This window comes from Schistocerca nitens, chromosome 2 (genome assembly GCF_023898315.1).
Source record: "Schistocerca nitens isolate TAMUIC-IGC-003100 chromosome 2, iqSchNite1.1, whole genome shotgun sequence".
Taxonomy (NCBI): Eukaryota; Metazoa; Arthropoda; class Insecta; order Orthoptera; family Acrididae; genus Schistocerca; species Schistocerca nitens.
Genome location: NC_064615.1, coordinates 521,370,061 through 522,426,247, shown reverse-complemented (window position 1 = coordinate 522,426,247; position 1,056,187 = coordinate 521,370,061). Strand labels below are relative to the sequence as shown.

The 1,056,187-nt window shown below is 43.3% G+C and overlaps 1 protein-coding gene and 1 pseudogene across 3 annotated transcripts; both read right to left on the bottom strand.

Annotated features, from left to right (window-relative positions):
- Positions 1-91,366: 91,366 nt before the first annotated feature.
- Positions 91,367-1,040,403, bottom strand: LOC126236504 (neuromodulin). 3 transcript variants are annotated; one of them, XM_049945862.1, is made up of 5 exons: positions 1,040,307-1,040,403; positions 632,253-632,319; positions 348,920-349,163; positions 152,683-152,804; positions 91,367-93,390 (listed from the first exon to the last, which is right to left on the bottom strand). In XM_049945862.1, the coding sequence occupies exons 3-5, from the start codon at positions 349,152-349,154 to the stop codon at positions 93,235-93,237; spliced, it is 513 nt and encodes a 170-aa protein (XP_049801819.1). In that variant the 5' UTR covers positions 349,155-349,163; positions 632,253-632,319; positions 1,040,307-1,040,403; the 3' UTR covers positions 91,367-93,234. The 3 variants fall into 3 exon arrangements, with proteins under 3 accessions (XP_049801819.1, XP_049801821.1, XP_049801820.1); XM_049945864.1 differs by having other exon boundaries at positions 348,920-349,081; XM_049945863.1 differs by lacking the exons at positions 632,253-632,319; positions 1,040,307-1,040,403 and adding an exon at positions 825,073-825,211 and having other exon boundaries at positions 348,920-349,081.
- Positions 119,388-119,505, bottom strand: LOC126237875 (5S ribosomal RNA; annotated as a pseudogene).
- Positions 1,040,404-1,056,187: the final 15,784 nt, after the last annotated feature.

The following is a 1,056,187-nucleotide window of genomic DNA, read 5'->3' as shown; positions in this document are numbered from 1 at the left end:
ACATAAAACAAATAGTGGGAAAAGCAGGCGCCAGGTTGAGATTCATAGGAAGAATTCTAAGAAAATGTGACTCATCGACGAAAGAAGTAGCTTACAAAACGCTTGTTCGTCCGATTCTTGAGTATTGCTCATCAGTATGGGACCCTTACCAGGTTGGATTAATAGAAGAGATAGACATGATCCAGCGAAAAGCAGCGCGATTCGTCATGGGGACATTTAGTCAGCACGAGAGCGTTACGGAGATGCTGAAAAAGCTCCAGTGGCAGACACTTCAAGAAAGGCGTTACGCAATACGGAGAGGTTTATTATCGAAATTACGAGAGAGCACATTCCGGGAAGAGATGGGCAACATATTACTACCGCCCACATATATCTCGCGTAATGATCACAACGAAAAGATCCGAGAAATTAGAGCAAATACGGAGACTTACAAGCAGTCGTTCTTCCCACGCACAATTCGTGAATGGAACAGGGAAGGGGGGATCAGATAGTGGTACAATAAGTACCCTCCGCCACACACCGTAAGGTGGCTCGCGGAGTATAGATGTAGATGTAGATGTAGATGTGTACATGCGTGAGACGTACTTGTTTGTGTGAATGAATGTGTGCATGTTTCTCTTCTTTTTCTGATGACGGCTGTGGCTGGAAGCTAATCTGTAAGTGTCTTTTAATTGTGTCTGTCTGCAACTTAACATGTCATCTTCATGGTAAGTAGCACTCTATCTTTTCCTTACGTCATTAGGTAACACATTTAGATACATTTCAGCAGCAAACAGTGAATCATAAACAGTGAGTACTTATTTATTTATTTATTTACTTGAAGTACTTTGTCTTATGTTATCATTAGTAGCAGTTATTGGACATGCTGGATGCATGTGGATCATACTAATTGTTGTAAAGTTTTATTTTTACTTATTTCTTTATCCACCCATAGAAAATAAATATTGTGTGGATGTTGACCAAACGTATAAGGAAATTTGACATGAAAGCGTACAAGGAAAATAGTACATACAAGCATACATAAAGTAAGGCACACAAGATAGTACAAAGTGATCCATACATAGTAATACAAATTTATATACATGTATGCTTTTTTATAATATGGTCATAGTCTGGTCTTTATAAACCTATACTATTGCCCCTAAGCAGCAAATCTTTTTATGCACAATGATGATTCAGTGAAGTTTTACTTTGGATGACAGCTATCCATTCATTACATGAATACGGTGAAAATGTGGAGGGGCAAAAGACAGTATTTTCAGTTTTGGCTTTTTGTATACATAGTGCGAAAATGTTATTGGCCAACATAATCACTTACTAAGTAAGAGCATTGTCAAAGTAAAGTTTTCTTTTTTTTTTATTTCTGCTCTAAATTTATTCCTGTCTTATGAAAAGGAAAGTTGCTGCTCACCATATAGTGGAGATGCTGAGGCACAGATAGGCACAACAAAAAGACTATCACAAATAAGTTATTGGCCAACAAGGCCTTTTTTGCCACATTTCTCTACCTTGTTTGTTTATTGGATCTACCTTCATGCTACAAGCAGCTGTTGAAGTTACTGGTTTTTCTTGAAATGTGACTTTTGGACTTATAGTTTAGTGATACTATGATTCATCTCTCTTATTTTTACCAGATACCAATTGAAATAATTAAAAAGTTACTAACACAAAAATGGCAAGCAAATATGTGACTATGCCATTACCATGTTGCTGATGCTCAAAATAAATTCTTTTTGACCTGGAAGATTAGCTTAAGGAATTTACCAGCTGCCATGTGTACTTAACGATCAATCTCATAACAGCTCTTGGGAAACAACTCGTAATTTATGTGATTAGTCCAACGGCATTTAATAGGCACTTAGTAGCAAAGTAAGAAAGGAGAATTTAAAATATTTGCAGTGAACAGTTAAGTATGGGACTTTTCACAGCAGCCAATGACGATTCAACAACACTTATATATGTTCACTTTTGGCTCGAGTAGCAGTAACTACGCAATTCATGTTAAATTTTCAACCACTGTACATGTCCGTAAACTGCTATGACAATCCCACATGCATTGATAAAGAGAACATAAGCGAGTATGTTAAAATACACTGACCACATGACACTGTTTCATTTATTTCAGTGACTCAGAGGTTGCAATGTGAACAGCAGTGCAGAGGATTGCCTGTTCAAGTTAATTCTTGAATGTTTTTTTCCATTTGTTACTACTTTCTCTACAATATTGGCCATAAAGATAATCATAACAACATTACCATGCCATTCCATACCATTGAAACCATACCATATTATCCGTTTTCCAAGCTTTGTGGACTACGTGCAGTGTGAATTACATTGTTTTCTTTCATTTACTTTACAAATATTTGAGCATTCAGATGTGTGTACAGAGGACAATGATAACGAGATCCAACGAGCTCCACAGATGATCCATGAAAGGGTGAACCCACACTTGGAGTTAAAGAACAAATCATTTAACCTAAGGTTATGTTGGGAGAAAAATGCTGTAGAGCAGTTGGAATTAAGGATAAGAGACTATCTAATGAAACCAATGAAAAGAAAGAAACCACGACTGCACTGTGCATGTTGCTGTTAACATGAAGAGTTTATGCTGCAGGTACCTTTCAAATAGTGTTTGGTGATCTGTTTCAAGCAGACATAGCAACAGCTTGCAGAGCTGTCCATAAGGTATTGGCCTTATGAGAGAATTAAAGTCAACAGCAACTTCTCTTCATGCCTTTACGTTGTTACTTTATAAGGTCTTTGTGCTCAGTTATATCTCTATACTGGCCCAACACAATTTTCAGCAGCAAATCTTTCTTGTATTGAGAAAAGTTTGATGCTCCTTTTTCTGTTTACTTGCTCCCATGGTTATAGCATGACACCTTTGATAATATATACTGCGTATCCACGATGTAAAATAAATATCTGCGGTCGAAGCACAATAATCATGTTGACGGCTGATTTTAACTGTGTTGCCAAGCATGTTGTGTGCTATCTAAGGGCCTTATTACCCTAGGCCACCAGTGGTGCAGCCAACTGCGCCACCAGCGATGCAACAATCAGTCGTTCAGGCTGCGGTAGTTCGGCAGCTTTCGAGCAGTCTGTTTTCCTCACACACTTTTCTTCGATCTGAACCCTGAACATAGTTCACTTTCTGATCTTTAGTAGTGATGTTTATACAATCAGTGCTTAGAGTTGCACAAGAATTTTTAACAGCAGCCATGATCTAGGAACTTGGTTTTGTGTTACCATGGGATCCAATTCTTGACAGGTTCTAGGGAAAGCATATCTCAAAATATACCATGAAAACTGAAGAAAAGGCCCTCATCGGTATTTGTTAGTAACAGCATTTCTGCCCAGGACTCACAGCTTAGGATATTTACAAACTTTACACAGTTTTCCAGAGAAAAAAATTGTTGTTTCTTTCAATAGCATGAAGAAATTTTGAGGATAATTGAATTGCAGTCCTACAACCATAAATCAATATTTGTTTTATTTACTTCTGTAGGTCCTACATGAGAAAATGGTCTGCCAGACCATTTCGTGAGATACTTGGCCCAATCATGGTCAATGGACCACCTCAATGGACCACCCTGTATAAGGGGTGTGAACAATGTGAGATATTGAATGATAACATTGAAGAACATGGTGATGTCATGTACTTGTATGGGACAGCGTTATCAGCACCTAGCAGTTTGAAAGGAGCCTCCTTGTGGGTCTCCAGGTGGCTGGCTGGTCAAATCATGCAATATCCAGGTTTATGGGGCATTTGGGTGTCAAAATGGCGCAATGGACCAGAGAGGAGAGGCACACTTGTCGTCAAAGTGCACGTTGACCACATTTTACCACCACAATGGACGATCGTCAAATTGTGGACCACACACATTGTAACTCCCTGACATCTGCACTGCAACCTGACAACAAGTAATGGACTCCCTGCAACAGTCAGCATCATCCCATACCATTTGTCGGAGACTAGCAGCAGCTAGACCAGGTAATTAATGTTGTGTATGTAAGTTGTCATTAAAACCTCAACAAGTGGCTCTTTTGGACTGGTGCTGTGACCAGGAGGCATGGACCGCTGATGAATGGCACTGCATTGTGTTCAGCAGTGAATCATGGTTGTGTACTGTCTCGGATGACCCTAATCAGTGAATATGGCGGCAACCTGGGGAGATGACTAACTCTTCCAATGTTTTGGAAAGGCATAGTGGTGATGTCATGGTGTGGGGAGCTACTTGGTATGATTTAAGGTCACAGTTGGTAGTGAAGGAGGGAACTTGGATGGCTCAACTGTATTTCACAGACATCCTATGTCCTCATATGTTACCTGTTATGCTACTGTACTGTGGTGCCATTTTTTGTGGGATAATACCCGCGGTTCAGGGTGTGGGTTCCTGTTGTCATGTCCTAGTTTATGAGCCACGGGCAACGTATGAGTGGCCAAGTACGTGGTCCTGTCAGTCAGGATACCAGTTACTTTGGAATAAGGCTGCACATCTCGGACATATTCTGAGTCGTGGTTACCTTTGTGCTCAGACGGCAAAGACTACCAAATCCACCGGTTAGTCCCTCAGCCATTAGGGGTAAAACTCAATGGGACCCAGGGCAAGTAAGGCTAGCAACCTGCTTCCCTGGTACTTTAAATATGATGCTGGCAACAATCAGAGCAAAATGCCTCAGACCTTTGGAGGTGATGGAGTCCCACCTCTAATTGACAAACAGGGACTCCTAAAATACGACTCGGCAAACGAATGGTAACGAGATGGGGGAGTTATTAATATCAATGGGGGCTACTCTGGGAAGAACGTAGAGCTGGCAGAGGCTGCAAGTAAGATGGGGTTGGACGTTTTAGCTGTTAGTGACATTTGGTTAAGGGGTGAGAAAGAAGAGGAAGTGGGAGAATACAAGGTCTACCTGTCAGGAGTCAAAGCAGGAATAGCTCAATGGGGTGTAGGGCTTTACATCAGGAAATAAATGGAACCCAGCATAGTTGCAATAAGGTATGTAAATGAATGACTGATGTGGATAGATTTGACAGTGTCCAGTAAGAAAATTAGGATTGTGTCAGTATATTCGCATTGTGAAGGGACAGATCAAGATAAGATGGATAGTTTTTATGAGGCACTCAGTGATGTAGTTGCTAGAGTAAAGGACAAGGACAGTGTTCTGGTCATGGGTGATTTTAATGCCAGGATTGGAAATCGAACAGAAGGGTATGAAAAGGTTATGGGTAAATTTGGAGAGGATATGGAGGCCAACAGGAACGGGAAACAACTCTTGGATTTCTGTGCCAGTATGGGCTTGGTAACCACAAACTCCTGTTTTAAACATAAGAGCATTCACCGGTATACTTGGGAAGGCAGGTGAACCAGATCTGTCATTGACTATATAATAACAGATCAGGAATTCAGGAAGGCTGTGAGGGACACAAGTGTATTCAGGGGATTCTTTGATGACACTGATCACTATTTAATCTGCAGTGAAATTGGTATTGTGAGGCCAAAAGTGCAGGAGGTCAGGTCCATTTGTGGGAGGATAAGAGTGAAGAAACTTCAGGATAAGGAAATCAGGCACAAGTACATAACAGTGATCTCAGAAAGGTACCAGTTAGTTGAATGTAGTCAACTACAGTCATTGGAAAAGGAATGGACAAGGTACAGGGACACAGTACTAGAAGTGGCTAAAGATTGTCTTGGAACAGTAGTCTGTAAAGGTAGGAGGAAGCAAACAGCTTGGTGGAATGACACAGTCAAGGCAGCCTGTAAAAGGAAAAAGAAGGCATATCAAAAATGGTTACATACTAGAACTCAGGTAGACAGAGAAAGTTATGTTGAAGAAAGAAACAAAGGCAAACAGATAATTGCAGCATTCAAGAAGAAATCTTGGGAAGACTTTGGAAACAGGTTGGAGACTTTGGGTCAAGCTGCTGGAAAACCATTCTGGAGTGTAATTAGCAGTCTTCAAAAGGGAGGTAAGAAGGAAATGACAATTATTTTGGAGAGGTCAGGAAAACTGCTGGTGAATCCTGTTGATGCCTTGGGCAGACGGAGGGAATATTTTGAAGAGTTGCTCAATGTAGGAGAAAATACGATCAGTAATGTTTCAGATTTCAATGTAAATGGGATAGGAATGATGGAAATAGGATCACATTTGAGGAAGCGGAGAAAATGGTCAATAGATTGCAGTGCAATAAATTGGCTGGGGTGGATGAAAATAAGTCGGAACTCATTAAATACAGTGTAATGTCAGGTCTTAAATGGCTACACAGGATAACTGAAATGGCATGGGAGTCAGGACAGGTTCCATCAGACTAGACGAAAGCAGTAATCACACCAATCTTTAAACATGGAAACAGAAAAGATTGTAACAACTACAGAGGTATCTCTTTAATCAGCGTTGTGGGTAAAATCTTCTCAGGTATTGTTGAAAGGAAAGTGCGAGTATTAGTTGAGGACAAATTGGATGAAAATCAGTGTGGGTTTAGGCCTCTTAGAGCTGCGAAGAAACCATGGGTAACAGAAGAAATACTTCAGTTGATTGATGAAAGGAGGAAGTACAAACATGTTCTGCGAAAATCAGGAATACAGAAATACAAGTTGCTGAGGAATGAAGTAAATAGGAAGTGCAGGGAAGCTAAGACGAAATGGCTGCAGGAAAAATGCGAAGACATCCAAAAAGATATGATTGTTGGAAGGACAGACTCAGCATACAGGAAAGTCAAAACAACCTTTGGTGACATTAAAAGCAACGGTGGTAACATTAAGAGTGCAACGGGAATTCCACTGTTAAATGCAGAGGAGAGAGCAGATAGGTGGAAAGAATACATTTAAAGCCTCTATGAGGGTGAAGATGTGTCTGATGTGATAGAAGAAGAAACAGGAGTCAATTTAGAAGAGATAGGGGATCCAGTATTAGAATCGGAATTTAAAAGAGCTTTGGAGGACTTACGGTCAAATAAGGCAGAAGGGATAGATAACATTCCATCAGAATTTCTAAAATCATTGGGGGGAAGCGGCAACAAAACGACTATTCACATTGGTGTGTAGAATATAAGAGTCTGGCGACATACCATCTGACTTTCGGAAAAGCATCATCCACACAATTCCGAAGACAGCAAGAGCTGACAAGTGCGAGAATTATCACACAATCAGCTTAACAGCTCATGCATCGAAGCTGCTTACAAGAATAATATACAGAAGAATGGAAAAGAAAATTGAGAATGCGCTAGGTGACGATCAGTTTGGCTTTAAGAAAAGTAAAGGGACGAGAGAGGCGATTCTGACGTTACGGCTAATAATGGAAGCAAGGCTAAAGAAAAATCAAGACACTTTCACAGGATTTGTCGACCTGGAAAAAGCGTTCGACAATATAAAATGGTGCAAGCTGTTCGAGATTCTGAAAAAAGTAGGGGTAAGCTATAGGGAGAGACGGGTCATATACAATATGTACAACAACCAAGAGGGAATAATAAGAGTGGACGATCAAGAACGAAGTGCTCGTATTAAGAAGGGTGTAAGACAAGGCTGTAGCCTTTCGCCCCTACTCTTCAATCTGTACATCGAGGAAGCAATGATGGAAAGAAAAGAAAGGTTCAGGAGTGGAATTAAAATATAAGGTGAAAGGATATCAATGATATGATTCGCTGATGACATTGCTATCCTGAGTGGAAGTGAAGAAGAATTAAATGATCTGCTGAACGGAATGAACAGTCTAATGAGTACACAGTATGGTTTGAGAGTAAATCAGAGAAAGACGAAGGTAATGAGAAGTAGTAGAAATGAGAACAGCGAGAAACTTAACATCAGGATTGATGGTCATGAAGTCAATGAAGTTAAGGAATTCTGCTACCTAGGCAATAAAATAACCAATTACGGACAGAGCAAGGAGGACATCAAAAGCAGACTCACTATGGCAAAAAAGGCATTTCTGGCCAACAGAAGTCTACTAATATCAAATACCGGCCTTAATTTGAGGAAGAAATTTCTGAGGATGTACGTCTGGAGTACAGCATTGTATGGTAGTGAAACATGGACTGTGGGAAAACCGGAATAGAGGAGAATCGAAGCATTTGAGATGTGGTGCTATAGACGAATGTTGAAAATTAGGTGGACTGATAAGGTAAGGAATGAGGAGGTTCTACGCAGAATCGGAGAGGAAAGGAATATGTGGAAAACACTGATAAGGAGGAGGGACAGGATGATAGGACATCTGCTAAGACACGAGGGAATGACTTCCATGGTACTAGAGGGAGCTGTAGAGGGCAAAAACTGTAGAGGAAGACATAGATTGGAATACGTCAAGCAATTGAGGACGTAGGTTGCAAGTGCTACTCTGAGATGAAGAGGTTAGCACAGGAAAGGAATTCATGGCAGGCCGCATCAAACCAGTCAGTAGACTGATGACTAAAAAAAAAAAAAAAAGAGGTTGTCAGGACCAGATCTTTAGCTTACGTCAAATAATGGAGAAGTGTTATGAGTGGAACAGGGAGTTGTATCTATGCTTTATAGATCTAGAAAAGGCATATGACTGGGTTCCTAGGAGGAAGTTATTGTCTGTTGGCTCTGAGCACTATGGGACTTAACATCTGAGTCCCCTAGAACTTAGAACTACTTAAACCTAACTAACCTAAGGACATCACACACATCCATGCCCGAGGCAGGATTCGAACCTGCGACCGTAGCGGTCGCGTGGTTCCAGACTGAAGCACCTAGAACCGCTCGGCCACACCGGCCGGCCTTATTGTCTGTTCTACGAGATTATGGAATAGGAGGCAAACTTTGGCAAGCAATTAAAGGTCTTTACATAGATAGTCAGGCAGCAGTTAGAGTTGACGGTAAATTGAGTTCATGGTTCAGAGTAGTTTCAGGGGTAAGGCAAGGCTGCAACCTATCTCCACTGTTGTTCATATTATTTATGGATCATATGATGAAAACAATAGACTGTCTGGGTGAGATTAAGATACGTGAACACAAAATAAGCAGTCTCACATATACTGATGACTTAGTTGTGATGGCAGATTCGATTGAAAGTTTGCAAAGTAATATTTCAGAGCTAGATCAGAAATGTAAGGACTATGGTATGAAGATTAGCATCTCCAAAACGAAAGTAATGTCAGTAGGAAAGAGATATAAACGGATTGAGTGCCAAATAGGAGGAACAAAGTTAGAACAGGTGGACGGTTTCAAGTACTTGGATGAATATTCTCACACGATGGCAACATCGTGAAAGAACTGGAAGCCAGGTGTAGCAAAGCTAATGCAGTGAGCGCTCAGTTATGATCTACTCTCTTCTGCAAGAAGGAAGTCAGCACCAAGACTAAGTTATCCCTGCACTGTTCAATCTTTCGACCAACTTTGTCGTATGGGAGCGAAAGCTGGGTTGATTCAGGTTACCTTATCAATAAGGTTGAGGTTACGGATATGAAAGTAGCTAGGATGATTGCAGGTACTAGTAGATGGGAACAATGGCAGGAGGGTGTCCACAATGAAGAAAACAAAGAAAAACTGGGAATGAATTCTATAGATGTAGCAGTCAGGGCGAACAGGCTTAGATGGTGGGGTCATGTTACATGCTTGGGAGAAGCAAGGTTACCCAAGAGACTCATGTGTTCAGCAGTAGAGGGTAGGAGGAGTCGGGGTAGACCAAGGAGAAGGTACCTGGACTCAGTTAAGAATGATTTTGAAGTAATAGGCTTAACATCAGAAGAGGCACCAATGTTAGCACTGAATAGGGGATCATGGAGGAATTTTATAAGGGTGACTATGCTCCAGACTGAACGCTGAAAGGCATAATCAGTCTTAAATGATCATCCATAAGTGGCACTTCTCTTTGATAACTGTGTGTGTGAAGTTGAGATACTCCTGTGGCCAGCAAGATCCCCACATCTGTCCCTGACAGAATATGTGTGGGAGCAGCTCAGACATCAAGACTGTCACAGTGCTAGTATCCAGGATGTCAAGGACCAGCTACAACAGTTTGTGAGCAGCTAACATCAGGGGATCTTTATGGCACCTCACAGAACCAAATCAGTGCATGCACCCAGTGAGAGGGGGGCAATGTCATACTGATAAGTGAGCTCCTGCCAAGTGCTTTGTAAATTTTACTCCATTTTGTAATAGCTGAAATGACATCACTTACCTTCTCAAGCTGCGATGTTTCATTTGGTGCCCTCCTTCCATTCTGGATGCTTCGCTTTTTTTTGGTCACCCATTGTATATTGCCTATTGCCTATGAGACTGTTTGTACTATTTGTTATTTTTGTAGGATCATATATGTGAGGAAACAGGTTATTGTTACATAAGAGATTAAAGAATTGATTTTTCAGCTTACTAACAGTTACAAAAAGGATAGATTGCTACTCACTGTGAAGATGACACATTGAGTTGCAGACAGGTACAACGAAAAGACTGTTATACACACCGAGCTTTTGGACAAAGACTTCTTCAGAAAAGAAGAGACAGACACATTCACGTAAGCACCTCATGCTCACAACTGCTACCTATAGCCACTCCAGCCAGAATTGAATGACAGCAATAATCCAGAGCGTGGAGTGGGGCAGGGCAGGGAAGGGGGAGGAATAGCAGATGTGGGTGGGGAGGGTGCTGTCTGGTAGTGGGTACAGGGACTAGATTGTGGCAGAACAAGGTGAGGCTGGGCCAGCTGTGAAGGCAGTTGTGTCATGTACCAGCTCTTCTGCAATCATTACACATCTCTCTATATTGGCATGACTACCAACCAGCTGTCTACCAGGATGAATGACCACTGCCAAACTATGACAAGAGCAAAATGGACCACCCTGTGGCACAACATGCAGCTGAGCAAATTGTGCTTTATTTCAATGGCTGCTTCACAACCTGGGGGTCATCTGGACTGTACCCTCCACTGCTTTTCTGAATGGTGCAGATAGGAGTTAACCTTACAACACATTCTCCACTCCCAAAATTATCCTGGCTTCAGTCTACAGTTCCCATACCCTCTACTCAATAGTTTCCACCTTCTCTCTCATACATATCCTCCCAATTCGCATCCCCTCACTGTTATTGTACACTGCTCTGCCAATGCACATTTCTTCTTCCCCTTCTCCTTTTCTGTTACCCATTGCTGTCCCCACAGCCTCTCAGTGCTGCATCTGGAGCCTTGTCCTGTCGCAATCTAGTCCCTGAAGGCTCCACCACACAGTGCTCTTCTCTTCCCCCTGTCATCTCCCATCCTCATCCGTACCCTGCTTCTTCCATACCCCACTCCAGATTGCTGCGTTTGTTCAATTCAACTACTGCATTCTGATTCTGGCCAGAGAAGCTGGAGATAGCGGTTGTGTGTGCATGAGGTGTGTTTGCTTGTGTAAATGTGATTTCTTTTCTGGAGAGGGCTTTGGCTGAAAGCTGAACGTGTAACAGTCTTTTCATTGTGTCTGTACGCAACTCAATTTATCTTTTTTACTGTGCCACAGTCTGTGGCAGCTGAGTGGCTTCAGACGCCACAGACTGGTGGTCACATGTGTGTGCAAGTTGCACTTGCAAGAGAGAGAGAGAGAGAGAGAGAGAGAGAGAGAGAGAGAGAGAGAGAGAGAGAGAGAGATCTATTTTTGACAAAGTCCTTGTTGACTAAAAGCTTATTTTGTGACAGTCTTTTTGTTGCGCCTATCTGCAATTCAGTAAGGAGGTAAACTGTTCATGCATCAATACTGTGTTGCCTGTGCCCCATGTTTTTAGTTTTAAATTCTAAAAGTATTTTTTGTGGCTGTTAAAAATTAACAAGCAACATTTCCAGGACTATCTGTATGGGGTTAGGAATCTGTGTGAGGCTAGGAGCAATTACTTTATACTGTTTAATCCATTTTAGAAATGTGTTATATTACAGTTTTTTACTTAAATAATTATTTTCTGCTTTTCAGTCCTGTATGTGTCAAATTTTTCACTTGCTTTCAGACTTTTGATGAAATCACAGAGATATGTGGTATATTGCATGATTATTTAGTTTTTCTTCACCTAAGTCAAACAATACATCCCTTTCTCCTACGATTCTCATGAAAAGACCTCGAAAGTACAAAATTGTAGAGTAAAGATCTCATATAGGGACTTACTAGCAACTGTTCTTACCACGAAACATTCACAAGTGGAACAGGAAAAAGGGGAAATTGCAATGGTATACAAAGTACTATCCACCACACACCAGACACGAAAACAAGTTAATATTGCATTGTCATCCAGTTCGGAGCTATGTTGAAACTTTAAAGTCTCTAGCTCATCAGGAACTTCATTCAAAATCAATTGCAAAATTTGTACCGATCAAACAGACAAGAAACTGACCTAATAAAAAGTGTTAAGAAACCCAATATTTGTTTTGAAATTAAATCTTTTCAGTAATAAATTTGTTATACTTGCTGAAAATCACAGAGTTCACTGTGGCCGCAGGTGGCACATTTCCTTCTCTACGTTTAGTTTCTGCACTTGTTTCTCCATCTTTTTGTTCGTGTTGTCACTTGGTCAACAATACACCTGCTATTCTGCATAAGTGATAATGCTTAATAATGTTCTAACATGTACATAGGAAATGCCTGAATTATAATTTTTGGTGCCGTACTGGAATTTTGCTGGTCATACATTCATAACATTTTTGTTTGAAAATTACATAGACAACAATGAGTACACTGCAGTCACATGACATTTCAAACATGAAAAACATGCAGTCTCTGATGTTACTTTCATTTCCACATCTTTCTGACATGGAAAAGAAAGCAGACCCAAGTATGCTTTGGCGAACTGGACAGAAAAAATTATTCCTTTGGTTGCAAACTGTGCACTGGTGGGAAAGAAGTCAAAGCACTTGGAGCACCACAGTAAACCAAAAAACACGTACATCTAAGGTTTTCACTTGCTGTTACCATTAGGTATTTACATAAAATTGTGATTGATACCATTGTTTTATTTAAATAGGAAATACACTGAGATGACAGAAGCCATGGGATACCACCTAACATCACATCAGACATCCTCTTGTCCGGTGTAGTGCAGCAACTTGACATGGCATGGACTCAACAACTTGTTGGAAGTCCCATGTAGAAACACTGTGCTTTGCTGCCTTTGCAGCCATCAATAATTAGAAAAGGGTTACTGTTGCAGGATTTTGTGCATGAACTCACCTCTCAATTATGTCCCATAAATGTTTGATGGCATTCATGTTGGGTGATCAGGGTGGCCAAATCATTCACTTGAATTGTCCAGAATGTTCTTCAAACGAGTTGTGAACAATTGTGGCATGGTGACAAGGCGCTCTTTGTTTGGGATCATGAATGGCTGTAAATTGTCTCCAAGTATCAGAACACAACAATTTCCAGTCAATGATTGGTTCAACTGGACAAGAGGACCCAGTCCATTCCATTTAAACACAGCACACATGTTTATGGAGCCACCACCGGTTTGCACAGTACCTTGTTGACAACTTAGGTCCATGGCTTCATGGGGTATGCACCACACTCACTCAAACCCTATCATCAGCTCTTACCAACTGAAATTGGAACTCATCTGACCAGGCTATGGTTTTCCAGTTATGTAGGGTATAACCGACACCAGGAGAGGCATTGTAGGTGACATCGTGCTGTTAACAAAAGCACTTGCATCAGTTATCCACTGCCATATCCAATTAAAGCAAACTTCACCTCACTGCTCTAATGGATAAGCTCGTCGTACATCCCACATTGATTTCTTCAGTTATTTCATGCAGTGTTGCTTGTCTGTTAGCACTGACATCTCAAAGCAAATGCCACTGCTCATAGTTGTTAAGTGAAGGCCATCGTCCACTGTGTTATCCTTGGTAAAAAGTAACATCTGGAATTTGGTATGCTCAGCACACTCTTGACAATGTGGATCTCCAAATATAGAATTAGGGAATTTTCATGTGAGTCACCTGAGTACAAATGACGGCCCTACTAATGCATTGCCCTATTTTACCTTGTGTAAGTGATACTACGACCGTTTGTATATGTGCATATTGCTATCCCATGACTTTTGTCACCTCAGTGTAGTCTCAACATTAATAACTATACACATGAAATGCTAATCTGTTCAATTTTCACTTTTGTTTACTGCAAATAAGCACATTATCTGAAACAAACTGAGGAAATCAAACTAGAAGGCACAAAAATAAAGTACAGCAGTACTATTATGAGTTCAACATCAAAACAAACTGCACTCCACTCTTGAAGCAACCCTTCAACTTCACAATATGTAAACTAAAATATGGTTGGCAAAGTGTGCAAACCTCTGTACCACAAGAGGTTAAAAAGTATCGAGCTCAGAAATTGTTCCTAAGACACAACTAGGAGCTGGTAGGGCATTGTGACATTGTTTGAACAGGCATGTCCAAGCTGCCGACATCACAGCACCAAGTGCACGAAAGCAACATTTGTGCACAGTATAAATATGATTCCGTGGAGGAGAACAGGTCTGCGGTAGTAAGGAGACACTACACCCGTATTGCTTGTCACCCAGTCTCAGACGTAGAACAGTTGTTAGCCTCAGCATGCCACCACTGCTAAATAAATTCTGAGGAATAGTTAGGAGGCTTATATCGGCACAAGCTGAGTTAAGACATAGAATTAGCTAAGGAGGTCATAGCATTGGAGTAGTGCCTACAGTAGAGTTTCATTATCATGAGTCCGTTCTGACCAATTTCCATCCTGCTTCCTTGAAATTTACACAAATTTCTGCACTTCGAGATACTTTCAGCGTGGAGGCAAGCTGCTGATGGAGTACTACAATCAGCTCACAATACTTTCTTTTGTTGACTGAGGTAAGGTCCCCCTGTCATCTGTAAGGTATCCTATCCTCTCATGACATGATAAAATCAGTAATGAAATTTATCACAGATACTACTATGCCATTTCACATAGTAGAGCAGCCATCATTTAATGATCTTGTACGTTTGTGTTTGCCAAAGTCTCTCAGCTTTGTCAAGGAAAACTGTATGCAAAATATTAAATAAGGAATTTGAGAAAATTAAAAATCCAAGGTGAAACTGAGAAGGTGGATGTGATGGCAGCTACCACCGGTGTATAGACTCCAGGAAAAATGTACTCTCATAAATCTCTCCTTTTTCTGATTATATAATTTTGTATTTTATTTATTTACTTGCTGTATTTTATAATTTAATGTGGTAGTCAACACAGTTCCCAGTAGCTTTGCTTGTGTTTTCAAGGCCTATTGATTGATTTTTCAACCACATTAAGTTATTGTGTTTTAAGAGCTTCATTGAAAAACTGTTCACTGGCTTGATCCATACACATTGAAAAGTCATGTAGACATATGAAAGGAAGGCATACTAAGATGCTCTGGTGAAGGAAGTAAGTAACACATAGTTAGAATGTTACATACAGAGTAAAGTATGTAGCACCACAGACAATGACTCAGACTTTTGTAAGGCTTTTAGATTGCTCGAGAGGCAAAATATTACTGATGAACAAGAAGACAATAAGAAAATTGATGATAATTATGATGATTCAGAATTTGTAAATGCCTTCAATATATTAGAATCAGTGAGTGAAACTTTAAGTGTTGAATAAGAGATACTATTTCCCCCTCACCACTGTTGTGCAAGCCATACTGAATTTGATCACCGTGAAAGATTATGAACAAGCACTTGAAAATATAAAATTCAAAAGTTTCCAGGAACTCCATGGCAAAGTTCTCCACACTTTGGAATGAACAGAATCACAATAAATGTCCCTTTGAGGTAACAGAAAACCCACATCCCAATGCATTTTGACAGTTGTATCCAAAATCCAGAAGGTTATTTGGACTATGCAATGTCACTGAACGAAAGTTGTGCAAGTATGATAGTGCATGGTAAAGCCCTGTCAAAATAACCATGAAACACAGATCTATAGACTAGAAAAATGAACTAACTTCTTACCCATGAGTATTATATGCCTTAAATAGCCATTCACCAAACTATTTAATATCAGATTATACCCATGTTTTTGTTATGAAAATCACCGGATATCTATTATTTGCGTACATATCTAGTTATAAAAAATTTGAATTACTTTAAGACAGTAAACATAAAATCAAAAAGAAAAAGATGAAGTTGGGGGGGGGGGGGGGGGGGGGGGGGGGAAGGTCAGGCAGACATTGTTGGCTGTAACAACCTCTGGAATTTTAAATGTCTCATGCAAGCTACAAGTATATATGAAAGTTGTGTGAGGGTATGTATCAAAACAGAGGGCAGATATAACAATTTAGCAAAAAATGTGTATAAATCTTTATTCATGTACAGATCATTTATTTGATTATGTCAAAGATTAGAAGAGTTTAGATACTTGTCAACAGATGAAGATGTTTAAGGGAAAGTTCCTTGTAGATGCAGAAGTTGATGAGATTTTTTGAAATCTTTGAGGTGAGTGATGCTTTTGGTGTGGAATGGCACCATGTTAGACATTCTTTTTATGCTTTGTGTTGTGCAACAGTAAAGATGCTTTGATACTAAAACAATTGAAATATTAAAAGTTGGACTTTAAACATAAACTAATAACATAACTTGCATAGCTTAAGGAAGACTACTGATAACAATGCAAGTTTTTGCCTGAGTATGAAAGCTGTCTGACAAAATAAAAAACAAATAATAAGGAAAACAGAGGTGGAAGGGGGAGCACCAACTTATAAAGCTATTAATATTTGTCTGTTTTACAGAACACAAAAAAAACTATTTCTGTGCCTATGAATTTAACCAAAACGGCCTTGCTGTGCTGGTACTGCGAACGGCTGAAAGCAAGGGGAAACTACAGCCGTAAATATTCATGAGGACATGCAGCTTTACTGTATGATTAAATGATGATGGCGTCCTCTTGGGTAAAATATTCAGGAGGTAAAATAGTCGTCCCCCATTCGGATCTCCGGGCGGGGACTACTCAAGAGGACGTCGTTATCAGGAGAAAGAAAACTGGCGTTCTACGGATCGGAGCGTGGAATGTCAGATCCCTTAATCGGGCAGGTAGATTAGAAAATTTAAAAAGGGAAATGGATAGGTTAAAGTTAGATATAGTGGGAATTAGTGAAGTTCGGTGGCAGGAGGAACAAGACTTTTGGTCAGGTGATTACAGGGTTATAAATACAAAATCAAATAGGGGTAATGCAGGAGTAGGTTTAATAATGAATAAAAAAATAGGAGTGCGGGTTAGCTACTACAAACAGCATAGTGAATGCATTATTGTGGCCAAGATAGACACGAAGCCCATGCCTACTACAGTAGTACAAGATTATATGCCAACTAGCTCTGCAGATGATGAAGAAATTGATGAAATGTATGACGAGATAAAAGAAATTATTCAGATAGTGAAGGGAGACGAAAATTTAATAGTCATGGGTAACTGGAATTCGTCAGTAGGAAAAGGGAGAGAAGGAAACATAGTAGGTGAATATGGATTGGGGGGAAGAAATGAAAGAGGAAGCCGCCTTGTAGAATTTTGCACAGAGCATAACTTAATCATAGCTAACACTTGGTTCAAGAATCATAAAAGAAGGTTGTATACCTGGAAGAATCCTGGAGATACTAAAAGGTATCAGATAGATTATATAATGGTAAGACAGAGATTTAGGAACCAGGTTTTAAATTGTAAGACATTTCCAGGGGCAGATGTGGATTCTGACCACAATCTATTGGTTATGAACTGCAGATTGAAACTGAAGAAACTGCAAAAAGGTGGGAATTTAATGAGATGGGACCTGGATAAACTGAAAGAACCAGAGGTTGTACAGAGTTTCAGGGAGAGCATAAGGGAACAATTGACAGGAATGGGGGAAAGAAATACAGTAGAAGAAGAATGGGTAGCTCTGAGGGATGAAGTAGTGAAGGCAGCAGAGGATCAAGTAGGTAAAAAGACGTGGGCTAATAGAAATCCTTGGGTAGCAGAAGAAATATTGAATTTAATTGATGAAAGGAGAAAATATAAAAATGCAGTAAATGAAGCAGGCAAAAAGGAATACAAACGTCTCAAAAATGAGATCGACAGGAAGTGCAAAATGGCTAAGCAGGGATGGCTAGAGGACAAATGTAAGGATGTAGAGGCTTGTCTCACTAGGGGTAAGATAGATACTGCCTACAGGAAAATTAAAGAGACCTTTGGAGAGAAGAGAACCACTTGTATGAATATCAAGAGCTCAGATGGCAACCCAGTTCTAAGCAAAGAAGGGAAGGCAGAAAGGTGGAAGGAGTATATAGAGGGTTTATACAAGGGCGATGTACTTGAGGACAATATTATGGAAATGGAAGAGGATGTAGATGGAGATGAAATGGGAGATAAGATACTGCATGAAGAGTTTGACAGAGCACTGAAAGACCTGAGTCGAAACAAGGCCCCGGGAGTAGACAACATTCCATTAGAACTACTGATGGCCTTGGGAGAGCCAGTCATGACAAAACTCTACCATCTGGTGAGCAAGATGTATGAGACAGGCGAAATACCCACAGACTTCAAGAAGAATATAATAATTCCAATCCCAAAGAAAGCAAGTGTTGACAGATGTGAAAATTACCGAACTATCAGTTTAATAAGTCACAGCTGCAAAATACTAACCCGAATTCTTTACAGACGAATGGAAAAACTGGTAGAAGGGGACCTTGGGGAAGATCGGTTCGGATTCCGTAGAAATGTTGGAACACGTGAGGCAATACTAACCTTACGACTTATCTTAGAAGAAAGATTAAGAAAAGGCAAACCTACGTTTCTAGCATTTGTAGACTTAGAGAAAGCTTTTGACAACGTTAACTGGAATACTCTCTTTCAAATTCTGAAGGTGGCAGGGGTAAAATACAGGGAGCGAAAGGCTATTTACAATTTGTACAGAAACCAGATGGCAGTTATAAGAGTCGAGGGGCATGAAAGGGAAGCAGTGGTTGGGAAAGGAGTGAGGCAGGGTTGTAGCCTCTCCCCGATGTTATTCAATCTGTATATTGAGCAAGCAGTAAAGGAAACAAAAGAAAAATTCGGAATAGGTATTAAAATTCATGGAGAAGAAAAAAAAACTTTGAGGTTCGCCGATGACATTGTAATTGTGTCAGAGACAGCAAAGGACTTGGAAGAGCAGTTGAACAGAATGGACAGTGTCTTGAAAGGAGGATATAAGATGAACATCAACAAAAGCAAAACGAGGATAATGGAATGTAGTCAAATTAAATCGGGTGATGCTGAGGGGATTAGATTAGGAAATGAGACACTTAAAGTAGTAAAGGAGTTTTGCTATTTAGGGAGTAAAATAACTGATGATGGTCGAAGTAGAGAGGATATAAAATGTAGACTGGCAATGGCAAGGAAATCGTTTCTGAAGAAGAGAAATTTGTTAACATCGAGTATAGATTTAAGTGTCAGGAAGTCGTTTCTGTAAGTATTTGTATGAAGTTTAGCCATGTATGGAAGTGAAACATGGACGATAAATAGTTTGGACAATAAGAGAATAGAAGCTTTCGAAATGTGGTGCTACAGAAGAATGCTGAAGATAAGGTGGGTAGATCATCTAACTAATGAGGAGGTATTGAATACGATTGGGGAGAAGAGAAGTTTGTGGCACAACTTGACTAGAAGAAGGGTTCGGTTGGTAGGACATGTTTGGAGGCATCAAGGGATCACAAATTTAGCATTGGAGGGCAGCGTGGAGGGTAAAAATCGTTGAGGGAGACCAAGAGATGAATACACTAAGCAGATTCAGAAGGATGTAGGTTGCAGTAGGTACTGGGAGATGAAGAAGCTTGCACAGGATAGAGTAGCATGGAGAGCTGCATCAAACCAGTCTCAGGACTGAAGACCACAACAACAACAACAACATGAATTTAAAACAAATGGCTCTCTCTACATAAGAAAACCTTTCACCAATTAATTGTATACGTACTTCCAACATATTCTCAGTATTCTTTTTTACTAATAACATGACATAAAACCAAACAAGATTAAACATGAATCTCAGTACTCTATTAACCATGAGTACCATGCACTGCTTTTACTTGTTGTATAAAAAATAATTTCCTTGTTGAATAGAATGCTTTGTTTTATAAATCGTTTAAAAATGAGCTGTGCTCGTAAAAGATTTCCATTAGAATTTTGAAAAAAAAAAAAAATAAGAAATATGAATCACAAACTATACTCACGTACAATGTTCGATGAATGTGAGAAGTGTGTAACAATGAAAAATACAGGTTGTAAAATACTTCTCATTGAAAACAAGATGGTGCATTATTCAGGTATATCTGTAAATACTCAAACTAATATTTGGAACAATCAGCTGTTTTCAGTCCTGAACGTTTTTCAGCTGTTTTTAATACTATGAAAGTAATTACTAACATCATGCCTTGTAAAACATATGAATATTTAAACCTGTCATGCTTCTAAAGAAAATGAGAAATAACTCTCTTAATCAATAAATATTAGCTCTTAATAACTGAATCAACTTAATTAAAGTCCTTGTTAGAACACTTTCAAGCCTCAGATGAAAATTTTTGTAGCCTCATTTATGTGAAATACCACTTTTGTCATCTGTCAGTGCACTAGTGAGGAAAAGACAAACAAACTTCCCCAATCACAAAATATAAATAAATAAATAAATGAAAGCTGTACTTAACTATTTGTGTCTTAAGTGTCAATATTTTGAATGTATATAAAAACTTTTCTATAAATATAGCTCTCACTACATTATCATATGTACATCTTATTCTTTCTTTAAAAGCTCAGCTTGCTCTTAATTTAAAAGAAATGATATTAATCAATTAATGGTCTTGTGACCAAAGATGTACTACACTGTGCATACAACTACATGCCAGAAAAATTTTATTAAGTCATGTTGTCATATAACTGAAGAATAATACACTTGTTCTTTCTGTCAGTGAATAACCGCAGGCATGTTACATATTGTGCAGTATGCCTTTTTATCTTATGCGCAAGAGTTTTCTTTGTAGCTGTAACTTATTATTTCTATGAATCTCGTTGACATAACAAAATTTTACTTAGAACAGTTATTTCTCAGAGAGGGTATATTATGTCACACAGTCTCAAGTGTCTGTCCAACATTGTGTGACGGGATGTATAATGAAGCAAGCCCTTAGAACACCTTCTTTTACCATTAACAAACAAATCGATACCATTCCATTTTGCTCACATTATGACTACATTTCCAAATTTAGACCAAAACGGGTGTACAAAAAAACACAAACAACTTTGTCAGTGCAAGAAGATATAATTGCCACCAGAATTAGACCAATTTTATCACATAATAGAAAAATGCCATACCTCTGTATTTACATTCAGAGGAAAAGTAGAATGGGTTATAACTTTATTTAAATGTTTATTGATGCATGCAAACTAATGCCATTATGTCGCAACTGTATTTGTATTTCTAACTCACAGCCATTACACAATGATTAATATATCAATTAATGACCAAATTTGACTAGCTTAATTCAAGACATAAAAATGGCAGTTCTTCTTATGTTTTTAGTTATCTGCTTTGTTATAAGAACTAAATAAAACAGACCAAACAATCATATAGCTCCAAGAATCAAAGTTATTTAAACAAAACTGTTGAATAGACTAGTAAATGTGGCCTCACCCACATGTTGGAAAGCATCTGTTTTTGTGTGCAAAGAAAGGGAAAATGCTTCGTCAGTCAGTCAGAGACGGATGTCAGTAGTGGCAGCTAGCAGCTTGTTATGCTTTGTCACTTGGCGGTGTTGCATAACAAACTGTTTTTTCATAAATCGTGGCTGATATACAGCAGTAATGAGGAGATGACATGGCTTTTGGAAATAAACAAATAGAAAATATCTTGTGTTCAGTTTAATAATTAATCGACCCACCACCTAACTTTTGAAAATGACTGAAGAAATTGCAGGCAGATTGGTGAGTATCCAAAGTCAAATTCTTAAACTGAATGCATTTCTCTTGTCAGCACATAAACAGGTGTGCTGTTGTCATTGTCAGAAGAGCTAATCAGCAATCTAATACTTTTTATGTATTAGAGGGGTTTAAAGCTCTATATTATGTTCCAAAAAACATTTATTTAAAACTTGGTGCATTGCTTAAAGAATGTCATGATATTCACATGAGTGAGGGTTTGGATTATCAACAGTTCACTTGATGCCATTCTTGCTTATTTTTATTTACTTAGCACCCACTTTATAGTATCGATGTAGTAGAACTTGTCAAAATATAGGACCATATAACATATTACATACCCTGGTGTCCAAAATTAAAGCAACAAACCGAAACTTTGCAAGGTTGCATTTATTTTGCCACAAAACAATATATTCAGGTGATAGTAAAGTAGAAACAATATAAAGAATACAGAATCTAAACAACTGCAACATGCATAACGTTACACAAAAATGCTCTTTGTTTTTTCCAACTTACCCTATGTATACACACATTCCGACAACTGGTTAATGTATTCAGTATTGGGTGTGACCAACTGTGGCATAAATACAGGCCTGACAGACAAAGGGGTGTGCTGTCATCAATTTCATATGTAGAGGCAATAATGCCCTTTCTTCCTGCAACACTTCTCGCAAGTCTTGGAGAGTGGTTGGCGGATGCTGACACGATGCAGCCCATGTCCCTGGTGCATCCCAGATGTGCTCTATGGGATTCAAACTGAGAGAGTGAGCAGACTATGCCATGCATGCAGTATCTTTCATTTCCAAGAAAATATCAACCACACATGCTCTGTGAGGTCGACCATTATCATACAGCAATAAGTCTGGGACCACAGCAACTCCCAACAACCACACATGAGGTCCCAAGATCTCATCAAGATACCTGACACCAGTTATACCTTGCCAATTTAACCATTCAGTTTCATAAAGTAGTGTTGCAAGTGGTCAAATAATCCTTGTCCACACCATTAGGGATCATCCTTGATGTACGAGGGCAGTTCAATAAGTAATGCAACACATTTTTTTTCTCGGCCAATTTTGGTTGAAAAAACCGGAAACTTCTTGTAGAATATGTTCAAACATTCCCGCTTCGTCTCGTATAGTTTCATTGACTTCCGACAGGTGGCAGCGCTGTACGGAGCTGTTAAAATGGCTTCTGTACCGGATGTGCCTTGCAAACAACGGGCAGTGATCGAGTTCCTTTTGGCGGAAAACCAGGGCATCTCAGATATTCATAGGCGCTTACAGAATGTCTACAGTGATCTGGCAGTGGACAAAATCACGGTGAGTCGTTGGGCAAAGTGTGTGTCATCATCGCCGCAAGGTCAAGCTAGACTGCCTGATCTCCCGCGTGCGGGCCGGCCGTGCACAGCTGTGACTCCTGCAATGGCAGAGCGTGCAAACACACTCGTTCGAGATGATCGACGGATCACCATGAAACAATTCAGTGCTCAACTTGACATCTCTGTTGGTAGTGCTGTCACAATTGTTCACCAGTTGGGTCCCTCGTTGTCTAACCCAACACCATAAAGAGCAAAGGAGAACCATCTGTGCGGAATTGCTTGCTCGTCATGTGGCTGAGGGTGACAATTTCTTGTCAAAGATTGTTACAGGCGATGAAACTTGGGTTCATCACTTCGAACCTGAAACAAAACGGCAATCAATGGAGTGGCGCCACACCCACTCCCCTACCAAGAAAAAGTTTAAAGCCATACCCTCAGCCGGTAAAGTCATGGTTACAGTCTTCTGGGATGCTGAAGGGGTTATTCTGTTCGATGTCCTTCCCCATGGTCAAACGATCAACTCTGAAGTGTATTGTGCTACTCTTCAGAAATTGAAGAAACGACTTCAGCGTGTTCGTAGGCACAAAAATCTGAACGAACTTCTCCTTCTTCATGACAACGCAAGACCTCACACAAGTCTTCGCACCTGAGAGGAGCTCACAAAACTTCAGTGGACTGTTCTTCCTCATGCACCCTACAGCCCCGATCTCGCACCGTCGGATTTCCATATGTTTGGCCCAATGAAGGACGCAATCCGTGGGAGGCACTACGCGGATGATGAAGAAGTTATTGATGCAGTACGACGTTGGCTCTGACATCGACCAGTGGAATGGTACCGTGCAGGCATACAGGCCCTCATTTCAAGGTGGCGTAAGGCCGTAGCATTGAATGGAGATTACATTGAAAAATAGTGTTGTGTAGCTAAAAGATTGGGGAATAACCTGGTGTATTTCAATGCTGAATAAAACAACCCCTGTTTCAGAAAAAAAATGTGTTGCATTACTTATTGAACTGCCCTCGTAAGTCTCTAGAATGGTTATGTCTTGAAATCATGTTCCACATTCCCTCCAGATGTGAAGCCATCAAGCATCATTGTATAGACCCAACTGGAATGCATCTGTGAAAAGAACATTGGCCAACTATTCAACTGTCCAGGTGGCATGTTGACGTCTGCCCTCTAGATGTTCCCTTCTGTGAAGACGTGTCAGAGGTATATGAACAGCAGGTATCTAACAATAGAGGTCCCTCTGCCAAAGCCTTCTGTACACCATTTGCCTCACTACTACATGTGTAGTGATTGCTGTGATGTCAGATGCCTGTTGCCGTGTATTGCTAAGGTAGTACAGTCGTGACCTTACAGCCAAATAACAGTTCTGTCTTTCTGATGTTACACACATTTAGTCCTGCCCGGGTCTTCAGGATACAGTGTCAACCTCTATAAATTGTTGTGACATTCAAAAAACAACAGAACAATTCACATTAAGCCATCAGACCATATCAGTTTGTGACTGTCCTGTTTCCATTCTTCCCATGGCCCTCCACTGTAGAGAGCTTGGTAGCTATCTTCTCTGTGCCATACTGCACCGTCTGTGACTGTGTACACAGTGATTGTGGATGTGGAACTACCTGGCAAGCACTAAAAAGTTTGATTGGGGCCCTGACATCATTTTTGTCCATTGACCAGAACATCATCTTCTGTGCATGATACAATCGCATGGACATATGTTGACAGTTTGCACGATTATAATTTGAGTTAGACAGAGGATGGGGAAATAGCAGTTTGTTGCTTTAATTTTAGAAACCAGTGCGTTAACATTCATGTACAAAATAGAGGCACATATACGTTCAAACATTATGTCTAGACTGGTAGCTTTCTTATCAACACATCTTGATGACTGTAGTAAACTAAGTACAAGAAAATAAAATTTTATCTATACACACATAGACAAAATAGCTACACAGCTGAAAAATTATTGGAACATCTTGGTTGATTTTACTAAAGTATGAAATATTTTAGTTGTATATAATGACGGGAAGGCAGTCACCTATCTATAATGCGTGTATGTGGACTCAAGCGGTGAACAAAAATTTCTGCAAAGGCTGGGATTCAAACCCAGGTGTCTTGCTCACTAGGCAGATGCGCTAACCACTGTACCACCTTGGCACAGTGGCTTCACACAACAGCATGGACTACACTAGCATGCCTGCCTCCTCAGTCCTAATTCCCAGCCTCAGCCCATTTGGTATTTCGCCTAAACTCGAACACCAGCAGCCACAGGTATGTACATTTTGGTGTCTGTGTGGTTGTGTGAATGAATGGGTGCACTTCTACCAGAGAAAGAGTAAGAGCTTGGAAGCTAGTATAAATGCTATTTATTATTGCATGTTTCTATGTGCGACACATTAGTCAGCTACAGGTAAGTGGTTGTATTTTCTGCATTATAATATTCTTCCATCCAGTAATTCCCTATGTCATTAAATATTGTAATTAAATATGTGCAATAACATAAAATTTCGTACCACATGAACAGCCCAAAAAATACCTAAGCACACACATTAATTAAATAAGTACATTAGTAAAATGTCTAGTTCTATCCTGAAATAGTTTGACAGTTTCAATTTCCATGTGGAGAGATTTGAGTCAGAACCTACAGATTTTTGCAATATCCCTAATATACCCCCCTCCCCCCATGAACCATGAACCATGGACCTTGCTGGGGAGGCTTGCGTGCCTCAGCGATACAGATAGCCATGCCATAGGGCAACCACAATGGAGGGGTATCTGTTGAGAGGCCAGACAAAGGTGTAGTTCCTGAAGAGGAACAGCAGCCTTTTCAGTAGTTGCAGGGGCAACAGTCTGGATGATGGACTGATCTGGCCTTGTAACACTAACCAAACCGGCCTTACTGTGCTGGTACTGTGAACGGCTGAAAGCAAGGGGAAACTACAGCCGTAAATTTTACCGAGGGCATGCAGCTTTACTGTATGGTTAAATGATGATGGAGTCCTCTAGAGTAAAATATTCCAGAGGTAAAACAGTCCCCCATTTGGATGTCCGGGTGCAGACTACTCAGGAGGACGTTGTTCTCAGGAGGAACAAAACTAATGTTCTATGGATCAGACCATGTAATGTCAGATCCCTTAATGGGGCAGGTAGGTTAGAAAATGAAAAGGTTAAAGTTACATATAGTGGAAATTAGTGAAGTTCTGTGGCAGGAGGAACAAGACTTCTGGTCAGTTGAATACAGGGTTATAAATACAAAATCAAATAGGGGTAATGCTGAAGTAGGTTTAAAAACGAATAAAAAAATAGGAGTGCAGGTAAGCTACTACGAACAGCATAGTGAACGCATTATTGGAGTCAAAATAGACATGAAGCCCATGCCTACGACAGTAGTGCAAGTTTATATGCCAACTACCTCCGCAGATGAAGAAGAGATTGATGAAATGTATTATGAGATAAAAGTAATTATTCAGATGAATATAGAATGGGGGTAAGGAATGAAAGAGGAAGCCACCTGTTAGAATTTTGCACAGACCATAACTTAATCATTGCCAACATTTGGTTCAAGAATCATGAAAGAAGGTTGTTTACATGGAAGAGGCCTGGAGACAATGGAAGGTTTCAGATAGATTATATAATGGTAAGACAGAGATTTAGGAACCAGGTTTTAAAATGTAAGAGATTTCCAGGGGCAGATGTGGGTGCTGACCACAATCTATTGGTTATGAACTGTAGATTAAAACTGAAGAAACTGCAAAAAGGTGGGAATTTAAGGAGATGGGACCTGGATAAACTGACTAAACCAGAGGTTATAGTGAGTTTCAGTGAGAGCATTAGTGAACGATTGACGAGGGGAAAGAATTACAGTAGAAGAAGGATGGGTAGCTTTGAGAGATGAAATAATGAAGGCAGCAGAGGTTCAAGTAGGTAAAATGGCAAGGGCTAGTAGAAATCCTTGGGTAACAGAAGAAATATTGAATTTAATTGATGAAAGGAGAAAATATATTTAAAAAACAGTAAATGAAGCAGAGAAAAAGGAATACAAACGTCTCAAAAATGAGATTGACAGGAAGAGCAAAATGGCAAAGCAGGGATGGCTAGAGGACAAATGTAAGGATGTATGGGCATATTGGTCAATCCATATGAAGTGGTTCAATGATGGTTGCTTGACCATTTTTAAATATTTTAATCTTTTTATATGTGATTGCCCTATATTTGAAAAGTTCAAACCAGTTTTTTAAAATAATTTATCTTGCACCTTTACTGTATGGCGGCCATTTTTATTTGTAGGCCCACGGCGATTTTTCATTCTGGAGACATTAGTGAAAATTTGAATATCTATGCACTGGGTTAAGTTACAACATTACAATTGACATGGTTGATTTAAGAAAAATGTCCTCTACAACATTGACTATTACAAAAAATAACCTAAATTAAAAAATAACCAGTCAAAATGACCTCCAATGTTTGGTATCCAAATTTTCAAAAATCCACTTTTTAGGCCCAGAAATAACAAACAAGGAGTGGTTTATGAGAGTCTATTTTTTCCTATAGTTAGATAGCATATACTACTAGCCTCATATAGAGCAAGAACACTTACAAATGTACTTTTTTGCATCTTGCCATGGTAAAAATGCATGTGATGGAGTAGGAGGTACAACAAAACATGAAGTAAGTAAAACCAGCCTACAAAGACCAACCACAGACCAAATTCTCACTGTACGAGATATGTATGTCTTATGCAAGTATAATATTAAAGGCATTACCTATTTTCTGATCTAGAAAGTTGATGTGGTCCTGCATATGGAAACAACATGTCAAACCAGATTTGAAATCTGTATAGCAATAAAAGGAACAAGGCATTTTCATAAATCTCTTGACATTGCAGAAAACTTAGTTCATTGTTATGTAACATCAGAAACCGAAAAATACGAGGATCATTGTGTCAGTAAAATTACATCTCTGTCTTTAATGTTGAATGACATAGTGGCATGTGTGTATGATGGACATTGGTGGCTTGCAGAGGTTGAAAGAATAAGTTTGGAAAACAATCCTGCTGGCCCAAGAACATCATTCAAGAAATCTACTAGTGACAAAGTTTAGATACCAATGAAAAATGTTTCAGTGAAACTTTCAGTGCTTGAACTTATCACAGCAACTGGGAGGTCTTATTCTATATCATAAAAGTTGTCTGAAGAACATTCACCACCAGGTTTAGGAACAGTCACATCTCGAAGGATGTTGATTGAAAATATTTATTTTAAGTATGTCAGAATAATATGAACATTAATTTCAGTGATGTTTCCCCTTTTTGTATACAATTCAGTACCTTACTTCAATAATAATTGATTATATCCTGCCAATATCACACATGAATAAGCCAGCCATAAGATCAGCTGTAGAGTAATGTGAATTATCTCCTCATTTTCAAAAATTCATATCTTTGTTCACAATCAGATATAAATGTTGAAATATTTACAGTACATTGCTATCATGTAGGTGTACGAACTGTGCAAAAATCATATTTTTATATTCAGTCCCACCTGAGATAACTAACCCCAAACTTTACAAAAAATTAAAGTTTTCAAACTTCAAAAAATCATAAAAAATTAAGGAAACATTTGTAAGTGTTTGTGCTCTATATAAGGCTAGTAGTGTGTGATATCTAACTATTGGAAAAAGTAGACTCTCATAAATCACTCCTTGTTTGTTTTTTTTTTTTTTTTTTTGGGCCTAAAAAGTGGATTTTTGAAAATTTGGATACCAAACTTTGGAGGTCATTTTGACTGGTTATTTTTGAATTTATGGTATTTTTTGTAATAGACAATGTTGTAGAGGACATTTTTCTAAAACAACCATGCCAATTGCAATGTTGTAACTTAACTCAGTGCAGAGATATTCATATTTTTGCTAATTTCTCTAAACTGAAACATCGTTGCACGCTTACAAATGAAAATGGCCGCCATTCAGTATAGGTGAAAGGTAAAGTTTTTTAAAAATCTGTTTTGAACTTCTCAATTATAGGGTAATCACATGTAAAAAAATTAAAATATTTAAAAATGGTCAAGCAACCAACTTAATTTTTATTCGACCACTTCATTTGGATTGACCCATATATCACTAGGGGCCTACTGCCTGTGGGAAAATTAAAGAGACCTTTGGAGAAAGGAGAACCACCTGTAAGAATATCAAGAGCTCAGATGGAAAACCAGTTCTAAGCAAACAGGAGAAAGCAGAATGCTGGAAGGAGTATATAGGGGGTCTATACGAGGGCGATGTACTTCAGGACTGTATTATGGAAATAGAAGAGGACATAGATGAAGATGAAATGGGAGATATGATACTGCATGAACAGTTTGACAGCCCTTAAAGACCTAAGTCCAAACAAGGCCCCGGGAGTAGACAACATTCCTTTAAAACTACTGATAGCCTTGGGAGAGCCGCCCTGACAAAACTCTGCCATCTGGTGAGCAAGATGTATGAGACAGGTTGAGACAGGTGAAATACCATCAGACTTCAAGAAGAATATAGTAATTCAATACCAAAGAAAGCAGGTGTTGGCAGGTGTGAAAATTACTGAACTATCAGTTTAGTAAGTCATGGCTGCAAAATACTAACACGAATTCTTTACAGATGAATGGAAATACTGGTTGGAGCCAAGATCGGGGAAAATCAGTTAGGATTTTGTAGAAATGTTGGAACACATGAGGCAATACTGACCCTACGACTTATCTTAGAAGATAGATTACGGAAAGCAAACCTATGTTTCTAGCGTTGGTAGACACAGAGAAAGCTTTTGAAATGTCTACTGGAATACTCTCTTTCAAATTCTGAAGATGGCAGGGGTCAAATACAGGGAGCGAAAGGCTATTTACAATTTGTACAGAAACCAGATGGCAATTATAAGAGTCAAGGACCACGAAAGGGAAGCAGTGGTTGGGAAGGGAGTGAGACAGAGTTGTAGCCTCTCCCCGATGTTATTCAATCTGTACATTGAGCAAGCAGTAAAGGAAACAAAAGAAAAATTTGGTGTAGCTATTAAAATCCAGGGAGAAGAAATAAAAATTTTGAGGTTTGCCGATGACATTGTAATTGTGTCAGAGACAGCAAAGGACTTGGAAGAGCAGTTGAACGGAATGGACAGTGTCTTGAAAGGAGGATATAAGATGAACATCAACAAAAGCAAAACGAGGATGATGGAATGTAATCAAATTAAATCGGGTGATGCTGAGGGAATTATATTAGGAAATGAGACACTTAAAGTGGTAGATGAGTTTTGCTGTTTTGGGAGCAAAATAACTAATGATGGTCAGAGTAGAGAGGATATAAAATGTTGACTGGCAATGAAAAGGAAAGTGTTTCCGAAGATGAGAAATTTGTTAAAATTGAGTACAGATTTAAGTATCAGGAAGTCTTTTCTCAAAGTATTTATTATGGAGTGTAGCCATGAATGGATGTGAAATGTGGACAGTAAATAGTTTAGACAAGAAGAAAATAGAATCTTTTGAAATGTGGTGCTACAGAAGAATGCTGAAGATTAGGTGGGTAGATCACGTAACTAATGACGAGGTACTGAATAGAACTGGGGAGAAGATAAATTTGTGGCACAACTTGACTAGAAGACGGGATCGGTTGATAGGACACGTTCTGAGACATCAAGGGATCACCTATTTAATATTGGGAGGGCAGCGTGGAGGGTAAAAATCATAGAGGGAGACCAAGAGATGAATACACTAAGCAGATTCAGAATGAAGTAGGTTGCAGTACATACTTGGAGATGAAGAAGCTTGCACAGGATAGAGTAGCACAGAGAGCTGCCTCAAACCAGTCTCTCGACTTAAGACCACAACAACAACCCTAATATTCATTAATGTTGTATAAGCTGTTCATTATTAACATATATTGTAATTTTCTGTTATATGTATTTTAGTTTGGTATTCTTTTGCTCTTATCTGGCACTGCATTGTAAAGCATATTTTGTTAGCACAGGGTGAGTCAAAAAGAACTTCACAGCTTTGGAATGATATAGAAATTTATTGAGATAACTTACAGAGTCACGTTGTAGCAAATAAACTCAAGTTTTTTTGATAAAATTTCGGGAGAACTGCCGGATGTGTACAACTTGCTGTGACATATTTTGGCCCAGAGTCTTCTCACTATCTTCAGGTGAATACTGACAGGAAAGGCACTGAGCTCACATATTTAAGACACTGCTGGCACCTTTGTGGTGTGCCCAATTGGCATCATGGATGCACTGTTTGTCTGCAAGTCTATACACTGCACCATATACCCTCTGTGGTGAAAGCCAGCTTCATCAATTTAGGTTGATTGTCTTTATATGGTAAGTGACACCAGTTACACAGGTAATTAAATTTTTCTCAATATTCTGCCTATTTGGCTGAAATATTTCCAGCGTATGGTACATAAGCAGTCATTTTGAAGGTCTCATCCTCTTGTTTGTCTTTTTGTTTGTACATCTGCAGCATCCTGTGTACTTGCTGTGATGAATATCCGTTGTTATGGAACATGGCTTAGAGGTGGTCCAGTTCTGTTTGCAAATTATTAGCGTCCAATGTGGTATTAGTTTTGTGAATTAAGTTTTTTACAGTATCTGTCGTTTGTATGGCGGCAAATTGCAGGCATCCTGCAGTTCTCCAAAATTTTGTGGTACAATTGTATTCTTGGAAATTTTTAGATTTCACATCAAGAAACTCTATGGGGAGGAATTGATGCAGTGTATTTGAAGATTCAATAAGTTATTTAAAAGAAGAGTGAGGTTACTGAACTAACTAATATTTTTATTCAATTCCAGAGACGAGGGCAAAGTTTGCCAGAATTCTGCATTTTATTAATAGCAATGCTGCAAATACATTAAACATAAGGCAACCACTGCACTGGTGAGGGAAAGGATTCATTTTAGTTGGCATGAATTGGTTTCTGTGTACAAAGATAAATATTTTTGCATTTAGAAGTGGCAGAAAAACTATTGTGTTGTGTTGGTGCTGAGTTTATGGTGTGACATGGGTCAAAGCAAACTGGATCCACAACAAAGCTACAGTGAAGCAGAGTGTGAAGATCTATTAAGTTTCATCATAAGTGCTGCAGGAAGTTCCTATTCAGCCATCAATTTTCAACTTGATGGGGAAATCTATTGACGATGTGACTGTGTCAATGTTGGAATGAGAGGGTAGTTTTGCTCCTATACCTGTTCCACCTCCACTAGTGGACTTCATCAGTTCTGTAAAAGAAGCTGTGCACCATGTACCAGGAGATGCAGCAGAGGAGATTTGTCAAGAGTCTTGCCTTATGTTGATGAGAGCTGTACCACCGAAGAACACCATGTCACCTATGGAGAAATCAGCCCTCCATAAATTACAAGCAGATGTGTATATGGTAGTACTCAATTTGGATAAAGGTTATGCTACTGTTCTCATGTCATGGGAGGACTGTACTAATAAGATCAATGTTTTATGTAGTGACTCAACGTATCACAAAGTCGATAAGGATCCTACCAATCGAGTAATGCAAAAAAACAGCAGAACTTCTGTCTCACGGCTCTACCAAAGGAGGTCATTAAGAGACAGAGACCAAATAGTTCAGTTTCATCTAGGCTGTATGAACTGCCCAAGTCCACAAAGAAGGTGTGCCTTTACATCCTATAGTAAGCAATATTGGAGCAGACACCTATGATTTGGCCAAATACTTGGCATCTTTACTGAAATCCATTGTAGGCAAGTGTCCACGTCACATAAGAAATTCTAGTGATTTTATCAGCAGACATCAATCACTTAAGCTGGAAAGCAATGACTCATTGGTCAGCTTTGATGGCATTTGGCTTTTTACAAGTGTGCCTCTGGTGGACTCACAGCACCACATTGGCAATAGGTTTGGGGCTGACATTACAGATTTGCTCAAAAACACTCTCTCCTTGACAAATTTTTTATTTAACAATGAGTTTTTTTTAACAAACTGATGATGTTACCATGAGGAGCCCTTTCTCTCCCTTGTTGGCCCATCTTTTTATGGAAGATTTTGAGGAATAAGCACTCGTGTTGCAGCTATTTTGAAACCAACAGTACTTTGGTGATACATTGATGACATTTTTATAATGGCCTCATGGTTTGGACAGTCTCCAAGAGTTCCTTCAACATCTGAACTCCATACATGCAAATATCAAATTTACCATGGAGATGCAGAAAGATGGTTGCTTTCCATTTTTAGACATCCTGGTGCAATGTAAGGGCAATGGCACACTTTGGCATTTGGTGTTTCAAAAGGTCACTCATACAGACCTATACCTGCAAGATACTAGTTGCCACCATCTGACGCAAATGATGAGCATTCTAAAGAACTTAATCTACCAAGCTGCAGATGTATAAACAAGGCAAACAAGAGGCTGAGGTCTTCAAAACGACAGCTAGCTTACCATATATTGCAAATAAATAAGTCAAAATAGACATAATATTAAAAAGTTATAAAGTTAAAGCAGTTATTTGTCACCTGAAGATGACCATAAGACTCTGGGTCAAAATATTATCACAGAAAGTTGCAGACATCTGGTAGTTCTACCAAAATTTTGAGATTGTTTACTACAAAATAACACATCTACTAATGTGTAACATATCTCAATAAATTTCTATATCATTCCAAAGGTGTAAAGTCCTTTTTGACTCACTCATCATTGATGCTAGCAACATCAAAAGCCATTAATCATAAAAAAAGGAAGTATTGTGTTGTGGCACCGATGAGGTCAACACCAGCATTGATATGCATTCGTCTTTGGACTCTGAGCATCGTCTTTGGACTCTGGGTATTGCCTTTGGGCTGTTCCACCATGTTCAGTTCTTTGTGAGCCTTGCATGTGTTTAGGAGAATAAATGAACTACTGCTAAATCGGTGTTGTTTGGTGTAACCAACCTGAACAAACTCCTCACTCGTGACCCCGAGCTGTAACGTCTTCCATTTTCGCCGTTTTACTGTGTCTGTGACCTCCACGTCAGTTATTTTCACGTGTATTACATCGACACAGCTTTCGAACAATGACTTTGGCCAGGCACCTAACGCCGGATTTTGTGATCGACATTCATCATGTTGTGGGTGATGTACACCCACCAGGACTGCAATTCGATGCCTCTCACTCAATGATTCCGCCAATTTCGCCAGACATTTTCGAGCCCGCAACAATAAGTGAGGTTAGGAGTGCACATGACTCTGGCTATCAAACGCCTTTGTTCCCGCCACATGCGCCCTCCCTCATTGACTGTGCAGTTACCTCTTACAGATCTCCGTGCAGTGTAGCACCAATGCTGATTTCTGCAAATGCTTCGCTGGACAACCTACTACCGCTAGGACAATGATCTGCCACACCAAAATCCATGCAGTACCATGTGGATACTTGCCACGTGGCCGGAACTGCTTCGTCTGCAGGTCAACCTCCTCAGCATCCGGCCACGCCCGCACCTGCCTCCGTTCAGCATCAGCACATGCCCTCCTACTTCGATACCTCGTCCTGCAACAGGAACAATTACTTGTTATCTGTGCCTGACCCCCACCTCCATCCCACTGCTACGCCTCAGTGTTTTGTGCCATGACATTCACCTTATCCGCACACCATTTTGAGTGGAGTGACTATGAACAGTGAACATTCACACAACCCATCCCATGTTCGACACCATTTCCCACACTATGCTTCTGACCGAGCAAGGTGGCGCAGTGGTTAGACACTGGACTCGCATTCGGGAGGACGACGGTTCAATCCCGCGTCCGGCCATCCTGATTTAGGTTTTCCGTGATTTCCCTAAATCACTCCAGGCAAATGCCAGGATGGTTCCTCTGAAAGGGCACGGCCGACTTCCTTCCCCACCCTTCCCTAATCCGATGAGACCGATGACCACACTGTCTGGTCTCCTTCCCCAAACAACCAACCAACCAACCACTATGCTTCTGGACAGCCCGCACTTCCGCAGCCTCCCTGCAACACAGGTGGCCCCAGCTCTGATGATACATCAAGCTTTCCGTGGACTAGCATGCGTTCTCAAACTTTGAACTTTTTCTCACCTGTCGCCCCCATGCCGGCTCCAGTCGAGCTTCTACTACCATTGCGGCACATCTTGGTGCATCATCCACGTCAGTCTTCTGCGACGCATCAATCCAAACACATCTGCAACGTGTTGAGCTGCTGCAACTGCAATCAACACATTACGGTGTCTCACCCGCGTCGGCCTTCCGCATCGCTTCAGATCACACTCCACCACAACGTGTGACCTTCACGCTACCACCCGAACAGCTGTCGTTGCCACATCCCCTGGAGGCACACTCTCCTGGAATACTACAGCAACAACAGTTCAATTCAGGCAGTGCCATGACGAACTCAACTCGACCTGTTCTTCCAAACATTCTACAATGCTTACCGACACTGCCACCATTTAATCCCGACAGAGCTACAACCTGGTTTAAAATTGTGGATGAAGTGTTCAACCATTACAAACTCGACGAGTCAACCAGGTTTCTGTGCCTCATCACCCACCTGCACGACCAGAAGGACTTTATTACTGACCTGGTCGACACCCCGGACTCATCTACCTGGTACACTCTAACCAAAAAGACAGTTCTACGTCGGCTTCCACGCTCAACTGAGGCAGCAATACAGCAAGTGCTTCACGTCAAACAACTAGGCAACAACAAACCTTCCCAGCTCTGGAGACAGCTACGTGCCCTGGTCAGCACTGATCTACTCTCTGACACAGCTCTCCTCGCTATCTGGTCAGATAAACTAACTCCTCACATCCACATTGCTCTGGCTCAAAGGTCTCCCGCACCTGTCGAGCAAAGAAAATTGCTGAGAAGCTACACGATGCATCACTGCTGTATTTCGCCAGCCACTGCCTACCTGACAAGTCTCAGGTTCAGGCTCATCGTCCTGCGGCCGGACGCCGCCAGAGCCGTACTGTGCTGACTCTTCTGATCGCTCTAGGAAGCAGTAAACAAGCAACTGGGACGTCACCGGCTCCACCCACAGTCATGCCCCCTCCTGTAACCGAACCTGCTGCAGCCTCCGAACCTCGGCCACCGCCACTGGCAATGAATGTTCCGCAGGAAATGCAACTGCACTGCCCGTACTATTACTTCCACACACGGTTTGGTGAGGTGGCACGGAACTGCAGACCACCCCGCTACTTCCCAAACGCCAGTTGCAGGTAGGTCCGGGTGCCGCCTCCTGCGCACAACATGACAGGCACCCCATTAAAGACCTTTTCCTAGTGGACACTGGATCCAATGTTTCGCTACTACCTACGTCCCTAGCGTCGTCGAACATCCGCCCTCATCATACTTCACTGAAAGCCGTGAATTCAACTGAACTACAATGCTCGGCTTCAACTTCCCACGTCGTCTCACTCCCCGCAAACTGCAAATTCGAGTGGACTTTTTTAGTGTGCGAAATTGACGAACCTATACTAGGCATTGACTTCTTGCGACCCCACGAACTTCCACTGGACCTAGTGTGAAACACCGTGTTTCATCATCCGTCCAAGACTCACTTCCCGTGCTCCATTGAGCAAATCGATGACATTACAAGAAACCACGTCGAGCTTGAACACGTCGCTCGCCTATGCAAGGAAAACTACGAGCTCTCCCTCCCGCTCCACGAAACACAGCTCCAGCTCTCTGATGCAGCGAAGGACACTACAGAAAGGTCAGTAAGTGCGCCGAATCTGCTTGCAGCCCCAGGAATCGAGCCTCCGAGTGTTTACCTCCCGCTACCCCTTGCAACTGTGCTATCAAGACGGCCATAACATTTACTGACAGTTCCACAGGGCCACACCGTCCTGTCATGGCAGCATGTGGCACTTGGCCGGACACAAGTGCGCATCCGCGATGAGCGTCACGTGTTCCCGAACTGATCGCTCATACATCACCCCTTGCGGACAACACCTCAAACTATGCAACTTCAGCTCCTGCGCGCCGCCGTGCGAACGCCACTGACAACAAAAACAGTGCACTCACGCCAAGCGGTTTGCCCACGACTGTGCTGCCACAGGCCGCGCCCTCGGACAATGGACTCACTAATGGCTCACGAGCTCAACCGACCACGGTGCCACTTCTTCGGGCCGGCGGCCATTTTGTCGCGTTGACTCCTGGGACACTTTGCCGCCTCGGCTCCCGTTGGATCTGCCGAGTGGCTCCGAACATCATGACCACGCCTCGCCTGCCCCGCCCGCCACACATTGTAAACAAACCGCCTCCCACGCCACCGGCAACATTTCCGTCATCACCAACGGCACGGTTCACAAGCTTCGCCTCACGCCAGGTCCCCCGATCTCCAGTAAACCACGTCGACTTGGTCCCAAGCGCCTCTCCGACCTTCAAAATCAGATTTCTGAACTACTAAGCTCTGGCGTCATTGAACCCTCTGCCAGTAGCTGGTCTACACCCATACATATGACATTCAAGAAAGACGGGTCCTGGCACATATGCGGAGACTACCGTCGACTAAACACACGAACAATTATGGACACCTACCCCATACCCAACATTGCTGACTTTACCAGTTCCCTCGCAGGTGCGACCACATTCTCTGTCATTGATTTCAAATGGGCCTACCACCAGATCCCCATGGCACCTGAAGACATCGAGACGACAGCAATCACCACCCCAATCGGGTTATTTCAGTTTCGATTCATGCCATTCGGTCTGAAAAACGCAACCCAGACCTGGCAACGCTTCATCAGCAAAGTGTTATTCGACCTAGAATTCTGCTTTGCATATCTTGATGGCATTCTTGTGTTCAGCTCCTCCGTTGAGGACAACATTCGACATGTGCAAACTGTTATGAACACTCTCGCGGCATCATGTATCGAGACCAACCAGGACAAATTGCAGCTACATCAACCCGCTGTCACTTTTCTTGGTTTTCGGGTCTCTGCCGATGGCATTTCACTGCCCCCTGAGGAAGTACGAACAATACTAAACCTACCCAGACCTTCGTCATTCAAACAGCTCTGTTGCTTTCTGGGGATGGTTAATTATTATCATCGACACCTACCTCGGGCTGCGGATATTCAGGCTCACTGACGGATGCCTGATATGACTGGCTCTTTCACTGCCCTCAAAAATCTTCTTGCCGAGGCCTGCACCATCGCGCATGCTCATCCCAATGTGCAGCTTTTCATCACCACAGACGTGAGCAATACTGCCATTGGCGCTGTCCTTAGCCAGACAATCAACGGCCAAACTTCGCCTCTGCAGTTTTTCTCGCGCAAGCTCACCAATGCACAACGGAAATATTCCATGTTTGACAGGGAGTTGCTCGTGGTTTACGAAGAGATCAAGCATTTTAAGACCGACATTGAGGGATGTCCTTTCTATGTGTTAACGGATCACAAACCCCTGGCTGTGGCCATTAAAAACCCACCAGCTAACCCGCCTCCTCGCCGCTTCAGATACATGGACTTCATGTCTCAGTTGACCACCGATGTCAGACACATAAAGGGTGATGACAATATAGTTGCTGATTTCCTTTCACAAGTCGACGCCGTCCATTCGCTGTTAGACCTCTCTGAACTGCCTAACCTCCAACCCGCCAACGAGGAAACACAAAACCTGATTCTAGACTCTACTTCTTCACTACACTTCGTCCGCACCACCTTCCCTGGCATTTCTGGTGAGATCTGGTGTGATGACAGTACAGGCACTTTATGCCCCCTCATCCCAACTGCACTCTATATACGAAGACAGTAACTTGTTCTTGAAAGAACAGTTACTATTGATGACCGTGCAGCTTTTCCCTGGAATAAATGATGACTAACTGACAACCTCAGCTACCGACAGGTGTTGTTGATATACCTCGATGTGGACAGCTGAAAATGTGTGCCCCGACCGGGACTCGAACCCGGGATCTCCTGCTTACATGGCAGATGCTCTATCCATCTGAGCCACCGAGGACACAGATGAATAGCGCAACTGCAGGGACTTATCCCTTGCACGCTTCCCGTGAGACTCACATTCCCAACTGTCCACAATTCTACATATGTAATGTACCTTATAGACATTTGCCCATCCACTCATTACTCGCACACACTTTCGCGATTCCCGTAAGAGTTTGGGCAACCTGTGCGCATTCGCACAGACGAAGGTCAATGGCTGGGTAGCCTTTAACTATATATACGAAGACAGTAACTTGTTCTCGAAAGAACATTTACTGTTGATGACCGTGCAGCTTTTCCCTATGTCTATAAGGTACATTACATATGTAGAATTGTGGATAGTTGGGAATGTGAGTCTCACGGGAAGCGTGCAAGGGATAACTCCCTGCAGTCACGCTATTCATCTGTGTCCTCGGTGGCTCAGATGGATAGAGCGTCTGCCATGTAAGCAGGAGATCCCGGGTTCGAGTCCCGGTCGGGGCACACATTTTCAGCTGTCCACATCGAGGTATATCAACAACACCTGTCGGCAGCTGAGTTGTTAGTTAGTCATCATTTATTCCAACTGCACTCAGTCGAGCTGTCTGCAACACATTGCATAATTTAGCCCACCCCGGTGTTCGTGCGTCTGCCCGCCTCGTAGCGGAGTGCTTTGTGTGGGGAAATATCAACAAGGACTGCCAGCATTGGGCATGCTCCTGCGTCGTGTGCCAACGCTGCATAATACACAAGCACACTTCACCCCCCCTTGGCTCCTTTTTGATCCCTCCTGGGTGTTTCCAGCATATTCATATTGACATTGTCGGCCTTCTCTCCCCCTCTAACGGCTTTCTTTATGTTCTCTCATCTATTGACCGAACAACTCGCTGGGTCGAGGCTGTACCCCTCCCCAATATTACGGCAGAAACTGTTGCTCCAGCTTTCGTCGAGTCATGGGTATGTCCAGCTATCATCACGAATGATCAGGGCAGACAATTTGAGTCGACCCTGTTCAATGGGATTTGTAACTTTTGCAGCATCCGGCACATCCATACCACAGCATATCATCCACAAAGTAACGGGCTAGTCGAGCGCTGGCACCGCACTCTCAAGGCGGCTCTTCGATGCCACGACTCTCTATGGACATAGGCCCTTCCCCTTGTGCTACTTGGCATTCATACGATCCATAAGGAAGACCTCAAAGGCACAACAGCTGAGTTCGTATACGGCCAGAGCATTGTTCTCCCTGGCGAACTTGTGAGCCCTTCCGCTCCTCTCCCTCAGTCTGACTTACCTTCCTTCATTGACCGCATCAGACACCACTTCATCAATCTCCATATCCCTCCGCCCGCCAGCCATTCCCGCCCTAAGGTTCACATCCCGAAATCTCTGGACAATTGCGAGCACGTCATGCTCAGAGATGACACTGTCCGTGCTCCCCTCCAACCTCCATATACTGGCCCGTACCGAGTTCTCCGTCGCTCAGCCAACATCTATGACATCCAGATGAAAGATTCAGCTGTTACAGTCTCTCTCTCTCTCTCTCTCAACAGACTTAAGCCTGCTCATGTCGAGCCTTCTCCTACCCCCCTCAGGCCATGACCATGCCACTCACTGTCATGGCTCATGACGCTCCAACCATTCCCTCCACGTTGGACTTACACACTTGATCGAGTGACTTCCAGCTCCAATCATCGAGCTCTCCTCCGACCTCACCCACTACTCCGGTCTCACGCACTCCGTCGAGTGACCACTTGCTCCCCACGTCGAGCTTACCGATGATCACGTCCTCGCTGCTGGGCCCTTCACCGGTCCCTTCAACCTCTCCACTGTCGCCTGCCTCGACCTGTCAATGTTTCTCACGCCCCCCCCCCCCCCCTCCCATCTTGAACGTGCCCTCACTCGAGATGTTTGTGCCTGTACCCCCAGACATAATCCATGACATCTCAATAATACTGTGTGATTATACGCTGTTTGTAGTGTGTTTCTCTTCATCCAGCGCTCATGACACAACCTCCACCATTCCCTGCCACCTGGTGAAATTTGTTCCCCTCCCACCCGACGTCGACCTGGACATGCTTCGTGTGTTCGCCACGCCCACCGGAGACATCACCGTCGTCGCTCCATTCCACCCGCAAACCGCCGGGCTACTTGTCACTGCATGACCAGCACGCCCAGTACGACACCCGGCTTGTTTCAACGACTTCCAGGTTTGGTGGCCAAATCTTCCTTCACGACATCTACCCACATAGCTCCCCAATGACGCTGTCGAGCTGACCGTGGTCCATGCCAATGCCTTAGCTTAGTCACCCCCCCCCCCTGGCCTCTCAAGAGTACTCCGTACTGCAGGGGCGGGGGGGTGCTATGTGGCGCCAATGAGGTCAACACCAGCATCGATATGCGTTCATCTTCGGACTCTGAGCATTGTCTTTGGACTCTCAGCATTGTCTTTGGGCTGTTCTACCATGTTCAGTTCTTTGTGAGCCTTGTATGTGTTTAGGTGAATAAATGAACTACTGCTAAATGGGTGTTGTTTGGTGTAACCAACCCGAACAAACTCCTCAGTGTCAATGAACTGCCTTCTCTTGCTGCACTGTGTCTTCTACCATAAGATACACACTTGTGAATCTCACTGTTCAAATTTGAAAACTCTCAGTGAGGTTAATGAAAGGGATACTTTCAAATATAAATATAGGAGGCAGGATCACGATTTTTAAATCTTTAACAATAACTGTACACGAGTCTCTGAACAAAACACCTTTTATTAATCTTACAGTTTTCTTCTGAAGTTTAAAAAGACTGCTTTGCAAAGGTGGTATGTGTTTAGGTATAATAAGCACTTAGCATTGTTGCAGCACTGCCAAAATCTTTGATCGTTCTGAATTTGTAATGTCACTTGCTGTAGCTTTTGTTAAGCATTTCTACATGGGTTTTTTTGTTCATCCATACAGTTTTATTATCATTAAGAGGTAGACATTTATCTTTAAACAATTTGCAGCTACTTCAACTGTTTTGTCAGTTTTCTGCTGCAGCTCACAAATATTCTTTTCTTTCATATAGAAGCTACTATAATCTTCAGCAAATATTAGTGAAAAACTGTTATGCTAGACTGTTAATAAAAAACATGAACAACTAGCACAAGACTGAGCCCTTAATTAGGCATGTCATTCCTAGTTAACCTTCTTTTATATTCAAAATGTATTCTTTACCTTCCTGAAAAATTTCCAATCTTTGTTTCCTGTAAGACAAAAATGACTCAGAGGAAACACCACGGATGCCATAATTACATAGTTTTAAAAGTAGCAGATCATGATTCATGTCAAAAGCTTTGAAAAGGTCCAAAAACAAACCATAAATTAGTTCATCTATTCAAAAACTTCCAGAATTTTTTCCACAAAATTTTTCTACACTTGCTTTTTACTTATTGTGCATGGTCTCCTTCAAAATACTCTCCTGCACAATTGATGCACCGCTTCCAGCACTGTTTCCACTTCCAGAAGCAGTATTGGTATGCCTTTTGCTCGATTGCACAAAGCTGTGAATTTTCTTTCATCTCATCTATCATTGCAAATCTTCATCCTTTCAGTGGGATTTTCAACTTTGGAAATGAAAAAAAGTTTGCAGGGACCAGGTCTGTAGAGTACAGAGGATGAGGTAGCACAGTGATTTTGTTTTTTGTGCAATAGTCATGCACCAACAGGCATGAATGTGTGGATGTGTTATCATGATTAAGAGCCATGAATTGTCTTGCCACATTTCAGGCCATTTCCTTCTCACATTTTCTCACAGGAGTCACAACATGTCCTGATAGTACTTCGATTAACAGTTTGTCCCTGTGGTTTGAATTCATGATGAACTAATCACTCAAAGTCAAAGAAAGCTATTGGCATGGCTTTGACATTTGATCTTACCTGAAGAGATTTTTTTGCTCTTGGAGAACCTTTCCCAACCCATTGTGTATATTGAACGTTTGTGTCAACATCATAACCATAGACCCACATTCATCACCAGGAACATCTCTTAAGGAACATCTTGTTCTCATCTGCACAGTCCAAAAGATCTTCACAGATTGTGTGGCAAAGATCTTTCTGGTCTAGACTCATGAGCCATGGGATGAACTTGGCAGCAAGACATTCCATTCCAAGACACTGTGTCAGGATTTCATGACATCATACAACTGAAATATTACATTCTTCTGCAATCTCTCTTCTGCAGTCAGTCTTTGATTGGCATGCATAATTCCGTTGAGTGTCATCAGAAGATGTAGAAGGGCATCCTGAATGTGGGTCATCTTTAACTTTTGTTCGGCCATTTTTAAACCATGTAAAGCATTTGTAACACCAAGTACAGCATAAGCACTCATCACTGTAGACTTCCTGCAGCATTTGGTGTCTCACTGTAAAGGTTTTCTTGAGTTTCATGCACAATTTAATGCAGACATGTTGCTCCTCGAACTCTGCCATCTCGAAATTCGCAAACTGTGTGACACAATGTTCTACTCAATACAGCACTGAACAATAACCAACAGATACACAACAATGAAACTTCCAGTAGTTACACATTAAACACAGGCATGTGCAGGGATGCCAACCACATTTTGCTCCAACACACCATTGAAGTGAAATTATAAATGTTGCAGAATTTTCCAAACAGACCTCGCATACCCTAAAAAAAAGTTTTAGGAACTGAAGAGAGCTATTTGCATTGATTTGCCTTTCCTGAAACAATTCTGTGCATTTGTAATATCTTTGTTTCTGTTTGGGAAGTCTAGCAATCTATCATCCATAATTTTTTCAAGTAGTTTGAAAATACAGATCAAAATGATAATGGTCTGAAGTTTCTGATGTCAAATTTTTGTCAAGAATACTGTCAAATCCACAGGTCATTTTACACTGCAGTTTACAGATAGGCCTTTGTACTTTTTTGAGTGTTGCTGGATGTAGGTACATTGTCCTTTGACTTACTGGAATTTCTACCTTTGTGTTTGGATTTACTTGCTTTTGTATTTTGAGCTATATTAATATAACAATTATTAAAAATGTTAGCTATTGAAAGTGATGATCAACCATTGGATTTCTGCATTTCATGGTGAATTTATTACTTGCTTTATCGTTGTTGCCTGTAGGAACACTGATAATTTCCCAACAATTATGATGAGGATGGTACAACCAGTTGTAGGCAAGTATAATGAAAAAACTGTTACAAACAGAAAATAAAGGAGAACACACATTCACACAAGCAGGCATACCTCATGCACATATGAGCACTATCTCCAGCCACTCTAGCCAGAACAGCCAGAGATAGAGACCATGTTTGTGGGAGATGTGCCTGCTTGTATGACTTCTTGATTTTGATTGTTGTTTATGCATTTGATTTATTGTTAATTTTAATTAATTTTAATTCTCTTCAGAGGGAATGAAATATCATAACAGTATTTACAATTAGGCATGAATGCATTGAATTTTAAATCTACAGAACTGTTGCTTTGTGTGTCCCAATTTATGTTTTTTAACATGAGGTTAAAGACTCCAGTACTGTCAACATTAATTACTCTGCTCTCTAAATGTTTGTCATTGTTACATTTATTGTGAGAGATCTTTAAAATCAGTTTATTTGCTTGAAGATCAGAGAAACCTATATCCATGACTTCAATATTAGGCACATTTTGATTTTATTTCCATATAAGCTTGACAAAACAAAACAGTTCCTATAATAGATTAATTTCAACATTACTGCACGTTTCTAGAATTCAACAGTGTCCTCGAAGAAGGTGGTAGTTTACAATTCCAGCTCACAAGGTCTTTTTATTCTTCAATGGAGCAGACTGGCAGAGCTATCCAGCCCTTTGAGGACAAATATTTCTTATAACATCTGTGATTAAATAGTTGTAGTTCATTTTAACTGTTAAATACATTTGCTCTTGAAGGATAAACTATAGTACTGTCTTTTATCTTCTTTTGAACATTTTTCTTTGAATTTTTTGCTTTAAGCATTGTAAAGTCAAGTGTTGGCATTTTAACATCATAGCCTTATGCTTCACACACTGCTCATTTTGCTAGTTTGTATGTCTTCTTATTACCTTCAGTTTTACTTTGTACTTTTACCCACACAACAATCATAACTTACTTAGTAGTTAATAAAATTTTCTCAGGCTTCCAGCCGCATCAGGTGGTTAAAATCCCATGAGCTTTTGACCAAGCTCTCCTCAGTCATTGTCAAGTGGTAAGACTGACTGCTGTATCGCCATGGCTGCGTCATTATATAGCCGCACTGCTGGCTGTGACATCACTAGTGCTCTCTACCTTGCCATATATGATAATGTTTTCATCCCACGTCCATCTCACCCGTTTTAGGCTTGCGATGGCCAGGTCCCAGGCTGTGCTGAGCCGCAAATGCCATCCTTGTTTATGGTGTTTTCTGAGGTTTTTATTTCAGTAGCTTCTTTTATGATGCTATCCCTAAATCCCTTCATCCTCATAATGACAGATCATTTGTCGAACAGAATTCGGTGTCCATTTTCTAAGGCATGTTCTGCCATGGCTGATTTTTCTGGATGGCGTAGGTGTAAGCACCTCCTGTGTTTCATCCAGTGTTGCTTCACAGTGCGTACTGTTTGGCCAATGTAGTAACAGCCACACTGACTTGGTATCTTGTACACTCGAGGCATTCTAAGCCCTAGATTGTCCTTCACAGTCCTCATGAGAATTTTTGCTGAGGGCCTGAACACCGATGTTATATCTCTTCAGGAGCTGGCTAGTATTTCCCGACACCATACCAGAGAAAGGCAGAAACACAAGTTTCTTGCTTTCTCCTTCAGTGGTGTTCTCTGTTGTTGTGTTTCTTGCATATCACACCAGATATAGGATATGACATCTGTCCATGGCTGTACCCATTTTCCTGGAAGACTTTTCGAAGGTGGCTCAGCTCTAGTGGCAGACATTCAGCGTCCGAGATGACTTTAGCATGATGGATGAGGTTATTCAGAACACCACGTTTTTGTGCTGGATGGCGGTGGCTGAGAGCATGCAGATACCGATCTGTGTGTGTCGGATTCCTGTAGGCACTGTGACTGAGGTGCCCATTGGTTTTTCATTGAATGAGGACGTCAAGGAAGGGCAATGCACCATCTGTCTTGATTTCCATAGTAAACTTGATGTGGGTGTGAATGCTGTTCAGGTGTTCTAAGAATTCTCCCAGTTTTTCACGACCATGGGGCTAGATGATAAAAGTATCATCGACGTAACGATAAAAGCAACTTGGCTTAGCTGGAGCCGTGTCCAAGGTGATGTCTTCAGATTTTTCCATAAATAGGTTGGCTATGGATGGAGCTAATGGGCTGCCCATAGCCACGCCATCCAACTGGTCAAAATACTGGTCGCCATATAGGAAATACAATGATGTCAACATGTGCTTAAACAGTCCCACAATTGTGCTATCAAATAACTGGGAGAGGAGATCTAAACAGTCTTTGACCAGAATACATGTAAACAAAACTAACCATTATATCCCCTTGACTAAGATGCAGTTGTTTAATTCTGTTGATAAAGTCATTGGTGTTCTTGATGTGATGCAAACAATGACCCACATGCAGTGCGAGAAGGCTGGCCAGGTGTTTTGCCAGTCTGTAAGTGGGTGACCCAATGGTGTTCACAATGGGACAAAGAGGAGAATCCGGCTTGTGGATTTTTGGTAGTCCATAAAGCATAGGTGGTCTCAGCACCTGAGGGAGGGGATTCTTAATAACACCCTCTTCCACTGTTGACTGTTTTAGAAGCTCTGATGTCTCCCTCATTATTCTTGACATCAGGTACTGTGGCAGTTTACGGTATGTATTCTCTTCAAGAATCAACTGAATTTTGGCGTCATATTAAGCTTTATTCAGAATGATGGACGCATTGCCCTTATCAGCTGGCAGAACCATGATGAGGGGGTCATTGCGGAGTGCATGAAAACCATTGCGTTCAGCCCTAGTCAAGTTAGAAGTCGGTGGTTCAGATTTTGAAATGATACGACACGCTTCACGACAAATTTCATCTGCACTCTCATTAGGCATCTTAAGGATTGCTTGTTCAACCCCACTTATGATATGACAGATAGGGATGCTCCGAGGTGCTGGTGTGAAGTTACGACCTTTCTTAAGCACCGAAATGGCACCCGCGTCGATCTCTTTTTCCGTCATGTTGATGACAGTTTGTTCTGTTGATTTTCGTTCTGCACGGTGTTGTTGTTGAAATAGTAGTCCGAGGGAGCCAAGTCTGGACAATAGGGGGGATGTAAAATGAGTTGGAATCCTATTCCCAGTAATTTTGCAACCACAACTTCTGAGATGTGTGCTGGAGCATTGTCATGATGGAAAAGGACATTTTTGCGGTCCAATTGCTGGTGTTTTTCTTGCAGCTGTGTTTTCAAATGGTCCAAAAACGATGAATAATATGCACCTGTAATAGTTTTACCCTTTTCCAGATAGTCAATGAGGATTATCCATTGCGAATCCCAAAAGACAGTTGCCATAACCTTTCCGGCCGAAGGCATGGTCTTCGTTTTTCCTGGTGCAGATTCTCCCTTGGTAACCCATTGTTTAGATTGTTGTTTGGTCCCAGGAGTATAGTAATGTATGCATGTTTCATCCACAGTGACGAAACAATGCTCAAAGTCCTGCGGATTCTTCCTGAACAACTGCAAACAATCCTTGCAACACTTCACACAATTCCGTTTTTGGTCAATTGTGAGCAATCGCAGAACCCATCTTGTGGATAGCTTTCTTGTGTCCAAATGCTTATGCAAAATATTATGTACCCATTCATTCATGCCCACAGCACTAGCAATCTCACGCACCTTAACTCTTCTGTCATCCATCACCATATCATGGATTTTATCAATGATGTCTGGAGACATATCCTCCACAGGGTGTCCAGGAAGTTCATCATCACTTGTGCCCATATGGCTACTCCGAAAATTTTGAAACCATTTATAAACTGTTCTAATCAAAGGTGCAGAATCCCCATAATGTTTATCAAGCTTCTCTGTAGTCCCTGAGGCGTTTTGCGTTTCATAAAGTAATGTTTAATCACCACACAAAATTCTTTTTCGTCCATTTTTTGACAATCACTCGACTTCCTTGAGTCACACAAATGACAAACACAAAGACATAGATCTATATGGCTGAAACTTTGTGTGCGTTCTTTCCAAATATGCTACTAACTAAACATGACCTCGATACGCACCGGAGGTGCCATCTCCCGGACTTTGCATGGACTTTTCAAATGCTCCTCGTAATTCATGGAATATTCTGTGGGGATACAATGCTCGCCTATGGCTGACATACTGGACTGTGAGAGGTTAGTGTGGTGATAATGTTCAATGCCTCTTCCACACACTGTGCACATTGTTTGATGAATGGCTTTGCCGTGCTGATAAGATATTCTGTAGATTCTAGTCTTCCACAATCCCACATCATTCTTTGGCAAACTGAGAAGAGCACAAGTCTTTGCATGTGGGTGGAAGATTACTTTGACATGTTGTTTCTTTAAGGTTCCACCTAATTTCAGTGAAATGTTTCTTATGTATGGGAGGAGTACCCTGGACCTGAACCACTCATTCTCCTCTTGATCTTGTGGGTTGTCATGTTCCTTCTTCCTTAAAACTGCACTGATCTGATGTGGAGAATATCCATTATCTTTGAACACTGATTGCAGGTTTTCCAGTTTCTTTGCAAGGTTATCAAATTTCATAGTTATGCATGAGTTCATAATATATTGTTGCTATTTCTTCTATCCATGAGGCAAGTGTTCATAATATCACACTTCTATAAAATAATTCTTGTTATTGTTGTTTGGTTCCAATCTAGACCTGAAGGCGATGTCCAATGCAGACTGAAACTGGTTGTTGGCAAATAAAATGTTATGGTCCAGATGCCATTTGTTTGTTTATTTATTATAACAAAAAGGTCATGATTCCTAAGACATGACAACAAGTATGAAGTCATCGGTGTCTTATGTGTTGTAAGCCTAGTGCAATTCTGTTGGAAACAACGTTTAAATTTTTTGTCGAAGGATAGCAAATGGCACATTGTTGTACACTTTCTCAAGGTTTATTCATAATGAAGAAGACACTTATTGTTCCAGAGCCAAACAGTATGTTTGTTTTATTTTTATTTGCTTAAACTGATCTCAATGGGGCCATTGGGGCCTCTCCTTCACTGGACCAGGGTTTCACACATACAGTACCTCTTAAAATCATAGTTATCCAAGAAATAACCATTTTAGAATGACAAATAGTATTAAAATGATTTGATTGTCTATAGACACAGTGTGAGTAAATAATACAGACAATAAACTAATAAAATTAATGCTGGAGGTAACAATAATGATAGTTCCAGATATAAAAACAATTTATCTGTGTGCAAAATAGATGTTTTCTGATATAGCAAGCTGTGGAAAAGGTGTAGGCCATATCAATTCAAGCAGGCTAGAAAAAATCTTACCCTCATAGTCTCAGATGTTATTGAATTTATCATATGTTAAAATGAAGGACTAAGTAAGGAACACATATTTTTTTGTTTTCTCCAAAAAAGTTTCTCCTCCAAGATACAGCTCTCCAAAGATGATACAGCGCATAACATTCTGAAGATGCGAATTTTGGAAAAATTCTCTGGAACAATTCTAGATATTTTTTATTATTTGAAAGCTAATTGCTTTATTATTACAAATAAATCCTCCATTTGGACTTATCTGTCAAAGTTCTTTTACTGTAGCATTCTGAAATTTTTTATAATTTATGGAAAGAATTTTCTTTTAAATGCCAATCCATAAAATTTTGATTTTTTTTCTGTTGATTAGTACCATGTAGTTCTACATTCCCTGAAAAGGAGAGCTTCCACTCTTAGGTTGAACAGGTTTTATAAACAATTGAAATTTTTGCCATATGTAAAACCTGTTTTATTATCACATAACAGGCTCATAAAAATCAAAACCTAGCCTTATTTAACATAATTTTAGTTTTGAAAGATGAGTAAGAGAATCATTTTTCAATCATTTTAAATGGTTCCAAAATGTATGGGAAAGGTTCAAAGATTTAAAGGTTTCAGTTTATACAATTCTGTGCATTCTGTTTTGTACCGAAATTAGCCAGTCAATGAACTAAAAATGTGTTCCACTGCTTCAGTATCTTCCTTTAGTATAAAGTTATGCCTTCCTATTAAACCATTATGAACTGGAGCACTTACAATCTCCAAACCATTATGAACAGGCAGTGGGCACTGATGGCATTGTTACTATCCTTCCACTGGAAACCTATATCCAGCAGCTGGTCCATGTGGTAGCATAAAGTTCACTACAATTTCATTTAACTCATATAAACTGGTGTCTATAATCTCTGCAATCCACCATTCACTGTCATACATGCACACCACAAACAGGTTGTGAATCTGAATATTGTCCTGCTGTTTCTGAAGTGTTGCCCGAACGAACAAAATTTCTTCTTTCTTGCTCTTTAAAGTGCGTGTAATATGAGTTTGCCCTCAATTTGAGTCTAGAAATGTGTCTTCTGAATTCCTTATACAGGAGTAGTTTGTTTGGACCATTCTGCTCACAGTATTTTTTGATTTCCTCTTTGGACAAAAGAGTAAGGGCTGTGGATGTGTAAGATTTCACAACTCTCATAAAATCCTCAGCATTCTGAATCACAGCTTTATTTGGTCTGTAGAGATTATATTTTTTAGCATGGTGCTTCAGCAGGCCTACACCATCATAAGGCTCCTTCCCGTGACCATTAACACTGTATACCCAGACAGTTGCCACAAGCAACTTACTCAATTCAAATAGCTAGTAACAATTTTTAAAATGACTTGGAGCACCATCAGAAATAATGATAATCTTCTCTGCCCCTGTTTGCAGTTGGAGAATTTTGTGCATTGCTAGCAAAGCATGTGCTGAGTCATGTCCAGTGTCACAACACTTGTGGTCTTGTTTTGAAAATATGTCACACCTCTATAAATTGAAACCTGGTCATTACTCCGATGACACCCTTGTACTTCTTGTGGGAAAATTACAGACCAGTTCTCAGCAAAATCACAGTTAAGCACTAAACACAGTACTTCACTCTGTACACACCCTTTCACTTCTGCAATGTGTTGTTGCAGCTTCTTTGGATGCTGATGTGTTACTGCTTTCACTGACCGTTTACCAAGTTCATCAATGAAACTGTCAAAGGCAATAGTTTTCTTAATTAGTTTATTTTCCTCCCATGTTGCATACGTAATTTCTGCAGAGTTATCTGCTATGTCTTCCAGGCCAAGTGTCTGTAAAGACAGTCCTCCCTTTGCAGGGCAGTCACCACATTCTTAAAACAAACAAATCTCTCGCTTTACATCACAGACTACTGATGACTTCACATACCCAGCCGAGGTGTCATATGTCATGTGCTCGAGTAAGTTACTGCACAAAGTTCAAACTTCACAGTATACCTGTAAAGAGACATGTCGCAGTGCATAATTTTGATCTTCCAATACATGAACTTGTATAGTTGCTCTTATATATTGCAAAAGTTTCTCTAATTCTGCTAGTCATGTACCTCTTCACTTTCGCAACTTTTTGAGCTTCAACTGTTAACAGCCATAGTGTATTTTTTGTTGGCACTCTAGAGAGAACAGTCCCATTTATCTTCCAGATAAAATGACTGCCCTAGACTCCTTTTACAGACCTCACATTTCTTGAATTGTCTACCATGTGCTTTGATACTGATGGAATGTGGTTCAAAATTGTTTTCTTTGAAAATGTCTCTGGACTAATAGTTAAAAGTTGCACCTGTTCACTGTAGGATGCACAATATTCAACAGCTGAATTGATATTTGTGAAAAATACCTGATTAGAGGTGTAAGAGTGCTTTGGTTCATTTTCTTCTGAAGATAGAATTTCTACTTTGAAGAGTGTGGTCAGTTTTGCTGCAGAGTATTCATCCATATCTTTAGTAATTTCTCTGCACTGTCTTTTTGCATAGAGCTTATGACTAGACTTCACTGATCACGGTTTCTTAACAGGACTAATGTCTACCTCTGTAGCTGACTGATTCAGGGTATTTAATTCTTCCTCTAGTGATACAAAATCTGTATCATCTACACCATGGGAGGCTTCACCTTGTTTAGATACTATCATTGTTGTTATTCTGTCAAAACATTTATAACAGAAAAAGTCATCACTGGAAACATCTTTTCTTTGAATCATAGTCTTCAAATGAGAACACTTATTCCCAACCTGAACGAAGTCTGTTTTTTTTTGTTTGTCATATATATATCACTCTTTTATGGATTTGCAAATAGTCAGCACATTTCAATCTGCTGTGGCCCCAGTCAGAAGACTTTCAAACAATCCTTTTCACAAAACATGTTGCAACTGTATCAGCTGGCAAATTCCTCACAAAAAAAAGACCCACTCAATGGTCTCAGATTTCTTAGAAGAAATTAGAACAAATTAGCACTGAACAACTGCAATGCAGAAACATCCAGTGAACAACCACGAGATAGAAATTGACAAGAAACTACAACAAAGTGTAAGAAATATCTCCAACAGTGAAAGTGAAAAGAAATAACTGCAACAAAGACAATAGACATAAACATTGTAACAAATAAATTACTAAGAAACAACTTTATTCAAGACATATGTTACCCTTGAAAGTTAAAAAAATAGATTTTTAAAATAAAACCTTAAAAGTGGAAGCTCTCCTTTACAGAGAATATAGTACTACATGGTACTAATCAACAGAAGAAAATCTAACTTTTCTGGATTGGCATTAAAAAAAAATTCTGTAAAGTTTAAATAAATACAAATGGCAACAGTAAAAGAACTTTGACAGATATGTCCAAATGGAGGATAGCATTGTAATCATAAAGCAATTATCTTTCAAATATCTACATCTGCATCTACATCTACATCCATACTCCGTAAGCCACCTGACAGTGTGTGGCGGAGGGCACCTCGAGTACCTCTATTGGTCCTCCCTTCTATTCCAGTTTCATATTGTTCATGGAAAGAAAGATTGTTAGTATGTCTCTGTGTGGGATCTAATCTCTCTGATCTTATCCTCAAGGTCTCTTCGCAAGATATATGTAGGAGGGAGCAATATACTGCTTGACTCCTCGGTGAAGGTATGTTCTCGAAACTTCAACAAAAGCCCGTACCGAGCTGCTGAGTATCTCTTTTGCAGAGTCTTCCACTGGAGTTTATCTGTCATCTCCGTAATGCTTTTTTAATTACTAAATGATCCTGTAACGAAGCGCGCTGCTCTCCATTGGATCTTTTGGATCTTCTCTATCTCTTCTATCAACCCTATCTGGTACGGATCCCACACTGGTGAGCAGTATTCAAGCAGTGGACGAACAAGTGTACTCTAAACTACTTCCTTTGTTTTCAGACTGCATTTCCATAGGATTCTTCCAATGAATCTGTCTGGCATCTGCTTTACTGACGATTAATTTTATTTGGTCATTCCATTTTAAATCACTCCTAATGCCTAGTCCCAGATAATTTATGGAAATAACTGCTTACAGTTGTTAACCTGCTATATTGTAGATAAATGATAAAGGATCTTTCTTTCTATGTATTTGCAGCACATTACACTTGTCTACATTGAGATTCAACTGCCATTCCCTGCACCATGTGTCAATTCGTTGCAGATCCTCCTGCATTTCAGTACAATTTTCCATTGTTACAACCTCTCAATATACTACAGCATCATCCGCAAAAAGCCTCAGTGAACTTCTGATGTTATCCACAAGGTCATTTATATATATTGTGAATAGCAACGGTCCTACAACACTCCCCTGTGGCACACCTGAAACCACTCTTACTTCGGAAGACTTCTCTCCATTGAGAATGACATGCTGCGTTCTGTTATCTAGGAACTCTTCAATCCAGTCACACAATTGGTCTGATAGTCCATATGCTCTTACTTTGTTCATTAAATGACTCTGGGGAACTGTATCAAACACCTCGCAGAAGTCAAGAAACACGGCATATACCTTGGAACCCGTGTCTATGGCCCTCTGTGTCTCATGGATGAATAGCGTGAGCTGGGTTCCACACGATTGTCTTTTTCGAAACCCATGCTGATTCCTACAGAGAAGATTTATAGTCTCCAGAAAAGTCATTATACTCAAACATAGTACGTGTTCCACAATTCTACAACTAATCGACGTTAGAGATATAGGTCTATAGTTCTGCACATCTGTTCGACGTCCCTTCTTTAAAACAGAAATGATCTGTGCCCTTTTCCAATCTTTTGGAATGCTATGCTCTTCTAGAGACCTACGGTACACCGCTGCAGGTAGGGGAGCAAGTTCCTTCGCGTACTCTGTGTGAAATCAAACTGGTATCCCATCAGGTCCAGCGGCCTTTCCTCTTTTGAGCGATTTTAATTGTTTTTCTATCCCTCTGTCATCTATTTCAATATCTACCATTTTGTCATCTGTACAACAATCTAGAGAAGGAACTAAAGTGCAGTCTTCCTCTATGAAACAGCTTGGGGGGTGGGGGGGTTATTTGGAGAAGGAGACCTGACAGCGAGGTCATCGGTCTCATCGGATTAGGGAAGGACGGGGAAGGAAGTCGGCCATGCCCTTTGAAAGGAACCATCCCGGCATTTGCCTGGAGCAATTTAGGGAAATCACAGAAAAGCTAAATCAGGATGGCCGGACGCGGGATTAAACCAAAGTCCTCCCAAATGTGAGTCCAGTGTCTAACCAAACAGCTTTGGAAAAAGACATTTAGTATTTTGGCCTTTAGTCTGACATTCTCTGTTTCAGTACCATTTTCGTATCAGTGTGTCTGGACTTTTTTTTTATCCACCTACCACTTTGACATAAGACCAAAATTTCTTAGGATTTTCTGCCAAGTCAGTAGACAGAACTTTACTTTCGAATTCGTTGAACACCTCTTGCATAGCCCTCCTCACACTACATTTTTCTTTGTGTAATTTTTGTTTGTCTGCAAGGCTTTGGCAATGTTTATGTTTGCTGTGAAGTTCCCTTTGCTTCTGTAGCAGTTGGTTGTTGTACCACAGTGGCTCTTTTCCATCTCTTATGATCTTGCTTGGCACATACTCATCTAATGCATATTGTACGATGGTTTTGAACTTTGTCCAATGATCCTCAACACTATCTGTATTTGAGACAAAACTTTTGTGTTGAGCTCTCAAGTACTCTGAAATCCGCTTTTTGTCACTTTTGCTAAACAGAAAAATCTTCCTACCTTTTTTTAATATTTCTGTTTATGGCTGTAACTGCTTTATGATCGCTGATTCCCCATTCTGCGTTAACTGTTTCAAATAGTTCGGGCCTATTTGTCACCAGAAGGTCTAATACGTTATCGCCAAGAGTCGGTTCTCTGTTTAACTGCTCAAGGTAGTTTTCAGAAAATGCACTTAAAAAAAATTTCACTGAATTCTTTGTCCCTGCCACCCATTATAAACGTTTGAGTCTCCCAGTCTATATCCAAAACTATAACATGGTTGGGAAATCTACTCGAAATATTTTCTAAATTTTCCTTCAGGTGTTGTGCCACAACAGCTGCTGAGCCAGGGGGCCTACAGAGATGTCCAATTACCATGTTTGAGCCTACAAAATATCTAAAACTTTTACAGTATTTTTTTAAAAATTCCGAAATTCACATCTTCAAAATGGTGTTCGCAGTGCCATCCTTGGAGGCCTGTATCTTGGGGCAGGACTTTTTTGGAGAAAACAAAAAAAATGTATTTCTTACTTACTCCTGAATTTTAACATATACTAAATTCAATAACATCTGAGACTATGGAGGTAGCCCCCGTGCCTGAAGTAATACAGATTATGCCAAAAACAAAATTTAAGAAGACTGTAGCAGCTAACAGTATCGGAAAATGAGGAAGATCTGGTTGGATAGAGGGATGTACAGGGGTACCAAGTGCATACAGGAACAATGGTTGTCAACATTGGTACTTCAATAGACATGTCATTAACTGTCTTCTGAAGCTGGAGGTGTTATTCCATTTATCCTGAGTTAGGTTTCTGCTATTGAGAAGTGGCTGAACAGTGGAGACAAACAGAAAGGATCTTGCTTTGATGAGAATGGGTGTTCTGCCATATTGTTCAGACAAGATTGTTAAGGTCAAGAAGAGATTCAAGGGATATTGTACATTGATAAAACAGTTGTGAAGACAGAGGGGTAGGGACACCATGCACTTGTCTGCATACACTTGTGATAGCAGTGCATATGATGGTGAAATAAGATCAAAGAGTCAAACGCCATAGATGTAACAAACACAGGCATTCATAACTCCACTTTCCTGAGAAATACCTTGCAGGATACATCATTGTAATCAATAACTGGAAATATAGGTGTTTGCACAAGTTTCTTTTCTGTAGGGCATGGAGAGATGTTGATGTCTTCTTGCACATTGCAGTTACATGGTCAGTCCAATTTACATTTTCATCTGTTATTACTCCTAGACTCTTTGCTGAGGGAGAGAAGCTGATATTTGTCCCATTCAGGATTAAAGATAGTAGGGGTTTCCAATATTTCAGACTAATGAGTCTGTAATAATCAACCAGTACCACATGGGTTGTGGATGACTTGTTCACAAGTATGCCAGGATTTTCTCTGAGACTGAATTAAGAACCATGGTATGAATGAGTCACTATGCTCCACTACTTTATATTTTAATTAAGCTTGATAAGAACAGCTGTACCACTGTCTGTGGCAGCCCAATCTTCAATGAACAACATAGCAATAGAAACTAATATTTTGATCAAGAAACATCAACTTCCAAACAAAACACAGTATTCAGAACAGTGCAGATTTAGTAAGTGGGTCAGATAAAGTGAAAGTAGATACTAATGTTAAGTTATTTTCGTTCTATTTCCTTAGCCTCTTCCCCAGTAATCCAGTTAAGGACTGTGCTGGTATGCTGTCCCTCTATTTACATAAATAGCTCTTTAATTGAGGGCATTTTAATTCTTTCTTTGCAAGAAATGCACATTTTTGTTATCAAAAGCGTTTCATTTTACTGACATAAAACATCATCTGTGGTCTGTAATGAAAGATATTTACAGTTCATCTCACTCTTTAATCCTTCAGAACATGTAAACAGCATAGGTATTGTACAGCTAAATTTAAAGCAAACTCTCATTTTTGTTTGAAAAACATGTTTTGCCAACAAACAGAGGGATTATCAGTGGATTCTCCATTTTCACTGCTAAAAACAGAAACTTTCATGGACAGTTTTCAAACTGTTGCTCTTAACTCTGAATCTCTAGCCAAATATGAAGTGCCCTGGTACAGTTACAGTAGGTGATGTGCTGTGTACGTGGAAAGGCACAATGAGACAACTCAAATCCTTCCTGGTGAATATTCACAAGCAACACAAGATCATACAGCTCAGTAGGAAAGCTACTAGACCCACTAACTTTCTAGATGTTAATAATGACATCAACAAAGGAAAGACACACACACACTGACTTCTATTTTCCAGTGTCCCCATTGCACCCTATCCCAGTATGTCGACTTTTGGCACGGACAACAGTAGCAATGCATTGTGACATGGAAGTAATGACACCTTGGTAGGTCACTGGAGGAAGGTGGCCACATCTGCACACACAAGTCACCTAAATTTCAGAGAAGAGGGCGATGAGCTCTGACGCCACGGTCAATCACATCCCACATATTTTTGATCAGGTTCAAATATAATAAGTTGGGGGCCAGCACATCAGTTGGAACTCATGACTGTGTCCATCAAACCACTCCACCACACTGCTGGCCTTGTGACATGGCACATTGTCTTGCTGAAAAATGTCATTGCTTTCGGGAAACATGATCGTCATGAAGGGGTGTATGTGGTCTGCAACCAGTGTACAATACTCCTTGGTCATCATGGTGCCTTACCTGAGCTCCACAGGACCCATGGATCCAAACGCAATTGTTCCCCAGAGCATAACTGAGCTGTTGACAGCTTGTTTCCATCCCACAGTACAGGTGCCAAGGAAATGTTCCCCTGGAAGATGACAGGGGTGGCCACCCAACCTGACACAACATCTGGACATGGTTCCACCATGTGTTGAAGACACTCATCAGAGCACTACTTGAACACCCGACAAGCTAAAACACTCATGCCATTGGTCAAACTCAGGCAGATCGTGCTCCTTCCCCATTGTACACATGGACAGCACACTCATTGATACTACTTGCATCATGCCTTGGGTCTGACTAGCAGTCATTCATCGCCAGGTGACACTGCTGTCACCTGGAATGGTTGTATTGATAGGAGATCGATGGTCAGAATGATCAGTGTATGTATATGATAAACAAACAAATAAATTCATTATTTTATGTATTTACTGTTAAAAATTAATTTCTTTGGTTAGTTTAAGTTCTTCGCTGATTATATTTGTGTCATTATGCACAACAACAACAATATGTTTGTCAGTTACGCTAGACAGTTTCAAAAATAAACAGTTTGTCAAATAAGTGGCAGTAAAGTGTGTTTTTGGCATATTCACCCTTTTTTGTTACGTGGCTCCCCATGTTTTGATGGGATGTAGTAAATATATTTTCTGTAACAGGCACAATTTTGTCCAAGCTACAGTATTTTGCTTTGGTAGTAACTGTTTCAGATGAAACTGTATTTATTCTGCAGCTCTGTGTTCTGGATGAATTTATCATGAAAAATGCCTTAGGAGCCCATTAGAAATCACAAAGATAGAATGGATACAGCTTTGGCATTATTAGATGCTTCCACAAATTATCCTTGTTAGTACCTGGTTAGAGATCCTAAATTACAAGTGATATCACTGAGTCCTACAAATGGATTAAGATGCTGGTTACTAGACAGTCTGCACCCAAAAATTCTTTATCAATTTGCACATGTTACTATCTTACAATAAAATATTCTTGGTCTTCTTAGCCCTTTACTTTGCAGCGTTAGTTTGCACCTGATGTCCTATATTGTAGAGTATTTTGTCTCGCAAAGTGGAGAAAAACTTTCCTTCTCATCCTGAGTACTTCTGCTTCTTTGCTGGCAGTCTCTCCTAAAACTGTCGCTTGCACCACAGCTTCTAGCATATGACGCATGGCTACACAGGCATGTGGTTGATCCATCACTTGGTTTTGAATTGGGGGTGGAAGGACACAGACAAATGTAGATCTTTATTTTCAAATGAATGTTCAAACCTCTTCTGCAGTACCAGATCTGCATCAAGTAGAAGTCTACACAGTGTCAGCTTAGTGGATAACTTATTAAGCTTTTGTTTCAAAGCAGTCAAAGTTGAGAGAAAGAATCCTATGAAAATGTTGTATTCACCTTGCATCAAGTACGGAGCCTGTGTCAGCAGACTCATCATTTCACAATATTCTGCCAGAAAAGTAATTTTTTCAGGAGATAACCTCAAAAACGAACAAATTTTCATGCAACCATCAGTTTTTTCATTGCCACTATCCATCAATTTCCAGAGCTGTTGGGCAGCCTCATACATTGGGCTCCATCTCCTAATTACAGGTGTTAACAAATAAGTCATGACAAGTAGCTTTGATAAAGTCAGTTGTTGTTTCTTTCAGAAGTCATTATTTTTGACATTTCCCGACATTTCACTAATACCAAGTCACCCAGTTAAAGTTTTGAAAACTTGGCTTTTGCATCATGCTTTCGTTTTCTTATTTCTCCTTGTTTTTTATTGTACTCCTAACACTGACTTCCCTTTCCTGTGGTGACACGATTCTACAAGCTAGATATTCTACATTTTCTGTATAGAAACTTAACTGGTCATCTACCATATATGACTTTGAAGGGCGAGAAACCAGTTGATGTATGTCGCAGACTTTTCATCATATCTTCAAAATTCTTCACATATTTTATCCAATCTACATGGCTTCTTTATGGTAGGTTCTACAAAGCCTTTCAGTTTGCCTCATGTATCTTTCAGATGGATGGCTGTACGAATGATAGACTGACATTAATGGTTGATGCAGATGAATGTAACTGATTATAGGCTATCTTACATTTATACACTACTGATTGATCATTCACACACAGTAACACAGGTGTTTGCAAACAGATGTTCAGACTTTTAAAATACAGCGTGAGGCAAAACCCCGAATATACCCCTACAAAAATCAAATGGAGTGAGGAATCACAATGGCATCTGGTATGGGGTGTCTGTAGGTGGGGGTGCAACTATGGCATCCGTGGTGGTGGCCATCTTGAAATCCACCATTTGGATTTGGGTTACAGATGTCAGATGGGAAGGGGGTCATACGCACATCATTTTGAACTGTCTCTTTTTCAGGAATACACATGTGCAATCTGTTTTAAGACATCTTTATTTGTGTAGTAATTATGACCTGTTTAAGTTAAGGGCACTTGTCAGTGTCGGCATTACACCGTATGCTCAATATGACATCCATTGTGCTGGACACACAATTGGAGGTTTTTTTTCTCAGTATGCTGGCAAAGATGGGATACATTGTTGATTTTTACCTTACATGCAATTGGTTTCAGACGTCCTCACAGGCAGCATCTGCCAGCCAAGACAGAGCAACAACAGAGAAGAAACCAATTTTGTGACATTTTAGAAGTGAATTACACTCATGTTCAGAAAAAAACAGAACACCTTGGATGACTAAAGATAGAACATTCAAATTCACAGCACACGTACATTAGTATGTTCGGCAGAAATGATTGGCATTTCAGTCACCTCAGTTCAGCATGTGTCCTGTTTGCCTTGTAGGCACAGGGTCCGCCTTGAGCCCTGATAACTTGTTCGATGTGTGATGACATCAACATATATAAACTGCAAATAGTGTCCTGTGGTATAGCCATCCATGCTGGATTCACCTGGTTCCAAAGTTTATCTGACGTGGTTGGCATTGGGTCACAGCACTGCACTTGTCATCTCACCATATCCCACACATTTTTGATTAGTGACAAGTCTGGCGATCTGGCAGGTGAAGGTAAAAGGCAGATAACCACTCCCCTGTCTGGGGAAAACCAAAATGTGGCCATAATTTTCAAACAAACAGAACCTGGATTCATTAAAAAACACTATCTGATATCATTCCTGTCCTCAGTGACATTGTTCCATACACCATTGCCATCTAGCATGTTTTATGCACATTCATCAAAGATAGGTGGAGAAGTGGACAACCCACATGTACCCCATGCCGTAATAAATTCCGATGGACTGCCAACCTTGATAGTGAACAATGTGTTATGCTGTTCCACTGTTGCACCAGAGCTGCGGAGGATGCAGATCTGTCCAGCAATGCCATTTGGATGATGTGCCAAGCTTCTGGTGGTGGTCTGGATAATGTGATCTGACCCATCTTGTCGTGTTTTACATCCTTCCATGAACCATTTGGCACACACCTGTTGCATTGCCAGAACACTTTATTCCACATGAGCAACAATTTCCTAGATGGATGCATCACATCCCTTCATGTCAATAATGCACCCTGTTTTAGACTCACTGATTTAACAGTATGGTTCATGTATCTGTCTGTAAGGCATCCTGTACATCTGCTCAGGTCACACTGGTCCATTACTTTCAGTTTATAGCAAAAACGAGAGCTGCAGGCACAGTTTACCAGTAGGTGGTGTTGTACCCTGATATTGATGTTGACCTCAAATTGATGGGGTCAAATGGTTCAAATGCCAATCATTTCTGCAGAACATACTAATATACATGTCCTGTGAATACCAATGACTTATCTCTAGTCATTCAAGTTGTTCTGTTTTTCTGAACATGTGTATTTAGCTTCACCTGTGTGCTCTGATAGTTTAGATTCTGAATTTTTTTTCAGACTGAGATGTTTCTTAAAGCAATTGTTAAAGCCTCTACCAGTTTGCCCAATGTACTTCAGAGAACAGTCATTACAGGAAACTGAATAAACCTCTGTGTTCTTAAATGGTGTGCTAAGTGACTGTCCACTGTGTCTATATTTGGCACCTACATTCTCCAAGATAAGATAAACATGATTTATGTTATTCTTTTTTTAAATGTTTGCCATAGTAAAGAATGTGGAAGTAGGTCTTGTTGTTATTGTCCTGCCTAACCAGTACAAGAAAATGTGATGTGGTTGATGGAAGAAACTGCCCTCCTCAATAATTCTTTATTAATATTGTGAAGAAAATTTATGTCATAATGATTAGCAGGTTCAGTACTTGGTACAACCTGGTACTCACAGTCAAAAGCGTGAGGGGTTATGGAGACTTTATGGAGCCAGTGGAGAAGTGAGCAGGAGGCAGATTTTTTATATTTCATGGGATGATTTGAAGAATGGCGAAGCACGGTAAACATCAAAAATAAAATTATGAGGTCAATGTAGGGGAGTGTGCTATTAACAATGTGTTGTGGTGAAAATTGAATACTGGATTGTTGCAAATTCAAGTGGTCAGCTAAGGAACTGTAAAATAAATTGGGATCTTTGTGTATTAAGAGCAGGTCATCAACATAGCAAAACCAACCAAGTATTTCTACACCATAAGATGGGTGAAGTTGCACAAATGTTCAAACTTATACAGAAAAATATTTGCCAACCACGGTAAGACAATGCAGAAATCATTGCTGGTCCCTATTTTTGAATAAAAAAAGAATCACCAAACTTGAAATAATTGTAATCAAGAATAGTTCCTAACACCTTCAGCATTTCATCAATTTCATCCAGTGGACAATTACTAAGGGTCTGCAGAATTTCAGTAATAATATTCTGGACTTGGTCCTTAGATATATTGGTATACATATTTTAATGTCTAAAGTTGCGATGTGGGTTGGTTGGTTTAAAAGAGGGAGGGAAGGGACCAAACTGTGAGGTCATTGGTCCCTTGTTCCCAGTAAAATAATTACACAACAGAAAGAAAAAAAGAAAGGAGATGTACAGCACAATAACAAGAGAAAGGAAGAACCAGAAGAACAACAGAAGGACAACCAATACTACTATGGACAAAAACAGGAAAAGAAAACCATAGAGAGAAGCAAGAAATGGGTAGAAGGGGTAAAAACAAGAGAGCAGATGACCGTGGCTGGCTGACCATGAGGATAAAAAGGAAAAGCCAGCCACTCTGTGACACATTAAAACATCCACCCTAAAAGCAATAGAGTGGAGAACACAAAGGAACAAAAGACATGCGCTAAAACTTATATAGAATGATAAAACCCACCATCGCATATAAAATGTAAAACCAAATTAGCTCATGAGACACTGTCAGCTAAAATTAATGGAAATGGGTCAGGTAACTGAAGAGTCTGGCACAGGGTAGCCAAAGAAGGACAGCTCACCAAGATATGGGCCACTGTCAGCTGGATGCCGCACTGACACTGAGGTGGGTCATCACGACACAGGAGGCAGCCATGTGTCACCCAAGCGTGGCCAATGCGGAGCCGGCACAGAACCACAGAGTCCCTGCGAAAGGCCTGCATCGAGGACTGCCACACATTCGTAGTCTCTTTAATGGCACGCAATTTGTTGTGCGTGCTGAGGTTATGCCATTTCGTCTCCCAAGGCCGCAAAACCTTGTGGTGTAGTACTGAACGCAGGTCAGTTGCAGAGAAGCAGTTCTCCATAAGTGGTTTCCGTGTAGCCTGTTGGCATGTTCGTTGCCTGGGATTCCGACATGACCTGGGGTCCAGACAAACACCACTGAACGACCGGACCATTCCAGGGCATAGATAGACTCCTGGACGGTCGCTATCAAAGGACGACAAGAGTAGCACTGGTCGAGAGCTTGTAGGCTGCTCAAGGAGTCAGTACACAGAAGAAACGCTTCCCCAGGGCATAAACGGATATGCTCAAGAGCACAAGATATAGCCACCAGCTTGGCAATGAAAACATTGCAGCCACTGGGCAAGGAATGCTGTTCAACATGTCCTCCATGGACATATGCGAAGCCAACATGAGCATCAGCCATTGAGCTATTGGTGCAAACTACTTTGTGGCCTCAGTACTTGTCAAGAATTGAGAGGAAGTGGCAGTGGAGAGCTGAGTCCTTAGGGCCATGTGAAATGTCCAGGCAAAGCTACAGCCTAGGTGTACACCATGGAGGTGTACGTGAATGGACCTCAAGTATAGTTCTGGTGGAGCAGTATGAAATGCAGAAGTCGTCTGAATACAGAGAAGGTGAGACGGACTGCCCTACAGCTGCTCGTAGACCATTAATGGAGAATGGGGGGAACTGTGGGAAGCACCATCTTGGGCATGGAAAGTACGAAATGACAGGAAATTGGGCCTCGGAGACCCCACTTGTATAATGTGGCAAGGATATGATGTCGCTAGGTCGTGTCGTACGCTTATCGTAAATCAAAAAAGACTGCAACCAGGTGTTGGCATCTGGAAAAGGCTGTTTGGATGGCAATCTGTAGGGACACAAGATTATCAGTGGTAGAGCGACCCTGGCGGAAGCCGCCCTGACATAGAGCCAGTAGGCCACGACTCCAGAACCCAAACTAACCGCCGACACACCATACGTTCCAACAGCTTACACAGAACGTTGGTGAGGCTGATGGGCCGATAGCTATCCACACCAAGTGGGTTTTTACCGGATTTGAACACCAGAATAATGGTGCTCTCCCTCCTTTGCGATGGAAAGACATCATCGCACCAGATCCAGTTGAAGATGACGAGGAGATGTCGCTTGTAGTCAGATGAGAGATGTTTAATCATCTGACTGTGGATCCGATCTGGTCCAGGAGCTGTGTCGGGGCAATGGGCACGAGGAGCTCCCACTCTGTAAATGAGGCGTTATAGGATTCACTGTGGCGTGTAGTAAATGAGAGGACTTTCCCTTCCAGCCACTGTTTGAGAGTGTGAAAGGCTGGGGGGTAATTCTCTGATGCAGAGGCTTGATCATTGTGCTTAGCAAAGGGCTTAGCAATTGCGTTTGCGTCGCAAGATAACACGCCATTTATGTTAACACTGGGAACACCTGGTGGGGTCTGGTACCCGAAAACACGTTTGATCTTTGCCCAGACTTAGGAAGGTGACGTATGGCACCCAATGTTCGAGACATATCTCTCCCAAAACTCATGCAGTAAATTTTTTGCTGAGAACTTCCAGTCTTTTAGTTTAAGCTGAGATGCTGTGAAGACTATTCACAACTTCAGCATATGTTGCTGACCTGCTGCTGCTCACACGGTCAGGTTTGCTGATCGGTGATGCTTAGGGTGGACTTCATTCACCATCCCTGGCCAATGAGGATGTGAGGGAGAATCAAATGGCACAATGGACGTGGGCAGCTGGCAATTGAAGCATGATAGCTTCCCTCTCTCGCCCACCAGCCTCTGATCTGTTAACACTGCCCTCTCCCGCACCCCGTACCATCCTTGTGACTTTGACCCTTGTGGTCACCTTTCCAAGCAGTTGGCTGCTTTCCTAGGTGCCTGAAGTTTATACCCTTTTATCATGAATAACAGTCTCTGGGTTTCTCTATAAAGTTCTGGTGGTTATTTCAAAGGACCCTATTGGTCCGTGTACTCTTCTCTAAAACTGCTCCTGCTGTCCTGCACAGGGCACTGGTGCAGCCAACAGCAGTGCACAACAGGAATGATGACCTTTGAATGTGCATTGAAGTCATTAATTCATCATCTGAATGGTGACCTACCTGTCCTTCCTGCTAACGATCAAAAAACCTTCATTGTTTGCGACTGAACTTGACGTCTTCATACCTGCACATTTTCTGCTTGGACTGTCATAAATAAGAGGTGCTGGTCAGTTGTACTCATAAAATACTATGGAGATTTCATGACATCTGATGTCTCGTATACGAACTATTTCAACAGTGTGATTCTATAGTGGACACTGGACAAATAGGCAAAAGGCAAACAGATCTGGAGCTGCATATGGGACTTTTTTTTTCGGAAAGTGTTGGGTCCCTACCGTTTCTCATGGTAGTATGTAACCTTTAGACATGAAATAATATTATGTTATGACTATCTGGTGTCTCTATTAATTTTCTTCCAGGTGCTCTTGGCTTCATTGAATGATGATGAAATGAGGTTCACACAGATAGTTTTTTGCAAATGTTAATGTCTTGCTGAATGTCTTTCCTATGTTTTACAATATTCATTGAAATAATCCAACCAGTACAGGTTTTTGTAAGTGTTATGAAAATGTTTCAGCTTTTTACAGAATGCTAAGACCTTCCATTAACCATGGAACATGTCATCATTATTTCTTCCCAATACTCTGTAAACTATTCTGTAAGCACCCTACCATAACTCTCAACAGATACACTGTTGGCCATTAACTTGCAACACCAAGAAGACAGTATGCAATTAACTTCAAACTGGCATGAAGTGTCATACAAGTTTTGCATAGGGCCTACATTAATTTTTGTCATTTCAGTGCAATGGCCCATTTGGGCTGGAGTAATTCCCTCTACATTCTGTACATAACAAAAGATCATACTGCACATTTCTCATACTGCTATCACATTTCCTTGTTACTTGTTTGTGAGACGGTTGTGCTATGGCTTGTGTAAGAAGAAGAAACACCTATCAGGACATGTCTGAATTCGACAGTAGCCCAATTGTCACCTATTAAGAATTGAGACTGCACTTTATCATTCTGTGATACTGCAGCTCACATTCATCAGGGTCCCACAAATGGCAGGTCAGTATGGAATCAATGGGTTCAGAAGAGCCATATTAAGTGCATAAAGATCGTAAAAGCCCCACAAGACTAGTGCCCGAGAGGTCAGACACATTGTTTACTTGACTGTGGAGAATCATACCACCACATCACGTACCTTGCAGTGGGTTATGGGCTTGTTTGAAGCAAGACAACACAATGACATTTGAAGCACCACAGACAGTCATTATGGCAATCATAGTTGTCACTCCCCTCGACATGTAGCAGAGAGAGGAGCCCGAACAATGATGCACCTAGTGACAACTTTGAGTACAGGAGTGGACACTGTGTCTTGCCAGATGAGTGTGGAGGTGCTGCCAGATAGCATTCATCATCATTATATGGTCCCAGTACCAGTCATGACAGCACAGGTACCATTACATAAGCACAACACTATTACCACTGGTTCACACTGAAAACATCTGGCTATGGGATGCCAAGAGACTCGCATGCCACCACTCACTACCAGTGATGAACTCTGGCATAGTGTTAAAAAAGCATGGACTGACACTACCTCGAAAACCACAAGAAAACATCAAATTTGGAAGCGAACACTTCCCTTGACCTCGCATGTCAACAACAACACACAAAACCAACTCACCAATACCAGCAACACAACCCCCCCTCCCCACACACATGATCCACATATCATCTAACCAGATAAAAAAACATGAAAAAAATGACAACTCACCACATGAAAGGGCTGGTGCTGCCTACTAGATCAGTCACCACACACACACACACACACACACACACACAGAATAAACGACAACCAAATAAACTTCCCAACCCCCATCACCTCCAATCAATACCAAAGAAACAATACTAATGAAAAACAAAAAAAAAAAACCATAAACAGCCTACAACTAAAAACACAACAAAACGAATCCTCCATAACAAAACCAAAAATCCACAACCACCCCCCCCCCCACCTAGCTCCCCAAACCTCACCAAACCCCCCCCCCAAAAAAAAAAAAAATAAAACCTCACTAACCCACAACCTGGGTCTGTACATCTTCCTAACAGCCCTTAAGAAAACCCTAAAAATACAATACCCCTCAGGGACACTCTTCCACCAACAGGACTCACCTAAATGAGCCTGAAGGTTGGAAGAGCGCCTCTCCCCCCTCCCTATAATGTATTTAACAGCACCCCCCCCCCCCCCCCCAAACCCCTCTATAGTATTTGTACAGGCCCCACTCTCATAATCCTTGAACTCTACATTGTGATTGACAACTAAATGATTGTAACCCTCCTGACCCAACCCACTATAAGAAGCAAACCCATCAGAAACTCCATTACTCCCCTGTTCTACATAATCCTAAATCAACACCACTACCTCCCCCTTTGTATGATTTTCAACAACCATAAACACACATTCATAAGACCCAGACCCCGATACCACAGCCCCCCACACCCTTAAACCAACCATAGCCTTACCCCTCCCATAATTCCTCCTACCAAACTGCGACTCATCAATCTCAACCATTACTCCAGGCCCACCCAACTTACCCTTGTATTTAATGTATTCTGAACAAACCTGGCGACAAAAAGAATACCAATCAGGAGCAGTTCGGTCACTCACACCCACCTCATGCGCGCAAAAACTGTGACAGGACTGATAACAGACTTCTCGAACCAGGTACCCTGGCGAGTGGAGCGCCAAATGTTGTCACGCCGGCACCTCCATATATAACCGTCCCTGGTCCGAGACACCGGGACTTTCGTTAACTTCATATACTCGACACATGCAGTGCACTTCACCAGCTCAGCCAATAATCCAAACAGCTGCAGGAATTTGATGAGTGACATAGCAGTGTCGCCCATCATATCCCACAGCCGAAAACTGTTGACTTTATCGGTCATATCCATTCCTAACAACGAGATAGGAAAAGTAATCTAAAAAATTAAAAAACGCCACACCACATACAACACTATATTAACGTAGAAATAACCAAAAACTAAACCATCAACTCACTGCAAAATATGCCACTAAACTTCACTAATCACCAGAACAACATCTGACAATTTCAACAACCCAATACGACACACAACCCACAAACCTCACCAGAGAGCACCGCCGAACCGCAACCATATGCCACCCACAAACACATCACAACTGCACACTAAACCAACAACAAAATCGTACCCGCAACCTACAAACACGCCACCAGAGAGCATCACAGACAGCACAACAAGACATCTACAAACACGCGACACTCGCAAACTGAACTTCGCGCCGTCGTGACGTCACACACCACAACAGACTTACGTCACGGGTCAAAGCCGCCGGGTGGTTATCCAACACCTAAAGGCCCGTCCACACGTTACGATCTGTCTGCGCAAATGTCTGCGCACATCACATCTGCGCAGACAGATCGTTGCGTGTGGACAGAAGATTTGCACCAACCTGAGGTGTGTACAAACCTGGAAGTTGGAGTTGGAGGTTTGAGCGAAACCTCTCAAATCTGTGGGTTCAAACCACATCTGCGCAGACAAGTTGGAGCGTGTGGACAGGAGATCGCCGCAAATCTGGCGCGAAACAGCTGTTTGCTCAGTCTAGTGTTTGTATTTGTGCGCACAGGGCATTAAATTGGCTGATACTCGTCAGTGTTCTCGAGAGTTTGTAAGTGAATTCATTGAAATATGTAGAAACCACCCATGTACCCATGTTTGTGGAAGATTAAAAGTAAAGAATATAGTGACCGAGACAAAAAGACTGCAGCATACAATGCTCTAATTGAGTTATCCAAAGTTCAGAAATCTAGATCTGGTGTAGTAGTAGATCAAGTATACCAGCCAACGTTATGGTATTTTGATCTGCTTGGCTTTCTTAGTGATCAAGAAACACCAAGACCAAGCAGGAGTACAATTGAAGATGAAATTGGAGTGTCAGTGTTACCGCCAGCCGTTCATGAGGAGAAATTGCCCTTCCCATACAATTATTTTTTCTCATAATATGAAGGGTTACGAGCTTTAAGAGAGAATTATAAGTTTCGACATCCATCCGCAAATAATTTCGCCAGTCGTTACGTTCGTCCTGCAACTCTCTCAGTAAATTTACGTGAGAAAACTGCTTTCGCTTTAGCAGCCACTGTCTACACCATTTTGCCCGCTTTCTCTGTTTCCTGCGGTTGGTCTGAATGTTTTTTGCAACACAAGTTGCGAACACAGACCACAACAGAACTTCCTCCATTTCTATATTTCAAAATAACTGAATTAAATGTTTGACGTTTACGGGGAGCGTAGTCGCTTGCCACTGATATTTCTTTTCTACACCGACAGATGGCGGGCGAGTAGTAGATTGGGGTTTGTGTCGTGTGAACACACCACATTTGCAGCGATCTTTTGCATGTACAGACATCTGCACCGATGTCTGCGCAGACAGATCGTTGCGTGTGGACTGGGCTTAACATACATCAGAAGGTGTTGGGTTATCGCGCCGTCGTGACGTCACACACCACAATAGACTTACGTCACGGGTCAAAGCCGATGGGTGGCAAAGAAATTAGTAAGAAACAGCTTCAGTGAAGACATACATTACCCTTGAAAGGTAAAAAAATGATGTTTTAAAATAAAACCTGTCCAGTTTAAGAGTGGAAGCTCACCTTTATAGAGAATATAGTACCATATGGTACTAGTTCAACGGAAAGAAAATGTAACTTTTCTGGACTGGCATTTTCGAAAAAAAAAATTGTAAAAAAATTCAAAAGGCAACAGGATACCATTATAATCATAAAGCAATTATTTTTCAAATAAAAATCCGACCTGGTACGGATCCCAAACACTTAAGAATAGGTTGCATCAGCATCCTATATGCAGCCTCCTTTACACATGAACCACTCTTTCCTAAAATTCTCCCAATAAACCCTAGTCGACCACTTGCCTTTCCTACCATAGTTCTCACATGCTTGTTCCATTTCTTATCACTTTGCAGCATTACACATAGATATTTAAATGACTTGACTGCGTTAAACAGGAATGTATCCGAACATTACAGGTTTGATCTTCCTACTCATCCACATTAACTTACATTTTTCCCCATTTAGAGCTAGCTGCCTTGCATCACGCCAACTGGAAATTTTGTCTAAGTTGTCTTGTATCTTTCTACAGTCACTCAACTTTGACAGCTTACCATACACCACAACGTCATCGGCAAACAATCGCATATTGTTGCCCACCCAGTTCACCAAATAATTTATGTATGCAGAAAACAACAGTGGTCCTATTACACTTCCCTGGAGTACTGCTGATGATATAGTTGTCTCTGGTGAACACCTCTAGCATCTCTTCCATTCATGTCACAGCACTGATGTGCACGGATTTGCTGGTGCCATCAGAGGAGCACTTGGGAGATAGAATGGTGCACCGTGGTCTTCAGCAACAAAAGCTGATTCTGCCTGCCCGTAAGTGTTGGGATGATCATTTGTGCATATGATGTAGACCTGGTGAGCACTGTCTCATGAAGTACGTTCATCGACGACACACTGGTCCTACACGAGGCCTTATACTCTGGAGTTCAATAAGCTACAACTCTCGCTCACCTTTGGTGTTTCTGGAGGGGATGCTACGAAGTGCTTGGTACGAGCAGAATGTTGTTAGACCTATTCATCTGCTGTTCTTACAAGAGGAAGGTGATGTGTTATTCCAACTGGATAATGCTCACCCATGCACTGGCTGTAAAACTCAATGTGCTCCACAAATAGGGCAGCAACTTCGCTGGCCGGCACAATCTCTGGACTTGTTTCCAATTGAGCACATGTGGCATAGGATGCGACGAGAAGCAACTTACAACTCGCCAACCAACAATCTTACAGAACTATGAACAGGTCAAGCAGGCATGGCGTATCCTGAATTAACATATAAGCTACCTTGTGGAATGAGAGCATTTTTGTGACTTGCAATGAGCTTCAGAAATAATATCAAACCTTTATGAAACGTTTTCTCACTGACAACCCCCACAAAATGATGAAAGGAAAAAAGTTTTTTACCTTACTACAGTTTCGCTGTTCATGCAGTAAAACTGCCACATGAAGCAAGGCAATGTAATTTGTTGCTTCTGTACTATTAACTATTCACAACATTTTGCAAACAATAGCCACATATACCACTAGATGTGCTGGCACAACGGATGTATACCGGAGAAATTAATTTTGCATTGACTTAACTGGCGATTTAAAGAATGAAGCTTTTTGTAGATTGGATTTCAGCAGCGAGTCAGTTTCAGCAGATCATTTCTTAGATACATGAAAATTCCTGGATTAACTTACCTTTAACTCCATAAAGCACCCTTAAAGTCAATTCATGGGGACCATAAAATTTGAAGTTGCTAGTTATCGTAGAAGGCGAGTCTCATTCTTTTTTTACCTCTTTATTATGATGCCACAAAATTGAGTCTTTATAGGGTTTAGTTAATATCTGTGCATTCACGGAATCAACTAAAAGTAATTCCATCATTAATATGCTTGTGTGACATGTCATGTAGCTGCTGAAAGTTCGACACCACCTTCTTAACCCTTGCAATATTTTCCGCACTGGCTGTAATTTTAACAGGAGATACGATGCATTTTTTTGCACTCACGTCAACTTTTTTCTCTGCAGTACATGTGGATTAATGCCCGTTTTCTACTGCTTCTGTTGGTTGATTACGCTGTTTTATGTTCAGAACTGAAATCACTTTCCCTCATGCACTGCAACACATTTTTCTATCAATGTAAGGGATCCATCAACTTGTTTACTGCTAAATGTCAAGACAAAGCTTTGGGCTCTCTTATTCATATCGTCACAACCGAAGTCAGGTCAATTCTCAACAACATTACAACGGAAAGCTTTCATCATTAGTAAATTTAAGTCAGTGTATTCTAATATTAACTGAGAGCTAAGTTCACTAAGCTGCTTGTGCATAAACAATACTTGTACGGTATTCTTAGTGACTCTCACTATCGTGTAAAATAACATATGTATTGTTGTTGTTGTTGTGGTCTTCAGTCCTGAGACTGGTTTGATGCAGCTCTCCATGCTACCCTATCCTGTACAAGCTTCTTCATCTCCCAGTACCTACTGCAACCTACATCCTTCTGAATATGCTTGGTGTATTCACCTCTTAGTCTCCCTCTACGATTTTTACCCTCCACGCTGCCCTCCAATACTAAATTGATGATCCCTTGATGCCTCAGAACATGTCCTACCAACCGATCCCTTCTTCTAGTCAAGTTGTGCCACAAACTTCTCTTCTCCCCAATCCTATTCAATACTTCTTCATTAGTTATGTGATCTACCCATCTAATCTTCAGCATTCTTCTGTAGCACCACTTTTCGAAAGCTTCTATTCTCTTCTTGTCTAAACTATTTATTGTCCATGTTTCACTTCCATACATGGCTACACTCCGTACAAATACTTTCAGAAATGACTTCCTGACACTTAAAATCTATACTCGATGTTAACAAATTTCTCTTCTTCAGAAACGATTTCCTTGCCATTGCCAGTCTACATTTTATATCCTCTCTACTTCGACCATCATCAGTTATTTTGCTCCCCAAATAGCAAAACTCCTTTACTACTTTAAGTGTCTCATTTCCTAATCTAATTCCCTCAGCATCACCCGGTTTAATTCAACTACATTCCATTATCCTCGTTTTGCTTCTGTTGATGTTCATCTTATATCCTACTTTCAAGACACTATCCATTCCGTTCAACTGCTCTTCCAAGTCCTGTGCTGTCTCTGACAGGATTACAATGTCATCGGCGAACCTCAAAGTTTTTATTTCTTCTCCATGGATTTTAATACCTACCCTGAATTTTTCTTTTGTTTCCTTCACTGCGTGCTCAATATACAGATTGAATAACATCGGGGAGAGGCTACAACCCTGTCTCACTCCCTTCCCAACCACTACTTCCCTTTCATGCCCCTCAACTCTTATAACTGCCATTTGGTTTCTATACAAATTGTAAATAGCCTTTCGCTCGCTATATTTTACCCCTGCCACCTTCAGAATTTGAAAGAGAGTATTCCAGTCAACATTGTCAAAAGCTTTCTCTAAGTCTACAAATGCTAGGAACGTAGATTTGCCTTTCGTTAATCTAGCTTCTAAGATAAGTCGTAGGGTCAATATTGCCTCACGTGCTCCAATATTTCTACGGAATCCAAACTGATCTTCCCCTAGGTCGGCTTCTACTAGTTTTTCTATTCGTCTGTAAAGAATTCGCGTTAGTATTTTGCAGCCGTGACTTATTAAACTGATAGTTTGGTAATTTTCACATCTGTCAACACCTGCTTTCTTTGGGATTGGAATTATTATATTCTTCTTGAAGTCTGAGGGTATTTCGCCTGTCTCATACATCTTGCTCACCAGATGGTATTTATCAAGACTGGGTCTCCCAAGGCCGTCAGTAGTTCTAATGGAATGTTGTCTACTCCCGGGGCCTTGTTTCGACTCAGGTCTTTCAGTGCTCTGTCAAACTCTTCACGAAGTATCATATCTCCCATTACATCTTCATCTACATCCTCTTCCATTTCCATAATATTGTCCTCAAGTACATCGCCCTTGTATAGACCCTCTATATACTCCTTCCACCTTTCTGCCTTCCCTTCTTTGCTTAGAACTGGGTTTCCATCTGAGCTCTTAATATTCATACAAGTGGTTTTCTTTTCTCTGAAGGTCTCTTTAATTTTCCTGTAGGCTGTATCTATCTTACCCCCAGTGAGATAAGCCTCTACATCCTTACATTTGTCCTCTAGCCATCCCTGCTTAGCCATTTTGCATTTCCTGTCGATCTCATTTTTGAGACGTTTGTATTCCTTTTTGCCTACTTCATTTACTGCATTTTTATGTTTTCTCCTTTCATCGACTAAGTTCAATATTTCTTCTGTTGTCCAAGGTGTTCTACTAGCCGTCGTCTTTTTACCTACTTGATCCTCTGCTGTCTTCACTACTTCATCCCTCAAAGCTACCCATTCTTCTTCTACTATATTTCTTTCCCCCATTCCTGCCATTTGTTCCCTTACGCTCTCCCTGAAACTCTGTACAACCTCTGGTTTAGTCAGTTTATCCAGGTCCCATCTCCTTAAATTCCCACCTTTTTGCAGTTTCTTCAGTTTTAATCCACAGTTCATAACCAAAAGATTGTGGTCAGAGTCCACATCTGCCCCTGGAAATGTCTTACAATTTAAAACCTGGTTCCTAAATCTCTGTCTTACAATTATATAATCTATCTGAAATCTGTCAGTATCTCCATGCTTCTTCCATGTATACAACCTTCTTTTATGATTCTTGAACCAAGTGTTAGCTATGATTAAGTTTTGCTCTGTGCAAAATTCTACGAGGCGGCTTCCTCTTTCATTTCTTCCCCCCAATCCATATTCACCTACTATGTTTCCTTCTCTCCCTTTTCCTACTACCGAATTCCAGTCACCCATGACTATTAAAATTTCGTCTCCCTTCACTATCTGAATAATTTATTTCATCATACATTTCTTCAATTTCTTCGTCATCTGCAGAGCTAGTTGGCATATAAACTTGTACTACTGTAGTAGGCGTGGGCTTCATTATTAAACCTACTCCTGCATTACCCCTATTTTACTTCGTATTTATAACTCTGTATTCGCCTGACCAAAAGTCTTGTTCCTCCTGCCACCGAACTTCACTAATTCCCACTATATCTAACTTTAACCTATCCATTTCCCTTTTTAAATTTTCTAACCTACCTGCCCGATTAAGGGATCTGACATTCCACGCTCCGATCCTTAGAACGCCAGTTTTCTTTCTCCTGATAACGACGTCCTCTTGAGTAGTCCCCGCCCGGAGATCCGAATGGGGGACTATTTTACCTCCGGAATATTTTACCCAAGAGGACGCCATCATCATTAACCATACAGTAAAGCTGCATGCCCTCGGGAAAAATTACGGCTGTAATTTCCCCTTGCTTTCAACCGTTCGCAGTACCAGCACAGCAAGGCTGTTTTGGTTAGTGTTACAAGGCCAGATCAGTCTATCATCCATACTGTTGCCCCTGCAACTACTGAAAAGGCTGCTGCCCCTCTTCAGGAACCACACGTTTGTCTGGCCTCTCAACAGATACCCCTCCGTTGTGGTTGCACCTACGGTACGGCTATCTGTATCGCTGAGGCACACAAGCCTCCCCACCAACAGCAAGGTCCATGGTTCATGTGGGGAGGGGGGGGGGGAACATATGTATTAACAGTGTGTAAATCAACATGTTGCAACAGAAGCACGTGTACCATCACCTAGCAGAAGTAATGCATGGTATTATTTGGAAGATCACACCAAAAAACAAAGTGTAATGTCGCTAACAAAGAGTAATGTCGCTTGTAATAGCTACCCTATACCACACGACTACTTAGCACCAGTTCATTTTGTTTTCAGTGATTTCATTGTTTACAAATGACTGACATGTCCAGAAACAAGAAGACACGAGCATTTGCTGTACCCAGTACGTACATTAGTGGGCTGTTACTCCCTAATTCTTAGGAAATATCAACTCAAGATTAAAAATTAGACTGTGAATCCTGTCATACAGCCATAACCAAATCAGCAAGCCGAAGTTTTTGGGATAATGTACTTATTGAACAAAGAGAGAATGTGTCCTGCGAACCTCCAAATCGCGACAGTTTACATAAAAGCGTCGAGTAGACCTACAACACCACAAATTACTCGTATCTTCTCCTTTATGAATTTACTGATTATTGATTTTAATTCTGAAATAGTTTTTTCTGGAAATTAATATATTATATTTTGGAATTTTACTTGTTACTGATTGCCACATTCACGAAGATCAATTGGAAAGCTATTGTCACCTTCAAAAAAGTTTTTTGAGTTGTATGTCATAAACAATAAGTGTGATAATTACGGTAATTTAGTTAGAACAGGAAAAAAAAACGATTTAAAATACTTTTACTGTTAATGTTGATGAGTCTGTTCCTTCCTTGCACTAAATATCTGTGGAGTAAACTATTTAGTTTCATTTCTGATATTTAACATGCGTTAAAAGACGCGTACACACTGCCGCTGGAAACATGTTTCTTTTGGAAACATTGTTTTCTGCGATGTTTCGCAAATGTTTCCGACTTTGTTTCTTGTCTCTGTTTCCGTCCACAGTGGCGGCAGTTTGTGTTCATACCGTCTGCAGTGCTCCTTGTATTGTTGTGTTCATATCGTCTGCTGCTGCGTTATGTCTGGTGTCGAGTAAATAATAATGATATGTGGTGCCGCATTTTTAGTACTAGAAGGTTTACACAAACACAATGAAAGTCGTCCAGATCGCATTTCAGTCAACCAAAGGCTTCGTTTTCTGGCAACGGGAGATTCATTTCAGAGTCTTGCGTATTTATTTCACATTTCGAAGCAAGCAATATCTCAAAATAGTACCTGAAGTATGTGGAGCTCTGGTGGAAGTACTGAAGGATTATGTAAAGGTAAGTAAATGAAAAACATCGTTAAACAAGCATCTTTTCGAAATATTATTATTTGTCGGCTGCTGACTTTCCAAACGTGCTACATGCTGTTTCGTTAACACTTCATTAAGCAAAGGCATTATTTTTGATCTTTGTAACTCTGGCAATTTCCGTAACACTGATGCCACATACTGCCCATATGTACTACATTCATCGTTCTTATTATCTTCTTGTTTTTGCAGCACTTAATAATTGAGACGCAATCTTGTAGGGTTGCTGCATATCTTCTTTCTCGCCCACCCTTCTGACTTTTCGTGGTGGAGGACTAGGAGGTCCAGCCATAACCTCTTCATCTTCATTTATGCCCTCTGGTGAATGTACGAAAACCTGAAATCAAATTTCTGTCTTTCAGATGACAGCGACTGGAAACGACTGGCGTGAAACAGCATGTTTGTTCTCACAGATTCTTCAGTTCCCCCACTACGTCGGGGCAATTGACAGGCAACATATCGTACTACAGTGTCCTGTTGGTAGTGGAAGTGAATATTATAATTATAAAGGTTCATTCAGCATTGTGCTGCTTGCTGTCGTCGATGCCAACTATAACTTCTTGTACACAGATATCGGCTGCCTAGGCAGAATATCAGATGGTGGTGTGTTCAAAAACGCGAGCATAAGTGAGTTAATTAACAAAAAGAAACTTAATTTCCACAAGCTGAATGCTTACCAGATGGCACACAGGCCTTACAGAAAGTTTTTGTAGCAGACGATGCTTTCCCTTACAGGAAAATGTTATGGACCCCTACTCAGGAAAAGATGTTAAAGGTTCAAAAAAGAGAGAGAGTTTCTAACTACAGACTTTCTAGGGCCAGAATGGTTGCTGAGAACACTTTCGACATTATGGTTTCAGTTTTTCTTGTGTTTAGGAAAACTATGTTGCTATAACCAGAGAAGGCAAAAACTGTCACACTTACAGCTGTAAGTCTCCACAGTTTTTTAAGGCAAAATGCTGAGGCAAGGAACCAGTACACCCCTCATGGAAGCTTCGATTCCTACGATTTACAGACAGGTGAGATGATTTCAGGAACATGGAGACGAGATGACACTGCATCAGTTTTCATTTCAGCACAGAATATACCAAGGAAAGCTGCTTCCGCGAATAAACAAATCCGAGACGAGTTTGCTAACTATTTTTAAGTCCACAAGGAAGCGTACCGTGGCAAAATAACTATGTGTGAATGTGACTGTGTACTATAAAATACAAATAAAGACAAACAAGCATAATTTTCGTTCCTCATTTTCCACAGTATCTGTTGTCTCCTTCGGCTCATGAACATTGTCCAAGAACTGCAGCAGCCGATAGCCGAACCACTTGGAGTCATATGCAGTGTCTGCACCACTACCAGATGGTCTGCTGGAAATTGTTTCTCTTTCCTCACGCCTGTAAGCAACCACGAACGATCGTATTTTTTTCGTTACACTTTCCTTGTCAGTGCCAAAAGCTGCTGCAATTTTTGTAGGTGTGTCATGTTTTTTTAACACTGTTTTATATTCCTTGCTTCCTCAATCCTCCCCCTGGTACATGGTAGTTAAACCAACAATTTGCTGCCTTGACCACTCCGTTGTTTTAGAAGAATAAAGCGAAAACGACACTATAATAAACACATCACTTAACAGTAGACGACACATACAGACGCACGCTAGCGCCGTACAGCGGTGACAAGTGGTAGCTAGCCTCACATTGTTTCCTTTGATCTGTACCGACACTGCCACGGTAGATGTTTCTGTGTTTCGAAACATGTCTCCAAATGGTGTCCACATCAAGTAGCCAGAAACATGTTTTGAAACATGTTTCGGGGCCAGTGTGTACGGGGCTTACAGTTCGCGTGAACGGAACTGTAGAAATAAAATGGGTTGAACGACGCATAGAAAAGTTTCAAGGTCTCTGCACACGAAAATTACTGTTAAACATTTGTGACAGTAAGTAACAGTGTGTCTACTTACCTCCATATGACGACGACTGTGTCGTATAAATGATGCCTGTTGAAAGGAGGCGTCACTGCTATCTCCATTGTCGCTCGTGACACCATTACTAGCAAGTGGTCTTAAATCTCAGAGAAACACTTGCTAGCTGCCTTTGCATAGGGATAAGTGTTGTAACTGTCATTTAATTTCTGAAACGGACAGGGAAGGCCTAATTTCTATTTACAACAGTGGACAGATTAAAGTTTTTACTTTCATTTACATTCCACATTTCTCGTTTAAGCCCCCACTGCAGATTGTTAACACAAAATATCTACTAATGGGCCGAACTCCACTGAACACATTTCTTAGTTTCATTCCCAGCTACGGATACTTTATTCAGAAATTGTCCCTTCCTTCCTCAAGAAAATTTGTTGGTATATATACCTACTTTATAAAACATCATTCGGTCTGAGAGGAAACAAAAAAAATATTTTGTAAGTGGTTAAGTTGTGAGTAGTTGTCGGTAATTAGTGACCATTCTCGAGGAGGGTAGGTGTCAACACATGTCAAACACAAAGAAGAATGTTTATGAAATAAAGCTACCATCAGGAAAGATCTTTTATTTTTACTTGTGAGTGAATGGAATCGTCACGACATAATATTTATTGTTAAAATTACAATAACCAATTATTATTATGGTTCTTGTTTAATTTCAGTTTATTTAGTGATTGGTAACGTGAGTTATCGACTAACATGAATTGTCGATCCATTATCACAAATCGAGTATTTCGCTTACTTGGTTCGGGAAACAAAGTTACAGATACACTTTTTTGATACAAGAGGTTAAGAGTTTTGTGCGAGTCGTTCTTTTATTTCTTTCTTACATTACAGTTTTTTTACATAAAATCGTATTAATAATCCTTTAAGAAACGGAATAATTGTCATACGAACATTATGCTACAGGCTCCATGGAGGTTTGTAATCGCTGCTTAGACGGGCACCATGGAAGTGACACAATTAACAGCTGCAAATATAATTGAATGTGTCCTTCTGCACAAGTAAGTATCTTTCGCTTATTTAACTACTTCAACAAAAGAAAGTATGTATTCTCCGGGACTAAAATACAATACAAAACCTGCAGAGTGAGCATTCAAATGCGCAGAAAATAATTTTTATCCGCCAGTTTACCTTTACTCTAAAGTCATGTAACTTTGTGGTATTTGCATAGAGGTAAAAAAAGAAGGTAGATGGCACACTCGACTTACGCTGTACGTTGTTTTGAAGCCAGAGTGGGTGCGGCTTGCTGCCATCTTAAATATTCCAAAACATTAGTAGACGACTGTTTACAACTGCTTCTTTTTCGTTTTTTCTATCGTGAGCACGCAACAGCTCTTTTAAACACCAAAAATTACAGTGCTTACATGAATAAATGTAGTGTCAGGAAGACAATTTCGAACGTTTTTCTCTTCTTGAATGTGTATTTGCACTAGTAATAAGACACATTTGACCTCGTTAATGTAACCTGTTGTTTCTTGATATATTTCGAATAACCAAGCAGAGAAGGTTATGATGCGAAAAGTATGTTTTCGTAATCCATGTAATTTCAATTTTACTGTATTCGAGTTGGTAGCAAATGAAGTTGGAACTCCGAAACCTAAGCTTGTGTTTTTGTTGGTACTGCTTCTTGTTCGCTACATTTTCAGCTTTCATCTAGTATTGTACAACATTTTGAATGTTACTTTTGCAAAAAAAGTACCTACGAGCTCTTTGTTAGCCCATAAACTTGTGCAACGAGGACAGAAGCAAGGCGTGCTATCGATCTTGGGCATGTGAACAAAGTGGACGATTATTGAAATGTCAAAGAAACAAATACGTGCAGAATAGAGTTCTTGTTTATTAGTTTATCAGTGCATTAATCTGTAGTTTACACGTCTTCTCACTCTGGAGTCTTATCTATGATGTGACATTCAGTGTGTGGCCAACACCAGTAATTTACAGGGTAAAAAACCGATATAATTTTTTAAAACCTTTTCCAACTTTGCGCAGTGCTGTAAATGTGATGAAGGAAATGGTCTCAAACGCTTAGACCCATTAAAGTGTATATTTTGCTTTAACATGTAAGTAAATATTTTTTTTAGTAATGATATCCTAACCTCTGTAACATTTAGACTTACATTTCCAGCAGTAATCTGTTTGTTTCTTTCCCCAGAATTTTTCCCGTCAGTAATATTGTCAGTTTCTCAGAAATAACCAAACATATCACAACTCGTGAGAAACCTTTACAGCTTAGTTGTAAATTTTCCTTTGCTGTCTGTCAGGTATTTTGTATCACTCGGTAAATGATCAAAACTTTTGGTTGCAGCATTATGAACCCCTGTTTGTGCTACTGACAACCTTATTGTGGCTTAATAAATATCTTTTTTTCTTCTGATATTGTTATTATGTATAGCATTGTCCCTTTTGAACTGTAGTGGATTATTTACAACAAACGTCATGAGGAAATAACTATGCTGTGAAGCGGATACATTGCTACTCAAGCCGAGCAGCAGGTAGGCATGACGAAAGGAGTGTTCGCACAAGTTTTCGGCCAAAGCTTTCTTGAGAAAGGAAGCAAAGCGCGCATACAGCACATATTCACACGCATTAAACTGACGCACACATGACCACATGTTTAGCCAGGATCTTTTTTAAAAGGGAGCAAATGTGAACAATGAATAATTATCGGTGGGAGAAATTTAGAGCATGAAATGCTTGCTGCACCAACAACCAGAGCTGTCACGTAGCTGTAGGTTGTGCGGGATCATTTACATGGGTATTTGCCTATAAAAAATATCTGTTGCTCCTTTCACGTATTTCGATTTTCATTCTTATCAGCAATGATTATTCACCATTGCTGGTACTAATAAGTAAACGCATAAAAACAATACAAATACGTTTAATATTGAAGTCTCGGTGTACTGATCAAAATGTAAACAGCATGCTACAAGACAAATATCGTTCCGTGTTGGCGATATGTGTAGTACGCCGTAATATCTCCGTAGATATTACCATTCCGTGTGGAATAAGCATGGTGGTAAAAAAGAGGGGAGGTGGCATTACGCTACAAACTTGAAGCCGATGTCCGCCGTCTTAACTAACCTAAAACATTAGATTCATCACTTTCATACCCGATAGTTCACCGCAGTGACACTTCCCAGAGACGTCACTCCGTGTCGTACTGCTAGAGAAAATATGTATTCAAGAACAGAAAAACGTTCGAAGTTGCCTTCCTGACACTATGTTATTCATGCAAGCTCTACAGTTTTTAGTATTCAAAGTTGTTGCGCGCACACGACAGAAATATTGAGCAAGAAGCACTCGTAAATACTAGTCTACTAATGTTCTGGACTACTTAAAATAGCGCCTACTCTGGCTTCAAAATAACGTAAAGCGTTAAGTCTGCAGTGCCACCACCCTTCCTTTATTACTTCCATGGGAGTAAAGATGGAGGTAAAAAAAAGAAGGGAGTTGTCATTTTGTCACAAACTTGAAGCTGACGTCCGCCGCCTTAAGTAGCGGAAAACAGGAGGTTCATCGCAGCGAGACGTCCCTGTGACGTCACTCTGACGTGTCCATGGTGTGTGATAAATATAAGTCTAAATATAAGTCTAAGCCTCACTCTCACTTTTATTAAAGATCTTTGCTAAAACCTTCGTGCTACTACATTGTCAAGGAATTCATCTAAGGGCTTTGACACAAACATACATATATCTGTGGGCTGTGCTAAGTACTTATCGTTGGCCACGAACACTACGCTGCTGACGTCACACAACCGTGCCTAGTTTCGAACTTGTTGGGTGATTTGACTGTGTGGGGTCATAGTTGTTTCTTCGAAAATGCCACCTTGCATTGTTCACGGTATACTAATCGATCCGATCATAATCTACAGTTTAAAGGAATCACACAAATGGTGCCGTTCAAGCAATATTTTCTTTTATATACACGAATTGTGGCTGCACTTTTTAGTTTTATTGTAGTGGTTTTATTTCTGCCATTTGACTCTAGATTTGCCTTACTTTATTCAATGTTATTTCTTTCTCTTCTTCCCTGTGGTTTTCATTGCCTTCCAAATCGCAAACGCTCCGACATACGAGCCACACGGTATCAACGGCCTCGTCCCCGCACAACACACAGCTACGTAACCGCGCTGATAGGTGTCATGCCCTAGAATCCTCCCACCGCTAATTATTCATCGTTCATATTTCCCCCTCAGTAAAAAAGATTCTGGCTAGGACAGCCGAAGACAGCGGTCATGTGTGTGTGAGTTTTCTCTGTATGAGTGTGTGAATGTGCATGTGTGCTTTGCTTCCTTTCTGAAGAAGACTTTGGATGAAAACTTATGGGAACATTCTTTTCGTCGTGCGTGCCTGCTGCTCGGCATGTGAATAGCAGTCTATCCCTATCACAGCATAGTTATTCCCTCATGAAGTTTGTTGTAAATAATCCACTACATTTCAAGAGGAACAATGATTTACGTAATTACAATCTCAGGAGAAAAAATGACATTCATGACGTCACATTAAGATTGTCTGTAGCACTAACAGGGTTTCAGAACTCCCAATCAAAAGTTTTGATCACTTACCCTTTGATATAAAATGCCTGACAGGCACTAAGGTAAAACATGAAACTAAATTGAAAACGTCTCTGTTTGACACCTCCTTTTATTCCGCAGAAGATTATCTATTACTGTAATTTTAAATTGTGATGGGTAGGTATTACTGACTAACGTCTGTTTTTCTTTAATAAAAAAACGAGAAAAACTAATAAATGATCAGCATGGAAGCATACGTACAAAAGAACACTGATGACATTTGTAGTGTTTCGGGATATATGTAAACATACCAACTCACCACTGGAAAGCCGTCGAGAAGAGATGCTTGTGAGTAAATTGATAAGGATAAGTGTAGTTGGAAACTGTGTGTTTTCCTTTCTTGTATGCAGTGGATGTGGAGCAGTGGTGGAGCTGGCGAGAAGGGGACCAGTAAAAATGGTATTACAACCACTGGTCGTCCGAGAGTCATTTGTGCCATGGTGCAGCAAGTGCCTGCATCCGAGAACCATGGAGTAAACGACGCCCCAAAAAGAGTGTAATGAACAACTGAAGAATGGTAGTGCGTTTTCTGGTTTTTCTCTCAAGTCTTACAGTATGCATGTAAGGACGTTTGAAAGTACTCAAGAGAGTGGTGTTACCGCAGCAATTGTTAGCTGTGTTGTGAAAAGAAATAATGAAACCGTCGGGCAAAATATACCCCTGTTTGTGAGAAGTGTGGCTATTTGTTTAGTAGCGTAGTGGAGATAACTTGTGGAAGCATTCCAGGGATCTTCACCGCCATTGGATCGACAGGGTGATGGCACGGAAGGATCCGAACAACCAAAAAACTACTCTGAGAAGAGAGGATAAAGGTAGTACTACTTTCATCTGGCGGTGTATTGGGGTCGGCAAAATACTGCCATATTATATCGGCCAGGGACACAACTTCCCGCTGGTGCTGGTATAAGACCTACCACAAATCTTACAAAACAAACAACTGCAGGAAAAGAAGGAAAAATACATCCCACATTATATAATGAGTCGTTCCATAGCATTAAGATTTACCTCGTAAATGATAAATGGAGCAGGATACTAACTAACTAGTTAATTAACTATTGGTGTATCAAAAATCATCGTATAGGCTTATATACTTTGAAAACTTCAAAATGAAATTCAAAAGCAAAATCAGTCAGATGATCAAAGTAGACGTCATTACATGTCTCGTACGTACATTCCATGTCTCGTTATTCCTGAGAAAGTGACAAGAGTTACTGGCGATAAATATTCCGAGAAAAAAACAAATAGTCTACTGTTGAAAAGGTAGGCAAACATGTTACATAGGTCAGACTACCCTTACTAAAAATGACTCACATACATGTTAAAGCAAAATATCAATTCTAAAGGGTCTATGCGTTTGACATCATTCTCTTAATCAGTTTTATAGCGCTGGACAATGCTGGAACATATTTAAAAAAATATTTTGTTTTTTTCCTTTAAAGTGCCACACACTGAATGACACATCATAGGGAAGATTTCAAAGTGAGAAGATGTTTAAACTACATAGAGACAAATGCACTGGAAATCTAATAAAACAAGAACTCTACTCTGCATGGAGGTATACCTCTATGCAGTTCTGTTTGACAGTTCAATAATCGTTCACTTTTTTGACATTCACAAGGTACAATAGCATTCCTTGCTTCTTTCCTCATTGTACACGTTTATAAGCTAACGAAGCACACGTAGGTCCGTTCCTTGCAACGCGAATATTAAAAATGTTGTGCATACGAGTTGAAATCTGAAAATGTAACGAACAAATAAGTATTGGTTTCGGAGTTCCATCTTTATTTTGTTATCGGCACATATGGTGTAAAAGTGGAATTAAATGGATTACGAAAGCATGTTTTTCATACCACCTCCTTCTCTTCTTTGTTTTTCGAAATGGATCAACAAAAAAATAAGTTATATTAACGAGGCAAAATGTCTCGTATTACTAGAGCAAACACGCATTCAAGAACAGAAAAACTTTCGAAATTGCCTTTGTGACACTACGTTATTCATGTAAGCACTGTAATATTTTGTATTTAAAACATTTCTTGCACGCACACTACACAAAAAATGAGCAAGAAGCAATCGTAAACAGTAGTCTGCTAATGTTTTGGGCTACTTAAAATGGAGGCAGGTCGCACCCACTCTGGTTTCGAAACAACGTAGAGCATTAAGTCTATAGTGCCGATCTCCCTTCTTTTTTTACGTCCATGGGAGTATCAGCAACAGGGACAGTAGTAAACACATTCTAATAACATAACAGTCGCGACACTTCGTCTAGGTTTTGTTACTCCCGGCAACAGCAGCGTCCCAAGCGGCCAGTAAGCGACGTTTCTGAGTACGTTATCGGATGAGTGCGAATACTAACTTTTATATTGATTTACAAACATAATTCTTACAATAGGGAGTGTATGTAGTGACATAAAAATCGACAATAACTAAAAAGTTAACGTCACATTATTTACTGTCTTAAGTACTGGGAGATACGAAACCGTGAATTGAAAGACAGTTTATTCATGATTCTCTTGTAACGTACAGACATTTCCTGAGTAATGTCGTTTTGTTTTAGTAACAAAAAATTGCTGGTAAACACCAGAAGTCCTGACCTTTTACGAAAAGACGCTGTATCTCTATCCCACAAAGTAGAGTTTAGTTCGCTACATTTTCAATCAAATGAGTGAATGTGGAACGTAGAAAACCTACATGGAACGTAATATCTACATTACTTAACCTATCAAATATCCTATCACAACTGTAGCTTAAGGGAAAACCACACATAGGTAACAGTAAACCGTCAAAAGTAATAAAGCTGTTTCCCAACACAGTAGAAACCAGTTCCACAATTGTTGCTAAATGTGGGCCACAAACGGCAATAATCTTTCACACATTCTGTTTTGAAGCAAAAGTAATTACATTTACAAAAATATTCGTGTATTAAAAAGTCCAATGAACTGTAAGAAAGGGCGAATCGATTGACTCCATAATTTTTTTTTTAATTATCAAGGAAAGTGCTAATGATAATAACAACAGACAAGAACAGAAATATATGCTTCTCATGCATGAAATGAGTTTATATTCTCTTGCTTTCAACGGAATAAGATGCAAATATAGACATATTTGAAAGCATTTCTTCATTTGTTAGTTGTAGCTTTGTCACTGAATCAGTGTGATTCAGTTGTTCGCGATAATTCATGCCTCTTGGTAACTTACTAACGCTTGGAACGCAAAAATATAACATCTGTTTCTTTAATTAAGTAGAACATAATTAAAAACAAACTCTGTCCTTATGACGCATGTGACCGTTTGCTTTCTCGACTCTTGAAGCGCTAGCGTCGCTCCACCTGTCAAACGGTAACAAATTTCGCTCCAGAGAGTGCCGTGACTGTATTTATTAGACTGTGGTAGTAACTCCGACTGGGAAATTTGTTCATGTCACGATTAAAAGTTGAACCGTATTAGTAGAGTGTAAAATGAATAGATCTTTACTCAGACGAATCAGTAAAGATTTTGACTGTGAATGTGAACAGCTTTCTTCTTTCTCTCTTCATATTTTTGTCTCGCTGTTGTTCGTAGTCAGGAATCATAATAGCTGTTAGAGAACATATTCTGAAGCACGTAGTTACTGTATGAGAGGTAAGCGAATTTGTATGAGTGTTCAGTAGATTTAGTATGTACTTTGCAGACGACATGTATTCACTGAATTTCTGGGACGGACTACTAAACACTATACAAAGTGATTCTGAACCCTGCAAACAAATTTTCAGAAGTAGTTCAGAAATGTTTAGTTAGTGACATGATGTGAGGAATTTATGGTTACCGAAATTTATTCAGACTCGTTGTTGCCGTCTTGTATGATAATGATTCAATAATTATCGAAAGACGAAACGACACTGACTGGCATAAATTCTTTTATTTTTCTACGTCACCAGCGGTGCCGAACTAGTATATCAAAATCAATAGACAGTAGTGTAGTGCATAGTTAGAATTGAGTATAATCTACTCGGTTGGCTGTTATTTTATCCTGAATACTCGCACATAGGGAATCCACAACTGTCGGTATCTGTTTTATTAAACGGCAACTCCGGTTGCAATACACTGTGCTCATTTACGTCTCTGGTCCAGATCTCTAGGCTGTTATCAACTGGTCTGTTATTTATCATAACAGAAAATCTGTAATTACTCGGCTAGTGTTCAGGAAACACAACTGTCCCTTACTTATGCACAGCCAATCTGATATCGGCGACTACCCGAAGAAATACAATATTTTATGGCACCCACGGTCGATCTGTAAAATCGTTATAATCGTTTGGTGGCTATATTTGCCGAGAGGCTGATGACGTCGTCCAATCAGCATTTGTTGGACGTGTAGTCCTATATTTTCGGGAAATTGAACCACACGCCATTCTCGAATTTAAATGTTGTCAACATAACATGGCATGTAGAAACTTACAACGTGATTTTAGGGACCACGAAAACTTACAGCGGTGTGGAACTAGTCGTGGCGATGTCACTTTGATATCTCGGTCACTAAATATTAGGTGCGGCGCGGGAACTGCCTTATTTTAAAAAAAATCATAAATCAGGAAGTATTAGAGACATCAATTTAATTCTTTTTTCTTTACAAAGAGTAAGATCTGAAGTTTTTTTCCATTAAGGTTTGAAAACGATATCTTGAAGGTGGCCTCCGTTCGGCTCAATGCATTTGGAGAGTCTAAATTGGAAGTTTCGGTCCACTCCTTCCAACATGTCTTTATCGGTGTTGGCAATAGCAACACGAATATTGTTCCGTAGCTCAGCCAGAGTCTGTGGACGATGGGTATACACCAAGGATTTGAGATATAGCCTCATAAGAAAATATCGCATGGCGCTAAATCTGGCGAACGTGCTGGCCACTGGAGATCGCCCCTCAAAGAGATGAGACGACCGGGGAAGTGTTCGCGCAACATGATCATCGATGTTCGTGCCGTGTGAGCTCTGGCGCCAACTTGTTGGAACCAGACATCACCTACATCCATTTCTTCAAGTTCTGGAAGAAAAAAAACTGTTCAATCATCTGAACATAATGTTCAGAGGTGGCAGTCACTGCCGTATCGTTCTCTTCGAAGAACCATGGGCCAATAATGCCAACTTCAGTTAATGCACACCAAACAGTCACACGTTCTGTATGCAGTGGCTGCTCATGAAGTTATCGGGGTTTCGTGCGGCTCCAATACCACATATTTTGTTTATCCACGCAGCCAGACAAATGAAAATGTACCTCGTTGCTGAAGAACATTAAGGCGTCACGATGCAGCTCATCGATCAAGGCTTCAGACGGATTGTTTCGTGAAACAACATGACGTGGCTGAAGTGTGTGCGCCACTGACAGTTTATATGGATGAAATTTCAACTCTCGATGAAGAATTCGTCCCACTGTGCGTTCAGAAATTGCAAGGACAGCTGCATGTTCGCGTGCAGATCGCTTGGGGGAATTCAGAAACGACATCCTTACCCTCTCGATGTTTTCAGCCGTTCTGGTGGTTCTTGAAGGTGCTGGTTTTTTTCTGCACACTCCCAGTATCCACAAAGTTATCTACCCACATAACAATCGATTTCCCATCAGGAACACGACCTGCAGGCGCGATGTTGAACTGTTTCTTGAGTGCACGCTGAGTTCTGATGACCGAGTGTGCATTCGAAAAGTAGGCCGCAACGGCGAACTCGCGGAACTCTCTTGCCCACCGCATGGCCGCTGCTAAGCTAACCTTAAAAAAGTCAAGTCTCGCACTTTTGACTGCACTAGAATCCTCCCAACAATGAGTAACAGCCGCTGTGTGCCGCGCGTTTGAAATAAGGAAGTTCCCGCGCCGCACCATGTATCATGGGGTCAGCTTCTTTTTCGGCCATATAAAGAATATTGTCTGCAGTCTGGAACCACCAATAGCGTACACTAGGCTGCTGGGACTGTCACAGCCACTGAAGTCTTGCTTCATTCTACTGGGACAGTGTCGCTATACTGTCTGCCGTGAGCAGATGGTTGACGTCGTGAACGGTTGTTTTAAAGAAACAGTTCACCGTAGTGCAGACTAGTGACAGATCGGCCGTTAAAAAGTACTGAGAAAATCCGAACGTGCTATAACTAATGGTTTTTGAATTACTCGTAGTTTGTTTTGAAAGTTTTTATCTGTTCTGTACATGTGATATTACAATCGTCAGGAAGTAACAAAGAGTTTATTGATTGATTTGTTAATGACGAAATCTAGCTGCCACAATCCTGAAATTTATTACATATCAAACACATCGACAGCCAATTACTCTGTGTGGAGCCGAGGGGCATATCAGCCCAGCAGATATCGCTGAAAAAACCGTGAAAGTTTACAGTGGAATTAATATCCCTACTGCTACTGTTGCACTACAAACAACTGGATTTCTGTTCTGTGCATATTAACACCGATAACCGATAGTGCAGTAGACATTCTTTCCCTCCTTCCTTCTTTTCCTCTTTACTGTTGCAGCTCCCCCATTCCTCCCCCTCTTTTGCATCACATGGAGCTGTGACAAAACATATCCCTCATGATACAGGCGCACGCTACCACATGACGTAATTAAATGCGCGGCAAAGTCACTGACTATCAATGGTTCGTGAACTAAACGATTATTGCTTTTCGGCAGGTATGAGCGAGCTCATCAAGGCGAGCTACTGAGGTGATCTTAACTGAGGGATGATGGAAACTGCTGGCGTGTGTGATCAGTGAGTAATATTGGTTTAGAACTACGAAACAAGCGCGCTGAAACAGGAGGCTAACCAAACGTTCGTTCACATTCAATTTTGAGAGTTCTATCAGCTAACATTCTTCAGAAGACAGAATGATTTCCAAAGTCCGGAAATCTGATGCATCGATCTGGCGTACAGCTTGAGTAATCGTGGCTTTGGAAATGAAGACAGTGATGATTTTCCTTAGGGAACGACCGTAACAAATAAGTACAAAGTGAACACAAGGTCGCTGATTGGCGGGATTCTTCTTAGTGTGTGTGTGTGTGTGTGTGTGTGTGTGTGTGTGTGAATTTCTAAGGTTAGTTATAATCCGTTAGTGACGCAGCATTTGAAGGTTGCTGTGTGTGGACGGGTTTCTCCTGTAACCGAAACTGCAGATCTGAAGATGGTTCTAGAGGAACCGAAAACGGTCATGTGAATAAACATTTTTGCAATCAAGACGGATTATAACTAACGGATTATAACTAACATTACCAGTGATTGCGGTATGACATCAGACATTAAGTCTGTTTTTGCAGAATTTCTAAGGGACCAAACTGCTGAGGTCATCGGTCCCTACACTTACACACTAACTTTAACTTATGCTAAGAACAATAAACAAACCCATGCCCGAGGGAGGACTCGAACCTCCGATGGGGAGGGCCGCCATGGGTAGTTAATGAAATGACTTAGGCAGCCATTAGGAAATCCTTATGCTAAAATTTCAGAGAGGTGAAACTTATCGTAACTTTACCATCGTAAATGTAACCTTGCGAGTACCTAGTGATTAATTTTAGACATTTTATCGGGTTGTCAAGAAGATAAATATGTGCATTTCCGCTAGAAAGCTAGAAACCAGATTGGGAGGAAGCGCTGCAGGATGCTGTAACGTGAAATGAAATGCATTAAGATTTATAATAATGTTTATTTACTTTATTTGTGTATTACAAAGAACAATATTAATCTCCAAATTGTTCAAAGACATAATATTTCATACCTTGTATACTGCCTGTTGCATGATTTAATTCCTGCTTTTCTCCCCTATCGTAAAGTGATGTGATAAAGCATAATGAAAGACACAACACTTGTTACTTTAACTTTCAATAGAATTAAAATTCGACTAACAATAATATTAGTTCTGCAATATTAACATTAGGAAATTAATCTTATGAATAGCAATGATGGATATCTCGAAAGTTTATTAACTTCACTGTTTATTCAACGGTTTTCAAAAATTCTTACAACTCATTCTTTATTCTGCACATTTGCCTCATTAGCCTTCTATGTAGCCCTAAGCTATAATGCGTTATAAGAACGAACGGAACGAGTCAAGTAAAATATTTATTATCCAACTTATTAGAGCTATTCGAAATCTTTATACTTTTTACCTGCTGCTGCTTAGGTGCCAAACGAGTCCATGAATTTATGAACATCTTTCTGATAGAGAAGTATTGAACAGCCTCCTTTCGTATTTGTTCTTGATTTCTGTTTTTTCGTGTAAATAGCGTTCATTTATTCCACTGAAGAAAGAGAAACTGCTGTACAAGCCTCTATAAGCGCCGAAGGAGCAAACCAGAAGATTTAGAAATGCTCTAGAAGCACAAAGAAATGTAGTCGATAGTACAGAGTCATTAGAGATTTATAGAGCTATGTTATTTGTTACAGTACATGAGAAATGTCTTACTTTCTTTAATATTGATGAATGAAGTTTAAGTTTATTGTATATAAATAACAAGTAGATTGTGTCGTGTAACGCACTCTTCCCTTCTTGAGCAAGTGCATAGTATTTGTTCTGTGGGTTAGATAAATAAATGTATCTGAAGTATTCCTGTTCACGTAGGTACATTGGGGTTTCTGTATTTTTACTGGCACTCTAGTATTTTCTGCGAGGGCAATACGAATTGGAGGCCGGAGTTGCAGGCGTCTCGACCACCAATTAGCATAGCCCCATTATGGTGGAGAACTAAAGAAGCAAGGAACGAGCGTTACTATTTGAGTTATTGATAGCTGTTTAATTTTTTGTGCTACTTCGAATGACGGGTGCGACTGTGGGTGAACACCCAATCGAGGGAAGAGCATGCTCCATGACGAAAAGAAGTGACTTTTAGATGAAATTGGGATGGGTTAGTAAATAATACACAAGGAGGAGGCCCCGCTGCTGCCTCGAAATACTCGTCTCCGCTACCGACCTTACACTTAGGAAAACGTCGGAAAGATTTGGCGCCTGATACAAAATAAACTACTTCTCCATTTCAATTCCTTAACATTCAGAGATATTAGTTACTGCTGTTTTCCATTCACTACCAAACTTGGGCAGTATTCTAATATCTTTAATGACGAACGAGAGCTTTCACAAAAAATATTGTCCTGTATTGCAGATTTGATCCTATATTGAGACTGTAGTTGGAATTGAAACAATGTTGATAACATATTGAGTGGGTCGTTATGAAAGACCCAGCTTCTGTATGCTTTCTTCATATGACAGTGTTACTAACGGTTGTGAATGCGTGTGTAGATTGGTTCTGTGATGCTCCCGCTTTAGGCTCGAGATTCGTGACTGAGAGTGACTCGACGTGAGTTGGCAGCATCTCGTTCGCCAGCTTCCGGGCGCTCGGTGCGGACCTGTGGGGGAGTCTCGAGGTAGCGGAGGCGGTGCGGCGGCGCCGGGCGGCGACCGCGAACAGGTAACAAGCGGTCACCAGCCGGCGCGGCGGCGGTGGTGGGGGCGGGGGCGGCAGCTGCTGGGGCGGCGGGCGGCGCGGGGGCGGCGCGCTCACTGCGAGGCGCCGCCGGAGTCGCCGGCCTTGCCGTCGTCGCCGCCCTCTTTCGGGTCTCCCTCCTTGCGGGCCTTGTGGCCGCGGAACGACGCCTGGATCTTGGAGGCCGCCTTGTGCAGCTCCGGGTCCGTCAGGTCGATGTCCACCTCCTCCTGTCGACAAACCGGCACCTGTGTTATTACCTCCAGTATTAGTCAGAATTTAAGAGTTCTGGAAGACTTGAGATCAAATGAAGCAGAAGGGACAGATAATATTCCAACGGAATTTTTAAAACCGTTGGGGTGAATGTCTTTCACAGAAATTTAGAACAAGCAAAGGCCTTTTACAGGGCTATCCCATTTCACCATCATTATTTAAAATCTATATAGATATTAGCCTTAGAACATGGTCTCGTAGATTAGATTAGATTAGATTAGATTAGATTTTCGTTCCATAGATCCGTGTTGAGGAGATCCTCGTGGATGTGGAACATTTAATAGTATGGGATTAGAAATAAGAGATGGAGTTTACCTACATCATTTATTATTTGCTGATAATCAAGTAGTCGTAGCACAAGATGGGGAGGATGCTAACTATATGTGCAATCAACTAGCAGTAGCATACAAAACTTGGGGTTTGAAGATTAATTACCAAAAAACAGAATACTTGACTAATGATTCAGATGAGCTATACATTGAAGGAAAGAAAATCAAAAAGATAAACACTTTCTGTTATTTGGGATCCATTTTAGAAATCGAGGGAAAATCAGAGTCAGAAATCAATAAAAGAATTAGTAGCGGACGGAGGGTCATTGGGATGCTTAACTCAGTCTTATGGAGCAGGAATGTAATGAGCAGAAAATTAATATACAAATCCATATTAGAGAGTGTGGTTCTGTATGGAACGGAGACCTGGACAATTAACATGAAGCACATTAAAAAATTACAAGCTCTAGAGATGGACTTTTGGAGAAGATCGGCAAGTATCTCCAGGAAAGAAAAGATAATGAACACTGAAGTAATAAGGAGAATGGAAATAAAAGAAAGAATATATGACGTAATGGATAGGAAGAAATTACAGTGGTACGGGCATGTACGACGAATGGAGAAAACCAGAATACCAAAATTGATACTGGAGTGGGAACCGGAGGGGAGAAGAAGAAGAGGACGACCTATGACCACCTGGCTCCAAAATGTACAGCACACAATTAGGAGAAAGGGCGCAGAGGAAGAAGACACACAAGATCGAAACACCTGGAGAAATATTTTGAGAATATAGTTTAAGAACGTTTATTGTTTGTATTGTAATTTCCAAGTAAATTATTATGTTGGAGATAAGCCTCTGTAATGAGGAAAAGCTCAAAATAATAAAAAAAAATTTAAAACCGTTGGGGTGAATGTCAAACAAACAACTATTCCAGTAGGTTTTAGAATCTATGGCCCTGGAGCTATACCATCAGACTTTCGGCAAAATATCGTCCACATAATCCCAAAGACAGCAAGGCCAGGTAAGTTCGAGAACTAGCACACAATCAACTTAATACACTACTGGTCATTAAAATTGCTACACCAAGAAGAAATGCAGATGATAAACGGGTATTCATTAGACAAATATATTATACTAGAACTGACATGTAATTACATTTTCACGCAATTTGAGTGCATAGATCCTGTGAAATCAGTACCCAGAACAACAATCTCGCCTGGGCATTGAGTCAAACAGAGCTTGATTGGCGTGTACAGGTACAACTGCCCATGTAGCTTCAACACGATACCACAGTTCATCAAGAGTAGTGAATGGCGTATTGTGACGAGCCAGTTGTTCGGCCACCATTGACCAGACGTTTTCAGTTGGTGAGAGATCTGGAGAATGTGCTGGCCAGGGCAGCAGTCGAACATTTTCTGTATCCAGAAAGGCCCGTACAGGACCTGCAACATGCGGTCGTGCATTATCCTGCTGAAATGTAGGGTTTCGCAGGGATAGAATGAAGGGAAGAGCCACTGGTCGTAACACATCTGAAATGTAGCGTCCACTGTTCAGAGTGCCGTCAATGCGAACAAGAGGTGACCGAGACGTGTAACCAATGGCACCCCATACCATCACGCCGGGTGATACGCCAGTATGGCGATGACGGATACCCGCTTCCAATGTGCGTTCACCGCAATGTCGCCAAACACGGACGCGACCATCATGATGCTGTAAACAGAACCTGGATTCATCCAAAAAAAAAATGACGATTTGCCATTCGTGCAACCAGGTTCGTCGTTGAGTACACCATCGCAGGCGTTCCAGTCTGTGATGCAGCGTCAGGGGTAACCGCAGCTATGGTCTCCGAGTTGATAGTCCATGCTGCTGCAAACGTCGTCGAACTGTTCGTGCAGATGGTTGTTGTCTTGCAAACGTCCCCATCTGTTGACTCAAGGATCGAGACGTGGCTGCACAATCCGTTACAGCCATGCGCATAAGATGCCTGTCATCTCGACTGATAGCGGTACGAGGCCGTTGGGATCCAGCACGGCGTTCCGTATTACCCTCCTGAACCCACCGATTCGATATTCTGCTAACAGTCATTGGATCTCGACCAACGCGAGCATCAATGTCACGATACGATAAACCACAATCGCGATAGGCTACAATCCGACCGTTATCAAAGTCGGAAAGCTGATGGTACGCATTACTCCACTTTACACGAGGCATCACAACAACGTTTCACCAGGCAACGCCGGTCAACTGCTGTTTGTGTATGAGAAATCGGTTGGAAACTTTCGTCATGTCAGCGCGTTGTAGGTGTCGCCACCGGCGCCAACCTTGTGTGCACGCTCTGAAAAGCTAATCATTTGCATATCACAGCATCTTCTTCCTGTCGGTTAAATTTCGCGTCTGTAGCACGTCATCTTCTTCGTGTAGCAATTTTAATGGCCAGTAGTGTATTTTATGCATCCTAGTCGCTGACAAGAATAATGTAGAAAAGTATGGAAAAGAAAATTGAGACTTCATTAAATGACGATCAGTTTGGCTTAAGGAAAGACACCAGAGAGGTTGTTCTGACGTAGCGAATCGATCTAGAAAAACCATTCGACAATGTAAACGGGTGTAAGATGTTCGAAATTCTCAGGCGAATATGTGTAAGCTATGAAAAAAGACATAATCTTTACCATCATATAAAGACAGACCGTTGTTTAACTTTATTAAGAAGAATTTCGAAAGTTTCGTGACTCATTTTTTCACAACATTTTTAAATGTGAATGGCACATAACGATATATGTACTATAAAAAAGGGGTAATGTTGCTAACAAAAATCTCGAAAAGTTCTGGACCGATTTATTTCAAATTTTTACTCGTTACTCAAACGTTCCTACGTAGATAGGTTACACATTTTTAATATATGTACTATAAATATACATATATAATGCATGAAGCATCAAAGTTGTGAGCAAAGATCTCGAAAAGTTCCTGACCGATTTCTTCAATATTTGACGATATTCTAATAAATGTTCGGACCTACATATGTTAAATGTTTAATATATATGTAAATTATAAAGGGAAACGTTGTTTCCAAATATTTCGAGAATTTCTTGAGCGATTTATTCAAATTTTACACGGTACTCAAATAAACGTTCACACGGGCATAAGGCGCTCGTACGGTCATACACACACACATACACACACACACACACACACACACACACACACACACACACACACACACACACAATGTATATATTAGAAACTTCGTTAATAATAATCTTAATAATCTTGAAAAGTTCTTGTTCAGGTTTCTTCAGATATTTACACAATCCTTTAATAGACACTTTGACAGACATTGCTTATATATATTTTTTTCATATGTATAATATATAAACATATGTAATATAAAAGATGGAAATGTTGTTAGCAAAGTCTACAAAAGTGCTTGACTGATTTACTCAGAATTTTTCCACGATGCTGTAATAGGTATTCATCCTAAAATAAGCTATATATTTTTTTAACGACAATTTTCAGTTTCTTTGTCAAACCTAACCGCGAGAACGAAAATACTGTGCTGTGAAAACGTACAGTTTCATTAACATTATCGCAGTCAGTTTTAATTGCGATAGTATGACATTTAAACTATTAGACAAATAGTTTCTCTCAAACATATTCGTTCTCCTTACATAGAATTCTAAATAATCATTGTATACACAACAATGTGCCGTTTTGTTTTTTTTCCTTCACCATTGGTTTTAAAGCGAAACATAAAAGTAGTTTCTTTGGTTTATTGGTTAATGTTTAGAATACTATTACGGAATATGAATAGTCCGAAGCCTTGTAATCCTAAACGTTCACAGATTAAAACAACGCAAAATACTGTCATTGCAGCACTATTCCCACAGATCTAGCAGCTGGAGAGGCCTCTCTCATACACGGCATAACAATGATATCAACCACGTTCCCATTCATTTTAAGCGAATTCAACTCCAGGTCGAGGCTGCATTTGCAATTAACTGTAAACAAGGCTTGAGGTCAGAGAGAATGTGGAAGAAGAGTTGGAAAGTGGGAGGGTGGGGGGGGAGGCAGGAGAGGAAATGGACATAGAGAGGGGAAGATGGAGACTGGCAGAGAGAAGGGGAGGAGAAAATGGCAAGACAGGGAGAGGAGCTTATGGACAGAGAGAGAGAGAGAGAGGGCAGAAGGAGATTAGGACGTATATCCAGTTCCCAGACATATTTAGCTCCGCTAGTTTTCAGCAGTACAAGAACCATGAGGAAAAAATAAAAATGGAAGGCCAGAAACGAATTACTCTGATACAAAAGGGTGCAAGCGGGGATAGAATCTTTCGCCCCTACTGTTCAATCTATACGTCGAAAAAGCAATGACGTAAATAAAAAGAAGGTTCAATAGTAGGGTTAAAATACATGGTCATAGGATACCAATGATAAGATTTGCTGATGACACTGCAATGCTCAGCAAAATTAAGGAAGTTTTGCAAGATATATTGAATGGAATCATCAGATTAATGAGTACACACTACTGATAAGAGTAAACCGAAGAAAGAGGAAAGTCGTGAGAAGTACCAGAAATGGGATAAGTAATAAACACTCAATAAATTCTTCTGGGTTTGACGCTGCATTGTCAACTATAAAATTCTGACGTTCCGGCGACTGTTGCCAAGGCGCCTTCCTGAGGGAAAAGTCGCCGAAACGTCGGAATTTTATAGTTGACAATGCCGCCTTAAACCCAGAATAATTTTATTGACTGTGACAACAGCCGCGGAAGCCTACGTTTACATTAGTAAAAAAACATAACACAAAAATAGGGGGTCACAAAGTGAAGGAATCCTGGTATCTTGGAAGGAAAATTACATGCGATGAACGAAGAAAGGAGGACATGAAAAGCAGACTAGCGCAAGCAAAGAGGGCATTTGTGACCAAGAGAAGTCTGCTGCATGAAATACAGGACTTAATTTGACGAAGAAATTCCTGGGAATGTACATTTGGAGCGCAGCGTTGTATGGAGGCGAATCAGGAACTATGGAAAACAGAAAATGAAGAGAAGCATTCGAGATGTGATGGTGTACAGGAATGTTTAATATCAGGTGGACTGATAAGAAAAGCAATGAGTAGGTTCTCAGCAGAATTGGCGAGGAGAAGAACATCTCGGAAACACTTACAAGAAGAAGAGACAGCCAAGTAGAACACATGTTAAGACTTCAAGGAGTAACTTCCATAGTAGTAGAGGGAACCGTAGAGGGTTATAAAGTGTAGAGGAAGACAGAGATTTGAACACATCCAGCAAATAATTGAATACGTGGGGTGCAAGTGCCACTCTGAGATGAAGTGGCTGACAGATGAGGAATTTATGGCTGGCCGCATGAAACCACTTAGAAGAGTGATGAAAAAAAATATTACTGTTGTATTAAAACACTGTGTGTTAGTGATTAACACGTCGCTTCATCATAACTTACAAGTAACTGCAATAGAGGTAAAACATCATCTGCAAAGGATTTGTCAAAAAAAGGAGGAAGTATCTTTGTTATGCAGTTATTTTAAGAACTATACAAGCAACAAACTTTCCACAAGTTAGACTACTTCAGAATTAATTTGAAATAAGGCTGAAGTGTACTCTCACCATTATCAGCATTTCCTTTAGCACTGAGACTGCCAACTAATTGTACTGAATTCTGCAAGATGAGCATATACAGTGAAACGTAAAACATGTAATAAAAGTGACTTACCAAATACTTGTCTAAATTTTATGAAAACCTAATGAAAATATCTTTAACTCCCAACCACCTACAGTCCACCATTAAAGCTGGAACGTCCACTAATGGTCGTTAGGAACCAGGTTGACTAACATTGCTGTAAGGAAATATAGTTCGATGGAACTTGGACTATACATAGAAAGAACTACTGCAGTAAAGTACAGAATCTAACTGAAAGAAGTACGCAATGAGGCGAACAGAAATGACACTTTTATTCAAAGATAATAATTACATCGAAGTTACCGCGATATATGATGGTCACCTGGACATCACAAAAGGCGGGAACAGTTCTTAACCGGGTATGTGACCACCATGGACGGCAGTACATACTCTGCAACGTGCTCACATGCTGGCCACAAGGCCGGTGAGGTGTTGTTGTTGCAGGGCTTTCCATTCCCCCACCAGTGTTGTTGGCAACAGCTGGATGGTTGTTAGTGCATGCAGATGTGCTGTAATACGTCTCTCCAACGGATCCCACCCTTGATAGATGGTGTTCAAGTCCAGGGACGGGCAGGCCAGTTCATGCACCGAATATCCTCTCATTGCAAGAACTCCTCCACTTACGTAATTCGAGGCGGTCACGCATTTCCATTCATAAAAATGAAGTCACAGTCGCACATGGGGAAGGAGTACATCATCACAATAGCGTACCGTGTTCAAAGATTTTGAGGTCAGTACGTAAATGTATGTTCATGCCTCCCAAACCATAACATTTAGACCGATAAAAGGAAAATGTTCGAAAATGTTTTCGGATGCATTACGTGTTCCCACTTCTCGCCATAGTAGGATACGTCCAGCATTATCGACCACGATCATTTTGGAGGTCCATAAAAACGACGTCAGTGGCGAAAGCACTCCTGAAAAGAGGCACATGGGGAAGCAGTACAGTGTGAGAATAACATTGACTGGTGAGTGTGCCGTGTTCAATGGTTTGGAGGTCAGCACGTCCTTGCAACATTGCGCCTCCCCACATCCAACTCGTGGACCTCCAGAATGATCGTGGTCGATAATGCCGGACGCATCCTACTATGGCAACAGGTGGGAACACGTAATGCATCCGGAAACATTTTTGAACATTTTCCTTTTGGAGGTCTAGATGTTATGGTTTGGGAGGCATGAACATGCATGTACGTGCTGACCTCAAAGTATTTGAACACGGTACGGTCACTGGTCAACGTTATTGTGATGATTATTGTGATGATGTACTACTTCCACATGTGTGACTCTGACTTCATTTTTATGAATGAAAATGCATGACCGCATCGAACTACAGAGGTACAGGAACGAGAGAATATTCGCCAAATGGACTGGCCTGCCCATTCCGCCTACTTACGAGGGTGAGTCAAATGAAAATCTCAGCCGGCCGGAGTGGCCGAACCGTTCTAGGCGCTACAGTCTGGAACCGCGAGACCGATACGGTCGCAGGTTCGAATCCTGCCTCGGGCATGGATGTATGTGATGTCCTTAGGTTAGTTAGGTTTAAGTAGGTCTAAGTTCTAGGGGACTGATGACCTCAGATGTTAAGTCCCACAGTGCTCAGAGCCATTTGAACCATTGAAATCTTAAATATGTAATAAGAAATCGAAATTTCGCGCCGTTATCGTGTAAGTTGGTAAGCGTGCTACAAACAGTGTGCAGAATGGGCTGTAGGTAGCAGCATAGTGCAGATGCACACATATCGTCGCAGTATCAGTATAAATATGGCCGCCCCACTTGCGACTTGAAACAGGGAAGAACAACGTTCTGTTATTCGGTTTTTGCGTAGTGAAGGTGTGAAACCTATCGAAATTCATCGACGAATGAAGGTTAAGTACGGTGATGCATGTTTGTCACAGCATGAAGTCTACGAATGGAGTAGGAAGTTCGCAAATGGTGTGACTTCAGTGGAAGATGCTCCTCGTCCAGGTCAGGCACAATGAGTTGTGACTCCACAGAACATTGCAGCAGTTGAAGCCATAGTGAAGGGAAACCGCAGAGAGACACTGAATCACACTGCAGCATGTTTACAGACTAGTCGTGGGTCAGCACACCACATTGTGCATGATGTGCTCCAGTTTCGCAAATTGTCTGCAAGATGGGTGCCATTGCAGCTGACTCCTGAAATGAGAGAACGACGTGTTGATGCTTGTGAAGAACATCTTCGGCGCTTTGAACGTTACTGGGGACGAAACCTGGCTTCACTTCCACCAACCGGAAACGAAGAGAGCGAGCAAGCAATGGCGCCACTCCTCATCACAAAGTGATTTCCGTATGTTTGTACCACGCAAAGACGCAATGGGAGGAAAGAAGTTCCGTTCTGATGAAGAGATACGCCACACGGTGCATGAGTGGTTGCGCGGACTACCAAAAGAATTTTTTTCTAAAGGAATTTATGCACTCTGTAAGCGCAAAGGACTTGCATTGAGCGTGGGGGAGATTATGTTGAAAAGTGATACAGCTTTGTACCACTTCTGCACAATAAATAATATTTAAGGTTTTCATTTGACTCACCCTCGTAAATCCCATCGACCACGTGTAGAATGCACTAGGAATAAGTACTGCAGCTCGCTTACATGCACCAACGATAATACAGCAGCTTCAAGGATGCTGGTGGAGGAATGGAACGCCCTACCTCAAGAACCGGTTACCAACCTTGTGTCCAGCATCTGGGCACGATGCAGAGAATGCACTGCCGTTCGTGGTCCTCACACAACCTAGTAAGAACTGTGTCTCGCCTTTTGGAATGTCCAAAGACCCTCATAAATCGCAATGACTTCAGTGTAGTTATTGTCTCTGAATAAAAGTGTCATCTCTGTTCGACCTATTGTTTCTTTCAGTTACCTTCTCTGCTATACAGTAGCAGTTCTTTCTGTGCATGGTCCTAGTTTCAAGGAGTTATGTTATTTGACAGTGACATATCATATGGAAGTTGCTTACGCCCTTTAGTTTTGTTCACCAGTGTAAATGGGGTGGGGGAGGGGATGGCGGTGGGGGGAGGGCGAGGTAATAGTATCTTTCTGCCGTTTCTATCTTTATTGGGAAAAGTTAGTCTTTATTACTGGAGCTGGCTTGTCTTCGCTCAACAACCTGTAGCTTGTCTGTCCCATCTGTGTGGCTCACGAACGGCTTCAGCTTTGTTGTGGGCAGCAGGTACGATCGGCCTGCGAATGGGCGCCTTTTTCTCGCTGGAATGTGTTCCCCAGCTAGTCAAACAGTGAACCAATCCACGTAGGTTAACCCTCAAGAACGAAACTGAAAAGCATCGTGAGTTAAATGGAGCTTGTAATGGTTTGGAAATTCTTGCCATTTTCGAGACTCTTACGTTTCACAGTACTGTCTTCTCTGAAAATCAGCTGAGTAATTTGGAAATTAATGGATGTGAAAATATTAACACTTATAGTAAAACGTTCTTTGAGGTGGGATTGACTCTCATGTACCGACACCTAACTCTGCCGCTTTACAAGATCTGTCTTCGAACCCAAAGGAATCCTAGAGACAGGGGTGACGGGGTCGTCATGCAGCGAAGATCGACATTGATCAGGAAAAAAAAAAAAAGAAAAGGAATGATTGCGGCACAAGACAGTTCCTCAGTTTCCATTCGAGATGCCCAACATGACTGTCTCAATGATGGATCGTGCGCTGCTGATAAAGCCCTTTACAACACTGGTGACTGTGCGCCTGCAGAAATTCCGGACTCTCATCGGTATTTGTCCGATGTCTGCTAAGGATATGGAGAAAATTACTGCAGAATTCGAAGAGACTGGTTCTTTTGAAGTGCTATGTGGCACATGGAGAAAAGCTATCGAAGATGTGGCCACAGCACTGCAGAAGGGATCGAGCGGTTGTGTGAAAACGTGAAGTGCGCGGGAACTCGCCCGAACATTGGAGTTCCGGACTTCACATTTATGAAGAACGATACCGCCCAACAAGGTTGTGGGTATGTCTTCAGCAGTAAGGCCTCGCAATGTTCATAAGGCTGAGGAGAACGAATCTGTTTTTGTATGGTTTAAAGATGATGGTGTATGTACAAAAGTAAAAATTGTAGCTGATTTGTATTGTAAGAACTTAATGTTGTGACCTTGAAAAAAAGAATTACACATTGATGTTGCCAACATGAATTCCTGTTGGTGCTGTAGCTCTCAGGGGCACTCTGGGATACTCTCTGTATGAGGCACCTCTGGGCATCTCTGTGAGTCGCGGCTCGTGATTTGCCGTGCAACAATGAGCCGTCAGAAAGGTGGCCGGCTGCCGTCCAGCGCGTGGTGTGCAAACATGCAGTGCTCGGGCAACTGCCCGAGCGTTGGACATGCCTGCGAGCACGGTGCATAAAATTCTAGGCTTCCTGCATTGCTATCCACACAAAATCACCCATGCTCAAGAGTTGTTTCCTGCTGACTTACCAGCAAGATAAACTGTCGCGCTGAAATTTCTTGCTCGAGAGGAAGTGAACAATGACATTATGTAGACAGACGCAGACCATTTGTATCTCCAAGGCTCGTCGACACGCAGATCTGGGGAATATGGGCAACGGAATATCCGCACGCACATCAACTGCTGCCACTTGATTCTGCAAAGGTGACTGTGTGGTGGAGGTTGACAGCATCCGTTATCGTAGGGCCGTATTTTTTCGAGAAGTTGAGTTCTGTGTTACCTGTACCGTCAATAGAATACGCTTTAAGAGTCTTTTGTGCACCATGTCATTCATACCCTTCAAGAGCATGGATGTGTGGGTAGGATCATTTTTATGCAAGATGGCGCTCCTCTGCACATTGCACAGCCAGTGAAGGGGTTGCTGCAGGGCAATTTCGGATACGCTAGAATCATCAAGCGTCATCTCCCTACAGTCTGATGTTAATCCGTGTGACTTCTGGCTCTGGGGTGGCTGCGCGTATCTAACTAACAGTGTCACCACAACTGTTGACTACCGAACTTGTGCAGTTATGCACATTGGACAGTACGGATGGCATAATGCGCAACTCAAACAATAGCCGTCGTGTTGCAATTCGTCTGCCTTTTGTGGACGACCCCAATTACTTTAAGACGCATAAAGCGCCATCTATCGATAAAATCTTCGTTAAATGTTTTTTGTTCCATGGAGCTTTCCCCTTCATCAATAATATGCTCTCCAAATTTTACATTACTCTGAGCCGTCGTTCCCTTTCTACATCGTTTTGAAACCGGATATTTAATTATGGACACCCTGTGTATAAGCAAAGAATTCACTCTAAATCGAAATGGACGAAGATTTTAGATTCCTACACAACGTCTTCGACAAAGGCTACAGAGCCAGCTGTGAACCTTCAAGCCGGGTGCCACTGGGTGCGTCTGGGGAATCTAAGATGTAAAGAATAAGTTAGACACTGGACTCGCATTCGGGAGGACGACGGTTCAATCCCGCGTCCGGCCATCCTGATTTAGGTTTTCCGTGATTTCCCTAAATCGCTCCAGGCAAATACCGGAATGGTTCCTTTGAAAGGGCACGGCCGACTTCATTCCCCATCCTTCCCTAATCCGATAGATCGATGACCTCGCTGTCTGGTCTCCTTCACCAAACAACCCCCCCCCTCCCTACAAAGAATAACTAAATTGATAGACAGTTACAAGTTGTATAGGTTAATTGCTGTCTTTTGCGACTGTAAGAAAAAGGCCGTTATTACGGCCAGAGGTGGGTACTGATTTCTCAGGATTTATGCACCCAAATTGCGTGAAAATGTAATCAGATGTCAGTTCTAGTATAATATATTTGTTCAATGAATACCCGTTTATCATCTGCATTTCTTCTTGGTGTAGCAATTTTAATGGCCAGTAGTGTACTTAAACCTAACTAAACTAAGGACATCACACACATCCATGCCCGAGGCAGGATTCAAACCTGCGACCGTAGCAGTCGTGCGGTTCCGGACTGAAGCACCTAGAACCGCTCGGCCATCGCGGCCGGCTGTGTTTTGCACCATACTGGTGACATGCCAGGGGTGGCTACCAGAGTCGCTGATTGAGTCCCTCTCATGTGTAATCCAGGTACAAAGAGTTATTTATCACACCGAAAAAAATAATGTTACTTAAAGAATATTTGTTTGTTTGTAGGTACATGCCTGTAGTCGTCTCCGCAGAGGAGTCAAAACAATATGTCGCATCCCAGTGATAACGAGGAGTATCGTATGGTAATTCGTTTTCTGCATTTGAGAGGGGACAGAGCTACAACAATCCAATCGGAGTGCTGAGTTATTATAAGCGTACGGCAATAATGCACCATCATATGACACAGTGGTCATGTGACGCTGGTGCCTGCAGTGTGGTCAGACAAGTGTGAATGAAGAAGAACCAAGTGAGAGTTCATCTCTCCGTGAAAAGCCGAGCATCACAAGAGAACTGCTGATCCTGTTGTTCGAAAACCGGCGTATTATAATGTAGGTGGCAGTTGAAAAAGCGGAAATCAATGATGGATCGGTTTTCAACATCTTGCACGACAGTCTGAATGCCGCCCTCTGGTTTCTGCGACTGCTCAAGCCCACTGAAAAAGTCTCCGAAAAAGATTTGTACACAGTGCGTATTAAAATTGGTAACGAAAACTGATACGGACAATAGTGTACGAGGAAAAAGGAGAGAAGGGGCAAACCAAATATAAATCACTTGTGTGGAAAAATATTCTCGAACCTGTCCTGATAACTACCGTAGCAAAGTATCACAGGACCGTTTTTAAAACCTCAACAAACAATTTTGGTCGTTTGTAAAAGCTGCTAGAGGCAGAAAAACTGAAAAAAGGAGTGTCTAGGCATCTGTAGAAGAGACAGGAACAGAAACAGAAATTACGTTTTTTCATCGAGGAAAATAACGGACCGTTGACATCATTAAATAACGGCTTCGTCTCTAGTATGTTGTACAGGAACCTGTCCTGAGAGCTGCCTAGCGGTGGTCCATGCGCTGGCCGGCCGTAATATCTAGACGCGGTGCCGATAGATGGCGGAACGTTTGATGGGTAATCATTGGCGGACACAGGAATATGAGAAATACTTATGGCTCAGTTTCTAGCTGAACGTAATACGCGGTGGTCTGGAAAACCCGTGGCTCTGATCGTTGAAGGGAGACGGCGGACACAGCTGGGCTATACAGTAGAAATACAGAATAAAATATTTGAATTTTCCATAAAAACAAAACCTGGAAATCGACACAAAAACATATAGTTCCATATTAATGGGAAAATTGAAGATGTTTTACTGATCTTTACGCGCCTTTAATGGGTGCACTAGTTTGCAAGCTAATTCAGTTTGAAGATGTTGAATATACAATACATAAAACAAGCTCGTATCTCGAGGACGGATAACACGTTTTTGATGAGCAAAGTGTCAATGGATAGAGGACAGTGAATGGCATAAAGCGACAGTCATATATTTTTCGTAGGAGATACACATTTTGCACTATGAACCGGTATATGATTCCGCGCAATGAAAACATGAGTTTGGCCGAAAAATATTGTTTGAATAGTAAAAGTACGGACAGCAGTTAGTGATAGGAGTACTCACACACACATATATGTATTATATTCTTTTATTTAATCATTAATTTTTGGTAGACGAAAAAGGCAAAGTAGCCGTACCAAGGACTAAATCACAAATAATATGAAAACCGTTTGTCCAATTGTATATGTGAATGCAGCACTGAAGAGCTGGCAAAATTTCGAATATTATGGTGCATCATACATTCGTGTAAGGTAGAAATAAGTAATTTTAGTATATTGCAAAAACAGAAGTTCACGTATTTGACTAATTTTAAACGGAGGTAACAAATGGCGACGGCCATCTTTATCCGGGCAGTTTTGGCGAGGGCAGTCGAGCCAAGATGATGGTTTGGGGCGCTTGGTGATGGAGAGTGCACCTGGTTGCTCAAGTGTGGCCTCCGTCAGCAGAAACGTGAGTAGAACAATGTGAAGTGTTACAAGTGTTGAAATCAGAACTTGTAATCTTACTTTTTTTGTCGTGTACTGCGAATTCTTTTAACATTACAACTAGTAGTAAGCCGTAGACTTCGGATTATTTCATAATGATTGAACTTTGAACACCGAGTTTAGTTGCTATTAATCTGCTCTGGGGTTTGGAAATATCTTTTCGTATCGAACTTTAATCTGAAAAGAGTGATATTTACGCGGGAGAGTGGGCAAAGTCATTTCTGATCCCAAAATACACACGTCTAAAAAAGTTTTGCATCACCTCAGTTCCGATAGTTCCGGAACCTGTAGAGAAAATAGGAATAGAGATCAACATAAACACCAATACCGCCCTTTTTATTGCTCATGAAAACCACACATTGCATGTTGTACCACCATAAGCGAGACCTTCAGAAGTGGTGGTCCAGTTGCTGTACACACCAGTACCTCTAATACCCCGTAGCACGTCCTCTTGCATTGATGCATGCCTGTATTCATCGTGGCATACTACCCACAAGTTCACCAAGGCACTGTTGGTCCAGACTGTCCCACTCCTCAATGGCGATTCAGCGTAGATCCCTCAGAGTGGTTGGTGGGTCACGTCGTCAATAAACAGCCCTATCCAATCTATCCCAGGCATGTTCGACAGGGTTCATGTCTGGAGAACATGCTGTCCACTCTAGTCGAGCGATGTCGTTATCCTGAAGGAAGTCATTCACAAGATGTACACGATGGGGGCGCGAATTGCCGTCCATGAAGACGAATGCCTCGCCAATATGCTGCCGATAAGGTTGCACTATCGGTCGGAGGATGGTGTTCACGTATCGTACAGCCGTTACGGCGTCTTGCATGACCATCAGCGGCGTACTTCGGCCCCACATAATGCCACCCCAAAACAGCAGGGAACCTCCACCTTGCTGCATTCACTGGACAGTGTGTCTAAGGCGTTCAGCCTGACCGGGTTGCCTCCAAACACGTTTCCGACAATTGTCTGGTTGAAGGCATATGCGACGTGACGCTAATCCTGAGCGGTCCATTACGCATGTTTTTGGGCCCATCTGTACCGCGCTGCGTCGTAACACGACGTCCTGCACGAATAGCATCATTCAACATGGTGGCGTTGCCGTCAGAGTTCCTCCGAGCCATAATCTGTAGGTAGAGGTCATCCACTGCAGTACGAGTAGTAGCCCTAGGGGGGCCTGAGCGAGGCATGTCATCGACAGATCCTATCTCTCTGTATCTCCTCCATGTCAGAACAACATCGCTTTGATTCACTCCGAGACCCCTGGACACTTCCCTTGTTGAGAGCCCTTCCTGGCACGAAGTGACAATGCGGACGTGATCGAACCACATTATTGACCGTCTAGGCATGGTTGAACTACAGACAATACGAGCCGTGTACCTCCTTCCTGATTGAATGACGAACTGATCGGCTATCAGATCCCCTCCGTCTAATAGGCGCTGCTCATGCATGGTTGTTTACATCCTTGGGCGGGTTTAGTGACATCTCAGATGCCTAGACATTGAACGTTGCCACATTTAAAGTCCAGTTACATATTTTTGGGGCCCTAGAAACTATACTACTTGGACTTTCGTTTTATTTTAATTCAAGTGGAGGTACATAGAGGCTCACGAGTCAAACTTATCGCCCTACAAATCAGTAGGAACAAAAGTGACATCTTTTTTATTAATTCATTTCAGTAACACAGTTAATTGACAGCAAACAGTATGTAGTTAATCGGCTGTTTATAAAAAACAGAACTTTTGCATCCACATTTTTCAAGAAAATACAGCATTCCCGTCGCATTGTAAAGTGTCTGATCAGTCTGCCCTCCCCACTAATCAAGCAAGCTTTATGCAAATATTTGACATTCTAACGACGAACCACAAACGGAATACGCAGATGAAGAAAGTTTGCTGTAATGATTGATATATTAATGACTATTTTTGGATACAAAATAGCACTCCTGTGTTATTAAGAAGTACGATGCAGTGTTCCGTCGGACATACACACATATCCAAAGGAACAGGAAATGTAGCGACTATAGCAGTCAAGAAATATAGGAAATGTATTAGCAATTGCGAATATGAACCATCATCGGTTGTATATTGGAATGATGACAATGAAAATTTATACCGGACCGGGACACTAACACGGATTTCCCGCTTTACGCGAGCGGTCGCTTTAGCAGCTCCGGCTATCCGCACACGAATCACGGCCACGCCTAAACTTCCACACGTCGTCGTCCACGTGTCACAAACTGCACTCGTACGTTGCAACCGTCCAGGAAGGACATATTTTTGAGAGTCGAGGACCTGGTATTGGCGAAAAATACGAAATAGCAGTCCCTGTTGTATGAAGAAGTACAACGCAATATTCCTTCGGACATGCATGTTATTGGTGAATAAATACGAATCGGCAGTGCCTGTGTTATTCAGAATGGAGATGTCGCTGCCAGCCGTGATGGGTCTCCCGGAGTCATAATGTGGGGAGACATCGGGTAACACTGCTGTGCCTTTCCAAAACATTAGAAGAATTGAACCTCTCGCCAGGTAGCCGCCATACTCACCAACGATAGTAAGCCAGTGTAATGCAGAACCACGATTCATTACTGAAGACAATTCAGCTCCATTCGTAAGCTGACTATGCTTTATAGTAACGGTACCACTCAAAACGCAGTCCTTTATGTTGTGTTCACGACTGCCTATACGTGGGACGGTAATTGCCTAGCCCAGCTGTTGCTAGTCTCCAGCGAATGGTGCAGTATATGGCAGAATGTTGCAGCGTGTCCATTACTTGTTCTCGGACGGCAAGCGCAGATGGGGTTGCGATGTGTACGGTGCATAATACATACGATGATCCCCTCTTGTGGTTGCCAGATGTGGTCGACCGACAGCTTGACGAATATGTCTGTCCTCACGTTGCCATGCAGTTCAAGATCAAGCCACTGTGACATCCGAATGCCCCACAGATCTAAATACCGACGATTGGACCAGCCGCCCAAATGGAGACCCATAATGAGGTTTCTTTCAAACTCTGCCAGGTGCTGACAACGCTGTCTCACAAGCACACGGCTTCTCTGTGTCCTTCACAGTAATCACGCAAAACCTGACATTGTTCACGCCACTTGTACTGGATGTAAGTACAGATATTTTTTTACGTCGTACCTTAATGTGTAAAAACATCAGTGTGTTGATGGTTTTATCTGTGTGTCGAACAGTCTTCCCACAAACCCTACGACTTGATGTTTTCTGCACCGTCTTACTGCACCACCAAGTGTCAGCTTAGACTAACGGTTTTACATCCACGTGTCCACACTTCAACAGCTGACGTGCTGCCCAGGGAAAAATAAGGATTAATGGCTTACTCTTGTCTCATGTACTTAGAGGTACAAACCCCTTAAAAACATACGACTTGTAAAGGCTGCAATTGTTAATCTGCAAATGACGTAGACGCTGATGTAATGTTCTTCAGTACACCGTCCTCAGTCACCAATAGAAGTATCTGGACCTATATCCCTAACACTCTGTGTACCATATTACTCGTGGCAAGAATAAAACACACGAACATACTAAACACTCTGGTACCACAGAGAGTTGAAACTCTAATGTGGTTGGCATATACCAAGGGTTAGTTCAGCCTTCTAATCAGAAACGGTTTTCTTCTCTGAGCACAGTGATCGCTTACCTTCCAATGTGTGTAAGCTGCGTTTTGTTGAGTGTAGGTGAATGTAAAAGGAGCGTGCGCGCCTGTGTGTGTGTTTTTCTAGTGTAGTGTCTAGTTTCCGCTTTTGTTCTTGCAAAATGGGGAGAGTGAAACATGGGTGTAGGCCACAGCCGACTCCTCATAAATAGTGCCCTGGGGGGCCCCTAAGCTAAATTTCTCATCCGAGAGATGGATTGACGTCAGTAGTGTCACAAGTCATGACTTCACGGCACACCGCGGAGACATTTAGGATTTGATCCAGGACTTTACTCCAATACATCTCCTGCCTTTACCGGCAACACAGTGGTGGTGAAAAAACTACCAAGATTTGAACCGGCTACTCTGGGCCGAGAGCCGCCGCACAGGGCATGCGTTAGCGTATCCAATAATAACTGGAAAGTGCCTGCATTATGTTCGCGCGATCATAAATAGCTATCGAGAATATGTAACCGTATTATTGAGAAACATCAGTAATAATGCGATATTTAAAATACCAGATGGAATTGTGCCTCCCATTTAGACACGTATTAAGTTTCGCTGTACTTCCAGTATTTATAAACAGTATTTCGCAGTTAAAGCGCAAAATATTCAGAGTTCACGCGTTTAATAATGGGTGATCAACAGTACTGCCTGGACTACAAACGTAATTAACTGTGTAATGGGACTGTAATCATTTTAAAACGTACAGTGCAACTGGCTAATTTCATGGAAGCGTTATTAGATTATACGGAAGTGTTTTTCCGAGCTTGTAGAACGTTATTCGAAAAGTCGTCCTACTACACATGTACTTAGCACTTTCAGTTGCGACCTGTTGCACTGCGGACGGTGATTGCAGCCTGTGTAACTTAGAAATGTAAATGAGGCAAATAAACATTGTGTCCTGTTACTTTTAGATACTAACGAAATATGGCCGCCCCACGCAGCTATGAATTCCTAATGAGCCATCTTCGGTTGTGGAAAACACGGTTTAATATTTTAACAGAACAGTAACCATACCATTCACGCCAGTCGCTTACTGTTTTTAAAGAAAATACATTTCTGTGGGAATGCGTCTAGAGCGAAAAATGACAATTATCGTGAACCATGTAGAAGTGTAAAAGGACCCTTACTGTTCGTTCTGCGCAATAATTAGCCGCCGGTACCGGTACTAGCTACAATCTTAGGTATTTAACAGATGGTATTAATCATTAAATTATATCCAGCAAAAATTTTAATAATATGCCGTTAAGAAATATGATTGTGACGCGGGCACTGACAACATGTAGATAAATTGAAAGATGTGCACTTCATGAAGCGTGAAAGTGTATTATACTATGACTACCGGTTTAATGATGCACAGTTACCTAGTCCGTCATGTCTTACAGATATTTGGTACTAACGATGTGTGGGAGTACACTAATTTGCCGTAACATCATGACCATTTACGTAATACCGTGTTGATCCACCTTTGGATAACAGTACAGCAACAGTTCAGTGTGACGTACCGTAGGTAAGTCCTTGCTGGGTTGTCGGAGGTATGACGCACCAGATGTTTACACAGAGGTCATGCAATTCGGATAAATTAAGAATGGGTGGTTTGTGGACGCGGAATTGGCGCCCGATAGCGTCACAGATGTGTTTCATTGCTTCCAGATCAGGCAAATTTGGTGGTCAAGACATCAACGTGAGTGCGCTATCATGCTCTTCAAAGCACCATTGCAAGATTCTGTCCTGGTGACACGGACAGTTATCCTGCTGGAAGATGTCGTTGCTGTCGGGAAAGACATCAAGCATGGAGGATCACAGGTTACTGCTAATAACGTTCACGTAGTCCACAGCTGCCGTGATGTCTTCGACAACTACCATAGGTCCCATGAAAGCCCACTGAACGTCCTCCACAGCATACTACTGCCCCCATCGAGCTACATCACAGGCGCGGCTTGTTTCGAGCAGTCGTTCGCCTGGGTGACGGCATATCTGGACACGCCCCTCGACCTGATGTAAGTGGTCTCATATTGGTTCTGTGAACTCTATGCCAACACTTAAGGGTGAATTGCAGAGTAGTCATGTAGCTGTAGAAGAAATTAACCGATAACAGACCGTTCACTGTGTCCAGTGCTTATTATATGATGATTCTGTGGGACCAGTTTGATAAGTGTCAGCAGAATAACGGTGAGATTAATCGCCTTTGGATATATCACAGCTATTTTTTTTGTCGGCAGTGGTGAAGATGGGCTTAACACAAGAATATTGCAACGTAAGTCACAAAAATGTTATAGGCTGTTTCAGGCTTGATGGCTAGTAACAGAAGCACAAGCAGATATCAAGTAATATGACCTGTTAGACATGGTTACTCTTAGAGTGTTGCGATAAAACTATTCTTGGTAAATTTATACAACAACATCATAGGTATAAATTTTGGTGTCAGAAGAATGTTCTGCAGAGGGTAAATCTTACCTTGAACTTACACCAAAAGTTAAGTCTTTGAAGATGTATGCACTAACAAAAGTATATTACTTTCATGAGCAGTGGTTTGGAAGATATGTAGTTAGCGTGTGTAAGAAAGTATATTACTTGACCAATACACTACCATCACCATAACATGTCAGCAGCAGAATTAACGAAAGAGTGAAATGGTACATGTGGAAAGAGGAAATTTTCAGGGGCAACTTAAACGCATAAAGCTTTCCAGAGGAGATAGGTGAAATGCAGAGCTTTACTAGTAAAGAACATGCTAAATTGCTTGAGAAAAAACATGACATCATATATGATAAAATTACTAAGACCCGAAGATTTTGAGACTCCGGTTTACTTGAAAAATGTAATTACAAACTGAAACAACATTTCCTAGTGTTCGTTACTGAGTCCTTTTTCCTGAAATAGGAAAACAACACAACTACAACGTGACTGAGACGTAAAGCCCACTAACATATCAGGAACATAAAAAATTACCTTGACTAAAATACGAAAAGTTGCGTACAAGATTCTTTCGAAGAAGATTCCCAAGGGTGCACTACATAGCTTTGTTATAAGGAAATGATATAAAGCAATAAATAATATACCAACTAATTCAAAACTTAGACACCGATAAAAGTTCCGAATGTCAAAATGAAGGTTCCTCAAAACAAATTCATTTACAACGAATCGGCATAAGCATGCAACTGGACTAAAGGCAGAATTTCTGCAATTGACCTCTCCGGCGTTAAAAGCATAAAACCAGGATTGTTCTGTGCTCACCAAGCCGAATATGTGGCCCTGTACTTCTAAAAGAATATACATCAATTGTCTCCTAAATCAATAACAGTATACTCTCAGAGAAAATTATAAAACACTGCGACTTCGGAACATACTTACAAGTAGATCCTTACTTTGAAGAGCAAAAATACTTGAGGACTTCAGAAAGGAAATGTGGCAGGCCCAGTAACTTTTCTTGAAAGCTGCATTACACTTCAGGATGACACAGATACAGTGCTTGATCAGAAGTATCCGGCCGCATCTGTTTAATGCTGAACTGACCACTGAATGTCGCTACAGGTGGTCCTTCTAGTATAAACGGCGGAGGGGGGGGGGGGGGGGGAGAGATATTGTGCTGTCGTTGGAGAAATAGTAACAGCAGAATGGGTCGCTCAGGACACTAATCACTCGACGTCACCTGAGTAACAGATCCACCAGGGACACCTCAACCCTTCTGAAGCTGCCAAAGTCGACTGTTGCTGATGCGACTGTGAAGTAGCAACTCGAAGCAACAACGACAGCTGAACCAAGACCAGTCAGATCTCACGTACTGAGCGGTCAGGGGCCGTCGAGCGCTACTGAGGATGGTTGTAAAAAACCTCATGAAATCAGCGGAAGGAATCGCTGGTAAATTTCAAAGTGATACCAGAAATCCAGCTACTACGATGACTGTGCTTAAGAAGTTAAAAAGAATGGGGTATAAATGATCGAGTAGCTTCTCATAAGCCACACACTTTTGTACGCAGCTCTAAGCGATGATTGAGGAGATGTAAAGAGCGACACCACTGGACAGTGGCCGGCCAGAATGGCCGAGCGGTTCTAGGCGCTACGGTCTGGACCGCGCGACCGCTACGGTCGCAGGTTCGAACCCTGCCTCGGGCATGGATGTATGTGATGTCCTTAGGTTAGTCAGGTTTAAGTAGTTCTAAGTTCTAGGGGACTGATTACCTCAGATGTTAAGTCCCATAGTGCTCAGAGCCATTTGTTGAACTGGACAGCGGATGGATGGAAACAAGTTCAAAAATGGTTCAAATGGCTCTGAGCACTATGGGACTCAACTGCCGAGGTCATCAGTCCCCTAGGACTTAGAACTACTTAAACCTAACTAACCTAAGGACATCACACACATCCATGCCCGAGGCAGGATTCGAACCTGCGACCGTAGCGGTCGCGCGGTTCCGGACTGTAGCGCCTAGAACCGCTCGGCCACTCCGGCCGGCTGGAAACAAGTGATTTGGAGTGAACAGTCACGCTATACCTTGTGGCAATTCGATGGAAGGGTTTGGTTTGGCGAATGCTTTCAGAACGTTACCTGCCGTCAGGTGTAGTGGCAACAATAAAGCGATGGTGGTGTTACGATATGGTTGTGTTCCCCGTATTGCGCTTAAGAAAACGCTAAACACGGAATGATATGAACACATTTCACACCAATGTGTACTGCACACAGCAGAAGAACAGCTCGGAGACGATGAATATTTGCAACAGCGTGAGAATACGCCCTATCGTAAAGTAGCATCTGTGAAGCAATCGTTCGTGACAGTAACATTCCAGAAATGAACTGCATGCCAAGAGTCCCGACTTGAGCCCAATGGAACACTTTTGGGATAAGTTCAGACACCAGCGTCGAACGTCACCACATTCTCTGGGTTCCGCTGTTGAGCAAGAATGGACTGTCATTCCTCCACAGACATTGAGAGTCCTCACTGAATGTGTCCTCAGCATAGTTAGAGCCGTTATAAAGCCGAAGGATGGACACGCTTCACGTTAATACAGGTATCCATATAAATAGGTGCCCGGTCACTTTTGATCAGATAGTATTTGTTGTATAAACTTTATTAATGTGTGTTTGTACGCATCAGTGATGCTGGATTACGGGGCGGTGCAATAAAAAGAAAGAACATCGATAAATTGCTTCATTTCAATGAGACTTTTTCACTACGTTTCTCAAGAATTCATGGTGTATTTTCGAAATACTTTACCACCAATTTTATCTGCATCAACATCGAGAGTTGATAGTCCACTGCAAAGTACATGGTTAAGTGTTTGCACTTACTGTCCTGATCATTTACATGTAAAGTAGGAGAAAAACCACTTTTTTACGCGTCATATACGAGCGACACAGCAGAAGAGCTTCGCAGTCTGGGTGATATGCGGGCTCCCTGATTCACCCAAACCGTCTCGACCCCTTTTTCCCGAAAGATTCCCATTTCATTTACCTTAATATCCTTGTTATACTGTCTTAAAGGATACATCAATATATTACGATAACAGGAACTCTTCCCTGTTTTAGTTCAACGTAGCTGCTTTTTAAATTCTCCAAACTTTTGACCTCTATTCTAGAATTGTTGATACCAACGCCTTGTGTTCGCTGTCCTTTACAGATGAAATGCTCTTTTCACTAAACCCACTAACAAGTTCAAATGGTTCAAATGGCTCTGAGCACTATGTGACTTAACATCTGAGGTCATCAGTCCCCTAGAACTTAGAACTACTTAAACCTAACTAACATAAGGACATCACACACACCCATGCCCTAGGCAGGATTCGAACCTGCGACCGTAGCGGTCGCTCGGTTCCAGACTGAAGCGCCTAGAACCGCTCGGCCGCAGCGGCCGGCCCACTAACAAGTCTGACAAGTCTGAGTTTTCCTTCGCATTCTATGCTACGGATTTTATGCGTTCTTTCTATTTCTGGTTGCTTCATAGCACTATGCCTAAATGTTTAAACAATTTAACAGGCTCCAAGTGCTCGCAACTAATCTTCTAATGGAAACTTTTGGGTTCTCTCCCTTCGTTAAGCGCATTATCTTTGGTTTAGCCACATTTAAAGAGACCTGTTATGCACCAAGTGGAAATATTGTATAAGTCGTTCTCAAGTTCTTTATCATAGTCCAGCGAGGATACTTTCCTGTGGACCACACAATCGTCATCATACTGTTTGAGAGTTCTGCTGCCCCTGTTTCGTAATTATTCGTGTATACGGTGTAAATTAGCAGGTTCGTTAAGATTCCCTGTGCAGACCTGATGTCGCATTCGTTTACGTGTTCCATAGATCATCTTAACGATAAACGTTATGGCGTGGAACGTTTCAATATAAAGAAACTTATATATTTCAAAAAATTAGAAAAATATTTGTGACTACATGGTGGACGTTCACAGGTATTTTGTGGAAAAATAGTTTATTATTTCGATTAAAGGATTCCTCTATGGCATAGAAGGGGTTGGTAAGAAGAAACATCCTTAATCTACATCTGAAAACTCTTGTATCATATGTCAGATGCTTTATTTTCTTGGGTACCTTATAAAAGAGTCCGCCCCTGGTAGCTGAGTGGTCAGCGCGACGGAATGTCTTACCTAGCGCCCCGGGTTTGATTTCCGGCTGGGTCGGATATTTTCTCCGCTCAGGGACGGGGTGTTGTGTTATCCTTATCATCATTTCATCCCCATCGACAGGCAAGTCGCCGAAGCGGCGTCAACTCCAAAGACTTGCACCAGGCGAACTGTCTACCCGACGGGAGGCCCTAGCCAAACGGCATTTCCATTTCCATCGTAAAAGAGATTTATGGTTGCATGTTTCACCCATTTTTGAGCCAAAGTTAGATTTATTGAAGGGTAATGCAGGTCATTTTTCATTCTAGTGTTGTACTTGTGAATATTTCGGTTACTCTTAAACTCAGATGGATTATCGATGGTGAATTTCATTAGTGAATAAATAAATAAGAGATGCGTGCAAGATGTGTGTGTGAATTCCCCTCAAATAATTCTAATTCCTTTCTTTTGTGCAATGAATTCTTGTCGCCTAAGTAAGGAATTACCTCAGTAGATTATCCCATAAGACATCAGGGAATGAAAATATGCAAAATGTTTTAACTTGCTGACTTCTATAACCCCACGAACTGAACTCTGTCCGAACGGGCCAGGAAAGTCCCAGCGCCTGCCGTGTCATCCTCAGCTCATAGGAGTCACTGGATGCGGATATGAAGGGGCATGTGATCAGCACACCGCTCCCCGGCCGTATCTTACAAGGGAACCTCCCCATCGCACCCTCCTCAGATTTAGTTATAAGTTGGCACAGTGGATAGGCCTTGAAAAACTGAACACACATCAATCGAGAAAACAGGAAGAAGTTGTGTGGACTATGAAAAAAATGAGTAAAATATACAAACTGAGTAGTCCATGCTCAAGATAGGCAACAACAAGGACAATGGGAGTCTAGGAGCGCCGTGGTCCCGTGGTTAGCGAGAGCAGCTACGGAACGAGAGATCCTAGGTTCAAGTCTTCCCTCGAGTGAAAAGTTTAGTTTTTTATTTTCAGTTTATGTGACAAACTCTTATGTTTTCATCACTTTTTTGGGAGTGATTATCACATCCACAATAAAACCTAAATCGGGCAAGGTAGAAGAATCTTTTTACCCATTCGCCAAGTGTACAAGTTAGGTGGGTCGTCAACATATTCCTGTCATGTGACGCACATGCCGTCACCAGTGTCGTATAGAATATATCAGACGTGTTTTCCTGTGGAGGAATCGGTTGACCTATGACCTTGCGATCAAATGTTTTCCTGTGGAGAAATCGGTTGACCTATGACCTTGCGATCAAATGTTTTCGGTTCCCATTGGAGAGGCACGTCCTTTCGTCTACTAATCGCACGGTTTTGCGGTGCGGTCGCAAAACACAGACACTAAACTTTTTACAGTGAACAGAGACGTCAATGAACGAACGGACAGATCATAACTTTGCGAAAATAAAGAAAGTAAAATTTTCAGTCGAGGGAAGACTTGAACCAAGGACCTCTCGTTCCGCAACTACTCACGCTAACCACTGGACCACGGCGCTCTCGATCTCACATTCTCCTTGATGTTGCCTATCTTACGCATGGTCTACCCAATTTGTATATTTTACTAATTTTTTCATAGTTTCACACAACTTCTTCCTGTTTTCTCGATTGATTTGTGTTCGGTTTTTCAAGGCCTATCCAGTGAGCCAACTTATAACTAAATCTGAGGGGGGTGCGATGGGGAGGTTCCCTTGTTAGTTTCCGAAAGCGGAGCCGCTACGTCTCTGTCAAGTAGCTCCTCAGTTTTGCCTCACAAGGGCTCAGGGCACCCTGCTTGCCACCAGCGCTCGGCAGACCGGACGGTCACCCATCCAAGTGCTAGCCCAGCCCGACAGCGCTTGACTTCGGTGAACTGACGGGAACCGGTGTTACCACTGCGACAAGGCCGGTGGCTCTATAACCCAATAGTTGGCATTTATTGCTTAACTAAAAGTAGCCAAACATAAACGTTTTAACAGGTGTACTATGGGTTTCTCCACTTTAGTTTTTCATCAATTTCTGCTGAACATTCACTATTGGTTCTTAATAGTCAGAATTTCATCAAGCAAATCACATAGACTGTCTGATAAAAAAAAAATCTGGACACCCCTAAAAAGTGGGACTGTCCACTAGATGCCACGAGAGATGGACCTGCCAATATAAAGGAGACGGGGAGTATTGTGTTTGTGTTGCCGGCAGAGACACTGTAACGGTAGGGTAGAGTGGGTCGCTCAGGAGTCCTCCGTGACTTCGAAAGAGGACTACTTTTCGGATCTAAAGATACAGCAAGGACATTTCAACGTATCTAAAGCTGTCAAAGCCGACTACTGATGTGATTGTGAAATGGAAACGCAAAGGGCAACCGCAGCCAAACTATGGCCAGGCGGACCCCATGTAATGTCAGAGAGGGGCCACCTAGCATCGAAGAGTGTGGTTGTAAAAAATCGCACAATATCAGCGGAAGGAATAACTCATGAGTTCCAAATTGCTAACAGCAGTTCAGCTAGCACAATTATTATGTGACGAGGGTTAAAAAAAACTGGGTACAAAGATCGAGTGGCTCCTCATAAGCCGCATGCATATTTGCATGGATGCCAAGTAACACTTGCGATGGTGTAAAGACCGACGCTCTGGACAGTGGATGACTGGAAACGAGTGATTTGAAGTGGCGAATCACGCTACAACCTGTGGCAGTTCGATGGAAGAATTTGGGTCCGGCAATGTCTTTAGAATGTTACCTGCCGTCATTGTAACGCCAAAAGTGAAGTACAGAGGAGGTGTAATAAGGTATTTTTTTAACGGTTAGGTTGTGGGCCCCTTATTGTGCTTAAGAAAACGCTAAATGCGTAAGGATAGGAAAACATTTTACAGCATTGTGTAGTGCGTACAGTAGAGGAACTGCTGAGAGACGATGACTAATTGTAACAGAATGACAGTGCACACTATCATAAATCAGCACATGTGCGGCCACTGTTTCAAAATTGTTCAAATGGCTCTGAGCACTATGGGACTTAACATCTGAGGTCATCAGTCCCCTAGAACTTAGAACTACTAAAACCTAACTAACCTAAGGACATCACACACATCCATGCCCGAGGCAGGATTCGAACCTGCGACCGTAGCGGTCGCTCGGTTCCAGACTGTAGCGCCTAGAACCGCTCGGCCACAACGGCCGGCACGCGGCCACTGTTTATGGACAGTAACATTCCTGATGTGGATTAGCCTGTCCAGCGTTCCGACCTGAACCCTGTGAGTTAGAACGTCGGCTTCACTCCAAATCTCAGCGTGCAACATCACTACGTTCTCTGGTTTGGGGTTCTGAAGAAGAATGGGCTGCCACTCATCGACAGACATTCAGCCATCATAAAGGAGCAAGCTGAACACACCCCACATTAGTGGCCACTAATCGACGTCTGGATACCTTTCATTAATTGTAATTCCCAAGATACGCTATATGTTGCGTTCTTGGTTATTAGTCGTCATTAAGGTACAGTGAGGAGAGCCTTTTGGAATACAAGGAAGTTCAAACCTAATTTGTTCACCCTCACCTGCTGTTTGCAAGACGTCCTGTGTGAGAAAAAAAAATGCCGCGATTCATGCGAGTAGCCTTCTCTGAACCAAGGCAGACTGTTTGAGATGTATATGGTTGTTAACTATATATGAAGGTAGTATCTGTTCCCGAAAGAACAGATACTATTGATGACAGTGCAGCTTCTCTAGAATGAGATGATAATTAAATAGACACCCTTGCTGCAAACAGGCGTTGATATACATCATTGGGGACATGTTGAAAATGAGTGCCCCGACCGGGACTCGAACCCGGGATCTCCTGTTTACATGGTAGACACTCTATCCATCTTTTTTTAATTTTTTTTGAGCCAACGAGGGCACAGAGGAGAGTGCGCCTGCAGGTACTTATCCTTTGCACGCTCCCCGTGAGACTCACACTCCCAACATGTCCACACCACTACAATGATGTACATATCAACGGCTGTTTGCAGTTAGGGTGTCGATTTAATTATCATCTCATACATGGTTTTGCCAGAGTTGCAGAAGGCATATCCCAGTATAACACTTTCTAGGATGAGGGAAGCAATCAAAAACCAGAACATTCATAAATGTTGGAAAGCCGTATCCTGATTATAGGTTCGTGTGTAACTTGGGAAGTTGCTATCACATAAACTTAAGGTTAACGAAGGACTGTGACAAGGATGCTGCTTAGCGCCTATCCTCTTTAAAATATTTTTGAACGAAGCATTGAAAAACTGGAAAAGGAAATACAAAAATATGGACATTTGAGTAGGCGATGGAATCCTGGTCGCCCTAAATTTCGCCGACGATCAGGTCATCTTCGCCGAGGAAGAAGATGACAATCAAGTCATCTTCGCCGAGGAAGAAGAGGATGTATGTTATATGTTAATAACGCTTAGAGAAGAATATGAGCACTGGGGCATGAAAATTAACTTTACAAAGACTGAATACATGGTTGTCAAAGGTATACGAAGGGAACTTTCTATCGATGATGGATCTATTGTAAAGTGTAGTTGACCATATAACTATTTATGGACTGTTATTTCGGATGAAGGTGGAAGCAACGAGGAAATAAAGCATACAACAGGAAAGGGATAGGTGGTAATTAAGCTGTTACACTCCATTAATTGCAATAACATTTCAAATACATGAAAAGGAAGATATACGAAACAACAGTTGAGAGCATTGCTTTGTATGGTGCTGAACTGTGGGAAGTCTCCAGGGTTAATGAGAATAAATTAAAGGCAGTAGAAATGAAGTTCTGGAGACGAAGATGTGAGGTAACAGAAGAGACGAAATAAGATATGAAATGCATCGAGACCAGATAGGAGTTGAAAAAGATATTGTAGACACAACTTAAAAGAAATGGCTAACATGGCATGGACATCTTAGAAGAATGCCAGAGGAAAGATGGCCTTCTAAAACATGGCGATGGAAGTATCCATGAGACAGAAAAATAGGAAGATCCCGGCCAGATTGGAACTATGATGTGAGGCACATGCGATGCAGGACAGCGCCATGCAAGAAGAGGACTGGTAGGACAGAATTATAGGAGATGGAAACAAGGATGCAAGAGACGCTGCACGATGTAGAAAACTCGCAGAAAGAAGATAAGCTATATGAGAAAAGTTTCTTTTTCTCCGGGAATGTCAAAATGTTCGAGCTTAGAATGTGTTCTAATATCCTGCAATGTTTTTACACAAGAAAGTATTCAGAAGCTGCGCACTAATCGTGGATATTTGGTGAATCGACGTACAACTCTGGATGTCAGTAGCCCATAATCGGATCCTCCAAACCACTAACAAGTGTGGTTAAGACAGTGAACCTATTGTATCACTGAATCTGTTACTTGCTTTGAACAGCGAGACCGGCATCGTTAAGTTATTGCAGTAATGGGCCATACCAATCTGCGTGGTGTGGAATCTTTAAACGTGAACAGAATTTGTTAACAGCTTGATACCAAATTAATATTCCACTAAACGAAAAAAACTGCTTATCTCCTCCTTATTCAACGTCAGAAGGTGGCATCATTTCGTCACTAACAGTGCAATCAGCAAGCCTGTGCGCAGCGTGATTTCACTATTGGGTGAATTTGAGACAGCTGTGGCCACAATGATTCCTGCCATGCCACGTGGCCCGTATGCGGTAGCCACGCGACCGGCTGCGCACGTGAGTTATTGTAACGACCGGTGGCAAACCGGCCGAATGCCGGCCGTGAGTGATGATGTGCTACTGAATAAGCAAGCGGATCCGCGCTCTTCCGCGAATCTAGGACCACACAGCGGGTAAATATGAGCTGCTCGCGTACATCGTGTCATTATGAATCGAAGCATTGCGGACTAAATTAACGGTGTGAGTAATGAGGGCAGTTTCAAATATTTCTGAAGCTCGCAGCATGACGAAGTGTATTGCTACAATGCAGAAAATGTTTATCCATTATAAAATGAGAAGCTAGCTTAGCTACGGAAAATAAATGATATCCAGTGAAGAACCCCTGATTCGGAAGTGGTTTAAATATGAGCGTTCATATAAACCCTAGCTTACTACAGGAGTCTCATAACCTGTTATTAAAGAGGAAAGAGAATCACATTTATAAAAAAAATTACAGTATTTTTATTTACATATTGTTAAAAATCGTGACGGAAGTTACATGTAGTACCACTCTCCCTCTCCCCTCCCCCCCCCCCTCCCCCCAAACTTCCATTTCCATTAGCGAGTGGATGCGTGAGAAGAATGACTTGACAAACCTTTCATGATAACCATCACCCAGACTACTTCGCTTTCCGTTTCTGCTTTTATAACATAACTAGACTTTATCGCGTTTCTTACTGCAGTAAATATGCCACCACCATTGGCTTTCAACCTATCATTAAAATATTTTTCAATTGAAATTTAGTACTTTGCTGCTATTCACTGCCGGTTTCAGCCAGTTTTCTGTCCCTAATACCAAATTGGCATCGTTACCTTTAACTAACTTTGGCATATTTCCATGGATGCTATTGTAGTTTGCTAATGCCGTATCTTCCTTATCTGTAAAGAATGATGTTCTCTTCTGAAAGTAACATGGATGCACATTATCGGATTGCGGTAGATGATTTAACACTGGCTCTATGGAGAGGTTCTAGACTTACGAAACGTGAGGTCGTAGAGTTCCTATTTCCATCCGCCTCCTCCCCCCCTCCAGTTCGTGGTTTACAGACTTGTATAGAAAAAGACATAGATTTAGCTGCTTGAAAAAGAACCTATCGTAGTCCTGCAGTCTGAGATAAAAAGGCGCAACTATTTTATACTACTTGGTATTTTAATACGTTGTTATTGATGACTTAAAAAACGATTATCAATAGTTTGGATGCTGGTACAAGCGACGCTCACGCAGTTTGAAACGTGTCGCGAAATATACTTGTAATGTCCAGAAGCCAACTTATAGTAGATAAAACTTTTTTGTGCGTTACTGGAAATATAAACTGTTGACAGAAAAAGTCAGCAAGCGCATACACTGGTGACCAAAATTAAAGCAAGAAACCGCTATTTCTCCCTCCTATGTCTAATTCATAATATATTCATATAAACTCTCAACACATGTACGTACCATCGTGTTCTGCACGCAAGATGACATTGCTGTCAACGGACAACCACGCTAGCGATGACATTAGGGTGCCCATCAAACCCGTTGGTGTTTGACGGGGTGCCCCCATCCACAGTCGCTGTGTACTCAGTCACAGACGGTGCAGTACGGCACAGAAGAGACGCCTACTAGACTGTCTGCAGTCTAGGAGGACTGACATTGCAGGGTCGTAAAGCTATGTCACATATCCTGAGATTGGAAATAGCTTGTCTGAAGCAAGACAAGTACCTACACGGAGGGAGTGATGATGTCTGCGGCGCCATGGATGTCAGCACGGCAAACATTCCTCCAATTTCCCTTGACGTGGTAGAAGAGAGAAGCGCGCCGACAGCGGTGCGTTCAACAAGAACATTGGCTGTAAGAGTGGCACAGCATTGTCTTTTCAAACGAGATGCGGTTCTGCCTGCCGTTAAAGTACATGTGTGTGGAGGCTCTGACAAGGGAACCTCCCCATCGCACCCCCCTCAGATTTAGTTATAAGTTGACACAGGGGATAGGCCTTGAAAAACTGAACACAGATCAATCGAGAAAACAGGAAGAAGTTGTACGGAACTATGAAAAAATAAGCAAAATATGCAAACTGAGTAGTTCATGTGAAAGATAAGTAACATCTAGGGCAACGTAAACTCAGGAGCACCGTGGCCCCGTGGTTAGCGTGAGCAGCTGCGGAACGAGAGGTCCGTGGTTCAAGTCTTCCGTCGAGTGAAAATTTTAATTTTTTTTTCAGTTTATGTGACAAATTCTTATGTTTTCATCACTTTTTTGGGAGTGATTATCACATCCACAAGAAAAATTAAATCGGGCAAGGTGGAAGAATCTTTTTACCCAATCGCCAAGTGTACAAGTTAGGTGGGTCGACAACATATTCCTGTCATGTGACGCACATGCCGTCACCAGTGTCGTATAGAATATATCAGACGTGTTTTGCTGTGGAGGAATCGATTGACCTATGACCTTGCGATCAAATGTTTTCGGTTCCCATTGGGGAGGCACGTCCTTTCGTCTACTAATCGTACGGTTTTGCGGTGCGGTCGCAAAACAGACATTAAACTTATTACAGTGAACAGAGACGTCAATGAACGAACGGACAGATCATAACTTTGCGAAAATAAAGAAAGTAAAATTTTCACTTGAGGGAAGACTTGAACCAAGGACGTCTCGTTCCGCAGCTGCTCCAACTAACCACGGGACCACGGCGCTCTTGAGTTCACACCCTCCTTGATGTTGCCTATCTTGCACATGGACTACTCAGTTTATATATTTTGCTTATTTTTTCATAGTTCCACACAACTTCTGCCTGTTTTCTCGATTGATCTGTGTTCAGTTTTTCAAGGCCTATCCACTGTGCCAACTTATAACTAAATCTGAGGGGGGTGCGATGGGGAGGTTCCCTTGTGAGGAGAACGAACATTGCTGTTGCGTCTCTCCTGCAAGACAGCAACCTGCAAACCAGCAACACACTACCCTCCCGCGGATGACCACGGTTCAGGCGTTCTCCAGGCACAAGCACCAGCGAGCCAAACGATCCGCCCCAAATCTACATCTACATATTCCACAAGTCACCGTATGGTGTGTGGCGGAGGGTGCCTTCTACCGCTAATAGTCGTTTCCTTTCCTGTTCCACTCGCAGAGAGAGCGAGGGAAAAACGCCTATCTAAGCCCTAATTTCTCGTATCTTATCTTCAAGGTCCTTATGCGAAATGAATGTTTGTGGCAGTAGGCTCGTTCTGCAGTCAGCTTAAAATACCGGTTCTCTAAATTCCAACGATAGTGTTCCTCGAAAAGAACGTCACATTTCCTCCAAGGATTCTCATTTGTCTTCCCGAACCAACTCCGAAACACTTGCGTGTTCATCGAACCTAACGGTAAAAAGTCTAGCAGGCAGCCAACTCTGAATTATTTCGATGTCTTCCTTTCATGCAGATTTCAAACATTCGAGCAGTACTCAAGAAAATATCGCTCTAGCGTCATATATGCGGTCACCTTTACGGCGAACCACATTTTCCTAAATTTCTCCCTGTGAACCGAAGTCGACCATTCGCCTTCTCTATCTTAATCCTCACATGCTCGTTCCGTTTTATATCGCTTTGCAACGTTATGCCTAGCTATGTAAACGACGTTACTGTCTCAAGCAGGATACTACTAATGCTTTATCCGAACATTACGGGTTTGTTTTTCCTACTCATCCGCATTAACTTACAATTTGTATTTAGAGCTAGCTGCCATTCATCACACCAACTAGAAATTTTGTCTAAGTCATCATCATCCTACAATATTTCATCTTCGACACCTTCCGACACAACACAATATCATCAGCAAACGACCACAGGTTCCTGCCCACACTGTCCGCCAGATCATTTATGTACATAAAAAGTAACAACGGTTCCATCACACTTCCGTGGTGAACTACTGACCATTCACATTTCTGGGAACCTACTCTGTACGCTCGTACCTTCGGTAACAATCGGCAGTGGGGTATTGTGCCAAATTCTTTTCGGAAATCTAGGAATATGGAATATGCTTGAAGATGCGCTCATAGAGATGCCAGCATTTCTGCCATATCGACAATTATTGCAAGCTGCCACTTTGTTGTGTGAAATGCATGGGCCACTACCCGTTCAAGGCAAAATTTGTAAATTGTGCAGGCGAACATACTGCTACATGGAGAGAACGCCCCGGATTGCATGAAGCACTGCGGATTTACACTGCTCATGGAAAAGCAGCACAGACCAGACAACAACCGGTTGCCGCCTCCGCTCAACTGGATGTTGTCAAAGTCCACGGCTGCCTTGTGCATTTCACCTGGCACCAGGGGTCAACAAAATAGCGTGATTGCAACGGACGTACACTCACAGTTCGGCTTCTTGGAAGTCATGAAGATAGCCACGAGCGTATCAGAATTTTTAGCGACTCTCCACCAGAAGAAAATGCAGTGAAACACCGGACATTCTGCCAAAACTGCTCACCTTAGCAGATGGTGTCATGAAGATATTCGCTCCCAGTAGTTGCCCTTAGACCAACAAGGCTGGATAACCTTTCACTCTATATATTCAACGTGCCCACCTAGGCGCTCCAAGGGTTAACGCAGGCATCGTTTTCGAAGATCCTACAGCAGTTTGAGATTGCTTTCACAGGTGATGCCCCTGGAGCAGCATGCATATGATTGGAGATGGGTCGTTGTTTGGTAGAGGTTTAGTTTGGTTGTCACGTTCGAATACTGATTGGACAGCAGTGCGTATAATTGGTAAAACAGGTGCAAGGCGCTGTTACGTTTTCCCTCAACATGGTGCTTGAAGAGGAGTTTTTGGTCCAGTACCACTCCAAGGTATTTCACCTGATTTGTCCAACGGAGTACGATGTTGAACAGTGTGAGACAGTCTCTGAGTTCGAATCAATGGACGTGAACGGCATCTACAATAAGAAGATGGAACTCCAGAATTACCTCACGCGTTTTAAGATCGAACTGGTCAGAGCGTATCAAATTCCCTTCTGTGATGGCTGGACGAAGTCTTTGGAGTATGGTCGTCCCAGTACTTTGGAGAGTGTTGGCAGGAGGTTGGTGGGCCGATGGTTTTGCAGTTGGCGATGGTCCTTCCCTGGCTTTAGTAGTGGTACTATGCGATCAATCTTCCATTCGGAGGGGAAGTACCCTACAGGGAGGCAACTGTTAAAAATGCGGGATATCAACACATGTGGTTTGCGCAACAACTTCAACTACTCGTCCAATGTCGGTCAACATTAAATGAAATGTAATAAAGTAACCAACTCCTTAGGAGGTTAGAAAGACCTAATGCTCACACCCTTCTCACGCAGAAATAAAGAGAAAATTACCCCTTCAAGTTACCCCTTCACTATTTGCACCTAGGAAGTCCAGCCACGAGATGGTAATACTTCTGTGAAATCGGCTGAAAAAAAAAAAAAAGGAAGAAGAGTCCGTCCTTGTTCCGTATGGCAGATGTTAACCGCAGATGTTTCCAGAGATGTAAACTGTGGCAGTGCAAGAGGAACGTGAGCGATCGATAGCTTGATGTATATGGCCGTGCCGCCCCCTCGGCCATTTGCTCTGTCCTCCCGGTAGTCCACCATGTTGCGTAAGTTGAAAGGATGGGTGCGGCGGAGTTGCGTTTCCGTCGGGAACATAATGTCAATCTTAAAACGCGTGAGACAATTCTGGAGTATGGCAAATGTTCCAAACGACAACACGCTGGTTTGTTATCCATAGCCTCCCGGCTAGCTACCACGAGAAGCGCAAAATCCGTTACCAGCAGAGCGCACATGCACCATCACGGCGCTGCGATTGCGGGCACTATTCTTACGACACGCCACGTACTCACCAGCAGGTCGCGCCGTATCGGCGACAGTGATTATGCCGGTGCTCAACCACGGATCGGCAGTTCGGTCTCAGTTCTTGAACCAGTTATTCTTCATTGGACAGTCGCCGTGCAGTGTTTATCTTCTAATCCCTACCGATATATTAGGCCAGTGACTGTTCTCTCTTGAGATTTTGGTCTGCCAAGTAAATACTGTTACTCATTTTGGCCCCTGCATTCCTTCTACTAAGGAAACTTACATACTTTAACGTTCAAATAAAACTATTCTTTATTGTTTATCTGGACCATGTCTTCATTGCGTCTCTGTTGACGCACAACTTAACAATTGCGACATTGCATTTGTCATCAGCACCTCTTGTAATAGTATAGCTTGTAATCTGGACAGCAGGTATTAGTTTTATGAGTTAAGGCTGGTGAGCGTTCGCAATTTTAAAGGTGTTTGTAACGCTAGCTTCCAGCAAGATAACGGAATACCGTATTTTGGCTTTGGTATACTAACCTGCCCATATACACCGAGTATTCCACTGCTGCTCTGGTCAGCATATTGCACATTCTCTAGAGCTTTCACTCATTGTACACATCTGGTCATGGGTTCATGAGTTGGCAAGAGACGGGCACGGCACCACTACGATTGTTGACCTATAGCAGAGAGTTGGGACTGCGAGCTGAACTGAGCTTGTATGGCATATACGGATACGTCACCGAGTATTTGTGTCTGTCATCGAAGCTCAGTTCGAGTCGATGCCCAGCTGGAATGGAGACGTTGTTACCGCCAAAGATGGCAACGGTATGTATTAAGGTTCGCACCATGTATAATCGCAAGTCAGCTACAAATTTAAGAATTTGTTGTTCCTACTAACTTTCTTAGTATTACAATTTTAAAAGCCTGTAGTGCACTTCCTGCTTCTTGGATTTGATATCTTCATCCTGTGTAGGTACAGCTAAGATAACAAGGGATGCAAATGGGGCGAACTCATCATTATGTTGACATTTGGTTAAGAAATGAGGAAATGTTAAAAAAGTGGGGGAGAACAGGAGAAAATGCAGTAGCATGAAATTCCTTTACTCGCTACTGGACATCCTTGCTACCACGGTACTGACTCTTCTAGATTCTCCTTTGATTTAGCTGGAAATGCAGGCTGGGCGGCCCCTGCTATAACAGATTTGTTTGGCCGCTCTCTTCGCTAGAGTTGACGCCGTTTGAACTAACGACCGAGAGCGAAAGCGTGCAGCTCTGGCCCGAACACGTAGACTGAGCGGAATTCTCTTTCCATCTGGTGCTTTGCGAGACGTGGCGGCGACATGGGGACGGAATTAAAACCTGGGCGGCGCGGCGGTGTCACAAAAACTTGCCGGGCTCATTTCAATTTGGCCGGTTTTAATAACGCAGCGCCTACTGCCGGATGAATGCGAGCCTACGTGGTGCGGCTGACAGCCTCGTGACGCAGATGTGTCCAAGTCCTGCCCCCAATAGCGGGGCCTCGTTCCCCCGCCTTTCATTTTTTTTTTTACGTTGCCACTACTATGTACGTACGCTGTGAAAAAGCTGGCAGTCAGCGAACTTATTGCAAAAGAAAGCTGCTCCTACGCTGTGGTACATAACCTGTTTAAAGATGTAAACGCGAATGGTTAATCGAGAAGAATATCAAACAATCGTTAAAGCAAGACTTTGTATCCCGTCGAACGCAGTCACACGCCAACGAATGTGAACTTAACTTAATCGAAACTTCCTCGCGTATTTAACATGTTTTCCACACCGGGACTCGAACCGAGACCTTTCCCTTCCTTGACGGGTGCGCTACCGACTGAACTATCCAAGGACGACTCACGATACCTGACACCCCCCCCCCCTCTCCTTCCCTGGAAAATTTACTTCCGCCAGGATCTCTTTTCACACCTTCCGAACTTCACAAAGCAAATTCTGTGTACCTTGCTGTACTAGCAATCCTGGAAGAAAGGATACTGGAGATAAATGTCTTAGCCACAGGCTAGGAGATTGTTTCCAGAAGCAATGTTCAGTCTGCAGTCGGTTTTAATCTGCCAGCATATTTCAAGTCAGCGCAAAATCTGCTGCATAGATAAAATTTATTCTGGAAACAATCCCCTAGGTAGTGGCTTAACAGATTCTCTGCACTATTTTTTCTTCCATGAGTACTATTCTCGTAAGATATGCAGGAGAACTTTTGTGGAGTTTGTGAGGCAGGAGAAGAAGTTCTGTCGGAAGTTCAGAAGGTCATGAGTCGTTTGGCAGCGGAGGCACGATCCCATACGCATAATCGCAGTGTGCCCCAGTCGACATCGCTGGCGTGATATATCCAAGGCGCTTGCATTAGATAGTCGGAGGAACTGCTCTTCAGAGACTCTGATACTGTATATAACGGAATAACGTCGCAACCGAATAAGAAGGATACACTGGCATTTGTCTTTGAATGAAGCTCCGCACGGTCAGCGTATCGTGTTATTGCAACGTGATTACAACTCTCTGTGCAGGGAACTTAGTGGTATAAGTGCAGATCTATTGATGACTGAACTCCATTACATCAGTATTCACTTCACTAACAGACTAATAATTACATCTATTATGAGTTTTTAGATGGTTAGTCCCTCCAAGTATACATGGCAAGAGGAAGCAATTAATGTTTATTTTCCCCTGGCAGCAGGTCAGATATGGAACTGTGGTCACATGGACGTAAAACGGTTAGTCTGTACCAGCAGGCGTAGTCCACATCGCGGTGCCGTTACGACCGTGCAAAAAACATTAGATTACGTGATGTGTTTGCAGGAAGATTATTAGACGCAGTGGGAAAAGAAACCACATTGTAGTGGGTACGTATTAAGGTAGTAATGATCACAGTATCTGGTATCTGTACCAATACCTGTAACACCCTGTATAGCGGGAATTCACATACCTATTGCAGCAAATATTGCCTTTGTTAAATTAAAGAACACGGAGCTGTGAGACATAATTCTGAACTGCGTACAGCAAAAACAAAAAATAAAATAAAATAATAAAAAAACACCAGTTTGGAGGCCATTATGGTTTGTATCAGCTTGAGAATGGACCCTGGGACCCTGTTATAAAGCAGCATCTGTGAAGCAATTGTTTTCGGACAATAACGTTGTTGAAATTGGCTGGTCCGCCAGCAGTCCCATTCTGAACCCAATGGAACAAAATGGTTCAAATGGCTCTGAGCACTATGGGACTTAACATCTTTGGTCATCAGTCCCATAGAACTTAGAACTACTTAAACCTAACTAACCTAAGGACATCACACACATCCATGCCGAGGCAGGATTCGAACCTGCGACCGTAGCGGTCGCGCGATGCCAGACTGAAGCGCCCCAAATGGAACACCTAACAGCTTTTGAATGAGTTAGAACACTGACTTCGCTCCAGCCGCAAAAGTTCAACATCACTATCTTCACTGGTTGAGGAAGAACGGACTGCCATTCCTCCACAGACACTGAGACACGTCGGTGAAAGTGTCCCGAACAGACTCCAAGCCATCGTAAAGGCGAAGCGAGGACGCACCCCATGTCAGTAACCACTAACGGGTGTCCGGATTCTTTAGATCAGACAGCGTATATTAGAAGGCAGTGGTCCACTTCCTTTATTCTTTCTACACCATTGTTGACGATGTCGTCCTTCGAGCTGTTTCATTGTTTTACTTCTTTCTCATTCTTATTTCTAGACGAGAAACATAAGAAGCTAATAACAAGGTAACACCAACATGTGAAATAATTTCACTAAAATACAGTAGCACTCAAAAGTATTTTGACAAACATATTAAGTGGATTAATTACAAACAAGTGTGAAACATGAAAATCAGTAATTTATTTCATTGATGGATATTCAATGTTCTATGGAATAGTGACCAAGTAGCCCTTATTCACAACTCAGTAACTTTTTTAATTAGGACAACGGTGGAGCAAAATTATTTTGACATTGTTAAAAAAACATTTTTACACATAATTATCATCTACCGTAATAAGAAAATCAATATTTAGTGGACTATCTCTTGGCTTTTATGACCGCCTCATACCGCGCCGGCATTGAGTCGATCAACTTTTGGAATCGATCCATCGGAATTTTATCCCACTCATTTTTGAGAGAAAAAAAAAGCGTCTTCGTTCGGATAATTTTTTATTCTTATTCTGCGATCCAATTCCTCCCACAGATGTTATAGAACTTGGCCACTCCAAAACCTTGACTTTTTTGCGTTTTAAAAATCACTAATGGACTTGTGCTTGGGACCGTTATCTTATTGAAAATACCATTCAGCTGGCGTGTAGTCTTTAGCGTCATTTGAGTCTTCAATACTTTTTCGTAAACGAACCGATCCATATTACCTTCTATTCGAACTAACGGTCCGATTCCAGAGCGTGAAAGACGTCCCCAAACCATCCATCTGCCATCTCCATATTTGACCGTGAGAATTTGGTACCGAAAGTCATATCTTTTATTTACATGGCGTCGAACTTACTTGATACCATAAGATAACATTAAATTAAATTTGCTCTCGTCACTGCACAGAATTTTAGACCAGTCTGAACTTGACCATGATTTGTGCAGTACTGAAAACGGAAGTCGGGACTTCCTGTTTTTCGTAGATACTAAAGGCCTTTTCGTCGGTTTTTGTCTGTGTACCCCAAAGAATTTAAAGCGTCTTTTGACAGTGGAAACTTGAATGTTGACGTTATCTTTTTCTTTCAATTCTCTTTGTATCATTACAGCCGACTTGCGAACATCACTTGTTGATTACTTTTTATGATAAGATCGACTTTAGGAAACGTTTTTTCTTGGACGTCCCTTGTGATGCTTTTTTTCGACAGTCTTTAGTTTATTATACAGTTTTTTCCATGTACTAATGAGCTGACGAGACACGTTAAAAATACGAGCAACTTCGGTTTGCTTCAGTCCTTGCTTTACTGCAAACTGCGTTTTACTTTTGAGCTCGCTGAAAGTCGCATTCGTCCGGCAGCGCGAAGTGTAAACAAACAAGTCGTAACCTGACACGTTCAAATAATCTCAGTTACAATGCTCTCCACTATACTCAAGACACTATCAGATAGTGTTTTATTTTAAGAGATATAAAACGAGTTTTATGTTGTCAAAATACTCAAAATACTTTTGAGCGCTACTGTAAACCTCACTTTTTATTGTGGCTTGTTATTGCAAGATCGCTACTGAAACGCACAAACTTGTCCTTGTATTTTCCGTTTTGAAAAAAGAGACAGCATTGGTCGTATATTTTTTTATACTATCGCAAAATCGATTTTCTGTCACTGAGTGACCATCTTCAGTGCTATATTGTATAACTTAAATTGGGATGCACTGTTGTCACTATGCTTACGGCGATCACATAGTCTATGTGATCGCCGTAAGCATAGTGACAACAGTGCATCCCAATTTAAGTTATACAATATAGCACTGAAGATGGTCACTCAGTGACAGAAAATCGATTTTGCAATAGTATAAAAAAAATATACGACCAATGCTGTCTCTTTTTTCAAGTATACCTGTTATCTGGTCGTTGTGCACAAGACAACATGGAGTCGCCAATCAATAACATTTTCCGTTTTGCTGTGATTTATGGTGTTAAGGTGTGCGTACTAGTAATATTCTTGGCCGAGATGAGCTTTCTTGTTGGTTGAAGAGGATGCAGAGCTTCCTTTGCTATCAATTGCTACGCAAAACCTTACAATACTTTTTCCATTAGTTAAAACAGAGGGCGTTTTTCAATAGAGGCGCACCACACGCGCAGGTAATTAGTGGATCCTCTCACCTTTCTAAAGCGCGTCAAAGGGATTTATTCGTGATCGTTATGAAGATTTTATCGACTGTAGCTTATCGCCTCCACTTCTACAGATTAATGGATCGTCGACAGCGATATTATGGAAATGGAGAGCTGACTAATTTGAAAAAGAAATGATTAAGGATTTCGAGGTTGCCTAATAAAATACCGAGCAATTGAACCATTCTCTTTCAAGAAGTAAGTTCATGACCCAAGCATTAAAAGAAATATTTCGTACTTTATTCACCTATCTCCCAGTTTATGTATTCTAAATAATACGTAATTAACATTAACACATATGAAGAAAAATTGTTAAATAAAACTAGCGACCCTAATCTGAATAGACAATACGATGTGATTTCTCCCGAAGCTATTAAATATTTTCAGGATGTACTCCACAGCTGTTGTGAAAGACACTTTTATGTGCACAACCATACGCCACTAAAATCTTTATTGTGCAGCAACTAGCATCGATAATACATTATTGAATGGCACTTTCGAATTTTACAATGGTGCACACTACGTGTCCATAGTTGTAAAATATGTATACAGCACAAATCAGATTTATAACACAATTTAATATTATGGACTTGTAGCACACATCATTTTAAAATTCTAAAGTCTGACCAACAATGACAACCTGTCGATACTAGTCGCTGTACAATAAAGAGTTAAGTAACATACGGTGGAAAAAAAATAAAAATGTCTCCCAAGGTTCTATAACCCCAGAAATTTCACAAGAGCAAGGTACAAAAGTGGAACAGACTCGTATGGCACTGCTGGGTGGGCCGCGCGGTTAGAGGCGTCATGTCACGGACTGCGCGGCCCCTCCCGCCGGAGGTTCGAGTCCTCCCTCTGGCATGGGTGTGCGTGTTTTTATTAGCATAAGTTAGTTTAAGTAGTGTATAACTCTAGGGACATATGACCTCACCTGTTTGGACTTTTAGGAATTCACACACACTGCTGGCTGGGAGACCCTGAAGCGCAGGCTCAGTAGCGAAATTGGAAATGTTATTCTGTTCTTCCCGCCCAGTGTGACCTTTGGCTCTGAGCACTATGCGACTTAACTTCTGAGGTCATCAGTCGCCTAGAACTTAGAACTAATTAAACCTAACTAACCTAAGGACATCACACACATCCATGCCCGAGGCAGGATTCGAACCTGCGACCGTAGCGGTTGCTCGGTTCCAGACTGTAGCGCCTAGTGAGACCTTTCCTTCGCGAAGTGTAAGAGTTGTGTGGTTGAGTTTCTCTGGTAAGTGAGGTAACTGCAGTGTGTGTGTGTGTGTGTGTGTGTGTGTGTGTAAACGTTTTTGTTGGTTGATGGTGAGAGAAGAGAGAGGGTGAAACACGATGCCGGCACAGCTCACTTCTTTTGGAGTACCAAAGGGGCTGCCTGTAATCTTAACATTCCCATCCGATGCATCCTATGGACGGATCATCATCAGCAGTCTTAGATGCCATCACCTAATGAGACACTGTGGACAGGTTTGGGATTTAATCGAGGACAACGGCTCAAAGACTGATGATCATGGGCTCTACGTCGCTACCCGTTATCTCCTTTGCCCTAAAGGCAAAGGGAAAGCAGTCAATAGCACATGACGAGTCCCAGTGGTTACCAATCCAAGTACTGGCCACACCCGACGTTACTTAACGTCGGTGATGTGATGAGAACCGATGTCTTCAACGTGGCAAGGTCATTGGCACAAGGGTAAAGTGAAAATTCCGCAGTGAAAAACGTTTATTGGCTGAAACACGGTATCGCTTTTCAAGTGAGTATGCCTGATCCAACGTTCCAAGGACCTACATCTACATCTACATCTACATTTATACTCCGCAAGCCACCCAAGGGTGTGTGGCGGAGGGCACTTTACGTGCCACTGTCATTACCTCCCTTTCCTGTTCCAGTCGCGTATGGTTCGCGGGAAGAACGACTGTCTGAAAGCCTCCGTGCGCGCTCTAATATCTCTAATTTTACATTCGTGATCTCCTCGGGAGGTATAAGTAGGGGGAAGCAATATACTCGATACCTCATCCAGAAACGCACCCTCTCGAAACCTGGCGAGCAAGCTACACCGCGATGCAGAGCGCCTCTCTTGCAGAGTCTGCCACTTGAGTTTATTAAACATCTCCGTAACGCTATCACGGTTACCAAATAACCCTGTGACGAAACGCGCCACTCTTCTTTGGATCTTCTCTATCTCCTCCGTCAACCCGATCTGGTACGGATCCCACACTGATGGGCAATACTCAAGTATAGGTCGAACGAGTGTTTTGTAAGCCACCTCCTTTGTTGATGGACTACATTTTCTAAGCACTCTCCCAATGAATCTCAACCTGGTACCCGCCTTACCAAGAATTAATTTTATATGATCATTCCACTTCAAATCGTTCCGCACGCATACTCCCAGATATTTTACAGAAGTAACTGCTACCAGTGTTTGTTCTGCTATCATATAATCATACAATAATCCACCCCTGCAGAGTGCACTTGTAAAGTCTGCTAAATATTCATCCATAGGTGCAAAACTTCTTTGTTCGGCTCAACATATTTTACAGGCGCAGAGGTCTGTAGATGTGAGAATAAGTGGAAGTCAACTGGGGGATCCAAATCCAACGGACGTTCCAACAAATCGTATCTCAAAATCACTCAGTTTTCTTTTCGCCACTGTCCTAAAGAAAGATGATGCTTTTCGTAATGGAACCCAGGCATCTTTTCAGCAAATTACATGAGTTCTAATTGTAGAAATAGCTTTAGCGAATACAGCCTTCCGAAATTACAAATGACCAACAATCACAGGGCATCACTAATAACGTTGCTCCTGAAATCTTTGCTTAGCTGTAGTGTAAATGTTGAATAGGAAAAGCATATCATAGGACGGATCTTCATCGAGTCTTAGAGGTGAGTGAAAGCCAAAGACACTGAAGAGTACAAACAATGTGCAAATGAGGAAGTGGGATGTCGGAAAAATATGATGAGATGACGCGAAGCGAAAAAATACCCGAAGCAGTTTTTACTAAACCCAGAGGCTAGTTCAGTAGAATTGGACTGGAATATAAAAAAGAAGACAAAGTGTGAAGACACCATAATCTCTGCAGTATTAAAAATAAAGTTGTAGTTAGGGAATACTCCCGTTCAGATGTAAAAGAAGAAAATACGAGAGTGCAAATGATAAGGTACGATGGGTAGAAGTAAGATCAGAATAAATGAAACGGACGTGTAAAAATACTGAAAAATAAGTTCGTAAGACAGACGAAGATGAGTGTGAGAAACTTTAATGTAACTCAAAGGAATGGAAAGTTCTGGCGTGTACAGGAGAAAACTCTTTCGCACGTAGGAGGAAGAACAGGTAGACAACAGGAGAACATCAAAAGCTTGTTCGATGAGGGAAAGCTGTCTTGCAGCGTAATCGACGATAAGGTTGAAATGAAAGAAAGAGGTGACCTATAAATACGGTTAGTTTTTGACTGGCCTAAATGAACTGATCTGAAACACGTCAGCAGGAATCGGAGGGGACACTTTAATAATTACTAAAGTCAGTGCGTACAAAATTGTCTGGAATAGGTAAAGCATAAAATCTCCAGAAAAGCACTATCAACCATAGAAAAGTCACGAACGAATCAGTATGACATTTCTCTCTTTTTTAACATTGCGATGTGTAGAACAAGAAAAGGAAAACTTGGAGAGGTACTCAACAAAGTCACTTCGGATCTAGGAAACGTAATGTAAGGAAGAAGAAAAAAGGGAAGAAAGCTTGATTAATTTATGGATGTAAATTAAGTTTCAGCACTAAGATGAAACTTTAAGCTCATCTGAAGGGAAAGACAAGGAACCAGCAAACAATTTTTTCAATATTTTTAGCAGATGCAGTAGCAAACTGAGGTAAATTACTTCTAGCCCAATGATTAAGCAGTAGTTGGAGGCAATATGCATTGTTCCACGCAGACGAACTTTCAGTTTAGTTAGCTTAGTTTAGTAATTTAAGTGGAGCATGCGCCATACATCGTAATGGCGAGGAACAAGTCAGTTTATGGAAGATTAACATAATTTGTATTTCAATGAGGCTGCACTCTATCTACGAATTAGTTAATGTTGTGGTAACAAATATTTAGTTAAATCATAGTGGAGTATAATTTTTTTCTTGTACGTAACCTGCAGGTTCTGAATGAAAATTTGCATGTGGAATAAAACTTGACCCAGAGAAATATTTTTTAAAAGTTTGCACATTGATCTTCGTTACAAAGAGGTAAAGGGCACGACGGTTCCACAGGTTAGTGGCGGTAACCCTACAGCGTATGTTCCACATGTTAGAGGCGGCTGATCTATAAAACTCAGAAGTGGAACTCTGAGCTTAATCAGACTGAAATCTCAATTTCAGTCACAAACCCAGTCCAATTAAATCAACATGGATACAGCACCTTCAAAGACAAATTAACCCAGTGGGTCAAATCCCACGGTTGAAACACCGCAAGCGGTCTATTCGGATTCTGGGGAGACCACAGAAGTGTGCATGGAGGTAAATCGGAGTACCTCAAAACCCCGTAATAACAAAATCAAACCAAAATCTAGTATTTGGCTAATGAAATTTAATGTAAATTCTCTCCTAAAAATGGGAAAACTAAAAAATATCCTGGACAAATCCAGAGAACGTAAAATCAAAATTATTGCATTTCAGGAATCACGATATTCAGAAGGATACAGGAAATACAAAGGAATACCTGGAACACGAGCCATGGCAAATTGTCTACAATTTGGAACTGGATTTATAGTAGATACATCAATACTTGATTCAGTCTCGACTTTCAAATCTTACTCGGGTCGGCTCTCCACGATTACAATAAAATCAGCTAATAAGATATACACTCTAATCAACGGACATGCACCAACTAACATCACTAACAAAAACAAAGTAGAAGAAGTAGAAGAATTCTGGAACCAATTAGATAATATTCTCCAGAAAATCCCAAATAACCATGTCAAAATCCTTATGGGCGATTTCAATGCACAAATCGGTAAAGAAAAGAAATATCGATATTGGGTGGGTAAATGGTCAGGGCATACACAGACCAACCGGAATGGCATGCGACTTACTGAAATCTGCAAAAACCACGACCTATTTTTCAAATCAACATTTTTCAAGAAAAGAGCCTCGAAAACGAAAACTTGGATCTCACCTAATCCATTACTAGATGAATATCAGTTGGATCATGTAATGATCTCCCGCGTAAATACAGTAGAATCATGAAACTTAATGTCCTTAATGGACTAGCCCTAGATTCCGACCATTACCCAACAAAATTCTCCCTAGATGTCATTCCAGAAAAAGATAAATGGTAATGAACAATTTACAAAAGAAACACAAAATTTAAAACCACAAAATTGGCAACAACTGCAAGCAGGACTTTTAAAAGCAGCTGAAACTGTAGCACCGCAAACAAGAACACGTAAACACCCATGGTGGACAGATGAGTGGGACCAACTAATAAATCTCAGACAACAGGCGTGGCAAAATTGGTTGTGCAACAAAAACCGAAAGACCCTGGAAGACCTCAAAGATACCAGGAAAACAGTCACAAACGCAATACGAACAGTCCATAAACAACACGAAGACAAAAAATTGCAAGACATAGAAAATGATTTCAAGAAAAACAATTCCCGAAATTTCTACAGAGTATTCAAACAAAAATTAACAAAGTACTCTCCTCCATCAATCCAATTCAAAAATGAACATGGGGAAATTGCCCATATGAACACCGAAAACTGTGAAATTCTTGCAAAATACTTTTCTAAATTACTGAATTGTGAAAAGCCTGCAGAAAAATTTGAGTTCCATCACACACAACAAAACCCAGACTCAAAGCCACCAAGTTTACAGGAGATTAAAGAGATAATTCAGTCACTGAAAAATAACAAAGCATCAGGAGAAGACCAAATCATCGCAGAATTATGGAAAAATGCAGGAGAAAATCTTATTGCAAAACGCAAAGAAATTATACATGAAATCTGGAAAACTGAAAAAATCCCCACAGATTGGAAGACAGCAATCATACACCCTGTGTACAAAAAAGGAAGTAAAACAGACCCCAACAACTATCGTGGAATCTCTTTATTGTCAATAACATACAAAATTCTGTCTAAAGCCCTACTAAACCGAGCAGAACATCAGCTGGATCCAAAACTAGGCGAATACCAAGGTGGATTCAGAAGAGGTCGATCATGTGTAGAACAAATCCATAACTTCGTACAAGTTATGTCATCACGTTTGTCGACTTTAAAAAAGCATATGACAGTATAGACAGAGAATCCCTTTTTGAAGTATTAGCAGAATTTGGACTAGATCAAAAGACAACAAACATCGTAAAAGAAACACTCACGGAGACCAAATCGAAAGTAAAATTTATGGGAGAAGTGAGCACAGAATTTGAAATAGACGCAGGAGTACGACAAGGGGATGTATTGTCCCCAGTGCTCTTGAATTGTGCTCTTGAAAAAGTTGTTAGAGATTGGAGAAAAGCAGGTGCACCAGCACACAGACTGGGACCAAGACGTAAGGGCGTAGAATTAGACCGTTTAGCATTTGCTGATGACATGGCACTGATCGCACATTACCGATGCACAGAAACAGCTAGAATTATTACAAGAGCAGGCAGCAAAAACAGGATTACAAATTTCATTTCAAAAAACAAAATTTATGACTGACATCAAAGATTCACCTTCTGATCTCAAAATTGGTAATAACTACATCTCTCGAGTAAAAGAATTTAAATATTTAGGTGAATGGATTGCAGAAAATTGTAATGAAAAGAAATCTGTCAGATCAAGAGTCCAGAAAACGGAGACGGCGTTTCAATTAACAAAAATCATTTACAACAAAAAGAGTCTCTCGTGGAACTGCAAAATACGACACTACACAACAGTAATTAAACCCGAAGCTCTCTACGCATCTGAGACACTAAACCTTCAACACAGAACACTAAAAGAGGAATTAGAAGTGAAAGAACGTAAAATAATGAGGAAAATCCTAGGACCAAGAACTAAAGATGGTGTGCATTATCCAAAGCCCAATGCAGAAATATATAAAAATATCTCCAAAATAACAGACACAATGTGCATGAGAAGAATCCAATTCTTGGGGCATTTAGAAAGAATGGACTCAAACAAGTTAACGCACAAAATCCATACATTTTTAAAGAACAAAACTACAAGACCGAACTGGTACAAACAGACAGAAAAAGACCTGAGAGAATTAAGGTCTCCAAATCTACACGATAGAAATGAAATGAGAAAAATCACAAACACACGGGGTTTTGAGGAATAAGAGAGAAAAACTAAACGACACACGTGGTCTACGCAACGAAAGCTAGCCCATTCGTTGTTTATGAAGGAATACTGGGCGAGAAGGAAGGCCAACAAATGTTGATACGCGTGGCCCTAATTGATCCATCCGTGAAGAAGAAGAAGGCTGTTTTATCTTGAGATAAATTCATTTTTAACAGTAATAAAGGCTTTTTCTCCTTCGAGTGTTGTACGCATAGATTTAATTTTCCCCTCAGAAGAGAAGGCCTTAATTGTAGCGTGCGTGGTGTGGCCTGTGTCGAAACTGGTTATTTCGTGTCTAATCTGTTGGATGGATCTACAACGAGGATCGAGTCTGACTACGAGTAGTCAGGGCGTAAACTCCTCCTTCGAAGTTAATTTCAATGCCTAAGGTGAGGGGTCACTATTGTGTTGGAAAAAACGAAGTGACTTTCTTTTCAAAAAACTTTCATACTGAACTAAATTTGTATTCATCCAGGCTGTATGGAATTTGTCGATTACAAAAGTTATTTTATAAATTTTCAGCTCCAATCACTTTCATTTAGCAATATTTATTAGCAAGACGCATTTCGGCAGTACTCTGCCCTCCTAAGGTGCTTTTCTTGCACATTCCTTAGGAGCGTCATGAGATCGATTTCGTGGATGTGACAGTGAGTTTACGTACCAAAAATCGTCCCTGTCCAGAAAGATTTATATATTTTAGTGTGCACCATTATGTGTTTCGTATGTTTGAATAATGTCGGTGATTCTAGAATGAGGTACTGGCGGCAGTGAAGCTGTGAGAACAGTTCCTGAATCGTGCTTGGTTGGCTCACTGGGTAGAGCACTTGCCCACGAAACGCAAAGGTCCCGTGTTCGAGTCTCGGTCCGGCACACAGTTTTAATCTGTCAGGAAGTTTCAATGTCGGTGATGTTTTTATTTACGTCTTTTTGTCGAATACAGCCTTGTATGGGACACAGAGCACAAGAACAAACACCACATCGCTTCACGCTTTCACGTACATTAGTTTCCATTCCAAAGATAGTTATCTGTTAAAACTTGTTTCAATTTCTATGGTAGCGTATAGACTAAGAATACAGACTTTTTTGTATAATCATATTTATGTCGTTACATACATTCCACAGTATGACTATTTACTATTTATTGGTCTGTTCAGTATTATTAAGTCATTTTTTTTCTTTACGAAATAATTTATAAATCAGTTTTTATGGACTTGAACAAAGTTCGTTCCTACATATAATTGTATGCATCTGATGACGGCAGCATGTTGTCGAATCGTGTCGTTCCAATAAACATTCGTAAATGAATGTGGTGTTATTTTATACACACTATTTTTCCATAAACTATAAACCTATGTAGTAGACGAAATGTTGAATACTGTTTAGGAACACAGTTTTACTTCGAAAAGTCTCATGCACCAATCTGTATAACGCGGTGAAAATGCCACAGGTAACACCTGTGAAGCACCAACACTACATAGATGAACTCGCACAAGTAGTAGAAATATTAATACTTCTGGCTATGAGATGATCCCGCACATAGCTGAATGTTAGAATTAGGACACCACGAAATTTCCATTAAAACGACTGGCTAGGTCATATTAACTATTATAATGCTCGTCGTTAATATAACAAATTTCATAACTGTCATAAAATTATAGGCAGTGTACTGTCAGTAAAACATTGCATTGATAAAGAAAGGTAGACTTGAACAACAGCCAGAGGTATAGATCCGCACTATGGCTGTATTTAATGATTTATAGACTGGACCAGTAATTCCAAAGAAGGTAGGCGTTCGCGGATGCGAATATTCCCGTGACACCAGTTTTGTAAGACATGGTTTCAAAGTACTGACGCCAGTTATTTGCAGAACTGGAAGAACCTGTGGAAGCCGAACTCGGAGAAAATCGGTTTGGGTTAGGGAGAAATGTAGGAAAACGCGAGGCAGCAATGACACAACGACTTATCTTAGGAGATAGATTGAAGAAAGGCAAACCTCTATTTATAGCATTTGTAGATTTTTATAAAGCTTTCGACAATGTCGACTGGCATACACACTTCGAAATTCTGAAGGTAGCAGGGATAAAATACAGGGAGCGAAGGGTTACATACAACTTGTAGAGATACAAAACTGTCGAGGGAGGTGGTAGGAAAGCAGTGGTTGACAAGGGAGTGAAAAATTTGAAATTTTTGGTATGGTCTTATGGGACCAAATTGATGAGATCATCGGTCCTTCAGCTCACACGCTATTTAATCTAACTTAAAATAACTTACGCTAAGAACAACACACACACCCATGCCCGAGGGAGGACTCGAACCTCCGACGGGGGGAGCCGCGCGGACAAGACGCCCTAGACGGCTCGGCTACACCGCGCAGTTGACAAGGAAGTGAGATAGGAATATAGCTTATCTATGATGTTGTTCAACCTTTACATTGAACAGGCAGTAGCGGAAACCAAGGAGACATTTGGAAAGTGAATTAAAGCCAACGGAGAAGAAATGAAAACATTGAGGTCTGACGACGAGACTGTAATTCTATAAGAGCAGCAAAGGGCTCGTAAAACTGGAATGGATAACCTCTTGCAAACAGTTTAAAAAAATAAGATAACGACTAAGAAAGTAAAAACAGGCAATGGAATGTTGTAGAATGGAATCAGGCGATGCTGAGGTAATTAGATTAGGTAACGACTTAATGGATGTAGCAGATGAGCTACTTGGGCAGCAGAATAATTGATGATGAAAAAAGTAGGGAGGAAATAAAATGCAGACTGGCAATAGCAAAAAAAGCATTCTTAACAAGACAAACTTGTTAACCCAAAATATAAGTGTTGGGAAATCTTTTCTGGAACATAGAAGATAAACAGTACAGATAAGAAGCGAATATAAACTTTTAAAATGTGGTACTACAGAAGAATATTGAAGACTAAATAGATGGATCGAAGAATTAATGAAGTGATGAATCAAAACGAGGAAAGAAGAAATTTGTGGCCCAACTTGACTAAAAGAAGAAATCGGGTGATAGGACATATCCCGTGGCATCAAGGAATAGTCAGATTGGAGGGAAGAGCGTCTGGTAGATATTTTAGTGCAGGAAGCACGTTTCAAGGAAAGTAAGTTGCAGTAGTTTCATAGAGACGAGGAGGATTGAACAGGATAGACTATCTTGAAGGGATGCATCGTCTTCGGAGTCAAGACTACGACAACAACATTAACAACAACAACACTAGGCCAAACTTGAGAGTCGGCAAGGACAGTATCTCTGCGCGCGTGAACTGATCTTGTTGCAGTCGTAGACAGCGCCATCGTATGTAAGGGTGGACTATCTCGTCTAATTATGTTGGACCCTTTCAATTCAGTACATGGAGATTGTGTCAATTTCGTCACTTTCCAGTGAATTTAACCAATCACTGTCAGGTATCTCTTATTGCAAATTAATTTAAATAGTTGCAATTTGATATTTAACTGACTTTCATCTCTTGCCAAGATTTCAGCTAAGCAACATTAAGCGATTCCTCTCACAAGAAAATTGAGCGTTTTCATCTCTTGCTTCATCTCTAAAGGGGGTTGTGTAAGCCTCCTGCGGCTTGTTAATTAACTCTCTTCTGCAGCCACAGCAGCTTGGGAGACCTTGTAGGCCTTCGACAGAGACTTTAATTAATTTTTAAGTAAATATCAAATGTGAGTAACTCATTTCATTACTCTGACTGGCGCAACTGTCTGATGGACCACTGCTAGAATTCTCTCCGTAATATTTCATTTCATCGCCTTATTGACTGGTGAAGTCGATGAAACCATTATTTTGCTGAAACCAGAAGCGGTCTAAATAGTATCAAACTTCCATAATATACGAAGTAGAGTAAGAAATGGAAATAATTCTTGTTAAAGCGTGGGAACGTATGGGTAGACTCATCTGCACAGCACACCTGCGGAGTCATAAAGACGTGCTGAGGGCCGCCAATTTTTTCCTCCCCACACTCATTTTGCTACTTTATTTCGCCTACACTGTCCCAGGGTGGCGTAGTGGTTAGGGCATCTGCCTAGTGAGTAACAGACCTGGGTTTGAAACCTGGACTTGGTACAAATTTTCATTCATCGCTTCAGTCTGTACATATATCTTACTTCTTAGTCTTAATGTTCTATTTTTTCGTAAATGTCTATTTTACACGTAGAAATGAAATTTTCATGTATTAAATGTAAAAGGTATCATTGTACGAAACAATGTACGAATAAAAAGTCGAAACTGTGATAATACCAACTATCTTATCCTCTGGATAGTAAGTTACAAGTTAAATGGCTGGAAATACGCTGCCGGAAGTAATACATCGTGAAGCACCAATCCGATTCTATCAAACGTTGTGGAAATCATCATCATCTAAAGGGTATTAAATGATTAAACTTTCATTTGAGTCTCAACTGATCTCCATTATCATCATCAGTATGAGATGTGACTTCTGCGGGAACGAACAGAATCTTGTATTCCTTATGGCGGGGAATCCAACAGCCCCTAAATGTCATCGTCAGTCTCTTGTCATGAATGAAACATATGCTGTATCGGTTGATGGAGATTGATGGCTGGAGGCTGGTATGAAAGTATACAATAATTTATCCATTTTACTTGCTGTTGAGCTCCTGACTATGGATTACATTATTTTGAAAAATACAGCAACCAGTCGGTTTTTTACTATTTTATCCACAATTGCGGAACTTTTTTACACTAGCTGCTTTAGGTTTCAAAATATTACCTGCTGGTGGCAAACGAAAAATTTGTGCCGGACAACGATCCGAACCCGGGTTTCCCGCTTGTAGCGAGTGGTCGCTTTGGCCACTTCGGCCATCCGAGCACACTTCCAGGACCAACCCAAACTTCCACATGTCATACTACGACCCTATCTCTCGCAATTTTTACTTCGATTCCCGTCACAGGGTTTCAAGGAGACAAACGAATTCAGCGTTAGTATTAGGATCATGACTTTGCCCGTAGAGGCTTGTAGTTCTTAGACCTATTTTTAACAGTGTTTGAAGAAACAGACGTTGATGACGATCTTGCACCGTACTAAACTTGTGAAATTTATTCATAACTGCCGAATGTTTTTGGCATTAGTTGCATTAAGTACGAAGATATTATTCAGTTGGCGTAACACATTTGAATCTTCATTAAGTACGTCGTTAAAACATTGAGAGCAGTTTGGAAGCTGCAACTGGCCTGTGCAAAATTAATAATTTTGTTTAGCTACTACTCTTCGCGAATTATATATTTACGATATATTATTGGTTAGGTGTTCTTACTTTCTACTGTGCTTGTTGATATTCTGATTTTCGCAGTCACAGATGTGTCACAAAAAGATTTTTACTCGTTTCTTCCACATAAACAGCGCAGTATCCGCCATGTCGTTGACTAACATCTTTGTTAACTTCGGAAACTTTGTGGTCAAAGTTATTTTTCACTTGCGTGCTCTGAAAGTCCTATTTCTAGTTTAAACTTATGTACGACTATAGAGTAAAAAACTGAAATTGTTTAACATGTAAGTAAAATATAGCTTTGACCATAGATATAATTTTCCGATGCAAACGAAGATGCCAGTCAGCAATATGGAGGATACTGCACGTTTTCGTGCAACATACAAATGAGAAAGTGTTTGTTTCACATCTACAAAGGTGAAAATTGGAATAACAACAGGCGGAGTAGAAAGTAGTAGCAGCAGTAGTAGTAGTAGTAGTAGTAGTAGCAGCTTTATTCATCCATAGATCTCTTTTCACAAGGATATAGGACATGTCAAAGTATATACAAGCTTAGACCAATTTAAAATAAACTAATTTGTATACACATACACACAGACTTCTAGTTAGAGACAATCATTAGATATACTCCTGGTATACAATACTTATTTTAAAAATAACTTATTACATGATGTATTGCCACACTGTTCACTCATGTCTCACTGCCAGTCACTGCACACACTATACACACACTGTTTCATAACACTTCACTCACTGCGCACACACACACACACACACACACACACACACACACACACAGGTGATCTCTGGGCCGTTTTCTGTACCGATTTGCTATCCTGAAAACTGAGTCAGCATCTCTTTATAGTGAGTGAGATGTTGAGCTCAGAAAGAGGAAGAGGTGTTAGTATTGTGCTATTCATAGCTTGGGGGTAAGTTTGTCTAGAAAAGGTAAAAAGAAGGAAAGAAACATCGTGTGAAGGTGTTATGTGGAATGTTGGATGTCTTATAATCATTATTGTTATTTATTTGTATAACTTTTCTTAAATAAACCCCTACTCTGTTTTGTCTAAGTAATCCTTCAATGTATAAAATAAATTGCATAACAGGTACCTTTTAGCTGGCTTTTTAAATAAGTGTATTTTTTCCGATTTTTTTAAATCCCATTTTTTAGTTTTTGTAAAGTTCTATTCCTTGGTAGAAAATGCTGTTTTGAATTTTATGTGTATTGTTTCTTGGTAAATGTAAGTTGAGTCTAGCTCTTGTTCCATGGTCATGGACAGAGCTATTTGTGCAGTAATTACCAATGTTATTTTTGATGTGTACAACTGACTGGTAAATGTATTCACACAGAGCAGTTAAAATACGCAGTGTTTTCAACAGATCTTTACAATGTGCTCGACTACTATTTTTGGTTATTATTCGTATGGCTCTTTTCTGGAGTTCGAAAATTGTGTTCATATTTTGTGCATTTGTTCTCCAAAACAGAGTGCCATAGCTAAGAATTGAGTGTACATATGAATAGTATGTAACTAAAAGACACTGCATGTTACACACTGATGATAGGACTCTATGGGCACAACATGCTGATGACATTCTGTTTGCAAGTACCTTTGTGTGTTCACACCACTTCAACTGAGAATCAGTATTCAGTCCTAGAAACTTAGCATTTGTTACAGAGTCTATAGAGGTATCCTCTACATTTAATTTAACATTGTCATTTTCCTTCTTCAAACTGAAATTCATGTCATTGACTTTCTCCATCAAGTTACCTTCTATTCAGAAAGCTGTTGCACTCAGCGACTGTTAGATTGACTTGTAAATTATAGATAGCAGCGATCAGTCGACCTTCTTAAATTTTATTGTGCAGGTCTAGTTTTCGGCAAGCCGAAATCTAGATCTAGTTTTCGGCAAGCCGAAATCTAGATCTACACAGTAAAATTTAAAAAGGATGACTGATCGCTGCAATATATAATTTACAAATTAATTTTCTTTATGTTCAATGTCACTTTATTGCTTATTGACCAATAGTAAAATTCCTTGAGAGCTTCGTTTGCTTTGCTTTCTGTGCAAGGAGTTCTCTTGTTTTCTCAGTGACTATAATATTGCTGTCATCAGCGAAGAGTAGTATTTCACCATGAGTAACACTACTCGGAAAGTCATTTGTGTATATCAGGAATAGTATTGGTCCTAATATTCTACCTTGTGGAACCCCTATAGTAATGTATTTTGGTTCTGAAACTTCCTGGCATATTAAAACTGTGTGCCGGACCGAGACTCGAACTCGGGACCTTTGCCTTTCGCGGGCAAGTGCGCTACCATCTGAGCTACCCAAGCACGACTCACACCCCGTCCTCACAGCTTTACTTCTGCCAGTGCCTCGTCTCCTACCTTCCAAACTTTACAGAAGCTCTCCTGCGAACCTGCAGAACTAGCACCCCTGAAAGGGAGGATATTGCGGAGACATGGCTTAGCCACAACCTGGGGGGTGTTTCCAGAATGAGATTTTCACTCTGCAGCGGAGTGTGCGCTGATATGAAACTTCCTGGCAGATTAAAACTGTGTGCCGGACTGAGACTCGAACTCGGGACCTTTGCCTTTCGCTGGCAAATGCGCTACCATCTGAGCTACCCAAGCATGACTCACGCCCCGTCCTCACAGCTTTATTTCTGCCAGTGCCTCGTCTCCTACCTTCCAAACTTTACAGAAGCTCTCTTGCGAACCTGCAGAACTAGCACCCCTGAAAGAAAGGATATTGCGGAGACATGGCTTAGCCACAGGCTGGAGGATGTTTCCAGAATGAGATTTTCACTCTGCAGCCGAGTGTGCGCTGATATGGTTCTGATAAGTGTTTTACGAAATGTTTAGGTCTATTTGAAGTGTGTGTTATCTCTGCTATTTGTACCCCGTCTGCTAGGTATGATCGAAACCAGTCATTAATTACCCCTCTTATTCCTAATGCTTCTAATTTATTTAATAGAATATTGTGGTCGACTGCATCAAAGGCCTTAGGAAGACCCAAATATTCGCCTGTGACACACTCATCTTTGTCAAAAGCATCAAGTACAACTTTTGTAAATTATACTGTGGCTGACTCCGTATTTTTGCCACTTCGGAAACCAAACTGTTATTCGCTGAAAAGATTGTATTTCTAAGGTAATTCATTAATCTGTCTTTCATAGTTGCTTCTATTATTTTTAAGAATGGTGACAGCAGGGAAATGGGTCGGTAATTTTCTATGTCTTCACCTAACCAGTAACGTATCGTAAATAACAACTCGCGAAATGTAGTTGCTAAAAAAAGGTCTTAATTTTGCACAGGCCAGCAGCAGCATTCAAAGTGCTGACGATGTACTTACATAAGATTCAAATATGTATTACGCAAAATGAAGATGAGTGAAAGCCCGAAATACCCACTGGCGCAAATAAAAGTACATTAAAAGGGGCTGGTTGCTGTATTTATTAAAATAATTAAAATATACGTATTCCCTTTACATCCAAGTCACGATCTATGGTCTTTCTAGAACATGCCAGTTTGTACTATGACAACAGGACTGTACCATTCCAGCCACATAATGGCGAGAGTCAACCTCCCTTCAACAGTTACCAGTCCAGTAGCAATCTGCACCATGATTCTAGTAGTTGTAAAGGTTCGGCCGAGCTGCTCACAACCTTTCACTGGGCAGTCTACGGACACAGTGGTATCGAACCGACCACCAGAAAGAGAATAGAGAGTTATCGCTGAATATCACAGAATGTCCCAGTTGACCCTGGCTCTATATTATGGAAACGTCTGTTGTATGTTTAACAGTCTCAACAATAAACTACGCATCACAGCCCAAGATATCAGTCGAATTTTCACTAGTCTTTTCCCGACGCTTCGTGATGACACTCAGTAAACGCTCCCTGAGTTTACACATTATAAATCATCAGTTCATCAGAGCCAGTCAAAAAATTCTACAATCTTCTCGTGGCATAGGCCCGTTTTCTTGCCACACAGTTGTCCTGGGTCCTTCTTGTCAACACCCGTTCTGCAGTCATTGTACAACGGCCAACTGTCTGCGAATCTGTCGTTGTGATGCTCCCATGTATTTTATGACAATGAACCGACCTTTCTGAAAGTCCGAAAGATAAGTTGCATGCGCCGGTTCTCCCGGCAAGTTGTGTTGCGATCTTCACCTCTAAAGTTCCAATAATGTTAGACAGACCCAGTGATGTGCTCACGTCATTCTCCATCTGTAGAAACGGCTCTTTTCTGTACTGAAAATAAGCTGTCTTTGTAGACAACATATCGAGCATCAGTTCCGTAGTGTTCGGTCAAAGTGTTCGTGTTTGACACTTTCCATTTCGAAATGAAAATTAAAGCACCTACAGTCGTCTCTTTTGCCTGCAATTTATTTGCGCAACCGGTTTCAGTGTTTCATTACACCATCTTCAGGCCCTTGCCCAACGTAAACTGGGAGGAATCCAATCTCGTGTGCAATCATAACAGGAGCCTGTCCTTCTGACAGCCATCAGTTAATAAACGAAGGGGTAGTGTCTTGCAAACCAGAGATCTACGGACATTGGTTATTTAATATTGGCTCTTGTTATGATTGCACACGAGATTGGATTCCTTCCAATTTCGCCGGCCCGAGTGGCCGAGCGGTTCTAGGCGCTACAGTCTGGAGCCGCGCGACCGCTACGGTCGCAGGTTCGAATCCTGCCTCGGGCATGGATGTGTGTGATGTCCTTGGGTTAGTTAGGTTTAAGTAGTTCTAAGTTCTAGGGGACTGATGACCTCAGAAGTTAAGTCCCATATGCTCAGAGCTATTTTGAACCTTCCAATTTACGGTGGTCAAGAGGTCCGAAGCTGATGTAAAGGAACACCGAAACTGGTTGCATAAATAAATCAAACGCAAAAGCGACGGCTTCAGGTGTTAATTTCCATTTCAGACTTGACAGCCGAAGTCCCTGTAACCAGCTAGTACAAGGATAGACAAATATTTCTGTTACATCCGTCAGTTTAAGTGAAAATAGATTTTCTACAAACTTAGTTTCCCAAAAGAAACCAAAACTGTAGGCTCTCTACTAAACGATTAGAAAATTACTTTAGAACAGTATCACTGACCAAGAAATGAAATATGTAATTTTTTTTTACAGTCTGCACTCACATTTGTTACGAAACTACTTGTTACGGACTAGTAGACGCACAAAGACGCAGAGTATTGATCCGTGTTTTAGTCTGGCGCGGTGGACATAGGGGTGAAACACGTACCTTGGCGTCTAGTTTCTCCATCTCCTTGCTGAGGTCCTCAGCGGTTTTCTCCTTTGGAGTTGTCTTCCGGGCCATGTGACCTCTGAACTGCGCCTGGATCTTCGTAGCCGCATTGCAGAGTTCTGGAAACAAGAGAGAACAACTCTGAGCAAGGCGTGTAGTTTAGTGGGCCGACCGCTGCGAGCAGCGCCTTCAGCAGGGTGGTATATGAGTGCTGGCTGCGTACTGCCGCGTCGCAGGGGGCCGTGAAGGCTGCGGAGGAGGCAGTGGGCGTGGCCAAGCACAACCACCGCTCTGCACAGCGGGTGGGGGTTCTTCCTGGCCATTAGTTCTGTAAGCAGCAGCGGCGCGTCACTGGGGACAGCGCTCTGATTATGGGGTGGGTGATCATCCACAGGGGCCAAGAGTCGCGGCTATTATCGCAGCTTTCACACTGAGAAATTTTTTTATGCTCACAAGGACATCTTACTACCTTACACTGTTGTGCGGGCCATAAAGTGAAGCACTCTACTAACATAAATAAATATTACAGAACATAAATATTATTTGTGCCACGACATACTCTAAACAACATGAAACTTTTAAAACATGTGCCGAGCGGTCTCAGGCGCTGCAGTCATGGACTGTGCGGCTGGTCCCGGCGGAGGTTCGAGTCCTCCCTCGGGCATGGGTGTATGTATTTGTATGAATTTAGGTTAAGTAGTGTGTAAGCTTAGGGACTGATGACCTTAGCAGTTAAGTCCCATAAGATTTCACACATTTTTTTAAAACATGTGCATATTTGGCATCAAAACATTACTCCAGATCAGCCAAACTACTCGAATAGCACAACAAAAAATCCGTACAAAGTATCCGAACAGATATGCGAGTATATTGAAGATTTTCTTGCTAGTGGAACCTAGTACGTCGTTCTTCTTAATGTGGAGAAATCGTGAGAAGCGAAGGTACTGTCTGGCGTACCTCATGGTATTATGTGATAGGGACACTGCTGTTTACTATGTACAGGGTGAAATCGTATTCCACCGACAAAATTCCCAAGGATGTTCAGGGATATTACAGAGTATACTGGTACAAGGAATCCGAGCTCACCGGTTTCTCGTTACAGAGCAATTGCATTTCGAAATAGATCCACATTCTACGACTATGCCTTGACGTCAGCTGTTTGCCACACATGAAAATTTGTGTCAGACCGGGATCCGTAACCGGATTTCCCGCTTATCGCAAACAGTCACCTTAGCCACATCGGCTGTACGAGTACGCTTCCAGGACTGTTCTCGGATAGCCGAGGTGGCTAAGGCAAGCGCTCACAGCAAGAGGGAAATCCGGGTTCGAGTCCCGGTCAGACACAAATTTTCACGTGTCGCAAACAACTGACGTCAAGGCATAATCGCAGAAAGCGGATCTATTTCATAATGTTTACCACAGCTGTAATCGTCAGTGACAGTGCCTGTTTCGCCAGGCATGTATGCGTGTCTGAAAAACATTGTATTGTGAAGGCAGAGACGCTGTATAAATACAGACATTGTAACTATCAACAATTGCATTTCATTAGGTTGTCTTTTCACTCACTCATTATTCTTCGAAATCAGAAAAGAATGTCCTCGGTCCATCTAGCATTCGTTTGGCAAACTACGCTATTCTCCATGCATCCGTAATTACGTCTTTTAGTCTGTTCGCTGATCTATTTGTTTTCCTTTCTCTTCTGGTAATCACCAACATTCATCTCTCCATGACACGCTAAGGAATCATCACTTTTTACACGGTTTTTGCATTAAATATCTCACTGCGGTACACCATCATTCCAAAAGGTTTCGAGATTGAATAAAAAATAGAGAGAAGTTTATATGGTGGTTTTTATGCTTTAGGTGCTCTGCTCATTTTCCCCTCACTAGAGTACAGCGCCGACAAGTTCATACAACCATGCGAAACTGACCCTTCATGTGACTTTCTGCACTCTGTCGTTTTGTGGTAGATTCGCATTGATAATACCGAGTCTCTTCACCCGTAATAATTTATTTCGGAAAAGATATGTCCGCTGTTTGCATTTCAGTCAACTCACGAGTCGTTTTCGTTTGAGAGCCGGAGCATGCGGGACCATATTTGTACACACTTTTCTCTTCTTCAAAACGTTCTGGACAACGCCTTGAACACCTGATTTAGAGATGATGCTCTATTGTGATTTGGACACAACAACGTTGACACACTACGGCCGCACGTCCACTACTTAATGCTGCCTACTCTCAATTGACTGATCGAATGTTCACCTGTTGTTTAAAGCAGTTAATTCAAGCAGGCACCGCACTTACTGTGTTGATGTCGCTTTGCGCCAGGAATAAAATCAGATTCGGAACTTTTCTGACGAACGGTGTAAGTCAATACTGACAATATACACTACTCATAAACTTACCTATTTAGACTCAGTGGAAGCTTAATTTTGAAAACTTTCCAAGTTAGGTTTACTCTTTCGTTTCGTTTCGTGTCAGTCAAGCTGTTGTTTTCAACTTCCATAAACATAAAAACTTTTCGACTGGTTCTGTTTAATTGTTAATTGGCACTTTCATATTTGCAACTCGCCCAGTATTCGTACGGGTAGCAGTTAGTATCTACGGCTGGACTACTACTCTGGCGTGCAGGTAATAAACCGTCAAAATACCTACACTAGTTTCTGAGATCAGTCTTCACATATACAGAAAAACGTGGAGGGGGACTTCAATTTAGAAATATGTAAAGAAACATTTCAAGGCTCGATCGCAAAGTATTTTTATCATCGGTTTCAATGCCTTATGCACAATGAACATTACAGCGTTATATATGCTAGCCATGAAATACATATGAAGGGCTTATTTCAATAGTGGTAAAAGTCCATTTTTGTTCATATTGAGATACAGAGCCCTAAGTTAAATGAGCGCTGAAAAATCTGCATTTGAGATACCAGAAATATTCAAGCATATGGCTTCTTGCTAGAGATGAACCTTCCTTTCTGTTTGTTTGGCTCATTAACTTCAGAATCATTATAGACAGAAAAGTGGAGGTAATGGACTTGTACCAATATTGAAATAAGCCCTTCATATATGCATTGCCCTCGTGTATCTTCATAACCGTCTAAAGAGTCAGATGAAGGTATACCGACAGAAACATATTAGTACTGTTATATGTGGTAATCTTGTGTTTTTGTTTTTCTGTTTAAAATACGTTTTGTAATTAAAATCATAAAAAATTTGGTGGAAGAGTTTTGCTAAACAGGCCGAACAGAAGTGAACTCTGTATATCTTTTGCTGTACTTCAATTATTCTCGCCATTCTGCGGCGTCGTTTTTCGTCTGGCTATTGCAAAGTACGACCACGTGTTCCTGTGTTCCCTAACTTCAGATAAGATACTTTTTGAAATGTGTAAGTGGAATTTAGTTGCAGTAAGAAACCTGATAATGTCCCACGATAATAACCACAGCTTTGAATGAATATCTGCATCTTTCTTGTCAGAGGCCGTAAAGAAAGGACTGATGACGAATTGTTCGAAGATAGCACGACCCAACACATTACGTATTCCCTTGTTATTTATTCAATATCGCTTAGCAGAACTACCATGAGATCGAGTTGTGAATAATTTACTTTAATTACTTATATATATTTTTTACATAGGAATTAGGTTGGTAGATCAATTACCTTCGGCTGTTGCTTCACTGGCTTGATTAATATTGTTCCTCAAGCTATTAATAGGCAGTAACCTGATAATTACGTGAATACGTCATTTGCAGCTTTTGACAGTAGTCATTAATATTAGTTATTTACATTTTTTGCTCAGGTTTGGCGTCATTTAACGTTACTCTCGACCTTCACGGAATTGCATAATAATCAGTATTTTTATTTTCGATGACGTACTGGGAAAGTATTCTGAATAGTAATATCTCAGGCGTTTCTCTTGTACTACTGTATAAATTCTAGAGGGAAATGCTTTAAGACACACAAAATGCTTGTCTATGAACAGCACTCATTGTGAATTCCGGTCTTATAAGCAGCACATTTCTTTTCATCAACTTAATTATACATTATTTAAATCTTACGGCAACTGATTTTCAGGCCTGCTTCCAAATTTTTCTTCTACGTTATTCCAGCAGTTACTGAAGCTTATCTGCATCAGTGGTAAACACAAATCTATTAACAAAACGGAAGTGATTCTGATAAGTTCCATGGAAGTATGTTTCTTCTTTGTTTTCCCAGTTTAACGGTATGAAAACTTCTTTTACGGCTCTGATCACTGGTTATTCGAAAGAAGTCCAGAACTGTCATACCTCGTACTATTATATTATTATTTGGTAAATTGTAATTAATTTAATTTATTTATTCTGTTTGGTCCTTCTCAAGTCAAATTTCCAATTTTTTCTGGAATATTGGATTTAAGATAAAACATGTTATTCTTCTCGACAGTTTCTACTAATGTATGACCTCTGTCACTTATTGTTTCTCTGAGACGAATCGTCTGCAATTTTTGTTCTTTCTTTCACATTAAAATAACACTTTGTCATCATGTAATGAGATCTGTTTCATGTATCAGTTTCTATAACTACTTTCTAGTAGATCTATGCTGCTCCTATGGACACTTGTGCTGGTGAACGTAGGAACGAAATGATTCATACGTGTGTGATACTATTCGCGTGTGAGTTCATTTCCAATGATTGGTGTAGGCACTGTATACGATTTTGTTCCACAACGGCAGTTTTTCAGAAAGGAAAGCACACCGCTTCTATCTGAAGAGGCCTCTCTGGAAGCTCCCCATTAGCTGCTAGTTGGCAAATGGCTTGGCAGTCTTCTTAAGCTCTTAAACCCTAGGCTATAAACTTGGGGCACGGGGAACATCAGTCCCTGAAGAATGACAGCGCAGGGTGGAACACCTACACTAAAGACGCGAGTAGATGGGAACCTTTCCCGTTACCAGAAGCACAACATAGCCAGACTTGTAAATTACTATTGCATAATGTTTATTAGCGAATTTGTTTCCCGGATAGAGAAACTGGCACCAGGGAGACTTAGTATAAGCCAAGAGTTAACATTATATGGGACATCTTCAAACAGGAGACAGGACGGGCAGTCAGTGTGCAAGATTCCATAACAACTAAACTAAATGACAATATTATGACTGATAATTCACAAGTTGCAACTGCTTTTAACAATGACTTTTTTAAATATATCAGTAAACATAGAATTAAACTGTTCAGTTGAAGAAGCAAGAGGATACATTAAAATATCATTCCAAAAAACTTTAAGCAACCAGAAGTAGCACCAACATCCTTCAATGAAATTCATAAATACTAAAATTCTAAAAAAACAAAATCTCTTGAGGGGTTGACGGCATTGCAAACAGAGTCCTGAAAAGTAGTTACAGCTTAATTATATCCTTAATGATATAAACAATGCATTACTGGCACAGGGAATTTTTCCAGGCAGGTTAAAATATGCAGTTATTAAATCACTTCATAAGAAAGGGATAAGACTGACTTAAGCAATTATCGTCCAATTTCTTACTGACATATTTTTCCAAAATATTCGAAAAAGTAGTGTACTCTAGAGTACTCACAAGCTTAATTTACTTAGCATATCACAATTTGGATTCCAGAAAGGTTGCTCGACTGAGAATGCTATTTATATTCATTCATCAAATAGTACAGGCCTTAAATAATAATAAATAGCCCTTTGTTATTTTTTGTGAACTTTTCAAATCGTTTGATTGTGTAGATCATGATACTCTCTAAGAAAAATTCAAGTTTTACGCAATTGATCGCTTTGTGCACAGCTGGTTTGAATCATACTTCACGAGAAGAATGAAAAAGGTTGTGCTGAATAATTTAATGCCGTAAAGTTAGTAAATTTTTGTGACTGGAGGAAAAAAATCACTAAGGGGATCCCACAGGGTTCAATTTTGGGCCCGCTCCTATTCCTCATACATGGTGAATGGCCTTCCACTTAAAATCAAACAAGCAAAATTCGTACTTTTTGCAGACGATACTAGTATTACAATAAATCCTTTCAGAGATAAAGCTACAGAAGAGTTGGTAAATGATATTTTCTAAACAATTATTAAGTGGTTCTCTGAAAATGAACTCTCCCTAAACTTTGAAAAAAAAACCACACTTCATTCACTTCTGTACAACAAATAGTCATACGAACGATTGATGTAGCATATGAGCAAGAGTCAGTAAGTAGGGTAGAATGCTCCAAATTTTTGGGTGTACATATTGATGAAAACCTGAACTGCAAGAATCATATTACTGAGCGTCTCAAATAATTAAGTTCAGCGACTTTCGCTCTTTGTATAACTGCTAATCTTGGAAACAAACGTATTAACCTCCTGACATATTTTGCATATTTCCACTTAATAATGTCGTACGGAAAAAAGTTTCTGGGGTAACTCATCATTTAGAAAGAAAGTATTGGATGCACAAAATTGAGCAGTAAGAATAATATGTGTTGTTCACCCACGGATGTCATGTAGGTACCTCTTCGAGGAGCTAGGCATTTTACCTGCGCCGTCGCAATTTCTATATTCGCTAATGAACTTCGTCATTAATAATCCATCACAGTTTGAGAGGAAGAGTGATGTCCGTACGTACAACACTACAGGACAAAATGACCTTATTACCCATTGTTGAAGCTGTCAGTGACTCAGAGACGAGTTCATACGCAGCAACAAAAATTTTTGATTATTTGCCCAATAACATACAATAACATAAAACGTCTGGCAGCAAGTTTTAAATCTAATTTAAAATCATTTCTCCTGGATAACTCCATCAATTCCAGTGAAAAATTACTTCTCAAAAGCTGGTAGTCACTAAAAAAAAGTTGCTGCGTGAGGACTAAAGATAGTAATATGTTAATTAATGTTAACACTTATATATACATTCCAATAAATTGACTCGTTCCAAGTCATTTCGCTAAAAGAATCGTTCAAATGATCTATGGATATGTAACTAACTAACTAACAGATTAACATGCTCCTTGTGCTGGAAATTTACCGTACAATGGACGAACCAACGGCAGTAAGCCACAGAGAAGAAGAGCAAGGGTAGGAAATCAGTTTTTAAGAGAGCTCAGTTCTGACTTCCAGAGGCTTGTTCTGTTGTATAGATGAGAAACAACTCCAACTTTTGAACCATACTGGGATAAAACAGATGTGGCAATCTCCAGCTACATCTACATACATACTACTGAAGGTTCGTGGCGGCGGATAACCTAGTTGCTTCCTTTCCTATGCCACTTCGAAATACACCGAGGGAAAACGACTGTGTATATGCCTCCGTACGAGTCTAGTTTCTATTATCTTATTTTTGTGATCATTACGCAAAAGGTTCGTTGGTGGCAGTAGAATAGTTCTGCAATCACCTTCGAGTGGCGGGCCTCTAAATTTTTTCGTCACTATTCCTCGAAAGAAACGTCGCCTTACGTCCAGGGATTCCCATTTGAGTTCTCAAAGCATCTCCGTAACATTTAGCTATTGATCGAACCTACAGATAACAAATCTAGGAGCCCGTCTCTGAAATGCTTAGACGGTTTCCTTTAATTCGACGTGGTGAGGATTCCAAACAACGAGCAGTACTCAAGAATAGGTCGCACAAGTGTTCTCTACGCGGTCTCCTTTGCAGATGAACCACGTTTTCCAATAATTCTCGCAATAAGCCTAAGTCGATTTTTCGCTTTCCCTACTACATTCCTTACGTTCTCGTTCCCTTTCATATCACTTCGCACCGTAACGGCTAAGTACACTACTGGCCATTAAAATTGCTACACCAAGAAGTAATGCAGATGATAAACGGTTATTCATTGGACAAATATATTATACTAGAACTGACATGTTATTACATTTTCACGCAATTTGGGTGCATAGATCCTGAGAAATCAGTACCCAGAACAACCACCTCTGGCCGTAATAACGGCCTTGATACGCCTGGTCATTAAGTCAAACAGAGTTTGGATGGCGTGTACAGGTACAGCTGCTCGTGCAGCTTCAACACGATACCACAGTTCATCCAGAGTAGTGACTGGCGTATTGTGACGAGCCAGTTGCTCGGCCACCATTGACCAGACGTTTTCAATTGGTGAGAGATCTGGAGAATGTGACGGCCATGGCAGCAGTCGAACATTTTCTGAATCCAGAAAGGCCCGTACAGGACCTGCAACATGCGGTCGTGCATTATCCTGCCGAAATGTAGGGTTCCGCAGGGATCGAATGAAGGGTAGAGAGACGGTCGTAGCACATCTGAAATGCAACGCCCACTGTTCAAAGTGCCTTCAGTGCGAACAAGAGGTGACCGAGACATGTAACCAATGGCACCCCATTCCATCACGCCGGGTGGTACACCAGTATGGCGATGACGAATACACGCTTCCAATGTGCGTTCATCGCGATGTCGCCAAACACGGGAGCGACCATCATGATGCTGTAAACAGAACCTGGATTCATCCGAAAAAATGACGTTTTGCCTTTCGTGCACCCAGGTTCGTCGTTAAGTACACCATCGCAGGCGCTCCTCTCTGTGATGCAGCGTCAAGGGTAACCGCAGCCGTGGTCTCCGAACTGATAGTCTGTGCTGCTGCAAACGTAGACGAACTGTTCGTCTCAGGAATCGAGACGTGGCTGCACGATCCGTTACAGCCATGCGGATAAGATGCCTGTCATCTCGACTGCTAGTGATTCGAGGCCGTTGGGATCCAGCACGGCGTTCCGTATTACCCTCCTGAACCCACCGATTACATATTCTGCTAACAGTCATTGGGTCTCACCCACGCGAGCAGCAATGTCGCGATACGATAAACCGCAATCGCGATAGGCTACAATCCGACCTTTATCAAAGTCGGAAACGTGATGGTACGCATTACTCCTCCTTACACGAGGCATCACAACAACGTTTCACCAGGCAACGCCGGTCAACTGCTGTTTTTGTATGAGAAATCGGTTGGAAACTTACCTCATGTCAGCACGTTGTAGGTGTCGCCACCGATGCCAACCTTGAGTGAATGCTCTGAAAAAAATGGCTCTGAGCACTATGGGACTGAACTTCTGAGGTCATCAGTCCCCTAGAACTTAGAACTACTTAAACCTAACCAACCTAAGGACATCACACACATCCATGCCCGAGGCAGGATTCGAACCTGCGACCGTAGCGGTCGCGTGGCTCCAGACTGTAGCGCCTAGAACCGCTCGGCCACTCCGTCTGGCTGCTCTGAAAAGCTAATCATTTGCATATCACAGGTTCTGCTTCTTGTCGGTTAAATTTCGCGTCTGTAGCACGTCATCTTCCTGGTGTAGCAACTTTAATGGCTAGTAGTATATTTAATCCACGCGACTACGTCAAGTAGCACACTACGAATGTATTATTCAAACACTATCCGCTTGTTTTTCCTTCTCATCTGCATTAACTTATTTTTTTCTGCATTTAGAACGAGCTGTCATTCATCACATCAACTTTAATTGTATCCTCGTCCACTCAATAAAACACGACACCTTCCCGTACTCCGCACCATCATCAGCCAACAGCCGCAGATAGCTTCTCACCCTGTCCATCAGATCATTTATGTATATATATATGATAAGAACGGTCCTATCACACTTGCTTGGAGCCTTCCAGACGACATTCTTGTCTCTGATGAACACTTGTCGAGGACGATGTACTGGGTTTTGTTACTTAAGAAGTCTTCCTGTCACTCACATGTCTGGGAATCTACTCCGTTTGCTCGTATCTTTGTTAACAGTCTGCAGTGAGGCACAGAGTCAAACGTTTTCCGAAAATCTATGGTTGTGGAATATGTCTGTTGCCGTTCATCCATGGTTCACATGATATCATGTAAGAAAAGGCCACGCTGAGTTGCGCACGAGCAATGCTTTCCTAATCGCTGCTGATTTATGGAAAAAAGTTTTCCATCTCAACGAAGTTTAGTATTTTTGGACATTTATTGAACTTTATTTCAACTATTATATTTGAGCTTTCTCCCAGTCGCTCGGGACTTTGGGTTGGGTGAGAGATTCACAACAAATACAACCTAAATATGGAGTAAATGCCGTAGAGTACACTTTGTACAACCGAACTGGCATTCCATACGGACTTCGCGATTTACTTTTTTCAATCCTTTTAGTTGCTTCTCTACGCTAGGGATGGCTATTACTGTGTCCTCCATACGGGAGTCTGTGCGATACTCAAACGATGGTATGCTTCTACGATCATCCTGTGTGAACGATTTCTCGAACGTGAAATTTAAAACTTCAGCTTTCCTTTTGCTGTCTTCTATTGGCACACCATGTTGGTCAGGGAGCGACTGGGTAGAAGCCTTTTACATAAGATCAGAATTTTCGCGGGTTCTCGGACAGAACTTTCGCTAAGGTATTACGCTGGTGGTTGGTTGTGTGCTTCGTGCGTCGGTCTTTTAACAGACGCGCGAATGTTTGCACCTTTTGTCTATCGTCTTATACGCTTCCCCCGTTGGACAGAGTGCAACAGTCTTTGCTTCTTCAGCATTTTCCGGTTTTTGCTGTTAAGTAATGCGTCCTTTATCCACTTATTCGGCAGATAGTTCTCCAGAGCGCAATTTTCAATACGTTTCAACTTTGCCCATAATTCCTCTACGTCCCTCACGGTGGAACTAAATAATGTGCCTTCACTATGTATGTGGGATGCTAACAACTGTTTTCTGCTCTTTCTAGCAAAAATTCTCTCCTAGTCTTCTCGATTGATTTATTAATTTTAGTAATGATCGTAACCATGATCTCTAATCCTGGTCTCTTTACTGACACCTGAGGCGTAGCGCCTCTTCATCGTCCCTATTGAGATAGGAGATCTGTGAACAGGCGTGCACTATGAGTCACGCGCAAGGCAGGTGGCGTCAGTTGGCTCGAGTGTATGTAGTGTCTATGCGGTATGAAAGAGGTCACTAGCGATGGACACTGTATGAACTGCAGTCAATTAACTGCTACTATTATTATGTCTAGTTATGAGAGTGAATGAGGGTGTGAATGTGAAATGCAGTTTTATCTTAAGTTTTTATACTGTACAGTGAAGTAATTGGCCACTTGAGGAACATCCGGGAATGACGTGTGTGTTAGTTATTAGTTCCGGGGAGTTTGTTCTAAAATATTTCGTCAGTTTTGATACTGGGGAAATGAGATTCTGATTTCGGAAAAGTAGTTTTGTTAAGAGGGAATTAATTTTATATTTGTGGGTTTCAAAATTTATTTGTGGTAATTTACTGTTCTGATTCAGCGACGAATTCTGTATATATTCGTGGGATTGAACGGGCTTGCTGCTGCTTTCCGATTGGCTGTGATGTTTCTCTACCAATCATAAATTAGCATATTCGCGCGTTTTTTGAGAACTAGAAGCTTCTTTTATGTAGAGAGAAGAATAGAGTCGGGGCTTGGATCTCACAGTGATCAGACCGACTGTCATGTGCTCCATTGAAAATGATAAAAATTGTGATATTTCGGTACTAAAATGTTTGAGAAGTGCTGTAAGGTGTGGAAGAGAGTTCGACTTAATGCATAAGGTGAAATTCACAAGTTTTGGTGACGTTTAAAATAACTAAATACCGCGTGACGTGTTGTTTACCCGCGAACTTGAAAATTATGTTCCGTGAATCTGATAGCATAGGTCATAATTACTACAGACTGGCTACGGTTATGAATGAGGTGTGCAGGTGAACTTTTCGGACTTTATAAAGCTTAGAGTAAGGCGTGGTAGTAACTGGTGTATGCAGGTTTATCGTAATAGAGTGAAATATTGGGCAGATAAATACTTTCACTTAACTATTCCTTGCACCGACAAAACAACTTTAGTGCGGCTTGAGGTTATGATGTGTACAGCTGTTTTTTTATAGCTTTTTCCGGCAGAGAACTGCATGTCAGAAGCTTCAGGGAGGCGTGCGTGTAAGATGAGATTCACCACCAGGTCAGTGAAACTTTGCAATGCACGGCGCCGCCACACGGCGTCGATAAGTCAGGCCCGCTTGTAACTACAGGGTTTAAAATATTTCCATTGCGTGTGGGTTGCCTGTATGTTCATGACAGTTTTCGGAAAATACGTTCAAAAATACTTCAGAAGGCTGCCTGTCAGTACTTCCTGCAATGAATCCATAGGCGTCCCAGTCTGTACTCGGTAGGTAACTTGCTTCCAACTAATATTGGACGAGCTGGGTATTTCCGCGCTCCTGTGCGCAGACTCTCACACTGTCACGGCGGAACCGCGTGGCAGGTAAAAGCATCCAACAGTTCGCTTGATTTCACCATGACCTTTACACACGTGCACATAGCTTCATAGTCACACTCAAATTCGACCTCAATAGAGACATTATTTTTGTCGACTGTAATGAACACTCCTTGTCCTAAAGAAACGTTCCATGACGCGCTAAATGCAAAACAACAAAAGTGAGGGAGTGCTCACTCTGCAGGAAGAATATCTGATATAGAAGGCCATACATAAAATTAAAGGAACGTTTAATGATCAAAAGAGAAATAACAGAAGACAGTGTTCAAACTAATTCACAATTTACCATAAATAAAAAGAACACACGCGCACACACACACACACACACACACACACACACATGCAGTGCCCTACACAACCTCCCTCCATTCCCAACCCAACATTCCATTCTTCTCTCACCCTCTACAACTCCCACGATGGCAGCTCTAAATTATGTGGGGAATAAGATGGTGTGGTACAGCAGTCTATAGATTATGTGTTGTGAAATGTTTAAATGTGAGCTATTAATCGGAAGAAACCGATGTCATATGCATCTAGTACATACAGAAATCATCTAGATAAACGAATGGACATAAAAATGAATGTAACTGTAGAATACATAGCCATATAGTTGTAAGTAGTTACGTAATTAAATGAGCTGCCATGAATCACTACAGACATCTTATCAAAATATGTATAATTTTCTTTTATATTATAGACCACTGAATATGCCTAACATGAATAGGTGAAAAATATTTGGTACACACAAATAAAACATTCAGTTGCACGAAACGGAATTTTTCCTGATCTATACGACAAAGCATAAATGAAGTTGCAGCTGAAGAAAAATCGCTGCAAATATTTACAATATTAGTTGCTAACTTCCATTCCTATTGATAGGATTCACGTAGATCCTTGCAAATGCCGGGATGGTTCCTTTGAAAGGGCACGGCCGACTTCCTTCCCCATCCTTCCGTAATCCGATGAGACCGATTACCTTGCTGTCTGGTCTCCTTCCCCAAAAACAACCCAACCCAACACGGAGATCCTTATTTCTATAGATCCTTTATAATGCTCTCCCAACAGCCTTCACTTCGTCGCAGCAACTTGATGTTCTTAAAATCGAACGTACATTCTTCATTTAAGCTGTCTTCTACGACTGCTGATTTCTCTGTTCCAGACGTGCATACGTATTAGCCCACGTATTGGCGGACACATTCACTTGCTTCATGTCCATGGTTCGCTAAATTTCTGTGAGCTCTTCCCAGAGCCAAGAATACGCCAGCGGGAAAATGCTCGTTATAGGAGCACAGAAAAGGCGAATATGCTCCCCTTTAAAAACTGACTGAAATCTGGGAGATTCCAGCTGCCTCATTCTACCTTCCTCAGCACCTTTAAAAACGTTTGCATGCGAATATATTCACGCTCTTTTTAACATACAGCTCACCTCTCACTGCCACAAGCCCCGCCCAAGTCGCTTCAATCCCACTTGCCCATTCTCTCTGAATCATTCAGCCCAACTCATTGTCATTATCTCTTTGTGTCTCTAACAAACATTGTCTCTTGTCTCACAGCCACAGTCTCCTTCATCATATCCTATTACTACTGTCTCCTCTCATTGCTACCTCCACTTTGCTCTCTTTTACTGCTACTATATCATTCATTCCTTCCTTTCCATTTCTGTTGTCTCTTCTCACTCCCCTTATCTTTCTCTTCCTCGTTGTCATTGGGATAGACTGTGTCTCTGATTATCATTGGCTCTTACCCACTTCCACTTTCTCCTTCTCTTTATTCCTCACCCTCTGATAACACTGTCTACTTGACACTTTTTCTAGCAGTGTTCTGTCACTGTCGCCTCTTTTCCACTGCCCCTGAGTCCCGCTCTTTCCCTGACACTGCCTTTGTCTCCTTCGCTCTTCCTATACCACATCCACTTTCTACTATCTTCCAGTATTTATTACTTTCCCGTCTCTTTCCCTTTGCCACTGTCTTCCTCTATCTCAGCATAAAAAAAGCGCGAGTATGTTCGCTTGTCACAATTTTTGGGTACGATTTAAAAGAGCTGATGTAGGTAGAATGAGGTAGCTGGTACTCCACTTTCCACTCAGTGTTTTTTTAAACAGGAGCATATTCGTCTTTTTCATGCTCCAATAGGAATATTTTTCCATTGGTTCTCCTATTTTCGCCACTACAGCAGGGCATGTCATTCATATGAAAAGAACTTTATGAGACAGTAAAATGTTAGTTTCTTACGTGAAACTGAAATAACGCCAAACTAATTTTACACCTCAGACCAGATTTTTCGTTCACAAAAGTCTTGCATGTACTTCAGTGCTACAACATGGGGTTCCCAGAACCATTCTCATGATATCCATAGACTTAAGCGCATTTTTTTCGTGCTACGTCACTTTATAAATGGGTTTTCGCCTCACATAGGATTTAACGCACATGTTTTACTTTTAAAATTAGAGTAATTTTGAACCTCTGATGCCAGAAACGGATAAAGATATCAAGAAAATTTTCAATGTCGTTAGAGATTGGGATGTTAGCAACATATCGTAAAAATTTCAGTCATACGCCGTCGATAGCCCTCTTGGAATCCGCGCCTCGATTTTAGTACCTAAAAACGATGTTTTTGAGGTGTTTCTCGATAGCGGATAAATATTTTCGAAGACAGGAAGATAACACTTTTACACAAATACCTAGAGAACATACCGTTAAAATTTCAGCATTTTTCTGTGGTTATTTATCTAGATATTCGTCGCTGACGGCGAAGAAAGGTGAAAATCTCTTTTTTCCTGTTTTCTCAGGGACCTCTCATGAGCTAAACTGTGCTCCATAAGCTCCTTTGAGTGATGCCACATATAACGTAATGCAAAGAAATTAAAAAAAAATTGGTCCCTTTGCCTAATCTTGTGAAAGTGTGCAGTAGTGCAGTAGTCTTTGACCCTGTACTACAGGATTCTTACAATGAGACGATCCTTCTGCTGCGTTTAAAAATGGTCCTTTGCCCAAGTGCTGTGCAGAACAATTGATCCCATACTTCTGTCACCAACAAAACCCGGGTGTGAATTCCAAAAAAATTCCGTTTTTGTGCGGTGCGTTTTGGAAGATATTAGCAGCGCATGCTATCGATTGCTTACCCATTTTGTCTGCTTTGATTTTGGTGGGAATACTATTTTGCTATCACATCTGCCAAACAGCCTCGCAATGCAAGACAAGAGTGGCCCCTCACAGGCAAGAAAGAGTCCCTGTCTCCTTCCTCTTCTTCCTGATTTCCTGCACCTATTCCTTCCTTGAATGCACTACTAATCTGGACTTCCCTGGCGCCACTTTGACGGAATATTTACCCAGCTGTAGTAGCTCCGCTGGAACGCTTTTCTTGTCACGCGCCGTACGGACCAGGGTGGACAGCACTATAATTCTCCGCGCCGGTTGCTGGAAGTTCATTTCATGTACCTACGCGTCTATGTGGGTGAACTTCCGAGAGACTGAATGGCTTAGTAAACCATCAGCCTTCTTCCATATTACAATATCCAAGAAAGGACAACGTCGATTCTCTTCTAGTTCCAATGATTTGCTATTTTATCTACTTTTTCAATAGTTATTACTATCCTAAATGTAATTATCAAGCTCTGTGGTCTCATATCTACGCAGTAGGCGGGTTTCCGGTCTTACTGCGAGAGCATCTACTACCAGTTACTGGTCCATCACGCAGTTTTGCTGATGTAGTAATAAATGCGCATAATGTTGTAAATGGATCCATCTTAATTATTCGTTATAAAAAAAAACAATATATTAATGGGAAGTTTGATCAAAGGAACTGTGGCGGAAGTCTTCAGAAATCTCACAACTGACGGCTAGGGAGCTGTGGCGGAAAAATAAAATAAAAAGCGTGTTTGTACCCTATATACATGTCATATTATCCTGGTCCACAAATAAATGCTATGAACTGCAATGAAATATCAAGCGTAGCATCATTTTATGCTGAATGAAATCAGTCGACCGCTGACTGCGTGCTATTGAGACCAACCATCATACGTTTCTTCCCCTTCAGTTTGAAGCACATTTTGTTTTTCTCTGTCTTTGGTATACTCCTAAGAATGTTCGACATTACGAGATCAATTTCTTTAGGACTGACTCTTGGCTCAATTATACCCCAAAACGCATATTTTAACGTCACTCGCTAAAGAACGAGAATATTTTGTGTAGTATTTGTTCACATGGGTATTGAAGAAGTTAAAGTTCTTATAATAAATTTAAAAATATATATACTTTTTTTAGACTATGCGCTATGATTTCCTGACCAGAAGCAAAGCATGACCTGCATTTGTTCAGAACACTCGGTACTCCGCTCTGCAAGAGCTGTGTTAATATGTCCCCTCATGCGTTTCTGAAGTCCCGAAGGATCCGTGCTGACGTCCTCTGCGCAGTATGTCTTCTTAGGATGAGGGCTTCCAAGTCAAGCGAACGAGATTCAAGCCTTGCTCAGTTTCATTCCACTCTGTTGAAACATCAGCTTTTCAAAGTATCAGCAAAGGAGAGGTTCAGAGTAGCGTTCTGTCTGTGAATAAATTCAGCTGTCACGACAAAACAAAAAAACTGAAGAATCGATCCACTGTGTTTGACAAGTACCGTTGCCATATATATGACACTGTTGCTAAGATTTGCAGTGCTCTTCTTAGGTTTGTTATGATACTATCCTATATCAAAATTCAACGTCCAGTGTACTGTCACCTTTCAGTATCATTAAATTATGCTTCACATTTCACACTACCGGCAGGCCTAATAAAATGGTTCAAATGGCTCTGAGCACTATGGGACTTAAAATCTGAGGTTATCAGTCCCCTGGACTTAGAACTACTTAAACCTAACTAACTTAAGAACATCACACACATCCATGCACGAGGCAGGATTCGAACCTGCGACCGTAGCAGCAGCGCGGTTCCGAACTGAATCGCCTAGAACCGCTCGGTCACAGCGGCCGGCGCAGGCCTAAGAGCGATTTGCAATACGCAACAGTAATATGACATGGAGGAGTGAGAGACGCAGCAGAATGCACAAGATGGACTCCCGAGAATGGAACCCGACGTGATATGGTTGTCATCCAGAAATGCCTGAAACACAAGCAATGTTGGAATCTATTTGAGCGGGAGTAGCAGAATGTTTCTTTTGGCCTGCTGGCGATGACCCACATAGCAATTACTGTGGAAACAGTAGCTTTGTCCAGTCGTGATGTTACACTTCTTGAAAATCTTCCCCCGTTCTCGAGGTAGAAGACAGATTTGGAACATATGCGATTTCAGTCTTTCTCGGTGCATTCCACTGATGAATTCTTCTCGGGTTATCAGTCTAGTGGTGGCGTCGTCTTGTCGCAACGTTTCAGTGACGTGACCACTTGGCTGATAACCCGCGAAGAATTCATCAGATTTGGAACATCTTAAGCCGACCCATTACACTTCCATGATCGTAATGATACGGATGACGGGGCGTAGGCCGGTCGCGGTGGTCTAGCGGTTCTGGCGCTGCAGTCCGGAACCGCGGGACTGCTACGGTCGCAGGTTCGAATCCTGCCTCGGGCATGGGTGTGTGTGATGTCCTTAGGTTAGTTAGGTTTAAGTAGTTCTAAGTTCTAGGGGACTTATGACCTAAGATGTTGAGTCCCATAGTGCTCAGAGCCATTTTTTTGACGGGGCGTAGAAGTCTTTCAACTATCGTTAGACGTATGTTACCGTACGCGATAATTACGCAGCTACTGATCTGACAGAAAATCCAGCGAAGCTTTGGTCTGATGTTAAGCTAGTAAACAGATCAGTGGCACCTGTCGACACTGTAATGGCATCGGAAGAAAGGACGACAGAGAGAAGGCTGAAATTCTGAATTCCTTTTTGTAAAACTGTCTCGCTAGGGAAGAACTTACTGCAAATCCTTCTTTCAATCGGAGCACGATTAACAAAATAACAGAGTCATTCAACAGTGGAAGGACGACCAGAGTTGGTAGCATACTAAAACGATTCTACTTATAGAAAGAACTTGCTGCTCTTCTAGTAACAGTCTACTATATGTCACTGGAAGTATGACGTGTGACTGGAAAAATGCACTGGTCATTTAAGTTTTCAAGGATGGTCGTCGAATAGCACTATAGGCTTATACCGCTGACATGTCATTTGTAGAATTCTAGAGCACATTTAATACACGCATATTAAGGCGTCTATCTCCTTTGTTGGAATCAACTAAGATTCCGCAAACAATGGTCAGGTGAAATCCAGACCTCTCTGTTCGGCCAGGGAATCTAGACGGCATTAGATACCGACGCCCAGATTGATGTTGTGCTCCTTGACTTCCGTCACTGTCCCCTATCGAACGAGATGCGAGCGTACCAGCCTTGTGACTCGATTCATGAATTTCTGACGAACAGAACACAGAATATAATTTTAACGGAAATAATTCTTCTGGCGTACTGTCAGGGAGTCTTATAGGTCCATTAATGTTCACGGTGCATATAAATAACCTACTACATAGCTTTGGAATCGCCACGACATGGTTCGCGAAACATACAGAAGTCGCACCGCTAGAAAATTGTTGCGAGTTAGAGAGATTCTAGCCCATACGGGGCTTCAGCAACAATAGTTCCTCAAGTGCACCATTCGCGATGGAACACGAGGGGACGAAGCGACGGTGATAGACAAAGTGCCCGCTGCAGCTCACTACTAGGCGGCTTGCGGACTATCGATGTACATATTCGGGCACGGATGTGTGTGATGTCCTTAGGTTAGTTAGGTTTAAGTAGTTCTAAGTTCTAGGGCACTGATGACCACAGATGTTAAGTCACATAGTGCTCAGAGCCATTTGAACCATTTTTGATGTACATATAAACAGTGGAGAAAATATCGTGGTTTTTAAATTTCATGTAGGAACGCAATTAAAAGATAGTTATCTCATAGAAAAGCAGACATCAGCCATAATGTCAATAAGGTGGTTACTTACCATTGTTTCTTAACACGATTTCCAGATCAATGTTGTCGACTTGTAACGCCGGAAATGCATATCCTCCTATTTCCATCTATTGCACTGCAAATTTCTTTCCTCATTTTGTTACCTGAAGATATAACATTTCTGTGTCTTTGTATATTGTAATTGTTTTACTATTTGTATATACGGTATATGCATTTATGTCGATGTATAATTGGTTTGTATTGTGAATATTATTTGTATTTATACGCTGGGTCTGGCCTAGGGAAAACTATGCTATCGAACGAATACATCGATAGGTCGTGTGGAGAACGAAAGTGTTTAGGATCTTTGGTAGTGTTAACTCTGCCGCGTGGAGCGCGGGCTGGACAGAGGGAGTCTGGCTGGGGTAGTGCAGTGGAGCAGGGTGTTGTGTGACGCTCCCGCGAGTTGCCGCGCTTTCGGGGTTTGGCAGCATGTAATTCCGCTCGACTTGCTATGATAGTTTCTGACATGGTGTCACGGACGGGAAGCATTAGCTGGCGCACATCAAGAGCCCGTTTCGCCAGGTGACCGTGTCGAGAAGGAGGCGCGCCAGCATCCAGCTTCTGCAACAGCGACGGCCGATAATGAGTGACTGTCGCAATCTCCTCGATCGACGGCTTCAAACCTTCAATCAACCAACAAGGAAGACTGGAAGCACGTAAAGTTTTAGAACTGTATGGCAGACCTCAGCTTTTATAACTGTTCAAATCCCAAAATTACAGCAACGTAGCATGAACCTTTGTTGCTCATTGTCCCAATTGCATTACCAAACAGGGTCCCTTTCTTTTCCGGAATGAACCCGAGTGTCGTTGAAATTCAACGCCAGCATTACAGCAATATTATTCTATTTCACTGCTTTAATTTCAAAGTTCAGTTAAAGCATTCATAGCTGGCTACAGTATTTAGATTGCACAAGCACAAATTAAGAGTGCGAGTTTTTGTTACCGTATTTTAGTTACCTGTGACTGCAGCTCAGCTTGGTACGTACTAAATTGTACTACTGTTAATTGTTCAGAATCATTTAGTTCAAGTTCAAAGTTAAATCTCTTATTTCTAAATTGCGTGGATTCAGGGAGCTTTTGAAATGATTGTTGAGGTAGCCCAAGACTAACCGTATTTTACTGAATTTCGATGTGCTTCAGAAACAAAGCTCACTATTAATTTCAGTCACTAAATTAACTTTCAATTTTCCGGTTTTATTAATTCTTTTGCTAAATTAAGTCAGAGTGTAGCGAAATTTATTACTTCTGACAAACTTTCAGTTTTAACACTACACATGTCAACCTTCAGTTGCCACGCTTCTAGTGCTAATTATATGTGTAATAACCTTTATTTTTCAGTTACTATAGTAATTGTCCATAGGACTGGCGACCGTAATTTCCCCCAAATCTCAAATATCTAATTACCGCTAGTTAATTGTTAATGTAACGGCCGCACATTTACTTTCTTTATTAACTTTACCCCTTTCAAAATTAATTTCCACCAGTTTCATTTGCATTTTTCCTTTCATTTAGATGTAACCCTTTCCTTCCTCTTTACCGACAGATTAACTACGGTGACGATTGCTTTTCCCAAATTTCCATTAGGTACACGCGTTTTAATTTTTCACTGTCATTAAGGTCGATAAGAGAGGGGTAGGTTACAGACTGACACTGGTTATTTAATTTACTAATATAATCAGGAGATATTTATCTCTCAAAAATATACGGTTTTATCCAGCATCAGCCATCATAATATCAACGATGTGTAAGGGGCAGTCAAATGAAAACGAGACAGATGGAAAAAAGTAACGTAACTGCTTATTATTTCAAAAGCAATCGCGATAACTTTAATACATTTATTCCATTGCGAGATAAGACGGTCAATGGCTTCATAGAAAAATGTTTACGGTTGCCTAAGCAAGCATTATTGTACTAACGAGTGTACCTCTTCGTCTGAAGCAAATAGACGTCATGAATGTCTTCCTGCAGGGCTTCAAAAATATGCAAATCGCATAGGGAGAGATCGGGACTGTGCAGAGGATATGTAAGGGCTTCCCAGCGAAACTTCTGGAGTGTAATTGAAACAACAGGCGGGAAAGTCATGATGACCAAATAACGTAATAAGTTGCAGAGAACGGTCGCAGTTCCAATATTAATTTTCTTTACTACTTGATGAGTAGTTTCGAGCCTCAGCTCATTATCAAATGATTCAATAAGCTGTGCAATATCACACATTACGACAGCCATTACGCCGGCCGTTGGTGGCCGAGCGGTTGTAGGTGCTTCAGTCTGGAACCGCGCGACCGCTACGGTCGCAGGTTCGAATCCTGCCTCGGGCATGGATGTGTGTGATGTCCTTAAGTTGGTTAGGTTTAAGTAGTTCTAAGTTCTAGGGGACTGATGACCTGAGATGTTGGGTCCCATAGTGCTCAGAGCCGTTTTTTTACAGCCATTACGATGATGTACGTTTCATCAGACATCAACTGTAATGTCGGTAATGTGGTTACTCAGATTTAATACGGAAGTGACTACTTTTTGGCAATGCGTTCTGAGGTGGCCGATGTCAGCTGAAAGTGGTTATTTCTGAAAAATATCTTTTTAAAATGCTCTGTTACTGATTCGTTTCACCATCGAAAGTTTCTCGTGACCGTGGAGCAAAGACTGTCTGTAGCAGATTTTTGCTGGTAAGTCAGCTGTATTAGTGCTTTTCGGTGTATCGCTGGTTCAGACAACTTTATCTTGCCCGCTGCCGGGTACGTTGCTGAAATACTGCGACCAGTGTGAAATCTTATTCAGTTTCAGGGACAATAAAACAGTGTAGTATTCTGCAGCACAATGAACTGAGGCGGTACATATCTCTGCTCGTGTAAAGCAATTCCGATTTTCATGGGGAGTTGGTGGCCTAATGAGGCAAACAGTGAGATATTGTGTCAGTATGCGTCAGAGGAGTACGACTGCTGCTTACATGTACGTCGTTTAGCAGGAGGGGACGCACTTAACATTTATAAATTAAGTTTGTAAAAAGTAAAAATCTCCTTTTCCCAACTGTATGTGCGTCGATTGTTCATATCCAGTTTATACTTAGTGAAATAAAAATTAATGACAGAGTATTAATCTTTTTCAACAATTTGTATTAGACATTCTAAGCATTTACAATATCGTTCGAAAGACTCTCAAATCGATCTTTCTTGAGACAGGACATATCATTTTCACTTCTTGACTCCCAGATTTAGTCTCCCTCTTGGCAGAGATTAAGCTCCCGCCAGACTGTTCCATAAGGTAGAGAGGTATCTGGCAGCAGTGCTCCCACTCCCCTGCCGGTTTCAGGTATGTGTGGCCCTCGCCTTTGATGTCACGTGCTTTGACTTTTGCGTTACGTGGCTGCCTCTGTGCGTGCTTGTGCGTCTCCTGTGTCAAGGGCTTTGGTTGGCGGAGCAGCTTCCAGTCTTTGTGTCCCTTTGCCGCTGTCCGGCTCATCAGCCTGACCTTCTGTCACGTGACCTATCAAGCTGCGTGTGTAGTTATTCCCGTCCAGTCACCCTCAGATTGACTGGTCCGAGATTTCATTGGCTGTCTTCTCCAGCTTACTTTTTAACACTACTTGGCGGATTCGTCTAAAAATGAAACGGGGAGTTAAGTGCGAGTGCTATTCATACATTCGACTGAATATTAAAACAAATAAATAAATTTTTGTACACGATCTGTACTTGCATGTTGACATTACTTCTCCACTCAGTCGCACCCAAATTCAGATAACTTTCGTCTCGTGAGAGAGGCTTCCTTATTCTTTCGTCACCATACACATAACTTACGGTATCATGACCTCTCTGTGACAATGTTAAAGTTGGTTGTCCGTGAAATCTGAGGCACATCTTCACATAGTTCGGAAATTACTAACCGACATATCTCACATTCGGTTTCACCACCAAGTTGCATAAGTTCAGCAGTAAAAAAAAAAAAAAAAATCACACACATCCATGCCCGAGGCAGGATTCGAACCTGCGACCGTAGCAGTTGCGCGGTTCCTGACTGAGCGCCTAGAACCGCTAGACCACCGCGGCCGGCTTTTAGCAGTCGCATCTGACTATCTGCCTCGACCACATTCCTGATACACATCTGTGCGACCAGCCTTGAATTTTGTTGCACCACTCCCTCGTAACACTATCACTTATAATCCTATCCCAATACACATTACACAGTGCCCTTACCTTATTTGGAAACTATTCTCCAAAACCTAATCCAGGTTAAACCATAGTCTACAACGAAACCATAAATTACTCGAGGAATAAAGGTATCTTGTGTCACAAAAAGGAAACTGTATCTGTCAGTCACAAACAGCTCTGGTGATGATGCTATAGCTGATTACAAGACGTACTGCAAAATATTAAAATTAATAATACAGACATAAAAGCAAATTACTTACGAGAAGAAGGTTATCACGACAGATAATTAAATAAAAACAATTTGGGATGTAGTGAAGCAGAAGACTGGTAGAACCAGATAGGAAAAGAAACAGGTGGCGTATGACATATTGGTAACAGATGTGAGCAGTGTTGCAAAACTTTTTAACAACCGTTTCATAACAGCTACCGAAAATGTCGCCTGTCAGGTTCAACAGTTGCTGTCATAATATATCTCAGATCAGTCATTACTAATAACTTCAGTAATGTGAATATGAACCTCATCACAGCAGCAGAAGTGATGTCCACCATAAAACCCGTAAAATCCAAATACACTAGTGGATATGATATCAACGAAGTTAATCGAAGAGTGCGCTTGTGAGTTGAGTACCGACATATTAAGCTTTGTGTTTAATCAGCCTTAAAACTAGCATCTTAGGCCGGTCCCCGTGATACTCGGCGTCGCTGCTGCAAAGCGCACCGAATGTCGACAACCGCATCACAGTACAGGTATGCGTGTCTCAGCTGGTGACGCTGCCTCTCAGTTCTCTCCCTTTTGAATCTACATTATTCTGAAGTACCTCTCTAGTCGCTACTAAGCTATAAATTGCCACCCTCTCTTCCTTTACAAATAACACTGATTGTACAAATAACACTCACTCAGATATGCTGCTCGTATCTAAATCGTCTCTCTAGTAAGCTTGCCAATCTGGTTCCTTTTGACTGCGACACCATGCTGGCCTTACCAGGCAAAAACTGACAAATGTTCTCAGCAACCTGTAGCAATTGTTACATTACACAACCCTGTGCCAATTGAGGTAGTCTGCATCCCTATCGTTCCAAACATATTCTAAATTCTGGAATTCCCCGAGATATTTAGCATCTGCTTACGCTGTACTGGATACGCAGCGTACCATCGATCGTATGCTCTCTAATAAAATCTATATTTTTACGAAAACTCATCCCAACATGGGACACATATACAACCCAGGATCCTACGTGAAAACACTGTAAACACAAACTGACTTACCCCTGCTGGTACTAAAAAGTTCCCTATATGTATACCCCAAATGATGTCTTGACTATAAATGGCATCTCTAAGTCTTTACGAGAAACGAAAAGGGATGATAAATAACGCCATGCGAAAACACTTTTGTTCGAGGTAAAATGTTGAATAAGAGGTTGTGAAGCTGGGTCTTTTACTATATTTCCCTGTCTGTACAAGTTTACAAATAATTTATGTCCTGTATAATCGCATAAACGTGTTGCAAAAAATTTAAGTATAATAAGGAAAAGTGGTAAATGGCGAGAAAAAAGTTCATTAATTGCTGTAGATCTAGGACAATAATAACTGATAGTTTGTACCAGTGCACCTAGAAATGAAATAATCTTTTTATTTATAGTAGACGAACAGAACACATCTTAAGTTAGTGCTCAGAAAATTGTTTAGTGATTATACACTCCTGGAAATTGAAATAAGAACACCGTGAATTCATTGTCCCAGGAAGGGGAAACATTATTGACACATTCCTGGGGTCAGATACATCACATGATCACACTGACAGAACCACAGGCACATAGACACAGGCAGCAGAGCATGCACAATGTCGGCACTAGTACAGTGTATATCCACCTTTCGCAGCAATGCAGGCTGCTATTCTCCCATGGAGACGATCGTAGAGATGCTGGATGTAGTCCTGTGGAACGGCTTGCCATGCCATTTCCACCTGGCGCCTCAGTTGGACCAGCGTTCGTGCTGGACGTGCAGACCGCGTGAGACGACGCTTCATCCAGTCCCAAACATGCTCAATGGGGGACAGATCCGGAGATCTTGCTGGCCAGGGTAGTTGACTTACACCTTCTAGAGCACGTTGGGTGGCACGGGATACATGCGGACGTGCATTGTCCTGTTGGAACAGCAAGTTCCCTTGCCGGTCTAGGAATGGTAGAACGATGGGTTCGATGACGGTTTGGATGTACCGTGCTCTATTCAGTGTCCCCTCGACGATCACCAGTGGTGTACGGCCAGTGTAGGAGATCGCTCCCCACACCATGATGCCGGGTGTTGGCCCTGTGTGCCTCGGTCGTATGCAGTCCTGATTGTGGCGCTCACCTGCACGGCGCCAAACACGCATACGACCATCATTGGCACCAAGGCAGATGCGACTCTCATCGCTGAAGACGACACGTCTCCATTCGTCCCTCCATTCACGCCTGTCGCGACACCACTGGAGGCGGGCTGCACGATGTTGGGGCGTGAGCGGAAGACGGCCTAACGGTGTGCGGGACCGTAGCCCAGCTTCATGGAGACGGTTGCGAATGGTCCTCGCCGATACCCCAGGAGCAACAGTGTCCCTAATTTGCTGGGAAGTGGCGGTGCGGTCCCCTACGGCACTGCGTAGGATCCTACGGTCTTGGCGTGCATCCGTGCGTCGCTGCGGTCCGGTCCCAGGTCGACGGGCACGTGCACCTTCCGCCGACCACTGGCGACAACATCGATGTACTGTGGAGACCTCACGCCCCACGTGTTGAACAATTCGGCGGTACGTCCACCCGGCCTCCCGCATGGCCACTATACGCCCTCGCTCAAAGTCCGTCAACTGCACATACGGTTCACGTACACGCTGTCGCGGCATGCTACCAGTGTTAAAGACTGCGATGGAGCTCCGTATGCCACGGCAAACTGGCTGACACTGACGGCGGCGGTGCACAAATGCTGCGCAGCTAGCGCCATTCGACGACCAACACCGCGGTTCCTGGTGTGTCCGCTGTGCCGTGCGTGTGATCATTGCTTGTACAGCCCTCTCGCAGTGTCCGGAGCAAGTATGGTGGGTCTGACACACCGGTGTCAATGTGTTCTTTTTTCAATTTCCAGGAGTGTACTTGTTTCGACTGTATAGCTGTTCCCAATAGCCCATAAATCTACCTTGGAATATAGCTGCGTCAAAATTCATTGGGAATCAACATTTCATCGGGGACTGTACAAGGTGGCAGCCAGTCAAGGAATATTTAGAGGATTGGCTTCAAAAATTTATTTCAAAAGTCTCAGTCAAATCTTTATCCACAACTCAAGTATTTTGTCAGCATATTGTCTTTTAAAGTGATCCAGAGTGATGAAATCAACCTAGAGACTAAATATTTCAATGACTGCTTTTATGAATTATATTTTAATCAACTGCCTTAAGCAGCTAAACTTCCCATTTTGTATTATGTTTACTTTAGGATTAATTTGTCCCACTCTTTTTTAATATTAATATCAGAACTACTTCTTCAAGTGGCAAATCTACTAATATTTGATGAGTTTTTATTTTATTGCTACTGTGTTCCACAGTTATTGTGGTAGGGTGTAAACTCCTGGCACTGTGTTTGTAGCCAGCAATTAGAAATTTTTCCGTTATTCTGAAGGGGAGATATGCTGCATAATATCAGAAAATATTTTGTACTTCCGTATTTTAACACAGGTTAAATTTGATAAGGTTTTTATGCTTTTTATCGTACAGTAACTCTTGGACTTACTAATTTTTTCTTTATTTTACAGAAATTTTCTTAATATGTTGCAGTCTTTGGAACTTATTGCAACTATTACCTGTAACAAATGCACATAATCCAGTTCTAATACACGTCGGGTGTTAACTTTATGCATTGAGTAGATTTATTATGTTTGTCACCAAATACACTGATTTTCAGAGAATTACGTATTCTGCCATGCTTATGACACATAGTTTGGTATTTGTTACACTACACAGCAAAGATATTAATAATTGCTAGGCAACACAAACAACAACACATTTCAAAGGGCATCTATAAGCCTCTAAAAGATCAGAACTGATTAAATCTGGCCAGTATCTACTCGTTTACTACACCGAATTTAGTACAGTAAATCGTAAACTATAGCAAGACGTTTTTTGAGTCATCAAAATTCATTCCATTATTGTACTGCAATCATTCATTTACGTTTATGACTACATTCTTTACTAAGAATATTACATCCTTTTGACAGTTAATGCTTTACTAATTACTTATCTCATGAAATCTGATAAAGTTGACTAGATTCAAGTCTGCTGCCACGTATACTAAATGAAATATTGTAACAGATTCCTCCAACGGCATTAAGAGCCCTGCAAGGACAGACCGTCTTTCTGGGGAATGGATGATACCTTGTTGGAAACAATGTGTGTCCTCACTCCTCCGGAAGGGGGAAGGAATGTACAAGGTGGAGGCCAGTCAAGGAATAGGAAATTGGTTTGAAAAAATTGTTTCGAAAGACTCAAACAAATCCTTACAAGTTTTCTGCTAGAGCATTTTCAGCCATGCCTGCATGACACGAGCTGCCAGCCTTTCAGAATGGAGGCAGTTCTGTTGTAATGGTACTTGAATTACGTAACCATTACGGAACCTCACCTCAACCTCTCGATACCAGCAATATTCTACTGTGTTTCTGTAAAATAGTTAACATATTTCTGAGACAACATTCAGATTTGATTTCATTAATGTAGAGGTGCTTTGATACATCGATATGTTTATGTTGCAATGATATTATTCTTATGTGTATTCTTTATTTTGTCACTATGATCTTTGTCGTACTTGTAACTCTGATTTTTGGACGCGTAAGCGGTTATTGGGGAGTCATGTCTTGGTCGTCATGTTGAAAAGACGCAGATTGTAGTCAGTTTATAAAATGTGAACTTTAACAGTGAGGAAGATATTTTCAAGTATGTTTTATATTGTGATGTTTTGTGAGTTACGTGATACTGCAACAAAAGTAATAAAAGAGAAGTGTAACTTAAATTCTGAGTGCTGATTACTTTTTTACGTCACCATTGTGCTAACTTGCAAAAGTTTAATCTTCAAGAATGGTTTATGAAACACATCTATAAAACGTTTGAATATCACAGAATAACACCCAAGCCTCTTTGCATCCGAGCTTGAAATCATCACCACCTAGATTTTCGGCGATTGAGTTATGAGTTCACAACGAGACCAGCGTGGGAAACACGAAAAGATGAGTGCCTAGTTTATCCATTATTTCATGAAATGACTTTATTAACTGTGCTCTAATGACACCTGCCACATAATATAACTTTGATGTTGCCCGAAAATGCAATATTTAGCAGCGTGAGCAACACTACAAATCATAATTAATTTTTGACCTTTGTTGTGGTAGGGTTGTTAGACTGTCCACTTAAAGCTACTGACAAGAGACGCCTTGAACCATCTGCTGAAGTTGCCAGTGAATTCACGCCCTCGGCTTCGCCAATAGAGTGCTTGGGAGGCAGGTCACGCGTATAGACTCTGGAGAGTTCTGCGGAGCAGAACATAGTTGCTTCTCTCTCTTGTGATTCAGATCTCTAGTAGAATAGATGTCTTTCTTGGGAGACAGAGACGCTGTCTCTGGGCCCCACGACCGGCCACAAACAGATCTTGACATGAACCGCCTCCCCTTTCATTTTCCACTTCTTTTGGTTGTTCAGCCTCCTAGACTGGTAACTTCCTACCCTAGGTGCACCCCGTCTATTGCATAAACTGAAATATATTCTCTTTATCTGACCTAATTTCCTGTTATACCATTTAATGTCAACCGTGAACGCCCCACTGATAAGTCCTGACCGCTTGAACATTTGCATATTGTCATCAGAAGCAGATTGCAACAACCTTCCTCTCTCTGCATCTGTACAGGACTGTAGAAATAATACTGTAGTAGGAGCCTCACTCAATAAAACATTGACTACCAGTATGTTTTGACACAGCTATCGACCAAAGGAATATTTATGGTCCATTGAGAATGACTACACAGTCGAAACATATATAACAACTAAATAATTTCGTGAACACTGACTAAAATAAACTTTACAGTGAAAACTAATGTGCTCACTGATGCTTTCAGCCAGTAACGTGACAAATGAGAACAAAACAGAGATCTTCGTTTTCCAGTACTTTCAGTAATAAACTCTATAGTCACAGATCACGTGACATTCACAAGGAGAAGAGAGAGCAAAATTATTTTTAGATTCAGATTCGCTTGTTGCGTTATACAATTTCCAACACAAAAGAAGTATCCAATAAAAAAATCTCAGTGATGTGGGAATTACTCATGATTTACAACACTCAAAAAGCGATACAGACTTAAGAGAGAAACAATTAAAAGTTTCCTTCCATTCAGACTGCCCAGTCACATTAATGTGACCACCTGTCAAAAGTCTAACTAACCACCTTTTGCAGTGCGGACTGCGTGCAGAAAGAGAATCAATACTGACGTGGATGAGGAGCCACAGCGACTATAGTTCAATTCTTTTATCGTGGCGGTTCGCGCATGCCCGCCCAGACGCGGGATATTGCTGCGTTGCCAGTTGAACGCGCCAAGAGAAGCAGCGCCATAGTATAGTTCGCAAACTTACGTTTAGGGGGGAGCGCGCTGTTTACGAAGTAAAGCCACCACGGCCGCATTAACCCTTTCGCTGCTACAGAGACGTGCTCCCCGCATTCCGCGATGTGCGCGATTTTGTCATCACTGCACTGCTCGCCTGTGCAGACACATGGTGTTTCCGACTGCTATGACACACTTTATCATTCGATTTCACAAAAACTATTTGGCCCAAAAATTTGATTTTTACACATCTTCTTGACTGATACCTTCCCCCCATAAATGACTTAATTTTATTTCGAAGTTCAACGCAGTTATTGTGCAGCATTAGATGTAGTAAACCATTGCACGAAATTTTGAAGAGTTTGCAGAGGTAGAAGTCCATAGTGTACAGTTGCCACTAGAAATTTCAAAAAATTACATTCAAACGAATAATATTCATGAAGTAAGACACTTCGATATTGTTTTTAAATAAAGAAAATACTAACCCCTGAGTAAGGATTGAACACGGAACCTTTCACTTGGCAGCCATACACTTTAGCCATTACGCTAACAAATCTAATCATTCAATATGTCTCCCAGAGGACTTTAAAAAACACGCAAAATACCGACAAACACTGTTGGTATGACTATGGATTACTCACGCTTCGTCGAAGTACAATAGGAAATGAACAATTACCGCTGTTCTTTATTGCGAAAAAGCGGTTAGTGAGAATGATACAAACACCTTTCCTTGCTATCGCCTGAATTAGGAGGCTTATTGCTTTTTTAATTAATAGAATATGAAGCAATTGGTATGAAGAAGGCTTTTTCCAAACTTTCTATAAAAGAAAGTCTGCTATCAAGACACTGCTTTTGTTCAATTACTTTATTTATGACTGAACGTTTCTAAAACTGAAGACACTCGTCCGTGCTCTGCACTGCAGTCGAGCTCTGGCAACGTCATTCTCTGTTCATTGGCTGACTGTGTTTTGTGACGTCAGGTGCGCAGAACGAACCTAAACTCGGCCGCCTTCATAAATGACGCGCACTTTAGTTCTGTGGCCAGCTGCACTAGGTTTCTGGGTTGAGGATCTCTGGCTTGAACATCCCCGATCGAGGTGGCCCCACATATCCTTGATTGGGTATAAATCCGGGGAATTTGATGCCCAGGGGAGTATGGAAAACTCATCCTGGTGCTCTTTGAACCACGCACATACATTGCGACCTGTATCACATGTTGCATTGACCTACTGGTAGGTGCCACTGTGTGTAGGAAAATCAAACTGCATTTAGGTGCGGACGTGATCCCCAAGGATATATGCATATTTTTTTTGATCCATTGTGTCTTTCAGAACGTCGAGATTACCCAGGGAATGCCGCGAAAACATTTCCCAGATCATAAGGCTTCTCCGCTGACCTGGACCCTTTCGACGATTGTTGCAGGTTATTTCTTTTCAGCTTTTCACATCGTACACAGCCCAGCGGCCATCTGTCAGAGAGTATAGAACGTGGTTGATCTGAAAACGCCACCTGTCACCACACAGTGGACGCCCAGTTGCCATACTGGCGTGCAAATTCCAGCCTTTGTCGCCAATGAATAGCAGTTAGCATGGTTGCATCAACTATGCGCCTGCTGCAGAGGCTCATGTGCAGCAACGTTCGCTGAACAGTCGATGACAAGACACTGTTGGTAGCTTATTGGTGTATCTGGGCGGTCAGTTGCTCAACTGTTGCGCATCCATTCGCCCGTACAGCCGTCGTTTATCCCTGTCATCGGTAGCCCGTTGTGCACCACAATTGCCTCGGCGCAGGTTTATGATAGCGCCATTTTGGCATGCAATGTATGCCACACGCATCAAAAAAAGTTTTGCGTCACTTCGGTTCCGAGGGTTCCGCAAACTGCACAGAAAATTGGGATAGAGATAAAAATAAACATGATTCCGCCATTCTTATGCTCATGAAAACCACACATTGCATGTTGTACCACCATACAGCGAGATCTTCAGAAGTGGTGGTCTAGTTGCTGTACACACCGGTAGCTCTAACCCCCAGCAGCACGTCCTCTTGCATTGATGCATGCCTGTATTCGTCGTAGCATACTAACCACAAGTTCATCAGGGCACTGTTGGTCCAGATTGTCCCACTCCTCAACGATCATTCGGCTTAGATCACTCAGAGTGCTGGTGGGTCACGTCGCCAATAAACAGCCCTTTTCAATCCATTCCAGGCATGTTCGATAGGTTTCATGTCTGGAGAACATGCTGGCCACTCTAGTCGAGCGATGTCGTTATCCTGAAGGAGGTATTTCACAAGATGTGCACAACAGGGGAGCGAATTGTCGTTCATGAAGACGAATGCCTCGCCAATATGCTGCCGATATGGTTGCACTATCGGTCGGAAGATGGCGTTCACGTATCGCACAGCCGTTACGGCGCCTTCCATGACCACCAACGGCGTAAGTCGGCCCCACATAATGCCACCCCAAAACAGCAGGGAACCTCCACCTTGCTGCACTCGCTGGACAATTTGTCTAAGGCGTTCAGCCTGACTGGGTTGCCTCTAAACACGTCTCCGACGATTGTCTGTTTGAAGGCATATGCGACACTCATCGGTGAAGAGAACATGATGCCAATCCTGAGCGGTCCATTCTGCATGTTGTTGGGCCCATCTGTATCGTGCTGAGTGGTGTCGTGGTTGCAAAGATGGTCCTCGCTATGGACGTCGGGAGTGAAGTTCCGCATCATGCAGCCTAGTGCGCACAGTTTGAGTCGTAACACGACGTCCTGTGGCTGCACGAAAAACATTATTCAACGTGGCGGCGTTGCTGTCAGGGTTCCTACGAGTCATAATCCGTAGGCAGCGGTCATCCACTGCAGTAGTAGCCCTTGGGCGGCCTTAGCGAGACATGTCGACAGTTCCTGTCTGTATCTCCTCCATGTCCGAAAAACACTTCCCTAGTTGAGAGGCCTCCCCGGCACAAAGTAACAATGCGGACGCGATGGAACCTCGGTACTGACCGTCTAGGCATGGTTGAACTACAGACGACACGAGCTATGTACCTCCTTCCTGGTGGAATGACTGGAACTGATAGGCTACCGGACCCCCTCCGTCTAATAGGCGCTGCTCATGCGTGGTTGTTTACGTCTTTGGGCGGGCTTAGTGACATCTCTGAACAGTCAAAGGGACTGTGTCTGTGATACAATATCCGTAGTCAACTTCTATCTTCAGGATTTCTGGGAACTGGGGTGATGAGAAACTTGTTTTCATGTGAGTATAGCCACGGCGGCACGCGAACAGTTTACAGACTTAGCATCCACACTTGTTGGCCCGGAAGCCAATGATCTTCCTTACTTGAACATCAGATAAATCGCTTCGTTTCCGCATGACGACAACGACCGCACTGTTTTTTACAGCCCCCTACATGCTTTATATAGCCTGCTCTGCTAGTGGTGCCACCTGCCGTCTGTGAGTAGTTATTGCACGTTGATGTCGAACATAGGCGGTGATCTGACTGGACCTTGGGCATGTGGTTAACACACATTTCAAATAGAAATAAATGAAAAACAAACTTTGAGGTGTAGTGTTAAACTTTCGTAGTTTTTTTGTTCCTGTACGTGGCGTTACACGCCGAGCACACAACAGAAAACATGTTATATTATTCAGCAACAAGCTCTAACAGAAACGATATCGATTTCCAAGCAGCTACAGAATAACTGAACTACATGAAATAGGAGGATAACAGCACGAGAGGCTTTCCAGGGGCGGTTATTAATGTAGACGAAATCTCTAGATATATTTGTTTGCAGCGTAATGCCGCAAAGACGCCTTTTTCACTCTTTTACAGGGCTGAACCCTAGGACATGTTCTCAGTAGCGCTGTATGTTCTACACTATCTGATGAAAATTATCTGGACACCCATTTGTAATGCGTTGTTGATCACTAGATGTCACGAGAGTCAGACCCATCAGTATAAAAGGAGCCAGCATGTTATGTGTTGTCTTTAAAAGCAGTAACAGGAGAATGGTCGGTCACGAGAGCTCAGTGACTTAGAAGGTGGGCTAGTAATTAGATGCCACGTGAGTAACAGATCCTTCAGGGACATTCCACTCCTTCTAAAGATGCCTAAGTCGCCATTTGGAGAAGTGACTGCGAAGTGGACACGCGAAGGAACAACCACAGCTAAACCAAAACAAGGTAGACGTCTTCTACTAAAGGACAGGTACCTTCGAGCATTGCGAAGGATGGTTGTAAAAAGACCACCTGAAACAGTGGAAGGAAACAAATTCCAAAGTGCTGGCAGCAATCCAGGTAACACAATGACTCTGTTTAGGTGATGCCATGGGGCACAATGGTCAAGCAGCTCGTCGTAAGCCACACATATCTGTAGTCAATGTTAAACGAAGCGACACTCGTCGTGGTGTAAAAAGCGCAGCCACTGGAAACGAGTGATTCGGAGTGACGGATCACGCTATACCCTATGGCTATCTGACGGAAGGGTATGGGTTTGTCGAATGCTTGGTCAACATTATGTGCCATCATTTATAGTGCCAACAGTGAAGTATGGGGGATTTGATGTTACGATATGGCTGTATTTCTTGTGGTTGGGGTGTAGTATGAGCATATTGTGTACTGCGTACAACAGAGGAACAGTTCGGAGACGTTGACTGTTCGCATCACTATGACACATTCCTGAAATGAAATGAATGGATGAGAGCCTCGACCTGAACCTAATGGAACACCTTTGGGATAGAATGTCAACTTTGCTCCAGACTCTTCTCCGGTTTCGGCTCTTGAGAAAGAATGAACTGTCATTTCTCCACATTCATATAACTCACTGAAAGTGTCTCAAACACCGTTCAGGCTGTCACAAAGGCACAGGGTGGACACACCTTATATTAATGCCCAGTATCAATGTCCAATAATGGGAGTCTGGATACTTTTCGATGACAAAATAATTTGATACTGAGTGCAAGTCCGAATAGAGTAAGGATGGAAAGGGCACACGACCATGGCGGCGTTATTTTCCAAGTAACCATCCACGAGTTCAGCTTAACCAAGGAAACCTAGGAAAACCTATACACTTCCGGACGAGAAATTGATGCCGACTCCTGTAGAGCGAGAGTCGAGTGCCTGAAATACTGCCTCAGTCGGTAGCAACATCGAGATTGGATCATATAAAAGTGGTGAGTGGAGCGCCTCTCAGATGAAGTCTGCTTCATGTGAAACAAGGAATAGGACGAGAGGGAAGACAGGAGCCAAGTGGCTTGGACAGAGGAAGGATTACTCGGATTTAGGGACGGAAAACAATCTGGAGAAATACATTTACATGACTATTCTGTAATTCACAATTACGTCTTGATAAACGAAGGATAGCGACATCTGTTAAATGATTCTTTATTTAAACGATCGGTTTTGCAGCAAAGTCGCATCCTCAGGTTTGCACCTGAGTAGAAAAATGGGAGGGGGGGGGATAAAATAAACAGTTAAGTTAAAAAGAGTCCCTTGCCATCTTGGGATAGTCGATTCCATAGTTCTGCAGATTTTATTACTTGACTACCGTTTATTCGGCGGACGTTTTATTTTCATTTGACTGAGAATGTGGGTCGTCAATTTAAACCTGGCCTACATTTTATATGAATAGGCTGAGTTCTCTCATCAGTTATTTATTACATCCTGTTTTAAGTTGGAGTGTAGAGAATATTGCTTACTTTGTCCCTCAAGATTTCGTATTCAGGTGTAAATCTGAGGACGCCGCCAAAAGCTGCAGGGGTGGTTGCTTCATTAAGGGATCATTTAACAGCTTTCGTGTTTCTTAATTTACCAAGATGTATTTCCGCACCTATAGCTGCCTGGGATACAAAGTTTTGTGCAATCACTGTTATTTTCCTGATAGAGGGTTTGTATAAGTATACCAATTTTCCAGAGAACAGTGACAGGGGATGCAGGAAAAAGTTAGAGACAGCTTTACTGTATGATTAAATGATGATGGCGTCCTCTTGGGTAAAATGTTCCGGAGGTAAAATAGTCCCCCATTCGGATTTCCGGGCGGGGACTACTCAAGAGGACGTCGTTATCAGGAGAAAGAAAACTGGCGTTCTACGGATCGGAGCGTGGAATGTCAGATCCCTTAATCGGGCAGGTAGGTTAGAAAATTTAAAAAGGGAAATGGATAGGTTAAAGTTAGATATAGTGGGAATTAGTGAAGTTCGGTGGCAGGAGGAACAAGACTTTTGGTCAGGTGATTACAGGGTTATAAATACAAAATCAAATAGGGGTAATGCAGGAGTAGGTTTAATAATGAATAAAAAAATAGGAGTGCTGGTTAGCTACTACAAACACCATAGTGAACGCATTATTGTGGCCAAGATAGACACAAAGCCCATACCTACTACAGTAGTACAAGTTTATATGCCAACTAGCTCTGCAGATGATGAAGAAATTGATGAAATGTATGACGAGATAAAAGAAATTATTCAGGTAGTGAAGGGAGACGAAAATTTAATAGTCATGGGTGACTGGAATTCGTCAGTAGGAAAAGGGAGAGAAGGAAACATAGTAGGTGAATATGGATTGGGGGGAAGAAATGAAAGAGGAAGCCGCCTTGTAGAATTTTGCACAGAGCATAACTTAATCATAGCTAACACTTGGTTCAAGAATTATAAAAGAAGGTTGTATACCTGGAAGAATCCTGGAGATACTAAAAGGTATCAGATAGATTATATAATGGTAAGAGAGAGATTTAGGAACCAGGTTTTAAATTGTAAGACATTTCCAGGGGCAGATGTGGATTCTGACCACAATCTATTGGTTATGAACTGCAGATTGAAACTGAAGAAACCGCAAAAAGGTGGGAATTTAAGGAGATGGGACCTGGATAAACTGAAAGAACCAGAGGTTGTAGAGAGTTTCAGGGAGATCATAAGGGAACAATTGACAGGAATGGGGGAAAGAAATACAGTAGAAGGAGAATGGGTAGCTCTGAGGGATGAAGTAGTGAAGGCAGCAGAGGATCAAGTAGGTAAAAAGACGAGGGCTAATAGAAATCCTTGGGTAACGGAAGAAATATTGAATTTAACTGATGAAAGGAGAAAATATAAAAATGCAGTAAATGAAGCAGGCAAAAAGGAATACAAACGTCTCAAAAATGAGATCGACAGGAAGTGCAAAATGGCTAAGCAGGGATGGCTAGAGGACAAATGTAAGGATGTAGAGGGTTGTCTCACTAGGGGTAAGATAGATGTTGCCTACAGGAAAATTAAAGAGACCTTTGGAGAGAAGAGAACCACTTGTATGAATATCAAGAGCTCAGATGGCAACCCAGTTCTAAGCAAAGAAGGGAAGGCAGAAAAGTGAAAGGAGTATATAGAGGGTTTATACAAGGGCGATGTACTTGAGGACAATATTATGGAAATGGAAGAGGATGTAGATGGAGATGAAATGGGAGATAAGATACTGCGTGAAGAGTTTGACAGAGCACTGAAAGACCTGAGTCGAAACAAGGCCCCGGGAGTAGACAACATTCCATTAGAACTACTGACAGCTTTGGGAGAGCCAGTCCTGACAAAACTCTACCATCTGGTGAGCAAGATGCATGAGACAGGCGAAATACCCACAGACTTCAAGAAGAATATAATAATTCCAATCCCAAAGAAAGCAGGTGTTGACAGATGTGAAAATTACCGAACTATCAGTTTAATAAGTCACAGCTGCAAAATACTAACGCGAATTCTTTACAGACGAATGGAAAAACTGGTAGAAGCGGACCTCGGGGAAGATCAGTTTGGATTCCGTAGAAATGTTGGAACACGTGAGGCAATACTAACCTTACGACTTATCTTAGAAGAAAGACTAAGAAAAGGCAAACCTACGTTTCTAGCATTTGTAGACTTAGAGAAAGCTTTTGACAACGTTAACTGGAATACTCTCTTTCAAATTCTGAAGTTGACAGGGGTAAAATACAGGGAGCGAAAGGCTATTTACAATTTGTACAGAAACCAGATGACAGTTATAAGAGTCAAGGGGCATGAAAGGGAAGCAGTGGTTGGGAAAGGAGTGAGACAGGGTTGTAGTCTCTCCCCGATGTTATTTAATCTGTATATTGAGCAAGCAGTAAAGGAAACAAAAGAAAAATTCGGAGTAGGTATTAAAATTCATGGAGAAGAAGTAAAAACTTTGAGGTTCGCCGATGACATTGTAATTCTGTCAGAGACAGCTATGGACTTGGAAGAGCAGTTGAACGGAATGGACAGTGTCTTGAAAGGAGGATATAAGATGAACATCAACAAAAGCAAAACGAGGATAATGGAATGTAGTCAAATTAAATCGGGTGATGCTGAGGGGATTAGATTAGGAAATGAGACACTTAAAGTAGTAAAGGAGTTTTGCTATTTAGGGAGTAAAATAACTGATGATGGTCGAAGTAGAGAGGATATAAAATGTAGACTGGCAATGGCAAGGAAATCGTTTCTGAAGAAGAGAAATTTGTTAACATCGAGTATAGATTTAAGTGTCAGGAAGTCGTTTCTGAAAGTATTTGTATGGAGTGTAGCCATGTATGGAAGTGAAACATGGACGATAACCAGTTTGGACAAGAAGAGAATGGAAGCTTTCGAAATGTGGTGCTACAGAAGAATGCTGTAGATAAGGTGGGTAGATTATGTAACTAATGGGGAGGTATTGAATAGGATTGGGGAGAAGAGAAGTTTGTGGCACAACTTGACTAGAAGAAGGGATCTGTTGGTAGGACATGTTTTGAGGCATCAAGGGATCACAAATTTGCCGGCCGCTGGTGGCCGAGCGGTTCTGGCGCTACAGTCTGGAACCGCGCGACCGCTACGGTCGCAGGTTCGAATCCTGCCTCGGGCATGGATGTGTGTGTTGTCCTTAGGTTAGTTAGGTTTAAGTAGTTCTAAGTTCTAGGGGACTTATGACCTTAGCAGTTGAGTCCCATAGTGCTCAGAGCCATTTGAACCATTTGATCACAAATTTAGCAATGGAGGGCAGCGTGGAAGGTAAAAATCGTAGAGGGAGACCAAGAGATGAATACACTAAGCAGATTCAGATGGATGTAGGTTGCAGTAGGTACTGGGAGATGAAGAAGCTTGCACAGGATAGAGTAGCATGGAGAGCTGCATCAAACCAGTCTTAGGACTGAAGACCACAACAAAAACAACATACAGAAGCTGTCGGAGCAGGAACGGGGCACAAGAAGGGAAAGGGTGAAGAGATTCTGGGAAGAGAAGACGAAAACGAAACCAATGAAGGCGCTACCCTCGTCCAACAGAGGTCGTAACGACAGAAGGTAAAAAACGCTTTTTCAGCTTACAGAATAGCGCTCGTCCAAACTCATCTGGAGGGAAAGTTTGAGGGCTACCTATGTTTCCTTGTTTTGGCAGAGAAAATGGGACTGACGACTCTTAGCGCCCATTTTCTCTGGTGTTTCGGCAGTTATCTGCCATTTCGTCTCTACAGCATGTAGCTTCATTCAATCCAAACAAATACTTCTCCTCACGTCTTTCACGCGACATCCGCTGTCTACGAAGAACGTCGATTTGTTTCACATGAAAAACGAAATTATTTTTAAAGTGGACATGTATGTGCCTATTCTAGGCATTGGTCCCAGATTTGTCTAGTATGATATTCGGTTTAGCGATATTTATTAATATACAATGATCAGCCGGAGCTTTGGGACCACCGACGTACTACGAATAAACTCGTCCAGGAGATAGCAGCGTCACCTGGCGAGGACTGACTGCTAATCACACACACGTACAGTGCATGTAGTATCAGTGAGAGTGCTGCCCGTGTGTAGGGTGGGGAAGGTGCACATTTTGTCTGAGTTTGACCGAGGGCAAATTGTGGTGGTTCGGAGGCTCGGCACGAGCATTTCATAAACTACACGATTTGTCGGGTGTTCGCGGATTCCTGTGGCGAGTGAGTCCAACACGTGGTGAAACCAAGATAAAACCACGCCAGACGTCGTGGGGTTGGGTGGCCACCTCTCATTAGAGATGTCGGACATCGTAGACTGGGCAGAGTGGTAATACGGACAGGCAGCGAACTATGGCGGAAATAACATGAGATGAGCACAGAACAAGTGTGTCTGAACTCACAGTGCACCGAACATTTCTAACGAAGGGCGTCCGCAGCCAACGACCCATGTGTGTGCCAATGTTGACACCACGACGTCAGCAACTGCGATTAAAATGAACACATGACCATCGGCACTGGACGTTGGCGCAGTGGCAGAGCGCTGCCCGGTCTGATGAATCCCGATAACTCCTTCATACTGCCGATGGGAGGGCGCGAATCCGTCACCTTGCAGGGCAACAGGTGCTTCACACTTGTACTGCGGGATGGAGACAGGCTGGCGGCGTCTCCATTATGCTCTGGGAAACATTCACATGGGCATCGATGGGTCCAGTGGAGCTCGTGCAAGACACCATGACGGCCAGGGAATGTCGTAAACTGATTGCAGACCTCGTACACCCCTTCGCGACGATCGTGTTTCCCGACGGTAGTGGCATTTTTCGACAAAATAATGCGTCATGTCACAACGCAAGGAGTGTGATGGAGTGGCGAGTTGCAATTGACGTATTGCCCCCCCCCCCCCCCCCCCAACTCGCCAGACCTGAATCCGATCGTACAAAGCTGGGATGTGACTGAACGTGGCGTCAGAACTCATCCCTCCCCCCTTCCCCGGAATTTACAGGAATTAGGTGACTTCTGTGTGCAGATGTAGTGCTAACTCTCTCCATCGACCTACCAAGGTCTCATTGCTTCCATATTACCACATTACCACGTGTCGCTGCTGTTATCCGCGCCAAAATTGGACGTACCGGATATTAGGTAGGTGGTCATAATGTTCTGGCTGATCAGTGTATGAATTAATATGAACAGTGAAATACGAGGAACTTGCCCCGTCTCACATGCCGCCATTCCCTGCACTGACTGTTACCGCGATGCAGCTGCGCTGCTCTGCCGCTGCTGGAGTACGGGTTATTCGGGATATGCAATTCAGAGGGTCTCGCAAATTGCCTATTTTGTTTGCATGAAAATCACATTTATGATATGTTTATGGAACCGTCTTGATATAAGGACTAAAAATGCAAAAATGTCAAAATAGAAACTGAACAGAAATTTATCATGAGATTTGATTTGATTCATAGGTTACAAATGTGGACTTGGGTAATATTTTGTAACTTATTGATGCTTTTGTATCGGCGTTTTAAGAATTTAAATATCGTCTTTTGGATGACACGAATACCAATACCGAGGTATTTCGACCCTGTAAACCGACTGTGATACTTCAGTTGCTTTACAACGCTTTTGAAAATGTCGGAAAGTACGTTAAGCAATGCTGGCATATAAGGGTTGGCGGGATTAGTGCAGGGAAGGTATATTCCACATAACCTATTATGTCGCTGCGAATAACTGAAGGTTCTGATTTCCAATGTATGTTTTTAACAGTGGGCATATTTTATAAATGGGTTGCCAAATAAAAACACCTGAACCACGCGAAAAAAAAACAGAAAAAAAGAGGAAAAAAGATCGAAATGGAAAGAGATGGATAATTTCAAGTAGTTTTCTGTAGCAATCAGAAGTGTCCGCTATATTACATAAAAAGCTACTTTCATTAGACGAAAATTAAGGTTATAGTGAAGAAAGTGTCTTCCTTCTGAAGCAATCGATTAATTATAGTGCGAGAGCTCCCTTCGATCATTGATTTTAAACAAGAGCGCAGAAATCGATAGAATTTTGCGTTTTTGCTAGTGAAATAGTCAGAACATATTGAAAAGAGTCCAGTTTGTAGTGACAGGAACGCTCGGAGGTACAGGGATGAGTGACTCCAATTATATATGCAACTGATCCAGATTTCCTCTTTGCAGATCTTAATTTCGAAATTTGTGGTATGTTCCTATGCGACCAAACTGCTTAGGTCACCGATCCCTAGGCATACTCACTACTTCATCTAACTTCAACTAACTGACGTTAAGGACGACACACACGCCCATGGCCGAGGGAGGACTCGAACCTCCGACGGGGGGAGCCGCGCGAACCGCGGCAAGATGCCCAGACCGCGCGGCGCAGATCTTAATGCCGGTTCGTGTCGATGTCCTCCTGATGAATGAATTTCTCTTGTGAGAGTGATGTGCACTACATAGTGCTAACTCCCCGAATCTGAATATAATAGATCATGTCTTTGGAGTAAGGCGGGAGACAAATTTTCTGCAACAGGCACCACCAAGGACTTGCTCATACTCTCACTGCCGCTCTTAATAGTGAATTGGGGTACTTAAACAGAAAGCTTGCTAGATCCTTGCCCAGACAAGGGTAGCTGTATTTGTGGAAGAGGGTTACTTGTTTTGTTACTCTGCTTTTTCAAACAGAATTTCACACTTCCACAACTTTTAGAATTACATGTTTTTGTACCTTGTTATATTCTAAAGGTATTACGGTTTTCTTTTGCCCTGTTTCCAAACACATCTCATGTAATGTTCAGCAAATATGCCTTGGTTATTTCAGTTAATGATTAACTTTTGTTTACTACTGTAGTACGAGGTGCATTCAAGTTCTGAGGCCTCTGATTTTTTTTCTACGAGAGCGGTTCAGAAAGTAACCTCCGATTGGTCACAGTGCGGGTTGTGGGGGGAGTAGCGACGCCATCTGTGCGTTCACGCACTCAACAGGTCAGACGGCATCAAGCCGTGGTCGAGTGAACGTCGTACCTGCGCTAGTTTAGTTTTTGTGGCAGTTTGAAATGTGTGCTGCAATAGAAAACCCCGCCAAATGTGAAGTGCGTGCTGTCATAAGGTTTTTTACAGCCAAAGGATATTCTGCAGCAGCTATTCATCGTGAGCTTTGTGCCGTGTACGGACCAAGAGTTATGAGTGAAGGAGTTGTCCGTGAATGGGTACGTTTATTTAAAAGTGGACGAGAAAACGTTCATGATGAAGAGAGGAGTGGTAGACCATCATTGGTGACTGACGAACTCGTTCAGACAGTTGATGCAAAAGTTCGTGAAAATCGACGTTTCTCAATGTCGGAGTTGTCTACTGGTTTTCCACAGATTTCTAAGACTCTCTTGTACGAGATAGTGACAGCAAGATTGGGTTACCGTAAGTTCTGTGCACGATGGGTGCCCAAAATCCTTACCGACCACCACAAAACTCAAAGAATGGCCTCTGCATTAGACTTTCTGTCACGTTATGAGGACGAAGGAGAACCATTGTTAAACAGAATCGTGACCGGTGACGAAACCTGGATTAAGTACGTGAACCCTGAGACAAAAGAACAATCAAAGATGTGGGCACATTCAAATTCGCCTACCAAACCAAGAAAAGCCTCGCAAGATTTTTCTGCCAGAAAACTGATGGCAACGGTGTTTTGGGATGCCAAAGGGGTGTTGTTGGTTGAATTCATGGAACGTGGTACGACCATTAATCAAGACGTGTACTGTGAAACAATAAAAAAGTTACGACGGGCTATACAGAACAAACGCCGTGGTATGCTGACTTCCGGTATCGTTTTTTTGCACGATAACGCCCGTCCTCACTCTGCTCGCAGAACAACGGCCCTTCTTGAGTCCTTCAAGTGGGACGTTACCAACCATCCACCTTACAGCCCAGACCTGGCGCCAAGTGATTATCACCTCTTCATGCATTTGAAGAAATGGCTCGGGTCACAGCGGTTTGATGACGACGAAGAGCTCAAAGATGCGGTCACAGGCTGGCTCCAGGCACAAGCGGGTGATTTTTATGCAGAAGGAATTTCAAAGCTTGTGAAGAGATACGATAAGTGCCTCAATCGCTATGGAGACTATGTAGAAAAATAGTGCAAAGATGTAGTTGTAAGATGTATATATTAAAATATTTTTATTTAACTTGGTGTATTTTTTTAAATCAACCGGAGGTTACTTTCTGAACGGCCCTCGTAATTAACTACTCACCCGAAATCGATGAAACTGGCGTTACTTCTCGACGTAATCGCCCTGCAGACGTACACATTTTTCACAACGCTGACGCCATGATTCCATGGCAGCGGTGAAGGCTTCTTTAGGAGTCTGTTTTGACCACTGGAAAATCGCTGAGGCAATAGCAGCACGGCTGGTGAATGTGCGGCCACGGAGAGTGTCTTTCATTGTTGGAAAAAGCCAAAAGTCACTAGGAGCCAGGTCAGGTGAGTAGGGAGCATGAGGAATCACTTCAAAGTTGTTATCACGAAGAAACTGTTGCGTAACGTTAGCTCGATGTGCGGGTGCGTTGTCTTGGTGAAACAGCACACGCGCAGCCCTTCCCGGACGTTTTTGTTGCAGTTCAGGAAGGAATTTGTTCTTCAAAACATTTTCGTAGGATGCACCTGTTACCGTAGTGCCCTTTGGAACGCAGTGGGTAAGGATTACGCCCTCGCTGTCCCAGAACATGGACACCATCATTTTTTCAGCACTGGCGGTTACCCGAAATTTGTTTGGTGGCGGTGAATCTGTGTGCTTCCATTGAGCTGACTGGCGCTTTGTTTCTGGATTGAAAAATGGCATCCACGTCCCATCCACTGTCACAACCGACGAAAAGAAAGTCCCATTCATGCTGTCGTTGTGCGTCAACATTGCTTGGCAACATGCCACACAGGCAGCCGTGTGGTCGTCCGTCAGCATTCGTGGCACCCACCTGGATGACAATTGTCACATTTTCAGGTCGTCATGCAGGATTGTGTGCACAGAACCCACAGAAATGCCAACTCTGGAGGCGATCTGTTCAACAGTCATTCGGCGATCCCCCAAAACAATTATCTCCACTTTCTCGATCATGTCGTCAGACCGGCTTGTGTGAGCCCGAAGTTGTTTCGGTTTGTTGTCACACGATGTTCTGCCTTCATTAAACTGTCGCACCTACGAACGCACTTTCGACACATCCATAACTCCATCACCACATGTCTCCTTCAACTGTCGATGAATTTCAATTGGTTTCACACCACGCAAATTCAGAAAACGAATGATTACACGCTGTTCAAGTAAGGAAAACGTCACCATTATAAGTATTTAAAACAGTTCTCATTCTCGCCGCTGGCGGTAAAATTCCATCTGCCGTACGGTGCTGCCATCTCTGGGACGTATTGACAATGAACGCGGCCGCATTTTAAAACAATGCACATGTTTCTATCTCTTTCCAGTCCAGAGAAAAAAAATCGGAGGTCTTAGAACTTGAATGCACCTCGTAGACTGTCAGCCTTTACAGAAATGCGACCATGTCAATAAATAAGTAGCAAACGCCAGAATATCGCATATCGTTTTAAATTTCGTGCCTATATGTATTTAGAAAGTGGTATCTCATGTAGCGTGGAAGGTATCCGATACACAGTATTCCGAGGCCAATGGTTAATGATTTCCTGTCAGACCAAGATAGCAGGTGTGCTATGAGTGTGTACCCGACCAGATAAACGTGATTTTTGTGAGTACTTACAGAGCACGTCCATAGTGAAATTCATCCTGTGTGTGGTTAGAACTATACTTCTGGAAATTTGTGTTCAGCTGCATACAGGAATTCAGCAAGGACAAAGAAAAGTCACAGACAAGTAGCGTCCTAGCTCCCTGTTTATCCAGTGATGTTTCATTGTTTCTCGGTCTAGGGGTATTTCGCTACCCAAGGGACATGTCGGTTTTGTGGGTTGCAGCAATTTATATCCCGAGAGGTCACTCGTCAGATGGGAACGCTGCCACAAGAATTCTATGCTGCAGGCTTTTAACATCTTTTCGAACCATGGGATAAGGGCTTAAGTTTATAAGGGGAGTATGTTGTATAGAAAAATCAATTTCAGGTTGGTAAACGCGGCTGTGATGCCTCTATTCCAGTTTGCGATTTATTTATTGACTCACGGTCGTATATTTAAGAATCTCACTGTGTTGCGTCACTGTCAGACAGTCTGCTGTGAATGTTAAAATGTAGGCTCTACCACATTGACATTACAGAAGAAAAGAAAGTTACTTCTGGCCACATTTTAACACTGAGCTTAACAACCACCAAGTCGTATCCATTATGAATAAAATCAAGGCTGTTGTGAATCAAGAATTGAATCCCTGTGCTAGATTATTTACCTTCCTGACTTGCACCTATAAAACTTATGATTGCATCATCGGTAGAGAAAATAGATTTACGGATATCAATTAAAGTTAATGGGAAATTATTTATACGTCTTAGCAGAAGAGTTGGTCCGAGTATGGAATCCTGAGGGACGAATACCCACGGCATACCTCCAAACACACTCCAAGTACAAGCAGACAATGCCAGAGCCGGAAAATGGCTCGGATACTATTACGGTAGTGCGTCAAGCGGGTACTGGCGAGCCGCTCTGTGCTATTGTGCGGTTGAACACTGCCGGACAACGGGCGCCGATGTGGCCGCAGCTGGTCCGTGGTCGCATCCCGAGCAGCCACGAATTTACCGGCTGCGGTTTCAGAATGTGCGGCCCGGCATGGTACGAACGGTCTATGTGCTACGAGACGGGAAGCCGTGCAGATTACGGCGTTGCACAAAATTTCTTTCTCTGTTACTAAAAATAGTGTCTCCACCAACACTGCTAGCAATGAAAACGAATTTGAGACCACATAGCAACCGGTCACTACCGGACGCTGCAATAGTAATGACGACTAATTCATAGTGACAGTGTAGGACGTGTATTAAGACATCAGGGATTAACTTCCGTTGTACTTGAGAGAACAGCAGGGTATAAAAATTTTGAAACAAGGTAGAGAGGGAATACGGGAGGCAGTTAAACGGTTTTAATTAGCTTCTCGAAAAAATAAAGGAAATTAATTTTTGTTCGTTTGCAGGCACATGTGTGCAGTGTTGCCATATACAGATATCCCCGTGCCACAGTACTACAAAACGCCTCTAGAGAAGAGAAGAAAAAGGTAGAGGATGCCAAAGACTCTTGATAAAGCGGAATATCGAGAGGTAATTCGTTTTCGACAGCAGGGAAATGTTTCAACCGTGTCAGGCCACTCAAATTGAGTTACTTAGCTGACTGTTTTGGCACGAAACAGCTGCAACACTTCCACTGGTGCCGAAAACAAATTAGCGCATGATATTAAGCTTTTTCAGCAGGCTACGCCATTTTGTTTTGGCTCTTCTAGCAGCGTGACATGGCGTTGTGGCGTGACTGCACACGTGTTTCTGCAAACAAACAAAAATTACGTAACTTTATTTTTTCTACGTGATAATAAAAACTTTGTCAATAAAGAATTGAGGACGCTGAGTGGTACTATTATCAATACTCTGAGATGCACTTCACGGTGTTTTGGCATAGTACGAATGTACATGAAGAGATTTTCGCAGAATAGCAAATCGCGGTGGCCAAGAAAAAGAAAAACATTATCACAGACTGTAGGCATGCTAATATGCAGAGTATAAGAATTTACTCAAAGAATTCTTTCCGTTCAATGGTCATAAATATTGTTCGAAGTGCAAATTAATTACAAATGGCTCTGAGCACTATGGGACTTAACATTTGAGGTCATCAGTCCCCTAGAACTTAGAAATACACTCCTGGAAATGGAAAAAATTTGAGGTCATCAGTCCCCTAGAACTTAGAAATACACTCCTGGAAATGGAAAAAAGAACACATTGACACCGGTGTGTCAGACCCACCATACTTGCTCCGGACACTGCGAGAGGGCTGTACAAGCAATGATCACACGCACGGCACAGCGGACACACCAGGAACCGCGGTGTTGGCCGTCGAATGGCGCTAGCTGCGCAGCATTTGTGCACCGCCGCCGTCAGTGTCAGCCAGTTTGCCGTGGCATACGGAGCTCCATCGCAGTCTTTAACACTGGTAGCATGCCGCGACAGCGTGGACGTGAACCGTATGTGCAGTTGACGGACTTTGAGCGAGGGCGTATGGTGGGCATGCGGGAGGCCGGGTGGACGTACCGCCGAATTGCTCAACACGTGGGGCGTGAGGTCTCCACAGTACATCGATGTTGTCGCCAGTGGTCGGCGGAAGGTGCACGTGCCCGTCGACCTGGGACCGGACCGCAGCGACGCACGGATGCACGCCAAGACCGTAGGATCCTACGCAGTGCCGTAGGGGACCGCACCGCCACTTCCCAGCAAATTAGGGACACTGTTGCTCCTGGGGTATCGGCGAGGACCATTCGCAACCGTCTCCATGAAGCTGGGCTACGGTCCCGCACACCGTTAGGCCGTCTTCCGCTCACGCCCCAACATCGTGCAGCCCGCCTCCAGTGGTGTGGCGACAGGCGTGAATGGAGGGACGAATGGAGACGTGTCGTCTTCAGCGATGAGAGTCGCTTCTGCCTTGGTGCCAATGATGGTCGTATGCGTGTTTGGCGCCGTGCAGGTGAGCGCCACAATCAGGACTGCATACGACCGAGGCACACAGGGCCAACACCCGGCATCATGGTGTGGGGAGCGATCTCCTACACTGGCCGTACACCACTGGTGATCGTCGAGGGGACACTGAATAGTGCACGGTACATCCAAACCGTCATCGAACCCATCGTTCTACCATTCCTAGACCGGCAAGGGAACTTGCTGTTCCAACAGGACAATGCACGTCCGCATGTATCCCGTGCCACCCAACGTGCTCTAGAAGGTGTAAGTCAACTACCCTGGCCAGCAAGATCTCCGGATCTGTCCCCCATTGAGCATGTTTGGGACTGGATGAAGCGTCGTCTCACGCGGTCTGCACGTCCAGCACGAACGCTGGTCCAGCTGAGGCGCCAGGTGGAAATGGCATGGCAAGCCGTTCCACAGGACTACATCCAGCATCTCTACGATCGTCTCCATGGGAGAATAGCAGCCTGCATTGCTGCGAAAGGTGGATATACACTGTACTAGTGCCGACATTGTGCATGCTCTGTTGCCTGTGTCTATGTGCCTGTGGTTCTGTCAGTGTGATCATGTGATGTATCTGACCCCGGGAATGTGTCAATAAAGTTTCCCCTTCCTGGGACAATGAATTCACGGTGTTCTTATTTCAATTTCCAGGAGTGTACTTAAACCTAGCTAACTTAAGGACATCACACACATCCATGCCCGAGGCAGGATTCGAACCTGCGACCGTAGCGGTCGCGCGGTTCCAGACTGAAGCGCTTAGAAACGCTCGGCCACATCGGCCGGCAAGTAATTACATGTAGCTACTGTTTTGTGGAGAGAACAGTCCTGTATTTATTTATTTTTTATACTGAATTACGTTACATTAATTCTAAACACTAACCAGATAAATTATATGTTCCAGAGACATCTTAAGTCTTAACTTTACCTATAATAATGAATACGAGCCAAAGCAATGAACTGAAATTTGCAGCCGGGCGCTCTGGCGAGCGGTTCTAGGCGCTTCAGTCCGGAACCGCGCTGCTGCTACGGTCGCAGGTTCGACTCCTGCCTCGAGCATGGATGTGTGTGATGTCCTTAGGCTAGTTAGGTTCAAGTAGTTCTAAGTCTAGGGGACTGATGACCTCAGATGTTAAGTCCCATAGTGCTCACAGCCATTTAAACCACTTTGAAATTTGTATCAAGACCAGGATTCGAACCTAGGTCTCCACCCTCTAGCAGATGTGCTAAGGTGCTATTCTAATGTTTGAAAGCCTCTACAATGCTGATACGAGTTAAGAAAGGGAACATCAAGACGGTATGAGGTGTGAATTGAAGTTTGTATTAGGGAGCTGAACGTCCTAGGGTAATCCGTGCAATTGTGTTAGCCGCAGTGCCATAGTGGCGCAGTGGTTCATACAGCTACCTACTGAGCAGGAGACCTGTGTTCAAAAGCCGGTTTTGGTGCATATTTTAATTTATTACTTCAGCCTGCATTCATTATCTTACTTAACAATTAATCACAGCAAACTTCTCATATAAACGTATTTGATGATATTTGGGGTTGCCTTCGGAAATCTCTCAAAACCACGCTTTATATCCTTTGGCACTGCAGTCTTCCATGATGTACTGGACTGTCTGCTTCCATGCGCCACACTCGCATCCTGGTGAAGACAGTGTTCCCGATTTAAAAAGTGAATCTATACGCCTTCCGTGTCCCTTTATGTCGGCTGAGAATTGACAATATCTTGAGGGTGTGATCAAACCCAGACACTGTCTGAGTAATAGACTTTTTGGAACCATTCTATTATCTAGGAATTGGCGATGTTAACCTCAGTGGGACTGCAAGTGCAAGAGGAGGATTTCTTGGACAAAGTCTGCTGATTCTGGGATCAGAATGTCAGAGTGCTCCGGTATCCCAGGGTTTGCTGGTATCCTGTCGTATTCCATGATCAAGGCTTCTTCTCCTTGCAGATTTGGGGGTAGCACGTGACTCAGGACGGGCAGATAGATGGTGGGAGTAAAATTAACTGTTCCCTAGAATATACACATAGTGTTATTAAGTTGGGCATAAATATTGTTTACACGAGCGCTGTTCAACCGTGCCAGAACTCCATCTTAGAGTATACCAAACTCAGTGAAAAAGTCCGCAGAGTTGTCGCTGATGATCCTCATGTGGCCGGCCGCGGTGGTCTAGCGGTTCTGGCGCTGCAGTCCGGAACCGCGGGACTGCTGCGGTCGCAGGTTCGAATCCTGCCTCGGGCATGGGTGTGTGTGATGTCCTTAGGTTAGTTAGGTTTAAGTAGTTCTAAGTTCTAGGGGACTTATGACCTAAGATGTTGAGTCCCATAGTGCTCAGAGCCATTTTTGATCCTCATGTGGTACCACAAATTTTTTGAACTAGATTATTTCTTTTAAGCTTAGCGGCAGTTTTTTCGAGCTGCGCGTTGAAAGACAATAGTTCTATCTAGAGGTCACCCAAATATTTTCCCTCCTTTTTGGTTAACGCGTACGTCATCGAAAAAGGTCCACAGCTCTACTAGATTATCTGTCTATAAGACGGAAACAAGTCACTTCTATTTTAGCAGCACTAGGTCTAAAGCTCCATCTTGGGAATTATTCTGCCACAATAGACACATCAGATGCCAGGATTTCCTCCTTGCTTCAAAAAGAGTATGCATTGTGACTACTGCCCTATCGCCAGCATGAGCATATTTCTTATGAACTCTTCTGGCACACTGGCAATATAGAGGCTAAAGAGCAGAGGGGATAATACTGAACCTTGAGGTAAGCCGTTTTGGAGGAATTTCTGGAAACTGGATTTGTTCCCCAAGATGAGCTGGAATACTCTGTTACCAATCATATTTGTAACTATTTGGCATGGGATTATCTTCAGAAGGCTGCTGATAAATCATTGAAAGCAACTTATTTCTCACCTTTATCTGAAAGTCCGCTTCAGTGTAATGTAAGAGACGGGGATATATTGTTTTAGGAGACCAATTATGTTGTCACTTTTAAATTCTTGAGGAATGTTTCTTGTCTTTAAAAACAAGATGAAAAATTTTACTAAGCACGATTTCCTGTGGCTACAGTGGATGGAATAGTAGTGACTGGTATATGACCAGAGCTCGTACAGGCTGTCGGGGAGAGAGAGAGAGAGAAGAGAAGAGAGAGAGAGAGAGAGAGAGAGAGAGTCGAGAGCAGGAAGAGCAAAAACGCCCTTTCTACACCTGCTACTCAGTAATCCGCCTTATGGTAAGTGTCGGAGCGTTCTTTGCCCATCACTGTCACAAGCGCCTTTCCTTGTTCCAGTCGCAAAATGTGCGCGGGAGGAACGATAGTTGTCAACTCGAGTTCGAAGGTATCTAATTTTACCTTCACGGTCTTTTCGCTAACTGTACGTAGTGGGAGGCAATATACGGGTTGACTCTTCTAGCATAAGTCGCTCACAATAAACTACATCTTGATGCACAAGGCCTCTTTTGTATCATCTGCCACTGGAATTGGATGAGTATTTCCGTGACACTTTCGCTTCTCCTTCGACCTTATGACGAATCTATATGTTTGCACATTTAATAGCGACCAGGTTGCGTGCACCCGATGCGTGGGATACTTCGTTTTCGAGGCCCAGACGACACGAGATTTTTAGACACCGACTAGTTAGGTATCTCGATTTCAGGAACATTGCCGTGGGATGATGACAGAGCTCGCAGTCCGCCACCGTGGTGTGCAACAACTGATTAGGAGGGCAACAGGGCAACAGATCACTTCTCAGTTAATTATTTGACAACTATAAAAACAACACACCAACGGCCTTGAGGTTTCTGTCAGATCACCGAAGTACCGCCGGGCGTGGCTAGCAGTTGGGTTGGTGACAATCCGGGTCTGCCTTGCACTGTTGGCAAGCGGCTTGCCCTCAGCCCTTTTAAGGCGAACTGAAGAGCTGCTTGACTGAGAAGTAGCAGCTCCGGTAACGAAAACTGACAATGGCCGGGAGAGTTGAGTTTCTGCCCCACTTCCCTCCCTATCCACATCCAATGACGCCTTAGAGCTCAGGATAACTCGGCGGTCAGTCTGTGCCGTTGGGCCTTCTGAGGCTTGTTCGAAAGAAGAGAGATAGCAACGAAAATAAAAATAGACTATCCAGATCCACCTTCACGTTACGAGGTCCCTCTTCTGAGTGCAAACCACAGGGTACAAAGGTTAGCATAAACGTGAGAGTTTCGCCATTAGACTATCGAAACATCGGACGAATGAATCGCACGATACACATTGGTTCATGCCGAAGGATGTGGAAGTATCTCGAAAACCACTGGGCACTGTATTCTTACGTGGTGGATATTTACACGCGAAGAAATGAGGTGCTAGACACGTCTACCAGAGTCACTCGTAGTAGAATGATGTAGAAACCTGATATCTCATTACGTGCATCCGTTGGTTCACGTTGAGCATGCTGCTGGCAATGCACCAGTCTACCACTGAACTGTGCCAGACTGGCCTTCTCCCTTTGCCACGTTACCTGATCTTAATTTTATTCACCTTATCTGGGACGCCATCGCGCCTAATGCCTCAAATTTAATTGTCCGTAAGTGTACTAACTGTTCACTTTCAGGAGACTCTTATCCCGGTGGCTGAATGTGGTAGCTCGATAGAAGTCGAATGGCCCCGGTCTGTACCGACAGCTTTCATGGCGCAGCCAACCTAGCCAGCCTTAGCTAGAAGACAACACTGCGTTCAGTATGTCTACGTACTGTTAAACAACACATGGATTTAAAGATCACAGCAATGTTTTATTTAGCTCTTTGCTGGCAGTATTGACAGTTAAAGTCGGTGGCGACCGGAAGAAAACGAATATCGGCCCAAAGTCGTAAAGGGCTTTCCGTGATCTGTCGCAGCAGCCACTCCCGTCAGTCACCGCGCCGACAGTCTACTTAGAGTGAACGATTAATAGATACAGATTATGTACGATCTCTGTTATTACTTACGTTTTAAGAAGTTGCTTGTTCTACTGATACAGAGTCTAGACAACACCAGTTGTATCGTTAATAGGCAGCTGCTCTATACACATCAGAAGGCAATAAGTCGGGATGTGCGATATTGGAGTGTCATTCAATAAATTATCTTCTCGCACACCACAAAAAGAGCAGGAAGCGAAGAAATGAAATGACTATGGTACATTATGTATCCATAGATACGTATCGTGCGATGGTTTGCGAAGTATACATCGGTGGGCTACATCCTTGACAGGTTCAGATGACCAACCCCCAACCATCACTATGTCATTTTACTTTAGAATTGCTTCATTTCTGTTCCTAATTTTGACCAGTTTTAATTCTCAGTACATCGTGTTCAGTACAACATTTAGTTCTTGCTGTGGTAAACCACACAAAGCAGACGACAGTCCACATTAATGGGCACAAGACCGTTTCAGCACCGAGATGATTCACTTTGTGACCGACTTCAAACCAGTCAAGGCGCAAGATGGCGCGCTCAGAGGCACTGCAGCAATGAAATAACAATAAAACGAAGATAATTGTTAATTGTCATTGAAGAGTTCCTAGATAACAGAACGCAGCATGTCATTCTCAATGGAGAGAAGTCTTCCGAAGTAAGAGTGATTTCAGGTGTGCCACAGAAGAGTGTCGTAGGACCGTTGCTATTCACAGTATATATAAATGACCTTGTGGATAACATCGGAAGTTCACTGAGGATTTTTGCGGATGATGCTGTAATATATCGAGAGGATGTAACAATGGAAAATTGTACTGAAATGCAGGAGGATCTGCAACGAATTGACGCATGGTGCAGGGAATGGCAATTGAATCTCACTGTAGACAAGTGTAATGTGCTGCGAATACATAGAAAGAAAGATCCTTTATCATTGAGCTACAATATAACAGGTCAGCAACTGGACGCAGTTAATTCCATAATTTATCTGGGAGTAGGCATTAGGAGTGATTTAAAATGGAATGAACATATAAAATTAATCGTCGGTAAAGCAGATGCCAGATTGAGATTCATTGGAAAAATCCTAAGGAAATGCACTCCGAAAATAAAGGAAGTAGGTTACAGTACACTTGTTCGCCCACTGCTTGAATACTGCTCACCGGTGTGGGATCCGTACCAGATAGGGTTGGTAGAAGAGATAGAGAAGATCCAACGGAGAGCAGCTCGCTTCGTTACAGGATCATTGAGTAATCGCGAAAGCGTTACGGAGATGATAGATAAACTCCAGTGGAAGACTCTGCAAGAGAGACACTCAGTAGCTCGGTACGGGCTTTTGTTGAAGTTTAGAGAACGTACCTTCACCGAGGAGTCAAGCAGTATATTGCTCCCCCCTACGTATATCTCGCGAAGAGACCATGAGGATAAAATCAGAGAGATTGGAGCCTACACAGAGGCATACTGGCAATCTTTGTTTCCACTAACAATGCGAGACGGGAATAGAACCAATAGAGGTACTCAAGGTACCCTCCGCCACCGTCAGGTGGTTTGCGGAGTGTGGATGTAGATGTAGAAATTTTCTTTTTCCTGATTCTATAGAAACCAATACAATATTAGTTTCATTGGTTGTTTCTTACGATTTCATTTCCTTCCACTGTTTCTGAATAGAGTGCATAAGACACTATTTAAAAAAAAAAAAAAAAAAAAAAACAAAGCTAATGGCGTTACTCATACACGAACTCAAACAAATTTCATGCGTACCGCTAAAACAGTATTATACAAAGAGATACAGGAAACAAGAGCCTTACGTTTAAGTTGAGAAACGAGCAGAGAGGGCGCCTCCCACTCACTACGTGCAAATACTGCGAAAGAGCCAGAAATGGAAGGCCACCTGGGTGCACTTGTAACTAAATTACTCTGTTCGTCTGGGTCGCCAAGAGGATAATACTCAGAGCTCATATAGCAGCGTTGCTGAAATAACATACTGCTGAGAGCTACTTAAAATATACACGTCCAGAACATTTTTATAACAGCGAATCCTCTTCCGCTGGCTTTTTGCTACCCATGTGCGTCAAGTAGAAATATGATATTTACTCCTGTTGGGCGTAGAGGACTGGCCTTGAAACATAGACGGATCTTGCAACAGGAATTTAATATCCGCCTCTTCTCCGAACGGTCGCAAGAAGTGACATAGTGGATGCCCCAGGCATGTGGGGCGCATCAATATTCACAGCGCGCGGACAAGCACGTGCCGGGGCGCATTCCACCGTACCTGCCAATGCGAGGACCTGCTGCGCCGCAGTTCTCTCCCTTTGTGTTTCTGTCTCCCCCCCCCCCCCCTCCCTCCCCGCCACCATTCAAGTACAAGCTCATTCACTCAGACGCACATGCACATGCGTCAACCCACTCGCCCGCCCACCTACTAGCACACACAATAATATCTAGGTTTTATACAGTTTACAAGCAGTATTTTAGACAAATAATTTGTGATGTCACACCTTCAGTGATGCCAATAATGCTTTATCACTACTTTCGAAGGCATGCTGAAAACTACACTACTGGCCATTAAAATTGCTGCACCAAGAAGAAATACAGATGATAAACGGGTATTCATTGGACAAATATATTATACTAGAACTGACATGTTATTACATTTTCACGCAATTTGGGTGCATAGTCCTGAGAAATCAGTACCCAGAACAACCACCTCTGGCCGTAACAACGACCTTGATACGCCTGGGCATTGACTCAAACAGAGCCTGGATGGCGTGTACAGGTACAGCTGCCCATGCAGCTTCAACACGACACCACAATTCATCAAGAGTAGTGACTGGCATATTGTGACAACCCAGTTGCTCGGCCACCATTGAACAGACGTTTTCAGTTGGTGAGAGATCTGGAGAATGTGCTGGCCAGGACAGCAGTCGAACATTTTCTGTATCCAGAAAGGCACGTACAGGACCTGCAACATGCGGTCGTTCATTACCCTGCTGAAATGTAGGGTTTCGCAGGGATCAAATAAAGGGTAGAGCCACGGGTCGTAACACATCTGAAATGTAACGTCCACTGTTCAAAGTGCCGTCAATGCCAACAAGAGGTGACCGAGATGTGTAACCAATGGCACCCCATACCACCACGCTGGGTGATACGCCAGTATGGCGATGACGAATAAACGCTTCCAATGTGCGTTCACCGCGATGTCGCCATACACTGATGCGACCATCATGATGCTGTAATCAGAACCTGGATTCATCCGAAAAAATGACAATTTGCCATTCGTGCACCCAGGTTCGCCGTTGAGTACACCATCGCAGGTGCTCCTGTCTGTGATGCAGCGTCAAGGGTAACCGCAGCCGTGGTCTCCGAGCTGATAGTCCATGCTGCTGCAAACGTCGTCGAACTGTTCGTGCAGATGGTTGTTGTCTTGCAAACGTCCCCATCTGTTGACTCAGGGATCGAGACGTGGCTGCACGATCCGGTACAGCCATGCGGATAAGATGCCTGTCATCTCGACTGCTAGTGATACGAGGCCGTTGGGATCCAGTACGGCGTTCCGTATTACCCTCCTGAACCCATCGATTCCATATTCTGCTAACAGTCATTGGATCTCGACCAACGCGAGCAGCAATGTCGCGATACGGTCAACCGCAATTGCGATAGGCTGCAATCCGACCTTTATCAAAGTCGGAAACGTGATGGTACGCATTTCTCCTCCTTACAAGAAGCATCACAACAACGTTTCACCAGGCAACGCCGGTCAACTGCTGTTTGTGTATGAGAAATCGGTTGGAAACCTTCCTCATGTCAGCACGTTCTAGGTGTCGCCACCGGCGCCAAACTTGTGTGAATGCTCTGAAAAGCTAATCATTTGCATATCACAGCATCTTCTTCCTGTCGGTTAAAATGGTTCAAATGGCTCTGAGCACTATGGGACTTAACATCTGAGGTCATCAGTCCCCTAGAACTTAGAACTACTTACACCTAACTAACCTAAGGACATCACACACATCCATGCCCGAGGCAGGATTCGAACCTGCGACCGTAGCGGTTGCGCCCTGTCGGTTGAATTTCGCGTCTGTAGCACGTCATCTTCGTGGTGTAGCTATTTTAGTGGCCAGTAGTGTAATACCTCCGAATCTTTCATGTGAAAACTCTTGAAGTTTTTCAAGTAAAACAAAGGTTATCAACATTCTACGACTTTATTCTGGGTGTCTACATTTGCAGCTCTCTGCCGCTAGAGGGCTCCGAGTTGTTGCGTTTAACATGACGGTCTGTATCGTAACTATGCCGATGGTTGAGAAACAATGTACTTTATTCGAGTTTCGAATCCGAAGAGTTCATCCACACAGAGAGCACCCTCTCTTTCAGTACGATAATGTCAGACCACACACTAACGCTGTGACCTCTGTAACAGTTCGGCGCCACGGGTTCACCGTCATCGGTCATCCTCCACACACTACCGAGTTCGTCTCATCCGATTTTCATCTGTTACTAAAACTTAAAGAACATTTTCGTTGACTGCACTTTGATACTGACAAAGCGGTGCAAGCAGAGGTGAGATTGTGGCTCCATCAACAAGTCAAACATTCTATAGTGACGGTATCGAAAAACTGCTCTCTCGTTGGGAGAGATGTGTCCGTCGCAATTGACTATGCTGAGAAATAAAGACAGAGACATTAAGAATAAAGATGTAGAATGTTGATAACGTTGGTTTTGTTTAAAAAGCTGTAAGTGTTTTCAGATAAAAAATTTCGGAGCCATTACTTATCAGAACGCCCTCGTAGATTAAAGAATATGAAGCACTTTGGGCTAAAAATTAATTAAAAAACTTCGGTAATTACTGAGTGTGCAAATTTGAATATCAGTTTTATGTATTATGGGAGCGGGGCCGAGAGTTGGTAAATAGATAATGCGAGTCTTCAATTTATCCATGTGTATTTTATGACGAAATAAATCTCGGGTGAACAGCCTGGTGTGAGTGTGCATAGGACACAATATTTCGGCAATCGACCACGTTGCCATCATCAGGTGCGCTGATGTACTGACCGGCGGTGGGCCGGCGCCATGTATATATAGGACAATCCCCCTCCCGCTCCTCCCTCAGGCGCTTCCTATGCCTGAGAAGCGCCTGAGGGAGGAGCGGGAGGGGCATCTTACATATACATAGCGCCGACCCATGCCCTGCAAACGTCCCCATCTGTTGACTTAGGGATCGAGACGTGGCTGCACGATCCGTTTCAGCCATGCGGATAAGATGCCTGTCATCTCGACTGCTAGTGATACGAGGCCGTTGGGATCCAGCACGGCGTTCCGTATTACCCTCCTGAACCCACCGATTCCATATTCTGCTAACAGTCATTGGATCACACCCAGGCGAGCAGCAATGTCACGATACGATAAACCGCAATCGCGATAGGCTACAATCCGACCTTTACCAAAGTCGGAAACGTGATGGTACGCATTTCTCCTCCTTACACGAGGCACCACGACAACGTTTCACCAGGCAACACCGGTCAACTGCTGTTTGTGTATGAGAAGTCGGTTGGAAACCTCCCTCATGTCAGCACGTTGTAGGTGTCGCCACCGGTGCCAACCCTGTGTGAATGCTCTGAAAAGCTAATCATTTGCATATCACAGCATCTTCTTGCTGTCGCTTAAATTTCGCGTCTGTAGCACGTCATCTTCATGGTGTAGCAATTTTAATGGCCAGTAGTGTATTCTGTGTTTTAACCAATAAGTCTCATACATCACTCCCATCTTGTTCCTTTGTAATGCGCAGCGTGATGCTTCCAAACTTATGGAGGGGAGTGTATGAGCCAGAGACCTCCGTGGCGGCAATTACGCGTTGTTTCAGCGGAGCCCGCTAACGAGTGTGTTCTGAGCTGCCGGTTGCGAGACTGTCGGTGCTAATAGGAGCACGGGAAGAGAGGCGAAGCGGCCCGCCAGTGCAGATTACGCCTCGGGGGACGCAGGCCGCCTCATACGCCTGCCCGGGAAGGCAAAGTACGACGGGGGCAGACAGTCGTTTCACGTTCCGCGTTGGGTGTTTCAGTTCAAACGTCGGACTAGAGCACCAGACCAATATGTTACTGGCACTTCTGCGACCGCCTGTAGGTGAGCTAGCTGCGAAGTTTAAATTCTTACTTTACCAGCCGTTGCGATGACGTCGCAAGAAGGAAGTATATGCACCAGTCACTCAGTATATTCAATTTCTTTTACCAGGATGGTAATATGATTTATGAGCATGTATTAAGACACACGTAAGTATCAGCGTTACATTCTGTAGATATTTCTACTGCGAAAATCTTGTTATCAATGGGACGATAGGTGCAGTGCGTTTTTATCACTTCATTACCACAGCGTCTTTCTTTCCGGAGGCATATTTCTCAACTCTAAAGGTCACTACGACACAATTTAGTTAAATATACAGTGTGAGGCAGCTAAGTCATAACACCCCTTGTATCTCCCAACCCTAATAGATACAAATATGCCGTTTGGACTGTGAATTGCAGGGAAAGGGCTGCTTGAATAGGCCGGCCGGAGTGGCCGAGCGGTTCTAGGCGTTACAGTCTAGAACTGCGCGACCGCTACGGTCGCAGGTTCGAATCCTAACTCGGGCATGCTGTGGTCGTTAGGTTAGTTAGGTTGAAGTAGTTCTAAGTTCTAGGGGACTGATGACCACAGCAGTTAAGTCCCATAGTGGTCACAAGGGAACCTCCCCATCGCACCCCCCTCAGATTTAGTTATAAGTTGGCACAGTGGATAAGCCTTGAAAAACTGAACACAGATCAATCGAGAAAAGAGGAAGAAGTTGTGTGGAACTATGAAAAAAATAAGCAAAATGTACAAACTGAGTAGTCCATGTGCAAGATAAGCAACATTAAGGATTGTCTGAGCTCAGGAGCGCCGTGGTCCCTTGGTTAGGGTGAGCAGCTGCGGAACGAGAGATCCTTGGTTCAAGTCTTCCCTCGAGTGAAAAGTTTACGTTCTTTATTTTCGCAAAGTTATGATCTGTTCGTTCGTTCACTGACGTCTCTGTTCACCGTAATAAGTTTAGTGCCTGTGTTTTGCGACTACACCGCAAAACCGTGCGATTAGTAGACGAAAGGACGTGCCTCTCCAATGGGAACCGAAAACATTTGATCGCAAGGTCATAGGTCAATCGATTCCTCCACAGGAAAACACTTCTGATATATTGTATACGACACTGGTGACGGCATGTGCGTCACATGACAGGAATATGTTGTCGACCCACCTAACTTGTACACTTGGCGAATGGGTAAAAAGATTCTTCTACCTTGCCCGATTTAGGTTTTCTTGTGGATGTGATAATCATTCCCAAAAAAGTGATGAAAAGATAAGAGTTTAACACAAAAACTGCAACAAATGATTGCAACAGTTTCACAGTCGCACAGTTTTCCCTGTGCTCTGTCAAAACGTATGTTTTTAACGTTTTCAAATTTTTCCGTGTGTAGACCGTCAAATCCTGCATATGTCCAAGCAAATCTGAACATGTCCTGGAATTTTGGAGAGCGAAGTTGATTATGTGTGAGTGCCTGAACTTTGATAATTGACACACGACCAGGTAAACAATACTGCTCTGTGTACCTGTGCACCTTCGCAAAATAATTGTCCGGATATAAAAAACTAAAATTTTCACTCCAGGGAAGACCTGCACCGAGGACCTCTCGTTCCGCAGCTGCTCACGCTAACCACGGGACCACGGCGCTCCTAACCTCACACAATCCTTGATGTTGCCTATCTTTTCGCTTGGCCTACTCAGTTTGTATATTTTGCTTATTTTTTTCATAGTTCCACACAACTTCTTCCTCTTTTCTCGAGTGATCTGTGTGCAGTTTTTCAAGGCCTATCCACTGTGCCAACTTATAACTAAATCTGAGGGGGGTGCGATGGGGAGGTTCCCTTGTCAGAGCCATTTGAACCATTTGGTGCTTGAATATATTACATTTCATGTCTGTGCTATTTTTTATTACAGAGATATAAGGCCACCTTTGGTTTTTTTTAAATGGAACCCTATGTTAAATTTTAGAGTAACATGATGGGCTGAAAAAGGTGGTTTCAAATATGTGTCTATCATAATATTTAGGCGAATAGTTTTTGAAACACAGATATGTTCCTGTATCGTATTCGTCCTTCGAAGCGGCGTTGTCCAGTGCGACGTTTCCTGTTGGTCCGCAGCTCGTGGTCGTGCGGTAGCGTTCTCGCTTCCCACGCACGGGTACCTGGGTTCGACTCCCGGCGGGGTCAGGGATTTTCTCTGCCTCGTGATGACTGGGTGTTGTGTGATGTCCTTAGGTTAGTTAGGTTTAAGTAGTTCTAAGTTCTAGGGGACTGATGACCATAGATGTTAAGTCCCATAGTGCTCAGAGCCATTTGTTTCCTGTTGACCAGTGAGGAACTTAACAGGGAAGGCGTTGTTTTCCTGCTTCTCGATAACGCCGCAAGGTGACGCACGAGGTAGTTGGAGTGAAGTGTATAAATTTGCTGCTGGGATCATGAGACATCACATTCCGTCACAGTTTCTTGGAGCAGACATGTAAACCAACAAAGAAAAGTTAAATATGCTTCTAGTGTATGGTGAAAGCAGGAGAAATGCTGTTAGAGCATTAAAGAGATATGGAGAGCTGTGTCCTGGTCGTGAGCGTCCTACGCGCCAGCTTCTCGCACGTATTTACAAGAAACTACTTGAATCGGGATCACGGAACGCCATACCCAGAAGACAAGACAGAAAACTGCAACTGGCGAGGTACATGAAGAGGGCGTTCTAGTGTTGGCTCATAACGACCCTACTGTTTCGTCGCGATTTATCGCCTCGGAATGTGATATAAGTGAGAGAAGTGTTCTACGCATATTGCACCGGCTTCGACAGGTACAACATTAGCAACCGTGGAGTGTTAACGTGTGGGGGCGGCATCGCCTGAAATGTCATTGTGGAGCCCTACGTCATTCCGGGTATACTAAATGGCAATAACCATGCACACTTCCTGCGAAACATTTTGCTGGCATAGGTACCACTAACTACGCGGCAGTGCTTGTGGTTCTAACATGACGGCTGTTTTGCTCACTCTTCCCGTGTGGCTACAGAGCTGTTAAATGAAAAGTTCCCGAATTGTTGGATAGGACGACGTGCTGAAATGAAGTGGCCAGCCCGATCTCCTGATTTGACCCCTCTTGAATTGTTTCCTTTGGGAGCAATCAAACATAAAGTTTAACTACGGCAGACGATATGAATTAACGCAACATCGAAGCGTGCGCTGATATCTCACGTGACACCCTCGCAGCCATTCACAAATCATTTTAACGACGACTACAAATGTGCATTGCAGAAGAGGGGAAGCTTTTTGAGCACATGCTTTAGAAGAGTTTTGTATCACATACAGTATGTATTTTGCATCTTTGTGTCTATTTGTTTCGTATTGTGATCAATAGTAAATATTTTCAAATAAGAAACAAATACACACGAAATAATTGTGACCAATAAGGGCCTCCTCATTTACATTTGTATTTCTGTTACTTAAAATGTGTTAACATCTTGTAGTATTTTAATACTGTATGTTGTCTTCTATTTTGGTATCACAGTTGTCAAATAAATGAATAATATTTGCGCGACATCATCAGTTAATTTTTGCGCAAAATATCGCAGTGTGTATTACTATTGTCGGGTAAATGGGCGTGTTTGTGTAAGGACGGACTCGCGACGTTTACCCTGTACTCGTATTGGACAATGCCGCTTCAAAGGACGAACACGATGCGAGAACATATCTGTGTCTCAAAAGCTATTCTCGTAAATATTACGATATACACATATTTGAAACGTCTTTTTAAGCCCACCATGTTACGCTAAAATTTAACATATAGTTCCATTTAAAAAACCAAAGTAGGCCTCATACCTCTGTAATAAAAAATAGCACAAACATGAAATGTGATGTATTCAAGTAGCCTCTGCCCTGCAATTCACTGTCCAAACGGCATCTTTGTATCTGTGATTCTTCAATTTATCCAGGCGTATTTTATGGCGAAATAAATCTCGGGTGAACAGCGTGGTATGAGTGTGCATACGACACAATATTTCGGCAATCGACCACGTTGCCATCATCAGGTGCTCTGATCTTTGTATCTATTACGGTTGGGAAGATACAAGGGGTGTTATGACTTAGCTGCCTCACCCTGTATATAAAAACACCGTTCGGTACAGTAAAACAAAGCAACATGAGTAACAGTACGCCCTTAATAAGTGAAAGCGAAAAGCATCGCAATACTTCGGCATATTATTCGAAACTTTAGAGAAACGTTTTCTTAACAGCTTTTCCAAGCTGAAGCTTATCTAATTGCCCGCGTGGGATTAGTCGAGCGGTCTACGTGCTGCAGTCATGGACTGTGCGGCTGGTCCCGGCGGCGGTTCGAGTCCTCCCTCGGGCATGGGTGTGTGTGTTTGTCCTTAGGATAATTTAGGTTTAGTATTGTGTAAGCTTAGGGACTAGCAGTTAAGTCCCATAAGATTTCACACACATTTGAACATTTTATCTAATTAATCGCGTGGAGTGCGTATCATTGGGGCATGTGAATAGCGTAAGTTAAAGTTTAGGTCTCACTGACGTGGAGGGTGCTAGAGAAAACGCTGCAGCACGACTGGCCAAGGATTTGTAAGAAAATACATTTCTTTGAAGAGCAGTCCATCTGCGACAAGTTCCTTTTGTACTTGTATGTTAGTCAGTAAACCATTTCGTTCAATGCGTATCTACACTGACCAGTCACATTAATGTTATCACCTTTCAAAAGTCTGAATAACCACCTTTTGCAGAGTGGGCGTGCAAGAACTGTATCAGTGAGGTTTTGCAAGTTGCCGACCGGGATGTGGACTCCAGTGCCGCAGCCAGCTGCACTAGGTTGCTCGGCTGAGGATCTGTGGCATAAACAGCTCGATCGAGATGGTCCCGCAGATTCTGGACTCGGTTAAAAACCGGGGGGTTTGGTGGCCAGGGGAGAACGGAAACTCATTGCGGTGCTCCCCCGAAACAAGCACGTACACAGCGAGCTGTGTGACGCATTGCATTGTCCTCTGACCTGCATCCTTGCAGGATGTTTGCTTTCAAACGTTTCACGCCGTACACGCCAACGGCTATCAGTAAGATGGACCATAAAACGTGATTCATTTGACAAGGCCACCTTCGCCAATCGGTGGATGCACGTTTCTGCCTTCGTCGCCGATGAGCAGCTGTCAGCATGGGTGCATGAACCAGGCGTGTACCGCAGAGCCTGATACACAATAACCTCCCTCAATGCTCACCAAGCGGACGCTGTTGGTAGCACCGTGGTTCATCTGGGCGCTCAGTTGCTCAACAGTTGCACGTCTGTTGGCCGTACACGTCTCTGCAGTCGTCGTGCATCCCTGTCAAAATGGCCCATGGTGCACCACAGTCGCCTCGGTGTCGGTTTTCTAAAGCGCCATTTTGCCATGCACTGCAATCCAAATTTTTTTTTTTTTGTTATTGCATTTCGATGCGGGCTGGCAGCAGCGTAATATGCTGCTCTACAGAGTACAGAAAATTTAAAAACATAATCAGAATATAAACAAACAAGAAAAAAAGGCAATAAAACGTTGCCATTGTAAAAAACTGTAAAATGGCGGAAAGTTGTGGAATTTAAAATATAAAAAACACTGCTGTGACGGTGCGGATGAAGACACAAAGGAGACAGGCATAATTAAAAAAAGACGGCGACAGTCTGGTCTCTGTTTGCACGAGATAAAAAACACAACTAGTGACAGGATGGTGGCTGTTCACAACAGTGACAGGGGACGCACAACACGGAACACTCACTCATAATAGCACTATACAGGTGACACAGCGGCAGATGGGGGGGGGGGGTGGTAGACCCAGACCTCTGAGGGGGGAAAAAGGGGGGAGGAGAGGAAAAGAGAAAAAGGGGGAGTCGTTGGAGGGAGGGGACATAGAAAATGGGGGCCGGGCAGACGCCAGAAGGAGTGGGAAACACAGTGGAGGAGAGAGCATAAAGGACTTGGGGGAGAGAAGGGAGGTAGAGAGAGGGTAGGTGGGGAAAAAACAGGATGGAAGGGGGGGGAAGGGAACCTGGGAAAAGGACAGAGGAAGGGAGGGGGAGGTGAGGATCAGAGTTTGACAGGAGTGAAAAATGGAGGGAGAGAGGACTTCATCCGGGAGGGAAAGGAGATGAAGGATGTAGAGGTGGAGGGTAGGGGGGACACAACGATGAAGGCGTGGCAGAGGGTGCGGGTTGGAGAGAAGAGGAGCAACGAGGGGATGAGGGGGATCAAGGTGGCGGGAGGTGTAGAGGATGCGGATATATTCGAGGAATAGGAGCAGATGGGGGAAAGGAATCGGATCGTATGCTCTCCAAAGAAATCTGTTTTCTTATAAATCCTTGTCCAGATACGAAGGTATGCTTTAACCATGGCAGTGCGTGAACAGTTTACAAACATAGCCGTTTCAGAAATGCTTCCACCCTTGGCTCGAAAGCCAATTATAAAGCCCTTTTGGATATCATCGCTCTTTTCTCGCACTACGACAACGACTGCACTGTTTTCCACGTCCCCATACACGCTTTATATACCATGCATTGCTACTGCTGCCATCTGCCGTCTGTGAGTCGTTAACACACTTTGACGTGGAATATAGGTGGTGGTCACATTAATGTCACTGGACCGTGTGTAAACACAAGTACATCAGTGCCGAAATTTTGAAATATTCCGAATGATCACTGTAGGTAACTTACTTTATAACAGAAGTTTCATTCAGGACAGGGGTCGACAACTGCGAATCTTTCTCATGCGGCCCGCAGAGCCATCACTGTTTTGATGATGATAGATGGTGCAAACACACAAGAGATTTTATGTGTCTTTCGTTGAAGAAAATGCGTTTAAAACTACCATTTAGAAAGGGCTTCCGGTAGTTGTATGTAGTCAGTGTCTTACAGTTTTAATAACTAATCGCAGAGAGGAAACATCACTTTTGATCTTACTGTGATGGTGTTCATGATCGGTTGTCTAAGTTACTGACGCATCTCTTGTCCTGTAAGGCCGTGTGTGAAACTAAGTTCTTCCTGAGCAGCGTACGACATCGGAAGTCCAACAGCGACATAATTGGCGTGATCGGTAGAGATAAGTCTCGATAAGCTAAAGATTAACTATCGAACTGTCATCTGTCTACAATAAAAGTTATTTATCGATTCTGTACCGCCACTGTCTATATTTCAGTAAGTTTCGTGGTTTATTTTTTTCCGATAAAGTTGTCCCCGGTTTAGTATTTCGATGGCTTCTCTATGGATTCTTGGATATTAATTTGTGATTGTAGATAAAAGTTTGGTTTCGGAAAACTTCACTTAATGGTTTCTTGACTGTAGAGAAATTTCTGCTGGAGTTACTTTTTCTACTTCCTCTTGTCGGCAAAAAGTTTTGTAGTTCTTCAGACGTGTGTTCACGCTTCTCCTTGTAGTTTCACTGTAGACCTTTCCACACATACATGAGATCTTACATACTCTGCATGCCGGTAAAGGAGGACGTTTGTTCTGATTTTTTTTGTTGGTCTACAGCCGGTCGGATGCTATGTTTCTGTAAAATGTACTTAATCAGTTACTTTTTTTTAATGCAATAACACAATTTCTCTTCCTTTTGTTGTATTCACTTTCTCTCTTTTTCAATGTCCAATGTTCACAGCGGTACAGAAAAACATTGCACATGAAGAATTGAATCGATCTTCTCCTTTACAACTCCGCCTTTACTACATATTGACTTCTTTCATTTGAAAGCTATGTTCACAATAGCAGTTCTTGACCTTTTTCTTTTTCACTCGTTCAGTTATCTATTAGTATACTGTGTAGCATGTTCTATTTGACCTCCCGTTGTTTTCACTTTTATAACTTCTTTGTTACGTTCTCTCATTACCTCAGTTTTGTTTATGTTGTTTTTCATCTGTACACATGCAGTCCTTCAAGTTTTGAGAGGTTTTTTTGTTATAGAGATATTGTTTTATCAGCAAATCTGATACAGTTCGTTTTCCAGCTTCCAATGCTTGCTCCTTCCTTCTGTACCCCTTGACTATCAAGTCTTTGATATATGGTAAATAGAGTTAGTGAAAGACAAAAGGATTCACGGATGCTTTCTTCTTTGTGTGTATCTTTTTAATTAGTCTCTTGTCCTTCAAGTTCATCTTCTTCAATTTTAGTATTTCCATCATCTTGTCCCATTTTTCTCGGACAAAGACCTTTTCTAGACCTATGAAGCACGAACTAATTCTTTTCCCTCTTTTTATATATCTTTCAGCAACCATTCTAATAAGTCCAGTAGCATCTCTTGTACCTCTCCCTTTTCTGAAACCATATTGCTCTTCTCGTACGTTATCTTTCATTGTATGTATTATCTTTCATTGTATGTATCCTAAGCAAAGTTTTGACATCATAAGAGTCTACATGTATAGTTCAGTTTTCTGTACTTTTCTCGGTACCTGATGTTTTGGAGATTTTTAGCTATGACTTGCTTGACCAATTTCGCATATCACACTGAAAAAACCTATAATTTCTGCTACGCCATTTTTATCAAATACTAAAATTATTCTGTAGGAAGAACATAAAGTTCAGCAGATTTACCTACCTTCCACAAGTCATCTGTATATCTTTACAATCTGTTTCTTCTTCCTTCCTCCTTGTGCAGTATCTTATCATTTTCATCCTCTATTTCTCTTTCCCTTCAATTCATTGTTCACTTATCCGAAGTGACTCTGCATACCTCCTTACAAAGTAGGTCATATTGCTCTTCTGTGTCCATGTCTTCTAAATCATCGCATTATTTTAACCATTGTCATTCGCTTTTTATGTCCCCCTTCGCAACTGATTATTTAGACTTTTGTACATTGTTTGACTATTCTCGTCTCCTTTATTTTTATGTTTGCTCCTTTTTTTCATTTTTTTTATCATCTGTGTTGTTACCCATGGTGCCTTTAGCCTTTTCCCTCGGAAGTATCCTATCTCTTTTCTGCTGTTTTGGTTACTGCATTTTTCTATTTTTGTCCATGGAACCTACAAAAGCGTCTTTTCTTCAGGTAACAGTGTCTTTCCTCCAACTGCTCTGATCATAAACCCTGGATGAGTTTTAATCATCACTAATGTTACTATTATATTTGAAACATTACAGTGACCAGTAGCTACATCAGTACAGTAGTTGAAGTTAAATATTCGTTTCACATAGTGAAAAATGATAACGTCTGTGTCAAAGACTTCTGACAAAAGAAAAATGAAAGATAAATGCAGAGTCTTTAGTGAACAACACATCCTACACGTTTCCGTCCTATTCAGTGTGTGTGTGTCCGCTGTCAGAGGGGTGGAGCACAGCACAACTGCCAGCCAAACAGAGATGCAGAACATCTTGCCCCGCAAAGTCGGTGACTTGTTTACATTAGACGCTGCAAACCACCAGCAATCAGCAGTGATAAAAAAATACATATATTTGGCTAGCGGTAGGCGTTTTTGCGAAGTATTTGAAACTGTCTGGGGCAACAAAGGCTACCAGCAAATTTACAATACGGAAAGTGGAGAGAGACTTTTTTCGGTCGTTGGAAAGCTGAATGCACTTCTGTCAGGTAATAGGTCCCAATTCATACCTAAGTTGTGAGAGAACTTCGTTCAGAGTTCAGAAGTCAAACACATTGTAATCTCGGTACATCATCCGGCGAGTAACCCCACAGAACGCTGCATGCGAGTGCTAGGAAGGCTTTGCAGGACATATTACGGCCACAAACACATGACATGGGCACAGTACGTCGTAGTTTTTGAGGATGCAATGAATAGTACAAAAAGCTGTGCGCCACGATGCACAAAACATATGGCAGCTGATATATCTATGGTAGTGTAGTTTTCGTCCGGGAAGGTGATTACAACTCAGAAGCGGAATATACTGATGGGAGAGCACATGGATAAGGAGACAAGGCGGGCGACTGAGTCATGGGAAAATCACGAAAAAAAATTGAGAGATAAATATTGGTTTGTGGATTATTTGTTTACACTGGGAAAGTCTGTCAGCCGGCCGCGGTGGTCTCGCGGTTCTAGGCGCTCAGTCCGGAGCCGCGCGACTGCTACGGTCGCAGGTTCGAATCCTGCCTCGGGCATGGATGTGTGTGATGTCCTTAGGTTAGTTAGGTTTAAGTAGTTCTAAGTTCTAGGGGACTGATGACCACAGATGTTAAGTCCCATAGTGCTCAGAGCCATTTGAACCATTTGAAAGTCTGTCAACAAGGCAGGACCTGTGATGGCCAGCGGAAGTCTGCCCACGTGCGGCCTGTAAGTCGCTTCTAAATATGTTTGAAAAATTTTCGTGTGACACATGTACAAATACCTAAGTGTATTCCAGGGCTTAGTTAAATCCCCGCAACAATTTTTTTATAGACTAACGTTGAACTGCAGCGGGCTGTAGACACAATAAATACTTGCGTAATTTCGTGGACATGCAGTACTTTTATAAGTGCATTTAAGGGACTTGTGATTATTTCAGTGGCAACCACGAATAGTTAGAACTTTATCTTTCAAAGATTTGCAAGTATAGCTCGTGCACTAACCTGTTGGCATGTCAATCTGCTATTATACTTCCCGACTGCATAAACTTGTGAAATAAACAGTTTAATTAGTAAACTATGACCACCTTTTCCTGCCTGCAATTTAATTAATTTACTCGGAATTATGGAACAGTACTTAGGCGACGTCTTCGGTGTGTGGTCACATCCTACTCATACTCGTATAAGAAGCCAATTTCAAAGCATCATACACTTTCTTTAGATCGCCCATACATTTTGTACACAATAACCCTTTCGTACTTATCCTGCAGAAGGCACTTGCCATGCAGTATTAGGTGTTACAGGATGCCGTGTTAGATGAACTGATCCGCAATATGAAATGAATCGTGGTTCTCTGTGTGCGAGGGTGGATGGACATTGGATGACACAGTGAGGGGATGGGAGGGAAGGGAAGAGAAGAAGTAGGGAGAGGAACAGGGAGAAATGGTTTAGATGAAGGAGAAGGGAAAGAGGAGAGGTAGAGAGAGGAAGGAGAAAGATGGACAGGGGAAAGGGGGGAAAACAGGGAGGGAGAAGGGAAAGGAGGGTAAGACAGGAAGGGGGAGGGGAGAAGAGGGACGAGTAGGAGAAGAGTAAGGGATGGAGAAGAAGGAGGGGGACAGAGAATGAGACAGAAAGTGAGAGAGAGAGAGGGGGGGAGGGAGAGAGAGAATGCGGGGAGCTTCAGCGATGTTACACACAAATAAAGCATCAGAAACACTGCGATTACTCGGGCGTACGTTCCGACTTGCCCCCATAGATAAAATTTTCTTGTTTAGAGTTTTAGAAACATGAAGGGAAGTGTTTGTTTCTTTAAGTGCATCAATCCGTATACAAAAAGTTCTTCGGCCACTTCTGTTCAGAAACATTCTTGGCAATGGTCAGCTAATCAGCACCAATAAAAGATCTCGGTTGCGAGGCCTATTTTTTCGTCAACACCCAATCTCACTCCTGGGTTCATCCTCAGGAGTAGGTTTTCTTCGTATAACTAAACAGAGTATACAGTAGACAGCTATCTGGAGAAGTAGTGACTGTTGAAGCTGTATGAAAAAAAAAAAAAGAACGCGGTCGTAATGTTCATAAGATGTTAATCGGTTTGCATTTGTAATTTAAAAGCAAGAGCATTCTAGAGTCTGGTAACTCTCATTTACCGAGGAACAGATGGGCCTGAGTTTCTTAATAAGCCGTGTTTCCGATTGCCGTACATGGTGGAAGCCGCCGTCGCGCCCGACTGGCTATAAATCGCAGCAGCCCTGGCGCGTGTGGCCGGGCTTACGTGGGCGGGCGCAGCAGCGCCCTCCAGCTTATAGCTGAGCCGGTCGTAAAGCAGAGCGCCTCCAGGCCAGCCAACAGCGAGGCGACAAAACTGAGAAACGGCACAACTCCGTACTACTGTGCGCCAGGTGCTCACCGTTTCGACTGCGGCTAACTCGGTTTCATTGCAATCGCTGTTACGTTTAAATAAGACCTCGCAAGGGACGACTGTGACGTTTAAGTGCTGGTAAGAATATTTAGGTATGAAGTATCCAGTGATCGTAAGCCTACTTAGAGTGTAAATAACTAATACCATATAAAATTTGGCAGGTATTATTAGCATCACTAGCTTTCATGTAGTTTGTGTCTGAAGTTGCTAGTTCATTCTTTCGTGTATTTAATAGTTTGCCCTGTGATTCCAATTTAATGGACCATTTACAGTACTGACCATTAAAAATGCTGCACCACGAATATGACGTGCTACAGACGCGAAATTTAACCCACAGGAAGAAGATGCTGTGGTATGCAAATGATTAGCTTTTCAGAGCATTCATACAAGGTTGGCGCCGATGGCGACACCTACAACGTGCTCACATGAGGAAAGTTTCCAACCGATTTCTCATACACAAACAGAAGTTGACCGGCGTTGCCTAGCGAAACGTTGTTGTGATGCCTCGAGTAAGGGGGAGAAATGCGTACCATCACGTTTCCGACTTTGATAAAGGTCGGATTGTAGCCTATCGCGATTCCGGTTTATCGTATCGCGACATTGCTGCTCGCGTTGGTCGAGATCCAATGACTGTTAGCAGAATGTGGAATCGGTGGGCTCAGGAGGGTAATACGGAACGCCGTACTGGATCCCAACGGCCTCGTATCACTAGCGTCGAGATGACAGGCATCTTATCCGCATGGCTGTAACGGATCGTGCAGCCATGTCTCGTAACCTGAGTCAACATATGGGGACGTTTGCAAGACAACAATCTGCACGAACAGTTCGACGACGTTTGCAGCTCGAAGACCATGGCTGCGGTTACCGTTGACGCTGCATCACAGACAGGAGCGCCTGCGATGGTGTACTCAACGACGAACGTGAGTGAACGAATGGCAAAACGTTATTTTTTCGGATGAACCCAGCTTCTGTTTACAGCATCATGATGGTCTCATCCGTGTTTGGTAACATCGCGGTGAATGCACACTGGAATCGTGTATTCGTCATCGCCATGCTGGCGTGTTACCCGGCGTGATGGTATGGGGTGCCATTGGTTACAGGTCTCGGTCACCTCTTGTTCGCATTGACGGCACTTTGAACAGTGGACGTTACATTTCAGATGTGTTACGACCCGTGGCTCTACCCTTCATTTGATCCCTGCGAAACCCTACATTTCAGCAGGATAATGCACGACCGCATGTTGCAGGTCCTGTACGGTCCTTTCTGGATACAGAAAATGTTCGACTGCTGCCCTAGCCAGCACATTATCCAGATCTATCACCAACTGAAAACGTCTGGTCAATGGTGGCCGAGCAACTGGCTCGTCACAATACGCCAGTCACCACTCTTGATGAATTGTTTGTATCGTGTTGAAACTGTATTGGCAGCTGTACCTGTACACGCCATACAAGCTGTGTTTGACTCAATGCCCAGACGTATTAAGGCCGTTATTACGGCCAGAGGTGGTTGTTCTGGGTACTGATTTCTCAGGATTATGCACCCAAATTGCTTGAAAATGTAATCACATGTTAGTTCTAGTATAATATGTTTTTCCAATGAAGACCCGTTTATCATCTGCATTTCTTCTTGGTGTAGCAATTTTAATGGCCAAGAGTGTAATATAAATTGATGAGCCAAAACATTATTCCCACTTGCTTAATGGCTTGTTTGTCGGTGTTCGGAGCGAAATACATCCCTCATTCTGCGTATCAGGGATCCGACAGTTCGTTGGTGGGTTTGTGGAGGTATGTGGCATTGGATGTCTATGCATATGTCATATAATTCTTCCCACTTGCTTAATGGCTTGTTTGTCGGTGTTCGGAGCGAAATACATCCCTCATTCTGCGTATCAGGGATCCGACAGTTCGTTGGTGGGTTTGTGGAGGTATGTGGCATTGGATGTCTATGCATATGTCATATAATTCGCGTAAATAATGGGCGCTGTTTCGCGTACGAGGTGATGGCGCCCGATAGCGACCCAGATGGGTTCCATAGGATTTACAGCAGGCGAATTTGGTGGCGGAGACATCAATGTGAGTTCACTATAATGTTCCTTAAACTACTGTAGCACGGTTCTGGGTCAGAACACGGGCATTTATAGTGCTGAAAGATTGCATCGCCGTCGGGGAGACATCAAGCATATAAGGATGCAACTGGTTCGCAGCTGTCAGCGTGTCTTCTATTACTAACACAGGTCCCATGCAAGTGCAGGAGAATGTCTCTCATAGCGTAATACTACTTCCAGCAACGTCCGTCTGTGGTGCGCTACAGGTTTCGGGCCGCCATTCACCTCGATGGCGGCGTTTGTGGAGACGACAATCGACCTAGTGCAGCAAAAATGAAGATTAATCCACGGATCCGACACGTTTCCATTGATCGACAGTCGAATCCCAATTGTTCCGTGCCCACTGCAATCGTAACTGACGATGTCAGCGGGTCAACATGTGAACACGTGGAAATGGTCTGCAGCGGAGCCCCACGTTCAATAATGTACAATGAACGGTGTCCTCTGAAACACTTGTGTGTGCTCCAGCATTGTGCTCTTTCGGCAGAGATGCCACAGGTCCCACCTATCCTACTTTACGGAAGAGACAAGCCTCAGAACCCCAAGTTCTTTGAAGAGTCGTGGACGTCCAACCATTTGCCTCCTAGTGGTAGTTTTACTGTCGTTCTATTTCCGTAGATGCTCACGACAGCAGCACATATGCGTTTGACCAGCTTCACCGTTTTCGAGACTCTCGCTCACAGACTCTGCGTAATAATAATAATCTGCCCTTTGTGAAAGTCGCTTATCTCAATGGATTTCCCCTTTGAAGCCCATATCTTTGCTAGGGTGATCCCTCGTCCGTGTCTGCTCCGTTTACGTACTTTCGTTCCCGTGTCAAGTGCCCACAACATCACCAGGAGGCATCCAACATCGCGGTGGGTAGAGGTCATAATGTTTTGGCTTACCAGTGTACGCCCAAGAATAACATATCCAAAAATAAACAAACATCAGCTTAAAAGTGGTTTGGAGAGAGGTATCCGAAATTTCAATGATAAAATTTAATTACACGAGACCGTTGGTGTAAACAACGTTGTTGTTCCATATGGTGGCGCTATCGACCTGTCATAACCGCTCATAATGTTATTGAGAACGTGTTCAAGAGAAAGCACTGTTGGATTTGCACTATAATTTACACGCTAATTTGGCCATCATGTATATTCTGCGACTTGGAGCCACTCTCAGTGGGAGATCAAGTAGCAAAGTAGTTACAATTACAGCACTCGAGAGGTTACCTACTGCAGAAAGTAGTGATGACGCGATTGCAGATGACTGTGCAGGCTACAAACTGAAAACGTCAGATAAACGGCAGTTTTTGGTGCAAATTTGATGGTCATACCCTTAAGAGACGAGTATTTACGAAATGGTTCATGAAGTGTGACTGAGCTAAATTTCATTAATCAGGGAAATTCGGTACACACAGTGCCTTAGTATAGGACAGAATGTGAGTACCAAAAATAAACGTGTTACTTACCGTACATTGTGTCTGGCCCATTACAAAACAAGTGTACCTGGAGGTGATGAAATTTTGTCTTCTTCTTCTTCCACCAAACGTTAGACACAATGATCATATGCTACAGTTTGTACTTGGTCTGATAACATTCGTTCTGCCTCTTGGGTTGTAACGAAACATTGCTTTAGGTAACTGTACGTCTATCATACTCTGTAAATCTTTCACTATTCATTTCTCTAATCTAAAACAGTTTCTTCTACGCCATTGATGTTCCGTTACTGCCGCTACCACAACATTACCGCTGTGTGTGTGTTGCTTTTATCCTTTTCTTTTGCAGCTTCTTATTCACTGTAATATAGGATACTCGTCTCAACTATTGTGCTGTAAAACGTAATTACTGTATCTGTGATGAAGAAAATGCCCAACGAAAGAACCATAGCGGCTGAATTTCTCCTGCATTGTTCTTTCGTACAACTAGTATCGAGCCGTAGCTCAATTTCAAATAATTCACCAGAACAAGGAGCTGTATCGATAATTCAGTTGTGATATGAGCTCCACCAGACAGTAAATTAGTCACCACAGTGCGCACGCACAGATGTATCGTTAAGCCTTTACAGATGGCGCAGCGATCAACTCATGTGGTCCACCGCGCGTACTGTCTCTTTGTCAGCATAACGCAGTAGCGATCAGTGATGTTTCAAGCGGACATTGTAAAAAAAAAAAAAGTTAGGACGTGACAGAGTGGTGAAAAGTGACGATCGTGTTGGCCGTGTCCTTGGTCACATGATGTGCGAAGCCGCTGATTTTGTTGGTGTTTCGTAGCGGACCGTTCAACGTTTGTATAGGCAGTGATGTAACACATGGGTACATGAAACGCAACTCCAGAATTTAAAAAAAAGTCCTGACTAAGAGGGGCCGAAGACGCGTTTCATGGCTTATGAACAAAAATCGCTTCCAACGCCGACAGGAATTGTTGCAGGCAGTGAATGAAGGTTTATCCGAGAGAACATCTCGACAGCAACTGCATGCAATGAACGTTTGGAGTCAGTCGCCTCGCAAGAGGCCATTCCTCACACATGAACATAAAGACGACAATAGCGAAGTTCATCGGACCGGGAGAATATGTGACTGATTTTCTTAACACTCCCCTACCCTATTACATCTCGACTGGCCTGTAAAATCACCTGACGTGAACCCCTTAGAGAATCCGTGGGAGATGTTGAAACAGGTGGTAAAATTCCGACATCAGCATACCCTCAGTTCGGTGGAATGCTTGCTCATATCCACAGAGAGTGGCTTAACATGGGTGCGACGTAGTTGCACAACATTGTGGATTCGCTTCATAACCTAATATAGGCCGTTATGAAACCCAGCACAGGAATTACACGGTATTAAATGATGCTTGTAATGATTTCTCTAGGGGTGACTGATTTTTCATCAAGTGAGCTTAGTATGTTTCGTGCTATTAATGTATATGTATTATGAGTTTTCAACAATCATAACACCAAGTACAATCATATTTTCTAGCAATTTTCTCCTTCACAACATAGATAAAAGTATCCCAACTTATAGCCAGTATCTACATACTAAGTGAAGCAAAACACAAACCAAAATTATTCAAATGGTTCAAATGGCTCTGAGCACTATGGGACTCAACTTCTGAGGTCATTAGTCCCCTAGAACTTAGAACTAGTTAAACCTAACTAACCTAAGGACATCACAAACATCCATGCCCGAGGCAGGATTCGAACCTGCGACCGTAGCGGTCCTGCGGTTCCAGACTGCAGCGCCTTTAACCGCACGGCCACTTCGGCCGGCCCCTGAATTATTCTAGAACTGTGACGAGGATCCCATGAAAGAAGTTAGAGTGGATTTTAATACAGCGATTTTAAGTTTACAAATATGTACAAGCTACGCTATAATATCTGTGAGGTACTAACTCTCAGCCAAGTCGATAGTTTGGTCTCGTGATCGACCGTAGAGAATATGTCCTGCACAAGCCTACCGTGCTTTCCGAATGTCTGAGAGTGTGGCTTCTTCTCATTGTATTTCGACTAGAACCAAGTTTGTATCCCAACACTTCCAGCCATATTGCCAGAATCGAGAAAAACGATATCGCCATATCCATTGAAGTTCAAAATGGTTCAAATGGCTCTGAGTACTATGGGACATAAGATATGAGATCATCAGTCCCCTAGATTTAGAACTACTTAAACCTAACTAACCTCAGGACATCACAAACATCCATGCCCGAGGCAGGATTCGAGCCTGCGACCGTAGCGGTCGCGCGCGGTTCCAGACTGAAGCGTCTAGAACCGCTCGGCCACTCCGGCCGGCTACCCAGTGAGGAAATCACATCAGAGATGCCTGAGGGTGTCAAGTGAGAACGTGCTTATCACAAGGAAATTTTCGTATTTCATGTAACCTCACACAGTTGTACTCGACATTATTGTGGTTGATAGTCTTACATTTTTAATTTAATATGTAATGTGACTAACTTCAGCATACGTTTCGGTGCGTACGAGCTCTCAACACGACAAGTTTGATAAATTTTGTGCCTCGAATATCCGCACTTTATCGTCGATAATCAATGGATAAGTAGTTCAGCAACTTTTGGAAATGCGTGCTTAATCGGTTAATTTCTTTGCTTTCAGCATACTGCAGTAAATGATTAAGTAGAAAAACTTATTTTTGCATTTGTGTGACTATTGTCTCTTAACTGAGATACTTTTCACTGTTAACTATCTTAAATGCTAATTTTAGTTTGCTTTCCAGCAGTAGCCTCATTGCTGTCACATGTAAACAAACAGAGGTGAATTAATACAGCGCACGTTCCTGATTTAATTATTCCTATGTCCAAGTGCGCTTCTCATCTTGCTTATGCAAGCTCAGTCGCGCGCTGCTAGTAGTGAGCAGATGGATAACATATTTTTGGTCATACAGTTAATGCTCCTAAAGCAAAATTTTTAGACTGAATTGTGAATTGATTTCCCGATGTGTAAATTTAGAGTTGTCGATCTTTACGCTTCTGATTTTACATAATTTTTCTTACATTCAGACTTACGTTTCCAAACAGTATGAAAATCAGTGTACTAGATAAGCGAGTATTTATCATTAAGTGGTACTGAGTACGAAGTTTCTCTCGACGACACTCTTGTAAAAAAATTTCTCGCTGGCCTTACCACACCAAATTAGAATAAAATTATTTTTCTGCAGTTTGACGTGGCAAAGGATCGTGATAACTTTACACATGAAATTATATTATTAAATTCTGGCATAAGCTTCAGTTACTCCGCTAAAGATTACTAATAATGCGTATTAAAGGTGAACCACAATAACTGCTGTGCGTGCTTCAAAACTATTACCAAAATGTTCATTGCTTTTGTCCAGTATTTATATGGGGCTTTAATTTTATGCTGCTAGTGATATTGTCCATAGGGATTAGATTCATGTTATCGTCTTGTTTAGGTACTTCTAATTTTATTAGCTACATTCCTCCGAGGGTATAGATCATAAGGTATACCGATAGTCGGGCAGTAAACCCGCCTACAAATTAGCTGCTTGAGTAGCTATTCGGTTTTTTAACAAAATCTTTGGTAATCCACTCCAACAGCTACTAGTGGTAAAATCTTAGAATGATGCCAACGGCATATAATTAGTATATTCTGTATTATGTGTTATAGGAGAACACTGCGATCGTGCAGCATACACATAGGCTCACATAGGCAAGGTTGGGGAAAGTAGGAAAGTTTCTCAGTTACAGTGGCTGAATGAGCGTGCGACAAGAGCTGCGTGCAAGTGGAAGGGGCATCATTTCTGTTATGTACCGCTTCTGCTGTTCCATCCGTGAGATTTCGGTCTCGTCTTACGTGGCATGCCTTTCAGCAGGTGATATGTTGGGAAAGGTAATGGCTTGAAGCGAAAAACTCCTCTAAAGTAGTATCAAAGACTTGCACTACATATAAATTATAGAGCAAACCTAACTGTTGAGGTTCTGTTTTTCGTTAGAGTTAGTTGGAAGATATTTGAAAATGTAAAGCACTACAATTTCAGTCAAAAACTAAAGTTGGTATTGGTATGGAATATTTAATAAGATGACTGGACAGAAGATTAGTTGTCTCTTTAAAAGAAGAAGTTGCTCGTTTTGGAACGCTCTAGTGATGTACAACTGGAACTAATGGCTGTCATGTGACCCTGCACAGTAAGACATGGCAGTGGTGTGGCGTGCAACTGCCAGTCGGTTGTAACAAGTCAGAGCATTAATGGAGGTCCACGTGGAGACGTGACAGAACGGCAAAAAGGGTCTGCGTGTTGGGCGCCATGCCATGAATGACATTTCCCGATTTGTTACTGTTTCAACGTGTCCATAAGAAATATTGCACCGGATGCAGCCATGTACACGTTGTTAGAGCTGTTTGTAACCAGTCCTACCCGAGAAGGGCGGAGACGAGCCATCGAAGCTGCTGCTGTTGACACTGTGACCATAATGGCGTTGAAATGGAGGACGACACAGAAAAGGCCAAAATACTAAACGTCTTTTTCCAAAACTGTTTCACTGAGGAAGATCACACTTTAAATCGCCGCACGAACGAGACAATGGCTGACATTGAAATAAATTACCATGGGATAGAAAAGCAACTCAAATCGCACGGTAGAGGAAAGGCCACTAGACCTGACGGGTTATCTGTACGATCTTGCATAGAATATGCGAAAGAACTCGCCTCTCTTCTAGCAGCGGTGTACCGTGCGTCTCTGGAGCAGGGAAGTGTCCCTGATGATTAAAAAAAAAAAAAGAAAAACATACTCATTGCTGTTTTCGATTAGGGTCGTCGAATAGACGCACAAAACTATGCTCGCCTGTTTGTAGGAACTAACATGGGTTTGGAAAAACAACGATCGTGTCAAATCCAGCGCGATCTGTTCGGCCGTGAGACCTAGAAGGCGGTAGACACACCGGCACAAAGATAGATGCCGTGTTCACTGACTTCCGTAAGGCATTCGATACGGTTCCGCACTGCCGCCTAATGAACAAGTACGAGCGTGCGGAATATCAGACCAGCTGTGTGACTGGATCGAACGGTTTCCAGCATACGGAACACAGTATGTCATTCTCAGTGGTAAGAATTCTTCAGACGTAAAAGTGACTTCCGACATATCCCAAGGGACTGTTATCGGACCATTAATTTTCATTATGACGCTGTAGACAACATCGTAAGTCCCACGAGACTTTTCGTGGATGATGTTCTTGTAAACAGAGAAGGCGCAACGCTTGAATGTTGTAGCGAAATGCTGAGGATCGACGCTTGGTGCAGGTAGTGACAGTCGGTCATCTAAGTAAACAAATGCAACGTATTGCGTGTATATAGACAGAAAGGCCGATTATTGTATGCCTTTAGGACTGCAATAAATTTCGCTACTAATAGCGAATATTCTGTTGAAGAATCACAAGAGAAGTTGGAATACTTGGAAAAGGCCAGGGGATACAGGAAGATTTCAATTAGATTATACTCCTGGAAATGGAAAAAAGAACACATTGACACCGGTGTGTCAGACCCACCATACTTGCTCCGGACACTGCGAGAGGGCTGTACAAGCAATGATCACACGCACGGCACAGCGGACACACCAGGAACCGCGGTGTTGGCCGTCGAATGGCGCTAGCTGCGCAGCATTTGTGCACCGCCGCCGTCAGTGTCAGCCAGTTTGCCGTGGCATACGGAGCTCCATCGCAGTCTTTAACACTGGTAGCATGCCGCGACAGCGTGGACGTGAACCGTATGTGCAGTTGACGGACTTTGAGCGAGGGCGTATAGTGGGCATGCGGGAGGCCGGGTGGACGAACCGCCGAATTGCTCAACACGTGGGGCGTGAGGTCTCCACAGTACATCGATGTTGTCGCCAGTGGTCGGCGGAAGGTGCACGTGCCCGTCGACCTGGGACCGGACCGCAGCGACGCACAGATGCACGCCAAGACCGTAGGATCCTACGCACTGCCGTAGGGGACCGCACCGCTACTTCCCAGCAAATTAGGGACACTGTTGCTCCTGGGGTATCGGCGAGGACCATTCGCAACCGTCTCCATGAAGCTGGGCTACGGTCCCGCACACCGTTAGGCCGTCTTCCGCTCACGCCCCAACATCGTGCAGCCCGCCTCCAGTGGTGTCGCGACAGGCGTGAATGGAGGGACGAATGGAGACGTGTCATCTTCAGCGATGAGAGTCGCTTCTGCCTTGGTGCCAATGATGGTCGTATGCGTGTTTGGCGCCGTGCAGGTGAGCGCCACAATCAGGACTGCATACGACCGAGGCACACAGGGCCAACACCCGGCATCATGGTGTGGGGAGCGATCTCCTACACTGGCCGTACACCACTGGTGATCGTCGAGGGGACACTGAATAGTGCACGGTACATCCAAACCGTCATCGAACCCATCGTTCTACCATTCCTAGAACGGCAAGGGAACTTGCTGTTCCAACAGGACAATGCACGTCCGCATGTATCCCGTGCCACCCAACGTGCTCTAGAAGGTGTAAGTCAACTACCCTGGCCAGCAAGATCTCCGGATCTGTCCCCCATTGAGCATGTTTGGGACTGGATGAAGCGTCGTCTCACGCGGTCTGCACGTCCAGCACGAACGCTGGTCCAACTGAGGCGCCAGGTGGAAATGGCATGGCAAGCCGTTCCACAGGACTACATCGAGCATCTCTACGATCGTCTCCATGGGAGAATAGCAGCCTGCATTGCTGCGAAAGGTGGATATACACTGTACTAGTGCCGACATTGTGCATGCTCTGTTGCCTGTGTCTATGTGCCTGTGGTTCTGTCAGTGTGATCATGTGATGTATCTGACCCCAGGAATGTGTCAATAAAGTTTCCCCTTCCTGGGACAATGAATTAACGGTGTTCTTATTTCAATTTCCAGGAGTGTATCATGGTCAGGCAGAGATTCCGAAATCAGATAATGGGTTGTAAGGGTATCCACGAGCAAGTAAAGATTCAGATCACAGTTTATTATTGATAAAGAGTTGGCTGAAGCTTTAGAGACTAGTCAGGAAGAATCAATGCAGGAAAAAGTGGGATACGAAGTGCTAAGGAATTAAAAGATGCGGTTGAAGTTCTATGAGGCTATAGATACTGCGGTAAGGAATAGCTCAGGAGGCTGTTCAGTTGAAGGGGAACGGACATCTCTGAACAGGACAGACACAGAAGTTGGAAAGAAAAACGTAGGTACAAAGAAGGCAACTGCGAGGAAACCAGGGGTAACAGAAGACAAAATTCAGTTCACCGATGAAAGAGTGAAGTGATAAAATGTTCAGGGAAATACAGGACTACAGGAATACAGTTCGCTGAGAAATGAAATAAACAGGAAGTGCAGGAAAGCTAAGACGAAATGGCTGCATAAATAATGCGAAGAAATCTAAAAAGTTACTGTGTCGGAAGGGCTGACTCAGCATACAGGAAAGTCAAAACAACCTTTAGTGACGTTAAAAGCAAGGGTGGTAACATTAAGAGTGCGACGGGAATTCCACTGTTAAATGCAGGGGAGAGAGTCTCCATGAGAGGGTGATAGAAGAGGAAACATTAGTATTTGAATCAGAATTTAAAGGAGTTTCGGAAGAATTAAGTTCCAGTGAGGCAGAACGGCTGGATAACATTGCACTAACACTTCCAAAATCATTGAGAGAAGTGGCAACAAAACGACTACTCATGTTGGTGTGTAGAATGTATGAGTCTGGCGATATACCATCTGGTTTTCGGATGACATCATACACAATTACCAAGATTGTAAAAACCGACAAGTGCGAGAATTATCGCACAATCAGATTAACAGCTCATGCATCCAAGCTGCTAACAAGAATAGTACACAGGCGAATAGGAGAAAACTTAAGGACCTGTTAGACGACGATTAATTTGGCTTTAGGAATGGTAAAGGCACCAGAGAGGCAGTTCTGACGTTGCGGTTGATAGTGAAAGCAAGATTAGAGAAAAAACCAGACACGGTCATAGGATTTGTCGACATGGAAAAAGCGTTCGACAATGTAAAATAGTGCAAGATGTTCGAAATTGTGAGAAAAATAGGGGTGAGCTAGAGGGAGAGACGAATAATATGCAGTAGGTACAAGAGCTAAGACGGAGCAATAAGAGTGGAAGACCAAGAACTGAAATGCTCGGATTGAAAAGGGTGTAAGACAGGTATGTATTTTAGGTCTTTTAAAACATCACTGAATAACTTCAGTGGTACTAGAGGGAGCTGTAGAGGGTAAAAACTGTAGAGGAGAACAGAGATTAAAATACATCCAGTGAGTGCTACGCTGAGATGAAGATGTTGGCACAGGAGAGGATTTCCTGGTGGGCGGCATCAAACTAATCAGATGAAAAAAAAGAAAAAAAGAAAAAGGAACGGTTGCAGAATAATCACTGGACGCCGTCACATAGTATCTAGGAGTATGCGTACGGAGCAATTTAAAGTGGAACAGTCACAGGAGAGGCAGGCGCCACGCTGAGACTCATTGGAAGAATCCTCAGGAAATGTAGTACAATAAGAAAGGAGGTAGCTTACAAAATCCTCGTTCGACCACTGTTTGATTATTGCTCGTCAGTATGGGATCCGTACCAGATAGGATTGATAGTAGACATACACAAGATCCAAATACCAGCAGCGCATTCCGCTACAGGGTCATTTAATAAGCACGAAAGCGTCACAGGAATGATCAACCAACTCCAGTAGTCCGGTATCAGACGCTGCCAGAGAGGCGTTCTGCATCACGGCGTGGTTTAATGTAAAAAGTTCCAAGAGCGTACGTTCCTAGAAGAATCAACAAATATGTTGCTTACTCCTAAGAATACCTAGCGGAAAGACCGTGGAATTATTCGCAACTGGAATAGAAAAAGGGAGGAAAGTGACAGCGTTACACAATGTACCCTCCGCCACACACAGCAAGGTAGCTTGAGGAACTGTCAATGACAATCGGTTTCAAATCGATCATCATTGCTAATGTCGATTAAAGCAATTACATGTCAACTGGGTTCTGAGCGAGTAGTACGAACTAAATTCCATGCAGTGGACATTTGGAGTCGGGTCCCTCAGTGGACCAAACAACACAGAAACTCAACATGACGAGCCGCGATTTTACCTCTTCAAGACGACAAGTGCACCGACCGCCCAATGAGACGACTAACTTGCAGTGTGTTGTGATGACAGAGGTGGGCGTGTGATATTTTGAGGGTGCTTATCGCACCATGAATGGTTCAAATGGCTCTGAGCACTATGGAACTTAACTTCTAAGGTCATCAGTCCCCTAGAACTTAGAACTACTAACCTAAGGACATCACACACATCCATGCCCAAGGCAGGATTCGAACCTGCGACCGTAGCGGTTGCACGGTTCCAGACTGTAGCGCCTAGAACCGCTCGGCCACTCCGGCTGGCTTATAGCACCATGACTTGGGCGCACTAATTAAGGTTTATTCCAACATACTCGCTGACAGAGTGTTGCACTTTCGTCTACATATCCATGACGAATATGCTCTGGACACTCCCGTCTTCTAAGGTGCTGCAGTCATGGAATGTGAAGCTGGTCCCGGCGGAGGTTCGAGTCCTCCCTCGGGCATGGGTGTGTGTGTTTGTCTTTAGGTTAATTAGTGTGTAAGCTTAGGGACTGATGACCTTAGCAGTTAAGTTCCATCAGATTTCACACACATTTCAACATTTTTTTTAACACTGTCGTCTTCCAAAATAAGGTCGATAGTGTTCAGAGGGCTGCACGAATACGTTCCTGCTTTTAAACGCAACTATCATCCAATCTTAACCCCATAGAAAATATGTGGTACTATTTGGAACAGCGGATGAAACATAGCAGGCAACATCCAACAGTGTAGTAGCTCTACGGGGTCTAATCACAGTATGTTGCATCTTCTGGGTAAGGCACACCTGATGAAACTTGTGGACTATCAAGCCTAGAGTGAGTGTTACGCTGTATTAACGTGCTTCCTAAGTGAGACTAGTTTTTTTCTCAGGTGTGTTTACTACTTTGACGTAAATACTATTCTTACCTCTTAGCTCAACTATATACCAGCCATACCGAGTAGTTTAACCGGAGTTTTTAAACATCGATAATTTGTATGGAATGTTGTTGTTGTTGTTGTTTGTCTTCAGTCCTAAGACTGGTTTGATGCAGCTCTCCATACTACTCTATCCTGTGCAAGCTTCTTCATCTCACAGTACCTACTGCAACCTACATCATTCTGAATCTGTTTCGTGTATTCATCTCTTGGTCTCCCTCTACGATTTTTACCCTCCACGCTGCCCTCCAATACTAAATTGGTGATCCCTTGATGCCTCAGAACATGTCCTACCAACCGATCCCTTCTTCTAGTCAAGTTGTACACAAACTTCTCCCCAATCCTATTCAATACCTCCTCATTAGTTATATGATCTAACCATCTAATCTTCAGCATTCTTCTGTAGCACCACATTTCGAAAGCTTCTATTCTCTTCTTGTCCAAACTTGTACGGAATAATATTCATATAATTAATACACATTGTTTTATTAAGTACTATTTTAAAATTTGCAATTTATAAAACTCGATAAAATTCATGAGATTTTATGAAATTCCTGAAATTCCCTGAGATTTCCCTGATTTTTTAGTCTGAAATGTAATTCTCTGAGAATTCCGCGTTTTCCAGAAGAATCGCCACGCTGCCCATTACTTATCGATTGCGTTGGAAGGAAATGAGAGTGGTTTAAGGCCCGTCGACGACGAGACACAAGCTTGGACTGTGGAGAATTGGGGAAGGCAATTTTTCTTTGTCTTGGGAGGTTAAGGAAAACCACAGAAAATCTAAATCTAGATGGCTGGATATGGATTTTAACTTCCTTCCTTTCGAATGCGAGACTACATAACCACTGTGTTTTGCCATGTGGTGGTGACGATCAAATTCTGCTGTTGACTTTGTGATGGCTGTTAAAACCACCATCACATAAAGTTATTTCCAACATGCTTTATCGACAGAGGACGTTGATCTTCATCAATAGTGATCTTTGACAGCTCTGTTGACTGCCGCATCGGAACAGGACGCAGTTTCCACGGCAACTCTCGATGTACCTCTTCTAGCACCGTCTCATTATCGACCAACCATTGGTGCATCTTTTACAGAATTTACATTAGAGGGCAGCGTACTTTTAGCTGATCTTCAATCAAGTAACCTTTATAGTTTATATTTTATGACGAATAATCATTTGTAATGATGTTACAGTGTAATTTATCTATAACGCAATTTTTAATCTACTTCTTGTGCTTACCTAATCATAGACGTCTTTTTGATTGGCCAGCAATGATGTCACAATCAGTACGGTGGGCGTGACCAAGCCTATTTAATAATCGTTCCCTTCTTGTCCAATTCAGGCGATCATTGGAGGCAAAACCACACCTTCCTTCCGTCTCCTCGACTTCTATATCACCATTTATGGCTGTCCTATCGCCCTCACCCCCACCCTTAAGTACCTTGGCGTCACCCTTGACCGTCGACTCTCCTGGACCCCCCATCTCCGGACAATCGAAGCCAAGGCACGCTCCCGACTCTATCTCCTCAAGCTCCTTTCTGGCCGCACATGGGGCCTTCACCCCTCCACCATTCTCCACACATATAAGTCCCTCATCCGCCCTATCCTCTGCTACACTCACCCTGCCTGGATCTCCGCCCCTCCTACCTTTTCCAAATCCCTTCAAATCCTAGAACACTATGCTCTCCGCATCGCCTATTGCACCCGTCTCCCCTCCACCACGCGGATCTTGTACGACCTTATTCCGTTCCCACACCTCCACCTTTTCCTCGAACAGATGCGGATCCTGTACACCTCCCATAAACTTGATCCCCCTCATCCGCTTATCTCTCTCATTCTCTTCCACCCCCCATCCGCTGCCGCGCCCACGTCCCATCTGCTCTCCATCTCTCCACTCTCCTTACCCTCTCCCAAGGTGGCTTCCACCTGCTACCCTTCCCTGATGATGCCCTCATTCCCTCCATCTACCCCTCCTATCAACTTTGATCCTCCTCTTCCACTTCCTGTGCTTTTTCCTTAGGGCACCCTCTCTCCCTTCTCTCCCTCCTCCCCCTAGGCTTCCCCTATTCCCCTACCCCCACCCATACCTTCTTTCCTCCCCCCATCTCCTCTGCCACTGGCATCTCCACTCTCCCATCTCCCTCCTCCCCTATCTTTTTCGCCTTTTGGCAGGTCCCTGGACTCGCACACGTCACGTGAACATTAGCGCGCTGGAGATCGTCGCCATCGATTTTGTGTGTGTGCTGTCGTGTTTGTGCTTCAGTGTTATCACTGCCCACGCTCCATCGTTCACGTGTGTCATCTAAATCACGTGTTCGTGTACAGTGCTGACAGTTTCTTTGTTTTTCTTCGCGTGTGAACGGCTTCGTGTTTTTTAATTACTGTGTCTACTGTTTTTTGTCAACTGTTATGTTATGTTACTTCTGTGTCTTCATTGTTTTTCTCTCTTTGTACTGCCTGTGGCCGGCCGAAGTGGCCGTGCGGTTAAAGGCGCTGCAGTCTGGAACCGCAAGACCGCTACGGTCGCAGGTTCGAATCCTGCCTCGGGCATGGATGTTTGTGATGTCCTTAGGTTAGTTAGGTTTAACTAGTTCTAAGTTCTAGGGGACTAATGACCTCAGCAGTTGAGTCCCATAGTGCTCAGAGCCAACCATTACTGCCTGTGACTGAAGAGCGGCGTAAAGTTGTCGCTGCCAGCCCACCTTGTGTAAGGTGTAAAATGACAATAAAAAAAATAAAAAATAAAAAATAAAAAAACTTGTCCGATTAGCAGTTATTCCAGCGTCGAAGGTCGCCGCAACTTGCTCCACGAAGTCCACCCACCGTTCTGGGTATATTTATTTATTAGTTCTACAGTTTGTTATATATACTTACTATTATAACGATCCCTCTATCTGGTAATATGCTTTTTCAGAGTCTGAAGATGGTTCTTAAACAGAGTCGAAACCGGTCACTCCAATAAAAATAAAAAGTAGCGATCAAGACTGTTTTTAATCTTTAAATTTTAATTTTAAAGATCGCTGATGTTTTCAAAATTTCAAATTCTGCTGGATGAAAGCAAATAAAATTATCTACAATGAAGAGAACATGATCTCTGATGTCTTACACAACGAAAGATCCTAGTGGTTGAGGCCGTGGACCTACATGCGAAAAGAACGGACTTCAGATTCCCGTCCAGCTCTCGTGATGCAGGGTTTCAGGTGAGGGGCAGGATTATTCGTTAAAGTTAACGACGGGTCGATTTTCTCGTTCATTCTTGTCAAGTTGGGTTCTTGTTCCGCCTTTAACAACTTCCAAGTCGATGAGACGTTTAGTCATAACCTCCCAGCCTTCCAGTTGATAGCCCCTGGGGAACTCTGCAGCAATAATGAAAACCAGGACTAGGACTTGAGTGCTCCTTGTCGAAGCTAGTCTGGCGCCACGGAGACTGGTGGAGGGGAGGGGGGAGGTTGCCGCAAGAGGCGGGCAGATCTGCTCTGCGGGTCCCTAATCCACTTAGTGTCGACCACTCAGAGAGCCACAACGGCAGGCGGTGGAGATGAGCAGGCCGGCTGCCGGCAGCGGCGAATACTCGCCCAGCCATAACTCGATAAAGCGGATGAGCCCGAGGCAGGCCAGCGCGAATCCGAGATAGCAGCTGCGCCTTCAGTTTATCGCTCGCTGCACCCTAATGGTGTATACGTCCATGCGTCCAGATAGCTGCCTCTGAGTTCATGAAGAGGAAAGAACAGTTCTATCACGAAGAAACGTTTCTATGCTGCTTGCTCTGAATAGACTTTGGGTATGAAGGTGTTTACGTTTGGAGTTCCACTGGCACTTCATTGCAGGAGTTGAACTCTACGTATATCAGATATGGTTTCCAAGTGGCGGCGCTAATTGAGTTGAGGCAGCCTTTAAAAATAAAGCTACGTTATTAATTTTCAATTTGTGTGCAAGCATATTCGTATATTCGTGAGACACATTGTCATCACCTTGTAGTCTTACCGTTACCTGTACAAATAAGTCCACGGTAGGTGTGCCTCCTTCGAATCTGACTGAAAAGTTGGTATTTCGAAGAAGGCTATTTTAAATGATACAGTCCACACCAAGATTGCAGTTGCAACACTTTTATTGCACTTTTATTACTGAATGATACTGCCAGATTGAGTCTCAACTACTTAAATTATGCACAGATTATCGGCTAGTCACATACTGCGCTGGTTGAAGATCTATAACCTAACAGTGAAGTAATTATGAAAAAAAATTCACATGTTGCAAACGAGTAGTTAAAATAATTAGATTTATGTATTAATACCTTCAGCTGCTGACGGGCGTTGATATATATCAACGGGGACAGCTGAAAATGTGTGCCCCCACCGGGACTCGAACCCGGGATCTCCTGCTTACATGGCAGACGCTCTATCCATCTTTTTTTTTTTTTTGTTTTCGTTATTTCGTTCGATATTATTCGTTGCGTTTGGTCGGGGCGGACTTCACCTCACATCCGTTCCAGTTGATCGCTGATTTCTTTACTCAGTTTTTTTTTATTACAGAGGGCTACCGCCTCTCTGACCGAACACGCTGAGCTACCGTGCCGGCATCCATCTGAGCCACCGAGGGCACAGAGAATAGTGCGACTGCAGGGACTATCTCGCGCACGCCTCCCGCGAGACCCACATTCTCATCTTATATGTCCAGACACTACATTTGTAGTGTCCCTACCCAACACAATCATTACTCGTGGAAGACATTCTTACCAAGGCCCGTAAGAGTTCGGGTAAGATGTGTGCATCCGCACAGAAGAGGAAGGTCATGGCCGGTATTATCAGAACTATATACTTATATGGATATGGTGACTATTCTTTCGGACATGTCCGAAAGAACAGACACCATATCCATATAAGTAGTCAACACAGTTACTGACGGAAGTTCTTAAATCACTGACCTTGAAGTCTAGCAGTCATATCAATACGAAAATGATGTGCACAGTAATTATCATTTGGAAATAATACACTTCATAGCCTGATCCTATTGTCACAGTTTGCAGTAACTATTACTAGAAGATTAACACAGTCCAAGAAATTAGTTAAAATTGCACAGTCGATCATTAACAACAGTCACTGACTCATGGACGAACTCCCGGACATGAAACGTAGATAAACCACGGTACATTTTTCGACTCACAACTTATACTGCATCGTCTGCAGTACATTTCCCCCTATCGGCGAACACTGGTCTTGCTGCTTTCAAACTCACCACAGACTGACTTAAGGCCGGCCGAAGTTGCCGAGCGGTTCTAGGCGCTTCAGTCTGGAGCCGCGCGACCACTACGGTCGCAGGTTCGAATCCTGCCTCGGGCATGGATGAGTGTGATGTCCTTAGGTTAGTTGAGTTTAAGTAGTTCTAAGTTCTAGGGGACTGATGACCTCAGATGTTAAGTCCCGTAGTGCTCAGAGTCATTTGAACCATTTGACTCACTTAAAACGGCTTACGACAACCTTCCTTTGTAAGTTTGGAATAACTAGAACTGAATTTAGCTATTGTTGTTTCCTGGCTTTTCATTAATTACAATAAAAGCTTTACATTTATGAGTAACTGAGTAGTCGGATATTCGTTTGAACTAGTACTTTTAGATATGATAATAATTTCTATTCAGTTACGCTGGCTAGTTGGACTAATATGGAATTCTATTTAGGAAACAATGTTTTTATGAAGGAAATTAATTATCCTAAAACTCAGAAGTTGCAAAAGTTGATAACATATTTTCGTCATTGGCTGTAGGGATACTTCACTTATTTACAGGGTGTTTCAAAAATGACCGGTATATTTGAAACGGCAATAAAAACTAAACGAGCAGCGATAGAAATACACCGTTTGTTGCAATATGCTTGGGACAACAGTACATTTTCAGGCGGACAAACTTTCGAAATTACAGTAGTTACAATTTTCAACAACAGATGGCGCTGCAAGTGATGTGAAAGATATAGAAGACAACGCAGTCTGTGGGTGCGCCATTCTGTACGTCGTCTTTCTGCTGTAAGCGTGTGCTGTTCACAACGTGCAAGTGTGCTGTAGACAACATGGTTTATTCCTTAGAACAGAGGATTTTTCTGGTGTTGGAATTCCACCGCCTAGAACACAGTGTTGTTGCAACAAGACGAAGTTTTCAACGGAGGTTTAATGTAACCAAAGGACCGAAAAGCGATACAATAAAGGATCTGTTTGAAAAATTTCAACGGACTGGGAACGTGACGGATGAACGTGCTGGAAAGGTAGGGCGACTGCGTACGGCAACCACAGAGGGCAACGCGCAGCTAGTGCAGCAGGTGATCCAACAGCGGCCTCGGGTTTCCGTTCGCCGTGTTGCAGCTGCGGTCCCAATGACGCCAACGTCCACGTATCGTCTCATGCGCCAGAGTTTACACCTCTATCCATACAAAATTCAAACGCGGCAACCCCTCAGCGCCGCTACCATTGCTGCACGAGAGACATTCGCTAACGATATAGTGCACAGGATTGATGACGGCGATATGCATGTGGGCAGCATTTGGTTTACTGACGAAGCTTATTTTTACCTGGACGGCTTCGTCAATAAACAGAACTGGCGCGTATGGGGAACCGAAAAGCCCGATGTTGCAGTCACATCGTCCCTGCATCCTCAAAAAGTACTGGTCTGGGCCGCCATTTCTTCCAAAGGAATCATTGGCCCATTTTTCAGATCCGTAACGATTACTGCAGCACGCTATCTGGACATTCTTCGTGAATTTGTGGCGGTACAAACTGCCTTAGACGACACTGCGAACACCTCGTGGTTTATGCAAGATGGTGCCCGGCCACATCGCACGGCCGACGTCTTTAATTTCCTGAATGAATATTTCGATGATCGTGTGATTGCTTTGGGCTATCCGAAACATACAGGAGGCGGCGTGGATTGGCCTCCCTATTCGCCAGACATGAATCCCTGTGACTTCTTTCTGTGGGGACACTTGAAAGACCAGGTGTACCGCCAGAATCCAGAAACAATGGAACAGCTGAAGCAGTACATCTCATCTGCATGTGAAGCCATTCCGCCAGACACGTTGTCAAAGGTTTCGGGTAATTTCATTCAGAGACTACGCCATATTATTGCTACGCATGGTGGATATGTGGAAAATATCTTACTATAGAGTTTCCCAGACCGCAGCGCCATCTGTTGTTGAAAATTGTAACTACTGTAATTTCGAAAGTTTGTCTGCCTGAAAATGTACTGTTGTCCCAAGCATATTGCAACAAACGGTGTATTTCTATCGCTGCTCGTTTAGTTTTTATTGCCGTTTCAAATATACCGGTCATTTTTGAAACTCCCTGTATATATCTTTTTGATCTCCTGTATCAGAGAGTCAGTAATCTGACTAAAAGGCAGTGTCCCGCCTGACTGATTCACTGACTCATCATCGCCCAGTCCAACCCGTTAAGGATGGAAATTTTGAGAAGGTGTTGATCTTATACTGTAGGCGTCGTTTAAGAAGGGATTTTTCGAAATTCCACACTTAAGGGGTTAAATGGGGGCTGAAAGGTTTTTTGCAAATGTCTCGCTGTTAAGGCAATTTTGTAGCTAGATCTACGGAAACTGGTGATTGGTTTCTCAGCTAGAAATGAAAAATATTACTTGTTCCAGCATTTGTGGAGATTCGACCACTAAGGGAGGTAAAACAGCGGCTAAAATTTGTTTTGAAATAAATAGTTATTAAAAAAGTGCGTCTTCCAGTATTTTTGGAAACTGAACTCCCTAAGGATGTCAAATAGGGGATGAAAAGGTTTGCGAAATTATTTCATTACGAATGCACTTTTAAAGCTAAACGTACTAAAATTTGTATTTGCCTTCTCTGTTAGAAATGAAAAAATATGTTTCATTGCTTCTGGAAATTCAAATCCTAAGGGGATGAAAAAGGGGATGTACATTTTTAAGATAATATTTGGTATGAAGCTAAATATATGTAAATTGGTGTTTCACTTCTCGGTTAGATGTAGAGAAATGTGTGTTAGGGGATGAAAGTTTCTATGCAGATATCTCCACAAGAACGCAAAAGACATGATGAACAAGAACGTTGGACTCCTGCTGCTAGACCCGCGTTTTGGTCAGAAGTATGTTCGGAGAAGACTATGAAAAAGACTATGAGCATGAAAAGTTTGGAAGATGTTGCAGTTTGTGAATGACGTAAATATTCGATTAAAGAAAAGCTAAAGATCTGTGCAGTACAGTCTACGCGAGTGAAACGGGGGGCGCTAAGCTAGTCAGATATATGTTTAAAAGTGAAAATTGACAACAAAATCTGAAATTACTGGTGTTTTTTAGTTAGCACGGTTCTTAGGCAAACAAACTGTGCTGATGGATTCTAAATAACCAGAAGAAGGTAACAGAAAGTTGGTTAAGGCCTGGTTCAATATTCGAAATTTTTTGATATTGTGCGCATGCCCTATAACTGACAGTATTGAAAATACCATGAATTTCGAAAAATAATAATTATAAATTTGGGGTTTGAGAAAAACATAGTAGTTGGAAAGAATAGACTTGCTTTCTTACATCCTCACCACAAACCGTAACACGCCGCTAGAAGAGCTAAAAGAACATGGCGAAACACGCTGATGAAGCAGTAATGCGTTTTATGCATTTCAACAGGAATAACGTTGCCGAGTTGCACCGTGGTTCGAAATCCACGTTAAATTGTGGGTCCCACTATAACGGGATTGGTAAATCTGTTCAAAGGTCGGAGGAAGGTAACGGCATACCACCTCCAACGGACGGTGCCTAGTAAAGCAATGTGGTGTTCAAAATAATCTTAGGACTGACGACTGCTCAATGTTGCAATAATCTAGTCTCAGTTTTGGGTAGCGTACGACAACAACGCAGTGGTAAAGTGCCTCAGACAATTCCAGTGCAATCACAGAAACCTGAAAGGCGAAGAGCGAAGTGGCAGACCATCGCTCTGAGAAGAATTGTAAATCGCTTTACAAATGGAGGCTCTGTCGTTTGGAACGAGCAGTCTATCACAGGAGCAAATTACCGAAATTTCCCGACGAGATTAGGGGAGGATGTCAAGACGGTAGTGTCACGGGAGGCTACGTAAAGTGTTGTTTTTCCCTTTGCGGGAACGCCCCCAGCTCATTCCGTGCAGAGCAGTCAATGCTGCAGCTTTTAGCTATGAAATATTACCTCGTCTCTCTCCTCTCCCCGGCTCAGTGACTGAAACGTTTCCCGAACAGCCAGAATGTAGACTTCTACAATCAAGGTGTCCACAAGGTATCCATAGTTAGAAAAATGTCCCACTGAAGGGTGAATATGTAGAGTAGGTTTTCCCGAACTTTGACAGAACACTTGGAGAAACCGAGAACTTTGATGGAACACCTTGTTTATTTAGAACGTTAAATTTTTTTAAAAAACGAGAAGAACTTAATTTATTCAGTGATTAATTTTGAACCGTAACTAATAACACATATCATAATGAAATTAAAAAAAAATAATACCGTCAAAAGGTTGAAAAAATACGCCAGGTTTTTGATAATTTTTCGCGAAGCACTATTCTCTTCCTGCTGAACACCAGCGTTACGCGGAGCAGAGTTTGGGAAACCCTGAGGTAGAAGACCACACTATCGGCAAGTTTCAACGTCGCAGCTCGCTTATTTCGAGATGATAATTAAAACTTTATGACTACTCCTCTACGTACGATGTAATTAAATTGCATCTGTTTGTGTGACTGAACAGTTGTGGCTCGAACAAAACAGCTTTGTGTGAATGATCAGTTACAGTTCGAATAAAATAGCAGTGTGACTGACAGCTGTCAGCGACAGTGGCGGTGTTGCTGGCTGTTACACAGCCACTGTACTCAGGCGATCCGTATAAATCACTCCGTGTTTGGTTTACCGAGCGAGGTAGCGCAGTGGTTAACGTACTGGACTCGCATTCGGGAGGACGACGGTTCAAATCCTTGTCCCGCCATCCACATGAGGTTTTGTATAATTTCCCTAAATCGCTCTAAGCAATTACCGGGATGATTCCTTTGAAAGGGCATGACGCTCTCCTTCCCCCATCTCTTCCTACTTCGAGCTTGTGGTCCGCCTATAATGACCTTTACGTCGATAAGACGTTAAACACTAGTCTTCCTTCCTTCTTCCGCGTTTAGTTCTTTGCCCTCCACTACCTGCAGCCTGCTTTATTTGACAACGCTATGCGCGTACTTGCAAAGCAGGCAACACAGCGAGCACGTGATACCCAAGAAACAGCTGTGAGTGGATAACGCCTGACCCCTATCATTCCACTCACTGAAAATTTGTTTTAATCAAATTATCTGTAATTTTGCCTCAACAGTTCTCTGGTTTGACGTGGCCCGCCACTACTTCACCTCTTGTGCCAACCTCTTCATCTCCGAGTGGCACTTCCACCCAACGTCCTCATTTATAAGTACGAAGGAAGTTATCCCATGATGTATTAGCACATGTCGTGTCATACAGTCTCTTCTTATTCTTAGTGTTTTCAACATAATCATTTCCTCGCCGTTTCTACAGAGAACCTCCTCATTCCTTACGTTATTCATACCATCTAATTTTCAACATCCGTCTATAGCACCACATCCCACATAAGCACTTCTCCGAATTCCTCAAAGTCCATGGATCACATGCATACAGTGCTGTACTCCAGACTTTGGCGGGGCGCGTCGTTCTTTCACTATTCATTAAACAATCAGTCCATCTGCCTGGATAGGTTTCGGTTGTCTGCTCCTTCACCCTGCGATAGTAGATACTGGTTTAGCCGACAAAAGGCAGCGTTGACGAAAAATCGACCTATCACGCAAAGGCCACGTAACTCTTGTCCATGGGCAGCAGCTGAAAGTTAGTTAACTATAGAGTGTTCAGATTTCTTGCATAACTCCTTTGAAAAATATGTAAAATTTCCTGTAAGTTTTTTTAGTGTCTTTAAAACAAGGAAAACGGCTGCCAAGTCCGTATTTGATTCCCCAGCATCAGTTACAGGTTGCCACTGAGTGTCTCTGTTACTAGTTCACACCCAAATGCAACCAGAAGATATTTAGTCCGACCCGAAATTTTAAACGTCCTAAACAGTCACTAACCCACTACTACTTGCGAGTTAACACACTCAGTCGTTCAGTAGGCTTCTTGTAGAGAAGTGGTCGCGATAATGTCTCGTATTGTGTACGAAGCACGCCATGTAGAGTTTATATATGACATGAAAGGTTCACACGCGAACATCTCATAAAATAAACGACTCACAACGCTCAAACTTTCAGAAAGTAATCAATACTGTTGTCGCTTTTCGCAACGACACGAGAAGTGCTCAGACCTGCGAATTTCTTCATTTAAATACAAATTTGAACAGTGCGACTTCGGCCGGGTTGGCCGAGCGGTTCTAGGCGCTACAGTCTGGAACCGCGCGACCGCTATGGTCGCAGGTTCGAATCCTGCCTCGCGCATGGATGTGGGTGATGTCCTTAGGTTAGTTAGTTTTAAGCAGTTTTAAGTTCTAAGGGACTGATGACCTCAGAACTTAAGTCCCATCGTGCTCAGAGCCATTTGATCAGTGCGGTTTAACATAGGTGTTTACCAGAAGACGGCTCCCGAGCGACTCTCTCGACTCATGGATCTGAGGCACAAAGCCATACTCAAACGCGCGGAAAATACTGAATCCCTACTGGCTAGTATGTTGAGTAGCCAACCAGATCATCTCGAGCACTTCTACACTCCTGGAAATTGAAATAAGAACACCGTGAATTCATTGTCTCAGGAAGGGGAAACTTTATTGACACATTCCTGGGGTCAGATACATCACATGATCACACTGACAGAACCACAGGCACATAGACACAGGCAACAGAGCATGCACAATGCCGGCACTAGTACAGTGTATATCCACCTTTCGCAGCAATGCAGGCTGCTATTCTCCCATGGAGACGATCGTAGAGATGCTGGATGTAGTCCTGTGGAACGGCTTGCCATGCCATTTCCACCTGGCGCCTCAGTTGGACCAGCGTTCGTGCTGGACGTGCAGACCGCGTGAGACGACACTTCATCCAGTCCCAAACATGCTCAATGGGGGACAGATCCGGAGATCTTGCTGGCCAGGGTAGTTGACTTACACCTTCTAGAGCACGTTGGGTGGCACGGGATACATGCGGACGTGCATTGTCCTGTTGGAACAGCAAGTTCCCTTGCCGTTCTAGGAATGGTAGAACGATGGGTTCGATGACGGTTTGGATGTACCGTGCACTATTCAGTGTCCCCTCGACGATCACCAGTGGTGTACGGCCAGTATAGGAGATCGCTCCCCACACCATGATGCCGGGTGTTGGCCCTGTGTGCCTCGGTCGTATGCAGTCCTGATTGTGGCGCTCACCTGCACGGCGCCAAACACGCATACGACCATCATTGGCACCAAGGCAGAAGCGACTCTCATCGCTGAAGACGACACGTCTCCATTCGTCCCTCCATTCACGCCTGTCGCGACACCACTGGAGGCGGGCTGCACGATGTTGGGGCGTGAGCGGAAGACGGCCTAACGGTGTGCGGGACCGTAGCCCAGCTTCATGGAGACGGTTGCGAATGGTCCTCGCCGATACCCCAGGAGCAACAGTGTCCCTAATTTGCTGGGAAGTGGCGGTGCGGTCCCCTACGGCACTGCGTAGGATCCTACGGTCTTGGCGTGCATCCGTGCGTCGCTGCGGTCCGGTCCCAGGTCGACGGGCACGTGCACCTTCCGCCGACCACTGGCGACAACATCGATGTACTGTGAAGACCTCACGCCCCACGTGTTGAGCAATTCGGCGGTACGTCCACCCGGCCTCCCGCATGCCCACTATACGCCCTCGCTCAAAGTCCGTCAACTGCACATACGGTTCACGTCCACGCTGTCGCGGCATGCTACCAGTGTTAAAGACTGCGATGGAGCTCCGTATGCCACGGCAAACTGGCTGACACTGACGGCGGCGGTGCACAAATGCTGCGCAGCTAGCGCCATTCGACGGCCAACACCGCGGTTCCTGGTGTGTCCGCTGTGCCGTGCGTGTGATCATTGCTTGTACAGCCCTCTCGCAGTGTCCGGAGCAAGTATGGTGGGTCTGACACACCGGTGTCAATGTGTTCTTTTTTCCATTTCCAGGAGTGTATATTCGCAATATTTCTCATGCCAGCCAATTAGATTGTCATAATTTAGATTAGAAATATCGTAATTTCGAAAGTAAATAAAATTTCAATAAAACAAAATTCGATTCCTTTCCATAAAATAAATTACTAATAAATTTAATACTCGACGCCCCTTGTGGCTGCCTTTTACAAAATAAAGCTCACTCGGACATACGTCACAAATTCCCCTATTGCACAACAACTTTGTCACGGATACAGTTATATAGTTTTCATAAGATACCCCGTTCTCACTCTACATATGCCCTCCATTCACTCCCACAGTCTCTCCGAAACAGTCACACAATCAAAACACTATGAAACAATAATTATACAAAGTACTTTTAATTATATCAGAAATCTGTAGTAATGAAACTAAAGAAAATTCCAGAAAATTAGAGTACATCAACCTATACTCTTGGTTGTAGTTTCAACTGATACTACAGATGAATACATTACACTCCATAATTCGGTTTCACAATGCCAGCACGATTATTCTGTGGTTTAGGTAAAATTTATATCTCCGGAAGTGCTGAATTTATTGATTATCTTGCAGACACTCCAGAGAATCAGTCTCTGCTAGCTACTGACAGCTCTGTCTAACACTGGCGACAGATTAAGCAAAGGATACAGCGCGTCGGGAATGAACATCCGGCGAGGATTTTGTTGAAACCCGGCGTCATTTAAGCTCTTCAGTCCCGAGCTATCATCATGTACGATACCTCCAGGTTTTATGTTTTGCTCGAGCGTGTGCGCAGCTGATCGTTCTTAGCCTGTGATAACATATAATAAAAATAGGCATCACACTTGCCGAAAATCACTTGTTCGTCTTTCTGCCAACCGCCAAGAGGTGGTAGCACTGATCAGAAACTTCGACTTTTTCAACTGCGCAGCATGTCTCGGCTAAACAAAAGTAAGGGTTTGATTGCAAGTTTGTACTTTTACCCATCTGGGAAATTGCAGTGAATACAGGAAATACTGTATTTAATGCTTACAGTCAGTTTTTATCGTAAAAAAGGAACCCTTTTAGCATCACTTTGTTGTCCGTCTGTCTGTCCGACAGTTAAAAAGTTTTTCTCACGAACACGTAGACATATCGGGTTGAAAATTACACACACTAAGCTTATGGTTCCTTGTCGGTGTAATAAATGTAAGTCTTTAAGTTAGTGTAATCAAAATTACAGCTCTTATGTCACATATTTTAATAATCGCAAACTCACTCGTCAAAACCTATTTCCCGTTGCCATAGCATCATGACATCTGTCAGAACAAGTAAAGGAAAAAAAATCAGAAATTCTTAATTTGTAATTATATCACACAAAAACTATTTCTTTGTCATCTGTTATCCGATTTCAACTTGGAAATAAAACATTCCCCAAATTTTCCCGGGACCCATATCTTGCCAGTAACAGAATCGATAACAGACAAAAATCGTCGAGAGTCTCTGTACATAATTAAGTTTGTACGAAACCGTCAGATCGCAAGTCCTACACACACCTGGCCAAGATTTTTATAACAGAGCAACTTGAAATTGCATGGTTGTACGAATAACTGTCCAGTTTAAGTCACAAAGTATCGTGTATGATAACATCCATAAAAAATTCACTACGGTTTCAAAAATGTATTGGAGATCACTTGTTGTTAACTATCGTTAACACAATGCAATTAACAGAAATGTAGCTCTCCTGCAAGAGCTTAAATATAAGCTTAGGACTGACGTAGTAGGACGTAAGAATAACGCCAATCGTATCCAAGCTTTGAGTCGAAAGTGACGGAACACGACATAACATGGCCTAAATACCGACTTGCTGAGAAACACGGAGGACTTTATGCTCTCGCGGACGCACACTCAGCACAGCCACCAGCCGTCGTGCTGTATCCTCTGTGCCGGCCGCCTGTCAATGTCCCGTAGTTGCTGCACACTTTACGTAAAGGCCACTCTCCGTGTCTACCTGAGAACTACTCGCGCGAGTCAGCTCACACCGCAATATTTAGGGGAGGGGGGAAAGCAGACATTCGGCAAATATGAAAGGGGCCAATTACAATCTTCCCCATACGAGGTGAATTTTCTATCCTCGTCTCAATCTACATGTAGCTCTCCCGTCATCCATCCCCACTTTCGCGAGTTGAAACGTCCCCTTAGAAAAATTATAAATGTCTGTGCTTAAACTGACACACAATGTTTTTAGCGCAACGCAATCTGACTTTCAATAATCCCTACAAAAGAATGGCCCTGACTAACAATAACCTATACCTTTCATGAATCACTTACCTCACAAAAATATTCGTTACTCAAACTACTGCAATACAGCGTGCGCCAATACTCCCAGCTGAATAAAAGATTCTAACTACTTAAGGCACTAACTACTGATAGGCATAGTTAGCAAATGAAAGATTTTGATAGAGAACAAACAATGTATTTACCTTAATAGTGTTCAAAAGTCATTATATATATATATATATATATATATATATATATATATATATATATATATATCAGTTCATGACATCCAGTCTTACAAATTTACTGTCTCTGATGGACACACGTCCAGATCATCCGCTCTCAAAACTCCACCATCTCTCTCCCCACACCCACCACTGCTGGTGGCTCACCTCCAACTGCGCAACGCTACGCGCTGTTAACAGACAATTGCCCAACACTACAATAGCAAATTCCAACAATGCAAACCAGCCACAGACTGCACACAGCACGGTCAGTGATTTTCATACAGAGCGCTAGGTGACGTTACCAACATAAAAACCTAAACAGCCTACTTACAGAGTGTTACTTCCGCGTCAAATGGGAGAACGTGAAACTAGTTAAATTTGGAAACGCCCAGTCATCGCGTCCCTGTGCCTCTATCACACTTCGCCTTCCTCGTCTTTTCCAGAACAGCGCTCGACCGTAGGCAGAGAGGGATGGGGCGACCAGTCTGTTTGAAACACACCAAACACAACAGCCCTGTAAGGCAGTGTTTTTCTGTCTCTTTATCATCCTGCTTTCTCTCTCTCGTCCAAAACTGGTCCAACTACCGAGTGGTGGGGAGTAATTTTCGTTAGAATTAAACAGGTCAATGATTCTCTCCTTGGCGATACCACGTCTTGTCATCTCCCTCACCCAAAGGCCTCTGCTTCGCCCCCAAAAGTAACTCAGATGGGTGGGTAGAAACTTTCATTAAAGTTTGCCGTCTTGCTCACGCGAGGTGCGTTTTTTTTTCACCCTCAAAGTAACGTGAAGTTTCGGGGTGGGAGAAGTTGTCGTTACCATTTGAAAACCAAATTGTCGTTCCCGCCTTTACAGTATTTTGCAATCCTCTGCCACGATGATGCGTTATATTCTACCTGCCCACACAATCATGGAACTGCATTCGCATCTGTAGTGAGGAGTACAGGAAATTAGCTGCAATAAAATACTTACATGTCCCATCTTCCTTCCCGTCGCGTCGCCGGGATGATGCACAGACGATACATCTCGTTAATCAGTATGACAGTGGCTAACCGTTACCTTTCAGTATGAGTAATTGTTCAAAAGTTTGAGTTATATACTAGAGATTTATGTACAGGATGGTTATAATTAAACTTTCGCTACTAGATCCAGTGTATACGGAAAACTACCTACCGTATGGGCACCAAACTTTATAGGAATGATGTTCAGATTGTGCGCTGCAGGATTTCGGTTGTTAATAGTGTTAGTGTAATGATTTGCCATTATGGGCTTGTACTGGTATGCCGACGTAGTGTAGAAACAAAGGCATCAGTGTTGCTGACAGTAATGTGGGTCTGGACAAAGTAAGCAGGGCCTTACTCGTAAAGCTGTTTTATCAAAACGACAGCAGTAGTGCTGCTGCTCCTCGAGAGTATCGACGCATTAAAGAAATACCGAGAGGTCCTCCTTCCGCCCCGGCGTTGCAGAATTTCGAATTAAGTAGCGATTTTGGGAATTGTTCCTGGGAGAGGCCGACGGGCCAATTGCGACACTAATTATTGAAGAAGTTACTGTTGCCATGGTGGCTAAGAGTGCTGGACGCAATGTGCGATCTTCAAGCAGTGCACGAACTGTCCACCGTTCGAAAAATGCACCGAACAATCTCTAGTACGGTTCCAGGCTGTCGTGTAAACAGATAGTCGTCATAATTAGCAACAGTTGTAGCCTGGAATGTAAAGACAATAAGCAATTAACAAATGTTACCTTTTAGGTGGAAATTAAAATATGTTTCTTTCAATAATTTATTCGTTTTTTCTCTTCCGTATGTCCTTACAAATGTCTCCAAGAATTTTTATTGCCTTACGATCTCTCGATTTTCATTGAGGTCCTCTCAAATACCGAAATTTTAACTACAACCACCGTGTATTCTAAAGCTGTGAATAAAGCACTGAGAAATGAAAATGACTTTTATAGCCAGACGGTACTTTTTCAAATTCGTTGTCAGGTACTAGTTTTATCAGTTAACCCTTTCAGGCAGCTTGAAGACACTGGTGATCAGGATTGAGTAAAGATGGCTACTCGTCTCTTAGCTATTAGTGAGTCGACAATGAGTCTCGCATATTCATGTCATGCTTTTAGTGATCCAATTTACTGAAATGCTTCTGATCTCAGTTACTTCTGTCTGATCTTAATACTTAATTTAAAGTCACATACAAAAGCGTACGTGTGAAAGTTATGTTCAAGTCCGTACATATCTTGGCTGAACTAAATTACATTTTAGTCAGTTTGTCGATAATGTTCTAGCCAACTAAATGACTCACAATCACTTCACGTTCAAGTACTGACTGTTATCATTTTCGCATTAATTCATCAGAGGAAATCACACTGAATACGCATTGTCACTCACGGCAGGTTCTCCTCTCTAACACGAACTTACTATCGATCAGAAGACGAACACCAGCAAAAGGAAAGGGCGAGAATATTTTGCGCTTTTGTGCTAGAACAGCGAGGAGCGCATTGTCAGGCGACGTTTTGCCGGTAATCGTGGCGCGGACGTACAGACAATAGCCGTAACAAATGCTTCGAGGCGCCCCCGCTGAACAAAAGCGCCCCGAATCCTGACCCTGCCGCGTAGCAAAATACGGCGAAAAGATACCAAGCGCAGGGCACCACGCACAATACAAATGCTGCCCTGTTACTGGCAGCCGTCGGGCCTGTCTTATTGGCTTTCAATTCACGTTACGGAATTTATTTAGAAAGTAAAATTTCCGATGTTCGTTTCGATTCTTGTAGTCAACTAATTTTAAATGCACACTATATTTACTTCGAAGCAGTATCAGAAATTTGCATGTATGACGTTAACTTCCAAGAGTGGTGAACCACTCCACATTCTGTCAAGAACATACATGTACTCTTAATGAAATGCTACGAGTCAATTAATTATTTAGGTATTCAGTATTCATTAGTTTAGAAAAAAATTTCGGGAGAGTCTGCCTGTTATGATGACGACGAAAGAGTCGTAGCCAATGTTGACTGGTTCAAAAAAATGGTTCAAATGGCTCTGAGCATTATGGGACTCAACTTCTGAGGTCATTAGTCCCCTAGAACTTAGAACTAGTTAAACCTAACTAACCTAAGGACATTACATACATCCATGCCCGAAGCAGGATTCGATCCTGCGACCGTAGCAGTAGCGCGGTTCCGGACTGAGCGCCTAGATGTTGACTGGTGGCTAATGCTAAAAAGAAACATATAAGTCACAGAAGGTTTGTCAGTAACGTCGATAAGGTGCTGGCTGCATGGTCTGAATCTGCGACGACTAAAATAATTAGAAGTCGTATGTAAAAAATAATATATATATATTGTACTTAACTGGCTGTACAGGATTCTTCTTGGCTGCATACATATAATTATGAACAGATAGCTGTTGAGGCCTCACTTAGGCCATATGTTACGAAGCGCCTTGTTAGAGGTTGCTTCCTATCAGCTGAAGGCTATGCTACTTTACTACTTGACGACGCGAGCAAGAGTGGACGAGAGCTCGTTAGAAACTTGATGCAAGCTGCGGAGCGGCGCTGGTCGCGACTCGCGGGTCCAACGATAATAATACGGACCTCAGTCGATAACTGCAACCCCTACTGTGGTATCGAACGTTGATACCACATTGCCGCTAAGGTGGGAGTATAAATGGCTTAGCTGCTGGGCAGTGACAATCAGATTGGACCTAAATGCTACTTGGTACTTGTTCGCCTAATTGTGGGTAAATATAGAACGAGTATCACTTGTCCAATTATCACATAATGGCACTAGAAACAGCTGACTGTATGATTTCACATATGAAAGAACATCTCTGGCTTTGCCGCCGAGGTATCTTTTTTCCTGGACAGGCCTCACAGACTCTGTAAATTCGAAGAAGGCCACCATTTCACCAGTCTGCGTTTAAAATATTTTATTTAGTAATTTATTGTTTACTTACTGAAATGTTTTGGGTGCAAATAAAATATTTTGCACAAAAGTTGGAGGAATAATGTCCTCCTTCGTACGATACTGGCCATTAAAATTGCTACACCACGAAGATGACGTGCTACAGACGCGAAATTGAACCGACAGGAAGAAGATGCTGTGATATGCAAATGATTATCTTTTCAGAGCATTCACATAAGGTTGGTGCCGGTGGTGACACCTACAACGTGCTGACACGAGGAATTTTTTCAACCTATTTCTCATACACAAACAGCAGTTGGCCGGCGTTGCCTGGTGAAACGTTGCAATGCCTCGTGTAAGGAGAAGAAATGCGTACCATCACATTTCCGACTTTGATAAAGGTCGGATTGTAGCCTGTCGCGATTGCGGTTTATCGTGTCGCGACATTCCTGCTCTAGTGGGTCGAGGTCCAATGACTGTTAGCAGAATATGGAATCGGTGGATTCAGGAGGGTAATACGGAACGCCGTGCTGGATCCCAACGGCCTCGTATCACTAGCAGTCGAGATGACAGGCATCTTATTCGTACGGCTGTAGCGCATCGTGCAGCCACGTCTCGATCCCTGCGCGAACAGATGGGGACGTTTAGAAGACAACAACCATCTGCACGAACAGTTCGACGACGTTTGCAGCGGCATGTACTATCAGCTTGAAGACCATGGCTGCGGTTACCCAAACGCCTGCATCACAGACAGGAGCGCCGGCGATGGTGTACTCAATAATGAACGTGGGTGCACGAATGGCAAAACGATATTTTTTCGGATGAATCCAGATTTTGTTTACAGCGCCATGATGATCGCATCCGTCTTTGGCGACATCGCGGTGAACGCACATTGGAAGCGTGTATTCGTCATCGCCATACAGGGGTGTCACCGGCGTGATGGTATGGGGTGCTACTGGTTACACGTCTCGGTCACCTCTTGTTCGCATTGACGACGCTTTGAACAGTGGACGTTACAGTTCAGATGTATTACGACCCGTGGCTCTACCCTTCATTCGATCCCTGCGAAACCTTACATTTTAGCAGAATAATGCACGACCGCATGTTTCAGGTCCTGCACGGGCCTTTCTGGATACAGAAAATGTTCGACTGCTGCCCTGGCCAGCACATTATTCAGATCTCTCAACAATTGAAAACGTCTGGTCAATGGTGGCTGAGCAACTGGCTCGTCTCAATACGCTAGTCATTACTCTTGATGAACTGTGGTATCGTGTTGAAGCTACATGGGCAGCTGTACCTGTACACGCCATCCAATCTCTGTTTGACTCAATGCCCAGGCGTATCAAGGCCGTTATTATGGCCAGAGGTGGTTGTTCTGGGTACTGATTTCTGAGGATCTATGCACCCAAACTGCGTGAAAATGTAATCACATGTCAGTTCCAGTATAATATATTTGTCCAATGAATACCCGTTTACCATCTGCATTTCTTCTTGGTGTAGCAATTTTAATGGCCAATAGTGTATTTTTTCCAGTAGCTTCTACAAGACCATACAGCACTAATGGAAGTTGTACAGTTGTTGTGTTCGTAAGTGCTAAGACTGGTCTGATGCAGCTCTCCTCGCTAATCTATTCTTTGCTCGTCATCATCTCTGCACAATAACTGCGACCTATATCCACTTGAACTGGCCTACACCATTCATCTCTTGTCCTTCCTCTACAATTTTTGACCCACCACACTTTCCTCCATTACGAAACTGACGGTATCTTGATGCCTCAACAAGTGGTCTATCAGCCGGCTCCTTCTTTTAGTCGAGACATAAATTTATTTTCCTCCTGATTCAAGTTCCTCTTCATTAGTTACCTGATCTACACATTTCATCTACTGTGTTCCTCTGAAGCGACTCTTTCTCTTCCTGTCTGAACTTTTCATCATCCACGTTTCACTTCCGTGCGAGGTTACATTTTAGACAAATACTTTTAAAAAAGATTTCCTAAACCTTAAATTAATATTCGATATTAACATATATCTCTTTTCCAGACTAGCCTTTCTTATTGCCAATTTACTTCGACCATCGTCAGTTATATTACACGAAATATATTTGCAGTTGAGAATATAAACAATCATTAACAGCATAAGTGAATGACGACAATGAAAATTTATGTCGGACCAGAACTCGAACCAATTCCCCGCTTTATGCGTCTTAACCGCAGTGGCTATCCCTGTAGGACGCACGGCCAGACCCAAACTTCCATATTTCGTCGTTCCTGCACCCAACACGTACACACATTATGTAATTCCCTTACAGAGCAGGACACTTTAACTGGAAGTCAATGCCCTGTTCAGTGGATAAATACAGGGATAAATACGATACTGGAGTGCCTGCGTTGTTAAGAAGAACGATGCTATGTTACATGCGCGATGTAGAGATGGAATTACATCAGAGAAAGTGGTACAGTACTAAAAAGTGTAAAATAATGTGTAATAACCTTAATGAACTTGTAATCAATATATATTATAAAAACAGGTTTATGTATGTGTGTATGTCTGTTTCACATCTCCTTCCAGACGCTGGACTTGGTACACATATCCCTTGCATATATCCCTTCCTGTAAGGCAACAATCACTGTGAGGGTAAGAACCATCTACCTGTCATAGTATAGGAGATATGACGTCTTAAACAAGAGATACATGAGAAAATGCCGCATAATATATGACGTTTTAATGCATTTATTCTTTACTACTAAGACGCTCCTAGAGTCGAGTCAACTTCAGAAACTCCCTGACAGCCAGAAGCGTTTTTGAGAGCTTTCAACTGCGAAGCGCAAACAGCAGTAGACGGAAACAATAACCACTACATCGCCTTTTACTAGAAGTGGGATCACCATTTAATCTACTATGAAACCACGATCCGCCAAAACTTCGCAATGGAACGAGGCTGTGTGCTAAGATGATGTTGGGTAATGTACTTGAGGGTATTATTTTAAAAGGAAGGGGAGAGAATAAAATTCCTGCACATCTCATGGATACCCCTTACTCCGGCAGATCTCGCCTTGCCTCTCAAGAGACTGCAGTCACCAGTGAGACCTGCATTTTCCAAAGTCACAGGGACATTCTGTTGAATACTGCGGAGTGGATTTGACACTTATTGGACAACTTAATGTCACTTGCTCAATGGTGGGCTCACCCGAAAATTCATGCATCGTAACTCCTGGACATACAACTAAAAATATTGTTTATAATCAATTTTCACGTTAAATAAACATTACAGAGGATTTGAATTTTGCACACTATGTTTCTTAATTTGGATATTGTACTTATATGTTTGTAAATTACGCATATTTCTTTGTACGACTGTTTCATAATTTCAAAGGTGTTTTCACGAATACATGGAAATGAAATTTTTTCAATATTACACTACAAACAGCGTTCATTTTTTGGTTTCGATTCTAACAGAAAGGTGGCAAAATGAACGCCCTGGCAGTGCAAGTTTGTCAGCTATTGTTAGTATAAAGAAGCCAAATGAAGTGACGTCTTCGTCATGCGTAATGCCAATCTTATAAAATAACGATTGAAATAAAAGAAAATCATTCATATTTCACATACTGTGATATATGGTTTGTTCACACTACGCCACATAATTGCTTGTACAATAAATAATGATACTGGAGATCATTTATTCAATCATACATTGTTACAGACATTGCGGTCTAATACGCGCTGAACCAGGCAGCCACAGTTACAGTACGTGTAGAAAATGGGTTCCATGTGCCTCAACGCATGCGTGTACGCGCCGTAGCATGTTATGTCTCACACGTTCACATTGGCCAGGCTGCACTCCAGTGTCTCCGTATCTGGAATGGTATCTACATACACAATACGTTCGAGATGGCCGCATAGCCAGAAAGCGCACACGTTGAGTTCCGGTGAACGAGCAGGACTTGCAAGTGGGCCCCCTCGTCCGATCCATCGACCAGGGGAGACACGATAGTGGTGCGACCAGACGTAAACAACGAAGTGACCTGCAGCACCATCACGAAGCAGCCACACAACCCTTCGAATCATCAGTGGCACTTCTTCCAGAATGGGGTGCAAAGTCACCCACAAGAAACGCCGATACTTCCGGCCTGTCAGAAGACGCGGTCGCCAATTATACCGGCAGACACATTCCTCTGCACCGATGCAGATGATTCGCTGTTCCGTTCAAGTTCCTCTTCATTAATTACCTGATCTACACATTTCATCTACTGTGTTCCTCTGAAGCGACTAATTCTCTTCCTGTCTGAACTTTTCATCATCCACGTTTCACTTCCGTGCGAGTTCTCATAAATCAGTCAGATTAGATGGTAAATGTGTACTACTGTCTTGTTTTGCGCCTCCATGAAAGGAATGACCGTCTCACTCGCACGCAGGGTTCTGTACAAGATACCACTTCGCGTAAAGGTGGCCTCGTCTGTGAGTAGGATGAATGACACAAATCCCAGAATCGTTGGTGAAGAAACCAGTGACAAAACTGTTCCCGATGAGGGAAGTCTGTCAGTAGCAAGCCCTGCACGCGCTCTAAGACATAAGGGTAGTAACAATTGTCATGGAGAATATTTCAGTCGGTCGTCTGGCTTACTCTGTACTGGCGGGCCAGCTCCTGGAACTGATACAGCAGTCGCCTTCCAAAGTGTTAATCACATTTTCTACATCTACATCTACGTGATTACTCTGCTATTCACAATAAAGTGCTTGGCAGAGAGTTCAATGAACCATCTTCAGGCTGTCTCTCTACCGTCCCACTTTCTAACGGCACGCGGGAAAAACGAGCACTTAAATTTTTCCTCTGCGAGCCCTGATTTCTCTTATTGTATCGTGATGATCATTTCTACCTATGTAGGTGGGTGCCAACAGAATGTTTTCGGAATCGGAGTAGAAAACTGGTGATTCAAATTTCACGAGGAGGTCCCGTCACAACGAAAAACGCCTTTGTTTTAATGATTGCCACTCCAATTCACGTATCATGTCTGTGACACTATCTCCCCTATTTTGCGAAAATACAAAACGAGCTGCCCTTCTTTGTACTTTTTCGATGTCATCCGTCAGTTCCACCTGATGCGGATCCCACACCGCACAGCAATACTCCAGAATAGGGCGGACAAGTGTAGTGTAAGCGGTCTCTTTAGTAGATCTGTTGAACTTTGTAAGTGTTCTGCCAATGAATCGCAGTCTTTGGTTTGCTCTATTCACAACGTTGTCTATGCGATCGTTCCAATTTAGGTTATTTGTAATTGTAATCCCTAAGTATTTAGTTGAATTTACAGCCTTCAGATCTGTGTGACTTATCGCGTCATCGAAATTTAGCGGATTTCTTTTAGTATTCATGCGAATAACTTCACACTTTCCTGTATTCAGCGTCAATCGCCACTTTTCGCACCACACAGATATCTAAATCGTTTTGCAATTCATTTTGGTCATCTGATAACTTTACAAGACGGTAAATGACAGCATCATCTCAAATAATCTAAGAGCGCTACTCAGATTGTCTCCTCCGTCGTTAATAGAGATCACGAACAATGGAGGGCCTAAACACCTCCTTGGGGAACGCCGGATATTACTTCTGTTTTACTCGATGACTTTCCGTCTATTACTACGAACTGTGATCTTTCTGACAGGAAATCACGAATCCAGTCGCACAACTGAGGGGATATTCCATAGGCACACAGTTCGGTTAGAAGACACTTGTGAGGAACAGCAAGTCCTGCTTGGTCCTTTGGGTCTGGTTGCAACGATGTATAAGTTATTGTCACTCTCAAATACGACAGCGTCGTTTTTGCATTTTTCGTATTTTCTCGCTAAACCACTCCTCCGCCTACATTATCCTTCATCGCTATCAGCGCCGAAGGTTCATCTAGGTACACGTCAATGCATCAATAGCTATAGCTATTCGATTTAATGGGTGATGGTTTTTTATTGGAATAGACGTTACACAGCGTTGTGTAGCTGTGGACGTCTGTTACCAAAACAAACATATTATTAGCTACAGTCTCATCAGTAAAATTCTCCTTAAAAATGAACTGAGAACTTAATGATTTGCTTTCGTTTTTCGTTTAAAAAGAATAAAGTATCGACTGTAAATGACAAACAGAGTTTACAATGCTTGAAGCTATATTGCCTCCTGTTGTAAAACACAATGCGTGTTTTGCAGGAGCGTCTCGATTTACATAGTAATGATAATATTACCTTTGTTTAGTACTTTTATTGACAATTTGAGTTTTCTAATATGAGAACATTTTTGGTAACTGTTTGCTTAAACCCTTGCAGTGGATGTAAAAATTCCTCTGAGACTTTCCTGGCCAAACTGTGCAATACTGTACCAAAGGATTTAATATTTGGGAAGAATATTACCAAAGCAACTAAAAACAGGGTAGTGCATTTATTTTACATATATGTGTTGCACTGATGTACATAACGCAAGAAGAACTTTTGAGTCCCGTCAGGTTATATTCATCACAACTGATTGCGTTATTTACTTACTGCATTACAAATATAAGTTTACATTCACTAAAACAATTCGAAACCACGTTGTAAACATAAAAGCACTCATAAAAATGTCCTTTCACGTCAGCAGGGCCCTCAAATCTTGTGGCGAACTGAACAACACAGCGGTACAACAGTGTGTCCTTTTTTCTGTTTTCTGTGGGCACCGAACTGTTATTGTCAAAGAGTTATCCGTGGTACAGCCTGACTGGATGCCAGTGCATGAATTCTAATCCACGCTGTTTTATGACTCTAGAAAGTGGACGGGACTTTGAAGTCCCGTCGGGCAGGAAAGGGTTAAAAGAACAACATGTATTGCATATTGTATACTTGCCCTAGATCTAAGATACATAAAGGAATCATGCGTTAACTACGTACGGAATGATATGTTTTGTATCTAGTGAGTTTTCTTTGCTGAACACAGATAGCACGTTACTAATTCACGCTATGTCTATGTAGATCCTTTTTTATTTTTTATTTGCTGTACGGTCCCTTTCCAAATGTTTTCCAAACGTTAACTAAAATTGGAGCATTTACTAAATTTCAAATCAGGAAATTTTTTCTATGGGACCAAACTGCTGAGGTCATCGGTCTCTAGGCTTGCACACTCCTTAATCTAACTTAAACTTACGCTAAAGACAACACACACACCCATGCCCGAGGGAGGACTCCAACCACCGACGGGGGAAGCCGCGCGAACCGTGGCAAGGCGCCCCAAGACGGCGCGGCTATCCCGCGCGGCTGTTAGATTTCAGTTTCTTTTTGTAGTCACCTTTATATCCCCAAATTAAAGAGATTTGGAGAAATTTATTCGCTGTTTTTTTCCTATCTTTAAATCAACTGCTCATACTGTGAGAGTTATTTGAGAACTTAGTGACAGAACGAATACCATAACAAATATTATTGTTTACATTATTTCAGTTCCTTTTCGGAATTCAGAACAGAGCTGCGAGCTGCACCACGACTCCCATAGCACAATAAAATGGTTTTGATCGCATATGCAAATTTGCACGTTCTACTATTTTATGAAATAGCTTCCATTGTGGGAGTTTTGTGCATCAGGAATATAGCCAGTCGTATTGTATGGATTTTCAATATATTCAGTGTAATTTAAATGAATTTCTTCGTCGGTTTTCGACGCTCGCCCAGGTCCCAGTTCAGCACGAAAATCAACGAGCTGTCAATTTAATATTTGTTCCGATGCACAGACGATCAATTCAGTTACCACCTAGTTCTCATTAATCTGACAGATTAGATGGTAAATGTGTACTACTGTCCTGTTTTGCGCCTCCATGAAAGGAATGACCGTCTCACTCGCACGCAGGGAGATCGTTTCCATTCGATTCATGTTTTATAAACATCTTTTGTCATTGGGATACGGCTTACAAGTAAAAGAAAACGGCCTATAAAAATTGAAAAATGTTTCAAAGAGCACGACCCAAATAGCGGTTACATTGCGTTATTGACAGAATTGGACATCAGAAATTATTTGTAGATGACTTGTTGTCGTTAGACTGGTGAGGACTTCTTTTCAGTTTGCAACAGGAAAATTGTATGATGGAACGTTGATTTGCCACATTTAATGTTCATTATCATCATAAAATCACTCATTTAAAGCGTTTGATGCAGATAACCAGAAATCCTGACTCCAAGTTTGGTGTTAAATACAAATTTACTCTGTCCAGAAGCATAGTTTCAGTGCTGTTTCCTTATAGTGGTCATCCGTTTCAGTTATTTTTCTTGCAAACGTCTCCACGATTAAATTTAACATATGAACGAAGTGAGACAAAAATTGGTTGTGGCGTAATTAAAAACACAATCAATAAGCTACTGCAGTTAGTTTTCCTGCTGAACGGTTTTAGGATTCCAGTGTTATTTCAGACAACTATCTTTACCTCGTCTGTTTCTTAAGTATTAGTGTCGTCACGATAGGACCCGATGGTTAAGAGAAGTCACGCGAATATTCTTTAGAAATTATTCTTATTGTATTACCGCAGCTGCTTGCTCTTCCTAATACCATCATCATCATTTAAATTAAGGCTGGGACGTTGTGTGCAACATCTATCAGGAAGTTGTGTGGATTTTGTTCAGTGTTTGCTCTTGTTTTGGCTATCTATATACTGTGAATCTCGTGGCAGGTATGGGGAGGGGGGGGGGGAGGGGTCATGTTTGGAAAACTGTCAAGCTTGTGCAGAAGATCCATGGTCATTAATCAGGGTGTGGCCCACCTCCCTGACTGGGAAATGATCGCTTTGCACGTTAATCTGTACAGGCAAGTATCAGACAACTCCTGTCGACGACAAAGATGACAGCGTGTTATTGTAAGCTTCGGGAAGTGCGCACAAAATGTGAAGCTCCCAAAAGACATGATAGGATGTCAGTGTAACTTCGTACACGCACATTTCATCTGCGGGCATGTAAATGATTGGAGTTGCAGTTTTCTGTGAAAGCTAGAACGACCACGAGAGTTCATTCGCGTCGTTCGTGGTTAGTGTTATTACCAGGACTGGCATGGTATATAAGAGGTTTGAACTGCGTCGGGTGTTTAGTGATCACTGCTGAGGGCACGGATATTCCGCATACTCGTGTGAGACGGCGCTACCACCATCTGACAATTCGAAAATGGCCTCACTGTGGATCTCCATATGGTCGACCGGTCGAATCGTGCAGTATCCAGACTTGTGGGGCATTCAGATGTGTCGGTGGCCCGATGGTGGACCGCATGAGAATGTCAGGGGAGGCATATTCGTCAAAGTTCTGAGCGACTACTTATGAGCACCAGAAGGCAGGATCCCCTTACTGTGCACCAACCACATTACAGCCCAATCACATCAACGACCGCCATCCGAGAACAAGTTATGGACTTATCATTATTGTTTATTTTATTTGCTGCCATTTACAAACGACCTGCCACATACATAGTTACTAAGATAGATCGTGTTTTTACAATATTAACGTGTGCTTAAACAGTTTATTAGATTTATTATTATTTTAACAAACTTTAAAAGCATTGCAGCTTGAAATACGTGTGAAAAAGAACTAGTTAGGAACGCTGAATGCTTAAAATTAACGATTTATTTATTAAGAAAATAGGAAAATAGGAAGATAGGAAAGTTGAGATTTATAGAGCGCCACCACCCATGCTACCCAGGAGCGAGCACATCATTGAGCTCCTCCCTCCTGGGCAGCAACCTCCCGATCAAGTACTAGTCGTCGTCCAAGGGCGAGTGCTTCAGCAATATTTTGAGTCTCTCGCCCTCAGATAACGTGATTCTACATGTGGTTTAGGTTTCCCTACACGACAGTATGAGCTGTCCTCTATTTCTCCACTTCTGGTACGGTCTAATATTATTTCCTGGTGACCACTTGTTTTCGTGAGACTCTGGTGGTATTCTATGTTCATCTGTCTTCGCCTGTGTCTCCGTCGCCTGATCTGCTACCGCCGTTACTGTCATCTGTATCACTAGTATTGTCTGTGACGTCATTTTTCGCTTGTGTTTGTTGTTGCCTGTACTATTATCGCTGCAACTAATCTTTATGCAGCCTCTAGATTTTCTTTTTGCACAATCATTCAGATCGTTCAACAGCGTCTGGTCTCTACGTTAGTCTCTCATGTCGTCGTGTGAGTACGTTAGTCGTCTTTCCCTTGACGGTCCGGGCCCCTCTCTTTCTCTTCACGGGTACAATCAGTCTCCCGTTCGAGATTTACACGCTACAAAGCCGAAGGCTGGCTAAGAAATGAACCATGCAGCAGCTCGGATTGACATGTTTCATCTTCAATAGCCAGCTAATGTTGGGGAAGAATGCATATGCCCTACGAGCCTTGTCGCAGTCGTCCTACTCCTTTTACCTCGAATTCACTCACCAGCTTTTGAGCTCTCGAGTTCTGTATTTCGTACTATAAGAGGTCTCTCAGTGCCGTGGACTCCCTGCAGCAGTCTGTGTCATTCCGCACCATTGGTCGGAAACAAGCATCAGCAGGACAAGGGAATTACTGTTTCATGCGTAGGCTGCTGACTGGGAAACGTGCACTCCTGATTAACGGCGTCGCGTTGTGTTCAGCGATGAATCGCAATTCTTCACTACCTCAGATGACCTAGTATGGTGGCGGCCGGGGAGCAGACTCATCTTCCAGCGTTTTGCCGAGGTACAGCGGAGTTACTCATGGTGTGTGGAGCCATCGGGTGTGACTTCGGTTCACGGCTGGTAGTGACTGAGGGAACTATCACGGCACAACGGTACGTCACTAACGTACTGCGTCCTCATGTGTTACCTCTCATGGGACAACACTTGGTGCCATTCTTCAACAGGACAGTGGTCGTCTACACGTGGCAAGTGTCTAGATGAACGGTCTACAGTAGCCCCGTGCTCAACAAGATGCCCGGATATGTCCCAGACAGAACATGTATGGTGCCAGACCAGACGCCAAATGGTTCAAATGGCTCTAAGCACTGTGGGACTTAACATCTGAGGTCATCAGTCCCCTAGACTTAGAACTACGTAAGGCCGGCCGAAGTGGCCGTGCGGTTAAAGGCGCTGCAGTCTGGAACCGCAAGACCGCTACGGTCGCAGGTTCGAATCCTGCCTCGGGCATGGATGTTTGTGATGTCCTTAGGTTAGTTAGGTTTAACTAGTTCTAAGTTCTAGGGAACTAATGACCTCAGCAGTTGAGTCCCATAGTGCTCAGAGCCATTTTTAGAACTACGTAAACCTAATTAACCTAAGGACATCACACACATCCATGCTCGAGGCAGGATTCGAACCTGCGACCGTAGCAGCAGCGCGGTTCCGGACTGAAGTGCCTAGAACCGCTCGGCCACAGCGGTCGGCATCTTGAATATCAAGGACCAGTTATAACAGTTGTAGGAGTTGATAAAACGGCTTTATAAACGCTTCCCAACCAAATCAGTGGATTCATCCAGGCCAGAGCGGGTGTAACGGCATACTGCCAAGGTTTTTGTAAATTTGACTCTTTTTTTTTGAACCATATACCCTCTCTCACTGTGAAGTTACATCTCGTTTCCTGCTTCACTTCTGAAGTGCTTCACATTTTTTATCAGGCAATATATTTCAGTCGTTTGCAATACCTTTTTTTTACCTGAAATGCGATATACAGGATGTAACAGAACTGTAATAGCCAACTTCGAGGGGTGATGGAAGGTGTCTAAAGGACACAACAGCCTTTCTACAATGTAGTTATGACGGGTATGACCAGGTTTGACGGCATCTCATGTCCTGGAAACTTTCGGGTGTATTGTTACTTCTGCTTCCTGTATGTCAGTGTTCAAACGCAAACATTTGTTGCCGAAGGGAAGATCTAGCGGCAGGCGGTGAGCCATAAAATTTCGTCGCTCTATAGCGTCATTGAGTTACGGCTCTGGATGTGGTTTCCTATCGTCACCTTGGTTGTCAAGACACCTTTAAGTCCATGAAATTGCCACTGTTACTTTGCTACGCCATGCAAATTTATAAAGAAGTTAACCAGTACCTCGTAGCCTTTAACGTCTATAGTTGTTGTCACTATGTGAATCCAACACTGTTTAACATAAAAATATAAATGTATTGAACATCGCAGTTTGTGTTGAGGACGTTCACAAAGCGGTCCTGGAATCACTCCGTGTCCAAGAGCGGATTTCTACCGTCAATGAGTTGAACGTCTGGTAGAACGTTCCGACCTTTGAATTACAAGGGACATTGTGACTATGTTGAAAAATAGTGTCACGTATCTAAGTCACTTTGAAGCGCAGTGCAGCATTCACTAAAAGTTACTTGACCTGCCATAAAAATGTGTAACTTACTTTTTTGAAGCCCCTAATAGTAGCTTTATGCGACACTGACTGCGTCTTGCCATGTTTGCATTTTACAAACCTGAACAGAAGCATCCTCTTAGGATGCCACAATGTGACGTTACTATTCGAAATGATCTCAAATGGAATGATCAGATTACACAAGTAACGGGTAAGGTGAACTCTAGATTGCGGTTTATTGGTAGAATCCTGAAGCTATGCAGTCCTTCAACAAAGGAAATAGCTTACAATACGTTAGTTCGTCCAGTCTTGGAGTATTGTTCTACTGTATGGGACCCTTAGCAGCTGTCTCTGATTCAAGAGATTGAGAAGGTCCAAAGAAGAGCGGCAAGATTCGTGACTGGTACATTTAGCCATCGCGAGAGTGTTACAAATCTCGTAGAAAGTTTGAAATGGGACACAATTGCCGACAGACGACGCGCTAAACGGAAGGGGCTGCTCACTAAATTCCAAAATACGATCTTCACCGAGGATGTATTACTACCAACTTTCAAATCGCGCAATGATCGCCATTCAAAGATAAGGGAAATAAGAACTCGTACTGAGGCGTTCAGACAGTCGTTTATCCCTCGCGCGATCCGCGAGTGGAACAGAGGGGAGGTAGGAGGGAGGGAGGGGGAAATATGACTTTGGCGCGAATTGTGCCCTCCGCCACACACCGCTTGGTGGCTAGCGGATTATATATGTAGTAGATGTACATCTCTGGGTATGAAAAAGAATAGATATTTCCATAACAGACGGACCTGAATTCTCATAGTTTTGTGAGGTAATGCTTGGAAACCTGTGGTCGGGTTTACAGGCGTCGCAGAGTTTACCTCAGAGGTAAGTTTGTCGAAGAAATATATCTCCCTTGCCACATAACTCTCCGGCTTGTGTGTGAGCAGACGGCGTATGAAATGTGTCAATATTTCAGAGCGCCGCCTCGCGCACAAAGGTCTGAAAAATTCGGCAAGTCGAGATAATATGTTCTTATACGCTTCATTAACTGGGGCGCATGGAGTTTTCGGAGCGACTGCATACGGAAGCAGCGTATGCGAATATTGCGGCGATACATATCTCGTCGGGGCAGGAGCGCGGACGTCGCGACCAGGAAGCCTTATTTTACTGGCCGTCGTGGAAGCTATTTCCAGCCATGATTAATGGCCGCAAGTTCGACCTCCTCCCGCCGCCAGCCATCGGGCTGCAATCGCGAACATTAAAGATGATGGAGATGTTTCTTTAAGCCGGTTTTTGTTTTGGAATCGCAGTAGTTGCACAGTTGCCGCGATACAACAGAGTTTATGGCCGCCGTTATTACCACCCGGTTATCTCATCCCCGGCAGAACTTCTCTATTGCTGTTTACTGTACTGCATAATTGGGCACGGTGTTGCTTTTGCAACTGCAATCCCCCTAGCAGTAATAACTGACAGAAATGTTGTTCCTGCCTTTTGGATAATGCGCTACATTTTGTCGCGAGATAAGCCGCAAGCCCAAAATTTCAGAAATTTTTATTTTCACAGTCTCAGTTGCATATATTATGATGACTAGTTTCTATTACTAAGCGATCAATTCCAGATGGAGAGGTCAGTCAAAACGTCGTAAATAAGTCAGCCAAAAGTTATACAGTAAAAGAATACGTATTAAACCAGCCTCTAATTCCCGATGGCAGTTTCTCGTGGTACACAAAATATTGCTTGTTCTTTCCACTGAATGACCTGAATACACAGTGTGTTAAAACATAATATTCCATATTTTGAGAAAATAAAAAGTCCAGTAAACATAGGCTCTAAAGTGAATACCTTAAGAGCTAAGAACACTTCGCCGGCCGTGGTGGCCGAGCGGTTCTAGGCGCTACAGTCTGGAACCGCGAGACCGCTACGGTCGCAGGTTCGAATCCTGCCTCGGGCATGGCTGTGTGTCATGTGCTTAGGTTAGTTAGGTTTAAGTAGTTCTAAGTTCTAGGGGACTGATGACCTTAGAAGTTAAGTCCCATAGTGCTCAGAGCCATTTGAACCAAGAACACTTCTTCATCTTTTCTACTGTGAAACACATCTCTTCCAGTGCAAGTTTTTTGCTAATATGTGCAGTCCCCAAGAAGTCGTTGAGGAAAAAGTCGTTGGCTGGATGCATGCTGACTGTATTGTTCGAATGTTACGCGTTTCGGACATTACCGTCGTTACATAACTGCAGAAAACAAGATGAAAATTCGTAGCTATAAACAAAATAAAAATGAATTACGAAACCAAGATAATCGGACACATAAAAATATATTACAATACATTAGAAGACACAAAGGATTGGAGATAAATAGATGAAAAGTGCAGTCGTGGCCCAAGCACATCATACTTGTTCATCTCCGGTCTTGGTCATGTAGTTGGTGCTACGGATGTTTTAAGTGTTCTTTTTTGTGTTTGACAAGCCAAGACGGTGTGTTTTCTGTTAGTGGAAAGTGATCTCTGTGTGCTGGTGGCATGTATGCATGTTAATAAGAATTTTTTGAAGTTATGTAAACTAATGCGCATTTACTGTACACCTTGTCACTAGTATACGAATTTGTACACATGATAAATTCACTTTTTAAAGGCTTTACTTTTGGTTCTTTGTATACCTGTTGATGCCAACAAGATTCTGTCGAAACCGGTTAGTGTGAATAAATATACCAAGCAGTCTTTGCTGCAGAAGATTTTCCTATTCACCATGAGCCTTTTATCAATCTGCATATGATCGTTACTATTCCAACATGTAACTTTAATATCTATGAGCATCACGATGTTCCATGGTATATGTCTTCTAATAACTTATATATGTTTGTGTGTCCCATTATCTCGGTTTCGTAATGTATTTTTATTTTATGTATGGCTATGTATTTTTATCTTGTTTTCTGCAGATATCTGATGAGGGCAACGTGCAAAACGCGTAACATTGGAACAATAAAGTCAGCTTTGAATATACAGTCAGCTTGTATCCAGTCAATGACTTTTTCCTCAGTGACCTATTTAGCGTTTTGCAGACTGCAGATATTTTTCAACAAAGCCGCATACCTCCTTCGTGACTTCATGTAGCAGCTATGTCCTTTTCCTATTACTCGGAACGGCCTACAGAATGCGGGAAACAGATTAGGACACATTGCTCAATCTAGACGAGGTACCCTTCCAGCAACGGCTAGAGATGTGGTTCATGGATGATGGAGCACCAGGCCATTTTTTCGGAAATTCGATTTAACGAAAAATCGATTGGTCAGAGAGGTCCAGTAGGTTGGGCAGCTTGTTCTCCCGAACTTAATCTCTTGGATTTTTGGTTGTAGGACCATTTGAAATCTTCAGTGTATGAGAGCCCCGTTGATGATGCACTCATATTACAGGAGCGCTTCATCAATGCCTACCAGCGCACCCGTGACCACGCTGGAGTTTTTCAGGGAGTGCAATGTTCCCCAAGACGTCGTGCAGAAGCGCGCTACTGTGAATGGATGTCGTACCGAGCATCTCTATTAGCGACGGCTCACAAGTATGTAATAGCAAGCAGAGTACGTTATCAGCTTTGCTGTTTCACAGTAAGGTGTTTTCATTTATTTGCTCGTTTATTTACTGCATTCTGTAGATCGTTCGTAATAGAAAAGAACTTGTACTAGAAGAAATGTGTTTCACAATAGCGAAGATGCACTAGTGCTCAAGCTCTAGACGTACGTTTACTGGAAGGAACAACTGATCATCCTGCCCGTTCAGCCCTTGGTTCAAATGGCTCTGAGCACTATGGGACTCAACTGCTGTGGTTATCAGTCCCCTAGAACTTAGAACTACTTAAACCTAACTGACCTAAGGACATCACACACATCCATGCCCGAGGCAGGATTCGAACCTGCGACCGTAGCAGTTCAGCCCTTACCATGCAGCCTTCTAATACAGATCTATTGCTTGATTTCTGGAACCTTATGTATCTTTAACTATGACTGTATCATCGAAAACATCGGTGCACTTATTACTTCGAAATAATAACTTCTGCCATCTTCAGAGACTTTCAAAATTATTGACAAGGAACGCAAATTAAAAGATAAATCTGGCTACGTGATTGTATATGTGAGAATCGGGGTAACATTATGACGTTGGTACTGCAGAATCGTGTAGAAAATAGCTGGCAAGTGGAGGTGTGCAGGGTGTCCAAGTGTTCGTCAAACCACGAACGTATGCTTGCAGACATCCTGGTTCACGATCGCAGTATTTTGAATGAGTGGACCACCAAGCAATGGTACGAAAAACATCCCAAAACATCACAGAATCACCTTCGGCCTGAACTACACCCACCATACGCCACGGGTTAAGGCCTCTTTGGGTCGTCGGTGCACTAGATATATTCCCCCATTTGAAAAGAGACATAAACGCAACTCGTCGAACAGCACTACATGCATCCTTTCAGTTACCGTGAACTTTGTGTGTAGCCTGGCAAACTGGAGACGTGCCGCTGTATACGCTGATATGTTTAATGGGCTTTTGCGAGGCACTGGACCCGTGAGTTGCACTGCGTGCAGTTCCGCTTCGTTATGTTTGCTCGGATGCTGGTTGAGATCGCTGTTTTCACGCAGTGTTGGTACTACACCGTTCTCTGTAGGCACGTTGGACCTTCCGCGTTAATATACGAACAAGTCGGGCAACTTCACTCCAGTTGTGGTGATGGGGACGTTAACCCTAGGAATATCAACAATTTAAAAAAATGAATTTTTAAATTTTTCATAAAATTAACCCTTAAGTCATTGTAATCAACGAATACAAGAAGAAATTGTCAAGGAGCATACAGTCGATTGTTTTAAAGTTGTGGTCTCACTGTGGAACCACTGGAACATACAATTTTCCCATCATTTCATGAGATATATTTCAAAGAAATTTCGCATTTTTCCTAGACACAGGCCCATATCTCGAAACTTCCATGAACTCATAATGCTTAAAATAACTTATAATCCTAAATAATAACCAAAAATGGGACTAAAATTTACATAAAAATTATCTACTGCTCCACTGGTTTCATTTCGAACTTACAGCACTAGTGCAAACTCAAGTTTACCTTACAGTAACTTCAGGTATACTTATTTTCACTGTCAATGATATCCTTAATATGATTACTGTAATAATAAGATACACACATGTCGCAACTTTCAACACTCATGTAGCTCTATTTCGCGCTGTTACTTTGAAGGCTTTAAGAGACTGCTGGAATGCACTACCTTCGCAGAAGTACAGCATTGTATCACTAGATGTCTCTGTCTTGCAATAGTTTTGGTGGTTTCACGCAAAAGGCACTAGTACTTCATAAAAAAAATAGAGGTTTCAGGCAGAAACCTTTGGTACTCAAATAAACATGAAAGTTCCTTTGTGCCAGTCTCTCACGTCTACATGTCAACTCATTCAAGCAAACTATCCATGCAACCGACTGTCACATACAGTCCACTTCACTGTCGTGCCTTACGAAAATACTGGAGGATCACAAGACCTTTTGGTACGCTAAATCTACACTATTTATAGCCCTCAAAAGCGACCTTTTAAGCGTCCTTTTAAGAATGTGATTAATATTTTGTCCGATGCTCTTAAAATTCTATTTTAGCTTTGTCGTGCATTAAACCGCTGTAGTCAATTAGCTATGTCTGACTCTCATTCCCAGTCATGACTTCTATGCCCTTACTGGAAATAAACTCGTCTACAGTTGATGTAATCTCGAAACGGGAACCAAGCTATCCGACTCCCTGTCGTGGTTCTCCCTTATTTCAGCCGCATTCTGTCGTAAAAAAACAACATATTGCTTAATTGATAAGATGGTAGGTCTTCGAAACTGTTCACAACCAATTATTCTCCTTGTAAAAGGTATTATACCGACGAAATTGCGACGAGACCCACGAAGTGTTGGGATAATAAGCAGTATTAACGGAAAAATTAGATATTAGTAGAAATATCACTATGTGAGTCAAAGGATGAGCAGCTGAAGTAGTACTTAGAAACAGCAGTCATCTGTCAAGTAAACTGAAGCCAATTGACAGTGTTGTTGCGGCTGTTAATGGCGACGTATCACATAACTACTACGTGATTCATTACGTGATTGTACAGTGACTGGCAGGTATGCAACTGTAATTCATTTGATGAACTTCGTGAATCTCCAATTTGTGTTTCATTAGTCAGCAAAGGAGTTCTACGTTGAAGTTAAAAACAAAATGAGGAGAAAACTATGACAAAACATGACGTATTACACGAGGGCCAACTTTTATAACGTGTATTAAACAAAATAATAGTCATAATAGATGTCATCCACCGCAAATCACATTATAGAATGGAAAATGTAATTGAAAATAAATATGTAGAAGCTTATACCAACAAACAGAGCGAGGAGAGTTAAGAAACGTAAGTTACATTCTGAGACGAATTTTAACGCTTGATTAATTATATCAGCCTGCATACATGCCTTCATTAACAGTTGTAACTTTCTTCGGTTTTACACTCCTGACGTGTCAGGAAATTTGAAGTGGCAATTTGCTTTAAAAAATCTGACAAATATCTCTGTCGTAGTCACGCTTTATTGTAGATTAGTACAAAAAATGTGCTGCAGTCGTAGCGTGTGGGTTGCGATTGAATGCTGTTCACTCGTTCCCGTGTTCAGCTCACAGTCGCTTTGTGTCGTTCATTAAAAACAAATAAACGGTTACTGAAACGTAAATAATTCTGGGAGCTCTCTAGTGGTAAATGAAATGCTGATAATACTGAATTACGTACTAACAACCCACACTTCTCTCCGGATGTTTTGTGAGAGCTGCACTTTTATAATCTCTGAAATATGAGTGGAAACAAAGCGTGGACTCTTCGATGGCGATTATTGGAAAACGATATCGCGCTCCGTCGCTTTGATGGGCGTGGACTCGATATTAGTTCCAAACCGCTGCTTTATTGAAGAACGGATAAGAACCGTCAATAGTTACAAACGCAGAACATCTGACAGCGAGTTCCAGAATGCAGAGAATTCTTACATATTTCCAGGAGTCAGACGGTGGGGATTTTACGGAATGCAGGGAGAGCAGACGCATACTTGCAGCTGAGCCAAGAGGGAAGATGATTTCAGAAGAAATAAAAATAAATAAAAAACTGCAAGTGGTGCAGGTGTTATAGATAGAATTCAGAAAAATATCCGAAAATGAACAGAAGAAAATTAATGGTTCCATATTTATTAAAATCTTACTTCAGCAATTAATGAAATTCGAAATTTTGATTTTATTTCGTTATTGCATGTTTGTGGATTTCTGTCATTACGTTAGTGAGAATGAAGTATAATGAATGACCTGAGAATAGCACCGACTTGTACGAGATGGTGTCAATATTTATTAAGTTAGTTATCTCAAAAATTCCTATGAAATGGAGAAAGAGAAACACTGACATTGCGACTATGAATGATTGTAAACTAAGGAAATATAAATTTGCAAGAGTGAAGGGACAAAGAATTGTGCGGCCACCAAAATGACCAATAAGCTGTAACTGGCTCAGCAACGATGCAAATCTGGATTCCATTTCATGACTGGTATGGATGGACTAATTTCGAGCCGCGTGACCGCTACAGTCGCAGGTTCGAATCCTGCCTCGGGCATGGATGTGTGTGATGTCCTTAGGTTAGTTAGGTTTAAGTAGTTCTAAGTTCTAGGGGACTGACGACCACAGCAGTTAAGTCCCATAGTGCTCAGAGCCGTTTGAACCATTTGACTAATTTTGAAGAAAGGATTTAACACAATATAAGATTGAGGTGGGTGGGGAAGTAAGTCGGTAGTGTCTTTTTCGTAGGAACCAACACGGCCTTCACGCTTAAAGGAGTAAGGAAACCACTGAAGACCTCCATGGATAGCTGGCACGAATTGGACGAAGTTAAGGAATAACAACACACGACGGACGAAGCGTGGAGGACATAGAAAGCAGAATAGCAAAGCAAAGAGGCCGTTCCTGGCCAAAAGAAGGCTGCTAGCTACACATCGGCATTCATCTGAGACAGAAATTTCTGTAAATGTACACAGTATTGTGTGGTAGTGAATCGTGGACTCTGGGTCAACGGAAAAAGTAGAGAATCGAAGCATATGAGGTGTGGTGCTATAAAATGATGTTGAAAATGAGGTGGGCTGATAAGATAAGGTATGAGGAGATTCTCCGCAGAATCGTCGAAGAAAGGAATGGATTGAAAATACTGCCAAGAAGAAGAGACAGGATGATAGGACATATGTTAAGACATCAGGGAAATACTCCCATGGTACTAACGAGAGCTGTAGAAGATGAACACTGTAGGAGAAGGCAGAGATGGCAATATATCCAACATACAAATTAGGACGTAGGTTGCAGGTGCTACTCTGAAGTGAAGGGAATGGCACAGGAGAAGTATTGTGGCGGGTCCCATCGAACCAGACAGACAACTGATATCTACCTACATCTGCGTGATGACTCTGCTATTCACAATTGAGTGCCTGGCAGAGGGTTCAGTGAACCACCTTCAAGCTGTCTCTCTACCGTTCCACTCTCGAACGGCGCGTGGAAAAAACGAGCACTTAAATTTTTCTGTGTGAGCCCTGACTTCTCTTATTTTATCGTGATGATCATTTCTACCTATGCAGGTGAGTGCCAACAGAATGTTTTCGCAATCGGAGGAGAAAACTTGTGATTGATAGAGAAAATCTCGTCGCAACGAAAAATGCCTTTGTTTTAATGATTGCCACTCCAATTCACGTATCACGTCTGTGGCATTATCTCCCCTATTTCGCGATACTACAAAACGAGCAGCCCTTATTTGAACTTTTTCAATATCATCGTCAGTCCCACATGATACGCATCCCACACCGCACGGCAATACTCCAGAATAGGGCGGGCAAGTGTAGTGCAAGAGGTCTCTTTAGTAGATCTGTTGCACTTTCTAAGTGTTCTGCTAATGAATCGCAGTCTTTGGTTTGCTCTGCTCACAACATTATCAATGTGATCGTTCCAATTTAGGTTATTTGTAATTGTAATCCTTAAGTATTTAGTGAACAAAACGAGGATAATGGAATGTAGTCGAATTAAGTCGGGTAATGCTGAGGGAATTAGATTAGGAAATGAGACGCTTAAAGCAGTAAAGGAGTTTTGCTATTTGGGGAGCAAAATAACTGATGATGGCCGAAGTAGAGAGGATTTAAAATGTAGACTGGCAATAGCAAGGAAAGCGATTCTGAAGAAGAGAAATTTGTTAACATCGGGTATAGATTTAAGTGTCAGGAAGTCGTTTCTGAAAGTATATGTATGGAGTGTAGCCATGTATGGAAGTGAAACATGGACGATAACTAGTTTGGACAAGAAGAGAATAGAAGCTTTCGAAATCTGGTGCTACAGAAGAATGCTGAAGATTAGATGGGTAGATCGCAAAACTAATGAGGAGGTTCTGAATAGGATTGCTGAGAAGAGGAGTTTGTGGCACAACTTGACTAGAAGAAGGGATCGGTTGGTAGAGCATGTTCTGAGGCATCAAAGGATCACCAATTTAGTACTGGAGGGCAGCATGGAGTGTAAAAATCGTAGAGATGAATACACTAAGCAGATTCAAAAGGATGTAGGTTGCAGTAGGTACTGTGAGACGAAGAAGCTTGCACAGGATAGAGTAGCGTGGAGAGCTGCATCAAACCAGTCTCAGGACTGAAGACCACAACAACAACAAAAAGTATTTAGTTGAATTTACAGCATTCAGATCTGTGTGACTTATCGCGTAATCTAAATTACCGGTTTTCCTTTAGTACTCATGTGAATAACTTCACACTTTTCTTTATTCAGGGTCAATTGCCACTTTTCACACCACACAGATATCTTCCCTAAATCATTTTGCAATTCATTTTGGTCATCTGATGACTTTACAAGACAGTAAATGACAGCATCATCTGCAAATAATCTAAGAGGGCTACTCAGATTGTCTCCTATGTCGTTAATATAGATCAGGAACAATAGAGGGCCTATAACACTTACTTGGGGAATTACTTCTGTTTCACTCGATGACTTTTCGTCTATTTCTACGAACTGTGACCTGTCTGACAGGAAATCACGAATCCAGTCACGCAACTGAGGCGATATTCCACAGGCACACAGTTTGGTTAGAAGACGCATGTGAGGAATGGAGTCGAAAGCCCTCTGAAAATCTAAAAAAATGAAGTCAATTTGACATCCCCCGTCGATAGCACTCATTACTACATGAGTATTAAGAGCTAGTTGTCTTCCGAAAGAACGATATTTCTGAATCCGTGCTGACTATGTGTCAATAAATCGTTTTCTTTGAGGTACTTCATTATGTTCGAATACAGTATATGTTCCAAAACCCTACTTCAAATCGACGTTAGTGATATGGGCCTGTAATTCAGCGGATTACTCCTATTTCCCTTTCTGGGTATTGGTGTGACTTGAGAAACTTTCCAGTCTTTAGGTACGGATCTTTCTGTGAGAGAGCGGTTGTATATAATTGCTAAATATGGAGCTATTGCATCTGCATGGTCTGGAAGGAACCTGTCTGGTATACCATCTGGACGGGAAACATTGATTTAAGCTGCTTTGCTACACCGAGGATATCTACTTCTATGTTTCTCATCTTGGCAGTTGTTCTTGATTGGAATTCAAGAATATTTACTTCGTCTTCTTTGGTGAAGGGGTTTTGACTTCACCGTTGTAATAACCCAGTGAAGGTATTAATTGCGTCTTGCCACTGGTGTACTTTATATATGACCAGAATCTCTTTGGGTTTTCTGCCAGATTCCGAGACAGAGTTTCGTTATGGAAATTATTAAAAGCATCTCCAATAGAAACACGCGCTATATTTCGAACATCTGCAAAACTTTGCCAATCTTCGGGATTTTGCGTTCTTTTAAATGCGGCATGCTCTTTTCGTTGCTTCTACAACAGCGATCTGACCCGTTTATTGTAGCATGGGGGATCAGTACCATCAATTATTAATTTATGTGGTATATATCTCTCAATTGCAGCCGATACTATCTCTTTGAAATCATTCCACATCTTTCCTATGTTTACGCGATGGGATCGGAAGGAGTGGAGACTGTCTCTTTAAAAGGTGTTAAAGCATTTTTATCAGCTTTTTTAAATAGATGTACTTTGCATTTATTTTTTATGGTTGTGGGTGTTATGATATTCAGCCTAGCAGCAACTGCCTTGTGGTCGCTAATCCCTGTATGCGTAATGATACTCCCTGTTTGTCCAGGATTATTTGTTGTTAAGAGGTCAAGTATACTTTCGTAGCCATTTACGCTTAGAGTAGACTCATGATCTAATTGGGTGTGAAATGTGTGTGAAATCGTATGGGACTTAACTGCTAAGATCATCAGTCCCTAAGCTTACACACAACTTAACCTAAATTATCCTAAGGACAAACACACACACCCATGCCCGAGAGAGGACTCGAACCTCGGCCAGGACCAGCCGAACAGTCCATGACTGCAGCGCCGTAGACCGCTCGGCTAATCCCGCGCGGCTATGAACTAATGGTTCAAAATAATTTTCTCAGAAAGCATGCAGTACAATTTCGGATGACGTTTTATGCCTGCCGCCGGCTTTAAACGTATAATTTTTCCAGCATATCGAGGGTAAATTGAAATCGCCACCGACTCTCTTAATTGTATGAGTGGGGTACCTATTTGAAATGAGACTCAAGTTTTCTCTGTACTGCTCAGCAACTATATGTTCTGAGTCGGGGGGTCGGTAAAACGATCCAATTAATAGTTTAGTCCGATTGTTAAGTATAACCTCTACCCATACTACACTACTGGCCATTAAAATTGCTACACCAAGAAGAAATGCAGATTATAAACGGGTATTCATTGGACAAATATATTATACTAGAAATGACATGTGGTTACATTTTCACGCAATTTGGGTGCATAGATCCTGAGAAATCAGTACCCAGAACAACTACCTCTGGCCGTAATAACGGCGTTGACACGCCTGGGCATTGAGTCAAACAGAGCTTGGATGGCGTGAACAGGTACAGCTGGATTCATCAGAAAAAATGACGTTTTGCCATTTGTGCACCCAGGTTCGTCGTTGAGTACACTATCGCAGGCGCTCCTGCTTGTGATTCAGCGTCAAGGGTAACCGTAGCCATGGTCTCCGAGCTGATAGTCCATGCTGCTGCAAACGTCGTCGAACTGTTCGTGCAGATGGTTGTTGTCTTGCAAACGTCCCCATCTGTTGACTGAGGGATCGAGACGTGGCTGCACGATCCGTTACAGCCATGCGGATAAGATGCCTGTCTTCTCGACTGCTAGTGATACGAGGCCGTTGGGATCCAGCACGCCGTTCCCTCGACCAACGCGAGCAGCAATGTCGCGATACGATAAACCACAATCGCGATAGGCTACAATCCGACCTTTGTCAAAGTCGGAAACATGATGGTACGTATTTCTCCTCCTTACACGAGGCATCACAACAACGTTTCACCAGGCAACGCCGGTCAACTGCTGTTTGTGTATGATAAATCGGTTGGAAACTTTCCTCATGTCAGCACGTTGTACTCGTAGGTTTCGCCACTGGCACCAACCTCGTGTGAATGCTCTGAAAAGCTAATCATTTGCATATCACAGCATCTTCTTCCTGTCGGTTAAATTTCGCTTATGTAGAACTTCACCTTCGTGGTGTAGTAATTTTAATGGCCAGTAGTACATTTCGCAGGAACTGTCTACTTCAATTTCACTACAGGGCAAACTACTTCTGACAGCAATAAATACTCCACCACCAACTGTATTTAATCTGTCCTTTCTGAACACTGTTAAATCGTTTGCAAAAATTTCGGCTGAACTTATTTCCGGCTTTAGCCAGCTTTCTGCACTTATAAGTATTTGAGCTACAGTGCTTTCTATTAGGGCTTGGAGCTCTTTCTTTCCCAACACAGCTACCAAAATTTATAGCTACAATACCGATCGTTTGCACAACTACCTTCCTGTGTTTTACTTGCCCCCTTTTAGACGGACACTATTTCTGTGGTTTCCTGAGACCCTCTAACCTAAAAAATTGCCCAGTTCCTTCCACACGGCCCACGCTACCCGTGTAGCCGCTTCCTGTGTGTAGTGGACTCCTGACCTATTAAACGGAACCCGAAAACCCGCCACCCGACGGCGCACGTGAAGGATTCTGCAGTTACACGGTCACAGAACCGCCTGAGCCTCTGATTCAGATCCTCCACTCCGCTCTGCGCCAAAGGATCACAGTCGGTTCTGTCGACGATGCTGCAGAAGGTGAGCTCCGCCTTAATCTCGGAAGCAAGACTGGCAGAAGAGATAACTGTACGGCGATGGGAAGATACAATTTACAGCAATAGGGTCAACCTCTGAGACGTTTGTGCCTCTTAGTGCGTCTCGTTCACCGTGATCCAGGTTTATACCTTTAACTAACGATCCGAAGACCGTGTCCCGGATTTACTCAAGTCACCAGATTTTGAATGAAAACCATCCGCTGTGGCAGCTGAATACTTTCGGTGTAAGGGGTCTCCCTTGCCTGTCAAAAACTTTGTCTAGCGAGCAGTTGATTTCACCGTGAAGAGACTGTTAAACGAGCTGTTCCTTCTTCTCTGGCCGTTTTGCAGAATCGGCAGCTCATCTCGTACGTGCATCGATCTGCTTGTAGCATAACATGTATTCTTCTGCCCAAGAGACTCTGACGCTCCCACGTTTATGTGCTGTTTATCAACACTGATTGCTCGGTGTGCCCAGGGAGAGTTGTAGGGTACTGCGGCTCGGACACGTTACTAATACCACCATGGCTTCGGTTACTTGAAAACAAATGAACATTACTGCTACGTTTACGGAAACTACGATAAACACTAATCAGTATTCCTGGTTGTGCTTAACATACTACGTTCCATAAATAATGCAATATATTTTTTTCGGCCAGTTTCGGTTGGAAAAATGCAGAATTTGTTGTGGGACATCGTGGTATATTCCCGATTCAGCTTCTATGAATTTATGAAATTCCGGTATTTGGCGGTGCTATACGTAGGCTTCGAAACGGCGTCTGTAACGGAGATGCGTTCCGAACAGACAGCTGCCATTGAGGTTCTTTTGACGGAAAACCAGAGCACCGCAGATGTTCATAGGCGCTTGCAGTATGTCTACGGGGACCTGTCTGTAAACGAAAACATGGTGAGTCGTTGGGCGAGGCGTGTGTCATCATCACAACGAGGTCGCGGAAACCTGTCAGATCTCCCTCGTGCTGGCCGACAGCACACAGTTGTGACTGCTACAGTGTCGGATCGTGTGAACAAACTGAAAATGCTAACTAACTTTTTCTCCGTGACAATGCAAGGCCTCACAAAAGTCTGCGCACCTGAGAGGAGCTCACAACACTTCATTAGATTGTTCTTCCTCATTCACCTACAGCCCGAGTGAGGGATGCACTCCATGGTACGTCGATGACTGGGAGATTACTAATACAGCAAGACGTTGCCTCCGACTTCGACTAGTAGAGTGGTTACATTGAGCGGCAATTATGTTGAAAAATAGGGTTTTGTAGGCAAAACAGTGGGAAATAATATGGTGTTTCGGAATGCTGAATAGAACCAATCAGCTTTCAGAAAAAAGTGCTGCATTACTTTTTTGAATGCCCCTCGTATATTCTTAAGTATGTTTGTGAGTCGAAATATGTAGTTCTTAATAGCTGAGTCTGGCTGCTGCAACACAATTTCCTGCATGATTTAAAAGGCATAAGAATTTTCAGAAATAAACTGTCATCATGGTAATAAAAGTGGAACAAGGTCTACAGATTTTAAAATTTTGGAAGGAAGGTTTTACCTCCTTTATTTTATTTATTTTTTTAAAAATTTCTTCAGTAAGTGCCTAATCCAATGAAAATGGAAGAAACTGAAATCCCTTGCAATTCATGAAGGAAAAATCCGGTGAAACTGATATATATGCTTTTATAACCACTTCACTGCAAGCTTTGGAAATTTGAATTTCATATATGAAATTTTATCACAACTGGGCATATTTTTCAGTGTGAGCAGTTATTTACTGTCATGAAACTCTAGGATTACTGAAATGTCCCGCCAATCAAAGAAGTTTTGACACTGAATTAATAAAAAAAATCGAGAATCGTTAAGATGGTGGTTTAAATGCTTCAGGTCTTTTATATAGTCTCCCCCTCACTTGAGTACGTCACACAGAACGTTCATACAACCAGGTAAAACTGTCGTGAAAAGTCCTTCGGGAAGTTGTTCAACTTGCTCGTCGCCTTGGCTTGAATGTAGATTATGTCCTCAAAGCAATGACCCTTCAGGTGAATATCTGCAGAATCTCGTTTCGCGTAAGGTCAGTAGCGATGATCCTGTCCGCCTGCTTAGCTCGGTGGTAACGTGCTTGCCTCCCATGCACTGGGCTCGCGTTCGATTCCCGGCCGGGTCGGAGATTTTTCTCCGCTGGGGGACTGGGTGTTGTGTTGTCCTCATCATAATTTCATCCTCACCATCGGCCGCAAGTCGCCCAATGTGGCGCTGACTGAAACTAGACTTGCACTTGGCAGCCGAACCCGACTGCGACATCACAGCCAACAATGCCATCCGATCATTTCATTTTCAGTGATGATACCTAGCTTCGTTCCTTGTGACCAATTTTTTCAGGAAAGAACTGCTTGCAGTTGGCATTTCAGTCAAGTTGTGGCAGGAGTCCGTGCGTTGTTGTTTTTGCTCGGGAATAAAAGAGTACGAAACAAACTATGCACAAACTTTTTTCTTCTTCAAAACGTTGTGAAGAATGTCCTGAGCACTTTTTTTTCCAGAGGTTGCTCCACTGCGGTTTGTGACACTACAATGTGGACAGGCTACGGCCACATGTCCACTAGTTAACACTGCCTTCTCGTAACTGGTTGGTCAAATGCACATTTGTTGTTTACAGAAGTTTGTTCAAGCGGCCACCGTAATTACTGCGCTGACATCGCTTATACGCCAGGAATAAAGTCAGTCTCGGAATTTATTGGCCGTACTATGTGCATTTTTAGAAGTTTCGAAAGCAATCACTGCCAAAAAATTTCCTGTCAGATTAGAAGAAACAGTACGCAAGAAAAGATGGTTATATGGAACCCCTTCATCACTCAGAGAAAGGATTCAAACGTCAGCAAGAAAGTAATAATCTTATCGTTGTTCTCTTCCGTTTTTCTGCAATAAGTTCAAAATAAACATGCATTTCAGCCCACACGAACTTAAACGTTTATTTGATCTGGGTAAGCTTTCAAGTTTGACGTGCTTTTCGTACAGTACCAGGAATAAACTTCTGATCTCGTTAAATAAATTGGCATTCTCCTGTGAAGCTGGTAGTTCCGTTGAAATCTGTGCTTTCATCAGAATGTCTTTTCGTGAGAACGGATGCATATTGCAGCAGGTACTTTAAGACGCAATAAATCTCTCGAACAGATTACGGAACTGTGGAATGCTGAGGCCAGTTATCTTTAGCGGAAACCAGCAGCTACTGTCGACGGTAGCCAATCTGCAGTATACCATTATCTTACAAAGATAGAGCCCTGCGGACCTAATACAGTGTATACAGGGTGTCCCAGCTATCTTGTCCACCCAAAATATCCCTGGAACAATAACAGCTATTGGAAAACGACTTTCACCGGTATCAATGTAGGGCTGGGGCCCATGAATGTACATATTTGGAAACATTCTAAAACGAAAGCATATGTGTTTTTTAACACAAACTAATGTTTTTTTAAATGGACCTCCTGTATTTTTTCTTCATCAATCCATAGCATGACAAAGCACATACACAATGGCGTTGATTGCATCGCAATATTCCCATTACATCCCGAGATATTCAGACGCGAAGTTGACGCTTGAAACACCCGACATGCGCTGCTAGCGCACGTCCTGAGGCTCAGGCGTGAACCCCATGCTGCCCGTAATCGCAGCAGATCGTATTATTCGTTTCGGACCTCTTGATAAGTATGGAGGTGTGATTACACATGTCAATCACATCGCGATTACGGGCAGCATGGGGTTCACGCCTGAGCCTCAGGACGTGCGCTAGCAGCGCATGTCGGGTGTTTCAAGCGTCACCTTCGCGTCTCAATATCTCGGGATGTAATGGGAATATTGCGACTCAATCAACGCCATTGTGTATGTGCTTTGTCATGCTATGGATTGCTGAAGAAAAAATATAGGAGGTCCATTTAAAAAAAAACATAAGTTTGTGTTAAAAAACACATATGCTTTCGTTTTAGAATGTTTCAAAATATGTACATTCATGGGCCCCAGCCCTACACTGATACCGGTGAAAGTCGTTTTCCAATAGTTGTTATTGTTCTAGAGATATTTTGGGTGGACAAGATAGCTGGGACACCCTGTATACGAGTCATTGATCTGGTTAAATTACGATAGCTTGCTTGTTTTGCGACTGAGATCTAAAATGGCTATCGAAAAATGAAAAAGTCAAAACGAACACTATTAATACGAATGCACACTACCCGTATCCGTGTTGTGTCACGGAAGCTATCCTCTACTTGCTGGTGTATCATCGTGGCATGTACGATCAGAAATGTGACTACATGAAAAAAGTCGTTTCTCATAGGCCGATTATTATGCCATATTGCAACTCTCTTGATGATTTTGGGACCGTAGACGTCGGCGAGGCTTACTCGTACATTATTTCATAATTACATTTCGTTTGACGGCTCTTAACTGAGTTACCTCGTAGTGAGACTGACCTTCGTAAACGCCATATTTCTGTAATCTTAATCACTTATTGATGGTACATTGTTTGCACTCACCGTTATTCCTAAGTGTTGGTATTTTCACAAACGTTAGCATGCTAGTACACTACTGGTCATTAAAATTGCTACACCACGAAGATGACGTGCTACAGACGCGAAATTTAACCGACAGGAAGAAGATGCTTTGATACGCAAATGATGAACTTTTCAGAGCATTCACACAAGGTTGGTGCCGGTGGCGACACCTACGACGTGCTGACATGAGGAAAGTTTCCAACCGATTTCTCATATACAAACAGCAGTTGACCGGCGTTGCCTGGTGAAACGTTGTTGTGATGCCTCGTGTAAGGAGGAAAAATGCGTACCATTACGTTTGCGACTTTGATAAAGGTCGGATTGTAGCCTATCGCGATTGTGGTTCATCGTATCGCGACATTGCTGCTCGTGTTGTTCGAGATCCAATGAATGTTAGCAGAATATGGAATCGGTTGGTTCAGGAGGGTAATACAGAACGCCGTGCTGGATCCCAACGGCCTCGTATCAATAGCATCAGCATGAACAGTTCGACGACGTTTGCAGCAGCATGGACTATCAGCTCGGAGACCATGGCTGCGATTACTCTTGACGCTGCATCACAGACAGGAGCGCCTGCGATGGTGTACTCAACGACGAACCTGGATGCACGAATGGCAAAACGTCATTTTTTTGAATGAATCCAGGTTCTGTTTACAGCATCATGATGGTCGCATCCGTGTTTGGCGACATCGCGGTGAACGCACATTGGAAGCGTGTATTCGTCATAGCCATACTGGCGTATCACCCGGCGTGATGGTATGGGGTGCCATTGGTTACAGGTCTCGGTCACCTCTTGTTCGCATTGACGGCACTTTGAACAGTGGACGTTACATTTGAGATGTGTTACGACCCGTGGCTCTACCCTTCATTCGATCCCTGCGAAACCCTGCATTTCAGCAGGATAATGCACGACTGCATGTTGCAGGTCCTGTACGGGCATTTCTGGATACAGAAAATGTTAGACTGCTGCCATGGCCAGCAGATGCTCCAGATCTCTTACCAACTGAAAACGTCTGGTCAACGGTGGCCGAGCAACTGGCTCGTCACAATACGCCAGTCACTACTCTTTATGAACTGTGATCTCGTGTTGAAGATGCATGGGCAGCACTACCTGTACACGCCATCCGAGCTCTGTTTGACTCAATGCCCAGGCGTATCAATGCCGTTTTTACGGTCAGAGGTGGTTGTTCTGGGTACTGATTTCTGAGGGCCTATGCACCCAAATTGCGTGAAAATGTAATCACATGTCAGTTCTAGTATAATATATTTGTCCAATGAAGACCCGTTTATCATCTGCATTTCTTCTTGGTGTAGAAATTTTAATGGCCAGTAGTGTATATCAGTTTCAGGTTTCAGCGTAGATAACTACTTTTTAGTTCGTGCTTTTTCCTGTTTTGTCATTTGAAGAAGGAACATCTGGGATGGAACGTTACGAGGAGAAGCTTTGCCACGAAGCAGAAGAATCCTGTAGCTATATTTTTTTTTTTGTTCACAAATGACAAAAAGTCTCGGATGAAACACGAATGCTATAGAAAAGCTGTGACACAATATGGACATACAGCCAATTACTGGACCACCCGAGGCAGCCAACACTTAGCCCCAAAAATATTCGAAGAAACAGTCTATTGACGGCGGGGAAAGGTAGTTTAAGAGACTTTGGCAAAGAAATGTAACGGTAGAGGCGTATCGTAGCGACACGCTCCTCTTAATAATGGCAAGTAAAAGGGGTAAAAGGTCCATTTGATGTGTGCCTGGCTATTTCCGGATGCTTTTTGACGAGTATCCGCAGAGCTGGCGTACAAAGGGGCGAGGCGCCTAGATGTTGTCGCTAATGAGTAAGCAAGCGGGCGGATTAGCCTGCGCGCGTCGCCCCACTGCAGAGGGCGCCTCACAGCGGCGCTGCTTTCCAGCGCATGCCTCCTGTCAGAGGGCGACTCTGCTCCAGAGTCCAAAGAATTTAATTTGAGCGCAGCCGGCATCTGCTCCCTACGGTTGCCAGCATCCAGCCGGCGCCTCTACCCTAATCTGACGACTGCACGCCTGTAGCACACAGTGCTCTTTTCTCAGAATTGCTAAATCAATGATATAGTCTCTCTCTCTCTCTCTCTCTCTCTCTCTCTCTCGCTCTCTCCTTCAGGTGCCCCAGCCATTAAGGGTCCTTAAAATCCTACTCACACCAATAACAAAGGCCAAGGAAAAAATTTTTTGAAAACCTTTTTTTTTTTACTTAGACAGCTGATCTTTATAGATTTTTATGAGTCGAATCCAAATCTAGCCTTAGTTTTTTTTGTATCACCCATAGTTTTAGAGCAATATACTTTTTATTATATAGTATGAAAATCCTATGCTATACGGTAAACAGAGGTGTGTTTTAATCACAAATTCACCATAAATATAACAATTAGACACTGTACTGAGCACATGTACAGAAAATGGGAAAGTGAGGTTAGGTTGACAGCAAACAAAACACCGTCTGTTAACACAAAAATAGAATTGACCTTTTTTGCCAGCAAATGTTTTTCAGCAGTGCTGCCAACGTCATCTACATTCATTACACCTCCTTTTTAAATTATTTTAACTATATAAAAGCTGTTAAATTCTCTAAAGATGGCCCAATTTAATAAATTTAACTGTAAAATGTGAAGAAATGATAGGTGACACAGTTTTTTAAGTATTATATTTGGATTTCTCATCCTAAAAGCATAAGAATAAAGTATCTTCAGCAAATAGTTTTTCCATCGTTGGCTTGTGTAGCCTTCGTCAACCATTTTCAAGCAGCCGCCTCCTCTTCTTCATCATCATCATTATCTGCATCATCGTCATCAGTTTTGTGGTGTGTTAGCAGGTCCTTTGGATCCCTGGCGGTCCACCGCTTTCTAATGTATGTGCTACCGCCCAGCAGAGAATCTGAAATCTTTTCCTCCCTCGCCGCATCTTCCCTTCGACGTGTCTCTGTTTTATTTCTTTTTGTCCCTCCTTTTCCCAATCTTTGCCATGTCCTTATCTCAGAAGCTTCCAGCCTTTCACTGTCTTTATTCTTCAATGTCCACGATTCAGGAGGTCACTCCATGCAAAACATTTTAGTCTTTTCCCATATTTCTGCAGAAAACGGTCCTTTTCTAACATAATGTCTATTTCACCATTGCTTTTGGTGTCTATCTGTTCCCTTTACTCCTTTAACAGAATACATATAAATGTTGCAAATATTTTATTAGCCAAGGATCCATATCCCATCTTCTTATAGAATCGTTTCTCTTGTTGCCAACATTTAATTCACAGACAGTACTTAAAGTTATAGAGAGGATACTCAAAGATGTAGAGGTTGTGCAAAAATCGCATAGCAGACCAAGTTTTGTCTCTTGTGGGATGATCTTTTTCTCTAAATAGGAATTCTTCGCTGGTCTGTTGTTGGGTGTTTTTTTGCTACATGTGAATTCTTCGCCATTGATGTTTTCTTCATCTTAGCGCGTATGACAGGGAACAGAGTTGCATAACGTGTCCACACGCAACTGGCGATTTAGCACTGGAGAAACCTGGTCTGCCACAGAAGGGGAAGGCGAGCTGGAAAACTGATTGCTTGAAATGCTGACGAACACGACGAAATCAGATACTAAATTTATGATTGGTTGGAAAGGGTTATAATTCAAGATTGTCACTAATTGCTGTTGAAATAAATGTCAAATACCGATTCCGGTCAACTGATGACCTTCAGGTATAATAAAATTATTTTAGGAGCTTGTATGATAAAAGTTCTTACTGTGGCATCAAATGAAATAGAAACCATCCTTCGTCGCACCTGCCAAGATTAGAATGAAATATATAATCAACACTGCGTTTAACTCTTGAAGGCAGTGACGAAGTATGGTTTTTATTTTATTTGACACTACGGCAACAGTACTGCTGTACGAGCTGCTGCTGTAAACAATTTAATGATACGTGAGGATGAGCACATGATCGACACAGGTATCCGCAGATTCATATGAATTTTTCACAGTTATCTAATAACTGTTTGGCACCACCTGCACGAAATATGACTGGATCATTCGTCGTTCTGGCTTGTGCGACCCAGAGTTTAGGTGAGAAGTAACAGGGCGGTTTTTTCTCTGTTGGAAACCTGTAAGTACAGGGGTCCGTGGAGCAGGAAGACGAAGCAGAAGACGGTAGCAAACCATGTGAGATCGGCAGCTAGAGCTAGCCACTGAGATCCGAGAGCGGCTGATCGTCGCAGTATTCGGCGCTTCTCTTAATGGACCACCGTTTGCACCTGACGCAAAGTTTCACCACAGCACCAGACGTTACTTTCTTAACCCTCAACACGAGATCGACGTGGTGGCGATCCGGGCTAGGTTTTTGTTTCATTTGGACAATTGTTATCAAACTTGCATCCAAGTAGCATGCTTTTATTTTTCTTTATTCAATACTGCGTTTTCGTTTAATATATTTAGGCGTGTTCACTGGAGCCCATAAATAAAAACTTCATATATAACAAATTTGATGTCATTTCGTGAAACAGTTGATTCCTCACGGAGTATATGTTGTTTTAAATTACTTGCATGTAAGTATACATTCAATTTGATTACACCCGCATTTCAGCCCTGCACATGAAAGGCATAGCACCAACCTAAGATCACTCGACTGACTGATGCGCCCTGCTAAGCAACTTCTCCTCTCCCGTTTTCGTCTTATCAAAAATGTCACCAAGTATCATCGTCGTATTTGTAAACAACGTAGATGCCAATCAACTGTAACATAAATCGCAAGCAACTTGCCTCATTCACATTAAATCTTAATATCTCATTCATTTAATCGTTTATTAGTTTCAAAGCACGTATCTTTCATGTCATTTCCAGAGTTTTGTAATTATTAAATATTTATTCAGTTTGCTGAAGAACAGAAATTCTGTATTGCTACTAGACCCTCCCTTGAAGGGGTGGAAAGAAGATGGTAAAACAGCAAGGGAGCTCTCCGCATTCTACGGCCAAAACCTGAGAAGAGTGGACTTACCCTGCGCTTGGTGCCTGTATCTGCCCCCACTGATATCACCTGTCCTCAGTCTAATACGAAGAATTTACACCATCGTGACTTTCTCTGTATGTTTTCTTGGATCAACAGTTGCGTGTCTGCTACGGAAATAGATGACGGATGAACGGAGTTCGAAAAGCGTACCAGGAATTCCGAAGTCACTCCACTAGCACAGTAACGCCTATACTTCCATTTGTCCATTACTCTCATACCTGAAATACAGTAAATTCCTGTATTTTTCCTTTAGTTGTAGCATGCATCTTTTCATTAGATACGATTCGGTACCATGACAATGATATTTGTGTTTTACAGGTGTGATGAGCTCGATACGTTACACCACAATTTAAATGGTGAGTGATGTATTTTATTAGTATTCTTATTTACTTTTTTTATCCAATCGTGAAAAAGCTTTATAACACTATGGCAACAAATTCGGCTCAGTGTAATACGGCGATGCTATCTATGACGATTTTTAGATCATGTGCTGCAATTGTTTAAAGGCTACGTAAGGAAGCGTATGACTTTACTTTAAGGGACAGTCAAATAGAGTAACTAAGTAAGTAAGCCAAGAGTTTATTATTTCAAAAGTAATCGCCATACACCATAGCTGTTAATACATTTATGCCACTGTGAGACAAGACGGTCAGTGCCTCCATGGAAAACAGTTTGTGGTTGAATACGGAACCATGATTGTTCCCCGGGTGCAAAAATGCCATCACATCGATGGCCTCGAATGCCTTCCTCCATGGCTCCAAAAATGCAGAACTCGCATGGGGAGAGATCGGGGCTATATGGAGGATGTGTAGGGGTTCCCCAGCGGCACTTTTGCAGCGTATTCTAAACAACATTGGCAACCTGAGGGCCCGCCCACATTTTTTATTTCAACACTCCTTATATATGCTGGGACGCTTGTTTGAGAGCGCTGTCGACAGCCAGACATCTTTGGGGCTGGGGATGGTGATGAGGATTTATTACTACAATGACTTATTTTACATTAAGACATAATGTAAAGAGCTAAAATTTTTAATCAATCATTAAGTTGAAACAAGACATACCTTTTGCGTTCTGTAATGACAAATAGCGGTAAGAATCATTATCCATAGACCGTATGGAAATGAGAATCTTTGCGAAGAAACGCGCCATTGTTCTCGCGAAACTCTGCTGTGTAAATTTAGAGAACGTGTATTCCAGAAAGTTTGAGCGACAACTCTGCTGCCGTTAAAGTGTATTTCACACAGTGATTATGAGCTCAAGATAATAAAACAAGTGTACGTATTGCTTAATACGTAATTTGAATAGGACAGCTTACTCTACCTGATCAAAAGTATCCAGTCCCCTACATTATGAGATTAAAAGTATCCGGACAGCTGGCAGAAAATGCCTTACAAGTTCTTGGCGCCCTCCATCGGTAATGCTGAGATTCAGTGTGGTGTTGGGCCACCCTTAACCTTGATGACAGCTTCCAGTCTCGCAGGCATACGTTCAGTCAGGTACTGGAATGTTTCTTGGGGAACGACAGCCCATTCTTCGCGGAGTGCTGCAATAACGAGAGGTATCGATGTCGGTCGGTGAGGCCTGGCACCAAGTCGGCGTTCCAAAACATCCCAAAGGTGTTCTGTCGGATTCAGGTCAGGACTCTGTGCAGGCCAGTGCATTACAGGGATATTATTATCGTGTAACTACTCCGCCACAGGCTGTACATTGTGAACAGGTGCTCGATCGTGTTGAAAGATGCAATCGCCATCCCCGAATTGCTCTTCAACAGTGGGAAGCAAGAAGGTGCTTAAAACATCAATGCAGGCTTGTGTTGTGACAGTTCCACGCAAAACAACAATGGTTGCAAGCCTCCTCCATAAAAAATAGGACCACACCATAACCCCACCGCCTCCGAATTTTAATGTTGGCACTACACACGCTGGCAGATGACGTTCACCGTGCATTCGCCATACTCACACCTTGCCTTCGGATCGGCACATTCTGTACCGTGATTCGTCACTCCACACAAAGTTTTTCCACTGTTCAATCGTCCAATGTTTACGCTCCTTACACCAGGCGAGGCGTCGTTTTGCATTTACCAGTGTGATGTGTGGCTTATGAGCAACCGCTCACCTCCCGCCTAACTGTCACAGTACTTGCAGTGGATCATGATGCATTTTGGAATTCCTGTGTGATGTCAACCTACTACACATTACGACCCTCTTCAACTGTCGGCGGTCTCTGTCAGTCAACAAACGAGGTCGGCCTGTACGTTTTTGTGCTGTACGTGTTCCTTCACGGTTCCACTTCACTACCACATCGGAAACAATGGATCTAGGGATGTTTAGCAGTATGGAAATCTCGCATGCAGACGTATGATACAAGTGACACCCAATCACCTAACCATGTTCGAAGTCCGTGAGTTCCGCGGAGCGCCCCATTCTGCTCTCTCACGATGTGTAATGACTACTGAGGTCGCTGATATGGCGTACCTGGCAGTAGGTGGCAGCACAATGCACCTAGTATGAAAAACGTATGTTTTGGGGGGTGTCCATATACTTTTCATCATATAGTGTATTAGTGGACATTAATATGCGATTCGTCCACCTTTAGCTCTTTTGACGGCTTGAAATCTGCTGAGGGCACTTTCAACGACGTGTTTGAATGTCTGTGGAGCAATGACAGCCCATTGTTCCTGAGTATGCGAAACCAGAGAAGATAGTGTGGTTTTGGAGACTGGGCTCTCGAGCGGTGTCGACAGTGTAATTCACCTCAGAGGTGTTCCATTGGTTTCAGGTCGGAACTCTGTGGATACCACTCCATTTCAGGAATGGTAGTGTCCTCAGACCATTGCCTCACAGAATCTGCATTATCACAGGGTGCATCATCATAGTGAAACAATCATCTTCTCCGAAATATTTCTCTGCCTACCCCCTAGTTTTGCATATCTGATAAGAGTAAAATGTTCTAACCGCCCACCAGTTCCACAATAATGGTGATTTATAAAGTAGGGAAGTAACTTTTCCTCGTAAAATTTATAAAGTAGAGTTACAGCAAATTTAAAGCATGTAATAATAATTAGTTACCAAACACTTTATGTCAAAATTTTATGAAAACCTAAGGAAAATATTTTTTAAATCCATGTCGCCTGCCGCCCACTATGAAAGCTGGAACACCCACAAGTGGACTGTAGGGATCAGGTTGACTACCACTGCTCCACTGTAAGCAATACACAACGCTGTAAAATGTGTTCGTATCCTTCCGCATTTAGTGTTTTCTTAAGCGCAATAAGAGGACCAAACCCTAACATCGAAAAACACCCCCTACCGTAACACCACCTCCTCTGTTCTTCGCTGTTGGCACTCCACATGATAGCGGGTATGTTCTCCAGGCATTCGTCAAACCCAAACCCGTCCATCTTATTGCCAGACGGTATAGCGTGATTCGTCACACAACCCGTTTCCAGACATAAGCTGTCCTATAGCGTCGCTCTTTACATCACAGCAGTCGTCGTGTAACACTGCTACACAAATGTGTGGCTTATGAGGAACTGATCGACCATTGCGCTCCATTCCTTTTAACTCTGTACGCACAGCCATTGTGCTAGCTGGACTGCTGGTAGCACTCTGGAACTCTCAAGTGATTACTTCTGATGATTTCATGAGATTTTCTACAACCGCCCTCGCAATGCTAGATAGAATCGTCAGGAAATTGGGCTCAAATTCGAAGGACAACCGCAATTTATGTGTCTCTTCATCAGCAACGTTTCCCGTTGAATGCTTGGTTAGGGTACTACTTGATAGTGTGTCACTGGGACACACATCCTTCCAAGAAACCTTGATGACCGAGGGTATCTTCCAATTCTGTGGGCTATCTTCGAGGATTGCTCGATGAAGTTCTCCTTGCGCAATACTGAGAAATATGGTGCACGCATGTCCGGTCACCCATGTATTTTGGTACTGATTTAAGACGACCTCTGAATAAGCTAAGTTGTCCAAAATGAATAGGTCGAGTAGAGTCAGTATCTTAGTGTCCCAGACTACCTGACAATGCTCTGGATTTTTCCGATGGTTGTCATCTCATAAGTGAAGTAATCGTGTTGCACTCTAGTTTATTCGGTTGACGAACTGGGTCAGAGAATCGTACAGTCTTGCCAAGCTGTAAGAGATGATCCGAGCTTGTTTAAAGGATTTCGAAATTAACTACAGAAACCAATTCAGTATTGAGAGGACGACACGTCAAACAACTCCTTTAACAGTTACCAATATACAACAAATTGTAGCGTGTAATCTGCTGAGATAGTACTGTGTTTCTTGTTAAGGTAGACCATGGGTGAAATTTCAACAGTTGGGTGTTATCTCGCAAACGGCTCGTTTCAGGACTTGCGTTTACTGGAATGTTTTCATTTTTGTTAACAAGTACGTTCGCCAATGTCAGTTTTTGATATTAATTGCGACAGAGCCTGTGTGAGTACACTGCCATCACCCACAAGATATGATCGGATTTGACTGTTACTTGTTACTTTGAACACGTAAACACAGTCGTGAGGTGGGGGTGGGGCGGGGGGGGGGGGGGGGTGCGTGAAAGATCAGATTTGCAATCCTGTGACAAGTAGAATGACCAACGGAGTGCATTAGTAGGGTACATAAGAGGCAAAAAGAGCGTCAGATGTTCACTGTCCACTATGAAGGGCACCGAGAGTTGCTTACGTGCATGAGACAGCGTTATCAAGTATCATACTGTGGGTCTCGATTCGGCCGTCTGGCCAAGTTGTAGAATATCTAGCTTTGTGAGGCACTCAGATGTGGCAATGACATGATGAGGGCTGCATGGGGACGTGAGGGCAGAAATACTCGTCGTCAAGAATCCGGATGGCGACTTCTGATGACTGCAAGGAATGGTCGCCGTATTGTGCACCAAGCACACGCTAAATTCTTCAATCTCCGCCTGCCATACGAGAACAAGTAATGGAGTACATGTATGCTAGTGGCCATTAAAATTGCTACACCACGAAGATGACGTGCTACAGACGCGGAATTTAACCGACAGGAAGAAGATGCTGTGATATGCAAATGATTAGCTTTTCAGAGCATTCACACATGGTTGGCGCCGGTGGCGACACCTACGAGTACAACGTGCTGACATGAGGAAAGTTTCCAACAGATTTCTCATACAGAAACAGCACTTGACCGGCGTTGCCTGGTGAAACGTTGTTGTGATGCCTCGTGTAAGGAGGAGAAATGTGTACCATCACATTTCCGACTTTGACAGAGCCTGTCGCGACTGCGGTTTATCGTACCGAGACATTGCTGCTCGCGTTCGTCGAGGTCCAATGACTGTTAGCAGAATATGGAATCGGTGGGTTCAGGAGGGTAATACAGAACGCCTAGCTGGATCCCAACGGCCTCATATCATTAGCAGTCCAGATGACAGGCATCTTATCCGCATGGCTGTAACGGATCATGCAGCCACGTCTCGATACCTGAGTCAACAGATGGGGACGTTTTCAAGACAACAACCATCTGCACGAACAGTTCGACGACGTTTGCAGCGGCATGTACTATCAGCTTGAAGACCATGGCTGCGGTTACCCAAACGCTGCATCACAGACAGGAGCGCCTGCGATGGTGTACTCAACAATAAACCTGGGTGCACGAATGGCAAAACGACATTTTTTCGGATGAATCCAGATTTTGTTTACAGCGTCATGATGGTCGCATCCGTCTTTGGCGATATCGCGGTGAACGCACATTGGAAGCGTGTATTCGTCATCGCCATTCTGGCGTATTACCCGGCGTGATGGTATGGGGTGCCATTGGTTTCACATCTCGGTCACCTCTTGTTCGCATTGACGGCACTTTGAACAGTGGACGTTACATTTGAGATGTGTTACGACCCGTGGCTCTACCGTTCATTCGATCCCTGCGAAACCCTCCATTTCAGCAGTATAATGCACGACCGCATGATGCAGGTCTTGTACGGGCCTTTCTGGATACAGAAAATGTTCGACTGCTGCCCTGGCCAGCACATTCTCCAGATCTCTCACCAACTGAAAACGTCTGGCCAATGGTGGCCGAGCAACTGGCTCGTCACAATACGCCAGTCACTACTGTTGATGAACTGTGGTATCGTGTTGAAGCTGCATGGGCAGCTGTACCTGTACACGCCATCCAATCTCAATTTGACTCAATGTCAACGCGTATCAAGGCCGTTATTACGGCCAGAGGTGGTTGTTCTGGGTACTGATTTCTGAGGACCTAAGCACCCAAATTACGTGAAAATATAATCACATGTCAGTTCTAGTACAATATATTTGTCTAATGAATACCCGTTTATCATCTGTATTTCTTCTTGGTGTAGCAATTTTAATGGCGAGTAGTGTAACATTCTGTGTCGTCCCAAACCAAAGGTCGGAGACTAGCAGGAACCGTGCTAGCGATTTACTGTCGTTAACATTACAACATACATGGCTGTGTTGAGAGTGGTATCGTGACAGGAAGACGTGGACTGTTTATGTATGGCGTAGTTTTGTATTTAGCGCTACAAATAATTCAATACCTTCTCTTGCTGATAGCACGGGTAATGTAACGGATGAAGTTAAACAGGAGGCCGGTATTCTAAACCTAGGTTTCAAAAACTCGTTTACGGTAGAGGACTGCAGCACCATTCCCCCTTTCAACTATCGAACAAACACAAGGATGGCTGACACAGTGTTTAGTGTATCTGGGATCGTAAAGAAGATCCTTAGACGCCAGGAAGGCATCTGGCCCAGATTTTATCCCCGTAAGATTTTATGTTGACTATGCTACAATTATAGCACAATGCTTATCCATCACCTATCAGATATCATTGGAACAACGGAAAGTTCCACGGGACTGGAAGAAGGCCCAGGTCATAGGAATCTATAAAAAGGGTAGAAAATCGGATGCACTTAATTACCGGCCAATTTCACTGACGTCGATTTGTTGTACAATAATGGAACATATTTTGTGTTCAGACATGATGACGTTTCTAGACTCCGAGAAGCTCATCTGCGGAAAACAGCATGTTTTTTGGCAACAGCGGCCATGCGAGACACAGCTGGCCCTCTTTGTGCATGATATACAACAGGCTCTAGATACCGGCTCCTATGTTGATTTCATATTTCTCGACTTTCGAAAGGCGCTCGACTCAGTTCCACATTGTCGCTTTCTCCAAAAAGTGCACGCTTACGATCTATTCGATGACACATGCGGTTGGGTAGAAAGTTTTCTAACAGACAGAGAGCAGTACGTCGTCCTGAATGCAGTGACTTCAACAGAAACGAGAGTATCATCAGTTGCGCCCCAGGGCATCGTGGTAGGTCTGCTGCTTTTTACGATTTACATAAACGATCTGGTTGACAGTATTGTTAGCGGCATTAGACTGTTAGCTGTTGACACTGTAGTCTACAGGAAAGTAGTATCACACGAAAGTTGTGAACAAATGAATGAGGATTTGCATAAAATAAATGCGTGGTGTAATGACTGGCGCCGGCCAGTGTGGCAGAGCGGTTCTAGGCGCTTCAGTCTGGAACCGCGCGACCTCTACGGTCGCAAGTTCGTATCCTGCCTCGGGCATGGATGTGTGTGATGTCCTTAGGTTAGTTAGGTTTAAGTAGTTCTAAGTTCTAGGGGACTGATGACCTCAGATGTTAAGTCCCATAGAGCTCAGAGCCATTTGTAATGACTGGCAGTTATCTCTCAATTTTAGTAAGTGTAACCTACTGCGTATAATAAAGCGAAAATCCCCATTAATGTACGAATCTTTGGAAGCGGTTACATCCGTCAGGTATCTGAGTGTGACTGTTCAAATTCATCTCAAATGGAACGATCAGATTACACAAGTAATGGGTAAGGCGAACTGTAGATTTCAGTTTATTGGTAGAATCCTAAAGCGATGCAGTCCTTCAACAAAGGAAATTGCTTACAATACTTTAGTTCCTCCAGTCTAACAGTACTGTTCGTCTGTATGGGACCCTTACTAGTTGGGTCTGATTCAAGAGATTGGGAAGGTCCAAAGAAGAGCGGCAATATTCGTGACTGGTACATTTCGACATCGCGAGAGCGTTACAAATCTGTTAGACAGTTTGAAGTGGGACACACTTGCAGATAGATGACGCACTAAACGGAAGGGGCTGCTCACTGAATTCCGAAATCCGATCTTTACCGAGGATGTAGAGCATATGTTATTACCACCAACTTTCAAATCGCGCGATGATCACCATTCAAAGATAAGGGAAATTAGAGCTCGTACTGGGGCGGTCAGACATTTATTTTTCCCTCGCGCGATACGCGAGTGGAACAGAGAGGGGAAATATGACCTTGGCGCGAATAGTGCCCTCCGCCACACACCGCTTGGTGGCTAGCGGAGTATATATGTAGATATGTAACGATGATTCGCCGTTCTGCACCATCATGGGTGACCATTATCGGCGAGTATGGCAACCGCTCGTGGGAGGTACCGTTCTTTCAATGCTTTGGAGAGGTGTAGCGGTGTCATTCCTTGCCTGACGATGTGGAGAGCTACTGGCTATGATTTTATGTCACGGCTGGTGGTCATTGAGGGAACTCTGACAGCGTCGTGGTACTTCACGGACCTTACGTCCTTTTGTGTTACCTCTCGTGCGACATTATTGTGACTCCGTTTTCCAAAAGGATGGTTCAAATGGCTCTGAGCACTATGGGACTCAACTGCTGAGGTCATTAGTCCCCTAGAACTTAGAACTAGTTAAACCTAACTAACCTAAGGACATCACAAACATCCATGCCCGAGGCAGGATTCGAACCTGCGACCGTAGCGGTCTTGCGGTTCCAGACTGCAGCGCCTTTAACCGCACGGCCACTTCGGCCGGCTCCAAAAGGACATTAGTCTCTATGAACTGTATGTGTGATATTGAGGTTCTCCTGTGGTGTACAAGATCCCCAGATTTCTCCCCGACAGAACATTTATGAGACCAGCTCGTACGTGAGCTCCCTCGCAGTCAGGATATCGAGGAACAGTTATAACACTTGTGAGGCAGACTGGCCCAGGACAGGATACAACGTTTTATGTCATCATTCCCAACCCAGTAAATTCATGCATTCAGACCAGAGGGAGTGTAACGTCATAATGTGGGCCCACGCTGCCAAATTCCTTGTAAATTTCACTTTGTTCTTAATCTATGAAGCAGTATCACAAACTGTCTCGACCTGCCAAGTTTCGTTATGTATTCTCCTTCCCTTCTAAATGCTTCGCTTTTTTGTCAGGGACGGAATCCCTGTTCACAGAACAATACTGTTCGGGAACAACAGCATATGAACACGCTCTGATCATGTGACGGTCAGCCACTCTCAGCAGGCACTAGGACAGCCGCCGAGCTACTAGCCGACTCTCTCTCTCTCTCTCTCTCTCTTTCACACACACACACACACACACACACATATGCAGTGAGAGGCTTTCAATTTGGTGTCGGTCTCGCGTCGCCCGCTCGCTGGCGCTCCGCCCTGCGACTGCCTCCCCCCCCCCCTACCATCATCCCCCACCCCTCCCCATCAAGCCACCCACTCTGCTTGCCTTCCCAAGGCGCTCGGCTCGCAGCACGCGCGCGGCTCGCTGTCGGAATCCATCCGCCTGCAGGCGGGGCTGTGGCGCAAAGGAAGCGATGCGACGCGACGGCTGCAGGGTGGGAGCCCGTCTCACAGAAGACGCCGGGGCGTGCCGCGCTCCCCCTCCCCGCACACCCCTGGCCGAGTTAAACTTGCACAGCACGCAAAGTAGATTACGGCACGCGCTGCGACTCTTCTACCGTCGTCTTGTATTCGCTCTCAAACGTCCAAAGTTTGCCTTCCCTCCTTCCTATGTGTCTCCTGCATTTCCAATGGAATTCCGATCACTTATTTTTCTGGTCTTTTGATGTACGTATTACAAGGTCAAATTAATGAAATAAGAGATAGAAATACAAAAAAACACAGTGAAAGGTCTCTGTTGGATTCCTTTCGTGTTAATTTCTTAAATCTGTTGTCATTTACAGCATACATTCCACTTCTAAAGTTACTGTGGTGTTTCTGACTCTATCTGGGAGGAGACTGACCAGTGGAACGTGTTACTTTTACACATAATCAAGAACGATCTGTCACACTACTACAATTTAAAACACAGTTTATATGTAATTCATGTCACACAGCCTCATACGGAACCTACATGCGCTTTCTTTTATATACAGTCATCCCCCTTCCCTCCTGTGTGAAAGGATGAATGAGCAAATGTATTTCTAGTTGCATGCTTGATGGTAGCAGACAAGCCTGTCTGCTAGAGAACAGTGGGACCAACGTCGGAACAGGTAGCTACACTTTCTAAAAGCAAAGAGGTTTCTATTCTTAGTATGGTCCTGTCCGTCCCTAGTCATGTTGGTATAGGAAGCTGCCTCTCTGGTCACTTCCGTTTGTATCTGTGAAGCATCCTCGGTTGGGGCCCACGCCAGTGGGTCCGCGGCGAGTGTCTGAAGTGGTAAGATCCCCGGCTAAGCGCGTCTCTGCTAAGTCCGTAGGACAATGGATTTCTTAAGTTCAGCCTAATTGGAAATTTAATCACCTTTGTTTCAGGTTTAGATCTAAAATATCCTATCTTAAGTTGCAACACAGTGTAATTCGAGTGTGAAGTTCAGAATATCTTCCAGTAGTTGCTTAGTCACTATTTGTGAGCAAAGTGGAACCACGTGTTGATGATCCGTAACTCTAAGATCATCAATCTTAAATGCGAATGTGCGTGAGATTATAACGTCTCGTCTTGACAATATTTTTCAATATAGCAACTTCTCTTTATGTTCAACCCACGTGGAGTGTACTTTGTGAGACCAGTACCATGTGCTTATATAATTATTTGATCCATCAGGTTAATAGTATGACAATAGTAACCAGTTCGATGTTTCTCTTTTCGATGTAATTTATTTTAATTCTCAAAATTATTGTGGAGTTACACTCTTCGTGTAAACCAAGTTGACCACGTGAAGCATGTGGTGTAATCATCAAAGTAGCCCTCAGCTATTCTTTTCGAGAAGATTTCACAGACAATTAGTATGAATTTAGTATACCAGTGTGTGGTAATTACATGACGGACAGGATTGCACTATGACCATAACTTCTTTGGGTGAAAATTGAATCGGTTGGTTGTGGTTAATTTCCTCTTGCATATGTTTCAAAGTTCTTCGTGTGTTATTTTATGAATGCAGTGCTGTATGCAGTCTCCCAATCTTGGCTCCATTTTTGAGGTGTTCCTTAAGATTACAAACTCACATTTTCACAATCCTAAATAAGGCACCAGTTCAGTTATGAATCAAGTTTAATATGCTGAAATTTTAACGGTACAATGATCAATGTTAAAATAAATGTCTAAATATAAACTGATTTATTTCTTTTTATTTAAATTCTGTTTTTATATATATCACCGGTTGTCGTAAGATGACTATTAAAATATTATAATTAATGGAAGTTTGGTTGGCAATTTGGTAAACTAGACTGGATACCTGGTGAAACAGTTGCTCAGTAATGCAAGGATAACTTCCCCAGGTAGCTCACAGCTTTTAACCCGCTTTTATTATCTTGAATATCAGTACCACTTTAATAACAAATTAATGCATCAACATTACAACAGTATTAGTTACATGTTATAAGTGTTCAACATAGCTTCTTTTTCAAGCAACGTAAGTACGTCTACTTTCGAGTTTCGCTTAAAAAATCTTCAGTCTGAATACATAACCGTTCACGCACTACTTTTTAATTTTTGCACATTGTCCGTACATGTTTGTATCCGCCGCGCAGCCGATCACATGAAGGAAGCCCGTAGCGTGCCTTCCACGGAGAATATTCTGTACCATGAACGTTGATTTTGGTGCGGCGCACGCAGCGAAGGGCACAGTCAGTCGAGTGGGACTCGACAGTGGGGTGCACGGAGAGTGAAGTTGTGGCCTTCAAAGAGAGGAGCTGTTTCTGAAAGCCACGAGTCGAAGCTGTTGGACGGAGGGGCTTTAAGCCGTCTGTCTTTAATGAAAATTTGGTGCGGTGGAGCATAAGAGTGGACAGCACGATTTGTGGCAGTTGTCTAAGCAATGTGGCGAACTTTATGTGTTCAGCAGCAGTGAATTATAAGGTAGTGTATTGTGAATGTATCCTGATTTTCGTTTGGATTGCACTTCGACAACATTGCACTTCGAATAGGAGATGTCGACTGAAGTTATATTTTGAATACCATTGGCCGTTTCGGGTTGAGTTGCCACCTGTAATTTGAAATTTTTGGCTCCCTCTGGAATATACCGTGGCCCGCTACAATGATAGTGTGTAAACTGTGTTGCATCTTGAAGGTGAACCTGTTGGCACGTCGTTTCAGTTTAGCAACTGCATGCCCCGCTTGACTGTGATGTAATATAATGAGTCATTGGCTAGTATTGAATACCTGTGGGCAAGCGAGTTATTTGGCAAAGAAGGAAAGCTCCTGGGGTAGTCGAGCTTCTTACGTTGTGAAATACGTTTTCTTTATCGATACATGTTAAGAAGTACAAATGTGTTTACTGATGGAATAAGCCAGTTCACGCATATTAACAACATATATAGACACCCTGTTTTCAGTTACTATGTTCTAAAACTTGATAAAACGTTGTAATGATTTGAATAATTGCTTCGATACAGTGTCAGACCCATCTCAGGCGTCGGCCGGTGTGGCCGTGCGGTTCTAGGCGCTTCAGTCTGAAACCGCGTGACCGCTACGGTCGCAGGTTCGAATCCTTCCTCGGGCATGGATGTGTGTGATGTCCTTAGGTTAGTTAGGGTTAATTAGTTCTAAGTTCTAGGCGACTGGTGACCTCAGAAATTAAGTCGCATAGTGCTCAGAGCCATTTTGAACCCATCTCAGGCTCCCAATAAATAAGACTACTTAAAGAAAAGAAATACTGTTCGCCATTCAGGGTGATCCCGCGCCAAGACTTTGGTTGTTATTCAGAAATATTTTCTAGTATTTTGTTACAAGGACATTCTCTGATGGCTCGTTACAAATTATCTTCTTCTACTTTTGCATTTTCCCGTTTTCTCCAGCGTCGTTATTGTTATATGGGTTCAGGCAATATTAGTACTAGATGGTGGTGGCATAGCCTTCCTTACACCACGACTCCCACAGAATCTGTGCACCCCATCTGTCTGTATCAATTGTAAATCGATGTTCAAGTGTGTTTCCCACGCAGGTGCTTTATATTGCTCAACTCGAATCGTCCGGCCACTACACCAATTTAAACTTGAGCAAATTGTAACCGTATCCTATATCTTATATCTTCTGAAGGATTTAACCTCCTATATGTTATTACCTGACATTTAATTATACCGTATCGTACCAAGAACGATGCCTGTTTGACAAATCTTCAATGCACCATTGCCACGAAATTGCATACTTTCATAATACGAGTAATAATAACAAAATAACCAAAGACGAGAATTCTTCAGTCATCTATATGACGTTTTTTGTCATTGTATTACAATAAACGCTACCATATCTACGCGTTTACCAAAGATCCTCAGTGGACTGGTGTTTTGGAAAAGCTTCTAGGCATAGGACGAAAGATATAACACACACATAAAAAACAGTTTTGCATCACTCCGGTGCTCCGATTTTCTGAAGATAGACGTTGACTGTGAATATTGTATCACAGACACACTCCCTTTGACTGATCAGAGATGTCACTAAACTCACCCAAAGATGTAAACAACCATGCATGAGCAGCGCCTATTAGACGGAGGGAGTCCGACAGCCGATCATTTCCAGCCATTCCACCAGGAACGAGGTACACGACTCGTGTTGTATGTAGTTCAACAGTGCCTAAACAGTCAATACCGCTGTTGATAGCGTCCGCATTGTTACTTCGTGCCAGGAAGGGCTCTCAACAAGGGAAGTGTCCAGGCGTCTCGGAGTGAACCAAGGCGATGTTGTTCGGTCATGGAGGAGATACAGAGACACAGGAACTGTCGATGACGTGCCTCACTCAGGCCGCCAAGGGCTACAACTGCGGTGGAAGACCGTTACCTACGGATTATGGCTCGGACGAACCATGATAGCAACGCCACGGTGTTGAATAATGCTTTTCGTGCAGCCACAGGACGTCGTGTTACGACTCAAACTGTGCGCAATAGGCTGCATGATGCGCAACTTCGATGCCGACGTCCATGGCGAGGTCCATCTTTGCAACCAGACCATGCAACGCGGTAGAGATGGTCCCAACAACATGCAGAATGGACCGCTCAGGATTGGCATCACGTTCTCTTCACCGATGAGTGTCGCATATGCCTTCAACCAGACAATCGTCGGAGACATGTTTGGAGGCAACGCGGTCAGGCTGAACGCCTTCGACACACTACCCATTGAGTGCAGAAAGGTGGAGGTTTCCAGCTGCTTTGGGGTGGCATTATGTGGGGCCGACGTAAGCTGGTGGTGGTCATGAAAGGCGCCGTAAAGGCTGTACGATACTTTAATGCCATCCTCCGACCGATAGTGCAACCATACCGGCAGCATATTGGCGAAGCTTTCGTCGCCATGAACGACAATTCGCGCCCCCATCGTGCACATCTTGTGAATGACTTTCTTCAGGATAATAACATCGCTCGACTAGAGTGGCCAGAATATTCTCCAGGTATGAACCCTATCGAACATGCCTGGGATAGATTGAAAAGGATGTTTATGGATGACCGTACCGACCAACCACTCTAAAGGATCTACGCCTAATCGCCGTTGAGGAGTGGGACAATCTGGACCAATGGTGCCTTGATGAACTTGTGAATAGTATGCGACGACGATACAGGCATGCATCAATGCAAGGCATGGGTATTAGAGGTACCGGCGTGTACAGCAATTTTGGACCACGACCTCTGAAGGTCTCGCTGTATGGTGGTACAACATGAAATGTGTGGTTTTGATGGGGAATGTAAAGGGCGGAAATGGTGTTGATGTTCATATCTGTTCAATTTTCTGTAGATGTTCCGGAACTCTCGGAGCCGAGGTGATGCCAAACTTTTTTTGATGTGCGTCTAAAACCAAGAAAATATGAGTTCAGCCCACAAAAGACGAAATCCAATACAGTGTCTCCCAAATTCTTCAGTCTTGATTTTTATCGCGCTAAACAATCACGAAAGTCAATGTTCAGCGCCTGTCGTCAGCGTGTGACCTCAAAATGACGTCACGTTCGCCTCACTCGTTGTGAACAGAGCTTCACGCTACACGTCAGCATCGGCGCCGCGCCGGCAGTGAGATGTCTAGGGAAGAGAGGCAGCGGGGTCAGGATGAAGCCCTCAGTGGCCCAGCCGCGTCAGACGCCGGGGAGACAGTCGCCCGCTTCCCGATCGAAAGCTCTTCAGCCGGACGAGCACTTGCCGGCTGGCTGGGGCTGGGGAGGGGAGAGGCCGAGCACAGTGGAACCCTAGCGCTAGGCTGGGCTGCCGCGGCCATCTCTCCCCAGGCGCTCCTCACAGGCTGCGAGACGCGCCGTCCTCTTTAGCTCCCACCTCGCTGTCGCCCGCAGCGGAAGGGGCTCCGCTCGCAAACGCGACGTGGAGTCGCTGCAGTTCTTGACGTAAATCTCTTGGCACTAGTCTGACAATGTTGTCTTTGCTAATACTTATGGTGGCTGCATTACTGTTGGGTATTCACTTACAAATGAGTATATTTTCTGTCAAGGAGGTTTCAAATGGCTGACGGCTGGTCTCACGTCAGATAAATTTGAACACAGCGGTCCCAAGTACAGTACACGAAGGAGGGACACTTTCATTTAGTGTCATGGCGCGTCCTGTGAATGAAAATGCTACGAGTTTTCGACCAAGCAAACCCAGGCCATTGTCAAGTGGAATGAATGCAGACGGGTGATTGGTACGCCCATATGCAGCGAGGTCAGTAAAGATCTCAAAAGCTTGTAAGGGTGTTATAGGTACGTTGTCCTGAGAAATAATTGTTAAAAAAAAACAGTGTGTTGCGCCGTTTCCAAGTCAATTACCATTGAAGTTAGCCAATCAGGTCGTTGCGCGCGCAAATTCAAGCGGCCCGCCCGATAAAATTAATGTCATTTGGTCTCAGAGCATAGATGGTAGAGCACGAGATTGCTCAAACCTTTGGCTCAGGTTCTATCGTTACCACCGTCCCATGTCCAATTTTTGTATCGCTCCCTTGTCCGATTTTAGGAAACCATACGAAGAACACACTTACAAAAGTGAGCTTCAAACACGCTTTACACGAATAACTCAAAAATCTTATCCTGGAGCAAAATTTAACTACATTAAAGTTCCTGCAATTTTTTTCTGTGGGGCTAATAGCTTGCACATAGCGAGTAAGAGATTACGAAAATCTCGCAGGTGGCTTTTGAAGGAATTGATTTGAATAAAAGCCATCGGTACAGGTAGCTGAATCACTCACTATATTGTGTTCTCGAGTTGGTACTCACATTCACACTCACTTGGTTCTGTAGTATTTGTCACCATCAGCATGTTAATGAGTGTGCAAGTTATTTCATACATACCTTGACTGGTTTGTTATTTCTGGTCGACAGGAGGTAATTTGCCACTTCCCCTCAAAGGTTCCTCACCTCGAAGTATCTTTAAAATAAGTGAGATGTAGATGGATAATAGAACGACATGACTCTTCTTTGTTTCATTCCAGTCTATAGCGAGTTAGTATCGAGCCACAAAGCTGATGCACCTAATCGTGGTAATATACAATTGTGACTACATGATGACTAATAGCGAACAATACGATTATGAGAATATACGCGTGGCCTGGATGAGATTTTCACTCTGCAGCGGAGTGTGCGCTGATATGAAACTGGAGAATTTACGCGTATTCTGGGGAAAATGAGCTCATATCTGTCCAGATTTACAACTTCCCTAACTTTCCTAAACCTCTCCAGTCGCATACCATAGTCGTTCAAGAAAGCCTTTGTCGATTTCCGGACAATCTCTGAAATCTAGACGGGACAAACACTCCTACGTACATTAATAGTATCAGATAAATAATTTAGAACCTTACAATGGTAACACTGTAGCGTATAGAAAACAGGTACATCTTCGAGGAATACAGACTATATCATCGCCAAATCACTAGAGACAACAGCCTGCTGTTATGGTAAGAACGTTTTTGATCCTAATGGCCTTTGAAACATTTCCACATGTGAGATATACTTCTTTAGCTATTGAAATTGCCGTGATGTTTGTTGACCCAATTACGAGAGATGAGTCCAAGATACTTGAAATGAAGGTGCTCAGAAAAGGAACCAGTATTCTTAGGTTTCCCCGGCTGGAGTCAATGGAAACTGCCCTGTCGTGAGGTGCCATTAGGGGTGTGTGTTTAGCGAAAGAGAGGGCAGAACCAATGGAAACGCTCATTTTTACGACACAAGGCAAACCAGTCAATCTGTAACGACAATGCAGATTGGCTATAACTCCGAATGTTAAACCATTTAGGACGGCTGCTCTTGTATCGAGAGTTTTGGGATCTGTGGAACAGCTGTGAAATTTTATTGGGTGTGGAGAAGAGAGATCATCTGGAATTCTGTCGGAAACTGTTGTGGCCACATATGCAGTTTAGATTTTGTAAGGCAAGCGTTAGTTTTCGGCTGCAGTCGTACGTGGCGTTGTAGTTTTAGTGTAGCAAGTGAACCTGAAGGTCTTACCAAGAGTCCAAGGAACGTCAACTAGTGTATGAGGGAGGAAGTGGCGACGGAGCAGGAGAGCGTGGTGGTGGTGGTGGGGGAGGGGGGGGGGTTGTTGCATGCCAAACGATACGTCGGTTATATGGGAAAATGGAGATGAGGACGCTAAGTGATAAATGAGTTGTGCGGAAAAATGTTCTTCAACCGACGCTTTCAATGGCAAGAAAAGTTCTGTGATGTCCAAACCAGGTGCACCGTTGGTTACAGCTTTATCATAACTTACTGTTGCATGAGAAACTTTTGATCAGTTATTTATCTTCCGTTCAGTGCGTGTTCCGTTGACAGCAAACAAATTGTAACCCTTATTTACTCCATGTATGGTTCAAAATGGTTCTGAGCACTATGGGACTTAATTTCTGAGGTCATCAGTCCCCTAGAACTTAGAACTACTTAAACCTAACTAACCTAAACACATCACACACATCCATGCCCGAGGCAGGATTCGAACCTGCGACCGTAGCGGTCGCGCGGTTCCAGACTGTAACGCCTAGAACCGCTCGGCCACCCCGGCCGGCTACTCCATGTATATTCAGTTTAATGCTCTGTTGTACAAATGAAATATTGGTGAAATTTATTTATAAAATTTTGTACCCTACCGAAAACGATTTTCCAATTGAGCTAGAAGGGAATTCAAAAACTAAGAACTACAATGGCTTTCCTTATCAATGACGTATTTGTTAGTAGTCTTGATGAATGTAAATGATTTTAAAATATTGCTTATTCCATACTGCTGGTCGACTGAGTGGTGGTGTTAGTGGATGTTCCTGCCGAAGACTTGTACGTCGACGTATTTGATTGATGAGGTAATGTATCAGATTCTGCTAGCAGGGCAGATAGCCGCTGGGATCCCAAGTAGGTCAGCCGTGGGTAATATGCAGGCCACACGGCTCCAATGAAGCCTCGTAAAAGCGGGTGCATTGAACCTGATGCTGTAAGCGAAGCCTGCTCGCGGCACTATGTTTTGTTTGGTCGATATATGGCTCGTGAGGCAGCAGTCACTCTCGAACAAATAAGGGAGTCATCCCGCGACGTTTTTCTGTCTGTATGTGAAGGTTAACTACTATACGGACTTTGATACGATTTTCACTTGTAGATGACTGATTCACCAGGAAGGTTTGCGTATATACACTGAAATGACTAAAGACATGGGATAGTGACATGCACATATACATTTGACGGCAGTATCGCGCACACGAGACATGACGGAGATGTCATTTGTGCTCAGGTGATTCATGTGGAAAGGTTTCCGACGTTATTCCTGCTGCACGACGAGAATTAACAGACTTTGAAGGTAAAATGGTAGATGGAGCTAGACGCATGGGGCTTTCTAATTCGGAAATCGTTAGGGAATTCAGACCAGATCCACAGTGTCAAAAATGTGCCGAGATACCACATTTCAGACATTACCTCTCACCACAGAGTATGCAGTGGCCGACGGACTTCACTTAACGACCGAGAGCAGCGGAGTTTGGGGGGGTGTGTGTGTCGTCCTTAGCGTAAGTTAGTTTAAGTTAGATTAAGTAGTGTGTAAGCCTACGGACCGATGACCTCAGCGGTTTGATCCATAGAAACTTACCTCAAATATTGTTTCGATTGTCATGATTCATGATTTTATTGCTCAGCTGTTGGAGTCCATCCATCGAGACAACCTGTTCGCCAACATATCTTGTCAGGTTGTCAGAATAATTCGTTGTGGAACCAGTTGCCAAATTGTGACGCGCAAACAGAAAAGTAACACAAATTTCGGGAAGTTTACTGATGATAACAATTTGATATTATTTTAAAAGACTCACACACCTGCTGAACCACTATAAATGTATCGCAGCCAGAGCAAAATTGGAACTCACGAATGAGAATTGAAAAGTTGAAATTTAGTGTTCCCGATAATACGAAATATGTAAAGCTTCGCATTCCTTGCAGATCGGCTTTAACACTGCAGTGCCCCGCTAAACCAAGCATTGTGCGACGAATCAACTTTAACACCATATCTTCACCAAACGAAATCGGTAGAAACTTGGATATCTAGCAGAGTCTTTCGGTATAATAGCATTCATTTGATGCTTTGACAAACTGCGTAGTGTTAAAAAGACAAAAAAGAAAGGAAACGGGCTTTACGTAGAAGGAAGCTCATGGTCGATCATATGTAATCGTTTAGAATTGTGACTAAAGTTAGTCAGCGTCTAACCTTAGTCACGACTCAGAAGATTGGTTACAATAGGTCCATCGGGATGTAAAGAGTTGTTATTAAAACTTTCGCCACTTGAGAGAGCTCCCATGAAAAGAGAGTAATCGCAGAACAATGAATTTTTATGGAAACTCTTACAAGAACGCCAACACAGCTTCCAGCTGTTTACAGACCGTGGCCAATTCAAATGGCTCTGAGCACTATGGGACTCAACTGCTGTGGTCATAAGTCCCCTAGAACTTAGAACTACTTAAACCTAACTAACCTAAGGACAGCACACACATCCATGCCCGAGGCAGGATTCGAACCTGCGTCCGTAGCGATCGTGCGGTTCCAGACTGTAGTGCCTTTAACCACTCGGCCACTCCGGCCGGCTGTGGCCAATTCCCCCTAAATTCAAACACAACGGGCGCAGTCCCTATCCATCATTAATCAATGTTCGTCTATTCCACAAATAATATAACAGTAGCCCAAGCAGTCTAAGGGCTGCTACTACTCTACTTCTGGTTTTTACTACACATCAAAGTCAGCTGACACAGGTGCAGTAAAACTCACGCATAAGCTAAGAATATGGTAATATAAACTAGTCAACACAGTTAAATACACATATACAATTCACTGGTTCAAAAAATCACACGAGACCAAAAACCAAACTAAATCCTGTGTATAAAGAAAAACTACTGCCGCTCGTGGTGCATCCACTGGACTCTGCGGCCGCGCCTGCACCGGCTGTTGTATGTTCTCAGCGTAGAGAGGTGAGTTAAATGTTTTAAAATTTTAAACATATATGTGCTCCAGGAACGGTGCACCTGGAAACTTGGCGGAATTGGATAATAACAGCCAACCCGTTACAGAAGTAAAGTTTTACTAACCCCTTACAACGGTTTCGACAAATAAAAACTTGTCTTATTCAGAAGGAAAACGGACTAGTAAACTCGCGTATTGACAACAACGTATGTTGGAGCCCAAAGGTTCTTGTCTGCTACTTCCTTTATGCATTCTAACTATTGAAAGTTTGAAGTGGGACGCACTTGCAGATAGACGGCGCGCTAAGCAGAAGGAGCTGCTCACTAAATTCCGAAATCCGATCTTCACCGAGGATGTAGAGCATATATCATTACCACCAGCTTTCAAACTGCGCAATGATCACCATTCAAAGATAAGGGAAATAAGAGCTCTTACTGAGGCGTTCAGCCAGCCGAAGTGGCCGTGCGGTTAAAGGCGCTGCAGTCTAGAACCGCAAGACCGCTACGGTCGCAGGTTCGAATCCTGCCTCGGGCATGGATGTTTGTGATGTACTTAGGTTAGTTAGGTTTAACTAGTTCTAAGTTCTAGGGGACTAATGACCTCAGCAGTTGAGTCCCATAGTGCTCAGAGCCATTTTTTTTTTTTTTTTTTTTGAGGCGTTCAGACACTCGTTATTCCCTCGCGCGATCCGCGAGTGGAACAGAGAGGGGCAAATATGACTTTGGCTGTAATTGTGCCCTCCGCCACACACCGCTTGGTGGCTAGCGGAGTATATATGTAGATGTAGATGTAGATGATAATTGTGGTCGACATGCATATTGTATTAGACATGAGCCTCGTGGCTCCAACATCTGTTGTTGTCAGTATGTGATTCTTCTAGTCCATTTTCCTTCTGAAGAACACAAATTTATATTTGTCGAAACCATGGTAAAGGAGCTTTAATACTGCTACGGGAGAGCTGTTATTTTCCAGTTCTATCAAGTTACACGTTTGACTGTTTGCCGAGGCAAAATACAATGTACCAATCACGATGGAGGAATTTTGTGAAGTTCGAGACAGGTCAACTTCAGAGGTGAACTTATGATTAAATATTTATCATTATGCTGTTCACAGTTTGTGGAAAAAATTTCGGGCATCCAGTTGGATCTACCTAGGACGGATCAGGTCTAGGCAGCACGCAGGTGGATACTTGCCGTTGTGTACTCGAAGGACGGCGATTGCGACTCCATCCGTGTAATGGAATGGAAAAAAATGAAGTACTGTAGGTTAGGATATGACGTTTAATCTTCAGGTCATTAGAGACGGAGTCAAGGCTCAGATTAGCGAAGAAGGGGAATGAATTCAGTCATCTCTTTCTCAAATAGGATGAAGTAAACGAACGACACAGTTAAATTAGGAGAGCCAGACGGTTTTCAGCAGACTGCTACTCCCGAATGCAAATCGGGAGTTCTGACCACAGCGGCACTCACTCAATTACTGGACAGGGACAGAACAGGGATTTGCAGTGTGCGCATGAGCTGCGGACCTGTGGAGGACACTCCTGATGACGGATGGGCCTTGGTTCAGCACACAGAGTGGCTGCAGTCGCGAGGACGGATGTCATCCATCATCTGTTTCGTCTGACGCGGCACTGTCCGTCTAGTTCATGGAGCTGCACGAGGACACTGTGTGGAAGTCACTGCACGGATCAATAAAGGTAATATCCTCTTTGTACATACTTGGGTCGGTATCGTACCATAGACAGTGCGTATTTGAGTCGCCAGTTAGCTCACCCAATATACACTGAAGCGCCAAAGAAATTTGTATAGGTAGGCGTATTCAAATACAGAGATATGTAAACAAGTAGAATACGGCGCTGCGGTCGGCAACGCCTGCTACAATGGCAGGTTATCAACATTTAAGTGAGTTTGAAAGTGGTGTTATAGTCTGCGCAGGAGCGACGGGACACAGCACCTCCGAGGTAGCGATGAAGTGGCGACTTTCACGTGCAACCATTTCACGAGGGTACTGTGGATATCAGGAACCCGGTAAATCATCAAATCTCCGATATCACTGCGGCTGGAAAAAGATCCTGCAAGAACGAGACCAACGACGGCTGAGGAGAATCGTTCAACGTGACAGAAGTGCAACCCTTCCGCAAATTACTGCAGATTTCAGTGCTGAGCCACCAACAAGTGTCAGCATGCAAACCATTCAACGAAACATCATCTATGTGAGTTTTCGGAGCCGAAGGTCCACTCGTGTACCCCTGATGTTTGAACGACACAAAGCTTTATGTCTGATATTGGACTGTTGATGACTGGAAACATGTTTCCTGGTCGGACGAGTCTCGTTTCAAATTGTATGGAGCGGATGGACGAAATGGCTCTGAGCACTATGGGACTTAACTGCTGAGGTCATCAGTCCCCTAGAACTTAGAACTACTTAAATCTAACTAACCTAAGGACATTACACACATTCATGCCCGAGGCAGGATTCGAAACTGCGACCGTAGCGGTATCGCGGTTCCGGACTGAAGCGCCTAGAACCGCTCGGCCACTCCGGCCGGCGCGGATGGACGTGTACGGGTATGGAGACAACGTCATAAATCCATGGACCCTGCGTGTCAGCAGGGGACTGTTCAAGCTGGTGGGGACTCTGTAACAGTATGGGGCGAGTGCACTTGGAGAGGTAAGGGAACCCAGATACTTGTAGATACGACTCTGACAGGTGACACGTACGTAAGCATCCTGTCTGAGCTCCTGCATACGTTCATGTCCACTGTGCATTCCGACGGACTTGGGCAATTCCAGCAGGACAATGCGACACCCCAAACGTCCGGAACAGCTACAGAGTCGCTGCAGGAACACACTTATGAGTTTTAACACTTCCGCTGGCCACCGAACCCTCCAGACATGAACATTATTAAGCATATCTGGGATTCCGTGCAACGTGATGTTCAGAAAAGACTTCCACCCCCCGATACTCTTACGGATTTATGGACTACTCCAGACATTAGGCGAATCCACGCCACGTCGTGTTGCGGCGCTTCTGAGTGCTCGCGGGGTCCCTACACGACGTTAGATAGATGTACCAGTTTTTTTGGCTCTTCAGTGCGAAACCACCTGAGAATGTTTACGATGTTCTTGGGCATCGTTTTCTGCGACGCAGAGAAAAAACTCTGGCCGTTTAAAACGAAGCCTCTTGCCGCTACTCGAATACGGAACCTTGCTTTTCGCTTTGCAAGAAAATTTTGTATTATCATTCGTAATAAAGGTTGTCCTACCCGAGAACCATCCTGATATCCCGTGAGATTTTTTTTTTAAAAACACCATTCTGATAACCAGTCAGGTTCAAAACAGAACACACTTCGCTGCAGAATGAAACATTCGTTCTGGGAATCATCCCCGAGGTTGCTTTGTATTATCATTCGTAATAAAGGTTGTCCTACCCGAGAACCATCCTGATATCCCGTGAGATTTTTTTTTTAAAAAACACCATTCTTATAACCAGTCAGGTTCAAAACAGAACACACTTCGCTGCAGAATGAAACATTCGTTCTGGGAATCATCCCCGAGGTTGTAGTCTGTTTTTTACAGTATCATCTCTTCCAGGAGTCCCATGCCTCTTACCTACTAAGCTATCCAGAGCCTCCATAACAGCTTACCTTACTCCTGTACCTTTCTCCTACTTACAAACTTAACAGAACGTTTCTGGCATGGGACTCCTGGAAGAGATGATACTGTAAAAAACAGACTACAACCTCGGGGATGATTCCCAGAACGAATGTTTCATTCTGCAGCGAAGTGTGTTCTGTTTTGAACCTGACTGGTTATAAGAATGGTGTTTACTTTCTGCGAAGAGCATAAACACTCTCATTAACTGTAGCAAACATAGATACATGTACTGAATTCGCCGGCCGGTGTGGCCTAGGGGTTCTAGGCGCTACAGTCTGGAACCGTGCGACCGCTACGGTCGCAGGTTCGAATCCTGCCTCGAGCATGGATGTGTGTGATTTCCTTAGGTTAGTTAGGTTTAAGTAGTTCTAAGTTCTAAGGGACTGATGACCTCAGCTGTTAAGTCCCATGGTGCTCAGAGCCATTTGTGCTGAATTCTTGCACGGGAAAATCTCGCACTGCAGTGTAATGCCTAACTCGCACTTCCTTTCTTCTATTTTTCAAACATGGATTCATATCCCGAGGCGCGTTTATGTCTTTCCATTATTCTATGTCATATTATAAATTTTACATAAGGATTATCGGATGTGAGCCACAACGTTCGTCACAACTCTTTTGTTTCGTTTTCGGCGCTATGATGATTTAGGCTCTACTGACATTTTCAAGTAAATCGTTATTATCCTACGCAATATGGATATTTATCACAGTTTAATAATGAACCACCTGAAAATGGCTACAGGGCATAATTCGTAACATTGTCCAAATAAAACAAATGAATAAAAAGGTGAAATAGTCGTCATTGAGACATACACTAAGACCAAGAATAAACGATGCACCACAAAAGAATCGGTAGATGTGATGAACAGAAAAACAAATGATTACAATTTCAGAAAAATTGGATGATGTATTCAAGAGAAATAGCTTCAGAAACTGAGAAAGTCAATAACGCGTCGATGGAGTCAATAACGCGTTTGTCGATCTCTGGCCCTTGTAAAAGCCGTTATTCTCAAAAAATGTTCAAATGTGTGTGAAATCTTATGGGACTTAACTGCTAAGGTCATCAGTCCCTAAGATTACACACGACTTAACCAAAATTATCCTAAGGACAACCACACACACCCATGCCCGCGGGAGGACTCGAACCTCCGCCGGGACCAAGCGCACAGTCCATGACTGCAGCGCCTCAGACCGCTCGGCTAATCCCGCGCGGCGCCATTATTCTGTTTCGTATTGATTGATAGAATTGTTGGATATCCTCCTGAGGGATATCGTGCCAAATTCTGCGCAGTTGGCGCGTTAGATCGTCAAAATCCCGAGCCGGTTTGAGGGCCGTGCCCATAAAGCTGGGCAATATAGTGTTTATCAAGCATGAACACAAGCAGTAGACACTTTCCCCGCGTGCTCGTGGGCATTACCTAGCTGAAATGAAAGCCCACGATGGCTTGCCTTGAAGGGCAACGGTACGTCGACGTGTCGCCGTGCTGTAAGGATGCCGCGGATGACAACCAAAAAGATCCTTCTATGAAGAGTAATGGCACCCCAGAACATCACTCTCGGTTGTAGGGCTGTACGGCGGACTTCAGTCAGGTTGGTATCTGACTCCTGTCCGGGCCGTCCGCAGACACATCTCCGCTGGTTGTCGCGGCTCAAACCGAAGAAGGACACATCAAATCGAAGAAGGACACATCAATGAAGACAATTCTACTCCAGTCAGTGAGATTCCAGGCCGACGCCGTTTCTGGGGAAGCCCAGGACAGGTGTGGGATACCAAGCTGACGGTAGTCCACCATAAGGCCTGACAATCAAGAGTGATAACTGGGGTGCCATTTGTTTTCATAGTAGAACCGCTTTGGCTGTCATCAGGGGCACCCTTACAGCACACTGGAACGTGGAGCGTATCCTACGCTCTATTTTGTTGCCCTTCATGGCAAGCCATCGTGGCCTCACTTTTCAACAAGATGCTGTGCTCCCGCACAAGACTAGTGTTTGTACGGTATGGCATCATGCTTGCCAAACCTACCTTGACCAGGAAGCTCGCCGGTTCTCTCACCAGTTGAGAACATTTGGAGCATTATGGGCACGGCCCTCCAGCCAACTTTGGATCTTGACCTTCTAAACAAACCAATTGGACAGAATTCAGTACCGTATCCCTCAGAAGAACATCCAACAATCTGTCAACCATGCCAAACCGAATAAATGCTTGCATATGGGCCAGAGGTGGACCAATGCGTTATCGACTTGCTTAATTTGTGAACCGTCTCTTGAATCAATCATCCAGTTGTTCTGAAATTGTAATTATTTGTTTGTCTGTACATGTACATCACGTCTGCCGATTACGACTAGTTTATAAAATCCCTGATAGGTGCATCTTTTTTGTCTTAGAGTGAAAATAAGGTCTACTTTGTAACCAACCGAAAAAAATGCACCATAGGAACTGAACAGTTTCAGATTTGCCAAAAGAACTCCCCTGAATATGCTCTAAATGGGAGGTTTTTGTTGATAAGTACTGAACTTTATATTTTGCTCGGAAACTATTTCTGCATTTCGTGACACTAATCTCTGGTCGTGAGGCGTTAGAATTTTTTATGTCAGTTTCTACTGAAAGCTGAAAGGTCTTAACAAAACGTCCGTCTGGGTTTCATTACATCCTGTTTTCTTCATATGCAGGTGATGAGTGGTGTAACCGCTGAATGTGTGATGTCTACTTGACGACTTGCAATCATCTGAACACCAGAGACATAATTCCAGGCACATTTCTGTCTCCTGTCAATGTACCTTGCGCATTCACAAATTTATTGATAAAATTTGTTTGTTAGTATGACCCCTTGATAATAGGAATTAATTTCTGATGTGCATTTCAGTGTGTTTGCAGAGGTTACCTTTAGCAGCTTAAAATAATCTTAGAATTTTAAAGAACAGTAGAGGATATTTGTCTGGTGCATTATGTAGACCGTGCAGTCTGCTGTTACGTGGTCTTGGCATATTTCTATTATCTATCCCAGAAGGTGTAGAAAAGTTCCAACAATTTTTCAGTCTGGAAAATTTTTCCGTGGAGAATCTTTCAATCAGGAAAAAACAAAGCGCATTCTAAATCAACACCTCATTTGCTGTGCATGATTTCGAGCATCATTCAGTGGCGCGTAAAATGTTTCTCTAATTTATTTCGTTTATTATGTATAAAGTCGTGTACTCTCTAAGGCAAGTTTTTTGATCAGTGATACTCTGCTGGTACCTATTCAATGTAAGTTGGTCTGGAATCACCGCCGTCTTGCTAAATTTGTCAGGTTTTGTAAATCACTTTAGTCGGTAGCCAAGACGGTTCGTGTAACAAACGAACGACAGACTTTCTCCTCGTTTCTAAGCTGAGATCTAGGTGTTTTAGGTTACATTTCTGAACAGCTGATACGCAGCGCCAGACAGTATGAACTATATAAAACGAACATTTTCTTACACTGGTGTTTAGACAACAAAGAATTTATCAGCGAAAGAAATGCTGGTTAAAAAGTTTCGAGATTTATAATTTTTTGTGCTGACCCTTAGTGGAGGCCTAAGAAATTAAAGCATTATGAAAATTAATTTTGTATGGTACTTCCATAGCAGAAAATATTGCTTTAACACTCGCTGCATTATCACCAGGGAGAAAATTGCGATTTCAATGATGACCATAAATGATTGACATTAAAAATCGTAAATCAATCTGTTGATTTTCGATTTCTGCTATAGAATCAAAACATTACGCAGGCTCTCACTCCTGGCCAAATAAGTCAGTCCAACAGAAAAATCTGTGCATTTCGATTACATATAGCTGGCGTACGCAGTAATTACATATAGCTAGCGTAGGCAGTAACATTTACGTATTAAATTTTTGGCTCACTCGAGTGTGCATTTTTATTGATAGCGCCCAGCGTCTATCACTGTCACCGTGAGTTTACATTCCGACTTTGCGAAAGCAATCTCAGTGTACACAGTTGTTGTATCTGAAATATCCCTTTGTGTTATGTAGTATTCACTTTTTCGTATCGGTGGCGTGTACGAGCTGGGTATTCTGGTACCAGAACGATGTTGCATTGTAAATAAACACCATCGCTACGAACCTGGGTTCGAGGCCCGGCCGTGGCACAAATTTTAATTCAGTTCTTCACCTTGCATCATTATCGTAGATAAAGATGAGACTTACAGGTCTCGGGGAAAATTTAATTATAAGATCTATAAAAACACCATCGCATATTTGAATGTAAAAATAGATACATTTCATGTTCTGTTTTCTCTCCAAAAAGCTTTGAAAGAACCAACTACCGAGGCGGCGTAAAATCGAAAGGGAAATAACACAACTTCTTTCCATGAGTTTAGAATTCTCCTGCGGACATAGCTGTTGACTTTGGAAGACTTATAATCAAACAAGACGGAAGGAAAAATAACATTCCTTCGGATTTATAAAATCGTTGGGGGAAGTCATAACCAAACGATTATTCGGATTTATGTGTCTGGAGAAACAGTAACGGTTCTTCGGAGAACTTCAACACATTCCAAAAGATAGCAAGGGTAGCTGAATGTGACAACTGTCGTATAATCACATTGATGGCTCATGTATATGCTTTGCCAGAAGAAGAAGAAGAAAAAAACCACAAAACAGTGGAACAGAAAACTGAAAATCAGTTGAATGATTATCTTAAGAAAGCAAATGCACCTGAGAAACAATTATGACGTTTAGTTTCACAATGGAAGTAATACTCATATGTAGGATTAGTCGACCAAAAACAAAAATATTTAGTCCATGTAATGTGGAGAAATATGACTGAACTCTTCAGAAAAATAGGTACATGAATCAAAAGGGAACACGAAAAATCGAATATCAAAAGAGAAGTGCTCGGATTTAAAGGAACGGACGGTAGGGATGCAGTCTCTGTTCTCCATTGCTCAACCATTGTACTGAAGAATAAACGAAGGAAAGGAAATGCGTGCTCGAAGCAAAATTGCATCACTCTTCTTAATGACGCAAGCACTGCAGTATCGTATTCATCCCGCGATATCGGGAGGCGACTTTCAATTAAAATGTCCTCCCCTATATGGAAATTACATAACGTGTGTACAAGTACATGTTGTGGCGCAGAAACGACGACATATGGAAGTTTGTGTCTGGCCGGGTCGTGAACGAATAGCCAAATAAGCGGGTAAGGCGGCCATACGCATAAAACGGGAAATCCGGGTCCGTGCCCAGGTCCAGCACAAATTTTTACAGTCGTCATTCCGTTATACAGTTGATAGTTGTCGGTATTCGCAACTGCGAAAACATTTCATGTGTAGAAAATAATTGTTTAGGAATTCAATAACAATTCAAAGAGAAAGGGTGTGAATGACATTACCATCCTCTATAAAATTATGACAGAATTACAGACCTACTGAATGGAATTGACAGTCCACTGAGCACAGGATATGGACAGAGATTAAACCATAGTAAGACGAAGGTACTAAATAATGGGAGTAGCGATAAGCTTAGCATCAAAAGTGGGGATCACGTAGCAGAGAAGCTCAAAGAACTGTGATACCTCGGGACCTCGATGAAGTATAAACGACAAGGCCTTAAGAAACAGACTAAGCACATTCAAAAAGAACGTTTTCGTCCAAAAGTTGTCTGTCAGTATCAGAGGCCTTACCGTAGGAAAGAAATTTCTGAAAGTTTATTTCTGGAAGACGACATTGTCGAAGTGAATCTCGGACTGCCGGAAAAGAAAATCGAAGTGATTGACGTGGTGTTACATAAAAATGCAGGAAATATGATTAACCACTGAACCGATGAGAAAAGGAATACGCGGAAAACTCTGGAAGAGCGGACAGGATGATACGACATGTATCAGTGAATAACTACCACTGACCTGTAGGGTGGCATAGAGGACGACAGCATCACGGGAGTATATTTGACAAAGAACTGGCATTGGCTGTAAGTGTTACTATGATGTCAAGAGGGTCACAGGGTAAGAATTCGTACCGCACCGCTTTAAACCAGCCAGAAGATTGATGCTGTCGTCAAGATTAAACGTGCGTGCTGCGACCAGTTTGCTTGGATTGTGGACGTCATTGAGTAATCTTGTTCAGGGTGACTCCTTATTAGTTTCGGTGTACCGTGGAGTGCGTTCCACGAGGGGTCGCCACATGGTAATATTGTGGTACTGTATCCCATTAGGTTGTGTAATGGAACAGAACGGACAACTAAGAATACCACGACTCTCAATACAAGCTATCGTGATTGGTTTCAAATACGTTGTGAACTCTGGTTCACAGGTTGAACGTATAGATCAAACACTGACATGTGGCTATAAATAACATGAAATAGTAATACTAGTCCGCGGTCATTATCACCTGACAGTATAATTATCCGTCTTAATCGCTATTTTTATTAAAAGTAAGAGCAGTTGAACGGAATGGACAGTGTCTTGAAAGGAGGATATAAGATGAACATCAACAAAAGAAAAACGATGATAATGGAATGTAGTCAAATTAAATGGGGTGATGCTGAGGGGATTAGATTAGGAAATGAGACACTTAAAGTAGTAAAGGAGTTTTGCTATTTTGGTAACAAAATAACTGATGACGGTCGAAGTAGAGAGGATATAAAATGTAGAATGGCAATGGCAAGGAAAGCGTTTCTAAAGACGAAAAATTTGTTAACATCGAGTATAGATTTAAGTGTCAGGAAGTCGTTTCTGAAAGTATTTGTATGGAGTGCAGCCATGTATGGAAGTGAAACATGGACGGTAAATAGTTTGGACAAGAAGAGAATAGAAGTTTTCGAAATGTGGTGCTACAGAAGAATGCTTAAGATTAGATAGGTAGATCACATAACTAATGAGGAGGTATTGAATAAAATTGGGGAGAAGAGGAGCCTGCGGCACAACTTGACAAGAAGAAGGGACCGGTTGGTAGGACATGTTCTGGGGCATCAAGGAATTACAAATTTAGCATTGGAGGGCAGCGTGGAGGGTACAAATCGTAGAGGGAGACCAAGAGATGAATACACTAAGCAGATTCAGAAGGATGTAGGTTGCAGTAAGTACTAGGAGATGAAGAAGCTTGCACATGGTAGAGTAGCATGGAGAGCTGCATCAAAACGGTGTCAGGACTGAAGACCACAACAACAACAATGCACCTTACTGCGTTTCGGCTACCAGCCGTCATCAGAATCACATTTAAAATCTCGATACACTATATCGTTCAATGCTCATCTTCAAGGGGCGTTCAATAAGTAATGCAACACATCCTTTTTTCTCAACTAGTTTCGTTTGAAAAAATGCAGAATTTGTTGTGAAACGTCGTGGTTTATTCCCGCTTCAGCCCCTATAGTTTCATGAAGTTCCGATAGCAGCTGGCGCCTTAAGTAGCCTTCAGAATGGCGTCTGTTACGGGAGTGCTTTCCAAGCAGAGAGCTGAGTTGCTTTTGTCGGAAAACCAGAGCATCGGAGATATTCATAGCAGTTTGCGGAATGTCTACGGAGACCTGGCAGTGTCTTTCGGCGAGGCGTCTTTAATCATTGCAACAAGGTCGCGCAAACCTGTCCGATCTCTCGCGTGCCTGTCGGCTGCAGGCAGCTGTGGCTCCTGCAGAGTTGGAACGTGCGGACACTCTCATTCAAGGTGTAAGTAGGCTGTTTAGGTTTTTTTATTGGTAACGCCACCTCTGTATGAAAATCACTGGCTGTGCTGTGTGCAGTCTATGGCTGCTTTGCATTGTTGTAATACTCGCCATTGTAATGTTAGGCAGCTGGCTGTGAACAGCGCGTAGCGTTGCGCAGTTGGAGGTGAGCCGCCAGCAGTGGTGGATGTGGGGAGAGAGATGGCGGAGTTTTGTAATTTGTCATGAACTGCTATATATATGATGATATCAAGGCAAATACATTGTTTGTTCTCTATTAATATCTTTCATTTGCTAACTATCCCTATCAGTAGTTAGTGCCTTCCATAGTTTGAATCTTTTATTTAGCTGGCAGTAGTGGCGCTCGCTGTATTGCAGTAGCTTGAGCAGCGAAGATTTTTGTGAGGTAAGTGATTTGTGAAAGGTATAGTTTAATGTTAGTCAGGGCCATTCTTTTGTAGGGAATTTTGAAAGTCAGATTGCGTTGCGCTAAAAATATTGTGTGTCGGGTTAAGCACAGTCGTGTATAAATGTTTAAAGGGGACGTTTCAAAGGGTACAGAAGACTCGCAACCAAACGTCTCACTGCCCTGCCGGACGTCTCTTTTGGTTCTGCTGACGCACCCGTCCACTAATTAGGGTACTCAAATGCGTGTGCACTATGGATTCCTCTCCACCCAACAGAAGATCATAAAGAGCAACGAAGGACCATCTGTGCAGAATTGCTTGCGCGTTAGAAATCCCCAATTTTCCGAAAAAATGTTCAAACCCTCACCCGGAATTGGTAAAGTCATGCCGACGGTCTCCTGGGATTCTGAAGAGGCTATTCTGTTTAATGTCCTCCATCAGGTGCAATGATCAGCACTGATATGTATTATGCTACACTCAGGAAATTGAAGAAACGACTTCAATGTGCTCGTCGTCACAAAAATGGAAACGAACTTCTCCATGCTAACATAAGGCCTCACACGATTCGGCACAGCTGAGAGGGTCTCACAAAACTTCAGTGGACTGTTCTTTCTCATCTATTCTACAGCACGGATCTCGCTCCTTCCGACTCCCACCTCCTTCGGCCTAATAAAGGATCTACTCCATGGGAAGCACTACGTGAAAGAAGGGTGGGTTATCGATGCGTCAAGACGTGTGTAGAGTGGTACCATGCGGGCATATAGGCCCTTCCACTAAGATGGCCTAAGGCCGCCAGATTGAACGGAGATTATCTTGAAAACAGGGTTTCGCAGCGAAAAGAGTGAGGAATAATATGGTGTACTGGTATCCTGAATAGAACTAACCTGCTTTCAGAAAAAATATGTGCTACGTTACTTATTGAACGCCCGTCGTAACTGACGAGAACTGACAAGGTATATCGAAGTTTAAAACGTGACGCATCAAATGAATTCGCAGTTGTGAATAGGACTACCATCAGCTGTAGAATGGAATGACGACAAAGAAAATTTGTGCCGCACCGGGACTCGATTTCGGATTTCCCGCTTATCGGAGCGTTCGCCTCACCATTTCGCTTTCTGCGCACAACCCGCAGCCAGACCCAAACTTCCGTCTGTCGTCAACCATGCAGATTTCCCGGGTTCGAATCCCGGTCCGGCACAAATTTTCATTGCCGTCATTCCATTCTACAGCAGATGGTAATCCTTATTCGCAACCGCGAATTCATTTGATGTGGTTCGTAACGGCTGTGTTCACCGCAGCGCCTGTTCCTTTGTACATGCATGCATGACCAAAGCAACTTGGCATCGTAATCAGAACAACACAGGCACTGCTTTATCGTATTTGAAATGTGATTCTGAGGATCGCTGTGGCCGAAACACGTTAAGTGTGTAATTTAAAAAAAAATATCGATAAAGAGGGACAGTTATATTGACTACTGATATGTGAGCAAAAGATATGGGTGCCAGGCTTTTTGCATTTGGGCTGGTGGGATGTGTCGCAAGGCGTCGCCCACTGGCTGACACTGTTTGTGGGGAGGGAGCCAACGGCCTAGAAGGCCTTGTGCGCCTAACAAACGCCAGTTTCTGCCAGAAACTGTGACCACGAACCACATTTCTGCATTTAAGTTGTGTATGTCCCACGTTCTGTATTAAAGACAATAGGGAAAGAGATTCCGTCTTCCCTGAGGTCATCTTTGAAGCTTAGTTGGTTTTTACAAAACTCACGTTACGTCACTCGTAAAGTGTATTGAAGGTAAGAACTACGTGGAAGGACGTATCGATCCCTGATTGTATCGCACGGCATTGTGACTCTAAGTGCACGTTGTTGCGACAGGTGCCGTCCAGCTTTGATGATAAGAAGCAACGATTGCCAAACAGATACCTAACGTCGGCAGGATATATGTGGCAACACGGACGTCATTGGTTTCGCCACTGGAGCTGTTTTTTTACTTTATCGTTACCGATCATTCGCTTATGCGTTCGCTGTGTAGATATGTCGTACGTTTGCAAAGTGAGGTGCGAGTTTCAGTGCGTAGCCGTAAGCGCTGTCACTTGTCTTCGCTCCAATTCCTATCGTCTTTTCTTTCTCCCTCCTCCCCAAAAAATATCAATATGAGGTATAAAAGCTTCCGAGAGTATGCTGCCGTCCTGGAATTTCTGTTGATTTTACTTATGGGAAGCAAATGAACCGTGCCTTCCTGTTTGTACCGCGGTTCAAAAATGGTTCAAATGGCTCTGAGCACTATGGGACTTAACTTCTGAGGTCATCACTCCCCTAGAACTTAGAACTACTTAAACCCAACTAACCTAAGGACATCACACACATACATGCCCGAGGCAGGATTCGAACCTGCGACCGTAGCGGTCGCGCGGTTCCAGACTGTAGCGCCTAGAACCGCTCGGTCACTCCGGCTGGCCTACCGCGGTTAAAGCTGATATTCAGAGCTAAGGAAGGCTCAAACGTTCACGCAGTCAAAACTGAAGGAGCTTTATAATTCAGCAGATGAGCAATAATAGAACATTTTACGTCTTATAAATCACATAAGAATACGTTTATATGGAAAGTATCAAAAATAGAACTATGGCTGCTATTTAACTACAGTATTTCCAGATATTTTCTTCACGAACGGTTTCACAGCCATAATAGAGAATAATGTTTGGAAGAAGTCATTATCCGCTTCTGCTGTAAATAAAATGTTTATTGCAATGTGCTGTCGGCAAATTTCGAAAATAATGTCATTTCAAAGAGAGTACCTCGTAATGCAACGTGAATAGATGTGCTAGAAAGCATTGTTTGATGGCTTAGTTTACCGAGTTTGGCTAAACATGCGCGGGCCTTCTGGCCGAAGGCTTCAGAATTCTGAAGAGTGAGTTACACGGTGAGTACACAAGTGGGGGACGCATGCAGAAACAGAGGACGAGGTGCCTTCTATACCTAACCCCCCAGCCGCCAGTTTCGCTGTTCTTAGTATAGACTGACTCGGACAGCTTTAATGAAAGCACTATAAAGCTGATTCAAGATTTTTTTCCGGTTGGGAGCCCCGTAGAGGCCTTGAGATACAGCTCCCATTGATGTTCTTCCACATGTTGGGTGCCGTGTTGTGGGTGCGTCCGTTGCACGACAGGGCACAGGTGTGAAGATTTAGGTGAGTGCCAGCTAGTTTCAGTAGATCGTGGATTCCACGCTCCCAAGAAATGTGCGACACAGTATGATCACATTTGGTGTATCTAATTCAACTTGTCATGCAGTTTCCTCGGATTTCTATTTATATATATGAAACGTACTTTCAATTTTGTAATCTTAATATTTTTATATTTAATATACCTCTTTGATTCCTCTCCCCCCTTTTCCCCTCCGCTTGCTTTCAGGTTATGTTCGTACTGCTCAGTGCAGTTCAACGCATTTCTGTATATATTCACTATTCTAACGGTTTACGATCCATTGCTTTGCTTTCCTCATATTGCTTCTTCCATCAGTTTTTAATTTGTTTACTTAGTATGCTTTGCCATTGATGGCCACTGTCCCTAGTAGTCGTTACTTCATAGGTTATAATTACCACTGCCCCCTTCCACCTTCTTGCTCGTATTTTAATCTTCTTATGTTTTCTTTCATGTTAGTTACGTGCTTGTTAATACGGCTCTACATATTTATGCCTTTTTTACATTAACGTATTTTACGAAATGTTTTGGCTACATATGGGATGTTTATTTTAACTGAAGAGATTGAAATATCTCGAAAACAACACATCGGATAAAAAAAACGTTATAATTCCAATTTGTTTGTCTCTGGGAAGTATATAAAATGATACCACACTCGACGCGCCACCCCACCCCATGCGTGGGTGGCGGCGGGTGACTTTGGAATCTTCAATGGGAACCCCCGTTTTTTATTGCAGACTACTATTGAACGGGGAAAATCTACATACGTTTTGTCTGAAGCATTTTTTTCGTTTTGCTAGAGATGGCGCTGTAATGTGAGGAACGGAAGCAGGTACACAGTCGTAATTTACGACGTGCTACCCAATGGCCCTTGACTAGCCAATAGCTCGTTGGACCCTATTCGCAACGTTGTATTCCTCCGACGTCGAACAGGGGACTACACGACGCGCCACCGTGGCCGTGCAGCGAACTACGGCATATCATAACAGGCAGTACACTTCGACTGGATATCACGCTTCGTGCGGACGTAGAACAGACAGCGGCTCTAGACATTACAGTACTTGCGCAGTATTTATTGCCTGCACACCTACTTGTCATTTGGAGAACAGACGTGCAAATGGACGAATGTTGCAGCCATAGACGAAAAAACTGAGATGGTCCTCATTTACGAAGGGTTCGATAGGGTTTATGTCTAGAGAATTTGCTGGCAACTCTAGTCGAGCGATGTCGTTATCCTGAAGGAAGTCATTCAAGATGTGAACGATGGGGGTGCGAATTGTCGTTCACGAAGACGAATGAATCGCCAATACGTTGACGATGTAGTTGCACTATCGGTAGGAGGAAGGCATTCACGTATCGTACAGCCGTTACGGCGCCTTCCATGACCACCAGCAGCGTACTTCGGCCCCACATAATGCCACCCTAAAACAACAGGGAACCTCCCCTTGCTGCACTCGCTGGACAGTGTGTCTAAGGCGTTCAGCTTGACCGGTTCAAATGGTTCAAATGGCTCCGAGTACTATGGGACTTAACTTCTGAGGTCATCAGCCCCTTAGAACTGAGTACTACTTAAACCTAACCAACCTAAGGACCTCACACACATCCATGCCCGAAGCAGGATTCGAACCTGCGAGCGTAGCAGTCACGCAGTTCCGAACTGAGGCTCCTAGAACCGCTCGGCCACAACGGCCTGCAAGGTCATTTGTAAAGCGGATCACCAAGTATATTGAAACTGACAGAACTACGTTTGAACATTAACTCTAGTTGGAAAGGTACAGTAGCGTTACCCCGAGCCACGGCCACATTGGCGCGTCCAATAGCCCCTCTTCGATATGTCAGAGGAATGCAGTGTTGCGAGAGGGGTTTCCAATTAGAAGTTATGAAATAGTGGCCCGTCGTACCCTTGCATGGAGGTGGGGTCCCACGTGCCATTGGATATTGTGGGTCCAGTGAGCAGCGTTACGATTGTGTACCCGTTTCTATTCCTTCAATTACAGCGCCATCTGTCGCGAAACGAAGGAAATGCTTCAGACAAAACATATGTAGATTTTGCCGTTGAATCGTAATCTGCAATAAAAAAACGGGTATTCGCATTGAAGATACAAACAAATTGGAACTGTAAGTTTTTTGGTTTGATATGTAGTTTTCGAGATACTGTAAAGTCTTCAGTTAAAAATGAACTCCCTGTACAATGTTACTTAACACGTTTCCACATTTATTTACAAGCTCTTCTTACGCTGTTTTATGCAGGCTTATGCAGATAACTATCACTTTTTATCTGAACGTGCTTGTTCTTTAGATGCCATATGACTTTAACGCCCACCTTTTCCCTACCCCTCCCCATTTTTTTCTTTTTCATTAGTTTCATTCTGTTTCAATTTTATCTTCTAACCGTTTTATTTGTTGAATTAGGCATCGATTGCTCAGAGCAGCTATGTGCATACATTGTTCGAGTAGTAAGTGCCACCTCCCATGCGTGACCTATCGCCAGTGCTGGCACATATTAGTCAGTCGGCTCCTCTCACTAGCCTTGTAAGTGCTACAGTAAATGTCTGCTGGATCCAACTTCACGTGAGTTTTGTTTTAAGGTTTTACAACAAAGCTCTACAGCATTGCGCTACTACTTTCAGTTATGCATTTTAATTGTTGATATTTGTGGGTGGCGTGCACCGAGTACTAGACAAGAGCCTTGTGACTTCAGCATCAGCCGGCCGCTGTGGCCGAGCGCTTCTAGGTTCTTCAGTCCGGAACCGCGCTGCTGCTACGGTCGCAGGTTCGAATCCTGCCTCGGGCATGGATGTGTGTGATGTCCATAGGTTAGTTAGGTTTAAGTAGTTCTAAGTCCAGGGGACTGATGACCTCAGATGTTAAGTCCCATAGTGCTTAGAGCCATTTGAACATTTTTGAACTTCAGCATCCGTTTATTTCAGTGTGTAATTTTACGAGTGAGTGTGCTCTTCTAAAAATCATTTTAATTGTAACTTACCGAATTTGGTTCCTTCACTGGGTGAAATTCGTAACAATTTGTTCAATTCGTCCATTCTCCTTCTGAAGAAAATGAATGTACGAGTGCTGTCCAGAAAGTAAGTTCCGTTCGGTCTCGAAATGGAAACCACTCGGAAAATCCGGTAAAGCTTTGCACAGATGTGTTGGGCAGTGTCTCTAGTATGCCCGTCGATCGTGTGGCGTCGCTCTTTTCAGTGTTGAGTGAACAGTGAGCACGTAAAGATGCGTAGGGAATAGCGTCTCCCGCCAAGTTTAAAGGGCTGGTTAGAGATTTCACCTGTGTCATGCAAACCATATAACGCAACTGTCGAGCATTTCCTTCTTCATGGCCGGCCGGAGTGGCCGAGTGGTTGTAGGCGCTTCAGTCTGGAACCGCGAGACCGCTACGGTCGAAGGTTCGAATCCTGCCTAAGGCATGGATGTGTGTGATGTCCTTAGGTTAATTAGGTTTAAGTATTTCTAAGTTCTAGTCTAAGTTCTAGGGAACTGATGACCTCAGATGTTAAGTCCCATAGTGCTCAGAGCCATTTTTTCCTTCTTCATGCCAATTGTCGGCCGCACACTGCAGTGATAATGAAGACGCTCCTGCAGCGTTTCCGATGAGAAGTGTTTCATTACCCACAATTCAGTCCGTAATTGGCTCCTCCTGAGTCTCATCTCTGCTCACAAGAACCGCTGGCTATGAAGACAAATTTTTTCCACAGACAACGAGCTACAGACCAGTGCACATAACTGGCCGAAAGCACAGGCGGTTGCTTTCTATGTCGAGGATATTGGAAAGTTGATACAACACTATAACATTCGAAGTTGGAGCGGGGACTATGTAGAGAAGTAGGTGGAAGGTGTACCTAACTGTTGCAAATAAAACGTTTCTGATTTTCATTGTGGTTTCCATTTTGCGACCGATCGGAACTTACTTTCTGTACAACCCTCGTATATTTGTGTAAACTTTGGTAAGGGGTTAATAAACCTTTAATTTGCACCTCTCTGGCTGTTATTTCCAGTCGTATCATGTTTTCGTCATGGAGTATTATCGGTGCGATATGACATGCAGTCAAGATCAAGTTTCTAGTGAACTTCCCGATATTCCTAAACTGAAGTTGTTAGGTTGCCGTATAATCTTCGGTGGGTCGTCTTTTGTTGTGGCCGTTAGTCCCGACCGCTGGCTGCGCGGCGATCAGGCAACACGTAAAGCCATATCCGGAGCGGACAGGCTGACATGAAAGCAATCGCAAGGCGCTGCGCTGCGCGGCGGCGGACGAAGACTGATGGCGGCGGAGCTGGACGTCATACAGGCAGCGCCCGGACCTGCCGTGCTAGACTGATGGCGCTGCGCCTGCGGCGGCAGATAACGCGGGCGGGGCCGGCGCTGTCCGTCTCAAAGCCGCCGGCACACGGAACGTGCATTCGAGCGTTGAGCGTGCCGATTATTTTTCCTTTATTGTATTTCAATTCCCAATCGGGGCGGGCTGGCAGCAGCATATGTGCTGCTCTTCAGCCGAAAGACATAGAACAAACAATAGAAGACATTTAAAAAAATAACAAAGGAGAAAACACGGTGATCATAGATACAAAAAAGGGGGAACATCATGGAAGACAATAGACAAAAAAGGGGGCGACTGTAAAATGGAGATAAAAACCGTAAAAAAGTAGCACACACAAAAAACCACACACTGGGACAATTAAAAGAAACAAGGCGCAGTATGACTGGAGCATAAAAGTATCAATGGATGGCGTAACACATTATAAACACTGACAGTAACATTAAATACACGGCCAGCACACAATTAAAATCGCACCTCTCGATGCACAGGAGAAACAGCACTAAACACAACACTGACGTGGCACGATGATCGAAACGGAGGATCTGGCAGGTGTAAGGAGATGAGGGAGAAGGGAAAATGGGAGGGAGGGGAAGAGAGGGGGGATGGGTGGGGGGGCGCGCCAGAGATGGCCAGGTAGGGAGGGACGTGGGAGGGAAAGAGGCAAAGATGGGGACAGGGGAAGAGGGGGGGGTAGGAGGAAAATCCGCTCGAGGGAGAAAGAGGGTAGAGGAAAAAAGGGGGCCCTGGGGAGGTGGGAAAAAGGCCAGGTTGAAAGGAAGGGTATATGTCACAGCGAAGTTCATCATCCGGGAGGGGGAGGTGCTGGAAATTGCACTGATGAAGGAGATGGAGGGTGTGGAGGTGTAGAGAGCGAGGGATTCAGCGATAGAGGCACGGCAATGGGTGGGGGGTGGAGAGGAAGGAGGAAACCATGGGGTGGGGGCGATCAAGCTTATGGACAATGTAAAGGATGCCGAGATGTTGGAGGAACAGGGGGAGGTGGGGGAAGGGGATGAGTTCATACAGGAGCCGTGTGGGGGAGGAAGGCGGATATGGAAGGCAAGGTGGAGTGCATGGCGTTCAAGGATTTGGAGGGCCTTGTAAAAGCAGGTGGGTGCGGAGATCCAGGCAATGCTGGCATAACAGGATAGGACGAATGAGGGATTTGTAGGTGTGGAGGATGGTAGAAGGATGCAATCCCCATGTCCGGCCAGACAGGAGTTTCAGGAGGTGGAGGTGGGAATGGGCTTTCTGCTGAATGGTCTGGATGTGAAGGGTCCAGGTGAGGTGACAGTCGAGGGTGAGGCCAAGGTTTCTCAGGGTGGGGGCGAGTTGGATGGGATGACCATAAAGGGTGAGGTAGAAATAATGGAGACGGAAGGAGCGGGTGGTGCGGCCTATGATGATTGTCTGGGTTTTGGAGGGGTTGAGACGGAGGAACCACTGGTTACACCAAGTGGTGAACTGGTTAAGGTCGGTTTGGAGGGTGTGTTGGGACCGTTGAAGGGTAGGATAGAGAGCCAGGAAGGCGGTGTCATCATCTTGAGCGTGCCGAGAGATGCTCACCAGAAATACGGGCCTCACAACGAGTTTGTGACGTCACACCAGTCGGCTTTCCCATCACACTTCGCGAACTCTCGGCTCCGAGCAGGGCCCACGGGGAAAAAAAATATGTAATTGAAAATATACTAACTAAAGGTCTTAGCTTTGTCGTTTGCTGTCGAGACCTCTCATGCATTTAAACGCGCAGTCGAGAATTATTAAACTTGTCTGAAATAGTTACTTACTCCTCTCCGAAGATGGCTGTTGGCACTCATAAGACCTGCAGTGTCACGTGCTGTGACGCACGCGCCATGGCCTATCTTTCTCGTGGGCCTCGGTGCCGAGTTTCTGACGTCATAGCGTAGACAAAGCACGTTGGGTAGTCGTTCGGAACCTGCAGAGCAATATCTGGCATGTCAGATATTCTAAACGTGGGTTGGCACTTGGAGCAATGAGATAGAATTACGCCACCTATGCCACATGATGCCATCACTCTTCAGTACAAAGTCGTGAGGGCCCATGTTGGGTTCCAGTTGAAACTCTCATGTACGTATGCCTTTTGTAAGCAGCAGTAAGTTGAAGATCTCTCGAAAACCTGTCGTTAATTGTACTATTTACTGTAATAAAATGATGGGAACGTCGTCTTCTTGGTTAAATAATTATTGTAACTTTCGTATTATGATAGTATTATTGAGGACCCATCGGAAACACACTGTACTTGGTACAGTTTGTTCTCTTAGTTGATGCATAAGTTCGTAGTATTTTTGTTTTGCTTGTCGGTACTCCGGTTGATATTTGTTTATTTATCGACTGTCATTTTTTTATTTGTAATTAACTGTTGCTATTTTAGTTTACGTACTGTCATTTTGTCACTTGTAGATAATGAGCGGAGCTGTGGACGCTAGAAAATGGAGTGACAAGTGGAGAAATCGGAACATTACCGACATAGAGTTCAGTAGAGGGGTAACAGCAGCGGAGGCAGTCACAAACATTTGCGTCCTGTATGTGGAGGATACAATTGGACAGAGCACGGCAAGAAAATGGTTTTTTCGTTTTGAGGAGGATTTTTTTTACATTAGTGACTCTTCACATTCAGAAAGACTTTCTGGGTTTGATGTAGATCGTTTAAATTTATTAATCCACTATTATCCACGTCAGTGTACTCGCGAACTGGCAAATATGATGAACTGTGATCATTCCGCCATCTTGCGACATCTAGACGCAACGGGGAAGGTTGAAAACTCTGGCCTATGGGTACCGCATGCTCTAAGCCAAAATCACAGAAAAATCAATGGTTGACCATATTTGCACCTCCGCTTTGTCGTCATTAATTGGCTCGTGAACAGCACCGACCATTCCTATCTTATATCGTCAGTAGTGTGTAGAATTTGTGTCTTTATGCTAACATAAGGAACAGTAAGCCCAAACACCCCGTTTAAAGCCCTGCGCGCATCCACAGAATATAATGCTATGCATCTGGTGGAACTGCGACGGTGTGTCGTGCTACTAATTGCTTCCCCAAGGTGTAACAATCGGAGCTGACATCTACTGTTAAAAACTGAGACTCTTGCAGACGCAATCCAAGAACAATGACCAGGAATACTGCTTGAACTGATGGTGCTCCACGATAACGTCAGTCTACATTCCGCTAGACTGACGAAAAACAGTTTACAGGAGTTGAGAAATCACATGCATCACTCACCTTATTCATCTGACCTTGTGCCCTGAGATGTTTTTCTTTTCCGCTCTCCATGAAAGAACCACCAAGGTAGTTCCCTTTCGGATGGAAATGCGCTTCGAACATGGCTCGACGACTTCTCTGCCTCAAAACCAGGTGATTTCTACAGTCGCGGAATCGGAAAGTTATCACAACGTTGGCACACTGTTGCGAAGGAGAATATATATGCGCAGACTTCGAAGGTAATCGGGGACGTGTTGTTGGTTCGTGTCTCGCTAGTCCCAAATATGATTTTACTAACTTTCGGGTTTTCTAATAGGTTTTGATAATTTTTTATTAGTGTGATAAAATTATGTTATATAATATTCGATGTTATGTGAATATATGTGCTCTCTTTCTGAGGAGTCGTGTGACTAGGGCCATAGACCGTTCGCCGGGTGCAAGTCTTACAATTTGACGCCACTTCGGCGACTTGCGCGTCGATGGGGATGAAATGATGATGATTTGGACAACACAACACTCAGTCCCTAAGCGGAGAAAATCTCCGTCCCAGCAGGGATTCGAACCTGGGCCCTTAGGATTGACATTCTGTCGCGCTGACCACTCAGATACCGGGGGCAGACTTTCTGAGGAGTGAGTGTGTTCGATTGGCTGTATCAACAAGACAGATTGTACAACTTGCAGTAATATATTTTGCACTTTGTTGTTTCAAGTTTTGTATTTCATGCGTTGTAAACATTCTGCTACTGATTAGCAACAGTGATATAGGAGGAATAACCTTAGGGGTTTTATTAAAAAATGAGAATGATGAAATAATTCTTATCTGCAGCATTATCGTAAATTACCATCGCACACTTTGTAGTGGGACTTCTATAAGCCGTTGTCCTTATTGACTTGATATGGTATGTTTCTTTTTACCTGATAACAAATTCATGGATTTGAAGCTTTTATTTATGGGTACTACACACAGAAAAACATGAGTAGCATATGGGAAAGGGAGCAAATGTTCGCTTTACGACCAGGATACAGCTGACGACTGCCACTGTAGAGCGCTGCGAAGCGTATACCCTGTTGAGGCACAAAAAACGAACGCGCAAGTCGAATCGTTTCTGAGCGTTCAGCAGAACGTTAAATTCGGCACACTCAAAGTCCGTGTGCCGAAGGCTTAAGGGTTAATTCAGAAGGGAAGGTCTCTGTATCGCGGTCTTGGTGGACACCACCCTCACGCAACTAACTCCGCAGTTCTTCTCGTAAAAGAGAAAAAAAAAGTCAATGCTGTCGATATCCAAACCGCAAATAGTGGGCGAGGGATAACAAATGGCTTTTATATTCCCAGACTTTCGAAAGGCGATCGATGCCATATGGAACAGGCGTATGGATTGAAAGGGGGTAGTCAAAGTTTCAATTATGATATCGAAAAAATAAAGTTACGTAATTAATTTTTGTTTTGTTTGCAGGTACATTTCTGGAGTCTTGGTACACAGTGAAATCCTCTTGTCACAGGGTATCGTAGCACATTGGCAGAGGAAAAATACGAAAATCAATCATGGGTCAGTTTTCAACATCTTCCACGACATTTTGAACACGGCAAATATCGCCTCCTGCTGGATTCCGCGACTGCTCATTGGTCACATCCATTGGCAAAGGCCGCCGAACCGAGATATCAGCGGAAACATTACGCTTTTCCAGATGAATTATTTAGCCGTCTAGTAACCAAGGACGAATGCCGCGTCTATTACCATGTCCCCAATGCAAAGGAGCAAAGCATACAGTGGAAACACGCAGATTCACCACCACCGAAAAAGTCGAAGTCCCAACCATCATTGGCAAGGTGATGGTCTGTTTTGGAAATGGTGTGGTGTGGCGCTGACAGATTATGCTAACAAGCAGCAAACTACCACAGTTGGCGTCATCGAAATTTGCTTACGAGGGTACGGCATTCTGTCAGTGGAAACGTCATTGGAAACTGTTGCTCCACGACATGTTAGTTCATTCTACAACACACATGCTACTTCTGTGTGCTATTAAATTTTGCTTTACGCCTGCATTCTGCTGATATGGGGCCTAGAGACTTAATCCTCTTTTCTCAGACGAAGAAAGCATTCCATGCCAGGCATTTCCAGGATGATGTAGAGGTCATTTTCGATGTGGAACCTTTCATAAACAGTCAAAGTGCAAACGTTCTCCGTTAAGTCATTATTAGGAGAAATGTGTCACACTGAAGGGCGAATCTGCCGGTCGCGGTGCTCTCGCGGTTCTAGGCGCGCAGTTCGGAACCGTGCGACTGCTACGGTCGCAGGTTCGAATCCTGCCTCGGGCATGGATGTGTGTGATGTCCTTAGGTTAGTTAGGTTTAAGTAGTTCTAAGTTCTAGGGGACTAATGACCACAGCAGTTGAGTCCCATAGTGCTCAGAGCCATTTGAACCATTTTGAAGGGCGAATCTGATTGAGGTGATAATTAAATTTTTTGACTACACTTCATATACTAGCAAATAAATTGCTTGGTTGAAGCAGTTTTGACTGATAGAACGCAATATATTAGTGCGTGCTTATTGGAAAGGAGCAATGGGAATGGCTGAGCATCTTCACGAGACGTCGAGGGCGTTCCGCCGAACAAATTAGAAGGGCATTTTTAGGAGTAGTGCCTCAGAGTTTTTATGAGAAAACTGATAAAGGTTTTTAAGTAGAACAAACTTTATTAACATTCTACGTTCCTGCATATTTATTTCTCAACATAGTCACTCTGGCGATGAGCACATTTCTCCCAACGAGAGACCAGGTTGTTGATGCCGTCACTGTGGAATGTTTGACTTTGTTGACAGAGCCACAACCTCACCTCTGCTTGCACTGCTTCACCACTATCACAGTGAAGTCCTCGAAAGTGTTCTTCAAATTCTGCGAACAGACGAAAATCGGATGGGCCCAAGTCGATACTGTACGAAGGACGATAGATGACGGTGAACCAAAGTCGTCGGGTTATTGCAGACGTCACAGCGCTCGTGTGTGATCTGGCATTGTCTTGATCAAGAACAGGGTGTTCCACGTGTGCAGGAACTTCTCAAATTCGAAACTTGTTTACAGGGCGAATGTTATACTCTACAGTTCGACGGCCTCTGGTGGCAGATGTCTGCAGCAGTGCTCTCTATGCTACCTGGATATTGAACTTCAGCCATTCTATCGTGCCAGCCATAGATGCTCATATTTCGTTTATTGCAAAACTACAACATGGCTGCTAGGAAATGTCACTAGAACACGAAAAGAAAATACTTTTCAATTCCTCTCCCTCATAAGCCTATTACTTCATATGTTGACATAAAGTTCAAAACAAGAAATCAGTCTGCAATTCTTTGTCACATGCAGACCGATGGAAATTTGTTTGCCAAACTACAATATAGCGGACGATGCAAAGACGTGTATTTGCAGACATGCTGCAGTTCTATATTCAGAGGCCAGACTTCTACATCCAGGTTGTATAGAGATCACTGGTCTGCAGATATGGAGAAATGAAATATAAAGATGTTGAACGGTTATAACGTTTATTTTATTTAAAAAGGCATTAATTTTCATCACTCCCTAGTGTCGCTGAAACTTTCCTAGTAATTTTTGTACGTTTCGTCCTCGTCGATCAGTCATTCCAGGTTCAGTTTTACTCGCAAGCAGTGTCTGCGGCGTAGCGTGGGAACCAGTGCCCCCACTGGCAGATGGAGGCAGACTGTTGCTATTGCATGGCGCTCCGAACCACTTCTGGGCCAGTGTTAAGAGGTGTCGTATAGGTTTAATCCATAGACACACACTGTCCAGTGAGTGCAGCAAGGTGGAGGTTCCCTACTGTTTTGGTGGGGCATTATGTGGGGCCGACATACGCCGCTGGTGGTCATGGAAGGCGCCGTAACGGCTGTACGATACGTGAATGCCATCCTCTGACGTGTTAGGAGCGGCCTTGGAAAGAAGGACGAGAAAACTCGTTCCGCCATTTTTCACCTCAGACCGGTACGTCGGTAGCATGTATTAACTGAGCTCACCAATTCAGAGACTGCTGCTCGATGTCACCATTACAATTGACTATTGCAGTCAGCGCATGAAGGGGACGCTGTTTCTGATTCTTTTCCTGGTGAGACATGACTGCATTCAGAGTGATTCAGCTGCACCTACCGAAGTCGTTTTATGCAACCCGCAATGTTATACCTGGCGTTCGAGAAGCACAAGCAGTATTTTCATATTTTCTCACTCGCCAAGTCCATAGTAAGTGCAACACGAAATATTGTCTCGACCTTTTTCTATCAAACCAGAACTTCTGATAAGTATGCGAGCAATATACTACAACTGTTCTTATTCCTGCATGCTGTGTCCATTTGAGTCTCTTATTATTTATTGATTTCACATTTACTTCATCACTATTTGCGCACTGGGGTGGTGGGAATGTGAGAGTAGCAAAACGTAAATGAGTCCTGAGTTTAGAAACAGTGGACTTGACACAAAGAAGACAGATAATGGAGAGAGAAAATGAAAGATATGTTGAAAACACGTGCGGAACCCAGGAATGACTTGATTTTACGTTTGAGATATAAACGTTTGGTCTAGAAGGTTTAAGAGGGACCGCCAAAAAATAAACGCTGATACGCATCGTAAAAAAACAAGACTTCCTGTATAGAGAAACACTAAAACGATGTATATCTTAGCACAGTTCACTTCGTAATGAGAAAGAGGAGCTCGTGTGTAAGTAAATTGGTTCAGCATTTACTGTGAAGCATACAGAAGAGGAAAGCAACTAGAATTAATACAACAAAATAAACTTTATGCTTAAAAATTGTTTCTACCTATTGTGACGAAATATATCACGGGAAACAAATCCGATAACGAGAAATAGTAATAATCTTGTGAGTATTTGTACATTAGATGGTTATAAACAATGACAAGTTTAGCAACGATACTGGGTTAATATATTCAGGCAAAGTCGTTGAGTCATCATGTGGAGAGTATGGAAGCGGTTTTAGGTACTCAGATACATTATTTTCCGAATTAGGAATTAGAATGGGATGAAGTTTCCCCCTCCCATATCTTGCCCGTTAGAGGAAAAAAAGGTACGTAATGCGCTTTCCGTACAAGGAGCGACATTGTACTTATGAATAAGCGAAATTTTTATGGGCTTGTCCAGACACTATTACCTAGCTGTTATAAATGTAAGAGATGTTTGAATAGCTAATGATAAAAGAAATTTCCTTTGCAATCAGATCTTCCCATTTTACTGCAGGTTTCCTGCAGTTTATAGGAGAGCAATTGCCGCAGTGCTGTTTCTGAAACAGTGTGCCTGGATTGATAAAATGCGTCGTCCTAGAGTAGTCCGAGTGCCAGGCTGCTAAGACGTCTGGAAGCATTATTGCTGTGCAGTGGTCTGTGCAATCTGTTTTTGGCAACAGTTAGAAGCACTGCTTCAGGGATTTAAGGCGAGTGGCTAACGGCTCTAAGAGGCAATAAATACAGCCGACAAATACTGCCGTCGATGCCAGTGGCAGTAAATCTGTGAGTCTAAAGAGCCCTTCAGATGGGTCGAGAGTCTCGGCTCCTCGTGAATGGTCTGAGGAGACCTGAACGTGACGTTTCTATCTCACACAAAGGTAGCGGAGATCTCCATAGTTGCGAGAAAAACATATTTCCTGAATTTTATCAAACGGCCGAAATGTGTCATTTTGTCCAGATATTGTGAATGGTTGGGGTATAGTCTATTTGTGAGACGACCAGCGGTTACTGTCGCTGGCTTCTGACACTAAGGTTCTGTGTTCGATGTAAAATGGTTAACTCAGATTTTTCTGCTATGGGAAAGTGTGGGACAGGGTTAATTCAGTTTCGTGATAGCAAATGAGGAACTAGGTGATTAAATATGCAGCGACATTGAAACCTAAGCGGCTGACGTCCCCTCAGATTTTAAGAGGTTTGTACCATATGGGCAGCCATAGGACTTTAATTTGTACGAGAACTACTCGAAAAGTATCTTTCAGTATTTAGTAAGAAATATTAAAAACATGAAACGACTGATTTCCATACACATATTCTGTTTGCCATACACATATTATAGGTATAGTCGTAAAATTTTTATCGTTTTCTACGACCTTAGAGCGCTCGCCGTACCATCGTTGTAGAACTCTGCCACTGACGAAAGAAATGGCCTAAGGCGTCTTCAAGATCCTCGTAGATGCGACACTCTTACGACAGCCATTTATTCACGTTTCGCAAGATGAACTAGACACAAGGAGACGTCGTCAAGTTTTTTGTTTGACGGCAATGTGTGGCGAGCTTTGTAATGTTCGTTTTGCATTGCTTTTCGTAAGTTGCCTCGAGATGAACAATAGAAACCTATCTTGTCCCAAACGATAGTAAGACAATATCCTTTTTCATTTCGCAGGTTTCAAGGTGAAATGGTCTGTTCTGTCGGTCATGTCCTCGCTAGTTTATTGATATGTGGTGCCTGTTCTGTTGGACGTGTCCGTCAAAAGACACCACATATTAGTATGTAAACACATCAAAAAACGTTTTGCATCATCCCGGTTTCCAGAACACCTAAAGTTACACGCTGATTGTGGATATTGTATCAGAGACACAGTCCCTGTTACTGTTCAGAGGTATCACTAAACCCGCCCAAACAACCATGCATGAGCAGCGCCTATTAGACGGAGGGGGTCCGACAGCCGATCAGTTCCAATCATTCCACCAAGAAGGAGGTGTTGTCTGTAGTTCAATCATGCCTAGAAGGTCAATGCCATGGTTCGATCGCGTCCGCATTGTTACTTTGTGCCAGGAAGGGCTCTCAACAAATGGAGTGTCCAGGTGTCTCGGAGTGAACCAAAGCGATGTTGTTCGCACATTGAGGAGGTACAGAGAGACAGGAACTGTCGATGACATGCCTCGCTCAGGCTACCCAATGGCTACTATTGAAGTGGATGACCGCTACCTACGGATCATGGCTCGGAGGAACCCTGACAACAACGCCACAATGTTGAATAATGCTTTTAGTGCAGCCACAGGACGTCGCGTTACGAGATCAACTGTGCACAATAGGCAGCATGATGCCCAACGTCACTCCCGACGTCCATGGCGAGGTCCATCTTTGTAACCACGACACCATGCAGCGCGGTACAGATGGGCCCAACAACATGCAGGATGGACCGCTCAGGATTGGCGTCGCGTTCTCTTCACCGATGAGTGTCGCATATGCCTTTAGCCTTCAACCAGACAATCGTTTGGAGGCCACAACTTCAGCCTGAGCGCCTTAAACACACTGTCCAGCGAGTGCAGCAAGGTGGAGGTTCCCTGCTGTTTTGGGGTGGCATTATGTGGGGCCGACGTACGCTCCTGGTGGTCATGGAAGGCGCCACAATGGCTGCACGATACATGAATGCTATCCTCCGACCGATAGTGCAACCATATCGGCAGCATATTGGCGAGGCATTCGTCTTCGTGGACAACAATTCGCGCTCCCATCGTGCAAACTTGTGAAAGACTTCCTTCCGGATAACGATATCGCTCGACTAGAGTGGCCAGCTTGTTCTCCAGTCATGAAACCTATCGAACAAGTCTGGGATACACTGAAAAGGGCTGTTTATGGACGACGTGACCCACCAACAATTCTGAGGGGTCTACGCCGAATCGCCGTTGAGTAGTGGGATAATCTGGACCAACGGTGCCTTGATGAACTTGTGGATAGTATGCCACGACGAATACAGGCATGCATCAATGCAAGAGGACATGCTGTTGGGTATAAGAGGTACCGATGTGTACAGCAATCTGGACCACCACCTCTGAAGGTCTCGGAACAACATGCAATGTGTGGTTTTCATGAGCAATAAGGGCGGAAATGATATTTATGTTGACCTCTATTCCAATTTTCTGTACACCTTCCGGAACTCTCGGAACCGTGGTATGTATGAGCGAGGACGGCTCTAAGTACTTTCAGTGCGGATGCACTAGATCTTCGGAACGCCTGCGGGATTTAGCGTACGCTACGAGCACTGGGGTTAATGGAAGTGGGGGCGATACTTGTGGCTGACAGGTTGAGAATTCGGGTGGTTCGGGAGCGTGTCCCGATAGCCGAGGCAGTGAAGGCAACCGTTCTAGGGAGCATGCCTTTCGGGTTCGAGTCCCGGTCCGGAACAAATTTTCAGTTTTCACCTTTGATTTGTTTTAATGCCTGTAGGAGGTGGCTGAACCCCTGTTTTGTAATAAAGGTCAAATAACAGTCGCTTGGAGTTCGGACTGTTACTCGTACATCTGACGATCTTCCTCCGATAAAAACTACACGCTGTATTTTATTTTCTAGGAATTCTTTAATCTAATCCCAAAGCCGGACTGATAATCCATATGCCCGATGTTTCTTTTTTTTCTCTAAGTAACAGTGCGAAACGGTATCAAACGACTTCTGGAACGAAGAATGAGGACAGAAGTGAGATAATTCCGTAATTCTACTATTTTCTCCATTTAGTTCACTTTTTGGAAAATTTTATCGATGACTAGAGACAGTTGTCCACACTGTAGGCGATCGAGCACGTCGCTTCATCCGTAGCGGAAAATGCTGTATAATTGTGTCACTGCAGTATTGCTCTTAAAACTGTCTCCATAAATTGACCGCGGATGTCTGAGTATATTTTCTTCTTCGCCCGCAGTACACCAGTCTTCGTGTCATAGCTTAATAGTAATCTTCCCTTTCAGGTTGCTGGTTGCATACTGATCATAACTGCATTTTGAAGTACAGTTCGTCTTGGCGTGTACTCTCCCCTCTATAGTATGCCAGCAGAAACTACTTTCCGAAATGACCTCATAGGTATGGAATTTATTTATTAACGATGCGTCAAACCATACACTTACAGCGCCACGAAACTGTGACATCACACATCCAAGGTTATATAACGGGCAGAGATTTGACTTAATGGAGGGTTGAGCTGTACAAGTAACAAACATTAAGAATCATCTGAAAAGGCTTTCTAATATCATCAGCTGCACCAGACTGGGTTTTGAGTCAAGAAGTTCGCGACATGAACTATAAATGATAACGACTAGGAATAAGAGGGAAGATGTACCGGTGACATTAATTAATTGGTTAATATTGTTACGATGTATTTAAATAGCAAATACAAAAAGACAGTAAGTATTTGTTCACGGCATACAGGATACACTGAAAAGGTATATTCTTTGAAACGTTACACACTTTCTACCCAACTGCAGTCTCAGTGAAGAACAGTAGGTTGATCACTTGAAATATCAATGCTCTTAAACTTTTGCTTTGTATCTGCTAATAAGAAAGTGCCGATTCTATTAAATAATTTTTGACATTGTACTTAATTGAAAATTAACGATGTAGACGTCAATGACGATTTCAGCAACGCGTGTAATTGTGCATGTTTAGTAGAATGGAGGATAACTTTTACATAACTGTTCAATTTGTTTCGTATTATTTCGTATCTGGTTCCAGTGCGAATGTGTGTGGTGGTGCTGAATTGGAAGGCAAATTACATTTTCAGCCGCACTGTGCAGTATAACAAGTGACATTTGCAATAAAAGAACACAGAAAGTTATGCATATTAGCGGTTTTGCGGGCTGCATTAAGTAAATTTTTAACGTTATTGAAAGCAACTAGTTGCGTTAATTCTCAAACTCGCTGCATACGAACGTGAACGCTGAAATTTTCTTGACATTTTCGATATGTTAAAACGTAAGTCCTGATTATAAAGACCTAACAAAAATTTCAAACATATAAAAACAACCTCAAGCACGTTGTTAGTTTATAATGATGTAATGAAATAGCTACCTACACAGAGAATGTCTGCATAGACCCAGTGAGACTGCCAAACATATACGTAGGATCCCGCGTCTGGTGTCAGACTGTCCTGAAGAAGACAACAGGGGCGAAACGTCAGTTCAAATTGGCTCTGAGTACTATGGGACTTAACATCTTAGGTCATCAGTCTCCTAGAACTTAGAACAACTTAAACCTAACTAACCTAAGGACATCACACACATCCATGCCCGAGGCAGGATTCGAACCTGCGACCGTAGCAGTCCCGCGGTTCCGGACTGCAGCGCCTAGAACCATACGGCCACCGCGGCCGGCAAGATGTAACCTCCATGAGGAGCAGTTCGCAATAATAAGCGCGACCTCCGTACAAAATGTTTTCAAGTAAACCGTTTTGTATTGCATGACACAGCAGTTTCGGTAAATAAATGCCTATGTGCAACACAAAATAACAAAATATAACTTCTAATATTATTTGGTTCAAAATAAAGTATACAAGATAAAGGTATAAATATAGTAACTTCATCAGTATAACGGTGTGGACTCGAACCCAGAATCAGTCTCTTTTGCGAGGAATTCTCTCGCGAATAAGTTATCCAAGTACGAATCACGACTCGCCCCCACAACTTCGATACTCCCGTGTCGTACTTTCCAAAATTCATCTAAGCGCTCTTGCATACTCTGTTGGACTTGTACTTCTGGAAGGAAGGGTATTAAGGAAAAACAATCACAATGCAGGAATTGTTTGGAGAATAAATCTTTCATTCTGAGTCAGTCATCGGAAGAATATCTTTGCTGACCATTACCATTGGAGTTAATATGAAATTGTGAAGATCAAAACAGTGAAGCAATACGCAATCTGTAACAAGGTTCACAGTGTGGAAGTGTCATTTTGTCGAAATTCTCTCATTATTACGCTTTTTATTCGGAATCACAATTCGAATGACGGATTTTTCACATCTCAGAGAGTGCACAAAACACTCTTTTCGATAAATTCAGACTTTTTCAAGAGCCGAGATATATCACTACGTCATGGAGGTACAACGTAATGCGTTATAAAAGACGTTAAACGAGGAGCAGTGAATATTTTAGGAACTTAGGTAGACTAATTAGAATAGAACATACCATAAAACCATTTGTGACCGGACGAAACTACTTTCGTCCGATCATAATCCGGTCATAATTATGAGTTCTTTGATTGCTCTGGGAGAAAACTCATCAAACTAGAACACAGTCCATTTTATTACAAAATGAATAAAATATTTACTTAACTTCGACACACTTCTTTGCCACAGAAGTAATGGATAATTTACAACTGTCACTGATGAGCAAAGCATCACTTGATATACTTATTAACAAACTGTTCTCTTCCAGTACAAAAGCCGGCCGAAGTGGCCGTGCGGTTCTAGGCGCTGCAGTCTGTAACCGCGAGATCGCTACGGTCGCAGGTTCGAATCCTGCCCCGGGCATGGATGTGTGTGATGTCCTTAGGTTAGTTAGGGGACTAATGACCTCAGAAGTTGAGTCCCATAATGCTCTGAGCCAACCAGTACAAAATACAATATTTACCAAAGTACATTTCATCAGCAACCTTAAAAACTGACACTGTGCTAAACGATGCTATTGACTTCTGTAATTGAGATCTCGAACAGGAGCAGAGCTCTTACATGCTCTACACTATACTGACCTCAGAACAGGGGCGCTACTATACTGAGAGGAACGCGTGCCTTCTGACTCTCCCGTTGGTTGTTGCGGGTTGCAGCGAGTCCTCGCTAATGTCTGTGGTATCGATTCGCGATGCCGACTTAGGCGTGGCACCACGAACTATGCACGATACCACAAAACATGTCTAACTTTCATTGGTTTCAGAGATACAGTTGCATGTTGGTACTCAAGTTGCTGTGAGTTTATTTATCGAGTGTCATTTCTGTCAAGCAGTACTTAACTATAAATGAATGTTTGAACTTTCATATTTGTTGGCCAATTCTGCTGTATCGTTTGAGCATGCCAAACGTTTTTTCAGATGTTATACTGATATGAAATTGTGTATAGGTTTTGTAATGGAATCGCTACCGCTGCTGCTTGTAGAGAATACGATAACCGCAGAATGCCAGATTCAATACTCTTCACCCATATTTCCACTAAGCGGTATGCGTGCGGAACGATTTGAAGTGGAATGATCATATAAAATTAATTGTTGGTAAGGCGGGTACCAGGTTGAGATTTATTGGGAGAGTCCTTAGAAAATGTAGTCCATCAACAAAGGAGGTGGCTTACAAAACACTCGTTTGACCTATACTGAGTATTGCTCAACAGTGTGGGATCCGTACCAGATCGGGTTGACGGAGGAGATAGAGAAGATCCAAAGAAGAGCGGCGCGTTTCGTCACAGGGTTATTTGGTAACCGTGATAGCGTTACGGAGATGTTTAGCAAACTCAAGTGGCAGTCTCTGCAAGAGAGGCGCTCTGCATCGCGGTGTAGCTTGCTCGCCAGGTTGGTGCGTTTCTGGATGAGGTATCGAATATATTGCTTCCCCCTACTTATACCTCCCGAGGAGATCACGAATGTAAAATTAGAGAGATTCGAGCGCGCACGGAGGCTTTCAGTCGTTCTTCCAGCGAACCATACGCGACTGGAATAGAAAAGGGAGGTAATGACAGTGGCACGTAAAGTGCCCTCCGCCACACACCGTTGGGTGGCTTGCGGAGTATAAATGTAGATGTAGATGTAGACTAGTGGCGTAATCAGCCACTGTATACCATATGAATGGGCAAATGAACAGTGTGTGAATCAAGTGCAAGTCATTATGGAGTTGGCAGAACGTAGCCGTCCAAAAGGCACATGCAGAGTTTCATCCGTATCGGTGTTACAAACGGAATAATATGGCGGATATGCTCGCTCTTATGTATGCAAGAATGAAAAAAAAAAATCTCTAATTTATATAATCGATGGATTTGACTGCGTATCGAGCCACTGTGGTCAGTGTTGAATGAAACTTTTATGGGGGCCTTTACCTTCTCCTAGTATCTATCAAGAAACTGGAGCCGGAAAGTATAAAACTGACTCTACTGGCAATTGCATAATAATCATATGCATCTGTCCCAACGTAGATTGAGGCAGTTTTGGACAGCTGTGTCACTGCCATGTATAACAGCTCGATGAAACTTGGACCATACATAGAAAGAACCTATACCGTATGGTAGAGAAGTTAACTGAACGTAATATACAATGAGACGAGCGGAAATGACAGTTTTATTCAAAGGCGAGATAACCTCATGAATCCATGAGCCCTGCACGTCAGCAGGGACGATTCAAGCTGGTGGAGCCCCTGTAATGCTGTGGGGCGTGTGCAGTTGGAGTGATATGGGACCCCTGATACGTCTAGTACGACTCGGACAACTGACACGTACGTAAACGTCCTGTCTGTTCACCTGCGTGCATTCATGTCCATTGTGCATTAGGACGGACTTGGGCAATTCCAGGAAGACAACGCGACACCCCTCACGTCCAGAATTGCTACAGAATCGTCGGGGAACACTCTTCTGAGTTTAAACACTTCCGCCGGCCACCAAACTCCCCAGACATGTATAATGTTGAGCACATCTGGGATGCCATGCAACATGCTGTTCAGAAGAGGCCTCACCTCCTCGTACTCTTAACGGATTTATGGACAGCCCTGCAGGATTAATTGTGTCAGTTCCCTCCTGCACTTCAGACATTAGTAGAGTCCATGCCACGTCGTGTTGCGCCACTTCTGCGTGCCCGCGGGGGCCTACACGATATTAGGCAGGTGTACCAGTTTCTTTGACTCTTCAGTGTATACATGGTCCAAGTTGTATCGAGCTATGTTACCTTTCAGTGACACATCGTGCGAAAATCACTTTGGTCTCTGAGTTGTGCACACCGGTGTACAGCGCTGAGCGGCGCGCGCCTACCTTTGTCGTCTGCGCGGAACTCGGCAGCGAGCTCGGCCTCGGTGGGCTCGTTCTGGTCCTGCGCGTCGCCGGCGCGCATCGTCTTGCGCGTCTTGTGGCCGCGGAACACTGCCTGGATCTTGGTGGCTGCCCGCTGCGCCTCGGGGTCGTTGGGGTCGATTCCTGCGACAGCACACACACAGGCGTCAGCCGCGCTGGAGATGGCGCGGTACACCGACCAGAACACCGTCACCATGGCGCGCCCCTGCAAGACCACACAAGGCACACGGGCAGGCCGGCCGGTGGAGGAGCGGGCGCCGCACGCATGCTCCAAGCGCCAAGCTCCAAGCGGCGTGCACGGGCCAGCACAGCCGCCAAGCGAGCGCTGCAGTCTACTGTGCCGACACTCACCTGCGCCCACGTACTGAAAACCTGCCGTACAAGTCTACGCACACAGTGCCTGAAATTGACTGGAATGTACCTCGGCAGTCAAACGACTACTAGGCGATCATCAAGAATCAAGGATGTGTCGTTATCAACAGAAACAAAATGAATTTTTGGTGTTCCCCACGGTATCGTGGTAGGACCAATACTGTTCGTATCATAGTAATGATATACCATGCAAATTAACATTCACGTTCACATTCTCGCTGATGCTTGAAAAATACATAAGGTGTTTCTGGAGGAATACATAATGTGTATGTGTGTGTGTGTGTGTGTGTGTGTGTGTGTGTGTGTGTGTGTTTATTCCACCTCTCCTCCTGAACTACTGGGCCGACTTCAACCAAACTTGGTACACGTATCCCTTACTGGGCGGGGAGGGGGGGTGGGTGGGTAAAAGTAATCTACCTTTCATAGTTCAGTAGATATGACGTAAAAACAATGAGACGCGTGAGAAACTGCCGAAATTTATTACTTCTGTGCTACTAATACTATTCATAATAAATTTCGCAGACAGGATACACATATGCCGCGAAATGCACCTACAAAATTATATGATATTCCAGGAGATATGACTTATAAACACTGATATGTGTGAAAAACTGCTGCATTGTGCATGACGCTAAAATTTATTACTTCTTTGCTACTACCTCTATTCGCAACACATTTTGGAGACACTTTCTATACAGGGTGAGTCACCTAACATTACCGCTGGATATATTTAATAAACCACATCAAATACTGACGAATCGATTCCACAGACCGAACGTGAGGAGAGGGGCTAGTGTAATTGGTTAATACAAACCATAAAAAATGCACGGAAGTATGTTTTTTTAGCACAAACCTACATTTTTTAAAATGGAACCCCGTTAGTTTTGCTAGCACATCTGAACATATAAACAAATACGTAATCAGTGCCGTTTGTTGCATTGTAAAATGTTAATTAAATCCGGAGATATTGTAACCTAAAGTTGACGCTTGAGTACCACTCCTCCGCTGTTAGATCGTGTGTATCGGAGAGCACCGAATTACGTAGGGATCCAAAGGGAACGGTGATGGACCTTAGGTACAGAAGAGACTGGAACAGCACATTACGTCCACATGCTAACACCTTTTTATTGGTCTTTTCACTGACGCACATGTACATTACCATGAGGGGCGAGGTACACGTACACACGTGGTTTCCGTTTTCAATTACGGAGTGGAATAGAGTGTGTCCCGACATGTCAGGCCAATAGATGTTCAATGTGGTGGCCATCATTTGCTGCACACAATTGCAATCTCTGGCGTAATGAATGTCGTACACGCCGCAGTACATCTGGTGTAATGTCGCCGCAGGCTGCCACAATACGTTGTTTCATATCCTCTGGGGTTGTAGGCACATCACGGTACACATTCTCCTTTAACGTACCCCACAGAAAGAAGTCCAGAGGTGTAAGATCAGGAGAACGGGCTGGCCAATTTATGTGTCCTCCACGTCCTATGAAACGCCCGTCGGACATCCTGTCAAGGGTCAGCCTAGTGTTAATTGCGGAATGTGCAGGTGCACCATAATGCTGATACCACATACGTCGACGCGTTTCCAGTGGGAGATTTTCGAGCAACGTTGGCAGATCATTCTGTAGAAACGCGATGTATGTTGCAGCTGTTTGGGCCCCTGCAATGAAGTGAGAACCAATGAGGTGGTCGCCAATGATTCCGCACCATACATTTACAGTCCACGGACGCTGTCGCTCTACCCGTCTGAGCCAGCGAGGATTGTCCACGGACCAGTAATGCATGTTCCGTAGATTCACTGCCCCGTGGTTTGTGAAACCCACTTCATCGGTAAACAGGTAGAACTGCAACGCATTCTCTGTTAATGCCCATTGACAGAATTGCACTCTACGATTAAAGTCATCACCATGTAATTGCTGATCTAGCGACACATGAAACGGGTGAAAGCGGTGACGATGCAGTATGCGCATGACACTACTTTGACTCAGTCCACCGGCTCTCGCAATGTCCCGTGTACTTATGTGTGGGTTCATGGCAACAGCAGCTAACACACCAACTGCACCCGCTTCTCCTGTGACGGGCCTGTTACGCACCCGTTTGCGTGCTACGACCATACCTATTGCATACAGTTGGCGGTAGATGTTTTGCAATGTGCGGCACGTTGGATGCTCTCGGTCCGGGTACCGTTCTGCATACACCCTGCAGGCTTCAGCTGCATTTCGTCGACACTCGCCATAGATGAGTATCATCTCCGCCTTTTCAGAGTTCGAATACACCATGGTCACAGTTCCTACAACACTACACTATCACAGACGTCTGGTAACACGGTTCGAATCCTGCCTCGGGCATGGATGTGTGTGATGTCCTTAGGTTAGTTAGGTTTAAGTAGTTCTAAGTTCTAGGGGACTGATAACCACAGCAGTTGAGTCCCATAGTGCTCAGAGCCATTTGAACCATTTTGGTAACACGGTGTACTACAGTTGGTCTGCGTGCGGAGACGAATGCAGAATAACAATAGCAGCAAGCGCTACATGCGGACACTGCGACAGCTAGACCAAACCACAACAGTGCACTACAGCCACACTCATATACACTGTCGTCATCGTAAACATGTCCCTGCAGATGCTGCTCGCCGACCGTGGCCCGTGTTTGTTACAACACGCAACTGAACGTCGGAGGTTTCAAGCGTCAACTTTAGGTTACAATATCTCCGGATATAATTAACATTTTACAATGCAACAAACGGCACTGATTACGTATTTGTTTATATGTTCAGATGTGCTAACAAAACTAACGTGGTTCCATGTAAAAAAACGTAGGTTTGTGTTAAAAAACATATTTCCGTGCATTTTTGTATGGTTTGTATTAAACAATTATACTAGCCCCTCTCCTCACGTTCGGTCTGTGGAATCGGTTCGTCAGTATTTGATGTGGTTTACGAAATACATCCAGCGGTAACGTTAGGTGACTCAACCTGTATATGCCGCCGAATGTATCTGCAGACTTACGTAAATGTAAAACAGATCACGTGATATGATGTCATAGCATTTAAATGCATGAAAAAATGCCCCATCGTGGATGACTTTTAAATTTATTACTTCTTTGCTGCTAACCGTATTCGCAACATATTTCACAGATGATGATGATGATCATCATCATGAAGTCCCATACTTCTTTACAGAGCGTAGGGGAACGAAGCGGGAGATCCTCACCGCCGTACTAGGCAAGGTCCTAGTGGAGGTGGTTTGCCACTGCCTTCCTCCGACCGTAATGGGGATGAATGATGTTGATGAAGACGACACAACAACACCCAGTCATCTCGAGGCAGGTGAAAATCCCTGACCCCGCCGGGAATCGAACCCGGGACCCCGTGCTCGGGAAGCGAGAACGCTACCGCGAGACCACGAGTTGCGGACATTTCGCAGATAGTAACCACATATGCCACTGAACGTACGTACAGTAATGCAGGGTGTATAAAAAGGAATCATCTGATTTTTAAAAAAATCATAACTATTGTAGTATTTGAGATATGTTCTTGAACAACGTACTGTTGGAAAGAGCAAACTGTCAAATTTTACATGGTTCCCGCTACGTAGCATCAGGGTGCGCCCACTTCAGTTCTAGTAAAAATGGCGTTGGGACAACAGAAAGCATTTTGCGTTCTACGTTTTGCGCAGTGCGGGTCAGTAATAACTCTTCAGCGTGATTTTCGCACTAGGTACGGTGTGGATCCTCCTACAGCATAGAGCATTAGACGATGGCATGAATAGTTCCGAGAAACAGGTTGTTTGCGTAAAGGCAAATCTCCGGGCCGTCCCCTAATGTCTGATAGAAGACGTCGAACGCATCCGCCATACTTTCACAAGGAGTTCACAGAAATCCGTTCGCCGTGCATCTCTACAGCTCATCATGGTCCCAATGTCCGTCTGGCGTGTGTTGCGTAGACGTTTACACATGAAACCACAGAAAATTCAGCTACTGCAAGCGCTTCGTCAAGATGACAAACAACAGCGTGTGGAGCTCTGTTCAAATGGTTCAAATGGCTCTGAGCACTATGGGACTCAACTGCTGTGGTTATCAGTCCCCTAGAACTTAGAACTACTTAAACCTAACTAACCTAAGGACATCACACACATCCATGCCCGAGGCAGGATTCGAACCTGCGACCGTAGCAGTCCCACGGTCCCGGACTGCGCGCCTAGAACAGCGAGACCACCGCGGCCGGCTGGAGCTCTGTAATTTCGTTCTTGGCGAGATTGAGGATAACAGTTTTCTTCCACACTTTGTGTTTAATGACGAGACAACATTCCATTTAAATGGCTCTGAGCACTATGGGACTCAACTGCTGTGGTCATAAGTCCCCTAGAACTTAGAACTACTTAAACCTAACTAACCTAAGGACATCACACACATCCATGCCCGAGGCAGGATTCGAACCTGCGACCGTAGCGGTCGCACGGTTCCGGACTGCGCGCCTAGAACCGCGAGACCACCGCGGCCGGCCTTCCATTTAAATGGAAAGGTGAACCGTCACAATGTGAGAATATGGGATACGGAACAACCACACGAATTTGTACAACATGAGAGGGACTCTCCAAAATTTAGTGTTTTGTGCAGTTTCACTGGAAAAGGTGTGATCCATTTTTCTTTGCCGAGAACACTGTTACAGGAAGCACGTTTCTCGATATGCTTGAGAACTTCCTTTTCCCACAGTTGGACACTGATTCAAACGACTTCGTTTGTCACCAGGACCGAGCACCGCCATACTGGTATCTGGTAATGCGGGAATTTTTAAATCTAAGGCTTATTGAACGATAGATCGGTCGTACTGGGCAAATGATTCAACCTTACATTACTGGCCTCCAAAAGCACCGGACCTGATTGTATGTGACCATTTCTTATGGAGGTTTATAAAAGACTGTTTATGTACCTCTGTCACCAATAACAATGAATCACATAACAGCAGCTATGGAAGCTCAAGACATTCTCGGTGCAGTGTGGGAACAATCTGAATACCGCATTGACATACGCCGTGTATCTCAAGGGAGGCATATTGAATAGCTATGAAAGGTATGAAAAAAAAAACAACTTTTCCCGTTCATCAAAAAACAAAATTCATTGTGTATGTCCATTAGGTTAAGAAATATAGACCTGCCAAATCGGATGATTCTTTTTGTATATCTTTATATCAGTGTATGACACATACTTCAAGAGATATGATATCAGAAAAGTTGAGATGCGTGAAAAAATGCCGCATCATCCTTGAAGGTTTCATGCTGTTTGCTACTAACTCACTCCTGCAGTGGAGTCAAGGAAATCCCTCATACCTGGCAGCGCTTTTGACAGCTTTCATCTGCGAAGTGCAAACGGCTGTAGGCGGAAACGATAGCCATCTGTAAAGCTATGAAGAGGCGTTGCCGTAGAGAGGTTTACAAAATCGTTTTATTGGCACACAAAGCATCTGCGCCCAGCGTACGGAAACTGTGCAGGGTACCGTACTTATACATTTGGACATTATGCATAATCTTTGTATGACTGCTTCATAATTTCAAAGGTATTTTCACGAATACATGGAAATGAAATTTTTTCGATATCACATTACAAACACAGTTCATATTTTGTTTCCGTTCCTAATAGAAAATTGGCAAAGCATAGCCGCAGAATACCGAGTTTGTCAGCTAGTAGTAAATATTTTAGGAGGTGACTACGAGGTGATAGCATAAACTAATTCGAATATAAAGATTTCAAATAACGCGTGGGCAATTTTTACTGGTTACAGAGATACAGCTGGTTAAAGACACAAGTATTCATTTACGGAACTGATACTCCTATTGTTATGATTTTATTTAACAATTGTCGTTTTTATGAAGTACCTGAATTGGCAGACCCTTGAAGACAGACGTCAGTTCGCCGGCGAAAGCCTGCTTACAAAGAATGAACAACTTGTATTAGCCGTAGGTTCTAGAGATATTCTTTATACTAGGGGTGTCCAAACAGCGGCCCAAGGGCTGCATGCGGCCCAAAGCAGCAGTATGCCCCAAGAAGTTAGCATCTATCAAACGATCGGTAAAACAGAAGAAAATGGAAAAAAGGTTCTTAAAATTCTGTTTATGTAAAGTAATGATACTTGGAACATCTTCAATTTGAAACTCCCGCTGCACTATGCTATTCTCTTGATGGTACATCCCATTGTTAGCATTGCTGCCCGTACTATACTTGGACCCCACAGTCTCGTCGTTATAATCAGCCAATCAGTTAGATGCGCTGGTCTATTGTCTTACGGAAACTTCTGTGGCAACTGCGAACCGAGATTTAGAGACGTATAATGTAAGTAATTTGTGGAAATACAAGGGAATTCTGCCTTAATTCTGCAGAAATATATAAAGAGCCTTCTTCACTGTAGTTCCGATCACCATAAGTCAGTAGAAGTTAGAAATCCTCATGTGGCTCGAATCTGTTAACTGTATACGTCCTCCGACAGTAGTTTTTTTGCTAGTGTGAAGTATGTTATGTGCGCTCCAAAAGTTCACATTACCTCCACTGTGTCTCAGGTAAGGTAAAATGTTGGGCGCCCCTGCTTTAGACCCTTAACTAACGCTCCCGTGCGGTCCGCGAAGAAAAGACTAATTAGAGTGCGCACAGAAGGATTTAAACAGTTACCTTTCCGACGTACCGTACGCGATTAGAATGAAAGGAAACGCTACCCTGTCTGTGACAGAGGGTACTCTGCATTGCACTACTTTCCAGTGATTTGCAAAGTATACATGAAAACGCAGCTGTAGATGTGAATGCACGAGTTTCCTTGTTCCATTACTGGCCTGCGGTGGTACCATGCTCACTAATCTTAATTGTACATTTAGGAAGAACTTACATTCAGCAATGAATTTACATATCACAGCAAAAGAAAACAAAAGATCGTCCATTAGAAATACGTAGATCCCTTACAAGTTAACTACGAACGTATACTATGAAGCGGATTGTCAAGTATCAGTCAATATGTCTATAATCAGACGACCGGCTACAGGAAATTTAGAGTAAAGGTCTGAAACATTGAAGACAGAGAAAGATAGGGAAGTTCCCAGAAAAGTGCTAGCATCATCAGATGAGAATGTTGAATGCAGGGCATAAATTAATGAACGAGTTCATGAAGGAAAACAGATTAGGTTTTTCCTGAATACAGGACAAAAACTAATGAATGAATGAACTGCGGGAGATTAGTGTTATCCTGAATACAGGGTATAACCCAAACAATAAAGGAAAGTAGATAAGAATTGTCTTGAACACAACGCTTAAAATAATGAATGGGGGAAGCAAGGAAGGATGCAGAGTAGCAGATTAGGGTTATCTTCCCACCGCCATAGAAATCATTAGTGACTGTGTGTGACCGTGTCCATTCCAATGAAATAAATCTGGCGTTTGCCTTAAGTGATGTAGGGAAACGAGGGAAAACCGAAACTTGTATAGATGGTCAGGGATTTAAATCGACGCGACTCCACCTTGCTAACCACTGAGTTCGCTCAATTAAACTAATGAACATCTGCATAAGAAACGGGCCGTGTCGAAGTTAATCAAGCTAATTATGATCGAAGCCAATTTAGCTAATTATGACTTCAGGCTACTAGACATGGGGCGGAAGGGGATAGGTAGAATCAACTACTGGGGAACTACAAGCCAGTCTTGAGTGTTGACATAGATTGTGCAATGCATTCTGCATGATAAAAGGCGCATATGACATCTGAGTTAAAAAGAAATGATGTCATTGATTTGGGAAGCCATGTTTTTGCCTGCAGCGAGTAACAGAATCAAAAACTTTATTTTTCCGTACTGCCCTATGGATTTTTCGACAGTGACGCCCGCAAGGAATTCGCAACAATACTGCATACTTGAGGTTATTATTACGGACAGGGGTTCCCGGCCTGTACTCGGCTGGGTAGTGAAACGTATTATCTGCTAGACAAATCGCTTTTCTGCCTGCTGTGTTCACTGTAATCCTTTTACTGGGGCTTCGAAGGGCTGATATAAGTTCTAACTGGCACTGTAGTGGCCTGATGAGGTTTAAATGCAGCGTACATTACTCATAAGGTTGACGTGAGATTTGCCGTGATCACGGTGGCTACAGTAAGATGCCACATTTTGCTGTTTACCTGTTAGTTAAATGAAGACCGCATCCCTTTCAATTATATCTTCCAAAATGACAGATCTTGCGTCCTCTGGACCAAAGCAGTGATTGCTGTTGTGCGTAACATTTGACAGCAGTCAGAAGTTGGGGCTAATCCGTTAAGACACCATATTGACAACACACTGAAAACCAACGGAACCGCATGGAACTGAGAATAGAGCATCGTGTAACACCACAAATACTGTCTGGCCGATATGAGTGTTCTAATGGCACTCATATCTCACACATTCTGAAACTCATCCACTCCTCGGTAAGGAAAATCTCAGCTGTTACACGGGCTCCTGGAAATGTTACACGCTATTAGGAGGGAAGCGACTTTTTTCGATGAGGTTGGTCTTTGCAATGTTTGCATTATGTCCAGCATTAATTCCTATCATCAAATTTTATTTCACATTTTATAATCTCTGTGCAGCACTGAAATTTTTCCCCTACACTATCTTTTCTCAGTGTCAAGTTAACAGTGGTGAATCCTCTTAGCACATGTTCTATTAATGAATTCCCCGCTATAGTAAAGTGTTCGTAGACGTCATTCCTTGACTCTTTTTCTCTGTCTTTCCCTCAGTTACTTACTTGCTGGTATTTTAGGGAACACACAAGTACTGTATTTCCGTCCATACCAGCCGGTTCTACGTCGCGCGGGGTAGCCGTGCGGTCTATGGGTGTCTTGTCACGGTTCGCGCAGCTGCCCCCGTCGGGGGTTCGAGTCCTCCCTCGGGCATGGGTGTGTGTGTTGTCCTCAGCATCAGCTAGAATAAGTAGTGAGTAAGCCTAGGGACCGATGACCTCAGCAGTTTGGTCCCATAGTCCTTACCACAAAAAAAGTCTAGGCATTGTGGGAGACCTGATTAGATCCAGGCATGGTGGGTAGTGCTGATGGTATTAATCATATTGCTAGGCAGATATAGGTGCCACTGTTTATCTCTTAATGGGCGCCTTATCTCATCAACCGTGATCTCAATTTTTATAATGAGCGAACAAACACCACCTGGATCACAATTCCTTTTGTCAGTGATTCAGCATGTCATCTACAGATCTAACTTGGGAAAAAGAATAAATAAGCGTCAACATAATAGTTTCATAAGTGTAGCATTACAAATAATATCACCAATGGTAACATAAATGATATTAAAACACCTTGGAGCAATTCGTACCTGGTGCCGCAACGTGCAGTTCGTCAGCGGTCGTAAGGATGACTAACATAAATAATATGAAGGACGCAGTGGGCAAAAAACTGCATCGTCAGTCACGTCACATTTGCGCAAGTCTTTGGACAGTACATTGACGCGGTGTAAAGGAGATTCATGCATTCAAAAATAATTATTAAAATTAAAAAGTACGTCGCCTAATATATGATATGCTAATGTATGATATGCTAATGTATGATATGCTATAAGGTGAAAGGTAAAATACAAATGTAGAAAACAACCTCAGTATATCGTACATTGTCGTGGTTGTTTATATAATTCTTAAGACGGTGTGAAATACTCTAACACATCTAATTTGCATTATTTGAGTTCCTTATTGTTAAAAGGAAAGCAGTGGTTGGGAAGGGGATGAGACATAGTTGTAGTCTATCCCCGATGTTATTTAATCTGCATATTGCGCAAGCAGTAAAGGAAACAAAAGAAAAATTCAGAGTAGGAATTAAAATCCATGGAGAAGAAATTAAAACTTTGAGGTTCGCCGATGACACTGTAATTCTTTCAGAGATAGCAAAGGACCTGGAAGAGCAGCTGAACGGATTGGACAGTGGCTTGAAAGGAGGATATAAGATGAACATCAACAAAAGCAAACCGAGGATAATGGAATGTAGTCGAATTAAATCGGGTGATGCTGAGGGAATTAGATTAGCAAATGAGACGCTTAAAGTAGTAAATGAGTTTTGCTATCTGCGGAGCAAAATAACTGATGATGGTCGAAGTAGATAGGATATAAAATGTAGACTGGCAATGTCAAGGAAAGCGTTTCTGAAGAAGAGAAATTTGTTAACATCCAATATAGATTTAAGTCGTTTCTGAAAGTATTTGTATGGAGTGTAGCCATGTATGGAAGTGAAACGTGGAAGATAAATAGTTTAGAAAAGAAGAGAATAGAAGCTTTCGAAATGTGGTGCTACAGAAGAATGCTGAAGATTACGTGGGTAGATCACATAACTAATCAGGAGGTATTGAATAGAATTGGGCAGAAGAGAAATTTGTGGCACAACTTGACTAGAAGAAGGGATCGGTTGGTAGGGCATATTCTGAGGTATCAGGGGATCACCAATTTAGTATTTGAGGGCAGCTTGGAGGGTGTGGCCGAGCGGTTCTAGGCGCTTCAGTCTGGAACCGCGCGACCGTTACGGTCGCAGGTTCGAATCCTGCCTCGGACATGGATGTGTGTGATGTCCTTAGGTTAGTTAGGTTTAAGTAGTTCTGAGTTCTAGGGGACTGATGACCTCAGAAGTCCCATAGTGTTCAGAGCCATTTGAACCATTTTTTGAATACACTAAACAGATTCAGAAGTATGTAGGTTGCAGAAGGTACTGGGAGATGAAGAATCTTGCACAGGTTAGAGTAGCATGGAGAGCTGCATCAAACCAGTCTCTGGACTGAAGACCACAACAACAACATTGTTAAAACACAACTGCAAGCACTTGCCATACATTTACTAAAACGAGTGAGCTCTATAATTCTAAGATAAAAGTGGAGAAGAAATCTCGTTACAAAATCAACAATAACTTTTAGCAAACGTTATTTGTTACATACTAAGGATGGAGTTGTATTCTAATACAGTGCAGGAAGTTATTATGACACGTGGCGTTCCCTATTGGCCATATATAAAGGCTTCAGAATGATCCTACAGCCGGAAATAGTTGTTCAATAAATATGTTTTTCTCTACCAACTTAGGATGATCCACTTGACAGTATTTAGTTCTTGAGTAAAAAAACATTTCCTGCTTCATAAAATATAAAAGTTATGACAACAGTCTCCACTTCCAACCTCTCATTCAGAGATTCTAGTAAATTCTTAGATACCGGAAGCATTTTCTAATTTAGATTTTAAATGTCGATGATTCGTATCCTAGTCAAATAGTTCAAATGGCTCTGAGCACTATGGGACTTAACTTCTAAGGTTATCAGTCCCCTAGAACTTGGAACTACTTAAACCTAATTAACCTGAGGACATCACACACATCCATGCCCGAGGCAGGATTCGAACCTGCGGCCGTAGCGGTCGCTCGGCTGCAGACTCTAGCGCCCAGAACCGCACGGCCACTCCGGCCGGCCATATCCTAGTCCCACATTACATTGGACCGGACTAAAATAGAGACTACAAATTGACAGAGGGATGTGCGACAATTTTCTCATCAAGTCTAAAGAGCACAGTGCAAAATACCTTAATTATCACAGGGTTCTCGTCTCTGAGCCGTTAGAAATTCACTACAAATGGTGCGAAGTGCCTCAGATGACTTCTACTGCGGGTGCAACGTAATACAATAAGCCAGGTGACAGCCAATTAAATTTTCTTGATGGTGAGCAGGGACACTAATGACTCATTTGCATTGCGTATGCGAAGTGCCACAGAAGGGCTGCTTGTGGAATTGGTTGTAGAACTTCGAGAGTAACGAGGGCGGTCAGTGACGCAGGTCACAAGCGCCGTGTGAAGGATTGCAGCCGAGGCAGAGGCAGAGGTGCTTCCAACCGCCCCCCCCCCCCCCCACTCCCGCACTGCGTCACGATCTACGCCGCCGCCCTCACCCCCCTTTGCAATTACCTGCTACTCCCTGCGGAGCGGGCCCTGGGCGATTCTGTTACGTTTATCTTCCTCGGACTGGCTGTATGACGGTAAAAAGAAAAAAAAAGAAGTGTGGCGCGTTTTCGCAGCCGTTTGCTCCTAACTGCAGATACGAATGCGCCAGCGGTATACCTGGCAGTACTGTATAAACAAGGGCACCCGCGAGTACGTAATGCGGCCACGCCATTTCTTCCGCGCTGTTTCAGCGGCAGCTCGTTATACGCCGCCTAAATGACACCGAAAAAGTCTATCTCAACATAGTCCTCACACAGTGTGTTTGAAAAGCGTTCACGCTGCGAAACAAATAGACTGTAATAACGAACTACCCCCATGGCTTTTTATGCGTGGCAGTCGATATTAATATTATTGAATTATATGAGAATGAAACTTTCTTACGTTTAGCTTGCGTTCGCTATCTCTTCCATTTACGGCCATTGAACCGGTTACGGTTTTGCAGCAACCTGTTAAACTGTTGACTTTCTTTCGTGGCTTTGTCTATTTTTTCATCTATATCTGCATCTACATTCGTACTCCGCAAGCCACCAAACGTGGCATAGTGGAGGGTATCTTTTACCACTGGTTGTCATCCCCTTTTCTCTTTCACTAGGAAGTGCGTCGAACCCTAATTTCTCTTCTCTTTGTAGTCCTTAGGCGAAATGTACATAGATGGCAGCGGAATCGTTCTGCAGTCGGTGGCAAATATCGGCCCCCTAAACGCTCTCAATCCTATTCCGCGAGAAGAACGTGGCGCTTCCTCCACGGATTCTCATTTGGATTCACGAAGTATCTTTGTAATACCCGCGTTTTGATCGAAGCTACCGATAGAAAAGCTTTGAATTTCTGCAACGACTTTCGTTAATCCGACGTTGTGGACACCCCAAACACTCGAGCAGTACTCAAGAATGGGTCACGCAAGCGTTCTATACATGGTATGCGTTATAGATGAACTTAACTTTCCTTGAATTCTTGCAATAAAACTAAGTCGACCATTCGCCTTCCTTACTACCTACCTTAAGTGCTCATTCCTTTTTTATATCTCTCTGCGACGTTACGTCTAGATATTTAATCGATATGACTGTGAAGCAGAACACCACTGATCCTGTATTCGAATATTACAGAATTATTTTTCCTATTTATCTACATTAAATTACGTTTTTCTAAATTTAGCGCAAGCTGCCATTCATCACACTAAACACAAATTCAGTGAAAGACATCCTATATCGTCCCACAGTCACTCAACGACCATATTTTCGCGCACACTACAGTGTAATCATACCAGCCCCGCAGCGGAAGAACTGGGCGTCTTTTGAGATGCATGAATCGATCCAATTTTACACATGTTCAGATGGCCAGAAGTGCTTTGTCAGCCAGGTCGTCTGCCATTTATTGAAAAAGTTGGTAGTCAGAGGGAGCAATGTCTGGAGAATACGACGAGTGGTGCAGAACTTCACATTTCAGTTTCCATGTACCTTTTGAGGGGTTTTGCAACATGGAGTCGAACAATGTCATACTGCAAAACCACCCTTTCATGTCCATCGCTGTGTTGTGGCCGTTTGTCTTTCAGTGTTCGGGTCAAACGCATCAATTGCTTTCGACTTTCGATAACGATCTCCTGTAACTGTTTATGCCGGTTTCAGTAGCTTCGAAAACCTTCTCTCTTCCACATCCACGCCGGTCTTCGACGTCAAAATCACCGTGCTTGAAGCATTGTACCATTCTCTGCACGTTCTTTCACTAATAGGCGCCTCACCATAGGTCTTATCCAGCATTTTATGAGCCTCAGCCTCAAATTTCTTCATGTTAAAGCAGAAAATTAAAACTTCCGCAAATGATTAGAACTGGGCTCTAGCTGGTATATTCTATCGTGAATCGCTTTATAATGGAACCACAAAACGGCTAATATTTTGAGGACGATATGTTTATAAGCGCTTAAGCTTATTGTATGATACTTACGACCTACAACCACTTGCCGCTACGGCGGAAGAAAAATTGTAGACCTAATACATAAAATGTTGCCTTAGTTGAGTGCGGAAATTACGACACTAAATCATAGTAAAGCTTAAGTAGAATCTGAATCCTACTCCTAAGCGTCCGATGTCGCTCGATTTCGGTGTCTAACTCGAGTCTGTAACTTTAATAGAGTACCAGGAAGAATTTCTCGGTCTGACGCAGAAATGAGGTTCTTTTCAATGAGAACGTTTTTGTTATGCTGATGCTGTGGCGCTACAGCGTCTAAGACTTCCACGGTTAAATGTGTGGTGTCTGGAACTGGTGGCATTTCAATGGAGCTAGGACGGGTTGCCCAAATATCTGGAGATGGGTTGTGGGTGGTATTGCCTATCCGGGTGTAGTGGAGAGAGGTGCTTGTTCCACATGAGTAGAAAATTGGCCGCAGTTGTTTCGATAGCTTTTAACGTGATTCAGCGGATGCTGTTACGCGAACAGCTACAATCAGACATAAGTATTTGCTGTTGCATAATGGCTATACGAGTTTGGACACTGTGACCGAAGTTCCTAAATTTCAGATTACAGCTGACTTTGTTGTGTGCAGTAAACGGATGTTTCATCGCAGAAACTTGTTTTCGTGTACGTCATTTTGTAACTGTGCCCGCCTGTAAATGAAACCACATTTGCAGTATTATAAGCTGCTAAAGATAGCCGATGAGACTGGCGGACTTTCTGCGAGGATTCGTGCTATTTCGGGATTCTCACAGCACGGCAGGATTCTCGCAGTTCGTGTTGCTCTGTGACGTAAGTCAAATGCCAACTTGCTATAAGAAATAGTTTCTAACATACGATATTTTCAACTAGTGTTGTCTGTGATCATCTAAACGATCAAATAAAAAATCCGAGGAATTTTTAAACTTATTTATATTGATCGATTTGTCAACAACAAGGAGCTAGCTCCTTCATTTTCAACATTTACAAAATGGGTGACTCAAATGAACCGTGGCCATACTGCTCCTGAAGAACAACGCCATAAATGACGTCACAAAACAGTAAACGCAATTGAAAACATCGAGGCAACAGGCAATGTAGAATTGGGCTATCGGTGACTATAGGTGCAGGAAATACTGGAACCATAGGCGTATCAGGACTACAAGAAAGCTTTGTAAGGCCTAAGCACTACAATTGTTCATAGCTGAGTAATAGAAAGTACCAAAATTGGTTTTGCAGTATAGTTTGAACCATTTTAAGAATACTAGAACGTATTTTTTGTCGTAACATTCACGGTCTGTTAGCCGCGGTTCCACCCTTTCAACCATAAAGGAACCAGCAGTAATAGAAATTGATGAAAGCCGAGGTTTGTTTCACCTATTGGAGACACTGCAGCTGTTTCTTAGTATGCAAATGATTCCCCTTACTTAATGCTTTGGAGGGAGTAAAAAAGGCTCGTGAATTGTACGCAAGTCTTTTAGGCCAACTGATTCAAAAATTACGCGAGAAGCGGACTGATATAAAAAAAAAGTAATTTCTCGTGTTGATAATGCATCTACACACATAGGTGTTTTGTGAATACTAAAATTTGAGGAATTTAAAGCATGAACTGTTGAATTACTAATCTATTCCTCGGATTTGGCGCCCTTTGACTGTCAGCTGTTCCCACAATTAAAGAATTTTCTTGTTGTAAACTTCACTGAATCAAATAGAGAAGTTTCAGCAGTATTGTGGGATGAAACTATTCGCCAGAATAAATTTGGCGGAAAGTAATGAGCCAGAAGGCGAAAAAAATTAAATCTCTCACCTTAAAATGACCCACCAATGCCATTTAGATTAACTTTCACCCTGCCATATGCGACTTTCAACCTCTCATATGCTAATCCTTCATGTTTAGCGTGAGAATCGCTGCTGGACATAAGAGAAGACAAATGTGGAGGTGGTTCACAAAATGGCTCTGAGGACTATGGGACTTAACATCTGTGGTCATGAGTCCCCTAGAACTTAGAACTACTTAAACCTAACTCACCTAAGGACATCACACACATCCATGCCCGAGGCAAGATTCGAACCTGCGACCGTAACAGTCACGCGGTTCCAGACTGAAGCGCCTAGAACCGCACGGCCACCCCGGCCGGCCTGTGGAGGTGGTACTTGAGGCTGCCTAGATCAACAGTTCGTCGTCAACCCCGGTGTGTGTGTGTGTGTGTGTGTGTGTGTGTGTGTGTGTGTGTGTGTTTGTGTGTGTCGTGCGGGCGCGCATGCGAGAGAGGGAGGGAGAGAGAGAGAGGGACGGAGAGAGAGAGAAAGAGAGAGAGAGAGAGAGAGAACGTAGCTTCTAAGTTTCTCACTGGATATGACCAACAGCAGATGCACGTCATCACACACCGGCATTTACTGTAATTTATAATCGGAATACGATCATAACAAACCATTCCCGGTTTGTCGTCAGAGTTCTTCATTTCTTGCGACTTCAAGGTGGACCTAATTCTGTAGTACCTAATTATTACTAAGTATTGTAAAAGCCTCGATATTTGCGATCCTTCCACGGGGGCTGAAGCAAGGAAGCGAGGGCTCACGTGCCGTACTGCCAATGCTGACGCTGCGGTGTCAGTGCTGATGTTGAAACGCTTTCGAGGCAACCAATGAACTTTCCCCAATCAGATCGTGCGAGTTTTAACTCAAGCGGTCTGGAAGAATGCTCGCGCTCTGTTGTAATGGCTTCGGCACGCAGCCAACCGATCTAGGAGAGAATGAAATTTTCCGTCATTTCCCTTCCTACTTAGGGCCCCTGTATCCCTTTTTGCAATAATCCACTTTGGTGTCATATATTCCTGACATTGTTAGTCTGAGGGCGATCTACAGTGTATGATAACTGAAGAAAACTTCAAGCGACGATCGCATTAAAAAAAAAGTATTAGATGACTGATTTCGACAGGTCTATGCTGTCTTGATAGCATAAGATCCTACGATGAGAGCAGAGCTTTGTCGAAGCCATAATCCAATATAATGTTTCTTTAGCTCTCTTGGCTTATTAAGTTTTTCAGTTGTCACTTTGGTGCCATTTATGCTCTCATCTTATTTCCGTTAAATTCACTGTGTATCGTGTCACCCACACACCCACCATTCTGTACGTAATCATAGTTGTCACATTCTTGAAATTCTGGATTTGCTTTGGCCTTGACTGAGCATTTTAATTTTCAAAGAGTTTATGAAGAAGTAATTTTTCCCTGTGGTTTCAAGCAGCATCTCTTTGTCACTAATTGCAGTGTTCGTAAACAGACACGTCTTTGTTTATCGGGTTGGGGATTTTCTCTGCCTGGGGACTGGGTGTTTGTGTTGTTTTCTTCCTATCATCATCATCATCATCATTCGTGACAGTGGCTGGACTGGACTGTGTAAAAAAATTTGGACTGTGTAAAAATTGGGGCTTTGTACGAGCGCTGATGACTGTGCTGTTGAGCCCTCCACAAACCAAACATCATCATCATCATCGTCTCTGTTTGTTCTTTACTTTCTGTTTCACCATAGTCCATGAGCGTACCTACGACATGAAATGATCCAAAAACTGTCGTCATTGAAAATTAACTTTAAATTCTGCCGTATCAGGTTAGGCTTTACCGTGACTTTATTGATATCGAATGCAACAACAAGTTTCCAGTTACAAGTCGCTGTTCATTTATGTCCGCAACGTGTTTCAACCTCCATCATCAGGCGGCTTTTTATGTGTTAATACGGTATGGATAATAATATTTTTATTTTTGTTACATGTTCTTTGCACCTAGTTGTTTCCGACAACATCTTTGTTTACAAAGTTAGACATTTTTATGTGATGTATTACGACAGAGGCAAGAGCCTGAGAGCCGGCCGATGTGCCCGAGCGTTTCTAGGCGCTACAGTCTGGAACCACGCGACCACTACGGTCGCAGGTTCGAATCCTGCCTCGGGCATGGATGTGTGTGCTGTCCTCAGGTTAGTTAGGTTTAAGTGGTTCTAAGTTCTAGGGGACTGATGACCTCAGATGTTAAGTCCCATAGTGCTCAGAGCCATTTGAACCAACACACACACGCATGTCGTATTAAAACATAAAAATCCACTTGATAATGAAGATTTTTAGCTTTGGAATGCCTTGTGGATAAAAATAAATGGTGACGGAAACAGTAAACTTGTTGTTTCATTCGATTCACAAATTTCGATCACACGCGCGTACACGATATCTGTTCTGACTAAACGATCCGCATGTCTAACTACCAAGAGGAGACACACCCCAAATCTGCGGGGAATTTCCTGACGTGTTGATGGCATGCATACTGTTTGGCAATCGCGTTACTTTGTACTCCAACTAAGCAATAATTATATTCTAAGACTAAGCAAAATCCTGCTCGTCAGATATTGGAGATAATGAGGATAGTTTCGTCTTTGAATATGGGAGTATTACTGAAAGTAAAGATATCAACAATGCGAAGGTTGACTTGAACACCACAACGTGCATTACTACCCATGGTCCTACAAGAGATGGTATGTCGATACCTTCACTGGATCTTTAAACTGACTTTCCTAGCCAGTTATAGGGGACCTATTGTTTCACGTGGACCAAACATCATCATCATCATAACAGGATTTTTGACATTATAAATTATGGTCAGAGGAGAAAAGTGATAAGTGGCAGATAATAGTCCTAGGACTAATGGGCGATCAAACCGGAGGCATTTGAATCCGTAGTTTGCCATTCTTCCACTGGACCATGCTAATTAAATATACAAGAGTATGAGATAATCGATTTAGACTTTAATCAAAACTGAAATCATTTACAATGAAATGATTAGTGCCTGAAGAGCACAACATTTAACAGAGAAACGACCGCAGCCGTTATATGCAGCGGATCTTCCGGTAACCAAATGCCTACTTCTGAAGCGTACATGTGAATTTTTCGCGGAAATATTGTTCTTTAAAGGTTCACTACAAAATCTTCAAATGCGATATGTAAGGTGCACCTACATTCTATAAAACACGACTGCAATGAGCAGAGACTTCTAGAAAAGATTGGAAGCTGCGTTGCATGAATGAGTCTGTTTTATCGTCAGAGGAGTACGATAACCGAAGGAAATTATCACGGTGTGCAGACCTATATGCTTTTAAAGTTTTGTCAGACCTCTGCATGTAGCGGTTTTCGTCAGAGTAGCAAGGAGATGAGATATAGAAGTAAAGTTGGATTTCAGAGTCTGGGCTAAGTTTATAGCAAGTAGCCAATTAATAAAGTTTGAAATTTTAGTCTGAAACGGTTCGTATTAATATGCCGACTAATTTCATTAGACTTCAGTGAGGTGGCAATAATGGCGGGGAAGAGGTCTGGGGTAGGGAAAGAGGATCTCGGTTGTGCTTCAGATCAGCGGTGTACAGACTGTCTGGTATCGCAGACCGCAAACCACTACGCCGAGACAAAGAAAGGACCGCAAAAAACTGTTTCACAAATATTCATTTTATTTAACAAATATGGTTGCAACAAGATATATTTACAGAAATGTATCGTTCACTGCATGCTCACGTGCAGCTGTGATTGCCGCAACTCCAATGTTGCCCGAGTGCAGTTCAAAAATAGAGTACCTTAAACAAGTTATCCTTCCAATCTGGGCTCCCCATTCGTAATGCTAGCTAGACTGGCGTGGCTCAAAAGAACTAAGTTTCCTTTCCAGGCGTAATGAAAGACAAGTAAAGCAAAACAAAAAATACCAAAAGGAACAGAGAGGAACGAACGGCCATCAGAATAATGGCTTGCCGAAGTTTGTGCATCCCTGCTTTAGATAGTACTGCATAGCCTAGTGCACATGGTGCGGATAAACGTACTTCTTCGAGCCAATACTCTGTAAACTATCTTGAAGTCTTAAGTGTCACTGACTTAAAGTGAAGGAACCTGTAACTAAAAATTGACATATATTGCAATGCGTGTAGAAAACAATGTTCTAGTTTCTCAGGAAAGGATAACGAAATGAAATTAATGCGCAGAACAGTTTCCGAAAACCGTTTTATCATGAGCAAATAGTGACAGCCACCATCACTTTCCTTAGATTTTCAGGAAAAAGTTCGATATTATGGTACCATATCAGATTATTTACTGCTATGTTACTTTATTAATATGAAATTTATTCTGTTTATTATGCTATTACGTCTTTCTTTTTCCCTGGCGTTCATCCCATCTAGTACAGGGTCCGTTTTTTCAGGACTGGGCAAACATTATTTTATTATGTGTCTTTTTAACCGGATGGCTTTTCTGACTACATTTGTCAAGCTAACCCAGGAGTAAATAAGTCGTGTGTACCATCTTTAAATCTTGTAAACTTTTTTCTGCGTCAATATAATTGTTGTGTTTGTCATCGTTCCAAAGGCGTTACCACAGTAGTAGCACCGGTTCCCATCAGATCAACGATATTAAGTGCTGTCGGGCTTGGCTAGCACTTTGGGTGGGCGGCCATCCGGGTCTATCAAGCGCTGTTGACGCATGGGCCATTCAGAGGTCAACTGAGGAGCTACTTGATTAAGAAGTAACGACTCCAGTCACGTATATTGACAACGGCCGGGAGAGCGGTGTGCTGACCACATGCCCCTCCATATCTGCATTCGGCGACGCATATCGGCTGAGGACGAAAGTGCTGTTGGTCAGTTCCGTAAGGCTTTCCGAGGCCAGTTCGGACGGAGTTTACTTTTGTAGTTAGTGTCTCACTGTATTTTGATTGCTAGGCGGAATATGAGGACTTGACCAGCAAGAACCTTAAAGAACGGCCTGAAAACCACTCTCAGGCTGGACGATGTGTGAGCCCATGGTCGTTTATCTACCGTGCTAATGCGATTTGGGTCTGGATGACCTCCCTGTCTTGCAAACTAGCGCACTGAGCATTACACTATTCGAGCAGGCAATCGTATGGAATTGATTTAGTTGTATGTCGTCTATGCGTTTTCAATAAAACATGAACATGGTTGTCATACCTCTTTTTCTTCTAACAATTTAAATTTGCTTTAAACTTACCTAAGAGAAGTGACAAGTACCGGGTACCATGGCTGCTCCCACTGGAGAGGATCCCTCAGTCTCCTACCCATATTGCTGTTTCACCTCGACCGAAATACTTATGCCTTAGGAACTTGCATGTGGCAGTCGGGTTTCCAACAACATTTTCATGGTACACCAGCTTTCAGGATCCGCAAAGTTAAAGAGGTGCTAGAAACACAGCAGAGTTCTGCTCACAGAGCATCAGTTGTCTATAAAATTGCATTTATCAAACAGTACAAAGTTAGTCATAAGTGCCTTCACGGATTCAGATGACGACTGTGCAAAAGCTACAAGACTTAGAGAAAATAGATACACATCAGTGGATAGACCATCTCCCCAAGTTTTTGAATCGCATCACAAGTGCCCCATATGGGCGCTACAGTGTGGAACCGCGCGACCACTACGGTCGCAGGTTCGAATCCTGCCTCGGGCATGGATGTGTGTGATGTCCTTAGGTTAGTTAGGTTTAAGTAGTTCTAAGTTCTAGGGGACTGCTGACCTCCGAAGTTAAGTCCCATAGTGCTCAGAGCCATTTTAACCATATGGGCATCATTTGTGACTTGGCAATCGTCAATATGTGTAATGTGTATTCAATTTATTTAAGTCACTGCTTCTGCTGCCCGGGAAAATACGAGGGCTGTCCAGAAAGTAAGTTACGATCGGTCGCGAAATCGAAACGACTTTGAACATCCGATAAAGCTTTGCAAAGATGTGTTGAGCAGTGTCTCTAGTATGACTCTAGGTAGAATTATGTCGCTCTTTCCATTCCTGAGCTCTTAGTGAGCGCGTAAAGATGTTATAGAAAATAGTGTCTCCCGCCAAGTACGAGGGCCTGGTGAGAATTTTCCCCTGAAGCTATGCAACCAACATTACATAACTGTCGTGCGGTTTCTTCTTCAAGACAATTCTCAGCCTCATTCTGCAGGGGCAATTAAGATGTTCCTGCATCGTTTCAATTGGAAATGTTTGGTTACCCACAATACAGCCCGTAATTGTCTCCCACTGAATTTCATCTCTGCTCAAACGAACCGCTGGCTATGAAGACAACATTTTGGCACAGACAACGAGCTTTAGGCCAGCGTAGAGAATTGGCGGAAAGCACTGGCGGCTGCCTTCTATGATGAGGGTATTGCAAAGTTGGTACAACGCTACGACGAATTTCTGAGTCAGAACGGCGACTACGTAGAGAAGTAACTGAAAGGTGTAGCTAACTGTTACAAATGAAACATTTCTGATTTTCACTGTGATTTTCATTTCGCGATCAATCGTAACTTACTTTCTGGACAGCCCTCGTACAACGAGAGTAGCCCCCTCTGAAAGTCTGTTCGTTGGGTTGCCTATCTGCGAGTGAGACAGTACGGAGCGGATGATTTGTCAACACGTTCTGACACGCCTCGACCCCCCCCCCCCCCCTTTCCCCCTAGTGGTACACTCTGCAGCTACATCACGACACAAATTATGACTCAAAACTTGGAGGGATGATTTACCCACCAATATGTGTCATTTCGTGCCTTCCGATAGCTGTCGTGTGAAAGCTTGCAGGTAGTTATGAACATGAATATTCTGAATCTACGCCTTACAATCACATTAATGTGACCACCGTCAGTCTTAGAACGCAGCATGAAACAATCACGGAGGTGGCGGCGTAGTAATGGAGGGTATCTAAAGCGTGTCAGGAGGATGCGATCGTTGTCGTAAGGCGGAAACGTAGCGATTTAACTGACGACCAAAAGGACATGATCATTGGCATTTGGGCCAACGGAGGAAGCCTTTCTGAAATGGCTAAGTCTGTAAACTGTTCACATGCTGCTGTGGTTAAAGTATACTGTGGATGGCAAAATGGCGCTATTGAAAACCAGCGCCGAGGCAACTGTGTCGAACCAGATAATGGGGTCAACAAAGGCTGAGGAGACGTGTACGGGAGAATGCAGCCGTTGAGCAAGTAGCCGCCCAGATGAGCCAAGGGGCGACCAGCAGTGTCTCGTCAACGACGGTCCAGCGAACGTTGCTGCATATGGGCCTCGCGTCAGACGCCTGGTTCATGCACCCTGTAGACTGCTATTCATCGGCGACAGAGGCTGGAGTTTGCATGCCAGTACCGTGACTGGACGTCCACTGAACGGCGACCGTCGGTCTTCGCGGATAAATCACGTTTTTTCTCCTTAGGGAAGATGGCCGCTGGTGCGTATAGCCTGAAAACAACTTGCTACAATCGTCGGAAAGGTCCAGGGGAGTGTGGAACGTTTTCGTGGCATTCTCTTGGTGATCTCGTCATTTTGGCACAATGGATCAACAAAAGTACGCATCTATCCCTGGGGACCACGTCGACCCACCACTTGCAGTCTGTTTTCCCCTCGGCACGATGGCATCTACCAGCAGCACAATGCGAACTGTCACACAGCTCGCAACGTACACATGTGGTTCGAAGAGCACCACGGTGAGTTTACCGTTCTCCCTTCGCCGGATTTAAGCCATATCCAGACTCTGTGGGACCACCTCGATAGAGATGTACGCATCTTTGATCGTCAACCGAGAAATCTCGGGCAGCTGGCCACGGCACGGAGTCGGCATGGCTCCACATCCCTGTCGGTACCTTCCAGAGCCACACATATCCTTTTCCTGCACGTCTTGCAGCAGTCTCTGCTGCGGAAGGTGGCTGTTCAGGCTTTTTTCAGGTGGTCACATTAATGTGAGTGGGCATTGTACGTTTTTGTGAACGAGACAGAACCTGTGACAGAGTGAAATCTTCAGGATGTGCGACATACATCAATGGCTACACAAAGTGTTTATAATTTTTCTTGTAACATGTCTAGGAGCATGTAATATTTCTTCGAGTGCTCACTATCACAGAAATGTTTTCTGCAGTAGATTTTGTTTGAGCTGAAGTGGGGTGTTCAAGACTTATTCAGTTCTTGTATGAGTTCACGGACTCTTTCATATTTTCTGCAGTGAGTTTAACACCGTGAGTGAATAGAAAGTCTAACTATTTTCGCAAAGTACCGTACTTTTAACTCCAGCACTGCACTGTAGATGAAAAGCAAAGTATTCCAACTTGTACTTGCACTCCTAGCGTATAAAAACGTGCCCCCCCCCCCAAAAAAAAAACAATTTGTTTAGCAATATGTAGTCACACGGTGTTGAGGGTGATTGTTTTCCGCCAGTCGTATCCTATACCAGTTTAAACAACTTTCCAGAAACGATGGATCAATAATCGGGAGATGTGTCAAGTATGTGCCGCCCGCTCCCCTCCCTCCTTGACCCTTGAGACATACGAAGTCAACGAACACTTTATTCAGCCCATTATTCACCGGTTATTTGCTATTATATTGTCACATATCTAAAACGTCAGCCATTTATCGGCCTCTTCTGGTATAGGCAACTTCGATATTCATTCTTCACATCCTAGATTGTACTGCTTATTTTATTATGCTGTGAATCCATCTCCCATTAGTTCATCTTCCATGCTTTTCCTTGTCACAATGCATTCAACACAGAATATTCTTTGTACATTCCCGTTATTTCGACTCGCTACATGTGCACCTCATCTCCTATTCGACAATTTATTCGTAGAAGTCTATATCACATTCTCAGCTCTGGCCTTTTTTTCGATTTATCACTTTTTCTGTACCCTCTTGTTAGGCCAAATATGCATCTTTCAATTGCTCGTCGGCAACCAATTTTTTCCCGTTTAAGGCACATTTCGAATTTACATCTGAATACGGAATTCATTTTCCCAAACGAACTGTAAGCTATTTTTACCTTCCAGTTTATATGTTTACGTATCTATCTACTAGCTGTATTCCGTTGTCCTAAGTATTCGAATTCAACTAATGTTACTATAATTTCGGGATTAATATTTACCGGTTTCTTATCAGCGTATTGATTGCACACTATTTTGTTCTTACTTTATTTATCTTCTGATCTATTGTCATATTTACTCTTTTCAGATCCTCCATCAGTTGCTAAAGTTCTTCTGCATCGGAACGAAACAAAAAAGCGTCATAAGCAAATATAAAGTGGTTCTGGTTAGATTTCCTTCTTCACCCAAGATTGCAGAAAAATGGCTCTTAGCACTATGGGACTTAACATCTATGGTCATCAGTCCCCTAGAACTTAGAACTACTTAAACCTAACTAACCTAAGGACATCACACAACACCCAGTCATCACGAAGCAGAGAAAATCCCTGACCCTGCCGGTAATCGAACCCGGGAACCCGGGCGTGGGAAGCGAGAACGCTACCGCACGACCACGAGCTGCGGACTTGCAGAAAATAGTTTCCATGAAATGGAGTCCCCTTTTAACTGTTCCCTCACTTTTTAACTTTTCATTCTCGTTCAACCTTCAAGAAACTTACTCCGCCTTGTTCTACGTGTTCTTCAACAACCTGATGTGCTAGCTTCTATTCACTGATTTTCAGGCGCTGCCGGCATAGATTTTACTGTGAAAGAGTCAAATGTTTTCTCATTCTCTATAAACGCCATTCAGTGTGGTCACCGATATTCGTTGCTTCTCTCTAAACCTTTACTGACACCTCTATCTTTCCGTAAGAGCTCTGATTTCCCTTATTTTATCGTGATGATCGTTTCTCCCTATGTAGATCGGTGTCAATAAAATAATTTCACATTCGAAGGAGAAAGTTGGTCTAAATTATCGCTAGAAGATTACAAACGATTTTTGCAAAAACCTTTTTTGCCACTGAGAGAAGACTAATCGTCCTTTAGTTCTTCACGTCTTCCGTTCTTCTTTTCGTGTGGATTGCCAGTTCCAAAAATCTGGTACCGTCTGCTTACGCAAACATTCTGTGAATAACGGCGCAAATTTTACCATCCCTCCCCGTATTATCATCGGTTTTAGTGGTATCCCATCATTCCCAGGGGTTTTTCCACTTTCCATGCGTGGGAATTGTTTCTCGACATCTTGTGGCAGTTCTTCCAGGATGCACTTATTCTCACAGTCTGTTTACTAAGCTTTTGTTTCCTTAGTTGAATTTCCTTATTCTAAAAACATCTCAAGTATTGTCTCCAGATTGCTCGTAATAGTCCCATCTGATATCCTAACTAATTTGATATAATGTGTATGCAGCGTTAATTTCTTTATACTTCGACTGTTCTCCGTAATCTCCCGTACAACCTTTCTTCTTCTGCCACGGAGTATCTCTCTTTCCAGTATAATACTGTATTTGTTATACCATGAGTTCAGATCTTTCTAATTTAGTGTCTAGTTTCATTTTGCATCTTATTAGCCCGTAGTCACTGGTTTAAGACCGGCACATCTCGTACGATTTATTTGTTATTTTAGCAGCATACACTATCATTTTTAACTCCGTTTCGTCCTTTCCATGTGAATTTGCTGCATGGATTTTCCATGGACAACGTGTTGATGATGTACTGTACGTCGTCTCAGCGAATTTCATTAACCTGTCTCCATTATCGGTCGTGGTACTGAATCCGAAGTTCTGTACTGTTGAATTTTTTTAGACCCCTTCTAACAACTCTTGTAACTCCTCAAAAAAGATCCCCAGCTTTTTCACTTCTACGCTTTTGTTTGTTGTTGCAAAATCCCGATTTCTGTGGTAGTACATGAACTTATACGGGTAAAATGTTGGAATGAGAGTTCGATGTCCTTTGCACGCACGGGCTCATCAATAGTCACAGAAATCGGCATTCTAACCAAGCACGTTCCCGCATCAGAATTTGTAACTCTGATTAAAATCGATTTCCGCTAGTCGTGTGCCGACTGCGGAGCAAATAATTGCACAGGGGAGACTCTCCACTTGTCAGAGCTGGCAAGAGCGCGGGCGTGTCTCGGTGCAGAGCACTGCTCGGTGCTAGGGGCACTGGCAGCACTTGTTGCTGGTATTCTCATCGGGCTGTGCGCAACTAGGCTTTGTAATGCGAGTTACGAGCAACTTGTGCACTTCTACACCTATGCTTTAGGACAAAAACTTTTGCATTTCTAACCTAGCGTAGAGGTACTGTTTGTGGGAATCGTCCAATAAAATGTACAAAAGCCGTGATTGAATTATAACCAATATCTACATCGTGAACACCATCGAAGGGAAATTCTCATCAAGAAAAACCTCAAAACTCAAGTGATTTGTAGAATGACAAAGAAATGTAACTGAATTGTAATGAGAGATGCGTACATTAATCAGTCATGTACATCCCGTCAGCAAGGTCGAGGTAGCTAACGACATTCTACACGATGATATTTAATTCTCTTGTGACATACTCTTTATCTTAGAATAGTACCTAATTACTTGTTAGATGTATACCAGTCTCTGTCTCCCCCTGACGTTTCTAACCGACACAACTCCCTCAGGTACCATGGAAGTTATTCCCCGATGCCTCAACATATGTCTATCATCTCGTCCATTCTTCTTGTCAGTATTTCCATATGCTTCTTTATCCATCAACTCTACGGAGAATCTACCAATCCACCAAATATTTAACATCCTTTATAGCACTATATCTCAAACGATTCGATTTTCTTCTTCTCCAGTCTGCTAATATCAGTCCGCCTGTGCAAAAACTTTTGTTAATAAAACATGTTCGTCATTGTGGACACAAAGATCTTACTTAACAGTTTATTTTCTGGCACAGACGGAAAATATTTCACAGAAATAACCAATTACACCCCACTTTGGCCTTCTTCCGATCATGTTGTGTAGCCACTTTGTACCAACACAAAAGCTTTAAAGCTGGCCGGAGTGGCCGTGCGGTTCTAGGCGCTACAGTCTGGAACCGAGGGACCGCTACGGTCGCAGGTTCGAATCCTGCCTCCGGCATGGATGTGTGTGATGTCCTTAGGTTAGTTAGGTTTAAGTAGTTCTAAGTCCTAGGGGACTGATGACCTCAGATGTTAGGTCGCATAGCGCTCAGAGCTATTTGAACGAAAAGCTTTAAACAACATTCTGTCAGTTGTTAATTTATTTTCTTCATTATGAGGAAAATGTAATTTATTCCAACATAATATAGTGTTCCGACCTCCTGTCCATTATCCTCACTGTTTCAGATTAGTAGATATGATTTTAGTTTCGAAACCGATGATAGGTTCACACATGGCTCTCGTTACGTTGATTTTGTTCGTCGCCAAGGCTTTGATCACTTTTAAATCCTATCTCTTATAAATTTTTTTGGCAAAAACCAGTCTAAGGCATATAGTACAATACTCTTTAACGTAATCTACTTATATTCAATATCGAGAGCTTACATCTATCATCGTATCATTATGAAGAGCAGCAATTTACCTCAATGACACTAGTGTAGTAATATGTAAAAGTTGACTCTTTTCCTACCATCGGGACGTGTGTGTCCCACGAAAGGTTATCACAGAACCAGGGAGACTTGGCTGCATGTATTTTTCTATATGTTATTGTCCCATTGGCAAAGGGAAGGCTGTTAATGGTCTTCAAGATTCATTCACCCCTGTAGGCTGAATATGTATACCAATTATGCGCTCCTTACTGCAGCATCGAATTTGTTCACTCCTGCAGAAAGGCATCCCAGTGAACAGATTTGCAAAATGGGTTGCTGTAGTGCCTTCTCGAATAATTCGTTCAGTGAACTACATTAACTTAATGATACACTGTCTAGTCACGTTAAAGTGAAGATCTGTAAAAGGCCTGAATGGCCACCTTTTGCAACAAGACTTGTAGGAAAAGAGTCAGTGAGGATCTGGAAGGTACTAACAGGGACTTAAAGCCATGCCGATACCAGTGCTGTGGCCAGCTCAGCTAGGTTTCTCCGTTGAGAACGCATGGGGCGAACAGCCCAATCGAGGTTGTCCCACGGATTCTCAATTCGGTTTAAATGCGGAGAATTTGGTGGCAATGGTAGTGCGGTAAACTCGTGGTGCTGCTCTTCGAAGCACGCATGTACACTGCCAGATGTGTGACATGTTGCATTTTCCTGCTGGTAGACGCCATTGTGCCCAGGAAAAACAAACTGCATGTAGAGTTGGACGTGGTCCGCAATTTTACCCCCATAGTATGCCTTCCAGAGTAAAGGGATCACCCAGGGAATGTCAAAAAAACCATAACGCTCGCTCCTCCGTCATGGACCCTCCCGACAATTGTTGCAGGGTGTTTGCTTTCTGACGTTTCACTTAGTACATGGCAAGGGCCATCTGTCCGATGGAGCATAAAACGCGATTCATCCGAAAAGGACGCCTGTCGCCAGTCAGTGGACTTGCAGTACTGGTGTTTGAATTCCAGCCTTCGTCGCCGATGAACAGCAGTCAGTGTGGGTGCGTGAACCAGGCGCTTGTTGCGGAGTGCCAGACACAGCAACGTTCGCTTAACGGTCCTTAAGGAGACACTGTTCAAAGCCTGTTGGTTCATCTGCTCAACAGTTGCATAGTTGCACGCGTCTTCCTCCGTACACATCTCCGCAGCCGTCATTCACCCATGTCATATAAAGCCCGTGGTGCGCGACAAATGCCCCATCGCCGGTTTTGGATCCATTTTGACTTGTACGGTAGGCTTTAAACAAAGAGACAAGCGAACAGATTAAAAACTTTGCCGTTTCGGATATGCTTCAGCCGGCCGGTGTGGCCGAGTGGTTCTAGGCGCTTCAATCTCGAACCGCGCGACCGCTACGGTCGCAGGTTCGAATCCTGCCTCGGTCATGGATGGGTGTGACGTCCTTAGGTTAGTTAGGTTTAAGTAGTTCTAAGTTCTAGGGGAGTGATGACCTCTGATGTTAAGTGCCATAGTGCTCAGAGCCATTTGATTTGGATATGCTTCCGCCCTTTGCTCGAAAGGCAATGATGCTGCCCGTTTGGACGCCGTTACGTCACTCCTATTGCACATAACAACGACTGCACTGTTTTCTGCTTCCTGCGCGCCTCTCCCCCAAACCCCCTCCCCCCGCCCGGCCGTCCACTACTACTGCTGGCACATGCCATCTGTGGATGGTTACTCTACGTTGACGTCGAACATAGGCGGTAGATGATGATGATGACGATGATGATGTTTGGTTTGTGGTCGTCAGCGTACGTACAAAGACCCAATTTTTACACAGTCCAATTTTTTCACAGTCCAATGTATCCACTGTCACGGATGATGATGATGAAATGATGAGGACAACACAAACACCGAGTCCCTGGGCAGGGAAAATACCCAACGCCGCCGGGAATCGAACCCTGGACCCCGTGATCCAGAGGCAGCAATGCTAGCCATTAGAACACGAGCTGCGGACATAGGCGGTAGTCACCAGAGTGTGTATTTACGGCGCCACAAAGGTGCCCATGTGGAGCACCTGCTATGCGAGTTAAAAAATTCGAGAGATGCTCTATTCACTGACGTGTGTCTATTTTCTGTGTATCTTGTGGCTATTGTGCAGTCACCTTCTGTAATGTCCGCCCCCGATAGAAGAGTGGACAGCGCGACAGAATGTCAGTCCTAATGGGTTGGGTTTGATTCCCGGCTGGGTCGGAGATTTTCCCCACTCAGGGACTGGGTGTTGTGTTCTTCCAATCATCATCATTTCATCCCCATCGACGTGCAAGTCGCCGAAGTGGCGTCATATCGAAAGACTTGCACCCAGCGAAAGATCTACCCGACGGGAGGCCCTAGTCACGCGACATTTATTTATCTTCTGTAATCCTGGAGGTACTTATAAATAACCCTGTATGTACTCACCCTGCCCGCGTTAAAAAAGAAACGAAGGGAAATATTTTTTTCGCATTTATTGTTCTAAGTACTACATTAATAAAAATGGCCGTGCATTATTGTCTTCTACTCCGATAAAAGAAGTTGGTTGTGAAAGGGTTAAAGGAAAGGGGACTCACAGTTTCGTTTCCACAGTGAGGACATCAACAACTGTCGGAGTCCTTTTTTTAAATTGATATCTTGTTATCTTACGAAAATCCATACTTTTCTAATGATACACAGATACCGGAATAGGTCGTCACCTTAGAGTGACCAGATGCAACAGACGGGGAATTGCTACCCTAACGCATGCCGTAGTCGCGCAAGAAATTGATGCAGGGGCCAGTGATGGTTCAAATGGCTCTGAGCACTATGGGACTTAACATCTATGGTCATCAGTCCCCTAGAACTTAGAACTACTTAAACCTAACTAACCTAAGGACGTCACACAACACCCAGTCATCACGAGGCAGAGAAAATCCCTGACCCAGCCGGGAATCGAACCCGGGAACCCGGGCGCGGGAAGTGAGAACGCTACCACACGACCACGAGCTGCGGACCAGGGGCCAGTGAGGGGCAGACTTAGTGTATGCAAAATCGTTTCCTGACTTAAAATTTGGATCGTATGTATCTCTGCAGGCTCGAAAATGAATTGCCAGAGATTGAACAGATCTATATTTCCCCATTTATGAAGACTCCCGTTACGAATAAACCTAAAACAGATCTCGCACGGCCTCGTGATGACTGGGTGTTGTGTGCTGTCCGTAGGTTAGTTAGGTTTAAGTAGTTCTAAGTTCTAGGGGACTGATGACCATAGATGTTAAGACCCATAGTGCTCAGAGCCATTGAACCAGATCTCGCACGGTTACGAGCGACGCACAACTTTGGACGGAGAATGAGCAGTGCTATCGACTTGCAGAAACGGCGCGCAGCAGTCGGTAGCGCGCGGCAGAAGTTGCGGGTGTTGGGGTAGGCGGGCGGCCCGAAGCGCGGTGTCAGGGCACGTGGCGGCGGACACGACAGCCCGACCGGAGCGAGGCGGGGCCGCAGCTGGAGTGGCAAACGCGCCGCCCCCGGCAACTCATTACTGCGCGCTGCGTGCTGTGCGACACGCGCAGATTGCGGCACGCGCCGGGCTGCCAGCGCTCGCCAGCAGACACGTCGTCGCGAGGCACTCGCTACAGCAAACCGTCGCGTCACGATGCACAGTGCGTCTCCAGGCCGTGGGCGACGTTCTGTGATAGTGGAGTGGGGCATCGCGCGAAGTCACGCACAGGTAGAGAGCCTATATGAATCACTTACCGCAGAAAGGAAAGTAGTCCGAAATTTATGAACTTTCATTTTTTGACGATTACGGTTCTGGCAAGGGAAACCCCACCGCACCCTGTCTGATTTAGTGGTAAGATAGCCCAGTGGATAGCCCGTCAAAAACTGAACACACATCAAGCACGATAATAGGAAGAAGATGTACCGAACTGTGAAAAAAAGCAAAATAGAAACAGTGAACGGTCCAAAAACAACTGCCTCAAAAAAATAGTTCAAATGGCTCTGACAAGGGAACCTGCCCATCGTACTCCTCGCAGATTTAGTTGTAAATTGGCACAGTGGATAGGCCTTGAAAAACTGAACACAGATCAATCGAGAAAACAGGAAGAAGTTGTGTGGAACTATGAAAAAAATAATCAAAATATACTGAGTAGTCCATGCGCAAGATAGGCAACGTCAAGGACAGGGTGAGTTCAGGAGCGCCGTGGTCCTGTGGTTAGCGTGAGCAGCTGCCGAACGAGAGGTCCTTGGTTCAAGTTTTCCCTCGAGTGTGAAATTTAATTTTTTATTTTCAGACAATTATCAAAGTTCAGGCACTCACACATAATCAACTTCGCTCTGCAAAATTCCAGGACATGTTCAGATTTGCTTGGACATACGCAAGATTTGACGGTCTACAAACGGAAAAATTTGAAAAGTTAAGAACATATGTTTTGACAGAGTACAGGGAAAACTGTGCGACTGTGAAGCTGTTGCATTCATTTGTTGCAGTTTATGTGACAAACTCTTATGTTTTCATCACTTTTTTGGGAGTCATTATCACATCCACAAGAAAACCTAAATCGGGCAAGGCAGAACAAACTTTTAACCCATTCGCCAAGTGTACAAGTTAGGTGGGTCGACAAGATATTCCTGTCATGTGACGCACATGCCGTCACCAGTGTCGTATACAATATATCAGACGTGTTTTCCTGTGGAGGAATCGATTGACCTATGACCTTGCGATCAAATGTTTCGGTTCCCATTGGAGAGGCACGTCCTTTTGTCTACTAATCGCACGGTTTTGAGGTGCGGTCGCAATACACAGACACTAACCTTATTACAGTGAACAGAGACGTCAATGAACGAACGGACAGATCATAACTTTGCGAAAATAAACTTTTCACTCGAGTGAAGACTTGAACCAAAGACCTCTCGTTCCGCAGCTGCTCACGCTAACCACGGGACCACGGCGCTCCTGAGGTCACACTCTCATTGATGTTGCCTATCGTGCGCATGGACTACTCAGTTTGTATATTTTGCTTATTTTTTTCATAGTTCCATACAACTTCTTCCTGTTTTCTCGATTGATCTGTGTCCAATTTTTCAATGCCTATCCACTGTGCCAACTTATAACTAAATCTGAGGGTGGTGCGATGGGGAGGTTCCCTTGTGACCACTATGCAACTTAACTTCTGAGGTCATCAGTCGCCTAGAACTTAGAACTACTTAAATCTAACTAACCTAAGGACATCACCCACATCCATGCCCGAGGCAGGATTCGAACCCGCTACCGTAGCGGTCGCGCGGTTCCAGACTGTAGTGCCTAGAACCGCTCGGCCACACCAGCCGGCCAACTGCCTCAAAGAGCAGCGTTCAACAGTAACGGCGTCGTGGGTGAGTGGTCATGGAACTGGAGTGCCAAGCGGGTGACCAGCGCCCAAAACTCCCCGTGCCATTTATTTTTTAAAAAATTTCTTTTTACGACATTAAGTACTGTCCGTTGTATCATCCAAATGTTTGTTCTCTTTGTCTAGTCTTGCCAGTTGTCATATTGTAGATTGATTCTACACACATCAAAAAAAGTTTTGCATCACCACGATTCCCGAAATTCCTGAAGACATACGTTGACTGTGGATATTGTATCGCAGACACAGTCCCTTTGAGATGTCACTAAACGCGCTCAAAGATGTAAACAATTATGCATGAGCAGCGCCTCTTAGACAGAGGGGCTCCGACAGCCGATCAGTTCCAGTCAGTCCGCAGCTCGTGGTCGTGCGGTAGCGTTCTCGCTTCCCGCGCCCGGGTTCCCGGGTTCGATTCCCGGCGGGGTCAGGGATTTTCTCTGCCTCGTGATGACTGGGTGTTGTGTGATGTCCTTAGGTTAGTTAGGTTTAAGTAGTTCTAAGTTCTAGGGGACTTATGACCATAGATGTTAAGTCCCATAGTGCTGAGAGCCATTTGAACCATTTGAAGTTCCAGTCATTCCACGAGGAAGGAGGTACACGGCTCGTCTTGTCTGTAGTTCAACAATACCTAGATGCTCAATACAGCGGTTCCATCGCATCCGCATTATCACTTTGTGCCAGGAAGGGCTCTCAACAAGGGAAGTGTCCAGGCGTCTCGGAGTGAACCAATGTGATGCTTTTCGGACATGGAGGACATACAGAGAGACAGGAACTGTCTACTACTGCAGTGGATGACCGCTCGCTACCTACGGATAATGGCTCGGAGGAACCCTGGCAGCAACGCCACCACGTTGAATAATGGAATAATGCTTTTCGTGCAGTCACAGGACGTCGTATTACGATTCAAACTGTACGCAATAGGCTGCATGATGGACAACTCCCGACGATCCATGGCGAGGTCCATCTTTGTAACCATGACACCATGCAGCGCGGTATAAATGGGCCCAACAACATGCAGAATGGACGGCTAAGGATTACCATCACGTTCTCTTCACCGATGACTGTCGCATATGCCTTCAGACAGTCGTGGGAGACGTGTTTGGAGGCAACCCTGTCAGGCTGAACGCCTTATACACACCGTCCAGCGAGTGCAGCTAGGGGAGGTCCTCTGCTGTTTTGGGGTGGCATTGTCTGGGGCCGACGTACGCCGCTGGTGGTCATGGATCACCGCGCCGTAACGGCTGTACGATACGTGAATGCCATCCTACTACCGATATTGCAACCATATCGGCAGCATATTGGCGAGGCATTCGTCTTTATGGACGACAGTTCGCGCCCCCGTCGTGCACGTCTTGTGAATGACTTCCTCCAGGATAACGACATCGCTCGACTAGAGTGGCCAGCATGTTCTCCAGACATGAACCCTATCTAACATGCCTGGGATAGACTGAAAAGGGCTGTTTATGGACGACATGACCCACAGACCTCTTTGAGGGATCTACGCCTAATCGCCGTTGAGGAGTGGGACGTTCTTCACCAACAGTGCCTTGATGTACTTGTGGATAGTATGCCACGACGAATACAGCATGCATCAATGCAAGAGAACGTGCTACTGGGTATTAGAGGTACCGGTGTGTACGGCAGTCTGGACCACCGCCTCTGATGGTCTCGCTGTATGGTGGTACTACATGCAGTGCGTGGGTTTCATGAGCAATAAAAAGGGCGGAAATGTTGTTTATGTTGATCTCTATTCCAATTTTCTGTACAGATTCCGGAACTCTTGGAACCGAGGTGATGCAAAACTTTTTTTGATGTGTGTAAAATAGAGTCGTGGCAAGGTTGCGTTACCGTCGCAAGTAAATGTGATGAATAGTGAGAGCAGGCGGGATACCGCATAGGCGTTTCACAGAAATGAAAACAACAAATAAACGGGTGTGAACTATATTACAACAATGGGATTCAAGAGCTAGGACTTCGAAAACGGAAAGCAACTTCAAAAACGTAAAAAGTATATGTTTCGGTAGAGCAAAGAGAACTGTGTGATTGTGAAACTGTTGCGTTCATTTGTTGCAGCTTATACGACAAACTATGATTGTGAAACAGTTGCGCTTATATGATAAATTATTATGTTTCCATCATTTCCTTGGGAGTGATCGCCCAAATCGGACGAGGAGCCATATCTCACTCACTCACTCACCAGTCGTACAAGTTAGGTGCGTCAATAAGAGATTCCTATCATATGATACACGTAGTCACTAATGTTGTGTATGACACAGCAAACGTGTTTTCAGGTGGAGGATTAGGCCGACTTATCGCCTTGTCATCAAATGTCTGCCGTTCCCATTCGAAAGCCACTTCCTTTCGGCTGCTAATGGAGTAGTTGCGCAGAATCAGCAGTCATTATATGGTCCTACCTTACACCTCACTGTTGCAAACGGACGTTGCACCACGATATAGACACAAATTCGAATAAAGCGAACAGCGAAACAGAAAAATCTACCACGAGGGTGGTTTGAACACGCGTCACCGTTTGGCGGACCAACACCGTAACCACTTTAACACGACGCCTTTTCTCTTCTGGGTTGTTCTATATTGAACTTATTATTCTTGGACCGTTTACTGTTTCTATTTTTGCCTTTTTTTCACGGTCCAGTTCACCTTCTTCCTGTTATCATGCTTGACCTGTGTTTAGTTTTCGACGGGCTGTCCATTGGGCGCTCTTGCCACTAAATTTGACGGGGGGTGCATTGGGAAGTTTCCCTTGTGAGTATTTCAATGCATTGTTTACCGCCAAAAGGTAACCTGTTGCACGATAATATGGGTCTGGCAACATCGTCAGTCATCCGTTTACTGGAGGTAGCGAACTACTCGTAGTCCGGGACATGTTGATATTGGTGGTGGCGCTACTCAACGAATTCGCGAACTACGCTTTATAGTTCTACAGAGTTGGACTCCACCTCTTTGCGTTGTCTCTTCTCGCAGATTACTTTCTATTTTTGCTACGTTCTGTTACTGTAATAATATATAGAAGGTGAAGGTGAGGAAGCCGCGCGGGGTTAGCCGAGCGTCTGGGGCACAGCAGTCATGGACTGTGCGGCTAGTCCCGGCGGAGGTTCGAGTCCTCCCTTGGGCATCGGTGTGTGTGTTTGTCCTTGGGATAATATAGTGTGCAAGCTTAGGAACGATGACCTTAGCATAAGATTTCACACGCATTTTTTTGAAGGTGAAGTGTTTACTATGCTGAACAGGTACATCGAAGACAAGACCGGCAAGAACGTAAACACGTTGTAAGTGATAGGGGACACTTGTGCAGACCAGAAAAAAACTAATACTCTGCTACTCTGTTAGCATGATCTTGGCCCTGTGTGAGATCAAAAGATTCAATGACATTAAATCGTTTTTTCTCATCAGGTGTTACTCGTTCACGTCGAATGATAGGTATTTCGGGATAATTAGGACGAAGCTGAAGAAGGAGGAGCAGTTATAGTGGATGTCGATGTTTAACGTTCTTCAAAAACCGATAACAAGTTTTCCATTGTCCAAATGAAGGTGGATTCTTCTATCAACTACGGCGACTGATGGCCTACATTTCATAAAAGAACCTGCCTGAGCGATGATTCATATCGTAAAGTTGTTACTAGACACCTGATAAGAATTCTCACTGTTTAAAAATACCATGGGATGATCTTTTCAGCTGGAAAACCGCAAAATATTATGTGCAGCATGAACGTTGCTGGAACATAGCCTATGTATCAGTAATATTTAGAAAAAACAACAAAACGGATCACACATCTTCGGTCTATATCCATCAAGACAAGATGCAGTTTTGGAGTTCAGTCACATCATGGCCTACAACAATGTGTCTACATCTCGTGATGTAGATGAAGGTAACTGAGTAATGTAACCATGCAAAAAGTCAAATGTTATTCAGAAATATATATAGTGTTTATTACACTATAAGACTTTTATTTCTACAATTCTATTTTAAAATAAGTAACTTAACCCTAAAATCAATTCGAAAATCCAGTGTACTCCAGGAAGGGAACATATACAACACCAAAAAAGTCGTCCCCCTCTTTCATTTACGTCATATTTCACTTCTATATGTACAATGTAATAATCAAGTACACGTACAGCAAGAAATAAGAAGTATTTGTCAGGAGATAAATTGCATGCCCCAACTTGTACTGAAAATATAATGGAATTTACTGCCAACAATACTTACTTGAAATTTAAAAGAATCCTAATGATGTTTCAATGTGAGTTTCATAGCATTAATTTTTTAAGTCAAGTAGTCTCAAGTATTGCATTTTTGAGTGTTGCCACTACTCCTGCCGAGGTGCGTTAAATTCGGGAGAGGGGAGGAGGGGGGGCTCAAGATATGAAAACATGAAAAATATAATACAATACGGTGCGTAATACGTTGTAGCAAACTCGTTGGCATTCAGAACAGCTCCTAGTGCTCTCGGGACAGATAAATATAGGTGCTACATGGTTTTCAAATGATTCTTATACCATAGTATGAAGGCTTTCACGACCGGATGACATATCTTCTGGTAAACCTTCCGGGATGTAAGGTCGTGGTCCATGAAACACTTCAGCTCCTAACGTTTCGTCCAGAGCTGCGCTGGACATCTTCAGAGGGGTGTTTCTCCTCCGGTGAGTCTTGCCGACTGACGGGTCGGACGTCTGAGAGCGACTTATACATCGTAGAAAGTGGGCGTGACCAGAGTTGCACGTGATATGCAGAGATATTGTCAGAGATAAAACTTAACTATCGATCGTAATCTCGTCACGGATAAAACTGTCTAGCAATTCTGTAGTGCTACTGTCCAAATATCTACGACGACGAACTGTTACCCACGGCTTTGTAGAGAAGCAATTGAAATATATAAACATAGGGGTAATTTTAATCGGAAAGAAGAGACCATGAAACTTAGTGATATTTGGACAGTAGCACTACAGAATTGCTAGACAGTTTTATCCGTGACGAGATTACGATCGATAGTTAAGTTTTATCTCTGACAAAGATTATCTCTGCATATCACGTGCAAATCTGGTCACGCCCACTTTCTACGACATATAAGTCGCTCTCAGACGTCCGACCCGTCAGTCGGCAAGACTCACCGGAGGAGAAACACCCCTCTGAAGATGTCCACCGCAGCTCTGGACGAAAAGTTAGAAGCTGAAGAGTTTCATGGACCACGACCTTACATCCCGGAAGGTTTACCAGAAGATTCTTATACCATTCTTCCTCCAAAATAGTACCAAGTTCAAATGGACTGCTATCACACAGTCATCTCTCCAAATTAGACCACAACGGCTCAGTAATATCTAGTGACTGTGGTGCCAGGAGAGATGCAGAAATTCCTCCTAGTAAAAAACCAGTCGTCAACTATGCAAGCTGTGTGAACATAGGCCTTATCGTCTTGGAAAACAACATCACTATTGCGGAAGAAACATTGTACCATGGGATGGATCTGATCGGCCAAAATGGTCACTTAACCCTTGGCAGTAATGGGACTTTGCGGAGTAACCATGAGGCCCAAAGAATACCACGACATGAATGCCCGAATCATAACTGAGCCTCGTCATGTTTCACTCTTGGGACGTAAACTTGGCCAGAAATTGGAAACAGTGTGAAACAAGTCTCATCCAACAAAATGTCATTCCTTCACTGCTCCACAATCCTGGTTTTATGCCTTCGGCACCTCGTTTTCCTGTTTCGAGCATATGAATCACTGATGCACGATTTTAAAATTCTAGCACACCCTGCAATTACCCGCTCATGCAGCTCCCTTCGTGTTGTTTTGCCACTGTTAGGGTTTGCGATTGCGACATTGTGTTTTGCAGTGACTTCTGAAGCTGTCGGCGTCTTGTTTTCGGTAGAATCCTCTTCAGTTTCCGTTTGCCACGATCACTCGACACACACTTTTACCGACGTAGTGACTCAGCCGACGATGTTTATCCGTGTTCCCTGTAAGTTACGCAGTATAAATCTCCGAAACGGTGCCTTTTGAAGCACCAAACACTCCGGATACCTTGGTTATAGAAGCACCGTTAGTACGAGGATCGACAATCTGCCCACTTAGCTGCGACATAATACACTCACAACTATACAGAACGCTATTCTCACAATGACTGACACTGGTATCGTATTGAGGGCATTCTACAGGTGCCGTTCGTGGTACAACCTGCACGCTTGGCAAGCATCTGCATTTATGTTCAAAAAGGTATTTTTCTCTTTGTTCCATATTTTCAAATGGTTCAAATGGCTCTGAGCACTATGGGACTTAACATCTGAGGTCATAAGTCCCCTGGGACTTAGAACTACTTAAAACTAACTAACCTAAGGACATCACACACATCCATGCCCGAGGCAGGATTCGAACCTGCGACCGTAGCGGTCGCGCGGTTCCAGACTGAAGCGCCTAGAACCGCTCGGTCACAACGACCGGCTGTTCCATATTTTATGTCTATCCGAGTATATAGGGACAAAGTCGCCAATAGTGATATCGACGCTGATTGGCTGTGGGCTCAGGCTGCCATGTTTTTTTCGGTCTTGTATTTGTTGTGGCTGAAGAATAATGGGACTGTTGTAGTTCACTGGTTCCCAACCTTTCTTAGACCATCACCCCTGAGTGCAGTCAGACATAAGCTAGTACCCTGCCTCCCTGCCTACTCCCCCCCCCCCACCTGTCATCATTCTATCACAACACAGATATAATTTTTGGCATAGTTATCAATTTCACATGCAGTTCGGTTCTCTTCATATAATGATTTTTGGTTTTATATTTGAAACGATGTTCAGGTTACTGAATACGTGTACCATTACAGCTGCAAGTTCTGAAACTCTGTTATGAATATCTTCTTTGTCGATAATAGTATGAAATATGTCATATTGTAATGTATCATTTTCCGTACCGACAAGGAGCGTTTGTCGACGTAGTAATTATGGGAAGATGTTCTCAAGATCGGAGTACCTACATCTACACCTACACCTACATACGTTGCTTGACAAAAAAATGTAAGCACACAGAAGACATGGACGGACATCGGGCGACGATCGTCGGCGAGTATGGCAGCAACCTGCCCACCCGGCTAGCCGCGCGGTCTAACGCGCTGCTTCCCGAGCGGGAAGGCGTGCCGGTACCCTGCACGAATCCGCCCGGCGGATTAGTGTCGGGTTCTGGTATGCTGGCCAACATTTGGCATTTTAACCTCAGTTGTGGGCTACGGCTCGGGAGTCTGGGCGCACAGGCTCACGAGGGTTGTGCCCGCCATGGCAGTGAGAAGGGTCCAGAGAAGTATGATATTAAGATCCGTAGGTGCCTATAGAACATCTCCAGGGGGAGCCCTATTAATCATAATGGGGCTCTGCCCTCTGGACATAAAGATTAGAGAACAGGCGGCTTGGTATCGGGCCAAGAAGGGAAATTATGAGAAGATTGCTGACATAATGGGTATTAGATTGAGGGATAAAAGAGAGATAAGGATAAGAGGGGAAGAGCTCTGGCAGGAGATTTGGGAGGCAGAAGAGACTGGACGAAGAACCTTCCAGTTCCTACCCGATGTGAGGGAACGCCTTCGACTGAAGTACTTTGAGCCTACGCGAGGGTTGATCCACTTTCTCACTGGCCATGGACCCTACCCGACATATTTATGTCGATTTGGGAAAAGGGCAACACCAGCGTGCGACTGTGGCGATCCGGAGGGCACGCCTGAGCACGTAGTTTACGAGTGTCCCCTCTTCAATGATATCGCCAACGGACTACGAGACAGACTGCCCAACCGCGACACATACCAACTACTTAGACGAGAAGAAACTTTTCAGACCTTGAACACCCTGGCAAACGAGGTAGCTCGAAAAGTACTAATCGACTATTTAGGAGAGATACAGTAAAAAATGAGCGACAATAACCACCAAATGAGTCCTAGAGCCCTATTCCCATACCGCCTGTGCGAGGACTGGCCGACTACCTCTAAGTTGGGAACCGCCACGTGCAGGACTAGGGGGAGTGGGGAACAACAACCGATTGCGACACACCGGACATGACGTAGGATAGGTTAGTTTGTAGGACTTAGTTATAGGAAATTAAGTTAGAGACTGCAGCGAATTAACATCGAGGCCCGCCCAGTGCCAGGGGCATGCTCTTCGGGTTTAGCTCGAAGAGCAGGGCAAGTAAAAGTAGGTTTATATCTTCACTGGCACATATGTGACGCTGCAGTATACATATATAAATTAGATTAGTAGTAGGAATTAGGCATAAATAATATAAGTAGATATCAGAAGCCCATTGTTGCTAATGTTAACTGTAGCTCACCCCCTAATAACTACATTAAGCTGCAAAAAAATTTTAATATATAAATGTATCACTGTTAGGACCCACTAATGTATTAAGGTAGTGGGTTAATTTGTATAATTATAATGGTTTTGATAATAAAGAATTTAAAAAAAAAAGCTGGCCAACCTGTGGATGATTTTTAAGGCGGTTTTCCATCTACCTCAGCGAATGCGGGCCAGTTCCCCTTATTCCGCCTCAGTTAGACTATGTCGGCGATTGCTGGACAAACACTGTCTCCACGTACGCGTACATCATCATTACTCTATCACGCAAACATTTGGAGTTACACTCATCTGGTATGAGACGTTCCCGGGGTGGGGGAAGGGAGGGGGTGTCCACTGGGGGCTGAAACGCACAATAATCCTGGGCTCGGTGTGGAGAGGCGGTGAGGTGGGTGGACTGCTGTGGCCTGTTGTGGGGTTGTGAACCACTGAGGGCTACAGCGGGATGAAGCCTCTCCGTCGTTTCTAGGTCCTCAGTTCAATTCACACAATACACAATGCACAATGGCAGCAACCTGGAAAGAGGTCCCATTCTTCCGATGTGTTGGAGAAGTATAGCGGTGTTACACTTATTGCCATAGTGTGGGTCATCATCAAGTATGACTTTAGACAAAGGCTGTTAGTGGTCGAGGGAATATTGCTTGAGCCACTGTCACTGAAGTTATTGTTTTATTAGGTTTTCTCTGCATGATTGATTAATGACATACTTCCAGGTGTTCTGGCGAATTGTTATTTCCATTTAATGCACATAACAGCAAAATTCGCAGCACCTACTGTGCATAAAATGGAAACAACAACTCGCCAAAACACCTGGAAGCACAACATTAACTGAAATTGGCTCAAATGGTTCAAATGACTCTGAGCACTATGGGACTTAACATCTGTGGTCATCAGTCCCCTAGAACTTAGAACTACTTAAACCTAACCAACCTAAGGACATCACACACATCCATGCCCGAAGCAGGATTCGAACCTGCGACCGTAGCGGTCACGCGGTTCCGGGCTGAGCGCCTAGAACCGCTAGACCACCGCGGCCGGCAACTGAAATTGATTTAGTGCACAACACAGTGCGTAGTTTAGTGCGTAACACACTGCGTCTCGTATATTTAATGTAGTATGGAAGAATGTGGTTAGGTAACTAAGTGGTATAGTTTCCGACTACCAGCCTATTGATGCGAATTCAAACCTCAGTCAATCAACATTTTTCCCACATGGGCTTGGATATGTTATTAGTGACGGAACATGATCAACGAATGTAAATCAGACGATTGGAATTTTGCTAGTGTGCACAATGTGGATAATCAGTTACGACCATTACTGCTGCTGTCTTAGTGCAGAAAGTATAAATGTTTTCGTCTCAAAAATTAGCTTCTGTTAAATGTTTCTTTCCGACTTTTTTATGTTGTTTTTCCACATGGTACTGCTGAAAAAGAAGAAGAGAAACCAATTAGGTCCAGAATGACTCGTTGAAAAAATATTACGCTGTGACGACAAAAATATATTCAAAACTCAGAGGCTAGTGACTACAAGTATGAACATTCCAGCAGTAAAAACTGAAATGGCTTCCGAATGTCTGAAACACATCAAAAGAAACTTTATCTGGTCGATTACAAACATTTTCTCAATGTATAGAAAACTATAAAAAATGGCTAATATTTCATTATTGTTGGCGTTAGTCTAACCTCTGAACTGCTTCTCACTTGACTGTCCCGCATGATATACAGTAAACGTATAGCTGTAAGTGATATTCCCCTTTATGTACAAAATAACAAGTTGCAATCTATGATTTGGTGTAACTTGTCAAATAGATGTGCTGTTATAGTCTAAAGACGACCGCGTTTTAGGTCGTGAAAGTACCTAGTTGTACATCCCGCGTGCAACCTGAAAAAAAGGAAAAAAAGTCCGCAACATGATTGGCCACTCTCTATTTATATATAAACGCTCTGCGGATTAGTACTTCGGATCGTAATGATGGAACAAATTTCCTGTCAGAGTTTGTCTGACAATAGAAGAAGGGTTGGCTAGTGCACTGTGTGCATGTGTATGATTCTACGTGTTATCTGTATACACTGCGAACCTCTGAGGACTGCACGGCAGATCGTACTTAGCGTGGTACCTAATGTTAATGTTTCTCCCCATTTGCATAGCTTATGCAACGCTGCAATAATGACTATTTAAACTCTTCCGTCCGTGCTGTAATTAGTGTAATCTTGTCTTCACGGTCTGTACGGGAGAGATAAGTGGTGACCTCAAGAATATCTCCAGATTTTTTACTTCATACTGATTCACGCAATGTGCAAGCAGGCTTTCGCGGGGTAATTTGCACATTGAAAACAGTATCAGTTCGAATTTCTCAACTTCTCTGTGTCGCTCTACCGTGACAGAAACAAATCTGTAACCATTCGTGCCGCTCATTTTTTTACTTTCAGTATCCTGTTTGTCCTATTTGGTAGGGGTCCCACGCACTCGAGCAATATTTGTAAGCCGGAAGCACAAGTGATATGTAAGCAGTCTCCTTTGTAATCGAACTGCATTTTAACTGTACATTTCACTTACTTTATCTGTGACTGAGCCTATGTGTTCCTTTCATTGATGCTGCCTTCATAGGATACTACTCTCTTTCTTTTTGTGAAATTCAAAATGTTATATTTCTACAAATTTAAAGCAAGCTGCCAACCTTTTCATTTTGCAGGCTCATAAAGACGTTTGTGAAGTCTGACATTATTATCTAAATAACGCTATAAAATCCATTGTAAAGTATGTTCGTTTTACTAATGGAGTAGGCTCTCCATGTATATGTATTGTGTGGGCTTTAACATTTTTAAACTGTGCATTGCTTTATTATGAATTTTCTGAGGCGATTTATTTTTCTGCTTGTTTACAGATATGAAGATGGTTGTTATACGCAACCGGAATTAGTTATCATGTTTTAATAGTTCAATGTAAATTGCGTTCTAGGCAGTACGTTATTTGTATGATTTTTTTTTCAAGTTTGAATAATTTTAAATATGTGATTGGATATTTGTGAATTCTTTTTTCAGTGAGTACTTCACTGTAGATAACCACATCATCTGTGAAAAGTCTGCGGTTACTATTATGCCAGGTAGTTAATACATAATATGAACATAAAGGTGTTTCGACACATTTCCATGTCGTTGCCACTGATGAGTGCGGAATCGAAGAAAGGAAGGAAGGAAGACGTCCCGTTGACAAAACTGGTTCAAATGGCTCTGAGCACTATGGGACTTAACTTCTGAGGTCATCAGTCCCCTAGAACTTGGAATGGCCTTTCTGCCAGCGCTAGTCTACTTTTTATGTCATCCTTGCTCCGAGAGTCATAGGTTATTTTGCTTTCTACGTAGCAGAACTCCTCAACTTCATCTAATTCGTCATCACCTGTCCTGATGTTAAGTTCCTCGCTGTTCACATTTCTGCCACTTCTCATTACTTTCGTCTTTATTTGATTTACTCTCTATCCACATTCTGTACTTATTACACTGTGAAAGGTGGCTACACTGAGCCACAGCGCCAGAGATCGCGCTAGAGAGTATTGTTCCGCCGCCTCCACTGGCAGTGATTATTGAGATGTCGTAGTGGGCAGTGGTTGTTGAGAACTCGTAGTAGTCAGTGCTTGTTAAGAACTCGTAGCAGAAAGTGTTTTTTGAGATGTGCTAGTAGGGAGTGCTTGCTGAGATGTGATACTGAAAAGTTCTTGTTGAGATGTGGTAATAGCGAGTCGGTGTGGAGATATATTGTAATGATTAGAGTGATTTTGGTCAATATATGAAGGTAACGAAACTTGATTTATTTTTCATTATTTAATGTCGTAAATAATGCTTCATACAGGTTCAGTCAACAAAGCATCTGGCTTGTGTTCTTGTATTAGAGTGTAATTCTGGTTTTCTTGAGTAATTATGGTATTTCTATTTCCTTTAATTAATTCAGTATAAATGATATTTAAAATTTCTTGTGTTGTTGAAGAAGAACCGTGCCAGATGCGTACGTTGAGTCATACTTCCACACACAGAACAGTTATACTTGTGCTTTGGTTTCGTAGGTTTTATAGTTGCTGGGGACTTAATTAATTGTGTTAATGAAAATTTCCATTTCATTCTTTGTTATTGTTCTATGCAGTCAGATAGCGTAATACAGTCGCAGTGTGCCGAAAGACGTCTGCTTGTCTCTATGCTCTCAAAAAGTTTCGGAACATATTTCCACAGGACTTGAAACGCCAGCTCGTGCAAGCACTCGTTCTACCGAACCTCCACTATTGTGATGTGATTCAACAAGGCATGAGCAGTGAAAACAAAAGACGGCTAGAGCTAACCATGAATGCCTGTGTGCGTTACACCTGCAACATTCGCCGATACGATCATGTTAGTGCTTCATACTCCCAGCTAGGGTGGCTGCGGCCGGACAAATTGCGCGACTACCACACTCTATGTCTACTCCACCGACTCCTCGAGGCGCAAACACCCCAGTACCTTGCTTCAGAGATTAAAAACCTGTCATGTCATCACAATCGAAACACGAGGTCACTCTTATTTGGTATCCTAACTGTGCCCACTCACAAAACAAAAACTTTTGCAAACTCCTTCTCAGTTGCCGCTGTCCGCCTCTGGAACAAACTGCCCCTTACCTTGCGCAAAATTCAATCTCCTGCTGCTTTTAAGAAGAAGTTGAAGCATTTCCTACTATCATCCTCATAAAGTTCTCCACAAAATTAATGTACAAGGACAATCCCCTCATCTGTCAAATAGCAAAGCTAGCGTCTCCTATGTTGCTCCTGAGATGCCTTCCTCTTCATCTATCTCTATTAGCCACGCAATATTCTTTTCCTTTATATTTCCTTAATTATGTTTCATCATGTCTCTCTATTCTTCTCCTCCCTTCACCATGAGTCTCCCTCATACTCCCTGCTGCCAGCACTCCTATCTCAAATCTGTCTGTTCAATAATGTCTAATTATAACAGTACTTGTGATCTAAGATTATAAACTCTATATGTATGTATTTTTCCTGGTGTACCTTTCAAATTGTTTATTTCACTTTTTGTACTAGATGTAGTTTAACATGCCTACTAAAACATATGAATGTAAAATAAGTAGAATGCCTGGTTAGATGTAAGAGAGGGCCTGATGGCCCTAATCTTGCCAGGTTAAATAAATCAATAAATAAATAAATAAATAAATAAATAAATAAATAATAATACTAGTCAGGGCCAACCGTTTACGAGACTTCGTAATCGGACAGACAGCTACTAAAGCAAAAAAAAAATTATTTGCATTTTTTTTAATTAAGCCCCCATGCACGTGGCGACCGCTGCTTCGGATCGTCCCTTGGAAATCTTCTGATTATAAAAATAGTAATGGGACTTTGCGGAGTAACCATGAGGCGCAAAGAATACCATGACAAGAGGTAAGGTAAATGATATTGATGATAAGGTTTATATGTATCGACGTATTGAAGAGGTATTAGTGAAGTATTGAGATTATGTGATGCTGATGATTATTGGAGTTTTGGTGGATAAGAGGTAAAGTAAGTGAGGAGCATATTTTTTTTTGTTGGTCTATATGGAACAAGGAGGATGAAGATGGCAGACTAGAACACTCAAGTAGAAAGAAGATTGTCTACACACACACTTTGTCAAATCACTAAGCAGTATATACTTTTTTTTTTGGAGAGAGGAAGTAATTGCATATCTTGGCTCACTGACAGTTGTTCAGCACTGAACCGTGCCAGATGCGTACGTTGAGTCATACTTCCACACACAGAACAGTTATACTTGTGCTTTGGTTTCGTAGGTTTTATAGTTGCTGGGGACTTAATTAATTAATTGTGTTAATGAAAATTTCCATTTCATTCTTTGTTATTGTTCTATGCAGTCAGATAGCGTAATAATACTAGTCAGGGCCAACCGTTTACGAGACTTCGTAATCGGACAGACAGCTACTAAAGCAAAAAAAATTAAAATTATTTGCATTCTATTTTAATTAAGCCCCCATGCAACTGTTCATTACATTCAGCAGATTCTTCTTCACTTCTTCTTCACTGACAGATATCCTTTCACCTTGAAGTTTAATTCCATCCCTGAACCTTTCTTTCATATCCGTAATTAAAAAAAAGTAAACAAAAACTCACAGAAACGTGTTTTTGAAAGTAAAAACCGAATGAAGCTAGACTTTTGAAAGTAGTTTTCAATTTATCGTAAGAAGCCATTTTTATTTATTTGAATCACTTTAAACCATTCCCGCGCATTCAGTTCACGTAAGAACGAATTCTACGTGCTACATGTTGCTGGGCTTTAAATCTCGACAACGGACAAAGTTATTGACGTTATCCATTTATGTACCTTCGTATAGAAGTAGCGCTCTTCAAAAGCCTCTCATAAAAACTCGTTTTTTTGCACGTAAAGTCCAACCGATACAAGATTTTTCAGACTGTTGAAATGACTGTTTTCGCATGTAAAATCCGAACGATGGTGACGGATTTTGCACTTAAAATCCGTACAGTGCACATACAAATGTTGCCATTAGCTGAGCATTGGTTTCAGCCCAATTAAAATCTTCTGCAAGAAAGAATTAATCTGTTCGAACAATTTGCCTGGCCGCCAGCTCCGACTTGTCGTTCAGATCTTACTTGATATATTTCAACATAGTTACAGTAACACAAATGTTCGAGTGGCTATACAAATGATCATTGGTCTGGGCCAAACCAAAAGTTTTACCACATGTTCCTAGCTCAAATAGGAACCGAGCACCAAGACACCCGAATCCGTAGTCTGCATGCGGTCTTTACAGCCGTATATTACAACCCTTCTGTGCTGTAGCGGTACCTCATGAGCATAATCAACGGACCTTTATTGCATTTCATTAAGGGTACTGTACTGCACCATACCAGTAAGTTCTTAACATATGCGAAACTATTGCTACTTCCACATTATTATACAAAGAGTAAATATGAACACAGACTACGATATGAAAATTAAGTTAGTTGGTTGGTTATTGATTTGGGGGAGAGAGACCAAACAGCGAGATCATCGGTCCCATCGAGTTAGGGAAGGATGGGCAAGGAAGTTTTAAAGGAACCATCCAGGCACTTGCCCGAAGCGATTTAGGAAAATCACGGAAAACCTAAATTGGGATGGCCGGACGTGGTTTGAACCGGTAAAGGAACACATGTAAATTAAATAACGAAAGATTACTCAAACAGCCAAAGAAATTATTAAATTAAAAACAGGAGAAAAATAGTCCTCCCGAATGCGAGTCCATTGTGCTCACCACTGCGCCACCTCGCTCGGTTTAAAATTAAGTATTTGCATGAAAAAGGGTAGTGGTACTGAGCTCCACTAATCCTCCATCATATGACGCTAGAAGGTTTGCCGGACCACTTGTAGACTGCCTGGTGAGCGTTGTCACCGTCTGCTACTAGTCGCCTCTTTGTTTTGGCATAAAACTTCTTAACTCATCTCTTAGAACTGTGGTCTATTGCTGAAAGTTTGCCACGGCTGTGATAAAACAAAGTCAGCTTTAAATATATTGAGTCGTAGCGATGTTTTTTATTGTAAATGTAGGTATCTTGCTCAGCGTATTGGGTACACTTCATCTAGATCCACAGGCATGAACTGGAGCTCTGCCGGGGCACGGCTTCCTGGCTGAGAAGTTGTCGAAACGTCAGCTGCACCCTGCGGCTGAGGGCGTGTTGCTGCCGCTTTCGCCTCTGCGGATTTGGCAGCAGCTGGATGTAATTCCTCGGAAACACACGAGAGAAACATACTGGAATAATGCCAGAGTCAGCTCAGAACACCGCAATGGTGCGGGGGCAGAAACACAGGCAGTTGAGTTTTGTCATGTTCGTCAGCATGTGGATATATTCTCTCTCTTTCGGTTACAAGAGACAAAAGTGAAGAAAGATATTCAGCGTAGCTTTTTATTTTATGTCACACTGTACTGAACTGTCTTCAGTCTTAGTCCTGAGTAGCATAATAATCTTTTGTGAAGCTAAGCAGCTTACTTGGCTGATTCCGTTACATGTCTCTCTAGCGGTGATATTAATAAATAATTAGCTTTCAGTACACCATATTTCTTTTCATAATCTTCTTACCTGGGTTCATGATCAATTTATATAAACTTTAAGTAGTCACTGTGACAAAAATGTTTTTCTTGTTACTTTCGTAGAATTTTAGAAATAATAGAACTTTATGAGAAAGCTTGAGTTTTATTTGATTTTTTACAAAGTCGTTTCTATTTATGAAGGATCGCAATGACAAGTGTTATAAGAAACGAAAAGCCAATATCTAAATGTGGATCACTGAAAAATGTTAGGTTTAATAAAGTTATTTTATTGTGTATTTATAATTCGTGCCACACTGCTAATCATCTTTTCCTTAATTGCTGTTCGCTACTTCTTGTGTTAGTCAGGAAGTTTTCATTGTTTTAGTACCTCGTCCGTTACGTTATTGTGAAACGCTCTTTTAAAGAATTTTTCCCAAAAGCTGTCTTCCGTTTTGAATCATACAAAAGTTTCTAGACGCATTTTCTCTGTAAAATATCTCTTTTATTATTTTCATACATTTTGTGCTGCACTGAATGAGCTACACAAAGAGCACTTTGTTAATATTAGTTTGATACATCACATAACAACGCATTTCTGGCCGGCCGAAGTGGCCGTGCGGTTAAAGGCGCTGCAGTCTGGAACCGCAAGACCGCTACGGTCGCAGGTTCGAATCCTGCCTCGGGCATGGATGTTTGTGATGTCCTTAGGTTAGTTAGGTTTAACTAGTTCTAAGTTCTAGGGGACTAATGACCTCAGCAGTTGAGTCCCATAGTGCTCAGAGCCGTTTGAACCATTTTTTGAACGCATTTCTGATTTCCTTAAAAACAGTACAGTTTTCGAGCTGAGTGCTCACGGTGTATCGTCTCATAACATGCTGTGGACACTGCCTCGTCTCTTGTAGACATAGAATCACAATGTCGATGAATATAAAATAAACGATAGCAACTTTAAAGAACTCAGTCAAATGCAAACTTCGTTCCTTGGTACTGCACAAAACATTAAAAATTTCACATATTGAGGTCAGTATAACCTCTTATGTAATGGTGCTATAACTTGGTAAAGAACGTTCAGTTAAAGTTACATTTAGTTGCATATTTAAACACGGCAACACAACTGCCTATTACAAATTTTACTCTAGTTAGCTTATTGTTTTTTGTGTTCTAGCGTGGAAGGAACCACAGGTATTAAACGTATTCTTCTTAGCGCAATGTCCTTCATTTGAGCACTAAGAATCTCTTTCATTTCTTCATTCATTTAACTCCCAATTCAGGGTTCAGCGTTTCAGTCATTAGGCACTCGATAGAACCTGTTACTTTTAGGGAGGTGTTGGTGTTGTCACGCCGGGCCCGAAGTTTAAATGTTTTGCATCTTTTAGAACTTAGTATCTCTCTTTTCGCCTCTGCAGGTAGTGTTGAAGATTTTTAGGTTTTCCATTCTAAGTAAGTTTTTCTCATAACTGCCATGGTACTATCGGAGTGAGTCGATAATCCTTTGTACTTTCTCATTCAAATGGTTCAAATGGCTTTGAGCACTATGGGACTTAACATCTGAGGTCATCAGTCCCCTAGAATTCAGAACTACTTAAACCTAACTAACCTAAGGACATCACACACATCCATCTCAGAGGCAGGATTCTAACCTGCGACCGACTTTCTCATTCCATAGTACTGAACTGAATTGGGGAGAAGAGGAATTTGTGGCACAACTTGACTAGAAGAAGGGATCGGTTGGTAGGATATGTTCTGAGGCATCAAGGAATCGCCAATTTAGTATTGGAGGGCAGCGTGGAGGGTAAAAATCGTAGAGGGAGATCAAGAGATGAATACACTAAGCAGATTCCGAAAGATGTAAGTTGCAGTAGGTACTTCGAGATGAAGAAACTTGCACAGGATAGGATAATATGGAGAGCTGTATCATATTCCTTGATAGATACTGAATTTCGCCCTGTATCTTTTAGTCATTCAGTCTTCTAAGAGTTCCATTTTGAGGTCATGTAGGGATATTTGGGGATAAATGTTATGCAAGTACTCACTACAGTATTGCTTTTTATCTGAAACTTAAAAACGAGAGAAATATAGATTTCCATACGCTCTTACAAAGTCCTTAATCTGTTACCAGTGTGGTCCATTGTTAACAGCGACCTGCCATTACTAACCCATTGCCTGCTGCACCACCGAGCCACTTCATGCAATGAAAAGAAGCCCCAAATAGATACCATTCTCAGGTGAGAAAATCTTTTCGATGACAACATAATGGACCCAAACTCTTAATAACTTCGACATTTCCATGTCACATTATACGATCAGTTGTGATTTACCATTTATTAATGACTTTTAGGACGTTCATTTTGGAAAGCAAAAGGTTGCTACAAAACGATGCTGTTGAGCGCGTATGGGATATTTCCATGAGAATGTGCGTGCCTTGAGTAGGATTTCGACCAGTTATCCGGGGAAACTGAGCGATGAAAGTGTTTGATTCTGAACGTTTTACGGTTCCTTGCCTAGCGAAAGTTATAGCGGCCCCCTGCCATCACCGAGGCGAATAACCACATATACAGCGTAAAATCAACGGTTATGTCGGAATATTAACATTGCAGCCTTTACCTATTTTCTGTTATTTTGACGCATTTTCTGAGTGGTAATGATAGGAGATGTGTGCGTGACCAAACAGCAAAATCTAGTTCATACGCCTGAAGTTCTCTGATGTGAATATGTAGTTATATCACATGTATGTCAGACATGGGGTGTACTCTTAGCAATATCGTCCAATGTAAAATTCCGTGACATGGATGATCTTATGCACTCGTCAAACGCTAAATCATAGATTATTATGCGCAAAAATACTCTTACTGTGGTAGTAATTTAGTTTTTCTGGCAAGCAGTTGGTGGTTTAGAAGCTAACTGGGGCGTTCCTTTTCTGTTTTATAGCTCTGCTGCTTTAATTAGTTGGTAAATTAATATATATGTACCGAATAAAGAAGAAGTCCTTAACTCTAAAATTATACGCCAGAGTAAAGTAGTTTGCCTCGAGATGTGTTTCAGACAAAATGCCTGTGACAGATTTACGTATGAGGGTATTACGGACCATCTTAGGCAAAATTTATACGTAATTGAAAATCTCCATTCTCAGGAGCTTAGCATTATATATCCGGCTACTTGCCTTTCTCATTCTCGGAAGTTATAGACGACAATGGTGAAGTATATTTGTCTAAAGATTTTCTGTTCCCCTTTAAAACCGACTTTGGCAGTCGTCCCTTGCCTTTTCGAATCATTTGTTCTGAATCATGTGGCCCAAAATAAGGGAAACAAATTTTTTTCCCCGTTTGATACATATGTATAGTTATTCGTTTCATCTTTGCCTACAACCTTCAGATCCATTATTTCGCGATGGAATTTCTCTCCAATGTGAGAGAATTGTCAATTATTCGAATGTTAATTTTCAATTGAAACGTCGTCCATATTGCTTTTGTAAGAAATTGCGTTTTACTAGAATTCCTACCTTATTTCAAGAATTCACCGTCTCTCTCAGCTTTTCTTAAATGTCAGACTGTAATGAAGAGAATGTAACAATCTACTTAGTGCGCCATTAACAATGATGACGACAAGGTATGTTCGCTGGAAGGCATTCAGACAATTTCACGTAGAATTAACGGATAAAAATTGCCAGTAATGATCTTTAATGCATTTTTTTGGTTTAACTCTATATGAATGTTAAATCAATCTTACGGATAGAAATCTGGTATGATATGGTACTTCTTGCCTTCACAGAATGAAGGCTTTCACGACCGGATGACATAGCTGTGGTAAACCTTTCGGGATGTGAGGTCGTGGTTCAATAAACTCTTCTGTTCCTGAAGCTTCCTCTGCTGAGTCTTACCGACTGACTGGTCGACCGAGCGTGGTGGCGCAGCGGTTAGCACACTGGACTCGCATTCGAGAGGACGACGGTTCAAACCCGCGTCCGGCCATCCTGATTTACGTTTTCCGTGATTTCCCTAAATCGCTTCCGGGAAATGCCGGGATGGTTCCTTGAAAAAGCACGGGCGACTTCCTTCCCCATCCTTCTCTAATCCGATGAGACCGATCACCTAGCAGTTTGGCCTCCTCCCCAAATCAACCCAACCCAACCCAAATGACTGGTCGGACGTCCGAGAGCGACACCTGGACGCTGAAATAAAACATTTGCAGCAAGCCTTCGAGAAAAATGGGTACTCAGGGAAAGAGGTAAAGAGAATTTTGCTACCAAGGAACAGCAGACCGAAGGACAAGGATGAACCACAATGACAGAAAAATACAGTTTCTCTACATTTTATTAAAAATGTAAAGTATCACATAGGTAAGATTTTACAGAAACATGACTTCAGACTGGTCTTTAGACCAACAAAGAAAATAAGTCAAGTAATCCAATCTGCGAAGAATAAACGCCCTCCTCTGTCGACATGTGGTGTATGCAAAATTCCGTGTACAGTTGGTAAAGTTTATATTGAAACTACCAAGAGGAGCGTGAATACTCGGCTAAAAGAGCACAAAAGTCTTTGCCGACTAGGTAAAATAGAGAAATCAGCTGTAGCAGAGCATGCTCTCCAGTCAGGAAGTCACAAAGGAAGTTTTTCGAAACAGAAATTTTATCTACAACCTCAAATTATTATCCACGACTATGTAGAAAAGCCATTGAAATTTATAAACATCAGGATAATTTTAAGAGAAAAGAGGAGGCAATGAAACTTAGCGTCATATGGACAGTAGCTCTGTAGAATCGCTAATCAATTTTATCTTTGATAAAATGACAATCGATAGTTAAGTTTTATCTTTAGGAAGGATTATGTCTGCTCATCACGTGTTACTTCGACCACGCCCCCGTTTCTTGCAGTATATATGTCATTCTCGGACGTCCGACCAGTCAGCGGAGGAACGCCTCTGAAGAAGTCCAGCGCAGTTCTGGACGAAAGGCCAGGAAAAGAAGAGTTTCTTGAACCACGACCTTACATCCCGAAAAGTTTACCAGCAACTTCTTGCCTTGTTGCAGCAGGCAAATCACATTTAAAGCACTAAAGAAGAAAGAAATTCCCAATAACTAGACCTGCACCCTACCAAAACTACGGTTTGGTAGTTTTGGCACACTATATAAACGACATAGTAAGTGGTAGGATTAGTGGCAGTATTGGTAGAATTCATAGATTCATAGGGAAACATAAATGTGTACGAGAAAAAATGAGAGCCGACACCTTCACTTCGCTTTTTTATTTGTTTGGATGTTTGTTTTGCTTATAATTAGCACCGAAAATCGTGCATTGTTAGTCTTTACACAATATAAATTTCATTTTATAAGTTTTATAAGTTATAAAATTAATTGATCACATAACTTTGCGCTTTCACGTGAACAAAGCAATTACTTCTGATGCAAGTACAGTTTACATGCAGACACACACACACACACACACACACACACACACACACACACATAGAGAGAGAGAGAGTGAGAGAGAGAGAGCGAGAGCGAGAGAGAGGGAGAGACATTTTATACTCAATAGAATGGTCGTCATGATCAAAGGTAAGAATTGACTCAAATGGTACTGAGCACTATGGGACTTAACATCTGAAGTCATCAGTCCCCTAGACTTAGAACTACTTAAACCTAACTAACCTAAGGACATCACACACATCCATGCCCAAGGCAGGATTCGAACCTGCGACCGTAGCAGCAGCGCGGTTACGGACTGAAGCGGTAAGTTCGACTAAGTATTATGCGATGTGTAATTTTTTTGTTTTGTTTTGGACTTCTTTTATTTTACCTTTTTGTTGAGGAAATCGCTTTTCCGAGCGCTATATCGTAAATCTGTATTGTTTTCTTTATTACAATATCCCTCTGTTTCACGTCACAAATCAACAATTTTCGTATAATGCCTGAGTTAAACATTGACAATTTCAGTTTCGATACAAATACTGCTTATTATTAATTAACAACCAAGAGGCTAACTATGTAGAACAAAAGTGTTCCGTAGGTTATCCTGCCTTTTATACATCCTCACTGAGTTTCTGGATGGTTCACCACTACACGGTCCATCGCTTCCAGTTTCTACGGCAATCTAGTAAGACACTAATCGCATACGTAAAAAAAGCGACCATTACCAACTAACGACAGATAGGTATGCAACTCACTCAGTGTACAGGTAACAGGGTACGACAGTAACTGAAGAAAGCTACTAGGAAAACTGTGACTACGAAGGCTTTCCCGGCGTAATAATTGATAAAATTCTTCTCGGGTATGCAGCCGGATCATGACGTCTTCAAGACACAATATTTCTGCGGTCCAACTGGCCGCCATCATCAGGTGAGAGCGCTGGTGCACAATCTCGCCGGAACTGACTTCCCAGCGCAAGCGGCAGCCCATATATAGGCCGCAGAAGACCCACAACGCGTGCGCGAGAAGGTGCCGTAGCTGCCCTCTAGTGCAGTAAACATGCCGCGCCGCCGGTGGTAGAAGGAGGCGAAATCGAGATATCGCTGTCAAAAATAAAAGAAATTAAAAAAAAATTCTATTCCGACGATTGAGACGCAGACCGTTGTTTTTTAATGTCAGATAACACCGGGTCCCAAGTCTTACTTAAAAGATAACCCTTGTCTCTATTAATAAGATTGTCAGATAAACGAATCTCTATTGATTCTTTTAAAACACAGTCCCAATAGCGAGATGCAGGGGCAACCATTTGTGTCGCATCATATTGCATTCTGTGTCCCTGGGTGAGACAATGCTCCGCCACTGCGGATTTCTCGGGTTGAAGCAGCCGTGTGTGCCGCTGATGCTCAACACATCGGTCCTGAATGGTCCGGATCGTCTGACCAATGTAAGCTTTCCCACAGTGGCAAGGGATTTTGTACACACCGGGCTTCCTCAAACCCAAGTCATCCTTAACAGAGCCAAGAAACGCTCTAAGCTTGGCCGGCGGACGAAAAATACTTTTGATGTGATATCTTTTTAGAATTCTTCCTATCTTCGAGGAAATGCTCCCAGCAAAAGGCAGAAAAGCCACCGATTTGCAGGTATCTTCTGGTGGTTCAGGCGATGGTCCAAACTGGAAAGCACGACGGATCTGTTTATCTGTATAGCCATTCTGCTTGAACACAACCTTAAGGTGGTCCAATTCTTGTGTCAAGCTTTCTCCATCTGAAATGGCATAAGCTCTTCTCGCCAACGTTCGCAGGACCCCTGTACGCTGGAACGATGGATGACAGCTAGAAGCATGCAGGTAACGGTCCGTGTGCGTAGGCTTTCGATAAACACTGTGTCCCAGTGCCCATCATCCTTTCTGTACACCAGAACATCCAGAAACGGAAGCTTTCCATCACTTTCCACCTCCATGGTAAACTTGATGCTAGGATGCAGGGAATTAAAATGATCTAGGAGGCGGTCAAGAGCCTCTCTCCCATGAGGCCACACCATAAACGTGTCGTCAACGTACCTCCAAAAACAGGTTGGTTTTAAGGACGCCGTCTTAAGCGCCATGTCCTCCAAATCTTCCATAAAAAGGTTGGCGACTATTGGGGACAGTGGGCTCCCCATAGCCACTCCGTCAGTCTGTTCAAAATATTTGTCATTGAATAAAAACCGCAGAAATATTGTGTCTTGAAGACGTCATGATCCGGCTGCATACCCGAGAAGAATTTTATCTACTAGGAAAACTACTTCTGTCTACGCTTACGTATGGTAGTCTACAGAAACCTACGGTAGTTTTACAGTTCTAGTAATAGCACCTTCAACTGCTCTAATGCGCTATTAAGCATTCCAGAAATTTTATAGCGCGGAATAATGTCACGACAAAAATAAAAGTTTTGTCGTGCAGTGAAGCGGCTGTTTGTTTGTGCTGTAAGGCGAAACTGATTCCGTGGGGCCACTTGGGTCCCTACTGCAGCGAGCAGCCTTTAATGTCGACCGGTGATCCCACAGGGGCCGAAAGTTTTCGAGTGGCCGTACTGAAGAGCTGCGCGCTGACGGGCTAATGTATAAAATAACACTAAAGGTTAATCTAGGCGCTGAACTATCCTTTAAAGAACTGCCTGGGGGCAGATTTCTTTGCATTCTTAAAGGCCGCTGTTAAGAACGCCGGCGCAGTAGCGCCAAACGGCGCTCCGGAAGAACTTCGCCCTTTCTTCCAGAATGAGATACGCCACTTGCAAATCAATCTCTCGGAAACTTTCACCCTAGAAACGAGTTTCCGCTTCTTCAGTGCGTTATCTGTTGTCGGTACCAGTACCTTCTTTCGCGGTGCTTAGATGACCTTATAATGGTACTTGAATTACGTTTACGGCACCTCACCTCAACCTCTCGATACCAGCAATATTCTACTGTGTTTCTGTAAAATAGTTAACATATTTCTGTGACAACATTCAGATTTGATTTCATTAATGTAGAGGTACTTTGATACATCGATATGTTTATATTGCAATGATATTGTTCTTATGTGTATTCTTTCTTTTGTCACTATGATCTTTAGCATACTTGTAACTCTGATTTTTGGGCGCGTAAGCGGTTATTAAAGAGTCAAGTTTTAGTCGTCATGTTGAAAAGACGCAAATTGTAGTCAGTTTATGAAATGTGAACTTTAACAGTGAGGAAGATATTTTCAAGTATGTTGTATATTGTGAAGTGATGTTGCAACAAAAGTAATAAAAAAGAAGTGTAACTTAAATTCGGTGTGATGCTTACTTTTTTACATCACCATTGTTCTAACTTGCAAAAGTTTAATCTTCAAGAATGGTTTATGAAACACATCTATAAAACTTTTGAATATCGCGTAATAACACCTAGACCTCTTTGCATCCGAGCTTGGAATCATCACTACCTATATTTTCGACGATTGAGCCATGAGTTCACAAGGAGACCAGCGTGAGAAACACGAAAAGATGAGTGCCTAGTTTATCCACTATTTCAAGAAATGACTTTATTAACTGTGCTGTAATGATACCTGCCACACAATATAACTTTGTTGTTGCCCGAAAATGCAATATTTAGCAGCGTGAGAAACACTACAATCATAATTAATTTTTGACCTTTGTTGTGGTAGGGTTGTTAGAACCTGAAGGGTTCACCAATAACAAGAGGAAAGAGTGTAAGGGATTCTGTAGGTGACAAAGCACTGTCATCGTGTGAGTACAAGGAGAACACTGTATCAGTTGATACGCTGTTGCAACAGTTGGTATCCATGCAACAAGGGCATGATTTTACTGCATAACAAAACGCTTTAACCGTAATATACGTTCGGTACAGAAAGAGAAAGTAGTACAAGTAGTACAGTGAATAGCGTAACAAGAAATATCGCAGGCTGAACTTGAGGGACAGTAAGTCGTTCGGTAATATAGCTCAGTATGAATCGCTTAAATTCATCGGACGGTGTGTAAGACTAACCTCCAATACATAACCACCTTCGCCGCGCGGGATTAGCAGAGCGGTCAGAGGCGCTGCAGTCATGGACTGTGCGGCTGATCCCGGCGGAGGTTCGAGTCCTCCCTCGGGCGTGGGTGTGTGTGTGTTTGTCCTTAGGATAATTTAGGTTAAGTAGTGTGTAAGCTTAGGGACTGATAACCTTAGTAGTTAAGTCCCATAAGATTTCACACACATTTGAACATTTCGAACATAACCACCTTCTTCATTGACGGTACCGCAGCTGTTCAAATGGCTCTGAGCACTATGGTACTGCAGCTGTATACTAATGCGGCATTTTTCCACTCAGACTGTTATGTATTTACATTTTTCCTTCCTTTCACAACCTGTTTCGATATCCTAAAGCAGTATCTAGTGGCTGGCTGTACAGAAAAGCGCATTATATAAAAATCAAAAAAGGTTTGCATCACCCCGGTTCCCAGAACTCCTGAAGATAGACGCTGACTGTGGATATTGTATCACAGACACAGTCTCTTTGACTGCTCAGAGATGACACTAAACCCACCCAAAGATGTAAACAACCATGCATGAGCAGCGCCTATTAGTCGGAGGAGGGTCCGACAGCCGGGCAGTTCCAGTCGTTCCACCAGGAAGGAGATAGTCGGCTCGTGTTATCTGTAGTTCAACCATGCCTAGACGGTTAATACCGCGGTTCGATCGCGTCCGAATTGTTACGATGTGCCAGGAAGGGCTCTCGACAAGGTAAGTGTACAGGCGTCTCGGAGTGAACCAAAGCGATGTTGTTCGGACATGGAGAAGATTCAGAGAGACAGGAACTGTCGATGACATGTCTTGCTCAAGCCGCCCAAGGGCTACTACTGCTGTGGATGACCGCTACTTACGGATTATGGCTCGAAGGAACCCTGACACCAATGCCACAATGTTGAATAACGCTTTTCGTGAAGCCATAGGACGTCGTGTTACTACTAAAACTGTGCGCAATAGGCTGCACGATGCGGAACTTCACTCCCGACGTCCATGGCGAGGTCTATCTTTGCAGCGCGATACAGCTGTTTTGGGGTGGCATTATGTGGGGCCGACGTACGCCGCTAGGGGTCATGGAAGGCGCAGTAACGGCTGTAGGAATACGTGAATGCCATCCTCCGACCGATAGTGTTACCATATCGGCATCATATTGGCGAGGCATTCGTCTTTATGGAAAACAATTCGCGCCCCCATCGTGCACATCTTGTGAATGACTTCCTCCAGGATAACGACGTCGCTCGACTAGAGTGCCGAGCATGTTCTCCAAGCATGAACCCTATCGAACATGCCTGGGATAGATTGAAAAGGGCTATTTATGGATGACGTGAACCACCAACCACTCTGAGGTTCAAATGGCTCTGAGCACTATGGGACTTAACTGCAGTGGTCATCAGTCCCCTAGAACTTAGAACTACTTAAACCTAAGGACATCACACACATCCATGCTCGAGGCAGGATTCGAACCTGCGACCGTAGCGGTCGCGCGGTTCCAGACTGCAGCGCCTAGAACCGCTCCCACTCTGAGGGATCTACGCTGAATCGCCGTTGAGGAGATGGGACAATCTGGACCAGCAATGCCTCAATGAAGTTGTGGATAGTATGCCGCGACGAATATAGGCATGTATCAATGGAAGAGGACGTACTCCTCGGTATTAGAGGTACCCGTGAGTACAGCAATCGGGACCATCAACTCTGAAGGTCTCGCTGTATGGTGGTTTTCAGGAGCAATAAAAAGGGCGGAAATGATGTTTATGTGTGATTTTCTGGAGCAATAAAAAGGGCGGAAATGATTATGTTGATCTCTATTTCAATTTTCTGTACAGGTTCCGGAGCTCTCGGAACCGAGGTGACGCAAAGCTTGTTTTGATGTGTGTATTGCCGCTACGGAATGCAACACAATACTTTGAAAGAAAATTAACGGTAGCGTATTACCTAGACTAGTTTTCGAATGTATAAAAATGGCAGCGTATATATATTTTGTGTTGCTGTTCGTTATGAATTGGCAGTCAGGTGGTGCACATTAGGTGAGATACGTGCAAGGATATAAAGTTGGTCAAAGAGAGCTGTAAGTGAGGGCAATCTAATAGTTAGAGCTTTTTAAATAAAACAGACGTTATTGACATTCACATCCTTATTCTTGATATCTCTCAACATAGTCACCCTGGTGACGAACATGTTTCTCCCAACAAGAGATCTGTTTTTTGATAGTCACTGTTGAAATTTTGACTTTGTTGACGGAACTACAACCTCACCTCTGCTTGCACCACTTCGTCACTCGAATTTGTTCTTTAAGTTTTGAAAACAGATGAAAATCGGATGGGGCCAAGTCTGGACTGGATGGAGCTCTATTACAGAACGCTATTTCTCACGCAACGACAGTGATGACGTTACATATATAAGATGCTCAAAACACAGAGAAGAATGGGGTAAAAAGAAGACGATCTCTTTTTACTAAGGTACTAAACTGCACAATACAGTCGTTGTTGAGCATGAGTTACAAGTAGTTTTCTGCAGTATCGAATAACATTTCTTACTTTTGTATTTACATAAATAATTCATCAGAGGAGCTTCTTAATTGTTCAGAAGTTCCCTTGAGCAACAGATATCTCTACGTCATAATGGAATTCCGCGTGCTGAACAATCACAGCGGTTGAGCATGATGACAATTACCATCGTTAAGGTTTAAGTGGAGCATGAAGGAAACAGGGAAAGTGGAAAGGGTAATACATACTTGGCACCTCTGGAGGAGCAATGGCGTATCATCGTGTATTACGTTTCGTGATTTTACTGCATTTGTCTCGAAAGAGAAAACTGATAGAGAACATGCTCGCTCACTTCGGTGAATTGCTGTTCAGCAGTCACAACCTACGACTCATTGTCGGTATCGCTTATGACGCTGAAAGTGTCTGACGTCGGGATTACAACATACTCCATTTAGACTTCCAACGCATCATCAATTTTAAACATCTTATGAAAAAGGAACTAAAAAAGGATCATTAGCGTATTTGGGAAAGAACATGGAATACTCGTTTTAGGTGTGTTTGAGTGGAAGATTGTGGAGTTACGAAACCAGGACACTTGAAGTGATTTATGAAAATTAAAAACAGCTCCTGGTACCAGAAGTACCCTCCGCTGCATAACATTAGATGGCTTGTGAAGTACAGATGTAAACATAGATGAATGTGGAGTAGTAACTGAGACATTTGGGTACGATTCCCACACTTGGTGATTTAGTTTCCTCGCAGTCCCCTATCTCTGTTCAGCTGAATATCGTGATGGTTTCTTGTCCAAAGGTATTTTCGGTTCCCTCCCCCGTCCACTTCTATCTGTCAACAATTCAACTTCGATGGTTGTTCACTTCGGAAGAAAAGAACAAAGAAGTCTGAATCAAGTAAACAGACTGGGAAATAGTAGTTAAAATCGGTTGTCACTGAACATAGTCCTACGTTCGTTCGCTACACTAGTGTCCTACGCGAAAACATCAAGTAGAATTTCCATTCTGATTCTAAACAGTGGACTGCTATTCGCCCCCAGACAGAACTCATTTAAGGCACTAACGTCAAAGAAACGCCTTCCGCCGTACTAACTCGGAAGCGAGGAACAGCGTTTGGCGCTATGAAGCCGATTTTATTTGGATGCGAGCGAAAACACCTGCTACTCCGGAGAGCCATATGTGCTTGCTACACTGGGCAATCAGCAAAACAGTTTTTGACTCGAATAACCAGTCCAGCGTAATTACCTCAGCCAGTGTTTTCACAGAGGCTACACGCGAAGCTCGAATAGGGCGCCACTGTAGAGGAGGTAGCCGTTAATTATTGGCAAACAGACCCCCACCAACAGGCGACTGACGGCGGCCGACGTCACCGTAAATTGCCATTTAATCCGACTCTCAGTTCTCCACAGAATGTATAATAACCTTGGCTTGTTATTTTAACCAGGAATTAGCTGTACTGGTGCTTACAGAGATTATGAAAAGGTGTAAGGTTTCTAGCTTATTTTTGGTATTCACGAAAAGTGATGTAAGCTCTATTTTCATGCGATGGTTCATATTTCATACGTATCCTGAATATTTTCCAGAGGTTTTTGATAGTCGATATGTTACGCCATAGGGGTTCTGAGTGCAAGCACTGTGTTCTGTCTTTCTCAGTAGTGTTATCGTTGCAGCAAGCATTCTAAGAGATGCTACTGAAAGAGTCGGGTGTTGGCTGCACTACTGCGATCCAGAAATAGCTTATAGAGCAGAGAGACAATGCCGAATTATGGTTTGGTGATGAGTAGTTTCGGAAGTGAAGATGTCCAGGTACAGCTGTTGCTATATCGCTTGCTTGGCGTACTTATGATGTGAGTGAATAACGGAACGTTTTAGTGGAATTTCTCTTTATTGGTTTGGGTTAGTGGGCTTCGTTGTGCAGATGAGAATAATTAAAGTCCTTAATTCACATGGCTTGCGCTCAGAAGTTAGTTTGACCACCCCTTTACCATTTTCAGTTTTCACTTCAGAGAAATTTTTATTGTAAAGGATAATTTTTATAAAGATCATTGTAATGAATGACTATCAGTTTTCCTAATATAGCTTTTTAAGGGATGAATTATTTTGTCATTTAGCAAATTGAGATTCCTCCACCGTCTCATCACGAAAGAATGTTTGTATTCGCAGATTATATGTCTCGCCGCACTGCACTTTGAGGAACACAGTAAGCCTTGCATTACACTGTACAAGGCTTTTCTTTTCTATTTAGCCTTGCTTGGTGCTGCGTTGAATATTTTATGTTCATCACTTCGAGCAGTACCGAGTGTCCGCTGCCACAGGTAAGCCAAGAAAAATTGTTATTTATGTTACAATTTGATCAGTTAGCTTTGCTTTTTGAAATTCGTTATCGGTTAAGTTTAGGCAAATTCAGTTCAAATTTTACTTCAGATGCATATAGTTCTATTTTCACAGTGCAATGCTACATTTGCGTGTGCATTATTCTGTTTTCGGAATTTCGCGCAGTCTGATTGTGTACGTCAATTTACAGTGTATCTTCATAGAAACATTTTGGTAGTTTATTCTTTCAAAACTTGATTAGTTATTTTATAGAACATTTTTATTCTGTTAATTTGTGTGTTAGATTTGCGAGTCGTGTATTATGACGTCACGCATTGTAGCACTGCTCACTCCTTCGCAATACGTAGTTTTACAGGGTACCTTATTTAGTTTACAGTTTTGGTTTTCTAATTATTGTGCAACGTTAGTCAAAAAATGCAGTTATACAGTTTAAGTTTGAGCGATTTTTTTAATCTGTTAGTGTTCTCATAATTACACTACTTGTATTGCTGAGGATTACAACATGGACAGACGAGTGTAAAGAATAGTAGTTCGCCTCGTTACAGTTTTAGTTCACAAGATTAAACACGGAAATGTTACAAAGGTACAGAGATTTCATCGCAGTTTTTAAGAAATCAACTACAGCTCTCTTTAGTATCTGCACAGGCGTGATAACGCCGTTTGACAACACGTTTGGTGCGCATAAATCGTGGCTCGATAACAGCCGGGGAGCCAACCCCGTGAAAGGGAAAAGAACTCGCAGTGCCAGTCGATGTATGGGAACTCACGTAGAGACGTGCACAGGAAGGACAGAACCCACGCGGACTGGTATTTTGGTAACGGCTGAGCACTCGGCACAGCGCACGGCACGAGACGCACTCTAAGGTCTGCGGTAGTCTACGACAAACAGTCTTGAAATTCTATAGGGGGAAAAAAAAATGCAACCATTTGACAGGTGAAGAGATGCTAGCGCTTCCTGAGAGACAAATTAACAATATAAATGTAGATCAGATGTGGCTTGAATTCAACGAAATAGTATCGGCAGTACTTGAGAGATTTATACCAAATAAATTAACAACTGACGGAGCTCATCCTCCTTGGTACACAAAACGGATCAGAATACTGTTGTATAAACAACGAAACAAACATGCCAAATTTAAACAGACGCAAAATCCCCAAGATTGGTGATCTTTTATAGAAGCTCGAAATTTAGCGCGGACTTCAGTGAGAGATGCTTATAATAGTTTCCACAAAGAAACTTTATCTCGAAACCTGGCAGAAAATCCAAAGAGATTTTGATCGTATGTGAAGTATGCTAGCAGCAAGGCACAAACAATGCCTTCTCTGCGCGATAGCAATGGAGATATTAGACGACAGTGCTGCCAAAGCACCGTTACTAAACACAGCCTTCCGAAATTCCTTAACAAAAGAAGACGTACTAAATATTCCAGAATTCGAATCAAGAACAGCTGGCAACATGAGTAACGTAGAAGTAAATATCCTTGGAGTAGTGAAGCAACTTAAATCACTCAATAACAAGTCTTCTGGCCCAGACTGTATACCAATTAGGTTCCTTTCAGAGTACGATGAAGCATTGAGTCCATACTTAACAATCATACACAACCGTTCGATCGACGAAAGATCCGTACCCAAAGCCTGGAAAGTTGCACAGGTCATACCGATATTCAAGAAAGGTAGTAGGAGTAATCCATTAAATTACAGGCCCTTATAATTGACGTCGATATGCAGCAAAATTTTAGAAATAAATTGTGTTCGAACATTGTGAATTACCTCGAAGGAAACTGTCTATTGACACACAGTCAACATGGATCTAGGAAACATCGTTCTTGCGAAACCCAACTCGCATGAAGTGTTGAGGGCTATTGACAATGGATTTCAGATTGATTCTGTATTTCTGGATTTCCGGAAGGCTTTTGACACTGTACCATACAAGCGTCTTGTAGAAAAATTGCGTGCTTATGGAATATCGTTTCAGTTATGTGACTGGATTCGTGATTTCCTGTCAGAGAGGTAACAGTTCGTGGTAATTGACGGAAAGTCATCGAGTAAAACAGAAGTGATTTCTGGCGTTCCCTAAGGTAGTGTTATAGGCCATTTGCTGTTCCTTATCTACATAAAAGATTTAGGAGACAATCTGAGCAGCCGTCTTAGGTTGTTTGCAGATGACGCTGTCGTTTATCGACTCATAAAGTCATCAGAAGAGCAAAACAAATTGCAAAACGATTAGAAAAGATATATGAATGGTGCGAAAAGTGGCAGTTGACCCTAAATAACGAAAAGTGTGAGGTCATCCACATGAGTGCTAACAGGAATTCGTTAAACTTCGGTTACACGATAAATCAGTCTAATCTAAAAGCTGGCCGTTATAGCCGAGCGGTTCTAGGCGCTTCAGTCTGGAATCGCGCGACCGCTACGGTCGCAGGTTCGAATCCTGCCTCGGGCATGGATGTGTGTGATGTCCTTAGGTTAGTTAGGTTTAAGTAGTTATATGTTCTAGGGGACTGATGACCTCAGATTTTAAGTCCCATAGTGCTCAGAGCCATTTGAACCATCTAAACTAAAGGCCGTAAATTCAACTAAGTACATAGGAATTACAATTACGAACAACTTAAATTGGAAGGAACACATATAAAACGTTGGGGGGGAAGGCTAACCAAAGACTGCATTTTATTGGCATGACACTTAGAAAATGTAACAGATCTACTAAGGAGATTGTCTACACTACGCTTCTACGTTCTCTTTTAGAATACTGCTGCGCGATGTGGGATCCCTACCAGATAGGATTGACAGAGTTCATCGAAAAAATTTAAATAAGGGCAGCACGTTTTGTATTATCGCAAAATAGGGGAGAGAGTGTCACTGAAATGATACAAGGTTTCGGAGTGGACATCAGTAAAACAAAGGTGTTTTTCGTTGCGGCGGAACCTTCGCACGAAATTCCAATCACCAACTTTCTCCTCCGAATGCGAGAATATTTTGCTGATACTGACCTGCATATGGAGAAATTATCACCATGATAAAATAAGGGAAATCAGAGCTCGTACGAAGAGATATAGGTGTTCGTTCTTTCAGCGCGCTATACGAGATTGGAATAATAGAAAAACGTGAAGGTGGTTCAATGAACCCTTTGCCAGTCACTTAAATGTGATTTGCAGAGTATCCATGTAGATGTAGATGCAGATGCAAAAGTGGCTGGCTTGTAGTAACAGAAGGATGGCGTGATATAAACGGGGAAATTGATATGTTTTAATGGAGTGACTTGCGTATTTTCCAGTCACTTAACATGCTGATGACTTTTCCAATGCGAATAGGAAAATATAATGAAACCAATGCCCCGTCTCCTTTCAATGTCAACACTAACTAGTAGAATCTCAGTGCAATGTAATATTCACGGTTCACAGCAGCAGAATCATAATCATACCATCGGCAATTTGTTAGGTCGAGTTAATGAAGTGTGATCGGGTGTTTTCAAGTTCAAGTGGAACTGATTACGAGTACATCCTGTGCTTGGCACGTACTTTGTGGTGCTTCCCGCTTACTGTAGTTGGTTTCACGAGTTTCTTTGGAGATTTACGAATTTCTTTTAATACTTAACAATTAGGCACTATTTTTACATTCTTAGAGATGAACTCCATTTACTTAAATGATGTCAATACGGATACCTAAAATTAGGTGATAAAATCGATAGATCTCATTCTTTTCTCGGTTTCTAAGCCAAACTAGATACAGAGAATAAGTTTGATAACAAAGATACAGGTATTTTAAACTCAACAATGTGAAGTCCAGTCAGCGAACACACGTTATTCGTGGCAGCACATATCGCAGTTGTCCAAATATCCTATCAGGACGATGTTTGAGGGTTAACCGGGTATCATGGTAGAAGACTTGGAAAAAAATTAACTGCATTCATCAGCAATATAGAAATGAGGAAATAGGGCTATACTTGAAAAGTTCGAAATGTAGTGCCTTATTAATGGTTGCAATTTCTGTGTCCATACAGTGTCTGCATCCTCACAAGACGACGCCCTTGAGACATGTGTGCATGTCTGAAGGAACAGACACTGTCGCTGAAGATTACAGCTTCTGCCTTAGAGAATGATAGAAGCTGAAGGAATGAATTAAAATTTGTGCCAAGGCCACGACTTGAACCCAGGTCTTCTGATTACTAAGCAGTCCCACTACAGCATACTGGCATAGCTGTACGGATTACCCTAGTCCAATGTGAAACTTCAGTTCACATCCTGATTTTCTCCTTCTTAAATCAGCAGTATTGCCAGGTCTTTCTGATACTGTAATAGCAGCCCAGCTCTGTACATAATAGGAAAATACTGTACCTCTGATACTATCCTTATCAAAAATAAACTTGAGATTCAACACAACACGTCTCCAGGAAAATGTAATTCCATCATATGACAGCTGTGGTAAATAATACGAAATAGATACGTATTCTGTGAGTATGGATTGGGAGCAGCTGTTTGTGACACATGAAAATTTGGCCGTCCCAGGATTCGAACCCGGATTTCCCGCTTGTCACGAGCGGTCGCCTTGAGTACTTTGTCTGCCCAAGCACGCCTCCAGCACCGAGCCAAACTTGCGTATGTCAAATGCTCACAACCCTTATCCTCGCACATTTAGTAAGTCACGGACTGGGAGACAAGTACAGGGCTATTACAAATGATTGAAGCGATTTCATAAATGTACTGTAGCTCCATTCATTGACATATGGTCACGACACACTACAGATATGTAGAAAAACTCATAAAGTTTTGTTCGGCTGAAGCCGCACTTCAGGTTTCTGCCGCCAGAGCGCTCGAGAGCGCAGTGAGACAAAATGGCAACAGGAGCCGAGAAAGCGTATGTCGTGCTTGAAATGCACTCACATCAGTCAGTCATAACAGTGCAACGACACTTCAGGACGAAGTTCAACAAAGATCCACCAACTGCTAAGTCCATTCGGCGATGGTATGCGCAGTTTAAAGCTTCTGGATGCCTCTGTAAGGGGAAATCAACGGGTCGGCCTGCAGTGAGCGAAGAAACGGTTGAACGCGTGCGGGCAAGTTTCACGCGTAGCCCGCGGAAGTCGACGAATAAAGCAAGCAGGGAGCTATAAACGTACCACAGCCGACGGTTTGAAAAATCTTACGGAAAAGGCTAAAGCAGAAGCCTTACCGTTTACAATTGCTATAAGCCCTGACACCCGATGACGAAGTCAAACGCTTTGAATTTTCGGCGCGGTTGCAACAGCTCATGGAAGAGGATGCGTTCGGTGCGAAACTTCAGTGATGAAGCAACATTTTTTCTTAATGGTGAAGTGAAGAGACACAATGCGCGAATCTGGGCGGTAGAGAATCCTCACGCATTCGTGCAGCAAATTCGCAATTCACCAAAAGTTAACGTGTTTTGTGCAATCTCACGGTTTAAAGTTTACGGCCCCTTTTTCTTCTGCGAAAAAACGTTACAGGGCACGTGTATCTGGACATGCTGGAAAATTGGCTCATGCCACAACTGAGACAGCGCCGACTTCATCTTTCAACAGGATGGTGCTTCACCTCACTTCCATCGTGATGTTCGGCATTTCTTAAACAGGAGATTGGAAAACCGATGGATCGGTCGTCATGGAGATCATGATCAGCAATTCATGTCATGGCCTCCACGGTCTCCCGACTTAACCCCATGCGATTTCTTTCTGTGGGGTTATGTGAAAGATTCAGTGATTAAACCTCCTCTACCAACAAACGTGCCAGAACTGCGAACTGGCATCAACGATGCTTTTGAACTCATTGATGGGGACATGCTGCGCCGGCTTGATGTCTGCCGAATCACTAAAGGGGCACATATCGAACATTTGTGAAGGCCTAAAAAAACTTTTTGAGTTTTTGTATGTGTGTGCAAAGCATTGTGAAAATATCTCAAATAATAAAGTTATTGTAGAGCTGTGAAATCGCTTCAATCATTTGTAATAACCCTTATATCGCCATTTTAGACCGTCAAGGCATGGATACATCTCTGATGGTTACAATATCTGTATTTACACAGTGTCTGCATCTTTCACGTGTCGCCAGTAGCTGACATCAATGCGTACTCGCAGAATGCGAATATGTTTCGTAATATTTACCACAGCTGTTCAAATGGCTCTGAGCACTATGGGACTCAACATCTGAGGTCATCAGTGCCCTAGAACTTAGAACTACATAAACCTAACTAATCTAAGGACATCACACACATCCATGCCCGAGGCAGGATTCGAACCTGCGACCGTAGCAGTCACGCGGTTCCGGACTGAAGCGCCTAGAACCGCACGGCCACCGCGGCCGGCTACCACAGCTGTAATCGTAGGTGATAGTCTCTGTTCCTTCAGACATGCATCCGTATCTGAAGGACATTGTATTGCAAAGATGCGGACACTGTATAAATACAGGCATTGTAATCATTGATGATGTATCAATGCCTCGACGGGATGAAATGACAATATTTGTTTCTCTGTGCGTGGATCATGACTTGTGCGAGTATGAGGGTTGTGACTAAGGGACATATGGAAGTGAGGATAGGTCCTGGAAGTGTTCTAGGATAGGCGAAGTGATTAAGGCAGCCGCTCGCGATAAGCGGTCTGGCACAAATTTTCGTATGTCGCAAACGACGTGAGCGCATAGTCGCACAGTACAAAGCTATTTCGTCTGGCAAATTTAGCGCACGAACACAGAGGGAAGAAACGATTGGACATGTTTGGAAGCATTCGTAAGCCGTAAGAGCGACCTCTTTGTTCTGGGAGTCAAAGCAACTCACCACTGCTTGAGTGGCCGCGGATATGACACTAACCTTGACATACAGCGAAAGTACATACCAATTTATGAAGGCGTGAACGTCTCTGTGACTCCTCCCCCTTCCCTAACAACCTGTCAGAGAACGGCAGGCTGTCAGTAGGAGAGGTAAGGGTTGTGAGTCAAGGAAAGAGAGGAGGGGGAGAGGAGGGAGGAGGTGGCTGCCTCGCGGTGGCACGTGCCGGTCCGCGTTTTATGTTCCTTCATTAGCGCTTACCGGGCTTCGCAAACGACGGCCTGCCGTGAAATGAATAAGTGTTTGCCAAGCCTGCCAACAGCAGCATACAAAAGGCACGTCGCTCGTGCCGAGGTCGCTATCGACTGACACGCTGTCAAAGAACGCGCCCACGTGCCTGCCTGCTACGCTGGCTCGTGTGGCCCGCAAATGAAGTTTAAAATAATGTCCCATTACACTAAAGATTGCGAAGGATATAAACAATGTAAGCAAAGTTAAATGTCAGTTTATTGGATTTATTGAACACATCTGAAGCCCAAGCCGCTCTTCATTGTGACTAAATATAGCAAAGCGTTAAAATTTTCTCTAAAGACAATATAAACGTATCTAGAAACAGATGAGCACACAGTTCTGCATAACATTAAAAGCGTCAACTAAAAGTTTTTTATTTTTCATTTATTGGCTTTCGGGACGTGTCCATTCAGCCATCTCAAGAGCAGAATGTCAGTTACGACGACACGGGTGTGAGACCACAACACATAGTCCCCGAGCGCATATAATCGTCGACCATACCGGGAATCGAACGCTCGCCCCTTAACGTGGCATTCCGCGGCGCTGACCGCGCAGCTACCGAACCAGACGATACTAAAAGTTTAGTCCATGAAAGAATATATAATTTCGAGCAAGTATATTATTTTACTTGTCTGGTTCTTACAGCTGTCAAGGTAGCAAATACATACTAAAAGTAACTATTTAAAAAAAATTGATCTCTATTTTTTAGACCAAACATGGTCATAACCTTTCTTCTCATATTTTTTGTCACTTTTCAAAGTTGTCGCCATTTTTTGCAAGTCCTCATCGTTCTGCAAGTTTTAAAATACCCTTTCGATAGAAATGCCAACTTCCCCAAAAAACTGACGCACTGCTTACAGAAGTTTCCCACCGTCTCGTAGTCTTGGTTTCGCATCTGTTACTTAATAGTACAGGAAAGATGGTATTTGGAGTGTGCCAAGTCGGGACTGTAGAATGGGCGTGGAAGAGTATCCCAACCAAATATGCTGATCTTCTCTACAGTGACACGAGTAATATGAGGTCGCGCATTATCCTGTTGCAGGATGATCTTCTTCCCAGGGCGTTTATCACTCAGTGCACGATGGAGCTTCAATAGTCTTTCCATACAACGACCAGCTTTATGATTTACCTACTTTCACAAGAAAATCGATCAGAATGTTTTCTTGCTGCGTTCCTTGGAGGCAGTTCGTGTGCGGCCCCTACGAGGCTCATCTTCGATACTCGAGTTTCCATCATTGAAGTGTTTCATTCATCTCCTAACGCTTCTGCAGACATATCCAGTACTGTTTTTCTGGGGGAACGCTGGGGGATGCGTACCCCTAAACTTTTTCGTTAACAAAATAACTTGAGAACTTGGAAGAGTGCCAAAGACTTATTTCACGGACGTAAATTTGTTATTTCACTTTTTAGTGTTTGTAAATGCAATACGAACGATAACAGTGCAGTTTTTGGTGGCAAAAGCGATGTCATTGATTGCTTCAAGCATTTCGAAGCTGCGGCAACTGTTCTCGACAACTGAATCGCTGGCAGCCAGTTCAACAAGCATGTAGTCCCCTCTCCCACTAATAGTGGGCGACGGTACTGCTAAACGGATATGTGTACGCTCAAACGCCGAGCTACCGATAGATGTCTCTACGGTCCCGCTACATGATGATGTTGATGACGTCATGGCTAAAAGCAGACGGTTGTTATCCCATGCTTCAGTTATAAGTAATTTTCGCTGCATTATATCCAATGTGGGAGAACCCTAAAACTTTTTTTAGAAAAAAAGCACTGGACATATCCATAGATACGATGAAGTCTGCGGTCAATTTCTGCTGCACATTTTCGCTCTTCAACAAGGAATTAAATGACAGCACGCTGTCGAAAAGAAACATTTCTTTCGACCAGTTTGGAAGTACTGCTTCTGGTCTCGTGATAGACAAAAATGACGTCACAGTATGGAAACATGTGCCGTAAACACAGTAAATTAGGGACCTGGAGTCATTTTATTACATCTTTGCAATTAGAATTTTGACATTGTGTTGCTGACGACTTTCAGTATGTGCCTCGTCAAAATTTTCGTCCCTTAGGCTTGAAATGAGACTGCTATCAGTTACCGTTTTTTGTTTCTAAGCGACGGCTTTCCTCATATATCCTCGGCCAAAGTATGAAAACTGAGAATCATTAATGACGTAAAATTATTTTCTTGGGATGGCTCCTATTGTGGGTTAGTTTACGCTTAATCTTGTTCTTTTATTTATGAACTGTCACAGTTGTTGCTCCAACCATGAAGGTTTTCGAATATTAGTATTAAATTCAACATATGCAAACTGAAATGTACGGCTAATAACTCAAGTAATTACTAAAAAATTTTTGCTGGCAAAGAGTCTGCAATCGGAAGTGTTGTCCGCCGAGCGAATATTCATCAGAAATTCGGCAATTATATGTAAGAATAAATGGGCCAAATTCTGCATTATTTTGTGCCGCACGTTGCTGGTCAACCTGTCATGTCTGATATCATTGATAAATGACGAAGTTTGCGGTTTAAGAAACATGAGTTACAAGCTGATTTCGTAAGCTCGTCAATCGCGATTTCCGGACTCCCTCCTTTTGCGAATGATAAATATGGTCATATGTACGTATCTCTAGATTTAGTCCTGATGACCTGATTATTAACTATGTTTTTCAACAATCTTCTCACTGATATGACGTGCTATGATATCCTCTTCTGTACCAGCCTTTTATTCTAAGAGTAACACTGATGCACAACGCCCTCAATGATTTGTTGTATATATTCCAACCACTTCCTTCCCCTAAGTTTTCTCTTCTGCGACTTCCTCTAGAAACATTAATTCTCGGTATTTTAAAACTTCTTCCTTTCCTCGCCGGATCTGCACTGGACCTCTTCATTTCTTACCAGTCCATTTTATTTTCAGCGCTTTTCTGTAATAGCACATTTCAAACGTTTCGATTCTCTCCTTTCCTGGTTCATTTCCATAATATGCTGAGCTCCAGATGTGCATTTTCAGAAATATATGCCTCAAAGAAAGGTCAATGTTTGATACCAGTATATGAGCTGTTGCCATGAGTGCTCTCTTTGCCTGTGCTTCGTCCGTCATACGTCGTTTTGCCTGGAAGCAGCAGAAATCCTCCGCTTCGGCTTCTACGTCCCCAGTTTTAAACTTATTTGATCTCTAATCTCATGTTCACTACTCCTTATCATTTTCGTCTGTCTTTGGCTTATTAACATTCTGCATGGTTAAAGACTTTTCCTGCAAATTGTGTTGACGACAGTGGACCTAAACGAGTTGAAGGAAGACTTGCGTTTAACGTACAGTCGACGGCTGTGTCATCAGAGACAAAACACAGTTGGGTAAGAATGGAGAAGGAACATCACCGTTCGGTTTCAGAGGAACCATCCAAGCATTAGCCTTCAGTGGTTTAGGGTGTTCACGGAAAACTGAGATCTCCATGGCCGGATGGAAATTTGAACTGCTATTCTCCAGCGCTGGTTCGCGCGGTCATTCCATTTGAATTATCACGTTCAGCTGATAATTAGTCACTCCGATGGTTGAGCCTTCCTGATGCGGATTATGACGTCGAGTTTCATAAAATACTCTATTTTCTAATACAGTGCCTAAACAATCTCGGATTGTACTAATACAAGCTTCGCGTTTGTAAAGTGAAACGCTCATTTATCGACCGCTCAGTTTATATTGACTTGTGTACCGACAACTTTATCACTGGAGAGATGGCTGCCGTTCGGATCCATTAGCGCTCTGACGTAAGGCGCCGAAGTTCTCGCGTCTAGGCGCAACGTTCCACTATAATCCGATTAAAATTTAGTTGACTCTTCTCGCCTTGGAGCTCCGTTGTGCTAAACAGTGCTCTCAACGTCACACACTGGACGATCCACCGTTGGCAAGGCGCCACACCAAAGCGGCAGCTAACTTGCAAGTTTTGAGTAGTTTGGCAAACACGCGTAATCCCTTATGGAACACTGCTGGCAGCCCATTTATGCACCGGAGCTAGCACATCCTTCCTTTGTTTCAGCCTGCTCTCGTTTTCCGAGCCTTAACCTGACACTGGTGACAGTGAATGTGGCAATGTCGCATCGGCACGTGACAAAAGCCACATGGCAAGTAGTTTTCATCACAATAAACACTGAAGAGCCAAAGAAAATGGCACAACTGACTAATATCGTGTAGGGCTCCCCGTGAGCCTGCAAAAGTGCTGTAACACGACGTGGCCAGGGCTCGTCTAATGTCTGAAGTAGTGCTGGAGGGAACTGACACCAAGAATCCCGCAGGGCTGTCCATAAATCCGTAAGAGTACGAAGGGATGGAGATCTCTCCTGAACAGCACGCTGCAAGGCATCCCAGATATGTTTAATAATGTTCATGTCTGGGGAGTTTCGTGGCCAGCGAAAGGCTTGAACTCAACGTTCCTGTAGCAATTCTGGACATGTGGGGTATCGCATTGTCCTCTGGAATTGCCTAAGTCCGTCGGAATGCACAATGCACATGAATAGATGCAGGTGGTCAAGCAGGATGCTTACGTACATATCACCTGTCAGAGTCGTATCTAGATGTATCAGGGAACCTATATCACTCCACCTGCATACACCTCACACCGCTGCAGAGCCTTCCCCAGCTTGAACAGTCCCCTGCTGACATGCAGGGCCCATGGATTCATGAGGTTGTCTCCATACCCGTACACGTCCATCCGCTCGACAATTTGAAACGAGACTCGTCCGACCAGACAACATGTTTCCAGTCGTCATCAGTCTAATGTCAGTGTTGACGGGCCCATCAAAGGGTACACGAGTGGGACTTCGGCTTCGAAAGCCGATATCGATGATGTTTCGTTGGATGGTTTGCACTTTGATACTTGTTGATGGCCCAGCACTGAAATCTGCAGCAATTTGCGGATGGGTTGCACTTCTGTCACGTTGAACGATTCTCTTCAGTCGTTACTCGTCCCGTTCTTGGAGGATCTTTCTCCGGCCGCTGTGATGTCAGAGATTTGATGTTTTACCGGATTCCTGATATTCACGGTACATTCGTGAAATGGTACACTCGTAGCGGTCGCGCGGTTCGAGACTGTAGCTCCTAGAACCGCTCGGCCACTCCGGCCGGCGAATCGGGTAATAGGACACATGCTGATTCATCCATAGGTCATCATTTTGGTAACGGAGCAAAGTGTGTGTGTGTGTGTATTATGATGAAAGGGGAGTGTGGGTTTGAGGAGGTGAAAATTGTAAAAGGAAACCAAGGCTTAACTGCAGTCACCAAGTCAGTATCAGTGTAAGAAGCACTTGTTTCACAGAGATGAAGTGGCTTGCACGGCGCAGAACAGTTTGGAGAGCTGCATCAAAGCATTCTTCGGACGGATGAGTATATGAAAGACACTAAAAAGTCCCATACATTTTCCGTAACCGCTTTATAGAGCCGTCTTTCTCTGAAAGGTTCATACTAGTTCTTTCGCGTAGCGTTTGAATGTTTTCATTATTTGTTATTGGTCATGCCTGAAAAAAATCTTGTTCCGTGTGCAAAAAAAACGAAATCAGTGACATGTGCAACGAGATGTGTAAAAGAGGAGTGTACAGTCTTTCCATTAATCGTCTAAAATCGCTGTTAGAGTACAAGTTGAGTTAGTGAAGTTACCCGCCAAGTTTTAGATGGACGGTCTACCGAGGAGTTTGTGCAGCACTCCGGATGCACGGCGCAGCTAGCAGGGAGGAAGAAACAAGAGCACTGAGTGGCGCTGGTAGCCCGCGAGAGGAGCGCCGCGTTTAAGTTCATCGGGACACCCTAACAACGGGATAACTTATTCAGCAGCAGGGGACGGGGAATGCGCGGCGCGGGAAGTTGGCGACACTCGCTGCCGGCGCGGCGGGTCGCCTGTTTACAAGGGGCGAGTGGGCTGGGAGCCGGGGGTAGAACTCGCCGCTAGGAGACTGGACTATGTGTCGGAGCTTTCCGGAGAACTGCAAAGGCGATGTCCCCGGCCATCACTGTAGGTCACACTGCGGCTACCCCGGCTCTCCAGCCGATACTCGCCAGATGACCGCCAATCTAGGTAGCCCTTTCTTTTTCTACTGAGCGCCGCTTACAGTTATTTGTTTGTTTACCATGACCAGATTGTCTTCGACAGTAGATGCAGTGTAAAGTAACGGTATAAGGCCGCTAAATTACAGTGAAACGTGAGCGACGATAGGTCATTCGCACGTGGGAAAAATATAGAGTGGCCTTAATGCTGATCCTTGAGGGTCACCTGACGTTATGTTTCTCCATTGGTTTTTATCCCTTTGTTACGGTACTTTCCAGGTCGTAATAGAAAATCCAGATTTTAATTTCGATATTCTGTCGATATAGATAGTGACGAAGGGTTTACTCAAGCCGAAAAAATGCTACCAAGAATGAAACTACATAAATCAAGTTCTATGAGTTGTATAATAATTAATAGGGAAAGGTGACATTGATGAAAACATACGATGACATAAGCACAAATCTTTTTGTAAACCTGGGTCCACAGGTGAGCCGTTTGCAAAATATTTTCGAATGCCTGGAAACGAACTGCCGCTTTGTTCACTATCAACTGTTGTTCTGGTTAGTACAAATGTGTCTGAAATGTAAACTTTTCATCTAGGTTCCCATCTACTATTGCGCTCAAATTTAACTTACGGCCATCTTAACAAGAGCTACAATACACTTGCATGAATGTTACAATTTATTGTTCACTCGTACCTCTTAAGCAAGTGTTCCACATATTGTTGTCACGTTTGGCGGCAATTCCGCCCTCGCCTTGGAAATAAGTTACGAATTCTTTCGAACAACTCCCCGATCACCTCGTAAACCTTGACAAGACTGTACAATTCGTTGCTCCAGAGCTTCAACCATATCAATAGGTGCGTTGTGTGTTTTACTTTAGAGATTAACACAGACAGAAAAATCTAGAAGAATGACGTCAGAAGGCGGAGGAGATTAGTTTTTAACGTCCCGTCGACAACGAGGACATTAGAGACGGAGCACAAGCTCGGACAACCGAAGGATGGCGAAGGAAATCGGCCGTTCCCTGTCAAAGGAACCATCGCGGAATTTGCCTCAAGGGATTTAGGGAAATCACGGAAAACCGAAATCCGGATGCGAGTCCGGTGTGCCAACCACTGCGGTACCACGCTCGATAATGACGTCAAGTGATCTTGGAAGACAAGGTTAAGACCCTACTTGATCTATCGTTCTTGGACCACACTGGCGCACTGCATCAACAGGAAAATGGACCTACGCCTCATTATGATTGGTAGTTTAGCAGGGTTCTGAGATTGGCTAACGGTCCGGAATACTGTTTTATTCGGCCAGGAAGTGCGAGAATTATCGCACAAACAGTTAAACAGCTCAAGCAGTTAAATTTCTGACAAGAACAATTTACAGAAGAATGGAAAAGAAAATTGAGGGTGTGTTATATGACGATCAGTTTGGCTTTAGCAAAGGTAAAGGTACCAGATAGGCAGTTCTGACTTTGCAGTTGATAATGGAAACAATACTAAAGAAAAATTAAAACACGTTCATAGGATTTGCAGACCTCGAAAGTGTTCAATGTCAAATAGTGCATGATTTTCGAAATTCTGAGAAAGATAGGGGTAAGTTATAAGGAAAGACGGGTGATATACAATATGTAAAAGAGCCAAGACGGAGAAATAAGAGTGGAAGACCAAGAACGAAGTGCTCGAATTAAAAAGGGTGTAAGACAGGATGCAGCTTTCCGCTCCTACTGTTCAGTCTAAATGGTTCAAATGGCTCTGAGAACAATGGGACTTAACATCTGAGGTCATCAGTCCACTGGAACTTAGAACTACTTAAACCTAACTAACCTAAGGACATCACACACATCCATGCCCGAGGCAGGATTTGAACCTGCGACCGTAGCGGTCTCGCGGTTCCAGACTGAAGCGCCTAGAACCGGTGGGCCACAACGGCCGGCAACTGTTCAGTCTATACAGTCTGAAATAAAAGGTTCAAGAGAGGAATAAAAATTCAAGGTGGAAGAATATCAACGTTAAGATTCGCTGATGACTTTGGTGTCTTCAGTGAAAGTGAAAATAATTTTAGGATTTGCTGAATGCAATAAACAGCATAATGAGTACTGATCGAAAGTAAATCGAAGAAAGGGTAAAGTAATTAGCAGTAACAGAAAGGAGAACAGTGAGAAACTCAACATCAGAACTGGGGGTCAGGATGTAGACGAAGTTGAGGAATTTTGCTTGCTGGACAGCAGACTAACGACATTCCTTTTCAAGAGAAATCAACTAGTAACAAACATAGATCTTAATTTGAGGAAGAAATTTCGAAGAATATACGTTTGGAGCACAGCATTGTATGGTAGTGAAACATGGACTGGTGGAAAACCGGAACAGAAGAGAATCGAAGCATCTGAGACGAGGAGCAACTGACGAATGTTGAAAATTAGGTAGACTGGTAACATAAGGAATGAGGAAGTTCTGCGTAGAATAGGCGTGGAAGCGAATGTATGGAAAACACACTGATAAGAAGAAGGGACAGGACGATACAACCGTTTAGACATCAGAGAATAGCTTCCACGGTATTAGAGAGAGCTGTAGAGGGTAAAAACTGTAGACGAAGACAAAGACTGGAATAAATCTAGCAAATAATTAAGATCTCAGATTGCAATCGCTACACTAATATGAAAAGTTGGCACAGGAGTGGAATTTGTGGCGGGCGGTATCAAGCCAGTCAGAAGACTGTTGAATAAAAAACAAGCTAGCTATATCGAAAGTAGTTTTCCAATTGGTGATACGAAAAGAGACAAATGTTCGCAACTTTAGTACGATACTAAGAGAACCTTGGTTTCTTAAATGACGTTAGTACATATGTGATGGCGAGATTTTATACGCAACTTCTTGAACGAAAACTTTCAGCGAAAGGTGAGGGTTGCAAGATATGGAAACCAGTATTGTGTTTACTGAATAAGTTGCTCCCTGGTGTTCAATAATTAGATCTCAAAGAAGAAAAATTGCTGAAATTTAGTGCCTCAGAAAGATTTTTAAATAAAACCAACGTTATTAACACTTTATTTCTTTATTCTTCATGTTCTCATACTTCCAGCCGTCTGCTGCTAGGGCCCTCTGTTGCAGCGTGTAACATGGCGGTGTGTCACCTAACTACATCGGTGCGTGAGAAACAGCGTGCTGTTATCAAGTGTCGAGTTCGAAGAGGTCATCGACTTATGAAGCACCTTCTCCTTCAGCATGTCAATGCCAGACCACACACGAGCGTTGCGTTATCTTCAACAAGCCGGCGCCTTACGTTCAGTGTCATCGATCATCCCCAGTACAGTCCTGAGGTGGCCGCATACGATTTTAATGTTCGTGAAACTTAAAGAACACCGTTTGGGGTGTCCGCGGCTCGTGGTCTTGCGGTAGCGATCTCGCTTCCCGCGCACGGGGTCCTGGGTTCGATTCCCGGGTGTGGGGGGGGGGGGGGGGGGTCAGGGATTTTCTCCGCCTCAAGGTCACCGGGTGTTGTGTGTATTTCATCCTCATTTACTCGCAAGTCGCCGTAGTGACGTTACAGAACTTGTGGAGCGGCGGCCGAACCGTCCCGCGAGGGGTCTCCCAGCCACCAATGCCATACGCTCAGTATTCATTATTATTTGGGGACTTCACTTTGATACTGGTGAACCGGTGCAAGCGTAGCCCCGTCAACAAAGTCAAACAATCTATAGTGACGGTACCAACAAACTAGTCTCTCGTTGTGGGATCAATATGGTCGTCCTTAGGTGACATATTGAGAAATGAATACGTAGACATGTAGAATAAAGATGTACAATATTCTCACGCAAAAAATTCGGAGGCATTACTTTTCAACACGTCCAGTATCAATACCTGAAAACATTCACTCCAGTTTACTCACAGCCCTATTTCATATCTGCAGATGTTTGAAACACTGTCCAAGCTACTTGCGCCAATACATAAGCAACCTCACATGTTAATTTCCTGTGGGATTTCATAGCATGTGCAAAGGAATAAAATTAACCGGCACAGTCACTTCGACTTTGGAAGGGTCTTCAGAACGTGAAAACCCTTTAGCACGACAGCTAATTTTTTTTTGTTGCCTTTTTTACAGCAGTTGACTACAGTTTGCCACAGGATATTGGACGCAGAACAGCGGAGAAGTCGAAAAGGTGGTGGATAAAATCACTGTATTCCTGTGGCAATCGGAAGTTTTAATTTCGTTTCATTTAATGGAAGTCGCCCTCCGTAGGGAGGGCTTCGATCAATGAAAGGATTATGCAGACGAGCCTCGTTATTGCTTCCCATCTCAGCCGTACTGGGGGCGCTGCACGGCGGCGCGGTGCTACTGGCTCTTTGATGTGAGCTGTAATGAACTCGGTCACTGGTTTCGCTCCGCAGTTTCCTCCCGGAGTGAAAGGTCGCTTCTCGCCACTTTGTGGAAAATGCGGCACATTTATGGTCGTTAGATTCCAGCGCACCTCGCCCAGAGTAATACTCTTGCATTTAGACAGATAAGCAGGATAGATAGGTCGCTCATTGTTGTTCGTGTCATAGACCCCAGACGTATTTAATGACAAGTATCACAACAGAGGTTATCCACTACGTCCCAATACACGAAATGTGGTTTTTTCTGTCACTATTCCTGAAACAGGGTGAATAGACCGATCATTGGCATATGAACATCTTTGTAGTAACAGAACCACGCAGTCGTAAGATAACCTTTTGCCTTTGTCTCCTTCGTGTGCTTCTACGTATAACACGCGGCTTGTCTGCTTCGTGGCGCCGGCCGGAGTGCCTGAGCGGTTCTCGGCGCTACAGTCTGGAACTGCGTGACCGTTAAGGTCGCAGGTTAGAATCCTGCCTCGGGCATGGATGTGTGTGATGTCCTTAGGTTAGTTAGGTTTCAGTAGTTCTAAGTTCTAGGGGACTGATGACCTCAGCAGTTAATTCCCATAGTGCTCAGAGCCATTTATTTACTTATTTATTTTTGCTTCGTGGCACCAGCAACGTCAGGCGGGCAACACAAGAACACAACCATAGACTCCGCTCAAATATCAATTATCGTGCTGATTACTATTGTGTCGTGTTGGATGATTGTTTCGTTTTCAAACATTTTTTCAATCGAACCACCTTGTAACTTACAGCGGCGAAGTTGATAACTGTTTGGTCGATCATGTAAGAGACGGAGGGTGACTCTTTTGTAGCACCACATCCTGGCCCTAAAACCGTTTTGCCTTTGTTTACCCATAAATATACAAGAAACTCAAGTATTTCATATCACTTCCAGAAAGTGAATATTTCATGTAGTTTATTTCTTGGCCATGTGTACAGAACACGCTGTCTGTACTTCAGATCTAAAGCTTGACCTTAGTTGACCGCCGATTTTTGTAAAATAATTGTCCTAGCTTGCTTTTACTGCTTTGTTATGAGTACCGATATGAAGTCCTCGACTGTAAACAATTAAAAGGGACAAATTCGTTGTTTTGAGAAATACACGTAAAGTTTCAATTAACGCTCATGAATACGATGTTTCAAGCACATCCATCGCGATTTTTAATACAGATAAAGTGTTGTTTTCAAGTGTCTCTAGAGTGACGACACATTTTTAAAATGGTAATTTCTATAACATTCTTAAAAATTTGTGAACGGGTAGTTAATATCGTTTACTTGCAAACTGAGGACACTTTACATGGTTTAGTATGGAATTATCATTGTGTACTTGCTGGGCGAGTTAACGTAACAATATTGCGAAGCTTGCCAGAAATACTATTTTAAAAGCCCCGAATTGTTTCAGTTTGTTTGCAGTACCAATTGGTGGAACGATAAAGCATTACAACCTCAAAAATTAATCGATGGTTCAGCGCAATATAAGACTAGTTTCAATTTACCCCTTACTACAGCACGTAAATAATGTTAAGGATGACCCTTAACATTTCTACCATTATACTGTCACATAAATTCACTTAAACTGTGGTAAGGGACACAACGTTGTTTAAGAGTTTTCCATAATTATTCACCTTATCTGAAAAGCAACAGATTATGAAGTGCATTTATATTCAGGAACACATTCAAGATCTTTATCTCACCCGTAGTTATCCAGCTTTCCGCGGATTTGTACAAATTGTCTATCAAAGGTGTTTTCCTGGCACGGAACGGCATATGTCGCCACTACCGGTACCCACGTTTTTGGCAGTTACGACTGTTTACGAGTACACATCATAACAACGTTACCACTAGTGAGAATCTGAAATTACAAATAGAGCTATTTATTTTGGAAGTATCAACTAATATGAATGAAGCACATTACGTGCCATGTTTTACATGCAGTAACTCTGTTTCTTATCGACCGTCCCTTCGCGTTGTTTACAAACGAAATCTTCATACAATATTTTTTACCCTTCTTTATTTTTATTGCATCCACGTGGCCCCGTGATGAATCAGGCAGTATCAGTTGCAGTGCGTTTGTAACGAAAGTATCTTCATTATTTATTAGTGTGCTTTGCGCCTCTTTGCTGTGTTGTCATTTCCACTAGCTATGCACAGCAAATTTTTCTTCGTGTTTCACCCTTTTGTTCATGTGATGCAAATATCAGCTAACTCAGATCAGACCAGGACAAGTACAAGTGCTAATATCACACTTAAGAGTTTCAAGGGGTTTTCGAGCGAACTGACGTGGCACAGAACAGTCTCACCAGTTCATATCAAACATGTTCATTTCGGTTAATGTCAAGAATATGAACAGTCCAGTACAAAATACAACCAGTTTTTCTACGAAAGGCTTTGTAATGGCCTTTTGTTTCATGGACAAGAGCATTATCGTGCTATTGTACGAAAGCATCAAGTGCTTTGGGAATGTTTTCACAAACTTCAGAATTCCCAGAATGAATCTTTCCCTCTGCAGCAGAGTGTGCGCTATTTTGAAACTGACAGATTAAAACTCTGTACCAGACCTGGACTCGAATGGAGAACCTCAACTTTTAGGAGAAATGCTAGCGTGCTTTGATGGAATTTAGAGAGCGAAAGAGAGCCCCTCTCACTGACAGATTCGGTACCATGATGCATAGATCCACAAAGATTCTGCTTCTGTCCGTTTTCTTAAATCTGAGACTCTTCCTCTTCTTTCATCCATTTATCTGCACTCTTCTTAGATCTAATATCTATTGCCGGCCGAAGTGGCCGTGCGGTTAAAGGCGCTGCAGTCTGGAACCGCAAGACCGCTACGGTCGCAGGTTCGAATCCTGCCTCGGGCATGGATGTTTGTGATGTCCTTAGGTTAGTTAGGTTTAACTAGTTCTAAGTTCTAGGGGACTAATGACCTCAGCAGTTGAGTCCCATAGTGCTCAGAGCCATTTCAACCATTTTAATATCTATTTTCGGTTGAGAGTACGGGTCTTTCTACTTCTGCAAGATCTGCTGGTCAACAATATTGAGTTCATTAAGTTAATATCTTTTGTAACTTTGATAATGCTTTTTGCCGTATCACTGTAGTAGAGACGATTACACACGTCACTAAATAGAACAGTAATCAAACTGCAGATACTTTCAGCCAAAGATTAAGTACAATGAATAGTGCAGATAATAGTGCCAATCCACGGCTAAAATTTCAGCGAGCTGCCGTATCTGTTGAATAGAGGAGCAGAACGCAGATCTAACAATAGAGACAGTGCGGGAACGAGGCCTGTTAATTTCCGTCTTAAAATTCTCAGATATAAGTGTTCAAGCGTACAGATTACCAACACGTAAACATTTTCCTGTGGAGAAGTACTTACACAACGAAAGAAAGAAAACAAAAATATTACCACTTAGTAACCTCGAAGGTTGCACTATGCGGGATTATATTAATAAAAATGGTGCAAATGGCTCTAAGCACTATGGGGCTTAACATCTGAGGTCATCAGTCCCCTAGACTTAGAACTACTTAAACCTAACTAAGCTAAGGACATCACACACATCCATGCCCGAGGTAGGATTCGAACCTACGACCGTAGCAGCAGCAGCAGCGCGGTTCCGGACTGAAGCGCCTAGAAACCGCTCGGCCACAGCGGCCGGCATATTAATAAGATCCGAAACGACATATAGAAATTGTCATTTCAGGTGAGGCGTTAATAACCTCAGAATGATGTGTCAGCCTAGAGATATTATATAGGACAACTAAAAAAAAAAAAAAAAAAAACAACTTTGATCGTGGGAGTAACGAGTCCAGCTTTTGAGAAAGATGAGCGAAAGCACAAACATGGCATGCAGGAAATCAATAATGACAATCTATCCAACTCAGGCGCACAACGGATACTTTACGGCCAGGTCAGAAGCCAGGGAGGTCCTCATTAGTTCAGCTTTTGCTACGAACACCCGTGTTTCCCTTTCTCACCCCTCACATTTCGGAATATAATTGCAAATTTCTAATTCCCTTACACTCGTGAAGCGCATGATTGTGTGTATGCAGCAGAAGTAGTAAAAAAATTATTCTTGGAGAACCTAGTGAGACGTGGGAATTAGTATGCATGAGCACTGTCCGTCAGACCAAGCAAGGACCAAGATGCAAAGCGGTGCTTTGGCCCCTGGCGGGCCTGCAACCTGCGCGCCGCTGTAGCAGAATTAAGCTCGGCATACCGTATGCTGCCGGCTGGTTGCTCGTTAATGCGCCACCTAACCCCACCTCACCTCACCTCACCACAACTTCATCCTAGTCCTTTTACGCCTGCTACTGACGAGATGCGCCGCCCAGGAGACTTCGCTATATGCGTAGTGCAACGCCATCTCAAGCATGCAGGTTACAAGTCGATTATTGAGCGGTTTCTCGTGCTTCTTTCTTTGTCTTTAAGCAAATGTATGTTACTCACATATATACACACATTACACAACCCAACGTACATTGCAATAAACATTATTTGAAGTATATTAAATCCAACATTACATAATGAACTTAAAACATATTAGGTCCAAAATCATTTAATGCAACAACATTTATCTTTATAGCAATTTTCGTTAGAATACTATTAACAAGATAATAGGTGGAGGGTACGTCAAAGCACTAGTAACGATTTTCTGTCATACTACATCTACACTCCTGGAAATTGAAATAAGAACACCGTGAATTCATTGTCCCAGGAAGGGGAAACTTTATTGACACATTCCTGGGGTCAGATACATCACATGATCACACTGACAGAACCACAGGCACATAGACACAGGCAACAGAGCATGCACAATGTCGGCACTAGTACAGTGTATATCCACCTTTCGCAGCAATGCAGGCTGCTATTCTCCCATGGAGACGATCGTAGAGATGCTGGATGTAGTCCTGTGGAACGGCTTGCCATGCCATTTCCACCTGGCGCCTCAGTTGGACCAGCGTTCGTGCTGGACGTGCAGACCGCGTGAGACGACGCTTCATCCAGTCCCAAACATGCTCAATGGGGGACAGATCCGGAGATCTTGCTGGCCAGGGTAGTTGACTTACACCTTCTAGAGCACGTTGGGTGGCACGGGATACATGCGGACGTGCATTGTCCTGTTGGAACAGCAAGTTCCCTTGCCGGTCTAGGAATGGTAGAACGATGGGTTCGATGACGGTTTGGATGTACCGTGCACTATTCAGTGTCCCCTCGACGATCACCAGTGGTGTACGGCCAGTGTAGGAGATCGCTCCCCACACCGTGATGCCGGGTGTTGGCCCTGTGTGCCTCGGTCGTATGCAGTCCTGATTGTGGCGCTCACCTGCACGGCGCCAAACACGCATACGACTATCATTGGCACCAAGGCAGAAGCGACTCTCATCGCTGAAGACGACACGTCTCCATTCGTCCCTCCATTCACGCCTGTCGCGACACCACTGGAGGCGGGCTGCACGATGTTGGGGCGTGAGCGGGAGACGGCCTAACGGTGTGCGGGACCGTAGCCCAGCTTCATGGAGACGGTTGCGAATGGTCCTCGCCGATACCCCAGGAGCAACAGTGTCCCTAATTTGCTGGGAAGTGGCGGTGCGGTCCCCTACGGCACTGCGTAGGATCCTACGGTCTTGGCGTGCATCCGTGCGTCGCTGCGGTCCGGTCCCAGGTCGACGGGCACGTGCACCTTCCGCCGACCACTGGCGACAACATCGATGTACTGTGGAGACCTCACGCCCCACGTGTTGAGCAATTCGGCGGTACGTCCACCCGGCCTCCCGCATGCCCACTATACGCCCTCGCTCAAAGTCCGTCAACTGCACATACGGTTCACGTCCACGCTGTCGCGGCATGCTACCAGTGTTAAAGACTGCGATGGAGCTCCGTATGCCACGGCAAACTGGCTGACACTGACGGCGGCGGTGCACAAATGCTGCGCAGCTAGCGCCATTCGACGGCCAACACCGCGGTTCCTGGTGTGTCCGCTGTGCCGTGCGTGTGATCATTGCTTGTACAGCCCTCTCGCAGTGTCCGGAGCAAGTATGGTGGGTCTGACACACCGGTGTCAATGTGTTCTTTTTTCCATTTCCAGGAGTGTACATACCGCGTGAGGGAAAAAATGCCTCTGTATTTGGGGGTGTCTTGGCACTCTGTGGTTCACTGCTCTTTGATTGTACGCGTATATTTAGTAACGTTTAATAGATCTGTAGCTGGTAATTAAATACCCTGGTCCCCCTTATGTTATTGTCAAGATCCTTACTTGACGTTGACACATACGATGGTGGCAGCAGAACGTCAGCACATTTATTCAGTTCTTTAGCGCCGGCCGGTGTGGCCGTGCGGTTCTAGGCGCTTCAGTTTGGAACCGCGTGACCGGTACGGTCGCAGGTTCGAATCCTGCCTCGGGCATGGATGTGTGTGATGTCCTTAGGTTAGTTACGTTTAAGTAGTTCTAAGTTCTAGGGGACTGATGACCACAGATGTTAAGTCCCATAGTGCTCAGAGCCATTTGAACCATTTTGAGTTCTTTAGCGTTATCCGAAAGGTTGCTCAACAACTACGTCGTCTTTCTTCAATGGATTTCCAATTAAGTTCTCCAGACAATTTTGTCACATTTTACTGGTGGGTAAACCGACTTGTTACAATCCTAACAGCGCCTCTCTGAACCCATTTGATTTCTGTATACTTGATAAGGACTCTCAACAGTACAACAGTATTCTAGAATTGGTCACCAGCGTCTAGTATGCAGTTCCCGCTACAGATGCACCACATTTACCAAGAACTCTTCCAACAAATATATGTCTTCCAGTCGGCTTCCCAATTACTGATTTTAAGTGTTCCTCGAATTACATATATTTCCTTAGTGGTAACCCTGAATGCTTACAGGGTATGATTTACTGGATGTTCACTACTAGTCTTGTAATACAACACTATCGGGTTCTTCTTCTGTTGCAATCATTATCTTGTATTTATCCACATTTAAAGAGAGATGCCATTCATTACACCAACTGCAAATTTGGTCCATGTCTTTCTCCATTTACTTATGATCGTCCAAAGACGATACTTTCCTATAGGCAGTAGAACCGTTAGCGAACAGTCTGATAGTGCTGCTGATCGTACCTGAGAAACTATTAATGCTATCGGAGTAGATCCTAAATCGCTTTAAAGTTTACTTTAGTTTCTGGTGAACATTCACCGTCAGTATAATGTACTGGGATCTGCAGGGGGGCGATTTTGAATTTGCCGTCCGAAGGCCATAGAATCCAGAATCGGTGTGCCAATCAGGCAAAATCGCTCTGAGTATTAAGGCAAGCACCCCACCGACGCACCAAGTTGAACATACCCGTTTGGTAAAACACGGGTCCTTCTGCATGAAGACGTCCAAACCGACCTGCTGCATATCGTCGTCCGACATGAATCTTCTATCCGTCAAGACCTTTTTTAAGGGAGCGAAGGCATGATAATCGCATTGGGGGAGATCAGGACTATAGGGCGGGTGCTCGTATTTCTCCCACTTCAGTTGGAGTAACTTCTACGTTACAGCATTTGCGATATGGGGACTTGGGTAATCATGAAGCAGCACCACCCCTTCTCCACAACGGTTGTTTTCGACATACGTGCTGTCCCACACACATTTTTCATTCTGCAATGGCTGTCTATCGGTGTGTGTCCTTCGGCAGCCAAGAAAACAGGACGTTGATCCTGTTTGGATGCATTTGGTAATAAGGTCGACATAGTTAATGTTTCCGCATTACCGCACGCATTTAGGGAAGACACGAATGACACACTAATCCCTTGCCTGCTTGTCGGTGCTTATATACCTGCATCAGAGTCGCGCTACGGTGCATATACGCCACATCAACGCCCTTAAACGGTAAATTTACGATCGCTCCTTACAACAAGTTGAGGCGCATCTAAAAGGGAGCAATGTCAAACTGCCATATTTGTACTAGACGACTGCCAGTGCATAGCGAGAGAGCTCAGTAAGCGTCACATGGCGTCAAGCATACTAAGCGCAAGCAGTTAGGTCTGTGCAGCCCGTGAAACATAATGTGCGTGCCGATTCTCGTCAAAGGGCAATCGACTAATGCGTAAACATGAACAAAACATTGACGCAGATGCCAGCGACATTTATGCTCAACGGAAGCAGCAACTGGCTCAAACGCATTCTTGACGGAATTATTGCCATGGCTCGTCTGAGATTATGCAGCGAGAGCGCTGGGGGTTTCGACGTAGTTATCGCTGGAGGAAAGCTGCAGGTACACTAATTCAAAACACAAGGTATTTTTTAAAGATCAGTCATATTTTGTGTCTTTACGTGAGTGGGTAGAAATCCTGGGAAAATTTTAACTCAGTGACTCTCAATGCATAACCTGGCGCCAGTTGCGAGTTCTTGGTAGGTATCACCTTCGTGCAGCTAGCGTGCTCGTTCATTATCCAGCCTGCGTCGAGTGAACATCAACAAAGGGCGTTTTGTATTCTCCGATTCAACAGATGCAATTCAGTTACAACTGTGCGGCGTGAGTTTCGTCACAACATATTGATCTTCCACTGGATCACTGGCCTCCAAGGTTCCTTCATCTCAGGGTACGTCATTTTTTTGTGAGAGTTTGTGACACTGCATTGTAGCAGCAGAAAGCACTATACAGACATGCTCACAAAAGCGTGGGACGAGTCTGACTATCGCCTGGAAGTCTGTGCGTCTAATGAACGTCGCATTGTACTTTTTTGCAAGCTGATTGAAAACTTTGATTCTAAACGTAACTATAAAAAATACTCCAAAGTTGAATGTCTATGCATGTAAAAAATGGGCCCTTATAAAATGAAAGGTTCTCTTGGATATGAAAGCTATGTAATCCTATAAGTAAGTTAAAACTCAACTCACTTTTCTGTCCTCATTGGTGTAGAAGTTATAGTATTGTGAAATCAGGTCGATCTTTTAGAAACACCCTGCATTGTTGGCATTGGGAAATATTAGCGAAAATTCGCATGTTCATAAGTCGTAAGAACAAAAATATTCCTTACCGATGATTACTGTAGACGATCACAATATGTATAGTAAATCTTAAGTCTTTAACTGTGATTACGTCAACTGAACGAGTACGTTACATTGCCGTATCGGCAGAACTACCGATCACCTAAATGAAACAACGTCGATGGCCTTCTCGAGTTTCTATTACAACCCTTTCAAGTTCCTAATACATTAAAACATATCAACACTAATGTTGATTATGTATATTTTACCGTGTGCACGGCCTTTTCGCCAGCCTTGTATAGTTACTTATTTTATGTAGCTTGGTGTTAGGCACGTCAATTGTCAACGAAATGTTTGTAGAGGTTTTATCCTATTACACGAGGGGCGTGTTGAAAGTTAACGGATCGAAATTTTTTGCGTGAAAACTCTTAAAGCTTTTTAAATAAAACAAACTTTATTAACATACTACTTCTTCGTTCTCCATGTCTACATATTTGCAGTTGTATGCCGCTATGGAGTTCTGAATTGTAGCGTGTCATATGGAAGTGTGTACCTTTACTATGTCGCTGCCTGAGAAGCAGAGGGCTGTAATTGAGTTTCGAATTGGAAGAGCTCGTCCATACACGGACCACCTTCTCCTTCAGAACGACAATGCCAGACCACACACGAGCGCTGCGACATCTGCAATCATCCGATGGCTTAGGTTAACTGTCATCAATCATCCTCCATACTGTGCCGACTTGGCCCAATCCGATTTTCATGTTACCAAACTTAAAGAACGCCTTCAAGGACTCCACTTTGATAGTGATGCAGCGGTGCAAGCAGCTGTGAGATTGAGGCTCCCTCAATCAAGTCAAACATTTTACAGTTACGGTATCAACAAACTGGTTCCTCGGTGGGAGAAATGTGTTCATCGTCAGTGTGACTGTATTGAGAAATGAATATGTAGGTATGAAGACTAAAGATACAGAATTTTAATGAAGTTTGTTTTATTTAAAGAGTTAAGAGTTTTCACATAAAAAAGGCCGAAACATTGCTTTTCAGAGGGCCTTCGTATCTTACTTGATTATGAGCCTTATCTGTTCAACTAGGTTCAGGACGCAGTGGTATGGAGCTCAGAACATAACAAAAAACCAAATTCCTTATAATATCTGCTCGTGACGTAGACATGCCTAGGTTTCTTTGCGTTAACTATTTCTAACAATTCTCTTAAAACTTCCCTTTTTGTTTTCTTCAAGCCCTACAGAGTATTTTCTTTTCGCGAAGCATAGTTTGGAGGTGTATTTTAACGCACTGTATATGTGAAGGATTGCGAAGTGCAACAATTCATCTGCACAAAAGACTAGCGATTTATTGTTAGTGGAATGACTTAATTTGTACTGTTCATCTCATAAGACTTCTGTAGCGGAATACTGCGGCCTTTTATGCAAGTTTTCTACTCTGAGATCGGTTTACCAACGGTGATTTCCTTAGAAGTATGTCCTATCTGCTTAAGTACGGAAACACATAAAAGATCTTCTACAGAGCACATGAATATCAGCTGCGCTGCAGGCAATGCCTGCCTCTCACAAGGGTGCAAATTATTCACCCAGTCCCTGACCTTGGGCTCTAGCACGGCTAGTTACAGTACTTCTATCGCTAAAGATATTTCAGATACGCAACAACGCACCACATTCGGGTACACGGCCAGTGAGCATAATACTAGTGCGGCAGATAACGTCAAAAAATCCGAGTCTGTTTTTCAGATTCAGGACAGATAAACTGATCATTAACAAGGACAATGTTAGCGCAGCCATTCAAAAACATGTAAGCGAATGGAAGATATATCGCGACTTGTGCCACGCAAATTTCTTGTGAGTGCAAGGCAAGTGGATCGCAACTATTAGAGATTTCGTTCAGAGGTGTGACTGAGAGCCATATATTCTCTATCAACAGTGATGATAGGATCTGGTGTTACACTGGTAATATTTGCCTTAGTGACGCTACGAGTTGGATCTACAGCAAGCTACGCAACCACAAGGCAAGCGGACACAGCTGTCTGAACCAGATTTCTACGGATAAACACACACGAGTATCAATATTTCTGTCAGTTAAGTAACAATACTTTCAGGAGCTTTGCAGATCCTGAAAAAGTAAAACGCCTCTGACGTTTACTCTGTCAGTGCATTTGGCAGAGTTTACCATAACCTTCCACTACTCACATTTTTCTGTCAGTGTCACAGGCATCCTCTTCCAGAAAGGCTAAACGTTTCAAATGTCAGTAGTAAAATCTCAACAAAAGATAGTGACGTAGGTCTGGAACAAAAGGATGATTTGGCTGCAACGTCGTGTCGACGAGATCAGTACAGACGAAGCACAATCTCTAATTCGCCAAGTTTGGGGAAAAAAGTGGTCTATGACTTTTTCAAGGTAATCAACCCCGAATTCAGCTGAGACAGTATAGGAAAACGGTGGCATACATCCAAGTTAACATGTTTGGATCAAAGAAGCCATTGTGGTCTGGGAAACTATAGAAAATGCGTTAAACAGGACTGCTAAAAGAGAAATAAAACGAAGACCTCCACCCGAAACGTGTAAAGTAGGGCTCTGAAAGAATGTCGGCATATATCGCAAGAAACAGTATTAAACAAGAGAGTGGAAGTAAGAGGCGTCGACAGCCGTAACGAGAGTACGATGACAGTAATCTTGCTGTTGAGTTTTATTCCTATTTTTATATGTTTCATTAACCAGAAGACTATAGTGGCTATAAACACAATGAAGTGTGACTGTTGGTGAGGAAATCCTTTGTTCTTAGACACTGAACTAGTGAATTTTTTATGTCAATCGCATCGCTGGAGTCTTCCTTCGCTAAATGTAAATATTATCTCGTAATTGTGGCCAACAAGCAAGACAATGCACTGTTAAGATCTAGAATTACTGAGAGGAATGGTGTTCAAATGTCAATGACATTCCTTGGTTTTTGTAAAGAACTCCAGACATTCGTCAACTAAAAAAATGGTTCAATTGGCTCTGAGCACTATGGGACTTAACATCTGTGGTCATCAGTCCCCTAGAACGTAGAACTACTTAAACCTAACGAACCTAAGGACATCACACACATCCATGCCCGAGGCAGGATTCGAACCTGCGACCGTAGCGGTCACGCGGTTCCAGACTGTAGCGCCTAGAACCGCACGGCCACACCGGCCGGCATTCGTTAACGCTGCTGGTATTTCAATGAAGGGGTGTTCGACTTCAAAGGTTCCTTCACTAGTATGGACGATTCAGTGTCGGCGACTGTATTACACTTACAGAGAATGTGACGTTTTGCATTTGTGACTAGATGGCGGTGACAGCAGGGAAAGACGATGGCTCAAATGGCTCTGAGCACTATGGGACTTAACAGCTATGGTCATCAGTCCCCTAGAACTTAGAACTACTTAAACCTAACTAACCTAAGGACAGCACACAACACCCAGCCATCACGAGGCAGAGAAAATCCCTGACCCCGCCGGGAATCGAACCCGGGAACCCGGGCGTGGGAAGCGAGAACGCTACCGCACGACCACGAGATGCGGGCAGGAAAGACGATGATCCAAGTCGGCACATAGCCTGAAAACATTAGTTTTCCCGGAAGTTTTGGATAATTTGTTTACTGGTCATGGCCCTATTGTAAATGACTGTCGTTATTTGACCTGAAATTTGTCGGCCGGAGTGGCCAAGCGGTACTAGGCACTTCAGCCTGGAACCGCGCTACCGCTACGGTCGCAGGTTCGAATCCTGCCTCGGGCATGGATGTGTGTGATGTCATTAGGTTAGTTAGGTTTAAGTAGTTCTAAGTTCTAGGGACTGATGACCTCAGCTGTTAAGTCCCATAGTGCTCAGAGCTATTTGAACCATTTTAACCTGAAATTTGGCTTACCCAGCCAGTTACAGGAGGAGCTAATGTTTAAACTTTACGATTATAAAAAGCATTATCAGACGAGGAAATTAAGTTATGTGCAAGGTAAAACAGTAGGATCATCCTAGAAGCGAACATTGGGTGCTTGAATCATTCTGTGTCACTTCCCTCCATAACCATTTTCTATTGATGACGAAAATAATGTCGCAAATTATGTCGAATATCGTGGTTTGTAGCTTTTTGCAGTTTATTCAAAGTGATTTCTCTATTCATAACTGCTGATGAAAATTATTATTCCTAATTATTACTGATAACTCTTATTCATAAGCATTGTTGATAAAAATTGTTCATAACTATTTTTGTAAAAGTTGCACATTGACTTAGGACAGTTCTGATGAATATACAGCAAATAATCGTTTTAAATTGTGTTAGTAAGACTGCTGCTGTTAAAATAAATATTTTGAAATTGTATTCAGTCGCGATTCGGCCCACTGTATCAAGTTCGGTTGCGCAGTTTTTTTCGCATGCAACACAGCACCATCTTTTCCTCGACTAGCAGTTACTCACCTTAACGGCAATCAGACTGGGAAGTTGATCACTTGTCCTTGTACTAATGCCATCCACCCTCATTCAGGTGAGAGGTACAACGGTTATCGATCGACAGACCACATTTTTTTCAGGAAATTAGCTCCACACAGTGTTGTTTATTAGTGACGCATGGTATAAATAACAATCTGAGTTGCAGTTTCATTTTCCAGCACTGTCCAAGCTGGGTGGCCGGTGATTCTGAAGCGGAGTATATGAAGCCATTAAGCGCAACAGTTACGTCGCTGTCGCTCTATAATGGTGGACGTTACGAAACACTGTAATTCGAGCACAGGATTAGCGGCTAAATGTGCAGCACGGGTGTATCGCGCGGGCGAGGAGCCGCGTCGTGCTTTCCAGTCGCGTACTCCTTAACGCCGCCGGCGCGTGGCCCTCCAACATCTGTCCCGGACTGCAATAACGGCGGTCGTGTCCCGGCCGAGGCCGCTTATTGGAGCCGCGCGCTACGCCGCGTTTCTTCCGGTAGCCGCTTTGCACGGACCGAGGGTTTCCGCTGCAGCCCGCCGACGTAATAAGCGCACAAAGCGCCGCTCGCTGCCTTTGCAGAAAAGCTTGATAAAAGGCTCCTCCTGGCCTCCAGAGCACCCATTTTCTTCCACCGGAGTGTGAAAGATATCTTCCGTAACATCGCGACAGAATCGAGCCCAGTAATATTTCTTCGCTCTTACGACATTACAACTACATGTCTGTTAGATTAAATCAATATTTTCACAAGCGGGGACATTGTCGCGAATAAAACAGTGACCCGTATATACAATAAGTTTCCTTTAATTTACGTCTACGGTCACAAACTGTTTTTAACAGATTACCGGTTTCAGTCTATAATGACCATCATCAGATCTGCAGCAAAAAATGGGAAAAAACATAAATACAGTCGCAGATTGTCTACAGCTTAAAAACAATAAACAGACCATAATGAAAAGTACTACTGATAAATACATGCATTTGTGCGCTTTAAGCCGGCCTGTGTGGCCGTGCGGTTCTAGGCGCTACAGTCTGGAACCGCGGACCGCTACGGTCGCAGGTTCGAATCCTGCCTCGGGCATGGATGTGTGTGATGTCCTTAGGTTAGTTAGGTTTAAGTAGTTCTAAGTTCTAGGGGACTGATGACCACATATGTTAAGTCCCATAGTGCTCAGAGTCATTTGAACCATTTTTTGTGCGCTTTAAGTATGAAGAGGCATACCTGTTTTATAAAAACGAAGTCCTAATGCACTGCAGCCACAGTGGCATCGTCAAATGTTAAATGCAAAATCAAAACGCAGAAGTGGTGCAACACCCCGTGGCACGGACTGGACTAATGCCTGAAGTAGTGCTGGAGGGGACTGACACAATGAATCCTAAAGGGCTGTCCAAAAATCGGTAAGAGTACGAGGGCGTGGAGATCTCTTCTCAACAGCTCGTTGCAAGGCATCTCAGATAAGCTCAATAATGTTCCTGTCTGGGGAGTTTGGTGGCCAGCGGAAGTGTTTAAACTCAGAAGAGCGTTCCTGGAGCCACTCTGTAGCAATTCGGGGTGTGTGAGGTGTCACATTGACCTGCTGGAACTGCCCAAGTCTATCGGAATGCACAATGGACACGAATGGATGCAGGTAATCAGATTTGATGCTTACGTACGTACCACCTGCCAGACTCGTATCTAGACGTATGAGGGCTCCCATATCGCTCGAACTGCACACACCTCACGCTATTATAGAGCCTCCACCAGCTTGAACAGTCTCCTGCTGATGTGCGGGGGGCTATGAATTCATGAGGTTGTCTCCACAGCAGTACAAGTTCATCCGCTCGATACAATTTGAAACAGGACTTGTCCGACCATGGAGCATGTTTCCAGCCATCAACAGTCCAACTTTGGTGCAGACGTGCCCAGGCGAGGCGTAAAGCTTTGTGTCGTGCAGTCATCAAGGGTAGACGAGTGGACCTTCGGCTCCGAAACCCCATACCGATGATGTTTCATTGTATGGTTTGCATGCTGACACTTGTTGATGGCCCAGAATTGAAATATGCAACAACATGAGGAAGGGTTGCACTTGTGTCACGTTGAACGATTCTCTTCAGTCGTCGTTGGTCCCGTTCTTGTAGGATCTTTTTTCGGCCTCAGCGATGTCGGAGATTTGATGTGTTAGCGGACGCCTGATATTCACGGTACACTCGTGGAATAGTCGTACGATAAAATATCCACTTCATCGATAACTCCCCATCGCTTGTGCGCCGTCTATAACACCACGTTCAAACTCACTCAAATCTCGATAACGTGGCATTGTAGCAGCAGTAACCGATCTACAAACTGCGGCAGACACTTTTTGTCTTATATAGGCGTTGCCGACCTCAGCGCCGTATTCTGCCTGTTTACGTATCTCTGTATTTGAATACGCATGCCTGTACCAGCTTCTTTGACGCTTCAGTGTATGTTGAAACCGCATGAAGCGATTAAGAGTTGTTAATTCAGAGATTCATTGTAAAAATGTTTATTCGCTGTGAAATATTATATGCACATTTACCCAAGGTCGCCAACGTCTTTAGATTTGCATTTACAGGGTGTTACAAAAAGGTACGACCAAACTTTCAGGAAACATTCCTCACACACAAAGAAAAAAAATATGTTATGTGGACATGTGTCCGGAAACGCTTACTTTCCATGTTAGAGCTCATTTTATTACTTCTCTTCAAATCACATTAATCATGGAATGGAAACACACAGCAACAGAACGTATCAGCGTGACTTCAAACACTTTGTTACAGGAAATGTTCAAAATGTCCTCCGTTAGCGAGGATACATGCATCCACCCTCCGTCGCATGGAATCCCTGATGCGCTGATCCAGCCCTGGAGAATGGCGTATTGTACCACAGCCGTCCAAAATACGAGCACGAAGAGTCTCTACATTTGGTACCGGGGTTGCGTAGACAAGAGCTTTCAAATGCCCCCATAAATGAAAGTCAAGAGGGTTGAGGTCAGGAGAGCGTGGAGGCCATGGAATTGGTCCGCCTCTACCAATCCATCGGTCACCGAATCTGTTGTTGAGAAGCGTACGAACACTTCGACTGAAATGTGCAGGAGCTCCATCGTGCATGAACCACATGTTGTGTCGTACTTGTAAAGGCACATGTTCTAGCAGCACAGGTAAAGTATCCCGTATGAAATCATGATAACGTGCTCCATTGAGCGTAGGTGGAAGTACATGGGGCCCAATCAAGACATCACCAACAATGCCTGCCCAAACGTTCACAGAAAATCTGTGTTGATGACGTGATCGCACAAATTCGTGTGGATTCTCGTCAGCCCACACATTTTGATTGTGAAAATCACGTTGGAATGAAGCCTCATCCGTAAAGAGAACATTTGCACTGAAATGAGGATTGACCATTCGCAGAAGTGTAGCCGTGGAGGCCAGCCAGCTGCTGATAGTGCCTGCACACGCTGTACATGGTACGGAAACAACTGGTTCTCCCGTAGCACACTCCATACTGACGAAACTAAAATGAGCTCTAACATGGAAATTAAGCGTTTCCGGACACATGTCCACATAACATCTTCTCATTATTTGTGGGTGAGGAATGTTTCCTGAAAGTTTGGCCGTACCTTTTTGTAACACCCTGTATATTTAACGTGAGGTGCTGTCGAATCTCAAAGAAATGTAACAATGTAACTTGGCCATCTTTAAGATTGTCTGACACTCCACCACGTATTCTGAACAAAGGCAATGCCAGCATCAGCCGTCGAAATTCCCAGTCCTGGGATTTACCCGCTTCCGGAGATGCGCTCGTTCTCTCTGCACCTCAGCCCACCTGGGGCGGAAACGCTTAACTAGCCTCGGTGCGCCTTATGGCCTGGGCCTGCCAGCGTTCGGCCGTGCAACAAATTCATCTCTAAGTCTGCAGGCTTTCTGGGCCGTTGTCACTAAAAATCTTCTGGATTATTAGGCCGCGTCATGTTTCTTCTAAAATGATCGACGTTTCGACCCCTCTGTTGGGATGTTCCTCAGGATCTTCTGGTGTCCACTACTGCTAGAACACTAGCAGTAGTGGACACCAGAAGATACTGATGAATATCCCAGCAGAGGGGTCGAAACGTCGATCACTTTAGAAGAAACATGACGCGGCCTAATAACCCAGAAGATTTTAACAAATTCATGTCTCCTTAATACCAGACGCAGGTGGACGAATATCTCATCCATATATTCATAACGTTACAACTTGCGAGGCGCTGGCTTCTGTAACTCAGAGCAAGGTGATGGTTCCGTTTGATATGGGTGCTTATCAGTTGCTGCTGTCCCGTTTTAAGACGCCCAGCCTTCTAACAGCTACCATAATCCGCGATAGTCGGCTGTAATCCCTGTAGTCCACACTATCTTTCTTTACCACAGTTTGTTAGTTGGGTATTTGCCCGAATCACGGTACCCACTGACAGGGGTCGTGTGAAAGAACAGTGCCTCCACGGCCTCCAAGATAGAATGTCATGTCTCAATCAAATATACTGATTTCAAGTATCTTATCCATCTTCGATAAGACTTCCACGTCTACGGTCAATTTGGGTCCACCGGTCATGTGTCACATTCTCTTGTTAGCAGCAATAGGAGCGTTTTCGTCCCTGCACGGCAGCTGCCTATTGTTCATGAGTTTAGTACAGTTTGTATAATGTTTACTGTGTTCATTACATCAAAATCGATGTTCTTATGACTAAAACGAGACTCTCGGGTTTCCAGCCGTATGAGTTCGTGGAAATCACACGACGTTTTTATGAGAGCCACTCCCATCATCATCCCCAGAAGATAATATGACTGACACTCATCGAAACGTCGCGTAATTTCCACGAAACCCGAGAGCTTCGTATTAGTTCAACGTGCCGAGTAAAATACCTAGATCATATTCTTCTAATTGCTTCTAGTCCTATATCACGATATTTAATAAGTTGTGTCATTCCTCGGGTATTATATTAAAGTAAAACTTTCAACATAATGCTATATGACCCTGGTTAACTCACGAAAAACCACGCTTCCGCTAGCGAAGAAATGAGTGGTCGAAAACTGACGGCAATGGTTGTCGCATTTTCGTATTTAAGACGTGTCGTGTATGACACGCTTTTGTTCCAGCTATATGTCGCAAGTGTAGACACGATATCTGAACAAACTGTTACCGACAGGTCGTAAGCTAAACGGCTTTGAACGTGTAATGACAATTGGTGCAAGACGTATGGACTATGGTAAATCGGAGATTACCGGAGGATTTGGCTTTTCGAGGTCAAAAATGTATAGGGCGGGTCTGTATTGTGGCATACGCATACACGTTGCTTAACACCCCCCCCCCCCCCCCCCCCCCCGCCGCCGCGCACCCTCCACCCATCTCATCTCATCTCAGCCAGCAAAGTTCGAATGGAAGTTACGTTGGCTCCGGAGTGGGGCGATCCACGGTCTATCGTAAGTCAAATAGTCAACGATTTGTGTATGGGGTCACACAGTTCTACCAGGTTTATACAGGGATAAATGCACCGCATACACTTCATCAGCTGACGATCAACTCGTATAATAATGCTCTCCAATGACCTTATTGCCGTTCAGAGTATTTAACAGAGTGTGTTGAAGAAAACCATGTTATCCGCATGAAGAGCCGGCAACAGTCAGGAACACTGTGCTCAATTTCAAACCACGTTCCTCTCTTTTGGACGTGCAATCCTTGGCCACTAAGATACTTGACTCACCACACAAGCCTCCTTTATCTTCTTAAATGCTTTCTTCTTAAATTTTTCACTGTACAGTAGACTGCAGAAGGTATGTCTGTAAACAAGCAATGCGTACACAGAAATCGTTCACTGATAATTTGCTAAAAACCGAGAATGACAAAACTAGTTTTGACTGAACACAGTTAAACATTCAGAGACGTATGTCATTGCTTAACTCTTTCTTTACTTTTTCAATATAGCTGTTTAAGTGCTTTTATAGAGAAAAAAATTGGAAAATAAATGTTGAATTTAGAGTGTTTGAAATTTTAGTTTACTTCCTCCCAACCGAACCTGCTTCCTCAGCCCCTTTCACCGAGCGCGTGCATAGACGCGCACTTTAAACCCTCCTCTTTCATTCTCTTTCTATCTGTATCACTCACCCCCTATCCTCCACCCCCCTTCATCTCCTAAAACACAAACACACACACACACACACACACACACACACACACACGGCTTGTTAGCGTGAGATAGCGCGCACATATCGCAAATCCAGACTGTGTGACAGTAAGGGCAGGCTGTCGCTGTTAATCAGGATATTAGCCCAGAAAAGCAAACAAGTGAAAGCGACAGGGATGGGATGGCTAACAAATGAGGATCAACTGAAATGCGTTGCTCTGCTGCTTACTACTGAAGACTAACCTGAAATTATCTCTGCCAGCCAGCTATGAATGTGATAAAGAGAAGGGTGGCGGATGTATGACGCAGGAGGGAATTCTCCTTTTGTATATATATATATATATATATATATATATATATATATATATATATGTGTGTGTGTGAGAGAGAGAGAGAGACACTGTAGAATGCATCAACTGTTGAACACCAAAACCGTAAATTATGCGTGCTAGCCTTTCGCTCATTATTCTTACTTCTTCGGAAAATGCTGCTCAATGAAGTTACAGATTTTCCACGGAGATGGTTGTATTATCAACTACGCTTTTGTCGTGTTGGTTTAACGATCAGCCTAATATAAGGAATAGATTTTTCTCTACGGTCATTAAAAGTGCTCGTGCTGTGTGCGTATTCTTCTCAAATGAATAAACTGTAATAGGAAGATTTGTCGCTAAAAGAAATACTTCGAAAGTTTTCATAAGTCCAACAATGAGTTGGTATCAGTATCAGCAAGTCAATATATTTGCAATTCCATTAATTAAGGTCTTCGACACACTTGGAAATAATATTTTCAGTAGTGATTAGTTTCGTACATTTTTGTTCATTCTCATGCCATTACCAGCATTAAAAGATACATTGTTATTAACAAAACATGAAGTACAACATTGTCAAACATTTCATGTTTAGAGGCTACAGCAGAGCAATGAATGTTCTATGACATACCTACATGTGTAATGTTTTAACAGTAGATCAATATAATAACTGTTATTTGAATGCAATACAATTATCTTGATACATTAAATTTCGATAGGCATCGTTAGTTGTTTGTACATAAAAATTTGACAAATACCTTCAGTTGTTTTTATATGTGTGTATGTTCTGTTTCTCAGAGATCATAATGTTCCCTCTAAATACATAGGTACTGTAAAGCTAAAGGTCTCGCATTATTTTTTAAATTACTGATTTTTCATAAAGTAACTACCTTTTGGAATTCGGTTCGAGTTTGAACACAGTAATTGTTTTGCTCTTTTTAAAAATATTCATGATTCAGAAAGGCTTTTAGCTTATTACGTATCAGTAATTTACAAAATAGCGCGAGACATTTATCAATGCAGTATCTACGTATTTAATTGAACATTGTGATATCTGAGACACAGAACATAGGTCTATGAACACGAAATAAACAGCTGAAGGCGCCTGTCACATTTTTACTTATAAACAACTAAAGGCTCGTATCGAATTTTGAGTTTATCAGGACAATCGTAATACAGTTAAATAACACTTGTTATATTGATCTGATGTTATAAGAAATGTATTATGCACAGCGAAATATTATAAATGCAAGTGTTCCATAAAAGATTCATTCTACTACTGTAATCTGTGCATACAAAATGTTTGAAAACGTTGTAATTCATGTTTTCTTAATAACATTGTGCCTTTTAATGTAGGTTATGGTTTGAGAATGAAGGAAAATATTCGAAACTAATGACTAATGAAAATATTATTTGTAACTCTTATGGAAACCTTAATAAATAAATTATTTCCAAAGTTTTTGAAAAGGTATAAAAAATCTTTTCCTCCTTGAACATTTACAAATCGCTGACTGAAATTAAGCATGAGTATACCCCATACAGCTTTTGAAGACGTTCCACATGAAAGCCGTCATACAACTGCAACCAGAGACATAAAGTGACACAGTATGGTATTAAACGTATCAGTGATAACTGACGCCATAGGAATTTCGGAAAAGTAATGAAGTTTTTTGCAAGACAGGCACACCACCTGTAGAATTCCGTACATAAGACCGCTGGGTTCCACGACTGCTTTCACCCATTCAAGAAGCCCGCCAAACAGAGGCAGTAGCAGCGGTGTGTGGCTAATCCGAATGACTTGGCCACAGCCTCACCATGGACAAGTTTTGGGTGTATCATTATGACCCGGAGACAAATGAAAAAACCAAGGAGTGTAAACATTGACTCACCACCGGTGAAAAAGGGAAAGATCCAAACATCGTCGAGCAAGGTGTTGCGCAGTATTATTATTATTATTTTTAATGGCATGGTGCGGTGCTAACAAGTGGAATCAGACGAGTTTACGGGTGACTGACAAGACCAAGTATCGCGGAAAGCTGTCCAAAGGGGTGTTTTTGCACATTATACAATCATACATGCTGCTTCTTTGAGCTATCGAATTTTGCCTCCTCAATTTACAGCCGGTGTCTTCTTCCTCTTTCCTTGGAAGAAAAAACTATTGCGTAGGTGGCAGATCTAAAATACGACGGAGTGATTTTCGTGGTGGAACATTCCATAAACAACAGAAACACAGACCTCTACAATCTAGGTCTTCGTCATCCATCACTGGGAAAAATGTGTCACATTCAAGGAGGCGTATGTAGAAGAGTTTCATAGACGCAGATTGATTTTTTGTGTAATCTGTCGCCTCGTGATGGCTGGGTGTTGTGTGCTGTCCTTAGGTTAGGTTTAAGTAGTTCTAAGTTCTAGGGGACTGATGACCATAGATGTTAAGTCCCATAGTGCTCAGAGCCATTTGAACCATTTGTAATCTGTCGGTAGACTGAAGAGCGACCAGCGCTTATGGTGGAGGGGAAGTGGATTTTTCCGGACTGCCTCTACAACTGCCGCACAGGGCGACTAATAATCCATTTCTTGTCTAGCAGGGGAGTGCAGCTTGCAGTGATTTACTTAGATTATCGTTTCTTTTCTTAATTACACTACTTGACAACTGTGAAGTACCCAGAAGGCATGGTCGAATGATGAGTAACTTCGTACAAGCACACACCATCGTCGAGCATGTAAATGATTGGGAGTTGCAATTCTCAGATGGAGCGGCCGCTATAGTGCGTTAGTGTTCTTACCAGGGTTGGTAGGATATGTAAGGACCGCGTCAGATGTCGAGTGATAGCTGCGAAGAACACGGAGACGCTACGTACGCGAATGAGACAGCATTATCAGCAGTCTGAAAAGGGACTTAATTGTGCGTCTCCATTTGGCCGGCTGATCGGAGAGTGCAATAGCCAGATTTGTGGGGCATTCGGTCGTGTCAGTCATCCGACATCGGACTGCACGTGAACGAGAGGGCAGGCAGACTCGTTGACACGGTTTCGGGCGACCACCCCAAGGGAGATCGCCCTATTGTGCACCAAGTACATCCTAACCCCTTCATATTTGCACCTGATATGCAATAAAAAGTAACGGACTCCCTGCAACATTCTGTATCATCCTCCACCTTTCGTCGGAGACTACCAGCCGCCGCACCAGGGCAATACTATCCCATGCGTAGGTTGCAGTTAACACAACACAAACGGGTACGTTTGGATTGTTGCCATGACCTGAAGCGTGGATTGCTGCTGAATGGTATCTCATTGTGTTCAGCGATGAGTCGCTCTTCTAATATTTTGGAAAGGCACACTGGTATTACTCCTGATGTCATTGTTTGAGGAGTCATTGGGTATTAGTTCAGGTTTTGCAGAAGTTCGAAATACAGCGCTTGCTTCAATGTGAGATGCCTTTAACTATTTCCACAACGAAACTCTGTCTCGGAATCTGACAGAAAAACCCAAAGAGATTCTGGACGTACATAAAACACACCAATACATTCACTGCGCGATAACAACGGTGAAGTCACTGATGACAGTGCCACTAAAACAGAGTTATTAACCATGGTTTTCCGAAAATCCTTCACCAAAGAAGACGAAGTAAATATTCCTGAATTCCAATAAAGAACAACTGCCAAGATGAGAAACATAGAAGTGGATATCTTTGGTGGAGCAAAGCAGCTTAAATAACTTGATAAAGGCCAGACCTCCAGTCCAGATTGTACACCAGTCAGGTTGCTTTCAGAGTATGCTGATACAATAGCTCCATATTTAGCAATTATATACAACCGCTCGCTCACAGAAAGATCCTTACCTAAAGACTGGAAAATTGCTCAAGTCACACCAATACCCAAAAATGGCAATAGGAGTAATCAGCTGAATTACAGGCCCGTATCATTAACGTCGATTTGGAGTAGGGTTTTGGAACATATACTGTGTTCGAACATTATGAAGTACCTCGAAGAAATCGATTTATTGGCACATAGCACAGATTCAGAAAAATATCGTTCTTGTGAAACACAACTAGCTCTTAATACTCATGAAGTGCTATCGACAGATGATGGCAAATTGATTCCATATTTTTAGATTTCCAGAAGGCTTTCGACACCGCTCCTCACAAGCGTCTTCTAACCAAACTGCGTGTCTATGGAATATCACGCTACTGGATTCGTTATTTCCTGTCAGAAAGGTCACAGTTCTTAGTAATAGACGGAAAGTCATCGAATAAAACAGAAGTAATATCCGGCGATCCCCAAGGAAGTGTTATAGGCCCTCTATTGTTCCTGACCTATATTAACGACATAGGAGACAATCTGAGTAGTCCTATTAGATTGTTTGCAGATGATGCCGTCATTTACCGTCTTGTAAAGTCATCAGATGACCAAAAGGAATTGAAAAATGATTTAGATAAGATATCTGCATGGTACGAAAAGTGGCAATTGACCATGAATAATGGGAAGTGTGAAGTTATTCACATGAGTACTAAAAGAATTCCGCTAAATTTCAATTACGTGCTAAGTCACCGAAATCTGAAGGCTGTAACTTCAACTAAATACTTAGGGATTACAATTACAAATAACCTAAATTGGAACGATCACATAGATAATGTTGCGGGTGGAGGAAAACCAAAGACTGCGATTCATTGGTAGAACACATAGAAGATGGAGCAGGTCAACTAAAGAGACTGCTTACACCACGCTTGTCCGTCCTATTCTTGAGTACTGCTGTGCGGTGTGGGATCCGCATCAGGTGGGACTGACGAATGACATCGAAAAAGTTGGAAGAAGTGCATCTCGTTTTGTATTATCGCAAAATACGGGAGGTAGTGTCACAGACATGATACATGAACTGGAGTGGCAATCACTATAACAAAGGCGTTTTTCGTTGCGACGGGATCTTCTCATGAAATTTCTATCACCAGTTTTCTCCTCCGATTGCGAAATCGTTCTGTTGGCACCAAACTACATAGGTAGAAATTATCATGACGATAAAATAAGAGAAATCAGGGCTCGCACAGAAAAATTTAATGCTCGTCTTCCCGTGCGCCTTTCGAGAGTGGAACGGTAGAGAGACAGCTTGAAGATGATTCATTGAACCCTCTGCCAGGCACTTTATTGTGAATAGCAGAGTAATGACGTAAATGTAGATGTAGATTTAGGTCAGGACTGGTTGTGATTGAAGGTACTCTGACTGGACAACAGTACTTTGCGTTCTCGTCTGTTATTTATCGCCGGCCGGTGTGGCCGTGCGGTTCTAGGCGCTTCCGTCTGGAACCGCGTGACCGCTACGGCCGCAGGTTCGAATCCTGCCTCGGGCATGGATGTGTGTGATGTCCTTAGGTTAGTTAGGTTTAAGTAGTTCTAAGTTCTAGGGGACTGATGACCACAGATGTTAAGTCCCATAGTGCTCAGAGCCATTTGAACCATTTTTTTTATTATTTATCATGCGACAGTATTGTGATGCCATTTCCAATAAGACAATGCTCTTCTACACATGGCACGTGTTTCTGTGAACTGCCTCAGTGATGCTGAGGTACTGACGTGGCCACAAGATCCCCAGATCTGTCCCTGATAGAACATGCATGGATAAGCTGGGACGTGAAACTTGTCTCATTGTTAATATCGAGGACGTCAAGGATCAGTTACAACAGTTGTGGTCCAGCTTGCCTCAGGAGAGGCTACAGGGGCTTGATGACAACCTTCCCAACGGAATCAGTGCATGAAACCAGGCCAGAGAGAATCCGACTTCGCACTAATGAGTGGGCTCATGTTGCCAAGTTCTTTGTAAAATTGACTCTTCTGTTGTCGCTGAAATAACATTACCTTGCCTCTCAGCTCGTGAAGTTTAATATGGTTTCCTTCTCCCCTTCTGGGTGCTTCACTTTCTTAGTCAGGCAGTGTATATGAGTTACTAATATCTATATTTCGTGTAGTATTGACGCATTTAATCGGAAATAAACGGTGCTCGGGAGCGTGTGCGCCTTGCTTCACTTCTGATTCGTAAAAAGCGCTGCTGAAGGGTGGGTCTAAAGTTGTGAAACAGCGCGTAGGTGCTCCTTGTGTCGCAGTGAGAGTGAGTGGGGACTCGTCTGCTCGCTCCTCGATTTAACAACAGACTATACATGTATCCCTTTTTTAGTGCAGTACCGGCACAATCCAGTGTGTTGGGCGCTGTTGTGAGACGAGGTGTTCATGTAGTACCATACGTTGCTCCCACAGTGGTGGGAGGGACAGTGGGCCAGCGCCTTGCTGTCGGTGCGTGCGTGTGACACAGGTGTTGCGACAACCTCCCCCGCCCCCCCCCCCCCCCCTTCTGCTGGCCACCCCACTCTGCCCTTGGCGCCGCGTCATTAGTCAGGCGCCGTGCCGGCTCATTAATTAGTGACCGAAGGCGCGGGTGGGGCGGGGTCCACCGTGAAAGGCCTTTGTCGCCCGGCGGTCTGCGGCAGACAGGACAGCATGCGACAGGACAGGACAGCACCTGCTACTCGCTACGCACGGGACAGCGCGGAAGCGCAAGCGTCCGCGAAGAGAAACCACTGCCGTCTTGTAGAATTTCCATTAGATAGTTGTTACAGGTGTTCTGAAGAAAGACATCGTTTCCACATGGCTGTTACTTGAAAATAGTGATTACGTATACTTTTCCGTCGTAATAAGGCTCTGCTCGGCTCTGTGAAGGATGATTTGGGGCTTAAGAAACCCGGGGTGTACAAAATTCCGTGTCAATGTGGGAAAGCTTACATTGGCCGTTCTATTCGCACACTGCATGACAGGTGTGTGGAACATCGCCGTCATACGAGGCTACAACAGCTGGAAAAATCGGCGGTAGGAGAACACTGCCTAAATGAGGGACACAATATGAAATTTGAAGAAACTGTTGTGGTTGCCAACATTTCCGGTTTTTGGAACAGTGTCTACAAAGAGGTGATTGAAATTAGGTTGGCTGATAATTTAATCAACAGAGACAATGGGTTTCGTCTTAGCAAGACGTGGAATCCAGTATTATCTCGCACCAAAACTGAACGTTCTTCGGTGCGGCCTTGATTGCGATATATCGTTGCCAGCAGTGTTTCACTAAGGGCGGCGCCACCTCCCTGTTTTGGAAGGCAGAAACCGTGATGGGCGTCGCATGCGCCGTGTACTGAACGGTGGCCTATATAGAACGTCGATTTGCAACCTGGCGTCAGTTCTCAGCGGGACTCATCAGCAGAAGCAGCATTTTCCTGAAGATGGCGACCAGCTGGATCGCCGAAACATCGAGTCAAGTTGATTTTAGGATCCGGCAGCAAACCCGAAGAGACTTTCAAGTCTTGAAAATAGTATTTTACTGAGCACTGCTAGTTAGTGTGGATCCTCGCACTTTCTCAACTGCACAATAAGTGGGATACATGGCCTTCGTGAATTATTTAAAAAAAAAATCGCAAGCAATGTACAGTTATTCATAGCGTGGCTGTCAACGTATACAGTCTCGGAATACGTATCTACAGGTAACAGATACAGACAGCCGTTAGCACTTCCACCAAACGTGAATTGTTCTGTACAACGTACAAGGGTTCAAATGGTTCAAATGGCTCTGAGCACTATGGGACTTAACATCTGAGGTCATCAGTCCCCTAGAACTTAGAACTACTTAAACCTAACTAACCTAAGGACATCACACACATCCATGCCCGAGGTAGGATTCGAACCTGCGACCGTAGCAGTCGCGCGGTTCCGGACTGAAACACCTAGAACCGCTCGGCCACCGCGGCCGGCAACGTACAAGGGCGCTGTAGCCACGTCTGTTACAAGTTCGATGATGAACAAAGCTCTAGATAGGTAGTAGTGCTTAATAAAGCGCTATTTGAAAATAACAGCGTACTTCAACATCTGCAGGTACGTGACTACTGCAAAATTCACACTTAAGTGCTGAAAGAAGATTCATCGAACCGCTTTCACGTTATTTATCTTGTGTCCGACTCTCGAACAGCGTGTGGCGAATACGAACACTTAAATCTTTCCGTGCGTGCTGTGATTTCTCTTATCTTATTACAATAATCATTTTTCCCTAAGTGGATTGGAGTGAACAAAATATTTTAGCATTCGGAGGGGAAAGCTGGTGGTTAAAGTCTTGCGAAAATGTCTCGCTACAACGAATAACGCCTTCGTTTTAATGATAGCCACCCAAACTTGCGTATCATATCTGTGACTGCCCTTTTTCTGGGAAATACAAAACGAACTACGCTTCTTTGACATTTTTCGATGTCCTCTGTCAATTATATCTTGTAAGGTTCCCATACCGTGGAACAGTAGCAGAAGAGGACGCACAAACGTAGTTAGGCAGCCTGTTTACTAGATTTGCAGCATATTCTTTCTGCCAATAAATAGCAGTCTTTGCCTCGTCTTTAACACAACGTTATCTATGTGATGGTTCTAGTCTAAGTTGTACTTAATTGTAAGTCCTAGGTATTTCGTTAAATCGACGATCTTTAAATTTGTGTGTTTTACTGTGTAACCGAAACTTCCGAAGTTTAACGGATTCCTTCCAGTGGAGGAGCACTTTTTATTGTTTAGGCTCAACTGCAACTTTTCACACCATACGGATATTTTATGCGAATCGTTTTACAATTAATTTTGAATTTCAGACGACTTTGCTAGAGAGTAAACGAAAGGTTCATCTGAGACCTCCTGATATTGTCTCGGGCCCGGTGGAAGCGATGCCATTTTTAAAATTTGTGGAGGCTGCGGTGTTTCTACACCCCCCCCCCCCGGCCCCCTCCCCCCAAAAAAGTCAAATTACAGCAATGAAAGATAAAATACGGCCATAACTGGGATAGTTACTTCCATAAATATAGAATAATTAGGAGTGGATTCCACTGTTAGATGCAGGGGAGAGAGTGAATAGGTAGAAAGAATACACTGAAAGCTTCTATGAGGGGGAAGATTTGTCTTATGTGATAGAAGAAGAAACACGATTCGATTTAGAAGATATGGGGGATCCAGTATTAGAATCAGAATTGGCTTTGGAGCACTTACGATCAAATAAAGCAGGAGGGATAGATAACATTGCAGCAGCATTTCTAAAATCATTGGGGGACGTGGCAGCAAAACGACTTTTCACTTTGGTGTGTAGAATGCATGAGTCTGGCGACGTACCATCTGACTTTCGGAAAAGCATCATCCATACAATTCCGAAGACGACAAGAGCTGACAAGTGCGAGAATTATCGCACAAAAAGCTTAAAATCTCATGCACCCAAGTTTCTTACAAGTACAATAAATAAAGGAATGTAAAAGAAAATTTAAGATGAGCTAGATGGTGATCAGTTTGGCTTTAGGAAAGGTAAAGGCACGAGAGAGGCAATTCTGACGTTGCAGAAGCAAGACTAAAGAAAAATCAAGACACGTTCATAGGATTTGTCGACCTGGTAAAAGCGATCGACAATGTAAAATGGTGCAAGATGTTCGAAATGCTGAAAAAAGTAGGGGTAAGCTACAGGGAGAGACGGGTTATTTAAATATGTACAACAGCCAAAGGGGAATAATAAGAATGGTCGAAAAAGAACGAAGTGCTCGTATTAAAAAGGGTGTAAGACAAGAATGTAGCCTTTCGCCCTTACTGTTCAATCTGTACATCGAGGAAGCAATGATGGAAATAAAAGGAAGGATCAGGAATGGAATTAAAATTCAAGATGAAAGAATATCAATGATACGATTCGGTGATGACATTGCTATCCTGAGTGAAACCGAAGAAGAATTACACGATCTGCTGAACGGAATGAACAATATAATGAGTGCGAAGTATAGACTGAGAGTAAATCGAAGAAAGAGGAAGGTAATGAGAAGTAGTAGAAATGAGAATAGCGAGAAAGTTAACATCAGGATTGATGGTCACGAAATAGATGCAGTTAAGGAATTCTGCTACCTAGGCAGTAAAATAACCAATGACGGACGGAGCAAGGAGGACATCAAAAGCAGACTAGCAATGGCAAAAAGGGCATTCTTAACCAAGAGAAGTCTATTTATATCAAATATCGGCCTTAATTTGAGGAAGAAATTTCTGAGAATGTACGTCTGGAGTATAGCGCTGTATGGTAGCGAAACATGGACTGTGAGAAAACCGGAACAGAAGAGAATCGAAGCATTTGAGATGTGGTGCTACAGTCGAATGTTGAAAGTTAGGTGGACTGATGTAGTAAGGAATGAGACGGTTCTGCGCAGAATCGGAGAGGAAAGGAACATGTGGAAAACACTGATAAGGAGAAGGGACAGGATGATAGGACATCTGCTAAGACATGAGGGAATGACTTCCATGGTACTAGAGGGAGCTGTAGAGGGAAAGAAACTGCGACTAAATAAACAAACCTGCGGTTTTTCGAAAAACAGCATAGCTTATCATATTTCTGACAGACTTAGAGATTACTTAAAAATCTTTCTATTAAGTATTTCATTGTAGTATCCAGTAATTCAGTCGTCTGGTCCAGTCAATAATGAATTCATGAATATTCACAAAGAAGTTCATACCTTCGTCGTAGATATCGACGCACTCTTATGCACTAAAATGCAGAGATTGAAATACATCCAGCAAATAATTGAGGACGTAGGTTGTAAGTGATACTCTGAGATGAAGAAGTTAGCACAGGAGAGGAACTCGTGGTGGGCCGCACGAAACAAGTCAGCAGACTGATGACCAAAAATAGGAAAGGAGTGGATAAAAATGGCACCAGGGAATTTGGGAGTAAGTCAAAGTGAATAAATTTTACTGAGTATCAATTTAAAAAAAATTAAACATAATAATTTACAAGCCAATTTCTTCTCTGAATATGGTGCCTCACAGCTCGTGACTATTTAGAGAAACGTCGGAGTTCAATCGTCAAGGGCTGCCAATAAATAATTCTTTATTCAAATGAGATTAATCCTCAGGTTATAATAAGGTATCGTAAAGTTATGTATAACAGTTTATATGGCAATATTAAAACTGCGGGATCAAATAACATCAAATGCGTTGTGTGACGTTGTATTTTATTTGCGAAAACGACTATGGGCCCTTTTCAAGAATCCATTACTCTATCTTATGTCAGAGGGAAAAAGAGAGCGTGGTCTGAAACTCTTCAGTAGTCTCGTAAGTTACGTTTCTTCATATTTCTCCTAGCTATTTGCTATGAATAGCATTTGCTGTTAGCAATACTGAATTGAATGTGGAGAGATCGTTTTCAGACAGCGCCCCAAGTCAGTCGCTTAATGAGAGGATGTTTTCTAGAAGCTTAGAGACTCATGTACAAGTACCCTACGTTGAAATCTATCTCCCGGAACTGCTCACACATGCAAAATAAATAGCAGATACATTCAGAAAACAAATTCTTTTTGGCACTCCGATCCTAACGCAATCCATACCGAAAAAAAATACATCAAAAATCTCGAAATTAGTGGCGCATCTCTGTCCTGCCTGTGTTGTCGGAAGTGAGGCATATGTGGCAGCAAATGTATCGTAGTAGTCGATATATATACTAGGAGTCGGTTCGGTTAACTGAAATGACACAGACTTGTGTAGTGCGTGCACAGATGCTAGAAGCAATTTCGTATTCTGAAAACGGCGGCCACGTCCACTCGTTGGTGTTTAGCCAGTGGAGGCGAGCAGAACGAACTTGGAGACGTATGGAGTCGGCTCGGCGTACTGCTTAACGACCCGAAGAGAGCCGGAGAAATCCCCAAATGAGAAGAGGAGCAGCCGAGGAGCTCGGCTGTGAGCACGTCGTTAGCCGCACAAAGGGATCCGCCAGGGGAATGTATAAGGCAGACGTGCCACCCCTGGGCTCCCAGACCGTCGTCTCCTCATACGTATTGTGTTCACCACGCGCCACCCATTCTTAGCAGCCAGTGTAAAGGATATACTGAACAGCACAAGAAGCCGGGCGTTGTGATGGACAAAATAATGGATTTAGAAACAGTGTCTAAACAAACAAACCTGCGGTTTTTCAAAAGACAGCATAACTTGTCATATATCTGACAGATTTAGGTATTACGTAAAAAATCTTACATATTAGGTATTTCAGTTTAGTATCCAGTAATTCAATCGCCTGATTCAGTCAATAATGAATTCATGAATATTCACAAAAAAGTTCATACCTTTGTCGGAGATATCGGCTCACTCTTACGCACTAAACTAATCTGGTGCGTCGATGGTGCCGCCCCAAATTTTTCGATGATGGATGTGACGTACGTTGCTGGGATATACGAGTGAGAAAGTACCTGGAGTACTTACTTATCCTTAAAAGATGAAGACTTTGACGCCATTTCTTACTTATGAACAAGATTTTACATACACGGTGCATTTTACATCACAGCGTGACGATCCGTTTTGAGACAGCTTTATTATTCAATCCGCAGTTATGCAACTAAAGAGGTAGCATATTATTTGCCTAATTGTGCAGTTCCATAAACGGAGGTTATTTATTCAATACATTAGTAGTATATGTGTAATGAGTATGTGAAATGTTGTACAGCGTGATTCGAAGTGCCACGGACAAAATGAAGGAGTTGATAGAGGAGTCAAGATTCAACAACTTTGTTAAAGTAATCCTGAGCCAGTGAAAGCACTAGAATGTCTGTAACAACAAGGGCACACATCTTTAGGTCAGTTCGACAATGATACTGTGTTGTTTCTGTGTGCTTACGGCTAGATGCAACTAAAAAGAGCATCTGAAAGTACGTGGCGTACTCAGTGCCACATGTCCCAGATGCTGGATCGGAAGCTGGTGTGCAATTGCGTAGGTACCTCGCGTCCACGATCTGATGCCTCTTAATTGTTTTTTGAAGGAAAATAAAAAACCTGGTGTACTTCACGGAGTTCGCTGCAAAGAAACGCGTCTCCACAGGATACTTACAGCGTCTGATGAGGTTCGTGCAAAGACTGGTATGCATAGCAGAGTGCTCCAGAAATTTCTGCGAAGATTTTGTGCCCGTATGGGGTGTGGTCGTCGCTATTTGCAACACCTGTAATGTGCAGTACTGATGAGTAAACAATACACTACCTTATCTGTGCCGACCTTAAGGGGCCTTTGCATTGACCGTCATCTCTGTTCGTGACATTCCAGTGCTTTCATTGCCGCAGGATTACTTCCAAGATCCATAAAGAGCAGTCAAACGAAAAGTAGACAGATGGAGAAAAACGCGTAAGTAAATCGTTTATTAAGAACGGCCAGTAAAATTATTTCATTAAAACAGTATAGCTCGCACGTTAGTTGCATATACACTCCTGGAAATGGAAAAAAGAACACATTGACACCGGTGTGTCAGACCCACCATACTTGCTCCGGACACTGCGAGAGGGCTGTACAAGCAATGATCACACGCACGGCACAGCGGACACACCAGGAACCGCGGTGTTGGCCGTCGAATGGCGCTAGCTGCGCAGCATTTGTGCACCGCCGCCGTCAGTGTCAGCCAGTTTGCCGTGGCATACGGAGCTCCATCGCAGTCTTTAACACTGGTAGCATGCCGCGACAGCGTGGACGTGAACCGTATGTGCAGTTGACGGACTTTGAGCGAGGGCGTATAGTGGGCTTGCGGGAGGCCGGGTGGACGTACCGCCGAATTGCTCAACACGTGGGGCGTGAGGTCTCCACAGTACATCGATGTTGTCGCCAGTGGTCGGCGGAAGGTGCACGTGCCCGTCGACCTGGGACCGGACCGCAGCGACGCACGGATGCGCGCCAAGACCGTAGGATCCTACGCAGTGCCGTAGGGGACCGCACCGCCACTTCCCAGCAAATTAGGGACACTGTTGCTCCTGGGGTATCGGCGAGGACCATTCGCAACCGTCTCCATGAAGCTGGGCTACGGTCCCGCACACCGTTAGGCCGTCTTCCGCTCACGCCCCAACATCGTGCAGCCCGCCTCCAGTGGTGTCGCGACAGGCGTGAATGGAGGGACGAATGGAGACGTGTCGTCTTCAGCGATGAGAGTCGCTTCTGCCTTGGTGCCAATGATGGTCGTATGCGTGTTTGGCGCCGTGCAGGTGAGGGCCACAATCAGGACTGCATACGACCGAGGCACACAGGGCCAACACCCGGCATCATGGTGTGGGGAGCGATCTCCTACACTGGCCGTCCACCATTGGTGATCGTCGAGGGGACACTGAATAGTGCACGGTACATCCAAACCGTCATCGAACCCATCGTTCTACCATTCCTAGACCGGCAAGGGAACTTGCTGTTCCAACAGGACAATGCACGTCCGCATGTATCCCGTACCACCCAACGTGCTCTAGAAGGTGTAAGTCAACTACCCTGGCCAGCAAGATCTCCGGATCTGTCCCCCATTGAGCATGTTTGGGACTGGATGAAGCGTCGTCTCACGCGGTCTGCACGTCCAGCACGAACGCTGGTCCAACTGAGGCGCCAGGTGGAAATGGCATGGCAAGCCGTTCCACAGGACTACATCCAGCATCTCTACGATCGTCTCCATGGGAGAATAGCAGCCTGCATTGCTGCGAAAGGTGGATATACACTGTACTAGTGCCGACATTGTGCATGCTCTGTTGCCTGTGTCTATGTGCCTGTGGTTCTGTCAGTGTGATCATGTGATGTATCTGACCCCAGGAATGTGTCAATAAAGTTTCCCCTTCCTGGGACAATGAATTCACGGTGTTCTTATTTCAATTTCCAGGAGTGTATTTCGTTTGGTGACCAGTTTCGGTCTTTTATGAGGCCGTCTTCAGACCATTTTTCACTGCTTTCTGACTGCACGAGCCGATGCAATGGTCTCCAGAGTGCCCTGCTACCGCCACCGACTCCTGCTGTCACCAAGGGGTAGAAAATGGTCTGAAGATGGTCTGATAAAAGACCGAAACCGGTCATCAAACGAAATACAATTTATGTGCAATTTAAACTGTTTTAATGAAATTAAATTCTTTATTATCTCAAAAGTAATCGCCATACCTGTTAATAAATTATCCCACTGTGAGTCAACGGTCCATGACTTCATGGAAAACTGTTTGCGGTTGCCTACGGATCCGATACTGTATCCAGGCGTGCTCCTTTTCGTCCGAAGTAAACGAAACGTCAACGATGTCTTCCTTGAGTGCTCCAAAAATATGGAAATCGCATAGGGAGAATTCGGAACCTATGGAGAATGTGTGGGCGGGCCCACGTGTCGTCAAGGTTGTTTCGACTACGCTGCAGAAGTTTGGCTGGTAAGCCCTTACACATTATGCACTCACTCTCGACCTCTGCCCATGTGTTTGAAGCCCTGAAGGAAGATATTCGTGACCTTAGATTTGCTTCGGACGAAGGTGTACACGGCAGGGTGAAATCTCGTTTCCGTAGGCAACCGTACACATTTTTATCTGAAGGCATTGACTGTGTTGTCTCACAGTGGGATTAATGTATTAACAGTTATGGCTATTACTTTTGAAATAATATACTTACTTTTTTCATTTGTCTCTTTTTCATTTTACTGCCCTTACATACTACTAATCGAATGCTGAATCCACTATCAGTAACGGGTAGCCTCCAGGGGCAACAAAAATTTTCAGTGTTCCGCGCAGTTTCTGACCGAATTAAGAAAAAAAAATGCTGTCATAGTCTACTCATTAAGAAGCATTATCTTACTTTAAAAGTTTAACATAATAAGACAAGTATTGCAGTTAGAAACAGGATGTTTGCCTTGACACAACGTAACCGACGGAGCTTAAATACCCAGTATGTGAGAATGAGAGCACTTAGCGACTTCTAACATATTGTTAAGATATCAATACATTTTAACGAGACTAATCGTTGTTACTTCGTGTTAAGTTATTAATTCATTCCCCCCATCGGCGCCATGCGTGTTCGTCGTTTGTAGGAGGGCAGACTTAATTTGGAGCGTAGCTTAACTACGAAGGACGGGGCTAAGGAACCATTACTCCTGTGCTTATGACTGTTGTGAACTTGAAAAAGGTAATGTAGATTCGTTCTTACAACATTTGTGTTCGTTAAACTCGACGAGAGGCAAGAATATCTTGAGTGTTAGTCGATGTTGCTGAGTAATCGATGGTAGTATACGCCTGGAGAGGGTGCAAGATTTGTTGTCTTATATGTTGTATCGTACTGTATGGAACCGGGGGCCTAGAAACGAAGGAGAGGCTTCGTCCCCGCCGTATTCCGCAGTGGTCCACAACCCCACAACAGGTTACAGCAGTCCACTCATCCCAACGCCGCCCCACACCGAACCCAGGGTTATTGTGCGGTTCGGCCCCCGGTAGACCCCCCCCCCCCCCCACCGGGAACGTCTCACACCAGACGAGTGTAACTCAAATGTTTGCGTGGTAGAGTAATCATGGTGTACGGGTACGTGGACAAAGTGTTTGTGCAGCAATCACCGACATAGTGTAACTGAGGCGGAATAAGGGGAACCAGCCCGCATTCGCCGAGGCAGATGGAAAACCGCCTTAAAAACCTTCCCCAGACTGGCCGGCACACCAGACCTCGACACTAATCGCCGGGCGGATTTGTGCCGGGGACCGGCACGTCTTTCCGTCCGCAAAGCAGCGCGTTAGACTGCACGGCTAGCCGGGCGGGCATTGTTTTATATGTTAATGTTAGCTGTTTGAATTTTTAATGATTCAGGCTACATTGCTAGTTCAAAGTAAAGTTTATCAGCTGTTGCTTGCAGTGTAACGTACAAGAGAAAACAACATTTGTTTATTGTGATCTAAAATAAAAAAAATCTCAATCTTATCCTTTTGTAGTTTGGCAACTCAGATTTAATTCTAAACATTTAGGAGTCACATTCTTGCGTAATTTAAAGAGGTGGAAGCACGACACTGCACCTATAGTTGTGTATCAGTGTAAAAGTCAAGTTTTCTCTCCCTAATCCGAACAGAGGTTCAGGAAGGGAAGAGTTAGAATAAATGATAAAAGGTTTTTGTTACAGGAAAAACAAGAGAAAACGTTATCAGTTTTATTCTCAAGCCAATAAGATACGGATTTACAAGAGATTTCAGCATCAGAACGTATAAAAATAGGACAGAGCTACTGGAAATACTGAGCTGTGGACGAAATGTCGTGTCTGGCTAGCTCAGCCGTCAAGAGCACTGCCCGCTAAAGGCAGGATTTCGAGATCGTGTCCCAGTCTGGAGCACTATTTTAATGAAAAGGAGTAGAAAAACCTAATAAAGTATATAACGAATCCGTGAGACTGAATGGATGGCTATATAATATATTCTCACACAAGCTGTTTGCTGGAAACAGTAGTCTAGTGGGTGTGGTAAGGAATAATTGTAGAAGTCCTACACATGGCTGGTTTAGACAAGTTATCTCTATAGTGAGAAAAGTGGCAGTTGACCCTAAATAGGGAAAAGTGCGAGCCTCAAAAACTTCCTTTAAGTTTCTGTTACACAATAAATCGCAAAAATCAAAAGGTTGTCGATTCAACTAAATACTAGGGATTTCACTTGCGAACAACTTCAACTGGAACTGTCACATAGGAAATATTGTAGGGAAGGCGTACCAAGGACTGTTTTATTCTCTGAATACTTGGAAGATGCAACAAATGCACTAAGGAGACTGCCTACACTATACCTCTCCGTCCTCCTATGCCATACTGCTATTTAGTGTGGAATCCTTACCAGATAGGATTCACGGGAGACATCTAAAAAGTTCATAGAAGGGCAGCTCGTTTTGGATTGCCTCGAAATAGGTGTGAGAGTGTCAGGATATGTACAGGAGTTGGGTGGCAATCATTAACATTAAGGCGTTTTCCGTTGCGGTGAGAACTTGTCATTAAGTTTGTCACCATCTTACTCATCCAAATACCAATATATTTTATTCCACCTACGTAAAGAGAAATGACAATAGTAGTAAAATAAGAGGAATCAAACAAAAAGAATTACTTGTTCATTTTTCTCACGTGCTCTGAGAGTGGAACGGTCGATAAATATTCTGAAAGGAATTCCACTAACACTCTGCTAAGTAAAGTGTGTCCATAAAGAACACAACTTTTGAAATGTTTGCCGCTTCTTTCCTAGTACGTGGACACCACTGACTATACTGCACCAAGAATTCCAGTTTTTTCTTTATGGATGGTAATGGATTGAGTAATGCACCGAATAAGTTGACTTTGATGAGATATATGAGAAAACTGGTTGGTTGTTGGCGGTATAACTTCCGGGCTTCCTCGTGTTAGCCTTTCTGTGGAAAACATTGTCATCGTGAGCTGTAAGTCCGGTGAAATGTATTCGCCGACGTTCAGAACAATGTGATATATCAAAACAAACGAGCAGCGAATTCTGAAAGATCTGCATCTATAAAATCGATCAGACACACATACTGAAGCCAAACGATCACGAAAAGTGCCGAACATTTCTTGCGAAACAGACGGCGGACAGCAGTTTCATTTGGAAAATAATGTTCACTGATGAGGCGTACTTTCTTTTCAATGGCTTCGTGAACGAGCTAAATTACATGATGTTGTATACAGAAAACCCTCCAATAATTATGGAGAAATCATTAAATCCACTGCGAGTGACTATGTGGTGTAGTATTTGGTTTGAGGTCGTAATTGGGCGGTACTTCGTCAATAGTGGAAGCGGATACGCATTAACGTGGGTGGCGAACGCTGCCGCAATGAGTTGAGAGGGCTTTTTTGGCCTGAACTGGATCGCGTGAATGCTGAAAAGGTTTTATTTCAGCTCGATGGTGCATATAGTCACACATCAATTACTACAACTGACTTATGAGAGTGTTTCCCTGATTGAGTGATTTCCTCGCAATAATGACTTGAACTGGCCACCCTTATCTTGTGATTTGACATCGTGTGACTTCCTTTGGGTGGGAGTATTTGAAATCTCATGTGTACGTCAACAAACCAGGATCACCTCCAGAGCTCAATGTTGGAATTCAGTGTGTAACTCCAGAACTAGATTGGCAAGTATACCGAAAAATTAAGCAAAAATCATCGAAAGAACGAGAGTGCGCCTGCAGTGTAGTGGAATGAATTTGAGAATTATTTTTTTACATAATCACAGGTAGCGCACACTGAATATACAAATTACATAATCTTAGAAATAAATTTGATTGTTATTATGAATTTTATGTTGCGTTCTTTATAGGATTCTCTCTGCTTAAGTGGGAATTGCAGATCAGTCATATAAATGTAGATGTGTAAGGCAGATAGTGGATGTTTTAGATTGGAACTGTTACGCTGCAATGAAGACGATAGATGGTAAGCGACAGGAATGGGGTACTGAGTCAGACCAACTTAACGGTTGTTGACCTAAACAATAACGTTGAAAATGAATATCAGTTGTTCAGATCTGCTGTTATTACTTCAACGGTGCACAGAGCATATGCAATAACCGTTTTTATATATGCATGAGTTTGGAATTTAGTTCACCAGAACAGTCTTCGCATTCCGCGTCTTCCGGCAGTTCTCTAAGTGTCGCTTCAGGAGTTCCGTTTCGAAACGCCGGGGCACAGTGGCATCCCAACTATCCTTAGAATCCACGAGGAATGTTTAAGCGAATCTCTGCAATGACCACAACATTCCTTTGTAGTTTGAATGGGCACGAAAGCTTACTGCTGTTAAAGTACTTCCATATCAAGAACAGTAGCAACTTTTAGTCTGGAATATTTTTGAGTCTGGATAGTTGACATTTACTACTTTAATCTTTACAGAATGAATGAATTCCAAAAAGTATGTCTTGTTGAGTTAGTTACGTCAAACGACTAATAAAAAAAGGTCCAGAAAGAAAACAATGGTTTCCCCGAAACGACGTACGCACAAGTGCAGTCACGGCAATGCTAAAACACTATTAATTATTAAGGCTTTATTTGTTTCGAAAGGCTGAAAATGAGGGTGTAAATTACAAAGTGATAACTGCCCTCGTTCGATTTTAGCAACATTCTGTAAAGGTAGCTGCTGGTAAATAGCGTGAACAACACGTGTATCGGTCGCGACTCGCCAATACTATGACCTCCCAGGTTTCCAGACCTGAACCCTGCCAGTCCTGGACTCAGGAGTATAGTTGTCAGTGGATTCGGAACTAGTCTGGGCAGCGTACTGATGCCTGCCTTCACATAAACTGTGGCCATGAAGGGCACTTTTTGTAAAGCGTTCGTCCTCATGTGCACATCTGCAGTTTGGAACCTTGCGGAGTTTGTTATAACGTATCGTCAATTTAAAGTAACACATATAAGGAAAATTTATGTTGCTAGTACTTAATATCCCCAAAAAATTCCTGAAATACAAGAAGAAACAGAGGTCAGGCCAAGAATAAAACAACAATGTCATTGTTCCATAAAAACACGGGAGAACTGCCGGATATCAGTAACTTCCTGCCACGATATTTCGGCGCGGAGTCTTCTGGCCATCTTCAGGTGAATGCCACTGTAGTAGTACTGGCGAGTACGCGCTGATCTCAGCTATTTAAAGCCTTCTGAGGTGACATTGCGCATGCGCTGCTCAGCGTGCGCGTTCATAACGGCTCCGTGCGCTGCGCCTCGCGCCCTCCACTGTGAAAGCCTGGCGCATCGGTGTCAGGTCGATTTCCATCTTTATGCAGATAACTACGTCGACTACGAAGTTTCTCTATAACAGGATTCCAAGCAGAGTTCAGCTGATAACCGCTATCCCGATTGATGAGAGTCTCGTTGTCAGACAATCTTATTTCCACAGATTCATTGATAATCGAGCTCCAAAAGTTTGATGTATGGGGCAAAATTTTTGTGTCGTTGTAATTCATGGAATGGTCTGTGGAAATACAATGTTCGGCGATTGCGGACTTGGTGGGTTAGAGAAGGCGAGTATGCCGTTGGTGTTCCACAATGCGTTCCTGCACAGTTCGTGTTGTTTGCCCTATATATGATTTGCCGCATTCACACGGAATTTTGTAAACACCTGGTTTATGCAGGCCCAGGTCGTCTTTAACGGATCCCACCAGTGATGAAATTTTGGAAGGAGGGCGAAAGATAACTCTCACTTGATACTTTCTCAATATTCTGCCTATCTGTGAAGAAATATTCCCAATAAATGGTAGATAAACAGTTGACCTGAAGGCCTCTTCCTCTTCCTTCTTCCGTCGTTTGTAGGTCTTCATCACTCTGTTCACTTGCCTAGGTGAAAAGCCATTCTTCAAAAATACTTTTTGCAGGTGTTCCAGTTCCGCTTGAAGACTGTCGGCGTCAGAGATAGTATGGGCACGGTGGACCAAGGTTTTGAGAACGCCCATTGTTTGTACTGGATGGTGGCAACTAGTAGCTTGTAGATACAGGTCTGTATAAGTGGGCTTTCTGTACACCAAGTGTGCCGTCACTCTTCCTCCGCACCAAGACGTCTAAAAATGGTAGACAACCATCTCTCTCTATCTCCATGGTAAACTTTATGTTTTCATGTGTGTTCATGTGACGTAAAAATTCTTGGAGACGGTCCAGACCATGAGGCCACACTATAAAAGTGTCGTCGACGTACCGCCAAAATACTGTCGGTTTAAAAGTGGCAGAGTCGAGTGCTCTCTCCTCAAAATCCTCCATAAAAAGATTGGCCACCAGGGGGGACAAAGGACTCCCCATGGCGACACCATCAGGTTGTTCGTAAAATTCGTTGTTAAATATAAAATACGTAGAGGAGAGAGTGTGCTCAAACAACGCTGTTAATGTCTGCACCAAACATATTGCCAATGAGGTGTAGTGAGTCCACCAGAGGCACCTTTGTGAACAGTGAAACCACATCAAAACTGACCAATAAATCACTACTTTGCAGTTGTAGTGACTAAAGTCGACTGATAAAATCACCAGAATTCTTTATGTGATGTGCACACTTGCCTATCATTGGTTTGAGCAAAGATGCCAAGAATTTTGGTAGGTCGTAGGTGGCTGCTCCAATGTTACTCACAATTGGACGTAATGGAACATTTTCCTTGTGGATCTTAGGCAGTCCATATAGCATAGGTGGAACTGAACTGTTTGGTTTCATTCTCTTGATGACCTCCTTCGGTAGAGAACTATTTGATAAAAGTTCTGCTGTTTTTCGCACTACTCGACTCGTGGGATCCTTATCGATTTTGCGATACGTTGAATCAGATAATAAAACATTGATCTTATTAATATAGTCATCCCTTGGTATGAGGACAGTAGCATTTCCTTTGTCAGATTTTCAGACTTCTGTATCCACATCTGCTCGTAAGTTACGGAGGGCTATCCTCTCCATGGGCGAGATATTCTTCATTGGTGCACCCCCCTGGTCAATACACGGCAAGACTCTCGACGAACTTCCTCCGCTTCATCTGTATCAAGACGGCGTACAGCTTCTTCGATGGCACTGATGAAATCCACTAGTGGCGGTGAAACAGGTGTGGGAGCAAAATTCAGTCCTTTTGCTAGCACAGACACAGTCGCGTCATCTAAAGTTTTCTCTGTCAAATTAACAACAGATCGTCGAGTTGGAAGTTCCTGCTGCATATGTTTAGAAAGTCTGTCAATCTTGGCAGATTGCGTCGTCACAGCTTTATCATGGCTCCAGTTTGCTTTAGCCCATGTCACACCATCCACCCAGTCCCAAGACAGAGAAGATAGTCTTGCTGCCAATTCCAAATGTATGTGGAACATGTCCTTTGACACAGAATCCAATTCACGCCGAGTAAAACGAATCCTTTCTCTCACCAAAGCCATGCTTGCTTTACGTTTGATGTTGTTTGCAGCAGTGGTATTTATGAAATGCACAATTTTGGCAAACGTTGGAATAATGCTCTTGTCTCTGCAACTTAATAAGAATATCAACGAGCTCAGCAGCCTCGCTCTTCTTTCACGTAACTTGTCGAATATTCGAATACATTCCATCACTTCCTCCCCGTAGAGTTGCTTGATGTGATGTTTAAAGCTTTCCCGGCGTACTGATTGTTCCATAAAAACACGGGAGAACTGCCGGATATCAGTAACTTCCTGCCACGATATTGTGGAACACGAACGGCATACTCGCCTTCTCCAACCCACCAAGTCCGCAATCGCCGAACATTGTATTTCCACAGACCATTCCATGAATTACAACGACAAAAAAATTTTGACCCATACATCAAACTTTTGGAGCTCGATTATCAATGAATCTGTGGAAATAAGATTGTCTGACAACGAGACTCTCATCAATCGGGATAGCGGTTATCAGCTGAACTCTGCTTGGAATCCTGTTATAGAGAAACTTCGTAGTCGACGTAGTTATCTGCATAAAGATGGAAATCGACCTGACACCGATACGCCAGGCTTTCACAGTGGAGGGCGCGAGGCGCAGCGCACGGAGCCATTTATGAACGCGCACGCTGAGCAGCGCATGCGCAATGTCAGCTCAGAAGGCTTTAAATAGCGGAGATCAGCGCGTACTCGCCAGTACTACTACAGTGGCATTCACCTGAAGATGGCCAGAAGACTCCGCGCCGAAATATCGTGGCAGGAAGTTACTGATATCCGGCAGTTCTCCCGTGTTTTTATGGAACAATCAGTACGCCGGGAAAGCTTTAAACATCACAACAAAATCATTATGACACAACAACAGTGAGAGAACATTATCTGCGTGTAATAGTAGAGCCGGCCGTTGTGGCCGAGCGGTTCTAGGCGCTTCAGTCCGGAACCGCGCTGCTGCTACGGTCGCAGGTTCGAATCCTGCCTCGGGCATGGATGTGTGTGGTATCCTTAGGTTAGTTAGGTTTAAGTAGTTCTAAGTCTAGGGGACTGGTGACCTCAGATCTTAAGTCCCGTAGTGCTTAGAGCCATTTGAACCATTTTTGTAATAGTAGAATGACGGTTTGTGATATCTTAGACGAGTATAAGATCTTATGAACCAGAACCGGGGTGGAGGTTACACTCAACAACCGAGCTAGGTTAATAATTGGCTCCTTTTACCGACCTCCCGACTCAGCAGCATTAGTGGCAGAACAACTGAGTGAAAATTTGGAAGCCGGCCGGTGTGGCCGTGCGGTTAAAGGCGCTTCAGTCTGGAACCGCGTGATCGCTACGGTCGCAGGTTCGAATCCTGCCGCGGGCATGGATGTGTGTGATGTCCTTAGGTTAGTTAGGTTTAATTAGTTCTAAGTTCTAGGCGACTGATGACCTCAGAAGTTAAGTCGCATAGTGCTCAGAGCCATTTTTTTGAAAATTTGGAATACATTTCACATAAATTTTCTCAGCATGATATAGTCTTACGTGGAGATTTCAATTTACCAGATATAGACTGGGACACTCAGATGTTTAGGACGGGTGGTAGGGACAGAGCATCGAGTGACATTATACTGAGTGCACTATCCGAAAATTACCTCGAGCAATTAAACAGAGAACCGATTCGTGGAGATAACATCTTGGACCTACTGATAACAATCAGACCCGAACTTTTCGACTCTGTATGTGCAGAACAGGGAATCAGTGATCATAAGGCCGTTGCAGCATCCCTGAATATGGAAGTTAATAGGAATATAAAAAAAGGGAGGAAGGTTTATCTGTTTAGCAAGAGTAATAGAAGGCAGATTTCCGACTACCTAACAGATCAAAACGAAAATTTCTGTTCCGACACTGACAATGTTGAGTGTTTACGGAAAAAGTTCAAGGCAATCGTAAAATGCGTTTTAGACAGGTACGTGCCGAGTAAAACTGTGAGGGACGGGAAAAACCCACCGTGGTACAACAACAAAGTTAGGAAACTACTGCGAAAGCAAAGAGAGCTTCACTCCAAGTTTAAACGCAGCCAAAACCTCTCAGACAAACAGAAGCTAAACGATGTCAAAGTTAGCGTAAGGAGGGCTATGCGTGAAGCGTTCAGTGAATTCGAAAGTAAAATTCTATGTACCGACTTGACAGAAAATCCTAGGAAGTTCTGGTCTTACGTTAAATCAGTAAGTGGCTCGAAACAGCATATCCAGACACTCCGGGATGATGATGGCATTGAAACAGAGGATGACACGCGTAAAGCTGAAATACTAAACACCTTTTTCCAAAGCTGTTTCACAGAGGAAGACCGCACTGCAGTTCCTTCTCTAAATCCTCGCACAAACGAAAAAATGGCTGACATCGAAATAAGTGTCCAAGGAATAGAAAAGCAACTGGAATCACTCAACAGAGGAAAGTCCACTGGACCTGACGGGATACCAATTCGATTCTACACAGAGCACGCGAAAGAACTTGCCCCCCTTCTAACAGCCGTGTACCGCAAGTCTCTAGAGGAACGGAGGGTTCCAAATGATTGGAAAAGAGCACAGGTAGTCCCAGTCTTCAAGAAGGGTCGTCGAGCAGATGCGCAAAACTATAGACCTATATCTCTGACGTCGATCTGTTGTAGAATTTTAGAACATGTTTCTTGCTCGAGTATCATGTCGTTTTTGGAAACCCAGAATCTACTATGTAGGAATCAACATGGATTCCGGAAACAGCGATCGTGTGAGACCCAACTCGCTTTATTTGTTCATGAGACCCAGAAAATATTAGATACAGGCTCCCAGGTAGATGCTATTTTTCTTGACTTCCGGAAGGCGTTCGATACAGTTCCGCACTGTCGCCTGATAAACAAAGTAAGAGCCTACGGAATATCAGACCAGCTGTGTGGCTGGATTGAAGAGTTTTTAGCAAACAGAACACAGCATGTTGTTATCAATGGAGAGACGTCTACAGACGTTAAAGTAACCTCTGGCGTTTCACAGGGGAGTGTTATGGGACCATTACTTTTCACAATATATATAAATGACCTAGTAGATAGTTCCTAGCAGCTTTTCCAGGATGATGCTGTAGTATACAGAGAAGTTGCAGCATTAGAAAATTGTAGCGAAATGCAGGAAGATCTGCAGCAGATAGGCACTTGGTGCAGGCAGTGGCAACTGTCCCTTAACATAGACAAATGTAATGTATTGCGAATACATAGAAAGAAGGATCCTTTATTGTATGATTATATGATAGCGGAGCAAACACTGGTAGCAGTTACTTCTGTAAAATATCTGGGAGTATGCGTACGGAACGATTTGAAGTGGAATGATCATATAAAATTAATTGTTGGTAAGGCGGGTACCAGGTTGAGATTCATTGGGAGAGTGTTTAGAAAATGTAGTCCATCAACAAAGAAGGTGGCTTACAAAACACTCGTTCGACCTATACTTGAGTATTGCTCATCAGTGTGGGATCCGTACCAGATCGGGTTGACGGAGGAGATAGAGAAGATCCAAAGAAGAGCGGCGCGTTTCGTCACAGGGTTATTTGGTAACCGTGACAGCGTTACGGAGATGTTTAATAAACTCAAGTGGCAGACTCTGCAAGAGAGGCGCTCTGCATCGCGGTGTAGCTTGCTCGCCAGGTTTCGAGAGGGTGCGTTTCTGGATGAGGTATAGAATATATTGCTTCCCCCTACTTATACCTCCCGAGGAGATCACGAATGTAAAATTAGAGAGATTAGAGCGCGCACGGAGGCTTTCAGACAGTCGTTCTTCCCGCGAACCATACGCGACTGGAACAGGAAAGGGAGGTAATGACAGTGGCACGTAAAGTGCCCTCCGCCACACACCGTTGGGTGGCTTGGGGAGTATAAATGTAGATGTAGATGTAGATGTAGAACCGGCCACGGCATGTCAAACGGCTGACGAACGGGACGTCTGGGGCGAGGGTCGATCTGTGTCTGGTTTACTCGGTACTTCTCGGAAGCACTCAGTAAAGCGCGACATTTTGTTTAGTACTGCGATGTGGCATGTTTCGGTCGGCACAACTCTCTTCGGTAGAATCGTGGTGTCATCACAAAACCAAAAAGAATTACAAAATGATTTAGACATGATATCTGCATGGTGCAAAAAGTGGTAATTGACCCAAAACAATAAAGTGTGTGTTCCTTAATATGATAACTAAAATATTCCGTTTGGTTTCGCTTCCCCGGTAAATCATATAAATGTAAAGATTGTCGATTCGAATAAATGCCAAGCGATTACAATTACGAACAACCACATTGCAACCAAAACATAGCCTGCAGATGCTTGATTAACGAAAGAAATCGGATGCACTGCCTTCACTTTTTCCTTATTAGTAGATAAAGACAAGACCGTGGAGACATCAAACTGCTTCTCCTACTACAGGTGCTTCAATTGCAAGAAAAATAACGTGCAGAAGAACAAGGGGGAAATTACAGACAGGCAACAGACAGTAAATTTTAAATAAATCGTAATATGTTGTCCGTTAACACAATGAATGTGAGCTAGTCCTGGTGTATGGACTGAACTAAATCAACCCAAAATTCAGGGTTACTTGACACTCCACTGAAGGATAATAAAAACGCATGAGGAAACAGTAAGGAGCAAATGAAAACTCATCCAGTCCCTAGAGATGATATTTGGAGAAATTTAACCGAGGTCTCGGTGGAGAACATCACGATAGAAGGTAACACACCATGAGACGTTACGGATATGAGAACAAAGGCAGGAGCAGCACAACAAATCTTACGCTTCAGCATTCATGAAATCGCACTGTCGGCGTAACTGCGCGACAAAAGCGCCGGAAGTAGTCACGAACATCGTGAGGCGCAGCATACTAACTAAAACTGACTCCGCACAAGACTGCTTCCAGGGTGATGGAAGGCAACACATCTACAATAAGATAGTGGCAAATCCTGCACTGATACAAGTGACGATGTGGTACTGCAGTGGAATGTGGACCATAGAGCGTCTATCCGTGTATTGTAAACTCGGACGCAGCACTGCCGCGTGCCTCGTCTTAGAGACAATCATTCCTGTAACCAAACTGGCTGGGTGTGACAGTGAAGACGATTTCCGCTGCTTCTGGTCACAGGGATGTCTCGTCCTTATGGCGTTTAGGTTGGTTAATGTGTTGTTGCGCCAGGTCAGTGGACACAGGATCAATTGGTTTCCCAATGCCACGACGTTTCCAGAGCTGAACTCTGAACCTGACAGTCCCGAATTTCTACTGATTTTCGCCATCTTCTGGCTTTCTGAATTAATTGATCGGTGAACACGAAAATTAATCTGCCCCCGAAATTCGATGCTCCTATATTTAGGCAAGCTATCGTTGATATCTGATGGCTCCGGAAAATTAATTTTAATGCGTAAACTGACCGATTAATTTTATCGACTTTAATTAATAAAATAATATGCCGTGGTTACTATCGCTGAGATTGTGATTTAGTATACAGAATCACTCCACAATTAAAGTCTCTTCCTACGTAAGATACTGGCCTGGTCAACTTTTGGGACTTCGCCACACGTTTTATATGTCTCAGAAAAGTTTCACCGTCACAAACCAAAGACTGCGTGTATTTTCAGAACAGTGAGAAGAAGCAACAGATCTGCTAAAGACCCTACCTACATACTCTATGCTAGTTCGTCCTATTATGGAGTGTTGCTGCCCATATGGGATCTACTAACAGATAATTCTGACGAGGGCAGAGAGAAATTTCAAAAATGGGCATCTAGTTTTGTATTATTACGATATAGAGTTCAGTATGTCGTAGATATGATTCTGGAATTGGTCTGTGAATCATTCGGATAAATGCTGTTTTCGGTGCTTCGAGATATTTTCACATTTATTTCTCCTCCCACTCCTAGCTACATACGGAGAAATGACAGTCGAAATAAAATAAGACATATCAAGGCTCGCATTGAAAGGAGTTGGCTTTTCTCACGTGCCGTTCGCGAGTGGAACTTTCGAAAAATATTGTGAGAGTGGCTCTGTGAACCCATCTGCCGAACACTTAAGTGTACATTGCATAGTAGTCTTGTAGGCGTAGAGGGTGGAAGGAGGAAGAAGAAGAAGATAAGAAGAAGTAGACGAAGAAAGTTAATGTGTCTTTTCATCATTGTGTTTCGCTGTATTAGAAATTTCATTAGCCTTCGTTATTCGGATTTTCAGTATTTTGTGAGATCTGAAATAGGCTTGCACATTATAGCAACCTTCTGAGTTTGGGTGGAGTATACAGACCCATCTCATTGAAGACTGGAGGTATTTGAAGGTGAATGCTGCACCGAGAGTTTGAATGTTGCATCTTTATACTGCGAATCGCAGTGAGGAAAGATTTTATCGCTGCACCTCGCTTCGCGACATGTAATCTCAAAAAATTACGTTCAAATTAAGCCTTTTCGAGAGCATGTGCAGATAATCACACATAGAACCTCCTAATAATCAGACACGAAAATGCAAGAAGGAATATGTGTGAAATACGATGACTTCTACTAAACATGTTGGACACGCAGACTTCTGCCATCAAGGAAAAGAAATGCAGTAAGTTATGTGACCAGTGCACCTCGTGTAAAAACACGGAGATGCAAATCCTTGTGATGAAAATGATATGCACATATAGAAATATGAGAAGGATGGACGGAAAGGACCTAGTGATATGGAAAGAAATTGTCTTTGGTAGAGACGGGAAACCAGGGATGAAATTGGAGAATACTCACAAGGGAACCTCCCCATCACACCCCCCTCAGATTTAGTTGTAAGTTGGCACTGTGGATAGGCCTTGAAAAACTGAACACAGATCAATCGAGAAAACAGGAAGAAGTTGTGTGGAACTATGAAAAAATAAGTAAAATATACAATTTGAGTAGTCCATATGCAAGACAGGCAACATCAAGGAAATTGTGAGCTCAGGAGCGCCGTGGTCCCGTGGTTAGCGTGAGCAGCTGTGGAATGAGAGGACCTTGGTTCAAGTCCTCCATCCAGTCAAAAGTTTAATTTCTTATTTTCAGTTTATGCGACAAACTCTTATGTTTCCGTCACTTTTTTGGGAGTGATTATCACATCCACAAGAAAACCTAAATCGGGCAAGGCAGAAGAATCTTTTTACCCATTCGTCAAGTGTACAAGTTTGGTGGGTCGACAACATATTCCTGTCATGTGACGCACATGCCATCACCAGTGTCGTATAGAATATATCAGACGTATTTTCCTGTGGAGGAATCGGTTGACCTATGACCTTTCGATCAAATGTTTTCGGTTCCCATTGGTCCTTTCGTCTACTAATCGCACGGTTTTGCGGTGCGGTCGCAAAACACAGACACTAAACTTGTTACAGTGGACAGAGACGTCAATGAACGAACGGACAGATCATAACTTTGCGAAAATAAGAAATTAAAGTATTAACTCGTGGGCAGATCTGAACCAGTGACCTCTCGTTCTGCAGCTGCTCACTCTAACCACAGAACCACGGCGCTCTTGAGCTCACACTGTCCTTGATGTTGCCTATCTTGCGCATGGACTACTCAGTTTGTATATTTTGCTTATTTTTTCATAGTTCCACACGACTTCTTCCTGTTTTCTCGATTGATCTGTATTCAGTTTTTCAAGGCCTATCCACTGTGCCAACTTATAACTAAATCTGAGGGGGGTGCGTTGGGGAGGTTCCCTTAGCAGTCTTGTAGAACAGTCAGTATAATGTCGTTTATTGAAACTGAACTACACTTCTCGAACGATCACTATATACACACAAAACAATTAATTTGTAGACGACCATTCACCAAGACCGTTGGTAAGGTCCGTCGGAGCTGGTCCTAGCTCGGCGAGGAACTAGCTGTACTGCTGCTGCGCTGGCCTTATAAAGCCGGCAGAGGCCGGCGGAGTACTCCAACTTTCCCTGTATCTGTGAGGCGACCTCTGCAGAAAAAGGTTCGCATTAGTCTCTAACAAGTTCGGTTTGTTTTGAAGAATTGTTTTCCTCTTGGTTGCTCCTGCAAGTGCTTGTGTATGTTATATGGTGCACAGCGGTGTCTTGAGTGTAGTCTGCCCGGCAGGGGCCGTCTGTGGCAGACGTAACAGAAATCATCTGCACAGAATGGTGGAATCAAACGGGGACATTTGGAACTGTTCCCTCACAAGCGGCTGCCTGTCACGCTGCAACGCCCGAAGACAGCGCAGGCAAACCTCCTATCTGCTGCTGGATACAGGATCAATTTTTTCCATACTGAAACTTCACTGCGATGTGCTGCCAGTGGTCAGTTGCAGTAAGAAAGCAGCCCCTAATTTGAGTAAGCTGGCGACGTTTGTTGGTCCCTTACGAAGGTATAGGATGTCGACCGACCAAAGATGGTTGATTTTGATTTTAACATACAGATTGTTACGTGTACAAGTCAGATATTTTTATTGATGGCTGTGGACAGTGCACTGAACAACATTACATCAGTACTTACTTCTGATCATAGTATGAAGGCTTTCACGACCGGATGACATATCTTCTGGTAAACCTTCCGGGATGTAAGGTCGTGGTCCATGAAACTCTTCGGCTCCTAACGTTTCGTCCAGAGCTGCGCTGGACATCTTCAGAGGGGTGTTTCTCCTCCGGTGAGTCAGTCGGCAAGACTCACCGGAGGAGAAACACCCCTCTGAAGATGTCCAGCGCAGCTCTGGACGAAACGTTAGGAGCCGAAGAGTTTCATGGACCACGACCTTACATACCGGAAGGTTTACCAGAAGATAGTACTTACTTCGTTTCTAAACTCATAATTATAGCTATTAGGAGTAACACGTTTTTAGGTTGGTTAGTAGTACGAAGTACATGTGGGAAGAGCAAGACATTAATGCTTATTTTCCTCTGGGCAGCAGGTCAGGTGTTGAAGTGAAGGCCAATGGATACTAAATGGTTAGTCTATGCTCACGGGCGTAGGCCATTTAGTGGAGCAGTTATGACAGTGCAGAAAACATCAGACATTAAATTATGTCACGTGTTTGTGGGAAGAGCATTAGGCACGAAGAAAAAACAACAAACTCACTGAAATTGGCACACTTTAAGGTACCAACCTGAAGGGAATCTGCAGTTATAACTCCTAACACCTGTATTTGACGGGATAGGTTTACTAAACTAAAAGATTAGACGAAAAGGCGGCAAATGAGGGCAAAATTTTTGCGAGCTGTGCAGAACTGCTATCATATCAGGCACTGCTGCTGCTGCGTCCTGCTCTCGATTCACGACAAAGGTAACGATGCATGATACCTCGTACTAGCAAACCACGCCTTGGATGCACTGTCACAGCTAGCAGGCCGCTACTGTCCTTACTACATGTCCTACTGTCGCAGAGGTTATTTTTTCTCTTGGCGATTGCCTTGGCACTTTTTTCCCTCTGCCCTTACAAACCGCCACCCATCGATCGCTTTCGTCCACTTTCTATCTCCTGATGGAGCATGTCAATGAGTAATCCTACCCAGACGCATGGACAAGATAACAGCCAGCATCCTGTGACTCCTGATTGGAAAACTAACATGTTATATGGAGGTGACAGTAGAACTTCTGGTTTGGTCACCACGTCGGTGTGGGTTAGGAAGGGCCCCATCCTTTGTACGTAAAAAAAAAAAAAAAAGCTCTCGATTCTAGCTGATCCCCATCGGCAGCTGTTGCGTCCGCCGCACCCTCGCGTACAAAGTGATACTAACGGCCGGCTGGCCTCGCCCTCACGGCTGCTGCTTAGAGCGCGTGTCTCGCCCCCTCCCCCGCGCTCTTTCCCACCGCTAACCCAAACAAATGGCGGTGCCGGAGCGCCGCGCCTCTCTGGGGAATGTCGCGGGGCAGATACCACCGCCTGTAGCGCCGCAGGGTCCCTTACGGCGGGCCGGCCGCCCAGCGGGAGCGCTAAATAAGCGACGACTCCCAGGGCCGCGCTCTCAGCCTCTCACCAGGTCTCCCAGGGCGCAGACGTCGCTACCGCCGTTAAAACGGAACCGCATCCGCTTCCCCATTCACGCCGAATGAATAACTTAAAACCGGTCCCTAGTTCCAAACTACATCATATTATTACGCATAATTTCGCTAGTTTATGTGTACTACTACAACAGACCTCCAATAAATGTAGCTTTGTTCTTCAACTACTTACCGCCTCGTAAACAGATAGTAGCACTATTGGTTCATTATAGTCTGCTACTTATGACCAGCAGTATATAATTGGCGAATTGGTTAATATCAAAATCATACAACGTGAAGTACAATATGTTAAGAAATCTAAGCAGTAACAGCATATAAGCTACCAGAAAGATATTACAGGCATCCTGGAAGACATTAAGACAGCTGTTTCATTGGAAGACACTAATTAGCGTCCATAGTTGACATGAAAATTAAGAAGTATATGACTGAAACGTTGTTCGCGAAATAACTGGTGAGTATTTGAAGAGCCACTAAATGAAGAGTTACTAGGAAAAAGAAGCGTATAAACGAGAATGTGAACTGTTCTTAAGATAGGAACAGACGTATATCATCTAAGACGTACAATAAAACTTGGTACAGAAAGAGAACGAAAACAACAAACTTACTAAGGACAATAAAGATTAAACCATGCTACAGATTATCCATACATCGGCAAACACATAACTTCAGAAATGTGCGAATAGTTGCCTCCCGTTCTCCTCGACGATATTCCAAAACGATATCAGAAAACAGTGAGAACTTGGTTGTGACTGTGGATGAGCATCATAACCTGCACAAAATAATGTCGGCACATGCAGGAAGATTTCGGTTTGCCTCTATGCCCTCAAAAAGTTTCGGAATGTTTCCACAGAATGTGAAACGTAAACTCGCACAAACACTTGTTCTACCTTGCCTCCACCGATGAAATAAACATGAAACTGAAAATATGAGTTGGTTAGAATTAACCATGGCGCTTGTCTATAAGTGGCAATCAAAAAGTTTTCATTTTAGGACGTTTCTGTGGCGTATATGCAACGTAGTGCGACTCCGATGCGGGTATATAGCCACCCAAGTGTTCAAAATGGTTCAAATGGCTCTGAGCACTATGGGACTTAACATCTATGGTCATCAGTCCCCTAGAACTTAGAACTACTTAAACCTAACAAACCTAAGGACATCTCACACATCTATGCCCGAGGCAGGATTCGAACCTGCGACCGTAGCAGTCGACCCAAGTGTCACCAAGGGATTGGTGTGGTATTCGTGTCTTCCCGACTTCCGTGCGGTAAATGCGGAAACACGAACTATGGCGACGTCATGACCAAATGAGTCCCAAATAGGACCAACGTGCTCTTACTCATTTCTTGGCTGCTGAAGGATAAACATCGGGTAATGAGGTACATGTATGGGGGAGCACATCTGTCGAAAACCAACACTGTGGTATGCTACGCCAAGTTCCGTGCTGGTCGCGGTTCAACGTAAGACGCCGGTCGATCTGGAAGACCAGCCACATCCATTACGGAAAAGTGGGAGACATTCTAGCACCCGCTCTATAGTCCTGACCTCTCGAAATGCGATTATTAAGCCATAGATTCCTTAAAAAAGGCCTTAGTCAACGATTCCTGTCGAATGTGAATGTGCAGCAGGTAGTTCAAAAATGGCTCTGAGCACTATGGGACTCAACTTCTGAGGTCATCAGTCCCCTAGAACTTAGAACTACTTAAACCTAACTAACCTAAGGACATCACACAAATCCATGCCCGAGGCAGGATTCGAACCTGCGACCGTAGCGGTCGCGCTGTTCCGTAGCAGGTAGTTATTAACTTCTTCGCGCAGGAGGGTACTCTGATGTAACAAACAGGTATCTTCAACCTGGTTCATTGGTGGTATGATTGCCTCAATGCTCGTGGCGATTCCACGTGATTGGCACACCGGTTCTGGACTGTGCGGCCTTCGAACGTATGACCATGTCAATGGTTCATTCTCCCAGTTACGGTAGTCTCGACCAGTCATATTACATGACTGTCATACCCTGGGTCTACATTATCTTCCCGTAAAAACTATTAATAGTTGTACTTTTCGTCAAAGAATGTGTATTGTATGTGTGTATGTGTGTGTGGGGGGGGGGGGGTGGGGGGAGGAGGGGGTGGTTTATCTGAATTACTGCAATTGTCAATTTCTAAATATAGTAAAACATGCTTATCGCACTGAATATAATGTATAATATGTACGAGCAGAATGCCTGGTTGGATGTAAGAGAGTGCCTGATCTTGTTGTGTTAATTGATTCAATAAATAAATAAGTAAAAATGAAAATGAAAATGCTTTGCAAGCTATTTTACGATGTGTGCTGACGAGTCCACCTACCACCCCTCATCATTGCCCTCCTTGTCCATTCCGTTCGCTAATGGTGCGTGGGAAGGAGGTCATTGTACCTTTGCACTGACTCTAATTTGATTCTCTCGTCGTCGTACGTCGATGTACGTGAGAGGAGGTAACGTGTTGCCCGGTTCTTGTTGAAAAATGCGCTACCAGATTTTCAACAGTAAACTTCTCCCTGCTGGACAACACTTTTCCTGTAGTGTCTGCTAGTGGAATCTGCTGAGTTTCTCTGTAACACTCTCGCGCTAGCTAGATATCCCGTACGAAACGTGCCGATTTTTGCTGGATATTCTCTATCTCTTCAGGTAATCCAATGTGATGTGTGTCCGAGACTGATGAGCAATACTCAAGAATCGGTTGGACATGTGCTTTGTAAAACATTTCTTTCGTGAATGAAATGCACTTCCTTTAGATTCTTCCAACGAATCTCAGCTTGACTTCTGCTTTTCCGACTGTTACTCGTAATTTATATGATCATTAAAATTTAGGTCGCACCAGACAGCATTGACGGTGTTTGATAGTTGGTAAAGTTACCAGTAATTAATTTACAGTAGCGGGGGTAATCGAACTATAATGGATCTCTTTGCCTCTTTATCCGCAACACGTTACATTTATTTACGTTCAGGGTCTACTACCAGTACTTCGCACCAAACACTGATGATCCGCTGTACCTGCACCAATCATTGATGATTCGCAGTAGCTGCACCAATCACTGATGATCTGCATGTCTTCCCACATTTCGCTACAGTGTTTCGGCGTTGCATCCTATCTGTAGACAAGAGTATCTTCATCGAATAGTCTCACGGAGCTTACGTTAGCAGAGCATTAATACATACAGTAAATCGTAACATCACTCCCACCCCCCCACCCCCCCCCCCTAATTCTCGGGGCACTCCCAAAATTAACTTTACCTCACCACTTCGTTCCGTTAAGAAAATCCTTCTGAGATACATCGATAATGTTGAGTGTAGCTTATATGCAGAGTTGCGAAGATAAAAACATGACGGAACCTGACTGACCACACACCAAATTAGTTGAATCACTTCTTACGTTAAAACAGATACGTTCTAAGAATATAAATTTGCAAAGTGGATATGCCGAACGTAACTGGACTATACTTCTCACATATATGATGAAAGTTTGCAAGCCAGAATTTTGCAATGTAGTTTCCAGAAAGTAGACATGTGTTGGTCTTCTTCTTACTGTTCACTTATATTTTGAATTTATTACCCGACAGTAGCAGTATTAGGCAACGACGCCTCAAACTAATATATTAGGTCATTGATAATAAATCACAGGGTTCTTGACAAATTTTGTCGTATTCTATGTCATCATCATCATGTTCAATTTTGGTTTAGGCATCCTTACACGTTCCAGTTTCAAGGAGAACGCAGCTGATCCTCCTTTCCCCTTGAGGTGTATAGTTGTATATTAATTTAGATATTCGTTCTTCTGACATTCTTAGAATGTGACCCTGTCACTTCTTTCTGTACTCCCCCATTATGTGAAGTTTGCTTTTGACACCGTTATTTCACTATTTTATATCCGGTTGAGTTTGCAAGCGGCTAGAGGTCTTAGGAGATTCATCCCTGCTCTCTCTACCCTCTTCCTTTGACTAGCGGTTAGACTCCAGATCTCTGAGCCATATATTAGAACTGGTGCTGCCATCACATTATAAATTTTTAGTACTGACTCTTTTCTTAAGTATTTGAGAAGAGTGCGATTTATTTTACCTACCAATTGCTGGAATTTCTGCTGTTGGTATTCTTGATTGCTGTACGTGGTATATGAGACCTCACATCCCGGGTATTTAAAAGTATTTATTTGTTGTAGCGGTGCCTTATTTTTACTCTTAAATGCTCCTTACAATGGACATTCATGTTATTATCATTTGACACCTTGTGCAAGGACCAAATTGCTCTCTGTAATTTATCTTCTGAGTCCTCTATGATATTTGATCATCTGCGCAAATGAGTGTATTTACAGGGTGTTTGGAAATACCCTTACAAATTTCTAGGGCTTGTAGAGGGGGATGGGGGGAGTTAGTAGATAATGTTTTGAATTGGAACCCATGTCCGGAAACGTACCGTTTCTATGCTACGACCACTCTTACAAGTAATGGACTAAGCTTGACCTAATACATCGCTTGTCTCACATTTCAACTCATTATAAGCCAAAGAAATTGCTCGTGTACTCGTTGACGGGTTTTCCTCCACGTGATGCAGGACGGCCTCTTCCAATTTGGTAGTGCGGCGCCTCTTTGGAGCACCACAGTTTCTTCTGATGACGCTGGAGGTACCCTTCCTTGAGATCGTTGCGTGATTGTGGCGAAAAGGGTATGCGATGGGGTCGGGCGTTGTGGAGAACGTTCTTGATAACGGCGACGAGCAGCTGTTTCATTACTGTAGGCTTCGTCATACAGAAGGATCATGTCGGTGTATCCTGGAAGCGTGTACTCAACCATATTGCTCTCACACTCACTGTTGCATATCTGCCTAGCAAACATGTTTTCAAACGACTGTGATACGGAAACAGTACTTTTCCGGACATGGGTTCCTATTCAAAACATTATATACTCACACCACCTACAAGTTCTGGAAGCTGGGAATTTCCGAACACCATGTATAACTTTATCATAAAGCTCATAATGCTGCACTACTTTATTCTGCCATGTTATGACGTCGTATACGTACAGAGGGTGAAAAAAGATTTGCACACTCGGACTTCGCAGCGCGATTCCTTGCGTCCTAGCAATACAAAAAGTCTCACAAAAATTCGTCCTGGACATATTTCCGGCAGTAAATGGACGTTAAAGTTTGCCTATCTAGCAACACTGCAATCACACGTACGGTAACTACCTCCGTCAGCAGACACAAGTAATGTTATGCAGTTGGTACAGTGGTTATCAGGGGAGGTGGTTATCAGGAGGTCCAGGGTTCGATTCTGGGTCGGGGTGTATTTGTTTTTATTCGCCAGTTTCATTCTGCTACATAATCCTGTAGTATACACCGTTTCTTAAGCCACACGTGTCTGACATTTACAGAGTACAGGGTTTTGTAACGGTGAACATAACAAAAACGTTAAGAGACAAGTCGAAACAAATAAACTATCACAGGACAGAATAAGTACAAAAAAGACTATCAATTTAGAGACGCTCAAGATGATTGCACAGTTAAATAACTCAGTATCCATTACTCATTTATACTATACGCAGTACGTCCGCTCAGATGTAGCACATTAGCAACCTGTGACAATAATATTGTGCATGTTAATGACCGCATGACCTTTACAAAAGAAAACGTTGTCCTCAGAGCAGATGCTCAAAGCGACCATCTGCGTGTCAAAACATTGCGCGACACGCTGGATCATACAGCTCTGGACTCTTCGTAACATGGCTGCATCCACAGATACAAGTGAACGCGTGCTAACAGTTCTTCCGCATCCGTCGGCTGAGCAGAATACACCTGCTCCCTAAAGTGTCCCCACAGTAAGAAATCCAGGGGATTTAGTTCAGGTGAATGCGGAGGCCATACATCGGGATCTCCGCGTCCGAGCCGTTTCCCTGGAAATGTTCCGTCTAAATACCGTCGCAAATTAATTCTGAAGTATGGAGGTACATCAACATGTTGGAACGATAAGCTCTGCCGAACATGAAGTAGAACACCTTCCAGGGTATCAGGTAAATAGTTTGAGAGGAATGCATGATTCGTTCGTGCAGTCAACCGGTCAGGAAATACGTACGAACCCATATTCCTATCTCTCAATATTCTGGCCCAGACGTTGATGTCAAAGCGAACTTGGTATCCACGGTCGCGGGTGACGTGGGGTTTAAACCCACACCAATTGTGAGCATTGCCCACATTGAAGACATCCTCACGAGTGAACGCTGCTTCATCCGATCATATTACAGTGTTCGTGATGCTGGCTTCCTCTTATTGTTGGAACCGTTCACAGAATTGCATCCGCAGACGGCGGTCTGTAGGAAGCTCTTGCGGCACGCCAATCCGAGTCTCCCGCAGGCGATGCTCCAGACGACGAAACACATTTTTGTCTGGATGACGTCGACCAGGATATTTAGCAGCATAACCACGATTGGCAACACCAGGCCCGTTCTCAGATGCACCGAGGACCAGTAGCATATACATATATTCATCGTTTGTGTATGCCGTACGTCTGCCACACTGTTTTTGTATAACACAAGAAGAAAATACGAAATCTGTACGTATTTACATGGAGTTCGTCACGGGCGCGTTACTCCGCCGGCAATTAGTCCCTGTCTGGTAAACAGCGTATACAATATAAACACGTCATTAGTCGCAGCGGGTTGTTCCACCTAACACGCATAAGCTTTTGTTCTGCATGATTCATCCCGACGCTCCTTATTGCTGAACGTTCGTTTTTTAATTACACCGTTTCACGGTCGCAGTTTCGAATCCTGCCTCGGGCATGGATGTGTGTGATGTGCTTAGGTTAGTTAGGTTTAAGTACTTCTAAGTTCTAGGGGACTGATGATCTCAGATGTTAAGTCTGATAGTGCTCAGAGCCATTTTGAACCATTACACCGTTTCCCTAGCGGTAAGAACGTGATGTTTCCAATTTCCATCGATAGTAATAATAATAATAATAACAATAATAGTAATGCATGGAAATACTTCATAAACAGCTTGCGCTTATCAGCCATAATTAGTGGCTCCATGGTGATAATACATGGAAACGGTAACCGAGTTTGGATACTGTTCGCAAAGCACGTTGCTAGCCCCACCGTGACGTAAGGTCCTAACGAAATATATTGGACCTCAACGTGGAAAGAATAATATTTGGTATACAGGAAAAACGTTTGGAATCTATTGGATGCTGTGGTGCTTCCACGACGTGCAAAAAGCTCCTTTAAAAGCTGAGCAATGAAAACGATTGTACTTCCATTTCTGTGTTCCTAGTACGTAAGCGCAGACTGTAATTGCTGTATTGCCAGATACCGTACCACGCAGACTAGATTTACTAATAAAAACAAATACGCTTCGACCCTGTATAGAATCCTCGACCTGCTGCAAGGTAACCGAGAACGCTATCTACTGCACCAGTTTCACAGCACTAGACACATATGCTTACGGAGGTAGTTACCGTACATGTGATTACAATGTTTCCAGACTGCCAGTCTTAACGTCCATTTACTGCTGAAAATATGCGTAGGACGAAGTTTTGTGACAGACATTTTTGTACTGCTAGTGCGTTCACCCCGTGTATTAAACAATGTAGGTGACAAAGGACATACTTGTGTCATTACTTGATAGATATTTCTCGCGAACGGACTTCGTTTTTGTGCTTTGATTTTGTTGTGTACATACATACTGTGAATTACACTTAATAGATGTTGGGGTATGCCACTCTTTCCTAAAATTTCCCATAGTTTCATTCTCTCAACTTCATCAAAAGCTTTCTCATAGTCAGTCAAGGATATCTAAGCAGGGTTTTTACAGTCTATTAAATTATTTATCAGAGAATACAATTATCCCACTTTATTCTATGTAATGATAAAATACATTGTGAACGGTTCTAACCGGTACACGGCTACACAATAGCAGAGAAAACGTACTGAGGAGGCGGCCTTTCACCTTGCCGCTATAAATAGCGGTTTCGTCGATGCCGGAGGCCTGGCATCGTGTGTTCGTTGCCCTCCTTAGGTTGACAGACCCAGTGTTGGGGGCTTTCAGCCCCACACGGCGCACAGCGCTCGCCGATAAATGGGCCTCCTGGAAGCTCATAGAGCGGCTGCCGGCCGTGCCCTTTCAAGCGCCCCAAGGATTATTGATGTTCCTGCCACCTCACTGCGATGCTTTTAGAAGATTAAACTCTCGGCCGCGATACGAAATGCAGGCCTGAATCGGAATAACATTCAATCAATGAGCTGCTATTAATAGGTGCTCAAACGAAGGCGGACGAGACATTCAATAATCTCACCCGCGCAGTAAAATTCAACATTTCTGGTAGCTACATTACAGAGGTACACATGTCGAAAACACGGGCAGCACACCGCTGAAATGCTATCAGTAGAGGAGAAGTAACCCGAATGTCGACAGAACCGTTCCTCATTGCCCCGAAGTTTTTTGCGTCGCAGCACTTTACATTCTTATCATTCGTTCGGATTGGAACGTTGTGACCCAAGTTCGTTCGACGTCCTTCAATACTGAACCAGGAAAAGGTTCGTTTTCTCGGCGTGTAGCCCGCACCTACTACTGCAGTGCTTTTGTTAGTCTCTGGCTGGTTAGAAAAATAAGACATCAGACATTCGCCGAGCGGGATAGCCGTGCGGTCTGAGACGCCTTGCTACGGTTCACGAGGCTCTGCTCGTCGGAGATTCGAATCCTCCCTCGGGCAAAATGTGTGTGTTAATTCCTACGGGGCCAAAATGCTGAGGTCGTCGGTTCCTAGACTTACACAGTACTTAAACTAACTTATGCTAAGAACAAAACACAGCCCTGCCCGAGGGAGGACTGAGACCTCCGGCGGGAGGGGCCACGGAATTCGTGACATGGCACCTCAAACCGAGCGGCCACTCCACGCGGCTCCTCCCTCGAGCATGGGTTTGTGTGTTGGCCTTAGTGCAAATTAGTTTAAGTTAGATTAAGTAGTGTGATCGCCTAGGGACTGATGACCTCAGCGGTTTGGTCCCATAGGAACTAACCACAAATTTACAAATTAGCACATCAGGCATTAATAGATAGCCAGAGGACTAACTCAGACCAAAGCTAAAAGCGTCAAGGTTCTGACCGTGAACCTACGACACCTGCCCTGTCTATTTTCCCACACTGTTATATGATTCAATTCCTTCCAAAATATTCTAATAATAATGACGAGGTTGAAATATATGAAGACTTTTGTACGACGCTGTTGATTTTATTCCGCTTTAAATTCTTATAAAACGTCCCTACTAGTTCAGACTGCATTCACACTACAGATGCAGTCACTCATTTATCAAGAACCTGTATGAGCTTCGTAGTCTGCAGACTGCTAATTTGGTCGCAGATGAAGGCATTTAACTAGAAACCACTATTCCTTCATTTATTAATCGACTTTTACGCGTTTTTCGGTGTTAGCCATCATCAGAATCCTAGTTCAGATAAAAACTAGAGGATTACCTGACTGACTTGCAACGAACATGAGCAGACTGACATGCTAGTTGCAAGGAAACAAAGTAATCCTCTAATTTTTATCTGAACTAGGATTCTGATGATGGCCAACGCCGAAAAACGGGTAAAAATCGATTAATAAATGAAGGAGTAGTGGTTTCTAGTTTTCTCTGGCTGACAATTCCTTCATGTGCGACCAGCTCAGCAAATTTCACACTACGCAAATTATTCACCATGGTCGCCTCCTCATGGCAGCTTCTATAGCACACGTTTTGAGCCGGTATAAGTTTACCGTTTCCGGTTCATTACTGTTCGACAACGTTTTTAATTTCGTAACAATTCTCTAAATACAAAATTTAAATCTGACTTCAAAAGTATCACTTTTATACAATCGGGATCTCCTCTGCAGTCATGTTCCACCTCTACTGACAATATTCCCAATATCTTTTTCAAGCGCGATGCGAGGAGCAAGAGCTCCGCTGAACCGCCCTGCAGGCTTCCTCAGGCTCGACTGACTCGCTCCGTCACGCCAAAAAATCCCTAGGCGCCAATCACTCACTTCTAGAACAATGAGGCATCCCCGTCAGCGATGCCGCTGCAATTTAGCAAAAGACGTTAACCGTAGATTCGTTTCATCAGGTGTAGGATCAGTATATGTGTCCCTACAAGCGTAGTGCATCGAGCGCGTATCTTTGTCCAGATGGATGGCGCAACAACTCGCAAGACCTACTGCAAATGTGACGTCGTTTTGGAGTCACACGCAATAACGACAATCGATGCGGCAGGTTGTAAGGTAGCAAATTATTAAGAGTTGTCACTTTGCATTAAAAACGTAGTTTGCCAGGAGGAGCGGTGTCGGTTCTCGTGGTCACAGAGCTGACCCTGGCTACTGGGCCGAGCGAGCGGTGTATCTGATTAACGCTGCTTGCAATGCGTTACACATACTCTCTGTGAATCTGAAGAAATACTATTAAACATTAATCGATCGTTTTCATACTTAGTGCATCAAATTTTATGAATAACAAAACTATACTGCTAAAATTTCAAATCAATAATTTCAATACTTTCGGATATACAAATTTTTACCTAAGACACGTAATAACTGCGCTGGCATTGTGAAACCTAGTTGTTGACTATAATGTATTCATCTATAGCATCAATTAAAACTACAACCAAGAGCATAGGTTCATATAATCTAATTTCCTGGAATTTCCTTTAGTTTCATTGCCACAGATTAATTAACAGTACATTGGAAAATTGTTATTTCATTGTGTTTTGGCTGTGTTTTGGCTGTGTGAGTACTTTTTGGAGAGACAGAGAAAGTGAATGGAGGACGTACGTAAACTTTGAAAGTGATATTTTATTAAAACTATGTGAATGAAAGCGTGAGAAGGTTATTGTGTAATGGGGGAATTTGTGACGTATGTCCGAGTGAGCTAGATTTTGTAAAGGGCAGCCAGAAGGGGCGTTGAGTATTAAATTTATTAGTAATTTATTTGGTGGAAAGGATAATATTTTGTTTTCATTAAATTTTATATAGTTTCGGAATTACGATATTTCCAGTCTAAATTACGTGTGGTAATCTGATTGGCTGACATTAGAAGTACCGCAAATATAGAAATGCTCTAGAAAATCTGATTAGCTGCTTAACATACTAGCCACCATGGAATTCAGTATTTCCCGCTCATTTGAGTAGAGCTTTCTGCATCAGATCTATGAGTCGAGTTAGTCGTTGGGAGCCCTCTCCTCGTAAACACCTATGTTAAATCGTGCTGATTAAATTCGTACCAAAATGAAGAAATATGCGCATTTGATCGGTTCTCGTGTAGTTGATTGTTAAGTGACTACAGTGTTGAGTATTTTGAGAAAGTTTGAGATTGGTGAGTGATTTATCTTAGGAGCTTTCGCGTGTGAACATTTCAAGATGTACAAACTTCGCGTGGCGTCTTTCGTGCAAATTACGACACATTATGGCGAGCACTTCTGTACAAAAAGACTACTGAAGGACTGTGTTAACTCGCAAATAGTCCTGGGTCAGTGATTCTTCACGACATTTAAAATATCTTCTGGCTGCTTTTGGGTGTGAACTTATTACGGAGACAGTCAGAAACATTGCATAATTAGTGTCGGGATTTTAAATACGGACTTGTTAGCCATTTTATGTGTTTTAAAGTCGATAAACCAGCTTACAAGAAATTTTAGACATTTTTCAAACGAGTCATGCAAGAATCCCCGAACTCCCGATGGTTTAGCTAACTCTCAGATACTGCCCAGGGACTGGAGTTATCTGGCCTTTGCGTCTTAGGTAGTTAGCTGACTTTACGTCGGCGCTGCTTTTATCGGATAAAACCGGTATCTACCATAGCAGAGTGAAGGGTCACACAACCTGAAACCTATCCAGGTTGATAAAAGGATAGTTCAAATGGTTCAAATGGCTCTGAGCACTATGGGACTCAACTGCTGAGGTCATTAGTCCCCTAGAACTTAGAACTAATTAAACCTAACTAACCTAAGGACATCACAAACAACCATGCCCGAGGCAGGATTCGAACCTGCGACCGTAGCGGTCTTGCGGTTCCAGACTGCAGCGCCTTTAACCGCACGGCCACTTCGGCCGGCAAAAGGATAGTGATTGATAAAAGGATAGTGAGAGAGCAACCCATACCGTCGCAAGGTGCCATATTGATTTCGGCATTTTTAAGTGTTTTGCATTGTAGCTTGTAGTATACCGCTTCAAGGCAATGGCGCATTGAATTTTATCACAAACATGTCACCATTATCATGAAATCTCAGTTAATAACGCATCAAGAGATGCTGTGATAGCCGGCTGGTGCGGCCGAGCGGTTCTAGGCGCTACAGTCTGGAACCGCGCGACCGCTTCGGTCGCAGGTTCGAATCCTGCCTCGGGCATAGATGTGTGTTGTCCTTAGGTTAGTTAGGTTTAAGTAGTTCTAAGTTCTAGGTGACTGATGACCTCAGATGTTAAGTCCCATAGTGCTCAGAGTCATTTTGATGCTGTGATAATCGACGCAGGAGAAAAATGTTCAAATGTGTGTGAATTCTTAAGGGAGCAAACTGCTGAGGTCATCGGTACCTAGACTTACACACTACTTACACTAATTTATGCTAAGAACAACACATACACCTATGCCCGAGGGAGGACTCGAACCTCCGGCGGTAGGGGCAACGCTATCCGTGACATGGTGCCTCAAACCGCACGGCCATAACGCGCGTGTCACAGGAGATATAACTCCCATGGCCAAGCCCTAGCGTATTGGATGTTTTCGTGGTTTACGGAGTCCAAAGATTCGGTATGCATCCTGCTAAACGCTATTTTTTTTTTTTTTCATCTTAGCGCTGTCAACACGTTGTGGGACTTTCTTACGAATGCAATACAAGTACGTTCTGCAATATTCGATGTTATTTACATTTCCTTCTGATTAGAGAACGAAGGGTGAAATTAAATTTGCCCATTTATTTTCGAATATGTGGCATTTCCCGAGTGTCTTTTTATGCAGGAATCTAAGAGGAAAGCTTAAATTGCAGCGAGTGAAACGAGAAGCAGTAACATTCGTATTATTCCTCCTCACAATTATTTGGAATGTTCATATCTTAGTGTACGCAAAGATCTCTAAGAGACAGATACTTCACATTTTGCAACCTGAAGGTCTTCTGGTTGGTATATTTCTGCTTCTAACGACACACGTGAGCTGTGACCCGTGCGAAAGAGACCCACACCGAGTACTAACGAAAGTCGATATTAGATCCTTGTAAACACACAGGACTTGTGGCATTCGAGGGAAGTGTGGAAGGAGACACTGCCGGTGCTGCTACTACTTGCCAGCAACAGTTCCCGTTTTCCCACAACGAGCTGCAGCCATTTCGCCGCAGACGAACCGCCGCCACTGCCTGCGCTGCGGCTGCCGACTGCGGCCTGGGCGACAAAGGTTCGCAATCAGCTCCTCTGGAGAGGCGGAGGGCCGGAAATTCGACAGTCTGAGCCCGGCGCGCGCCGTGCGAATGCCAAAGCAGGCGCCGCTTGATAACCAGTGGCGGACGTGGGCTGCCTGGGCAAGGGCCGGCGGAGGGCAGACGCCGCACTTCTCTCTCTGTGCCAACGAGGAGCTTCACCGACGGTGCGTTCTGAGTATCGTTAACGGGCACTCGCGCCATCCGGTTTGAGCGTCAATGCCAGGCTTCGCATGTATAAAATCAATAGCTTTGGAGCGTTGAACTGGTGTAAAGCGGTCAGGCGACCTCATGGCAGTGAAGTGATGTGAAGGTGGTTTGATTAAGTCTGGTGAAAAAAACGCTTCGAGGGATATACACTTGGTCCAGCGATCCTCCAGCTTTTTCATCCCATCGGAATAGTAGGTTCTGTCAAATTCTGCAAAATACTCGTTGACTGCAATTATTGCTTCTTTATTTGATGCTAATTTCTCTCTAGCAAGCGTAAGTTTCAAGTTAGGTTCAAATGGTTCAAATGGCTCTGGGCACTATGGTACTTGACATCTGAGGTCATCAGTCCCCTAGAATTAGAACTACTTAAACCTAAATAACCTAAGGACATCACACACATCCATGCCCGAGGCAGGATTCGAACCTGCGACAGTAGCGGTCACGCGGTTCCAGATTGAAGGGCCTAGAACCGCTCGGCCACAGCGGCCGGCTTCATGTTAGGGTACAGGAAGAAATCACTTTGGTCTAACTCTGGTGACTAGGATGGATGAGAAACCAATTTAAATGCCCAGTTCATGCTCTTTCTTCAACGTTATCGCTGACGTGTGGGATGGTGTATTATCCTGGTCGAAAAGCACTTTTCTGCCTGCCAACCTTATTCTTTTTTCAGCAAACGCAAGTTTCAAACGATCCAACATTGAAGCATAATAGGGTCCAGTTATGGTTCTTCCTTTTTCCAACTGTTCTGTGAGGATTATTCCTTGGTATCGCCCCGCATCCCCCCCCCACCCCCCCACCCCCCCCAAAAAAAAATTGGCCATCACTTTACCAGCTGACAAACGGTGTTTGCCTTCTTCGGTGCACTTTCAACAGCCTCCGTCTATTGTTTTGATTGCCGTTTTGACTCCGGTGAGTAATGAACGATCCAGGATTCATCAGCAGCCGCAAATCTGCGCAACAAATCTTCAAGATTGCGACTAAGCATAGCCAGGCTTTGTGTTGAAATACTGAGCCGTATGCGCTTTTGGTCGACTGTGAGAAATCGCGGCACCCACCTCGCACACAGCTTTTTTAAAGCCAATTAGCTATTACGCTCGCGCTCAGTTGAGGTGCCTACAGTCTAAGCAAGTCAAGGAATTTTTATTGGGCGTTCTTACATCATTGATTCTGCCAATGGTTTCCTTTGTGGTGTCCTCAATTGGACGACCGGAGCGCCCTTTGACTTAAGTGTTTGTCCGACCACCTTTAAATTTATTAATCGAAAAGTAAATGATCTTCAGCTGATGATGCAAAGCCCGTGTGAACTTCATCCAATTCTGTTTTGAGTCGTGCGGCAGCCAAACCTTCAATTGAATATATTTAGTAAGAGCATGAAACTCGCTTTTGACCATTTTCAATGGCAGTCGACACACCTGACCAATTCAGACGGCTGCCAACAATGAACTATACGATGTACATTGTTGAAATTCTTTATACGATCCTTGGAATAATCAAATTACCAACCATGAAGGAGCGACAAAAATGTTCCGTTCTGTCACGTAAATTTACCGGACTTGTCACATCAGTGCCAGAAACTCATACGGGATCAACGCAATAGTATGGGTACAAAAAAGAAGTCACAGAAACGGGTTCTTGACGTCCCCATGACTATTGCATGTATGAACGCGGGCTGTCCAACGTGTCTACTAATACGGTGTACCACTCACACCCATGTAGCAGAGTATACCAACAATGATCCCAAGAAGATTCTAACCAACAAGGAAAGAAGTGTCACACCTGACAGCGGCAATCGGTTTCAAAACCAACATTGTGGAAAGAAATGCAAGCAATGGACATTTGGACTCACAGCGGCACATGAAGTTGCAAGACTTCCTCAGTGGGCCAAATGGCACATAAACTGAACAGTAGCTGACTGGAGTAAAGTAAATGTGATACCAGAAGTTGCGGTATTGTCGCTTTTCATCAAGGCATCAAGTTCTTCCACGGTCCAACGAGGTGTTTAGCAAGCAATATGTTGAGGGTATCTGAAGTGTTTCTGTGATGATTTGGGGGTATTTTTCGAACCAGTTCATTCAGTTTAACATGAACATAAAATGGGATGTTTATTTCAGCATCCTCAATAACCAAGTTTTGCCCTTTCTTTTACATCTTCATGATGGACATGCCATCTTACAAGATGAAAACGGGCGTTTTCACAGGGCCACACGCATACATTCCTGATTTTGCGAGCACTCAAGCATCTCATTGTACATCGGCTGTCAGCTAAATCATGCGTTCTTCGTCCAGCAGAAAATGTCTGAAACTGTTGGTTTGGTATACGTTTATACCGTTATTCCATAAGTTAATGAACACGACAGATACACATAACACAGACTAATCCTCAATAATATATTCTCCTTCACTATAAACACAGTTTGCCAACGCTGTGGTAACTTCACGATTCCGCGACTATAGAAATCATGTGGTTTTGAGGCGAAGAACTCATCGAGCCATGTCCTGGGCGCATCTTCATTCGGGAAAGGAATTCCTTGAATTTTGTTCAATAGAGAGCGGAAAAGGCGAAAATCTGAAGGCGCCAGATCACGCGAATAAGGGTGGTGCAGAAGGATTTCCCAACCTAACTCCTGTATAGTATTTTTTTGTCAGTCTAGCAGAATGTGGGCGGACGTTTTCGTGGAGTAGCATCACTTCACACAGTCTTCCTCGTCGTTGTTGTTGTATTGCGTCTACAAGACGTCTCAGCTGTTGAAAATAAATGTCAGCAATTAAGCAGTGGAAGCAATTCGTAGTACACCACACCGTCGCTGTTCCACCAAATGTCGGTCTATAACATTATCTTTTGTGGATGCGCGCAGATCTTTGTACGGGGAGTTGGTACTTTAATTGGGCTCATTCCTTTCTTTTCTTTGAGTTAGCATAAAAACACCATTCCTCGTCACCAGTAACTCTACAGGACTGAAATGGTCGGTGTTGTTGACGAGCTAATTGATGACGAACAAGCAGAGATGCACATATGGACACCCAATGATTTTTGTGAATTTGGCTCATAGCATGCTGTACCCATACGCACGACTTTTGATGTTTCCCCACTGCATCGAAACGTCACACAATAAAATGGAATGATCACAGTTCATCACATTTGCCAGTTCTCGAGTACACTGACGTGGGTCATTGTGAATTGATGAGTTTCAACGCTCTTCATCAGACTCCGAAGGTCTTCCTGAATACGGAGAGTCCCTAACATGAAAACGATCCTTTTTAAAACGAGATAATTATTTCCTTGGCGTGCTCAGTCCAATGGCATTATCCGCGTACACGCCACAAATGTTTCTGGCTGTCTCCGCTGCTGCCCCCCTCCCACCACCCTTATAGAACTCAAACAGAAGAATATGCCGAAAACGTTCCGATTTCTCCACTTGGCTCTCCATTTTCTAGCGTCCATGGCTTCACTCGCTATCTCTAAATAACAAAATGTAGTCTCAAATGACAACAATGAACTGAAAATAAGAATCACAATCGCTAGATAGACCCATAGCAACCTAATTACCAACATGCAAAACAAAAACGCTACAAAATTATGCACCGACCTAATATCTGATCAGCGGGTGAAACGTAACAGTCAACGTCCCCGCAAAATTTCTAGTTCTACCGGATGCCATTATCAAATTGTGGGTTGAGCCGGATACAACATAATTGAAGAATTGAGGTCATTATTAGTGCAAGACGTGGTGTCACATGGTATTAGCATGATGTCTCGTTGGTTGGTTGATTTGGAGGAGGGGACCTAACAGTGACGTCATCGGCCCCATCGGAGGAGGGAAGGAAAGCGTCCGTGCCCTATCAAAGGAACCATCTGGGCATTTGCCTGCAGCTATTTAGGGAAATCACGGTAAACTTAAATCAGGATGGTCGGAAGCGGGTTTGAACCGTCGTCCTTCCGAGTGCGTATCGAGCGAGGTGGCGGAGTGGTTAGCACACTGGACTCGCATTCGGAAAGATGACTGTTCAAACCCGCGTCCGGCCATCCTGATTTAGGTTTTCCATGATTTCCCTAAATCTTTTCAGGCAAATGCCGGAATCGTTCATTTCAAAGTGCACGGCCGTCTTCCTGCCCTATCGTTTCCTAATCTGATGGGACCGATGATTTAGCCGTTTGGTCCCTTCCCCAAAATATCCTCCCGCAAATCAGCCAACAAGCCAGCCTGAATGCGATTCCAATGTGCTAACCATCGCTTCACCTAGCTCGGCATGTCTCCTTGGGGGATTACTTAATTTCCTGGTGTGCTTATTACGGGAACCTCAGTTTTGATACTTCCTGTCATTGTTTATTTTATACAAGCGCACTGCTCATGTAGGTAGAAGTACACCTGATAAACAACGATTTGTCTGTGATCAAAAGTCTTAGGTTAACTTGCCGCGTCACATTCGAGTAAAATCTCAAGCTTTTTATTAGTGCATACGTTGTTATAAAGCTGCATATTAACTTGTTTCGATAAATTAATTGAGAACTTTATTCAAGGACTCGAGTACGGAAGACTTGGGAATCACTGCTCAGCTCAAGTGTGGTTTTTGGACACTTTCCACAATCGTGTGGACAAGTACTAGGTCACTAGTCTCTCTCTAGCTGTGAATCACAGTAAGCAAATAATTAGATTTAAGAATTCCTCTCGAGGTGTCAACTCAGGATGCTAGTCAACGTGTGGCGACCTTCCTGGAAGTTTGTTACTTGACCTATTCTGACGAACTGGAGACCCTGGTTTCACGGTTACACATGGATCAAATCTCAGGTGAGTCAGTGAGACAACTTCCCTGCAAGCTGTCCGCCGATGTTCTGGATTACACTCCATGACCCAAGTTTCCACCGTGACTTATCCCAAGAGCGGATGTTGTTGGTGATTCGTCCACTATATATTTCGGCAGCGTGCTGTTCGAGAAGAGTAGATTGTGGAAATACATGGGTCTTATACCACAGTTTCTTATGCAGTAATGTAGCAGTGAAGGATTAAAGTATATGTAATAAATTTGTTTCGGAAAAATATCGCATATGACACCAGGGGAGAACATTATAGCATAATGTTATAGCTTGTTCCTCCTTACAATCAAAATAACTGACGCATATTAAGAAGTTAATAGAAATCCAGACGAAGATGCTTATAGGTGATGAATGGTCAAAAGAAAGATTTAAAAAACTGTTTTGCGGAGTACACATTTATATAAATTAAATTCTTCCAAATTTCGATCGGTGAAAGATACAGAGTAATACCTAGACAAAAGACAATTCACTACGGTACGTATTATTACTTGTCCATAACCACGTTTCGGTGTTGTGTCAAACACTAGCAGCGAAACCCGGTTTTGCCCAGGTATTTGCTAATAGCTGTTTGTCCACACCCATACGCCGACCTGAGTGGCCGGGCGGTTCTAGGCGCTACAGTCTAGAATTCTTCCTCGGGCATGGATGTTTGTGGTGTCATTAGGTTAGTTAGGTTTAAGTAGTTCCAAGTTCTATGGGACTGATGACCTTAGAAGTTAAGTCCCATACTGCTCAGAGCCATTTTCCACACCCATACCACACAGCGCCTGGCCTTGTACTACATGTTTATGATGTCATATCTCATGAACTATCTGTGGTACAATTATATAATATTTTGGCCACATTCAGAGACATATGTGGATACTGTCTGCGAAACGTATTGCGAATAGAGTGAGTGGCAAAGAAGTAGTAAGCTTAAACGTCATTAAACATGCGGCAATTTTTGACGCATTACATTGTTTATGAAGTCATATGTCCTGAACCTGTTTTCGTACAATGGTATAATTTTGAGGGTATATTCAGTGCTACATGTGTGTATCTCGAATGCAATTAGTAGTAAAGCAGTAATGTATTATAACATCATGCCTCATTCTGTACTTCCACTACATGAACAGCGGTAAATTAGTAAGCAATGAGCTTTTTCATCACTTTGCAGGGCTTGTCAGCAAGAAAAAATTTCGTAAACGTTTGAAATTATGTTTAAAGTTTGTTGCATGGCGCTATGCGCTCTCATTCTTAAATCCTTTGTGTATAAAGTCTGGGAATTCACGCGTCACCTGCTATCCAACATTTCCACCCCCACTACACCCCATTCATAGGTAAGTAGTTCTTACAGTCACAGCGATTGTTACCTGACAGGAAAGTACTTACGTTTGTACCAAGTTTGGTTGAAATCGGTCCTCTGGTTTAGGAGGAGGTTTGGAATATACGTGGACACACACACACACACACACACACACACACACACACACACACACACACACATATATATATATATATATATATATATATATATATATATATATATATATATTGATGAGCCTAATAGCTTGTTTGTCCGTCTTTGGAACTACTTTGGAACTAAATACGTCACTGATTCCGCGCGTCAGTGATCCGGAAGTTTGTTGCTAGGTTTGTGTGTGTATGTGGCGTTAGATGTCATGTATTTCGAGTAAATAACGGGCGGCTGAAATGTGTATGCGACGAAGGCGCCCGATAGCGACCCTTATGGGATCTATATGATTTACATCAGGTGAATCTGTTCGCCGAGACACCAAAGTTAGTTCATTACACTGCTGGTCAGACCGCTGTAGCACGGTTCTGGCTCCGAGACACGGACAATGATGATGTTGCCGTCGGGGAAGACATCAGACATGAAGGGATGCAGCGCAGAGTGTCTTCGAATACTACCAAGTGTCGCAGGGCCCCAATGAAGCGCAGGAGAATGTCTCCTACAGTATAATACTGCTCCCACCAGCCTGCGCTGCACATTTCGAGCCGCCGTTCATCTCGATAACGGTGTTTCTGCAGTCGACCATCGATCTAGTGCAGCAAAAATGTGATTCACCCGAAGAGCAAATACGTTTCCATTGATCGACTGTCGAATCCTGACGGTCCCTTGCCTGCTGCAATCGTAGTTCTACGATGGCGTCACGTCGACATATGAACACACAGGGGTGGTCTGCTGCGGAGCTCCAAGTTCAACAATGTACGATGAACGGCGTGCTCCGAAACGGGCGTGCATCAGCATTGTCCTCCTTTGGCAGAGATGCCATAAATTGCCATCTGTCCAAATTTACAGAGCAGACAAGTCTCAGGATCCCACGTTCCGGGAAGAGTCGTGGACGTCCAACAATTAGTGGCTAGTGGTAGTTTCACTGTCGTTCTGTTTCCCTGAAGGCTCACGACAGTAACACGTAACATTCAACCAGTTTCACCGTTTCGAGCTACTCGTTCACAGGTTCCGCGCAATAATAATCTGGCCTTTGTCAAAGGATTTCCCCATTTCCTGCCCGTATCTTCGCTAGGGTGACTCCCCTTCCGTGTCTGCTCCGCTTACTTTCGTTTGTTACCGCAACGCCACCAGTGCCAACGGCGCCGTAGGCAGTGGTCATAATGTTTTAGCTTGTCAGTGTACATTTTTATAATACGTATGGATTAGGTACTTTCATCACAACTATATGTGTAAAATTATCAGCTACTTTAGCAGGGCATACTGTTGCTACCAGACAGTAAATAAGAGATAATTCAATTTCCTTAAACAATTTTGCGATTTTCGCAGGGTCTAGGGGTAGCGTCTTTGATTCATAATCAAAACATCGTCAGTCCCGGGTTCGATCCCCGCCACTGCCTAAATTTTGATAAATAATCAGCATTGGCGGCCGAAGACTTCCGGCATAAGAAGTCAGCCTCATTCTGCCAACGGCCTTGTCAAAGAGGGCGGAGGAGCGGATAGAGGTTCAGGGCACTCTCTTGTCCTAGGGGTGGGAAATTGCCCCTAAAGGCGGAAGAATCAGCAATGATCAACGACATGAGGATGCAGAAGGCAATGGAAACCACTGCATTAAAGATACGTAACGTGTATCCACAGGACATGTGGCCTGTAATTGAAGAAGTGTCATGATGATCTCTCCATTGGCAAAAGATTCCGGAATAGTCCCCCATTCGGATCTCCGGGAGGGGACTGCCAAGGGGGAGGTTACCATGAGAAAAAGATTGAATAATCAACGAAAGGATAACGTTCTACGAGTCGGGGCGTGCAATGTCAGAAGCTTGAACGTGGTAGGGCAACTAGAAAATCTGAAAAGGGAAATGCAAAGGCTCAATCTAGATATAGTAGGGGTCAGTGAAGTGAAGTGGAAGGAAGACATGGATTTCTGGTCAGACGAGTATCGGGTAATATCAACAGCAGCAGAAAATGGTATAACAGGTGTAGGATTCGTTATGAATAGGAAGGTAGGGCAGAGGGTATGTTACTGTGAACAGTTCAGTGACCGGGTTGTTCTAATCAGAATCGACAGCAGACCAACACCGACAACGATTGTTCAGGTATACATGCCGACGTCGCAAGCTGAAGATGAACAGATAGAGAAAGTGTATGAGGATATTGAAAGGGTAATGCAGTATGTAAAGGGGGACGAAAATCTAATAGTCGTTGGAGACTGGAATGAAGTTGTAGGGGAAGGAGTAGAAAAAAAGGTTACAGGAGAATATGGGCTTGGGACAAGGAATGAAAGAGGAGAAAGACTAATTGAGTTCTGTAACAAGTTTCAGCTGGTAATAGCGAATACCCTGTTCAAGAATCACAATAGGAGGAGGTATACTTGGAAAAGTCCGGGAGATACGGGAAGATTTCAATTAGATTACATCATGGTCAGACAGAGATTCCGAAATCAGATAATGGACTGTAAGGCGTACCCAGGAGCAGATATAGACTCAGATCACAATATAGTAGTGATGAAGAGTAGGCTGAAGTTCAAGACACTAGTCAGGAAGAATCAATACGCAAAGAAGTGGGATACGGAAGTACTAAGGAATGACGAGATACGTTTGAAGTTCTCTAACGCTATAGATACAGCAATAAGGAATAGCGCAGTAGGCAGTACAGTTGAAGAGGAATGGACATCTCTAAAAAGGGCCATCACAGAAGTTGGGAAGGAAAACATAGGTACAAAGAAGGTAGCTGCGAAGAAACCATGAGTAACAGAAGAAATACTTCAGTTGATTGATGAAAGGAGGAAGTACAAACACGTTCCTGGAAAATCAGGAATACAGAAATACAAGTCGCTGAGGAATGAAATAAATAGGAAGTGCAGGGAAGCTAAGACGAAATGGCTGCAGGAAAAATGTGAAGACATCGAAAAAGATATGATTGTCGGAAGGACAGACTCAGCATACAGGAAAGTCAAAACAACCTTTGGTGACATTAAAAGCAACGGTGGTAACATTAAGAGTGCAACGGGAATTCCACTGTTAAATGCAGAGGAGAGAGCAGATAGGTGGAAAGAATACATTGAAAGCCTCTATGAGGGTGAATAATTGTCTGATGTGATAGAAGAAGAAACAGGAGTCGATTTAGAAGAGATAGGGGATCCTGTATTAGAATCGGAATTTAAAAGAGCTTTGGAGGACTTACGGTCAAATAAGGCAAAGGGGATAGATAACATTCCATCAGAATTTCTAAAATCATTGGGGGAAGTGGCAACAAAACGACTAGTCACGTTGGTGTGTAGAATATATGAGTCTGGCGACATACCATCTGACTTTCGGAAAAGCATCATCCACACAATTCCGAAGACGGCAAGAGCTGACAAGGGTGAGAATTATCGCACAATCAGCTTAACAGCTCATGCATCGAAACTGCTTACAAGAATAATATACAGAAGAATGGAAAAGAAAATTGAGAATGCGCTAGGTGACGATCAGTTTGGCTTTAGGAAAAGTAAAGGGACGAGAGAGGCAAATCTGACGTTACGGCTAATAATGGAAGCAAGGCTAAAGAAAAATCAAGACACTTTCATAGGATTTGTCGACCTGGAAAAAGCGTTCGACAACATAAAATGGTGCAAGCTGTTCGAGATTCTGAAAAAAGTAGGGGTAAGCTATAGGGAGAGACGGGTCATATACAATATGTAAAACAACGAAGAGGGAATAATAAGAGTGGACGATCAAGAACGAAGTGCTCGTATTAAGAAGGGTGTAAGATAAGGCTGTAGCCTTTCGCACCTACTCTTCAATCTGTACATCGAGGAAGCAATGATGGAAATAAAAGAAAGGTTCAGGAGTGGAATTAAAATACAAGATGAAAGGATATCAATGATACGATTCGCTGATGACATTGCTATCCTGAGTGAAAGTGAAGGAGAATTAAATGATCTGTTCAACGGAATGAACAGTCTAATGAGTACACAGTATGGTCTGAGAGTAAATCGGAGAAACACGAAGGTAATGAGAAGTAGTAGAAATGAGAACAGCGAGAAACTTAACATCAGGATTGATGGTCATGAAGTCAATGAAGTTAAGGAATTCTGCTACCTAGGCAGTAAAATAACCAATTACGGACGGAGCAAGGAGGACATCAAAAGCAGACTCGCTATGGCAAAAAAGGCATTTCTGGCGAAGAGAAGTCTACTAATATCAAATACTGGCCTTAATTTGAGGAAGAAATTTCTGAGGATGTACGTCTGGAGTACAGCATTGTATGGTAGTGAAACATGGACTGTGGGAAAACCGGAACAGAAGAGAATCGAAGCATTTGAGATGTGGTGCTATAGACGAATGTTGAAAATTAGGTGGACTGATAAGGTAAGGAATGAGGAGGTTCTACGCAGAATCGGAGAGGAAAGGAATATGTGGAAAACACTGGTAAGGAGAAGGGACAGGATGATAGGACATCTGCTAAGACATGAGGGAATGACTTCCATGGTACTAGAGGGAGCTGTAGAGGGCAAAAACTGTAGAGGAAGACAGAGATTGGAATACGTCAAGCAAATAATTGAGGACGTAGATTGCAAGTGCTACTCTGAGATGAAGAGGTTAGCACAGGAAAGGAATTCGTGGCGGGCCACATCAAACCAGTCAGTAGACTGAAGGAAAAAAAAATATTATGCATATCAGAATTATCAAGGACCTAATAAATATTTGTTGATGTCAACGACCTCATCTGCCTGTTGCATTTAAATAATGGAGGGCTGTAAAATGGAAAGTGGATGCTAGGTTAGAACGTTTTTACGATGCATATAAATGTGCCGAAGGGGGTCAGCGTTGCACGGCTCAGCTGCTGAATCAATTCTATCGCCGCGGATCTTCTCCTGCATGCACAGGCTTATCTGTGGAAGGGATCTTTTACAGTACTGAATATGTATGCCAATTAAGGCAACGACGCTTGTGAGAGAAACTGTATGCTCATTTCATACCAGTAAAGGGAATAAGCGGAGACGCTCCTAAAATAAACACTGGAGACCAGTAATTAGGAGAAATGCTAATTTTATAGGCAATCTGAGTCAATGAGCTGAAAATTCAGTCTTGGCTGCTTCTAGGGCGTGGGGTGGTAGATAGTGTAGTGAAAGAGAAAGGTTTTGTCTTCTCCCTCGGCGGCATTCATAGACTCGCTGGGCCTGAGTCTTGTTTTTTTCTTTTCCCTCAAGGCCGTCCCCATGCAGTCCATACTGCGACATTAAACCTTCCTCATCTATAGGCTTTTCGAAAGACATCTCCTTTGCCGTTGACTCAGAAAATTATTTTACTTCACTATTGCAGTTTCGGCCTCTGGGACATAATCAAGTGGTACTGCAAAAGATTTTTCTTCAGCACATGTCAGACTTTTGAAATCTTCTGACATTGTACAAATCAGCGTCGAAGTTGTCCGCCCCAAGTAGCTGAGTGGTCAACGCGACAGACTGTCGATCATAAGGGCCCGAGTTCGATTCCCGGCTGGGTCGGAGATTTTCTCCGTTCCGGGACTGGGCGTTGTGTTGTCCTAATCATCATCATTTCATCCCCATCGAAGGGCAAGTCGCCGAAGTGGCGTCAAATCGAAAGACTTGCACCCGGTGAACTGTCTACCCAACGGGAGGCCCTAGTCACGCGACATTTACGTTAAGCTGAATAAAATATTCTCGGACTTCTTGCCGCGTCAGCTCACTGTAAAAGCTCGAGCTTTCGACGATTACTTCCATCGTCTTCGTCAGAAATACCTGCCTGTTAAAACTGCTGCTGCGGTGGCCTCATATAGCGCTTCTGATTGGTCGGTGATTACGTAATGCTGTCGCAGATGGTGCCAACGTCTGCGTTGGTGGCGCCAGAGCTCCCGTCGTAGCGTAAACATTGCGACGAATATCTCTGTATCGAGAGCTTCCTTCCGTGCATCGCTAAGATTGTACACGCTCTCACGGTTGAAGATTTTCTCACACATTTTTTATGAAACGTTTTGAGAAACGTGCATTTGATATGGCTCCCCTTCGCCCACTTCATTTTATCGTTGTGTTGATGACACGTTAATGGTATATCCACACAACGTAGGAGCTCTTGAGCACTTCCATGAACATATGAACAATATGCACCCAAACATTTATTTCACTAGCGAGAAGGGAAAGAAGAAACGCTCTCGTCTCTAGATGTTTTGGTGCAACGGAAGACTCGGACATTCAGAATACCGCAACCCGTTGCACAGTGGTTTATATGTTAACCCCCAGATTTTCCACCATCCAGTCCAGAAGAGAGCAGATTTAAATACAACGGTACACAGAGCAAAAACTGTTTGACGAGGACCATGTGGATTCCGTGAAGTAGTGTTCCGAAAGAGCGGCTATGCACCACGTGATATGAATTCATCGTTCTCCAAGAACAGTAAACGTAAAAATGTTGAACATTCACGTGGTAACCCACCCATTGGATGCTTCGTTTCTGCCGCACTACTACCAGCAAAATAGCCAGAGTACTGGGAAGACGAGGTATCAGATCTATACAGACGGGAAAATAATCGCAACACCCAGAAGGACACAAACATAAATTGGTAGGCGTGATTCTACATCTGAAAGATGGTGTCTAAACATATTTCGCTGCGGTTGCACAAAAGTGGCGCTAGCAGAGAAATTGCAGAAAGACTTGACAGGAATGTAGCCACCGTGCATGACTGCTGGCAGCGGTGGTCACGAGACTGTACAGTCGCAAGGGGATTGGAGTGCGGACGGCCACTTCGCACTACCGAGGGGGAGGACTATCGTGTTTTACGTTGGCACCGTACTGCCTCTGCAGCAGCAATTTCAGCAGCAGCTCCCACAGTGACACAAAAAACTGTTGTAAATCAGTTACTTCAAGATCAGCCCCGTGCCATACGCTCAGTAGCGTGCATTCCACAGAGCCCAAACCACCGCCATTTGCGGCTTCAGTGGTGTCAACCCAAAGCACGAGAAATATAAATGAAATTAATAATAAACATGAAATCCTAATCACTTACTAGACGAAGGAATTCTGTTACTTTAGGAGACAAATAATGCATAAAGTTTGAAGCAAGAAGGATATAAGAAGCAGACTAGCTCAGGCAAGGAGGGTATCCCTCGCCAAAAAGAAGTTTACTGCTACCAAGTAAGGGCCTTAATCTGAGGGAAGAACTTCTGAGATTGGACATCTGCTACATTGTATGGAAGTGAATTACGTACTGTGGGAAAACCGTAGAAGAAGAGACTCGAAGAGTTTGAGACGCAGTGCTGCGGGAGGATCCTGAAAGTTGTGGAGACGGTAAAGTGCTAAATGAAGAGATTCGGCGCTGAGTCGGCCAGGGACAAAATACATTGAAAGCACTGACTACGGAATAGGATAATAGGACATGTCTTATGACATCAGCGGGTAACCTCCATTGTTCTACAGGGAGCCGTAAAGGGGACAAACGGTAAGGAAACGCAGATTAAGATATATACCCAAGGATGAAGAGGAGCAAAGGAGAGGTAGCTGTGTCTGGCTGCAGCAAACCAGTAAGAAGACAAATGACAAAACATGTTTTTTTAATCTATAATCCATATTATCCCTTTATTCTCTTGTATTGGTTTGGATGTGACAGTAGTAGTCATTACTTTTTTCGTTTTTTCTTTCACAATTTTTCTTGCTACAAGTTTAAATGTATTTCCATGTCCACCGCGAATCAGCTACAACACATTCTTTTGTCGACAAAAAGTATGATCTACATTGTCGCATGTATTTAATTATTCTATTTAATCGCTATGGGTCCGCAGCTCTTGGTCTCGCTTCCCGAGCAGAGGGTTCAAAAATGGTTCAAATGGCTCTGAGCACTATGGGACTTAACTTCTGAGGTCATCAGTCCCCTAGAACTTAGAACTACTTAAACCTAACTAACCTAAGGACATCATACACATCCATGCCCGAGGCAGGATTCGAACCTGCGACCGTAGCGGTCGCGCGGTTCCAGACTGTATCGCCTAGAACCGCTCGGCCATTTCGGCCGGCCGAGCACAGGGTCCCGGGTTCGGTTCCCCGCGGGGTCAGGGATTTTTACTTGCCCCGAGGTGACTGGGTGTTGTTGTGTCGTCTTGATCATCATCATTCATCCCCATTACGGTCCGAGGAAGGCAACGGCAAACTACCTCCATTAGGACCTTGCCTAGTACGGCGGTTGGTGTCTCCCGCATCGTTCTCCTACGCTGTCAAGAAGCATGGGACTCCATTTTTTTAAGTCACTATGGCATCAACAGGGAGAAACCTAAATAAGACTACAACAAAAACTAAACCTCTCATAAGTCTGCTGTAGAGAAATGCGTTCTTTGATGCTTGATGTTTTTATTGGATTTATTGCACACTAGTTGCTCTGATCAGGAAATAGATTTTCTGTAGCTTCTAGTCAGAACTTATTTCGGTGTGCACCACAAATTTCAAATAATGTTAAGAGAGGGCCATAGCATTATTTCTTTCTTGAATCTGACATGTTATCAATAAATAGACATTATTTTTGAATAATAATTGCTTGCATAACTACATTGTACCAACACATAAATGTGAAGTTTGTCAAAGAAATATACATGCAACTTTCAGTGTTCAGGCTTAATGAAATAGCCAAGATGTGTTTCGCTGTTCTGTTTTCAATAAAACCTCTTTACCCAAACCGACTTCAAAGGGTTGTATATGTTTTTAAGATCACCACCACAAATCGGTACATAAACCTGTCTCCTAAAACAAGAGAGGTGAGCTGTATTTATGCTGTAGATGAAGACGTAAACACTTTTATATTATTAACTTCTCATAGTCGGGGTTCACAGTCATGAGAAATTTTTTGAAAGACTTCATGCTCACCGTTGACTGTAGACAATTATTTGCTTCACTTCAGCATTAAGATTTAGTCCTTTGTGCCGGTATCAAGTGGTACTGCAAAAAAATTTGCTTCATTACACGCCAAACTTTTAAAATCTTCCTACATATGCAGGTATACATGTCATCGTCAAAGCTAAGCCGTTCCGCCGTAGGAATACAGTAAGGGCTTTGACGAAGAGAACGAAGTCGCTCGCGACGACTCTGTTGTATAAAACATTCTCAGACTTCTTGTCGCGTCAGTTCAGGGTGAAACCTTGAGCTTTCGACGACTACATCCGTCAGGCTCATCTAACTGTCAAAACTGTTGCTGTGGTGGCCTCCTACAGCCCATAGACGGCTTCTGATTGGTCGGCGATTACGTAATGCTGTCACAGATGGTGTCAAATTCTGCGCTGGTGGCGCCACCGCTCCTGTTGTAGCGTAAATATTGCGACGAATATCTCTGTCTCTTCTCTGTATCGAGAGCTCCCTTACATGCATCGCTAAGATTATATTCGCCGCCATGGTTGAAGATCTTCTCACACATTCTAATTTCTAGAGCCTGCTTGGTTACGTGTCCCAGTATGTAGAAGCCTAGGAGGAAACTTTTTTCGTGAAACAGTATTTTGTATTTTTTTATGAGGCTATGTTCAACAACTGCGTGTTTCTCCAGCTCTCGATCTCCTTTGATGTTCTGCACAGCGGTCGAAAACAGTGCGGGTGGACTGACCGATGTAACTGCTTCCTCACTCACAAGGAATATTGTAAATGCCAGGGATCCTGAGGCCGAGACTGTCCTTCGCAGGGCGTAGTATCTCTTCTAGGACGTCGGAAAATACATTGGCGGAAAATAATCCCAACACCAAAAAATAATGAAGTAGAGTAATGAAATTACGGTAATACATTTCTCTAGACACCATCTTTACGTGATCAACAATGCAACGAAAGCGAAAGATAAGCGGTTGTAAAAGTTGAAATGCTGGTACTTTAATAAGTGGTGTAACCGCTAGGATCTTGAATGCAAGCGTACAAACGGGCATGCATTTTGCTCTACAGGTGCCAGACGTCACTCTGTGGAATGCAGTTCCGTGCCTCTTGCACTTGGTCGGACAATACAGGGAAGGATAATGCTGTTTGTGGCTGACGCTGTTTGGCTTCCGATGATGTCCCGTATGTGCTCTGTTAGAGACAGATCTGGTGATCGAACAGTCCAAGACAACATGTCGACACTCTGTAGAGTATGTTGGGTTACAAGAGCGGTACGTGGGCGAGCGTTATCCAGCTGGAAAACATCCCCTGCAATGCTGTTACTGTATGGCAGTACAGCAGGGCGAGTCACCAGACTGACGAACAGTTTTGCAGTCAGTGTGCTGGGGATAACCACTCCATACGATAAATCCACGAGAAGGTCCAGTGTGACTAGCTTGCAGATAGTTTGGCTGCAGGTCCTCAATTGAGGTTTAATCTCAGCTTATTTTCTGCGCTCGTTTGTTTATCTCAGTCAAGACGTCTTCTAACTCTTCCTCATTTTCACAGAGTGAATCTTATCATCGATAACCTTCCAGTCTGAATTTTAATCTCTCTACTGAACCAATATTTTATATTCATTTTCACTTATTCTGAGTTGGCATCCCTTCGCTCACAGCTGCAAGCGGCGCTGACTTCGGTCGCGCAGCTTGAGGCTGTTGCCCATGGGCACCACTGTGGGGAGCCGGACTTGGGTATCACGGGGATATCAACCTCGTCCCGTCTGTCCCCAGATCGGTCTGCTGCTGTGGTTGCCCCGGTTGCTGCCCGCAGTGGGGCTGAGCCCTCGCCTGTGGTTGATTGGGAGGTCGTTCCAAGGCGTGGCAGGCAGCGAAAGACGTCCCCGGAGGCTGATCAGAAAGCCTCCCCGGTGCGTCTGACAAACAGGTTTCAGGCACTGTCTCTGGCTGAGCCAGATGCAGCTGCCTGCCCTGTTTCAGAGGATGATTCTCAGTCTTCAAGGTCCGGGCAATCACAGAGGGTGGGCTTATTGGTAGTTGGCAGCTCCAATGTTAGGCGCGTAATGGGGCCCCTTAGGGATATGCTGGCTAAGGAGGGAAAGAAATCCAGTGCGCACTCCGTGTGCATTCCGGGTGGAGTCATTCCTGATGTGGAAAGGGTCCATCCAGATGCCATGAAGAGCACAGGGTGCAGCCAGCTGCAGGTGGTGGCACATGTCGGCACTAATGACGTGTGTCGCTTTGGATCTGAGGAAATTCTCTCTGGATTCCAGCGGCTATCTGATTTGGTGAAGGCTGCCGGTCTTGCTTACGAGATGAAGGCAGAGCTCACCATCTGCAGCATCGTTGACAGAACCGACTGCGGACCTTTGGTGCAGAGCTGGGTGGAGGGTCTGAATCAGAGGCTCAGACGGTTTTGCGACCGTGTTGGATGCAGATTCCTTGACTTGCGCCATAGGGTGGTGGGGTTTCGAGTTCCTCTGAATAGGTCAGGAGTTCACTACACTCAGCTGGCGGCTACACGGGTAGCGGAGGCTGTGTGGCGTGGACTGGGTGGTTTGTTAGATTAGAAGGCCTCGGGAAAGTACGGGGTGGGCTGCAATCTCAAAGGGTGCATGGCAAATACAGGACGTGCTTGGATTAAGGAACAGTCGGAATTGTAGTGGTAAATTGTTGTAGTTGTGCTGGGAAAGTCCCTGAGCTTCAAGCGCTAATAGAAAGAACAGAAGCTGAAATCGTTATAGGTACAGAAAGCTGGCTAAAGCCTGAAATAAGTTCTGCAGAAATTTTTACGAAGTCTCAGACGGTGTTGAGGAAAGATAGATTAGGCAGACTTGGTGGTGGAGTGTTTGTGTCTGTCAGTAGTGGTTTATCTTGTAGTTAAGTCGAAGTAGATACTCCGTGCGAATTGGTATGGGTGGGGGTTATACTTAACAGCCGAACTAAGTTAATAATTGGCTCCTTCTACCGACCCCCAGACTCCGATGATATAGTTGCGGAACAGTTCAGAGAAAATTTGAGTCTCGTAACAAATAAGTACCCCACTCATACGGTTATAGTTGGTGGGGACTTCAACCTTCCCTCGATATGTTGGCAAAAATACTTGTTCAAAACCGGTGGTAGGCAGAAAACATCTTCCGAGATTGTCCTAAATGCTTTCTCCGAAAATTATTTCGAGCAGTTAGTCCACGAACCCACGCGAATTGTAAATGGTTGCGAAAACACACTTGACCTCTTAGCCACAAACAATCCAGAGCTGATAGAGAGCATCATGACTGATACAGGGATTAGTGATCACAAGGTCGTTGTAGCTAGGCTCAATACCGTTTCTTCCACATCCACCAGAAACAAACGCAAAATAATTTTATTTAAAAAAGCGGATAAAGTGTCACTAGAAGCCTTCCTAAGAGACAATTTCCATTCCTTCCGAACTGACTATGCAAATGTAGACGAGATGTGGCTCAAATACAAAGATATAGTAGCAACAGCAATTGAGAGATTCATACCTCATAAATTGGGAAGAGATGGAACTGATCCCACGTGGTACACAAAACAGGTCCGAACTCTGTTGCAGAGGCTACCGAAATATCATGCGAAGTTCAGAAGAACGCGAAATCCCGAAGATGGGCTAAAATTTACAGACGCGCGAAATTTGGCACGGACTTCAATGCGAGATGCCTTTAATAGGTTCCACAACTAAACATTGTCTCGAAATTTGGTAGGAAATCCGAAGAAATTCTGGTCGTATGTAAAGTACACAAGCGGCAAGACGCAGTCAATACCTTCGCTGCGCAGTGCCGATGCTACTGTTACCGACGACTGTGCCGCTAAAGCGGAGTTATTGAACGCAGTTTTCCGAAATTCCTTCACCAGGGAAGATGAATGGAATATTCCAGAATTTGAAACACGAACAGCTGCTAGCATGAGTTTCTTAGAAGTAGATACCTTAGGGGTTGCGAAGCAACTCAAATCGCTTGATACGGGCAAGTCTTCAGGTCCAGATTGTATACCGATTAGGTTCCTTTCAGATTACGCTGATACAATAGCTCCCTACTTAGCACTCATATACAACCGCTCGCTCACCGATAGATCTGTACCTACAGATTGGAAAATTGCGCAGGTCACACCAGTGTTTAAGAAGGGTGGTAGGAGTAATCCATCTAACTACAGACCTATATCACTGACGTCGGTTTGCAGTAGGGTTTTGGAGCATATACTGTATTCAAACATTATGAATCACCTCGAAGGGAACGATCTATTGATACGTAATCAGCATGGTTTCAGAAAACATCGTTCTTGTGCAACGCAGCTAGCTCTTTATTCGCACGAAGTAACGGCCGCTATCGACAGGGGATCTCAAGTTGATTCCGTATTTCTAGATTTCCGGAAAGCTTTTGACACCGTCCCTCACAAGCGACTTCTAATCAAGCTGCGGGCCTATGGGGTATTGTCTCAGTTGTGCGACTGGATTCGTGATTTCCTGTCAGGAAGGTCGCAGTTCGTAGTAATAGACGGCAAATCATCGAGTAAAACTGAAGTGATATCAGTTGTTCCCAGGGAAGCGTTCTGGGACTTCTGCTGTTCCTGATCTATATAAATGACCTGGGTGACAATCTGAGCAGTTCTCTTAGGTTGTTCGCAGATGATGCTGTAATTTACCGTCTAGTAAGGTCATCCGAAGACCAGTATCAGTTGCAAAGCGATTTAGAAAAGATTGCTGTATGGTGTGGAAGGTGGCAGTTGACGCTAAATAACGAGAAGTGTGAGGTGATCCACATGAGTTCCAAAAGAAATCCGTTGGAATTCGATTACTCGATAAATAGTACAATTCTCAAGGCTGTCAATTCAAATAAGTACCTGGGTGTTAAAATTACGAACAACTTCAGTTGGAAAGACCACATAGATAATATTGTGGTGAAGGCGAACCTCAAAGTTTTTACTTCTTCTCCATGAATTTTAATACCTACTCCGAATTTTTCTTTCCTTTCCTTTACTGCTTGCTCAATATACAGATTGAATAACATCGGGGAGAGGCTACAACCCTGTCTCACTCCTTTCCCAACCACTGCTTCCCTTTCATGCCCCTCGATTCTTGTAACTGCCATCTGGTTTCTGTACAAATTGTAAATAGCCTTTCAAATTGGTTCAAATGGCTCTGAGCACTATGGGACTCAACATCTTAGGTCATAAGTCCCCTAGAACTTAGAACTACTTAAACCTAACTAACCTAAGGACATCACACACACCCATGCCCGAGACAGGATTCGAACCTGCGACCGTAGCAGTCCCGCGGTTCCGGACTGCAGCGCCATAACCGCTAGACCACCGCGGCCGGCAAAGTAGCCTTTCGCTCCCTGTATTTTACCCCTGCCACCTTTAGAATGTGAAAGAGAGTATTCCAGTCAACATTGTCAAAAGCTTTCTCTAAGTCTACAAATGCTAGAAACGTAGGTTTGCCTTTTCTTAATCTTTCTTCTAAGATACGTCGTAAGGTTAGTATTGCCTCACGTGTTCCAACATTGCTACGGAATCCAAACTGATCTTCCCCGAGGTCCGCTTCTACCAGTTTTTCCATTCGTCTGTAAAGAATTCGCGTAAGTATTTTGCAGCTGTGGCTTATTAAACTGATAGTTCGGTAATTTTCACATCTGTCAACACCTGCTTTCTTTGGGATTGGAATTATTATATTCTTCTTGAAGCCTGAGGGTATTTCACCTGTCTCATACATCTTGCTCACCAGATGGTAGAGTTTTGTCAGGACTGGCTCTCCCAAGGACGTCAGTAGTTCTAATGGAATGTTGTCTACTCCCGGGGCCTTGTTTCGACTCAGGTCTTTCAGTGCTCTGTCAAATTCTTCACGCAGTATCGTATCTCCCATTTCATCTTCATCTACATCCTCTTCCATTTCCATAATATTGTCCTCAAGTACATCGCCCTTGTATAAACCCTCTATATACTCCTTCCACCTTTCTGCCTTCCCTTCTTTGCTTAGAACTGGGTTGCCATCTGAGCTCTTGATATTCATACAAGTGGTTCTCTTCTCTCCAAAGGTCTCTTTAATTTTCCTGTACGCAGTATCTATCTTACGCCTAGTGAGACAAGCCTCTACATCCTTACATTTTTCCTCTACCCATCCCTGCTTAGCCATTTTGCACTTCCTGTCGATCTCATTTTTGAGACTTTGTATTCCTTTTTGCCTGCTTCATTTACTGAATTTTTATATTTTCTCCTTTACATTATAGATGGAAATTATAATTTAAGTACCTCTTCAAATCTCTTAGAGGCCAGTTTTATCACAAAATTGTCAATATTGTTGAAAAATGACCATCTGAGGGTTGTTTATTTTTCTTTTATTGTTTTCATGATTTTTCTGACAGGTTATTATTTGTAGACTTCTTGTAGAGCTTTTCGTTGTTTGTGTGTCCCCGAAACACCGCGATAGCGCATATATTGTTCTTCCATTTGTGCTTAGCAGACATATTTTTTGTCTGTCCTGAGTGTGTGTAACACTTAACAGTTCATAGTGATAAGAAGGAAGGAAAGGAGTAGATTATTTGTCTTGTGAGCATCATAATTAGGCGGAGCTCTAGGTCAGTCACGATATAGGCCATGTGGCCTCTTACGATAACAAGTTTCAAGAGAAATAATTTAGCGATTGCTTGGGTCACTTAAATTAGAATTTCCATCTATAATGTATACAACACCCGTCCTGTGGTTCTACATGGCTATAGCAGGTATTTATGACTAAATCTATCTGAAATCTGCTTAAGGGCTACTGCCATTCTCACTCACACAACTTCTACAACAAAGCTGCTATGCACCAAAATCAATAAACAGTCTCGCTCCCTCCCACCCTCGCTCCTCTCTGCCTTCCTCTCCCCCCCCCCCCTTTTTCCTCTCTCTGTCTGTCTGTCTCTCTCTCTCTCTCTCTCTCTCTCTCTCTCCACACCCCGTCTCTCCAGTATTTTTTCGATGTTTTTGATGGTGGGGAAGTTGATGTTACGATAAAGAAGTCACTTTTCTGTATGATGGATGAAATAAATCAAATCTCCGTCCTACTATCTGTTGTGTGTGTTTGTCCGTTGGTGTACCTCTCTGTTTTTTCTCTCCGTAGCTCTGACAGTGCTTCTCCTCTTGCATATTCCATTGTCCATTTAGATGTTACAAGAGCCATGCGAACACATATTAGGAAAATATCTGTATCATAGATAGACATGATGGTTTGTTTCTGCAATGGCTACATAAGATGTTGCTTGAGAATAAGACTGTGCGACACAGAATTACGGAACGCGATGTATATAGGCAAGCAAAGTTGGTTGACGTTTTAGTTTTCCCGTTTATGCAGATGCGATAGAAAGCAAAACGGGCACAAATGCAGAACGGTTATGACGGTCCTCGTGTGAAGTAGAACGTATTTCCTGCCAATTGGGCAGCCCGGTGCAGGCAGGAGGCAGTATACGAAAATACGGAAAAACTCCCATTCATAGCCGTAAATTTCACCTAATTTCGCATTCGCAGATGATTTGGTATTAGTATATTAAAATCCACGGCGGTTGTGCAGCTACGTAATAGGCGCTAATTATGAAGTGTCGTCATCGAGCAGCGCAACTGTAGAAATAGGAGAAATTCTTCTTGCTGTTCTGAACTCCGTAGCGGAGCTTTTGCTGCAGTCTAGCGCTGTCAGCGGCTTTGGCGCCTCTGGCAAAGTTCACCATGCCGACTCGTGGCGCTAGGAGCTTATCTCCGACCGCTTCGTCCTCCAGGGACCCCCGCGCTCCGGGCGAATTTTCCGTAACTGGACGTGACTAGCTTAGACAGTGGAAGTACTGGCTTTTCTGGGAGAGACGTGTGGAATGAGATTCGGGTGTGCACTGAAAGGAAAGAAGTAGAACGATGAGAGGAAATCAATGTTCCGGAGTAACTTATGGCATGTGCTTTCAAATAAGGAAGAATACTACTATATATTTGTCGAGGAGAATAATACGGCAATGTAGTAGAAAGTATCAGTTCGTCACTAACAGAGATCAGTCGTGAACTGGCAATATGAAATAATTGGAATGTTCATAAAACAGGACGTTTTCCCGTCATATTAATGAGAACATACGTAGAGCACTTGGAGAGTATTTAAGTGAATCTATATGGCTGGTAGGAGCAATAGAGACATCTTGGATTTTACACTTGGGTCCTAATAGATTGATATGAAATGAAATGATCGGATGGCATTGCCGGCTGGGAGGCCCCATCTCGGGAAGTTCGGCTCCCTTGTGCGAGTCTTAGTACAGTCGACGCAACATTGTGCGACTGCGCCTGCGACGAGGATGAAACGATGATGAGTAGGACAACACAACACCCAGTCCACGAGCGGAGAAAACTTCTAACCCGGGCCCGCTGCACGGGAGGCAAGCACGTAACCACTCAGCTAAGCAGGCGGACAACTAATAGATATGTTTTAACATGTTGCAAGAATTTCAGATGTGTTCTTTCAGATGATACCCATATATCTGAAATTCTTCAAACATGTTGCCTGCTTAGCTGAGTGGTTACGTGCTTGCCTCCCGTGCAGCGGGCCCGGGTTAGAAATTTTGTCCGCTCGTAGACTGGGTGTTGTCCTCATCATCATTTCATCCTCATCACAGGCATGCGAGTCGCACAATGTGGCGTCGACTGTACCAAGACACTCACCCGTCAGCCAAAGGGTATCACCGGAAAGAATAGTTCGCCCCCGGTAGCTGAGTGGTCAGCGCGAGAGAATGTCAATCCCAAGGGCCCGGGTTCAATTCCCGGCTGGGTCGGAGATTTTCTCCGCTCAGGGACTGGATGTCCTACGGAATATCAGACCAGCTGTGTGGCTGGATTGAAGAGTTTTTAGCAAACAGAACACAGCATGTTGTTATCAATGGAGAGACGTCTACAGACGTTTAAGTAACCTCTGGCGTGCCACAGGGGAGTGTTATGGGACCATTGCTTTTCACAATATATATAAATGACCTAGTAGATAGTGTCGGAAGTTCCATGCGGCTTTTCGCGGATGATGCTGTAGTATACAGAGAAGTTGCAGCGTTAGAAAATTGTAGCGAAATGCAGGAAGATCTGCAGCGGATAGGCACTTCGTGCAGGGAGTGGCAACTGTCCCTTAACATAGACAAATGTAATGTATTGCGAATACATAGAAAGAAGGATCCTTTATTGTATGATTATATGATAGCGGAACAAACACTGGTAGCAGTTACTTCTGTAAAATATCTGGGAGTATGCGTGCGGAACGATTTGAAGTGGAATGATCATATAAAATTAATTGTTGGTAAGGCGGGTACCAGGTTGAGATTCATTGGGAGAGTGCTTGGAAAATGTAGTCCATCAACAAAGGAGGTGGCTTACAAAACACTCGTTCGACCTATACTTGAGTATTGCTCATCAGTGTGGGATCCGTACCAGATCGGGTTGACGGAGGAGATAGAGAAGATCCAAAGAAGAGCGGCGCGTTTCGTCACAGGGTTATTTGGTAACCGTGATAGCGTTACGGAGATGTTTAATACACTCAAGTGGCAGACTCTGCAAGAGAGGCGCTCTGCATCGCGGTGTAGCTTGCTCGCCAGGTTTCGAGAGAGTGCGTTTCTGGATGAGGTATCGAATATATTGCTTCCCCCTACTTATACCTCCCGAGGAGATCACGAATGTAAAATTGGAGAGATTAGAGCGCGCACGGATGCTTTCAGACAGTCGTTCTTCCCGCGAACCATACGAGACTGGAACAGGAAAGGGAGGTAATGACAGTGGCACGTAAAGTGCCCTCCGCCACACACCGTTGGGTGGCTTGCGGAGTATAAATGTAGATGTAGATGTAGATGTAGATGTTGTGTTGTCCTACTCATCATCATTTCATCCCCATCGACGCGCAAGTTGTCGAAGTGGCGTCAAATCGAAAGACTTGCTCCCGGCGGACAGTCTACCCGACGGGAGGCCCTAGTCACACGACATACATATTTCCCTGAAAGAATAAGATAAAATAATCTCCAGTGTGACTTATAGAGTTGGGGTTTACGGCTACAATTTTGACGACGTACTCGGACGGCGCCGTCAGCTGCTACTCTCCAGCTTTGTGGGAGCACCACTCGGCGGAAGATGACTTAGCAGATCGCCGCATTTTCTGGCAGCGTGGCTGAGCGGCTTGTCGGCCGCTGTCACACTGAACTCATTGTGCGCGACAGGGAATGCATCTCAGACGCCCTCTGGTGAAAACTGCGTGCGAACAGTGTTTTAATTTATTTATGAATTTCAACAATATGTTACCTGTATCACTGTTAGTTGTATCATCTAAATGTTTCCTAGTTTTAAATCGTACAACATATTTAGTACAACATCTTTCTTACATTTTAATAGCGTGCAGTGTCAGCGCCTCTGCTCTCCCCCTTCCACCTTTCTAACCACAATTAATGACGCATGGTCCTGTATTATGTGTAATGAGCGTAGTAAAATATTAGAAGTCATGGAACGTTATCACAAGTGTACCATGGGGTTAAACGATTTTGCTCTTTCACAACTTGTGATTAATCAGGTACAATTTTAAGAAACGTAAATTTTAAAAATGTTCGATCTCTGTTCCATTGTAAGCCCAGTCACAAATAATAAAGGTTTATTAATCAGGTAATTAATTTAGGTCAACGGTGACCGTCTTCAGGCCTAAGAATAATAAACATACAGAGGTAACTCCATGCACAGTGTTTACACATTACATAAAATACAGAATCAGAAATTATTATTAGCAAACGTGACAACATTTCCGCACTTGAGTAAATCCAGCATACTACACAATTCGTCACACTTTGTATAGAAGATGTGATTCAGCTGCCCCTACCGATGTCGTTTTATGCAACCTGCATTATGTCTGTTGGGATTGTCGGGGGTTGTTGTGGGAGAGGAGACCAGACAGCGAGGTCATCAATCTCATAGGATTAGGGAAGGACGGTGAAGGAAGTCGGCCGTGCCATTTCAAAGGAACCATCCCGGCATTCGCCTGGAGCGATTTAGGGAAATCACAGAAAACCTAAATCAGGATGGCCGGACGCGGGATTGAACCGACGTCCTCCGAATGCGAGTCCAGTGTGCTAACGACTGCGGCCCCTCGCTAAGTTTTATGTTTGTATCAATAACTTTGTCCAGACAGGCGACAGCCACATAATCGACGTAAATTCCCTCTCAATGCTTTGGACGACTGTTAGCAAACGGAATCGTACTCTAAAATATATATAAGTGAGGATTGACCACGAGTTACACGGTATTTTTGGACAACAATATACCTTACTTCTGCCACAATTATCCAAATGTCTTCAATCATCCTTTGTGTAACTGGCTGTATAATCATACAGGTTTTGTATGTCTCTGTAAGCTTATTCCGTTTAAAGTACTTAATATTTCATAAATGGTTCAGATATGTTGCCTTATAAAGTGCGTTTCACCATCGGAAACAATGAAATTAGCAGGAGATTTCAAAATGGAAAACATAGAGGTAATAACTTGTTGCTATATAGTCCAATTAAAAGAGTAATATATGACTCGCTGCGTTATTGTGCTTAAGTAGTTCCGTAAACAGAATTTGTACAATAGGTCTAAGATGTCTTTGTATACTTCATCAATTATTCTGCGACATTTGGTGCTTCACATTTACAGATCTATCTGGCCAACAATATTGTTCTGTAAAGCGGGATTGCATAAAAAGACATCGGTAGGGGCAGCTGAATCACACTGCGCAGGGTTCCGTCAAATTAATGAGCTGTACAGGCTTCTATAGTTGTGTATTCTAAGTACTGGGTGACTATGATTAAAGTGCAGCTACTCACGGAGGTCCAGTGTGGACTGTAATTATCCAATGGCTGCGAAACTTGGTAGATATACTAATGCGTTAATGCGGTAACGAGTGACGCTGGAAAAAGTCAGATCCACCTGTGACCATGAGGTGCAAATCTGGCGCCGTACATTCTCTGAATTATCATATGACACACACGCTGTTATTGACAAGCCATAACGTGAGTGAACAGTACGGGTCTCTAAAAGAGAGACCCTGCTCTGTTAGTGGAACTGTTTTATGCGATCGGCAGCAGTTACAGTACTACATTGAGAAGAGTATCGCCGACTGAAAGGACTGAGGAGAAGCCAGATGTCGATAAGTGGTTTAAAGATGATTGTAATGAAATTAGAAAAAAACGAGTGAACGTGCTGTGGCACTTGGAATAGGGAGGCGTCCTAAGCCGGTGGAAGTTACTGACGAAGTTTCTGTTGCCGTAAATGAGCACGCAGAACGCGCCCCGGTTAGTGCTAGTGCTTGTTCAGTGTCACGAGAATTGTCCATCCCATGCCCAACAACACGGAGTGTTTTGCGATCTACACTACTGGCCATTAAAATTGCTACACCATGAAGATGACGTGCTACAGACGCGAAATTTAACCGACAGGAAGAAGATGCTGTGATATGCAAATGATTAGCTTTTCAGCGTATTCACACAACGTTGGCGCACCTACACCTACAACGTGCTGAGGTGAGGAAAGTTTCCAACCGATTTCTCATACACAAACAGCAGTTGACCGGCGTTGCTTGGTGAAACGTTGTTGGGATGCCTCGTGTAAGGAGGAGAAATGTGTACCATCACGTTTCCGACTTTGATAAAGGTCGGATTGTAGCCTATCGCGATTGCGGTTTATCGTATCACGACATTGCTGCTCGCGTTGGTCGAGATCCAATGACTGTTAGCAGAATATGGAATCGGTAGGTTCACGAGGGTAATACGGAATGCCGTGCTGGATCCCAACGGCCACGTATCACTAGCAGTCGAGATGACAAGCATTTTATCCGCATGTTGCTCTAACCTTCATTCGATCCCTGCGAAACCCTACATTTCAGCAGGATAATGCACGACCGCATGTTGCAGGTCCTGTACGGGCCTTTCTGGATGCAGAAAATGTTCGACTTCTGCCCTGGCCAGCACATTCTTCAGATCTCTCACCAATTGAAAACTTCTGGTCGATGGTGGCCGAGCAACTGGCTCGTCACAAAACGCCAGTCGCTACTCTTGATGAACTGTGGTATCGTGTTGAAACTGCATGGGCAGTTGTACCTGTACACGGTATCCAAGCTCTGTTTGACTCAATGCCCAGACGTATCAAGGCCGTTATTATGGCCAGAGGTGGTTGTTCTGGGTACTGATTTCTCAGGATCTATGCACCCAGATTGCGTGAAAATGTAATCACATGTCGGTTCTAGTATAATACATTTGTACAATGAATACCCGTTTATCATCTGCATTTCTTCTTGGTGCAGCAATTTTAATGGCCAATAGTGTATTTTGCAATAGCGCACGTGCAAGATCCAAACAGTGCAGCGACTGAAACCTCATGATCCGCAGCAACGTTCTGAATTTGCTCTGCGGTTTCTGGTACGAGTCGAAGTTGATGACATGTGGCCGGGAAATATTCTACGGTGTGACGTGGCCCATTTTACACTACAGGGTGCAGAGGATGTACGGAACTACCGAATTTCGGGCACTGTTAAACCGCGTCCCGTGCACGAAGAACCGCTGCATTGGACACATCTGAGTGAGTTTAAAACCTCGGTTTTGTCAAAAACAATCAAAGTGGCGTCAGGGTGGCAACTGTCACGGTCCGTTCTTCAAATGGTTCAAATGGCTGAGCACTATGCGATTTAACTTCTGAGATCATCAGTCGCTTAGAACTTAGAACTAATCAAACCTAACTAACCTTATGACACCACACACATCCATGCCCGAGGCAGGATTCGAACCTGCGACCGTAGCGGTCACGCGGTTCCAGACTGAAGCGCCTAGAACCGCACGGCCACGCCGGCCGGCTGTCCTTTCTTCTATGAAGATGATGCGCCCAGATGGCCTGTAAAGTGTAGGTGACGCCTGCATTTTATCGAGACCTACTTGTTCAGCATGTGATTCCTGCAGCGGGAGAGCGCAACTGTGTGCAAGCTAAAAGAACGCCATTACCAGGGACATGTTCGGCCTACACCTGATCAGGGGCCAGTATACAAGAACACGTATACAGAATGCACCGGTATTGGTGCAATCAACTGTTTTCCGGTTGCAGCATCTCGACCAAGTCTCCGGTGCTCATATTGAACAAATGGTGTAAGTGGTGGTTAATAATAAAATCAGCATTATGCCTTTGTCATTTGTTTGACCTTTCCTGCCCACGTCCCTTTGCCAATCCAATATATATATCCTTGCTTTTCGGTTCCACGTTAACGCATTAGCATATCTGTAAGGTTTCACCGCCATAAGATAATTACAGCCCACAGAGGACCTGAGTAGCTGCACTTGTTGTTGTAAGCACTCACTACAAAAAACGCTAGTCCTCTGAAAACGGCGTTCGATGTGTGTAATCTTGCAGTCGCGTTGCTAATTTAGGGGAACCACCGAGAAACGCGTCCAGTACACCGACTGTAACACGAGTACTCGTTAACTGCCGCTCGCGGGCTGTCCTGTCGGCGGCTGGCGGTTCCACAGCCGGGATCCATTTTACATGAGGTGCCCAGCATTCGCCCGCCCCACCCCCCTCCCGGCGCCACAGCGGCCGCTTTTGCTGGCTGCCGGCACTCCAGCCCCCTCCAGAGCTAACAGGATGACGTTGCCTGCTGCTATTGGTTTTGACAATAGAGCTCCTGCATGAATGGACTGGCCAGCCGGCCTGCCTAAGGCTGGACCACCTCGGCGCTCGGCGGCTTTGCGAGCGAACTGCAACCGCCTGTCTTTTGCAGGTAACAGAGTTCAGGCATCTGCTTCTTTCGCAAAGCCATGGAACTTTTACTGGTGTTGACATACTTTTTCTTTATTAACAGGCAGTTCCTGAGTGGTTTAGTGCATCATGACTCCACACTAATCATTATTTAGATCAGTAGCTCACAACTTATAGGTACTTACACCTTGGGTAGGTGAGGGGGGGGGGGCATGGAGGGGGCGGCGACGGGGCGGAAAAATTAAATTTTCTGTGTGGTAAACACAAAAGGCATTCCTCTATGATTAAACTAAATTCTTTAAAAAAAATTTTATGTAGCGTTTGATGCTCTTGGACAATCCAAGCTTGACACACAAGTGTGGAATGACGTGGGGTTTTACTGATAACAAAAGCGAGTGCAAAAGCCGACCAAGAGATGGCGCTGGACACCAACATGTCAGTGACACCGCATGAGAAACGTCAGCGCAATGAGGGTGAGGTTCGACGACATGTTACAAAATCGCTTCACCCCCTAGACTGACTGATGAACAGCTGCTGGTAGGATCTTGGTGAGGATCGCACGTTGAGCCGCCACCTCCGTCACGCTTGGCCTTCCAGGTCTCCAGACTTCAATCCGTGTGATTATTGATGGCGGGCTTACCTGAAGTCACAAGCTTACCGCGTTTGTCCGATCTCATTATACATGGTAAAAGACGACATCTGACGCCAAATTCACATCGTGCCTACTGATATGCTGTACAGTGCTGTTCACAACTTTGTCCCTCAGCTACAGATATGGTTGATGAATGTCGGTCGACTTGTTGAGCATTAGTTATAATGATCATATATTTGCTAAAAATCAATATACTAATTCTTGTTTTTGTATCATATGAAGCGCCATCTATTATCATTTTGTGCACTTTTTTAGCGCCAATAAAACCCCACGTCATTTCAAAGCATGTGTATCAGATTCTCCCTTTCTACCTACATTATTCCGTGACGTATTGAATTTTCAAATTTAACTGGCCTTTGGGTCACTCTGTTCATTAAAAATATTACAAACAAAAAAATCATAAGGAAGCAGTTAAATAAAGGAAAAAATAATAGATGAACTGGTAAGATTAATATCGTCGGGCTTTAGCATCAGTGCAGGCGCCGACTAGATCTGTAGGCAATGATCAATCCACTGTGTATTCGCCAAAGGGCTGTGGACATTCTTTGAGTGTCCCGGAATAAATTCTTGGTTTAGCTGTATTTCAAATACTGTAATCGTCAGAAGCGCTGCTTCTGTGTTCGCAAACTCGGGTAATAACACAAAGTGTCAAACGCAGAGGCCGCGCTTTGCAGACACGGTACACAACGTAAACCAGAGACTTTGTAAAGTGTGTTCGGGATTCCGCGAGATGTTCGGTGGAATACAAGGCGGCATAACGTGCAGAGTAGCATGTAACCCCGAGCTGTGCTGCCCGTCTGTCTGCGCATTTCAAAACACTACTGAATTCAGGCAGCAGTTAGTTTAAAGATCAGTTTCAATCATGGTCCGATTAAATGTATTACATGTTCATTGTGTTCACTCTTCATTTACATTCTTACCTTAGTGGTGGATCAATTAAATGAATATTTTGGTGTATTAAAAACCTTATATCAAACCCAGTTTTTGTGTTGAAGCACCCATAGATTTTTTAAATTTCCAGCCTAGTTCTCATATCAAAATTCTTACTTCAGCCTTGTGCATTTCGCTACTGCTGGACGATACCGACTCTGCTAACTTCCTGAACCTGCTGGCAGAAAGCAATCAGTGATAAACGTTACGTTGTTTGGCTGACGTTAGCTAAGTGACGCAACACAGTGTCTAGGTTTTCCAAATACCCGATTTCTTAGGCACCGGCTTTGTGTATTTCTCCCAGAGATCCGGCAAAAGCTTGTTCAAATGGTTCAAATGGCTCTGAGCACTAAGGGACCCAGTCCCCTAGACTTAGAACTACTTAAACGTAACTAACGTAATCATACACATCCATGCCCGAGGCAGGATTCGAACCTGCGACCGTAGTAGAAGCGCGGTTCCGGACTGAAGCGCCTAGAACCTCTCGGCCACAACGGCCGGCGGCAAAAGCTTGTAATGGGCAGTTCTGAAAGATACGTCTCTGCCATCTCGCTGCAGTCGTATCTTGGAGAACCCCGACAACCCCAGTTGTAGTGAGTGGGCATACCTGACCTTGAGAAGTCTACTAGCATCAAACACAGGCCTTAATTTAAGGAAGAAATATCTGAGAGCGGCATTGTATGGTAGTGAGACATGGACTGTGGAAAAACCGGAACAGAAGAGAATCGAAGCATTTGAGATGTTATACTACTGAAAAATGTTGAAAATTAGGTGGACTGATAGATAATGAAGAGGTGCTGTGTAGAATAGGTGAGGAGAGAAATACATGGAAAACCCTGACATGAAGAAGGGACAGGATAATAGGACATCTGTTATGACATCGGGGAATAAGTTCCATAGTACTAGAGAGAGCTATAGAGGATAAAAAACTGGAGAGGAAGAGAGAGATTGGGATACATCCAGCAAATAATTGAGGGCATTGGTTGCAAGTGCTATTCTGAGATGAAAAGGTTGGCACAGGAGAGGGATTCGTGGTGGGCCGCGTCAAACGTTGGAAGACTAGTGATAAAAAAAAAGAGGTAAGTCAAGAGCGGCTAGAAGCTAGTTTGATAGGAGGCGTGATGCGAAGCGATTCGAGACGCAGACGTGCATAAAGGATTGAAAAAAATAGAAACACGACACCATATTATGTCTAATACGGTATAGGAAACGCTTTGGTATTCCAAACAGCTTCTAATCGTCTCGGAACATATAATTATGGTATGGTTTTAAAAGGAAATTTATACTATTCTTCCTGAGAAATGGTGGCAAATAGAGGTTATGGTGTATGTAGGTGGACATCACGCGCTTTTCTCTCCAAAGTACACCATAAAGACCCAATAATAATGAGATCTGGTGACTGTGGTGTGCACGAGAAATGCGATTATTCATCTTCGTGCCCACAAATCCAATCCTGCACGGTGCGAGCCATGTGAACAGAGGTCCTGTCGTCTCGCAACACAGCATCACCAGTGGGGAAAAAAACGTATCACCATGGGATGCACGTGATCAGCCAAAATGGTCACATAATCTTTGACAGTAACGCCACCTTGCACAGCAACCACGAGGCCCATGGAACACCACGAGATGGCTGCCCAGAAGTCGGAAACAGTGTGAAACTAGACTCATCGACAAACTGATATTCTTCCATTGCTCCGTAGTCCCAGTTTTATGACTTCGGCAACAGGTTTCCTGTTACGAGCATTTGCATCTGATGAGCGGTTTTGAAATTCCAGATTGCCCCGCAATTCCCTGCTTATGGATCTCCGTTCGTGTTGCTTTTGTGCTGACATGGTTCGCGAGTCAGTTCTGCAATGATTTTTGTAGCTCTCGTCCCCTGCTTTATCGTCACAATCCTCTTCAGTAACCATCTGTCACCACCACTCAGCATACATTTTCGTTCGCATTGTGATTTAGTGGATGATCATTTTCCACTTTCCATGTATGAGGTACAACTCTTCGATACTTTGCCTCTTGAAACATAAAGCATTTCGTCTTCCTTGGTTACAGGAACACTAACCGTACGAGCACCAACAATTTGTCCACGTTCTATTTCATTTAGCTCTGACATAATGCACTGACAACTACACAGGCACTCTTCTGACCACGACTGACACAACGTATTGAGGACACTGCACAGGTTCTGTTCGTGCTCAAATAAAGCAGCGCAATCTGCTGGCCTAACGCCTGCAATATGCCCAAGCATGCATTTCTCGCAGTGTTTCCACGTTTTTGTCCAAGCTGTATAACTCGCGAAGAGGTATCATGTAGAACTGCCTGTTCGCCAAGCAAACACATTTTCGTGTAAAATAAATAGCAAAACGATAAGTGCAGCGACAGATAATACAGTACAACAGCTCTCTGTATAGGTTATATACTGCTGTAGTTTAACATTGAATGTTGGTAGTTTGGCTGAATAAATAATCTAAAAACCGAGTACTTTAACGAAAAACTAATATCGCCATCGAAAGGCTGGTGAAATTCTAATTATTGTGTGATAGTGGAGATGAATTTAATGTAATTTATACTGAAGCGTCAAAGAAACTGGTGTAGGCATGCGTATTCAAATACAGAGCTATGTAAACATGCAGAATACGGCGCTGCGGTCGGCAACGCTTATACACAAGTGTCTGGCGCTGTTGTTAGATCGGTTACTGTTCCTACAATGGCAGATTATCAAGATTTTAGTTTGAACATGGTGTTATAGTCGGCGCACGATCAGTGGTACACAGAATCTCTGGGGTAGCGATGAAGTGGGGATTTTCCCGTACGACCATTTCACGAGTGTAGCGTGAATATTAAGAATCCGGTAACACATCAAATCTCCGACATCGCTGTGGCCGTTCAAAGATCTTACAAGAACGGGACCAACGGAGACTGAGGAGAATCGTTCAACCAGACAGAAGTGCAACCGTTTCGCAAACTGCTGCAGATTTCACTGCTGGACCATCAGCAAGTATCAGCGTACGGACGATTCAACGAAGCATCATCGATAGGGGCTTTGGGAGCCGAAGGCCCACTCGTGTATTCTTGAGGACTGCACGATACAAAGCTTTACTCCTCACCTGGGTCCGTCAACACCGACGCTGGACTGTTGATGACTGGAAACATGTGTCTTATCGAACGAATCTCGTTTCAAATCGTATCGGGCAGATGGACGTGTACGGGTATGGAGACAACCTCATGAATCCATGAACCCCGCATGTCAGCAAGGGACCTTCAAGCTGATGTGGGGCGTATGCAGTTGGAGTGATATGGGTCCACTGATACGTCTAGATACGACTCTGACAGATGACACATACGTAAGAATCCTGCCTGATCACCTGCATCCATTCATATCCATTGTGAATTCCGACGGTCCTGGGCAATTCCAGCAGGACAAAGCAACACCCCAAACGTCCAGTACAGCTACAGAGTGGCTCCAGGAACACTCTTCTGAATTTAAACGCTTCCACTGGCCACCAAATTCCCCAGACATGAACATTATTGAGCATATCTGGGATGTCTTGCAGCGTTCTGTTCAAGAGATCGCCATCCCCTCGTACTCTTACGGATTTGTGGACAGCTCTACAGTATTCATGGTGTCAATTCCACCCAGCACTACTTCAGACATTAGTCAAGTCCACGCCACTTCGTGTTGCGGCACTTCTGCGTACTCGCGGTGCCCTGCACGATATTAGGGAGGTGTACCAGTTTCAGTGTATATTCGTTATAGACGCATAATCAGGAAGACATGATGTTAGGTTTATTGACAAAAAGCCCATGAGACTGGCACTTTTTAGGTGTCAGAGGCTTGAGTCATACAAAGTGTTCATAAGTGGATGTTACGTAATAATATGTATATTATATGGAATTTTATGGGATCTTTCAACGACATAAAGAGGTTATATAAGGACAGCGTCCACGTTGGCCTTGTTAAGCTGGCAGTGCGAGACCGGTGAGTCAAGATGTGCGCTGATGAGAGGCGTGTTGTTTGCGACTGAAGTGTTTCAATTATTTTCGTGTTGCAGTTTCTGCAAATGTTCGGGAACTTACAGTTTCGACAGTCGCATTCGTGGAATATCTATTAACAGGACAGCGGGGTTAAGGACTTGCAAAGTTTTTTTTAACTCTTTGAACAGCAATGTGGCGTGCCAACTTAGTCTATTGTTTACCGAGCTCACGGATGAATCTGACTTTGCAGCAACAATATGGAGCAAAGGTGCAATTAACATTTTAATTACTAAACAATACCCAGCCTGTGCTAAAGGCAGTCTATCATTTCGCCAAACGCAATCGTACCTGCAGTTAGGTGAAAAACCAAGTGGTAAAGGCAGTATGCATGCAAAATTATGGAGAGTTAAATTTTCGAAAACCGAGGAGAAAACTGAGCCGTGTGGCTCGATCAGCGATATTCCCGCCGCCGGTATGGGACATCTTTCCGGTGGTGTGCGCAGAGTGCGCGCTGGCGCCACCTACCGGGCCGATCGGGGAGCAAGGGGTAAGCTTTAGCAAGCAGCGAGGATTTTGGCTTTGGAACGCCTAGCACTAATGTCGTTTGGGAAGTCGGGCGGACAGTATAGGCGGCGTGCGACGCAGCAGGAAGAGCACATCTAAAAGGGGCTGTTTACCCGGGTGACGGCACCGTAGCAAATATCGCCGGCGTGGTTCAAATGGTTCAAATGGCTCTGAGCACTATGGGACGCAACTGCTGTCGTCATTAGTCCCCTAGAACTTAGAACTACTTAAACCTAACTAACCTAAGGACATCACACACATCCATGCCCGAGGCAGGATTCGAACCTGCGACCGTAGCAGTCGCACGGTTCCTGACTGCGCGCCTAGAACTGCGAGACCACCGCGGATCGCCGGCGTGGAAGCAGTTACGTTACTGGGAAGCCGTTGGTGTGTTTCGTTTCGTGCATGTCTCCTGGCACCGGAATCTGCGGCTGCTGGCTTCGTCGAACAATCAGGAGGGCAAGGGCATTGCTTGTGCTGTAAATTGTGGCCGGAATCGACTGCTGTGTTCAGTGCTGTTGGCTTCATTTTCTTGGCCGACCGTTGCTACTCCTACTGAGTCTGTCCTCGAATTTGTTAATTTCAACTTTCTTAGTACGCAAGGTTCTAGTGAGAATTGTATGTGATGTGATGATTAACATTTACTAGGGCCTGGAGTGCTGACACATTCTGTTTGCAGATTGCTACTGTCAGTGTTAACCGCCATTGAAAATAGTTTGTCTGGTCCCTGTCTAAGTGCCGCCTGATTATTGCATTTGTATCACACGACGGAGTTAAGCTGGCCATGCATAAAATTTTCCCGCGATATATTTTGTTGCGAATTGTAATAACATTACTGTTACGTTTCTATCTGAAGTGATAGTGTGTCTAAGAGAGATGTGTCTAATTCTAAATGAGTCCTTTTATAAATTCTTACAAGTTACTGAGAGGCCAGTTGTTATTGTGTTTTTAAATAGTTTGAAACTGATTCTATTAATGAAAGTACAAGAATTTCTTCAATGTAAGTTGCCTTGTGTTTTGCGTCGGGGGGGGGGGGGGGGGGGGGGAGGGCGTCGTCTCGGATATACCGTTAGCCTACACGGTAGTTACTTGCATTTGATTTCGTTTTGTCGGGACTTCTGCTGTTTGTCTAGGTAGCGTGTGCGGGGTCCTGGATTGCGTCCTGCTTGTACTATTGTGTATTTTCCGCCCCGTTTGCGCGCGCGTGCCGGCTGGCCGTGTATAATTGGCCTTACGCACATAATAGTTTGTACTGCTCAGCTGATGTTCATTAGTAGGTTGATTAATTCTACAGATTATGTGCTGTAATGAATTATTGTGTTTCTAGTTACTTAAGGCAGATATCAGTCTGTTGTAGATACCCACTAGTTCTGGGATCTTTCGTGCCTATTCGTGACCGTTGCTGCTCCCGTTTGGGGGTCCATGCCGAGCCTGTGTTGGAAAAAGCTGAGTGGGCGGGCGTCCGCTTCTGGGCGTAGTTTGTTGAATCCCACGAGGTTGCTTGGTCACATGAAATTTTTTATTTTATATCATACATTTTAGGGTGCCTGCCATTTAAGTAGCGTGGTAGTGTGCCTTGGTATCTGATTTGCTGTTGCCTGCATCCTGAATTACTTTGGTAATACCAACGAAAGACTACATATCCTCGTTAAATATTAGTAAATTGTTCTTCAGGTTGACCATAGTTTTGAGTAAATAATTTTAACTCATTTCACTAAATGTTTATTAGGCCATAAGTGCCGTGGTTTATGAATGTTTAAACTTTGAAGCAACTTGTCCTCAGCTAAATGGTAATTATAAACATGTGTTGATGGTTTTATTTGTTATTTGCCATGTTTAAATGTGCCAAATAAATGTCCAGTGCAACTGTTGATGGTGATTGCCTGATGTGTCACTTGGTCCAGTCCTACCACCCCACAGCCTATTGTGCAGAGCTTGTGTCGTTGTGTAAAGGTCGCCACGCGGGATTAGCCGAGCGGTCTAAAGCGCTGCAGTCATGGACTGTGCGGCAGGTCCCGGCGGAGGGCATGGATGCGTGTGTGTTTGTCCTTAGGATAATTTAGGTTAAGTAGTGTGTAAGCTTAGGGACTGATGACCTTAGCAGTTAAGTCCCATAAGATTTCACACACCCCTGTAAAGGTCGAATTCCACGCTGTGCTGACACATCAAAAATTAAAATATACAAAACAACGATGTGTTCTGTTATGACATATGCAGCAGAAACTAGAGAGGAATCAGAAAAGACAACGCAAAAATTAATGACAATGGAAACGAAAATATTAAGATATGTATCCTAAGGATTAGGGTGAAATAGATATAAGATATAAATGAGTGGGTGAAGACAAGAAGAAGAAATTGGAAGGATGAACCCCACAGGAAAAATGAAAATCCCAAGAGATGTGACAACAGTTGGTCCATTACATCAACCGATCGAGACCGACATTACTAATCAACAGAAGAAAAAGGTCCTTCATGCAGTTTAGTCAAGTTATAACAAGTTGAAGAATAGGATAGGTAATACGATAGGTGTGTGGCTATCCCCTCTGGAATTACAAACTCAGGTAACTTATTTAAGCCATTTTACATATGGAGAGTGTTTAAAGAAATAGTTATTACACAACAAGTTTAGTGCAGGAGCGGAACCTAGAGGCAGGCCATTTTTCTGTTTGTCGAATTTGTTTTCAATATGTTCAAAGTAAACTTCAAACAAATGGTTATTCAGCATATCGTCTAATGCACTGAGGTGACAAGAGTCATGGGATAGCAATATGCAAGTACAGAGATCGCGGTAGTATCGTGTATACAAAGTATAAAAGGGCAGCGCGTTGACGGAGCTTTCATTCGTTCTCAGGTGATTCTTGTGGAAAGGTTAAAAGACTCTGAACGCAGAGTAGTAGTTGGAGTTGGACGCATGGGACGTTCCATTTCGGAAATCGTTAGTGAATTTAGTATCCCGGGGTCCATAAGGTCAAGAGTGTGCCGAAAATACCAGATTGCATGCATTATCTCTCACCACGGACAATGCAGTCACCAACGGACTTCACTTAATGGTCGAGAGCAGCGGCGTTTGCGTAGAATTGTCTATATTAACAGGCAAGCAATCATGAGTGAAATAACAGCATAAATCAATGTGGAACGAACAACAAAAGTATCCGTTAGACCAGTGTAGCGAAATCTGGTGTTAAAGGGCTGTGGCAGCAGACGACTGAAGCAAGCCTTTGCTAACAGCACGACATAGTCTGGAGCGCCCCTCCTGGGCTCATGACCATATCGTTTGGACCATAGTCGACTGGAAAACGGTGGCCTGGTCACATGAGCCCCGATTTGAGTTGGTAAGAGCTGATGGTAGGGTTCGAGTGTGGCGAAAACCCCTCGAAGCCATGGACCCAAATCGTCAACAAGGCACTGTGCAAGCTGGTGGTGGCTCCATAATTGTGTGGGCTGTATTTACATGAATTGAACTGGGCCCTATGGTCCAACTGAACTGATAATTGACTGGAAATGTTTATGCTAGACTACTTGGAGGTCATCTGCAGCCTTTCATTGACCTCATGTTTCCAAACATGTCACCAGGCCACAATTGTTCGCGATTGGTTTGAAGAACATTCTGGACAATTGGAGGGAGTGATTTGGTCAACCAGGATGGCCTGACATGAATCCCATAGAACATTTATGGGACAAAGTCGAGACGTCAGTATGTGAATAGAATCCTGCACCGGCAACACTTTCGCAGTTGTGGACGGCTATAGAGGCAGAATGGCTGAATATTTCTGCAAGGGACTCCCAACGACTTGTTGGGTCCGTGCCATGTCGAAATGCTGCACTACGCCAGACAAAGGGTCCGAAACGGTATCAGGAGGTACCCCATAATTTTTGTCATCTCACAAGGGAACCTCCTCATCGCACCCTCCTCAGCTTTAGTTACAAGTTGGCACAGTGGATAGGCCTTGAAAAACTGAACACAGATCAATCGAGAAAACAGGAAGAAGCTGTGTGGAACTATGAGAAAATGAACAAAATATACACACTGAGTAGTCCATGAGCAAGATAAGCAACATCCAGGAGAGTGTGAGCTCAGGAGCGCCGTGGTCCTGTGGATAGCGTGAGCAGCTGCGGAACGAGAGGCCCTTGGTCTTCCCTCGAGTGAAAAGTGTAGTTTTCTTTTTTTCAGACAATTATCAAATTTCAGACACTAAAACATAATGAACTTCGCTCTCCAAAATTCTAGGACATATTCATATTTGCTTGGACTTATGCAGTATTTAACGGTCTGCAACTGGAAAAATTTGAAAACGTTAAAAAAACATATGTTTAATAGAGCGCAGGGAAAACTGTGCGACTGTGAAACTGTTGCATTCATTTTTTGCAGTTTATGTGACAAACTCTTATGTTTTCATCACTTTTTTGGAAGTGATTATCACATCCACAAGAAAACCTAAATCGGGCAAGGTAGAAGAATCTTTTTACCCATTCGTCAACTGTACAAGTTAGGTGGGTCGACAACATATTCCTGTCATGTGACGCACATGCCGTCACCAGTGTCGTATACAATATATCAGACGTGTTTTCCTGTGGAGGAATCGGTTGACCTACGACCTTGCGATCAAATGTTTTCGTTTCCCATTGGAGAGGCACGTCCTTTCGTCTACTAATCGCACGGTTTTGCGGTACGGTCGCAAAACACAGACACTAAACTTATTACAGTGAACAGAGACGTCAATGAACGAATGGACAGATCATAACTTTGCGAAAATAAAGAAAGCAAACTTTTCACTCGAGGAAAGACTTGAACCAAGCACCTCTCGATCCGCAGCTGCTCACGCTAACGACGGGACCACGGCGCTCCTGAGCTCACAGTATCCTTGATGTTACCTATCTTCTGCATGGACTACTCAGTTTGTATATTTTGCTTATTTTTTCATAGTTCCACACAATTTCTTCCTGTTTTCTCGATTGGTCTGTGTTCAGTTTTTCAAGGCCTATCCAGTATGTCAACTTATAATTAAATCTGAGGGCGGTGCGATGGGGAAGTTCCCTTGACAGTATAAGTCGACGAATAGTTCGTCAATATTTTCAGCAACCTTGTTTGTTTCATGCCGAGGTAGAATGTGAAAGAATGCCACGGTGGATCTACAATGAAGTCACTCATGTCCTTTGTTCTGGATCCATCTACGTTTCGTGCTAGTAGTAGTAGTAGAAGAAGAAGAAGAAGAAGAAGAAGAAGCAGAGGAAGAGGAAACTGTGCGTCGGCTTCCTGCGGTTCCTCGGTCCACACCTGGTGCTCACACGTGGCCGCACTCGCGTCCCTTGTGCGGCTTTAAAAGCCCCCGGGCCTCGGGGCGGCGCAGTTTGCTTTACGGCGACAGCTCGCGCCGGTAACAGCCCCGCGCGGCCGCAGCCACCGCCGCTGCCGCCGCCTCCACGGCCTCGCAGAGAGAGATACTGCTGCGAGGCCGCGGCCGCCTCCCTGGGCGCTGTAAAAATATACGTCGGCGCTCCGCGGCGCGCCACGGCACCGCGCGTATCTTTTTATTCCCGCTCGTCATCTCGAGGTAAGTGCCGCCTACAACACAGCGGCCTCGCGCAGTTCGCACCGCGGCCGGCTCCTCCTTCCGCTTCCCTGGTGTCCTCCCCAGGGCGTTACGGACAAACTCGTGTCCTCTGTAATGGCAACATTACTCCGAGGTCGAATGCCCTGCCCTACATCACTGTTGATCTCAGTTTCAGCGCATACTGCTATGAAAACAGTCTGGACATCCATCGTAAGCCTCAGGGTTTTATTTAAAAACGCTCTGCGAGTAGGAATCCACCTGACTAAACCGGTCCGTGCCAAGTAACAAATAATATGATAAGTTCTGCACTCTGAGGGCCTCTCATTTACGAAGCAAATTAGAGACAAAAGGGATACCATACAATCTTTAGTGTCAAAATTGTACAGGATGTATGAATGCATATTGTCTGTTCTTTCGAACAGACACCACGCATTCCTATAACTGATTCGCCTCGATGGGCAAATAATCCACCTTCTTCAGTGCGGGTGGACTGTTACGTCTGACCTCCTGCATGAATCTCCAAGCAGCGAGCATGGAGGACATAGAGAGGGAATTTTATTCGAATAAAATCAGCCGTGGTGGCATTTTGATGACAATTTGCGCCCGATAGTGCATTCAGTTATAAGATAATCATTATCAATTGATTCACTGACGTTCATTTCGAATTAAGCGATTTAATACTGACGCGAATCAGAAAATCTGTATATTAGGTTACTCAAGTACTCGTTTATGTTGAGAACTCGCGATAGATTGCCAAAACGATGCAGAACACCACCACAAAACGCAACGAATACAACAACGAATTGCACAGGACACTCGAGGTAAAAATAACAGGTATTTGTAAACAAAACTGGTACTGCGCATGCGCAACTTCTGCAACTTGTTCCTCTTTGGTGTTAGTCTATGAAATCCACTTTTCTACGATGCACAAAACATTCTCCGTCTAATAAGAGTGGTTTTAAAACGTCTGTAGAAGATATTTTTGTGCAACATGGGTTTTAAAATACCCTATTTTTAGCCTTTTTAAAACAATCGCCAAGTTTGTAAAGTAACAGAAAGAGCTAGCAACACGGAATTATGAATTTGAAAAGAACACCTTGTAGTCACACTATGCATCAAATTTGACATTTATTTCTTAATTATTTAAGGAGATATGTAACTCTGAACTTTAATTTTTTTAAGTGCTAATTTCTTTTACTGACTTTGACACAGTTTATCTACTTATAGTGCACACGGAAATAATAATAATTATCACCATTAAATAAAGCGCAGACAGTTGTACAAGCTAGCTAAGTTTCATGTTTCTAAATAAAATACCAAGAGATATATTAGGTCTCAAAGTTGGTGAAATGTCAGTGTCGTACTGTACATGGTCAGGGTATGGGGTCAAACAAACGGATGTACGTCAACAAGTATTCCACTGGAGAATCTAATACTCAACCAAAGTTCGTTTGAGATATGTGGTACGCGACATACAAAATTTCAGAAAAATTCAATATGGTCGAGTGGGGAGCCCTAGAAAATTTGACATGGAATGACCCAACATCCATACACTTTGAACCAATGTCCAGCGTCTGAACATCACTAGACAGCCTTATCAGTTCCGGACCTGAAGCTTCGACACCACTGGTAAGCACGAAGATGGAATAGAAGAAAAATAGGAAAAAAACAGAACGTGAGGAAATACGAAAGAGAAGACATTGAAAACTACGGAATAAACGTAGGGGAATAATGGACAGTTCTGTCGGTATCAAAGTCAGTCAGCTAGTCAATCAGTCTGCCAGCGGATGGATCAGTCGCTTCCGTAACTTCGACCAGGACATTACTAGCAAGGCGGGTCGTTGTATAAGTATTGGACACTGGATCGCAGTGTTCACGTGCAGGCTTGCATGCTTATTATGGGTTTGAGTAGAAACTTTTCGGAACACGTTTTGTGTGAGCCCGTGACGCTCCGCTAACTTCGTATTCGGTTGTATACCCGAACTGTTCTTTTCAGAAATAATGGTTTGCACATCGCGGTATTGTTGTCCTATTAAACAACCGGTTTCGGTCAGAAACGGGCCATCTTCAGTTCTTACGTGATGGTCCGTTTCTGAACGAAACTACTTGTTCAATAAAGTGACAATACAGCTGAAGGTTAATTTGTCACCTCTTCAAAATAATCTAAACTGCTCTTGACTTTTGTCAATAAACGCTATGCACTGCCATCCCCAGCACGATACTTATCGGTTTACCGTGAAGAATGCGCAGATTACACCAGGGTGATAGACCCAGCAAAAAAGAGCAGGCCGATCAGGGCTTTATGGTGGGGTGACAGGGAGTGCTATTTTGAAACTGAGAAACTACTACGTCAGAATGGAAAAGAGAGTCTGTGTTCAGTGTAGCTAACGTTGTGTGCATTCGCTCCTCTGTGTTCCTAAAGATCACCTACCCATATCTGTGCTAAGGATGTAGCAAGTGTGAAGCGCCTAGTTCCTTCCGCGACATAAAGGCAGAACACAGAGATTTTAACTGTCCACCAACCTTGTGTGGTCCACAGATGTCCTTGCGTAGAAGCTGTAATCAGGTCTTTGGTTCCTGTTTTTTGATGTGAGACTGAAATAAGGCTCCCAACACTACTAACTGAGAAGTCAAATTTCAAAACAGATGCGAGCAGCTTTTATTATTCGAATCAAGTAGAACGTGGAGTCGTCAGCGGCTAAGAAGCGTTATAATGACGTTAAGCCTACAATGTCACACGTATCACAGTTTCACTACATAACTACGGAAATGTGCGTAAAATACTTTACATGAGTACATGAACAAAAGAATTTAACTTCCTATTTATACAACCCAATCCGAATGGCTGACAGAGATGATAATGATGTTGATAATGTCCTATACTCCGAGGAGCGTAGGGGACCATGCGGCAGACCGGCACCGTCGTACTAGGTGCAGGTGGTTTGCCATTGGTTCAAATGGCTCTGACCACTATGGGACTTAAAATCTATGGTCATCAGTTTCCCTAGAACTTAGAACTACTGAAACCTAACTAACCTAAGGACAGCACACAACACTCAGTCATCACGAGGCAGAGAAAATCCCTGACCCCGCCGGGAATCGAACCCGGGAACCCGGGCGCGGGAAGCGAGAACGCTACCGCACGACCATGGTTTGCCATTGCCTTCCTCCGACCGTAATGAGGATGAATGATGAAGACGCAACAACACCCAGTCATCTCGAGGCAGGAAAAACCCCTGACCCCGCCGGGAATCGAACCCGGGACCCCGTGTGCGGGAAGCGAGAACGCTACCGCAAGACCACGACCTGCGGACTCACTAAGTTATACTGGACGATAAAAAGTTCCAGTTTGAGAACGTTGCTGCAGTGTACTTGCATCGTAGCGCGACTCCGATGTAGGCAGTGGATCAGTGTGGCTTCTGTATCTCCCCGACGTGCTTACGATAAATGTGGAAACATGAACTACGGCGACGTTATCACCAATGCGACCAAACAGGACCAACGTGGTGTTATTCTTTGCTTGGATGCCGAAGGACAAACACTGCTAGACATCCATCAGAAATGGAGAATTCGTATGGGACAGCATGTCTGTTGAAACCCACGGTTGTGGAACGGTCAAGTTCCGTACTGATCGTGGTTCGACACGACGCCGTGCGATCTGGGAGGCCAGCCTCATCCTCTACGGACAACTCAAGTGGGAGACACTCGAGCCCGCCGGCCAATGTGGCCGAGCGGTTCTAGGCGCTTCAGTCTGGAACTGCGCGACCACTACGGTCGCAGGTTCGAATCCTGCCTCGGGCATGGATGTGTGTGATGTCCTTAGGTTAGTTAGGTTTAAGTGGTTCTAAGTTGTAGGGGACTGATGGCCTCAGATGTTAAGTCCCATAGTGCTCAGAGCCATTTGAACCATTTGAACACTCGAGCCGCCGCGCCATGGCTCTGATCTCTCCGCATGCGATTATCACGCCTTCTGTTCGTCAGAATAGGTCTTTGAAGTATGAAGCTGCATCGGTAGATCGAGTATAGTGGGCAGGGGCACTACAAGTGTAGTGTGTGGACAGTAAGATGGACATGTGGGTGTCACGGGGAGCGTGCCAGAGGTAGTCCCTGCAGTCGCACTATCCTCTGTGTCCTCGATGGCTCAGTCGAATAGAGTCTGCCATGTAAGCAGGACATACCGGGTTAGAGTTCCGGTCGGGGCACACATTTTTAACTGTCCCCGTTGATATTTATCAACGCTTGTAAGCAGCTAATGGTTTGGATTTCATAGTAATTTCAGGTCTTTGAACAGTCGGCGAGTGCTGTCGGACGTGGCTGCGCAGCCTGCGATTAGGGACTTCTTTGCGCATCAGGACACGCTGTTTTAGCAAACGAGTGTCTTCGACCTGGTGCGTCGGTTTGATGATTGCGATGCTCACGGGTATTTTACGTGACTGACGTACCGATGCTTGACTGTGCGGCTTTCGAAAGTAAACTGAGATCGTAAATGTCCGGTCTCCCTCCTAAGACCGTACTATATAGCCGCTCCATATGTGTGTACTCACTCGACGCTTCTCCTTAACGACTACTCTAGTCAGCCCAAAACACCTCGTTGGGTCCGCAGTGTTGGTGCGAGCCGAAGGCTCGTGAAGTGCTTCGTCTGCATTTGTTAATGCTAAACTTGTTACAGAAAACCGATTACAAAAAGAATCTGAATATTGTGTGTGACAGGTTACTATTGATAATCGCAGTGATATTTGTCAGCCAAATCTGAAGCACTTACCTTCAAGAAATATAAATACATGAGTCTGCACCTCACTCCAGTATTACGTCATAACTCAGCTAGTATCTCCTTTCATAATTACTAACAAGGAGACCACACAGCAGTCAGATTTCTGTAACTTTTTTAATGTTAAGGGCCCGTGAAGTTCAGAACTCAAGTATTAATCCCACTAAAGAGCGCAGTGCAACTCTCAAAAATTCTCGGGGAAATCGACTTTGAAGTATTCCCAGCGTCTTTAATTCAGCAAAGCTACAACGATTTTTTGTCGTACAACTTGGCTCTACGGTAGAAGACACGCTGCCAAGTTAGCAATCTGGGTTAGATTCGTGGGTGATGCACACTTTTAAACAAAGGCGCCTGTGTTACGAGCATTTCTGTGAAATGTAAACTACATTAAGATGAAGAAAAAAGTCGGTCAATATTGGTAACTTCTGTGTCGCCGGTAAGAGTCTCACTGCCGTCATTTTCTTTATTTTTTTCATTCGGTTAGAATACCGACATCATTTAAACATAAAGTCATCAAATACTGGGTAATTAACAGATATCTATTAGTCATTTTTATGAGAAATGCATGTAGTCCTATTTGTAATTAAATACCGTATACAAAATTACAGTTTTACTTGAAAATATATGTTCTTAATCATCGGTATCTTGTAAAAGGTTTATAAGAAAAAACCGCAACTAATTTTTTTATCTTTATGTATTTTATACTTCACAGAAATTCTCGTAGAAGATGAAACTTCGTTTAAAATTTACAATCGCAGAATCGAACTTAGAGCTCTCCCCCCCCCCTCCTACGCTCACGCCCACGCACACGAGCACGCACGCACGCACGCACGCACACACACACACACAACACACACACACACACACACACACAGTACATAAGCATTCCAGCGATCACATGGACGATGCAAAAGAAATAAATCTAACTTCAGCGAATTAAAACCAACCGGAAATCTTCGAAGTCGATTTTCTCGAGAATTTTTGAGATTTGCATCGAACTGCTTTGATCGACTGATATTTGAGGTTTGAATTTCACATACCATCGATATAAAAAGTACAACAATCTGTTTAGTTACTTTTGAATATACTGTGGGAGTAAACTATCAAAACCAGTCTTGATCACAATTTATTTATTATGGTGACCGGTTTCGAACACTACTGTGGTCATTTTCAGACCAATGAGTAAGGACCTCCTTCTGCTGGAGAATAAAAAATAAAAATAAAAAGAAATGTTTGATGGAATAAAATTACAAATTAAAGATAAAATATTACCTAAAGGTTTTAATAATTTAAAAAAAAAAACGAAGGAGAGAAGAGTGAACATCAGTAGTGATTCTCCAACAGAAGGAGGTCCTTACTCATTGGTCTGAAGATGGTGGTAGTGGTCGAAACCGGTCACCATGATAAATAAATTGTGGTCAAGACTGTTTTTGATAGTAAATAAAAGATCTGTCTGCTGTGGGGTCTTTTTGTGAGGTTTGGGAGTCAATGTTACAGCTGTCATAGCCAGAACTGTTACGATTTGAGTGTTTTACTTCGATTCAATTCGCCTGACTGAATGACGGTTACGACACTGAGAACTAAACAGTGCAGCGTTGTTTGCAAAACAGAGTAGCAGGAGGCTCGTTAGCGACAGCGACGGTTAATGGGCGCAGCATGCGTGGCGAGACAGCCGGCCAGTGCCTCGAGGGAGGGAGGCCGCGCGGCGGCGCCTGCTTCGCCCTAAGTGGCTGCACTAAGGGCCCAGACTCGGCCTCCGCCTGGCCAGCCTGCAGGCCACCATCCGGGGGTCGATACGACGCCTACGCCGCCGCCGCCGCCGCCCGGACACCACCTGCTCCTGCTGCTGCTGGCCAGGGGGGACGCCGCTGCGCCGCCGCCTTCTAAGCGCGACACACCTCTCGGTGTCACACTGCCAGTAGAGTATCGGGTCAACCGAAGCTACTGATACCGGATGTCAGCTACCAGCTTCGTCATTTGACATAATGAAGTCGTGGTGTGTGAGTAACACATGCGCAAACAGCAAGAGAATGAATTATTGGCAGTTGTTTTGCGACTATATTGATGATAGATATCCACATTAGTTATCGAAATGAAGACTGTGGCAAGTTACCGTAGTCTGAGGTGTAAGTTAGGCTGAAAAGTGACAATACGAGTATGGTTGAGAGTTGGAGAAGCCGAAGGCTAATACGAAATCTTAGTTGTGATGAGGAGCCAAACGAAATGTGTCTGACTGTCAGAGAGAGAAGGAGACTAATAGAATTGGAATGAATACATACACGGGCTACGAGTATGTTGGGTACTGAGCTAGTGGTTGTTAAAATTCGGTATGAGAGCCATTTACATAGTGATAGTGCGTGCCACAACTGAAGATACACCCTTGCAGAGGTGGTAGTATAGACTAAAACATAAAAGTGTGTAATAACAAGGGCTCTCAAATGCATACCATCAGGCTTATGGGCTATTTTTCTGTGTTTCACAAGATCAACAAGTGCTCACCTCTCTTAAGGTATGCATCTTAGATCCCGTGTTTACTAAACATTTTTTTTTCTTGTTTTGGTCCATACTACCTCCTCCGAAACTTGTCTGCCGTACAGCCTCAGTAACAAAAATACCGGGGCATATATTCTACTGTAAGAGGTATCAAAAGCGATTTTCGTTTATAACTTTAAACTCGGTCTGTTAAGGACCAGGGTCTGTACCTCAAATTGATAGATTTACTATTTCCCATGATCTCTGAAACTTTCTAACATCGTCACGAAATCACGCTGTATATTATGCGTAATTTCGCGCAGTATTTTGTGTACCGCTTGAAGATGAGCTATGCGTAGAACATATTCAGCCCAAATAAGAAAATAAATAGCAGTTTTTGTGAAAATGCAGCTTGCATTTTTCACTTCCGGCCACATTTCTGCATTAACAATGTGAAGTGATACTGTCACCCGTGTGCTCATCGCAGACCTCTCCTACATCTGCATCTACATGTGTACTCCAGAAGTCAATATGCAATGCGAGGTGAAGGGTAGAAGTCATCAGTATTATAGATTATCTTTCCTATTCCATCCGGGTATCGAGTGAAGGAAAAATGACTATCTGCACGCCGTTATCCAAGCCTAATCACTATTATCTGTTATCTTCGTGGTCCTTACGCGAAATGTACTTTGGTGGCAGCAGAATCTTTCTCCAGCCAACTTTAAGTGTAGGTTCACTAAATTTTGTCAATAATATTTCACGAAAAGTGTGCCGCCTTACCCCACGGAATTCCCATTTGAGGTCACGAAGCACCTCCGTAAAACTTGGGCGTTGATTTAACTTATCGGAAACAAATCTAGCAGTACGCCTCTGAATTTCTTCTATTGCTTCCTTTAGTCGGACCTAGAATGCGTCGAGCTAATGTTCTTTACGCCGTTGCCGTTTCCTTTACAGATGAGCCACAGTTTCCTCAAAAAAAAAAAAAAAAAAAACCTCGACCATTCGCCTTCCCTACAACCGTACCTGACGTGCTCGTTCCACTTCATATGGCTTTGCAACGCTACTTCTAGATTTTTAACCGACGTATGTGTCAAGCAGCAGACTACTAGTCTTGTATTCAAACATTACAGAACTGTTTTTCCTACTCATCTGCATTAACTTCCATTTTCCCATTTTCCTACATCTAGAGCGAGCTGCTATTCATCACACTGTCTAGAAATTTTTGTCTTAGTCATCTTGTATCCTCCTACAGTCACTCGACGACGACGCATTCCTGTAGACAACAGCGCCGAAAGCGAACAGACGTAAATTGCTGTTAATCCCACACATCAGATCATTTATGCATATAGAGAATACGAGCGGGCCTATCACGCTTCCTGGGGCGTTCCTGACAACATCCTTGCCTCTCATTAACACTCGTCGTCGTGGACAACGTACTGGATTCTACTACTTAAGAAGTTTTCTAGACGCTTACATACCTCGGAACTTACTTCGGACACTCGTACCATCGTTAACAGCCTGCAATGGGGCACCGTGTCAAAAGCTTTCCGGAAAACTTGGAATTTGGAACCTGCTTTTCTCCCCTCATCCGTGATTCAAAGGTGTGAGAAAAGGGCAAGCTGAGTTTCACACGAGCTATGCTTTCTGAATCTGCACTGATATGTGGACAGAAGCTTTTCTTTCTAAAGGAAATTTATTATATTCATACATAGAATATGTTCAAGAAATGTACGTTATTTGTGCTTACGTGAGAATGATGCTGTGTAGACAGCAGTGTCATGGTTCACAGCGATAGCTAGAGAAGGTGCACACAGCCAGGCAGTCTCTAGCCGTGGCGCCACGGAATTCTGAGCAGTCGCAATATAGACAGTGCTCATACACGGAAACCTGTTAATGCTTCTGCCACGTTATTGATTTGTTCATTACTGTGCTGTCCATCTTATCTGTGTTGTAGTTAATACAACACAAGTTGCTAGCGTGCAAGCAGTTTCTTACAACAGCTACTTTTCTATGGTAGGGGGTTCGCTTCCTGCTACTTCAGATATTGGGCATTGGACTTGTTTTAGTGAGTGAAACACGTGGTATGGGGGAACATGGGTTACGGTGGAGCCATGGAGGAGGTGATGGGGAGAATCTCTCGTCCATTGCTCAAAGGACGTGTTGCGTGACTGCGACAGTTGACCCCGCCAGAAGTACGTTTACAACCTCCCTCTTGTAAGGGACGCTTCTTTACGCCCCAGCTTCTGTGTCATTACGTGGATTTAATTTGCAGCCGGTGTTTCCTCACGGGCGACTTGGCATAATGGCGCGCCGGCGGGGGAAGGAGATTCCGCCCTGGGCTCGGCTGACGGCGACAAAAAGGGTCCGTTAATCTGCCCTCCCCCTCCCCTCCCCTCTGAAGGCAGGCAGTCCTTTTGTGCCGCAGTTAGCACTCTCGACTGCAGAGCAAGCGGCGATGCGATATTTTTGTCACACGTCGAGGAAGCGCAAACGTTGAGAAGCGTCGTTCTCAGGCGGTAAATATCGCCTTCACGAGCAAGTGGCGCTAACCCCACCCCTTACACCAACCTTCGACCCTTTCCGATGCCTTCAGAAAACTCTCCGAGGCCGAAAGAAGCTGCAGCGTGGTAGGAAAGCCAAAATATTGAACTGATGCAACTGAAGTGGGATCTCAAACCTATGATAAACTGAAAATACACAGGATCAAAGAAAACTGTTACAGGAGTAGGTGGGAAGGGAATAGATTTACAATTGGCGTACTTAAAGCAACGAATATAAGATCTTCTGAGGTTCTATAACCATGAAACTGTTTTCTACGAATAACAAGCAATGTAAAATGCCATGATGCAATTAAAGAATGGGAGGGGGCAGTGAAGGGGTAAACAAGATTAAGCATGACATCCTGTAAAACATTTGTAATCTTGTGACTGCAAATGCTTCGTAAAATGACAACTTTAAATAAAAAACGGGAAAGCGTTGTGGAACAGCCATAGTAGCGCTGTTGTAGAGAGCTCTTTTTCCGAGAGTCAGTCATATGGTTGTACCTATTTCAGTAAGTTTTCTTTCATTCCTGGAGTAAAAAGAAGTGACACGTGAATAAGTAAAAGGGAACAAGTAATTTGAGGTAGCACAGTTGCCCATGTACCGTTATCAGTAATGCTGCACTGGTTTTCATATGATTGTATTTTGGATGATGATTTAGTTATACTGATGCTTGATGGTTAACGAGTTTCAATTAGGTAGGCAAACTGGGATGGTTGCCACATACGCTGCTGTCCAAAATTAAAGCAGCAAACGGAAATTGAGTAAGGTTGCGTTCATTTTGCATAATCTTCAAGATTGGTGGTCATTTACAGAAGCTCGAAATTTAGCGCGGAGTTCAATGCGAGACCTTACAATAGCTTCCACAATGAAACTTCGACTCGAAACCTAGCAGAGAATTCAGAGATTCTGATCGTATGTGAAGTATGCCAGCGGCAAGACACAATAAATGCCTTCTCTGCGCGATAGCAATAGAAATAATATCGACGACAGTGCTGCTAAAGCAGAGTTATTAAACACAGCCTTCTGAAATTAGTTTACCACATAAGACGAAGTAAATATTCCAGAATTCGCATCAAGAACAGCTGCCAACATGAGTAACGTAGAAGTAGATATCCTCGGGGTAGTGAAACAACTTAAATCACTTAACAAAAGCAAGTCTTTCGGTCCAGACTGTATACCAGTTAGGTTCCTTTCAGAGTATGCAGATACAATAGTCCCATACTTAACAATCATATACAACCGTTCGCTCGACGTAAGATCCGTACCCAAAAACTGGAAAGTTGCACAGGTCACACTAATATTCAAGAAAGGTAGTAGGAGTAATTGACTAAATTACAGGCCCATATCATTAACGTCGATATGCAGCAGGATTCTGGAACATATATTGTGTTCGAACATTATGAATTACTTGGAAGAAAATGGTCTATTGACACACAGTTAACATGGGTTTAGAAAACATCGTTCTTGTGAAACACACCTAGCTCTTTATTCGCACGAAGTGTTGAGTGCTATTGACAAGAGATTTCAAATTGATTCCGTAATTCTAGATTTACAGAAGGCTCTTGACGCTGTACCACATAAGCGGTTTGTAGTGAAATTGCGTGCTTATGGAATATCGTCTTTGTAATGTGACTGGATTCGTGATTTCCTGTCAGAGAGGTTACAGTTTGCAGTACGAGGTGCATTCAAGTTCTAAGGCCTCCGATTTTTTTTATAATTAACTACTCACACGAAATCGATGAAACTGGCGTTACTTCTCGACGTAATCGCCCTGCAGACATACACATTTTTCACAACGCTGACGCCATGATTCCATGGCAGCGGCAAAGGCTTCTTTAGGAGTCTGTTTTGACCACTGGAAAATCGCTGAGGCAATAGCAGCACGGCTGGTAAATGTGCGGCCACGGAGAGTGTCTTTCATTGTTGGAAAAAGTCAAAAGTTACTAGGAGCCAGGTAAGGTGAGTAGGGAGCATGAGGAATCACTTCAAAGTTGTTCTCACGAAGAAACTGTTGTGTAACGTTAGCTCGATGTGCGGGTGTGTTGTCTTGGTGAAACAGCACACGCGCAGCCCTTCCCGGACGTTTTTGTTGCAGTGCAGGAAGGAATTTGTTCTTCAAAACATTTTCGTAGGATGCACCTGTTACCGTAGTGCCCTTTGGAACGCAATGGGTAAGGATTACGCCCTCCCTGTCCCAGAACATGGACACCATCATTTTTTCAGCACTCGCGGTTACCCGAAATTTTTTTGGTGGCGGTGAATCTGTGTGCTTCCATTGAGCTGACTGGCGATTTGTTTCTGGATTGAAAAATGGCATCCACGTCTCATCCATTGTCACAACCGACGAAAAGAAAGTCCCATTCATGCTTTCGTTGTGCGTCAACATTGCTTGGTAACATGCCACACAGACAGCCATGTGGTTGTCCGTCAGCATTCGCGGCACCCACCTGGATGACACTTTTCGCATTTTCAGGTCGTCATGCAGGATTGTGTGCACAGAACCCACAGAAATGCCAACTCTGGAGGCGATCTGTTCAACAGTCATTCGGCGATCCCACAAAACAATTCTCTCCACTTTCTCGATCATGTCGTCAGACCGGCTTGTGCAAGCCCGAGGTTGTTTCGATTTGTTGTCACATGATGTTCTGCCTTCATTAAACTGTCGCACCTACTAACGCACTTTCGACATATCCATAACTCCATCACCACATGTCTCCTTCAACTGTCGATGAATTTCAATTGGTTTCACACCACGCAAATTCAGAAAACGAATGACTGCACGCTGTTCAAGTAAGGAAAACGTCGCCATTTTAAGTATTTAAAACAGTTCTCATTCTCGCCGCTGGCGGTAAAATTCCATCTGCCGTATGGTGCTGCCATCTCTGGGATGTATTGACAATGAACGCGGCCTCAATTTAAAACAATGCGCATGTTTCTATCTCTTTACAGTCTGGAGAAAAAAAATCGGAGGCCTTAGAACTTGAATGCACTTCGTAAATGATGGAAAGTCATCGAGTAAAACAGAAGTGATTTCTGGCGTTCCCCAAGGTAGTGTTATAGGCTCTTTGCTGTTCCTTATACATATAAACGATTGAGGAGACAATCTGAGCAGCCGTCTTAGGTTGTTTGCAGATGACGCTGTCATTTATCGACTAGTAAAATCATCAGAAGATTAAAACGAATTGCGAAACGATTTAGAAAAGATATCTGTACGGTGGGAAAATTGGCAATTGTCAGTGAATAAAGAAAAGTGCGAAGTCATCCACATGAATGCTAAAAGAAAACAACGTTAAACTTCGGTTACACGATAAATCAGTCAAATCTAAGGACCGTAAATTCAACTAAATACCTAGGAATTACAATGACGAACAACTTAAATTGGAAGGAACACGCAGAAAATGTTGTGGAGAAGGCAAACCAAAGACCGCTTTTATTGGCAGGACACTTAGAAAATATAACAGATCTACTAAAGAGTCTGCCAACTCTAAGATTTCCGCCTTTTTTAGAATATTGCTGCGCTGTGTGGAATCCTTAAAAAAATACACAATTGGCGGAGTACATCGAGACAGTTCAGAGAAGGGCAGCACGTTTTGTATTATCGCGAAATAGGGGAGAGAGTGTCACTGAAATGATACAGGGTTTTAGGGTGGACATCAGTAAAACAAAGGCGTTTTTCGTTGCGGCGGAATCTTCTCACGAAATTTCAATCACCAACTTTCTCCTCAGAATGCGAAAACATTTTGTTGACGCCGACCTACATAGGGAGAAACGAATACCATAATAAAATAAAGGAAATCAGAGATTGCACCGAAACATATAGGTGTCCGTTATTTCCGCGCGCCTTATGAGATTGGAATAATAGAGAAGTAGTTGGTTCAATGAACCCTCTGCCAGGCACCTAAATGTGATTTGCGGGGTATCCATGCATATGTAAATACAAACAGGTAATAGTAAAGGATGCAGAACATAGACAACTGCAACGTTCATAAAGGTAGACAAAAATCTTCGTTTTGCACACACGTTCCGACAACTGGTTAATGTGCTCAGCACGGAGTGTTACCACCTCTGGCAGCAGTACAGACCTGAAAGACACGGGTATGCTGTGAGTGATGTCATTAGTCTCATGTTGAGGCAGTAACGCCCATTCTTCCTGCAGAGTTGCTGGCAAGTCTTGGAGAGTGGTCGGTGGATGCTGACGTTACACATCCTATCTCCATAGCGCATCCCAGACATGCTCTATGGGATTCAAATCGGGAGAGTGAGCAGCCCAGTCCATGCATGTAGCATATTCCGTTTACAAGAAAACACCAACCATCTGTGTTCTACAAGGTCGAGCGTTATCGTCCATAAATACGAGGTGTGGGCCCACACCACCTCGCAATAACCGCACTTGTGGTCCCAAGATCTCGTCGCAATATCTGGAAGCAGTTAAAACTTGCCGATTCACCCGCACAGTTTCATGAAAAGGCATTCAAGTGGTCAACATAATCCCTGCCCATACCATTATGCATACCCCTCGATATTGCTCTCTTTCTACAATTTGTGTTCCACGTTCCCTCGAAATGCGAGTGCGTCGAGGATCACTCTCCAGACCAAATCGGGACTCATCTGTGAAAAGATCATTGGCCCACTGTGCGACTGCCCAGGTGGTATGTTGACGGCTCCACTCTAGAAGTTTCCTTATATGAAGAAGCGTCAGAAGTACACAAACAGCAGGCCTCCGACAATAAAGGACACTCTAGCCTTCTATTCAACGTTTGCCTCTCTACAACACGTCCAGTTGGTGCTGCGAGGTATGCTGCCAGTTTCCGTGCAGTACTGGGGCGGTACCGTCGTGCCCTTACAGTCAAGTAAGGTTTCTCTGTTTCTGATGTCACACGTGGTCGGCACTGCCCTGTTCTTCGGGATACAGTTTCCATCTCTATAAACTGTCGCCAAATCCGAGAAGGAACAGAACGATTCACATTAAGCCATCGGGGCACTGTCCTGCTTCTATTCTTCGTATGACTCTCCACTGAAGAGAGTCTGTAAGCCATATTCTGTGTGCCATACTGCACCGTCTTGGACTGTGTACGCCACGACTGTGAATGTGGGACTACCCGATAAATACTACCCAGTTTGATGGGTGCTCTGACGTGATGGCTGGCGTGGTCGTCCGTTGAACAGAATGCCATATTCCGTGCAGATCACGACTGTACGGACTGCTGACATTTTTTATGACCATATCGTGAATTAGACACAGGGAGGAGAAATAGCCGTTCGTCGCTTCAATTTTGGACACCAGTGTAGTATTGATGAATATGATGTATGTTGTTCCAAGATTGTTTGTATAGACTACATGCATTTCATCACATTTGCGGAAATAGCAATGCGTGGGCGCCAACTGTTCCTCATAAGTGAATGCTACGATGGTATTTCTAGACACTGTAAATTCTTATAAAACGGTTTTATGAACTTTTACTGATGCTAGCAATTTATACGCTGTACGTTGTAAAAAATATTGTTTGTTAACAGACGATTGCCCTCACGTATCATAGCGCCAGTCAGCGTGCTCTTCCAGTGTACTATTTTCGACCACTGAAAAGATTTGTTGCACATTTGTTTGCAAAGAAATACCGTTTGTAAAATACCTCAAAGCCTTATCCATGAACTGTTCACTGATGAGACTGTTTTATGCGATGTAATGCTGAAAATTTAGTTGTAAACAAAGAAATGCTGCGTGTACCACGTATGTAGCGATGTCTAACGGTTTAGTCCACTTGTCTTCCAATTTGTCCCTTGGTAGCAGTTTGCACTTGTCTCGTGATTGAAAAAGTTAAAGAGGTGCAATGTATCTGATGAACAATTTTATGTGACTGACATAACACTGGTAGCTTAGAAAGACATTTTCTACTCCTAGTACTATGTCTCTAATCAGTGGTGAAATGTAACATATTTCTACATCTTCTGATACCAGTTTTGTGTTGTGTTTCAGAGCCTTTCAAAATGCCGAGATATCTAAACACGCAAGATGATTTGGTAAATAATAAAAAGTGTGACCAAGACATAAAAAAAGTTATTAAAGTGCATCCAAATGGCTGCTTCGTGTCCTAGCATTTTCATACCAATTGTAGCAAATAATCTTGTTTTGAGTCCACTCAGCATCTTCTTCTCTTTTATTATTGTTTTTTTTTTTGAAATTTACATCTGATGTTAGTTTTCAGCGTAGACTGTTACTTTCCCTGGGCATCTTTAGGAGGTTAGAGCTACATTATTTGGCCATTAGTTTTATTTTGTTAGGTGATTTGCAAAAGTGGAGTTTGTACATTCTCTGAATACATGTGCCATAAATATTTGTTTTGGCGACACAAACAAACGTGTTACATGTGCCATTGTTGATAATTAGCTAGTCGTATATCCGTTGTAAAAGTTCCTCCACGAAGTTTGTTGATTGGTGCTGCCGTCCTATGCCATTCAAATCCCGGAGACAAGTTGAACACTGCAGTGGTTCTGATACATGCCCCCACGAGGAGACGTATTTGTATTGGGAGTGTATACCTGTGTAATGATACAGACATAGTGGAAGCCGAAGTTACCGCATGTGGAAGAACGTTGATTATTTTAATCATCGTACCAGACTATATACTTAGGCATTAACTTAGTCGGCTCAGGTAACTGTATCATTACCTACCACTGGCACATTTTCCTGCTTCAAGAAGTTCTTTTTGCTATGTTGACTGTAAGAAGGAAAATAAGTAAATTACGTGCACTAACATGCAGTTGTGTAAGAATTCTTTACCTCTGCTGATTCCTACCTTCCAAAAGCAAAACTTAAATATTTGATGTACTCTCATCATATCGAGCGTTTAATCGTGCTCCGAATGTCACGAGAACCTATGATTAACGTGTAAAAATAAATGCATTTCGCTACATTCCATCTAAAGCTTTCTCGATATTTCCAAAACAATTTGACCTGTAAAGCGTTTTGTTATTCCAGCCATGGATTCAGTCACCATCATGAAGAGTGAAAGTGAAAGACCTCATTTAAAGGTACTGTGTGTTTTTGCATGTATCGAGGCAGTTACGCGTAACTCGAAATGGAGAACGCCTGTCGGAGATAGTGAACGCAAGGCAGAGTTGTTTGGCGGGTTGCCTCACGGCGACAATGCAGGCGCTATCATTCGCCTTCGTAAGCCTCCTGCGAACTGAAAGCGATAATAGCGAGATTATTTCTCGCAAGATATTACACCATTAAATTGTCTGCTGATTGAGCATTAAGAGAAGATCGGTTTTGTCTTCATTCGTCCCTTCACTAGTAAGCAATGAAACCATTCATATATGTCTAATACTCAGTTAAGGATATGATTGCAAATGTAGATCATTATAGAAGAAAGTGAAGTTCTCTCTCTGGGTTGGATTATTTTTATCTTCTTTGTTATTAAGGTGCAGAGTGTTTCAGATTTCGGAACGCTATATCTTCTATACCTGTTTTAACGAATACAGAAACTTGGGGTGAAATTTAATTTACGGATAGGACTACAAAGTATTTACTTTCAAATGATTCGTACTTTCACGAAGAGTCTGGAGCTAATGTAACCATTGGTGTTAATTTGCAGCGACGCAGTTCACTGTCGAAAGGGAAGCCATGCCGAGTCTCTCTTTATTTTTTTATTTTTAAGTGAGATGAAGCAAACTTTCGAGCAATTTTCACCACATTGGGATTGGGATTTCTTATAGTTACAATACTTTGCTAATTCTTCGTTAAAATCATTTCGTATTACTTTCAATATTAGAGGTAATTTTTATTGTTTTTTTTATATTTTTTCGTTGTTGGATGTTGGTGTTGTAATCGGTCCTTGTGTGTTTATTGCACATGAACTTGCGAATCCATTTTTGCGAACAGAGGAATTTAGAGGACGACACGACAGCTGCTTCCTTTGTTCTTCAAGCGTTGTTAATTATATCAACGTTCACTATTGCCTGTTATTAAATGACGTCAATTATGTTGCGTAATCTCGTATCTAGATAAATGCTGACACACGCAGACGACGAATTAAAATTGCCTGTGATAATTGCATTCGTATTATTCATTTATGGTAATGAAGATAACCATAGAAGCTATAATTATCTTCATTACCACAAATGAATAATACGAATGCAATTACGAAACCGCAGATGAAGAAAGAAAGTATAGCATCCTGTTGTAAACTGGCACGAGGATGTAACATTCGAAAGCGTATTACTACAATTGTTAGAAATATCTCTCATGCATGTTAAACATGATTTCAGGTCAACATAAGCAAAAGCTCTTTACGCTGCAACTTGGAACTTTATACTGCTTATCGAAGCTCTCTGGAGCTTTACCGTATTTCATTGGAGTCCAATATTTCCGGCGAATCCGTTTCTTCTCGTTGAATGCCTAGAGAAGGGATATAGCGGCGACGTGCCTGGAAAATTTGATTGCCCTCCGTGTTTGCACGAAGTGGAAAAAAGATTGGCAGCACATCCGATTGGAAAACTGCGAAAAAAATAAAAGAAACACCGATTGTCGATGTCTGAAAGAAACAACACGGATGGATGCTTGGCCGTGTGTGTGAGGTGATACATACATGAACCGAAAAAAAGAAAGAAAGACACATGGTACGGGTTGCAAGATTCAACGTTGCGAAAGAAAGAAGAAAACAGAATGAGTTTCGTGAATCATGAACTTCAAAAGTGAGTGATAGATTGCTGCAAATAATAATTTTCTACGATACCAAAACGTACTTTCTAGATGCTTGTAAAGCGTCCATCCACCCTTCCTATATATTAGATGGTTGCTATCAGAAATTAGAGGTAATGGTGTTATTCGGTTAGGAGTAGTGATTGGATGAAGAACTGGCATACAGGTTGACAAGAGAGGGCAAATAACTGCGAAACTGTTCCTCGTACCCGCACCACGTTCCTGGTTATATTTCAACTCAGTGAGATTCAGTTACAGTTTCATAAATGGTAGGATAAACGCGGTTTATACTCAATAACTGCAACGAATGTAAATTCCGATTACAGTAATTGTTTATTAGAGAAGAATTTCATGCTAGCAATACTTCAGGCCGCACTCACACTTGTCATTTCCTTTACTATACTATTCAGTATATGTTGATGCCAGTCTCGGCACGCACAGCGGCACACATACGTATGCTATAAACATACATTTTATTCTCTTCCGGAACAATTGAAAATATGATCCCAGAAATAAATTAAAATGTTTCCAGTCTCCCGGTTCGGGAAAAGTTTTATGGGAGGTTTCTCGTTGGAAATCGTAAGCCCGTTCTACCTATTCTCAGTCGCGAATCCCTCTGTCCTTCTAACAGCTCGTTTTCCATTGGCTGAAAAGAACCGGGAGCCTAAAATGAGCCCGATGTAAAACCGCCCGCTGTGTTCATAGGAATGAAATATAAAAAGCGAAAATAAATTAATTCTGGATGCTAGACAGACCAGTTACACAAAACATACACACAGAATTTAATTTTTTTTCTGGGACAGTGGTCTACAGTCCCCAAAAATAAATCATCCTGATCTCATGAGTTGGAAAAGAGAGACAATAAAATAAATATAAAGATAACGGAGACTCCAGATAGAAAATGAAGAAACCCAATTAGATCTACATGAAAGACGACAATTTAGTATAAGTAGATAGCCACTGCACAGCGCAGTGGAATATGTCACTAAAGCCCTAGACTATAAATATAAGGAACATGTAGTAAACAGTTACTTCACAAAGCAGTGAAATTTGGCAACAAACAGATCCCTAGCATTTTTAATAACAAGATATAAAACTTTTATGTTCTTTTAAACGTGCATTATAGGAAATATATATTGAAACTGCAAAATGAAATTGCAATAAAATAAATGTGCACAGGCCATACGACTGAACAGAGCAAGCAGCAGCTCTCAAGAGACGCGCATTCTCCCCCTTAGGGATGGGAGTGAAAAGATTTTTAAAATGTTAATATCATTCTGGAACCTGATCTCAAATATCTAAAATTGAGAGTCTCTCTGCTCTACAAAAGACTGGCCACGTTTCAGGGATAGGGAATCAAAAAGGAATGTGCAGAAAGAAAAGAAATCTGGAAATTCCGTCACGAAATTGCTTAAGTTAAGGTGACACATTTTATATGACAATTACTGTGTCTCATCATGCACACGCCCGTTAGGTCTTAAACAAGCTACTTACTTAATGACATTTTATACTACCTTTTCCTCTGAATTATTTAATTAATCTTCTCCTTATTGTCGGATTTCCACTTCTTACCTCCATCTATATTTCTCACCTTTAATAATCAAAGTAGTCGGGATAACTTCGTTCCACTCAAGATTTTGCCTGACTCTCCTCCGACGCGACCTGTTGACCCACTTTCTCGTTCTCGACTCCCCCACTCGCAGCTGACTAGAAAACCGCAAGTGCGCTGGAAACGGAAAACGACAAAACCCTACGAACGTCCACACCGTAGTCATAGGTACTCTCACCGGCTAAAGTGAAAAACTTACAAATCATTTCTATATCAACTTCGCCGAAACGAAATAGTCAAAGGGATGTGTAAGCAACGAAGAAATTACTAATATGCCGTGGGATTTCTATCTCATTTTACGACCACTGGTACATCGTTATAGCTTGACAGCATTCATGTTCACAATGCACTTCAACGCGTTTTGAAATTCAAGGCTCTCGTCATTACACTGTTAAAATTCAAATCATCGAGACGAAACCACTATAAAAACTCACTGTAGTAACTTTCATAGTTCTTGATTAGATAAGCTGGAAGCAATCGTTGGATCACAAGTAACTACGCCAGTAAAACAGCTACCATCAAGCTCAGCGAAGCATCATCCAACAAAATGGTTCAAATGGCTCTGAGCACTATGGGACTTAACAGCTGTGGTCATCAGTCCCCTAGAACTTAGAACTACTTAAACTTAACCAACCTAAGGACATCACACACACCCATGCCCGAGGCAGGATTCGAACCTGCGACCGCAGCAGTCGCGCGGTTCCGGACTGAGCGCCTAGAACCGCTAGACCACCGCGGCCGGCATCATCCACCACCTGTTGTCGTCCTAGCTGCCGCAATAATCGCTCTTCTGCCACCGATCTATAAATCCTGGAAACTTTATACTATATGTTGTATTTTAGCTACTTGTAGGCTATGTTTCTGGGACAGAGATGGATTTTTTTTAGGTATGAGAACGTGTTTAAACAAAACTATTGCTGCCCAGTTAATCCGACCTGCTGATTTCGTTTGAGTCTGGTTCGCCTCCAAGTGCCGCAAGCCAGCGAGCTGCAAGGTATTCTGTTGTGATTCTTTGTGTTGTGCATTTTGTATTACTTCTTTAAGACTTCGAAGTTGGAGAGTTACTTTTTTTGCTAGAGACTACAACACGTAGCGAATATAAGTCCAATGATAGCAGTTGCTGACAGTTTTAGTGAATTTAATGAAAGGCATTCTGGAAAAATCTGCTTTATTTGATTGGAGCACAACCGGTTTCGACCTAATTGATCATTATCAAGTATCTGAATACAGAAAAACATATATTAGTACAAAACTTCATTTTAGTTGTTCTATGAAACAAATAACAAATCAGTCACAGAGTGAAGGACATTTGCGTTCCGAACAAACAAGTGCGTTCCGCGTACTTACATTAGTGAACAATTGTCATTGTCAAATAACTTAAATCTAAATTCAGCATATATTCAGGGTCGTTAGAAACAGTCGGAGAAACTGTTACTGGTGTTTCAGGGTAGGTTGTGTTGAGAAGTAATTGCTAAGAAAGAAATTTGGTACTTTGCACCGTTTACGAATTAATTACCATTGAAGATAGGCAGCCATGCCGTTGTGAGCACAAATTCAAGCAGCCCGCCAATGAAGGTATCGTTAGATGTGTTTGTTGTTTGGTTTCCTAAAACCAAAAAGAGAGCGATAAGAAAATTGGACTTTGGATGGTAGTAAGCATCGTACCCGAAACAAAGGCTAAGGAGTCTGGTTCACTATCATCTACGCTATGGGAACGACTAACACTAATTGTATCTGACGGGTCGCTTCAATTAGCACGATACCTGATTAGCTTCATCAATGCAAATTAATTCGTAAATGGTGATAAGTTTCTAATTTTTTTAAAATTATTTCTCAGCTCAACCCATCCTGCAACACTCTTACAAACTTTTCAGATTGTTTTCTAACCATCATGTATAAAACGACGTAACAGGGAAGTACGAGGTGTGGCTAGAAAAAAAACGGACTGATGCTGGAAAAAACATTTATTTACAATTATTTACAATTTCATGTTATCTCCTTCAATGTACTCTCCTCCTCGGTCTCTACACCGCTCCATACGAATTTTCCACTGTTCATAGCTATGCTGCAGATCATTTTCGGTAAGTCCATACATTACTTCCGTCGCTTTTTCTTTTACTGCTTCAACAGTCTCAAATCTAGTTCCTTTCAAAGCTGACTTGACTTTAGGGAAAAGAAAAAAGTCACAGGGGGCCAAATCAGGTGAGTAGGGTGGATGATCTAAGATGGGAATGTTGTGTTTTGCCAAAAACGTCTTCACTGACAACGCACTGTGAGCTGGGGCATTGTCTTGGTGAAGGATCCATGACTTTTTTCTCCACAAATCGTTCCGTTTTCTCCGTACTCGCTCACGTAGGGTAGCCAGGACGCTAATGTAGTAATGCTGATTCACTGTTTGTCCCTCTGGTACCCAATCAATGTGCACAATCCCTTTGATGTCAAAAAAAAAACAATCATCATTGCCTTGAATTTCGATTTTGACATTCGTGCTTTTTTTTGTCGTGGAGAACCAGGAGTTTTCCAATCCATCGATTGGCGTTTAGTTTCGGGATCGTAAGTAAAAAACCACGATTCATCGCAAGTAATAACATTTTATAAGAAGGTGGGATCACTTTCAATGTTTTCCAGGATGTCAGAACAAATCATTCTTCGGCGTTCCTTCTGTTCAATTGTGAGACACTTTGGAACCATTTTTGAACACACTTTGTTCATGTTGAAACTTTCATGAAGAATCTGCCTAACACTTTACTTGTCAACTCCTGTTAACTCAGACACTGCTCTGATTGTTAAACGGCGATCTTGTCGAACAAGTTTACCGATTTTTTCAATGTTTGCATCAGTTTTTGCTGACAATGGTCTGCCAGTGCGAGTGTCATCACTGGTGTCTTCGCGGCCATCTTTAAATCGTTTAAACCACTCAACCACTTGTGTTCGCGATAAACAATCATCGCCGTACACTTGTTGTAACATTACAAACGTTTCACTTGCAGATTTTCCTAGTTTGAAACAAAATTTGATGTTAACACGCTGTTCTTTCTGTACACTCAACATTTTCCGACGCACAGACAAAACGTCAACTACTTAAAACAGACGCCACGGGCAGACTGAGTGCAGGAGGCAGATGAAACTCGAGCAGTAGGCGGAGCGAGAGTCACGTGACAGGCCACGCGACTTTCAGCCTTATTGCATTCGTTTTATTGTTTCACCAGTACTAGTCCGGTTTTTTTCTAGCCACACCTCGTACATATCGTAATTCCAAACACGCTCTCTATGTGACTCATGTGTGAACTGTGGTTTCACTCATGACTTCTGTTTCCATACTCCGTATACCACCTCACTGCTCGTGGAGGAGGGTATCCCGTACCACTACTAGTCATTTACTCTCCAGTTCCACTCGCAAAAAGAGGTAGGGAACCAACTATTCATATGCCTTCGTATGAACTGTAATTTCTCGTATGTTATCTTCGTGGTCCGTAAGCGCTATGTTTAGTGAAGGCAACAGAATCGTTCTGCAGTCAGCTTCAAATGCCATCGAAAATAACGTCGCCTTCCCTCCAGGGATTCTCATTTGAGTTCCCGAAGCATCTCCGTAATATCTGGATGTTGTTCGAACCTACCAGTAACAAATCTTGTCATTTGTGCGTTCTGTTTTGCAACGACAGCACAACAGCCTCTGCTTCCTCAGAAGTTTCCAGATCTCGTTATTAAATCATGGTGGGTCTTTTCCGTCCTTAATCCACACACTAGGCACATAATTCTGCAGGCTACCGTTTACAATCTGCTTCAGCTTTGCCCGTGATTACTCTCGTCCATCTTAATGGAACCAAGAGATGTCAGTTCACTGTCTAAGTGGGATGATAACAACTACGTATCTGCTCTTTCTAGTAGAAACAGTCTCTGAGCTATCTTAATTTATTTATTAACTTTCGTGACCGTAATTGCTGCAAAGACATCAGGATTGCTAATCGCCGTTACTGACTCTGTAGATAAGGTCCAGCCTATTTGTAGCTATAAGATCTAAGATATTTCCATTGTGTGTGGGCTGCCTTCTCTTGCTGCGTATCGACTGGCGAATGTTCATGAGAGTACCTGAACTACCACTTAGCCTAAGAAACCCTCATGTGAACTCCACAAGTAGTCTGCTACCGGAGGAGCTGCTTCCTTCGTGTAGTACACTCCTGACCTATCAAGTGGAGTCCTGCAAATCCCCAGCCGATAACGCAGGTCTAGAAAGCTGCAGTCCATTCATTACTTCTCTTCTTCAACCATCTGTAGTTTTGTATTGGACCCATTATTTTTTCTAGTAAAGCATCTTTCATGTACGTCGCTCCTGTGCAGCCTATTGTTCAACGTGAAGCATACCAATTGGTGTATGTATTCCGGTCATACCACTGTGCTGTAGTATTTTATATTTGAAGCTAAAAACATGCATTTATTTTGGTGGATTTTTTAGGTATGGTTTTGGAGTTACGTAGAATTATTTTTCTTGTTGACGATGACACTTGTTGAGGTATGAGACTATATGTGACTACATAAAACACAGTTGTTTGTCTGTAAAGTTATTGTCGTATCCTATGAGAGTAATTTGAAATAATTTACTTTTCTCATACAGTAGCTTATGCAAAGTTTCGTATTTATGAATACTCTTCTCTATTCAGACACTTTATAACAAACAAGAAAGTTAAAAGTTTTCTGCTCCAATGAATTCAAGTAATCCTAAGTGTACACCTCGGCGAATTTTTTTGAGTATGCTGTTCACTAAAGTAAGAAGTAAGTAAGTACGGAGGAACTGGTCACGCTGAGGGACGTGTCAAAAGTACACTGTGGGCCAGAGGTGTGGTTACCGGTATCAGGAGCGCTGTAGCAGCGGGCATCTCGTGCGAGATTCGCGGGGCGGCTGCCCCCGCTGCAGGGAGCACGTCCGAGATCGATTGATTGGTTGGACGCTCGAAACGGCGCGCGCTGTGCGAGGGCTTAAAAATAAACCTGCACGCCGGGAGTGACGGGGGAGGGGGTGGGTGAGAGTGTAGCGAGGACCCTCTCAGGCGGGGGACTGAGGGCTGCCGCCACAGAAATACAGGGCGCTGCTGCGCTGGAACTACAGAGGCGTGCGCTCCTCCGTCACTGCAGCGTTACCAATAAGAGAACAGGTGAACGGGGCGTAGCCAACAGTGAGCGGGAAAGGGCAACTGTACCGAGTAAAAAAATTTGTCAGCCGGAATCGCATACCAACCTGCAAAAAAGACGGACTACCAAATATGTGTATAGAAAAACCCACAATATGTAAAGGATATCGGGTAGCAGCAAACGATTGAGGACGCCATTAACACTGCTTCATGTGCGAGGTGCCAGGGCTAGCAGTGTATTTAACACTAAATTCTTCTCGAATCTTCATATGGAAATGAGGCTCTAAGCCCCCCTTTCCTAGCTACTACTTTTGCTGTTGCACATGGATTAAGAAGAAATGCGAACTGACTGTAATCGACTCTGCAAGTGGAGTAGAAAAGAGTTTGGCACCTGCGATAATTTAATTGGATAGAAATTAAGGAAAGTTTCATTAATGTAGTGAGAAATGAAAGGGTTGCTCTACCGATTAAAAGAATGAAAGTTCCGTCCAAAATAACAATTTCATTTATTATGACTAAACTCAAAATAGTAAACAAAACACATAAAACATTTACAATACATCAAATTGGATACTCAAATAAATGCTGTGAAGGTGAGGTTGTCCATAAACTAGATTGTGACATTTATGACCAAGTGGTATGTGGAGCCAATTCCTTGCAACTCAAATCTTAAGAGAAACACCCAGCCAACCCAACATTAATTGCTGCTACAGTAGTGATAACTCAGACAAAGAACACCCAAGACAGAACAAAGTTAGAAAAAACGAACAGGCGCGCTCTGCTGAGCTCTGATTATCACCTAGCAAAATTGCCTGCTTTGCCGGTGCTGCGGACGTACATTACCAAGCTGTCTTCTTAACTGCAAGGACACGATCTGGCATACCGGAGGCGATGCCTGGTTGCTTCGACGTCCCGTCGTGGTGATGATAATGTCGTGAGTATAGCCCGAAACAAATTCTCCTGGTCTGGTTATTCCAGACTAAAGACTTCCGAGCAACACAAATACGCCTCTGAGAGAGACGAAGAATGCTCGCCATACAATCACTGATGGTACAGTGATTGATTTTAACAAGCGAAGTCACACAATAACTCCGATACAGTCAACGTTAGCCAAAACTGCCCAAGACAAACATAGCCCGCTTGTACGCAGAACGCTCAATTGCCAACTGTACTCGGAAAGGAAAGTTACGTTGAAGTCGAAACTTCAGCAACTTCGTCAAACAGTTACAATCAAATAAAAGTATATTAGACAGCCAACGGAAGGCAGGCTGTCCAGAGCAGCGAGAGCTCAGTCTTGTAACCTACTCTGACCAATAGGCGAGAGCCGACCCTCTCAAGAGTACCCGTACAAACTGAGCACACAACATTCCCGCCCCCACGACAGTGGCCGTGGTTAAAAGTTCCAATCAGCAACTCGAAAACCGGCGGAAAATTCCACTCTATTGCCGAAGCACTACCATTCCACCAATGGAGATTCTTGGCGCCAATTTCTGACCCGATTTTGCTACATCACGGAGCTATGCCCTGAGCAAGCCAATCAGTTACGATTTCGCAGCAAACGCGGGAATTTGCCCGCCAAGACTGCCTGGGAACACAAGTCATTCCCACGCCTCGCTTGTAGCCCCCCAGAAACGGTTTTCACTAAGTTTCTGCAAAGTAACGGAATCTCTAGCCCAGCCGCCCCTTCCGGCCCATCTGGGCGTGTCGCTCCCGCTCTTATGACAATGTCGGCTTCTGGAAAGCATCCACTCGACTCCCTCACACCCTTCGGCTTAACTCTTTCAAGCTCAGCAGAACTCGCCTGTCACCAGACCACCCGGGTGACGAGAGACGCTGCGTGGGAAGTCAGCGTGTGAAGGAATAGCAACTTTTCACCGCATGCAATCAGAGAGGAAAACCGAATTACTCAGAGTAAGATAGAAATATGAGAGGGGGCTCCTGCCACCTCTCACATGTTGCTAAATAACAATAATTCATTTGTTAGAGGGTTTACTAGCACGTTTCGGCCCATGGAAACTAATTCATAATATAAAGTCAAGTGGTTACTCTAGGACTGATATCTGATGTTAATAGAGTTCCTCTGGTACATAGTCATGGCTCCTAATATGCCTGCAACCTAAAATATATTCCAGTTACACAGGCAGCCTGGTTTTTGGCAGAAGACATTCGGGGGCGTCGCGGTACGCTAGACCATTAGACGGTGACCAAAGCGGCACCACGTATCTCTTTCTTAAGCCAGCCACTTGATAGGATGCAAGACACTGTATCATGGCACAGAGGACGGCGCACGGATCCTGGACAGCGAGTTACTGCCGACAGGAAGACTCTTGATTTCGTGATACTTCTGTGATTCCCAGTTGTACGGCCTTATTTGGAACTTAGACTAACTGTACCCTACCGGAATGTGTTGCCAGATTTAGCATTTATATCGGAATTTGTCACTATCCTAAATGTGTTATAAACTTTGAAACATACAATTATTTCTCTAACTGACTCATAAGTTTACTTATGGCAGCTTTTATCTGAATTTATGATCAGAGATTTTTTCCTGCCTTTTAGAGGGAAGGCTTTATTTTTCCTCATTATCACACAGTTGGACTATTTTTGTATTCTACTCAGAAGACTTCATTTGTGTTTTTCCTTTACGGAGATTGTTCAGAAGTATAAAACTTTGTTTTCTCCTTCCAAGATTTCAAAGACTGTTTGTGCTTAACCACACTCCTATGATTTCTTATTATGAAGCTGAATTGCGTTTATCTTTACTCAAATAAACTTTGTCCATCTGCTTTTACCTGGACTTTTTACTTGTGTACAGCCTAGGGGGGACACTTTAGGTACCATTGTATTAAATTCGTTTCTGATGTTCAGGTTATACGCCATGCTCGAAACGTGACAAGAAAATTTTTACAAGTAGATTCTTGTTACTTGGCGATCTGAATCAGTGTTAAGAGCATGCTTGTTTAATGGTCGTAGGCCTCCTGCGAGATCTTGTGTCGAAAGTTAAACCAATTCCCTAATGTAACCAAAGCCGTTTGTCTTGAAATCTCAGAACTGTTTCACCTTTCACAACGAAACTAACATGATCTGCAGCCCCTTCATCCCGGCACTCAATTACCTTCTCCCACCTCTTACACTGCGACACGTTTGGACAAAACTTGAGGTTTAGTTGCTTGGATATACATGTCATACTATTTTTATAATGCTCTCTCTATAATACGTGTCGTTCGTTCTCATCAAGCTGGTCGAAGAATCTACACCAATGAGACAAAGCTTGACCATGGTCGTCAGCTTAATAGCTTTGCAACGCTGTACATCAGCGATTCTTTGTGACACGGATTCGACAAGTCGTTGGTAGTTTTTCGGAAATATGCGGCACCAGACAGATGTCGACCCACATGTCACGCATCTGGCAAATATTACGGGCCAGTAGTTTATGGACGCTGAACAATCGGCCGATAGTGTCCCAGATGTGTTCCACTGGCTTCAGATCAGGCCAATTTGAAGGGCAAAACGTCAACGTAAATTCACTGACATGCTTCTCAAACCAAAGTGGAACGATTTTGGACCTCTGACAAGTCCAATTACCCTGCTGGAAGATGCCATCACCATCGGGCAATCAACAGAGAAGGAATACGCGTGGTCCACAGTAATGTTCATGTAGTCCACGTCTGTCATGCCCCCAACAGCCTGACTCTATGACGTGGTGTAGCCATTTGCCCGGATGACAGTGTACCAGGACACGACCATTGTCCTGGTGTAATAAGCAACATGACTCATCCGACCAGGCCACACGTTTCCTTTGAACCATTGTCCAGTCTCGATTATCCCGTGCCCACTGCAGTCGTAGCTGCCGATGTTGTTGGGTCAAACTGGGAACATACAGGTGTCGAATGCTGCGGATCATCATGTTCAACAATGTACACTGAACCGTTTCTTGTGAAACTCTTGTGGCTGCACTAACAATCAGCGAGAGATTCCTAGGAGCCTTTCCTGCTTTACAGTGCGGACAAGCTTCTGACCTCTGCGTTCTGTGATGTGGCGTGGTCGTACAACACCTTGGGACCCACCCATGGTTTCACCATCCTTCAGCCACTTCCCTTAGGTTCTCACGACCGTAACACTCTTATCAGCCGAACAGCTTCACCCTTTCCGATATGTCCGTTCCCAGGTGCTGGACCATGACACTCGCCCTTTGGCAAAGTTGCTTACGTCATTTGATTGCCCTGTTTCCGATCCGTGTTGTTGCTAGAATGATTCCCCATTCATCCTGCTCCGCTTATGTTCTCTCCTTACTACGTCACGAACCCGCTACGCCACCAGGTGGCATTCAATCTTATTGTGGGCGTTGACCATGTCACAAGAAATAGTGTCTCCATTAATAAAATACGAAGAAGTATATTTAATATCTTGTGATAACACACAAAAGAAGCCGAACAGTTATAAAACGCTTGAACTATTCATAAGGACGCAAAATATAAAAGACGAAAGCACGATATTAAAGTTTAGTCTTAATTTTGTTGTAAGTGGAGTTGTAATTGTTAGCAAAGAAAACAGTCAAAGCACTGGGAAGAACGTTTTTAGAGTTGCCTAAGGAGGTAAAATCAGGAAGTCAGGTGTAGTACTGGCGGAGTACGAGTTAAGATGCAGGAAAACAAAAACAAACGAAAGAACAACTCACGAAGTGTGATTCATAAAGACTACCAACCTAGTTAGTGTGAAAATACGCGCCTCACAGACATAGAAGGGTACTGTAAAAAGTAATATATTGCCTAACACGAAAAGTGAAGAATAACCACATTACGTCCTTCACCTCTGAGCGCAGCTGATCGAAAGTTAATGTTCTTCGGGAAGTATTTACCTTTCGGTTGGTGGCAAATATTTTAGCACAGTCTTGTGACCTGCCGTCGTGGGTCTAACCTCAGGTAGTATTTTACTGGACAGATGCAATATTGGACAGCGTCACTGATGATTAACTAGGTCGGAAGTCCATTAGCGTTGCTGTGCTTCTTAAACAAGCAGAGCAGACCTAATAAGAAACTGTTTAGTCAGTCATGGCCACAACTTCATCTTCAAGTCCATCGCCAGTGAAGGAACTTCAGCAGCGTTCTAGAATATGTACGCTTCTGTGCTGCTGCACTCCATCCCAAAAACTGCGTGTTGTGTAAGCAGGCACATTTCAGAAAACAATTTGCAAGCAAGAGCTGTTGGCAAGTCCTAACAAGCGTACAGGTTGTTTCGAAGTTTCTAGAGGCGCGGAACTCAAAGCAGAAGCTAAAGCTAAATAGTGATACGAGCATGCTACATCTTTCTTGCTACCATTTTTTCCTATTAAATTGTCCGTGACTGTACTTTGAGATTACTCATTGATGAAAAGTGTAAGTTTTTTTCTCTCGATTTTACTGTATGCAGTTGGGGTTATAATTTGTAATAAAGTACATAGTGAAAGCACTAAGGTGGATGTTTCTGCAATTGCCAATATGAAAATATTATACTCTACTGGCCATTAAAATTCCTACTCCAAGAATAAATACAGATGATAAACGAGTATTCATTGGACAGATATATTATACTAGAACTGACATGTGATTACATTTTCACGCAGTTTGGGTACATATATCTTGAGAAATCAGTAACCAGAACAACCACCTCCCACTGTAATAACGGCCTTGATACGCCTGGCATTGAGTCAAACAGAGCATGGATGGCGTGTACAGGTACAGCTGCCCATGAAGCTTCAACAAGATACCACAGTTCATCAAGAGTAGTGACTGGCGTATTCTGACGAGCCAGTTGCTCGGCCACCATTGACCAGACGTTTTCAATTGATGAGAGATCTGGTGAATGTGCTGTGGCCAGGGCAGCAGTCGAACATTTTCTGTATCCAGAAAGGCCCGTACAGGACCTGCAATATGCGGTCGTGCATTATCCTGCTGAAATGTAGGGTTTCGCAGGGATCGAATGAAGGGTAGATCCACGGGTCGTAACACATCTGAAATGTAACGTCCATCGCAGGCGCTCCTGTCTGTGATGCAGCGTCAAGGGTAACCGCAGCCATGGTCTCCGAGCTGATAGTCCATGCTGCTGCAAACGTCGTCGAACTGTTCGTCAAATGGTTGTTGTCTTGCAAACGTTCCCATCTATTGACTCAAGCATAGAGACGTGGCTGCACGATCCGTTACAGCCATTCAGATAAGATGCCTGTCATCTCGACTGCTAGTGATACGAGGCCGTTGGGATCCAGCACGGCGTTACGTATTACCCTCCTGAACCCACCGATTCCATATTCTGCTAACAGTCATTGGATCTCGACCAACGCGAGCAGCAGTGTCGCGATACGATAAACCGCAATCGCGATAGGCTACAATCCGACCTTTATCAAAGACGGAAAGGTGATGGTACGCATTTCTCCTCTTTACACGAGGCATCACAACTTCGTTTCACCAGGCAACGCCGGTCAACTGCTGTTTGTGTATGAGAAATCGGTTGGAAACTTTCCTCATGTCACACGTTGTAGGTGTCGCCACCGGCGCCAACCTTGTGTGAATGCTCTGAAAAGCTAATCATTTGCATATCACAGCATCTTCTTCCTGTCGGTTAAATTTCGCGTCTGTAGCACGTCATCTTCGTGGTGTAGGAATTTTAATGGCCAGTAGTGTATTTATTGCTCCCCATTTAGGACGTGTAGCTCCTTGTTCACGAGGCAAAATGTAATAAGCCGCAAATAGTTCTTGTTAACTGAAAAACCGTCTAATGTACTTGGTTATACTGTTGCCTAACTTTTAATCTGTGGCGTTCATCTAAATCATTGATATTTTAAATTCCTTCTACTTCAAAAGGGTTTTTTGAATTTCTCTTTCAATTCCCATGCCCACAGCTGTCTTTTTTATTTGGTGAAAGAGAAGTTTCACTCTCTCTCAATGCTCCCACAACTTTCTTAACTTCGAAACTTCTATTGAATGCGCATAATGAAGCCAAGATCTATAAATAGGATTTATCCGGACGTAAGCACAACTAAGCTTGTTTCCACTTCTACAGTAAACGGTTTCGTTTCTCATGCTTGTAGTTACCATATTACAGACGTAGCATGCGTTCGAAATAGAAAAATAATTGTTTTGGATACATAATAAAAAATTAGAAAAAATAGAAAAACAATTGTTTTGGATACATATCTTGTTGGACAATGAGAAGTCATATGTACGTTTTGGGGCTATTTTCAAGAGAACTTTCCAAAAATGGGTCTTAGCGGACACAGTCTATTATTTACATTGTGCTCAGTATTAAGAGGTCTTCCATTTTGTCATCAACTTAGCAGCTTCTGTCTGAATGTCACGGTTAAAAATATTGTTTCGTAAGAGGCTAAAACCCATTTCGTTCCGTTCCATTGCGTGATAAACTTTTAAAACTGTTCTCTAGTGGCATGGAATCGGGCATGGAATCGAATTTGTTTCCTGTATGTTACAATCACACGCCTTGAGTTCTCGACTACGTAGACGGTCTGTACAGCGTGATATTGGAGGGGTTGGGTTGTGTGGGGAAGAGACCAAACAGCGAGGTCATCGTTCTCATCGGATTAGGGAAGGACGGGGAAGGAATTCGGCCGTGCCCTTTCAAAGGAACCATCCCGGCATTTGCCTGGCGCGTTTTAGGGAAATCAAGATTAGGATAGATCCTTCGTCCTCCAGAATGCCCGTCATCTTGGTTAACGGAGAAAATACGTTATCTTTTTGGTTGGCGATGATTGCTTTAATCAGACTTGGTTGTATAGGGTGACATTTACTAAAACAGGGACGTATCGCAGGAAACGATCCTTGAGAGTATAAGGAGCATGAAAGGTCATATGGATATAAGGTCGAAAATGTAGTGCGGGGGTGAAGACGAAATATCTTTGACAGAGTAGATTTCGATGGTTGAAAGCTCAGATGAGAATACGCTAGGCAAGTAGCAATGTTCTGTGTGTATTAGTGTTTTAGCTCTTCACTTAACAGGGCTGCAATGTTGTCCATGACGACATGACACGCGTCCACCCCAGAATCGGCAACAGAAGAGAAACGGATGTCCAATAGTACCGATACATGAGTGCACCGCTGTCATGCACAACATTACTGCGCTATTTAGTGTGGGGCTGAAACAATATTCTTGTTGTTGTGGTCTTCAGTCCTGAGACTGGTTTGATGCAGCTCTCCATGCTGCTCTATCCTGTGCAAGCTTCTTCGTCTCCCCATACTTACTGCAACCTACATCCTTCTGAATCTGCTTAGTGTATTCATCTCTTGGTCTCCCTATACGATTTTTACCCTCCACGCTGCCCTCAAATGCTAAATTTGCGATCCCTTGATGCCTCAGAACATGCCCTACCAACCGGTCCCTTCTTTTTGTCAAGTTGCGCCACAAACTCCTCTTCTCCCTTATTATATTCAATACCTCCTCATTAGTTATGTGATCTACCCATCTAATCTTCAGCATTCTTCTGTAGCACCACATTTAGAAAGCTTCTATTCTCTTCCTGTCCAAACTATTTATCGTCCATGCTTCACTTCCATACATGGCTACACTCCATACAAATGCTTTTAGAAACGACTTCCTGACGCTTAAATCTATGCTCGATGTTAACAAATTCCTCTTCTTTAGAAACGCTTTCCTTGCCATTGCCAGTCTACATTTTATATCCTCTCTACTTCGACCATCATCAGTTATTTTGCTCCCCAAGTAGCAAAACTCATTTACTACTTTAAGCGTTTCATTTCCTAATCTAATTCCCTCAGCATCACCCGACTTAATTCGACTTTGCTTTTCTGCGAAATTTTATGCAGATTGTCTCGCTACGGAGTTACACTTCAGTAGGCCTATCCAGAGAATGACGATCAATTTGGCTTTAGGAAATGTAAAGGCACCAGAGAGGCGGTTCTCAGGCTTCACATGATAATGGAAACCTGAAGTCTGAAGAAAAATGAAGACAAGCTCATAGCATTCGCCGATCTGGAATCGCTCGACAATGTAATATTGTGCAAGCTGTTCGACATTCTGAGAAAAGCAGGAGCAATCTGCGGGGAAAGATGAGTAACATCCAATACGCCTTATCTTAGAAGAAAGATTAAGGAAAGGCAAACCTACGTTTCTAGCATTGGTAGACTTAGAGAAAGCTTTTGACAATGTTAACTGGAATACTGTCTTTCAAATTTTGGAGGTGGCAGTGTAAAATACAGGGAGCGAAAGGCTATTTACAATTTGTACAGAAACCAGATGGCAGTTATAAGAGTCGAGGGGCATGAAAGGGAAGCAGTGGTTGGGAAGGGAGTGAGACAGGGTTGTAGCCTCTCCCCGATGTTATTCAATCTGTATATTGAGCAAGCACTAAAGAAAACAAAAGAAAAATTCGTAGTAGGTATTAAAATCCATGGAGAAGAAATAAAAACTTTGAGGTTCGCCGATGACATTGTAATTCTGTCAGAGACAGCAAAGGACTTGGAAGAGCAGTTGAACGGAATGGACAGTGTATTGAAAGGAGGATATAAGATGAACATCAACAAAAGCAAAACGAGGATAATGGAATGTAGTCGAATTAAATCGGATGATGCGGATGGTCGAAGTAGAGAGGATATAAAATGTAGACTGGCAATGGCAAGGAAAGTGTTTCTGAAGAAGAGGAATTTGTTAACGTCGAGTATAGATTTAAGTGTCAGGAAGTCGTTTCTGAAAGTATTTGTATGGAGTGTAGCCATGTATGGAAGTGAAACAAGAAGAAGGGACCGGTTGGTATGGCATGTTCTGAGGCATCAAGGGATCGCAAATTTAGCATTGGAGGGCGGCGTGGAGGGCAAAAATCGTATAGGGAGACAAAGAGATGAATACACTAAGCAGATTCAGAAGGATGTAGGTTGCAGTAAGTACGGGGAGATGAAGAAGCTTGCACAGGATAGAGTAGCATGGAGAGCTGCATCAAACCAGTCTCAGGACTGAAGACCACAACAACAACAACTTCGAGGGACTATTCACGGTAGTATATATTGTTTATCTTTAACTGTTAATTTACACTGTCTCACAAAAAATGTGATGCACCCCGAAGGGTGAGAGGATATGTGGTGTTATTGCAGCGATCACAAAATCTAATCATACTTGGTAGTATGAGCCCTGTTGTCAGTACGACGCTGCAACTACTCTGGTGTGGATGCAAGCACTGACTCGGTAGGGGAAGCTCTCGTAACTTCATTATATCCTTCCTCGTGGAGGCAAAGTGCCCTCAGTTAACTGCTCCCGTATATCCAGGATGCTGGTACTTGGACAGAGGTCGGAGCTGGAACCACACATGGCCTATTGATGAGAAATCTGGGGACCTTGCTGACAACCAGAGTACCTCAATATAGGGACACGCACCATGTGTGGATGGACATTATCCTGTTGAAAGAATGACATGACGTTACCATCGCATGATAGTCAACAGATGAGAACGCGGGATATCCGTGATACGCTCCAGCCAGAACTCCCTCAAACATTAGCAGCTGTGTTCTGAAGACGTAACTGCTGGCTCCACAAGGGGGAAGCGCTACTATGTCTGTCTAAAACATTGGTAGAATGGGATCTCTCCCAGGTCGCCGCTCTCATCGACGATGGTCATCGTGAGTGTGCAGAATCATTTTCATCGCTGAATACAATCCGACGCCATTCGCCAGCAGTCCGTGCTTCCTAGTCATGGCATCACTGCCGGCGCAGACCAATGTGTTGTGGACTTAATGACAGCCTGCGACGGTGGTTACCCAGTGCAGCTGCTGCTAATCATCGACCGACACTGAATGTTACAGGGGCTTCTTTACGTGTTCTCACGCGGAAGGTGCAGATGTGAAAGGGTTACGATGTCCTTAGTGCGCAATACGGCGATTCTCCCTTAAAGCGGTCAGACGTAGTCGACCGGACCCTTCAGGACAAGTACGCCTGTCCCCACATCCCCAAGCAGTCTAATATCGAGTCACTGTCACATCCATATGCGCCACAAACCTGGAAATTGCACAGTTCGACCAATCGGTCAAACGGAGACCCACAATAATGCCCCTCTAAAACGCTGTCAGCTGCTGATAACGCTGTCTCAGACTAGTACGTATAATCTTCGTGTCCTTAATCCTCACTCAATATCTGACTCTGTTCACGCGCTGAACACGATCAACAGTAATATACTCCGGTGCCTATTTTCCTGCCGGATAGAACTGCAACTCTAATCCTTCACGTGTACAAAATTGATATCCGACGATGTGTTCTGTGTTTCACTTTTTCTGTCAGGCAGTTGTAACACCCCAATTATAGAACCCATAATGAACACCGTTTTGTATATTAAGTGTCCGAAAGAACAGACACCATCGGTGACCAAACAGCTCGTTAGAATGAAATTACAATGAAATGAACACCCTTAGCTGCTTACAAGAGTTGACATACGTCAACGGGGACAGATGAAAATGGGTGCCCCGACCGGGACTCGAACCCGGGTTCTCCTGCTTACATGGCAGACGCTCTATCCATCTGAGCCACCGAGGACACAGAGGATAGGGCGACTGCAGGGATTTATCTCTGGCAAGCCTCACGCGAAACCCACATTCTCAACGTATTGTCCCGCACTACATTCGTAGTGCCCCCGCCCATTATACTCATTACTCGCGGCGCGTTGCCGATTCCCGTAAGAGTTCGGGCACTGTTTGTGCATTCGCACAGAAGAAGAAGATGGTCATTTGGCCGGTGAGCCTTAACTATAAGTATACTAAGATGGTATCTGTTCTTTCGGACATGTCCGAACACCCTTTTGTTGCAAAACGAAATAGAAAAATTATTCATCCTGACAGTGATGACAGCTACTGACATCAAAATTTACACTCTTGACAGTTTAACAAGAATGTTATGTAGATAGTAATGCTTATCATAAAGAAAGGACTGAATGAAAGAATACGATACGGAACAGAAACTTTAAAGAAAGAATTCAAAAAATTATTATTTACGAAGGTTAAAGCCCTGACCATAAATTGACCAAAGATAACATTTATCCTAGAAGAGAGATGTAGCCGCATCTAGGTGTAAGTTCGCTGGACTACAATGTAACTCGGCAATGAAGATGTTCACTTCTCTATTGTACTCTTGTAATAGTAGTACACATGGTAAGCGCTACTGGATTGTTTTAAAACCGATCTGAAATTTAAAAGTTTTACGGTTGGAAGTATTAGTCAGAAGTCGGACTGAAGTAAAATCATCTTTACCGTTTAGACAGATAACGGGATAGTTGATATATGTGATAGAAAAATAACTCGTGTGATTGCTGATTTGTGATGGGGCTTAGCCTTCGTGATACTTAATAGTCACGAACATCAAACGACACAGAAAGAGACAGATCGCCGACATAAACTCAATTATTAGACTTGAGTAGGCAACAGATAAACGCAATCACGAAGAACTTACAAATTGCGCCGTGTTGTCAGAAGCTGTCGTCAAAGTCAGAATTGCTGATGCTAACAGACGCCTTTTCCTGAATGAAAAATCAGTGTGTGTGTTCAGTGTAGGGACAAATAGTTACGAAGAACAATAAACTTTAATTCAACTTTAAAATTCTTCGTGTCGCATACATCATTTAATGGACATTTAAATTAACTGATTCTTCGGATAACATAAAAGTGAAAAGTGATTTAGTGACAATTTAACTGTAAACAGCAGTAAGTTTACACCGAAATACGACGCATTCTGAACATTGCTCAGGGGTATGTTATCTCTGAAATTACGTCGTGTAGTTGTTGAATACGCCACGTAGCGACGCCTTGACGACGGAATAATAATTAACAACTCAATATCCTCGCAAAAATCGTGATGTGACATCGGCTTGGGTGATGCATTTATGATTCAAGACATTATATTTTCAACGTTTAAATACCCATTCTCAAACCGGGCATAAGAACTACAGTCAGCAAGTTCGCGTAATCTGAAAAGTCTCTCGCGAACACCCAAAGGACTTTTGGTTATTATTTCAGATCAAATGAGTCATCGCGTTATCGAGTGGTGCAGTCGCTGTACTTATAAGTGCAGAAGATCGATAGACATCGAATACAATTGCTTTAATTACAAGCAAGGGAGGCGCACACACTGGCGTGCTGCTCCATCGAGATGTTGATGTCAGTTTTGAGAGACAGTATGTGAAAAATAACCTAAACGCGCGAGGAGTTTATTTTTATAATAGTTACAGATTGCCGTTACAAGTCATCTCGATTGGGACAACCATCACCATCGAGCCGAGACAAAACGAGACGTCACTCAGTGTATAATACTTGCAACATTTTTCACGACGAGATCTCATTAGCATTCTACTAATTCTATTATAATGTACTATCTTCAGTCACTTTATCCCTCGATTAGGTAGTACACTCATACCGTCATACTCATACTTCGTTTAATTTTTACCTCATATTTGTCCCTACAGATGAAGCTAACTCAACGGCATATATGTATCGACAAAAGCCAATTCTTCAGTATTGTTTCTGTACTGTTTCAGACCATTTCTGATACTAAATTCCACTTTGTTCGCATTGTAAAAATTTGTGTTATGGTGAAAGAACGATACGCACACAGATCCTAGATAGCATTCTATGGTCAATATGTTACAGACGTTTTGTAACATCTGCACTCTTTACAATGCCTGAGGCAGATAATGAAAGCCAGTTCTTCTGCGAGTGTTTAGGTTACACCCAGACACTAGAACAAATGAGCACCATTTTGAATAAAATCGTTTTTGGCATTATATCGGGTCATTTATGACACAAACAGGCCCAGTGAAAATCCTTTGTTTCGACAATATTTGCTTTACATCGACCTGAAGAGAACTGCTGCAAAGATGTTCGAAACGTTTGTTTTATTATGTAGGTAGTTGTTTTATTATTACAGAATAACGCAGCCAAATATCCTAAGATATTTCAATAAAACAGACACCAGCACTTGAAATATACGCACCCATATGGAAAATATTTAGAAATCTGACACGAACTGAGGTACTACTAGATAACAAACAAGAGAACAGCTGCTTATGGAAGAAACTAGATATGTGAAACTTCGTCTTATCGTAACGTATCGAATATTCCAATAACTTAGGGGAATGCAGCCAGATTAAGGTCCTCGATAACCGCCGGTGTTTCAAAAGGTGAACATCCCCTCATATTAAAGGTGCAAATGAAACGAGAGATCGCTGTTTGTGGCAACTATAGTATAACCCTCAGTTGACGACAATGTATATCAGAAGTCCAAACATGGTATATGCAGAAAGACAATATCCACTATAAATAACTAGTGGCACAACGTGGTCAAGGATAACAGCGTCAGACCTTAAGATATTGAGGTATGAATTAACAACGAGTGAGGGCGTAGTGCTAATTCTAAGAGAGAGAGAGAGAGAGAGAGAGAGAGAGAGAGAGAGAATTCCAGGAAAAATTTAAGTTGATTCTACGTGAAACAAATAGCACTGGCGGGCCACAACCTAGCCCTTCATCCTCAACATAACCCCCAAGTAGTGCTTAGATCCATTGCGCTACAGGCTTCGCCCACTCTTTGGCTGGAAACCCCCACTATTTCGGCAGGTTGGAGGCTGAGGAACCAGTGTGCCGCCGTCAGACCCAATAAATATTTTTCTTTTACTCCTCTGAATTCATCTTTTGGCCATGTCTTCCATGGTGGCTGGTGGCTTCACAAGTGGAATCTGCTAAATCCAAAGGCACACTCAGGACTGCCTAAGATAGCTGCATCAGCCCCGAGAGTAGGCTGGTAACACGGAGTGTGGTGGGTTGCCTGCACATTGGTTCGGAAGGCGCTTCACGTCTGCTGGTCTGCTACGGATGAGACTGACCGCAGCACATGTGTGTGTGCCTCACACGCCATCCTGAGAGTACTCTGTCCTTTTCCGGTCACTGCCTGTGTTGTCCCATCGGATGGACTGCGATGTCAGATGCTTTGATATGCTGAATGCTGATCCTGACCCACCAGTTCCGCAGGTGGTCTGACCCAATTGATACTGAAGTTTCAGAGCAGTTAGTGCCCTGAAATGGAACAGTGTTAGTAGATTCGTAGACTGCTCATCAGTGGCGACTTCAGTACTGGATGCTAAGTCACAGGCATCTGTGGTTACACATCAGCGGTCATCAAATCAGACACCAAGAGTATGACCAATGCTGGAACAATCTCACACAAGATGTTACAGCACAAAAATCAGAGAATAGAGGGTGAACGACATGAACACCGGCGATGCTACTGACCGCTTGTCTCTAGGCTAGCGGGGTGGAGTATTTATGGCTTTGAGGAGCGGTTTTTCTGTACGACGTCATTTGTAATGACCGAATCAGTTTCGCTCATTAGGAGACATCAAGAAAGTTTTGATGCATTATCTTAATCAGTTTGTTTCAAAATCATAACTGATCCGTCAAATCCCTGATAGGTGTTGCTGAGTTCCACCTACTGCTTCGTACACAATACACTACTGGCCTTTAAAACTGCTACACCACGATGGTGACGTGCTACAGACATGAAATTTAACCGACAGGAAGAAGATGCTGTGATATGAAAATGATTAGCTTTTCAGAGCATTCACACAAGGTTGGCGCCGGTGGCGACACCTACAACGTGCTGACATGAGGAAAGTTTCCAACCGATTTCTCATACACCGGCGTTGCCTCGCGAAACGTTGTTGTGATGCCTCGTGTAAGGAGGAGAAATGCATACCATCACGTTTCCGACGTTGATAAAGGTCGGATTGTAGCCTATCGCGATTGCGGTGTATCGTATAGCGACATTGCTGCTCGCGTTGCTCGAGATCCAATGACTGTTAGCAGAATATGGAATCGGTGGGTTCAGGAGGGCAGTACGGAACGCCGTGCTGGATCCCAACGGCCTCGTATCACTAGCAGTCGAGATGACAGGCATTTTATCCGCATGGCTGTAACGGATCGTGCAGCCACGTCTCGATCCCCAAGCCAGCAGCTGGGGACGTTTGCAAGACAACAACCATCTGCACGAACAGTTCGACGACGTTTGCAGCAGCATGGACTATCAGCTCGGAGACCATGGCTGCGGTGACCCTCGGCGCTGCATGACAGACAGGAGCGCCTGCGATGGTGTACTCAACGACGAACCTGGGTGCTGAATGGCAAAACATCATTTTTTCGGATGAATCCAGGTTATGTTTACAGCACCATGATGGTCGCATCCGTGTTTGGCGACATCGCGGTGAACGCACATTGGAAGCGCGTATTCGTCATCGCCATACTGGCGTATCACCCGGCGTGATGGTATGGGGTGCCATTGGTTACACGTCTCGGTCACCTCTTGTTCGCATTGACGGCACTTTGAACAGTGCACGTTACATTTCAGATGTGTTACGACCCGTGGCTCTACCCTTCATTCGATCCCTGCGAAACCCTACATTTCAGCAGGATAATGCACGACCGCATCTTGAAGGTCCTGTACGGGCCTTTCTGGATACAGAAAATGTTCGACTGCTGCCCTGGCCAGCACATTCTCCAGATCTCTCACCAATTGAAAACGTCTGGTCAATGGTGGCCGAGCAACTGGCTCGTCACAATACGCCACTCTTGATGAATGAACTGTGGTATCGTGTTGAAGCTGCATGGGCAGCTGTACCTGTACACGCCATCCAAGCTCTGTTTGACTAAATGCCCAGGCGTATCAAGGCCGTTATTACGGCCAGAGGTGGTTGTTCTGGGTACTGATTTCTCAGGATCTATGCGCCCAAATTGCATGAAAATGTACTGACATGTCAGTTCCAGTATAATATATTTGTCCAACAAATACCCGTTTATCATCTGCATTTCTTCTTGGTGTATCAATTTTAATGGCCAGTAGTGTATTATGAGAGTAGCGGAGGATGTTGGTCTGCACCTGTCTTACATTTTTCCGCTGAGCTCGCTCGCACTCACACACAGAAGAATGTCGCACTCTTGGTGACCAATTAACCACGTCGAAATATTTACGCCTAGCGGTTGGCTTGTGTTGGTACTTCGGTGTGCTTGAGCAATGTCTGACTGTAGGGGCTTAGAAACATTTAGTTTTCCACGTTCCCTTACTATCTTGATGTGTAACAGCGCGTACAGTCGTTGTTTTGCTGTGGCAGCAGCGGAGCAGATTACGAACGGAGTGTCAGAAGGCCCGCCCCTCCCACTCTCGCACGCTGAACACAGCTGAGTACGACATGCGAGGTGCAACGGACTCTGCAGCCGCCATCAGCGTTTGCCCGCACAGTGGGACTGCGGCCGGGCCATACGTTTGCGTTATCTCGGGTAATTCCTGTCCGACAGCGACGCGGCGCGCTACTCAGTTGCGGGTAATTGTATACGGCTAAATCTCCCGGCTCTGCGAGACTCTCTGCTGGCTCGCGTTCTCTGTGTCTGCATTACGGCAGACTTACTGCAAGTTGGCGAGTTTCGCGGAACGCAGTTTAGTAATCAATGGAGCAGCTGCCGAAGCTAAGCTTCTGTACCTGACAGCTGTCGTGATATGAGACGTCACAGTCTAGGGAACTTGTGCTTTGGGGTACAGTTTACCGTGTCACTTCACACTCTAAGCCACTCTGATATTTTTTTGCAAACTTTTTATTATTTACACAAACAGAAAAAGTGACGGAAGACTTTTTCCACACGAACCTGTAGCAAAGCTAAATGTCACTTTTTTCTCTTTTTACGAAATATCAGTGGCAATTATGCGTTACCAAAAATCACAGAAACACATACCAACAAATGCAAGTGTTTGCTGTTCAGTATTACTCGTTTGTAAGAACCAATATTTGTGGTTATTCTACAGATTATGCACATTGCCATCTAATTATTTGAGTTGAACTGAGTCCATGTATTTACACTGAGGTGACAAATGCATGGGATAGCAATATGCTCGTATGGAGATAGCATCACGTACAGGAGGATCAAAGGGCAGTGCTTCGGCGGAGCTGTCATTTGTACACAGGTGATTCACGTGGAAGGTTTCCAACGTAATTAATCCTGTACGACGAGAATTAACTGACTTTCAACGCGGAATGATAGTCGGAGCTAGACGCATGGGACATTCCATTTCGGAAATCGTTAGGAAATTCAATATTTCCAGATCCACAGTGTCAAGAATATGCCGAGAATAGCAGATTTCAGGTGTTAACTCTCACCACGAACAACGCAGTGACCGACGGGCTCCACTTAACGACCGAGAGCAGTGGGATTTCCTTAGAGCTGGCAGTGCTAACAGACATGCAACACTGCGTCAAATAACTGCAGAAAACAATGTGGGACGTACGCCGAACGTATCCGTTAGGAGAGTGCGGTGAAATTTGGCGTTAATGGGCTGTGGCAATAAACGACCGACGCGAGTGCCTTTGCTGACAGCACGACATCGCCTGCAGCGCCTGTCCTGGGCTCGTGACCATCTGTTGGACGCCACACAACTGAAAACTGTAGCTCATTAGATGAGCTCCAATGTCAGTTGGTAATAGCTGATGGCAGGGTTTGAGTGTGGTGCAGACCCCACGAAATCATGGACCCAAGTTGTCAACAATGCACTGTTCAAAGTGGTGGTGGCTCCATAATGGTGTGGGTTGTGTTTACATGGAATGTACTGGGTCCAACTGAACCGATCAGTGACTGAAAAGTGTTACGTTCGGCTACATGGAAACAATTTTGAGCCATTCATGGAACTCATGTTCGCAAACGAATGTCATGTCACCTAGCCACAACTGTTCGCTAGTGGTCTGAATAACATTTTCCACAATTAGAGCGAATGATTTGCCCACCCATATCGCCCAACATGAATGCTATCAAACATTTATGGGACATAATCGGGAGGTCAATTCGTGCAAAAGAGTCTTGCACTGGCAACAATTACGCAACTATTGACGGCTATAAGAGCAGAATAGCTCATTATACGTGCAGGGGACTTCCAACGACTTCTTGAGTCCATGTCACGTCGAGCTGGTGCACTACGCCGGGCGAAAGAAGATCCGACACGATATTAAGAAGTATCCCATGTTGTTTATAGCCTCAGTGTACATGCAAAGAACCTCGCTGAAATTAGCAACATGTATGCAACCGTTTTCTGCAACACAGGATTGTGTATAATCGCCAGAAATAATGTCTTAGTACACTAATTGAATATCAAGTTTGTGCACTTCCCCTGAAGTAAGTATGCGTAATGCCGAGTAATTAATATTGCAATTACGGCCTGGCCGTTCCGTGTTACTCCTACTGTGGATAGGATTGGAAGACGAAAAATTGCAGCAGATATAAGCTGTTATAAGATACATGTTAATAGGTGGTATTCCTCTGTTAAAGTAGCGACCGTAATCACAGTTGCCTAACATATTCCTACTGGCGACGCGAAAGTCATTCTCATGGAAGAACGGTAACTGTTCATTGTCAATTGACTTCTTCTAAAAAGCAATCTGCAGTGTACATTTTCCCTTCATCATTACAGTTTTCGTCAGTTCTACGTCAGTTGCCGTTGTACACAGTTCTAATCTTTCCAATTTTGCGTAATCAATACGTTGAAACTTCCCCTTTGTATGTAAAGAATGAGTGCTGGAAAAACTCTTATGTTATTTGATTTTCAAGCAGCTGAGCAAAACTGAACGTACTCAGACAGTTCTCTCTTTACTTATTCTGCTCATCACTAAAGTGACACACAATATTTTTGGTGCAACGCAATCTGACTTTCAACAATCCCTAGAAAAGAATTGCCCTGACTACCAATAACTTATACCTTTCATGAATCAATTAACTCACAAAAATCTTCGTTACTCGAACTATTGCAATACAGCGAGCCCCATACTGCCAGCTAAATAAAAGATTCTAACTACTGAAGGCACCAACTACTGATAGGCATAGTTAGCAAATGGAAGATTTTGATAGAAAACAAACAATGTATTTACCTTAATAGTGTCCAATATATATATATATATATATATATATATATATATATATATATATATATATATATATCACTTCATGACATCCAGTCTTACAAATTCCTTTTTCTAACGTACACATGTCCAGATCGTCAACTCCTAGTAACCTCTCAAACCTCTGGCATCTCTCTCCCCACATCCACTACTGCTGGCGGCTCACCTCCAACAGCCCAACGCTAAACGCTGTTCACATCCAAGAGCCCGACACTACACTAGCGAGTATTCCAGCAATGAAGCCAACCAGCCACAGACTGCACACATCGCTGTTAGCGATTTTCATACAGAGCACTACGGGGCGTTACCAACATAAGAACCTAAACAGCCTACTTACAACGTCCACCGACCGTGACAATCTGTTTTCCATATTGTAATCTTTGTCTCTCTTTACAATGTATGCTTCTTCACCTTTCAGTGCTGAGACATGTGCTCCTGGACCCTTTTTCCCACATACTACAGACTTACCCTTCTTCTGATAAGGTATTTTCAAAAGCTCTCGTCATTGTTCATTCTCTCTTCGTACTTTATTCTTCCACTTAAAATTTTATTTACTTCTGCAAGACTATCTTACAGATGGTCTAATTTCTTCTTCTTCGTTGTCGTTCACAGGGTTGTATTTCAAGTGTGCTGATTCGAAAACGTTGGCAGTATTTAATAGATGTGTTTTTTTTTAATTTTATTTTGAAGAAAGTTGCCTTGCTTTCAGATGCTTCCCTGTACTTCCGCCATGTTATTATGTACTGTTATTAGAAAAATGGAATAATATTTATTCTGTTGTGCGTTCAATTTCTCATCTCTGTCAATTTTTACCATTGTTTTATATTCCCATGGAAATTTCATTCAACATGTTTAATTTTCTTTCATTTCCATTTTTTTTTTTCGCCACAGAAGTTAGTCAACATTTTGTACAAGATGGAAAACACGCATCACGTTCTTCACAACACGAGTTTACTTTTCTTAATTTTTCCATTTTCATTATCCTGACTTGGATTTTAAAGATTGAACCTCGTTTTACATATTTTGTTCCCATTCGATCTTTAACACGTCATGTAATATCACGACCTCTCTAAAATGAAGCTGGCACCCTTTGTAACCACATCTCTAACAATAATATTCTTGTCATAGTGTTGATATTGTCTTCCGTCCGAAGACTGCTTTGGTGCAGTTCCTCGCGCTAGACTATTCTGTGGAAACCTCTCCATCTCTGCGTAACTACTGCAGCCTTCCTCCATCAGAACCTGCCTACTATAGTCTAGCCTTGGTCTCCGTCTACATTTTTACCAGTCACACCTCCTTCCATTACCAAACTGACGGCACCGAGCGAGGTGGCGCAGTGGTTAGACACTGGACTCGCATTCGGGAGGACGACGGTTCAATCCCGCGTCCGGCCATCCTGATTTAGGTTTTCCGTGATTTCCCTAAATCGCTGCAGGCAAATGCCGGGATGGTTCCTTTGAAAGGTCACGGCCGACTTCCTTCCCCATCCTTCCCTAATCCGATGAGACCGATGACCTCGCTGTCTGGTCTCCTTCCCCAAACAACCCAACCTCCAACCCAACGAAACTGACGATTCCATGGTGGCACAGAATGTGTCCTATCACGGAGCCCTTCTTTTACTGAAGCTGTGCCATAAATTTCGTTTGACTAATTCAATTCAGTACCTCCTCGTTAGTTGATCTAATCATCTAATCTACAGCAGTCATCTTCAGCACCACATTTCAACACCTTCTATTCTTACTTGTCAGAACTGTTTATCATCCATGCATCATTTCCGTACAAGGCTACATCCCTCACAAATGCCTTAAGAAAATACATCCTAACACTTAAATGCGTATTTCATGTCAACAAATTTCGGTTTTTAGGAACCGCTTATCTTGCTGTTGCCAGATTGCTTTCTATATCATCTCTACTTCGGCCATCGTCATTATTTTGCTTCCAAAACAGCATCATTCGCTTTTATTTAACTACATTCCATTACCATTATTTTATTTTTGTTGATGTTCATCATCTAATAATGCCTTTTCAAAACACTACCCATCCCATTTAGTTGATCCTACAAGTCCTTTGCCGTCTCTGACAAAATTAAAATGTCATCGGTAAACTTCATAGTTTTTAGTTATTATCCCAGAAATTTCATTCATTTTCCAACTTTCCAAATTTATCCTTGGTTTTCTTTACCGCTTGCCCAGAGTATAAACGCAACAACATTGTGGATAGGTTAAAATCCTGTCGCGATCTTTCTCAACTACTGCCTTCATTTCATACCCTTTATCTTATGACTGCTTCTTGGTTTCTGTATAAGTTGTAAATAACATTTCAAACGGTTCAAGTGGCTCTGAGCACTATGGGACTTAACATCTGAGGTCATCAGTCCCCTAGAATTTCTCGTATGTGTGTCAGTCCCCTAGAACTTAGAACTACTTAAACCTAATTAACCTAAGAACATCACACACATCCATGCCCCAGGCTGGATTAGAACCTGCGACCGTAGCGGTCGCGCGGTTCCGGACTGAAGTGCCTAGAACCGCTCGGCCACGACGGCCGGCAATAACATTTCGCTCACTGCAATTGACCGCTGCCATCTCCAGAATTTCTAAGATTGTATTCCAGTCAAAACCTTTCTCTAAATCAATTACCATAAATATAAGTTTGCCTTTCTTAAGTCTATTTCCTAAAATGAATCATAGGATCAGTATTGCCTCACGTACTCCTACATTTTTCCAGAACCCAAACAGATCTTCCCCGAGTTGGGTGTTTACCAATTTCTCCATTCTTATGTAAATAATTCTTGTCAATATTTCGGAACAATGACTTCTTAAATCGACAGTTTGGTAATATTCGCATGTGTCAGAATCTTCTTTCTTTGGTATTCGTATTATTATATTCTTCTTGAAGACCGAGGGCAGCCGGCCGAAGTGGCCGTGCGGTTAAGGGCGCTGCAGTCTGGAACCGCAAGACCGCTACGGTCGCAGGTTCGAATCCTGCCTCGGGCATGGATGTTTGTGATGTCCTTAGGTTAGTTAGGTTTAACTAGTTCTAAGTTCTAGGGGACTAATGACCTCAGCAGTTGAGTCCCATAGTGCTCAGAGCCATTTTTTGACCGAGGGCATTTCGTCAGTATCATGTATCCTGCATACCAGCTAGATTAGTCTTGTCATGGCCGGCTGTCCCAAGGATCTTAGTAATTGTGAGGGAATGTAGTCTACTTAGGCCTTTCAGTACTCTGTCAGATTATTCTCAGAAACTGATGTCTCCTACCTCATCTTCATCTACTTCTTCTTCCCTTTCTATGTCTTCAGGTATGTTTGCCTTATATAGACACTCTATATTTCTTCCACCTTTTAGCTTTCACCTCTTCCCTTAGTATGGGCTTACCATCGGAACTGTTTAATATTCATACTGGTGCTACATTTTCCTTCAAACCTTTATTTAATTTTCCTGTGGGCGTCACATATCTTTGCTCTAGTCATGCATGCTTCTACAGGGTTGTATTGTTCGTTTTGCTCAGCCGTTTTGCACTTATTGTCCGTTTCATGTTTTTAGATATCAATATTCCATTTTTCGTGCTTCATTCACATCATTCTTTTATATTTTCTGCTTTTATTAATTAGGAAAACGCGCACATTATCTCCCAAAACGTACATTAAATCGTAATACGCACGTAAACCTTCAATCGTTCAGTATGGGTACTCCCAGAGACTTTTTCCAGTGAACGAGAGAATTGGTATGATGGTCAATACACTGGACCTGCTTTTCGGAGGAAAGTGGTTAAAATCCTCGTCGAGCATTTTGAGTTCCTATGTAAAAGGAACGCTCAGATTCTTTTCCCGCTCTCCCCCAATCACAATATGTGTTTGTGGTCAGGCCGGCCGAAGTGGCCGTGCGGTTAAAGGCGCTGCAGTCTGGAACCGCAAGACCGCTACGGTCGCAGGTTCGAATCCTGCCTCGGGCATGGATGTTTGTGATGTCCTTAGGTTAGTTAGGTTTAAGTAGTTCTAAGTTCTAGGGGACTAATGGCCTCAGAAGCTGAGTCCCATAGTGCTCAGAGCCATTTGTTTGTGGTCAACGGTACAGAAAACCCCTCTTACAGTGCCTGGTTGCTGATTGTGTAGTTAAACGATATTGGATATATTAGTATATAACGCAAATTACGTGTAGAGGCTCAGCTGAAATTCCTTGAACCAGTCGTTGATCGAGTAAAAGTCTTCGTGCGTACTGTAGCAATGCGTTAAATGATGTCAGGTCATTGTACTGCCGTCGTTGCAACATGCCTTGTAGAGCTGCATATGTTCCCTGCACCAGGTTATATGTGAAACAGTGAAGGAATCTGTTGCATTCATTATGGGAATGAAACAAAATGCCTTTAACTCACTTTGTAAAGAATGAGAGAAACGACAGCCAAATGAAAGATCTGTGTAGCACCAGTGTTGTTGGACTTTGTTCTGAGTTCAGAGATTCTCGTGTGCCTCTGGCCCTTAATGGTATGTAAAGATCTTTAAAGAAATATCGGACGATCTCCTCATCGTGAACGAGCACGCAGGTCAGTTGCAATAAAGGAATAATTGTCTGTACATTTCCTTCAGAAAATCAGAAAATCTTTGTTGTGTCCAAGTCACTTACAATTCCAGATTATGACTATATTACTGTGCAAGGATATTCACAGGAAATACTGCATATAATGAGCGCTCGTAGCCGATGTTTTTGTGATGGTCGTATTTTCGACAGTCACTCTACTCATCTATCCTCCTTTCGTTCCCACACGTGTACATGCTCAGAAGATAGTCACATCTTCCAGACAAATTAAACTATAACTAAACAAAACTGTGTACCACAAATTTTTACGACTATACTGTTGTCTGTAGTTAACTACAGTGAGCTACACATATTAGAAAATGAGAAATGAGATTTAACGACGACGTTAGGATGTCTTTCCGACTGTAAAACCAAATTTGTATGCAATCTTTTTTATTAATAAATAACCACAAAAATTATTTTCTTCGATTGTCAACTCTACGTAATTCTGTACAGACGAGCCAGACACCTGATGTTACATTTGTCTCGATGCATCTAACTACAGCAGCTCTGAAACACTCTTGGATCGGGTTCCAAAAGCTTGTCCTTTAAAAAAAAGAATTTCCTACGTTTCGTCATCACATCCATCCATTAGGAATCTTCGGACGAGCTGGTGGCATCATTATTCACTATGAGATCAACAAATGAATCATACTGACTGTGGCAGAATTGCGGGTTAATGGCGTGATAATTATTCAGTGACGATCATTCTGTGCTGGATAGTTATCACCACAACCAATGAAGCTACTGTACGTAAGGCAATTCTGTCGACTTAAGAATATTCCAACTTTTCGCTATGCATAGATTATATCATTATGCACCACTAACTGGAAGAAGCAGACAAAGAGAGAATTTTCAAATAATTTAACTACCTACAGACTACGCGGTCATAGCAGATGCAGCACAGGCTTGGACAGGACAAGGATGGATAGGAAAATCTACCACATTAATTTCGAAGGAACTATCCCTGTATTTGCCTTTAAGATATTTAACAAAACTACGCAAAATCTGCTCCTGATTATGTGACAGTGACTTAAATGGCTCTATTCCCGAAAAGAAATCCAATGCCTTCGTTCGACTGCAACACTGATAGTCCAATAAAATAATGCAGTTGTTGGATGAGTCACAGTGCTGCAAAACAAGAAAAATCTGCAACGAGTGTCTTCGTTTGTTACAATGCAGAGCGAAATCATTGGGCTGCATTCCATTCATATCGAAAAGGAAATGGTTTTGGTCTTAATTATGAACTGAAATCCGCTGGCGGTGATTAATCCTTGAAATATTCAAGGCCTCTATAACAACAAGCGGACAGTTAATTGGATCGTTTCCGCAATGACGGGCAGATCCATCAGCTATTTCGGTTATTGGTCACGTGAATACCGTATCGTGAACCATACCTCGGACTTGTAAGCAGAGCAACTTCTGAAAACCATTGAAAAGTTACTAACTACATACCAAGTGAACTAAATCCTTAGTACTGCCACATATAAATATCGCTGATATATTTCAGTTTCTTCCTCTGCAGTAATCCACTTTTGTTACGGTATGCAGTGTCAACATACAAAATTCAGGCTGCAAGGTAATTTGCGGCATGAACTATATTTAAGTTCGTTCTTAAATAAAAATATTTCTCATTGCAAATTATAGTGTATAAGGGAGGTTGTACCATACGACGTATCTTATTAGTATTTAATAACTGGGGCTGTTTCGGTAAATACGTGATAATATAAGCCAGTTTTTTACTAAAGTATCGCAATAACGAAGTGTGTTAAGACAGGTGAAGTTTGTCTGTGATATCCTATGCTTGAGACTGCTAGTTTTCTCGATAAATTTCACTGATGAAATCTCATGTTGTCTGACGACTAACAACGTGGTCTTGACGCAATATTTCGACAATTTTCTTACTCCCTTTCTTCCGGACATTGTCTTCGGAGTCACTGAGCCCATTGCAACACCTTTGCTACCCTTCATGGCGAGAGCTTCTAGTATGGTGCAGTGAAAAAAAATCTTTGCTGAGAGAAGTGAATGAAGAACGTAATTAAGAAACAAAAGGAAACACATTTTTGAATTAAGGAACCATGTGTACAAGTGAGTCGGTAAACAACAACCTGTTTTCTTGTTAAATGGGCTGGCTGTCGAAATTTGTATTTACGTGAAGATGTTTTATGATATGCCAACCACCCTACACAAGAATTTTGCGAGATATACGTTTACATTGATCTAAGGACGGTCCGTCTCGCGCAGTGTTTCAGCCCCGATGGTGAGATATGAAACACATTACCTGCAATTCTTGAAGCTGGATAAGTTGCTCCTTTGCTGATAAACATTGTCTCGATACTTACATACTATTCATCTCCCTATTCGCGCTTCCACTGCTTCGTGCTAGTGTCACTAAGAGTAAGTAGCAGAAACGTCAGTGGTACAGTATAGCAGCTTAAAATCTGAAGACATCTTTGTCTTATGTACACTTAGTTTCTCCTCTTGTACCCAGTAATCAGTGACATATAGTATGTAATTAATAGATGATGCTGCGCAGCAGATGACTGAGTCGTCGCTTGAAAATGATCGCGTCCAAATGTTAACTTTAGAGCTACGTGCGCATTAAGAACTGCTCTACTGTAGAATATAGGACACATAATTATACGTGGAACGCAATCAGAGGAGTAAACGAAAAACTTTCTTTCCAGAACGAATTTTCACTCCGCAGCAGAATATGTTCCAATGGCCTTGCCGCAGCTGTAACGCCGGTTCCCCATCAGATCACCGAAGTTAAGCTCTGTCTGACTTGGCTATCACTTGGGTGGATGACCGTCCCGTTTACCGGACGTTGTTGGAAAGCGGGTGCACTCAGCCCTCGTGAGATTATTTGAAGAGCTACTTGACTAAGAAGTGGTGACTCCGGTCCCGAAAACTAACAACGGCTGGGAGAGTGGCGTGCTGACCACATCCCCCCCCCCCCTCCATATCCGCATGTAGTGATACCTGTCGGCTGAGGATGACACGGCGGTCGGCCGATAGCGTAGGGCCTTTCGGGACCTGTTTCCATAGAGGGCAGAGTACCGGGTGATCAAAAAGTCAGTATAAATTTGAAAACTTAATAAACCACGGAATAATGTAGATAGAGAGGGAAAAATTGACGCACATGCTTGGAATGACGTGGGGTTTTATTAGAACCACCCCATATTGCTAGACGCGTGAAAGATCTCTTGCGCGCGTCGTTTGGTGATGATCGTGTGCTCAGCCGCCACTTTCGTCATGCTTGGCCTCCCACGTCCCCAGACCTCAGTCCGTGCGATTATTGGCTTTGGGGTTACCTGTAGTCGCAAGTGTATCGTAATCGACCGACATCTCTAGGGATGCTGAAAGACAACATCCGACGCCAATGCCTCACCATAACTCCGGACACGCTTTACAGTACTGTTCACAACATTATTCCTCGACTACAGCTATTGTTGAGGAATGATGCTGGACATATTGAGCATTTCCTGTAAAGAACACCGTCTTTGCTCTGTCTTACTTTCTTATGCTAATTATTGCTATTCTGATCAGATAAAGCGCCATCTGTCTGACATTTTTTGAACTTTTGTACTTTTTTTTGGTTCTAATAAAACCCCATGTCATTTCAAGCTTGTGTGTCAATGTGTACCTCTTTATCTACATTATTCCGTGATTTATTCAGTTTTCAAATATATACTGACTTTTTGATCACCTGGTATATGCAATTTTGAAACCTCCAGGCAGATTAAAACTTTTTGCTGAGGCAGATTAAAACTTTTTGCTGAATCGTGACTTGAACCGGTAACCTAATAAGGATTCAGGTTCTAGTTCCGGTCCGGTGCTAGTTATACTCTGCCAGGAAGTTTCTTCTTTGTTTGGCTCTTTCACGCTTCTGAATTTGATGCAATCTGTTCGTTAACGAACGCTAGTAGGATGGCACGTTACTCGGACGTAGTGTCTTCATTCTGTAAGTCGAAAAATTGTATCAGTAAGGCCAGTAGCGTAGCGGCAGAGGGAACACACACATACTTGTAGGACGATGTCGTCTACATGACCTAGTTGCACATTTTATTCAGGTGGTGCCCTCAGCTTATATGTATTTGAAATGTATTTGAAAAAAAGTAATGTTTCCCAATCCACAAGTTACTGGTGATAAAAGAATGCTTTGTTCGTTCACTACCCATTCCATACGAAAAGGACTTAGGTAGCGAACACGAACGAAATAATTACAGAGGGAATATCGGGACACCCCACAACGTAAGAGATCATGCACTGCATTCCGTCTTCAGGCCACGAGTGGCCTACCGGGACCATCCGACCGCCGTGTTATCCTCAGAGGAGGTTGCAGATAGGAGGGGCGTGGGGTCAGCACACTGCTCTCCCGGTCGTTATGATGGTATTCTTGACCGAAGCTGCTACTATTCGGTCGAGCAGCTCCTCAAGCGGCATCACGAGACTGAGTGCACCCCGAAAAATGGCAACAGCGCATGGCGGCTGGATGGTTACCCATCAAAGTGCCGGCCACGCCCAACAGCGCTTAACTTCGGTGATCTCACGGGAACCGGTGTATCCACTGCGGCAAGACTGTTGCCAACGTAAGATATTACCATGTCTTAATTATCTGTGAGTACATTTTCCACTATACATTATGTTTAGAAAGGTGTCTCCTATTCTTATGTGCCATTCAGATCAATGATAGCCGTGTATGTTGCACTACAAGATGCGCTGACTGTGGTTACCAATCTTTATTACATGTCCTTTAGCTACCTCACATAAAGAATGACAACCTCGACTGGTGTCCTCGATTTTATTTTCACCCATGGGACACACACCTGAGACCTAATGGTGCTGTCCTCGACTTCTTCGACCGATCTGTTGCTCAAAAAATTATAGGAACTGTAGCGTGAGTCATAAAAAAGTGGAGTTGTGCCCATCCACTGTCTTTTATCAGGGGGGGGGGGAGGGAGGCGAACCTTCTCTAATAGAGTGGATGATTGGTTGCGGGGAAAATGGAGATAACCAGTTCCTGCCAATCAGTCTGGTGCAGTATGTGGACCTTTGAGTCCGTCACATGTCCTGTTCACACACTGATATTAAGACCAAACTAATCCCTCGTTTTCGCCACCACTCGAAGATTTTAATGTGCCCACAGGTGCCAACAGGCAATTTTTTTGTAACTGCTTATTTTGACTCTGAGTGAATCTCTCGCTATCTGTAAGTATAACTCAAGCCGCGAAAGGGGGATGTTTAGCAGTTAGCCTTCATTGCAACTGCAGTCCGACCGTGACTCAAATCAGTGGTGCAGTCACTGGAATTTACGTAGGAGCAGACATGATCTTCAACAGGTAGACGGCCTATACCACTGAGTACTGCCCATTCTCTATATACTTTACCTGATAAACAGTTATTATGGGGTGTGGACATTATTATGGGGTGTGGCCACGGCTCGCCTTTATGAATTCCACCCCTGGTATCTGAGTGGTCAGCGCTACGGAATGTCATACCTCACGGCCCGGGTTCGAGTCCCGGCTGGATAGGAGATTTTCTCCGCTCAGAGATTGGGTGATGTGTTGCCTTATCATCATTATTTCATCCCCATCGACACGCAAGTCACCGAAGTGGCGTCAATTCGAAAGACTTGCACCAGGCAAACGGTCTACCCGACGGGAGGCCCTAGCCATACAGCCTTTATGAAAGGTTGAACTCTGCTGGGACACTTTCAAGGAGGTTTATGAATGTCTGTGGAGGAATAGCAGCCCACTCTTACTCAAGAGTAGAAACCAGATAAGGTAATAATTTTGGATACCGGGATCTGCAGCGAAGTCGACGTTGTAACTTATCCCAAAGGTGTTCCATTGATAGAAGAATGGAACTCTGTGTAGGCCAGTCCATTTCAGGAATGTTACTGTCCACAAAGGATTGCATCTCAGATGTTGCTTTATCACAAGGTGCATTGTCATGCAAACACATCGTATCCGGTTTCTCTGCTGTACACAGTACACAGTTCTATAAAAGGCGTTCATATCTTTCCGCATTTAGCATTTCCTTGAGCTAAGTAACGGGAGCACTCCCACCATACCGTAACACTAACTCATACTTCACTGTTACCACTAAACATGACGGCAGGTATCGATCTCCAGACATACCCCAAACCAAAACCGTTCCATCGGACTGCAGCAGGGTTTGACGTGATTCATCATTCCAGATCGCTCGGTTCCAGTCACCCGCTGTCCAATGGCGTCGCTCTTTAGACCACCTCAAGCGTCGCTTAGCACTTTCTGCGGAAATGTGTGTCTCAAGAGGCGCTGCTAGATCACTGTACTCCATCTTTCTTAACACCCTGCGCGGAATCATTATGCTAGCTGGACTACTGGCAGCACTTTGGAACTCACGAGTGATTCCTTCAGCTGATGTCATGCGATTTTTTACCACCGTCCTCAGCACTGCTCTATGGTCACTGTCCATCGCTACATGGGGTCCACGTGGTCGTGGTTTGGTAGAGGTTGTTCCGTCGCATTTCCACTTTACAGTCACATGACGAACAGCCAACTTCGCCAGCTTTACAAAGATCGAAATGTCCCTGATGGATTATTGTTACTCAAGTGATATCCAATGGCTGATCCACGTCTCAGGTCACTGATCTCCCCTGACTGACTGATTCTACCGCCGCCACTACTACTACTACTATTACTAATACTATCACTATCACCAGTACTCTCCTCACTATACTATACTCCCCATCTCATTTCCTAGTGGGTAGTCCGCCTATCGTGACATTTGGTGTTCAATTCCACATTACACTGCAGTGTCTGGATGCATTTTATCAGATAGTGTGCGTAGTCTGTCTCATAGGTAAACAATTACTTATTTCCGGACAAACTTACCTCTTTATATACTGCCGGTCATTGATTTTGCAACAGCATGAACTTGGCACGTAGCAAACGTCAAACTTTCATAAAGTCTGCTACATGTTTGGATATACAAATAATTAGCATTGATATGGCACAGGGTGGTGGGTAAAGTAAGTAGAAAGGTACTGGATCGTAAATAGCAACGACAGATCTTCTTCTTCTTCTTCTTCTTCTTCGCGAATGGATCACTGAAGACCACGCGTAATCATCATTTGTTGGCCTTCCTTTTCACCCAGTATTCCTTCATAAACACCGATGGGGTAGCTTTCGTTGCGTAGACCACGTTTGTCGGTTAGTTTTTCTCTCTTCTTCCTCAAAACCCCGTGTATTTGTGATTTTTCTGATTTCATTTCTGTCATGTAGTTTGGAGACCCTAATTCTCTCAGGTCTTTTTCCGTCTGTTTGTACCAGTTCGGTCTTGTAGTTTTGTTCTTTAAAAATGTATGGATTTTGTCTATTAACCTGTTTGAGTCCATTCTTTCTATGTGTCCCATGAATTGGATTCTTCTCATGCGCATTGTGTCTGTTATTTTGGAGATATTTTTATATATATCTGCATTGGGTTTTGGGTAATGCACACCATCTATAGTTCTTGGTCCTCGGATTTTCCTCATTATTTTACGTTCTTTCACTTCTGATTCCTCTTTTAGTGTTCTGTGTTGAAGGTTTAGTGTCTCAGATGCGTAGAGAGCTTCGGGTTTAATTACTGTTGTATAGTGTCGTATTTTGCAGTTCCACGAGAGACTCTTTTTGTTGTAAATGTTTTTTTCTAACTGAAACGCCGTCTCCATTTTCTGGACTCTTGATCTGACAGATTTCTTTTCATTACAATTTTCTGCAATCCATTCACCTAAATACACTCCTGGAAATTGAAATAAGAACACCGTGAATTCATTGTCCCAGAAAGGGGAAACTTAATTGACACATTCCTGGGGTCAGATACATCACATGATCACACTGACAGAACCACAGGCACATAGACACAGGCAACAGAGCATGCACAATGTCGGCACTAGTACAGTGTATATCCACCTTTCGCAGCAATGCGGGCCGCTATTCTCCCATGGAGACGATCGTAGAGATGCTGGATGTAGTCCTGTGGAACGGCTTGCCATGCCATTTCCACCTGGCGCCTCAGTTGGACCAGCGTTCGTGCTGGACGTGCAGACTGCGTGAGACGACGCTTCATCCAGTCCCAAACATGCTCAATGGGGGACAGATCCGGAGATCTTGCTGGCCAGGGTAGCTGACATACACCTTCTAGAGCACGTTGGGTGGCACGGGATACATGCGGACGTGCATTGTCCTGTTGGAACAGCAAGTTACCTTGCCGGTCTATGAATGGTAGAACGATGGGTTCGATGACGGTTTGGATGTACCGTGCACTATTCAGTGTCGACGATCACCAGTGGTGTACGGCCAGTGTAGGAGATCGCTCCCCACACCATGACGCCGGGTGTTGGCCCTGTGTGCCTCGGTCGTATGCAGTCCTGATTGTGGCGCTCACCTGCACGGCGCCAAACACGCATACGACCATCATTGGCACCAAGGCAGAAGCGACTCACATCGCTGAAGACGACATGTCTCCATTCGTCCCTCCATTCACGCCTGTCGCGACACCACTGGAGGCGTGCTGCACGATGTTGGGGCGTGAGCGTTAGACGGCCTAACGGTGTGCGGGACCGTAGCCCAGCTTCATGGAGACGGTTGCGAATGGTCCTCGCCGATACCCCAGGAGCAACAGTGTCCCTAATTTGCTGGGAAGTGGCGGTGCGGTCCCCTACGGCACTGCGTAGGATCCTACGGTCTTGGCGTGCATCTGTGCGTTGCTGCGGTCCGGTCCCAGGTCGACGGGCACGTGCACCTTCCGCCGACCACTGGCGACAACATCGATGTACTGTGGAGACCTCACGCCCCACGTGTTGAGCAATTGCCGGCCGAAGTGGCCGTGCGGTTAAAGGCGCTGCAGTCTGGAACCGCAAGACCGCTACGGTCGCAGGTTCGAATCCTGCCTCGGGCATGGATGTTTGTGATGTCCTTAGGTTAGTTAGGTTTAACTAGTTCTAAGTTCTAGGGGACTAATAACCTCAGCAGTTGAGTCCCATAGTGCTCAGAGCCATTTGAACCATTTTTTGTTGAGCAATTCGGCGGTACGTCCACCCGGCCTCCCGCATGCCCACTATACGCCCTCGCTCAAAGTCCGTCAACTGCACATACGGTTCACGTCCACGCTGTCGCGGCATGCTACCAGTGTTAAAGACTGCGATGGAGCTCCGTATGCCACGGCAAACTGGCTGACACTGACGGCGGCGGTGCACAAATGCTGCGCAGCTAGCGCCATTCGACGGCCAACACCGCGGTTCCTGGTGTGTCCGCTGTGCCGTGCGTGTGATCATTGCTTGTACAGCCCTCTCGCAGTGTCCGGAGCAAGTATGGTGGGTCTGACACACCGGTGTCAATGTGTTCTTTTTTCCATTTCCAGGAGTGTATTTAAATTCTTTTACTTGAGAGATGTAGTTAGTACCAATTTTGAGATCAGAAGTTGCATCTTTGATGTCAGTCATAAATTTTGTTTTTTCAAATGAAATTTGTAATCCTGTTTTTGCTGCCTGTTCTTGTAATAATTATAGCTGTTTCTGTGCATCGGTAATGTCTTGTGCGATCAGTGCCATGTCATCAGCAAATGCAAAACAGTCTAATTCTAAGCACTTACGTCTTGGTCCCAGTCTGTGTGCTGGTGCACCTGCTTTTCTCCAATCTCTAACAACTTTTTCAAGAGCACAATTCAAGAGCACTGGGGACAGTACATCCCCTTGTCGTACTCCTGTGTCTATTTCAAATTCTGTGCTCAATTCTCCCATAAATTTTACTTTGGGTATGGTCTCCGTGAGTGTTTCTTTTATGACGTTTGTTGTCTTTTGATCTAGTCCAAATTCTGCTAATTCTTCAAAAAGGGATTCTCGGTCTACACTGTCAGATGCTTTTTTAAAGTCGACAAACGTGATGACATAACTTTTGTTTGAAGTACTATGTAAATATTTAATTGAGTTTTTCAAGTTAAGCTGTCCAGGGTGGCCGAGCTGTTCTAGGCGCTACAGTCTGGAACCGCCCGGCCGCTACGGTCGCAGGTTCGAATCCTGCCTCGGGCATGGATGTTTGTGATGTCCTTAGGTTAGTTAGGTTTAAGTAGTTCGAAATTCTAGGAGACTGATGACCCTAGCATTTAAGTCCAATAGTGCTCAGAGCCATTTGCACCATTTTATACTGTAGTTGTCGACACGAGTGACGACACAATACTCCGCTACACAAGGCAGAATGGCGCACATGGTAATCAAATTTAAAATGAGCGACTATCAAACTGTCGCCTGGCCTCAACTGACCCTCATTAGCTTATAAGTGTGCTTCCACACGAACTGGAATTCACAGAAAATTACAGTAATTAAGTAAAATATGAAGAACAAAAACAATCACATGATGAAGATGATGATGATGATATTTGGTTTTTGGGGCGCTGAACTGCGCGGTTGTCAGCGCCTGTACAAAGTCGTAATCTTTACACAGCCTGGTGTAGCCACTTTCACAAATGATCATGAAATAATGAGAACAGCACAAACACCCTGTCCGTGGGCAGCGAAAATCCCTGACCCAGCCGGAAACCGAACCCGGGATACCATCACCTGAGAATCGGAAGCATTGAAATCAGTACACACAGTCCTGTGCGAATTTACTGTCACTGCAACTGCGTCTCAGCATCAGACTTCATGCTTTAAGAAAAAAAAAAATTAAAAGTGCGTCACCTGAGAGTTGTAACGACGGTTAGAAACCGTCACGAAATATCTCAACACTAAACTATAATCAAGAAACGCCTCCAAGACCAAAATAAATTCATACTTTTTGTATACGGTAATGATGGTTGCTATACACGAGCTACAGCAGAAATAAGATATGTCTCATCTAGGTTAATGAACACTACGTGCACATAAATTGTGTGTCTCAGAATATCTGACAACACACACACACACACACACACACACACACACACACACACACACACACACACACACACGCAAGCAATGTAAATAATAAGGTACAATAGCAGCCACACTGGCAGACGCACTGACACTAGGCAATCCTCACTATTGCGACGCTGTTTGTGAACAGAAAAGCGAGCGTGTCCCACGGGCTTGACAACTACGTATTTAAAAAAGCGAGCTTCTCGCGAATCTTTCAATACCACAGATGTGGTAGTAAGTAGCCAGATAGGCCACAGCTTCTGTGAATGCTAACAGAACAAATGCCTCAACCCCATTCCGTACAAACATCGGATGCCGCCGCCAGCACTCATCAGCTACAAGTACACTACAGCAGCAGAGCAGAGCTACTCGGCACACACTCAGCCCACTACTCCAACCCGTGAACACCGTCTCTTCGCACTGCTCGCGAAGGCCGTTCCTACTTCACTCCTCCCACCGGCGCTACCTCCAGCGGTTTACCCGCCACCAGAGACGCTTGTTACGGCGGTTATATCGAAACAGGCGAATAAGTAGTCGATACACCCGCCACATCAAGCATTTCAACGCAACTGCACGAAGTCGGTAGGAGTAACTCCATCTACATTCCATGTATAAGAAAAGATTACGTGCGGGTTTATCATTCACTATTGAAAGCCGTATTTGTTAGAGGATTATATTCAGCTTTGAGTAAGGAGGAGGAACGCTTACCAGCATGTGCTGGATTTAAATGGCGGCAGGAACGTGGCCTGTCGAGATTGCAATTTATCCTTTCGCGTTATTTCTGCTCGCGTTGCTCGGGATACCAAGAATACCATGCGAATGTGGGATCAGTGTATTACGGAGGATCATAATCAGCGTCAAGGGGGTTTTCCACGGCCTCACGCGAGTAGCGCCCGAGAGGATAGGAATACTGTCCGCTCAGCTCTGCGGGATATTATAACCGCGTTACGCAGCTGATTTGTTTGCAGCAAGAAAGATATCTACCCGAAGAGTGAAAAGACGTCTGGAGCTCCGTGTAGCATCAGCACAGAGACTTGTGGGGCGTCCATTGATGTATCAACAGAAGGAGGCGCGCTGACAATGGTGTTCCCATATAGAGCACAGGCCATACCTGTTGTACCACATCGTCTTTTAAGATCATTCGTTTCTGAGTCGAACATTATGATGTACGTGTGGACTCTCTAAGGAAAATGAACGTTGTCAGATTACACTCATAAGAGTCATATGGGCCCTGGACCTGGGATGGTGGTATGCCATTGCACAAACTACGTTCATCTCGTCCTCGCATAGCTAGTAATTTAGACAGCAGTCGTTACATTGATTATGTGTCAAGGTCGACGGCTGTCTCCTATCTTTGAGATCTTTGTGACATTGTCTTTCAACAAGATAGCGTGAGACCGTGTGTTGCCGGTACTGTTCTGACCTACCTTGATTCCGAGTGTTGCGACGGTAAGCTCATTCTAGAGATCTCTCAAGCACTGGAGACATCTGGTAATGGGCCGCAGAGAGAGTGGCACGCCATCATTCACCTGCCACTGATATTGGTGTCCCTGGCATAGAGCTGATGCTGCATAGAATGATGTATCAGCATCTGTCGTCCTACCTGCTTCGACTCGTTGCCGAGCCTAGACAGAGGAGGGGGCAGCTCTGTGTGTTAAATTTCCACCCTGAGTATTTCCAGAATATCTACAAAAGGAATCGAGATTTCTTCCTGCTACAGTAAATGCGCACAAGAAGCGAAATATTATTTTCTGTCGTCCTGGTACTGCAATTGTAATGTCCCGCAGTGTAGTACTAGCTCCTGTACATCTACCTCGTACAAATTACGGGCAATATAACAAATAAAGGACAGATTGGTCGAAAATGTTGCAGTTACCACTTACTTTCCTGAATATCATCTGTGACGCTTCGCTATATCTCCCATCCATGAGCCTTTTTTATTCCCTCCTACTAAGTAATGAGGGTAAGGCGATGTGAGAAAAAAATGTTGCTAGCCCGATAGAATTACGCTACAAGTGGGAGATAAACCCCGTTATAAGTTTTTTGAAAGCTGTTTTTGTGAAGTAACGAGCCGCTATATTGAAGAAACTTAAATCACTTCATAAAAGTAAGTCTTCTGGTCCAGACTGTATACTAAATATGCACACTCTGAAAGGATTTCGGAGTGTGCTGATGCAATAGCTCCATACTTAACAGCTATATACTACCGCTCGCTCGAGGAAAGATCCGTACCAAAAGACAGGAAAGTTGCACACGTCACACTAATATTGAAGAGAGGCAATAGGAGTCATCCACAAAACTACAGACTCATATCATTTTATGTCGATATGCAGCAGAAGTTTAGGACATTTACTGTATTCGAACATTATGAATTACCTCGAAGAGAACGATCATTTGACACAGTCAACACGGATTTAGAAAAAAATTGTTCTTGTGAAACACACTTAGCCATTTACTCACACGAGGTGTTGAGCGCTATTGATAGGAGATGTCAAATTGATTCCGTATTTCTAGATTTCCATAAGGCTTTTGACACCGTACCTCACAAGTGGCTTGTAATCAAAGTGTGTGCTTAGGGAACATTGTCTCAGTTATGCGATTGGATTCGTGATTTCCTATCAGAGGGGTCACAGTTTGTAATAACTGATGGAAAGTCTTCGAGTAAAACGGAAGTGATTTCTGGCATTCCCCAATGAAGTGTTATAGCCCTACTGCTCTTCCTTATCTGTATAAACGATCTACGAGACAATCTGACAGCCGTCTTAAGTTGTTTGCAGCTGATGCTGTCGTTTATAGTCTAGTAAAGTTATCAGAAGATCAAAATAAATTGCAAAACGAATTAGATAAGACATATGTATGGTGGGAAAATTGGAAACTTGACCATAAATAATGAAAAGTGTGAGGTCATACACATTAGCGCTAAAAGAAATCCGTTAAACCTCGGTTGCACGATATATCAATTAAATATAAAGGGCGTAAATTCAGCTAAGTACTTAGGAATTGGATTTACGAACAACTTCAGTTGGAAAGAACACACAGAAAATGTTATGGGGAAGGCGAACCAAAGACTGCGTTTTATTATCGGAACACTTAGAAGATGCAGCAAATCTACTAAAAAAAATTTCCCACAGTATTCTTGTCCGTCCTCTTTCGGAGTACTGCTGCGCGGTGTGGGATCGTTGCCAGATAGGATTAACGGAGTACATCGGGAAAGTTCAAAGAAGAGCAGCAAATTTTGTATTATTGAGAAATAGGGGAGAAACTGTAACGGACATAATAGAGGCTCTGGAGTGGACATAATTAAAACAAAGTCGTTTGTCGTTGCGGCGGCATCTTCTCACGAAATTTCAATCACCAACTTTCTCTTTCGAATACGAAAATATTTTGTTGACGCTAATCTACATAGGGAGGAACGATCATCATACTCAGAGCTCGCACGGAAAGATATCACTGTTCGTTTATTCTGCGCGCTGTTCGAGATTGGAATAATAGAGAATTATTGTGAAGGTGGTTCGATGAACCCTCTGCCTTGCACGTGGGTGTGATTTGCCGAGTATCTATGTAGAAGTAGATATAGATATGCGGTGTGTTTATATCGGACTAAAAAATGTAAAATAATTTGTCCTAACCCCATACAGACTTCAAATGACATGCAGATAGTTATGAAACTTTGTGATTGTGAATTTTTAATAGCTGTGGAAATAGTGTAAGATTTGCAATGAAAAATGTAGAGCGCATGCAACAGTTAATACTTAAGAAGTGAAATATTCATGCATCAGGTATGTATCACAAATGCTCCATGTTTTCGTTATAAATCTCACAAGTATTTTCCTAGCTATTAGAAATTCACAATCACAAATATTCAGAGCCATCTATGTAGGGGTCTAGAATCGGAATGGTGGTAGGAGAAATTGTTTCTACTTTTTAGTCCGATATGAAAATAAAGATAAACATTTATTTTTTCAAAATAATTATTTCCTGCTCTTTAGTCTCGTGTGTGTGAAATTTCTGAATTGATTCCAAATGTTTTGATGAGATTACAACAGAGACATGCGGTAAATTTGAGGGTTATCTCAGTTTCTCTTCACCTGACTCAACCAATATACTGCTTCCTATTACATATATCTTGCGAACTGACCCGAAAATTGAGTCAGAGGGATTAGAGCTCACGCAGGGGCTTACCAGCAACTGTTCTTCCCACGAACCATTCTGGACTTGTACAGACAAATGAGAAATTGCTGTGCTACACAAAGTACCCTCCGCTATACATCTGACAAAAAAGCGAGATAATATTGTATTGTTCTGAGCTATTTTGATAGTTTGAAGTCTGTAGCTCAGCCGGCCGGTGTGGCCGAGCGGTTCTAGGCGCTGCAGCCTGGAACCGCGCTACTGCAACGGTCGCAGGTTCGAATCCTGCCTTGGGCATGGATGTGTGTGATGTCCTTAGGTTAGTTAAGTTTAAGTAGTTTCTAAGTCTAGCGGACTGATGACCTCAGAAGTTAAGTCCCATAGTGCTCAGAGCTACTTTTTTCTCTAGCTCATCGGGAATTTAGTTTAAAATCAACTGCAAAATTTGCATAGAACAAATAGATAGACATACAAGTGAGTGAATTAATAAAACCATATTAAAATAACTCGTCCGCACCATACTTTGTTCACATTGCTCTAGGCCTCCATGAATTATGCTTAAACTATGAGGCGCTAAAGAAACTATTATAGGTAGACCCTATGTTTATTCAAGTAATACACAGACATGTAAATAGGCAGAATACGGTGCTTCTGTCTGCAAGGTCTATATAAGACGACAAGCGTTTGGCGTAGTTGTTAGATCGGTTACTGCTACTACAATGGCATGTTATCAAGAGTTAAGTGAGTTTGAACGTGGTGTTATAGTCGGCGCACGAGCGATGGGACACAGCGTCTCCGAGGTAAAGAAGAAGTGGGGATTTTCCCTTCGATCATTGAACCGTGAATATCAAGAGTCCGGTAAAACATCAAATCTCCGACATCGCTGCGACCGGAAAAAATTCCTACAAGAACTGGAACAACGACGACTGAAGAGAATGGTTCAACATGACAAAAGCGCAACTCTTTCGCAAATTGCTGCAGATTTCAATGATGGACCATCCACAAGTGTCAGCGTGCGAACTATTCAACGAAACATCATCGATATAGGCTTTCGGAGCAGAAGGCCGACTCGCGTTGAAACGTCCCCTTAGAAAAATTTATGTATGACTGTGCTGATAAACCTCTTACGTTATTTGATTTTCAAACAGCTGAGCAGAACTGAACGTACTCAGACATTTCTCTCTTTACGTATTCTGATCATCACTAAACTGACACACAATATTTTTGGCGCAACGCAATCTGACTTTCAATAATCCCTACAAAAGAATGGCCCTGACTAACAATAACCTATACCTTTCACAAATCACTTACCTCACAAAAGTCTTCGTTACTCGAACTACTGCAATACAGCGAGCGCCAATACTGCCAGCTAAATAAAAGATTCTAACTACTGCAGGCACTAACTACTGACAGGCATAGTTAGCAAATGAAAGATTTTGATAGAGAACAAACAATGTATTTACCTTAATAATGTTCAAAAGTCATCAGTTCATGATATCCAGTATTACAAATTTACTCCTTCTGATGGACACACGTCCAGATAGTCCGCTCTCAAAATTCTGCCACCTCTCTCCCCACATCCACCACTGCTGGCGGATCACCTCCAACTGCGCAACGCTACGCGCTGTTCACATCCAACAGCCCGACACTACACTAGCAAATATTCCAGCAATGCACACAGCACAGCCAGTGATTTTCATATAGAGCGCTACGTGGCGTTACCAACATAAAAACCTAAACAGTCTACTTACAGCGTACCCTTCGTGACTGTACGACACAAAGCTTTGTGTCTCGCCTGGCCCGGTCAACACCGACATTGGACTGTTGATGACTGGAAACATATTGCCTGGTCGGACGAGTCTCGTTTCAAATTGCATCGAACAGATGGACGTGTACGGGTATGGAGACAAACCCATGAATCCATGGACCGTGCATATCAGCAGGGGACTGTTCAAGCTGGCGGAGGCTCTGTAATCGTTTGGGGCGTGTGCAGTTGAAGTGATATGGGACCCCTGATACGTCTAGATACGTCTAAATACGTAAACATACTTTCTGATCACCTGCGTCCATTCACGTCTACTGTGCATTCCGTCGGACATGGGCAATTCCATCAGGACAACGCGACACCCCAAACGTCCAGAATTGCTACAAAGTGGCTCCAGAAACACTCTTCTGGGTTTAAACACTTCCGCTGGTCACCAACCTCCCGAGACATTATTGGGCATATCTGGGATGCCTTCCAAAGTACTGTTCAGAAGAGATCTCCACCCTGTCGTACTCTTACGAACTTATGGACAGACCTGCAAGGTTCATTGTGTCAGTTCCCTCCAGCACTACTTCAGACGTTAGTCGAGTCATGCCCCGCCGTGTTGCGGCACTTCGGTGTGCTCGGGTGAGCCCTACACGATATTAGGCAGGTGTATCTGTTTCTTTGCCTCTACAGAGTATGTTCACCCCTTTTACTGCCACCGTTAGCTGTAGGGGTGCTTGGAGGCGGGTTCTTACTGCCACAGCATTTTTCCCAGTTTTCGAGTGATAGGTGTGCCCGTTCTGGTAGAAATTACTTCAGTCGTTGTTCAGTTACACCTATAAATAGTGCGTTGTCACAGACAGTTTCTGCAATAGGCAATTTAAGCGCCTTGCGCCTGTAAGGGCTGTGACACAATATCCCAAGCACAGCCATCGTGCAGGAACTCCAACTGGACAGGCGGTACTCTGCGTTATGCTCCTTTGTCACTCGTCTTAAAGTCCATCCCATGAACTACCGGAGGTACCATAGGTGGTTCTCACTCTCACACTATTGTACTGACGTCCAGGTCTGAGCTATGCGTAAAATTTCAAGTCACTAGCTCACTGGAAAGCTAGTTCAAAAATAGCTGCTTCAAAATTCGTAAGTGTCCTTATTGATGAGAATTTAAACTGGAAAAAGCACATTTTCGAACTTTTGCGCTTAGAATCATTGCATATCTTGGAAATGGAAAAATCAGTGCGTTGACATATTTTGCATATTATCACTCGGTGATGCCATATGGGATAATGTTCTGGGGTAAGAAAGAAAGTCTTCATTGCTGAAACCCATGCGCTAAGAACAATATATGGTGCTCATCCAGTCATCTTTTAGACATCTCTTTAAGAAATTGGGCATTCTGCCAAGTACTTCAGAGTATACTTATTCCTTTCTGAAGGTTGTTGTTTGTTGCAAATAATCCACTGCATTTCAAAAGGAACAATGTTGCACATAAATACAATACCAGAAGACATTCATTATACTCCATGCTTTTGATGTCTTCAGTACAAAAAGTGGTGCAGAATACTGCAACAAAGTTTTTGTCCACTTATCTACTGATACGAATTGTCTGACGGGCAAGAAACTAAAATCTGAAAACAGACTGAAAAAGTTTCTCCTTGACACATGCTTCTATTCCGTAGAAGAATTTCTGTTACTGTAATGTGTGAAAGGTGGAGGGTAGGAATTGAAGACCTGAAACAAAAAGGGTTCTAAGTGCCAAAATCATGAATTTGAAGAAAATGTCTTAAGTATACTTGGTATTTAAAGGTCGTTATTGAGCTGTTATTGTGTTTTATTTGAAAGCTAAGCATAGTATGAATGTAGTTTACAAATTAAATTACAAACATTGTATTGTGATTTTATGGAAAACTTACTGAAAGTGGAAATGCAATGAAAAGCTCCAAGTGCCAGAGTTCAATAGGTAGCAAAAAGATAATAAAAGTTCATTCTGCTTTTGTAAAACGATATGTCGTCATTATTTTCGGGTACTGCATCATTACAAAAAATGGTTCAAATGGCTCTGAGCACTATGAGACTTAACTGCAGTGGTCATTACTCCCCTAGAACTTAGAACTACTTAAACCTAACTAACATAAGGACATCACATATATCCATGCCCGAGGCAGGATTCGAACCTGCGACCGTAGCGGTCGAGCGGTTCCACACTGTAGCGCCTAAAACCGCTCGGCCACTCCGGCCAGCGCATCATTACAAACAAATAATTCTTCTTTTCTTCACAGGTGTGGCTTGTAATATCCGGGGCAGGCAGTTGCATTTTCTTGACGTCCTATACTCGTACACATTTTCTCAAAATAGGGACGCCTTTCTAGGCCTCAATTTCACTTACGCTTCTCCTGGCCTCACCTGGTCTTAACTACATGAGGCTTGTGTTTCTCCAACCATAGCCACTGTACTCTCAATGTGTTTAGATTTGCTGTGTTTGTGTTAAAATCTGTTGCTTTCCTGAAATCTAAGAAGTCACATGCAGTCATGTCACTGAAGATAATTGGCTTCATTTGTGTTGATTGCTGTATCATGCCCTTTACCTCTTCTGGCTCAATACATTCGATAACTTAGGAATAAACTTTCTGTCCAGTTATGGTGTAGGTTAGCAGCCCTTTTCAGGAATACATTTATTACCGTAACTTATGTATTAATTTTTCAGCTTTTTTCTCATTGCTGCTACAGTACCTTCTCCTTTATTTTGTCGTATCATTCCACTCACAATCTTACAAATACCTGCTGCCTCCGACACTTTATCTAACGGTAAGTAGTAAGTACGCGGAACATAGAGCCTTTCATATGGTAACAGCAGTGGCTGCTAAGCTACATACCATCTGTTGATTGCATTTGGTACTATATTTTCATTCGTGGCAGTTTGAGCCTTTTATATGTTATTGGGCTTGGACTGTAGATCGCATTTCACACAAAACCTCAGAACTGCTCATTACGACACTTAGAGCATTTCTTATTTGAAGTCTTCAATTACTAATTCAGATCTGTACATGTAAAGAAAAAAATAGATAAATTAGATAATTGTAGAAGTTGAAGAAATAAATTAAAATTTATGCCAGGGCCGAGACTCAAACCCACGTCTCCTGTTTACTAGGCAGATGTACTATCCATTAAACCACCGTAGTAGTATTGGTAACTCACCTGCATGGACTACCTTACTCCAATGCCCCCCACCCCCCTAACACAAACTTCAATTCACGTCTTCAGGCTACTTCCCCCTGCTATGGTGGTGTACGTCTAGCACATGTGTCCAGTAAGCAGGAGATCCAGGTTCAAGTCCTGGATGTGGTACAAATTTTAATTTATTTCTTCAGCTTCTGTCAATATTGAAGATAAACGTAAGACTCATGTGTCTCAAGGAAAGTGTAATTCTATCAGATCAATAGCATGTAGCCATGTTTACAAATTGATTTGTGATGCGAATGTAAAATGACTCATTCCACATCGTAACGATATATCATGCAAAATGATCGGTGTCACATGAAACTTACTAATTGCAAAATTTGTACCGAACAGACAGAAAATAGAGCTACCTAATTGAGCCATGGCCGGCTCGCATTGATGACTTATGTTCTTTGGCATTTTGTCACAGTTGAGTGACGTCTTATTTCTCCCTGCGTTACTACCATAACGAGTTGCTGACTTGCCTCCATCAGTGGCAGCAGCAGCGCTTATCGATACTAGTACTGCTGTACCATCTTTGATGTGACCGCTACATTTCTGTGTGCTGGTGTGTGGCAGTCGGTTGGTTGGGACAGAGCAGCGAGGAAGTCTCCACAGCAAGAGGACAGACCGGGACAGATGGCAGCGTGCATGCGCGGTCAGATTGTGAGGCGCTAGCTGCGAGAGCTACAGAGTTCGTTGACTACAGAGTTCGTTGACCATCGAACCTGAAGTTGAGTGATCAGTTAAACTGTTATGAAAGCTCAACTGCTATGACATCTCTTCGTTCATTGGCGGTTGCTGCTGCCTGGGCCGTTCCAGCTAGAAGCAACGGATGGTGTGTTGAAGTCAGCCGTCTTCCTGTATGGTCTTTAACTATTAAATTGGTTGTTACTTATCAGTGAAATGCACCAGCAGTATTTTCTGCCTTGTAGCCATTGACGCCCCAGCTACCTGTCCTGGACGGTAGCTTAGTTTCCCAGCAGTGTGTTTTCCCTCGCTGTGTGGATGCTGTCCGGCATGGCGTGTAGTTCGAGAGCCTTTTAGTTGTTTGTTTGTACTTTTTTCTTAGAGTGGTTATTATGCCTTGGCTGTCTTTAGACGCCAATTTTGAAGACGTAGTGCTGGTTGGTATCTTCGTCCTCGGCTGATACCTTCTGTTGTTGTGAAGTTGTTCAGGCAGAAGGGAATTGATTTGGTTGTTGTCGGTGATTGCCATCCGATTATTTAACCTTACTCTTGGTTGCCTGTCTCACTTCACCTTACATTAGAGGAGCCTCCTCAGGCCGACCCTCGGAACACTTCTGAGCACCACTGTTCTGTCGGTCTTAGATTGTGATTTTCATTTTAGTCTGATGTACTGTGCGAGGCCTTCAGCTGTCTATTAATTTAGTTTGTTTTAATTTTAAGATAAGGCCTTCAGCTGACTTAAATTAAAATTTGAAGATTGATTTGTGTGGTGTGCGTGTTGTAAGACCTTCGATACACACACCATCAGATTATTTGACTTGTCGCTCTAACGAAGTAGGCGAGTGTCAGCAATATGGCTCGTGCTCTTATCGTGGCGTATTTATCTTCTGCTGTTTGGTCAGACGGTAGAAATGCCACTTGCACACTTAGAGTAGCAGATTGACGGTGACCAACTTTACTTGATTAAATTTCACACACATTGATTAAAATAATAACAAGCATAACAATAACTTAACTTGGTTCTGGATGCTATTTACAATTGACATTCTGAAGTTCCTTTGGTCTTGGTACGTTAATCATATTCTCACATATCTCTGATACTTGACAAAGTGTCTATACATTTCTCTTCATGGCTATGTACAGGAATATGATAATCTTATTAGGCGCAGACTGAAACTTGACTATAGACTGGTACAGACAAATGCAGACTAATGCAGACTGACTAATCGGAGGTCTGTACACTCGTTATAATACCTCGAGCGTTCAGGTACCACTGCGCGAGTGTGATCTGCGAAGAGAAAAGGTTCTACGTTAGCAGCAATCTCATTGGCTGCGTTACATATTAATACGCGGGTCGACGGAAGCAGAATTTGGTCCGTCTCTAAGACAGCGCCATCTCTTAGTGCGGAGACGGACGAGCGCTGCGCCTGCGCTGTTGGGCTTAGCGGGGCGCGCTCTATTGGGAAAGTTGTGTACGTGCTGACTACGCGGAACTATGTACACAACAATTTGTTTAAAAACTAAATTTTGAGAGTTTGTTCTGTCTGAAATTCTTGTTCCCTGAGTTGTTCAGTGTCCAGTGCGTGGCCTTCAGCTGAGCTTTTACGTGAAATATTTTTAAGATAAGGCCTTCAGCCATCTTAAATTAAAATTTGAAGATTCATTTGTTTAAAACGATTTTTTTTTTAAATTGCTCTATCTGGAATTCTTGTTCTCGAGGCCTTAAGCCCTGAGTTGTTCAGTGTCTTGTGTGGCCTTCAGGCGAGTATTTACGTGATATATATATATATATATATATATATATATATATATATATATATATTAATAAGGCCTTCTGCCGCGTTCATTCGTTAAAGCAATTTTTTATAACTTGTGTTCAGGTCTTCAGCGATTCTTGTATTTGGTGTGGTTTTGGGCCTTCAGCGGAGGAGGTACCTCAAGTTTTCTTAACTAGGCCTTCAGCCATATTGTTGTATTTTGATCCTTTTAAGGCACTGTGCAATTAAGTGGTACTTAGGAAAATAAAATTTTGTGTGTTTTGTGCAACTGACAGTAACTGGTTACGGCCCTCCTCCACAACAATAACCTGATCCGCTCTATCCTGCGAAACCAAATTTCACTAATAACAGTGTTGCAATGACGCGTAATTTCTAACACGTTAGTTCACGCGCTACTAATTTAATTCGTACAGCACGCGTGTGCGTCCGAGGTCGTCTTGTTTCGAGTGAAGGACAAAGGGGTGGCTAATGCGCGTCGCACCGGGTCGTACATCACGCGACGGGGCAGCGGCTGCCGGCCGCCGCCTGGCCCGCGCTTTGTGCCGCGGGCCGCCCCGTCCCTGCAAAGCGCCGGATGTAACAAACGGCTGCGGCGCCTCATTAACAACTTGCTCGCAATTCCTGCCGTCGAGGAGCGACCATTAATGAAGCCAGCCGGTCGCGCGGCGCAGTGGCGGCGGCGGCGGCGGCGGCGGCAGCGCCCGTACAGGCGAATTCACTGCAACTCCTCGCGTGCGCGTGCCTACTGCCACCCCTTTAATCCTCAGCCTCCCCGTAATGAGTTCAAAAACGCTCTCGCCTGTTCACTACGATGAGTCCGTATAGCTCTGAGGGCGCTTTGGTCTGCGGCCTCTTATCGAGGTGCGGTAATTTCCTAAAGCAGCATTTGCGGTGTCTTCCAGTATGATTTATCGCAGCCGTTCTCGAATGTTCTTGAATGCATTAACGTAGCACACCTTACGTGCAGCACCTCTTTCGGATCATAAACATAAGTATCTGAATGCAATTGGGTGATAAAAGTCACTGGATGCCTCCAAATATCGTGTGGGACCTCCTTTTACCCGGTGTACTGCAGCAACGGATATAGCATGGACTCAACAAGTCGTTGAAAGTCCCCCGCAGAAATATTGAGCTATGCTGGCTCTATAGCCACCTATAATTCCGAAATTGTTTCCGGTGCAGGATTTTGTGCACGAACTGATCCCTTGATGATGTCCCTCGAATGTTCTATGGCATTCATGTCAGGCTGTCTGGGTGGCCAAATCATTCGCTCTAATTGTCCAGAATGTTCTTCAGAAGGCCGGCCGTGGTGGCCAAGCGGTTAAAGGCGCTACAGTCTGGAACCGCGCGACCGCTACGGTCACAGGTTCGAATCCTGCCTCGGGCATGGATGTGTGTGATGTCCTTAGGTTAGTTAGGTTTAAGTAGTTCTAAGTTCTAGGGGACTGATGACCTTACAAGTTAAGTCCCATGGTGCTCAGAGCCATTTTTTTTGTTCTTCAGAAGAGTGGCGAACAGTTGTGGCCCAGTGACATGGCACGTTGTCATTCATAAGAAACCCATCGTTATTTGGGAACAAGCAGCCCATCAATAGTTGCAAATTATACGAATATCCAGATGACGCAGTCCATTCCACTTAAACACAGCCCACACCATTATGGAGCCACTACCAGCTTGCACAGTGCCTTGTTGATAACTTGCGTCCATGGCTTCGTGGGGTCTGCGACACGCTCGAATCCTACCATCAGCTGTTACCAACTGAAATCGGAACTCATACGACTAGGCCACGGTTTTTCAGTCGTCTAGGGTCAGACTGATATGGTCACGACTGCAGGAGAGGCGCTGCAGGCGATGTCGTGCTTTTCGAAAGGCCACTCTCATCGGTGCTCTCTTGTCATAGCCCATAGCCCCAAATTTCGCTGCACTGTCCTAACGGATACTTCCGTCTTACGTCCCACACTGGTTTCTGCGGTTGTTTCACGCATTGTTGCTTCGATTTTAGCACTTATATCTTTAGGCAAAATCTCGGTCGTTAAGTGAAGCCACCGCGTTGTCCGTGATGAGAGGTAATACCTAAAATTTGCTATTTTATTTATATTATCGCCGTCTATATATGTTGACTTTGCTATCCCGCGACTGTTGTCACCTCATTTTACATCTGTTTTGTATCCGAGCCGTCCGGAATTTCACTTTCCAGACTTTCATGACCAGCCTTCGTGGCAGAACTCCCTCTATAGTCGTGGACTCTGATTTGTTGTCCTGCGGCGGAAGAACCTGCCGCTAGGATATATCCTAACACTGCACACTTCAAAAGTTTAGGAGAAGATTGAGAAATATGACCGTAGACATTTCATGTTATAAAGTGAAGAACAGCTTCCCAGTTTGAAGTCAAAAAGGAGTTTTCGCCCAACAATTGAAACAACTGAATGATTGCCATCCGCTCACGGAATAGAACTTCAGAGGGATGAGACACACGTATGACTCAAAACCTAAAGGAAGATGTTGCTCCTGGTTTCAAATAATTTATCAGACGTGGAAGACAGTGGAATGACACGGCGACGACAGAACCTGAAGCGGTGCTTGTACTTACTGGAGAAGCAGCGTGTGAATGTGGAGATCTTCAGTGTGCGTTAGATATCTTCGTTTGCCCGAAGCTATCAGTTACTGGCACGCTGGATGCCTTAATTTCTGTAGATTTCTGCGAATCAACAGTGCTGAATTCTAGGCCTCAAAATCCAGTTCATTTGTGCCATATATATAATCTAAGACGGCGGACCTGCGAACATGGGTCCAGGCTGCGTGGTCGTCAGGTCACTTGCGCTAAGTATAGAATCCAAGATTGCCACTTCTAAACATCCAAAACGTTCACTGGGTTTTTCCACGGGGTAAAAATGCCACTTCTCACTCAACACCTGTTTAAAATGGCTGGAAATTCAAAATGTTTTCTTAAAATGACATAGAAACAATTTCACACACACAATGATTGGACTTGCCACCGTTAATCCTCTGAGGCGAAGAAAGTCAAAGGAAGCTCCAGATTAAGCGGCATACCCTGTTTTTCCTATACGTTGCATAGTAAAAGAGATGGACAATACAGGATGTTCAGGTACGTCAACCAGCGTTCTTTGTATTGCAAGGCATCACCAACAGACGGCTTGTCGGTCTTAAAAAGGCATTAGCTACTACAGGGAAAGCACATGTTGAGGCCAGAAGGAAACATTACACCAAACAATCTTAATGGGGAAATCGTATCTGAAGTGCGTCAACATATCATATACTGTAGCATCTAAGAGGCCGATTTCTTGTTACAGCATTCGTGATAGCAAACGGCTATATTTACCAGAACAATTTTATATTCGTGTGTTACAACTGTTATATTCAGAGAAAAGTCCTCCAAATCCTGCGTCGCACGAACAGTATCAACTCATTTTTGTAACTACAACGTAAGTTTTGACATACGTTCAGCGTGTGATAAATTTAGAGCCGATTGCTCTAAACTTGATTTACAAATAAACAACGAGACGGATTCAACTCAGCTACATACTTTGAACAAGCAGAAACATCATCTAACGACTTAAAATGAAGAACGTAAGAAGAAAGCAGACAAGTTTCTCGGGGTTAAACGTTCCGAACGTTTGAACCCTAAAAAATCTCTGAAAAAGTAAACGATCTTTATAGATTACAACAAAATCTTCCGCTTCCTAATATTTCAAACAATGAAGCATGCTACCGCGGGTATCTATCATTTTATTAATACAATGTTCATTTGCTTTCATCTGGCAAATCATTATTTTATGTATATGAGGAAACACTTTTCATTAAAGCATCTGATGAAGTGTGTCCAATGTTGTGGCACTTCGCTTCGGAAATTTTACGTGACTGTGTGTGAACTCTGTGTATTCTGTGTTCCCTGTTCTGGGCAGAATAAAAACACTTGAAAGTAATGCTTTGTGGCAACTAAGATGGCGGACGTCGGCTTTAGCTTTCTGACCTCATTATAACTCCCTTTATTTTTACCCCCATGTCCGGTGCTATAGCTATTCATTGCTTGAGATACCATCCTGATCAACCGAAGGTCAAAGAACAGCTTAGTCCTGGGTACTGCAGTATCGCACACTGTACTTTGGATAATATTACACGTTGGTATAAATATGCGTTTCGTTATGAGTTCCTCAATATTTTACTCTGTCATATTTACAACATTATCAGCTTTTCTGAATATGTATATGAACAAGCTATGGTAGCGTTTGCCAGGCACTATTATAAATACGCGACTGTTAGACAGTTGTGTTAATTGCACTTTAATTTAGAGTACTAATATTCATTACGATGGTAGCCACCCGTCTTATATGGTGGCTGTTGGTATTGGGTAAACTATCTACTTATTGTAGACTTTAAACTGAATAGTTTGAAGTTTTAAAATTTACACTTGCAGCATAACGAAATAAAATAGTCTGATTACCGACTCTTAATTTCTAGCCTCTCAGATAAGGTTAAGAAAACTTGCAAATTATGTTTTAAGTTACTCACTTTTTAATTTATAATTATTTTCTTTTCTTAAACAATTCAGTGATAAGCGCATATTAATAATTCAAATGTATGGTTAATCGCACATGACCTAAGATTTTTATTGACTAGGAAATTACCTTAGAATGCATTCTGCTTAGCTACAATCACAAGTTAAACTAAACTTTTGACATTAAATGTTTTTCGTGATATATTTTAACTGATCGACTCAATAAGCTCTAATGCTGAAGTATGGCCTATGCAAAATTTATCGCAGAAGTAGTATTCTTAAAATGGCGATTATGCCTTTTGTATTTTACAACAGGCAGCGAGTAGAACGAAAATGACGACAGCGATGTATGTACTACGTGCGCAAGCGTCTCTGTAATCTGACTTGACAGACAAGCCGGCCGCGGTGGCCGAGCTGTTCTAGGCGCTTCAGTCTGGAACCGTGCGGCGGCTACGGTCGCAGGTTCGAATCCTGCCTCGGGCAAGGATATGCGTGATGTCCTTAGGTTCGTTAGGTTTAAGTAGTTCTAAGTTCTAGAGGACAGATGACCTCAGATGTTAAGTCCCATAGCGCTCAGAGCCATTTGAACCATTTTCGACAGACAATCTAAGATATGGAACTCACGGAAAAAGTGGATCGCAATAAAATGTTATGAAGCGAAGCACAGGTAACTTCCCTCTTTGTATACCTATTTATTGTCACGTTAAGACTCTACAGCTCAGTCAATTCATGAAGTAATAACGTCCCACGTACACTCCTGAAATATGTAGGAATAAAGACTGGCAGTCTCCACATACAAATTCCGGAAATCACGTGTTCGAGGAAAAATAGGCTGAATGGTTAATATGACTAAAAGTTGTTCTCGTCTTTACTGTCATACAAAATGGAGGTAACATACAGGGGTGGGACAAAAATACGGAAAAACCACGAGAAATGCATGCCTGAACGTAAGTGCAGATGCCACCCAAGCGTGCCAGTTGTGCTGTTATATTTGACCATGAAAGGCACCTGTGAAACGTGTTCAATACATTGCAAGTGTCTCCCACGGCTACAACAGTGCTCTGTGTGGTTGTGAATGCATTATGTTGGAGCTAAGTGAGTTATAATGTGGGCAAAATGATTGTGCTCATATGGTGGCTTCTTCGGTAACCAAGGAAGCCGAAGCGTTTGGTGTTTCGAGAGGCACCGTATCGAAGATTTGCATCGCACACAGGGAGAGCGGAAAAATATCATCCACTAACTCACAGTGCGGGTGAAAGTGCGTGTGGAGTGATCGTGACATATGGTCATTGAAGAGGATTATGTCGGAAAAAAAGAAGATGACGGCAGGTAAAGTCACTGCAGAACCGAATTCGAATGTTACACTCACTAAACCTGTCAGCACCAAAAAACGAAGGGAGGTCCATAAGCAGGAATTTGCGCGGTGAGCTGGAACAGGAAAGCGTGGTGCCGAAGCCATAGAACCTGGACTACCGACCGGTCTTGTTTCACACAGATCTAACTTAGTCGAGTTTCAAAAATGTTCAAATGTGTGTGAAATCTTATGGGACTTAACTGCTAAGGTCATCAGTCCCTAAGTTTACGCACTGCTTAACCTAAATTATCCTAAGGACAAACACACACACCCATGCCCGGGGAGGACTCGAACCTCCGCCGAGACCAGCCGCACAGTCCATGACTGCAGCGCCCTAGACCGCTCGGCTAATCCTGCGCGGCTAGTCGAGTTTACGTTCCAAGAGTGAAACATGACAGGGTTTCAGTAATGATTTGGGCAGCGATATCGTGGTATTCCTTGGACCCCATGGGTTTTCTGCAAGGTTGCATTACAGGACTATATGACAATTTTGGCTGATCTGGTCCATCTCCTGGTACAGTGTTTGTTCCCCAAGGGTGATGCTATGTTCCAAGATGCCTGGACCCTGTTCCCAAAGTTCGCATCGTCGATGACTGGTTTTATGGGCACAGGGGCTGAAATGTCTCGTCTTCTTTGGTCAACAGTCACCAGATCTCAGAATGATTGAGCCTTTGTGGTCTACTTTGGAGAGAAGGGCGTGTGATCGCTATCTATCTTCATCTTATTAACTTCAACGTGCAATTACTTTGCAGGAAGAATAGTATACGATTCCCTTGATAACCATTCTGGGCCTATATCCATCCATTCCGAGACGAATGGAAGATCTTTTGAATGCCAACGGTTTTTCGACGCCGTGTTACGCATCGTAATGTGTTTTAGGTTTACCATATTTTATGTCCACCCCCTACAGATTAGTTGATGCTTGAAATAATGTTGTCTGCATAAAGATAGCTTCTTGAAGAATCGAATGAAGCTACAGTTGATTATTTTTTCACATTTCTTAATTTTTCTATCTGTTTGGAAAAATAATTGGAAGAACGGAGATTGAGTTGTGATGTCTCGCCGATGACAACAACATCGGGGTATAAACTCGAAGATGACGAGGAAAAAATCGGATGGGCCTTTTTCAAAGGAAGCTTTCCGGCCATAGTATATTCAGAGAGACAATGGAAAATCTTAATCTGGATGGTCAGGTGGGGAGTTCAGACCTGATCTTCCCGAGCGGAAGTCTAGTGTCTTCCAACTGCTTCAGCTTGCTGATTTCTACAAAACTCATAGTTACTATAGAAAATTGCTGCTCTGAATTTGTGTTGTAATAATGGCAATTAATTCGGCCGATGCGGTTCTAGGCGCTACGGTCTGGAACCGAGCGACCGCTACGGTCGCAGGTACGAATCCTGCCTCGGGCATGGATGTGTGTGATGTCCTTAGGTTAGATTTAATTAGTTCTAAGTTCTAGGCGACTGATGGCCTCAGAAGTTAAGTCGCATAGTGCTCAGAGCCATTTGAACCAAGCCAATTCGGCCGATGGAGTTTAGTTACCTTGCATGAAGTCAATTGTCAACGTTTACGATTTCAGAGATGTTATTATTTGCTGATGTCATGGCTTTGTGTTACAGAGTAACATCGTTCCAGCTGCGCAGGAGCGTGGAAGATCTCCACATGAAGTTCTGGTAGTGTTCCATGTCTGCATGGTGAGCGTTCAACTGTTGCAGTGCTGCCGAGGATTTCCGTCTATTTTTTAGTTTCACGTAAGTTTCTTGTTTTTCACCTTCCAAATTTATGTTTTGAATTTATTAGTAATATCTACAATCTCAGAAGAGTTCTGTTTCAGTCCCTATTTCATTTTTTATCTTAGCAGTCTTCCAATGGTGACGTTTATTTTTACGTAACTGGCGCGTTGACAAGGTTCTAAAACGGCTCTCTGCATCCACGTCCTTGTTTTATCTGCGTCCATGTCCTCATTATTTTATCGCAGAAGGGGGTACTTCTCATACCACCAACAGAGTATATTAGTCTTGTTACTTTTTTGAGTCTATAATATTTAGCAAATGGTGAGACTAAAATTACAGGCACTTACTTGCTCCTTTGGATAAATAGGTGTTGCCGAAATTCCAGATCACTTCCTTACGAAACTGGCACTAACGTATTCATTGTCTGTAAGAATGATCAATACAGCTAACGCACGCTACTTGGGCAAATGTTTGCAGTGGTTTTGTGTGTCAGCAAGAAGAAGCTGGAAGAAATTCCTAACTATACGGTGGAAACGTGCACGTTGAAAAAAAAAGTGGGTAAACAGATGACAGACATCATGGTCCGACATTACAATTACATATGTGCAACATATTAAGAGCACACGACAATGTTACTGACGATGGGTTTATTAATCGGAGAAGTAAAGTTCAAAGACGCTATTCACGTTGTCGAGGAAGACAGAAAACGTACTGTTTTGGGTTTTCTTCCTATCCATTTCTTTCAACTCTATGATCGGGCATTACAACTTTAAACTATTCAAAAATTCACCAGTAATTCAAAACACAGCTGGTGCACCCAGAGCTCTTCGTCAAGCTGTTTTATTCCAGGCACAGCATAGAGTCTGATGTTCACTCTTCAAAGCTAATTTCTGAACTAGCACCTTGCTTAGTGAGAAAATTATGCGTTTGGGGAGGTGGTATTGCCATTATAGTTCAACTTTTGATTCCTTCCTTTCGCTCACAATTTCCTAGTAACAAGGATATTTCCTCATTCTGCTCGACAATTCTGGGATACAAGCAACGGGAGAGTGGTTCGATGTAAATTTCATTGGACACCAAATTTGTTAGTAAGTGTCTCTAATACCCGTCAGCTCCAAATAAACGGCGGCAGTTCAAAACTAAAAACCATTGTAAAATATTTTAGTTGAATGATACCAGTACAGTGCAGTCAGAGGAATCAATGAATTAAGAAAAGATTAAATTGCGACTGCGTGTTCCCCACAAGCGACGGGGACGACGTGAGGGCTTAGAATGTGAAAGTGTCAACACAGACATAATTTAGTTCAAATGTGTGTGAATTCCTAAGGGACCAAACTGCCGAGGTCATCGGTCCCTAGACTTTCACACTACTTAAACTAACTTAAACTAACGACAACACACACACACACACACACACACACACACACACACACACACACACACACACGCGCGCGCGCGCGAGAGCGCTCGAGAGAGGACTCTGACCTCCGGCGGGAGGGGCAGCGCGATTCGCAACATGGCGCCTCTAACAGCGCGGCCACTCCACCCGGCCATGATTTGGTTCTTAATTTCCTTGGCATCTGAGTTTGAAATGTGCTCACAGAATGTCTGGATGACCCCTTTTGCATTTCTGTAGTATACAACGTGTTTCCCTTAACATACACATCTCAAATCCGCATTCAGTCCACACTGCAGAAACTGAAGTTTACTTCTCACTAACGGCGCCCTCCAGTCATATAATATTGCCTCTGCCCTCTGGTTCCGTTTTTATTAAATTGCGTAAATACTTGGTTTTGTAATTAGTTTTTATAAAATACCCATCAGCTGAAAATGTCAATGGAATATATAAATATATTCAAAAGTTAATCACAAGTCTGACAGTGTACTGGTATTTGACAAACATTAATTAAATTTCATAGATGTGACGAAAGAGCTCGTCTGTTCGAGGTATCACAGCCCTTAGAGCAGTTGGAGCTACAAGTTTAGGTTCTTCTCTTTCTTTTTGTTCTCTTCTGTGTAGGCTATTACATACGTTTCACTTAACAGGACACTACTCAATTCACTTCCACAAATATGAGTCACATTTTATGTGTCTACGTCACCCAGAAGGAGATTGCAAACGTTTTTCCATCTCGTAAATATATCACAGCCGGCCGTAGTGGCCGAGCGGTTCTAGGCGCTCCAGTCTAGAACCGCGCGACCACTACGGTCGCAGATTCGAATCCTGCCTCGGGCATGGATGTGTGTGATGTCTTTAGGTTAGTTAGGTTTAAGTCTCAGTTCTAGTCGACTGATGACCTCAGAAGTTAAGTCGCATAGTGCTCAGAGCCATCTGAACCATATCACAACTTAACTATGGCAGTTCAATTGTTTCAGAGCAGCCATAAATAGCTTTGAGAAGCGATACTGGAATAAATATGCACTGTGAAAATGATTCAGTGTCTCTAGGTTTCTATGTTTAGCACCGGGGGTTTATGCATGGAAGTATTGGCTGATGTATACAGGGTGTTTCACGAGTTATCTTACGGGCTTCTGTGAGTTGTAGACAGGACTTAGTAGCTGAAGTCTTGGAAAGGAGTCTGTTCAAAAAAATTCCGGAACTTCGTCCACAAAATTTTTCTGCGCTTACCTTTTACTTATTGTGCAAGGTATGCTTCTAAATACTCTCCTCCACAATTGATACTCCCTTCTGAACGCCATTTCCACTTCCGGAAGCAGTCTTGCTATTCTTCTTGCTGGATAACGCGAAGTGCAGTATGCGAATTTTGTTTTATCTCGTCTATCATTGCAAATCTTCCTCCTTTCAACGGTGGTTTTCAACTTTGGAAATAAAAAAAGACCGCAGGAGCCAGGAATGGAGAGTACGGAGGCTGAGGCAGCACAGTGATTTCGTGTTTTGTGCAGTAGTCACGCACCAACAGGGATGAATGCGCGGGCGCGTTGTCGTGATGCAAGGGCCATGAATTGTCTCTCCACCCTTCAGGTCGTTTCCCTCTCAAGTTTTCTCGCAGGCGTCGCAGCGCATCCAGATAGTACAATCGGTTAATAGTTTTTCCCTGTGTCACGAATTCATGACGAACTAATCCTTCTAAGTCGTCGGTAGACGTCGAAGGGTGTTCTGACCGAGGGTCATCTTTAACTTCCATACGGCCATTCGTAACACCGAGTACGGCTTAATCACTTACTTCCTACATTATTTGGTGTATCTCTGGAAAGGTTTTCCTGACTTTCACGTGAAATTTAATGCAGACGCGTTGCTCCTCTAACTCTGCGATCTCGAAATTCGCAAACTGTTTGACGCAACGATCTGCTCAATACAGCACTGAAGAGACATACAACAATGCCACTTCCGGCAGTTCAACATTAAACACAGGCTTGTGTAGGAATGCCATCCGCATTTCGCTGCAACATACCATTGGCGTGAAATGACGAAGTTCTTGAATATTTTGAACAGACCTGGAAATGCACCGTTTGGATATAAAATAAGATTGCAGATCTGGGTCACTTTTAAGTCTCCCGTTTCACGGTACGTACAAAAACTGAGAATAGGGCGCCGTGGTAAGTCCGTGTTGTGATTACGGTGTCACATACCATTTTCTTCAGACTGAAACAACGGCGGCAAGAAAGTGGTATGTTAGCAACAAGGAGAGTTTAGTGTGACGCTCCACGAACACGCCGCACTGTCGAATTTGAAGAGGACGTCCTTCGTCACGTAGAAGAAAATCTTACGACGAGTATTGGAAACAGTGCCTAAGCTATGGGCTCGTGGTAGAACACACAGATCAGAGTTCAGCTGTGTACGTAACGTGAAGCGGGAGATTGAAAGTGATCCGATGTTCAAACTTATTTTACATTTTTACATCCAAACTATGCATTTCTTTTTATCAAAACATTATCGACTGTCTCCGAAATAACACTTCGAAGCCCGTAATAGGAACTGCAATCACCTTGTAGCGATGTTGAACAACACTGAGACCTAATACTAAACTCCTCCCGAACAGACCATGGAAGGCCCAACGATACCGACCGGCCGTCGTGTTAGCCTCAGCCCGTAGGCGTCACTGGAAGCGGGTATAGAGGGTCATGTGGTCAGCACACCGCTCTCCTGGCCGTATGGCAGTTTTCGAGACCGGAGCCGCTACTTCTCAATCAAGTACACTCCTGGAAATGGAAAAAAGAACACATTGACACCGGTGTGTCAGACCCACCATACTTGCTCCGGACACTGCGAGAGGGCTGTACAAGCAATGATCACACGCACGGCACAGCGGACACACCAGGAACCGCGGTGTTGGCCGTCGAATGGCGCTAGCTGCGCAGCATTTGTGCACCGCCGCCGTCAGTGTCAGCCAGTTTGCCGTGGCATACGGAGCTCCATCGCAGTCTTTAACACTGGTAGCATGCCGCGACAGCGTGGACGTGAACCGTATGTGCAGTTGACGGACTTTGAGCGAGGGCGTATAGTGGGCATGCGGGAGGCCGGGTGGACGTACCGCCGAATTGCTCAACACGTGGGGCGTGAGGTCTCCACAGTACATCGATGTTGTCGCCAGTGGTCAGCGGAAGGTGCACATGCCCGTCGACCTGGGACCAGACCGCAGCGACGCACGGATGCACGCCAAGACCGTAGGATCCTACGCAGTGCCGTAGGGGACCGCACCGCCACTTCCCAGCAAATTAGGGACACTGTTGCTCCTGGGGTATCGGCGAGGACCATTCGCAACCGTCTCCATGAAGCTGGGCTACGGTCCCGCACACCGTTAGGCCGTCTTCCGCTCACGCCCCAACATCGTGCAGCCAGCCTCCAGTGGTGTCGCGACAGGCGTGAATGGAGGGACGAATGGAGACGTGTCGTCTTCAGCGATGAGAGTCGCTTCTGCCTTGGTGCCAATGATGGTCGTATGCGTGTTTGGCGCCGTGCAGGTGAGCGCCACAATCAGGACTGCATACGACCGAGGCACACAGGACCAACACCCGGCATCATGGTGTGGGGAGCGATCTCCTACACTGGCCGTACACCACTGGTGATCGTCGACACTGAATAGTGCACGGTACATCCAAACCGTCATCGAACCCATCGTTCTACCATTCCTAGACCGGCAAGGGAACTTGCTGTTCCAACAGGACAATGCACGTCCGCATGTATCCCGTGCCACCCAACGTGCTCTAGAAGGTGTAAGTTAACTACCCTGGCCAGCAAGATCTCCGGATCTGTCCCCCATTGAGCATGTTTGGGACTGGATGAAGCGTCGTCTCACGCGGTCTGCACGTCCAGCACGAACGCTGGTCCAACTGAGGCGCCAGGTGGAAATGGCATGGCAAGCCGTTCCACAGGACTACATCCAGCATCTCTACGATCGTCTCCATGGGAGAATAGCAGCCTGCATTGCTGCGAAAGGTGGATATACACTGTACTAGTGCCGACATTGTGCATGCTCTGTTGCCTGTGTCTATGTGCCTGTGGTTCTGTCAGTGTGATCATGTGATGTATCTGACCCCAGGAATGTGTCAATAAAGTTTCCCCTTCCTGGGACAATGAATTCACGGTGTTCTTATTTCAATTTCCAGGAGTGTAGCTCCTCAGTTTGCATCACATGGGCTGAGTGCACCCCGCTTGCCAACAGCGCTCGGCAGGCCGGATGGTGACCCATCCAAGTGCTAGCCCAGCCCGAAGCGCTTAACTTTGATCTGACAGGAATCGGTGTTACCACTGCGGTAAGGCCGTTGGCACTGAGACCTAATGCGACCAAATAACGAACGGAAGACTACTGTTGGGTTCTCGAATTAAATCTCGCTGTTTGTTTGCCACAACATTTTTTTAGATGAATGTTATAATTAATTGGAAGTAGTGTTCTCAGGCAGCAACAGCCTTTTCCCACTTTCCGGCAGCAAATGTGTTCCTCTATAAAGAAAGTAAAGAAATTCAGGTTCCTTTGAGCTGATCTATTCATTGAGCCAGTTTTCGAGATCGTTAAGAGATATGAAGAGTTGTTCAGAAAGACCATGTGGTACCTACCGAAACAAATGGTAATCGGAAGGAGCACTGCCTTGTGAATACGGCGGATGGGGCCCTTCTAGGTTTCCTGAACTCGATTTTCAAGATGTGGTTTTGCACTGATATTTAGCAGTTTGGCGTTGTCATGTTTCTAAGCATATTGCGGACGTTTATCTTTACGAGAGAGATTCATATTCAGTAAATGTGCTTCCTATCGTTCAGAATTCACCATCTGAGACGGCTGCAGCGGCTCTTGGTGCACCACACCGACCAGAACGCATTTTGTCACTCACCTCCAAACCGTTGTCCTTACGTCATCGAAATTAACGTTTGCAAGTTGTTTCCGACAGAGCATGTTTTTCATACGCTTCCACTAACAAGTGATTGCTTTCCTCGGCAGATCTCTTGAGATTAAAGCAGAAGAGTAACACTTCTCGCAAGTGATGTTTTATAGGTATAAAACCCATGTTCAAGGCACTCATCACGTAGGTTCTTTACAGTCCACTCGAAAGTTACGCGCAGGCCTGAAAGCCTATGTTTCCTCTGTTAAAAAGGTTTCGTGTCACTGTAGTGCAAAAGTACAACTACTGCACCACTTCAACAGTGAGAGTTAATTCAAGCTCCCTGTACTAAGATGGAAATATTGTTTCGTCGCCAATACTTCTAGCTGGTCTTATTTTATGCAGCTGTATAATAAATTGACGAATTGAGTATTTGCTTCTGCACATGTCAAATTCTTAGTACACTATGTGATCAAAAGTATCCGGACACCCCCAATACGTTTTTCATATTAGGTGCATTGTGCTGCCTCCTGCTGCCAGATACACTGTATCAACGACCTCAACAGTCATTAGACATCCTGAGAGAGCAGAATGGGTTCCGGTGGAACTCACGGACTTCGAACGTGGTCAGGTGATTGGATGCCACTTGTGTCATACGTCTGTACGCGAGATTTCCAAATTACTAAACATCCCTAGGTCCACTGTTTTCAGTGAAGTGGAAACGTGAAGGGACACGTACAGCACGAAAGCGTACAGGAGGACCTCGTCTGTTGACTGACAGAGACCGCCGACAGTTGAAGAGAGTCGTAATGTGTAATAGGCAGACGTCTATCCAGACCATCACAAAGCAATTCCAAACTTCATCAGGATCCACTGCAAATACTATGACTGGCGGGTAGTGAGAAAATTTGGATTTCATGGTCGTGCTATTGCTCATAAGCCACACATCACGCCGGTAAATGCCAAACGACGCCTCCCTTGGTGTATGGAGCGTAAACATTGGACGATTGAACAGTGGAGAAACGTTGTGTGGAGTGACGAATCACGGTACATAATGTGGCGATCCGACGGCAGGGTGTGGGTATGGCCAATGCCCGGTGAACGTCATCTGCCAGCGTGTGTAGTACCAACAGAAAAGCCGGCCGGTGTGGCATAGCGATTCTAGGCGCTTGACTCTGGAACCGCGCGACCGCCACAGTCGCAGGTTCGAATCCTGCCTCGGGCATGGATGTGTGTGATGTCATTAGGTTAGTTAGGTTTAAGTAGTTCTAATTTCTAGGGGACTGATGACCTCAGATGTTAAGTCCCATAGTGCTCAGAGCCATTTGAACCAATAGTAAAATTCAGAAGCAGTGGTGTTATGGTGTGGTCGTGTTCTTCATCGACGGGACTTGCACCCCTTGTTATTTTGCGTGGCACTATCACAGCACAGGCATACACTGATGTTTTAAACACCTTCTTGCTTCCCACCGAGCAATTCGGGGATGGCGACTGCATCTTTCAACACGATCGAGCGCCTGTTCATAATGCACGGCCTGTAGCGGAGTGGTTACACAGAGTCCTGACGCGAATCCTATAGAACACATTTGGGATGTTTAGGAACGCCGACTTTTTGCCAGGCCTCACCAAGCGACATCGATACCTCTCCTCAGTGGAGCACTGAGTGAAGAATGGGCTGCTATTCCCCAAGAAACCTTCCAGCACCTGACTGAACGTATGCCTGCGAGAGTGGAAGCTGTTATCAAGGCTAAGGGTGGTTCAACAGCATACTGAATTCCAGCATTACTGATGGAGGGCGCCGCGAACTTGTAAGACATTTTTAACCAGGTGTCCGGATACTTTTGATCACATATTGCACACACATCAAAAAAAGTTTTGCATCACAACGGTTCCCAGAGCTCCTGAAGGTAGACGTTGACTGTGGATATTGTATCACAGACACAGTCCCTTTGAATGTTCAAAGATGTTACTAAACCCGCCCAAAGATGTAAGCAACCATGCATGAGTTGCGCCTATTAGACGGAAGGGGTCCGACAGCCGATCAGATCCAGTCATTCTAGCAGGAAAGAGGTACATGGCTCGTGTTGTCCGTATTTCAATCATGCCTAGACTGTCAATACCGCGGTTTGATCGCGTCCGCGTTATTACTTTGTGGTAGGAAGGGCTCTCTACAAGCGAAGTGTCCAGGCGTCTCGGAATGAACCAAAGCGATGTTGTTCGGACATGGAGGAGAAACCGAGAGACAGGAACTGTCGATGAAATTCCTTTCTCAGGCCGCCCAAGGGCTACTACTGCAGTGGATGACCGCTACCTATGTATTATGGCTCGGAGGAACCCTGACACCAATGCCACCATGTTGAATAATACTTTTCGTGCAGTCACAGAACGTCGTGTTACTACTCAAACTGTGCATGGTGCTCAACTTCACTCCCAACGTCCCTGGCGAGGTCCATCTTTGCAACCACGACACCATGCAGCGCTGTGCAGATGGTCCCGACAACATGACGAATGAACCGCTCAAGATTGGCATCACGTTCTCTTCACCGATAAATGTCGCATATGCCTTCAGCCAGACAATCGTCGGAGACGTTTTTGGCGGCAACCTGATCAGGCTGAACCCCTTAGACACACTGTTCAGCGAGTGCAGCAAGGTGAAGGTTCCCTGCTGTTTTGTGGTGACATTATGTGGGCTGACGTACGCCGCTGGTGGTCATGCAAGGCACCATAACGACTGTGCGATACGTGAATGCCATCCTGCGACCGACAATGCAACTATATCGGCAGCATATTGGCGAGGCATTCGTCTTCATGGACGACAATTCGCGCCCCCATCGTGCACATCTTGTGAATGACTTCCTTCAGGATAACGACGTCGCTCGACTAGAGTGGCCACAAAGTTCTCCAGACATGAACCCTATCGGACATGCCTGGGATGGGCTGTCACCCACCAACCACTCTGAGGGATCTACGTCTAATCGCCGTTGAGGAGTGGGACAATCTGGTTCAACAGTGCCTAGATGAACTTTTGGATGGTATGCCACGACGAATACAGGCATGCATGCTGAGGTGCCGGTGTGCACAGCAATGTGGAACACCGCCTTTGAAGGTCTCGCTGTACGACGTGCAATGTGTGATTTTCATGAGCAATAAAAAGGGCGGAAATGATGTTTATGTTGATCTATATTCCAATATTCTGTACACGTTCTGGAACCGAGCTGATGCAAAACTTTTTTGATGCGTGTATTTTTTCAGTACTTGTACTTACTAGATAAAGATTTTTCGAAGACAAGTACTCTCGGAGTCGTAGTATTTCGTTTGGAGATCTGGCAGATACTGCTGTTACACATCGCCTTACGCTGTGTGCAGATGAAAACAGTGGACATATGATTGGTGGAGCAGAGTTTTAAACCCTGTCCGGTAATCATTCATATAGTTTTTCGCAGTTTCCCGGAAAGCATCTCGAACGTATGCCACAACAGCTCCCTTGAAAATATATTAAATCGAACTTAGTCTCCAATTAGACTAAAGTGCACTAAACATTAAATGCTGAACTTTATCGTTGAGCAGCAACGTAACTAACCATCACAATGCATTGAGTTATTAATTATAGTTTCTAAATCTTATGTCCAAAGAATGAAACGAGATGTCTCGTAAATTATTTATTGGTTTGCGACAAATTGTAGTGTTCTGCTATCTACCTACATATAACATCTTGGCATCTATGGGGCTCTAAACTCCCGCGTTGAACTCACATGTAGCCTTCAAACACCTCTATCTTGTGCTACTTGCCAATTATTTACACCGATCCTGTTTTATAATGTTTCAATTCCATTTACCTGTGTACTCTCTTGTCTCCCGCTTGGTCTCTTACCAAATAACTTCTCCACGACTATTCTGGAAACGACTTGATGCTGCTCATTCTTATCTGATGACCTGCCCTTTGAAGTCTGCTGAAATTCATTACGCTCATTATTGTGGCTTGTTGTGATAGAATGTGAATTCTGTGCTGCGTCTTGTCACCAAGCTTTGTGATTCATTACTAAAGTTTAGAAATAAGATTTTTTATAAAATTTGTTCTCAAATACTTGTAACTGATGTTCTTCCATTTGAGTTAAACACCAAGGTTCTGATCCATAGGTTACGACTGGTCAGAGAATTGTGTTATGTAACTTCATTTCAGTCTTCTCAGGTAGTAGTTTAGATTCTAAAAGTTTTTTTACAGAGTAGTAGGCTCTATTAGCATTTTCCCGTATCTTATACTTTTGTATGACATTGTTCATCTACTTTTAGCCTAGAAATTTGGACTGTTCCACGCCTTCAAATTTATAGTTGCCGAATATTAGATATGACTGGTTGTCTTTTTCATCTCTACATCTTTGAACTTTTATCTGTTTTGTTTTCGGATCATTTTCTTTTAGGCCGAGTTTGGATGCTTCTTCTACGAGCTCCACAAATAACTACTAACATCTACTTCACTTTATCCAGTGGTCACTATATCATGTGCATATGTTAAAAGCTTAACTTCAATTTTTTCGAGGATCCTAGTAGGTATCAGTCTGAGATTCTTCATAACTCTCTCCAAGGCTGCATAAAAGAGAAGAGGGGACAGGGCATTTTCCTATCTTAGTCCATTTTTTAAATTGTCAGATTTTATTCCATTTATGAAAAACAAGTTTATGTTATCAGCAATGAATATTTATAAATTTAATTGGAAATTCAAAATCTGTCATTACATTCCACAGGCTTTGTATGTCAATAGAGTCATGAGTTTTCATAAAATCGATGAACAAGTAATGTATTTTTTGTTTGTATTCCCATGATTTTTCATTTCTTACTATTATTACAAATATATTGTCAGCAGTGCATCTATTTCTGCGAAAGCCATTTTGGTAATCGCCGAACTTAGAACTACTTAAACCTAACTAACCTAAGGACATCACACACATCCATGCCCGAGGCAGGATTCGAACCCGCGACCGTAGTGGTCGCGCGGTTCTAGACTGTAGCGCCAAGAACCGCTCAGCCACACCGGCCGGCTCGCCGATTACATTTTCTGTGTGTGGTTTCAAGCGGCTTAGCACCAAAGTAGAAAAAAATCTTTAGTCTGTGTTTGTTAGTATATCTCCGTAGAGTTTCTGATGTCTTCCCTGTCTCCTTTTTTAGGTATTAGGAGTGTTAATGATTCCATTCTATTGGTACCTTCTCCATTTCTGAGATTACCTTTATCACATGAAACAAACATTTATGCAGTGCTTCAGCTTCATATTTTAGTATCTCATCAGTCGGAATTCCGTCACTCCCAGCTGTCTTGCTTTTCTTTTCTTTTCAGATGCCTGATACTTCCCAACACCTCTTAAAATATCATTTCTGGAATTTGATCGTTATTAATGTTCCTCCTGGGATTTTTCATTGGCTATTCCAGAATAGAAGCATTCAATAGATTGTCAAAATATTTCTTGATTGATGATAAAATTTTGCTTAGTTCAGTAATCATACTGCCCTACTTACCTCTTCTCACCTTAGGTTTTTAATTAAAACCTCTTTTAATTTTGTTGACTGTGCCATACATTTTCGGAATGCTATTAATTTGATGATATTCGTCAATAGGTTCGAATTGCTGTGTTAGGTATAACGTAGATGATTTTTTAAAAGTAAACTACCATGCTATTTTTGCGCTTAAATTTGGAATCCATTCAAATTGCTCTATATTGTTTTGATATAGCTGAATGTTTCCAAAACGGCATTGATATCATTTACTTGTGGTTAAATGTATGCGTTTTATTTGAAAGATATTGTCTGCATTCGATATGGACGCTTCCAGGAAACGCTAGTAATCCTTAGTCTAATGACCAGATGAGTATTAAACCAAATGTAAAAGAGCACAATGTGGTGACTGTTAGGGATGTGGTGCCTTTTGCAGACAATTTGGGCCTGCACATGGACAGAAGCTTGACACGGGCCGTGTTCATGTCAGAGGGAACGTCCGGGGAGATGAAGGGGTGAGGGGTGGTGAGAGGGGCAGGAGTTGTGGCGACGTGACAGGGCATCGATGATTATAAAACCGCTGCTGTGTTCCGCTCTTGCGACCCGCTTAAAGCGAAGGGTTCAATATACCCAGCATTTGCAATGACTAAAACAGTCACTCTCCAGACTGTTTTGATGGTGTCCAGCCTTTCCTGTGTCAGTCTCTAGATCCGAGCATAACGCTTTCAGTGATAGTATGCTATGTTTATTGACCTCTTCCTCATACGAGCAGTGTGCCTCAGGAGACGGTTTGTGAAACAACGAATCTGTGAGCCAGCTACAGTACCGGGATGACCATCTGCTAGATGTGTGATCTACAGCAACTCGTGAGGTATGGATTTTAATGTAGCTACAGGGGCACCCGGACGTGCCATAGTAACAGTTTGTATAAAATCCCTGACGATAAATTTGTTACATATGTATCAATCTAACCCCTGTACAGTGCTTGAAACACGATACCTCGCATAATTATTACGCGGTCCTACTTCCATTCACGTATAGTGGGTGTGTATAATGACCATATGTCTTTACATCCGACCAAACTTTCCTTACACAGTATACCAAGAAGGCTCGTTCTTTAAATTTATGCTGCAGGATGTCACGACAATAACCTTGCTTACGTTACTCGAACAAAACCTGTTGCACTTTTGTATAGGCTACATCGACTTGTTACGGACAGTGAGTTTCTGGATTCTGTACCGTCTTTAATCAACACACGATCAATGTCAGGAATACTAGAAACGCACTCTAGAAAATACAGCACTGAAGGCTCTTATGTGGTGTCCTTAACAGAGGCACACTACTTACCCGCAATGTCCCCAAGAAATCTGCGTACCGTTTGCTAACAACACTACTGCAGTAGTATCTTCGGTCCATTTAACATAACTTCGTAGAGTTCCCGCAACGAAGACATGAAATTAACGATAAATGCGCATTTTTCCCCCCTTAGTGCTGAGGTAGGTGGGGATGTCAATTGTTAAATATCTTATTTCAGAGATTAAATCTCCAACTAGTTATATTTATAGCGTTTGACTGTTTGTGGTCGACTTCTAAGCACAAAAGGCTTCATTCTAAAACAGACAGCGTAGTAATTGATGTATTATAAATTCGCAAATGTATCGGGTCATCATGAGGCATCATCATCTTGTATGGTAACGTTTCCATACTGTGACTGTGGCTAACATAAGCAGACGGATGACAATTTGTCCTTCATCCAATTTTGAATCCATGTAAATCAACAAAGACAGATAATCTACAGTAGAAAATATCATTTCGTTCAGATTCAACAGCTACTGCCTCGAACAAATGCTGGTGCACAGTTTAATTGTGTTTTTTATAAACAGCTGCGCTGTGGAATAAAATTGAAGCAATGTGCAGAATGCTTGTGCAAGAGCACGGAAAGCCATATGCTGATGTGAAATACATAGACGCTAACAGAAAATTTCTTACGGGTTTCAAGGACGAGACTTCTTCGAATCAGCTGCAACCGGGCGACCTCTCTTCCTCAGTAACTCACCTGAAAACAAAGATGGGATACTAGTTAAACTTCAGTAAACGTAAAACCTACGTACTCAGATGCATATTGCAGCACTTACGCTGCAAAGGGCATGTAAACAAATACAGAAACTTAAAACATAACAGAAATTAGTGCTACTCTTATAATACTCCCCATACATTACATTAACAAATTATCTAATTTTGTAACATCTTCTGAAAGCTTGATTTAGAACAATACCGCAATAAGAGTCACAAATATGTAGGTGGCAGCAACCGCATCGTATCAGTAGATGTTTCGAATGCTTTTGTGATACGTATCACACGACGCATTGACGAAATGAAATGCAGGAAGAGACTGCCTAAAGGACAGTATAAAACGTTATGCATTACAATTATCTCTTTCTCGAAAACTAAAGCCTAGTGACCAGAACACTTTTACAAGAGTTACTCTTGAGCGATCAACAATCAGTGTGTTCACACGTACCAAAATAGGTTGGCCATCGGGTGTAACATCACCCTTTCCAGAAGTCAGTAGTGTAATCGTAAGGGAACCTCAAATTTCGTGTTGCTGCTGTTGTGTAGAATCAATAATCAGCTTTTGATCATCTTCGCCCTTTTGCAGGACTGTAATTATTAGTATCACATTCATCATCATCATCATTATCATCATCATTGTCCTTATCATCGCCATTATTATTATTAGTATTATTATACATTTTTTCCCTTAAGACAGTGTTTAACCCGAATGTTATATGATTATTCAATTTGCTCTTGTTTCCTTCCTATTTTCCTCTACCCAAAAGCTCATCATTCTTCGATTTTGTTCCTGTTTACTTTGCTCTGCCAATCTTTTCCCTGGTTGCTTCATTTTTTTTTACTTCAAATTTTGTGTGCAAACCTATGTTTCTGAATTTCTCTTTTTCATTTATCGATTCCGTTCTGATTCCTGCTCCTTTTAGGTCTTCTTCTATTTCTTGAAACCAACCGGCTTTGTTGATTGAGCTGTTTGCTGCATTAAAAATCCTGTTTGTGAGTCTGTTGCTGTTCATTCTATATGTGTGTCCACAGAATATTAGTCGGCGTTTTCTGACCATGTCTGTGAGCCTGTGTGTGCGTTCGTATAAACCTTTGGTTAGTCTCTTCATCCATATACCATCCCTGTGTACTGCTCCAAAAATTTTTCTGAGGATTTTACGTTCAATGTTTCCTGTTTCTGTGATGCCTGACGCTCCGCCTTAGTAGTTTCTGATACGCAGAGTGCTACTGGTAGTAGGCTGTCTTGGCACGTTTCTCTTACTGTAGTGTGTCCATGTCAGGTTGTAGGCTTTGTGAAGTTTTTGTGTTCGTTCTATGTTGGCTGCCTTTTACGTACGTGCCCAGATACTTGAGTTTTATCCACTCTCTTACCCTCTCCTTGTTTTGTGTGGATGACTTGTGTGTTGTTGATCTTTCTTTCAGTGTACTGATTTTTCTGTGATGTCACTAAATCTGTATTGGCAGAGATTTTATGTAAGTATTTCTGTGCTTCACGTCTATTGTTGCTGAGTATTTCCAGGTCATCTGCAAATGCCAAGCATTTTATGATTGTCTTGTTTGTGAACATATTTTTCCGAGCTGTCTTTTAGTTTTTCTTCCCACTGTCTGATAATTTTGTCCGAGATCATTTAGAATTGAAGCGGTGAGAGACCATCAATTATCTGATCCCTGAATGTATTTCGAATGGTTCTGAGACTTCTCCCATAAATTTTATTTTTGATATGGTGTCTGTGAGTGTCCGTTGCAGGAGTGACATAGTTTTTCTGTCTAGTGCATATTCGTCTAGTGTGTCAAAGAGAGTCTGCCAGCCATTGAGTCGCAGAACGTTTTTAAAACTGTTACTGTAATTACCTGTAGGAGTCAGGGCCAACCCACACGAATGGGCTCACAGCAAACATTGACGCCAGTTTCATCTCACTTACCACCACAAGTAATCCTCGTTAACCTAAAAACTGTCGCACCTACTGTGGATAATTAACTGCACAAAATTGATATAGAGGAAAATTTCCATATATTACATATACTTTACGGGAAGCAAGTAAAATAAAACAAACTGTAGCAAATTAACATGGAATTGAACTTCTGCCCATTGATGTAGTACGTCATCTTGTTGGCAATTCAGCTACAGTAATGACCGACAAACATTTCCCTGTTAAGGGTCTACATAGTGTGGCTCAAATGGTTCAAATGGCTCTGGGCACTATGGGACTTAACATCTGAGTATATAACTAATAAGAGAGTATTTTATTTGCAGAAAAACTTTTGTATATTGGCGGAGTAAGTTTAGGATAGAGACAGGACCCTTTTGAGTAATATTTTAAGTAATAATTCCTCTTCCGTAGCCGGCCGGAGTGGCCGAGCGGTTAAAGGCGCTACAGTCTGGAACCGCACGACCGCTAGGGTCGCAGGTTCGAATCCTGCCTCGGGCATGGATGTGTGTGATGTCCTTAGGTTAGTTAGGTTGAAGTAGTTCTAAGTCTAGGGGACTGATGACCTCAGAAGTTAAGTCGCATAGTGCTCAGAGCCATTTGAACCATTTTGAACCTGTTCCGTAACTCTCAACAATAATCAGGAAAAATGGTATGTAGCATTTCATTCACTTCAGCGTTGTACCAAAGTTTCGATATTTAATCAATAGTGACAAAAGGTTTTATTCAAGTAACAAACGGCACACGAGGAAACTTAATTTTTTGTAATTGCTGTATGACGATCCAGGTATAAGGAAGGTAGTTAGTTCAGAATTTAACATTTGTTCGAAGTTATCATCATTAGAGAATCTGCACTTGTTCAACTGGAGGAGGGTTGAGAAAGTTAGGTCATTTAGCAAAACTGTGAAAACATAAATCTGGATGTCCTAACGAGATTCCCCGTATTCAGAAACGCCCTTAAACGCTAAGCGAGTATTAGGTTTTATAACCGTGTTACTTCGCAGAAACTTCATGCTAGAAGCAATGGTGTATTACAATATGCAGTACACACTTGGGTAGAGTATATGTAGACTGTGGAAGTTCCGGAGGCAGCCGAAGTCCAGTGTTGCTGTATTACGAGGCCAGCGAGAATGGACGAATTTATCGCACAGTGAATTGCCGCGCTGCTGCAGAGTGTATGTGAGGGCCGGCGCCTCCTTAGTACTGTGGGGGCGCTGGGCGCCTGCCAGCCAGGGGCCGTTAGGCGCGCGGTTTAGTGTCGCGACCGCCGCCATGTGCGCTGCTGTGCGGTAGCGTCCACCCGCAAGTTGTCGCTCGCCAAGCGGCACGGCAGCGCTGGCAAATGGGTTCCCCAGCGCTCGCGAGACCGTTAGCCCCACAGCAGAGATGAGCACGTCGTTACACACATCAGGACTTGTTCAAGAAAGGGGAGATTTATGGTGCCTTAGATATGCCAAATTTAAGCGAAAACAATGTCGCCTTCGCTCGTCATACTCATTCGAGTTTCGTAGTACTTCTACATCTACATCTACATTTATACTCCCCAAGCCACCCAACGGGGTGTGGCGGGGGTCACTTTACGTGCCACTTTCATTACCTCCCTTTCCTGTTCCAGTCGCATATGGTCCGCGGTAAGAACGACTGCCGGAAAGCCTCCTGCGCTCTAGAATCTCTCTAATTTTACATTAGTGATCTCCTCGGGAGGTATAAGTAGGGGGAAGCAATGTATTCGATACCTCATCCAGAAACGCACCCTCTTGAAACCTGGACAGCAAGCTACACCGCGATGCAGAGCGCCTCTCTTGCAGAGTCTGCCACTTGAGTTTGCTAAACATCTCCGTAACGCTATCACGCTTACCAAATAACCCTGTGACGAAACGCGCCGCTCTTCTTTGGATCTTCTCTATCTCCTCCGTCAACCCGACCTGGTACGGATCCCGCACTGATGAGCAATACTCAAGTATAGGTCGAACGAGTGTTTTGTAAGCCACCTCCTTTGTTGATGGACTACATTTCTTAAGGACCTTCCCAATGAATCTCAACCTGGCACCCGCCTTACCAACAATTAATTTTATATGATCATTCCTCTTCAAATCGTTCCGTAACGCATACTCCCAGATATTTTACAGAAGTAACTGCTACCAGTGTTTGTTGCGCTATCATATAATCATACAATAAAGAATCCTTCTTTCTATGTATTCGTAATACATTACATTTGTCTATGTTAAGGGTCAGTTGCCACTCCGTGCACCAAGTGCCTATCCACTGCAGATCTTCCTGCATGTCACTGCAACTTTCTAATGTTGCAACTTCTCTGTATACTACAGCATCATCCGCGAAAAGCTGCATGGAACTTCCGACACTATCTACTAGTTCGTTTATATATATTGTAAAAAGCAATGGTCCCATAACACTCCCCTGTGGCACGTCAGAGGTTACTTTAACGACTGTAGACGTCTCTCCATTGAGAACAACATGCTGTTTTCTGTTTGCTAAGAACTCTTCAATGCAGCCACACAGCTGGTGTGATATTCCGTAGGCTCTTACTTTGTTTATCAGGCTACAGTGCGGAACTGTATCGAACACCTTCCGGAACTCAAGGAAAATAGCATCTACCTGCGTGTTGTTCAAACCTACCGGCAACAAATCTAGCAGCCCATCTCTGAACTTTTCTCGGCCCTGTCAGCAACCGTATAAATATTAATTTTAAATTAACAACAGCCTCAGTTGCAACGTTTGTCTAGATTTACCTAGGTTTCAGTTGGGATAACCCAACCTTCTTCAGAATAAAAGAAATTAAGATTTGTCCATAATGGACAACGTTAAAAACTAAAAAATATAATATAGTAATACATCGTCATATTGCAATAACTTATCTGGGAAACAGCCTCGGCCCCACTTCGCGACCGCAGTACGGCAACAATGGATGTTGTACTGGAACTGGCTATAGCCTCGAGAGCGCATGCGCGATAGTGTGTCATGCGTACTTGTTCTTTTATTCTGAAGAAGGTTGGTTTATCCCAATTAAAACCTAGGTAAATCTAGGTAAACATTGCAACTGAGGCTGTTGTTAATTTAAAATTAACATCTCTGAACTGCTTCGACGTCTTACCTAAATCCGACATGGTGCGGATTCCGAACAATCGAACAGTACTCAACAGCTTGTCTTTACTGAACACTCACTGTCGGGCCCCTCACATATCTGGCAAACTATTCTGTATACTCGTACCTTCGTGAACAGTCGGCAGTCTCGCATCGTGTGAAAAACTTCACGGAAATCTAGAAATATGGAATTCACTTGTAGCCCTACATACATAGTCCGTGGGATATCGTATGAGAAAAGTGCAAGCTGAGTTTCGCACGATCAGTGTTCTGTAAATCCCTCTGATTTGTGAACAACAGCTTTTCCCTCTCAAGAAAATCTGAGAATATGTTCAAGCATTCTGCATTAAACCGATGTTAAGGATATTGTCCTGTAATTTTGCGGGTCCGTTCTTTTACCCTTCTTACGTATAGGAGTCATCTGCGTTTTTTCCAGTCACTTTGGACTTCGCGCTGGGCGAGAAAGTTGCGATAAATGCAAGCTAAACAAAGGGCCAATGCTGTAGAGTACGGTTTGTAAAACTTAACTGGGATTCCGTCAGGGCCGCGCGGGTTTAGCCGAGCGGTCTAGGGCGCTGCAGTCATAGACTGTGCGGCTGATCCCGGCGGAGGTTCGAGTCCTCCCTCGGGCATGGGTGTGTGTTTGTCCTTAGGATAATTTAGGTTAAGTAGTGTGTAAGCTTGGGGACTGATGACCTTAGCAGTTAAGTCCCATAAGATTTCACACACATTTGAACATTTTTTTGATTCCGTCAGGTCCTGGCGATGTATTAGCTTTCAACTCTTTGAGATTTCTCTACGCCAGGGATGCTTATTACAATGTTGTCCACACGAAACTGTGTGCGATGGTCAGATGACGGTATGTTCGTATGATTCTCCTGCATGTACGATGGAACAGGAAAGGAAATGAATAGTAGTGGTTCAGGGTAGACTCCGCCTCGCACCATACCATGGATTGCGGAGTATGTATGTAGAGGTAGATGAGAGATTCACCCTCTATAAACAACCAAAATATTAAAAGATGTTGTATGGCCATTTGTAGAAAAATATTGGCCTAAGTTAATGCGGACGGATAGGAAAAACAAGCCCGTAATATTCGGATACAGCATTAGCTATGGTCTGCTTGACGTTTAAATATCTGGGCGTAACGTTGCAAAGCGATACGAAATGGAACGAGCATATGAGCACTGTGACATGGAAGGCGAATGGTCGACCTTCGTTCATAGGGAGAATTTTAAGAAAGTGTGGCTCACCTGTAAAGGAGACTGCATATGGGACGCTTGTGCAACCTAATCTTAGGTACTGCTTGAGTGTTTGAGATCACCACCAGGTCGCACTGAAGGAAGACATCGAAGCAATTCAGAGGCTGGCTGCCAGATACACTGGCGTCCAAAATTAACCACTATTGCCCCGTCATGTGTCTAATTCACGATATAATCATACAGAATGCCAACAGATGTCAGTACGATCATGTTCTGCACAGAAGAATGCAATCCGATCAACAGACAACAACGCCAACTACGACATCGGAGCACCTATCAAATGGGATAGTGTTTGCCGGGTAGTCCCACATCACATCCGCAATCGCTGTGTACACAGTGTCACAGACGATGCAGTATGACACAGAGAAGACACCTACCAGATTCTTTGTGGTGGGGAGCCATAGGAAAAATGGAAACAGGACAATCGCAAACTGTTACGGCCGGATGACTTATCTGAATCGTTTTGTTGTTATTCGGATGAGGTGACGGTTTATAGCGACCAAACCTGTATCCTGACGACCAGGACAGTGCCGACCACGTGTGACATCCAAAGGAGAGGGCCGTCATTTGGCTGTAAGGGCACGACGCGACAGCCTTCGTACTGCACGGACAACTAGCATCTGACCTCGCAGCATCCACTGGACGTGTTGTATCGAGGGGTGTACAGCAGGCTTAGGCAGAATGACACTTATTGTTGGAGACCTGCTGCATGTGTACCTCTGATGCCTCTGCGCAGAAGAGGACGTCTAGAGTGGAGTCGACAATATGCCACCTAGACGATCGAGCAGAGGCCAATGTTCTCTTCACAGATGGATCTCGATTTCATCTCGAGAGTGATTCTCAACGATTCGTAACTGGATAGAACGTGGGACTCACTTTTGGGACCCAAACGTTTTGAAAAGAGACCGATATCGAGGAGAATCCCTAATGGTGCGGGCAGGGATTATGTCGACCACACGAACACCTGTACATGAAATTCTACATCTACATCTATACTTCGCAAGCCACCTGACGGTGTGTGGCGGAGGGTATCTTGAGTACCTCTATCAGTTCCCCCTTCTATTCCAGTCTCGTATTGTTCGTGGAAAGAAGGATTGTCGGTATGCCTCTGTGTGGGCTCTAATCTCTCTGATTTTATCCTCATGGTCTCTTCGCGAGATATATGTAGGAGGGAGCAATATACTGCTTGACTCCTCGGTGAAGGTATGTTCTCGAAACTTCAACAAAAGCCCGTACCGAGCTACTGAGTGTCTCTCTTGCAGAGTCTTCCACTGGAGTTTATCTATCATCTCCGTAACGCTTTCGCGATTACTAAATGATCCTGTAACGAAGCGCGCTGCTCTCCGTTGGATCTTCTCTATCTCTTCTATCAACCCAATCTGGTACGGATCCCACACTGCTGAGCAGTATTCAAGCAGTGGGCGAACAAGCGTACTGTAACCTACTTCTTTTGTTTTCGGATTGCATTTCCTTAGGATTCTTCCAATGAATCTCAGTCTGGCATCTGCTTTACCGACGATCATTCAAATGGTTCAAATGGCTCTGAACACTATGGGACTTAACATCTGTGGTCATCTGTCCCCTAGAACTTAGAACTACTTAAACCTAACTAACCTAAAGACATCACACACATCCATGCCCGAGGCAGGATTCGAAACCTGCGACCGTAGCAGTCGCGCGGTTCCGGACTGAGCGCCTAGAACCGCTAGACCACCGCGGCTGGCTATGATCATTCCATTTTAAATCACTTCTAATATGTACTCCCAGATAATTTATGGAATTAACTGCTTCCAGTTGCTGACCTGCTATACTGTAGCTAAATGATAAGGGATCTTTCTTTCTATATATGCGCAGCACATTACACTTGTCTACTGGTGAAGTGGCAAGGTTTAACGGCTGTCAGGTATCGTGACGAGACCTGGGGATCTCATGTGCGGTTGTTGCGAGGTGGTGTGGGCCCCGACTTTGTTTTGACGGACAATAATGCACGACCACGTAGAGCAGGTTGGTTGAAGTTTTCTTGGAACCGAGAGGCATTACAAGCACGGCGTGGGCTGCTCGCTATCCCGATTTGAATCCTATAGGACATGTCTAAGATGAACTAGGGAGACCTGTTACTACACTTCAGAACCCACCAACTATTATACAAGACTTGCGAGCAGCTCTGCAGGGAGAATGGGCGTTATTACCTCAACATGAGACTGGTGACATCATTCACAGAATACCGCGTCATTGTCAGGCCTTTATTGCTGCCAGACGTAGTGACACCCTGCCGCACGTGGTCACACCCCATACTGAGCACATTAACCAACTGTCGGAATGTGTGTGCAAATCCTTTCAGTTGAAAAAAAATAACGAAGGGCATTATTATCTATCGTTATGCAAGTTGCAACTGTTTACGTTCTCTATTCTTTACATTTTTTCCACTCTACTATCATTTGTTTATACTGTTTTGTGGAAATATAAAGGCAAATTTCCGTTTGTTGCTTTAATGTAGGACACCAGTGTATGGTACCGGTAGGTTCGGACAACACGTGTCACGGAGATGCTTTGGCGACTCAAATGGGAATACCTGGAGGTAAGGCTATGTTCTTTTCGAGGGACAATATCGGAAAAATTTAGAGAACCAGCATTTGAAGCTGCCGCCAATATACATTTCGCCTAAGGATCATGGCGATAAGATATGAGAAATCAGGATTCATATGGAAGCATATAGACAGCCGTTTGCTTGCTCTCTCTGTGTGTGGAACAGGAAAGGAAACTGCCGTGGTGGTACAGGTACCCTACGGCACGGAACGTGCTATGGCTTGCGGAGTATGTATATAGATGTTGATAATATCCGTTTGTTTTCGGTTTATGTTATAACTATGTGTGCTTAGAGTACTGATGTGATGCTCCCAAGCCCGGGTTCCCGGGTTAGATTCTCGACGGGGTCAGGGATTTTCTGTGCCTCGTGATGACTGGGCGTTGTGTGATGTCGTTAGGTTAGTTAGGTTTAAGTAGTTCTAAGTTCTAGGGGACTGCTGACCGTAGCTGTTACGTCCCATAGTGCTCAGAGCCATTTGAACCAAGTACTGATGTGACGTGCCAAAATGAATACAACGCGTCGCGTAAATAAGTTGTCGCACCACGTTACAAACAAATTTATACATATGTGGTGTCTGTTATTTCGGACGAAGAACCTCAAATTCCTACGGAATCAGCGATATTTGCGAGTATTGAGGATAATGGACAGGAGCACTACATTAGTAGTGTATGAGTTAGTTGATCCCCTCTTAGAAATTTGCGACAAGTCATTGCTCACTCAAGATCGTGCATCAGCCTCATATTCTACAGGTAAACTCGATAGAAACATTAATTCAGATGTGAGCTGCACCTTGGTATTTCTAGACGGTCACCTTCCACCAATTACGCGGCTGACGAGTGGTTTAAGCGCGTAGACTGTGTGATGGCTATGATTTTCACTATCTACCTTTAGTTCATCCCTAAATAAACACAACAGCACATCGTATAAACGGTCACAATTGTCCAACTGACTACATACACTGGCAAAACAACTGGCCTCTCTGTTCGAGCCGCAGGTGGGGAAGACTGACACATACGTAAAAAGACTCAGGACATTTTCTTGAGAACCTGCAGAAAGGACACATCAGTAACATTACGAATTGTGAACAAAAATGTCTTCCATGTTTGTTACGTTTCTGATTTGACTTTACAGAAAATATGGTACTTTCGACCGACATTGCAGTATTTACCTCGGTCTAATAATTTATTTCAACAATATATCTACAACTGTGAAATGATGGTTCAAATGGCTCTGAACACTATGGGACTTAACATCTGTGGTAATCAGTCCCCTATAACTAAGACTACTTAAACCTAACTAACCTAAGGACAGCACACACATCCATGCCCGAGGCAGGATTCGAACCTGCGACCGTAACTGTGAAATGATGACGACGGTGACCTGTTTATGACAATGACGTAATATGTCTTCTAGAAAAACTGTTGGAAGGATTATTTTTGTTTTCTTGTGTAACTAAATTTTTTTGCTGATCCCATTCTTTTCCGTCTACTCTGATGAAGCGTTCAAATCACATGAAGACTGTTTTCCACAATGAGGAGCCTTACAACGAAATTTAAAAATCGTAAACTTTACGCGCTGAAACATGCTCAATGCGAACATTCGTAGATCACAATAGTCATTAATATGCGCAGCCTGATGGTCTGATAAAAGTAGGGAAGGACGGAGTCCGACATTAATGGGCCGTGATTAACATTCAGGTCGGCGCGGCGCTGCGGGCGCCAGGCTGCGTTATTACCTTCTCTCATCCGGTCCCGCGGAATAATGAAAGAAGGAAATCCTGAAAGTCGGGAGAAAGAAAAAAAATACTTTGCTTCCTATTACTATGAATCGCAAAAAGTTGAATACCAATGCGGAGTGAAATCGCAGTAAGAATTCCTTTTATCCAAATTACCTACTGCAGAATTTTCAGCGGCCCAAATACTCGTAAGGTTGTTGTTGTGGTCTTCAGTCCTGAGACTGGTTTGATGCACCTCTCCATGCTACTCTATCCTATGCAAGCTTCTTCATCTCACAGTACCTACTGCAACCTACATCCTTCTGAATATGCTTAGTGTATTCATCTCTTGGTCTCCCTATACGATTTTTACCCTCCACGCTGCCCTCCAATACTAAATTTGTGATCCCTTGATGCCTCAGAACATGTCCTACCAACCGATCCCTTCTTCTAGTCAAGTTGTGCCACAAACTTCTCTTCTCCCCAATCCTATTCAGCACCTCCTCATTAGTTATATGATCTACCCATCTAATCTTCAGCATTCTTCTGTAGCACCACATTTCGAAAGCTTCTATTCTCTTCTTGTCCAAACTAGTTATCGTCCATGTTTCACTTCCATACACGGCTACACTCCATTCATATGCTTTCAGAAACGACTTCCTGACACTTAAATCCATACCCGATGTTAACAAATTTCTCTTCTTCAAAAACGCTTTCCTTGCCATTGCCAGTCTACATTTTATATCCTCTCTACTTCGACCATCATCAGTTATTATGCTCCCCAAATAGCAAAACTCCTTTACTGCTGTAAGTGTCTCATTTCCTAATCTAATTCCCTCAGAATCACCCGACTTAATTCGACTACATTCCATTATCCTCGTTTTGCTTTTGTTGATTTTCATCTTATAGCCTCCTTTCAAGACACTGCCCATTATGTTCAACTGCTCTTCCTAGTCCTTTGCAGTCTCTGACAGAATTACAATGTCATCAGCGAACCTTAAAGTTTTTATCTCTTCTCCATGGATTTTAATACCTACTCCGAATTTTTCTTTTATTTCCTTCACTGCTTGCTCAATATACAGATTGAATAACGTCGGGGGGAGGCTACAACCCTGCCTCACTCCCTTCCCAACCACTGCTTCCCTTTCATGTCCCTCGACTCTTATAACTGCCATCTGGTTTCTGTACAAATTGTAAATTTGGATTGTTCGTCTGGTTTTAGTTTTTACTTAGAACCTCTCTTTTTTGTTTTTTTATTTTTTTTATTTTGCAATTCTGTCTATGAGCATATTCTTTGTGATTTTCTAATTCTTTTAAGTCCTTCTCCGTTTCCATAAACCAATTTGATTGTTTTTTGCGAAAGTAGTAAAAATTTTTATCGTTAATCTATTTTGGTTCATTCTGAGGATCACTCCATAAAATCAATTCTTCCTTTCCTCATTGTGTCTGAGAGTTTTTCGGTAGTTTGGTAAAGGGTTTCATTTTTGTTGTGAATTAGTTTGTTTTTGTGGAATCTGGGCCAAGAATTTTTCTTACTATCTCCCTTTCTTTGGTCTCCAGACTTTCAACAGAGCCATGGTTGGTGATGAACCATGTTTCGACTGCATAAAGAGCTTCCAGCTCGATTACTGTATTTTTATGTTTTATTTTTGGCATTCCACGAGAGGGACTTTGTTATATGTGCTTTTGGTGAATTGGAAAGCTAGTTGGGGTGTTTCCTTATCTTTGTCATTATCTTGATCTTTTCAAAGCAGATTTTGAGACTACTTTGCCAGCCTGTTTTTGTAGTTCGAGAATCTCTTCTTTGGCTTGTTTCTAGTTCTCGGCTGGTAGGGATTATCATCTACAGAGGCTAGACAGTTGACTTCGGTGCCAATGATTTTTTCTTTCCTAGTTGGATTCCACTATGGATCTTGGAGTTCCACAGTCTACATTTTGTAGGGCGCTGTTACATAGCAGTGGGGAGAGTCCATCTCCTTGTCAAGCACCAGTTTTTATCTCAAATAGGTCGGAGGGTTGTGCCATGAATTTGATTTTGGAGCATATGTTCGTAAGGGTTCTCTGATTAGATTTGTGGTTTTGTTATCTAGATTTAATTCTTTTAGTACGGATAGGAGGGATTCCCGGTGTATTGAGTCGTATGCTTTCCTAAAGGCAACGAAAGTGGTAACATTTGATTTTGCTCTTGATTTTTGATAGGGTATGAGTCGAGGGACATGAAAGGGAAGCAGTGGTTGGGAAGGGAGTGAGACAGGGTTGTAGCCTCTCCCCGATGCTATTCAATCTGTATATTGAGCAAGCAGTAAAGCAAACAAAAGAAAAGTTCGGAGTAGGTATTAAAATCCATGGCGAAGAAATAAAAACTTTGAGGTTCGCCGATGACATTGTGATTCTGTCAGAGACAGCAAAGGACTTGGAAGAGCAGTTGAACGGAATGGACAGTGTCTTGAAAGGAGGGTATGAGATGAACATCAACAAAAGCAAAACGAGGATAATGGAATGTAGTCGAATTAAGTCGGGTGATGCTGACGGAATTAGATTAGGAAATAAGACACTTACAGCAGTAAAGGAGCTATTTGGGGAGCAAAATAATTGATGATGGTCGAAGTGAGAGGATATAAAATGGAGACTAGCAATGGCAAGGAAAGCGTTTCTGAAGAAGAGAAATTTGTTAACATCGAGTATTCGTTTAAGTGTTAGGAAGTCGTTCCTGAAAGTATTTGTATGGAGTGTAGCCATGTATGGAAGTGAAACATGGACGATAAATAGTTTAGACAAGAAGAGAATCGATGCTTTCGAAATGTGGTGGTACAGAAGAATGCTGAAGATTAGATGGGTAGATCACATAACTATTGAGGAGGTATTGAATAGAATTGGGGAGGAGTTTGTGGCACAAGTTGACTAGAAGAAGAAATCGGTTGGTAGGACATGTTCTGAGGCATCAAGGGATCACCAATTTAGTACTGGAGGGCAACGTGGAGGGTAAAAATCGTAGAGGGAGACCAAGAGATGAATACACTAAGATTCAGAAGGATGTAGGCTGCAGTAGGTACTGGGAGATGAAGATGCTTGCACAGGATAGGGTAGCATGGAGAGGTGCATCAAACCAGTCTCAGGACTGAAGACGACAACAACAACATGAGGTTTAGGATTTGTTCTGGGCAGGATCTACCTTTCTTGAAAACTGCTTCGTATTCTCGAAGTTGATGGTCTAATTGTGGTTCTGCTTTATTTGATAAGACGTTTTATTTTATTATGTTATTTGTTCATTTTTGTAGTTTGAGAAATTTTTCTACCCTCATGTTTTAGTAATGAGATTTCTCTACCTGCAACCATTACAACCCCTTGTTCAGAGGGTTCCGGTGGCTCTGCGGCATATGGTCCCCAATAGAGGCGAAGCAACGCACAAGGACAGAACGGCGTAGAGAGTGAGACGGCAGGGACGAGCGCGTACGTGCCGGTGTGCGTATATGCGCCCGCTTCTGGGGCGAGTCCTGCTGAATTAGTGAGCAGCGCCCGCTCCGCGGCTGAAACATTCAGCGCCGCACTGCAGCCGTCGCGCCGGCGGAGCCGTCGCCCGGGGCCGCTCCAATCTGAGCGCGCGGCCGCGGGCCCGCACCAGGAGGGGGCCACCGCTGCTGTGCGACACACCGGCCTTGCCAAGGTGCTGCCTTCTCCGTTCCAGTTCACGAGCGTTACTGTACTGCCCGTCATGACGCCACTGTTACACACCGAGAGTCGCTTTAAGGTAGTTCAATAGTTGAGACAGCAACGCTCCAATGTAGCTTCCAACAGTGTCGGAAGTTCCATGCGGCTTTTCGCGGGTGATGCTGTAGTATACAGAGAAGTTGCAGCATTAGAAAATTGTAGCGAAAGGCAGGAAGATCTGCAGCGGATAGGCTCTTGGTGCAGGGAGTAGCAACTGATCCTTAACATAGACAAATGTAACGTATTGCGAATACATACAAAGAAGGATCCTTTATTGTATGATTATATGACAGCGGAAAAAACACTGATAGCAGTTACTTCTGTAAAATATCTGGGAGTATGCGTACGGAACGATTTGAAGTGGAATGATCATATAAAATTAATTGTTGGTAAGGCGGGTGCCAGGTTCAAATGGTTCAAATGGCTCTGAGCACTATGGGACTCAACTGCTGAGGTCATTAGTCCCCTAGAACTTAGAACTAGTTAAACCTAGCTAACCTAAGGACATCACAAACATCCATGCCCGAGGCAGGATTCGAACCTGCGACCGTAGCGGTCTTGCGGTTCTAGACTGCAGCGCCTTTAACCGCACGGCCACTTCGGCCGGCTAAGCGGGTGCCAGGTTGAGATTCATTGGGAGAGTACTTAGAAAATGTAGTCCATCAACAAAGGAGGTGGCTTACAAAACACTCGTTCGACCTATACTTGAGTATTGCTCATCAGTGCGGGATCCGTACCAGGTCGGGTTGACGAAGGGGATAGAGAAGATCCAAAGAAGAGCGGCGCGTTTCGTCACAGGGTTATTTGGTAAGCATGATAGCGTTACGAAGATGTTTAGCAAACTCCAATGCAGACTCTGCAAGAGAGGCGCTCTGCATCGCGGTGTAGCTTGCTGTCCAGGTTTCAAGAGGGTGCGTTTCTGAATGAGGTATCGAATATATTGCTTCCCCCTACTTATACCTCCCGAGGAGATCACGAATGTAAAAACAGAGAGATTCGAGCGTGCACGGAGGCTTTCCGGCAGTCGATCTTCCCGCGAACTATACGCGACTGGAACCGGAAAGGGAGGTAATGACAGTGGCACGTAAAGTGCCCTCTGCCACACACCGTTGGGTGGCTTGGGGAGTATAAATGTAGATGCATATGTAGATGTAGATGTTCTCCACACGTGCAAAACGTTGACTCACTATGCGCTCTCCTATAACAATATCTGTTCCGCTCATGTGCCATCACTCACTCCAAATCCTGGAGCGCCATGCGCTCAGTCCAGTTTTCCTCATCCGCATACCTTCTCCAACATGTATTCTCTGCAATTTCATCGAATTCCTACCTCTTCTCACCCACATACTACGTATTATAATCCGTAACACTGCCATTGTTTCTTCTCTGATCACTAATTACGGTATGTTGCGCGCCTATACCAATACATTCCATCGTCCCCACACCCAAACACATTTCATATCAAATCCAACGCATATTCATTGCGCACCCTCTTTAGACAATGGAATCTGCCCTAATATTTATCCATCCTACCAACTTTAACTCTTTCCCCCCTATTCCACTCCACATCAGGGAATTCTGCCATCCATCCCCTCTTCCGTTTGCAGTATTACCAGCATACTCACCAGACTCCTCCTCACCTGCTGTCTTCCCACTATCGACCGAAACACGTACCTTCATCCACATAGATACTGCCTAACGGTCAACTATATTTATACATACCCATACCCACCCACAAACACAGACACACACACACACACACACACACACACAACCATTTAGTCATCTGGAACACCTTTTCCGTTCTCAAAATATCCCCACCCCCCCCCCCTCCCTTCTCCAACCCCTGTGCAACTCCTTAAACTTTTTAATGAAAGTACTGTGTCCCTTTTTAAAGGCCTTCGTCGTTTCTCCAAAGTGTTTTAAATTTACCTTTTTATCTTTAACTTTTAGTCTTTCTATTACAACTTAAAGAATAAAGATAATCGACAGCCTAAATCATACAATGTAAACTTTCACGGCCGGTATTGTCTTCACTTAAAACTTCCGGGCTGATAGGCTGTGGTCGAAGTATAAAACTGTCTCCTAACGTTTCGTCTCCGACTGCGGGAGACATCTTCGGAGGTAAAGCAGCGAACTGCGAAGAGGACTCGAGGAGGCGCTGATTATATAGGCAGTACAGAGGGCACCACTGTCGATCACGTGGCGTCGGCTATGAGATTGTCTCTGGTAATGCCAACATTCTCGATTGAAAGTAATCGATTACTTTCAATCGAGAATGTTGGCATTACCAGAGACAATCTCATAGCCGACGCCACGTGATCGACAGTGGCGCCCTCTGTACTGCCTATATAATCAGCGCCTCCTCGAGTCCTCTTCGCAGTTCGCCGCTTTACCTCCGAAGATGTCTCCCGCAGTCGGAGACGAAACGTTAGGAGACAGTTTTATACTTCGACCACGGCCTATCAGCCCGGAAATTTTAAGTGAAGACAGCCTAAAGTTCTGTCAGTATCAACAAAATTATCTTTTTATATATTTAAAAAATTTTTTAACCAAATTTGTTTCGCATTTGTTTGTATTCTAAAGCTTTTGGCTGAAGAGCAGTTTGTTGCGCCACTGGCAGCGCACATTCTCACCCACATGGTACGAGAGCGATGAATTAGACGCATATACAGGGTATAACAACAATGTACGGCACAAATTGCAGGACACATTCCTCAAACGTAGACGAAGAAATTATGTTTATGAATATGGATCTGGAAACGCTTTGTTTCTATGTTAGAGCTCATTTTCTCCAACTCATTAATCATGGGAAGCACACAAGAACAAAACGTTACAATCATGGGGAACATGCACTCTTGGTGCCGTCTGTTTACGTTGTGCATCGCCAGTGTTTTGTTTTACATGTCCTTGTTGCCTTGCGACGTACGTCATTGCTTGTTTACAGACAACATCATCTGCTCCAGCGATCAGTACGACCGTTGCAAGCACACCTGGTCCCGTTTTCCCACAGTCCATGTTTCACTACAATATAATGTGCGCCAGCGGTAGCTGAGTGGTCAACGCGACAGAATGTCAATCCTAAGGGCCCGGGTTCTGTTCCCGGATGGATCGGAGATTTTCTCCGCTCAGAGACTGGGTGTTTTGTTGTCCTAATCGTCATAATTTCATGCTCATCGACGCGCAAGTCGCCGAAGTGGCGTCAAATCGAAAGACTTGCGCCCGGCGAACGGTCTACCCGACGGGAGGCCCTAGTCCCACGACACGACTACCATACAATGCTGTGCAACAAACATACAATCTCAGAAACTTATTTTTCAAATTAAGGCCTACGTTTGATACTAGTTGACTTCGCTTGGCCAGAAATGCCCTCTTTTCCAGTGCTAGACTATCATTTACGTTCTCCGTGCTTCGTCCATCATGGGCTATTTTGCTGCTTAGGTAGCAGTATTCCATAACTTCCTCTACATCGAGGTCGCCAGTTCTGATGTTAAGAGTCCCGCTGTGCTCATTTCTGCTACTTTTGTTACTTTCGTCTTTCTTCGACTTACACCCAGTCCATATTCTATACTCTTCGGGCTATCGTTTATTAGACCTATTGCTTTAAATCTAACTATCATATAATTATGCCGTCATAATGACTAATCTTTGTCTCAGTTATCAGCTGATGTATACGTAAATTAATCCTCGACCTGTTAATCTATTCAGCGAGAAATGTGGGAAACACTGTGCTATTCGTGCTTCGTCGCAGTTTCATGCGAATAATGCTTTAGTAATAAATATTGCTGATGCTTTGCAGTTCACGCTCATTCTCTGCGGTCGTCACTGAAATCGCACCAATTTTGCCGATGGAGAATGAAAGGCAGGTTCTGGTGGAAGCGTAATAACAAGCGAGCACCTTCCATTAAAAAGAGCACTGCTTGCATGACGAGTACACACCATTACCAATAAAACGTTGCTCGGTATCGCGAGGCCGATTATGATCAAGTGGTGCAGTACTCCAAGTAAACGAGGAGCGAAACAATCATTTATGACGATTCCAACAGAGTGCCGGCTACCGATATGTGTTACTACAAACTGAGTTAAGAAGAGATGAGAGTAATTACAGTTCCATCACAAAACATGAGCACGATCCATTACGATTAAATTTCAGCGAGAGTGCCCATTTTTCCTCTTCTGCTGTACAGATTTGTCCAAACAGTGAAACTCTTGCACTTACCATGCACCTTCTACAGATAGAGGATGGTGGTAATTATTTGCGTGTGTCATATTTTAAAATTTATTCGGTACGTTTTCCGTTTTGAAGTACGAGCGGTTGCACCCTAAATTCTACCGTTTTTCTATAAAACTGTTCAGATGCAGCGACTATTAAACGTAAATGAAGTAGTAGCTTACTTTTATAAGAAGCCACTAGAGCGTTAAATATAAACTGTCTGTGCTTTGTAACGAGTATTCATACGCTCAAGTCTCAATTGAATTTCCATGTAAATATCTCACCAGCAATGTTACAACTTCAGATGTATAGTAAAAAACTATATAACGGCTATGTATTATTTATTTAACTCTTATTAAATTCTTCCAGGGAAGATGAAACTGGTAACTGATTCTGGTTGCTGAAACAAGACATTACCGATTACTCATATTTGTCAGCAGGCATATATTTTTCTCATTATATTAATAATTTGTTTTTTAATCTTCCTCATTCAGATGAGACCAAAGGCATTAGGCTTTTTTCACTAAATTTTGGAAAAAAACGACGATCGCTTTAATTGTAAAGAATGTTACATACTGATTTACTGACGAGGGTATACAATAGTTTTTGACGTCTACTTTTAAATAATAGTTCGGAAAGATACTGGAGAAGGAGCCGTAGAGTTGATATGTGCTTCTACGAATGCTTCACTCAAGGTCTCTCCATTGCATCGTTCCAAATACATGAATAGATCTATAGAAACAAGTGTTTTCATTCATTGCTCATGATCGCTACTGCCAACAACAGCTCATAAAGAGAAGTACACCTTGAAAACGACACGTTTATTGGCGACTTGTTTATGTTAACAAATAACGAAGACAGCACAAGACAGTAATGGTAAGTTCTTCAATTACTCGCATATTTAATATATTAGTAACAGAATACGCTTTCACAATGCCTTATTTGAATACTATCGTTATTACCAAACCAGCAAATTGCACTAAATAATAGGGAATACTTTAATCACAACGTCGAGAACGAGGTAATTAAAAGCGACCTTTGCTAACTTTGTAAGGTTTGATTAACGGCCGGCCGAAGTGGACGAGTGGTTCTAGGCGCTTCAGTCCGGAACCACGCGACTGCTGCGGTCGCAGTTTCGAATCCTGCCTCGAGCATGGATATGCGTGACGTCCTTAGGTTAGTTAGGTTTAAGTAGTTCTAAGTCTAGGGGACTGATGACCTCAGATGTTAAGTCTCATAGTGCTCAGAGCCATTTGAACCATTTGTGATTAACGGATGGTAAATGTTCTCTAAGGACATGTTTGGAAGTGACTGATGACCCTGCAGTTTAATCCATTTCTCTCCAAACCAAGTAACAACCAACATGTTTGGAACAAGCCCACTTGAATACTACCCTTAGTATTAAATAATGAGTTCCACTATCTTAAAGGGAACACGATAACTGTAATGAAGTAAATCAAATCAGAAAATGAGAACGCATGCCTTATCTATCGCAGCTTCTAAATTGAAAATCTTATTGTTAATGAGTCTAGAAGGGAGCTCATCTCCAAAACATCCGTACCCGGTATTCAAGTGACCTGCTACGAAAGCAGAAAGGGCATATCTCCTCTGCCCACAAAAACGCACATGAATCAACCGAACGCCATCTTTTCCCCTTCCAGAGTTGTTCCAAATTGCAACACTACTTTTTCTCTCGGATACGTAAGTCACGACGCTGGTGTCTGTTAAGCGTCGTTTTGCAGTATGCACTTGTGTGCAAAACTTAAGGACGAAGTAACTTTCGTATGATTTGTCACTGAAAAGTAACACACATTTATGAATCTTGGATCATACGTAGAAGGAAGTGTCATAGTACAGTCCAGTACAGTACAGTACAGTAGGTAACTGAAATAAATGTGCAATGAGACGAACAGAAACGACACTTGTATTCAAAAACAATAATTACTCTGGAGTCACCGCTGTTCATGAAGGTCCCCTGGGCATTACAAACGGCGTGACATGGTCCTTAATAGGGTTTGTGATCACCAAGGACGGCACTGCATGCTCCGCAACGTACTCCTATTCTGGCCACAAGGTTGGTAAGGAGTTCTTGTAGAAGGGCGTTTCATTCCTCAACCAGTGCGGTTAACAACTGCTGATGGTCTTTGGTGCTCGTGGAAATGCTGAATACGCATCCCATAGCTGCTCGATGGGATTTAAGTCGGGGGAACGTGCATGTCATCCATGAAAACGAAGTCAGGGCCGAATGAACCCCCTGAAGAGACGCACAAAGAGAAGGAGTGGGCTACGTTGACATAAATTTATCGGTGAGGTCAGTACTCCCGTGCAACATTATGCCTCCCACAGCGTAACACCTGGGCCACCAAACCGATCATGTCAGACAATGCTGGACGTACATGTGTTGCACCCAGGAACATTGTCGAACGTGATCGTTTTTATGGATGAAAACTGCGTAGGCAGGGAAGCTCTTGAAACGAGTAAATATTCGGTGAACTGACTGGCTTCCCCGTTCCTCGACTTAAATCCCATCGAGGAAGTGTCCGATGCATTGAGGAGAGGTACTGCAACGCTTCCAGTCCACCAGCAACCGTCCAGCAGCTGTCAGCCGCGCTGTTGTAGGAATGGAAAGCCCTACCACAAGGCTTACTTACCAACTTTTAGTCATTATGGGATATTTTTGCCGATCACGCACCCTATTAAGAACCATATCCTGCCTTTCGTAATGTCCACAGCTTCATCATGAACCGCGGTGACTTTAGCGTAGATATTTTCTTAAAATAAAAGTGTAATTTCTGTTCGTCTCATTGCGTACTTCTTTCAGTTACCTTCTGCACTATACTACGGCAGTTCTGTCGATGTATGGTCCGACTTTCACGGAGCTACGAGTGGCGTTCAAAGTCCGAGAGATGGCACCATCGGCGCGTATCGAGGTCATGTTTAGTTAGTAGCATCTTTGGAAAGAACGCACGCTATGTTTCAGCCATATTGGTCTATTTCTTTGTGTTTGGCATTCGTGTGAATCAAGTAAGTCGAGTGATTGTCAAAAAAATGGACTAAAAAGAATTTCGTGTGGTGATTAACATTATGAAAGGCCAAATTCCTCAGGAGACTAAAGAGAAGCTTGATAAATAAACATTACGGTGATTCTACACCTTCGATTATAGCAGTTTATAAGTGGTTTCAAAATTTTCGGAGTGGCCATATGGGCACAAGTGATGCTCAATGTTCTGGGAGCCCTGCGGAGCTTACGACTGCAGAAATCATTGATAAAATCCATGATGTGGTGATGGATGACAGAAGAGTTAAGGTACATGAGATTGCTAGTGCTGTGGCATGTCGAATGAACGGGTGCATAATATTTTGCATAAACATTTGGACATGAGAAAGCTATCCGCAAGATGGGTTCCGCGATTGCTTATACTTGATCAAAAACGGAATCGTGTGAAGTGTTGCAAGGATGGTTTGCAGCTGTTCAGAAAGAATCCGCAGAACTTTAAGCGTCGTTTCGTCACTGTAAATGAAACGTGGATACATTACTATACTCCTGAGACCAAAGAACAATCTAAACAATGGGTTACCAAGGGAGAATCTGCACCAAAAAAGGCGAAGGCCACTCCTTCGGCCGGAAAGGTTATGACAACTGTCTTTTGGGATTTGCAAGGGATAATCCTCATCGACTATCTGGAAAAGGCTAAAACTATTACAGGTGCATTGTATTCATCGTTATTGGACCGTTTGAAAACCGAGCTGCAAGAAGCACGCAGGCGATTGGACGCAGATAAGTCATTTTCTATCAGGACAATGCACCAGCACACACCTCAGCAGTTGTGATAGCAAAATTAATAGAGATAGGATTCTAACTCGTTTCTCATCCCCCTTATTCTTCATACTTGACTCCCTCGGACTACTGTTTGTTCCCCAATTTGAAGAAATGGCTGGCGGGATAAAGATTTTATTCAAACGAGAAGGTGATTTTGCAGCAACTAATAGCTATTTTGCAGACTTGGACAATTCCTAATATTTGGAAGGGATCAACAAATTAGAACAGCGTTTGACGAAGTGTATGAGTCTAAAAGGAGACTATGTCGGAAAACAAAAAAGGTTCACCCCAAACACTTAAGTAGTTTTTATTCTTGCACGAACTTTTCAAACGCCCCTCCTATATTACTTGGCAGCGACACATCTTTCGAAAGTTGCTTTCGTCTTGCACATCAGGCAACAGTGCAAGATGGAACCAATGTGGGGAAGAACAGTAAGAAATAATATGGTGGGAGCAGTAGATGAGAGGCAAGGAATAAACAGAAATAGAAAGGAATGAGAAAAGTATGGATAGTTTACAGTGTAACAGAGATACTGGTTCCCTATTGCACGATAAACGTATGGGATATGCCGAGACCGAAGCTACCTCGATGATAACACATCTTTCATCTCTTCTTGAATGGAGGCTGATTTTGGATTTGACGGAGGTTGAAGGCAGTTTGTCCAGCTATATGACTGAAATGGAAGAGGAGAAAGATTTTGTGTTATGCAAATGTACAGCTAAGGTGTTACACGTGTCCGATCTGGTATTGGACGTATACTGAAGTTTTACAGTAAGAAAAGAAAAAAAATATATAGCACATACTTAGAACGATTTTAACACACCAATATCTACAAAAATCATAAGTAACACTGATAATTCAATATGTGTTACGTTGGCTGCTCTACTCAAATTTGCAAGAATCTTGGAAATTGGAGATTCTGACCGCATCCCAAATAACGTCTCCAACAAATCTGTGATACATGTTTTTGCGATTTATTTGTAACACTGAAGGATTCCCAACTAAAGAGCAAATATGTCCCACATTTCATTTTGGCGATGAAGTGGAGTGTACGATCGAGACACCCAAAGAAGAAGTAAGAGATACGTCATAATATTTTTTCAAGCTCTTCTGTTCACTCTGCAGGTTTAATGAGGAGGCAGGTAGGAACCTGCGTCCCATGAAATATTTATTCGTCTCAGGCGACACCGCTTTGTCTGCAGAGCGCTTTTTACGTCAACAGTAGTGACGTCAGGAAACAGCACACAGCTCATTCACCGGGAGAAGAAAAATGCTTTGCTTTACTTTCAGGAAATGCTCATATTTCTTTATATGCTTTCCCGTTGAATTATTGTGTATAATATAGTAACAAGCTTGTCGACAAAAGCGAAAATGTGTGATAACTTGATACTCATAATGGAATGGATTAAGCCCTAAGATTTTCATTGTACATCTCGTAAGTCCCTTGAAAACTTCAATTTTCTTCCTCTCTACTGAGGCAGATTTAAGTTCCACAAACACTACACACTACTCTTTAACTTCAAAAGCTCTTTTAGTTTATTAGACACTGGAATGTCTGATAGCAATGTGAAATTGTTTAACAACTCTGTCGTTTGAAATCTCTTTTCAGCAGTAACATGGTTAGTTTTGGTTAGCTATCGTTTCAGATTTCAGTTTAACAACTTGTTTTAAAGTATATATCCCAAAATAACGCTGACCCGCAAAGCATTTTTGGCATTTTTAGCAACGTGACGTAAATAACAGACTTAACTTGGAAAACTATCTGAAAAGAGTCCGAACGCCAGAAAACTGTTCAAATGAATGATAACCTTCATAAAAGTCCAACAAATTAGGCATTCCTCATAAACTGATTGCCATAATGAAAGCTACTGTGGGAAACCCTCAGAGTTAAATTGAAATACAGAATATGTTATCAAGTGTTGTGATCGCAGAAAGTGGAATAAGACAGGGAGACGCATTATACTGCCTTCTGTTTAATATAGCCTTGGAAGAGATTATAAGAGATGCGGGCATAAATACAAAGCAGTTCAGGTTCTGGCATATGCAGATAATATTGATATAATTGCAAGAACGCTGAGAGCAATGAAAGAAACCTTTGCAGATCTTGAAAGAGCTGCTAGAAAGATTAACATTCGGGTAAATGGAGGGAAAACTAAGAAATATTATCCAGATTAGATCCTGTCCTTAGAAATTGGTCCATATAAGTTTGAGGACGTGCGTAGTTTCACTTATTTCGGATTAGAAGTATACTATGAGAACAATGTCAGCTCTGACAGCTAAAAACAAACATTGACCGCCAACAAGTGCTACCATGATCTCAGAAAACATTTTAAATCTAAGCTGCTCTTTAGGAAAGCCAAGGTTATGACGTATAAAGTTTTAGTACGGTCGGTGCCAACATACCGTGCTGAAACACAGACAGTAAAAAATTGATGAAAACCATCTGGGCATATTTCAAAGACAGATCGTGAGACAAATTCTTGAGCCAACGAAGTAAAATGGTATCTGGAGGAGGAGATTGAACTATGAATTATGTAATCTGTATAATGAACGAGACATTGTTAGCTACATTAAAATGCAGGGAATGGGCAGGACATGTACTGAGAGCAAACGATAAACTGATTAAGAAGATACTTAGCTCTGTGCCTGAAGGAATCAGGAGAGTTGGAAGACAAAAGTGAAAGTGTGAATAAGGTGTAAGGGAGGACATAAGGAAAACTGGAATTAAAAATTGGAGAAGTTTGGCTGTAAACAGGGAAGCATGGAATAATCTTCTACAGAAGGCCAACGCCCACAAAGAGCTGTTGTGCCAATTATGATGAAGATAATGTTGCTTGACTAATGTAGGACAATGTTAAATTAAGATACTTAGATTAAATTGTAACTGAGGTAGAAATTTCACGGTGTGCACAATTTAGCACATTATCCCAAATGACAGGTCATGTACGAAAGAAGTATTGTATAGAATGTGTTTCCGAATCGCTTCATTTCATTCGCCATGGCGAATGAAACAGGCGGCTCATAAGGTCATTATTTGATGAAACGTAGGCTGCTATCATATTGGCCGTCGGTTTGACACTGAGATGTGGTGCCACAGAAGAATGTTGAAAATTAGGTAGTCTGATAAGGCATGAGGAGGTTCTCCGCAGACTCGGCGAGGAAAGGGACATACGGAAACCTTAACAAGAAGCGAATAACTTCCATGATTCTAGAGGGGTCTGTAGAGGGTAAAAACTGTAGAGGAAGACAGAGACTGGAATACATCCAGCAAATAGTTTAAGACATAGGCTGGAGGCGCTACTCTGAGATGACGAGGTTGGCACAGAAGAGAAATTCTTGGCAGGCAGCATCAAACCAGTCGTAAGATAGATGATTCAAAAATAAATAAATAAATAAAGCGGTACTGAGTGGTTAATATACTCCTTTATACTCTGTTTTCCCTCATTATGTACAGAGGAAACTCCGATCAGTGTAATGTTAAATCAGGCTTTGCTAAGAGGTGTCTTAGTTTGTCTGTATGCAGCTATTACATATGTTCCAGCGGGTGTAATGTATTCTATTAATTCCTGACACGCACAAGCATTTTATTTCTCTCCCTGTTCCTGGTGTCTTAGAAGTATATCCACGTTTCCATTTTCACTGTTCAGTATTTGCTCGCTAAAACTCCTTCAGTTTAATCTCTTAGACTATTGATGTATGATCATGACTGCAAATAGTACTGTGTACACTGTAGTACTTCATCTCAGTATTTCCATGCGTTGTCAGTGCTGAAATGTGTACACAGCTATTGTTAGACCGGAGCCAAGGTAGCCCCTGAGGGCCGGCAACCCATATTACACAACAGAGGACGAGGTTGTCTATGTCCAAGGCGTACCAAAAGCACCATGGTGAACACCGGCTATTTACATACAAGATAATGGAAACAGACATTCCCATCACTACTTCCTGCAGGGAAGTATCACTACGCCAAAACCTGATTGGCTGGAGATAGGTATTTAGGGGCTAGAACCAGCCCCGAAGTCCAGTCCACGTCGGATGCCGACCTCGTGTACTGCGACCGTTGAAGTTTACGTCTTCGTCTCTGATTTGGACTGTTACTAGTGTGTGTGTGTGTGTGTGTGTGTGTGTGTGTGTGTCTCAATTAGGAGACGTTTACTGGCATCGTTATTGTTCAGTTATCAACCTTGTGAACTTACATCAATAAAAGTTGTGTTTGCGAAAAATTGCGAATTGCCAGTCCCAACAGCTATGAATACATGAAATAGTCGTAAACGGTACAAAATGTCCAATTAGATAGCTAACTGGTTAAACCACCACAGAAGTTCACAACGGCCGTCCAACTCACCGCTCTTTCTGCAAGCAGTCAATATATACAAATGGCATTTGCAGTGTTTATGGGACAATATACACTTCAGAGAGTTGAAAATGCGGAAATAATGTCAGAATGTTACAAATGTACTATTGGTGCTAACCTAGAATACCTACTCGTAGAGTTAGTAGCGAAAGATACACTCCTGGAAATTGAAATAAGAACACCGTGAATTCATTGTCCCAGGAAGGGGAAACTTTATTGACACATTCCTGGGGTCAGGTACATCACATGATCACACTGACAGAACCACAGGCACATAGACACAGGCAACAGAGCATGCACAATGTCGGCACTAGTACAGTGTATATCCACCTTTCGCAGCAATGCAGGCTGCTATTCTCCCATGGAGACGATCGTAGAGATGCTGGATGTAGTCCTGTGGAACGGCTTGCCATGCCATTTCCACCTGGCGACTCAGTTGGACCAGCGTTCGTGCCGGACGTGCAGACCGCGTGAGACGACGCTTCATCCAGTCCCAAACATGCTCAATGGGGGACAGATCCGGAGATCTTGCTGGCCAGGGTAGTTGACTTACACCTTCTAGAGCACGTTGGGTGGCACGGGATACATGCGGACGTGCATTGTCCTGTTGGAACAGCAAGTTCCCTTGCCGGTCTAGGAATGGTAGAACGATGGGTTCGATGACGGTTTGGATGTACCGTGCACTATTCAGTGTCCCCTCGACGATCACCAGTGGTGTACGGCCAGTGTAGGAGATCGCTCCCCACACCATGATGCCGGGTGTTGGCCCTGTGTGCCTCGGTCGTATGCAGTCCTGATTGTGGCGCTCACCTGCACGGTGCCAAACACGCATACGACCATCATTGGCACCAAGGCAGAAGCGACTCTCATCGCTGAAGACGACACGTCTCCATTCGTCCCTCCATTCACGCCTGTCGCGACACCACTGGAGGCGGGCTGCACGATGTTGGGGCGTGAGCGGAAGACGGCCTAACGGTGTGCGGGACCGTAGCCCAGCTTCATGGAGACGGTTGCGAATGGTCCTCGCCGATACCCCAGGAGCAACAGTGTCCCTAATTTGCTGGGAAGTGGCGGTGCGGTCCCCTACGGCACTGCGTAGGATCCTACGGTCTTGGCGTGCATCCGTGCGTCGCTGCGGTCCGGTCCCAGGTCTACGGGCACGTGCACCTTCCGCCGACCACTGGCGACAACATCGATGTACTGTGGAGACCTCACGCCCCACGTGTTGAGCAATTCGGCGGTACGTCCACCCGGCCTCCCGCATGCCCACTATACGCCCTCGCTCAAAGTCCGTCAACTGCACATACGGTTCACGTCCACGCTGTCGCGGCATGCTACCAGTGTTAAAGACTGCGATGGAGCTCCGTATGCCACGGCAAACTGGCTGACACTGACGGCGGCGGTGCACAAATGCTGCGCAGCTAGCGCCATTCGACGGCCAACACCGCGGTTCCTGGTGTGTCCGCTGTGCCGTGCGTGTGATCATTGCTTGTACAGCCCTCTCGCAGTGTCCGGAGCAAGTATGGTGGGTCTAACACACCGGTGTCAATGTGTTCTTTTTTCCATTTCCAGGAGTGAAATAATCAAGCACCAGTATGAGTGCGATTTTACGTAAAAGATTCGTTTTCAGGACTGTGCGCATTGGAGTAACAACTCGTAAAGAATACCTGAAGTTAACTTCATAAACGGATACAGATTTCATTTCAGATCTGAAAAATAACTACGAAAAAATAATAAGTGAATGCTTGAAAAGAATTCTTAATATAAAGAGTGGAAAGGAAATATCGGTATTGTCACTATAGGTGGAGCTGACCAGTTTAACTGCATTATGGCAGGAAGAGAAATACACTCACACTAGCGAGTTTTAGTCACAAATATTGGGCAATATTTTTCTATCATGAAAGCTTCAACGTGCGCGTGTTTTCAACATCATAAAATTTAGCATCTTATTTTGTTTGAAATACCATTTTTTGAAGTCTTTGTTTAACGGTATAGAAAGAGCGGTGTTTGTACAGAAGTTCGCACGTCTTCTTTCGCTCTGTGTTTATCAGAGCAAAATGCGATACCTGGTTAACAGGAAGTTCCGGACGGCAAAATGTACTCAAAACACCTTGACAATGGCATTCGTCGTATAAATCATTATTCTATTAATTTCATCTGATCATGTTCTTAATTTTGTTCTCATTATCAAAATCAATTGTTTGTTTACGACATCAATGTCGCTGACTTTCCTTCTTTACCTAGGATACAGGCAAATCAAATTTACTTTCATTCGCGCAGATTCTTTGATACATTCTTGTTTCGGTTACGAAGTTTGCTCCTGAGCATCAACAGAAATCCTGTTAGGATTCAGTTACGATTCTCAGGAAAGCACGCGTAATTCTTCACGATTTACATCGCGAAATATGACTACAATTCCTTTCGCTAATTGCATATCCGTTTCAATACTCCAGCTCAAAATAAATTTGGAAATATTGCACTGTGGAAGTAAGTTATTGCAGAAATCTTGGTGATATATATTATAAATATCTTTAGATATGAGCACTGGGTACTACGACCATACCGAAAATTAGACTAACTCATTATGCTACGCGAAAAACAGGGTCTCTTTCCTAGAAAACTGTTTACTGAAAGCTGACTCTTTCGCAAGCATTTAAACTGATGTTGAAGTTCTATCACACCGTTTAAAACGGAAGACTGCGAAATTATCGAACGGGGCTAGCATCGTTTGGTTCGAGGACAATTTGTTTTATAGAGGAAACTATTTTCTTAAAATTTTAATGGTCATGTGTAAACTATCGTTTTTTAAATAAATAGTTATGCGCACAAATTGGTATTCGAAATTTGGATTTAGTTACAAGTATTTATGCTGTTAATTGGCATCTTAGAGGACAGAACAGTGTTCCAGAATATCCCAATTTCTTCCCTGCTGGCAAACGTGAGTCGGTAACTACCACGGATCTTTCTAGAAGCCTAAATTTTCCTACTGCTCGAAGTCGTAGTCGCTCCCTGTAGTTCATAAATGGCTGCTCTTACACAGGAGCAGCGCCAAGGCTGGCCAAAACTGCGACAAAAATAAAATGCAATGTCAACGCTTACGGATCTTTTTTCCTTTCTCCATCTACATACACACTTTGCAAATCACAGCAGAAAATATTAGACAGGGTATTATGTAGCATCATCAGCACTCTCTTGAATCGTTACTCTGAGCAGAAAATACAAATATTACTGACATACACAGTAAAAGTTGTAAAAATTTTCAGCGGAATTCATGCATTGTATATATACTCATACTAATGATTAATCGTATAAAATGTCAGGAATTACGAGTTAAGATGAAAGAAAGGAAAGTAACCGACATAGAGGCAAAAAAAAAAAAAAAAAGATACTACTGGAGTAGTATTTGGACTACCGATTGCAGATCACTTACAAAAGGAGTGAGATATTCACTCTGTGACAGATTAAAATCTCCACTCTAAAAGCGTAACTCCATTATAAAGTACTTACTACACCCTCCTCATCGTCAGCTAAGACAGAGGCCAAGTCACTAAATATGTAGACTACTGCCATCTCTGCAGACTAAATTAAAGTAAAAAAAAAATATGGAACTCTATGCTATTTTGTCGAAAACATATTTTGTGACCGTGGCTGTGCACAAATATACGTTGATTCTTATAATGAAGACGTCAGCAGCTATTCGCTATTGATAACACTATTTATTTAAGAAAATAGCAGCTTAACCAATTTCGAAACGAATCTTGCATAATTTTGTTGGGATATTGTTGACTTGCATTCGCGATTTGCAGCAGACTATGTGCAGCATTTATATTATTTATATGATTTGTATATTACTGCACTGTGTAAAGCAACGCATACACACCAAATAGTTTTTGCCACATTGGAAATGTACACAAAGTTTAAATAAATGATCATCCGCAGTAATTTGAAATTAATTACAAGTAATATGTGCACACTTCCCATGTGGCAAAAACTTATTGGTGTGTTTGTGTGTGAGGGGGGGTGGTGGGGGGGGGGGTAAGGTGCTTTACGCAATGTAGTTATATACAAATCATAAATACTGAGGTGAAAAGTCATGGGATACTTCCTAATATATTGACGTGGCATGGACTCAAGTGACTGGAAGTTCCCTGCAGAACCGTTTAACCACGGTGCTTCTGTAGCAGTTAATAACCGCAAAGGTATTGCAGGAGTAGCATTTTGTTCACGAACTGACCTTAGGACTATGTCTCATAAATGTTCAATGGAATTCATGTCGTGTGAACTGGGTGGCCAAATCATTCGCTCGAATTATCCCGAATATTCTTCAAACCAGTCGTGAACAATTGTGGCCCACTGGCATGCCACATTGTCATCCATAAAAATTTCATCGCTGTTTGGGAACATAGTCAATCAAGTAGCCGAACATAATTATTTCCAGTCAGTGATCGGTTCAGTTGGACCACAGGATTCAGTCTGTTCCATATAAAGACAGCCCAACCATTGTGGGGCTACCACCAGATTGCACAGTGCCTTGTTGACAACTTGGGTCCATGGTTTCGTATGGTCTGCGACGCACTAGGGTCCAACCGATATGATTACAAGCCCAGGAACGGCGCAGCAGGCTATGTCGTGCTGTTAGCAAAGGCAGTCGCATTGGTCGTCTGCTGTCATAACCCATTAACGCAAAATTTCGCCGCAGTATCCAAACGGATATGTTCGTCGTACTACCCATAATGATTTCTGTAATTATTTCGCGCAATGTTGCCTCTCTGTTAGCACTGTGAACTCTACGGAACGACGCTGCTTTCGATCGTTAAGTGAAGGCCGTTGGCCATTGCCTTGTCCGTGGTCAGAAGTAATGCCTGAAATTTGGTACTCTCCGCGCGCTCTTTTCACTGTTGATCCCGGAATATTGAAATCAAAAATGGCTCTAAGCACTATGTGACTTAACATCTGAGGTCATCAGTCCACTAGACTTAGAACTACTTAAACCTAACTAACCTAAGGACATCGCACACATCCATTCCCGAGGCAGGATTCGAACCTGCGACCGTAGCAGTAGCGCGGTTCCGGACTGAAGCGCCTAGAACGGCTCGGCCACAGCGGCAGGCAATATTGAATTTCCAAATGATTTCCGAAATGGAATGTCCCATGCTTCTAGTTCAAACTACCATTCCGTGTTCAAAGTCTGATAATTCCCATCGTGCGGCCATGACGTCGGTTCACCAGAATCACCTGAGTAGAAATGACAGCTCCGCCAATGCATTGCCCTTTTATACGTTGTGTATGCAAAACTACCGCCATCTGTAAATGTGCATATCGCTGTCCCATGTGTTTGTCACCTCAGTGTATACTGTAATACCTCCGCCAATGACCCCTTTCGCCGACTCCTAGCGCCGGCGGCGCAGGACAACGGGAATGCCGGACCTCATACAGCGGCCGACAGAGACGCAGACACGGGGGCACTCTGCAACCACTCAGGGGTAGGCTGACGGATGCCTTCGGCTCGCCTAAGAATGGACACCTTGCGAAGAACCTAGCAGAAAACTGAGAAATATGCCGTTAATTCGTGAACCCTTGCGAGCACTAAGACGGAGCGGAGAGACAAAAGCGCCAAGGATTCGCACAGACAGCATGTGAAACTATGGAACTGGGGAAGAGGAGTCAGCCTGCTTAAAAATAAGTCTGTCCCAGTGTAAGAAAGTTGCTCATAAATCACGAATGTCAGCAGATTCTTAGACAAAAAGAACCATAAGACTGTGTAGGCTTCACGTACACAGAGCCATTACATAAAAAGCGTTGTGTGACTGCACTCACAGCAACTAAGGAATGTGGAAAACATCGGGACAATGTGTTACCAACGCTGGGAACAGCCTCGACAGTGAATACGTGAGAAAGACGCCAATTCCCAGGTCACACACAAGCCCAAGCAAGATATAAAATTTCCATCCTGCACTGGGAGGCGTGGTCACGGGATGGCGACCTGTTATTGTGTGGCACCGCAAATTCAATCCGCCAGTGACAACGCCAAGAGGAGAAAAGTTCTATGAGTCTTGTGTCTTGTCGTAAGGAGAGTACTGCGAAGTGAAGCTACTGTCGAGAGGAACGAGAAAGCAAGAGGACATGGGCGCTCTTCCATCCATCGCCTACTTAGTCTGCTCCCTTTGAAACTGATCCTTTTTCACATGCTAATGTTCATTGTCACTTTGTAACTTATTCGGCTCTTGTTCCATGTTAAATGGATGGATCGTTACCGTGCAGTGCTCGGGAATGAAGCACTAGACTGAGAATTACAATTTCCTTGTCGAATTCCGCCCCAGACATCTTGATATCGCTGTTTCGGCTGAGCAGTCAAGTCGGAGATCATTACAGGGGCCTCACCGATGGGTGGTGCCACTTGGTGCCGCCGCTGCTAGGCGACGTACCGAAACAACCTGGAGTCCGTCGCCATCATCACAACAAGTGACAACGAAGAATGGTGAGATGATTCATTCCCCTCACGTTGCTCTTAATAACTACGTCGTGTCCACACTGAGTCAAATGGGCCCTGACGTTCGTACCTTCAAAAACGTAAATATTTCGCGTTTTAATCGTCTAATTAATCAGTTAAATTCGTGTGACAATAATCTTTTCCTGCTTGATTTTGAAGTGCCTGCCGTAGGCGGTGAACAAGTAAACAGACCAAGTGCAAGTAAACGAACAAAGTTTATTCGAATGGAAAGAAACAAAATTTAACTTAATAATGATAAATCTTCCGAATCATGAAACCATATCGTTTGGTTAAGCACAGTCTTTCAAACCTTAGTAGAAATTGTTCAGCTATCTAGTAACGAGGAAAACAAAGTGTTGTACCCAGCCTTGACTCTAAAAGATAGGAAAACATTTATGATAGTAACTTCTTACCACACTTCAGATAAACATTGGCGGAATGAAGTTCTTGAGTCACTTAGAGAAAAAAGTACGTCTTATTTAAAAAGATTTCGGGCTTGCAGCCGGTCGTCGTCAGCTTCCATCCACGATAGTTCGACTGGACACCTGCCAGCCATCCTCAGGCGAGCCATCGAAGACTGACGAAGACGCCCTCCGTTCCGTAATATATAGCGTTCAAATGGTTCAAATGGCTCTGAGCACTATGGGACTTAACATCTATGGTCATCAGTCCCCTAGAACTTAGAACTACTTAAACCTAACTAACCTAAGGACATCACACAACACCCAGTCATGACGAGGCAGAGAAAATCCCTGACCCCGCCGGGAATCGAACCCGGGAACCCGGGCGCGGGAAGCGAGAACGCTACCGCACGACCACGAGTTGCGGAGATATATAGCGTGCAGCGAGTATTCCGCGCATGCGTCAATATCATATGGACAGACGAACCACACCGCCCGCCAGCAGCGCCCTCGCTGGTGGAACTGCAGAACTCAGCTGTCTTCGGCGTTGTCAATTGCCGCGGCCATCGGAGTACTCTGACGTCTTCGTCTGGAGCAGATCTTAGAGATGACGGGGTTCCACGCATTATCAAGCTGGTAGCCATTGTCACGGTTGATAAGATCGTCTGTCATGCGAATTTCCACTGATCCTTTTATGACGGAGTCCCAAAGGGATGTTGCTATGGCCAAAATTGTTGTCTTGTCATACTCCATTGAGTGTCCAGTGGAAATGCAATGCTCAGCAATTGCAGACTTGCTAGATTGCAAAAGGCGAGTACAGCGTTGATGTTCAGTGCAACGTTCTTCTACTGTTCGCAATGTTTGTCCTATATATGACATGCCACACTGACAAGCTATTTTATAAATTCCCGCCTTCCGCAATACCCGATCGTCTTTCACTGATCCCAGCAGGTCGGCAACCTTCGATGATGGACGGAAAATTACTTTCACTTCGAAACCGTGGAGGATTCTTGCAATTTTGAAGGAAATGTTGCCAACAAAGGGAAGAAAAGGTAAAGATTTAGTAGGCGTGCTCTCTTCTTTCTCCACTCCCTGTTTCTTTGGCTTAATTGCAAGTGCCTTGCTAATTTGCCGGGTAGAATATCCATTCTCTTCAGATGGGCAAGCTCTTCAGGCAAACTATCTGCATCTGACACTACATGAGCTCTGTGTACAAGTGTTTTAAGTACACTCATTGTTTGCGATGGGTGATGCCAGCTGGACGGATTTAAATACAAATCAGTATGTGTGGGCTTTCGATAAACCGAATGCCCCAGAGAGCCATCACTCTTCCGTCTAACCAGCACATCCAAGAAAGGGAAGCAACCATTTTTCTCTAATTCCATGGTAAACTGAATGTTGTCATGAATGGAGTTGAGATGATCTAAAAACTCCATTAATTTTTCTTCCCCATGAGGCCACACTACGAAAGTGTCATCCACGTATCTTCAAAAAACAGTTGGTTTGAGTGCTGCTGATTCAAGTGCTCTCTCTTCAAAATCCTCCATAAAAAGGTTGGCCACCAAGGGAGACAAGGGGCTACCCATGGCGACGCCGTCAATCTGTTCAAAATATTCTTAGTTGAACATAAAATATGTTGAGGAGAGAGCGTGGCGAAACAAAGCAGTTATTCCCACCTGAAACTTATTGCCAATCAGTGCCAAGGAGTCTGCAAGAGGTACGTTTGTGAGTGGTGTTGAAGAAGCCGTATGACGCCTTCCTATGGAAACTGCAGAAGAAGTAAGGAGGGAAACTTGCCGTGCTCTTCTGAAAGCTCCTCGTCAACACAGTGACATAACCTCCGCAGAAAGGGCTGCACTGCGAAATCTCCGAGAAGATCCGGACGTTGTGGTACTAAACGCCGATAAAGGCAATTTAACTGTACTACTAGCCGCCTTACGTACAGACCTCGCTGCCAGGATACGCTCAGTTTTGCTCCCTGTCAGGTGGCTGGCGTAAGAAAGAGGTCCTTGGAGTCAGCAGTCTATGCTGGCACTTCGGTCGCCGTCCAGTTGTCGAGTGTGCAGCGGCAGTCTTTTGTAAGGGTACTGACTGCCTGCAGAACAGGCATGTAGTGTGGGTTGCAGGCCGTTTAAGCGCAAGTGCTTCCCCTTAGCACAGTTTATAATCTCAGAAGTTAATTATTGGCTTCCGCGGGGCGACTTCATAAGTAATCTGCATGCCATTTCATATCAGAGATGCGATTTTTGTGTTCACTATATTTGGCGTCCAACATGGGGCAATACCATTGGTAATCTGCACGGTCACAAAGTTTTGGAAGCTTTATTACAAAAATTCTACTCCGCATTACGATGCTATTAGTCGTGAGCAGTAGTCGTAATGTTCCGACTCATAAGTATATGTGAATATCGGAAGCGTTAGGCGAAAAGCCTGAGCTCTGAGAAGCCGGTAACGACAGAGGGTGTAAAACCACAGAGCATTTACATACACCGGCATGTTTGGGGAGAAGTACGACGAGAGCAGCAGCCACTGCGGCTGAATCCCGGCCGTGCCCGTGCGCTGAGCCGCGCGGCGCTGCCTGGCGTCGCCGCGTGGAAGCAATTAACGGCGGCTGGAGGCGCCCACGGCAGCGGCGTTCGGTAATTGCGCGTCGCGTGGCGCTCCGGCTGTAACTCGCGCTAAGTCTGGCCTCGCCTCGCCGCGCCGCAATTTCCGTCCGCCGTGCCCTGCCCTACCCTGCCCGGGGCCCAATATCCCGCACTCCCAGACGTCGATGCCGGCTCGCGGGCCGCGTTTGCGTCGCCATTCCGCCTCATTAGCCCCAATCTGGCACCCGCCCGCAGCTGAATAGCAAACCAGGTAGGTGGCGGTAGCGGCGACGCCGCATACCACTGTGCTCGCCTTCCTTTTCGAGTCTTTCCACAGGTTTGACGCGGCCCGCCACCAATTATTCTTGTGTGCAAACTTCTTCATATCGGTGCTGCACTTGCAACCCACAACCTACAGTTTTTACCCTTTACAGTTCCCTGTAGTAACATGGAAGTTATTTCCTTATGTCCTATTCCCCGATGTCTTTCCATTTTTCTTAACATTCTATCCATTTGTCCCTCCTTCATGTCAGTGACTTCCACATCTTCCTTTCCTCGTCGATACTGGATTCACCATTCCTTAATTTACACTACTGGCCATTAAAATTGCTACACCACGAAGATGACGTGCTACAGACGCGAAATTTCACCGACGGGAGGAAGATGCTGTGTTATGCAAATGATTAGCTTTTCAGAGCATTCACACTAGGTTGGTGCCGGTGGCGACACCTACAACGTGCTGACATGAGGAAAGTTTCCAACACATTTCTCATACACAAACAGCAGTTGACCGGCGTTGCCTGTTGAAACGTTGTTGTGATGCCTCGTGTAAGGAGGAGAAATGCGTACCATCACGTTTCCGACTTAGATAAAGGTCGGATTGTAGCCTATCGCGATTGCGGTTTATCGTATCGTGACATTGCTGCTCGCGTTGCTCGAGATCCAGTGACTGTTAGCAGAATATGGAATCGGTGGGTTCAGGAGGGAAATAGGGAACGCCGTGCTGGATCCCAACGGCCTCGTATCACTAGCAGTCGAGATGACGGCTGTAACGGATCGTGCAGCCACGTCTCGATCCCAGAGTCACAGATGAGGACGTTTGCAAGACAACAGCCATGTGCTCGAACAGTTAGACGACGTTTGCAGCAGCATGGACTATCAGCTCGGAGACCATGGCTGCGGTTACCCTTGACGCTGCATCATAGACAAGAGCGCCTGCGATGGTGCAATCAACGACGAACCTGGGTGCATGAATAGCAAAACGTTATTTTTTCGGATGAATCCACGTTCTGTTTACAGCTTCATGGTGGTCGCATTCGTGTTTCGCGACATCGCGGTCAACGCACATTGGAAGCGTGTGCTCGTCATCACCATAATGGCGTATCATCCGGCGTGGTGGTATGGGGTGACACTGGTTACACGTCTCGGTCACCTCTTGTTCGCATTGCCGGCACTTTGAACAGTGGACGTTACCTTTCAGATGTGTTACGACCCGTAGCTCTACCCTTCATTCGATCCCTGCGAAACCCTACATTTCAGCAGGATAATGCACGACCGCATGTTGCCGGTCGTGTACGGGCCTTTCTGGACACAGAAAATGTTCGACTGCTGCCCTGGCCAGCACATTCTCCAGATCTCTCACCATCTGAAAACGTCTGGTCAATGGTGGCCGAGCAACTGGCTCGTCACAATACGCCAATCACTACTCTTGATGAACTGTGGTATTGTGTTGAAGCTGCATGGGCAGCTGTAACTGTACACGCTATCCAAGCTCTGTTTGGCTCAATGCCCAGGCGTATCAAGGCCGTTCTTACGGCCAGAGGTGGTTGTTCTGGGTACTGATTTCTCAGGATCTCTGCACCCAAATTGCGTGAAAATATAATCACATGTGTGTTCTAGTATAATATATTTGTCCAATGAATACCCGTTTATCATTTGCATTTCTTCTTGGGAGAGCAATTTTAATGGCGAGTAGTGTATGTCTACCAAATTTTCAACATCCTTGTATAGCACCACATCTCGAAAGCTTCTACTCTCTTATTTTCCAGTTTGCCCACAATCCATCACTCACTATCATAAACTGCTATGCTCCAGACGTACTGTAACGGTGTGTGGTTTTGAGAAAGTGTGAGGGTGCGTTCTCTGCTGGACGTGGGTCGAGGTGCGGACGATGTAGGCAGCCACTCTGTTACTAAAACCGTCAATAATCATACGGAACGTAGAACAGCGTATCTGCAACAGACATACATAAGATGCTGGGCAGCGACGAGTTATGTGGCGGCCAGAGCTAGGCGAGCCTAGCAGGACTACCCGGGCGATGAATACGGAGCTGCAGGCCACCGACCGTTAGTGTGTTGCGTGTTCATGCAGTCCGGGCTCAGGCAGTGAGACGGCGGTCGCTGCTATACGGCCCGCAGACGGAAAACGTAGTTGCACCGTTAGTTCAGTGACGACTGCCACGGGCTGTACTTCATAGTGGGGCACAACTGTGCCGACGATGATGGGCTGGACCTGGGATTTAAATAGTGCTGCCCAGGGCTGAGTTTGCGCAAGAGCTTTGTTTCTGATTCTGGAGTCTCTGAACGACAGTGGTCTCGGTGGAAGTTGAATACCATAGCAGTGTGCTATGAACTAAATTCCGAAATGACTAGTGTCTACGGACAGTCAATGAGCGTGGATATGCTGATTACCTGTAGATGTGCTGTTGCAGGTCGGGGATACGGCTTTTCATAGTGTACTCACTATCAGTAGGCTTGTATGTGTAGTACGGGAGAAGAACAGGGGGTGGACAAAAATATGAAAACAACAAAAACACCACACAGCAACTGCTACTGTCGCAGGTTCGAATCCTGCTTCTGGCATGGATGTGGGTGATGTCCTTCGGTTAGTTAGGTTTAAATAGTTCTAAGTTCTAGGGGACTGATGACCTCAGATGTTAAGTCCCATAGTGCTCAGAGCCATTTGAACCATTTGAATCGCCACACAGCATCACGCCTAATATGGCGTAGGAAACCCGTCAGCATTAAAAACAGCTTCCAGTCATGTCGAAACAGTGGCAATTTCACGTACCGATGATGCAGATGAATAGCGTTTAATACCCTTCTCTCCAAAGCAGACTACAAAGGCTGAATAAGACTGAGATCTTATGATTAGCCAATGGAGATGCGACAATTCATCCTCGTACTCGTAATACCAGACCTGGACGATGTGTGCTGTATGAACAGGGGCTCTGTCGTCTTGGAACACAGCTTCACCGTTAGTGTGTCATGGAATGGACATGGCCAGCAAAACCGATCGAATAATTCTTCGCAGTAATGCAGTAAGCATGGTGTCCATGGAATACCACGATATGGCTGTCGAAATCGTCAGAGAACCTCCACCACGTTTCATTCTCGGAACGTAAGCTCGCGCAGAAGTTGGAAACAGTGTGCAACAAGACCAAATGACGTTCTTCATTTGCTCCACATTCGAGATGTTCTCGTTTTGGGCAGCATGTTTTCCCGTTAAGGGCATTAGCGTAATTGATGGTTGGCTCTGGAATTCCAACTCGCCCTCCAATTCCCTGATTATGGAGCTTCCTTCGTATTGCTTTCGCGTTGATAAGGTTCAGGAATGCGACATTCAGTTCTGAAGTATCTGCTGCAGTTGCAGTCCTCTTATTTACCGCCACAATCCTCTTGACCGCCCCCAGTAGATGACTGGTCAGCGCGACAGAATGTCAATCCTAAGGGCCCGGGATCGATTCCCGGCTGGGTCGGAGATTTTCTCCGCTCAGGGACTGGGTATTGTGTTGTGTTGTCCTAATAATCATCATTTCATTCCCATCGAGGCGCAAGTCGCCGACGTGGCGCCAAACCGGAAGACTTTCTCCCGGCGAACGGTCTACCCGTCGGGAGGCCCCAGTCACACGACATTTACAATCCTCTTAAGTGACCGTCTGTCACGACCACTCAACACACATTGTCGTCTTCGCTGTGTCTTAGCGGACAACTTTTTTCCGTTTTCTATGAGTGTGTTATAAATCTTTGACACAGCGCATCTTGAAACACCAAACAGTTCGATTGCCGTGCTTACGGAATCACCCACAATACGAGCATCAAGAATTTGACAGTTCTAATTCACTTACCACCGACACACTGCACGCAAAACTACACAGAACGGTGTTCGGACTACGACTGACACTTGCAACGCCTGGATCACGTTGCACGGGTGGCGTTCGTGGGTAAATACAACAGCGTAACCTGCAGGCTTGGTTAGCATCTGCGTCTACGTTCAAGCGTACATTTATAGCGTGCTGCTGGAAGTAAGCACCGAGTAGCGCGGCATACCCCCTCACATGGCGTTATCCCATAATTCGCGAAAGGTAACAATGGTAGACGAGTGAGTAGTTTTCTCTGGGATTCCGCTGCACAGTTTCCACAAAGTAGAAACGCATACGACACGAAGTGTGACTGCAGGAAAGTAGACTACCACGAACCTTTATTATAGTAATTACAATGATGCAGAGAAAGTATTTTGGAAAGTGTAAGAGCCGTTCGTAATTTCCTGTTTCATTATTATTAAACAATATGTTTCTTCTGCTACCATTACTCGCTATTAACGCGTATTACATAGAGAAAACTCCGTTTAAATTGGAGTCTCGTCCAGTTCAAAGCTCTGTAAGCACGGAGTTTCGCCTGCAGTTGTATCGAGAGGAGACACACACTGTATTATTGTACCAATTTGTGGGAAAAATTATTTACCTGCAATAAATTGAAGGACGTGTGCCGCCTGTGCTTTGCAAATGGCGTGAAGGAAATATCATTTTAGGAAAGCATAACGTCACTATTACTTTTAAAGATCAGAGTTGACTTAGTTTCCTTGATGCTCTGAGGTAGATAAAAGTTGATGTACTTCAGAAAATAGCAAGATAACACCAACATTCTAAAGATAAAAACAGTTACTGATAAGCACCCAAGGAGACGCCGCAAGACAGTGAAATATACATCTATATCGGTGTACAACGATACATGATTAGCGCCTCTTTCGTCTGGAACAGTAAAATATTCGAGAATGTCTATGTTGCAAGGATGCCCTTGACTTCGCAGTTCAGACAATGTGCATGACGGATTGTGTATGTTCCTCATACCTAGCTGTCACAAGGTTTTCCTTGTGAAAATCAGGCGTGTTATTTGGGAATTCAAGGTTGGTAATGTTATCAGCCTTGATTAGATGACAGCAATATGTAAAACAAAACAAAAAAAGAAGTGAGCAATTAGCTCAACATACATGTTTTGTCTGAAGACGCAGTGGGTACTTCCGCTTCGTTAAAACATTCCCAGAACATCGACACTGCGTCCACCAGCTTATCAGTCCTTTCGAATCCGATCAGAACATTTTCTCAGGTCTCGAATAAAAGGGATTCGTTACCATACAATGGAGCGTCTTTGACCACTGCCACATTACACCTTTGTATGCATTTGTTAACAATGGCCTCATACTTGCATTTGTCGTCAAATGTCCAAGTTGTGGTATTTCATTAGAAAATTTCGTTTGTAAAGTAGTCGGAAAGGACCACACGAAACAGAAATTACTTCCTCGTAGTAGAACGATCTTTAGAAAAGATACAAACTGTAGGTCGTCGTCCGTCATAATCATCCTTGGACCTCAATTTTGAAGTGCGTCCTTCGTAGTGTCTTGCTTTTAAACACAAAGCCGCAATTTCTTTCCGTTATACATACGAGAGTGGAGCAGAACTGGGTTCCAATATGTGCAGAGTGGCCTTTTAAAACATTTATTAAGTACCCAAGATATTTAATAAAAATTCAAAACCCTGTAAAATTTAAGCATTCATTTAAACCATCGATCAAATGTTTACCGCCTCTATTAATGTTTTGTATAAAATGGGTAACTTGAATGAATTTTAACTTCTCAAGTCAACGCTACGGTGCAATCAGAGCAAGTGGACACCTTAGTTGCATACAATGTAATGGTCTACGGACGTCGGCGGAACCACGCGGACACAAGTAACACAAATGTTATCACAACAGGCTCATCTGAAAGGGAAACTATGTTGAAACCTGACTATAGAAATATTTAACAACTCCCTTTTTTCATAGTGCTGGCACTTACCCCTGTAATTCCCGTATCGTAAAACCATGAAATTAAAGTTTCCCCAGTTAAGACTGTTGTATAACAGTGTAAAGTTGGATTCCGGCCACTAAGCCAGGTATAAATGAATTACGCAGTAATCTAGAACGTAAGCTTTACTAACATTTACAACATTCATCAAATGACAGAACCTTAACATGAAGTGGCAGCGCTAGATTGCAGCTTCTAGGCACAGTTTTCAATAGCTGCTTGCAGCACAGTAACTAACAAAAAAATGGCTCTGAGCACTATGGGACTTAACATCTGAGGTCATCAGTCCCCTAGAACTTAGAACTACTTAAACCTAACTAACCTAAGGACATCATACACATCCATGCCCGAGGCAGCATTAGAACCTGCGACCGTAGCAGTCGCGCGGTTCCAGACTGAAGCGGCTAGAACCGCTCGACCACACCCTCCGGCTCAGTAACTAACAGTTTGGCAAAAGAACAAGCAGTGATCGGGTGAACTCATTCAGCTTTAGTCAAATAATAGTACAGGTTTGATGCGAGCTTATCTTCACCCAAGTGCTTGCGTGCATGTGAATAACAGACAGGCTATGCGGCCCCCAGCGCCACAGCAATAGTACGTGCTAGTCCCAACAAACTAGAATACTACAAGAACGTACAGAGATTAAGCTCGCTGTCTGAAAGCATTCACAATTAACGTTGACACATTTCATTAATGACAACGTGGCTCCGCACCGATAAGAATATACAGAACGTCTGAGAAGGCCAGGCAAGGGATAGTAAACAGCTATAATGGTCACCAGCAACATGATGATGCACTGTTGCCGTACACTTTCAATGAATCAGCATGGACTACTGAAGCATTGTTCTTCATTCGATTTGTACAAAACTAATTTCCACTCGATGCCTCACTTTATGAGTGGGTTATGCGATCTTGTTTTGGTTTCTCTAGCGGCGTGCTACGGTAATACGGTTCGTGCATTTCAGGGTGTACCATAACTGTAGACATATACGTGCGAACTAACAAAAATTAATTACACAGTTACATTAATTACACAACTCTGACTACCTTTCGCATGGTAAGTTGTCTGACCATAAGAATATTCAAAGAAACAGTCTACTAGTGTCGGTGGAAGGTGCTAGTTGCGGAGCAAAGATGGATCCATACTTGAACAAACTCATAATTGAGTTACAGAAAATATTGGATGGCGCCCCAAGTTTAAGACGACCTTAAAATCAATAAGTGCGGCGGGAATGGGACTATCGGGGCCATTTAGCTCCATCCGAGTGTGACGCCCAGGAAGCGAAGTGGTGGTCGCTTTATTGACGAAAGCGAAGTTAGCCAAGTTTCCAGCGGGCGAATAGCAGGCCAAACTCAATTACAGCAAGTGGCCCGCCGCGGGCTCTGTTCTGTCTGGCCGCTGCCGGTGCCGCTGCTACTGCTACTGGCGCTCGGCCACGGCACCGCTGTTAGGATGTGCAAGTATCGTCAGTACAGCAAGTGTTCCCGCCGCACAGATATACAGCGACTTTACCCTCCATGACTCGAAAGTACCGTACTGGCCAAAAAATGAACCCGCATTTCTTATACAAATTTCATCCTCGAAAAGTTAGGGTGCGGCCAATATCTGCTACCCTGTCTTTTTACACATCCTTACCCCCAAAAAATAGTGCTCATTTGCAACGATACAGCTAGCATCTGTAACCGAACCGAAACTAGCGGCAAGGGAATTTATTACGTAACAATGCAAACTTTTACCAGTATTTTATTGGACGAACATTGTGTAAGTCCACCAGTATTGTTTCATTAGCTTATAAGTTAGTTTCGATTGGATACTATTAAGATGGTGATTATGATGTTTTGTTTGTGGGGCGCTCAACTGCGCGGTCATTAGCGCTCGTACAAAGTTCCAATTTTTACAGAGTCCAATTGTTTTACACAGTCCAATCAAGCCATTGTCACGAACAATGATGATGATGATGATGATGATGATGATGATGATGGATACTGGTAAGTAGGCCCGATTTATGCCGATATGAACGATCATACTGAGCGATTAGCGTCATCGAGCGAAGAAATGCGGCGCAATTACGATACAGGCCTCAAACTTGCAGTTGTGCGTTGTGCCAAACCCACAGCCAACAGACCAGAAGGAAGTGTGGACAGGAAGAAAAATGGTTCAAATGGCTCTGAGCACTATGGAACTTAACTTCTGAGGTCATCAGTCCCATCGAACTTAGAACTACTTAAACCTAACTAACCTAAGGACATCACACACATCCATGCCCGAGGCAGGATTCGAATCTGTGGCCGTAGCGGTCGCGCGGTTCCAGACTGACGCGCCTAGAACCGCTCGGCCACACCGGCCGGCGGACTGGAAGAATCTAATGTGCGAAGTTAGGTTGTTCCAGAGGCAAGTGTAAGAAGGTACGAAACTTTCTGGCAGATTAAAACTGTGCTCCGGACTGAGACTCAAAATCGGGACCTTTACCTTTCGCGGGCAAATGCTCCACCGACTGAGCTACCCAAACAAGACTCAGGAAAACCGCAAGTTTTTCAGGATAGCTGCTGTGAAGTTTGGAAGGCAGGAGATGAGGTACTGGAGGAGGTAAAGCTGTGAGGTAAGGCGAAAGACAGAGGTCCCGATTTTGTGTTTTAATCTGACAGGAAGTTTCACCCCAGCGCACACTCTGCTACAAGTGAAAATTTCCTTCTGGAAGAAGGTAGTTTTATCCAGAAAATCCTGGGAACCGAAGCTGGCAGGTATCCGGAACCTGAAGCTAAGGTTCTTTCCTGTCTGCAAGTTAGGAGGAAAGAAAGGATGCCTAACTTGCAACAAATAATCCAACTGAAGGACTTAGATATCATAAGAGTCTTTAAACATGCGACAAGGAGAATTCCGTGTGAGTGTGGTTTGGTGTCGTCTGTTTTTGCTAAGAAATTGCTATGATCTCCGACGAAGTACTACACTAGCATAGGTAATGCTAGCAGATTTCGGGGAGAAACTGATTAGCTTTCAGTGGTAAGTCATCCAGTTGCGGAGACGTCACTCATACCCTTTTCATCATCCTGGCAATGCTGGTGAAGCTACAGTATTTTTAGACATCGTGACAAATACGGCAGTAGACACGTAAGGCGAAAAAAGTATCCCATTAAGTGAAACCGGGAATGAAACAATCGAGTAACTGTGATGTTAGCTGCTACAGTCAAAGGGTGAAAGTTACCCCATTATCTCACTCTTAAGAGAAAAATTATGCCCAAAGAAAACTTTCCTTAACACTTAGTGACTCGCCGACAAGAAAAGGGCTACATGACAACGCAACTGATTGATAATTGGTTGTGTACAGCTTGGAATCGCAGACTGGGGTACTTTTTGCAAAGGGAGCCATGCTACTTTTGGGTGCTTTAAAGTGACATCTAACTGCCGAACTAAATGATAAACTTTGTGCACAAAGAGGTAGACTTTGTAATACCGGAGGAATGACTTAAAACCACAGTTGTTAGATGTCGCCATAAACAAGCTGTTCAAGATCGATCTCCAAAAAATATATATTTAGATCGACTCCTGGAAGAAGACCATGCGCATACACCACTGGTAAGATTAAGAAACCGTCAGGCATCCTTCTGTGTGAGTGGATTCTTGCTTCATGGTCCTCGATATCAGAGCCCATCATCAACAGTTTCAAGAAATGCTGCATATCGAATGTCTTGAATGGCAGCGAGGATGCCGTACTGCGGGGAAGAGAATGAAAAAGTGATCGGACTGAGAGTAAAGGAGTGAATACGGGTGCTGATAGTGACGAGAGTGAGGAAGAAAAAATATGGCTTCGGTATTTTAGGTGCTAATATATTTTATCATATTTGAGAACAAATGTTTACTGTACATACCTACGTATTATGTGTAAGTACAAACAAATTTCTGATAGTTTTTGTCATAATAATCATTGTGCAGGTTATTTCTTCCTCGAAATTTAGGTGCGGTGCTTATGTACAGTAGCATGTTATTATCGTTTCAGTACGATCTTAATGAGAACTCACTTTCTTTGATCTGATACAATAAAGTGAGCAGTGAAATTTTTTCGAACGTTGTAGAGGAAAGGATCCTACTTTGACGCTAGGTTAAGTTAATAAGTGCCATGAACAAATAGTCAGAAACGGACCTTGTCAGAAAAAACGTTTCTAAGAGCGTGTTTCGATGTTTGACAAAAATGTATTATTATCAACATTACTAATCCTTATAGTGGTCTTGATTACAGCTAAAAGGCTTGCACGAGTAGGTCGCTTCTCTTGGATAGACAAATCCATTGATTTCAAAGGCCGCGGACGTTTTAGTCGCCGCGGAAAAAGAGTGCTAGGCACACCAAATAAAAGGAGAGAGGAATCCATGAGAACTTGCTGCAGATAGGCGCAGAGGACGATTGGCATTAGAAAGAAGGAAATACGAGCATGAACAAAAGTATGGAAACATCCCGAGAGTGGGAGATGCTAGCCAAGTCTGCAGGTGGCGCTGTTGTATTTCATCACGAGCGGCACGTGTTCAGTGTCACGAGCACGCAGCAAGTTTCAGCCGTGGTCAGAACAGTTTTCTGTGTAACTGTGAGTGCCTTCTTCGCAGCTAAGTAAATTCTGACGCGGGAAAACTGTTGGTGCTCGTATTGTGGGTGCTTCCGCAACCAAGAAAGCCAAAATGTTTGGTGTTTCAGGATGCACTGTATCGAAGATTTGTATCCTATACAGGGAAGGCAGAAAAACATCATCCGATAAGTCACAATTCGGACGAAAGTGTGTGTTGAATGATTGTGACAGACGGTCATTGAAGAGTACCGTGACGAAAAATAAGAGGATACAATTGAAGAAGCACTTCAAAACCGAATATTGCACTCTAAAACCATGTCAGCACCAAAACTGCATTAAGGGAGCTCCTTACGCAGGGAAATGCACAGCGACCTGGAATTCCAAAACCACTCTACAGTGATGCTAGTGCCCGTAAAACGTGGTGCCGAAGCCATAAAACCATTACTGTGAAGCAATGGAAGAATCTCAATTGGTCGGATGACCATCCCAAGAGTGAAACAAAAAATGTTTGGCTCTGAGCACTATGCGACTTAACTTCTGAGGTCATCAGTCGCCTAGAACTTAGAACTAATTAAACCTAACTAACCTAAGGACATCACACACATCCATGCCCGAGGCAGGATTCGAACCTGCGACCGTAGCGGTCGCTCGGCTCCAGACTGTAGCGCCTAGAACCGCACGGCCACTCCGGCCGGCAGAGTGAAACACGCTGGGGGTTCGGTGGTGATTTTGGCAGCCATATCGTCGTATTTCTTGGGCCTCATGCTTATTCTCAAAGGTTGCATTACTGCCAAGGATTATGTGACCATTTTGGGTCCACAAATTGGTACAATGTTTGTTCCCCATTGGTGTTCGAAGACAGGACGCCTGTTCGCACACCTCGTACCGTGCAGGACTGGTTTTCTGAGCACGAGGATGAAGTGTCTCATCTCCCCTGGCCACTATAGTTTGCAAAGTCCATTATCGCTGAGCGTTTGTGATCTACTTTTGGGAGAAGGGTGCGTGATCTCTGTCCACCTCCACCATCCTTACCTGCACTTGCCAGTATTTTTCACGAAGAGTGGTATAAGTATTGTAGTTGACAGAAGAGCCAACACCGTGTTACTACTGGAGGCCGAAATGCACGCGTTTTAGCTCACGCAGGTTGGCGTGAGGAGGGAAGAACTATACTGCCGTGAGGTCTGGAACATGACAAGGAATTAGAATTCAGAAAGCGGACGTAGCTAGTGTGATACTTGACTTTAATCAATTAATGATGAACGTCGCTCTTGACGGTACATGAGTCACAATATTATCTGTTCAGAAGACATAGTAACTGAATATGGCGCCTTGCTAGGTCGTAGCAAATGACGTAGCTGAAGGCTATGCTAAACTGTCGTCTCTGCAAATGAAAGCGTCTGTAGTCAGTGAACCATCGCTAGCAAGGTCGGCTGCACAACTAGGGCGAGAGCTAGACTAGACCTGCCGTGTGGTGGAGCTCGGTCTGCAATCACTGATAGTGGCGACACGCGGGTCCAACGTATACTAACGGACCGCGGCCGATTTAAAGACTACCACCTAGCAAGTGTGGTGTCTGGCGGTGACACCACAATAAGAATCCCTTGAAAACCATGCCGGACCTTAATTATCCATTCCGAGACGATCGGAAGCTGTTTCAGATTCCAACGGTTTAGTTACACCGTATTAGTCATGGTAATGTATATTTGGTGTTTCTATATTTTTGCACACCCCTTGTAGACTACTTTGGAAGACATGACTTGTAACTGAGCGCTGTCGTCCCTGCCTTATCGCGTAGAGTAAGTAAGCGAAGTATTTGGGGTTAAAAATTTATGGAAGCGGTCACGTTGGTGCCTATTACATGCAACTAATGGCTTAGTTATTCCATAGCTTTCACGTCGATGTGAGGTTGAGCTATAACTACCTCACATAAAAACTGAGCTTGGAAATTTAGCAGTTAATGAGAAACAGCTGTTAACGACGGCATTTCTGAAACTTAAGTATATGGAGGTTGCGATGTTATCCGCATCAGTGTATTTAGGTAATAAGACGCACGTCGTATATGACGCAGTTACTGCGAGTTAACGGGTTTTTCTGGATAAGGTGGTACGTGCTCCGCGCGCTACGACGTCGTTATTGCAGCTCCAGGCGAGATAAGATACGGCTTTCGGCGCGCGGTCAGTGACGGCCGAAACCGCGAGGGTGTCACCACAGGAGACGAGCCACGTCGCGCAGAGCCGTCGTGTGCACGCACGTAAGTCACTCACACAGGCCAGCCGGCCCTAGCGTGGCGCGAGAGTACTCCTAGGACGCAAAACACATCACCGTCTGGCGAAATCTGTTCCGAGGCATTGAAGTATCCAGTTCAGTGCCTTTATTCTGGCAAGCATTGTTGTTGTCAGTCCTATCTCCACTTTTGTGATGGAGCGGTGCTTGTATACTCTGTCTTAGTGTCTCATGAAAAAGATTGAGCTTCCTAATCCTTTGTCTGCTGCCCTGGCTTCGCACGCATAGAAATGCAGCTGCATCAACATTGGTATTCTGCAAGCGTCAGAAGTAGAAGGTACACAGAGTCGTTAGAACCATTAAGCTCAACCCAATTGGTGTAGGAACACAGTGGGAGGTATTCTTCTGTAGGTGAGAAAGTTTTTCTAGTTGTTAGTTCTTTGGGTTGCCTAATTTCTCTGAGTTGTGTGGTAGTTTACTACCTTGCTCTGCTTATATGTACCGGAGTACAGCATTATTTTTATCGACGTCTGGGTCTGTGCTTGTTGTATGATGATGATAGGATAGGCAAATTTTATTAAACAGTGCGCAATACTACGGAAAGGAGGATGATTGCGTTTTTAAAGTCCGAACCTCGAGATTATTAGAAACGAGCACAAGCTCGGCGAAGAAAATCGAGCATTCTCGTAAGTCAACTGCTAATCCAACAAAAGTCCAAATCTTGACCTGGGGATTTGCAACTCGTTACTCCCGAATACTATCTCAGAACCCTACGCACAACGTCACTTCACTCTGTATACCTTAGTAAGTACGCCAGCTGTGCTTACTGTTACTCCTCTTGAAATTCACTTGCATTTTCCAATAACTAATCTAATTACTTTGCAATGAAGTGCGATGCAGATATTGTCTAATCCTTAATCCTAGAGTGAATGTCGTGAATCATTCACATGGATGCTGTAATATTAAGGTAGGGCATCAGTTTTGTCTTCGGTGTACCAAATGCAAATCTCTGGGGTGTGGACACTGATGTGCAGGCTCGGGAATTTGTTTTGTTAAGAATACTCGTAAATAAGAGAGGAATCTACGAATTAACTTTCACTTCCTCAGGAGGGGTCACCATCAGTAGAGTCGTATACACTGACTACTCTTCCTTCTCACATTTTCACATATTGCGACCTATCTGAGCCTTACGAAGTCTATCCAAAAGTTAGTATTCACACTGACGAGTATTACGCATGTCCGTGGTGTTGGGGTAGTTAGTACCAGTTGCCGATGGCCTGTATTTTCTGTGTTGACTAAGAGGTGGGTGTAACAGGTGCGCCAGTTTACTTTGTGTGCCTACAGCGCTTTGTGGCGGCGGCTTATCAGAGGCACAGTTCCGGAGCGCCGGCTCCACACTGATAACGCTCACTGATAGCGGTCGCTCCGTTTATGAGGCGCCGTTTAACTTCTTTGCTGTGGTGGAAGAAAAAAATGGAACACATCTATCGCAGTCAAGATTACTGCCGCGATAAGTCTCCAATACATCCAGGCAAACAGCCACGTCTCTTATGCCTTTTTTTGTCCTCCTCAAGTGTTAAAAAGCGAATGATACGTTTCCGACATCAAGCACTGTACTGGTTGATTCAAAAGGTTGCGCACAAATTGAAGAGCAGATAGAGGAGCTGAAATACAACTACTTTGGAATAGGCACTTATGGCGTTGGAAGTATCCTGAGCTAGCAAAAGCTTTGGAGTGTCAGGAATGACAAGGACAATCAATGTACATTGGGGTCTAAATACGTTACACGCACAGGCTGAATGGTGAAGAAGCCCCAGAAATAGAAATACCAGTATGATGTAGTAAGAGCCTGTTGGGTGGACAGTTCTGCAGATATAAAATAAGAGTAGACAGGTGCACATCAGGTTGTGACCTTTGTGACTCCGATCGACATTTTAACTAATGGCTCTGTAAACTGCAAGACCAGGTGTCGGAAGCTACGGAATTCAAATGGCTCTGAGCACTATGGGACTTAACATCTATGGTCATCAGTCCCCTAGAACTTAGAACTACTTAAACCTAACTAACCTAAGGACATCACACAACGCCCAGTCAGCACGAGGCAGGGAAAATCCCTGACCCCGCCGGGAATCGAACCCGGGAACCCGGGCGTGGGAAGCGAGAACGCTACCGCACGACCACGAGCTGCGGACGAAGCTACGGAGTTTTATGATATATTGTCGCTCCCGAATGTGCGCATTACGAATTGATGAAACCATCATTTGTATTGAGAACTCATCAACAACAGCAGTGCGCAGCACTGTTGCCTGCTTCTGTCACATACATCACAGTAATGTTGACATGTCAACCGACGCAGTGGGGCAAATGCAAATGACGCAGGGAGTGCTATGTATGCAGATCATACAGACGAACGCCTACTGAAAGCTGTCGTTATGGTTTACAAATATATTCAGTGACTCAAATTAAGAAAACTGCAAAGAAGAAAACATTTTCACAATGTTTAAGGTTTCACTTGCAATAATAATGAAGGTCGAAGATTCAAATAAGTTAGAAATGCTTTACGATCGGAGTGTTTTTACCATTGTCAGCTATGTGCCCTTTCACTAACACTTACCACACAGTATTCTGAAAAAATATTATGATAGAGGCTATCAGGCTATACCTTATTAAACAATGTGTGTGTGTGTGTGTGTGTGTGTGTGTGTGTGTGTGTGTGTGTGTGTGTGTGCGCGTGAGTAAAATGGCACATAGCTGACCATGGTTAAAGCACTCTGATCTATCAGTATTTCTAATATATTTGAATGTCCGACCTTAAACTCTCCAACTGCCGAATCTGTGGGGGCCAATGTCTTTATTTCCCACAGTTATCATCCGCAAACAGGTAGCATTTAATACCTTTGGACCCCGAATTTGATCCGAAAACTCACTGATAGAATTTTTTCGTAATATACAGATTTCCTGTTAAAACCGACTGCGAAGAAGAAAACGAAATAACACATTGTTGTGTATACAATTATATGTATGAAGAAACAACTATATATGAGAAACAACTTGTCTAATGATTTAAATGCCCTGCTATCGTAGTTAAAGCAGACTACGTGAAAGAAAACGAAACATAACATTTTTACAGCATGCTCAGCATTTTCTTTCTCGCCGTCGGTTTTAACAGAAAACATATACTCGTATAATGTTGTTCAAAAAATATATGGTCAATGTCCGTCCTCATGTTTGTGAGAATATCGTGTACAAATTAGAACTAAATCGATCAAGAACTTTTTCAGACTTCTGGAAGTACAGATAAAAGTTACTGTGTCAATAAAAATAGGCTCTTATGTATGTGAATTTCAATACTTTCCAACTTACGCAACTTGTTCAGGTTTTGTATAAATTACTGCTTTCGCACAGAAGTATATCAAGTACAAATTTTAATTAATCGATACGATTAATTAATGCAATTTAAAGTGTCCATCGACGTGTGCCAATGCCACCATGGTTGGCTGAGCGTGGTACAAATGTTAGCTGTCATGAAATAATTTCACGTGTCGTAACTGACAAGGCACACGTGAAGAGTTTCCATAAAATCGTAGCATTTTCACACGTAGGACACTTACGTGGATGGATAATCAGCTTCATCTAATTCTACTCATGGCTTCCAAAAACAAACAGAATCATATCAGTCTTTATCAGGTTCGGTTCTCATACGTCGAAGTTATCGCTATAGTGTACATAGATGTGTACAGACAATGCTTTACGACACCTGATTCGTACATAGGAACAGTGAGAGGTTTTCCGGTAAAACTTAAAGGGGGCAGCCCAGTCTAAGTTCATGGTGTAAGTTTCTAACTCCAGTCGTGGGCGAACATGGGAAATTGTGATAGCGAAACAGCTGATTTGAGATCACGGAGGATGTATAAAGTACTTAACCTAAAAACAACCTTCACATACTTGATGTCAGAGTGCAATCAAACTGTATTTTTGGAGACAACCAGTTCGTTTGGAGGGGCAAGTACACACAAACATGTATTAAATAATTCAACACACAGTTCTCATTTTCTGCTTTTCGCGTACCTTCCGGTACCTGTTATTGATATACAGACCATTTCAGATAAGATGTTTCTCTCTGTAAGTTACAAAATAATAATTGAAAGAAATATTTATTTAGCTGTTTTCAGAGAAGTAAACAATGAGGTTTGTTAAACATGTAATTTTTCAAATAGAATATTATTATTTTTAGTATGTCTCGCCAAAATATCCTTCGCCGAACAATTGATAAACGAAAACACAAACACATAAAAGACGCAAAAGTCGCTCACTTAGAGGGAAAGGATGCAAATCTCACTCAGTTTAGAAATTTTGGAAATTAAGAAACACATGTGCGTATTCTCACGTTTATTATTGAACGAACAAACTCAGTTCACAAATTCGCCCCTTTTCGATATTACTGCAATCCTACAAAGAAGAAGAACGTTGGTGCCTTCATTCACATAACAAAAAAATTCATTTCTGTTCATAGTTCTACCACAATATATGCTTACTCGTGGTTATTGTAAATGCTGTCGTAATGAATTTTGTAAATCTATATGTACTTTTGTCAAGACTTCAACAGAGATAACTTTTGTAGTTGAAGTCAAGAAGAGCTAGATTAAAAAAAGTTGTTTGTTTATCTTTGCTTGGGTCTCGTCTTTGGGATAAATTATGTACTAGAGTCAACTCAATGCTGAACCAATTAAAATGAAACGAATATGTATTTAATTATTTTCCAGAGAGTTAAAATGGTTCAAATGGCTCTGAGCACTATGCGACTTAACTTCTGCGGTCATGAGTCGCCTAGAACTTAGAACTAATTAAACCTAACTAACCTAAGGACATCACACACATCCATGCCAGAGGCAGGATTCGAACCTGCGACCGTAGCGGCCGCACGGTTCTAGGCTGTAGCGCCTTTAACCGCTTGGCCACCACGGCCGGCCAGAGAGTTAAAATCATGGGTTTTTAAATAGAATATATTTTCAAAGTCAATACTATTTTTCTGACATATAGTTGATGTATTTAACCTACTGTTTGTAAATACATTGAAATCAAATTTCTGTCAATTTTAGTTATGTAGCTAGAGATTTTCAAAGTTTTAGGGGTGTGTGCAACATGCTATATATAAGTGGCTGTGATCATATTTTCTAGAGGTGAAATGTTGGTTCAAGTAAGGTCTTCTAAAGAGTGTCTGTTTCCATGAATACACAAGTCAATGCACCTTCTGGACGAACTGAAGATGACATGTTAAGTTTCTTGCGTAACAGAGCGACAAGTTTCCTTGATGTACATTATATGAAATCATCTGGAGTAGTGTTAAATCGGGTTATCATGTGGATCATACCTGAAGACCAAGGTGTTCTGAATATCTTTCAGGAATCTGTCGTTGAGTTCTTGCACATTATCAGGGCAGAACGAGCTGGGTGACCGTTGTATTATATCCATGTGCAGGCCTGTAATGTCTAGAGCAGGGATGGCCAAGAATTTATCACATGAGGAGGCTCTGGCTCGCGCGTGCCTTACCTCTCTCACTTGGCTGCACACTTCCCACCGCCCCCCCCCCCCACCGCCGCCCCCCTCTCCCGCTGTCAGAGTGAGAGGAGGGGTAAGAGGAGGAAACTGCGAACGAGCCGCATTCGGATGACAATACAGTCGCACTGTATATGACCTGGTTTTATATTTCATGTTTCTCAAAAGCATATACCACAAAACAATTTTTCAGTATTATATGCTTATTTTTGGTGTGCTGAAGACATAATATTCTTTTATCTGGTGCGAACTCTGTATACTGACACACGCAGACATTTTCACGTACTTTCGCATTCACGTTGTCATGTTATCGCGACTTATTTAGTTTAATAATCGAAAAAAAAGCTTTTTACACACATTTGTTGATTGAACTATTTCATCACGTTTTGCAACCTCAGTATGGACACGCGGGAACTCTACCTGAGGAAAGCAACATATACGTCGTGGACCGTTTTAACGTAAAAGAATTTGTCCTTTAAATGGGAATTAAATTGCACCAGAATCAGTTCTGTCTGAACATGCACAGGGGTGCTTTCAGTTGAAACGGCAACTGACAGTTGAATAAAGGGTGCAAATTCAGAAAACTTGGAATCAGTACCACCAATTTACTCCGTAAATTTAGCACAAAGTGTTTTTTGATGTACAAAACGGCGATTCCTGTCTGTTGTAGTTGTCATTTTTTGCTCTTTCATTGTCAACTAAATCTTTGAAATTCTTTCTCCATGGCGTTGTAATGTCACTCCATACCAAACTTTCGGCACTCGTTTTTGCGACTGTGTATTTCATAATAGATATTAAGTATTATTATTCTGCTCTTCTGTAATTCGAGACATTTTTAAAGGCTTGTGGTGACGGCTCGCTAGACTGCACCTTACTGGGCAATTGTGAACACATGTGAACTTCTTTTATATCACGAACAAACAGCGAAGGGTAAATAGCGCTGAAAGCACGATTCTGCCGAACTGAAGAAAGTCGTGTCGACCGAAAATGTCGCACCGCAGTGCTAAATGAAATATCGTGCTGCACCGAGTACTTCCGAGCTGTACCGAGCAAAGCCGAGGCAGGCAAAACATCGGCCCACAGTTTGGCAAGCTGTAGCCGACCCTGGTTTATTCTAACCTTTTTCCAGGAGAGTACTGCTCGATAAATCTGACCTGTCGAAGCATCAACGGTGTGGATCGACTACCAAATATTTTTTACCTAACCGATAAACCTGCATTTACAGCTATCATTGGAACCAACGTATTTCCTACCAAAACCTTTCTAATTCATTGCTTTATATAGTTTCCAAAGTTTCCAATAAATAATAATTTTAGAGTGCCACACCAACCAATACTCCACACAAACTATACTCAGCAATCTCAAAACGTAGTTGGTCGACTCTGTTGCTCTTGACAGCTTGAAACGCGTCCGCCACTTTCTGGCCTATCCGTTTCATGTCAGTCAGTTTCGGCCACCACTTAAGATTAACTCTGCCGTAATTTCGATGGAAGAACAAGTCGGTAGTAGAAATAACTGCGACATAATAAGTAAATAGCAACACCATTCCACACTTTTTTGTAAATGTCGGTTCAGGGGCAGTATTAATTTCACTTAAGCAATGAAAATTTCCGCTATACAGCGGGGTGATTTTGGTTTGGTATTTGTCGGTTAATTTCGAAGGCGCTTGTAGTGTGGAAGTCCTCTATCTGCCTAGTAGCGTTCTTGACCCACGCTGTGTGGATTTTTTTTCACACGTAATGATTCTGGGACAACAGCGACTTCCGAAGGGGAACATTCCGTTCACATTGTTTAGATGGCGAATGGAAGGTGCCGTACAGGAAGGCGACATGACTGAGGTCCCCTTGTGTCGCTCATGCTGCAGAATTCCTCGACTGGGCAAATTTAGGCAGACATTCCCCGACCATGCCGCTAGACAAGTGACGTGACGACACCGGATCTGTTAGTTATGAGCTCCGTGCCCGGCGTCCGGGAGCGTGATTTTTTTTCTACTCTGTTTGGGGGACAACAAGTAACGTGGTTCATTGGGTGCTGATATTGCTGGCGTGTATTTGTCAGGAGCATAACCGAGGAGAGAGGATTTAGGAAGGAAAATTTCCCTCGGTTTGACAGGCGGACAACTAGAGAAAAGTTGTGACTGGCCGCTATAAATAATCTGTGCGCGTTCTTTTTTTTTTTTCCACGCGGACGGTAGCAGGAGGGTTAGTCAAAGTTTTTCGGCTCTCTGCGCAAGACCGAGGAGAGATTCGGACGCGCTGCTCTATGATCAAACGGAAGAGATGCGGGCACGCTACTCTGCGGCCAAAGGGGAGAGATACTGACACTCCATGGACGAACTGCGGAGATGGGCGCTTCACCTTGGATGCAGCTCAGGTGGTCGGTAAGCGCTGCTTCGCTTCGGTATTTGGTTTTTAAGCGGAAGTTGGAATGGTGTAATTTGAGAAGGGCGTCGATTGTTTCTCAGGTTATCACAGCGACGTTTGATTTGATTAGCGCCGTTTTAAAGGTTACCTTAATTTTTTGGTTGCTTGGGCCGCGAGTGGATCCCACTTTATTGAATTTTTGTGCTACATTGATTATTACAGTACCAAGTTGGACACATAAGCACCCTTGCATGGGTGATTAGTATCTTCTCTTACTTCATGGTCCCTGAAAACATTTCTGCAGTCGGTAAAAGTTGATTCTGGCGCGGTTCCTGGAGAGATGACATCTTTTGTTTCGTATCGCTTGCGGCTAACGTCTAAGTGTCTGATTTATCGTATGATGGGTATAACCTACATTCTCCATGTACATTTATGGTTACTGGACGTTACATTTACCTTATGTCAAGTTTCTCATGTGTGCGATTGTCAGTGTAAATGTATAAGGGCTATTACTGGACTCTCTATTTCATTGGTTCTGTCGGTAGATAATCTCAACCCGTGTGTCAGCAAGATCGGTACCAGTTTATTCATTTACGAGGGTGTATTTTCCTACATCCGTTGCGCGAACTTTAAATTACGTAACGCAATAAATATGGAGGTGTCCGACTATCGAAAGTCCAGGTGGCATCACATGTTAAGCCGGTATTAAACGACACACATGTCGTATACGAGTCTGCACCAGCGGCCCAGGCCCGTACAAGACTGGAACTGCCAACTCTTTCGTTACCCTATTACACGGCACATTTAACGTGTAAGTCTGCACAGGTGCCCCAAGCGAACTTATTTGGAACGACAAGCTTGTTTACGTGGGTTACGTCGTTCAGTGTGACAGTTGGTCTTTTTCTAGAGCTGTTATTTATTCATATTGAAGCTTCTAAGAGGACTAGCTTCGATTTTTTAGGCACTTATTGTTACTTAGGCAGCTACAATGAATTTACATTAAGAATACACAGAAGTATGGACTAAAGTATTCCTTTTATGTCATGCTGGTACAAGCAAATGATCATCTGTAATCATCTGTATTTACGTTTCATAGCATTTTAGACGTAACTGTCTGTGCAGCTTTTGTCGTGGTAGTGTCCGCTTCGCGCGGCTTCCCCCGTCGAAGGTTCGAGTCCTCCCTCGGGCACGGTTGTGTATGTTGTCCTCAGCGTAACTTAGGTTAAGTCAGATTAATTAGTGAGTAAGCCTAGGGAACGATGGCCTCAGCAATTTGGTCCCATAGTCCTTACCACACATGTCATTTGCAATGTCCGCCGTAGTCGTTATGGGGAGGGCAAAACGAGGAAGTAATGACTTGAGTCGGAATTGGGTTCTACCCTGGCTGGGAAGAAGAGATGAAGAATTAGAGGTCGGAAGATCCACAGGAATTAGGAACTTCGTCAGACTGGGTGTACCTTGTCGGTAGTACATGACGGGATTCGCACCAGTGACACCTCAAAGTTACAAAACGGCTTTTACAGTCCTCACTGGTAGTGTCCCACACAACTGCTCTGATTCTTGTAGCTATTCTCTCAACAGTATCCTTCCTGGCATGCTGAAATAATACAAAATATGTAATCAAATCAAATACATGAGGTACTTTCACCAATTATGGTGATACGTACACATATCGAAAGTAAAATTATATGAACAACTTCGTAAACGATATTAATTCAGAATTAAAAATTTGTAGACATATTATAGTACAGCGTATGTAGAAGATCATATAGACACATTTCATTGCTATATGTTTCAATAAGCGCGATTCTTTGTTTCATTCCATTTCTATAATAAGAAGCTTTTCTGAAAGGCAATACGAAAAAGAGAATTTTCATTACTTTTATTACTGAAATAATAGAGTATCTTATGCCATGGCCAAAAGAGTCCTTATGCGCTCCCGTATTCCTCAAGTGAAAACAACAATAAGCAGAAAGCCAGTTCGAAATGCTGCGTTCTGCGCAGACCCCTACTGCGCGTGAGCTGATAAACTGCAGAATAGAACGAATCCTATTTCTTCCCGGCGGATAGACAGCTTCACCTGTCACGCCGCTAGGTGGCAGGCCGTCTACACCAGACTAGTAACCGTTAGGTGCGTCTTGTAATACTGGCTTTAATTCGAAAAGACATGTTGAGGCTCGCAGGTGGAAACCTCCATATTCACGAGATAGGATTCAGATTCTAAAACTGGTGTGGTTTTTCGGATGAGTTATAAACGAGTATTTGTAATTATAGATTTTGAAAAGAGACTATACTGAAATGCGATGCGTAACAGAACTTGAAGCATTAGCTTGTCCAACCAGTCTAGCCCAGTGAGTAACAAAATATTCGTGTTCGGTAATAGCGATGCTTGAATCATAGTTTGACAGCTCTGATATAGGCTCTTCATGATCACCGTGTGTGGTTCGTTGGCTCTGTGGTTTGAAGCTACCTTGACGTACCCTGAATAATTGTTTCTAGTTTTCAGCATTATTCAACCGAAGGTAATTTATTCTGATTTTAATTCCTTATACTCCCTGCCCTGGCAGAAGGTGTCAGAAGAGGCTTTCTACAGGCATGCAGGATTCTCTCTGCTATCTAACATTAACAGCTTCCATTTTGACAATGTCGATTAATATTTGTGAAACAATAATTGACTCACCCACAAAAGGCTTTAAAAGTACACTGTAATCCAATCTCAATCAAACAGAATGTATTAAAAAACTAGAAACCCGCCTCGACTGCGAAAAAAGCACCTAGTGTTTACCTAGGTTTCGGCGTAGATAACTACACCTTCTTCAGAACAATGAAACCCAAAAGTGCCGAAGAAGATCTTCGTCAATGATTAAAAGAACACCATGGCTATACATTTATAAACGAAAAAAGGGAAACACAAACAGTACATATGTACAAAGTCTAAACCGTTACCGATGACCGTCGCAGTCTGGTCCCTTTAATCCCCCAAACCAACCACCCAATCTAAACCGTTACTTAACTTAATGGTGTGAGCTGGAGGTTACACCATTATTCCTTCATGTACCCTAACGATGTATCCATTTCAACCTCTCTTGGTTTGTTATGGAGTTGGTGCATAAGTTCGTAGCAATTTTCCGTACGTTTTATAAGCAAAACTGATACATATAACAGACACTTTAGTCATCAATTATTCTCCTTCACTATTTACAACACGCTGCCAGCGCTGCGGTAACTTTTCGATTCCGCGACTGTAGAAGCCTCCTGGTTACAAAAAATGGTTCAAATGGCTCTGAGCACTATGCGACTGAACTTCTGAGGTCATCAGTCGCCTAGAACTTAGAACTAATTAAACCTAACTACCACCTGGTTACGAAGCGAAGAACTCGTGGAGCCATGTTCGAAGTTCAGTTTCATCCGAAAAGGGATTTCCTTAACTGTTTTTCAATAGAGATTGGAAAAAGGTGAAAATCTGAGAGCGCAAGAGCGCAAGATGGGTGCGGAATGACTTCCCAAGCCAGTTCCTGTATAGTGTTTTTTGCCGGACTAGAATAATGCGGGCGGGCTTAATGATGGAGTGGCATCGCTTCACGCAGTCTTCTTGGCCGTTGTTCTTGTACTGCGTCTGCAAAACCTCGAGTTGTTGACAATAAAAGTGAGCAGTTATGGTTACGCCTCGGGAAAGCAATTCATCGAACACTAGACCGTCATTGTTACACCAGTTGCATATAACATTATCTTTCGTGGATGCGCGCTGGTCTTTTTATGGGGATTTGCTGCTTTGTTTGGGATAGACCATAGCTTACTTTCCATGTGTTAGCATAAAGTCACCATTTTTCGTTCCCAGTAAGGATACAGGACAGGAATATTCGGTGTTGTTCACGAGGACATTGATGATGGGAGAGCACAGATGCACATATGGCCACCCGCTAATTGGTGTGATTTTGGCGTACAGCATGCGATGTCCATACGCCTGATTTTTGAACCATTCCCATTGCATGCAAAGAGCGCACAATGGTGGAATGCTCACAGTTCTTGAATATGTTGACGTGGACGACGTGAATTGATACGTTTAAACGATAGTCATCAAACCCTGAAGGTCTTGCTGAACGTAGAGAGTCACTAAAGTCAAAACGATCCTCCTCAAAAAGAGAAAACCATTTCTTGCAGTACTCTGTCCAGTGGCATTACATCTATAAACGCCGCAAATGTTCTGGCTGCCTCCGCTGCTGTCACCCTTCTATTGAAATCAAACTAAAGAATATGTCAGAAATGTTCCGATTTCTCAACTTGGCACTCCATTTTCTAGCGTCCACAGCTCCTCTCACTGTCTCCTAAAGGACAAAATAACAACTAAGCAGCAACAGTGAACTACAAATAACAAACGGCAATCGATAAATGAATCCATAGCAACCGGAATACCGTCATGCAAAAACAAAAACGCTACGAACTTATGCACCAACCTAATAATTTGTTAAGTGAATAAATTTCCAATGCAGCTGTGCTATCTCTTATTTCGTATCTGATCTGTCAGACTACTGTCTTCATAAGTCTCATAAAATTTCATCTCAATGGCTTGTATACAAATCTTGCCTTCCCCTAGTTTGTCTACGTCTGTGAGCTGCGTGTCAGAACATATGTAGCTACTGCTAAAGTTAATAATAAATTATGTCTGCTGTCTTTGTACCATTTGTGTGACGATACACGGAATTTATTATTAATTTTTCCAGTTATTTCACTACCTCGCTTTGCTAAGAATAGCCACTACGGCTACAAACAAATTTCATATTTGCTTCTTTCTGCACTTTTTGCCGAGTGTTGTAAAATATATTTAACTTACTCTCTATGGCACTTTCAAAGTAATAGTTTACGTATTATTTTGGAATCTTCATAGCCACCCTAAGCCATTTGGGCGAATGTACCTTCCGCCACGCACCATGTGGTGGCTTCTGGAGTATGTAAAAAGACGTAGATTCTTTAGTTAAAACTCCGCCTCTTATGGACATGCTGTCCACGAGAATCTGATTTGTCCACCTTTCCTCCATTTTTTCATCATTTGCGCATGTTTCTTGCTTTCGTATTGTAGAGAACCAGATAATAATAATTTCGCTGGTATTGGATGCTTCTGTTGACGTTTCTCCGTGTTTGAGAATTAATTATGGTTCATAAGACAACACCTTCTGCAAAACACAAGGTATTTATTTTTATATTCTTTCCCCGAACACTTTTCGACACCTATGTGTCATCTTCAGTGGGTCTCGTATTATTTCTAGAAAAATAAGATTCAAAGTTTTTAATTTTTTTTCACTAAGAAGATAACAGTACCTCTTTATATTTCTATTACCTCACGCCTATTGTGAACGGCACCTTCCGGTGATGGTCAACACCGGAACAGTAATTGTGTATATGACTCCAAAATAAGGAAACAATGTTCTTCGGAACAGAAATATGAAAGCAGCCACGAAATTTGCCCTTACACAAATGAAACGACGCCCACTGAACATCCCTATTGCTTTTTTGACACATTAAAAAATATACAGAAATAATAGCAGAATGTAGACTGTAAAATGAGTATAATATAAAAGCTACAACTGAACAACTTTGGTGTTTGTGTAATCTATAGTCTCTTCGGTGGGCAGTAGGAAGCATTCTTAGCTACCGTCGTAAGATCTTGTGGAGCATTCATCTCTGATATTTCTGATGGTTTGTGGTTGCCTGCAATCATAAAGTGGGGATGGCTGCTTACTCCGTTTGTGTAAAAACAACGCATATCTGTCATGCTGGATTCTAATTATGTTTATCACGGGCCATGTTTTGTATCGCAGGTCCATTTTTGCGTGATTTTGGCTACGAAGTCTTTCGCGACGGAGTCCATGAACAAAAAGTTCTTTGTTAACTTGGCGCGTCAAATTTGGATAAACATCCGAGCTTACGGTGACTGCCTCCATCGTTGTTGCCGGGGCTACATGCCTAACTGTCGAGAAACTGGCGGTGCTCCCACTTTTGTACCCAGAGAACGGCATCTGATTGGCTGACAACTCCAACAAAGACACTGACTATGTACTCAGCGTTGCATGGAGGCGTTGACTTGTCCAAGAAAGAGCACAGAGGAAGTCTTCTCATCGTTTATCGCCAGATGTAGGCCTTAACAGACAGCGAGCCGAAACGTAACATATGGACGCTTGGGGCATCACCTCAGCATGCACGATCTCTGTGGTGAAATGTAGCCAATCAGATGTCGTCTTCTGAGTATAAAAGTGGGAACTTCGCCAGTTTCACGACACAGTCAGGTTTATCCCCTGACAACGATGGCGGAGGCAACCATTGAAAGGTTGGGATTTTACCCGACGCGGCAAGTTAACCGAAAAGTTTTTATCCATATTACTGTTGTCTGTAAGATGGATCTTGTCTTCCACAGCGATCCATACTGTATTAGTTGATGGTAGTCTATAGCGGAGTCTGTTAAAATTGGCATCATTGGTATCTTCGTGAAATGGTAGATTTCTGTTAACCACGATATTTCTGTATTTGATAGTGAGAGAATTTATGCGTCGTAGTTGAGGGGATTGAATGTTGCTTGGTTTTAGTAGCAGTTATGTAGGGGTTGATTTGATAGCACCAGCAGTCGTGTTTGGGTCTTCTTCCTCTGCTTCTTCTTCTCTTTTTTTTCCCTCCTCTGTCATGCACAGCCCTTTCTCAGCCAGTTGCAGCCACGTTTGGTTTGTTTATGGTCTTCCAATGCATCTGCTACCTTGAGGAATATATAGCCAAAAATTCAGTGGTAATCTTCAATCTTCCCGTCGCAACACAATGGGATATCCATAGTCGCCCATTTTCTTCAACATTTTCATTTATATCAGTTTTTTCTTTTATAATCTAATTTTGCGTATTCCTCTGTATTGCTGAGGAATTTCGTTTCGTTCTCCTGTAATCTTACAGGGTGTTTCAAAAATGACCGGTATATTTGAAACGGCAATAAAAACTAAACGAGCAGCGATAGAAATACACCGTTTGTTGCAATATGCTTGGGACAACAGTACATTTTCAGGCAGACAAACTTTCGAAATTACAGTAGTTACAATTTTCAACAACAGATGGCGCTGCGGTCTGGGAAACTCTATAGTACGATATTTTCCACATATCCACCATGCGTATCAATAATATGGCGTAGTCTCTGAATGAAATTACCCGAAACCTTTGACAACGTGTCTGGCGGAATGGCTTCACATGCAGATGAGATGTACTGCTTCAGCTGTTCAATTGTTTCTGGATTCTGGCGGCACACCTGGTCTTTCAAGTGTCCCCACAGAAAGAAGTCACAGGGGTTCATGTCTGGCGAATAGGGAGGCCAATCCACGCCGCCTCCTGTATGTTTCGGATAGCCCAAAGCAATCACACGATCATCGAAATATTCATTCAGGAAATTAAAGACGTCGGCCGTGCGATGTGGCCGGGCACCATCTTGCATAAATCACGAGGTGTTCGCAGTGTCGTCTAAGGCAGTTTGTACCGCCACATATTCACGAAGAATGTCCAGATAGCGTGATGCAGTAATCGTTTCGGATCTGAAAAATGGGCCAATGATTCCTTTGGAAGAAATGGCGGTCCAGACCAGTACTTTTTCAGGATGCAGGGACGATGGGACTGCAACATGGGGCTTTTCGGTTCCCCATATGCGCCAGTTCTGTTTATTGACGAAGCCGTCCAGGTAAAAATAAGCTTCGTCAGTAAACCAAATGCTGCCCACATGCATATCGCCGTCATCAATCCTGTGCACTATATCGTTAGCGAATGTCTCTCGTGCAGCAATGGTAGCGGCGCTGAGGGGTTGCCGCGTTTGAATTTTGTATGGATAGAGGTGTAAACTCTGGCGCATGAGACGATACGTGGACGTTGGCGTCATTTGGACCGTAGCTGCAACACGGCGAACGGAACCCGAGGCCGCTGTTGGATCACCTGCTGCACTAGCTGCGCGTTGCCCTCTGTGGTTGCCGTACGCGGTCGCCCTACCTTTCCAGCACGTTCATCAGTCACGTTCCTAGTCCGTTGAAATTTTTCAAACAGATCCTTTATTGTATCGCTTTTCGGTCCTTTGGTTACATTAAACCTCCGTTGAAAACTTCGTCTTGTTGCAACAACACTGTGTTCTAGGCGGTGGAATTCTAACACCAGAAAAATCCTCTGTTCTAAGGAATAAACCATGTTGTCTATAGCACACTTGCACGTTGTGAACAGCACACGCTTACAGCAGAAAGACGACGTACAGAAAGGCGCACCCACAGACTGCGTTGTCTTCTATATCCTTCTCATCACTTGCAGCGCCATCTGTTGTTGAAAATTGTAACTACTTTAATTTCGAAAGTTTGTCCGCCTGAAAATGTACTGTGGTCCCAAGCATATTGCAACAAACGGTGTATTTCTATCGCTGCTCGTTTAGTTTTTATTGCCGTTTCAAATATACCGGTCATTTTTGAAACACCCTGTATTTACCTGTGAAAGGCAAAGGTCCTGAGTTCGAGTCTCGGTCCGGTACACACTTTTAATCTGCCAGGAAGTTTCAATCTTATTTTATTTTTACCCACGACTCACTACCATACAGCAATGTTGGTACCGACGTAACTTTGTAAAATGTAAGATAAATTTCTGTTGTTATTTTGTTTTGGAGTTGTCTGCTAATGGTACTATTTAGATAAGTGAACTCAATTTTACCTTTTTTATCTAGGTCTCCTGTGTAGATTAGCATGTATCCATATGGTCAATTAATTTGTTTTCTAGTACTATTTTTGTCCTTACTAGCTCTTCGCCGCAGAAAGCCACCGCTTTTGTTTATTTCAATTGATATTGGCATGTTATATATCTAACACATTTTGTGTAGTTCATAGGAAGTTTTCTGTGGCACATTTTCACTGTTGAAGCTTAAAAACTGATCACCTGCAAATAGCATCTTCACTATACAATGTGTTGATTACAATCGTATGTGTAATTCTGTAGCTTCATTTTCCATCGCCGTACTGTTGTCTCAGTGTGCATGATAAAGAGCAGTTGCGAAAGGCTGGAACCTTATGGAAATCTATTATTTCATTTCCGCAATTGTTTGGATTTTTGCATCATCGTAGCACTTCTCAATTACCCGTATAAGATCTGCTGGTTTACTTCTTCCTCCCTACACCTCCCATAATAATGGTCCATTCACTTTACAGAAGGCTTTCATACACGGTGTTCCAGGAGGAATTGACAGTATGCAGGGATAAGACAGGAACAATCATTCATAGCAAAAAAGTGTAGTAAACATGGGCCCTAAAATGAATACCTTAAGAGCTACAAGCGCTTCATCTTCGAAACTGCGAAACAAATATTTTGTACTGGAAGCTACACTACTGGCCATTAAAATTGCTACACTACGAAGATGACGTGCTACAGACACGAAATTCTGCCGACAGGAAGAAGATGCTGTGATATGCAAATGATTAGCTTTTCAGAACATTCACGCAAGGTTGGTGCCGGTGGTGACACCTAGAACGTGCTGACATGAGGAAAGTTTCCAACCGATTTCTCATACACAAACAGCAGTTGACCGGGCGTTGCCTGGTAAAACGTTGTTGTGATGCCTCGTGTAAGGAGGATAAGGAGGAGAAATGCGTACCGTCACGTTTCCGACTTTGATAAAGGTCGGATTGTAGCCTACCGCGATTGTAGTTTATCGTATCGCGACATTGCTGCTCGTGTTGGTCGAGATCCAATGACTGTTAGCAGAATACGGAATCGGTAGGTTCAGGATGGTAATACGGAACGTCGTGCTGGATCCCAACGGCCTCGCATCACTTGCAGTCGAGATGACAGGCATCTTATCCGCATGGCTGTAACGGATCGTGCAGCCACGTCTCGATCCTAGAGTCAACAGATGGGGACGTTTGCAAGACAACAACCATCTGCACGAACAGTTCGACGACGTTTGCAACAGCATGGACTATCAGCTCGTAGACCATGGCTGCGGCTACCCTTGGCTCTGCATCACAGACAGGAACGGCTGCGATGGTGTACTCAACGACGAACCAGGGTGCACGAATGCCAAAACGTCATTTTTTCGGATGAATCCAGGCTCTGAAACTTCCTGGCAGGTAAAACTGTGTGCCGGGCCGAGACTCGAACCCGGGACCTTTGCCTTTCGCGGGCCAGTGCTCTGCCAACTGAGCTACCGAAGCACGACTCACGCCCCGTCCTCACAGCTCTACTTCTGCCAGTATGTCGTCTCCTACCTTCCAGGACGAGGCGTGAGTCGCTCTTGGGTAGCTCAGTTGGTAGATACTTGCCCGTGAAAGGCAAAAGTCCCGGGTTCGAGTCTCGGCCCGGCACACAGTTTTAACCTGCCAGGAAGTTTCATATCAGCGCACACTCCGCTGCAGAGTGAAAATCTCATTCTGGAATCCAGGTTCTGTTTACAGCATCATGATGGTCGCATCCGTGTTTGGCGACACCGCTGTGAACGCACATTGGAAGCGTGTATTCGTCATCGCCATACTGACGTATCACCCGGCGTGAGGGTATGGGGTGCCATTGGTTACACGTCTCGGTCACCTCTCGTTCGCATTGACGGCACTTTGAACAATGGACGTTACATTTCAGACGTGTTACGATCCGTGGGTCTACCCTTCATTCGATCCCTGCGAAACCCTACATTTCAGCAGGATAATGCACGACCGCATGTTGCCGGTCCTGTACGGGCCTTTCTGGATACAGAAAATGTTCGACTGATGCCCTGGCCAGCACATTCTCCAGATCTGTCACCAATTGAAAACGTCTGGTCAATGGTGTCCGAGCAATTGGCTCTTCACAATACGCCAGTCACTACTCTTGATGAACTGTGGTATCGTGTTGAAGCTGCATGGGCAGCTGTACCTGTACACGCCATCCAAGCTCTGTTTGACTCAACGCCCAGGCGTATCAAGGCCGTTATTACGGGCAGAGGTGGTTGTTCTGGGTACTGATTTCTCAGGATCTATGCACCCAAATTGCGTGAAAATGTAATCACATGTCAGTTCTAGTATAATATATATGTCCAATGAATACCCGTTTATCATCTGCATTTCTTCTTGGTGTAGCAATTTTAATGGCCAGTAGTGTATTAGATTTCCATGTTTAGGGAAGAGGTAGTATGGACCAAAACAGGAAAAAATTTTCTTGTAAACCTGAGCTGTAAACTTCTTACATTAAGGGGTAGGAGCGATTCGTCACTAGAAGTGATGTATTCATAGTCCGAAGATTAACAAGTGTTCAAAGCTCTTGAAGCATACATTTTAGAACCCATGTTTCCTTGATATTTTTTTTTGCTTGTTTTGATCCAGATTACTCCTCCTCAAAATATGGAAAGCAAAGAGATTGCATTAGAAGAGATATGTTTCAGTGTGTCTAAGGTCAAAAGGTATACACAGCTATTAAGGTGTTCACTATACTTTCTTGCTTCGAATGTCCATTCCCGTCTTAACTCCTGGGACACCTTGTGTAGGCTATGAAAACGATGTGTTGTTGTTGTTGTTGTTGTGGTCTTCAGTCCTGAGACTGGTTTGATGCAGCTCTCCATGCTACTCTATCCTGTGCAAACTTCTTCATCTCCCAGTACGTACTGCAGCCTACATACTTCTGAATCTCCTTAGTGTATTCCTCTCTTGGTCTCCCTCTACGATTTTTACCCTCCACGCTGCCCTCCAGTGCTAAATTTGTGATCCCTTGATGCCTCAGAACATGTCCTAACAACCGGTCCCTTCTTCTTGTCAAGTTGTGCCACAAACTCCTCCCCAATTCTATTCAGTACCTCCTCATTAGTTATGTGATATACCCATCTAATCTTCAGCATTCTTCTGTAGCGCCACATTTCGAAAGCTTCTATTCTCTTCTTGTCTAAAGTATTTATCGTCCACGTTTCACCTTCATACATGGTTACACTCCATACGAATACTTTGAGAAACGACTTCCTGACACTTAAATCAATAATCGATGTTAAAAAATTCCTCTTCTTCAGAAACGCTTTCCTTGGCATTGCCAGTCTACATTTTATATTCTCTCTACTTCGACCATCATGAGTTATTTTGCCCCGCAAATAGCAAAACTCCTTCACTACTTTGTCTCTTTTCCTCGCTTAATTCGATTACATTCCGTTATCCTCGTTTTGCTTTTGTTGATGTTCATCTTATAACCTCCTTTCAATACACTGTCCATTCCGTTCAACGGCTCTTCCAAGTTCTTTGCTGCCTCTGACAGAATGACAATGTCATCGGCGAACCCTGTGTAGCCTATGAAAACGATCTATATGTTTCCTTATTGTATTCCTTGTGTTGCTCAGTAATTTGTTGTAGTCGTAATGTATTATTACTTTTTGCTATATGTTTGGATAAGGAATAGAAAGAAGAAATACGTTTGTTTTTGCAGAAGGCGGAGTTTTAAATATCCAAATAGATGCAGATGTCTTTGAGATAAACCGAGATGTCTTTCTGTTCGACAGGCCGATACAGACTGGGAACGATGAGTCGGCAGGCGTACCCGGCGGAGGCTGCGGCTCCAGGGACGCCCAGGTACCGGAGGGCCAACCTCGCGGTGCCGGCCGACCGAGGTAACTGCCCGCAGCCTCCGCCGCCACAGCCCCAGCCCCAGACCTCCAAAAAATCCGAACTCATTCTGGCGGCCATCTCGGCGGCGAGCATGAAGATCAGCCAGAAGCGAGTCCACCCGGCCGCCCCGCAGGTGGAGCGCCAGCAGCTGCAGGGGAAGGCGGCGCCCGCCGACGTGCGCGTCAGCGAGGAGGAGGTGCTGTCGGTGCTGGAGTGCCCCGTGTGCTTCGAGTACATGGAGGCGCCCATCTACATGTGCGCCAACGGCCACAACGTGTGCTCGGTGTGCCTGCCGCGCTGCCGCGGCGCCTGCCCCTCGTGCCGCGGGGCGCTGTCGGCGTCGGCGGCGCGCAACCTGGCGCTGGAGCGGCTCGCCGCCTCCGCCGCCGGCAGCCCCTGCCGCAACGCCTTCGCGGGCTGCCCAGAGCGCCGCCTCAAAGCGTCGGCGCGCGCGGCGCACGAGGCCTCCTGCCCTTACGAGCCGCTGCCCTGCGCCCTCGGCTGCGGCTGGCGCGGCGCCAACACTTCGCAGCAGCTGCGCGCGCACGTGCTGGCCGCGCACGCGCGCAGCGCCACCACCGTCCCCGACAGCGACGACTCCGGGCGCCCCCTGAGCGCCGTCCAGCTGGGCATCTCCCAGGCTGGCTGCTTCCGCAGCGGCGACCACGTCTTCTTCGCCTTCGAGCACACGTTCGCCTACGTGAAGCGCTTCAGCGTGGAGGAGCGCCGCCTGTCGCTGGCCGTGCGCTTCTTCGGCGCCGCCGAGGCGGCCTGCCGGTTCCGGTACGAGCTGTGCCTTCAGAAGGGGCGCGACGGCGACGATTATGAGTGTACCACCTTCTCGCGGGCGGTGCACCACTGGTCCAACGACCTGTCCACTGTCATGGAGATGAAGAGGTGCATCGTTGTCGACTTCGAGACTCTGGTCTCTTTCGGCAAGGGAACGAGGACCTTTAAAATTGTGAAAATTCCGGAGAAATGTCAGGTGGCAGAAGAACGAGGTGTGTACCGTACGGAACTTGAGCCGAAGACCAAGGTTAACACACCATAATTTCAAATCTCTAGGTGAAAAAACTCAGCCTTTTTCTAGTTAAAGTTCTCAAGGTATGTTCAATAGAAAAAAAGTAAGATGCTGTGATAAACAGTGAGTAAAAATATATTTAACGGTTGATAAAAACTATTATCTTATTTAGAAAACGATTAAAATAATTCAATTTGTTTGCCTACAAATCGACAGAAGAACAAAAAAAAATTCACAATAAACTTCAGTGAAATAGCATTCAGTTAACAATAATCAGTGAATCTACTGCGCGTCTTTCAGAGATGCTATGAATACGAATACAATGTTCATTTTCTCGATTAGCCGACACGTTATTAAGGTTAAATTAACTAATGCTCATTAATTTGTTTGTTTCTGGCGACGCAAGTTTTATACCAAATAAAAAGATCGCTGGGGTTTTTGTATTTTGTCTTACCAAACCTTGCATTGTGCAGAAACTACCTGATGCATATACTAAGCGAATTACTTCTGAACTCTTAGGTGTTCAACGTTTACTGTACATGTATAGTTGCGTTAACTATGCAGAGTGAGTCACATAAAACGTTAAGACACTCTATATTTTGTGAACAGTTCAAGATAACGGATTGAGTTTTTCGGAAAATGGTAGCAGGCGGAGGAGAATGGTTTTTGTTGCGCGGTTAATACTCCTTTCGAACTCTTATCAGCCGTGATACATTTTTTAGAATGAAATTTTATGCTTCTATTAATTTCGGAATGCCATTAATGAGGTATATTGCCCGCTCCCCCCTACCCCCTCCCAAAAAAAGACAATAAAACTGTGGTCGCTTCACATTCTCGGTTGATACGTGCGTCTCTGCCTACTATCATTTGCTGAAAACCTCGTTTCGATATCTTGAACCTTTCACAATAGAAAAGGTGTCATCGTGTTACGTGACACATCTTGTATGTGACTGTATTTTACGGAAGCGAAAGTCATTTATTATTCGAAAGTCATGCCACATTTAACAACAAGGATCTCTTCTCTATTTAAAGTTGCTTGCTCGCGTATGTCTTTATTCGAGGTACGATCAAAACGTAACGGTATTTTTTTTCTTAATATATTTTTATTTATTCATCAACGTGAAATATTCCCCCGTCAAAGTACTCCCCCTCTGATATATTACACTTATGCCAGCGCTTTTTACGATCTTGGAAATACTTGTCGAACTCACTTTTCGTTGTAGTGTTCAGCTCCTTCAGCAATTTTGTTTTTATCTCATCAGTCGTGGCAAAACGACATCCCTTTATGGTTCTCTTCAGCCTCGGGAATAGAATGAAGTTGCAGTGGCTATGTCTGGCAACATAACGGTTTTTGTTTTTACCAAGCATTGGGGCATGTACAGGAGCATTATCATGTTGCAATTTCCACGTGCAATTTTGCCAAAATTCTGGTCGTTTTCCTCAGATTCCTGCACGCAAACGGCGCATAACTTGCAATCCCTTATTTACGACCATAAGGCAGGGTCACATGATGCACTCATTGTCATCGAAGAAACCAGCGAGAGGAACCTTCACATGTGATCGAAGTTGTCGAACTTTTTTCGGTCTTTGTTTTTCAGGCAGTTTTTATGGAGACGGTTGGGCACTGGTTTCTACGTCATATCCGTATTTCGTCAGCTGTTCTGGATTTTTGGCGACTTCATTCAGCGATTTCTGAGTGAAGTCTGCACGACGTCGTTTCTGCTCGAAATTCAGCAATTTCGAAACAAAGTTTCTTGCTACACGTTTCATGCTTAAGACATACGAAGAAATTGCATGGCATGAGCCAGAGGATATGCCGACATCATTAGCAACCTGTCAGATGGTGATTCGGCGATATTTCGGAACCATTTTTTTCATTTCTTCCACACTGTCGTCAGTAATTGATGTGCTGTGGCGTCCAGGGTCATCGTTCTCATAAATGTATTCTTGAGCCACTTTGAAACATTTATACCCTTCGTAAATTCTAGTACATTCGCCAAAAGCCACAGTAAACATATGGAATGCTGTGCTGGACTTCATTCTATATTTCAAGCAAACTATAATGCAAACTCTTTGACTCATCTTTTTCGTAAACGAAAATTCGCCGGACACTAGAAAACACGTATAGCCTTTCCGACTGTCAACAATAAACGAAATATTTAAAACAGTAGAGGATGCAAACATACATAAGCAACATGTGTACCAACCAAATAAAACGTTTTGAAAATCGGGTATATAAAGCCCACGAAATTAAAAAGTTCCCGTTACGTTTTGATCACACCTGGTGTATAGGCCAATCTCAGGAACTTTTGTAGGGACTTTGATCCTATTTTGATTAATAGAGACATTGCGTCACGAGGAAGGTCTTTGTATTAACATATAACTATTTTGTACAAAGTGTCTGAATTACACTGAAGAGCCAAAGAAACTGGTATACCTGCCCAATATCGTGTAGGGCCCCCACGACCACGCAGAAGCGCCGCAGCACGACGTGGCATGGACTCGACTAATGTCTGAAGTAGTGCTGGAGGGAACTGAGTACATGAATCCCGCAGGGCTGCACATAAATCCGTAAGAGCACGAGCGGGTGGAGATCTCTTCTGAAAAGCACGTTGCAAGACACCCCAGATATGCGCAATAATGTTCGTGTCTGGGGAGTCTGGTGGCCAGCGGAAGTGTTTAACATCAGAAAAGTGTTACTGGAGCCACTCTGTAGCAGTTCTGGACGTATGGGGTGTCGCACTGTCCTGCTGGAATTGCCCAAGTCCGTCGCAATGCGCAATGCACAATGGACATGAATGGATCTAGGTGATCAGGCAGGACGCTTACGTACGTGTCACCTGTCAGTGTCGTATCTAGACGTGTCAGGGGCTCCATATCATTCAGACTGCACATGTTCCACACCATTGTAGAGCCTCCACCGGCTTGAACAGTCCTATGCCGATATGCAGGGTCCATGGATTCAGGAGGGTCTTTCCATACCCGTACACGTCACAAAAAATCCGCTCGATACAATTTGAAACGAGACTCTAACGACCAGCTACATGTTTCCAGTCATCAACAGTCCAATGTCGGTGTTGAGGGGTGCAGTCGAGGCGTAAAGCTTTGTGCCATGCAGTCATCAAGGGTACACGAGTGGTCCTTCGCCTCCGATAGCTCATATCGACGATGTTTCGTTGAATGGTTCCCAAGCTGGCACTTGTTGATGGCCCAGTACTGAAATCTGTAGCAATCTGCGAAAGGGCTGCACTTCTGTCACGTTGAACGATTCTCTTCAGTCGTCGTTGGTCCCGGTCTTGCAGGATCTTTTTCCGGTCGCAGCGATGCCTGAGATTTCATGGTTTACCGGAGTTCTGATATTCAGGGAACACTCTCGAAATGGTCGAACGGGAAAATCCCATTGTTCGTGCGCCGACTATAACACCACGTTCAAACACACTTAAAAATCGATAACCTGCCCTTGTAGCAGCAGTAACCGATCTAACAACTGCACCAGGCACTGAGTTGTCTTACATAGGCGTTGCAGACGCCTGTATACATTGTATTTGAATACGCATCCCTATACCAGTTTCTTTCGCGCTTCAGTATATGATGAATTAAAGTTGTTGATATGATGCCATTGCCATCTAGCGAACACATGCCATAAATCAAAAGAGCAACCGTGTCTTAAGAACGCAGCAGCTGGCATATAATTTTCACCTAGTGTGATGTCTAGTGGTAATGTGGCTGGAAAGATGGCGGGAAAGATGGCTGGGTCACGTTCTTCACTCTGCCCTTTAGCCTAGCATTTACCTCTCAATGATGTGGAGTTGTTGTTGTTGTTGTGGTCTTCAGACCTGAGACTGGTTTGATGCAGTTCTCCATGCTACTCTATCCTGTGCAAGCTTCTTCATCTCCCAGTACCTACTGCAGCCTACATCCTTCTGAATCTGCTTACTGTATTCATCTCTTGGTCTCCCTCTACGAATTTTACCTTCCACGCTGCCCTCCAATACTAAATTGGTGATCCCTCGATGTCTCAGAACATATCCTACCAACCGATCCCTTCTTCTAGTTAACTTGTCCCACAAGCTCCTCTTCTCCCCAATTCTATTCAATACCTCCTCATTAGTTATGTGATCTACCCATCTAATCTTCAGCATTCTTCTGTAGCACCACATTTCGAAAACTTCTATTCTCTTCTTGTCTAAACTATTTATCGTCCATGTTTCACTTCCATACATGGCTACACTCCATACAAATACTTTCAGAAACGACTTCCTGACAGTTAAATCTATACTCGATGTTAACAAATTTCTCTTGTTCAGAAACGCTTTCCTTGCCATTGCCAGTCTACATTTTATATCCTCTCTACTTCGACGATCATCAGTTATTTTGCTCCCCAAATAGCAAAACTCCTTTACTACTTTAAGTGTCTCATTTCGTAATCTAATTCCCTCAGCATCACCCGACTTAATTCGACTACATTCCATTATCCTCGTTTTGCTTTTGTTGATGTTCATCTTATACACTCCTATCAAGACACTGTCCATTCCGTTCAACTGCTCTTCCAAGTCGTTTGCTGTCTCTGACAGAATGACAATGTCATCGGCGAACCTCAAAGTTTTTATTTCTTCTTCATGGATTTTAATACCTACTCCGAACTTTTCTTTTGTTTCCTTTATTGCTTGCTCAATATACAGATTGAATAACATCGGGGATAGGCTACAACCCTGTCTCACTCCCTTCCCAACCACTGCTTCCCTTTCATACCCATCGACTCTTATAACTGCCATCTGGTTTCTGTACAAATTGTAAATAGCCTTTCGCTCCCTGTATTTTACCCTTGCCACCTTCAGAATTTGAAAGAGAGTATTCCAGTCAACATTGTCAAAAGCTTTCTCTAAGTCTACAAATGCTAGAAACGTAGGTTTGCCTTTCCTTAATCTTTCTTCTAAGATAAGTCGTAGGGTCAGTATTGCCTCACGTGTTCCAACATTTCTACGGAATCCAAACTGATCGTCCCCGAGGTCGTCTTCTATCAGTTTTTCCATTCGTCTGAAAAGAATTCGCGTTAGTATTTTGCAGCTGTGACTTATTAAACTGATAGTCGGTAATTTTCAGATCTGTGAACACCTGCTTTCTTTGGGATTGGAATTATTATATTCTTCTTGAAGTCTGAGGATATTTCGCCTGTCTCATACATCTTGCTCACCAGATGGTAGAGTTTTGTCTGGACTGGCACTCCCAAGGCTGTCAGTAGTTCTAATGAAATGTTGTCTACTCCGGGGGCCTTGTTTCGACTCAGGTCTTTCAGTGCTCTGTCAAACTCTTCACACATTATCATATCTCCCATTTCATCTTCATCTACCTCCTCTTCCATTTCCATAATATTGTCCTCAAGCACGTCGCCCGTCAATAGACCCTCTATATACTCCTTCCACCTTTCTGCTTTCCCTTCTTTGCTTAGAACTGGGTATCCATCAAAGCTCTTGATATTCATGCTAGTGATTCTCCTTTCTCCAAAGGTCTCTTTAATTTTCCTGTAAGCAGTATCTATCTTACCACTAGTGAGATAAGCCTCTACATCCTCACATTTGTCCTATAGTCATCGCTGCTTAGCCATTTTGCACTTCCTGTCGATCTCATTTTTGAGACTTTTGTATTCCTTTTTGCCTGCTTCATTTACTGCATTTTTATATATTCTCCTTTCATCAATTAATTTGAGTATTTATTCTGTCACCCCTCGTCTTTTTACCTATTTGATCCTCTGCTGCCTTCACTACTTCATCCCTCAAAGCTACCCATTCTTCTTCTACTGTATTTCTTTCCCCCATTCTTGTCAATTGTTCCCTTATGCTCTCCCTGAAACTCTGTACAACCTCTGGTTTAGTCAGTTTATCCAGGTCCCATCTCCTTAAATTCTCACCTTTTTGTAGTTTCTTCAGTTTTAATCTACAGTTCATAACCAATAGATTGTGGTCAGAGTCCACATCTGCCCCTGGAAATGTCCTACAATTTAAAATCTGGTTCCTAAATCTGTGTCTTACCATTATATAATCTGATACCTTTTAGTATCTCCAGAGTTCTTCCACGTATACAACCTTCTTTCATGATTCTTGAACCAAGTGTTGGCTATGATTAAGTTATGCTCTGCGCAAAAATTCTACCAGGGGGCTTCCTCTTTCAGTTCTTAGCCCCAGCCCATATTCACCTACTATGTTTCCTTCTCTCGCTTTTCCTACTGACGTATTCCAGTCACTCATGACTATTAAATTTGGTCTCCCTAGTGTACCTGAATAATTGCTTTTATCTCATCATACATTTCGTCAATTTTTTCGTCATCTGCAGAGCTAGTTGGCATATAAAATTGTAGTACTGTAGTAGGTGTGGGCTTCGTGTCTATCTTGGCCACAATAATGAGTTCACTATGCTGTATGTAGTAACTTACTCGTACTCCTATTTTATTATTCGTTATTAAACCTACACCTGCATTACCCCTATTTGATTTTGTATTTATAATCCTGTATTCACCTGACCATAAGTCTTGTTCCTCCTGCCACCGAACTTCACTAATTCCCACTATATCTATCTTCAACCTATCCATTTCCCTTTTTAAATTTTCTAACGTACCTGCCCGATTAAGGCATCTGACATTCCACGCTCCGATCCGTAGAACGCCAGTTTTCTTTCTCCTGATAATGACGTCCTCTTGAGTAGTCCCCGCCAGGAGATCCGAATGGGGGACTATTTTACCTCCGGAATATTTTACCCAAGAGGACGCCATCATCATTTAATCATGCAATAAAGCTGCATGCCCTCGGGAAAAATTACGGCTGTTGTTTCCCCTTGCTTTCAGCCGTTCGCAGTACTAAAACAGCAAGGCCATTTTGGTTAGTGTTACAAGGCCAGATCAGTCAATCATCCAGACTGTTGCCCCTGCAACTACTGAAAAGGCTGCTGTCCCTCTTCAGGAATCACACGTTTGTCTGTCCTCTCAACAGATACCCCTCCGTTATGGTTGCACCTACGGTACGGCTATCTGTATTGTTGAGGCACGCAAGCCTCCCCACCAACGGCAAGGGGAGGGATGTGGAGTTACGCATTTCGAAAGATGACGACAATTTCGTACTGTCAGTGTCTGCAGCCCTCACATTAGGAATCGCAATTTCCACTCTTAATTCATTACTAACATTGGACAGCGAATTACTGTGAAGTATCGTAATAAATATGATCAATAACGAAAGATACATCTCATCACTAGGCTGTCAAGTGAGACTTGCAATTTGAAGTAATCTAATATTTTTAACGATAAGTTTGCATGAAATTATTTGAGAACAACTGCATAGCGAAAACCATGCGGTTCTAAAATATGTGGTGTTTTGCTTTTATGCTACTAGCGAAACGTTTTCCGAGAAGCTGCTTCTGCAATTTTGCGTTGTTTACATACAGTACTTCCTTCCTGCAGCGCAGCAGATAACTCAGCTTCCATCTTTCAGCCTTCCTGGAATCACACCTAGATGTGGACAGAATTCTTTGCGAGTTGCGGCAAATACGTCTGCAGTAAACAGTCCACGACAAATAATTTTGGGAATGAGTCTCAACAATGCATCACAGTGCGTACTCAGCTTCACAAGATCAGTGCAGTAGCAAGAGCTAAACATGTACGTCATGCGTGTTTTTTTCTTATATTTTCTTTTATTTGTGCCATCTCAGCCAGGCTTCGATACATACTGAATCATCACTCACTCACACACACACACACACACACACACACACACACACACACACACAAGATTCGTATACAATATTGTTACTTCGGTTGTAAACAGATTACGTACATCATCAAGATGTGCTCCCATCATCTGCACGATATATTAATTCAGTATGGAAGAGACAACATTGATGCCCTCCAGACAAATTTACTGTCGTGTGCTGCTTACATCGCTTAAGTTATATGAAAATGATGCTATTATGTTACTTAACGTTGTTATCTGAAGTTTACTCGTAACTCGACGCAGTGGCCCACCAACAATATCCGCTACGCCCCAGAAGCAGTATGGCAGCAGGTACTTAATGTTATCTGTGCGAAGCCGGGTCGGATGGCTAGTTACTAATAAAAGCATAGGGAAGCTTCCGTGAACTGGTATAGCTTACCAATTAAAAAACACTCACTCTAAATTAAGCGAGTAGACGGTTACGACTGGGAAAAATAAAGAAATGAAAATTTTTCCTTTGTTAACGGCGGTGTCTTCTAAATTCAACCACATCTCTGGTCGTTATACGCCTCACTTGAACGGTGTTTTCATTAACACCAGAAATTACCGAAGTTTTTAGTATTTAACAAAATGTCAGAGAAGGAGCTAGAAAAAAGATCGCTATATGTAGGCTTTGATTAAAACGCAGGTAAATAACAAAAGATTCAATATTGTTCCGTTAAAAACATAGAAAATGGATCTAATTTCACTCCGTTATTTCGTGCAGTAACTGCCTTAGGTAGCAAAATGGCTTCCTTGAATTATTTCCTTGTCGTCCAGTGCAGTGCAGTGGGTGGTCAGACACAGTCAGAAAAGTTTGTAAGGCCTTGAATTGCAAGTTGTGCTGTGAAATAATTTTTATGAAAGAAATTCGATATTTTGCGCCGTTTCCGAGTTAATTGACACTGAAGTTAGCCAATCAGACCGTTGCGCGTGCAAATTTAAGCGACCCCGCCTGAGGCAATGTCGCTAAATGTGCGCTTCGTTTGGTTTCCTAAAACCGACCAAGGGAGCAGGGAATGGTAGTAAGAATCGAACCCGAGCCAAAGGCGAGCAGTCTCTTGTGCTGTCATCTACACTATGACAACAGCTGACACTAACTTTATCTACGATATTGTAGTGCCTGTGTTATTTGGATTACGATGCAAAATTCGTTTGGGCGTGCTTGCATACATAATGAACGGACGACCACAGGTCGTAGACACGTGTTTGACTACATATGGAAGTTTGGGTCTGGCGGTGAGTCATGCACGGGTAGCCAAATGGTAATGCGACCGCTCGCGATAAGCGGGAAATCCGGGTTTGAGTCCCGGCTCGGCACAAAGTTTCATTGGCAGTTCATTCTACAGCTGGTGGTTATCTTTATTCGCATTTAATGTACTAATTCTATCTGGCTAGCCGCTTGAATTCGAGCACAGCGGCCTCATTAACTTCAACGCTAATTAACGCGGAAACGGCACAACGTGTCGAATTTTTTTCTTAACAAGTATTTCTCAGCACAGCCTAACGTGCAACACTCTTACAAGCTTTTCATACCGTTTCCGACCAACATGTGTATTTGTTGTTAAGGCAGTGGTGCGTACTTGGAGTGGCACGGTTATTCTCTTGCGTCTATCAAACACAAATGAATATTCTCTGTGTCTTTCTGTCTTACTGCGCAGAGATTAATGATGCAGAATGCTTGTCGCTGTGAACTTCAATGAAATTAATCTCCCGTTTTCACATTTCACAGAGCAAGCAGACTACGTACAGCGCTAACTTTTACTTATCTCCAACAGAGTGCTGCAATAGGAATATAATTAATTCATGGATAGCTTTCAAATTACATCTCACGAAATACTTGTATTCCCTTGTCACGACTTCATATGGACCAAAAGCAAGGGCTACGCTGCGTAATAATGTGATTTTACAGTGAGATTAAAAACATTTACAGTTTTGTAATTACGATGCCCTATGACGCAAACTGTTTTCATAAATAGTATCGTTTCAAAATAAAGCTGCCCTATGACGCAAACTGTTTTCATAAATAGTATCGTTTCAAAATAAAGAGGCATTAAAACAACATTACTAGTTCAGTATTTATAAGCGTCCTACTACATTTTGAATCATACGTCGTAGGTTTTATGCTTTTATGCGCTGTCGCATCACCCTACTGCGAGAGGTATTGGCTGGGAGTACTGGCTTTCAGCTGAATGAATCTTTTATCCGTCAGCAGCAAAAGGCCCTCCGGAGAACGTCCCTGAGGCGTACGTTGATGCGCCGATGTGACGTGGCAGGCGCCGCAACGCACACGCGACAGGGAGTGCGCTTTCCCGCAAAGCGCGACCATACAGGTCGCACACCGCAAAGTAGGTGGCAGTAGATTTCCGGAATACTTTATTGCTCTAACTATACCACCTACGAAAAGCTGAAAATGAATAAAGGAAGCTAATATAATACTTTGCACAGCAATGTTCACGAAAATTACGCCGCTCTGCGTCAGAACAGTTGAACCGAGGAGTGCATCTTTGCTGGCTCATTCACAGCTCTGCGTTGGTATTCTCTCTGTCTTTAAACTTGACATCTCCAGTGAAATACCCAGTGGAAAGATACTGCACTCGTATACAGCGGAAGGGGAGACGGGGGCAGGGAGGATTATAATCTCCGTTTGGCCATCCAGATTTAGATTTTCCGTAGTTTCCCTAAATTGCTTAGAGTAAATACCGGGATGGTTTCTTTGAAACTGACACCGCTGACTTCTTTCTCCTTCCTCCCACGTGCTTGGCCTTTAATGACGTCGTTCTCGATGGGAAATTAAAGAGTAATTTTCCTTTCTTCAAAGTGTCTCAGAGTGACTAAGAGAAGCTGTATCAATATAGCTGAAGAGATACTGGTGCATTGAAGATATGAAGCGAGGCATTAGAGGTCAGCGGAAGGCAAAGGTCTGTTTTCATCATTAATGTAATCTGTAAAGAATTTCCATAAGAGTGTACATTTCCATGTTGAGTAAATTACCAGTACCGTATATCCCCAGTATAAACAGTGTATGTATCGAAAGATGGCTTCTGAGGCACCACATCTGAAGTCATCTGAATATGTCAGCTGTAATATTTATAAAATTCAGTAACATAAACACAGCAAGACGCAAGAATTTTTAGCATATTGCAGCCCCGTCAGCAACTGTAATAGACTAATACATTGAAAAATCCGCCTCAGTTGCGAAAATTTTCTGGTCTTTACCCAGGTTTCGGCTAGAATAATCTAGCCTTCTTCAGAAGCATAAAATTACTATAACATGCCAGAGTAAGGAACAGTCAACATTAAAGATTAAAACCTATAGTACCGTGGTACCATGTCAAATTAAAACTACTTAACTGAAGTCCAGCCCCGGCATCACTTCACCACGTGGTCTGTTGGTAGCGGCAACTACGTTGGCACTAACCCTTGCACGCGGAATTGCCTGAGCACATAGCAACTCGTGCGCGTGCGCATACGGTGAGTCAAGCTGTATATCATTGGCTGTCTGTATATCACGTGTTGGGATCTGATAACCGTAATTGTAAGCAAACTGCGCGTTATGTAGATGAAGTCCCTATGTGTATTAACTATATGCAAATTGTATGAAATGGAAGGAAATTTGCTTGGTTGGGTATATAAAGTTTAAGAATTACCTTTACGACTTCATGCACATATGGTCATCGTGTAAAGTATCCCCACCGAACATGACTAATAACGAACACCTTACTTGTCTCACTTATTTAATACCTTAATCCTTATCTATGGTTTAATTAGGGTGTAACTGGGCGTACAACGCCCCTATCATCACACTTAACTACTATTGACCGACATAGGTCAAGCATATTAATTAAAATGTGGCGGAGGGTACCCCGTCTCCGTCATCACGTTTATGTGCTATTGACCGACATACGTCAAGTATACTAAAATATAGACCTTCGATCTACGTTAGACGGGAAACATTTTTTGCTTCTGAAGAAGGCTAGATTATTCTAGCCGAAACCTGGGTAAAGACCAGAAAATTTTCGCAACTGAGGCGGATTTTTCAATCTAACAGCGAGATGCGTCATTTGGCATTCTTGTAGAGCGATACATGTTCCTCAGGCGAAAGGAAGGAAGGCTATTTTGTTTAATTTTATCCATATTTGGCAGCGTCAAACGTGACTGTATTCAATAAACTGGAGGTATGAATTAAAAAACGCCTTCAGTCACAACTTTTCGTGTTTTATTAAGCACACGAAGCATTGCGGACCCTGTGGGTCCATCATCAGGTGTAATTCGTCTTAATATATGCTTTATTTTTTCTCTTGAATGAGGTCAAATGCATATTCCTGTCACGAAAAGATTTGATGTTAGGTTATGAATTTCGTAAGACGAACGCGGAAAATATGTTCAAAATAGTGGAAAAGATGAACAGTGTAAACTTACCAAATAATTCAAGAGAAGTGTTTTTAACGTTTTAGCACCAGCATACATCTTTTCTCTATCTCCATCACGAAGTGATGTGTACGAAAACGATGGTGAAAAGAACATATTTATCTTGTACATTTAAAATGTGTTCCAAGAGGAAACTAAGTCTTTATCTGGATTTTTAACCGGATAAAATTATTTCTACGCCAATGGCGTTACATTCGCGAAGAACCTTGAGCTTTCGGCGATTTGCATCATCTATCTGCATATTTTGACGGCGATGGTGCAAATATCCGAGATATTGAGTTTCTACGTGGCTTGAGCACTGGAAGAATTTGTGCAAGGAGGCCGTCGAAAAAGAAGACTACAAAGCTATGTTTTCATGTTTCATTTATGCTGCAGAATATTTGCTACATTTTGACTAATTTTCATCATATTCAACAGAAGGACACTAACTGTCGCATGGAAGTAGCAAGTGAAACAAAATTTTTGTAGATTTCCTACATGAAAAAATCTCTAGTAAGGTGACTAAATTCACTAGTACAAAATATTGTTTGTTACTGAAGGTATTAATAGACTCGGAATGAATGAATTTATGAAGTTATGAATGAGAATTATACATACCATATCGTAAAACGATCAGTTCCTTTCCTTTTTCTCTTTCATGCCCATTTATTCCAAGGCCCCGGAGATACAGCCTGTAAATAATACGTTGTATAACAGTCGCATTCGACTGGTATCAATGTGTTAGCTCTATAGATCGTCAATTGGTCCCTGAGGCAAGTCGCGACCACATAATCAAACAATTATTCAAATTGATGGATGTCAGTTTCCCTTGTCGAAATGTCCATAACGCTGTTGTCCGTAACAGTGACACATGTAGATTTCGCATCTTCCTTTCTTATTACCGATGTCCTATTGATCAAAACAAACAAGAAATTGTGGGTTGGTCGACCTAAGCAAATGGAACAACGATGTTGTTTTTCTCGTCCAGTTAATTGATGTGGATACTGGAATGCCGACGAGGCTCACCGGCGATTTTCTGCTCGGAGGGGCAACCGATTGATCTCTGTGATTGGCCGCACTGCCGGAGGGAACAAACACTGAGCTTTCTCTAGCTCTCTCTCTCTCTCTCTTTCTCTTTCTGCTCCCCTCTGCTGCCTCTTCCAGAGGAACGAAAGACCGCGCTTCCCTTAGCGGCCGAATGTTTCACGAACCAGGCAATAGAGTTCCATGATCACGGACAAGCATGACCAAATCATCTAGTATGGCGGCTGCGTGTGTTGGTTATTGCAAAATAATCCCGATAACAGCATCTTCCTTAGAAGGTTATTAAAAGTCCGATTCTCGTATGATGTTGAATTAACAGTTACAATTTCACAGTTTAGTGTTTAAGTTATTCGAAGATGATGATGAGGCATTAAAAAAGGCCTGAGAGGTGGTTCATCTGATTTATCTACAGCAAGCTCCTTCAGTGCAAAATCGAACAACACAGGTAATCCAAAATATCGGAAAGTGCTATTTACAGAACATACCACATGCCACATTGCAATACTCACTTATTTGCGCCATTAGTCTTCGACTTTCTGAATGGTTTAATGCGGCCCTGGATAAATTTCTCCCATGTGCTATCCTTTTCATCTCGGAGGAGCATATGCATCCAACATCTTCAATTATTTGCTGGTTGAGCGTCAGTTTTTGTCTTCCTCTACCGTTTTTACCTTCTACAGCTTCCTCTAGTACATATTCCCAAATTGTGTTCCAGGAGGAGAGTAAGTGCTCTGCAAAAAAAAACTATTAATAACGTAGCTTTTCTTCTTTTCGACATTTTTCATATTTTTTAAAATTTTGTTATGATATTTGACCTATTAGCTACGATTTAAAATGGAAACTTCTCTCATTTAAAAAAAAAATTATTATCCTTCAAAATAAACAAATTTCTCATGTAATTACCAGAAGTTTCAGTGTACCATAAGAGGAAAAGTTTGGGAACTCCTGCTCTAGTGCCGCTGAAATTATTCCCTAATATCTTAACAGGTGTTCCACACCCTGTTCAAATGGTTCAAACGGCTCTGAGCACTACGGGACTTAACATCTGAGGTCATCAGTCCCCTAGACTTAGAACTACTTAAACCTAACTAACCTAAGGACAACACACATCCATACCCGAGGCAGGATTCGAACCTGCGACCGTAGCAGCAGCGCGGTTCTGGACTGAAGCGCCTAGAACCGATCAGCCACAGCGGACGGCCCCACCACCCTGTCTCTGCTTCTTGTCAATGCTTTCTATATACTCTTTTCCTCGCCATTCCTGCGGAGAACCACCTCACACTTATCAGTGCATCTAATTTTCAACATTTTTCTGTAGCACCACACATCTCAGATGCTTCGATTCTCTTCTGCTCCGGTTATCCCAAAGTCCGCTTCTCACTGCCATACAGTGCTATGCTCCGAACGTACATTCTCAATGCTGTGGTCCAAACGTACATTCTCAGAAACTTCTTCCTCAACTTATGGCCTATGTTTGATACTAACAGACTTCTCTTGGCCAGGAATACCCTCTTTGCCTGTGCTAGTCTGCTTTTAAGTCCTCCTTGTTCCGTTCACCATGCGTTATTTTGCTGCCTAGCTAGCAAAATGCCATGACGTCTTCTTCGTGATCATCAATCCAGATGTTAAGTTCTCATTTCTGCTACTTCTCATTACTTTCGTCTTTCTTCGTTTTACTCTGAATTCATATTATATACTCATTAAGCTTTTCATTCCATTCAACAGATCCTGTAATTCTTCCTATCACTGAGGACAGCAATATCATCAGCGAATCTTAAGTCTTCTCTTAAAAAAAAAGTTCAAATGTGTGTGAAATCTTATGGGACCTAACTGCTAAGGTCATCAGTCCCTAAACTTACACACTACTTAACCTAAGTAATCCTAAGGACAAACACGCACACCCATGCCCGAGGGAGGACTCGAGCCTCCTCCGGGACCAGCCGCACAGTCCATGACTGCGGCGCCTTAGACCACTCAGCTAATCACGCGCGGCTCTTCTTTTAAATCTTTCTTTAATTTCGTCATTGTTGGATGTGTAGGGTGAACAATTGGGGTCAAAGACTGCATCCCTGTCTTACACTCTTTTTAATCCGAGGATTTCGTTCTTGATCTTCCATTCTTATTGCTCTCTCTCTTGGCTCTTGTACGTGTTGCATATTAGCCGTCTTTTACTATAGCTTAGCCCTACTTTTCTCAGAATTTCGAACATCGTGGACCATTTTACATCGTCGAGCGCTTTTTCCAGGTCGACAAATCGTATGAAAGTGTCTTGATTTTTCTTCAGCCTTGGTTCCATTATCAACCGCAACGTGAGAACTGCCTCTCTGGTGCCTTTACCTTTCCTAAAGCCAAACTCATCGTCAACTAACAGATTGTCAGTTTTCTTTTCCATTCATCTGCGTAGTATTTTTGGCAGCAGCCTTGCTATATGAGATGTTGAGCTGACTGTGCAATAATTCTCACACTTGTCGGCTCTTTCTGTCTTCGGAATTGTGTGGAAGATGTTTTTCCGAAAGTCAGATGGTATATCGCCAGTCTCATACATTCTACCTACCAACATGAATAGTCGTTCTGTTGCCGCTTACCCCAATGATTTTAGAAATGTTATGTAGCCCTTGTGCCTTATATGATCGTAGGTCTTCCGAAGCTCTTTTAAATTTTAATTGTAATACCGGTCCACTACGTCATCTCTGTCGACTCCAATTTCTTTCTATACCACACTAGTCAATTTCTCCCCATCATAGAAGCCTTCAGTGGAATCTTTCCAACTATCCGCTCTCTCTCTGCACTTAACGGTGGTATTTCAATTACACTCTTACTGTTTCCGCCCTTGGTTTTAATTTCACCGAAGGATGTTTTGACTTTTCTATGTACTGTGTCAGTCCTTCTGACAATCATTTCTTTTTCGATTTCTTCACATTTTTCATGCAGCCATTTCACCATTTCCATGCACTTCCTAATAATTTCATTCCTAAGTGACTTGTATTTCTGAATTCCTGAATTTCACAGAACATAGTTATACTTCCCTCCCCCCGTGAACCATGGACCTTAACGTTGGTGGGGAGGCTTGCGTGCCTCAGCGATACAGATAGCCGTACCGTAGGTGCAACCACAACGGAGGGGTATCTGTTGAGAGGACAGACAAACGTGTAGTTCCTGAAGAGGGGCAGCAGCCTTTTCATTAGTTGCAGGGGCAGCAGTCTGGATGATTGACTGATCTGGCCTTGCAACACTAACCAAAACAGCCTTGCTGTGCTGGTACTGCGAAGCAAGGGGAAACTACGACCGTAATTTTTCCCGAGGGCATGCAGCTTTACTGTATGATTAAATGATGATGGCGTCCACTTGGGTAAAATATTCCGGAGGTAAAATAGTCCCCCATTCGGATCTCCGGGCGGGGACTACTCAAGAGGACGCCGTCATCAGGAGAAAGAAAACTGGCGTTCTACGGATCGGCGCGTGGAATGTCAGATCCCTTAATCGGGCAGGTAGGTTAAAAAATTTAAAAAGGGAAATGGATAGGTTGAAGTTAGATATAGTGGGAATTAGTGAAGTTCGGTGGCAGGAGGAACAAGACTTTTGGTCAGGTGAATACAGGATTATAAATACAAAATCAAATAGGGGTAATGCAGGTGTAGGTTTAATAACGAATAATAAAATAGGAGTACGAGTAAGTTACTACATACAGCATAGTGAACTCATTATTGTGGCCAAGATAGACACGAAGCCCACGCCTACTACAGTACTACAATTTTATATGCCAACTAGCTCTGCAGATGACGAAAAAATTGATGAAATGTATGATGAGATAAAAGAAATTATTCAGGTACACTAGGGAGACCAAAATTTAATAGTCATGAGTGACTGGAATTCGTCAGTAGGAAAAGCGAGAGAAGGAAACATAGTAGGTGAATATGGGCTGGGGCTAAGAACTGAAAGAGAAAGCCGCCTGGTAGAATTTTGCGCAGAGCATAACTTAATCATAGCCAACACTTGGTTCAAGAATCATGAAAGAAGGTTGTATACGTGGAAGAACTCTGGAGATACTAAAAGGTATCAGATAGATTATATAATGGTAAGACACAGATTTAGGAACCAGAGTTTAAATTGTAGGACGTTTCCAGGGGCAGATGTGGACTCTGACCACAATCTATTGGTTATGAACTGTAGATTAAAACTGAAGAAACTGCAGGAAGGTAGGAATTTAAGGAGATGGGACCTGGATAAACTGACTAAACCAGAGGTTGTAGAGAGTTTCAGTGAGAGCATAAGGGAACAATTGACAAGAATGGGGGAAAGAAATACAGTAGAAGAAGAATGGGTAGCTTTGAGGGATGAAGTAGTGAAGGCAGCAGAGGATCAAATAGGTAAAAAGACGAGGGGTGACAGAATAAATACTGAAATTAATTGATGATAGGAGAATATATAAAAATGCAGTAAATGAAGCAGGCAAAAAGGAATACAAACGTCTCAAAAATGAGATCGATAGGAAGTGCAGAATGGCTAAGCAGGGATGGCTGGAGGACAAATGTAAGGATGTAGAGGCTTATCTCACTAGAGGGAGGATAGATACAGCATACAGGAAAATTAAAGAGACCTATGGAGAAAAAAGAACCACTTGTATGAATATCAAGAACTCGGATGGAAACCTAGTTCTAAGCAAAGAAGGGAAAGCAGAAAGGTGGAAGGAGCATATAGAGAATCTATACAAGGGCAGTGTACTTGAGGACAATATCATGGAAGTAGGAGAGGATGTAGATGAAGATTAAATGGGAGATAAGATACTGCGTGAAGAGTTTGACAGAGCACTGAAAGACCTGAGTCGAAACAAGGCCCCCGGAGTAGACAACATTCCATTGGAACCACTGACAGCCTTGGGAGAGCCAGGCCTAACAACTCTACCATCTAGTGAGCAAGATGTATGAGACAGGTGAAATACCCTCAGACTCCAAGAAGAATATAATCATTCCTATCCCAAAGAAAGCAGGTGTTGACAGTTGTGAAAATTACGGAACGATCAGTTTTATAAGCCACAGCTGCAAAATACTAACGCGAATTCTTTACAGACGAATGGAAAAACTAGTAGAAGCCGACCTCGGGGAAGATCAGTTTGGATTCCGTAGAAATATTGGAACACGTGAGGCAATACTGACCCTGCGACTTATCTTAGAAAATAGATTAAGGAAAGGCAAACCTACGTTTCTAGCATTTGTAGAGTTAGAGAAAGCTCTTGACAATGTTGACTGGAATACTCTCTTTCAAATTCTGAAGGTGGCAGGGGTAAAATGGAGGGAGCGAAAGGCTATTTACAATTTGTACAGAAACCAGATGGCAGTTGTAAGAGTCGAGAGACATAAAAGGGAAGCAGTGGTTTGGGAAGGGAGTGAGACAGGGTTGTAGCCTTTCCACGATGTTATTCAATCTCTATATTGAGCAAGCAGTGAAGGAAACAAAAGAAAAATTCAGAGTAGGTATTAAAATCCACGGAGAAGAAATAAAAACTTTGAGGTTTGCTGATGACACTGTAATTCTGTCAGAGACAGCAAAAGACTTGGAAGAGCTGTTGAACGGAATGGATAGTGTCTTGAAGGGAGGATATAAGATGAACATCAACAAAAGCAAAACGAGGATAATGGAATGTAGTCGAATTAAGTCGGATGATGCTGAGGGAATTAGATTAGGAAATGAAACACTTAAAGGAGTAAAGGTGTTTTGCTATTTGGGGAGCAAAATAACTGACGATGGTCGAAGTAGACAGGATATAAAATGTAGACTGGCAACGGCAAGGAAAGCGTTTCTGAACAAGAGAAATTTGTTAACGTGGAGTATTGATTTAAGTGTTAGGAAGTCGTTTCTGAAAGTATTTGTTTGGTGTGTAGCCATGTATGGAAGTGAAACATGGACGATAAATAGTTTAGACAAGAAGAGAATAGAAGTTTTCGAAATGTGGTGCTACAGAAGAATGCTGAAGATTAGATGGGTAGATCACATAACTAATGAGGAGGTATTGAATAGAATTGGGGAGAAGAGGAGCTTGTGGGACAAGTTAACTAGAAGAAGGGATCGGTTGGTAGGACATGTTCTGAGACATCGAGGGATCATCAATTTAGTATTGGAGGGCAGCGTGGAGGGTAAAAATCGTAGAGGGAGACCGAGAGATGAATACATTAAGCAGATTCAGAAGGATGTAGGTTGCAGTAGGTACTGGGAGATGAAGAAGCTTGTACAGGATAGAGTAGCATGGAGAGCTGCAACAAACCAGTCTCATGACTGAAGACCACAACAACAACAACAGGTATACTTCCTCCTTTCCTCGATCTACTGAAGCATTTCTTCTGTTATCCACGGTTTCTCTGCAATTACTTTCCTTGTATCTGCACTTTTCTCTCCAACTTATGTGATGGCCCTTTTTAGAGATGTCCATTCCTCTTCATCTGAAACGCGCACCGAGATATTCGTCATCATAGTATCTACGGCCTTAGAGAAGTTCAAGCATGTATGTTCATTTATTAGTACCTCCATATCTCACTTCTTTGCTTTTTGATTGTTCATAACTGGTCTCTTGGAGTACAGCCTGCTCTATATCTTTGTGGGCTCACACGTTACTCGCCAGAAGTACGGGTTGGAAACTATCAAGTTATCCCAGGGAAAGAGCTACGATATTATGTATAAACAACGAATAGTCAGCGGACTCTTCAGACGAGTAGTCCCCGCATTTACCTGAATTTGGACTGGGAAGAAACGGAAGAACATTTGAGAGATGTCCGAAATGGTACTGGGGCCCGCATCGCTTTCCGTCGGTAACACATGAGTCATATTCATTGTATTGTACTCCAGACAAAAATACTGGTTCTAATTGTAACAGATTATTCAGGTGTCGTTTTTTTAGTTTCTTCAGAGGTCGATAAACTATGGACGAATAATTGGCATATCAGACAATCGGGTGCTTGCAGTACTTCATAAATAAATGATCCCAGCTGTTTTTCTAACATCTCACTATGATTATGGCTTTTGTGAACTGTGCTGATGAACTGTGTTACTTAGGTGTTCAGCCACCGCTGGAGAGTGTGTGAGGATCAGTGTGTGATTATTTCAGTCATCTACCGTTCCCTGACACTGGCATAAGTACGGTAGAGGGGGCTTATAAGTTATAAACTGATCGTCAGTCTATTGGCTTCGCGGCCACTGTACGCCACAAGGAGAAAATATGCCGAGCAGATTGGAACGGTGAGTCAGTCCAGTGGCGATGTAGGTCGCAAATGGGAAAATCCACTGACGGAAGCGACTCTGACCGGGCGCGGCTCCTGGGAACGAGCATGTCTGAAACGGGGAAGCTAGTCAGCTGTTCACGTGCTACCATCTGTCTGAAATGGGGAAGCTAGTCAGCTGTTCACGTGCTACCATCGTGAACATCTATGGGAAGTGGATGAAGGACGGTGAACCCACGAGTATGCGAGAACGTGTTGAACGTCCACCACTCAGCACAGAACCTGGAGATCGGAGCTTTGCCCGCTTTGTGAAACAAGATAGGCGGCGATGTACAGAGTGATTCAAAAAAAGTCTGAAAACTGACATGACACATCGGGTATACGACAAGGATCAGTAATCACATAGGAAACGGAGATCGCAAAGGCCTTCCAGTCCAGTGGCCGGGGAAGGTTTCCTGCAGATGTGCCCTCGACGTATCAACTGAAGTGCGTGGGGGCTCGTCGTGCTTATATCCAATGCGGCTACGTATAGGCACGGGAACACATTGCGAATGTCAGGCAGAACGTCTCGCAGGAATACGGGACATGTGCGACCATCAACTCAGTCCGGGAGAATGTTTGTCACAATGAAACAGTTTCCGAAGATGCCAGCGCACAGATTAAGGGTAAATTTGTGTCACTAGGCGTGCATGCGGGTAGCATGTGGGTTCATAACTGCCGGCGTATGCAAGTTGTGAACATTCATCATATCCTCGAATCAGACCGCAGTCTCATCAGTGAAGAGAAAACTCACTGTGAAATTTCGGTCTGCAGCGGATTCCTACGGAAACCACCGCGCAAGTCCCATGTGCTTGTTGTAGTCCCTCGGTTGCAATGCCTAGATGTGTTGGAAATGAAACGGTTGCAGTCCTTCGTCATGTAAAATGTGCAAGATGGAGGATTGGGGGGATATCAGTGACGCGGGATATTTGTACATGTTGACGTTGTCCACTGTACGCTTTAGAGATCGATTTCTTTAGCCGCAACTGTCCGTGTTGTTCGTCGGGGACCAGCATCCGGCTTGTGCATATGAAAGGACCCTGTTTCACACAAACAGCGATGCAGGGTAGCGAATAACATGTGTCACGGCGCCTTTCTAGCGGGATATTTCGCACTACACTATCGCTCGGCTTCTCATCCGTTACAGTTGGCCGCGCAATAGGTCAAATGCAACTCAGCCATTTCGCGGTACGTGTAGCTAGCCATGTTACTCCCAATGCTTCCACGGCGTGAATGGCGACGGTCTCTAAGCGCTCCGCCCATTTTTCTATAGCAACGTCGTCTCGTGATAGTAGCCCCTCTCGTGCCGTTTGCGACCCCCGGTTCCTGTGTGATTATTGATCCTTGTTATGTAGACGATGTGCCATGTCAGTTCTTTTAATCACCCTCTGTAGCTGATCTGACGACATAGTTCTGGTGCTTCCACAAGAGTTTCGGAACACTCCATTCAGCGCACACTGTTGGACATAGGGCTCCGCAGCAGACGACCCTTTCGCGTCACCATGGTGACCTAACGACATTGTCGATTTCAACTGCACGGGATCATCCAGATTGGACCGTGAATCAACGAAAAAGTGTCCCCTGGTCGGATGAACCACGTTTATCTTACATCAGGTCGATGGGCGTGCCGGATACGACGTCATCCAGACGAACACCTCCTCGAAACATGGACCGTGCCACGGACATTCACATGGGCTTTCTGTTGTGTCTAGTTCATACAGTCTAGACACAATGAGGTAGCTAGGTGCACGCTAAACTAACGCAGACGGGCTTGAAGTACTGGAACAGGAGACTTATTAATGCACTAAAGAAAAGTACGTGGTGTTATAATACTTAACTTTATTCTCTTGTTGGAATACATCTCTCTTGAATATTAGTACGCTATAAGCACTGATACAAATGGCGCCTTGCTAGGTCGTAGCTATGGACTAAGCTGAAGGCTATTCTATCTGTCTCTCGGCAAATGAGAGGAAAGCTTCGTACGTCTGGTCGCAAGCTATGTCGTCCGTACAACTGGGGTGAGGTCTAGTCCGTGTCTTGTGACCTGCCATGTGGTGGCGCTAGGTTTGCGATTACACAGTGGCGACACGCGGGTCCGACATGTACTACAGGACCGCGGCCGATTTAAGTTACCACCTAGCAAGTGTGGTGTCTAGCGGTGACACCACACTTTCCGTGGGACCTGAGGTGGTAATCAAATTCACCACAGCAGCTGTGAACTACGAGTACGTGACGATTACTGCAGATCACCTGTACCCCTTCAAGCTTGATGTCTTCCCCGACGGCGAGGGCACCTTCCAGCCGTGTCACAAGCCTAAAATCGTGCTACAGTGGTTTAGGAGCATGCTTGTGAGCTCAGGTTGATTGGGAGGCTACCGGGCGTTGCCTCCGCACCCACAAACCATTCGTAATTTACGGGAACTGCGTCATCTGTGCCTAAACATCTGGAGCCACACATACCTGGATTGCTACAAAGGACTTGGCGAATACATTCCATGCAGAATCGCTGCTGTATTGCATTCCAGCAGTGGACGTTGACGGCAGAGTTAAATGACGAATTTACTTGTACTAGACGCCGCACTTTTATCATTGCCACGTAAGTTGTTCTAAATGATTTTATGGCACATGAAGTTGATTGAATTTGAAACCAGTTATGAATGAAGAATTATTTATCAGCAGCTCTTGGTGGTTAAATTACGTTTATCCGTTCGTCAGTGTTTTGTGTACCTGCGCTGTCGCTGCAGTTGGGGCCGTGCGATTTAATTTGTTATTTGACCTCGAGCAGACAGCGACTGGGCAGTGGCGCCGCTGTATGACGGCAGCAGTCAGCTCGGGCCAGGCCAGTGCTGTCGCTGCTAGAGTACAGCTTATTTTTCTGCCTCTTTTAATACATGGCGATAAAACAAGTATCTCACTAGACTAATTTAGGATCACTCTATCCAATAGGCACCTAAAATTCCGCTTCAGAAACCGACGCTTTCCGTCGACACTGTATGTTATATGAAAGACGTTATGAGCACTACTTGTTTGGGCTGCCTCCAGCTACATACTGCAATAGCGAAATTACAAATAACTGCGGATACACCAGAGAAAATGCTCCTGGGGCGTCATTGAAAGGACACCTTGTATATTAGAATAGCTGTTTGACAAGAACCATGTTAATGGTACTGTTTTTTATCAGCGTAACAGTTTGCTAATTTTAGCGCATTTATATTTAATGCAGCTTGGAGAGTTTAAGTGTCTGGTGATAGGGTAGCATGTCCGTATATATTGGAGGGTCAGCGACAGTAAGATTTTTATGTCGGCAGAGAGCACGCATGCCCGGGTCGTATGTGGTATGAGGAAGAATCTGCGTCATTTTGGGTAGACAAAAAGGCCACACCTGTTAGTGAAAAACATCTGAGTCTGTACAATCGAGAGTCTTCATTCAAAGTGGTACTTTTATATTTAATTTCTGAGTGAAAGCTCAGCTCTGATAAGTGAAATTTAACGTGAGCTACAAATGGTGGACTGAAAATTTCCAGCAGTGTGGTTTATCGCAAACAGATATCAGACATTTTCCTCGTTGTTTGGTACTTAGAGTTTTGATCGAGTAAAACTACTTCGGACTCACTTGAGACGTTGCTGGAGCTGAGCTTGGGGCATTACTGGCGACTACCGTGGCAACTAAAGCTAGTTGTTTACGTCAAGACAGCACTTTGTTCTTTGCACAAGAATAAAAGTAAACGGTGGCGCCGCAAGATGGTTTCTGAAGCCTTTGTGCTCTTCAACGATGATACAGAATGCAGGCCCGTGCTGATTTTGGTAAGTGATATCACAATAATAAAAAGGACAATAATGCGAGCTATGCAAATTCAATTCTCATTTAAGCGACGCCAATAAACGTCCCCAGCTGTTATAAATCCAATAATGATTGCGAAATGTGAGTGCCCATAAAAAAACTGAGAACAGGATACTGAATCATGTAATTCACGGTGGCCGTGCGGTTCTGGCGCTGCAGTCCGGAACCGCGGGACTGCTACGGTCGCAGGTTCGAATCCTGCCTCGGGCATGGATGTGTGTGATGTCCTTAGGTTAGTTAGGTTTAAGTAGTTCTAAGTTCTAGGGGACTTATGACCTAAGATGTTGAGTCCCATAGTGCTCAGAGCCATTTGAACCATTTTTGAACCATGTAATTCACAGAGTCTAGACACGGTTAATGTTTATGAGTAACTGCCCTGACTTACGAAAAATGATAATAACAACCTATGATGCGTTTGTAGGAGATATCTGCAGCATTGGAGGGACTTGATTAGCAGTGAGAAGAGAGAGAAGTGTGTTATTGTCATCCATATCCAGAGATTTACTTCACAAGCCATCGTAAAGTCATGGAGAGAGCGAAACATGTAATTCACGATAGACACCCTGACGTCGCATTAAATGTAACGATCCTCATGCTAGATGTGCGATAGAGGCAGTGGAATTGCTCAATACTTGCAGCTCCGCCTACTTGAGACGGACTAAAAATTTATGAAATAATTTTTACTGCTTCAGTCACTTTCTGCTGATATTTATTAGCACGACGTGTTTTGCCCATCAGGTACATTACACTTATATGTACGTTAATCCAAAGTGTGATGAGGGTCACTTGGTGGGAGTACCGGTGAGATTCGTCTGTACCGGAATTTAAAAAAAATTGTAAGTTTGTTGTAAGTTCCAGTGGGACCAAACTGCTGAGGTCATCGGTTCATAGGCTTACACACTACTTAATCTATCTTAAGCTAACGTACCCTAAGGACAACAAACACACACACCCATGCCCGATGATGGACTTGAATGTCCAACGACGAGAATCGCGCGAACCGTGGCAAGGCGCCTAAAACCACGTGGCTACGCTGTGCGGCGTACTGGAATTTAACGTTATATAGAAAGATTCATTTAATGTGATGTATAGCTTAAGTGAGTTTTATGTTTAAATCATTTAATTTATGCATTTACTTACGTTTTAATTGGAAACTAATTCGTCTTACACATTTACAGCAAAAATGTAAGTAAATACATTAATGAAATGATTAAAAATACAATTCACTTAAAGTATACACTGAAATATAAAGACCTTCTTGCACAGGGTTAAATTTCGGTACATAATTTCACTGGAGCATCCAGCAAATAATCGTCACGACACATCAGATTATTGTACATGAAACTGTAATGCATCTGACGATAGGCAATCACGCCGTGCTAATAAATATTAGTAATAAGTGACTGAAGCAGTAAAAATTATTTCATACATTTATAATACTGTCGCTGACCTCAACCGATTCCATAAAGCGTGTATAAATTTAATGAAGAAAAGTGATGGAATTCATAGAAATAACGCAGTCCCCCCCAACAAATCGAAGCCTTTCATTAGCCATCCGTGCTGCTAATTTCCGGACATCGTCCCAGAATGTTTAAACGATGTGAGGGGCTTCAGATGTTTAAAATTACTATTGTTATGTCATTCTTTTCCTTTGTTAAAAATGTTATCCTGCCTTTATCAACTTTTATTGGAAGCCGCCGTTCAGCTCACTCATTGTGAAAATTGTCTGAAGTCCTTCTGCTTTTCCGTCTTTCCTCACCATCGGCCAGGCTCTAAACAATACTTTCCTGTAGACTGCAGCATCATCGACGAATACTGTTATAGCGCTTCTGACCGTGTCTGACAAATCTGTGTAGTGAGTACGATGGTAGTCCTGTCACCCTTTGGTTCAAATGGCTCTGAGCACTAAAGGACTCAACATCTGAGGTCATAAGTCCCCTAGAACTTAGAACTACTTAAACCTAACTAACCTAAGGACATCACACACACCCATGCCCGAGGCAGGATTCGAACCTGCGACCGTAGCAGTCCCGCGGTTCCGGACTGCAGCGCCAGAACCGCAAGACCACCGCGGCCGGCCTGTCACCCTTTCCTTGCCCTTATGTCAACTAGTATCTGTCCGCTATAATGCGCTGGATTCTTCTTGTACAATTTTTTTTTGAACTAATATCCTTTCTGGTAAAGACGCGTGGTCTAGGGGTAGCGTCTTTGATTCATAATCAAACCGTCTTCGGTCCCGGGTTCGATTCCCGCCACTGCCTAAATTTTGATAAATAATCAGCATTGGCGGCCGAAGACTTCCGGCATAACAAGTCAGCCTCATTCTGCAAACGGTCTTGTCAAAGAGGGCGGAGGAGCGGATAGAGGTTCAGGGCACTCTCTTGTCCTAGGGGTGGTAAATTGCCCCTAAAGGCGGAAGAATCAGCAATGATCAACGACAAGAGGAAGCAGAAGGCAATGGAAACCACTACATTAAAGACACGTAACGTGTATCCACAGGACATGTGGCCTGTAATTGAAGAAGTATCATGATGATCTCTCCATCGGCAAAAGATTCCGGAATAGTCCCCCATTCGGATCTCCGGGAGGGGACTGTCAAGGGGGAGGTTACCATGAGAAAAAGATTGAATAATCAACGAAAGGATAACGTTCTACGAGTCGGGGCGTGCAATGTCAGAAGCTTGAACGTGGTAGGGAAACTAGAAAATCTGAAAAGGGAAATGCAAAGGCTCAGTATAGATATAGTAGGGATCAGTGAAGTGAAGTGGAAGGAAGACAAGGATTTCTGGTCAGATGAGCATCGGGTAATATCAACAGCAGCAGAAAATGGTATAACAGGTGTAGGATTCGTTATGAATAGGAAGGTAGGGCAGAGGGTGTGTTACTGTGAACAGTTCAGTGACCGGGTCGTTCTAATCAGAATCGACAGCAGTCCAACACCGACAACAATAGTTCAGGTATACATGCCGGCGTTGCAAGCTGAAGATGAACAGATAGAGAAAGTGTATGAGGATATTGAAAGGGTAATGCAGTATGTAAAGGGGGACGAAAATCTAATAGTCATGGGCGACTGGAACGTAGTTGTAGGGGAAGGAGTAGAAGAAAAGGTCACAGGAGAATATGGGCTTGGGACAAGGAATGAAAGAGGAGAAAGACTAATTGAGTTCTGTAACAAGTTTCAGCCAGTAATAGCCAATATCCTGTTCAAGAATCACAAGAGGAGGAGGTATACTTGGAAAAGGCCGGGAGATACGGGAAGATTTCAATTAGATTACATCATGGTCAGACAGAGATTCCGAAATCAGATACTGGATTGTAAGGCGTACCCAGACGCAGATATAGACTCAGATCACAATATAGTAGTGATGAAGAGTAGGCTGAAGTTAAAGACATTAGTCAGGAAGAATCAATACGCAAAGAAGTGGGATACGGAAGTACTAAGGAATGACGAGATACGTTTGAAGTTCTCTAACGCTATAGATACAGCAATAAGGAATAGTGCAGTAGGCAGTACAGTTGAAGAGGAATGGACATCTCTAAAAAGGACCATCACAGAAGTTGGGAAGGAAAACAGAGGTACAAAGAAGGTAGCTGCGAAGAAACCATGGGTAACAGAAGAAATACTTCAGTTGATTGATGAAAGGAGGAAGTACAAACATGTTCCGGGAAAATCAGGAATACAGAAGTCGCTGAGGAATGAAATAAATAGGAAGCGCAGGGAAGCTAAGACGAAATGGCTGCAGGGAAAATGTGAAGACATCGAAAAAGATATGATTGTCGGAAGTCAAAACAACCTTTGGTGACATTAAAAGCAACGGTGGTAACATTAAGAGTGCAACGGGAATTCCACTGTTAAATGCAGAGGAGAGAGCAGATAGGTGGAAAGAATACATTGGAAGCCTCTATGAGGGCGAAGATTTGTCTGATGTGATAGAAGAAGAAACAGGAGACGATTTATAAGAGATAGGGGATCCAGTATTAGAATCGGAATTTAAAAGAGCTTTGGAGGACTTACGGTCAAATAAGGCAGAAGGGATAGATAACATTCCATCAGAATTTCTAAAATCATTGGGGGAAATGGCAACAAAACGACTATTCACGTTGGTGTGTAGCATATATGAGTCTGGCGACATACCATCTGACTTTCGGAAAAGCATCATCCACACAATTCCGAAGATGGCAAGAGCTGGCAAGTGCGAGAATTATCGCACAATCAGCTTAACAGCTCATGCATCGAAGCTGCTTACAATAATAATATACAGAAGAATGGAAAAGAAAATTGAGAATGCGCTAGGTGACGATCAGTTTGGCTTTAGGAAAAGTAAAAGGACGAGAGAGGCAATTCTGACGTTACGGCTAATAATGGAAGCAAGGCTAAAGAAAAATCAAGACACTTTCATAGGATTTGTCGCCCTGGAAAAAGCGTTCGACAATATAAAATGGTGCAAGCTGTTCGAGATTCTGAAAAAAGTAGGGGTAAGCTATAGGGAGAGACGGGTCATATATAATATGTACAACAACCAAGAGGGAATAATAACAGTGGACGCTCAAGAACGAAGTGCTCGTTTTAAGAAAGGTGTAAGACAGAAGGATGTAGGTTGCAGTAGGTACTGGGAGATGAAGAAGCTTGCGCAGGATAGAGTAGCATGGAGAGCTGCATCAAACCAGTCTCAGGACTGAAGACCACAACAACAACAACAAGACAAGGCTGTAGCCTTTCGCCCCTACTCTTCAATCTGTACATCGAGGAAGCAATGATGGAAATAAAAGAAAGGTTCAGGAGTGGAATTAAAATACAAGGTGAAAGGATATCAATGATACGATTCACTGATGACATTGCTATCCTGAGTGAAAGTGATGAAGAATTAAATGATCTGCTGAACGGAATTAACAGTCTAATGAGTACACAGTATGGTTTGAGAGTAAATCGGAGAAAGACGAAGGTAATGAGAAGTAGTAGAAATGAGAACAGCGAGAAACTTAACATCAGGATTGATGGTCACGAAGTCAATGAAGTTAAGGAATTCTGCTACCTAGGCAGTAAAATAACCCATGACGGACGGAGCAAGGAGGACATCAAAAGCAGACTCGCTATGGCAAAAAAGGCATTTCTGGCCAAGAGAAGTCTACTAAATTCAAATACCGGCCTTAATTTGAGGAAGACATTTTTGAGGATGTACGTCTGGAGTACAGCATTGTATGGTAGTGAAACATGGAGTGTGGGAAAACCGGAACAGAAGAGAATCGAAGCATTTGAGATGTGGTGCTATAGACGAATGTTGAAAATTAGGTGGACTGATAAGGTAAGGAATGAGGAGGTTCTACGCAGAATCGGAGAGGAAAGGACTATGTGGAAAACACTGATATGGAGAAGGGACAAGATGGTAGGACATCTGCTAAGACATGAGGGAATGACTTCCATGGTACTAGAGGGAGCTGTAGAGGGCAAAAACTGTAGAGGAAGACAGAGATTGGAATACGTCAAGCAAATAATTGAGAACGTAGGTTGCAAGTGCTACTCTGACATGAATAGGTTAGCACAGGAAAGGAATTCGTCGCGGGCCGCATCAAACCAGTCAGTAGACTGTTGACCAAAAAAAAATTATTTCTGTGAAGTTGTTCTCAGTGACTGTATTTGTTTGTGTGCTGACGACGTCGTACAATCTCGGTCGTCTTTCTAAAATCTAAGTAGACGGTATCTATATTTTCACCTAATATGTTATTAGTATTTAAGGTATAGCGTGTTGGAAAAGAAGCAAGTGGTTTCTCGTAAATTCGTGCTGATTATTTGACAAACCTTTTTCTTTCCTGAAAAGTCGTAATATTCGAACTTATGGCTCTGAGCACTATGGGACTTAACATCTGAGGTCATCAGTCCCCTAGAACTTAGCACTACTTAAACCTAACTAACCTAAGGACATCACACACATCCATGCCCGAGGCATGATTCGAACCTGGGACCGTAGCGGTCGCGCGGTTCCAGACTGAAGCACCTAGAACCGCTCGTATTCGAACCTAGAAAGTTCCACAGAAATGAGCGTGAGATCGTTGTGCCTCAATGAAGCGTAATAGGATACTACATAACAACTTCTTAGAGACAGGATCAGCAGCATTTTATAACTTTTCCCCGACGATGCTGTTGTGTACATGTGGGTATAGTTGTGGGACGATCGCAAGGAGTTGTGGAAATAGTTGGTCAAAATTTCCGCTTGACGTAAGGTAAGGTGTAATGTGCACGTAAATATAAGATAATGCCTATAACGCAGAACAAGAACCGATAGTACCCGATTATAAAGTTTGTGGGGAACATCTTGCACGCAACATCGTATACGTTTTCTGCGATAGTACTAAGAAGCACCTTTCAGGAGACACCGCCTTAGAGTAGCACTGTACGTGAGGGAGAAAAGGTTTGCGTGCTCCATGGTAGCAGAGGGTCATGTCGGCGGTAGTGTAGCTACCGGCAGGGCCTCCCAAGGCGGATGGGTCTCAGCAGAGGAGCCAGACGAAGTGTGTCCCACCTGAAAATACCACATTAGTGCAATAAATGCTCAAAATGATGTCCGTCAACCTCAGTGCATTTGGTAATACGTGTAACAACATTCCTCTCAACAGCGAGTAGTACGCCTTCCGTAATGTTCGCACATGCATTGACAATGCGCTGACGCATGTTGTCAGGCGTTGTCGGTGGATCACGATAGCAAATATCCTTCAACCTTCCCCACAGAAAGAAATCCGGGGACGTCAGATCCGGTGAACGTGCGGGCCATGTTATGGTGCTTCGACGACCAATCCACCTGTCACGAAATATGCTATTCAATACCGCTTCAACCGCACGCGAGCTATGTGCCGTCATCCATCATGTAGGACGTACATCGCCATTGTGTCATGCAGTGAAACATCTTGTAGTAACATCGGTAGAACATTACGTAGGAAATCAGCATACATTGCACCATTTAGACTGCCATCGATAAAATGGGGCCAATTATCCTTCCTCCCGTAATGCCGCACTATACATTAACCCGCCAGGGTCGCTGATGTTCGGCTTGTCGCAACCATCGTGGATTTTCCGTTGCCCAGTAGTGCCTATTATGCCGGTTTACGTTATCGCTGTTGGTGAATGACGTTTCGTTGCCAAACAGAACGCGCGCAAAAAATCTGTCATCGTCCCGTAATTTCTCTTGTGCCCAGTGGCAGAACTGTACACGACGTTCGAAGTCGTTGCCATGCAGTTCCTGGTGCATAGAAATATGGTACGGGTGCAATCGGTGTTGATGTAGCATTCTCATCAATCAGTTGCGGAAGCTGACCTAATGGTTCGGTAGCCCGTACGGATGTGTAATGAAAAAGCTTGGGCAACGTGTATAGAGATTATCGGAAGAAAGACGACGTAGGTTTCGCGACACCCGGTAATGTAAATTTTAAGAACACGTATTCGAAAAAGTCTGTGCAACCATTATGCTGCCACCAACGAATACGACGCATAGGGATAATGAAAATGACATTTGGGCGAGTACAGTGGTATATAGACGGTGTGTTCGCCCTGGCTGAGTACGCAGTGGAACACCTTGCACGGTACAGTGGTTGCGGAGTACATACTCGTATGGGGATGTAGACTATGCTCTAGGAGCCTGGAACAGATGGACATACGGTGAATTTCAACGATTTACCACAGTATAGTGCTTGGACTGCTTTCTTGTAAGGGAACAAGTATAGTAGGTGAATTCCCCTACTTGCTGTCATAGGTGAGTGCGATGGATCTTGGAAAGAGACGACAGCTCGGTTTCCACCGAAGAAATTCACCGCGCAGCAAGCCACGACCCAGAATAGAGCCCGTGGCGCGTGTACCGGCACGCCGGGGTGACGCAACGCTCGCCGCGGACGATTCTGGCTGCGGTTTTTACGCCCGCAAACCGGTTGGACGAGGCGCTGCTCAAGTGTTGCGCTTGCCTCGCAGCTCGCCTATTCTCATCACCCGAGACTAACGCGAGCGCCAGTGCCTTCTCGTGCAACGTGGTACAGCTACGTGCTCTGGGGCAGCAATGGTTTTGTCTCTTATTCTGGCATTACACAGCTTGGTTGCACAACTGCTGTTTTCATGAGATTAAAAATGTTTTAATTTGAAAAGTGCTAAAAAGACTCCAGTTTATTTTTTAAAATCGTTTGTCACTCACTCACGACTGGTTTCGACTGTAATGGTTATGTTTATGCCACTGTACTTTGGTTCAAATGGCTCTGAGCACTATGGGACTTAACATCTATGGTCATCAGTCCCCTAGAACTTAGAACTACTTAAACCTAACTAACAACACAACACCCAGTCATCACGAGGCAGAGAAAATCCCTGACCCCGCCGGAAATCGAACCCGGGAACCCGGGCGCGGGAAGCGAGAACGCTACCGCACGACCACGAGCTGCGGAGACGCCACTGTACTGTGCTATGTTTCTAAGTCTGCGATGTACTAGGAAAGGTATCATGCGTGCTCATACGAACAAGCTACTTGATGTAGAATTTTCTGGAACAGATTCGTAATGGCCAGAGCCGGTAAGTGGTGAAAATATGGAAATGATTTTCTATGGCAGTAAAAATGTGTGAATCAGATTTCCTTTGTGTCACAAGAAAAGGTTAGACCACATTACACGCTAATTTCAAAACGTAACGCCGCTTCACTTGAAGATAGTGTTCAGTCAAAACACGTAAGTTATTAATAAATCATTTTTAGTCACCGGAGGTGTTTTCTTAATGCCGTCCTGACAAATGTGTCACGTAAAGGAAGCGACGACAGGGTCACTGCCAAGAATTCATCCCACGTAAGGAAAAACAGATTCACTGCAACGCACCGTTGAGAAAATCACAGCCACCCTGTTGCTGAATACTAAGGTGAAAGGAATTTACAGCCAAACTGTGAACCATTGCAGTCTGTGACTTGAAATATGTAGAACAAGTAATTAGTTTTTTTTTTTGTTATAGCGCTATCAGTCCGAAACCGCTCTGCTGCTACGGTCGCAGGTTCGAATCCTGCCTCGGGCATGGATGTGTGTGATGTCTTTAGGTTAGTTAGGTTTAAATAGTTCTAAGTCTAGGGGACTGATGTTAAGTCCCATAGTGCTTAGAGCGATTTGAACCATTTGTTATAGCGCTATATCGCAATACTACTGTCTGCAGATCCCAAATATACAGGGAGTTTCACAATGACGTTTTAAAAATTTGGGGACAGGTGCTTTACACCAAGACAAGAAAAGAATGTCTAGTAAACATGGTCCCTAAAGTGCGTACCTTGAGAGCTAAGTGGAACACATCTCTTCCATTTAAGAAGTGCTCATAGCTCTAAAGGTATGCACTTAAGAGCACATGTTTAATTGAGTTTGATTTATTTTTCTGGTGTAAGTAACCTGTCCCCAAAGTTTTGAAACGTCATTCTGAAACACCCTGTGCATACAGATCCGCGGCCTAAGCATTGATTATGAGTCACGTTCAAGTTCTATTTACGAAATTTTGTATGTTTTTTGTCTTATTTTAACCACGAAGGTCAAGGAACAAGAAGGAAATGTATATGCGATTCTAAATCAGAAGAGTGATCTTTAAAGTAGAGAGTTAAATTCTCCAGTGTCCTTACGAAATTGCAAGTGATACTGTCTTAAGCTTACCGATTATCTGGTCACGTTACGGGAGAAACAGGCAAGGCACTGGAATCTGATTAGTGACGTTTTTTCTGATTTAATGTTAGGATTGTATTTATAGGTCTCCCGCTGTATGACGATTTCATCTTCCAACACAGTTTGAAATCCCACCGAAGTGTCTTCTTCAGGCAATCCGACCGCCCGCCTAAGGAGCGTTGGCTATCTGTGCTCTAGTGAGATTCTTAATTGATGAAGACCTTGTTGTAACTTATTGATGCCACGTCAGTCCATTATTTTACTGCTCTGCTTTGGGTAGACTGTTGGCGCTGTCACTTCAACGTCCTTCCGTTGGGAAGTAAATATTGACTGGTAGCCATTGTCATTGACTGTGGTGAATCTATAAATACGGAACATATGTAAATGCCGTAGGACCCGTCAAGTCGAATTTAACGCAATAAGTGCACGTACGACACGTCTTTGGTAAGGCCAAATAGTGTGATAAAAGCTTCAACTTAGAGAACCCCTCTTAATCCCATACTCATGTGAAAGAGGAGAAGATGGTTGCTGTGCGCGACGGCCGCTTTCTGCACTGTCCGTAACAAACTATGCAGTTGCTGTCTTCAACGAACTCGTCATCGACTGGATGACGAAGTCTAACCTTTCTTCTTCCAAATGTCTACACATCAAAGATAATCGTGCCCCTTTCTAATAACTCGAATGATTTCTACTTGAATGTGTGTAATATCTCTTTATATTCGATGAGTTATTCTGATACAATTCTACCCTTGAATGACGTTTACTAATTTTCTATCTTCATACTCGCAGAATCCATGCGCAAAGTAGTTTCATACAATAGCTATGCCATGAGCGCATAATTATTCTTTGTAGTACTCTCTCTGGTGGTTGTTAGAAAAAAGCTTCCGAGATTGTCTTCGTGCCGATTAGCCTGAGCATTGTTTGAAGAATTGGAATTTATGACAAAAGATAACTGACACGAAATTGTACGATTAAAAGGGAAATATATATAGCTCCTTCATACAAAAGGTGTGTATTTGACATTTGACAATGATATTCATCGATATATTGCGTAGTTGTTAATCAGAAGGGAACTTCCGAACGACTGGATACGAACCTGCATTTAATAATCCAAGAGCTCCATTACTTCTTCGGAAGGTTAAACTTAATCAAAGCCAAATATCCGCTTGATCTGAGGTTTCCCGACTGATTATAGAACGCTGCCAAAAATACGAGGCATTTTATTTGTACAGATTAGCAGATTGCCGCAAAGCACGAGCCTGCAGAGAAGAAGAATCATCGTCTGATTTCATTCTAACAAGTAAAATTTCTGAATCATCTTGAGTGACTGAGTTATGGTTGTATTTCCTATTATGAATGATTGATTGCTCGAACGAATTGAGAACTACATAATTACATAGATAGGAGGAAAAATTACATGTGAACACTTCGTTATTTAATACTGGCATGATTAAAGACAATGTTTTGAAATTTTACAGGTGCTCATAGCTCTCACATTAGAGCCAATGCTTACTAGATACTTTTTTGTTGTTTTGGTGTAAGGAATCTGTCCCCAAATTTTTAAAATGTCATTCTGAAACACACTGTAGATTTTAAAACCATAAACAGTAGAATTGTGATATAGCGCTATAAAATTTTCTTTTAAGCTTTTTACTTGGAGCGATTTTTTAACAATACTCAACAATACGCACCAGAAAGTTGCATCACTGTGCGCAACATTCTGTGCAGTGGTTAATGTAATGGGTCGTTCCTTTATTCGCATAAGAAATTACGCTCTTTGCATAGTTTCTCTCCCTGTCGGCAGTAAACCAAACGCGGCTTCACTCCACACGGGCTTCTGTGACAGCGATCTATAAGTCGCAGCGTGACCTGCGGCAGCCTAGGACAAGGGTCCTGGGGGCGGACGTCATTTGTCTCTGGTGGGCTGGGATTACGTGCTGCACCCTCCTTCGATACCGGCGCGCAGGCTTATGTGACGAGGTCTTAAGGTAAACCCTAGCCTACGGCTCAACCTTCCTACCTCGGGACAAATCCCGCTACTTTGGCGAGAAAACGGGGTATCCTTGTTACTCGCTCTTACGTCCCTTGTGCCTTGTTCTCTCCTCTGTTAAAATGTCTGACCCATTTTCAGGTCCGCAGAAGAGATGATCTACGGAAACTGGGGGGAAATCAGGCATTAGGAAGCGCTTTCGTAGCAGAAAACTGTAGTTATGTCAGGGTTTAAGTTTTTCCTCCCTTAACTGTTTATATCTGATATCGACTACTGAGAGTGCTAGAACAGTGAATAAGGCACTTGACGCGCAGTCTAAATTAACAGATTCCTACACGGTCCAGCTATACAGGGCGTCCCAAAAAGAATGACCCGATTTTAAATAGAATGATTTATTAGGAAGAAGGGCTTAACACCAACAAATTGCATACTAAATTACTCAGAAAAGACAGAAGTTTATAAAAATCTATCATAAATGTTCAATATGTCCTCCACTGGCTGCACCGACGACATCTAGCCGATAGCCGAATTCATCACAAACTGAGCGTAAGGTGTCTTCTATCACTGAAGCTACAGCAGCTGATATGCTGGTTTTTAGTTCTTCAGTATCACGAGGTAAGGGAGAACGTAAATACATTGTTTAACATATCCACACAGGAAGAAATCACATGGTGTTAAGTCAGGGGACCTAGGAGGCCTAGTGTAAAGCCTGGTCTCACGGTCCTGTACGCCCTATCCAACGATGAGGCACGTTGGCATTGACGAAACTGCGCACGCTGTTGTGCCAGTGCAGTGATGCTCCATCTTGCTGTTAGATGAAAGTGTCAGAGTTAAATTGTGGGAATAAGCAGTTCTGTACCATTGCAAGATATGATTGTCCTGTTACGGTTTATTCCTCAAACCTTGCTTAGCGAAACAGCACAAAAAAAAATTCACTTCTGGTGAATCACGTTCGTGTTCAATTGTTTCATGAAGATTTTCGAGTCCCCATATGCGCACATTATGATGGTGAACCTTACTGCTAACATGGAAAGTTGCCTCATCGCTGAATGTGACATAAAAGTGTCATCATCCATATCCTCTAGAATAGCACTGCTAAAGTCCTCTCGCTTCACTTTGTCATTATCTCGAAGAGCTTGTACCAGTTGTAATCGGTATGGTTTGAGGGCTAAACGACGCCGTAAAACACGTCACACTGTCATGCGCGGAAACGCAAGTTCTCGGTTAGCACGACGCGTAGATTTGCGGGGGCTCCGCTCAAATGCTCGTCGGATTTTGTTCCACTGTTAGCTCAGGAACGCGTGGCCGGCCAGGACTTTTGCCTTTACACAGGCGCCCTGTTTCTTCAAACTGTTCATACCACCGTCGAACGTTCTTTGGTGATGGTGGTTTAGCACGGAATCGAATATGAAACGCCCGCTGAACTGCGATCACTGATTGAGTACGACTAAATTCAATAACACAACACGCCTTCTGTTGCGCGGACGCCATATTGCGCGAGACTGGCTGCACGCTCCACGCTAGCGCTCGTAGTGACATCTAGCGGATTTTTCTGAAACTCTAGACCATGCCAATTACTTCTAGCGCTGTTTCAGTTACCTAGTGACACTTGTCTCAATATTATTAAAAGTTAAAATCGAGTCATTCTTTTTGGGACACCCTGTATTAATGCGGCTACCGCTTATTTTCGATGTCAAGTTGCAATAACCACTCACATACGGCAGGCAGCAGCACTAGCAGTGGATGGTATAGAAGGCGTGCCGTGAGAATGTGGACACCAGAACAGTCACTGTCGTGATGCAGAAACGGAGCGATTCACCTGTCGTCCAAAAGGGCGTGACCATTGCCGTTAGGGTCAAGGGTGGAGGCATCTTCGAAACATCTAAGTTTGTAAACAGTTCGCTTGCCGCCTTGGTTACAATATACCGTGCATTGCAAAATGGCCCTATCCAAAACCGGCACCAAAGCAACTGTGTTGCTCCAGGGGCCATAGATGACAGGGGGTGATCGACGGCTGCGAAGGTGTGAAAGGCGAACATACGTGCAACTGCGTGTGGGCCTCCGTAGCAGGCGCCTGGCTCATGCAGCAGTGCTGACGGGTGTTCATCGGCAACGAAGGCTGGGAATTTGCACGCCAATGCCCGTAACTAAGCGTCAACTGAGTGGCGATAGGTGGTCTTTTCAGATCACATTTTATGCTCCACCGGACAGATGGTCGTTGTTGTGCATGGAGTAAAACATCTAAAAGCAAACGCCTTGCGTTATGGTCTGAGGAATGTTTTCGTGGCATTCTGTGCGTGATCTCGTCATTCTGGAAGGCACGGTGTATCAAGAAAAGTATGCATCCATTGTTGGGGACCACATCCACCCCTACATGCCATCTTTTTTTCCTCGGCACGACAGCATCTACCAGCAGGACAACACAACGTGCACCCATCTAGGAGGGTACGTGCGTGTTCCTAAGAGCACAAGATGAGTTAACTGAACTCCCCTGGCCACGAAACTCCCGGGATTTAAACCCGATCGAGAATCTATGGGACCGTCATGATAGGGCTTCTCGCGCCATGGCTTCTTAACCGTGAAACCTAGCGAGCTGGCCACGGCACGGCTTCACATCCCTGTCGCTACCTTCCAGAACCTCACTGATTCTCCTCCCGTACGTCTTGCAGCGGTCTGCACTGCAAAAGGTGGTTGTTTAGGCTTTTGACAGGTGGTCATGTTAATGTGATTGGACAGTGTACTTCCCATCCGACCATACTGGCAAATTTTCTTTGTTTTCCCTAATGCATAGAATTCGTCCAAAGTGATTTTTTTTTCCGAGACAACATCCCATTGCCTCCCATATTACATTTACACCCTTTCCGCCAATGACATATGTGTAGACGGGATGTTCTATGTAGCAATTCTCTGCCTATTATTTGTGCGTAAAATGATCACATTGTGCTTGAAAGATGACACAGCCATACGTGCCCAAGGTGTGCAAGCAATGCATTATATTCAAGCAGTAATAGAACAGAAGAAGAAGAAGAGAAAGAAGTGAAAATAGCTGGTAGAAGCTTCATCTTGTTCGTGACTGTACTATGCGATAATACGTCCGCCAACGCAGGAAAGCCTGTGTTTTAATCATCAAATCCCTTCTCAGAGTCCCAATTCACAAATAGGTGCATCAAGAGTTACAGATGTAATTATCTGTATCTTTCGACAAATATTTAGGCCAGTCTGATTCTCTCAATTCGTTAAGTTTTAATTTAAGATTTTAAAATTTTGTACATGACTGGAGCAGCAACAGTAGCATGAAATCTTCTTGTAGAAATAATAGTAAACAGCCAATCAGTTGCAAACTGGAAGGTGTATCAAAATCGCTTTACCGTAGTTCCAACGGTTATATAAACGTTTTCTTCACAAGGAAATATAGACAACTGGAATACATGTTGTGGAAGAGGTACGTTAAAATAAGCTGAAGGGCGTCAGTCAAAATTTCACCACCATAATAAATTAAAACATGCACTAGCTGTACATTGGTGAGCCGGCCGGTGTGGCCGAGCGGTTCTAGGCGCTTCAGCCTAGAACCGCGCGACTACTACGGTCGCGGGCACGAATCCTTCCTCGGGCATGGATGTGTGTGATGTCCTGAGGTTAGTTAGGTTTAAGTAGTCCTAAGTTCTAGGGGACTGATGACCTCAGAAGTTATGTCCTATTAGTGCTCAGAGCCATTTGAACCATTTGTACATTGGTGAGTAAATACCACACGACAAAAACAGTGTTGTGCATGTTCTGATTTACCATGGTGGCGAAATTTTATATTTGACTGGCGCCTTTGGCTTATTTTAACGTACCACTGCCACAACATGTAGTCCATTGCCCATATTTCCTTCTGCAGAAGACATTTTATAACCTTTAAAACCATGGTGAAGGGGTTTTAATACGTCTTCCAATTTGCAACTGATTATCTGCTTACTATCTCTACAAAATAATTTAAGATTTTTGTCTCCAGTCTAGCTCCATTTAAAGCGAGACCTTCGAACGTGAAACTAAGATATTTCTGTTAAATGTTTTGAGCACTTCATTCTGCCATTGTAAGGTGCGCAGCAGTACGAAATAAACTGTAGCGTGCAGAAACACAAAACAAAACTGATAATGCAAAATGAGCCAAAACTAAAGAAATTCCCGGCGAACATAAAGCCAAACGTAGTACGTACTGAAGGGAAGGAAGTACAAGCCAGTGTTGCGCTGGCGGTATCATGTTTCTTGCGACGGACAGATGGAATGGGAGAAGGTATAATATAAGCTCATGGAATATGCATGCGGCCTGCGGCAGTGGAATTGGCAGCGCCCTTGGGAGTTCTACAGTGCTGACGAAGCACGCATTTCGACAGCATATATGAACAGAAAGAGAATTATGAACGAAATGTAACATAGAAGAGGCGTTGCTCGCGGGGAGCATATTTCGAAAACTTCAGAGCTAGTTGAGAGGTACAACTTATAGAGGACAGAATGCAGCATGTCAATGCTTTATCTTCGAACTATATCTCTGAAATAGAGAGAACTAGGCGTCAACAAGCCAACCCCATTTATTTTTCATCCTGTTACTGTTTGACTAAACAAAACTGAAGTGCTGCAGTGGTTAAGAGACGGTGCTTATATTTGAGAGGAATGGGAATCTCACATCTAGTTGATACCATTTGCCTTTTAAGCATCGCCAAATATAAGACCTCTGCCATAGATAAACCAAATTTAGTTATAGAGCAATATCTGTTCTTCTGGTGTTACCGAATGTACGCATATAAATGCAGAATCATTAGTTAACGTATTGTATGATAACTCAACTGAATACTAATGATGAATAAATTATGAATACTAATGATGAATAAATTATTTGAGATCTTTTTAACAGGTTTGGGGCCGGTGTTGTTTGGGGGAAGAGACCAAACAGCGAGGTCATCGGTCTCATCGGATTAGGGAAGGATGGGGAAGGAAGTCGGCCGTGCGCTTTCAAAGGAACCATCCCAGCATTTGCCTGGAGCGATTTAGGGGAATCACGGAAAACCTAAATCAGGATGGCCGGAAGCGGGATTGAACCGTCGTCCTCCCGAATGCGAGTCCAGTGTGCTACCACTGCGCCACCTCGCTCGGTGAACAGGTTTCAGAGGCACAACACAGCATAACAGTGCCTTGACCAAAGTGCTATGAGACTAGCGACACGTCAACGACAGGTAATTCTATTGATCCGGTCTGTTTCAGTTTTTGGTTTGTTTTGCTTTAGGGCGCAAAAAACAACTGGGGTCATACGCGCCCAAGTCAAAACTAGAGAACTTAAACGACTATATGTCAGTCCCAATGGACAGAATGGGAGACAACTAAAAACAAGCAGGTGGAAAAACGGCTGAAAAAACGCCATACAGAAATGGAGGTACAAAACTAAAAATTAAATGGGCTTCGCCATATTGCTTCGGCGGATAAAAAGTAAAACGTGGTCGACAGCCAGCGCGTCATTCGCTAAAACGGCTGATAAATCAGGTGGCAGACCCAAGCTGAAACGTAAATTGTTGAAAAAGGGCATTCTAGCAGGAAGTGGAGGACAGCTAACATTTTGACGCAATGTGTACAAAGAGGTGCGGTAGTGCCACTTAGCAAATGACGATGACTAAAAAGGCAGTGCCCAATACGCAGCCGAGTTAAAATAATCTCCTCCCGGCGGGAGGGTCGAGAGTAGGTCATTCAAGGCGTTGGGAGAGGCTTAACAAGCCGAAGCTTATTCCTGTGGAGGGAGGACCATTGGCGATGCCAAAGGGGCACCACCTCCTGACAGACGGCAACGCAGAGATCATCAGAGGGAATATAGGTACTCGCTGGCTGAGGTACGAGGGCTGCAGCCTTGGCAGCAGCGTCAGCAGCCTCGTTTCTTGGAGGGCCGACATGACCAGGGACCCTCATAAACATGACACTGGCTCCACGACGAATGAGCAAGTGACAGTTTTCCTGGACCCAATGCACTAAGGGGTGAGCGTGTACAGCGTACATAGACTTTGGAGGGCAGTGAGTGAGTCTGAGCAGAGGACACAATTAAAAAGGCCGCGTCGCCGGATGTACTCCGCGGCCTGATACAAGGCGAAGAGCTCGGCTGTAAATACTGAGGAGTGTGCCGGAAGCCGATATCGAAAGACACGGGTACCAACGACGAAGGCACACCCGACCCCACGTTCAGTCAGAGAGCCACCATCGCGAAGTTCCATGCGAAGGTCGTGAAACTGGAGGCGATAGATCGAGGCTGGAGCAGTGTCCTTAGGAAGCAAATGAAGGCCAAGGGTAACATGAGCCGCTTCACGAAGCCAAGGTGGTGAAGGGTTCACACCCACTGGGAAAGTTGGAAGTAGTGTGAAGTTAAGCCGCCGTAGGAAGTGAAGAAAGCGGACTCCAGGAGGTAACAGAGAAGAGGGACGAGCCCCATACTGACGATCAAAGGAATCAGCAAAGAAGTAGGCATAGGAGGGGTGGCCAGGCTTGGCAGACAAACGGCATGCATACCTGCTGAGGAGAAGGTCACGGCGGTAGGACAGTGGTTGCTCAGCAGCTTCAGCACACAGACTCTCAACCGGGCTGGTGAAATGGCGCCCGTGGACGAACGGATGCCATGATGGTGGATAGTGTTGAGACGGCGTAAGAGGGATGGGCGTGCAGACGCATAAACAAAGCACCCATAGCTGAGTTTCGAACGGTCAAGGGACAACTACAGACGGAGAAGGGTGGGTCGATCGGCACGCAAACAGTTTATATGTCACCAGAAGGGACAAGAAACTTCACTATCACAGTAAAATGATCGACCTGTGAAAAGAAATGATGTACGTAGTTACCTCGGTATAGACGTTGCTGAAAAGCAAAACTTTCATGCACATGTAGAAATAGCCTGCCAGAGAGGCATTACATATCTGAACAAAGTAGTAATATTTGGCCAAAGAAGTTTTCAGCTGTTAATGATCGCAATAAGGAAGTATCACATCGCAGTGTTAATGCTATTGTGGGCTACGGGTCGAGCGTTTGGGCTCATAGAACCAGGAAGGTAATTACAGGACAGGCTTTAAGGCGAGCGCAGAGAAGTGTACATCTGCTCCTGAAAGATGCATATAGAACATCGCCGACTAAGGCACTGCTGGTGATACTGTATTGGACTTGCTATCTCTAGACGTAGTCATACGAAAGAGAGGTTCATAATATTGGCTCAAGAAGCCCGAATAAGGAAAGGTAAATGAGTACTGGCCACTAGAGGCGCATCGAATAAAGAAATAAGGTCATGTATTGATATACATTGAAGCGCCAAAGGAAGTGGTATAGACATATAAACAGACAGAATACGGCGCTGTGGTCAGCAACACCTGTACAAGACAACAAGTGTCTGGTGCTGTTGTTAGATCGGTTACTACTGCTACTATGGCAGATTATCAAGATTTAAGTGGGTTTGAACTTGGTGTTATAGTTGGCGCACTAGCGATGGGACACAGCATCTCCGAGGTAACGATGAGGTGGGGATTTTCCCGTACGACCATTTCACGAGTGTACCGTGAATATCAGGAATCTTGTAAAACATCAAATCTTCGACATAACTGCAGCCGGAAACAGATCCTGCAAGAACGGGACCAACGACGAGTGAAGAGAATCGTTCAACGTGACACAAGTGCAACCCTTCCGCAAATTGCTGCAGATTTTAATGTTGGGCTATCAGCAAGTGTCAGCGTGCCAAGAATTCAACGAAACGCATAGAGCCGAAAGCTCACATGTGTACCCTTGTTGACTGCATGACACAAAACTTTACGCCTCACCTGGGCCCGTCAACACCGACATTGGACTGTTGATGACTGGAAACATGTTGCTTGGTCCGACGAGTCTCGTTTCAAATTGTATCGAGCGGATGGACGTGTACCGGTATGGAGACATCCTCATGAATACATGGATCCTGCATACCAGCAAGGGACTGTTCAAGCTGGTGGAGGCTCTGTAATGGTTAGGGGCATGTGCAGTTGGGGTGATATAGGACCGCTGATACGTCTACATACGACTCTGACAGTCGACACGTACGTAAGCATACTGTCTGATCACCTGCATCCATCCATATCCATTGTGCATTCCGACGGACTTCGGCAATTCCATGAGGACAGTGCGATAGCCCATACGTCCAGCATTGTTATACACTCCTGGAAATTGAAATAAGAACACCGTGAATTCATTGTCCCAGGAAGGGGAAACTTTATTGACACATTCCTGGGGTCAGATACATCACATGATCACACTGACAGAACCACAGGCACATAGACACAGGCAACAGAGCATGCACAATGTCGGCACTAGTACAGTGTATATCCACCTTTCGCAGCAATGCAGGCTGCTATTCTCCCATGGAGACGATCGTAGAGATGCTGGAAGTAGTCCTGTGGAACGGCTTGCCATGCCATTTCCACCTGGCGCCTCAGTTGGACCAGCGTTCGTGCCGGACGTGCAGATCGCGTGAGACGACGCTTCATCCAGTCCCAAACATGCTCAATGGGGGACAGATCCGGAGATCTTGCTGGCCAGGGTAGTTGACTTACACCTTCTAGAGCACGTTGGGTGGCACGGGATACATGCGGACGTGCATTGTCCTGTTGGAACAGCAAGTTCCCTTGCCGGTCTAGGAATGGTAGAACGATGGGTTCGATGACGGTTTGGATGTACCGTGCACTATTCAGTGTCCCCTCGACGATCACCAGTGGTGTACGGCCAGTGTAGGAGATCGCTCCCCACACCATGATGCCGGGTGTTGGACCTGTGTGCCTCGGTCGTATGCAGTCCTGATTGTGGCGCTCACCTGCACGGCGCCAAACACGCATACGACCATCATTGGCACCAAGGCAGAAGCGACTCTCATCGCTGAAGACGACACGTCTCCATTCGTCCCTCCATTCACGCCTGTCGCGACACCACTGGAGGCGGGCTGCACGATGTTGGGGCGTGAGCGGAAGATGGCCTAACGGTGTGCGGGACCGTAGCCCAGCTTCATGGAGACGGTTGCGAATGGTCCTCGCCGATACCCCAGGAGCAACAGTGTCCCTAATTTGCTGGGAAGTGGCGGTGCGGTCCCCTACGGCACTGCGTAGGATCCTACGGTCTTGGCGTGCATCCGTGCGTCGCTGCGGTCCGGTCCCAGGTCGACGGGCACGTGCACATTCCGCCGACCACTGGCGACAACATTGATGTACTGTGGAGACCTCACGCCCCACGTGTTGAGCAATTCGGCGGTACGTCCACCCGGCCTTCCGCATGACCACTATACGCCCTCGCTCAAAGTCCGTCAACTGCACATACGGTTCACGTCCACGCTGTCGCGGCATGCTACCAGTGTTAAAGACTGCGATGGAGCTCCGTATGCCACGGCAAACTGGCTGACACTGACGGCGGCGGTGCACAAATGCTGCGCAGCTAGCGCCATTCGACGGCCAACACCGCGGTTCCTGGTGTGTCCGCTGTGCCGTGCGTGTGATCATTGCTTGTACAGCCCTCTCGCAGTGTCCGGAGCAAGTATGGTGGGTCTGACACACCGGTGTCAATGTGTTCTTTTTTTCCATTTCCAGGAGTGTAGAATAGCTCCAGGAACTCTGTTATGAGGTTAAACACTTCCGCTGGCCAACAAACCCCCTAGACAAGAACATTCTTGAGTATATCTGTGATGCCTTGCAAGATGCTATTCAGAAGAGAGGCCGCGGTGGTCTAGCGGTTCTAGGCGCGCAGTCCGGAACCGCGCGACTGCTACGGTCGCAGGTTCGAATCCTGCCTCGGGCATGGATGTTTGTGATGTCTTTAGGTTAGTTAGGTTTAAGTAGTTCTAAGTTCTAGGGGACTGATGACCACAGATGTTAAGTCCCATAGTGCTCAGAGCCATTTGAACCAACCATTTTCAGAAGAGATCTCCACCCCCTCCTATTCTAACTCATTTATGGACAGCCCTGCAGGATTCATGTTGTCATTTCTCTCCAGCACTACTTCAGACATTAGTCGAGTCCATGCCATGTCGTGTTGCTACCCTTCTGCGTTCTCGCAGGGAGCCTACTCGATATGAAGCAGGTGTACCAGTTTCTTTGGTATTTAGTGTAAATGGCGATAAATATGGGACAGGGCAGAAACAGGAAGGAGAACCTACCAGTTCCTTCCTAACATAAAAGAAATATCAAGAATGCCATATTTTCTTCCGACCAAGGGAGCAATACGCCACTTGTCAGGACGGGGTCCATATCCCAGCCACTTACTGGAAATACAACACATCACATGTACTTGTGAATGTGGAGCAATCGGCATCCCTGACGACATCGTCTGAGAGTGTGCTATTAGACAAGATATTACAGGCCAGGACGGGAACGCATTTGATAATACATAATAAGGAATGAGAACTACAGGATAAGCTGAACTCGCTGACAGCTAAAATATAAGCTTATGAACTGCAAGCCTACATTGCTGAGAGAACCATGAAAAAGCGATACATCCTAACAGAGAGAGGCACCACGGCAGAACTTCCACCTACAACAACCTTCCGGAAGCTGTGAGTAGAAGAGCCTCGGGGAGCACCAGGAAGCGTTTCTTGAGATCTTGACAGCCATCTCCCCATCTCTACACTTTGTGTGGCACAGCCCCTGTGAATCCTGAATTGTATCTCAGCGCAGTGGGGGCTAACCATCCAGACAAATGTGAAATCTAACCTCTTTGTGATATCAAGAGCAGTAGTGTAATGTAGTGTAGTGTAGTGTAGCGTAGTGTAGTGCAGTACAGTGTGCCCGCATCTCGTGGTCGTGCGGTAGCGTTCTCGCTTCCCACGCCCGGGTTCCCGGGTTCGATTCCCGGCGGGGTCAGGGATTTTCTATGCCTCGTGATGGCTGGGTGTTGTGTGCTGTCCTTAGGTTAGTTAGGTTTAAGTAGTTCTAAGTTCTAGGGGACTGATGACCATAGATGTTAAGTCCCATAGTGCTCAGAGCCATTTGCAGTACAGTGTTATGCACCGAGGTGACAAAAGTCAGAGCTACTTCTGAACATCGTGTCGGGCGTAGTGCAGCAACTCTACGTGGCGTGGACTCAACAAGTCGTTGAAGGCCCCTGCAGAAATACTCATCCTTGCTGCCTCTATAGTTGTTGATAATTACGAAAGCGTTGCCGGTGCAGGAATTTGTACTCGAATTGACCTCTTGATTATGTCCCATAAATGTTCAATGGGACTCTTGTCGGGCGATCTGGGTGGCCAAATCGTTGGCTCGAATTCTCCAGAATGTTCTTCGAGCCAAACGCGAACAACTGCGGCCTGTTGACACACCGCATTGTCATCCATAAAAGTTCCATAGTTTCTTGGAAACATGAAGTTCGCGAACGGCTCCAGATGGTCTCAAAGTAGCCGAACATAACCATTTCCAGTTAATGCTCTGTTCAGATGGACCATAAGAACAACTCCATTCCATGTAAACACAGCCTATATCGTTAAGGAAACACCGCCAGCTTGCACAGTGCATTGTTGACAACTTGAGTCAATGGCTTCGTGGGGACTGCTTCACACTAGAACCCTGCCATCAACTCTTACCAACTGAAATCGGGACTCATCTGATCAGGCCAAGTTTTTCCTGTCGTCTAGGATCCAACTGATATGGCCACGAGTCCGATAGAGGCGGTGAAGGCGAGTTCGAGCTGTCAGGAAAGTCATTCGCGTCGTTGCTCTGCTACCATAGCCCATTAACTCCCCATTTCACCTCACTGTCCTAATGGATACGTTCGTCGTACGTCACACATTGATTTCTGCGGTGTTGTTTGTCTGTTAGCACTGTCAACTCCCAGCGAGCTCCACTGCTCTCGGTCGTTAAGTGAAGGCCGTCGGCCACTTCGTTGTTCGTAGTAAGAGGCCATGCCTGAAATTGGTACTCACGGCACACTCTTGGCACCGTGGATCTCTGAATACTGAATTGCCTAACAATTTCTGAGACGGAATGTCCCTTGCGTCTAGCTCCACCTACCATTCCCCGTTCAAAGTCTGTCGTGCGCCCATAATCAAGGCAGAAGCCTTTTCAAATTAATAACCTGAGTACAAATGACAGCTCCACCAGTGAACTACCCTTTTATACCTTGTACACGCGATACTACCGCCATCTATACATTTGCGTAACGCTAGCCCATGAACTTTGTCACTTTAGTGTATAGTAATTTAGTTAAGAATTATAAATTATAAAATTTGTGATCCAGCACTGTAGCATAGTGTAGCAGATCATTGCCATGTGCCTTGCAGATGAACATGTATCTGTCCGCACATACATTGATTAGTAGGGGCAAAACGACTGTGTGTCTGTCGTATATTCTTTCGAATCGGAGTATTTCATCCTGATCTTCCATTCATATTTTTCCTTTTTGGTTCTTATACACTACTGGCCATTAAAATTGCTACACCAAGAAGAAATGCAGATGATAAACGGGTATTCATTGGACAAATATATTATACTAGAAGTGACATGTGACTACATTTTCACGCAATTTGGGTGCATAGATCCTGAGAAATCAGTACCCAGAACAACCACATCTGGCCGTAATAAAGGCCTTGATACGCCTGGGCAATGAGTCAAACAGAGCTTGGATGGCGTGTACAGGTACAGCTGCCCATGCAGCTTCAACACGATACCATAGTCCATGAAGACTAGTGACTGGCGTATTGTGACGTACCAGTTGCTCGGCCACCATTGACCAGACGTTTTCAATTGGTGAGAGATCTGGAGAATATACTGACAGGGTAGCAGCCGAACATTTTCTGTATCCAGAAAGGCCCTGTACAGGACCCGCAACATGCACATGGGTCGTGCACTGTCCTGCTGAAATGTAGCGTTTCGCAGGGATCGAATGAAGGGTAGAGCCACGGATCGTAACACATCAGAAATGTAGCGTCCAGTGTTCAAAGTGCCTCAATGCGAACAAGAGGTGACCGAGACGTGTAACCAATGGCAGCCCATACCATCACGCGGGGTGATACGCCAGTATGGTAATGACGAATACACGCTTCCAATGTGCGTTCACCGCGATGTCGCCAAACACGGATGCGACCATCATGACGCTGTAAACATAACCTGGATTCATCCGAAAAAATGACGTTTTGCCATTCGTGCACCCAGGTTCGTCGTTGAGTACACTATCGCAGGCGCTCCTGTCTGTGATGCAGCATCAAGGGTAACCGCAGCCATGGCCTCCGAGTTGATAGTCGATGCTGCTGCTAACGTCGTCGAACTGTTCGTGCAGATGCTTGTTGTCTTGCAAACGTCCCCATCTGTTGCCTCAGGGATCGAGACTTGGCTGCACGATCCGTTACAGCCATGCGGATAAGATGCCTGTCATCTCGACTGCTAGAGATACGATAAGAGGCCGTTGGGATCCAACACGGCGTTCTGTATTACCCTCCTGAGCCCACCGATTCCATATGCTAACAGTCATTGGATGTCAACCAGTGCGAGCAGTAATTTCGCGATACGATGAACCGCAATTGCGATAGGCTACAATTCGACCTTTATCTAAGTTGGAAACGTGATGGTACGCATTTCTCCTCCTTACACAAGGCATCACAACAACGTCTCACCATGCAACGCCGGTCAGTTGATGTTTGTGTATGAGAAATCGGTTGGAAACTTACCTCATGTCAGCACGTTGTAGGTGTCGCCACCGGCGCCAACCTCGTGTGAATGCTCTGTAAAGCTAATCATTTGCATATCACAGAATCTTCTTCCTGTTGGTTAAATTTCGCGTCTGTAGCACGTCATCTTCGTAGTGTAGCAATTTTAATGGCCAGTAGTGTAGATATTGCATATTGCCTATCTTTCTCTATAGCATACATCCATCTTCGTGAGAATTTCGAACACCTTGTGTACTATTTTGCATTTGAACGCATTTTCTAGGTCGACAAATCGATGGTTAAACGCAGTCAGAGCTGCCATTTGATGCCTTCACCTTTCCTAAAGCCAAACTTATCGCAATGTAGTATTAAAAAATCAAATAAGAAATTCAAATCACAAAACCGGCGACCTCATACGAAGGGACAATCGGTAGGAAAGAGGCAGGAGAGAACTAAATCTTCAGGCCCAAGTGAAGACTTTATTCGGGGAGACAGCTTCATGGAACAAGAGAAGCTACGCACCGATTATTGTTGGCGCCCTGAGTGAGCTCGCTTGCGAGGCACTCTAATGAGCGCCACTCAGCGACACGAAACGAAACGTGACGTGACGAGACGTAACGTCACCGGAAGCCAGGGCCGAGCGCCGGGCCTGTGTTCACGGTGATAAGCGGCCGCCCGGTCCGGCGGGCCAATGTCTGCGTAAAAGGTGACTCGTTACGCGCAGGGGCGGGGTTTCCGGTCACACGGGGCGGCTATCAGCCGCATACGGCAGCCAGGTCACGTCTCGATACGGGTAGCCCGCAGGACGTCCGTTTCCAGAGCCTCCCTTTCTCTTTAAACACCCAGTCTTTCCTTCCTTCCTTCTTCTCTTTTCTCTCTCACCATCCGCCTTATCCACTATCCACCCAAACACATCAGAATTGTCTGATCGAAACTATCTCTATGTAATGCGGAATTGACCATATATGTCAGGAGAGGCGAAACCGCCAGTGTAAAAGAGAATTGTGTGATTTTGTGGTCAGTAACGAAGTAGAATGGGGCAATTATGGGAGTTCGTTACCTTGAACGTGGAGTAGTCAAGGGACATAAGGCTGTCCAAGTCGACAGCTGGTGATGTGACAGTAAAGTGGAAAGACGAGGAGACACCCACAGCGAAGCCACGACCAGGCAGACCGAGAACGACGAGCATAGCGGAGGGTGATTGCAGAAAAATCGCGTGAAAGCAGTGGAAAGAATCCCTCGTGAGTTCCAAAGCGCTTCAAGCAGTCCAGCTAGCACAATGGCTGTGAGGAGACACTTAAAAAGCCAGACTTTCCTGTAGTCTGTGCTAAGCTACGCTTGAGGTGCCGTAAAGAGAGACGCCATTGGGCGATGGATAAATGGAGACGTGCGATTTGGAGTGGCGAATCAAGCTATAGCCTGTGGCATTTCGGAGTAATGATTTGGACATGTTACTTTACATTGCCGTCAACCGCAGCCGAATTTCCACACTCTAACTGAAATGGTCCGAACTGGCTGCAAAATAGTTTTCTTCAAAGTCAAGATCGGTTTCGCGTCGACTGAAGACGCTTCCTCGGTCGAAAGAGGTTCTTTCTAACAACTCATGGAAGAGGGCCTTATAGTCACTCCCCATCATACACATTATAAACATACAGCGCCCTAAACCAGCAGCCCACTGTTAAAATGACAGGTATATCTCAGCCGTGCTATTAGCAGCAACGTGGTTGAGCTGCAGTAGGCATGGCAATACTGTCCGCTCTCCAATGCGGGAAATGTTCACCACGGAAGATGATCTCTCTCACCTGAGGATGCATCTTCAGTTTTTCAATTGACACGAAACCGTTCGTGATTTTGAATAAAACTATTTTACGGTCAGTGCGGATCATATCAATCAAAATGTGGAATGACTTGTGTTTGGAGAACGCCTGGAGAACGTTACCTGCCACCATGTGTAGTGTCAACAGTGAACTACAGAGGAGTTGCTCTTATGGTATGGAAGTGGTTTTCAAATTATGGCGCGGTCCCCTTATTGCGCTTAAGAAAACGCTAAATGTGGTAGGATATGAACGCATTATTATTATTGTGCACTGTGTACATTCGAGGAATAGATCGTAGACAATGATTAATTGTATCAACGTTACAGTGAACCCTGTCATTAAGCAGATTATGTGAGGCAACTGTCTGCGGACTGTAACGTTACCGAAATGGAGTAGCCTCCCCACAGTCGCGACCTGAACTCAATGGAAGATCTTTGGAATGAGAGAACTTCGACTTCGCTCCAGACCCCAGCGTTCAGTGTCGGTGCCTTCACTGGTTTCGGCTCTTGAGGAATAATGGGCTTGCCTTCCTTCTCAGATATTCAGCCACCTCATTGCCCCAGTCGCAGGAGAGTTTAAGCTATCATAAAGGCGAAGGGTGAACACCGTATTTATGTCCACTAAAAGGTGTCCGGAAACATTTGATAAGGTTGTGTACACTGGTGAGCCAAAACGTGCTAAAAGGGTGCTCCCCCCATTGGAACTAAATACTGTACCAATATGAGCGTAATGGAATTCTGCAAGTCCTTGGGTAACTTTCCAGAGGTATGTGGAATCATTTGTCTATGCATAGGTCACATAATTCCCGTAAATAGTGGGCCAGTGGATTATGGATGCGAAGATGGCGCCTGACAGCGTTCTCTACGGATTCCATAGGCTGCAGCAACGTTCCAAAAGTGATCATACTGGTGCCTTATATGCAGTTTACTCTAAACATATCTTGTACTTATCCTACAATCCTTCCAATGAATCTACAACTTCCACTCGTCTTCTCTAAAACTGATTTTACGTTATGATTCTTTTACTAACTCTCGAAAAACCATAAAATTTCTTACTAACCAGAAAACTGTTTTTTAGGGGATACGGTTATCCTTAGTGTTACTTTGTAGAATAAACACGTATTTGGTCACGTCTGGCGAATAAAGTTCACGAAGAAGCAACGAAGCGCGCTATCGTGGCCTCGCAAAAGCCATGAGTTGTTTCGCCGCGAATCTACATTGTGTTCTCAGGATTGCTTCACGCAAATGGCGTTGAACTTGTGAGTAATACCTTTTATTAATTATCCGACCTTGTTTAAGGAACTGATGGTACACTATGTCGTTAAAATAAAACAGCACAGTGAGCATAACCTTCAGAGTTGATCGCCCTTGTCGAACCTTTATCGGTCTCGGATTGCACTCACTGGGGCGATGTAGCCTAAGTTACGACGTCATATCTGTAAACCGATGTTTCATTACCTGCTATAACACGTTTCAGTAGTTCTGTATCGTTACTGACTACAGCTATCGATTCCTGAACCATTTTAATTTGCCGTTGCTGCTGTTTGAGTCAACGGTTTGGAACACGTTTCATACCGAAAAATCCGACTAAATATCATGGTACCAACTAAGAGATGTGCCAAAATCTTCAGTGACCTCTCGGATTGTGATTCGGCGATCACTCACTTCTTTCACTTATTCCACGTTGTCATCGATTGACGATGTGCGGGTACTTTCAGAATGCTAGGCATGTTCGATAGCCTGCACGGCCGTTTTCGAACTCCTTTCACCACTCGTAAATCTTTGTTTTCGTCGTAGAAGACTCACAAGAAACAATATTTAACATTTCTCAAACTTTGCTGCGTTTTATTCCGTTCTTACAGAGAAATTTTTTACAAGTGCTCTGATCAATTTTTATACATAGTAAATAATCGTCGATACTAGCAAAACGCACGTAACCTATACAACAGCCGATAAGTGACCAAATATCCGATTAGGATATATTGTACACATTATTTTCAGATATGTTTACTAATGCAAGAAGGATCCTTCGAATCTGACTAATATAACACGCGAAATTACAAAATTCCCGATACCTTTAGAGCGCACGTCGTATGTGTCTTGGTCCAAGCAAAACATTTACGTGAGAGGATGAAAGTTCTTTATGTTTGAGAGTAACACGGACGTTGAGGCACTCAAACAAAGACTATGGTTTAAGGATTCGTTGACGACATCACTGGACAAGGAGAACTTCAGGGAAAGAATGGCCAAGGAGTTCAGCAGCATCCTTTTCGAAGGAATCATCTTGCGCGTGAGGGTTGGCTGACGGCGATATGAACTACCGTCTCCCCGATTGGAGAGAGTTGCATAGGTCACTCCACATCGCAGAGATGACCGCTAGTATAAAAGTTTCGAGCTCTTGCGTTGGTCCGATACTGAGTTTTATTGATAAGTAAGTTTGAAATCACGACAGTGCTGTTTCGTCATGTTCAGTGATTCGCATTGTTAAAAAAAAGTAGCAGAGCACTAAAATTTTTTAAGTGTTGATATTTTGAACCAATTTCTGAGCAACGAAATGATTATCCAGAATTATCGTGGATGCTGAGGGCGTACCCGAAATCACTTCACACTGGATGCGAGTTAAAGCAGCAGGTTTCAGTTGGATTCAGAACTAAGAAGGAATAATACACATCAGCCCAATTGTATTTAAACTGAGGTGACAAAATCATGTGGAACTCTTAATATCGTGTAGGACCTCTGCTTGCCCAACGTAGTGCAGCAACTCGACGTGGCATGGACTCAACAAGTCGTTTGCAGTCCCCTGCAGAAATATTGTGCCAGGCTGCCTCTATAGCCACGAACCGACCCCTCGATTATGTCCCGTAAATGTCCGACGGGGCTCATGTCGGGCGATCTGGCTGACCTAATCATTCGCTCGAATTGTCCAGAAGTTCTTCAAACCAATCGCAAACAATTGTGGCCCGGTGACATGGCGCACTGTCATCCATTTATTCCATCGTTGAATGGCTGTAAATGATCTCCAACTAGCCGAACATAACCATTTCCAGACAATGATCGGTTCAGTTGGACCATATGAACCAATCTATTCCATATAAACACTGCCATCCGATTGCGGAGCCACCACCAGCTTGCACAGTGCCTTGTTGACACTTGGGTCCTTGGATTCTTGGGGTCTGCTCCACCCTAGAACCCTACCATCCGCTCTTACCACCTGAAATCGGAACTCATCTGCTCAAGCCATGGTTCTCCAGTCGTCTACGGTCCAAACGATATGGTCATGAGCCCAGGACATCTGCAGGCGATGTAATGCTGTTAACAAAGACACTCCCGACAGTCGTCTGCTACCATAGCCCATTAAAGCTAAAATTTCGCCGCACTGTCTTAACGGGCGTGTTCGTCGTACGTCCTACACTGATTTCTGCGAGTATTTCATGCAGTGTTCCTCGTCTGTTAGCACCGACAACTCTAAGCAAACGGCTTTACTCTCGGTCGTTAAGTGAATGCCGTCGGCCACTGCGTAGTCCATCTACAAAGGACAGCTCCGCCAATGCACTGTCTTTTTAAACCTTGTGTAAGCCATACTAGTCATTTTTGTGTGTTTATATCGCTATCCCAACACTACTAGAGACCTGAGGAATGCAGTATCGGAGGCGTTACGGGCACAGGACGCGGTAAGGAAATCAAATAAGCGGAGCTGAGACGAATGAGGAATCATTCTAGCGACTATATTGGCCGCGGATACACTGACATAACCGCCGTGGCAAAGGGCAGATGGTTAAGACCCAGAGTATGGGAGGGAGAATCTAGGAAACGGCGAAACTGGTCATCTGTTCGCTTACTACAATCGTGAAGCTGAAAGACGGTGAAATCATTAATAGACAACAAGGTGTTGGACGTCCACGCCTCATCACAGAACGTGGCAGTCAGTCATCGATTCTGTGAAAAAATTCCTCGTTTCTTAACAATCCTTTCAATTTCCGGTATCTTCCTATAACACCACCCCACAAACTCTTGGATTTTCCGACTTTGTGTTTTTCCAGATGTTGGTGCCAAACTGATTGGAATAAAGACTAACGATTTTTAATTAAACATCATTATCATGAGTGACATTTTGGTATCAATATGACATGTCCACAAGCTTAGTGGAAATCCACTTTGGAGCAGGGGCCCGCTTCATACTCTATAAAGCGCAACATTTAATTATAGCGGTCGTTATTAATCGTATAATCGATAAATCGGGTGCAAATTCCAGGAGCGGCGCCACCTGATTAAGGGACTGCTAGCTGCTGCAGCTCTTTAAACTTTCATGAACGTCTCCTGGGGCAGTAAAGTCAACGATGTCGCTTTAAATCGTAACAAGCCGTCGTTAGCAAGGCGTACGTGCACGCCGTGCATAAACAGACCGAGGGAGTTAGATCACGTCGATAACTCAATAAACTCGCTAACTTTTGTGGCTGCAGGTCGGAAAGTTTCGCAAGAGCGCTGCTTTAATCGATCAGTACATTGGAACATAATTTTTTACAGTTAACGAAGTTATAACATAAGAGCATGCTAACGCTACGGGTCATACTTTTTCCTGTTTTTCTTCACACATTATCTACCGTGGTCTAAATAAATGTTGCATATTTCTTTACTGTCAATGAGATGGTAGAAAACAAAACTGATATTGGTCTGTCAGGTACAGCCATGAGAAAACAAGAATAAGGAAGATAAACACGTTTCCGCTTGACAAATACAAACAAAAACGGAAAAACTAAACCTAACAAAAGATTCCACTGCAAAAACTACAGTTTCCTCCCACTGTCGTCTCGTAAAACACATTGTTTATGAGCCAACTGGCTCTCCTCGTAAAGGGAGACACTTTTCAGTGAGGTTAGATATACTCCTTAGCAAATTGTCCAGATAAGTCTGTGGGATACTGTCCCGTTTCTCCACAGAGGCCTCTATGATGCCCTGTGAGACCACTGGTGGGACAGGACGATTGCAAACTGCTTATGCATTGTCAGTGCAGCTGAAGGCTGGAGGATATGGAGGTCACTCCATCCAACTAATTTTATGCTGCACTATGGAGGTGTTCACAAGATTGTGACAATGGGGGCGTGCACTGTCGTCCATCAACGTGAATCACTCTTCAAGATATTCACAAAATGGAGCCACAATGGCTGCGGGGATGTCGTCCGACACTTCGCAACAGTCAACCTCCCATGTACTGACGCCAGGGGCTGTCCTGCGGCCATACATTCTTCCACCCTGAAGTGCGGCTGAAACCCGCTGATAAGGGTGGCGGACTACGATACCATTAGGGTGAGAACGTTGTCCTCGCTGTGTCCACTCACAACGTCAGTATTGTCAGGGTGGGCACCGACACGGGTGTTGTGTCCCACTGATGCCTAGTCCAGAAATAGTGCTTTCGTGGCCGTGCAACACGAGCCCCATGTGACACGAGCCCCTCTCTGAACTCAATTTAGAGAAGGAGCCTTGAGTGGTATTCTGCCACGTAATTTCTGCTCATTGAGCTTATTTCGCATTGTTTTTGTTGACACTTGTACTACTTTAGCTGTTTTGAAATGCCGCCTCAAATGTCCAGCATTGAGTCGAGAGTTTCTGCAAGCTTTTATACGCAGATATCGGTCATGCACACCTGTTTTTTTTTCTTCCGCGGCCAATACTGCAACGATCCTCAACATCCTATCGCTAGAAACTAGATTCTAGACATATCAGTTTGACTCACAGCGACATTTTCTGTGGCTTCCACCTGTCTCATTCCCTGCACCATGAGAGAGAGAACATACTGCCCACACCCCACTCCACGGTAAAAATATGGACAATTTCCGGTAGAATTACATTACAAACAAGAAGATGTACTGATACCATAAACTAATACCATAACGTTCATTATTAAATATTCAATATTAAGTACGTAACATTTATTTTGACCACAGTATTATTCTTCTCATCGACCAATATCTTGAGTTGTAGGCGCTCTCAAAGTAGACTGCAGACTTCTCTCGGAGTTATAACATAATGTATGACCGAATTCTTTGTAGAACAGCCGCGAGGAATAGCCAAAGTTGGTGTAGTCCCGGATGCTGAAAATATTTTGTACCGGTAAACGTAAATATTTGATTCTTCACTGTCACTTAGCTGCTTGTTATATTACTGTAGTTTCTTGCCCTCTGAAATTGCCAGTACAAAGCTTTCACAGGACGAAAGAAAAATTGGATGACGGAAAGGAGAGGAAGATTGTAAAACGGGTGCAACAGGCATCTTGGAATGGGAAGAGGACTTCGGCGACTTTTATGTTAACCTTTGTTACTTCTTTTGCGGAGCCCTTTAAAGATCTCCCTCATAAAAAAGAAATAAACAAGTTCACAGCGTTTTCCTCTAAGCTGGTGGTAGTTTCGTTGAACGATGACTTCCTTCAATTCCAATCCAAGCTATACTCTTTAATTGTTAATAAGTTCGAGAATTCAATAAAGAGGCGACAAATCGTGCTTTCCTTCCTTCTTATGTGTTAGTCTGAGCCAGAACTAACAGTAACAGGCGTCAATTACCATTCACATTATTATTTATTGCCAGGTCTCAACTTCTATGTGCAGGTTTAAATAGCGAGGTAACTATGCGGAATGCTCTACATGTTAAAACACAAGGTTACAAAGGTCTGACACAAGTAAAAGGAACAGAGTTTGTGAGAAAGAAAGAAGAGAGCAAACAAATATTTCCCTTCTTTAACTACAGAGACGTATTTGACACTCAGAAGGATGGAAATTCATTCGACTCTGTAGAGGGCGCAACGTGTTTTATCTGACCATGTATGTACGGTACGGTGATATTTCAGAGTGGCATAAATGCTAGTACTGCTTTTTACGAAAATATAGCTCAATATCTGACAGATGTGGCTTCCGAACATATATACAGCGCGTCCTAAACCTTTAGGACAGAAATATTTAAGAGGGAAAAGAACTGTAAGCCGAGTACTTTGAGGTGAAAAACCAGTGGTCCAAAAGAGATGGTGTTGAAGGAGTTATGAGTGTAAGGCACTTTTTTGCTTACCTTTCTGCTTATGTACCTGTATCGACTTTAGTGGCAGTACTTTGGGAAACAATACAGTCAACTCTGATGTTTCCACGATGGAGTTAATCACTGTTAACAACAGGGGTGCTCAATCTTTTTAGACTTGAGATGCCTTTCGTGCAATTTAGTCCATTTACGGATCTACTTGCTTAAAAGTTTATAAAGTTTAGCACAAAACAACACTGTAGCCAAACTAAACCGCTTTAATTACACAAGATACATAAAAGGTAATCTTCTCTCCATCAAAAAAATGTAGGCTTACTACTCAGTTTTCAAAATATTACACATTTGAAATAAATAAATAAATAAATACAACATCTACCATCAAAAATGTTGAGAAAGGTGTAGTGAGACACTTTGCGTAAAAGTAGCAATCTGGTGAACATTTTCTCACAGTCAACCATACACAGTCTGAAAGATAAGGATTAGTCAGTTTATGTTTAAATTTACATCTCACAGTGTTCATCGTTGAAAACGCTACCTCACATAGATAATTAGATTTTAAAAAAAGCTATAAAATATGCGATGCCACTTTTATAATGTTAGGGTAGGTCTGACTTCAAGGAAATGTCATTTTTTATTAGAGTTATTTCCTCCGTGGTGCACATTGTTGTTTCGTGGAAGCTCGAAAAAAGGTATTTGTGTTACCTACTGGAGGTGGAGCTTGTCTCCGCCCTCCCCTCTCGCGCACACAAACACAAACACAAACACACCGCACTTTATCATATAACACCTAGCGCTCTTTCCATCGCGCTCACTACGCCACAAGTTACGGTTCGCGAGCCTCGCCATGCAAAAGGAAAGACTGTTGCTTGGCTCGAGCGGGCGATGAAATGCAGATGGAGACGAAAGAGGTGGAGACAGGGTTGTCAGATTTACCGCCTTCAAATAATGGGAAACACTCATTGTCGACCAACTGGTGTTTTACGAAAACTGCTCATTTAAACTGGATTAGGACAGAGGTTTTGGAAGAGCGGCTCATAAAATCATGGGGATCGACCGATCGATCTCCATCGGTGGACAGAGCAGCCCTAGTTCACAATCTGGGTTTCAAAGACGGAGCATTAATCGTTGCAATAACTTAACTGACTTGCATTTAATGTGTAGTGCAGCCGGATGTTGTGGCCGAAGAAACGAACGAATGAAAATAGAAAAGTTTCGTGATAGGTGTCACCCCAATTGGAAGAAATTCAACTTGAATAGGCACGTGCATAACATTTTTTTGCAGAAAACTAGCAAGATTTTGCTAAAAAGTGGTTTGCTTGGTCGAATTTGCAGAGGTGATATTTAGTTTGAGAGTACATTGAACAATGAATACTCGTCAAGTTGCCTGTGGAGAACATACACTATGTGATCCAAAGTATACGGACATCTGGCTGAAAATGACTTAAAAGTTCGTGGCACCCTCCATCGATAATGCTGGAATTCAATATGGTGTTGGCCCACCCTTAGCCTTGATGACAGATTCCGCTACCGCAGGCATACGTTCAATCAGGTGCTGGAAGGTTTCTTGGGGAATGGCAGCACATTCTTCACGGAGTGCTGCACTGAAGAGAGCTATCGACGTCGGTCGGTGAGGCCTGGCACGAAGTCGGCGTTCCAAAACATCCCAAAGGTGTTCTACAGGATTCAGGTCAGGACTCCGTGTAGGCCAGTCCATTACAGGGATGTTATTGTCGTGTAACCACTCCGCCACAGGTCGTGCATTATGAACAGGTGCTCGAGCGTGTTGAAAGACGCAATCGCCATCCCCGAATTGTTCTTCAACAGTGGGAAGCAAGAAGGTGCTTAAAACATCAATGTATGTCTGTGCTGTGGTAGTGCCACGCAAAACAACAAGGGGTGTAAGACCCCTCCATGAAAAACACGACCACAACATAACACCACCGCCTCAGAATTTTACTGTTGAGACTACACACGCTAGCAGATGACGTTCACCGGGCGTTCGACATTCCCACCACACCCCGCCATCGGATCGCCACTTTGTGTACCGTGATTCGTCACTCCTCACAACGTTTTCCCACTGTTTAATTGTCGGCCTTTACGCTTTTGTGCTGTACGTGTCCCCTCACATTTCCACTTCACTATCACATCGGTAACGGTGGACCTAGGGATGTTTAAGAGTGTGGAAATCTCGCGTGCAGACGTATGACACAAGTGGCACCCAATCGCCTAACCACATTGAAGTCCTTGAGTTCCACGGAACGCCAAATTGTGCTCTCTCACGACGGCTATTGACTGTTGAGGTCGCTGATATGGAATACCTGGCAGTAGATGGCAGCACAATGCACCTGATATGAAAAATGTGAGTTTTTTTGGAATGCGGATACTTTTGATCACATCGTGTACCTCGGAGAATACAGTGTTGAGAGGACTGGTGGGGCAGTATTATTTACGTACTAACGCAAACAATGAACGCAAGCAACGGACCCAAATGAATTTCAACACAGAGCTCAGTTCTGTGAACTGATTGTCCTGCGCATACATTGTGAATGATGTTAGTTGCTCTCGAGAAGTTGCTATTAGCTTACGGTTTGCAAGTTGGTTATCTCATTGGGATTGAGCTACTACTATATAAAGAACCATTACATTTCCACTATTCACACATCGTTGAAAATGTACTTCGCGTTAATAACGGCTTAGCGTGGCACTGAAGTTGTTATTACATAATAATACTCATTTCTTCCGGCATGAACTCTGTAGCTGTTTCTCTTTTTCTGTCGCTTGCCAGCTAACGTCTTCGTTTGAGCATGACTGTTGTATCATATACTATCGGCTATTTATCTTATGTACTCTTATCTAGGACTGCTTCTGCGATTTTTTTGCAGTTGCGTCCGTTCAGATAGTTCGGCTGCGAGTCATGGCGTCACAAATACACAACTATTCACCTGTTTAAATAATAACTATTTGTGTAAGAATAATCTTTCGTCGATGTAGTAGGTATCGTTCTTCAAGTGTTGTCCAGTCAAGGTTTGCAGCATTTGTGTTATTCTCTACTGCGAGGCAAAAGGACGCGTGATCACTCGCGTTGGTCTGTATTGTACATGATCGACGGTCTCAGTTGAACTGAGCGCTTGAGCACTAGACCAATACAAGCCTAGAGCGTTTTGTCAACAATCTCTCTCATAAGAAGAAAAACTGTGTTGCCATATCATCTTACCGCTAAGCTGAAGCCTGTCACTCTTGTAACAATTTCGCTTGTTGTCTCACGTATTGTCATTACTAGATACGACGTAGCGACTGTTAGGGACTCATTAATTCCGCAGTCAAAAGCATCGCGTTTCGTGAAGTGCACAGTCTTTATTATCCGTATGTCAAAAGCTTTTTGCCAGTTCAAGAAAGATAAACTTTTTTCCTCACATCTGTTTGCCTGTTCCTGCCTTTTCCGGATAATAATGACAGCAACATAGACGGTCGTACAACACTAACACTAGCCACCAAGCCATTAGCTTATATTGTAAACAGTGATAGCCAGTGTGATCCACAAAGACTGTACAATTACTGGTAACAGGATTTGATTACATCTTGCTATTGGCAAAAACCAGATACAGATTCATTTTCAAGTACTCTTGCTGATTAATACATGACCATAAAAGTACATTATGCAACATTCAGAAGGTAAAGCGATACTAACCACATATAATCAACCACATTTTTTTGAAACAAACGGTACAGATTACAAAAAACTAAATCTTTCCAAAATGAAAGAAACGGCAAAACACACTTTCCTCAATCATACGAAGTATATAGTGTCTAGATGCCTTTCCGACTGGGATTACGTAAAGCGTTCCGCTGTCAGAAGTTTTCAGTCGATTTTAATAGCTGGACAGACATCCCTTGTAAAAATATATAACTATGCAGGAGCCAATGTTGTACTGAACAAAGTTTTCCGAAGTTCTGGAAACGCTAGGTTTACCTGACTACATCTGATTATCTCTGTTGACGGCTTTTAGTACGTCATGAGACAAGAACGTATATTGAGTTTCACGAGATCGGTATTTCCGAAATATGATTGGCAGGTACAAGTTCGTTATCAGGTCATTGTGTTTGAGCCCATATATGCTATATAGTTATCTGGGAAACAGAGACAGATTAAACAGGGCGGCAGAGCGATGAGTTCAGTTCTCCTGCCTTTCTTTGTTACTGAATTTGTCCCTCGATCTTTTCCCATCATTGATATCACGAACGCGTAACATGTTTTTGTTTTCGTTTGAGCTGTTGGGATTAGTGCGCTACATAATCTCTAGACGATTCGTTCTAATACGAGGGTTAGTCACAGGGTTTTAATCATCACATCGAGAAAGTAAAGTTATCTATTAATTTCGTGCTCGTTTGCAGATACATATCTTTATCCTTGGAAACCACTGAAGTTTCTGTGCTACAGTACCGTGGCACGCCGCTAGACGGGTCGAGACTAAATTGGCGCAGCACATTGACAAAATGGAGTACCGTCTTGTAATTCGTTATCTGTATTTGAAGGGAAACAACGCTGTGAAAATGGAATCCGAGTGCTGAGTTAGAGGATGTAAATGGCAACAATCCACCATCACATGACACCATATCATGTGACACAGAATTTCCTAGTGAGGTAAAACAAGTGTGAATGAAGAAGAATGGACTGACAGACCATCTCTCTGTGAAGATCTCGGAGCTGCAAGAGAAGTGGACGGCCTGTGCCCTAGAATCGATGCATCACAATCGAGGAAATATTGGAAAAACGAAAAATCAATCAGCTTTCAACATCTCCCTACCGAGGTAGCAGCAGGAAATATTACAGCTCTCTGAGGCCATTACAGATGACTTCTTTAGTAGCTTAATCAGCATGGACAGTGATGCATCACTACGACCCCAGGACAATAGCAGCAAAACAAAGAGTGAAAAAATTCACATTGATCACAGTCAAAAATGTCGAAGAGCAAACGGTCATTCGCCTAAATTGACGCTGAGTGTATTTGGGAGTGTTATAGTGTGGTTCCCGCATTATGCCTGTAAAAGGAGGCTACAAGAGGCCATCTAGACGAACCATCACAGGTAGCCGCTAAGGGATGATAAATGGAGCGAGTACAAGTCCAGTGCTGAGGGTTGCATACATCAGAACTAAAGGCGCCCCTGTTACGTCAGTGCTACACTCAAACGGCACCTTAACAGACTACAGGGCATCATACACGATAAAATACAAACACATAGAACACAACAGTGGAATCAAAAACTCGAAGGGCTGGACACCGCACGACCTGGCGTGTGGCACTAGCCCGACACTTCACCAGGGAGAAAATATACACCCCAACGCTTCAAGGGCCTGACGGACCTGCATACTCAGCGGAAGAGAAAGCAGAACTAATGGCTCGAACACTCGCAGCGTCATTCACACCGAACCTGGTACCATCAGATCCAGTGTTCACACTTGCTACTGACCAAGAGGTTACACGCATTCTAGCCCAACCATCGCGCGACGACATTCGACATGCTAGCACAGCCGAAGTCTCCTGGGCTATAATGCATTCCGCTGCCAGGAAAGCCCCTGGTCATGATGGAATTCAAAACCATGTCCTCCAGGAGTTCACGCATAAAGCAACTGAGTACCTAACACACATAACGAATGCCATACTAAAACACCAACACTTCCCCGCCTTTTGGAAGACGGCCAAGGTCCTGATGTTCAGGAAGCCGGGGAAAGACCACAGCCTCCCACAAAATTACCGACCCATCAGCCTTCTGAGCTCGCTCAGTAAGATTGTTGAGAAGGTGATTCTCAAACGCATCACTAGGCACTGCATAACAAATGACATCCTGAGACCGGAGCAATTCAGCTTCAGGAATCACCACTCCACAACACAACAACTCCTACGGGTCGTTGAACATATAACACATGGCTTCAACATCAACAAAGCTACAGGGGCAGTGTTCCTGGACATCGAAAAGGCTTTCGAGCGTCTATGGCACAACGGCCTCATCCGCAAACTCAGCGACGCGGGATTCCCCGACGGGCTGCTGCGTCTAATACACTCATACCTCACAGACAGGAGTTTCAACACTGACGTGCAGGGAAAACAATCAACACGACACGGTATACACGCGGGAGTACCCCAGGGAAGCATCCTAGGGCCCCTACTGTTTAACCTCTACATAAACGATCTCCCAACCACACACAACACAATGATGGCAATATGCGCGGATGACACAGCCATCCTTGCGCAAGATTGGAAACCATCAAACATTACGTCACGCTTACAGACTGCACTCAGAGTGGCCGAGCCTTGGTTGGAGAAATGGCGTGTTAGAGTAAACGTCGACAAGTGCGAAGCCGTTCTGTTCACTAGAAGACTGAAGCAACTGCGCAAACACCGCTACTGCAGACCAATAACTCTACATGCACGTCCAATACGTTTCCGCGAGAAAGTCAAATACCTCGGTGTCTGGCTGGACCGGAAATTACTCTGGGGGGACCACATACAACACATGACCAACCGAGCTAGCGCGAGGCTCAAACAGCTCTAACCTATGCTCAACAGGCGTAGCACACTGAACATAAGGGTGTCGAGGTCCATGTACATGACACTTATCCGACCCCTGATGACGTACGCAGCTCCTGTATGGGGATACGCTGCGCCTACATGCCTGCGCCGTCTGCAGCTCATACAAAACAAAGTACTCAAAATCATAAGCAATGCTCCACGATACACACGCATCGCGGACCTTCACCGGGAATACCGCCTTGAGACTCTCACGGAGGTAATCCACAAACTCACCACAAGACTATACGAAACTTCAGACATTCGCAGAACCCGTTTATTCTGAATCTGGGGAACTACGACCACAACCATAGATGGAAACATAAAAGACCAAAAGACATACTTGCAAGGACATAACATCTATGGCCAAGCATACGCAAACGTAACGGCACAGCCGAGCCCCTGTTAATCAGACGCCATTACTGGATATCCATCTGAAATACACTGTCGAATAACTGGCACTACACAGGGAAGCAGTACCGTACACTGCATGCAAACAAGTTCCACACATCCCCCACACAGTGAGATGATCTATGGCCGACCTCCCACTACTGTATAACGATCTTGATTGTTCCAGGAATGTAGCAGCTGCAGCAAGTCGGACACATCGCCATCGCTTGTCACGGTAATGATGCATGATACCTATACTAACAAATCCAACCTTGCATGAGCTATCGCAGCTAGTAAGCCACTACTGCTCTTACTACCCATCCCACTGTCGCAGAGGTTTTTTTCCCACGGCACGAGCCATGGCACTTTTTTCCCTCTGCTCTTCAAATCGCTACCCTCACTCGCGTTTCGTCCACTATCTATCACCTGATGGACCGTGTTAATGCGTAGCCTTACCCAGACGCACGGACAACATCACAGCCCAGCATCCTGTGATCCACTTACTAGACAACTAACATGTTTACGGAGGTGACAGTAGAACTTTTGGTTTGGTCACCACGTTGGTGCGGGCGTGGAGGGGCCTCATCTCTATAAAAAAAAGGCCTCTTTTACAGTTCTACACTCCTGGAAATGGAAAAAAGAACACATTGACACCGGTGTGTCAGACCCACCATACTTGCTCCGGACACTGCGAGAGGGCTGTACAAGCAATGATCACACGCACGGCACAGCGGACACACCAGGAACCGCGGTGTTGGCCGTCGAATGGCGCTAGCTGCGCAGCATTTGTGCACCGCCGCCGTCAGTGTCAGCCAGTTTGCCGTGGCATACGGAGCTCCATCGCAGTCTTTAACACTGGTAGCATGCCGCGACAGCGTGGACGTGAACCGTATGTGCAGTTGACGGACTTTGAGCCAGGGCGTATAGTGGGCATGCGGGAGGCCGGGTGGACGTACCGCCGAATTGCTCAACACGTGGGGCGTGAGGTCTCCACAGTACATCGATGTTGTCGCCAGTGGTCGGTGGAAGGTGCACGTGCCCGTCGACCTGGGACCGGACCGCAGCGACGCACGGATGCACGCCAAGACCGTAGGATCCTACGCAGTGCCGTAGGGGACCGCACCGCCACTTCCCAGCAAATTAGGGACACTGTTGCTCCTGGGGTATCGGCGAGGACCATTCGCAACCGTCTCCATGAAGCTGGGCTACGGTCCCGCACACCGTTAGGCCGTCTTCCGCTCACGCCCCAACATCGTGCAGCCCGCCTCCAGTGGTGTCGCGACAGGCGTGAATGGAGGGACGAATGGAGACGTGTCGTCTTCAGCGATGAGAGTCGCTTCTGCCTTGGTGCCAATGATGGTCGTATGCGTGTTTGGCACCGTGCAGGTGAGCACCACAATCAGGACTGCATACGACCGAGGCACACAGGGCCAACACCCGGCATCATGGTGTGGGGAGCGATCTCCTACACTGGCCGTACACCACTGGTGATCGTCGAGGGGACACTGAATAGTGCACGGTACATCCAAACCGTCATCGAACCCATCGTTCTACCATTCCTAGACCGGCAAGGGAACTTGCTGTTCCAACAGGACAATGCACGTCCGCATGTATCCCGTGCCACCCAACGTGCTCTAGAAGGTGTAAGTCAACTACCCTGGCCAGTAAGATCTCCGGATCTGTCCCCCATTGAGCATTTTTGGGACTGGATGAAGCGTCGTCTCACGCGGTCTGCACGTCCAGCACGAACGCTGGTCCAACTGAGGCGCCAGGTGGAAATGGCATGGCAAGCCGTTCCACAGGACTACATCCAGCATCTCTACGATCGTCTCCATGGGAGAATAGCAGCCTGCATTGCTGCGAAAGGTGGATATACACTGTACTAGTGCCGACATTGTGCATACTCTGTTGCCTGTGTCTATGTGCCTGTGGTTCTGTCAGTGTGATCATGTGATGTATCTGACCCCAGGAATGTGTCAATAAAGTTTCCCGTTCCTGGGACAATGAATTCACGGTGTTCTTATTTCAATTTCCAGGAGTGTATGAGTGTGACGACTCTGAGAACAGAGGTGTGTGGTCGCTTCCTACTCGTCGACTCGTTCCATTACTGAAGCGTGCAGCAACGTGCATACCTGCATACCTGCAAGAGCTATGAGCACTTGTTAATCTTCGATACTGTGAATTACATACGTTTTACTGAGCAAGTGCTTATAGTTCTTAAGGCAGGCATCTTAGAGCCTATGTTTACCTGCCGTTTTTGCTTCGAATGGCCATTTCTGTCACATCCCTGAATATTGACCATTCTTCCTGGGACATCCCACACAATTTTCTTCGTGAATCAATCTATCAGTTGATGAGAACTGTACCTAAATCGCTACAGTAGTTGACATGTGGCAAAATGTGGCATGGGCTTTACTTTACAGTATGTACAGATAATCGCCACGTCGCGAGTCCTATATTGTACTTGCCAACTCGTGTACTAGCTCTCATTTCCAGGCTGGTATAGCACACTTGTGCTCTATAACAGACTCAAGTGAAGAGTTTTCTATTAAATGGGCAACGACGGTGACTGGCAAGTCGAATATTCGTTTATACGGATACGGCAAGTTCGGAGATGACGTCACAGGACGCGCTGGCAAGTTGACGGGTGTGTGATTTGTTTCCACGACAATGTCCTAGCTCTTTATGCTTTGGACACCGTGAGACACGTTGTTTCTTTGGGTTACCAAAGGTTATATTCCTGCACTGTAGTTCCTTCTGTAGATTGTCGCACAGATGACAAAATGGTAGATATCGAAATAGATGACAGAGGGATAGAAAAACAATTAAAGTCGCTGAAAAGAGGAAAGGCCGCTGGACCTGATGGGATACCAGTTCGCGCCATTCGTTCATGAGAGACTCAGAGGGCCATAGACACGAGTTCAAATGGTTTTTTCAAATGGCTCTGAGCACTATGCGACTTAACTTCTGAGGTCATTAGTCGCCTAGAACTTAGAACTAATTAAACCTAACGAACCTAAGGACATCACACACATCCATGCCCGAGGCAGGATTCGAACCTGCGACCGTAGCGGTCGCTCGGCTCCAGACTGTAGCGCCTAGACACGAGTTCCCAGGTAGATGCCGTGTTTCTTGACTTCCGCAAGGCATTTGGTAGAGTTCCCCACAGTCGTTTAATGAACAAAGTAAGAGAATATTTTCAGATCAATTGTATGATTGGATTGAAGCGTTCCTATATAACAGAACGCAGCATGTCACTTTCAATGGAGAGCAGTCTTTCGAAGTAAGAATGACTTCAGATGTGCCGCAGGGGAATGTCGCAGGACCGTTGCTATTCACAATATACATAAATGACCTTGTGGATAACATCGGAAGTTCACTGAGGCTTTTTGCGGATGATGCTGTAATATATCGAGAGGTTATAACAATGGAAAATTGTACTGAAATGCAGGAGGATCTCCAACGAATTGACGCATGGTGCAGGGAATGGCAATTGAATCTCAATGTAGACAAGTGTAATGTGCTGCGAATACACAGAAAGAAAGATCCTTTATCATTTAGCTACAATATAGCAGGTCAGCAACTGGAAGCAGTTAATTCCATAAATTATCTGGGAGTAGGCATTAGGAGAGATTTAAAATGGAATGATCATATAAAGTTGATCGTCGGTAAAGCAGATGCTAGACTGAGATTCATTGGAAGAATCTTAAGGAAATGTAGTCCGAAAACAAAGGATGTAGGTTACAGTACACTTGTTCGCCCACTGCTTGAATATTGCTCACCAGTGTGGGATCCGCACCAGATAGGGTTGATAGAAGAGATAGAGAAGATCCAACGGAGAGCAGCGCGCTTCGTTTTAGAATCATTAAGTAATTGCGAAAGCGTTACAGAGATGATAGATAAATTCCAGTGGAAGACTCTGCAGGAGAGACGTTCAGTAGCTCGTTACGGGCTTTTGTTGAAGTTTAGAGGACATACCTTCACAGAGGTGTCAAGCAGTATATTGCTCCCTCCTACGTATATCTCGCGAGTTAGATCAGATTAGAGCCCACATAGAGGCATACCGACAATCTCTCTTTCCACGAACAATACGAGACTGGAATAGAAGGGAGTACCGATAGAGGTACTCAAAGTACTCTCCACCACACACCGTCAGGTGGCTTGCGGAGTGTAGATGTAGATGTAGATGTCCCAGCCTCCTCCCCCTTTGTCGAGACATAGCACCTAGTTACGCCGTCCTCTATCCTCGGATGAAGGAACTATTGCGTGGCAAGTATTTCCGGAATGGAAACGTCTTTTTCGAAATCGAACATTCCCTGCGCAGCCAAAACGTTGACTTACACGGCGAAGGTCCCGGCAAAGTCACACATCGTTGGGAAAAATACGATAACTGAATCTTTATGAATCCACTCGCAACAGTACCAGTGGAGGAAGCACAGCCATATGCTGTCCGAGGTCAACAGCGGAATGAAGAGACGGGAGCGACTGTACGTGTCCCCATGTGACAGCAGCTCGTGGGAAGGCCACTGAGCGCGCAGCCGGCGGCCGGGTCAGCAGAAGTGGGTCACGGAGCAGCCGCGCCGCCGCCGCAGGCCACAGCAGAGCAGAGGCGCGTGCGGGGCCCTGCCACAGCCAGCCCGTGCCCGCGGGCGGCGCTCACTGCTGACGTCGCAGCGGATGCGGCCTCTCGCTTCCTGCCGTGTCAGCCGGGCAGTCTCCTGCGCGCAGCCGTTACGCAACGCGGTGTTCACTCTCGTCAGCTCGCGGCCGCCGATACTGAGCGTGCCACAGCGGCGCGGGTGGCAGGTGTCCATCTGCAGGGTGAATTCGTGGGAATGACACACCCGTGCGTTTCGCGCATCGTCGCCGTGCGCTCGTGCTTGCCCACCACGCAAATAGAGACACACGTGTAGGTGATACAAGCCTCTTTCCCAAAGTATGCACGTGAGTGATTACATTTACACCTAACAAACACGAACGCTACTTCAGCTGATTTGATAAGTTTTTCATTACTTCCTCGGTCCAGACCCATTAACGTGACCACCTCCTATGTTCGACACGAATGTACTTAACCACTCACAAACGGTATGTGGTAGCACTAGCATTAGAGGCTCTAAAAGCTTGTCGGGGGGGGGGGGGGGGAGGGGGGGACGCGAACACTGCAGTGGCTCTCGCAACGTGGAAACGGGGCAATTTACTGACGTCCAAAAGGGCATGACCATTGGCTGTAGGGCCACGTGTGGAAGCATTTTCGAAACAGCTTAGTATGTAAACTGTTCGCAAGCCGCCTTAGTTAAAGCAGTGCGTAGCAAGCTATCGCTACCAAAAACGACACTGAGACAACTGTGATGCATCACGCTCCATAGGTGATAGGGGCGAACGACGGCTGCGAGTATGTGTATTGGCGAAAAGACGTGCAGCTGGCCGCTCAAATGAAGCAAGCGGCTACCAACAGTGTCTCCTAAACGACTGTTCAGTGAATGTTGCTGCGTATGGGTCTCTGCAGTAGATTGCCGTGTCATGACATAGGTGGGAGAGGGGAAAAAAGGGGTTACTGGTTAGTCTGCGCTCCTGGACGGTACAGAGCAGAAAGCAGAAGGACAATTCACAGTGAAGGCATTTCATTGTTTTCTTCTAGCTGGTACAGACATTTACTAGAAATGCAGGTGGTGAGACTTGGTAGGGAACTCGTTGTGGATACTCTTGGACAAACAGGGTATTGAAATAGTTGAAACTTCCTGGCAGATTAAAACTGTGTGCCGGACCGACACTCGAACTCGGGACCTTTGCCTTTCGCGGGCAAGTGCTCTACCATCTGAGCTACCCAAGCACGACTCACGACCCGTCCTCACAGCTTCACTTCTGCCAGTACCTCGTCTCCTACCGTCCAAACTTTACACAAGCTCTCCTGCAAACCTTGCAGAACTAGCACTCCTGAAAGAAAGGATATTGCGGAGACATGGCTTAGCCACAGCCTGGGGGATGTTACTAGAATGAAAATGAGTGCTAGTTCTGCAAGGTTTGCAGGAGAGCTTCTGTAGAGTTTGGAAGGTTGGAGTCGAGGTACTGGCAGAAGTGAAGCTGTGAGGACGGAGCATGAGCCGTGCTTAGGTAGCTCAGTTGGTAGAGCACTTGCCCGCGAAAGGCAAAGGTCCCGAGTTCGAGTCTCGGTCTGGCACACAGTTTTAATCTGCCAGGAAGTTTCATATCAGCGCACACTCCGCTGTAGAGTGAAAATTTCATTCTATTGAAATAGTTGTTTATCCCAGACAGGACTAACTAATACACTGGAGGCTAGTTTCAGGGTTAGAAAAAGCATGAATAACACTGTTACAACAGAAGCCAGTGCAGAAGTCCCAGGAATGGATGCTAACCACAGTAGCAAACATTAGCAGCATCTGAAGGCAACAACTTAGTTGCAAAACAAAACAATCTGAATGGGAAACTGTTCACTGAGGCACTCCAAGTGAGAGAGCAGACTTACGCGGCGCTGGATCGAGGCTGGAGTCGAAGGACGCGGATTCGGCGCCCAGATCGTCTGACTGAGAACTCAGCCTAAATTATGGAATCTAGGGGTTTTAAAGAGTCGCTTGGGGGCACTGTTTTCCCACTTAAAGCCACCCAGCCAATCCCGGAGGTCTGTAGCAGGTGCCTGCCAATCACAGTTTAGTTAGGTCCCCTCTGCTGCTCCTAAGGCGGGGATGTTAATGCAGTTGCACTAAGTCCGTATTTGGTATCAACATCGTTCAGCTGAAAGCTAAACGTAACTGCTCTGCCAAGTAAGGCTTGCAACATTATTGTTATACGTCATTAGGCCCCGCCCCTCGGGCTCCCAGGAGTAGGGACTGCAAGGTCACCAGTTTTTGTCGTTTTCGCTCTCTTTCTAACCCTTGTGAGCCTACTAATGTTGCTGTTGTCAGGGCTGGTATCAAGCAGGCTTTATAGTACGTGCCTGTTGGTAGCAAAGTTCTACGGTGGCAACCTACCACAGCGTCTAGACGACATATGAAGTTACATGTTAATTCCTTGAAGTCCGGCCCCGGTAGCTGCGTAGTCAGCGTGACAGACTGTCAATCCTAAGGTCCCGGGTTCGATTCCCGGCTGGGTCGGAGATTTTCTCGGCTCGGGGACTGGGTGTTGTGTTGTCTTAACCATCATCATTTCATCCCCATCGACACGCAGGTCGCCGAAGTGGCGTCAAATCGAAAGACCTGCACCAGGCGAACGGTCTACCCGACGGGAGGCCCTAGCCACACGGCATTTCATTTCATTTCATTCCTTGAAGAGTAACTAACGCCCTGGGACCGCGTCTGGGGGTGTCTACATTTTCGCAAGGCTCTCCCCTTACGGTTTACTTCATGTAACAATATCTCTCCTAGTTTCGTCTGCCCTCAGCATCGTCTCTGCTTCCGCGCCTTGGAGCGCCTGTCCTCCTTTCTCACAGTCTCAAGATAACACTACAGTAGCTAGGAATAATCAATATATTACAAGATGCCTGTTTCATACACCCATGATGACTGCTGTGCGTCGGCGACGAATGGTGGAATTTGCATGCCAGTACCACAACTGAGTGGCGAGAGGTGTTCTTTTTAGATGAATCAGGTTTTATGCTCCATCGGACAGATGGGCTTTGGCGCGTACGGTGTTAAAAGTCTGAAGCAAATGAAGAGGAAGCGTTATGGTCAGGGGAACATTTTTGTGGCATTTCGTGGGTGATCTCGTCATTCTGGAAAGCACGATGTATCAACAAAAATATGGTTCTATCCTTGGAGACCACCTACCTCTTCACGCAGTTGGTTTTTTCTCGTCATGATGGTATCTACCAGCAAAACAATGCAACGTGTCGCACAACTCCTAGGGTACGTGCATGGTTCGGAGAGCACCATGGTGGGTTTACCGTACTCCCCTGGTCACCAATCTGCCAGGATTTAAACCAAATCGAGAATCTGTGAAACCACGTTAATCGGGTTGTTTGCACCATGGATCCTCAGCCGAGAAACCTCGAGCAGTTGGTCATGGCAACGAAGTCGGAATGGCTCCACACCCGTATCGGTACCTTCAAAAAACGTATTGACTCTCTTCCTGCACGTATCGCAGCGGACTGCCTTGCAAATGTTGTTATTCAGCAAATGTGGCTATTCAGGGTTTTGACAGGTCACATTTATGTGCTAGGACACATAGTTTCTGCGCGGCCGCTACGGTCGCAGGTTCGAATCCTGCCTCGGGCATGGCTGTGTGTGATGTCCTTATGTTAGTTAGGTTTAAGTAGTTCTAAGTTATAGGGGACTGATGACCTCAGAAGTTAAGTTCCGTAGTGCTCAGAGCCATTTGAACCATTTGAACACGTAGTTTTGGCGTCTGTTGTACGTATCTAATTCGGGTCGCTTTCATTTGCTAACTATCTTTTCAATCTACCTTCCATTTTCTGTTCAGTGGGGTTTTTACCATACGACAGAGTGTAATAAACAGCGTTTGACTGAGGTACATCAGCTTTAAACAGAAAATGAACCGCCAAGTCCTTGTTAGTGATGTGTGGGAACGCTTCCTCGTACTGAATGTGATTGACAATGCGGATATGTAGGGTAGAGCATTGTTTCCCATAGGAGAGATGTTATGGTGTAAACTTTTACTGACTGAGTGGACATATCATAAGACGGGTTACTGCGCCAGGAACACAAATTCCTATGAAAATTTTTTCCTCTAACATACCGGGGGAGGGAGAGCGACTAACCTTCTGACAGGTGTGCGACCATACTAGAGCCACCTCAAGGAGGAAAGTTTGTTAGCGAGACGCCGCAAATCGTCATGCTTCAGGACAAGACCAGGAGAACGTTTGCTGCAGGTGTGTACGTGGAAGTCCGTTTATATAGAAAGCTGCATCTTGGAAAGAGAATAAAGGGGAGAAATGACAAGGAAGAGTTGTCTATTAGATGGTGCTGGTATATTGTCGGGCAATGATACACGAAAATAGAATTTCAACGCTGTGGAAGCGCAAGACTGGAATCCAAACCAGCGACCCGGAGAGTGAAGATCGTCTTAAAGCGCTGTGGATTGTATAGAGCTGGTACCAAACGGTCATGGGATCGTTTACCGTAGACATAAGTTGCAGTCGATTCTATGGAAACAGTGCAGCAAGATGGGAAGACGAAGAGACGTGACAGAATGGCAGTAGGAAGACATCAGGCTCGGATGTGCCACATCCACATCGCGAATCGTGCTGTCCGATTTGTTCTAACAGTGCGGACTGCAGCGTGTGGGCAAAACTGTGGAAACACCACCAACACAACACAGTAACATGCCTACTGCGGTGTAGGAAAGTCGTTACCATTTGAAACAGCTTTCAGTCGTCTCGTAATGGATGAATACTTGTATGGTTTTCAGAGGAATTTTCTGCAATTCTTCGTGCAAAATACTGGCAAGTTCAGGCAACGATGTTGGAGCTGGATAATGATCACGCGCCCTTCTGTCCAAAGTAGACCACAAAAGCTCAATAATTTTCTGAAACTTCCTGGCAGATTAAAACTGTGTGCCGGACCGAGACTCGAACTCGGGACCTTTGACTTTCGCGGGCAAGTGCTCTACCATCTGAGCTACCCAAGCACGACTCACGACCCATCCTCACAGCTTCAAGTCTGCCAGTACCTCGTCTACTACGTTCCAAACTTCACAGAAGCACTTCTGCGAACCTTGCAGAACTAGCACTCTGGGAAGAAAGGATATTGCGGAGACATGGCTTAGCCACAGCCTGGGAGATGTTTCCAGAATGAGATTTTCACTCTGCAGTGGAGTGTGCGCTGATATGAAAGTCCTGCAACATTAAAACTGTGTGCCGGAGCGAGACTCGAACTCGGGACCTTTGCCTTTCGCAGGCAAGTGCTCTACCATCTGAGCTACCCAAGCACGACTCACGACCCGTCCTCACAGCTTCAAGTCTGCTAGTACCTCGTCTCCTACCTTCCTGTGAGCACGGGTCGTGAGTGGTGCTTGGGTAGCTCAGATGGTAGAGCACTTGCCCGCGAAAGGCAAAGGTCCGGATTTATAGTCTCTTTCCGGCACACGGTTTTAATCTGCCAAGAAGTTTCATATCAGCGCACACTCCGCTTCAGAGTGAAAATCTCATTCTGGAAATAATTTTCTGATCTGGTGACTGTGGTGACCGGGGGAGGTGCGACAGTTCATCCTTGCGTACACAAAATCAGTCGAACGCTGCAAGCTGTGTGGTCAGGGGCGCTGTCGCCTTCGAACGCGGCATCGTCTCTGGCAAACAAAGGTTGTACCATGGGATGGACCTGATTAGCGTCATGGTCACACAGATCTTGACAGCAATCCGACCTTGCAAAGTAACCGTGGGTCGCCGTGATGTGGCTCTCCAGATCATCACCAAAATTCCGCCATGTTTAGCTCCTGGGGCGTGAACTCGGTCACAAGTTGAAATCAGTGAAAAACAAGGTTCATTGTTTCCATATCTTGTCGTCACTCGTGTCAAACGCGAATAATTCACTATTCGAAGCTATGGGACGTGACGTAAGGGTATTGGTTGCAGAAAGATCCTACCCAACAGGAAATGGAGACGAATGTCACACCTTATCAACAATATTGCTTTTCAAAAATGTCAGTTACCTAGAGAGCGTTGGGAACGGAGCTGCGAGTAACGAGATTTTTGTAGCTGGCTACACCGCAAAAGTTGATTCCTCACAGCAGGACATAAAACTACAAGTATTCAACGGCCAAACAACGGAGAAGCTGGACATTAGCTTTCAAAGGATTTCATCTTGCTCTCATCTGTTAGAATTTTAGTTTACGATTGTAATTCCAGCAGTGCGCCATTTCCAAGCGTATTCTAAATATGGCCGTATTTACTGTTAGTCCCACTACGCTGTATTATGTTTGGTAGATGGTTGAAAATGTCAATACAAAACTGCTGTGATGCGGTGTGAGTTCAAAATGGCTCTGAGCACTATGGGACTTAACATCTGAGTTCATCAGTCCCCTAGAACTTAGAACTACTTAAATCTAACTAACCTAAGGACATCACACACGTCCATGCCCGAGGTAGGATTCGAACCTGCCCATCGTAGCGGTCGCTCGGTTCCAGACAGAAGTGCCTAGAACCGCTCGGCCAAACCGGCCGGCGAGGAGATTAGTGTTTATCGTGCTGTCGATAACGATGACAATGGAGACGAGAAGACGAGCACAAGCTCGGATTAGGCAAGGATGGGGAAGGAAATAGGCCGTGCCCTTTCAAAGTAACCAACGCGGCGTTTGCCTTAAGCGATTCGAGGAAATCACGGAAAACCTATATCAGGATGGTTGGTCGCGGTGGTTAACCGTCGTCCTCCCAATCGAGTCCAGTCGGTTAACTACTGAGCTACCTCGCTCGGTAAACTGCAATGGTAGAATAAAATTCTAACAGCTCAAAGCATGATGAAATCCTTTAAAAAATTATGGATGCTGTGGATACGTATTAGAAGAAAATAATGGACAGTAGGTGACAAGAGGTAAGTGGTCTGGGCCGATGTGTCGTAATTTTGTCTCTTTTAAAATGGTTCAAATGCCTCTGAGCACTATGGGACTCAACAGCTGTGGTTATCAGTCCCCTAGAACTTAGAACTACTTAAACCTAACTAACCTAAGGACATCACACACATCCATGCCCGAGGCAGGATTCGAACCTGCGACCGTAGCAGTGCCACGGTTCCGGACTGCGCGCCTAGAACCGCGAGACTACCGCGGCCGGCTCTTTTAAAATGATGCACTGTCCAACAAAGAGTATAATCCGCAGTGAATGTAGGGAGTAGTACTTTCCATGAGGGGCTGTGTGGTGTTGTGGGGATGTTTTTGGTACAGTGACGTGAACTCTCACACAGTTGAACACAATGCTGTGCACACTACTGTCTTCCAAGGTGACAACAGCTGCGTTCACAGGTCTGCAGGCCTACGTTTCACCCTCTTCCTCTCCGAATTGAGGCCGTTATCAAGGCTAAAGGCACAGTTACACGGAATTGACCCGATGTCTCCAGGTGGTAATTATTTTTCCAGTGCGCCTAGTCTGAGAAAGGACTCATTAGTGTCAGAGACGGTACGCAATGACGACAGCTCCACGTTGCTAGAAATATGCGGACAGCGAAGTATGGGGTCCATTGCACACTTTCTCGGTTGTTTCCTGCAGCAGTTTTGAACTGTCCACAGCTGACTACACAGTCGCTGCGCGACGGCACAGCAATCGTGAGCCCACCAGCGCAGTCTCACCCTGTCGTATCAGAGGCGCCGCCTCGCACGCAGCGAAGTGACGGGAGGGCGAGTACACATTGGAGTGGCGCTAAGCCCTCCACTCCGGCACAGTGGCGGCCCTCTTGTCTTTGCGGGCAGCAGCTGCTTTGGGACGGAGCGCTGATGAGGTCAACAGCCGTGCTGCTCCCGTCCAACGCGCGTGTTTACGTGACCGCCTCTGTGGACGCGCCGGCAATTGAGTCAGAGTCGGAATTCCTCTGTCTGAGGGAGAATGTGCGTGAGGGGAGTGGCGGGAGGGGGAGCGGAGGGGCGTGCAGATGCGGGAGCCTGTTTGCTGCGGCGGGAACTTAATTGGACGACGGTTGTCGGGCGCAACAGCACGAGCTGTGTATATGGTGGGGCTAATTTACTCCAAGCACCACATACAAATAGAAATATTTTTGTGTTCTTTGGTGCGAAAGGTAGACCATCCCTTGTGACACGGTTTTCCGTTTCAAATGAATAGGTCCTGTATAAAAGCTTGCGATTACATAACCAGACATACACACATACCGTGGAAGATAGTTTGGAATAGAGTTGCCTGCGGAATATTTGAATCAAGTAAACTTTTTTTTTTTTTTTGGACAGAAAACAAACTAATACGATCGCATTACTAGGGAACTGTTTTCGTGGTGGAGAATAAATACTACTTACTCCGTTGTGATTTCTATACCCAAATAGCTGCATGGCCCCGCCCGGTTAGCCATGCGCTCTAACGCACGGCTTTCCGGGCGGAAAGGAGCGCCTGGTCCCCGGCACGAATCCGCCCGGCGGGCTTGTGTCGAGGTCCGGTGAGCCGGCCAGTCTGTGGATGGTTTTTAGGCGGTTTTGCATCTGCGACGGCGAATGCGGGCTGGTTCTCCTTATTGCGCCTCAGCTACATTATGTCGGCGATTGCTGCGCAAAGAAGTTCTCCACGTACGCGTACACCACCATTACTCTACCACGCAAACATAGGGGTTACACTCATCTGGTGTGAGACGTTCCCTGGGGGAGTCCACCGGGGGCCGAACTGCACAATAACCCTGGGTTTGTTGTGGGGCGGCAGAGTGGTGAAGTGGACTGCGGTAGTCGTCGTGGGGTTGTGGACCACTGCGGCTGCGGCGGGGACGGAGCCTCTCCGTCGTTTCTAGGCCCCCGGTTAACATACAATACAATACAATACAACAGCTCCATTGTTATTACTTACTTTGTATAGTTCCGGCAGAGGAAGTAAGACAGGACGTACTGAGAACTCTGTGAAAAGCAAAACCACAGCAGAACAACATAGCAGCGGAGAAGAAAAGCTGTTGATGAGAATAAACGCATCGTGGTCACCAGAGCGAAAAAACACACCAGACGAATTCGCAATTGCGAATAATGACTAACATCGGCTGTAGAATGGAATGACAATAAAAATTTGTGCCGGACCGGGACTCGAACTCAGATTTCCCGCTTATCGCGATAAGTTTATCGCGGGTTCGAGTCCCGGTTTGGCACAAATTTTCATTGTCGTCATTCCATTCTACAGCCGATGGTACTAATTCTTCGCAACTGCGAATTCATCTGATGTGTTTCGTAACGGCCGTGGTCGCCGCAGTGCATCCTCATCAGAATAACGCAGGCACTGCAATATCGTAGGGCGAAAAAAGGAAATGCAGCTACTTTTCGGACACAGTTGAATACGCAAGAAGACGGAAAGCTATGGATTGAGTCAGTGGGAACACTGAAATGTGATCCGACCAAGAGGATAGTACCAAAACTGAAAAATCTTTTGTCTGGCTGAAGAATGGATAACTTTATTAGTAAGAATCTAACGCTACGTTCATCTGCGTCTCCCAGAACGTACGGTCTACCGAAGTTTCACAGAGAAGCATGTCGGCTCTGACCTATAGCGAACGGGATTAATTCTTCAACCTATTTTGTAGCTAATCTTTTATCGGGTAAACTGGAACATCTTGTCGGTACATCGCCGCGCGGGATTAGCCGAACGATCTAAGGCGCTGCAGTCATGGACTGTGCGGCTGGTCCCGGCGGAGGTTCGAGTCCTCCCTCGGGCATGTGTGTGTGTGTGTGTGTGTGTGTGTGTGTGTGTGTTTTTCTCCTTAGGATAATTTAGGTAAAGTAGTGTGTAAGCTTCGGGACTGATGACCTTAGCAGTTAAGTCCTATAAGATTTCACACACATTTGAACATTTTTCGGTACATCGAATTCTCTTGTGGAGGATTCGAAATATTTTTTGGGAAAACTATGCTCAGTGGAAGTATCAGCAATGGACATAGTGGTGATCTCGGTGTCAAATCTTTATTTACTGACATCACAGTGACAGTACAAACTTCCAATAATGTGTGCAATGTTAATGGAGATGACGGTAATTTTTATTTGATTATTTTGATCGCAAAGTTTTTTGAGTAGAGTTACTGGTGTCAGCTATGCTGCAGCCATCTTCAGAAGCCATAATACACTACTAGCTACAACATTAAGAGATTAAATACAAATGACAGAAGTTAGAACAAATACACAATATACCTCTCATTGTTCTGCATTTCCACAAGTCATAAATGTAAAAATGAGTAAAAATTCTCAAGCATGCTTCAACCAGTTATAAATAGGATGCAATGCTATGCTAGTGGTCGTTAATGCAAGCATGACTTACAGAAAATTAGACAAGTAATTAAAATGGAAGTTCATTTAAGAATACAGTTCTTTAAAATATTCTCAGTTGCAGGTTTTTTAAGGTAGTATTTTTTTTTAAAAAGCGTTTAACTAGATGAAAAACGTATTCCTCTTCTGACAGTTTAAATCGTGTCATAGCTTAACAAAATGTTCAAAACCTAAAAACTGATTCAGAAATATTTCTAAAACTGAATTCATTATGATGACTCTAAAATTTGTTTTGTACTGTTCCTTACATTCCAGTTTAAATTTTAGCTAGAATAATAAGTAATTAATATGAGAATGAAACGGGAGCGGACGTAAAGTACCGAAAAGAAGTAAATTACAAGAGTGTTTCAATATAATAAATGAAAGATAACATAATTTGTAGTAGTGGGAAGGTAGTAATGTGCAGCGGTCGTTGCTAGATGGTACATGTTATTCGTGGTTCCATACTACTTTCTCTTGGGTACAGTTCTTGTGTGCTGTTCAAGATAGCGGACGTTCCTGTAGGGGGGGGGGGGGGGGTGCGCTTCTCACTAGACTTTCAAATGTCAGGAAATAAGTTATTCAAAGGTTTCTAAATAAACGTTCTGGTCGGTCTTAACGAGCAAAGTGTCTCCAACGAAAATTTTTATTTCGTAATGTTTGAATAACATATTTGCTATGATAGTGAAGTCCTCTAATGTGTTCTTCAAGTTTTGAAACAGATGGCAATCGCATGGGGCCAAGTCGAAAATGTATGGATGATGAGCGATGACAATGAACCCAAGGCGTCGGATTGATGCAGATGTCGCAGCGCTCTTGTGTGTGGTCTGTGATTGTCATGCTGAAGGGGAGGCTGCTCCATGGGTGGACAAACTCTTCGAATTTGGAACACGAGTACAGGACACTGTTTCTCAAGCAGCGACACATCTGCCTTACACACCGCTACGTTACACCCCAGATGACGTTACGTGATCTGGGGTTACACGCTATAATTCGGAGCCATCTTGCGGGAGAAGGCTGGAAGTATATAGACTTGAAGAATGAAGACGTGGAATGTTAATAACGTTTATTTCATTTAAAAAGCTGTAGTAGTTTTCACAGGAAAAATAGGAGGCATTACTTTTCAATACGTCCTCGTGTAAGTGAACGCGACACTGTCTTTCAGCACTCCATCCAAGGAAACTAGAGAAATTCTGAAGAACATCCCAGCAGAAGGGTCGAAACTTCGTGCAACCAAAGATGTTGTTTTCTATATTCTCGCAGCAGATATTATACAGGGTGTTACAAAAAGGTACGGCCAAACTTTCAGGAAACATTTCTCACACACAAAGAAAGAAAATATGTTATGTGGACATGTGTCCGGAAACGCTTACTTTCCAGGTTAGAGCTCATTTTATTACTTCTCTTCAAATCACATTAATCATGGAATGGAAACACACAGCAACAGAACGTACCAGCGTGACTTCAAACACTTTGTTACAGGAAATGTTCAAAATGTCCTCCGTTAGCGAGGATACATGCATCCACCCTCCGTCGCATGGAATCCCTGATGCCCTGATGCAGCCCTGGAGAATGGCGTATTGTATCACAGCCGACCACAATACGAGCACGAAGAGTCTCTACATTTGGTACCGGGGTTGCGTAGACAAGAGCTTTCAAATGCCCCAATAAATGAAAGTCAAGAGGATTGAGGTCAGGAGAGCGTGGAGGCCATGGAATTGGTCCGCCTCTACCAATCCATCGGTCACCGAATCTGTTGTTGAGAAGCGTACGAACACTTCGACTGACATGTGCAGGAGCTCCATCGTGCATGAACCACATGTTGTGTCGTACTTGTAAAGGCACATGTTTTAGCAGCACAGGTAGAGTATCCCATATGAAATCATGGCGGTGAATCGAGGAAGTACAGTACATACTAACGAAACTAAAATGAGCTCTAACATGGAAATTAAGCGTTTCCGGACACATGTCCACATAACATATTTTCTTTATTTGTGTGTGAGGAATGTTTCCTGAAAGTTTGGCCGTACCTTTTTGTAACACCTTGTAGTTCACTGTCACTATTAGACACATACACTACAGTTATGGAAATCTTTTGTGTTTTCTGAAATGAGAACTCCTTGTGCTTTAAAAATAGCATTGCTTACGCAATGAATGCCAAGGATATCAATCTTAAACCGTCAAGTGGCGTACTGCAAAAAGGGGAATAAAAGCAGTGGTGGCCCAAACATATTCCGATTCTCAGCAGTTTTCTTATTTAAGACCGCGGCCGCTTCTTTGCCCCACTGTCCCGATCCTTGAAAGCAAGCAAGGCCAACACTCTCGACGTAGCGCTAACGACTCCCACAATAGCAGTCTTACTGGAAAGTAGCGCGAATGAGGAGGTCCTTCAACGAGGAAACAAATGGGCCAGTGATTGTCGGCGGTAAGTCTTCCGCCTTCACACAAAACGACGTAGCGTAAGGCGTGATGAAACACGCGGTGCTGTCATGTGTGTCACCGTTGTGCTGTGACGGTCGGGCTAAATCAAATCCTGACGTCGCTTGGCTCTGACGGAGCACTCTTTCTCAAGAGCGTAGTTCACTCTGCGCTCGATAGTTACAAGCACGAAGGAAACTTTTCTGTTGGATCTGATCTTCAGAGCTGGTGCAATGTTCAACATCAGATTCTCGCAGCTCAAATCTTGATCCAGTTGGTTATGCAGGTAAATTACACCAGGAAAAAACGTGAGTTACAGTATGTGTAAGAACAACGTTATTTCCGTTGGAGGAAGTATTTCAAACGTTATGACGGAAAACTGCGGAAGCGAAAATTACTAGATGATATCTTGCGTTAGTGTGTTCAGATCATTTTCGTCAAATAACTTCTGTAGCTGGTGGGTAAAGCGACAATGTTCTATGTTTATAAATAGAGAAAAATGAAAGGAACCTGAAACACATGTTACGGCACAAAATTGTATAGGTTTGACAACTGCAGTGTCTAATGGTACAAAGACTTTAACATTCATACAGGGACACATACCCGCTCTTTGTAGCAACGGATATACTGTATTCCTACATTGTTCGAAACATAGAAGTAGAAGGCTCTCCAAATACTTTATTAGAGTTGTACGAAAACTGCTTGAAAGCATCAACAATTATACATTTGCAATGGAAAGAAGCACTGAATGTAGCCAAGGCAGTCACGCAGAACCATCTGCGAAGGAACAAAATTTTTCAAACCAGGAAGTTGTGACTTCGAAGCTACAGCGTTATTTAAAGTACTTACTAAACTCTTAAACTCTGCATTGTCAATAATGGCGTCAAAGACAACAACAACAAATGTCGTTCTCTCTATGCCTTTGTATGCATATCGGTGATTCAGTCGAAAGGAATCGTAAATGAGAAATCACGTTTTCAACAAATTAGGTGTTTCGCATGAATTCCGTCTCCTAATGGAAGAACGAAGTCCCCGTATTAAAAAGGGTTAACGTAGGAATATAGTCTATCGCCCCTGCTGTTCAGTCTATGCATCGAAGAAGCAGTGACTATAATGAAAGAAAGCTTCAACAGCGGGTTTTAAATTCGGGGTCAAAGGGTGTAACTGACAAGATTTGCTGATGACTTTGCTATCCTTATTGAGAATGAAGACTTACAGGGCATGCTGAATGAAATGAAGTGTCCAATGAGCACAGAATGTGGATTAATTGTGAACCGAAGAGAGACTAAACGAGTTAGGAGTAGCAGAAATGAGATTAGCGACAGATTTAAATATAAAAAATGGGGACCACGTAGTAAACGAAGTGAAAGAATTCTGCTACCTTGGTAACTAATTAAAACATGACAGACGAAACAAGGACATACACTACTGGCCATTAAAATTGCTACACCACGAAGATGACGTGCTACAGACGCGAAATTTAACCGACAGGAAGAAGATGCTGTGATATGCAAATGATCAGCTTTTCAGAGCATTCACACAAGGTTGGTGCCGGTGGCGACACCTGCAACGTGCTGACTTGAGGAAAGTTTCCAACCGATTTCTAATACACAAACAGCAGTTGACTTGCGTTGCCTGGTGAAACGTTCTTGTGATGACTCGTGTAAGGAGGAGAAATGAGTACCATCACGTTTCCGACTTTGATAGAGGTCGGATTGTAGCCTATTGCGATTGCTGTTTATCGTATCGCGATATTGCTGCTCGCGTTGCTCGAGATCCAATGACTGTTAGCAGAATATGGAATCTGTGGGTTCAGGAGGGTAATACGAAACCGCGTGCTGGATCCCAAAGGCCTCGTATCACTAGCAGTCGAGATGACAGGCATCTTATCCGCATAGCTGTAACGGATCGTGCAGCCACGGCACGATCCATGAGTCAACAGATGGGGACGTTTGCAAGACAACCATCTACACGAACAAAAAATGGTTCAAATGGCTCTGAGCACTATGTGACTCAACTTCTGAGGTCATTAGTCCCCTAGAACTTAGAACTAGTTAAACCTAACTAACCTAAGGACCTCACATACATCCATGCCCGAGGCAGGATTCGAACCTGCGACCGTAGCACTCGCGCGGTTCCGGACGGAGCGCCTAGAATCGCGCACGAACATTTCAACGATGTTTGCAGCAGCATGGACTCTCAGCTCGGAGACCATGGGTGCGATTACCCTTGACGCTGCATCACAGACAGGAGCGCCTGCAATTGTGTTCTCAACGACGAACCTGGGTGCACGAATGGCAAAACGTCATTTTTTCGGATGAATCCAACCTCGGTTTACAGCATCATGATAGTCGCATCCGTGTTTGGCGACATCGCGGTGAACGCACATTGGAAGCGTGTGCTCGTAATCGCCATACTGGCGTATCACCCGGCGTGATGGTATGGGGTGCCATTGGTTACACGTCTCGGTCACCTCATGTTCGCATTGACGGCACTTTGAACAGTGGACGTTACATTTCAGACGAGTTACGACCCGTGGCTCTACCCTTCATTCGATCCCTGCGAAACCCTACATTTCAGCAGGATAATGCACGACCGCATGTTGCCGGTCCTGTACGGGCCTTTCTGGATACAGAAAATGTTCGACTGCTGCCCTGGCCAGCACATTCTCCAGATCTGTCACCAATTGAAAACGTCCGGTCAATGGTGGCCGAGCAACTGGCTCGTCACAATACGCCAGTCACTACTCTTGATGAACTGTGGTATCGTGTTGAAGCTGCATGGGCAGCTGTACCTGTACACGCCATCCAAGCTCTGTTTGACTCAATGCCCAGGCGTATCAAGGCCGTTATTACGGCCAGAGGTGGTTGTTCTGGGTACTGATTTCTCAAGATCTATACACCCAAATTGCGTGAAAATGTAATCACATGTCAGTTCTAGTATAATATATTTGTCCAATGAATACCCGTTTTTCATCTGCATTTCTTCTTGGTGTAGCAATTTTAATGGCCTGTAGTGTAAAAAGTAGATTAGCACAGGCAAGGAGGGCATTCCTGGCCAAGAGGCGTCTACTACCGCCAAACATTGGCCTTAATTTCAGGTAGAAATTTCTGAGAATGTACGTATGGAACACAGCATATAACTCATCCACAAAAGAATGGCTTACAAGGCGCTTGTTGAACCACTTCTTGAGTAGTGATCTCCGGTGGCAGACGCTAGTAGCCAGGCGTTGTGCGTCACGTACAGCTTTCCTACTGAAATTCCGAGAGAGTTCATTCCAGGAAGAGTCAGACAACACATTACTTCCTTCTACGTGCATCTCGTATTATGACGACGACGAGAAAATTTGAGAAGTTGGAGCTAATACAGAGGCTTATCGACAATCATTCTTCGCACGTGCTATTCACGAGTGGAACAGAGAAGAGGGGGTGGGAGTCAGTAAGTGGTAGCAGAAGTGTCCTCTGTCACACAGTGCCAGGTGGCTTGCGCAGATTAATGTAGATTCATAAAAAGCAAAGTAAGATATGGCGTGTCAGGCTGTCCTAGTGACGTACAAAGATTGCAGCTGTCGCTTTCAGAGTGTGTGTTCAGTCGAACACATTCCATGTGATAATTGAACGCCATGTAAGGCGCAGGGTTAATTGTCTTGCGCCAAACGGAGAGGAGCTTTCGCAGTACTGCTGCAAAACTGAGTGCGTCACTGTACGCCAGTCGGGCGTTGTGAAATCGCCACAGTCGGATAGGTCCGCGAACAAAGGAACTTCCTCGGAAACTACACACCCACGTGATGACTGACATCATACAGAGTCTCTTTTGTGGAGTGGTACGACTACTGGAGAAGGAACAGAAACGTGCCTGTCAGCAGGACCATTCTGTCCGATCCAGTTGCACGAAATGATTAGGACAACTGAAACTGCGATTAATGTCTTGACCAAATGCGTTAGTTAGTGTGACAACATTACGCAACGACCTGCTTATAATGCCTTACATGAACTGAAAACATGGCCCTGAAGTCTATGCTTTTCACAGATGTGTCAAGAAACAAGCAGATAAGCTTGAAGAGGCTGAGATGGCGCCCAGCAAGGCGCAAGTTTCAGTGATGGTTCAGCGTGATGAAGCATTCAGGGCCGTACGGAGTTGTTCGTTGACCGCGGACGCCCTAAAACCGAAGATTACACTGTACATTTAGCCTATTAGGATAAGTTGTCCGTACTCATTTCCATCTCAAGTTCGATAAAGCCAATACAGCTTTGAGCAGACTGGACAATTGTCAGTATCATCAAGTACATGTGGTCCCGGGTTCGATTCCCGACCAGTTTGGGGATTTTCTCCACCCGGGCACTGGGCGCGTGTGTTTTCCTCATCGTTTCATCATCATTCGTGAAGGTGGTGAGACTGGACTGTGTAAAAACTGGGAATTTGTACGAGCGCTGATAACAGCGCAGTTGAGAGCCCCACAAACCAAACATCATCATCAAGTACGTGTGAAACGTGCTTTACATGTGAGTTAACAGTTCCCCCTTGCCCCAGCAAGAACTGTAAAATTTTCTGATTGGCGAATGCGGACCGATCATACAGTGAAAACGGAGAAGAATAGTAGAGAGTGTATGAGTCAAGCTGTGTTAAATATAGAGGACGTCCTCCACTATAATGAAGCGTTGTAACTCTAATAAAAGCCGTCCTGTACACGCAGTTTGGTCTTGATTTCAATTAAGAAACTAGACGAGGAATCAATGATGTTTATGTGGGTATATTTCGTAGGATATGTAGTTAATAATTGTTGTATGTAGTGCAGTATAGAATGCAGTAAAGGTTGTAAAAAGCTACGTATTCAAAATTTTATAATAGTTATAAGTGATAAAAAGAAGCCTATTATGTGTCAAAAATATCACAGGTGCACCGCTACAGCGCAAAGGGTCTATGAAGTTTTTGACGTTAGTGATTTTCATAGACGATGTTTAAACTTCCTAGTACTGGGGGACGTGAATCGTATGGTGTACGGGACACTATCGGTTTAACTGAAACTGCAGTCAGTATTTGCGAAACACTTTGTTGGTTTGAGAGTGTTAGACGGTCATTAGCAAAATGGTTCAAATGGCTCTGAGCACTATGGGACTTAACATCTATGGTCATCAGTCCCCTAGAACTTAGAACTAGTCATTAGCATGTAGACGCCAGTTGTACGTTAATGTAAAGGGACGACATTTTCAGCAACATCTCTAACACAATAATTGTCCTACAGCAGTTTGAACAACATCTTCGAACATCACAATCGTCGATGTCTCCATGCACTCCTAACGAGGAAACGATGCATCTGTGACATTTTAATCACGTAAAAAACTGTTTACTTTTGTCCCCTGTAAACACTCTACATTTTTATACACGTACTTCATATGCAGGCTGTATAAACAGTGCGTGGGAAACCAATAGCAAGAAGCCTAGGTGATGCAGCTGCGTGATAACTACTTCAAAAGAAGTAGGTAGTATTTTCGCGAGGCTTCCGCATGTGCGTGCGGGGCGTGCCGGTACAGTAGGTGCGCGGCGTGCCGGCGTTGCGTGCGGCGTTGCCGCCACGGATCAGTGGAGGCCGCGGTGCAGACCGCGGGGCACGCATGCATGCGTGTCGTGACGCGCCGCCCGTTGACCGCACTGCTCCGGCTGCCCTGGTAATGCGAGTGCCACAGGGCGCCAACTATGCGGCCTGCTCGTACGCACTGGCACTCTTAGTGTATACAGCTACAGTGGCACTTCGGTTACGTATTAACAGTTGCGTGTACTGTTGACCCAGCGCTTGCAGCTCAGAGTGAATGACATGAGTCACAATACAAAAATACCTCTAGTGCTTTGATGAACTCTCTGTTTACTAGAAAGATTACGACAAACAAAATCCTTTGAAGAGTGAACAGGTAACACGAAAGCCTCAGTTGCAAATAGAAACCCACGTTTCAGCCAAAATAATTTTGTCTTCTTAAGAAGCCAATGACACTAAACTATTGCGTGCCAAAGTCTGGTCATGTCAAGTATAAAACTGTAGCACTGCAGTAAATCTACATTACTTGGGCTGCAGAGAAACAACAGGCCCCAGTGCGCGGACGAGGTCGGTAGGCCGCGAGAGCTGCGCCGGAACTAAACGGGACGAGCAGCTGTGTACCGAGCCTCGCTGATGGTGCTTCTTTCTCATCGCGCGTGGAAATGTAGATACATAACAGTAGCTATCTTGCATAAGGAATTGGATTAATATAACCTTTAAAACCTTTAATGGCGTAATATGTAAAGGAATTTACTTCTGAGGAGAACGATACCCCTATAACAGATTCGGAGACCATAAGGAAGACTAGCTATTACTCGGCAAAATTATTCCTCAATTTTGAATACTTTGGTCAAACTTTACCGGGTTAAATAATAAACGTATGAGTGGCTATTTGCAGGAATGATCTGTAATATCGTGGAGAGTATCATCAGTACGACTATGCATCAATAAAGGCAACAGCAGCCAAAAACTTAAAAGTAGATGAATTTGAATTAACAGAGCATTAGTAGCAGTAATGAAGATAGCATTAACAAAAATTGCGTAGGGTAGTTAGAAACTGGCAGAACATACAAGTAGTAACTTAACACGATGTAACACGTTAATCGTGGTACTACAACTACATGTCCGAAAGAACAGATAGTTTTCAGAGTCCAAAAGCGTGTAATATGTATTACTTGTGGAGTAAATTCACGGACGTCCTGTAGAAACCTCTTAAAAGAACTGGGTATACTAACTACTGCCTCTCAGTATATTTACTCCTTAATGAAATTTGTCCTAAATACACTCCTGGAAATTGAAATAAGAACACCGTGAATTCATTGTCCCAGGAAGGGGAAACTTTATTGACACATTCCTGGGGTCAGATTAATCACATGATCACACTGACAGAACCACAGGCACATAGACACAGGCAACAGAGCATGCACAATGTCGGCACTAGTACAGTGTATATCCACCTTTCGCAGCAATGCGGGCTGCTATTCTCCCATGGAGACGATCGTAGAGATGCTGGATGTAGTCCTGTGGAACGGCTTGCCATGCCATTTCCACCTGGCGCCTCAGTTGGACCAGCGTTCGTGCTGGACGTGCAGACCGCGTGAGACGACGCTTCATCCAGTCCCAAACATGCTCAATGGGGGACAGATCCGGAGATCTTGCTGGCCAGGGTAGTTGACTTACACCTTCTAGAGCACGTTGGGTGGCACGGGATACATGCGGACGTGCATTGTCCTGTTGGAACAGCAAGTTCCCTTGCCGGTCTAGGAATGGTAGAACGATGGGTTCGATGACGGTTTGGATGTACCGTGCACTATTCAGTGTCCCCTCGACGATCACCAGTGGTGTACGGCCAGTGTAGGAGATCGCTCCCCACACCATGATGCCGGGTGTTGGCCCTGTGTGCCTCGGTCGTATGCAGTCCTGATTGTGGCGCTCACCTGCACGGCGCCAAACACGCATACGACCATCATTGGCACCAAGGCAGAAGCGACTCTCATCGCTGAAGACGACACGTCTCCATTCGTCCCTCCATTCACGCCTGTCGCGACACCACTGGAGGCGAGCTGCACGATGTTGGGGCGTGAGCGGAAGACGGCCTAACGGTGTGCGGGACCGTAGCCCAGCTTCATGGAGACGGTTGCGAATGGTCCTCGCCGATACCCCAGGAGCAACAGTGTCCCTAATTTGCTGGGAAGTGGCGGTGCGGTCCCCTACGGCACTGCGTAGGATCCTACGGTCTTGGCGTGCATCCGTGCGTCGCTGCGGTCCGGTCCCAGGTCGACGGGCACGTGCACCTTCCGCCGACCACTGGCGACAACATCGATGTACTGTGGAGACCTCACGCCCCACGTGTTGAGCAATTCGGCGGTACGTCCACCCGGCCTCCCGCATGCCCACTATACGCCCTCGCTCAAAGTCCGTCAACTGCACATACGGTTCACGTCCACGCTGTCGCGGCATGCTACCAGTGTTAAAGACTGCGATGGAGCTCCGTATGCCACGGCAAACTGGCTGACACTGACGGCGGCGGTGCACAAATGCTGCGCAGCTAGCGCCATTCGACGGCCAACACCGCGGTTCCTGGTGTGTCCGCTGTGCCGTGCGTGTGATCATTGCTTGTACAGCCCTCTCGCAGTGTCCGGAGCAAGTATGGTGGGTCTGACACACCGGTGTCAATGTGTTCTTTTTTCCATTTCCAGGAGTGTAATACACTCCTGGAAATGGAAAAAAGAACATTGACACCGGTGTGTCAGACCCACCATACTTGCTCCGGACACTACGAGAGGGCTGTACAAGCAATGATCACACGCACGGCACAGCGGACACACCAGGAACCGCGGTGTTGGCCGTCGAATGGCGCTAGCTGCGCAGCATTTGTGCACCGCCGCCGTCAGTGTCAGCCAGTTTGCCGTGGCATACGGAGCTCCATCGCAGTCTTTAACACTGGTAGCATGCCGCGACAGCGTGGACGTGAACCGTATGTGCAGTTGACGGACTTTGAGCGAGGGCGTATAGTGGGCATGCGGGAGGCCGGGTGGACGTACCGCCGAATTGCTCAACACGTGGGGCGTGAGGTCTCCACAGTACATCGATGTTGTCGCCAGTGGTCGGCGGAAGGTGCACGTGCCCGTCGACCTGGGACCGGACCGCAGCGACGCACGGATGCACGCCAAGACCGTAGGATCCTACGCAGTGCCGTAGGAGACCGCACCGCCACTTCCCAGCAAATTAGGGACACTGTTGCTCCTGGGGTATCGGCGAGGACCATTCGCAACCGTCTCCATGAAGCTGGGCTAAGGTCCCGCACACCGTTAGGGCGTCTTCCGCTCACGCCCCAACATCGTGCAGCCCGCCTCCAGTGGTGTCGCGACAGGCGTGAATGGAGGGACGAATGGGGACGTGTCGTCTTCAGCGGTGAGAGTCGCTTCTGCCTTGGTGCCAATGATGGTCGTATGCGTGTTTGGCGCCGTGCAGGTGAGCGCCACAATCAGGACTGCATACGACCGAGGCACACAGGGCCAACACCCGGCATCATGGTGTGGGGAGCGATCTCCTACACTGGCCGTACACCACTGGTGATCGTCGAGGGGACACTGAATAGTGCACGGTACATCCAAACCGTCATCGAACCCATCGTTCTACCATTCCTAGACCGGCAAGGGAACTTGCTGTTCCAACAGGACAATGCACGTCCGCATGTATCCCGTGCCACCCAACGTGCTCTAGAAGGTGTAAGTCAACTACCCTGGCCAGCAAGATCTCCGGATCTGTCCCCCATTGAGCATGTTTGGGACTGGATGAAGCGTCGTCTCACGCGGTCTTCACGTCCAGCACGAACGCTGGTCCAACTGAGGCGCCAGGTGGAAATGGCATGGCAAGCCGTTCCACAGGACTACATCCAGCATCTCTACGATCGTCTCCATGGGAGAATAGCAGCCTGCATTGCTGCGAAAGGTGGATATACACTGTACTAGTGCCGACATTGTGCATGCTCTGTTGCCTGTGTCTATGTGCCTGTGGTTCTGTCAGTGTGATCATGTGATGTATCTGACTCCAGGAATGTCTCAATAAAGTTTCCCCTTCCTGGGACAATGAATTCACGGTGTTCTTATTTCAATTTCCAGGAGTGTATATCTCTTTTTCCAGCAAACAGCTCAGTTCATACATACAATACCAGAAACAAAAATGATCTGCACAAGGACTTAAATGCACTTACTTTAGTTCAAAAAGGGGTCCACTACTCAGGAACACTCGTCTTCAATAATTTGCCAGCAAACATAAAAAATTTAGTTACAAATAAATATCAGTTTAAAAGGAGCCTGAAAGACTTACTAGTGGCCAACTCCTTCTACTCCATTGACATGGTGTTAGCTGGATTGCTGGCAGCACTTTGGAAATCACGAGTGATTCTTTCTTCTGACTTCATTCGACTTTTTTAGAACCACACAGTGCAATGTCGACCGTCCCTGTCTATCAGGGCATTAGGCCGCCTTAATCTTCGTTTAGCTGTTGTTGCTCCTCCGTGTTTCCACGACACAACCACAACAGTCGACTTGGGCATCCACGGTCGATATTTTACTCAAGTGACAATTTTCTTGGCGAAAATCCGTAATCATTGCTTGTAAAATAAGACTCTGTGAAGTCGCAAATTAATTTTGCTCATGTAACCGATACAAACAGGTCAGGATAGTTGATATTGAATCGAAACATATCACTTAAAAAATTAAATCAACGAATACTGACAATAAAAATCTTATCTAATGACTATTGACGTCCGAAATCACTGAGCTTTTCTGACCCAACCATTCTGCTGTTACTGCCTCTCTACTGCAACACAACAGTCTCTGCCTTATCGTGACATCTAGTAGTCAACTCCTCATTACATAAGGACGCCCAGATACTTTTTTAAGTAAGTGTATGTGTTTTTAATTTGGTACTGAAAACATTTTCCTTCCATCATCAAGATGCAAGTGGCGTGAATGAGACAAGATCTGGGGCGTTGCAGTTCTTTCCTTTATTTGCTTATGATGTTGGAACGCTTGCTAAAATATCGAAACCACAGCATTAAATGTACAGGCAAGGGTATGTATTACCCCGCATAGGAATCGCCTGGCGGGATGGACGGAGCGGGGGATGCTTCCTGAGTCAGTAAGGGTTCGGTTGTCTTGTGTGGAACAAATCAGATCTTACCATGAAGGTCGATGTTGGGTTAAATGAAATATGCTGATTAATCCCAGAACACAGGAGCTATAACAAAAAGTGGCCGTTGTCAATAAGCTGTCAAATAGTGAAGCAAAGCAGCTTGACAACGGCAAGCGTGGTATTCCCGTACCTTCCTTCAGTCTGAGAACCGAGACAGCCTATAGTCGAGACGGGGTTAGAAGTCCCCTGACAGTTCGTAGCGTTATTGCCAGCATTCAACTGCGAAACTCTAACGGCTGTAGGCGAAAATAGTAACAGTCTACAGATCTGTGACAACACTGAGGCGTTGCCATAGACACGTTTACAAAATCGCGTTACGCTATTGGCGGAGGGGGCCCGCGAATTTGTGCGCCCAGCCCACAGCACCTGTCAGTGATCAACATGCGCCAATTAAATTATAGCAACCATATGAGGACTCACATTTTGCCCCGTAATCATAGCGTAAATTGGCTTTCTTTACGATGAGAAAACATTTACTTCTGAGAAATTTATGTTGGAAAACGAACTACGGAACTATGTTATTTGATGTAACACTACGTGAATATTTTGAATATCAATGAAAAATACAAAATACTGTAACCATTTCGAAGCTCACCTCACAATAAACCTGTAACTCCCCTCCCTCCCTCACCTCCCCCTCCCCGCAATCCGAACCAAAAGAATCGAATTCCCATATTTCTAATGATGTTGTACCTCCCGAAATATGTGTCGCACAATGACATAACTTTGCAGCTACATTTAGTGATATATGTGGATAATGTCTGCAGAATCTATTGCGAATAGAGTTAGAAGTAAAAAAGCAATAAATTAAAACGTCGTGCCCGATGAACTGCGAAAATTTAGTTAGCGATAAATTTCTTTCCTTTCGAGGAATGTAGTCTGATTAATTTGCGCATCATACGTTAAACTGCTTGAAGATATACACAAAGTTTCCAAGTTTAATACTTGTCTCGTTGGTTTAAGCTTTTACGACAAGATTTTACCTCTTAATTTTTATTAATTTGGTATTCTCGGCACACTCTTGACACTGTGGATCTGGGAATATTGAATTCCCTATGATAGTCCGCTAAACCCGCAGGGTAGAACAGGTGATTAGGATTGTGGAAAGGGTCAAATAAGGTGTCGGTCAGGTTCACTCAAAATTGTAATTTATTGTAATTTAATAACACTTTTAAAGCAAAACGGCACATAGCCGAACTTTAAGAACTACAAGTTTCAAAAAGGCAGTTATTTCAGGCTAAAGACCTAACAAGAAATCTTAAAGCAACAAGATAAATCTCAAGTGGTAAAAAGATGCAGTTAAAATTGCAAATAAAATAATTAACATATATATGTATATACAGCGAGGCTGAGAGGCTCAAGGCAAGAGTGAATATAAAACATAAACAAGATGCAGTACAAACGGCTGAAGGCCCACAATAAAATTTTCAAGATTTTGAAATAAATTACAATAACGTTTCAAAGGCAGAAGGCTGCAATGTATTTTTTTTTTTTTTAGCAATAAGGATTTAAGTGGCTGAAGGCCCGCAATTGATTTTCCAGAATTCAAAAAATACATAAAATCCAGTAAAAGCAAGAACTTTTTTAAATCATTGGCTATGATAGATTATAGACAGACAATTAAACACCGGTGAGAAGGACAATAAAGAAAACGGCACTCAGATACCTCCAGGGAGGTCGGTCTGCCCTCGTTCACATAGGTGAGATTGGTGGTGAGTTCAGCTACACTTGATCCATCGGAACGCAACCAGCGGACAGCCACGGACCGACCGACAAAATGACTTGCTTGCCACCAATCGGTACATGAGAACTCAAACACAAAAAGTTACGAACGTGATTATCCACAATGAAATATGTATTAAGCTTTCAAAACTACACACCATGTTGGACAGCAACAACAGATGAGGAATGGACGCTGTCTGAAATTACGTTAGTGGCCAGGGTAGGTAACTGGAACACTAATGGCCACAAGGCAGATAATTCCGCTGGTACACTTGCATATAGTTAACTTCACCCAAAAGGAACACTGCCTGAATTTACGTCAGTCGCCATGGCAGGTAACCAAAACACTAACGGCCACAAGGCAGAAAATTCCGCTGGTGCACTTGCATATAGTTAACTTCACCCAAAAGGAACACTGCCTGAATTTACGTCAGTCGCCAGGGCAGGTAACCAAAACACTAACGGCCACAAGGCAGAAAATTCCGCTGGTGCACTTGAATTGTAGTCAACAAATATAGTTAATTGCACCGCGTGGCGGCTAACTTTCAGCAATTGAAACGCTCGGTGTTGCTCACAGGAAAACCTCCCGAACAGCGAACCAACGAAACGAACGACACAATATGATGGACGTGGTTTGAGTAGTTGAAACCACTAATCAACTTTGACGTCCTGGGTCGGTGAACCATGAAGGTCGTAGCGATCGGTCAGCCCCACACACGCTCCGACACTGCACGGGACCGCCAGCAGACCCAGCCGACTGCACTGCGCGGAGATAACTTGCCTGGTCCTCAGCAGCCGACCGACGGTGCAGACCCCCTAGCCGGAAACCATATACACAAAACCAAAGATGGTACACGGTGCTAATATCGATGCACATCGCTGCTGCCGCACGTAGAAGGAAGAAGAACCACGACGTAACCGCAAGAAGGGCGGGAAACCAAACACAGACAGACAGCGAAGTTCACGTAAACGCGTAGCTGGGAGTGGGCACGGCTCGCCCTAACGATTTACAAAATAGAATGTCCCGTGCATCTAGTTCCGACTACCATTCCGCGTTGAAAGTCTGTTAATTCCCATCACGCGAGATTAATCACGTCGGAAATCTTTTCACACGGATCACCAGAGTACAAATGACAGCTTCCCCAATGCACTGCCCTTTTATACCCCGTGTACGTGATACTATCGCCATCTGTATACATGCTTATCGCTATGCCATGTCTTTTGTCCCTCAGTGTATATAGGGTAGCTCTCCTAAAAGTTGTCAGGCGCATTCCCTCTGGTGTTTCCGCATTTGCGTTTTCGGTTTTGCAATGTGTAGCTGAAATCAGGCCAAACAATACCGATTTACATATCAGAATATTTTTGGAGCGTCGTGTAACAATGTGAAGAAAATGGGTAAAGATGTTTTGAGATTTTTGGTAACGTTAAGCAACGACGTGTCTTTATGTAGTAGTATAGATTAAGTTGTTTCGTAGGTCAAAACTAGGCAGTGGCTGAAGTATTTAGTGTTAGAAGCAACAAACTTTACTAAACTAAACCATTAGTATAACCTCTAAGAATGTCTTTTTCAGCAGGATACGATACATTAGTAAACTGTGCGTAAGAGTACGATCTGGATCTGAAAATCGTTACGGCAGCAGGTAAACAAATCAGCACCGTCTGACGGGCCTTAGATACACAAGTGCTTTATCTTAATCGTTGAGCTTTTTCGCTGCGTGTAGTGAATAGGAACTTCTTTTTTTCTGCTGCTCCCGGTTTGTGCCTCTCTGGAAATTACTGTGCCATACGCAGGAGAAAGCGAAGGGGTCCTGAACGGCCGGCGCTGCCTGTGCGAGTGTGTGGACGCTGTTGGCGCCCGGCCTCGCCCGGGGCCAAGGTCGCCCGCCAGCCTGCAACGGCGCCACCGCAGCTCCAAATGCCGAGCAGGCAGACTACTCTCAACTCAGGCGGCATACCGGTTCAGGCCCGCCGGTCTACGCTCCTTCTCATCGACTGCCACCGCGTGGAAAGCGTAGGGAGACTGCGCCACTCGTTAGTTTTTCGTTTAGTTCCAGAAATAAATTTTCCTCTCTCAAGGCCGCATCGTTTATCGTGGCCATGGGTCGTGCACGGCTAGTCGAAACAGGTGAGGCCACCGCTTGCGTAAAGGGTTAAATCCGGGTTGGATTCCCGCTACGGCATAAATTTTGACTGTCGTCTTTCGCTTATACGGTTGATGGTTGTTCCTTTAGCAAAAGCGAATGCATTTAGTGTATTTCATAACGGCTGTAGTCACCATAGTGCCTATGCCTTCGAATATACACAATTTTTCTGTTCCCTGTCGCCGTCTTTCACAACGGACAGTAAATGAGGTAAACAGGGATGTCCAAAGGAACATTGCATCGTTTTTCTTAACAACACAGGCACTTCAATATCGAAAGAAACATTTGTGCGTACAGATACAAGACAGTGGAAGTTCCTGTTTAATTGTTGTTTATCTTTTGTTATTTACGACCAGCTTCTCAAGACACCGGTGTGGCATCCAGTGAGGTGCCAATAGGGAAAAAATGACAGTCACCTGGAGTTCGTACCACAAGTGGTAGAATTGGTCATTGGGGGTCACTTCGATTCGTCACGCATCACTGAAGACGATTCTACCCAAATAAATGAGATTATAGGGCGAAGACATGTCTGGAGACGGCCCGGACAGCGATGGAATACCAGCCTGACTGTCGACCACCATACGTCTCGACAACCGTGAGTAATGGTCTAGAGTTCCACGTCTTTTCGCAGCAGGACCACTTTGGTGGTCTTCCGCAGCACCCTTACAGCACAGCGGCACGTCGACGATATTCTACGCTGCATTATGTTGCCCTTCAAGGAAATTCATCCAGGGTTTACATTTTAGGGCCCTCCAACCAGCTCGGGATTTTGACGACTTCACGCGCCAGTTGGACAGAATTTGGCATGATGTCCCCCGGGAGGACATCGAACAATTCTATCAGTCAATGCCAAACTGAATAATTGATAGCATAAAGGCCAGAGATGGACTAAAGCTTTATTAACGTGCTTTAACTGTGAAGTTCTTTATCTTGAATAACACATCCAATCTTTGTGAAATTGTAATCATTTGTTTGTATGTATATCTACATCACATATATCAATTTCCATCCCATTCGAATAATTCCGTCGTGTTGCGTTTTTTTTGTCTTAGAGTCCACTTTCACTCTAGTAATTTTTCCAATAAGGCTTCTGAGCTATATTGCAGAGTGACTCGCTTGGTCGTGTACTTAAGCTGTTTCTGGCAGCCTGAAAATCTAGCAAGTAGGAATACTACATGGTGAAGGCTGCTGTGGCTAGCCTGGCCCAATGAGAAAGTGGATATGCTTTCACTCTCTCTATTTTGCTTCTATGTGACATTTTTCCGTACGTTATTAATTCTTTTTATTGATTCTACAAAGTGCATGTGTTCCTCGATTTTTCTGTTCACTGCCGCAGTCCTTCACGATGGACAATAAATAAGCTACACAAGGATGTTTACTGTGTCTCCTCCCGCATAATGATAATAATAATAATAATAATAATAATAATACAAATTATGGATAAAATATTACTGGAACATACCCACACAAAATCACACATTTGCTATACATGGATGATCTAAAACTACTGGCAGCAACAAATCAACAACTCAGTCAATTACTAAAGATAACAGAAGTATTCAGCAATGATATAAATATGGCTTTTGGAACAGACAAATGTAAGAAAAATAGCATAGTCAAGGGAAAACACACTAAACAAGAAGATTACATATTGGATAACCACAGCGACTGCATAGAAGCGATGGAAAAAACAGATGCCTATAAATATCTAGGATACAGACAAAAAACAGGAATAGATAATACAAATATTAAAGAAGAACTAAAAGAAAAATATAGACAAAGACTAACAAAAATACTGAAAACAGAATTGACAGCAAGAAACAAGACAAAAGCTATAAATACTTATGCTATACCAATATTGACCTACTCATTTGGAGTAGTGAAATGAAGTAACACAGACCTAGAAGCACTCAATACACTTACACGATCACAATGCCACAAATATAGAATACATCACATACATTCAGCAACAGAAAGATTCACATTAAGCAGAAAGGAAGGAGGAAGGGGATTTATCGACATAAAAAACCTACATTATGGACAGGTAGACAATTTATAAAGTTCTTTATAGAACGAGCAGAAACTAGCAAAATACACAAAGCAATCATTCATATACATACATCGGCTACACCACTACAATTTCATAACCACCTCTACAACCCTTTAGATCACATTACATGAACAGATACGAAGAAAGTAAATTGGAAAAAGAAAACACTACATGGCAAGCACCCGTATCATCTAACACAGCCACACATCGATCAAGACGCATCCAACACATGGCTAAGAAAAGGCAATATATACAGTGAGACGGAAAGATTCATGATTGCAATACAGGATCAAACAATAAACACCAGATATTACAGCAAGCATATTATTAAAGATCCCAATACCACAACAGATAAATGCAAACTTTGCAAACAACAAATAGAAACAGTAGATCACATCACAAGCGGATGTACAATACTAGCAAATACAGAATACCCCAGAAGACATGACAATGTAGCAAAAATAATACATCAACAGCTTGCCTTACAACATAAACTTATAAAACAACACGTTCCCACATACAAGTATGCACTACAAAATGTACTGGAGAATGATGAATATAAATTATACTGGAACAGAACCATTATAACAGATAAAACAACACCACATAACAAACCTGACATCATACTCACCAATAAAAAGAAGAAATTAACACAACTAATCGAAATATCCATACCCAATACAACGAATATACAAAAGAAAAAAGGAGAAAAAATTGAAAAATACATCCAACTGGCTGAGGAAGTCAAGGACATGTGGCATCAGGATAAAGTTGACATTATACCAACCATACTATCAACTACAGGAGTCATACCACACAATATACACCAGTACATCAATGCAATATAGCTACATACAAACTTATATATACAACTATACAACTACATAAATCCGTAATTATTGATACATGTTCAATTACACGAAAGTTCCTAAATGCAATATAATATATATGCCGTACAATTAAAAGGAAGTGACGTTTGATCAAGGTCCGCGTCACTTTCCATTTTTAACCAGACTTAACGTCTGGGAAAGTAAAGAAATAACAATAATAGTAGCAGGAGTAGTAATAGCTCTGCAGCTGATGTTGTTGCAGCGTATCTCAGAAGTGGTATACTACGTAGTCTTTCTTTATCAGAACTTGGTGAGATGTCTGGTAATACACACACCAAAAAAAGTTTTGCTTCACCTCGTTCCGAGAATTCCGGAACCTGTGCAGAAAATTGGAATAGAGATCACATAAACATCATTTCCGCCCTTTTTTTGCTCATGAAAACCACACACTGCATGTTGTACCACCGTACAGCGAGACCTCCAGAGGTGGTGGTTCGGATTGCTGTACACACCAGTACCTCTAATACCACGTAGCACGTCCTCTTGCATTGATGCATGCCTGTATTCGTCGTGGCATACTATACACAAGTTCATCAAGGCACTGTTGATCCAGATTGTCCCACTCCTCAACGGCGATTCGGCATAGATCCCTCAGAATGGTTGGTGGGTTATGTCGTCCATAAACAGCCGTTTTTCAATCTAACCCAAGCATGTTCGATAGGGTTCATGTCTGGAGAACATCCTGGACACTGTAGTCGAGCAACGTCTTTATCCTGCAGGAAGTCATTCACAAGATGTGTTCGAAGGGGCGCGAGTTCTCGTCCATGAAGACGAATGCCTCACCAATATGCTGCCGATATAGTTGCACTATCGGTCGGAGGAATGCATTCAAATATTGTACAGCCGTTATAGCGCCTTCCATGACCACCAGCGGCGTACGTCGGCCCCACATGATGGCACCCCAAATCAGCAGGGAACCTCCACCTTGCTGCACTCGCTGGACAGTGTGTCTAAGGCGTTCAGCCTGACCGGGTTGCCTTCAAACACGTCTCCGACGATTGTCTGGTTGAAGACATATGCGGCACTCATCAGTGAAGAGAACGTGATGCCAATCCTGAGCGTTCCATTCGGTATGTTGTTGGGCCCATCTGTACCGCGCTGCATGGTGTCGTGGTTGCAAACGTGGACCTCGCCATGGACGTTGGGAGTGAAGTTGAGCATTCTGCAGCCTATTGCGCACAGTTTGAGTCGTAACACGACGTTTCTGTGACTGCACGAAAAGCATTATTCAACATGGTGGCATTGCTGTCAGGGTTTCTCCGAGCGATAATCCGTGGGTAGCGGTCATCCACTGCCGTAGTAGCCCTTGGGCGGCCGGAGCGAGGTATGTCATCGACAGTTCCTGTCTCTCTGCATCTCCTCCATGTCCGAACAACATCGCTTTGGTTCACTCCGAGACGCCTGGACACTTCCCTTGTTGAGAGCCCTTCCTGACACATCGTAACAATTCGGACGTGATCGAACCGCGGTATTGACCGTCTAGGCGTGGTTGAACTACAGAGTACCTCATTCCTGGTGGAATGCCGGGAACTCATCGGTAGTCAGAGCCCCTCTGTCTAACAGGCGCTGGTCATGCATGGTTATTTACATCTTTGGGAGGATTTAGTGACGTCTCTGAAAAGTCAATGGGATTGTTGTCTGTGATACAACATCCACAGTCAACATCAATTTTCAGGAGTTCTGGGAACCGAGGAGATGCAAAAAGTTTTTTTATGTGTGTAGAAGATGACGGCACAACCGAATCTGCGATGATTCTAAAATAAAAGAAATTTTAATCCAGCCAATGAGAGCTAGTGCGACCCGTTATTGTCATATAGATAATATGATTTTGCTTTGGACCCCACTGGAACTAAAGTACGGCTTTTAGAGCTCTTAGGAACTATACTTAATCGTTATAAAGCACTCTGTGTTTAGATTCTTGTTAGCGGAAGTGAAAACTGTGCACTCTTCAAAACAAAACAAAAAAGAAGCTCTGGAGTCGCACAGACGAAGTTCTTGTGGAAGTCAACAGCACTAATAGAACTTTATGTCTTCGAAAAAAATTACGACCAATGCGCCAGGAAGTTCACGCTGTAACCGTCACCTTGCTGCTCACACCTTGTTTCATGCACACTTTCCTGTAAGATATATGAGCCGTGGCGCGGCTCTCGGGCGCAGGACGCTATCGATTACTCCTCTGGTTGAGGTTGGCACTATGTGCGATCGCGATCGCGAGCGCCTCCTGTCGGAGCGGGTCCTAACGAGGGAGGGAGTGCGACTGCGGGAGTCTGGGGCGGACAGCAAGGGAGAACGGACATTGCGGCCGCACTCTGAGGCGACAGGAGAAGAGTTGTTGTGGACGGCCGAGAAGGGAGCGTTGAGCAAGGCGGCAGTCAGCATCGCTTTCCGGGGGACAGAGAGTTGCGGCAGTACAGCAAGCAGACACCAGCTCCGGAAGCAGTGCTCCGGTTTGTGGACGTGACGTGGGTCGTATTTTGGCGCAGTATGGTTTGCTTGGTAAGCATCTGCTGCTCCCTTTATGCCCACGTGTGTTGTTCTGTCCGTATATGCATTGAAAAGGTTACGCTCCGGCTGGAACAGTGGCTTGTGCTTTACGTTCATGCACCCTGACTCATTTGTTTTGCTTCAGGCAGCTGTAATTTCAGAGATTTTTTTTCGTCGCGATTGTCTTAGCCCGGTGGTGCCTAGTAGCAGAGAACAAGACAGCTAACGTGTGACCTGTTGTTTTGGGTTTTGGAGTCCTGTTTGGGCAACCTAGTTATCACGCACACAAATGGATTACTGCCGAGTGAGGTTAGTCCTAATCTTGTGGAACTGAGCTTTCAGTGACTGGCTCGTCTGCAAATTAATTAATTTAGCCTTTGTGGTGTGTTGTTTTTTTTGCTTTCAATGGTGAATTTCTTGTCATTCATTTGTGTATGTTTCGCCGTTAATGATAACTGTGAGTAAGATAGCAAGGTCTTGAAGGGCTTGCGTATCGTGACTGTATTTTTGGCAACTGTTTAATTTGATTTCTTGTTTATCGATCTGGTGAAAACTTATGCCAAGTTTACTAATTTCCGCCTGTGGTCCGGAAGCTGGTTTGAAGGTAAATCCGTTGGTAAATCTTTACTGGACCTAACTGTTAACTGATCTTGCGTTGAACTAATGCCATGATTAAATCGTTTCTTGTGTGCTATAAATTTTATTACCATAGACAAGGAGACAGGGCACATTCTGTGGTCGAGGGGTAGGCACGGTTGCTGCTTTGCGCGTGGCGTCTTGTCGCTCGCTATCATTTCCCGCGTTAGTACGGGCGGCGTGAGATTTGTTTGCTCGCGGTTGTATGGCCGCTAGTCAGCTGTGCCTGCTCCCGCTTCAGGGTGTGCCGTGTTTCGTAAGGCGTACGCCGACTTTCAGTCACTGTTACTCCTGTGTTGCTGTCGGTCGCTTACCGAAACGTTAGTCTGTTTTAGCACGGTGGCCACTGGGCCGCGACGATGTCGGTTGATGACCAGCGTTGGGGCGGTCGTCCGCTCTGAGTGGCTTCGATCGCTTGGACTTGGCAGTTACCTTCTGGTTAAACAGATCAAACTTGTTTATTTGCTGTAAATTCCTAAGTAGTTTGTGAGAAAAGTTGTAACTCAGCTTTTCATGATTTTACAAAATTCAAGCATTTTGGTAAGGCATTTTCCTATCTGTTTTATTTAAATGAGAATTCTTTATTGGGGTTATTCACCTGTTTAAACTTAACATAAAATTTGTAACTTAGCTTTCATGGTTTTACTTAATTTAAGCATTCTTGTAAAGCAGTCCTTTATCTACGTTTTATTGATTGGTAATTCTTTATTGGCGTTATTCACTGGTTGAAGGTTAACATGTTTGTAACCAAGTTTATGTCCTTGCTTAATTGAGATTTGTTAAGAACCTTTATTGCAGGAAGATCATTAAAGCTTGGGTGCTTGTAATTGTGAATAATGGGCTACCCTTCCACTTCCACAGCCAAGCTGTCCTATCTACCAGTACAATATAATTGATGATGTTACAAGTTCTCGGATATTAATAGCGCTTTATTCTTGCAGAATCTTCAGAGCTTTCGTTTTGACATTTTCGATGACGTCTAAGTCTGAGTACTGTGTGCACTCTTAACACCGTCACCAACGGCCGCGAAAGGGTACGTTCTTATAGAGGGTACAAATGCCTTTATCTGTTATAACAGTCTCAATGGAGCTTCCCCATCTCTGCCATTCTGCACAGACAGTCCGGATGGTGGACTGTGCCGCTTTAAGTAAGACAGAAATGGCAGTAGCCATAGTTTGCTTAGTTCCATGAAACGCTTGCGGGTGCCAATAAGATTACCTACTTTAGTCTCAAGCATTTCGACAGCTTCGTCTTAAGAGATGGACATAGCTCCTCCACTACATGCAGACTTCAACCCAGTCGAAACAGTGGATGAATTATTACTCATTATCTGAAAGAAACTGGTATCTGAAAAACGAGTCGTTTTGAGAAAAGAATAGAATTAAATTGACGTCCTTTCAAACTCACGTCATATGGTATAACTATCAAAACATGCCTTTTTTTCTTTGCAGTGGTGGAGGGAGGAGATACTTTCCTTTGGTTACCCACGATTTCGAAATCGTGTACATCTTAAAGAATCTATTCCTATCTAGATACAAAACCAAGTGACTTGGCGATGTTTTAAAACGCGTGACTCATATTCTGGAGGGATATGTAGGTTTAGATTTTAAGCGGTTCTGTTAATCTCTTCAAGCAAATACCTGGTGATTCCCCATCATTTCACCAACCAAAGAGTGTTGGTAGTCTAATCAGGTTTCCTGCTGGATCTTAAAAACAATATAACTCGATTTTTTGGTGATACACTTGCGAAACATCTTCAGGAGAGACACTGAAGCTGCTGAGTCATGTTGAAAAGTGATGCCAAGGCAGGAAACTACCGTCCTGAATATGCCGCCGTACTGCATGCGCCGCCCACATCAGATGCTGCCCCAGAGGCTGAGCTTGTGCCGTCGTTCGTAGTGGAACACTGGAGCCAAATACGGATCAAAGTCAAACACTAACCTCAAACAGTAGGTCCGGCCACACCAAAGAACATTGTCTTTTATCATGTTTCAATCCATGGGGAAGCAGTTGTGCACAGTGACTGTACTTATTTCAAGCAGTAAAGGGTACAGAAGTCTGCCACAAATAATGTTTATTGCACACCCAGATTTCGGTCACTGTATGGCCATCTTCAGTGCAGCAAATGTATGTTAAAATATTAAAACCACTTACGTATGCACACAGTTCCAAGTGGACTATTGATGTCAGTGACCGATATATGGATATTCAATAAACATTATTTACGACTGATTTCTATTGTCTTTTGTTGCGAGAGAGTCGATTTTTCAGCTTTCGCAGCCTCGTGTGACGGTGATGTTCCACGCATATGTCAACTGTGCGAATGAACTGGCTAATGTAAGCTTTCCAAAATTCACAACGAATTTTGCGTGTACAAATCATTCTTGACATAGCCGAGTAGTGCCCTAATTCTGATAGTTAGATGAATCACAAGGCTAATGTTAAATTTCTTCCAGTCTTAAAGGATACGCCACCAACGCAAGGAATAAAATCCAAAGACCTATACTCTAGTTCATGCACATTTTTGATGGTCCAAACCAAATAGTACGACTAATATCTTTTCCGGAGTATCCATCTTTCTCAAGTGCTCGAGTTTCTGTGGAGACCTCTCACGTGCGATGCATCTTTGGTGTCGATGTTCTACTACGGGCGACGCCTTGGGATCTTAAAAACAACATAACTCAATTTTTTGGTGACACACTTGTGAAACATCTTCAGGAGAAACGCTGAAGCTGCTGAGTCATGTTGGAAAGTGCTTAGCGGCACGTGAGCCATACATGGTACTGCGCTTGTGGAGGATGTTCAGAAACAGTCTAAAAAGCTTGTAAGGGCGGTGTTGCAGGGTAGGCTGTGCTGGAAAATAACTGTTCAGAAAAAAAAAATTCGACACATTGCGCCGTTTCCGAGTTAGTCGGGATTGATGCTAGTTAATCAAGCCGTTGCGCGATAATGCAAGCGGCCCACCAGATACAACTGGTGTTGGCTGTTCTCAAAGTGTATATAATAGCGCACGAGACTGCTCAGCTTTTGGCTCGGGTTCGATCCTTACTACCGTCCCACGTCCAATTATTGTAACGCTCCATTGTTCGGTTCTAAGAAACTAAACGAAGAACACGATTGGCGACACCGTCTCCGGCAGGTCGCTTGAATTTGCGGGGACAACGGCCTGACTGGCTAACTTCAATGCTAATTGCCTTATAAACGATGCCAAGTATAGAATTATTTTCTTAACAAGCACTCAAAAGCGATCAATATGTCTTTTTAAGGATTTGACATTTATAGCTTTCCATTTTAGCCTTGCCGCGCATTACAATTCCTATAGTCAATAAGCTGTGTCTGACTCTCTCATTCCGAGTCATGACTTCTGTATCATGGCTGGAAATATGCTCACCTATAATTGATGTGATCTGTATGCGAGAACCGATCTTGGTTCTCCCTCTTTTCATCCGCTTTGTGCCGTAAGAAACAACACATGGCTTAGTTGATACGATGGTAGATCTTTGAGACCGTTCGCAATTAATTCTTTTGTTTGTAAAAGGGCGAAATTGTGATGAGATCCATGGACTGCTGGAACAGTAAGAAGTATTGACGAAAATGTAAACAAGTAAAATATAAATATATGAGTAAAAAGATGAGTAGCTGAAGTAGTACTTAGAAATATCAGTTATCTGTCACATAAGTTGACACCATTCAATAATGTTGTTGTAGCTGTTAATAGCGACTTATAACAGGGCTATTACGGTACGCGGACCTTTGTAAGGAGACTGCAAGTCGTTAAGATGGCGTACAAATGGAAAGCCGAAATATAGAGTCATGTTGATTTTATAATCCGGCAGTAAACCCGAGGAGACTACCGGGAATTATCACGCCGGCAGAGCCTACACAGTCAGTCCGAAATTGTGCTTCGTCGCTGACAGGACGTTAAACCATAATGAGCCTTCCTTCTCCAGGCAAAGTATCGTGACCTACATTCCGGGGACACGTCTGTCAGTCCGCGAAAGTATATCAACTCAAGGAGACATACTAATGTCTGAATGACCGTTCATCAGGGTGGAAGAAGAATACTGGGACAGCACTTTGCAGCCGAGAGACGCGTGCGGTGCTAGGTGCGTGGCACGGACTTGTACCTGGAGATGTGACGAGAAAATTTACGAGCGGCCGTCTTTGTGCTGCCACGATAAGAGGCGGCGGCTGCGCACGCTGGCGTGCCACGGTGCGGCCTCGCGTGAGCCCAGCCGCTGCCTGCTGCCCGCTGCCCCCTGCGCCCCGCCTGCTAGCCCCTCTTCTCGCGTGTCGCCACCTCCACCAGCAGCCGCCGTGACGCGGGCCGGTGTCACGGCTCGCTTTGCTCAGCGCAGCGTAGCGGACCACCCAGCACTGCTGCTCTCCAAACTGCGCCGCTAAGACCAACCCGCAAGCTCCTCGACCTCTTGCAGTCGTCTCACATCGCAGCCTTTACTCTGCTTCTGGTCTCCCACTGAGAGTTCAAAAGTCACCGAGAATGCGACTGCGTGATTATTAATCTTTGTTCGAGTGACCGACACTGAAACGTGGGACTTAGGGAAGGCAGGAAAAGGTGCGGACGGGGTCTAATCAGTTACCGTTGGTTGCACAGTAAACACTTACACTTTATTTAAGGAAATAATTTTTTAAAACAATCATTTAAAAAGAAATTCACTGTAACACAAGCTCCGGCCGCTGCCTCGGGCATGGATGTGTGTGATGTCCTTGGGTTAGTTAGGTTTTAGTAGTTGTAAGTCTAGGGAGCTGATAACCTCAGATGTTAAGTTCCATAGTGCTTAGAGCCATTTGAACCATTTATAGCACAAGCTACACTGACGGCCGAAGGCCTTATTAAGAAAGAATTCAAAATTTATCTGTCGGCTGAAGGCCACAAGCAATAGGAATAATTTAAACAAAATATTATTTTTAACCAATTGAAACAATCAGACCAAATAAAGAATGGAGTGATCCACAGACAGTGCTCCAAGGATCGACCTGAGAATAGTCCCTACAGCTGCGTAAGCGGTGAGACAGGCAGTCAAGAGCTATGCTCACTTAACAGGATGGCAACTCAAACTAGGGACAGTTTAAACGATGTTCAATCCTCTTACCAAATCCACCTAACGTGTGATAACCAGTACAACGATGGAATAATTCAAGCGAGGGCGAAGTGACAGACAGCACTGCGTCTTCAGAATCCGGTGTTTAAAACGTCAAAAGGCAGAAGGAACCACCACAACCAAGGTAGACAAAATAAATCACAATCCACACCGGAATCAAGGAGGCTGTCGAACTACACGTCATGCCGGACAGCATCGGCAAGACGAGGGAAATACACTGCCGCAAAAATACGCTAATATCCAGGGCAGGGAACTGGGGCGTTAGCTGCCACTAGCCAGTAAAATACTGCTGGTTGCACTTCATCAAATAATAACACGAAATTCAAAACTGAATAACAGGCAGTAGAAGACGGCTAATAGATTCTGCCAACTCAGCACGCTCCACTTGCTGCTGTTCCTCTCACAGCGACTCTCGAGCAGCAACGCACGAACAAACAGCGTGATTACAAAAATCGACGTTCCACTACTGGATTAATGTTCACTCAACTCAACGTGCTGGGTCTGGTGAACAATGAGGTTGTGGCCCTCGCAACTACAGCCCCTCGATCCGGCAATGCCTGCATGCCGCCAGCGGTCCCGGCATGTTCTCGTACTGCCAGAATTCTCTGCTGCTCCGTCCCAATCGAACTACCGACACACCCGACCCGGAAAACACTTCACGTCCTTCCAAAGATACTATGGGTACTAGATATAGATAAACGCTGCTGCTGCCACTCACGGACAGACAACGTTAGCAAACGTAGTGGCACCAGTAAACAGAAGAAGAAAACGAGACGCCACTATCCCTACTACATGATGCCAACCTACCAACGGCACCAACATGAGCCGCACACGACTCAGACATATTATGAGAGAATACAAGCCCAGTACTTGAAAATTCTGGTAAAACGAAACAAACTGAAACACTGTATGACATTGAAAGGGTGTGTAATACAGAGGTGAACAAAAATATGGAAACAACAAAAACACAAAACATTACCATGCCTAAATGAGATTTTCACTCTGCAGTGGAGTGTGCGCTGATATGAAACTTCCTGGCAGATTAAAACTGTGTGCCGGACCGAAACTCGAACTCAGGATGTTTGCCTTTCGCGAGATAGTGCTCTACCATCTGAGCTACCCAAGCACGACTCATTACCCGTCCTCACAGCTTCAATTCTGCCAGCACTTGCCCGTAAAAGGCAAAGGTCCCGAGTTCGAGTCTCGGTCCGGCACACAATTTTAATGTGCGCGGAAGTTTCATTACCATGCCTAATAAAAAGTACGGAACCCATTGGCGTTCTAAACTGCTTCAGTCGTCCTCGAATGGATGAATAGGGCTTTCAAGGGAATCTTATGCCATTATTCCTGCAAAATAGTGGGAATTATAGGAAGAGATGATGGAGATGGATAGCGATTTTGGACACTTGTCTCCAAAGTAGACCACAAACATTCAATAATACTGAGATCTGGTGACTTTGGTGGCCAGTGGAAATGCGTCAATGCATCCCTGTGCTCACAAAACCAGTTCTGGACGATGCGAGCTTTGTGAACAGGGCCTCTGTCCTTTTGGCACAAAGCTACACTACTGGGGAACAAATACTGCACCACGGGATGGACCTGATCAGCCAAAACGGTCACATAACAGTTGGCAGTAAGATGACATTGTAGAGTACTCCTGAGGCCCATGGACTATCGCGATGTGGCTGCCCAAATCATCACCAAATCCTCGTCATGTTTCTCTCTTTGCACGTGAACCCGGCCAGAAGTTGCGAATAGTGTAAAACGGACTCTTCAGACTAAATGACTTCGTTCCATTGCTCCACAGTTTACGTTTTCCTGTTTTGGAGAGTTTCATCACTGATGTATGGCTTTGGAATTCCAGCTCGCCCTGTAATTTTCTGCTTATGGACGTCCCTTCTTATTTGTTTTTTTTTTTTTTTGTGCTGACAGAGTTCGCGAGTGCGACATTCAGTTTCTGGAGTTGCTTTTGCAGTTGCAGTGCTATTATTTTTCGTCACAATCCTCTTCAGCGGCCAGTTTGTCGCGATCAGTCAATATACACTTTCATCCGCGTTGTGACTTATCGGATGAAATTATTCCATTTTTCCTTTTCGGTATGAATCTTTGATACGATGCCCTTTGAAACAGTAACCACTTCAGCGCCATACGAGAACCAACAATTTTCCCCTGTTCGATTTCATTTGCCTCCGACATAATGCAGTCACAACTACACAGAACACTATTCTGACCTCGACTCATACCTGAAATGTATTGAAGACGTTACGTAAGCCGTTCCCGGTCAAATACAACAGCTCAACCTGCAGGCTTTGCTAACTTCTGTATTTGTTTTCAAGTATGCACTTCTTGCTGTTTTTCCACATTTTGTCCAGTCCTGTACTTAACAGCGAAAACTGACACAGATGCAAGTATAAAACCGAGCCAGAACCCTTAGGTAAACATGGACTCGTAAACGAGCCGATTGAGAGGTAACCGCTATCGTGTGGCTAAGAGCTGCCATTCAATTTAGAATATTTTCCTAGTTACTATAGATTTCTTTGAAATGTAAACTTTTCGATTAAGTCAAAATGTTATTGGGCTCGGATTTCAGCTACGGCCAATAGTTGGGCTGCACGGTAGACGCACGATGTAGGAACGGAACACTTTTCTCCTCACAAAGAATCTTACCAAAAGTCGTTCTTCCCGCGAACCATTTGCGACTGGAACAGAAAAGGGGTAAGTGATAGTCGTACGTCAAGTACCCTCCGTCACCGACCTTAAGGTGGTATGCGGAGCGTAGAGGTAGATCTAATGTGAGATGACGTCCAAAGCATCAATGTGGTACAAGGTGGATAAGTCCTCAAGCCGCTGTACTTTGGCCTCCAGTATCACCCGATCTCACTGTTTTGCATTCTTATGTCAGGCGTCATGTCAAAAGTGGTGCGTACAGTACGCCCGTCGATAGAGTTGGAGAATCGGAGTAACAAATTGTGTAGTCCTATTTAGATTTGTGAGGTGATCCAGGAGGTATTTGAAATAATTAAAAACTCAGTGAAGGGACGAATGCTGCGCTGCATCCAAATGGATCAACCACTCTTGGAACACATCCTTTAACATGTACGAGTGTACAATAAATTGTAACGTGTTGAAATACTGTTTCTTACTAGCGCAGCATATTGGTGAAATTTAGCCCAATTATTCGTAGGCGAGGACTTCATGGGAACGCTTACATTTCATTACATTTATACTACCTAGAACAATATTACTTGCTGAAATCAGTGACGTCTCGCAATCATACACCCACAGCTATTTCAGAACTAGCCCATGTGTTGACTAACGTCTTCTGGGACCTCTTACTTTCAGTACCGTGTACTTTGGTGTGCTCAGTTTTCGTTATTAACATGGGGCCTAGATCATTCATCCCTGAACCAAGTTTTATCTACACACTGTTCAAATGGCTCTGAGCGCAATGGGACTTAACATCTGAGGTCATCAGTTCCCTAGAACTTAGAACTACTTAAACCTAACTAACCTAAGGACATCACACACATCCATGCCCGAGGCAGGATTCGAACCAGCGACCGTAGCGGTCGCGCGGTTCCGGACTGAAGCGCCTAGAACCGTTCGGCCACCGCGGCCGGCTCTACACACTGTACAGTACACACTACTTCCGTGTCGGTGTAAGACGGGGGTACATTCCAGCATAGTTTATGTACACTTAAGGCATAGACATACGCACACAGTGGAAGAGGCAGGTGGTAGGTGGCACCACGTTGTCGCAACGATGACACCAGTACCTGCAGGTCGCCCCTGAGGCGACTGTCGATTACTTGGTAACTGGGGAGGAGTGTGGTAGTGGCGGTGAGTATGGAAGTAGACGAAATGCTTGAGAGCGCGCTGGGTAAAACGGAAGAGCACCTCTCTCAGACGTTGTGGCAACGGCAGCAGAGTTACATGAACAGTGATCTTCACGAGTCCTGGACCATTCATTAACACCAGAGGTGCATGCCGCGAATGTCCACACCTTGATGTTCGAGTTGCTCCAAATGTAATTCACGCCCCTCGTCGACGTCACGCTATCGAATGTGTGTTTGTTTTGTTTGTTATCAGTCTTCTGAGTGTTTTATGCGGCCTGTCACGAATTCCCCTCCTATGCCAACCTCTTCATCTTAGAGTAGCACTTGCACCCTACATCCTCAATTGTTTTCTGGATGTATCCCAATCTCTGTCTTCCTCTACAGTTTTTATCCCGACAGCTCCCTCTAGTACAATGGAAGTTATTCGACGATGTCTTAACTGACCTCCTACCATCCTGTCCCTTCTCTTGTCAGTTTTAGAGGAAGCCTTTCCTCGCCAGTTCTACAGAGGACACCCCCCTCATTCCTTATCTTATCAGTCCACCTGATTTTCAACATTCGTCTGTAGCACACCATCTCAAATGTTTCAGTTCTCTTCTGTTCCGGTTTTCCCACAGTCCATGTTTTATTGCCATACAGGAGGAGGAGGATATTAGTGTTTAACGTCCCGTCGACAACGAGGTCATTAGAGACGGAGCGCAAGCTCGGGTGAGGGAATGATGGGGAAGGAAATCGGCCGTGCCCTTTCAAAGGAACCATCCCGGCATTTGCCTGAAGCGATTTAGGGAAATCACGGAAAACCTAAATCAGGATGGCCGGAGACGGGATTGAACCGTCGTCCTCCCGAATGCGAGATTTCCATACAATACTGTGCTCCGAGCGTACTTACTCAGAAATCTCTTCCTCTAATTAAGGTCTATGTTCGATACAAGTAGACTTCTCCTGGCCAGGAACGCTTTTTTGCCAGGGCTAGACCGCTTTTTATGTCCTCGTTGCTCCCTCCGTCATTGGTTACTTTGCAGCCTAGAGAGCAGAATTCCTTAGCTTCATTTATTTTATGACTGCCAATTTGACGTTAAGTTTCTCGCTGTTCTCATTTCTGCTATTTATAATTATTTTCGTCTTCCTTCGATTCACTCTCAATCCATATTCTGTACTCATCAGACCTCTCATTTCATTCACACCCGTCCTAATCTTTGCACCTCGTTATTGGTCCCCATTTTTATAGCTTACTCTTGGTTCTGGCACATACAGTATGTTATCTGTCATTCCCTACGGCTTACTCCTATTTTTCTAAGAATTTCGAACATATTGCACCATTTTACATTAACGAACGCTTTTTCCAGGTCGAAAATCCTATGAATGTGTCTTGATTTTTCCTAAGTCTTACTTCCATTATCATGTACACGGCAGCGTTGCCTTGTTGCATTTACCTTTCTTAAAACCAGCCTTGTCATTATCCAACAGATCCGCAGTTTCCTTTTTCAATCTTCGACATACATATTATTCTAGTCAGCAGTTGGGATACATGAGATTACAAGCTGATTCTGCGATAATTCTCGCACTTTTCCGATAATTTAATGCGCTGTCTCCAGACTCATAGATGTTACACACCAAATGCAACAGTCGCTTGGTTGCGATATTCCCCAATGAGTGCAGAAATTCTAAAGAGATACTGTCTATTCCATCTGCATAATTTAATCGCGAGTCTTCCAAAGCTCTGTTAAGCTCTGTCTCGATTCCCATTTCATCCTCAGTCACATTACTGCACAATTCCTCACCCTTGTTGAGGCCTTCAACGTATTCCTTCGACATATATGCTATCTCTTCTACGTGTAACATGAGAATTCCCATTGCACTCTTAATGTTGCCGGCCTTGCTTCCAATAGAATCTAAGGTTTTTCTGACTTTTCTATTGCTGAGTCAGTTCTTCCTAAAGCTTTTTCGTTTTCGATTTCTTCAAATTTTTCCTGCAGCCATTTCGCTTTGGCTATTATTTTTCTCCTAAGTGACTTATATTCCTGTATTCTTGAATTTCCCTTAGCATTTTTGTGCTTCCTTCTTTAGCCTATCGTATTCTTTTTTGCAGTTACCTTCCTTGTTCCTATATTTTTCTGTCCAACTTCTGTGGTTGTCCGTTTCAGAGATGTCGATAACTCTTCAAGTGATCTGCTCACTGTGGTACTTGATACTGTAGTCTCTATAGCCTTAGAGAACTTTAAACCGATGCCATAATTATTCAGTACTTCTTATCCCATTTTTTCCACATTAATGTTTTCGTATGAATCTCTCTAAGTTCATTTCATTCATCATCATTATTAAATTTTTATCTGAGCCTATATCTGCTTCTCGAAATGCCTTACTGTCGAGTACCTTATTTCGGAATATCTTCCTGACCATGATGTATTCCAGGTGGAATTTTCTGTATCTCCAGGCCTTTTCCAAGTACATTTGCTTATTTTGTGATTTTTCAACAGTGCGTTCGCTAGTATTAGCTGTAAAGTATTGCAGAAATTAATATTTCTCCGCTCTCATTCCTATTACCAATCCGATACTCGCCCTTAATTCATTCTTCTATTCTTTCCACTACTGACCCGTTCCAGCACCCCATGATTATTAAATTACATCTCATTTTACACACTGAATTACACTTTATACATCGTCATATACTTCCTCTATCTCTTCATCTCGTTCTTGTGACGTCGGCATGCGTAGCTGAACCGTTGTTGTCGGTGATGTTGGTTTGTTGTTGAGTGGGATGAGAACAACCATATATCTAACTTGCTTGCAGTAACTCACTCTCTGCCCAACTTTTTAATTCATAACGAATCCTACTCCTGTTATACCAATTTCTGCTGCTGCTGCTGCTGCTGATATTATCCTATATTCGTACGACCAGAAATCCTTTCCATTTCATTTAATTGACCTATAGATAGATTGAGACTCTGCATGTCTCTTTGCATTTTTCAGCTTCTCTACGAAGTTCAAACTTCTGATATTCCACGGTTCGACTCGTACTATGGTGTCCTTTCGTTAGCTGTCCAAATTTCTTATTAAGATTAGCTCCGCCTTGGCAGTCCCCTCCCGGAGATTCAAGTGAGGGACTAATCATCCATCTATTGTCAATGGAGAGATCATCGTGCCACTTTTTCAATTACAGGCCATATGCCCTGCGGATATACATTGTATGTCTTTCATGAATCCTCAGGACGTTGACCATTGCTGATTCTTCCGCCGTTATTGGGTAGTTTACAAACCCAAGAACAAGACGTTGCTCTGTACCCTCGTCGCTCATCCACTCTCTTTGAAAAGGTCGTTGGCCCAACGACGGTGACTCCGTATATAGGAATCTTAGGCCGCCATTGCTGGTGATTGTTATTCAGAATTTAAGCAATGGCCGGATTCAATCCAAGGGCGAAGGTTATTGCATTACTTGTCAAGACGCTACTCGTAGACCATGGGTCACTATGGACGTACTATATGGTGAACTATCGTGCGAGTACGCTCAAACGTCTGGTACACTTGTTTTTCGAAGCATGGCGACAATCAGTATGAATGATTTATCAGTATGGAATGTAGAGGGCAGAGCCTCCCTAGTCATCAAGTGCCACAGCAATCAGCGACTCGAAAAATGTCACTAGCTTCTGCTAGAGAGTGCAACGCACTACGTTGAGACAAATGGTTGTAACGATGGCTGCTAACATTATCTTTAATTTGTTGCTTCCCAACACTTCCCGCCCATACTGGCTAGCCTAATTCGGCTGATACAATTCTCAATAATTAGTGATAGTTTAAAAAGTTTGCCCATAGTGGCATAGGATGTGAGGTTTAGCATCTGACTCCTTTTTTTTTTCATTAGACTTTGGTTGTTAGTTGCTCCGAAATTTCTATAACGCTACAGAAACACAAATGTTTAAATTAATAGAATTTATTCCTGCTATGTCTTGCAACATCTCTAAAGTACACTAAGTAGTGTTCTTAATACGAATATAAATGTGACCGGACCGCCTTTGGTTGAACGATAAAATCGTCATAATTAATACGTAAGCCACCTTTAACCTCGTGTGTGTGTGTTGCACGTGCAGCGCTTTGACTAATGAGCGTATTACGTAATACTTCCCATTCTTCCTCTTCAGGTGCTCTGCCAATAGTGATCTCCCGAAATGTCGTGCTATTTGTTTATAAGCTCCTAATTTATCTCATGAGAGGGTCTATAGCGAAACACGTTGTCGTTTATGAGCTTTTAGAATCATGTGGTTCGACCTTTCATTTGGTTGACTACAGAACGCCGACCCCTAACTATGCATTAGCTTCCTCTATCAGATATCTTCCTTCATAGAGCGTAGCCTTTGTTGTGAATTATCAAGTCTAGCATATAGCACTGAACTGTACAATCTTTCAGTTCGATACTTGTTTAAGGTATGACAAAAGTAAGAAAAAGCTATGGTGTTACGGATTCCGCGCAGTTCTCTTTTCTTGAACTATATACTCGTAATAGTAGGAAAAAAATGTTTCACACATTTCAGTTTAGAATTTTTTTTTTTAGAAATTTACTATTTGCTTCAGTTTGAAACAAGGATTTGTGTGCATTTTGTCACAAACGTGACTACGCGCGTGTCATTCTAGGCGTCAGTATTTCCCAACACCGTACAATTTTTTGCAAGCTTTCATTATTTCGCATTTCTATGGAAAAACTAATGTGAAGCAATTTAATTGCATCGGTCAATAACGAGACCACTACAAACAGCTTTGTAAAATAACCATTTTTACTTGGTGATTAGTTTCGTAATGCGTAGCACATCAAATACGTTATCTCTTTCAGTCCTAAAGGGTAAGTTATGACCCACGGCGAGCTCATTTCGAGCCAAAAAAGTGGGCTTCACTCGCACACGTCAAGGACGTTTAAGGATGCAGTCTCCTTTAGTCTACGGATATGATTATGTGATTTTGGAAGTCTAATTTTGCGCGTCTCTCAATTCTTTCGATGCTTATTGCCACGTCTACTCGACAGAGATTCAAACGCAGGAGTGCTACTCTAGAATTGTTCGCACTATCATCTTGTACGCGGTTTCGTTTACAGATGCACTGCTCTGAGAATCCTCTCAGTTTAATTAGGGCTTCGTCTTCCATTTATCTTTGCTGCTACTGATTTCATGTGCTCTTCCCCTTTAAAATCACTTCGAAATATTACCTGCAGAAAGTAAACTATGCCACAAGATTCAGATATCTACGTATTATCTTAAAATAGCACATTATCTGAATCTCTTTCTTCTTATGGGCACATCTAGCCCTTATCCACATAGAAAAATAGATTATATTTTGTGCACTAAATGTACTGCCTAAAGCAATTTAACTTTTGTAATAACTACCCATCGATAATATTTTCCTGTGAACAACAGTACTGCTCACTGATTAATCGTTCACTTGTGTTGACAACACCAGAGATCCTACACCATTTCAATTTGACACATTGCATCCTCTCGCTGTAACATCCATTAGTACAATAGTACCCCGATTCTGCTTTACAAGTTCAGAACAGTATAGTTTTGCCTATTTTGGGACTGACTGTAGCCCTGCTAGTTTAGAAAGATGCTTTGGTTCATTTGCGGATGTTGAATACCATTGTATGAGTTATTCTTTGCTACCCTACAATCTTGTCGATACCGTTCTAGAAGTATACGTGTATGGGCACAGATACTGAAGGGTCAGTATTTTGTTTCCGTGGCGAGCTCGGCCAACCAAGTCTAGCGCTGTGCTCGCTGCTCTACCATTCATCAGGCACTCGGCATGAGTCATTTAGCTTGCAGAGTAGGAAGGGGTGGGGTGCAGTGCGCTAATGTAGTCGTGATAAATGGCCCGCTGCTGTTCTTTCTTATGTAGCTGGACGTTAACTTCCGGTTCCTCTGTTGTCTCTCTAGACGGCCAGCAGTAAGCTCCAAGTAACATGAGCAACACCGTTCTCATTTCGACAGAGAAGAGTAGAATAAATCACAAAAGTACGTCACTAATTTAGTTGCGCGAGTCACGTCCGAAAGAGTGCTGCCGCTTGGCTAGTAGCAGTTCAAAAACATTGGAGATAAGTTTCCTGTGTGATCTACAGGCGTTGAGTTTGCCTCATAATCACCATTTTCCAGGAGCTTCCACTACCATAGAAAAACCTTCATTCAGGTGTCTGCGTAAAACACGGGACTTGGAATATCGGACACCAAATGTTCAAAACGGTGAGAAGCACACTGTTTCTTTAGGTGGAGAAAGAGGTGTCGAAATGCTGAGTCATCTGGACAGAGCGGAGGAGTATGTAAGCGTGTTCTCAGTTTTCTGTGTTCTCAGTTTTCCACGTCAATCGTTCTGAATGGTGCGTCTCAGTTTCGTACAATGCAGATGTTATTGATGTGGCAGGCCTTACAAAGTCCACCAATAACACACATTTCCAATCCCTAAATATAGATTCTTTCATTCTCCTCGCAAATGTACATTTGTTAACTTTTTTGTCTTCTATGAACTTCAGTGATGCCATTTCTTATGCAGACTCCAGTCCTGTTTCAGAAGCAGCCAAAGTATCTTCGTTTGCTATTAGCAATTGAATCGCTGTCCCTAAGTCCACGTATGGCCATCGTTTATTTTCCAACGACTTCCACTTTCACTCACACAGAGAAAGCAGCAACACTCTCCCTACCTCTACGCAAACCAAAGTGATCTCTGTAGTCCAAAATGATCTCTGTGTAGAACTAAATTTTCCCGACGATAGGCTGATTCTTCTCAGATGCACCTCGAGCATTTGAGTTTCAACGAAATTTGCATACTGGAGTCGATTGTTAGTGTTTGGTTCATAGTGAAAGGGTCATAGCTGGTTCCATTATTACGAGGTGAGCAGAAAACATAAGACTCTCCTTTCGCAGTATCAAGAGTGTCAGTGGTATTACTTGTGAATGGGTCGTTTTGAAGCGTCAGTTTCTACATGAAATGATTCCTAATATATGCTACTATTACCATAACATGTGGTGATTTTTTTGTACCTCTACTTTACACATTTATACATTGAACAGCTTCGGATGCTTGCAAGCCAAAAACTGGTTCCAACATGCACCTCAAGCCGACAAGGGTAAAGGATGAAACACAACGACCTCAGTACCAAGCGACACTTCTATTCTCAACGCAAAATATATAATCATTGAAGTCGAATCTTTCTAAATTATCAAAACAGCGTTCATTCTTGGTGTAAATGATCCATTAATTTTCTTCATACTAGTTTCCATGCGTTTTATACTGCTGAATCCGAAATTAACGCATTGTTCCAGATGGGATATTCGTGATACAAAAACGAGTCAACAGCCAACGAACACTGTTATTTAATTAGAATACGCCATATTCTGAAAGCTGCAACACCTACAACGCAATGCATACATACTTCTTCACAAAATTTGAACGATGAGATGAAGATTGGTCGATAAACAAAACTGGATGAAGCTGTTTTAAATGTTGTACAAAAGTAAGTGTGATAATATTCTGTAGCGTTTTGCGTTCAGTGCTGTTCTGAAGAAAATATGAAACTATACTAATAAGGACTATATTTTAAAAAATAAAGGCTTAAAAATATTCGTCATAAAAATATACAAGAATGTCGCACGATGGATTGTTTCTTATTTTCGCACATTTTTCCATTAGGTTAATTTAATCTCGTTGTGAATAAGCACTGCTTACAACACGTGAGACAATTTCGTGTAGTGCAGTCCAGCGTTTCAGTCCTTGTTGCAGACGTCCATCGTCAGACTAAGACGTACACAGAAAAATTCTGTCGGTTGCGAGTTATTTGAGGCCACGAGGCATTTCAGCATTCCAGCAGTATTCAATAAAGTTGTAGATCCTGTTAGATGTGGTGAACTGACTCAAAGGTAACGACGATGTCAGTCTGGCATGACGCTGGTTACTGGAAGCGTAATTCTGAAACCGATATTCAGATGCAGTAGTTCCGACGATTTGTTTGCGAATAAATGTAATGAACATGTAGAAGACGTATACCGACTGCAAACATGTAACAGAACACTATTAATTCAGATGTTTCTTTTTATTGCTTGTTTGGGTATAGCACTGCGAGACCTGTCCTGTATTAATCCATAGTAGCAGCCTGTTCGACATTCACCTCACACCAGGTGGAACGAGCGCTTCACGTTTTATGAATGCACTTTTTATCATACCGTGCCGTCATGTCGTAACACAACATGCTCTTGTTAGCATCATTTCCGCTGTTTTCGTAGGATTAGCCAGTAGAGCTCATATGTATTAAACAGTTCTTGTTTTACCATGACCATGCTTCTCAGATGCCATTGGGTACCTACCGTATAAACCTATGAAGAGAGAGAAAGTGATTCTAATAAATGGATACTGTTTGCGTCACAAGCAGACATGCAACACGAGAAGCTGCTTTCTCGTTACTTACAAGTAGTACTTTGTGTTTTTGTTTACATTTAAATACTTTGCTGTGAAATATGACTTCACTGTCGTTACAGTATACTTGCAGCATTGGTAGACTCTACCCATTTACTGCTAAACAAGGAAAGACTGGAGAAACAGCACACGGACAGATTCAGTAGATCAAGATAGATGAGGGTGACAAGGTCACTGTAAAGGTGACACCGATCCAGTGTTATGAAATTTTGCAAATACCACAACAGTTTCCTATGCAAATATTTGCGATCTGCGACTGTTGTGGTATTTATAAAAGCTCAAGTTAGGATAGATCTTATCGTATGATATAGCTTGTAACTATGTTTCAGTTTGAGGTAAACAAATAAAGCACCAGATGATGCGTTCTGATACGCACATAAAAATCTTTTAAAAATTGAATTAATAACGTGATATGATGAAGAGGAGAACATCAGGTTTCTGCATGCAGACAGATGACTAAGACAATACTCAAGCATGGCTTGACATTCAGTGGTTATGTTTGTGGAACGAACAGTAATAGACTCGCTAGAAGACTATTCACCATCTCTAACTGAAATAAATTCAGCTGGTTATAAGATTCATATGAACAACACAGAAGGAAATACAGTATACAAATTACTTTATGTTCTGTGCGCCCACTCCTGTTGAAACGCTTGATATTAAGAAGAACCTCGCTGACAGGTGGTAAAATTGTAGTTTTATTGACATACAACAGTTTAGCGGCCTAGAGCCGCATCATCTGGTGCAACGTTAAAAGGTCATAGGTATACCCACGCTCCTAGTCAAGATATATTATACATCACATTGGGAAACGACGGGTGACAAAGACGTAATCCAGTGAAGTCACCAGTGGGGGCCGCTTGTACTCTTCCCAACATCGTCACACCGATGCAGGGTAATTTTAAAAAAAGGGCCTATAACGACATGATAAACGCAACAGTAATGTAATGTATACAATATTCATTGGGTAATATAACTTGACTAGCTGCGATGGATATAGGTATGACCTACTGAAACCGTTGCACCTGATGATGTTTTTTACGGCGAAATCGGATGTTATCAGTAAAACAATTTTACCAGGTGTCAGCGCAATTCTTCTTAACATCATGTAAAGCAGGGATTCACAAGAGGCTTGAAAAGAACGAAAAGAAAGTGTCAGAAGAACGAAAAAAGAAAACTACTGAAGTTGGAGAGATTTTGGGAGGATTAGAAGTCAGAAACTATCAAGCCAACGATAGAGTTCGGAAGCGCTTCTTGAGTGGGCAAAAGTGAAGACAAAATGAAGAAGCATGTTATGTGACAAGTTGTGACAATAAATGTAAAGTGACATTTTCGTGACAGCCACGGACAGTCGCGACTGAGAAATGAGTTCGAGATGTTTAAGAGAGGAAGCGGCCACAGCGCGTTGTTTACCGTAAGCAGACGACATGTTGCTGCGGGCGTCGACCAAGCTGCGTCTGCGTGCTCGCTAGGAGTGTTTGCTGCTGCCGTTTCTTCCGCCTCGTTCCACAACAAACGCTCGACTGCCGGCCGAACTGTCGGCGGCCGCTGGTGGGCACTGTGCGTCGCGCGGGTTGCATAACTGCAGAGCTGGGCTACGCCACGCCTACGACTCAGGCAGGCACAAGGCCGCCGCCGGTGGCGCAGCAGGGACCGACACAAGCATTTCAGCCGCTGCACTGCATGTTCCGCTTCGGCTTTATATCCAGACTGTGCTAAAAATAGGCTAAAGCGGAAAGTATCGCACAATCCGCTAAACAACTCGTGCATTTAACTTGCTGACATCTACAGCTACACGACTACTTTTCAATTCTCATTTAATGTTTGCTGAAGGGACAGTAGATTCACTGTCATACTATTTCCCCATAATTTCATTCTAGAATAGCACTTAAATGTTTCCGTGTGGGCTCTGTTTCGCTCATGATGATGGTCACTTCTCCCTATATAGTTGACAGTCAACAAAATACAAGGTGAACAAGAATTCCACCGAAGGACTTTCAAAGGCGGCCGTATGGAACATCATAACAAAAATTCTATTAAATATGAGGTCTAAAATGAATACCTTAAGAGCTATGAGCACTTGTTCATCTTCCCTACTGTGATGCACACCTTAAAGCTCTTTGCTTCCCACATTTAGAAGTGGTAGTATGGAGAAAAATAGGCAAAAAGAAGTCCCGTAGACGTGGGCAGTGATTGCTATACCAAACCGATAATCATATCAATGATATTCTCTCAACTATTTAATTATCGTACAAAATGAGCCTCCTTCCCCTTAACTTCTTTGGTATAACCTGAATCCTTTTGGACTACACGAAGAAGAATGAAAAATAAAATTTAGGTGCTGCTAACTAATAAACACCAACAGTCTTTTCGCAGTGGTAATACCGGTTCCCGTCAGATCACCGAAGTTAAGTGCTGTCGGGCTGGTCTAGCACTTGGGTGGGTGACCATCCGGTATGCCGAGCGCTGTTGCCAAGCGGGATGCACTTAGCCCTTGTGAGGCAAATTGAGGAGTTACTTGATTAAGAAAGTAGCGGCTCCGGTCTCATTAACTGACATACGGCCGGGAGAGCAGGGTGCTGAACACATGCCCCTCCATATCTGCATCCAGTGACATCTGTGGGCTGAGAATGACACGGCGACCGGTCGGTACCGTTGGCCTCCAAGTCTTGTTCGGACGGAGAGTAACTAACAAACAGTTTAGCCTTGGGAAAGGCAAATGCACAACAGATGCAATTCTGACGTTGCGCTCAATGGAGGCATGATTCATTGGATTTGCCGATCCAGAGTAGCGTAGAGCAAACTTTAGACAACGGAAAATGATGCAAAACGTTCGAAATCCTAAAAAAGGAAAAAACAATGCTTTAGCGAATGCTATATTGAAAGGATGAGTACTGTACAGTACGTACAGAAACAAAGAGTGAACAATATTAATGGATGCTCTAGAGAGAAGTACTCGGATTAAAAAGTTCGTAAGGCAGGGACACAATATTTCTACACTACTATTCAACGTATACACCCAAAAACAAATGATGGAAACAAAAGGCAGCTTGTAGTGCTATTAAAATTCCAGAAGAAAGGATATCAGTGATATGATTCGCTGGTGCCAGAAGAACAGCGAAGAAGAACTGCGCGACCTGTTGAACGGAATGAACAATTTGATGAACGCATACTATGGACTGAGAGTGAACCGTAAAAAGGGGAAAGTAATGAGGAGTAACAGAAATGAGATTAGTGATAAAATTAACATAAAAATTTAGACCACGAAGTAGACGAAACTGAAGGACTGCTACGTTAGAAGCAACGTAACACATGAAGCATGGACGATGTAAAAAAGCAGACAGGCATATTGTGCTAAACTAAGTATACTAGCGTCAAACATCTGCTTGAATTTGGGGAAGAAATGTATGAGAATGCGCGTCTAGGGCACAGAAATGTATGGAAGTGAAGCACGGAATACGAGAAAGTCGGAAAAGAAGGAAACAGAAATTTTTGAGATGTAGAGTTAAAGCAGAACGCTAAAAATAAGTGGACATACGACATGACATCCTTCGTAGAATGAGCGAAGAAAGGCTTCGTCGAAAGCACTGACAAGAAGGAAGAAAAGAATGGTGGGATACGTGTAAAATTGTTGGAGAATAACTTTCATGGTACAAGAGTGAACTGCAGATAGCAAAAACTGTACGGGAGTGTATAGATTAGAACATATAGCACAAATAGTTGAGGACGTTGGGTGGTAATGCTACTCTGAGGTGTAGAGATTGATAAAGGAGACTAGTTTCTGGCAGGCCACATGAAACCAGTTAGCAGACAGAACACCTGGGAAAAAAAAGAGAGAAAGAAATTCAACTGGCATATGAACCCTCTAGATCCATTTACACGTCACCTACACCTACATGATAAATGCCATAACAAACCTGAGGGATTATTTACATTTGCTCTAGGAATGAACTGCACCGGATGACTTCATCAGTTCCAAATACCGTCTTCTGGGAAAATTCCGAATCCACAAAACCATTCAACACATCCGAACCTTGATTAGCCTGATAATCGCAGAGAAAATGCAATCGAGCAACTATTAATGGGAGATACTACACTACTGGCCATTAAAATCGCTAAACCAAGAACAAATGCAGATGATAAACGGGTATTCATTGAACAAATATATTATACTAGAACTGACATGTGATTACATTTTCACGCAATTTGGGTGCATAGATCCTGAGAAATCGGTACCCAGAACAACCACCTCTGGCCGTAATAACGACCTTGATACGCTTGGGCACTGAGTCAAACAGAGCTTGGATGGCGTGTACAGGTACAGTTGCCCGTGGAGCTTCAACACGATACCACAGTTCATCAAGAGTAGTGACTGGCGTATTGTGACGAACCAGTTGCTCGGCCACCATTGACCAGACGTTATCAATTGGTGAGAGATCTGGAGAATGTATGGCCAGGGCAGCAGTTGAACATTTTCTGTATCCAGAAATTCCCGTACAAGACCTGCATGCGGTCGTGCATTATCCTGCTGAAATGTAGGGTTTCGCAGGGATCGAATGAAGGGTAGAGCCACGTGTCGTAACACATCTGAAATGTAACGTCCACTGTTCAAAGTGCCGTCAATGCGAACAACAGGGACCGAGTCCTGTAACCAATGTCACCCCATACCATCACGCCCGGTGATACGCCAGTATGGCGATGACGAATACACGCTTCCAATGTAGGTTCACCGTGATGTCGCCAAACACGGATGCGACCATCATGATGCTGTAAACAGAACCTGGATTCATCCGAAAAAATGACGTTTTGCCATTCGTGCACCCAGGTTTGTTGTTGAGTACACCATCGGAGGCTCTCCTGTCTGTGATGCAGCGTCAAGGGTAACCGCAGCCATGGTCTCAGAGCTGATAGTCCATGCTCCTGCAAACGTCGTCGAATTGTTCGTGTAGATGGTTTGTCCCCATCTGCTGGCTCAGGGATCGAGACGTGGCTGCATGATCCGTTACAGCCATGCGGTTAAGATGCCTGTCATCTCGACTGCTAGTGATACGAGGCCGTTGTGATCCAGCACGGCGTTCCGTATTACCCTCCTGAACCCACCTATTCCACATTCTGCTAAGAGTCATTGGATCGTGACCAACGTGAGCAGCAATGTCGCGATACGATAAACCGCAATCGCAATAGGCTACAATCCGACCTTGATCGAAGTCGGAAACATGATGGTACGCATTTCTCCTCCTTACACGAGGCATCACAACAACGTTTCACCAGGCAACGCCGGTCAACTGCTGTTTGTGCATGAGAAATCGGTTGGAAACTTTCCTCATGGCAGAAAGTTGTAGGTGTCGCCATCGGCACCAACCTTGTGTGAATGCTCTGAAAAGCTAATCATTTGATATCACAGCATCTTCTTCCTGTCTTTCAAATTTCGCGTCATCTTCAAAAAATGGCTCTGAGCACTATGGGACTCAACTGCTGAGGTCATTAGTCCCCTAGAACTTAGAACTAGTTAAACCTAAGGACATCACAAACATCCATGCCCGAGGCAGGATTCGAGCCTGCGACCGTAGCGGTCTTGCGGTTCCAGGCTGCAGCGCCTTTAACCGCACGGCCACTTCGGCCGGCCGCGTCATCTTCGTGGTGTAGCAATTTTAATGGCCAGTAGTGTACATAATCTTCAGAGAACACTTGATAGAATTTGGAACTTAGATGCAATTCGTACCTGTAAGCTGGTTAAGACTCGGAACGCAAGACTGAATAGCAACGGAATACGACACACAGCGCTTTGGACGTTAACAAACTTTTAGAACAGACGTTATGAAATTTATACAACAGTCTGCAGATCCTATCAAGTTACGAATACTTTTCGAATTGATTTCCTCCGGAATTAATGAACGATATTTGGTAACGGAAATATGCAGGAAGAGAGTCCGTAAAAGAGCATAACAGTGATTACTTCTTGTAGCTGGAGACCCACGACATCGTGAAACTAGTTTGCCTGTTACTGCATATAACGCATTAGTAGCGATGTGCAGTTGTAGATCACAGATAAAGTTATGTTCGTGGATATAGGAAATGGTAGTGAAAGTAAATACATAAAACTGCAACCAGTCACATTTTTGAATAGTTATTTATATACATAATACTTGCAACCCATCACTTTTTTGATTAGTAGTTATCAATGAACCGGTTTTCGAACCTCTTCAGGTTCATCTTCAGCTGGTTTTCTGGATGTTACATCATTATTTTTAGCATAATGCTGGATCTGGCTCTCTGACAAGAACATGGAATAATAAATAACTATTCAAAAAAGTGTGTGGTCAATTTTTATGTATTTACATTCAGTTAACAGTCACGTGTTCTAAAATCTCCGTAATGGATAAGCCTAGTATAGTAGTGAAAGGATTGCACTAAGAGATTTTTCTTGTTATTTAAATTGTGCTATTCCTTTAGCTTATAGCCTGATTAGGAAGCAGCTGCAATGGCACTTGTTAAATAGGTTGAATGTGAAATGTATTTATAAAGTGAATAAGCCAATTAATAAAAAATAAGTCATGCAAACACGGAGAAATCGTAAAACCCATCAGAGTCCAGTCGTAGTATAGCTTCAGCTGGTTTTTAGTTCACCATGTAACGACATTTGACTTACCAATTGTAACATTCAAAGTGCCTACAAAATTTACCTGCTATCTGTAGGAAAAGAAGACTAGTTTCAAATGGCTCTGAGCACTATGGGACTTAACATCTATGGTCATCAGTCCCCTAGAACTTAGAACTACTTAAACCTAACTAACCTAAGGACATCACACAACAGCCAGTCATCACGAGGCAGAGAAAATCCCTGACCCCGCCGGGAATGGAACCCGGGAACCCGGGCGCGGGAAGCGAGAACGCTACCGCACGACCACGAGCTGCGGACAAAGAAGACTAGGAATGTAGATATTGTATACATTTCGTTTGGATGTACCTACATCGACAGTTGTTTTCATTATACAGGTGATCTTACTTCTGGTAGAAGTAATATCTGGCGTTCCCAAAGGAGATGTTTTAGGCCCTCAGCAGTTCCTGATCTATATAAGAGATGTATGAGAAAATCTGAATAGCCCTCCCGGATTGTACGCAGATGATGTCATTTACTGTCCTGTAAAGTCATCAGATGATCAAAACGAGTTGCAAAATGATTTAGGGAAGATATTTTTGTGGTGAAAAAAGTGGCAGTTGACCCTAAATAATGATAAGTGTGAAGCCATCCACATGAGTACTGAAAGGAAACTGCTATATCACACAAATCTAAAGGCTGTAAACTCAGCTACATACGTAGGGATTACAGTTACGAATAATCTAAACTGGAACGATTACATAGATAATATTGTGGGGAAGAAACCCAAAGACTGCAATTTATTGACAGAACACTTACAAATGTAGGAGGTCTAATGAAGAGACTGCTTACACTAGGCTTGTCCGCCCTCTTCTGCAGTACTGTTGTGGAGGAGGAGATTAGTGTTTAACGTCTCGTCGACAACGAGGTCATTAGAGACGGAGCACAAGCTCGGATAACAGAAGGATGAGGAAGGAAATCGTCCGTGCCCTTTCAAAAGAACCATCCCAGTATTTGCCTGAAATGATTTAGGGAAATCACGGAGAAGTTAAATCACGATGGGCGGAGACGGGTTTGACCGTCGTCCTTCTGAATGCGAGTCCAGTGTGCTAATCACTGCGACACCTCGCTCGGTGCAGTACTGTTGTGCCGTGCAGGATCGGCGACAGAGGGGATTGATGGAGGACATTGAAAAAGGGCAGCTCGTTTTGAATTATAGCGAAACAGGGGAGAGAGAGGCGCGGATATGATACATGAATTCGTGTGGTAGTCACTAAAAAGAGGGCGTTTCTCGCTGCGGTAGGACCTTCTCATGAAATTTCAATCAACAACTTTCTCCTCAGAGTGTGAAAATAATTTTTTGTCGCCCACCTACACAGGAGCAATGCTCATAATAATAAAATAAGAGGGATCAAAGCTCGCACGGAAAGATTTAAATGTCCGTTTTTCCCACGTGATTTTCGAGAGTAGAACGGTTGGGAAACAGCTTGAAGGTATTCCATAAGATTTCGGGATTGCAGCCGGATCTCATCGACTTCTTTCCACGATATTTCGGCTGCCAACATTACAGCCATCTTCAGGCGAGTGTTTGACACTGGAGATTGCTAGTGCAAGTCGCTCTATTTATACTTAAAAGTGCCGCAGGCGCGCATGCGCAAGTTACCGTAACATGCGCGCCACCTGTGGATTCCAAGGCCCTCTACAATATTACCATCTATGGAGCGCCAACGAATGCATGAAAAAAGTAAAACATGCACACCGATGTGTCCAAAACAATAAAAGGAAAATTTCAATATTAAATTTAAAATTACTTGTCGCTCGACATGTCAGAAGCCATAAAAAGTTTTCTTTTGGTTGAAATTAAAGAAATCAACGGGTCCCAGGCCTTATTCAATAAAAAGCCGCCATCACGATTAATGAGATTTTCCGCTAAACGTATTTCAACGGATTCCTTCACAACTGAATCCCAGAAGGATCTCGATGGGGCCAAGATTTTCGTGGCCGAATAATCCATAGTATGTCCTGTGGATATACAATGTTCGGCTATGGCCGACTTACTGGGCTGTAAAAGGCGAGTGTGGCGCTCATGTTCAACGCAGCGGTCGTGTACTGTGCGTGTGGTTTGACCAATGTAGGCTTTCCCACACTCGCAAGGTATTTTATAAATTCCAGCCTTCCGTAATCCCAGATCATCCTTCGCTGAGCCAAGAAGAGCACGAGTCTTTGTAGGTGGCCGGAAGATTGCTTTCACACGATGTTTCTTTAAAATTCTGCCTACTTTCGATGAAATGTTCCCGACATATGGGAGAAATGCTCTGGACTTAAACACCTCCTTATCCTCTTGATCTTGTGCGTGGTCACGATTTTTTCCTCCTTAAAGCAGTACTGACCTGATGTGCAGAATATCCATTATGTTGAAATACCGATTTCAAGTGCTCTAATTCGTCTGCAAGGCTGTCTTTATCAGACACGACATGTGCCCTATGCACCAACGTTCGAAGAACACCCATAGTTTGTGACGGGTGATGACAGCTTGACGCCTGTACGTACAGATCCGTATGCGTGGGTCCCTCGGGTCTTCCAGCAGAGTAGCTGTCCGTGTCGTAATGCCAAAATCGCACTACAGTAGTTTGGAGTGCATTGTAGTGAACTAATATTGATGTCTTGATAACCGAATACACCTGTCCTGAACCCCATGGAATGCATCGTGCCACGTAATTTAAGGGAACTGCATGGCCTATGCATAGACTGTTGCCACTTGTCACCGAAAATCTACCGAAGGCTTGTCGAATCCATGCCATTCAGAATCGCTGCTCTATTGCGTTCCAAACGTGGACCAACATGCTATTGAACAGGTGGTCATACTGATTTGAGTCATCATTTACGTCCAAGGCGAACTTTTTCATTCACGAGTTGTGGTTGTGAAGCCCGTTTAGAGCTCTCCATACTCTCTGAAGAGAGTGAAATTCCCAACTGTCTACACAGACTTCTGCAGGAAATAGATGATACCGTTCGAAGACTGGTTTCCTTCGGTTTCTCCAAATGCACATATTTTTACAATCATTGTAACTTTAAGCTTTCGCAGAATACTCAATAAATACAAACCACCACCCCACAGATCTTGAAATTAGTGCACATACTGTGAAACACAGTAACAGTTTACACTGAAAAATAACAAGATAACAAAATTATTATATATAAAAGGTACAGTGGAAGGCAGAAACGTAATAAATGAAAACACAACTCTTTGCAACAACAACTGTTTACTGCTTTAACAGAACTGGTACACGACACAGATTAGAAATAACACACACACGCACACACACAATTATGTAACTATCTGGTCTGTGAGTATACGAGTGTGTCTGGTGTCACACACACACACACACACACACACACACACACACACACACACACACAATTATGTAACTATCTGGTCTGTGAGTAGACTAGTGTTTCTGGTGCCTGTGGCGATAAGATGTTTTGCTGCCTTTAACCTTTCCCTGTCAGACAAGAAGTTGCTCTCACCAGGTGATCTGCCGTCCCTGGAACGTAAAGACGTTGGACGTCTTCTCTCTGCAGGTGTTTCGTAGCCTAATTGAATCATCATCATCATCATCATCATCATCATTTAAGACATTATGCCTTTCAGCGTTCAGTCTGGAGCATAGTACCCCTTATAAAATTCCTCCATGATCCCCTATTCAGTGCTAACATTGGTGCCTCTTCTGATGTTAAGCCTATTACTTCAAAATCATTCTTAACCGAATCCAGGTACCTTCTCCTTGGCCTGCCCCGACTCCTCCTACCCTCTACTGCTGAACCCATGAGTGTCTTGGGTAACCTTGCTTCTCCCATGCGTGTAACATGACCCCACCATCTAAGCCTGTTCGCCCTGAGTGCTACATCTATAGAGTTCATTCCCAGTTTTTCTTTGATTTCCTCATTGTGGACACCCTCCTGCCATTGTTCCCATCTACTAGCACCTGCAATCATCCTAGCTACTTTCATATCCGTAACCTCAACCTTGTTGATAAGGTAACCTGAATCCACCCAGCTTTCGCTTCCATACAACAAAGTTGGTCGAAAGATTGAACGGTGCACAGATAACTTAGTCTTGGTACTGACTTCTTTCTTGCAGAAGAGAGTAGATCGTAGCTGAGCGCTCACTGCATTAGCTTTGCTACACCTCGCTTCCAGTTCTTTCACTATGTTGCCATCCTGTGAGAATATGCATCCTAAGTACTTGAAACCATTCACCTGTTCTAGCTTTGTTCCTCCTATTTGGCACTCAATCCGTTTATATCTCTTTCCCACTAACATTACTTTCGTTTTGGAGATGCTAATTTTCATACCTCAGTCCTTACATTTCTGATCTAGCTCTGAAATATTACTTTGCAAACTTTCAATCGAATCTGCCATCACAACTAAGTCATCGGCATATGCAATACTGCTTATTTTGTGTTCACATATCTTAATCTCACCCAGCCAGTCTATTGTTTTCAACATAAATAATATTAACAACAGTGGAGACAGGTTGCAGCCTTGTCTTACCCCTGAAACTACTCTGAACTATGAACTCAATTTACCGTCAACTCTAACTGCTGCCTGACTATCCATGTAAAGACCTTTAATTGCTTGCAAAAGTTTGCCTCCTATTCCATAATCTCGTAGAACAGACAATAACTTTCTCCTAGGAATCCGGTCATATGCCTTTTCTAGCTCTATAAAGCATAGATACAGTTCCCTGTTCCACTCGTAGCACTTCTCCATTATTTGCCGTAAGCTAAAGATCTGGTCCTGACAACCTGTAAGAGGCCTAAACCCACACTGATTTTCATCCAATTGGTCCTCAACTAATACTCGCACTTTCCTTTCAACAATACCTGAGAAGATTTTACCCACAACGCTGATTAAAGAAATACCTCTGTAGTTGTTACAATCTTTCTGTTTCCATGTTTAAAGACTGCCTAATTGAAAACTTCACTTAATAACTATGGCACAGTGAGGGAGTTACAAAACGTGATAGACTGTACAGAGGCAAAATAGGCATATATTTTGCATTAAGACATACGAATAGGAGGTAGGGCTATTACAAGTTTTCTAACATGCACCCTATAATCTGAGAGATATGTAACGAAGCCACCTTGCTGCAGGACAAGGAATAATACATGGAATCACATTAAAAAAACCTTACGGTAAATGGTAATAGGTCCGGTCCTAGAGAGAGAGCTAGGAGATGTTGATCGAGAGAATGATAAGACGCTAGCCATGAGATCTGTATTACGAAAACAATTGTAGGTCTCGAATGAAAAAGCTTACCCCATTACATTTTGTGAGGTCGCGTTTCCGGGTGCCCATTGTGCAAACGGTGCAATGGCACACTAGCAACCAACGTGACTGCTGCAAGTTTCCGAATGAGTACCATGTTAACCTACACTGACGGCCGTAACACAAGGCTGATCACAAGGTATTAAGATACATTGTTTGTATTACAAAATAACGGCAAATTCCGCAATCCTACTGTCCGCGATGTGAAGCGCCTGAGATCAGCAACCGAAAATCCCCTCTGTGTGGCTGTCGGTCCTATCTGTAAACTCGGGTATCGAACCGTGGTGTGAAATTAACAAGTAGGTCCACACGCAGCAATTGTGACAGGAGAAGGGAACGAACTGTACGTGCACCTTCGCCGCGGCGGGCGGCAGGGCCCTCTCGGACTCTCAGGTTGGGACACCTCTTTGAGCGCGAATTCTCCAAACCAGAAATAATGGTAATCCTATACCACTGCGTGACTTCAGCTAAGATTGAAATGTACTGGCCAAAAACTGTACAGGAAAATCGCCTTTCTGAGCATTTTCTACCTCAAACAAATGGAGAATATGAGAATTACTCCCTTCCCTCTATTGGATAGTGTTCCATGTGGGAAATCCCTCGGTGATACTAACTGGTTGGAGAAAATTAATATAACGACATAAAATGATTAATTCAGTTTGATAAGTTGCTTATAAATAATGCGATCAGTCACAGATTGTTACCAGTGATTTCGGAAAATTGTTGGTGAAATGTACTGGCCAAAAACTGTACAGGAAAATCGCCTTTCTGAGCATTTTCTACCTCAAACAAATGGAGAATATGAGAATTACTCCCTCCCCTCTATTGGATAGTGTTCCATGTGGGAAATCCCTCGGTGATACTAATTGGTTAGAGAAAATTAATATAACGACATAAAATGATTAATTCAGTTTGATAAGTTGCTTATAAATAATGCGATCAGCCCCAGATTGTTACCAGTGATTTCGGAAAATTGTTGGCAGCTGGAATCTGTGGTCGAAATAATCAAATTAATTTTATTTTTCTACATTTCTTTGCGATACGGACTGGCTGATACAGCCGTTATGGGAGCGCTATGCGCATTGTATGCCTTCAAAAAATCTTTCCGTTACAACCACTCTCCCATCACCCACAGAGACCTAATTAAGGAACAGAAGTGCACAGAACTCCCGCTACAGCTGTTAAAACCTTCTCGTGATAAAACTCGCGACACACAGAAAAGGAAGATAGTGTAACTTTTTGAATTACTACCGGTGTTATGTTCTGTGTCTTTCGAGCCGCCATAAGCAGACCAAAGAAAGTGAGTACATGACAAATTATGTTACAACCTAGCCCCCAACAGAATTCTATCCACAACACTACATCTACATCTTCATGTACATCTACATTTATACTCCGCAAATCACACTCAAGTGTATGGCAGAGGGTTCATAGAACTGCCTTCAGAGTAATTATTATTCCAATCTTGAACAGCGCACGGAAAAAACGAACAACCATATCTTTCCGTGCGAGCTCTGATTTCCTTATTTTATTATTGTTGTGTTGGCAGAAGAGCCAACACTGTGTTACTAGTGGAGGCCGAAATGCACGCGTTTTAGCTCACACAGGCTGGCGAGGGAGGGAAGAACTATACTGACGTGAGGTCTGGAACATAACAAGGAATTAGAATTCAGAAAGCGGACGTTATTAGTTTGATACTTAACTTTAATCCATTAATGATGAACGTCGCTCTTGACGGTACATGATTCACAATACTATCTGTTCAGAATACATAGAATATGAATATGGCGCCTTGCTAGATCGTAGCAAATGACGTAGCTGAAGGAAATGATAAACTGTCGTCTCTGCAAATGAGAGCATATGTAGGCAGTGAACCATCGCTAGCAAAGTTGACTGTACAACTGGGGCGAGTGCTAGGGAGTCTCTCTAGACTACATCTGCCGTGTGGCGGCGTTCGGTCTGCAATCACTGATAGTGGCGACACGCGGGTCCGACGTATACTAACGGACCGCGGCCGATTTAAAGGCTACCACCTAGCAAGTGTGGTGTTTGGCGGTGACACCACAATTACGATGACCGTTCCTACCTATGTAGGGCCGAGTCAACAAAATATTTACGCATTCGAGGAAGAAAGTTGGTGATTGAAATTTCGTGAGAAGATTGCGCCGCAACGAAAAACGCCTTTCAAATGGTTCAAATGGCTCTGAGCACTTCGGGACTTAACATCTGAGCTCATCAGTCCCCTAGAACTTAGAACTACTTAAACGTAACCAACCTAAGGACATCACACACATCCATGCCCGAGGAAGAATTCGAACCTGCGACCGTAGTAGTCGCGCGGTTCCGGACTGAAGCGCCTAGAACCGCTCGGCCAACGCGGCCGGCGAAAAACGACTTTGTTTTAATGATGTTCACCCCAATTCCTGTGTCATGTCAGTGGCATCTCTCCTCTATTTCGCAATGATACAAAGGTGCTGCTCTTCTTTGAACTTTCTCGATGTAGTCCGTTCATCCTGCCTGGTAAGGATCCCAGACCGCGCAGCAGTACTTCAAAAGAACACGGACAAACGTAGGGTGGGTAGCCTCTTTAATACATCTGTTACATTTTTTGTTGCTTTTTCTGTTGCTTTACCTTACCCACAACGTTTTCTATGTGTTCTTTCCAGTTTTAGTTGTTCGTAATTGTAATCCCAAGGTATTTAGTTGAATTTATAATCTTTAGATTTGACTGATTTATCGTGTAATCGAAGTTTAACGGATTCCTTTTAGCACCATCTTATCTAAATCTTTTTGCATTTTTTTGATCTTCTGATGACTTTACTAGACGATAAACGACAGCATCATCTGCAAACAACCTAAGACGGCTGCTCAGATTGTCTACTAAAACATTTATGTAGTTAAGGAACAGCAGAGGGCCTATGACAATACCAGGGGCAACGCCAGAAATCACTTCTGTTTTGCTCGGTGACTTTCCGTCAGTTACCATGAACTGTGAGCTCTCTGACAGGAAATCACGAATCCAGTCACATAAATGAGACGATATTCCATAAGCCACTTGTGCGGTACACTGTCAGAAGCGTTCTGGAAATCTAGAAATTCGCCATCAATTTGAAATCCCTTGTCAGTAGCACTCAACACTACGTGTGTGTAAAGAGCGCGTATTTCACAAGAACTATGTTTTCTTAATCCGTGTTGACTGTGTATCAATAGACCGTTCTCGTCGAGGTAACTGATAAAGTTCGAACACAAGATATGCTTCAAAATCCTGCTGCATAACGACGTTATTGATAAGGGTCTCTAACTTAGTGGCTTACTGCTGCTATCTTTATTGAATATTGGCGCCACTCGTGCAATTTTCCAGTCTTTCTGTGCGGGTCTTCCGTCGAGCGAGCGGTTATACGTGATTGTTATTGCTATTGCATCAGGATACTCGGAATGGAAACTAACTGGTACACCGTCTGGACCGAAAGAGTTGTTTTTATTAACTGATTAAGTTTCTTCAGTACTCCGAGGATGTTTACTTCTAGGTTACTCATGTTTGCAGCTGTTCTTGATTCGAGGCAATTCCCATTAGTAGCCGGCCGTAGTAGTCGAGCGGTTCTAGGATCTACAGTTTGGGACCGCGCGACCGCTACGGTCGTAGGTTCGAATCCTGCCTCGGGCATGGATGTGTGTGATGTCCTTAGGTTTTATTTTTTTTTTTTGGTCATCAGTCTCCTGACTGGTTTGATGCGGCGCGCCACGAATTCCTTGTTCCTTCCCCGTGCTAACCTCTTCATGTCAGAGTAGCACTTGCAACCTACGTCCTCAATTATTTGCTTACGTATTGCAATCTCTGTCTTCCTCTACAGTTTTTACCCTCTACAGCTCCATCTAGTACCATGGAAGTTATTCCCTCATGTCTTAGCAGATGTCCTATCATCCTGTCTCTTCTCCTTATCAGTGTTATCCACATATTCCTTTCCTCTCCGATTCTGCGTAGAACCTCCTCATTCCTTACCTTATCAGTCCACCTAATTTTCATCATTCGTCTATAGCACCACATGTCAAATGCTTCGATTCTCTTCTGTTCCGGTTTTCCCACAGTCCATGTTTCACTACCATACAATGCTGTACTCCAGACGCACATCCTCAGAAATTTCTTCCTCAAATTAAGGCCGGTATTTGATATTAGTAGACTTCTCTTGGCCGGAAATGCCTTTTTTGCCATAGCGAGTCTGCTTTTGATGTCCTCCTTGCCCCGTCCGTCATTGGTTATTTTACTGCCTAGGTAGCAGAATTCCTTAACTTCATTGACTTCGTGACCATCAATCCTGATGTTAAGTTTCTCGCTGTTCTCATTTCTACTACTTCTCATTACCTTCGTCTTTCTCCGATTTACTCTCAAACCATACTGTGTACTCATTAGACTGTTCATTCCGTTCAGCAGATCATTTAATTCTTCTTCACTTTCACTCAGGATAGCAATGTCATCAGCGAATCGTATCATTGATATCCTTTCACCTTGTATTTTAATTCCACTCCTGAACCTTTCTTTTATTTCCATCATTGTTTCCTCGATGTACAGATTGTAGAGTAGGGACGAAAGGCTACAGCCGTGTCTTACACCCTTCTTAATACGAGCACTTAGTTCTTGATCGTCCACTCTTATTATTCCCTCTTGGTTGTTGTACATATTATATATATGACCCGTCTCTCCCTATAGTTTACCCTTACTTTTTTCAGAATCTCGAACAGCTTGCACCATTTTATATTGTCGAACGCTTTTTCCAGGGCGACAAATCCTATGAAAGTGTCTTGATTTTTCTTTAGCCTTGATTCCATTATTAGCCATAACGTCAGAATTGCCTCTCTCGTCCCTTTACGTTTCCTAAAGCCAAACTGATCGTCACCTAGCGCATTCTCAATTTTCTTTTCCATTCTTCTGTATATTATTATTGTAAGCAGCTTCGATGCATGAGCTGTTAAGCTGATTGTGCGATAATTCTCGCACTTGTCAGCTCTTGCCGTCTTCGGAATTGTGTGGATGATGCTTTTCCGAAAGTCAGATGGTATATCGCCAGACTCATATATTCTACACACCAACGTGAATAGTCGTTTTGTTGCCACTTCCCCCAATGATTTTAGAAATTCTGATGGAATGTTATCTATCCCTTCTGCCTTATTTGACCGTAAGTTCTCCAAAGCTCTTTTAAATTCCGATTCTAATACTGGATCCCCTATCTCTTCTAAATCCACTCCTGTTTCTTCTTCTATCACATCAGACAAATCTTCACCCTCATAGAGGCTTTCAATGTATTCTTTCCACCTATCTGCTCTCTCCTCTGCATTAAACCGTGGAATTCCCGTTGCACTCTTAATGTTACCACCGTTGCTTTTAATGTCACCAAAGGTTGTTTTGACTTTCCTGTTTGCTGAGTCTGTCCTTCCGACAATCATATCTTTTTCGATGTCTTCAAATTTTTCCTGCAGCCATTTCGTCTTAGCTTCCCTGCACTTCCTATTTATTTCATTCCTCAGCGACTTGTATTTCTGTATTCCTGATTTTCCCGCAACATGTTTGTACTTCCTCCTTTCATCAATCAACTGAAGTATTTCTTCTGTTACCCATGGTTTCTTCACAGCTACCTTCTTTGTACCTATGTTTTCCTTCCCAACTTCTGTGATGGCCCTTTTTAGAGATGTCCATTCCTCTTCAACTGTACTGCCTACTGCGCTATTCCTTATTGCTGTATCTATAGCGTTAGATAACTTCAAACGTATCTCGTCATTCCTTAGTACTTCCGTATCCCACTTCTTTGCGTATTGATTCTTCCTGACTAATGTCTTGAACTTCAGCCTATTCTTCATCACTACTATATTGTGATCTGAGTCTATATCTGCTCCTGGGTACGCCTTACAATCCAGTATCTGATTTCGGAATCTCTGTCTGACCATGATGTAATCTAATTGAAATCTTCCCGTATCTCCCGGCCTTTTCCAAGTATACCTCCTCCTGTTGTGATTCTTGAACAGGGTATTCGGTATTACTAGCTGAAACTTGTTACAGAACTCAATTAGTCTTTCTCCTCTTTCATTCCTTGTCCCAAGCCCATATTCTCCTGTAACCTTTTCTTCTACTCCTTCCCTTACAACTGCGTTCCAGTCGCCCATGACTATTAGATTTTCGTCCCCCTTTACGTACTGCATTACCCTTTCAATATCCTCATACACGTTCTCTATCTGTTCATCTTCAGCTTGCGACGTCGGCATGTATACCTGAACTATCGTTGTCGGTGTTGGTCTGCTGTCGATTCTGATTAGAACAACCCGGTCAGTGAACTGTTCACAGTAACACACCCTCTGCCATACCTTCCTATTCATAACGAATCCTACACCTGTTATACCATTTTCTGCTGCTGTTTATATTACCCGATACTCATCTGACCAGAAATCCTTGTCTTCCTTCCACTTCACTTCACTGACCCCTACTATATCTAGATTGAGCCTTTGCATTTCCCTTTTCAGATTTTCTAGTTTCCCTACCACGTTCAAGCTTCTGACATTGCACGCCCCGACTCGTAGAACGTTATCCTTTCGTTGATTATTCAATCTTTTTCTCATGGTAACCTCCCCCTTGGCAGTCCCCTCCCGGAGATCCGAATGGGGGACTATTCCGGAATCTTTTGCCAATGGAGAGATCATCATGATACTTCTTCAATTACAGGCCACATGTCCTGTGGATACACGTTACGTGTCTTTAATGCAGTGGTTTCCATTGCCTTCTGCATCCTCATGTCGTTGATCATTGCTGATTCTTCCGCCTTTAGGGGCAATTTCCCACCCCTAGGACAAGAGAGTTTCCGACTACCCGTTCTTTAACTTGCTGCACCCAGTTTAGGATCCCCAGAAACTTATGTTCGAGTGCACTGTACTCTATCCGTTGCCTCCTAAAGCATTCAGAAGATAAATAAGGTAACGACGCGTGCTGCCGTAGGTCTCGAAATCGTGGTGTCTGATGCACGAAGCATCGTCGTTCATTCGAGAACACAGACGCCGGCGAACCACAAAACATGTTGTCCTCACCCAGGATGCGCAACACGAAATCGTTTCCCGTGCAAATGCAAAACCGCTTGGCAGGTGGGTAGCAGCTCGAGTTCGCTGCGGTCGTGGGTCACGTGTGGTCGCACCCCGCCCTGTTAATGAGAAAAGTTGGATAGATGGGTCGGTCACGCTCTCTCTGTGCAATACGCTTTTGTTGCTAACTTTGGTGCTACGGCTATAAAGCAAGCACAGCACTACGCTGCCTAAAACAGAATTCGCATTACTAGCTTCGAAAACATGTCATCTCCATAAGGATATCGACATTCCGTCAGCGCCGAAGCTCATAATCGAGTTTAAACATGTCCATAGCTAGTATTTAGAAACCGAGGGCACAAAATGCTCCACAGATCTGCTGAAAGGACAAGGAAGTAGTAAAGCATTACATATAGCTCACTGGTGAGAGGGACGTTCAATAAATAATGCCCGAAATTTTTTTATCAGAACATATCTATTCTTAAGAATAGAATTTGGTGAGACTTGTGATATTGCTTTCGCGAGTACCGTTTTTCTATTTAGTCTCCATGTTCTGTGGCCTTACGCAGCGCTGTGTAAGAGCACTTATTCTCTGTTGGTAAAAGCTCTTGTCCAGTGCTCGTAGTCACGTTATCACTACATGCACCATCTTCAAAGTGTGTCCCATCCACAGAATTCTTAATTCGCACGAATAATAGCGCCACCGCTATTCACCATGTCGCGGCAGAGCATCCTGAATGTGGCCGATTACGAAGCTTAGTTTCTGCGCTTTCAAATGCTGTAATTCTCTTTATCCATCACCAACCAGTACTCCGTCAACCGCGTCATTATCAAATGCTGCGCACAAACGTTTAGGGATGTTTTCTAAGGTTCTTTTCGCAACAAAGAGTTAAATTGCAGCATATTGCTAGTAACAAGTATTCGTTAGTGTTCCACTATGGCTCTTCCACCTGTCGGAATTGTTTGAAACTTTCCACATGTGCAGAAGAAACATTGAATTTTTTTCGTGACACTTGTATTTCAACTGACGTTTCAACGAAGCGAGCTGAAATGAAAGGTAACAGTAATGAAAATTTCCCGATAGTTAAAAAAATGTAGTAAATCTGGCTGCCGACCTTTTTATTTATTTCCAAATAACCGGTTTTGCCTCCTCCCATGAACCGTGGACCTTGCCGTTAGCGGAGAGGTTGCGTGACTCAGAGCCAGATAGCCGTACCGTAGGTGCAACCACAACGAAGGGGTATCAGTTGAGAGGCCAGACAAACGTGTGGTTCCCGAAGATGGGCAACAGCCTTTTCAGTCGTTGACTGATCTGGCCTTGTAACATTAACCAAAACGGCCCTGCTGTGCTGGTAATGAGGACAGCTGAAAGCAAGGGGAAACTACAGCCCTAATTCTTTCCGAGGGCATGCAGCTTTACTGTATGATTAAATGATGATGGCGTCCCCTTGGGTAAAATATTCCGGAGGTAAAATAGTCCCCCATTCGGATCCCCGGGAGGGGACTACTCAGGAGGACGTCATTATCAAGAGAAAGAAAACTGGTGTTCTACGGATTATAGCATCGAATGTCAGATCCCTTAATCCGGCAGGTAGGTTAGAAAATTTAAAAAGAGAAATGGATAGGTTAAAGCTGGATATAATGGGAATTAGTGAAGTTCGGTGGCAAGAGGAACAATACTTCTGATCAGGTGAATACAGACTTATAAATACAAAATCAAGTAGGGGTAATGCAGGAGTAGATTTAATAGTGATTGAAAAAAATAGGAGCGCGGGTAAGCTACTACGATCAGCATGGTGAACGCAGTTTTGTAGCAAAGATAGACGCCAAGCCCACGCGTACTACAGTAGTACAAGTTTATATGCCATCTAGCTCCGCAGATGACGAAGAGATTGAAGAAACGTATAATGAGATAAAAGAAATTATTCACATAGTGAAAGGAGACGAAAATTTAATAGTCATAGGGGATTGGAATTCGATAGTAGGAAAAAGAAAAGAAGGGAAAGTAGGAGGTGACTATGGAATGAGGGTAAGCAATGAAAGAGGAAGTCGCCTGGTAGAATTTTGCACAGAGCATAACTTAATCATAGCTAACACGTGGTTTAAGAAGAACGAAAGAAGGGTGTATACATAGAAGAGGCCTGGAGGCACTGGCGAGTTTCAGATAGATTATATAATAGTAAGACAGAGATTTAGGAACCATGTTTTGTAAGACATTTCCAGGGGCGAATGTGAACTCTGACCACAATCTATTGGTTATGGATTATAGATTAAAACTTAACAAAGTGCAAAGAGGTGGAAATTTAAGGAGCTGGAACCTGGATAAACTGAAAGAACCAGAGGTTGTAGAGAGGTTCAGAGAGTGCATTAGGGAATGATTGACAAGAACGGGAGGAATAAATACTGGAGAAGAAGAATGGGTAGCTTTGAGAGATGAATTAGTGAAGGCAGCAAAGGATCATGTAGGTAAAAAGACGAAAGCTAGTAGAGATCCTTGGGTAACAGAAGAGATACTGAATTTAACTGATGAAAGGAGAAAATATAAAAATGTAGTAAATGAAGCAGGTAAAAAGGAATACAAACGTCTCGAAAATGAGATCGACAGAAAGTGCAAAATGGTTAATCAGGAATGGCTACAGGACAAGTGTAAGGTTGTAGAGGCATATATCACTAGGGGTAAGATAGATACTGGCTACAGGAAAATTAAAGAGACCTTTGGAGAAAAGAGAATCACTTGTATGAATATCAAGAGCTCAGATGGAAAACCAGTTCTAAGGAAAGAAAGGTGGAAGGTATATATAGAGGGTCTGTACAAAGGTGAGTTACTTAAGCACAATATTATGGAAATGGGAGAGGATGTAGATGAAGATGAAATGGGAGATATGATACTGCGTGAGAAGTTTGACAGAGCACTGAAAGATGTAAAAGTTTAAAAAAGTCCCCAAGAGTAGATATCATTCCATTAGAACTACTGATAGCCTTGGGAGTGAAAGCCCTGACAAAACTCTGCCATCTGGTGAGCAAGATGTAAGAGACAGGCGAAATACACTCATACTTCAAGAAGAATATAATAATTCCAATCCCAAGGAAAGCAAATGTTGACAGGGGTGAAAATTACCGTACTATGAGTTTAATAGGTCACGGTTACAAAATACTAACACGAATTCTTTACAGAGGAATGGAAAAACTGCTAGAAGCCGACCTCGGGGCACATCAGTTTGGATTCCATAGAAATGTTGGAACGCTTGAGGCAGTACTGACCTAACGACTTATCTTAGTAGGTAGATTAAAGAAAGGCAAACCTACGTTTCTAGCATTTGTAGACTTAGAGAAAGCTTTTGACAGTGTTAACTGCAATATTCTGTTTCAAAGTCTGAAGGTGGCAAGGGGTCAAGTAGAGGGAGCGAAAGGCTATTTACAATTTGTGCAGAAACCAGATGGCAATTATAAGAGTTCAGGGGTACGAAAGGGAAGCAGTGGTTGAGAAGAGAGTGAGACTGTGTTGTAGCCTAGCTCCGATGTTATTCAATCTCTATATTGAGCAAGCAGTATAGGAAACAAAAGAAAAATTCTCAGTAGGAATTAAAATTCATGGAGAAGAAATAAAAACTTTGAGGTTTGCCGACGACATTGTAATTTTTTCAGAGACAGCAAACGACCTGGAAGAGCAGATGAACGGAATGGACAGTGTCATGAAAGGAGGATATAAGATGAACATCAGCAAAAGCAAAACGAGGATAATGGAATGTGTTCGAATTAAATCATGTGATGCTGAGTGAATTACATTAGGAAATGAGACGCTTAAAGTGGTAGATGCGTTTTGCTATTTGAGGAGCAAAGTAACTGATGATGGTCGAAGTAGAGAGAATATAAAATGTAGACTGTGCAACGTCCCCTTTGAAAAATTATGAATGGCAGTGTTGAAAAAACTCTTACGTTATTTGATACAGAAACTCAACGTACTCAGACAGTTTTCTCTTTACTTATTGTGATCATCACTAAACTGACACACAATATTTTTAGCGTGACGCAATCTGACTTTCAATAATCCCTACAAAAGAGTGGCCCTGACAAACAGTAACCTATACCTTATATGAATCACTTACCTCTCAAAAATCTTCGTTACTCGAAATACTGCAATACAGCAAGCGCCAATACTTCCAGCTAAATAAAAGATTCTAACTACTGAAGGCACTAATTACTGTTGGCATAGTTAGCAAATGAAAAATTTTCATAGAGAACAAACAATGTATTTACTTTAATAGTGTTCAAAAGTCATAATATATACATCAGTTCATGACATCCAGTCTTACACATTTCCTATTTCTGAAGGACACACGTCCAGGTCGTCCGCTCTCAAAATTCTGCCATCTCTCTCCCCACATCCACCACTGCTGGCGGCTCACCTCCAACAGCCCAACGCTACGCGCTGTTTACATCCAACTACCCAACACTACAATAGCAAATATTCCAACAATGCAAACCAGCCACAGACTGCACACAGCACAGTCATGATTTTCATACAGAGCGCTAAGTGGCGTTACCAACATAAAAACCTAAACAAGCCTTCTTATAACTGGAAACGGCAAGGAAAGTGTTTCTGAAGAAGAGAAATTTGTTAACACCACGTATAGATTTAAGTGTCAGGAAGTTTTTTCTGAAAGTATTTGTATGGAGTGTAGCCATGTATGGAAGTGGAACATGCATGATGCCATGTTTGGAAGTGAAACATGGACGATAAATAGTTTAGGTCAGAAGAAAATAGAAGCTTTAGTAATGTGGTGCTACAGAAGAATGGTTCAAATGGCTCTGAGCACTATGGGACTTAACATCTGTGGTCATCAGTCCCCTAGACTTAGAACTACTTAAACCTAAGGACATCACATACATCCATGCCCGAGGCAGGATTCGAACCTGCGACCACAGCAGCAGCCCGGTTCCGGACTGAAGCGCCTAGAACCGCTCGGCCACCGCGGCCGGCTACAGAAGAATGCTGAAGATTAGATTGGTAGAGCATGTAACTAATGAGGAGGTACTAAATAGAACTGGGGAGAAGAGGGATCTGTGGCACAAGTCGAGTAGAAGAAGGGATCGGTTGGTAGGACACGTTCTGAGGCATCAAGGAATCATCAATTTAGTATTGGAGGGAAGCGCGGGGCTAAAACCAGTCTCTGGACTGAAGACCACAACAACGACAACAACCAGTTTTGGGCAATGATGGCTATCTTGAGATCATATCTCGTAGTTGCAGAGTAACCACTGTTGATGGAACTTTAACTTTACTTTAATATCTGTTCACTGACAGCGTTAGGACTGGTTACTTTGTATCTAAGACATATGATCTGGAGATGGGTGACATTACCCGAAAGCAGTCATTTTGAAATAAGAACAGCTATCGACAGACAGAAAATAAGCAAATTCTATATTAATAAGGGTCATGAGTAACTCCCTATGACAAATATGTCCAGATTTGATATTTTATAAGTAGTATGGATGGTGTAATACAATAATGAACGATTAGGACGACGGTAAATCAAGATGATCTTCGCTGTACTTTCAGAACTGTATCATGATCATACTGTGATAATCATCTTTATGTTTTATTTCTCAAGTCGTCATCCCTTATTCTCAACACGTACTTAACGTACAGTTATGAATGAGCTGTCGTTATAAAGGTTTTTTAAGAGCTTCTGACACCGCAAGCCGATTTTTCGAAAAATTTTAAAATAAAAGGGACTATTAACTATCACAGGCGAAAGGGCATTATGGATGCCCAGCTCAATACCTATATCTTAAGAAGCTAACTTTGTTTGAGTCATCAGTCTTCTGACTGGTTTGATGCTTCTCGTCACTATGTCCTCTCCTGTGCCAACATTTTCATCTCAGAGTAGCACTTGCAACCTACTCCCTCAATTATTTGCTGGATTTATCCCAATCTTCGTGTTCCGCTTCAGTTTTTACCCTCTAGAGCTCCCTATAGCACCGTGGAAGTTTTTCTCTGATGTTTTAATTGATGGCTTACCATCCTGTCCCTTCTTCTTGTAAGTGTTTTCCATATATTCCTTTCCTCACTGATTCTTCGGAGGACCAGCTAATTCCTTACGTTATTAGTATACATAATTTTCAACAATCTTCTGTAGCGCCGCAGTCCATGTCTCTCTGCCCTAAAGTACTGTGCTCCTTAGGTAAATTCTCAATGAAGATCCGTGTTTGATACTATCAGACTTCTTTTGACCAAGAATGTCTGTTTCACTTATGCTGGCCTGTTTTCTATTTCCTTCTTACTCCGTCCATCGTGAGTTATTCTGTTGACTACATAGGGGGATTCTCTGACTTCAATTACTTCACGATCTCCAATCTTGATGTTAAGTTTCTCGCTTGTCTTATTTCTGCTACTTTTCATTACTTTGTGTTTCTTCTATTTACTCTCAATCCCTGTTCTGTACTCATTAGGCTGTTTATTTTATTCACAAGATCCTGTAATTCTTCTTCACTTTCACTGAGGATTGCAATGTCATCAGTGAATCTTATCGTTGATGTCCTTTCACCATAATTCGACCCTTGAACCTTCCCTTGATTTCCATCATTGCTTCTTCGAAGTTTAGATTGAACAGTGTGGGCGAAAGACCACAGCCCTGACATACGCCATTTTTAACCCGAGTACTTCGTTCTTCATCTTCCATTCTAATTTTACCCTCTTGGTTCTTATACATACTGTATATTGGCCGCCTTTCCCTCTAGCTTACGCCTATTATTCTCAGAGTTTCGAACATCTTGCACCATTTGACTCTGTGGAACGCTTTTTCCAAGTCGACAAATCCTATGAAAGAGTCTTGATTTTTCTTTAATTTTGCTTCCACTGTCCACCGCAACGTCGGAACTGCCTCTCTTGGTGCCTTTACCTTTCGTCATCTAACACATTCTCAGTTTTCTTTTCCAACATGTTGCATAATAATCTTGTCAGAACTTAATGCATGAGGTATTTAAGCTGATTGTACGACAATTCTCGCACTTCTCGGCTCTTGCAGTGTCCGGAATTTTGTGGGTGATGTTTCTCCGAAAGTCAGATAGTATATCGCCAGACTCATACATTCTACACACCAACGTGAACAGTGGTTTTGTTGCCACTTCCTCCAGTACTGGATCTTCCATATCTTTTATATAGATTCCCGTTTCTTCTTCTATCACGTCATCTGGCAAGTCTCCCCCCTCATAGAGAACTTTAGGGCACTCTTTCCACCTATCCGCTTTGTCTTCTGCGATTAACAGTGGAATTCCCAATGCACTCTTAATTTTAACAGCCTTGATTTTAATTTCACCGAAGGTTCTTTTGACTTTTCTGTATGCTGAGTCAGTTCTTCGGCAATCTTTTCTTTTTCGATTTTTTCACATTTTTCACGCAGTCATTTCACCTTAGCTTTCTTGCACTTCCTGTTTATTTCATTCTTAAATGGCTTGTATTACTGTATCCCTGAATTTTCCTGAACGTTTTCGTACTTCCCTCTTTCATCGATCAACTGAAGTATTTCTTCTGTTACCCATGGTTTCTTCGCAGTTACTTTCCTTGTACCTATGTTTTTTTTCCAACTTCTGTGATTGTCCTTGTTAGCAATGTACATTCGTCTACAACTAAACTGCCTACTGAGCTACTCCTTTTCACAGTACCTATAGCCTCGGACCACCTCTAGCGCGTCTCTTCATTCCTTAGTACTTCCGTGCCCCACTTCTTTCTTCCTCACTAGTCTCTTAAACTTCAGCCTACTCTTCATCACTACTTAATTCTGATCTGAGTCTAAATTTGCTTCTGGGTACGCCTTACAATCCAGTATCTCTGCATGACCAAGATACAATCTCGGCCTTTTCTAATATACACTCCTGGAAATGGAAAAAAGAACACATTGACACCGGTGTGTCAGACCCACCATACTTGCTCCGGACACTGCGAGAGGGCTGTACAAGCAATGATCACACGCACGGCACAGCGGACACACCAGGAACCGCGGTGTTGGCCGTCGAATGGCGCTAGCTGCGCAGCACTTGTGCACCGCCGCCGTCAGTGTCAGCCAGTTTGCCGTGGCATACGGAGCTCCATCGCAGTCTTTAACACTGGTAGCATGACGCGACAGCGTGGACGTGAACCGTATGTGCAGTTGACGGACTTTGAGCGAGGGCGTATAGTGGGCATGCGGGAGGCCGGGTGGACGTACTGCCGAATTGCTCAACACGTGGGGCGTGAGGTCTCCACAGTACATCGATGTTGTCGCCAGTGGTCGGCGGAAGGTGCACGTGCCCGTCGACCTGGGACCGGACCGCAGCGACGCACGGATGCACGCCAAGACCGTAGGATCCTACGCAGTGCCGTAGGGGACCGCACCGCCACTTCCCAGCAAATTAGGGACACTGTTGTTCCTGGGGTCTTTATGATATCGTTTGAAGTAGGCGATTTTATGTTACTCTGTTTTGTCTTTTGCGAGTCGCAGAAAGAAAGGACAGCTCTGTAAATAACGGTTAACTTTTTAAAAAATTATGATACAAACTTTTCTGTGATTTTCAGCTTTATCCATATTTAATTTGATTTTTGTATATACATGGAAAGGTCGGCCGTTATAAGAACAACTGAAATAACTTTGTTACTATAGATCTATCTTTCAGCCTGCAGACATTGTCTGAATTAACTCATTCCCGAGACGTTCGAGTCGTTCAGGTTTGTTCTGTATTGAATTACATGTTTTCCGATTTCTAACTAAGTCATCGATTATATCTGGCGCAAAACGGAGTCATCAACTCTGCTAGAAAAACGAAAACATATCAGCAAGTCACACCGAGAACAAAGGAGAAAATACAAGTTTACATGTTATTCAGTGGCAGCTAGATATGTTTCCATACGTCTTCTTACTATTTTCTCTGATTTTGGCAGTGACATTTGTTAATAAAATATTGTGTAAATAGTGCAAGAAGATTTAACTCATCTGCAACCTGTAAATATACCACGCTTCTGGCGGTAATAAAATATTTCTGTTTTTGATGACGGCAATCGCAATTTAGTCGGAATATTCTACTTCATTTCGCCATGTGGCAACAACAATTTTTTAGACAGAAATTTATTGTAAAATAGTGTCCGCCCTATTTCTAAAATTGTAATGTTTGGTTAGACAATAACTGCGGGTTTGTACAGACACCAGTTATTGTTGGGAACAGTTATTGTTCGCAGTAAAATAAACAGATGGTAATTTTTATATTGTAAATATTATTTCTGCCAGTTCTTCCCAGTTTCTCCCCAGACGAGGCACTCTGCATTCATAGCAAAATAAAACAGCACCAACGTGCATTGTCTCCATTCGACGCAGCTAATCAATACGTCAACGACAGATTATGAAACAAGAAATACAAGCTTGGCATACCGTGTCGTAACTGCTGCTACATATTATTCGTTGATAATGATGTTGTTTATTGTTCCAATTTTGTCTTAAATCTGTTCTATTAAACAGTCTTGTAAAGTACAAACACAGACTTTTCAAGTGAACCAAAACTACCTCTAGTTAATTTAGAGAAAATCTGAAACATATCGTAAACAAAAAAAATCCAAAAATTTATTTACCGCTTACTTTTCCTGCGAATTAAGTATCCATTTTATAAATACTTTAACTCCTTCGCTGCATCATACTGATACAGATAGGGAAGCGCTTACTTACAATCTTATAAGTAATTTGGCTAATTTTTGAGGACTTGTAAAATAATTTTTTTCTCTTTTTGATGTAGTAACTTCAGATGAAAAACAGTACATCGTGTTAGAAAAAAATTAGAGGCAGTAAAAGATTTAATTTGAAATACCATAACATCAAACGACACGCATCCGTATCATTCGCCACCTAATCTGCAGGAAGACAGATCCAAGGCCACAGCTGACGGAAATTTTGAATTAACTGCATTGATACCGTCAGCGGTATGCGAGCAGCAGCGAAGGAAACTGAGTCCCTTTGTCGACCTGCAGAAGCATGGCAATCACTGGACAGATCATTTACTCGAGCAGCACGTAACAACGGTTTTCTTGCGCCAATATCGGAGCGCTGAAAGTATCTCTTTAAACAGCGGTACTGTGGAACTAGCAACAAAATGTCACCGTCCTTCCTGTAATCGTCTGGAATTTTCGTCCGGGCTACAAACACCGGTGTCAAATCAGAATGTGCCAGCGAAACACCAACATGTGTCATTACTTCAAGTTAAGTATACATCTGATAACTTAGCACTCATTTGCTTTAGTAAGTAAGAGTATCGACCTATTTCGTAACGTTGCACGTGTGTTTGAGCGCTATCGTATAAACTGTTGCAATGCGATGCAACAACATGCGCTCTGATATCAATATATGGGTCAACGACTCCTCGTCAGCTCACTGATGCATGTTTCACTCAGAGGTCTTTTCAGTGGTCCAAAGGCTGATTTAGAAGCACCAATTTATACGAGGGACGGTTTACCACATGTAGATACCATTTATTATAGAGCTTATTACAAAAATAGCGAAGATAATTATAACCTTCGAACAAGCCACCTTATCCAGCTAGAGAGTTACTTTGGAAACCATTTTCACCTCATCACTACAGTTCATGAAGATTTGTTTACCACCGAAGCTTTCATTTCACCAACTAATAGAAGGGTTCCACATAATTGTTTACTTATATTTACTGTACTATAAACAAGCAATAGAAAGGTAGACATTAATCTGCTATCATCCTTAAGCTACTTTAGGAAGCCGTGTAAGCATCTGCGCTTGCTACTACGAATCTAAGTTCATCTTGACAGCTTTACAGGAAGGATGCAGTATATTTGTAGTTTCAGTGCTGAAAAGTGGTTCTCAAAATTTTCTAATCTGGTTTCCGCGAGTGTCCGTCACTTACGCTTTTACAGCGTTTCTGTTACAATAATAAATAATGAGTACAATATTGTGTATGTTGTACACTGTTTATAGAACTGTCTATTCTATTTTTTCATCTCTTCCATATGAAATACCTATTCCAACTATTCATCAGGACTGTTGACTCGTATTACATTTACTTTATAGTCATTGTTAATTTCATTTAAAATATTTATATAGGCACTGTTATCGACGTTAGTGTTAATATATCTATATCTTGTTCCTTTATAAACTACTGGAAATGGAAAAAAGCACACATTGACACCGGTGTGTCAGACCCACCATACTTGCTCCGGACACTGCGAGAGGGCTGTACAAGCAATGATCACACGCACGGCACAGCGGACACACCAGGAACCGCGGTGTTGGCCGTCGATTGGCGCTAGCTGCGCAGCATTTGTGCACCGCCACCGTCAGTGTCAGCCAGTTTGCAGACGGAGCTCCATCGCAGTCTTTAACACTGGTAGCATGCCGCGACAGCGTGGACGTGAACCGTATGTGCAGTTGACGGACTTTGAGCGAGGGCGTATAGTGGGCATGCGGGAGGCCGGGTGGACGTACCGCCGAATTGCTCAACACGTGGGGCGTGAGGTCTCCACAGTTCATCGATGTTGTCGCCAGTGGTCGGCGGAAGGTGCACGTGCCCGTCGACCTGGGACCGGACCGCAGCGACGCACGGATGCACGCCAAGACCGTAGGATCCTACGCAGTGCCGTAGGGGACCGCACCGCCACTTCCCAGCAAATTAGGGACACTGTTGCTCCTCGGGTATCGGCGAGGACCATTCGCAACCGTCTCCATGAAGCTGGGCTACGGTCCCGCACACCGTTAGGCCGTCTTCCGCTCACGCCCCAACATCGTGCAGCCCGCCTCCAGTGGTGTCGCGACAGGCGTGAATGGAGGGACGAATGGAGACGTGTCGTCTTCAGCGATGAGAGTCGCTTCTGCCTTGGTGCCAATGATGGTCGTATGCGTGTTTGGCGCCGTGCAGGTGAGCGCCACAATCAGGACTGCATACGACCGAGGCACACAGGGCCAACACCCGGCATCATGGTGTGTGGAGCGATCTCCTACACTGGCCGTACACCACTGGTGATCGTCGAGGGGACACTGAATAGTGCACGGTACATCCAAACCGTCATCGAACCCATCGTTCTACCATTCCTAGACCGGCAAGGGAACTTGCTGTTCCAACAGGACAATGCACGTCCGCATGTATCCCGTGCCACCCAACGTGCTCTAGAAGGTGTAAGTCAACTACCCTGGCCAGCAAGATCTCCGGATCTGTCCCCCATTGACCATGTTTGGGACTGGATGAAGCGTCGTCTCACGCGGTCTGCACGTCCAGCACGAACGCTGGTCCAACTGAGGCGCCAGGTGGAAATGGCATGGCAAGCCGTTCCACAGGACTACATCCAGCATCTCTACGATTGTCTCCATGGGAGAATAGCAGCCTGCATTGCTGCGAAAGGTGGATATACACTGTACTAGCGCCGACATTGTGCATGCTCTGTTGCCTGTGTCTATGTGCCTGTGGTTCTGTCAGTGTGATCATGTGATGTATCTGACCCCAGGAATGTGTCAATAAAGTTTCCCCTTCCTGGGACAATGAATTCACGGTGTTCTTATTTCGATTTCCAGGAGTGTATTTATAAGGGGCAGTCAAAAAATTTCATTCTGTGGATGTTGTTGCAGAGTATATGCAACGTAGTGGGACTTCGATACGGGTATATAATCACCGACATTTAGACAAGGGATTAATATGGCGTACGCGTCTTTCCGATGTGCGTGAGGTAAATGCGGAAACGTGAAATTATTACGACTTCATTAATTAAAACTTGCGAGCTAAGAGTCCGAGGTGGAACAGCGGAAATTCTTCCTCCTGACGTTTTGTTGCTTGCAGTTGGCAACGAAACGTTGGGAGGAAGAATTTCTACTGTTAGACCACGGCCTCTTAGCCCGGAAGTTTTAATTAATAAAGACGGCGGCCTTGAAATCCTACTCGTTATGGATATGGCAACTTTAAAATCAACTGCGTCCGTACAGATACTGCGTGATGTTATTTTCCTGGTCGCTGAAGGATGAACACTGGCAGACAGTCATCGGGGCATGAAGAGCGTGTGTCGGACAGCACGTCTGTGGAAAACCGCAGTTGTGGGCAAGGGGTGCTGCTACTTCACGATGGCGCACGTCTAAATCAAATGGTTCTGAGCACTATGGGACTTAACATCTGAGATCATCAGTCTCCTAGAATTTAGAACTACTTAAACCTAACTAACCTAAGGACATCACACACATCCATGCCCGAGGCAGGATTCGAAACTGCGACCGTAGCGGTCGCGCAGTTCCGAACGGAAGCGCCTAGAACCACTCGGCCACCGCGGCCTGCATTGCGCACGTCTCCAAATCGTAAATGTCGTAACTCAGAAGTTACGCCGACTCAAGTGGGGCACACTGGAACACCCGCCCTACATTAATGATCTTGCCCCACGCGATAGGCGGCCGCTTTGGCCGAGCGGTTCTAGGCGCTTTAGTCTGCAACCACGCGACCGCTACGGTCGCAGGTTTGAATCCTGCCTCGGGCATGGATGTGTGTGATGTTCTTAGGTTAGTTAGGTTTAAGTAGTTCTAAGTTCTGGGAGACTGATGACCTCATATGCTAAGTCCCATAGTGCTCAGAGCCATTTGAAGCAATCCACGCGATGGTTCGTCGTTGGAATCATTGCCTCGGTACGTATGACTATTTTGCCAGATTGGCATACCGACTTTGGACTGTACGGCCTTCGAACGTAAGCCTTTTGATCGCCAATTTTATTTACTGTTTACGTATAACATTTTTAATTGCTTTAGCTCTGCAGTGTCAAAATGACATTTATACTGTGTTCGGGCTTCACTGTCATTGAGTAGCTTCTTTTTCAGCGTTGTTCTTGAATGTTGTACTCTCATGAGTATTGAACCGTCTTCGTTGATGATAGTCAGTTAAATGATTGCCTTGTAAGCCGAAGAACGCTTAACAAAATAAATTAATGCTATAGGACACATACAACGTTGTGCCTCCCGTTTGTGATTACGAAGTTATTACACCAAGAAGCGACGAAAGAATCAGTTAGATTCCGGTACACTGTCGCAGACATCCAGCGAGCCTAAATACACTGTTGACGCTTAACGTATTTTGACACGAACTTAGACCAAGAGCTATACACGGGCTATTGAAAATGACTTTGAAGCTGGTTTATACACTGAAATGTTTTCTACAAGTATCTGCCTGTGCCAAATTTGAATGTTAGAAGTAGTATGCTAGCTGCTCATCTCCTTCTGTAATGTGATAAAAAGTGATTCCATTATTCATCACAGAGGAGAATCGTTTCCAGTGTTTGAATGTGAATCCAGCATACTACATATTTTGTTCCAACAGTTGACTGTTGCCTGTTTACCGGTTCACCGTAACAGCTTTTTGCCTTTATTATAGTAACAGCTCCATTAGAACTACTGACAGCCTTGGGAGAGCCAGTCCTGACAAAACTCTACCATTTGGTGTGCAAAATGTATGAGACAGGCGAAATACCCTCAGACTTCAACAAGAATATATTAATTCCAATCCCAAAGAAAGCAGGCGTCGACAGATATGAAAATTACCGAACTATCAGTTTAATAAATCACGGCTGCAAATTACTAACGCGAATTCTTTACAGACGATTGGAAAAACTGGTCGAAGCCGACCTCGAGGAAGATCAATTTGGATTCCGTAGAAATATAGGAACACTTGAGGTAATACTGACCCGACGACTTATTTTAGAAGCTAGATTAAGAAAAGGCAAACCTACATTTCTAGCATTTGTAGACTTAGAGAAAGCTTTTGACAATGTTGACTGGAATACTCTCTTTCAAATTCTGAAGGTGGCAGGGGTAAAATACAGGGAGCGAAACGCTATTTACAGTTTGTACAGAAACCAGATGGCAGCTATAAGAGTCGAGGGGCATGAAAGGGAAGCAGTGGTTGGGAAGGGAGTGAGACAGGGTTGTAGCCTCTCCCCAATGTTGTTCAATCTGTATATTGAGCAAGCAGTAAAGGAAACAAAAGAAAAATTCGGAGTAGGTATTAAAATCCATGGAGAAGAAATAAAAACTTTAAGATTCGCCAATGACATTGTAATTCTGTCAGAGACAGCAAAGGACTTGGAAGAGAAATTGAACGGAATGACAGTGTTTTGAAAGGAGGATATAAGATGAACATCAACAAAAGCAAAACGAGGATAATGGAATGTAGTCGAATTAATTCGGGTGATGCTGAGGGAATTAGATTAGGAAATGAGACACTTCAAGTAGTAAAGGAGTTTTGCTATTTGGGGAGCAAAATAACTGATGATGGTCGAAGTAGAGAGGATATAAAATGTAGACTGGCAATGGCAAGGAAATCGTTTCTGAAGAAGAGAAATTTGTTAACGTCGAGTATATATGTAAGTGTCAGGAAGTCGTTTCTGAAAGTATTTGTATGGAGTGTAGCCATGTATGGAAGTGAAACATGGACGATAAATGGTTTAGGCAAGAAGAGAATAGAAGCTTTCGAAATATGGTGCTACAAAAGAATGCTGAAGATTAGATGGGTAGATCACATAACTAATGAGGAGGTACTGAATAGGGTTGGGGAGAAGAGGTGTTTGTGGCACAACTTGACTAGAAGAAGGGATCGGTTGGTAGGACATGTTCTGAGGCATCAAGGGATAACCACTTTAGTACTGGAGGGCAGCGTGGAGGGTAAAAATCGTAGAGGGAGACCGAGAGGTGAATACACTAAGCAGATTCAGAAGGATGTAGGCTGCAGTACGTACTGGGAGATGAAGAAGCTTGCACAGGATGGAGTATCATCGACAGCTGCATCAAACCAGTCTCATGACTGAAGACCACAACAACAACATAGTAACAGACATATTTTGGAAGATTTACAATCTCTTTCATCATAATCGAGAACGCGTCGATACCGGCCTATAAGCATCTCCTGCGAGCACCACCAGGTCTCTTTTAATAACCTAAAAGCCGCAGCCGCTGCCAGTGTTTCCCCGCAGAGGGAGCTCATTCTCTTTCAACGAATGCGCCGTCTTTCTTTGTCAACACGAGAAACTGGTGTGTGGTTGCTTCTGCAGAGACGCTGCCCCCTGTGTACACAGTGCTCTGCTCAAATTATTATTGTTTTACTTTCAGAAATGGCAAAGAGAAGTTTGTCTGCGAGCTAATACATAAACAACGATAAATTGAAAAGCAGTTAGTTAATTTGTATCTTGAAAAGAGGCAATGACGTAAAAATGTGTTTACGGGTACATTACTCTCAAAGTAAATTTGTAAAAAGAGCATTTATAGTTTCACTACATGCTAAAACAGGCAAATGAGTTTTCCATAAGAGTTTACAAATTTGCGATTTTTTTATTTCCTTGTGAATACTGTCGTATATAGTGATACGAGTCAAGTGAATGTAACACTGCGATCTGATTAATTTGAATTGTAATCCTCACAGCATTCCATAAAATAATTGCTCTTGCTGTCAGTTTGTCTTGAATGCTTATTCCTTCATCCTGCCCTGTCCGTTATTTTATTGCTGATTGACGAGTCTTGCGATCATTGATGATCTCCAATATTATCGAGAAATATAGATAAAGACGAGCTATTCTCTTTAGTTACTGTTTGGTTCGTCTCTGGCTGCTACTGTAAATACATGGGATTCCCAGTAATGATCGTGTGGTGTCACCGCTAGACACCACACTTACTAGGTGGTAACTTAAATCGGCCGCGGTCCTGTAGTACATGTCGGACCCGCGTGTCGCCACTGTGGGATCGCAAACCTAGCGCCACCACAAAGCAGGTCTCGAGAGACTGAGGAGACCTCAGCCCCAGTTGTACGGACAACATAGCTAGCGATTGGACGTGCTAAGCCTTGCTCTCATTTGCCGAGAGATAGACAGTAGAATAGCCCTCTGCTAAGTTAACTGGCGACCACCTAGCAAGGCGCCATTTGTATCAGTGCCTATAGCTTACTAATATTCAAGAGAGATGTATTCCAAGGACTAATTAAAAGTTAAGTAACAAGCATCTACGTACTTTTCTTCTTATTCATTTATAAGTCTCATGTTCCAGACTTCACGCCCGTCTGCGTTAGCATTGCGTGCCCTATCGGCTACAGCGTTGTGTCTAGGCTGTATGGTCTAGACACAACAGATCGAAAGGCCGACAACACAGATTTTTGATAGAACTGTTTGCCTTTTATAATAGAGCAAGTGATGCTCTTAACTAAACTAGCTTATAACAACATTTAATCTCCAGAATGAGATTTTCACTCTGCAGCGGTGTGTACGCTGATATGAAACTTCCTGACAGATTAAAACTGTGTGCCGGACCGAGACTCGAACTCGGGACGTTTGCCTTTCGCCGGCAACTGCTCTACTAACTGAGCTACCAAAGCACGACCCACGCGCCGTCCTCACAGCTTTACTTCTGCCAGTACCTCGTCTCCTACCTTCCAAACTTTACAGAAGCTCTCCTGCGAACATTTAACATTTAATCTGTTTTACGTAAGAAGTGGCTGTTTTTATGACTTAACACCACGTGTTTCTTGTCCAGAGAATACTTTTTAACACCATATGTCGCCAGTAACAGAATCAAAAGAGTCCACTGATGCAACAGTAATAATTGATTACAGCGTCAAAATGTTTTATTTTAGAACGATGCAAACCGGATATTTCAATGCTATTTTCTTAAGACAGAAGGACAGTGTAATTAATTCTGGAAGCTTGATGAACTCCGATGTTTTATGTAACGTGGAATGAAATAAAGAGGGTACGGATAACTACCGGGAAGTTAATGCACATATACCGTTTGTATGACAAAGCAAATGCACGCAATGAGACACTTGCCGCCTCGACGTTACTAAACATTTTGCAGTTATAATTAAGTTAGTAGCCTACTTTATACGTCTGCATGTGTAACGTCGGCATGTGGTAAGCGCTGAATTTCTGTTATACGTCAATAACGCACCACGAACGTTGGCACAACCCAGTTAGCTGGGATGAACACGTGAAAAAGAAGAAATATTCACTGTTGACCTAGCTAGGGGAGGGTAAGTGGCGCCGCACACCCTCGAGCAGCCTGGGTCACATTCGTGCAGTACATTCCAACGAGGAAGTACATGCAGCGGCCGTGGTGGCCGAGCGGTTCTAGGCGCTTCTGTCCCGAACCGAGCGACTGCTACTGTCGCAGGTTCGAATCCTGCCTTGGGCATGGATGTGTGTGATGTCTTTAGGTTAGTTAGGTTTAAGTAGTTCTAAGTTGTAGGGGACTGATTACCTCAGACGTTAAGTCCAGCCGGCCGCGGTGGTCTCGCGGTTCTAGGCGCGCAGTCCGGAGCCGTGCGACTGCTACGGTCGCAGGTTCGAATCCTGCCTCGGGCATGGATGTGTGTGATGTCCTTAGGTTAGTTAGGTTTAAGTAGTTCTAAGTTCTAGGGGACTGATGACCACAGCAGTTGAGTCCCATAGTGCTCAGAGCCATTTGAACCATTTGTTAAGTCCCATAGTGCTCAGAGCCATTTGAACCAGTTGAAGTACATGCGACTCTCTTAGCGTTGTGTACGTCACAGGACGACGGGAAGTTTCGATACACAGCCCCATACAACATTTAATATGTTTTACGTAAGAAGTGGCTGTCATTTCGCAAGGAGGATGAGTACTTTCGTCTTGTATCATTGCTTGATAGTGAAAATTATGACTGCAATTTCAGTTATGTCTCGCTATAGAAACATAGCACACAGTAATTCTCAAACTTTGTACACGCAGGTACTTGAAAATGGAAATCTGCCGAAACAACTACCGTAATAATCAATAAATGTTTTAAGCAGTGTTACTGGAACCTTACTTACAATGTCCTTTCAAAACATATATTTCACTGCAAGCTCAGTCGTCAAAAACTAACGACATCACTGTCATATGAAACATTGCTAATCGAAGAAGCCCGGGTTCGGTTCCCGATCGGGTAGGAGAATTTCTTCACTCAGAGACTCGGTGCTGTCTTTAGGTTAGTACCGTCATAACTGGCATTACACACCGAGCGAGGTGGCGCAGTGGTTAGCACACTGGACTCTCATTCGGGAGGACGACGCTTCAATCTCGCGTCCGGCCATCCTGATTTACGTTTTCCGTGATATCCCTAAATCGCTCCAGGCAAATGCCGGCATGGTTCCTTTGAAAGGGCACAGCCGACTTCCTTCCCCGTCCTTCACTAATCCGATGAGACCGATGACCTCACTGTTTGGTCTCTTCCCCCAAACAATCCAACTGACATTACACTGTTGAGGTGGCTGTAGGTGCGCGAGCGCCTAAAGAAAATAAAAAATTAAAAAAAAATGCTTGCCAGGCGATGGGTTGGAGACTGATTGTACCTCGTACCAAAAACGGTAACGATTTGCCACACTGAAAATGCGACTGTAGGCAGACTGACAGTACGACAGTATGTCGGGAGTATGTGAAATTGTCCTGCTGAAGGTTTCGTGCCGTCATACACGAGCCAGAGCGCCGCGGCTGATGGGAACTATTCCGGTTGCACACAAAGGCGCGGCGCGGCCTACGCCGCTGCGCTTCCCCGCATTCCGGAATCAGCCATAGCAGCCCATCCGCCACAGCCAGTCATTTCTCAGGCTTCCTCTCACAAAGACGGCGGTCGATAACCAATCTCAAAAGTTCCAAAAGGAAACGTAACTAGCTCCCAGCAATCGACTTCCATAGTCACTTTGTCCGACGGCGCTCAGCGTGCAGCAGACGTCTATAAAAAGAAAATGAGTTGTCGCAGTAGTCCAACCTAGCTCACCTCATTAAGATATCATCGGTTGTTTCGTAGAAACCAGAAAAAAATATGTCACTCTACTCCGAACGGTTTTACGCAACAGGCGAGCTGACAGACTAAAACAGTTTGGTGGATCTAATCTGGACCGTTGAGGGGCGTAGATCGGGCGTTTGACTTCTGCTTTGACACGCGCACCTGAATACTTCCACCGGGATGCTCATGAGTACCGGCAACAAGCCCTGGACCATCTGGGATAGTTACTGACTGATATCCCGTACAATGCGTTCTCAGTGACTGGAACAGTATTTAATAAGCAAAATGACCCCCTACATCACGCTACTACGCTGTAACACCGCCCCAAGGTTTGATGGCCTCGATTCGGCGAACAAGTGTCCACAAGTATCTTCAGGTGTTCTGTATCCAGCTGAAGCCGCTCACTGATGATTAAATGGCGTTGAAATGTCAGATTGTGGTGACAATGATTGCAATATTTCGAGCCGTGGGCTAGGGGTAGCGTCCTTGATTCATAATCAAACGTCCTGGGTCCTGGGTCTGAGCCTAGCCACTACTTAAATACTGAATCAAAGGAGCAACGGCGGCCGAGGACTTCTGGCACAAAAAGTTTCCCTCATTCTGCCAATGGACTTGTCAAAGAGGATGGAGGAGCAGATAGAGATTCAGGGCACTCTCTTGCCCTTGGGGAGGGAAAGTGTTCCTAAAAGGCGGAAGGATGAACAGTGATCAACGGCACCAAGATGCAGAAGGCAATAGAAGGCACGAGGATGCAGGAGGCAATATAAACCAGTGTATTAAAGACATGTAATCTGCGTCCATAGGACATGTGGCCTGTAATTCAAAGTGTCATGATGATCTTTCCATTGGCAAAAAAATGCGGATTAGTCTCTCATTCTGATCTCTTAGAGGGAACTACATAGACTGAAAAACCAACAAAAGGGTAACGATCTACGAGTCGAGGCTTCGAATTTGTGAAGTTTGGGCGTAGTAGGAAAGCTAAATAATCTGAAAATGGAAATGCAAAGGCTCGATATAGATATAATCGACGTCAGTGAAGTGAAATGGAAAGAGGAAAATCTGATCAAACGAGTATAGAGCAATATCAACAGCAGCGGTAAACGGTACAACGGGTCTTGATTGATTCTTAATGGCTGCGGGATCAAACCGTGTCTGTTCCTTTATATAGTGTATAATTATGGCGAAAATGACCAATTGATCACTTCAATACGGATGCACATAGCCCTCTAACTCTTACGGTTATCGGCGAAACGCGCGAGTAATGATGATAATTGGCAAGGGGCGCTACATCAGTAATGTGTGGATAAGTTGAGAATTTAGATCTGACGGGAGGCCAAGAATAGAATCTTTCTGCCAAACATGAGTTGAAGGTAGATGAGTTTTTAAGAGACAAATATGGTCAGGTCACAGAAAAGTAGAGACAGAGTTAAAAGGGGTGATATCATAAACATTACTGATGTAGAGCAAAGCACTTCAGTACAGGCAATCAAGAGTGATTCAGGATAAATACAGAATATACTAATAGAAGAGTTGTCGCGGTGAAAGAACAGTGAACAAACTCAGTTCAGTATTGAAATGGATAATATCGAAAACGAATGGAATGCGGTTAAGGAACAAGTTAGGATTGGTACAGTCCATGTAGTTAAGATTACGTAAGTAAGCTCACAGCTCACAGCTCACACTGCTGATGGATCTGGAAATATTTTTTTTTGTCTTGCTGCATTCTCCTGTCACTTCGCTCGTCAGTTGTTCTCCTTCAATCCACTATCTGTAAGGATGTGTGTAATTATGTGAGCTATTGTTTTGGATGATAACATAATATGTACGATCAGACACATTGTATTGTGGCTTTTACTTACCTGTCACTAATGGTATATTTGTATTTTAACAATAAATACTTTGGAAGTGTTGGTGAGCTTTTTAACAACTAGAATTAGCCATCCTTGACGTAATCTGTTTAGCTGCCATTACGGCTATTTCATCGAGATAAATAATATTTGCAGTAATTATACAGAACTTGCTTGCTTTTTCTTTTTTTTCTAAAAAAATTCACGATGCCCGATAAAACAGTGGAAACACCAATGTCACAAATAAAATATTTAAAATTCACGGTCGAGAATAATTAACTAAGCTAGCTATTTCTAAAACACAAGATTTCGTGTTTTTCATTTAACACTTTATCTGGGCCGTCACTGTAACATTTTAGTTACAATAAACAATTTTCATAAATCTCACCACATATACATGACTCTTAATAATTCACAATTTTTTGTTCTTGTCAATTTAATTAGCAGTTAGACTGAATAACCGAGGAAGGAGGCGTTCCTGTTGATTTTATTACATTCGTGTTTATTTTATTGTATTCGTGTAGATCCTGGTCAGGGATAGAATATAGTGGTTAAATGATTGTTAGTACAGCTAGCAGAGTGATTTATGCATATTTTAGGTGCCGCCTTCAGTATTCCAGTTCAGATCGATTTTCACTGATGTCATTGTTAAGGGGCAACGTGCATCGCCGGTACCTGACGATGACGTAGCTCACCGAAAAGTGGACTGAGCTGTAGTGGTATTCTGCGTATCGACACGTGAACGGCTCCAAGTCGCAGTGGTTGCTGCCACGGCCGACGACAGAAGCTGGCGGCTACGTGTCACGTGGCTACTCCAGCGTCACAACGCGGTAGCGCTGTTTGCTTACGCGTTTCCTTTTGTTTACTGCTGAGCGTCGTGCGCTCTCTAAGCCCATCTCTGATATCAGCTGAGTGTGGAACACCATTACACAAGTGTAACAGGAAAAAGGGACAGCCTGTGGCAGCGGTAACTGCGACTCGTGCAATATATTACACCGGGTATTTCGTTACAAAAAAAAAAATGTTCTCACTGAAGGTAGTATTGTCCAAAAGTGGAAGAAAAGTTCCTATAACCACTGTATACCCTCTTCGATGTATTGAAGCATTGTTGATGTTTGGTGCCACAACACAAATGAAGCCTCCTTATTGCTCGCTGCCCTTAACTTTATATAAGAGTCTATTATTTCAATTTAGCAATATATTTTCGTTGTAACTTATCGCAATAGCTATACAAGTCCTATGAGTGATGGCTGACCAGGCAAATATGTATCAATGTCCGTTTTGCATTGTTGGCCGTGTAAAAACCATTTTACGACATACCAACAAAATTCGATCGACTTTGTACGTGTTCCTTTCACTTGCAGCTCAAAGTTAAATTCTCTAAAACGACTCGTGCTAACGTTGACTTTTTATCACAAGCCAAACGCTTTAAAAGTAAACAGAATGGTATCGAATGTTAAGAAAATATTGGGGAATTTAAGAAACATTTGGAGGAAACAGAAACAGTTGCGTGAGTTACACACGAAAATGAAGAGTTCACACAGCAAGTCACTACTAAGCAAAGAAGACAAGTCTGAAAAGTTAAGGAAATATATATGTAGGAGAGGACCGAAATACCCTCGGAATTGCCAGCCGGGGTGGCCGATCGGTTCTAGGCACTACAGTCTGGAATACCGCGACTGCTACGGTCGCAAGTTCGAATCCCGCCTTGGGCAAGGATATGTGTGATGTCCTTAGGTTGGTTAGGTTTAAGTAGTTCTACGTTCTAGGGGTCTGATGACCTCTGAAGTTAAGTTCCATAGTGCTGAGAGATTTTTGAACCCTCGGAATTCGGGAACGAAAGTAATGACTTGGTTCAAATGGCTCTGAGCACTTAACTTCTGAAGTCATCAGTCGCCTAGAACTTAGAACTAATTAAACCTAACTAACCTAAGGACATCACACACATCCATGCCCGAGGCAGGATTTGAACTTGCGACCGTAGCGGTCGCTCGGCTCCAGACTGTAGCGCCTAGAACCGCACAGCCACTCCGGCCGGCATCGAAATAATAATCCCAGTTTTAAAGAAGGCATTTAGTGACGTGTGATTTATTGACCCATCAGCTGAATAAGTTATAGTTGCAAAACACTGACCCGAATTATTTACAGCAGAACAGAAAACTGGAGGAAGCTGTCAGGTAAAATCAGTTTGGGTTCCGGAGAAATGTAGGAACACACGAGGCAATACTGACCCTATAGGATTTGTAGGTTTAGAGAAAACTTTTGATAATGTGGACTCAGAGAGAGAACTTTGGAAAATGTTGACTCCAATACACTCTTTGAAATTCTGAAGCTAGCAGGGGTAAAATACAGGGAGCTAAATGTTCAATGCAACTTGTACAGAAGCTGGATGGCAATTATAAGTGTCGAGGGAAATGAAATTGAAGCAATTGTTGAGAAGGGAGTAAGACAGGGTTGTGGCTTATAACCAATATTATTGAATCTCTACGTTGAACAAACAATGGAGATAAGTAAGGATAAACTTGGAAAGGAAATTAATGTACAAAGAAAAGACTTTTAAGGTTTGGATATAGCATTGTAACTGTGCAAAGACAGCGAACGACTTTGAGGGGCAAGTGAAAGGAAAGGGTAGAGACTGGAAAAGAGGTTACCGAATAAATACACTATCCAGTCACATTAATGTGAAGACCTGTAAAAAGCCTGTATAACCAAATTTTGTAGCGCGGATCCTTGCTAGACGTGGAGGCAGAGGATCAGTGAGGTTCTGTAAGGTACCGACAGGGATGTGGAGCCATACTCATTCCAGTGTCGCGGCCATCTGTTCTAGGTTTATCCATGGCACGAACACTACGATCGAGGTGTAACTACAGATTTTAGACTGGGTTTAAATCCGGAGAGTATGGTGGCCGAGGGAGAATAGGAAACCACGCACGCACACTGCGAGCTGTGTGACACGTTGCTCTGCCCTGCTGGTACGTTGTATCGTGCAGAGGAAAAACAGCACACTTGTAGGATTGGGCACGATCGCCAAGTATAGGTGCATACCTGTGTGGATCCTTCAAGAAAGAGATCACCCAAGGAATGCCACGAAAATATTTCTCAGACCATAATGCGTCCTCCTTGTTTGCTTTCAGACGTTTTACGCCGAACACTAGGTCTGTTTATAAAGTAACGACAATTTTTAACGCAAATAGTATGCTATTTCTTCGCATCGGCATTCTTCAAAAATAGTTGCTGAAAATGATGAACGAAAATCTAAATGACGAGATTGGTCCTTTCGGTGGGTGGAGACATGTGAGGGGAAATGTTGCCGTAATCGGCTCTCGGCGCTGCCGGCAGAAACTGCAACGTTTAAGTCCACCACGCAATTTTTACGCTACACCTGCTAGGTCCCTAGCGTTTGCAGAAATTAAAAAAAACGAGGAAATCTACATGAAGTGTTCCGGAAAACTCCAGTATGTGACGAAACCGAATGACAGACCCATCGGACGTCTTTTATCATGCCACTCACGTGTACTTACCATTGTTAGCAAAGTGGTTATCTCAAAGCGTGAACGTGCATCGTTTTCCTTTCAATTCGTGCTGCAAGGGGGATAAGCAGGTTGTACAATGTGCCGACCATATTTATTTATTTATTCATTTAATTATTTATTTATTTATTTTTGACAGTACGTTGATATTTCTTCCGTCGATATATCGATATATTGATAATATTTTCGATATTTCGGGAGGCTACAAAGATATTTTTTTAAATATCGATTTATCGGATTCCTGATATTTTTGAAAATATCAATAAAAATGGTTCAAATCGCTCTAAGCACGATGGGACTTAATATCTGAGGTCATCAGTCCCGTAAACTTAGAACTACTTAAACCTAACTAACATAAGGACATCACACACATCCATGCTCGAGGCAGAATTCGAACCTGCGGCCGCAGCAGCGGCGCGGGTAGGGACTGAAGCGCCTAGAACCGCTCGGCACAAAATATCAACAGTCCTACCGTATCCACCAACGGCCAGCCCTCTGGTGGGGCACGAAACGTGATTTTTCTGGAAAAGTCATCTGTCGTCACTCGGTGGACGTTCAGTTGTGGTACTGGAGTGCAGATTCCAGCCTTCGCCGCTGATGAACGCAATCAACAAGGGTGATGCATGAACCAGAGCGACTGCTGCGGAGGCGCACACGCAGCACTGTTCGCTGAATGGTCGTTGAGGAGACATTGTTGATAGCTCCTGGGGTTATCTCAGTGCTCAACAGTTACACATCTATTCGCCCGTACACACCTCCACAGCCGTCGTCCATCGCTGTCATTTATGGTCCTTGGTGCACCCCAGCGCCCGTTTTGAATAGCGCCACTTTGCCATACACGGTATACTTTAACCACGGCGGCACGCGAACAGTTTTTCAACATAGCCGTACGGGAAATGCTTCCACCCTTGGCCTGAAAGCCATTGATCATACCCGTTTGGACGTAAGACGAATAGCTCCGTTTCCGCATCACGACAACGACTGCACTGTTTCCCACGTCCCCCCGACACGTTTTATATACCCTCCAACGCTAATTCTACCACCTGCCGTCTGTGAGAGGCTGTTGCTGGGTGCCGTCGAATATAGGCGGTAGTCACATTAAATGGTTCAAATGGCTCTGAGCACTATGGGACTCAACTGCTGAGGTCATTAGTCCCCTAGAACTTAGAACTAGTTAAACCTAACTAACCTAAAGACATCACAAACATCCATGCCCGAGGCAGGATTCGAACCTGCGACCGTAGCGGTGTAGTCACATTAATGTGACTGATTGTGCGTCAGCACTAGTGAACAACATTAATTAATCTAGTCGAATGAAATCAGGCAGTACTGTGGAAATCGGATTCATTCAATTTAGGCATCAAAATAACTGATAGCCAAAATAGAGAGAATATTGCAGACTGACAGTCGGAAGAAAAGAGTTTTCTGAATGTACTGCTCTGGAGTGTGGCCTGTACGTACCTGAAACGTGTACGATAAATAGTTTTAACAAATAGTGCCTAGAAGCATTTGAACTGTAGTGCCATACAAGAATGCCGAAGATTCGATGGTAGATCGTGCACTTGAAGAGGTAGGGAATGGAGAGAAAAGAAATGGGGAGAATGTGGAGAAAAATTTATGGCACAACTTGAATAAAAGAGGGAATCGATTGATAGCACACGCCTTGCGTCATCAAGGGAAATTCAGTTCGGTAATTGAAGGAAGTGCGTGGCAGGGGGTGGGGTAAAAAGTGTAGACGAACGTCCGAATACAGTAAGTAGGTTCAAATGGATGTTGTGTGCTGTACTTAAACAAAGACTAAGAGGAACGCACAGAACAACCGTTGAGAGCTGCATTGAAGCAGTATTCGTGCTGAAGACCACAACACCGATGTTAAGAAATACGCATTTAAATGCTCTCTTTAACTACCCAAGCTGCATTTCATTCATTCGCCAACCGTCAACAAGCGTACGTACCAGCTTGCCCAAAATTCTCGTCTAATGACGGGAATCCCTCGCAGGGATCGTAAAGTCGTCCCCCATCAAAGCGTACGACTAGGAAACGCATTCCGCTATTCCGCAACCGGCCTTCTAAACTTTACGAGAGTACTTCGCGCGCCGAAGCCGGAGCGGAAATAAAGCTTGCAGTTTCCATTGGAGTATGGCGGCGGCCGTCAGAAGCAATGGCACGTCATAAAGCAGGCGCAGCCGCCGGACGTGGATCGCGACAAACGCGCCGCTCTGCTCGACCCTGTCCGTGGAGAGAAGCGAGGCGAGGCAGCGCGAAGCCAGCACGGCCAGCTCGGGCGGCGGCTGCCTGGCTCATTGTAGGCCCGACCCGTGGCCCGTAACTCCGCAGGGAGCGCAGCTACGCTTGTAAAACATTTACGGCGGGGCGGACGTGAAGGAGCTGTTCCTGGTTCTTTGTATTCATTGCAAAGTAGCAGAGAATATCGGGCCGGGGCGGATGGCAGCGCGGCGTGCGTTCCACGTGAATAGCAGCGCCGTCCGTTCGATATCCCTGTGTATTTTGTGGAGCGAAAATGCGACGGGCACCCCGGGGAAATGGGCCCTACGGTATGCTTCACGGAGGAAACACGACGATGATGTCTGAAAAATACGCCACCTAATAAGTTCACGGTGCGACGCCAAAATTATGACCGACAAATTTATGGGCGCCTGTGTGCGCTCGAGACAGTAAAATTACTTCATGTGAGCTACTTTGCCATGTTGTAAAGTAAACCAAGTAACGTTTCGACTGCTGTTCAAGCCAACAATTGTCCGAACGACCTCTACAGCTACATATAATGTGGTGTCTTTTCAGCAGTGCTGATTAGGTAGATTGATCGAGGGACGGAGAAATAATTTCTTAATTTTAATTTTAAAAACAAACAGCGTCAGTTGCAAAGTACTCAATATGTCTTCATGCAAGTGATCCGCATACATTGAGTACCTCATTTCCGCCACATTATCCCCTATTTTAGTCTTTTCTGTAACTCAAGACCATAACTTCGTCATGAAGCTCAATCAGACACTTGCATTAGTTTACACTACTGGCCATTACAATTGCTACACCACGAAGATGACGTGCTACAGACGCGAAATTTAAGCGACAGGAAGAAGATGCTGTGATATGCAAATGATTAGCTTTTCAGAGCATTCACACAAGGTTGGCGCCGGTGGCGACACCTACAACGTGCTGACATGAAGAAAGTTTCCAACCGATTTCTCATACACAAACAGCAGTTGACCGGCGTTGCCTGGTGAAATGTTGTTGTGATGACCCGTATAATGAGGAGAATTGCGTACCATCACGTTTCCGACTTTGATAAAGGTCGGATTGTAGCCTGTCGCGATTGTGGTTTATCGTATCGCGACATTGCTGCTCGTGTTGGTCAAGATCCAATGACTGTTAGCAGAATATGGAATCGGTGGGTTTAGGAGGGTAATACGGAACGCCGTGCTGGATCCCAACGGCCTCGTGTCACTAGCAGCCGAGATGACAGGCATCTTATCCGCATGGCTGTAACGGATTGTGCAGCCAAGTCTCGATCCCTGAGTCAATAGATGGGGACGTTTGCAAGACAACAACCATCTGCATGAACAGTTCGACGACGTTTGCAGCAGCATGATCAGCTCTGACACCGTGGCTGCCATTACCCTTGACGCTGCATCACAGACAGGAGCGCCTGCGATGGTGTACTCAACGACGAACCTGGGTGCACTAATGGCAAAACGAATCCAGGTTCTGTTTACAGCAACATGATGGTCGCATCCGTGTTTGTCGACATCGCGGTGAACGCACATTGGAAGCGTGTATTCGTCATCGCCGTATGGGGTGTCATTGGTTAAACGTCTGGGTCACCTCTTGTTCGCATTGACGACACCTTGAGCAGTGGACGTTACATTTCAGATGTGTTACGACCCGTGTCTCTACCCTTCATTCGATTCCAGCGAAACCCTACATTTCAGCAGGATAATGCACGACCACATGTTTCAGGTCCTGTACGGGCCTTTCTAGATACAGAAAGTGTTCGACTTATGCCCTGTCCAGCACATTCTCCAAATCTCTCACCAACTGAAAACGTCTGGTCAATGGTTGTCGAGCAACTGGCTCGTCACAATACGCCAGTCACTACTCTTAATGAACTGTGGTATCGTGTTGAAGCTGCATGGGCAGCTGTACCTGTACACGCCATTCAGGCTCTGTTTGGCTCAATGCCCAGGCGTATCAAGGCCATTATTAGGGCCAGAGGTGAATGTTCTGGGTACTGATTTCTCAGGATCTATGCATCCAAATTGCGTGAAAATGTAATAACATGTCAGTTATAGTATAATATATTTGTTCAATGAATACCCGTTTATCATCTGCATTTATTCTTGGTGTAACAATGTTAATGGCCAGTAGTGTATTTTGACTTGATTCTAGACCATTTCAGGTCAAATATACTAATCTTGAAAAATGACCATCTATTTTATATGACCCGTATTGCCGGATGTTACAGATTTGATGTAGAGTTGTTCATAAGTTCATTCATGACCTTTGGTGTGCTAAGTCAATAGAATGTTCATGCGTTGTAACCATAGTTAAGCAAATGCTTGACATTTACGTCTCAAAAAGTTTTTTGACCTAGCCATAACAAATGACGAGGTTGGCTTTATGTTATCCTTCCCACTCCTAAGTTCTTTTTAGGTGATTAAACTTTGTGCTTAAGCACAAAATGTTCCTTGACAGGCCATACGTTGTAAGCACGTGATGTCTTCCTCGTATCATGACCAACAAATACTTCATAAATGTTAATACAGTCGATCTAAGTACGTTCTGCACAGGATAACATATACGCCCTTTTCCTCAGCCGTACCTTTCTTTTATTTCACTGTACTAGTAAATTCAAGGTCAAGTGTTAGGTTCGCGTCTTGTCCCAACAAGTACCCATCACACAATTCACGCACAGGCGCAAGGTATTGTGTCCGCCTAGGTGGGTCTCATGACGCTGCGTTCAGTTCCAGTACAGCACTCGTGGCTGCCGCATCACGGTCGCGAAGTGGGGCCGAGGCAGTTTCTGATATGTTTTTACAGTCTGACGATAATTTATGGATTTCAAGTTTTAGCTTGACAATGTTCACTATGGAGAAACGGTAGCTACTTTTATTCTGAAGAAGGTTGGGTTATCCCGACTGAAACCTAGGTAAATCTAGGTAAACTTTGCAACTGAGGCTGTTGGTTTTTAAAATTAAAATTAATATTTATACAGTTGCTGACAGGGCCGCGAAATGTTGAAAATATTTAAGACAACTTATTATAGATCGTCTTGGACTGCACTTTATTGATGTTGATTTCTCGCACAATATATATGTTCAATTTCGGAATACACGTTTCATCAGCAGACGTATCTCGGAAACGAATCACATCTACATCTACTCTTTAAAATACGTCAGTGCTTGGATGGCCATTGGTATACTTCCATACCACTTTACGATATAGGAAAATAACTTGAATTTATGCGAACATTTTTCTTTTAGTTCTCTGTAACACAAACGTGAGCCAAACTGACCAGAGGGTGAAGAGGGAGAGGGAGGGGGAGGAATAGGGGGACCAAATAAAACAGTAGTTTCGGCTGGTAGGCTCCACGGCCAGTTTAAGTTTTGTATGTGTTGTAAAAAAAGTTATTTGCTTAACTTGGGGTGGATCTATAATCGTGGTAAACTGGTATGGCAAGAAATCTCGCAGAAAGGGCAACCACAAATGAGATTGTAGATTAAGGAGCGGCTTCAGCTGTATTTAATCTTTTTATTATCAGATCACAATCTGTTTCTTGGTACTGAAAACCACATCCTTTGGTGACATCTGCATAACAATGAACCACGAGTGCTTGGAGTATTTCGCGGCGGCATGTCTGAATAAAATCACTGCAGCAGTTCATCATCACATGAACGGTGTCCAACCCAACATTAAATTTACTACCGAGATGGAGAATGATGGCAAGCTTGCATGTTTTAGTTGAGCGGAAGGCAAGAGGCCGGCTTGGTCATTCAGTGTACAGGAAGCCAACGCACACTGACGAACACTTTCGCGACGGTAGGTTTGACCATCCGTACATAAGAAAGCACTCCTGAACGCGTTAGTACACAAAGGAAAGATTATTTCTGACGACGACCACTACCGTCTGAACAGCAGCATTTGAGACAGGTATTCAGAGAGGATGGCTACAGCAAGGGAGACATGAAAAACACTTTCAGGTGCCACCAAGGAAGGAAGCCTTGTGAATCGGAGGAAGAGGGAAAGCTGGCTTCGATCTTGCCATACCGTGTGGCAATGAGCAGCGAGCTAGGACGTGCGCTGCAGAGACAATATACTGCGCTCAAAGACGATATTCCTCTTTATGTTCCCGGTGTGTATTGGGTCTCTTGAGAATGTAGCAGCATCTACATAATTCAAATGTCTCGCACCGTTGCAGAACGTTGTACCGAGCACAAGCGACATACAGGATAAGCCAGTGAAACGGGCAGATTGGAGATGGCCTTGACAGCTGGAATGTAAGTGGTGGGGGTAATGGTGGCCGGCTCCAACCTACCTGCATGTCCCGCCATTTAATTGCGATGGATCGCTGGACGGGTGAACATCGCGGTTAAAGCGTGTTATACGAATGGTGAGAGTTTGGTGAAAACGCGACGTGCTTTTCGACGGCATTTCAACATACCGCGCAACAGGCCTGTGCCCTCGGATAACGCAATTCGTTCGTGGATAAACAACCTTGAACAAACTGGATCAACGTCTAAAAAAGGAGGTGGAAGTGCAAAAACCGTTCGAACCCCTCAAAACATCGCTGCTGTTCAACAGGAAATGCTCAGGAGTCTTCGCCGATCTGCCAAACAACATGCTCTACGTCTTGGAATAAGTAACACCTCGGTGAGAAGGATTCTTCATCAAGATTTACATTTTCACCCATACAAAATACAGATTGTGCAATCTCTCAAACCAAGTGACTACCAGAAACGATTACAATTTTGTGAGGAAATGGCCAGAAAACTTGAAGAAAGTGACGATCAAGTAAACCACTTGTGGATGAGCGATGAGGGGCATTTCCACCTCTCTGGTTTTGTTAAAAAACAGAACTTTAGATAATGATCGGAGGAAAACCCTGGTGCACTTCATGAAACGCCTCTTCATGCTCAAAAAGTGAAGGTTTTCCAGTGAATGAACACACCATGTTCCACACTGCGAGAGTTGCCATGAATGCTGTGAATGCTTTGTTTGCAGGCTGCGTCATTTCCCGAAACGGGGATATCCCTTGGCTCCCTTGCTCTCCAGATTTGACAACCTACGACTTTTTTCTATGGGGTTACTTAAAAACAAGCGTTTTTCAGAACGATCCGCCAAGAACTATCCCAGCCCTAAAACAACTAATTCGGGACGAAATTGAAGGAATACCAGTCAATATGCTGCAAAATGTCGTGTGAGACTTCCAGGCCCGGCTGCAGAAGTGCATAGATTCCAATGGAGGACATATACTTAAAAAACAATTTTTTCACTGATTTTACAGTAAATGGTTACCTTTGTACTTTATATTTATAACCATTAAACTAAAACAAAATCTTAAAGAATTAGTTACTGATTTAAATCTTCCCGTTTAACTGGCTAACCCTGTATTAAACAAAGAGTGCTTGACAAGTCAGCCATAGCAGAGTATTACCAGGAAAACGAACACAAAATACAGTTTGAAAAGACGAGAATCTTGGCTGATGCATCAGCATACTCGAATTCCGTTATAAAGAAGGCAGCTGAGATTGGAACAAACAGAACACTTTTAACAGGGACAGGAGATATACACTTAGTAAGGCATGGGAGTGGTCTCTGGATGTCGCAAAAAAGGTGGAGCAATAGTTTCAAATGTACTTTCGTGAAGTCAGTAGATTCATCGAACGTTGGACTGCAAGTTCATTAACATGTATAACTTCACTACAGATTGTGTCGCCAGGATTATTCGTGTACCAGCAGCAAGAGCCATAAGACATAACAAATGAGCACAAAGTCCACATTGGGAGCTGTGTTATGGAAGCAGCCGCAATAAGCTACACTTCCCGAGCTCACTTTATTATCTGGTAAAAAGCATATATATTAGGTCTCACTCCTCGTGTGAATGATAGGTAAATTTTATATCTTTGGTTGCAGCTACACCAGGAAAAGAATCAGAAGTGATCTTGCAGCGGGAAAGTCCAGGACTCTTCTCAAGCTATTCATGGAAGAAAGAGATAGTGTAAATCACCAAAATAGCACAGAGCTGGAACCCGCTGGTCTTGAATAAGAGGCTGGTGCCTCAAAGTCTGCACTACGTGTCTTGCTTACCCAATTGGTCAGCCGACTGCCTCCCATTGGTTCGATAAGTTTATACGAGAATTTCCACGCCGCTAATACTCCGATGTCAGCTGTTCATATTGTACTGTACTGAAACGTGACAGAGCGTCTATGCTCATACGTGACCACCCAGCCTCAAATTCTTACCTCACCTATTTAAAGGTTAATAAGTGGCATATTATAACGATTAATAATCCTTATTTCCGATCCAGATGAGCTGTTCGTAGCCTCGAGCTCTATCGCTGGTGATTTAAGAATCATTATCGAATAAAATGACAAACATTCACTGACCGTCTAGAAATTCTTCTGTTAGTACAGTGTTAAAGCTGTTTTATTGTGTGACTAGACTCTCTGTAGACAATAAGCACAGCCAAAAGTTTTTGATACTTATTCAGTGACATTGTCCAGAACTTCTTCCATTTACACAGTGTTAAAAGTGTCTTACAGGGTGACTTAGCGCCCTGCAGCCGAGGCAGCACGGGACAAAATCTCGCTTCATGTGACCGTGAACGTGTCACTAATAGGAAGCGCGAACGCTAACCACTTCTTTTAAAATTTCATTTAGTTCGTTACGGTTCATTGCCTTTGTTCGGGCAGACGTCCCACGGCATCCGTTCAAGTTCGTCGTTGATACATTCTCTCAGTTCTTTTTATTACAGAGGGCAGCTAACCCTATGACCGAACACGTTGGGCTGCAAACCACTTGACCACCAGCAACTCTAACGGCCGGCACCTGTGCACTTTACTACTTGGACATTATGTTGTTTTAATGGCTTACTAAAAGTGTACAAAGTTTGAAGTAAATAAGTAAATTTGGGATCCCAATGTCGTGATTCCCCCCTCCCCCCCCCTCCTTGTAAATACCTATTTGTATTAGTAAGATTTCCATACACTCTGTGTCCTATAGTGTTGGCCGGCCGAAGTGGCCGTGCGGTTAAAGGCGCTGCAGTCTGGAACCGCAAGACCGTTACGGTCGCAGGTTCGAATCCTGCCTCGATGGATGTTTGTGATGTCCTTAGGTTAGTTAGGTTTAACTAGTTCTAAGTTCTAGGGGACTAATGACCTCAGCAGTTGAGTCCCATAGTGCTCAGAGCCATTTTTTTTCCTATAGTGTTGTCAGATCTTCTACAAACCAATACATCTAGGAACGGGAGACCGACCTCACTCTCAACCTACAAGGAAAAATTAATTTTCGGGTGAATTCCATTTACGAAATTGTGGAACACATGAAGCTATTCTTCGTCGTGCGGCCATATAACAAATGTGTCATCGACACAGCGGAGCCAACAGTAAGGCTTCAAAGGAGCACTATGACAGTTTATCCATAGAAGGGCTTTTAAGGGAAATGTTAATGATGCTAATAGGAAGGACGAGAAAAACCGCCTTCTCAATCTGTTAAGGTAACGTTTCCCTCTGGCATCACTGAAGGCATAAGTAAAATTCCAAGGAAAAACTGGTACTCAGACCACTTTCTTCTGTCACAACAAAGTAAAAGACTTTTCTCCTACGGAAACGGATGCAAGAAAGTGTAAATAGGTGAAACGGGAAGGACTGTTACAGAAAAATTTAAGGTACGCGAACACCACACACGGCTGAAGCAAAGTATGAAGTCAGCGGTAGAGGAACAACATGAGTAATGTGGCTCTGACTTACATTTCAATAACGTTCCTTGTGCTGGCTGCGGAAACCAACATTTAAAGAAGAAAAGTGAGAGCGACGATTGAAATTTCTAAGAAGGCAAGTAACTTCATTAGAGAGGATAGCTATAGGTCTCTGTCATCAAGGAAGTGAATATGCCTTGGAAGCTACCTCTACTGATAATAACATTTTGGATAAACATTCCCCCTTTGATGATGTGCTCGTCTCGCTTCTAATCAATGATGTGGGCCCAGCAACAGCAACAGGAGGAATTTTAATCAGTAGCTCTTTTCCATCATAAGAGCAGGAAAAATCCCTTTCTAGCAATGACTTGGTCCACCTATGGTAGCCACAGGAATTTTAGCCAATAACCTATTTCAGCATTAGCGCAGGAAAACTTCTCTTACTATTCAATGACGATGGCCCACCAATGGCAGCCCAAAATTTTTACACAATAATCCCACTCCTCCAGCACAAACGCGACACTGATCTCTTAAAGTGTTCAATCTACAGTGGACACCACAAGATTGTGCAGAAGATCTCAGCATAGGAGTTGAAAGGTCGATTATTTGAAGAAATATAACGCGGCCGAACAATCCAGAAGATTTTAACTCCATAGGTAGAAGCATTTCATCCATTTTTCATGCACACAAAACGGTTCTAGAAAAGTCTCTGATGTTCGAGTTTCTTGTAAAAACATATATTATATTTTGTAGAGACTATGGAGAGCAATCTTATATATCTCGAGATAAGACAATGTAAATGAAAATAGAGCGCTTCGTGTAAGGCAGGATGAATCGGACACGACTAATTATTCCTCAAGCAGCTTTATTTCTTGGAATTTGGTAGCTGTTGAGAAATAACTGTACGTACGTGTGGGCTGCTGAAAGTTTCGAATCCATGACTCGCTCAAAATCCAAAATCGCTTTAGTAACATATCGTCAATTGTCATCAGAGCGCAATATTTGATCAGGGTTAATGTGAATGACTGCTGGTCGTTGGTCAAGATTTGACAAAACTGCGCTTCAGACTAATGAGAATAAATACAGTGTTGTTCCTAAGTTCCTCCAGCGTTTTAGAATACGACGGCGCGAATACTACAAGACATAAAATAATTACCCACAGCTATGGATATCGCATCTCTCCAAGTTTGGATTCGTAATAAGTGCCGTGGAGTAGCTGCAGATCACACTATAAGGAGGCGGCTGTGTCCGAACTTGTAGAGGTATCACCCACTCTGTGTTGTCGCATCGAAATTGTTCGCACCTGCAGATAGACAACCCAATCAACATATTTCCAAAGCGGGCTGCTGTCGTGGGCACAAAAGCACGTCGCACTCGCTTATTGACGTTTGCTGCTTCGCAAACGGTTTCCATATTGGGCACCTGTGATGTAAGTTAAAAACTTGATGTGTATGTACTTTCTGTATATCGTGTTTCTGAAACGCCAGACGTACTAATGAATAGCCCTGTATGTATATTACACTGTGCAGTCACATTAATGTGCTCACCACCTATGTCAAGAGTCAACGTGCAATAACCAGTCACAGATGGCAGGCGGCAGTAATAGCAGTGGAGGGTACATAAAGCGTCCCAGGGGAAGGGGGACGACGACAACAGTGAAATCGTTATCGCGTATTTGGTTCAAAAATGGCTTGCCCATTGGTTTTCGGTTTTCGGGTCAAATGAGGCAGAATTTTCGGAGCGGATATGCTTTTAAACTATTCGCGTGTCGCCGTGGTTAAAGTATACCGTGAATTGAAAAATGACGCTATTCAAATCCGGCGCCGAGGCAACTGTGGTTCAGCAAGGGCCATAAAAGACAGGGGTGAACGACGATTGCGAAGGTGCGTACAGGCGAATAGAGGTGCAACTGTTCAGTGTCTGACCGCTCAGCTGGAACAAATGGGCTGCCATCTCTGTCTCCTCAATGACTTTTCAGCGAACGTTGGTGCATATGGGCCTCTGCAGCAAGCGCTTTGTTGATGCACTGATTGCTGTTCATCGGAGACGAAGGCTGGAATTTGGACGTCAGTATCGTAGCTGGACGTCCACCGGGTGGTGACAGGTAGCCTTTACAGAAATCATTTTATGCTCCATCGGACAGATGGCCATTGGCGTGCGGAGAGTGGAGCGTATGAAGGAAAACACCCTGAAACAATCGTCGGAAGGGCCAGGCCGGAAGAGGGAACTTTATTGTCTGGGAATGTTTTCGAGTCATTTGCAGAATGACCTGTATCAACACCACTACGCAACTATCCTTGGTGGTCTGGTTGATTTGGGGGAGGGGACCAAAGAGAGTTCATCGGTCCAATGGATTAGGGAAGGATGGAGAAGGAAATCGGACGTTCCCTGTCAAAGGAAAAAAATGAAATGATCGTGCGACATTGTTGACCGGGAGACCCCGTCCGGGGAAGTTCGGCCGCCGTGTCGCAAGTCTTATTGCATGTGACGTCACATTGGACGACTTGAGCATCAATGATGATGAGAAGATGATGAGGGCCACACAACACCCAGTCCATGGGAGGACAGAATCTCCAATCCAGCCGGGAATCAAACCGGGGCACGCTGCATGGCAGGCTAGCACGTTACCACTCAACTAAGAAGGCAGATCTTGTCAAAAGAATCATCCAGGCATTCTGCTGAAACGATTTAGGGAAACGTAAATCAGGATGACGTCGCCCGCTCATCTATCCTTGGGAACCATATTTTATCCCGGTATGGAATTTGCTTTCCCTTGGCGCGACGGCATATACCAGCACGACAATGCAATATGTCACACAGCTCGCAATGTACGTGCGACATTCGAAGAGCACAAGATAACTTGACCGTTCTGCCTTGTCCACCAAACTCCCCCGATTTAAATCCAACCTAGAATCTGTGGGACCATCTCGAATGAAATGTTCGCGCCACGGATCCTCAGCGCAGCTGGCCACGTCACCGGAGACGCCATGGCTCCGCATCCGTGTCGGTGCCTTCCAGAGTCTCACTGACTCTTCTGCATGGCACGCAGCTGTCCAGGCTGCACAAGTTGGCTATTCAGGCTTACGAAAGCTGATCCCATTAATGTGACTGGACAGTGTATAAACACGTGGAGTTAGCAGAAGGTCTCGTGACTCACGTTTCAGCGACCATAGATATTGTTAACCAAGTGACATGAATCATTCGTGAAGTCCTACATTCGACAGAGTGTTACTACGAAAAGTATACTGAATCCAAACGCTATCTTTAATATTTTACTTCCTCGTGTTATTTGACTTTTATTGGAAATTTTCCTTATCTAAGAAGTATTGCTTGTTTCTCTTGCTTTCAACGACATGTACTCAAAGTAGTTAAATAATTATTAACTAGAATCTATTGTCTTTTTTTTATGTAGTAATTTCTGATTGTCTCTGCGCCCTGTAAAACAGCGATCCCGCAGTTTGGAATGGCGGAATATTAGAAAAATCATTAACTGACTACATCGCTGCACACAATTTCCACGGGAAGATACGAAAAGAATAGTACTTTTCAGCGGCGATTTCTGGTACCTGTTCGAGAAAAATAGAGAAATTAGAGTATCACGTGGAGCCATATGCATAATTTAATGAAAACTGAAAATCATAAAATTCAGTTTCCATCATATACTGTGACTAGTGGGTCGGTTCCTAAAAAACGAATATCTACGAAGGGATCGTTTGTCGTCATTTGAAACACGGTTATCTGCAGCCTCACAGCAGCATAGAGCTCTGGCCAGTGTCACACGCATGTGCACAAAGCTGTGACGTATTTGTTGCCACGGGCGGGAGCAGAAATTGTCCGGCGATACTATGGCGTTTGGAGCGTTATCCGCCGCGCCAAAGGGCATGCATAACGCCAGCGCTGCTGCTGTGCCGCCCAGCCAGATGACGGATGCTTCAGGAAGAACAAACGCCGCTGCAGGCAAATGTTTGCTCTGGGCGTAGCACCAGTGATCTGTGCGCGCCATTCGGCCCCCCGTTCTTTGTTTCACTGCCCGAGTTTGGGCGTTTCTCGCCGCTCCGTTTCCAGCTGCGTGCCGATCAAACGGACCATTGCACATTGTGACGTGACGCATACAATCTGAGCCATGTTAATCATAGGAACTGTGGTGCCACCCAGATATGATAACGTCTAACTGGACGGTATGCACTTCTGAAAAATTTCCTGCAGCTATTTACCTTATCTGTTTTCAGTTATACCTGACAAACTGAGTCACACAGGCAATATTTTCAAATCGTTTTGTAGCTGAAAGTCTAAGCTGAGTGTTTGTTGCTGACAGGGCAGTCATTATTGGTAGACTTTTTATGAACAATACACTGCTGATGTACTCTCGATACAGCATACCTATTTAGTTTCTACGATGTGCTTGTGTTATGTTAATGTATACCGATGGGCTTCCGCAGAATTTTATGCAGGAGGGGGCAAGATTTTAGAACTGCCATTTTTGATATCAGGAAACATGAGAAATTGCTATTGATTATCAACAAAAATAGCTACGAAAAATGCTACGAATTAAAACTCGACAAAGTGAGGAAACAGGAAATAAACTTTAAAAATTCTTATTCAACTTATGTCACCTACAAACTGTGTGGTTACAGAAACTAGTATCTGATCATATCAATGATTTTATTGTATTAGTTGCACGTCTTCTATTTTTTAACGGTAACATGCATAATTAAAGTTTAATGAAATGTGTTTTCAGAGCTACATTTTTAGTGTTTTATGGTCAGCATTGGACGAAATGAACGTGGGAAACCTCGAAGAACAATCAGAAATTTCCAGTATAATTAACTGTTTAACGACCTTGGAGTGAACCAAGTCAAGCCTTACTATCCTCCCATCACCACCCACCCCAGTTTGACAAACTATTGTGCAACTATGCTGCCTGGACAGCTGAGTACGTAATTCCGAGATTGCATTTTGTGCTGAGTTGAGCTCTAATGTGTTTACGGGTGTCCCATTTCTTGAAGAGCAGATCTTTTCGACCTAGATTTTTCCCTTTCTTTCCTCTCTACTAGGCATAAAGTGGTATTTCCTCTTTTCTGCTGATGAAATAGAGATGAACTCTTCTTTGGTGTAGTAAGATCGTTTTCTTCTGTAACTACTACATTCGCTGTGCAGTTAAAAAACTCATTGTGGTATCACAAAGCCGTGATGGTTCTTCTTAACCCACAGACAAATGAAAATTATTGTTGAGGTTAAGTGGTGCAGCAGGAGGGCAGGATTTCATTATTGAAATTAGGGACCGATGTCGGGCAGGGTGCTCAGCCACGTTTATTTCACGCTGGAAATATGACAGGCATTGGGGCGCCAGCGTGCTGGAATGATACTTTTCTGGAGCATGATGATGACTGAAGAAGAGACAGAAATTTGGGGACTGTATTTTCGCAATTTTCTGTAAATCTTCACATCCGTCTTCAATGCAAAACAGCGCCAAAATCATCATCGCACATGATTTCCTATGTACAGTGGGTGTGAGAGTTGTGTTCCCCAGATTACAGCGCGGGCAATTGCCCTCTCCTACCCATTGCCCCCATCCCCCCCCCCCCCCCTATATATACCACAGCTACGAAGTTTCTCCTTGTTTATGAAATGAATGGAATTGCATATCTATTTCAAAGCGCATATGGATGGGTACTGAATTTTAAGAACTATCAGACTAGCAAATTACGGGATATGAAACGTTGTCAGCGAGACAGTTTTCTAGATACTCCAAACTAAATGAAAAACGTTGCAGTACGTAAGATTCATAGTGTATTTAAAAAACTGTAAAAATGACAGCGACGGATTTTTAGATCAACAGCGTGCTGTTGGCTATTAATGAGACAGTAATGAAAGACAAGCTCCTGTTACAAAAAACTATTCGACCGTTTGCGTAATGCTTTGAAGAATAGGCGACCATGATCACAACATACTCAGTTATTGGTGCACTCTCACGTCGATCGTTTCATCGCTAAAAATGCACGAGATCCACCGAAATATCTACCCACACATTCTATTCCTCAGACTCCTATCCATCAGACTTAGAACCAGGTGATTTTTTTTCAGCTTTCGGAACTTTCTGAAATGCACAGGAAGTACTTGAGATTACTCACGGGTGATGATGTAAGTCGCAACGCCAGAAAATGCAGAAAGAGTTTCAGACGACAGACGGTCGACGCATGGTGAAAAGACTATGGGTTAACAATCACCATACAGAAATATACTGTTCGTTATAAGTGGGACGATCCACTATTGTTGAACTACACTACTGACGATCGACCTCTGGAAACAGAACTATTCGTAAAATATCTAGCAGTACGCATCTGCAGCGATTTAAAGTGGGAAGACCATATTAAACTGAGGAAGATCGTACTATGGATCTTCATTTAAGCTCTCGCACGGACGTCGAAATCACAGCTACTAAAATAAGTGACCACTAGGTACAAAAGCAACTGGAATAGCTCAGCAGAGGAAAGGCGACTGAATCTAATGTGGTACCAATGCGATTATACAAAGAGAATGCTAAAGTTACTCCTCTACTTGCAGCAATGTACCGGGTGATCAAAAAGTCAGTATAAATTTGAAAACTGAATAAATCACGGAATAATGTAGATAGAGACGTACAAATTGACACACATGCTTGGAATGACGTGGGGTTTTATTAGAACCAAAAAAATACAAAAGTTCAAAAAATGTCCGACAAATGGCGCTTCATCTGATCAGAATAGCAATAATTAGCATAACAAAGTAAGACAAAACAAAGATGATGTTCTTTACAGGAAATGCTCAATACGTCCACCATCATCCTCAACAATAGCTGTAGTCGAGGAATAATGTTGTGAACAGCACTATAAAGCATGTCCGGCGTTATGGTGAGGCATTGGCGTCGGATGTTGTCTTTCAGCATCCCTACAAATGTCGGCCGATCACGATACACTTGCGACTTCAGGTAATCCCAAAGCCAATAATCGCACGGCCTGAGGTCTGGGGACCTGGGATGCCAAGCATGACGAAAGTGGCGGCTGAGCACACGATCATCATCAAACGACGCGCGCAAGATACCTTTCACGCGTCTAGCAATATGGTGTGGAGCGCTATCCTCCATAAACATCGTACGTTCCAGCAGGTGTTTATCAGCCAGACTGGGGATGATGCGATTGTGTAACATATCGGCGTACCTCTCACCCGTCACGGTAGCAGTTACAAAACCAGAATCACGCATTTCCTCGAAAACAAAAGACCCGATAACGGTAGATGTGGTAAATTCAACCCATACCGTGACTGTCTCGTCGTGCAATGGAGTTTCCACGACAGTTCTAGGATTTTTGGTAGCCCAAATTCTGCAGTTGTGGGCGTTGACAGACCCTCGGAGCGTGAAGTGAGCTTCGTCGCTCCACAACACGTTACTCAACCAATCGTCATCTTCCACCATCTTTTGAAACGCCCACACCGCAAATGCCCTCCGCTTCACTAAATCGCCAGGTAACAGTTCATGATTCCGATGGATTTTGTACGGATAGAATCGGAAGGTACGCCTCAGTGCCAACCAAACAGTAGTGTATGGAATGCCGGTGCGACGTGCGACTGCACGAGCGCTGACTTCCCCGTGCATAGACGAACCCGCTACAGTCTCTATTTGCCTGCCGGAGTGGCCGTGCGGTTCTAGGCGCTACAGACTGGAGCCGCGAGACCGCTACGGTCGCAGGTTCCAATCCTGTCTCGGGCATGGATGTGTGTGATGTCCCTAGGTTAGTTAGGTTTAAGTAGTTCTAAGTTCTAGGGGACTGATGACCTCAGAAGTAGAGTCCCATTGTGCTCAGAGCCATTTGAACCATTTTGAACAGTCTCTATTTCTTCCTGAACTGTCTCAGCAGCATTACGCCTTGTGCTCGGTCGGCCACTACGGAGCCTATCGTCTAAACAACCCGTGTCTTCGAACTTCGAAATCATTCTCGCCACAGCTGCATTTGTCAACGGACCTTTACCCGTTCGAATCCCCTTCCTATGGCGATAGGATCGTAACGCTGAACTAGCACATTCCCCATTCTGATAATACAGCTTCACTAAAAGCGCCTTTTCAGGTAACGTCAACATGCTGCGACTGCTGGCGCATCTGATTCTCTCTCTTATTACAGATACTTTTCTACACGATTGTCATGTACAGTCACTGACGTTTTGCTGTCCAGCGCCATCTGTCGGACATTTTGTTAACTTTGTTGTTTTTTTTTTTGTTCTAATAAAACCCCATGTCATTCCAGGAATGTGTGTCAATTTTTACCTCTCTATCTACATTATTCCGTAGTTTATTAAGTTTTCAAATTTATACTGACTTTTTGATCACCCGGTATTATAGGTCGGTGGAGGGGCGAAGCGTTCCTAGTTATTGTCAGAAAACGCAGGTCATTCCAGGTTTCAGAAGTGGTTGTCAAACAGATTACAAAACTGTAGCTTCTATACCTCTGACATCGGTCTTTTGCAGAGTTTTGGAACATATTTTCCGCTCGCAAGTTGTGAAATTCCGAAGACCTGAAAATCTCCCACTTTTTGATCACCCGGTATTATAGGTCGGTGGAGGGGCGAAACGTTCCTAGTTATTGTCAGAAAACGCAGGTCATTCCAGGTTTCAGAAGTGGTTGTCAAACAGATTACAAAACTGTAGCTTCTATACCTCTGACATCGGTCTTTTGCAGAGTTTTGGAACATATTTTCCGCTCGCAAGTTGTGAAATTCCGAAGACCTGAAAATCTCCCACGTAAGAATAACAGGTTCCGAAAACAATAGTGTGAAACTCAGCTCGCTCTGCTCGTCCACTGGACCCAGAAATAAGTAGACGCCAGCGCCCACGTTGATGCTGTGGTCTTTAAATTCCGGATGGCGTTCGATATACGAGGGGCGTTCAGAAAGTAAGCTCCGATCGGTCGCGAAATGGAAACGACTATGAAAATCCGATAAAACTTTGCACAGATGTGTTGGGTAGTGTCTCTAGTATAACCCCAGTTAGCATCACGTCGCTCTTCTCATTTCTGAGCTCGCAGTGAGTGCGTAAAGATGTCTAGAAAATAGTGTCTGCCGCCAAGTACGAGGGCCTGGTGAGAAATTTCGCCTGAAGCTATGCAGCTAACATTACATAACTGTCGTGCTGTTTCTTCTTCAAGACAATTCTCAGCCGCATTCTGCAGGGGCAATGAAGATGCTCCTGCATCGTTTTCAAATGGAAATGTGAGATTACCCACAATACAGTCCGCAATTGTCTCCCCCTGAGTTTCATCTCTGGTCACATGAACCGCTGTCTTTGAAGACATTTTGACACAGACAACGAGGTGTAGGCCAGCGTGGAGAATTGGCGGAAAGCAATGGCGGCTGCCTTCTATGATGAGGGTATTGAAAAGTTGGTACAACGCTATGACAAAAGTCTAAGTCAGAACGGCGACTACGTAGAGAAGTAGCTGAAGGGTGTAGCTAATTGTTACAAGTAAAACATTTCTGATGTTCACTGTGGTTTCAATTTGGCAATCAATCGGAGCTTACTTTCTGAACAGGCCTCGTAGTTCTGCAGTGCCGCCTAACGAACAAGATAACAGCATACGGAAGACCAGATTGAAGAGTATGAGCAAATAGAACACAGTGTGTTATTCCCTCTAAAGAGAAATCTTCAGATGTAAAAGTAACTTAGGCATACCCCAAGGGAGTATTATACGACCATTACTTTTCACGTGGTATTTACATAATCTAATGAATAATCTCGGAAGTCCCATGAGGCTTTTCGCGGAGAATGCTTTTATAGACAGAGAAGTCTCAACGCTAGAAAATTATATTGAAATGCAAGAAGACATGCAGAGGGTCCAGACTGGCAGTTGACTACCAACATAAACAAATGTAACATAATTGCCATGAATAGACAGAAAGACTTATTATTGTACACACAACTGCAGAACACTCAGTGGAAGCAGTCACACCCGTAGATGGATGGGTGGAGAAACTAAGAGCGAAGCGATTTTAAACCGCAACGGCCACGTAAAACCAATAGCATGAAGATTTCAGAAAGACTTATTGGAAGAATACTCAGGAAGTGTAGTCCACTCACAAAGGAACCAGCTTAAAAAATCCTCGTTCTAACCATAATTTTAATAATGTTCATCAGTCTGGGTTCCGTACCAAACAGTACTGATATAAGAAATAGAGACGATCCAAAGAAGAGCATCAATTTCCGTAACAGAATCATTTAGTAAATGCAAAAACGTCACTGAATTATTCAGCTAATTCCACCAAAGCGCAGTGTGGTTTTCTGTTCGAAAAGTGTACTTTCGTAGGAGAATAAATGATTATTATTTTAACCACAACATACTGTTTCTTGCCGGCCGGGGTGGCCGAGCGGTTATAGGCGCTACAGTCTGGAACCGCGCGACCGCTACGGTCGCAGGTTCGAATACTGCCTCGGGCATGGATGTGTGTGATGTCCTTACGTTAGTTGGGTTTAAGTAGTTCTAAGTTCTAGGGGACTGATGACCTCAGAAGTTAAGTCCCATCGTGCTCAGAGCCAATTGAACCATTGTTTTATTGTTTCTTCCCACATATATTTCGAGGATAAACCAAATATGGAAATCTAGATATTCGAGCTCACGCGAAAGCTTACGAGCAACTGCTCTCCCATGAACCTTTTGCGACTGGACATAAGGTGAATCGTGGAGTACAGGTGTACATATTTTCTGGCTTCTGAATGAGCAGGGCAGAACAGGGAACGAAATTCTTTTCTGAGAAAATAAAAATAATCTCCAATATCTTTGGACCGCAACACAGAACTCAGTGAAAATTGTGATAGTAATAACACTGAAGAGTATGTTTTGCTACCAAACTTCATCACTCCACACTCTTACTTCCCAATGTCTAGCTCACCCTGACGCATCACTACTGAAGCTTTCTTCCTCGAACGCCTATTGAGTGTAGTTCCTACTAACTGCTATGAAAACCAACTTAGACTTTTCTAGCATTGGAAAGCGTGCAACAAGTTCCACAAAAGAGTTCCTTGAGAAAATGGCTGGTGAAACTGACATGCAAGCCGCCCATACCAACTTGAATGAAAGGATTTCCCACCCAGTCTGGAAGTCAAGCAATATTTTCATTGTTGCTGTTTTACCTGAGGTCAGTGCACAACTTTGCTCTCCTGTAGGATATCACGCCATTACAAATTATCAGCTCCTACGCATGTGAAGTTGTCAGAATCGGGATCGCCATTTTATGACAAAATGTAGTTGGCTCAAATGGCTCTGAGCACTATGCGACTTAACTTCTGAGGTCATCTGTGGTGTCACCGCCAGACACCACACTTGCTAGGTGGTAGCCTTTAAATCGGTCGCTGTCCGTTAGTATAAGTCGGACCCACGTGTCGCCACTATCAGTGATTGCAGACCGAGCGCCGCCACACGGCAGATATAGTCTAGAGAGACTCACTAGCACTCGTGCCCAGTTGTACAGCCGACTTTGCTAGCGATGGTTCACTGCCTACATACGCTCTCATTTGCCGAGACGACAGTTTACCATAGCCTTCAGCTACGTCATTTGCTATGACCTAGCAAGGCGCCATATTCAGTTACTGTGTCTTCTGAACAGATAATATTGTGACTCATGTACCGTTGAGAGCGACGTTCATCATGAATGAATTAAAGTTAAGTATTTAACTAATTACGTCCGCTTTCTGAATTCTAATTCCTTGTCATGTTCCATACCTCACGTCAGTATAGTCCTTCCCTCCTCACGCTAACCTGAGTGAGCTAAAACGCGTGCATTTCGGCCTCCTCTTGTAACACGGTGTTGGCTCTTCTGCCAACACTACATCATCAGTCGCCTAGAACTTAGAACTAAATAAACCCAACTAACCTAAAGACATCACACGCATCCATGCTCGAGGCATGATTCGAACTTGCGACCGTAGCGGTCTCTCGGTTCCAGACTGCAGCGCCTAGAACCGCACGGCCACTCCGGCCGGCACTAACTGTAGTAATGAAACAATTAACATGAATATTTCTAGCGCCAACACCTAACACTAGTGGAACATTTTATAAACGTCTGTATCTTCGTTGCATGTTCGCAGCACTCAGCCGAGAAAATGTGAGCTGCCTGAGAATTTGCAACGATAGCTCAGCTGGTGTTTCTATGTATTTCGCCAGTATAGAATTCACCCAAGAATTTTCCCGCACGTGCAATGATAAATATAATCGAAAGAGTTATAAATCTGTATTAAATTTTGGTTATTGCAATATTCGTGCAGTGCCTCTATTGTGATTGAAATTTATTTTTCGCCGAGCTCTGGTGGCCGTGTCATGTGACAGCGGCGAGTTTTGTTTTCGTTTTATTCAAATACCGCGAATACCTCTCTGAAAAAGATAATATTGTCTGCAGCCGGCAAAATTCAGTTTGTGAGGACCACGAACTGAAGCAAAACATGCAGCGTGGTTGAGCTACAGAATTCTCTTTGCTTATGCAGTGAGCTCGAGTCTTGCAGTTGTGTTAACCGCGTGTGCTGTTTAATTACGTTTATGAAACAGACGCAGTTCGTTTAAATATTTTCTTAGTTATTCACTCATATTTGTCTTTTTCGGCTGAATGAAGAATTTAGGGAGACGGGAGCAAACTTTTCTCTAAACATCATTCGAATAGCACGCTCTGCTGGCACTTAAGTTATATCAAAGACTTATTTACGTTTTCCCGACAGATTCAGGACACCCACTGCTATTGATCTTCGTACAGTGTGTGGTAGTGTTCATTCCACGTTATAGTCATCTTACAACAGTTGTTTGAACTTCATGCACTTAGCCATACTTCCTGTACGTTATTATTGGTACCGTACTAGAAAACTGCCGATCGATTCATCACGTCGTCCTGCCCCTGTCTATAGTCTATATTAACATGAGCTCCTAGTGAGAGGTTGATTGTAACACCACATAACCAAGTAACATATGCAGATTCACATATTACTTATAAAGTACGAGGTAACCACAAAATCCTAGCTAAAAATATGATTTGTAACCGTTTGTCTACAGAAACCATCACTTCCCATGCGTGTTGATGTAGGTGGTTCAGATCCTAAAAAGAATTAGTAACATTTAGTCCTTATTTGTTTTCAGTTCTTCACTTTGTGTAAAGATCTGTTTATTCCTAAGCAGTTATTTGTAGCTATAAAGCAAGGAAAAGGCGATATACGATCCCAGAAACTAAGGTCCTCAGTTTTCTTTAGCCTTTACTCTGGCGTACTGTCCAGTCACTGCATTCAGATTTATATTTCCTGGAATGAGGAGCGCCGTCAGAGGATAAATGAAAACTCATTCTCTAAGAAACTTACTACTTTCGAAACACATAGTCTACAAGCCGAGGATGAATAATACGGGGAAAAGCAACGGCTAAATTAACTGCGGCATGCTAGTAAAACTTTTACGTGGTAATTCCGGTTCATACATAGTGGTAACGAAAAAGATTCACTCGATGAAATAGAAAATTACGTAACTGAACTGTGAGACCAATGCTTACAGCTGATCAGAGCACCACAAACATAGAAGCAAGAATCATTTACAGAAGCGAGACGTTGATCAAATTATAACAAAATGATGTAACAGAAAACGTGAATCTATCAGAAAAACTACGATGATATGTGATACAGTATTTATTTTTTCGATTATGTTTATTTACAGTTTCGATTCGGAAACAACGTTCCCAGAATCGTCAGGGAGTAGTGTGTGATGTGTTTCATAATACAAAATGTTACATACTCACTGGGTGATTTGAAATAAAATTACCTATGAGCAAATATGGTGTCATCCGTAATGAAAATAGAATGTTTCGATTGAGTGCAGGCTGTGTGTCACTTCAGCACTGCGAGACGTAGTATGGTATGACGTGTTGTCGAGCTGGCGTTATGAGCTGTGTGACGCATTAAGTTTTGTCATTAGGCGTCTGCAGTCTGTCTTATGACATTCTTATGGCAGTATAGCTCGCCTTTTTAACTACCTGCCCCATCGAGCACAATTGTTGGTATCATTGTTGTTCACCAGTATCATGATTAATTGCTGTCTTAACATAATTATTTGTACCTCAAGCTTGCAATGGGCGTTCCCATGTTGACAGTGTTTTACACTGCGTCTCTATTTCGTAATTTCATCCTGTCTGTTGCGGAAACTGGCTATGCAGTATGCTGTGGCGCCCTAAACATCAGGCGCCGACGGCACCACGCACAACATCTAAGTTGTCTGGGTTGCCACGAGCTTCGCCCTTACGGAACGGACGCTGCAGCAAATCTGAGTTCAGGATCTCTGAGCCTTACCAGCAAATGGCGACAACAGCGGTCTGGCCAGGTCAGCAGGCAGCGCGCACGGCGACGGAAGACGTCGTTGGCGTACCGCACCTCTTCCTGCTTACGCAGTGTCACGTGCCGAATATAGGTCCACACATATCCTTCCGCAGGGCAGCTATTTACACCAGCGCAGCGAGCAACCGATAACAGAACTCCAGCAACGCCTCGCTATGGACTTCATCACCATCTTCCAGGACAGCATGCCGCCTCCTCCGTTAGGACTCTGAATGTGATCGGCGACGTGCTAGTTGTGGCTTGGTATAACTTCTACTGTTTTTAATTCACCGACAAGTAGTGCCAAGATCTTACTTGGTGCTTTTAACTTAGCCGGAAGTAGAAATTTTCTATACTGTTTCATTGTCGGAATTTCTCTTGTGAAGTACGGTTAGAAGATATTTTGAAAGTGTTTGCTTGTGGGTCTTAAGTTAATTTCAAAACCAAGAATTAAGGAATTTGTTTTACGTTGATCGTTATCTTTATTCAGACTTCGCGATTTTGTTCAGCTTTAAAGTGTTGTCGTCTCTCTTATCAACTACTTATATTCACACGTTGAGGAAATTTGTTATAGGTTCGTTTCAGTAGTTTTAATATTTTTGCCATTATAGAATTATTGTTTATTTTTCACTTTATGGCTTAAAGGAACTTTATTTCCATAATACACTGAAGACTTCGTTAAACTGATGTTCGAGAAATAAACTTGTTACATTGTGACTACTTGTTTCTCTAGTAGATGTCTCCATGGTGCCGAATATATCACAATGACTATCAGAAAGAACGCTGTTAAACGCTTCAACATCCAGGTCTGCAGATAATATCACAGGACAGAAGAAAGTAAAATAATCTTCCCATATAACGTTCTTTCTTTGCTTTATTTAAGTAACAAAAACTGCATAGTTGTGCCCACCTGATGTTCTATAATGGTTAATGAGAGTGTGCCCTCTGATGTTCTGTAATGGTTAATCATTCACACAAAGATTGTGTAACGCCTAGTACCGCTGATATTGATGAATGTGTCTTTACACGTGAATGCTTTCTTATTGTTGAAACAGTTTCAAACTTTTTTCTGTGAAAACAATATTAATGTAAGCGAGGACATATTCTAATGGAAAGACTATGAAATCTGGACGGAAAAAATATGCCAGAACGTTAGAAACAATAACGGAAAGAGAAAAATGTTAAACAGGAGATCAAAGTAAATCAGTGTCAAGGTTTCCTAAGAAATAAAAATGGGCACGAGATTCAAGTGAAAGGGAAAAAGATCACAATGTAATGTCCCGTCGACGTCACGATCTCTGAGACCAAGTTAGCTAGGCCCTTTCCAAATTAATAATCTCTGTATTTCGCTTAAGAGATATAATGAAACTAACTCTTTAATTAGGCAGATAACACATCTAATAGTGCTTCTGTATATATGTAGTTCAATCAGATAGACTGGAGCGGTGTGGGCCCTCAGCTGCATAAATTTGAACACGTGGAAAGCAATAGTTTTCAGACCACTGCCTTTATTATCTCGTCTTCTAAAATATAACGTTTAGCGGACAGTAACTAACAACAGACGCATTTGATTATGAAAATTATATTCTGAAAATGTACAACTTCTCTGAATTAAAATGTTTGCATGCTGTGAACTATAGCTGGACTGGTTTCTTATCTTCGTATGTCTGTGCTGTCGTCTGAGCAACAAAAGTGGTGTAATTACGGATCGCCGAGTCACCAAACTATCTGAAACTGTATTTTAGTTAAGTTCTATCAAAAGTTAGAACTATATAATATAGAGGCTGTAGTGTGAAATTCCGTATTCTGGAGGACAGTAAGCAGTGATACAAAGCAAGACGTCACGCTACGTTACTTGCAATTTCAACACACAGAACTAACAGAGTAAAAATGCTATATTAAATTACAGGACGAATTTCAAAGGAATAAATAACCCAAAATGTTTCTCTGAAAACGTCCTGTAATTTTACACGTAAGCTGACTAAACAAATTTCCAAACACTGCATGATACACGCGCAAGTGCAACACTGCATTGTGAGAATAAAACTGTCAGCATAAGAAATGAGATCTGAAGTGAACATTATCTAACGTGACCCTGACATTAATTTTGAAATGTAACACCTAACTATGAATGATATTATTTTTAACGTAATGTAACTGGCCCTAACAAAGTTTCACGGCTTACCTGTGACAACGGAAACTCAGTACTGCGCGAAGTAACGAACATAAATAAAACGGTCAGCTGAAGGAAAGAAAGAAAGCGCTGTACAGTGCAATGTGAGGACTTGCAGCTATGATAAGCTGGTTACGCTTCAGTCTTAGCCACTGCATCACGCTCAGTGAAATGAAACAACACATAATCAGAAAATAGAATTTCGTAAGCAGACAGTGAAAGCCTTAAAACTGAACAAATAATTGAAAAGTAAATCTTTAAAAAATTATATTATAAATACTGAAAACTCAGTCTTTAACAATGACAATGATCTTTACAAAAATTACCCTCTTTATGACAAATATTATTTTTAAATTGTTGAAATGAATGCAAGCCATCTTAACGGATTACATTATCATACTAACTAATCCAAACCAATAAAGAAAAAATAATTCTAAAACTTTCCGTTCTCCAACCACATCATAATTTATGCGCAAGCAAGCAGTGCAGCGACAACAGTACCTGGAAATCTTCACTTATCAAATTAATCATTACCAAATCATATTTGCAAAATTCAACATCCTATGCGTCTCTATCTCTGTGCTCTGAAAGCTATTCCCAAACCACTCAGTAGTGTGACCAATACCCGACACACTCAGCAGCTTCTTTTAGAATGCTATAGCAACGACAATGCTACTAGCAACCAAAGATCACGTGCTCATTTTGCACTCGCTTGTCCGGTACAGATCTGCTTACATCAGGTACGCCAGAGGTCGCCGAAAGAGGTGCACGCCGTCGGGAAGCGGAAGCGCCTCCAATTCCATGTGTGAGGGGACTCCCTTGGCGTCGCCAGCAGTGCACGGCGGCCGAACACAGCGGGCAGACACGACGCCGCCCGACGTGACACGACGTGCCGGTGACAAAAGCGTAATTAGCGAGCTGCCTTAATTAGGCCAAGCCGGCCGTAGACGGAGCCGTAGCCGTCACAGCAGGGTCTAGGCGGATGGCTAAATAACCCGTTCCCCTACACGGACGACGACTATCTAGTCAGCCGCCAGGCATCATTCTTACTGACAGTGGCGGGATCCGTGTATCGTGAATTACATGACTGGGCGAAAGTAATGCGGAGACAGTGGTTCGATGAACACGTTAAATTAAAATTGTATGCCGGAGCAGGGTTCGAATCTGCGACGTTTGCTTCCTTGGGTTAGTGCTCCATCGAGTAAGCTATCCAAGAACGACTCACGACACGCCGTCTTAGATCTGAAAACACTACGAAATATGTGAAGGATGTTGTGTGACGTTTTGTTGACAGAAAGAGAGGAAATAAGTGGAAGATTGTATTAATAACACTCCAGGTATCTACGCGGGTTGCCCAGAAAATAATACACCGCATTTTTTACTCAGTCGAAAACAATGCTATGATGCAGATCGTTACGTGTGTATTATTTTCATGTCTCCCGAGTGAGCGCGCCAAGTCTGTGTCACTTCCGATAGAAAGCGTAGCTGCAGGACAGTTTCAAAATGGCGTTTGCTACAAGCAACGTGCCCTCATATAATTACTCACTGCAGTGAAAGAAACTGTGGGGGAATATTCACAAACGCTTGTGCAAAGTCTATGGAGCATCTGCTGTCGATAGAAGTACAGTTAGTCGCAGGACACGGAGGGTGAGGTCATCAGAAGACGGTTCGGCGGAGCTCCACGATTTGCAGCGGTCGCGGAGACCATCCATGGCTGTCACACCTGACAGCCATGACCTAGCGCCCTCGGACTTACACTCGTTTGGGCCATTAAAGGTGACCATTCATGGAAGACTTTTGAGGAGGATGAGGAGCTGATTCAGACAGTGAATCACCAGGACAAGGATTGGTACCGACAGCGCGTACACGGCCTTGTTTCGTGCTGGAGATTACGTGGGAAAATAGGGTCTGCAGATAAAACACCATTATTTCATATTTGTAATTCTCTTTCTGTTTAGTAAAGGATTGTTGAAGAAAAAAATGCGGTGCATTACTTTCTGGACAACCCTCGTAGAAGAAAGGTTTTTAACTTCTATGTATTTCAGATTGAAGCTATCCTCAGGTTACACATTTTATTTTGAGCTCTCAATCGTTGTCTAATAGAAAGCAGTCGGAAACAGGAATGTTGTGTTGATAAATACATACGATCACTTAATATGATATTCTGAAGCAAGTTGTAACACTATGAAATTCATAATGTTACAGAAAATCTTTACTTGAAATGAATATGTTCGGAAGCGGAGAAGGCATATGACCAACGTTTTATGCACTAGTTTGTTGTGCTGATAAGTGCTTATAAGTCAATACTAAAAACAAAATACGTTGATAAAAAAGTAATTTAAAATGTAACTGCTATAGTTATTCCAGCTATAAGGTTTATAAGTAATTCCCATTTATTTATCAATAAAACTGTGTTAAAACGAGATCGTTCATTCACGATGGAGAATCTCAAATAAAATTTCTGAATCCAGCTTTCACTCTCAAATACACAAAGATCCATCAAAAACGATTTTTCGAATAGCTGACGAATTCTTCAGTAAAAATATTTTTAAAAACTCAGTCTGTGCAACGTTCCATTGCTTTTCGTCTTACAGATGTCTCTGATAATGGCAGGTGTCGCAAGTTGCAGTGAAAAGCAGCCGTAGTGACACAGAGCAAATCCCTGAAACTACTTAAGAAGCTCTGAGAGAGAGTTCGGATCAGAAGCTACTATTATAAGACAGAAGAAAGCCATAAATAAATTTTATCAGTCCGTAGAAATTCCAGAGGAAGGACAGCATGACATTGAGATTGCTTTTAGAAGTAATTTGCAAACAACCGTTTCCCTGCGCTCTCTTTCGTCCTTCGCTTGTTATTTTTAGCTCCATGTAGAGCGCCTCACAAGGATATGTTTAATTAATATATGAGATATAACTTCGAGTCTGTTATAAAGTTTCGCCATTTGGCAAAATTTTAAGTGCTAGTGCGGACCGAAGGGAAGTTGGCAATTCTGTCTAGTAGCTGTTGAAGCATCTCGTCTGGAAAATATACATGCTAGCACAAACAGCTTTTGTTTCGCTACGAACGGGTATTCTAAAGCAAACAGAGGTCCGCTTGTATATTATGCATTGAAATGGAGGTTGTGGTGACAAACTGATGCATAGCTCCGCCAGAGATCTAGAATAGGTTTGTACATGACAGTTCGGCTGTACGTTCGCGTATCCAGTGAATGTAAATACAAAATGAACTAGGCTGAAGGGTAACAGGTAAGTTATGAGTTGGTGAAGGCAGTGAATACGACTACCATATTTTATAACTTAGCACATACTATATCACTTTGCGATTACGACTCTGAAGCTTATCTTATACGGTATCATGTCCAACGAGTATGTGTGATGCAAAGCTGTTTGTGTTCAGATAGTTTACCTTATTGCCAAAAGACATTTCTCGTAGTCCGTATTATTTCTAGTGTAAGTTTCGATAAAACTTGTGATTTCAATTAACAGAGATACATCTCGTTAAAGTTTAATGTCGTATGCACTGATGAGCCAAACTGTCTTTTGGTTATAATTTAAACTTTCGCTACTTGAGAGTGCCCGCCCGCAGAAAGGGAGTGATCGTAGCACAATCAAACTTTATGGAAACACTTGTAAGGACATGCGGAGGAAAATAACGTATAAACCAAATAAATACCAAAGATTCCACTTGAGAGGGTAATATTTGCTAGCTGTGTACCATGTTTACGTTTCCCGTTACAAATGTTGCTCAGTGTGACGACCATTTACAACTTCGATAGCCTGGCACCGCACTAGAGATACCATTTCACAATTGTTCGCAGCACTTTTCGAACCTGGACTATGGACGCAGCCTGTGCACTGCTTGAAGATCGCCCATTGCATCCGGCATTCTCAGTAATGGCATCAATAACTTCTTCGTGCCGGCCACTGTGGACGAGCGGTTCTAGGCGCTTCAGTCTGGAACCGCGCGACCGCTACGATCGCAGGTTCGTATCCTGCCTCAGGGATGGATGTGTGTGTTTTCCTTAGGTTAGTTAGGTTTAAGTAGTATTCTGAAACGCTTTTTTCAGCTCTACAAATCCTACGAACGTGTCTTGATTTTTCTTTAGTCTTCCTTCCATTACCAACGGCAGCGACAGAATTGCCTCTCTGGTGCCTTTTCCTTCGAACTGATCGTCATTTAACACACCATCAATTTTCTTAACAAATGTCCTATATTATATCCTGTATACTATTCTCGGCAGCAACGTGGATGTATGAGCTGTTAAGAGCTGATTGTGCGATAATTCTCACATTTCTTCTGCTGCTGTTGATCTTACCATACACCCATCGGACCAGAAATCCGTGTCTTCTTTCCACTTCACCTCACTGATCCCTACTATATCTGTATTGAGCCTTTGCATTTCTCATTTCAGATTTTCTAGCTTCCGCACCACATTCAAGATTCTGATATTCCACGGCCCGACTCGTAGAACGTTATCCTTTCGTTGGTTATTCAATCTTTTTTCTCATGACCCCTCTCCCTTGGCAGTCCTCTCACGGAGATCCGAATGGTGGACTATTCTGGAATCTTTTGCCAATGGAGAAATCATCATGACACTTTTTCAATTACAGGCCACATTCACTGTGGATACACGTCATGTGCCTTTCATGCAGTGATTTCCATTGCCTTCTGCATCCTCATACCGTTGATCATTGCTGATTCCTCCGCTTTTGTGGGCAGTTTCTCACCACCAGGACAAGAGTGTGCTCTGAACCTCTGTCCACTTCTCCACCCTCTTTGACAGGGCCGTTGTCCGAATGAGAGCGACTTCTTATGCCGGAACTCATCGATCGGCAATGCTGATTATCAATCAGAATTTAAGCGGTAGCGGGTTTGGACCTGGGACCTAGGACGCTCCCTCTAGACCAAGGGTGCAGGCAGCTGTCGATTTCGTGAACATTATTGTGAACTACCATCACCCCTACATGTCTTATGTCTTTCCAGACGGCGATGTCATATTCCAGCAGGAAACTGTAGTGTCACAATGCCACAATGTGCTATAGTATCCTGACGAGTTTGATTTGGTGTCTTGGCCACCAAATTCGCCTGTTCTAAACTCTACGTAACATATCTATGATGCTACTGAGCGCTCGCTCCGAGTCCAAAAACCCCTAGCCCTTAATTTTCTCGATTTATGTGAACTGTGCGTAGAAAACTGGAGCTTTTTGCTCCAGGATGATGTCTTCTGACACGTTTCACGCAGCCGCCACGAATTCCTCTCCTGTGACATCCTCTGCATTTCTGAGTAAGGTTTGCACCCAACGTCCTTGACTATCTGGTGGATGTATTCCCATCTGTGTCTGTGCCCACAGTTTTAACACTCTGTAGCACCCTCAAGCATCAAGGAAGTTAGTGATTGATATCTGTGTCCTATGATTCTTCCCCTTCATCTTGTCGGTCTTTTCCAGATGTTCGCCGATTCTATGGAGATCTCCTTAATTTCTTACCTTATCAGTCCATCCAATTTTCAAGCACATTTTAAACGCTTCGACTCTAATTTCTGGGTTTCCCATAGTTTATTCGTTCCCATGTAATTCTATGTTACCAACACTGCTTCTTTTGGCGAGGAATACTCTCTTTGCTTCTGACTTATACCTCCTGAAACGCAGCAAGGAAACGTCGAGTGCAGGCTGCAAAGAATCGCCACTGTAAGATGTTTCAGGGGTAAACCAACACGCTATTAAAAAGGTCGTCATAGTGTTTAGGCTCATTAGTGTGTATTTACGTAACGTATGAGCGGATTTCATATATTGTTAGTTATCACTTCAAACATGAAAAGTTACATAATGAATTTTTTTGTCTGGAGACACATGTCTGCAGTCCTGATACACACTGGAATCACCGGGCCACAATAACGTAGCAGGTCGCTGGAGAATCCAAAACAAAATGCCGGATTCCATCCCCTCTTTATCAGTGGATTACCACGATATAGACTTCAACGTAATATAAAGACGATGTCGGTTTAGTAAACGTTTGCGTACCGACGGTGATATTACTAAGTCGTCTAAGCCATGAAATTGCGCGAAGTGCAGTTACGCCGGGCCTTCTTTTCTAGCCACCATCATTACAAATCATCTACCACATTCACCAGTACCATTACCACATTCACCAGTACCATTACCACATTCACCACTACCATTACCACATACCTTTACCGTTCAAAGGCGGTGCGTAGCACTACTGTTACTTTAAATATCAGTAAATTTATCAGCAAAATTGGTTTGCATTGAGCCCTTGTTTTCACTCTGAGTCTGTACCCCTCATGGTGCCCAGGTAGAAATTTGTCATGTTGGTCTGAATGTTTAGTGACTTGCCTGCACTGTGTACACTGACAAAGGCAGACAAAATGTTGACTACTCTCGTCTGAATTGTAAGGGGGAGGGGGCGGGGCAACAATTGCAACACAGCAGCGCATCACACCTGAACGTTTTTCTCGACGATCTCATTTGGTTGGAAGATGGCGACGAATTATCAGCACAGCAGCCTTTACCGGGCGCCCGCGTCTGCCTGACGCGGAATTAATAGCGTAATTGCCGAGTTTCCCGTGAAATGAGCGCATTTACGCCCCTGCCTCGCTTCCCCCTCGCTTTGCTCTGAAAATTTACGCAGCTCGTAACGACATCCCCATTAGGTTCCACGGAAATCTTGGGAAGGAGCATCCATCTTGGCACCAGGATTATCATGCTTATGTCTGCAGCAGATAGAGAATTGTGGAGCTAACCTTACTGTTACTCATTATCTACTAAGGTTTCAGATCACTCTCACTGCTGCACAACACTCAGGGTGCCGTACCTGACGTCACTGGTACTTACTGCCTCTTCCCTACCCTGTTGTTTGCACGGATAGTGTTGTGACTTAGCAAAACAGCCAAGCCACTAGGAGATAGCCGAAAGGCGCGCGTTTAAGCTCACGCAAGCTGGCGTGAGGTCTGGAACAGGTAAAGTAATTATACTAGCAAGAAAAGTACGTAGCTTCAGGAATACTTTAATCCATAATTGGTGAACATCGGTCTGACGGTACATGCATCACAAGATAAATTGCAAATGATAATGGCGCCTTGCTAGGTCGTAGCAAATGACGTAGCTGAAGGCTATGCTAACTATCGTCTCGGCAAATGAGAGCGTAATTTGTCAGTGAACCATCGCTAGCAAAGTCGGCTGTACAACTGGGGCGAGTGCTAGGAAGTCTCTCTAGACCTGCCGTGTGGCGGCGCTCGGTCTGCAATCACTAACAGTGGCGACAAGCGGCTCCGACGTATACTAACGGACCGCGGCCGATTTAAAGGCACCACAGATAGTACGTTCTTTCTTTAATAGCTGCACGGACCCTGTGAGACGAGGCACTCTGGATCTGAATTCTTCCAAAAGTTCCCATGTAAGTTCCACTGCGCTTCAGTCCAACCCGACTGAAACACTTCCACTATTTTTGTACTTTCAACACTGAAGCACGGTCATCAATCGTTCGGTCTGATTAAAGACGAGGAAAGAGGGAATGATGGAAGTATATAAGAAACTTTCAGCCTCGATTGTGGTAATGAAAGTAACCTTTACCTAGGTTTCAGCCCAAATAATTGAGCCTTCTTCAGAAGACATACCTGATTACGCCTATTCAGGATGTTTTAGTTTTATTTGAAAACCATGCCCTCTTAGACAAATTATAGATTCGGCTATATCTTCTGAAGAAGGCTCAATTATTTGGGGTGAAACTAGGTAAAGGTTGGTTTCATTACCGCAATCGAGGCTGATAGTTTCTTATATAATTCCACCATTCCCTCTTTCTTCGTCTTTAATCAGACCAAACTGATGCTGATCGAAAGTAAAAATAAGTTATTGGAGAGTTCTGAACGGGGTTGCAATAACTCGCGTAACGCTTAAAAGCCTTTCATTTGTCGTCCTTTCAATGAAATTTGCCTTCTCAGGTGCTGAAACGTTTTGGGATTGACAATATGCGCTTTATGAAGAGGTAACATACAGGCTGTGAACACCTATTTACACACTGTCCTCTATTAGGATATTTAATAGATGTGACTATATAATAGATCGTTACACCATATATCTTGCATATGGTTGAAAGTTTGTGTGAAGCTTACCGACTTTCCCTGTGACACTCCTCAGTAATATTTAAATCCACGAATCAGTATCATCAACGATAAAGATGCTACAGCTTGCTTCTAAACTAGACAAATCTGTCATCTTTGCATTAGTCACATTCTATTTCTGAGGAAATAATACATATCATCATGTATTTGCTCTAATATACTCGTAACTTTTATTCTTTTAGATTGCGAGTTTCTAAAACGATATGCCCACTTTCGATTGTGCTAAAAATCGTCTTCAGATCTAAAATAGAAAAAAAATTTGTGGTACAAAATTCTACCTACTTACAAAATGTGGACTACAATATAAAAAGGATAGGAAATGACAAAGAGCATATCATGAAATGTCGTTGTAGAGTGTAACACGTCACACGTTGTACGCCTAAGTACTGAGTTATTGAAAATACTGTCTGTTTCGTAAAGGTGCTATTTAAGATAAAAACAAACGTGCTTTTGCCAGAGGGCATCAGTGTATGGACAATTACAAAATAGAAAGCATATTTTAAACAAATTTGAACCATTGATTGGCGACTCCATGGAATGCTGTGTGCACAAGGACCATATATGTTAAATTAAAAGAAAGGTCAGCGTTGGCCGTAATATTGATGTTTTATTGATAGCAGAATCGATTTTCGATCACATAGTGATCAACTTCAGTGCTGTACAAATTAAACTCAGGCACTGGTATCAAGTTATCAATAACCAAAACTGAGGAGCGCCTCTCAGTTCACTAGGAGTTCTGCTTAGCCCGTGGATGCCCGCGTGAACTTTTCGCAGAGCGTAGTGGAATAGCTGCCAGATTGCCCCCGTCCCGCAGTGCAGGTGTCAAGGAGCTGTTCCCCTAGAAGACGACGGCTTCGCTGCAGCCCATCGGCATGGCAAATGAGGTATCGGGATTTATCGGACCTTGGAACGCTCTGCCACTGAACCAATGTCCAGTGCTGATGGTCACGTGCCCATTTCGGTCGTAGTTGCCGATGTCGTGGTGTTAATATTGGCACATGAGTAGGTTGTCAGCTGCAGAGAACGACGGTTAGGAGTATTCAGTGCACTGTGTGTCCAGACACACTTGTACTCTACCCAGCATTAAAGGTTGTTAGTTCCGTCACAATTCGCCGCTTGTCCCGTTTTACCAGTCTGTAACGAGGGGTGGCCGACGAGCTGGTTTCACCTTGGTTTCGAAATCGTTGAAGACACTTACCCAGGCATTCCTGGAACACCCGACAAATCGTGCAGTTTCCGAAATGCTCGTGTCGAGGCTCCGGGCCATCATAATGTTCCCTCGGTCAATCTCAGTTAGATCGCGCGCCCTTCCCGTACTACACACTGATAACAAGCTCACTGATACTACATGCACCGTGCGTGTGTCTGACCAACATTCATCCCTCGCCAGGTGGCATTGCTACCGCCTGGACGGGATTATATCGTTAGTAGGTCTGTGGTCATAATGTTCTGGCTGATCAGTGTATTCATCTCCTCGCGTCCTTCTGCAACTTTTACACACACACTTACCTCCAGTATTAAATTTGTGATCCCTTGATGTCTCAGAATGTGTCCTATCAACCGATCCCTCATTTTAATCAAATTATGCCACATATTATTCTATAACAAATTCTATTCAGTACCTCTTGATTACATACGCGATTTACCCATCTAATCTCCAGTATTCTTGTGTAGCTCTACATTTCAAAAGCCCGAATTCCCTTCCTGTGTAAACCATTCATTGTCCATGTTTCACTTCCATACATGGCTACGCTCCATAACCCCTCAGAAAAGATTTCCTAACAGTTAAATTTATATTTGATATTAACAAATTTCTCTCCTTTAGCAACGTTTTTTGGCCATTGCCTGTCTACATTTTATATCCTCTCTACTGCTCCCATCATCAGCCATTTTGCTGCCCGAATAGCAAAACTTATCTACTAGTTTTAGCGCCTCGTTTCCTAATTTAATTCTCTCAGTATCAGCTGATTTAATTCGATCACGTTCCGTTATCCTCGTTTCTCTTTTGTTGATATTCATCTTATGTTCTCCTTTCAAGACCGCGTCCATTCCGTTCAACTGCTCCTTCAAGTCCTTTTCTGTCTCTGACAGAATTACAGCGTCATCGGCAAATTTCAATTTTTTTACCTCTCCTCCCTGAGCTCAAGGTACAAATTGAATAACACTGGGATAGTTTACAACTATGCCTCACTCCCTTCTCAAACACAACTTCCCATCCATGTCCCTCGACTCCTACACTTGCCGTCTAGTCTCAGTACAAGTTGTAAATATCCATGTTTCTGAAATAACCCGCTTTCAGCTGCATATAAACTTTTACAGGAATACGACCGGTTTCGTGATTTCAAATAATGTCTTCAGGAAATATTTAAGCCATGATAGGGAAAGGAAAGGAATGCAACCTTCTCAAAATAAAATACTATTACCCGCTTCGAGCACGGTGTCATAGTTTCAAACTGACCAGTTGAGAAACTGACATCTTAAAAGCGGGTATACTTCACACAGTAAGCGGCGGACAGCAACCCTCCAACCGCCTCGTCATGCACGACCACAGTAACAGTTTGTATAAAGCTGAAAGCGGTTTATTTCAGAAACATGGACTACTTCTGCTGCGGTTGCCCTCAACAGAAAACTGTTTGTTCTACCCCCTTATTGGTACCCAAGAAAAGTGATTTAAGTCCGATCTTCATCGGATGTGTCACACTTCATATCTGCATACCGGATATTATACACTGCTGGCCACCGTAAATGCAACACCAAGAAAGACAAGAGGTAGCACAACAAAATTTATTTTGTAGATAACATGTTGACCAAGTATCAAATGATTACGTTTACAGACGTCTGTGACATGTGGTTCCTGCCAGAATCAGTAGCCAGAGTAGCCTCCATTGATGGAGATCACCGCTGCCACACGTCTCGGCATTGAGTCAAAGAGACGTTGGATGTGTTCCTGGGGTACAGCAGCCAAAGCAACTTCCACACGTTGCCAAAGATCATCTGGTGTGGCAGCTGGGGATGTAATCTGGGTCACTCGTTGAGCAACCATGGACCACGTGTTTTCTATCGGCGAAAGATCCGGAGAGCGAGCCTGCCAGGGAAGCACTTCAATCTGGTTATTGACGAAGAACCGTTGGACAATGCGTGCCACGTGTGGTCGCGCATTATCCTGTTGAAATATGGCTGTGGCCGCTCCCTGAAGGTAAGGAAGGACAACTGGCTCCAGCTCCTCGGATATGTAGCGCCGGCTATTTAAAGTACCGGCAATGCGTACTAGAGGCGTGCGAGAGTAATATCCAATACCGCCCCATACCATAATACCCGGTGCAAGACCAGTGTGGCGGTGCGTAATGCAGCTGTCCAGCATCCTCTCTCCACGGTGTCTCCACACTCGAATCCGACCATCGTGGTGCTGCAGACAGAAGCGTGCCTCGTCAGTAAAGACAACGTCATTCCATTCTGCCGTCCACATCCGTCTGTCATCACACCATTGGCGACGGAGATGTCTGTGGTTCTGCGTCAATGGCAGACGAAGCAATGGCCGTCTTGCGGACAGACCACTCTGCTGTAAACGGCGTCGAATGGTACGCGCAGACACTGGATGATGCGTTACAGACGCAATGTGCTGTTCTATGGTTCGGGATGTCACTGAGCGATCCGTCACTGCCATGCGCACAATTTGCCTATCAGCACGTGCAGTGGTGCACCGAGGTGAATGCGATCGACCACGTCGGTCCGTCGTGCCCTCCTGCATCCAACGGTCACATATCCGCATTACAGTTGTTTGGTTTCGTCCAACACGACTAGCAATTTCTCTGTACGATAAATCTCGGTAAGCCACTATCCTTCCTCTGTCGAACTCGGATACTTGATCAAACGATGTTCGCTGTTGTCTACGAGGCATAACTGGTCGTCTTGTGAAACAACCACAAGGTAAACACACGTGCCGAACGTACACTCGTCGAAATCGCCAACCCTTAAATGGCGCTATGAGGTGGCGCCACAGGCGCGCGTGATGTGCGTCTGCGCTGAAATTCTAATCAGTTGCATATCTCATCGCTGCAAACCCATGGTGTAAATTTCACTTGATTCGGATGCTTCCTTCAGGGTGTTGCATTCACGGTGGCCAGCAGTGGATATTACGCACAGAAGTTCTGAGTACAAGCTATGTGATCTTTGTGTGCTGGTAGCATTGTCGTTGCTGTAGCGGGTTAAGACAAGCTAGTCAATGAGTTAGGCATTGGTCATGCTGCTGCGTGGTTTGGAAATAGCTTGCAGAGCACATCGATGAAGACAGAGAGGATGTTGATTTCGGAAATATGGTTTTCTAAAAATTAACTTCATAATGAAGATTTCCTGGTACTGTTGTTGCTGCACTGCTTGCTTGCGCATAATTTATGATGCGTTTGGAAAACGGAAAGTTTTTGTAGGATTTTTCTTTATTTGTTCGGATTAGTTACTTTCTTTGCTTAGACGTCCGCCTCGATAGCTGAGTGGTCAGAGCGACGGAATGTCATGCAAAGGGGCCCGGGTTCGATTCCCGGTTGGGTCGGAAATTTTCTCCGCTCTGGGACTGAGTTATCTTCATCATCATCTTCTCATCCCCATGAAAGCGCAAGTCGCCGAAGTGGCGTCAACTAAAAAGACTTGCACCAGTCGGTCGGTATAACCGACGGGAGGCCCTAGCCACGTATTTCATTGCTTAGACGTGATAAACTAAAGTTGTTAGTTCACATGGTTTGGAGTCACAAGTTATAGATTTACAATTCATTTACCAGATCAGTAACTAAATTCATGGCAGAGTCTTATTTTGTAATAAGAAATAATTTTTCTAATATATCTTTGTAATCATCAAAGAAAAAGTTTCAATATTAAATTCCACCGTCTTCTAACGAATTTTATTAATTGATTGTGTGTATTGCTGCATTCCACTTTGGGGAATACAGTGACTGAAGCATGTTCTGCTTAGCACAGTTACACGTCCTTGCATTGCACTGCACAGGGCTTTCTTTCTTATTTAGCTGGTTCGCTGCTGCGCTCCATTTTCTTATGTTCATCACTTCGAGCAGTAATGAGTTTCCATTGCCACAGGAAAGCCATGAAAATTTGTTAGGGCCAGTTGAGTCACTGTCAGAACACAGCAAGATCATTTACAGTTAGCTCTGCGTTTCGAAATTATCAGGTTCAATGTAGATAAAGTTCATTTCAGATTTCATTTCATATGTAGATAGTTCTTTTCCTGCCGTATTGTGTTAAATCTGCGTTTGTATTATTTAATGTTTGGAATTTTGTTTAGTCTGTTTGCGCATTCTAATTAATTTGGTAGAAGCTAATTGCAATACAGGTGTACAGTTATGCAGTTTCAGATATTGTGGCTACTCATCTAATCAGATAGCATTTCTGTAATTACATTGCTTGAATTGTTCAGGATCAAAGAACAGCACAGCACAGACACACGGAGTCTAACATAGGAAACCAGTCCACTCCTCGTTTAGTTCACCCCAAATAAAAATTTTTTATTCACAAAAGTTACACCTTTCACCCAATGAATATTACTTATGCTTTCTTTCAGAATTTCAGAAACAGTGTTCCAGTTCAACATTGCCAAAAGCTTTCACAAAGTCTACAAATGCTGTATAATCGGATAAATAGCACTTTGCAGTTATGTTCATCATATAATGGGTATTAATCATTCCATTTGGAATCGATGACTATCATCAGTGACAGTAAGTGACGTGACCTTCATGAACACGAATACACATTTGTATTCGTTGTGGCATGGAAACAAATAGCCTCCGGATATCATGTTGAGGAATTTATGGCCGTGTCCGTTGACGAAGACTGCTGTTGGGACGAATACCTCTCCTGCGCTAACCACTCGCCTCAGAGTAGTTCTTGCACCTTTCATCCTCAATGTCGAACGTATTCCCCTAAAATTTTTACCCTCTACAGTCCGCCTGTCCGCCTGCTTAGTGGAGTGGTGACGTGCTTGCCTATCATGCAGCTGACCTGGGTTCGATTCCCGGCCGATGCGCAAGTCTCCCAATGTGGCGCCACCTGAAGTAAGACTTGCACCCGGCAGCTGAACTTCCCCGGACGGGGAATAATAACTGCCACCTGATTTTTCCATTTCATGTACCCTCTAAAGCTCCCTCTAGTACCATGTAAAGTGTTCCCTCATCTATTGACATATGTCCCATAATACTGACCCATCTCATTTTCAGCGTTTTCTGTGCGTTCTTTTCTTAGCCGAATCTGTGGAGAACCTCCTTATTTCTTATCTTATCAGTCGACCTAACTTTAACTTTTTCTGTATTACCTACTCTCAAATATTTCGATATTTTTTTGTATATTTTTTGCATCAGATTCCAATTATATTTTTTGCATGGCAAATCAGAGGTCGAGCAAGTCAACCAATGATTTGTACATTCCTCCAGGCGATTGTGATATGAACTGCACTGTGAAATGTTGAATTATCGTGCTGCAAATTGCCTTTTGGCATCCTGGTTATGAAAGGTATCACATCAGGGGTTAACCTTATTCCTACATAGGGATTAGAATTCAGCCTCACCAAATCAGACCTGTTATCGCATCCAATAGCTCTGTACACCATGACTCCAGGAGTTTGAAAGGTACGTGTCTTGAGAATCTCTGGTCCCTCTTACCACTGACCATGTCGTCACACTGGTATCGATGTGACTACCACAAAAGAAAGCGAGACTCGCCTATGAACACCACAGAGAGGTGTTGAATGTCCAACTGTGGCTCTGCACTTTTCATAGTGTCATCGGTAAACGAAGAATGAAGACCGAGATGTCAGTCCAGCTTCCAGTCCTCTGCTCCCGAATGTTCGTAGTGTCCGTATGTAACCTCTGCCTAGGATTTCAGTTGTTATCATCTGTTTATTCCTCGGAACCTGTCGAACACTCTTGCGATCTTCTCATGGTGTATTCCATCTGGAAGGGCCCATGCCTGTCTTCTTGCTGCACTTTTCCACTCGTTCTGCAGTCATTGCAGTACAGCCAACTGATGGGGGTCTGTTGGTATGACGCTTCTGTATCCTTCATGTCAATGATTCGAGTTTCCTCAAAGTCCAAATGATGATGATGAGGTGCACGAGCACATTTTTGAGCGTTCTGTATTGAGATCTCTACTAAAAATTTTCAGTAACATTAGACACACAATTCTCTATCCGTAAGAATGGCTTTCTCAATAATGACGATGAAATTTTACCCACCATATCCCGCTGGCTTAGAAATAATGGAGTATCACCTTGGCAGCATTCAGTGAAGGTGTTCATGGCGTACAATTTTCTGTTTCCTTCAGTGTATTTCTTTTCTTTTTCTTATTGCCGCCTCGTTGGAGAGGCGTCCGCTTTCCGAGTCAATGCACGTCATTTCTTACAGGCTAACGCTTCCTCTGGATTTAGGCTTCTTGATCTTAAATCTGCACTAGTCATCGTGATTTAGACCTTCCACGTTGTCCCTGATCTACATCAGTGTTGTGAAGGGCTGAGCTGATGACTGAATTAGGTGGCCACCGTATGGTGTGTCTATACCAACGAAGTCTCCATGCATGTTTTCATTGACTGGAACCACTCCAGCTAGTTGTCGGATAGTTGTTTATGCGATCGAGCAGGGAAATGCCTAATGTTCTTCAGTGTATTTATTGTATCCTTATTCCTCAGAACATACTTCTACCTGAAATAAAATCATAGAGATACAACTACTAATGTTGTTCGATACGGTCTGTAAACATTAAGAGATTACCGTAAGTAAAATTATCGATGTTGTTCGTAACACAACGCCTGGATTGTCGTGGCACACATTACTTTTCCGATAACACACTGAATAATGACCAAGCTCACTGACCAAGATCTACCAAAGTAATTCTAGCGTTCGACTGTAAGCGACTAATGCAAGATATGCACCGCAGGGAATTGAAGAACCCCGAAAACCTATGTTCTTTAAAATGTTACACTACTTTCCAAAGTTCACACAACAGTCTCATGCAGAGCTTCTGCAGTACTAACGGAGTATCAGCAGTTACGGTGCGAACCTCCGTATCGCCTTAGTGTACTCTGCAGCCGAGTACCGCGCACTAGGGTGGTTAACAAGCAAACCTGTGAATGAGGTGGACACCCAGCTCAGCGCTGCTATGAGGATTGTAACTAGATGCAAAACGACTACCCCACTACATTGACTTCAAGCACTCAGCCACATAGGCTCACCGTCGCTGAGACTTGAAGCTTTGGTGAAGTAATATGCAAAAATAATGAATAATCTTCAACTTTCCATCCATGGCGACTTCCCACTTTTGGAAACAACTAAACTTCATTCCATACTACCCCCTATTACACTGGCCCAACAACTGGTAGCTACTAACTTCAGCAGGGATATTAAATGGCACGAGAGCTGGAGTGATAGTGACCCCCTTCTCCCCGCTGGAAACTATCAATCCAATAGAAAAGCCTAAGGGCTTTGAACTTCCATGACAGATATGGAAAAGCCTAAACAGACTCAGAACGGAACGCGGAATGTGTGCACAGAATCTCGACAAGTGGGAAAAACTACGCAGCCCTAGCTGTGATTGTGAGGCTGCAAATTAGATTGTCCATCACACCGCCCAAACTGTGAACTGAGACACTGTCGGAGTAGCATGGTTGACTTCTTCAATGTCACACTGTCCTGCTTCGAACCTATCGCCGCTCTGGACGTCAGAATATGAAGTTACAAATTAACACAATTTATCTGCTGCCATGTTTTTTGTAACTGTCTTATTGTATTGTATACATTATCTTATTTTTCTGCATCCTTCTTTGATTAATTTTATAGTGTATTTTATCACCGATCGTATAACAAATGTATGAAATGTGTACAGCACCATACACTAAATAAATGAATAATAATACTTTCTACATGGAGATGTTGTAACAATAATTAGTAGTAAATAGATAACTAAGTTATTTCTTCCCTGCAAAGCGGTAAACAAAGAAAACATGAAGAAAAAGGTGGGAAACAAAGCGCTCGTTATTTTGTGCTGCGCGTTGTGCCTCCCAGCGGGCATGCCGACGGCAAACGTTTCGTCTGGCGGCCACAAACATGGCTTTCATGAAAAATGGGACTTCATTAAGGGACATTGTGGTTTGACTCTGGTAGCATCGTGTTCAGCGTGCATTACAGAGTCGCTCTCCCGCATACAAATTTGGAAACACTACTCCCCTACACGTAGGAGGACAGAGAAATAGACACGCGAAGCACGTAGCACTAATTAAGCCTCGTTATGAATTCGCAGGACGCATGCAAGTTAACTTGAACACGACGGGTATAGGGAGGGTTGCTGCTCTCACCTTGTCGTCTGAAAGACACAGGAGCATGGTAGGGAAGATATGACTTCAGCAGAAGATGTGTAAGTATAGTGCGTCCACCAACCGACGTGTCATTTACCGAATGTTAGACGTATCTTGAGGAAGTAAAGATCTAGAGCTGTTCTGTGAGTTAAGATATCTGTGATGAACTAGTGACGGATAAATGAGGGATAGTGTCTTAACTGAACTGAATTGCCATAAATTAAGGCACGAGATCGGGATTTTTTCCAGAACATCTTCTGCAAATGAAGAAGCAAGAAACATATCTCTCCTAACGAAATAACTAAAAATTTTTGCCGATGAAGCACCTATGGGGCGTGCAGAATCCTAACGTTCTACAGATATTCGAGTGGAATTGTGTCGACAAGGTCCTCTCTCTCTCGGCTTTTTTTTTTTTTCTAGGGTTTCGATTTCTTGAGTCTGGTTTAATCTACATCTGTATTCCGCCAGCCACCTTACGGTGTGAGGCAGATAGTACACTTCTTTCCCCCCACCACGCCCTTCCACCCCCTCCTCCTCCCCCGCTCCCGTCTCGCATGGCACTTGGAAAAAATAATTGCCTCTAAACAGCCATATTAGCTCTTTTTCCTCGAATTTTGTAGTTACGGTCATTTCGCGAGATATATCTGCGAGACAGTAATATGTTGCTGCTATTGTCATCAGTAACGAACAAAAACTGTAGGTGTGTACGAACACTGAACCAAAAACTACACCTTTATACCTATCCCCACTTCTGAAACACACGAGATCAAAGTTTTAAAGATCGTTTTGGATCACACTGTATATAATCGTAGTTCTGTATTGACACACGCTGAAAGGTTTAAAGGCAGTGACGGCACATTTAAAAGCCATACACATTCCTGAACAAGTTCAGAACCCCCGACCTACATTTTCCAAGGTAGCAACGTTATCTCTTAGACACTAAAGCCGCGAAATGATGTAAGACCTTCGGTAAAAGAAATATTCACGTATTTTTAGATGACCGTTTTGTCATTGGCTTAAGTGCTTCTCTTCAAATGTCAGGAACTTCGGCGCAGTAGCTTTTGTGTACACTGAGACAGTGGCATATTTTGCCGCGTGCGATGTTTGCTATCTCACGGAGAAGTCGCCCATTTTTATGGTGCTAGGCGGAGCCGCTGAAAATCGATTCCACTCTCAACTTCTGGGAACAGTTATCGTTCCGCACATCAGCGAAAGTAAGACGTATGGCGCCATTTCTCCACCAAAGTGCGATGTAATCGGCAGTCGCGTGGGAAACTTCGAAGCTGCGTCATACCGGCGTCTGTCGCAGGTGCAGAGATTGAAAAATGTCCCTCACCTGTTCTGATAACATTTCTAACATGATGCTCTTTCTCAACGGTAGCTTTTACCGGAAAACGTGCGGAAGTCTTCACTATGTTTCCTACGTTTTGTGTTAAAAGTTTTCGAAGAAGCATGCAAGGCTTATACGGCTAATGACATCAGAAAATTTAATCTGAAACATGTATTTGATAATAATCTGGCTTCGATTCTTGCATGAACCGTTAGAAAAGCTTGTTTTCAACAAAGTGATAGTAGGCCAAAGACTATCAATAGTAATCATTACTTATACATCTGCCGAAGTATTGAAGAAGATACTTCTTTTAATGGAAGGCTGTGGTCAATATTAGTGACTTTGTTTCGTTCTAGATGTACACTGACTTAAGTTCACATTGAATATTTCTGTATAGACACCGTCTAACAAAATGGAATGGGACTGGGCTAGATGACACCTCGCGCTTTGCGCATTTTCTGGCTACCTTAGCGAAATGTTTCACTGCCTTCATTAATAAGTGCCATATTATTTTTCAAAAACTAAATAACTTTGTTAAACATATATGGCTCGATTTGTTGATTCAGTATACTGACTGGACGTTAAGTGATTAGAGAAATACTCAAGCTATTTCGAAACTCAGTAATTTTCTCCCATTGCGCCGCAGAAGTTTGAAAATTGGCGCAGAGGTGCCTCCAAACTCCCTCTGCAATGGTGCAGAAGCGTGGCTCCCTGCGACGTGATCTTCATGTCCTGCGACGCTTGAAACAGCAAGGTGTCGACACATGCGAAGAAGAGCTCAGAGCTCAGAAGTTCATGTGAGCTGTAAGGTGGATTAAGGATGTGACACTGACATAAAATTTCACCACAATTCTACCCGACACCACGAGGGACTTGCCACACGATGGGAAGGTCGTCACAGTCCCTCTTACCCACATTTCACCCCTTCGTTGGACTCCTCTGCGATGGAAGTTGAAACCGTGGCACCTGGCGTTGAAATCATGCAGGTTTTATATGGGTGGTGGAGAAAAAGATTTTGAGCACATCGCCGCCGCTCTGGACCGTACCAAACTGCCCCAGGAGATGAGAAAGAGTTTCAATAAAAACACCCCTTCCTTACGGGCGTTCGTACTCACACATTTCATGCTCGGAAACGACAGTTTACAGTGACATGTACAACAGGACGACGTTCTTGTCAAATTGTGCCACCACTGAGACCCCCTGGACTATTCAGCCCGTTTCTAAGGGCTTTTCAGGACTATAACACCATTGAATGTGACCTCACCCCTTTGGAGTCGAACGTGTTCACAAGTTTTACTTTCGTATACCGGGTGGGACCACTAGGGACTATTTAAAACCATTCGACGAAGTTTGAACGTGATCTGAAGCAGAAATGGGTAGTTATTAATCGCTTCTCTTCCACTCCCTCCGAAGTCGTGTGCATGAGGGGAGATGCAATATTTAAAGGCACATGAATAAAAGTCCGACTAAGATCACCCAGTTCGGTAACACCACCACTGCCACTTGCCCACCTTTCTAGGGCACATCAGAAATGTGTCTGTACAAAGACCCGCTGGCCAGACAGCCAACCCCGTCGACACCCCTCTGCCGCAAGAAGGTTCTGGTGCGGAGCGGGTTGCTTGTTCCGCCTGCAGGTAGGGATCGGTGAATGAATAAAAATTCTCTACAGGGATATTTTTAAAGTGCTCAACAAATATGCTCGATGACAGCAAAGGTATTGTCAAACTTGGGGGCAGGAGGGGTTAGTGAGACCTTTCGCCGTTTCATTCACGTAGATTTAAATGCCGCATAACCCCACAAACACACGACCTACGACGACGCGCAAGAGGAGGTATGAAAAAACGTAACCACCCTTTTCTCATTCAGATCAGGTTCAAATTTCATCGAATGGTTTTGAACAGTCCCTAGTGGTTCCACCCTGAATACCAAAGAAGAACTTGTGGTCACAATAAAATCCAAAGCTGTGAGATCAAATTCACTGGGGCTTCAGCACTGCGATGTTCTTAGAAAAGCATTGAATCGTTCGTAGAGTGTTACGAACGTCGTCCTGTTGAACATCGCACTGCAAACTGTTGTATTCGATCACGAAATATGTGAACAACGAACGCCTCTAGGAAAGGGGTGCTTTCAAGAACGCACTTTATGCCACATCTTGAAGCCTTTTTGTGTCGTTCGTGAGTGGTGATGTGTTCGATATGTTTTCCTCGGCCACCCATAACAAACCCATGTGATAACGCCAAGCGCCGCGGTTCTGATCTCCGTCGCAGCGGCGCCAAACGAAGGGGTGAAATGTGAGTAAGGGGGAGTGTGGCGACCTTCCCATCGTCTGACACGCTCACGGTGGTGTCGAGCAGAATCGTAATAAACTTTGTCGCCAATGTGACGTCATTAATCCACATTACATCTCACATGAACTTAGGAGCTCTGGCCTATTTTTAGCATGTGTCGACACCTTGCTGCTTCAAGCTTCAGCCAGCACAAGGGTGACGTCACTTAGAGCTCGCTGTTGTACCGTCACAGAGGAAGGTTGTAGGCACCTTTGTGACGAGTGTCTAGCTACTGTGTCGCAATGGGAGACAGTTACAGGGTTTCAAATAAGTGCTCCTTTAATTGTGCAGCGCAGTGTAGTAACACACTTTATGTGAATAGCTCCCGTAGCTTAAAAATGTGTCACAAATGGAGTAGTTATATTATCAATATCAGCTTTCACCGTCTGATGCAACGAAGCATTTAACAGTCCTGTGGACGCAAGTTTCATGGCGCGGGAAATTGTGTATTGATAATATTTTGTGCTTTCCAATTCCGTATCGGGTATATCGATGCTGTAATTTCACTGGAACAAAAAAAATCGGTCCTTTTATTTACGTCATTGTACAGAAAATTTTTAGATGTTAATTTCACAAGATTAGTCACGTGCACAACAGCGTGGCGCTTCCTCACGCTTGTATTTAAATAAGTCGTTCTACTCGAAGTATTATTCGTTTAGTCACTGATCAAGCAAGATCTAAAGGTTAAAATAGCATCCGTTGGGATCTTATGTGACTTATACAGAGCATGAATAGTTCATTACTATTTGAGAAACTGGACACGGGCGTCTATGTTAAGGCATACAAACAATCCTCAGATGGACGTTATAAAATCTACAGATCACACTATACAAGATCCCACCATGGAATCTTCGTCTCATGTTATATGTGAATAATATACCACGTAATTAGAATTAAGTGGAACGATTGGGTTTATTTTTGCAGATACAGGGTAAAATAAAACACTAACAGAAGAATAATAGATCGAGAAAACAGGAAACTATATTTCAACGGGACTTGCGTACAGGTTTTACAGAAGTATGGCTATCTTAGACTAGACTAGCACAACCCATTGTAGTTTTGTACTGGGAAAAGATAAAAATGAGAACATCATAAATGGATCAATCGAAGTAATCTAAAATAAATTAAGTGTAAAAAACTACGCTGTAAAATAAAAATTTTCCCATGGGTCTCACATTTCTTACGAAGCACTACTCACACTTTACAATTTAAGAAGAGCAGCCGTGTCATCGATATCCTCAATATGTGGTTCATAAGACAGTCGTTAATGTTCGTGCGATCATAGGTTGACGTATTAGCTTCGGAACCAGGAGACAATCACGGATGATGTAAACATGTCGCCCGAATTGATACGTCGGAGCATGCTTTGATAATTACTGGTGACGATGCGACACGCTTTCCAATATGGCGTAGTTCAGGGAGATGGGAGAAATATTATCCTGTGAATATGTTTAACGGCACAAAATGGGGACTTGAATACGTTTCCCGTCGTCTCTCACCGGTGAATGATACCGTAACTTCCTGTCCAATCAGGCAAATACGTTGCCTGCAGCATCCCGCAGGCAACCAATGCCACGACCAAAGCCACGCATCGTCGCTTCTGTCGATTTGTGTCAGAATGGCTTGAGGAATATTTCACGTATGTGAGGGTGCTTACCATATGAACGGAATTCTACAGAGCAAATCTGGAACGTCATGCTACCATCCCTCGACGCCATCACCAGACCGAAAATGGACGCTACATGCCACTAGGTTACTCATCATCACAGACAAAGTAAATCCTGTATTATCAACATTTGCTGCCTGCTGAAGATGAAATGTAGGGAAAGTTGTTAATTTCATCTTAGTAAGAAGGAAACAGATACCAATTACTCTATATAATGGCTTTACGTGACCCTTACAAAACGACAGAGAAATAAGATTCAAGAGTGTTTATGTATTGTATGTAACTTAATTTATATACTTTAGTTATACTTTTCATATGCTTTTATGTGTGTTCCTTGCTGCCAGCAAAAACATGACTATGTACATAAATGAGATTCATCTACTGTAAATTAACAGTTTGTCCATCTGTATGTATAACTTTTGGACATGTCACGGCATTATGCCTCTGTGAAGAAGATACTGAATCTTCTAAACCAAGTACGTTTTTCTAATACACTTCTTACACTTCACATACATACATATGTTCTAATGATTTGTAATATCCAAAATTTTGTAGGCTTCTGAAGGTAAGATTAATCCCTTAAAGCCGGTAAAGCGAAATAAGACTAATTGTGCAACTGACGAATTTTGTTCTGAAAGAACGTAGGTAAGTGTATTCACAGGAATTGTGGATTTAAGATTCTACATAGCTAGTGGGTATTCATACAGGGTATTTCAAAAAGGACTTAACAACTTTAAAAATTCGTATAAGTTTATTGAGAGAAGATACAGAGCTAGCTTTAGTATTATTTTTTAGGGGAACACATCAAGATTTTTTACCGTAAACTAAAGACGTATGTGGCTTCCGGTGGTTATCCTGCACACATTCCATTGGAAGTCAATTTATTCCCAATCTCGCTGTAGCATTACAGGTGTAGCATGCTCAGTGGCCGCGTAAATTCTTGCACTAAATTCAGGTAGAGAATCCGGCACAGGAGGTACAAACAGGATATCCTTGTTGAATCCCCATAAAAAGAAAATCGAGTGGTGTCGGGTCTGGCCCATGTGGAGGCGATGCAATTGGTGCATCACGGCCGATCCATTGATCTGGAACGCGGCCACTGAGAAAATCCCAGACATCAGCCAGGTTGTGGGGTGGTGCAGAATCTTGCATGAAGTAAACATTTCGTTCTCGGTCATCCTCATCGATCTGTAGTATAAACAATTGTTGTAACATATCCAGGTTCACTATCCTGTTGATGGTTCTGTCACTGAAAAGAAAAGGGGTCGTACACTTTGTTGGTGCTCAATGCACGAAAAACGTTCAGTCTAGGGCTCTCACGAGCATGCTGCACTGTTTGATGTGGATTTTCACTGCCCCAAATCCTACAGTTATGTGTTAACTTTGCTACTTAAGTGAAAAGCCGACTCGTCAGAAAAGGTGATTTTGTTCAAGAAGTGTTCATTCTCATGTAATCGATTTAACATATCCGCGATGAAGTTCTTGCGATCATTTTACCAGTGTCTTTTATTCCTTGTACGATCGTCAATCTGCACCGTTTCAAACGCAAACAGTTCTCAACAAACGCCAAACAGTCGTATGTGGGATTTGCAATTCGCGAGATGCACGCCATATCGATTCCGTAGGGCTGTTGTCAAAACGTTGTCTCACTCGCTAACGACGTCGTCAGATGTGCTTGGACGACCTGATGATTTCCCGTGTCTTACCGAGCACCGTTTCTATAAAACATTTATGCCATTCATAAATTGTAGGACTACTAGAAGGTTCTTTAGCGTACTTGGAACGGAAATTACGCTGATTTGTTGTCGCCGACTTCGATTCTTCAAACCAAAAGCACACAATCAGCACGCTCGGGCCCAGTGAAGGTTGCCATCTTTAACGAAATTGCCGTTAGCGTTCCTTACGGTGCAATTCGACACTAGTGAACATGCAAGACAAAACTTGATGTATCTACCTACAAATTGACACTACAGTGACCTGTGTGGGTACTACGAATTAATTTACATTAATTTTCAAAGATGTAAAGCCCTCTTTGAAACACCCTGTATAAAACCATGTCAAATATCAGACTGAAGACTTGATGTTGATCCCAGGTTTTGCGGCTTAGAAGCACTCAGAAGTGGCCGAGGCTGCTCTGGGCATAGCTCTGCTGAGATTTAGCATTGACTATGTGTCTCACCAAACTATTAGTGCTCTGGTATACTAGTGCACGCTGGGTAGGAGACCGTGCTGCCACATGCAACTGAACGAGCTGGTTTTGGAACACAATTTTGAAATTCGTGAACAAAATTATTATAGAGGAGCAATGGAATTAAATGCTATTGCATCTTGGATTCTTAGAGTGTGAGAAAGTTTAGGACGCAATCTGTGAAACATGACTTCAAAAAAATGATCAAATGTGTGTGAAATCTTGTGGGACTTAACTGCTAAGGTCATCAGTCCCTTACTCACTACTTAACCTAAAGTATCCTAAGGACAAACACACACACACATGCCCGAGGGAGGACTCGAACCTCCGCCGGGACCAGGCGCACAGTCCATGACTACAGCGCCCTAGACCGCTCTGCTAATCCCGCGTGGCTTTGACTTCGATTCAAACTCTGCGAGTATTATATATTTGCTTAGGATTTTGAAAAGTTCGCTTCCGATGTGATTACAAAGGATAACTTGATAACTTACAATCAGTTTCACTAGTGGCAATATAATTTTAAAGAGAAAATTATTCACATATTAAAGAAGACTGCGGTGGGCAGGGCACGTGGTCAGAATGGAAGAAGATAGAGCATGTAAGATGGCAAGGCTGGAGGCAGACGGTGGAGTGGACGCCCCAGAAAGAGATAAGTGGATGGAGTTATAGAAGACATGAAAAAGCTGGGTGTCAGAAGATGGAGACGGAAAGCCATGGATCGGATAGAATGGCAGGATATTGTGATGCAGGCCAAGGCCCTTCAAGGGCTGTAGAGCCGAGGAGTAAGTAAGTAAGCAAAGGTTTCCGAGCTAGCAATGGAGAGCTGCATTTGGCGAATTACTACGAAAGACAGGAACACACAAACTGCTCTGGGAACACCCCTTAGTATAAGGTGTAATAAACATTATAATGGAAATGAAATGTGGCGCATGGGACATGTAGCTAGGTGAACGGATGGTAGACAGACAAGAGTAATTCTGCCCATTATTCCAAGATATCAGAAAATAATTAGACAAGGAGAATACTGAAGTTGGATGGATGAGACTAGATGAAGTATAGGGGCTTCTTGGATGTAAACAGATCCCAACTGTAATGAATGGGAAACTCTACAGAGGGTCTTAAACGAGCATTCGATGTCTAACTGCTGCTGCTTCTGCGGATGATGATTTGTATTTGCTGAAGGGAAAATGAGTAGCTGTATAATAAGACACAGAGTTCCATAATTTTTCCTCCTTTAAACGGTCAAATATGTATTTAATTAATGTCGTTTTAAAATCGTGTTAACTGTCTCAGTTTCAATCAGCTGGGTTAGTTTTTGCTGAAACATGGATAGCTTACGCAATTTTCATGCTGGAAAAAACATTTAGATCGAAGAAACAAAAGAAAATCACTAAACTACACGAAATTTTGATATGTACCTTCCACAGGCACTGTAAGTCCTTAATAAGAACAACCCGACATTAAAAAGAGAACAGCCTACCACAGTTAATAATCATTGTAGCTGTGAAATAAATCATGGGTTAATGCAGTGAGTCAGGAGGTGTGCGAAAAGAATTAAGATTAGTTACACTGCTTATAAAACTTGGAAACATTAAGACCTCTGCAGAGGGAGCAGCAGAAGACGACCTACATGCATATTGGAAGATAAAGCCCGCATTTAAAGTTTTAATTAAGTGTTACTTATCTTCGCCGTCCCAGATGGGAATCAGTTGTTAGTCTTACGCCCGAGAAGGGAATATCTACTTGAGCATTGTTTAATTGTGCATTTGTCACCGCCAGTGGAAGCCTTTGATTATCTCTTATCTCAAAACTGCCCTAAACCTTAGTCTTGTTTAATGAACAGAGCAAATTCATCTTTCCATTATCTGTGTAAAGAGCCTGTTAACAAAGGAAAGACTACGGAACAGATCGAAGAAAAAAAATAAAGGACAAAGCTAAACGTATAGAAAAAGTCTGCAGCCATTCCTGTATCGTAACCGTATCCTTGTTACCATGCGAGATCGTCAGTCCTCACTAAAGAAATCACAAAACAATTCCACTTTGCCCACGCACGTAGAGATCTTATGGTACAGTGGGCCGTAAGTGATGTAAGTGGTTGTGAAAAAATCCTAACTGCATTGAAAACGAGTCCTATGTGACACTGTTAATAGATTTTCAACCCATTGGAAGTAATAGAAATTTTTATCCGTAAGACCAACAAAACACAGAATGCTGTTAATTATCAGTCTGAACAGGCAAATAAGCTTTAATGAGGATTATCAAAAGCGTTTTCAGTGCACGAGTAACTATGTGCATGAATAAAATTAATTTATCTAAAATAGTAACTACTGAATTACAGCCACTAATATTCAAGTGATACAAAATGAAATAATTGCTGTAAGTAAATAATCCAACTGTATGTTAATAAATCATGTATTGTGATATATCTCTTTCACTGATCAGTTTAAAATGCGTACAAAATCTGTTAAAGTATTCGGGAATGAAAGTACCTCAGGTTTCAACAGAAATGCTTAAAGCAGGAGGAGAATTAGTACACAAAGAACTTGCAAAATTGTTCACAGAATACCTGCGAAGGAAAACAGATCCTCAAGACAGGAACAACGGTGAAACTATTCTACTTCATAAGTGTACTGAAATTTCCAATTTGAGTTTACATAAGCTGATAATCTGCTTTTACATTAGCTTCTATAAATCGCTTCTCTACTTAAAGATCTGATCATAACTGGTGCCGAAACGCGTCATAAAAGTGGTTAGTAACTGTATATGATCTAGAAATTTTTATATGAGGGCTAATAATTTCCATTGATCTCTTCTATGATTTTTTATCCTGTGTAGTAACCGACGCATCCCACAATATTTTTCTGACAGAGCCTTTCTGGGATCCTACGATGTATGGGATGGTTAATGGAACCTTCGATACCTCAGAGGTCCTCCATGAAAAACGAGTGGTCGTAGACTATGAAATTTTGGGAAAACATTTGTAAGGACATGCGGATGAGAAGTAACGAATAAATCGTCGAGAGAAACAGGTTTTAATTCCCACATGAGAGGGAAACTTTAGTTAATTGCTTACCATTTTTACGTCTCAGGTTACAAACTTTGCTCAATGTGACAACTACCTGCATCTGCGACAGCCTTGAACCACCATAGAGATTCCTCTGCTGCTGCCCGAAACACCTCAGTTGGGATGCTGGCTACGTCCCTCGCTACGCTCATCTTCAGCCTCTAATACGTGTTAGTGTCCCGTTGATAAATCCTGTCCTTCAACTAACTTCATACCCGGGAATCACATGGATTCAAATCCGGTTACACTCGTCAAATGTGTTACGGAGTAACCCAGTGGTCTCACGCGCTACGTAAGGTGGAGTTCCACCGTGCTTCAAAATAGTTGAGTCCAAAGCACTTCTTCCGTAGAGTAGGGGTCACATCTTGGCGAAGCTTATCACAGTAATGTATGTCATTCACGCTGGATGTCCATAGTTCCGGTATCGGCATCTAATGGCAAGTCATGGTATCAATACCAGTAATCACGCAAATCCTGCCGCGCATAGAATGAACATCGCTCTTATAAAGTTGAGTACTCATATGGTAAATAGTTTTCTGTCACCCTGGAGCAAACAGTGAAAGTTTGATTATAACCACTCTGCATGTATCGTGGGTTATTGTATCCTGTGATGTAGACTTTGTGTTGTTAAGAGCACGCGAAGAGAGGTGCGGCTTACCTTAATTTCCCTGCAAGACATAGACACTATTTTCCTGTCGTCTACAATCCATTTAACATTAACTGTTTCTTTGAGTTTATCGATTGTAAAATGTTGTTCGCCACCACTTGCCTGTCTGATAATCCAATTTGATGATGAAATTTTATGCTACCAAGATTCAGACCGCCGCTTACATACCAAGCTCCACATCAAGGTGCGTGCAACATTATCTAATTATACAAAACAAAATTTCAAATGGCCCCATGAGTTTCGGCCACTTGGCAAAGTTAAATTATGCCCGCGGAGACGGAAATCAATAACTAGACATCACATTTGATTACATAGGCCTTTGAGATAAACGCCAACCGACACCGCTCCGAAAGCGGCCGTTAAACAAACGCGGAAGCGTTTCACGGAAAGGCAGGCTTTGTTTCGCAGTTATGTCACTGATTCCGACAGGAGTTTATGCTGATTGCATTCTTCTGGAAACCACATCTCACTGTGAAACCTGTCACATTTTTCGACATGGCGTACATGCCAATCATATCGGTTCTGGGAAATTTGGTTGCAAATCACAGGTACACGATTCGCGTTGCCCCGCCGGAAATGTCAGATTCACTGCCCAATGCTTGTTCCTGTTACAGGATGAAAATGTCATGGGATGTATCGGGCCACAGTAACAGCAACGATAACGCACATGAAATTACAAATTTTGTTCTTGCAATATGCAGGGTAATCCCTTGATGATATTACAAACTTTCAGGAAAGATCGAGAAGAGTAAATGTATTAATTTGAGGTAAGGGTCCCTGGTCCGGAAACTGCCAAGTTAAAAGTTACAAGCGAAAATCATTCTCATACCTCTGATAATAGAGTAAGTGGTACCGGTACCGCTGTTACTTACACTGTAGGACAGGCAACTTTCAGAGGTGGTTGTGTGGACCACAACAAGAAAAAAAAAGTCCGGAAATATCGACAATAAAATGCAAACCTTAAGAGCTATGAGCACTTGCTAATCTTCACTACTGTGAAACGCACCTCTTCTACAGGCGAAGTGTCATTAGCTCTTAAGTACGCATTTTAGGGCCCGTATTTACTAGATTTTTTTTCTTGTTTTACTCCATACTATGTCATCCAAAAACATATAAACCAAGGAAGAGATGTCTTCGCTTCTCAAAAGGGCGATATGTGAAGCTATCAGTGATTTCCGTAGGAAAATAGAATCGCAGAACCAGTACCAAAAACCTAAGGGAAGTCGAGCACATGCGCAGGATGTCAGTGGCACTGTGCAGACACTCGAGGACAAGGCAGACATCAGAATAGAAAGTAATAGAACAAAAGCAAACATGTTGAATCTATTTTGAAATATTCACTAGACATGGCCTGCACCTCAACAGGTATGGGAAGGGGAGGTTGGCAAAACTTATAGGTGACAGCATAGGTGGGGGTGGTGGGATCACTCATGGGAAAATTCTGGTAGTTGTGGGTGTTAGAGCTGTACCTTTTTTAGATTGAAATCAGCTGATAGGTATTCCTGCTTAAGGGAAGTCTCTCTAACAAAGAAACCACTTTCTACAAAGCTTGGGTATCCGATTAATGAGGGAATTAGTATATTTCATCAAAATATACAAGGTATTAGAGATAAAGTTAGTGAACTGCTTATAGATGTTGACTCTGAAATTATTGGTATATCTGAACACTTCTTAAATAAGGAGATAATTCAGAGGCTTCCTTTACCAGGATACAGGTTGGATGGCAGCTTTTCTAGGAGCTCTTTGCGGTGTGGGGGAGTAGCCATGTATGTGAAAAACGGTATCCCATTTGAGTCAATTGATGTTTCAAAGTACTGCACTGAAAAGGTGTTTGAATGTTGTGCAGGTGTGGTTAAATTTAGTGGAGCTAAACTTCTTACCGTTGTTATTTATAGATCCACAGACTCCGATTTCACAACATTTTTGCTAAAGCTAGAGGAGGTTCTTGGTTCACTTTATAGGAAATACAAAAAGTTAGTTGTATGTGGTGACTTCAATATTAATTGTATAAGTGATTGTGCAAGGAAAAGGATGCTGGTAGACCTCCTTAATTCATTTAATCTTATGCAAACCGTATTCTTTCCAACGAGAGTGCAAGGGAACAGTAGAACAACCATAGACAATATTTTTGTTCATTCGTCATTATTAGAAGGGCATTCTGTTAGCAAAAAGGTGAATGGCCCTTCAGATCATGATGCACAAATTTTAAGTCTAAAATATTTTTGTGCTGCAACACATGTTAAATATAGTTACCAACTTTTTAGGAAAGCTGATCCAATTGCTGTACAGACTTTTGTAAATCTTATCAAGGAACAAGAGTGGCAAGATGTTTATAGTGTTGATACAGTAGACGATAAATATAATGATTTCCTCAAGACTTTTCTCGTGCTCTTTGAAAGTTGCTTTCCATTAGAACGTTCAAAACAGGGTACTAGCACAAACAGGCAGCGTGGGTGGCTGACTAATGGGATAAGAATATCTTGTAGAACAAAGTGGCAATTATATCAAAACGTTAGAAACAGTCAAAATCTAAATGCAGCAGCCCATTACAAACAGTATTGTAAGGTGCTTAAAAAAGTTATTATGAAGGCAAAAAGTATGTGGTATGCAGATAGAATAGCTAAGTCTCAGGATAAAATTAAAACCATATGGTCAGTCGTAAAGGAAGTGGCTGGTCTGCAGAGACAGGTCGAGAATATAGAATCAGTGCGTAGTGGGGATGTCCGTGTTACTGATAAGTCGCATATATGTACAGTACTTAATAATCACTTTCTGAATATAGCAGGTGAACTAAATAGAAACCTAGTCCCAACAGGGAATCATATAGCGCTCTTAGAAAAAAGTGTTCCGAGACTGTTACCTGAAATGCTCCTCCATGATACTGACAAGAGGGAGATTGAGTTAATAATTAAATCACTAAAGACCAAGAACTCTCATGGATATGACGGGGTATCTAGCAGAATACTGAAGTATTGTTCCACGTATGTTAGCTCAGTACTTAGCCATATCTGTAACTTTTCCTTTAGGAGTGGTCGGTTTCCTGACCGTTTAAAGTACTCGGTAGTGAAGCCACTTTATAAAAAGGGAGACAGGGATAATGTTGACAATTATAGACCTATTTCTATGCCATCGGTGTTTGCTAAAGTTATCGAGAGGGTTGTATATACAAGGTTACTGCAGCATTTAAATTCACATAATTTGCTGTCAAATGTACAGTTTGGTTTTCGAAATGGCTTAACAACTGAAAATGCTATAGTCTCTTTTCTCTGTGAGGTTTTGGACGGATTAAATAAAAGGTTGCGAACGTTAGGTGTTTTCTTTGATTTAACGAAGGCTTTTGACTGTGTTGACCACAAAATATTACTGCAGAAGTTGGAACATTATGGAGTAAGGGGAGTAGCTTACAATTGGTTCGCCTCCTACTTTAAGAACAGAAAGCAGAAGGCAATCCTCCGCAATATTGAGAGTGGTAATGATGTTCAGTCCCAATGGGGCACTGTTAAATTGGGCGTTCCCCAGGGGTCGGTGCTGGGGCCACTGCTGTTTCTTGTTTATATAAATGATATGCCTTCTAGTATTACAGGTGATTCAAAAATATTTCTGTTTGCTGATGACACCACCTTGGTAGTGAAGGATCTTGTGTGTAATACAAAATTGTTGAGGCTTTCGTGGCCACTTGTTGACAAACTGCCTATTGGCTTCTGTCTCGGGTTCTTCGGCCGACGTTCATCTAATGATTTTTCTGACGTTTCGCCAGCACGAGTGGCTGGCATTATCAAAGCTTCACCCTCCATTGCCGGTGGTGAACTGGAGCCGAGCTCGCGGGCGCAGGCTATATGTACCTGGTGCGCCAACGTCCGAGGGCTTCTCCGCGGTCATTTCCGGTGCGGTTCTCCTCTTGCTACCTGCGACGGTCGTTCGCTGCAGTACGGGAAGCCAGGATCCGTTGACCTTAAGGCTTTCCTCTTTCTTGTTCAAACTGTTCGCGTGTTTTTGTATTTCTACAGCTTCTCTGAACAAGCGCGTGTGATAGTGCTTCTCTACAGCCAGAACTTCCGTGTCGGCGAATTTTATTACATGGTCGGTCTCATTCAGTGCGTGCTCTGCCACGGCCGATTTCTCCACCTGCCCCAACCTGCAATGTCGCTTATGCTCTTTGATCCTGGTGTTAATGGATCGTCCAGTCATTCCGACATAAACTTTTCCGCATGTGCATGGTATGCGGTATATTCCCGACATTGCAAGTGGGTCTCTTTTCTCCTTCGCCGATCTAAGACACTCTTTGATCTTCCTTGTCGGTTTGAAAATCGTCTTTACGCCATGTTTGCGCAATATACGGCCGATTCTGTCCGTCACTCTGGGAATGTATGGCAGAAAGGCCGTACCCGACACTTCTTTTTCCGGTTCCTTACTTCGCCGAGGTTTGGGCTCTGTTACACTTCTAATATAATTTGTGGAGTAACCATTGCTCCTCAGGACAGTTTCCAGGTGTTGCATTTCTCGTTTGAGGTGTTGCGGCTCACATATTCGTCCTGCTCTCGTTACGAGCGTACTAATCATGCCTCTTTTCTGGCTCGGGTGGTGGTTCGACAGTTTGTGCAGGTATCGGTCCGTGTGAGTCGGTTTTCGATACACGCTGTGTCCCAGATCTTCGCCGTCCCTTGTGACCAGAACATCTAGAAATGGCAGTTTCTTGTCCTTTTCTACTTCCATGGTAAATGTTATGTTGGCATGGAGGCTGTTCAAGTGTCTTAGGAAGTCACTGAGCTGTTCTTCACCATGGCTCCACACCACGAAAGTATCATCGACGTACCTGTACCACACCTTAGGTTTGCAAGTCGCCGAGTCCAGTGCCTGTGCTTCGAATTGTTCCATGAAGAAGTTGGCCACCACTGGACTGAGAGGACTACCCATGGCGACGCCTTCCAGCTGTTCGTAGAAATCGCCATTCCACGTGAAATAGCTCGTGGTGAGACATGCATGGAAGAGCTTTCTGATGTCTAGCGGAAAAATGGAACCGATGTGCTCCAGAGCGTCACTGAGTGGCACTTTCGTAAATAAGGAAACAACATCAAAGCTGACCAGGATGTCGTTTGGTGCAAGTTTCAGTTTCTTCAGCTTCTCAATGAAATGTCCTGAGTCCTTAATGTAAGTGTCGGTCTTCCCCACGTGTGGCTGGAGCAGAGAGGCCAAGTGTTTTGCCAGTTTATATGTCGGTGATCCAGGAGCGCTAACGATCGGTCTCAGTGGAACGTTGTTCTTATGGATCTTGGGTAATCCATACAGCCGAGGTGGTAGGGCTTCTGTGTTGCGCAGGTTTCTCTGTATGTCCGCCGGCAGAGAAGACGCCTTGATTAATCGATTCGTATTCCGTGTGATACGTTGCGTCGGATCTGCGCTTAGTTTTCGGTACGTCGTCGGATCTAATAGGTCTCGGATCTTTTGCTCATAATCTTCGGTCTTCATTACGACGGTCGCATTCCCCTTATCGGCAGGCAGTACCAATATACTCTTGTCGGCGTTGAGATTCTTAATGGCTTGTACCTCTTCTTTCTTCAGGTTGCAAGCTGGTGGTTTTGCTCGGCGCAGTATCCTGGCTGTTTCCGTGCGTATTTCCTCTGCCCTTTCACAAGGAAGGGTACGAATGGCTGCTTCGGTGTTGGCAATGATGTCCTCCATAGGTATAGTTCTCGGGATGATAGCGAAATTCCCTCCTTTTTGAAGAACAGACACTTCCTCTTCGGTCAATTGTCGTTCAGTGAGGTTGACCACTGTGTGTGACATGTCGGGAGTCGCCTTGTCGGTGTGCTTCCGGCATCTTTCAAACTTTTTCTTCTGTCGATCGGTGCAGCGCTCGAGTTCGTTCTGCATGCTCCTGTGAGTGATGCTGTCAATCTTGTCCCAGTCGTCTCGATGCATTCTGCTACTTAGTTGATAGAAAAGGTGCAGAAGTTCCTGATCCGTTCTTGCCAAGTCTCTCCGTGTTGTATGTATTCGCTCACGAAGAAAAGCTCGTTCCATTCTGTCGTAGATACGATGTGCTTGGGCGGTGGTGAAAAGGCGCTTACATCTCAAGAACTTCGGTGTAGCACATTCATCTCGGCAACGTGACAGAAAGGCGAGAGAGGACATCAGTCGCGCTTTCTTCTTCCGTCGTTGGTCAAGGCGTCGGTACAATCTGCAAATCTCCTCCCCGTAGAGGCGTAATACAAAATTGTTGAGGCTTTCGTGGCCACTTGTTGACAAACTGCCTATTGGCTTCTGTCTCGGGTTCTTCGGCCGACGTTCATCTAATCATTAGATGAACGTCGGCCGAAGAACCCGAGACAGAAGCCAATAGGCAGTTTGTCAACAAGTGGCCACGAAAGCCTCAACAATTTTGTATTACGCCTCTACGGGGAGGAGATTTGCAGATTGTACCGACGCCTTGACCAACGACGGAAGAAGAAAGCGCGACTGATGTCCTCTCTCGCCTTTCTGTCACGTTGCCGAGATGAATGTGCTACACCGAAGTTCTTGAGATGTAAGCGCCTTTTCACCACCGCCCAAGCACATCGTATCTACGACAGAATGGAACGAGCTTTTCTTCGTGAGCGAATACATACAACACGGAGAGACTTGGCAAGAACGGATCAGGAACTTCTGCACCTTTTCTATCAACTAAGTAGCAGAATGCATCGAGACGACTGGGACAAGATTGACAGCATCACTCACAGGAGCATGCAGAACGAACTCGAGCGCTGCACCGATCGACAGAAGAAAAAGTTTGAAAGATGCCGGAAGCACACCGACAAGGCGACTCCCGACATGTCACACACAGTGGTCAACCTCACTGAACGACAATTGACCGAAGAGGAAGTGTCTGTTCTTCAAAAAGGAGGGAATTTCGCTATCATCCCGAGAACTATACCTATGGAGGACATCATTGCCAACACCGAAGCAGCCATTCGTACCCTTCCTTGTGAAAGGGCAGAGGAAATACGCACGGAAACAGCCAGGATACTGCGCCGAGCAAAACCACCAGCTTGCAACCTGAAGAAAGAAGAGGTACAAGCCATTAAGAATCTCAACGCCGACAAGAGTATATTGGTACTGCCTGCCGATAAGGGGAATGCGACCGTCGTAATGAAGACCGAAGATTATGAGCAAAAGATCCGAGACCTATTAGATCCGACGACGTACCGAAAACTAAGCGCAGATCCGACGCAACGTATCACACGGAATACGAATCGATTAATCAAGGCGTCTTCTCTGCCGGCGGACATACAGAGAAACCTGCGCAACACAGAAGCCCTACCACCTCGGCTGTATGGATTACCCAAGATCCATAAGAACAACGTTCCACTGAGACCGATCGTTAGCGCTCCTGGATCACCGACATATAAACTGGCAAAACACTTGGCCTCTCTGCTCCAGCCACACGTGGGGAAGACCGACACTTACATTAAGGACTCAGGACATTTCATTGAGAAGCTGAAGAAACTGAAACTTGCACCAAACGACATCCTGGTCAGCTTTGATGTTGTTTCCTTATTTACGAAAGTGCCACTCAGTGACGCTCTGGAGCACATCGGTTCCATTTTTCCGCTAGACATCAGAAAGCTCTTCCATGCATGTCTCACCACGAGCTATTTCACGTGGAATGGCGATTTCTACGAACAGCTGGAAGGCGTCGCCATGGGTAGTCCTCTCAGTCCAGTGGTGGCCAACTTCTTCATGGAACAATTCGAAGCACAGGCACTGGACTCGGCGACTTGCAAACCTAAGGTGTGGTACAGGTACGTCGATGATACTTTCGTGGTGTGGAGCCATGGTGAAGAACAGCTCAGTGACTTCCTAAGACACTTGAACAGCCTCCATGCCAACATAACATTTACCATGGAAGTAGAAAAGGACAAGAAACTGCCATTTCTAGATGTTCTGGTCACAAGGGACGGCGAAGATCTGGGACACAGCGTGTATCGAAAACCGACTCACACGGACCGATACCTGCACAAACTGTCGAACCACCACCCGAGCCAGAAAAGAGGCATGATTAGTACGCTCGTAACGAGAGCAGGACGAATATGTGAGCCGCAACACCTCAAACGAGAAATGCAACACCTGGAAACTGTCCTGAGGAGCAATGGTTACTCCACAAATTATATTAGAAGTGTAACAGAGCCCAAACCTCGGCGAAGTAAGGAACCGGAAAAAGAAGTGTCGGGTACGGCCTTTCTGCCATACATTCCCAGAGTGACGGACAGAATCGGCCGTATATTGCGCAAACATGGCGTAAAGACGATTTTCAAACCGACAAGGAAGATCAAAGAGTGTCTTAGATCGGCGAAGGAGAAAAGAGACCCACTTGCAATGTCGGGAATATACCGCATACCATGCACATGCGGAAAAGTTTATGTCGGAATGACTGGACGATCCATTAACACCAGGATCAAAGAGCATAAGCGACATTGCAGGTTGGGGCAGGTGGAGAAATCGGCCGTGGCAGAGCACGCACTGAATGAGACCGACCATGTAATAAAATTCGCCGACACGGAAGTTCTGGCTGTAGAGAAGCACTATCACACGCGCTTGTTCAGAGAAGCTGTAGAAATACAAAAACACGCGAACAGTTTGAACAAGAAAGAGGAAAGCCTTAAGGTCAACGGATCCTGGCTTCCCGTACTGCAGCGAACGACCGTCGCAGGTAGCAAGAGGAGAACCGCACCGGAAATGACCGCGGAGAAGCCCTCGGACGTTGGCGCACCAGGTACATATAGCCTGCGCCCGCGAGCTCGGCTTCTTGTGTGTAATATTGAAACATTATCAAATAATGTAGTTCATGATATAAGTTCGTGGCTTGTGGAAAATAATTTGATGCTAAATCACAGTAAGACTCAGTTTTTACAGTTTCTCACAATTCAACAAGAACTGACATTTTAATCAGACAGAATGGGCATGTTATAAGCGAGACGGAACAGTTCAAGTTCCTAGGCGTACGGATAGATAGTAAGCTGTTGTGGAAAGCCCATGTTCAGGATCTTGTTCAGAAACTAAATGCCGCTTTATTTACCATTAGAACAGTATCTGAAATAAGTGACATTTCAACACGAAAAGTAGTTTACTTCGCATATTTTCATACGCTTATGTCATATGGTATTATTTTTTGGGGTAATTCTTCTGATTCAAAAAGGGTATTTTTGGCTCAAAAACGGGCTGTTCGAGCTATGTATGGTGTAAGTTCGAAAACCTCTTGTCGACCCCTATTCAATAGTCTAGGAATTTTGACATTGCCCTCACAGTATGTATTTTCTTTAATGTCGTTTGTTGTTAGCAATATTAGCTTATTCCCAAGAGTTAGCAGCTTTCACTCAGTTAATACTAGGCAGAAATCAAATCTGCATGTGGAATGCACTTCCTTGACTCTTGTGCAGAAAGGAGTGCAGTATTCTGCTGCATCCATTTTCAATAAGCTACCACAAGAACTCAAAAATCTTAGCAGTAGCCCAAACACTTTTAAGTCTAAACTGAAGAGTTTCCTCATGGCTCACTCCTTCTATTCTGTCGAGGAGCTCCTGGAAGAGCTAAAAAATTAAGCAAATTCCAGTGTTACATTCTTGATTTTCTTTATTTAAACTAACGACTTGTCGCCTGAATATGTTTCTTATATTTCATTTTATCTGTTTCTACAATCGTGTTATAATTTCATGTATTGACTCGTTCCATGACCATGGAGACTTCTCCTAAATGTGGTCCCACGGAACAATAAATAAATAAATAAACAAAGGGAACTCAAGGTATGTTGCCATCATACAATGACTTACCAGTACGGTGGTGAGTGACCTGGTAATCAGTCCCAGTGATGTTGAAAGGAAACTGAAATCGCTGAAACTCATTCATGTCTGAGGTACCAAAGTAGTTCTGGACAGAATTTTCAATCGAATTACTAGTAGCTTAACTCATAATTTACCGCTTAGCCTTTGAAGGAAAAGAGTCCTCAGCGATTGGAAAACAAGAGTTAAAAATCCACGTTTGTGCACTGCCGCGTCATCCACTAAATCATCATCCGTATAACGTGATCCAGTAAAGTACTAAAATAAATTACCTTTGGCCGTGTTGCGGCGGACTTTCTGTGAACGTTAATAAAACTGAAAAACTGCAGGGATAGATTCCTGAGTGGAAATGGAGGAAAAAAGGTCCTTATAACATGTGTCTGGAAATGCCTCGTTGCCGCGGTAGATGACGCTGACAAATGAAAGTTCCTCTGACCATGTGCTATATGTTCCTTGTGTTTTGCAGCCCGTGAGGTTGACGCAACGTACTATAAGCAGCTGAACTCTCCGGTATTCATGTTGGGAACAAGCCGAGATGGTGATTGTATACTGCCAAGAAGATGGAAACTGTCCAGAGGCAGCATGGCTATACCAGGACAAGTATCCTGAAAGACACCAACCACATTACACATTTCAGGCTCTTTTTTGGCGTTTTTGTGATTATGGGTATTTTCAGACAGAAGAATATGGAGGGGGACCGCAGACTGAGCGTACACCAGATTTGGAGGACAGGGTTCAGCCTCTCGACCGTTTCCATATGCTTGGGCGTACACAGACACCATCTCGGCTTGTTCTCGACCTACATAACGGACCATTCTCCTGCTTAAGTAGACTGCGTCAAACACGCAGTCTCCAACACACAAGGAACACACAGCACTTGGTCAGAGGAACTTTCATTCGTCAGCGCCGCCTACCGTGACAACAGTGCATTTTTGGGCAAGCGTTCATAGGAGGTTTTTTCCTCCGTTTACTGTCAGAAATCAGTCCCTGTGGTTTAGCCGTCTTATTGAAGTTCACTCTGTATCGAACACTCAGTTATATTCCCTCTACTTAGGAGCGGGCTGGCAGCCATCGAATCGGCGCTTCTCTGCCTATCGGCTACGTAATTTTAAATATTCATACAAAATAATTGAGCTGCTAGAAGAAAGTGGCGAGGTGATGTACAACCATTGCGTAATAAGGAAGGTATACACTGAGGAGCCAAAGAAACCTACCTAATATCGTGTAGGGCCCCTGTAAGCAAGCAGAAGTGCTGCAACATGATGTAGCGTGGTCTCGACCAATATCTGAAGTAGTGCTGGAGGTAATTGATACCGTGAATCCTGCAAGGCTGGCCATAAATATGTAAAAGTACGAGGGGTGGAGATCTCTTCTGAAAAGCACGTTGCAAGGCATCCCAGATATGCTCAATAATATTTATTTCTGGGGAGTTTGGTGCCCAGCGGAAGTGTTTAAACTCAGAAGAGCGTTCCTGCAGCCACTCTGTAGCAATTCTGAACGTGTGTGGTGTCGTATTGTCCTCCTGAAATTGCCCAAGTCTTTCAGAACGCACAATGGACATGAATGCACGCAGGTGATCAGAGGGGACGCTTATGTACGTGTCACCTGTCAGAGTCGTATCTAGATGTATCGGGTGTCCCATATCACTTCAATTGCACACGCCCCACACCATTACAGTGCCTCCACTAGCTTGAACTGTTCCCTGTGATATGCAGGGTCCAAGGATTCATGAGGTTGTCTCCATACCCGTACAAGTCTATACGCTCTATACAATTTCAAACGAGACTCCTCCGGTCAGGCAACATGTTTCCAGTCATCAACAGTCCTATGTCGGTTTTGACGGGGCCAGACGAGGCGTAAAGCTTTGTGTCGTGCAGTCATCAAGGGACCCAGGTGAGGAGTAAAGCTTTGTGTCGTGCAGTCCCCAAGGATACATGAGTGGGCCTTCGGCTCCGAAAGCCCATATAGATGATGTTTCGTCGAACAGTTCGCACGCTGACACATGTTGATGGGCCAGCATTGAAATCTGCAGCAATTTGCGGAAAAGTTGCACCTGTCAGGTTGAACGATTCTCTACATCTACATCTACATCTACATGACTACTCTGCAATTCACATTTAGGTGCTTGCCAGAGGGTTCGTCGAACCACAATCATACTATCTCTCTACCATTCCACTCCCGAACAGCGTGCGGGAAAAACGAACACCTAAACCTTTCTGTTCGAGCTCTTATTTTATTTTGATGATCATTCCTACCTATGTAGGTTGGGCTCAACAAAATATTTTCGCATTCGGAAGAGGAAGTTGGTGACTGAAATTTCGTAAATAGATCTCGCCGCGACGAAAAACGTCTTTGATGTAATGACTTCCATCCCAATTCGCGTATCATATCTGCCACACTCTCTCCCATACTACGTGATAATACAAAACGAGCTGCCCTTTTTTGCACCCTTTCGATGTCCTCCGTCAATCCCACCTGGTAAGGATCCCACACCGCGCAGCAATATTCTAACAGAGGACGAACGAGTGTAGTGTAAGCTGTCTCTTTAGTGGACTTGTTGCATCTTCTAAGTGTCCTGCCAATGAAACGCAACCTCTGGCTCGCCTTCCCCACAATATTATCTATGTGGTCTTTCCAACTGAAGTTGTTCGTAATTTTAACACCCAGGTACTTAGTTGAATTGACAGCCTTGAGAATTGTACTATTTATCGAGTAATCGAATTCCAACGGATTTCTTTTGGAACTCATGTGGATCACCTCACACTTTTCGTTACTTAGCGTCAACTGCCACCTGCCACACCATACAGCAATCTTTTCTAAATCGCTTTGCAACTGATACTGGTCTTCGGATGACCTTACTAGACGGTGAATTACAGCATCATCTGCGAACAACCTAAGAGAACTGCTCAGATTGTCACCCAGGTCATTTATATAGATCAGGAACAGCAGAGATCCCAGGACGCTTCCCTGGGGAACACCTGATATCACTTCAGTTTTACTCGATGATTTGCCGTCTATTACTACGAACTGCGACCTTCCTGAAAGGAAATCACGAATCCAGTGGCACAACTGAGACGATACCCCATGGGCCCGCAGCTTGATTAGAAGTCGCTTGTGAGGAACGGTGTCAAAAGCTTTCCGGAAATCTAGAAATACGGAATCAACTTGAGATACCCTGTCGATAGTGGCCATTACTTCGTGCGAATAAAGAGCTAGCTGCGTTGCACAAGAACGATGTTTTCTGAAACCATGCTGATTACGTATCAATAGATCGTTCCCTTCTGTTCTCTGCAGTTGTCGTTGGTCCCGTTCTAGCAGGACCTTTTTCCGGCCGCAGCTATGTCGGAGATTTGATGTTTTAGCGGATTCCTGATATTCACGGTGCACTCGTGAAATGGTCGTACGGGAAAATCCCCACTTCTTCGCTACCTCGAAGATGCTGTGTCCCATCGCTAGTGCTCCGACTATAACACCACTTTCAAACTCACTTAAATCTTGATAATCTGCCATAGTAGCAGCAGCAACCGACCTAAGAACTTCACCAGACACTTGTTGCCAACCGCAGCGCCTTAGTCTGCCTGTTTACATATCTCGGTATTTGAATATGCATGCCTATACTAGTTTCTTTGGCGCTTCAGTGTAAATTTGTTGAGAGACAGGATGGTCAGTTGTTCTTATATTTTTTTTAGCATGGTGCGTTGCAGTAGCTCCCTGGACTCATGGATGGCCACGTGAATGTTCCTCAAAGCATAATGGAGCCGCCGCCAACTTGTCTCCGTCCTGAAGTACAGGTGTCATGGAGCTGTTCCCTGGAAGTCGACGGATTCGCGTCTCCCGTCGGCATGATGAAGAAGGTATCAAGTTTCATCAGACCATGCAACGCTCTGACACTGCACCAAAGTCCAGTGCATTTGGTCACGTGCCCATTTCAGTCGTAGTTGGCGATTTCAAATGGTTCAAATGGCTCTGAGCACTATGGGACTTAACATCTATGGTCATCAGTCCCCTAGACTTAGAACTACTTAAACCTAACTAACCTAAGGACATCACACACATCCATGCCCGAGGCAGGATTCGAACCTGCGACCGTAGCGGTCACGCGATTCCAGACTGAAGCGCCTAGAACCGCTCGGCCACCCCGGCCGGCTGGCGATTTCACGGTACGTTCGGACATGCATGGGCTGCGGATGCCCATCGTTAGGAGTGTTCGATCCATTGTGTGTTCAGACAATCTTCTACTCTGATATCGCTGATGTTCGCTCCGACACAGTTCCCCGGCTATTTTTATTTATAGCACCGGTTACAACAGGTACTCTTTTGTGTGTGTGTGTAACTGAACCACAGAAATACCGTCATATACCACTTAAATCTATTGGTAGACGAATATCGGAACACATTCTGAATGCAAACATTATGAACTACCTGGAACACACTAACCTTCCATAAGGTAACCAACGGGAATTACGAGAGTATCAATCTTTCTTAAACTCATCTCGTGCTCCTCACACATTACCTCAATTGCATGCATAGCGGAAACCATGTTTATTCATTATTTCTAGACTGTCAGAAATCTGTTCATTTTTTGTAACAAGACTATTTCTGCACATGTTATATATTAATGACTAATTTAAATCCCAGACTTTTATTTAAAGGTTTAATATACACTACTACACATTGATCTTGTCAAATAAAGGTTTAATATACACTACTACACATTGATCTTGTCAAAAGCCGAGAAGCGATTCTTCTTGGTGTTTTAGCTCACTGGGGCACTCTGGGATGCTCTCTGGGGTACTCTGTGAAGCTCTCTGGGGCACTCTGGGATGTTGTCTGTCTCACTCTGGGATGCTGTATGGGTTAATTTTTGATCTTCTTAGTATTTGTTTTTTTTTTATTTTTTAGATTAAAGTTGCGAAGCATCCTTATCTATCACGTGAGATTTTTTTTAAAAAAACTAAGTTATTGGTTCAATAAAAATCTTTATCTTTTATATCTATTAATTAATTGATTATTCATTACAATAATGAGTGGGTTGCAGGGGTTCCGACCCCTGGGGAGGTGCCGGCCGCGGTGGCTTCGCGGTTCTAGGCGCGCAGTCCGGAACCGTGCGACTGCTACGGTCGCAGGTTCGAATCCTGCCTCGGGCATGGCTGTGTGTGATGTCCTTAGGTTAGTTAGGTTTAAGTAGTTCTAAATTCTAGGGGACTGATGACCACAGCAGTTGAGTCCCATAGTGCTCAGAGCCATTTGAACCATTTTGAACCTGGGGAGGTGGGTGGGTGTTCATGCATGGCTGTGTTGACTTAGCAGCTGCAGTTACGTAACGACGTCGGGGAGGTACACGAGGCGCTGGAGGGGAATGAAGGGAAATGTGGAACTGTGCATTTCATAAGGCGCAGAACTAAAGAGTGAAAACCCGTTAATCCTTTTTATGAACTGAGTACATAATTTATCTTCAGTAAAATGTACCAAATGTAGTCCCTTTTTTTCATGATACTAGCTCAAAAACAACCATCTAACGTTGGTTTGATGAACATTAAAGTGCAGGAAGTGGTTTCATTGTACAACGAAGAATAAAAAGCGTTGTTTCAATAAACATTTAGATTGATGCAGTGCTACAATTACATCCTTTGCCTGGCACTGAGGTGAAACAAGGGCTGCATGATTGTAAGGGCTACAGAGGCGAGCGAGTGTGCCGGGGCTTACCCCAATTCACTACTACCAGCTCAACGTCGTCATAACGCACCTGTGTTTAACTGTAAAGGACTGCTTTATAGTTCAGGAGTGAAATTAAAAATTAAATAACTTTTCCAAACTCAGTCAGTGTGTGCTTAGGTATATTAATATTAAAATTGTTAAGTCTCAGACTGGTGACATTAATATTTTTGGCAAACTATACAATGTTAAGGAAAAAATGCTGCTCCAGGTAGTTTTCCAGTACCAGCACTCATGGTCGTTTACTACGTGAAAAAATAGCTTCTCCGCGAACGTACGACCGGCAATGAATTTCACGCCCGACTGCGTAATTCTTTTTGAGAGATTTTCCAAAAATTTCTTGGAATCGTGCATTGATAGGATTGTTTCGATTTCGGGCTCTCTTGTAAATGGATTGTGCGCGATGGGTGCAGCTTTTGTTGACTTCACGCCAGAAACAGTAGCAAAGGACATTACGGTATCGTTTTAGGAAAAGTTGAAACATAATGTAAGGTACTTGAAAATTAGCTTTCTTTCCGAAGTGGCGCAGTGGTTACCACATTGAATTCGTATTCAGAAGGTGCGAAAATAAAATCGCAGTCCCGCTCCACTGCAATTCAGGTATTCTGTGATTTCCGAAAACTCATTAAACCCTTATTTCGGCATGGTTACGACAAGGACACGATCAGTTTCCGTGCCCGTTATTGCCAATCTGTATTTGGGGTCCGTCTCTAATGATCATGTTGTCCAGGAAGTTAAAGCTTAATCTTCTTTCCGCACATTTTCTTTTTTTTTTCATAACTGACGTGGAGAACAGTGATCTGACACTAGGAGAATGTGCCTGGTCACTCGTCTACCGGCGTGACGTATTTTAAATTTGTTTCCCTCCCTTTCCCATATTCGCCAACATCGAGTATTGCGTGGAGCTACATGCGCTTTAAATGTGTATGTAAAAATGCATATCTATCCAAAATAGTATCAAAGAACAAAAAAAACTGCTATATTGCTGGATCACATGGGTGGACTTCAATGGAGTTCATTGTCAAAATACATATTTGGTTTTCCGAGAAATGTTATTTAATGTCTTTTTTACCCGATTGTCAATTTACTTTTATAAAAGAAAATGAGCCACACACGAGTAGGACTCGCAGTTTGAGGGTTCCGTACAAAGTTAATCATATATATACACAGTTCGTTCAATTTTCTCTAATTTACACATTGATACTGGCAAGACATCGGTCACGGGAATTCCAAGACTTTCGAAAATGTTTTAATTTTAAGTTTGAAGTCGGATAACAAATGACAAAAGAAATATTTTTGTGTGGTAAGATTACAAATTACCAATTTCCGGATTTTTCCTTTACTTTTATTGTGGGCTGTTGCTTTCATAATTCTAGATTAACGGGAGTACCCTGTTGTTTTTTACAATCAAGGTTTTGAGTTTTAAAATATGTGACGTAAACAGCCGTATCTTTTGAGTTCCTTGACTTGGAAGCTTACATTTACTACATCGCCAAGGGACTACAGACCATAGTAAGTGACATAAATTTTAGCTTCTGAGAAAAATGGGTCTTATCGGTCGGATAGATAGACAGACGGGCGGACAACAAAGTGGTCGTGTAACGTTTCCTTCTATATTACGTGTTCCTTTTTTACCGACTGAGGCATGGAACGCTAAAAAGCAACTCTTACATAACTATGACGAAATAGCGTGATACATCGACTCTGCAATGTTTTTAATAAAGCTATTAACCACGGGCAGACAATTTCGGATCTTGAAAGCTGGTTCGACTGAAGCTATAAAATTTGAATTTAGGCCAACAAATATTAGTTAAACGTGCAAGCATAATATTTATTTTTGTGATCTTCACTTCACAAGCAACTATGACGAGAATTCTTCTGAATTTGTGTCTGAAGACTGATACAACAAATCTGACTCAAGATAAAGCAAGAAACCAGTCGGACCCTAATTATAAAAAATTAAAAAAATAGAAATTTTACCACAGCTTTAACCACTCATATGTCCATTAAGAAGCACACAGAAATCGCCTGTAGAGCAACTGAAATAAAATAAACAAAGAAAATGCTGTCAACTGTTCACCAAAGTATCTGTGCCCCCTACGAAAGAGAGCCTTGTATTAACACTATTAGACGTAAAATTGCCAGGGCAAGAAATTGCAGATCTAGCTAACAAAAGTTTCGAAAACAAAATAGTAATTCACTTGACCTTTCCAAGTTCTTTTATTGAAAGACTCTTCAGCTTGTGTCACGACACTCGGTCAAACGGTTTCCACACGTTGAAGTCCTGACATAGTTTGGAGGAAGAATAAAGAGTCGGAGACCAACACTTTGCAGCAATTCTCAATAACATAATATATTTTCAAAAAGATCTGAGTATAAGCTCATGAATTTGTTATACGCTGAGCCCACACTAAACCTATGTCCAGAAAAAAGTTATTTAAACAGTTTTGTTAACCTTTTTTCCATTATTAAATGAGAATAAAATCGATACCAGGTATTGTATACCAGAACGTTAACCAATTAAATGGTTAATAAGCATCATTCTTTTTTTGTTTTTTGGGAAATATCTTATCAGTTCTTTACATCGGAAGAGTTCTGTCTTATCCTGCAACAGAATTATGAAAAAGGAAGGAGTAAGTTGAGGTAAAATTACCACTGCAAAAACGCATCCAGACATTACGGCCATCCATCAGGGAAGGGTCTCTGCGTAATAAGGGCGTCGCATAGAGAATAAGCCCTGTACTCTAATCAGCAGCAAGAACGAATACAAATTCTTTCAAGACACTTTTAATCTTGCAAACTTCCGTCGACAATGTCCATTGAGACCATCTATCTTCCTCTACGTCACGAGGAACGTGGGGGAGCCATTATGAATTCAGAACACCCTGGTTATTAATGGCTGAGGTATGAAGTTATTTAGAAAATCAAGGTAAATTTTGATGGAAAGTTAAATTGACGTATATTTTATTTCTACTGCAACACAACGAAAATATTCTCGATTAATCTATGTGAAATGAAGAAGAAACATATACTTAGCAAAGAGGAAAAGCCCGCTGCCGATAAAAATACATAGCGCTTGCTCTGAGAATGAATCACATTGGCATGAACAGCCGAAGTTGAATCAAACCGGCTTCCACTGCCCTTTTAGTAAATATCATACGCAATACAATGATTACTCGACACGCATTTTGTAAAAAAATGGTTCAAATGGCTCTGAGCACTATGGGACTTAACTGCTAAGGTAATCAGCCCCCTAGAACTTAGAACTACTTAAACCTAACTTACCTAAGGACATCACACACATCCATGCCCGAGGCAGGATTCGAACCTGCGACCGTAGATTTTGTAAAAAAAACACGTAAACAAGTTCATACGCGTTTACACATTTACTGCGTCTAATACCGTACTTTTAAAGCATCACGTTGTTAGTTTCACCAATCCTTCGACATTTTGATGCTTTCGGAGTTGCAAATCATGTTAAACAGTAAACCCAAGTGCAGTTTTGACCAATTAGTTAAGAATTAGTAGTATTTTTAAGTGGAAAAAGGGACAACTCAAATTGGAGTGTCAACCAGAGATGAAGGAAGCTGGCAAACATTTGTGCTATACTGGTGTATCAATCGAGATATTAAAATATGCTGACAGCAAACGTGAAAATCACCAGATGTTGACGACCATGATTCGGAGGATTTCTTGAAGTCAAATAGACGATGTAGTTTTCAATACATATACTAGTGAAAAATTCAGCAGTATCTGAAACTCAAGAAAAATGGGACTCGTTAAATCCTCCTGTATTAAGGGTTCATTCGATGGAAAGGCGACCATTTTTCTTCTACCTGTTGGTAATCACTTTAGTGCACAGATGGAATATGAATTACTAAGGGAATTTATATGTCACATTAATTTCAAAGTAGTGCAAGTATTTCCTGAAATAGAAACGAAGACAAAATAAAAGAGTAGAGCCAGGAAAGACTCATCTTCAGAATATTACTCTAGATGTAGCTGCCACCCTATAGTTTTTTTTTTCAAAGCTAGTATTTTCGTTGATGAACTCATTTTAATCAATCTTCTGTCGTGTACCGGGATTTGTTGATACTAAAATATGGCTACTGTGAAAGTTTTTCCCAAGTACGTGTCAGTCAATGTACTAGCAATAGAAGGCGAAACAAAAGGTTTACAAACATAACCTTATACTGTATTCAGAATGAGATTTTCACTCTGCAGCGGAGTGTGCGCTGATATGAAACTTCCTGGCAGATTAAAACTGTGTGCCCGACCGAGACTCGAACTCGGGACCTTTGCCTTTCGCGGGCAAGTGCTCTACCAACTGAGCTACCGAAGCACGACTCACGCCCGGTACTCACAGCTTTACTTCTGCCAGTACCTCGTCTCCTACCTTCCAAACTTTACAGAAGCTCTCCTGCGAACCTTGCAGAACTAGCACTCCTGAAAGAAAGGATATTGCGGAGACATGGCTTAGCCACAGCCTGGGGGATGTTTCCAGAATGAGATTTTCACTCTGCAGCGGAGTGTGCGCTGATATGAATACTGTATTTTATACTGTATTATTTATTTTTGTGGTGCATTAAAGAAACGCTTTCAATTACATACTGGTACATTCGCTCGTCGATTACGACGTATAACAAGGGCTTTAAAAGATTGGGTTATACTGAAATACTGAGATCTGGATTTGGCTAATGCCTTCAAAAAATCAACAATGATAATATCAGGTATTTATTCAAAGTATAATTCAATTGTTTGCACTCTCTGTCACATTTCTTCATCAAAACCATAACATTTATAATATCTCCTGCTTCAAAATGCTTCATACGATCACACAGTAGGGTCTCTTCCACACAAACGACGACAGAAACGAGGGCTGAATTTTAACTTACATACAGGACTATAAAGTCATTATATTTAAAAGAACCGTCAAATTTCACAAGCACGCATTACAACTTTGGCGTACACTCTAAGGGGGAAAAAAGAAAGAAAGGAAAAAAAAAAAAACAACACACCGCGAAGGACTTACCCGAACGGGACGGAGATCGGTAGTTGTGATGTACATGTACGAACAAACAGTTTCACACAAATTGGATGACTTATTCAAGGAAGCAGCTTTACAGTTTGGGGAAGTCAATAATGTGTTTGTCCATCTCTAGCTCTTATACAAGCAGATGTTCGGTTTGGCATTGACTGATATTCTCTCCTTGCCGATTTGCAACCAGCAACGATATTTCTCTTTCGGTAAATGCCGAGATGATGTGAATGTAAGCATATAGGACACTTTTTAACTTTTCGGTAACTTAATGACTTGCTTCATGTGCGTATACTGTTACTTGTGGGAAATAGTTTTTTCGCGAAAAAAATTTTGTTAACCATTCCAATATTCGACTACACGAAACCGTTCAAAACCACACTCCGGTTGACCAGCAGAAACGACAGAAATACTACAGAGTGGTTTCACTTGAAAGAAATGAACGCTTAATAACCCAATCTATATGTAAAAGTACAACTGACTGAATGGACTGTTTTCATTCGGTTGTTCCCAGACTAACCTGCACCAGGCAGACTTCCGCCGGTAACCACAAGAAACGGCAGCTTACAGATGGAACCATGGTAAACTCTTGGTTTCTATGTGTAAGTTGGAAAGTCACCCCATATTTCTGTCTTCATTCATGTAAAAGATATAGTGTCCTGAAATCGGACCCATCTTTTTGAAGAATACTGTACTTAATGTAATCTTCATAAAAATAGACAACGAAACGAAACTGAGCAAGGGAATTAAACTGAAAGGGAAAGCACCACAAAGAAAATGAAGTAAATGTCACCAGCTTACCTCTCAAAAACTGGAAGAGCCATCGATCCTGAAAACATTCAAAATCATCTCTCTTTGGAGCAGAGTTAGCACAAAGGGTACAGGTGCAAATATTTTTATGTGTGGTACCTTAATACATACACACATCAATCTGATGGTTACTTGTTGTCTGCGTCGACAGTCTTCGCACAAACACATTATAAACTTTATGACCTGATGTTTTCTGTACGGTCGTAGATGGCTCGTGAAGTGAAGGACTCCGGGCAGTACAGACTACCCGTTTTGCACCCAAGCGTCTACACTTCAATATCGGACATGCTGCCGTAGAAGAAAAGGAACATTAACGGCTTCCTAGCGCCACATGTACTTGAGGTACAATCCAACCTAAAAACATATGACTTGTAATAACTATAATTATTAGTTCTCAGATGTCGTAAATACTGATGTAATGTTGTTCAGTAAACCGTCCTCAGTAACATCCTGTATAACACGTGTCAAGTCATGTCATATCAACATGTCAATATTATTAATACGTCCCCATCCGAAAAGATGAACATCAAAAGAACAATCAGATGTCCGCACTCAACAGATACTGAGTCAGATGTGAAAGTACTGATGTAACTGATCGTTAGCGAATTGTAAACAACTCAGAGAGTAGCCGATCATAGATGTGTGTATGGAAAGCAAACCAAAGCAAAGATATAGCAAATGGTACTTCATACATTCACTGTTTAAAGTCATACAAATGTTCAAAAAGAAAAAAAGAAGAAGACAGACTAACTTCAGAAATAGGACAAATATTTACTAGAAATCTCTGAGATATTCGGAGTTGGGTCGGAGGTGCGTGCATGTCGATACATTCTTAACAAGTGTACTTCATTTTCCCCATAACCTACTCGATAAAATTAAAGTCAGCCACACGACTTCCCTAATACTGATTTAATGTGCTACTTCCATTTGAAATCGCTTCGTTGTTCCGCGTAAGGTATTTTAACGATGTGATAGACATCTTAAAGTATGTCACTGCACTGGCACTGGCACTAAAGTATGCCATTGTCAGGTATTTCCCCTTGTTCATTCGCATCGTGTTTCATTAATGATATTTAAGGAGGATTATCATCGATTTCATTAGTAGAAATACTATCTACATCATTCTTTTGCAATACTTTTGCTGGTTATTTCAGTTAACATACACCACTGGCCACTAAAATTGCTACACCATGAAGATGACGTGCTACTGACGCGAAATTTAACCGACAGGAAGAAGATGCTGTGATATGCAAATGATTAGCTTTTCAGAGCATTCACACAAGGTTGGCGCCGGTGACGACACCTACAACGTGCTCACATGAGGAACGTTTCCAACCGATTTCGCATTCACCGGCAGTTGACCGGCGTTGCCTGGTCAAACGTTGTTGTAATGCCTCGTGTAAGGAGGAGAAATGCGTACCATCACGTTTCCGACTTTGATAAAGGCCGGATTATAGCCTATCGCGATTGCGGTTTATCGTATCGCGACATTGCTGCTCGCGTTGGTCGAGATCCGATAACTGTTAGCAGAATATGGAATCGGCGGGTTCAGGCGGGTAATACGGAACGCCGTGCTGGATCCCAACGACCTCGTGTCACTAGCAGTCGAGATGACAGGCATCTTGTCCGCATGGCTGTAACGGATCGTGCAGCCACGTCTCGGTCCCTGAGTCAACAGCTGGGGACGTTTGCAAGACAACAACCACCTACACGAACAGTTCGACGACGTTTGCAGCAGCTGGGACTATCAGTTCAGAGACCATGGCTGCGGTTACCCTTGACGCTGCATCACAGACAGGAGCACCTGCGATGGTGTACTCAATGACGAACCTGGGTGCACGAATGGCAAAACGTCCTTTTTTTTGCAGATGAATCCAGGTTTTGTTTAAAGCATCATGCTGGTCGCATCCGTGTTTGGTGACATCGCGGTGAGCGCACATTGGAAGCGTGTATTCGTCATCGCCATACTGGCGTATCACCCGGCGTGATGATATGGGGTGCCATTGTTTACACGTCTCGGTCACCTCTTGTTCACATTGACGGCACTTTGAACAGCGGACGCTACATTTCAGATGTGTTACGACCCGTGGCTCAACCCTTCATTTGATCCCTGCGAAACCCTACATTTCAGCAGGATAATGCACGACCGCATGTTGCAGGTCCTGTACGGGCCTTTCTGGATACAGAAAATGTTCGACTGCTACCCTGGCCAGCACATTCTCCAGATCTCTTACCAACTGAAAACGTCTGGTCAATGGTGGCCGAGCAACTAGCTCGTCCCAATACGCCAGTCACTACTCTTGATGAACTGTGGTATCGTGGCGAAGCTGCATGGGCAGCTGTAACTGTACACCCCATCCAAGCTCTGTTTGACTCAATGCCCTGGCGTATCAAGGCCGTTATTACGGCCAGAGGTGGTTGTTCTGGGTACTGATTTCTCAGGATCTATGCACCCAAATTGCGTGAAAATGTAATCACATGTCAGTTCTAGTATAATATACTTGTCCAATGAATACCCGTTTATCATCTGCATTTCATCTTGGTGTAGCAATTTTAATGGCCAGTAGTGTAATTTGACATGAAGCGTACGCTGTGGACTTAGAATTGGTTTAACAACTGAAAATGTTATACTCTCTTTTTTCTGTGAGATTCTGGACGGATTAAACAAGAAGTTGCTAACACTAGGCGTCTTATTTGATTTAACTAAGGCGTTTGATTTTGTTGCTTACAAAATATTACTGCAGAAGTTGGACCGTTACGGAATAAGGGCAGCAGCTCACAACTGGTTCCTCTCATACTTCAAGAGTGGACAGAGAAGTTGTCAATTTGGCAGCACCGTAATCACATGTTCGGTAACTACCTCTGTCAGCACTATCAGTAGTGCTGTGCCGTTAGTGCAGTGGATAGTTTTTTGGGTTATCACAGGAGGTCGAGGGTTCGATCCTGGTTCGAGATGTATTTGTTCTTATTTGCTAAATGTAGTCTGCGTAGTACGGTATTTGGTGTCTTAATCGTCATACAGAGATTACATTGTGTCTTCTACAGAACATTTTAACTTACATATTAGGGACATGGAAGTATAATCGTTTTCAATGGTCAGATTTTAAAGAAGCGTTTTACACATCGTGGACGGGAATTGTTTCGCATCGCTTCATCTACTAGATTCAAAACCTGTTATCTGTGTACCCTCCCCCAGTAGTCCCATCAATTAATATCAACTATTATTCGGGAGGACGACGGCTCAATCCCGCGTCCAGCCATCTTGGTTTGGTTTTCCGTGATTTCCCTAAATCGCTCCAGGCAAATGCCGAGATGGTTCCTCTGAAAGGGCACGGCCGAATTCCTTCCCCGTCCTTCCCTGATCCGACGAGACCGATGACCTCGCAGTTTGGTCTCTTCCCAGAAACAAGCCAACCCAACTATTCTTCTTGCCACGTTCAGGTCCACTACATTTCGTTGGGGTTTTGCGTCACCATTAGGGCTAACAACGTGCTTTGCAAATAATTTCCAAACTCGGTTACTTTTTGTGTGTATTATCACCATAGAAACACTAATTATGTCTTGCACCATTGAGTCTGATAAAAGTGTAATGTTTAGTATTTCCATGCGTTGCTGTTATTATAATAGATGGAAATGGGGAAACATTATGTCCAATACCGTTAGGGAAACAGTGTAATTCGAAAACAAACATTTCACATTCAGCAGTGTCGGGATGAATCATACAGAACAAACGCTGCGAGAGAGGCGATGCGCATTAGGTGCAACAGCCCGCTGTGACTAATGACGTGTTTATAGTGTATGCGTTGTTGACAGGCACGGACTAGCTGCTAGCGGGGTAGCGCGCCAGTGACAGGCTCCATTTACATTCGTAAACTTGTCGTATTTTCATCTTGTGTTATTCTAAAACAGTTCGGCAGACTTATGACATACGCAGACGATAAATATATGGAATATGCTCCTTGGTGCATCTGATAACCGGGCTGGTGTTGCCGCTCGTGAACATGCTGCTACATACCCTGGTCGCCGTCATCCAGATAAAAACGTGTCTTCTTCCGCCATCGCGTGACAAAGTTCGTTCACGGACAAGCCGTACTCCAGCTACTGAGGAAGCTGTTCTGGAGGTTATACACCAAGAACCCCATCGTATCAGCTGCGTGTCTCGCAACGCGCGGTCGTTGACATGCTGCACGAGCATGGGCTGCACCACTGTCGTTATTCTTTAACGCATCACCTGCATCCTGCTGACCGCCGTCTGAGGATGTAGTAATGTGAATGTTTCCGACAACAACAAGAAGCCAAAGACGACTTCACAAGCTCTGTAACATGGACAGATGAAGCAGCGTTGACTCGTGAGGGTGTCTTCAATATGCACGACGCCCACGATTGGTGTGACGTTAACCAGCACGTCACTCGCGACCGTGGATATCAAGCTCGTTTTGGCATCAATGCCTGGTCCGGAATACTTGGAGACTGCCTGACCAGTTGACTGCGCGAAGGTGTATCAATCCTCTCAAACTATTTGCCTAACGCACTGGAAGATTTTCCACATGTTCGACAGAGGTTACGGTTCCGAATGGCTCTGAGCACTATGCGACTTAATTGCTGAGGTCATCAGTCGCCTAGAACTAATTAAACCTAACTAACCTAAGGACATCACACACATCCATGCCCGAGGCAGGATTCGAACCAGCGACCGTAGAGGTCGCTCGGCTCCAGACTGCAGCGCCTAGAACCGTATGGCCACTCCGGCTAGTCTACGGGTCCGACATGGAGGTCCACCTCGACTCTTTGGAATTAATGTTCGATCGTAATTAGAGGGACATTTCCAGGGAAATGGCTCGGACGGCGAGATCCAGTTGTGTTATGGCCTCCACATTTACCTGACGTGAAGTCTCTGGATTTCTTTCTGCGGGGACACTTGAAGGAGCACTTGTATTCTGCTCTGCCGACACATGTAAATTTCAAAGAACTGTGACTGACGCCCGAACAACAGGGACTTACATGCATTGAGAATAGGAAGTAGTGTATTGATAATGGCTAGCTACTAGCCTAAATCTGGATTTGCGTAATAAAATCGAAAAAAGGACGACAGGTTGCTGCACTCTATAACTTATAAAAGATGTTGTTGTTGTTCTTGTTGTGGTTTTCAGTCCTGAGTCTGGTTTGATGCAGCTCTCCATTCTACTCTATCCTTTGAAAGCTCCTTCATCCCCCAGTACCTACTGCAACCTACATCCTTCTGAATCTGCTTAGTATATTCATCTTTTGGTCTACGATTTTCACCCTCCACGCTGCCCTCGAATACTAAATTGGTGATTCCTTGATGCCTCAGAATATGTCCTACCAACCGATCCCTTCTTCTAGTCAAGTTGTGCCACAAACTCCTCTTTTCCCCAATTCTGTTCAATACCTCCGCATTAGTTATGTAATCTACCCATCTAGTCTTCATCATTCTTCTGTAGCACCACATTTCGAAAGCTTCTATTCTCTTCTAAGGCTGCACGCCCTCGGAAAAATTATGGCTGTAGTTTCCTCTTGCACTCAGCCGTTCGCAGTACCAGCACAGCAAGGCCGTTTTGGTTAGTGTTAGAAGGCCAGATCAGTCAATCACCTAGACTGTTGCCGCTGCAATTACTGAAAAGGCTGCTGCCCCTCTTCAGGAACCACACGTTTGTCTGGCCTCTCAACAGATACCCCTCCATTGTGGCTGCAGCTACGGTACGGCTATCTGTATCGCTGAGGCACTCAAGCCTCCCCACCAACGGCAAGGTCCATGGTTCACGGGGGGGATAAAACATGCGTGTTCATGCTGCTCTTGTATCGGTGGAGGCCGCCATGTTGCGAAGAGTCCACACCTGTATGGCCCAGCAGGTCGCGCAATGTTTTGACTTGCAGGGGGGTTGCTTTGAGCATCTGCTCTAAGGACAACGTGTTCGTTTGTAGACGTTATGCGGTCATTAAGATGCACAATACTATTGTCACTATTTGCTAATATGTTACATCTGAGCGGACGTTCTGCGTGTTGTATAAATGAATAGTAGATGTTATTTGACTGTAGAATCATCTGTAGCATCTCGAAACTGATATTGTTTTTATAGCTGTTCTGTCCTGTGAAAGGTCGTTTGATTCAACAATATATTTCTGACTTGTCTGACCACGTTTTTGCCAGTTTTATTCTGCCAGAAAATACTATAATATGCACCGTTTCTGAAGCCACGCGTATCCGACATCTACAGGGTACAGTGTTTTGTAACGGTATATATAGATGCTGATGAGCCATTACGATCACCTACTTAATAGCTGATCACAGATCCTGCGTACCAGGGATCCGACAGATTGTTGGTAGGTTTGTGGAGGTATGTGGCAATAGATGTCTATGCACAGTTCGTGCAAATCGCGTAAATAACGGCCTGCTGATTTACGTACGCGGCGTAGGAGCCCGACAGCGATCCAGAGGCGTTCCATAGTATTTACGTCAGTGAATTTGGTCGTCGAGACATAAACGACAGTTCACTATAACTCTCTTCAAACACAGTAGCTCGGTTCCGGCTCCCATACACGGACAGTTACACTGCTGAAAAATGACTTCGCTGGCGGGGAAGACGTCAAGCATAAAGGGATGCAGGTGGTTCACAGCTGTCAGCGTCTTCGATTACTACCATAGATCCTCTGCAGGCGCAGGAGAACATCTCCCACAGCATAATACTGATCCCGCCTGCCTGCGTGCGTGGCGCTGCACGTATCGAGCCGCCGTTCACCACGATGACGGCGTTTGTGGAGACAACAAGCAGTCTAGTGTAGCAAAAATGTGATTCATCCGAAGAGCCGACACGCTTCCATCAATCGATGGTCGAATTCCGATGGTCCCGTGCCCAGTAACTGACGATGGCGTTGAGTCAACACGTGAACGTGTAGGGGTTGACTGCTGCGGATCTCCATGTTCGAAATGTGCGATGAACGGTGTGCTCCGACACATTTGTGCGTGCGCCAGCATTCTGCTCTTTCGGGAGAGATAGTACAGATGACCATCTATCCTACTTTGCGGAACAGAGAAGCTTCCGAACCCCGCATTCTGTGGAGAGTCGTGGACGCCCAACTATTTAGCGTCTAGTTGTAGTTTCACTGGCGATCTACCTCTTTCCGTAGATACTCACGACAGTAGCTCGTGAACATTCGACCTACTTCTCCGTTTGCTGGATGCTCGTTCAACGGCTCTGCGTAATAATAATCTGCCCTCTGCAAAAGTCGCTTATCTCAGTGGATTTTCCCGTCTGCGGCCAGTATCTTCGCTAGGTGATCCCACGTCCCTGTCTGCTCATCTTACATACTTTTGTTGCCGCGTCACGTGCCCGCAACGTCTTCAGGTGGCATCCAGCGTCGCGGAGGGCAGTGGTCATAATGTTTTGCCTTATCAATCCATATATGATATGTCTTCTAAAATATTTAATTTCGCTGGTGACACTAGCTCGGTAGTGAAGGATACTGAGTACAGCACAGCGTATCAAACAGAGCAGTTAAAGATATTTCATGGCTTGTAGAAAATAAGTGACAATCCATCACGAAAATTAGTCTACTCTACTTATTTCTCTTTGCTTATGATATAAGGTGCTATGTTCCTCATTCACAAAGGGTAGTTTTAGCTCACAAATAGACAGTTCGAGCAATATGTTGGTGTAAATTCTCAAACCTCTTGTCAACCGTTGTTCAGAAGCCTCGGAATCCTAACATAAGCCTCTCAGTACATATTTTCTTTAATTTCATTTGTTGTTAACAATTTGATCTTGTTCCCAAGGATTAGCAACGTCCAACCAGTTAACACTAGGCAGAAATCCAACCTGCACTTTGATCGCACCTCCTAGACTCTTGTTCAGAATGGCGTACAGTATTGTGCTGCATCCATCTTCAGTAAGTTACGATGAGAATTAAAATTTCTTAGCAGTAATCATCGCATTTTCTCCATGGCTCCCTCCTGTTCTGTCAGAGATTTACCGGAAAAAACTTAAGCGAATTCCTGTGTTATATCGTTGGATATGCTAACATATACTCAGCACCTTGTCGTCAGCATAGGATTGGTGTAAGTTTTATTTCACCTATCTTCAACTTTTATGTACTGATTCGTTCCATGACGACAAAGATGCTCATCAGACTGGTCTTACGGAAATAGAGGTGTAAAATAAAAATAAATGAAAACTACATCCATGCGAAAATTGGTTCCATGTTAATAAGCTACATAGCCGTTAATAGTTGTATTACACAATGTGACTCTCTGAGCTCGTTACTTTTTAATGTACTCATGGAAAGGAAGGTATTGGCTGGTAGTCGTTATAGAGTGGGGGACGAAGAAATAAAAATCTTTTGTTAAGCTGACGATGCAGTTCTGCTGGTAAAACGTGAAGATAATCTGCAGAAAGTGAAGATAACCTGCAGAAACATTTACATATATTTAATGTGGTAGCCAGAAACCTAAATATGGTTATATCCATTCAAAAACCAAGTATGACCACATCTGTGGAACAATTTACGTGGGAACTGGAACTGGATGGAAAAATTATTCAACTAGTAATGACATTTGCTTGGTATTGAACTATTAAGAAGTGGAAATGTTGGACAGGAAGTTGGAGAACAAGTAGCAAAAGCAAATAAAGTGGCAGCATTTTTAAATGATACTGTTTGGAAAAGAAATCACATAGGAAAACATACAAAGGTAAGAATATACAAAATAATGGTGAGAGCAAATATGACACACACAGTTGAAACAAGACCGGAAGCATCACAAACAAAAAACTTTAGGAAACCGCGGAAATGTTAAGGATTACATGGAAGACACTGCGAAATAGAGCCGGCCGGAGTGGCCGAGCGGTTCTAGGCGCTAAAGTCTGGAACCGCGCAACCGCTACGGTCGCAGGTTCGAATCCTGCCTCGGGCATGGATGCGTGTGATGTCCTTAGGTTGGTTAGGTTTAAGTAGTTCTAACTTATAGGGGACTGATGACCTCAGTAGTTAAGTCCCATAGTGCTCAGAGCCATTTGAACCATTTTTGAAATGCGAAATAGAGAAGTGAACGCATCAGAAAAAGATGTAAAGTGCGCTCCATTAATGAATGGGTTCATAAGAGAAAGCATGAATGGAACGGACACTTAGACAGGGTTGATGAACGGAAGATTGTGACAAACGTAAGAAATAAATTCCCTGATGGTAAAAGAAATACTGACCGTCCAAGGAAAAGATGGCGCGACAACCTAAGGGTAGACTGAAGGGTCTTAGGGAAACAGGCTTTAGCCTAGGAAGTAGAAGAAGAAGAAGAAGGAAACGACAGGATCTTCAGCTGGAAATACATTGCTTGTCGCTTACTATCTCTTTGTGTATATTGAGGATATTAGTGGTCTTATCGTTCTTCCTTGAGGAACACCTGAGTTGAACATTCGCAGTACGATATAAAGCATTTCTATAGCTTATTACCGACACTAAATTGCGACCACGTTGTTGCTGTACACACGTGCTGCGTTTTGAGGATACCCGAAGTGCAGGCCGCAGCAGGGCGGGTTTCCCGGGAGCGCGCTGCAGAGGAGTCAGCGTTAGCTGCTTCTCTCTGTCTGTCTGTTGTCATCGCGGCGTGGCGCCATTATGGCTGGAGAGACCGCCCCCGGACCAGCGGGCACAATGCAGCGCTGCTCCGCTCTTGTCCGTTAGCGCCTCGTATTGTGCTCCACGTACTTACCGGCAATTTGCATTCTTCTTTATTCATAATAGAGCAACGCGCTCGACTCTCAAAGAAAATGAGCTACGTCTTATACCCTAGCGAACGTGCCGCCCAGCCAGGAGCGTGTTCAACGGCAGTGTCGCTCTGAAACCAAAGCAGATTAAGGCACGTACTAGCAAATTTTGTTTGTCCTGTACACAATACGAAATGGCTCTTGGCTGTGATGCAGTTTCCAATTAACACGTTCGTAGATTGGTCACATGTCTTCAGATATGCCATACCTCCCAAAGGCTCCAGCCACATAAGCTCTGTCGGATAAGACACGTCACTCCGTGGAAAGATCACACTAGTCGTTTTGGAGCGTTGTAAATGGTATGAATTCGAAAAACCGACCGTTTAAAACCGATACCGCTATTTTAAATCTGAGTAACCGGACTTTTTCGGAATTCGTTTGTTCTCAGTTGTAACAGGTGTTTTCAATTTTAACTAACCTCCGAGTAAAAAAGTAAAAACGTCAATTAACCATAGCTGCAGTGCTAAAATTTTTAGTTCTCAAATAAACCCTCTATATAAAAAGGAGTAATATTTATTGGCAAAATTTTGCATTGGTTTGAAGTATTGTGCTATTATACACTCCTGGAAATGGAAAAAAGAACACATTGACACCGGTGTGTCAGACCCACCATACTTGCTCCGGACACTGCGAGAGGGCTGTACAAGCAATGATCACACGCACGGCACAGCGGACACACCAGGAACCGCGGTGTTGGCCGTCGAATGGCGCTAGCTGCGCAGCATTTGTGCACCGCCGCCGTCAGTGTCAGCCAGTTTGCCGTGGCATACGGAGCTCCATCGCAGTCTTTAACACTGGTAGCATGCCGCGACAGCGTGGACGTGAACCGTATGTGCAGTTGACGGACTTTGAGCGAGGGCGTATAGTGGGCATGCGGGAGGTCGGGTGGACGTACCGCCGAATTGCTCAACACGTGGGGCGTGAGGTCTCCACAGTACATCGATGTTGTCGCCAGTGGTCGGCGGAAGGTGCACGTGCCCGTCGACCTGGGACCGGACCGCAGCGACGCACGGATGCACGCCAAGACCGTAGGATCCTACGCAGTGCCGTAGGGGACCGCACCGCCACTTCCCAGCAAATTAGGGACACTGTTGCTCCTGGGGTATCGGCGAGGACCATTCACAACCGTCTCCATGAAGCTGGGCTACGGTCCCGCACACCGTTAGGCCGTCTTCCGCTCACGCCCCAACATCATGCAGCCCGCCTCCAGTGGTGTCGCGACAGGCGTGAATGGAGGGACGAATGGAGACGTGTCGTCTTCAGCGATGAGAATCGCTTCTGCCTTGGTGCCAATGATGGTCGTATGCGTGTTTGGCGCCGTGCAGGTGAGCGCCACAATGAGGACTGCATACGACCGAGGCACACAGGGCCAACACCCGGCATCATGGTGTGGGGAGCGATCTCCTACACTGGCCGTACACCACTGGTGATCGTCGAGGGGACACTGAATAGTGCACGGTACATCCAAACCGTCATCGAACCCATCGTTCTACCATTCCTAGACCGGCAAGGGAACTTGCTGTTCCAACAGGACAATGCACGTCCGCATGTATCCCGTGCCACCCAACGTGCTCTAGAAGGTGTAAGTCAACTACCCTGGCCAGCAAGATCTCCGGATCTGTCCCCCATTGAGCATGTTTGGGACTGGATGAAGCGTCGTCTCACGCGGTCTGCACGTCCAGCACGAACGCTGGTCCAACTGAGACGCCAGGTGGAAATGGCATGGCAAGCCGTTCCACAGGACTACATCCAGCATCTCTACGATCGTCTCCATGGGAGAATAGCAGCCTGCATTGCTGCGAAAGGTGGATATACACTGTACTAGTGCCGACATTGTGCGTGCTCTGTTGCCTGTGTCTATGTGCCTGTGGTTCTGTCAGTGTGATCATGTGATGTATCTGACCCCAGGAATGTGTCAATAAAGTTTCCCCTTCCTGGGACAATGAATTCACGGTGTTCTTATTTCAATTTCCAGGAGTGTAGAATAAGGGCAAAGCACTCAGTGCTATTTTAATAATAAACTGACAGATATGAGCAACAAACAAATGGCATAAGAGTTGATACAGCATAGCTGAGACACCAACGTCCCTGTTGCCTGTATCGTGGCATAAGGTACGCGTGTACTAGCGCCCCCCACCTGGCCTATACGGGACTTTCCCGCAGTCGTCGACGGTCATCCATTGTCTCGCAGCCGTAGTCTGAAAATATTTTTACGAAGTGACATAGTAATGATGTACAGTGCTTCATTTACTTTAAAAGATTAGTGACATGTCTGCTATTTCTATGAAACAACAAAAGAGGAAGGTAAGTAACAGTAATAAATACTTAACAACAATTCATTCATACTATACAATGAAAATATAAATTAGCTAATAGATGACGGTAAAATATGCCTTCATCTATTTGTAATTAAGGGAATTAGCCTCATCCTAACCTTCTCCCCAAGGTACCGATACCCCGCCAGGGCATCTTGGGGTTTGAATGGCGGAGGTTGAGCCGTGGCGGCTATGTACCTTATCAATTTCTGCTCCGGTTTGGCATCATTGACTCGATAGTGCGGAGTAATTTCCGGTGGCACCAAAGGCGCTCACTCGCAGAAAGAGGGAAGGCAGGTGGAATGGCAGTGTGAGTCGATGTCGTCTGACGTGGAGATGAAACGCTCGCTTCGGAGGTGATTAACTTGCCAGAGTTTGAGGCGTCTCTCGGCAGTGTGAGCTAGTGTGTTAAGATACTGGCGTTCTGCAGACACAGTCAGCTGCTTGTGGACAGCGTCATGAGCCTGGTTTGCATCGACTACGATGCCTGTTCTGAAGCTCAGCGTGTGTTAGTAGGAGCATGGAGTTCTGATTGCAGAGACGATTTGTACTTGATTTACCTCTTTGGAACCAACGGACGGTACCCTTACCTTTTAAGTGCTTCTTGGTTTCTGATTTTTCCATTCTTTGCGTTTGAATCGTTAGTTCTCAAGCATAGGACCGATTCTGAAATACAGCTGTGGCATGAGCTAGTACATAGCACCTTAGCGTTTCAGCTGCCCGATTAATAACTGTTTTCTTATTTTAAAAAATTTGCGACAGCCGTTAGAATATTTTGCTTAGATTGGTGAATACTAATAAGTTATGTGAGCCGTCTGCTTCATAATTGTTTTCCTATAAAAAAAGCAGTGATGGCTCTTAGAATATTGTTAGAATTTTTTTTATTTATTTATTTATTTATTTATTTATTTATTTTTTGTAACGTGGTATGCTAAGAATTGATTTGGGGCTGTCTGCGTAATAACTGTTTATTGGTAATTTAAAATTGTGGCAGCTCTCAGAATATTTTCCTAATTATACTAATGTACAGGAAAGGGTAATATGAGTTGTCTGCATAATTACTGTTTATTACTTTTAAAATTGTGGCACCTGTTGCAATCATTCAAAAATTCAGTAAAGGAAACTATATTTAAAGGGCAGTGAATGCTGCAGCAACTATGTGGGGATCCAGTTCTTCCATTAGGATGATTTAATCCTACGTTTCTACTCGAAACCCACTCAAAGACAATCGGTTTCAAACCCGATATTAGTGTTCGCATCTCAACCAAGTTCCAAGTGAACATTGTGAAGGAAACTGCAAGCAATAGATTTCTGGAGTATATCTCGGACAAGGCCATTGCTCGCAACTGCACGAAAGGCTGCACATCTTCAATGGGTCAAACGACACGGAAGCATGACAGAAGCTGAGCAGACGCGTCTAGTGTAGTTCAATGAATCTCGATTTTTGTCTGTTTACGAAAGAAACACAGACGGATCAACGAGGTCTTTAATTCGCAGCGTGTGGAAGTGTAGTTCAGGAAGCAGGGATTCATGTATCGTTTTGGGAGTGTTTCTCGTACCATATTTATTCCAACTCGTCCAGGTTTCCTTGAATGCTGAGCATATGTTGTCCTTTCTTCTTCATCGTAATGATGAGTATGCTGTGGTCATTCCTGTCTTTCAAGATGAGAATAGTCATGTTCACAGGGCTGCATGCATACATTCTTGTTTCTCGTGCAGTCAGACATTATATTGCTCATCGACTGGTTCTCCAAATCACCAAATATTAAACGCACAGAAAATATCTGGAACTATTTGGATCAGAGACAGCAAAGTTTTTTGGAGAGCAGTTGAACGGAACGGACAGCGTCATGAAAAGAGGATGTAGGATGAAAATCAATAAAAGCAAAAGAACGATAGTGGAAATGCGATGCTGAGGGAATTATATTAGGAAACGAGGCACTAAAAGTAGCAGAGGAGTTTTGCTATTCGGGCAGCAATATAACTGATGATGGGCGCGGTAGAGAGGATATAAAATGTAGACTGACAATGACAGGAAAAACGTTTCTAAAGAAGAGAAATTTGTTAATATCAAGTACAAATTTAAGTGCTAGGAAGTCTTTTCTGAAGGTACTTGCAGTGTAGCCATGCAGGCGTATTGAAGTGAAACACTGACGAGGCTTTTGACCCGACCGGAGGGGCCGAGCGGTTCTAGGCGCTACAGTCTGGAACCGCGCGACCGCTACGGTCGCAGGTTCGAATCCTGCCCCGGGCATGGATGTGTGTGATGTCCTTAGGTTAATTAGGATTAAGTAGTTCTTAGTTCTAGGGGACTGATGACCTCAGAAGTTAAGTCCCATAATGCTCAGAGCCATTTTTGAGGCTTTTGAAATATGGTGTTACAGATGAATGCTGATGTTTAGATGGGTGGAGCGCGTAACTAATGAGGAGGTACTGAATAGAATTTCGGAGAAAATAAATTTCTGACACAACTTAGCTAAAACAGGTGAACGGTTGACAGGACACTTTCTGACACATCAAGGTATCACTAAATTAGTATTGAAGGGAAGTGTGTGGAATAAAAATTATAGAGGGAGACAAAGACATGAATACGGTAAGCAGATTCAGAAGGATGTAGATTGCGGAACAACAACATTTGGATCACCGGGGGGTAGTCAACAACCAACATCCCCGTAATTGGGTAGCTCTACAGATTCTAATCGTAAATTAGTGGCTTCAAGTGCTTATGTCATACCTGAGGAACCACGTGGACTCTTTTCCTCTACGAACTGAGACCACTGTGAAGGCCAGAGGTGGCACTCCACTGTATTAGCGTCATGTCCCCTAGGGGCGACTTTTGTCCGGTGTGTTTATACCCCACGTCCATTTTGGTAACGTGTAAAGCTCATGTTCCGTGTACAAACCAAGCAGAACGTCTAACAGCATGTCGTCTCAATGCCCGCCAATATTAAACGCATGCAAAACCGTTCGCCAGGAACCCGCCAACTTCCCAACTATGAGTGTATCATGTGGTGTACACCACTTCAAAGAATTTTTTCTCAGATTCGCTAATATCACTTCTGACCTCGAATATCAATCCTTACTAATTTGATTTCGCTCTATCGACTAAACTCAGAAAATTACGCTCTGAAGTTTTTGATAGGAACCAAAATACTCACTTGTCGCCTAATGGAGCACTCCACAAAAAGCCTTTGTGTGGACTGTTTCCATCTACACATCGCAAAAACTAAATTGAGAATACGACTCAGAAAGCAAGTAGTCCTTATAGTGCCGTACTTGTACGTTTCAGCATAAGAAAATTGTGGAGCAGCACGTAGATTCGGAATTATATCCCTCGACATAGAACAAGAATGTTATGGCAAAAATTAGTTAAGAAACAACAGAAGCTACGTATGTAAGCGTTCTTTACAATTCTTCGTTTGTTTGGCCATGTTGTCCGTAGTTGCTTTACAATTAGTGAGGGTATTTTCCTTCCGTCGTTACAACCAAACGAAAACGCGCATTTTTCTCACCAGTTATCTTTCGCTTTATTGAGGTGAAGAAGTATAAAAGCAAACAGTAAACAGTGGTGTACGAAAAAGTGTGCTGTGTAAGACGTAGTTCTGCAGAGCAAAGAAAAATTAGACTAAAAGTATCAGTGTCTAATGAAGAAAGACTTCAAAGACGTGCTAGCAGATGGTATTTCCTAATGTAGGCGAGAAACCAAGCAGAAATTACCATTACTGATGATGCTTTACCTCGTTAAAGCGAAACGCACATGTTGAGGCAAACACGCGTTTTCTTGTAGTTGTAACGACGGAATCAAAATGCCCTCAGATGTTTTACAATATTTCTTCAGAAAAAATGCAATAGTACAAGAGTCAATTAAATAATCAAGGAGTGGCTCATATGCACAGCTAAATGATGAAATGCAGTAAATAGTACCGATTCTTTTTTGGTATGCCACGGTAAACTGTTGACACGCATTTAGTCACGAAACTTTACGATCTGCTACGTAGAGGTTACTCAACAGTCCTAAATAGTTCTGTACTGTACTAATGAATGAACAGATTCACTTGAAGTTCTCTGAGGCTATAGATACTGCGATAAGGAATAATTCAGTATGCATTTCATTTGAAGAGTAATGGACATCTCTAAAAGGGGCCATCACAGATGTTGGACAGGTAAAGATAGGTAGACGGACGATACCTTGGGTAACGGAAGAAATACTTCAATCGATCACCGAAGGAAGGAAGTAAAATCTTCAGGGAAAGACAGGAATACAGCTATACAAATCACTTAGGAATGAAATAAACAGGAGTACATGGGAGCCAAGGCGGAATGGCGGCAATAAAAGCGTGAAGAAATCGTAAAAGAAATGATTATTGGAAGAACTGATTTAGCAATAGACACGTCAAAGCAAACTTCGATGTTCTTTAAAGCAAGAGCGTCAACATTAAGAGTAAATGGGAATAGCGCTGTTGAGCATAGGGGAGAGGCTGAATAAATGGACAGAGTAAACTGAAGTCCGCTGCGAGAGGGATGACTTGTTTGGTGATGTGGTTGAGGAAGAAATGGGAGTCGAAAGACGTCTGGGATCCAACATTAGAGTCGGAGTATAACTGAGCTTTAAAAGACTTTAGTTTAGAAACGCAGAAGAGGTAGACAACATTCTTCCGGAATTTCTGAAATCATTTGTGGTTGTGGCACCCAAGCGGCTATTCGTACTGATGTGTAGAATCAATGAATCAGGAGTAATATTCTGGAGACATACCTCCAGACTTTCGGAAAATTTATCATCCATTCTATTCCGAAGATAGCAAGGGCAGTTGAATGCGATAATTATCGTACATGCAGTGTCAATGTACAGAAGATTGGTGTTTAATCCGGTCGACATCGAGGTCACTAGAAACCGACAGAAGAATGCAGGATTTGTTATATGGCGACAGTTTGGCCTTAGGAAATGTAAAGGCACTAGAGAGCAGTTCTCATGTTGCTCTTATAATGGAGGCAATGCTTGCGAAAAAATCAGGACACCTTCACAGGATCTATCGACCCACAGAAAGTGCTCGACGATGGACAATAGTGCAAGATGTTCGAAATTCTCAGAAAATTTAGAAAAACGGATAATATACGACGAGTTTAAGAAACAAGATGGAACAATAAGAATGTATGATCAAGAACGGAGTGTTGGGTTTAAAGAATGAATCAAGCAAGGATTTAGTCTTTCGACCTACTGTTCAGTCTGTACATCGAATGGCAATCACGGAAACAAACGTTAGGTTCAGAAGTGCAATTAAAATTTAGGTACAAAGAATATCAACGATGCTGATATTCTCAGTGAGCGCGAGAAAGAATTACACGAAACAGTAAATGGAATGAAGTCTAATGAGCACAAAATATGAAGTGACGGCAAACTGAAGACAGACGAAAGTAATGAGGAGTAGCAGAAATGACGTAAGCTTAATGTCAAAGTCGGTGACCACGGAGCAGAATAAGTGAAGGAATTCTACTACCTTTGAAGCAAAGTAACACAATACAGACGAAGCAAGGAGGGCATAAAAACTGACTAGCTCAGAGAAAGAGGACATTCCTGGGCAAAAGAAGTCTACTAGTATCAAACATCGGTCGTAATAAGAGGAAGAACTTTTTGAGAATGCACAATACTGTAATAACTGTGGAGAAACCGAAAAAGAAGAAAATCGAAGAGTCTGAGATGTGATGCTGTAGAAGGATGTTGAAAGAGGTGGACATGTAAGGTAAGGAATGAGGTTTCCTGCGAGTTGTGGACGAAGGAAATATGTTGAAAACACTAACAAGAGGAAGGGATAGGATGATAGGACCAGTATTAAGACACTAGGGAATAATCTTTATGGTACTGGAGAGTGCTGTAGGAGTATATACTGTAGGGAAAGATCTTGATTGGAGTACATCCAGAATATCATAAAAGTGTTCGATACCTAGAAGGTAGACGTAATCGTCACAGAAAAGTCTTAAACATGATAAAGCTCTTAGAAACAGCATGAAGTACCAAGCAGTTCAATGGATTTGCAGCAGCCGAGAGGTGCTTATGTAACATTTATTACGCGGTACAGTCTCTGCAAAAGCAGTAATGTATTAGACAGGTGTGTCATTGCATTTAGTTGCTACGGAACCTGTACCCACAAGTTCCGTAGCAACTATATGCAATGACACACCTGTCTAATATATTACTGCTTTCGCAGAGACTGTACCGAGTAATGAAAGTTTCATAAGTTAAAGCTTAAGCCACACAGGCGCATGTACTCTGTCAGCTGCACAGAGTAGTAGCATAAATTAACTAAGAATTTATGACTAAACATGTCGTGGAAGCAGACCAAATCGTACGATGCTGAAGTAAGTGGTGTGCCCGTATAGGGCAATACGTGGTCAATAGAAATGTTTGCTAGTTACGAGGGTAGAAGTGAACGACCGATAGAAATTACGTAGCGCAGGAAGGACACGATTTCTTTCTGTCGAACTGATTCTTCCTGACTAGTCCCTTAAACTTCCGCCTATTCTTCATCATTGCTAAATTGTGACCTGAGCCTTGATCTGCTTCTGGGTACGTCTTACAATCAAATACCAGATTTCAGATTCTCTGTCTGATCATGATGTAATCCAAGTGGAATATTCCCGTATCTTCAGGCCTTTTACCTATTACGAGCTGCAATTAATTGCAGAACTTTATCGATCTCCTTTCTCATTGCTACTACGAAACCCCTCTCTCTCTTCATCTGCCTCAGAGGTCGGCATGTATGCCTGAATTATGATTGTTGGCGTTGGTATGCAGTCGATTCTGATGAGGATAATTTCATCACCGAACTGTTCAGATTAACTATCCTGTGTCCTACTTTCCTATTCATAACGAAATCTGCTCCTGTTAAACCATTTTCTGCTGCTATTGATATTACCATTTATTCACCGACCACAAATCTTTATCGTCTTTCCATTTCATTTTACTATATCTAGGTTGTAGCCCGCCAAGTTGGCCGTGCGGTCTAACGCACGGCTTTCCGGGTGGGAAGGAGCGCCTGGTCCCCGGCACGACTTGTGTCGAGGTCCGGTGAGCCGGACAGTCTGTGGATGGTTTTTAGGCGGTTTTCCATCTGCCACGGCGAATGCGGACTGGTTCCCCTTATTCCGCCTCAGCTACACTATGTCGGCGATTGCTGCGCAAACAAGTTTTCCACGTACGCGTGCACCACCATTACTCTACTACGCAAAAATAGGGATTACACTCGTCTGGTGTGAGACGATCCCTGGGGGATCCACCGGGGGCCGAACGGCACAATAACCCTGGGTTCGGTGTGGGGTGGCGGAGGGGTGAAGTGGACTGCGGTAGTCGTCGTGGGGTTGTGGACCACTTCGGCTGCGGCGGGGACGGAGCCTCTCCGTCTTTTCTAGGCCCCCGGTTCATATACAATACATACAAACAATATATAGGTTGTGCTGTAGTATTTCTTTTTGCACAATTTCTAGATTTCTTACAACATTCAGAACTTCTGACATTCCAGTCTCCTACTCGCAGAGTGTTTACCTTTCGTTGGTTAATCAGTTTTTTTTCTCACGGTCACCTCCCTCTTGGCAGTCCCCTTCCCGATATTCAAATGGGGGCTATTCTCGGATCTTTTGCCGTAGGAGAGATTACGATAACACATTTTCTACTACAGGTCACGTGTTCTGTGTATACACTTTTTTTTAATGCAGTAGCCTTCTGTGGCCTCATACTGTTGATCACTACTGATTATTCCGCCTTTCTAGGGGCTGTATACCACCCGAAGGGCAAGAGTGTTCCCTGAACCGCTGTCCGCACACCCGTTCTCTATGCGAAGACCGTTGAGACAACTAGACTGACTCGTTATGTCTGACGTCTGCGGCAGCCATTGCCGATGACTTTATTCATAATTTAATCAGTGGCCTGGATTGAAAGCAGGACCCAGGACGTTTAGATTGCAAGCCTGAGTAGCTACTCGTAGACCATGGTGACCACCATACTTACACGGAGCTCTAGTACAATATTTAAACATATAGGTCTCTGCGTATTTCATTAAATGTTGAATCTTGGGATGTGTCTACAACATACGATTAACAGAAACAGAATAAACATTTTTACTTAACCAGATTTGTTTCTCGGCTCCGCTGACAGTTATACTGATGGCAGCTGCTCCTGTTTCTTGAAGGCAATCTGAACAGCAATCCTCCACATCCGGGAAGTTCAGGGTTCGGAATACAGACACTCCTTCGGACATCAACAGATGTCTTATTTCAACTGTATATTAATGGACCACAGTTGGAGTGAGCTGAGAAAGTCTTCTTCGCTGTGCGACGATCGCCACTCTTCCCTGCTGAGAATATTCTCTAAACAATTCGCCCATGGGACGTGGTCAAAGACTGTGAGCAATTCTGTAATCCCAATAATTTGCAATGTAGCTGGTCCGTGGTTTAAGGCCTCGCTCCTTTGTATTCTGCAAGCTTTAACGTGTGTCAAGAAGTGGCATGCATTTCATTCCACAATAAAAGGCTCAGTTTGAGCACGAGACACAATGTTAGTCATTAGTAACTGATCCAGTCCGATAACACAAAGGCTGAAGTTTAGTCTCATCCGTAAACACGAATTTTGATACGAATTCTGTTTGCTGCAGTGTCCCCGAAGTTCATTTTAGTGTTCTGCCCTTTTTTTTTTGTTTATGTGGCCTTTGAGTGTGTACTCAATTTATCCATCGGCAGTTCTGCCCTTTCAGACTGCCCTTATCGCGTCTGAATCGCTACTTCACTAAGGTGATTGAAAGCAAGATTTTTGACAGTTTTACCACACCAGAATAACAGCACAACCCGATCTCTGTATTCGACTGGTGATCTAACGCCAATAGAAACCAGAAGTTGCAACAAAGAAGTTGCTTTCTAGCGGAAAACAACTTGAAATCTTCATATTGCTGTGCTGAAACTAGTTAGTTTGTTTGAAGAATGTATGAACTTTTCTTTATTTTCCCACAACAGAATAGTTTTTAATCAACGTTGTTCCTCCAGCATACAACCGTGAATCTATTTTTATCAAATATTCTGAAATGTAGCCTATATATGCCACGCATGAGTAGATAACTTTTTAATTGTGTTAGCCCGCCGTGCTATATTCCCGCTCCAGTCTGTTTTCTAGTGGCGTCCGCATTAAATAGCCGAATGAACCGAATGGGACCAAAATCCGATTAACGAGCTACTGAGCTGAGTTTCCATCAGATTACCTCGATTTCCTCTTTCTCGTAACTGTGGCGTGTAGGTATGGAAATGAGTAATTTAGCGCTGTGAATGTATGGTACGTCTAAGTTTGTAGAGAGCGTGCAATGTACGAGTAGGCAGTTCAGTTACACGTGAACAATCGAATCACATTTTGATAAATTTGTTCGGACTTCGTAAGTCCTAAATTAGATAGGTGCAGCAGTATTTGAATTAGCTGTCACTATTTATTCACTATTTAACTTTTTACAGTGCTGACATCAACATTTTTGTCTATTAGGGCTATTCGTGACCATTGAAAGTGTAAAACTCTATATCTATAGACGCAGAGATCCTGGTAAGATTCCTTTATGTATTTTTATCTCTGCATTGGCTGTGCGGTTACGAGTTTTTTTGTAGTGTATAATAGAAATCGCAGGAGTTAGAACACAACTGAATATTTGTAACGATAATTTTCTCTATAACCACACATATGGATTCGGTTTTAAAATTGTAACTGCAGTAGTTTTTGTTTTACTTTTGTTACGTACTTGTACTTAAATTAGTTTCTTGTCTGTCTTCCTTATACTTGCAGAATAGCTGTTTTCCAAAATACACTGACGGAGAAAACCGCAGCACCAAAAAGTAATTAATTGTTGTTGTTGTGGTCTTCAGTCCTGAGACTGGTTTCATGCAGCTCTCCATGCTACTCTATCCTGTGCAAGCTTCTTCATCTCCCAGTACCTACTGCAATCTACGTCCTTCTGAATCTGCTTAGTGTATTCATCTCTTGGTCTCCCTCTACGATTTTTACCCTCCACGCTGCCCTCCAATACTAAATTGGTGATCCCTTGATGCCTCAGAACATGTCCTACCAACCGATCCCTACTTCTGGTCAAGTTGTGCCACAAACTTCTCTTCTCCCCAATCCTATTCAATACTTCCTCATTAGTTATGTGATCTACCCATCTAATGCTTCAAATGGCTCTGAGCACTATGGGACTCAACTGCTGTGGTCATAAGTCCCCTAGAACTTAGAACTACTTAAACCTAACTAACCTAAGGACAGCACACAACACCCAGCCATCACGAGGCAGAGAAAATCCCTGACCCCGCCGGGAATCGAACCCGGGAACCCGGGCGTGGGAAGCGAGAACGCTACCGCACGATCACGAGATGCGGGCCTACCCATCTAATCTTCAGCATTCTTCTGTAGCACCACATTTCGAAAGCTTCTATTGTCTTCTTGTCCAAACTATTTATCGTCCATGTTTCACTTCCATACATGGCTACACTCCATACAAATACTTTCAGAAATGACTTCCTGACACTTAAATCTATACTCGGTGTTAACAAATTTCTCTTCTTCAGAAACGCTTTCCTTGCCATTCCCAGTCTACATTTTATATCCTCTCTACTTCGACCATCATCAGTTATTTTGCTCCCCAAATAGCGAAACTCCTTTACTACTTTAAGTGCCTCATTTCCTAATCTAATTCCCTCAGCATCACTCGACTTAATTCGACTACATTCCATTATCCTCGTTTTGCTTTTGTTGATGTTCATCTTATACCCTCCTTTCAAGACACTATCCATTCCGTTCAACTGCTCTTCCAAGTCCTTTGCTGTCTCTGACAGAATTACAATGTCATCGGCGAACCTCAAAGTTTTTATTTCTTCTCCATGGATTTTAATATCTACTCCGAATTTTTCTTTTGTTTCCTTCACTGCTTGCTCAATATACAGATTGAATAACATCGGGGAGAGGCTACAACCCTGTCTCACTCCCTTCCCAACCACTGCTTCCCTTTCATGTCCCTCGACTCTTATAACTGCCATCTGGTTTCTCTACAAATAGTAAATAGCCTTTCGCTCTCTGTATTTTACCCCTGCCACCTTCAGAATTTGAAAGAGAATATTCCAGTCAACATTGTCAAAAGCTTTCTCTAAGTCTACAAATGCTAGAAACGTAGGTTTGCCCATGCTTAATCTAGCTTCTAAGATAAGTCGTAGGGTCAGTATTGCCTCATGTGTTCCAACATTTCTACGGAATCCAAACTGATCTTCCCCGAGGTCGGCTTCTACTAGTTTTTCCATTCGTCTGTAAAGTAAAAGTAATTAATGTAGAATAATAAATTTCGGAAATGCATTTGTCTAGACAATATAGTTAAGTGACCAACATTGCAAGATCACAATTTAATGTAGCGCGAGATAATCAATTGGAAGTGTACATTAATAACCATTATAACCGACAGAATGTTGAAAGCAAGCAAGCAAAAGGGATTCATTGTACAGGTACCGCATGTCAGTTTGGAATGGAGTTCCATGTCTATTGCACTTGGACTTTCAATACAGGAACGTTTAACGCTGTTTGTGGACCACGATGGAGTTGTCATCCGATGATGTCCCATTAGTGCTCTATTGGATATCTCTGGAGATCTGATGATCGACCAAGGCAACATGTCAACACTCTGTAGAGCATATTGGGTTACAACAGTGGTACACGGATGAGCGTTATCTTGTTGGAATACATCCCCTGGAATGCTGTTCATGAACGGCAGCAAAACAGGTCGAATCACCAAACTGATGTATTATTTTGCGGGCATGGTGCGTGGGATAACCGCGAGAATGCTCCTGCTGTCATACGAAATCACATTTCAGACGATAACTCCAGGTGTAAGCCCACTATGTCTAGCACGCAGACCAGTTGGTTACAAGCTCTCAACTGGCCACCTCCCAACCAAAACACAACCTTCACTGGCACCGGGGAAGAACAGCTTTCATCAGAAAAACAACAGTCCTGCACCATGCCCTCCAGTGATCTCTCACTGGACACCACTGAAGTTGCAAACAGCGGTTTTTTGGGATCAGTGGAACGCACGCTACAGGGCGTCTGGCTAGTATCTGTCTTAGAAGTAACCGATTTGTAGCAGTTCGCTGTGTCGCTGTGCTGCCAACTGCTACTCGCTTCTGCAGAGGCAGTATGATGCGCCAGAGCCACTCGCCGAACACGATTGTCTTCCCTCTCGGTGACCGTCCGAGCCCGTGACCACCACTGTCGCCAAGTACAGTGGCCACATTCCCGTCAAATCTTTCTGCACTATCGCAAAGGAACATTCACCTTCTCGTCGTCCTATTACACGACCTCGATCAAACTCAGTGAGGTGCTGATAGTGGCGCATTTGTCCCCTTAAAGGCATTCTTCACCAACATCAACGCACAACGTCCAATCTCAAAGGTAATTAACACCTATTTCCGTTACAGCGTGTATTTAAGCAAACCTGATTTGACCCGTAAAATGTATTCAAATGACAATTCGCACAACATTGCCCAAAACAAGGAATTAGAATAACAGACACTAGACAAACGAAACTGTTTCAGTTTAATCAGTAAAAAAAAAAAAAGAAATATAGATAGGAAAGACGGAAATATGTCTATAAATACGTGTCCTACATCGTGGGCTGCGTCTTGGCGTGCTTTCACCGAGATGGCTTAACAGCTCTGTTGATAGTTGACTGAAGGAACGAAGACAGCTTAACGTTCAGTCATCGCAACTTCATTAGAACCGACGCACACGCATCATGGTGCCACACTTTTTTTTTTCCAAATGGACGTTCCTCACCCCCTACCACTATCAGCAATTCTGTCGATGATACTGTCCGTCTTCACCAATAATGAGATATAGAGAACGACTTGAAGCATTTCTTATGTGTGATATTAAATAGCGGTTAAGATCCTACACCTACATCTACATGACTACTCTGCAATTCACACTAAAGATAATGGCATAGGGTTCTTCGAACCACGAACACTTATAACGAACTATTAAAAATTTTCTCGTTTTTTCCTTGGTTTAGTAAAACTTTTTTATTTTAGTGCAAATTTAATAGCCTGACTACAAATGAGTTATCTGAGATGAAGAAAAAACACATGTATATAAGACATGCAGTAACAGTGCGTGAATTCTGGAGTAATCAGTTTAGAAAATGTTATCGTTGTAAAACAATATCCATCTTTTATCTGGCATACTTCACTTGTCACTTTTCTCTTCGCCTTTCCTTCTCCTAGTAGCGACCTTTTAAGGCGAATGTTTCAATGTAAGTTTAGTTCAGCGAGAATAACACTCAATTTTGCTGAAATCTTGTGTTATGCTATTTTATGTTGCATAACTAAAGCCATTGGCACATTATTGACAGGTTTTACAGTGGAAGTGCGGGTGAGTCTGATCGTCTGAAGGCGAATAACCAGCTTGCACAATGTCTTATTGAGATCGCTGCGAATTGTAGTAACAATTCAGAACATGGCTGCTTTTTAGTTTACTAAGTCCGATTTGCACAATATTGGCGCACTTGACACATTAAAAGATGACGTGGTCTTGCAAATGAGGTCCGCAGCTCGTGGTCGGGCGGTAGCGTTCTCGCTTCCCACGCCCGGGTTCCCGGGTTCCCGGGTTCGATTGCCGGCGGGGTCAGGGATTTTCTCTGCCTCGTGATGACTGGGTGTTGTGTGCTGTCCTTATGTTAATTAGGTTTAAGTAGTTCTAAGTTCTAGGGGACTGATGACCATAGATGTTAAGTCCCATAGTGCTCAGAGCCATTTGAACCATTTTTGCAAATGAGGTACCAAGTCAGTTATTCCCGAAACCTTAATATTTCGGACAAATTAATATTTCCATTCGTCACTTCAACTCTCCAGTAGAATTAAACTGCCGGTCACTCATAGGACTAACGAAATAGATAATTAATATGCTGTGTATACGTATAATTTTATTTCAAAATATGCCTGTCTCATGAGGGTCTGTTTCTTTTTATGTACTCCAATAATACGAACGTGCAATATTTAACAGCCAAGTTACGATTATTTGAAAGATTGAAAACCTTCTGTATAAATGAACAGAATTTATTTTTTCAAATCCAGTGAACTCAAATGTACATGAATAAAACTGCAAGAAATCAAAACTGATAAATTACTTCATAGGCATCATCATTAACGGCTACAACATGATGTAAGGTAATATCTCATATATTCTGTCTAATTCTGCTTTCTATATCTGTAAAACTGTTCATTTTGGGCTATACAAAAAAGAAAATTTAGTTAATATCAAAATTCGTAATTATTACGTCTTTGTAAAAGAGCCACAAGATATACACTCCTGGAAATGGAAAAAAGAACACATTGACACCGGTGTGTCAGACCCACCATACTTGCTCCGGACACTGCGAGAGGGCTGTACAAGCAATGATCACACGCACGGCACAGCGGACACACCAGGAACCGCGGTGTTGGCCGTCGAATGGCGCTAGCTGCGCAGCATTTGTGCACCGCCGCCGTCATTGTCAGCCATTTTGCCGTGGCATACGGAGCTCCATCGCAGTCTTTAACACTGGTAGCATGCCGCGACAGCGTGGACGTGAACCGTATGTGCAGTTGACGGACTTTGAGCGAGGGCGTATAGTGGGCATGCGGGAGGCTGGGTGGACGTACCGCCGAATTGCTCAACACGTGGGGCGTGAGGTCTCCACAGTACATCGATGTTGTCGCCAGGGGTCGGCGGAAGGTGCACGTGCCCGTCGACCTGGGACCGGACCGCAGCGACGCACGGATGCACGCCAAGACCGTAGGATCCTACGCAGTGCCGTAGGGGACCGCACCGCCACTTCCCAGCAAATTAGGGACACTGTTGCTCCTGGGGTATCGGCGAGGACCATTCGCAACCGTCTCCATGAAGCTGGGCTACGGTCCCGCACACCGTTAGGCCGTCTTCCGCTCACGCCCCAACATCGTGCAGCCCGCCTCCAGTGGTGTCGCGACAGGCGTGAATGGAGGGACGAATGGAGACGTGTCGTCTTCAGCGATGAGAGTCGCTTCTGCCTTGGTGCCAATGATGGTCGTATGCGTGTTTGGCGCCGTGCAGGTGAGCGCCACAATCAGGACTGCATACGACCGAGGCACACAGGGCCAACACCCGGCATCATGGTGTGGGGAGCGATCTCCTACACTGGCCGTACACCACTGGTGATCGTCGAGGGGACACTGAATAGTGCACGGTACATCCAAACCGTCATCGAACCCATCGTTCTACCATTCCTAGACCGGCAAGGGAACTTGCTGTTCCAACAGGACAATGCACGTCCGCATGTATCCCGTGCCACCCAACGTGCTCTAGAAGGTGTAAGTCAACTACCCTGGCCAGCAAGATCTCCGGATCTGTCCCCCATTGAGCATGTTTGGGACTGGATGAAGCGTCGTCTCACGCGGTCTGCACGTCCAGCACGAACGCTGGTCCAACTGAGGCGCCAGGTGGAAATGGCATGGCAAGCCGTTCCACAGGACTACCTCCAGCATCTCTACGATCGTCTCCATGGGAGAATAGCAGCCTGCATTGCTGCGAAAGGTGGATATACACTGTACTAGTGCCGACATTGTGCATGCTCTGTTGCCTGTGTCTATGTGCCTGTGGTTCTGTCAGTGTGATCATGTGATGTATCTGACCCCAGGAATGTGTCAATAAAGTTTCCCCTTCCTGGGACAATGAATTCACGGTGTTCTTATTTTAATTTCCAGGAGTGTATAACCACAATTAGGTGCGTGCAGCCTGTAGTAGCGATTAGCAATTGTTTTCCAAAGAAAGTTGTATTAGCTACGATGACACGTTGTGTACAAATATCATCTCTGAATTGTTTATGCACATACTGCATTACGATAAGCAATAGATTGGACAAATTGTATTGCACATTAATATGGTGATAGCCCGTCAGCATTTTAGGATGATGGCTTCCTCACAAACAGACACTGAGTCTAGTCAGACACCAGAAGGGGAATTAGCCACTGAAAATTTAAATAACACGATAGCAGCGACGACTGAAATCACATGGCCGGGTAGAGACGAGAATACTGTTAAGCCTGTTAGTGGTGCAACAGATCCTGTTATGCAACAATTCCTGGAGCTAAAAAATGACATGACTACCATGAAACAGTAAATAAGTACTGTGAACCATGGAACAGGTACTACGAAACAGCAACAAGATAGCGTATCTGGTCAAGTAGCACAAATTAATGACCCGGTCAAAAATCAGACCGAGCTTTTAAAACCTGAGGTTACTAGACACGTGATCAACGAGTTGCGAGCTGATCTACAAATTATAACAAGCGAGATTATGGGCTTACGAAATATCATCGAAGGTATTCCTGAATCTATAGAGAAACTGAGTGAAAACATTTGTACTTTGCAAGTAGAGCAAGAAACTTTGAAATTCACCCCCAACACTTACTCATCCAAATATAAAATCTTTCCACTGATCACGAAAACAAATTACGTGAACTTTTATAGAAAACATTATAATCAGAAATTTAAAAAGCTGTGCAAAAAATTGTTACCAAAGTGTATTCGGAACAGAACATTTAGCACAAGCTGTTAGAAGTGAACTGGTACACATACAGAAAGTCTTGACACAAAATTTGCCTAAGTGACGGGAAAAAGTCCCTACACGCTTTAATAATCAGTCAGGTAAGATAGAAAAGGAATTAAAAGCATTAAAAAGACAAGTTGAGAATGACACATCCCAGGCGGCTCAGGTAGTTTATCGGATAGTTTATCAGATGTTTATCATAGTCTAGTACTCAATGAAAGTACTTTTGTTAATGAAATGCATTGTAGTGATATGTAGCCACAAAACCATACGACTAGGACTACAGGGGCTGAGTCAACTTTTTTCTGTTATTCTGCCAGACAAAAATCTACTCGAATACAAGCGACTTCGAAAGTTCACCTCTCGCAGCAGCAAGTTTTGTTAGTCCAGTACGTCACAAGACGAAGTCGTCAATTCGGTGACGCGAGAGATCACGCGGCCGCTACGTTTTGCTCGATACGCAGAGCGCGGTCTTTTATCGGCCGCTGCGATACACACGACATGCAGAGTGCCGCCCCCATAGTATCAATAAAATAAGACTGACGGAAACCCAGTCGCTTACCGTCCTCCCGAGTATGACACACTACAATGAGTATGACATATTACACATGCTGTAAAACATTAGAGAAACAACGGATTCCCAGAATGGGTAGGGAAAATTAATTTACAAATCCGTTACCTGTTGGAATATCCCACTACCAGAAAGATTAAAGACTGTATTCGCAGAGAGACCTTAAGAAATATTTTCATCCATTACAGAAGTACAAAGTGAACAACGGGGTCAAAACTACAATACTATTTATATGTGGTCATATTTATTACTTGTTCAGTTAGGTGCCGCTGTATGCTTTCAAATTGCGGCTGAACTAATGCAAAAATGAAAGTGAACAGTCATTGTCCTACTCTTGCCCCTGAGATACTTTACCTATGTCCTACTAAATGAATCTTAATACTATTTTGTAAGTAACTAGAATACATTGGTGGATAGTTGCTGTTATTCAGTAGGTACGATCTGTTGTGGTAAGTAAGGATAGGTATACGACCGCTGTAATTTTTAGGATAAGTTTGTAAAAGGGAATCGGAGTCAAATGACTTGACACAAATAAGTATTTAGGTGTGGGTTGATAGAGAATAGAGAATATTCGGAAGGGACGAATGGATCGACATTCCAGAAGTAATGTAATTAAACGAATGAACATGTAAAATGTAGTAAAACAGATACTGTCTCATGTAGAACAGGCAATGTTATCTACGAGTATATACGTTAACTGAAATATAAAAACTGTGCGTTTCCACAATGTTTATTACGATAAAATAGCGCTCTTCCTACAAGTTCTATCTGAGGTGCAACGGAAGGAGAAGTGTTTCCCGTTCTGTAGCGGTTATCACCTCTGCCTAAGGCGCAGGGGGTCCCCCTTTCGATTGCGGGCGGACACACTTTTGCATCGCTATCGCTGTCTCAGAGGTATGAACGAATAAGTAATGTGGTAATAAATGCCAGTACGGATCTAAGTTTGACTTTGTCAGTTGATAAAATAAAGATGAACAGTCTAACGCCTTAATCAGGAGTCTTCAAGTGTTTTTCATGTAAAGCCTGTTTTTCGAAAATATTTCATTTATACACTGTAAATCCAAGCAAGCTTCTCACCAAGTAATAGTAAAAGTATGGAACCAAAATCAGTGGGAGTAATTTAATTAAAGGAATGAGATCTTGTAGTAATATGATGGTCTCTTTCTATGATGTATATATATGTAACTACCTCATGTTCACATATCAAAACTGAAGAAGCATTTGTAATGAGCCCTGACAATAATCGATTTGTATTAATAATGTAATTAGAATGTACAGGGATTTCAGTCCTCAAAGTCGCTGATTAGTACTCCTCCTTGAAGGGTAAAACAATAGTACTCTTTGCTAAGAACAGGATGACCTTGTTCTACTGAAAATCTTGGTCACAATGAAATAACATAGAGGTGCTTTGGCTGGGTAATCGAACCATCAGCCCTGTGTATAGCAGGTATTAAGAAACTTATCGCTTAGTGTTGATTAGCAAATTATCATATGACGCTTGTTATGTACAGACAGGCGCTTCTGACTAAATTTTGAAGTTGCAGAATTTGGAGCACAAGATAATTCGACTATACCTATTTTTCCCATTCTCATGAAATTTTGCAGTATATAGTATAACTGCAAGGAGACCAGGTTCCAGACGGCCACGTGGCACTACTGACAGGGTAGACCAGTGTATGGCTCTCGCACATTGTACTGCAACTACAGCAGCAACTTGAGCAACAATTGGCAACGAACTGCTGCAAATCGGTTACTTTGAGATCAGCTCCGAGCCGGACGTCCTGTAGCGAGCATTCCACTGATCCCAAACCACCATCATTTGCAACTTCAGTGGTGTCACGCGAGAGCTCATTAAAGGACAGGGCGGAGGTCTGTTTCGTTTTCTGTTAAAGCTGTTTCTGCCTAGGTGCCAGTTATGGCCCTGTGTTGGGTAGAAGGAGGTCAGTTAAGGACCTGAAACCACCTGTCTGCACCGATCTATATTCTGGGGAGAGACGGCGATATCGTATGACAACAGGAGCACTCTGACTACAAAAATGAACGCCTAACTGGGGATTCGACGTGTTGTGCTTTGTTCTTGGAAGACTCAGTCAGTCATCCATTCACACAATTTATTTACGGAACACTGTTAATAGGTGTAACACATTTTCTTTAAAGAATATTCAATCTAAAGGTAACCAGACAAACACCGCCAGGAATACTGTTCATGAATGGAAATTCATGAACAGCATTCCAGGGGATGTTTTCTAACAGGATAACGCTCACCCACATACCGCTGTTGCAACCTAACGTTATCTACAGAGTGTGGACACGTTGTCTTGGCCTGCTCGATAACCAGATTCGTCTGCAGTCGAGTACACACGGGACATATTCGGACGATAACTCCAACGTCATCCACGCGAACAGCAATAACCGTCCCTGTATTAACCGACCAAGTACAAAAGGCATTCAACTCCATCGCAAGAACTGACATTTGGAACCTGTACAGCACAATGTGTGCACGTTTGCATGCTTGCATTCAACATTCTGATGGTTACACCGATTATTAATGTACCCACAATTCGCATTTGCAACGCGTAATTTCGCGCTTACAGTAACTTGTGATCTTGTAGTGTTAATCATCTAAATTGTGACCTAGACTAATGTATTCCCGAAATTTAATTTCTCTGCATTATTTATTTTTGGATGCTATGATTTTTCCCTTCGGTGTATCATTACACAGACATTTTGTTGTATACCTAATAGATGTAGCTGTATTTGCTTAATTAAACACTGTACTATTTCATTGTTATGTAGCTGCATCCTCGGATGTCCCCGAAACTGCTAAGATATGATAAATTTGGACATCATTCAGAAAGGCAGCTTAGAATATCCTAAACACGTATTGTAAATGAATACTGCTAAATAGCCATGAGGGTTAAACAAGAAGACATGTAACTTTTCTTATGTGCGGGTATAAAGACACATTTATAAATGTTTCATGGAATGCTGTACACTTGAACAGTTTCCCACAGATAATATTAACACAATTTATATTTTACTTTAAATATTTTGCCATACTAAAACATATCTGAGCAGAGTGTGAGACCGAGTGTGACGGAGCAGCGCGGACTAAATTCGAGAAGGTTGTAAATTCGAAAGGGTAGTAAACGGCGTGTCGTAGGACTGAAATATCGCAGTTTTCGGCATCCCCATATTTGCTACCATAGTTCCTGAAAATACTTGCCTGTAAACATTAACAAGTGTCACAATGCTGTACTACTCGTTCGTAGAGGTAATGAACGACATTAAAAAAGAAAATAGTTTTCCTTTTTCAATCATACTTTTTTTCAATATATCAGTACTTAAGATAGTTGCAGATGTTAAATATGCGCGTTCGCATACACCAGAAACTTTTTTTCCAGACATGTAGCGTTGTTTGCGAAATGTTAGGAATATTCGCTGGCACTCGAGGCTGCCACACACACACACACACACAGAGAGAGAGAGAGAGAGAGAGAGAGAGATCTTTCAGCAGAAGGGAGCGCCGCGCAGTGCACCTGACGCCAGCAACGGGCGCGAGGATATAAATATGTCGAGGGACAGTCGATCAGCTGCCCGGGGGGCCGGGACTGACAGCTGGCGACTCACACGCAGACCTGCAGTCGTTTCACCAAGAGCGTGCGCTTCTCTACAGCGTTGCCCCGTAGGGTAAAAAATATCTTTATTCTAGTTCGGACTCTATTGGAAACTGAACGTACATTGGTTCTCCTGTCCGAAGTTTTAACGATTCTAACTCCGCTATAACCTATCAGTTTAGTATCAGGATCGCTTAATTCGGAATTATTAATGAATGGTTGAAAAAAATCACTTGTTTAATTGTAGTTACAGCTAATGTAAATTTGAATTAATTGCACGTCTGTTCCTAGCAATCCCTTTTGTAACGTTTCTGGCTTCTCAGAGTCCGTTTTGTAGTACTTTGGTTGCCATAACAGATATGTTACACTGCAAGGCAGGCGATTCGTTCGCTGTCTGTTACCACGTAGGCAGGATACTATCACGAACGATATTCAGTGTGGGAACCACGGTCGACGCTGTCACTGTCCAGGAGCATAGTAGGACGCGAATGTAACGACTGGAAGTAACGTGGTTTCAAATTAATACCAATGAACAAAGCCAAAATCATTTTGAACACAAAACAAAAAAGATTACGGTTCAACGTCGCGTCGATGATGAGGTCATTCGAATAGAAACTCGGCCTGAGGAGTGATATGGGAGGAAGTCAAGCACTTTCGAAGGAGCCGTCCTGGCATTCGCTCTATTTCAGTAAATTACAGAAAACCTAAACGTGGTAGAGATTTTAATCACCGTGCCCTCGATACGAGTTCTGTGTCCGACCACTGAAACACCTCACTAGGTCACACACAATAAAAGTCCAAGTACAGAAAGCGACGCGTTGCCCGCGCCCCCTGCTACACACACAACCCCGTCGACACCACCTGAGGCAGTCTCTGTATCGCTGGAGTGGTGGGATTTTGGACAAGTCTTTCACACGCACCCGCTTGACACTCTGGTGCCGTTATTGCTAATGAAACTGGGATGCACTGCTAATTCTCTTGAGACACTGTATAATTACTTCAATTTCAATGAGAGAGCTGCTACCGGGAAATGGTCACGTACTCGATAATTTTTTTGTTAATAAGCACATTTAGCTGAAACTGGCAGTTAGAGTATTCGTGTAGCCATGACGCTACATACCGGCCAGTTCTCTGATAACCATAGTAGCCGTAGTTCCTGTAGCTGGCGTTGCCAGTGATACGTCTTGTTTACAATCACATATGGCCTGTTACCGATGTCAATCACTTTGCATTAACACACAAGTTTGGCGTGTGGCAATTTGAACATAGGATCAATGTATGGTCAATGACGTGAAAATGACAATCTTTTACTTTAGTATGTTCTTGCTTATGCGATCCTTCAACTTAATAAGAGCGACTCAGCTCAAGAGATTATGACGATTTGTAATGCCTGGTGGCTGAGACCGAACAAAATAATAATTACAATGATCTGAAGATGCATCGTTAATGAACTGAATCTAGTTATCAGTAAAGACATTTTTGCGACCTTGACTTAGGACTTTTAATCCACACATTTTAACGTAAGGATAGCTTGTCTTCATATTTGACAACGTCACGTAACAACAAAAGTAAATGTTTTTCGTCGTATTTATATAAACGTGGCTATTGGAATGAGCTCGTCTGATAATAGTATCAGCAGAAATATTCTGAAAGTGGTGCAACTCGAGTCTAATGAGGTTGAAAAGCGTGACCAGCTATCCAGTTAAGGTTTCCTGGCATAAAATTTTCTGAACAGTGTAAAGCGATTGACTGGAACTATGTCATCTCTCTCTCTATCTCCCCTTTTTATTATGAAAATGTTTCGATTTTTTAATATACGATTTGGTCGGGATTGTTGGAAAAAAAGTTAGAGGATATTTAATATACTTTTGGCGTAGCGTATATTCTGCACACTCATAAATGAGGCTTACATACAGTACACGCCGACGATAGTCGAAGTTGCTACGCAGGCACAAATATTAGTAAAAATAGGTACAGTTTTGCTTGTACTAGTTTAATTATGTTATCTAATCTCGCGTCCATCTCAAAGATATTCAGAACTAGCATGAAACTATTATTGTCATTGCCCGTTAAATTAATTGTTGCGAAGAGAGAGACTATGTAAACACCTACATAGCATCAGGATTTCTACTCACTATAAAATAATTTTCGTTGAGAGAAAATTGGCTTCATTTTAGGTTGAGCATTTCCTTGACAGAAATTAATTCAATTAAAAACTCAAATATATCGTAAGGCACACATGAGCCTTGTTGAGTCTTCAAATATTAATACTTGAAAATTACCATCAGTATTCGAAGTATTTTTAATGTTAACTTGACGGTGAAATATTGCGTAATTGTCATCTGTGCGAAATTACAAAAAAAGTAAGACAGTTGGGCAATCTTCTACACAACCCACTTTAAATAATATTTTTCACTAAAATATTTCCCCAGGGAGCGAGAGGTTTTGCATAAGAACAGGAGAAATTCGCTTTTTACCTTATATTATAAAATGTAATACGTACATCATATACTTAGTGCGTCAGAACAGCTAAGCGACTTGATTCTTCAACAACACATGCAAAAGTAGCAGTCGTCCTTTGAAATAAGTCTTTTTTAACCTTAATGAGATAAGATGTCCATGGTTGCAAAGAATGTCTAAAGTCTATACACTGTATAGTTGCTCTTTGATACTAAAATACATAAATTAACACAAAAAATATCATACTGACGAGTTGCAGGTTTTATAGTTATCTGTCGTATTAGCTACGGTTTCTAGCGACAGAAATACACTTAGTTTTGTAGCTTTTTTAGACTTCAAATTTACAGGTCTGGTATAGGTTTAGCTTAATGTTTATTGGGCTTTCCAGGAGACGACACAGAACGAATCTTTGAAAAAGGGTAGGGCAGATTTCCTTCCACTCCTCTGAGTAATTCTAGCACGAGTTCCGTCTGTAATTATCTTGTCATTGACAACACATTAAACTTGTCATTCTCCTTTCGGACAATATTACGTCTCAACGCGGCCCTCCGCCCCTTGCTGCATGTTCATAGGCAACCTACCATACCAGAAAGTCGTCGGGGTTACTGTCGCTTCAGGCGTCAGTGTTCGCACTTGGAACGCTCAACATACACGACTTTTCCATGGAGAGTTATAAAATGTTGTTGGTTGCATTACATATGTTCATATATATACAGTACGACCAAACATCATACTGATGTCTCCAAGTTACTTTCACAAATGTTTCTACGTTACTGTGTTGTTGCTTGGCAAGTGTAACCAAGAACATTTTATAACTCTCAATGAAAAAGTCGTGTATTATGTTCACCTATGTGCACGTATGGTGTACACACAAATAAGCACTGCGGCGGGATGTGTGGAGGGGAGGGGGTTGGAGAAGGGCAAGGAGGGTATTTGGTCCCCCTCTACCACTCTGTGAAATTGAAAATGGGAATACTATCACTCCATTATGTTGCCAGTTCCAGATTAATATGCCCACACCGTGAAGCTATAAGATAAGGCCAAGAGGAAGAAAGACAAACTCCTATACTATAATATCGAAATTAATTATCGTGCAATTACATTTCCCACCATAAATTCACAAAGTTCCAGATTTTTTCTTATTATTTCATTCCTAATGTTCGAATGATGGCATTCCAAGTTTCAATTTCACATTAGACAATTTGGAAGTTTCCGATATGTTGCTCGGATTTTGTATTTGCCTTGGTTTGTATTACAGCGAAATACAGGAAGTGGATGGAAGTTTCACTTTTCTATGATTTTTGGCATATATATATATATATATATATATATATATATATATATATATATATATATATATATATATATATATATATATGGTGTTACAAAAAGGTACGGCCAAACTTTCAGGAAACATTCCTCACACACCACACACAAATAAAGAAAAGATGTTATGTGGACATGTGTCCGGAAACGCGTAATTTCCATGATAGAGCTCATTTTAGTTTCGTCAGTATGTACTGTACTTCCTTGATTCACCGCCAATTGGCCCAATTGAAGGAAGGTAATGTTGACTTCGGTGCTTGTGTTGACATGCGACTCATTGCTCTACAGTACTAGCATCAAGCACTTCAGTACGTAGCATCAACAGGTTACTGTTCATCATGAACGTGGTTTTGCAGTCAGTGCAATGTTTACAAATGCGTAGTTGGCAGATGCCCATTTGATGTATGGATTAGCACAGGACAATAGCCGTGGCGCGGTACGTTTGTATCGAGACAGATTTCCAGAACGAAGGTGTACCGACAGGAAGACGTTCGAAGCAATTGATCGGCGTCTTAGGGAGCACGGAACATTCCAGCCTATGACTCGCGACTGGGGAATTCTTCGTGCAGTTGACGATAACCCTAATGTCAGCGTCAGAGAAGTTGCTGCTGTGCAAGGTAACGTTGACCACGTCACTGTATGGAGAGTGCTAGGGGAGAACCAGTTGTTTCCGTACCATGCACAGCGTGTGCAGACACTATCAGCAGCTGATTGGCCTCCACGGGTACACTTCTGCGAATGGTTCATCCAACAATGTGTCAATCCTCATTTCAGTGCAAATGTTCTCTTTACGGATGAGGCTTCATTCCAACGTGATAAAATTGTAAATTTTCACAATCAACATGCGTGGGCTGACGAAAATCCGCACGCAATTGTGAAATCACGTCATCAACACAGATTTTCTGTGAACGTTTGGGCAGGCATTGTTGGTGATGTCTTGATTGGACCCCATGTTGTTCCACCTACGCTCAATGGAGCACGTTATCATGATTTCTTACGGGATACTCTACCTGTGCTGCTAGAACATGTGCCTTTACAAGTACGACACAACATGTGGTTCATGCACGCTGGAGCTCCTGCACATTTCAGTCGAAGTGTTCGTACGCTTCTCAACAACAGATTCGGTGACCGATGGATTGGTAGAGGCGGACCAATTCCATGGCCTCCACGCTCTCCTGACCTCAACTCTCTTGACTTTCATTTATGGGGGCATTTGAAAGCTCTTGTCTACGCAACCCCGGTACCAAATGTAGAGACTCTTCGTGATCGTATTGTGGACGGCTGTGATACAATACGCCATTCTCCAGGACTGCACCAGCGCATCAGGGATTCCATGCGACGGAGGGTGGATGCATGTATCCTCGCTAACGGAAGACATTTTGAACATTTCCTGTAACAAAGTGTTTGAAGTCACGCTGGTACTTTCTGGTGCGGTATGTTTCCATTCCATGATTAATGTGATTTGAAGAGAAGTAATAAAATGAGCTCTAACATGGAAAGTAAGCGTTTCCGGACACATGTCCACATAACATATTTTCTTTCTTTGTGTGTGAGGAATGTTTACTGAAAGTTTGGCCGTACCTTTTTGTAATACCCTGTATATATAGTTTAGACTTCACATTTACACAACTGGTTGGTAGGTTTTGTTTAATTTTTTATTGGACCTTCCAGGAGACGACACAGAATGTACGTTTGAAAGGGGTAAAGCAGATTTCCTTCCACCCCATGTAAAAATGCGACAACGGTTTCGGGGCGGAACACTTCAGCTCTCATCGTTAATCTGTCGGCTGGATTCGAGTCGGGGCCTGCGCGACACACCGAACACAAAAAAACGTCGTGATAACACGTGCGGCTAACCGATGGCTCATTTACAGTTTAGTAATACTCACAAGAAAGTATGCACGTAAAATCGAATATTTGCGCTTATCGTCCCGCCGACGGCGAGTTCCTTAAGAGATAGAGCATACTTTGGAAAGGATGTAGAAAAAATTGAGTACGTTGTTTCAAAGACTCCATGCTGGTATTCGCTGTAAACGATTCGCGGGAATCACAGACGAGCTAAATTTATGTGGCTAGAGCTGGATTTGAATGTCACCTCCACCGAATGCGACGTCGGCGCGTTAACTGCTGTGGTACAAGTTATCGAGTTGTTCGATTGAACATTGCTCTCGTATTTAACTACAGGCACTGAAGACATTTTAGTAGGGCACCCTACGAAAGGACGTCACTGTCGTGTTTGGGGACGAGCCCTCCGGCTGACTATTCCGGTTTTCTCATTAGCAACTGGAGCCCTCGTATCGCAGCGACCTGGACGCTGCTGGCCGCCGCGCGGCGGCTGCTGTGGCAGCCCGTCGTTAGCAGAGCGACAGCGCTCCCCTCCCCCCGCCTCACCCCCAGGGGCTAATTGCGCCGTCGACGGCAGCCTCGCCATTGTGCTGGCAGTTAGCGCCAGACCGGTGCGGCGCGGCCGAGTGCACGGCAGCTGGTACCAACAGCATTCCTCACCTGCAGCTGCTAATCTGACAACACTTGGTTCCATAGATTGCTACCTTTGTGACAACTCGCTCCCGACCTATTTCTTTCCTAGTCACAACTGTATCACCCACACATGCTCCGGACGTAGTTACATTTCGACGTTATTTCAAGAAGAAAAAGTCCTCGGTTTGACAGTGGAACTCTTCATTAACCCTTTCGTGGGCAAAATTTTTGAGCAGTGTTTTTTTAATGAATGGAGAGCAGATAGTAGTTAACAGATAGGTATATTCATCATACAGAATATCAAATTTGCTCCAACTGAAAAAGTGAGGTCACACAACAAGGTGGGAAGTATTCTTCCCACTGCCCTTCCTTGGAGTTAAATGACAAAACAACTTTTTCAATATATGTCATATATATTTGATAAATTTACTTCTCTTGTTACAATGATTATTCACAATTACTTGTCATGAAATTTTCTGAAACATGGGTCTATGCAAAGTGATATCTGACAATATGTACAAACACAGCGAGTGCTCTTTTCCGCAGCTTTGGTACTACAATGACGGCACGTCCAGTAGGTTTCTCCTAAAATGGGTCGATGCTCCCCTACAGCCACATGACGAAAATCTTCAGGTACTTTACCCCTTTTTGCCAGAAAGACAGGTTTTTGTCCACGCCTTTTTTGGGATGAGAAGCCAGCGATCAGTTGTCTGGCTAGATGGATCCTGCATGTGAGCTGATCATGTTGTCCACCTTCTCTTTTACTTATTTTCCACAGGATAAAACTGTTCACTGCAGCAACGTCCACCAGGAAATAAAATATCCTGTGCCATCATTTTACAGAACGTCTGCCAATAGCATACCTTTCTCGTAATTGATCAAACTTATTGACACCACCCATTATTTTGTTGTATTCTGCCACAACTTCAGGACAAGAAATCTCTGTACTAGTACCAACCTTGTTTTTCCTTTTCACTGTGGTTGTTTCTCATGGGTCATGCACTGAGGACAGGAAAGTGACTGGACGGTTATCCATACATTTTAGTGCAAAAATGACTCCTTTTGTTTCAAACTGGAATTCTCCTCGTTCCAATTTTACGTTTTCCTTCATAAATTTGGGCAAATCAAAAGTATTTACCTTATACTGTAGCTTTGAGGAAAAAACCACAAAATGTCACGCAAACAGCACTGAAAGGCTCCTCTACAGAGCAACACTCAGCTATACAATTCCTCTGCTCGAAGGTACAACAAAAACGGCGGGAACTTCCGATTGGGAGTAGTACTCTGTACTGTTCAGTAGGTGTTAGCACCGTACAGAGGTGGGAACTGTGAATCCTACGGGACTAGGAGCGAGTTCTTTGTAGTGGGAAGCATGTTTCCCACGGCTCCCGAAAGGGTTAAATAAAAGATATCTTTCAGAACAGAAACAGTCTGTTACGAAATTATTTACTGTCAAGACGCGTTTCATCCTTTTAGGGCATCATCAGTTAGTGTAAAAGCAGCTGCATACGTGACCCATCAGCCACAAAGCCACACATAATAGACACCAAGGTAACCGGGTATATAACCCATTCGTCACGAGACATCTAAGCCATGCTATGGGCCTTGAGCACACCAGCCTGCTCCGCTCCGGCAGTACTAGATATGGTCACGCTTACAAAACAGTGCTACTTATCTTTCACTATAGTCGTCCTTTATTCCAGTATGAAGATGCCACAATTTACGAGTCGGAGCGTGGAATGTCAGATGTCTGATAGTGGTAGGAAAGCTAGAAAAATCTGAAAATGCAAATGTGAAGGCTCAGTATGGATATGGTGAAGTGGAATGAAAAAAAGGTAAGGATGCCTGGTCAGACGAATATAGCGTAACACCAACAGCAGCCGAAAATTGTCTAACAGGAGTAGGTGCATCAGACAGTGCGTTAGTTTGAACAATTCAGTGACGCGATTATTGTTGTCAGAATCGACAGGAAACCAACGCCAGCAACAACAGTTCAGCTACACAGAGCGTCCCAGAAATTTTGCGACAGACTTCGAGGTGTTCTACAGATTGTCTTGAGGAACAAATCTAGTGTAGGAATCCGTGTCCACAAACATCTAACGACGCCACAGAGCCTCGTAGTTTTAGGCACCTATCCATTCCTTCGGCAACAAACGTGACTTTGTTCGCTGACGGACTTTAGACGGAACGTCTTGCATTGTTGTTTCTCAGTGATCCCGACCGATTGCCACGATGTTCAATGGAGAAGATGGAGATAGATGTTGCGTATAAGCGCCTTGTCCCTCATGAATGCGATGCCCTGTTGCCTCGGAGGACGACGATTTCAGAAACAGATTTCTATACGCAGTTTATTTTTCTCCTGGAACCTTCTAAAATCTCTGATGCCTTTCGGTATACAGGACAAAAATAAACTGCTGATGGAAACCCGTGTCCAAAATCGCCATCCAAGAAGACAACAGAGCATCGTATTCATAGGAGACACAGAATAACAAACAACAGTGCGAGACGTTACGCTTACCGTCCGTCAGCGTACGGTCACGTTTGCTGCAGAAGGCAGACCCTGGCGCCTATAACTTCGACGCTCTTGTAGCGTCATTGGATGACGCGTCCGTCTACAGGTTCCTATCCTCGATTCATTCCTTAAGACAGACTCTACAGCCCCTCAAAGTCTGTTGCAACATTTCTGGGACGCACTTTATACGTCAGCGTCAGAAGCATATGATGGAGAGTATATCATGGCGTTAAAGAGATAACTCGATATGTAAAGGGAGATGATAGCTTAATAACCACAAGAGATTGTAAAGATGGGACAGGGGAAGAAATTTAAAATGAAATGTTGGAAGAATATAGGTTCAGTAGTAGAAATGAGGGAGAAGAAATGCTAATGGAGTTCTGCAGTAAATTCAGCTGATAACAACGAATACAGAGTTCAAAATCACAAGTAGAGGACGTATACTTGGAAAAGGCCTGGAGATGTCGGAAAATATCAGCTGGGTGGACACAGGTAGTGACTGGTAAGGAATACCCAGGGTTAGATATATACCCAGACCACAATTTAGTAAAACTGAACATAGCCTACAGTTAAAAGAATCACCAGGAAGAACGAACTTGGGTACTGAGTACTGACCTATGATGAGGTGTGTTTGAAGACCTTTGAGGCTGTAGATACTGCTGTGACACCGCAGCAAGTAGGTCAGTTGAAGACGAATGGATATCCATAAAATGGGGGAAATACAGGAGTTGGGCTGACAGATGTTGATACAAATAATGTAATGTTTAAGAAATCTGGAGAAACAAACGAAATTCTTCAATAGTTCAGCCTAAAAACTAAGTATAAGAATGTTGAGGAAAAGACACGAATACAGTAATAAAAGTTACTTATGACTGAATTAGGCAGTTGAAGGATCTTAAGCGAAACGGCTGCAAGAAAAATGCAAAGAAACAAAAGAAATGGTCGGCGGAAGGACTTATTCAGGACATGGAAAAATCAAAACAAACTACAGAGATAATGAAGGGATCACTGTGCGGCTGATCCCGGCGGAGGTTCGAGTCCTCCTTCGGGCATGGGTGTGTGTGTTTGTCCTTAGGATAATTTAAGTTAAGTAGTGTGTAAGCTTAGGGACTGATGACCTTAGCAGTTGAGTCCCATAAGATTTCACACACATTTGAACATTTTTCAAGGGCATCAACATTAAGATTGAGGGCGGAATAGATACAGAGGAGAGAGCGGATATGTGAAAAACATACACTGAAGGCGTCTACGAGGAGGAGGAGCAGTCTGATGAAATGGAGGGGGGCGGGGGGGGAGGGTTGATTTGGAGGAGATCAAACTGTGAGGTCATCGATCTCATCGGATTAGGGAAGGGTGGGGAAGGAAGTCGGCCGTTCCCTTTAAAAGGAGCAATCCGGGCATTTGCCTGAAGCGATTTAGGGAGATCACGGAAAACCTAAATCAGGATGGCTGGACGCGGGATTGAACCGTCGTCCTCCAGAATGCGGATCAGTGTGCTGACCACTGCGCCACCTCGCTCGGTACGGATGAAATGGAAATCGACATGGGAGACAGCGTGAAACAAGTCTAATGGACTGGTACACTCGTTTCAAGTGGTTCCATAATTAAATTTGTAAGAACTGCGATCAAATAGGGCAGCAAGCATAGATAATACCCTCGGAATTTCTAAAATCATTGGCAGAAGTGGCAATCATATGACAATCCAAGTTGGTGTGTAGAATCTAGGATATTTGAGATGTACCACTAGGCTTTCGGGCGTGACACACAAGCAGATTAACATTTCATGCATCCAAGTCACTGGTAAGAATAATATACGGGAGAATGAAAACTAAAAATTCTATGGGTGACGTATAGTTTTGTTATAGAAAAGGTAAAGGCATCAGAGGTCAGTTCTGACATTGCGCTTTGATAACTGAAGCAATCGAGTGTAGGAAAAGGGAGAGAAGGAAACGTAGTTGGTGAATATGGATTGGGGCTAAGAAAGGAAAGAGGAAGCCGCCTGGTAGAATTTTGCACAGAGCACAACTTAATCATAGCTAACACTTGGTTTAAGAAGCATGATAGAAGGTTGTATACATGGAAGAACCCTGGAGATACTAAAAGGTATCAGATAGATTATATAATGGTAAGACAGAGATTTAGGAACCAGGTTTTAAATTGTAAGACATTTCCAGGGGCAGATGTGAACTCTGACCACAATCTATTGGTTATGACCTGTAGATTAAAACTGAAGAAACTGCAAAACGGTGGGAATTTAAGGAGATGGGACCTGGATAAACTGAAAGAACCAGAGGTTGTACAGAGTTTCACGGAGAGCATAAGGGAGCAATTGACAGGAATGGGGGAAAGAAATACAGTAGAAGAAGAATGGGTAGCTTTGAGGGATGAAGGAGTGAAGGCAGCAGAGGATCAAGTAGGTAAAAAGACGAGGGCTAGTAGAAATCCTTGGGTAACAGAAGAAATATTGAATTTAATTGATGAAAGGAGAAAATATAAAAATGCAGTAATGAAGCAGGCAAAAAGGAATACAAACGTCTCAAAAATGAGATCGACAGGAAGTGCAAAATGGCTAAGCAGGGATGGCTAGAGGACAAATGTAAGGATGTAGAGGCTTATCTCACTAGGGGTAAGATAGATACTGCCTACAGGAAAATTCAAGAGACCTTTGGAGATAAGAGAACCACTTGTATGAACATCAAGAGCTCAGATGGAAACCCAGTTCTAAGCAAAGAAGGGAAAGCAGAAAGGTGGAAGGAGTATATAGAGGGTCTATACAAGGGCGATGTACTTGAGGACAATATTATGGAAATGGAAGAGGATGTAGATGAAGATGAAATGGGAGATACGATACTGCGTGAAGAGTTTGACAGAGCACTGAAAGACCTGAGTCGAAACAAGGCCGCCGGAGTAGACAACATTCCATTGGAACTACTGACGGCCTTGGGAGAGCCAGTCCTGACAAAACTCTACCATCTGGTGAGCAAGATGTATGAAACAGGTGAAATACCCTCAGACTTCAAGAAGAATATAATAATTCCAATCCCAAAGAAAGCAGGTGTTGACAGATGTGAGAATTACCGAACAATGAGTTTAATAAGCCACAGCTGCAAAATACTAACACGAATTCTTTACAGACGAATGGAAAAACTAGTAGAAGCCGACTTCGGGGAAGATCAGTTTGGATTCCGTAGAAATACTGGAACACGTGAGGGAATACTGACCTTACGACTTATCTTAGAAGAAAGATTAAGGAAAGGCAAACCTACGTTTCTAGCATTTGTAGATTTAGAGAAAGCTTTTGACAATGTTGACTGGAATACTCTCTTTCAAATTCTAAAGGTGGCTGGGGTAAAATACAGGGAGCGAAAGGCTATGTACAATTTGTACAGAAACCAGATGGCAGTTATAAGAGTCGAGGGACATGAAAGGGAAGCAGTGATTGGGAAGGGAGTAAGACAGGGTTGTAGCCTCTCCCCGATGTTATTCAATCTGTATATTGAGCAAGCAGTAAAGGAAACAAAAGAAAAATTCGGAATAGGTATTAAAATCCATGGAGAAGAAATAGAAACCTTGAGGTTCGCCGATGACATTGTAATTCTGTCAGAGACAGCAAAGGACTTGGAAGAGCAGTTGAACGGAATGGATGGTGTCTTGAAGGGAGGATATAAGATGAACATCAACAAAAGCAAAACGAGGATAATGGAATGTAGTCGAATTAAGTCGGGTGATGTTGAGGGTATTGGATTAGGAAATGAGGCACTTAAAGTAGTAAAGGAGTTTTGCTATTTGGGGAGCAAAATAACTGATGATGGTAGAAGTAGAGAGGATATAAAATGTACACTGGCAATGGCAAGGAAATCGTTTCTGAAGAAGAGAAATTTGTTAACATCGAATATAGATTTAAGTGTCAGGAAGTCATTTCTGAAAGTATTTGTATGGAGTGTAGCCATGTATGGAAGTGAAACATGGACGGTAAATAGTTTGGACAAGAAGAGAATAGAAGCTTTCGAAATGTGGTGCTACAGAAGAATGCTGGAGATTAGATGGGTAGATCACATAACTAATGAGGAGGTACTGAATAGGATTGGGGAGAAGAGGAGTTTGTGGCACAACTTGACCAGAAGAAGGGATCGGTTGGTAGGACATGTTCTGAGGCATCAAGAGATCACCAATTTAGTATTGGAGGGCAGCGTGGAGGGTAAAAATCGTAGGGGGAGACCAAGAGATGAATACACTAAGCAGATTCAGAAGGATGTAGGTTGCAGTAGGTACTGGGAGATGAAGAAGCCTGCACAGGATAGAGTAGCATGGAGAGCTGCATCAAACCAGTCTCAGGACTGAAGACCACAACAACAACAACAACTGAAGCAAAATCAAGACAACTCATAGGTGACCTAGGAAATGCGTTCGACGATGTAAAAGAGTGCAAGATGTTCGAAATTCTCATTAAAGTAGGTGTAAGCTGTATGAAAAGACGGGAAAAATAGATTGATGATCGCAAACGTTATGGCCACTGCCCACAGCGAGACTGAATGCCTCCTGGTGGTGTTCCGGACACGTGAAGCAGTAGGGAAAGAATGTAAGCGGGAGAGAGGCGAATAGCGAAGATACGGGCTGAAAATGTGGAAAGCCACTTATATAAACGGTTCTGACTAAGTGCACGCTGTTGTGGTGGTGCGGTTGGAAACGAGAATCTCTAATGTGAGTGAATTCTAAGGGACCATGCTGCTGAGGTCATCGGTCCCTAGACTTACACACTAGCCTATACTAAGAACACTCATGCCGGTGGGAGGACTCGAACTTCCGGTGGGAGGGGCCGCGCAATTCGTGACATGGAGCCTCAAACCGCGCCGCGGCTACCCCGCTCGGCTACGGGAATCTCTGAAACGGCGAAGCTGTTCGCCTGTTGGCGTACTGCTGTCGAAGCATAGAAAGGGGTGAAGGATGGTGAAATAACGAATAGGCCGTATGGTAATGAACGACCACGTTTCGTAACGAAACGTATAGGTCGGAAGATTTCCCACTGTGTGCTCCAGGTCAGGCAGCCATCTGTGGCAGATCTGACGACAATGCTGGTGCAGGCGCAAGTCTTTCGGAGCACACCGTTCAAAGCCCATTGTTGAACATGGAGCTTCACATCACACGACCCCAGCGTGTTCTCGTAATGACCCAACGACTTCGTCAATTACGATTGCAGTGGGCACAGATTCGCTGAATTGAAACGTGTCGCCTGTCGAATGAATCGCATTTCTTGTCACAAGCCGTCATCTAGGCGAATGGTTGCAGGAAACAGGCATCGCGCCACAGATGTAGGCCCGTTGCCTATGGTGTACACTGCGTTGGGCTTCCACGGGATGTGTGGAAGCCATCGAAGGCATCACGACAGCCGTGAACCACGTAAACATTATTGCCGACTACCTGGATCGTTCCATGTCTGAAGTCTCCCCCTACGGCCACGACATCTCACAGCAGGACAACTGTTGTGTTGCGAGGTCAGAATCAGTGGTTCGAGAGGCATTATAGTGAACTCAAATTGATGCCTTGGCCAGAATGGTTCAAATGGCTCTGAGCACTGTGGGACTTAACATCTATGGTCATCAGTCCCCTAGAACTTAGAACTACTTAAACCTAACTAACCTAAGGACATCACAAAACACCCAGTCATCACGAGGCAGAGAAAATCCCTTACCCCACCGGGAATCGAACTCGGGAACCCGGGCGCGTGAAGCGAGAACGCTACCGCACGACCACGATCTGCGGACCCTTGGCCAGTATATTTGCCTGGTTTTTACCCCCTGGAATACAAAACGAGTGCTAGCTGCCTGCCCATAAACCACCATCAAGTAATTTGCGGGAAGTGATTGACCTGTGCGTAGACATCTGGTGCCACATACTTCTGTCAAGGACTTGTAGAATCCATGCAAAGCAGAATCTCTATTATAGAGCGTTTGAAAAGTGGAACAACACGCTATTAAACAGGTGGTCACAATGTTTTGGCTCTCCGCAATCCGAATATGAGACCGAGATCAAAGATCTCATATTGACTATTACATAATGTAAAGTTTCACATGTTCCCCATATGTACCGCACTCCAATAAAGAAATAGGATCATATACTGTTTTCCTAATAAATGCTCCTGCTCCCTCCTTCCCATATTTTACAGTAGCTAGATTTTGTCATTTAATGTCATGCGCTGTGTAACTTGATGGCTTGTTAAAGTATTATTACTATTATTCTCAAGTATCTGGTGTAAATATTTGTTAGAAAAGTTATACAGATTGAATTATATATTTCTCAGCATATAGTGTGGTTAAAGTGTACTGCATTCGTTCCGCTAACTGTAATGTAAATGTAATGACGGTTTAGATACTGCAAACATTTTCGGCTGCTGACAGAGATCCTTTGTAATTCTAATAATATTCTTGTAACCCCATTGTCACCCTTTAAGTGCACTAATTTTTTGTAATTTAATGTACCATGTATTAGTTGTTTATATATTTAACTGCCCCTGTTATAGTTTTCTATATAACTGAAGCTAAATTATACACGTACTTGTAATAAGCGTGGACATGTCACATGCCTGTTGTCATAGGTATTTTCATACTGTTGCTAACGCCGCATAATGGCAAAGGTTGTTCACATTATGTACTGTCTGAGGCAGTTTGGGCACTAATCATGTAATGGAATGATTATAAGTGAAAGATTCTGTGTATCGTTGTTAGTGGTATATTAGCTTCACTGCGTCAGTGTTATGTATATCTCTCTAGTTAGTCTTACTCTGTATTCTTATGCCATAGATATGATGATGGGGAAATCTGAAACGCGAAGAGAAGTTAAAAGTAAAATAATAGTGACCATCACAAATGAATAATCAACAGTGCGAACACTTCTTATCTATGATGAAATACGTACATTGCTGGAAAAAGATTTCGTCATTTTGGCTGTTCTGTGTTCCATGTATTTGTCCATGTCTTACACAATTTTGTTTGTTAAACGGAAGAATTGGGAGAGGAGAATGATTAATCTTTTGATTTGGTACGGCCTGCCATGTCTTTTCCTTTAAGACAATCTCTTCCTCTCAGAAAGCGCTTAGAACGAAACTCCTAAATTATTTGGTGTGTGTTTTCGAATATCTGTTTTCCACTCTGATTTTGTTTCTTTAGTACCTCGAAAACTATTCCTGGTTTTCTTCATACATGTCATAACATATTGTCTCTTCTTATAGTTTTTTGGAATATTCCTTTGCTCGACGATTTGAGAGAAACCGTGCTTCACTGCAGTTCACCTAATTTTCAGCATTCTTCCTTCTCTGGTACCACAAGCGCTTCAGTTCTTTTCCTATTTGGTTTTATGGAAGCAGTTTTGTCAGGCAAAAGTTTTTACCATCAAGAAACAATAAGTCTATAAATCAAGAAGAAGTGAATATGAATGACGTGCTTTTACAAAGTGGCAGACGTCTTGTACTTTGTCACCGACATTAGACAGACTTAATAAGATAAGCAGAGTATGAACACGCTGTTTCTTGGTCAGATATTGTGAACATTTTTATGAATACATATTTTTGTGATGCATCGTGTCAGCACTTGTTATCTACTAAGATCTATAACAACCCTACCGTAGCAAACATGCGTAATTAATTAACAAGTCCGTAAAATCAGATAAACTGGCAAATACTGAACGCATGTAATTGGTTATGACGGTACTCGCATAATAGCCAAGTCATAAATTCTCCGAGAAAGCAAATACAGACGCATTCCCGGCTTTCAAAACCACAAACGTTGAAGACAAAGCTGATGAAGCCATCTCCAAATAGTTGCTGCAGATTCCTGCAAAACAATATGTAATCTCATGGGTGACAGCTTACTGAAAGGGTTCATTGGGTAAGTGCACATCTTTTAACTAACGATGTTTAAGTCAGCTGAAGGACACACAAGTTATTTATGTATAATACAATCTGTCACTTCCGTAATTTTTAGATAAGAAGTTCATTTTAGTTGTATTATAGTTTGAACCTATAATCAAATTTTGGGTCCCATTGTGAAGCCACCTTCTTCCCTTTACGAAGCATTTACTTGTGCTTAGTTTTAATGTTTTCATGACTGCTTTTAATTTTGCGACGATTGCTCTGGCTTAGTGATGTGGCCCGGGCAAATACCCAGTGGGCATCACGTTTATAAATGGGCATTTGCCTGGGAATTGGCCCAAAGCAGTTTTAAAAGCCCAAAATCTGGGCAGTTATAAAAAAATACTTTTCAAGGTTTTACTGCGAGAATACAGAATTTACCAATTAAAGTAAGGAAATGGGACGACACCCCCGATATTAAAAGTTAATGAATTCCGCTCTTGGCTTTATTACTAAGAAAAGGAAAGAAGAGAGAAACATGCTTTTTTTATTAGCATCCAAACTTGCTGTACGAAGGAAGTGCGCGTGTTGCTGACAGCTGCTTATCATTTATGATGTCCTTTTTATTTTTCCCAGTTCTACTCTTCACTCTCTCTCTTTCTCTCACTCATACACACACACACACACACACACACACACACACACACACGCACACACACACACACACACACACACACACATACACACATTTACAAACTGTGTTGAATAGCTGTGTAGGGATAAGCCGGTATAAAAAAACCTTGTCTTTAGGTCATCGCTTTGTAATTTAAGGCACTTTATAATCCATGTCAAATTCCTAAATATTATTGAAGAATGATTATTGATAACAAAATTACTACTGAATGTGTTAAACAGCTGCCATGCGTTTCTTGATGGTAAATGTATTCTTAAATGTTTAACTGTTTTCTGTGAAAAAAGAAAAAAAATGTTTTATTGTTAGATGTAACGACTTTAGAGACAGAATGTAGTTTTGTATTAGCTTCTTTCTTTATCTACTTTCCTATGACTGCAAGTACTGTGTAGATAAAATGAGAAGACTGCCATAAAAAAGATTTAATAACAAAGAATCGATGCCCAAGACTCTGGATTCCGGTATTAATCGATTCCTATAGAACCCGCGATTCTTGTGATTGTGTAATCGGAATCGGTACATACACATCCCTAACAAAAATCTTTTTGATAAGCTCTAATTCCAGTGATTCTAAGGAAACATTAATGCTACTGATATTACTGAAAATAGGTTGTGGATGAAATTTCGAGTGAGTGGCTGGTAATTTCAGGTAATTCAAGCAATTCTGTGCATTATTTAGTTAACTGGAATTGGCAACGCAGGTGTGACCGTCTGACAATCATTCAAGCCTATGTTGTTGAGTGAGAAGCACTATAACCTCGTATTTGTGTTGTTTATAGTGTTGTAAACAATAGGCTATTGAACAGTTGCAGGATGGTTAAGAAAAAAGGGCGTATTTGAATTTTTTTTCAATTTAAAAGGAAAAGGAGTCTCTTGTAAATATTGTTTTAAGTAATACAACAGTTACATTCCAACAAAATCGAAAAGCGTATCATAGTGTTTGAAGTGCCCTCAGAATTTGAAATAAGTGCTTGGGTTAGGTATGGTGATTGATTGAGGACAGATTTTTAATATTTTTTTACAGTAGTATATTATGTGTAAAAATACTACAGCAGACTAGCTACTTAATATAAACTGTCCTTTATTTCAAAAATTACTTATAAACTTGAGTGTCGTTTTCTTTCTTTGTTATATACTAACCAAAAATTATGTCTACAGTCCAATTTATTTCCACTAGTTACTCTCACCTAACTCTCAAGCGGCTTTTTTAACTTGGGTACCCAACCAGTGAAGAAGCAGTGTTGCAAAACACATTTTCCAATACAAAATATTAGCTTAAAATTCTTTTATAAGCGTCGATTATCAAGAAATCTTTAAAATGTATGAATGCCTGCGCATTTCGGAATTTTGGGCATTTTCCTTGGCATTTATCCTGGTCATCTGCCCCAACTTATAAATGCCAATGCATTTTACACCACCAATCTTGCTTAGTGTTAATGTTGTCATGATTGCTGTGGTTAAAGTAATTTTTACCAATTATCGAAAATTTTGCCAAAAATTTTCATAAACTTCCTAACTACTTTCGTGACGATTTTTGGTTAAGTAATGTCTTGCTTATACATCACATCTGGTTCCTAACGTAAATAAATAACACAGAACATCCACAGTTTGCGTATTTTTTGGTGAACATAAAAGTGTTTTATCAAGCATCAAATGAAGGATCCATCAACATGGTAATAAGTAATATTACGAAGATGATCCATATGAGAAAAAAAGCTTTTGAGTGGATTAAACAGAACACGGACACTATAATGTTGAAAGTAACGAATTTTTTGAGAAACGACAAAAACATCATCTTGCTTTAACTTGTACACAGAAATTTATGTTCGCAACTCCAGTTGTAATTTGGCCCAACTTTTGTGTTACATCGTCCAGCGTTTTTTAGTTGCGCAAAGCACTGTTTTTAAACTGAACTTCGTTTTGTCGAGTTTTTAACCCCAACCAGTTTCGTGGATATAAATTAGCAATTAGTGCCAGTATTTATTTCGGAGGCTATGAATCTCGAGCTTAACTCTCGGGTACCCCGTCGGTAAAGTTTTTTAATTAAAGGGAGTACATTGAAGATGCCAGCTCGTGCGTCTCAAACCTTTTAAGAAATTAACACGAAGTGCTAGAACATTAAACTTCCGTCAACTATTTGGCGATCTAAGCGGGAACGACTTCCGTCGGGTCGTTATTCGGTAAATTCGGTAAAAAACAATCTACCAAGCGGAGATGGGGTAGGGAGAACCGACTTCTATGTGACACAACGCCAAGAATATTTCCATCGACACACCGTGAAAAGTACTTGGTATGCTGTTTTTGCTTTGATGTTGACAAAATGTAGAAAGAATTTAGAAAAGCTATGTTACGATTGCATCCAGGATACTATGCTGAAGGTAACTAATTTTGGTGGAATGTTATTAAAGCCGCTTCACTTTGCTTGTGTTATAGTTAGAAATATATTTCACATGGGCAAAGGCTCCTACTACTTTTAATACTAACTATTTGCTTAATAGTGCACACATACACAAAAACATTCATCGTAATTAGTACGACGATGGATACAGAGAAGAATATAAGTGCAATATGAGAATCTAAGTACATAAGGGTAATTGATAATAATGGAAAAATGAGAGCGGATAGGTGGAAAGAGTACATTGAAGGACTGTATGCGGGGAAGATTTGTCCGATTCGATAGAAGAAGAAACAAGAGTCAATTTAGAAGAAATAGGGGATACAGTATTAGAATCAGAATTTAAGAGAGCTCTGAAAGACTTAATATTTGCATTTAACAGTGGGATTCCCATTGCACTCTTAATGTTACCACCCTTATTTTTAATTTCACCGAATGCTGTATTGACTTTTCTGTATGCTCAGTCAATTATTTCTTTTTCGATTTCTTCACATTTTTCCTGCTAGACGACGATCAGTTTGGCTTTAGGAAAGGTAAAGCCACCAGACAGGCAATTCTGACGTTGCAGTTGATAATGTAAGCAAGCCTAAAGAAAAATCAAGACACGTTTATATGATTTGTCAACCTGGAAAGATCGCTCGACTGTGTAAAATGGTGCAAGATAATCGAAATACTTAGAAAAATAGGGGTAAGCTATAGAGAGAGGCGGGTCATATACAAAATGTACAGGAGCCAGGAGGGAATAATAAGAGTGGACGACCAAGAAAGAAGTGCTCGGATGAAAAAAGCTGTATGACCTGGGATGTAGTCTTTCACCCCTATTGTGCTATCTCTACATCGAAGGAGCAATGAGAGATATAAAAGAAAGTTTCACGAGTGGGATTAAAATTCAAATTGAAAGGATATCAATCATACGTTTCGCTGATGACATTGCTATCCTGAGTGAAGGTGAGTAAGAATTACATGATCTGCTGAATCGAATGAGCAGTATACTGAGTACAGAATATGGACTGACAGTAAATCGAAGAAAGACGAAAGTAATGAGAAGTAGTAGAAATGAGAACAGTGAGAAACTAAATATCAGGATTGATGGTCACGAAGTAGATGAAGTTAAGGAATTCCGCTACCTAGGCTGCAAAATAACCAATGGTGGACGAAACAAGGAGGACATCAAAAGCAGACTAACACTGGCAAAAGAAGCATTCCTGACCAAGAGAATTCTAACTAATATCTAACATAGGCCTTTATTTGAGAAAGAAGTTTTTGAGACAGTACGTTTGGAGCACAGGATTGTATGATACTGAAACATGGGCTGTTGGAAATCCGGAACAGAAGAGAATCGAAGCATTTGAGATATGGTGCTACGGACGAATATCGAAAATTAGGTGGACTTATAGGATAAGGAATGAGGAAGTTCTGCGCAGAACCGGTGAGGAAAGGAATATGTGGAAACACGGACAAGGAGATGGGACAGGATGATAAGACATCTGTTAAGACATGAGGGAATGACTTCCATAGTACTAGGGGGAGCTGTAGAAGGCAAAAACTGTAGAGGAAAAGAGAGATTGGAATACATTCAGCAAATAACTGAGGATGCAGTTTGCAAGTACTACTCTGAGATGAAGAGGTTGGCACAGGAGAGGAATTCGCGGCGGGCCACATCTGTCCGGTCAGAAGACTGATGATTCATATACAAAATTAAAGCATTAACGAGTGGAACAGGTAACAGAATGACTGGCAGGGGTACAAGGGGCTCCCCACAACACACCGTATAATGGTTTACATAATATGTATGTAGATGATAGTATGTACCAGGTGGTTATAGCTAAAGTGCAGCTACTCAATGAGGTCCATTGTTGGCTGTAATTATCGTATGGCAGGGAAACTTGGTAGATATGCTAATTCTCTAATGCGGAACCGATAAACGCTGGAAAAAAATAGTTCCATTTATTTCCAGCAAGTGGAAATCTGGCGCTGTGCATCATTCGTATGACACTATGACACGCACGCTGTCATTTGACAAGTCATAATGTGAGTAAACAGTACGGTTACCGAGAAGAGAGAGAGGGCGCGCTCTTAGTGAAACTGTTTTATGTGAAAGGCAGCAATTAGAGTGCTGCATTGAGAGAGTACAGCCGACTGAAAGGTATGAGGAGAGACGCGATATCATCGAATGGTTTAAAGAAGATGGTAATGAGCTTGATGTGGCACCTGGAAGAAGGGTTCGTGTCCTGGTGGAAGTTACTGACGAGGTTGCTGTTGCCGTAACTGACCACGCAGCGCGAACTCCAGGTAGTTCTATTGCTCGTCCAGAATCAGACATTTTGTCCATCCTATGGTCCACAGTATGGAAAGCTTTGTTTTCCACTTTAGACTGGTTCACGCACAAGATCAATTCGATGCAGCTACTGAAACCTGATGATCTGTAGTGTTCTTAATTTTGTTCTTCGGTTTGCGGCGCGGATCGGAGCTCATTTTTGGCGGCATAATATTCTATGGATTAACGAGGCACATCCCACATTACAGGTGTAGTGAACACACAGTAACTGTCGAATTTAGGGTACTATTAAACCGTGTGTTGTGCCCCGTCTGTAACTGTATGGTATGGATTTACAAGCACCTGTATTCACGACGCGTTCTTCTTTCAAGAGAAGACACCCATTGTGTCTGTCTGATGTACTGTAACATTTGCACGTTATCGAGACCTCCATATACAGCATTTGATTCCTGCTTTAGAAGAGGGCAATTGTGTGAAAACCATCGTTTTCATGCAAGATGGGGCAACACCTCATGTCGCTTGCCCACTAAAAGATCTGCTTAATACAATATTCCACCTTTTCCAGAGGTTTCCAGATCCATGGCCTTCAAGATCACCTGATCTGAATCCATGTGTGTTTTGGCTCTGAGGATGTCTAAAAGACCGTATTTACCAGGGATACATTCGGTATATACTTGATCAGAAAGCCAGTAAACAGGAACACGTTGCACAGATTCCACGGGAACTGCTGCAAACAACTGTTGATTACGTCATATTGCGGAAGCAGCGTCTAGTAAACTTCTCCTGTGCTCTTATTGGAAAAATTGTGCAAACAGTGATTTATAATAAAATCAACGTTATGCCATTCTGACATTTTCTGCTCACGACCCGTTCCTAATCCGTTACATATGCAAACATTGCTATACATATTTCTTGCATTCACAGCGCCGAATTTGCATCTGTGGTCAAAATTGGAACTAATTATTTACCAGCGTATATTGATCCCATATTAACTAATTACATCCCACACTGGACCCCACGTAGCTTAAACTATAACCACTCGATATGTGTGTAGGTGATATTCTGAAAGCTGAATCTTATCAAGCAATGAATAAGTTCGTGCATAGTTTCCAATGTCTGGTTATTTCTACCCACGACAGCTATGTCATGACTCGAGGTGCCAGTGCCAGAGCGACTTGTTCTTTAGTTAATTCCTGTGTTGTGACGCCGGCGACCACGCGCGGTGCCTTGCAAGCCTCTGTTTAGCACCTGCCGCCAGCGGCGCCAAATTAGATTTCCGTGTGCGGCCGCCGCTGCCGGTTAATCTCCTTTACATAAACCCGGCAGCGCGCCGGCCCGTCTGGGACGCTGTCAGTGTCGCCGTTAAGACGTGGCGAGGGCAGAGCCACGGCAGGAAGGCAGAAGCCGGCCGGGGACACGAGAGTCTGCCCAGGACGCGCCGCCGCTCGCAGGACTGCAGCAGACCACAATCTACAGCTCCATAGTAGAACACCAAAATGCGTCGGATGCAAGTTCGAGAACACAGAACAATAAATTAAAAATACAGGCTGAGCATTAATAACATCGACCAACTGCAGTGACGGATTCCTGAATGGAAATGAATGGAAAAAAAGCGTATGAACAAGTGTCCGGAAAAGCATCGTTGCCACGGTAGATGGCGCTGACGAATGAAAGTTCTTCTCACCACGTGCCGTGTGTTCCTTGTGTGTTTCAGGCTGTGTGATTGACACAGCGTAGTGTAAGTAGCAGAGTGTGTACCCGCCAGGGTAGCCGAGCGCGCTAATGCGCTGCTTCCTGGACTCGGGTAGGCGCGCCGGCCCTGGGCGGATTAACAACGAGGGTCAGTGTACCGACCAGCCTGGACGTGGTTTTCAGGCGGTTTTCCACATCCCACTAGGTGAATACCGGGCTGGTATCCACGTTCCGCCTCAGTTACACGCGTCGCAGACATTTGAAACACGTCCGCACTCTTTCACGATTTACACTAGACGCAGACAGTTGGGGTATACTGATTCCTTCCTGGAGAGTACGGGGTGGCGGCAGGAAGGGCATCCAGCCATCCCTCACACTAACACTGCCAAATCCGTCGTAACCACGCCGACCCTGTGATCGCTGCGGGACTATGGCGTAAGCGAAAGAAAGAAAGAATGTGTAAGCAGCAGAGCGGTCCGGTATTCATGTCGTGAACAAACCGAGATGGTCTTTATGTCAGCCGAGCAGACGGAAACTGCCGAGAGGCAATACGGCTATATTAGAACAGGTACCTCTCGCGTACATTTATCAGTCTGAAAGGACCCTTGATCACACTAACGTCCGGAAAGCGCTTGAAATGTTGTGCGATGTGGTTGGCATAGTGAGGGCACTTGTTTTCCTATAGCCGTGAGGCATCTCGACCGTTTCCTTCTGTTTGGCCGTACACAAGCACCATCTCGGCTTGTTCACTACATGAACAGCGGACCATTCTGCTGTTTATAGTACTCTGCGTCATTAACGTAGCCTGCAACACACAAGGAACACACGGCACATGGTCAAAGGAACCTTAATTCGTCAGCGTCATCTACCGTAGCAGCGACTGATTTCCAGACACATGTTCCTACGATCATTTTTCCTCCATTCCCCGTCAGGAATCCGTCCCTACAGTTTGTCGGTTTTATTAGTGCTCACCCTGTAGGTGTGTGTGTTTAAAAATTATACCGCCGTTTACGTACACATTAACCACGTCAGAAGCCTGTTTACCTATCACATCTTCTTGTGCAAGAATTGAGGTGTATCATTTCTGTCCCATTAGGACTATATTCCCCGTTCTTACGATTCATATCTCTGTAATACGGTGTAAAACGGGCTCTGATGGAAGTAATAGGCTAATAGCTTCTAGCTATAGTACGTAATTACGCTGTGCGAACGTGCAAAGTTCTATACTCACAGTACACCGTAGCAGCTGTTGACCAAACCACATGCATCAGTTACGGCGCAAAGCACATTTCGTTATGAAAGATAAGTATACCAATCATTCTGTTATGAAACGAAATTTCTCAGTAATTCAGCTACAGTGTTTGCAGACCTTTCGCTGCAGATCCTGAGGACTGAGTTTGCTATTTTAAACAGTATGTTACCCAGTTACCCATTAGTCAGCAGCTCAGAGTTTGATTGCCAACCACGCCTCCTAATCTTTCCTTATCATACTAAAGAACATAGCGCAGGTGCATATTTAATCTTATAATCGAGTTGGAGATTGGCTGAAAATGGTGCTGGAGAAGATTGTGGTAGTTCCTGGCTGCACACTTTGAACTTTATCTCAGACGGATGCAATCACAGGAACGAACGAGTGTCAGGGTGTCGTTTTAAAGAGCAGTACACGTGAACACATCAGATTTTTTTATCTGTCACATTCTTTCAGTCAGTAGCGAAAGTTTGAAACAGAAAACGTTAAGAAATTTAATTTCAGAACTTCGCATTCAGTGATTATTTTGAGAATGTGACCATTTCAATGGGAGGAGCAGTTACTGGAATAAAACTATACTCCTTCATCTAAACAAGAAACAAAAGACAGTATAAAGAACCAAAGAAGAAGCAAGTCAATAAACTTGTTCTAGCTTCAACAAAAGGACAACGTAGATTAGTGAGGACACATGCTCCCTAACAAACACGAGAAATAGTATAGATGACGATTTCTAAGGCGGTCATGGACGCTACAGTATCGTACTCCCTTACGTGAAAGTACAAGTCAACCAGGACAAGTAGGCAGCAACAAAAATGTTCAAATGTGTGTGAAATCTTATGGGACTTAACTGCTAAGGTCATCAGTCTCTAAGCTTACACACTACTTAACCTAAATTATCCTAAGGACAAACACACACCCCCATGCCCGAGGGAGGACTCGAACCTCCGCCGGGACCAGCCGCACACAGTCAATGACTGAAGCGCCATAGACCGCTCGGCTAATCCTGCGCGGTTAGACAGTAACAAGCTCTTGAGCAGTGCGTACTGACATTAGGAAATGCATCACAATGAAGTAAAAACAAGGAATGTGTTTCTTACAACAACCCAAATTCATTGCAAGGTGTGTGTTTTTCCTAAGCCTCACAGATTAACAATACTAGCTGTAAAGTCACCTGTAGTGCTTTATATGATTATTTTACCAGTATAAATTGATGCACATTATCGAGACACTGACTACAAGCAAACATTAGAAACGTACTCTTGACAGATTTGGCATAATTATTACAAATCTGATCACACTACGATGATCACATTTGTCTTTCTGGGGATAAAGTAACGTAATGTGCCTTGCCCCAGGGCTATAACTGCCCACGAATCGATTCAGTTGCATGATAAAGGCATCAATATATCTCCCTATCATGAAGTTCAAGTGGTTCAAGTGGCTCTGAGCAATATGGGACTTAACTTCGGAGGTCATCAGTCCCCTACAACTTAGAACTAATTAAACCTAACTAACCTAAGTACATCACACACATCCATGCCCGAGGCAGGATTCGAACCTGCGACCGTAGCGGTCGCTCGGTTCCAGACTGTAGCGCCTAGAACCGCACGGCCACTCCGGCCGGCCTCATGAAGTTCAATTGATCTTAATCTCACTGAGCATCTGTAGGATAATCTCGTTGATTTTGTTCGTTGTATGAATTCGTCACCACTCACCGTTCAGTGCTAGGGGAAGCAGTGTAGGCAATATGTCCACAGATATTCGCAGAGACTGATCTGCTCGGGCCATTTGCAGTTCATCTTCTTACTGTGTGGTTAATACTCACGAGCTTACGGAAGAGTGCCTCTTGATTGGCAAGTGGTGACGGGCAGATTGAGAAACTATTATTGGATCGGGCATTATTATAATGCCTATATATTTACAAGACTATTAGCTACTCTATTAGATCAGTGGTGTGATTTAAGAAAACATGTAACGATGGGACTGTAACAGACATGTCCGTTAAAGAGAACGATGTTCATTGTAGTTCAAATGGTTCAAATGGCTCTGAGCACTATGCGACTTAACTTCTGAGGTCATCAGTCGCCTAGAACGTAGAACTAATTAAACCTAACCAAGCCGGCCGAAGTGGCCGTGCGGTTAAAGGCGCTGCAGTCTGAAACCGCAAGACCGCTACGGTCGCAGGTTCGAATCCTGCCTCGGGCGTGGATGTTTGTGATGTCCTTAGGTTAGTTAGGTTTAACTAGTTCTAAGTTCTAGGGGACTAATGACCTCTGCAGTTGAGTCCCATAGTGCTCAGAGCCATTTTTGAAACCTAACCAACCTAAGGACATCACACACATTCATGCCCGAGGCAGGATTCGAACCTGCGACCGTAGCGGTCGCTCGGTTCCAGACTGTAGCGCCTAGAACCGCACGGCCACTCCAGCCGGCCTCATGAAGTTCAATTGATCTTAATCTCACTGAGCATCTGTAGGATAATCTTGTTGATTTTGTTCGTTGTATGAATTCGTCACCACTCACCGTTCAGTGCTAAGGGAAGCAGTGTAGGCAATATGTCCACAGATATTCGCAGAGACTGATCTGCTCGGGCCATTTGCAGTTCATCTTCTTACTGTGTGGTTAATACTCACGAGCTTACGGAAGAGTGCCTCTTGATTGGCAAGTGGTGACGGGCAGATTGAGAAACTATTATTGGATCGGGCATTATTATAATGCCTATATGTTTACAAGACTATTAGCTACTCTATTAGATCAGTGGTGTGATTTAAGAAAACATGTAACGATGGGACTGTAACAGACATGTCCGTTAAAGAGAACGATGTTCATTGTAGTTCAAATGGTTCAAATGGCTCTGAGCACTATGCGACTTAACTTCTGAGGTCATCAGTCGCCTAGAACGTAGAACTAATTAAACCTAACCAACCTAAGGACATCACACATATCCATGCCCGAGGCAGGATTCGAACCAGCGACCTTAGCGGTCGCTCGGTTCCAGACTGTAGCGCCTAGAACCGCACGGCCACTCCGGCCGGCTTCATTGTAGTACTACGGTTTCTATCACCATCTTAATTCACAGGCAAGACACGACACAAAGAGGTTGTCGATATATCGATATGGCCACAGTTAGCGAGTAGTTTCGCTCTGCTAAGAATACTAGCGCTATCTCACCTGTAACTATCTTGACCTCAGTTGTTCACTGGGTGAGTGCGCTCGAAAACGTGCGGGTATATTTATCCCGGGTTGGTGCCCTCTGAAGAAAAGCGTTTGTGATATCTAAGGAATGACGTAGAGTTGCTAGTGGCCCGCAGGCATTGAGTAACGCTGACGTCACGGACCGTCTGCCGAAGCGTTAAGAGCGAGGGAAGCCCCGGTCGCAGGCCACGGCGCACTTGTAAGCCTTGCTGCCTAGCAGCAGGCGGCGCGCCGGGAACACAAGCACTCTCTCTGTGGCTGCTTCATCCCAAGGTTGCGCGGGTCCCAACCTACGTCGCTCTGTTTGGTACTCCTTCCCGTGCCTCAGATACATCGAACCCGTAGTCACGTGATGCCCTTTAGAAGGATTCTCGTGCACACATATACAGTTCAGGAAGGTCTTGCCAAAGGCCTAATCTGTCGCAGTTCCACTGAGCTGCAATTGGTGAATGTAAAAGTAGTTGCAGGAGGAATGGCGGAGCATCGCAGAGTTGATAGAGATCGAGGTTCAGAGAGTGAGTTTCATCATTCAGAACCAACTGCTAGAGACGATTCGTAAATGGTAAGGAACGCATGAATTCTCCTGAATGTGTCACCGGAAAATCATTGTTTCCAATTTTTCACAACTCCCGTGCCCACTACAATACGTTTTAGGGGCGACAGGCTATCGTTCTGAGACAGAGGGTGATAATACACTGTAACATAAGAATGTACAGTCACGACACTCTCGGTGTTAAAGTTGTTATCGTTTGAAAGTTGGAGAGACACTAGCGCCCCAAGTGCCGAGATACCCAACCATAAGATTAATGTGTGTTTTTAATTATTTTTCTCCTTGTTTTTCAAACTATTACTATATATTTTTATCCCAGTCATTACTCAACTGTCAAGAAACGAGAATGATAGTAAAATACACTCCTGGAAATGGAAAAAAGAACACATTGACACCGGTGTGGCAGACCCACCATACTTGCTCCGGACACTGCGAGAGGGCTGTACAAGCAATGATCACACGCACGGCACAGCGGACACACCAGGAACCGCGGTGTTGGCCGTCGAATGGCGCTAGCTGCGCAGCATTTGTGCACCGCCGCCGTCAGTGTCAGCCAGTTTGCCGTGGCATACGGAGCTCCATCGCAGTCTTTAACACTGGTAGCATGCCGCGACAGCGTGGACGTGAACCGTATGTGCAGTTGACGGACTTTGAGCGAGGGCGTATAGTGGGCATGCGGGAGGCCGGGTGGACGTACCGCCGAATTGCTCAACACGTGGGGCGTGAGGTCTCCACAGTACATCGATGTTGTCGCCAGTGGTCGGCGGAAGGTGCACGTGCCCGTCGACCTGGGACCGGACCGCAGCGACGCACGGATGCACGCCAAGACCGTAGGATCCTACGCAGTGCCGTAGGGGACCGCACCGCCACTTCCCAGCAAATTAGGGACACTGTTGCTCCTGGGGTATCGGCGAGGACCATTCGCAACCGTCTCCATGAAGCTGGGCTACGGTCCCGCACACCGTTAGGCCGTCTTCCGCTCACGCCCCAACATCGTGCAGCCCGCCTCCAGTGGTGTCGCGACAGGCGTGAATGGAGGGACGAATGGAGACGTGTCGTCTTCAGCGATGAGAGTCGCTTCTGCCTTGGTGCCAATGATGGTCGTATGCGTGTTTGGCGCCGTGCAGGTGAGCGCCACAATCAGGACTGCATACGACCGAGGCACACAGGGCCAACACCCGGCATCATGGTGTGGGGAGCGATCTCCTACACTGGCCGTACACCACTGGTGATCGTCGAGGGGATACTGAATAGTGCACGGTACATCCAAACCGTCATCGAACCCATCGTTCTACCATTCCTAGACCGGCAAGGGAACTTGCTGTTCCAACAGGACAATGCACGTCCGCATGTATCCCGTGCCACCCAACGTGCTCTAGAAGGTGTAAGTCAACTACCCTGGCCAGCAAGATCTCCGGATCTGTCCCCCATTGAGCATGTTTGGGACTGAATGAAGCGTCGTCTCACGCGGTCTGCACGTCCAGCACGAACGCTGGTCCAACTGAGGTGCCAGGTGGAAATGGCATGGCAAGCTGTTCCACAGGACTACATCCAGCATCTCTACGATCGTCTCCATGGGAGAATAGCAGCCTGCATTGCTGCGAAAGGTGGATATACACTGTACTAGTGCCGACATTGTGCATGCTCTGTTGCCTGTGTCTATGTGCCTGTGGTTCTGTCAGTGTGATCATGTGATGTATCTGACCCCAGGAATGTGTCAATAAAGTTTCCCCTTCCTGGGACAATGAATTCACGGTGTTCTTATTTCAATTTCCAGGAGTGTAGATATGAAAAGAAGCAAATATCGCATATTTAATTAAATAAGTCACAACTTGAAGAATTACTCTCAAAAATACGTATAGTTGCAACTCAACCCGTTGAAAGCAGTGTATTATAAACAGGGTACTTCAGGCATGAGAATTTCTGTTGCTGTCTCTTGTGATTGTAATAGGCAATATCCTTGACACACAACAATTTTGCATGGAGTCTTACGATTCGCAAATTCTTAGCCTACATTCGACTTTCCAGTACACGAATGCTTTTGTAAATTTCATTAATTTTATCCAAAAGAAGACTGCGTTTAACATTCTGTGGCTTTAATAGTTGAGGCTCTTTAGAGTTGCATTATAACAACAACTGCGTAACTGGTTTCTTCCGTAATCGCAAATAGTTTTATTACTATTGACGCTTTACCATCACGTCTGTGCGGTTTTACCTTTAGCTACATTTGTGGTACCTAATTTGGTACATTAAATAATGTAAGTACTGCCATCCATCATACATCGAATGGTTTAACTGGAAGTGCTGCGAAGAAAAGTTCACGATATTGCGTAGATATTCGTCTACCGGAAAATTCTCATGCCCTCTGCTGCTTATTAGCCTCTTACTACTGTTAAAAGGGAAGAACATTTTCACTAAAAGTAGCTTGGTAGCCGCGCCGTCTGAGGGCGCCTTGCCACGGTTCGCGTGGCTTGCCCCCTCGGAGTTTCGAGTCCTCCCTTGGGCATGAGTGTGTATGTGTGTGTGTGTTGTCCTTAGCGCAAGTTAGTTTAAACTAGATTAAGTAGTGTGTAAGCCTAGGGACTGATGACCTCAGCAGTTTGGTCCCATAGGACGTTACGACAAATTTCCAAATTTCTGTTGCAGGTTACAAGAGAATTTTAAATAAACTATCGTTTAATGTGCTTTTTAATAACTCCAGGAAACTTAAGGAAGACAAATGTGGCTTCTTTCCGCTGTAGCTGCAATTTATTGCACTACATATCTGAATTTGCAGATCAACAATGGACGATAGTGTTCACATTCATCCGATATTTTATTAAAAAATGTAGCTTACTGTCCACTTGGAGCGCTGCTGTCACAGTGTATAACAAAATTGAGCAGGGGTGTTGCGACTGTATGTGTTAGAATATGCGCCGGCCGCTGGTGGCCGAGCGGTTCTGGCGCTACAGTCTGGAACCGCGCGATCGCTACGGTCGCAGGTTCGAATCCTGCCTCGGGCATGGATGTGTGTGTTGTCCTTAGGTTAATTAGGTTTAAGTAGTTCTAAGTTCTAGGGGACTTATGACCTCAGCAGTTGAGTCCCATAGTGCTCAGAGCCATTTGAACCATTTTGTTAGAATATGGTGATATTGTCCCCCGACAGTGCATCGTCGCAATGTGGCAGCGAAACACTGTGCCGTTTGAGTCTCAGTGTGGACGGGCAGTTGTCCATCCTTTGCCATAGATCCCAGAGAACTTGAACAGGTTTGGCAGCTCCACCACACGTGGCGCTACTTACACCACCTGACCATCTGTCGAACTACGTAGCTCACAATATAGCAACCCACAGACAAACGGATCTCAGCTGATCAGATCATTCCCCGCTATGTTACGTCACCATTTTCCCACCACCACCGACGCTGGACTCTGCTTCTGTCATCGCTCCTTCCGCTGAACTCGGTCGATTTTTTGCCATAGAATATTGGAGATGATAGATTTTGTCTGGCTGTCTGTATCACCGGTAGTGGATGTTGTCTGGAAAACTGAACTTGTTGTAATCAAATGATGATGGACGCATACTGTGATAGATGCTGAACTTCTGGAGGTGTGAGTGCTACTAATTCTCTTATATTCTTGTAGATTTTAATTAATGAGTAAATAGTGCAACGGTAAAGCATTTATTTATCAGCTGCTGGCTACAGCATTCAGCGACACGTCGTGAGACGACAAGCAGCTCCACACACACACACACACACACACACACACACACACACACTCCAGATTTGGCGGTACACAACAGCGCTCTTACCCACTTCCACATCGTTTCGAAGGGAGAAGGTGATCAAATCATTCTGTACGAATAAAGGGATGTCGCTTTCCCTGGTGGTTACTAGCCACGAGAACATCGAACGAATCTGCCACGTTACTGATGACTGGGCAACAATTAGTATTGAACTACTGTGCAGTTATGAAGGAGCACTGTAAAGTAATGCCTCCGAATTCCTTATGTGAAGGCTCTGAGCACTATGGGACTTAACTGCTAAGGGCATCAGTGCCCTAGAACTAAGAACTACTTAACCTAACTAAGGACATCACACACATCCATGACCGAGGCAGGATTCGAACCCGCGACCGTAGCGGTCTTGCGATTCCAGACTGTAGCGCCCAGAATCGTCGGCCACCCCGGCCGGCTAAGACTCTTAAAGCTTCTTAAATAAAACAAATGTTATTAACATTCTAAACTTTATGTTACATGTCTACAAATTTATTTTTCAACGCAATACCCTGGTGATGAGTACATTTCTTACAACGAAAGACCAGTTTGTCGATGCCGTCACTGTAGAATGTTCGACTTTATTGACGGAGCCACAACCTCACCTCTGCTTGTATAACATCATCGCTATCAAACTGAAGTTCTCGAAGATGTTCTTTAAGTCTTGAAAACATGAAAATCGGATGGGGCCAGGTCAGGACTGTACGAAGGATGATGGACGACAGTGAACCCAAGGCGTTGGGTTGTTGACGATATCGGAGTGCCTGTGTATGGTCTGTTACCGTCATGCTAAAGGAGAGGGTACTCCATATATGGACGAACTCTTCTGTGGTTAGAAACTCGATTACAGCACGCTATCATGCACCACATACTTACGTTACACACTAGCATGTTTCACGTTACAATTCGAGGCCCACTAATGGGAAAGGGTTGCAACTTGCGTCAGTGAAGCGAGAAAGTCGACCGAGTTATATGCATGAAATGTAATTACACCTCAATCCGTACTGAGAAAAGAATGAAAAATTCGGAAGCGATACTTTTCAATACGCCCTGGTAAAAAGGGATAGTGGTACTCTCTGTCATAAATGTTTGGTCCTGTAGCATGGAAAATGAACGTCTACCGGTTGGGTTTATTCTGAGGCCAGTTATCTACCTAGCCATCTCTGACTATCGTAAGAATTACCACTGTTGAATCCCGAACACCGCGTATGATGTTTGAAGAGGTAATACACTCAAGTTCATACGTTGGTGGATCGTCGGGCTTCACAAAAAATTTCGACATGTCGAAACAATCCTCATAGTGTTCAAAAACTGCAGCAGAACATTTCGGATGAGACTACAGCAACTGCAGCCGCCCAGCTTCGATCCGCCTTCATCAACTTGCAGACCAGAGCCCAAAAGTGCTAAGAGATAAATGGCGGTCACTTTCAACATGTGCTATAGCCAGGTTAATACTGTATTTCCTTTCCTCTGTTGTGTTTCTTTGTACGCTGGAACTCTGTTCTCTGCTATTTGCCCCACCATGTATTTAAGTATTTTTTATGGCAGATAACCAGTTACGCACAGGTGATCAAATGACTAAAATTCCTTCATTCTGCAACATTATTAACGAAAAATTGTCATCTATGTTTCCAGTGAGAAAAATTTTAGTACTGACGAATCAATGATACCCCATTGTGGACGTAATAACTGGAAAGCCGTTGGGTTTCGGTTTCAAAGCACCTATTGCAGCAACTCATTTAGGATACTGTTTGTAGGATGACTTGTATAGGGGACAATCTGGAGCACCAGGTACAGGCCTTGGAGGACATGTTACCAAACTGTTAAATACAATAAAGACCCACAGTTTTTATGTATTGTGACTTTTTTTTACATCATCAATAACAATGTGAAAATTAGAGAGTATACAAATACCCACTAACGAAGGTCAACTTTTGCAAAAAGCAACTCAAAGTATTTTATGACTAGAGGCTGGACTTTAAAGCTAATGTATGCGCCGTAGAATGGAATGACAACAGCGTGGTTACACTGCTGTCTAATGAGATTGGAGTACATCCCATTCAATAAACACTCTGATATTCAGTCACTACTAAACAGAAAATAGAGATTGATCAGCGAAGCATTCTACATCAGTGCCCGATGTATTGGAGCAGACAAGCTAGAGGCAAAAAATGCTATATTCCCATTCTGATGCGGCTAGCTAATGTCGCAGTCAAGAATTTTTCATTGTTTGTCAGTTCACTAGGAGCGTACATAGACAGACTGAAATTTCATTGATTTATTGCATGGTTTTTACTGCAGAAATATGGCAATTCTAAAACAGCCTGTGCCACAGCGGCAAATGTGGACAACTGTACCTGTTTCTGTGAGAGAACATTTAACTCAGGATGTTGTTCTTACTGGCCATGATCAAATTTCTATTAATATACACTAATTAGTGTAAAATATGTTTTGATAATTCCTGTTCCATGGCAGCGTCCGACATTATGTACCTATGGGTCATTATTGACCTACAGTTAAAACCTTCTTTCGGAACTGACAACTAAAAATTACTGTTATAGTCGTTTTCTGTGATCACTAATAATTGACATATGTGGAAGTCATACAACTCCATGAAGGGTTAAAGGTAACAGTCCATCAGGCAGTGGTGTATGGTATAAAGTATCTGATTGTGTTTTGTAAACACACAGTATTCTCATTGTGGTCAAGCAGGATGATACATCGAACACATTTGGATGACATTGCGTGAGTGCAAGTTACTGGCAGTTTAGAAGCTGACGATAATCAAAGGATGTCGTTCGAGGAGAAATGCGGAGAAAATTCCAGAACGGAGGCAACGTGACACGTGCTAAAGCTCAGACGCAGGAAGGTTTTCGTATCTTAGGTGCATGAAGACGTCCAAACAGAACAGCACCTGTCCTGGTTAGGGACTTCGCGGCAGTGTTGTTGTCCGTGGCACCACCTGGTTGAGATCACATAAGACGCCCCATGTATTTCCTAAGGGCAATGTGACGGTTTCGGTCATTACGGATTCTCATCTTGCTGCGAGATGTATACTTTCTCGTGGCTGATTCATTACAATGCCGGACGATAATGGATTGCCACAGTAGACGAATAAATGCAGCATGAGGAGATGAAATACCTGGATTAGTTAACTCGCTTTCAGATTTAGATCTGATTGAACGTACAGGAGGTGTTTTAGGCCGAATGACTGCAGCCCTAAAATCGCCACCACTCGCATTCTAGAGGATGTCAGTTCAAATACCCATCTAACCATCCAGACTTAGGTTTTGCATAGTTCCATTAAATCCCTTACGGGAAACGCAGGAATACTTCCTTCGCCATCCAGCACCAATTCGAGCTCTCAATTCGTCCCTTATGACCTCTTCGTCGACGGGGAAGTAGGCTATAATCTTCCTTTTTTTAACGATATGCAAGGAAATCACAACTCGTGTTGTTGCTCCGTAAGCCACCGGCGTAACAGATACAGCCGTGGAAACCCAGACTTCACGAGCCTAACTTCTCCATACCATGCATCTGTTTCACTGTGCCACACATCACGATGACACTAAGGCACCTTTTAGAGCACACACTGTCTACGTCTCTCATGTCCCTTATGGACATGGATATAAATTAAATACAAAATGTTCCCAAGAATAGCGAATATTAGATAATAAAGCCACAAAATACTATTAATCTTAAGGCTGCTCAGGTTACGTAAACCAGAGATTCATTAATAAAATAGACATTTGCTCAAGTGAAACGAGATAAAAATTATTACTGTATACCTGAACGAAGTTTGCATTTCATTTGTAACTGGCTATGGTGCTAAATTCCATCATACGTCCATGTGACAAGTACACGTGTAGTCATATCAAACAGTTGTTCCTCTTAGGACCGTAATTATTGGAAGTTAGTAGTACCTGACGGATAAAAGTGATAATACCTGATGGCTAAAAGTGAATTAGTTGACATTTACACATACAGACTAGTATAGAGGACATCAGAAAATGTGTATGTCTTCGGTACATACATATCTGTGTGTGATCTAAGCCTCTAACTTCAAAGTAACGGATTTGCGCTTCATTTCTGGCTAGTTTTTCGTACCATGAAAAACTTACTGGTACACTCTAGCTGCGTGTCTGAGGGTGCCCCAAAACGGAATATTGTCTTTTTACAGGCAAGCTGGTATGGGAAAGTACAATTACACAACATTAAGCCATTTTAGTTTATAAGATTGAGCAACTGAAAACACATCAGGTAATGAAAACTGACTTCCGAACGTACCGCGTTTGTTGGTAAAAACTTGCAGCAGGGCAGTGCAAGAAACCTCAGTTTACAGAGAGAAAGACATAGTTTCGTTCAGTACAGTCTGAGGCATAAAAGTTGCACAGAGGTTTTATTTATCCCGTCTTATCAAGTGTGGTCAGAAATTATTGGAGGCCATATTCATAGCGCGGTGTGATATCACACGTACGGTATTATCCCAATTATAAATAACGGCAGCAACAGGATTCCTTTCCTTTGTGCGCTACGTGCATGGCCTGATTTCGCCAAGTATTGGATCTTGGCGGCTGCCCCAGCCACCCGTCTCTTTGACTTGTAAATATTATACGTCGCATGGGAAGCCGAAGGCGATGCAAATGCAGGCCGCAGACACGCAGTTGGCGTGCACGGGCTGCGTTCGGCTTGAAAAGAAAAACACAGCCTTTCAACTTTTTTAACGGCAATCTGTGCGTAGGCAGAATGGCGTTGACCTTCTAGAGTAGTTCAGTGCGAACTGGTACTAATACTGTTACTTTTATAAATCAAAACCCGCGTAACAAAACCCTGGAAGAAATGAGATTCAGATGGGAGGAATACCCTAAGCTTTCCATTTTAAATTAGTCTCAGAGCACAATTATTGCAAAAAATCGATGGTTACAACAGCTTGTTACAACACTACATTGAGTGTGAGGGAATATCGTTGTCAAGATTATCAGAATTATTTGTTTAAGATGTGTCAGAGACTACCATGCTTGATGAGCAGTGGTATTTTCTTTACGATATTGAAGAGAATTTCGCTGTTTCGATTAACAATTAGTATATCGTGTTGTAGAATACAGTATGTAGTTCCAGAACAATATATGTCTGTAGTAGGAGGCATTGTTGATCAATAACGTACATGCTGCAGGAAAAAACTACTGTCACAAACTTCTAATACACGAACAAAGTACTTAGGAAAGTACACGTGAAAATAAGTTGTTTCTATAGGTGATGTGATTATTGAAAGTTAATGGCTCCTGGTTAGCATATAAATGTGACATCTCGTTGAGATTCAAGTGCTGATTAATAACATTGTTCACGTCCACGTGAGTCCAATATTTACTGAGAGGTGGATCAGAAGAGGAAGCCCTGTTAGATGGTAATCCAGATTTGGTTTATTCCCAATCTTCGAGGAAGACCTCGTGGCCTGCATTTAGATGGCATTAGAAATTATGAAACAACTGGCAGGAATCACAAGTCAGAATATAAGTTGTTAACAAGTCGAACTTCACTGTGATGGCTCAGAGTGGAAGTAACGATCATTATTGGCTAAAACTAAAGAACGGATCATGGACATCAAGGCCTTTAGCTGGAGATGCATGGCAAAGGAAGAGACCTGGCTTTTATCGAAGGATGTTCCGTGTAGTGCTCAACTGAAAACTCTTTCCAAATACGAAGTAAACGCCGCATTCACCGCCACATATCACTCGCTCGGTAATATGACAACATAGAGGCTATTAATCAGTCTATCTTCTCACGTTTCATCTGGAAGTACAACGGCACGTAACAGTTTATTCTTATGCCTTCCCCGCTGACTTGAAAATTATACGCACTGTACTGTATATATTTTACAATTGGTGGTGGTGCTGCCCTCCGTGGGATCAGCGTAGCGTTCCCCATAGAAAAGCGTACGCTAGGGCTTTGTGCACCAAATCGGGCAGTGGTGTGGGTTGTAATGGTACCGATGCTGTGTGTCTTTGTGTGGCCATACGAAGACTGAATTCAGATGCGCACATAGTATGATTTACCTTAACCACAAAATCTATAATACCTACTACCCGCTCAAGATACTGAAAGGAATGTTCCGGAATATGGTAGTAGAAAAGGAGGGGGCGGGTGATGATCTTAAAGTGTGGTTAACAGTCTTAACGTTTTTAGCTAAATGTAAAAGCAAGTTTTAGCCAGTTGAAATTGTTGAAAAGAAAAGTTGCTAATGTAACACCAACGCCTGCGAAATCGGCCTGTACCAGTTTTCAGTTCCACTTTTTTATGCACGGAGCAATGTACTGGCATAACTGTTAGAGAATTTTAATAAGGCTGAAGTTTGCTGCATCACTTTACTCTTATTTTCTACGTCGCATTAAACATCATTAATAGTTTACCTCGTTCCGTACGTAAACCTACAGAACTTTCTATTCCTCGATACATAAAAAATCTTACTAATAATAATCAAATGGAATACTCACATCTTTGGTTATTGTTTGTTAAGCTGACGCTTCGGTATACTGAATTATTTATGAAATATTTAAGATCTATATTACATGACCACAGTGTATCGATACGGCATGGCCGCATAGCCTGAAATAAAAGACTACTTGTTGTAGGGGACAAATCCAGCTGTCACACTGTTTCAACTCTAGAATTTTCCGGATTCATCTCGAGAATTGAAGAACAATTACATTTCGGTGCAAAATATCGTACATCTGACAGATTGTGTACTAGAAGTCATTAGAAAGGTTGACTGTATTTAGACACTGAAATCGGTAACATTTTCTTCAGTTCTTGCGACCTCGACGAAAATTTTAAAACCTTTGCAGCTTGTCAAACGCAGGTGCTGCTCAATACTTCGGCTGAAACTTCACTGTGAGCTACGGACACGACATCGCGCTTTACACAATCGCAGTTGGTGGAAAAATACAGGAGGCGAACAGCGCCGTCGCCTCGTTCCCGTCGTTCAATTGATCGCTTACACGCGGGGGACACGGGTGCGGCTGCTTTTCTTCGCTCATCGCCGTGTTTTCCCAGCAAACACCGTGCGAGCGAGCAAAATGTCCGACTGTTTTCACAGGAAATGACGAGCCAACATGCTGGCCTCTCAGGTAGAGCCCGTCCATTCCTGTAGGCGGTGTAGGGCCACCAGTATTTTCTGCCACTGACGTAGGCCACACAAATTCCGTCATGTTCAGCTCCACAAACTTTCAGCGGAAGCGAACAACCTGAGGCAGACTGGTATTTCGTTCTACAAGCTACGCCGAAATATTTGGTGGCTGAAGGAAATGAAGTGTTCGTATAAAAAAAAATGGAACTACACTTTTCGGGGGTGTTTTACAATTGCCGCTCTCTACCATGAACGGCATTCATGAAGTTGTAATTATAGCCTCGAATAAATAAATCGCGTAATTATTTTTGTGTGTCTGCAGATACATGTCTGCAGCGACTACATCACAATAAAAGAGGACGCCCCTAGAGATTCCATGTAGCTAGATTTCAGGAAAGCATTTGACACGGTGTCCCACTGCGAACTGTTGACGGAGGTCCGAGCATACGGTTTAGGTTTCCAGATATGTGAGTGGCTGGGAGACGGCGAGAATTAACCGTAGACAAGGGTATCGTAAGCAGTGCCCCAGGGGTGATAGTACCGGTTTTATTCCCAATGGCCGGCGGGAGTGGCCGTGCGGTTCTAGGCGCTACATTCTGGAGCCGAGCGACCGCTACGGTCGCAGGTTCGAATCCTCCCTCGGGCATGGATGTGTGTGATATTCTTAGGTTAGTTAGGTTTAAGTAGTTCTAAGTTCTAGGCGACTGATGACCTCAGAAGCTAAGTGGCATAGTGCTCAGAGCCATTATTACCAATGCACTTAAATGATCCGACGAACAGGATGGGCTGCAATTTACGGCTATTGACGCATTGGTGTGCGGGTAGGTTTCGTCGTTGAGTGACTTTAGGAAAATAAAGGACGACCGTGACAAAATTTCTAGTTAGTGTGATGAATGGCAAGTAGCTCTGAACGTCTAAAAACGTAAATTAATGCAGGTGAGTAGGAAATACCTTCTTGCAACGTTAGAATACAGCTTCAGTTGGGTGCAGCTTGACCCATCACATCGAATAAATATGTAGAGGTAAAGTTGCAAACCGATATGGTATGAAATGATCACGTCAGATTGGCAGTAGCAAAGGCGCGTGCCCAACTTCGTTTTATTGGAAGAAGTGTGATGCTCAGCCATGAAAGAGACGGTCTATAGAACCTCCCCTAGTGAGAGACATTCTTGAGTACTGTCCAAGTGTTTGGGAACCACACCAGGTCGGATTAAAGGGAGACATCGAAGCATTCTGAGGTGTGCCGCTAGATTTTTTACCGACAGGTTATCAGCAGCCGAGCATTACGGAGAAGCTTCGTGAATTCAAATAGGAATCCCTTGAGGGAAGGCGAAGATCTTTTCGCATCGCACTATTGCGGAAATTTAGAGAACCGGCATTAGAGGCCGATTGCACAACGACTCTAGTGTCGCCGACATACGTTTCGCATGAAGTAGCAGAAAAATTGCGCGAGAATCGGGAATCTCAAAAATGTCGGTGTTGAGAATGATACATCAACATCGATTGTACCTATACCATATTTCTATGCACCAGGAATTGCATGGCGACGACTCTGTACGTCGTGTATAGTTCTGCCACTGGGCACAAGAGAAATTACGGGACGATGACAGAGTTTTTGCACGCGTTCTATTTAGCGAAGAAGCGTCATTCACCATCAGCGGTAACGTAAACCTGCATAATATGCACTTTTGGGCAACGGAAAATCCACGATGGCTGCGACAAGTGGAACATCAGCGACCTTGGCGGGTTAATGTATGATGCAGCATTATGGGAGGAAGGATAATCGGCCCCCATTTTATCGATGGCAATCTAAATGGTGCAATGTACGCTGATTTCCTACGTAATGTTCTACCGATGTTACAACAAGATGTTTCACTGCATGACAGAATGGCGATGTACTTCCAACATGATGGATGTCCGGCACATAACTCGCGTGCGGTTGAAGCGGTATTGAGTAGCATATTTCATGACAGGTGGATTGGTCGTCGAAGCACCATACCCCTTGGCCCGCACGTTCACCGAACGACGACCGAGCCTTGTTCGTTTTTTTTATGTTTTTTTTTAGTCATAGTGTGGTTTGATGCATCCCGCCGCGAATTCCTCCCCAGTGCCAACCTCAAATAGCACTTGCCATTCACGTCCTCATTTATTTGCTGGATGTATTCCAATCTCTGTCTTCCTCTACAGTTTTTGCGCTCTACAGTTCCCTCTAGTACCATGGAAGTTATTCCCTGATGTCTTAATATACACTCCTGGAAATGGAAAAAAGAACACATTGACACCGGTGTGTCAGACCCACCATACTTGCTCCGGACACTGCGAGAGGGCTGTACAAGCAATGATCACACGCACGGCACAGCGGACACACCAGGAACCGCGGTGTTGGCCGTCGAATGGCGCTAGCTGCGCAGCATTTGTGCACCGCCGCCGTCAGTGTCAGCCAGTTTGCCGTGGCATACGGAGCTCCATCGCAGTCTTTAACACTGGTAGCATGCCGCGACAGCGTGGACGTGAACCGTATGTGCAGTTGACGGACTTTGAGCGAGGGCGTATAGTGGGCATGCGGGAGGCCGGGTGGACGTACCGCCGAATTGCTCAACACGTGGGGCGTGAGGTCTCCACAGTACATCGATGTTGTCGCCAGTGGTCGGCGGAAGGTGCACGTGCCCGTCGACCTGGGACCGGACCGCAGCGACGCACGGATGCACGCCAAGACCGTAGGATCCTACGCAGTGCCGTAGGGGACCGCACCGCCACTTCCCAGCAAATTAGGGACACTGTTGCTCCTAGGGTATCGGCGAGGACCATTCGCAACCGTCTCCATGAAGCTGGGCTACGGTCCCGCACACCGTTAGGCCGTCTTCCGCTCACGCCCCAACATCGTGCAGCCCGCCTCCAGTGGTGTCGCGACAGGTGTGAATGGAGGGACGAATGGAGACGTGTCGTCTTCAGCGATGAGAGTCGCGTCTGCCTTGGTGCCAATGATGGTCGTATGCGTGTTTGGCGCCGTGCAGGTGAGCGCCACAATCAGGACTGCATACGACCGAGGCACACAGGGCCAACACCCGGCATCATGGTGTGGGGAGCGATCTCCTACACTGGCCGTACACCACTGGTGATCGTCGAGGGGACACTGAATAGTGCACGGTACATCCAAACCGTCATCGAACCCATCGTTCTACCATTCCTAGACCGGCAAGGGAACTTGCTGTTCCAACAGGACAATGCACGTCCGCATGTATCCCGTGCCACCCAACGTGCTTTAGAAGGTGTAAGTCAACTACCCTGGCCAACAAGATCTCCGGATCTGTCCCCCATTGAACATGTTTGGGACTGGATGAAGCGTCGTCTCACGCGGTCTGCACGTCCAGCACGAACGCTGGTCCAACTGAGGCGCCAGGTGGAAATGGCATGGCAAGCCGTTCCACAGGACTACATCCAGCATCTCTACGATCGTCTCCATGGGAGAATAGCAGCCTGCATTGCTGCGAAAGGTGGATATACACTGTACTAGTGCCGACATTGTGCATGCTCTGTTGCCTGTGTCTATGTGCCTGTGGTTCTGTCAGTGTGATCATGTGATGTATCTGACCCCAGGAATGTGTCAATAAAGTTTCCCCTTCCTGGGACAATGAATTCACGGTGTTCTTATTTCAATTTCCAGGAGTGTATGTCCCAACAACCTGTCCCTTCTCCTTGTCAGTGTTTTCCACATATTCCTTTCCTCTCCGATTCTGCGCAGGACCTACTCATTCCTTACGTTTTCAGTCCACATAATTTTCAACATTCGCCTGTAGCACCAGATCTCAAATGCTTCGATTCTCTTCTTTCTGATTTTCCTATAGTCCATTTTTCACTAACATACAATGCTATGCTCCGAACATACATTCTCAGAAATTTCTTCTTCAAATTAAGACCTATATTTGATACTAGTAGACTTCTCTTAGCCAGCAATGCACTTACTGCCACTGCTATTTACTTTTAATGTCACTCTTTCTCCGTCCGTCATTGCGTTATTTGCTGTCTTGGTAGCAGAAGTCCTTAACTTCATCTACTTCGTGACCTTCAATTCTGATGTTAAATTTCTCGGTGTTCTCATTTCTGTTATAAATTTCGTCTTTCTTCGATTTACTTTCAGTCCATATTCTCTACTCATTGCACTGTTGATTCCATTCAGCAGATCATGTAATTCTTCTTCACTTTCACTCGGGATGGCAATGTCACGACCGCATCGTAATGCTGATATCCTTTCACCCTGAATTTTAATTCCAATCCATAACGTTTCTTTTATTTCCATTATTGCTTCTTCAATGAATATACTGAACAATAGGGGCGAAAGACTACATCACTGTCTTACAGCCTTTTTAAACCTGGCACTTCCTTCTTGGTCGTCCACTCTTATCATTCCCTCTTGGCTCTTGTGCATATTGATTATTATCTATCTCCTTCTATAGCTTACATCTATTTTTCTGAGTATTTCGAATATCTTACACCATTTTACATTGTGGAACACATTTTACAGGACGACAATCGTACTAACGATCTTGATTTTCCTCTAATCTTGCTCCCATCATCAACCGCAACTTTAGATTTAATTCCCTGGTACCTTTACCATCCCCAAAGCGAAAATTATCGTAATGTAACACATCCTCAATATTCTCTTCCATTCTTCTGTATTTTCTTGTTGGCAGCAACTTGGATATTAAGCTATTAAGCTGATTGTGCGCTAATTCTCGTGCTTGTCAGCTCTTGCAGTCTTCGAAAATTTGTAGAAGATATTTTTCCGAAAGTTAGATGATATGCCGCAAGACTCATAGATTCTGCACACCAACCTGAATAGTCGTTTGGCTGACACTTCCCGCAAAAGATTTTAGAAATTCTGTTGGAATGTTATCTATACCTTCCGCTTTATTTGATCTTAAGTACTCCAAAGCTCTTTTAAATTCTGATTCTAATACTGGATCCCTTATCTCTTCTAAATCGACTCATGTTTCTTCTTCTATAACATCAGGCAATTTTTTTCTCCCTCGTAGAGGTCATCAGTGTACTCCTTCCACCTATACTCTCTCTCCTCTGCATTTAGCATTGGAACTCCCGTTGCACACTTAATGTTTCTACACCCGGTTATAATTTCACAGAAGGTTGTTTTGACTTTTCAATATGCAGAGCCAGTCCTTCCGACAGTCATTTCCTTTTCGATTTCTTTACATTTCCCATGCAATGATTAGGTCTTATCTTCTCTGCACTTCCTATTTATTTCATTCCTCAGCGACTTGTATTTCTGTATTCCTGAATTTCCCTGAATATTTTTGTACTTCATTCTTTAATCCCTCAATTGAAGTATTTCTTGTGTTACCCATGGTTTCTTCGCAGCTATCTTCTTTGTACCCATGTTTTCGTTCCCAACTTCTGTGATGACCCTGTTTACAGACGTTCATTCCTCTTCAACCGTAATGCCTACTGAGCTATTCCTTATTGCTGCATCTAAAGCCTTAGAGAACTTCAAACGTATCTCGTTAGTATTTAGTACTTCCGTAATCCACTTCTTTGCCTAATGTCTTAAACTTCAGCCTACTCTTCATCATTACTATATTGTGATATGAATTTATGTGTGCTCCTGGGTACACCTTACAATCCAGTATCTGATTGCGGAATCTCTGTCTGACATTGATTTAATCTAACTGAAACCTTCCCGTCTCACCCGGCCTTTTCCGAGTATACATCCTCCTCTTGTGGTTATTGAACAGAGTATTCGCTATTATTAGCTGAAATTTATTATAAACCTGAATTAGCCTTTCTCCTCTCTCATTCCTTGTCCGAAGCCAATATTCTCCTGCAACGTTTCCTTCTACTCCTCCTCCTACAACTTCATTCCAGTCCCCCATGACTATTAGAAATTGATCTCCCTTCACGTACTGTCCCTTTCAATGTAATCATATACTTTCTCTACCTATTCATGTTCAGCGTGAGACGTCGGCATATGTACCGAACTATCGTTGTCGCTGTTGGTTTACTGCCGATTCTGATAAGAACAACTCTATCACTGAACTGTTCACAGTAACGTAGCCTACTCTTTGCCCTACCTTCCTATTCATAACGAATTCTATTCCCGTTATACCATTTTCAGCTGCTGGCTTGTAAGTACAGTGCGTAAAATTGTTTCCGTCTGTCGGTAACAATGTAGACTGCACGAAGAAGGGTCTCTGCATTGTGCTACCACGTAGTGTTCGAATTCTGACCTCTCCGTACGCGAAGTCAGCGTCTCATGTTTTACTGTTCTGAGTGGCTAAATCAGACCACACAATTGCTTATTAAACTTTCAAAAGAAAGTTGTTGAAATTGCGGACAAAATCGTTCTGATGGGCGTGACGAATACATTCGTGTTGTACCAGGAGGCATGGAATGTGGGTAAAAGGCAGAACTGCACTCAGTCCCAATTTCGTGTACAGTTAAGGCATTCTTGAGCAGCAAGTCAAGAGATTCATTCTCCTCCAGTTTCTGCGCCGAGCCGACTTAGAAGACGTCATTTTGCAGGAAATAATCCACATACTGAGAAAAAATCGTACCGGAAACGTGTCTGCAACAGTGTGCTCCAAAGTGAGTAAGAGCCTAAAGGAAAAAAGGTGCCGAAAAGAAACTTACTGACAGTGTCTAAATTGTAATCTCTTTATATACGTGAGTTTTAGAAAAAATAGCACACACATGTCAGATATGTGTAAGAACGGCCATGCCGAATTTTTTTTGGAATAAAAACACGTTTCCGTAAAGCGAGTAGTATTTCTACTAAAACTATTTCATAATCCACATTTCACGAGTATTTAAAACAGATTTCATCGTTTCAAATGACACGTCACATGAATATATTGCATTCATAGTTACAATGTTATGATGGTCGGAAGATGCGTGCAAAGCGGCCGTCTAGGTGCTCCAGCCAAGGTGACTACGGCCCATCTCGAAAGCGTCAAGACGCGACACAAATATTATTTTTCGAGTCAATCCAGGATCATACATCGATATTGAAAATTTTCTTCGAGTACATGCCTTTTGATGTGAAAGAAATTGCTAGAGACATTAAATTAATCTCAGTACACGCTTAATTGCGTTACTCCATATTTACGTAGCCTGTGCTGCCTAATGTCAAATATACGACGCATACTGCCCCAATATAAAAATCTCTGTGGCCCAAAAGCACGCTTTATATCCTTCCTACTGAAAGAGAAACATAGTAGTATGGGCGTCTTGTGGTATAACTGGAGAATGTTATATACGACTTACAAACCAATAAAGAAAATTCTTTGTTGTCATTTTGTATAATTGTACTTAGGTTCTCTCTTATTTCGTGTTTAATTTATCCTCGAAAATTTAATTAAAGAAGTATGTGTAACATTTTTGTTTTTCTTTTCTTTTAAGACCGATTTCTGCGGTTTCCTACAAGCGCTAGACGCTTGTTCTCATTTTGCGTGTTGATGAACACGTTTAGAGGCTCACAGATGCGAGAACTAATTATTTCCGCATTAGCAACTAAGGGCGCATTTTTCCTCTTAATTTCATTTTATTACCTACGTTCAGTGTATGGCAATGGTGGAGAGGGCGGATTTCCGCCGGCCACCCCTAGTCCAGCCGCCAGCTGCCTGCAACTTCCTCTGCAGCAGAGCAGTCCGCCGAGCGGCCATTCGCCCAGGCTAAACTTTGGACCGATGCGGCTTCTTCCAGGAAAAGGCTGAAGTTTCGCCGTTGAGGGTGGCGACTCAGATAGCTTGACAGCACTACGTTTCAGAGAAGCTACGGTACGCTTACATTTCACCGAAAACAGGAACTCCGTCCGCTGTTATCTCGAGTCGTAAATAACGTATTTCAGTTGTTGAACTTCCTGCTTGCGTCTCAGTAAACGAAATTTTACCATTGAACTTACTGCTCCTGGGGACGAAAAATTAAGCTGAATTTCACAAACAGGAAGGTATCATCTCCCCATGTAATGTTGTTGTATCACAACTGCAAGTGTCGTTCACTTTACTCTCTTCCTCACGTGATATACTGAGAACTATGAATGAAGGGCAACTTCGGTTTATTGGGGGAATTTTAGGACAGAGTGGTTCACTTGTGAAGGAGACCGCTAATAGGACGCTGGTGCGACCTATTCTTGAGTACTGCATGAGTGTTTCGGATCTGTACCAAGTCGGTTTGAAGGAAGACATCAAAGCAATTCAGCGGCATGCTGCTAGATTCGTTACCGGTAGGTTATAACAACATGTAAGTATTACAGAGATGCTCCGGGAATTCAAACGGGAATCCCTGGAGGGAAGGCGACATTATTTTCGAGAAACACTATTGAGAAAATTTAGAGAACCCGCATTTGAAGCTGACTCTCCTAACGATTCTACTCCCGCGTGTAAGGACCAGGAAGATAAGATACGAGAAGCGTACAGACAGTCGGTTTTCCCTCGCTATATTTGCGAATGGAAAAGGAGGAAAAATGACAAGTAGTGGAACAGGGTGGCTTGCGGAGTATCTATGTAGACGAAGATATAGATTTATTTGCATGTTCCGTGGATAATATCTATGACAGCTCGCCATCTCGTGGAGTGTCATTTTCAAATATCATAATTTACAGTGAAAACATGACTACTGCTGACAATTCACATAATTTGACTTTTACTTTAAGGAACAGTACAGCAGGCCAAGACCCTAAGGATAACGATGTTTTTGTTCACTTTAATTTTAAACTACATCTCAAATTACTAAATTTATTTCAATCACACATAAATTTGTCAAACATAAATAGTTTCAGCTGCCCTAAAAACTGTTTCTGTTGTTTGCCATTTGCTGGTATCGACAAGGGAGATGATCAAATATATTTTTATGGCTGCACACTTTGCTCCTTCTTGTGCAACAGTAACGTTACGTGAAGCGATTTGTGTATTTACATAGGGACTTCAGGAAATAAGCTACACATCTCGCCCCACCTTAAGACCAATGCACAGAGCAAGGGTGGCCAAGAATTCGACTTGTGATCTGTGTTCTGGCACGAGTGAGGGTGAGGAAGGAGAAAGGGGGAAACTGCGAACGTGCAGCATTTAAATGGCAGTGCAGACGCACTACATACGATTTGGTTTTATACTTCACACTTCTCAACAATATAGATCATAAATGAAACAAATTTTCAGTATTATTCAATTATTTTCCGCGCACACAATACTTAACATCATTTTTATGTGGTACATACAATTTCCTTGTGGACAGATGTAGAGAGTTTCAAAAATGTTTGAAGTCAGATTGCCACATAATAGAGACCTATTTAGCTTCATAAAAAGTTTTGGAAGAAGGTCTTTCATACAAGTACATTGATCGAAATACTTAAGCAAGTTTGTAACTTCATTGTGGAGACATGAAATCTCTGACTGAGGAAAACAATGTAGACATGGTATTACATTGCAGATCAACCAATGCGCATGCACAGGAGCGCTTTCAACTGAAACTGTAAACGACGTCAAAAATAAATGGAAAAGAAAGGTAAGACTGGGTGTGTCTTCAAAACGTTTAGAAAACTATCCTTGTAGTTCTTTCGAGGCCACAGTGAATTCTTTCTTTAATACCAGTGAGCTTAAGAAACTGAATCGTGTTTTTCATAATTTTCCCCTTCTACGATGTGATTTTCCTTATAAATGCATCCCCATAAAATCAGAAATAACCTGTTCCTGACCTTGCAAAGTCTTACTGTGGGCACTGTGCAGTGGAGTACATTAAAATGCGAGGTGTGCAGGTCATTCCTCAGGTTCCAATTTGAGTTCCTGCACTCCTTTTTTTCCTCGTAAGTTCAACAATGGCCAATTTTAAATCGAAAAATCGTTCCAGGCAAATTCCTTGACTTAACGAACGTACTTTGCAATAATATTAAAAGTCTCCACACTCTTCTTCCAGTTCCATCGAAAACTGTAGAAACTGAGAGTAGAATAATGTGGAAAACTTAGAAATGTTACTGTATGTACCACCAACTTTTTCACGTGCTACTTGCCTACAAATTTAGGACAAGTTGCTTCTAGAGCAAGCAATCTCATCTATCGATCGCTGTAATTTATTTTTGCTCTTTCAACGTCAACTAAATCTTTAAATTCTTTCTGCAAGGTGTTGTTATGTTGTTCCAAAGTAAATTCACGGTATCAGTTATTTTTGTGAACGTGTGCTGCGTAGCAGATATTGAGAATTATTATCCTTCTGTCATTCCCATTCACTTTTTAAGTCTTTTGAGGATGGATTGCTAGATTGCCTCCTTTCGTGCACACAGCCGCTGGATCTGTGAACGTCCTTCATACCATGAACAAATACCGAAGTCTAAACAGCACTGATATCACGATTCTGCCGAAATGAACAGAGTTGTGTCGACCGAGAAATGCCGCTCAGTAATATTAAATTAAATGAGGCACTTGTGAGAAGAATCGAGCAAAGACGAGTAGTCCGAGACAAAGTCCGCACACGGCCCGCACATTCGGCTCTCGTGCGTTTTCGCATGCTCTGGGCGGACTTGGTGGTAGAGTGAATGTTCCGCACTGCCTGCAGACACAGTTCTGCTGCAGTACGGGTAACAGTTGCATCACAATGTGAGAGTGAAGAGTACTCCAAAGCTGAAGTAAGGGACACACTAAGATTCTTGGCAAAACATCACACAGATGCACTATGAATATCTAGCAGGATTGGACCAAATGCAATGTCGCTTCCAACAGTATTGAAATGGTACCAACAACTTGACCAAGGAGGCACAGATGTTGACGATGCTGATCTGGAAGGAAAGCCATCGACATCACCGACTTTCGTTGTTTCCTTGATCATCGTGGTCTTTGTAACTTGTTTAATCTGTATCCAAATCAGTGGTACAATTACAAAAATGCTTAATAATATTATATTTACCGGTATTTAGCTAGACACAAACTGCACTGTTTCCATTTATTTCTGTCTAACTTTAACACCAAGTCGACTAGCGAAGTAAACATTTTTTCTGCTGACGGAAGAATGTACAGGCTTCTTACAGTAAACGAAAAACTGCACTTGTTATGTTGTGAGTCACCGATCTTTCATGTGATTCCTAATGTTTGCTTCTTGGGGCATTAACTACATTACTACGTGCAACTTTCCTTGTAGTCCTTTTACATTTTTACTTACGGTGAGCTTTATTGTTTTCCCCTCGCTGCTACGCCTTGAAATGACTTTTTCATATAGTGATGTCCCGCTAAACAACCTTTTCCATGGTAAGATGTATCCTTAGCCCTGATACTCAATCCTTGCGTCTTTAGATCGTACCTCATCTTTACCATTATTTCGATGCAGAAGATACATACCAGTCGACACTAGTAATAGCTGAAGTAAGTGAAGCGCAAAATCAGAATTGGACAGACTTAAATTCTCTTGATTTTCGTTTTTGTTTTTTAGGATTACGTGTCTCAGTCTGCAAAGACGAAACACTTATAGGATCGCTTTGTTGTTCGCCGGTCTGTCTGTCCGACTGTTAAGAACACTTTTTCTCAGGATTGGGCAAACGTATCCGTTTCATATTTATGTCACGTATTGTCTATGGTCCCTTGGAGGTGTAAAAATTGTAATAAGTCAATGAAATCAAAAGATATTGCCATTTATGTCCCATATTTTGATACTCGGAAATGCACAGGGTGCATAATCATGAAATTTGGCAAGAAGCCAGGTTTGAAAGTAAATGAAAAATTCCGGACATTGTTAATTCGTAATTATACCATAAGATTTTTAAAAAAAAATTCCGTCTGTCTGTCCTTCTCTTAAGACCCCTTTTTTTCTGGAACAGGTTGCCGTATCAATCTCAAATTTATGTCATACACTGAAGTCTATTGTCCCTTGGCGGTGTAAAATATTTAAGCTTTTAAGTCAGTGCAGTCCAAAGATTCGGTCATACTTTGATACTAGCAAATTCACTCATCAAAATACATAGGGCACTTGCCGTTGACACAGAATCATGAGATCCCACACAAAGCAAGGTTTCACAGTACAAATACAGCAAAAAATCTGAAATTTGCGAAGTTGTAATTATATCGTTGTAATTATATCACATAAAAGTATCTTTCGCCATTTGAACATACATTCCATTCTTCATCCGTTAAAAGCATAATAGGCGAACATTACCGCATGCAAACATCAAATGGAAGTTGTGGTCATGTTTTAGTAAGTAAATGAAAATGTTTTATTAAATCTTCTCTCTCTACACTGAAGTCTCCTGATCGCTTCTTTTTGTATAACCGGGTTAGTATGAGAAACTACTGTAGAGACTTTGATATGGTCTTGGAATTCCCGGGACCAATATTTTGTGAGTATCGATATTGATAACAGGCGCAAATCGTGGATGAAATAAATTTGTATGAAACCCTCTGTGTACAAGTCCTTTTCGCACTTGGTCATTTGTGTATTTTAATTTTTCAGTTTTTCAGACATCTCACGTACAACTACAGAAAAGACTCAGTAATCAGGGAATGTAAACAGATAATGGCAAATCATGTTCACTGAATATTTACTCATACTTCGACTGACGTACCAAGGTCACATACTGCAATAAGCATACAAAGACAAAACTGATTTCTTCGGGCACGCATTTCGTTAACTGATGATGGTGATATGATTACTTGTTCTCATAACAACGAAGTCCAGTCCTGACAAAACTCTACCATCTGGTGAGCAAAATGTGTGAGACAAGCGAAATACCCTCAGACTTCAAGAAGAATATAATAATTCCAATCCCAAAGAAAGCAGGTGTTGGCAGATGTGAAAATTACCGAACTATCAGTCTAATACGTCACAGCTGCAAAATACTAACGCGACTTCTTTACGAATGAATGGAAAAACTAGTAGAAGCCGACCTCTGGGAAGATCAGTTTGGATTCCGTAGAAATATTGGAACACGTGAGGCAATACTGACCCTACGACTTATCTTAGAAAATAGATTAAGGAAAGGCAAACCTACGTTTCTAGCATTAGTAGACTTAGAGAAAGCTTCTGACAATGTTGACTGGAATACTCTCTTTCAAATTCTGAAGTTGGTAGGGAGCGGAAGGCTATTTACAATTTGTACAGAGACCAGATGACAGTTATAAGAGTCGAGGGACATGAAAGGGAAGCAGTGGTTGGGAAGGGAGTGAGACAGGGTTGTAGTCTCTCCCCGATGTTATTCAATCTGTATATTGAGCAAGCAGTGAAGGAAACAAAAGAAAATTTCGGAGTAGGTATTAAAATCCATGGAGAAAAAATAAAAACTTTGAGGTTCGCCGATGACATTGTAATTCTGTCAGAGACAGCAAAGGACTTGGATGAGCAGTTGAGCGGAATGGTAAGTGTCTTGAAAGGAGGGTATAAGATGAACATCAACAAAAGCAAAACGATGGTAATGGAATTTAGTCGAATTAATTCGGGTGATGCTGAGGGAATTAGATTAGGAAATGACGCACTTAAAGTAGTAAAGGAGTTTTGCTATTTGGGGAGCAAAATAACTGATGATGGTCGAAGTAGAGAGGATATAAAATGTAGACTGGCAATGGCAAGGAAAGCGTTTCTGAAGAAGAGAAATTTGTTAACATCGAGTATAGATTTAAGTTTTAGGAAGTCGTTTCTGAAAGTATTTGTTTGGAGTGTAGCCATGTATGGAAGTGAAACATGGACGATAAATAGTTTGGACAAGAATAGAATAGAAGCTTTCGAAATGTGGTGCTACAGAAGAATGCTGAAGATTAGATGGGTAGGTCACATAACTAATGAGGAGGTATTGAATAGTATTGGGGAGAAGAGGAGTTTGTGGCACAACGTGACTAGAAGAACGGATCGGTTGGTAGGACACATTCTGAGGCATCAAGGGATCACCAATTTAGTACTGGAGGGCAGCGTGCGGGGTAAAAATCGTAGAGGGAGACCAAGAGATGAAAAAGCAAATTCAGAAGGATGCAGGTTGCAGTAGGTACTGGGAGATGGATGCACAGGATAGAGTTGCATAGAGAGCTGCATCAAACCAGTGTCAGGACTGAAGACCACAACAACAACAATAACGAAGTGCATGGCGCCCCTGCTGAATTATATGAGTTGATGCGTTAGTTTAAAAGCAACTACAAAAATTAAATCGTAAGCCTAAGATTCCTTTCTTCATTATAATCCGCCCCACCTCCCCCCCCCCCCCCCCCCCACACACACACTGTACGTATAAACTCAGGCTAAAATGAGTGAGTATAACTATTGGCGAGAGATCGGGCTTCGGTTGCGGCGAGTGGACTAATCATTCGGCGTGTCGTGGGACTGGTATGTTGTCAGACCTTGTTCTGGCCACTAGCGTGACAGCAGAGCACAAAACAGACCAGTATATGTGTGGGTTTCATGTTGGCCGCATCGTGGATGTCCCACGCTTGGGGCGCTTAGTAATCTCTGAGACTGTGCAGGCACTGGACTTTTAACGGGCCACCCTCTCAAGGGTTCACCGTGAGCATAAATTGATCGCCACGAAATTGTCGTGGTTAATAGTGTGGACTATGGTGCTCTGAACAGCGAATACCATTTGTATAAATTCGCCGCCACCAAACTGTCATGGGTAATAACGTGTTGACTGTTCAAAAACTGTTCAAATCTGTGTGAAATCTCATGGGACTTAACTGCTAAGGTCATCAGTCCCTAAGCTTACACACTACATAACCTAAATTATCCTAAGGACAAACACGCACACCCATGCCCAAGGGAGGACTCGAACCTCCGCCGGGGCCAGCCGCACAGTCCATGACTGCAGCGCCTGAGACCGCTCGGCTAATCCCGCGCAGCACGTGATGACTACTGCGGATTGCAACAGAGAACAGAGCGGCCAAAATTAAAAAACTCATATATTAAAAAAAAACGCTCGCCAGTTCAATTCTGGGAGGCAGGAAACCGGTGTTCAAGGAAGCCATTCATCCTCACTGTTTGTAAAGAAGCCATAGCCGGATTCATTCCTAATGCTGACAGAATGATTTAATGAACACGTCACATACGAGTACATAAAGGCGCTAGTGCCACTATCCAGGTCACCTGATCTCTGTGCTGTCGTGCACATTCTAGACACCATCAAGCGAAATATGTACGTCCATAAAGTGAGATATGTAAGTCCTCGATACGGCTCTGACCAATAAATTGTGGACGGCTGGCTCATCATGTTGGCTCACCAGCGCTTTCCGTGCCTCTTGGAGTCTATGCAACATGCTGAAAGATATTTTGATCATGATTCTGGAGAGTGTCTTTTGGTTCCCTAACAGCAGAGAATGACTCTCGGGAAGTACAAAAGATTTTATCTGATACCCTCTGTAGCCTTCAATTTATGAAAAGTAGAGGGAAAACCCGTATTTTATTGCTGCCGTCCTCTCATAATAGAAAACACTCGCAGTGAAAATGTAGCGTACAGTGACTCATATGTTACGAGGACAACAGACTGTTGACTCTTCCATTCGAGTATGAAACTTTATGTAAAAGGACACCATTTTCTCGGGGAAGGTAAAGAGTATTCAGTTAACTTATCGCGTCAGTTTGACTGGAAAGCTCCCTAGACTTCTTGTCTAAGGACTCCGTTACGAAAGAGTCTGTAACCAAACCAGGTAAAGAGTAACTTCGTGCGATTGTAATGACGAATATGTGGTATACCGTGGCCAGTTAAATTTCTTCACCGATCACATTTTGTGCGTGGACTGGGTGGAGATTTACTGTTGAGAGAGACAGAGGTAAAATATTTCTGGCAGAATAAGAAAGATACTACACACTGGCTTGGTATTGTACATCGGAACGAATATTTTAGTCCAGTCAAACAAATTATAAGCCGTTTTATGAGTGTAAGTTGGTGTAAATGATTGAATACGGATTTTATCCACTTGCTGTTTCATTGGAAAAGTGTTTATGATAATCGGATCTAGTAATGTATATTTTAGTTACATTTCGGTTTGTATTAAAATTATTGTCATTCTTAATGTCTCGTAGTGTTATTGTTATTTATTTTTGGTATTGTGTTCACCGCTATTACTGATGTTGGAAATTATCATTACCCTCATGATAATACCTCAGTCGTACGTAACTCTACCACAAGTATAAAGACAAATTAAGAATGTTATGTAACAGTTTTTGATAGATACAGCTCTTGCCCGGTGTAAGACAGGCCCCAGTGGCCCTGACTTTCTTGGGCTAAGTAAAAAATAATAAAGCTTTTAAGTAACAATTAGTATGAGTTCTTTATTCATACAAAGCAGGCGCCCACGGCTGGTATTTATATCCTTAGTATCAAGTTTTATAGCCATTAGGAGCTAGGCTATGGTCTAATGCCCACAAAATCAATGCGGTTCAATAGCTATTTCTTCATGCTGGGATGCACAGTCCTCGTAAACGAGTAAAGGATTTCATATTTCCGCATAGGCTGTATTTCTGCACTATATTATATATAGTAATAGAAATAGAACTTCTGCGAAACAGGGACATCCATTAACTCATTATGTATGTGTGCCAGCACGGTTAAGCGGTCAGCGTGGCTTACTGTCCCACGAAGTGCTTCAGCCCGTGAATTAGTGGAACTTGGCGAAATCTTCCGTAGCGGGAGGACTGGAAAGTGGTCGCTTCAGCCTTCGAAGGACAACCGATGGGCTACTTTGGGCACAAATAGGTATTATCGTTTCGAATACATATCGATGTTCGAAGGGATTAAGAACTCAATTCTCATTTAAGAGACGAAGGCCTTATAAAAGTTTTCCATGATGCCCGTAGGCTTCTTAAGGCTACTTGGTCGCGTTGAAAAGAACACGGCCGACTTCAATATCTTTGTTCAGCCCGAGCTTCAGATCCGTTTGTACTGATCTCGTTGTCGATGGGATGGGACGTTAAACTCTAAAATGCATTACTTTTACATTTTCGCAAATCTGCATTAACGGTTGGGAGTAAGCTGACGACTTGCCCCTGCAATGAAGTCGTCCAATAACGCTTCACTAAAAATTGAAGGATGTCCGTCCAACAGTTTCTTTTGTTTTACAAAATTTTGAAAAGCTGAAGTATTTCTAAGTCTCAAAAATGTTAGAGACAATGATTATCCATTTCGTGGATAGATACAAATGTCATACCATCTTAGAAACAAATAGTAAAACAATATCTCCAAAATACGTTATTGTATAAACATAGTAATGGAGAGAGAATTTTATCCTCAATAATGTTAGGGAGGTCTGATGGACACTTGTTTTGTTCCACACTGTTAGCATATGCTTTGAATTACTATGTCCACTGAGAGTACTATCAAAACTGAATAAAATAACATGCTGGACATGGGAACATACCAAAACAAAAGAGCGTGTGTGAAGAACCCAGCCGCCAAACATGTCGTTGAAGAGCAAACTGCAATTTTTGTCATATGGACTTCCTCGTTGCGAGAGAAATTTTTGTTAATTTTGAATTTAAATTTAATCATGTACATTTTATTTCATATTTGAATCTTGCGTTTCTAATACATTTTATTCAGTTATCATACGATACACAAGTAAGTGATTATTAGTGGTACAATTTTACACATGAACGCAACATAGTAAACCTTGTAAACCTTATCACAAATCTTCGGAATAGAATGTGAAACTGTCGTGAAGCAGAGCCCAAAACTGTTAATGGCCCCACATGGTACAACATGCCTCGTGCATTATGTGTATGACGTTTCTGGCTGAAGCTGATTCTAGTTTGTTACTGAACTGTATGGTTTTATTTCGAACACCATTGTGATGCAAAAAAGATGGTGTTGTTTCGCTTAATGGAGAATATTCCTGAACTTCATGAGGCCGCTTCATGTTCCATTAAACTGCGCATTATGGACATTACCTTTAAAATATAAATAAAGGCCTTAGTTATTTTGCAGATGGTGAAATCTAAATAGATACATTTTCAAAGGAATTTAGTTTACAACGATAATATCTTTCTTGGTTTCTATTTGCAACACTTTTGCATAATGCTATGAAAGAACTCCAATTTCAGTAGTGAGTTAGACACACGGAATTACTCTAGTTTCAAGACGCAGAGTTTTATTAAGAGTCGTGTATTACGTTTCCTGAAAAACTAGGTGAAAAGAGAATATCTTATGGTTCGTTTAACATGGTGAAATACATATGTGAAACAATCACTAATACTCCTAGTTTATTTTAATTCCTACTCTGTGTCAATATGAACATCCCCGTCAAAATAATGTCTGCAGATGGATACAGTATGCTTGAAACTTAACGAAGATGAAAAAGTAATTAAAAGCTTATTTGCAGTACTGACTTCTGAACGGCAAATTACTTTTTATCTTAATTACTCAAAGTTTCTGCTAAGCCTGTAATATTCCATCCGCGTGAACCGTACTGACAGTGTGTTATTGTTCTTAATGGCTCTGAGCACTATGGGACTCAACATCTTAGGTCATAAGTCCCCTAGAACTTAGAACTACTTAAACCTAACTAACCTAAGGACATCACACACACCCATGCCCGAGGCAGGATTCGAACCTGCGACCGTAGCAGTCCCGCGGTTCCGGACTGCAGCGCCAGAACCGCTAGACCACCGCGGCCGGCTATTGTTCTTATTTCTCATCTACAAAAACAGTGCTTTTGGGAAGTAAAGACCACACGAGTTTCTTCGTGAGTGGAAAAAATCTTGTTCAAAGTGTACAGTCCTTTAATACAATCAATATTCAGTACAGGAAAAAATGTACTCTTAAAAGTGGATGACACACTGGAATGCGACAGACAACTGTGAAAATTAAATTCTTTTCTGTTTCTAGTGCAAATCTTATGTTCCCGTGTTGATGTTAGTGTTACAAAAACGTGTTAAATATTTGCCATTCTGACAAATGTTTGATAACAGACTTTATCATTAATATCGTTTTACGTTACTAAAATTTCCGTTACTTCAAAAAATGGCTGATTATAATACCAGGACCAAAAATTTTTTAGCGTGTACTTCAGGTCTTAACATACGGGAAAAAAGGAGTCGGATGCTTTGCTACACGTATGTTCAAAACTTGTCTGGGAGAGTTAAATTTACAGTGACTGACTTGTGAAGTTATAAGTCAATTATAGATCTTTCCGCTGAAAAATTCATTCTACTCCATTGAAGAGCACTTGCGAGTACATACAGCCTTAATATTAACGCACTAATTACATTATAATGAACATTATCATTGTGATACCATAATATTTAATAAATTTTTCATAATGCTGCGTTGCACTTAAAAAAAGTATATGTTTTCCGTGTGGTTCCTGAATGGAGAAGGTGCCCATGTCATTGACTACACGTTAAAGTTTGATCTTCTTTTCTTCTGTTTTTTCATATTAGACGACTTAGAAGCACTTGTAGGTCTACGCTTCGTAAGCTCCTTCACGCTTAACAAATCCTGGTCTGCATTACAGAACAAAAGGTAACAGGTATTTTTCCCCTAAAATGCATAGAATTTCGTCACAGATGTTGTCGAATTATGTTTCTTTATTGGTTTTTCCAAATTTATTCCCTTTCAATCTTATTTCTGTTGTACTGAAATACAAGAGACGAGTTTTTCTGAGCATTAATAATATCGCCAGGTAAAGGGCGATAATAATGTAATTTATGTTGCGCCAGCTCTACTGAAAGACAAACACGTCTGTGTAAAAATTAAATCTCTTGCATGGCTGTATGAGAGTAAGGTCCTTATGAATTGTAAATATTTCATAAACATGTCAATGCAATGGAGACAATATGGCTGTTCTTTTAGTCAGCAGAGCTATCTCTCGCGTAACAAATTTTCGTATGTCTCCACATGTAAAAGTGTTCACCAGCATCAAGCATCGTACATTTTGTAAATTGCCGTAGTGCAGCTGTTCGTAGTGACATACTTTTCATCATTCAAATTTTCTAACTGACCAATGGGCTAAGTACTATAGTACCTCCAGAGTAGTTGAAAGTTCACACAAACGATTAGAGCTTGCTGTTACAGCTGTGCAGAAAACGTTTGAATAGAATCCCAGTTTCTCTGCAACATGAAAAAACATTTTGTCGCATCTGCTAAGCAAATGAGAGGTAGTGGGCCATTGGCTCCCTCGTACTTATTATATTTGTAACAAACTAGTTAATGCGACAACAATGCCCACTGCTAAAGCACACAAGAAAATGTTGCAATATGCCTTCTCACGCTCACGAGCCGCAGCCTACTTATCACAACAGCGGTTTATATTGGCCACTGTCATTTGTGCCACGCGTCAAAATAATAGTTCGTCGGTACATTGCAAGCTCGGGAAAAATGAATAAAGTGTTTGATATGTTTTTTGCTGTAGCTCGGAAACGGTTTCTGTTCAGATCATTATCTAGCCAAAGCAAACTACGTGCTTTGACGGATCGTAAGAGGAACATTCAGACACCTTGTACGAGCACTTCATTACGTGTTACAGGCGCGCCCTTTGGAAATCGATGTACAGTGACAGCGCGGCTGCGGAAGCATGGATTTTTAACGTCACATCGATGACTTCATTAGAGACGCCGCTCTATCTTTAGTGGGCAAGCACGGAAGAAGTGTAGACCGTCGCCATGGTGTAGCGCGTGTGCCGGCTGTCTCCGGAAAACTACGGCAAAGCTAAACTTGAAAGGCTGGCTGCTGGTTTTAAATCTGTTCTTTACAAATAAGAGTCAAGTCCCAATTACACTCACAAGAATCGACGTTTTATTTCAAAACCACAGCCTTGCGGACCTAGTTTTAGATTTAAGATAATTATTCGACGATGACTAGACAAATAGCTTTTGGTATATTTGAAGTCAAAAATTTCTAGAAGGTGGTGAATTATGTTTTATCTGGTCCATACGTAAAACGGAAACCCACAAAGTTTGCTTATGAGGTATGTCGTCTGTGTAATATGCGAATCAAATCTGGAAGTAGAGAGGAAAATTATATGCATTCTGATTCTGTAAAGCAGGCATTTCGTATCTTCTCTGGCATCTGAGTTAATGCTTCTAATCGTTTCTGACTACATTTGTCCATATAAGTTTTAGCTGCAGACTTCTACATTTATTAAAATAATTAATGAATAGTATTTTCTTTATCGGCAAGGGAACGAATAGGAGCCATACAGAAAAACTAGGTGAAACAATGCAAGGAATGAAATTATGAATAGGATAAAAGGCGATAACAGAAATATATTTTTTCTACGCTGTAAATATTTTCATAAATTCTTTTCTCTCTGACTTACCATGAAAACTACGTTTAGTACGAAATTTCCCAGTTTAATGCGATAATAATCTGTGGGAAGCTTAGTTCCAAATTTCCCAGTTTAAGGGGATATTATCTGTGGGAAGTCTGTACCTGCCTTTAGCCACTAAGAAATGGCCGTGGTCAACCCTGCTAGCGACTGTTCCTCCATACATGTTGGGGCGTGGCTTCTTCTGCAAGTCAAACTTCATAGCGTTTCTTATTCTATACTCCACGAGCTATAAACGACATGTACATTGCTCTAATCTGTAACATAGTACCTGTCATAAGTAGCTCTTTCCATTGCAGAAATTTAGCACTGAACTATTTCCTGAAGCATCTAGAAAATGGCAGCCACAGGCAGGATGGAGAACATCTTCAATGCACATAATAAAGGTGAAAAGTATATGTTGAAATAATACCGTACTTCTCTATTGGCTATTTCTGTCAATTTTATACATTTTTCTGTTGCTAAACTCCTTATTAAAGGAATGACTGTTATACGAAAAATCAATCCTCGACGTAGTTTCTATATATTTTCTGCATTTGACGCGATAATCACTTTTATGCAAGGAAGTAAGCATTGCTCAGCAAATCTTTTCATCGAATGTACGGCTTGAAGCACGCCGGTAGCCAAAGTACTTGCAGTTTCACATTCGACTCGAAAATGAACTTTTAAAGAAACTGCATGGAGGTAGAACCCAAAGAAATTAATAAGACTTATACACCAATTAATCGACTTGCAATTTATCCTTATTTTACATGAAGTTGTAGCAGCAATAATATATTTCCAAGACGAATTTAATTGACTGTGATCAAAAACTTGTACGTCTCTCACTAAGGAGACTGTATGTTACTTTTTTGCAAAGACCGACTCTGTTTCCTAAAGTCACGAGAACGAAAATAGGTGATAAAACAACACACTGGGGCTTCACTTATTTCTACCAAACATTAAATGTGTTTCCCTTATCAAGGTGATGAACAACTGAAGCCATTCGCCACGATACATTACTTCCGCAATCCAGAATTCTGCACATGATTAACCTCGAAAAGAAAGAGCAACATCTCTTTGTAGCTTGCAAACGAACACTTCCGGGTTATTTTGGTTACGACTGGCACATACAAGCTACATTCAGGCGTAGTTCTCGAACCACAGGAATACCTTACAACATACTTGTTTCTACCGTAACAGATGGCTTTATAAGCATCATAGTGTTTCACCATAAAAATATTTTTATTTACTAATGAAATAATCTGTAGGGTGACTATATCAAGCCCAGTAAAGCAGAATTTAAGATTCAGGACTGACATTTCAAGAGCGGAGTTCAAATCCATACCTCAAACTCCTGATTTAGGTTGCCCGTAAATCGATTCTACCCTGTGCCAGAATGGTATCGTCCACAAGGCTACGACCAAACTTCTTCCCCTCATTTGCCCAGCTGAGAGCTCGTGCCCCGTCTATAATGATCTTTCTGGCCACGAACGTTAAAATTTAAGCTTACTTCTGTTCTAATTATCACAAACTCACTACTTAAGGAGTATTAGAGGTAACTGTCGCACCGATATGTAGGACATTAGAGACGCAGTAGAAACTCGGCCTGGACAAAAGTTGATATGGGAATCAGCACTGGCCTTCGCTTCAGATGGTTTGAGACTAGTACGGTGGACCTGAATCAGCATGGCCGACGGAAATTTTAACTCGTCTGATCCAGAATAACTAATGCTCTACCTCATTTACTTTACCACTTCCGGTTGTTTCCGAAGGAACAAGTACTAACCATAGGGTATGCTCCTTGAAACTTCACGGAGAATTTGTTATCGACTCAGCTTCCAGGCAAACATTTGGGTAATGGTTAATACTTGTTCCTACACTTTGACCGAAGACCTTCCACTCGTTGTCAAGATGAATCAGTCGCAGACACGCCGTGACAGTGGTTGTTAGTATATGAACGGAGGTGTCCAGAGACGGTGACAAGTGCGAATTCTCGAAATCTGACAGACCATAAATCGTATTGAAAGCCAGTGAAACGGTGTTACATGCTTGCAATTCCAAAATTACTTCTGATGCAAAGTACCGATTCTTAAAATTTGATAGGCTACTTTCAGCTATTTTTAATTCCAAACTGCATTTTATACATTCCCAGTCAATTTCTTAGGCGGCATGACTGTTTCCTCGTGAATTATTATGTAATAAATTCTATTACTCTGCAACGTGATGTTAGAGTGGAATAGTGCTGGTAAAGTGTTGCACTAGGCAGAGCCGTTTGCGAGACCAAGAATGGACAGTGGCAGCCAGCAGCGGTACTCACGGGGGCGGCGGCGGCGCTGGTGGCGGCGTCTGGCAGCGGCGTCGCTGAGCGGGCGGTACGGGCGTCGCGGCGCGAGTGTCCGGGCCCCGGGGCACAGTGAGGCTGAGGCTGCGGCGTCGCGCCGCCCCGCCCCTCCGCCGCTCGCCCCTTCCCACCCCCACCACTCCCCTCCCCGCCCAGCCGCCGCGCCTCCGACGCCACCCCCACCATGCGACGCTTGCCGTCCAGCGCCACGCCTGCACATCTGCTGATACCGTGGTTGACCTTTGTCTCCCTAAACCGATCTCATTCTCACGCAAAGGTCTCGCGACCGAGTGCCCGGCTGGCGATCTTGTCAGCAGTAGTCACTCGGCCGATTCTGGAAGCAGCTGGAGCCTCATGCATACTTACCTCCGCTGAGGCCGTCGCGTGCACTTACGTCACAAAAAAACTCAGAAAGAAAATTACCCTGAATTAGCAGAATGTCCTCACATTTCTAGCTCCATGAAGAATTTAATTTCGAGCAGATTTTCCTCAAGAATACATTTTCTGCTCAGCCAATTTCGGTTGAAAACGTGCGGAATTTATTGTGGGACATCGTGGAATTATCCGCTTCAGCCGCTACGGTTTCATGAAGTTCCGATAGGCGACTGCGCTATAGCAGCCTTCAGAATTGCGTCTGAGGTGCGTTCGAAGCACAGGACTGTCACTGAGTTCCTGTTGCCGGAAGACCAGAGCATCGTAGATATTCAGAGGAGCTTGCAGAATGTCTACGGAGGCCTGGCTGTGAGCAAAAAAACGGCGAATGGTTGGGCGAAGCATTTGTCAACACCGCAAGAATGTTGCGCATACCTGTCCGACCTTTCGTACTCCGGCGGCAGCACCAGCTGTAACGCCTGTAATGTTGAAACGTGCGGACACTCTCATTGGAGGTATCGAAGAATCACAGTCAAACACCTTGCTGCAACAACTGGACGTCTGTGACAACGTAAACCGTAACACTATGTCTGCGCTGCCGAGAGGAGCTCATGGAACTTCATTGGACTGTTCTTCCTCATCCACCCTACAGCTCGGATATCGCAACTTCGGACTTCCATCTGTTTGGCACAACGGAAGATGCACTCTGCAGGAAGCAGTACAAAAAAGTGGATGATGAGGAGGGGTAGTGATGCAGTATGGCGGCGGCCGGCCGGTCGCACACGACTGTGACTCGAGCAATGCTGGAACGTGCGGACACTCTCATTCGAGTTGGTCGGCAGATCACAACCAAACACCTCACTGCACAGATGGACATATCTGACAACACTAGGCCGCACAATAGTCTACGGACCCGGGGGAGCTCACAAAACAACACTGGATTGCCCTTCATTCTCCCTACTGTCTTGATCTCGTACCTTCCGATTTCTTTGTGTTTGGCACAATAAAAGATGTACTCTGGGGGATGTAGTACGAGTATGATGGGGAGGTTATTGATGCAGCAAGACGTTGGCTCCGACGTCGATCAGTAGAGTGGTACCATACAGGCAGTCGCATTGAACGGAGAGTATGTTGAAAAATAGGGTTTTGTAGTCAAAGAGTGGGGAATAGTGCGGTGTATTTGAATCCTGAGTAAATTCAACATGCTTTCAGAAAAGAAAAATGTGTTGCATTACTTATTGGACGCCTTTCTGATCATGTCAGGTGATATTACTTAGTATGAGAAGCAATCACAACTGTGATGATACATGTCAAATGATGAAAAATATGATGGTCAGATGGGGATAAGTTTTTATGTTAGATTTAAAGGCTTGCTGTCTTGGCTTTTTTGCTGTGTAAGAGATTTCCTTATCTTCCAATGCTTATGCACATTTACGCACCGGTTTAGTTTGGCACTTTGCCATTGCTCTTCACGTTTGTGTATGGCCTCTGTTCCAGTATGTCGGTTCCCCTGGTTCTGCGATGCGCTGCTGCGCGTCCTCGGCTGGACGTGACCGGCTTATGCAGCCTGTGTTACACTAGGGGTGGCTAGCCCCTGTAACTGAGAAGACGTGCCGTGCAAGCCCGCTATGCTTGATTAGGCTGGGCTTTCTTATCAACGTTTTATGATGCCGGTTCCTATTGGCTTCTGTTTCAAGGGTTACATCTTTCTCTAGTTCCACTAACTATTTTGTTCAGGATGGTTGTGTACTTCTGACGCCAGTTTTTTTGCAGCAAGATAGCGGTCTCCTATTACTTATCCTTACGGAGATTTTAAGGACATATCTATCGAAAGGTCCGTATACCTCACTTGCTAATCGGCGTTATATTAATTCAGTAGTTCCTGTTTTAAAATAATTCTAATTACGATTTTGGTATCTTCTTTATGCCACTTGTTTGTTATCTGAAGATGTGACTAAAATTTCATGAAATGAGTCCTAATTTTTTTTTTTTTTTAATTTCGATTCCAAGTGGATACGGCGAACTGTTTTATATCTCGGCCTACAAGGTACGCTCATGTTTTCCCCCAGATGAAAATGTGCTGGGGTTGGAGCAGTGGAATACAATGGAATAATAGAGGAGATTTCTGCTTCTGGCAGTTACCTTTAATCCAAGAGAAAATCTCCAATACACAGTGAGACAGTCTGTAATCGATTCCAGCCATTGTTTTGTTGCCCTCTCGCACTGTTTCGCTCTCCGCTAGGTGGCGATTGTTGTACGCCCCTAAACATGGCGGGACGAGAAAATGGCTCTAAGCACTATCAGACTAAACATCTGAGGTCATCAGTCCCCTAGACTTAGAACTACCTAAACCTAACTAACCTAAGGACGTCACGCACATCCATGCCCGAGGCAGGATTCGAACCCGCGACCGTAGCAGAAGCGTGGTTCCGGACTGAAGAGCCTAGAACCGCTCGGCCACAGCGGCCGGCGGCGGGACGAGACACAGATCGTCTGGAGAGAGTGCAGTTCTAGACGACGAGTGTCACGGTCGGGAGACCGAGCAGCTTGCTGCGCTCCGCTCTATTAATGGCTTACGAGCGGGCCTAGATGGCGTGGCGCAAAAGTCTGCCTAATGATAGACAGCAGTCGAAGTCTAGCAATGTGTATGGATGCATATGTAACGACAGCTGTGTTCGCAATGTGGTGTCTGGAAAGTACATCGGCAGAAGTGTACTTTTCTCAGTGTGAAGTGTTATTTATCGGTCCTGTGTGAGCTTGTACTGACACACGCCGTCCCGTGTGAAAGTAAGCTCCACGCTGTATCGAGCTGAGACGGCGGTTGTAACCACACTGGGCGGTGGCACTGTGTAGCTCGCAAAATGCATGTGCTATGGATGCTGTGCGCGTAAAGGCAAACTTCACTATGAAATTATAAGGGTGAGTATCTGCAAGTGTATGAAATGAACGTTACTCCTTGCCCCGTGGTTTGTGTTTTTGTCCATCTGCAATGACCCTTATAAATTTTACGTTTGAACGTATCTTTTCTTCTGTGCTACGTTTATTAGCCGATTTGCTGACTGCATTTAAAACAGAGTTTTCCTATTACACGTTGTTTTTAAAGTTTGTTTATACTGTCTTTTAGTGGTTTAGATTTTACGAAGTGTTTTAAACGATGCAGTGATTTATTAAAAGAGACCGTCAATTAATTACCGCAGAGTGGAATCATCAGCTCATTAATTGAAGGCAGTGATGGTTCGTGAACTGTTGTGGTGCTGGATGGTTACCGTTAGTGATTGATTTCTTGAAGACAAATTAACATTTGAGTCGTTATTGCGGCATCATTCATCAGATGCCGTATATTTTAAGGCTTTGTTATAAGGAAATGTAAAGCTCCTTCGACAGCTGCCGGAATTTAGGTCCATTAGGTGTTTATTCCGATTTCCGAGCTCGGGGCGGTTTTCAGCCCTTATAGTGTGGGCTTTAAAATAATTGTGCTCTAGTCGTTATACGTATGTTCGTTTACTGTTTTAAAAGATACTTGTGCTGCCCCGTAACCGGACTGTTCATATTAATGCATGCAGCCGCTGTCGGCATAATATGTGCCCTGGAGGCGTGTTGTGCCCGTCTCTTGTAACAGATGGTTGAACAGTCTTGCAATTAATGATGTTTTTAATTACGGCTATTTAGTCTAAGTAAAGCCTTGTAATAAAATATTGTGAATTTAAAAATTTATTGCCTTTCAGTTATTTTCCTTGCACTCCAGAGTTAGAACGTAATCTGTCCATTCTCTTGTGTTTGTGATTGTCCTTACTCTGTATTCGTTTGTCTGAACTGATAAGCTGATAGAGAGGCACAAGAAAGTCTTAAAAGCCGGCCGGGGTGGCCGAGCGGTTCGAATCCTGCCTCGGGCATGGATGTGTGTGATGTCCTTAGGTTAGTTAGGTTTAAGTAGTTCTAAGTTGTAGGGGACTGATGACCTCAGAAGTTAAGTCCCATAGTGCTCAGAGCCGTTTGAGCCAAAGTCTTAAAACTTTTTTCGATGGGGAGGGAGGGGGGAGGGGGAGGAGGAAGAAGGGGCAGTTTAACACTGAAACATCAGCCTGATATTTATGAAAGTTTGTGGAGATGTTTATCATGTAAAGGATGTTGGTTAAGCTTTCAATCCATCAAGGTCCCAGATGTAGCTTCCATTGGCACAAATACTCTCTAGTATTCGTTATGACACGGAAGCAAACAGCCGGTGAATTTCATTTTGAGTGATTTCTTGCCATGCCTGAATCACTTGCTCTGGCATTTCATGAAGATGTCTGGCTGGCGCGTAGTTTCAAATTGAAGTCTTGCGATCGCAGCCCACATGTGCTCTGTTAGTGATAAATCAGAGGAGTGTGTAGGCCAGTGGTGTGTACTACAGTATGGGAGTATTACGCTATCTTGTTGCAGTACATTTGGTACCCTAGTCATCAAAGGTATGGCAACAGTGTTAGCCATTCATGATACATATTGGCGAATAATCAGCCTATCTTGAACAATTACCACACGTCCACTTTTAATGTACGACACCTCCTCATACCACGATCACAGAAGCTGGTGATGGATAGGTCTCGAGAACAGCTTCTAGGCCTTCTACGACGGTGTCCATCAGACCGTCACAATAACATGCGGATCCCATCGATGAACACCACGGAACGCCACTCAACATCTCAGGTGACTCTGGCTCTTTACCACGCGACTATTATTTGTGGTATCGTGTAAGGAGTACAGGACAAATGGCCACACGCGACCACAAATTAGCTGCCAGTAATCTGTCTCCAACACTATTCAGCAGAGACAGTCGGGCACAATTCCACTGTACTCGTGGAGTAGAGCTGCTGGACGGACTCGCACCTAGTCTCGTACTCACTCACAAGTTGTCCTGAATCTGTCCCGTCACCAGTCGTTATTGAGTAAGTATGCGACAGCCAACTGTATGTGCGATCTGTTGTTTATGAAGCTCCTACATATCTCACGCCAATCATTAGACATTTCTCAAAGTTCGAAATATGATGATAAGCTGCACGTACATTTGGTATGCCCACAGCCTTTATAGTGGCCGTAAAAAAAAGAGAGATATTTGTATCGACGAGGAGCATCTGACTAACGCCAAGAACGGTTCGTCAGACAACAGTACATATATTGCGCAACGGTCCACTCTGTCAGTATTTTAGAAATCTTACGGTGTGGCTCGATCAACAGATAACCTCTGAGGCTACTAAAGGCCAGTTCGTATCCTTGTATATAAACGAACATCGCCCAACGGTACCATCCGGCAGCCCTTAGGCGTCACTGGATGCGGATACAGAGGGACATCTGGTCAGCATACCACTGCCCCGCCCGTTATCAGTTTTCGTGACAGATGCCGCTACTTCTCGATCAAGTATCTCCTCAATTGGCCTCACAAGGGCTGAGTGCACCCCACTTGCCAACAGCACTCTGCAGATCCGAACGATGATCCATCCATGTCCTTGTATATGAGAATAAACATTTAAACCACATGTAGACTCAAGGGACTGACAACGTCACACCACCTGCATAGAATAAGATAAGAATAGAATAAGATAAGAACTCGGCAGGCGCAAATTCGTCGTTCGGCAACGTGACTTACGCTATTTTTATAAAATTGTCCTAATGTACAACTGTAAATTCCCATAGATATCGTACAACATCACAAAATATTTATTGATTATTACATTAGAAAAGGGGTAAGATGCGAACATTAATCTGACCCAGGTAAAGAGATTGGAAAGCTCAAATAAATTTCTGGTTTATTAGAACAATTACGACAACAAACCATCGTATAAATTAATACAAGACGTAGCATCTGCTACACTTAATACAGTTATATTTGTCTCGATTCCTGATTCGGCAATATTAAGAAAATGCAGAAATACTGGTTTGGTGCGTAAATTTAATAAACGCAACAGACACACATAATCAATAACAAATTCTCCTTAACCATTTACAAGCCCCGGCAACACCGGCGAAACTTTAAGATTCCGCGACTGTAGACACCTCTTGGTTTTACGGCAAAGAACTCGTCGAGCCATGTTCGCAGTGTATATTCATCTGGAAAGGAAGTTCCTTGAAGGTAGTTCGATAGAGACCTTGAAAGGTGAAAGTCTAAGGACCTGGTGAATTACGGGGGAGTGGAATCACTTCCCAACCCAACTCCTGTATGGTGTTTTTTGTCAGTCTAGCAAAGTTAGGGAGGTCATTGTCAGGAGCAGTATTACTTCACGCGGTCTTCTTGGTCATCGTTCTTGGTATTGCGGCTACAAGGCCTCTGGGTTGTCGACAATAAATGTCAATAGTGTGATAACACCTAGAGGAAGCAATTAGTTGTACACCACACCGTCGCTGCTCTACCAGATGCATAACATTATCTTTTGTGGATGAGCGCAGGTCTTTGTACTGGGAGTTGCTGCTTTTTTTGGGCCCAACCATCCCTTTCTGTTTCTTATGTCAGCATAAAGACACGATTTTTCGTCACCAGTAACGATACAGGACAAAAATGTTTGGTGTTGTTCATGAACCAACTGACGACGACCAAGCAGAGATGTACATATCCACACCCGCTGATTTTTGTGATATTGATTAAGAGCATGCGATACCCATACACCCGATTTTTGAAGCTCTCCCACTGCATGAAAATGTCACAACATGGTGGAATGATCTCATTTCATCACATTTACCAGTTCTTGAGTACACTGACATCAATCATTGTGGACTAATACGTTTAAACCACCTTCATCAAACCTCGGAGGTCTTCCTAAAGGTGGAGAGTCACTAATGTTAAAACGATTCTCCTTCAAACGAGAAAACCATTTTCGTGCCGTGCTCTGTCCAAATACATTATGCCTGCTCTGTCCAAATACATTATCCCCTTATACGGCGCAAATATTTCTTGCTGTCTCCACCGCTGTCTTTCTCTATTGAACTCAAACAGAAGAATATGTGAAATGTTCCGATTCTCCACTCGGCACTCCATTTTCTAGTGTCCACTCTTCCACTCACTATTTCCAAAGGACAAAATGACGGAATGTAAACTCAAATAGCAACAATGAACTATAAATAAGAAATGACAATCGATAAATGAACCCATGGCAATCGAAACTCCAACATGCAAAAGATAAACGCTTCGAACTTGTGCACCAACCTAATATTTGCCATCTGTTTTGAGAATGAAAAGAAAGATTAACTAACTTGTGATCGCGGATTAAATTGCAGACACGAACGTAAGTAGTACTGTATTTTGGGGTCAGCTTATTCGTCACCCTGATACGTAGTTCGTCATAAAACCTAATCAGTCACACTGCCACTAGACACCCGACAAGCCGTAACAATAAGGAAAGTAGCAACGTCTTACGTCCGATCGCTGAGCAGGACGCATAGCGAGGGGACCGTGTCCTTGTCAAAATCAATTCAAGAAACGTATCTTGCACTCTCAGAACTAATATTGCAGCCACTCCCAGTACCAATACTAATATCATGCACTTCTTCTTTTCAGATTAGTGGCAACAGAAATATCAGACCAATATTCTTCTTTTCAACTTAGTGGTAACATAATTATCAGACCATACCTTGTCTGATACAAACTACTTCCAACCAGCGCCTTCCGGATCAGTACTGCCTACTCGTACCAACTCAAAACAACATGCAGCTCACACGCAAAAGTGCTCAGTACCAATTAACTCATAATAATGTGCACTCCACAACATGGCAAGTTCACTTAGGACTGAGCACATCTGGAAAGAGAGTGCCTCAGTACAAGTGCTTCCCTGTAACTGCCTCTTTCCCTTCCTTCAAATACAACGCGCTCACGTGACACCATCACTTGCTAGGTGTTCATTGGCTGAGGTACTCTCTCCAAAGATAACCAGTAACACCTAGATACTTCCCATGTTGTAGAAGGATATCGAAAGCGACTAGCGAGCTGTCAGAAAATAAACCAAAAGATCGCCTTAATCGATATGCAAAAATACATGATCGAAATGAAGGGTGGCTGAATTAACAGAAACCTATCAAGTGTTGTTCGTTATCTCTATTTGAAATGTTCCAGTAATGTTAGACACACAGTGTTATTCATCTGTTGGAGTGAATTGTCTTCTGTAATGGAAATATGCCTGCATCAGGATGAATATGTAATCTACATGCCCAACAGGAGTTTAAATATAGAGTATCAGCTTGGCAGCGTTGGATCAAGGAGTTCAGGGTGTAATAATTTTCCATTTCTGTAGCAGTGCATTTTTTTTAATTTCTTGTATCTAACATCGATCACTCCTCTTTTTACAATGACAGTATTCAGCTGTGATCTACTGCCATCTTCAAATCAGTGTTGCAGCGTACGAAGATCTTCATAAACCCCTGGTTTCAAAGTGAGGATTTAATTGGTTTCCCTTTGTTACTAGGCCAACCTTGTCTCGGTAAAAATATGGCAGCCTTGTGTACGGTGTGTAGCTGTATGTGTGTGTAAAATCAGAAAGTGGATGACTTGTTCTACAGATGTGTGTACCCATCCGTCAGCCGGACGAGCGAATATTCCGTTGCGCCTGCCTCTCCGATTGATTGTTGGGCAAGTCATTAAAAAAGTGAGAACAAAAAAGGGAAAAAATCAAGATGGAAGATCGGTTTTAACATCCCGTCACGAAAAAGATGATTAAGTCCCGAGTATGAGGTCTGTTACGTTGGGGGAGGGAGCCTGTGGAAGGAATCGGGTCTTTCTCTGAAGTAACTCTTCCGGTATTTACCTTTATCTATATGACGAAACCATAGGAAAGATGCATTTGGATGGCTGTATCGTCGTACTTCCGAAAGCAGGCTACATCTACACCTTCAACTACACTCTGAAAAATACTGTGAAGTGCACGGCAGAGTGTAAATCCCATTGCACACTGTGTTTACGTATCCGTAATTAATCTGTTGTCGAATGAAGAAAGTACTGTAATACTTCCTTTCCGTGTTTGCCGCTACCTCCTCAACACTATTAAGTTAAAGATCAACCCCGTTGTGAGCTGCAAGCCGTATTGACGATTTGCGTTTTTACTCGATATTCGCAAGACGTGTAAAATTTTCTTAAAAATTTTGCAAAATTAATTTTTAAATTTATCTTTCAAGCTTGCACATTGCAGCCTTCAGCCTTCAAAATATTATTGTAATATCTTTTAAAATTTTGAAACTTAATTGTGGCCTTCAGCCATTGGTATTGCACCTTGCATATGTGTGTTCTATCTGCTTAACCTTAAGGGGCTCCGGAACGCCCTATACTTGCAATGTTAAAATAACGCTTATAAATTACATCTTTCCTCACAAAGTATTTGAGGTAGGAAGTTGAACTTTTTACAGATTATTTATTGGAATATGGGCTACAACTTAAAACGGGGATTTTACAAAATTTTAGTTCAGTTATTAAAGATGATTTTTTTTCAATTGTAATGAAAATTCACAACATTTTTTTTGCAATTTTTTATTTATATATTCAAAAATATACAGTTTTTTGGGAAAAAGGCTGTGTTAAATTATGCAGAAGGTACTGTGTAACATTTACTGAAAGTTTGAAACAAATATGTTTTGAAGATCCTTAGAAAACATGTAATTAGTATGAGAAAATAAAAGTTTTGGGAATCGAGCGACAAAGATTGGATTAACTTTTTAGTGCATTCCAGGTCCATCCTCTGCAAACTCCTCCTCCAGCTTCCTCTTGTTCCTCCTCCTGTTTACTCTTGCTTGTATTTCTAGACTCTTTACAGCCCTGTCTGCAGCCCGAAGGCGTTCCTTGTCTAAAGCAAGCATCGCTCGTACCATGTTAGAAGCTATCTTCATTTCCATATTTCTAAATACCTTTGGCTTTCCAACATTTCTCCTTTTCTTAAAAGCCTTCAGAGGATTTCTAATAACTTTACTTTTACTCATTATTATACTTCAACAAAACAGAGACTCAAGAAACAGAATTAATTACGAATATTTTCGAGATAACGACAGAGTAAATAAACATGAAACAATCGACAATCACACCAGCGATATATATTGAACCATCACAGGTTAGCCACAACACATACTTTATCTCACATCACTAAAATGTACCTGATGAACACGGACGTTAATAATAACACCATTTGACAGCAGTTTAACAGCGCCACAGTGGGTCACGCCCATGTAGAACACATTTCAAAAAAAAATTTAAAAATAGTTGTAGTCTTCGGAATTGAAGAAATTATATATCTATTAAAAGAGTCTGCAGATTCAGAAAACGCAAAAAAGTAAAAATTGAACTTTTCATGATTTTGAGCCTTTCCGGAGCCGTTAAGGCCTTCCACGTAGCCGCGATACGTTTTTTATTTTATTTGATTTGCCTCTTTAATTGCATTTTAATCTTGTTGACTTTTTAAGATTTCTTATTGTTATACATTCTGGCCTTCCACCTTTAAAAGTCTACAGTAATATATTCTAAAATTTTGAAATTTAATTGTGGCCCTCAGCCATTTTTATTGCACTTTGCATATGTTTGCTGTTTTTCAATTATTTTATTGCTATGTTAATTGTATTTTTATCATGTTTATGTGTTAAGATTTCTTGATTGGAGGCCTTCAGTCGTGAAAGAGTTGCTTTCGGTAAAGGTTCGGCTATGTGTCGCTTTGGTTGTAAAGGTTATTAAATTACAATAAATGACAATTAGAAGGAGAAACTGACCGCAACCTTTGGCCCTTTCCACAATGCTATTATCTGTTCTGCCCAGCGGGTTTAGCGGCGTATCAGGTTGTTTTGATTTTCCTGTATGCTGAGTCTGTCCTTCCGACAATCATTTCTTTTTCGATTTCTTCACATTTTTCATGTAGCCATTTCGTCCTAACTTCCCTGCACTTCCTATTTATTTCATTCCTCAAGGACTTGTATTACTGAGTTTCCCGGAACAAAAAAAAAAATGGTTCAAATGGTTCTGAGCACTATGCGACTTAACTTCTGAGGTCATCAGTCGCCTAGAACTTAGAACTAATTAAACCTAACTAATCTAAGGACATCACACACATCCATGCCCGAGGCAGGATTCGAACCTGCGACCGTAGCGGTCGCCCGGTTCCGGACTGAAGCGCCCAGAACCATACGGCCACCGCGGCCGGCGTCCCGGAACATTTTTGTACTTTATGTATTACGGAATCTATAATTTCCCGTTCTGTAGCCCTGTACCGAGATAAGAAAATTTCTGTAGAAGATGAAACTTTGGCAGGCCGCACTCTTATTCTTTCTTGATAATTCATATGTATATTTTAATTATCCACTGACGGACAAGAATTCAAATAATTAAAACTTTTTGTTGACGCATTTGATTATACAGGGCGTACAAAAGTTTAATTGCAGTGCATCAAGGTACGGTATAAACTTCCGAGATCCTGTTTTCCAAGAAGATTCAACCAGTATATTGCTTTCTCTGACGCATATCTCGCGGAAGGTCGTGAATGTAAAATTAGAGAGATTCGAGTTCAAGCAGAACAATCTTTCTTCACATGCTCCATTTGCAACTGGAACAGGAAAGTGGGAAGATGATCATAGTACATAAAGTATCCACACTACATCACAGGGTGGCTTGCTTACTACAGATGTAGATGTTGAATTAGAATTTATAGGCATGGATGAAGATACTAAAATGAGAACTATTAGATGAACACGAAGCAATAATGGTCTGAAAGGTATATTTAGCTGTTGACATAGGCAACTTGCATCTTATATTAACAACATAAGCTCATAGAGCTCGTTAGAAGTGACAGCCACCAGTCTCAACAGAAGGATTTCAACGTAATTCATTGACAATGTGAACTACAGGCTCGAAATCATATGCATTCACTGCCTGCACAGATTACTTATAAAAAGGTATAGCTGCCGCTTCATCAAGCTCCAATCACTCGTCTGAATTGTATACTGCACTGGCCGTTTGACGAATAATTATTCATGAATCCTCTCCCACAACGTCAATCATTATCTTGTCCAATTCCAGAGAGCGAACAATTCTTTCCTGACCAGCTGTCCGTTCCTTGGGCGGCGCAGTTTCTGGTAAGCTGCTGTTCCCCATTATAATCAGAATGGTGTGTGATGCGAAACGTCTTTCTACAAGCGTCTGGATACTACATACTGGTACACCATACATTAAGTGTACGTTTTCAAATTCTTGTAACGAATAAGCTTCCGTTTTGCCCTCCCGGTTAGCCGAGCGGTCTAACACACGACTTTCCGTAGCGGGAAGGAGCGCCTGGTCCCCGGCACGAATCCGCCCGGCGGTCTTGTGTCGAGGTGCGGTGAGCCGGCCAGTGTATGGATGGTTTTTAGGTTGTGGATCAGCCTTGGCGAATGCGGGCTGGTTCCCCTTATTCCACCTCAGCTACACTATGTCGGCGATTGCTGCGCAAACAAGTTCTCCACGTACGCGTACACCACCATTCCTCTACTACGCAAACATATGGGTTACACTCGTCTGGTGTGAGACGTTCCCTGGGGGTTACACCGGGGGTCGAACCACACAATAACCCTGGGTTCGGTGTGGGGCGGCGGAGGGTGAAGTGGACTGCGGTAGTCGTCGTGGGGTTGTGGACCGAAGCAGCTGCGGCGGGGACGGAGCCTCTCCATCGTGTCTAGGTCCCCGGTTAACATACAACTTACCACATAGAAGGTTGCGTCTTTGAGAACCACCCACGAACTGTAAACAACAATAAACTGCACCGTCGACGCGTCATAAACGATTGCGCATCGCTTATCGGTGCGACAAACAGTTGTTTCTTACGAAACATAAGCAGTTTACAGATATGTGACACATAAGCACTGCTATCTGTTAGCACCTGAACACATTTATTCTGGGCATTGGCTGCTTGCTTCAAAGTATTCAATTTCATATCCTCAAGCGTCTGTGTAATATTTACCATAAACATTTGGGGTACACAGTGTAACTGTGCTTGTGGAATTTTGTTTTGTTTAACTATAGAAGCTAAAAGAATAAATATCCTCGAAAAAAAAACAGCAGAAAAAAATAGCAGAAAAAAAACATTGTGGTGTACTTAATACGTAGTATTCACATATGCGACACCTTTGAGAATGGATATGAATGTATTTTTTTGTTTGTAAAGGACAGGAGGAATCACCAGGAGGAATTTCAAAATGAAAAAAAATCTATACGGTCCGTAATCCTGTAATTTCTACTGTACTCCGACTGCAAAACCAATGTCTTTCTTCTTCGATGGACCATTATTTTAAAATGCAATTTGAATGAAATTTATGCGAAGCACCCTCTGTATCAGAGTATACATATAACTGGATAGCTATTTCATTCTCCTTACATATAGTGATCAAGAGGACCCTTCATTCCAAACATACCAAAAAAGTATTATTTCAATTTAGGTGTTTCATTTTTTATTTCATTACTGAATGTACTGACTCCATCACTTGAGTGCTGAATGGTGATTTTATCGAAATAATCTGTAACATTATTGTATCAAAAGACCGTGATTCAGATATAGTAATGATAAAAAATGTTTTACCTACATACTGTAGTTGATAAACATACTCAAATCGCATAATGAACTTATTTTATGCGATTTGAGTATGTAAGTATAAATAAGCCACTTCCTCCTTGCAGTACGGTACCAGTAATTGCTGTGTGTATAAGAAATACTAAGTGTTTACGTGTTGCGTGAAAACTGTGTCCACAGAAAATAGCATATAGAGTGTGTGGATGTCTCTAGTACATACAGTGTACATTGATGAACCAAAATATTAGGACCACTGCCCACAGTGCGGTTGAATGCCTCCTGGTCGTGTTGCGTGCACGCGATGCAGCGGAAGAGATACGAATAGGTAGTCATTATGGCGAAGACAGGGGCCGCAAATGCGAAATCCCCTGATATAAGTGGTTTTGACAAAGGGCACATTGTTGTGGCCGTGCGGCTGGAAACGAGAATCTCTGAAACAGCGGAGCTGGTCGCCTTTTGGCGTTATGCTGTCGTGAGCAGCTGTGAAAAGTGGTTGAAGGATGGTGAAATAACAAGTAGGCCGCATGGTATTGGACGACCACGTCTCATCGCAAAACGCAGAGATCGGAGGATCCTCCACTGTGTAATCCAGGATAGGCCAGTATAGGCAGCAGTCAGTGGGAGATCTGACGACGGAGTACAACTCTGATTCAAGCACAAGTGTTTCGAAGCACACCGTTTAAAGTCCATTCTTGAACATGGAGTTCAACATCACACGACATACTCAGTTATGATTCAAGTGGGCACAGCGTCACTGAGTTTTCACCGTCGATAACAGAAACGTGTCGCCTGTCGAATGAATCGCATTTCTTGTAACGCCAGGTTGATGGTTGGGTCCTTATACGCCGTCATGCAGGCGAATGGCTGCACGATACATTCACCGCGCCACAGATTCAGGCCGGTGAAAGCAGATTTATACTGGGGCGTACATTGAATGGGCTTGCATGGGATCCGTGGAGGTAATCGAAGGCATAATGACAGCAGCGAACTACGTGAACATTACTGCGGACCACCTGCATTACTTCATGCATAAGTCTCCTCCTGCAGCGTTGACTTCTCCCGGCAGGTTGACAGTCGTGCTGCAAGGGCAGAATCGTGCTGCAGTGGTTTGAGGGGCATGGTAGTGAACTCACATTGATTGTGCCTGATCTGTACCCACTGGAACACATATTGGGCTCCAGCTGCGGGCCCGTAAATCACCATCCCGTAATTTGTGGGAATTGCTCGACCTGGGCATCGTCAGTTGGTGCTTAATACTTCTGAAATCCTGTCAGTGACTCGTAGAGTCAATGCCAAACAGAATCTCTGTTATTATGTCTTTGAAAAGTGGAGCAATACGCTAGTAAACATTTGGTCATAATGTTTCGGCTCATCGATTCTTGTAGATTACTCTGATGAATTCAATTTACTATTTAAGTTTCTTGAATGAATACTATCTTATTTCGTTTTTATTTCTCCACAAAGTGTTCGTCTGACCTGAGTATGGAAGTTCAGAAGTAAACAGAACAAACATAAAAAAGTAGGGTGATGTAACGACCAAGACCTTCTAGTCCATGGAACTTAGGACAATTTTAGAATAAAATGTAAATAATTCAATCGTCGAATTGTTTGTGTGTGTGTATCGTCTCTTTGTGTAGCGCACTACTGTGTTCTTAGAGAATAAAGTACAGATATTTCAGGCTCTGGCGGGAACTGCCTGCGATTGTGTAAGTTACACCTTTCTTTTTACTGGGTGTTGCTCTGTTTCAGCAACAAGTAGTTCGTCACGAAATTCGTAGAAGACGTCGCCGAGAGGAGCTGCAAACAACATTGCACGCCAATACTCCGGGCGCTGTAAGTCCTAGAGAAACGTTGCTACAGCGTACCTGCACTGTTATCACAAAAGACTGTGAAAGATGTTATTGGTAACCAAGCGGAGTTCTACTTCGAAAAAAACGTGGAGGCGTTTAGACGATTTGA

Excerpts from the sequence above, each read along its gene's own strand:
- LOC126236504 (XM_049945862.1), bottom strand. The coding sequence starts at position 349,154 with ATGGTGACGGTGTTCTGGTCGGTGTACCGCGCCATCTCCAGCGCGGCT. Across the intron at positions 152,805-348,919 it reads GTTCCGCGCAGACGACAAAG|AACTCTGCAATGCGGCTACG; the intron begins GTAGGCGCGCGC and ends TCTTGTTTCCAG. Across the intron at positions 93,391-152,682 it reads TGGAGAAACTAGACGCCAAG|GAGGAGGTGGACATCGACCT; the intron begins GTACGTGTTTCA and ends GTTTGTCGACAG.